The 1,153,433-nt window shown below is 37.4% G+C and overlaps 1 protein-coding gene and 1 long non-coding RNA gene across 3 annotated transcripts; one reads left to right on the forward strand and one right to left on the reverse strand.

Moving 5' to 3' along the window:
- Nucleotides 1–90,270: 90,270 nt before the first annotated feature.
- Nucleotides 90,271–788,053, reverse strand: PCDH9 (protocadherin 9). 2 transcript variants are annotated; one of them, XM_075088097.1, is made up of 4 exons: nucleotides 787,261–788,053; nucleotides 782,858–786,021; nucleotides 342,539–342,614; nucleotides 90,271–93,606 (listed from the first exon to the last, which is right to left on the reverse strand). In XM_075088097.1, the coding sequence occupies exons 2-4, from the start codon at nucleotides 785,891–785,893 to the stop codon at nucleotides 93,233–93,235; spliced, it is 3,486 nt and encodes a 1,161-aa protein (XP_074944198.1). In that variant the 5' UTR covers nucleotides 785,894–786,021; nucleotides 787,261–788,053; the 3' UTR covers nucleotides 90,271–93,232. The 2 variants fall into 2 exon arrangements, with proteins under 2 accessions (XP_074944198.1, XP_074944189.1); XM_075088088.1 differs by having other exon boundaries at nucleotides 342,539–342,740.
- LOC142052086 (uncharacterized) lies at nucleotides 599,817–620,110 on the forward strand. The gene is made up of 3 exons (XR_012658705.1): nucleotides 599,817–600,408; nucleotides 614,956–615,129; nucleotides 619,995–620,110. It is a non-coding gene; the product is annotated as an uncharacterized LOC142052086 (long non-coding RNA).
- Nucleotides 788,054–1,153,433: the final 365,380 nt, after the last annotated feature.

Here is a 1,153,433-nt window from a genome sequence, read left to right on the forward strand (position 1 = left end):
AATCTCAAACACTAGAAATCAAATTGGGTAGCTTCTTAGAAGAGAAACAGTAGTTTCTCTCCTCAGCATTTCTTAATTCTGTTAGCAGAAAAAAAAAAAAAGACAAGAAAGTAAAAGTTAATCACTATATTATCTAATATATTCATAGCAGAACCCAGCACAAGTTGAGAACCAAGGACTACATCCTTCCCCTTAATCTATATGAAATAGTTATCTAACTTCTTTCTTCTACTGGACAGAGGAAAAGAACAACTCAGGAGGGTGATTCATGCTGTCATCAGAGAAGTGTCATTGGGGAGGAATTCTCTGGCCTGAGTAAAGCTCTCCTCATAATCAATGGGGGAAAAAAAGAAACATCAATAAAACCATTTATCATTGTACCTTAAGATAAGTACCTGAGAGAGCTTAGGTAACTTATGCTCTGACAGCTATTATACCTCTGTGTTGTTTATAACTACAACTAAAACAATGAGCTAAGACTTAGACATCTCACAGAGATATGTTGGAGCAACAAATACCACCCTAATTGCTTTTATTACCAAAAGCAAGATACTACGACCACACATATACAAAACTAGCTGTTAAAATATAATTCTCCATAATGTCTATTTCTTTCCTTTTTTTCCTCGACTTTATACTACTATAATCCAAATAAATCTGTGTTCAAACAGGGTATGCTTTCTTTGTATGTTCACCTGGATAAAGATCACCTATATCTAAGTTCTTGTACTGTACCCTGGGGAGTGATCTTCACTTCTAAGTGATACCTCTGTTACTGCAGTCCTTGCTATTATTACTCCAGCCTCTGTGAGACTACAGGTCACAGGCTCCTGCTTTCTATACCATAATGCTTCATTTTTTTTTCTCTACATTGCATCAGTTGCTACAGAGCACATCTGTCTTCAGAGAACAGCTGGAAAAGCATATTCGCAACTACCAGTCTTCTCTTGAGAATTCATTGGTGATCAACTTGCAATGGTTAGTATATTCTCTACTATTTGGTAAAGTACCCACTGCCACTGGAAAGCTTTCCTCTGTGCTCCAGACACACCAGAAATACCCTTTGCTTTGTGCACCTATTCAAGTATGAATGCTCAGTCAACATAAACGAATCTACAATTATCACTAAAAAACCAACTGCTTAAATAGTGATGCCATATATTTTAATGCAAAGAACATTCCCATGCTAATTCTACCATGTTACTTTGTGAGCATGTAGTCATTTAAAAGATTCTTTTTAAAAGGTTTAATTCCTCTTTAGTTACAGGATCTAGTAACTTTCTAAATGAAGACATTAATACCCTTGCTACTTATATCACTAATACCAGATAAAAGATTCTCTCTTCATGTGTTTGTACAGAGTTTGTCATTTTCTATTATGACATAACATGACACATTGCCTCTGTACATTTTGATAATGTCAAATGAAAGTACAGAACACTGGAATTTTTAGTTAAACCTTTTTTTCTCTCTCTCAGCCTAAAGGCATAGAACCATTCAAACATGCAAATTATTTGTGAGAAAAGGTATTAAATAAGGTGACATCTACAAACAATAAGATAGAACTACAAAAGATATATTTCTTCGATGTGCAGCGTAGGGCTTACCTGTTTGTTACAATGTTTGCATGATGATATTGTATTATCTTGTCATCTTGATCATCAAAAGCTAGGTTGTGCATAGAAAAGAACCTAATCAGAAAAAAAAATAGTTTTATCAAATTAATTATTCACTAAAAGCAGTACACTCAACAAATATCTTTTATATTTGTATATCTCTAAAGAGAATCCAGTGTCTTTGTACTAAACCAAAACATGCATAATAGTACAAAGAAGACTCTTTAACAAAACCTAATTGAGGATAAACCTGTCACATTAAAATGTGTTCTTGGCAATAAGGTTAGACACAAAACCTTTCTGTGATTAATCTAAAACTTTAAGCTAAAGAAGTAGCATGTAATTGCTTATTCTCACAAGCTTCTTACAAAATCATAAGGGAGAATATAATTTGCACGAACATATGCTCTTTAGATTAGTAAATATTTCTATGGGGAAAATGTTTAGAACATTAATGAATAATAACAGCAGATAATTTCATTACATTTAACACAGACATAAGCAATTTTTTCTGTATCACAAATGTTAATTGCCACAATATATGAAAAGCAGTGATTTAGTAATATTTTTTGTCTCACGTGTTTTAACACTTATTTAATTGGCAAAAATGTATTGTGAATCATTAGATTAATTCCTTTCTTTTTAAGATCTTTTTTAAAATGCACATGTATACAGGGAAAATAAATGTGTCCTATAAAGATAAAATCATTGAATGACACATAGTTTTCCTATTAAAATAAGTTAATAAAATGTATTTTAAGTCTAAAAGTTTACATAATTTAATAAAATGTAGGTATTCAGAGGTACAAGGAAAGAGGTAGAAAGTAACATTCTTTGACATTACCAGAATAAGAAATGTAGGTTTAATACTTGTGTTACTAGGAAAAATGCCTTCTGCTACTTGATTGTATTTTCTACTTTTTTTCCAGTTCGTAGAACTGAAAAAATAAATGTCTTTGAAAACGATCTTTTGAAGCAAATTGTTTCAGACTGCACCATCAAATTTTGTTTCTGTGTTGTTTTCTAGTAAAAGGTAACCTTCTATAAACCATTTGATAACTGATACATGAGATCAGTTGGGTTTTTTAATGTGTCAGCAATCGTCTCGTTACGGTATCATTCAGACTAAGCAAATGTCTACCTAGGAGGACAAGGCAGCAATACTGAAAAGATGTTCTATGTCAGTGGTCAATCCTTTTTTAAATTCACTGCCTAACAATAGCAGGTCCTACATGCTATTTAAAAGACAAATTCCTTTTCATAATTTTAAAAGGCATTGTCAGCACAAATACATTTCCAATCAGTTAGAGACTGGGTTGACTCAGTCTAGTTTTGACATTTCTTTTAAGGCTGAGTAATTTGTATTCACCAGAGTAAGAACACACCACAGCTGCAAAGGTATTAGTAGGATTTACAGGAAAAGTAGGCTTTCACATCCTTAAAAGTCTAGATACTTTGGAAGGTTGCCTTACAACCTTTTGGTTAGAATTCTCCCCTGGGATCTGAGACAGATGAAAGACCTCACTCTACCTAAATCGAGGTGTCTTCCATTGGTCTGTCTAGAAGGATATACTGTCTTTGACAGCGAAAGTGTCTCAGGCAGTGGCTGCTGTTATTATTATTTTTATTGGAGGGTGATGTTGTTCTAGAATGAAATTGGTTCCTCTTTTTATCTCCAGTTTTGAGAAGGTATTCCATCTTTCACTTTTCACTGAAAAAAAAGGTTTAAAAATGCTAAATCAACTTTTTTCTTGTTGAAATGCACATTAAAATACTCCTGAAAACCTTCACTGTTCAAGTGCTGTAGTATTAAGGCAGAGTGAGAGATTAAAAATAATTTGGTATTATAAATTCTGCTAGAGTTTACTGGAGCTCCAGGCAATAAATGTTCCTGTATAAACGAATGCCAAAATGATGACCCTATTTTGTTTAATTCTATCTAGGTGCGAGATCCTTTTCCTTTACTCACTTAAACGTTTTCTAAATCATGAAATTCAACACACTTTTCCATACTGTAGCCTTAGGTTTCAGGAAACTTGTAATCTTGTAGTTAGTGATAATCCCTCTCAGTTGATTTGGGACTACACCCTTATCAGTGAGATGGCTACTTCTTCCTGCACTAAGGTCACTCTCAACTCCTGGTTTGACTTCACAGAGCATCCCTCCTTCTTTTGCTGCTCCTTTACAATGAGTTCCAGTCTCTTTTCTAATGACTATTTCAGTGTATCTTATTAAGTATTAATTATTTAATTTATCAAAATAAGTGTTTGGGATGATATTCTAGATACCTGACTTTCTAAAATATATGTTCTGTGTTATTTTTAGATAAAGTAACATTCAGACATTCTTACCAAATTCAGACTTTCACCATGTTACAGCTATAGATACAGTTATGAGAAATATCTCTATCAGAAGAACTTTTAAAAAGACAAAGTATGTGAAGTATAGTGAAGCAATATCATCTCATTTTGCAGTTAGAGAAATAAAGCATAGATTCATTAAATTATTTAAGCAGTGTCTACCATGAACTGAATCCAAGGATCTTAAAGATCAGAGCACTTTGACTATATGACCATCCTTCTCTTGGAAAGATATTTAGATTATTTCTTTTCAGGCCATTTGTAGCTATGATGAAAATACCTTTTGTTTTTCCTGTCATCTCATACATCCACCAAGCATATTGCTACTATCCAATAACAATAGCAGGGTTCAGTTTCTGTAATAAAATCTTTTTGTAAATATTAGTCATTGTTCAAAGCTTTCCCTTTTTCTTTTCAATCTTACAAATCTTTTAGCTCAGCTTTTTTAAGACATACAGAATGAAACATCAATCAGGAAAAGGACTCCAGAGATCTCATGACTCTGAATGCCATACTACAGAACAACAAATCTTCATGTATAAAATTGCATCTCAAATTCTTTATTTTGCAATGCTATGTGGCAGTTAATGATATTGATTTAGGAGCAAGGGCCATGATACTTAAATTGCAAGAAGGGAATTTGTATGTTGCTATAGGCATGTGTAAGGGACACAACAGGTCCAGCCATTTTTTTTAGATAACAGCAGTCCAGCCCCACTTCCCTTCATATCTATTTATGCCTCCTTGTACTATATGCATGGTAGACTGAAAACAGTAACTAGCGATGACATTGTCTACACCATTTAAGATTTCATGTACATCAAATACATTTTAGAATTGCATGTATGTCACAGCTCTTTTAAATCAATGACTTATAGGCAGATTAGACTGTCACAATAATATTTTGTTTCAAAATATTATCAAGCAACCCATATTATATTGCAATTTACTGTGTCTTTGTTAATAGCACTTACTGCTCCTCACTTCACTATTTACACTATTCATTACCATCGCCGCCTTATGCTCTAATTCCAGTTTCTTGCTGCTTCTGTATACAATAGCACTATTTTAAAAATGCAGCAAAATAAGTGGACTACGGGCTGTGGACATCTGACTTTACTGTCTTCTATTGTTTCAATAATTTACCACTGTTGCCTTAGTCACTGGCTAAAATTAAATCTAGATTAGGCAAAAACTATTCCATGTTGGGCTGTTAACACAGTGGTTTAGGAAAGCAATCATTTACTAAATCCTAAATCTTTCAATTTTTTCTCCATTCTACAAGGTGCCTCAGAGGTTTCCCAATTAATACCAGGGAGGCTGAAACAGGTTGAAATCAAATCATCCATAAGCACAATCTTGTTAACCTAACTTGCCCTCCTTATCTCTTCATACATCTTTTCATTTCCATTTCTTTTTCCTGTCCTTGGAGGTTCTTTGTACGGTGTACCTGTCTTATTATCGCTTTAATAGTACTATGTATAAGCTAGCTTATTTCCTGAAGATGTCAATTCATTTTTTCATGTGCTTCTTTTTTCCTAACTTGTAAGAGTACAATAAAACCTGAACAAAAATAATCTTTCTTGGGAAGCTTTCTGCCATAAGAGAACATTCTAAAGAGTATTAGATGATTATATGGGATACAGACGGTTTTCCCTAAACAACATTGCCTCTAGAATGGAACTAAGAAATCATGTTGGTCTAAATTTTCTGGGAAAATGTTTAGCTTTAGATTAGATTCAAATACATATTTTCAATACACTAATAAATGGTTGCCATTGTGCTGACTCTTCATGCTATCGCTCACTGTTCAGAATGTATATCTTACAGTTAATCATGGCTTTTGTTTTAGGGAAGAGGACACAATTTCTCAGGAGAGTACTCTCCAACTTGTGAACTGAGCAGAGGTTTAGACCCACAAAAACTCACAAATACAGATCCCTTGAATACTCTTAAAACAAGAAAGAGTTTCATGTGCAATACGTTTATTTTACAGGTGAGTAGTTTTTTTTTTTTCTCGGTGTGGATAATAATACTTGAAAATAGAAAAGCCAGTGTTATAAAAATTCTTAGTTAAAAATAGTTTTTTTATTAAAAATGATAGCCAGTTTTGACCTCCACCATGATATGGTGCAAGATAAGCACACAAAAAAAATTGTTTCAAATATTTTTGGCACCATTCCATAAGAAAACTACAGCTATTTCTATACCTTTGATTAGTAGTTAAGCACTCATTTCCCTTTCATTTCCAGCAGTGAGAACAAAGCTCAGTTTCCTATGAGAGTGCTAGCTTGTAACTTTTCCAGATACAGAAAATGAAGCACAGCTCAAAATTCATTAAAGAAAGTAAGATCAGACTATAGAGAAAAGAGACTCTGCTTATAATCCTCCAGCTATCTTCTTTTATTCTGACCTCTCTCTATTTTCAAGTACCTTAAAATGGTAAAGAAAAAGGGCCAAATCCTGCCTATATATTATATACATTTGTCACTGCCTCACTGAGGCAGAATTCAGCCCAAATTTCTTACAGTAGAATCTATTCACATTTAATGTAGGACATCTCCCTTTCTCCCCAGGTCTTATTTCTCAAATTTAATAAAAATCAGTTTTTAAAAAATGTCTTATCTTATCTTCTATCTTTTCATATGAATGCCCTGACTCTGGCACTTTGCCCCTATCTAATTCTGTTATTTTCATTGTCCATTTCTAACTTCCAGGTACCTGGTTTCTTTTAATCTGTTCCTTCACTTTCTAGACTCCTTTGCTTGTCCTTCTTGTTTTATTTCCAGTTGTCCTAGAAGTCCCCAGTAAAATTGTCAATGCTCCCCTTTGTGGAATCCCAGGGGCCTAAATTACCTTACTAGGCACTTGTTAATTTTAATTAACAATGTTTTTAGCTGCCCTAGGAGTGAAAATGTTGCTAAGCAGTCATGCTTAGGTGCTGAAGCATTTGTACTGTGTTGCCCTTTTGTTAATTATGGTATACAATTTGAAGTATTTTATTTATTTAAAACAAACAAACAAACAAAGATCAAACAATTTTTAATAACATATGTTTAAAAAATGGACTAAAGTGAAACTTTTAAAAACATAAGTTCCTTTCATACAGTATCTCCTATGCTCCTACAGTATCACTAATTGCTCTATGAAAAATAAAAGATAAGGCAATAGCCTTTACATTCTACAAAACTAATGTTTATGTAAAGTTCTGTGATTACTTTCTAGGCATTTAATTTTTTTATATATATATATATGTATGTATATAATTTTCTGCTGCAAACAAGCTTTCTTCCCAGCTAGAGAAGGCTAGGTAAGGAAGACTGAGAAGATTTCTGAGATTTCTGGTGCAGTAATTTCAAAGATTCGTTTCTTCTGTCAGTAGACATCAACAATTGGTGTAACTCTTGTTTCATCCATTATATCAACTTGATTTCTCAGGTAATAGATAATTAGCTAGACTCTACTTCTGGATGATTATTTCTATCTTCTGAGGAATCTCATGCTATAATGGACAAAATGTCATGAATAATGAGGAATTATGTTGGTGAAAGCTACATCACTAAACCTAAAAGTGTATTGTCCCTTGTCTTTGAAGAAGAAAAGAGATTTTTATGCATTAGTGGTCTCAGTTCTGTTTCATCTCTTCCTTGATACAGAATATTAACACTACCTAGAAAATTAAAAACTGAAGATAAGGCTGTGTAAAGCTCATCTTATATCTGAAGAAGCAACTGAAATAAAAGGAGTGATGCAATTTTTAAAATCCTCTATATGCTCAGACAAAGTTTGTTATTTAATCATGCATGAAGATTTTCTGCCTCTGAAATGGCATGTTATAAAGTTATAATTGTATTAGGTGACTCACATTTATGCAATTACCTTAGGATATTGCATTATATTTCCAAGGATATATTTTTACTAAGTGCTGCCTATTGAGTTTATTCACATTATCTCATAGATATAGATTAGGCTTTTTTATTGTCTGTTTTATGAGAGATGCTTAAAGTACAGAAATAGGTGCCTTCACCATGTGCTGTGTGGTATCTACACTGCACAGCATCCCCTGAATCACTGCACGTTTTACACACAAGACAAAAAAGGTAGAATACTCTGCCTCATTTTCTTCTGAACTAGCAAACAACAGGAATATATTTGTGTTCAGAGAAGTTTCCACAGAGGTTGGTACCACTGAGCAAGCAGCAAATGAAGCCAAACCAATGACAATTATTAGGATTTCACTCTGTTGAGCTCTTGTCACCATGTGACACGATTTTATTGGGAACTGCTTGCAAGTTTGAAGACTCAGGGTGGGGGCGGGGGGCAGCGAGAGAGAGATACAGAGATTTATTATTGGAAATATATGCAATTGGAAACTCCTCTTGACTTTCACTTTATTCCTTTACAATTTTTGTTCATTTTGATGCACTTCAGCACCTGAGGAGCTATAGGTGATCTGTAAGGGAGTGAAATATAGATACTGGGATCCTATCCAATAACTTAAGTCTTAGGTATATTTAGCACAGTTTCCATGTCCATAAGGGTTTTAAAGAAAACAAGAAAATAATTTTCTGACTATATCTTAACAACTGACCCACTTTGGCTAAGAGCCTTGCTATTCTACAGAAACATAGGTGCACACAGAGGATGATCCACACAGGGGTAAGTTCTTAAATTAAGTGAAATAAGCCAAAGCTGTGGGTGGTTTGTCGCTGGATAGTATCCTGGGATAATTCATACACGAACCTGGGCAATTTCAAGGTGACTATTACTAGGACACTGCACCAGCCATCTGTCCCCTGTAGGCTGGGACATAAGGAGCAAGGCAGCCGGAGGCACCAGAGACAGCCCCAGCTCCAGGCATCAGGCACCTCACTGCAGCCAGGGGCAAGCCGAGGCTGGGCTGGGACATGGGCCTGTGTGTGGGCTTGGCACAGTGGGGCCCATGGCTGGGCAGGAAACCGGCCCTGCTGCAGTGTCACTGGGGAAGAGGCTGAGGGCTCCAGGGGGCTGAAATGGGGTCCTGGGCCATGGGCAGGTTGGAAGGAGCCCCAAGGGTGTGGGCAGGGACAGTGAGGCTTGTAAGGTCTCTGACACTATTGTGGACCCAGGGCTACCTTGTCAAAATGAATAAGCTTTCAAGGTTCAGCTTAGCTAATATTTTTAAGTAAACCAACAGTCATGCATTGACAAAATTACTTAACTAAAAATGGAAAGTAGCAGAATAAGGGTAGTGTCAATAAAGCAGCAAGACACTTGATAGTGGGCTGACTGATGATGGAGAAAAGCTGAAACTCAGCTGGCGCAGTCCTTTTACACCCCAAACAGAAGTGTTGTCATTTTTCACAAGTGCCAAACAAACAGGTGGCCAAAAAAGTTATTTACTACAACCCACGAGATAAATGTAAATCATGAGGAGGGTGTGTATATGGCAATGTCTCAAATTAAAGAAATTATAATGTCTAAGACTCACTCCAATATATCTCCCTCATGCTGTAAATGTCCAGGCGACCACACACGCCTGCCTTCTCCCTTCTGTCTCTTCACACTACTTCTTTACATATCCAATGCCCAAAAACCTTTTAACATACTATACCAAAATTAAAGCCCTAGGCATGTGGTATACACAAGTTAGACCCCTGAAGTACAAGCATACCCTAGAGATTACTCCAAAATAGTAAAGTATTTGGTGAATATCTCAGATTTTATTAGCTCAAAACTTCCTACGTTCACAAATGTTTGCATTTTTTTCTTTTTTATTTGGTATTATTGTCCCACTTAATGATTAACAAAATTTTTATTTTGGTGGAAAGGAGAATTAAGTGGTACTCAGATGCCACAGCTGAGATACTTTAATAATGTATGAGTGTTTTGTAATCTAATGCTCCTATCTTTACTCTCATCATAGTTTCAGGCTTTGCATTCCTTTGTCTTCATGTCTTATAAAATGGAGAACATCCTGTGTTGAGTACTTTCTTTGCCAAGAAATTCTTTCAGATGGTGCTAACTACAAGTTTGCTGTCTCTTTTAGTGATTGTATCCTTCAAGAGAAAAAAAAAAACCCAGACTGTATTTGGGATTTTTTTTCTTTCTCATTTTTCTATATTTCTCATTCCTTGGATTCCAGAGAAGTAAACAAAAATACATGGTATGCTGCGAAGTAGCCTCAGACTTGTTTCTGACTGGAGATTAAAATCAATGGCCAGAACGTTAAATTAGCTTTTCTTCTTTATTTATTTATTTTTTTAAAAGGTGTTTTTAATCATGTGTCCTTCTCTTTCTTGGAATTTTCCTTCCTAATCTTAAAAATACTGTCTACAGTAAGGCCCATTCCATATTATCCCAGGACTCATGAATTGGTGGGTGATGGTTTTAGAGGTAACCAACAGTGTCAGTTATGAAACCACACTGTCCAGTGAAGCATGCAGGTTGCAGCTCAGCAAGCTGAGCTGCTGAGTACTGAGCAAGTTTAAGAACAAAGACTCTGTTTGTAGCCACTGAACTTTTTTATTTTGTTTCTTGCTCATAGATTTTAAAAAAGTGGCAAACAAGCATTTTAGTAGTGCATTTCTGATTTACTTTAATGGGAATCACTTAGCTACAACTCATTGCGTAGACTTAAAAACATAGCTGTTGTTGGAAGGTATTGTATGGCAAATAGTTAACCAAAATTCAGACCACACACAAAACAATTCTATATGAGTAGAAATAAAATTGTAGATAAGATTGAGACAAGAAGTAATGAATATAACAGAGAAAAAATGTTTAGAAATGCATTTTAATTTGGTGAAAATTTGACTGACTTCAGCAGAGCTATGACAAATTATAGGATCTGACCCATAGATTTATGTGTCTGGAGACCCTTCTTATTCACTCAAATTATGCCTTTGTACATGTTTAATGGATTTATTCCATAAGTGTATTTCTTAACAGTTTAAAGTTCAGTTCATTAATTTTATGAACCATAAGATATATGTGTATAACTGACCAGTATTAATGTCTGGTTCTTAATCTTTAGTGAGATCAGGATTATTTTTTATCAAATAGACAATGTTAACAGGAATAACAATATCTGAATATCCATTACTGTGACTGGTTGATGTAAAATCTATTTATAACTTTCCAAATATATGCATATAAAATTTTGTATCTACCTAAAAATGATACCAGTTCTTATTTTTATGTGTCCTTTTGAGTTATTGCAGATTCTCTTGCTTTTTTTATTTTTTACTCCCTTTTTGTGTAATGAACTTATAGACGTGAAATATTATAAATTATTCTTTTGTTTTTCAGAATATAAAAATGTATAGAGAATAAAACTTTGTTGAAAGATGCAGGGCAAATAGCAAAAATACAGCATACCTGAAGGATATTTTTAAGACATATTAAAGGTCTATGGCTCAGGCAAGTGTTCCTATTCCTTCTGATCGTATCTGCACTTCCCTGAACTGGCAAATCCTTAGAGTCTAAAAGTCAAGAAGAATTGCCAGACCTGACTTTATGTCTGACTGCATTGTCTTTTTAGGTAGATTGAGCTCTGTCTAAGTTTATGCTACCTACGAATTCTCTCTGTCCTTTTATCAGGAAACATCAAGGTCTGCCTAGGAAGGATTTAGATGGTCTCTGTCTCCCAATACCTGCTATGTTACACTGTCACAAGGACAATTGGCAGAGGCAGACTGCCAAATCAGAAAAGGAGCAGTGGGACACATCTAGAGTATGTGGGGGGAATCTGTAATAATATAATTAAAGCAACCATGAATCTGCTGGTCAAATGTAAATGTCTACTTTAGGGTGAGATTAATTGCTCTCTGAAGTCTGCTGGCGGTACTGATGAGCTAAAACCAGCCAGGCCAGGGCAAGCTCAGACCAGTGCTGAGACCCCACAGTCAGGTCAGTGCAAAGTCTATGACCTTCTAGTACTAATGGCAAAATCATATTTACTGGGATGCACCACTATTTATGTCCTCAACTGAAAAAAGCATTGAATCTGTGATCTGAGCAGTGACCAAGTCAGCAGGAGCATTTGAATTATGCATTACTCTTTCAACTACATACTATTAATCCAAGTTACTTTGAAAATGTGATGAATGCTGGAGACTTCAAATGTTGGGTGGCAATTTAAAATCTGGTCACTTTAATGACCTGATAGTGGGCACACAACCTGATGTGTCCATCAGAATTCAATGCTGACAGCCTTTGCTGTAATTTTAAAAATTTTATCTTTTATGGAAACTTTTTTTTTCTTCACATATGTGACGTTCCAAAGATGGCATCTTTACAGGATAATTCATAATAGCAGTATTATTTTAATTAATATTTCTTTGGCCCCTCTCTACTCTGAGGGTTTATGCACATTTCATAATGATGCTTAATATAGCTATTATTAGTATAGAACAGATTGATATACATCAGTAATTCGGATTCTTAAAAATGTTGATTATTTGTTATGTATCCACTTTAGCTTTGTTTTCACAGTATTACCCAGTACATTGCTACCTCCTTTTGAAGATTATTACTGACTGGTTTTGTTAAAATTTCAATATCCATCCTTCCAGATCAAAAGATGTATTAAATATACCAAAACATTCAACGTATCCCTTAATCCAATCCAAGAATGAATCCTACAGAGAGCAACATTAAGGTCTTCCACCACAATAATTTGAGACTTTAAGCAGACCAGATTCTAAACATATTCTAGTCCATTTATAAACTCACATCATGTGATCACTGAGAGAAAGAATTAAAAATACTTTAAACAAAGGGATGGCAGGTACATGCTATTAATATATTTGGGAATAAAATTAGTACTTCTTAAAGCTTGTATTCGTTGTTCTGTTTATAGGAAATAAATGAGCTGAAGAGGGCTTTGTTTGCTTGCCTACTTAAAAAGATATAAGGCAAAACATACCTGATACATCCTGTCATCTTGGAGTTTTGTAGTTCTTTCTGCCTTCCTCTTTTCTTTGGTTTTCACTGTCCTCTCTTAACTGGCAGATAGTGTAAATATTTTGGTGTGTATTTTTCAGAATGATTTGGTTATTGGACAGATGTAGTCATAATTTGCTAATTTTGGGGGGGATATCCACAGGATTACAGTTTCGAGTTTTTTTTCCAAGTACAACATCTAGAATTAATTTTCAGGAGATGTAATGTATGTGTTTATGATTACTAAATATTTCTGTTACAAGTTTCCCCATGGTTATATCTTGCCTTTTTACTTTTAATTCAGATTTAAAGTAGTGTTTGGTTATGTACTTTTTGACAGAATAACAGTAAAGTATGTATTTTCACCATAAGGAAATAGAATTAAATACAACATATATCTTATATAGCTATACAATACACATGGAGAGAGGGAGAGGGAGAGAAAGGGAGAGAGAGACATCTGCAGACCCTGGATCAAGTAGGTTGTGTAGGCTTTCTTCAACAGAATGCACTGATTTCAAACCATACCTGTATAGCTGCCTTTTTTCCCCACTTCTTTTTTAGTAAGTTGCTGTAATTAAATATTTCTTTTCTAGCAAGATTTTTTTTTCAGAATCTTGAAAGAATATTTAGATCATCATAAAACCATATGTTCTAGTTAACACCCTTTAATTTATTAAGAAATGAGAAAGCAGCTGGTTAGTGTGAATGACGTTTTCTGTTATGCACCAGATTTGCAAGCCCTCAAATATTTATTTCAAGGTTGTATTTAGACATGTCATTGTTATTATTGCAGATCAAAGAACTTTGCTACGGGTAGAAAATATTTAATGTCTCAGTTTCCTGCAAATTGCTCTAAAAACTTCACTAACAATACATCTTCTCCTTTGACTTTCTGTTCACAGAAAGACTGCCATCCCAATAATGAGCATAGATTAATTAAAGTAATGGACTAAGACTGACTTTTGGTAACAGCTGTGAGAATCTAAATTGTGCTGTGTATAGTGCAATGTACATAAACAGGAGACTCAGGGTGTCACTGGTCTTAATTAGTACATACAAAATTTATGTATTTGTGGTTGAGCAGCCTATTTGTTTTAGTTTCCTTAAACTGACCTGAAAGATTTTTTTTGTTTGTCTCTTTCTCTTATCCTTTGCAGCTTCTTTGCTATATGTCTCTGGTGTTATCCCCCACCAGTTACATCCTATTTAATTTGTTAATAAAATTAAAATTGTGGATTTCAAGTGAACTACCTGTTTTCTTTCATTTCCTGTTTTCTTTCAGACAAGACTGCCAGATGAGTCTTTACTGAGAATTAATAACTCCTTTCAGTAGTGGCTAATAAAAGATACAATTCCATCCCATCACAGTAGTGATAGGTCATCACATTTTGGCATTTTCTTGGAATCTTGTCAATATTTGGCTTTGTGGTATCAGCACCAAACAATAAAGAAATAAACAAATGGACATTGTGGTCATCTCCTTTTATATATATATACACATATATATATAATCAAACCACCACCCTCTTCTTCCAGAGCACTGCTTAGTGTGATGACTCCTGAAACAGTCATCCTGTATCAGCCACCTTCAAAATTAATCTCTGTTGGTCTCTAATGCCTAAGATATCTCATAGAGTATGTCTGTTCTCATAAAGATGACTTACATTTACAGATGTTTTCTGCAGGAGCTGTGAGCCTGACAACAGAGGGGAAGTTAAAAAAATTGTGGTACAGTGCTTTCTCAACAACAGGACCAAAGCTTTATCTGACCAGAGCAAAATAAGCCTAAATTTAACACCCTTTCAATTAAAATATAAATTTCACCAAATATCACGGAAGACGGCACTGAGGAATGGAAGCATTAAAACAGAAGATGAGAAGAAGAATGAGATAAGGTGTTGTTTAAAACACAATAAATAAAAATATATTCCTAGCTCTGACTGCCTTAAGAGAAGGAGAGAGAAAAAAATGGATCACTGGCCAGTTGTTAGAGCAGTTACTATTTCCACAGTGACACTTAGAAGCTGCAGTGATATATACTATTATAAGAACTAGAAGCTAGCAAGCTAGCTAGGAGAAATTAAAATAATATATGACCTAAGTTCAATGGCAGCAGGACTAGATCTTGAGTCAGTAGGTGTCTGATTAGAATTTTTTTAAAAGCTGGCTGTTTAAAATTTATGTTTTAATTTATGTTAATTGCTTTTTTGTACCATTTTGTTATTTAAAGTTGATTGTGAATAAGGCGAGCACATTTAAATTCAGTATTAAGGGTCAGTTCATGGTCACTTTGCAGAAAGCAAGCAAGACCACTTTTAGATTTTGATTCCAAAGAGAAGGCAGCATTAGAGTCAAGATATTGAGACTGAAATCTAGTGCACCTAATTTGGCAAAGAGGCAATCTAGGCCACCTAAAATAAGTGTCTAAACTTTCAACAAAGTTAATCTATAGATATATGCATTCTGTAAACTTGCAAAGTGAAATCCAGGACATCTTAGTCAGCTGCTTCCCACATTTCATTACACACATATTCAGGCTTGGCCACCAGAGGATGACACAGTGTGTACCTAATCTTTCTTAATGTAGCTTAGATGTCCTTCAGGTGGCTACAAGGCTAGACAGATCTAGACACGTATGTCTCAATGCAGATCAGGTTACATGGACTGATTCCCTCTTTTTATACAGTTCAGTGGTTATGACGCTAACCTAAAATGGGGAAAAAGACAACCCTGAAATACAAAAGATCCACTCAGTTGATAATTAGTTATGTTTTTAATGTGCCATACTTCAAAAAAAAGTCAATGAGAGACATTTACTACAGAGCACTGGGTGGAGTGCCTAATGGCTAACACACCCAACTGAGGCTGAATACTTTTCCCAGTAAATGACTTTGAAATGTTTGAACACTCACATGTTCCTAAAGATAGTCAATACTGAAAAAGAACTTCCCTAGCTGTACTGCATAGAAACTGCATCGGACAAATTTGTTCTGAAGATGTGTGCTGGTTTTGGCTGAGAAGGGGTTAATTCTCCTCACTGTGGGGGTCGGCTACCTTTCCAGCTTCCCGCGCTCTGCCGCGTGGCGTGGCGGGGGGGGGGCTGGGAGGGGCAGGGCCATGGTGGGGGCGGCTGACCCCGACTGGCCAATGGCAGGTTCATCCCATACCATGTGACACCACGACCAGTATATTGAGGGGGGGCAGTGGCAGCGCGGAGGCGGCGCGGCGTCGGGTCGGCGGGCGGCGAGCGGCTGCGGCGCGTGCGGTTTGTTCCAGCGGTTCGTTCCCCCTCTCCCCTCCCTTCCCCCTCCCCCGGGGCTTTGCACCTCTCGTTGTTCTCCTTTACATTGCATTTCTACTGTTGTTTCTTTTAATTTTAATTATTAAACTGTTCTTATCCCAACCCACGAGCGTTACCCTTCTGATTCTCTCCCCCATCTACCGGTGGGGGAGTGAGCGAGCGGCTGTGTGGGGCTGAGCTGCCGCTAAACCACGACAGTCATTTTGGCACCCAATGTGGGGCTCAGGGGTTGGAGATAACAACAGCTGCTGGTCACAGCACCATGTTGTCCTTTTTGCAGTTGGTGTTAAAAATCGGTGTTAATTTGTTGAGTCTGCTGTGTTCTGCTGTGATTAGTAATGTTTTGCCTACAAGATTTGTTATACAAACTCTCGTTTTCAGCTTTATCTGGTATTTGGGGTTTTTGCTGAAACCGTTACTGTACTTCGGATACCACCTTGTTGAGGCAATTAGCAATTATACCTCCTCCTCTGAGAGATTTTATATGGAGGAAATACAGAATAATACCTTTGCAACTTTGTTCTATGATGTCTGTGCCTTTGTTACAACAACGTTTTTGTATCTTGAACATCCTTGGGTGGTTAAGGTGCACTTATTGTTAGTTTTTGGGCATGTTGTTTTGGTTTCGACTAAGCAACTTAAGAATATCACCCAGAAATCTGCCCCGAGGCTTGATAGTTACGAGTGTCAGGGCATGTGGGATAGCATGGGCTAATACCTAGGGCAGTGGGCACCCCCAGTGTTTTGGAGTTTCACCCCCGAACAAGTGCAGAATCCTAAAAAACTAGTAGAATATTTGGAGAAAGTATGTTGTTACGCTGGGAACTCCAGAGAGACACAGATAACTGCAACATGCTGGGGCCTGGCCCATGCATACCGAGCCCTGCTCAACAGTATTCAGTGCCCCTAGGGGGAAGAGAATGTCTCTGGATTGAAATGCAAAGTGACTGGCACTGTAGACACTCCAGCCCTGACAACAGGCACTGCAGCCACTCAAACCCCCACAACAAGTACCGGAGCTAGCTCAGAAAATAACCCCGTACCAGTATCAGTTGCCCCCATACACAAGACGAAATATTGGAAGCGGACATCAACTCGTTTAGAACAGGATGATGAAGAACCAGGGCCATCGCGGGGAGAGGAGGGAGAAGTAATAAATGAAATAGAGACCACCCGATCCCTGTCCTTAAGCGAGTTGCGAGATATGCGAAAAGATTATAGCCCTCGTTCAGGTGAGCACATTGTCACCTGGCTTCTCCGATGCTGGGATAATGGGGCCAGTAGCCTGGAACTAGAGGGAAAAGAAGCCAAACAACTGGGATCCCTTTCTGGGGAAGGGGGCGTTGACAAAGCAATTGGAAAAAAACCACAAGCCCTCAGCCTCTGGAGGCGACTCCTGTCTGGAGTGAAGGAAAGGTATCCCTTTAAAGAAGATGTTACATATCGCCCAGGAAAATGGACAACTATGGAGAAAGGCATCCAGTATCTAAGGGAATTAGCTGTGTTTGAGGTGATTTATGGTGACCTGGACGATCAACGGTCATCCAAAGATCCAGATGAAGCCGAGTGCACACGACCCATGTGGTGGAAGTTTGTACAGAGCGCACCATCTTCGCATGTAAACTCATTGGCAGTGATGTCCTGGAAAGATGACGAGACACCAACGGTGGCAGAGGTGATAGATAGACTCCGGGATTACGACACAAATATCTCTTCCTCGCTCGTCTCTGCTGTGGAGAAACTATCCCAAGAGGTCCAGCAACTCAAAGAAGATCTGTCCTACTCCCCACCTCGACAGAGCAGTGTCTCAGCTGTTAGGAATAAGCGTCCTTTGGCTCAAAGAAGGGGATACACACCACGGGCCACCCTATGGTTCTACCTGCATGACCACGGAGAGGACATGATGAGGTGGGATGGCAAGCCTACTTCGACCCTACAGGCATGAGTACATGAACTGCAAGGAAGAACAGTCACTCAGGGAGGCTCTTCCAGGAAAGCTGCTGCTCCAGTTTCCAGCGAGCAAGTCCCCAGACAGAGGAGTAGAAGCGCAGATTTTATTTCTAAGTGTAATAGAGGGACTCCTGATTCACATTTACAGGAAGTGAGTTGTGACTGCCATGATCAGGACTAGAGGGGCCCTGCCTCCGGCCGGGTGGAGGAAAGGGATAACCGGGCTTACTGGACTGTGTGGATCCGATGGCCTGGCACGTCCGACCCACAGGAGTATAAAGCTTTAGTGGACACCAGCGCACAGTGCACCTTAATGCCATCAAACTATATAGGGGCAGAACCCATCAGCATTGCTGGAGTGACAGGGGGATCCCAAGAGCTAACTGTATTGGAGGCCGAAGTGAGCCTAACTGGCAATGAGTGGCAGAAGCACCCTATTGTGACTGGCCCAGAGGCTCCGTGCATCCTTGGCATAGACTACATCAGGAGAGGGTATTTCAAGGACCCAAAAGGTTACAAGTGGGCTTTTGGTGTAGCTGCCTTGGAGACGGAGGAAACTGAACAGCTGTCTACCTTGCCCGGTCTCTCAAAGGACCCTTCTGTGGTGGGGTTGCTGAAGGTCAAAGAACAACAGGTGCCAATCGCCACCACAACAGTGCACCGGCGGCAATATCGCACCAACAGAGACTCTCTGATCCCCATCCATAAACTCATTCACCAACTGAGGAGCCAAGGAGTCATCAGTAAGACCCACTCACCCTTTAACAGTCCCATATGGCCAGTGCGGAAGTCTAATGGAGAGTGGAGACTAACAGTAGACTATCGTGGCCTGAATGAAGTCACTCCACCGTTGAGTGCTGCTGTGCCAGACATGCTAGAACTTCAATACGAACTGGAGTCAAAGGTGGCCAAGTGGTATGCCACAATTGATATTGCTAATGCATTCTTCTCAGTCCCTCTGGCAGCAGAGTGCAGGCCACAGTTTGCTTTCACATGGAGGGGTGTCCAGTACACCTGGAATCGACTGCCCCAGGGGTGGAAACACAGTCCTACCATTTGCCATGGACTGATTCAGACTGTACTGGAACAGGGAGAAGCTCCAGAACACCTTCAATACATTAATGACATCATTGTGTGGGGCAACACAGCGGAAGAAGTTTTTGAGAAAGGTGAGAAAATAGTCCAAATCCTCTGAAAGCTGGTTTTGCCATAAAACAAAGTAAGGTGAAGGGACCTGCACGAGAAATCCAGTTCTTAGGAATCAAATGGCAAGATGGTCGTCGTCAGATTCCAATGGATGTGATCAACAAAATAGCAGCCATGTCTCCACCAACTAGCAAAAAGGAAACACAAGCTTTCTTGGGCGTTGTGGGTTTTTGGAGAATGCATATTCCAAATTACAGTCTGATCGTGAGCCCTCTCTATCAAGTGACCCGGAAAAAGAATGATTTCAAATGGGGGCCTGAGCAACGACAAGCCTTTGAACAGATTAAACGAGAAATAGTCCATGCAGTAGCTCGTGGGCCAGTCTGGGCAGGACAAGATGTAAAAAATGTGCTCTACACCGCAGCCGGGGAGAACGGCCCTGCCTGGAGCCTCTGGCAGAAAGCACCAGGGGAGACCCGGGGTCGACCCCTAGGGTTTTGGAGTCGGGGATACAGAGGGTCTGAAGCCCGCTATGCTCCAACTGAAAAAGAGATATTGGCAGCATATGAAGGGGTTCGAGCTGCTTCAGAAGTGGTTGGTACTGAAGCACAGTTGCTCCTGGCACCCCGACTGCCAGTGCTGGGCTGGATGTTCAGAGGGAACATCCCCTCTACACACCATGCAACTGATGCTACGTGGAGTAAATGGGTTGCACTGATCACCCAGCGGGCTCGAGTAGGAAACCCCAGTTGCCCAGGAATCTTGGAAGTGATTATGGACTGGCCAGAAGGCAAAGATTTTGGATTATCACCAGAGGAGGAGGTGACACGTGCTGAAGAAGCCCCACTGTATAACAAACTGCCAGAAGATGAGAAGCAGTATGCCCTGTTCACTGATGGGTCCTGTCGCCTTGTGGGAAAGCACCGGAGATGGAAGGCTGCTGTATGGAGTCCTACACGACAAGTAGCAGAAACTGCTGAAGGAGAAGGTGAATCGAGCCAGTTTGCAGAGGTAAAGGCCATCCAGCTGGCCTTAGACATGGCTGAACAGGAAAAGTGGCCAGTGCTCTATCTCTATACTGACTCCTGGATGGTGGCAAATGCCCTGTGGGGCTGGCTGCAGCAATGGAAGCAAAGCAACTGGCAGCACAGAGGCAAACCCATCTGGGCTGCCACATTGTGGCAAGATATTGCTGCCCGGGTAGAGAAACTGGTTGTAAAGGTACGGCATGTGGATGCTCACGTCCCCAAGAGTCGGGCCACTGAAGAACATCGAAACAACCAGCAGGTGGATCAGGCTGCCAAGATTGAAGTGGCTGAGGTGGATCTGGACTGGCAGCATAAGGGTGAACTATTTCTAGGTTGGTGGGCCCATGACACCTCAGGCCATCAAGGGAGAGATGCAACATACAGGTGGGCTCGTGATCGAGGGGTGGACTTGACCATGGATATTATTGCACAGGTTATCCATGAATGTGACACGTGCTGCAATCAAGCAAGCGAAGCGGGTAAAGCCTCTGTGGTATGGGGGATGATGGCTGAAATATAAATATGGGGAGGCCTGGAAAATTGACTATATCACACTCCCACAGACCCGCCAAGGCAAGCACCATGTGCTTACAATGGTAGAAACAACGACTGGCTGGCTGGAAATACATCCTGTCCCCCACGCCACTGCCCGGAACACTATCCTGGGTCTTGAGAAACAAGTCCTGTGGCGACATGGCACCCCAGAGAGAATTGAGTCAGGCAACGGGACTCATTTCCAAAATAGCCTCATAGACACCTGGGCCAAAGAGCATGGCATTGGGTGGGTGTATCACATCCCCTATCACACACCAGCCTCTGGGAAAATTGAACGGTACAATGGACTGTTAAAAACTACACTGAGAGCAATGGGGGGTGGAACATTCAAGCACTGGGATACACATTTAGCAAAAGCCACGTGGTTAGTCAACACGAGGGGATCTGCCAACCGAGCTGGCCCTGCCCAGTCAGAAATCCTACATACTGTGGAAGGGGATAGAGTCCCTGTAGTGCACACAAAAAGTATGCTGGGCAAAACAGTCTGGGTTCTTCCTGCCTCCGGCAAAGGCAAACCCATTCGTGGGATTGCTTTTGCTCGAGGACCTGGGTGCACTTGGTGGGTGATGCGGGAGGATGGAGAAATCCGATGTGTGCCTCAAGGGGATTTGATTTTGGGTAAAAACAGTCAATGAACTGAATGGCACAATGTGAACTGCTATATAATATTGTGTGTCACCTCTGTGTTGTATCAATGATATCAGAGTACGAGCCTCCCAACCCATGGAAGATCAACTATGAAACAAGCCGTGCAGCAGTGATGGAACGATGACTGACTCGGTATGCAGCAACCCAACGCCACACACCATCTCTCCCACCCGGAAAGACTGATACAACAGATGGAGCCCAGAGTCCTGGACTGGGTGAACTCAATGGACATTTTAATGGACATTTTACAGGGAAGGTCCATGAACTAAGGGAATGATGTCTGTGTATTATGTTAAAGGATGGGAAGGGGAGGGGTGGTGGTTGGTACGGTTGTATTGCATCATATGGGACCTGAGCATGGTGTAAATGGCATGGAATTAGGGGTGGAGAAGAAATGACTGTCGTGGTTTAGCGGCAGCTCAGCCCCACACAGTCGCTCGCTCACTCCCCCACTGGTAGATGGGGGAGAGAATCAGAAGGGTAACGCTCGTGGGTTGGGATAAGAACAGTTTAATAATTAAAATTAAAAGAAACAACAGTAGAAATGCAATGTAAAGGAGAACAACGAGAGGCGCAAAGCCCCGGGGGAGGGGGAAGGGAGGGGAGAGGGGGAACGAACTGCCGAAACAAACTGCACGCGCTGCAGCCGCTCGCCGCCCACTGACCCGATGCCGCGCCACCTCCCCACTGCCACTGCCCCCCCCTCAATATATTGGTCATGGTGTCACATGGTATGGAATGAACCTGCCATTGGCCAGTCGGGGTCAGCTGCCCCCACCATGGCCCTGCCCCTCCCAGCCCCTCCCCCCCCCCCGCCACGCGGCAGAGCGTGGGAAGCTGGAAAGGTAGCCGACCCCCACAGTGAGGAGAATTAACCCCTTCTCAGCCAAAACCAGCACAAGATGTTACTGCATAAGGAGTCATGCTCATCTGCTAAAATAGGTGGGGCATCACTACTTAAAAATGTGCAGTGACGGTATGATATTCCTTAAAGCCTGATGTCTGCAAACTCATTATAAAACAAAAATAATCTACTGTTATTGGCTACATCCATTGTTTTGAGAAAGTCGTGGTGGAAGTTCAAGCACTGATAATCCACAGTACTCAGCTAGTGTTAGCTTAATTGCTGTGCACAATTTTGCTCCTGTCAACAAGCACTTCCAGAAACATGGCTGAAGCTCTGATCAGGTAATATCAACTGGGATGATTTTCAAGGGGGAGTATGACTGGAACAGGGTTTGGCTCCCTTAGTGCAACTATCTTCCAAAACTATCTTCCAAAACTATCTCAGCAGACTTTGCGTGCAGCATCTAATTTCAGTTTTATACCATGAAAATGCCACTCTACACTACAACAGTACAACAGTACTCTCCCATTATTATAAACATTTTACATGAAGAAAACATGCACAAAATAGTGTCTTATGCATGTGCGTGCTTCTTTTGGGATCCAAAGGAGACCCAGGATGAATGGAATAAATGCTAATGCATCCAGTTTGTCTTAGCTCTGTGACAATATGGTCTAGGCATTGTTGATGAAAGCCAGTCATTTCCACATGAGCTCTGAGACAGTTGTTGGTCCCTGACCCTCTTTAACTTTTTTTAAATATAGATATAACCTTTTTTTCTGGACTCAGTCAGGAGGTAGCGTCAGTAACTCCATTTCCACATTTAATTCAAGTATGCTTGTCAATTCACATGGTCCCACAGAATTCTGTATACAGAGAGGCTTTAAAATGAGAATAGTTCATTGCTTCTCCAGACATAGAAGTGTTTAGCTTCCAATGGATAATGATTTCCTAATAGCTGAGTCAAGTTTAAGATATGACAGTCTACTGAAGGGATCTTCGAATTTCTAAAGTGATTAGGACAGTACAAAACCTGAGGTGATATCGAAGGTACTAAATAAGTAAAAGACAATTTTTTAAAAGCAGAAGTTGTCAACAGAACCTCAAGAAAGGGATGCAGTACAGAAGGAAGTTTAATTTACCAAAAGTCTGTAATTACAACGCAGGGAAATTAACATCACGGATTTGGGTAAGCATCCACAATCCACCAGTTGTGTACAGAGAAGGGAAGAGAAAGCTTTGGAATTGAATCATACTTTACGAAAATTATGTATATTTTAAAATTTATTTCTATCACATCTGCCACTTGGCTGTACATCATTTGTTTTGGATTTCATAATAAATATTTTAATTTATTTTAACATGTCTTGAGATAAGGATGACTTTAATCTTAAACAGAGTAATGCTTCAGCATTCTGAAGTTTTAGATGTGGTAACTTATAATTGGAATCAGCCTAAACTACACAAGCATCATGTAGAATTTATTTACTTTTTTTAAAAGAGTGTCCAAAGGGTAGGAAGATGTTTCTCCACCTCCAATTTAAGCTATATGGATTAGGAGCTGGTGTAATTTGAATCATAACTACTCCAGTGTCTGATGGCAATGATTTGATTAAAGCCAGGAGGCATGCCTGACATCTGACAGTCACAGATATGGGTATGGTAGATAGCAACTTGGTAATGAAAGTTTTAGGTACTGACCAGTCCATACAGCAGCTCAGTGGTGGCATTAAGGATGTCAATATCAGCAAAGAGTGAATACAGACATCTAAAAAGCTTTGTGGCTTAACCTTAGAATGTGTTCCATAGTCTGATAAAAATATATGCAGGGTAATTTTAATATTAATAAAATAGCTGTTGTGAATTTACATATTTTTTCATAATTAATGGTATTATGCTTGCACTATTTTGGCAACGTAGCATTGATTTCAGTAGATTCCATGTACAAATCACATTATTCTTAATCTACATTGACATTTTACAAAAGAAATGCTCCAAAGGAACTGTTAATATGGATAATGTCAATGCCTATTACATTTAATTCACTAAAGTTATCCAAATCAGTATTCATCCTAAAATGCATTCACATATTAAGCATTTGAGGTATTTACTCTAGTGGCACAGAAGCCTAAGATGGGTACTGTGAGTGTATGTATGGAACAGTGCTGGAAATATGCCATAAATTGCTGAGATTGAGTTCGATTATAAGGATACAGCTGACATGCAAAATAGTGAGAGAGTTTTGGGAAGGGAATTGGTGCTCTATGACCAGAAATGAAACTACACATCATAAAACATGTTCTGGCAGTTATACTTATCTGCCATGAACAAAATACTCCAGTAACACCAAGCTTTCTGCCATATCTTTTTCTATCTATCTCCCAAACACTACCTACTTTTCATTTTTATTGCATTGCAATAAGCTTATTAGTTTAATCTTATAAATCTCCAGTTTGTAATTGCCTTGATGCTTAGGAATTCATAGGCTGTCTGGAATGGGCAAGTGTGGCCCCTAATTTAGGAATCTTCAGTAGAAATCATCTCTTATACAGAAAGAGTGGAGGCTTCTTTCTTCCAGGCATCCTTCCATGCCTGGAAGAATTCAGTTCAATAGGAATCATTGCCAAAAGGTAGTGACTGAAGCATCCTCCACTTTGCCATTGCCTCAAGAAAAGCTAAGCTAAGGCTAATGAATTATGACTTTGTTTCCTTGCACCTACCTCTTTTACTAGTGTGATTGGAAATTCTGATGAGAGAAGGAAAATCTAGCCTAGTAACTATAGATTTGAGGCAGGACTGCATTTCCATCATTCTCAATATGGAGATCTGCCGTGACCAACACTTTTGGTGTCACTCAAAACCTATACCACCTCTCTGAAATCAAACCTGTACAGAGGTTTTCCTTGTGCCTTGTACCTTTGCCATATATTTGTGTGGCTGTAGCAGAACACAAATAAAGTGTCCTTCAGAAATTGACTTTCAATTAATTTGAAGGAGTACAAGATCAAAGCTTTATAAATACAAATAGCCAAAAGCACAATCATAAATATTTAGCTTTCAAAAGAAATACATTAGATTTTAAAAATATTTCTCTAGTAAACTATTTTTTACATTGCAAGTAATTTCAGAATTGTGAGACAGATGGCATCACTGATTTAAGTAATTATCATAATACCCAATTTGGAGAATAAAAGGATTGTTGAAAGTGTCTAAGGGACCTTTTTTCCCCACAGAGAAGGAAGCATTGGCTTTGCAGTGATCCACAGCATCTCTGTGTAAGCTTTAACATCTCCATTATGTCAACAGTAAAATGTAACAAGAAAAATCTTGAAAATAAAGCATACTTGCTTCCAGACTGCAATAAACTAGATTTCTAAGAGAAAGAAACCAAAGAAGTAGGTCTGTGACTCACTTTTAGAAGTCCAGTGGCTTGTAGTGTGATATATGGATTGCATTAAGAAGCTCAGATGCATTTGGTTTCACAGTGTCAGCTGTCTAAATTGTAGACAAATATGTTTATAAACACTATTATTGGCTTTCTATATCATACAGTAATTTGAGATTTTTCCCCATTTGGACTCAGTCTAACAGCTATTTCTTCCATTAAGATTGCTCCAGTCCTTCTCCTCACACATTTTTTTTTTATTTAATGGGATAACATGTTTTTGGGAAAGATGAGAAATTTCCCTTTGCAGCTCAACTTCTTTTATAACTAAGGAAAGAAAAAAAAAAGGGGAAAAATGATAGTATTAATGTTTTTTTTATTTCTGTAGGCACTGAAGATTTGGGTTATTGGTTTTGCTGAATATGTTAAGAAAGAACAGTTATCATTAAAAATGACTTTCTGCTTGTCTTGGACTCCTGGAGTTGTACAAATAAGGTCCAAATCAGCTAAATTTTCCTGCTCTAAGTACAGTTTTTACAAGGTATTGAGCCAACAATCCATTCAGGATGGTCTGTAGTTTTGGCACAAGGCTTTAAATAGCTACAGAATTGACATGCCGCCTTACAAGTATTATAAAAAATTGAGGTTCTCATATAGGAAATCAATGGCCATTACATTTAAGTAGGTATATAGCACTGTTATCTACATGCTGCATTTTCACAGGCAGATTGTTATCCTGTTCTTATATGGCTGGCAACTTGGATATAAGGAAGTGCAAATAACAAAGATCACAGTAAACTACGAATCTGAAACCCTCAGCAACCACATCAAAATCACAGAAGTTTATTACAAACACATTTGAACTTTCTAGCGCCCATGTATAATTCCCACATATTACTGACATTTGTTAGCTGAATTACGGGATGTGAGTAACTAATGTTCTAATTGTATAACTATCTGCTATTATTACCCAAGTGGAATCCCAGTCTGTTCATCCAAACCTGACTGTCAAAGCACACAGAATAATTACTATGTAAAATTCATCATACTCCACTGTTAATTTTCTTCCTTCAAAGATCACACTACAAACTCCAGCATCATTAAAGAGCTTAGACTCTTATGCACTTGCAAAAAACTACCAACTTAATTTTGAGAATGAATATAAGATGTTCTTGGGAGGAAGAAAAAGTAATTTTCTTTAAAATATATAAAAAGCCTAGAACCATTTAGTTTGAAACATAGGCATATTCTTAACATCCAAGTAAGAAAAGGATTTTTCTAAAGGTTTTCTTAAAAATTAGGAAGAAATATATTATTTTCTGCTATAGGGAAACTATAAGCCAGTCAGCCTCACCTCTATCCCCAGAAACATGATGGAACAGTTCATCCTGGAGGTCATCTCCAGGCATGCAGAGGACAAGAAGGTTATCAGAACTAGTCAAGATGGATTCACCAAGGGAAGATCATGCTTGACCAACCTGATAGCCTTCTATGATGGTGTGACTGGCTGGGTCGATGAAGGGAGAGCAGTGGATGTTGTTTATCTTCACTTCAGTGAGGCGTTCAATACTGTCTCCCAAAACATCCTCATAGGTATGCTAAGGAAGTACAAGTTAGATGTGAGGACAGTGAGGTGGACAGAGAACTGGCTGAACAACACAGGTCAGAGGGTCATGATCAACAGGGCAGAGTGTGGTGGGAGACCCATGACTAGCCGTGCTCACCAGGGGTCTGTGCTGGGTCCAGTCCTCTTCAACATATTCATCAATGACCTGGATGAGGGGACAGAGTGTAACATCAGCAAGTTTGCTGATGACACCAAGCTGGGAGGAGTGGCTGATACACCAGAAGGCTGTGCTGCCATCCAGCGAGACCTGGACATGCTGGAGAGCTGGGCAGAGGGGAACCTCATGAAATTCAGCAAGAGCAAGTGCAAGGTCCTGCCCCTGGGGAGGAACAACCCCATGCACCTGTACAGGCTGGGGGCTGAACTGGAAAGCGGCTCTGTTGAGAAAGACATAGGAGTGCTGGTGGACAACAAGCTGACCCTGAGCCAGCACTGTGCCCTTGTGACCAAGAAGGCCAACGGTATCCTGGGGTGCATTAAAAAGATTGTGGCCAGGTTGAGGGAGGTTATCCTGCCCCTCTACTCTGCCCCAGTGAGACCACATTTGGAGTACTGTGTCCAGTTTTGGGCCCCCCAGTTCAAGAAGGACAGGAAACTGCTTGAACAAGTCCAGTGGAGAGCTACGAGGATGATCAGGGAACTGGAGCACCTCTCTTATGTGGAAAGGCTGAGAGACCTGGGTTTGTTCAGCCTGGAGAAGAGAAGACTGAGGGGGGGATCTTGTCAATACTTAAAAATATCTGAAGGGTGAGTGTCAGGAGTATGGGATTGGACTACTTTTCAGTGGTGCCCAATGACAGGCCAAGGGGCAATGGGCACAAGTTGGAACACAGCAAGTTCCACCTGAATATGAGAAAAATCTTCTTTCCTGTGCGGGTGCCAGAGCAGTGGAACAGGCTGCCAAGAGGGGTTGTGGAGTCTCCTTCCCTGGAGACATTCAAAACCTGCCTGGACGTGGTCCTGTGCCCCCTGCTCTAGGTGTGCCTGCTCAAGGAGGGGAGTTGGACAAGATGATCTCCAAGGTCCATTCCAACCCCTACCATTCTGTGATTCTGTCACTGCTTTTTCCAGTGCTTTCCCAGAGTTTAGTTTCGTAATGGGGATTGAAATTCAAACCTCAGAGAAGGTTCACCCATTCTTTGGTTAGCAGGCCAGAAAGAATCATTAAAATATCTAGTCTAACCTTCCATACAATATAAGATTTAATGCAATTACTCTTGATTTGAATCCCATAATTTGTGTTTGTCTACAATGTAGTTTTCAGAAGTTTGACTTGGAGATTGTGGTTACAGATCATATCTAAGAATGGAAAGTTTTTAGTAGAAGCTGTACTTACAAAGACTTTGAATGGCTTCTTGAAGTGCCCAGCTCAATAACAGAAAATCTTTAAAGCTTTTTGTCTATTTATATATATAGATCAATGTTAGAGAGAGAAATTACCAGTTCCTACTGTGGATCCTGGAAGAAATTGCACAGCACTGTGGTAACGAGCATTAGATTAAAGAAAATTACAGTATTTCTACACACACTACTAATAAACTTACTGTTTAAAAACACATTTTCACAATTTCCATAGCATAGATACTTTTATTGAAGTACATTGATTATTTATATCAGTATTTCATTTGAGCAAGCTAATATAGCTGTAGTTTAAACACATATATATCTATACATTTATATTCCAAGTATTTTGATCACTCCTAGACATACATGGATATATCAGATAAAATCTGCCATATACGAGAAGTCATAACAGTGTTTTCAGAACAATCACAAAACTTTTAAATTGAGATCACAAAATCTTATCTTTTCAGATTTGCAGTATTTAAGGAAAATGCATTTAAAAACCCAGCAATCTATAAATCATATATAAAAGCATTAGTTCTACTCCATTGCTGAACCAGATAGCTTCATACTAAAAGAGAAAGCTTAAATAAAAATTTCAAGAACAATACTTGAAACACACAAAATAAAATTCTAGTTTGATTTCTTTAGCTGAAACTCCTTCATAGATTTATGATTTGGGATTAGGTCCAAAACTGACTTGAGTTTCTCTTCAGCTTCTGTTTTCACAAAGGTAAAAATCAAAGTACCAATATCCATAATAATAAAATTTTAGTTGATAACTTCAGGACAACACAAATTCTTTCTAAATTTCTAGACACTGTAGTTAAGTTGTTGTAACAACATTTTCCAAAACCTTGGAACACCTAAGCTCTGTCCTTGATCTACCCTTGAATCCAAGCTCTCATTTAAACAAAACTGGATCCTAACATCATCTTATTCACCCATCTTTTAACATGGCTGGCTTCAGCTGGGTTATGTGCTGTAACCACATTTGTTTAAAATTCCCACAGCTTTTAAATAAGCATTTTGTAATGACACTGACTGTAGTGAAGCATGCACCATCTGGCTATGGTATTTTGACCATATCCATGAAATGTATTTCCATCCCTTCAGCAAAAATATAATAGCATACTCACCTTATTAAATCACACACAGTTTGTACCTCTGTATGTCACATAAACCTAGCAATATAGCATGGTTATATTGAATAAAATAAGAGCTTATGCTATTAATCTTTCAAACGCCTTTTTATCATCTTTTTAAATGAAAGTCCTATTAAAACCTCAACATATTCTTCTGGAACAACACTTTTACAGCATAATGTGGAAAGTTCCATTAATGACTTCTTGCTGATCATCTCAAGAAGGACCAAGGGAAAGCAAAAGTTTTTCACAATACTATTTAGCATGCTGCTATCAGGACTCTCTGATAAATGACACACTAGTTCAAAATGGCTTCTTCTGGATTTCTGGACAACAGGGATTCTTTTTCAAATGATATCTAGAAAAATAAGTAAGTTTTTTAAAACTGTAAAATGAAGATTTTCATGACACTCTGCAGCAGACACTGAGGTACAAAAAAAGAATTCAGGAAACGGATTGTGAAGAATGGCCTCCATGTACCCTAGATGACATATAATTCTCTGAAGACTGGATATCTGAAGAGTCTTTTAAATCTGTTTTGCTAGTTCTTATCTAGAAGAGATCATCAATAATATTTTAAAGTCATAAAATTACTCTTGAAAAAAAAATGAGGTCTTAGTCTTAATACTTAAAGAACACTGAGTTGTTCAGTGTACTGAACTTCAGAAGATTATTGTATTCAGTTGAATAGAGCTGAAACAATAGGTGAGCTTTGTGTTCTCAGATAATGGCAACTTTTAAAGTTTAAGTTTAATAATGAGTAATGGGAAGAAGTGAGTTAGATTAGAATTTATGTTTTCAGAAACCTATATTCATCTTCTAATTCAAAGGTAAAAAGAAACATCTGATTCAAGGAATAAACTAAGGCTCCTAAAAATTGCTCTCTCAGCTAGAAAACTGGCATTCCTCCATTGCACCAGAGATGTGCTTTTCCAGATAAATGAAAGAATGTCTGCAGAAACTGCAGTAGATGGTAAAAAATCAGTGGGTGCTTTCCATGTCTTTTTGTAACAAAGAGAGTAAGTGGGGGTGAAAGTAATATGATTATATCCCATATACGTATACTGGTAAATTCATTGGACGGATGTTTGGAGAAGAATATCTGCAACTGAAATTTCAAAGGTGCAAAGACTGCAAAAAGAGTAAGTAACTTTTCCTGTGAGAACTTCCACAGTCACTTAACATCTGAAGACTAACCTAACCAGATGGAGCTGCAAATTCTGAGTAAAATGAAGGAACACGTGCCCAAGTATCTACGCAACACTGTTGTCCTGGTTTGCACACATGCACATTTTGCAGTTTCATTTTTTCACAGTTGTCTTTATTACTGTAATTTAATGGTTAACATTATTTTAAAAGAACAATAAAATAAAGATCAGTATAACTTAAAGGAAAAGGAGGAAAAATATGTAAGAAGTTGTATTTTGTGACTGATCATGGTCTAGGCTGCAACTTGACTTATTTGACATAATGTGTCCGTGAATGTGATTGGCACAAACTAGTATGCTGAAAGAGTGTATCAAAAAACACTTAGGAATTTGTCAGTACTGAAACTTCATTCCTTCACTCACTATAAAATGCTGCTTAAAAATCTATTTTAAAATGTAGGAAAAAAGTGGTGTCGTGTTTTCCTCTCAGGTTTTTAGCAGGTTTTTTCAGGTAACATCTCTTACTTGCTTCTCCCTTAGGATTTATTGATAGCATGGACTGAACTTCCTTGTTCGATATAGAAGAGTTTACATAACAAAGAATTTGTGCTTGTTTGCTACCTTGTACTGTACATACTTCTCAGCTATCTCTTCTCTCCCTTGTAAGTTTTACACTGCTATCTTCTCCTGGTGCAGTCAATGCCTCACTCAGTTTGAACTAAAGACAGATTCTCATTTACGAAACATACTAAAAGCTACCATGACTGTAGTGCCATCAAGAATAAAACAAGCATATGCTTATGAAAACAACCATGAAAGTGAAGAAGCCTCACATCAAATAAATATTTAATCTGTTTTGTTGCCTCCTTTTCTATATATACATCTGTGGTGGGTTGACCCCACCCAGCAGCTAAGCACCCACACAGCTGCTTGCTCACTCTCCTTTCCTGTAGGATTGAGGGAAAGTGGAAGGTGAGAATCCTCATGGATTGAGACAGAGACTATATAACAGGTGAAGCAAAAGCTGATTATGCAAGCAGAGCAAAGAGATAATTTACTCACTACAGCTCATCAGCAGGCAGCCTACTCACTGGTAGGAGTAGAAAAAAAGCCCTTGATGTTGTGTAAGCATTGTTCAGCAACAGCCAAAACATTGGTGTGTTATCAACACTGTTCTAGTCACAAATCCAAAACACAGCACTATGCAGCCTGTGATGAAGAAAATTAGTTGCATTCCCTTCCAGTACTTTTTAGTATCTTCGAGTGCACCCTCAGTAAGTTTGCAAATGACACCAAGTTGGGTAGGAGTGTTGATCTGTTTGACGGTAGAAAGGCTGTACAGAGGGATCTGGAAAGGCTGGATTGATGGGATGAGGCCAATTGTATGAGATTCAACAAGGCCAAGTATTTGGTCCTGAACTTTGGTCACAACAACCCATGCAACGCTACAGGCTTGGGGAAGAGTGGCTGGAGAGCTGCCTGGTGGAAAAGGACTTGGGGGTGTTGGTCGACAAATGGATGAACATCAGCCAGCAGTGTGCCCAGGTGGCCAAGAAGGCCAACAGCATCCTGGTTTGTATCAGGAAGAGAGTGGCCAGCAGGACTAGGGCAGTGGTCATCCCCCGGTACTCAGCACACCTCGAATACTCGAATTGGGCCCCTCAGTACAAGAAAGACATCGAGGAGCCGGAGCATGTCCGAAGAACGGCAACAAAGCTGTTGAAGGGTCTGGAGCACAAGTCTTATGAGGAGCATCTGAGGGAATTGGGGTTGTTTAGCCTTGAGAAAAGGCAGCTGAGGGGAGACCTTATCACTCTCTACAACCTCTCTACAACTACCTGAAAGGAGGTTGTAGTGAAGTGGATGTCTCTCTCTTCTCTCAAGTAGCAAGTGGAAGAATGAAAGTAAATGGCCTAAGTTGTGCCATGGGAGGTTTAGATTGGATATTAGGAAAAATTTCTTCACCAAAATGTTTTCAGGGATTGGAACAGGCTGCCCAGGGAAGTGGTTGAGTCACCATCCCTGGAGGTATTTAAAAGACAAGTATACATGGTGCTAAGTGACATGGTGTATTAGTGGACTTGGCAGTGTTGTATTAATGGTTGGACTTGAGGTTTTTAAAGGTCTTTTCCAACCTAAATGAATTTATGATTCCAGCCAGACCCAGCACAACATCTTTTTTTTTCTTTTTTATGTTCACGTTGTTATTAAATATGGATTGTTGGCAGCAGATAACTCTCATGAGTCTGTAATTCTTTTCTTCAACCTATTAAAGACATACTTCTGTAATTTTAGTGTGGTTGGAAAATACTGAAGTTTCTGTATGTACCACCCCCAAAAAGCAAGCCAGCTGATATGTCTTTCTCCACATCAACCTCACTGAAAGATGTAATCTGTTGAATGAACCTCTAACAGGTGAAACTCCACTGTATGCCAATAAATAACTGGAGAAATCAACTTCTAGTATATATTGACACAGAAGAGTCACCTGCTCCTCTGCCAGTATTCATCCTGCTGCTCTGTTTAGAACAATTCTCTTCCAGAATATGTGATTACTCAGAATGATATAATCTTTTCAGTGTACAGACACAGGTAGAAATAATCTAAGAAAGCTTGCCTGGATCAATGCTAGCTCTGTGGTCAAAAGCTGTGATCCAGACTCCCTCTGCACTTGGTGGACAGAAATAAGCACCTCCCGAGATTCATCTGGGGTTAGTTGTTCTTTTCTTTTCTTTTCTTTTTTCTTTTCTTTTTTCTTTTCTTTTCTTTTCTTTTCTTTTCTTTTCTTTTCTTTTCTTTTCTTTTCTTTTCTTTTCTTTTCTTTTCTTTTCTTTTCTTTTCTTTTCTTTTCTTTTCTTCTCTTTTCTTCTCTTTTCTTCTCTTTTCTTCTCTTTTCTTCTCTTTTCTTCTCTTTTCTTCTCTTTTCTTCTCTTTTCTTCTCTTTTCTCTTTTCTTTTCTTTTCTTTTCTTTTCTTTTCTTTTCTTTTCTTTTCTTTTCTTTTCTTTTCTTTTCTTTTCTTTTCTTTTCTTTTCTTTTCTTTTCTTTTCTTTTCTTTTCTCTTTTCTCTTTTCTTTTCTTTTCTTTTCTTTTCTTTTCCTTTCTTTTCTTCTCTTTTCTTTTCTTTTCTTTTCTTTTCTTTTCTTTTCTTCTCTTTTCTTCTCTTTTCTTCTCTTTTCTTCTCTTTTCTTCTCTTTTCTTCTCTTTTCTCTTTTCTTTTCTTTTCTTTTCTTTTCTTTTCTTTTCTTTTCTTTTCTTTTCTTTTCTTTTCTTTTCTTTTCTTTTCTTTTCTTTTCTTTTCTTTTCTTTTCTTTTCTTTTTTTGTCTACACAGATTGGGAAGTATTAAGCCAGTAGGATGAAAAATCTATTACCAAGGATTGTTTTAAAGATGCAGTTTGCAACACAGTATATAACAAGAATCTGGATAACTAGCTTACACTATAGGGTTAACTTAAATTGTGAAGCTATTAAATACTTTTTCCATTCCACCTGTTTTCTCTTAGTATCTGCTCCTGTAGTTACCCCATACAGTAATCAATAAAGCTGCTATTACTGTTATCATCCTGGGAAATATATGACCTGAAATTGCTCCCGTCTGTATGGTTGGTCTGTTATATCAGTTTGGTCTGCTGATGTATGCAGCATCATGTATTAACATTTTTAAGGGAGTACTGAATGCAATACATTGAAATTTAAAGGTGCCATCTTGCCTAACTAATAAAGTTCTCTATGAACATAAACATTTTTAACTCTAAAGCAGGCTTTTATCAGAAACATGTACAAGTCTCCACTTCTGCTTCACACTTCTGTCAGGTCCATCTTTATTTCTATATTTTTCTAACAAAGAAAATGTTGAACTAGTGGTTAGAAGATGTTGCATGTGTCCTAGGGCTGGTTGCTCTGGAGATGTTTGAGTGCTCCCATCTCCAAGAAGCTGAGATTTTCAGGAAAGTGTGTTCTACATATTAGAGTTATGTGCACTTATTTCCAAGCCTGACTTGATCAAGTTTCATATCACTGTGACTGAAATTGTCCATGAACAAATCCATCACATGCCATTTCAGTATCCCACTTCATCATTCTAGACATTTATCAAAAACACATCCTACCCTTAAAAAAAATCAATCTTTTTATATTAGGTTTATCATCCTATTGGGTTAATATTGCCTATTATAAGAAAATTTATAGGACTAACAAAGCTGGGGTCCTATTTCATGCTTGAGTTAACTCTTTTTACTCTTATGGAAAGAATATCCACTTGTATATTGCTTCCGTCCTTATTCCAGCCTATTTCATCCCATTACCCTTTAAGCAACTTCTCCCTTACCATACTTCTTATCTAGCAAGTCAGAATGTCTCTTTTTCAATTCTGAGCTGAACAGAATCTTGGCTTGCTCCTCTCACCATCCATAGCCTACCATGAAGTTCAGATATTATCTTCCCTGCATGTCAGAGAGGTTTCACTCAACTTCTTGTAGCCTGTCTGATAGACTTCGCCTGTACTGCTAAGGAGAAGGGAGCCAGGAATTCCTTTACCACTAGGAAATTGTTACAAGATAAAACTAGCTCAGCTGAGACTAGATCAGAAGAGTTCTGGGCATCCTGAGGACTGTCAAGTCAGTACAAACACTATTGCCTTTTATTAGAAATGGAAATATGTTATTTACCAGGATGGAATTTCATTTGTAAATGTACTTGAAAGCGCCAGTGTTTTCATCAATTATGTGTTTCAAAAGATTGCCTCAGGAAGTAGGTTCAACTTGATGAAAGCTTGATCTTGAGAATTTGTCTAATCAGGTATTAATTTACTTATGTTGTAGTTCCAAGTATTTGGAGAAAAGTATTTATAAACTAAATTACTAAACAAAAATCTGGCATAAATGAAATACATTAATTTCTATTTTCTATATCTATTTCTATATCTAAAAGTATATCTATATACTTTTAGTTCTATTTCAGGCTGAAATAATGCTTGAAGACTTATTTGGAAGCACTGGGTAAAAAGAAATATGAATAAGACCTTCAGTCAAATATTTTAAGTGCTTCTGGAAAATACCAAAGATTATCCTCAAATAACAGCAGTATAGTATCTCATGTGTAAGAATATTATAGTGTCTTCCGTCATGTGTGACTGTGGCACATTGCTCTCATGGTGAAAGCGTCACAGAAATATAGAAATTTCCTATTTGAAGGAAAACATCTTTGAAATTCCTCAAAGGGAAAATCGAAATCATCCTACAGAGATCTCCATGAAGCAGTTCCAGACATTCTACAGAAGATAGGAACTGTAAAGGAGTGTAAGTGCAACATTACCATTTTATCTGCAGTTACTATCTGTTGTATCAGATGAAAAGTCCCTGCAGTTCCTCAGAAAGTGGTCGCCTAAGAATTCAATGTTGAGAGATTAAATTAGTCATAGAAAACATAAGACTGGTAAATTTTCTAAAACTTAATGCAAATACCCACAAAGTAGCATGTAAAAAAATGTGGTTATAAAAGACGGTGATGTGCTTAGAAATGCTCTTCATTATGATTTCGTATATCAGCATTGTTAAAGATATTACAAAGACTGGTAGATTTAGGATTATACTACTTTCAAAATAAGGCCTTTCCACGATAAGCCTTTATGGTGAGATGTACACATACAAAAAAATAAAATTCTAAAACCACTTATATCTCTTAATAGATGCTTTAATTTAAAGGTAAACTTTAAAAATTTAAACTTTCAAATACAATTTTTTCATTAAGTTTAATAGTTTAACAGTTCAGTATCACAAATGAATTCAAATCAAAGCTGTAAATATATAAGCATTTCCTTAATATTTATTAAAGACTACCGTATCACAGAATCTAATTTTTTTCTTCAGATTGATCTCTAGGATACTGAGAGTCATAAGGCAGCTTGGTGTAATTTGTGTACAGATCTGCTTATATGTCCAACTGTCTGTGTGTCCCTCTTCAATGAAGTCTGAACCCAAAAGTCTGTTCTCACTCTTATTTGATAGAATGGTAGGGGATTCAAAGATAATTAGGAAAAAAAGTTCTTCAGGAGAGACGACATACTGGAAATGCTCTCTAGAATCACAGCTTATGGAAAGGCTGCATGTTGAGCTAAATTCCTACACTATAACTGAGAATCATCATGGGATGGGGAGACAGAAGAGGAGGAAGAGAGAAGAAAAGGACAAGGGGAAGGGGAAAGGGAAGATGGAGGAAGAGAAAGTTGGACAGAGGAAGAGGATGAGGAAGAGGGGAAGGTACAGAGAGAGAAAGGAGAGCAGGGGAGAAAGAGAAAGAAAAAGAAAAAAGAGAAAGAGAAGAGAGGACAATGGGAAGACCTGATTATAGCTCAGTAAATATGATGTTCCCCATAACCTGCAGGCAGCCATAGGCATTGTATTTATGTGACCCTGCTGGGTGTCAGGGCTCCTCTGAGCTTGTTTTATCTGTCAGTTTGTCACAGCATTGAACACACAGAAGTGTTTTGTGTCAGCCTCGGCTGACACAAGCCGAGTTGCTGCGCAACTTCCAAGCTTCATCTAGGATACCACGAGTAGGAGGCAGACAGTGTTTAGAAAAAAAAATAAAGACAGCAACAAGCAGACCACAGCACTGAGGAGCCAGTGGCACCCCACCACACACACACCACCACCACCAGCACTGATCTCCTCGCAGTTACAGCTCTCGGGACCACTATTCATTGTGAATACTTACCACCTCTCTACTTGAAGAAGTGGGGCTCTGTCAGCCTTAGGACTCAGAGTGACACTGTAGAAGTGAGCACAACACCAGAGAAAAGGGGTAGAAAAAACTTAGTTTTCTTGTATAGCAAATTTAAAAGCATTATTAACCAAACCTGGTCACCATTTGCTGTACTTTGATTGCAATAATTTGAATGTAACTTTATAAATTTATCAGTCTGGGAAAATACTTTGATTATGCTTTGATTAGTGCTCCAGAGGCACAGGGCACTTTTTTTAAAAAAAAAAATCTACTTGTTAAAACAATAATAAAAAATAAAATAATTTTAAAATACAAGATTCCATTAGGTGCTTTATCAATACAATATACTTATTATTTCCTGAAAGGCTAGCAAGTTTTTCTATACATCAGAATAGAGAGATTAGCTCAAAAAGCAATTTGTAAAAATGCAGCATATCTGGGGGGAAAAAAATAAAATAAAAAAGAAAAAGAAAAAAAAAGGAGGGGGTTGGGGGAAGCAAAATACCTGTATAGATTAAAAATAACATTAAGAAAATACCAGGCACATATTTAACTGTATTTACATTAAACAAACGGTCATACTTTCTGAGAAAAACAAAAACAAACAGAAAAAAAGCCACATTGGTTTCTTTTAGTTTCTGCTCGTTTTTCTTTTTCTCATTTCTCATCCCTCTGCTGAGACCACCTTTTTCAACCAGATATTTCTTTTCCACTTTTCTACAATCATCCAGTTCCACTACCAGTTCCTAGTAGCTATTACTAAATGGACTGCACTTCCAGACGGACTGACTGTCAGCCATTCCCTAGCAGGGCTTTTTGTGTTGTTGTTGTTTCTACTTTTTTTCTGCCAAGCATCTTCATCCATGGACAATCCACAAGAAAGACCTGGAGCTTGTAGAAGCAACTTAAACCGAACAACAGCTACAGCTATCGCTGATACAGGGCAGGTAAGTGGAATATTAGGTAGTGTCCTTCTATATACAGTGACTCTTCAGGCCTTTCTCAGTGCTGCATAATCCCACTTTCTGAAAAGGCTTTAATTCATAATTTAATGCTATCGGTGGAGAAAATAGACTGATGTGATTTCAAGAAAAGGACAAAGAATGACAGACTATGCTTATGGCTAGAACTATACCCAGATTTAAGAAGAATATTTTGCTATTAAAAATACTAGATTGCAAACTGAAATGTAGAATTACTAAAATATTACTTGATAAGTGACAGATTTATGCTGTTCATTTTTCACAAACCACTTCCATCACAGTGTAGAATGAAGGACACAAATCATAGATTTATTAAGTGATACTTTTCCATGAAATGAAATGCTTTAAACTATCAGGCAGCACATATTAAAAAAATATCTGACATCTAAAGCCAGTTATTCTGATTCTCATTTTCTTCTGCAGAATGGAGAGGAAGAAGGCCAAACTAATACCCAATATTCTTCCACAGCATCCCTACGTATGAAATTAAGCAGATGCAGGCATAGACAGGCATACTTATGCTGGATTTTCTACATGAATAACATGAGCATGAATGTGTCAGTCCATAGCATCACTGCCATGGAACTGTGAGACATACCTCTACCTGCTGAAAATCTTGCAGAAACAACCGCTACAGCTTTTATACTCAGATAAGCCTGGAAGCTGAGAAATATATTTGGAAATACGATGGACTTTTTCTTCCAATACCATTCTTAGTCCTTCAAAGAGCAATATAGACTTAAGTAAAATTCTTATTAGTATTTCCATTAAGTGCTATTTTGCACCACAATTCACACAACAAATAATTAAGTGCTAATATCATAAACAAATTAACTTTTCCCCATCTCTCTCATATATCTGGATTTATAATTTAGAGTTTTAAAAGGGCAGTAAATACAATGTCTGGAATACCTTTGAGTAGGTCAGTCAGAACAGAGAAATAACCTAGTCTGGTAATAGGAAAGAAAGTAAAGCTATTCAGTCCTTCCTAATTACACTAGTTGCTTGTGAGTACAGATCAATTTTTCCTTATCACAGGAATTGAAAGTTTTAGCTCATAGTATAGAACCACACAATGCTTTGCATTGGAAGGGACCTTCAGAGGTCATCTAGTCCAACACCCCTGCAGTGAGCAGGGACATCTTTACCTAGGTCAGGTTGCTCAGAGCACCATCCAACCTGACCTGGAATATTTCTAGGGGTGGAGCCTCCACTACCTCTCTGGGCAACTCCTTCAGTTCTTCATCCCCCTCACTGTAAAAAATTTTTTCCTTATATCCAGTATAAATCTACCCTCCTTTAGTTTAAAACCATTAACCCTTGTCCTGTCACAACAGGCCTTGATTAAAAGATTGTCCCCATCTTTCCTGTAGTCCCCCTTTAAGTACTGCAAAGCCACAATAAGGTGTCCTCACAGCCTTCTCTTCTCCAAGCTGAACAGCCCCAACTCTCTCAGCCTGTCCTCACAGGAGAGGTGCTGCAGCCCTCGGATCATTTATGTGGCCCTCCTCTGGACCTGGTCCAACAGTTCCATGTCCTTCTTGTGCTGAGGGCTCCAAAGCTGGATGTAGCACTGCAGGTGGGATCTCACCACAACAGAGTAGAGAGGCAGAATCAACCTCCCCTGACCTGCTGGCCACTTTCGATGCAGCCCAGGATACGGTTGGCTTTCTGGGCTGCAAGAGCACATTGTTGGCTCATGTCCAGCTTTTCATCCATCAGTACCCCAAGTCCTTCTCTGCAGGGCTGCTCTCAATCTCTTCATCCCCCAGCCTGTATTGATATCAGGGTTGACCTGACCCAAGTGCAGGACCTTGCACTTGGCCTTGTTGAACCTCATGAGGTTCTCACAGGCCCAACTCTCCAGATTGTCCAGGTGTTTTTGGATGACTTCCCATCCTTCTGGCATGTCAGCTGCACCACTCAGCTTGATGTCATCTACAAACTTTCTGAGGATGGACGCGATCTCACTGTCTATGTTTAGTTCAGTTCCGTTTAGTTTAGTTTAATTCACATTCTTATTTTTTTATTATCACTACTGTCTTCTTGGTACAGAATCTTCAATTCACCCATTCTATTGCAGAAAATTTCTTTAGAACTTTCTTTTATATAAAAAGAAATAAAAATAGCTTTTGATTCAATATCTTTTATTGTATTATCTGTCATGGGTTCCTTTTGTTTCCTCATTTGCTTGAATTTTTTTTTTTTCCCCAAGGTTTCTTCATTATGCCTGAAGCATATCCTTGTTTCCAATGTCTGCTATGTAACTCTAATGTCCCTCAACACAGTAGGACAGGCCTGGGAGTCTGGTGCTGTATTTACTGCATGAACAACAACTTAATTAAGTGGGGCTTTAGAAATATCATCAGTGCTTTGTTGCTACTGTTGCGCTTGGGCATGTATCACATTGTTCTGACAAATGTGTTGGGAGAATTGCTTTGTAGTTCGTCTTGTTTCTGGAACACTACTGGCTAAGGACCCTGGAACAAATTGTTTCTATTGCACAACTGGGGATAATGCTCTTAGTTCCAAAAAAGAGCACAAAAGAGTCAGACTAAGGACCAAAGTTCTTTCAAGGCAGTACACAATCTGAATCAGAATTAGGCCTACTTCACTTTCATTGATATCTCATATGCCTGCCACAGGAGATCATATTTCTTTTTTCTGCATACTTTAATATACAGAAAACTCAGCATAAAATTCATTCTTCCACTCCTTTTTATATGTACAGCTAAGGAAGGCAGGAAATTTTTCTATTTTATTCAATTGCCTTGCCTTCTGTGTAGCATATTCACTTGCATCACTTAGGTCTAAATGAAACTAGTTGGGCTTGATTATCCATCAGTTTTCAGCAAACGTAATTATTTGTACCTTTGTGAAGTAAGTAAGCCACCCTGCCATAAGCAGGGAGAAGTTTCACTAGATCAGGTTGCTCAAACCCCCATCCAAGCTGATCTTGAACACTTCCAGTGACGGGGCATTCACAGCTTCTCTAGGCAACCTGTGCCGGTGTCTCACCACCCTCATTGTAAAAAATTTCTTCCTTATATCCAGTCTAAACATACCCTCTTTCAGTTTAAAACCATTGTCCCTTGTCCTGTCACTACAGGCCTTGGTAAAAAGTCTCTCTGTACCTTTCCTATAAGCCCCTATGTCTTTTGTTTCCTTCTGTTTCTAAGTAAGCATAACCTCAGTTTCTGGCTACCAGCTTATAAACGTAAGATGGCCTCACACAATTATCTGTGTACCAATCCATTGTTATATTCCTCTGAATAGCACTCATGTTGGCAAATGTATGTGGAAGGAGTGTCTGGGCAACAAACTTTTCAATGCAAAAGGGATAATAAGTAAAGTAGGAAGCCGTAAATAAGAGCATGCAGAGCACAAACCTCACTGACAAGTGATTGGGACGGGCTGTAGGAGAACAAAACTTGTTTAGTCACACTAATTGATAAGGGTATGTGAGATTGTGGAAATGTTTATTTCACTAAGATTGCCTGATCAAGAACATTATAAAATGGTTTTCTAGGGAAAATAGGGAAGCCATAAACAAAATGTGCAGGAACAGACAGAAAGGGGTATAAAAAGGGCTAGTAGGTTACAAAACAGGGCCCGTCAGTATACTTGTCTGACCTTTGCATAATCTCACTCTCTATCCCATGTGTGCCAGTGCTGCAAGGGCTCAGTGCCAGCTACTATGGGGGACCGGAATGAAGGGACTGCATGCCAACTGCTGGATTCAGACCTGTGGTGTCAGCTACGGGAGTCAGGGGTGTCTTTAATGTCCAGCCACTGCATGGGAACAGTGTGTGTCCTGAAATACAGCTACTAGGGAAGACCAGGGTGAGTGAGGGGGTCAGCCCCGGAGCACGACCATGGGTCACAGCCCTTGTGTTGGGTGCAAGCTGCTGGGGGCGAGTGTCTGCAGCTTGCCCAAACTGTGTGTGTGTGGAGGGTGTGTGGATTCACTGGCAAAATCTAGGCTGGACCAGACAGCGAGTCAGGAACCTGTGGGAAGAGTAGGGGGGGGCCAGGATCTGGGCAGGGGTGTTGAGTAGGCAGAGAGGCTGTGCTGGTGCATAGGGGTTTTGCAAAGGTGTGTGTGCCTGTGAACCTGGAGAGCGTGGCGTGTGTGCTGCACTAGTGACCTTCTGCCTCTGACAGCCCAAGAGGAGGAGGAGGAGATGTGGTTGCCTGTGCCTGTGCCTGGTGTCAGTCCTCAATGTGGGTGCTGCCAGAGGCAACACCTTGTCCGAGACCATCTGTGTGGCCACAGTTGTGTCTGTGTCCATGTCCTCTCTGTGTGTCTGTGTGACTGTGTCTGATATACACGCTCAGTCTCAGTACTGCTGCAGCTTCACTAGTGCCAAAGGGAAAGCAGCAGCCATGTCCTTCAGTATGGGGAAAGACCCTGGGTCACTGGGCAGCAGCAGCTGGGCAAGACGGTCCTGGGCAGGGGCAGCTCAAAGAGGTGGCTGCTCGTAACTCCTCTTAAAAATGTAGAACCATAGCAACATTTAGGTTTGAAAAGACCTTTAAAAACCTCAAGTCCAACAATTACAATAGTGCTGTCAAGTCCATCATAAAACCATGTCACTTAGCACCATGTATACTTGTCTTTTAAATACCTCCAGGGATGGTGACTCAACCACTTCCCTGGGCAGCCTGTTCCAATCCCTGATAACATTTTGGTGAAGAAATTTTTCCTAATATCCAATCTAAACCTCCCATGGCACAACTTAAGGCCATTTACTCTCATTCTTCCACTTGCTACTTGAGAGAAGAGAGAGACATCCACTTCACTACAACCTCCGTTCGGGTAGTTGTAGAGAGGTTGTAGAGAATGATACGGTCTCCCCTCAGCTGCCTTTTCTCAAGGCTAAACAACCCCAATTCCCTCAGATGCTCCTCATAAGACTTGTGCTCCAGACCCTTCAACAGCTTTGTTGCCGTTCTTCGGACATGCTCCGGCTCCTCGATGTCTTTCTTGTACTGAGGGGCCCAAAACTGAACACAGTATTCGTGGTGTGGCCTCACCAGTGCTGAGTACCGGGGGATAATCACTGCCCTAGTCCTGCTGGCCACTCTCTTCCTGATACAAACCAGGATGCTGTTGGCCCTCTTGGCCACCTGGGCACACTGCTGGCTGATGTTCATCCGTTTGTCGACCAACACCCCCAAGTCCTTTTCCACCAGGCAGCTCTCCAGCCACTCTTCCCCAAGCCTGTAGCATTCCATGGGGTTGTTGTGAACCAAGTGCAGGACTCAGCACTTGGCCTTGTTAAACCTTCTACCAGCTCCCTCAGACCCCTGGGGTGGATCCCATCCAGCCCCATAGACTTGTTTATGTGTAAGTAAGTGGTGTATCTAACCATTTCCCTTTGGATTACGGGGCCTTCATTCTGCTCCCCATCCCTGCCTTCCAGCTCAGGGGACTGGGTACCCAGAGAACAACTGGTCTTACTATTAAAGACTGAGGCAAAGAAGGCATTACGTACCTCAGACTTTTCCTCATCCTTTGTCACTAACTTTCCCCCACATCCAGTAAAGGCTGGAGAATCTCCTTAGCCCTCCTTTTGTTGCTAATGGATTCACAGAAACATTTTTTATTGCCTTTTAAAGCAGTAGCCAGATTAAGTTCTATCTGGGCTTTGGCCCTTCTAATTTTCTCCATGCATAATCTCACAATATCTTTGTAGTCCTACTGAATTGCCTGCCCCTTCTTCCAAAGCTCATATACTCTTTGGGTCCCCATTGGGAGCCCGTCAAATCTGTCTGTTTTCTGGCACTGGTACTTCTTTCCTTAAGTACACCACAACCAAATAAATAAATACTGGTCCAAACCCTTCTTTAAATTAAAACACAGTTTGTTCTTTCTCTCAGACGGCTGAGTTGGTGATACAAATATAAGACTGAAAAAAAACCCATTCCTATATCAAAAGACACTCCAGTTTTCACAGTGACCACAGATACATATTTATACATTTTTGTGACTGATGCAAAAATCATAAGCAGGCCATGGTGCAGTGATCTGATTTCTTCTGTAACCATGCTTTCATTAGGAAAGCAAAGACTTAGACTCTCTGCTCAGTTTTCTCCCCAGTTTCTTCCAGCCAGTGCTTCAATCTCAAGACAAGAAACAGAGAAATGTTTTCTCAAAATTGCTAGTGATCTTATGTTAAGGACAAGTACCTGAGGAACAAGACCTGTAATCAGCTTCAAAGTAAAGCTGTTGAGGGGAGTCCCAAACCTTTCCCACATTCTGATAAACCGCTAAGATCGCTACAAAAAGTGGTACTTAGGAGACTAACTATGCGAAGATAACCGTTTCCTCCTGTGTATAGAACCTACGTTTCTTTCCATCCTGATGATCTGCTCTCTGTAAAGATGCCATTATTTCTCTGTAGACTGTGGGAAAAGATTAGATGAGATTGCTGTACACATAATATTTAGATGGTGAAAATCTGATGCATGCTGACAAGAATCTAACACTAATGTTCTCAATCTTTATTAGTTAAAGATAACTTCTCTGCAGCTCAGTAAGTAGAGTTTCCTATATGTGATGGTTCCCTAGGATCTATAAAAAAGGCTAAAAATCTTATGTAATCACATGACATTTGTCCAATATCTCAACATTCAAGTAAATGTACAATAGTCCTATTACTACAGAATAATTTAAGCTCTAATGTAGAATTTTTGTTACCGGGCAGATTACAAGCAAAAATGTTAATAATTGAGTTTGTTTTTTTTTAAATCTTGAAGATCACAATGTCACACTGCTGTTTCAATACAGAATGAATATGTTGCATCCATTCTTTGATAGTAGCCTTTATTCCTTAAGGCATGACATTTGTATTTAAGGTTAACTAGCATTAGACTATCTTTCAAACTGACTCTAAATGGAGGGACCGTGTTTAGTGAACTTGGGGTCTATTAAAATTAGATTTCCTTAACGATTTTTGCAACTGTTTCTCCAAGAGGCTTGAATATTCTACAGCCTGTCTATTGCTATAATAGCAATACAACCATAGCTATATCAGCAGAAACCGTGTGTACAGAAACCATATGCCAAAAAAGACCTTTTTCTGTTAGCAAATTAGTGCAATTTCCCGATATAATATTAGTTAAACCAGCAAAATATCTGGTTTTATCAGCCCAGACATTTTGCTCCAAAATGGCTGTACTAGCAAAATTAGACAGTGTAGTCCAGGTCTGAATTTACTATATAGATTGTGGTACAGGTATTTTCTACCAAAACCATGATCTAAAATATCAAAGTATTTAAGTCACGTGATGCTAAATGATGCTATTTTGCTACAGGTCTTTTGATTGTAGCAACATCTGCAACGTCCTTAAGAATAGCTTCATTCTTTCCATGACAGTTTTATTTCATGTAACTTACACTGTCTACACTGCAGAAGTCTCCATCTGAGCTAGTTTCCCTGGAATCCTTTTGTATTTAGTGAAGGGGGAGAGCGATTCATATGCTGCAGTACCTTTTACTTGGTTTAGATTTCTAAATTAGGTCTGCACTTTAAGAGTGCCTATTTCTCTTCATTGACTATGATGGGACACTAACTCAGAGAGAGCCTTTTATACTTGTATTTTATCACATGAAGTACATATCTTGTAACAAACATTATATCCACCTATTCTGCATTCAGAATGTCAGCTCTGTAGAGAAAGGACAATTATCTCAATATGTGTTTGTACCATGTGAAAACCAGTAAAGTTTTGATACATGGCAAATGTTTTTAGGCACTGTGTGTAATAATAATGCAGTTGTAAGTAACACTAATACTAAAATGAATAGGTGTGGAAAAGTGTTCTCTTCTGAAATATGTACTGGAATGCAGTATCCAGGAAAAATAAACCTACATAAATTAGGATAACAAGCTGTCTGAAATTGTCATTGAGATGAGTAGATATGGTTGTTATATGAATTTATAGAAACAGATAAATGGCATACTACTAAAAAAAAAAAGTGTAGAGCAATTTTCTTGGTCATAGGGCTGAAAAAGCTTGTTAGGATTTTCTGTCAAAGACTGCTATTTCTGTAACACTATTTCTGTATTCCTTTAAGAGATCGTGTTCTATGTCAACAAGCTTATGGGTCATTTCTGTGAATAAACAGGTTCTAAAAAGAAAAGTTGTTTCAAAACTGTGTCATTGCTTTGTTTTTCAGACTTGATCTTCATTTCAGTTTTATATTTGGCCAAAAGCAGGAAAATAATTCTCTCAAAGTGGAGAATTATATCCTTTTAAGCAATTCTATGTATTTTCCTCTATCTCTCTCCTATGAGCTAAGTGCTCATGTCAGAGGCTTGTGCTTCTCTGAAGCACAAAATCAGATAATTTTTTTTAGCTGACAATGTTTTGATTCACACTATATAAACAAAACACATCTATTTTTCATTATTAAGTAGTACTTCTATTAATTTCACAGGTACTATAATAACAATAGACTAAAATACTGCAGTATCAGTGCCTAAAAATATTATTATATAATAAATATTAAGTTGATTCCACAATATTAGCAGTCATTTTGCAAAGGAAATACTTTCTACTTCTCCTTCCACTTTGAAATATGATTATAATTTTTTTTTACCCATATAGTAATTAAGATTTACCAGAAGATGTATTCTCTATTAATTGTGATGTTAACCTTATAAGGGTAACTTCCCCTTTGTACACCTCCTGACTTGTGGACCTTGAACATTTTTCATCTTTTACCCATAATGTAGTGCTAATAGTACTGTAGGGTATTTTGAAGCATTAGTTGTTAGAACACACTGCAGAAATTACTGACATTATGTGGGTTGGGTTTTGGGGTTTTTTTGTGTTCTTTTTTTTCTCTTTTGTTTTTTGTTCAAGCTGTTTGGACAGATCTCATGGAGGTATTCAAACATGCACCAGACAATGTTTGCAAAGCTTTATGTTGTGCTTTAAGCAGCTACTCATTTTTGGTTTTGAGAGACCTTTGCCTTGGAGGAGAAATCCTTCAGAGATAAGAAGAAAGAGAACACAAGGACTCAGGAAAAATGTTTTTCAAATGCAGAGAATGATTAGTACAAAGGAAGGAGGAGGAGACATCTGTTGATTAGATGATTTTTAGCGATAATTAAGTGCATTCATCCAGAAATAACAAACATTACACATCGTTTGCAGGCACACATGGCTTTCTTGAAAACAAGAGAGAATTAAACAGAGCCTACAAAATAATCAGCAGCTTGGGGCCAGTCAAAACTGTGTCACTGGAATGACCTTCCAGATTTTGTACAAGCCTTTATGAAGCAGTAGTAGCAAGCAGGTGCTGAGTGCTAAATTAAAAGGTTCTAAATATAGATATAGGAAGCTGAAATGAGGCAATCGTTTTCAAAAGTTTTATTCAACTTTTAATTTCTCAAGTAATCAATTCATATCACTATTAATACTACATAAGTCCACTTATTTCTGTCATTATCACCTCAGAATAACTCATGTATCTTTCCCAAAAAAGATTAGAGAATCTGAGAAGGTTCTGATACTTCATCTAATATGGCAGACATATGAAGAAGAATTCTAAGACAAGATGCGCTCCAGTTCAGAGGTGTGATGTTCTGTGAACTACAGAGTTAGGGTTACTATATACCTTAAAGAGCAAAGAATGTCAGAAAGCTATGTTAGTGTGAATTTTTTTGCCACCTTCATCATTTCTGCTTGGAAAAATTCTGATTAGTACTATGTTTGATACTACTTCAAACTGACTTCACTTAAATAATCAAAAATTGTTAGTTCCTTCTTTGAGAAAGGACTTCTGGTCAGAGTTGCATTCAAGACTTCACATTTCAGAGTTAGAACTTGGAAAGGACTTACTTCCAAGTAATCTGACACTGGCAAGCATTTTAAATAGTTACAGTTAAAACCAATGTTCATCATGTAGAAGAGCCATATAAGAAGAATTATTTACCTATGTTATTCATTCCAATGCCTCCATGCACATATTTATCCTTGTGTAAGTCTGGCTCTGGGTTCTGTCTTCTGTTAGAGTCATAGGATTGTAGAATCTTTTAGATTGGAAAAGACCTTTAAGGTCATCAAGTCCAGCTGTTAACCTAAGAGTGTCAAGTCCCTCACTAAACCACGTCCTTAAGTACCACATCCAAACGTCTTTTAAATACCTCCAGGGATGGTGACTCAACCACTTCCCTGGGAAGCCTGTTCCAATCCCTGGCAAGCCTTTTGGTGAAGAAATTTTTCCTAATATCCAGTTTAAACCTCTTCTGGCACAACTTGAGGCTACTTCCTCTTGTTACTTGAGAGAAGAGACCGACACCCACCTCGCTACAACCTCCATTCAGGTAATTGTAGAGAGCAATAAGATCTTCCCTGAGCCTCCTTTTCTCCAGGCAAAATAACCTTGGTTCCCACAGCTGCTCCTCAGAAAATCTGTGCTCCAGACCCTTCACCAACTCCATTGCCCTTCTTTCATAGAATCATAGAATCATAGAATGCCCTGAGTTGGAAGGGACCCACAAGGATCATCAAGTCCAGCTCCTGTCCCTGCACAGGACAACCCCAAAATTCACACCACCTGTCTGAGGGCATTGTCCAAGTTACTTCTTCAGTATCGTCAGGGTTGGTGCCATGACTGCCGCCCTGGGCATCCTGTTCCAGTGCTCTACCACCCTCTGGGTGAAGAACCTTGTCCTAACATCCAACCTAAACCTCCCCTGGCACATCGTCTTGCCATTGCCTTGGGACCTATCATTGATTGCCAGAGAGAAGAGATCAGTGCCTGCCCCTCCTCCTCCCCTTGTGAGGAAGCTGTAGACTGCGATGAGGTCTCCCCTCAGTCTCCTCTTCTCCAGATTGAACAAACCATGTGACTTTAGCTGCTCCTCATATGCTTTCCCCTCTAAACTCTTCACCAACTTCATGGCCCTCCTCTGACACTCTCTAGTAGCTTTCTAACCTTAATGTACTGTGGCGCCCAACACTGCCCACAGCACTCAAGGTGAGGTGGCACCAGTGCAGAGTAGAGCGGGACAATCACCTCCCTCAACTGGCTGCAATGCAGGGCTTGATGCACCCCAGGACACGGTTGGTCCTCTTGGTTGCCAGGGCACACTGTTGGCTCATGTTCATCTTGCCATCAGCCAGAACCCTCTCTGCAGAGCTGCTCTCCAGCCTCTCCTTCCCCAGTCTGTATGTACCTCCGGGGTTGCTGTGCTCCAGGTACAAAAGCCAGCACTCGCCCTTGCTTAAACTTCATACAGTTGGTGATTGCCCAGCTCTCTAATTTGTCTAGATCTCTCTGCAGGGCCTCTCTGCTCTTGAGAGTGTTAACAGGTCCTAGCAATTTTGTGCCATCAGCAAACTTAATGTGCATTCTTTCCAGTCCTGCATCCAAGTAATTTATGAAGACATTAAAAAGTACTGGAAGAAATTAAAGAATACTGGGCCTAAGGTGGATCCTTGCAGAACCCTGCTAGTGACTGGTTGCCAGCTTGATTTAACCCCATTTACTACGACCCTTTGAGCCTGACCCATCATCCAATTGCTCACCCACTGCATTATGTGTTTATCCAGTTTTATGTTGGACTTTTTTTTTTCCAGGAGCATACTCTGAGAGACAGTATCAAAAGCTTTACTGAAATCCAAAAAGATTATATTGACTGGCTTCCCTTGGTCACCTAAGTGGGTAATCTTGTCATAGAAGGAAATTGTTTGTTCCTCTCATGAACCCATGCTGGATGGGACCAATGACTGCATTGTCTTTCAGGTGTCTTTCAACCACTCCCAGAATAATCGTCTCCATAATTTTGACAGGCACAGAAGTGAGACTGATGGGACTGTAGTTACCAGGGTCATCCCTGTTGCCCTTCTTGAAGATTGGGACGTTTGACAGCTCCCAGTCAGCTGGGACCTCTCCAGAATTCCACGAGCATTGAAAAATCATTGAGACAGGTCTTGCTATGACACCAGCTAGTTCTTTAGTACCCTTGTACGAATCTCATCAGGCCCCATCGACTTATAGGGATACAACTGGAGCAGCAAGTCTGGCACAAGTTCAGGGTCTATTAGGAGGTTATCATTCCCACAGTCATGGTTCTCTAGCCCAGAGTCTGAGGGTCCCAGACCCCATCATCGGTGTTGAAGACCAAAGAAAAGAAAGCATTAAATGTCTGCTTTGTCTATGTCCCTGTTTGTGAGGTGTCCATGCTCATTAAGTAATGGGCCAATGTTATTCCTGGCCTGCCCTTTGTCATTAACATATTTTAAAAATCCTTTTTATTGCCCTTCACAGTACTGGCCAGCCTAAACTCTAGTTGAGCTTTGGCCACATGAATTTCCTCCCTACAGTGGCGAACAGCATCTCTGTAGTCCTCCCATGTTGCCTGACCTTGCTTCCACTGGCCATATACTTCCTTTTTTCACCTTATTTCTGGAAGAAAATCCCTGCTCAGCCAAGCCAACCTCCTGCGTCACCTGCTTGACTTCCTACATTTTGTAAATGCCTGCTCCTGTGCTCTTAGGAGGTGGTACTTAAAAAGTGACCAGCACTCATGGACTCCAGCACCTTCAAAAGATTTTTCCCCAGATCTTACTAAGCAGTTCCCTGAGCAACCTGAAGTCTGCTCTCCTCATATCCAGAGGTGAGGTCTTGCTGTCAGTTTTCCTTCTGTTACCATAGATTTTAAACTTGACTGCTTAATGGTCACTGTGGCCAAGGCAGACACCAATAGCCACTTCACCCACAAGGCCCTGTCTGTTAATAAACAACAAATAGAGGAAGGCACCTTTCCTGGTTGGTTCCCTTAGTACCTGAACCAAAAAGTTATCATCTGGATGGTTTAGGAATCTTCTGGACCTGTTTGTACCAGCTGTGTGGTATTCCCAGTTGACATCTGGCAAGTTGAAGTCCCCCATAAAGACAAGGGCAGATGACTTAGAGGCATCCCTTAGTTCCTTACAAAGTAACTCATCAGTGTCATCCTCTTGGCTGGGTGCCCTATAGTAGACTCCCATGACAACATCTGCTTTATTTGTCTGTCCCTTAATCCTTACCCGGAGGCTCTCAACTGTGCCATCACCAACTGCAAGCTCCGTGAGCATTCCAGCTCACCCACAACATACAATGCTACCCCGCCACCTCACCTGCCCTGCCTATCCCTCTTGAAGAGCCTGTAACATCATGCCTATGACGTCATGGCACACCAGTCACAGTACTCATCCTACTAGGTTTCCCTTATGGCAATGATGTCATATCTCTGGGACTGGGCCAAGGCTTCTAGCTCCTCTTGCTTGTTCCTCATGCTGCACGCATTCATGTAGAAACACTTCAAGTGTGGTTCATTGTGCCCATCGCCACATGGAGCAGTCTGAAGAATCTCACTAACATGCCTTGAACTTTGGCGTGCCTTCCCATTGCTTGTCACTGACTAGCATGGTATTGTGTCATGGTTTTAGCTGGGATAGAGTTAATTTTCTTCACTGTAGCTACTATAGTGCTGTGTTTTGGATTTAGTATGAAAATAATGTTGATAACACATTGATGTTTTAGTTATTGCTAGGTAGTGCTTACACTAGTCAAGGACTTTTCCAGCTTCCCATGCTCTGCTGGGTGCACAAGAAGCCGGGATGGGAGGGGGCACAACCAAGACAATTGATCCAAACTGACCAAAGGGATATTCCATATCATATGACATGCCCAGAATATTAATTGGGAGAAGCTGGCCGGGGGAAGGCAGCGATTGCACCTCAGAGACTGGCAACATCGATCAGCGGGTGGTGAGTGGTTGCATTGCTTGTGGGTTTGGGGTTCTTTTCTCCTTTTCTTTTCTGTGCTTCATTTCTCTCTCTAGTTATTTTGGTTTATTATATTAACATTATTATTATTATCATAATCATTATTTTTATCATTACTATTTTATTTTAATTATTAAACTGTTCTTATCTCAAACCATGAGTTTTCTTTATTTTTCTCTTCTGATTTTCTCCCCCACCCCTGTGGGATGGGGGGAGCAAACAAGCAGCTGCGTGGTATTTAGTTGCTTGCTGGGGTTAAACCACAATATATTGTCCCTTTCCTCCTTCAGATCTAGTTCAGAAACACTGCAGCACATCAATGTCTTGTAGTGAGGAGCCCAAAACTGAACACAGTATTCCAGGTGTGGCCACACCAGTGCCAAGTACAGGGGCACAATCATTTCCCTTATCCTGCTGGCCATGCTATCTCTGATACAAGCCAGAATGCTGTTGGCCTTCTTGGCCACTGGGCACACTGCTGGCTCATGTTCAGCTGCCTGTTGACCAACACTCCCAGGTCCTTTTCCACTGGGCAGCTTTCCAGCCACTCTTCCCCAAGCCTGTAGCGTTGCGCAGGTTTGCTGTGAGCCAAGTGCAGGACCAGCACTTTTAGCCTTCTTGAACCTCATAAAATTGGCCTCAGTCCATCGATCCAGCCTGTCCAGATCCCTCTGTAGAGCCTTCTCTCAAGCAGTATGTGCCATGTGATGGCACTCAAGATGATCTGCTCCATATCCTTCTCCAGCACCAAGGTCAGACTGACAGACCTGTAGTTCCCCCGATCCTCCTTGCAGCCCTTCTTGTAGATGGGCATCACATTTGCTAATCTCCAGTCAGCTGGGACCTCCCTGGTTAGCCAGGACTTCTGATAAATGATGGAAAGCAGCTTGGTGAGCACTTCCGCCAGTTCCCTCAGACCCGTGGGGTGGATCCCATCCAGCCCCATAGACTTGTTTATGTGTAAGTAAGTGGTGTATCTAACCATTTCCCTTTGGATTACGGGGCCTTCATTCTGCTCCCCATCCCTGCCTTCCAGCTCAGGGGACTGGGTACCCAGAGAACAACTGGTCTTACTATTAAAGACTGAGGCAAAGAAGGCATTACGTACCTCAGACTTTTCCTCATCCTTTGTCACTAACTTTCCCCCACATCCAGTAAAGGCTGGAGAATCTCCTTAGCCCTCCTTTTGTTGCTAATGGATTCACAGAAACATTTTTTATTGCCTTTTAAAGCAGTAGCCAGATTAAGTTCTATCTGGGCTTTGGCCCTTCTAATTTTCTCCATGCATAATCTCACAACATCTTTGTAGTCCTCCTGAGTTACCTGCCCCTTCTTCCAAAGGTCATAAACTCTCCTTTTTTTCCTGAGTTCCCCCCAAAGCTCTATGTTCAGCCAGGCGCTCTTCTTCCCCACTGGCTCATCTTTCAGCACATGGGGATGGCCTGCACTTGCGCCTTTTAGACGTCCTCCTTGAAGAATGTCCAGCCTTGCTGGACTCCTTTGCCCTTCAGGGCTGCCTCCCAAGGGACTCTGTCCTCTAATCTCTTAAGCGGGCTGAAGTGTGCCCTCCAGCAGTCGAAGGCAGCAGTTCTGCTGACACCCCTCCTTACTTCTCTGAGAATTGAAAACTCTATAATTTTGTGATCGTTATGCCAAAGACACCCTCAAGCCACCACATCACCAAGTCTTTCTCTGGTCATGTACAACAGTTCCAGTGATGTGCCTTCCCTAGATGGCTCGCTCACCAGCAGTGTCAGGAAGTTGTCTTCCACACACTCCAGGAACCTCCTAGAATGTTTCTTCTCTGCTGTGTTGTATTTCCATCTGGTAAGTTAAGTCCCCGATTAGGACAAGGGCTAGCAATCATGAGGTTTCTCCCAGCTGCTTAGTGTCACCAGAAGAACTTTAGGTGTTTTGATCCTACCTTCACTGAGATGGCAAGGACCCAAGGATATCGCTAGCACACTGTCCTTCAAATATTAGCGTGCTGCCCCCAGGATTTTCTCTAATGAGCCTGGTTTCATCCCTTTCCCCCTTCAAATCTAGTTTAAAGCTCTTTCAATGAGCCCTGCTGACTCCTGTACAAAGATCTTTTTCCCCCTTTGAGACAGGCATATCCTATCTGTTACCAGCAGGCCTGGTGTCATGTAAACTGACCCATGATCAAAAAAACTAAAATTCTGCTGGTGACACTAAGCTCAGAGCCCGTTATTGAACTGCTGTGCTCTTGTAGGCCACACAGAGAACACCAATAATAGAACTGGGGGAGTGGGTGAACCAAAAATCCAACAAAACCATTTATACCTGTAGCTAAGATTTAATCTCTAAACCTACACAGTTTCTGTATGCAATGTTATTTTGGGATTAGATTCTATGAAGAGAGAAACATTGTGTGTTTTGACTGGAGTATAATTTTGGATGTGTTTGACCAAGTTAGACACATGATGGACATGTTTGACCCTAGGTAAGTAATTTCTGACGCTTTCCCTGACTGTCACTTTATGAAAGAGTGTGGTGGGCTGACCTCAGCTGGACATCAGGTGCAAACCAAACCACTCTATCACTCCACCTTCATCAACAGGGCAGGGGGATAAAATATGACAAAAAGCTTATGGGTAGAGATAAGGACAGAGAGATTACTTACCACTTACCATCACGGGTAAATAAACATTTGGAAAATTAATTTAATTTATTGCCAGTTAAACAGAATAGGATAATGACAAATAAGAACAAATCTAAAAACATCTTCCCTGCCCCCCTCCATTCCTCTCATGCTCAACTTCAATCTTGATTCTTTTACCTCCTCCCCCTGAGTAACACAGTGGGAGGGGGAATGGGGGTTGTGCTCATTCCATAATGCTTTGCCTCTGCTGCTGCTTCTTCCTCATGCTCTTCCCACTCTCCAGTGTGGAGTCCTACCCACGGGAGATAGTCCTTCATGACATTCTCCAGTGTAGGTCTTTCCCACAGGTTGCAGTTATTCATGAGCTGCTCCAGCATGAGTCTTTTCCATGGGGTATAGTCCTTCAGAAACAGACTGTTCCAGCATGGGTCCCCCATGGGGTCACTGATTCTACCAGAAAATCTGCTCCAGCATGGGCTCCTCTCCATGAGCCACAGTTTCTACTAAAACCGTGCTCCAGTGTGGGCTCTTCACAGGCTGCAACTTCCTACAGGGCACATCCAGCTGCTCTGGCATGGCGTCCTCCTCGGACTGCAGTGTCTGCTTCACCACGATCCTCCCTGGGCTGCAGGGGTACAACCTGCTTTACCATAGTTTTCTACACAAGCATGCTCTACACTGGCACCTGGAGCACCTCCTGCCCTTCACTAACTTAGGTGTCTCTCACATTCCTCACTCCTCTCTCCCAGCTACTGTTGTGCAGTGTTTTTTAACCTTTCTTAAATATGTTGTACCAAAATCAGTGATTGGCTCAGCTTTGGCCAGCAGCAGGTCCATCTGTGTGATATGGGAGCAGCTTCTGGTGTCTTCTCACAGAAGACACCCTGGTAGCCCATCCCCTGCTACCAAAACCTTGCCACATAAACCCAATACAGAGAGCTAAAACTCCCACAGACTGGGGAAAGCAGATGAATTTATGAGCCAGGTCACTGCTGGCACTAGAGATGACTAAACCTTGAGGAATTAGCAACAGCCCATGCAGTCGTTCTATTTAGCAAGGCTGAAGGAACAGTCACATTGATACACAACAGTAAGCTACACAGGAACTTTACTCATTCAGTTAGATTGGCCAGAATCAACTAAGTATCCTGTTAATTTATTTGCTTGTTTAATTTAAACTTCTCAATTCCAAAATAGGAAATAAAATTAGTGCTAGTAAGAAAGCTGTTTACTCTGCTACAAGTTACAAAAAAATCCCAGAAGACAGTATCCAGTGCATCCAAAAGAATTCAGGGGTAAAAACAATGGTAGAAAAGTGTTGGCATTGAACATGCAACCCAGTGCTCCTACAGATTCCAGGTTTACAGTCCTTGAACTTCAGGAAAAGATATAAAATACGCCAGGTGCTAAATAGAATCAGTTAATTCTCTGCCCAAACCAGTTTTTAAATGGACCAAGGTATTTAGTTGTCTCCCAGCCATAAGAAATATGACTGCTCCTTTTCCCAAAGACAAGACTTTTCTGTGTATACATATGGTTATTTCTAAATGTGCGCTAAATAGAATGTGTCTTCCCTTTAAACATATACACTGTACTGGTATTTTCCTTACCTGTTGAAGGCAATCTGTTATCACAAATAAGACAACTGTTATCATAATATTAACTGATTAAGAAGGATAAGAATGAGATTATAAATAAATTAATCGATTTAATGAAAGGATCTAAAATAATAATAAAAAAATATTTTCACAGATTTCAGGAAAGAGTAATTAATTTTTAAAAAAACCCCAACATTCATACCTCTAAGTTCATCAAAAAGATTGAGGCTAAATAAGATACTTTCTTTTTCTGTTATCCTGTTATCTTTCCCTGCTACATCAATTATTTAATACTTCTATTCTCCTGCTTTCATTTGTGCAGTACCTTTATTTGTTTTAGCTTTTTAACACAGGCAAAACTCTTCTTTCCTATTTCAGAGAGGTGAATTATTTGTTCTTTGACTGAATAGAACCAAATTTCATATGTGATATTCTATCAATAACGTGCTGTAATATGAGCCAGATGCGGCCATTTTCCCAATTTTATTTATAGATTATGTATTGATACCTGTCAATACATGTCAATGTATATGTCATGTATTAATACACTTTCAGCTCAGGCAAATTATTACGCATTTACTAAATCAATATTTGTGTATGTTTACCTACCTCAGTTAATGAAATACCACTGGAGGTTGAACACGGACCTTCTAATTTACACAATTTAAACACTATTATAGAAAAATTTTAGCTGACTGCAGGAAGAGGAGTCATCAAATTCCCTACAGAAGCCGTGAAGATGCAGATTCCAATTTCTGCATAAGAACTGGTAAGGAATGCTAGACATACACACCATGTTCACCTACCTGATTCAGTTTTCTTTTTAACTTCAGAGGTTAAGTAGGGATTCTTCTTTCTAACAGAAAAAATTTATGTTGAAAATAGCATCTGAGCCTACCATGGTTTTTGTAATCTCTCTGCAGATAGTCCCGTCCCTACATGTAAGCCCTAACTGTTACATAGAAATCGTTTGCATTTCTTCTAACTCCATTACACTCTTACCTGTAACTGCACAGTGATGTAGCCTTAGAAAATGTAAGATCTCCTACTGAGGATACTCCACAGATTGGTTGTCACAGCAGTGTCCTAGGAGATGCAAGTTCAAAGACTTTCCATCTGACAGGGTCAAAAAAACAAGCTTACAAAATCTTAAACTACATCACAGCTATCAAATGAGACAAGATGTTTATACACAAACTTGACAGTGGCAAATCACATTTATGTTTTGGGGTTTCTCAATGGACTTAGATCATGCATATGAGTCACATCTGAGTTCCAGCCTGAAAAGAAGTACCTGTTCCCTCAAAACAGGCACTTTCTGAGCAGGCATGACAAATTAACTGTCATTGGCAAGTGAGCATTCAGGTTAAGAAAAAGAGTAAGTAATGAATTTCAGGGTAGAGCAATCATAGAAAGTAGGCAGACTGAGATGTTCTGTAGCACTAAAGAGGGTTATAGGTGAGTAAGTTCCAATTAATGGGGATTTTTGTCAGTTGAACTCCATAACATGAAAAGTCTTGTCCTCTTATTTGTAGTCTCAAGACAATCCAAGCACCCTACATTTATTATTTGATTCAGCCTTAGCATATACCTGGGTTTGGCTTCATACTTCTTCCATCTCTAGTGTCTATGTCATGAAATCAAGAGATTAGAAGTGGTAGTAGTAGTAGATTAGAGGTAGTCATTTTTGCCTACCTTTCTTGTCTGCACAGAGTTATCCCTTGTATTTATGCTTTGTGCAGTTTGACTTAAATAAACCTACCGATATAGCTCTTTCCCACCACAATTATAGTCTAATACATCTGATCTCAGGCTTGGAAATTGCCGTTCTTCACACCAACTTTGAATGCTTTGATTTAATTGTATTTCTTTCCTACTACAAATACATTTTTCTGTGTTCATTTCCATTTCTATCTTTGGTATGAACATCTCTGAGTGATAGCCAGGGGATTATCATGCAGACCCTTTTCCTGTCTCTTAGCAAATCTGAAATTCTTACATTTCTTTAATTTCTTATCTTAAATCAAAACAGCTTAATTCCCTGACCAATTCTGTTGCTTCATTCTTTTCAATTCAGCAATGTTTTTCTAGTAAAAAGATGTCCAGAAGTGAACGCAGACTTGAATCTTATGTATTTAAAATAGCTGTGTGAGATAGGTCTTGAATCAATGAACAAAGACATCACAATGAGACGTTGCTCAAGCTGACATTAAGAAGGTTACATTAGCTCCTGAAAAATTTACATTTGCCTACAAGATGAGAGGGATCCACTTAGAGTTAAGTACAGCAACTCCTGAACAGAAGCAGATAAATCAGACTTGATGTCTTCTAATGCCCGTAACCTACACAAGTTGAAGGAGAACCCTAGCCGTAAACTCCAAGACTTTAAAAAAATGAAGCCATAGATTTTACATGTTAGCAATTAAAAAAAAAAAGGAGGGGGGGGGGGAGAAAATGCCTAGAAATTACATGAGTACTGCTGTAGTAGCACTTCAACTTCTGAGATGGGGAACTCATCTCTTATTAAAAATAAAGGTGATTGACCTGTTTATGAAAGGACCTTATTAGATCACTCTCTTTCTTTTGTCACCCCTGCATATAATTCAAAAGATATGAATAGTTTAGCTGCTGTCCCAGCTTTTAATTCCATAAAAGGGCACCTCACACTTCCAGAAGTTCAAGTCCCTTTCAGAAAGGAGAAGTAAGACTACATTTGTTAGATTTGTAAAGGAAAATATTTATATGTGTATACATATTCTTCCAGACTAGAAGTGGAGCTTATCATACCCACTCACTTCAGTTTTGTAGTCATCTATCAATAATATACATATTTCAGAAGTTTTCAAAATCAGGGATTTTTCTTGCATATCTCCTTCATACCTACTCACCAAGAAGACTATTTAGAAATTAATAAACATTTTTTTGTAATTATCAGGCTAAAACCAGAAACCTAGTAACTGCTTTTACTATTGAAATCACACACAGGTGTGCATGCAAATATATACAAATATGTAAACATATATATTATATATAAGTGTATATAAAACACATATGTAATATGTATATATTTTAATATATAATTTATATTTTATATCCATATAATTTATAAATCATATGTATATTTAAAATATAACATTAAAAAGAAGTCTTTGTTCCCTTTTAACAGTATTATGATGTAGGGACATATCTGTGACAAGTCTTCTACTCCATTTAATCGAATAAACCTTAGCATTATTCGTTTTAACAGAAAATGCCTTTTCTATAATGGATGTCTAGTGCTAAACAAACTATGCTAATGGTTGTGCTTTGTTTGGTTATATATTTTTCAAAAGTGTGGAGAATAAAATGCACCCTTTATGTCTTTTTCTCTGTTTAAACCTGCCAATCAGTAACGCCAACTACTGATAATCAGTATGTTTTTTCTTGTTTATTGTAAGGATTTTATTTTCTTTTTGACTGAGACTGTATCTACCACTGAATAGTCCCTGTACAATAAGAGCTTTGACTTAACACAGCTCTAGGCCAGACTGAGTTCAATTATATGGAAAAGGGAAGATTTGTAGACCACTGCCAGTCCCAAATTATCAGAGTTCTACTCTTCCAATTACTGGTTATGAAACCAGATTATTTGACTGTAATTTTTATAGAGAAATGTGTTTCAGTCATTCAGAAAAAATGTTCACATTTGTGAAATGTTAATGATATTAAAAGGAGTATGGCCAGGAGATCAAGAGAGGTTATCCTGCCCCTCTACTCTGCCCTAGTGAGGCCACTTCTGGAGTACTGTGTCCAGTTTTGAGCCCCCCAGTTTAAGAAGGATGTGGAACTGCTTGAAGAAGTCCAGTGGAGAGCTACAAGGATGATCAAGGGACTGGAGCATCTCCCTTATGAAGAAAGGCTGAGAGACCTGGGTTTGTTCAGCCTGGAGAAGAGTGAGGCGGGATCTTATCAATACTTATAAACATCTGAAGGGTGGGTGTCAGGAGTATGGGATTGGACTATTTTTCAGTGGTGCCCAGTGCCAGGACAAGGGGCGATGGGCACAAGCTGGAACACAGGAAGTTCCACCTGAATATGAGAAAAATCTTCTTTCCTGTGAGGGTGCCAGAGCAGTGGAACAGGCTGCCAAGAGGGGTTGTGGAGTCTCCTTCCCTGGAGACATTCAAAACCTGCCTGGACGTGGTCCTGTGGCCCCTGCTCTATGTGTCCCTGCTCAAGGAGGGGGGTTAGACAAGATGATCTCCAAGGTCCCTTCCAAGCCCTGTAATTCTGTGATTCTGTGATTCTGTAACTGTACACACAGTCCATATTTACCCATCCAGAAGAACATTTATAAAACTGATATAACAACTTCCTTGGTAATACACAATCTAGTTGTGTTATTTCCACAACTGAAAAAAAAAAAAAAAAAAAGCAAAATATATGTTCTTTCACAAATAATGAAACAAATTATTAGTATGAATTATGTTAATATTTAAGGAGCTAAATCAACGAATTGGACAGTAATGTGAAATAACATGTAAGAAGATCCAGAGCAGCAATGGCAATGTGCAGGCATGTCACCAAAAGAAAAGATGACAGATTGACAAAGACAGTTCTGGAATGGTTGCCAAAGCCTGGAAATCCCAACAGAAGAGACTAAAGAGAATTGCAGAGAGACAGAACCTGGTAGGTAATAGAGAACAGCAGGGGTACAGACTAACCAGATACTGCAGAAGATGTAACATACGGGGAGTCCTGTGTCCAGCAGAGGACTGATAATGACTGATATGCTAAAAATATGTTGTATTTTTTATTACTAATGTAGTTGTATGATGCTGCCATATTTGATTAAGCTGTTTCATACTGTGTCTGTTTCACATATTCCAGCTTCAAATGGTTGTACACAAACCTGTGGAGTAACTAATTGGGGTGAAATTATTGAGGTTGTAATTATTGAGGCTAAAGTTATATCCACATTTCATAAAAGTTAACTTCCAGGATGAAATATGGTTGGCATGCTGAAAATCAGTTCAGCAATCATTCCCTAAGCAACACCACCTGCAATCTTAGATGTTGGAAACACTGAGGAGGCTCGGTGTACTAGCTCTAAGAGAAATAATGGGAGAAAGGAGTGGAGTGAAGGTGTCACAGCCAAACTCATCCATAAATCACTGCAGGTCCAGGAACTAGAGAAAACCATGGAACCATGCCCTGGCCAGCACGGTGCAGAATCGTGCCCGGTGGATGAACTTAGCTCATTATAATACCAAAACACACACCTCCATTGCAGTTACCCGCCTCCAAGGTACGGCCACCCCTCACTGAGCGTGTGCTCTGAGTTTCTCCTTGTCTATACCTTTAAATTAAAGCAAGAAATTCCTACACCAATCAGTAACAAGGATATGTATGACTAAAGTCACTCAAGCTCCACCTAAACATAAAGTAATATAAAATGATCTTAAGAGAGAGGGATGTTAGGGGAGATACCATTGTAGGCTACTGGGATCAGTCAATGGGCTGAACCTGTCTTCTCCCCCACAGGGATGCCTATTGGGTAAGGGCTGACCGCTTGGTTATATTGAGTGATTCCCCAGAAAATTTAAAGAACAAGCTCGTTAGTTTGTATTTTGCGTTTTAATGCTTTATACTTGCAAATGCTTTGCAGACAGTGCATTTATCACCAGCAACCCAACAAGAACCTGTATTCCTGTTGCTTCAGTAAACTGCACTGTTAGTGGATCTGGCCGTGAAGGCTTATTGGGCACAAGTAGATTAATAGTGATCGTACTGCTAGTGCATCCCTCAACCGGACTGACAGTGCTAAATCAGGTATCACTCAGAATCTAAGCCCAGCTGCCCCCAGCCCCTCTGACATCCGAGGACCAGCTGGACAGCAAGGGCGTTTATTTTCTGCCAAATTTCTCCACCTATTAACACGACAACCGTGAAGAGACATAATGGAATAGAACTGTTTTTTCAAATGGATTTGCTGTCAGTTTGAATATAAGACATTTATGTGTAATCTCACCTTATGAAAAATGATATGTTAATGTAACAAACAGGAAGTGTTTTCAATTACTCTTATAAGTCTGTTGCCCAAGGCACTTTCTTTTTATCTGGGTCTTGGCCATGAAAAACTCACACTGAGACCCCTGGGAGCATTGCCTGAGAGAAAGATGTAAAAGCAGACTCCTATGGTGACTGAAGTGAGCGGGAAGTTTTCCAATGATTTTAATGGAATTCGGATCAGGCCTTCAAGAGACAAGACTATTAGGTATTTAATCATTTGGCTTTTATGTACACAGATGTTGGCAGAAACGTCAGACCAAATGAGGCATTCAGATTCACTCTGCAATTCATGCAGGTATCTCTTATAATATCACAAAAACCCTAATGATTCAGAGCACTTAACTGAGTAACAAAATCTCTATTGTATCTGTATTGTGGTTATCCATGACTAGAAACAAAAGCTTGATCATCAGTATCCTGCAACCTGGTTAAGTGTCCCTAATAAGCTACTGAGGCTCTGTTGCAATTTCACTGACTCTCACTTGGACGCAGTCCCGCAGTGTCATTAGATGTGCAAATTAATGTTGTATTCCTCCAAATGTAGCATCACTGAATTGTGCAGGTTGGAAAAGATCTTTATGATCATTGACTCCAACCCTTAATCAAACACCGCCAAGTCAACCACTAAACCATGTCCCTAAGCACCACATCCAAATGTCTTTTAAATACCTCCAGGGATGGTGACTCAACCACTTCCCTGGGAAGCCTGTTCCAATCCCTGGCAAGCCTTTTGGTGAAGAAATTTTTCCTAATATCCAATTTAAACCTCTCCTAGCACAACTTGAGGCCATTTCCGCTCGTCTTATCGCTTGTTACTTGGGAGAAGAGACCAACACCCACCTCGCTACAACCTCCATTCAGGTAGTTGTAGAGAGCGATAAGGTCTTCCCTGAGCCTCCTTTTCTCCAGGCAAAATAACCCCAGTTCCCTCAGCTGCTCCTCAAAAGTTTTGTTCTCCATACCCTTCACCACTTTTGATGCCTTTCTTTAGAAATGTAGAGAGGGGCCCAAAACTGAACACAGTATTCGAGGTGTGGCCTCACCAGTGCTGAGGACAGGGGCACAATCACTTCCCTGCTCCTGCTGGTCACACTATTGCTGATACAAGCCAGGATGCTGTTGGCCTTCTTGGCCACCTGAGCACACTGCTGGCTCATGGTCAGCTGCCTGTCGACCCAGGTACTTTTCTGCCATGCAGCTTTCCATGTACATATTTCCAAATATGTATTTGTAGTCATTGTTTCTAGGCATATTAACACTTGTTTAACTTTAAGGAGGTCCTTAGCTCCCACTGACTTTGATGGGACTCAAATTAAGTAATCAGTCTGAAGGAGGTACTTATATGCCTCCCCAAATAAAGTCATTAATTAAGTGATATTTTTAGATTTTTTAAGATTACATTACTTTTAAATTCCATTTTCAAATAAAGAAGTAAATAGTCAATACATCATTTGGAAAAGGAATTTGGACAATACCTATTGTAAATTAACTTCACAACATATATCAAGTCCAAGTGAATCACAAGCTTTCTGCAAAATCAGACTTCAGATTGATCCTTCTAGTTCTAAAATGAAACCTTAATACCTTACAAAACAAGGCTATGTAAGGCACATATTTTTTTTGTTGATGCAGATCCTTAAAATTTTTCCAAGTCAGGACTCCTAGAAAAAGCAAATTATCTCACAGAACTGTAAAAACAAATGATAGCAAATAACATTTTAGAGCTTATCATGAACAGTTTTAACAGGTCTCTTTAGTTTTAGAAAGTAAAGGATAAAAATGACAAGAAAGCACAAGGCACCTAATACACTTCTCAGCCTCTATAAAAGATAAGAGGAAAACACCCTGCTGATACAGAGATTTAATTTGAAGTAAGATGCATAAACTTTGATACCTCCTCATGGGTTTCTTAACCCTGCCACAGATCTGCTACATTTTGCATACTGTATAAACATAGTTCTGAGGGAAATTCTCACACTAAAATTAGAAAAAAGAATAGCATGCATATTTAATACCTCCCTGAAGTGTTTTACTTCAGCAATAAAGCATAGCAGTGAAGTGAGAAAAAGCTTGCAGTTGCTTTCCTGAGCTGTTTACCTGAATGGGTTCACATTGAAGCATTTGTTTTATTATGTAGAAGTGGATTCATTTCAATAGAAATGTATTTTCCCCTACCCTTTTCTATTTATATGTAAGAAACAAACAAAAAAATTCAGACAGCTCAAAGAGGCTCATGGACAAAGCTGATCTTTGGCAGTTTGAATTCAGAAACTGTAATGTTGTGGGACAAGAAATTCTACAATTTAAAGTACAGTATATATTTTTAACAAGCTTTCATTTTTCAAAGCAGAAGGGAAAATAGGTAGGTGGCTACTTTACTGGTTACTGTAATATTTCAGCTAGTGTGATCTGATGTAAAGTTGAAAGCCTATAGACTCATACATCATTTATTAATTATTTTTTTCTGGACTCATTAGCAAAATTTCAATGGGGAAAGTGCTAATAAGGCAACAGTACAGCAATATACACTTCTCTACTATCATATTTTCAGCATGAAATCACATCTAACAAGTAATTGCAATTTTTTTGCAGTTTCTGACACAAAAGAAAAAATAGTGTGGAAGTTTTAGTCTTGCAATTTTGCCCCTATACTGACTTTTACAGGTGCAAACACCCAACACTAGTAGAAGTTTGCCTATCCTGTTTGAAGTGTTGCAGAAGATATTTTGTATTATGATATACAGTAGCAATGGTTATATTTTAAATTAATTGGGCAAACATATCATGAAATGTAACAAAAGGAAACTGAAAGACAATCATGATTACTGTGCTTTTACTAAACACCAGTTCAGAACCCAAGTATAACTGTTTAATTTGTTGTATATTTAAAAATTACATTTTGAAATGTGGTAGACAAGTGACATTGTCCTTTCCTATGTGTTTTGTGTCTTAGCAGATTGCAAAGGATAGAACTACACTAACAAAAAAATTGCAGTAAATCTTTTCAGGGTCCAGTTTTGTTTTTTAATATACACCGTTTTAAGAGTCTAGAATCACTGCAGCCAACAGATTTAGTCCATAAGAAAGTTAGTGCAAATCAGAGCAAGACTGAGACAATAATTCAAATGCAGTTCTTCAAGCATCACATACAGTAATATCAAATCTATTGGCTGATTTACTATGCCATGTTTGTCTTCAGTTGTGGTGGCTGGGTTTTTTCCTGTGCCATTTACATTTTATTCAGGTTGCGTGATATATATGATGAACAATATATGAATACTGAAATGAATATATGGGGTATATATGCATATGTATAATTATGCTTTCTATATGAATATGAATATATGAATTACTGAAATAGGAACACAACAAAAATAAGCATGGGAGAGGTTTTGGTGTAGCTCACAGTTCCTAAGTTAAACATGTAAGTTCACAAGTATCTTGAGCTTTGTCAGTTTATTAATAGCCTTGATTCAGCTATAAACCAATACTAAGTGTAGATTAAGTCAAGGATTGTTTTCATTAATGAGGGGAAGTCTGGATCTGCATTAATCTGAAATAAGAGAGAGCTCCAATTAAGACAACTACAAGAGTTCAGCAAATGGCTGAATCTGTTGCGTATCAGGTCAGTATCTTCCTTTTCTGCTATGGATTTAAACTCTGATAACGTATAATACTTGAGGGTGTTTTATTTTGGCTTTGGGTTTTTTTGTTGGTTTTTTTCCTCTGGAGAATTCTGGTAGCTATTTGCCCCCTTGAAATGCAAACTCCTCTGATCAACCCTAAAATTATAACAAGACCCAAAGAAAGGAATTGTAACTTCTTGAAATATGAGAGCTGTTTTCATCTCCGTGTAAAAATTTCTACCTAAAGTGTTTTGAGGCTGTTAACTGTCAATATTCTCTCTGGGAATTCTCTGGACTGAGCTAATGGAAGGTTTTAATGTTTCTGTAATGGCAAAAAAAAAATATTTCAAGTAAGACTGTTTCAGAATCCTAGGATATCAAATTAATAACTGGTTTTGGTGCACTCAGACCAGTCTTTCCTTTCTGTTAGGTTTTCTTATGTCCACCATGCCTACCTTTTACCCTCTGACAACCTCAATATGGTTGTTTCATGCACTCTAAAGACCCCGCCTTGCTGAGGTCTGTAAAATAACCTTTTGAATCTCAGCTGATTTCTTGACATAGGCATCTATTTGGTTGAGAATAATTTAAGTTTTAAATAATACTTTTACTTACTGAGAAGTATTCATAGCACTCAGAAGAGAGAAAATGCTTGCAAAGTTATGCAAATATTTCACATTGTAAAAACCTCAATTCTTGTTTTGAATTGTGCTTTCAGGTTGCTACTAAATTAAAAAAAAAAAATCAGTGGCAAATACTAGTAAAAAGACTAAGAGCAAATAAAATTTTTATCTTAATATTCACTTGTCACAAACATTTAACTATAAATAGGACGCAAATACATTGCAAGGAACTTGACCAAAAGCACAGTTATACTTGGATCCTTAGCATTAGTTTATCTGTTTATTAGTTTATTAGTTATTAGTTTATTATTTTTATGTCAATCAAAAGCAAAATCCTATTTGAAAGTAAGGTAAACAAACTGTAATGAACCAAAACATCACTTTTATATAGGAAGTGCCAATTTTATTGCGTATGAAGTGGATAGGATTGCCAAAAATACTTACTTCATTCCATGTGTTGCAATGTTTAAATGCAGTATTTAAATCCAGTATAAATAAGATTTTGAATACAGGAGAGATGAATCAAAGGATTGACTTAATATAGCAGGATGTTAAAAAAAAACTATGTATATAGGCACATACGTACAAACCCTGTTATTTTTCATTCTATCACCCTGGACAGTCAAGATTCAGAATCACAGTAACATATGTTAGTTTATAAATACACTAGGTGCAGGCAATGCATTCTGATCTTCCACCAAATAAAGGGATCCCTGCTGAAGGGGCATAACCACAGTGCCAAGTTACAACTGTGAAGGAAGTGACAGCATCAGACAGCAGTACTTCTGGCCCTAGCAGAGGTCAGCAAACACAATCAACATTGAGGGAGGAAGTTCAGCTTCATTTGCTTCTTTCAGTTTACATAAATGAATGCTCAATAGGCATGCTACAGTAAGACCTGTAGCCAGTTCACCCTTTACCATATGGATTTTAAGCTTTTCTGTTATTTACAGGAAAAATATATAATAATATTTGGACACTTTTTGACATTGAACATGTGCTAACACTTATTCAGATTAATTTGTCTTAAGGAATAATAATGCTGAAGGAAAAAAGTGTGTAATTTTGAAATGGCAATTGTACTTTGTGCATCCAGCACTACAACAAAATAGGCTATGACTATGTACTTTTATTAGGCGGATTTAATCTTCTGGTTTTATCTGTGTAACTAAGGTCATATTTTGCCTTTTATAATCCAGTAAATTCTTCCTCCAGCAGAACAAGACAGGTACATTTGCAAAATAATTAAATAATACCACTAAGTGATGATTTTTTAAAATTGATCAAGAAAAAGCAGAGACTGATTCAGCATTTTTGCATTTTTTTATTTTTTTCTCTTATAGATTTTTAAGCTACATACATGATTTGTCTAGCTTCACTTCAAATTAATTTTCTTTTCCAGAAATCTTGCCCAACTACACAAGCCAATGTGAAGACAGCTAGTATCCTATTATTGATTTTTTTGCTATCATTAGAAACCAGTATGTCTTTTCATTTAGCTTTCAGACCATGCAGTCTGTTCTTCTTTATAGCTTATACTTTTGACCATCAGCTCTCCAGCAAAAAGTAATAATTATAAAAAATAACCAAAACCAAAACCAATAGGAAAGGTATTTTTAATTTTTACAATACTCTTCTTGTTAAGATATCAGAGTATTTAAATGTTAGGTCAGTCTCAGAATAGGTTTTTAAGGATAATGAGTCTAAAGGTCAAAGTCGCATGAGCCTATTTTTATGTTAATCAAACCACAGTCTGCTAATAACATACCTAGGCAGTTAGGGAGCTGGAAACAGAATCTATTCCTCTCCTTTTTGACCCCTGTGAGCTAACATGAACGCACAATTTTCCTTTCCTCCCTTCTATCTACCAGCTAAACAGTCTTTATTACTGTAGTGTTCAGATGCCCCAATGAAGATGTTAGTAATAATTTTCACGGCACCTGCCTTTCTGGACAATGCCACATACATGTTTTTTTTGAGTGACGTTGTCTCTTTTCATTAAGTAATGACAGCAATGACTAGTAATGACTAGTCCAAGATGATAACAGAGAAAAGTTGCAAGTAACTGAAGTAGACCTCACTTCCCCCTTCCTTGACTTCACCAGTCAGGATCTTTTCTTTACTAGAAGACAAAATGAACATGTTATTCTTCCTATTGTTATTATTTATACTTTACACAGTTTGATGTTCATTGGGCTGACACTCATTCAGATTCTTAAATATATTGTCATTGATGCAGCCACTTCTAAGAGGACAAAGATACGTGTCTGGGAATTCTCAGGATGCTCATGTCAATTAAACTTACAGTGCCATGAGTTTTTCAATGACTGTCTCCTACATATAACATAGATAAAACAGAGACAGTTTTTACAGGACTGTACAAATAAAAGCTCTACAGGATGAAGGATATCAAATGACAGCATTGTCTGAGACCTGCTTTTCCTCGTGAAGGTAAGAAGAGGAAAGTTGTCAGTTTACTCAGTGGAGAGAAACAGTTCTGAAGCAAGATTCCTCTCATCTTAATACAGATGTCTAAACAAGGCTGGCTTACCGGCTCTGTGAAAGTGTCTATTTCTCTCTATTGACAATAAAGTATGATGGAAGTTGTTAGCTCAGATTTGAGTGTTTATGCTATAGAAAAACAAAGAGATTAAATTAATTCAACATCAAAGTATTCTTGTCATTCCAGCTCTTCATTTATGGATGTTTTTGTCTTTATTGCCTTAAAAATGTTCCAGCATATATGTTGTAAGGCATAAATGGGATTGCATTTACTAATGATTAACTCATCAACTTATTGAATTTTGCACTTTGTCTTTTGGTCAGACACATTTCTTCTGGTTAACACTCATTTCCTCTGTGCATTATTAATTTTTAATATTTTTTATAAAACTTCCTAGTAAGTTTTTAGATAAGCATATGCTTATGCTTATTGTTACATGCTACCTTTTCTGCTACTTCTAGCAGTTCTCAAGAAACTCAGGCATCAATATTAATTTTTCCTCACAGCTAGAACATTGAGGGCTTAATTCAGTTGCCTAAACACAGAAGACAACTACTGATTTTTATTTTTTTTTTTAGGTTACGTGAGAAATCCCCACAGGGATGAAGAGTATAGCATAGCATCTATAGGAGAATCATACCCTCTGGAAAGGCACTGGAAAGCAAGGTAGGCTGTGTAGGGCAACTAGCATGACATTAGTTGTTGATCTTGTGAACTGAACTGAACTCTGTTAGCTCCTTGGCTCTATGGCTATGTGAATTCTGGTCTGTATTCTTTTCAGGTAAACTGGTTAGATTAGAAGTGCTGGATTTATTCTTACTTTTCTTCCTATAAATAAAAAAATGTGGAATACTACTTAACCTTCTCCATCAATCTGGTTTCTGCAAAGTTGTGTAATATATTATGTAATATATTCAATTTTTAATTAAGAAACCTTAATGCGGGTTTCTATATACCTCTACATATTGAAATTATAAACTGACATTATGGCCGATAATCAGCTCAGTTCACTGCCCATGTATTTCTGTCTGTTGTCCTTTGAGTTGTAAGAATACTTTGGCTAGCATCTATCTCACATTTCAGACTGGTGCAGGGTTCCTGTAGGTCCTATGTCATACTTGTAGACATATGCAGCCTTTTTGGTTATCTTTGGAAGTCTCAAATTAGTGCTAAAGATCTATGACTATGTAATTGAACCAAGCCCCAAGCTGAATTTCTTTCTTGGCTCTATTGGCAATAATGAAAGTTCTGACACTTTGAATATCACAGACACACAGAAACCAAAGTGTGGGTGTTTGGAGCTCAGGCCCAATCTTTATTTCATTCTTTTCATTATCAGAGTTTGTGCCAGATACTATAGTACTTTTACACACCCAGACTAACACACTAGCGCCTACAGGTGGAGACAAAAATACACTGAAGATGAGAAAGACCTACAAAAAAAACCCATGAAAAGTGTAGGTTTACAGTTTCCTTTCTTGACAAAGTTATGTTCAGGATCACTGCAATATAGAAAAGCTGACACTGTCCTCAACCTAACAATGAAAACTATAGTCCTGCTTATATGAACTTAAACAGCGTATTTTTGTTTGATTTTGAATTTTTATACTCCTTAGACGTGAGCAAATTCAAAGCACACCAAAACCATATGTGCCCAAGGGAAAGGCGAACAAAACCTGCGTCCACTTAAGCACTATTTTCTTATTTATCACTACTCTGCGGAGAGTCAGAACTACTCACCTCAGTCACTGGTATAAGGTCCTACAGCAGCTAGGGTAGAGTGCAGGAGCCCTTCATTACTGAGGGTCCAGTCTGAACTCAGGAGCATGACACTGAAAGTAGTTTTACTATGACTACAGTACCCACCTAACTTACACCAATCCAAAATATCATTTTACCTAATTTCGAGTATGTTTCATGATTCATATGATTATTTCCCCAAACAGCCTTTTTTTTTTTTTTTTTTTTTTTTTGTTTAAGCACCACTCTTCTGCTAAATCATCTCAGGCCATAGATCAGTATTGAAAACTTGCAAAAAAGCTGAGGTGAACAAGTCAGTTCCATCAGTGTATCTCTATCTCTCTATACATAAATTGGAAGTATGAAATCAGCCTCCTCCACACAGAGATCCAAGACTGACTGATAAAAGCAGTATGAAAGAAGTAGCTATTATTACCATTATTAAAAATGTTGAGAAGAGCGTTCTTCTTTTTGGATGGCAAATGGTGGTTTGTAGGCACCCCTGCAGTGTTTTTCAGAATTGCTTAATAGTGGGTGATATTTTCAAACATACTCAGCTCAGACCTAAGTATGAATTCATGGAAGTCAATGGGAAAACTCCCACTGACTACTATTGTTGTTCTTTAATACTAACTGCTGAAATTGGAAGAATAAAAGTTGAATAGCAAAGGACCAGAAAAAGATCTCTGGCTTTTATATGCAATTGGTATGCAAAAATGCATTTAAAAAAAAAAATAATAAATAAATAAACTTAGCACCTGAAAACAAAGCAAAAGGTCCAGTTTCTAACATTTTAAATAATCAGCACTGTAAATATAGACAAATCTATAGAAATATATTACACCTGGAAATAAGGATGCAAAACTAAAGCTTAATGATTCAGTTATTGAACACATTGAAGCAGATAACAGGTGATCTTCAGTCTTCCATACAGTGATTTACTGTGTTATAAGAGTAAACCCCAAATTTTTACATACCATTGCAGTGGTTTTGGACACTGGATCCACTTTATGAGCTTTCTGGAGAGAAGTATGCATTCAGATTCATAGGAAAAAAAGTATATCTGTCATTTTGGTTCTTTTATTGCCTTTTTATCCAATTAGCTTAAATAGCTTGTGAGTGTAACAACATATATATATGTGTACTTGCTATGCACAACTAGATGACCCCAGATGTTCTGAGACTTACTAGAAAAATTAAAAAAAAAAACAAAACCAAAACTACAAGATAGATGAGAGAACAGATAATAATGAGAATTAAATGCTGCAAGATCCAGCAGAGGCATAACTATGGTTAACTTGTACATAGGCATTTCTAAAAAGGAGAAAATAATGTGAAAATAAGAAAATAACCTATCAAAATAATTAGGATGACAATGCTAATTCTCTCTGAGTTCAAAAAGGCTGCTATTTAGCATCATGGGAAAAAAGGACAGAAGAAATAATATCAGCAAATTGTGCTTGAGAATAGAACACACTTCTATTTTTACCATATTGACCACCATCCCCCACAAAGATGAACAGTATCCTCATTACCATTTGTAATGTTCCTGTTAAGAAGAGGCAGTATCAGACATATTAATGTGTTTGGTTCTCCTTTAATTTATGATTCTTTTCTCACTTTAATGAGATCTGCTCTACAGCCCATAAAATAATTGTTATGGTAAACTGACTTTTTAAAATTAGCCACACACCAGTTGGTCTAGAAACCTATTCCTCTGGACTAGTCATGCACAAAATACCTTTGTGTGAAGCTCTTTCCAAATGTGTAATGACTGGAGTAAGTCCAGAAGTTTGCCTGCAGAGTCTCTCTGCATGATTGCCATTGCAAGCAGTCTTACAGTTTCTTTTCCCAACAAAGTTACGGTCAGGGTTACTGCAATGTAGAAATGCTGACACTGTTTTTGGCCTAACAATGAAAGCCATAGTGCTTCTTCATAGGAAATTAAAACAGCCCTCTATTAAAAAAATAACTATTCTGAACCCTGTTCTACACTGCTAGGTCACAACTTTCTGTTACAGAATCTTCACAAGAAATCTCAGAAGGGGGAAAAATTATAAAATTTCCTCTGCAGTCATATGAAGTTACTTCAGTGTGATACAGCACTGCTGTTTGCCCCCCAGACCATGTGTTCCCATGAGACAGTTATTCTATCCCAATGGTTTCCTGCCAGGAGTGTCAGTTTAGGTCACAAACAGTTTATTAACAATACTTTTTAATCAGCCCTAGGAAAAAGTATTTTCTGTTCCCAAAAAACAGCACATCAGGAAAAAAATTCCCCAAACCTAAGGCAACTGGGCTATATCATATTTTACAGGCTATATAAAATAGAGATGCTGAAGAAAGTTTAATCTTCAAGGCATGCCAATAGGCAAACTTCATCAGATATAGATACCATATAAAACTATGCGTATGCAGTTCTGTTGTCACTCATAGAAATATGAATATGGAACAAAAGCACAATGGAAAGCTGGTTATATATCCCACTGAGGGAGGCAGAAATCGCTTTCCATTGCAGCTCACACTTTTCTTGTTCTTCAGCTCTCACTGTAACTTCTGTAGAAGACTGTAGCTGCAGACGAATAAGGAGCAAATCTTGTTGAGACAGTCTCAGCAGTACCCCTAAATGGCTGAGCATTTTGAGTTTATTGCCTGACAGCTCTACTTTCCTTTCCTTTCTCAGCAGAGGAATTTTTACACAGCAGATGTGATTGAAGATGGCGCAGGGAGTTGGAGTAATCTGCTAACGCTTCCAGAGCTTTGGCATTTGTAGGATTCTTAGCAGAACAGAAATTAGCGTTCTTAGCATTTTTTCCCTTGTGGGTTTTTTTTGCAATAAAGATATGTTTGTATATGTTTGAATGGAACAAGGCTTAATCCTTGTTATAACCCATTCAGAGAAGAATCAAACATAATACATATATTCTTCATATACATATACATACATGCTACGTCTGCACCCTAATATGTATGGTTCAGGTCCTGGCTCATAAGACTGTTGCAACTTTTTACAGCGTGACTGTAGAATGTAAAATGAATAAGGTGTTTCCACATCTGGAAGCAAGGTCTCAGTCTCACCCAAGAAAGCACATTAAATGTTAGAATATAGAGCTGTAGTTCTTCTCATGCTTGGGCATCTCATATTGGACTCTGTGTATGCATAAGAGAAAAAAGCAAACATAAGAGAAAACAGCAAAAAGAGAAAAAAGCATCCAATCTGTTAAACAAGGCATTCTCCTGGCCTCCATCACTCTCAGCAATGTAAGACTGAACATATGCTTTAGTTTTAACTCCATTCCTGCTTTAGAGCAAAAGACAGAATGGAGGATGAAATGTGTTCCTGAAAGAGAGCTCTTCATTATGCAACTTCTCAATTCAAGGTGGTTGGATTGTCTGGGCTGCTTTAGGGGGGCATGTCTCTGGGATATAACAGCTGGCAGAACTGGCCCAGGAAAATCCCTTTAGTTCCTGTTGAAACAGACAGTAGAGATAAGGATAAATATGAACATTTCCCCATCATTTTCGCAACATGACTTACAGGAAATAAAATGACTCATGCCTTTCTTGGATCTGTGAACACTTTATTTCAGGAACTAAATTGCACCTTTTTTGCATTACAAATCTATAGGTGTTATGCAGTTCCTAACAGTCAGAGGAAGTAATAGTTGCCCTAATAAAAACCTGCCCCTTATTTGTATAAGTAATAGAACTTTTCTATGATTTTTATCTCAAAAATAATGAAAAATTAGTTTACATAATAGTAAAAATAAACTGTTGTTTAACTTTTCGCTTACAAAAATTTTGTTTCTGTGAATCTGCTTCACTCGAGAAGAGCAGAAGGTTAAAATCAGAGCACAAGACTTTTCAGAAATGAAAGTCTTAAAAAATGTATCCCACTACTTAGAGAAAAAAAAAAAAAAAAAAAAACAAAGCAAGAAAAGAAAAAGCTCCACACCCATAAAAATCTAACATGGCAAAATAAACAAGAAGTAATTTGGAAATGCTCTCCCAAAAGGATGAAGATTAACAAAATACCACAGCAAAAGCCCTAGGGACACCTGCAGTTACTGCAAAATATTCAGCAAACGGTGGGAAAAAAAAGTATTATAAGATTACCCGAATTGTCAATAAACATAAACATGAAACACTCCTACCCAACAAGACACAAATCACATCACTAAACCTCTAGAAACACCATGCAATGACAGTAATCTATCATCATACTTTTAAAAACTGCCTTAAAAATGAAACTCAAATGAGTGAGGATTTTTATCATCTTCAGGCAATGAAAGAATTGGAAAAGTGACTCAATGAGGCATTTCAAATTTTTCTCATTTGAATTGCCTGAGCCTTGAAAGTTGTTTAAATGTGTAGAGTAGCTGCCTTCTCTGAAAATCTTAATGTCAAAAAAAGCTCGTCTTCAATCCACTCAAAAAGTCTGTTGAGATATGTAAAATATATTAAATATTCAACTGTAAGTAAACATAATTTCAACTTATTTAAATTGGAGCTTCTCCCCCCCTCTCTGAGGCAAAGAACCTCTCTTCACGTAGTGTAAAACTGGCTGATCCATCAAGTCTATTGCTTAGTCAATCAGCACAAGTTTTGTTCCAGATGTGCTATCTTTTGCTCCGTAGGTCTGTCACAGGGGATATAGAAAGAAAGCTTAAGGAAAAACAGGTACAAATCTGTGAAGGATTAGGCTTCAGTATCTCCCTTTCTCATGAAACAACTGTTTCATTTTCCACAAGTGCATTTTTTCTTGGTTTCTGAAGCAAAAATAAACTATTGAACTTGATATTTGAAGTTTGTATTACTTGAAAAATATGCACAATCCATCTATTTTAAGTTTACTGCAATATTAACAAGATAACTAGAAACAACATAATAGGAATTTGTGACATAAGTGAGTTGAGAGTACTACAGTGACTCTGACTTTTGAACAGCTATGTTGTATTTTAACTCTAAAAACTTAAGCCTTGCTCTAAAACACAAGCATAGAAAAGAGCATTTAAAGAATTTTGGAGAACAGAGTCAGTCATAATACCCCAAAGCAGTGTCAGCTACACCTTGGCTTATGTCTACACAGATGCAGACATCTAGACAATTTAAAAAAATTAACTCTATCCAAGCCAGAACTATGACAGTGATTAAACTCTGGCTTTTTCTTGACACAGATTAAGCATCAGAAATATATCTGTCAAACCTCTGTAGATGACTTGTGATATTCTGCAGTTAACAGTGCTGTTCCCCTGCAGCACATTCTATTTATGCTGTAAATTTCTGGCACATATTTTAAAAGTAGAAACAAACAAGTATATACAGAGCGATTTTAAATTAATAGATCTTTAGGGGGAAAACCAGAATTATTTCATGTTTAGAGGAAGGGTTTCAATTAATCTGAAATATTTGTATTTTGAAGTCCTTTCACTCACTGCTGGTTCTGGTCCTTGAAGGATGGATGGGAATGGAAGGGAAATTCTATTTACAAACTCTTATTCATTACTTATGAGAAATAGACTCACTGCTGTATAACAGCAATATTTAATGGAGAGTAGAATACAGAAGATAGAACTTAATTTTGTTTGTGTGACCACAAAAGGAGAAAAATCCTGAAAGTCAATGTGGTCTTTGCTGGAGAAAGCAGTTAATGATTTATTTTACCTTTTTAGGAAGTGCTTTGTTTCTTCTTTTCTTCTGTCAACTCACTTCAAATTTTGCAGAGAGTACAAAGTGAGCCAAATGTTTCTAGCCGTGCCAACAAAATAATAAAGACAAACTAGTACATATACTTCCTTCAAGGTTTCAAGACACCATTTTGTGGACTTTCTATGAAGCCTTTAAGGAGACGTGATTAGCATGAGGATTAAAGGCTGTTGTGGATAATGTGCTGTTTAGGAGATAAAACCTCAGAGGCAGAAAAATGACCCATTGTCAGACTGGAAATAGGCTTACACTGGGCTCTATTAGCACTAGCATTATTTACTAGTCTGGGCAAGATGGTAAACAATCTGATACCCACATCTGAGTATCGCATGCAGACAGTAAAGGCTATGGTACAGTCATATTCAAGGAAAGAACTGGAAGCGATATATTACCTTTCAAAGGAACTAGCCAAGTATGAAAAACAGTAGAAACCTAATTGACCCCATATACTTGTTAAGTCAATTCAATAAAATACATTGAGTTGTATGCTTACATCCTCAGAGAAGAATACAAAAGACAAGAAATTCAATGGGAGCTAATAAATTTAGACAAATGAGGAGAAGATTCAGTGAATAAAAGATAAGGTATGTTATAGGCAAAACACATCATAAGGAATAATTTGGGTTGAATTACTCATGTTTCTGGGTTCTAAATTAACTGTAGTCACTGAGGCTAAGCACCTGGGAAGATCACTGGAAACATATGTTCAGTTTATAATTTAGAACTTTTTTTTTTAAGAAAGAAATCTTAAAGTGGAATAGAAAATGCTGCAAAAGAAAAAGTACCATAGAAGCAGTATGTGATTTAACAGTGCCATCACCTAAGACATCAGTCATCTCTGATCATCCAGTCATATAGACTATAATCAGGAAAAAAAAAAATCATCCAGAAGAACACAACACAGGTACCTAGAAAAAAATTTCCATATGAGAAATTTAGAAGCCTCACATTGAATAGTCTGTAATAGACCTGAAGGAAAAAGGTACCCTCTATACCAGTAATAAATTAGTATAGCGTAATTTGATGTTGGGAGCTCTTTTTTACTCTCTTCCATAAAAATAGATAAAGAAGAAATTCCACCAACCATAAATAATATTTAACCTTTCATTCCAGCAGGCTATAGAAAGGTGGGATTTGAGTTTCCAGGCTTTTTTTCTCCCTTTCTTTTCAGCGTAGTGTGTCCACAAAAAAGCACATGTCAGAACTGAGGTTCATGCAGAAGTAACTGCTCTTCATCCATCTAGCTGTCAGAGGTCTTACCACATCTATGACTTTAAAATCAGACAATGACAATGAAGTAAAGGTTTTGAAGCCTAGCCCTACACGATCATGAGATTTTACTGGTTGCCTTTTGCTTGAAAGCAAGGGAATTGGAGGAAGAGAGTCATTAGGATGGAACATTCCTCTCCACAGTTTTCCTCTCTTAAGTTTTCTCCACAGAAAAGCAAAGAGGGGAAATCTGACAAGTTAGCAGATGTGGTGGGGCTTTTGTTTGTTTTAATTGTTGGGGTTTTTTTGATTGTTCTGAACAATATGAATGTGAGAGATAAGCTCTATAACCTTAGTTATATATAGCATTTTTTACATATAAGCAGATGTCCCCTGTCAGCATCAATCTACTTGTTTATCTGTACACTCAAATTCATGAGACATTTAACTCCCTGCTGTGATCAAAGTCTGGCCCTTACATGAGGCACTTACCAGTTTATAGCAATAAATAAGAAACACAAGTGTACTGTACCTGTTAAGTACTGACACTTAACAGATCTGTGAAGTAGGTAAGTGGAATACTTCCTATTTTAAACAATGGAAAACTGGCTAAAAAAATCCCAAACAAACCTTTAGAAGAGAACAATAATACTCCCTTCCCCTCATTCTTCCACTATTTTATTTTTCTTCTAAAAAGTCCAAGAAAAAATACAACATTTTGGACTGCACCATGACGTTCAGGATGCAGGCTACTCTGAGGTCAAACATCATCTCAATATAAATGGCAGATCACATCAAGAGTCCATAAAGCAGCACTGTTATCCAATTTGCTGAATGGTTTGAAGACATTAACTAGTGACGACATATATGACTCCTAGACAAATGTCATCTGCACCATCTGTGGACCATATTGTGCATCAGCTGGCAGGATAAAATTTGCAATAAGAAAGTTGCAGAGCAGAGCTATGTTCCAGGGACTGTAGCCATGATCATCACAGAACAGCTGTACTGGGCTGGTCACACATCTAGGATAGAAGACACCAGCATCCTGCAGCAGCTGGTGTTCTGTGGACTTGAAGAAGCAGCATACAGCCAGGACAGAAAGATGAACCACTTCAAGGATACACTGAAAGACAACCTCAAGTAATAAAAATTGCTAAGACAGGAGACAAGTAGGATTAGTACATCACAGTTCAGGTTGAAGAGACTCAGTTGAATCTAAACTGACTAGCAGGAACGTGTGTGGTCTTGCTAACCGGCTGTCAAGGGCAGAGGTCTCCAGTTAAGAGGTCATTATTGTTCCCTGCTAAACTCTGTGTTTGGTTCCCTTACATGGTGCAGGTCAGGGAGGCTAGTATGGCTGGATTGGGTTCCTCTATGGAGACAGAATACAAATTTGAACTTGGCAACTCAGAGGCATTTCTGATACTTATGATCGTGCACATCTGAGAAGTATTGCATCCATAGTAAAGAAAGGAGACGTCAAAGAAAAAAAAAATAAATAGCAACCCTTAGAACTATGCATGAAACCAATGGGGAAAGGCATCCCAGTTATGCACTGAGTTTGTTTTGGATTTTTGTTTGTTGGGTTTTTTTTTTCTTTTCCGCACTTTACAATATTTTAGGACAATACCATGAGAAGTATTCTATTCACTCCTGGAGGACAATGTAGCAAAAATAATTTGGTAAATATCAGAGAAGGGATTCTTTTGTGAAACCCACCTACTAGGCAATGTCTCGCACTTAAGTTGATGTGAAACTCAAGTCTTATGTGTCTGCATTGATTGCAGTTGAAGCAACAGAAGTTACATATTTAGGTATTAATTTCAAAGCCTCACTTTAATTAATAAAATTAGTTTCAAATTTTATCTTTAAATAGACAAACTAATGAATTAGTTCACAAAATTATTTTGGTTTCTAAGTGATGATAGAAAAGGCTTAATTAACTTCAATAGATTTGAGATCAGGCTTTCAATATCTCTGAATTCCTGGAACTAAATTATATGTTTATGTATGTCCTCAATTGCATTCTGGATTTGCAATAAAACTCTTCAATCTAACAAGTAAATTAAAATATTTCTATGGTATTTTAATAATATTAAACTCAAATTAGCCCGTACAGGAATGAATATATTGTCTGTTTTCACTATACGTTATTTATTTATTTATCTATCCTTTTTTGGCTTTGAAATTCTCATTGTGAAATTAATTATGAGAGGTTGGTAAACATATAGCAAAACTATTTGTCCCATGGCTATATTAAAAAATATTCAAAGAAAAATTCCTTTTCTTTTTTTTTTCCCCCAAAATAATGGTTGCAGTAACTGTGGCTTATCTGCCTAAAAGTAGATATCCTTCAGGGTTGTAGATGTCCTAGTACTCATCAGAGTTATAACAGCTGTTTCTTCCCCATATTCACATACACACACTATAAAAAATAAAATCTATAGTCAGAAGGCACCTGCAGTTAGGCATTGAGATATAGAAAACATCACTTGCAATTCAACCTTCTCACATATATTACAATTAACATTCAACTTCTAGTTGTATCCATAATATATTCTCACTGGCTACATACCCGTTACTTCAGTTTTGCCTGGACTGTGAGTACCAATCAAGACTGTCCAAAATAAAGCCTTTCAGGAGACACCCAGGTTCTGTTGTTACTCAGTCTGCAACCATGCATGCCTACCCTAATATATGAATTAACACTACCACAGTAATTCTATCTCCTTCCAGCAAGCCTGCATTGCTGGGTCACCAAGCAACCTCCCAGAGTTCTGGGGGAGAGCTTCACTTACAGCATATACACAGCAGTCCACCCACATGGGTCTGACAGCCCAAAACCGGACTTCATAGTCCATCTCCTCTGCAGTTATTTCCTTACTCTTCCACACTTTTTTGGGGGGGAAGAGTAACAACATCTGCATCAGCAATTAAAAGCTCTAGTACTACATCTCCTGTATCACTAATAATAGTCTCAGACATCACAGAGACACATTCCTCAAGAAGACATCCATCCTGATCTTGGCTATAACAAGCACAAACATCAAATGTAACATCTTTTCTCTTTCCCTTTTCTCTTTCCTTTTCTTTACAGACAGCCACACTCATCCCATCCTATTCTGGCTCCTTACTCCTTTCAAAAACCCCCACACTTAGCAAAAATAGCTGCTCTGCATAATTATCTACAAGTGTGCACTCTGTGACACCCTTGAAAACCAGGATTTTCCCCTCAAAATATGAGGTACCACCCGCACCAATGCAAAGGTAATCTACAGCAAGTCTTGAAGCAAGTCAACGTCATCTTTGGGACATACTTTGTTGTGCAAAACTGAATTCACAGACAATCTGAGTTGCCTGAGGGTCTAGAGGAGGAAAAGGTGTGATCTTTCCACCAACGTTACAAAGACTTAGAGAGAAGGAGGTCCTGCCGGATTAGGAGGTTTAGGATTTGCTAAAATGCATCGCTCACCCTGGATATTGTAGGAGATTTTGCAGTAGAGCTAAAAAAGGTAGCAACAGTGAAAGACTACACAAGAACATTATTTTCCATTTTTTGCAGCCAGAAGGCTGAAATGCTGCTAGGATAAGACAGGGAAGAAGCAGGCAGATCCTATCAAAAGAAAAATGTGCTTATTTCACACACAAGCAGAAATTAAAGATGGTAGAGAAATATATTGCACATCTGAGAAGGTCTCTCAGGTAAATCTTTTACTATTTTTTAATTCATTTTATTATTTTTTCATTCTCCAGTGGCAGTATATGCACTCCTTATGGAGGTAGAGTGCTCTGGCTTGAAGAAGACACATCAGTCTGCACTCCTATGTTCATACTAGCTTTTTGATAGTGATTACAGGGCTCTCCCAGGATGTCTAAAGTAGTTACTTGCCCCCAGTAGTAGCAGTGAAGGTGCTGAGAGGTCCCTCAGTATTGAGAATGTAGAAAGGTCCCTTTGGTACAGCTGTGTTGATGTACAAGGACAGGCTAGAAGAAGTCAGGGGAGGTCTTCCCGCATGTGACACATTGCCACCTACACTACAGCCCTCTGCAGTAGGAACTCATGTAACAAAAAGCCTACTGTAGGCTTTCCATTTGGGGATTAATGTAACATAACACCTCTAGGTAACCCTAAAGAGAGTTGTAGGCAGTTCTTGCCTCCCATTTTACCTATATTTTTTCCTAGACAGGGCTAAAAAGCAAGCTGAGGACACTCCTTCTCAGTTCATATTGCTCAGCCTGATCTTCAGAATGTCTGTTGGTTGGAAGGTAAATGTCATGATTTAGCTCTCACCGTTCTCCACTTAGGAAAAGACGAAGATGTCCCCGTTCACTTGCAATTCAGGATCAGATGTTCTGTTTTGAGGATAAGAATCTTATTGATTTTAGGCAGTGAACATATTGATGAAGCCAACATTTGTCTGAGTCCACGAGCAGCTTGTTGGATACAGATTTGTGAGGAAGTTATGAACATGTGCAGAGCCTACTCTGTAAGCACTAAAAAACCCATTAAAACTGATGGAGGTTAACCATTAATTTTAGTACTGATGGGAGGAGGTAGTGTTGATGTGCAGTTGGGTGCTGTGTGGTAGATCGGCAACTACATGTTATAATTTAGACAGTCTGAATGTTAAGATTGTTGTTCCCCTTTACTCCTCTATGTAAAGTAATTGTTGGTTACACAGCAGGATTACTTGGGGGCATATGAGTTTAAGGATTTTACGATGTCTCTGATTGACATATCCTTTCATCCTTATTTGGTGTAACAACTGCTGACATGAAAACTACTGTTTGAGCTAACCCATCTCCCACTGAAATCAAAGGGAGTTTTTAATACAGGGACCTTTGCTGAATAAAGACACCTTCAGGAAAGAAAGTGCAGTTTCACAAAATTGTACAAATTCCCCTCTAGACAGAACTGCCAACTATTTAATTCTGGCAAAATACCAGCTCCACAACCTCAGGATCTGATCAGCTGCTGCCTATCACACAACAAAACGAGGTGGCAAATGCAAGAGAAGGGCAATGAATTCAGAATAGCTCCTCTGTGTCCATGGCCTATTGTCATGTTTATTCTAGCATAATCACAATGCCGTAAACATTCAAAATACAAAACACTGTCACAAATGGCAGCTTTAGGTATTCAACAGATTCAGCAGCAGCCAGTCCATAGTAAAGCCAGCCAGATTGTTGGAAACTGGTCAGAAAATAATGTTTTGGTACCTGCATATCATGAAAAATGCAATTTCATTCTTGTTTCCATTTGTTTTCATTTTTTATTACTTCTTTTGGTTGGCACTTGGTTTATTTATTGGTTCAAATACCCAAAAGTGTCAATGGGTGTTAAACAGAATTTCTGTAATTTTGGAAATGTACAGACTGAGACCTCATTAAATCAGTAGTATCCCTTTTGAAATCATCCGTGTCTACTCCCAGTGCTAATGTAGTTGAATTAGTAATTATGCAATTGTTCAGGACTAAAGAATTACAGAGTCTGTGACTGCACGCTTATTATAAACAGTAATCATGCATTTGATATTCTAAAAATGCAAAGCTCAATTTCTTTGTACTTCCCATAGAAAAACCATATATTAACTGAATATATATTTCTGTAGAATTATTGCTTGTAAGTTTATTAAGTTTAGCCTTTAGCATGGTTATTGAACCATACATAGTAGGGCATTGAAAGAAAATGCAATATCAGCAATATACTTCCCTACAGCTACACATTTCACAAAGAAAGAAACATCTAAAAATCTTGAATGTATCTTTCCCTCATCCTTCTACGAAGTTTGTTTGCTTTCTTCTTCTTTCCTATCTTTCTTTTTTTTTTTTTTTTTATTAACCAGAGAGTGCACATATTACCCTCGATCTCTCTTTCACTGGTGTTCTGCTTACAGGTTTTCATGTTTTCAGCATTACTGATGGGTAATTTGACATAGTAAAGTATCCAGAGACAGCTGTCAGCTGCGAAGTTTGGAATAGGTTCTGCACTCTGATTCTCCATAAAGCAGAGTTAGTGTGTCTGAACTTGGGAATAAAAGGTTTCTTTCTGGAGATCTTCAAACATAGCAGTTTACAATTTAGAGAACTTGAGGTTATTTTAAAAGGTTGCTCCACTATGCACCTAAAACTAAGGAGCCAGAGACCTACCTAATATTGTCTTCCTCCCAAATCCATATATCCAGAGGCTCCTCATGTTTCAAATAATTTTCAGAATGAGGCTTAGACCCGCCATGAGGCATGACTGTTCATGGCTTCTTTTGTCATGGTTCCTAAAGAAGGAAACAAACAGCATGCTGCTGAATCTGTCAGCATCACTAAATAGGTAGTTCTGTCTGAATGAATATACCATTGTAAATTTTGCTTTCATAACACAATACAGGGGTTTTTTTGTGTGTGAATAAAACAAATGTGGCTGCCTCCTTTTCTTTTTCGTTTTTCTCTTCGGTGCTTAACACCACATGGTGGACAGTAATAATGTATGATCTTTATCAATAATGTAGAAGCAACTTCCTACTGAAGACAGCTTAAGTGTCCAAGGAGTACAACATCATGCAGTAAAAGCACAGGCCTATGCCATTCCCTGTGGTAAATAATACTCCTGAAAAAAGTCTGCCAAAAAAAAAAATCAAAAGTATAAACACTGAAAACAGAATTCAAACTTTTTCTCCCCCAAAAGAAAACAAACTATAAACCTGGATTATAAAAAATACAGATATATATAAAGCTGAAAAACGCCATCTTTAAAGAATCTCTTTACCCAATACTAAGAAGGATATAATGCTTTTTACATAATTATTAAAGTGTGAATTACAAATTTGAAAGTAAATAATTTTTATATTAATGTGATGTTGGATTTTTGGTTTTATGTGACTGAAGTTCTTTAATCTCTCATTGAATTAATTTAAATATCACATCAAAACACAAACATCTTCACAACTCAGAGCATTCTACAGAATGTTGCATGTGAAAGGAAATTCACCGATCACTTTATGGCATTAAACCTGTATCTTTATCAGCTGTGCCTTTTTGCGGGGAGGGGGGGAGGTAAGAGTGTCTGAATTGTTTATCAGACAGATTTTTCTTTTTCTCTTTGCAAATAGGTAACACAATTTCTTATGCATTTGGGCCTATGGATTATTTGTATGTTATCTGTAGCTAATGATTTTATAGGCATTTGATATTAAAAATTCATTAGTCAAACTCAGTGCTCAGTTACTGAAATCGTGTAGTATTGCTTCTGGTCTCTGTATACATGTGGCAGGCAGAAGAGCAATGTCCCCCCAAAAATTAGCATTTCTTAGAAGGAATGTGAATACCACATGGAAAAAATTCAGCAGAAGAATGGTACAGCCTTGCCATAATTCTGAGTAACCCTTTTTTTCACAAGAAAATAGTGTTAAATGTGCTGTGTGCACACAAAACTATTCAGATAGCAGCTTCGTTTCTGACAGTGTTACAGAGATAGGAAGATTTAGGACACATTTTTAAGGCCTTCATAATAATTTTCCTCATTACATTGAAACTTACATTTTTCATTGCTGCTGCAGTTTACATCTTCCCTAACACATACATAACACATTCGCCTTCTACTATCCCCTCCCTTTCCCATCTTTCTGCTTCACTCTCTCTCCTGTTCTCTGTTGTGAAAGCAATGAGGTCAACAACCTTCTTTTCTACTAGAACGCATGTGACAAGATAGAAAAATGGCTGCATAGCTTCAGGACCACACAGATCCCACTTTCAATTCCCTACCTGAAAGGAAATTTTAAAAATGCCTCACTATATTCTAGCAAGGAAGTGGTAGAGGTAAATATAACTTAGCAACAGATTAAGCTTAATGTTGAAATCTTTGAGGAGTACAGGTGGGTTCTCAAGTGATGCAAGAAAACACAAATTGTAGGAGGGAGCCTTAGGAAATAGCTGGTGGTAATAGTGCCCATCTGGCATTCCCTAAAAAATAACCAAGGGACTTAAAATAACTGTTTAATTTGGGTAGGCACTAGGAACCCTCAACTGTCTCAAGTTCAGTCTACCATTTCATTGCACTGCAGCACTTACCTCTCCAGAAAACATCCAGAGCAATAAGGAAGAGGAAGAGGAAGAGGAAGGGGAAGGGGAAGGGGAAGGGGAAGGGGAAGGGGAAGGGGAAGGGGAAGGGGAAGGGGAAGGGGAAGGGGAAGGGGAAGGGGAAGGGGAAGGGGAAGGGGAAGGGAGTTTCCTTTGAACAAATACACATTTAAATGCTGGTGAAATACTGGCTTTTTGAAAAAATTGAGAAAATTCCCATTGACTTGATTTAGCTAAGGGTTACCAAAACTAGTTCCCAGTTTTATCAACAATAAATGTTTGAGCTCCTCAAAGAGGCACACATTTTAGTTGATCCTCTCTGCAAAACAAAGATGGAAGCTGACTATGAACCATGAAGAAAACCACTCTTCAGTGTACAAGATTTCTGACTCATCTTCTGTTAAATCAGCAGTTCTAAATATTATCCTCTGAGTGCAGAATCTCTCCATCTCCCATCTGAGGCTTAATATATCTTTACCTGAGAAATGAAGAATGTAGCTTTGCTTATGACAGCTGCACTAAGCAAACCCTAAGTACTGTATTATGCATTTATTTAATGGCTGATCTAAAGTACAGATCTTATCTTAATTTCACTTGAAAATAAAGGCAAAAAGACACTTAAAAGCCATCAGGGCATTCAGATTTACATGAAGAAACGTTATCTCAGCTTTCCTTTAAATTTTGCCCATATGCAAGTAGATAGTAAACACATAAAAGGACACATTCTTAAAACTCAGATCACTAATAAATATTGTTATAGGTATATATTTAGACAAGAAAAGAAACAGTTAGAATTCCCGTACAGTACTTACCCATATTAACATTATCACATGGTTGTACAAACAGGATTATAACAAGCAAAAGAAAGCACTTTATTTAATGAATAAATAATCAAAAGCATTGGTGAGGGTAGTCTTAAGAATATGCTGCTTCATACAGTTTAAAGTACATCAAACAACAAAATCCATAATCCCAAAATTCCATTAAATAATACTGAGTAATTATGTGATTGATAATATTTAAGTATATATATATAATCTATATATATATATGTGTATATAATCATATCATTATGAGTAATTAAGGTACCTATTTACATGCCATGCAATATTAGAATGTGTTGCAATACCTAGGCACAACAGGTGGATTTCAGAATGGCTATGGTAAAAAAAAGAAACAAAACCAAACCAAACTTATTTTGAAAATGAGGGACATTACTTTCAGGTGTTTCTTTTCATAATATACAGTGAGAATTTGAGATCCTTTCTGATAATTAAAGACATACTTTTTCTATTGTACAATTAGGTAGCAGTATAAACTTAAAGCTGTAGTTAGAGCCATGAGATGCTGCAGTTGAAGAAAGAATTCTTGCTTCAAAGCTTAGCATATGACATGCATGTCTGTGTTATTCTTATCATTGTGGACCCAGTCCTGTGAAATGCTGAGCTTCTCCTACAAGAGGGTGCTTACTGCTGTGTTCCAAAGAATCTAAGTGCACTCAGTCTCAAAAGGGCTGCACAGTACTTGGCAAGATGAAGATACACATTAGCACATAATTCCTACTAGTGTCCACTGAAGTGTTGTGTCTCCATCAATTGAAAAAAAAAGCTTATAGTTCTGCATTAATCTCAGTTTATAAAAAACCTAACATTATATTTTAAAAACCTGGGAATTACAAATTTGCTTCTTCTCAACCATTTGCTAGTCCATTGCATACAGTGGGCATAAAGGACTTGGTATTTCTGTTACTAGTTATGGGATAAGTCTTGATATTTTGTGTCATAAGAGGTTCAATAAAGCCTGAATGATCAGAATCTGGCCGTCTATGTTATGATCTTACTATGCTTAACTGGTTGAAAACAAAGTATAAAATGGGGTCTCACAAGAAAAGCAGTTCATAAGTAGCTGTGATATAAGGTATTATATTTCAGAGAAGCCAAACTGGAAAAAAATCAATCCACCCCAGTAATTTTACAAGGAAGCATCTAGAGTTTTTTTGGAACAAGAGGAAAAGTCAAAGGTGGTTTTTGATTATGGGGTAGTTATATTTGATGGACGTCCCCACAAGGTGATTGGCAGTGAACGTTAATAAAACTAACATTAATTGAGTTAGAGCTTAACTGTCCATGATATAGTGAGCTAAATCACACCTCTGGATGATATTGTATCATGTTTTCCATACACTAAAATGCCTTGCTCTGCTCTAGAACTGGTTTCCATTTTAAACTTTTTCATTGCAGAAGCAAGGACTGCAAGTATATAAATTAAATAAAGTTGAGACATTGGAGCACAGTTCTGCTGATTAAGTGTATTAAACAGCAAGGAATTGAGCATTCAGCGGTAATGCTGTGAGTACTCAGTTGCTTTCACTGTCGGAATTGACACATATGAGCATACATGCTGTAGAGAACACTCACTGTTTATTTTATTTTATGGCAAGGATACATGCCATAAGAAAGTTTTATCAGCTGAATCAGGTAAATATTTTGTGGTCATGGGAAATCAGTCACCCCAGACCACTTGTTCTTCTCGCTGAACTGGATATGACATCACTGCTGTGCTCTCATGCCAGTAGGCACACTTCTGTAACTTATTTTGAGGTATCAGACGTTACTGCCTAAGGCTATTAGATCCTACCCCTATGCTTTTCGTCCTGTCCTGAGTCCCATGGATCCCATGACATCACCTATTGCCATGTCCTGTGATTCTCATTGTGTCCTTTTATTTGTTAATGCTGCTAATGCCTCCCTCTGTTCAAAACATCGCAAGATTAAACTTCTGATTGCTGTTGTGATCCTCTTTTCCCTATTTCTTTTTTTTCTCATGTCAGCTACATTAGTCTTTATCCCTCCTGTTCTTTTCTCTCGCACACATATGCATCTCCTGTTTTTATGCCATTTATGTATCCAAAGCTTCCTGAGTTTCTCCATTAGATTTGTCTACTCCATGCTCAAGTCCTTAAGATTCTTTCTGATAATGATCCTTGTTAATTAATTGTTAAAAGGTAATAATCACATTAAGCAAGTATTGTGAATATAATTTTCTTTATAGTTATTTGTTAAAATTTATTTATATTTCTGTGTGCTCAGTTCTGCTCCATGTATTTCTTTGTCTGCCTTCAGACAGTTCCTTGGGAAAGAGGACCTGACTGTTCTATCTTTAGTAAGAGCTGGCACAGCATAGGATTAAGTATTACTAAATAACTATATCTGTGCATGCTTTTAATTTTCTGTTTGGAACAAGGGCTTTGGTCAGTGACCGTAAAAATAAAGAACTATTGGAGAAACCTTTGGTTTATCTTTTTAGCAGTCCTTCAAATGTGTGCATTAATAAATAAATAAATAAATAAATAAATAAATAATGAATGAAAGAAAGAAAGAAAGAAAGAAAGAAAGAAAGAAAGAAAGAAAGAAAGAAAGGGCACCTATTCTTCCTAGCTGAAGGAAAAAACCTAGAATTAGCATCAGAGAGGCATCCATATCATGCCAGGCTACCAATAATTTTAAGTAATATTTTGCCTCAAAGCTGATAAACTTGAAGAGTCACCAAAATTCAGCTGCCTTCTCATTCTGTGCAGTGGGATTTTTTCAATCTTGTTTTAAAGCTCCTTGTCTGATGTATCACTGAATTCCTGTTAGGATTTAAGGGTTTTTTTTTAATTTCTTTTTTTCTTAATTTGTGAGTTTTACTCATATTGAAAACCAAATGGTTGTGAATGAATGGGCACTTACTGAATACATGTTTAGGGCTAAATCCATATTCTGTGGAAAACTCCGGAAAATATTTCTTTGGTTTAAATGGGATTAAGATATAGTTCCCAGTGTTGTAGATATTTATTTCTTTCTTTCCTTCCTTCCTCCCTCCCTCCCTCCCTTCCTTCCTCCCTTCCTCCCTTCCTCCCTTCCTCCCTCCCTCCCTCCCTTCCTCCCTTCCTCCCTTCTTTCCTTCCTCCCTTCCTCCCTCCCTCCCTCCCTACCTCCCTTCCTCCCTCCCTCCCTCCCTTCCTCCCTTTCTTCCTTCCTCTCTTCCTTCCTTCCTTCCTCTCTTCCTTCCTTCTTCTCTTCCTTCCTTCATATCTTTCTTTCCTGTCCTTTTTTTTCCCCTAATAACAATTTAAAGGCCGGCTAAGGCCTTAAGAAACTAAAATTACACAAAAGAAAATTTGAGAAAATGAGATAAGAAAATTTCACCTGCCAGAAATTTAAATCGTATTTGTTTGTGCTCCTCCTGCACAGGTTGATGGCAGCACAAAGTATTGAAGGTTGGAATAGAATGTAGTTATCTTTCTGTAGCAATAGTCACATCATTTATTTTCTGTCCTTTATAGAATTTTTTTTCAAACATATTCTGTTTAAAAAGGCACTTATTATTTTAAAATAGTTGGTGCTATTTGAGCTTTCAAATAATTATTGTATTTCTGGTTTTAATATAGAAGTCAGGGCACCTCTGCTTTAAAACTCAGCATGTTAAAAAATAGGTTACTTCTATTGATATGTCTTTTTCAAGGTTGCTGGGATTATTTTTTTCTGTGCTGCAACAGAAGTGGTTATATAACCACATAAGATTTCCTTATAAGAAAGTATTTACTGTATTTTGGTATTACTTCATTCTACTCTCAAAAGAAAGACTGAGGTGTGGTAAGTGCTGACTTTTCTATATGCTACCACTGTACTGTTACAAAGCCTCATGCAAGGATGCTTAGTACATGTGCTTGAGTATGCCTAACAAATCTGGGCTAAATTCTGTCACCTTTGTGCTGGGTACTTTATCCAATTCAAATAATTCATTCTGCATAAGTTCCTACTTACCATAAGAATGACAGAATATGGCCCTCAGGATTTATCACTTGTATATTCCATTCCTATACATATCTATATGAATCAAATGGACCATGAAATGTTTAGAAAAAGAGTTGGAAATTCAGAATGAAACAAAGGAACAAACCAACCAACGACAACAGAAAGAAAGAGAAATTAACAGGAATAAAGTCCCTTAGGCATCTGCCCAAGAACTAACACAACACAATCAGGAATTCAGAACATTTATTGCAAGAGCTGAATAACTAAATAACGTTTGAACTGGCAAAGCAGTAACAAGGATAACTGGTTAGATATTTATTCTGTCAAAGTCATCAAACACCCCTCACAAACTGACATAAGTACTGCAATAAGCAATGCATCCCTAACCCATTTTTATGCCTTTTATACTGTGGAGGGGAAAAAAAAATGGGGGGGGGGGGAAAGAGTGAACTGCTATATACAAAGAATAAAGAAGAAAAAAACCCTTGTGTTTTTGGTAAGAATAAAATCACCTTCAGGTTAGCTAAATTTGTTACTTTAAGACTGATGTTTCACTGTGGCATAAGTAACTTTGCTTTTTTCTGTAAGGACTTTTTTTCTTTTTTTTTTTTTTTTTGCATGCTATTTATTTGTGTAAATCATCTGTCATGCCTTAACAAAAACCATCTAAAAATGTTTGGATTTGGATTTGCTTTGCGTGCAACTTAGATCTTATTAACATTAGGAGTCACTCTGCTGGTTTGACTGAGGTGACATGATACCGGTACCTGCCAGGCACTGACCAACTATGATAACAAACAGTTAAACAGCAATAATTAGAGATTTAACCCTTTAGTTCCCCCAACTAGCCTACCAGGAGAATGCTCTGTTACATCATGAAGGCACAACACATTAAATATTCTGTGGCTATGGTCTAAAAACACTTGTGTTACTACAACATTAACGCAGATGAAGATCAACACAAATGCTGCCGTTTCAGCAATACAAGCTGTCTTAGGTATAGACACACACCTGCCCAATTGGAAAAACATGATTATTGTGTTTTGCTCTTGTAGAATTTCCTCTATATATTCCAGCTGAAGTAAATTTCAGCTACCACTCATTAAGTGACAGACTGCAGCTAATTTGTTCAAGGATTCCAAACAAACAGCTTTTCCTCTCACTCACTGTCACAAAATTAAATATTCTTCTTTTGTTTTACAGTTTCCCTGTTTTATGAAACATAATGGAAGTTTTAAAAAAAATTGGCTAAGTTTTTAAGCCCTTACACAAGTCCTTTCATTTCTTAATACAAAAAAAAAAAAAAAAAAAGAAGAAATTCTACCTGAATGCTGGCATCATTTGCTACTACGTAGAAAGAAAAAATCTTTCTTTTCCATTCTACAACCAACTTTCCCTCCCCCATCACTCCTTTTTTCACTTTTTAACACAAGTGTTTTGATTTCCTTGGAACATTGTGTGTCAGACAGACTACTAACACAGAAACACCATCACTGGAAATAAAAGCAAAACAACAGGAAGCAAATAAAAGAAAGAAAAAGCAACTGTGAAACACAGAAATATGCTACAGTATCTTTTCAAGTGAACGTTATAAGTACACAAAAATTGTAAGTAATAATTGTTTCTATTTACAAGTATTTGAACACTGATTGACTTATAAGTGTCCACTAACATTGTTAATAGCACAATAGGTTTAATGTTTACAGTTTCAGTTGTTTTGTTTGCAATATGATCTCAAGTATAACGGTCCCAGCATAGATCAATGACAACAAAAGCACAATTTTCTAACTGGATATGCTTTTCAATCATTGCAATCCACTGAACTTTCTCGCTCTCTCACTCTCCGAATGCATCTTCTGTTGTTCATAGCAGCAGTCCAGGGTCAAAAAACAAACAAACAAATAAAAAGTTATTTGCAAACTGGAGAGATCTCTTCAGATTTTAATCATGTCTATTTAACAAAACCACACAACTTTTAGAAACACTCTTTCATGTTGCAGGACATCATACCTTCCACGGTGCTAACATAAAGATATGCGTATCTCTGCTAAGTGAAGCATAGTTCTAGAGGTCTACCCAGTACATAAAGCTCTGACACACACACAGTATTAGCAAGTCTAAGTAGGCTAAAGTCATTGGTCCAAAGTAACAATTTCTTATAGCTGGTGCTCCTTTGGACTCTCAACAGCTCCTGAGGCCTGTTTATAAGACTTCAAGTTGGCCAGAGGAATGTCAGTCATGTGGTTGCCAGTGTTGAAATGGCCCTCACTGGAACCATACTGCTTTCGGTCACTGAACTGGTTTCTGTTGCTATCTTCTTTCCAGGTCCTGGTCAACGTGTGTCCATTAACTAGTTTGTCCTTCTTAACCCATTCTTTCTGAGGTGCAAAGGTGGAGAGAGGAGACTTTGGCTGTTGGTATGGGCCCAAGCTGGGAGGCATCCAACAGTTGTCTGAGTGACCCAAAACCAGGCATTCTTGAGTACACATCTCTGTAGCTTCAGCTAATCCTCGTGGCCCAAGAGGCCCATCTGTAGAAGAAAAACAAACAGAAAGAAGAGAGAGAAGAAAAATAAAACCCATAATATTAGATAGTGATATTTAGCTTTAAATTTATACATATACCCCATGAGAAAACGAACAATGAGTCTGCAACAAAATACTGTGCTGATAAATCCTAAATACATTTTCATTCTGTTAGAGAGTAGTTGCTTTGTAGGGCGTATACTCTCTGTATATCCTACGTAGTTTCCAGAAGCGGAAATACAGTTCAATTAGCCTTAAGTTATCAGTCTCAGATCCTACTATGAATAAACTTTACTCTCCTTTTCAGTCACATTAAGAAAACAGAGCTAGGTAGGTGAAAATATCAGAGGAAGTAAACATGCCCTTGCAGATTCTGAGTGAGAAATATTGCTGCTTGTACAGACCTACAGTTTGGATATATTCTTTTCCGCTTTCAACTCACTTTACTGCTGCAGAGCCTTGGCGAACTAACAGCCTACTGCAAACTGAGAAACATTCATACTATAAAAAAATGGGCTCACCCAAAGGAATACTCCATGTGAAAGATTATTCTAATATCTGCTATCTTACAAACTTGCATTGGTGCATAGTTCTAGACATCTACCCAGTGCATAAAACTCTGACGCATACTCCCAACAAGCAAGAGATAAGTTAAACTTCACTGGATTTAATATGAAACCCTGAAACACTTCAAAATATTGCAACAGGAAAGAAAATAAAATCTGTAATTCTTGTGACCATTAAATATCTGAAGATTAAAAATCTTTAGATAGCTGCTATGCAACCATAAAAATCCAGGGGTAAATAAAAAAAAAGAAGGCTTATGTAAATCTTGCGCTTGACAAAGAACTATTCTCATAATTCTTTGTAAGTCAGGAATATGAGACCACAGGAGACAGAAATGAAGTCTACTGAAGTACTATGCATATTAAATATCCACATAATTTTTCACACACTACTGAGGACACAGCTGGCCAGCTGCAGGCGTCTTGCAAACAAGCAGACAGGTCACCCAGCAGCACTAAATTCTTCTCAGTCTTACTGCATTTCTAAATGGCTGAATTTGCTCATCTGACCAGACTGGATGTATAAGGAAGGGCAAGCCAGGAAAAAGGCAGACAAATCACTTTGTGTGTCTTTGTTACATATTTCTCAGTATCTGAGATATGCTCTGTCATGATTCTTTGCTAACTATATTGTAATTTTGAGCAAGAACTTTGAGGTGCCTTTTCTTGACTTCAGAGTAAATCAACTGGCTAGTGCTGCAGACATTCAAAGAGTTCAGGAGATATTTTTCCTTGATTAAACGGCCCAGTGACAGGAAGGAAATTATAGATTGATTTTTGAGAAAGAACCTTAGCAGGTAGGCATGAATAGTGAAGGTATAAAGCATCTTAAAAAGCAGTACTAATCAGAAGAAAAATGTCAGTAGTGTCTCAGCAAAAAATGTATCTTTATAATAATATAATTGAGACTCAAAATGATAAGTGAGGACACTCCAACAAAGATTTCTGAGTTACAATGCCAAAGAATATTTCATTCTCTTATAGTCCATGCATATACAGTAAATCACCCTTAGTAACAGAACTTTTTCTGAATACTGAAAACATCCCAGTTAATTTTATGGAAATTGTTATTCTTTCCCAGTTGGGTTTCTTTGTGGTGTTTTTTTGGGTTTTGTTTTGTTTGGGTTTTTTTGGTTTTTTTTTGGGGGGGGGGAGTTGTGTTTTTTTTTAACTGTCACATAACAATTTTTGGTATTAAATTCTGCAGATTATCGACTCACACATATAGAAAACGTGATCAGATATATTCTACATGTTATAATGTAAATAGTTAATCTTCTTATCTCTGCGTAGCTCATCTCGTTGAATATCTGGAGAATATCCAGTACACCGCTGATGTGACAGAATATAATAAACCATAACAGAAGTTGCTGCTGCATTCTCCATATAAGAAAGTGTCCTGTTGCTGACAACTAGAACATGAAAAATGTATAGAATCATTCTAAAAGGAGAACTGTGATAATTCCCTTGAAGAGAGATATTTTTTTTCTATACAGCTCTTCTTTGAATCCTCTAGTATGAAGTTATAATCAAACTGAGTCAGGTAATTAGTACAAAAAAAAGCAATAATAAGTAAAGAAAGTACTCACAGTATATTGTTAACATTTTCAAAGGTTTATCTATAGGTTAAAAGCTGATTTTTTTTTTTCTTCTGACAACAGAAATTTAATTTTAATTAGTTTCTTCCCATTTTCAGAGGAAGAAAGTGAGAAGTGGCAGAACTATTTTCAACCTGTCTCCTCTCACAGTATAATACTGTATTTCTGACCAAGAAGGAAAGGTTAGGCAGGGATTAAAACTTTCAAAACACAAAGAAGACTCTTCACCACAGAATGACACATTTCAAGAAGTACAGTGCAGGCACTCTGTACTTCTAATCTACAGTGGAATAAAAGGTTACCAGGAGAGCCTTCAGTACTATAGTTCTGAAGTGGATGTGTTAGTTGTCCTGTTCTATTAAATAAATTTCAAGAGATAAGACAGTTATTTCCATTTAAAATTTAAATGAGTAACAAGCTGGTTTTACTTAGGACTAGATATGCATGTGGCCCTATAAGCTACACGTCCAACTCCTTGGAAGATTTACCTCATGTGTTTCGCTTTCTTTAGCAAGAGTTCTAGGCAGTTAATGCTGTTAAACTCAGAATGGATTATAAACATTCTTTGCTTTAGCCATCTTTAAGTTGATAACTTTCTGGAGAGCACTGGAATATTTATGTATCTGTTACTGTGACCAGCAGACAGAATGGGGTAACAATGCTGAGTTGATTGCCTGTTCAGGAGGAGCAGCTCCTTGATTGTTTTTGGTTTAACAAAATACCCCTGTCCCACTTAGACTTCAAAAATTAATTATCATGTGCAAGCCCTCCTCCAGTCAACCGACTATGCCGACATTTCAACCAAAAGCAAGACCATGGCAGTCATGGCAGGGTAGGTCACACCAAGCAACAATTGTAGGCAGACTGAGGCCTTATCGTTTTAGGGGAAGACTCGTAAACCCTGTAAGACCTGTGTTCAAATAGCTGTCAGGTATGTTGTAAATCTGCATACACTTCTACATATACCTGTATGTAAAAATCTGTGAATAAAATGCATGTCCAGAATTGAGAACAGGTTCAGACTCCTACTCAAGGGAGTATGCATATTTTCAAGTGCTCTGATTCATGCTTTCCAATCTGTAAAATACAGGGAAGATTTACTTGCCTCAGTGAAATATTGTGAGGTTTAAGTTTACAAAATGCATTGGAAGACTTAATCTAATATATAATTAACAACTATTATTTTAATCACTTTTGGTTTAAGCCATCACAAGAGAAAAAAAGGAAGTCTACTAAGTATTATTTTTAGAATTGCAGATTGAGAAAGCAATATATTTTACTGTTGTCCTACTGCAAGGAAAAAGGCAGCTCCATTCATAATGTGTGTGGTGCTTGTCACACCTGATCTCCAGTTAAGGCCCTTAGATATATGCATATTGTTTTTGTAAATATTATTGCTAATAGTTATGATCATGGTTAAGGGTGCTCTTGATGTCTGACTGTGAGATACAGGAAAAAGATGAAAAATGGATTTGGGAAAAAAAGGTGCTCACCTACAAAAAAAAAAAAGACACTCTTTCCAAAATATATTTTTTTCAGCGTCTGTTTTGTGTAATTATGTTCTCAAGTATAGACAGTTTATTCTTCTCTAAGATTCCTTATTATTCAGGTTGCTATTCAGTAGCACAAAGTGAAATGATCATGAGCAGTATGATGAGAGAGATATCTTCTGGGGGTAGCTTGCACTGAAGAGTTGACTGCTTTGTACTGAGAAAGCATAATGTTGACTTAATGGTAATTATCTTTCTCCTCCACCACTGCTGAACAATAGCTTTCACCCAATTTTCTGAAGTTGTTTCATTACCACATACAATGACAACACTTAAAAACCTGTTCCTGCTGCTTTAATTTTATAATTGCATTAATTTGTTTCCTTTCTCTTCATAAAAATGTCACTGAAATTTCTGTATCAAGTTTTTTCCACACTGAAGTACTTTATTGATATGCGGGTTTTTGTTTGGTGTTTTGTTTTTTTTTTTTTTTTTTTTCTCAGAGTATTTTTTCTCTGAACAATCCGTAATACATGAGGCTGGTTATCAGTCTTGGCTGCTTGAATATATAATGACACAAGTGCTGATAAAACTGTACAAGCCATCTGTCTCTGGAGTTAAATGTTTTGAAAGCAAACACAAAAGTGCATAACAAACACTCCCTTAAATTGTCTTTGTAAATATTTATATCAGATCTTACCCAAAAATGCTTTTTTTTGTTGTTATTTTATTCTGTTAATAGCTGTCAAGCAGATGCATGACTTGCCTACTCAGAAGCAGACAGGTGTAAGAAGGAAAATAATGTATGCCACTCAAGAGCCGGTCATACCCTAATGCTGGAATTTCTGTGTGGTCTTTTATCTCTTTTTATTATACCCAGAAGCTAAACTGCTATTTCATTGATTAACCTACTGCTGCAATTAGCAACTAGCTTCTGGAGTGTTGACCAACTGCTTTTCAACCTGCTTCTTTAAACCTCTCTCACTTAAACCCAGAAAATTCATTCTTCACTTCTGAAACAGTCCGGACCATGAGTTCCACTCAGTGACACCTTTTGTCCTCAAAAAAATGAATGGGTGCTCTTTGCCTGAGGGCACTAACATTAAGTATAGCGGATTTGAACATGTCCATAGCTGTGTTTCAAACAAATATTTTTATTTAACTTTTCAAAATGCATCTTAAAAAGGAAAAAGAAAAGAAAACAACAGCAACAACATTTTCAGCTCTATTTAACCTCAAATACAGAAAGCTTTTTTAAGCTTTCATGGGCTACTTTACTAAATGACCTTTTCTGAGACCACATGTTTTTACAGCCTCTCCCACATATATTGGAACTGAAATGACATTATTACATTTCATAGAGGTTTTGCAGCTACTGTATATAATAAATATAAAAACTGGAAAACAGTTTATAATGAAAAAGAATATTTTTACTTTTTTTTCTCTTAAATATCAGCCAAATAAATGAGAAAGACTGTTCTTTATTTCCAGTCTGTTAAAAAAAAAATAATCCAAGACTACAAAGCCACATACATGCTGTGCTGGATGTGTTTTCTTGGTATTATTAATTAACAGCAAGATTCTTCAGTGACTACTAAAAATATATTTTTAGTGGCTTGTTGTATGGTCATTCCACCTGGCACAGTCAGTGCTGATAAAATCACATTCTGTCCCCAGATCACCTTGTTCCAAGGTCCTTGGATTGTTAACATTGCTGCTACTGATTTTGGTAGACTTATCACCACCACCTTGTAACCTGCTGCTTCCCTCTCCCCTTCCTGGAGTTGCATCCTTTGTACTCAGGTGCAGATCAAGAAACCCCTGCTAGTTCCTGTTCCCTGTCTTGGCCCAAGCTTCTTTTTCATCACTACTGAACTAAGTAATACTGTAAGGTTAGCTTATGTCTGTATTGCTTAGCAGAGATAAGCTTAATTAGCACAATAATAGGAGGGACAGGAAGTTGGGGGGTTGGAGTGCCGGGGGGGTGGGTAAAAGTGTGTGGGAGGTACTGCCTAAAATACAGGTATTTAGGAACTAAAGTATTTTCTGAAAAGACAGGAAAGCCAGGCAGAGTAAGATTTTCTACATCTTAAATAATCCAGATGGGTTCCACAGAAATGTCAGTGTCTAAGATCCAAGCCATAATTTCAAAAATCATGCATGACTTCTTTGATTCCATGGGCAGCTAAATTCTGAAATGCAAGATTATTCAGCTACTTGAAATTCTGCTTTTATACAGAATCGCCTCAATTTTCTGATGACTGAGATTGCTTCATGCCTAAATCCTTTCAGAGTTAAGAAAGTAACTGTTCCCTTCCTTTTATACCTTGGATATCTCAATATGGTTGGCGTTTTAACAATGTATGCCAACAGGTTGTAGCTTTGAACAATATAGCTGTGCAGCAGGCTGGTTTTTTCCCCCCTCCAGTTTATACCCATGGACTGGTTACAGAAAGGGCACCTGCCTTTTGTTTCAAACATTGTGCAGAGGCCACTTATGGTTAGAACATTTCCAGAAAGTTTAGCTCCAGTTCCCTTTACTTCATGACAGATTCTGGCCCTTCTCTCCTATAGATGTACAAGAATCAACCTCGATCTTGGTAGCACGAGCTGTTCTGATAAATGAGAAACAGTTCTGTAACCCCTCCTGCAGAAAAGGAGACTATAATATGATTTCTAACACACCTAGGAGATGCTGAAATTACTAATCTACTGTATAAAAGGTGTCTGTTAGAAACATGATCACTATTAGAATCTATTCTGTATTTCTTGTCTTGAGTTCCTTTCACCTATAGCTGCTCTACTGCAAAAGCGACAATGAAAGGAGTGTTACTTAGATTGCTTGGTTGGGTTTTTTTTCTGCTATCCTTCCTAGAAATTTAATACCATTACCATTTACAAGCTACACCTCCATCAGTAATGGCTCTGTTGCCTATATATTATTGTCTGTCCTAACTTTCTATGCCTATTTCCAATTACTTTTTCTGCATTGGCATACATGTATATAAATCTGTATGCATTTTCACATGTGCATGTTCAAGAAGTAGTCATGTACCATAGAATTCATGCTTCAAAGCACTGGCAGCTAGACAAATTTTTAGTTCCATGCATTTTCAAAAAAAGACACCTTCCAAGAGCTGACACCTTCCAAGGAATGGAATTAATTTTACAGTGCTTTTGAGAATAAAGCCTTTATTTTCCTAGACCTGCTTACCTACACTTTCCTTGGAAGGAATTTTTTGGTCTATTTCTGTGGATGGGAACAAATAAGCTGCTTTATCTACTGTCCAGCTAGATGCAGAGCAGGTGCCACAAGACTAAGTTTGCAAGTTGCTATGCCTAAGCAAATACTGTTACAGAAAGCACATAAGGAATTTCAGCAGATTTTAGTAGTTTAGAGTTGTTGATAATCCCATGAAGTCTTCCAAATCAGCTTGTTTGGAAATGGAAAATTCAGTCTATAGGCAGAACATGTTTATCTCTGCTCTTATCATCTAAACGCAACCTTGAAATTAGTTCAGTTGCATGTTATTATATTTCTGGCTTAGTTCTGGATATTTTATAACATAAATTATTTAATACTCAATTTATTTGGGACTTAACACTTAGCAACATCTCTGAGTAAGAAACACATCTTTATAGCCCAGTGGTGGTTCTTCTGGGTTGCTTGAAAAGTCACAGAGATTTCACCAAATTCTAGCCCCCAGTTGTCCATAAAAGATAGCAAGCAACCCATTTCCTAATCTCTACTGAATACACCCTATGTGACTGCTGAGCTTGTGAGAGCTAGGGGTCAAGTTTCATAGAATCATAGAAACATAGAATGTCCTGAGTTGGAAGGGACCCACAAGGATCATCAAGTCCAGCTCCTGTCCCTGCACAGGACAACCCCAAAATTCACACCATCTGTCTGAGGGCATTGTCTAAGTACTTCTTCAATATCGTCAGGCTTGGTGCCATGACTGCCGCCCTGGGCATCCTGTTCCAGCGCTCCACCACCCTCTGGGTGAAGAACCTTGTCCTAATATCCAATCTAAACCTCCCCTGGCACATCGTCTTGCCATTGCCTTGGGACCTATCATTGATTGCCAGAGAGAAGAGATCAGTGCCTGCCCCTCCTCCTCCCCTTGTGAGGAAGCTGTAGACTGCGATGAGGTCTCCCCTCAGTCTCCTCTTCTCCAGATTGAACAAACCATGTGACTTTAGCTGCTCCTTATATGCTTTCCCCTCTAAACCCTTCACCAACTTCATGGCCCTCCTCTGACACTCTCTAGTAGCGTTGTATCCTTAATATACTGTGGCACCCAAAACTGCACACAGTACTTGAGGTGAGGTGGCACCAGTGCAGAGCAGAGCAGGACAATCACCTCCCTCAACTGTCTGCAGTGCAGGGCTTGATGCACCCCAGGACACGGTTGTCCCCTTGGCTGCCAGGGCACACTGTTGGCTCATGTTCATCTTGCCATCAACCAAAACCCCCAGGTCCCTCTCTGCAGAGCTGCTCTCCAGCCTCTCATTCCCCAGTCTGTGTGTATATCCAGGGTTGCCGTGCCCCAGGTGTAAAATCCAACACTTGCCCTTGTTAAACTTCATACAGTTGGTGATTGCCCAGCTCTCTAATTTGTCTAGATCTCTCTGCAGGGCCTTTCTGCTCTCAAGAGTGTTTGCTTAACATTGTCTAGTCTTTATTAATAGATAGATGAATTAACTACTGTTAGACTTGTTACCCTTCTGCAGGCAAGTTACAACACTCTTTGAAATCACAAGGGCATGGTCCATGCAATCAAGGGTGTAGGAAGGAATTCCAAAGCAGTCATGATCTGGAGTGGTGCTGAGCTGCCCACTGAACAGCTCAAATCTGATGATTCAGTGGTCTTCACTGGTCATAAAAATACAGCTCTATTACTTATCATAGACTGTACATTGCCTATATTCAGATCTCTATGCCACTTTTTTTTTTCCAGAATTTAACTGGGTGAAACTTTATATCTCGTAGTAAAAAATGTAGGTTCACCAGATAATCTAGTTGCTCTTTCTGGTCTTAAAATTCTACACATCAACAAATATTAACATAAAACTGTATTCTGTGTAAACTTTCACTGAGAAATGTAATGATTTGTAGCACACCCTTTAGAAATACAGAAAATAGAACATAATATCAGGGATTATTATTCTGGTCTAATGCATTCTGTCATTAAAAAACAAACAAACAAACAAAATCCCACAAAATGACTGCAATTTGTATTCTCAGCTTAAGTGTCACGTTGTAGATGCAGACTGTTACCTTCCAGGGAGAGCAAGAGACAAGAAGTGCAAACAGGATTTGGAAAAAATCCCTTTTGTTAACAAATAAATAAAGTTGAAATGTTTTACACATCTCTCATACAGATTTCATTCTTTGGTCATAGATGAAAAGTCAACATTTGCAACTGGAGATAGTCCAAACACAATAATACATGGGCAGCCAAAACAGCAGACTCTCTCCCTGAGAGGATATTGTTATTTAGACAGACTTTATGGCACACAGAGCAGAGAGCATATCTTTATAAATTTGCACCCATCTTCAACATGGCATGGAACTCATCCAGCGTCTCACCCACTGAAGTTACTCCTATGAAGAATGCTGTCTCACCTAATCTTGTTTCCCCAAAATTAGCATTTTTTCCTGCCATGCATTTAATTTTAGCAGGACAATCTAACAAAACAAAATTCCACAGAGGATTCAAATGAACCTTCTAAATTTGACTGGATCACTTACTGAGACTGACGCACAGTCAGTGTTCAAGTATTTGGAATAATATTGACGTTCAGCATGAATCTTTTTTCACTGAATCACAGAATCACAGAATCACAGGTTGGAAGGGACCTCAGGGATCATCTAGTCCAACCTTTCTGGGGAGAGCACAGTCTAGACAAGACGGCCCAGCACCCTGTCCAGACGACTCTTGAAGGTGTCCAACGTGGCCGAGTCAACCACTTCCCTGGGGAGATTATTCCAATGGGTGACTGTCCTCAATGTGAAAAATTTCCCTCTGGTGTCCTATCGGAATCTCCCCAAGAGCAACTTGTCTCCATTCCCCCTTGTCCTCTCCATGTGACTCTGTGTAAAAAGGGAGTCTCCATCTTCTTTGTAGCTACCCCTTAAGTACTGGTACGTGGTGATGAGATCCCCTCTGAGCCTACTTTTCTCAAGGCTGAACAAACCCAGTTCTCCCAGCCTATCTTCGTAAGGCAGGCTTCCCAGTCCTCTGATCATCTTGGTGGCCCTTCTCTGGACCCCTTCCAGCCTGTCCACATCTCTTTTGTATAGCGGGGACCAGAACTGTACAGAGTACTCCAGGTGTTGCCTGACAAGCGCTGAGTAGAGTGGGATACTGACATCTTTATCTCTTCATTTTGCTGCCTAAAAAAATCTTTATTCCCAAAAGGTGATGATGGATGGTGATAATCAAATATTTATAAAGCATCCTATGGTCACAATCATTTACTATCTTTTTTTATCTCACACCTAAATATTTATAGTACTTGATCAAAATATTTTGTTGAATTGATTTACAGGCAACCTGCTGAAACAGCACCACTTTTGACATGGTCACATTTTCTGATCCATAAATATGCCCCAAACATGAACCTGCTGTCAGTCAAAAACAACTTAAGTCTCAATTTGGAAGATCCTGTCAACTGTTTATGACAAAATCAAATTTTGGTGAGTAACTTCTACAATTGCATGTGAGAAAAGATAGGATTCAATGTAGAAAAAAGGTATTATTCAAGATGAGAAAGACTGGCAGAATGGTGTGGAACTGAGCTGAACAGTATTTATTTCAACACTGTACAGTTTTGTAAACTTTTTATGCAGTTGCTATATGCCTGATCATTAACTTCTGTACAGCAGAAAAAATAAAACCAGTCAATTTGAATTTCATTTGATTTTTATGATTTTTATAATAAATTTAAATTATAAATATTAAAGAGCTCCTTTACTCATCACTCTCTAACCTACAGTAAAAGCCTGATATTCTGGCTTGTGATAAATACAGATCATACCTTGATGGCAGGCATGATACCTTGTGACTTTATTGAAGTAAGGATATTGGCTTTACTAATCCATATCTGAATAAAAGCACAATTCATTATCATATACATGTATATGATGAACTGTGCTATCTGTACAACTATATATAATATGTTTTATTTGTATATAAATCTCATATATTTTCTATGCTTTTACTTTTATACATATTTTAATATATATATTCTATCTATCCAAGTCCTTTATCTTTATTTAACAACAGAATGGAATTAAAAGTGATGCATATTGAAATGAATGGAATCACTCACAAAATGAGCAACTTAAATACTGTGCTCAAGTTGAGAATGCAGTCATCCTAAACTCCTTCTGTTATCAATGAAGAGAGAAGCATTTGTATGAAGTGATTCAGCTCTCTGAAGACCCAACTCACTTTCTGGAGGTGTGCGTTTGTATCCATTGACAAAAAGGGAAGCCATGGATGGCGGTTTCCTCTGGCTCTACGTATTTAAAATGTACGTGATGAGCCTAGATCTTTGTTGCCATTCCAGATGATGTTAGATTAATTCACTCTGATCTCTTGAAAATGCACTTGAATAAAGCTTTTCCATTATAAGCAAAATGGTTCCAGCAGCCAGTGAATAAAACAGCAGACGGCTACACTATCCAAAATACCCAAATGGCAGTGCATCTCAAGTATACTCAGGAAGGAAGATTCTGTGAAACCTGGAAGAGACTTACTGGAGGGAGCCTGTTGTAGTTATCTTTCAGAAAATCAGTACTTCAGAACTGTTCTAGTTCTCCACACTTTGAAATGGTTGGAAGACCCCGAAATACTGCTATTTATAAGAGAGAGAAGACTGTGATTCTTGAAATTTCCTGAAGTCTTAAAAGTAGGACAAATCATACAATTAAAAGCCTGGAAAACATAGAACTGTGAAAAAGTGAAAATTATGGGCCAGATTGAGAAAGGTATCTTTGCAAGTTATTTACTGCACCACAAATCTATTTGAGTTTTAAATTAGGGAAAAACTTTATATTCAGAGATACATATGGCTTTATTTACTGTATTATCTCTAGATTATTCTCGGCCCATACGTAGGGTTAATGAAACCTAAACCTTCTATTAAATTTTAGTAGTTTTATTAGTTTATATTAATCTTCTTTGATGAGTCATTCAGTAATTCTCCCCAAATTTCTCCATCTCTCTTGTAAGCCCCAAGTATTGCCTTTTTTCCTGTACTCTTCAAATATAACTAGTAATAATAGTCAGCCATTAGTTAATATATACTTGATAGCTTAAGAACGGAGTTTCTTTATTGTATTGCAAGAATTTTTTTTACAGGTGGTATTCTAATAAAATGTAACTTTTCTTTAAAGTGATACCATACGTTTTAAAGCTGCATAAAACTTTGTTCTTTCAAGGAAGTTCTAGAAACAGCAGTAGGTTGAGTGTCCAACAGAACTTGACGAAAAAGACTGGTGAACTACAGATTCTCCAAAACATAAGCTTACTACTATTATTATCCACCACAGAAATATCTAAAGAGGAAGCCAGGAGAGAGATCACAACAAGAGTTATCTTCTTATTTAATCACAAATAGTAGCATTCTTCATTAAAACTAACTTTTAGGGAAAAGGTTATTTTACCATAAGCATACAACTTACTTCACTGTCCTACAACCTTTCCAGACTTCCAGAAATTTGGTCCCAGATTTCAGTATATTTCTGCATTCCTGTAAGTTTCACTTCTTCTCAAATCAAACAAACCACAGTTTTATGAGGCACTCCTGGCTGGAGTTGTCAGTTTGTTTCTCTCATAAAGTAGCAAGTCTGGATTTTAATCTTGGAAAAAGTAGTTTCAAGCTATTAACTTTGTGACCTTTAACAAATTTATAACATAGAGCTGCCACCAGGCACAATCAGTGTAGCTTCATTTCAAATTCTATCACTAAGTTGTATTTTTAAACATTCAGCCCTATTTCCTAAGTATTATTTTCTTAGCACTAGATTAACCTCTGTACAGCAGCAACCACCAAAGTAAACATTTTTCCCATTATTTTTGAATAAAAAAGAGGAAAAATCAATTGCCTACTTTAAGGAATAAAAGAAAAATGGAAAAAAAAACCCCAAACCCAATATCAAAAAGCTACAAATCTTATACTCCAGACAGCAATTCATCTAAGAGCAAAATGAAAATGCAGACATATACTATAGTGTTTAAAAACATTATGTTAATTAAGAAATACAATTAAGACTATTTTTGCACAAGAATATAAATTATTTCCATAGTTAGGTTTCATTACAGCTGTTTAAACAAACATTAAATTTAAGTTGAAATGCATATTTTTTTTATGAAGCCCTATTACTAATGTATGTTTCTTGTCACTTTCATGTTTTCCTATTTTCCTTCAGTACGATTCATACCAAAATCAAATTTAGGTTAAACTGAATTTCTTACAAATTTCACATGCCTTATGTGTAAGTGCTATTTTGTAAACAAGTAGCTTAACTGAAAAGACCTTTTGAAGTACATTTCTCTTTGCAGAATTAGGACCTAAATCTGGGAACTCATCCTCCTAACTTAAGCTATGTTACTTGAATAACTGAAGTATGTAACAGAAGATGCTTAAATTAGGTGCTTAGTAAGCTTGATGATACTGTTGATTTTGTCTTCCATTCTACGCAAAAATTATGCTTGATAAGTTTCACAGGACAGAAATGTCAGAGATGCCATTAATCCAGAGATGAAAGAACCGTTTCTTAATTCTGCTTGTAAAATGGCATTGCATTCAGTTCATTTTGTAAAATTCAGTTCAGTGCCAGCTGAGTTTTCGGAACTGCAGGCATATTACAGAAAGAATACTAGAAAATGCTTTCCTTCGCTGTGTCTGAGCTATACCCATGCCACAGTTCCTTAATTTTCTTTAAAAACTCTGTTACGTCATTTTTTCAGAAGAGATACCCATAAGTATCTTAATGAGCTTATATATTTTACAGTAAAACTCCCATTAAAACAATGGTCCTGAGTCAAAATACTTACATTCTATTAAACCATGCTTGAAAATTAATCTGTGCTGCATTTAGTAATTATATTCAATATACTGAAAATTAATACGGAAACAAAGTCTATTTCCAATATTTTCCAAATAATTTTGGTTACTCCTATTGCAATCCTTGGCAAAAGCTATACTTCTAGTCTTTCAAATCTTACCTGGAAGACAGGAAAAAAATCATTGTGATTCTAAAAAGGAAATCAAACCACATGAATAGTGAATCCACATGTAATGGAGGCTGAAATATTTCTTTTGTCTTCTTTCTATTTTATGAAAAATCTCAGGAAACCAAGCCTTCCACACCTCTTACACTTCTTTTTTACTGTATTATATTTATTCATGCAAGACAAGCTAGAAAGTAGGCATCCAATTCTAAGTATACATTGAAAAGATCATCTTAAATGAGTGCACAAAGTGCACACATAGTAGGTCTCTACTAACGCATTCAGAGGAATATCCTGGATGGCATTGCCAGGTGCCCAAACTTTTTTAAGCAAACAAATATTGACAAATATTGATTTTTTAATGGATTAAAATGGATTGAGAGAGATGTTGAAACAACAATTGTTACTATAAGTGCAGATCATGATCACTTACACATGTAACAGGCTCTTTACATTCTCCTTTATGATTGTACACGGCTTGGTTTCTCAAGTAATCAAAAAGTCATTGAAAGTTTGGGAAATTTTGTTCATTTGTAAAGCAACCTTTGAGCGGGAGCATACCAAGAAAAACTGTTGTTTTGCTTTCCTTAAACCATTGGTTTTGTATAATACCAAAAGACAAGATCTGAGACCTGCTTACCTCCTTAGAATTAATTTCATTTTTATAAAATGCAGCTAAATACCTATATTCCTTGCCCAATCATGTAAGAATCTGACAATTCCTATAACATGAGAACTGTGAATACTTGGCAGTTCACTGGACTTTTTTTTTTCTCCATTTTGAGACATAAAGTTAAACAGTAACTTCAAATATTTGAATTTACTGGGTTTATTTTCCATCTTGTAATAATAATGAAAAGGAAAAAAATAAAAACCCACGCATAATATAATTTTGGGCACATACTTAATGAGGTATGTTATGGGTTTATCACATTCAAGCTTCTGAAAATAGTGGGCAGTACGAATAGCTTTGTGCTTACTGAAATTGTAGAATTGAAAAACTATGAAGCAACTGAGAATAACAACCTTAAATAATACATTTTCCTTTTTGCATAAAAAAAAGGGGGTGTGTGTGTACCTAAATTCTAAAAGTAAATTAAGAATTCCAGTTACTGAATTTAGTTCACTTAACATTTCCAGTGTTTCACCTCCTTGACAGGAACTGTGGTGCAGATGTTAATTACCATTTATAGAATGCCTTGTCAAAGCACCTAAGAATTATTGTTCACTTAATAACTTTGTTCTGTGCTTGGGTTCAATGGCTGATCTGAGCTGAAGAATGCTGAAGAGGATCACTGACACTTGGTTAGGACACCCAGCCTTTCCCTGCAAACCCCAGCCAGTAATGCATGGCTTTGTGCCAACTATTTAGCTTTAGAAGAGGAACTATTATAACATTATAGTTATAGGGGAATTAACAGTCACATTTAAGAAGATTATTGCCCTTGTATCAAGTGAGTTAATTTATTAAATGTTAACTTCAGAGGCAGCATATCATTTAGAAACAATGCCAAACACTTAAGAGCACAATGACCTATCTGAGATGCCAGAATATTTTATTGGTAGACAAACAGAAGTATTCCAGGCCAACTTATTCAGTGGGATAACAGACGTAGGCATCTGTTTCTTCACACATTCATTGGACACATATTACTTCTTCTTCAAAACAGGTTGGAGTTTTGCTACTGCCTTCGTTGGGTGTAAAACTGGGTCTTTTGTCTCTATAGAACACTAAATGAATTTTACCAGCAAGCCTGATTTAGGAAGGCATGCACTGAAAGAAACAGATCAATTCCCTTGTGAACTACAAGCCATTCCTTTAGCATTTAGCTTCCCTATATAACACACCAATTCTTCCTTTACAAGTTCTTCAGTTCAACAGTCTACTTTTTCCAAGTTGTCTATATATAGTTCTGCTTACTCTCTTTTTGACATGTTTTCAACTCAGGTCTCATCAGTATTTCTGGTTTTTTTTCTCCAAAACACTATTTCCTCCCACCATCCTCTCAGCTGCCTGGATGATAATTCCTTCTCTTACATATTTATATCACTGAATTTAGTTACCAGATTTCACTTAAAATGAGTGAAGGGCTTTTTTTTTTTTTTTTTTTGTACTTCATTTAGGTATAAAACTTAAGGTTACTTAAATACAGAGTAATAAGCAAGATATAATTCATTCCACCCCAGGGTTCAGCTCTAGAGACAGTCATCTGAACTAATTACGCAAAGAGAAGATTTCATCTCGAATTTTGCAGCTTAAAAGATCAAGGTGATGAAGTGATACAGAGGAGCAAGTGTAGGACTGAGGTTCAGATTCAGATTCAAAATGTAGATGTCTACAGTGTATATATCTACACAGGAACCAGAGGTACATGTATTTTCTAATCTCTCATTGTAATTAACAGAGAACCTGTCAATTCGACTGGTCCTGCCAATCCTATTGGTCCAGTCAATACGATAGATTGATTCACCAAACCAAAAGTACACAAGTGAATCCAAACATCTCTCTGTATTATACTGACTGTTTTGACTAGATCTCCTCTAAGCATAAGGAGAAGTTAAGGTACCTGACTCTTACGTACACACCTTCACTGTAGATATCTCAATTTAGCATTTGAATCTGGAGCTATGTCCGACCTCTGTCTTTGCTGTAACACTTCATCACTTTGAACCCTTAATGTGCATGCACAGTTTAGGAAACCTTCCTTTACACAATTCATTATTTCTTTAAAACTAATTGCTATAGTAAACTGCTGACTTTTCTGCTTACAAAATTAAGCCCATTGAAATAACTATTTTCTCCTGAGCTCTGTTACCTGGGAGTGGATTCCATCTAGACAGAACAGAACCCCCACTTTAGCAAGGTTTTTGGATGGTCTTAAAACACACACTGAAGACGTTCAGGACAATTTCTCTAGAGGAAATTTTCATTTTTTTTCTGCATTGTGACACAAAAATAGAATGAAATATCATAGAAGTACCAGGGACAGCATTCACTTTCACAGTATTGCAGATGTCTGTCACCATGGTAGTATGGATTTCTGCAGCATTAAGGGACCAAAGCTGTAGCTGTAGGACAGTGGACTAGGCCAACAAATCTGAAAAACAGTCAATAACTGAAAATTCCAGTAATGCTAATGGCGTTGTTGAGTGCAAGGTGAGATGACAAACCCTTCAAAAAGGTTTGAAAAGATGGATTACATTGCAAGTTGCATTTAGTCCCCCATTCTGGCATTAAGTGTTAGCAGTTTTACTGATTAAAATGGAAAATGCTGTTCCCTGCTGTGGGGAGAAAAATAGCACTGAAAGCAGAAAACACCTGGCAGACACCTTGAATATGAAACTTTTTATTAAGGACTGCATTTTTTTTTCTTTTTTAATTAATCTATTTCAGCTAATCACTTTGCAACTTCTCAGTAGTCTGACTTTCAAAGGAACTTTATGCTTTGTGAATTGCTATACCTGTGTTGTCAAAGAACACGGGAATGACACAAACATCCTGGTAATTTGTTCACTGCTGGCATGCATATACCTTCCACAGTGCTCTTTTTCCAGAAGGCAGTAACACTGAAGGCAGTGTATTTTCTGGGTCTATGTTAGTTTACTAAGCAAACCTTTAGGGTCCTACTATTCTACAGCTAAAAGGTGGAGGTAGTAAGATCTCCTTGTTGACAAGGCTGATTAAGTAAGACTGCAACACTTGTCTGCACAAATGCCCACCTCAGCATGGCCTGCAGCAGTCACAGCACCAACTAGAAATGCTTGCTTAAGCTTCATGCTAACTCTATTGCATATCATCTAAGGTTCCCTGCCCATATTTGACGTGCTTTTGTCTGATACCTCCTGTTTACTAGGGAAGCACTTACTACAGACAAACAGGCACAATTAATCAGAGGACAAATCCAAATTCAACCCCAACCAATTTTATAAATATGTGAAGTTGGAGAGAGTGCTACCTGACAGGGATGTCATAAAGGTACAGCCAATCTTAGAGGAAAGAAAAGTGAGCAGAGGTTACCACAAACCTATAAGAATTGATCTGAAGGAATTAAACAGAATAAAAAAGGAAAACATAACACCATGACAACTGAAAAATGGGAAGCTCTTCCACATCAATTTTAAGAATGGTAGATAATTCAAGATTACCATAGTAAATAGTTTCATTTTTAGAAACAAAGGAAATTGAGTAAATCTCATCTCTCTGGACTTCAGTAAAGCATGTGATTAAGTGCCATACAGGAAATTATTTTACTTTAGCTAGAATATACGCTAATAGGACCTCTAGGTTGATTCAAGGAGTGAATAGATGGCGCTGAAAGGGGAAGTATGGTGCTGGCGAAAGGTTCCATAAAATTTAGTGTCAGAACTAATCCTGAATAATATTTTCAGTAACGGCCTTGACATGTTTATATGCAAAGGGCTGATACAATCTTCTCCTGACACAAAACTGTGAAGTACCATCAGTAAAGATCAGGTTATCTTATCAAAAGAACTAAAGAAAGAAAAAAAGACAGGCGTCTTTTTCTTGTTAGGGAAGACTAGGAGATTTTAGCTTGTTTCATTTAGAAGAATGAAACCAGAGAGAGAAAAAAGGTGAAGAACAGGGGTAAACAGAGACATAAAATAACTTTACATATTAAGAGATAGTGTTGTTATGAGAATAAATCTGATGACATGGTGTTTATGATAACAGACTACTGGAATCCTTCCTAACATTTAGATTCTTATATTAGCAAAAATTCCACAAGAAAAACAGTAGACTTATTTTTACCGTGCATATTAGTGGAAGCTTGTACTCTTACATTTCATTTCTTAATGTCTGACTACAGTCATGGCAGCTGATGTAAAATAGAAATTTGCACTGTAACAAAGTATTAAGACACTACAGTTACAATGTACAGTTTCTAATACAAGATAGATAAAAGGATTTATAATTCTCTACAGAGAGAACATGCAGCATTAAGAATAAGAATTCTTAGCAAGAAGGTGGGATTTTTCAGTATGAATGCTGTCCAGTATTCATGTACTTCCGAAAAATCTCTTCTAGTAAAAGAAAGTACTAGAAGCAGGAATGATCTGATGAAATACTGGTATTTGTAATTGAAGAATACCTTTCAGCTAATTATCTAGATTCTTTAAACATGCTCCTTTACAATGTGATTCATCTGAACTCCATTAGATTTTACTTTAGGATGAGATGAATTGTGCCCTGAAAGTGTCTACTCCCTGCTGACTACTAAATTACCCAAAGCGCCTAGATCAGATGTACACGTGGGATCCTTAGCTTCTACAGCTGAAGCAACAGAAGACAGATCTTTCAAAATACCTAATGAATCAAAGACAATGTGTGTGACCTTAGCTGTGTCATTTAGTTCCTCCCTGTCTTTACCTCTCACCTATAAAATAACGATAATAGAATTTCCATACCTTACAGGGCAATGCAGTGGGTTGCGGATTACATGGTTCTCTAATACCATGGCAATGGATGCCTTATAAATACTTAAGCCTCTTCTGGACTGTTAAATGAGGAAACCAAGAAGAATGGACAGTAAAAATGGCAAACCAATTTATTTTCAGAGAGGGCCATTTGACATTTCCCTGAAGCAAGGGACCATTGAAGGATGGGGCTTGTGTAAAGCATGCTATGATTAATCATAACAATACAGTGATGTTTTTGAAAGAGGGGGCATCCCTCCCTCCTGAATAAGAGAATTAGCACAGGATATGTTTTCTCTTTTATCACAAGCTGTTCCTTTTGTCTCATGATTCAAGTAAAGAATTGCTGCAACAACAAAGGAATCCTTTGTGTTCATTGCCCACTGATACATGATACATCCTTTTAAATTTTCTTTGTCCTCTTTTAAGACAGCTATCAGGGAAATGTTTGCCAGCATTCAAATCTTTAGTGAAAAATTCATTGCAACACATTTCCAGTGTTATAACCTGACCCTTGTGATAAGTCGCATGTTTGTTTCATATATGCAAAGGCTGATTTTGATCTCATCTACACCAATACCAGTTGACTTCAGCTCAATTACTCCTAATTTACCCTAGAACCACTGTAAGAATCACCCTCATATTTCAGCCAGAACTTACAAATCTCCAGCAGGAAAGTGCCTTTTTATTGTAAGGCTAAATTGGCATTCATCCAGAATTCCCTGGGAGAAAGGGTTTTTTAACCACATTGATTTAGAGAAACATAGAGGCCTTATTTATTTAAAATCAAGGATATAAATATTTTAACAGCAGCAGCAGCCATAGAGAGAAGGCAAACATTCAAAGTTGCTGCAAATAAAAAAAAGTCTCCTCTTAGGTTTTCTAGAGCTAATGGCTGATGATAGAATTTGGAGAGTGCAGAGAAATAGGTACAAAGAAGTACTTGTCAATAATAAGTACAACAGCACTATATTTACAATCCAATGTTTAAAGCTAAAATAGACATTCTTTTCTCTGTTTGATCTCAGGAAAAGTTATCTGCAGCTCACAGGACCATATTTGAGTCTTCTTATGTCACCCAGAAAAAATACTGAGATAACTGTGCTAGAGATGACAGACTAGTAACCCCTCTAGCAAGCCAGACCTGGGAGGGGTGTGTGTGTGTCATGTTTTCTGTGTCTGAGCTGAAAGCACTCTTCTTACCTCTTTTGTTCTCCCATAATGCCTGAAATTCATTCTCAAGAGATATGAAAAGTTGAAATTCATCTCATAGAAAAAAGGTAATTTCCATAGGAACAAAGAATCACAAAACGAATGTAAATCTTTTATAATTTTTTATTCTCAAGGCAGAACAGCTCACAGAAGTAATAAAACAGATCCCCAGCTATATCAACCGTTATAGCACCACTAAAGTTAGGTGTCCCCCCCCAGTATCTGCCTCTGTAAGAGACACATAAGAATAAGCCAATACTATTCAATCTACCTCAGCCATATGAAAAACAATGAAAGGAGGTCAGATTATTTCTAACTATTGTTTCTAATAAGAAACAAAATCTGATAACTTAATGAGCTGTTGTATTTTAACAGAAAGATTATCTTTCTCTCAAAGCATTTACACAGCATTTTTTTTTTTGTTATAATACTTGTTATAATAAATTATCACCCTAAATAAAATATAGCAAGTAGAGAAATCTTATAGATTAGAGACACAGAGGTTTGGGAGACCAAGCTCAAGTATCTAGACGTGCCAAATCACATTATTCAAACCATGTCCTGAAAGATCAAAAACGGAGCTCTGAATCTTAAAAGGTAATAACATTACCAATTGGAAGTCATCCAGAAATACCTTACTATAGTTTGGCAATTCCCTTATCTAAAAACAAAATTTCCATGAGATCCTAAAGCAGATAAAAAAGATGGTTAGAAACATGGATAAACGTATAGGTGTTTTTAACAAAGATCTTCCAACAGAGAGAATTTTAAAACTATCAGTGCAATGGCAAGCTTTCCCAGTGTAATTTTCAGCAAGCAATCTAAGAGACTGCCTTAGTAATGGCTTTCATTTACAACTGCAAATATCATTCAAATCTGTATTGGCAAGTTCTTAATAACATACAGCTTCTACTTTTAAAATAATGCCTATGCTATTTGCAGATTTATCAGCGGACTAAGGAGCCTCTGTTCTCCATTCAACCTATAAGCTTTCATCTTCTGCCTCCTCTCAGGAACTCTCTCATTTCCCATAAAACTTTCAAAACCACTTGTTTGTCCTGAAATTCCCCTTCCATTGACCTTATCTATTGACCACAAACCAATAATATGAGCAAACAGTAAACAGCAAGTCCACTTACAACCCAGCACCAGTCAGAACTGGAGCTGTGCAGGCACAGCAGCATCCACGCATAACTTGCATCGTGAGTGTGTGGCCCTGAGACCAGAAGACTGCACATAAGCTCCCTGCAGGGGTTCCTCCACCAGAGCATGGTTTTGACAAGAGAGAACTACAGTTCCTGTCTTGATGGTGGAATTTCATATGGCTTTGTTTGTTTCTTATTTAGGTCTGCTTAAGTTTTGGAAACTCAGGATAAGATGGACAGATGTCTTGAAGACTTGTAAAACAGTGTCTTTTATCTTTAGAAGACTTTTGAGCTGTCATTCCAGAAGACAGTTACACTTTGCCTTGTAATGTACGCACTTTACTACCTGAGCTGTGATTAGGTGCTTGTTCAAGTAGCCAGCTACACGCATTAATGTCTTTGTTAATTATTTCCCCTCTCAAGCATTCTATTCTTGGGTCACTGAGAAAGCAGCAAAGGGGAAAGTGACTTCTGCCCAGTCTACACAACCGAGATTTTATTGATATTAGCAGTGACACAAGCTTTTAATTACTATCTTACAGCAGAGCAAAATGAATGGAATATAAGACAAAAGACACAAGAACCCTCACACAAAATCCTTAGAAGTTCTGGTAAAGCTACCCTGTGAACATAGTTACAGAGCATCTGAGATAAAAGCAATAAAAGTCTCTTTCAGCTCTGATAATGGGGGTGCTGTTTCTTAGGCATAGCTGCTCTGTAAGCCTGTCAGAGCTCCCTCTGTGTTCACACATCATTCCCAAACTATAGACATATAGACCCTGTTAGCTGGATCCTCTAAGGGGCAAGTCATTCCTTTTTTTATCTTTACAGTCAAAAGGTTTCGCTTTGTTTTTGCTTTGTCTTTGGTCACATAATATTTACATCACAGGTGGACAGATTCTAAAACATTCGTCTTTAATAATTCCTTTGTGTATTTTCACAGAACAATTACTTAGAATTTTATTCTGATTTACAGAGAATTTACTGAACCCATCACCTTCAAAACTCTGGACAAAAGAACATAATAAAAACCAACAGATGAACAACAAAACATACCTCCTTAAATGCGCTACCAGTCTACCATAATCTATTAATTCTTTTTTTTAAATTATTTTAAAACATAGAAATAACTGAAATCTACCCCCAATGAATGACAAAAAAAAGTGACCCTGATGTATTTTTAAATTACCTGTCTTTGTCTAATCAGGAAGCATTTAACACACAGCCATATTGAACACTATGGAACTAAGTATACTGGGAGAATGCAATTCTTACTTTTAATCAGCAGGCTTCATTCCTGGATAAGTACTATCTTAACTAGAAATATTGCATGACTTTTGCTTCATCAAAAGAGTGTGTATGACTATGGATATTCTCAGTACAACCCAAATGCACAAAAACAAACAGTATCTGAAAATATAACTATAAGCAACACAAAAAATGTTTTATTAGGTTAATTTCCAGACCATAGTTCTGGATAAGCTTTTGGGAGATGAAAAATACAACATACTGGTTTCAAATCAGCAAATACAAGAGATTCAAGACACTTCAGGACACTCTTCAGAGTATACATTTTATGTGTGATTAATATAAAAAAAATCAGATCATAGCTAAATGTGCCAAATATGTCACTCAAATCATTCATTAACAGTAAGCTGATTAACACAATGTATTTTACTTCAGGATGAAATTCAAAGCCTGTTACGGCAAAACAATTTAGGCTTACAGGATTGTGTCGAGCACTGTTATGCTTGACCATGTTAGTGTAGCTGGTTTTATTTCACAAGTACTGGGGAGGGAAGCAAGAAATCATTAGTAATTATATAAATATTAAGGCCACACAACTGGCTCTATTACTGTTTTCAAATGGTAGCATCTGCAAATTCCGCCTGTAATAAACACTAATGCATCCAGAGACCAGAGTGCTGACACATGAATGGGATGCTTTGTCAGACTTGCATAAAAATGTAGATGAACTGCAGGGAAAGAAAACCAAAGAATTCAAAGGGTTTCTTGATTGCCTTCTTTAAAATGCCAAGAACTTAAGCTGGCCTTTCTTATCTCCCTCTACATGCATGTGACACTTTAGGAGGTCTTTCTTATTGTACTATAATTCAGTAATTGTTCCAGCTCTGTGCACCATGCCTTCCTTCCAAAGGGCAGCGTGAGATATATAATTCTGGTAATGAACAGCTGCATAATTTAAGGGTCGAACTAGCAGGGCACTGTTCCTTATTTGTGTTTTCTTAGCAGTTACCAAGATATTCCAAGCCTATTTAGGAATACAATCCTTTCTCTGCCTTATTTCTCGTAGACAATATATGTTGAGACTTGGTCATGTTCCAGAAAGCAGATTTTATCAGCTGAAGTACCAGAGCAAGCTTTCTTCTCATTTTGCTTCAAAGTGCAGCAGTACAGAACTGTAACAAGGTAATTTTTTCCCCAGCCATGAACATTCTCTGTTCTATCATGCAGACTTGTTCAAACCCGGTGCTATCCCCTTTCCAAAGCATAATAGACTTAATCACAGAGCTATCAAAGGCATTTCCACACAACATTTCTCTCACCAAGGCTAATCTTCCAAATGTTAAAAAGGTCCAGGCAGCTAGGCCCTTCAAGATGAAAGCTGCATGCTGATTAATCAGCTGCTTTTTTATTCTGTTCTGGCAAGTGCTCCCTATTTGTAAACAAAAGGTTTACCCTGTATTTCCTGTAAACTAAGGAGCATAAGGCTGCTTTGGACCAGACTCATAAAGCAACAAAGCCTTCTGCTGTTGCATCCGCAGGGGTAGGTTGTTTGTTCTATCGCAAATATACTTTCAGGTGTCCTGGAGAGAATGAGCTAATCTAACTCAAGCACCATTCCAACATGAGAAAATTACGTGGCAACCTCAAAGTCATCTGCTTATTAATTACATACTTTGGCTTCCAGCAACACTTTAATTGTTGCTTGCTTGAGGAGACCTGTCTCCAATTTGTGTCACTGCAGAAGCTTAGGTTGGTTTATGATGTGGGGCACAATATAACACAAGTCTCTCACAGAAATACTCTCATATTAAAGACTAATACATTTATTTACATTGTAGAGTGCTGGCTTTCTATTCAGATGGTAAATAGGTAGTGTGAAAGAGATGCGACAGACCCAAGAAGACTAGTAATTGTCTGCAAACTGTCTGCACTGTGGTTCACTGACAGCCCGAATTACTTTCAGGCAGTTTGGCACATCTCCATTTGTCACACTTAAAAGCTTGAGCCAAACATATCCAATTAATACTGAACACAGTATTTCTCCCTCCTTGATGCTGGAACAGAAATGCAAATGTTTAAGTTTCACAGTGTGCAACATGTCACCTACACATCACAAAGGAATGTAAAACAGTTTTAAGTAAAGCATACGTAACTTAACTCTCATCACACCCTCTTGGCCGCCACTCACCTCAGGTTATCTTCTATGCTGTGCATACCAGCGCTGTACTATTTATTCCAGACAATGATTTCTCATGTAGACTGAATCCCTTCTGCTGTAAATCATGCAAACACCTAGTACAAATATTTTGTGGGTATAACAAGTGTCAGGGAATGAGCTTTTGAAATATCTATCTAGTCCAAGAAAGCGAAACTGTTCCCTCCTCCCCCAGATTTTGGAGGCAAGGTGAAGGTTGCTTATTTTGAAAGTAGCAGAACCTTCATGAATCAATATCAGTTTTTGACATTATTATATAAATCCATCCATCACTGCACAGCAATAACAGCTGTATCTTTTGCTACAACCCAATGCTAGTTTATATATGATTTGGTTTGAATTATTGGTAGGATAGTCACAAAGGTCAGGTTTATATAGCTTTTGTATAGGCGGAAATTTTTTTTTAATCACAGGATTTTCTTGGAGAATTTCCATTGTTCCCAAGTAAGTTTACAAAAGTCCTCCTTTATCCACATGAGCTTTTGGTGTTCAAAGAAAAGGAGAAAAAAAAGCAACACGTTCACATACTATAAACGTTAATCAAAAAGACCTGTCTGTGCTCTTTTAGACTCTCTGAGGCCAAATTAGATATGTAAAATAGACACATGGAGGCTACACTCCTGGAAATCTATAATCAAAAGGTTTGAAATCCTTGCACTTTCAAGAGCAATTGATCATACTGATCTTAGTATCCTACCCTTAAATTGCATTTGGAAACTTTCTAAAATGCAGTGAAGAAATGATTAATAATTAATATTATTAAATAATGAATAAAGAGTGAGAATGGCACTTCCTCTGCTCTCTGTTATCTGAAGAAAGCTGCAGCTTGCCCCTTTTTTTGTTTGTCCCTCCCTTTTGAAGCATCTGAGAAAAAGTGCTTTAAAGAAAAATGTTCTTAGATACTTATCTGAGTTACTGCCTATTCCCAGCCAAAACCTGATATTGAACTCAAACTGATAATTGCTCCACTAACATTACTTCAAGTTTAAGGGTGTAAATAGTATCAGAATCTCTGGATTTAACTGGCAATTAACATCTTTTACTAACATTTTTCCTGCTTAATGCCATGGTATTTTTGACTGGAAAGTCCAGCAATAAATATAACAAATGAAATATTTTCTAGGCAAGATATTTCAAAAAATAATTTTTAAAATAATCACTGGAGTATATTAAGTTTTTCACATATTTTCATTTATATATCCTCTGCTATACATTAACCTCTTAGTGTATATGATATTCAGAAAATGAAATCAGAAGATAAATATTAAATAAAAAGGAATGCTGTTGAAAGATAAATTTTTAAAGACATTAATCCATTGTAAAGAAAAATATTAAAAATTCTGATGTAGATTTTTAATTATGTGGTAAGCATACATAATATTGAAAATACTTCTGAAAATATTTCACAGCTTAAAACAGTATAAGAATATCAACTATAAAACAATATTTTTAGGTTTAAATATTTAAAAAAAATTTTGAAGAAGTGTGAATTTGGAGACAAAATGGACACAAAGTAAAGTATTTCTCACCCTCCTTAGTGAGCATGCTAAGCACAGGAAAGGAATTTAAATCAAATTACAGAATTATAAAAGTTGTGCAGAGCAACAAGTATGAAATAAAGTGTTTCTAAATAAACTGACTGGAAAGAGCATATGAATCTAATATAACTTAGAGTAAAAATTAATTTTATTACTTTTAGGAGGATAGCCTCCAATAATACAGGTGAAACTCTGTATAATTTGGAGTTCATTGAAACTAAATTTATGAAAAAATATAACTGGATTTATTTTAACTTAATTTTGGGGGTTTACATTCTAAAGCTGAGTTATCATTAAGAAAATAAATCTAGCTTAGGGTTTCTTTCTTTTACTCACAATATTGACTAGTGGGGGGATAGTTTCAAACAGTAGTTTGCTTTCTACATCACTGACATATGTGTACTTTGTTATATAAAATCTTTGATTAATTAGCCTTGAATCACTTGATGATATTCATTATATGAGAGAAATTATTATGATTGAAAACAGGTGTAATTTCATGTCTAGCCATATATATATATCTAACAGATATTTTAGATTTGGGACTATTTTTTCCCTTTTATTTTAGGTAACGGAGTCAAATACCTTAGAAGTTTAACCACTAAAGGTAACCTCTCTGTTGTTTCAGTGTCTTACGGTCAGTCAATGAAAAAAAAACAGTGCCTGAGTAAGACTGCGCCTGGATGGCTTTCTTCTGGAACAACCTCTCCCAGGCACAGGGTGGGGGGAGAAAGCGGGGCACGGATCGCTGCAGCCCTGCCAGACTGTGCTGGCTTACGTAGATGTGGGCTATCCAGTTGGTCTCATTGGCTTGACACAGTCCTCTGTAGCAAACACAGTAAAATATATCAGACTATTGCTATTTGTGTAATTTTCTGCTAATAAAAAAAAAGAAATGTAATTTTGATTGATTGGGTTTATACATATGAACAAACCATTTAAAATGTTCAGTTAATAAAAATGAATTTGGACTAAGGGCAAGAACTCTGCCCCCATCCTGCCCGAGATTTTGGTATGCATTTGAAAACCCATATAACTGTTAATTTCCTACATCAAAACATCAAAAGCTACTGCCACAAATAGCATCCTGACCTGCGTCATATTTTATCCAGTGCTTCGAATTACTGCTTACATTTCACTGCTCCGTCAAGACTTTTCCAGGAACATTTGATTTTGGGGTTTGTGGTTTTTTTTTGTTTTTTTTTTTTTTTTAAAAAGGAGGGAATAAATATACCTTTCATTGGAAAAAAAGTTTGAGGCAACTTCCAGAAGCAAAGAATGTAATGAACTACCCTGTCACAAATACGTAGTGGAACTGAAAAGTGAAAACAGAAGATGATTCATTACACTTGTCTGTTTACAGATGATTGTTTGAAGGGTCACCCAGAAGAAAAATGTCCTCCAAACCAAAAAAGGTATGTCTAGTAAAGAAAAAGACACTTGAAGGAAAAACCACATTGCTATACTTATCACTTACATTAAGAAAATAAGGTTTTTACTGTTCAAATACTCAGATCTCACCACTAAAATGTGCTGTCTTTCCAGTGAAAAATAATCCATATATAAATCTCTTATTGGCTTCCTTTATACGCACATACACAGATAATTAGGCTCTTTGTTGTAAATAATTTTTTACTTAAGACAAGGGAGTTTTTCCAGATAAATCTACTCAATCGCACTGTGAACACTGATTATGGTATGAATCTACAGTCTACAAAACAGTCTTGAGTAATCAGCTATCTTTAAAGCTTCGTCTACTCTTGTCTTGTATGCTTCACAATCCATACTCCATTATACCCATTCTTTGCTGTAATTGCTGTCCCGCCATGTTTCCGATGAAAAATAATTCCATTAAAAGATGCAGCATGCTCTCTCAGCTCAGAAAAATATTTTCTTCAGATAAAACCAGTGTTGTTACACAGGCTGAGAAGTAGTAATGCTACACAAATTTAATGGAATCTAACTGGACAATTCAGATCAAGGTTCTGCTACTCCATCCTAGAGAAACTGTTTGTGAAATATGAGGAATTTTAAGCAAATGTAAAGTCTATAAATAATAGAAAGAATCCCCTCAGTTAGACACTCCTGCATGAGAATGTGCTGTAGGGTATGCTCTGAATTTCTAACTGAAAAATAAACTCTGCAAAGGATTTATATGAAGAAATTGTACAGTGTCTCAAAACCAGAAATATTCAGCATGCAATTTTTGTTTTAAATACTCTATGTATGCCTCTTTTGTCCTAAATATGTCATGTCAACAGTTATGTGTTTATTTTATGCACTGCCACACTAAATATCTCCTCAGCTGAAGTCGTCATGGTTGTGTACCAGCACACAAGAGCCAACTGGCTGTTTAATGATAACAGAAATGTTTTGCTGAATGCTTTGTATAATAATACAAGGATGCACAATTTAGATAATGAGTTCTTTTTAGGATTTCTATACTTGGCTGTGACGTTACTGGAACCCTCCTGAAGCTGGAGGTCTAGTAAATAGAGGAATTCCTGGTAATGACAGCAATAAAAAGACATACTCTGAAGGTAGCAATGACTTAAGAGAAGACTCTAAAAAGCTTTTAATTTATATTAATATATTTCACAGAAGGTGAAGAAATATACTTAAATTTAATGCAGTAAAGGATATGAACAAAATTATAGGTAATAAACATCTTCGTTCTTTTGGGCAAGTATCTCTAACTGCCAAATGACTGCTGTCAGTAGCCGGCAATCATCCACCTGAAGTCCTAAATTGTAGCAAGGATAAAATTTAATCTAAAATAGATATTTTATTCTAAAATAGTTTGAAAATTAAAACTAGAGCTAGTACTGGAAGAAGAAGAAGAAGAAGAAGAAGAAGAAGAAGAAGAAGAAGAAGAAGAAGAAGAAGAAGAAGAAGAAGAAGAAGAAGAAGAAGAAGAAGAAAGGAAAAAATAAATATTCCTTGTTTACTGAAGACCACGCAAAGCACAGAAAGTTGTATAAATATAATTGTTTAATCATAATTCTACTTACAGGACACATCCAAACTTGTGTAGCCACACACATGTGAATGGATAAGCATGTATTTCAACACGTGTACTTTCATATAATGGTAGTGAAATAAATTTAAAGAGAAGAACAAAACTAAGCAAAAGTATTGACAGCTCTTCATCAAACTCCATCAAACTTCACAGCTTGCAAGCCCTTTCTACTTCAACTTTAGTCTTTCCAGTTTGATAACACTGGCTTATAAATTGTCTCATAATATTATCACTTCAGCACCTTTCCGTTCTGGAACAGAACTGAAGATTTGCACCACCCTGTGAACATGTGGCTACTTATTAAAAGGTAACAGTGCTCGAGTAAATTTTTCCAATTGAACTATTCATTTACAGTGTAATCATGACCCAGCACACAGCCCTGATCAATACAAAGGTACATAGCTGCTGTAAAACAACTCTACTAACCAGGGTAAGTAATCCACCATTTTAAAGACTTTGAGAACCAACCAATTAAACACTGGCTAAGGTCAAATATTATTGATCACAGATTCAAGTGCAATTCCTTTTGCTGCTTTTCCTTCTTTTGATTTTGCTTGTAATCCAAGTATTATTTCCTTAAAAATAGAGGGTTTTTTCAGTGGCTGCACTTACATAGCAATAGGATATGAGTGGTCTCACAGAAAAACATAATGATGCATTGACTTGAAGATCAATACTGCTACAAAACCTTGGAGATAAAAAAATAAGAGGAAAACATATTTTTTGAAATCTACTAATGGTCTAACTTCTACAGCTTTTAAACAGCAGGGTTTGGCAACACCATGAACTTTTCTAAAATACACCAGATAACTATATTTTGGTTAGTACTAACAAAAGCTAATTTCAGGCTTCCTCCATGGACAGTGGAAAGGGAGTCTAAAATGGTATAAGGAGCAAGAGTAAGGTCCTCTTAATGAATGCCTTTCTGTGTCTTGAACATGCTAATTCTTTGCTACAGTCTAGCCCTATTCTTTGAAAATACAGAAAAGTCCAAGATATCAGCTACAGGTTAAGTATGCTATGCATTGCTCTTTTGTTCTTCATTCTTTTGCTGCTATAAAATCTTCAGTGAGAAGAAGTAGCTTTCACAGTTTAGAAAGCAGAAATATTAAGTAATACAAAAATTACTCAGATGCAAAACTGTTTGCAATAAAAGCTGCATTTACTGTTCATCATTTTTCTAATTCTTTTATTCTTTTCCAAATTCACATAAAAGGCAAATTTTTATGAATCATTTTTCTTATACACTCTTCTGGGACATCTTGCCTGCAAAGTAGTTAAGATTTTAATCTTGCCTTTCAGAAACCTTGTAATATGAGCAACATGTGGCTCCTATTTTAGACCTGCTAAAAAAGGGAATGAAAGTATTCCTTCCTAGTTGGTGAGGAGATCACCTCCAAGCTTTTTTCTTGTAAGACTCTCTCTCTGAACACAAAGTCCCTTTGATGAAGTCTTACAGTGGCCAGATATGCCCTACATCAAGTTCCTGAATGGGAGTCTTCAGCACAGAGAAGGAAATGGGAAGCATTGATTTCTTTGCCTTTCTGCAGTTCTGTGTGGGAGACTACCTTTGAAGCTCCAAACTGGTAGGGACTAAAGGTATACTACAGCAAACTTCTGGGTTCTTCGATTCAAAATAAGCAAGAAAGCTCTGTCAATCTGACAGCCATCTAATGTCTTTTTTTACTTCAGGCAGCTGCCTGTAATGCAATAGTTATTTAAAGTTCACTATAAGCTGCTATGAACACTGATAATGAGGGAGGTTAACAGTACTATTTATTTTATGCGTATACAATACAGTGATTTATTATATTTGGTATAGATCCATCCTTCTGGTTTGCACATTTTCCTTTTTCAAACATATTTAATGTTGTCTTAGCTTTCTAATACCAATTTCATTTATCCTAAAATCATTAATAAACTCTTGCTTTCTACTGAATTTTCAGGCTGCTATTAAATTAGTCTCAGTCTCATATGCATTCTCAACTATCCACAGGTAGAATTATATGCTGGCGTATTTTTATCTGTCTGTCTCCAGAAAGCTGTGAACAGAGACATGGAAATATCACATATTTGGAGAAATGCCACCTGGCACAAATCAGTCACTAGGTAGCTGAATATTGTGAAGACAAACAACTGGCTAAATAGAAAATCCACTTATTAGAATCCAGCAGTGCATCTGACTTTCACATTTAAGAGTTTTGCCTGCTTCACCTATGTAATCAGTTATAGTTTGCCCGATAATGTTTTACCTCTTTGGTTTTGTTCTTTAATTTTTTTTCTTCCCAACCCATAAGAAAAAAAAAAGGGGAAGTTACATCCTATTTTTATTAAACAAGGCACTGATACTTTTTATGGGACTACATAAACCACCACAGACAATCCCTTTACAAAATATTTTAAAAATTTACTTTAAGCTCAGTATAAAATAGAAACTATCATAGCTTCTCCAAATCACTGGCATCCTTTAACATCATCTGTTCCTATGGCATACACATCCTACCTGTCTATATTTGTGCCAGACTTTTCTATAGGTCAAACAGAAACAGAAGTGAGAAACCAATTACCTGAGCTAGCGTGAACAAAGCATAAATTTTATAACAGATGTGCTAAGCCTAATTGAAAATTTTCCATAAAAATGTGGGGCTTTTTTTCCAACAGAAAATAGAAATTTGCATGATGTAACTGTCTGCCATTTCAAAAAGGGAAGAAAGGTTACTGCAGATGAAAATCCAGTTAGGAAGTTCAAACTACAGGAAGGAGCATTAAGGAATCTGCATTGCAGATCTTTTGAGGCTGAATTAAAATACTTCAGCCTGACTAGAAAATATTTGGTTTGGAATTTTTGCCCAAAAAAGATTATTCTCCTAAACACCTCTTTTCACATGATTCTGAGGTATAATTTTAACTGAGTATAAAACTCAAGTGACTTTTATTATTTACCACTTTTCTCCTGCTTGTTTTAACAGGAAAGAATACAAAGGAGAAAAATGAAACTACGATCAACAAACTGCATGCCGCCAGACTATAGTCTTATGTTAGAGGTTTCACAGCAGTTTTACAGCAAGTGACACTGAGCAGCACCATAAGAGAAAAATTCTGCTGAAGTCCTACTCTCTGTTACCCTCTCACCATGCTTGTTTCAAGCCGAAGACAATGGCAGTGAGATTGTCCATTTTGGCAATCTTAAAGATGACAATGAAGGATAATTTGCAAGAAACAGGATATCAGGTAGAAAGTCAGATGAGTAGGTACTTCAGCTAAATCTGATATAACGAGACACATGCAATAAATGCCACAAGTATAAAATTGGATTGCATTTATGGTGCTTCATCTCACCTGTGCTTGGCCCACAAATTCTGTTCTGGGACCGCTTTAAATGTTCCAAATCCCTGAGCACCTGTCAAACACCTGCTTTTTTTTTCCTTTAAAGGAAAGCCAACCACAAAAAATCATGTTCTTTTTCTTCACCGCATTACGTTCACTCCTATATGGACACCTGAGATTATACCGTAGCACTTGCAGTTAGCAGCTGGCTCTGAAAAGACTTGTAAATGGAATTAAAATTAAACACATTTTTTCAAGTCAGTGAAACTACCTACTATGTATAAAATAAAGTTTTTTACAATAAAAAAATAAAATTGCACATGTGCAAATCCTTGATAAGTATTTATAATGTTAAAGAATGTATAAGTGAATGTACTCTAGTTCATATGACTACTTCCTTGCCATGCAAATATCAGTGAGTTCATATGAAAAAAATTGGCAATAGTCTTCTGCAACTTCCCCCGTGGAAGAATGGAAGAAATCCCTTTATCATGTGTTCTAGGTACATTGCCTGTTGTCTCTCCTCCAAATTATTAGAGGCTTTAAGAAACTGTCCCATTCTGTAGGATATGATGGACAAAAGAAAGGGAAAAGTATGACCTTGATAGTTATTATTGCTTGAACTACCACAGTCATTTAACAAGTTGCTTAAAAAAATACCTTCTAACGTGTAAATATTTAATTAGATTGAATTTCCACAGCATAAAAAGCATCTTAAGAAAAAGAAAAGTTCTAATAATTGTGATTTCAATACACTTTTTACATAATTATCATTAGTATTATAGTACCTACTGTGTATTGTTATTGTTTATAGGGATTAAGAATTTAATAATTCACAAGATGTAATTGTTCCTGCTAGAGACATAGTTTAATATCAGTTAATTCTTCAGAAAGACTGACCATATCTTTCTGCCAATAACAACAACTTAGCTGTTCCATCAGATACATAATTCTACCCCAAAGCAATTCCAACCACTTTTTTCTTCCACCCTTCAATTATTTTATTTGGAGGAATGCATGCAAAAGACATTTTCTTCCTTTGCTACACTGTGTAGTCCAATGCCAATTCTGAAGTCCTCGGTGATCCAAAATTGGCTTTGTCAAGGGAATCAGATGTATCAGTGGTAAACTTAATTCTGAGAGAACCCTGGCTAGCATTATAGGACAGTAAGCACAGGACGGTAAATGGAAGATGCACAGACTGCACACTAGCAATCCTTTAACAAAATTGTAATCTGCAACAATTTATAGCAGCAGAGAATTTGGTTCACTGATTCAATCGAAGAGAAAAAAATAACACAACATATCACTGCAGAAATGTTTCTCCTTGGCTTAGCTCATCAGGCACATTGTTTTATCCACTGCTGTAAACAAAGAAAAACTGCCTGTGCTCTATGTACAATCCTGAAACTCCATTTGATTTCAGCAATTTCATGGTTCATGTACTAGCTGAAAGAAAATTTCTCCCAAGAAGACTATGCACATGAAGCACTGCCAATCTCAAACATTTAAAATCCTGAGTCCAGGATCAAAATTAATGCTAGTTTAAAACAAAAACAGAAACCCAAACAAAAAAAAAACCAAAACCCACACCCCAACCCTCTTCATTTCCAGGTTTCTTCGTCAGATCACAAGTACTAGGCATTTATTTCTGTAATAGAAGTTTACATGCTCATGTATATTCCCACCATTTTGGACTTTTAAGAAAAAAATGCTTCCAGTCACATGAACATGTAACCCTAAAGAACTGGCACTGCTCTTCTCCTTTAGAAAATGCCCAGAAATAATGTTCAATTTAACCTGGCAGGCAGCTAAAGAACACACAGTTGCTTACCCCCCAGCCAACTCCCCACAGTTTATATTTATATGAATATAAAGTTTATATGCTGAGCATGACATCATACAGTATGGAACATCCCTTTGGTCAGTTTGGGTCAGCTGTCCTGGCTGTGCCCCCTTCCAGCTTCTTGTGCACCTCACAGATGTTGGGAGGCTGGAAAAGGCCTTGACTCTGTGTAAGCCCTGCCCAGCAGCAACTACAATATCAATGTGTTATCAACATTATTCTCATACTAAATCCAAAGCACAGCACTATACCAGCTACCATGAAGAAAATTAACTCTATCCCAGCTGAAACCAGGAAAAATGTGTTTACAGGAAAATTTTCAACAGACTAAAGATTTTTTTAAAATATGAATCTCTGCAACATTCTACTGATTTACATACTGTGGTCTGAATGCAGATTGTCTAGCTTTTCTTAGCAAAGATGCCCACAGAACAAAACGATTGCTGAGCAGAATGACAGTGAAGGTGGTCTGCAGTTCTTTCACACAATGCTTTGGAATTCTATATTCTCTTGCCCATACTATGGCTGATTTATGTCCTCTGTGTTACTGGACATTATGCAAGTTGCTAATGTTTTGCATGACAATAATTTACCCCTCTCATTTGCTGGGCCTTCTACTACTATTGAGAAAATATATCAGATTTTCTAGTAAATAGCTTTACCACATAATTATCCAAGCAATTTTTTTTTTTACTTGGCTGCTATATGATGTAGAAATGTTATGCGCTTCCAATAGCAGAACACCTCAGCTGAACTGGGGGATGTGCGGGCTCTATATATTGTACCTATGGTACTATTATGTATGTGTGTGTAAGATTAACTGCTCTTCATCATTTGTAGAAAGAAAATAAATAAAGTAAAAAGAAACAGGAAGCCATGCTGCTTCACACTTATACATAGTTTTGCCAAGTATGATTTAAAGTATAATGAAGCAAGATTAGGATGATCTTAAACTATTATTGTAGGAAGCTAACATAATTTAAAATGCCTACAGTTGCATTCACATTTGTGCACTTTCAGTGAATTCATGAGCTTTCCTTTAAATGCAATATTAATAACTTGAATATGTGATTGTAGGGTCAGATCCACAGAGGGCAAGTGCATAAGCATTTTAATATTTCCCTTTTTAATACTCCTCTAGTACAACACATTTGGCAATACTTAGAGTGTTGTTTTTTTTTTACCAGAGAAACTTTGGTAGCATACTTAAAATGCCTGGGAGTGTTTAATAAATGTCATAGCAGAAGGACAAAAGGCAGTGTTGGACAGAAATTCATTGGGTTTATACCCACTGAAAATTTGTTAATCAACAATACACTTGGTGTTGTTGTTATTAAAAGTCTGATTAAAACAAAAATTCAATCTTATGTACCTATCAATTAAATTGCTTGTAAAAATCATAGGTTTTATTTGAACATTAAGAAATGACAATGTAAGATGTCAATTCTAAACACTTCTTCAGAATTTCAAGTTGGGGAAAATAATTTCAAGGAATAGCTGATTAAAGAGAATAATGCTATTTATATCAATTTAAAATGTCAAAATAGCCACATACCTTTTCATTTGAAATCTTTCTCTCTCACTTTTTTTTATATTTATTACAGCTTGCACCTAAAGGGTGCACATACTAACATATCCTGTAGAACCAAAGCCACAAAATTATTTATAAGGAAACATATGGAGACAAAGAGTACTGAACTACAAATCCACATTAAGTGATCTTAATTTATAAGAATTAGTTTCTACTTAATTGGTAAAAATGGAGAGAAATAGATCCAATAAGTTGTCTACTACGTATGTATATGACAATGACAACAATAAATTCATTGCATTGAAAAGGTATCATTGAAGCCTGTACGTTTTCAGTAGGAGTAGTGAATGAAGAGATGACTGAAAAAGCTTTACATATTAGAATGAAAACTGGGTATAAAACTTGACTTACAGTTCAGAATACTATTAGTAAACTAAATTATCATAGTAAAAATAGAATCACTGTGGAATCAAATCTCTCAGGAGAAGAGAGCTAAGACAATACTGAAGGTAATAACATCAAATGTTTTAATACTTATGTGTATTGTAAGGAAATGATATAGTATCAAGTGCATTATGTATGAAGTGCTATTCATAGGCAAGAATTCAAGCATAGAATCCATGGGATGATGTTCCCTTATGGGCATGAACACAGCATCCTGACAACCTTTCAGTGGATATTCTTACACACCAAACAAAGAACGGTTACAAAAGTTCAAGTTCTTTTAAAGAGACAAATCTGCCTAACCCATACCATAAAATAGGCCTCATCTTGAGAAAGCCATAAAATCATAGGACTTTAAGAAACCTCCAGAGGTCATCCAGTCTACGGCTTTCTGTAGGTAGAATCAGTTATATTTATGATATTCCTGACGGATGTCTGTCTCACCTGCTCTTACAGCACAGCAATGAGAGATACTTGGTAATCTACTCAGATAATTCTTTCAGCATGCTCTCTATCTGTATTTCTGGAAGATTTTTCCTATTGTTTAACATAAATCTTCCTTCCTGCATTACTCTTCTGTTTTATTCACTGTCTACATGGAGAACGGTCTTTATAGCAGTCTGTTATGTATTTTAAAATGCTTATATCCCCGTCATCTCCCCTTCATGGCAAGTCTAATTTCTACAATATTTACAAGCAGATCATTGTTTTGAAATCTCTTCTTGATCTCTTCTCTACTCTTTCCAAATGATCCGCATCCTTCAAGTTAGGGTTCTGCTCAGAATCAACCGAAAGAGCTTATTCCTTTCCATGGACTATTAAGGGAGCCTAGGGTTATTAGCCTCCCAAGGATAAAGTTAATCTTTGTGAAGCACTGAAGTAAATAAATTGTATTTTGTAGTTTCTTGCTAGATGTCTGCAATGTAAGGACCATTGCTCCTAAAATAGCTCCCTGACTGTTATTGTATGGTAAATGATGTGAATGGCTTGTTGCTATACTCACAATACAGATGGCCTCAAAATCCACAACTATGTGGCTTTATTATGTGACTAGGTTCTGAGGTGTGCTACTCAGCTATCGTATTAACTTACCATGTGGAATACTTCAATTCAACAGATGGGAATCTCTAAGACACGTTATAAATCAGAAGGCATTCACTGGGTGCAAACTATCTGAAGAAAAACTTTACTGAGAAATAATCAGGCCCTGTATCTCAAAACAGAATCATAGAATAGTTTGGGTTGGAAGGGACCTTTAAAGTCCATGTAGTGCAACCCCCCTGCAGTGAGCAGGGACATCTTCAGCTAGATCAGGTTGCTCAGAGCCCCTTCCAGCCTGACCCTGAATGTTTCTAGGGATGGGGCATCTACCACTTTTCTGGGCAACCTGTTCCATCTCCTGCTGTTATTTTGCTCATCATTATTTCCTTGAGAATGCTTTTTTTCCTAGTTATTTGTGTGTGTGTGTGTGCAACTCCATCATACGTTCTAAACCCAGAGTAAATTTTCGCACTGAAGAATGTTATTTTTATATCATCAGGATACAAATTTTAAAACTCCCTTACCTTTGGCTCTAAGACAACTTGTTGCCTCATAGGATTTCTAGCGCTGTTTATTCTCTCAGAAAAATTAAAAATATGTTGCTGCTCACATATCATTATTTCCTTAATGTTGCTGCCTGTAGTTCAGCCGGTTTTGGAGGACCATGGATCTATTATGTCTGCACTAAAGATTTTATGAGTAGTAGCTCAGAAACACTGTACGCATAGAGAGGATATCACCCCTGTCCTTCTCCAGGACAGTTTGAAAGGTACTACTACAATAAATCAAAATATTTGTGCAATCCATAAAAATATATGACAGTTACAATTTTTCCACTTGTATAGCGAAGTCATCATTCATAATAGTGAAAACACACGGTATGTCCCTAAAAAAATAAAACAGTTGTGCCCTTAGGAGTATTTTCTGAACAACAGTAAAAATATTGTGGCTATAAAATTGGTGAGTGAGTTCTGTTCTCAGTACAGAACAGATGAAGATGAATTGCATTCAAAAGGAAACATCCAGAAGACCCAGTGTGGAAGCATACAAACTCAGAAACACAATACGTACAATAATGAGAAGTTACTAGTACACTACCTTTTGCTGGCTGTCTATTGCAATAGGTTACCTGTGGTATCTCATGTTGGATAAAGGTTAATAAAGGTTAGGCACTCAATGAATTCAATATGAATCTTTCAGCTGACATCAGCAGCTATTGAATTTGGCCCTAGAACAAAAAGGATTGTATGAGGGTATCTTTCAGAGAGTTTTCCTTTTTATTATCTCAAAAGAAACAACATTGAGAACAACAGAGGTAAAGATGGTTTTTTGTATACCTCCTGGATGAATAAAGCTGTAAAGTAGTATTGATACAGCACGAAAGCAGAAAACAACGAGGCATGTTATTTCCTTGTAGCTGGTATTAATGGCAAGTTATAAATTTAGTAACTCATTCTGTTTCTGTGCTTCAACCAAGGTCATCCTATGCAAAATGGGACTCGCACTCCAGATGCTGAAACCAGGAGAGTGTTTATTAATCTCAAGATGTGATACTTCTAAGGGGTTATTACCTTCATGACTGTCATACAGTAGGTCTTGGAGGTCTCTTTATGTTGAGCAAGTGTTGATCGCAAAACCAGGTACACTGTCATTGTACTTGACAGAGGATGCTTCTGACGTTATTTTTTAAAGTAGCAGTTTCAGTGCTCAGATAGGATTCAAAACATTGTAACTGATAACTATAGTTCTGCCCCCTCCCCCAGAAAATTTATATTTCTTGAAGAAAGTTGTGAATTTGGAGTAGATGTTTTAATGCCTTTTATGCTGAATTTTCTCTGAAGTAATCTGTAGGTTTCAATCCTTTCACAGCTACTCTTGTTTTGTCATAATGAATGGGGTATCTCCTTTTCAGCTTCCAGAGTCCCATCTGGAGCCACTGGCCAAGCCCACAATAGCAAGTAGTTCGGAGCAACAGGAGTGGTTTAGTAAATCATTCCAGTTAGTATTAAGGCCTTTACAAAAGCTGCAGGGTGGGGGAGGAGAGTTGCTTTGAATTCTATTCTATCTGGCCCCCTGGACTGAACATCCCTACCATATGTGTTGCTTGAAGCCCCACAAAGGTTCAGTGTTTCGTTCAGATGCCTTATCCCATTACGGATAAGAAAGAATTTGGAACATACTTGCCAGAGCTTAGCACTCTCTGAAAGAAGCCTACCTTACAACAGAACTGTGTGCACCAAAACTGCTCTGCAGATCAAAATAATGCAGAAAGAAATGGACAGAGGACTTGCTTTAAAACAGTACAACTGATCCAAACCAAAATACTAATACAGCTATATCCACTGAAGAATCACTGTTTTTTTTTTTTCTTCATCCATGCAGAAAAAAAATAATTAATAATGACCTTCACAGAGCAGGAACTCTAAGCCACTTCTAAGCTGAAGGTCCTGTGTGGTAGCACTAAAAATTTCACACTACTTCTGAGGAACTATTCAGTCTGAAATGATTAATCAGGACACCTTAATAAAAGAAATAACAAAATCCTATGTATTTGATGTAAAAGCAATATGCCATAGTTCTTTCTTTTTTTTCTCCATATTTTCTAATATACAGCTCTGTCAGCTATGACTGTTGATACTGTTGTCACAAAAGTACAAAAGCATCCCAAGAAGACTTCAGAAACAGCTTATTTTGAGGTGATCAACTAGTGGAAATCCCAAATTAACACACAGTTCTGTGAGACTAAATCGTAAATACAGAATATACTTTGGATACGTTATTTTCATTCTTCTTTTGCTCAAGGCATTTAAAGGTATGTAGCAAACCAGTGCTAGATTGTGGTGAGAAAGTAGATTACTACAGGCTTAATGTCATGTCCTGAATCACAGCAGGTCCTTGTCCCATAATCTCATAGTTTATGCACAGTGAGCCCAAATGTCCTCTCCTACCCCAAAGATATGATGTAGTCATATTCTCACAAAGCACTGCAGGTCATTAAATCAAGTGAGAAGAGGGACCCCTTCTGACTAAGGCCACCGCAAGCTGACTGTTGACACTGCTTTTATAGTATTGAAAATAACTCTGCTCTTACCCTATTTAAAATCACCCTATTTAGGAAAAAAAAAAAAAAAGGCACTTTTGGTAATGAATATCAATGTTATTTCTAAAAAAACATGGCCATATGGTCAGTTTCTGAACTTTCCCTGTCTAACTTTTCCTCAGACTTATGTTTTGTTCTCCTAATCTAAATGGGGGTGGAGGTGTAGTTAGGCGCTGGGGTGGGGGGGAGGGGAAGATGGATTTTTTTGCATTTCTGGGGATTTTTGTTTGCTTATTGCTTTTTAAAATCAGATTAGTACAACTATAGAAGGATATGATATTGTAAGGATATCTTAAACCCACAAAGAATGAGTATGGTTTAGGCAGAGTGCAATCAAACAATTTAACTGAGAACAATTAACAGGACAAAAGAGATTTGTAAAACTTCAAGCTAGAGTCAGAAAAATAAAAATCACCCAGAAATTTTAAATACCCTTGGCAATACTTGCATCTTTAAAACTGTCAACTTTATGACCCATCGTCTTTAAGACAGACAGTAAAGCAGATACTTTACTAACCTATGCCATTCTAAACAGCTTTTCCCCTGTATAAAAGAAGAGTTCACTGGGGAAAAAGATTATTAATTTCAGAAAATTATTTTCTTCCCATTGCTATAAATTGCTAAGGATTTTTATTTTATTTTATTACAAGTTGTGGAGATATTGTTGTCATAAACCTAACCTGGTAAATAATCTTCGTCACTGCCGAGTAACCAAATAAAGTTTTTGCAGCAAAGTTAAAATATTAGTTGTTATGAACATCAGCTGGAATCTTAGTACCTCCCTCCTTGTAAGAACTTTAACACAGATGGTAAAGGGAATATGTTTAAGCCTTTTATGGAAGTAATGATGAGTTCAGTCATACAACAGACTGAAATAGGATCTTATCTGCAGCAAGTTTTTTTTTTTCCTAACATTCATAACTGCAAGAATATATTTGGGTTATATGGGAAAATAATTAAGAACAGCTACTTTCTGCCCAGTGCATTAAATTGCTAAATTTTCTGACAGCCAGAGCTGAATTACTAGTGTACACTGAGAAGTGAGCCGTATGGGAAGGAAAGCGCACTTGCCAAATAAAAGATTAAAATGAAAGGGGAAAAAAAATTCTTTGTCAGGGAATAAAATTTGCATTAAGGAAGACCAAATGGCAATATGTTGTTATAGCCTTCGAACGTGCAATTTGCAGATTGATTTCCCCACTTTCTTTGCATAGTAGATGTAAAGATTATGCTGAAATCTAGGAAAATTTGATTGTACATGTGCCAAAGTGAATTGAAAACTTGAGTCAAACGCCTGCCCCTGTTCTAACAAATTCATAATGAGAAAATAGCTCTGCAAGGCATTCCTTCGTAAACACATCCAACTAATTTTGCAGCTATGCATTTTAAGAGTGTAGGCATGCAGGATAAGTCTCCCTCACTAATTCAGCTTGTTCTTGTAACATAACTGAATTTGTGTAGCTTGAATTCGTGCAGCTTTAGCCTTCTGTGATAAGCAGGAATGTCACACATCATCTTATATTTCTCTCATCTCTGTGCTATCAGAGCTGGGGGTTTTTTTTGTTTTGGTTTTGGGTTTGTTTCGTTTTTAATTACACACGATCCCTATTTCTGGCTCATGTTTGGCAAACCTGTGGCTGTTCCTACAGCAGAAGTTAGAATTACTGAAAATCCTTCCCACTCCTATCCCTCAACAAGAAACATTTCTCAAATGTCACCCATAGTCTGCCTGATTGCTTGAGTTTTGCTGGAGCAAAACTTGCCACTCCTATTCCTCAGTCATCTTTGTTTATTTGGAGCAGTTTGCTTTCTCCCTTCAGATACTTGTCAACATTTCCGGAAGATGTTTTAACTGGCACCCTGTCAGCTGACATATCTAAAGCAGGAAGGCTGACTAGCTGTGAAAGATGTGACTCCCAACCCCAGCAAGACTCAAAGCGCTGGAAACTGAAACAAACCCCTTAAGAGCATATGTTATCCTACTTACAATGAAGTTTTTGTGACATCCTTTTAATTGCACACATATGACACTTGCTTGTAAGCCAGAGGCACTGAATATGAGTGAAAAGTCTCATGTGAAGTATTAAGCTTTGAGTTTTCAAAGGTGCTTTCTAAGCAGATGAGTAGCTTCACTTACAGCACAAAAATAAATAAAAGCTCAAAAGCTTTTTCGCACCATGATTTTGACTGTGCAGTTCTATAGAGTGGGCATATATACAAGTCATTCCTGGCAGAAACTTATAAAATACTGGCCAGAACTCAGATTTTTAAAAAGATACCGTTAGCAGAGTGCCTGTTTTTTGAATAAATTGGATTGGTGGGAGCAGAGTTAAGCATATGGATTTGGACAGGAGGCAACGTGATGCATTACTTTTATTAAGTGTAACACATATGACATACCAAAATGCTTTGACTGGGAGAGCAGTGGATGTTGTCTACCTTGACTTCAGCAAGGCGTTCGACACTGTCTCCCAAAATATCCTCACAGGTAAGCTAAGGAATTGTGGGTTGGATGAGTGGACAGTAAAGTGGACAGAGGCTGGCTCAACAACAGAACTCAGAGGGTCATGATCAACGGAGCAGAGTCTGGTTGGAGGCCTGTCACTAGTGGTGTTCCCCAGGGGTCTGTACTGGCTCCAGTCCTCTTCAACATATTCATCAATGACCTAGATGATGGGACAGAGTGTAACCTCAGCAAGTTTGCTGATGATACCAAGCTGGGAGGAGTGGCTGATATACCAGAAGGCTGTGCTGCCATCCAGCGAGACCTGGACAGGCTGGAGAGCTGGGCTGAGGGGAACCTCATGAAAGTCAACAAGAGCAAGTGCAAGGTCCTGCCCCTGGGGAGGAACAACCCCCTGCAACAGTACAGGTTGGGGGCTGACCTGCTAGAAAGCAGCTGTGTTGAGAAAGACCTGGGAGTGCTGGTGGACAACAAGCTGACCCTGAGCCAGCAATGTGCCCTTGTGGCGAAGAAGGCCAACAATATCCTGCAGTACATAAAAAGGAATGTGGCCAGCAGGTTGAGGGAGGTTATCCTTCCCCTCTGCTCTGTCCCAGTGAGGCCACATCTGTAGTACTGTGTCCAGTTCTGGTCTCCCTGTTTCAAGAAAGAGAGGGAACTGCTTGAGCAAGTCCAGTGGAGAGCTACGAGGACGATCAGGGAACAGGAGCATCTCACTCATGAGTAAAGTCTGAGAGACTTGGGATTTTTCAGCCTGGAGAAGAGAAGTCTAAGGGCGGACCTTGTCAATGCTTATAAATATCTGAAGTGCTGGTGTCAAGGGGGTGGGGCTAGACTCTTTTCAGAGGTGCCTAATGACAGGACAAGGGGCACTGAGCACAAACTGGAACGCAGAAAGGTCCACCTGAATATGAGGAAAAACTTTCCTGTGAGGGTGCCAGAGCAGTGGAACAGGCTGCTCAGGGAGATTGTGGAGTCTCCTTCCCTGGAGATATTCAAAACCCACCTGGATGTGTTCCTGTGCCCCCTGCTCTAGGTGCTCTATGTGTCCCTGTTCAACCAGGGGGGTTGGACAAGATGATCTCGAGAGATCTCTTCCAACTGCTATCATTCTGTGATTCTGTGAATCTGTAATGCTAGCCTTAGCTGTGTTCCCCTGGATGCCAGTGAAGTTAGTTCATGTTTCATCTAGAATAAATGAGAATTTATTCACGTCTAGACCTTCAAACCTTCTTTCCTGTTTTCCATTTCTTTAAAACATCCAACACAAATTTCAACTAAAACATACTACCAAAGAACACTCCTTTTCTTTCACTATCTCCATTCCTCTCTCCACTTCTTTCTATATCCAAACACACTTTAATTGATGTAGATAACAGTTACCTGACTGATTTATTTCGTAATAAGTTATGAAGCTCCAGAGTGGTTTCCATAAGCATGTCTTGCTTACACTATGCAGGCTAGGAATGAAAGACAGCTTTACGTGACAGTGTTACGAGAAATCTGAGAGCGAGATGACAAGCTGAGACACATAATTTCAGCAAAGTGTGATTAATTTCAAAAAAGAGGATTGCAAACTTGTACAGTCTTAATTTTAAAGAGCATAAATAATATCAATGTATCAAATGGGAAACACTAGAGGAAAAAGCGGCTAAGATATAAAGAACAAATTAAAAATAAAAGCTGTGTATCGTAGGTTGATCTCACTAGAGATACTGGAGTTTAGCTATGGATGTAATTCTGTTTCCGAGTTAGGAAAGCACTTCAGCATGTATTTAAATCTACCTCCATTTAAAGAAGCACTTTAGCACATGCTCGTCTTCAAGCATGTGCTTTAAGAGCCATTGACTTCTGTGAAACTTAAACACAAGCTTAAAAATGTAATCATGTAATTAAAGCTCTATATTGAATGCTTCTCTGAAAGAAGGCCTTTGACATGTACCTGCAAGTGGTGAAACAGAGAGAACACTAGGAATGAGAGTGTAGCATTGAAACAGTACTGGTAGCTCGATGCCTGAAAAGATGAATAGAAAAGAGCACTACTTAAGCAGAATTTATGGCATATTCAGGTGTAAAAATTTTGCTGTAAATAATCACATTTCTCAAATACTCGTGGTTAGGAAGAGGCTTCCCCTATGCTTGTCTGCACGTCCCACAGATTCCTAAGTGTTTTCCTGTTTTCAGATTCCTGTCTGATTTTATTCATCAGTTAGTATAGGCAGGAATAAAATGATTCTCCCACTTCTGTTGCCATGTTGAAAGACCCTGACTACACTGTGGTTGCCTAATGGCTCTCTAGAAAGAACGAACCTGGCAAAACTACTGTCTGCCTCCCTGAATAAACTTGCTAAAGTTTTGCAGCCTCCCATCTCTCAGGGATCCAAAAAAAAGTTGTCGGCTTGAAACAACACAAAAGAGGTGAAGATTATGAAAGGAATGCCCAGTGGCTTTGAGAACAGCATAGGAAAGAAACTTTAGCAAGACATGACCAGCCAGTCATAACCAGTATTTTTGTTTTGGGGCTGATATGGAGAACAGCAGAAAAGCTTGAGACTATCCCTGGCTCATACTGGAGTTGTGTATGAGATCTGCAGAAGGCTAATGGATTTATTCTCTGTACAGCAGACAGAAATGAACTGCCAAGACACAAATGATTTTCCCAAAGTGGCAATGGAAATCTATGTGAAGAAGGAAATTGAATATACACCAACAGAATCCCAGGTTAGCTGCAAATATTTAACCATTTTTCTTAGGAAAAAAGTGGACTTATAAAAATAGGACAAAGATAAAAGTATTTTTTTTTTAATTAGAGGAAAAACAGACATCAATTTTTTCACTAAATGACTAGAATAAATTAAATCAGTAGGTCTATATGCACAAACAAATATTAGAAACCAAAAGTAAAGACAAAGAGGAAGAAAATATTTAATAAAAACACACAAAGAACCAGAGACATTTATTGTAATAGTAAAAGTAAAAATTGAATAAAAATAAACTTGGTTAAAAATCAGACTTTTATATAGCAATGGCTTTGCTGAGTGAGCTGAACAATTCAGAAGATAAATTGTGTGCATGCTTTCTAGAAAGCATTTTTGAAATATGTGGAAAAGATTATCAGGCTGAATGTCAGAAAACATATTTACAACCCCAAATTAAAAATAAAAATAAATGCAGAAAATTGATATTTGGAAAGAATATTGTATGCAGCATTAATCTGCCAAACGTGAACATTCTGGTCATGAGCTGCCCTGTGTGGATTACTGCAAGAGGGTATGACTGAGAGCAGAAGAGTAGAGCAATTCAGGATTTTAGATATCAATGGAATTCATCTCACCAAACCTTATGTGTGTGACAGTGACATCAGCTAGTGGATAGTCACTGCAAACTGTTACCTCCAAATGGCAGTTCCTTCCCTTCCAAAATGATTTTCAAAGACAGGCAGCACAATTCTTCCATTGAAAATGAATATTTCTTTCTTTTGATGATAGAACTTCGGTGACATTTACATAGCCAGAGTTAGATGAGAAGAATCTCACATGGTTGCAGATTAAGGACCTTAGAAAACCTAACTTCTTTGGGAATTTTGCCACTGTAGACATTGTAGACAGTCATTTAGTTGATTAATTTAGGCCAGATCATGGCCAAATTGGAACTAGGGCTCAACAAGCAACATGACATATTTTTGTAAGAAGGCAGATTGAAACATCTCAGCAAAACCTGGTCTGTCTAGAAATGCTTTTAAGTATCAAAATAGCTTAGAAATCTAATTTATGTGTAGAAATGGATACTATTAGTGCAGAAATCTATATTATTCCCCTGTCCAGAATCTGGCAACCAAACTCATAACACTACCACTTCTGGCAAGTGATGCATCTATGAGGAAGTACAGTCAAAGGTGAGCACATCTTTAGGTAATTCTGCATACCTAAAGTCTGAATCACTCTCTGCAGGTACCATCTTCTCTTACAAAACAGCTAGTTAGCAGTTAACAAATTTCCAGGGAGGCATCTGACAAGGTACCAAGTAACAGGGTGAATCTAAGCCTGATTACATAGACAATCCTATCTGTAGACAACTTCTAATCCACTAAGAAGCTTCACTGAAAATGAGCTAACCACAAACTTAATTCTCCTTCCCTAAGGATGTTAGTTCTTCAGCACCTCATTCCCCGATTAAATGAGAATGCACTTTCTCAGTATTGCTTTGCAAGAATTGTTACTTAAAAAGACATTTCTATAAACATTTTTATAAGGAAAGAACAACTTTTCATTTCAATCTCATAAAATGATCACAGTGCCTGTAGAAATGGATTGGTTTAAAACTCAGATTTTTTTTTTCCTTATATTTTACCCAAATTCTAATTCTTATATTTTAAAACAAATGTTTTCTCATCTTAGGCCTTATCCGTAAATCAAATAAAATCTGAAACGATCTACGGTGGAAATCGGAAACAGAACACCTTTACTGAATTAGGGCACAACTCTAAACTAGATCATTTGGTTCACACCCATTTCCTATGATTCTCTGGATGAATTACGTGCAAAGGCTTCAGATTAGACTTTTCCCTATTTCAGCAGAAGAATTTTGTTGAAGCAGAAACAGGTTAAGAAAACCAGCTAATCCAGAAGAGTTCATCTCTCATTTAATAAAAATAGCTCTTCTTAACTTCAGATACTTAGTATGAAATACATGAGATATGAACATCAATATTTAAGGAAATGCTTGTGATATTTCCAATTTGCTCAAATAGACCATCTGGAACTAGTGTAATTTATTGTCAGTATTCATGAATTACCTCCATCGTGTTTTACTTCTATGCACATCATCTTTTCCTTGTAACGAAAGGATCATCTACACCCATTTGTTTTCCACAGAAATCAAAATATTTATAATGGAAAGCAAAGTTTTATAGGCTTTTCTAAAAAATTCTTCTTGCACACAATAGAGATATGGCCTAAAGCATCACAAAGATTAAAGTAGTCTTAATTAGTTTAGCTTTGAATTCGGTTAATTGTTAGTTTTCAGCCTAATAAGCTGTTTAAATAACAATTTCTTAGCTATGAAATTAGGTAACTATCTCTCCACAACATATTATTGGCAAATTCTGGTAGGCGAAAGCCTGAAATATACTATGTGCTCAGTTTTCTGGTAGAAAGGTGAACCTTGGCTACTATCCTGCCTACTCACACCCACATGTGTGCTCAAACACGAAAGTAAATGAAACACACAAGTTGAGAAGTTTCTCTACAGACAAACTGAACCATGACTTGGAGAAGAAACCCATCTCAAATTAGTAAAATCAACTAAGACTAAAAGAGAGGGGACAGAAGCTTTTGAACCATCACGAAATACTTTCACTCCTAAAAATTAGGGAAGTACCAACCATATTCACCTGTTTCACTGCATTCCGAAGGTGTCCTCAAAAAAAAGTTAAGATCGATACTAGTCCATATAAAATACTGTAGTGCATTCATCATCACATATATTCCTAATTTTCCTTTCTAATCTGCATCTCCTAATTATTTTCACCCTTTTGCTCTCTTCCCCGTTTCTCCTCCCAAAATCTCCCCTGGCAATGAATAGCACATTACATCAAACACTAAAAATATGTGACCTAATGGAAAACCTGTCCTCCAGTAGTTAATCTGCTTTAGCACTGGAATTCCACTTAAAGTTAGAGATCTTTGATGCTTAAAACACAATTAGAAAAGAATGGAAAGGAACTTCCATTTTCCCTGCTGGAGAATGTCACTGAAGCTGTACAAAGCATGTACAACGTATCAACATTTAGCCAGAAATAATGCGTACCTTTGAGTCCAGCAGTCATTCTTTACAAAATTTTGGATACACTGATTTCCACTGCTTAGGTTTTTGGGTATTTGTAAAATTACTTCTGAACACTTGCTGATTCATAAGAACTTAAAATTCTTAAGTAATTGCTAAATAATAATAAAACAATAATAAAACCTTTGTGAAACTTGTCAGAACTTTTCGCACCACTTTAAAAAGAAAAATGAGGTAAAAATCTATCTGCAACATATTACTGGCAAGTTCATGCAAGATACAACTACCTGCAAAGAAAGATGAACTGTAACATTTATTCCTATATAAGATCAGTGAGAGCATAGCACTGGATTTAGGAGCAGATATTTTGAGGAAATCCCCATTGAATTGTTCTCCTAAATTTTCTCTGAATCAGTTATTGCTGCTGGCTATTCTGGGTACATTCTTATTATTTTGCTTTTCTCTGTCATATATAAGCACTTCCAGTGAAGTCCTAGTCACTTCCAATAACATACATCATATGTTGTTTGCTGGCAGGACAATCCTTCCTCACCATGCCTTTGTTCACCACAGTCTATCGTTTTGTCTGGTCTTAGATTAGACAGCATTTTTGGGCAGAAACCATGCGTCTGAATGCTCATTATAACAAGACCTCTGAGCATTTCTATTCCCAATGACGTCTTTTGAACATTTATGGAAGTGGCTCTTTAAAATATCATACATAATCATGTGTTCTCCACTGCTTAGTATGATTTTTCTACTGAACTGCATTTAAAAAGTCAAATAAAAACAAAAGACAATAGTATGTATATCATATGGAAAGAAAACAAAACAAAACAAAACACAACACAATCTCCCAGAGTATACTTAAGGCTGCAGATGTCTGAAATAAATAGTAATCATGACTAGGCTTCTGAAGGGCTGTAGGTTGAATGTGGAAATTTATATGACTGTGTCCACTTTTTATGTTACTCTCTTACACATGACAACAGGCACAGTGTAATCAGTATTACACCATTACGGGCCACGCACTACTTAAACAGCGGCTAACAAAAGCAATCACTCAGTCAGAAAATGGTAGACACCTCAGAGGTCTGAGAAATAGTAGTTACTTCGTACTGGTAAGGTGTAATGAGATGACAGAGAAAACCTCAAATAAATCACATTTCAGAACAAGATTTAGAAACCAGTGTATGAAAACTGGGTTTAGTGTTGTCCTGAACTAATGCATGGAATTAGGAATCTATAATTAATTCTCTGTAAAGAATCAGTTATTTCTCTCAAAACCTAGAAAAGAAAATCTGGAAAATAGTCTGCATTAATCCAGTATTACATTCCTCGAGTTTTGCATAGGACTAATTCATCACAAACCTATAGCAAAAAAACCAGAGTAATTGGTAGCAACAGGACCTCACAGTTTTTTGGAAGAGTTAAATTATATGAAACTCCCTCTTTCTCCAGACACTTGCAAGTGCTTCAGAAGTTGTTTCAAAGCAATATTAATAGTTCTATAAGTAATTGCTGCTTGAGGGAGACTGAAAATGGACCTTCCTGGGAACAAAACTGTAAATGATGTTACATTCTTTCCCTCTGTATAAGCAGAAGTGGTTAGATATTAAAAATATAATTCCCAAGAAAGCTGAATTACACAGAAATAGAAATACTCATTCAAAATGTGTTTCTGGGCTACATTTTTAACTCCTCTTTATAGGAACGATTATGAATAACTTTGCTGAAAAGCCCCAAGGAGAAAGTAGAGTACAAAACTGTGTGTTTAAATAAAAATGGATTTAAACATGAAATATTGGAATTGTTGTCATTCAACACTTTGGCAATATAACAATATTTTATAAAGTCTTTTCAGATCCTTCAGTAAAGGAATAACCCATTTCTGATTCACATAACAGTTGTTAGCTCATAGAGTTCAGATGTAAGTATACTATGCTCCTTTTTTATTTCTGGCACAAAGAAACAACATAAGCATACCCAACTTTAAGATCTGATCAATGTGTAACCTCTGTTTTTCGTTTACGTAATAACTTGGCTACAACTGAAATATCTGTGTTCTGCTGCAGTTAATCTAAATATATTCAAATCAATAAGAAATCAAAAGAAAACAGAATTTGCACATTAAGAATGAACCACGTTCTCTGGCATTTACCCACTTTATAGTGTGTATTAAAATAAAACATAAATTCTTGCTGTGCATGCACTTTACTGACATAGTTTACCACATGGTTATACAACCATTATATATCAATATTTCAGTCACTTGCCAGTCTCTTACTACCCAGTAAAGGATGTAAATTTACATAGTGATGACTGGCTCAAATCCTTTTCCTGTGAAATACCTAGACAGCAATATTCCTAGAACAAAATAGTCCACAAAGCTCAAGATGGAATATGCCACGGTGAGGTAAAATTGACTGGTTTATATTTAGAAAAGACTTGATCCAGAAGAGATTGAGGAAAAGCAGAAAACTAGCATATGCTGTGCAAAATATTCAGTTTTGGTAAGACCTTCCTGCAGAATACTTTGCCAATAACATATCAATAGATCCATCTATCTGACCCAACTATGTACAAGTATTTCAAAAGGGTGAAAACAAATGACCAAAACTCCAAAAGACCTCCAAAATAATGAGCAAATGATATCACAAACAGACAAAACCAAAAGGAATAAAGGATCTTCACTTGGACATTTTTAATACAGAAAGGACAGCAGAACAAGCCTCTAAGGCTGTGACTTCAATATCCTGGGACTCTTCTTTGGTGCTGAGATCACCAGCGGGGCAAAGCTTGTGCTGCTGTGTTAACTCTTTTGCCCTCCAGAACAGTCAGGTTGGGACAGGGCACATCTGAACTGCCTACTCTGGGATGGTCTGGTCTTCTCTGACGACTGGACTGTGCCCAGGAGCTTCTTGGAAGATTCTTATATGGCCTGGGCCAAAACCAAGCGAGGGACAAATCTAACAATTTAACAATGCAGACAATTCAGTTCCAGTGGCTGGAAACATTCCTTGGAGCTGTTTTATTTAGTATAAACACATCCTATGTTGTCACTAGAGATTTGCTATTGATAGTCAAGTTATGTGGAAGGTATTTCAATGACATGTTTATGAATGACAGTATAAAGCCTTAATATAAAAGACAGATCTCTTAGGGAAGCATTGAAGAGATTTCACTTCTTATGAAGCAATCGCTCTCTACAGATTACAATCAGGAAAAGGCACCTGAAGCATCTACTAATACAAAATGCACAAAATAGACCTTTCCAGGTTTATGAAATTATAGCCAGAAAAAGATACAATATTTAAAATAAACTCATTTATGATTTAGCATATTGATTATATAATTAAAAATCAACTTCCGTTTAGAAAATATGCATTTCAGTCAACACTTTCTGCATTCAAGATACCTGTTCTGGTTTCAGCTGGGGTAGAGTTAAATTTCTTTGTGGTAGCTACTATGGGGCTCTGTTTTGGATTTTTGCTGGAAACATACATACCATATGATGTCATGCTCAGTATATAAAGCTGGGGGAAAAAGAAGGAAAAGGGGGGATGTTTGGAGTGATGGCGTTTGTCTTCCCAAGTAACCGTTATGCGTGATGGAGCCCTGTTTTCCTGGAGATGGCTGAACACCTGCCTGCCCGTGGGAAGTAGCGAATGAATTCCTTGGTTTACCTTGCTTGCGCATGTGGTTTTTGCTTTACCTGTTAAACTGTTTTTATCTCAAACCACGAGTTTTCTCACTTTACTGTTCCGATTTTCTCCCCATCCAACCGGGAGAGAGCGAGTGGCTGGCTGTGTGGTGCTTAATTGCCAGCTGGGGCTAAACCACAACACACATAAAAAGCATTACTAGAGCATAATCCAACTGTGAACAATTCTTTTATTTTTAAGGAAACTTCCAGGTTGATGAAAACTCAGGAACAAGAATCTGATAAAAGTAACACACTCAACATTGTAAAATACTATCCAGCAGCCCTATATAAATAATAAAAACACGAGTTGAAAAAAAAAAAAAAAAAGGCAACTTCATTACTTGTGGAGAGGCATTTTAACAGGAAGATTTATTAATTAAAAAAAAAATAAAATTGGTTTGCCTTCTTAACTCCAGACGAATGGGTCAAAATCCAGAAACTCCCATTTGTTGTCTGTACTTCCTCCAAAACAAACAAAACAAAACAAATTCAACCTAAACTTACTTCCTCGTAAATATTTAATTGCTCTATTTGAAAAAATAAAGTATCTTGTTTATTTTACATTAAAAATGTGAAAGTAACCTTTCTTTCTGTTTACAGAATAAAGAGAAGTAACCAGTCCTTGGCCAAGTTGTCCTTTTGCAGCTGTGCTATAGAACATGCAGAAATTCTGTTTTGACCTCTTTTAACTTCCAGAAAATAAATGGGACAGCACATGTTCAATCAAAGTGATTGTATTACCTGAGGCTTCCCCCTCAATTCTGCAGCTGCTATTTGGAAAGCAGTGAAATGAGGTCATGAGGATGAACACAATGACTTCCAGAGCTACAGAGGCACTCCTGCATGTTTCCCCACTAACAAAGTACTTGAGCTGGCAAGTGTCTGCTTTTGATCAGATATTTTAATACCAGCAGATAAAATTAGTTTTGCCTGTTAGTAACCAGGCCTGCTTTAGACATTTAAGTCATGGTAGAAAGGTCCTGAGCGTAGCACATCTTCTGCACAAAAGAATTGAGCAAAGAGTTCAAGTTGGGAGGGATCTCAGGAGGTATCTAGTCCACCCTTGTGCTCAAAGCAGCATCAGCTGTAAGATTAGTCAAGATTGCTCAGGTGTTACACAGTCAGGAGGACCTCTAGGTTTGGGGACTGCAGAGACCACACAGGCAGCTTATTCCTGTGCTTGGCTGTCTTCACAGCAAAAAGATTTCTCCCTCCATCCATACTCACTGCCAAATATGCAGAGATAACTACACCGTTTGCTTAGTAAATCTAGCCTCACTAGTATGCATGCAGACAAATAACATATATTGTGTGAACTGCATACCTGGTCTGACACCACTTGCAGCTGGACAGTAGCTGTCCAGGCTCCATGTGATCATGTCTTGAGATCCTAAGCGTAAAAAAATAATCCCACGTTGAAAACTAAGAGTTGTTGAAAATGCATAAATCTACTTCACTCAGTAATCATGATCATGTGCAAGTCATAATGCCATCTTTAATAACATAATGAAAATAGTAAACTACTTGTTCTTATCTACCAAATTTGTTTAAGAACAAGAGAAGGCACTTCACTTTGTCAGATTTGAATATACAGGGATGTTGAGGTAGGATCTTGGTTTTCTTTGTAACTTACACTAAAAAGGAAGTTTTCGAATTTTTTAGCTATTAAAAAATTACTCTTGTAAAGAAAGGCTGGCTGCTCAGCTGTAATTTTTAAGTTCTCCATAGGAACAAAAGGACATTGTCAGCAACTAAATACTAATTTCAAGTATTGTAGCAGGTACTAAAACTTTTTATGATACAGCTCAGTATGTGCTCAGGTTTCTGGCATCACTGAAAGATTACCTGACAACAAAGAACCAATGACAATTAATTTGTTTATAAACATAACTTTTATCTAAAATCAGCCCAGGGCAAAGCAGAAGAAAAATGAAAAAGAATTGTAAAGACATAATCATGCTCAATTAACTGACTTCAAGTCTTCCTTTCAGTTACTTTTTCCTGGGGAAAGAAAGAGAAAGAGAAAGAGAAAAAATTAAAAAAAAGGCAAAGCAAAAGGAAAAAGAAAGACAAAGGAAAAAGGAAAAAGGAGAAAGGAGAAAGGAAAAGGAAAAAGGAAAAAGAAACAAAGATTTGTAGACTCTGCAGGAGTGGCAGTTTGGCAAAAAGAGTAAATGGTTTAATTGTCTGAGGAATATCATGTAGTTCAAAAATACTGCACTGTGTTTTTACGTCCTTCAGAAATCTTAAGAAACATTCTAACATTTTATGTTAAAATACCAGCTTTTTAAATTTCTTTTAAAATTATTGAATTTACTTAGTCCATTTCTACATCAAATGGAAAAAATATTTTTCTTGTGTAAACACATTCGGGCAGCTTGTAGAATCCCATTAAATATAATTTCTGCTAAGGCTGAGATTTAAATTAATTTCAATTATATGCATAGAGAGTTAGGAACTGAAGTTCACAAAGCAAAGATATATTGAAATGCATTAAAATTGATATTATGCACCATTTAATACTAAGTCAAAGCTAAAAATAAGTGAGAGCAGTGAGAATTGTGAGAGCAGTAGGAAGTGTATATGCGAGAGAAAAAAATACAGTCATTGGTAAGGGAAATAGTGCTTTTTTTTCAGTATGCCTTGGAACAAAACACTGTTCCATAGTTAATATTCTTGTTGATGAAAGATGGTTATCGAGTACTTCCATATGAAGGTGCCCAGAATGAAGATTGTTAGATTATAACATTTCAAAAGGGAGAAAGTGGTATGGTTAGGGACTGCTTTAATTTTCAGCACATTAGGTATCAAGTTATTACTTTCTTATAGATATCATTAAAGAATATTTGCAAAATTTCTTCGATCACTGTCACCAGTCAAATATCAAGGGTAGATCACTGAAAACTAAGAAATATACCTTTTTTGAATGAGCCAGCAACTTTAATTAAGCTATATAATATTCTGACTAGTAATATTATATGTCACCATTATGAGAAGCAGGGCAGGGGCAACAACAGGAGACTGAAGAAGAATAAGGAAATTTTGCTCCCCATTAGTACCTATCTCCCCAGCTACAGAGTTAGCACATGTTCATAGCACAAAACTCTCTTTTCTTTGAACTTCTGATGTGAGCTTTTCCACAGCTCCAGCAAGTAGCTTCGTTCAAGACATCGGTATGCCAGTTGCAGGAAACTATAGAGAAGGTAAAATGCTGTGTCAAACCATGAAATGTGCTTTCCTGTCCTTCAGATCCGCACTAGGTTTACCACTGATCTGAGGCGAAAAAAGGTCCATATTCCCCCACCTTACTCATTTCTAGGCTAAGTCTAGCTTTGTAACACAAGACAGTGCAGTGTTCTGTTATACAAAATACACTGAAACAAATAAACAAACCATTAAACCTCCTTAATCTGCATTACAACATTTCCTTCATGGTTCCCAGAACCTGATCCCACCTGCTTTCCTCTCTGACATGTTCACACAGAAACTTTTAGCCTCGATGAAGGCTGGGAAGGCCATTTCTGTGCTAGCCTGCTACTAGGAGAAACTGGAAAAAAAAAATTGTGCCAGTGCCAAAACCCCCAATACGGTTCACTTAGAGAAACCAACAAGTTAATGCAAGGTCAGCTGTAGAAATTTATTTCTTCTAAATAGAAATTTATTTCTTCTATGTAGAAATAAATGACTGAAAGAGAAAATAATGTGAAATATGACAAAAATGAAGCACATTTATCATCCAGATTTTACCTACAGAAGGCATGGTGTATGCCAGCTCAAAGTCAACTCTTCATTTCCAAGCCACAGGGATTTTATTTTATTTTTTTATTACTCTGCACTGAATATTTTAGAGTTGGAAATTATCCAGTTATAGTGACAGTGTTCCTAAAACTGCTAAGGATGTTATTCGCTGACTTCAAATGGAGGAACACATACTCACCCAACACCAGTCTGAAAATCTTACTCTGTATTAAGGTACAAGTGCATTGTGTTATGTTATGTTGCCATGTTCTTGGTATATAAAGGGAAATGGAGAATTTGTAATTCATTCAAGTTACTGAAAAAGTAATCAAAATCCCTGGAGATATCTGACTGCCCAGTAGGATCTCCTTACACAGAGGAAAACAACGATGACAACAACAACAACAAAAAACCTTTAACAATAACCGCTCTGAAAGAATCCACTTCAATCTGGATATATATCTGGCATAGGCTAACAGTTTACAGCATTTTCAGCAGTACGACAGATGATGGATATTTTCAAATTCACATGTATAGAAACTAGAAAAGAGAGCCCAGAATTACAGACACTGAAGTAATAAGATTCAATTAGATACTGTCAGATAGAAAAAATAAATCTATCAAAACCCACATTGACATGTATTTTAAATAGAAGCAAATGCTTTATGGTTTATAAGACAACTAGAATGGAATTCATTTTAACAAAACTAAATATCTACATCTGATCTAATCACACTAGGTACCTTTTATAATGAATGAAAAATAGGTTTATCCAGCATATGATTCTTTTCTACCTAAAGAAACCCTCTAGCATAGGTCAAATGAATTATGTCCTAAAATGGACATTTTTCTCTGAAAAATAAAGGGCAATCATCTCTGATGCAGATGTGCATACTGTAGATGTCTGAAGCTACGCAAGATTAATCCCAGTTAAAATGACTAGTTAAATAAGACACCCGTAAGTCAGTTATAAAAATCCAGTATACTGAAAAGATTTGGTCAGATTACTGTTAGGTATATCCACTGGTGCTTTAAAAAAAACCCAAACATTCAGTCTGAGAGTCCTTACTCCTTTCACATCTCCTTGAGAATGAATTTGCACTACACAAACCTTTGACTAAGTGTCTGACTTGTCAGTGTTTTAAAACTGCTGAAATACCAAACTACCACCTAGCTTCCACTTTAAAATTGCAGTAAATTAAACCACAGTTCTTAAGTTGTCTCTAAGTGGCTATAATTAAATCTTCACTCCTAATGATGCCGTCCATTCCAAGGACAAATTCAATATGGTAAGAGGTGGAGGAAAGGAGAATTATAACAAAATCTTACGGCTTGGCCTACAGCCATGTGTAAAGGGCATACATTAACACTTCAACAGCTTCTGCAGGAGCTGTTGGAAGAGAATCAGTCTGGAGAGGGTACAGACGAGACACAGTAAAAGCTACAACCACCTTTTCTTATTCAGGTCCTCCATACACCTTCAAGAATTTTTTATCCTGTCAATAAATTTTTGCTTTGTCAGAGAAAGCTTAACCAAATCCTACTTTATCTACTTCATTCTCAAGAAAGGTATAGCCATGCTAATAGACCAGAGGTATTCAATATTAGGGTATGTGTCCAAATCCAGGTATTAACAGATTCCCTGAGATTCCTTGTCTTTTCTTGGAAGCTCTTCTCCTTAACCCTTGTTAGATTAGTTGTTGTAGAAGAATCTTCTTGTTAGCATGTCCAAGTTAACAACAGATGACAACAGCAGACAGGAAAGTGAATTTTAACAGTTTGTCAATGGAATATCCTAACTATCTATTCTGAGGCAATGTTGCCTCAAACCAGGGACCCCTGAAGATGAAACTATAGATTACAAGATCTGGGTGAAATTACCATCAATCAGATTAATCACTAACCAGAGAATTGCAAAGGGACTTTCAAGAAAAAAAAAATCAATTTGAACAGAATAAAGCAGCATGATATTCTGTGATGGGGAACACCTTGGAATGAAAAAGTGCTAACAGAGCAACAGTCCAACCCCAACATGACACTGCCAGAAACCATCCCCACCTCCTTCTGGGCCTAGAGGAATCTCTTCCCCATGCAACAGCGTAGGTAGCTGCACTCCGGCTAGAGGGATGACACTGCAGGATGCCCCATGCTGGGACCCACACCTCAGAGTACCTGTGTGAGCCCAATGGGCTTTTGGCACCAGCAGTAGGCTGTAGGGAGCAGCATGGGTACAGGTCACACGTAAATCCAGCACACCTGTGACCCCACTGAGAGGTGCGTAGCAAGAGGGGAACCCCACACTTATGGACAAGATGGGGTGTGCATATAACCGTGGTTGTGCATGTGCAGTTAGAGCTTCCTGGGGTTATTGGAGGGCAGTTAGAAATGGATAGAGTACACTAACATTTTGTAGGTGTTCATTATTATGCTTCACGTGATATGTTGCTCATATTTATCCTAAATGTATTGTTCACCAATTAGCCCATTAATTACCTATAATTCAAAAATTGATAAACCACTTTAATCCTGATTTGGTTTAACCCATTTGAACTGAATAGCTCTTCCCTGCCGCATTTGTTGCATTCACAATCTAGAATCTTCCCAGCTCTGACAAAAACCGCTCATTAATTCTCACCTACCACCTACCTAACTTTTGCCCAATAACGTCACACAAGACTAAGGATTTGTAAACTAGATCATCTCTTAGATCATCAACATGCAGACTGCTGAAAATTTTATTTAGCAAATGCTTCAAAAGTCTGCCAAGAAACTGAGAAAGCTTCTACTGGGCATCAGTACTGAACCAGTAATAAACCAACTCAGTTTTCACAGTACTGAAGTATGCAACTATTTTTTGTTTACCAATTTACACATACACTTCAAGATAAATAGTTTTATTTACTTTACAGTGAATCATTGTTTCCTCTCAAAGGTTGGCGTTACTAGGAACACACACCATAGCAAAAGTCATTGCTGTGGAAGCCAATTCAATGGTCTAACAATGAGGCTCCTCAGCTCCATTTTGAATTGTTTGAGGGCTTTTGAGGCAATCCAGTCTTTTTTTTTTCTTTTTTTTTTTCTTCCCCATATGATCTAAATTAACCTCTTCTTGATGTTGTGGAGACATCTGATTTTAAAGATAAAAAGAATATAAAATATAATCAAATATAAATCAAATCAAATATAAAAGAAATAGACTATGTAACTATTATATCAGAATCTAAGAATAGTAATGATATTGTTGTTACCTAAACGGCTGTGCAAAAAGATTGCCTTTTTCTTCCATCAGTCTCAAAACCAAAATTCTCCTTCCAAGCCTTGCCTTACTTAATATCTAATACAAATATAATAATGTTGCTTCATAGATTATTTCATACCTTAAGGAATTGGTTCAAATTATATTAGATTATACACAAAAGCCAAAAAAATAAAAACAGCTAATAAAAATTATTATTAGTGAAGCTTAAATATTTCAAAAAATCAAAAATTTTCTTTAAAAAAGTTTGTTAATTTTCTAAACTTCTTTTCCCCCATATAAGATTCTGTCAAGATCATTCTGGTGCTGATAAAAATGGTTTAGCTGAAATGTCAGATTGTGAATTTGGCTTCTTTCCTTTCTCAGGCAGAAGGTGGGGATATATGATGTTATATAAAACGATTATTTCCCTTTTTCTCATGTACAGACATTTGCCAGTGCTTAGATGCTATGGGGAACGACAGTGATGTAATTTTGGACAATATTCCTGCTAAACCTCTGCCAGTTTATCCCCCTATATCTGACTTTGTGGCCAGGGATTTTATTCTGAATGCAGAAGTTAGTCTACTGATTTGGCCACCACATATTTCAGGCAAATTCATCCCTGTACCAGACAGTACATGGAGCAGTAACTGATCCTTTCTATAACTTATGCCTTGCAATGTTCTGAGGTTTTAAAGTGCACCATTTTTACCCTAGGTTTTACCTCCTATAACTACTGTCTATCTTGCAGGTAAAAGTAAATCCTTTTAAGGTAGAAACTGAGTGAATACACAGACAGCTGCAAATTTGAGGGTTGTTACGTGAATGCAGCATTGTGTTTATTTTAACTAGTTTTAAAAGTATACAGAAACTTTTATAATTCTTTTTATGAAGTAGATAACTGGAAATATTAGCCAAATACTTTTGGGGAAGGTGAGTGGAGTCACTGCAGTGTAATCACAGAAAGGAATACATCTAAGAACAGAGAAGCTGCTGTGTTATTTCAGTCCTTTTTCTTCTACTAGCTATTTTCAAAACCTGCATTTGACTTTCTAACACTAATTGGAGTATTGACTGACCATATAAATGCTTGCCCTCATTGTTCTGCTCTCACAAATTAACTAGTGAGTGCCTCCAGTTATCTAACTAAGGTGCTGATTGATCGTGTGGAAATAATTAATCAAGCCAGAGCTGATATGATCTCCAGCCATATCAGAACTTTCTTCTCTCATTATGCTTACCTAGTGCAGAATTTAAATTTACAGCCTGTGGCAAAAGGTAATGTTTTCTGAGAGGTTTCTACAAGTCAAATTACAAGGAGGAAGTCAGATTTCATTGTAATAAGACTTTAAACGAGTCCAATTACATTTTAGTTCAAATAGTCTTGTTTCAAATATTGTTCTGCCTGTCTGGCAGCATTTAATAGAAGCCAACATCGAGTTTAGAGCACTGGGGAATAATATGCCAACTTTCCTGTCTTGAATCAGTGGAAGCAGGCGTCCTTGGTGGACAGGCACTTAAATGCATGTAATGCAGAAACTGAAATGCTGTTACAACTGTATTTCTCCTTAACGACAAGTAGACATAGTAAGCAACACAACGCCTTTTGCTGCAGCAACTCATTTATCATGAACAAGCTTACTGTCCTTCACCCTTCTCACGTACACAAACACACGCTTAAAAAAAAGAAAAAGATCTTTTTAACTGAAAAAACATGAGTAACATACCCTATGACTTTGTTCAGCAAAGTATGTTACACTCCCATTGATCCTATAGAGTCCCCAGACTTTTGCACAGTATCTTAGCTAGGAAAAGCACAGCAGAAGAAATTGTCTAAATCATCAAATCCAGACTACTGCAATGACAAACAGTTGCCACTTGCTAGTCTTTCTTGACACACTGTCTTGCTCCTAGCTGGCACTTCAACACAGATGTTCTTATAGAGAACTGGAATTACCTAGCTTCTGCTCTCGACACACTAGAAATGAGACAAGAGGAGAAAGCTTTTAATAAAACTGTCATAATCTTATGACAACACAAGGAGGCTGAGAGCTAATCTACCCAGCTACTTCTACGGTGTAGAAGGGCACCTGCTTTATCTTTTAGTTAGACAAGAAGTCTAGAGGCATGAGATCTTGACCTAAACCAACATTAGATGTTTTCCCAAACAGTTGTGAATTTCTGCTACACTCAGAAGCACATCAATGCTGCTGAAAATGAAACAAAAAGTAACATTTGATTCATAATTAAGAGTAGTTCCTAAATGTGTCTAGTTCAGCAACATTGCCTTAGATAAGTTTGGTGGTGAATTCAGGCCCTAGAGCATTTTCTGCTTCAGAGGTGGCAGAAACAAAGGCACTGTTTTAATTGCATATGAATCAGCTTTAAGCTGATTTTTACATTGTTAAAAGAACACAATTCACAGATTTCCTCCAGCACACAACAGAAAATTTATGCTTTTACCCTTCGAGTGCAGAAAGCATGTATTTGTAGTAAGGAGGAAAGAGCTGGATTCTGTACCTTCAGAAATATTCCTACATGAATATATCTGCGAACCGTTTGACATTAAAACATAATTACAACAAGGAATTGTCACACGGAGTATTTGAAAGCAAAGCACTTAGTTTGCAATGATATATCTTTAATAGCCATTTAAGGCCTTCACCAAAAGGAACAGAACACAAATCTGCAATATCACCCAACTGGGAAAATAAATGGTCATCTTGTTTCACTCATAAATGAGCACTGTTGGCAGTGAACCATTATGGAGAAATATATTACCTTATTTCCAGTGGTAGACCATTATCAAATGCTACCAGATGCTCATGTCAATTGTCAATGTCATATGTGAAAACTCTTTGAAAGCTAGTTTTCTACATAACAGAAATAAAAAAAAGAAAAGAAGGATTTCTTCACCTCAAAGCTGCTTATCCCAGGATACACTCCGATTTTGCAAGCTGGTCCATTTCCATTCTGAATGCACAATTTCTTCAAGAAAAATCATAATTTACTGGAGGGTTTATTAACTACAGCAGAAGATTGTTCTGGTAGCTCTCTATAGATTAATTCCCAAGAGGGAGATAAATATCTGAAATGCAACCTCACTGGTTCTGCTAGCAATATTGAGTTTATCGTGAATGTATTATTTTATGTTTTAATCATAGTACAGAATTCTAATCAAGTAAGCATATTTAAGGAGAACAAATAGACAAGAAAAGCCAAAAAATCTTAAAAGAGTATAAACAATATTTCTGTATTTATTTAAACAAATTTATTCTGAACAAGGTTTATCTACTTTTATATATATACATACACATATATTTATATAAGAATATGGGTGTACTTTCAATGCTGCAGTCTTAAGGTATGGCTTAGATTTTAAACCAGCTTATCAATTTTGGCCTCTGCTTGCAATTTGTATGGCATTTTAAACCAGGCTCGAGTAAAGTAAAAATGCCTAGTGCATTTGAAAGCCATGCAGTTCATAGCTGTGCTTATCTAAGTGGATCAAACCATGAGTCAGAATGTTGAATGACCATTTGGTATTATAAATAATTAAAGAAATGCCATGAAATAATTTATTACAAATGGATTTTTAAAAGGTAGTCACTAAGTGCATATAAGTTCCTTGCTAGGAGATCTCACTGCTTCAATCACTGAATTCAAATACCATTATTGAGATCCTGCTGGGAGAGCAGCACAGGTGGTTTCTGGATGGCCTCTTTCTTTGCTTCCATCTCTATTCTTCCTGCGTAAGTATTCCTTGCTCTGTAGAAAACATGTGACTACTCAAAAGGTGGCTAGAAATAATGAGCTGAAAAGGTTTGCTAGAGCCATATTTGAAATTGCCACTGAACTCCATGTCAGAGAACAAACATTTTATCCCAGTTATAATAAAATTTCCTTCACAATTAATTTACAGATCAAGCCTAAATCCAAACCTGCTAATAGAGGTTTTGATAAGCGTGCTTCAAGTTGTGTCTTCACTTGGTGCAGTTACACAGAGCATGCCCTTTTTAAATTCACAGACCTCTTTGCTGCCCAGGCACAAGACACCCCAGCATCTCACTGCTCGTAGCAGCATCACAGTCAGATGCATGGGGACTCCTACTTAAAAGCCCTGTATAACAGCTGTGATCTTCACAACATTATGATCAAGGGTTCGCCAGCACTTCCATTCTTGTCAGGGCATTATTACTCATGAAGAATCACTCTGGGCTAAACATAGCACTTAGTGTTGTAGCACTGAATAGCATATATTTATAGCATTAAAAAAAAATAATTAAAAAAGCACCACCACCACCAACAAAAACTCTTCCAAGGATTTTTAAGATCGATGGGTTCAGGAGGAAAGAGATTTGATCAGTTTAAAACTTGATCGTCTTCCACAATATGAGCCTACATTTTTGACCACATGTGTGATTGCTTTCAGCTACCACTATGGTTTATTTTAATTCTGAGATCCTGCTGGGAGAGCAGCACAGGTGCTTTCTGGATGGCCTGTTTGCTATTCTAACTGTGCAAGTATTCCTTGCTCTGTAGAAAATATGTGACTACTTAAAAGGTGGCTAGAAATAATGAGCTGAAAAGGTTTGTTAAAGCCAGATTTGAAAATGCAACCATGTTCCACATCAAAGAACAAAACATTTAATCCATGTTATAATAAAATAATTTTCCTGAATCCAGAAATCGCTGTCATCTCTCTTTTGTTATTTAAACAAAGTAAATGTTTCAAGCACATCAGCGTCAACAAGAATTGTCAGTTAGTCACGTGTTTCATTGCTTTCATATGAAAATCCAACTTATTTCCCAACACCTGGCACAGACATCAATATTCAGCATGAGTGTTTCAAGTTAGTGTTGCATGGCAAAAAGTTTCTATGTATTCTTTGATGCCAGAATTTATAAGTGTTCTGTATTTGAATGACCATGCTCATGACTTCATGAGTGGCCTACAGCAACCTATAAACAACAGAATTAATCTGCAGAATAATTCATCATATACTGTGTAGAAATGCATTTTAAGAGCCTAGCCTTGCCAACAAGATACCAGCACGCATACAAATATTCTTGCTTCAAGTCCCATGGTATTTGCATAATTGTTTGTGAGAGCACACAGCTACTCTGGACATTCAGAAAACATATTTGTTATATTAGCTAGGAACTACAGAGCCTCTTAAGTTTTGTATATACAAGCCATATTTATATTCAACAGATCCTCTTTCATCACAGTATTTTACTTTCTTCCACAGCATCCCTACCTCTTCATCCTCTTCCTTACTATATTGGGTTATTTTGCCTTGGGGCATCTAGAGAAGCAAAGAACACTGGTTGTGCATCTGAGGACATACAACTACCAAAGTATGCTCTGGTGCCTCTATTTCCATTAGGTTCATGGGATTTTTTTGCCAGGAGCTCACTGAGCAGGATTATGTATGAGTGCTAAAACAAATTCTGTTAGCATAGCCTGTGGTAGCCACTTGGACAAAGTTTCTGCTAAAATAAAAATATGTACAATTCATATAAAATAGTTGCGTACAGATGCCCTAAAGATAATGCCACCGCGACATATGGACGAATACGAATGGGAATGACAGGGAAATGCCTCCCTTTGGATAATCATATCAGTACATTCAGACGAACAAAGTAAAAAACAATAACAATAAAAAAACCCACCTTTTTTTAGATTTGAAATATTATACAATTCTACTTTTGTGCTAGGAAGCAGGTAAAGAATCAGGTAAAAAACAGCCCAAAAAATCAGTAATTCACTGTCATGACATATGTATAATGTGAGCTTGGTAGGAGGGAATTAAAACTGTAAATGATAACATTAACTAAATAAGATTAATTTGCTTTACCCCGGTGAAACCATATGTGGAAAATAAATTAGAGCTAAATTAGGTGATTAGATAATGTGCTGATGAAGACTAAGCAAGTATCTAGAATGAAAACCTAATAGTAATGTATTGCTTATTAAATATTTTAAATATTATTTATTATTAAATAACCACACATAAATATTTATTATTTAAGTATTTAAATAATTAAATGTATGTGTCTGCATAGAACAGACTTTTCCCACTTGCCTGGTCTTTCAGATATGTGAATTGAGCTGTTTTATATTTTTATTGTTTTGTTTTAGAGAAAGTAGTAAGAATTTATTAATTCATAATAATGTTGATAAAAAATTAATTAAAATGTTAATGAAACCAACATTAACAAAAAATGATAAGTTCTTTCAGCGCTGAAGCTAGACAGTAGACAAAGCCCATTCAATTCAGAGGTTACAATGGAAACATATGGACAAAATAATAGCACATTTTTAATTTTTTGTAGAGGTAAAATGACAAATATATCAATGCACTGAATACATGATATGGATGCAAAGGACTGTTTGTAAATAAGCTTTAAATAACCCATTTGTAAACTAACACGAAACACATTGTGTTAAGGCCAAAGGTTAAAGGGTGTCATAATCTATTGTTCTGAAATACAAACAAACAAAAAACCCCAAACCAACAGATGGTTTTATGAAAAATTCAATCCTAAAAAAGTGTTTTTGAAGCAACAATGTTGACACAAATTGATAATATGTTTCCAAAATAAGGTTAGAACTCAAATGCAACTTGAAAGGTTATAGAAACAGACTGGGTGAAATAAGTTGGAAAAATGATAACTGAACTGAAGCACCAAAGTCATGCTAAAAACTACAGCACTGAAGCAAGAGAAGATACTTGTCATGAAGCAGCATGGAATCCAATTAACTAAAGACTGGAGGAATGTGAAGATCATTTTTATATCAGTCTTCAGTCATGTGAACGGCTTTCCTGCCTAACCAAAGATTAGATCCACCTGTACAAATCACATTCTAGATACAGGTAAATGTCTAGGAGGATTTAAAAACATTTGACACCAGATGAGACCTTGATTCCTTCATTAATATAAAAAAGTTACAATAAAAAAACCCAACCTGGTGCAGGAAAAAAATGTGAGATTCTTTTTGTTTTGGATGCCATGTATGCTTCCACCCAAACCACAGCACTTGAGTTACTTTTTGCTCCATGGGTCTTGAAAAGTTACCTCAGCCACACAGAAGGAACAAATTCAGGTTGCTTGGAAAAAATTAAGCCTAGTATTCCTTAATGTTTGAGTGAAACATCTTTCATTTTCACACTTTGTAGGTGTATTTATTTTAATAATTTCACATATGAAAAGTCATATGTGTATTGTCTTTTGGGGTTCTGTGATGTGACAATCCATTTGTGTAAATGTATATAGGTTATTAAAATTTCATAAATTATGTCAAGCATATCACTCTAAAGTGTGAACGAAGCACTTTGCACATTTCATTTCTATGAACCACACAGATTCCTCATTATTCTTCTATATGAATACAAATATTTTTCAACTGACTAGCCACTTGCCAGTGGAACAACTAAGTTCCTTCTTAGCCAAAAGTTCTACCCATCTTGTACAAAAAAGCCTGCACTGGATCCTAAAATTTTATAGGTCCTTTAACCATGACACTACCCACTCAAAACCCACTCAGCAATGGAACAACTGATAACAGTATAGTAAAGACAATTCTGTAAATGAAAGAAGGAAACGGTTTTTTGTATATTCTTTAGTTATTTACTGTTTTGCCAGATGAGAAACAGGTGCACGTGCTTAAGAGTGAAAGCTATTAGGGCAAGAATGTTCTTTAGAATCATAATTTGCCATCAGTTGGTCTGAACCACGAAGTACTGTATATTTTATTTGCAATACCTTCAACATCAATTAAATGGTGAAGAGCCCTACAGAAAAGCAGAGACTCATATTAGAAAGTGAAGATGCATTTTTATTTGTATATTCTGACATACAAATCCAACCTATTACTACGGAAAAGGTGGCCTAAATATAACCTCATTTCAAGATCTTTCTCTGCTTCCCCTTGGTGCAGCTTTTTGTCCTCTGATGGTTCAGGTAGGTCCATGTTCCCCTGTGACCTGAGGCAGAGCTGCAGCTGGTGCCAGCTGTCACTGGCTGGCTAAATAAAGGCCTGATTTAGACAAATCATCACTTTCCTCTTGCATGTGCGGTCATTGTCTTGGATCTGCATCTCTGCTTAAAATCAAATAGTCTCCTGACTCACTGTGATCACAGTGGGCAACCTGTACCGCCTGCCAGTGCCAGTCTGCACGTTACTGGCTGACACAAGTTTTCTATTCCAGGACAATGGACATTTACATATTTGAAAAACAGTTTTCAGCCAAAGAAGTGTATTTGCTGCTGAAGAGTAAGTGAATAAGCTTCCAGAAAAAAGGTCAGATCTCATGATTTGATCTAATTCAATTAAGTGGAAACTCCATCTATTTATTTCCTATTTACAACATACTGAACTTAATTAATTTTGGTGAACTCTTTTTATATGGGAAGGAAATGAATACAGAAAGTGTGTGGTCAAGGTGCTTATTGAAACTGAAGAGATCGGAATCCAGTTTCCCGATTGCCAAAGACTGCCTCTGTAATCACTGGCAACTCATTTCATCTCCCTCTGTCCCAGTTCTCACTCCTTTGATTGTTTAACATATCTTTTTCACTTACTGCTGGTGTGTTGACTTTTTTAACAATAGACACTTTTCAGAACAACAAAAAAAATCTGTTTCTAAGATCATATGAGGATTATTCTTAGAGTTACTTTATATATACATTGCTTTTTGCAGATGTGTGTATATGTATGCGTATCTATACCCATATCTATACCTATATCCATATATATCTCTCTCTACTAAGAATAATCTTTGGCCAATTCATACACAGGTGTGTCTAAGAATTTTTTTATATATAAGTATATATACACAAACATGTATAGCTCAGTCAAAACAATTATTAGATCTGTGTAACAAAGTTAGCATCAGTAAAGATAGTCAGCTATCAGTAAAGTTTCTTGCATCTAGTATAGCCCTGTCTGTGAAAACTGTGGTGAAAGGTAAGTGGATACAGTAATACCATGCAGTCCATAGCTGACACATTTATTTCTTTTGTGCTAAAATTACAGTAATTTGCCTATTACTAATTAGTGCCAGATGGATGTACAGAGGGATATATATTGGTATAAAACTACAGTGCATATGTTTTATGAAACATTCCATTATTATGATGCTGATATAAAAATCAGTAAATAGCCTTTGCATAATTTTAACACACAAGTATTTCTGCATAAAGGAAAGTGTAAATATTCATGATTACACACCTGTTGATAATATTTTGCTATATAGGCCAGCTATTGCCAAAACAAGCCATATTATAAGTCCAAATATTGCAGGCAAAGGGAAAAAAAGGTAAACACATGGATGGATAAGTGAAAATAAAAATAAATAACTAAGATACTGCAAAACCAGAAATAAATCAAACCAAATGTTCTCTGTGACAGCCTATTTCTAATACCTGATTAATAGCTGTTTAGCAACAGACATATACGATAAACGAATTGTATTCTTGCTTACTACATATGGCAAAACTTCACCATCTGAGAAGCAATTTTAGCTCTGAAGATCAAAACTGTGAACTGAAAATTCAGGGCTAAAATTCTATGCCAGCTATAACCGTGCCATAGTTACTCAGAAGTCCTGCTACTTCATAATATGTATACCAAAACTTTCTTTCGAGGTTAAAAAGAATTCCGGTATTTTGAATTTTTATAAATTACTGCAGATTTCTCTGTTGTGCTATGTACTGATAAACTATGGCAATGTAATTTGATTTAACCATTAATATTCATTCTCCTAATTTAAGTATTTGAAAGTTATAATTATTTGCAATATTGTTATTGATTGACTTGGATTTTTGATTTATTAAATCTTCTTAATGGATAATGCACAGATGTCACTATTCATATTGTTATACACTGGAGCTCCTATTAATGCTGACATGCTGTGAAAAATGTAATACGTTAAATTCACCTACACTAAAATGCTTCATTCCTAACACTTTAAGTCAATATCATGTTTTTATTTAATCATAAAAAATGGACTTAAAGCATTGGAACACCAAATCTTAAAGAGAAAGACAATATATCTCAGACTTGCCAATATTAATAACCTATCAACAAAACAAATTGTAAGAAACAACGTAGAAACTGGCTTTGTAAAGTACATTATTTGTATTCACTTTTAAAACCTTCATGATTTTGTATCCTCAAGATCCTGCTGTTTTGATGCAGCCATGGTACAGCGGGTGATTTATAGGCAGGTCATTTATAGGTATTCTTTATAACTACTATTATAAAATGTACCTGTATCTATTCAAGACACCTGTATATCATTGGCAGCTAATAGATCATAGTAACAAGTGCAAATGCTTCATTTTCTTCGATACCTAATAGTCATCAGGTTTTATGTGTGTCTCATGAATTAAAATTCTTTTGCATGGAACATCAGGAACATCGACTCTAAGCAGATAGAAGGTCAAACCAATGATAAGGGTATACCTGGATCTTATTAATGACTACTGTTTCTAATTCTTACACTGACTTTTTCTGTAGAAAAGTGAGTTTGCCACTCTCACTGTTCACGTACAAGAAAATGAGCATGATTTCTTTGCAAATTCAAACAGCAATTAAGTTTTTTTTAGGTTACAAGCATAAAGCATGTATCATCAGAAAACACAGGTTAGCTTTGCTGCCTGATTCTAGGCTGATTTTGTTGACCTGGTATTTGGAAAATATTCTTTTTCTTCTGACTGGTAACTGAGCCCATCTTAGAAAGAGTAAAGGAAACACAAATACCTAGTGCCATACTATCATTTTTACAGTCACTTTGTATTTCAGGACTGCACAAATATATTCTCTACTGTTCCAAAATTTTAACAATGGGCCTTTCATAAAGGCATTCTTACAGGAGAGTGCCTGGGCCCCTCATTCAAATAAATTCAAGCCAAGGCTTCCAAGGAAGATTTCTGGCCACAATTCATATGACCTACACACACCAGTTAGAAAAAAACGACCGCCCAACAAAGGAACAAAAAGAAACAATGTCCATAAGAAACAGACCATCCATTCAAGTTAAAAATGAAATACACAGTACAGCTATAAATGAAAAGACCACGTATAAAGAATACTAGAGGGTAAAACCTTTCTGCTAAAGAAATGTCATCCCACCAGCTGACCTTCACACTTTCACCTTCAGTGTAAGGCATTATGCACAGTAGAGTGTTTGAAGCACTTACAGAACTAAAAAGGAAAAGAAGCAATTAGTATGCTCAGACACAGCACAGGAAAAGAAAAAAAAAAAACAGCAAAGCAACAAACACCCAAACTGCTAAGAAGCTATGTAAGAGCACTATGTTACAACACACTCTCTCCCTGCCTTCCCCCTCTCAAGGCTCTCCCCTGCATATTAAACACTGGGTTCAGTAAGGGACACAGCTTTTTGGATTCTCTAATGGAGAAGCATCTTTTTTCCATTCCAAGTACATTATATAACTGTGTAAGCGATGGAAGCCAATTCCACTGCCATGCCCTCAAGCAACGTTCATCTAATACAAACAGCCATCGAGAAATCTGCTGCTGCCGCCTCTCATGTGATCCCAATCTAGGGAAAATATAATTCAGGACTTTGCCACACATCACAGCCTTAACCATTTGATGATAACTTAATGGTTTCATAGAAAAAAAATGTTTATTTTTGTTGTGCCTTGTTCCAAAGTAATCAAGTAAGCTCCCTACAGTCATAGCTGATCTCTTATATGAAAGACTTAGCTTGGCTCATTGCAGGCAAACAGTTTTGGTTGAATCTCTAACAAGATTCACGCTGATATTTAAAAACGGAAGTTTAAAGTGCTTGCCTTTATCAGCTATCAGAGCAGAAATTTACTTATCTGAACCTGCTGACCACCTACTGCAATTTATATGTTAATATTACCAATTATTAATTTGCAGGACAGTAAGCAATGTTTCCTTCTGCCTTGGAAAAGAAAAAAAAACAAAAAACAAAATCCTCCAACAGATAACAAACCAATTAAAAAATGCTTTCAAGTATAATGTCAGCTAGCAATTACAGAGTTAAAGACAAATAAAGTTGCAAGGACTGGATTCTTAAGTCGCAATTTTTCTCCATACAAAAGGGTTCTTCATGAAAAAGCTTTTGAGTCTTACAGATCCTATCTGCGCTGGTGGCCTCTGATTCCTGGGGTGCAAGTTCACCTGAAGACCCCTAAACTATGGATAGGGTTTGGCATGAATATTCTTTGAATGTATTTATTTTTCCTTTGTTTGATGGAGAGAAACTACTTGATGAAAAGGGCATGGTTAAAAAAAAAAAAATAAAAAAAAAAAGATTGAGATACTAGCAGTACTAGCAGGAAGAAACCAGAAGCTGAGCGTTCCCCTTAATACCAAGACTGGACCAGTTTGTTCACCTATGGGAAACATGGTGTATTGCAGTAGAGTAACTAGAGCACAAGAAGCAGGCAATGTATGCTTCTGTAACTTTTGGAGGGAAAAGACCCCCAAAGGAAAGACTGTTTAATCTTTTCTGACACAAGGTGAATAAGGTTTCTAGTTTTGGTTATAAAAAAATAGTTTCTCTGATGTTCCTGCAACTGTTGGCAGTAAATATTAATCACGGGTTGGTTACTACCAAATAGGTAAACTACATGCACAAATCTCTAAAACAAGATTAAAAATGTGGATTATTTTTTGGCACTTTCAGTTACTCTGCAGAGATTTTAATGTCATCTGAATACTAAATCCATACCAGTGCTGCTGCCCAGATTGAACATATTTTTCATTGATAAATTTGAGGCTTTAGCAGACTGAAAGGGCAGGATTTCTGTCAAATAACTTCACATATCTGCGCTACAAAGATGTCTGTATCTGAAGACAAGTTAGGCTTCTTTATAGTCATTTCAGAGAAACAGAAAATTCCTGGATGTGATTCATCTCATACCGAAGGGGATATCTCAACCAAGTTACATGAATCGTTCCTTAAAAGTGCCTATTTATCTCCACTGACAATATGGAAAGTAACTGGATGTAGACACCTACAGTTCAGAAGAAACTGATTCCAGGTCTTTTGCAGCAGTGAAGATCTACCACAAAAGAAGTCAGATCAGAACACCGAAACTACCTAACATTTTTATGGCATTAAAAAGAAGTCTGTCTGAGATTGCTCGACACTTTGGACAAGGCTGTCATAGATCTCAGACATCTCAGTATCTTTTATGAAATTATGTGCAGTGTTAACACCTTGCACAGGGGTTTTCCTAAAGCTAGCTAGCTAGAGATGTTAAAAAATGAAAGTAATAAAGTAAAAATCAGTAAAGAACTGGCACGTCTACATGTGCCCCCTCTTTTGAAAGAAAGGAGCCTCAACTCAGCACATCCAGGTAATCAGTTTTAGATGCCAACTTTAGCCCCTGATCAGGGGAAGATTATCAAAAAGCAGTAATGAAAAAAGGCATTTTTGTTTAGTTTCTGTTCTCCATGTAATGGACTTGTAAGCTACTATTTGAAAATCATAGCTTGATTTCTAAATTATATTGACACTCAAAAAAAAAAGTCAAAACCTTGAATTGAACAGATTTTCAAAAAAAGAATCTTCAAGTTGCATTTTCCTTTGAGTCAGCTTTGACATGGATGACACAATACAAGGATAGTAGGCATAAATACCACATTGATGACCTGTTAGACAGTACCCCAAATACTGGTCAATGTACTTAAATGTTCACTAGGGGTTGGTTGATTGTTTTCAAATTCACTTGCTTATTCTTTTCTTTGTTTTTAATTATTATTTCAGTTTTCTGGATAAGTTGCTTCAGTTTGAAATAATTAAACCCTGGAGTTCCAGAATAATGGAGGTCCGGGCACACTTGGAAACCAGCCAGGTGCCACAATTTTCCCCTAAACTGCTTGCTGAGCAGGTCAGCAACTTGTAGACCATGATACTGCTGAGTATGAAACTAGAAACTAGTTACTGAGAAGCTATAAATCACAACTAAAATTTAGGGCCTACTAAAGAGATTAAGAAAAAGAAACATGTGATGCTTTTGGCACTTGCAGTACAATAGGGACATTGCTTATAAAGGAAAAATTGTTAGAGCATTAAGGCTCTTTTTGCCAAGATAAGCGCAGTACTGTAGTTTGTTTTATGGTTTATAAAGTATCTGCTTTATGGTTTATAAAACCTGATGAACAAAGTCAGGAAACAGTAAAAACAGATATTCCAGGGTCAGGCAAATACTTCAGAATTTTCCAGAGTTGGTGGGAGAAATGTTAAATGAAAGGGGGAAAAAAAAAACCCTAAATACAGTAAAGAAATGCTGATATAGCTCTAAACACTAAGTATTAGGCTATTTTTTTTTCAGTTCACTGAAAGATATCTGAAAGCACTGAAAACACAGTTTTATGTGGGTTAGTGTGTGTATATATATAGATATATCTTTGTACGGAATGTAGAAAGTCAGTTAAATGCTAAAGATTGGATCAGCCTTAAGAACAGTGATGCAACACTGCAGGAATACATAGATAAGAAGGAATAAACAGAGAGTATATCTGTACTACTAAATAAATGAGACTAGGGAACAAGCTGGAGCGCTAGCCATAGCAACTGCAGAAGCGTTTGCAGCATTCTTAACAGCTCTTGCCACAACCCCAGTGCGGCTCACCGGGCAGCTAATGTCAGAGACCCTAAAATTCAGCATGGATGTAACCACAGTAGCTTTGGATCCCTTCGCCCTGTGCTGTTCTCTGTCAACACGGTCCCAGCAGGCTAGTGCTGGTAGCCTAAAAAAGCCTTGGTATTCTTCAGGACCTTGTATGCCCAAACCTGAAAAGCAACATGCATCCTCTGTTTCATGCTATAAAAATGTTGCTTTGATGGTTTGCAACACAGCCTTCACATCAGTACAAAATGTTCTGAACGGGCACTAATGCCTCATACAGGAGTACCAGCTGTGCCTCTAAGGAAACCCACAGCTCGACGCTGTGTGGAGTAGACGCAGCCAGTCTGCTCCAGAGGGATGCAGTCCCAAATAATGCAGGTACGAACAATGCTGCAGCTCTTGTTATATGTAAATAACGTATGTTGGACCTGTGACAGAGAATCCAGTTTTCAACAGCATTAGTTAAAGCACTACTCTGATTATGACTGACTACATTCACTTCAAAACTCAGAGGTAAAGTAGAAAAAAAAATTAAAAAACAAAAAGTAAAAGGGACTAGAAACACACAAAATCTGGGGCAACAGAACCTGGATCATTACTTAATTTTAGGTCTTTATACCAGACAAATAAATCAGGAGAACCTCAGTTACCCTTCCTAAGCAGTGGAAAGGGCTTGGCATAGCCCTATATTTCTGCCAGCAAATTAAGGTCTGCATAGTTAAATGCCTAAAGTTAGGTAATATGCTTCTGAATCCTGGAGAACTGAGAGCCTGAGAGAGCAAGCAAGTGTGAATGTGTGAGAAGAAATGTAACAGAACAGCAGAGGAAGACAAAATTTGTGTTTGAAATGCGGAACAATAAAGTGAGGTGTTGATAATCTGTGGAAAGAAAAAACACCCTTATAAACCTGTTAAGTGAACTACTGTGATCTTTTTTCTCAACAGGTGGCTATGAGAAAAAATATATGCTTAGATGATAAATTGAAAGCAAGAGCACCAGCACAAAGTTCATGAAATGCTGTAGGAAATTTTAAACAGTTTTTGTTCTATACACTTTTCTAATAAACCTGCTTTTCTCATTTTTTGCTGGAAACCTATGAGAAACTTCAAGACCAGCAGTTTTTATCCTCAGTCGCATATATTCCTACATTACATCTTTTCCTTGCAACCTAAAAAACCCAAAAACTCAGCAAGCAAAACCCCCCAAGAAATTCAGAGCATATACATATGCAACACTCTGTATTTTCAGGTAATGTTTAGATTGTATATATTTTTATTTTTACCTCCTTCACGTTTTATTTCACAATGATCTGAACACAGTTATTTAGATACTTCTAAGAGCAATGAAACTGAAATTAATCATTATGCACCACAATTTGGCTTGCTGCCACAGGAAAAGAGATAACAGTATTCCACTGTATAGCATTTTAAAGGATTATGTTTCTACTTTAAAAAAAAAAAAGTAAAAAAAAATTTCCTGATGTAAAAGAAGAGCCCAAGGAAATACATAAAACAACACTTCAGTTTTTACCTTCACATCACTGCACAAGAAGTACCAAAACACACTTTAGAGAAGAATAAAGGAGGAGGAGGAGAATCCTACACAATTGATAAATTAAACTTCATGTCTTAAAACCTTTGTTAGATGAATGATTAAACAATAAAGCATTACACAATGAGTGTGTGTTGTGGGTGTGATGAGGGGGTGTAAATGAAGGACAACTGCAGTAAGCACTTTTGTGGAAAACAGTAGTAAAAATAGCTGTATTCCCATCCTTTGTCCCAATCAGAATGATTTAATATCAAACAAAAAACATACAGTAACCTCTCTCCTTCAATAGTCACCGTGTGCACAAAGACAGGTATTTCAGAACACATAGGATTAGATTTTCATGTTTATCCTATTATTGCTAGAAGAGGCAACTAACTCCCACAAAGCCACGTTTTAAACTTATAGCTGGCTAACACTTGCAGTATGAGGGGGGAGAACAAACTACCCAAAATTCTGTTCAGTCTTTATAAACATTATCAGACACTGACTATAGGGCTTCTGATGAAGTAAAAAAAAAATTGTTAAGCCTAGCATCACATTATCATTTTCATACACTATTGAAAAGTCATTGAGTTGGATGACTTTAACCTTAAATTTCTTTGAGAATTTCAAGGAAGAGCCTTTAGGCTTCATCAGCGCTCAAATGCTTTAACACTTAACTCTTATTGACTTCAAGGGAGTTGCTCAGGTATGCCTAATGGAAGATTTGGGCCTACGGTGCTACATTTTCAGACAGATTAAAAGAGTGGTATGCACTTTTAGGTAGCTACATACAAAGAATATACACCTGAAATAGCCAAGAAGAGATTAGTGAATATGCCACTGTTAATCATGGAAAATCTCTGCAAACACATTTATAAACTTGACACACCATTGAACTTATTTTACAAAGTGGCATCCGGTTTTGTCATTTTAGCCTATACCACTTTAAAATATAGTTCTAACTTCTTGGATTTATTGAATTTATTATAGGCAAATAGACCTTACATTCTGTTTTTATAGCCTCACTATAACAAATCTATAGTTTTTTTCAGTCCCAATGCAATTGCTATGATTGTTGCACTTCTCAAATATAGCCAGCAAGATTTTCTCTGAACCTAGGATTTCTGATCCTAGGACTCCTGAAGTAAAATTCCATGACTCTCAATGCACAGTGAAATGTGTTTCAGCTTTCCATAAAATAAACAGAAATCTTATGAAACCACATCCTTGGAAGGTTTGCAAAGTTATTTTCCAATCAAGTCAGAAATTTCTGTACATGCTGTATACACTATAAAGTATATGCTATATGATAAAGTAGATAGTACATGATTTTGGTATATCTGATCCCCCTTACAGGTGATATTATGAAATGAAGAATTATATCAACATGAATAGTAAGATGTAAAAAAAAAGTCCAGTATTTAAATGGCAAAACAGATAATTCTGTGTGCCAATGCTATGAAAGGTCTTAGTTCAGTCTTACTTCACTCAGAAATGTTTGCTTATCATTTGTATCACAAAATTTCTACATTATTCAATTCAAATTATTTGTGGCATAATAATATATGACATGACTGTAAATATCTTAATTTCCATTCAAAATTAATCATTATTAAGAAAAAACTATGTAAAGCAAGACAATACCAACCGCCATTAACACCTAGTAAGATACTACATATTATGTTAGAAGAATGGCCTTAGAAATTGAAATTCACAGATTGGTTCAGAACCGTTAATTTAGAAATATCTGGAAGTTTTGCGTCAACTGTAATGAGGGTAGACTTGTATTCTTGTCTGTTTAAATTAATGATTTAATTAATTTTGAAATGAAGCAAACTAAAGCATGTAAAAATAGAGATAATTCTAAATATACAAATGTAGTGCACCTCCCTTTATCTTGTAAATGCCACTCTTTATCTTGTAAATGTTTGAAAGCTTTTTAAAGATTCCTCCTTCCACTAAGCTGAGGTGATTGTGAAGGAGGTTAAGACAAGAAATGAACAGTGGAAGTGGATATTTTTGTGCTGCCTTTAGTCAGCTGAAGGGGAAACAGGCACTTTTGTAATTAGGTCTCTCAATACACTAACAATTGACTGGAGAAGGTAACCTTGACTTACTATTTGTGACTAAAGTGCTATGTATATTTACAGTTCTGTAATTATAATTTCCTTTGGTGCTTAAACCTTGAGATAAGTACAGCTGTAACTCTCCTGAGTTCATGGAATACTTAGTCCAGAGATTACTTTCATCCTGTTTTATTTATCTTACAGTACTGTCTTATCTCTTGCATGTAGAACCTCTACAATTCCCTTAAAAGCACATGTAAAACTCTGGGTTTACAGGCTGAAAGTATAGATGTATCAGCACAGATATGACAGACTTCCTATGCTTTCAATTCATGTTCTTCTTTTTTTTTTTTTCCTAAGAAAAAAAAGCCATCTAGTTAAGCAGCTTAGAATGCACTGATGTGAAAAATCCCTCAGAACTCAGTAATGATGTGTTCGTCTTTCTGCACATCTGCTCAAATTCCAAGTCACAACGAAGAACCTATAAAAATCCCAAGTCAGTGAGAGAAAGAGACACTCACAAGTGATAAAATGCTGCTGAATCAGTATTTCTGCTACAGATTTTTTATGGCTAAGGAAGCGGAGCAGTTATATTTGCAATTTCCCAACTGGGATGTGGGAACGTATGGATGACAAATACAACCAAGGAGGCAGGCCTGGCCTGTTTCCTGTAGCTTGTTATCCTATTGCTTTGTTCAAACCTCACAAAGAAGAAAGGGTGAACCTGGCCTTTGCTGATGTCAGTTGAAAGTTGACCATTTATTTAAAAGGTTCAGAATTACTTATCGTCTTTCTATTCTTTTTGGTTTTAACAGAAACTTTCCAGTTAGGAAGCAAAATTTTGCTTTTTGTGTCTGAAGATGGCCTTAAGCAATAAGTCAAAGAGAGGACATCCATACTACTCATTAATTTATTGGATCTGTCGATCTTGAAGCCAATATATAAAACTTTAAAGTGGGCATTACTTTTGACTTGTGTAGCTAGCAGCAAGCAAAAGCAAGAAGATGCTATGAGGAAGAAGAAAAGATGGCTCTCAGTGAGAAAAAAAAAAAAGAATGGAAAAGTATAGAAGAAGAAAAATAAACCCTGTAATTTAGTTCTCAGAATAGCACATATTTAACTTGGCTATGTTTGTTGTACCTAACAATATTTTTCTTTCGAACCTTTCCAATAGTTTCCTAGAATTTGGTACAACTCTTAAAATGTTTTAAATTTTCAGTAAATTTTGATGAATAATCGTATTCATTATAAATATTAAAAATAAAATAGGCAATGTATTAAACCCCAAGCCATATTCTTCCTCTGGTGTCTAAGCAAGCCTTCAACTGATATCACTGGCAGCTCCTTTCTCTGTGGAGGAATATTTCTCTACATCATTCTAAATTTATACCTAATTCACAGACTATGATTGAACTGACGTTGATGTGTTTGGAAAATGGATATGTGTACTACTGGGCAATGAGGTAGGGAATTAAATTCATAACGGCTAGATGCAAAGCCTTGAAAGACATAAAAGAGTCAACTGATCATTAGATCAAATTTTCAACATCTATTTCAAAATACAGCCATACAAGAAGGTGCAGCGCTGTTCTATTAGTCTCAGGTTGGAAATAAGCCTGACACTGCATTCATGCATGAAGTTTTCTTCTGACACACAGTACTGCAGTGATACTGGACAGAACAACTGACCAGGACCTTGCCCCTTTACCTCAGATATATTTGATGAACCAGAAGAACCCACAGAGCTTGGAAAATTGGGTCCCATAGGAATGACTATGGTCATCTTTTGCTTTTGTTATTTTCACCTTTTTTATCATGCCTGACAATTTTTGTTACAGAGAATTTCTTTAGACACTAAGCAGGAGAGATTAGCATTTTCTGTACAAGTAAACACAGTAAGAAATATTCTAAGAATATAAGATTCACTTTGCTCATGGTATGATTCTTATAGTGAAACAGAAAATACAAATTTAAGATACCTTTCTCCCCAGACAATCTGAACAAGAACCCTGAAATATCAGCATATATTCTTTTTGCCAGGCAGTAAAACACAATTAATAAATAATATATACAGATCATTATAATATTTAAACAGTCACACTACAGTTCAGCTGTGTTAATTAGATTACATGTAGGAGGCAAACAAACGATTCAAGATAAACCATACGTAAATAAACAGCTAAAGATTTGCTAAGGAACAATGCTGAAATATCAACTTAATTAATTCTTCCTAATACCAGCCTCCCAAACTGATCTTAAATCTGCATACGAATGGTCTGCAAAATATATACAAATGCAATGGTGGGATACAATACTATGGTGGGATTAATGATCCATGCTTTCTCTGTACAGAAGGGACATTCTACAGAAGAACCAGGCTGACACACTGGGGTAGGAGAAAGCATATCTTAAACTGCCTGAGTTGCCATAAAGGCTGATAAATATTGAGTGAGGCACACTCATACACAGATAATTTTTTTTTTTTTTTTTGCTTAAAATATTACTTTTCTCTGGAATTTTGTATCTGCTGTTAAAGTAATTGTTATTTCATTTGAACAAGGCTGTCTGATCATTAAACACCACTGGTCACAGTTACCCAGGGTAAAATGCATTTTTGCCTTACATGCAAGGTAAAACAGTTTGATACATGTGAAATCATATTCTTCAACCCAATCTAGAAACAAGAAATTTATGGAATCCAATTTTATGAGCGATAGGGAGTGAAGAATGAACAAACATCTTAAACCATACTCAAGACATATCTTTATGTAAGCTAAATAGTTTTGTTGCCCAGTAGACTTCCAGGTCCTCAATCCTTAATTTTCATTACTCCACAAATCTCAATTCATTTATACTTTCTAGAGGAAACCATTTACTTTTTTCCAAAAGAATACCTGTGTAGAGTTCTGAGGAGAGCTTGCTCCAGACATCATTTGTACAGTCACAGCTACACCAAATTTGCTTCCTTTGCCCTACACAGTCCTTTAACAAGCTTCCCCCAGGTTGTGTACCTGTAAGCAATCCTGCCTGCCTTCAGGCCACATCAAAGCAGAGGCCACCTTCACACCATTTTTTGTGCTTTACAATTCTCTTGCTGAGGACTGCAGTATACCCTTCATAGTATTTCAAACACCCTGATCAGAGAAAGCACACAAGAAATTATTGTTTTGTCTTAGGGTGATACAGGCATTACAGAGAGCCAGGACCATGTGCTATGTATCATGGATGCAGTAAGTCCGGTCTGAGAGGGGGTAGCCCTGAGTGATGCTCTGCACATGAGCCATTCTGCACCACTTGGCATGGGATCACCCCCTTGGGGTGGGTGTAGGTGCAGCCAACTGCTAAAAATGAATCCAGGGTGAAAGCAGCACTAGAAAGTGTAGCAGCTGATACCAGATTCCTGCTACCTGCTCTCTTTGTAATGTCATCATGAGAGTCTTAAATGTTCCTTGAAATTATGGAGATTATTTTCTGTTTAGGCGTAAATATTCACACTCATACTCAACACCATTGTAGTCAACACCTCAGCTGCATGCACTTAGAGAAAGAAAACAAAACAAAAAAAAGCACATAAAACCCAAGGTCTACTGTATTGCACTGCAGCTGAGATTTGTAAGACATGTTTGTGGTAATTTCACCACTGTCTATATTCCAATGGTATGTGAGGAGAGTATGTCTATAAGCACATACATACACAGAGACAGACAGTGTGAACTTATCTATCTCATCCTCAAGGCATCTATAAAGCTATCAGCTGAGGGGGTCATGAAGTATATCAGGCCTGGTTTCTCCAGGCCCATTCACTTTTAGGAGCAGCGAAAGCCTCATCACTGAAGGAATGCTAAAACGCAACATACTGCAAAAAGACCCAAATTTATACCCTCAGAAGCAGCCCAGGTAGAAATTATTACCCTGCCTTTCCGTGAGGGTATGTGTACAACTGGATGTGTAGTTAGCTGTAATGGAAGAGTATCACAACAGAATTAAAAAGAACATGAAAGCTGACAGAGTGTAAATGTCTGACACCAGTCTGAACCTGCAAACAAAAACTGTTTGGCTTTTTGTAGTGTGAGCATCCCAGGTAAATCTTTCCTTCGCTGTTCCTCAATAACTCTGTGTCATTTATGGGATAAGTTTCATCCCTCAGTGCAGACCACGGCAAAGCTCGCAAAACAATTCCCAAAGTTTAAATGGAGCCTGAAGTGTTACCAAGTACCCCATGGATCACCCCAAGGACAGCAACCACATTCAACATTAATAGAACCACTTTTACTACTCCCCTTTAAGCAGGGAAGCTCCACGTCCCGACTATGAGTGTGTTGCCCAGCACCTGCAACACTGTTTCTCACAGATAATGACTCACACAGACCAAACTAAAGGAATACAAGGGTCAATAGCGAAGATGAAACACAACCACCAGAAAATAAACTATATGAAGATACACTAAATGATCTAGTGTCATCTGACAACTGGAAACTCTGGGGACACGATCAGTCTCTTTAAGTACCTCCAGGGTAATAATATATAAATGAAAGAAGGGATTTATTTAGTCTAGAAAATGGTGAAGATGGGGGGCACTGGCCAAAAGCAAAGAGCAGAAAAGTGGTGGTAGTAAATAAGAAAAAGGTCTTATCTTCAAGATCAAGTGGTTGCAGAAATAAGTTCCTTAAGGGCATTTGGTCAAGGCACTGTCATTGCAGATGCTACAGCGAAGGCTAGATAAATCATTAGTTGGAATGATGTGACATGGTTCTGCAAGGGGCTGAGTAGCTGCCCATTCCAAAGTTTTTTAGCATTATTATTGCACAAATAATATCATATGTACTGCTCATTTGTCCCTAGGTTTCACATTTTCATTGTAAAACAGGTCTAAAAAAGGCCAAAGATGGGAGAGACACAATTTCAATGTCTAGCTGTTCTCAGGAACTAACTGTTATATTTTTAGGATCTCATTCATTTAATTACTGCTGAGACTCTAATTTTACATCAACTTTTTATACATAAGAGTTGAAATATTTGTCAACTAGACTGATGTTAACAAAAAAACTCATCATTTAAAAGTAAAGTTTTGGAGCACTCCTTTTTCTTATGAAGTTACTGTCTTTGGCAAAATTTCATTTTCATTTTTCCAAATGTTTTGGCGAGATATGGCAAGGAATGATCATAGAAGTACGAACTGTTAAGGAACAGCCATTAAGAAGGAAGCTATTTTCTTCATTCACTAATAAAAATTTGTGGATGAGCCATTATTTAAAAACAATTTTTTTTAATTAAGCAAAGAGGAGGGAAATCTGAATCCACAGAATTCCTAAGTATCTTGTATGAATTCCTTATTTAAAAGAAGACAATAGCAAAATTCCTTTGACACTAGCAGGATCAGGATTTCATTAAATTTCATGGACATCAGCTCCCACAAGTAGAGAGATTAAAATGATAGGATTAAATAAACAAAAAGCAGATTGTGTAATGCTATGAATTTCTGCTCCTAGTAACAACTAAAACTACTATGTCTGATAAGCTATTAAACAGATCTAACCAACATTTAAATATTGTGCCTTTTTGCAGGAAAAAAGTGCAATTTCAAATGCGCTTTCCTGGTTGCAATGATAGGAAATGACAGGGAATAGGGATCAAATGAATATGTTCATATGCCAAGCCACTATCACACTACAGCAAAGGTAACACAACCGCCTGCACTGTAACTGCGTTGTGTAAGTACGAGAGCAAAGCTTATATACAGGCTCCAGAGAGACAAAGCCTGATACGAGCAGCTAATAACTAATGGTACAATATCGCAATACAACCAGGCTAGCTAGGATCGTTGAAGACGATCATGTTTGGGGATTTTTTGCAAAGATGATAGATGAGGTTTGCTTTCTTTCTACTAAATATGTGGAGCTACACTGTCTTCAAAGCAATATTTTCTTTACTACTTTTCTCACTGTGCAGTGTCCAGAATATAGCAAAAAACAATTTTTACTCCTCTCAAATATTACATTATGATCACTTCTCAACAACAAGGTCATTTGGAAGACCTGGGAAATAATTGTCCCCGAACCTTATGCTCTAGTAGTCATTATATTAAATATTGTTTACTAAAGGAAAACTAATTTTCTTCTTTACACTCTCTGTATTGAGGTTACAAAGAAGTGTCCTCCTTAATCTTACATCAGATTCAATGTTTCTGTCTTTATATGATCCAGGTCCTTCATTACAGGCATAAAACATTAACCTTCTGTCATATGAAGGATTTGTTACAATCTGTTTTCCTGAATGCATTTTAGAAATGTAATAAAAATAATGTTAACAAAACCGTATCGCACCTAGATACTGAAAATAAGAAATGTATGCTGGACATGGTAAATTTGTGGCTTTAGACTGATAATTCTGTGAAATTAAAAAATGTTATTAAAAAGTAACTTTACTAAGTGTTCTTGTTTCCATTCTGAGGGGGACTTACCTTAAAATTAATTTGTACATAGAAAGTGAATTAGGATTGGTGATTATAGTTAGGGATTAATTTAGCATATGGTTTGGTTTTTTTTAAGGTACAGCTCCCAGAGTTAAAACACTGTTGCATACAGAAGGCTTTCTAGAGCATGCTTTTTGCTTTTAGTGTAAGGAGCTCAAACTGGCTTCTGTCATCTCTTATCTGCTTTATGTTGCCTGATACATATGCCAATGCATGTACGGCTCCCACTACCACTGGAGAAAAGCAGTACTGAAAATGTCATTCACAGTGTTTAGCAATTTGAACAAGTGTACACCAAAGAGATTACAGCACACAATGATACTAACCAAGAGGGTCTCTAGTCCACCAGTTTCCACATGAACTTAATAGTTTAAGGGACATGCTGTGGATGTTTCATCTGCACTGTATGAAACATACAAAAGATTCAAATCTGGAAGAGATCTTTTGGTAAATTGCAACAAATAATTTGTTGCAGTGATGGGAAAATGGTAGGGCACCGTTGCAAAATTAAACAAACCGTTTGGGTAGGAAGGAAGCAGAAAGGTGCTTAGAAGAGGAGGGAGAGGAAGAATAGCAAAATAGATACAGGTGAATATGATAACCAGGAACAAGAAGACAAAAGTTCATGGAGTCCTGGAACTTCTAAGACTTTGGAGTATTGGATAGATGCATGTTTTCTTTTGCCAGCTTGGTAAGGAACCCCACTCCAAGTATTTCGCCATTATTATTCCCCTTGATTCCACTTAAAAGTCAATCACAAAGAAGCACAATTTGTCTCTCACATATTTGGCTTTAGGAGTGCTTACAAAGATTAGAGGAAAACTACACAATTCAGCATAGTCTATAATCCTTTTTCCAAAATTTAATCAAATAAATGTTTCAAATGTTCTGTAAAAAAATGATCACATGAGTAGTTGGACAGATTTTTTTATCATTCACTGTAAAAAAAATAAAGGAATTCAGAAACATAGTATTTCCTCTCTCCTCTTAATCATGGTGATGCAACTAGGTGTGAACATATAGGCACAAGTTATTTTTCTTGGGATAAAAAAGAAAAAAGTGTTGTACTGTTGTGAGTTAACCCTGGTGGGCAGGTAAGCACTACACACCTGCTCACTCACTTCCCCCCACCCCACCCCCAGTGGAATAGAGGAAAAGAAGAATAAAAGAAAGAAAACTTGGGTCAAGATATTAAAAAAAAAAAAGGCAAAAGAAGATTAAAGAAGGAAGTATTAAGTAAGTGGAAGACAGAAGAGAAGAAAACAAAACAAATTATGCAAAGGCAATCACTCATCATCTCCCAAGCGTAGACCTATGCCCGGCCAGTTCCAAGCAAAAGATGGCTAAACCTCCTAAAACCCCCTCTTTTGCCTTCTGTTGCTGAGCATGACATTGCATGGTATTGAGTATCTCTTTGGTTAGTTCAGGTTATCTGTACGATTGTGTCAACTCCCAACCTATTGTGCACCCCTTAATCTCTTCCCTGGGGGAGCAGAGTGAGAAACAGAGGTGGTCTTGATGTCATGCAAATATTATTCAGCAAAAGCTAAAACATTTATGTCCTATCAGTACTAAAACACAGCACCATATGAGCTACTAAGAAGAAAATTAACTCTATCCAAGCCAGGCCCGGTACACATACATAATATTAAAAGCTAATTAGAGTAATTGGTAAATTAATTTAATGCCGAACATACTAATGGGTATTCCCCTTCAACATCAGCACAGCTTCCATTTTAAATGGGGTTTTCAAGGTCATATTTTACAAATTTTCCATTTATCTTCAGATTTTCAAACAGCTGAATTCAAACTCAAGTTCAGTCCATTTTGTGGGGTGTTGGGAGGTGGGGAGGCAAAGAAACATGTAGACACAAACTATAGCAAGAATAAGTTTTTAGGTTAAATTTTACAGATTAATAAATCACTGAAGAAACTGCAGTTTAATATTTTAATCTTAGCAATCATGCCTGCTAGCCTCCCATTATGATGGCTTTATATTATGTACAGAATTATATACTTAGTGTGAGTGTTCTGATGTTGTACTGCCTAAATTATCAACTTAGGTTGATAGCTGTCACACAGAAATAAAGATAAAGAACTTTATATTTTAATTAACACATTTATTAAATAAAAATTAGCAGATTATCAACTAAATTAAAATGCTAACCTATAATTACCAGAGTTTTAAATGGCAGGTTAAATGTATAATTACTGATTAAAAGCTTAATTCATTAATATAAGAATTTCAGCGTTGGAGGTTTTTTTTGTGGCTTTTTTTTTTTTTATTTGTACTTCTTTAATTATAAAGGAATAGGTCAAATAATCTTGCTTTTCAGTGATGTTCATGTAAAAGTTACATGAAATTAACCTGCAATTAAAGTAGGATGAAATGAACTTTTAGCTTTGCAGGGCACTTATCTGGCTCCCCAGAAGATAAATTAGGGCAGTAAAAGCCAAGGGCTTTATGCCAATGTGGAAATTGATTATTGGTAAACAGAAGAGTGTTAAGCAATGAATAAAATATTTTTTTTTAAAAAAGTGATTTTAAATTTTTTTTTATTTTAGTGGAATTCATCAAGAAAGTTTCCATCAAAGCTGTCAGAGCTACGTCTCACATGACTGACCAATGCAGATTTCTATCATGTGCAATATCATGCACTTTTGTGTGGGCAGCTAAATCGAGCCTTAGGTGCTTACTTACTGTGGCTAGATCTCCACTGACTATAATGGGAGCTTTCACACCCGTCTCAGATGTGGGCACCAAATTTAAAGTACTTAGTGTTTTTCCTGTATGCATATATACCTTTAGGGGGTTTTATTTCCCAGGAACTGCGATCTTTGGGTTTGCCCCTCACAATTTTATCCCGAGTTCAGCTGACAGCAGCAACATGGGATAGAGATTGTATGGAACATCTACACTCCTTGCTTGATTTCAGCACTCCTGCTTTTTGTCATTGTATGTTTAAGAAAGATAAAATTAACTTATTTTCTTAGAAACACAAAATTCCTCATTTCTATCCAGAATGTTCTTGACTATCACTTTTCACATGAAAACATGACAGAGGAACTTTAACCACAGGTAAAAATAATAATTTTTAAATTCATTACAAAACTCACAAATTTCCTAGGAATCAAAAAAAAATCAGTGATAGTTACAGTGTTAGTGATTGAAAGCATCTAAAGATCAGTCCCAACTAGTCATATTTTATATATATATATATGTAAAAATCCACTTCATGCTTAGAAATTTAGAGCATTATGAAATGCAGCAACTAAAACAAGTAAACAACTTTGAGGTGATCGAGGAGAAATATCATCCTAGCAATCAGAGCTAGCAATTATGTTGTAGAATAATACTAATAAGCAGCTTGTGAGCTAAATAATGTATGCATTTATCAAGAAAACTTTTTTAAAAAAGGATATAGAAGACAACAAGTTCACAAAGACACAGTTGTTTGGATGATCCAGAGAAAGAAGTCCATTTAAATTAGTTTTTCACATTTTGTAGGCTTAATATGACGATAGTCAAGTATCTTGAATTTTTGAGAAGCCCAACTTGTATCTATTAAAATTTTTAGTATTAATTATTGAATATGCTTGTAATTTACACTGAGAAATTAATTCATTCTGTTTACTGTATTGTCTATTTTTGTCTTGAAGATTAAAAAGAGGTCAGTATCTCAGGCTGAGCTTTCGTGACCCTGGATGAATAAATAGGACAGCAGCAAAGAGCTAGATTCATAACCTTCAGATCCCTGAATTTACTCATCAGTGAAACATACTTTGGCAGAGAAGGAATTAAACTAGCAAATGCCTCTTAAGGAGGGGATAGAGAAATCCATTAAGTCTCGGCTGGATTCCTTGGTGTTTCAGGGAATGTCAACAAATTAGCTTTTATTATTTGTGCCTCAAACAATTACAAGCTCAGTGATGTTTAGAATAGAACCTAGTGAACTGAAAATGCAAATCACAAAAGAACAATTTAAAAGAAAATATTTAAGGTAGCGTAATTAAATAAAAGTAAAATACACATAGCAATGCTTTAATCTCAAGGCTCCCTGAGTTCTGCATCTATTTCAGAAAGAGAAACTTCATCTCATTTGTAGGGAGAGGTGAAGTAAGAAAAGAAACACATTGGAGGTTTTAGTCCTTTACTTTGAAAAAGCAAATGAGTGTTTAACAACTTCCTTTTGGCAACTAATTAAAAAAATTGTTAACTAAAAATATGAGCTTCCCTTAACTGCTGTCACTGAGATTTTAAACCTTGCATTCATCTTTTCCCCCCAGTTTTTAAATCAAGTCAGCTATGTTTTCTGAATTCAAGCTGGGAACATATTTGAACATGCGTTAGAAGGCAGCATCTGCTAGTCCTTCTCTCTTCCAGCACAGGGTGCCAAACTTACAATCAGAAAGAAATTAAAGAAAATGAACTTTGTGTATGGAAAAAACAATCTTCACTTTCTTTCGTTAGCTTTCGGCCTTCCACTGTTCATTTCTCTTTAATGTCTTGCCTATGTATGTTATGAGATAGCATTAGACTTCCTTATTCACCTGTTCTGCACTGCTTGTTTCCTCTTTTTTGTTTTTACTGTATTCCTCTTTAACTATCTCTCTTTTTAAATATCTCACTTTTTTTAATGCAGCCATTAGCAGTTTTGACTTATTGCGAAAAAAGCAGAATTGGGAAAATATATTGTCTTACATACTATAGTTTTATAGTGACACAACATGACAAACTTCTGGAGATCCAAGATAAATCAAAATTCAAAATGACAAATGTCTGTCAAAATAGTTTCAACATTGCTTCAAAGTAGGATTCATTGCATGTTTTAAAGATACACAACTCCAGTATGACTTAACAATATATGAGGAAACCAATATCTATAGTAAGGAGAAATTAACCATATGTATAACAAAATGTTAAGCGGCAGTACATGAAAGAGACTAAAAAATAAAGGAAAATCCACCTACATAAGTCTTTAAATTTCACCACTCTTAAACTCCAGTAGGAGTATTAATGATGCACTTAGAAAACACTGAAACATCATACTGTATAGGACAATAGCATCAATAAAAAGGAAACATATTTGATTATTTTTGTTCTTATTTATTGATAAGCTATTTGGCAAAGTATAGACTGCTGAACATGAGTATACTGCAACATGGATCTACTGAACATGAATATACTGAGTATATATGTTACTACTATCTAGTAGTACATAAGATTTAGGGTTTGTATTTAAAGAATGTGTTCAGGCTCATGTGTTCAATGAAGCATACTCGGTGTCTATACATATACATATTATTGGAACCACTTGAGCTCCACATCTCTCAAAAACAAGATTATCATGAGATTCATAAGAGAAGCATGCGATCAGATACTTATTTCACTCCAGGTTAGATTATAAAATATTTGTATTTTAGGGGGATGATAATTATAATATTCCAAATGGTGGAACAAAAAATAATGGAAGGAATAACATTTAAGTTGAATATTTCAAATACAGTTAAAAAGTGTCAGTTACCCATGAGTTACAGCTGTGGGCTGGAAATCGAAATGTTCTCAGAGAAAGAGGTAATCTAATGTTTTCCAAATTGTTACTTCATAGCTGATAATACCACAGGCTGTATGAAGAACAACAAACAAATCCCTATATTCTTCTATGGTGGACATTAAAAAAAAACCCCAACCTATCACAGTTGCAATGAACAAGATATTGGATGACTGTTCCAGAGTTTTATTAAAGCCAGCAATATTCTGAACAAAGGTCTTATCATATACTTGCTTCTGTATCATATTAATTGGTTTCTTATCACATTAGCCAACTCCCCTCTGCCTAACAGCATATGAAAGTGAATAATATGTTAAAACGTTGATAATACTTTAAGACTTATTAACAACTTTCATGAGATTAGCTGCTTCCTTTTTCACCAATACAGTAAAGCTCTCAGATCATATACTGTCAAGTACCTTTCCTATCATATTTGTTTAAATGAAATCATTAAGACAAAAGGCAGGCCAAAGATGTGATATAAAAGTCCCACTGTTTAAGTCACTTCCTAAGTACACAGGCTTATATTTTATTACACTAGATCACAGAAAGCATTTCTACTGGCAATATTTCTCTCCTATCATTAATATGATGAAAGATGATAGTTTCCTATAACAGTCAAATGAAAGGAAGTCTTAGCATCCTCTCTGCACAGTGCAGCCACTGTAATAACCCAGGCTCCTGGAATATGCCTATTGATGCATGGCTATTGCATCAAGGGGTGATGATGACCTCAGTCCTTTTCCTGTATTTCCAGTTGGCTGCTCTCTGATAACTGACTACCATACTAGCATGGTGTTTTAATCAAGGAATATGTAAAGGCTGATACGATCATTGACAAACGGTGTAAACATGGCTTTACAGCTGTGGTTTATTTATTTGGATAAGAAAAACATTCCAAGATGAATCAACACAAATTTAAAATGAAACAACATTTTTCAGAAGATAGAAGCTGCCAAATTTCCTCACACCAACACATCTCTATTCTTTAAGAAAGTTCAGGGGAAATCGCCAAAGAGGGAGTTCTCATAACTAAATATGCAGGATAGATTACATCATTCTGTAATGCAAATGGTGCATAATGCAAATGGCCTCCCACTCTCCTTGAAGGAAAGTGGTTCTGTTTACTTCAGGATCCAGCAGAGCATTGGGAGGCTGACCATAACATCAACACAAGCAGATCGATATGAGAAAGTTTGTATGCATCAGTGCTCACTGTTTTATCACTGGGAATTAGCAATATTTTAATAAATGTATCCATAGGGATTAGTAGCACTGCAATTTGACTAATAACAACTTTGGTTTTATTTTTCCTAGACAGCTGAAGTATTGATTAGACAATCAGTAAATTCCTGGTTCTTCATAAGGTGCATTTCCTTAGTCAACACAAATTTCACAGGGGATAGCAAATGTCCACAGAACAAGTCTGTAAAATGCTTATTGCACTTAGCATGTACCCCCAATTTATTTAGCTAAGCATAAGCTCAGCGCAGGTACCCCTCTACCTCTGCCTGTATTCATTGAATGATTTGTATTCATCTTTGAATCTACAGGTGAGACCGCTATCTATGACCTGCATTAGCATGTAGGCCAGAAAAGGGCAAAATGAACCCAAAGGCATTTATAAGAGCTATCTTTATGGGCTGCAACTTACTTATTCTGAAAATTTGGGTGGATGGACATACAGTCAGGGCTTTTACTCAACTGTCACCCTGAAATGGCTAGCACAGCTGAGTGTAGAAAGAAGTAATGAGTCAGATACTGACAACTGGCATAGTTCAGTTTTCTTTTGGAACAAGAGTAGAAAAAATGACTGCCATGATTTTCTAAAGCACAATCTGGTCTCAGCTCTATACTCCTGAATAGCAAGAATTGCACTTCTTTTTCCTAGAGGCAAAATTTCATTGCAGCATTTTTTCAGCAGAAGCTGGAAGAGAGGTACAGCACTGCAGATTGAGCTACAGTCTTGGAAACTGTGGCAGTGACCCATTATCTAAAGTTTCCGTTCTAAATTTATTTCTTTTTTTAGTCAGCTATGTTAATAGATCTTCTCTGTAGCATTCCACCCTCTGGACTGTAGCTATAATAGGACAGATAAATCTTAATAGGCAATAAGCCACCTATGATTCCCTCCCTTTCAAATACATAATATTTGCATATGAATGAAAGCAGAACTGTGCCTCAACACACATTTTAGGCACGACTTATATTATAGTGCCCCAGATTTCCTATTTAAATAAGTTTATAGTGCCTTTGTTTCCTCCAGTTAGATCGGGTTTGTTAATTTTGGGTTTAACATTTATTTTCCTAAGAAAAATGCCTTGAAGTAGGAGACGCAACAGATACCATATATTGTTCCCTAGCAGTAACCTGGAAATCAATGGATTAAAAAACAGAATACAAATTCCCCCACCAAAACCTCCAACAAACAACCAAAAGCAACCACCCCAAAAAATTAAATAGAAATAAAATAAGCAACTTCCTAACATATATTTAGACAGGCATTTAGAAAGAGATTGAGATGAAGATTAAAATTATATAATCATGAAAAATAAGCATGTAACCTGTAATCTTTCTACTGTGATATGAGAATATTTGCCTTGACTAGTACTATAGGACCCATTTCTAAGGAAAGAGAAGAGATACGCAAATATAAACCTACGCCTACATGAGTATACATTTATCTATTTATTATGTGGTTGAATTTATACATTCATAAATACTTACACGCGTGTCTTCTACTAATATCAGTGGTTTATTTCGATACTGTCAAATGACAGTATTGTATAAATCTATTACTGCTCACATACCATTTCTGTGATTAAAACATCCTTAAAATTGAAAGCAATAGAGGTATGTAAACAACAAAAAATTAACTATTTTTAATGGGCCTTGTATATATAAGAAAAACAAGAGAAATAGTTAAGAAAGTAAGTAATTAAATGGCATAGTTTTAACCTTAGAAACTGTTTCAAAAATTACATGTATTTCACCAGGAGAAAATTAAAGGTACTGTGATTTCCTAAATGTGTAGTCTGAACACTTGCCTTCAGTACCACACCTTGCTCAAGTCAGTATACTTGGCTACCCCAGTCATTTTCTACTGCTAATCTAATCTCTCTGTAAAGTATCAGCATCATTTTGTGGTCCCATTACAGTGTTTCTGAGGGGGCTGAGTCTCCCCATCTGTTTCCAGATGAATAGTCAAAACATTAGACCGTAGAGACAACACAGGTACAATTAATCTTATCTACTTTAAACAAAACTACAATGTAGGCAACAGAGCTAATCAGTCTAGTTTCCTTTATAATCAATGGCGAGAAACAGATGCTGTTAGCATGAAATCTATTTGATCTCTCATATATCTGCTTTAGGATAAGACAAATTACTCCTAGAACTGCCCTTTTTTTTCTCTAGCTTGCAATCCAAGTCTAGATAGGTAGCTCAGACCCAGATGCAGCCTGTAAGATAAATACCAACACTTTTTGCTCTCTAAGTGTACCTACTTCATTTTTTTTGGCATATTGATTTACATAAAATGAAGGATTTAGAGTACTCCCTCCTGATAAAGAATAACTACTTTTAAGATCCTGTTCCGTGCCTATTTAATAAAAAGTTCAAAGAGGGAAAACCACAATGAAACTGAGAGAAACCCAACCCAAAAGAGTCAATAAATGGATTTATTTTACTTCCTCTAGAGAGCCAGCTCTGAGTGTCTGCTTGGCCTCATTCACGGCAATTTTGAAAAACAGGTATTACCCATTCTCTGAAAATATAACAATCCTCATAAAAATGGCTATTCTGAGGTAAAAAGGTCTTGTTTTCTTCTTGAGGAGTTTCAAAAGTCTCAGTTTCATTAAATATAGACCACAAAACTTTAAAAATATTGAAAAACTTCACAGAACAGAAAAATCAATTCCCATTCAAATAGAAGATCAAAAAAGATTTTAAGAAAACAGTGTGCCTCACAATAAAGTTCAATAACTGCTATGGGTTCATCTTTGCCATTTAGAAAGTAAATTTCTCTTCAATCTGCATAACTCCTTCAGCCAAATCTGTGGTAATAGAAAGGTGCCAAGGTCCCAGTTTGTCCCTTTGAGCAAGATGGAAGTCAAAGCATTGGAGTTAACTATATAAATGAGAAAAGATAAATGTATTAACTGATATTTAAGGTGACTTTGACTGCCAAGAAACACATTAGAACATTCTCACTCTGGCTCTGCTTTGGCGTAGTGTCAAATGTGAACACAGAGCCAAGCCAGCCACAGGTGCTGAACTCTAATTTAACTTTAACTTTCATTACATTCCTCACCACATTGTGGCCAAAACAGTAGATCTGCCAAATCTTCAGCTGGAACCGAAAAGACTCTTAATTGGCCACCAAGGGTGAAGACAATAAGAAAGAAGTCCTGTTTTATGTCCCATTGGGAGACTGAGAGCCTGATATTATAAAGCACAATGATGAGTTCCAGAGTCCCTCCATGTTTTTGGCTTCCAGTGTATCAGTACTTCCTCTCATCTTCCAAATCATTAGACTAGGCAAAATATTTCCTTCTTCATTTTTTATTTATACAAAATCCAGGAAATTAACTATGTTTAGATAGTCAATATTAATCCTGCCATACACACAAACACACAGACACACCAAAAAAAGAAAAAGAAAAAGCAAAAAGCAAACCCAGAAACAATCCTCCTGTTAGCATGGTTTTAGTATGTTGCTATACTAACAGTGATCCATTCCCTGTCATTCCCAAAAGCTTTCCATCCCAACCTGATATTAATCTTCCAATCTGTTCTACAGAGAAAAATATAAGCAGTTGAATATTTAAACCAGCGTGGCCTGTGCTTTTCTAAAAGTCGCTGGGGCAATATCAGAGAGAGCAAGCAGTTAACCACCAAGTAATGCGGTCATTTGTGAAGATCCTCAAGTGCAAGATTAATTCACCTAGGTTAGTTTTCTAAGAGCGAGTTGAACATACCATCCATGCTGCCTTTATAGTTAAAGGAAATAAAAAACAACTTTGAAATTTAGGTTAAATACACCTTTTTAAAGTCTGAAGGTACCTATCTCTATTGTCTACAGAAACAGCCTGGAAGAATAGCTTGACTGAGACAACTAATTGGTAAATATTTATGTATTTCTTTATAACCGAGTTCATTGGGAACTAAGTGCCTAATAGTCTTTCCTCCATTAAAGGAGTGAGGAAAGAGGTAAAATAACAGTTACGTACTGGTAAAAAGGTAAAAATACCTTTCTGTTCTACATAAAGCAGAACAAAATTATTACAATTATTTTCCATATAGATTCCTCATACACTGTTCTCTCATTCCAGCTTTGTGATGTTTGCTGTCTTTTCGGATCCTTTCCTTTTAGCCCTTACAGAATAGGAACCATGGGGAAATTGGAATTTTACTGTTCTAATGTAAAAGTATCATGGTTTTGGTGGCATTGGTGTCTGGTATAAACATCAATTTGTGAACTGAAAAACATTTCAAGTCTAGAAACACCAAATGTCACTCAGTTTGGACCTGTTTCAAGAAATAGGGAACTCCTGGAAAATAGTAGCCTCTCTTCTGCCTTGTCAGTCTTACTATAAATAAGAAATGCTGTTTGTTCTATAACCTCCTCTCAAACCGCTGTAAAATATTTAGATTCCAATTTTTATTACAAACCATGGCTATTGTCTCTGTATATCAAACATATTTTGAAATAAAAGAAAAACAAAAGCATCTTTTCTAACTAAGAGTATTTCAGCAAAAATAGCTATTTACCTGTCTAAATGCTAACCTGTGTACTACGTTCTTACTACTTCTTCCTTCCAGCACGAGGTTTTAAACTAGCATTTGACTATCCTTGAAACAGACAGTTAATTTTCTCATGTCAGCTTTTCCTGTAGCTCCTTACCATCCAGAAAACTACTTTTATTTATGTCTAGTTGGTTGTCAGGATGGTGCACAGCTGATATTGCAATCTGCTAATATCTGATTTTTGTACAGACAGTTGTACTTGCCTCATAACAAAACACTTTTGCTCTCTAACACACCAAGAATTAGTATCTACCCTTACTAACCTTTCAGCCTGTACCAGAAACTTTAACATAAACCATCCAAATCTCCATCCACCCTTGAACGGAAGAATAATTCTTTTTGATCAGAATTCCTCTGTTGGGCAGCAATGGTTTCCATGGTAATCAGGTGGTAGACAGAGCTGAAGCAGATTCCATCAGTTGTAAAACACTATTAGAATTATCCTGCACTTCTAATTATATCTTAGTAGGACTGACTTTTACATACTGTAGCTTAGAGGCATACAAAAAAGACAGTTTTAACTATTGGAAAGCTTCCACAAGGAAAGAAATTGCAGTGCCCTCTTCTAATAGCTGGGGCTTTTGAGGGTATTTTGGGGTGGCTTTTTTTGCTTGGTTGGTTTATCGGTTTTTTTTCAGGTTGTGAACTGTGTTGTGAATTAGAGGATTTTTATAAAAGAAATGAAATACAATGAACTACTATTAAGATGCACCTGCTGTATAACACTGAGACTTTTAGTCAGCTTTTCACATCCTAATAGGAGCAACTCAAACTGCTGCAGGTCATAGGAATTTCATGCCAGAATAAATCACATATCTTCAAAAATGGTAGCTTTAAACATGAGGATAAGTGATTCCAGCAGCAAGGACAAACACATTTTCTACCTCATGCTGTAAGGATTTGTATTGGGTTGGGGTTTTTTTTCTTGATTTTTTTCTGTTTGTTTCTTTAAAGAAAAAGTCCTTGGGAAAATCCAATATGAGATTTTTATTCCGCAGTCCAGCTGGTTCCCCGGCATAGCAGTAGCCAGCGTATAATAAGCATGCCAAATAAAAACTTAATCCTTATTTTAGTGACACATTCAAGAGTTGATTGATGCATGTTTAGAATATGAATTAAACTTGAAAAGAAGGCAGCTGGAAATTACTATATATGCCTACATTTACCACATCACAGCTTAATTCAAAGGAGGGTGGTACATTTACAGTAACTATTCCTGGAAGCTCTAGATAGACTTAGGAGAAGGGAGAAGAAGAAGAGAATAACCAAGAACTCATTACTTGAGTGTATTTTGCAGGTGAGAAAGACATGGGATAAGGCTGAATGGAGAGGAAGAATGCATATTTGATGAGACTCTAGGATGACAAATTTAGTGGCTATGGCTCAAACTTGAATTTTCAGCCTATAGGCCCTGTGTACACATCCAACTGCAAGCATTTTTATTACATGAATAACTCTAACTGTACATACAAAAAATCAGAGACTCATCTTTGAAACTATGACCCTCATGGTAAGGCGTGCAGACAATAACACGAAACGACAAAAGTAACGATAATGCAACTTTTCCTTCTCATAATGACTGTAGAAGTTGCCATGAAAGGACAGAAGGATGACATCGAAATATTGCAAATCGTTAATTTTTCAAGTTTGAAATAACATAAAGTTTATGACTACTAAAATTCTTGCCAGAGGTAGTGGAGCAGGCCCGAATATAGTCAGAAGTCAGTTTCCTAAAAATACTACCAGAAATGTAAACATGATTGCAGTTTATGGAGTACCAATGATCAGTGAGTGCACACTATGAACATGCTCTGCAGCCAGGACATACCAGGTCACTTAAGGTTTGAGCTGTGGGGTTGTATGCAGTTGCTGGCAAGTGGAAGGCCCTGCAACAGGATTCCTTTAGTCCAAGACTTGTGGCTGCAGGGCTGCCAGATCCTCACTGCTCTCTGTTCTTTGAAGAAGGAGCCCAAAATCATTGGCTTATGTCATGATTTTCAGCATTGCAGTTACAGATTCTTGGAACATCGGGGAACTCCCACTGCAGAGACAAGACTCCAAACCTGGAAGTCTTACAAATGTGATCTGAGATCTGAACCTCCAGGGTGGTGCATCCAGAGGCTATGAGCAGTTAAAAGAATAATTCTGATGATTGTGGAGAAACAAGAATTGCTACTTCCAATTTTCAGATCTAATTTTGCCTGGAGATGAAGTCGTTATTTACTATTACTTTTATTACTTTAATGACCAAGAGATGCAGCCAAATTTGAGGTCCTAAACGTGCCTGATAAAATATAAATATGGAATAAAAAATATTATGTGAAAAATAAGGCTTTAGGACAAGGATTAGACAACAGTTAAAAAGAAGTGTTATAAAAAAATAATAAGTTGAGAGAAAAAAAAACAGAAATAAAATGAAATAAAACATTTCAAAGTACTAAAGGGTATAAAGACTGGTAAAAGGACTATGACCTTTCAACTTCTGACAGACCATTAGTTTGTATGTGATCCAATTCATTAATATGTCCAAACAAAACATCATTACTGGCTGATGGCTATTCAATTGCTTATGAAAATTGATCCTGTGGTCTCAGTTCACTTCCTGATGGACAGATATCTGCATTACAGCTGACATTCTTGTTGACAGTATCAAGAAGAACGCCATGAATAGAGCAGATGTGGAAAAAAACTATAAAGAGATTTTGATTTCTTGCAGAAAACAGTCTGGTTGGCTTCTTCAATATGACTTTGAATAGTCTTTCAAAATATACTCTTTGTCACTAATCTCAGATTGACAGTAGTCCCCTCTTCAGTGGAAATGTGGTGCTGAATAATATTTCAAGAAATACATGTGAAGGATGGAATTCTGCATTTAAATCACTTAAATGACTTCCATTATTCAAAACTTATTTTTTTAGATGTGCTTTTTTTTGCATCAGATAAATGTCTATTCCGGTATTTACAGTATTTCATAAATGCTTTTATCCTTGTAATAGATTATTCTGAAAGCAACCCCTATTACCGAATAGTAATTACACACAACCCTAACCTTCATCATGAGCAGTCTTATTAAATTCAGTATTATTCCTAACACAAGTGCAGATAGTTGTAACCCTAAGTATCTTTCTGAATCAGGGCAAAGCTAAGGTAATTTGTCTAAGGTAAACTGACAAGACTATACGGGGGACCACTGTACAGCAGGCTTTGATAAAGGACACAAAATTTAGCAAAAAATAGTCATATGCTTATCACTCCATTTGTTTAAGAGGGAGGACACAGAGCAAGCAGCAAAGGAAATAAAATTACTTCCAGATTTGCCTCGTAATTTGAAAATGTTGGGTAATTAACAAATTAAGTTTAATGTTGCAAGGGAAAGCACAGAAGAAGGACAAGAGTGCAACATAATTAGAATCACATCAGAGTAAGAAGACTGAAGACCTGATTTTGCATTTATTGAAGGCAACAGTAAAACTCCATTATTTTTGACTCAGACAGTATTGGATCCCTTAAAAAACTGACATGTTTCCAAAATACCTAAACGATGGCTAGCAGCAGCAAAAGGAAACAGATTGTTCAGATGTTGTGAATAGACCACAGTTATCAGTACCAGAAGGAAACTCAATCATATATTTATTAGTGTGAGACACAATGTACCATAAGCTATAGAAAATCTTCAAGGACCTCTGGATTGGAATATTTTAGAAGCGAGGAGAAATCTAGATTTATACTTTCTCCTATCCACTTAATAACAACTGAACTGTAATAGAAGCATCCTGGGGAAATTCAAAAGAAATGTTCCTACCTGCACTTTACCTGACTAAATATACACCTAAGACAGAGTTCCTATGTCCAGTAAAAAGAACCAGTATTTTTGAAGTATGATCCGACTTCACCACCAGGTAGCTGATTGTAATAACAAACAAACAAAGCTGTTTGTAATATGATTTGTTGAATCATATCCCAGAAAAGCCTACTTCTTTTCAGTAACTAAAGAGGTAATCTAGGTAACAAAGTAAAGTTAGGTGAGATAAATCTAAGATAAATCTGAGAAGACATGTGACTTGGGGGGAGGGGAAGGCAAGGTACATCACCTGGTTTAGAGTAGAAGCACCAATCTTTCATAGGGTTGACTAATCTCTACTGAAGATCCTTGGGTGGGGACAGGAGACTCAAATTAACATAAGCCTCTATCATGACCTGTGTCATACCTAACATGGACTGAGACTTGACAAGTGGATCCTTCTATGTCATGATGTTCACACAGAAAATATCTGGAACAAGAGGCCTCTTTCACCCCTCTGCTCTTTGTCCAGAAGAGCACCCCTTCCCACAATTTAGCCTACAAACAAGCCAGCCTCAGACCTATTGTTTGCGTCATGACAGGAAATATACTAATCACTGAGTTGCCCTCACAGGCAAATTGTGCCTGACCAACCTGACTGCCTTCTATGATGAGAGAACTGGCTGTGTGTGTGAGAGAAGAGTGGTGGATGTGGCAAACTTTTACTTTAGTGAAGCATCTGTCACAGTCTCTGATAGTATTTTTATGGCCAAATTTGTGAGCTATGGACTGGATAAGTTAATAAGGTGGGAGAAAAATTGGCTGGACTGTTGGTCTTACAGAGCAGTGATCAGCAGTAGAAAAACCAGCTGGCAATATTGCTGTGGCAAATACTGTTCAGTGATGTTTTTAAACAACCTGGAGGATGGGAGAAAGGGTACTGTCAGCATATTTGCACAGGATACAAAACTGGGAGGAACAGATGATATGCTTGAGGGCAGGGCTGCTATTCCAAGGGACCTGGACAGGTGTGAGGAATGGGCTGACAGCAACACCATGAAGTTCAACAAAGTGTAAAATCCTGCATCTGGGAGGGAGTAACCCCATGCAATACTCTAGGCTGTGGGCTGGCTGGGTAAAAAGCAGCTTTACAGAAAAGTATCTGAAGGTTCTCGTGGACAAATTGAACATGAGTCAGCAGCGCACCCTTGCAGCCAAGACAGACAACTGCAACTGGGATGCATTAGCAGAAGCGTAGTGAGCAGGTCCAGGAAAGCAATACTCTGATTGGCAGTTGTGAAACTACATCTTGAGTGCTGTGTCTGGTTTAGGGCTCCCTAGCAGAAGACAGACACCAGTACACTGAGTGGGTCCAGCAAAGGTCATCAAGCTGGTGAGGGGGATGGAGCACATGGTGTGCAAGGAGAGGCTGTGAAAGGCTGCGAGGTCTCTCCAGCCTTAAGAGGGCTTAGGGGAGACCTCACTGCTGTCTTCACATAACTTGTGGAAGGGCACAGAGAAGACGGAGCCAGTCTTCTTGGAGGCACGTGGTCACTGGTCTGGAGGCAATGGACACAAGTTGGAGAATGGGAGATTCTGAATGGGGGTTGGTTTTGTTTTGTTTGTTTGTTTGTTTGTTTTATTTGTTTTTTTTTTTTCTTTTACCACGAGAGTGGGCAAACACTGGAAGACATTACTCAGAAGGACTGTGGGGTCTCCACAGGGACATCAAGACATTGAAAATACAACTGGACATGTCCCCGATCACCTCTCTCTAATGGGGCTTCCCTTGAGCAGGCGTCAGACAGAGGACCTCCAGTGGTCCTTTCCAGCCGCTACGGTTCTGCTTCCTATGTGTATAGCTCGCTCTGATGAAGTACTCTCTTGCTTCTGAAGGCAGAGAAAGCCAGGAAGGTTTTTGCCATTTACTACATCTAGCAGAAGTAATACTGCAAGAAAAAATCCTAGTCAGGTCTGCCCCTGCATTAAGGGGAAAGAGTTATGCAGACAGTTTAAAAACCTTAAAGTTAAATAAAAAAGGGAAAATGTATATATGCTGGCTCTCAGCAATGTAGACAAATTCATATTTAGTTTAGATAAGGGTACTTCAAAGAAATCGGTTAAACAGGCATAAATAGGACTGAAGAAAAATAAACTTGACCAAGACTTAAGGAACCAATGGCATATGGTAGCCAAAGGGTAATCAACATTTGGCAATAGGGCTATGAAAAAAGGCAGAGTTATTTAAGGAAGTAGCAGATAGATACATAGCAAGGGCTATTTGTGGAGGCAGCAAAGTATTAGAAAGGACTAGTTCCTATGGGATTTTGTTTTAAAGTAGTTGTCCGTTGCAGATAAGCGAACAGATTGCATCTGGAAGGACAGTAACATAACATTGTTTAAGGAAAAATACTTCTAAAATCTTGTCCTGCAGGTTGCCACTGAGGGTCACGCTTGTTGTTGTTGTTTATCATACAAGCCTATTTTCAGTTGCTATCATCTATCCAGCTTCCTGTCAGAGGACAGGAGCCTAACATAAAGAAATTAAACTGTGAAGACAATCTCTTTAATGCAGTTCAGAAAGAAATGTGTGTTTGTATATTAGGGTTGAACTGCAAGAGCATCTGTTCCTCTCAGTGAAACCGCCTAAGTTTAGTTTACATATAAAAAGGGACAGTAGGCATCTCCATAGGAATATGATCTCCTTTTCTAAGAGCAACTACATGGATATCCACAGAGCTCAATAAATTAAAAAATGATAACAGCTTTGTGGTGCTATTAAGTAGTCAAAAGAAACTGAAAATAGTAGGGATTGTAAAAGCAGTTTCATAATTCAATCCTTTACAGTGGAACAGTTACATTTTCAAGATAAATAGTTTTGTATAACACAGAGTACAAAGCTACGCTTTCTCAAAACCAGACTTTTTTTCTTTCTTGAAATTTTAATCTTGAAGTACCTGCTAACAACCTTTGTAATTCACTGCCCTTTTAAATTTGTTTTAGTCACAATTTAATTAACATGCTAGAAATGAAAAATCCATATACTTTAGCATAATGATCATCAGAAATTAGTATGAATTTTTTTCCTTTTTATTCCCATTCCCTTCTGTTGCTGGTAAACCTCAGTGGGTCGCTAAGTACCACACGCCCACTCACTTCCACCCCCACCCCCAGTGGGATGCGGGAAGAGGAAAGGAAGAATAAAAGCCAGAAAATTTGGGTGTCTAGATTTTTTAAATAAAAAAAAAGTTTAATAAGTGAAAGATAGAGGAAGAAGAGAGATGAAAACAGAACAAAACAAGTGACGCAAAGGCAATGATTCACCACCTCCCAAGGGTGGACAGATGTCCAGCAAGTTCCCAAGAAAAAGATTGCTAACCTTCCTAAAACCTCCTCTTTTCCCTTTTATTGCTAAGCATGACATTATATGGTACGGAGAATATCTGGTTAGTTTGGGTCATCTGCACAGTTGTGTCATCTCCCAACCTATTGCGCAACCTCCAATCTTTATGCTAGGCCATCACAGTGAGAAACAGAGAAGGCCTTGACGCTAGCAAAGCTAGAACAGAAGTGTCTTAGTCACAAATCTAAAACACAGCACCACAGGAGCCACAATAAAGAAAATTAACTCTATCCTAGCCAGGTACACCTTGTTTCCTTATCCCTTCTCTCTCTTTTATGAATGGTGTCTCCAGCATGCTGTGTACTTTTGTTCTTAATAACATAGTGTTATATATATATCATTTTATTTCACTTCTGCATGCTAATACTGAATATAATTCCTCTTCTTCAGACCTCCTGCAGGTTAGCTTTTTATGTTCTACATATAAGTTTATAGGAACACATATTCCTATGCTCAGCAGACAAAATCAGTGCAAAGGTACTTGTGCACATTTTATCACTCCAGTCTTTCCCAAAACTGCTAGTTTACAAATATGAGCAAAAGCATTGCTTTTGCAAAATAACAACATACATTACAAAGTAGTTAATGAAGAACTGGCCTGCACTCCTCCCAAATGTTCAACAGATAAAAATTTTATTATTGGAAAGGTACTGAATCAATGAAAGCGTTGCATTTGTAATTGTTTCTGAAAAAACTCCAACCCTCATATAAGTAATCTTCAGTTATGTCACTCAGAGAAAGTACCTGAGGGTCGCATGCAGGTTTCCATTCCTTTCATGCAGCTAAGACAGACACATCAGAGTAAAATAGAAATGGTTTGTTTTAACTAGGTATTACAACCTAACAAATAGTTGCCCTCTGACACCACAGACCCAGATTGCTTTAGACTATTTAAAATATTAGCCTTGCAATATCTTTGTTAGTAATGAAGCATTAAAATTAATATTTTAAAGATAGAAAATTTAGGGGAAAAATAGACCAAAAAAATATTTAGTGCACAAATCTGGTACAAATAGAATGTACCTTAAGCAGGAAGAGCATAGAAAGCTGATTAATAACCAGGTGGTGACAAGTTTTGCCAGGAAAGCTTATAGCTGCCTCATGTTCTGCTATTGCTCAGACCCAGAGGCTACTTTACTTAATCTGAGCATTCCAGTATCTGTTTCACACCTGAAGCCCACCTGAAAGTCAGAAATGGACCTGCACCTGGGGTCCCTAAGGGACCTTACCTGATAGGCGTATCTGATACATGGACACCGCTGGGTTCACTGCAGAGGCAGCTTCTGCCTATTGCTTCACTTGGTGTTTTTTGGTTGGTTGGTTGGCTGGTTGGGGTTTTTTGTTTGGTTGTTTTTTTGTTTTGGTTTTGTTTTTAAATAGGGAAAATACCAGACAGGGGTGAGGGGCACAGCAACCTTTTTTCAAGAAGGAAGGGAAGGAAAAAGAAGGGAAAAATCCAGACGTAACTAAATAACTTTGGCTTAATGAGTTACCACTCATCAGGTGAGTGTGTCAAATTCTATGTTTGTGAGCTATTAGCATATCATAAAGAAGGGGCAAGTTTGTTTGTTTATACCACAGTTGCTGTGACTTTTTGTGTGAGAAAAACAAAAGTGAGATGCATCTCCCTTAGCTTTATCCACCTAAAAGCTGCATGTCTACTATCCACTGCTGCCTCAGATTCAGTCTGTATCTGGTGGGGTATTTCCAGAGGACAATTCTTTCATTTTGATATAACTGTCCAAAACAAATGACACGACTTTCTCTTATCAGTAAACTCAGGAGTGGAATAGACTTCTTTTAATGTGGTAAGAAGAGCTTGATTCACTACTTACGTAAAGTGTTGCAAAATAAGAACAGTACAGTGCATCCTGCTTTTACCTTACTGGAGTAAAAATACTCGCACTCAGGCAAAGCTATACAATCATTAGAAGGCCATTCTTAGGACCAGTACTTTAAGCAGACTTTAAAATATTTTATTTTCTCACTAATCCTTTGCTCTTTAGAAGACAAAACTCACTCTGTAAATACAGATAAAGTCATGTATTCTTAAATGTGCTCTTCTAAGGCTTTGTCAATTGCATCTATAAGATTCCTATACCCAGTGATTAAGCTAAGTTAAGAAATGGTTATACTGAATTATAAAAAATTGGCCCAGAAGGGAAAAGATTTGAGGAATAATTAGAAAAAGCAAATCTGCCCTGCCCCAGATGCTGAGCATATAGTGATATGATGAGCTTGCAATATTCATGTAACACTCAAACATATTTGCAGCAAGTAATAGTCAATCATTCAATAAGATGGCTTGATAGGTTAGCAAGTTAGGAGTATATTTTCTGCAAAATTACTGAGCATAAATAATGTTAAAACTAACTGGTATTAAAAGTAAATTAGGTAGTTAATTATTTCTTTAAAAGAAATCAAGTACTTTACTGAAAGCATTAGTTTTCATTCTTTCAATGGTTTGTTGATTTGTTTGAAGTTTCAAAGAAAGCCCTATTTCCATGTTGATCCCATGAAATCTTAATGCAAGGAATAGGAAAGCAAATCAAGGAAACAGCAGGTAATTATTTTTCATTCCCCTGTCACTTTGTCAACTCTGATAAGCGTGTGAACTCATCCTAAAAGCAGTTTTAAATCCATGAGGTGTGAGTTCATTGGCAGGAAATCAGTAAGTTCAAAAGATAATGCACATGTGATTTTTTTGGAGTCTATCATCCTCCCTGACATGACATCATCTTTTACCTCTATACACTGTGAGAGTCTGAACACAGACAGTGCAAGACCCACTTGTGGCATTCTCATTCCAAGAGACACAAAGCAGATGTTTCCAGCTACTACCAGAAATGCATACAGTAACAGTGCACTTGTCCTTGCTTGTATACTTAACATTTAGAAAGCAGCAGCTTTGTTTCACCCATAAAACCTCCAAAATGCATAAACTATGAACTATGAATCATCTTTTTGTGCTAAATTTGATCAACTCCAATCACACTGTACATATATTCATGCAATCATATGAAAAGGAAAGTCTACAATTAATCTCTTCACAATTGCAGTACAGGGGGTATTTGAAATGGACAGCCAGTTTTGTATGTAGCACCATTACTTCAATTATAATAGCTCTGCCTCTTTGTGACCTGGTTCCCTGAGGCTTAGCAGTCACAGGAGGTTAATCTGGTTTTCTGATTTTTTATTTACTTCAAGTTCCAGTATCTTTACTTTTACGCAAGTTTCCTAGCGGCTGTGCACTGGAGTGGATACATGTACAATCTCTCATCCTCTTTAGTTCAAGCATAAACTCAGACCAAAATAAAAGCCTAGCTTTTACAAAGCTCAGTTACTACAGGAAAATGTTGGTAGAGCCACAAAGTCATTGAAAGTAAACAAAATCTAGGAGGCTGGGGGGGAAGCAACCCAAAACAACAAACCCAAAAATTGTGTGACTTGCAAATATACATAATTTGGCTCCTGTGAGCCTCTGAGATTCTGAGACCCAGCCTACAGCCTTTCTTCCAAATATTTGCTGAAAGGAACCAATTTCAAAAACCTACCACTTCTTTAGGAGGATGGGAAGTGGGGGACATCTCACTCCACATTAACATTACTATAATCTCAGTGAGGAATGAAATGGCTCCTGTACCTTGAGAAAAGGCCTCTGGGTAAAAAAACCCTGGAGCTATTTCACTCACACCTTATGCAAAAATACCATATGCCATTACACGTACAAATATTCCCAGTACCTGTCTTGCAACAAATGCATAATAGCTTTTTTTCTGCAAAGACTATGAATGAATAAAAGAACCTATTAACAGTTTGAGATTAAACTCAAACACACAGTAGGTACATATATATTTAAAAGAAGTGTATTACCTTAAGTGCCATTTCAAGTCCCAGAAGCCCATTTAAATGGCCATACAGATATCACTGGCTGGAGACATGTTTACTTTATACAAACTATAATTCAGCTGGATTATCTGCAGACATGATTTAGCTGACGATAAAATCAGTAGCAAATAAAATGGTCTATCTAGTATCTTATTAAGTGATCCCTTTAGCTGTATCCAGGGAAGATTATTTAATTCTTGACTACAATAAATGGAAAAGGCAAATTTAAATATAACTAGTAAATCTTCTGTAAATTAGCAAGCATTTTCAAGACAGCAATTACAATGAGGAAGGCTACTTTTAAGTGTGTGTCACTCAAGCTGATGTGGATTTTTCTTCCTCGTGGTGGTCATCCACTTATCTTCCTACACCTCCACTTTTAAGCCTTTCTCATTACTCCTTTGGCTCTTTTTGTTTCTCTTCAATTCTATACAAAATGTAATTTTATGCACCATATACTTAGGTATTTTAATAACATTCTGCAAAGCCAAGTAAATTATTAGTAGCTCAGACAAATGCATACACTATGCATTGTATTTGTTTCTCCTGCAAGTCCTCTAAACAAATTTTAGACAATTCTCTTTCCTCAATAATAGTAAAGTAAGCTAGTCCAATTAGTGTCACTGGGTATCACTACAATATTAATTTCCATTACCCACTCTTGCATGAGATGATATGGTGATGATACAAAATAGCATTACAGAAAAATATGTCATCTAGCTGAAAACCCGGTAAATATAATAGTACTGCCAGTGAGGAAAGGTTTATTGAATAACACTATGGTAATCGTTTGAATCAAGGGCGAGATAATTTTAATTTATAAAAAAAATATGATGATGAATTTATTTTCTATATCCTCCTCTCTTACAGTTCACTTGTGTGGGCTTTGCTTAAAGAAAGATAAGCATCTACTCCAAAATGAGACTCAATAACATTAGAGCTAGTCAGAGCAAATTCATTCTAATAGATGTGAAAATAAAGATATTTCCTTACCACTTACATATCTTAATTAACACTTACACAGAGATCTATCACAAAGTTAATACTAAGACACTATTTCTTTAAAAAAAAAGTTAAATAATAATTTTAAAATAAATACAAACATTTGAAAGTAGGAAAAGAGAGTCAAAATGCATCAATGGAAACCTTTGTAAATAATAATTTGTAAGAAAAGGAAGTATTTAGAAAAGAAATAACTGTTAAGGTATTTGGCCCCCTTTTTCCTTCCTTTTTGTTAATGAGTTTCCATATGTTGCTACAGTTGACTTAAAAATTAAGACCTTTTACTAATGCATCTGGATTTATTCCTTTGGTATTCAGTGGCAGGGTGCTACAAACTCCCCTAGTTGTTGAAACAATTTTCTCTTCTTTGGTTAACAACAGCCTGTTTATTAATTTCCTAGAAAGAGAATAAGTATTCTGTGTCTGTTGGCTATTATGAACAACTTTAGCTGAAGGTCCTATTGTTTTGCAGTGCAGTCCTTAGCAGAACTAAGTATACTAATAAGGACTAAGTATGCTAATAACCTTTTCTAGGCAGGTACTTTACGTAAGTGTCCTCAAGGTAGCTGGTACCTTACTTCAAATATTCACCACAAATACTAGTAATGAAATGGGTAACAACAACATACATTTATTCCTTTATAATTCTTCTTCTTCCTTTTACACAGAGTTCTTTATTTCTACGAAAGCAATTTAGACCTAAGTATTCTAAAAAGTTAAGGTCAAACTACAAACACAAAGTATTAATTTTCCTCAAAAAATACTCTCTCCGGTTGTACTAGATTAAGAGGTCCTGTACCTAAGCCTTCATACCATGAGATTACTATGAAACAGTGGTTTATTCTGCTAAAGAATTTGGAGAATGAAAAAGAAAATAATGCATGGGTCATCTGGTTTATTAATCCTAATCTGTATTTCATGATCATGAATTTATGTAAAAGAATGCTATTTCCCCTCAGATTAGCGTCAGAAGTAAATATACCATGCCTTAAGACATACCTCAATCAGTAGCTGTTCTCCACAGAGATAACAAATCATAAGCGTTGTTTGTTAGAGAGAAGTAACTACCATATGCGAAATGACAATAAAAAGCATAGGCATACTTGTGAAGAGAGAGAAAAAACCAAACAAACCAACCCACAGGTATTTTCTGTGTATCTTTCAGTTTGACTGAACCAGAGAACATTTACTCTCTGAATGTCAGACTCCTATCCTCCCATCCTGGTATTCTGCTGGAAGTGCCCTTGGAAGAACATGTAGGAGGATTACTTTTTGTTTAACTTCTCTGCTTAACCTTCACAGCATTTGCTTACTGTGTTGTCAGTAAACACAGGTCTTAAAGGATATGTGTTGCTGGAAGGGTAGTTAAGTGCAGTGCTAAGGAACTTTTCCTCAATCTCTGTGTAATTGCAGGTGGGAGCGAGTGGACAAAAAACCATATTTCGTAAGCAGAAAAGTTAAAAAAAAAAACAACCAAAGATTGAGCAGAAATTAAAGATAATTAGCTGACAGGCAAATGATTCTTTTTTTGATGCGGATTTCTCCAAGTGGACTGCACGTCTAATTTATGTGATGCCCATAAACTATTGTAATTTATCAAGCCTCCTGCAGAAATGATTTATTATCTCTTTGTATGATAGTATGTCTCCAGAGTTCTTGACCGACACCACATATCTAAGATTTTTTTGCAAACTTGTGAGGAGACAAGACGTTGGCTAATATTACCTATATACAGAAAACAATCAAAGAATGGAAACATAGTTGGAAACAGAGGTTAAACACTTCAGCCCGCTTAAGAGACTAGTCAGTGGCAGATTTAATAAGACAATTCAAGATTTCTTGCCATAGTTCAGAGGTTTTACATTGTGCAAACAGTCCTCTTCACTGGATAAAATTGTTAGCAAGCACAGAGGGCTCTGTAGCCCTTATTTTAGTGAGAAGGGGTGTTTTGCTTCAGTAAGGACTGCAGGACCAAGAGGAAGCAATGACTTTTAAGGAAATTAAAGTGTTGGCAAACTCCATTCTCTGTTGATAAAGAAGCCATAAAGTCCATTTTAATAGCCAGGCATACAAAAAGAAATTGATCATTCTGAAAATTCTGATTGTTGTATAGATTGGTGAAACAACTGATTTGCTGAAAGAAAACACAGACTTGAGTCAGAAAATCAAATGCCTTTGCAACACCTCCTCACACATGGATTCACTCAAACATGAAAACCAATATCTTTTTCCTTCTACTTACAGAATATTGACAATTTTGATTTGCATTGGCTAATATTGTAAAAGAGTTTTGTTTGGTTCCACAGCTATGAAAGCATGAAAAGACTTTGATAGCAGTTATTTGCCCTTTGTGAAATTTAGTGAAGGATTCAGAAGCTTGCATGCTTATAGCAAAAATTAATTTGTGCTCATCTGCCAGAGACACAGGAAGCTGAAAATACACTTTTATGGTGTTTACCCATTTTAAAATACAGTTTTGTTGGGAGACAACAGGGTTCTCAGCATAAAGAGCATTTTGCATCCAAGCATTCTTGGAGCTTTTCCTTTTTCTCTTAATTTAGTCCGATTGTTAGAGTATACATTTTCTAACGCATTTCTGACCAGTTTGTGATGTTTGGCTCTTGAGACTGTTGTGCCATGTTTCTTTATGGCATAGAGGAAGATACAGGGATTCCAGAATATCCACTGTTCTCAATGGAAATGTGTTGTTTAAGAAATATTCAGATAATGGAGAGTCTTTTTTTTCCCCCAGTCCTGGCAATGAGCAGACAGTACAGAATGAGCACTTCAGCTCTGACATTTTCCTACTATTCTGATGAGACTTTACAAAAAACTGATGTTGCAGGCATGTAATCAGATTTTAACTTGTTCTTGCAATATTTCTAGCTCTCTTCCTATAGATTACCACATGGAAACCGAAGCAGATTTAGTGATGACTCATTCAAAATGTTTTCCATGGCATTACTAAGAAGCAACAACATAATTAAGCTATAATATCACAGAAAGAGAGCATCATTACTTATTACCCTGCTTTCATGTCTCTGAAGGAGAGATGTAAGCATAAAAATAAGATTATTCATTTTAGATAGACTCTGATTTCTTTGTTTATAAATTGCAACAGAAAACATACTCTTAATTTCTGTGGTTTGGGTACCATTTTACTTTGTTTCCTTCCACCCTCCTGACGAACAGGAAGTAAGAGACAAGTGAGTAAGTACTTATCACATTTGAATTAAAAAGCCAGTTGAACACTATAAAACTTCATCAACAGAAAAGTATGGTAAAACTTTGATTCACTCTGGAACGTTATACAAAGACCGTTTGCACTGAGTAAACTGTGACTTGTGAGAAGTACAACTTGAGTTTGCACAGCAGATGAACAGCCAATGTGTCCTTCCCATAAAAGTGACATGGCTTATATGCACTAGGACTGCATTTCTTAGATCAACTTAGTGAAGAACTCACCTAGTGTATACTATCTTATGTAAATCATGCTCAGTTCAGTATATTAATTGAGAAAAGAAATCTCCAAACTATCAACAGTATCTGAATAGACTGTGTTTCAGGTGATGACTTGTAACACCTACTGACAAAACCCCATCATTTTGTTTAGACTAATGCAGTAACAGAATATTAAACTAAAGCAATATTCTTCAATTACTGTAGCTAATAATAAGTAAGGGAGCATCCTGATCTTCACACTTTTTGCTGGACAGTTTTCTCTGCTTAGTACTGACAATGCTGCTAGCACAAATTTAGGGTCCTGCTACATCCTGGGTGGAAGGGAATCAGTCTCCTTTAAGTGGCTGCCTACATGGATGGACTGACCTAGATCAACAGATTCCATCCAGCTGAGCAACACAGTAATGCACATGTTCAAAGGGCTCTGCTCCAGGGAAGGTTGTGTGTCATGACACTAAGTACAGCTGCCAGCAAGTACATAAGAGCAGAGAGGAATGGATGAAAAGGCAAATAAAATAATTAATGGTATTCTGAACAATTTGAAGACATTGTCATAGGACACTCCCTTCTGAATGGAACAGAAGGCCCAATATGCAGACAGGACCAGCTTCTTAGGGAAGACTGCTGCCTCCCTGGGGCCCAGGTAAAATATGTGAAGAGAAAACTTCCTACCCTAGTAGGGCCCTCAGATTACTATCCATTATTGATTTTTCAGGTAGGCAGCACTGAGGTCGCAACTAGAAGTCCGAGGGCAATCAAGAGAGACTTTGGGGCTTTGGGATGACTTGTTAAGGGATCAGGAGCACAAGTAGTGTCTGCCTGTATCCTTCCAGTTGCAGGGAATGATGAGGGAAGAAAAAAGAAGAGCCAGCAGATCAATATCTGGCTCTGAGCCTGGTGTCACTGGCAGAATTTTGTGTCATATAGATCATGGGTTGATCTAAATGACAGCAGGCCTGCTGGTGACAGACAGGGTCCACCTGTCTCAAAGGGGAAAAAGGATTTTTGCACAGTAGTTAGCTGGGCTCATTGAAAGAGCTTTAAAGTAAATTTGAAGGGGGAAAGGGATAAAACCAGGCTCATTAGAGATAAGCCTGGGGGTGGCACACCAATGTTTGAGGGGCAGTGTGCTAGTGATCTTCTTGGGTCTGCTGTCTCAGTCGAGGTAGGGGACTGACATCCATGTGGCACCAAAACACAAGTGTTATTGATGTGTTAGAAACCATGAAAGCACCTGAGAATGGTGACATAGGAATTAGGGCTTCTCCCCCCAAAAAGGTGGCAAGAACAATAGCCCAAATGAAGAACATCTATACCAACACACACAGGATGGGCAACAAACAGGAGGAGGTGGAAAACACTGTGCAGTAGGAAAGATATGGCATAGTTGCCATGATGGAAACATGGTGGGATGACTCAGACAACTGGAGTGCTGCAATGAATGGCTATAAACCCTTCAGAAGGGATAGGTAAGGAAGGAGAGGAGGTGGGTTAGCCCTGTGCATTAGGGCATGTTTTGATTGCCTAGAGCTAAATGATGGTGATGATAGGGTTGAGTGATTATGGGTGAGAATTAGGGGACGGCCAGCAAGGCAGGTATCATGGTAGGAGTCTGTTACACGCCATCCAACCAGGATGAAGAGGCAGATGAAATATTCTACAAGCAGCTGGGAGAAGTCTCACAATTTCTAGCCCTTGTCCTAATCAGGGACTTCACCTTACCAGATGTCTGCTGGAAATACAACACAGCGGAGAAGAAACATTCTAGGAGGTTCCTGGAGTGTGTGGAAGACAACTTCCTGACACTGCTGGTGAGCGAGCCAACTAGGGAAGGCACCTCACTGGAACTGTTGTACATGACCAGAGAAAGACTTGTTGGTGATGTGGTGGCTTGAGGGCGTCCTGGGCATAATGATCACAAAATTATAGAGTTTTTCATTCTTGGAGAAGTAAGGAGGGGTGTCAGCAGAACTGCTGCCTTCAACTGCTGGAGGGCACACTTCAGCCTGCTTAAGAGACTAGTGGACTGAGTCCCTTGGGAAGCAGGCCCGAAGGGCAAAGGGGTCCAGGAAGGCTGGGCTTTCTTCAAGAAGGAAATCTTCAAGGTGCTGGAGCAGGCTGTCCCCATGTGCCAAAAGACAAGACGGCTGGGAAGAATACCCATCTGGCCGAACAGAGAGCTTTGGGTGGAACTCAGGAAAAAAAAGAGAGTTTATGACCTTTGAAAGAAGGGGCAGACAATTCAGGAGGACTACAAAGATGTTGTGAGATTATGCAGGGAGAAAATTAGAAGGGCCAAAGCCCAGATAGAACTTAATCTGGCTACTGCTTTAAAAGACAATAACAAATGTCTCTATGAATCCATTAGTAAGAAAAGGAGGGCTAAGGAGAAACTCCATCCTTTATTGGATGCAGGGGAAAACAGAGTGACAAAGGATGAGGAAAAGGCTGAGGTACTTAATGCCTTCTTTGCCTCAGTTTTTTGAGAGTAAGACCAGTTGTTCTTGGGGTACCAGTCCCCTGAGCTGGAAGGCAGAGACAGGGAGCAGAATGGAGCCCCATAATCAAAGGGGAAACGCTTACCCACCTGCTACCGCTCCTAGACACAGACAAGTCTCTGGGGCCAGATGGCACTCAAGGGTACTGAGGGAGCTGGTGGAAGTCCTCACTGAGCCACTTTCAATCCTTTACCAGCAGTCCTGGCTAACTGAGAGGTCCTGGATGACTGAAGGATAGAAAATGTGATGCCCATCTGCAAGAAGGGCCAGAAGGGGTATCCAGGGAACTACGGGCCGGTCAGTCTGACCTCGGTGCCATGGAAGGTTATGGAGCAGATCGTCTTGAGTGTCATCAGATGGCACGTATGGGACAGATGAAGAAAGGCTGTGGATGTTGTCTAGCTGGACTTTAGTAAAGCCTTTGACACCATTTCCCACAGCATCCTCCTGAAGGAGCTCACTGCTCATGGCTTGGATGGGTATAGTCTTTGCTGAGTAAAAAGCTGTCTGGATAGCCAAGCCCAAAGAGTTGGGGTGAATGGAGCTAAATCTAGTTGGTGGCTGGTCACAAGTGATGTTCCCAAGGGGTCCACGTTGAGGACAGTTCTGTTTAATATCTTTATGAATGATCTGGATGAGGGGATTGAGTGCACCCTCAGTAACTGTGCAGATGACACCAAATTGGATGGGCATGTCAATCTGCTCGAGGGTAAGAAGGCTCTGGAGAGGGGTCTGGACAGGCTGGATCGGTCGACTGAGGCTGATTGTATGATATTCATAAAGGCTAAGTGCCGGGTCCTGCACTTGGCTCACAGCAGCCCCATTCAATGCTATAGCCTTGGGAAAGAGTAGCTGGAAAGCTGCTCAGAGGAAAAGGGGTGTTGGTTGACAGCTGGCTGAATATGAGCTGGCAGTGTGACCAGGGGGCTAAGAAGGCTAACATCATCCTGGCTTGTATCAGGAATGGAGTGGCCAGCAGGAGTAGGGAGGTGATTGTGCCCCTGTACTCGATACTGGTGAGGCCGCACCTGGATTATTGTGTTCTGATTTAGGCCCCTCACTATATGAAAGATATTGAGGTGCTGGAGCATGTCCAAAGAAGAGCAGTGATGCTGGTGAAGGGTCTAGAGAACGAGTCTTATGAGGATTATCTGAGGGAGCTGGGGTTGTTTAGTGTGGAGAAGCGGAGGCTGAGGGGAGACCGTATCGCTCTCTACAACTACCTGAAAGGAGGTTGTAGCAAGGTGGGTGTTGGTCTCTTCTCCCAAGTAACAAGTGATAAGACGAGCGGAAATGGCCTCAAACTGCATCAGGGGAGGTTTAGATTGGATATTAGGAAAAATTTCTTCACCGAGAGGGTTGTCAAGCACTGGAACAGGCTGCCCAGGGAGGTGGTTGTTTTCCCATCCCTAGAGGTATTTAAAAGGCTTTAGGGACATGATTTATTGGTGGACTTGGCAGTGCTAGGTTAACAGTTGGATTTGACCTTAAAGGTCTTTTCCAACCTTAATGATTCTATGGTTCTACGATTCTATGATTCTATGAAGACAATATACATGGCTTTTCAGTGATACCTCAATGGCTGTTCATACTGATAGATTCTGACATGATCAAAAGCTCTGTATTTTTTAAATGGCAAGAAAAATCTAGGGTGTCTTTGTTCAGCTATTGTTGTAGTTCTTACAGCTACTCTTCTCAGTATGAAAGCCCGGAATTAGCTCAATGAAACTGTAGAACCAACAACCGTTTACAGTAGTAGAGTTAGTACATGGATGCATAGATGTGTATATAAACATTATAAATTAATTTACTGTGTCACTATCCAGCAGTTTCAGTAAAAGTTCATGTCTCTCTTATTCAACATAATATCATCCTCTAGCATAAAATTCTTTCAGATGTCCAGGTATTTAATATTGTAGCAATTAGTAAATATCTTCCTGATGCATTTGAATTTAAATTCAGTATCACACACTTAGTGCCAAATTGTGATATCTAGAGATTTTAGAAATTTGAATAAACACAGGTAAGATTAAAAAAGGATTAAAAAAGATATAAATATGTATCTTCTGGTGTTCTATTTTTTTTTTTCATATAATGCAGCTGCATCTGGTATTTGACTTTAAATTGTCCTGAAAGACTCTTGGCTACAATGATATGTATGTCCGAAAAATAATTTTGCCATTAAATTAGATATAATAGCATTCTTAAATCTATATCACTTCATTTTTTTGTTTTGTTCCTATTATGCATAGCATTCTAAATATTCTTGAGACAGTGAAATACATACTGTATACATTACACAACAATTTTCAAATAAAATATTTGTAATGGAGATCCATATCTCAAAAAAAACAATACCAAAACTTTATTAAGTAATGATCAAGAAAAATATAGGTTGTCTATAAGCCTATATAAGGGAACTGAATGTAATAGGGAAAAAGAGAGAGGGAAGGGTGAATTGTCACATAATTACAAAAATTACTGGTAGTAGTCAGTTATAAAGCTGCAGTTTTTTCTAACTGCTGGGAACACCTGAAATACTTTACCTGCCTCAAGCGATTCTAACCCAAGGAAACCATACAAAAGACTAACCTATAGTTTTCCAATATAGACAGATTGGCAAGAGCACCCTTCTAAAGTAGTGATTATATGAGAAGATGGTGGGCAGTGTTAAGAAAACAATTTCAGGAGAGAGAGAATTTAAATGCTGATAGTTAAGCCAAGATTCAGAATGAGGAATTCTCAGAGTACATTTGTTATCTGAAGTGCTGTTGCCTTAGAAAGGAAAGCCAGCATCACGAGCTTCTTCAACCCTGTTTTTCTTTCTGCACTCTGACTACAGCATACCCCACTGGAAGCTCCTATTCTCATGTCGTCATTTTCATCCCATTTAAAACTTGTTCTGTTGTCAGTGTTACCAACCTCAATATTCTGTCTGCTTGAGTGGTAGCCCTCAAGGCATGTGGGAGCAACCTGTAAATGCACCATTCTTGCATTAGGATCTGCTTTACTAATCAAGTAACCCAAAATAACACAGTCGCTAGAGAGGTACAGCCATCAATTTCACTCAATTACACTCACAGATAGAAGGCAATTATTATTACATTTAATAATAAGTAATTAGTACTGGGGCCCATATTTTTCCATGAGCCATAGTGTGCTAAATACATGCTATGCTTAAGTGAACATTTATTGTGAAAGCATGCAATGGTCCAAACTAAGTGCATACTTAATGTAAATCTTCAGCTGCTGTAAATGAGAAAAGTTCCATCAGCTATAAAAGAATAATAAGCAAGATCCAAAGTAAGTCTCAGGGAAGAGATGGTGATCTCTTAGTTCGGTGCTAAAGACAGGATTTTGAAAATTCTTTCTGTTGTGAAACCCTGGAAGCACCTACCTTACACCAACATCTCCACTTTGGATTCTGTAACTGCCTGTATGCCTGAATTAGTTCATGTGCAGGAGTGGGATGCCCTGCCATATCTCCTGTTGATTCAGGTCTTCCTTCCTCTTTGAAATCATGGAAATCCATGCTCAAAGCCTGTGTAAGGATGACAGCAATGGCTGTCATAGGAATTGTGTAGCGCGCCAATGCCACTGCTGAGGCCAAACCCATCAGAATGCTAAATTGCAAATGTGACTCTAGGCATTGCCAGTGGGTGTCCTGCAAGACTTGCAGAAGCCTGTCCATTATGCACATTAATTCAAATCCATAGGAAAAATTGCTTATTCAAATCTGAAAGCAGAATAAAGATCATATTGTACTCATGGCCTCTTGCACAGCTTCTCTTTCAGTAGATTTAGAGATATCTACCACATTCAGCACAAACAATTAAAGCCATTTCCACAAAGAATGTTAAGAAAACTTTTTTGTGAATTGCAGAGGAAAGACATAAAAGAGGGGTGAGGCCTGCTACAAGTGCTGCTGTTGTGTGACTAGGCCGGAAGGAATCATGAAAGGCCCAAACGGGAGAGAAGAAGGTCGCCATGGACCTGCAGGGAAAGATGAAATTCTGGTTTCAAATGGCTGACTTTCATCACAGACAGGATAAATGGCTTAACAGAATCTGCTGGTCTGTCCAGGATGTTTATTTTAACATTCTTGTCATAGCCTCCAGGAGTGATTATGTGTTTTATACATAAATCATTGATTTCAGAAACCCTGTCCAGGGAGCTGGGACTGGACTCACATGTTTTTCAGTTTTGCCATCCTTCTAGTTCTTCTGTGTTTCTATCTGTGCAGTCATCCATTTTCAGGAGAAAAAGAAAAAAAGATTGTAAACCATATATCCCACCTTTGTGGAGAAATCTTCAGCCTTTTCAGGTTATAAAATAAGATCCCACCTCATCTTTTTTTCCATTCCAATAAATATTTAAATAGATCATACAAATACAGCAGAGAAAGAAGAAAAGAGATTGAGAAAGTCTTTATTCAGGATATATCTATAGCCTACTACTTGATGAAATCTTGTGGAAAACATGCATTCAAGTTTTAACAAGCGCTAAGTTTCTCATACGGTGAATGGTTCTTTAATCAGCAAACTGTTAGAAAAAATGTGTAGAACCTTGATATTCTGTATGTTGTGTGACAAGATTGGCTTGAATCCCCGTTTTTGGGACATTTTCACCTATGAATCCAGTGAAAGAGACAATATCCTTGAAAAGGTGAGGCTTAAAGGACACTCTTCTCAATGCAACCCAAGCTACACAGGAGTCTAAATTCACTGGGTTTGTTGCTCCCCTCTCTTCTTTCCCCAAGTAAAACTGTGCACTCAAGCTACTCAGTGGAAAATGCCAAGTACACAACAAGCTAATAAATAAATAAATAAATAATATTTAAAGTTCTTGTGAATCATGTTCTTTATAAACTACTTCTTCCTTCTGGGGCATAGGAAATGTGCCAGACTTACAAAGAATATATAGATACTTGGGGAATAAGGATTCTTTAAGTGAACCATTGTCTCTTTATAGAGCTAACCTTATAAGTATTAATATTTCCCACAGTGCATTTCCATGTTTCAATGTGGTACTAGAATGCATATGTATCTCTGTATACTTATGATGTATACTAAAATTGGTAAAAGTAACTAAACATTAAAAAGAAAGTAGTAGCTGCACATTCATAATGTAATGAAGGCACTGACCTTTCTCTGATTAACTAGAAAGCCTATCAAACCTAGAAAATGGAAAAGATAGTTAAAGACAAAAAAGAAGGATTTTCCCCCCTTCCCTTGGTAATAATTATTCATTCTGAGAATAATTCTGAGAAAGAAATATGCAAAATTAAACAAAAAGTCAAATTCACTCTATCTTCCTGCCATCTTACTATATGTAGAGTAAAACCATTCTGTAAACAAAACCCACTAATATATAATTAGAAGACAGGATTCACTGCAGTCATTTTACAGCTGCACAGTGATAAGTTGTACTTTAAGTCTGCCAATTTTAGAGCTTACAGTCATTAAAAAAATCAGAAGCCACAGTTTCTTACAAAACACTTAACTGTCCACAAAAGTGGTTTTGTGATTTGCTGTAACAAATAAAATCCATGTGATTTCATTCAGGAGTGAAGTCCATAAAAAGTCATATGCGAAAGACCACAGATTTGAAAGACTGAGGTCAGCCTTCCAGGCTTTATAAGGAGGAACAGCCTTATGCCATGTTTAGATGAAAAAGAATAAAATCCATTTACTTTTGTGGTACCCATTTTTGTTAGTAAAATCGGTTATAACTTCAACATATTTTCCTACTATATATCCCCAGAAAAAGAATATGGAAGGAATCTTATGTGATAAAGTGAATTTTCCATATTTTCCATGTTACCTAATGTGAATTAACCACAAACAGGGGTAAATGTGGACAAAAAAGCTTTGTGTGAAATGTATTAGGGAAAAAAGAAATAAACACTAGAACTGTTTATTTCTGAGCTTCAGAAATTCTTGATTCTGTGGAATTAGAGTCCTGGTAATAATTAGGCAGGTTGTAATCTGCTCAATAAACTGCAGTGGCCCAAGGTAAGGTTTCAACATGCCTGCTTCAGTCATTTGATACATATCAGTAGAGGTCAGGGAAATTTTGAAGCAGATGCCCAGTTTTACATAATGTCTTAGGAAAATTGAATGAAATAGACACATTTTGTGATCACAAATATGAACAGGCATACTGCAGTTTTGGTATGTGTAGCTTATTGATAGAAAGGCTAGCATAAATCAGAACGCTGTGCTGATTTAGAATTTGCAGGGAGATTGTTTTGGGAAGGGTTCTGTTCAACAGCAATGGCAGAACGAATTCCCTAAGACAGTTAAGGGGAGACTACATGGAGGCTTTCCTGGGTGATTTTTCTAATGTTTGTAAAACTAAGAGATTTTGAAATAAAATCTGACTATATACAAAGACATGGAAGACTGATTATGAGGTTAATGGAGCCATTCTCCAGGGTTCATTTTACTAATACCTAAATTCTGTGAAATTGGAAGAGGGGCAATGTTCCAGCTCTGCCTCATTAATGAGATGTGAATAAATACCTTGATATCTATACTTTTTAATCTGATAAAAAGTACAAATTTATTGACACACTGTATTCTTGTTGATTGTGCTCCAGGCTCTCCGTTTCATGTGTCCATTGCAATCTGAAGGATTTATTTTACTTTTTTCTTTTTAGCCTTTATTATCAAAACACGTTATTTGTTCTTTGCTTTTGGGCAGAAGGACTCCTTGAAGTTAGAACCAACAATAAAGATAAATCAGAATTAGAAATAAGGCATGGTATTTTAATTACAGTTTTTCAAACAGAGAGGACATTAACTAAAACCAGACTTTTGTTGATAATTGTACTTCGTTATTGAATTATTAAACAAAATTAATATTCAACATTTTTTCTTAAAACATGGAGAAGCCTTGGCTACTCTTCTTAAAGATCAAGTCAGTTCAAGGAACTCCTACAAGTTTTGTAAAGAATAAAGAAAGATGAAGTAACAACCTTTTTTTCTTTTTTTATTTTTCCTGGACTCAGAATCTCAGTGCTGTTTGGTCATAACTTCCCACAGTCATTCTTCACCAACACATTTTCATAAGACTTTCCCAGGCATTTGACAAAACACAGAATCACACTAAACTAATTGCCTGCACACATCCAAATTAAACAGTTCTGGTGCAGAAGTTGGCATTTACATTGGTTTAGCAATAGTCCACTATTCATTGGACTGAAGTTAATCCTTTGATGATTCCTTTTTCTCTCATCTTGAAATGGAGTTGTCTTAGTTAACTTCCTTGTGGCTAAGCCTGTCATTCTTATAAAACATCCAGAAGAATTGTGACATTTCTTGGCAGTCTGAGCAGTAGTGTTAAGCACCGAACGAGCAGGCATTCGGTGCTTAACCATGCATAGCCGTGGCCTCATGCGTAGCTGTGGCCTCAGGATTGTTGCACACTGGCTAGGCACTGCGAAGAAACTTGCATTGGTACTTCCCTTTTCAGACTACATCTCCAAATCTGCCCATCCATGGACACTTTGCATAGGGATGGAGGCTCAGTTTAGCCGGTTTAACTTCAGGTGATTACTGAAAACATGGTAGGTTCCTACAGACCTCTATGAAAAGACACAGACTTCTTATAGAGTATAAAGGAATCAACCTCTGGAAATGCCTATTTCTTCATGGAGAAAAACTAGGTAATTGTGGCCCTAATTTCAGTGCCTTAAGTAGCTGCCTTAAATCAGATGGATAAATCCAGGCATGCATAAATCCAGGCATGTATTTACACTAGAATTATGCTGGGGCTCCTGTTAGAGATGCACAGGAGTAAGGCAAGAGGCAAAAAAAGATGTTCATACTGCATTATTAGGACTAAGGAAGATCTAAACTACAGAGGAGAGGGAGACATAAGATTGAATCATATCAGAAAGTGTTTTAAGGAAATAAGCACTGTAAATATATAAAAGGTAATGGTTTTCAGTGAACAAATTAATTTTTAACTGAAAAGCTATTTTCTGCTTGCAAGTTTTCACTGCTTTTTTACTGTGCAAAAAAAAATAGTATTTCTGTCTTTTTAAAACACCTAGGAAACACTGATGGTCCCTACCTTGCAGTGGAAGTAAGTCACAGAAAAAAAGACACAGAAAATCTCAAATGATGATGTAGGTTCTGAGACCCAGAAGCGTACTTGGTGTTAACTGAGACCACTGTAACAGGTCAAACTCAATGTCCTTTGCACAAAAGTGGAGGTAATTTATTTTTTAAGTAATAAGGCCTCAAAAACCCCATAAATATTTAAGAATGGATTTTTATTTTTCCTGTTTTTAATTTAATCAAACCCAGCCATAATACAAGAGGAAAGTAACTGAACACTCTCATATCCTCTATATTCATTCAGTTTTCTTGCGAAGGGACAAATTCTGTCCTCTGATGTGCATCTCAGGAAAGATTTAGTGTCCAGAGACTTGCAAGAGCATAGTCTCTGTCTCATTAATTTTGCTCTAACCCTAACTTACTTCCCAAAGGAATTGCTGCCTTCTGATAGATTTGTAGAGAGATTTCTGTCTTCAGATGGCACACAAATGCAGTTAACCTTAAATCAGTGACAATTTCAAAGTAAAAGATACCATGAAAGAATTCAGTGTCTTTTCCTACATAGAGCGAGTTTGACAATGGTATGTTTCTTAGCTTACCTTCTATCAAAAACAAGAAAAAATTGATCACAGAAGTCAAGAAGGATACACAGATGTTATATTTTACATGTCAGGTGCTCTTCAACACTGGTGTATACAACTGGTTTTAAAATCATTCCTGTCAGGGAATATGCAGGAGAACACACCAGTTTCTTTTAACCTAGAAACCCAGGTCTACTCATCAAAGAGTAGAGGCAAATAGCTCAGAATTCATCCCAGAATAAAGTCAGGACATGACTGGAACATGTAGCCTAACCTGTGAACTGGGATTCAGTCTTGCATTGCATCTCAACTTTGAAATAGCCAAAGAGAGACAAAACTCTCCTTAGTGAGAGAGTTGAAATATCTGGGTCCATGTTTCTGGTAAGTCTAGAAATTTCCTTGGGCAAAGTTCATAAGGTCTTATTGCAATTTACACCAAAGAAAAATATAGACTCAAATTTTTCCACACCACATGGATACCTGCTGAAAAATCAACAACACTGGCTCATTAACATTTGATAAGTAAATTCATTGATACTTCTGAGATTCTCAAGCAGAAGGACAGAACTTCACAAAACAAAATTAATCCTCCAGTTTTTTGTGGTAGAAAATACATAACTGTAGGGTGAAAGTGAGCCACTATTAAACTGCACAGCTTCTTGCCACCACACGTGTTTATATTTTGCAAACTTTTAATATATTAATGTTAGCGGGAATGTAAATAGATTTCCTGAATTCCTCCCAGACACACTGAATTTCTGATAAACAGACTGTCAAAATATTCCACAGAGCTTCCTATATTAGATTTTTAGGTAGCTGTGAAAGCACTTATTTTCCAAGATTTGTTCTGCTACAACCTGAAGGGACTGGGCTCTCCATCTCTCAATTTTCTATATTTTACGGCATTGTTAGCATCATTCCAATTATGTTTGCTTTGATCTTGATGCAAAAGCCAGTATTCTGACAAGTAGTAAGGACATCTTACTTCATGTGCATCAATTAATAATTCACTATGAAGTCACTCACAGCTCATTTATCAGTATACCTCACCTTTATTTGGGTTGAAGTGAACTTTTAAAATCATCAAGCAGTAACTTTGGAAAAACAATAGTTATTTTAAAATTAGAAAATAAATAACATAAATTTTAATTTAAAAACAACAAATAATGAATAAATAATATATGTATGTTTTATGACATGCAAACATGAAGGGAAAGATAATGAGAACAGATTAACGTCAGTCCTAAAGCTATAATCCCCTGCCTTGGCAGAGCCATGGGCAATGACACTCTGTAAGAAGAATCTGCAACATCATATTATGTTCTTTCTCTTGCTTACCACTTTATTTTATCAATATTCAATGACTGTGAGCTATATAAAAGACAATATGGAGAATGCAAGAAGTACAGCCTGCAAAATGGAATCTGATAGACTTTCCCTGAGTCTAGTATTCTATCAATCAAACCCATTCCTAAATATTTTTTACATCTAGAAATCTGTAGACATCTAATGATACTACAACCCAGAGTTACAGCAATTTCAAAAATATTTTTTCTTTTCTCAGCTTCCTCATAAAAATCCCATTTGTATGTGATCAGGTCAGTCTTAGAAAAGTATGGGGGTAAGAAAAATGTTTGGTTTTTTTCCTTCTGTTTTCAGTGTTCCTCCTGATTAAACTAAAAACACCTGAACAACCAAACAAAACAAACCTGCCCACAGTTTTCCTGTGGATGCATTAAGAGCTTACTTATGTTTTACTGGAAAAGCCTGGAAGTCCAGTTGTCTCACTGAAGAATTGGATGGGCAGCAAAAGTATCAGTTCTACTTTTTTTTGGTATACCTCCAAAATGTTAGATTCAACCCTCCAATTATTATATCAGCCTGTGCTGAGAGAGGAATGACTTCAACTCTCCGTTACTCTTGGCTTTCAAATTGTTGAGCTACTTAAGCTATTGTAACAGCATTTTCAATCTTTTCAAACGCGCACTTGAATTAAGAAGTGCAGTCAAGTTAGTAAATTTAAATTGCTTTGACTCTGAAAATGTCAGTTCAAGCTGAAACAAAATTGTTTTGAAAACTAGTAATTTAATACAAATTGACTATATTACAAAGTAAGCATATATTTGAGTATGCAAGCCCCATCTAATGCTATTCATTATGCTCCCTGAGAACCTGTGAAAAATTAATATTCTATACCACTTTTCCCTAGGAAACAGTATCAAATATATTTTCACACGAAAGGAGAGAAAATGTGTATTGTAAACCCACACGATCTGACGACCAATTTTCTTTCTTGTGTTATTCCCACATAGCAACAGCTTGTCTTTCTTCACTATCTGGTCATTAGCACTGGTAAAATAAAATGAAAAAAAAAAATCTTCTGGATCTCAGTTCCTTTGGGACTCATTGAGAATATTCTCAAAAGACCAGCTTACCTATGAGATCTATGCATTCAGCACCTGGCTCACACTGCCATCATCATCATCTGCTAAATTCACTATCCCCTTCTGTCTGAAGTGTAGTGTTTGGTCTGGCACAAAAACCTGAAGCACTGGCTGTTTCTTTAAAGCGTTGCATTTTCTGCCATTTTAAATAACTCAAGCAATGGGGCTTCCACCTCCTGCCCTGCAAGACTATTAGCATTCAGTTTTCCTTATATACTATTCTGCTTTTTATTACTAATTCACATATTTTATTATGTTCATTAATAATATACATTGCTATAATAATAGTTACTTAGTACTCCTTTCCTTCAACTATCAAATTTTCTTGTTGTGAGCACGTTGTTATTAATGCTTGAGAGACTCTGTCATAAGCACAGTATTCTAAGTGGGTATTTTTTCACTGCAGCATGACTACACTTTTCTGGTATTAATTTAGCCCTTCCTATATACTTCTTCACCATGATTATTGGCTTTCCTTTGCTGGATTATTATTCTTACTGACACTGTAATTGCTATCATATATAGCAATCTGTTTATAAATAAACATGTGGATGAACAGCAGAAAACAAGCCACCAAAGTAATGTAATGAGGAGCAATTTGCATTTAGCAGAACACCACAAAATTATACAAAGTAACAAGAGAGAAATAAATATTTTTCATATTACAGCCAAAACTCTAAACTTCTTTTCTAAATAATCTGAGGCTTACTGATCACTGACTGGGAACAAGTAAACCAGATCACCACAAATAAAGCGGCCCAGGAAATAATCTTCCCATAAGGATTTACTTTGTAAGGTTTCATAAACTTTCTCATACCACAGTTTAACAAAGGCTTCTCAAAGTTTCTCAAGAGTAGGGAGAGAGCTATGTCCACTCCAGTATGACAAACTGGCAAGAAGAGGCCAGCGCAGACTGGAGCCGTGCATCGCCTAAGAGGCGTGTGTTCAAGTCCCTTACACTAATAAGGCAAAGCAGGGGTGTGAACTTTTCTCAATATCCCAGTGAATGCCAGTTACTGAAAGTTACAGAGTAGGTATTTCCTCTCTCTTTTCTGAAAATGATCGATGGATGTGGGAAATATTTCTTGGGACAGTCTTCACTGGAACTGGCATGTTTCTGAACAAACTATGATTTTGCTGAACCTGTGTTTTCTAATGAAAAAAACCACCCTTTTCCTTGAAAAATCAGTTCTTACACTTCCAGCTGTATAGTAGAAAACAAAACATAAGGCTTTTCAGTGAGCACACTGAGCCAGATCTCAGCTGATGAACTCTTGCCCCAGTGTACCTTATCATTACAGAAATGGTATATCTTTATTTCCTCTTTGCCCACAAGATAGTCAGTATTTACATTTCACAATACTTTCCTCCATTAAATGTTTTCCCCCTAATTCTCATTTTTTCTTGTCCCCCAACTCCTCCTTAACTTTGCTTTCTTATTACTGGCTGTTCAGCATTTTCAGCTACATAATAGGAAAAAAAAAAAAAAAGTTTGGTCTTTCAGTGGAAAAAACTTAGGCTACTTTTGTTCTGTTGAGAAAATATTAAAATATTTTTCAAAGTATTTTATAAGCATATTTTAACCAGCAGTATTTATTAGAGAAATGCCTAATGAAATTAAGTTGGTGACTGAGAGCAAGCTGAGTTCTATTGATTTATGCAGGCAAAGGGTCTGACCCCAAGAGTCCTTCCTATAACAGAAAGAACAATAAAGCCAAGAAAATACTGTCTTTACATGGACATAGATCAGTATATATCGAACACTGAAAGCCTGGAAAGCAGCATTTCAGTCAGACTTATAAATAATTTCCATTCACCACATCTCCTTAGAAAAAGCCAGCAAATTAAATAATTAGATATATAGTCGTGGTTGACAATTTAATTTGTTTTAATGAGGACAGCAATATACCTGTTTTCAGCACAAAGAAACATTGTGCTTTGACAAAAGCATATTATGTTGTCTCACAATGGAAGTGCTGCAGAAACAACTATTGAGAGCATAATAGTATCAAGTGAAAATATGACGAAGATCTTTTTTCTAGTGTCATCTTATTTATGAATATTACACATCAGAGGTTGCTGGGGCACGGTACTCTTTTACTTACAGGTTCACTAGAGAAGAGAAGCATCATAACTTAAAAAAGACAACGTTTCAAATGCATTCAGCTGTTCTTCCCCCTCATGCGTGAATGAGTAAGTATTAATCTACTTTAAGCTATCACTTCAACCGCTAAAGTGACAGTATTCTTTAATCCATTTTTGTCACAATTTTAATAGTGGCAAAATGTTAGACAATAAAAAGAGAATTGCTGTCTGCAGTTAGATTCCACTGGAACTAACTCTACCAGGACAAGGCCAGGCCAAAGACAAGGCCTGATTCTGCACTTACTGCCTTCTTATGCAAGCCCAGGAACTGATCTTGACTGCAGTTAAAATGTGTTGGAGCCGTATTTGCCTGAGAAACATGAATGGTATATAAGATAAACACACCTGAAACCAGATAGGCTATCTACTAAACTGTGCTAGTATCTGTCTTGGCTTAGAGGCATCTCCATTTCTACTTCCATGGGAAAACACCAATTAAGCAAGGTCCTGATGGCTGGGGATCCTCAGAAATTTTATTGCTCTGTTTAAAAAACAGTTTTCTCATATAGTTTGTATCCTATGTTGTGATCTAACCCCCTGTGTCGAATATTAAAATTTTTTTTTTCACAATATTTCTCAGTTGTTTCTGGTATTGCACATGGGATTTGAAGATAAAATACAGGAAAATTTGCAGCATTTCCTTCCTCTTCATGCTTCTGCTTCATGCCAACTCATGCAGCTGAATCAAGGAGGAATGGTACTGGGAAGGCAAGGAGCCACCTGCTCTTGTGCCGAACTCTGCAGCTGGAAGAGGAAACTTAGGGGCAAAAAACATTATCTGCTTAATCCTTCAACCTTCAATCCAGCAACCATTATTGGAGGGTGAAAACACCAGTAGGGCACCTCCACCCACTAAAATAAGGGACCCTTGCTGACCTCCATACCAGCCCAGCCAGAACCACGGGAATTCATGAGGACGTGAGTCAGCTATTTCACACAGTCTCATTTTGGTATGCCCTAAAGCAGATTAAACACAGCACAAAGCATGATTGCCTCAGTGTACTTGAACTGCTGGACACTGTCTTGAGAAATCAATCTTGAATAGCAAAGCTGTGAAGAGATTTATATAGTTTAAACAATGAGAAATCAAAAGGCATAGTGAGTTGACAGAATATAAACAATTTGATTTTGGATCATTCCCAGTTCTCAATTTCTCAGTCCACACAGATAGAAATAGTATTTGTAAGCAAAATTAGGAGGAAATACGCTGACTATGTCTTGTTGAGAATTCAATCCCTAGCAGTACTTTTTGTTGGACAGAGTAGAGTTATGCAGTCTAAAAGTAGAAATGACATCTTTCATGGCCACCTTAAAAAATGATGATTTCAAAGTACTAGTAAAAAAACCACTTACAGTTCCAGAAGGGTAAAAAGGCATAGGAATTTCAAAACTGTCAACGATGAAGTATGAAACAAGATTTAGTTAACAGCAAAGAGGACTTTGGTTCTTTACTTTGTAACTGACAATGGGTCTCAAGTGTAGCACAATGTTCTGTGCTATTAAGTGATTAGATGGAAAGATGGAAACTATAATTTAGTGCAGTCCCTTAAAGCTCAGAAAGATGTCACACTTCTTGAGGATTTCCCACCAAAAAAGATAATTGTGGAAGGGATCCAATAATGTACAGGGATCTAACCACTGCTCACCACCCTACAGCCCTGTTATCACTGCAAACCCTCTTGCTTCTTGTCCTTCACACTCAATTCTGGAACCAGAATTTTGTTTGCATAACACCCAAAAGTCTCCTTAACCTAACCTTTACATAATCTTCAGAAGACTGTTACTCTCATTTCACATTATACATTCATTCCAAGACTAAATTATACAGCTGCTTGCTTCTACCAATAAAATTGTTTTGCTGGGTGTTTATTTTCTTTAGGTTTTTTTTTTTATTATTTCATTTGGTTTGGGTTTTTTTCTGTTTCTCTTTTACGTAATGGTGACAAACCTTAATGGACATATGCTGCCTCTTAGTGTATGAACAGTCCTAGCAATACACACGAAAGTTAAATTTGAAGTGTTTTACCAGAATTCCGCCAATAACTCCTGAATAATGCATTTATTAGACTCCCTACAATATAATCTATAATTTACTGTACAAGATGTTATAAATGACAAAAGATGAACTCTTCAGAATATTTTGGAATGTCATTCAGTATTCATTTCACATGCTCTCTTATACAAAGTACCTTACAGCACTTATGATCCTTGCAAAATAAAACCTAGCTCTAGCTATTAATATCTTCATTTAAATGCAGATCTCGATTTCCCCTGGAGACTGGTAAAGCTCCAGCATTGAGCTGTCAGGGGAAAAGCAAACGTTGAGTCATATGTTATCCACAAAGAAAGGGCTTTTCTAGGGTTTGGTGGGTTGGGTTTTTTGTTTTGTTTTGTTTTGTTTTGTTTGTTTGTTTGTTTTGGGTTGGTTTTTTTTTGTATCCTGGCAATCTATATTTGTACATACTTGACTTTAGTACCATACTTTACTTTCAGTCATAGGGCACTATGCAAAATAATTGCTTTCATATGATGATTCAGTATGCAGATTACAATCTATAAATATAACAGTAATAGGAATGATAATAATGCTTGGCTCTCCTATAGCATTCTCATATCAACATAATTCAGTAAGTTTTAAATAGAGATATAATTATATTCAGTTAATGGATGGGGAAACTGAGGTGCTGAATGAATGAACTTAAAGACTGAATTTCAATCTTTGTAAAAGAGGTTATTAAGTTTTCTTTCTTTATAAATTCTTTATTCCAGGAGAGTCCAACTGTTTAATTGAAACAGAATTGTTACAAAGGCCCGTAGCTGGTGTTGACTCAATGCGATTTCTTCTCAGTTCATTGTCAGCTGACTTAGAACTGGTGCAGAACAGGAGAATCTACTTGCAATATCTTGTTCCAGGGCATTTAAAGACTAACTTTTTTTTCTGCAAACAATTTTTAACACAGGCACAATGAAATCAACTAGAACAGTTACTGAGACAGAATTCCAGGTATTTTTCCTCACTATGACACTAGATTGTAACAACTACTTCTTTAACCACACCATAAGCTTTAACTTAATCATAGTACACACACCCCTATCTCCACCACCCAAAGCCTGGAAAAAATGTTACAAGCAGCAGATGGCAGAAAAAAAGTTTTGTGATTTCAATGTAAAATCAGAATAATCCTGATGCAAAATCTTATTTAAGATTTGAAGCTAGTAAGTGGTTACAGAAATGACACAAAAGAACTCTGAGATGCAGAACACTTTTTTTTAAGAACAGGCAAAGAAAATGTCTAAAAGAGGAAGATACATTTCCTATGTATGGTTATTTGATTCATACTGCACTGGTCAGCACTGAAACAGAGAATGCACCTACAAGAGGTTTTGATGCTTGATTTTAATTCTTTTCAAAAGTCAAAAGGAACTTTCTTTGTACAAAGATGTGTCCACATTGCAAAATAAAGAGGAGAGGTTTGCAGAGATTAGCATTAGTATGTATCTTCTAATAAAAAAGAGCACCACAAAGGAGGAAAGTTTGGTAACCTGATTTAAGAATTATAACCACTTTATACTGAACAAAGAGTGGAAACAAGAGGAAGAGGGTGCCAACTTCATCCTATAGGTTTGAAGATATGGAAGCATCCTAGATGACTGGAGGGAGATGAGAATGAATAAGACAACAGAAACATAGGTTTAGAAGTCCAAGGAAAATTCCACATGTGGAGAAGTTCCTCCTATAGGAAACAAATCCTATTTTGTGGGAAGGAACAGTAACTAGCTGAAAACAGCTGCCTGGCTAGTCTTAGAATCATAGAATCATAAAGGTTGGAAAAGACCTCTAGGATCATCAAGTCCAACCATCAACCCAACACTACCATATCTCCTACATCATGCTCTGAAGTGCCATGTCTACAGGTCTTTTAGATACCTCCATGGATGGAAATCCTACCACCCCTCTGGCCAGCCTTTTCCAATGCCTGACCACTCTTCCAGTACAGAATTTTTTCCTAATATCCAATCTAAAGCTCCCCTGGTGCAGCTTGAAGCTGTTTCCTCTCATTCTATTGCTAGTAACTTGGGAGAAGAGACCAACACCCACCTCGCTACAACCTCCTTTCAGGTAGTTGTAGAGAGGGATAAGGTCTCCCCTCAGCCTCCTCTTCTCCAGATCACCATCAAGCAGATTGACAATCCCGCCCAATTTTGTGTCATCTGCAAATTTACTGAGGGTGCACTCAATCCAGATCATTGCTAAAGACATTAAACAGGACTGGCCCCAAAACTGAGCCCTGAGGGACACCACTCATGACCAGCTGCCAATTGGATTTAGCTCCGTTCACCACAACTCTCTGGGCTCAGACATCCAGCCAGTCTTTTTACCCAGCAAAAAGTACACCCGTCTAGGCCATGAGCCACCAACTTCTCCAGGAGAATGCTGTGGGAGATGGTGTCAAAGGCTTTGCTACAGTCCAAGTAGACAACAACCCCAGCTTTTCCCTCATCCACTAGGAAGGTCACCTGGTCATAGGAGGAGATCAGGTTGGTCAGGCAGGACCTGCCTTTCATGAGGCCATGCTGGCTGGGCCTGATCCCCTGGTTGTCCTGCACTTCTCTGTTGAGCTCACTCAAGAGGAACTGCTCCATAATCCTCCCCGGTACAAGGTCAGGCTGACTGGCCTGTAGTTCCCTGGATCCTCTTTCCACCCCTTCTTGTGGATGAGTGCCACAACAGCAAGCCTCCAGTCATCTGGAACCTCCCCTGTTAACCGGGACTGCTGGTAAATGATAGAGGGTGGCTTGGTGAGTTCCTCTGCCAGCTCCCTCAGTAGTCTTGGGTGCGTCCCATCCAGCAAGAAAAACATGCATGATAACCTTGCAGGATAATTGTGGCTGCTCACAAACATAACTGAATGAGTTGGAAAAAAAAAAAGAAAATATTTTTCTTTAAGGACTGATTACTGAGGATAGAGAAAGAGTATCCTGCATTAACAGACAGATAATAGGATGGGTATTTTTTTTTCCTTTGGGTGGGATTCAACTATCTTAACCGAGGAATGTCAGCAATGTGCTGGAATGTCTGGTGAATGAAAAGAAATAACCATTTCTAGATGATGACTCATCTAATCATTAAATGAGCCCTACCCCTGAACATGAGAGATGATATTCCAGTTAATGAGACTTTATCCAGGCTGTTTCTCCACCAGCAGAGATCCCAGATGATTACTCATTCCATCTTAAGAGTGCCTCTAAATTTGGAGAATGGCGATACCTTTCTCGACTGACTATAGAGTAAGCCTATAGAGCGGCTTAGTCCAGACGCCTGACTTACATTACTAAAATAAATATTATCCACAGCATAAACGCAAGATTATTTATGCATCTCCAGCCATTGTGCAAGAATTTATTGGTGATGGTCCATCTTAGTACAAGTGCCATCTGAATTCATAGAACTTGTGGAGAATCAGCTGATTCAGCCAGTCAAAGAACATTAAACTAACAACTACCAAGGAGGGTGTAAAGAAGAAACAAATGAACACTCATTTAGCACAAAATCAAGATGTCAGGAATAAAATTAATCAAGGCACCAAGAAGCTTGAACACAAATGCTTTAGTTGCTTGTATATGAATGCTAGAAGCCTGGGTAATAAAAAAGAGAAATTGGAATTGGAATTGCTCTTTTATGATCTAGCCAGTATTACTGAGACCTAGTGGGAAGATGTGCATGAGTAGAATGTTAAAATCACTGATATACTGTATTTAGGCAGGATCTAGTGAACAAAAAAGAACAAAGGCACTTAATATCAAAAAGTGGGTATTACCTGCTCCTGAGTTCTCTGGTAACTCAGAAGAAAACCATTTTGCATGTTCATAGATTCATGCTCTAACAAACAGCAAAAAAACATACTTAGATAACGTACTAGATGGTGTCCGTAATAGACTAACAACTTAGTCTAGGGAAAAGGATGGTTGACCTGTAAAACACTGATTTCTGCTGCGTAGATGGAAAAACTGCATTACAGTATGTGACTTGAACTTGAATGGCATATGTTTCTAAAAATTATAAAGAAAAAAATCGTAATAAAAAAAATGTTGCTTCCTCAATATTCTGTTTGTTACAGTTACCTCAAAGAACGAAGCAGTTCTAAAAATACATACAAACATACACACACTCCCTCCCTAAAGGTTGCTTTTTTGCACAAATGATTGTGACTTAGTTGCATGTCACAGGTAAACAGCAGTAAGGCCAAACAAGTAAGATATGCATTCTGATCAAGTTTGTGGATGACACCAAAGTAAGAGTAGCAACTAGTACATTGGAGGACATGATTGTCATTCAGAAGGATTTGTACAGGCTGGAAGAATTGGCTTCAAGGAATTAATCCAGGGAGTTAAAAAATTACAAAGTCATAGACCTGCTTCTGCAAAGGCAGAACTCCCTGTGCTGGTACAGACGGACTGGCTTGGTAGCTGCTCTGTTAAAAAGGACCTGTAAATACTGATGGACTGGAGGTTAAGCTTCCTTTAGCAGATATTTATTATTCTTTCTGACCTTTTTACTGTAGCGCTCTCAAAGACTCCGGTCAAGAATGGAACCCTTGGTTAATGTTAGAATAAGGCATCTTCACCACCAAAATTAAAGCTCAATCTGATCATTAAAGGCCATAAAGCCAGGAAATAGATACATATTTTTCACATAGAAATTAAGTAAAATTCATGAGTTCACTAAAAAACATCCACGGAACTTGGCATAGCACTTTTAAAGCCACTACTTAGGACATGATCATGCTTTATTACTATATTTTTTTTCTGTTCTGAAGTACATTCTCAAAATGACTTACTGCTAGTACTTAGAAAACTCTGCATTGAAGGAAGAAAAACTGCTTTCCTTCTTAACTGGCAAACTAGTATGAAACAGACTCAATAAAAGGAATGTGAAACATTCCAGGTGAGTATTGTTTTGAAGATTAAAAGGAAGCTATGCAAAGTCAATGACAAATTTCAGTGTTATGGTGCATAACACTAATCTATAGGTCATTCTCACAGCAGAATTAACCTGAGTTTTTTTAACTCCTGTATAAGGAATTCAACAAAGCATTACTAAACTGTACAATGAAAATCCTAATTATTACAATACACCATTTCTCATTTTTTTCAAAGTCTACCTATGTAGAGCTTCTTGGTTTTGGTTTTGTTGATTTTTAGGGAGTGTTGCTATACTAATATGATTGCTTGCTTTACAAAAGTGGGAGGCTGTGTAAGAAATGCAGTGCCAATGACTGAACTTGAAAAAAATTAGAGGCAGAAAGGAAAAAAAATAATACTTTGGGAGATTTTGAAGTAGCTTCTTGAATAACTGGTGTAATGCATATGATGTGAATTACTCTTTTGGGTTAGAATTTTTTATTTTTGCCAAGATTGATAGTAACAGTAACTTTCTTTTTTTAATTATTTGGAATGCAGTATTTCTTTCACTGAGTCTTTGAAACTTGATTTTAAAGTTAATGGATTTTTATGAAAACTAATTTGTTGTAAAAAATCAGATTTTTTATTAGTACATGTTCTTTCTGTATTTTCAAAGATGGTTTATATATTCTACAACATGCAATTTACTGAGCCTTCCAATTATACTAAGACTCCTCCAATATTAAAACTTTATTCCCTTGTAAATATATACATTTGAAGTTTCTGTAATATTATTTAATTGTGCCACAAAAAAAGCAAAATCCCACCTTGTTCTAGATGATCCTCACAGAAACGGTGAGTACTCAAAAAAAATTAAGAATACTGTTACAGCTGCAAAAAGTTGCTGAAATGCTTGGCTCCATAATAGCTGCATATGTTCTGCCATCTGAGTTAAACAGTACCGGAGAGTAACAGTAATTGTCAGTTGACCTTTTGATTAGACCTAGTCCTACTAAATGTTATGAGAGTAATCAATTGGTACTAAACAATGAGCAAAACAAGCAAACAAAATTATTTCATTAAATGACCTTTTTTTAACAGTATTAACTCTTAGAAGGGCACTTTTGTTTTTAGCTTTGCTGTGACATAAAATAAAATAATTCCCTGGAAAGATGTCCAACTGCAATAAGGACAAAATCACAATGGTTATGTAAATCCAGCAACACTCTTAAAACACCTTCTACATTTTACTGTATAGCCCTTCCTCTCCCATTGCCCTTACCCTTCCACCCCATCAGGGCCATTCAAAAGCCCACAAGTGGAGAACAGGATCCCAAAGAACCACATGTAGGTCAGTGTGTAAGGATGCTTTGCATAAGAATGTTTTGCCTGCTGTAACTACCTGTTGAATGGACCATGTACTGTGATGCAGACAGTGATATCCTTCATGGACAAGTTAGGGGTTTCCAGTCCATAGCTTTAACTCTTGGAAAAGTCTTATTGTTAGGGAAAAAAAATCCTTACTTAACATTCATATATGACAGTATGCAGTTCATTTGGTTATTTCATTATTTATTTTTCTTACAGCACATTCAATTGCCATGGTAATGAATTTTTATGCTGACCGGAGGCTAGGTATTTTTATTGTAGGGTGTTCCATTCACTCTTCCTCTGAGATAGATCTGACCATTCAGTTTTGCTTCACAGTCCCCTACCTCTGAAACTGTTCACCTTTTAAAACAAAAGTGCTTCCCCTCGGGGTACAATAACAAAATAAATTGATGGTACAGCATATACAAACTTATTTCAGCCTTCGGAGACTTGCTTACTGCCTTTCATACTCAGAAACACATAAACATGGTAATTCACTCTGATTTTATGAATTGTCTCCTGACTATCATAGGGGAGTGATGGTTAGGCAGTGCTAAATGAAAGCATCTAAGGCAGGTTGAGAATGACTGCAGAGTGTCTCTAAAGATAGATGAGTTGGCAGGTAATGTTATAAATTACCATCAGGTGCCATTCACAGACGATAGGAGCATCATCCGGCATGACAGTCATTGATCTGATGCAGAACTAAGATGCAACCTTTGATGACACTCCTTGAGGATAAAAGGTTATGCTTCACATTTAGTTATGAATAATAAGGTCATGTTTTAATTAAAGTAGTACCTCAGTGGAATATTAGGGCAGTGAAAACGTACAAATTAGTATGACTTGTATAACAATTGTTGCTGGAAAACAGCCTAGCGCTGAAGATAATAATGCAGAATAGAAATGCAATTACATTAATGAGGCAAGTAGCCCACCTCATTAAAAGGAGCTGAACTATCCAGACCCAAAATTAAAAGAAACAATATTTTCTGAGTTTACATTTGACTTTAAGACTGGAAAAACAAGAAAATTTACATTTAGGTAAGAAATACATAAGATATACACCAATGTTTTGGGATATAGTAATTTCAAAATATTTTATTTGAGAAATATTTTCTGCAAAACCTAATATTCAAGTTAAAAATAAGCTTGGGACTGACTGCTTATAGATGTTTCTGAGTGTTCTTTTCTGGGCAGCTCAAGGGACTGTTAACAGTTTTCTTTCCTTTGTACAGTCCCAACAATATTCCTAACCAAGGTGTCTGGAAAAAAAAATGGCCATATAAAAATCTTATGTAGTCACAAACTGCTATTAAATGAAGGCTTGCAGCAAATACCATTAATAAATATTTGTTAAATTTCTATTATACAATATAATAAAATATAATTGATAAATATTTGTCATGATGATCTAGAAAAATACTTAAGCTTGTGCTTAAATTTAAGCATAAGTCATCTAATCAGCACCAGTTTTAGAAACTTAATTGAGGGCTGTGGGGTGCAATAGAGCTGTTGTGTAGTCTGCTCAATAGTCAATAAGTAGCATATATTCCAGGTGATACTCCAAAAGGTGATTTCACTCACCCAAGTCTCAGGAATTAACCTGTCATATGCGAAGTGCTGTAAAAGCTCAGGCATAAAGATTTAACAAGAAAGTACCATTGCTACCTTGTGCATTCTGTCAGTATAGCAAACTTTTATCTATTTATTATTTTTACTTACTGCAAAGCATGTATCACCAAGCCTGTCTTTCTTCCCACCCACAGCTGTTCTAGCTTATGGTGTCCTCAATCCAATCTAAATGTTCATTTTGCAATTACTCTGCTGTCAAATGATAAGTGAAATTTAGGATATATACACAGTAAGTACTTAATAGCTTTAAAATATACTTTCCATCATAATGTCACCAGTTGCTTGTCAGAATTAGTAAATTTTAAAATGTTTAGTGCTCACACTAGCAGAACACATCCAGATCAGAAACCAGGGATAGTGGCTCTGCAGGAGGCCAGCTATGCAAATGCCTTTAAAACATAAATTGCTCTGAAAAGGCTGAAAACACAAGATCAGATGGGGAGGTCAAGAGATTATGGAAACGAGCTGTCCACATCCCATGGTGCACAACAGATTTCCATTTCCTTTGCTTTTCCCAACATGACTGGCCAACCGTAAAGCAAAACATAGTTACTACAGACACAGCAAATGCTTGCTGTGGGGCTCTTACGTAGTCTGAGCACTTACAGAAATGCAAAACCTCAAGGCAACTACAGGACCAGACCAGTTACTTTGCACTTCAGAACTGTCTTTAAATAGATAGAGGTTCTTATGAATTTGTTTATAGCTGTCTTACAGACATAATCCACAGCTTTGCAGGGCAGAAACACAATTTTCTCATTTTGACAAGAAACAAGTGACATTCCATATGAAGAATGTAAATCTACTGAATATTTATTTGTCCTATATTATTGCTGCTACCAGACTATAGCTAAAATTGTTAAATTAACACATAACATGGACTGCGAATCTTCTGAAAGCCACACAAAATTCTCCAGAATCATAACCTAAGCTTTTAGATCATTATTTTTTTCCTATAACTTTTAATTCGACTCATTTTCATGATAACAGATGCATGCAAAATTAAGAACATTAAGTATTTTGGATAATGTCGTATGGATTTTTCTTGCTTCCAATTTTAGCGAGGAAATGCACATTCCTTGCTTAATAATAATAATAACATAAAATAAAAATAAAATTTAGTATGTTTTAAGACATATCCTTGGTACTGACAGTCATATTCCACGCTATAGATTTTTGCATTATGAAGAACACAGGGTAATATTATTTTTACATCAAGGTCTTTTTTCAAAACACTACTTGTTAGCAGAACCTTCCAGATTAGAGAAAATATTCAGGGTAATCATGGTGTACTTGGGGATTTGATGGAAGCAAAAAATAAATAGTTACAGCTGGTAGATATGTATATATAGGTAGATAGATATATGTAAGAGCAATGAAGCTGGTGAAGCCTGTAGAGAACAAGTCTTATGAGGAACACCTGAGGGAACTGGGGTTGTTTAGCCTGGAGAAAAGAAGGTTCAGGGGAGACCTTATCACTCTCTACAGCTACCTGAAAGGAGGGTGTTGGTCTCAGTAACAAGCGATAGGATAAGAGGAAATAGCCTCAAGTTGTGCCAGGGGAGGCTTAGATTGAATATTAAGAAAAATCTCTTCACTGAGAGGGTTATCAAGCATTGGAACAGGCTGCCCAGGGAAGTGGTTGAGTCACCATCTCTAGAGGTATTTAAAAGATCTGTAAATATGGTGCTTAAGGACATGGTTTAGTGGTGGATTTGGCAGTGTTACGTTTACTGTTGGACTTGATGTTATTAAATGTCTTTTCCAACCTAAACGATTCTACGATTCTGTGTTGATATAATGCAAACATGCAATGTGTGGCTACCCCATTTACTTCTCTTGGGTGGAAAAATAAAATTCAATTAAAGAAACTAGCTATGAGTAAAATACTGTTTTCTTTCAGTAGTTCCATTTGCATAAGGGTACTCTTTCTGTTTTGGTTTGGTTTTTTAATGTAAAAGATTTGCCTGTATCCTAGTGGTCCATGCTTTCTTGTGCAAAAATATAGATCCAAGCAAGAATCATAGTCAGTATTCTTCAATTTAAATCAGTGTCAATTAGATCAACAATTTTAACTGGATGAGATAAGGATCGGTATCTGGATGATATTTGCACTATTAATTTGTTTTTGAAATGTGCTTAGATATTGCAGTTCCTAACCCAACATAAATCAACAGTATTCATTGGGGCACAACAACATTCTATCAGTAAAAGCTAAAAACCTTAAGAGGACAAACCATCATAAGCATTAAGGTAAAAATATTGCATGCAGCAGTTCACCTGCCACCTACAAACCCACAGCCTCTGAAATGGTGGAGGTTTATCTGACAAACACAACACTTGGATTTGATTCCCAAATACTTCATGGCAGAAGCTCAAAAAGTCATTTTCAAGTAATCCAACAAGACATATAATGAGGAAATTGCAACAGATTTCTGTGTTACTGAGGACACTTACATAGCATGTGGAAAAGTTACATATACCTGACTAGAAAATAGTAAGAAATAAGGTGGCAAAGCAAAACAAAAGAAATGAAAAGAAAAAGTCTAATAGCATATGCTTTTTAATCTGAAGGCAAAGGAGTCTTGAGTGCTGAATTTCCAGCTGCAATAGCATAGTCCCAGTAAATGCCAATATTAACACAAATTTCCTGATAGCAAAAAGGTTTTAGAAGGTACATAATATTGTTTGAAGCTCCCCTTAGTTATGCCTCAGTAAAAGAAAATGTGTAGAAACATACTGAGGATCAAAAGTCTAAATAATTATCTGCTTTATTAATTCATTCTAAAACTATATTTTACCAATGTCCCTGCAGTACATGTTACCAATATTTTAATATATTCACTTCAGTGCAAATAGTATTCACCCTTTGGTGACTGTTTCATTATTACCACATCAAGAAACCTCTGCCTTCCTCCACCCCTTTGGCAAAAATAATATTCCATTTTGTTTTCTTTATTTAGGTACTTACTCTTCAAAGAGGTAACACAGAGCATGATCTCAATACATTTTTTAAGAGGAAACTTGACTTTTTGAAGTACAAAATTGACCAACGGGATTTCGTAAGAAATATCAAAAGGAATTATAAATCACATCAAAGATAATATTTAAAAGCTTCCTTACATTTACTTATGTATTCACCTGTATGTTAGTGTTAAAACTAATGCTCTGTTAAAGCTTCTTTTAAAATCCAAAAAAGATGTTGCATACTGAAGACTGCTGTCCCCTAAATTTGTTAAAATATATTAAAATTAACACTACCATTTCATTTCTGCTCTGTTTCCCTTTTGGGTGCATTTTCCCTTATTGTGAAGTATGCAAGATCTTTTGTATTGGCAGTCATCTACATTTCGTGTGTCAATTAGGAAGCGACATTATCCTTGGGTGAGCCAGCAAACACTCTTTTACTCCACACATTAGGAGTCTTCTCTAGCTGAGTATTTCACCGATCTATGTTCAAACCTAAAATGATTCAAAAAATGTTTTAAAATCAGAAGGACAATTATTGGGGGAGGCTTGTTTAGTTTTGTTTTTGTTTTTTCTCAGACCCGACTGTTGATTTCAGTCAAAGTTCTGTTTTATGACTACAGAGACTCTGCTAAGTGATTAGGACCATATCCAGCAAAGCACTTAATATCTGGTTTAAAATGTATGAGGAGATCCACTGATCTCAGAAAGCTACATGAATCAATCTACTAGAATCAATTAGAAAAAAAACTAGCACATTTTACTACCATTCGAAGTAGTGAAAGAGGGATGATTCTCCCTCTCCCATGTATATAAGCCTAATTTTCACTGTTTTGTTCCTTTCTATCACATATGATTTGGAAGTAACTAATATGAACAGATGAACTAATATGCAGCTCACTATTTTAGATAACCGTTTGTCGTTTTTTACTTTCTGGTCTTTACTCCTCTATTTCATTCCTCTTACTAATTTCTGAAATCCAAATGGTAAAGCTGTTCATCTTAGTAAAAATCTTACAGGAAAAGTGGGCAAACTATCCCCTGGAAAATATTAAAGAAAATTGCACACTAGCTTACCCCCCAACACACACACGCACACACACACGCACGCACGCACGCACACACACACGCAAACACACCTATATGCAAGTATCTCTACACAGATAAGATACCACTTAAGAAGTGAAAAGGAGCTAAGCAGCAAATAAGTGAGAGTCTAATCTGAAACTATTCAAAGGTGCATTTCTAAACCAACTTAAAATATAATTTATTGTTCTCATTGTTTTAGATAGAAATATTATTTTTTAACAACTCACAGATCACTGTTATTTTATTAAACACAAATAACATTTATCCACTTTTGTGATTGTTCAGGACACACTGCAACACTGCAGCTCAATAAGAGACCATATAATTATTTTGCCAAAACAACTTATCAGTGTCAGACTTATGCCATGATATTGCAACATTAGGACTAAGTTTTGTCTCTTGTTTATGCTATATCGCAATTGTAAATGCATGCAAGGTTTTAAAATTAAAGTTATGTTCTTGCTTTGCTTCAACTCCATTTGATCTATCATCATTTCTTTTTTGTCCAGAGTGACAGGTCCCTTTCCTTTGCACTAAACGCTTTTCTGGATCTTGGACGCAGACATGGTTGTGGATTCAGCCTACGAAGACAGGGGTGAAGACCAGTGCTTCGTTCCACTACACTAATTGCAACAACATTGTGGTCAGCTATGTTCTGATCTGACCCTAACCCTAGAATAAGTAAGGAGATACCCCAGAGAAAACTGGTTTGGGGTTGAGATAAATGTGAGTAACTCTGACCACAAGTGTGAAAGTCCCAAGAGTGGATCACAGGGCATTCAGTGCTTGTATCTGGGCTGTAGGTTGAAAAAGTACTGCTCTGAATCATTTATAAAGTAAAAGCCATAAACTGCAAACCCAGGAAAATGTGAGGAATGCATTTCGCCATTATCCTCAGGCATTGGCTCTTTGTACAATTTTACATATACTGCTTGTTATGATGATATTGATTAATAAGTCAACAGAAGCTTTCACAAGGGACTGCAGATCTCTTTACTACTGCTCTGTAATATTAAAATGTCATTATTGAGACACCAACTTTTTGCCCTGCTGTAATGTTATTCTCTGATGATTGCCTGCCTGAGCTGCAATTTGAAACTGTCACCCACAGACTTGTAGAAGTGATTCAACTTCACTTATAAGGAAAGTGAAATTAAATATTCATCCCTGGACTGCATTTCAGGTTCAGACTGACTGAAGTTCCTCAAGGCAAAATGTACTTAAGTCGTAGAAGAATTTTTTCTGTTTCAAAAATTCAGCATGTCTATTTATCAGGGTGGGACAGTCAAATATTCATTTATCTGGAATTATTGTACACAGATATTCTTTTCGCAGTTTTGCAGCATGCTTTTTATTGTTTTGGCTAGGTAAACTCTTTCTCCAACATATATTACTTTTAGCAAACTGAACATCCAGATTGATCCCCTATCTGCTGTTCAATTAAATTGCAATAGATTGTGGAAGAGATTAAGTTTGGACCATCTGAACTTCCTTAGAGCAGTGAGCATTTCCACAGGTAGCAGCCTTTGAAGTTTAGGCGAATTACTTTTGTAAATAAGTGATTACAGTAATGACTAAAGTCCAGTGAAATCCTCAGATGGATGTAATGTCTTGAGACTTAACTCAACTTCCAATTTACAGACTCACTTCAGGGTTTACCCAGTCTGGAACCAAAAATGCCTGAGTAAATAAAGATAAAATGTTAAATTCCCCCCTAGACAAGTTTTCGTTTGAATGCAACAGTGAGAAAATTCACTGATCCAGGATGAAGAAGCAAAGGATTCTTCCTCACACGGGAAATTTCATTTTTGGGCAGTTACAGCCAAATTGTTGGAAAATGGCCCACAGGCTTGAAATTTAGTTCATTTACAGTGCTCGAAGGGGGAAACACCATTTTGAGTTTTCTTGGTTTATTCTCTATATTCTTGCTCTAACACTGGGAATCTAGTATAGGATTTGGTAATTTTGGATGTCATATTTAATGTCATATACCTCCCCTATGAAGAAAGGCTGAGAGTATTACGGTTGTTGAGCCTGGAGAAGAGAAGGCTGTGGGGAGACCTTACTGCAGCCTTCCAGTACTTAAAGGGCGACTATAGGAAAGATGGGGGCAACCTCTTTGGCAAGGCCTGTTGTGACAGGACAAGGGGTAACGGTTTTAAACTAAAGGAGGGTAGATTTAGACTGGATATAAGGAAGATATTTTTTATGACGAGGGTTGTGAAACACTGGAACAGGTTCCCCAGAGAGGTGGTAGATGCCCCATCCCTGGAAACATTCAAGGTCAGGTTGGACGGGGCTCTGAGTAACCTGATCTTGTTGAAGATGTCCCTGCTCACTGCAGGGGGGTTGGACTAGATGACTTCTAAAGGTCCCTTCCACCCTAAACCATTCTATGATTCTGTAATTCTATGATATTACTAAATTCTACTTAGGGTAAATTTTATTAGATATAAATATACTATAATTTGGAAGTGCCTCAAACCCCTTTATACTCACACAGAGAAAGAGTGAGCCGATACTGCAGGTACCAACATGGGCAAAGCTGTCAAGGGACTTAGTAAGCTACCAAGTTCCAGGCAGCCTCAGACCAACCCTATCGAGGCAGCAGAACAAAGGGGTGGCAGAGGGATTTGTGAAAATTCTCAGTTCATGGCTCTCCCCGAGAACTGCTCTCAAAGGACACTGAGACAATAGTAAAAATGGTAATATTTAACATCTTCCTTTCATTATCATCATCGTGAAGTAGTCAAAATACTAAGTAAATATGCATTTTATAAGACTGTGAAATCATAAAGATAAAAAGTATGACACAAAACCAAATAAAAGTACACATTTATACATTCATATAAATTTTCTTAAAATTACAACCATCTCAGATATCCAACTTCCTACATGTAGAAGGGCTTTCCCCTTTAAAATTCATTAGCACAACATTTATTTCTCTCTGTGTAAGACAACTTTGTGTTGTATGTTAAAGATACTTCTGGACATATTTTATGGGGTTCCTCCTTGTTTTATAACAGATAAGGTGTAAAGGTTGAGGCAGGATATAAAATAATTGCCAGTTGAAAGACAACGAAAGTGGAAAAAGGTGGAAACATATTTCTGGGATATCAGCAAAATATATGACATGCATTCAAGGCTCAGACTGATACTGGTTTTAAATTAGAACTACTGGCTATAATGAATAGTTGTTGCCTTTAGTGAGTACTGGCCCCTGTATCTCTAGACTAAAATCCCAACTTTCAATTAAAAAAAAAAAAGTCAAGAAGATATCAGCCAAAAGCCCGATTCAAGCACAAATTCTAACCCTTGATTTGGGACTTCTGGCTTAAGCAGTGAGACATTTCCCCTAATACTGAAGTGTGGATTTTCGGTTTCTCTTGTTCAGTCAAGAAGACTAAGGCAAGCACTGCAAACTAGTCTAGGAGTCTTTGGGTCAACTTGTCATGTATAAAGGGATTTTACTTCATTTTTAAATTAAGGACTCAGTATGATTACATAGCATTCAATTCACTGGTAAAATTTCAACCCAGTAAGACAGCATAACCAGCAAGACTTTTCTTCTAGATCACATTCCCGGTTTTACAGGAATTTCCAACTTCTATTAAATTAATGATCTGCTTTGTCTTTGATCCATATCGTACATACAGGTTCTGCTTTTCTAAGATTTTAAAATTCCAGGCAGACTTGTGTTTAAAGTTATGACATTCATGCTTATCTTCCCTGTATGATGTAACAGTATTTCTCTCCCTATGCTTCTCATCTGTATGAAAGAAGGTCTTGGCCTCATGCTTTTCCTCCCAGTGCAAAGTGCTGTGTAGGAAAATTACTTCTAGATTAAACTTGGCTTCTCCCTAAGCAGGTGTCAGAACCAAATTATGAAAGGACGAACTTAAACTACTAATTGCAGAAAACATGTTTTATCTCTGCTTCTTTCTGACAAACAGCACAGCTAGAAATGTTTAATTATTGTTTAATTATGTTTACCAAATGTATGTTCAAAATGTTCAAAAACTATAACCCAGGGATGAATTCTGGGAAAGAAATTTTGATCAATGCTGTCAATGCAGAGAATGCAATACTAAAACTTCATCTGTCATTAGACATACTGTTTTTTATTCCTATTAATTTATATGCATAACAAGAACAAAGAAATTGTTCATGGTTCCTCATGGATCAAAATTCCTACTTAAAAGGAAGGAAAAATAGTTGAAGCGGATACAAGTATCAGTAATATGATTGAATTCTTTATCCCCTGGCATCATGAATTGTCCCTGAGTAATGGTTAAGGCTTTGTCCCTAAATCATTACTACTTTCTCTTAGACGGTGTGTGTACCTAAAACCCCAACAGATTTTTCATCTCCAAGGTGAGATAATAAAAGCAACAACATCTAGCTATTAAATGCCCATTTCACATGCCAGACAAATTAATTCTTTCATTTTGGTGCTAAGCCTAAAGTATCTAAAGATAGACACTTGGAAGAAAGAGTACTTATTTATCATGCCACTACTTATAAATTCCCTCCGATTCAGAGAGGTTCAGCACAGGACTGTACTTTACCTTGCAGCAAGGAAAAACAAAAGTTACCAAAAAATTAGAACATTGTAAAGCATAAGGTGATTACGGTTTCTGAATTTTATAAATAGTCTTTCATAATGGACACACTTCCTTGGATTTATGGAATAATCTCCTATCTCCAATCCTTTAAAAGCCTCAGAGAAGATACTATGTTTAAACCCAGTGGTGACATAATTAACATATCTTTCTCATATCTACAACCACCCTGATATAAATTTTGAAAGTCCCAGCAAGGTCCTTTACAAAACATAGGAAACAGAAATTATAATTTTTCTCTGAGGTTTATGTCAAGAAGACTTTTCTTTTTTTTTTTGCAATTACATTAAACCAGATCATGTAAAAAAGTTAGAAAGTCTATCACCCTTGATAGATTATAAATTATATCCTTTTGGATGTTTCTATTTTACCTCTTGGTATACTTCATGCTCAGAGTAAATTGAGAAATATTATTTTTTCTATGAGGGAAAATTAATACATGTGTTGCCATTATACAAATGTGTTTGTAAATTGAAAATGAAATTCCTGAACATATGGATTCTCTATTTCTCAGATATGTTACAGCATTTTTATTAGTTTAAAGTGATAATTTAAAACATAAAGAGAGAATCATATCACTTATCTTTAGAACTCTTAAAAGTTACATATTTAAGTGAGCAGTAGTGATGCTAGCACCCTTTATGACCAATGCAGAGAATCAGAGAATAGCAGAGAGTTGTCTTCTAACAGAAAGGAAGGGTCACACTCTCATGGTGCCTATGTCCTTTCACTTAGTGTAAGTATGGTTGAGTACGTCTTGTTCCAGGGATGACAGATGAATTTAAGAAGTTTAAATTAATGTAGACCAAACTATCCCAGGGTGTATAAAACATTTATTCTAATGCAACATATTTTTTTCTCCAATGTTATAAATGTGACAAAGTAGTATAGATTTCCAGCTGAGTCAAATTTGTAATGTAATTTTCTGAAATACCAAATGGAAAACTAATGAAAAAATAGTGCACTTTCCTTTGCTTTTACAAAAATGTCACTGTTTTACCTTAAGAAAAAACACCACTGAAATCATTTAAGCTATTAAAATTAGTACTGTGACTTTTTAAAAAGGGTAGAACAAAACATGCATGAAGTGGCATGGATTCATCTACACAGACAAGAGTTACATGAGAACTCACAGAAGCCATGCACCCATTCTTTAGTTCAGAATCATATTGACTATCCTAAACAGTCTCCTTAGTTTTATGTATTATTTTTTGTAATGCTTTTAGTCCTACCATAGGTAATGTATGAATTTATATAAGAACTTGGAAAAAAATGGTACCTTATATATCTCTAAAAACTCATCTTTCTACTAGGACTGGACAGAACTGTGATTTGAATTGGAAAGAAGAGGCTTCCCCTTTCTTGGAATGTGGTGGAATGATCATGCCTATCAAAAACACAAGCAAGAGTCAGCTTCATGCACAAAAGCAATACATGGGGATTAATGAGCCATCCAAATTCCCTAAGCCCTGGTAATAAAACATATTTTGCTAACAGAATTGTTCTGTAGCAGGAAGAAGATATACATGGATCTGTCTAAATCCCCACATACAAACTTCTGTGAGATTACAAACCTATGGGTTGTGACTTTGGTATTAGAAGGATCATTGTTCGAGAGATTTTGTTTAAAAATGAGCAAAATTGCTTACCTAATTACATTGAAAGGAATGGAATAGATTTTCAAGTCCCAGGACAGTTCTATATTAGTAGCCAAACATCAAGCAAGCTACCTTATCATGGTCCCCAAACCCTTTATTCATCTACCGGACTACAGATTACAGTAAAGTTAAAACTTGTATGACACGATGTTGAATACAGTTCAGTATAGCTTGCTTAAATAAAAAAACACACCAGAAAAAAAATCCAAAAACTTATTGAAACAATTTTCCTGGATTGTGTACTTATTCTGACAAAAGAAAATTCATGCATACCAACAAAACAGAACAAAAATATAAAGCTGAACATGTGTCTGTTCATTTTTTAAGAAATTGTCACCAACAACTGCACCAATAAAACCCAAACAGGCACTAGAAGAAGGTGCATATCATTATTCTAGTGAGCTAAAAGATTCCTGATGTTTAATTGAGGTATCAAGAACATATCTTCAGTTTCTTGAAGTTCACCAATTCCTCATTCATATCACTACTGTATAATGACTATTTTCTACTATGCTTAGCACTGCAATTATGGACACTTTTAGAATCTATGCTAGAAAGCGACAGCCGCACAAAGCAATTTATGCAATAGCCAAATTATTACCAGTGACATTTCAGAGCAAAAATTTCCATGTACCGATTTGGCAAAACATGAACCTCTCAAAATTTTGCACATACCAAAATATACACTAGGATTCTTGTATTCGTATTGAAGTTTACGACAATACAAGTGACACTATGTACTTGCGCAGTGTAGAATGCAACCAATGCCTATAGTATCTTCCCAAAAATCAGTAGCTCAGATTGTGGTTTATTAGGTTTCATCTTATAGCATGAAGCTATTCTTTGTATGGCACATGTTAATAATGGAATTATTACTGGTTTCGTGCCTAAAAATCACTATGCTTTTTTTCAGACATATACACAAATCAATTTAAATCAAGAAGAGATTTAGAACCCACTTATCGGAAGAATCTCTTTTCCATTCTTCATCTTTCCACATTCCCTTATCCCCTTCTTTTCTTTTTCAGGTGGGTGTATGGACCTTAACTCTTACTGGTGCAATAGGGCTTACTTAGGGCTAAGGCATACGATCAAGGAAATTAGGTTTTACAAACACAGGTGAGTCAACCCATCTGTGGTATCTAACCATCTGCATGTTCTTAGCCCACAGCAAATGCAGGTAAATCCATAAGTTTAAAGCTTGTTGTCAGTTACTGCAGTGCAATTGATGCATGATAACGTGTTCTGGCTGTAGTAGTAGTTTCATTCTGCATCTCGCTTAATTGTCCTCATTGTTCATTTCCAGTTCTGCGGTAAAGTGGATTTTTTTACAGCAAGTAGATGAGGATGAAAACTCCAATGTAAAGTTCTTTGCCTCAGCTGCTCTGATGCTTAGCAATAGATGCTATATATATCAGTACTTGTGAATCTAAGTATCACAAGACAAGAAAACATCAAAAATATATTTTGGTCCCTGATAGGTGAGTCACAGTATCATCTTTCTTTTAGAGTGTTATGTTCCTCCATAATTTAACTTGCACAAGAACTACCAGCAAACAGGACTATAATATCAACTATAGTAAATATTACTACAGTACCTGTTTCTATCATGTTTTCCATAAATATATTTTACTTTCAGTCTCTCAGTAATTTCATGTCACTTCACAAAAATATATTAATGAATTTGTTGTCTTGGCTCTCCAAACAAAGTAACCTTCTTCCTCTCTGGTTTGAATTTGGCACAAGTCAAAACTAAACTACAGGGTTCTTTTTCTTTTTTTCACACAGAAATATTGCCCAGACAATTTAGACTTTTAAAAATGAGAGACAAATTACACTGTCGTTTGCTTGGACATTGATAACATGATGGGTGAACTGTCTATGAAATTTAAACTACAGCTTAATGTAGGAAATATTTTGCTGTCAACTCAGTTTAGACATCTTCAGTATCTTAAAGAGCACTCATAATTTTGTAACCCCAGTAGAAGAGATATGCACAATATTGTCAGTGTAGGTAGCACACATATACCAATACAAGTAAATATGACTATTATTTTTTCTTGCAGTTTCTGCATTTGAGATTTTTTTTCTGAGACTTTCAGGGAATTTTTTATTATCTTTTTGCTTGTAGAGACGGATATGCAGATGGGAATCAAACATCTTAGATTCAGGGATAGTGTATGAAAAGTAAATTGTATTTTTTTTTCAATATTGTTATCCCTAAAGTTTTCTTTAAAATTTAAACTTTATATACCTTACATAGTAATTTAAAAAGTATGAATTTTTTTCTCTGTAGCTCTTTTATTTTCTGTGGTACCTGTTCCGGTACCTGGATGTCTTTTACATAACTTTGTTCTCCAGTAAAATTCCAATGCCCTTGCTCTTCGCTTTAGACGAAAAAATGAAGCCTATAAGCTCCAGGTATATCAATCAAAAACAACAGAGTCAGCACTAAGTCTAATAATGAAAACCATGATTTCATAAATCATCCTCCACAGGTTGGGGTCATCTTTTAAAAATTTCTTATCAGGTGCAGCTCAAGATTTCTCAGACTCTCATTCTTCTTTCTTTAATGAAAACAATAGGAAGGATGTCAGCATAGAAATGATGTGACCCTCTTTAGCTTAAAAAATATCCTGAAAATGAAAGATTATGCTTTGCTTTGTCCTTGAAATTGTAGAAGTCAAGATTTCTACCACCCCTCCCACAAGGTTCAAAGAGAAGTTTCTTTCACACATCTATAATTAAATAAAAGTATCTAATCATATGTGGACTTAATTTAATAAAATGTAGATTTAATTTAAAGAACGTGATGTTACAGCAGACTTTCTCTGCTGCCTGTATCCAGTACATAACACTTCGTAATTGCCTAAGTGCTTTTTGCTACTGCATGTCCTTAAGCAAACCAAGAGCCCTCTATTAATGGAACTACATATTTTTATTTCAATCAACAAGTAATAACACATTACATTTTAGAAGTTACTGTAGCTTGGAAAAACCCTAGGAAAAAATAGAGTAATTCTTCTTCTTTCAGGCCTAAAATATGAAAAAAAGACAAGTATGACATTAAATCTCTGCTAATAAAAAGTAGATTTTTCAGCCTTAAGCTTCTGGATCTGATGCTTCACACAGTTGGACATAACAACGACTTGCAGAACTCCATTTTTAAGGTTTTGCAAGGATCCAATCTACTCACTCGTGAAACAATTCATTTTCTCCCAGTAGGAAAAAAAATGAACAAACAAACAAACAAAAAAAGAAAACCCCCCAAAACTAAGAAAAATCAGAAGAACGAAGACCTATGGGAAGGAAAAAAAGAAGAAAAAAAACCCTAAGGCTTTACCAGTCTCTATCTGTAGAACTGAAAGAGAAGTATCCCTCAAACAACACAGTTTTCAAGAAGCTTTAAAGAAGCATTGCAAGACAGCAGTAATATATACCTTGGTTAATTACGCCTGAACTGTTCCATAAACAAAAGCTGGGTCATGCCTTGCTATTGATTTACTAAAATTATAAAAGTTTCTATGTGAATACGGGATGGATCATGATCATTCATTCAGTTTCACTCTTAGAGAAGATACAGACTCTTTGGATGTGTCTGTACTGCTGGCTGAGATGCACCTTTAAAAGTAGACTCAGACGCTGTACAGAAGGCAAAACTGCAAGAACAGATCCAATTTGGCCGAAGATTGCTTTCTGAAAGAATGTGTATGTGAACTGGGATCATGTTGACTGAACTGGAAACCACTCTTTATGAGAGAACAGATATAGTTATTGACTGTAATGAGAAGTACCAACTGTGGATGCTATCTTGAAAGAAGCAGAACTCACCATCCTGTGATACCACAAATTAAAATCTTTTTCTTACCATGGAGTGAAGCAATATAATTAGCACAAAATTTACTAAGATGAAGAGAGGGAAAATTCCAGGAAAAAAAAAAATCCACAACTTCCCTGGGCAACCTGTTCCAGTGTTTCACCACTCTCATCATAAAAAAATTTCTTCCTCATCTTCAATCTAAACCAACCCTCTTTCAGTTTAAAAACCGTTCCCCTTGTTCTGTCACTACAGGTGCTGGTAAAAAGCCTTTCACCACCTTTCATATAAGCCATTTTCATACACTTAAAGGCCACGTGTACTGGGTCTGGCTGGGACAGAGTTAACTTTCCTCATAGAAGCCCTGATAACGCTGCCCTCTGTACTTGTAGTTACCAGGGTGTTGATAACACACCAGTGTTTTGGCAGCTGCTGAGAAGTGCTCACAGAGCATCAAGGCTGCCTCTCCAACCTCTCCCCCTACCAAGGCCAGTAGGCTGGGCATGGGCAAGAGGTTGGGAGGGGACATAGCTTCATAGGCTGACCAAAGGGATAATGTGTACTATATGATGTCATGGTCAGCAATAAAACCTAAGAGAAAGGAGGAGAAGGTGGTGGTCGTGGATGGGCAGATATTAATTTTTAAGGTGTTTGTCTTCTGAAGCAACCGCTGTGCATATTGAGGTCCTGCTTCCCAGGAAGTGGCTGGACATGGCCTGCTGATGGTAACGAGACAATAAATCATTTTGCTTTTTCTTTGCTTCTGCATACAGCCTTTGCTTTTCTTTATTAAACTGCCTTTTTCTCAATTATGAAGTCTTCATCTTATTTTCTCCAACTGTCCCATTGAGCAGAGGATTGATAGAGTGCCTTGGCGGCCACCTGGTGGTGAACCAAGGTCAATCCACCACACTGCAATAGCATCTCCCTGGAGCCTTCTCTTCTCTAGGTTGAACAACCCCCCAGCAGTCTCTGCCTTTCTTTGGAGGTTTTCCAGCCCTCTGATCAGCCCTTTTCATGGATCTCCTCTGAATACACTCTAACAGGTCCATGTCTTTCTTGTACTGGGGGCCCCAGAGCTGGATGCTCCAGGTGGGGCCTCAAGAGAGCAGCCTAGAGGGGGAGAATCACCTTCCTTGACCTGCTGGCCATGATGCTTTTTTATGCAGCCCAGAATGCAATTGGCTTTTTGGGCTGCAAGCACACACTGCCAGCTCATGTCCAATTTTTCATCAATCTGTATCCCCAAGTCTTCTCCACGGGCCTGCTCTCAGTCCATTTATCCCGGAGTCTGTACTGATATTGGGGATTGCCTCAACCCAGCTGCAGGACCTTGCATTTCACCTTGGTGAACTTCATGAGGTTCACAAGGGCCCACTATTGCCTACCATGGTTAACCCACAAGAAGAAGAATAATGTATTTTTATCTATCTGTCCATTGCATAAAATACATGTTTGTATGGATGTATATATACGTGCATAGAACGTATATAAAATATGTACAAACAATACATTGTATATATGTATACTTATTGAAATCTTAATTATTGCAGGGCACCTGTAGTGTTATACATTTGCAGCAGATTTAACCCATCTTGAGTAACGTTTTTCAAGGAAAAACTTCAAGAGCATAAGCACTGCGAGCTTCTTGAGCATCTAGTCAGTCCTGCATCTGAATGGCTGCTTCTATTCAGGTCATAATCTTACGAATTGTGGGAGAGTCATCCTTTGGATTAGTATAAGAACATACTCCTTAAAAATCACAATACAAAGCAAAATCCCACTCCAAGAAAGTCATCCAAAGTGCTGTGCAAATTAATTGGTCTATAACACAGGCTGGCAATAAATATTTCAGCACTTCACGTTAAAAAAACTTGTAGTTAGGAACCAATACACTTGACTCCTTCTTAAAATGAAATATAGACATTTAAAATGCAAGTTCCAAGCAAAGATACAGTCCATCACTTTCCAATACTAACTGAAAAGACAGACATCTAACCTCACAAGACAACTTTTTTTGTCTTGAAAGCTTTTTGTGTGCCAATAAACCAGCACCAATTCAAACCCACAATACTGTGCTTAGAGAAAAAGACACTTAATGTTCCTTTTGCACTCCATTTTTTTAAAAAGACGTACTGGTTAATCAGGGGTTTCTGGTGGATTATATAATTTATAAATTTTTATTCCTGTATTCTGTGGGGCTAGCTGAATATTCTGTTGCTAAGCTGAATATAATATGTGGCAAAACAGGATGGTATTAAAAGAAATGATCTGATCCTTGCTAAAGCTGAGAAAATATCTTTTTAATATTACGAGAATTCTTTACATGTCATCCTAATGTGATTTGAATCCCCCCTGTTTTAAAAGGAATTAGTGTATCAACAAAGATTACTTCTCTTTTTCTCTTTCTCATTTATTAGTAACCTAAGGAAGTATGTAATAATTCAATTTAATTTATATTTCCCTGAAGAAGTGCAATTCAATGGATAATACATGCAGAGCTTCTGTATTAATAACACCTAGCTGGAGACAGTAGAATACATATGGTACATAGTGGTTACAATTAAGTAGGAAGACCTGAGACAGAGGCATTTATATCAGCAGCTTTGTACTGCTTAGGAATGTAATGGACCCTGAGGCAAAGCTGAGGGACTTCTTTATCTGCTATGATTAAAACTATTGATAATTCCCAAAGTGGTAAGTTCAGCTGCTCTTCCACATTTTATTGCTTAAGATATTAATGAGAAAACAGAAACAATGCCTGTGCTATTTAGTTAATAACCAAAAGCCATATTCCATTTGTCATTTCTTCATGATTAGTCTACATTACTACTGTTGATTTCATGTTTTATGAAATGTTCCTTGGCTTAACCCATCCACTAAGACAGTATAATAGCATTACTGGTATGCCACGTCTCATGTGATACCTGAAGAATATCTTTATTTTGACTGGTTCTACAGTTTCACTTTTTCTACTCATCAATATTTGGATATTAATCCAAGTTAGAATACACTCGTGATTTAGATTAAAATGTTGCTTTCATATATGATATATTGATTATTTGTAGAAATATTGAAATGTTGAGTTAAGCAGAGAAAAGCTGTCCACAGAGGAGAGTGGTAGAACAGTCTTCCCTGCAATCATGGCACTGAAATGATGCTCGACACTGATCTCCAGTCAACACAGACTTTGTTAACACTGAGAGTCATCCTTTCAAGTGAGATGAATAATGAAATATCCCATCTATGCAGCAACACACTGGAAGAGCAGGGATCACTAGCTCGATCAGTCACATGAAGAAGCACAGTCAGAAGCCAAGCAATGAGAGTTGAAGCACTGATTATAAAAATGAAGGATTAAATGAGTTTGTTAAGCTGTGGTGGCTGGTGGTGAGAAACAGCCATGACAGTAACTCTACAGAGTGGTTACTTGGGACATGAGATAGTCAAGAACATCAGTCAAAAATTCACTTACAATCGACAACAATGCAGTAAAGTTTTTAAAAGTGTGCCTAATTATTTAACAGGTTAAAGTTATTACTCTCTCTCCCTAGCATAGGGAGACTTTATGCAGTCAAACCACCACATTGAAGCCTTTGACCCACCACCTTTTCCTTGTTAATTTTTCTAATTTTATTTTCAGAAAGACTTTTGATGGATGTCCTTTGTTTCTGTCCTGTATGGAATGCCCCTTTCTATATCTGGTCAGTAAAACAACGAAAAACTTTAAAAAAAAAAAGAAAAAAAAAAAAGGCAAAAGAAAAGGATCTCATACTACTAGCCTGGGAATTTCTGAAACCATGAAAAATAATTCATGTTTTCATTTAAAATGAGTCTTTGCACAAGAGTTCTCATATTTAACTAAGATCATGTGACACACATGAAGACTGAAATAATTAACTGGGTGAAGGTGTCGTGTCACTTCTCAATGTTCACAGGACAGGAGAAGCACCCAAATATGTGATCTCTAAAGGCTATCTCATTAATACCGTTAACTCTCTGGGCTGGTAATGTTACGGTACTTTAAAATAAGGGCTCAGTGTGCTTTCAGAGGTATTTATAATACCTGTAAACATGGTTTCATGCATTTACTCTGACAGCCATGGGTAAGAGCATAAAATAGTAATGCTTTGGGAATATATAGAGTTGCAGAGAAAGGGATCTGGCTGGTCTGCCTGCAAAGATTTAGAAAGAAAAACAGACATGTCAATATTTTATTTTCTGAATTGGTGCTAGCCATTCATATTAGAAGAATTAAATTATAAGAAACTAAATATGGTAGAAGCATAAGAAGTCTTGAAGATAATAGGAGATTACTTGGAATGTTACAGATAAGATAAGAGATTGTTTCTCCCATCTATAAGGTGCTCAAAAGCTAGCTTGAGACACATCCTGTCTGAACAAATGGGCCTATGCAGTCAGATTTGCTTCTTACCCATAGGCTTCTCACCTTCCTTCAGAGCCAATACTTTGAGGGAAAAGACTGCAACATGATATCCCCACACCAGATTAAATGTGGTTACATATTTCCCACGGAAAATTTCAGTTACGATATGAACGAGTTTTCAGACAGAAGCTTTTGGCTTTCACTAATATAACCATCACAGAAATTTCAATTTCTCCGAGGAAAACAGATGTATTTCATACTATATGAGACTACACATATTATACTATGTACTACGACTATAAATATATATTAATATATACAAAATATTTCCATGACTTTGGTGCAGAGCCTATGTTTCATACCTATGTACAATTTTGCTATCACTCTTTATCCACAAATAAAAGAGAATGATCCTTAATTATTTTCAAAGGGAAATTTTTAAAATTTGCAGAACTAGCAGAAAAAAATTGATTAAATATTTCACCAGTGAAACCCAAATCTGTTATTTATTTCTCAAAATGGGATGTCATATATCAAATGGGATAGATAAACAACTAACGAAATATAATACCTCTTTACAGAATTCATAGATCTATGCTGATGCAATACTAACTAAAATTCCATACATATGTTGAAGGTACCTGTTGCAATTATTCTGTTTTATACCCTTATGGAACATTCCTTCCTTTAAAATTTTTGGCTCTGCAATAATAGGACTCACAACAGGTAAGACTTTTAATTCTGACTTAATTGAACAGTAGAATATCTGCTTTAATTTCTCTGACCTTTGTCAGATGTTTGGTTATATGGCTGTAGGCAGAAGTCATAGCTCGTATTTGCGTGTCTTTTCAAGACAGAAAGACTAACAAGTTTAAGCTGCACAACTTACTCTTTTTATTTGACAGATCAGTGGCAGTCCCATTAAAACAAGATATATGCTTTTACATTAGCCTGACAAGGGATTACACTAAATAAAATGTTTTTGACTGGCATGAGTTTCACATTACTCAATTTGTCCTTTGCTGCCAGAATAGGGATATAAAAAGGAACATAACATGAAAAGTCCTTGTCCTCAGGCTCCTTGAAATTACTTGGAGGCCAGCAGTCCTGAAATTCATATGTATTCTTTATTTAGGCTTTACTAGTATGCTGCTTTGTAATCGTGATAATACTAATATTTAAATGCATTTATTTCTCAAAAATATCATTCTGACTGATAATTCACCAAACAACAGTTTATACTGACATTTTTGCACGTGTACATAACTATTCTTTCATCTCAGATACCCATCTAAAAATAGAAATTTCACCATTCAGAATACACTATCATGTTTTTGTTGTATTTTATTTCTGCGCTAAATCAGAAGCTAAAGGCTGATGAACGTGGGCTGTTCCATTACACTTTTAAGCTAAAACAAGTGATATTTAACCAAAGTCACCACTGGAATAGGTCAGTTAGCAGCTCTGCTCTCAGATGGATAGTTCATGGTCTGGTTTCTAATGTGACCAACATTACATCATTCAACACTTTATGTGACCTTCAAATAATCATAGAAACATAGAATCATTTGAGTTGGAAAAGACCTTTAAGATTATCGAGTCCAACCACTAGCTAAGCACTGTCAAGTCCACCACTAAATCACGTCCCTAAGCACCACATCTACACCTCTTCAAAATGCCTCTAGGGATGGGAAAACAACCACTTCCCTGGGCAGCCTGTTCCAGTGCTTGAAAACACTTTCGGTGAAGAAAATATCCTGATATCCAATCTAAACCTCCCCTGATGCAGTTTGATGCCATTTCCGCTCGTCTTATCGCTTGTTACTTGGGAGAAGAGACCAACACCCACCTCGCTACAACCTCCTTTCAGGTGGTTGTAGAGAGCGATAAAGTCTCCCCTCAGCCTCCTCTTCTCCAGACTAAACGACCCCAGCTCCCTCAGATAATCCTCATAAGACTTGTTCTCTAGACCCTTCACCAGCATCATTGCTCTTCTTTGGACATGCTCCAGCACCTCAACGTCCTTCTAGTGAGGGGCCTAAAACTGAACACAATATTCCACATGCAGTCTCACCAGTGCTGAGTACAGGGGCACAATCACTTCCCTGCTCCTGCTGGCCACTCCATTCCTGATACAAGCCAGGATGCTGTTGGACTTGGCCACCTGGGAACACTGCTGGCTCATGTTCAGCCAGCTGTCAACCAACACTCTGAGGTCTTTTTCCACCAGGCAGCTTACCAGCACTGTTCCCCAAGACCGTAGCATTGCATGGGTTGCTGTGAGCCAAGTGCAGGACCCAGCCCATAGCCTAGTCAAACTTCATACAATTGGCCTCGGCCCATTGATCCAGCCTGTCCCGACCCCTCTCCAGAGCCTTCCTACCCTCGAGCAGATTGACATGCCCATCCAATTTGGTGTCATCTGCACAGTTACTGAGGGTGCACTCAATCCCCTCATCCAGATCATTCATAAAGATATTAAATAGAACTGTCCTCAACGTGGACCCCTTGGGAACATCACTTGTGACCAGCCACCAACTAGATTTAGCTCCATTCACCCCAACTCTTTGGGCTTGGCTATCCAGACAGCTTTTTACTCAGCAAAGACTATACCCATCCAAGCCATGAGCAGTGAGCTCCTTCAGGAGGATGCTGTGGGAAATGGTGTCAAAGGCTTTACTAAAGTCCAGCTAGACAACATCCACAGCCTTTCTTCATCTGTCCCATACGTGCCATCTGATGACACTCAAGACGATCTGCTCCATAACCTTCCATGGCACCGAGGTCAGACTGACCGGCCCGTAGTTCCCTGGATACCCCTTCTGGCCCTTCTTGCAGATGGGCATCACATTTTCTATCCTTCAGTCATCCAGGACCTCTCAGTTAGCCAGGACTGCTGGTAAAGGATTGAAAGTGGCTCAGTGAGGACTTCCACCAGCTCCCTCAGTACCCTTGAGTGCCATCTGGCCCCAGAGACTTGTCTGTGTCTAGGAGCGGTAGCAGGTGGGTAAGCGTTTCCCCTTTGATTATGGGGCTCCATTCTGCTCCCTGTCTCTGCCTTCCAGCTCAGGGGACTGGTACCCCAAGAACAACTGGTCTTACTCTCAAAAAACTGAGGCAAAGAAGGCATTAAGTACCTCAGCCTTTTCCTCATCCTTTGTCACTCTGTTTTCCCCTGCATCCAATAAAGGATGGAGTTTCTCCTTAGCCCTCCTTTTCTTACTAATGGATTCATAGAGACATTTGTTATTGTCTTTTAAAGCAGTAGCCAGATTAAGTTCTATCTGGGCTTTGGCCCTTCTAATTTTCTCCCTGCATAATCTCACAACATCTTTGTAGTCCTCCTGAATTGTCTGCCCCTTCTTTCAAAGGTCATAAACTCTCTTTTTTTTCCTGAGTTCCACCCAAAGCTCTCTGTTCGGCCAGATGGGTATTCTTCCCAGCCGTCTTGTCTTTTGGCACATGGGGACAGCCTGCTCCAGCACCTTGAAGATTTCCTTCTTGAAGAAAGCCCAGCCTTCCTGGACCCCTTTGCCCTTCGGGGCTGCTTCCCAAGGGACTCTGTCAACCCATCTCTTAAACAGGCCAAAGTGTGCCCTCTGGAAGTCCAAGGTAGCAGTTCTGCTGACTCAAAGAATTCGCTCTGTCACTCAAACTAAAGAAGAACCTCAGTCATTGCAGAAAGAATTATATGGGTCACCAAATAGCCTGTCTTTTTCAAATGTGCCAGAAGAAAGGTTCCCACCTGCTCAAGCAAACATACACTCTGTGTCCTGACTGGAAATCACTCTTGCCAATTCTTATTGTGCTTAGTGGAACGGACACATCGGAGTTCATTTCCACATTGCCAGGTGGTATAGTCACCAGGAAAGTCAAAAGCTACTATAAGCCTAACCATCCCACAGAACCTTTCAGTCCATAGCTACAAAGTGTTGCTTCTTTATCCCACAGAAGAGAAAAATAAAATTCTCGTGGTTCAGAGAGGCACAAAGTAATAATTCACAATTAAATCTAGTCTTTGCACATCTTATCCCTGGTTTTTAATCAGCAACTCAAGCAGTTCCTCAGTTTCCATGGAGTCAGAGGTTTCTGCCTCACCAAATCAAAAGTGTGAAATAATTATGCTTTACATCTAACAACTCAAGTGGGTTCACACCAGCTACCCACTTGCAGACACTGAATGTCTAAGTCCTTTGATCCAACTATACTAGCTCATTAAGCAATTTTTTCTCAATAATTTTGTGTATGTAAACATTGAACAAAAGGCTAAATATTGTACCAAAGAGGAACTGAATACTACACAGCAGGGTTTGATGCTAGCAGCCAATTGCCTCCCCTGCAGTTGGAAGACAGCTTGGGTAACAATTCCAAAGATTAATGAGCAATCAGTTCTAAATTGAACCAAGACCTGTGTTTAAATCTTTTTCCCTCACACCCTTTACAAGTCTGAATTTGAGTTACACTTACAGAGATAAAATGCAGTATTTGGCTTTGTGTGTTGTAGAACATTATTAGCAGAGTGAAAAATTGCTTCTTTAGCATCTCCTTCACATTTTTCAGCTTTTATTTTCCTGAGCAATTTGAAAGGAAATGGACCGTGATGAGGTTTGCTGCTTCTGCACCAGGCTATAAACAGAAGTTTCCTGTCAGTCATTTCTAGAAACTGTACAATCCCATTCTGAAACTGGAACAGAAGTATTAGATCTGTGAGACTCACAATAGTTCTGACATGCCACTTTCATACTGAGTTCAGTTTTTAACTGTTGAGAAAGCATTTGGGTAGTATGAAACAAATGTAGTGAACAATGCGAAGAAGTGTCATTGAGTCATTGAGGGCTTTTTAGCAGCTCGGTTAATTAGAAGTTATTTGTGTCTACGCAGCCTCTGTAACTCTGCACCTCTACCTCTGTATCAGTTCAGTTTCTAAGTACAGTACTTATCCAGAGCACAATACTCATAAAATTTTTAGGTGCACATGCATACAAGCATGCAACAGTAGCTACATATTGTAAGCACCAGAGTAGTTTTTAGATTAGACTAAGTAAAGGTGTTGTAGGATAATACCATTCTAAACATGACTGTTTTTGGATAGAGAGGAGAACTAACAGAAATCCCTCTCTTACACATTTCTCTTCTAATTTCCTAACTGCCCTCTCTTTCCCTTCCTCCTCCATCAATTCCAGCCTAAAAACGTGAAGCAGGAATTAAAAGACACCTCAGTGACTGCCAAAGACATCAGGGATGCAAAAGTTACCCATAAGAAAACTTAAGGAACATGTTAATTTGCTGTGTGATTTCCTCCTCCCAGTGTGAATTTGCCTCATTTTGTCCATGCACAGCTTATTGTGCATGTATGTATCTACAATAAGGAATCAATGATATGTACCACCAAATTGTGTTTTTTACTTATTCTTTGTATTGTGCAAAGAGCAAAACTACAGAAGCTATTTTTGCTGAGTTTAAATTTGCTAAATTTCTAAGCATGTTGAGATTAAGGTACAATGAATCGCACAGTAAATAGGATTAAGAATGTAATGCGGTTTGGTAATATTTAGAAAAAAAATATCACAGTGATACTGGCCATTTTGATACTGAATAGCAGTCACATCATGTGCCATTCTGCCATTCAGAACTGGATTTTTCCTTCTCACTTTCCAGTATATCTCCCACAAAAGAGACGTACTTAGTTTACAGACTTTTTAAAAATAACTAAATAAAAAAAAAAAAAACCCAAAAGCAGCGTTACATCACTCATCGTTTTGGTACCTCCCTTTGTATAAAAAGTTGATAGTAAAATCTAGAAGTTTGTTTGGGTATTTTTAAAGTAGTATATATAAAGAAGCTTCCAACAACAGGCATTCGATTCAATGAAAAAACCCACCTGTGAAAATTACAACATACAACAACTGTATTACAGTATAGCTATTGCAGGTCAACCAGGGGATGGTGGTTAGGTAAAATACGATATCTATTTTGGAGTTCAGCTGTTATCTGAAAGCACACTCTTGAGCTTTGTGAAATAGATAAGAGGAAGCATTTCTGTGTTGGTGGAAAATACATGAACTGATTTAATATATTTAGTATTGACAATGTGCTTAATATTATACAAAATACAGTAGCCTTCAAAACTTTGCCTTTTTCCTACTTGGGAAAATCATTATTGTATGATTAACTTTTCCTGATACTTTACATATACGCATGTAAAACCTATTGACATTGTTTTTTTTAAAACATACATAGTTATTACATACATATATTTCATTTAAAAATGCAATTTTTCTTAAAGTCAAGCTAAAGAGATGAAATCTCAGTGAAATTAATCAGAATCTGAGATTTTTGCTTAGGTGTTGCTAGTTAAATAACCTCAGTAGAATATCCATCATTACTAGAAAGCTTTTATAATCCTGGTATAATCAATTGAACCTGGGACATATATTGCTCACCCACATTGGGTAATGGACCTCTGGGCTCGGATACTATGTCTGTGTTCATCCTATCAGCAGAACTGAGATACAGAAACTTTATGTCTGTGTTCATTTTACTGTCAGGAGTTATCAGGCACAGAGCTGTGCAAAAATAGTTTTGGTTCTTCTAGACTCAAGATATGTCAGCTTATGAGTTTCTGTACCAAACTCACCTATTTCTAGATATGTGATCATAGAAAAAAAGGTGAGAGAGGACTTCTCTGCAGCCAAGAGACAGTATCTTGATACCTTGATTTTGTGTGTGCCCGCATCCTTGCCACCTCTAGTTTCATATATGTTTTTCTGTACAAGTTTCATTTCAATACATAAATGTTCCACAAGGAGAAAAAGAAAGTCTCTGTATTAAAGTTTTTGAGTGCTTTCTCCAAAACCACCACATACTAGAAAGACTACCACAAATCTTGAAGGTGAGTAATTTGGGGTATTTTCATATAGCTCACCACACGAAATGCTTATTACTGGTAGCCTAAGTTTTCTCATCATAAGCTAATGATAGCAATTTATTCATCCATCACTGTTTAGTTATGTAAACAAGAAATATGAGTCATAACTAGGGAGACAATCATAAGTTCTTGTTTTTGAAAAGCTCATGTTCACACTGTTTCATCACCATCGTGTTAGAGAAATTATTGTGTTATATTCAAATAAATGGAAAGTAATGGAAAATGAAAAAGGAGTGGAATTGTCTGTGATAGAGCTTCAGACTTTAATAAGTAACAATGTCGTACAATGGTTATTAATTTCCTTTAAAACCAAATATGCTCTTTTCTCACACACATTAGATTATAGTTTTGATTTTATTTTTCATTACTTGTTGATGCTCATTTACTTTGGGTGATTGGCTATCCAAGTGTGTCAAGAATATACCATTTCAAAAGATTGTTCCCAGCATTACAGAGAGTTTTCAGAAATATAGTCTGTTTCTCTCACATATTGTGATTGAAAGCTTGACACATTTATTCACTTACCAAACTACCTAGTTGTCCCACTGTAGTTTCCACAAGAACAGCAAGTGCTGTCCTTCTTTACTCGGTGCTTCCTTGCAACCCCTCTGTCCCATTCATCATGTCTCTCTGCAAATGGTCAGCTCCAAAGGGCAAATCTGTGCTTCCTCTGGGGACCACAAGTCCCCAGAGGAGGCACAGATGAGACATAAAAGGGAAAAAAAAACAAAAGAACCAGGGACACTGCTAAAGGAAAGGAGACAGAAAGACTGAGCAAACAAGTGAGCTAAGAAGAGATTAGGAGAAGAACGTGTCAGAAAAGATTAATTTGAAGAGATGAGGTATAAGGCATAATATTAGGAATTTTTATGGAACAGCTAGAGAGACAGGTCAAAAAAAGGCAAAAGAGGAAAGGACGGAAAGGAGAGGCAAATAGGACAAGCAAAGCCATTCAAAGTATATAATAGCCCTAGACTAAAAGTAAAAGAAATACATGGCAAAAGGGAAGGATAAAATAAGTGGTGAGCATAAAGAAGGAAGGAGTCAGTAATAAAACAATAAAGGAGGAATTTATGCAGAAATGTAAATTAACTGGTTAAATGCATTGGTTGGAATTGACTTTATCTCAACAGACTAGGACACCACCTTCAAAATGTAATATCAGTGTTACCCACAGTAGAGACCAAATAAAGTATATGTCAGTTTACCCAGTGGAGACAAAGTTCAATTTGCCTACACTGCTGAGAACTTGCTCAGAGCCTACACTCACTTTCCTTTGAAAGGTAAGACCATTCAGCTGATGCTGAATCATATTTTAGTGAACGCATTTCACATCCATGGGTTTAATTAGTTATATTTTACACACTTGTTAGCATGGTCCATGAACTTATTTTTTTCTAAAGCTTATGGTCTAATTGTTGAAAATCAGGTTACTTACCTGAAAATTAAACACTTTGTGAACATTACCTGAAATTTAGACTTCAACTCTCATGAGAGGTTACAAGGAAGTTGAAAATATATAGTTAACAGAAAGGTTAATCAAAGGTTAATAGTTCTTATGACTGAGCAGAGTGGATACAAAGTAGAGACAATTTAGCAGCTTTTTCACATGTTAACTCATTTCAGCTGGAAGTCTCTGAGGACTGTAAAGTTACTATCCTACCTGTGTTTCTTGGATGAAAACAGTCTAGGGACATACCAGGGCATTAGTGTCTAATCAGTTTGACATCAGTTGAGGAAAATGTGCAAAAAGCTAAATTTAGGAAATCAAAAGCAACCGACCGAAAAAGTATCACACCGATTAATCTTCTAAATATATGCTGAAAATAAGTAATCGACCCTGACAATATCTGGCAAAATTCCTACCTTGAAAAAGTGTAAATCAAGATGTTCTATATTCTAGTAATTGTAGATATGCCAATATTTTACACAGGATGATAAAGTCAGAATAGAATATGCAGAGAACAGAAGAAAGAATGAAACAAAAATAAACTAGGCTAAAAAATGCATGCCTCTGTTACTGAAACATGCAATATATTTCATATTCTTTGATACAAAATCTCAAAATTTTGTAAAACTAAATGTTCATATGGGAAACTTTTAGGAAAAACAGAGTAAATTAAGGGGTAAGTTGCAACATTCTCAAAATTGATAAAAGAGAAGGAGGAGCAGGGCTAGAAACAGCCCAGTCTTATGAGAACACAGGTTTGACTTATTTGCTTGCCTGAAGGGATGCGATTCTTTTTTCTTCTTGTTCTTCACAAAAGGATATGCGAGAAACAGTTTTGGGAGGTCCTGTCAATCTACTCTATATAAACAATTAAAAATTAACTGGAAGAGAAACAGAAAGCTGCATGTTTATCTGCTGGATGGATGCTCTAATCATCAGGCAAAAGCAACGCTTTCACTCTTGGGTCCTGTAAGTATTTTAATAGCTTCCTGTATTGAGCAGACTGTCTGTAGCAGGATGTACTGAGTAAAATCCAAGTCTAAAATTCTTAGACTGTAATATTTAGGGACCTGTACTGAAAAATAAAAAAATAGTCATTTAAAGCTCCTCAGGCACAAAATGGATCTTGCTATCTGTTTCTTGTTGAAAAGTTTAGCCCCCTGAAGCTTTGTGTAAAAAGAAAGTCATGGCACCCTTTTCAGCTCAAGACAATAATTAAACACTATCTGAATATATTCACAAATAGTTCTACAATAATGGAAAACACAAGTTTTGAACACAGTAATCACTGAGAAAACGTCATTTGGCTCTAGAGAAGACAATCTGAGAAAATACAAAGGAAACAGAAATCTTAAATTCAGCTCTTCAATTATCCTACGGCAAACATCGTATTGGTGATGTAATAAAGATGAATTAGGAGATATTTGGCTGGTTACTCCATTTTCAGATACCATAGCAATAATGTAGCTCCACCACATTGCTCAGGAAGGAATACAGCTCTATTAAGATCAGGACTCTGACATGACTACACCCTCATAATCAATATCTTTAAGTGTTCTTTGATGCTTTTCCAATGTGCACTAAGAAAATTGGATAGACAGTCACCCATCACAAGGCCGAACAAGGATCACAAAGGACAGAAAACAAGTATATTCTGTATCTCACTCTCCTCCTAAACAGAACTTAAGTCCAGTGACAGTAAAGGAGAAATAAAAACAACTTAATTGAGGAAATCATAAATATGGAAGACAACTAACCTCTAAAGTAATGAGAGGGCATTTTGTCTGATTGGGTTTTGTTTGTTTATTTGTTTCTTAATTCCTTTATGGATAAGAGAATATTTTTTTTTTTTCATAGAGATGGGGTTTGTTTGATTAGCTTCTGATTTCTGAAAAACACTGCAAGAAAACACCGAATAGCTAAAGCTAAATTTATCTTACCAGCTCTTGAATTGCTTAGGGAACCTTAGAAAAACAGAGTTCAAAACTGGCCTAATAGAAAACCTGTATACTAGTTACAAATGTCCAGTACTGTCTCTGACATACACATTTACTATCAGTATTTTCTATCAGCTGCCAAAACACTATTCTGTCTTTTGTTATAAGATAGAAAGTGCAGGCATCTATATGATTTCTGTATTATCAGATCAAACTGGGCAGGCTCAGAAGACCAGCCAAAACCTAGCATCAGTTTTAAGACGTCCTGGCTAAGGTTAGTCGTGGATTTCAAGACAGAGCACCTCCAGCAAAGCCGACTTAAAGCTGACAGAAAGAGTAGACTTACAATAATCACTACAATTTGAATGTTGGAATTGTTTTTCCTTTCTCTCATCTCCCCATATCAGTAAAGCACGTAACTTATGTTTCCTCAATGAAAGGGAAAGCATGCAAAAAATCAATATTTACTAAACATTGCCAGGATACTACCACAGATTGTGCCCACTATAATCACATGGGAAAACTGTGGTAACCATAACTTTGATACCACACAGTCAAAACTATTGATCAGTGCTGATTTTTAAAATTATTTTAAGAAACAGCAGTATTTTTTCTCCTGATGGACATTTTTCAAATCTTACAATGGCAATACCCAAGCAAGCTGCTCTACACACGATTCACAATTCAGAGTTGGAAGATATTTTGATGTTTTTTACTACTAATACAGGAGTTCAGTTTTTGTCTTCCTGTTCTACTGCACAGGAAAAATTGAAAAGTTCCAAAATTAGAAGAAAAGGGTACATTTGCACTTTAATAACTTGTCTGGATTTGCAACACATAAATCAGACATTCAAACCCCATCAGCATATCAGAAATTATACTTATAGAGCCTTACTGATATCACTTAGCAATCTTGTATGTTATATGCTTTATGTCACAGAAATTTACGGAATCTGGTTTTGGGAGACTTATTTTTTTCTTTTTTAAGTTTGGAGTTAGAATAAAGGGAAGAAGAACAAAGGAGCTTTAACTTTGTGGTTTGTTGGAAATAAAACTATATAAACACAGACAATTGTAAAACCAAAACCCTTCAATGAAAAAATACTGTACAATATTACTAAAGAAAAAAAGAAAAGAAGAAGGATATAGAAAAAAAGAAGGATATGGAAAATAAAGTTATGCACAGAAAATGCCAGATACACCTATTTGAGTGTAGGTATGCGTAGGATTTACTCAGCCCAAGACAGGAGTGCTTCATGTCTCCTTTCCAGCACTGACACCCACTAATCCTCCACAACACTTTTCTGACAAAGCTGCTTCACAGTACTGGGAAACTTTCAGGAAATATATGATTACTTAAAATTTCTGTTGTGCAATTTTGTGAATCCAGTACAAGTTGTAATCACTCCCAGAGTACTGTAAGCCAGTGTTAGTGAGCGATTTAGTTGGCCATCCTTTTTACTTATACAAATGGAAGAAAAACTCTGCAATTACTGGCTATTTCTCAGGGAGGGAAGGGAGGGATGGTCCTCAGGACAGTGAGTTGCCCTTTGTTTTTGGAGTATAAGCTAGATAAATAGTGCAAGTGTGTTGAACTGTTCTTTGTTATAACATCATATCATCTTACTGCATCTTTATAATTGGTACATATGTATTTATTATTATTATTATTATTATTAATGCTCACATTAAGCTTTTGTGGAATACTGAGTTTATATGTACACACTGAGCTTTTTCTGTATCATAAATATCATGTGATAGCAAAAGTCCTTCTCAGTACAATGACCTCTTTATACACTGACATTGATTAGAATTAGTAAGTTGATAGAATTAAAGTAAAAAATTAAGTGTGTTCCAAAGTAGGACAAAATAAAATCATGTAACAAATTATCTTCATTATCTTCAGAAAGCTCATAAGCATCCACCATCATAATCTAATATTTCTGACTAGTTTCTCATAAAAGGAATACTGAGAGACAGACTTGACAGCACAAGCTTAGTAGATAAGGACAATCCAAATACATTAATTTTAAAGCTTAATAGTACTATTTTGGTCACTTTTTTGATCTCATATACAAAAGCAGTAGAGATTCACCTAGCAATCTCTTTTTCATACTTACTTCTGTATGTAAAAACAACTCACTATTTTTTAATTAAAAAAAAATTCTAATAACCTTTCTCAGATTTTAAGGAGTGGTTCATATATTATGCTTGTTGGTAAATCATGCCTATGGCTAAATATCTTCAACTTCAAAAGTGACATTTAGTTCTCTTTATAATTCTCCTTTAATCTCCAACATTCAATTTTAAAAAACTGGATCATAGAAAATTTTTTAAATAAAACAACTAATTACAAAAACAAAGAAATAATTATCAACACTGATACTTTCAATATAGAAGCACAGAAAATATGAGGTCTTCCATAACAACCGAAATTGTTGTTATTATTAAATTAAATAGTTATATAATTAATTTCATTATAGGATTTATCAGAATTTAATCTAGCACATATATATCTTCAGCAGCTCATGCTTCTTGCTAAGAAGTCCCTCCATGCTTTCTGCTTTTCAGAAAAAAAAAAATCTCTTTTTCCCATATAATTTTTCTAGCATAACTATTTTGAAACCACTATTTAAAAAGCCATTAACCCAGAAGAGTGAGTGCAAATAATACTTGTCTGAAAAGATACGACAGTCTACATTTTTCCCCCGGTGCACTGTAACTACTCTGCCTGGCAGATAGCTTCTAAAACAGCCACAACTCCCATTGAGAAAAAAAGTATCTGCTTTTTTCCAAGCACATTCTTTAAACACCTCCATCATTTCCACAATCTGCTGGCTCCTATAGCTACGCAGGGATTAAAACCTGCCTGGCAGTCACTCATATTAATTCCACAGAGGAGTGGCAAAGTCAAATGGTGCACCACTGCCAAGGCTTGAGTGGCACTGCTCCCGCACAGTCAGCTTCCCCTGGGATCGATTGCTACCACAGCGGCAGAGAATCTCTCTGCTAATCTCCTCTAACTGTTGTTGACCTACCTCTGCCATCCCCTCCCAAGTATACAATAAATCAAGCACATTTTACATGAAAAATGAAGTAATTACTCGGTGAATCCAATGGCTAATTGCACACGGAAGCCTCTGGGAGATGTGGGACAAATCCATGTCAGATTTCAAAAGGCAGAGAAAAAGGAAACTAAGTTACTAACTCCTCAAATACTGACAGACCGCGAGGGATTGAAATGCACCATTTCTTCAGACAAACCAATATGCTGCTTAAGGGAAATGGAAAATTCTCGCTGTACAGTTTAGCTCTACAGCAACAACAGGAGTGATTTTGAGGAAACACTGTACCAAAAGCAACAAGGCTCTGCAGAAAAATGTCATGGGGCTGCAGCTTCTTATGTCAGATATCATGTTTATATGTTATTTAAAGTAACCATCTCTTTTTTATATCCTACTTGCTTTCCACCTGTTCTGCAGCTGTGTAATTCTGAGTCCCATAATTCCTCATTCAATTTAATTCAGTTCACTCGCTGCCTCTTTCCCCAGCTGTCCTCTCAGTTGCTCCTTATCCAGCCAAAATCTCCCCAAACTCCTATTACCAATGAATCTGTCCGGCTGCTTAGATGCCGTGTACCTGAGCTAGCCAGCTTTCTCAGTTGCGTTACGGAGGGAGCGGAGAAAGGGACAGGTGAAAGAAAGACCAATTCCCTTGCTTTCCTTTGAGTTCCTAGTTAGCCTTTGCTCAAACCAGATCACATCAGATGTGATTAGTTTCACCCTAGAAGCTCTGACCTGAATTAAGTATTTTTGTCATATTTGAGCATTGTGTCTCATCATCTGGACAGCACTAGGAACTGTAAAAGACCAAAACATGCTCAGTGACTTTTTTAGAGGTAATACTACTGAAGTTCTGGTTAGTATCTACTGAACATATGTGCTTTTTCAACTTGGCTAAATTTGCTTGGATTGTCACAGGATAGCAAAAGAAACATCCATGACACAAATGCCACTCCTCTGCCAAATTTCAAGGTCACTTGCAATTTAGCTTTGAAAAACAACACATTTTCTCCAGCCTAGCTGCTGGAAACAGCTGAACCATTTTGGTGGATTTTTTCAAGTCGTCGTCCTGAGGTGACTAGCCAGCATGGGAAATTTTAGCCTGAATAGTTATAGAACCTGCCAAGTCTCATATGTTTAGGGTGAGACACACATTTTCACTTATTTCCTAGGTGCTCCCCTAGCAGTTAGCTTCATCTCACATAGCTACAGAACAGTACTGAGATCTTGCCCACAACTGAAGACACCATCATCAAGATATCAGATGATCGAGTTTTTTTAGCAAAGGGAAAAGAAAAAAAAGAAAAAGCTCAAAATCAAAAACTTTTCAGTTAGTTCAGTTAGTTCTTTAAAAATATGATTTTAAAAGAATTGCAGTGACTCTTGAAAATTAAATTTGGGTGCCTGTGCTTCTCTTTTCTTTATTGGTTGGTTAGGCTTCTCAATGTGGGCTACAAGCCTAGTTACATCAAGGGAGATAATATCATGAGAAAGAAAAAGGGGAACTGAAATCTCTGAACTATAGTTTATCTAGCTACCCGGAATAAAGCACATATAGACTCAAATGGCTTGGATTAAAGATTTTAGTTTGGTAGTCAAAATTCAAGACTTTTTAAAAGTAGAAAACAGGAGAGATTTGCCCAAAAGTTCTAATGTTTTAATACAGAGAAATATTCAAAACCAAAAATCAAAAAGCTCTTGGGCATTGGAGGATCTGAGGTAATTGGATTTGATCAGATAACGAGGAAGGCAATTATTTACATAACAAAAAAAATCCACAGAGGAAAAATAATCTTCCTTTCATGATATCTTAGAAACAATCAGACATTAAAACATTACTTTCATGCTGCAATGTTTTATTGTCTCCTTAGGTTTAAGCAATATGCAGGGATGAGTTGGAGATACTCAGAAATTAAAACTTAATTCCTGCTATGTTTCCTTATGTCCTGTTCAAAAAGTTTAACTTTGTTAGTCTAATATACTTGCTTATGCAAAGCAAATACAGTTTCTTTTTAATATCGCAAAACAACAGTGATATATGTCACAGACATGATAGGTGATACAGGTAGTGCTACAGTTGTTGCAACAAAAATGTTGAACTTGGAAAAGTTTGCACCAATCAGTACTACAAGGTGAATAGATAGATGGGCATATTCAGGGGATGTTATACTACAGATATATATGTGTGTGTGTGTGCGTGAATGCTAGAAAGGAGAATCTTTATACTATTTTTAAGGACTACTTTTTCAAACTACCTCTGATTTTAGTTATTTTGGCTTTCCAAAACCAAATTTCTGTCGTTATTTCAGAGCACCTGAATGTCACTGTCTGCACCGCAAACTTGAGAAGGTAGGAAAGACAGGAGTAACCTACTTTGATGCATTCACATACATCATGGGTTGGAGGAAAAAAAAATGTTTTACTCAGTTGTTGATCGGTTAGACAGAGTAAGGACATTTAAAAAAGAAGGTAAATGACTTTGCTCTGAGCTTTGTGCTGACAAGGCTATCACTTCAGTTAGCCTGATTATGTACATACAAGCCCGAAAACACAGAAACAACACAGGGAGTCAATGGCAATATATTAGTGTCACTTAAAGAATATTTGGAGTGCAAAAAATGTTTTTATTTCTGATTTCTGCTGAAAACCTCACGATGTTCAGAAAAATGAAAATTTTAATGCTGTACAAAATGGTCTTTTTTATCCCCAGATACACCAATTTAAAATTTCTGAGAATAAGTAATTATAGTGAAGATGGACATCTACACAATTGCGTATAATTACATGGTCAAAGCCCAGCAACGTCATATTAAATCCTAAAGGTATTTTTATATTTACATATTTCAAACATTTTTTTTCTGGCAAAATATCTTGCCGCTAAGAAAATGCAGCTGAGTGCAGTAAATGTGCTAGCTTCTTAAATACTACCTCTTTGCAGAGAAAATGCACAATTGGGAATAAGATAAAAGAACTAAGAAATTTGTCTGTTTTCAGAAATGCGTATGTGTCCTAAACTGTACCAAGTGTAATTTCACGATAATTATTTTTTACATTACCTTTTTCAAAAATTGACATTCTTTTTTTGTCTTTTCTCAATAATAACCCGAAAAAGATGTTGAATGTTTTATGCAGTGAAATGGTATGATCTCAGTGTTTTTTTCTTGCACTGTAATCCAAAAGAGTTTATGCTGGGTGGAAAGTATTAAACATGCTTTCTGAAATGCTTAACTGATCATCTTTCTTTTGAGGCATTTGTAAAATCAGTGTGGAAACTCTGATTGTTTAGAAGAGGTTTTTGTTTTCTTCTCACTCACCTTCAGTACTTCCACACTGTCTCTAAAGGAAACACTGATTTTCTCTTTAACTTCACATTTGTTTCCTAAATATTCCTAAAACTATTCCAATAGTTTCCTTTAAGCCTCATAAAGGACAACCTTAATTCACTATGGAAAGAAACATACTGATACATATTGAACCAAATATTCAAACTCTGAACTTCATGCAACTCAATTCTTGGTGTATTCCCGTTACAAGACTAGGCGGTGATAAGGCAGTGAGTTTGACAATAAAGCGCTGAATCTGACACACTAAAGATAAACAAGAATTACTGATAGAAAGCTGCTCTACTTTTGCCTTCACTGTATGGGAAGCTGGGTTCATTTCCATCTCCCTGTCAGGTACCTGAAAACAACGGGCCTTATCCCTCCTTAATCTCAATGGGTTACCTTCATAAGCTCTTTAAAAGTTATATATGGAAGCTGGAGTAAGCCGATTAGCAACGGTTGTTTGCAATCGGACATCAGCAAAGTACATAATAATACTGTAACATTACTGAGAATACAGAATGAGGATGGTACCAGTGGGCAGAAACAGCAATGTTACATAAGACACAGAAGGGTCACATAAAACTCAGGAAGTAGCCATATACAATTTCAAATACCATCTCTTTCATCTTGAAACAGCCATTTAAAATTTCCTGACTTTGAAGAGGGCACCTTTGCTGACATTACTCAAACTACAAAAGCTTCACTGGAGATCGCTTTCTAGGTAGACATTACTCTTTCTCAAATTTTGACTTTCTGAAGATCTAAAACAATGATTGATAGCACTCGTTTATGTCTATTAGGTATATTTTATTGAAATACCACCCGTATGCCTAACACTCTCCAAAGTACATTTTGTATTTTTTACCGGATTAAGGCAGCTTCTAAAAATTCACACTGCATTTTGTGCTGGAACATTCCCTCACTAATATTTTTACTGTGACAATAGTTCAGTTATGATATATATATCTTCTCTATCTAATGTGGCAGTAAAACCAATGCTGAGCAAACTATGATGCCTAATATTCCATTCTGAACAGATTTTAGTCTGCCTTGCATCCTTTGAAATGGTATCTGTGTCATGTTTGCCCATTTGTCAGTCCTGAATAACACTGAAAATTAGAGCACAGAAAAAAAGAGGTAGTTGATTAAAAGTAAAAATAAGACAGAATAGCATATACGTTAGCTAAAGTTCTGTATGATTCTCCTCTGAGAATCGACAACCTTTTGATTTGATTTTCTCTGACAGTTCAGTATAATATCATAATAGACAGGGTGTCCTTGGTTATCACTTTTGCTTCCTCTCACTGTTTGTCCTTGTCTAGTGCAGATGCTTTGTCTGGACCACATCACTTTTTAGACAAAGCAAATAAACCAGGAAATTTTTTTACCCACAGTTTCAGGTGAAAGTAATATGAAAACCAGTCTATGATTTTTGTTGCAATTATAAGTACTGAATTACTTTCCTTTCTTTAACGTACACTGTTGTGGAAGGGGAACTAAGACATATGGTACCTGCCAATATTTTAATGAGCGTACATGTAAACTTTCAAGGCTAGACTTATGCCCCATTTACATTAGAAACCCTCAAGGGTATATTCAGATATGCACATAGTCCAAGCTCCTAAATATTCTCAGCATGTTAACATGTTCCTGTAGCTGTGTTAGCCAAGCACAATCACAGCCAAGCACAGAATAGCCCAGAATATACAGTAATTCCTAAATACTGTAGGGATGCTTTGAGCCTTTGCTACAGCTGTGCTATAGAAAACAATGTGGTCAGAAATAAGGGGCACCAGAGTTGAAGTAAAGCCCTCTCTTCACTTTGTAATACAGATATAGCCAGTGATATTGGCATAGTCACTTAGAAATATAAAGGTATCTAACCTTAGGGGGGTTGATGACAATTAACCTTAGGGGGGGTCGATGACAGGGGGCTGATGACAATTAAATATTAACACTCAGATCCTGAAAGAGGTTTTAATGACATATCCCCAGTAGCACATGATATTTGGGGTAGGTTCAGTCATACAACATACTTATACAATTGAAACTAATTCCTAATGCCAAAGTTAGAACAGAAGTCATTGGTCGCTCTTCCTTAAGACATTCCTGTACACCTGGATATGAGGAAAAAATAGAAATATTTGTTAAATAATTTCTCTCCTGAATCCTACTTTCAGAAGGAGAAATTGTGCTGGATTTTGGGCTGCAGACTTGCACACTGTAATAGTAATGTTAGCTTTGGTAATATTTAACCCACAAAATTTAGTCTATGTACACTGCTAAATATTTTCCAGGAACTTAATGAAAAAGATAAAAATTATAAGCACATTTTAAGTGATACATGTACAAGGCTGTCACCCTATCCTTAAAACAGTGATAACTATATTCCAACTTGCAACGAAGATACTACAAGAATGTAAATTTTTAATAATGATTCTTATCTTTTCATGCATAAATCTTAGTGCTTTGTTTATATAGTCATTTTACCCCTGGGAAAAGAAGACAATGACAAGTGACATCTCTTTTCCCATAATATACCAGTAAAGATGGGGAAAAAACCCTCATTTGGCATAACACAAGATCTAGGCACCCTGTTTCCTTCACATTCTTTGAATGTTCATATTAGAGAGAGAGGTGGCAATGCAATATAGGAAATAGGGTAGATTAACTACTCTGATAAAACAGAAAGTAACTACAATCTTTATAAGAATATTCAGTTATTCTTTTGCAGTATTGTTCCATAACTAACTAAAAATATTTCTAGGTCTCCAAGCATATTCTAATTTCTCAGACTGCGAGTTGCACTTCTCCTTGGAAAGGCTCAGTATCCTAAATTTAATGGTTCACATGCCTCACTACTTGCCACTTCTTCATTGTAATGACTGCAGAGGTTTTAAAGGGACAACAGAGGTAATCTAGCTTTGAAAAGAGCTGTGGATGGATGGAAAATACTTGCTCTTCCCTTTTGTGCATTTAAGGTGTACAAGAAATGCTGTGAGAATGAGAAATTGATTGGCTGCAGTTCAAGCCACCAGTAAAAATGTCTCAAGAATACCCACTAAAGATGTTTTTAAGTAGGCTGATATCCAAACCCCTCTGAGATTGCTGATTTTTAAACTGATTCCTTTACTGGTTTTATGCCATTAACTAACACTTCTACCAGTTAGTTAGCCATACTGAAAATCTGAGAGTAAATGTAACGGTAAACCCAAGAATGCATAAAGGTAGGTTCTGTAGGTTGTAAAGAAAATAATTTTATCTGATTCAAACCAATGATAGCTACTACAGAAAGCAGTGCAGCTAAGACCTGTCTAATCTCTGATTGCACAATTCTTTCTGTAGCACTGAAAGGTAAGTGGAATTCGTTGTGAATGACCCAAAGTCCTTTTAAATCTCTGTCTATGTACTGGAATAATTTACATATCCAAAGAACAGGATAGTTACATTCTCTTTCCTACCCAATTACGTACAGTCACATTAACTCTTGTGAAGGTGGATATGTAAAAAAAAAAAATCTATATAAAAGGTGAAGGATCACTGCCTGCTGGAGAAGCAAATCCCTTTTTCAGCTTTCAGAGCAACAGGATAGCTTTGCATTGCTTACAAATATTCCCCTGTGCCTTTCTGGTCCCATCTGTCTTTCAGCACTGTGACATAGTCCCATCCATATATTCATTGCGGCCATTCCTCTTTCACTTTAACAACAGCAATAAAATTAGTCTTGTTTCTTTTAAGTTATGGTAAAAACAGTTAATCGACTACATAGACATTAAACAGACCAATAGAGGCAAAGACTGACCGACTATCATGCCAACAAAGTATTTCAGTTCAAGTATCCAACTACTACCCTTTGGATGGAGAATCACTGTGGTGTTATCCTTAATTTGTTACACCATTTGCATTTATCTAAAATGTGATAAATAATGAAAACAAAAGGGATTGAAGGTGCTCAAATGATGTTTCTGAAAAGTGCTCAGACTGAACCTTAGTAAAAGCTTGGTCCCAGACATTCTGAAAGGTTTTGTTCTTATTTTGGTTTTTAAAGGAAAACAGAAACAGATACATGGTTGGTTTGTATTATAAAATTAGGTGTAACTGAGAGTCTCCTGGACAGGAATTTAGCATTAAAATAAATTTTAAAAATCCTAAACAAACATACACCCAATCACACCCCCAGTTCACTAGCCCACTTTTCTGGTAGCTGTATTTGGGAACAAAAGTGAACAGGAATAAGATAACTCGTTTTAAACAAGATATTTGATCGAATCATCCAGTCCTCCAACCGTACTCCTGGCTGTAAAAGTGGGATATAAGCACTTCTCTTCTCCAATGTCCAATTAGGACACCCCAAAAGATAAACTGTATGAAATCCTCCGATGTAAGGATGTAGTGGTCTTTATCTTTACATATATATTGGCCATGTGTGAGACAGCATAATGTAGAGTAACCATAGCAACAATACAATATGTTGAGTAAATCAGCTTGAAAACTGTTGAGAGCATTAGATATGCAGGGCATAGAGGGTTTTTTTTTTTTATCCTGTTGTTGGATCAGGCCCATACTAGTGCTTTATATTAACCAGCTCTATTATACATAAAAAGTCCCTAAACCTTCCCAAATTAAGCAAGAATCACTTCAGGCTCTAAAAATGATTGCACACTTGAATACAGTTAGGAGAATGCTTTGTTTGTAGAACGCTTTGAAGATAAATCCTAAGCAGAGCTTTTAATCTACAGAAGCAGTAAAATAAAGTGCAGGCCTGCACATGTTTGTACCAGAGAAAATTTGGAGCAGTATATTGGGGTGATTTTGAGGAAAACACTATGTTGGAAGCATATGATTAATGCAGTGTTCAAAAAGGGAAGTAAGAAAAAAAATCCTTTAAAATAAACTTTTAAAAGAAAATAGAAGTTCTGAAATCTAAAATGACAATTGTTTTCTATTTATCTTCCTTCAAACTATGACCTACATGTTTTTAACAGCTGAAAATCTGTGCTGATCATTTAAATTTTTGAAAGGAAAACTAGAGAATTTAACCTAATTTTTGGGATTTGATCACATGGAATTAGGTTTCTAAATGTGTCTATAAAACTGAAACAAATAATTATGTCTTCATGAGACTCTATCCTTTATTATTTTTGTTAGTTTATATGGTTCTTCATGTATTTTGTGCAATAAGAACATTATAAGACCAAAGGACCCTATATTTTCTCAGTTATAATTAAGTAGATGGGTAGTTAATTAAGATTTTTGGCAACCTTGAATTTATCATCAAGGTTTTAATTTTCATTCTATTTACACAAAGGAACAGAAACATTTCTTAAATATAAATATCTAAGTAGAAGATAAATGCTCACTAACTACATCAAGTGAGGCTCCTAAGTTTTCCCATCAAATCCAAAGTAAATCACTTTGAGACCTCAGCAGTTTAGATTCCTCGCAAGGAAAACCTGCAGTCACTTTCAGTGTTATTTCAGTAGTCATATTTTACCCTCTCAAATTTAATTGTGATGAAGTCCAACCCTCCTGTATCCCTTAGTAAACATTGTTGGGGGGAAAATAACTGGTTTTATGTGTCTTTCCTTCACCTCTGTACTCCATTTAGCTGTAGGCAGCGTTGTGGAACAGCAATAACCACAGGACTGTTACAGAGATGGCAGCACACATCGGTACTCATGGACTCTAGGGTGCTTCTACAAATGTACCAAGGTAATCTGTTTTTGGAGTTATTGAAATGCATCACAAATTTAAAAATGGCTTTTTTGTAAAGAGTGACAAAAGATGTAGTCATTAATACCCAGCATCATTTTTCTTCCTTTTGAGGTTGCATAAGAGACGCTCAGATTTATTTTTTTTTCTGTTCTTTCCCATGGTGCCTTCTCTCCCTATGACTTCCACAGGCCAGCTGTTTCAAATCATGGTTTTCTACTAAACCATGCCTATAAAAAAAAAAATATCTTCAAATAATAGATGGACCAGGTATGTCAAAAGCCTCTAAGTAAATTCAGGTTGCCCGTTAGGAAGCCTTCATACCCCGTTAGCTACTATAAGGTATACGTGATGACTGAGAAAGCAACCTCTGACCCACTGGCTTTTTCATGCTCTAACTAGTAAGTAGGAAACAACAGGGGTTGAGGGAAGCTCTATGAAACAGTGCTCGTCAGAGCGTGACAAATTGGAAAATGGGCTCTTCTGTATTCTGTAATGACAAGAATATTTAATAGGCTATGTAGGGGGTACATTAAAAAAGATGTTAGCAAGCCTGAAAATACACTCCTGGGGTGAAGTCCTAGTCCCACTGAAGTCAATTGCAAAAAGTTTCATCAGATTGAATGGGGCCATAATTTCACTCCTGGTGTACACTCAAGTGAAAATGTCTATTTAATTTTACAATAGATAGGAATTCCGATGTATGCTTTTTGATTCTACACAAAGCACAGAAAATACTTGTTTAGGTAAAATGGCATAGGCCAGCATTGCAGCTCCTAAGGCTTAAAATAAACCAATTCAATTTTTTCTTCCTACTTCACCACTCTCAAAATGAGAGTCTGCCTTTAGGTGCTCAGTGGTGAATTATGTCAGCTGTACTTTTTCATCCCACAATTCAATAGGGCGTAGAGGACCATAAAGTGGATTATTGAAAAACGGCTTGCAAGAGTGCAAAATAAAATTTATCTAAGTAGGCTTTGCCCCCCCTCTTGGCTCATAACTCCAATATTAGTAATTTTGCTACTACTGACACTTATAAGAATTGCGACCGCAGGAAGACTGAAAAAGCTACTGTAAAGAACTGATCCAAGGGCCGGGGCATAAACCTAGGATATGCATTACAGTCCTTTCTCTTCCAGTAATATCTTGGCAAAGTCACTTTGGACTCAATTTTTAAAGGTGTTAGGCTTCAAGAAATACAGACAGGCCCCAGATTAGATTTTCAAAAAACATTTGAGGTACCTAATTCTTTTTAACTTCTACACTGATTTTACAGAATGGGGGAAAAGGTACAGATTTCTAAGATGGCCGTAACAGAAGTCGCACACCCTACACATGCCTCATTGTGGCAGTTTTGGCTGGAATAGAGTTAATTTTCTTCAGAAGAGCTAGTATGAGGCTATGCTTTGGATTTGTGCTGAAAACAGTGACAATAATACAGGGATGTTTTAGTTACTGCTGAGCAGTGCTTACACAGAGTCAAGGCCTTTTCTGCTTCTCACCCCATCAGTGAGTGGGCTGGGGGTGTGCAAGAAGTTGTGAGGGGGCACAGCCAGGACAGCCGACCCAAACTGACCAAAGGGATATTCCATACTGTATGATGTCATGCTCAGCATATAAAGCTGGGGGAAGAAGAAGGAACGGGGGGATGTTCAGAGTTAATGGCGTTTGTCTTCCCAGGAAACCTTTACACATGATAAAGACCTCCTTTCCTGGAGATGGCTGAACACCTGCCTGCCCATGGGAATTAGTGAATTAATTCTTTGCTTTGCTTTGCTTTTGTGCATGGTTTTTGCTTTACCTATTAAACCATCTTTATCTCAACCCGCATGCTTCCTCACTTTTACTCTTCTGATTCTCTCCCCCATCCCACCAGTGGGGAGTGAGCGAGTGGCTGCGTGGTCCTTGGTTGCCACCTGGGGTTAAACCACAACACTCATAAACATAAAGATATTGAACACTGTGAAGTATTTATGTATACATAATTCACAAACATCTAAACAGTCACAGGAAGAGAAAGACAGTGACCATCAGGTCCATAATTATGATATCTTTCCTTAAAACGAGCAATACCTTATTACTCAATCTTATTTATATAAACAGACATACTGGGTGGTAAAGCAATAAAGTATGAATAAAAGTAGCAGACTTGGCCTGAAAATTATTTTGTTTTCACATGCAACATTAATTACCATTTGGATTAGACTAATGTACCACTTATCACTCGGAAGTGGTGTACAGGGAAAGAAGGAATGGAAGAAACCTTAGTGTAATTATTATTCTTTCTAAGTGAATCAGTATGCTTTACAAGTCTGTTTTCTTTAATCTACTAGTGTAAAAATCCTTTTTTGCAAACTGCTGAAGAGTTCATTTCATTAATCCTTTAGGAAGAGTTTCTGTCAGATGCTTTAACTAATGGCTCTTAGCCCCCAGATGAGTTTGAAAGGAAAATATTACTTGGATCAATAATTAAACACCTGAGTTTTGGGGTTACTTTTTTTAAAAAGGAATTATATATTATTATTCTTGTCAACCTTGCTTGGCATTGACTAGTGACTTTAGAAATCTTATAAGACAAATCTTTTATTTGCCATTGGCCATTTCCTTTAAGCTTAAATGTCCTAAGCATTCTGCTTTGGAGAACATACCTTCAAAGTGCTCTTTAATCACTACTATATTAACTGCTGTCAGTAACCAGCCACTTCCATGAATGTTTAATACTGGGATGACTGATTTTTACTAAAGTTTGTATTAACCGTGGGTAAGTAAACAATTACAGTCTGGAAAATCTGAATAAAAGCCATAAAGCACACATTGCAACAGCTTAAATATCTCTTTTTCAGTATGACAAAAGTTCATGTATTAATTCTGGTCTGCAAATGAGTCCATCAATTATGGATCCTGAACACTGTTATTACTACTTTAAGATAGATTTTAATATTCTTGCTCATATTGGGTAGAACTTCACTGTGATGCAGTCTCATTATTGATTTTAATAGGACTATTTATTAAGTTAAGTAGTTTTCAATATGGGTCATAATTTAACTATTAAGTATCTATTCACATAGTCTAATTAGGTATTTTAAGTAGGGGACATCTACATTAGCATTTTTGTTTTGATCAGGAGTGCACTTTTGATGGAAATCTCTTGAACTTCCCGTTTACTGCTCTTTGACTCACAGCACATAGAATTCTCAAAGCACACGGACAGAATTTTTCTTGGATGAAATTAAGACACAAAAGACACTCTAGTTGCCACCATTAATCGTAATGGGTACTCAGTCCACAGGATCAAACCAGAGCTACTCTCAAGAGTACACATACACACCCCAAAACATATTCAGTGAGGACACAGGGTCCTCAATACCACCTCTCTATACACCTGCTCCTACTGGGACATTCCTTACTACTGTAGACATATTTATAATGTATTCTAACCACTAGCAGGTATTTAATCTAAAAGGTGAAAATATAATTGGTCCAAAATAATGACTGAAATGTATGCAGTATGAACACCATTCCCTTTGCTGATTTATTTGTATCAGTCCACACTACTTATTAGTTAGAAAATAAAAATAGGATCCTAAGTTCCCCATATGCGTAACAGAGGTAAGAAGCATCTCTAGAGTGGTCACTCAGAACTGACAAGTCAGTGATGTGAAGGAGACAGTACTAATACTCTTCTGTGACTATATTCCTTTCTCTTTGACAGCTGGGTGGTTAATTTTATGTTTTAAGAATAACAGTGGAAAATAATGGAGAAAAACTGCTAAGGAAAGACCTCAGGCTGGACAGCTCCAAGATGTTCTGGCATAATATGTTCCAAGTAGAAAGCTGAACACCAATACGTCAACGGGAACCGTAAAACCATAAGCATCTCCCAATTATCATTTCATGACTTATGAACACTTCACCTCTCATTATCATTTTAAGAGATTGCTACTTTATTTCTATCTACTTATCTCTCTATGCCCAGCCACTGAGCTCCTGCTCACTGCTAGGTTTCATTCTCTCACTTCATGTTTATCTCCATCAACAGCTGATTCAGATGTTGGCCTAACTGATGGGGTGAAAAGCTTAAGTGGTAAGGGAGGGAGAGAAGAAAGGGAAACAGGATGAAAAAGTCAGGGAAAGGTAAGCCTGATTTGCTTCTGACAGAAAGAAGCAGTGCTTTTAAAGTGTTCCTGTCCTTATTTAAGATACAGTTTCTATCCCCATCATTCATTCTTAGTCTGTTTATTATCTCACAGTATACTGTGGGAATACATAACATTGCTATATTTTTATTCGGGTTTATTTTCAGGTCTTGAGGCTTTTCTTGTGTCTGCATGCTTATTTGGGTTTTTTTTCTACCACCTGTTGTGACAACTACAAGACAGAGTTAAGCCACTGCAGGAAGAAATTGAATATAAATACTATTTCACATCTATGTCCTATGCAGGAAATATGGACAGAGAGATAAAGTTTGAGGAACGAGAGTCTCTGTCACAAATAAAATGTTCCTTGTTTCACACAATTGGCTAAAACCAAGGAACTCAGCTTATCTCTGCCATAAGATTTCCATTTAAGTAAATCAGAGTTCTACACAGTCGGGCTGTGCTTAAGTTGTCCTCAGTGGCACTCCATATATCTAATAAAAGCAGAAAATTATTATTTATACTTTGTTCCTAAGGAAAAAAACCCAATATTTACTTAAGATGACTACAAAACTCTGTGGGGTTGTGGGGTGGGGCAGGGAATTGAGGTATAAAAACATAACTGGGATTTCAGAAATAAAGGGGAGGTTTACACTGCTAAGATTGTTAGACACACCTTTTTCCTACAAATCTCATTACTACAAGTACAGCAAGCAGCTGCTTTGACCCTGATTTTATAAATGTGAAAATGTAGTTTAGCATTTAGATAATTCATTGTGAGAAAAGACAGACAGTCCCAGCAGAATAGTAATATGTCAATGAGCATTTTCTTCCTAAAGAAAGGCTAAAAATTATTAACTCTTTGAAAAAAAAATTAATATTGCATTAATAAAGGGCAGTGAAACAATCCAGACTTCAAATTCAGTCACCGTGGCACTTGCATTTTAGACAGATATAGCAATTCTGACTATTATTTGTGGCTGGTTCTCAGAAGCAGCCAAGGACAGAAGATAGGCTGCAGCTTAGTATTTGTCTCTAGTCTGTGCCCTAATTCACCAACTGAAGATACTTTTAAATCTTTAATTCCAGACTATAGATTTCATCTCTTGATACCCACTGGGTTTCCCAGACATAAAGAAAAGCCTTCTGAGTTTCAATACATCAAGTAGACAGAATGGCAGGTTACAGGCAGCAGCAGTTGGAAATCTGCTTGTAGCTATCTTGGCTTGTAATTGCTGCTTCACAGCTGAGACCAGAGCCTAAGTATATGAATATTCCTGCTCTGCTTCATACATTGGAGGTGGCAACTAGAAGTATAGTTTCCCAGCTGAGCCTGATGCCCAGCTGCACTTTCTAAGTAATGCATGCACTGGCCTAGGTGGGATCCAGGTCTCAGGTGTGACCCCATGCTGTTAACTGATAGTGAATACTGTGCCAGTACTGCTTTCTCTCCAAGCTGTAGGGAACCACAGCGACTCTCAGAGGACACTTGGTCTGCTGGTTCCTGTAGAGTGAACGGGAGAAAACTAGAAAACTTTCACAATGGTAGTAGTAGTTTCAGTTGTTACTTCCCCACTGAAAGAATCACCACCCCACCTTACCCTTTGCTCTGTCCAATAACTGTCATTTGGACACAGCAGATAAATCAGTAGTCTTGCCTAACCAAAGATTAAAGACCAGGACACTTAACTGCACATAACTTTAATCATACAAGTTAAATTAGGTTCCTAAAGAAGGCAGACTATCACTTATCATTCTCAAACCTAATTACAGCTCCTGAGGTTGTTTCTGAGATGAGAGAGGTGTAAGAGCTGGTATAAAATGAAAAAGAATATGCACACTCATCAGTCCTTTATTTTTAAGCAATTGGTTGAATATTTTGATGATGTTCAAACTGCTGAGCAAGGTGATCAGTTCAGTGCCAGCCCACCTCTCACTGTAAGAAAGACAATTATTTTGCAATTCTAAAAGGTCAGGTAATTTAAATTAAATACAAATAATTTGCGGGACATGACATACAGCAAATAAAATGTACCAAGAATCAATATCCCACAGAGTTGTTTCTGGTTCAAATAAATCAATTGGACTATCACATGAAGCCTGCCTTTGCATGCTTTCCTGAAACAAAAGAAAGCTTAAAGTAGGTATAAATCAGCCTGCTTAGTGCCATTTCTTATTGTCATATTTTCAACTGTAATATGAAATAAAGTGTTAAGCTACCTGGTCGACTGCCAGGAGCCCACCTCTCAGTAAATGACCAATGCTTTTATTACAAGTGAGATGAAGCAAAAATGGACTGCTCTTAAAAACTCTGGTCCTTCTGCATCAAATCACAATGCCCCTGGAGACAAAATGCACTATGCCTTTCTCTGTAACATTTTAAGGTTACCAATTACTCCTTTGCTAGATATACACACTGTAAGGATAAAACCTATAACAGATCAGAACAGTACTTTTAATTAGAATAAATGAGTGGTTTAGCCTGGACATCTTTGATCATTGTCATGTTAACAAACTGAATAACAATGAAGTCTTCGAACAGCCCTCTCTGCTGGGATTTGTGTAGCATATAATGTCCAACTACAGCTAAAACCCACTAAGCCAATGCTTTTGTTTCTTTATGCAGTTTCATCTTAAAGGTAAATGTTATCCAGTACAGTTATACATTAAACACCATCAATGATTCTTAAGTCTTTCAAGGAGAATTGTCACTGTCAAAGGCTAATCTTCTTTTCTTTTTATCATTATTTTTCTGCCTGACAAAAGGCACAGATAGGGTTTATATGGATACAAGCAATAGCTGCTCACACTCATTAGATTTATCCTACTTGTCTACGTAAGAGAAAAAGGTGCACTTAAATAAAGCTTTCCATCCTAATGACACATGAGTAGACAATGTAAATGTTCTACTCATGCTTTTCATTAATTTAGCTCACTTTTGTGTGCTTACTTTCGTATCTACCTTCAAAGACATAGAACGGGAAAAGACAGAGGCAAACAATTATATAAACTCACACACATTTTAATGTTCCTCCACTGCTAGCACTTTATTGTGTCTTGCAGATGCTGGTATTTTCATAGCAGACATTTCAGATCACAAGATGAACTGTTTGTTCTTTCAGTCCCCAAGTACAGCTCATCTCTGTGTGTTGTATTTGATTTAGAAAAAGCAAAAACATGTGGCAGCAGGACTTCTTATCAAATAAGGCCAGTAGTTTAAAGAAGCTTTAATAGCTTTAAAAAACTAAAATAAGAAAGCCTATCATCCTTCAAAACCCCCATAGGTTTACAAAGTGCTGGAAACAGAGTGCCTTGCAGTGAGCAGGTGCTACGCATCTGACAGAGGAGTTCAGAAAATATAATAAAACTTTCTAGCTAATAATGAAAAAAAATATCTCCTAGATCATTATACAGAGTGGTTAAAGCATAATACAACTTGACCTTGCAGAAGGAGTCATCCAGAACTGTAAATTTACAGAGTGACCTCCTTGACACTGCTTCATCATCATCATCACTTTATCATTCCCACAAGCTCACCGGTATTGATGCACTGCTTCAAAACACAGCCACACATTGTCACTACTCCGCACTACAACTACTGAGCACCTCTCAGCCTCCCTCTGACACAACGAGCTGTATGTCCTTAAATGCCCCAAAATCTGTAAAGAGCGACAGAGAAATCTGTGGCCAAATGACTCCTCTCACTGTGAACACAACACAGTATCTTACTTGAAACACAAAAGGAAGAAGAGTTTCCTTTTCTTCCCTTAGTTATTGCCAGTCCTGGCCTACTGACTCAAGTCCTGCTGTGGTCCTGCAGAGAGGGTTTGTAAATCCAGCATGATTCCTGTACTTCTTACCAGTAGTTTACTGGATACTTTAGCATTTTTACTAGTGAGGTTTACAGATGACACAAAGATTGATGGAGTAATAAATACTAAGGACACGTTACTTTTATAGAATGATGCGGATCACTGAGCTCAAAGGGCCCATTGAACAAAATGCATTTTAATAGAGCAAATAAAAGCTAATGCACCTGGGAATTAACAATTCAAGCTGTACTTAAAAATTAGGAGCCTTAGAAAGCAGTGGCTTAGAAAAGGGTTGTCAAGGCCCCAAGGGCACTCACAGGACTCGCTGTCCCTGCCCAGACACTCCAGAGACTCTTCATACCCTGCCCATGGCCCAGGACCCCATGTCAGCCCCCCGGGGCTGTCCCAGTGACAGGGCAGCAACGCTGGTCTCCAGCTCCTCTCAGCCCTGTGCTGTCTGGGCCATGGGCCCACGGCCTGGCCTGGCCTTGGCCTGTCCCCATGGAGGTGCCCTATGCCCAGGGCTGGGGCTGCCCTGGTGCCCCCTGGCTGCCCTGCCCCTGGCTGGGGTGGTGGGCAAGCGCTGGCTGCCAGGGCCTGCTCTGACAGACCCCATGGGAGACCCCCAGCTCCTGCCCCCAGTGGTCCCCCAGCTCACTTGGTACATTAGCAAGTATTTGGGAATCAGCATAAATAATTGCTCTCTACACAGTGCTACAAGCAGAGGAAATATTTTAAACTTTGCGGACTTGATGCTACTTGAGATGATGAAAACTCAACCAGATATGCACACTTCAGTAAACATCAAGAAAACACAGGAGCCAGCTCAGAGGTCATCTATGAGAAAAGTGAGTGTGTGACTTGGTCATTGTTTGCAAGTACTTGCACATCCAGAGCAAGAGGTCTGATAGCAGCAAGTTTCAGTCTTCCAGACTGAAAAACATATCAAATAGCTTGAACCTGAATTTAGGCAAATTCAATCTTGAAACAAGACTTGATTTTTACAGCTGTGTGGGTGAGTAATCACTAGATGTCAGGGGCAGAGTAAGGACTTGCACCAGGTCCCACATATGTTGTAACTATAACTCACCATTCCCATTTAAAGATTACTCATCTTCTGGAAGGGTATCTTCCAGTCCAGATGTAGGAAAATATTTATGTATTATGAATTCAGGACCTCACCCAGAGTAACAGTGCAATCACTGGATTTCTGAATGCTTTGACTTGCCTCATACATGTCACTTGCTCAAGCAACTGGCAATTCATCTACACTGCCCAAAAAGAGGGGGACTAAGTGTCATGCAAATAAAAAAATAGGAATTCTAAAAAAAAATTATATAGGGTGTTTGAATGTTTTTTTCTTTCTGTAAGGATGTAGATGTGCAGATGTTTTTATCTGTTCTGTTTTAGCTTCATAATGCTTAATTGCATTTAATTTTGTGCTGGTGCTATGCTTATTCAGTACTTCTGTAATGGGCTGAATACAGCCCCATGTTTCTGTCTAAATTTGACTTTTCCCTCCTTTCCAGATTTAAATCATCTATGATCATTAATATCATGACTTGGGAAAATAAATAAACAGAAAAAAAAGTGAAGTTGCTGGATTCTCAGGTTCAGATGGTACAAGACATAGGAAAATTTGAAAATACAGGAAAAAATGAAAAATGAGCTCACACAGGATATAAACCTCACTTCACTGAGCATACTATAGAGACTGGTAATAGGAATCACATTGGTATTGTGATTGAACTGTATATTGCAGTTGCTATATTTTGCTAAGCATAACTTACATTTGTATAGTGTTTTCAGTATTTTTTGTATCGCTTCACTAAATCAGAAATCCCAAGTAACATCAATTTTCTTTAAATAAGTAAACCTGAAATTAAACATTACACCCTCCATGCATGGACTATCTAAAAGAACTTGATCAGTGAGTACTGGACTCTGACACTATATAATAAGTAATAAATTCAAGTGTCTTCAGTAGCCACCTGCAGCTCTTGATAGAGGCTAAGCCAATTCTAAAGCTGGTGTAAATCAGAGTGTTTCAGTTGTGAGTGAAATTATGCTAATTTATACTAGCTGAATATCTGATATGTAAAGTCCACAAGGTACGGAAGACTAAGCACATGCTTAAATGATTTACTGAATTAGGATGATAATGAAATTTATTTACTGTTAAAGTGCGTTCTCTCTGCCAGACTTGGAAGGAAAAAATAAAATCTTATGTAAAAATTATGCTTACCTGAATTTAGACATGGAGACAAAGGAAATCTCACAGCTCCTTTAGATGCTGGGCTGAGGAGAAGCAGCTGAATGGCAAATCACATAAGCAGGGTGCAGAACAAGGTTATTGGCCACTGAAACTTATATATAACTCTCCCATTATCAAAGAGATCGTAATATGCTGGGAGGAAAAAAACGTCCCTAACATCTATTTGGATATATAGAGAACACAAAAAGTTTGGGGTGTTTAGGGTACCATCTCATATTTTGCTAGTGTTTTTTAAGCTGTGTGATACAGTTTTCTTCTGTTCCGCAAGGCAGTCTCTTTCTCTTTGTCATTCATGGATTTAACGAGTCTAACAGATTATCATGTTGCCATAGCTGAATAGGTGGTTAACAATGGTCACTCAGAAGTCTGTTCTGTTGGTTGTTTTTTTTTTTTTAATAACTAGAAGAAGAATAGGAGATTCTTCTTTAAAAAAGGCTTGTCTTCTACAAGAAGATAACCTCTTTTTGCTAGCTCCCTGGCACTTTTTTCATGGAGACAGCAGCCCTTCAAGTGGTGGAACTGATTGCAGGAAAGGACAACTTTATCACAGTTTCTTTAAATGTATGTTACTTTGGAAAGGCCACAATTTAGTTAAACTAAAGTCATGATCCTTTCTCTGCAGCAGTGAAGGGGAGAAGCATTTGTGATCTTAGAAACTTCATTGGCAGTGTGAAAGCCTATGAGTGGCTAAAGTCCCTTGGTTTGTTCAGCCTGGAGAAGAGGAGACTGAGGGGAGACCTCATCATGGTCTGCAGTTTCCTCACAAGGGGAGGAGGAGGGGCAGGCACTGATCTCTTCTCTCTGGCAATCAGTGATAGGACCCAAGGGAATGGCAGGAAGATGGGCCAGGGGAGGTTTAGGTTGGATATTAGGAAAAGATTTTTCACTCAGAGAATGGTGGAGCACTGGAACAGGCTCCCAAGGGAGGTAGTCACAGTGCCAAGCCTGACGCTATTCAAGAAGCACTTGGACAACACCCCCAGATGTATGGTGTGAATTTGGGGTTGTCCTGTGCAGGGACAGGAGTTGGACTTGATGATCCTTGTGGGTCCCTTCCAACTCAGGACATTCTATGATTCTATGAAAATCTGAGAGGGCATATTTTCCCTCAAAGGGATCTACAACTCTAAGAGGAACACCTTCTTCCCACCTAAAACTAACAGACTTGAATAACAGAATAAATATAAGAAAAAATACAAAACATGATGATCTAGCTCCTCCCGCTCAGAGCAGGAGAAAAAAAGATTGTCAACAAAATTCCTAAATCATCTATTCCTGAAAAACATCTGGTAGATTAGCATAGCACATTTGATGTGGCTGTGCCAGTTTTGCCAAATTATTCATTTCAGCAAGAAATTAAATTTGACTTGAACCATGTATCAAACTGACACTTCCACTCACCCAAATTAGATGGAACTTATGCTGTCTGAACAATGTGATCAGCAAATTAGTTATTAGCTATTTCTTCCACAACACCTAAAGTTTGAAGTTCTCTGAGTAACTGTTGAGGTTAGTGTTACATGTGATGCCAGTGAGGACACAACTAAAAGTTTATGTACACTTACACTGCTGGCAGTCCTCAAGGGGGAAAAAAGAGAGAGAGAAAAGGAAAAGCTCTGAAAACTTGAACTACTTTTGTTTCTCTGTAAGAGCAATTAGCACATATTCCCAAAGGACCTACTGAAAGAAGGAAAGAAACCAAAGATTCCCTTTGGGGAGGATAGTAACTGTAGGAGTCATTAAATATGCAAGCAGCCATTAGGCATGATTAAAGATTAATTCTGTGTCATAGACAGGACCTGGGGTCATGACAGGTCATGACTTTCATCTTAATTATTTGCCTTACTGTTTTTATTTAATTAGCTTGGCTTAATGAGTCTTTGGTTATAGATGTCTGGCACACTGGATTATTGTGGACCATTTATTAAGTAAAAGGCTCTGCTATTTAACTGCTCCTTAGGAGACAAATTCCACAATCTCAGCAATAAGATTCTGGATAAAACCAGAGTGGATTCTGTGCGAGAACATAACATTAAAATCTTATTTACCTCTCCACAATCAGCATTAGAGGTTCTACTGAAACTGGTGGGACATGCGAGCTGATAATTTGATGATAATATTTGAACTTTGAGCATAAAAATAATCTTTCACACTTGACTTTTGCAGTGCTGCCTATTTTTATTAGTTACATTGGTAAAACTCCCTGTAAGTCAGGACTCATAGCTCTCACTAGGCACTGTGTGTTGTACTGGACACATTAGGGTATTTTGAATCTTCGTATTCTGTTTACTGCTTTTTAACACAAAATATTCACTCAGAACATAAAAGAACTGATTATTTTAAAATTAATTTAAATAAGTTTTCATCTAAATTGCAGTAAATATTTCCATAATAGAGATATGACCAAGACCTTCACATAGTTTTCCAATAGAAAACATTTTCATATGCATTTAATTTAGTATTTGAATACTGCTTTAAAAGCCTATTTTTCTTCCCTTTAAAACCATAAAAACTAATAGTTTATTTAATTCTCCTACCTCTTCCTAAACTTTACCTAACAGTCAAATAAATCACAAGTATGACTGAATTTTAAAGCCATGTTTTTTTCCCTCCTGTTACAATTAGAGGAGTAATTAATCAAATAAATAATAATTAAATAGAGCACCTGTAAGAAGGAAAGGACTGGGGGAAAAAAGCTTATGATGCAAGCATATGTAGGGGAACAGGAAGTTCTCTTTCTTCTTCTTTTCAGATCCTCTGTCTTCCATACCAGAATGAAAATTACCCTGTCCTTGGAACACTTGAAATAATAATTAAAACTTCAGAAAAACATAGGTGAAGGGGGGTTCCCTTTCTCAGTGCCCCAAAAAATGAATAGACCTTCTCAAGGTAAAAACTAGTAAAACCAGGACAGAAATTTTCCTGTGAATTAAGAGTGCTCTTAAGGCACAGAAAGTACCAGGGAAGAAAACTAAGGCCATTATGGCCCAGAATAAAATGAAGGCAGATAAGGTTTAAATGAGACTTCATGAAATTCACAGAATTAACATTAGAATAAATTTGCAGCATATTTGGTTTACAAATTAGTCAGATTTGTGGCAAGCTATTAGTTAGCCTGGTACACAGTGGTTTAGAATCTTTAAGGACACTAGGAATCCCAGTTCATTTGGTAGTTACTTTCAGGATTTGTTGAGGGAGAGGTGAAGAGAAATGAAGAACAGGGAGCAGATTATAGGCCTAAGGTCACAGAACTCAGTTATTTTAGAAACAATGGAACAAATTATAGTTCAGTAACTTTTTTACTTTCAGGCCTAAAAAGTTTCTGTCAGCGATAGCAAGGATGATTGTATGAGTACTTTGGAAAGGACAAATATTTTGCCTGTGAAAAGAAAACTTCCTTTAAATTGAAGTATTTGGAGACAGATCAAAAGAACAAAAGGTCCTAGAAAAAAGAAGGGAATGCATTTCCTGGTATCACGCCTACCAAGAGAATGGAAGACTATCCAGGAACTTTTGGCATAGATGTGTTTCAGTATTGGTACAGCAACAATAGGACAGATGCTTTTGGCCATTGATCCCTGTAATCATGTTATTAAAAAACTTACATCCAGAAAGAAAGTTAACAATTTAATGGACTCTTAACAGTTAATGATTTAACGACTCCTTTATCCACTGAGCCCCAAATGCAGCCAAGTCAGCTGCAAGTTCTTAACTGTGCCTGGAGGATGAAGCCATTCTCTGGTTATGAAGCTACTGTCTCTTCAGCACTCACTGATGGCTGAGCAACAGGCAGATTAGCTCTTAATTGTTTACCTTGATAGTGACCAGAAGGTTTACAACAGAATAAATCTGAAAATTAAAATTCAGAGGACGCCAAATTCAATGGCAGCTATTAGCAGTGCAATTAGATTGGTTGATTAGAAATGTTTATGAAAGTCTTGCAGACGAGAGTTTGTGCCAGACTCTGAAAAAAAAAGCCTGGAACAATCTGAACTGTAAAGCTGCCAAGACGGTATCTTCTGAATATGTGGCAACTGCACAGAGGTCTATCCGATATATCACATAGATAAACTATTTATGGATGACAAATTCTACCAGCTGAATAATGCGACCTTGGGGACTGACTTGGGCAAAACTACTTAGAGCAGGAAGAGTTCAAACAAGCTAATTTTTTATGCAATCCCAAATACTTGTGACATGTATAACTAAGTGAATTTGGGGCCAAGAATTAGCTTTGTACTTAAATTTGCCACAAACTGAGCCTCTGACTTAGTACCCTCTCTTCTCCACATGGAAGGAAGCAAATATGATTGAAAGTTGAAAGTGTCTTACTTTAGTTATTAGGTATTTAACTGAAGACCAGATCAAGTTAAATCAAAATTGAATTCCCACACTGTTCCTCTGCCTGAGCTTATACCAATAAATTCTGTATACCTACCCTCGACATCATTTCCTCTATCACATATTTCCTTTCATCAATAACTTCTTTGGCTTCATTCCCATCTCTTTTCCCTTCTGAATTTCTGAAATAAGGACTGTGCCTCACTACAGGGAACCCTCATTTAGTTTGGTATTAAGAGAGCTTTACTATAAACACATGGTGCACTGAGCACAAAGAGAGAACTGATACTCTGGAATGGATCCAAGATCTATTTAGTTCAATATCCTGCCTCTGACAGAGGAAGATATAGGAAACCTACAACAGTCAGATCTAGGGTTATTAAATCTAAAAGACAGAGAATACTTTAACCTTAAGACTGAAATATTCATTTCAAAATAGTGGTTTATGATTTGTTACAAGAAGTTAAATGTGTTGCCAACGTCATTTTTTTTTTTTTAAAACCTCCTCAATATTTGATTGAAACCATGTCCTGTCTTAATGAGCCCTATAATTCATTCACATGTGCATGAAAAACAATAGTAAACATATAAGTATTTCTGCATTGCACAACATTTAGTTTAAATTTAATTTTTTTTTTAATTGTAGAATTTGCCACGTGGAAATATGTGATTTATAACATAAATCAGAAAAACTATTATAATGTTCCTCATTTACTCATTTTCTTTTGCAGTAGTTTCAGTTTCTTTCAACAGAACTTTTCCACTCCCTTCATGATTACATTACCAATCGTTGAACCTCTTGTTCTGTGAAATCCTTTAAGATACAGGACGGTCAGTATTACATAGTGTTCTAGAAGAGGTATTTAAAGCAAGATGATATCTTTTCTAGTCTTTGATATCCCTTTTCTTATACATCCTAAAATCTTGCTTTTTTATTTTTAAGACATCTATTTGTTAATCTGAATTGTTCCATGAGTTCTATACCATTATACATTATACATATATATTTATTATTTTTTTAAGTTGGCATACCCAATTTAAAAGACTATAAATCATATGATTGAATTAAACTATAAGTTATTTTTCTTACAATTTGAATGTACTGTGTTAACTTTGATTGACCATTTGTTTCAGCTCCCTTGGATATCTAAAAAGCTGATGATTTCTCTGATCCCGAACAAACACCTCTTTGATGTTAAATATGACATCTGCAAATATATCTGCCTCACTACTCTCCGTATTTTCAGGCTATTAATATGGATATTTAAAAGAAAGGTGAAAAGTAAAAGACCAAATACAGAACATGAACTCAGCCTCATTGCTGAAGTTTTCCCCTGAGAAAAAAATAGCGCATAACTTTTCCTTGGCAACCCATTTTATCCAATATTTGAGCTGTGACAATATTTCACTTCACTATGTATTACTTACTTCTTTTAATAACCTGCCAGAGCAATAAGAATTGCTGTGTTGTAAGGACATTAGCAGCATTAAAAAATGAAGCAAATTGATTGATAATGGACTATTGCTGAGTCATCACAACATTCCTTCAGTTATAATCCCACATTATCAAACAAGTTCAGTACTGAATGTCTTTCAAATTATTGTTATTGCTCTGTTTTTCTCAAAACAATAATGGTTTCTTTTTTAGTTTTCACCATGTGAAAAACAGAAAAACATGTAGAAATAAAACTAGAACAATTCAGAAATGGCCATCACAACCCTCATTAGCAAAAAAGCATAGTCCAAGGATAGTGCCAGAACAGGGTGACACTGGAAATGGTCTCTATTTTAGGTAGTAAACACATACAAAAAAAAGTCAGTGGCTGTTAGGTGGTGCATTTAGTTATTTACTCAACACTCAGTTCCCTGTGCCGTAGTGGTAGCTTATCTTGAATACATTCCTGAACATAAACAATAGAGTCAATTTTCCATGTCAGGGAAGTGAGTATGTTAAAGCTTAGAGTAAGCCCTTTATATTCAGCAGCTAGTTTAATGAAGTGCTAAAACCAATTTATATGACTGAGTTTTCAGGGGAAAAAAGCTTCCTCCTTTCTATTTTCTCATTTTGCATTATGTTTTTCCTAAGGGAATAGCATGAAGGAATGGAGAAATCAATTGTACACTAAATTGTAGAAACACTGACACATTCTTCTAGATCACTAAAGTTATCAGGCAGTAAGTGAAAAGCGTATATAGTTTCTCCATCAGAATTTGTCAAAATACTATATGACAATTCATTAACCCACAAGTCTAATCACATCTGGCACTAAAATGTTGTATCTGTCTTGCTTACAAAATATCACCAAGCCAAATTTCTAGAACAATACAAAAAAATGCAACCTAAGTAAAAATCTAGTTTAACTGATTAAAAAAAGCTGCTTCATATTGTCGCTGTTCCCCCCACTCCCGAATTTCCTGGTGGTTATTTGAGGCTAATTAAGGAAACAAAGTCCCACAAAAGATGGAGTCAATATTACACATAGAAAAAAGGATTATATGAAATAGAAAAAGTAATGGAGTGATAATAACTGAACAAGGAATTGGTTCCATGGAAGAAAATATATCTCTGCATAACTGCATAATCTGTGACACATCAAAAATACAGATTTGTTTATTTGGTAATGAATAAGCTAAATTCACTGTCCTGCTCCCCATAAGGTTCAATCGTATAGTGTTTATGGACACTGATGCCATCACTGGTATCAACAGAAAGAGTTTATAAGCACCCAATTTACCATCATTTAGTTATTTTTTCATAGATTTTTTACTAATTGTTTGTAATACTTTATTCTCCATTTAAGACTCTGGCTTTTCCTGTTATACAGTGAAAATATACTATCTATTTTAGAATTTGGTACTGACTGCCATAGCTGTATGCACCAAAAATACAGATCAGAGAGGATTTCAGCAATCTTACCCTTATTCATAGAAAACTATGCTTACTTATTTTCTTCTTCTGAATCAACAGTGTTGCTACAGATTCAACTCTCATACTGTGTTTAAAAAAAAATAAATCTGATATGCTTTCCAAAGTGGCCTGTTTCTGTTCTTTCTAGACTTTGGAATTCTTTACTAGTCAAAAACATTTAAATGAAAAAGTTTTGTCTTTAGATTTTGCACTGGGACAGTCCATAGCACTTGTGCTTTGATCTGAAAGGAGAAAAAAACTTTAAAAAAAAAAAAAAAGAGGGGAAAAAACCCCAAATGCACAACAAGAAATATTTATATGCTTCAGTTAGTTTTTGGATTTGAATTATCCATGCATACCCATTCCTTGTGGTTCATATATGAAACTAGTATTGCCTGGACCTGTTTTATTCATGAGTACCAGATGAGGATCAAAGCATGAAATTAGAGATGGTGGCTCACAGGAAGATGTGAGGGCAAGGATATAGTGAAAAGCTATTGCCTATTGATGAGAAAAGCAGCTATATTCCTCACACTCTGAAACCTGTACTTACTGTTTACATTTTTTTCTCAGATTTCATATATATATATCCTAGAGCTCACAAATGGAGACCTAATACATGAGACTGGATGGGATTCACCAAAGGATATTAAAAGAGCATCCTGATATGACTGACTGCAAGGCTGAGGATTTGTCTAACAGAAACCTCATGAAGTTCAGCAAAGAAAACTGCAGAATTATGTACCCAAGACAGAATAAAAGCATGCTTTTATACAGACTGGGAAGCAGCTGGCTGAGTACCAGACAGACTGAAAATGATCCAGGTATTACAGTGGATGGCAGGTTAAGTAGAATCGAACTGTGTGCTCTCATTGTAAGTGAGGCAAACCACATACAGGGCTACGCAAGACTAACTGTGGTCAGCAGATAGAGGTAAAGTATTGTCGCCTTCAACTCAATCCTGGTGAGGCTGCTCTTGGAATATGTGTCCAGTTTTGTGTCTCAGTTCAAGAGACATGCTGGAAAACTGGAAAGTACTCAGTGGAAGATGGCCAAAGTAGTGAGGTACCTGCCTGCCACAGCAAATTGAGAGAGCTAGGTTTGTTCAGCCTGTTGAAGAGGCGGCTAAGAGGAGGATAAGCCTGCAACTACCTGAAAGACATTGACGACCATAACTGTCAAACTCTTGGCAGTGGCAAATTGTAAAACAAGGAGCAACCACTAGAAGTTGTGACTTGAGAGTTTTATTATTAGTAAAAACTTTTGCTAATTAGTAAATTTATTAATTAGTAAAAACTTTTGTACAGCACTGGATCAGGTAACACAGAAATGTCGTGAAATCTCCATCTCTGGAGATTTTCAAGACTCAGCTACAGAAAACCATGGGTAACCTGATAGAGTCGGCTTCTTGACTTCATCAGGGTGGCTGAAATACACAAAATCCTGAGGCCTCTTCCAACCTATATTTCTGTAATGCAGATATACATCTTCCTGTAGCTAGAAATATGAACAATATTTCTTAGAGAACAGTAGGAATAAATACTAAAATAGAAAATGCTGAAGCTTCTTGGCCATTTAGACTGAGTTTTAAGTAAAGCAGGACACTATGTCCTGCACTGCTAAAATAAAAGCTGTATGTCTTCCTGTAGTGTTTCAGCACGAGTCAGCAGCTATGCACCACACAGCCGCTCGGTCACTCCCCCCACCCTAGTGGGATGGTGGAGAGAATTGAAAGAGCAAAAGTAAAAAATCTTGTGGGTTGAGATAAGAACAGTTTAATAATTAAATAGTAATAGTAATAGTAATAACAGTAATAGTAATAGTAATAACAGTAATAGTAATAGTGTTTAGTAATAGTGTTTAGTAATAGTAATAGTAATAGTAACATAACGAAGAAGAAAGCCATGAGAGAGAGAGAGGCAAAACCCGAGGTGGGGCGGAGCAACAAGTGATGCAACTACTCACCACCCCCTGATGAAAGCCCCGCCAGTCCCTGAGCTGCAATCACTGCTCCCCCCAGCTAACTCCCCCCAGTGTATATACTGGGCATGATGTCCTATGGTATGGAATATTCCTTTGGCCAGTTTGGATCAGCTGTCCTGGCTGTGCCCCCTCCCAATTTCTTGCGCACCCGGCAGAGCACGGGGAGCTGAAAAAGTCCTTGACTAGTGTAAGCGCTACTTAGCAACAGCTAAAACATCAGTGTGTTATCAACATTATTCTCATACTAAATCCAAAACATGAAAGAAAATTATCTCTATCCCAGCCGAGACCAGGACGCTTCCTTCTTAAGGGAAGACAGAATTTGGCTAACTTTCTGAAGCACTTTCCTTCAGCCTTACCTAAGACTGGGAATAGTTCTCAAGAGGTTCTAAATAACAGAGTCTAAGGAATAGGACCAAAATCAGTTCAATTTGCAATTTGACCCACTGTCATCTTTAAGACTAAAATGGCCTTTTTTCGTTAATACACATAAAACAAAGTATTCCCTTTTGACAACACAATGCATATTTTCTTGTGTAATTTTATTAATAATTTCTTTATTACTCCATGTTATTATTATTTGCTTAGGCATATCAACTTGCTTATGATGCACAAAACACAAATATAAGCCCCTAGGTTAGAAGAAATAAAAGATCCATCTATAGAGTGAAAAGTGCTCTTACATGATCTGTATGATAGTGTGCCCAGGCGGCCAAGAAGGCCAACAGCATCCTGCCTTGTATCAGGAATAGGGTGGCCAGCAGGAATAGGGAGGTGATAGTGCCCCTGTACTTGGCACTGGTGAGGCCACACCTCGAGTACTGTGCTCAGTTTTGGGCCCCTCAATTCAAGAAGGACATTGAGGTGCTGGAGCGTGTCCAGAGAAGAGAAACAGAGCTGGTGAAGGGTCTAGAGAACAAGTCTTATGAGGATTATCTGAGGGAGCTGGGGTCGTTTAGTCTGGAGAAGAGGAGGCTGAGGGGAGACCTTATCACTCTCTACAACTACCTAAAAGTGAGGTGGGTGTCGGTCTCTTCTCCCAAGTGTCAAACATCACAGGACAAGATCTGACTCTGAAGTTATCCCTGTTTTGAAGAGGCTAGGCTAGATGACGTCCAGAGATTCCTTTTAACACAAATTATTCTGTTAGTCTATTATTAGTTATAACAAAAAATGGAGAAGGAAAATAAATGAAAGTTACTTCTAATACTGACAAGCTTTTCTTTGGGCTGAAAGACTCCCCTGTTCATAACTGCACACACAGGAGTAGTCTAGATGATATGAAGTGGGGAAAAAAAACCCTTTTTTCTTTTTCTGAATTAAGGTACCTTTAAATCACTCATACGTCAACAGGTAAGTCTTTGAAAGAATAACTGATGCTACATAACAGAGATGGTAATGTGTTGTAGTGTGGCAGGGTGAGCTAAGGACGCAGCTTTATTCTGCACTCAAAATGTCTTTGGTAGTAGGTTGAAGTCAAACCCTTAATATGAGCAAAATGTGGCTTTTATGTATTAATAGTACGATACGTGAGGATACACGAACACACTAATACATCCTCGACATTTATAAACCCCTTTTCTTCTTTTCATATCTAATACTTGCCTTCACATCCAATTATGTCAAATCAGGTGCTACATGATGGATATAATCTAATGTGGCAGGTTACAATGTAGCACATTATTTGCAAAATTGGGAAAAGGCAGTTGTTATGAAATTGGTTGTTAAAGATGTCTTAGGTTTCTGTTGTGGGTTTTCTTGTGGGTTGTGGGTTTTTTTTTTTATTCCCTGTGTGTGTTTTGTTTGGATGATTTTGTTTTGTTGGTTTTTTAACCCCTGCAGAAGAAAAGCCTAAGCTGGCAGGTTTTATTTTTAAAAAGCATAATTCATCTCTAATGTAAGAGCTAGGGATTTCTCCATGTACAGCAGAATTTTAAAAGGTATAAAATATTAGGGATGGAATTGCTGCGGAGAAATTCCCTCTAACAAGCTAGTAAAAGGAAAAATTGTGCATGTTGCAGTGATTGTTCTCTCTTCATTTTCCTCATAAAGAAACTCCAGCTAGGCTAAAGCATATCTCTGTAATTATTAAATAGGAAATAAAACCAGATAAACCCCATGTTCAACTACTTTGAATAGAGACAACTACAGCTCATGCTTTTTACTCTGTTTGGCTTTGTGTCCCACTTTAGCATCTTAGAATCCACAAAACATATTGGCAGCAGTCAGGAAAAGGAAGACTCTGATAACCCTTTTCTTTCTCTCTCTTGTTCTGGTATAGTGCACTTATTTTTTTCCTTGAAGTACTACTCCTGTTCATTTTTAAGAGCTAAATGCTGTCTTCAGCAACAAAAGATAAAGCTTGCAAGTAAATTTCACAGGGTTGATGAAGCAATTCTGCTTGTACATTAGAGAACATAAGCATTCGGTGGTTTTTAAAAATTATTTTTTGTCTTTTGATTTATTGTGTTAGGTTTGGGCTTCAGATAAGATATATATAAAAAAAATTATACATATACATCTCTTGCATCACAGTGAGGCCTGCATACTCTGGTTTTCAATCAGCCACAGAAATGAAGTCCCTAAAGTCTGATTCCACCTTAGAAATTTCACAGACAGAAAGGTGAGCAATGGAAAGATTTAGATCAGAATTATTTAAGAAAATATTCTATTAGCAGGAACTACTTAATTCTATTGTTACACCTGTGATGTTCTTTAACTATGGCGAGGTATTTTCATATTGTAATAACATGGGTACTACAAGAACCAGAAAAAAAAAAAAAAGGAGAATATGTGTTATGTATTATTATTATTATATATATTGATAAAATATAATTTCAGCACATACTTTGGTAGATTGTTAATAGGTTTTTTTATTCCTTAAAAATTTGGAATGGCTTCTAAAATATAATGTGACATGGGATTGACAGCAGCATTGGACTTTAGACCATGAAAATGTGAATAAATGTATCACTTTCAGCACAACAGACACAGTATGGAATATTGTATCTTAATATACATATTGATAAAAGTATCTATAGGAGACCTAACTACTGAAGATTCAGAAGGCCATGAATTCATTCTCTTTTGGAAGATCGCAGCTACGTATGTTTGATGTAGCAGAAGAAAGGTTTTGAAAGCTTTCCACTCTAAAGCTAAAATAATATCCAAAATGTAGATTATGTATACTCAAAATGTATACATATATATGTATATATATAAAAACATGGAATATGTATCTTTCCAGTTCAGTGATGGGAAAATGTGGCAGGGTGGTATTTTAGTAAGAATATTTGCTTGACTAATGCATAAGTAGATTAATTATTGGATAGCTCAAAGTTGACAAAACCAGGTATAAATTGTAGGTTTTGAGATTTTCAGAAGGATTTGTTTGGGTTTTTTAACCCAGAAGCAGATGTTATAACAGATACTGTCATGCATTTCTCCGTAGATCTACTATGATGTCCATCATTGTAAGTTTCTAAATTTCTATTCTATTTCCATACATCAAGTGAAGTGCAGCAGTATGCAAATATATGGGCCCATGGGAGAAGATTTTTCTCATTGTCTGATCAATCTTCAGAATACTACCCTATGTAAAAACTGTTGTAGTCCCTTGATATCAGTGAGGATTCAATATGTTTATATTACAGCAACCTGTTAAATAAAAAATGTAATCTTAGGTTTGAGCACCATAATCTCAAAAATAGCATCTCAAAAACTGAACAAAGAATACTTGAAATTTCTCAAGGAAAACAGTAATTGCTGATATAGAGAACAAAGAACCATTCTGTAAACCAATGCAACTGAAAGGGATATAGATTTTCAAGTACTGTGAAAGAGGCTTCTTCTTTCACATAGGAGTTTTACATCAATCCAGTCCCACCTCTGGAGTGGAAACTTCTTCTTTTATTAATTATTATATCTATGATTATTGAAAAAATATAAACAGCCCACTTATTATGCATCTTATCGTAATCTATCCTAAATTTCTATCACAGTTTAGTATCCATTCAAGTATCACAGTAGGGAAAGTGTATTATTACAACCATGAATCTTAGGTGGCATTTTGCAAAGGTTCATCCATTATTACCTTCCATTAACAGCCACAAAATCCAGTATGATTAGCTCTGCATGTCCCCTCTGGAATTATTTAAAATTCAGTCTTATGGTATTACCTAAAGCTGTAATAAGTTGGATAGGAAAAAAATAAAATCCAAAATGGGAAAAAAATGGTACCAGGGCTTGTCTTGGACATATTTATTTTTATGTTTGTTATTTCTTAAAATTTTCATAGATGACATGTCCCTAAAGCTAAGTTTCTTCAGAGATATGCCCAGAACTCAAAGGTCTGCAAAACTTTTCTAATTGCATCAGGGTTTTCTATGAGGCTCATGCAGACACACCTTCAAAAAAGCATAGCTGAACTCTGTGAATACAATACTTCCAATGTCCTACAAAGCAAAAGCCTCTCAAAGGACAACAACAAAAAAATTCAGAATTACTCACTGGATTTTTAAGTTTTCCCATAACAAAGCATCAGTAAAGAATTCCAAGCTTTTATATTTAAAAATCCTAATCATTGTAGTTGATTACTTTAGTAAATTTAGAAAAATCTCTTAGAAACAAATGGGGAAGAATTATACCTGAGCATCAGACTGACATTTCATAGCAGAATAATCTTTCTTTATAATTTAGGTCATTCACAAGCTTACTGGAAAGACGTCGAATAATGTAGCAGCATGAATGTTTATATCTCTGTGAAAGACACTCACTACTAACACCCCTGCATTTTCTATTACACGATGTCTAATTAAGCCCCATGATGCCACTCTCAAATCTGACAAAGCAGAGATAATTCTTGACATTTTCAAAAACTTGGCTTATGTTCCCCTTCTTTTTACAGTGACACAAGCTGGGGCTTCAAACCGATAATGACATTGCAGCAAGTTTCTGTTTTTTCAGTCTTTTTCACACAGTAGTTTACTTGGAAGGGAATCACACAGACCTTTATTTGCCTTTGCAATCTTCAAGCACAGAATAACGGCAGCCAAAAGACCAAATTTTGCCCTTACTTGCCTCTGTTCAACTCCCAGCAAAATCAATGGAAATTATGTGTTATGCTACCCAGGGAGTGATTGGGTCCATAGCACACAGAGAAAACCGCCACAGCATATATGAGGTGATAGGTCACGTCACTTCAATTGTCCCTATCTTCTTTCAGCACTAGACAAACATCAGAAGAGACAAACATAAAACAGTAAAATAGCAATAGTAATACTCTGTGTTCTGGTTCTGTCCCTGTCATTGCTGCTCCTCCTATCCAGCCATAATGCAGAATTTTCTCTACCACATGTGGTGCCTCACATCTACCTTTCTTGGGCAGCAGCAGGAGGCAGACCAACAATATTTGGAGACTGTCTTTAATTTAAGGCTCTTCCATTTAACGTGAAACTGTGGCTTTTCAGATAGAAGAATAAAGAAAAGGGTGAAAAAGGTCCTCCATATGCTTCTAAAATTATGAAAATTAACAGAGAGGCATATGCTTTCCTTTATGTTTTTAAAAAAATCATGTCTTTGCATTGTTTTGTTTGCATTATTTAAAGGATATAAATTCCCCCTTCCCTGTCCTGGTAATATCACCGTGTTCTTATTTATTTTACTATGTTCAATGTGACACTAGCCAGAGACTACATAAGATCAGTTTCTCCATTAAAAGAAACAATAAAAAGCACTAGTAATGAGTTACACATTTTTTCCACAAATGTCTTACAACGATTAAGAGCTGGCTTACAGATCTTAGGAGAAAAAATAATAAAACTCAACTAAAATTACAGAAACCTATACAAATCTCATTAGTATATGGTTTAAGAAGGCACAATTTGCCATTTCATTTCTCAGCCAAAAGGACTTAATCTCTTAGATTAAGACTAATGCAAAAATCATTAATATTTTCAACTGTAAACTCCTGAGACCTGTACACCAATAGCAAAACTTCTTGCTTTTCCACTATTTTCTTCTAGAAATTGCTTTAATACAGTTTTACAAGAAACATAATTTGTTCAGGTTGTGTCCCAATTCACCCTGCAAACATAGACAACAAAACTAATTATTTTCAACCCTAACCTTTACCCAAATATATCTTTTGAAGGCAGACACCAAATTGGTGGAAAATTACATCTTACATTGGATTTCACGCTTATCACAATTTTTCCCTATCTTTCTTTCTACCTATTTGATTAAATCATTTCACATCTTTCAGCAGTCATAAGTTACAATGAAAAAAAGAATTCACTGTAGAAAGATTTAATGTATATAAAGAATATCCCCATTACAGCTGTGGACTTAGTCATTTGAGCAGTCAAGCCAAAGAGCGCAGAGTAATGCAACTTATTCCTGAGCAACAGTAGAGTTTCACCAGACATAATCTTCTCTCTTCCAAAACAAACTGAAAGACTAGAAGATAAGGGTATGTGCAATGAGTTCATATTTGCTTTGGTTTATTATTAATATTATTGTAGCATTAAGCTTCCAGTGAAACCAGGTGCTGGGCAGCCATGAAGTAAGAACAGGCTCCTGGCGAAAGTGATTTACCTTTGAACTGGAAAAACCGGCACAAAAGTTGAAACGTAAGCCTAGAGCAAAAAAATTACATATCCAAGACCACAGAGGTTGTTAGTAGTAAATTCATACCAGAATACAGGTACAAGTCTTCAAATTTACATTTCAACTCCTTAGTAAGGAAGCTACATTGTTGCAAATAACTAAAATAACTCATTGAAAAGACGTATTTCTCTCCTTACATTTAAGTGTCAAAGAACTCTCACTAAAATCAAAGACAGTTGAGAAAAGTAATGCAGAAAGCTAAGAATCCAAAGAAACACTACTGATGGATAAAGACAAGAAGTCATACAAAAAGGAAAAATATATGTATTTTTTCTAGTTTTAAATGAAGTATTAATTCTTGAAAAATTCTCTCATCATTGGGATTCTGTTTCAATATGGTATTTTTACTACTGTTAAGAAGCTGGATTTGGGGAGTTCACCTTATAAGAAGGAAAAGTATAAAGAAACTCCAAAGGAAAATGTAATAAATTCCTTTATTTCATAAAAATCAATAAGGTGCAGTAGCCTGAGTCAAGGTACTGAAGACTGATGGGTTAGAAAGAACATTGTGCCCACAGGATGGAGTAAAGAACAGCTTCTCTTTGAACCTTTTAACATGTTTCTGCACCACCAGGTGCCTCACGGCTGCCCTGTCTATTCATTTCTGTTAAATACAGCTCTTTAAACACATTCAGGTAACCTGCAAGTTTTGCAGGGAAACTCAAAAATCATATCAAAAAGACTTGTAACTTACTGTGCAGTTTCTACAGTTTAACAAGGTGCTAAGGGGAATTTTAATTTCCTGGGTCTCTTAAATACCATCATAATGAAAGGATACACCTTTACCATCAGTAGCATTTTCTGGCTATGGTGAAGGGACACAGACTAGGACTTTTCTGCTTGTAGGACAATTCTTGGTCCAAAGAAGACAGAAAGCTTATTTTCAGTGTTTCCTCCTACTTCTATGTTGTGCACTTAACCCTCTCACACTTAAATGGTCAAAGACATTCCCCATAGGACACACACGCTGACATGACAGTGACTTAACATCTTTTTGCAAGGAGACTATGTATATCCTTGCTAATAGTTAAGTTTTAGGCAGTATAATATCCTAATAATCATATTGACCAGAACAGGCATATCTATTTGCGTATATTTGTAGACTCTGTTAAATTCTCTACTGTAATGCAAAATAAATTACTGCTTTTCACATTACTCCAAATAGATGACATGAACCACAGGCCTGAAAGCTATCATTCACTAAGGAATGGACAAACATGAGAAGTTTTATAAATATACTAATATGGCAGATTCTTCTTTCACCAAAGATAACAGTAAAGGTTCTGTGTGAACTGTCCAACATTGGGACTGAAACCCGTAGTTTTCTCAAGAAATTTTTTAAGACTGTTTTCATGGAAAGATGTGAATCCAGGATTGATGTATATTCTATTTACTTGTTTTTATCAGATCAAATAATTGGTAGAAAAGATATTATTTTACTTGAAACAGATTCAAATGAACTGCTTTCTTGAGTCTTTTTTGAGTAACTCCTAACAATGACTAGCTTGATTTGACAGCTTGTCTGTTCTTAGCTAAAGCTGGATGACAGTCATCCACAAAAGCATTTGATTAGTTTATCATTACCTGTGTCTTTGTTTAGCAGATGTTTTTGAAGTACCTAGCCTCAGTACTCAGTGAAATTTGTCACCATATAATGTGAAGCGGGCAACTCTGTTGTTCAAGTTACTGCTAAGTTCTTTCAATGTTGCATAGCAGTTTCTTTCATCCCTGAATAGAAGTTTAGATCATCTGTAAAGTACAATATTTGGATTTATTTTTAAAGTAAAGGGAACTCTGGGAATATCTGGAAAATTAAGTACATTACAATGTACACATTACAATGGCTTACTACTAGAGAACTTGAACTAAAAAACCCACCACGCCTTTCAATGAAATTGCAGTTTATCTTTTAGGAATTGCAAATTTTCTATGATAAAGTAATCCAAGTGTAGAAACCACAGGGACTGGAACCCTCCTTTGGGACCTTTCTATGGACCATGCAATGTCACCTTCAGACTGTCCCCACTTTCCCCCTCCACTGCTCTTCGACCTGTCACAACCACCTGGCAGCACAAGAGAAGCACCTCTAGAGTCAGACCCACAAGACCGAGTCCAACAACGCTGTTCTAAGTCACTACCTGGTGTCTAAATAAGGCCCTAAAGCAGTTAACTGTGCTTGACATTTTTACCGAACTACATTTATTTTTGTTGAAACAGTCAGAAACTGTCATGATGAGTATATTCAGTTTGATTTACGGAAAAAAATGGGTTACCATCAACCTAAGTGAAATCAGATTTAAGCTCATAATATACAACTTCTGTTCTAATTTTAACACAAGTTCTCCTTGAGCTACTTCTATATTTAGCATAATTTTAAAAGAATTTCTTGACAAGCAATTTTCTTAAAATATAAGTGACAAATATAAGTAGATTAGCTGGAATAGCACTTATGCGAAGTCCAGTGTATTCTTGGCTCACTGTGAGGATACATTGACTGAGAATATAAAATAGCTGCGCAAGGAAAGAAAGAAATATGTACTTTCCAGTCCCTTGCTGTCACTTTGTTATTACATACACTGAAGCTGCATAAAAGATATGGCTATAAGATCCAATTCTTTAATGATTTCTTCTTAATGAAATAGCTCTCAAGTTTTGTTTGAGGAGAAAGACAGCGGCCTCTACATCTGGGTAATTCCCCTTCACCCTAGCCCCCATTTAACTAATTAAATGTTCTTTAGAATTTGAAATCACTAAGCGTAACAAAGCTCCTGAGAATCATAAGCAAAGTCAGGAGGACATCTCAAACGCAGGAATGGTTAGTATAGGACAGTCTAGGGACTACATGATGCTTTCAGTATCATTTTGTACTGTACTTTAGGGCTTTAATAACCCTTCCAGCAATGTCGCACCAACTGCTAATCAATACCAATTATTTTTCTTACCATAGAAACAAGATTTAGTTAACCCCTTGAGTGCCTTATCCTGAAATAAACAGAGAATATAATTTTTTACAAGGATGAAGAAAACAGTCCATCCACTACAATGAAATTATTCCTGTAACAATAGTGATTCTACATCCAAATGTTGGATGAACATTTAGTCATTCAAAAATTTACTCTGGTCATTCAGTTTCAGGCCAGGTTTTAAAATTATTCATCTATATAAACAAACCAACCATTGTATGCTGATATCATACTAATCCTTACAATGAGGGAAGAGGGAAAGGGTCCTACCTTTGGGTGTCTTGCTTTCTTTCAGTCAGAAGGGTCTTCCCATGGAAATTTTGGTAAATAAGTAAAAAAACCTAATGAAACTTATAAAAAAAGAGCATCTTCCTTCTTATTAATTACTTTTAAAAATTGCCTTCAGCTCAAACATGAGTTAAAACTGGTACAGGAACAGCTATTTTACTACCAAGTTACATCATTAAAAGCATTTTCATTTTGCATGTAGGTCAGGAGAGAATTTACATAGATAAAACTTTTCATTACCAAAACAACCTTTTGTGCACCATTCCCTTGTACATCTATATATTTTAATATCACTCTAAATAATTACTACTGTAAGTAAATACTTTTTTTTTTTTTGTCCTGCTTCATACTAGTCATAAGTTTTCAGACCAAACACCCAAGTAGATTGGTCAAGGTTTTTTTCTTTTTTCTGTAACTAGGCAGGCAGCTGTAGAAGTAGTGAAATATCTAAATATATCAGAAGTCTTAAATAGTAGTGTTCAAGTAATTTCCAAGTAATTAATTTAAAGGCAAAATAAAAATATGAGTATTGGAAATGAAAGGTATTAGGAAAATGCCTATTTGATAGCCTTATTGCTGCTATACATTCTCACCACTTTTGTAGTAATGCAAATCCACATTCTCCTGAAGTAAATGCAAATCTCTGCTAAGATTCCATTAATGTTTTATGTCTGTCTGTCTATGTACCTCTCTGTAAATATACATGGAATGTTTAACTCTTATAGACCAGCAAAGCTTTGTATATATGCATTCACTACAATATACTATCAAATAAGAATAAACTAAAACACAAAATAGTTTAATTGATAGAAGAAAAAAATAGTGAGTCTTTAAGATCAAAACAGAGCAGCTGCTCCTATAATGCTTCACAAAGATGACAATTCTAATAGGACTGAGAGATAGAGAAAAAATAACCAATGCTGTTGAACACACTTCTGCAATGGATTCATCAATACATCTAAGTAATGGGCTTTACATTGCTTTGTTTAAGCTACCTAAGCTAATATATCTTTTAATCAGTCATTTTAGAAAGTGAAGCTGTCTATAATCATACAGGACTACATAACTACTCAGAATACAGTGCAATATTCCTTCACTCTCAGTACACCATATGGAACTATCTGAAACAGTTTTCTCAACCAATTTAACCAAAAGCAAAGGAACAGAGTTTCTAATAAGCCATTGCTCTCTGGAGCTGCCGCTGTTCTCTGCATAAGCCTGAAACGCTGTTTTCATCATTAATTTTTTCTGGCTTTCAAAACAAACTGGTCCACATAATTACTATTGTTTGCCATATCCTCTGACTCATTGGATGCTATAAGCTGTTGTAATGAAGTATATTTCAAAGGCATGTGAAACTTTGTTTCAGGTCTTCCAGAAAAGTTTTCCTAAGGAACATGAAGTTTTTTTACGGTGGAAGGACTATAATCTGTACCACCTTGACAGGAATGCTTTGCCAAAAAAGCAAATTAGGGACCGACAACAAAGAGGAGATGAATCTTACGGGAATATTTTAATAAAACTTTCTATGTTTTTTTTTCTTAATGTTTTAATTTTTCCACTGTTTTTTCTAAGTAGTGCTAGAAGGAAGACAGAACAAAGGACTTGGAATTTTAATGGCTTTTTGAAACACTGAAAATAATAATGCTAGCAAACAGAGGATGTAACTTCCTTTTATTACTTGCTTAATCCACTGCAACCAGACACAATAACATAAATCATAACGTCTTAAAAGGAAAAAGTAAAAAAGGCCCAACCAAACTGCACAACACCATTTGTCGTTGCTTTCATCATTATAGTTGTCCATTGCTTTACTAAAACATAGCCTTAATTCTGATGCCTTGCAAAAAACCCATGCTATATATTTAAAAATGTAATGTATTCCTGTACTTGAGAATAAAAAAGTACTTACAGCTGGCAACAAATACAGCCAGTTTGTCTTTAAATCCCTCTTTTGACTCTAATAGTGAAAGGCCACCACCTGAGGTTTCCTTTCCGTACAGAAAGCCTTTTGTCCCGTGTTCAGGTTGATGCGATAGCTAAGCACTGTAACTGTTTTCACTTTTCTACAGTTCCATTATTAGGTTGACACTACTATCCCCTAACTAAAGTATCAATATTTACCTTTTTAATGACTGATACCAAAATACTGGTGGACATTTAGAATAAGAATTTTGTGCCTATCTGCACGGGTTTTTTTTGGTTTTTTTTGGGGTTTTTTTTGTTTTTTTTTTTTTTTTTTGTTTTTTTTTTGGTTGTTGTTTTTAATTTAAAAGAGTACTGAGAAGTGCTGGGTAGAGAGGGAAGAAAAAAAACAAGGATTATTTTTCATAGGAAAAGTTCTTAATCCAAAACTTGAGGCTGAGGGATACTTGGACACAAATTACAGGAAATTCAGTGAAAGCCCTCGTCAGAACTAATACTTGCTCTGTTCAGCATATCATTACACTTCTACCTGTACCAGAAACTGAGAGGCTGAGAGGGAACAAAAACCACACCAAAAATAAAAATCTGGTAGGATTTTACACTAGGAAAATGAGTATTTGGTATCTGCACATAAACTTTAAATTTACTTAAGATTTAAAAGCTCAAATTTTCTTTGTGTTTTTTCTTTTTTTTCTGAAGACCAAACAAAACATAAAATACTGAAAAACCTTTTCCTTTAGATTAAATTAGGTCTTTTTAGGTGTTTTACTGAATTAAGCTCACCATATTACTCTCAACATCTTTTGTAAATTGAAATTGCTAGAATGGCTTGGTGGCATAGCAGAGGGAACGGGAGAAAATCCCAAAGAGACAAAAAGCTTCTATCCAGACTTCATTAAGCAGTCATTTTCTTATAATTTACTCTATCATTTTAAATCATGAAAGTCATTACATGTATTATTACATAATGATAATTCTCAGAGATGATATAAAATGTTTGGTTTTACTCAAGCATTTATTCTATTGTTGCATGCACTAATATTTCACAAGATAATTATCTGAACAACAACAACAACAGCAAAAAGTCGTTCATTAATGGTGTTCTGCCTTGGCTCTCTCAGAAATCTCACTAAGTTTGACTCAGTCATTGATCTAAAAGCCAATATTCACTAAAATATAAGTGACCATAATTACATATACTTTTCTATATACAAAAAGAAAATGCCACCCACCAGCAAACATGTGGTATGTATTGAAAGAAAACCCTATCCCTTTTAATTGGTTATGAAAAATAAATTAAAATAAATATTTAAAATTATAATAATGACTCAATTCTGAGAATATTTATTGGAATTTCAAAACTACAGTTCTACTCTGATAAAAAAGGCAGGAGGCAGGAAGGTATTTTTATCTGTTCATTTGGTTTAATTGTGAGTAAAAGAAAAGTAAATAAGTGCATCTTGCATCTTTAGCCAAAGTATTACCCTATTTAATAAAATTTCTTAAATTTTATTAAATTCTTAATTTAATTTAATCTAACTTAATTTAAGAATTTCTTAAATTCTTAAAGAAAGAAAAGAATTTTAAATAATCTGTACTTCTGTGTTTGGTCATTATGCTAGATCACCACCACCACACAGCAAGCTATTGCCCAAGCAACTTCAAATTCATGAAGCTTGGATGCCACAAAATGCTGTATTCTCTTGAGAGACTATTGCTTTGCAAAGCATCTTTGTGAACCTTTCTGCAGTCTAGCTCTGACTCTTCACTCTTCAGAGCATGCACAGCAGTGACCTGTATTGAATCACCTTTTTTTCTTCCTTGGATGGTTCCCTTATTCTTGGGTTTGGGTTTTGTTGTTTTTTGTTTTGCTTTTTTTTTTTACACAGTACCAATACGAATACAGAGAGATTCATCAGGGAGCACAGAGGGCCTAGCACTTAAATAGGGCCAATATAAGTATAAGCAGTGAGTGCATTACTGGAAGGCTATATCTAGCTCTGGAATCCTTGCTTCCAAAATAGTGCTGAAAAAGTGAAAGAAGAAAAAGAAGAAAAAAAAAGCAAAGATTTAAAGGAATGAAGCAACAGCTTAAAGCTGCTTTTAAAATGAGAAATTTAAGACAGCCTAAGTTCTCTGTAAGAAGACCACATGCCTCTTTGATCATGAGTTACAGCATTCATGTGGGGAGAAGATTTCTAAGAGAATTTAGGCTGTACATAATAGAAGTTATGGGCTGGCAGCAGAGATGATACTGTGGTAATTTGTACATGATTTGGATTGATTGCAGCTACTACAGAAGCAGAAGGCTATTTCAGTGCTGCAAATCAACAAGTCTCTCTCTCCCATAGAGTTAAATATTAGGGTAGGGGTTACCTATGGAGATACCAAGTTATAAACTAATCTATCTTTACAGTTTAATGTTGAAGAATTTTATAATTTAATTGAAGTACTTAGGAAGGAATTTTTGTATTCTGATAAAGGAAGTGGAGAAAAAATGCTGTTAGTGAGGGGTGAATTGAGTGCTTAACACTTGTTTTAGTTTACAGGTCGATTTTAATTTTGTGTTAGGGATTACAGAGAAATTTGTCAATAAGACAATGGCACAGAAAACACCTGAAGGCAGTAGAAAAGCAACTTTTATTATCTAATTTAAAAGTTCCCATGTGAATTATAATATTGAAAGCAAAATAAACTTATATTGTGTTCAAACAGACTATCTAGATTTCCATACTCTCAGAGGCATCAAACCTCTGGTTAGTTCAAACACCTAACTTCTAGATGTCTTACAAAAAAAAGAAAAGACAGTTCCAGGTATACAGAACAGCTACATAAGATCAAACATTGTATTGCAAAAGTACAAATCTTTCTTCAAAAACAAACAAAAAACCCAAACCAGTGCCAACAAAAGCACTCGGAATTAATATAACTTTATAATACCTTGCATATTACTCTGAAATCACCTTCACTGAGGCAGCTTTCATAAGCCATTTTCATTACATACACACTGACGGGGCCAGTTACTTGGCAGTTGAGTTTCTCTTTGCCCATTCTGCACCCTCCGGGTTTTGAGAGGGGCCACTTCTGAGCACAGACTGAAACCTCTCACCACCACTAAGTACGCTGTCACTCACATTCCCTTTGTGTGCCCCCAGCAAGAGGACAGGAGTAGTAATGTTCTCTTCTAAGTCCCTGTTAGTAATTGTTACCAAATAAATTAACTGCAGCGCACATTACTAGATTTCTTAAACAAAGTAGGCATTTAATATCTATTAGCGCCCCAAGACAGGAACTGTACAGAAAGTAAAAGATGGGATTAAATCAAAGCTTATTAGGATTTACTTTACCAATTATGCACAAACCTTTTCCATTTTTACTATACCTTAACAACAGAAAGATCTAAACTACTGTTCAAGTACAGTGACATATTAATTATGGAACACTTGAAATTCAGTGACTTAATCAAAATGCATTTGTGTTGTAATGACATTACCAATTACCCTATTTTAGAGAGAAGACAGTAGGAGGAATATTCGGAAACACAGTGTGATACAAACTTCAGAAAGTGGTCATTTTGGGAGGGGTGGTACGGGTGGAGGTCCCTAGCAAGACAATGTAAAAATCCTGAGAACAAAAGCAATTAGGGTATGATGGAATTATAAGCAGTAAATGGTTTAGGGAGCACTAGTGATACAAGAAAAGTCTGATACCCTTCTGGTCAAAATTAAGAATCCAGTCCAATGAAATATAACATAAGTTTTCAAAAGTATTTCCTGAAACCATATTTTAAAGGCAGAATTCCATTGAAATTACTTATTTCCTTTTTTTTTTAAGGAAGGGTTATAAAACATTTTAAGTAAATACCCATATTGAGATCACAGTTATTTGAACAGCGATAATTATTCCCTCCTTGAAATGATTGACAATTGCAGATGAAAACTCTGTTTAAGTAACATTTTCTTCCCAGATTCTGAAAATTTCCCTTGTATCATCTCCTGAAAATAATATGAATTTCCATGAAATACAGTTCTATTCAATGTAATATCAGATTTCAAAATATATTATTATTAATATTGTATTGGAGGTCATTGCCAAGATGCAGTCAGTTTGCTTAAAGACTGTAACAACAACCAAACCATAAAGCTGATGACAGATGGGGGAATAAACCTTAATTCTAACGGTCTATTTTTCTGCAAATACTCTTAATGTAGCTTTTTCTTCCTAATCAAAGAAAAACGAAAACCCATTCCTCATATATTGGAATATGTCATCGCTTTTTTAAAGGCAAGGAAAGTGGGGGTAGGGAACTTCAAGAGAGTGTATGGGGGATAAGCATTAATGCAATATTTTTAAGGAATTTGGGAAGGATGTACAGTACATTTCATTAAAGTGAACTTACAGTTTATATCTGAAGATTTACTATCATGCACTTCCTAGCAAATTTCATAGCTACCAAGTAACTGAACTACATGTTTTGATATGCTGCAGGAATAAAGCTATTACCAAGGCAACCAAACACAATATGGTGTTTACTGTACTTTGTCTATTAAACTTAAGCATTTGCTTAAAAAATTCGCATTTACCAACCTATTATGAGGTCTGTGTTTTAAAAAGGATATTTTCCTTCCTGTTTCCTTGACTGTCCAAATAATTCCAGCTTCAGTGCGTACATAATTATGTTTGTATAATTGAAAACCAGTGAGTTGTATGCACAGGGAAAAATGTAACAATTTAAACACAATATGAGATTTAAAAAAAGTGCTTATGGAATATCAATAAATAGAAAGCATTTCCATTCAAGCAAAAAAACATAGTAATATCCAGTTAAACTGAACTGCTTGCATAATTCTCTTAATTAGTAGAAAGCCACTAGAAAAAAAACTTTGGTCCTGGTTCTAATATCTTTACTTACATACAAAACCAATCTAGTCCATAAATAAAAGCAATTATTTAAAAGACAGTATTCGCCATATACTTTTTGGCCTTCATAAAGATTTATTCTGTTAAATTGTAACACAGATGCTTTTCATCTCTGTTATTTAATGCATGCTTTAGTTGATTTATGTGTTATTACTGTTTAACATCAGTGGCAGCAGGCCTGAAATTGTGCTCTACTCATTTGAGTATCACAGGAATTTGTAGGGTAATAAAAACTGTGAAACTTTCAGGTAAAATAAAGCATGGAAATGAAAACCATGAACACTTGCATTATCCATGTGAATTTATGGAGCTAGAAGGTGATGGTTTGCTTGTTTTTAATGAAGGTTGGTCAAAATAGAGCTGGATATGTCTGACACAATTCCCTTTGCAGTCTACCCCTCTGATACTTTCCTTGAGCATATTCTGCCAACCAGCCATTTGCAAGCTGATGCTGTTACTTGTCAAGCTGCCTGAAGACAACGGTGCATGAGTCAACCTCATCCATGCCAATGACACAAATACAAACTAACTTCTTTGAAGGCAATTTTAGTGGCATACATTGATTTTTGAAGCGTACAATGCCTGTCATTGGTATTCAAATTAGGTAGTGGGTGATAGCAGGAATTTTCCTCATATCAGAATCTCTTGGATTCCTCAGCATTAAAAGCTATGGTTCACTGGAAGAGACCAGAGGAGGGAATACAGTCCCACTGATGATCACACCTGAGCCACCAGGCTCCCCAGCTGGATTAAAATGAACCTATAGTAATTACATTGATAGATACTGCATAGAAAAAAAGTGTATACGTAGCTCCCCTTCACTGCTGCAATCACTGTTTTTTAAATAGACTGGTTTAATAGAAGGCCCACAGACTCATGTAATCTATAAAATGGAGTAATCAGGAACCCTTAACAACTTTGTTAAGTATAATAATTTCAACAAGTAACATCTCTTTGCTGGGATTAAAGAGCTCCAGTTGCCAAACTGGAGGTGAGCATGAATGATGGATGATAGAGCAACAAGAATTAAGAAAGCATGAACATTTTCCATGGATTTTGTGGAGCTGCTAAAAATATATTACTAGAAGAGGTGTTACCTTAACTGATCCCCTTTACTATGTGACGAAAATTGCACCGCGACTGATAATCCATACTAACGTTAAACCATCATAAAACTGTTAAAAAAAAAAAATCAATTACAATCTGTAACATAAAATGCTTTGATGTGACAGAAATATCATCTGTAGTGAGTTATTTAGCCAGTCTGCCTGGGAAGATATTTCCAACAACTGTTTAAGAAAGATAAACAATAAGTATGTGAAAAATATGCCATTGCTTTGTAAATGTACTAATGGTAATTAACATTAAAGTTCCAGTTCTTTTAGATTAATTAGGGAATCTAAAAATGTTTCTTATTTCAGATTGTTGAACTGATACACACACGTGTAGTCCCAGCCCCACAGGTCATTATATAAAAAACTGTTAATGGGACAATCCCTTTTACCAGCCTTGGGTGTTTCTACTCTATTTTGCATGGTTGAAAACACACTAAAACTGAGAAGTAATCTGTTTTGTTTTGGAATCATAATTACATATTGACAAGTTAAACTGTGAGACCTACATCAAGGGGATTTGGGCTATTACGTGAGCATTCTCATGGGATAAACCTAAAGGGACATTAATGATTTTGCCACAAGCTAATTCCTTTTCAATTTTCCTGTCTTGAGTGGCATTAAATACTTGGAGAAAATGAACTATAGAAATAAAAAACACAAGGCAAATGTAGTATGGATGTCAGAAAGAGGTACTACATATAATTAAAATAAAAATAGATATGCTTTACTAGGAAAATGTTCAATTAAATGCATTTTTATTACTACAAAACATCTCCTCTTGCTTCTTAATTATTTTTCTTGTTTAGATTTTTCCTATCTTAGTTTTGATTATGTTTTTAAATCTTTACCAAAAACCTTAAAGAACTATCTAATTTACTGAACAATTACTACTGCTAAATCATTAGTCTAAGTGTTTTCAGATCATCACTAGTTGATAAAATGGAGTTTATGAATAACATATAGTGAAGAAAGGAATCATTCAAAGTTTTTTGTTTTTTTTTTTCATGAGCTCATATAAGATGGCAAAATTGAAATGTGATTTACATTTAAAAATATATTGCACATGTTCAGGAATAACTAAATTATGCCATCTTGACATACTGTAACACCGCTACTTAGGAGCCAATATTTAGGTTTAAAATGATGCATATCCTCCCTATGTTCATACTCCATTTAGTCTTTACCCATATTTTTGGTTTAATTTCAAGAACACGTCTATACAGAAGTAATAAATATCAACTATGTTATATTTAGCATTTACATGCTTACAAAAAAAAAAAAATCTTGCTACCAATCTTTTGGCATAAATTCTAAGCAAAAAGTCAAAGAAAAGTATCAACTACAACAGATTCAACAAAAGGAAAGCAAATAGAAAAATATACACCTACCTAAGTACTCACAAAGTGCAATAAAAATCTTTGACTTTCTGAGAAAAAGAGAAAACTTCAGTAGAAACTTGTTACATAAAGAACATAAGGAATCACTGAAATAACTTTGGAAATTTGCATCTAATCATATGAGTAACATAAAAGCGAATCATTATGTATGCTTGCATCATTTGTTCTTCTGCAATATTTGATCTTGTGCAACTAAATCTTACTAAGAAACAAACACTGTAAGCACTGTTGGGATTGGTTTTACTGAACTCATTTTAAATTTACTTTACATGCATAAAAGTATATTGCCCATAGTATGAAAATTCAATGCAACTACTTTTTTAAGGTTAACTTTAATTCTTGCTTGAAGGTTAGGGTCTGCCTATATGGCAATATAACATCCCTGTATACATGTTTCACTGAGTTAGGGTCCCTAGTCTCTATCAATGGAACACATGAGGTGCGGTGTGTCATAGATCATGTCTGCATTTTGATTACTTGTAAAGCTCCATAGCAACCGAAATAGAAGCAGCCTGTTCTAGCAACGGGAGATTGCTTTCATATTTTACTAAGATTGGGTGTTCCACTTGAGTTGTATAGTGGTGGATGACTTACTGGTTTTAAAAAAAATAAAAAAAAAAAAGAAAAATGTTTACAGAGCAAAAGTTTTGACTCTTTATAAACTTAGATGTATGACGTTCAGCAACCTTTGCTGATGCCCAGCAAGCTATTGGTTTCAGGGGGAAATAATCAAAAGAAGATTATATGATTGCATATTAAATTAATAAGCTTTAGGGATTCAATTTAATTAAAAGGGGATGGCATAATAATTCTGACCTTTCCCAGGGGAAAGTATGCAAAATCAAGTAGATGAATGAAAACCTTAAGGTTTCCCACATGGAATTTTTATCAAATTGCCCCTTAATGAGACTGTAGTTCGATGACTAAAGCCTTTCTTCCTCTCCCCAACAATAAGTAGCAAAACCAGGGTGTTGGGTGATTTTGAATTCTATTTCTGACCTCCTTGGAAGGTTTCTACACTGACCACAAAGCTCGCTTTTATCCTAGAAGATACATCTACAATAGGAATAGTAAACATGCACAGTTTCTTTCATCCTCACTGTTCCTCTTTAGCGTAGTAAAGCCCACAGAGGAGTTTGGTGTGGTTGGAACTGAAATAGTTGAAGCATCCAAGCAAACATTTCAATTCTCTTTATCCAAACTGTTTGTGTGACCACCTAACAAATCATTGCCTGCCTGCAGACAGAAGGCTAGAGGAGTCAGCCATTCTCCAGGGTTACCTGGATGGTATATACTTAGGACACAAATTCTGCTTCACTTATGCCTGCTGTGCCTCATGACCAGTTGGATGCCTCCACGTGAAAGCTACATAAGCCTACCTTGAATGCTGTAGGCTGCCTTGTCATTTTCTGCCTCTTGAGTTCTTAGTTGTCATTCTTGATTCTGAACCCTGCCTTGTCAGCCTGCATCCTTGAATTGGGCTTTTTTATCCTTAATCCCTGTCCCTAGCCAGTTCACATAGGTCCTAAGGCAATTCTGCTGACCTGTTAGTCCAGTTTCTCCTGATTAGTTGAATTCTGAAATTATTTGGCAATTCATTGCGGTCTCACTGTGTCTCTTTGAATTGGTGCACATGTATTCGCTGATATACCTGTGGATTCTGTGTCCTAGCCTAATCATTAACTACACTTTTGGTTTCTTCTTTCTACTGACTACTTCCTATCATTTTTGCTTTATCACTCTCCCTAGTGCACCGAACCTGTCTACAGGCTGAATTCAGACCAAAACTAATAACTAGGCTTTATTATCCATATGTCATAAAACTGTGGAACTGCTGTCAGTGGGTTGTCCAATCAATGTTCCAAGAAGGTACACTATAAAAAACACTTTTTCTACAATTGTCACATCTTCTCTGCACTCAGGGAAGATTGCACCATTCTCCTCACTTACTGCTTGGTTGAAAGCTTTTGTTCTCTACTATACATGGCCAGTTCCTTCCATTATACTTCCTCTCCACTTTGTTTTCTGGATTTCCACCTCTAGTGAAAAATGTCAACCCAGGAAAATACTCCAGGAGCAGGACAAGCATAGGTTGGTACTTCTCTTAAACCTTGTATTTGTACTTTATATCTTTATGGTTATAAAGTATCCCGTGGTCTCTTTAAGACCACAGAAGGCAGAAGCAGTTTCCTACGGTAGGGCAAGAATCCAGTATCATACTTCTTTCAGGGGAGCCTTTCAATGCTCGTCTCTCTGACCTTATGCATTTTGCATTCATTCCCCAAAACAATCCTCCGTGCAATCTCCCACTCTCTTGGGAGATGCTCCATTTAACAGGCTATTATGTAAAAGCAAACATTCCTTATTTACTTTCCCTAGCATTATTAATGCCTCAGCTACTTATTCAAGTCCACAGAAGCAATTTAAATTGAATCTTAGAACTTGATTTTTAATTGTGAATCACAGCCTCACTGTAGAAATGTAATCTGAATCACAAATGGACAATGAAGTCTAGTGACGTACAAAACCTTTGTTCTGACCGTTTCTAATTCCTGATCTTAGGCATTCTTTTCCTCAGCATACTGACTTCTTGAATACTGTTCTTTGGTAGTATGAGCTACATATAGATTGTGGAAACTAGTTTTCTAAATTTTCAGCTTCCTGGGATCAGGTATATGCCTCAGCTGTTTCCTAACTCCTCAGGAGGGCATCGGCTGTGTTAACAAATGGTAAGCCACAGAAAGAAAATTATGATATACGAGATAGGAGAGAGCAACAGAACACTCCAATTGGTGTCTATGTCAAAACTCAGGAAAACTGGACTGTAAATGGCATAATCGTGTGCCTTCCCATCGAATACAGGTGCCTAAATTCTCCTTTATGTTTGCTAATTTATTCCTAAATCGAATACCTAAAGATTGATCTCTGTGTAACTGTTCAAAAAGATGTGGTATCTGATACCAGTAGACATAACCTGTGCTTTAAACTCTGTTGACAAGAATAACATCTTTATTCAAAACATGAATCATGTAAAACTTTTAAATCGAGAGTTTCATTCTGCTATTAATGAGCATGTCCAATTCCAGAGAACTTCAATACTGTAAATGAGGACAAAATGTATCCCTTAAATAATTAACTGTAAGTCACATTCATAATAAATGCTGTAATTTAAAGTTTACTTTACAGCTATTCATTGCCAATCAATATCACAGTTGTTTGGAAAAAAACAGATATTATGTTAATATTAACAACATCTTGATATTGCTATTCTTTATATTCAATAATAACAGTTTAACAAAATCCCATAAGGGACAATGGCCTCAATTGGTTTTACTGGGCATTTTTAGTCAAACTTTGAAAACACAAAGGAAAAATTTCTCATGGTGATATATTGAGACTGTAATTGGGACAATTTATTCTGTGTTTAATGTAAACTTTTGACTGAAGCACAAATCTTCCATAGGATTTCAGTGTGCAAATCTATGGTTTTAAATTAGGCAGAAATGATTTTGAGTGATGGCTCCTCTTAACATCGGGGGAGTGCTTACCTCTCTCACTTTACTTTGTACGTGGCAGACCTCCAAAACTCCTACTGTTAAATCTGAATTAAGTAGCCTTAATATGTACGGTATTTAATATTTTCAGAAGCTATGCATTAAATCTGTAGCCTCAAACTTGTAGTTAAGGAATGAGTCCAGCACTTCAGGGCTTCACATACATTTCTTTATCTTTAATTCCTCTCGCCAACTGGATGTTTAAGTGCAAACTGTAAAAAAGTTCACATCACCTGGATCTGTTTCTGCAAGATTAGTGGAGTAACGTCTTAGTCTGAAACTGATCTTTTTCTTCCACAGCTTTTTAGTCTCTGAACTCTAAGGCTTGTATTAAATATGAAATAGGAATAACGAGTTTTAATTTTTAAAGACATTAAATACCCTGAACAAGCTGGTTAAGAACTGTAGAGCAACTCTGTCACCAAAAAAGAGCTTAGCAAATCCAGTAAAGTCCCACATTCGTTTTCTATATGCATGATTACATATATTTGCTCTGTTATCAGTTTCTGAGAATGTGCTCATTCCTTGAAAATTAATTTCTTCTGAACAATGTTAGATGAAAAATGAGTGAATGTGGTCCCATTTACCCACCCAGCATCTTGCCACTACACTGCAAGTCATAACAACTTGCCAAGGTCATAATAGTCTGACAAGGTGTTTACATATTCTGAACATGTACAACATTTAATAATTATGTTGTTAATATGAGGTTCTTTCCTACTTGTATCCCAAACAAATGGATACTTTCCTTCCTTAATACTATTAAAAGACTGTGATATAATTGAGGTATCAATGTAGGTTCAATATAACAGTTATTTCTTTTCATTCATTTATTCACAGTTATCAACATGAATTTATATTCTGTTCTGCAGTTTTGTTGGCAATCAAAATCACATGAACTAAATCTTTAAATAACAACTATCAATAGTAAGGTGTTTATTTAGCAGAGAAGGTATCAAGACATAAGTAGTTGCATCTCATCTGAGAAAACGGATAATGTGTGATAATCTGGGTCACAGTCCAACACTTTTCCCCCTTTACCCATAACCTCTTTCAGGACTGATGTTTCTGCTGTTGACACTAGTGCCTGGCAGACCTGGAACTACTGCATCGGTGCTTTATGATAGCTCATACTTCACTTGGTGTGTCAGTGTAACTTTTTTTCTATTAATATCTCTCTTTTACCTGCTCAAGGAGGGGGGTTGGACAAGATGATCTCCAGAGGTCCCTTCCAACCCCTACCGTTCTGTGATTCTGTGATTTTTGTCAAATGGTGTTAGCATTGCAGAAAAAAATAAGACACAGTCCCTGGTCTATATATACTTACTGGAGCATTCACAAAGTAAATGGCAATCTCTGAATCTGTATCTACAACTGTATGCATAATCTGGTCTACAGTAACTGTCACTTGTACAAGCTGACCAAAGACCAAAAAAAAGAAAAAAAAAAGGTAAGAAGAGCTTCTTATGCTGCTTTAGGTCAGAAGTGATGGAGAAGGGTAGGCAAAAGCTAAGTGGACTGATCAAATGTTCTATCCCATGGATGATCTTAAAGGGATCAAACATACCCCCAAATACTATAAAAGGGACCACAACTACATTTTTAATAGGGTCCAAAGTAAGTATAATGAAAAAAACAGTCAAAATCCCAGTGTACAGTAACAGCAAGATAAATAAGACCTTGTAATCTGTGGGCTGCACAGCTGTTAATGACAATTCAAAGGAAACTGAAAGGTCACATGTTGTCAACTCTCCTATAAATAACGAAGCTTTGATTTTAGTAGCGTGGTGGGTTGACCCTGGCTGGATGCCAGGTGTCACCAAGCCACTCCATCACTTGTCCTCCTCAACAGGACAGGGGGAAAAAAAATACAGCTAAGCTTCTGGGTCAAGATAAGGACAGGGAGATCATTTAACCAATTACTGTCATTGGCAAAACAGACTCGACTTGGGGAAATTAATCTAATTTACTACTAATTAAACAGAGTAGGGTAATGAGAACTAAAAACAAATCTAAAAACACCTTCCCTCTACCTGTCTCTTCTTCTCAGGCTCGGCTTCACTCTGGACTTCACTCTGGACTCCTCCCCCCGAGCAGCGCAGGAAGATGGGGAATGAGGGTTGCAGTCAGTTCATCAGGCTTTGTTTCTGCCACTCTTCCTCCTCGTACTCTTCCCCTGCTCCAGTGTGGGGTCCCACCCGTGCAATACAGTCCTTCATGAACTGCTCCAGCGTGGGTCCTCCCCACAGGTTGCAGTTCTTCAAAAACTGATCCAGCATGGGTCCTTTCCATGGGGTGAAATCCCTCAGAAACAGACCTGCTCTGGCATGGGTTCCCCACGGGGTCCCAGCTCCTGCGAGGAACCTCCTGCAGTGTAGGACCTCCACAGGCTGCAGCTTCCTTCAGGGTACATCTACCTGCTCCAGTGTGGGGTCCTCCATGGGCTGCAGGTGGATATCTGCTCCATCATTAACCTCCACAAGCTGCAGGGGGACAGCCTGCCTCACCATGGTCTTCATCACAGCCTGCAGGGGAATCTCTGCTCTGGCACCTGGAGCACCTGCTCCCCTTCCTTCTTCACTGACTTGGTGTCTGCAGCATCTTTTCTTTCACATTTTTTCACTCCTCTCTCCCAGGTAGTGCTGCACAGCCGTTTTTTTACCCTTTCTCTAATGCTGTCACAGAGGTGCTACCAATGTCACTGATTGATTGGCTCAGCTTTAGCCAGCGCAGATCCCTTTTGGTGCCAGCTGGAACTGGCTTTTCGTAGCATGGGGCAGCCTCTGGCATCTCCTCACAGAAGCCACCCCTGCAGCCCCTCTGCTAGCAAACCTTTCCACATAAACCCAATACAAGTAGCTGCAAGGATATGTGATAACAAATTATATAGGAAGTGGTGAAGATATGGGAGACTATTTCTATATTAAACTAATGATCACACTATGAGCAAAATGTTAAGGTCCTCCCACAATACAATTTTTGTCCCGCAGTACAATTTGTTGTACACTATACATTAGAAGATAAACTTAAAATGGCATTTCTCACTATTAACTCTCAAATAGGATTACAGCACAGGCCACACTACCTGCTATTCTCTCTAAGCAATACCTTAAGGCAAACTGGGAAAGCAAAATATTCTTGATGCCGAAGACTATCTTAATACCCATTTTTCATGTAACTGTTGTCATCCTAACAACATATTTCCAACTGTGAGAACACAGATAGCTACCTGCAGAGCTTCTAATCTCAGGACCATTTTGCTCGGCAGCCAGGAGGATGTGTGTTGGGGTTCAGCCCCAGCCGGCAACCAAGCCCCACACAGCCACTCGCTCACCCTCCCTCGCCCAGTGGGATGGGGGAGAGAATCAGAAGGGCAAAATTAAGAAAACTCATGGGTCGAGATAAAGACAATTTAACAATTAAATAATAATAATAATGAAAAAGAAAACAAAAAAAAAGAGAGAGAGAGGAACAAAACCCAGGCAAAACAAAGGATGCCACCACTCACCACCCACTGACCAATGCCAAGACAGTTTCTGAGCAGTGATCGCTGCCCTCCAGCCAACTCCCCACAGCTACTCCCCCCAGTTTATATACTGAGCATGACGTCATATGGCACAGAATATCCCTTTGGCCAGTTGGGGTCAGCTGTCCTGGCTGTGCCCCCTCCCAGCTTCTTGTGCACCCGGCAGAGCACGGGGAGCTGGAAAAGTCCTTGGCTAGTGTAAGCACTACTTAGCAACAACTAGAACATCAGTGTGTTATCAACATTATTCTCATCCTAAATCTAGAACACAGCACTGTACCAGCTACTAGGAGGAAGATTAACTCTATCCCAGCCGGGACCAGGACAATGTGCTAGCATAATGAGAAAACTGGTAACTACTGCCTAGAGATATAATGCTTCATGTCTGCTCACTTCTCAAGCTCTGTTGGCTTGAAAGAGGGATCCTCACTTGGCTCCTAAATCTTTCCTTCCCTAGACAGCAACATATTATTCTCACACCAGATAGCTTAACTTACTGTCTGCCTACAGAACCCATGAGATCCCTTTTAATTATACACAAAACTAACACACAAGGTCCTTAAAACACTTCCAAGTCAGTCAAGACCGCTAACTACTCGGATCTGAAGTGAACATGCATATATTTGGATAAAGTTGGTACTTATGTTTACACTGCAAGGGAACACAAAATATGCCAAAGATCAAGGCATACTAGTATGTGCAAGGTTGTACAATGGACTTCAAAGTCAGTGTCGCAGATTTGCTTCATTGAAAAGACAACATAGGGTTATTTTGGGGAAAAGATTCTAAAGTACGTAAAGAAAGGATGCTATTTCAGTACTTCTTTTCCCCACAATAAGTTTAAAAAAACCCCTCTTTTTGCTTGACATAATTTCCCTGTGGCATTGTGCCACCTCCACATAGTCATCCATAACTCTTCTCTTGCTTGAAACAATTTTCAACATGCCACTCTTGTTAATGACTGAGATAGCCCCTGATGGTGCTTAACATTTAATAGTGCTAGAGCTCCACGTTTGCCCAAACAACCTTTTCCATTTACCTTACCTCAAAGGCGTTCTAATTTTTCTTCAGAGACAGAAATCCTTTAAGCCCATTGTATCCTTAGGCTACAAATTTACTGAGATTTAGGTTTCCAATAAGAGCACTGAGATGAATGCCACCTTCTCATTTATGAATCAATTTTTGCCCATCGGCTTTTCAGTGTTATTACTTTTTATTTTATTCTACACTCAAAAGGGAGAACCTCAGGAATACATACATACACACACACATTCAGTGTTTGGGGGAAAAAAAAAGGACAAACAAAATCAGAACAGAATAAAACATATGGCACATTCTCCTCAACATATCCTAAATACAGAAATCTCACAGAACACGTATTCACAGCTACAGTATCTTTCTCATCTTCAGGACTCTTGTTTTGATCATCAGCACTTACCACAAAGGCAAGCGTGCTATTTCTTAGCATCATGAACTATGTTTCTATATAATGCTTGTGAGTGGTTAAAGAAGCACTTTTCTTTTCATGCACCACAATTCAGCTGACACTATAATCCATCTTCAGTGGTTAGGCATGTTTTTGCTCTCAATGCAGGCAACACCGCACTTTGCAAAATTCTGTAAAGAAGGAGCAGCACACGAAAAAAATGTATTCGCCTGAACTAACTAAAAATCCTGTGCCCCTCCTTTGTAGCTAAATTTCAAACAGATGCAGCAATAAACTGAATGGTTTAGAAAGCTTAGCTTCAAGAATCATGATTTTCAAATTACTGACTTCTAAATTCTGTTTTGTCTTAATAGTGTTTTGACTGAAATGAATATTGAACTTCATGTAAAGCCCAACATGCTAAACAATTCTCATTAGGGAATTATGTGGTCATGGTCATGTATCAGGTCTAGATGAACCACAATCCAACTTTAACTGCTTGCTGGGAGTCAGATACTACTCTTGCTGTATGGCTCAGGATTCATCCCATTTCAGGAATACCATGAAGATCAAAAGATGGCATCAGTGTTCTGTCAGAAGTTAACCTGTCATGGCAGAACTCTCCTTGGCCACAGAAACACCCTGTGTAAAAACAGAATTGCCATACTAACCAGGCAGCACGTTTGCCAAATCCTGATGGCAGGAGGAAATTAGAATTTCAGCTGCATTTGTGACAGCTGTAATATTGTCGTTAGTTACATCATTATAACACAAGGAATTATTTAACAACAGGAATAGGTTCAGTTGATGGGAAGGGAAGTATCTCGAGACTTCATAAGCTACCTAGAAAGCTCAATCAACAGAGCAGAATCTTTCTGGAATTGTAGCATTCTGGAATTTACCTCTGAGGATTTTGCTGGAGAGACAGAAAACATCTTCCAGGTTAGCTAAACTATAATATTAGTAAAAACAATGACACAGATTTCAATAGCATCTATATATATGCTTAAACGATACTCCTGCTTAATGGTAACTGAGTCTCAAGAGACACTGCGTAAAACTGACCCATGGGATGTGCCACAACATCATGAATCAGGGCTCTCTCAACACCACAAAACAGGACACCCTGACCAGCCTGCTCCATTTATCTCTTACTCTCTGGGGTGTTTTTTTTAAGATCTTTATTCCGTTCACTGTATTGTACATCTGGATTTCCAGTTGCATAGACAGAAGGTGGAAGTGATGTAAGCAGTTGTGGGCTTACACTCCAAAATATGCCTTGTAGTCAGATTAGGAAAAAGAGAGGGGAAAAAATCAAAGAGAAACAAAATAATACAAACCAAAAATCCTCTCAAGAGTGCTGTTGCTTGCATTTGGAGAACAGGTCTTGCATAGCAAACATCAGGAAAAGCCATTTTCAAAGGTTATCTGAACTCATGTTAAATAGTTGACTATTCAACCAAGCGAAAAATAGATCCAAAGGATGAAATAATAAAGCACCAGGGACAAAAGATCCACACACTATTTAGCAGAGAATGAGGCTCTCTATAATGGAAACATAAGCAGAGTCTCTTACAGGACTTTGAAAAAAATGATTGCAAGAAAAGCCTTGTGAAACATCAACGTATTCTGTGACAGCTGTTTACAGTTTTTCCGACTAAGCTGTTCACAGTTGTATGTCAGGGCAGTAATTTTAGGAAAAAAATAAAGATCTGAATGCTTTTCCAGATACAGGCATGCAATAAAAATATACTCACCTGGAAATAAATTATAATGGTGTTGTTGGATTTAAAAAAGTTTTGTGCAATGTGAATTGAAAGACTCTAACCCTTGAGTTTTCTAAAATGCATTTTTCAGGTTTAGATATGCATTATTTAATATTCAGAATTCATTTTTGTAGTTTCTGGAGAAGCCATTCAGAATGGCAACCTATTATAGCTGAGAGGGGAAGGAGGGAATGAGAATACAGTACAAAGCATCTGAAATGTCTTCTGCTCCATTTCCAGAAAAAAAACCCACAAGTATGAAAACCCAACATTTTTTGTTCAGCTGAAGCAAGGAAGTGAGATTCTTACAGTAATGTGTTTAAGGTGAAGCTAGATACTAATCCAAAAAGTAACACCGCTACATGTTTCAAATAGCCTTTGGTGTCCATATCTTAATTTTGGTTTATGACAGTAAGGCAGGACTTCTGTTTTTATTTATAGCTGTTGTTTTGTAAGAACTGAAAGGAAAAAAACATCCTTTTAAAAATTAATACAAATATTGCAAAGCATTGTTGCTATACTCTATCACTGTGTAAACCAGTCTTCAAAATCTCCAGGAAGCCATGTAAATAAGATGAGTGATAGCACAGCACAGGTCATATGGAAACTGTAAGAGCTTCTGTTGCACAAATCTGATTAGCAAATGTTATGGTTTTTCTTCCCAGGCTCCCTTTTACTTATACGGAAAGCAAAACCTTTTACTATGGAAGTGTTTTATTTGAACGGTGTGGTTACAGCCCTTGTAAGGAGCTGGAATGGCAGACAGACTTAGACTTTCTATAGCTTCTTCACATAAGAAAACTGGAAAATTACCTGCGCTTAATAGATTCTAGTTTCTTACTGCTACTTCTCCCTGCGGACCCTAATATAGGTAAGACACAGCTTATTATCCTTGGCTTTATGACTCAAATAATATTATCATATGTCACTAAGGAAGCTTGCCTTCCTAGGTGGGAAACACTTACAGAGTAATACAGCTCTTTTAGGACAAAGCTTGCTGTTCTGCATGGAAAGATTTTGTTGAGGAAGCAAAGGCTTGAACAAAACCTTGGGTGGAGACAGGGCGAGAAAAGTACTTCTTTTATCATAGGTCATGTTCTGAAATTTTATACTTATGAGAGTTGCCTCAGTGACATGACAGGATCCTTCTCTGAAATGCAAATATATACATATATTCAAAACATTAGTTTCTCAAAACTTCATTATGTATAATTAAGAAGATTTATGACATCTTCTGCCAAAATTCCTCACATATACCTGTAGGGTAATGTCACAGAGTTAGTATCTGATAAATTTCTCTTACATACTAGTATGGACTAGATAGACTAGGGCATCCTCAGGAAGATAAAATAGACACTGAGACAGTGGAAAGACAGAAATTAAAAGAATATAGGATAGACAGAAAACAGGCCATAATGTTAATGTTTTAACTGGGATCTTCACTGGTAAGCATAAGTATTTATTGAATAATATTTTTCTCTAAACTCTGAGGATATTTTCCTAAGCAACTAGTTTAAACTACCCCTTGTGGTGGGTTGACCTTGTCAGGCTGCCAGATGACCACCCAGCCACTCTCTCACTCCCCCACTTGAACAGGACAGGGTAGAAAATAAGACAGAAACACTCATGGGTTGAGATGAAGAGGAGAAGACTGCTTAACAATTAATTACCACCATTGGCAAAACAGGCTCGACTTGGGGAAAATTCATTTTATTTATTGCCAACTAAAAGAGAGCTGGGTGGTGATTAAAAAAAAAAAAAAAAACAAAAAAAAAACCTCAACGCTCTGGTGTGGCTTTCTCCATGGGCTGCAGGGGAGCCCCTGCTCCGGTGCCTGGAGCACCTCTTTCTCTCTTTCTCTCATCTTGGTGTCTGCAGGGATGTTTCTTTCACATTTTTCCTCACTTCTCACTTCCAGGTGAATTTTTTCATCCTTTCTTAAGCACATTTTCCCCAAAGTGCCACCACCTTGGCCGAGGGACCCTGCTGTGGGTGGGTTGGAGCCGGCTGGAACCAGCTGTGTCCGGCACGGGGCAGCCCCGGCCACTCCTCACAGAGGCCGCCCCTGCAGCCCCCACTGCCGGTGCCTGGGCACCTGCACCCAGTACATCCCTATATAATACTGGAAACAACATCCAATATATTAAAAAAAATTGTGGGTCTGTAAAAAATATTAACTGAATGAGGTTGAAAAATATAAGAGTATTTAGCAAAATTAAAATGTACACACCTGTTTCATAGCATAAAGTCAGGCTGAGTAATGAGACAGAGACTCCTTCCATGTAGTCATAGAGAATTTTTCATATATTGTTCTGATTTACAGTCAAGATTAAATGTGAAAAATGAAATATTTATCTTTTTAAAATCTAGTTGAAACAATTGAGCCAGAAAGGTTAAAAAAAGTTCAGGGAACAATCACACAAACAATTAAGGGCTTGATTTATGTAGCAGGTTCAGAGTGATAATGAGCAAGACTGCTAATCAGTGCCCACAGATATTAGATAATAATTTCAATAGGTTGAAGTGGGTATTTGTAGTGCAGCAAACATTAGTCTAATGATTGAATTAATCTGAACACAGAGAAATTCTTGCATGCCAAATTTGTTTACCACATGACACACTAATGAAGATAAAACTAATAGGTCTTCTTCACCCTTATGAATTAAAAGTGTTATTTAGGAGGAGGTGGAAGGGCATTAAGTGGTAAAGTTTTGTAAGAGACACATGAAAAGATTTGAGCAAACAGGACATGGCAATAGATAAGGTACTTATTCTGTATTACACTTCATATGGCTGAATATAAATTATTTGATTAGTACAGTGTACCAAAAAACCTACTATGCAAAACAGATCTAGAAATATCCAAAGTGCTTTATAATTAGCTGATCATTCTGGTGCTTCCTAAAACCACATTTGCTGGATAAGGAGGAAAATCCATGTATGTCTGTGCACACATGGTTGGAAGTTTAGATCTCTATGCTAATTAACATTTTATTCCTGATCATCAAACAAATGTACTTACAATGATAACTAAGGACAACTTTCCTCAAATGTCTTGCCTGAAAAGGCAGCACCTTGAAAAAACAAACAAACAAGCAAACAAAAATAAAAGCCCCAACAAGGAAATCATTGCTTTTATCTCCTTTAAAAATGTCCAGTTTCTATTATGGGGCATAACGAACTATTACAGTAGAAAGCACTATTTTCAAGTTGCTTGTAGTTTGGCCCTTTAATACACAGATCAATGCGCCTTGGCAAACCTTTCAGAACACAGATTATCAGCAAAGCTGATCCTCAACTACAGAAAGAAGGTCAAGATTATTTTCAACTATTTATTTCATTTTCTTTTTTTAAATGATCATCTCTCAGCTACTTTAAACTGGGACTTTACTGAAGTATAATCTGGAGACATACAATCAGCTACACCAATCCACCCTTTTTGGTTGTGACTGGCTGATTCAAATGATCAAAGATGTGGAATAAACTCCATCAAAACAAAAACACTGTTAATGACAATAAACCCAAGTTTATAGTCACTTATCTGTTCCAGTGGAAAAGAGATTTGAATATTTCTATCCAGAAAAATACTTTAAATATTCCAATTATTTAATCTGGGCTAAGAATTAATATACACCACATTTATTTGAAAAAAAAACCAACCCCAACCAAACAGTATTTTGTCATCTTTACTATATTTTCCTAAGACTGAATATACCGCTGTGCCTACCACATTGAAAAGATTCATTTGCATATGACTTAAACTTTAATATCAGAATGTATAGAAATTATACACATGAAGTAATACCACATATGATTAAAAAAAAAAAAAAAAAGGAAAGAAAAAAAGGAGAAAAACCTGTTTCTCATAGTACGGTTTGTTCTAGCTGAGATGTGCAATATGCAAATATCTCCTCAATGTATTTCAGAGGTCGGTGCTACCTGCTCTTAAGCATTACATCTGGCACCATGACAGTTTAACACCATTGGTTAGTCTAGACATGCTCCTCAAATCTCACAGCCTAAACTTCATTATACAGATTTTAATGGGCAACGAGGGTAGAAAAGTAGAATACTGCTGTCAGTGAACTGCCGGATTTATGAGGTGCCACATACTTTGTAGCAGATCACAACATTGAGTAGGCTGGCATCTTGTGATAGGCAAACATTTGACAACACCCAAAAGGAAGGAGGCTGAATTAAGTGACATGACATTCATCTTTTCCCCCAACTAAGCACTCTCTTTCTCAGTTTGTGTTGTTTTCCAGTTTGCTTTGGAATTTCGCAACCTTCTGAGGACAAGCATTCTTTTCTTCAAGTTTGTTCAGTCCCCAGAATGATTCATGGACATTTTTGAGCTATAAATAAAACAGCTTGCTGACTTTTGAGCATCGCAGACCTGTTCTAAAATGTTTTAACGTACATGGAAGAATTGCCTACACCATTGTCAGTTCTCTGGCACTCCATTTTTCATATACCATGCCTACGCTGTTGTGCATAATCTATCCAGGTGGCAGTTTACCTGACACCTTCCAAGCCATCCTTTCTCTGTCTGTCCAATAACACCAGCCTAATCTCTCTCCTTTTCTTTCTCTGCACTTGTGTAACAGTGTAGGTAATATCTACAGTCACGTCTGGACCTGCCCCACTGAAAAATACACTCTGTCTTATCACCAACGCAAACATATTGATTTCTAAATGAAAGGCATGAGATATAGACAGACTTCAACATACTGTGCTACCAGGATTTATTCGTTTAGTGTGTGAAGACCTACAGCAGTTGAACTAGACAGAAGAGTAGAATATACTTTTAGTCAAACAAGCAAGCAAGAGATAGAGACTTATAAAAGTTCACAAAAAATGTTCCTCTGAAAATGAAAGACTGGTCTTGTACTATAATATTTTCCAGATGATCAAATTGTTATTTCTTAAATGTTTGTTTACCTTTCATTGTGCTTTTATAAAGATTTTTTAAAATTTATTTATTCATGTATGTTCTTGTGGAACCAGATGGTCACCCTTAAGTCCAAAAGTGAATAAAGCATGTAAAGCAACTTACTCTTAGGCCATTCTAGGATTCTTCATTATTTTTTGCTTAACCAGACTTCTTTCAAAGTATAACCTTTTCATAATAATATTGTAATTGTTTGCAAAATAACATGGATAAAATCACAAGTGTCTCTAAGGCTGTCTTTTTTATCCTAGTCTCTTTTGACATGACCTCTTCCACCATTTACACAGAGAGTAGCTCAAAAATGTTGCCTGACTTTCAGGATAGGAAGTGACTATTAACACACATTTTTAGTATCAAAGTATTTTAAACTATTGGGAGGCATGACTCATATTATAGGCTAGGAGGCTTAAGTGTGCATAATGAATAATTAGGGTTAAAGAGACTATTTTTGTTAGGTATCCCAGGGATGAACTGGACAAGCATGCTATCCCTAACGCAGCAGTCCGTATACTCAGAAATAGAGCTTGTGAGCATAGGCTCCTAACTAGAATTTCCTGAAGATGTGTCCCTAAGCATCTGATTAGACTGCACAGAGTATCAACAGAGCATAACCACTGATGCATCAGGTTATTTTTAACTACGTCCATCTTTAAGATCAGTGATGCTGTCTCTTTAAATAATGAAGGGAAGTTGGGTAGCCAAAGGTCGGTATCAGTTAAAATCTAGATTATCTGAACTCTGTACCCTATCTGAACATATTATATCTATGCATGTCAGTATGCATAGATATGTGTATATTTATCTGTTACAGCTTGCATAGTTGCCTATATTAATCTATAATATACGTTAGATATTTTCACTGTTCTGCAAAAAGTATCATTAATATGTCTCCAAACAGTGTAGTTGCTCAGGCAAATAGAGATTTATATTATTAACTGTGTATTTACAACTGAAAATATATGATTTCCATTCATAATTAAACAATAATAAAGGACATGTATGTATAGTATATATTAAAAAAATCAGACCTGGAGTAATGCACAAAGCAATTACTTCATGCTATTCCTTTCATTTCTCATGAGAAGAAATATATAAACTGTGAAACTATCATCCAAACAACCAACCCACTGTGGTGTGGATGATTATTTTTGAGTCATTTGGTTCCTTTTCCGAATGATCCAAAGAATCTGCAGTTAAATCAGCTGAAAAAAGCAGCAGTGCAGGGAAATTTTTGATTACCCTTTTAATTTCACAAGCTAACCTACAAATGACTTTAAAATTGCTGGTAACACTACAGTACTACTAACCACCTACACATTTTTATTGTAAGACTGCGGCTACAATCCATTAGTTAATGACTACGCTGTGCTAGACAGATTACATTCACGCTCAAAACAACCAGTAAGCGACTGTGTTTCAATGGCCTTGCAATAACACTACCAATTAAAACCAGCCTCTTTTGTTACATTTTTGCAAAAACCAATATACTTTAAAAAAAAACAAAACAAAACAAAAAAAAACCAAACCAAACCACCCAAATTGTACAAATTGTATTGGCTTCCCTACTGAAAACAAAATCTACTTTGTATGACTTTGCTGTGCTACAGTATAAGCCTTTGGCAATACAGAAATATGTTCTTGCATCTTTTAAGTACATTTTAAATTGTAACAACTTATATGTTTTGAGTAATAAATTGCTTTCTCTTAAAATCAGTAGTTGACCACTGCTTTTTAACAGAAAAAAAAGATGTGTTAGTATTCAGTAAACAATAAACATCAAAATCAGTCAATTATTCCATCACACTGTAATGTCAGTCCCATTTTATATAAGCAAAAAAATGAAGGACATGTAAAGTGATAAACATGCACACCAGGAGTTTTTTGGATTAAAAACTATGCCGTAATTATAAAGGTGAGAAGGTTTTAATTTTTTCCAGTTATTTTAGATGGATGAATCATTTATAACTGACGCTTTTTATTTAATATAAAAGTATGTCTTCAATAGCTATCTCCATGACATTTTTTCATAAATGCAGCTATGCAATGAAATACGTCAATACTGTTCAGTAAAGATAAAGTACAAGAAAGAAGTTATTTAATCTTTCTCAATGAACTTAAAAAACTTTCTTTAGATCTTGAAGACAACATAGATCTAATCTAAAAGAGTAATTGGGCATATCACCAAGAAAGCAAAAAGAATCCTTCTCCTAAATGGTAGGCACATAGAATTTAATTTCAAGTTTTATCTTGAAAATGACATTATTGTGGGTTTTTCAGGGTGAAGAGCTTTAAAAATGACATAAATATGTTGGGTATGTTTAAGCATCCAGTATTTGGACGATAGTTCAGTAATGCAGATTTCTTTAAAATGATAGGTGACGGAAATATATGTTATTAAACAGTATGTTTACATTAATTTTCAGGAGTGTACTTCTGACATGAATCTCCTAGTCATCTCCACTTGACACACTTGGGTTTGTATTGCGAAGCCCTTTTGGAGCACAAGAATGGGATTCTTTTTGGATTAAATGAAACTAGAATTATTCTCCAGTAACTAATGGGCATTCAGTCCATGGGACCACACAAGTCCAGAGTAAACGCTACAGAAGTGTACATAGTAAACGTTGTGTCCTTAGCATCAGCTGCTTCACACTTAGACCTGATCCTAGTGTGCTGTATGTTAGCTGCTGATGAGCTACAACCACACTGATTAAGGTATAGAAATAATGTACAGGTATATGCAAGAATTTTTTTGGTTTTTTTTTTCTACTTTCTTCCAAAGATGACAAGTTGCTCGTAAAAAAAGAATAACATTTTTGTTTAAATTTTATGGTGATGTAGCATGGGGTTTATATTGAAAATCTTTTTGCTGAAACTGCAAGATATTCTAACCTTCCTGAAGAGTTGAAGTATTTTTTATGCCTTTATTTATCTATTTAATTGGTGGCAGATGAAAAAAAAAAAAAAACAAAACCCAAGGTTTCAGGCACTGGTAAAGATTTTCCTTGACAAATGTAAATATGTCCTAAGTTTGTCTGCTTCTGATGTGACCACATCTGGATGACTTCTTTCCGGAAGACATGCCTTCACCTTGGCACCAAAGAACAGACAAATGTAACATGCTATGTACAGTGAACAAAGTAAGCACTCTATTATTATTTTCATCCTCCCTACTTATCATCTTTTAGCATGCATTTACCTGGACCAGTAGACTAAGAAAAGATTCAACTGTTATTCCTGTTTCTAGAAGGTTTACTTATATATATATTTTAGACTGTAAATATCATTCCTTATTTGTTTTCCATCTACTTAGTTCATCTTTCCTCCCCCTTCTCCTCTTGTTTAAAACAAACAGATCAAGTTTATGCACAGAAACACAAAGCATTCCTTGGGAAGGCAAATATGTGAAAGAAAAGAGAATATTCATCACCTATATAGCAGATAACTTTCAGATCTTGTTCAGGAAACCTCCCTTCATATGCATGGATTTCTCCTTAGATTTACAACAAAGAAGCAAACATAAAATCTAAGAAAAACAAAAAGTCAAAGTGATAAAATAAGGACAATAGACACAATGAACACCTAGTGTCTGGATAAGACTAGATCAAAGCTTATCAAGCTATTTGCTTTAAGGAAGGAACTCGATATCCTGTGACTGGATTCCTTGAATGTCCCATATGGACATTCTTAAAGAGACAGTCAAAATGCAAAATCTTCACTTCAAGACATGCTATTTTTTAAAACAGCTTAAGACCTACACTACTTACAAGACAATATTTGGTGGTTGTTTGGAGGAAGGAAAACTGATTACAGGACAAAAACTTTATTAGAAATCTTTCTTTAGAACTGTGCTTTAAAAGACAGGATGTTTTAATTTCAGTTATACCAAAAAAGAGGAAGAGGAAGGTATGCAAATTGGTATTTGCATTCCATTAGTACTGTAAAAATGAGGCAGGAAATTAAAAAATGTCTTTTTCCTTTGAAAAAATGTTATGTGCAGATAGGTAAGAAAGACTGTTAAATCTCGCAAAAGATAAGAGTATTCCCTTAGCAACAAGAACAGCTGGGATTCATCTCACACAAAGGGTTGGATTTTTTGGAATCAACTAAATGTAGGTGTCTAAGCTTCCCCTATACACGATGGCAATCTAGTCAACGTAGCCTGAAAAACAGAAACCTCTCATATTAAAGTAGAAATGAATGTTTGGTAACTGAATGGGTATCTAGACTCAGTTATGATATTGACTAGGTCTCCAGTGACTATAATGTGAGCTCAGACTATCTAACTCACATCTGAATGAGTTACAGATACATAGGGAGGTTACATATATAACACCTGCACTCATACCTGTATCCACCTAAATCTGCTAACTTCTTTTTGAATGAATCTCAACCTAAACCTCACTTCTGCTTAACCGTTAGCATGCAATGCCACTTTAGAAATATGCTGGGGTACCTAAGATATTTGCATGTGGACGTCAAATGTGAAAGAAAGGAGTGCAGTTAACAAGAGGTAGGTAACCCCAGGTATTTCAAGTAGCATCAGATGCCTATGTACAACAAACAATTTGAGCCCTATATATCTTCATTCTGGAGCTAAATTCCACTCTAAATATCTGTATGTGAGTTTAGTGTTTGAGCTCCTAATATACTCAATAGAAATATGCTAAATGGACTGTAGAGTGAAATTTACCCATCCTGTTCTAGGTACCTGCTTTAAGATGAAATGAAAGCTTTAGTGCTCAACAAACTAAAAAGGGAGCTTAGACACAGCACAAAGTTTTAGATCTCTACGTATAAGCATCCAAATTCAGGAGTCTATAAAAAGCAGCCCAGTTCCATCATTAACGTCTGGAGCTAACACATGTACCTCTTGGCTACTTACTACAGCCTGCATTCATAACCTGTGGTGGGATATAGGCACTTCTCTATGAAATTTACTTGACGAATTTCAGATATCTACCTTAGGAGCTGAAGTGCTTTCTGTATATAGCTTCTTCCACTGCACACGCAAAGTAGAAGGCTAGACAGACCATTGGTCTTATTTCCTTATTGTGTTCTTATGAAGCCTTCCATGGTCTGTATCTTTCTATGTAAAGAGCGTTTAGGCAAACTAGTGTAGATTTTGAGTCCCAATATAGATTCCTTATAGTTGCTTTTGGTGTAATTTGAGATATCTTTTCATAACCCTGCCTGGTTTCCCATAGAATATAGCTCCTGTAGCATATATGCCGGATATAGATGTGTTGCATACCCTATGGCATCACAAATGGCACTACTTTGTTATATTTAAGCATATGGAATAGAGACCAGTCGCTTGGATTGTACATATTTATGTTTATTTTGGTTTACATACTGTGTATAGTACTACATAAGCTACCCTACCATAAATTTACAAGTTTGTAATTCATTTACCTTAGATAATACAGATTTTTCTTTCCTTCTTCCTTCACAACTGTCCTGCACAGTCTATACAAGACAAATTTAATTAGTTCATAGGATTGCAGAATCACAGAATGGTTGAAGTTGGAAGGAATGTCTGGAGATTGTTTAGCCTAACCTCCCTGCTCAAATCAGGGTCAACTAGAGCCATGTCCAGTTCATTTTTCAAAATGTCCAAGCATGGAGACTCCAAAATCTTTCTGGTAAACCTGGTGCAGAGTTCTATCTAGAAAGTGTGTGTGTGTTTTTTTCTTATGTTTAAACAGAAATTGTTTGTATTTCAGTTTGTGCCCATTGCCTCTTCTTTCATTTGGTATACCACTGGGAAAAGCCTAGCTGTATCTCAACTCTCCTTCCCCCATCCCATCAGGTATTTGCACACATTAATAAGATCCACCCTAAGCCTCCTCTCATCTGGGATGAACAGTCCCAGTTGTCCCAGCGTCTCCTCATATGCCAGATGCTGTAATACCTTAAACACCTTTGTCACCCCTTGCTGGACTTGCTCTATTTCCATTTGCCTTCTGTACTGGGGAGCCCAGCACTGGACTCAGCACTTCAAATGTGTCTCACCAGTGCTAAGCAGAGGGGAAGGACCATCTCCATCAACCTGCTGGCAACACTTTTCCTAATGCAGTCCAGGAGTCCATGGTCAGTGAGTTGCCCACCAGGACCCCCAGTTCTTTCACTGCAGAGCTGCTTTCTAGTTGGTCAGGCCCATGTCTATGCTGGTTCAGTGGGGTTATTCCTCCTGCGTGGAGTTATTCCTCTCATTGGAGCCATCAGCAATTCTAATTCCACTTACAATTTGCAACCACTTGAATGCTGAAGTTAACAATTCAATGCTAAACTTGACACCTTTATTCTCACAGCTATAAACCTTCTTTCCAACAGGTGTTTGCCATTGTGAATAGGAGTTGCACTGCTAAGACTCCATTAGAAACAGAATGTGAAATATCAGAAAATGAGTCTTAGTATCAATAACTTTCACTGAATTTCAGAAAAAAGCAACCTCAAAAATCTCAAACAAATATCGCTGCCATAATCACACTACCACACTTTTAAAAGGTGCATTTCTTGAATAGTTATCTGATAAAGCACCTAAAATGCTAATAAAGCCCTTCTAGTATTTTCAACCCTGACTAAAGATATATGTATTCAGTTGTGCTTTTTACTTTGCTTCCCAAGGAAAGTCTCTAAAGAATAGAAAAATCTGTTGCTGATCTACTGCTAAAAAGTACTGTTAAACAGCATGCTCATGAGGCATGGAAAAATACCCACTCAGGTCAAAACAATGAACGATAAAGAGAGAAATTGTACTTAAAAAAAAATATCTGTGTTTTAGAAGAGTTTTGTCTTATTTTTCTTATTGTGAATATTTAACTGAAAATTGTTTATCTGTAAAAGCATTAGATAGGACTGAATGATTCACTGTTCTTTTGTTTCGGACCAGAAATGGGACTAACATTCAAAAAAAAAGAAAAATGCTCAAGAACAAAATATTGCAACATTCAATATACTACAAAGGACTAACCAATTCATTGCAGATCCAAGATGATTTGAACACCATGTCTAAACTATGGATACATAGAGCACAAGAGGTCTCAGTTCCCAGATGTAAGAAATCAGGCAAGCAGGGGAAGAAACCAGCATGGCTGAGTTAGGACCTGCTGGTCAAACTAAAGAGCAAGAGGGAACTGCACAGGCAGTGAAGGCAGGGACAGGTATCCTGGGAAGAGTGTAGGGATGCACCTGGTTGTGTAGTGATGGGGTCAGGAGGGCCAAGGCACGGCTGGAGCTGGAATTTGGCAAGGGATGCAATGAATAACAAGAAAGGCTTCTACAGGTACGTCAACCAGAACAGGAAAGTCAAAGAAAGCATACTCGCCCCCATGAATGAGAATGGTGACCTAATATCAACAGACGAGGAGAAGGCTGAGGTACTCAACAACATTTTTGCCTCAGTCTTCACTGGTAACCTCTCTCCACACCCCTCCCAAGCTGATGGACCACAGGAAGAAGACCAGGGGGATAAAGACCCTCCCACTGTAAGGTAAGGTCAGGTTCCTGACCACCTGAGGAACCTGGATATACACAAGTCTATGGAACCTGATCAGATGCATCCCAGAGTCCTGAGTGAATTGGCTGATGCAATTGCCAAGCCACTCTCCATGATATTTGAAAAGTCATGGCAGTCAGGTGAAGTTCCTGGGGACTGGAAGAAGGGAAACATTGTGCCCATCTTTAAAAGGGGTAGAGAAGAGGACCCGGGGAACTACTGTCCTGTCAGCCTCACCTGTGTGCCTGGGAAGATCATGGAACAGATCCTCCTAGAAACTATGCTAAGGCACATGGAGGACAGGGAGGTGGTCCGAGGCAGCCAGCATAGCTTTACCAAGGGCAAGTCTTGCCTGACCACATAGTAGCCTTCTAGGAGGGAGTGACTACATCAGTGGACAAGGGAAGAGCTACGGATGTCGTCTACCTGGACTTCTGTAAGGCCTTTGACATGGTTCCCCACAACATCCTTCTCTCTAAATCTAAACAGATTTGATGGGTGGACTGTTCAGTGGATGAGGAATTGGTTGGATGGTTGCATCCAGAGGATAGTGGTCAATGGATCTCTTTAGCAAGGCCTGTTGTGACAGGACAAGAGGTAATGGTTTTTAATTAAAGTTGGGTAGATCTAAAGAAAAACATTTTTACAATGAAGGTGGTGAAACACTGGAACAGATTGCCCAGAGAGGTTGCGGAGGCACCATCCCTAGAAACATAGTCCAACACGGTCATGTTGGATGGGGCTCTGAGAAACCTGATCTAGTTGAAGATGTCCCTGCTCATTGCTGGGGGGGGTTGGTCTAGTTGACTTCTAAAGGTCCCTTCCAACCCAAACCATTCTATGGTTCTATGATTCCATGATACCAAATTCCTGGTTTATCAAATTAAACATGAATATTTAATTCAGTCCAAGTCAGTAAGCATCAGAATACTGTTTCCTCTATCACTGAAGACCATTACATTAAGGAATAATTCTGAAACATATGCCATAGATACAAGCAGATGTATCTTTTTTGTAAGTTATAGGCTAAGATTTCTGACCTGTATTATGCAAGGGGCTGTACTGGTCAAAATAGTACCTTGGGCCTCAAATATCTATACACTTCTGGAAGTCGAAGACTTCCTGTTGGCAAAGGATGCCACAGTCTCACAGACAAGAGCTAGAGACTCAAGGTAAATGCTTTCAGACTGGGAATAAAGTACCTACTTTAACATTCTTGTAGGTTAACCTTGGCTGGGTGCCCACCAAGCCACTCCCTCTCTCCCCCTCCTCAGCAAGACAGGGGAAGAAAATGAGATGGAAAAGCTCATGGGTTGAGATAAAGGAGATCACTCACCATTTACTGTCACCAGCAGAACTGACTCAACTTGGGGAAGACTAATTTAATTTATTGCTGATTAAAAATAGAGTAGGATCGTGAGAATTAAAAACAACTAAAACCACTTTCCCCCCACCCCTTCTTTCTTCCCAGGCTCAACTTCACTCCTTCATTCCCTACTCTTCCGGCTTCTCCCCCTTCCCACTCCCTGCTGAGTGGTGCAGGGGTGACAGGGAATGGGAGTTCAGTCAGTTGATAACACTTCATCTCTGCCACTCCTTCCTCATCACACTGCTCCCCTGTTCCAACACCGGGTCCCTTCCAAGGGATACAGTCCTTCACTAACTGTTCCAGCACGGGTTCTTTGCACAGGGTGCAGGCCTTCAGGAACAGACTGTTCCAGTCTGGGTCCCCCATGGGCTGCAGCTCCTGCCAGGATCCTGCTCCTCTGTGGGCTCTTCACAGGCTGCAGCTTCCTTCAGGGGATATCTACTTGGTCTGGTGTGGGGTCCTCCATGGGCCGCAGGGGACACCATGGTCGTCTTCACAGGCTGCAGGGGAATCTCTGCTCTGGTGCCTGGAGCACCTCCTCCCCCTCCTTCACTGACCTTGGTATCTGCAGAGTTGTTTCTCACATTTTTCTTATACTTCTCTCCCAGCTGTTGCACAGCTTTGGGCAGAAGTGGGTCTCTTTCGGATCCAGTAGGAGCTGGCTCTGTCTAATAAGGGGGGCAGCCACTGGTCTCTTCTCATAGAAGCACCCCCTGCAGCCCCCTCCCGCAACGTTGCCATGTAAACCCAATACAAACACCAAGAGCAATAACTCACTGGACTATTTTGAAATACAGGCTTGATTTAAGAAATCTTGTATGAAATTCTGGGCACTGTTCTATGACAGAGGTTTGACTAGATAATAATGCTTTAAAACTTAAAAAATCTATGAATCTCTGCAGTACTTTTGGGCTTACTGTGATAAGAAAAAAAGCCTTCTTAGGAGATAACTCTTACCGATAGGAGAAAATAACTCTTAGCAATTCCTTAAATCAGTCTTTTGTTTTAGCCTGCACCACTGGCAAAAGCATCTGTGGTTTTAAACTGTCCTATGTATCAGCAACGATGGCAGTCACAGGCACCAGCTTTCGCCTAATGTGTGTCCTTCCCCTCCCTTTAATACTCTAACCTTCCTAAATTTTTCTTACAAGTTTGACTAGTCCCCATGCTCCATCTAGCCTTTTCAGCTCTCTGTTGAGGGCCTGCAATTCCTCGTCATGGATGGCAGCAGAAGCTAGAAAGTTCAGGCACATTAGGCGTTCATCTTACAGAAGCGATGGGACAAGTTCCCCTCTTGCTGCCCATTCAACGGCTATGCCATCCTGATTTACACTCCAATTAGCTTTGGTGTATGGGCGAAAAGAGAGCAGAACAGGAACAGATGTAGCACAGTGGCTTTTCTAAACCAAGACAATTTTTAAATCCTTACTGTAATGAGGCAGCAAAAAGATGTAAAGAGATAGCAATACTTCTTATGGCTCTCAGTTTTTATTTATCTTTTTAAAGAAATAAATGCATGGGCTAAGATTGAATTCAGACTTCAGACTATTTTATAGCTCTTCAGTAGGCTAATTCACCAACTTGACTCGTTTTTCTTACTCCTACTTGCCTGTAGCTAAATGTGACAGTGTTAGATTCTGTGTGAGGTATGACCATGTGTTTAATGAAATGGAGGAAATGACTCAAAGGCAAATGTTCCTATTTTAGTTCACACAGAGTCTCATATTATGAAAACACAAGAATAACTATGGACAGTGATTTATCTAAAGCTAGGCTTTAACAGAGTAACATTTCTTCCTACACCTTAGGATGTTCAGCTATGGACTCCAATATTACCAAGAATGACAAGAAACTTCTGAGGCAGCAAAATGAAAGGCAAGATTAAGCAGAAGGTATGCCCGCAAGGTTAAACCATCATCACCCACTGGGTGTAATGATAGTGACACTGTAAAACCAAAGCTCTTTGCATGAAAGGCTTAGCTTCTCCACATGGGACCCTATCATATGACCAAGTGTAATACAAGACAATCTTGCCATTACTCTGAAATTTAATCATAATTAAACCACTGCCACAGAGATATTCCTACTTATTACTGGACTTTTAGTATGATTTAGTGCCCCTGACATCACTTGACTAAACCACCATATATTAGGATTATTAAAATGTGGGAGCTCAGGCATTGATCAGCCCCATTTATCCATACAATTTTTTATGTACTGGGGGGGAAAAAAAAAATATGCTATCCACAAACAGTATTATTGGTAGACAGCATTATAACGTTACTTCCAAGAATATGGAATTGCTTTGGAATCTGTAATTAGTAACTTAGTACATAATAGAATAGTCTACTTAATTTGAAGGTCATCCTTTTTACTAAGTAACGGTAAGTAAAAGTAACACAAGACAGTGTTTTTGTTACAAATTTTTCTACCGCTCCCTGTTTTTATAAAGCTATTACTTTGTGTTATGTAACATATATTGATACTACTTATTAATGAGGCATAGAAATTAGACAAGCATTTACTTAGCTTCATAAACATATATCAGAAGACATAAATATTATATTTCTGTCTGGTTTTAAACCATTGGAATTATTGCATAGATTCATCCACAGCGTATAATAGGCTGTCTCCCCAGAGCAGTTCTAACACTCCACTAAATATATGCTATTCCTCTTTATCTCTTTGAAGAAAAATGAATCACATCCACAGCTTGCAGCTATCAAAATGTGATTTATCAAGCATTTTCATGAAAGTGCATTTTCCCCCTTCTTTACACTAGGAGGCACATTTTTCCTTCATACAGTTGTATAGCACAGCTCTGCCACATGAAACCCTTAGACACATTAACAATTCCAATCTAAACTTAAGTCCCTGACAACCTTTACTAAACCACAGTGAAAGAATTTTTCACTATTAAGGTGGAGAAGGTTTTTATGCCAGTGAAAATCACACCTCTAATGAAAAATAACATTCTGCACCTGACTGCTGGCAAACAAAACCACACTTTTCTTTTGAATGATTACTGAAGAAATAATTCACTTTAAAATACATTACAGCTGTTCGCTTTTAATGTAACTCATGATAAAGATGTTTGTGTTAAAAGTACACTTCCTGATACATGTATTTAAAACCATTAAAAAAGCTGGATTTTTGATAGTAAGAGAGGCTATAAAGTCATACCAGTAAATATAATTTTACAGTCACCCTTTTTTTTTTAGATCCTAAAGAAACTTTTTGTCTTCTAAATTTTTATCTGATATACTAAAAGGTAAAGAACTTTAATCACCTGATTGATCTTTGGAATATCTTCCTTTAGTTTTTATAGGAAGCGTAACATGCACACCCTCCAAATGTAAAAGATAACGTTCATTTGGAGAATATGTGAAGTCAGCATTCCACACATCAAAGCACAGTTCAGATTATACAAAACCCTTAGTTTCCAAGAAATTACAGAATTTTTTAGCATGTGCCTTGTTTTGTTTTGTTGGGTTTTTTTTAACAAGCTCTCAACACTATAATACTTAAAATCTTTCTCTTTTGTTTGTCATCTTGGTGACAAACAATGTAGCCAGGTAACGTCGTGCTGTTTTCCCTTCCTCTTGGCCCATGCTTCTGGCAAAGTCATGGTCAGCAAGGCAAGGCTGAGATTGTTAATTGCTGCATTTAAATGCTATAAAATATTGTAACATATTTTCCTTACAAATCAATATTGTATGCAAAATTATATCATCATTACCATGACTCCTGAATAATGAGAATTCCTGTAGTAAATTTGCATCACTTGTTATTACCATTTAATAATGCATAACAAAACCACAGTGCTGGTGTCACTCTGTAGCGTTATGTTGCTTTTTACACACTGAATTGTTGCTGACTGATGGAAGAATTCTTATAAAGCACATAAGAGTGCAAACGAGACAAAGGTGAAATATAAGGAAGTCACAACTGGTGGGCTAACAGCATAGTCCTCTGACAGCAGACTACTACTGGTCAATTAACAATGGGGAAATGGAAAATGTGTCTTAGAGAACTGAACGAAACCCTTAAGTTAAAATAAAGGACTCTATACAAAGAAGACAGGTTTGAGTAATAAAAACCAAACTTGAACTATACACATCACTATTAAAGTTCTTATAAATTTTATTTTTTGCTTCATATTTCTGTCTTGTTGCCTTCCTCTCATAACCACAGTGACAGTGTGTGGCTCACGATGCTAGTGTTTGGCATCTCTTCATTTTGGTTTCCCCCAGTGAGAGAGATTGCCCTTTTAAGATTAGCTAGATGAATGTACTCTCACTGTGTATGTCTTTCATTAAATCTTGTAACTGTAGCTCTGGTGTCTCTGTAGAAGCTAATGATTGCAAGAAAATATGGCAATAAGGTTTCTCATACCTTTTTGTAATAAGTTATCAAGACTTTTAACTAATTTTTTTTTTCTATTTAAGGTTTTGAAGACCTGGGCCTTGGTCACTCTTCAGATAGAATTAAAATAGCAACACACAAATATTGAGAAGCACTGACTGCATTTTTATTCACACAGCTTCACAGTGTACAATAACAAACCACACAATTCACTCAGCATTAAAGCCATTAACCAAAATTGCTCTCACCATGAGCCAAGGACTTTACTATCAAGATGAACATCATATTCCTATGAGCTGAAGCAAACCTTTTCTAAGAATGAACTTTTGTAAAAATACAGTGGGATAAATCTGTATTTTTTGTGCAGGTTTTATTTTTGGAGATCATTAGAAAATATTCCCATAAGCACTTCTCTTTCTCTTCAGTTGAAATAATTAAAATCAAAATAAAATATTGTTCTGCAACATTTATCATCCAAAACTGGCAGCAGTACATGTACATGGTAATACTAGTACTCTCCACTAAGAGTTTTTCCTTACTTTATAGCTGTATCTTTTACCTTACCATGCCCCAAGCATTTTCATAAACAGCAATCATTTAAATAGCCACTGAAATGAAACTACCTCTACTGTTAAATACAACTATTTAACATTTCACTGCAATAGAACTAGAAATTCAGTTTAGAAGTGTCAAAGAATACAATGTTGAAATGATACTGCATCAGCTATTTTAACCTGGAACATATGTAAATACCCACAAACTAGTTTTGGCCAACCACCAGATAGCATTTTTCTCTTCTGAAACTTGCCACAGGATTTCAATAACCCTAAACTGCTTTAAACTCCATTTCACTTCTCATCCAAAAACTTGTGCCTCCAGTAGCAAAATAACTTTTGACACAGTGCCTAGGCAATTACCTGATACAGAATAAGATGCAAAAGTCAAATCCATCTAATGGGCAGCATCACTCCCTTCCTGTCTTGGGTTTTCCTAGGATGATTTCTGTGACAGTAATGATCATATCATTCCCTTCTTAGTTTGTGAGATTTGATGAGGTATGGAATGCACTATTTCAATGTCTGTCCTAATTTAGTCTGATAAAAGTGAAAAACCTATACTTCAATATTTCACTAATCATCATTACAGCTTGATGGTTAGATTTTCATAAATTTGCCATGAATTTAGCATCCCCAAACCTAAGCGGGTGTAACCACAGACATATTAAGACTTTTCATATAGATTTAAAGAACACTTATTTGCTCTAATTTTCTAATAGTCTCTGTATTAGTGATGGATAGATTAATCATGATTAATATACAGGTTTGCACAATGTGCTTGACACAGAAGGTCTAAAAACACATTTTACACTAGCCAACCGTGTGCCCTGGCAGCCAAGAGGGCCAACCGTGTCCTGGGGTGCATCAAGCCCTGCATTGCAGCCAGTCGAGGGAGGGGATTGTCCTGCTCTGCTCTGCACTGGTGCGGCCTCACGTCGAGTGCTGTGGGCAGTGTTGGGCGCCACAGTACATTAAGGATACAAAGCTACTAGAGAGTGTCCAGAGAAGGGCCACCAAGTTGGTGAAAGATTTAGAGGAGAAACCATATGAGAAGCAGCTAAAGTCACTTGGTTTGTTCAGCCTGGAGAAGAGGAGACTGAGGGCAGACCTCATCACGGTCTGCAGCTTCCTCACAAGGGGAGGAGGCACGTCAGGTGCTGATCTCTTCTCTCTGGTGACCAATGACAAGACCCAAGGGAATGGCAGGAAGATGTGCCAGGGGAGGTTTAGGTTGGATATTAGGACAAGGTTCTTCACCCAGAGGGTGGTGGAGCACTGGAACAGGCTCCCCAGGGAGGCAGTCATGGCACCAAGCCTGACGCTATTCAAGAAGCACTTGGACAACGCCCTCAGAGATATGGTGTAAATTTTGAGGTTGTCCTGTGCAGGGACAGGAGATGAACTTGATGATCCTTGTGGGTGCCTTCCAACTCAGGACATTCTATGACTCTATGATTCTATGATTCTTAATAGCTTGGTATAAAGTTTACTAAGCACATTTTTCCTAACTCTCCTGGAGGATTTTTATGTCACATTTTGAAGACATGTGCAGTTCAAAGTCAGTGAAGCCAATGTGACAGTGCCAACACGTGATGCTGTCTTAGAACTCCTCTCTGATCTCGTTAAATCTTTCACACATTTCATATGTGGTCAGAGAATTAACAGGATAATTCCACTTAAGCTCCTCACTTGCTTAAGCAGACATACATTCTTGCTCCAGAGTCAACCCATTCATAGTTGCTATTCTTTTATAGTTCTCTGTATTTTGATAGTTTTGGGGTTTAAGATCATAGTTCCAACAACGCTTCTGTTTTGGTAAAGAAAATAAAATGCAGGTGTCATATCAAGGGAAAGGAAAAGGGGAAAAGGGAAAAGGAAACCAGAACACAACTTTGAGTCAGTAAAGCATTTCAAATTGTTTTTTTGTAGAGTCTCACCCAACACACCCTCTCTATCCTCCCATAAAAAGAATGAGAAAAATGTTTCTAAGGTCAATATTCCACAGTTCGCATTCTCGTCTACTATGGTTTAAATGTCATCATTCAGATCCAGCTCTGCTCAAATGGGAACATGAACCTTAATAGTGCACATCAGGTCCCAGGGCCACCTTCCCTCCTTGTTTATACCTGTCTAGTGACAATTATTCATCTCTACAAAAGGGAGAAACGCCAGAGCGAGAAACTACGTCTATACTCCTGGGACGCAAGAGAACTCAAGTTCAATTACCTTCCAAGAGCATAGATAAGACTTTTAACCTTTGTCTCCACATTCTAGACAGAAAACAAGAGGCTTAAGGGCAGTGTTACTGCTCCCTCCCAGTTTCCAGTATGTTCATATCTCCACATTCCAATGTCAAAATACTAGTCAAAGTATCAGTTAAGATCTCGCTTTATTTTTTAGTACTGTCACAAACGCTGCAATAATATAAATCTGTTATAGAGAAGAAGAACAAAGGAAGAAATTCCCAAACCAAACTGCACATACTTAATATTTGTATAAAAGTGCATATCCCGCAGTTCCAAAAAGCAGAACATCATGCCATTCATAAACAAACCCTGTGGTTCTTGCTGTTAGAAAGAGGAATTGTAGGTGTGTTTGTTATAGAAATTTGGATACTTCACTTCTTTACTGTTTTCTAGATTAGTCTAACAGACAGTGCAATCTCCCTGTCCTTGCTCTTTAAATGTGTGTTTAGAATGACCTTCTTAAAACAAAGTCCAATGCTAAATAGCAACAGCACTACAAACATCAAGAAAAGGTTGCTACCTTGTAGGACTTCCTTCTTCCCAGCTGTTCTCACTTACTGTGCAATTCTTCTGGAGCTGTTTTTTTCTCATTGGATATATTTTTGTTTCTACAGTTGAATTGCATGGGGCACTTTGGGCAAATTACATTATTTCCTACCAAGCGTTATAAGCTATCATGACTAAATATTTGTGCACGTGCTTAAAGACATCTCTACCATTGCAGAGCTCAAAGGGATGAAAAGAAAGTAACCAAGCTACCAAAGCAACCCAGATAAGCAGAGCACTGACAGTGACTCACCCGAGTTGGGGTCGGAGTTGCCATCAGCTTCAGTCCTCTTGTCCGGTGAAGCCTGGTCGTAGAATTCGTCCTGCGGCTGAACCAGAGGGAGAGGGTGTGAGATCAGGGTTCCACCACCCACCGGCTCGTGGTCTCCCAGACCACTGTCACTGCAGCTTTCCTGGGAGCCATCGGGGAGGTGAAATGTAACACGGCGCTGGGACTACAAAGAAGAGCACAGGACACGCTGATTAGTGCTCTTCTTTTCTGTTCTCCTGACTCTTTTTTTATTTTCTTTTAAACTTTTGACATACAAATAGATTCGTGGCAATGTTTATGAGGCAATTATTATTGTGTTTGCTTGTCATTTTGTTTTGGTTTGGTTTTGCTTGCTTTTAGAGCAACCCAGGGAAGATGGCAGGCAGGAGAGCCAAATTTCAAAGGTCTGCACATGCTCATCTGTGAAGTAAGCTTCTCATAAGAAAGTGGTCAGTAGACAGTTAGGTGTATTTATCATATTTTCAAAAGCATGATCTATAAAAACTCTGAGAAGCAGAAAGCATTGCAAACTATGTTATAAAAAGCAAAGGACATAGGTATATATTTCTGTGGTTAAAACCTGTATTGTGGCTGTTCATACTGGAAAAAAAAGTCCACCAAGTTAAACCAGTGAAAATGCCTGTCATCTTCCAGGAATAGAAGGATATATAAATTCATAACTATAAGGATATTTAACTGACATCAATTATCTAACTAATATGGATATTTAAGATTGATAATATATCTGTGAAATCACAGTGGTCAGCAAAGAATCACAGAATGCAATGATGGAATAAGCTATTATCACTCTGGTAAAAGAAACAGAAATAGCACATACTTTGTTTAAAACAACAGAGTGAATGAGAGCCAGAATTACAAATTTTCCTGAACTTCTTAAAAAGCCCCCACAGACATCTCAAAAAAAAAGGGGGGGGGGGGGGGGGGGGGAAAAAGACCTGCAGTGTACACTTGGTTTAGTTAACCATTATTGATTTTGAACCTCTCTCTCATCTGGAGAAATAACCCAACTTTGTGAATTGTGGCTACAGAACGATACAGTGATTCCCCATGAGCTCCAGAGCCGTTAGCACTGCTGCGAATTGTTTAGCAACCGTGACTGTGGGATTCATGAAAGGAATATTACAGGTCTTCATGGATCAAAATACTGCATCTCTGAAGCATCACAAACAACTAGTTCAAGAGCATCTCAAGAGAGTGGTTAAATTAAGTTAAGCACATCTTCCCACAAAAATTAGTTTCAGCAGCAGGGAGCCTGAGTGATCTGGTTAGCTAGATTGGTTTAGAATAAAGAAGATATTCACAAAGTTTGCCTTAAGCTCAATAACTGTTTAGTTTAGTGGTTACTTTCTTATTAATATTAGCTATCTGAAAGTTATGGGTCACATCTAAGCTAATCATTCAAGATTTCTACAAAGACAGTAGAAAAAGGAGCATCAGGAAGATGCAGATACTACAACAGGTATCTTCCACTAGTTACCAATTTTTAAGTAGTTAAAATCAGATGTCCATCCCAAATCCAAGTAAGTTTTCCTGAAGTTAATGGAAAAAAGCATGAGGCCCTGACTCTCCTTTTTTTTTTGCCCTCTCTTTTTTTCACAATTTTTTTTTCTTGTTAATGAGGAAAACCTAAAATTAATAGTACTAACTGTATATTTGCTTATTAAAAACTATTTGTTAATGGTAATTGCTACCATTTTACATGATGATCAATATCCTCTACCAGGTTTCTTTTTATTCATCTCCCTTGGGCAGACATAGATAGTTGATTAAGTCAATTTTGGATTACTGTGTAATTCAGTATAGAAATAAATGTAATATTCTTTGCTCTTGGCTGTGATTTTATAATTAGTATTTTGCTTTTAAGTTCCTTTTCTAGCTTTAGGATTACAATCCAGCTATAGCAAAATCAAACAGATCCTCTGAGTCATTGGGTTGTATTCGTTTACATCAACAGAGGACCTAACTCTTTATATTATCACTATTCAAACTTTTACCTCACACTTTGTTATTTTTTCTTACAACTTTTTCATTCTGGACTTGCTACCCTGAACAATATTTTTGGAATCTCTAGCAGATTCTTTCCCTTCAATATGAACAAAATAGAAATATACCACTGTCCAGCTTAAAATATTCTCTTCCTTCATTTATTTTCAGTAACCTGAAGTTAGAGATCTGTTTTTACAAAGTAAGAATTTATGTCACTAGTAAAATCAGTAAGAAGCACAGGAAGAGGAGATTACTTTGGTAGTTTTTTTTTTAAACTAAAAGACTCTATGAGAAAATAAATCCTTAAAATAAGGGAAGAGATGAAAATTTCAATTTAAGATTCTGCAAAATAATTAAACCCCAGTAATTAATTAACAACCCAAATAAACAGAGAAATACATAATTACAAAAATGTCCAGTTTAATGAGTTATGTGGTAAAAATACTGATCTTGGGTAACAAAAGCTCCTCATACTAGCCAAAATCTCCTCTGACTCTACTGACAGGTGAGCAGTGAGTCAGTAAATGGCACAGGCCTGACACTAATATTGGTAACTCTCAGCTGATAATGCTATAAATTTTTAAATCCGTATTTTAAATTATAAGAGCAAAATATATCGGCTTGGCTTTCTGAGCCTCTCACTGAGGACTCCACAAATCACAAAAGACAATAAAAAAATCTAAAGGTCATGTAAACAGTGATCAAGTTCCAGAGATAATGAATGGATAGCAGGAAGTTTATCAAGAAACTTTGGACTAAGCCGTGTCATCAAAACAATGAGGGGAAAAAAAAGCCTTCTACAAACACCCAAAGCAAATGCTTAAGATTAGGCATATCATATTAATCACAAGGGAAGACAGTCAGTCAAGCTACTGGGAGGAGCTGGAGGGTGTTAAGTGATGTGATATCTGGCCAACTCCTCCAGCTCCTCTGGTCCAGGACCCTCCTGCCCAGCCACTGGAGCCCAGCTCAGTGGCTGGAGACCCAGGGTCGCTGCCCAGGCTGAGGGGCGCGTCTGCCACTTTCCTCTGTGCACTAGCAAAGCTGCTGCAGTACTGAGACTGAGTGTGTATCCCAGACACACACGCATGAAGACACACACAGAGGACACCGACAAGACCACAGCTGTGGCTACACAGGCAGCCCCAGGCAAGGCGCTGCCTCCAGCAGCACCCACACTGAGGACTCACACCAGACGCAGGCACACACAGCCACGTCCCCTCCTCCTCTTGGGCTGGCAGAGGCAGAAGGTCACCAGTGCAGCACACACCACACACTCTCCACAGGCACAGGCACACAAGCATTTGTGGATCCCGGAGCACTGGCACGGCCCCTCTGCCCACCCAGCACCTCTGCCTGGATCCCTGCCCCCCCTTACCTGCCCCACAGGTCCCCGACTTCCCGGCTGGTCCAGCTGGGTGATCGCTGCACACACAGAACACTCATCCTATGGGCACACCACTCTCATGGGTCCTCCCAGATACCACCACGGATCCTCTGCCCACCTGATACCCCTGCCTGGACCTGGGGCATCCTACTTGCCAGCTGGTCCAGCTTGGAGTTTGCCAGTGAATCCACGTGCCACCCCATGTACACCCGGTTTGGGGAAGGTGCAGACACTTGCCCCCAGCAGCCAGCACCTGGCACACAGGCTGACCCCTTCATTTGTACATTGAATTTCTACTCTCTGCAATAGTATCAGGGACTCTTCTTTCAGAAGAAAATCCTACAACATGCTCAGAATATGTTTGTATTTATCCACTCCATCACGCAAACAAATGCAGCCTTCAGTTCTTTTTACCTAAAGACAGAATCAAGTTATTCTGAGTAATGGGGTTTGTAGTTGGTACAACACTGGGACTAATGATAACAAGTAATTACAATTTTAATTATGCTAGAACATATGCAGGATTATATACAGCATGAGGTAAGGTTATGGTTCAGGTCCACAACACTTGGCCAAAATTCAAATCTAAAATCTGTGACATATTCAGTCATAAACCATCATTTGGGGTGGGGGGAGGAATATGGGTTTTATTCAGGTCCTGAAAAAATATCCAGTCTTTATTTCTAATCAGGAAATAGCATATCATTTTTATGTGAAACACAAAACTGAAAGGAAAATTCAGTCAAAACAATATGATTTTAACCTGTGTCAAAGTGATTTCAATATATAATTCAGAACAATTTGTCTCAACAGTTTTTTGAACCTGGGCTGAGTTTAAAAATCAGGAAAGCAATTAATGCCAGTTACATGGAATCATTCTCTTTTTTAATCACCTATTGCAGAGGATTCTATAAAGCTCATCCAGGTGAAGCATGACTTCACACCCACAAGAGATACAGAGAAGAATTAATTCTGTATTTTGGATGGCAATAAAGGACAGCAAATTCCAGGGCTGATAAAAGGACAGTTCAAGTGTAATAGGAAGACATATTTTTTTCTGTTTTCAGATCAGGTAGTCAGCCAGCCCATACTTTTCTTAATAATAGTAACAACCAAAATTATATCAAATCAACCACACATGAAACAGGTCTAGCTGCTTTCCTGCTACAACAAAACCAAATACATACCTAGTACTTTCTAACAATTGCAATTTGTGGAATTACTGGATATAAGTAATATCTGTGGTACTTGAAAATACCAATAAAAATATCAACAGGACCTTTTGGGTGGAGAGGAGGAATGGATAGTAGAGGGTGGGGATATTCCGCAACTTATTGATCAAGCACAGAAAAGTAGAACCTGTGCTTGACATAGCGTATTTCATTTTTCTTCACTAAAATATTTTATTTGGAGATATCAAAAACATTTTAAAAAGATATTTTAGTCACAGCTTATTGTTTTCTCTTCCTCATATTCTTCTGTCCTATTTTTCTCACTTCTGTTGTCTTCACATGAGAAATTCAGTGGTGCCCAGTGACAGAACAGGTAATAATGGGGTGACTGAGTGGCCCAGAGAGGTTGTGGAGTCTCCCTCCTTGGAGATATTCAAAAGCCATCTGGACATAGTCCTGGACAATCGGCTCTAAGTGTCCCTGTTTGATTGTGGGCTGGACTAGATGGCCTCCAGCGGTCCCTTCCAACCTCAACCATTCTGTGATTCTATGAGTTCTAATTGAAAATAAAAGAAAATCTAGAAACATCTGGATCAGTTTCATAATTTTTCAGTGCTGAAAACATAATGTTGTACCAAAGTACTTTATTTCTGACGCTCCTAGCTGCATAAAATGTGTTCTGATACCAGAATTCGTAATTTCATTTTATACAAATCTATTGGTTTGGAAAGTGGCATAGAGCATTAAAGATTCAATCCTGAAATCCTTACTTAAGCAAAAGAATTGGTAGGAATTGTTCCTCAGCATGGCTTTCCAGAAAAGGTGGGCTATACCAGTGAGGCTTGGGCACTGCTTGTGAGACTAAGCTCTTTGCTGCTGCCTTATTTTCTCAAAAACCCTCACACACAGGCAGAAAGTGGGCTGGAAATAGTTTAAGTTATTTTGTTGGCTTGAGTGCTGAAAGTCTGAACTAGAGGAAAGATCATGCCATGCAATATCGTGTTTGAAATGTCCTATGGCAGATCAGTTATGAGCTGTGCTGGAAACAGAACTTTAATGAAGAAAGTATAAACACTTGTTTTCAAAACTGTTCAGTGCGTTCCATTGCATACTAGCTTCTAAAATGCATTTTACTCCCAATTATGTGCTTGAATCAAACAGCAAGTTACAGAAATTAGCATTAAGAGGAGCTTCTGCATGGTGAGATTGTTTTATTTGGAAAACCAGGCTTTCAAGCTTTGTACAACTACTGTATTGTTTTTGCTAATCAGGGATCGAAGAAATAATTATACTATTGTTCCGTTGCTGAATGTCTCACAGGGACAGATTTGGCTACAGATCCTACCCATTGTTATAAAACAAGCTATAATTAAAAAAAACTTTCGAGAGTGGGTTGTTGCAAATAGAACCTGCTGAATTTTAAGTAACTGAGCTGGCTTCTGAGTTTACAAATCAGGTACTTTAAACAAAATTCCCTTTTCTGCACTCAATATATTTGTAAGTTAAGAGCCTTGATTTCTGTCCTTGATTTTCCAGACAGGCAGAAGTCACCAAAACATCCAATTCACAGCAAGTCAAACAAAGCTTTACAGAATGGGCCATATGTTTGCTTATCAGAATATATATTCAAGCATGACACATTCAATTGTCGCTGAGATCTTTTGTTTCAGATTTGGAGATTTTGCATCAACAAAAAATCTTTCTCTTTCCTTTCTGAACCATACTCATGCCATACTTTTTGTTAGAATGACAATGGAATATTATGAAGGTAAAACAAACACAAAGAAAACATTCTGGGAGTATCTTCCTTATGGAAAGACTGTTGATATGGAAGCTTAAAAGAGAAACTTGTAAAAACAATATACCTTTGTGAAAATAAACAGAAGACTCTATACATGACACACTTTACTGAAACGTAAACCCTACTCATGAATAACAAAGTCAGAGAAGAAACATATTAAAATAAAATCAAGTATAAACAGTAGAGAAATACTCTAAAAAGCCTATGAAATTATGATGATGAAGAAGATATTGTTTGTGCACATGTTTAAGAAAATGTTGCAAGGACGCAAGAAAAAACTATGCTTCACTGAAGGTCCTTTGTTGAAGATGTCTGTCTGATAAAGTTTGCTCCTCTCTGGTTCAAAACAAAGACTTCTGGTTCACGTACTAAAACACGGATATCATTTTTTTATGAGATCAAGCCTGTAAGTAGAAGAAGTCAAGTCACAAAACCCAGACTAATAGCTGTTTGAGAGGGGAAGAGAAGAGTTGTGCTGGGCACCACCAAGCTTTAAAATATAGTTTTAACTAACTGTAGATTAAACCCTTCTTTTCTCGTAAGATAAACTACACCTTTCCCTTAAATTCCTATGTTGGAAGCACAAACAGTGCACCTTTTAATGCGGCAAGAATGTGATCAGGGATAAGGACATTCTTTTTAAACTAAAATACAACTGGAAACTTACACAAAATATATCTATGTTTGTATTTGCTCCACAGAAAGAATTGGCAAGGTCTTTGAATTAACATATGGCTGCTGTATTAGTTTGTTTTATAAATAAACAATGGCTTGTTATTTTTTTCTTCCCTTCTGACTGACTTAATGTAAGCCTCCTAAAATCTACAATCTACCTTCTCCTTTCCAAATTGGAGACATGAATGAAAATATACTTCTGGATTGTGACCTTCTGTGAAAGCGTATAGTTGCATCTCGCAGGAAGGGCACAAAGCACCTCAAATAGGGCTTCATATAATTCAGCTCAGTGATCACTTACGCAGATATTCTTCCTTCGTGTTTCACTCAAGCTTACAAAAGAATATGAATCTGAGATAAAATCATTCTGCTTTCTTAGTAAAAGCAACCCTTGCTTCTCCCAGATAATCTTGGCTCAACTCTGCATTATGCACAAATTGTGCAGTAGATCCCTGCAATTTGCTAAGAGAAATAAGGTTATTTTTTCCTTGGCTACAACTAAACTAAGCTTGCCTGTGCAGTCCCCATGGCAGTCCTTACTCAAGGATCCTACTTGCATCACAAGATAAACTATTCTCCGTGCCCATCTTGATATCTTACCCACAGAACCAAGGTAATGGAGATAGATCAATCTCTCAGGCTAAACTAAGAACGAAAAAAGAAAAAGCAATTCATACTGCACACTCATGCTACGTCTTCATACCACACTACCATATAAATAGCTGGAGTGGTTAGGTATTTACTTGGTTTTAACCCCTAAGGTAACAATGTTGGTATTGATTTCAGAATGTAAATTGTTGTTACACCAGATAATCATTTGATTTCCTCTGCTCAATTTCACAGTACTAAAATTTCACAGTAATCAGTAAATTACACTGTAATATATTAAAAGGAAGCATAAATATAATCACCTATTATAGCTCTCTTGCTACTTGGGCTGCAGAGAACTGGCCTTTTCTTCAGGGTGAAAATACTCTCAGTTACAGTCTGCCCACTGACTGGGGAGGAAATGACTGCTTGATGGTCCCAAGCACATTTAAACATTGGGAACAAACAGCCTCTTTAGTCGGGAGTTGTTTTAGTTTTGCAGAGACAGTAAAAGAAGAAAGACCTACAGTCAAATCCTATGGTTTCAGTCATCTTTTGAGGTAATGTCACTTTCTTCCTTTTTTTATGTAGTGGCATTCCTTCATTTTATTTCATGAAACTATAGCCTTTGTGCCACAAATTATTCCTGGGTTTTGTTGAATTATTTTTTTTTAACATTGGGCACACTAAAGACTGACATACTTTTAATTAAAAGACACTAAACAGAGGATTAACATATATTTTAAGTTTTGCCTTCCTAATATCTACTTATAAGGCAAATACTCCTTCTCCTAATAAGCATTGTTACCTATCTATGGTCATCTTGACTGCATGGTAAATTTGACCTAACAGAAAAGCTGTGCTACAATTTAATCTAGTCTAAATCAGAGTATTAATTTTTTCAACTTGGGAGTCCAGTAAAATACTAATAAATTTGCAACATTTTCAGTCTTACACACCATCCTCCTGAATTAATTGTCTGACACACAAAAAATCAGTTCTAAGGCTACAGTTATGCAAATTAATATCCCAGATACATGAAGAGGCAAGTGGAGGGAAGAGATGGAAACTGCTGTACACAATAAAACATAAAATACCCAAGTATCCTACCAGTAGACAACTAAGCTAATGTTTCAGAAATATTATTCACCTAAATAGCTAGATGTTGGTAAACCACAGTTTGCTGTATTTATTACATGTTTCTTACCTGAAACTGTGTGGGAAACAACCCTGAGAAAGGATTCATTAAAAATTTAATAATTTTGGAGATAACTATTAAAAATTAGTGTTGTTTCTATGATATTTTTTCTAAACACATTTCTAGTTAATGGAGAAAGAGAGGCAGCTCTAATGAACACTCATGCCATCCTAAAAAAAATGATTGTAAAATAACAGTAAAATGCCTTTTTGAGCTGTCTGTATTTAGTCATTGACTACAGATGACTAGGTAATCTTGGGACATGTTTTAGCAGAATTAAAACAGATGAATCCCTTTGACAGCTCTGTTGTTATACTCCTTGACAGTAGAGAGACAAGACATTCAGGATTTTCAAACTTAAATATCCAAAGTTAACCTACCAGTACGAAAAGGTAGATCTTCCACTATGTTCATAACTACTCAAGACACCTTAGATATTCATCACTTGAAATTTTAGCTGCCATTAAGTATTTAGGAATGAAGAACCTTTCGAAACAGATTCACCAACAAAAAGATACAGCACGGTGAACTGCCTTATCTCTTGCTCTGGCACATTTTATAAGAAGAGCTTATTTGTATTACAGCATTCAAAGAAACTCACATATAAAGAATATAGTTGTAACAGAATTATATTTTATGTGATCTTTAGGACTTTAAAGACTTCAGTAATCTTCAATTTATTTGTTTAGGTTGATTTTGGTGATGAACTCCTCCTCACAAGACATAATGCACATTACAAGTGCACTCAATTGAAGAAGCATTGCAGAAGAACTGTACCAATTATAACGATAACCAGCATAACTTCTCTACACTCTCAGAAGTTTTACATTAGTAAAAGCATGTGTTGATCAATAATGTATAGCAACTACTAAAATGTAGAAACAGCTGCTGCTGAAATTTTACAAGTTTAATTATAATAATAAATTTGCCCCGATTTACATTCTGTGAAACAGATCATCTGGCTTCAGTAATGTGAGCAGGGTAATAAAGTTTCTGGGATTTTATTTTAACTATAAATTACATTTTTAAATGTGAGAAAAAACAATTGGGAATATTTCCCATCTGAGGAACATACATTATCTGGAGGCTGCTTATTAAAAGAACCCTGTGTCTTATGTGAATGGCATAAAATAATGAAAATATTGACTGCTATATTTGCAATCATATTTAGGTTAACATAAATTATGTTCTAGCATTTAATTAGTTACAGAAGTGTTCTATCAACTAAAGTTTATTATTTGTATTGAGTAAACTGATACATTTGGTATCACGTCAATAATAATTCTTGATACTACATCTTGTTGTTGAAGCTGATAATTATCTGTTATAGAAGGGCTACATATTTATGCTTTTATCACACTCAGTCACCACAGCAGATATACACAGTTATGCCATACCAGGAAGCAGGAAACTTTCCAGCGATCTTCAGGAAGAAGAAAGATGCGATAAAAGCCCCTTTAGTATTCCGTTACGTTAGCATTCTTTAGTACGGCACATAACCTTGGAAATCAAGCAGGCCACAGCTCTTGTATAAAGGTAGCAATTTTTTATCTGGGGCGACACAGCCCTCTCACTATAACTAACCTCAGGATTTGAGTACTTCTTTTTAAATTGTGTGTATAAGAGGAAGAAAAACATACTTCAAAATCCACAGATTTAGCAGCAAATGACCAGCTGTCCACTAGGAAGTTTTGTATCATAGGGCTTTAAAGGTAGTCAGATTAACACTGTTTTAAAAGAAAAAGAAAAAAAAAAAGAAAAAGAAAATGAAAATTCAAAGCCCTTTAAACGATCACACTCTAAATAACCAGTGCTCATAGTGACATCATGATGTTAATCTTCATGTTTATTTATATGAGTTTGAGGAAATGCAATTAAGAATATCATATTTCTCCTCAATAAAGCAAGGATTCATTAATGCAGAGAAAGACTGAACTTTATAAAGATTCTAAGGATATCCTGTATTAGCATGGGCGTGGGAGGAGGGCAAGGAAGGAGGCTCTCAATTTAGGGATGCTGTAGGGGGAATAGTACATTAGAATATTGCCTCCTGAACTAGTACTAGTGTGTGTAATGGGTATCTGTCACTGACAGCTTACTGGGTTACAATTAATTCTGAGTCATCAGTCATGTCTTCTCCTGCAAGCACAGAAAGCAGAAACAGCAGCAGCATTGCCCTTTGAGGATAAGACCTTTTACACGCTATGATTCTAGAAAGCAGCTGTACATCTATTAACACAATGGACACTTTAGCTGTCACATTAGATAAATGGATCCACATTGGAAAAGCTGAAAGTGGACATGATTGTCAAGGATAATATGGTTAAGCTGGTGCATCCTGGGAAAGATGCAATTTCTACAATATTTTAATTTTGAAACGAATATTATTATCCCAATCGATTGCAAATGCTGTAAGTTAATTAAAACACCCCTGTTAAAACATATCTGCATCTCTACCAGAAAAGGAACTAGGCAATAATGCATTTGCACCATAAAACCCCTATGTTCTGTTATTTGAGACAGGCTGTCCTCAAGAACTGCTTTCCTAAGAGTAGATTTCTAAATTTTATTTTTCTTTTTCCGATATTGAACTCCCAAAGATTTCATTTTGCCTATGCAAACATATGCTACAGAAAATAAACAAAAATAAATAACCCCCAGATTTTCAATTAGGATTCTTCAGAGAACAATATGAATTACAACAAATACTGACTACAGATTCTTCTTCCACCACATATGACACAACGTACATCTGCCTGGTAATACCTTATGCTGTCAAAGTTTGGAAAACTAAATCCATGGAGAATGTTAGGACTTTCAGTGGTTGAATGGGCTTTTTTGTTTTGATAATGGGTCTTTTCTTCCTGTCCCATGTTGACTATTGAGGCAAATCTCTGCTACATGAAATCATATTCCCACATAAGATGCAAAATGAAATGTAAGTATATTCAGGTGTTTCTACACAGAGATTTCTAGAAAAATATATAAAATATGCTTCAGAAAAATAAATATTAAAATAGGCAGTAAGAGAGCTAAAACCTCATTTATTCATAAAAAAGAAAGAGGAAGAAATAAGGCCTTTTTGCATAGAAATCAGCTACACAGAGAAGACAGTGATACTACTGTACTATCAAAAGAGAAGATACTCTCACAGGTATCTTACTGTGACAGTAACTAGTTAGAAATGCATTTTCTGCTGGCCTCAAGTAGAACTCAAATGAGAGCTGACAAGAATCACTGTTATTATTAGACCTCATCCAATTTTCAGTATTTTCCACAAATTGCATACGGCATGCTCTTGACACACTAAACATTACAGGAAAGACAAGGATTCTGACGGTCTGGATAGTTTTAGAAAGTGCTGCCAATGCCATGGGTCCTCTTGGAATAGGCTGAAAATAAGTTTCATAGTCCATGTCCTTATTCTGATGTTGATGATCTAAACTAATTTGTGCCAGCTGAGTTTAACGCGAGTAAAGTGAACTCACACTGGTAAATGTCTGTCTTTCTTTCAGTGGTCTAAAAGAATAACTTTGCAGAAGCCTTTGAAGTTACATCAGCTGATGCTAACACCCATTGACTTCTGCTCAGGTTCTACTGGAAATAGATTCACTAAGTCACATATTCAAAATATGATCTTGGCCTGTGAATTCTCTAACATTATCTGTCTACAAAATTGGAGAAAGCAGGGCATTGGACAGTTACTTTGGGCATAAATCATTTAGTGATCGATGCATATTTTTTTCAAATTTACATATTAGCAAGTTTCTCATATGACAGAATTTGTTGGATGCCATCACCTTTGATCCCAGTGTTTAAAACTGATGGGCTCATTTGTGCACTTTCCATCTAGAGCACACGACCATGTCTATTAATACAGATAGCCAAAGACTGCTGACTTTTGAGCCCCGCATTTACTAACATTTCAAGGGTAATTTATATTTATTTTGCAAATGCTAGGCAAACTGACAAGCACAAACCTTCTCTTTCACATTTTATTTTAAGCAACAATATTATTATAAATAAAAGCATGAAAAACAGAGGCACAAAGGAATGAAATTGCACTTCACAAAAATATTGTAAAGGTATATGCACATGCCCTGTGTGTCTTTGTTTTCCAGAGAATATTAAAAAAAGAAGTCCAATGATGATGTAGCTAAACCTAACCAATGGTTCACAAGTACTGCTTTTATGTCACAATACATTCTAATACATTACGAGCCATCTACAGAATAGACAGGACACATTTCTTAGTGAGAATTCAGCATTAGAACAATTATTAAATAAATTGTACCTGTTTATGGGCAAATTAAACTCAGTTGCACTATTGTTTTAATATCAATTTTTCACATAGTAAATCAGGATCCTTTCTGATATGTACTACTATGAGAGATGGAAGAAAATGGATGGTGGTACTTCAAGATCTAAGGTTTTATCAGACTATAGAACACATCACAGAGGTCAGTGCCTGTGGAAGCCACCTTATCTCTGTCTTCACAAGTTGACAAGGCATGTAAAGAATGCATCCAAACCCTATGGTTTGATCTTGCTGTTGAGAGATCACAGATATGGAAGTCTGAGATATTCAGATATTCAGCAAGAATCTGAAAATGGAAACCTTTTTTTAGAGAGAATGAACAGAGGAAGATGTCATTATTACATTACAGTTATTAGTAACAATAAAGCAGTAAAAATAGCAGGCAAAACAACTTCAAGACAGAAAATTTTCTGAAATGAAGACTTTAATACTTGTTAACAGAATTTTTAATTTCATTTGTAGAAGGAATAAACATGGGCTTAACCTAGAACTTAGTGAAGTCACTGGGAAGTTTCTCGCTGATATCAGTGTGATTAGGATTGGTCTACCAGCACCTTCACGAGCCTTAAAGCTAATAAAATCCCAAGTTTTTCTTGCCATCTAACCGTCAATGTTCTGAATGTTTTTGGCTTTACAAACCTTTATAATCTAACTTACGTTACTCACAGATATTATATTTTGAACTGAAGACACTCATCATACATAATCTACTTTTTTGCCCTGTAGTGTTGGATTTTCTTTTCCAGTGTGTGCTAATAAGCGTTCTTTGGATATAAAAATTTAAATCTGATTATGGCTTCTTAGACAAGCTTTAAGTATATTAAATAATCACTTAGGTTTGACATTAAGTGTTTTGTGTGTCACTGTTTTGTGTGTGTGCAGATTTCTGTGCTTGAACTTCTTCGAATCAATTAAATATATATTCTTTTAATAGCTTATCTCTCTAGTTTCTAAATGGAGATCAAATTCTTATGTGTAATTAATGAACTATGAATGAAGCATGCCCTCAACTTCTGAATCACAAAACGGCCAAAAAACCCTAGTCAAAAATTATACTGCAGTCAAAGCAAGATCGACATTTCAGTATGAAATGACAGGCATGTTTTATTAAAGGCCAAATTCTGCAGTTATTCTTCAGAAGGTGATGGAGGCCTTGCACTGCAGTAAGGATTGCTGATTTCACCGACAAGTGATTATTCCATTAATACCTCCATTATGCAAAGACAGAATGGCCAAACTACTAAAGAGTCAAGCATGCATCACATTTGGCCAGATCAGTCCTCATGTATATGCAGGTTATAGAACAGCCATAGAAATCCCACTCAGCACAGATGTGCACCTTCGCTCCTTAAGACAGCACACACACTGGACCGAGGCAGAGTGACAACAGCTATAATAATGTACTGGAGAAAACCAGCAGGTAGGCTAGTTAGATCAGTGGTTTCGGTATCAGGCATTTCGCTGGAAGATATCCTGGAACTGGGGAAGAAAGCAGGTAAGACTACATTTGGATAAATGTTTATCACAAAATTATCTCTTTCCATGGGAAAAGTCATAGATAATATTTATTGTAACTAGTCTTATTGAAAGGAATACAATTACAATTATTAAATAATTCATTCTGCGTCTAATGCAAACACGAGCCTAAATCATGTATATATAACAGATTAGAGAAATGCCTTGCATGCACTTCAGAAAGGCCAGAGGGTATGGGCTTCGCTCGGTAGAGGAAAGGTTATTTATCATTATTTCTTAGGTAAATCCACAGTTCAAAATCTCTAGAACTGAAACTAGAAACCCTCTGGATAATGTATTTTGAATAACAGTCCTAATAAAACAGTAAAGGTAACAAAAATAATCCAACACCAAACTGCACATAGTTAACTTCATAATGAGGAAGCCAAATGTTTCCCACACCAGGAAAAAATTGATATGGTACATGCCTTAGGTTGACAGATGGAAGGAAAAGAAAGACAGATGTGCTCTAATTTCTTGATTTTTTTTTCTTTCATCTTTTTTTTACCCCTCATAAGACGGCTATCAGGCATAGATGAAACTGCTTACTCAATAAGACTGGCTACAGATATTCACCAGAGCAATAATGCCAAATATCCTTTAGGACTTTGCCCACTAGTATCATCTCAAATGATATTCAGTAACAAGCGAAATGACTAACAGCTGGCACTTTCCTTAGAAATGGCAAAACACCAACCAGGTCCAGTTTGTGCAGCCCTTGTAGAGGGGACCATCTGGAATGCTAGCCTGAATCTTAACAATTAAAATCAGGGGCCAGGTCAGACAAGTAGCATCCTAAAGAATTCATGATACTGAGTTTCTAAGCTAAACTGAAAATGACAGAGAAGCCAACATGTGAGAGGATATAAGCAGTCATTCTCATCCAGGGGATGGAGGGTGATCATGTGGTTAAAGTACAGGACACGGAGTTAGAAGACTGACTCTGTGACAGATTTCATGCGTAATAAAATGTAAGTCACTGTAATCAATAGAAAGTTTCCCATTAGACTCGGAATCAGGTACCTGGGTCTATCTTCCAGGTGCTGAGAACCTCCTGACATTCGCCAGCTGCTGTCAGCTGCCAGTGATGTGAAACACTCAACATTTTTGCTTATTGATAAGTGGGAAAGATCATTGTCTTTTTTCAGCACCTTTATCAGGTGGATATAAAAGCTAACATGATATTTGCCAATGTGTTTGAGATGCTTAGATGGCAAATACTACCCAAAGAATAAATCTTTTCTTATTTTATAATTTGGGTAAAATATATTTATAATTTACATTTACTTAATTGTAAAAAGCTTAAAGCAGGAGAAGGATGGAAAAGAAAACAGAAGAGCGGCACCGTGAGAGGTAATACTCAAATAACATAAGAAAGAATGTTGTTCCCTCACAAAATTTACAATCTGATTGAAGACTGGATGAAGTAAAGACAACAAGAGAGCCATGGGGAAATAACAAAGGTAGCAGTAACAGCTCCATATGATTACTATGGTTAGCTATGTGTCCTGCTTGATGGATCTAAATCATTACGCTTTCTGGTTGTTTCTAGGGATATATTTTACTTCTTAAAAAAAAAAAAAGTAGTAGATCTTCCTTTGCTTCTTTTCATAACCCATTACTCTTTTCTTTAATCTCCTAATTTCACTTTTCTGATGATGAATTTTACTTTAAGATATTTCTTTTCATGCTTTGATTTTTAAAACAATAACAAATAGACATTACATTTACTCCTCCTCTCTTTAGACATTTCCTTGTAAAATCCAGTAGTCACCTACCTGAAAACAGCTAGGGCATCTGTGGGAAGATAAACATAGCAAGACCTATTATCAAATAGTGGCGAGAACAGGATATTCTGCATAAACACTTCTATTAAATGGTTGTGAAAATACCTAAAAGTAAGTTTTCCAATAATTACAGGGGTTGTTTCAACCTTAGAAGAAGTCATTAGTCTGTGATACCACTCGGTTCACTGTGTTTTCAGGCTATCCTTTATTGCCACTTTAAAGGTATATTTAACTAAGAGTTCTTCAAATATACAAAAATCATTACTAAAGTGATACGATACCATACATGAGCAGTCCAAGTGAAGCCACAGAACTATTCATTTCTAGATAATCATGAATACATACTACATGATATGGATATTTATGTATGATAATATCCAAATACTTCTTATATAAATAATGGTCTGAAACTCCTCCAAACCAGCAACTGAAAAACTGCTTTACTCAGTCCTGCTTTCTGTCTAAACTCAAATATGACAAATGGGTGAGTTGTGCCAGCCTCCAAATAAATACTTCAAACACTACCAATGACAATTTTTACTGGTATCTAGCACAGAGACCCTCAATGTTTACTTGTGGTTGTATTTAATTTCATATTGAGATGATTAATCAGAATAAATGTCTTTATTTTCTGCTGTTTTAACTTCAAGAAATGATCTCTTCTGTTTTTATCCTATTATAAGGATCGTTACAAAAATGAGAAACAATTAACACTGGATTTAATGCGTGAATGCCATAGAGCTGAAGTAATTGCACTCAAGGTCTGCTAACTTTTTAATCAGGCATTTGGTTGCAAGCTGCTCACGATTGATTCTAAGTGAAGAACTAACACAATCTAGGCAGCAAAAGCAGGTGTGCCAAGAAATCAGACATGCTGGCAAAACCAGTGAAAGAGTCTATAGGGTAAAAGGAGCAGAAACTAATGGCAAATACTTCTTAAAATACTTTTGCTTGGGATCCAGTCATAACTGAGTGAAATTAATTGAGGCAAATGAGCATAGAGAGAGGTTTTTTGACCAAAATAATTAAGAAATATGAACAGCAAAACCACAAAAGCTCAGCCTAGAGAAGACTTGCCAGTCAGAATCTTAGTGAGCAGAATTAATTAGACTTGGGAGTTGAAATTTTCACATGCATTTTGCTAAATAAATAAATAAGAAATACCATGAGACATTTCTGGAATTACAATTAGAACACTTACTATTCTCAGCATTTATGCTTTGTTTTGGAGAAAAGAACAGATACATTTTTATTTCTATTCATTAAAAATATTTTTTTCCCTTTCTCTAATACATCTATTCTCCATGATTAAGAGAGTCCTGAATTCAAAAGTGCTTACACAGCATAGCACCGGGTGCACTTACAAATTACATATGTTGAAGAAGACTGTGGCTACACACACACACGTCTATAGAATCACAATTATGTCAAAGAAGCAAGTGTATCCACTTGAAAGAATATAATCTAAATGAAAATTGCATCCTTAAATCACTTCTCAAGTTAAAACACCCCACCATGGTTTACAAACAGTGCTACAACCGTAAACTCCTTTCAGGATTGCCCTCAAGAAAAATTTGATTAGGTTTATATGTTTGCATACCATCTTCGAGGTTTGTAGGTGGTTTGTTTGTTTGTTTTAATCAGTATCTTTAACTAAGTCATCTTTGTGCCTAATTTCAATGATTTTGGCAGACTTCTATGCAAAATCCATAGTTTATATAAACTTACATAGCAGTTCTGCATCAGGATCTTGACCAAACTCAAAAATTTCTAGAAATAGAAAATCATATTGATAATAAGGTTCTGAGCCTTGTTAATGCAAATCAGGAAAGAATCTCACTTATGAACCAAAAAGCGCAAGGGCCTTGGAAGGTTTATTTCACAGGTATCTGAAAAACTTGTACAAATAACACTTTTTAAAAGACTGACAAGAAACAGGACTGAGCTGAAACCCAAGCATTTCTAAACGAAAAATGTTTCACAAAATACTAATCCTTCTGCCTAGCAACAATTTCCCTGTAAACTCCAGAAACAGGTTTCTTTTAGCACACTTTAGTGAAGAAATGACTAATATGTCAGCTTCCATGCTTTGCCATTTCTAAGGGAAAGCAGGCAATGACGATTTAGAACCAGACTAATAGGTGATGTTAAAAGTAAGGGTATCTAAACATTGTTCTAAAACCTTGCTGTTCATTATTTTCTTCTTTTTTTTTCTTTCAGATGAGTGAATTATACCAAGTGCAAGATGTATTAATTAATTTAGATAAAGAGTCGCATATACAGATGTCCACATCAAAACACATGGATCCAACAGCGCCACTTCACATTCTTTTAGAGTTGGCTGAGTACAGAAGTGGTAGGATATCAGAAGCTTTAATCATTGCCCTATTTGCTTTAATCAACAGCATCATCTATTCTCAAATTGTTTACCAACACTTGAAAACAGCAAGTTGCACTAGCTTGGGTACCAGCAGAGCAAAAATAGCAAGGATAGCTTCTAAGTCAGATGACCTGAAATGCCTAAAAGGTTTTCTCTCTTCCAGTGCCTAAATGGCAGCGATTATGTGAAGCAATAGCCAGTTCAATAGCCACAATGCCTCCTTGGGATAAGTATGGAAGAATAGTCACATATTTGTGAATCTGCTAACACTCCAATGACAGCTTTCTCTCCTTCACCTTCCTTCTAAAAGCTATCACTCAGTCACTCTACTGTCTCTCATCTGCAGGTGAAGGGCTTTACAGAAATGAAAGGCAGTGGTCTGGCACAGGGCGACCCACACACTCTCACAAACAGACCCTTAATCATAAGGGACTTTCACATGTCTCTGATGTAGGAGCAATTCAGGATAGATGCCAGAAGCAAGAAGAACAAAGAAACCAGCATTTGAAAATTCCCTCAGTGGCTTAATAATACTGCTGAGATGACTTTTGCCAGATTAAACAGACATGTTCCTTTAGACCCTAAATATTGCTCTGAAACTAATTCCCCAAGCATTGTCCAGAGTTTAACAGGGGTTGGGATACCAACAATCAAACTTTGAAGCAATTCTTCAAATTCCAGTAGGGTTGGCTGCAGAGACAGCTAGAATATTCAGGTCTTTCCAGGCCAAGGAGAGAGAGGGCAGTTTGATTTCTTTGCAATTGTTGTCTTTAAAGGACTTGGACAAAGCAATTCCAACACAACAGCTTATTTCTAAAATGCTTTAAAGTAAAGGATAGGTGTGGGGGTAGTGAACTAGCTGATATTTTTGAATGGTGCCTACATTCAGCACAGCATTCTGACACTTCAGGAGAACACTACAGGAGCTGCGATACATTAGTGAAGCCTGACAGGGTAAAGATCTTCCTTCACTTGTCATTTTGTTTTGAAGTGACAAGAAAGCTACAGGCAATAGAGGATTTCAAGATGAGGATTCTATCTGATACTCACATGAAGCATCATTGTATGCAGTCCTCTAAGTGATGTCAATAATACAAACCATAACTGTGTATAGACAGTAAAAAAAATCATCTAAAAACCTTAGAAGAAGCATATTTTGGAAGTGGCTAATGCTTTAGCTTCCTACATGCCAATACTCACCTACATAATTCCTCTGAGACACACTCAAATGTTAAAAGAGCCCATTTGCCTATCTATGATCACTCAGCTGAACACTCAGCAGGATCACTTTCTTGTGATGTTTCTAGCACTTGGGTTAATTTCATTACACTCTGTGAGATATTAATCATAAAGAAATATCAGAATATCAAAATGCAGTGTAATACTTAATTCCAGTCCACTTATATGGGTGAATCAAATTAATGTCAGTCTGGAAATCTGCTCTGAATTATTAGTGAATATATTCATTCCTTCCAGGCCCTTATCAGTTTCTGCAGAATCTAAGCTTTTTAAAAAATTCTGAAAAGAAGGTCTCAAAACTATAAACTGAATGAAGGCAATGCGGTCCTTGTTTTCTAAATCAACAGACAGCTGGAGTGCCACTGCTGTAACCCAAAGATTTGACAGGCTACAGCAGAGTTAAAACTGACAAGAGTCTTTTGTCATATTTTCCTGCTGCTATTCAAAACTCTCTGAGCAGTGGGAGACTGACGAGAAGGAGGTTAATTTTGCTCTGCAGCAGTTTAGACTATGGAAGACTGAAGATGGTAAACACCATAGGACTCCTTCATTCCTGTAAATTGCAGCACATGTGATGTGGGGGGAGATGAGTTAGCAAGGCAGCTACTTTTTCAACCAGACTTCATAATGTCTTTAAATGTGGGATTTTGTTTTTAATTTCTTAATTTCTCTTCTTTTAGCAGTAAAAATCCAGGAAAACAAACCCAAATGTCATTTTTCATGCATTACATTGTTCCAGAATACAGTCATTTATGGACAAACAACACTTGCTTTTGTCTTTTGGAGCAAGGCGTAAGAAGCAATAGTTAGACTGCCATGGGGACATGAGCTAGGTCTCTGCAGAGGATGCAAGGCGTGCACACTGTGACCAGGGAAGTGGCAGGGAAGCTGAGTCTAGAAATAAAAACATAACTGGACAGAAAGAGGAGGATTGGAGTCAGGGAAGCAGTCTGAAACTTGTAGGCAGGAAAGAAGAATGAAACAAAAGGCAGCCCAAAGTTAGTGGATAAGACCAAGGCTGTATGACAAGCCAAGGACAAAATAAGAATAGATATCAATTCTTATCTATAAGTGGGAGAAGAGGAAGGTGGTGAAAGGAAGCAGATGTTACAAGGAACTGGGAGAAAAGCCTCCGGCTGGCCTGTACAGTTAGGACTAGGAAATGTATGAAAGAGACAAGGAGAAATCCACTGAAAAAAGAAACTAAGAGAAAACTCTCACTGATTGAGTGCAATAGGACAAAAGGCTTCTGGAAATGAACGAAAATTTAGTAGTGAATAGTATTATAGTGATCGGAAATGCATAACTTGTTTCAAAACTACGTATTAAAAGATATAGGTTAAAGGATTAAAAAATGTCCCCTGAAAAAGCTGTATGATGAATCCCACTCTGAATTAGATTTTGTCCTTACTTTCACCATACAAAATGTGTATTTAGTACTAGGAAAGTTGTTACACTTTCTACAAATGACCAATTAGGGTGCAAAGAATAGGTTACTTGTCAGTGGAGAGAAACATGCATTTACCAAGGATGCCATGTTTAAGACATCATCCTTAAGATGGGATGAATCACTTCCTGTCAGTGCCACTTACTTTCCATTGGCTAAAACCAATGTCTACATGACCTCCTCTAAGTAAGATGAAATATTACTAAAGTCAGGTAATTTCACCTTTAGTTTCTGTTCTTTATTTCCTGAATGGTTAATTTAAGGTCTGAGAGTTGAGACCATGCTTATGCTTCCCTTCTTCAAAGCCTCAGAGGGTACTAATATCCTTTTGATTCTCCACTGAAGAATAAATGTGTTAATATTTGCAAAGCATTCAGATACAGTAGTGATAAATGTCAGCAAATTCAGTGAGAAAACTAATAGCTCTGCCTTCAAAACAGGATATGAACACTGCAACAAAGAACATCAACATATAGTGAACAACAAGGAGGAAGGCAAATACTGAGGTTAGCTCATTAACTTGGACTGAATATTTTGTGCACTGAATAGGATCAAGATTCCCTGGAAATAATGATTGATATATGATTAGGTAATTAAAGACTGTATTGTAATTCCTACGTACAGGGGGGCTGAATTGAGTTTCCAGTAGCAACATTAATTTTGGCTTCTGGGTGCTAGATTCCACAACATTAAAATAATGATTAAATATACTTTGTTCTTAGTGGATGTACCACAACAACTTGTGAAAGGGTACGGAGAGAGGATGTCATGCCAAGACATCCACACAAGTGTAGTCCTGCTAGGGAGAAGAAGATCAATGCAATTGGAAACAAATTCTATGCTTTCTATACAACTTTTTTTCAATCATCTTTGCCAAGTATTTTTAAATTTTTTGGAAATGTGGTTCAGTTTTTTCCTGTTTGTTTTATTTATATCCTCTTTATCCTAGCCCAGGAGTTTTAATTGCTTCTCTTTATGAATTAAAAACAAGCTGACATTACAAAAGACATTCAAGTTTCTGTTTTTCACTCTGCTGTTAAAGCCATCACCGGAAAACACTATTTTTGACTATACTTCCATTAACCAAATGCATATTTGTTTGACATTCCCTCACATTTTTCAGCACTCACTGTTTAGTTTCTATTTTTAAGTCTCATGGATTGCAGACTGAAACGCTTCCACAAAGGCATACTTGGCTCAATTTGTATGCTAGTCTAACTGGCAAGAAACAACAACAGTGTTCAGGACTGACTCTCTCCTCTCTTTGGAGAGAAAGCTGCTGTGAAAAGTGAACCTATGCACGCAGTCATTGAGAAATCTGAAAGTGCTGTGATTGGAAGTGACAACATGGCTTGCTTAGTGAGGATTTGTTTTGAATGTGCAGCGTCAGAATTATTTACTAATTAAAAATGTTTTACCACGGAGAAACCCGTTGAGATTTTCCTCTTGTTTCCTAGGGTGCAGTAGCGTGAAATCATGGATGAATGAGCTATAGCACCATAATTTGCTTCTGTTAGTTTAAATGAAAAGGTCTGAAGTGAACTGGTGAAATTAGTTCACAACATTTTTTACCCACCAGTAAATGCAATTTAGTTTTATGTAAAAGCATACCCACCTTTCACAAACTTCTAAACTTACACCAGACAACGGAATTATTTGTCCTATATCCCATGTCATGCCTTCTTTAGGCTGGGGAAATTAAGGTATCAACGAATTGACATTGAATCCCCAACACCCAGCATTGAGAAGAATATGTTGCTTGCATGTGGATAAGGCTGAAATTCACCTACGCACGCAGACAGCTCCTACTCTCCCCTCTGCCTCCTCCCCCACACATAGTAAGCTGAGGCTGTTTCGTCTTGAAGTTTACTGTGCTGAAACAAATAGCAGCTAGAAAGACCTTAACTATTGGGGTGGAAGAAAGAAAGGACACTTGCTGGCAGTAACAGGTATACATGTGACTAAAGAGGACTAGTATCACTCTTACTAATAGTAGAATGAAGTCACTCAGCTGCGAAATGCCTCATAATTGGATGACCTCATTCAAAACCCAGTTACAGCAAGATACTAGATAAGCAAATCAAAATCATCACTTCAGTTCTTTAAAGACAGATAGCATGCAGTATCCATCTGTTAGAAGGTACCACCTGTTCTATCAACTCACTACATCGCCTCAAGTATTAAGCAGGAAAGTCAATTAAGTCGATCCATGTGCAAGAGGACCTTCATGGAGGGTGAGCAATTGTTCTCTGCTACCTGGTATCACATCCCAGCAAGGAAGAAACAGGACAACTCCAGAGAACAACTTCATCTGTCCCCGTCAGGCTCCATTTCCACCTCTTGATTAATAATATAGGAGGCACTGAGCAAATGCAACACTGTCTATACAAAAAGTGGGTAGCCTTTTGTTATCAACACAAGGTCATTAGTTTCTGTGTCATACCAAGAAAGAAATCTAATAAAGGTTTTTTGGTTTGTTCCTCTAAGTGAAGGCTAAATTTTATGTGCCTAAATCCACCATCACCTCAAAATGTTCAGTTACCAGCATGTGTTACTTCAGCCCAAACCTAATAATAAGTTACATCCCTACCTGTGATTGCCAATATATGCACATTTACCCAAAACACAAGTTTCCGTGTACAAAAACCTTATACTCTGTGATTCTGACTCTACCTCTATAGCTGGAAATTAGTATCTTTACATTGGGTTAACTATTTCCTTGCAGTCAGCAATCAAAAGAAGGAAACCTAATATGCTACCTGGGCAGAAGATAGCAAAGAGCTATTAGTAAATGTAAACTCATTTTTATGGGTAAGCGAGAGAAAATTCCTCAGGAAAATTCAGAGATCTGTATCACAACTGATTTACACTTACAGAATGTATATGCTTGCATATAAATGTAAGGTGGGATTGGATATAAAAGCCACATACACCCAAAATCTCTTCAGTGAAGACACACTTAAGCAACATAATGCTGACATAAGAAGTCAATCCCAACTACATAGCTGAGAAGTGATTTTGTAGCCTGATGCCTGCTAAATACAAAGAGCAAGGAAAAAAGCTCTCGCTGCCCAAAGAGCTGACAGGGAAATCACTCTTCCTGGAATCTAAGTGGTGGTGTGCCAGGCCGAGTAACTTCTGCAAAACCATGGCAAGACTATCTTATTTTATCGATGGTGTTTGATTCGGGGGGGGAATTGTGGTTTCCTTAGCATGACATCGCTAGGGAAACCCTTAAAACCCCTGATTAATATTCAGTGAAGCCAAAACAGCAAAAGGAGCTTTAATGTGTCCTTCAATGATATTCATTCTCTTTAGCTGGATAAGATTTCTCTCTATATAAGCATAAGATTTCTCTGCACTCTGGTGCACTTATATAAATAGAAGTCAACATTTAGTTTTAATGTGTAGGTAAAAGTGGTTTAGTCTTCAATTTTTATGTGCCGTTTTATGTAGGGTTTTTTTTTCTTCCTTTTTGGACAGTGACAAATATGAAAAATGCTGAATTGCCTGGGAAAAAAACCCAAACAACCAAGCAAAAAAAGCTCATACCCAAAGACTTCAAAGCCCCCCAGTTTTCACAGTAATGACATTCTTTCAATAAAATATTTGTAACAGAACCATATGATTATAAGAACAGGTTTGTACTATACAAGCCAATTTCATTTTACTGTTTCAATTATCTATTTCTAATACAGCCAGAAGGTACATTAGCACCTCCAACCAGATTTTAACAGACCTGCAGAGTCACAATGAGATCACAGATGACACAGGTCTTCATCTGCACTGAGGCTGGAAAGAAGGAAGCTGGGCAACAACAGTCTAAAGATCTGGTTAGGTGCAAACACTCAGCAAGATGAAGAACAGCGTTCTGTAGAATAAGTTTATGTCAGCCAAGCATATGTTGTTGAAAGACCACCAAAATCCCAGTTTTGCCAGTTGATAATTTATTCCATAAAGCTGCTTTTGTATTTTTAGTTTCTTTCTGAGACTAAGAGATTTAGTCTCTCAGTCAATATGGGTGGTCAAGTTTTGTGCTCCTGAGAGATATATTTACCTGTGTTTGATAACATAAATATGTATTGGATTTTTTTTCCCTTAAACGATCTTATTTTGGGTAGGACAGTATTCTTTTTTTTAATCTCTAGTTCTTAAGAATGTTATAATCTCCATCTGAAGAAGTCTATGGATTTAGACTTTGGGTTTGCATGTAGGAACTGACCTATGGGGAAATGAATTTGCTAGTTGCTTGTTATTTTGCAATTTTCTGATTGCTTTCTGTATTTATATTGTGTCACTTGAAATAATGATATTTTAAGTAACGTTTCTCTCTAGATTCCTTTCACTAGATCTTTACATCCTGACAGTACCTAAATTTTCTGAAGTCTTTCTGCCTGACAGATTTAAAAAGACATTTCTCAGCTATGTCTGCACAACTAAAATCCCTATCCATCTTTTTATTTCATACCTTGATTATATGAACAACTCTTCCTTACACTTTATAAAATGCAATTCTGCTCCATTCATTTCCATTTTGAATACTATCACAAAGGTAATCTAATTGCATTATCCCTACCCACGTTTTAATGACAGTGTATAAGAATTTGAGTTAAAAAGAGAAGAAAAGAATAAAGCTTATCCACAAAATTCTTCTCCCCTAAATGCATGTCTGTTGATCTTCATAAGGTATTAGACCCTTCTTGTTACTGCACAAGGGCAGCAGAGCTAGCAGTGCAGCGTCCCACATCACAAGACCTACCTGCTGAGTAAATCTGCAAAGCAATAGGAAAAGCAGTCATGCTGCTCAGTGAAGGAGAGGGCATGGGGAAAAGGATGACAACAGCTGGAGTGAAATGCACTACCGATGCCTCTGTACACACCTTAGGAGCTAGATCTGGTTTTCAGTTATCTTTAATTTGCCTCTACATTTCTGAGAGTAGCAGTTGTTTTCTGGTCTGGAATATGCATACAGAAAGCAAGCATATTTCCAGACAAGCAAAATTATCCCACCTCTTAAGCATTTTCTCATTAGCTTCTATTTCCCAGTAGTTTTTCAGCAAAATTCAATGGAGCCTCCCCTTCCAGCCTGCTCTGACTGAAACATACTGTTCAACCTGTCATCAAGGACATGCAACCCTCTTCTCAGGCATCATTTTTCACTGGTATAGATAGGGTGCAGGATAACATGGAAATGGATTCAGACCCTTTTGGAAATCCACTTACATTCCAGTTTCCAGAAATTCCTTAACTCAGTGGCCATAAAGGACGCAGTCCCTTACTTGCCACTCAGTAATAACCTCTTTCAAGAGAACCTGTTCCCAGCATATGTAGCTGAACTGAAACCAAGACTCTGAAAAAGAATTAATGCCCTCCGTATATAACAGTTCTCATTCCTGACACCAAAACCTGTGCGCTTTTCATTTAGGCAAGCCACACTGTCATATGTACTGTTTAGCATACTTCTTTCAAGTATGGGTTTACTTTCCAGCAGTCGTCTTTTTTTTTTTTTTTTATAAAACATGCCGGCTATAACATTAGGTGCAGCTATTTCAGATTCCTTTGCTGCTGCTCTTCTCCGGCATGCAGCGGCAGGCTGAGTCTCTTCACAGCACTGGGATGCTCATAGTCAGTCTTGTTCTTAGGCTGCAGCCAAGCAGAAGGTTTAGTTCAGCATTTATCACCTTGATCTGTGACATTGGTACTAGCTTTATCATATTTCAAGAGTCTACATAGTTTCATATGGTTTAAGGTGAGAGGGGACTATTAGATCATCTGCTCTGACCTCCCATATATCATAAACCATTAAGCTTCACCCACAAGCTCTTAAATTAAGCTCGAAGACTTTAGTTAGCACTTCAGTTCTCAGAAGACTAAGCTTTTTGCCAAAGGCAGACAGAAAATGAGAAAAACAGATGCTACCAATCCAAACTCCTCTGCAATGGCAGACAATTGATTAAGTGAGATAAGTGATTTATATACACTTTCTCTGGTGTTAAGAAGACATTTGCTGTAGTGGCTAAAAATTGGGAAACATGAATTTTGTACCTTGCCCTGGCTGCTGACTTAAGAAAAGCCTCTTCCCCTTTGTTTGCCCCAGGTTGTAATTTCTGAAAGAGTTGTAATTAAAATTTCCTCTCTAAAAGCTTATTATTACACTGTTCATGAGATAGACTTATTAAGTACTTATATAAACCTCATCTTTCTTTAAGTAATGCTTAGTTAGGAAAAGTCTGAGTAGCACAGTCCTTTAGTATAGCATTGCTGTTTGCTATTCGGTTTCTTAATTCAAACCCTCTGCTAGGTGCCATGAGCAGTAAGTGCACAGTCTTCTGGTTCTGCACCCTCCCTTTTTCTGTCACCAATAACAGCCACCAAAAATTAGATGGTCCATTCATTCAATCTAAACTAAAACCCCATAGGAAGGGGAAGAAAAGTGCAGGTAGAGGATTATTATGGGATTACTGAGTTACGGTAAGAGCTATTCAAGGTGAGCAGCACAATTTCACCTTCTAGTAATTCATGCTGAAGAAAAAAGGTGGCACAAACTGAAAGTGCTTTCTGCACACACCTTACAAAATGGCAGTCTAATTACTTCTACAAGTAACCTTTTAAAGCATATATTAAACACGTAGAGAATTTTGGAGGAAAAAAAAAAAATGTTGGGAGCATTTTCTACCAGAACAGTGAAACAGCTTGCGTAGTGTAGTAATTTCACTGAAATTTTGTTTCAAAGAAGCAAAAGCTGATGATGTTAACTGTCTTTAATCCTTTCTTCTGAAATTACTATTCATAGAATTGAAAGAGATCTACTAGGTTAGCACATCCAAAATCATGCTGTCACAGGCAGCCATGAAATGTCATTATGTTCTATTTCTATTTATATTCTGTGTATTACAGTGCAAAATAGAATTTAAATAAAAGCAATTAATCTGAAATTATTTTTTTTAAATCCCTCCATATGAATTTTCAGATTTGGTTCCAGTTCAGAAGGAAGAGACGTTTCAAAAGCTTGAGATAGTTCATGAAAAACATTTTTAAAAGCCTTCAAAAAGCACTAATAATAAAAAATGCTTCTTTATAAATGGCAGCCTTCTTATAACATTTTTTCCACTGCTCCAAAAATTCTTTCAGATAAATCTGACAGGGCAGCAAACAGGAGAAGGAACTGGTAGCAAATAGTAAGTGCAGTTCCCACTGTTCATGTGAGAAGAGAAACCGGCAGAGAAACAGTACCTAAGTCTGGTACGAGCACCGCAATAAAAGCACAAAAGTCAACTCAGCAGGGTACGCTACCATCTCCATTCATGCCTCGGTTAGTTCCATGCAGAAATCCCTGCACACGTAAGTTAGAACATACTCCATTCTCTGTGTCCACACTGTGCATCTGACAGTTTCTGCATGCCGCATATTTTAGACTACAAGCTGTTCCTTTATGCTAAACTTCAACTCCACCATACAGGCCTGTGAAAAAAACCTCATTGAATTTAATATCAACCAAACTTCCTTTTAAGCCACAGGGGGCAGCATGTTTAATGGATGCCAAAGCTTCTAAGATGTGGCATTCAAAGCACTCACATCTGGAGGAAATATGCAGTATTGTTCTATTTTTTTTTTTCTTTCTTCATGTTATACTTCTATTTTTATCTTCATGCAACGCTGCCGAGAAAAGTACTGCAAAGCTAATGAGAAATGAATGAAGGGGAAAGTTAGCAGGTGTAAAATCTATTTTGCTTGTTGGTGCATGACAATATTTTGTGTGAATGTTTTATGGTTTTTTCTTTGCAAAGAATGCAGAATTCTAGCATTTAAAAATTTAATTCTTGATCAAAAAAGTGAAGCATAACTGGAACATATAGACACAGCTTGGGCAATATTGCTTTTGGATCAGATTTTAACTCTATTATGAAAACGGCAGCAATGATCCAATTGTTTGATGCAGAAGTCAAACACAGAAATTACTGTATGCCCCTGCAGTTACAGAGTCAAAGTCTTGTGAGTTTTACCAGTCTGCTTAAATTCTGAGGCTCCTGGGTATCAAAGATAAAAGTTATACGTCGTGAGACATTTTTGTGTCAGTGTTAAACTAACACACCTAAATCTATTTTGCTTCCCAAAGTAGTTTGCAATAAGTAACTTTGTCTTCAATTACATATTCAGATGAGAAACTCATTTTACATTTTATTCATCAACAGAAGAGATAAAAGCAGTTAGAAAATACTTGATCGCAGAGTTTTATTGCAATAGTAAATCATCCCTCTGCTATAAAAGTTGAGGGAAGCATTATGTGAGGTTGTGTTACACTCCAGGATTTTATAGCCTTGAAAAAAATCAGCAATAAATTTGAATAAGGCTGAGGAGGAAAGCAGCTGGAGATGCAAAAGAGAACTGACACCTTTATACTGTACTTCTATTTACCGTTTATCTGTCATTTTTACCTCCACATCTTGAGGTTAGAAATCTTTTTTGCATAGATAAAATGTCAGTGACAACTTTCTATTTTAACATCTTAGGCTGTCGATGACACTTTGTTTTAATAACTTCCAAAGAGCTTTTAAGTATTCTCTTTCTTTCTTGGTAGGGAAATGAGAAATACAGAAGTCAAAAATGTTTGCAGATTAAATACTCTATCCCTGTTTCCTTTTTTAGGTAATTAAAACTAATTGCAGATTAAGATTAGCCAAGGGCTTGGAATTGTTTGCTATAAATAATACAAATTAATATGGGTTGCTCCAGTTACAATATTTACCTATAAAAGTAGAATTGGTAGCTCATATGCATCATAGAGCAAATTCCACTACTTGTTATTAGAAATAAAGATACTAAAATCTGAGGATAATACAAAATTTGATACTGGCTACTTGTTTTGCAGGGGGATGGGTTGCAACACCTTTCAGATAATACTAGTAAGTAACTTCAAAATCTAATCCTGAGCCAAACTATAGTCCTAGTCCTCTTCCCAATAGTTCCAGAGCCTATAATGCTAACAGCAAAATTAATAAAAGATTTAGATACCTTTGTAGCTAAGGGTCAGTAAGTACTTCTCTTCTAAATTCCTAATTTACAAATCCTTCTGAGCTAAAGATATTCTCATAAAAGCATCTGTGGGTATTTCTAGAGTAGTAGAAATCCATGGCATAACACAAAGTCTTTCCTTTACATTTTCCACTGTCTCGAGTTACTTTTGAAACTAAATTTCAAGAAGCTATTGCAACAAATTTAATTAATGTCTTTTTTAAGTGGTTAAGTAAAATGAACTTAAGGTCATTCTGAATATCATTAAAGCCAGACATTTTTTTCATCCTTTCTGGGGGGAAATTTTTTCCACCCGCCATGCACAGAAAATCCCAATTTTGTGAACATTTTCTACAACCATGTTTGTTATACATCTGGGACTTCTATATACAAGCATATCCCATTGCTCTTTTTCCTGTAACAATTCTGAAATATAAAGAAATTTAAAAGGCCATTGTCTGCAGATAGTACTTTGTGTAGTTTTCTAGTAGGTTTACATTCAGAACCTTTGGGGTCAGGTATAGTTAGACACAATTTCACCGCCTATTTTATAAATAAGAAGGTTATATTTTAAGATGTTGATTAGGAAAATAAACTAGAAACAGTCCAACCTGAAAGTGATGAAAAGTATCTTTTGCCCTTTCTGAATTTGAGAATACTGAATGTTAATTGTATCTGAGTTATCCCAGGCAATTTGAAGCTTGCATAAATAGTATACGCTGTACACATGAAATGCAAACACTTCCCCATGCTCGACCAACCCCTACTCCGCACTTATTACCTTAAGAGGTTTATCAGGTGTGGCATTAATATAACTGTGACACTGTGGCATCAATATAACTGTGACACCAACATCAGCCATAACTCAGATATGTTGTTCATGGATAATACATTCTTTCCCCAAAACCAAACAAACAAAAACCAAGAGTATCCTTCAAATCCATCTTAATCATACATAGAATGTATTAAAGTTTATGTTTCACTATATTTAAAAAAAAATCTTTTCCTAATTACAACTAGTTAGCTTTCATTTCCAACTTCAGGTAAAAATCTGGCCTAAAACACACTTGACAAAATACTTCACAGTTTCACAGCCAATGTATCTGTGTCTGCACAGCAGGTCTGTGTATTTAAATGTCTCTGTAAACATGTGGATGGTTACGTAGATAGACAGACCACACTCTAGAACTGCACACAAAGATTTTATATTACACAAAATATTAATAAAGAGCTATATTTGTGTTTCGTTATCCAGGGAGGGTAGTGAAATAACAGTTTTGGATTCTGTAAAAAAAGCGGAGGTGGGGGGGTACTTCTTTTCATTTTTCCACAGATACATGGAACACTGCCAAAATAATAATATGCATAGAAAAGAGTACCACTCCGTATCACTTCAACCCTCAGCCAGCCAAATATTTTCTGTTTAAAAAATTTTTAGTGGCTTTAAAACAAAATAGGCAAATCAACATCATTTACCTTCGCCCAGCAGCTCACAAAAGAGGGGTTCAGTGAACTTGAAATGACAAACACAAAAATCTGTCATGGAGGAAAGTCACATGGCATGGCATTCAGTTAGGCTAAAGCTTTACTCCCTGCCCCTCATTTCTGCATTATATGATTTCCTACTATAAAAGTGAAACATCATCATGTTTGGTTACTTATGAACTAAAATGGCGTGGCTGGAGAGTAAAAGTTCCTAAAATAAACTTGAGAGATATTATCGGGTTACTAAAATGAAATTTTAAAAGTCTGTGCTTTGGTTTGGGGTATTTTTTCAGGTAAGTAGTGGCTGTTTGTCCAAATCTGGTCAGAGGAGATCATTCAGATCAGTCCTCAGTTAAGAAATTCAGATTTCTTTTTGTTTCAGTATAGAGATTGATGACTATTTTGTGGAACTAATGAAATGCTATAACCAAATGTCACTGTCTCTAGAATGAATCATGTTGCATAGGGGCTGCTTTCCATTCTTGTACTTTGAATGAGAAACAAAATTTCCCACATTTTGCCACTAGAAACTAAACAATGTGAAATTTTTGGAGCAGCATGCATCTCATCTAACAATAGTTATTAGAATTAAGGATCGAATCTCAGCTGATTGCCTAAACCTAGTTCAATGTAACTGATACACATTGTCAAAAAATTAATTATAAAAAAATAAATAAAGTTTATGATGCATTTGTATATAGATACAAATACATATAAAATAGGTGAGATCAAGCAGCCTGTGGAGGTGCCTGTATCTTTCTACTTCATCAGACAATTGTAAGATGACTAATTTTTCAGACAGTTGAATCTATTAAAAGCTAGCCCTCTGCCAACAGTGTTCTAGGTGTGCATCCACATGAAGTAATTTTATTGATAACTGTGTTGTTTCTTTGATGGGTATTTAAAAAAAAAATAAATTACTAATACAGAATAAAAATTGAAAATAACCATCTTGTATTGGAAGTTACATTTACAAGTTTGACATCTCACTGAACCAGTGTTTCGAAAGACTGTGAAATGTCAAGAACAAGATTTTTTCCAAGCCTGAGAGAAACAAGTTTGCTAGTTGTCAATCTTCTCTTTTTAATAGCAGATCCTGAATTTTCTAAATGAATTTATTCATTTTTGTGACCACCTATCTACTGTTTCTGTGAAAACTAATTCAGGTTCTCTGAGTCCTCGGAAATCTTAGCTGTGACACTAAAATTTTAACTCTTTCAGACAAGCGAGTGAGGAATACCAGTACGTATACTTCTAATAAACTGACCTCTTGATTAAAATGGAAGAAAGAAAAACCACAAAAAAAACCACAAACCCAAACAACGTAAAGATGAGGGTAGCACGATAACACAAGTCTCTAGCGTTCTTTCAGGGAACTCACAGGAGTTTGACTACAGAACTGCAATATGAGGTACTGAAGTTCACTTTTCTTTCAGCTGAGCTCTTTGACGATACTCAGACACAGCTGACAAAGTTTAGAGAATGATGTGATCAATGTATTTCAGTCTTGAAATCCAAGAATCAGGTGTTTAAGTTGAAATTAGACATCCTGGATAGCTTACGGTTAAGTTTTTATTTAGAGGCAAAAGTAGTTGGAGAGTAAAATAGGCATCTCTACAGAAGAGCACATCTATTTTATCTCCTCTGACCACAGAAAGATGACTTTTCTAAGGCATGGGACTTAGATGTTTAAAGTAATGTAGAATAAACCTTTTTCCTAAGAAGAAAAATCACCTTTCTCACCTTTCCAAACCACTTGCTGGCTGAGGATTTGAAGCAGTGGTGCCAGCAGTGAAAAACATATCTACTGCTTTAGATTAGAAAGATCACTTAATTCAAATGTATATAATTCTACATTATGTTAACATTAATTTGAATTTGAATGACATTCTCAACATCTGGTGCTTATTTGTGAAAACAGAGACATAAATGTGAATGCAAAGCTACAGTATACATACAGTGCACCCAGCTAAGAGAATAACTCAACAAGTGTATAAAAATAGATAATACATAGTTAACTCACAAAAATATTTAAGGATTGATGTTTTCAAACTCCCCAGAAAAAGGTTCCAATTATCGTGTGAAAAAAGCCTCTCTTTGATGGTATTCAGCATTCCTGAATTTATAGAACTTAAACTCACATCCATTACGATCCATGAAAGGAAAGCCTATCATGGTAGTTAGTTGACTATGGTAATTTCTGGGTTTTAATACTGTTCTGTGAATATGCTTCATCTGTCTTCTAACACTACAGTGCTACAAGCCAATCACAAAAATGCATAGATCAATTATTTTAACCAGGAGATGCACTGCAGTCATTACTTACTGGTAAATCTTCAACACAGTCCTCATATTCTGTGTAAAATTCAGTTCTGGCGAGTCATTTATTATGGGTACCTTACAATTTTGATTCATTCTACCATGCAACTTGAAGCACAGAAGCGAGACCTAAACTAGGAGTCTATTTAATCTAGGCTATCAACTTGGGTGCTTCAATTAACTGCTAGAAATGAAAGCATGCACCTTCAATTTGTTGTAATGGCAATCCAGATTTATCTTATTGCAGGGCTGGATTCATGCAGGAAGATATCATCCATATATGATCAAGCATGCAAGTACCTGGGAATTTGGTTCTTAGTGATTTTTCTAAGTCTCTGTGAATAGTGTAAAAAATATTATTCCAAAATTTACCACATTGCCTTTTAATATCTTTTATGAAAAATAAAATTAATTACATTGAAGCATTATAAAAGACATGTGTCTCTGGATTTATAAATAATATGCAAAGCTACATACATTTTTCAGCAGCTTTAGAGAACCAATTATAAACACCTTTGGTAAAAATTAGGCTCAGTATGTGCACCTACATACACACTTCCTGAGAAGAAAACAGCCAGAACTTGCACATGCTCTCAGGTGCTGCAGCACCGAAGAATTTTCGAATTAGAGGCTACAGAAGTTGTGCCGAAGAAAATACTGATTTATTTTAAAGAGGGTTTTTTGCTAGGCAAATAACTGTTTCCAGCCCCATTTTATCTGTGGAACACATCCATAAAATGATACTGCACTATTAATTATCATTTCCTGTTCATTTTAATGACATTTGAAAAGCTTTTGTAGCTCACTAAATGAGCCACTTGGACTCCTTTTCTGCCTGGTTAGCGACTACCAGCAAGTAACAGTGTACAGCAGGGATAGTCTAATTACTGCCAAAACCAAAGGTCACCTAATTCCAGGCAATGCAAATAGACTAATTATATTGTTTCTTAAGGAGTCTTCCAGACATGTGTCAATCAGCAAAAATACCAAATAGCAGAACGAGAAGTCCTATACCAGCATAAATTCTACATATTTCCATTTAGAATAAGGCAGTGAAATGACACTACGCAAAACTGGTTGATAGGGAATTTAATTACTATGCCTTATAAAAAGGAAACCATGGGATATTAAAAATATTGGAAACTCTTTCTGTGACCTTTAAATAATTACTGTTTCATAATTATGTACATGCAGTCTGTAGTTACTTTTAAAAATAAAAAACAGCACCCCCACCCCCAACTAGCCCTACATTAGAGTTATTTGCATTTTCAGTCTAAATAAGGAAACTTCTTATGGGACCAATATTTTTCTTCATTGATCTGGAAGGAAAGAAAACAAAAAAGTGTCCACATACATTAAATATTACAAAATTCTGACTTCTGCTTTTATGATTGCTTGAGCTCTATGTACATTATCTTTAAATTTTTATTTAACACCTTTGGAAAAATTGCACTATCCAAATCAGCAATGGATTTTTCAGTGGGTTCACTGCATCGCTTCAAACAAAACCATCCACCAGAACAGTTTTAGTTTAAACATATCACCATTTCTGATTTGAAAACTGTCTTGGAAGAATCTGTCCCCAGCAATAGAGAGTTAAGCACCAGCACACCATACTAACGCTATTATTCTACCACACAGGTAACACAGTCATTAACAGCAAGAATTAAAAAAAAATTAACACATTTTAATGCAAGACTTTCTTGAACAAGCAGCTGAACCTGTGAATGTTATACATTATGTGATATTCAGCTACCATCTATCACTAGCTAAAAGTGCTGCCTATCCTGCTTTCATGCATATGCCTGAGTAACAAAGCATCCCCTGGCTCCTGTGGATTATACTGAAAAATAGCATCAGCTCTGAGCTACTTCCTTAATTCTCCAGCATGAATTATATCTGAAACAGCACTGAAATTTCCTAATGTGCTACATGTGTTTTAATTCTACCTTTCAAAGTTACTTAGAAATGCCATCTTTACTTAGACATGAGGCTTACAAAGGTTTCAAAGCTGCTGACAGGCGACACGTATGGGTCCACAGTACCAGCAAAGCCTCTTTCAGAGAGCTGGAAAAGTCACACCCTGAAATGCTGAGACAGAAGCACAGAACATGCGAGGGTGCAGCCCATGCTGTCTCAAGGGCTGCCAAGAGGAAGCACAACAGAAACGAAACAAAAGAAAGCACCCAGCTTACTACTCCTGGTATTCTCTAACTTGTTGGTGCTTAGGCTAATTAGAAACCAAATGACAGAAAAATGCTACTAGCAAAACCCGTCACACCTGTGAGAACCGCTAACTTTTTAGCTGTCTGCAGCTGTCATTTAAATCTGGGTTTAGGACATGTTGCAGTACAGGAGTGGGCTGTCTGCAAATCCCACAATGAAAGACACTTCAGTTTTGATGGCAAGCCTACAAGACACTTCCAATTTGTATTTTTTGGCCCAATGGGCAGTCACAAACTATTGAACTAACACCAGTTTAGCCCAGACACACTGTCAATTCACACAGCTTAACCAGCAAGTCAGGCTTGTCGCCAGTCATTGTTCTCAAAGGAGTTACACAATACCCCATCGGGTGCAAGGACAAATAGGTAACAGGGAGAAAAACCTAAAAAAATCTGCAGCTGCACATTCTGTGCTGCTTTCCCTCATTCTCAGGATAGAGCTGTTTCAAGGTACACATGGTGTGATGTTGCATCCTATAAACTGTCATCCCAAAGTAATGTAATCACAGCGCGATTGGTTTAAAGTGTCTCAGTTCATTCTTCATTACTTATTGTGCTGAGCGTCAAATTAGTGTATGCACATTGTAACTGCGATTCTACTGATACCTAGTTTTCTATGGATGTAAGTAATTGTATAGGTTCAAAGTAGTGAAAAATGTATTTGCTTTTATCCACCAGTTTTCTCTCCTACTTAACTAAAATTTCAGAAGCAGAAGCAGGCTTTCATATGGTGAAGTGTCCACTACAATGTTTAAATGAATAATTTACTACCCAAATTGACTGCACCGATCATCTAAATTTAGAGATATCAGACTTTTAGCAGATGGTGCACTACAGACAGTAACTCTTTGTCGAAAGTGCTTCTGAAATATGCAATTTGCTATGGTAAACTGGTCCATCAAATCAATCTGGCATCCTGCCTCTGGGGAAGGGTAATACTTAATCCTCCATAGAAAGATGAAGTTCTCCCATAATACACTTGGTCAATTGTGCAATGCTACACATTCTTGAGTGGAAGGAAAAAAAAAATCTGTATGCTTTCAGGTAAGTAGAATTTGTTATGGTATCAACTGGAAGATAGCCAATATCCAAATAAATTATATTTTCTACTAAGGGTATGACCCTAATATCCCCTGATCTTATTGACTTAAATGGAAGCTCTCTACACACAGTATTTTCAGGAGTAGACAACAAATTGGCACATAGTTTAACAGTTAAGATGTAGAAAGGAAATTAAACAGAAAGTGTGCATGCTTTCTATTTTAGGTTAATGCACTTCTAAGGACAGGAAATACTACTGTGGTTATTTGACTTCCTGTATACTATAGATACTATACTTTAATTATTTCTGCTTCAAATTCAATATTTATCTTGATTTAGACTATGTCTTTAAAATAAGAAAACGAATAAAGGTCACATTTTTATTTCCAGTGACAGAAAATCTATCAATTGCATCAGAAAGTAGTTTCCAGGATTAGTTAAAATATCCAGCTTATTTTTAGTTTGATTTGGTCTGTGTTCTGCTTTTAGCCATTACACTTCAACATCTTCCTGCCTACAGACTTAATAGACCAGCATTAACAAATTTTTTTCTGCATGTAGGTATTTATAGCTTCTAATCAAATCTCTACTAAGGCCATTTTTTTAAAAAAACTAAGCTCAGCTTTTCACTGCAAAGCACGTGTTCCAGCCCTTTCAATCATTTCTTTGTGCTTCTTTGACATTTAGTCTTTTGTTTTTCTAACTGATGGCACCAGAATAGGACACAATATTCATGAAATAGCCATACTAATGCCAAGAATAATCTGTTGAGTCTTACTCAATATTTGCATAGCTACATCTCTAAAAACCTTTCACTTTTGTGAGCTCACATTCCATTGTTTATCCAGTATTTCTCTCCACTTTGTGAAAGTGACTGCTTTCCTGAAGCAGTAGTTTCCCACCTGTAAGTATGAGCCATCTTTCCAGGATTTTACAGTGGAATTCATATCAGTTTACCAAGTCTGATAAGAATTAGACATTTATTTCTTTATTACTGACCACTTAGCAATTTATGTGGGACCAGAAAGCTGTATCGTTACTGAGCTTATGATTTAATTCCTCATCACAAAAAGTAACAGAGGAACAAGAACCCATTTCCCTGATGCAGCACAAAAGCCCTCTTGGCTCATTTTCTCCACATTTGAAAGTTTTGCCCTCACTTTATTTGTATAATCAAAAATGAAGCTGTTTGGTCATGCTATTCACACTTGATGCTGGAAAACCTGCTATATAGTCAGATAAATCAATAAAAGAAATTAAATAACTGATATCACAAAATTTCTTTTTACCTTCAGTTCTTCAAGGACACATCAGTAATGAAACAATGTTACAGAGTGCTCAACAAGATCATCCAGAATGGTCGATTCACAGGATATTAAGACCTGCTTGATGCCAAGCAAAAATATTATAATTAAATAAGCCTTGATGCTCCTTAATCAGATGATTAGTGGATTTCCAACTTCCCTATAAACACTACTGATACTGTATGCACCATCAAATCAGAATAAAATATGTAATAGTTTGCAAACCTGAACTACATTGTCTCAAAATTTCCTTTTACCTGCAGTGACAGCAGGAATCTGTTATACATGTTTAACTTGTCCTTTTCTGGACAGTTTAAAAAAAGCACATCCCATTTTGCTTCTTCAGTTTTGCAGTATTTTCCTAACCGGAAGAAAAAACAAAGAATTGTTGGAATACTGTTAACTCTGATTTATGTTGCCAGCTTTGTAAGATTTTTTTCCCCTCTTTGCCCAGATTGAGTACCTATTGTTTTCCTCTCTTGTAATGAATACCTGGCAGCAATAACTGATAACAAACCCTACTAGCACTGTATTTTGACAGTTGAAAACACTAGCAAAAGCTTTGCTGTTCTATGCTAGTTTGAAACAAAATCCATTTGCTTATAATCCACAATAGAAAAAAAACATTGTTAACAAGCTGACCATAGTAAGAGATACCAGAAATATTGCAGACTGGATACTGTATTCTTTACTTCCAACTTCACACTGTCATGTAATGTCAATACACATTGGTAAGAGCTGCCGCTCTTTACTCGATAGATATCTGACTTCCATCATGATGTAAAATGGTCTCACAAATAATATAAGCACGTGTTGACTGCGTTTATAAAACATACTAGGGCTTCTTATGAAAGGTGTTATGAAAATTGTCCGTGGTGCGTACATCCTGAGTCATCTAAGCAAATGAAACATACTGTAGCAAGTTCCCAAAATTTCTATGGATGTGTAAAATTAAATGAAATCTATTGCAACAATAAAGTGATACAAAGGGAAAAATATAAATTTGCATCTAAAATGAAGGGTTGATCTAGAGAGCAGAATCTGAATATATTAATGGATACTGCTCATATAGCATGTTATTAAGAGATCTTAAAATTTAATGTTTGAAATGGAATAGTTATTTTTGAGTTTTATATCTTTGAAAGCAAGGAGAATTGTTCCCAGCAAAAAATAGTTCCATTTATAATACATATAAACTTACAACTCTGCAAAGACTTGCAGAAGTCTTTGAGATCAGAATAATATGTAAGAACATTTTTTTCTGCTTCTGACTTGCTCCAATCTTATTTTACAATCCTTGTCCTGTTCCCAAAGAGACACTGGCAATAACAACGCAAAGTGAGTGGGGTTTTGGATTGGGGTGGCTTCTTTCTAGGTGAAACTGAAGTATACTGAACAGTGTTACTTCCTTCTGAATGCAATCTTACGTGACCTTGTAACACACAGAATTATGATAAACTGTTCTCTTCTTTTAATGCATAATCATATTTCTGCATTTTGATATGCTATCATAATTTAGCATTTGCAAACATGTCTTTATCAAGTAGCTGATCTGGCTACTGATATGAGCTCTACATTGGGTCGCACCTTAAATCAACCTGGAAACAATCTGGTGGAGGAAGGTGCCATTCTGCTTGATATGCTTTGTATCCCTTTATGAGCATTTGACATCTGCTCTCCAAATCTGCTCTGGCTGCCTGTTGTTTTTCAAGTGGAGTTTGAAGTGCTACTTTTGACCTATAAAGCCCAAAATGGCTTGAAGCTTGCTTTTTTGAGAGACTGACTCACTCCCCATGTGTTAAGATTACTGACAGCACCGAAGCACCTTCGAGTGAAAGATAAGGAACTAACGACAAGGTATATGAGTGCTCTCTCACTGCAGAATTCACTTCCACACCTATCTGAAGTGATCTAAATTTGTTAATCTTTAGAATATACCAAACCCCCATCCATCTATACAGACATGTAGGTAGGATTGCTGTCATGAAAAGTGAAAAGGGGAAGGGAAGGTTTTGTGTGTACTGTTTTCTGCAGCCAGGGAATGACTGTTGCCTACTGACTAATGTTCCTGTCCATCGTGAATGGCATTTTAATTTGTCAAGGGCAACAATAGGTCAGAAAAGATATCTGAAGGTGTTCTGAAGACAACATACTGCGTTTTAACAGTGTATATACAGAGACAGGAGCATTAGAAATAGCTCTGTGTATGAAAGTGAACCTACCCACCCCCTCAAAAAACAAAACAAAACAAACAAAAAAAAAAAAACAGAAGCCCACACTCGCTGTTAATTGAAGTATGAGGTAAAGTAAGGAGGATACAAATGCTATTCTGAATGATTCTATAAATTAATGACAATTACTACATTACTAGAAGTCAGGACATATAAAGATACAGTTATAATTGCACTCATAACTAAACTCCTTGTATTCTGAGATTCTAAAGACACTTAAAACGAATGTTGCTTTGAAACTTGTTTAGGTTCTGCATTTACACCTCCTGCCCTGCACAAGCACTTCCATTAGCACCACCACTTTCCACCCTAGGAAAAAAAAAAAACACAACCCCAACACAAAACAAAAAACCTTGTCACCTGTAGGTGACTAGAAAAGACTTCTACAGCCCTCTAGTGTTGCCGGACTACAGACCCTGGCTAAATATAGACCAAAGCAATCCTAATTTCTGCCCCACACCATGAAGGAAACCCTGATGACTTTGCCACTGCTGGGCATACAAGTTATTCAAACAATTAATATCACAGCTCTGGCAGAATGAGTTACACTGCTCTCACTCCCACGTCACAAGGGAGGTGGTACTGAGCGGCCAAAAGCTTAGAAGTGGCCTTTGCAAATAAAAGCATATTCACAGAAAGGAAAGGAAAAAAAAAAAACCACCAAACCCAATATCAAAGATTCAGGTTAATTTGCTGACTGGAGATTTCATTATGCCTGATTTCAGGCCTTCAGCTACAGTGATAGCTCGTTGCTCCTTTTGCTCCCTCCCTGCTTCTTCCCCAGCTAGTTTCCGTTGACAGAGCCTACGGCTACATTCTCAGAAATCGTATGAAACCTGACAGTGCCAAAATTTCAACCGCAAAAAGGTGTTTTAAGGTGTTGCCTTTCAAAACTAATTTTAACAGACAACTGTGTTCAGCGCGCGCATCCCAGGATGGCAGTGCACGGCACTCGGCTGCCCATGGGCTGCAGATGGAGCTGTTGACAAAACAGTTCAGCTCACTGGAGATGAGCTGGGCTGGCACTGAGCGCTATAGAGCCTCTCCTCAGCTCGGTTTTACAGCTGCGGTGCTCTATTTTTATTATTGCTCTTATACTAATAATTATTGTTATCGTTGTTATTGTTTTGTTATTGCTTTTAAATGTCTCTGCACAACTGAAAGTGCGATTGCAAACGTCCTAACCTTAGAATGCCAGAGCAAGACACTCTGGCCAACCTTCAAGATACCCTTAAGATAAGAACATAAAAGCACATCAACAAATCTGGACAGATGAATAAAAACTCAGATCAGAAATTATGTAATAAGAGAGAGCTGTACAAAGCATCGATGTTTCTGTTAACAGCATTAACTCCTTTTTGAAAGAACTTTACAAAGTGCAGTCCGTTTCTAGGAAAGTAGTAGGAAAAAAATTATGTGCTACACACTCCCATATAAATTTTATTTATGAAGTAAATGTTTGTGCATCAGAACACCTGAAATGTTCAAGCATTATTGATAGGAGAGGTGTAACAAGATCAAATTCACACTGCTTAACTGTATATTGCCACTTCTTACAGCTGTACACATATCACTGTGCAGACTGACTGCTGTAGCACAACAGTTTATTTTGCACTTGAAATTTCTAATAAATATTGCCTGGAGACCTCTGCAGGGAACTAACAGAATCCTAGCTGTTATATTTACTAGCAAGGAAGTTAATTCAACCTTCCTTCGGACAATGCCAATTAAAGGACTGGGTCATAATTGTGCATCGAGCAAGAATGATGACACAGATGATCTTCGTGTTCTCATGCTATTGAAAAAAACTACATTGTAATTAGCATTGCAGGCATGATAATGTGTTGCTACAGCTTTGAAACTCCTCATACTTTAATTTGAGAAGATAAGTGCAAAAAATAAGTAATCGCCTAATCTGAATCAAAGGTTTGAATTAAAATTCACACGTCTGGTGATTAAGCTGGATTTTCTTATTTAGTTAGTTAAAATGCTGAAAATATACAGTCCAATTCTATTCCCAGTTACTGTAAGGTTTCTTCAGTATATGTGAGAAAGTGTGGTCTATTGAAATTCCTGACTACTACTTCATTAAAAGCGTATGAAACCAAATTTCAAACTCATTCTGCTGCAAGATGCTTATGTCATAGTGACGCTGCCCGTTTATGGTTGCTTTCTAAATTATACTCAAGTATGTAATACACATTCTGCAAACACTCTGAGTATAAGCACCATTCCCAAAAGTTAAAATTATTGAAGTCATAGACTGCATATGACTCAGTGAGTCAGTATAGAAAAAAGTAGCAAAAGAATAAGGTTACAGATACCATTTTACTGGAGAAATTTAGGAGAGTTAATGTCCAATAGTACACACAGTAATCTTTCATTCCTGGCTTTTTTGCGTTTGCCCTATATCCCCTAAATTATATTCCTGCTCCTGCTTGTTTGCTTGTTTGTAGTCTTTTGTTTAAACTGAATGAAAACTTTTGACCTCCATATACTGTTAGCATTTAATAGCCATTTAACTATTTGGTGCTCAGACTACATTAATCTGCTTCAGTTTCCAGCTTGCCAAAGCACATTAAAAGCCTCTAATAAGTTTGTGCAAGATTTAATTCCTTCGTACTTATAAAAGTTTTGAATTCCTTTATGAAAGACATAACATAAAGGTAGTGTTTTATAATACTATGTTGCATTCCATAACTTTTATCCAAAACAAGTAGTTCTGGAACATAACAAATCAAAGCTTAAAGAGAACCCCAAATATCTGCAAAGTACCTTGCACTTGCCTTGCAGTATTTCACACGGAACATTCAAAACAGGCACCATTCAGTGTCTTTATTTTTGAAAAAATCCAAACTCATTGGATCTCCAAGAGAAATCTGCTGTAGAGAGGGAGATACCCTCACACAATTCAAATGTTGACTCAGCCTCTGGGCCATGATCAGTCTCTGGCTTTCTTTTATTTAGCAATGTAGAGTCTTAATTCACCTGTCACTTCTGGAATTCTTACACCATGTTTATACAGTGCACAGACATAGGCTTAGGGTTAAAGACATGGCATTATCTAGCTGTGGAGAGATTTAAGTCAATAAAATAATGTATAAACAGAAAAATAACTACAGTGATAATGTAATTATTTTTATGGTTGTGAAGTCTTACAACAACATGCAAAGTTCTTACAGAAGATCCCAGCTAAATAACTCTGTGTACTCCGATTTGCCGTGATTGAGGACTAAGGTTCACTGCTGACCATTTAACTGTGCAAAGATGTTGTGTTACACATCTGAGTGAAATGGAATGTCACAGCCCAGAGAAGCGTGGTGAGTAAGAGTGGATTAAGAAATTAGGTCAAAGATAACTAGTAAAATGTTTCAAATGTACAGACAAAGGGGAAAAACTCTTCAGAAAAAAGTTCCATAAGAAAGTCACCTCATGGTAATGGTCTTGATGCGGGGGGGAAAAATGGAAAACTTGAAGAGGATGAGTTCAGGATTTCATGGCTTATAAAAACATCTGCACAGTAATACTGTGCAAGGAAAAAAAAAAAAAACAGAAGAAAAACACAGTATTAAGCAACAGTAAATTATTTAACAAGATAAGGGAGAAGTCATAGAAGGGTGAATAGCTACACTGCAAATTTAAAAAACGCAGTTTGATGAGATCTAGATATTGGAGAAAATGCAAATAAATTTTCAATAGCTTGACATGGAAGTTGAGCATAAAGTCTGGAGTCAATATTACTGTAGTCAAATAAGACGTGACCAGAGCAGTCTAGTTTTAAAATACAGGTTTACAGGAAAATTTTTCTATAAATGTCTGCTCTCATTTGTAAGTTCTTATATTCCTACTCATCACTAATGTCTGGTTTAAACAAGTCTATACATGTATATTAAGACTGTATTGTGTTTAACACAGGTGACTACAGTGAGGTCAGATGTGAAAATTCTTTTATTTTAATTGGGAAAACACATAATTTTTATTTGGGTATATTAAAACCAATTACTGGACTGCCAACACTATACAGGTATATTGTGTGAGATCTTACTCCTGTTGGACATTTTATTAAGGCAACAGGTTGTATATTTTTAATTTAAATTTTGACATTTGTCTCTCTATTTTCTATTTGTTTTATTAAAATTAGAAGAATTCTGTTGATATCATACAAATACTATTTTTCCCAGGTACATTCCATATGATGATCCATAATTAAAAAATAAAATTTAAAAAAAATCTAAGAATCTAAGATAAAATAGAAATTATTATTAATGGGCATTGGATGTGTTTGTTGTATAAATAATAAGTTGTATAACTAATGAATATTGCAATGATTACTGATATAGTTTCCTGATAATTACACTAAGTTTATTGCACACCAAATAGCTAAGAAGCAGAACAGCAATTTTTTGCACAATTCAGAATATATTCAGACATATTTTGAAAGGAACATGTATCAACTTGAACATGGAAAAGACATTTGAGGTGTAAATGATACCTATTAACATGCAATGCTGGTTCAATGTGGCACGAGAATTGACGGAGTTCATAATAGGGATCGAAGGGGAACAAGGTAGCTGACGAAGAAGTTGGTGTTCTCTTAGCCAAGAACTCAACTGCACAGGTGTTTGAGAAACATCACACTATCTTCAGTGATCTCAAGAACTTCACCTTTGTGTGCCGCTCAGAATAGCAAGAAGAGCAGCATTCCTATAGTTTTCCCTTTGCCCCCTCCCCCCTTTTTTTTTAGTACTACCTTATGTAAAAATATTTAGGAAAGATTCTTATACTGGTTATCCTCTACATTTTTCTCCTTTAGTTTGCCAAAAGTGAAAAAAATATATAACTGTTTCTCTAATAAATAAGGTAACAGATCAAACAAGTGAGAAAGTTTCAATAGGAAGTTGATGGGAAGTCTAGCTTCTGATAGGAATCATGTTGAATTTGGCATGAATGTTGATTCTTAATTTTTAAAGTAATTAGTGCTACCTATAAAATCCTGTGTTTCTATTTACTTATCCAAGGCTGTATTTACCTAGTCATTGTCAACTGCTAAAAAAATTCTATTTATAAATGAATTTTAAGCAACTAAAAAGAACATCACTCTGCTACCACTTAGTAATAAAACCATTTCAGTTAGTGAATTCACTAAGTGTATAAGCAAAGAAGAGAGTTTGTTATGTTGAAACTATACTATGTGAGAACCATTCAATCTTGTCTTGGAGGCAGGGTGAAGGGAGAACTCTGTTCTGAATTTTAAATGAAATTCTATGATGGTAAACTACCTATTCACATTAATTTTATTTCCATTTCACAACTACCCGTCATTCTTGTGTTTACCAGAATAACAAAAGAAACCATTAAACAAAACAAGATGGCAAATTTTGTAGCTGTTCTAACCCTATCAATTTTAAGCTCATATAAGCTATGGTAAAACCATGTATCAGCTTCTACTGTGCAGTGACTGTTTTATACAGTTTGACTATGTGATGAAAGAAACTAGTTGACATGCACTTACCGTATTAAGCCCTGGCACCTGCATTGCAGACACTAATCAAAGTGCTCCTTCAGAGGGGTGAAAGAATCGCCATTTGTAATGCAATAATTAGGCTGGGTAGAAGGGCCTGAAAAGTAAATCAATCTCGTCTGCTCTCTAAATCTGACACCATTCTCTAGGCAGATTGTTAACATAATGAGACAGAAGCCTACAAGAGGTCCCATAAAAGACCTATGTCTTTTTTCCCCCTTCTTTCTTTATACTTGCAATGTTACTAAGAGCATAATTACAGACAATCCTACCCTAAGTCACTGGCATAAAAGCAGCTATTTCTAAGAAGCTCATCAAAAATAAGTTGGCAGAACAGACGGGCTACATAACACAGCAGCAGGCTGACTCTGTTTGCCCAGCTGGATGAAGATTATTTTAACCTATTCCCTACTAAAATTATCATGATAATATCTTACAGGGAAAAATAACAAGTTCTTATAACATGACAAGAAAATAGTTTTGGTGAATTAATCTGATTCTCTGCTGACACAGGGCAAATAAGGAATAATTCCACTGAAATCAATATTATTATTAAAATTTTGTGAGAAAAGAGTCACATCCAATGTGTTCACTGTGACTTCTAAAAAAGAAACCAGTAACATTAATGGTAAAGTTTTTAAACAGACAACTTTTTCTTGTACAGCCTTTCAAATCGCAAAACCATAATCTGATTTAATGGCTAAAAATAAGCAATTCCATTTTCCTTGGTAAGACAGCTGTACCATGGTTGGTGCTTTGTAATATCAAAAGTTTAGGAGCCTCTTACAGACAACCTCTTGTGGATGTTATACATACTTATGTCAAAAATTACGTTAAAATATATATAAGTAATAGATAATAAAATATAAATATAAAAATAAAAATAAACTATGCTGTGAGCGGTGGAATGTAGTAAGCAGATATTTGTGTGAAGCAAAAATAATGAATGGGATGAATCTTTCTTCTTTCACAGACAAATGCATATTAGTCATTATTTTCTCTTATTTCCCATAATATCATTTAAACACTCCCATTTGCATATGCTAACTGTGTAGTCTGATAACACAGTATTGTCACTGACAGTAACAGGTGTAAGCTTTGTACTGAATCTGCAAGGTGTCTGGACTGTGGCTCGTCAGGTGTGCTCTCTCTGAGCTTTCCTGGACCTGCAGCTTCGTTTTACTTGGTTGAGTTGTGACAGCAGTTTCTCTAATTGCCCAGGTGGATATGGCTAATTTGTATTACTTTTGTGTATCTTTGTACGGTAGAACCATATTTTTGCATAGATGGTAGTAACAAGCAATTATTCTACATGGAATGAGATATTAACAACTCTAATGTGATGATGTAGAGAACTACTGTCCCAGTAGGATAGCACCAGCCTTGAGAACTGGGGACGTAGCATGTGGCACAGAGGACTTTTAAGTATAACTTCTAAGGTATGGTCAATTAAATTAAATGCTTTCCAGTGGTTTTGTATTTTTTCAATTGAACATCATACTGGTTCTTTCAAATATCCTTAAAATTCAGTATAATCAATGTGACCAATAAAGACCACTCAATAATTACCAAATTTTTAGAATGAAAATTTCATACATATTTCATATGTACCTGCATTCTCTCCACGCTTTGACACAATTCATCTCACTTTACATGTCTACAAGTTATGTTTCAATGCAAGCTAGCCAGATTGGCTTCTTTTGCAGGTATGTCCAGAGCATGGTTCATGCGATCTATCTGACTGATAATAAAATTAGATGAACCGTGGCTGGTAGGCACCTACTTCTTTACATGGATTAGGTCATTTGGCTCATATTTTGATGTCTAAATTCAGGTGAGGAAACTTGTAAGAAGGGAACCGTGTAAGGGTGTCAGGCTTTCTGCAGTCTGCTAATAAATTCACAATTTTTTAAAGAAGTTTATTTGTACACAGGATGCGTAAGGCTTTAACTTCGCAATCACAATCTCACAAAGACTATCTGCTGTGTCTGAATCCCATTGTTCAAGGATCATTTTCAAAACAGTGTCTCACCCCACTTCCATTTGTTTTACAATATTATATTTTCACACTCTACACTAAGTTGTGTTTTTTGGGTTGGTTTGTTGTTTTTTTTTTTTTTTGTTTAATTCAGAAACTCTGATTGCCTTGCGAACTATAAATACCAAACATAGAAAGAGAGGAAACCACCTACTGCTGTAATGGTTGCACAGCACATGAAAGGTATTAACAGCACACAGAACCTGCATACAGTCATTCAATATGACAGGAGAAATTGAATTGAAAACTGACTTCAGTCTGAAACCTGGATAAAGAGTGTGTGGCTAGGAAAACGCAGGTTCAATGCCATAAAACAACAGATTTGACTATATTAGATCAAATTTTTACAACTACACAGAAAAGATGACAAAGTTTCTCCATTCCAACACCATTGCAAAAGCTCAGCGTTGCTTCATCTAGAAAAGCAATACATAGAAAATTGTTTTTATACTACTTATAGGTCTTATCACAACATACTGTTCTAATTACATTTTCATAGCAGATTTGACAGTGTGAGTTAATTATTTTACTGTTTTTTACTAGTCAAAATTGAGATAATGTAGGGGGGTTGGATGGAAGAAAAAGTTATCTTTTTTCTAAAAAACTGAGTTTTGCAATGGACATTCTACATTTTTAGAAGACAGTGTCTGTATCATATAATATTACACAGCATTTAAAATTACGTTTTTAAATATTTAGTATATATTTTTCCATTTTTAACAATTTGTTCATGACTTTCTTGAAAATAATGTTTTGTGGTTTTTTTATCCGATTAATTAAATTTAAAAAATAGTTTTATTAACAGACTGATGTATAAAAATGTTTCTAAATTTTGCATAAAAAGAATATTTCAAATAATAATCTTAATTTTTCTAGTTGGCTATAACTTTCACTACAGCATACAGCTGTGTTTCAGTAAGGCAGAACACAAGACTCAAATTGTATGCAACAAGTATAATGGTCAAGAAAACCAGACCTTTTCTAATGCTATTTTTCTGTAAGTTTCCAAATATATACAAACAAATTTGTACTTATATGTGTGTATATATATACACATAGAACATTAAAGTTTTACTGAATACTTCAAATGAATGCAAGTTTGCAAGTTATGCTGAGCTTGTGTTTTCATAATATAATATGCAGAAAGTAAGTGCAAAGTGCTTCCCATAAAAAATGTTTTGCCTTTTGTTAGAATCCTTAGGTGAGTTATCAGGTAAAACAATATTTCAAGTTCATTTCTTAAAGAAAGAAATTAAAATCATTTAAATCAAAACAACATGAACATAAAAAGATTTCAACGAAAATGGCAACTTCGACTCATATCCTAGAGGACAGGCCTCTCCTTTCTGGATGGCTGGCAGATAAGAATCTAAGCATGCCAAGAGGAGTCAAAATCCCTTTAGAATTTTAAAAAATATAATTAAGGTAAAAATATTTTCCTCAGTGCTGCTGCAAAGTTTTTATCTGCAGTGCTGATCCTTATTGCACTTTTTGTGCTCCTTCATGTACTGCCTAAGAGCAGTTTATGCAACGTATGCAAAAAACAAGAGAAGATCCTCAACCATTGCCATGAGTTTACATGGACCCAGCACCACACTGGCTGAACACCGGCATCTCAAAACTTCTCAGGATGTCAGGTGAAATTTAATTTTTACTGCCTTTAGTATGACAAACAAATATTTTTCTCACCCCACAACAGGCACAGGGGCAAACCTGTAAGAGAAAGCCAGGAGGAAAACAGCTCTGGCTTGCTGCCACCACGAAGAATGAGGGTAGTGAAAACTGCTGGCAGGTGAAGCCTGACATCCATCACACCCACCCTCTGATGTGCACACAAGACCTCTTTTGGGAGCAGCTACAGCCAGGCTGGTTTCTGAAGTCTTACATTTCCCAAAATAGTACAGCTATGGGCATTTTGCTGTTCCCCTCCTTTCACAGCTGCAGTTTCAGAGAGCAACAGGACAGGAGTGGTTTATAGTAAAAGGGGTTTTTTTAATTCTGATTTTGTCCCTAACTGCAATTCCAAGGAGGTTCATACAGAGACTTAGGCAAAGAAATCAGCTGTGTGTATTCTCACAGCTTAAAAGAGAAAGTTGCAGGTCTTTTTGATGGTCCTGATTCAGTATCTTCATTTTTTCCCAGATAAATCAAGAGGGGACTGATGCTACAAAAGCTGACTAAAACCATTAATGAGATGTGTCCATTTTAATTGTTTCAGACTAGCAATTTCGCCGGTAGCTTGAAGGTCTTTGAGAGTGCAAAAAAATCCAGTTAGAGGCCAAATGCTGTCTCTTGACTGCAAACTGTTAATATAGAATAACTTCTCTGACAGTAGCCCAGCTAATCATGATTTACATTTACGTAACTAACTGCAGATAGGATGTTGACAATTTCTTTCAATTAAGCTGAAAAAAAAAGTACTATCTAATACTGTGCAAGGCTAAGTTCAGTTCAAAAACCAAAACTTGTTCTACACAGCAAAAGCTTTTATACTGCTTTTTTTAGTTTTCTAGTTGAAAACATGTCCCTGAAGAAATACAGACCCTGGAAAACATGACCCTGAATACAGATGTGTCTTATTTTGGGGTTATGTTTTGCACAGTAGTTCTTGGTTATTCACAGGCCAAGTGGCTCTGCAGTTAGAACAAACTTAAATAGACTGTTTTCAATAGCATTTTGAGATTAAAAAGTGACAAGAGTGCATTGGGAGCCTACCAAAAATTGCAAGGCCTTCATAGTAGTTCAACAACCTAAAACATTCTGGATCTATTAGGCTGAAGACTGCATTTACCTAAGTATTACAGGCAGGTATTAGATATAATCCTCCCAAAAGTTTTGTGTGACAGCCTAAGCTCCCAGTTTTGACAAAAGGACTGAGAAAGGTATGTTAGACACTCTTATTCCTACTGATTCTTATCAACAAGTTATTAATTTCTCATTTCAGATTTTTTTAGAGAGCCAACCTAATTTGAAAGGGTGTGGCAATCTGAGAAATACTTTAATCTGCTAAGACTGTGTTAGCTAAAGCCTGGTAAATTCAGAGGAGCCAACAGAAAGGGTCTGCTACCTGCAATTACATTTTATAGCTCCTCCAAAGGATAAGAGGGAAAGACAAAATGTTAAGACAAGAATTCTGTGTTTTCACAGACATATTTTTACCAGATAAAAAGCAGACCTTCAGATATTCACTCAATATACCTGATATTTAACATAATAAAACAGTAATGGTAGAACTTAATAGAGCACGTGGCACCAAGGTGTCCAGAATTCTATGGCAGCAGTCCCTCTGGGGCAGTAGCCCCTCTGGGGCAGCACCACAGTACTACAGCCCCGATGCCTAACCTGCCCAACCGGCATGGGCCTAGTTACCACTGACTTTTGTTCAAGCTACAGGACTTCATGAAATTTGTCACCTTGGAGATTAATCCCTTACTTTTACATGCTAATATGCTCCCTTAAGTTTCCCCTGTGCTCTGCTCTGGGTTTCAGTAAAACCTTTTATCAGAGCCATTGTTTTTAACAGCTAAAATAAAGAGGCCATCAAGGCAAAAAACTGACCTTCAACAGAAATTTAATTAAGGAAAAGCAGCTAATAAATTTGAAGACCTTCTAATTGCAAATTAACCCCTGACTCACCCACCTGATTATCAGCTTAACTTTGATACTACTTAATTCTCTCCACACTTGTAAAGAAGAAATACCCATCACTCTTCCTAGCCAACATTTGTTTCAATCTGAAAACACAACAGGAAGACTGTGGGTCCAGTTACTATACAGTGATAATAAACCCACCTTAATTGCTTCAATTAGATCATCCACAGGGAATCACTTTACACAACCTATAGGGATTAACTGGCTCTTCATGAAACACTACAAACAATTACACAGGGATGAGCAACCATCAAGATCTGGCGGAGAAACAGAAGTTGCTATCTATAGACTGTTTTCTCAGTTATCTCTGTGCTCATCTGGGGAGAGGAATAATTCTTCACCCAAACACAAATACCTAGCCAAGTCAAGTCTGAAGCATATTTCTGTAAAGGCTACATACTGGACATCTCTGAGCATCATGCTAATATTAAGCCCAAAAGAAAATGTAATCTCATCATACTGGATGTGTCACAAGAGCAGGTGCTTAGTATTTTGACACTGGCTTTGCTCAGCCTACGTGCCTTGCCCTTTTCAAATTGTGCTCTCCTTGTCTTTTTCAAGAGGAGTTTATTTGGCATAGCAAGAGAGTCAAACAGTGTAAGAACAGAAAATCAAAGAGATTAATGTTCATAGAAAGCAAATACAGTGGAAGTATTTCTTTTAATGGACAAATATTTAAACTGTTTTAAATGTTATTTGATAATTTCTGTGAACATGATATTTTTAAGACACTTCTATTGGCAATGAAACTTCACAAGATGAGAAAGAAAAAACAGTGCTTCCTGTGTGGCAATTTATATATGTGGGTGGGTACAACACACATGACCTTAATATACACATACATCATATGTATCAAAGAATACACGCTTACACATGAGGACGATATGGAAAAATGTGTGTCGAAATTACAAATACCCTAGGGATAATGCACTAATTCTAGAATTATGCTCTGGGCACCACATTTAAGTGGGAAGGATGCAATCTCCTGAATGCAGAAAACTCTGCCTTACAGCTAAAAGTCTGGCATCTGCCTGCTCTAGTGAGACCATGAAGGACTCCACATGCTCCAGTGAAACTAAGCTTGTAGACTGAAACTTGCCCCCCAACTAAATTTATGGTGGTTGGGTTGAGAAGTCGATTATAATTTTACAAAATGACAAAGTAGAAGCAGTCTTGTCACAACTTAAGAGGTCACAGTACATTCTGGGATGTGATCAAAAGTGAGACAGAATATTTCAGCCATAAGAAAATCCCCAGGGCTTTTTAATTTTTCCATAAGCCTGGATGAGCTGGTTGATTATAGCATTTGACAACTTATATACCATTTCAGGAAAAGGCGGCTTATTCTGAAGCAACGGATTGGTGACAAAAACCTCCTAAGAAGTTCTGGTTGCAAACGATACAATTGCTCTTTAACTGCATCTCAGTCACAAGCACTTAAAATAGCACATAGAATAGCTTTGGGATCTTTCTTCCAACTTTCTCTGCTACATGAGGCCCTTACTACATGCCACTTACACTGTACTTCCCTGACAAGCTGAAGCTGCAAACAAACAAAATCCTCACTATCTTCCTTTCCTAACCAATATTTAATGAAGTAGGAAAATACCACAAAATGTCTTTCTGATAACATGCCCCTTTTACCACGGGCTGGAAACAAAAACGCCTAAGACATTAAATAACATTCAACCTGAAATGTCTTATTTGACCACTTGGAAAAGACATTTTTCCCAGTGGGTAAACACCACCTTTTCATTTATTGGTAAGGAAGGAAATGGGCCAAATTAATGAACACCTGCACTCAGTCCTCTTGAATCAGTATACCTGAATAACCCAAATTATATGCTAGCTCTCCAGAGGCATAGAGGAAGGTTCTAAAAGTGTTAGGCCGGGTTGGGTTGGCGGCAAGGAATGTTTCTGATCATTTCCAAATGATGAGTGACATCTTAAGGAAAGAAGTATAGGAAGTAGAAAATGATTGCCTGAGAAAAGTGGAATAAAACCAGCATCTGCTTTACAGCAGACAGACATTACAAAGGACAGATAATGCCTGTAAGATTAATAACATTCCTAGTGCTCAAATTGGGGAGAAGATGATTTTTATCTACTATATGAGCAGTCTTACTACTATATATCTTTTGCTCTTGCAGACAAGTCTTCACTCCTCCATCATACCACACTACTTAATTTGCAGCTATTGCCAATTCAGTGTTTCATCTAAGCAAAGCTGGCAGAATTTCTACAGAAATGTAATGATCCCGTTGCACACACACAAAAAAATGATGATTCATGTTATTCCACGGTGCAACTGAGACTGAAGTTGATGCCCTTTTTTGAATTCTTGTTCTCTGGAGGTTGATAGGGGGAAGTAGGAAGTGTTTTGAACTTAAGAACTACTTGTTTCAATATCTGTGACTTCGCTGGGTGGCCTACATTTTGTAAATTCAGGGCTGATTAAGATATCATGTTGCTTTTTTTCAGATTTTTATTCCCCAAATTTGTTTCTAATGCCAAGTGCATTTGATGGGGAACATTTCAATACTTCAGAAGAAATATACTACAATAAATAGAAGGCATATATCAGACCCCAGCAAATCAGCTAGAAAGTAAAATCTAAGAATTAAGGAAATATGCTATATTAGTGAATTTTCTTAAAAGAAAAACATTTTTTTTTCTTCTACAGAAGCACTCAGTTTTTCTCATTGGTACTTTCCCATTACTTTTTTTTTTAATTCATTGTTTTTAAACAATGGTTATGGTTTTATTTTATTTTTATTTTAACTTTGGGTATATTCATTTTATCTTTGGGTACATAACAAAATCAGTTTCACTGTAATGCAGTGTCATGCTTGACTCTCTGAAGAGTGTCTGACCTTGTTTCAACTTAAAAAAATTGAGAAGAAAAAAAAACCCACGAGACAACATGACAAGAATGCATTCTTTGCCGTGTACAAAATTACGCTCTCGGTGTGAAACAGACACATGTTCTCCATCTGCAAAGACAAGTGTCTTTGCCATGCCCTTCACTACATAAAGATTTTACAAAGCTACATCCACTGCTTGTTTGTATCCTCTTTAAGTACATGCTAGATTAAAGCAAATAAAATGTGTTTATTTAAGGGGTAACATGTACTATCATCAACGAGAACGTTACTAAGGAAATGGGAAAACGTTTCCATAAAAAGTGCTGAACATATAGGAGGATAGTACTTTAAGTAAGTAATTTAGTTAGGCATGCTTAGAGCTAGAAGTATGACTGAATGAATTCATATTCCAAAACTACAGGAGGGAGAGGCATATCCATTTTCCTCCAAGAAAACAAGCACGTCTGACTTTTTATTGAATATATACAAAAGAAGCGTTGAGATTTTTTTGGTAGAAAGGACTTTGGCAATTGTTCGGAAATGTTTTGGGGGTATAAAAATTATTTGTTAAAAGCTAACACTGTGGTGATGTGCAGCCCTACAGCAGCATGTGGTACCTGCCACAAACTGCTTACAGAGTACGTACAGGATTGTGGCATTTGCTGAGCATTTACGCAGAGGAATAATGGAGCATAAGGTTAGGTTGCTGTCACGCTGAGACCACTGCCCATCATGCTGACCAGTACTGTCTCATGGCTCCTTTCTGATCCCCCATGGCCTGGACATATTTATTATCTCTCATCTTAGACTGTGCAGAGACATTTTAAATGAGTCACAGTGGCAGGTGGCCTTTATTAATACCTCTTAGGATGTGAGAGCTGCTAGAATGCTTAACCAGAGAGAAGAAACCAGAAGGTAGGACAGGAAAAGTCCTGGGAGGAAACACATGAAAACAATTAAATTTGGAAGATAAATATGTTTTGGTGTCATCTGAGTTAACAGCAAAAGTATAGTCCAAGAAAAGGACAGCTTTGAGTAATAACAGCTAGATATATCCTCTGTTCAGAACAGGGTAAGGATTTATAACATTTTGTACTATCCTTGTGAATAGGTAACAAAAATCATAGATGACCTTATAAAAGGAAATGAAATTATTCTAAAGAAAGATAAAACTATGGACAACAACAAGTTCCATTTGATAACTACAGCTGGAGTAGAATCATTCCTAACACTGATATTTAATGGAAGCTGAAAACTTTATTAGTAGTGATGTTGAAAAATACTTTTCAACAGAGGTAAATTGGCTGTGTTTTCCAATGCAAGCTTAGACTCCAGTAATAAAAGCACCATAGAATAATAAGAAAATATTATCTTTTCTATTCTAGCTTACTGCAACTGTAGCTCAATCATTTGTTCATCATCCTTTTCTTGAAATGATGCTGTTCAGAGAACAGCAACAAACATGCAAGTAGGACATATGCATACGGTCTATATAGAATTTAAAACCACTAAAGCAAATGGAGTAGAGAAATTATTGAAATGCAACATGCTGTAGTAAGTAGAAATAATAAGCAAATATTATAGAAGAAAAATAATACCAATAAATTGATCACTGGAATTAATTTTTTTCTGGAACAATCTTGCAAGATTAGTGTAGGAACTTTTAGTGCTTTAAGCAAAGCATCAGAACATATGCAATAAGTGGGAGAAGGAGGTGCTTTGACACACTTAGCTTTCTCCATTTGTAAATGCCTGATTACTCTGATTGGCCATACACTACCTGGCATTAAATGCACAACCAAAAAATAATTTTAAAGCAGCCCATACTTGTTAAACAGGGGCACATATGGAGTGCCCAAATTAACCAGTTAGCCAAATGAGTTTTGTTTTTAAGAAAACATACCAATTTAGGTTTGATCGTTCTACAAATGATTTTTATGGAATCTCTGGTTTTTCTCCCACTGACTGACTTAAAAATCAATTCATACACAAAACGATAAATACAGACATCTAAATATATGAATGTACAAAAGCACATACATATACTGTCATATACTGATGAAAGTGGAATGTCTCAACATCAGAGGAAAAGGTGTTTAATGTCATTTTCAGAGGACAGGACATCATAAAACACTAAAAAAAGTATCTCCAAATTCAGAAAGTGCTACAGTGAGTCATTGATTTTAGGTGATCCAATTAAAATGAACTTATTTTAGCCACTGGAGTGGTCACACCATCCAGTTTTACTAACAGCTTTAGGACAGTTTTACTGTACAAAAATAATGGTCTATTGCCAAGTGCTGTTGCTGTAAGATATACAGAGGTATACAAAGAATTACTTCTTATGTATTTATAAAATACAGAAATATATTTAAAATACATAAATATATATAAAGAATAACATAACATTTGGCTTTACTTATTGGAAGTACTTACTAAAAAGACTTTTGGAGTGTGTTTACTTTTTTTTATATTAACAGGTATATCACCTTTATATGTGCAAGGCAATGTTGCTGAGTAATACAGGATGAAGTTCTGGGCCCACAGAAAGCAATTACAGTTCTGCTGCAACAACAGGAAAATGAAAAACGATTGAAAGCACATATAATTCTCATCTTTGAAGGAACCCAGCACCAAAATACTTGTAATACACTACAAATTTAATGCTCCTCACACCTCAAGCTGAGTCACCAGACCTCCTCTGTCCTTAACTCTTCTACTGTTCTTTACAGTTCTTAAATGGAAATAAATAAATAAATATCACAGTCTTGAATTAGAGTTCTATTTTGTACCAGTTTGGGTTATCATACATTAAAATACTTGGTACGCTGTTATCTTCTAGAGAGGAAGTAGGCCTTCACAGGCTTTCAGCTCTAAAAGTTTGTTTAACCAAGGAGTGAAAATATGAGATTAAGTGTCTAAAATGAAACAGGATTCCAAAGTCCTCAGTACAGCATAGCCGGTGAAAGAACTCAAATGGGATCAACCAAAACTATACAATAAAGATTTGTAGGAATTCCCTAAAAGCTAAAGAAGATTCATGGGGAAATTTTCACCTTCTTGGGTAAAAACATAATACTGTGAAATGTAAAACTGTTATTTCAAATAAATGTACTATTTGAATGAAACATACAAGTCCCTTCTACTGTCAGCAGTTATGGAAACCTGGACACACAAATAATCAAAACCATAATCAATTTTTCATCAACATAATATTTTTTACTTGCAATGTAAACAAAAATCTTTAGAGTTCTGCATGAGTTTCTGGTTTTAAATGTCTGAAGTTATTACAGAAAGTTGACTGCAATCTTTTTTTGTTATTAAGTATTTCAGGAGCTGGAATAGGCACTCTGCTTATGAACAGCCAGGTCTGTGTGAGATTTGATCCAAAGTACCAAAGCAACAGCTTTATTTTATCTTTACACCTGTAGCTTAGCCCCCACTTTCATGATCCCTTTCCAGCTCATGAAACAACTATTTTTTTTCATTACAATCTCCTTCATGGGTTACAGAACAGGAGCCATGATAAAAAAAAACTTTCACTTATTAATTGGAATTTTATTGTTTAACCAATTATAGTTTTGAAGTATGAAAGCAGGAATAAAACTTGAGCTGTCCTAACTGGAAATCCAGAACTAATTTTAACTTCAGACTGGTCTGGTCCTTTTTATTTCTCAGCATTTACTTTTTTTTCATTCCTATTCCATGTTCATCCTCCAAAAGCGACGGCTGTGCTTTTAGATTATTAGTAAAGCAATTCAAGAAAACGTTGTCATGCTGATTAGCTAGAGTAAATGCTGGCTGGTTTCAGTCTAAAAGTTATTTTTGATCTGGGGTTCAGATCCCAATAACTGTAGAAAAAAGGCTAGCATGCAGATTAGAAAAAACGTTGGCCTCTGCTCACCCTTAGTTTAAATTAATACTTTTTCCAGTGTAGAGAACATTTGCTTTATTCTTCCTGAGGTTAGTTCCTTTCTTGCTTTAAATTGTTGCTGGAGTAGATCTGCCAAATAGCCTGCACTTGGCAAGTCAGTCGTACATTCCTACAGAACTGAGAAAATGTACCACGCACTGCCTCTTCCCCCTCTCCAAACTAACTACCCTTTCATAGGCTATTGTGAGCTGTGCATTTCCTGACCTTTATCCACCCGGGTTTCATGTTTTTATCTTAAGCAAATCCAGTGTTCGTTAATTATACAATTTAAGCAACAGAAATGTTGCATATGAGACTGCAAGCAGAAATGGGAATAAAACTCCACTTGTAATATATCAAATGCAAGCATTACCCAGTTTTACAGAGTCTGTTGGTTTTATTTTTATAAATGCAATGCATCATGTTTTATTATAATGCTCACTAGTGTACTACTAGCTCTTATTCTGTCATTTAGTTTAAACTAAGAGGTTTATCAGAGTGCTGTTGACTCCACACTAATGAACACTGACCTTTAACTAAAGGGGTTTTAGAGACACAGCTCTCAGGCTCGCTTCCCTGAGATAACTTGAACACAGTTATTGTTACTTCTGTTGTTATGTCGACAATATCAGATGGTACGGGGAAAAGAAAAATCATAGTTCATTCTATTCCTGCCATTGTTAGCAGAAGCCAAAAACCACTGGAACAGACAGCATCTAAGCTGAACCTTTAAAAATACCCAGGTTTGTCCTCCTAGGCTTCCTGGATAGTCAGTAATGACAAGTAGGTATCTCAATAAGTCAATTCGGATCTCGGTCACACTCTGACCACTGAAACTTGGAGCACCTGTGCTCGTGTTTCAGCTGTCTCAGTTAAGTGCCTCATATTAAGTGACATGAATCTGGGCCCCAAGTGTACTCTTTCTGTTCTGTGAGTGGACTAGCTCATACCTTCTTAAAATGCTGTGCATGTGTATGGATTACTTACTTAGCTATTATACTTATTCAGGAGATAATATACTAGCTACTTGCAAGAAGAAATAAAAGCTTCCCACAGAGAATTCTTCTATGCACAATGTTATTTAAATCTATCACTACTTCTTGTATACCAAGGGAAATATTTTCTCAATATTAATGGAAGAGAACACTTTTCATTTTGTTTCTGAAGATCAAGCATGATTTCAGAAAGGTTAGCTAGGAAAGAGAAAATACCTTGATTGTTTACCATGTCTCACTCTATCGTTTTTTCAATTCATCAGGCTGCCCATCTGAAACAACTAGCACAAATGAAGAATTAAAAAACTCCACAAAACTTGGAGAATAATCTGCATTTAAATACAATTTATACTTTACAAGGACTATGTTTGGTCACTGCCTTAATTACACAGTCTTGCAACATGGAGATATTTTAAGATTTAGACAAAAGTTTCCTACACCATCAACAATAAAACCCTAAGATGTTATCACTAATTATGTTAATACCAGGTCTAATTGTGTCATTACCTTCATCATAATCTTGACCAAGTCATTTTGGTAAAGACTTATGCTTTTAGGATGTACCATCATAAATCCCAACTGCATGAGTCACCCACCTTAAATGTACATGATTAGGCTAGTCTTGCTTTCAGAGGGACAGGCCATGGCAAGGAGATTTCTTTTCTTTTGTCCTTAAGATGAATAACAAGAGGTGGCTTCTTCTCTGACTATTATATTCACAAACAACCCTTTTATAACATGAAGTGTAAAAAAAGGAAAATGATTACTCTGCAATACCGTAACACAATCTCATGAATTGTGCAAATTGAAAATTTCTTCCTGTAAGAGATAATAGTTAAGAGGGCTACAATTAACTGTCAAATCCCAGTCAGGTTAATGAATGTAAATTATGCCATTTCCCCCATTTATACAGTCATTGTACTACTGTTCCTTTTTGGATTTTTTTTTTTTTTTTTTTTTTTGGGGGGGGAGGGAGAATACATTAATTGAAGCTATTTTTACAGAGTCTTTACATGAGACTGAGGGACTCCATAATTTCTTAAAAGTATGATCAGGCAAATATGGATGTTGTTCTAAATATTGGTTCTATGTATTAGTCACAACTTGCAGTTACAAATGCTCATTGACTATTACTGACACTGCAATTACTTCAACGTTTCTTCTAGCAATGGAGTGAAAAATTACTTACTGGGATCAGACACTTTCATTCTTTGCATAAAGAGATAACTATCTAAAACAGAAAAAAACACATACTATTGCAAAACTTCTTGAAAATGCTTTACAGCCTTCTCTCTCTCCTAAATTCACATCTTTTTGATGAAAAGGATATTTGATGAAAAGGCTTTTTGTTAGCCTGAGAATTCAACAGTACTAAATTCATACTGCAAATGCCCTGGGAAATTTGTACTGCCTTGGTTTCAACCTCACCCTCAAATCTTCGTTCTTGCCAGGAAGGGTCCCCTTGCTACTCCAAGGAAATCTCATGGAAATGTTCACTCCGAACGTTCTCAAAACTTAAAGTTGTTATGCATGACATTATTTTTTCTGTGGAGAGTGGTACTGGGTGTCAATGGCAAGTTTTTGGTAGTAGAGGGCTGCCTCATGCCAGTCACAGCCAGTTCCAGCTGCCTCCAAATGGACCCACCACAGAGCACAGCTGAGACTATCGGCCAGCTGGTGGTGCCTTGGGGAAAAATGTATTAGAGAAAGGGCATAACACTGGACAAGAGAGTGTGTGTCGTGGTGGGAAAAACAGGCCTATGAACACCAAGCTGAGAGAAGGAAGGGGGAGAGATGCTCCAGGCACTGGAGCAGAGAATCCCCTGCAGCCAGTGGAAAAACCCATGCTGGAGCAGATTTATCCTAAAGGAACTGCAGCCCATGAGGAGCAGTCATGCTGGAGGAGAGGAAGTGTGAGGAGGAAGGAGCAGCAGAGAGAAGCTGTTAGGGACTGACCACAACCTCTCATTCCCCATCATCCTGTGCTGCTTAGCGGGGTGGTGGTGGGGAAAGGTAGAGGAGCCAAGAGTGAAGTTTGGCATGGGTAAAGAGGGAGGAAAGGTGTGATTTTAATATTTGGTTTTGTTTCTTACTACCCAAATCCTCTTCAGTTGGCAAGAAATTAAACCTTTCGTAAGTCAGTAACTGGTAAGAAACCTGCCTGTCTTTATCTCAACCTATCGGTTTTCTCAGATGATTTTCTCATCCTGTCCCCCTCAGAAGTAGTGGCTGAGCAGCTGGGTGGGATTTTGTCCCCTAGCCAAGGCTATCCCATAACAGCAATGAAATGAAACGTAGGTGTGTCACTCATATGACATTATAGCAATTCTTCTAAAAGAAGACATGGCTTACATCCTTGGCAATGTCTTTAATTTTATTCTAAGTTCCACTTTTGCAGAATACATCACGTCTGCAAAATTTGTTTGTTTTAGTTTTAACAATAAAACACACCTAAAACTGTATGAGCACAGGTAATTGAAGACAAAATTAATTCCAGAAGGCTTAAGTATTGTACTTTGAGTTAACTGTTTTCACAAATAGCTGCATTGGTACCATACATAATTGGATCAAGAAGAGGCCCAGGTATCCAAAAGCTGTTTCTTTTTACTAACTGTAACAGGTAGCCTAATACCACAAACAAAATGCAGCATAACATTGTATTGATCTTAACTAACAATTAGGATGTAACAGCATACTACCTTTATGAAGTTTGTGTCTCAAGCTTTCCTTCAACTTCAAACACGTGGTTTTTCAAGCTTTCCTTAGGAAAGACTATGAGTACTTTCTACAGTGTTAAATATTTTTATCCTGGCAGTATTCAAAGTTCTATGGGGCAAAGGCACTCAAATCCATTACTTATACTTTCTAACAGGGAAAACTGATGTGAAAGATCTGAATATTTCTGTGATCAAATGAATCAGAAAACAGATATTCCCAATGTAAGTATATTTCCAAGAATACTAGATACAGATAAAAGAAAACAAACAAAAAACACCTTAACAAAGATGAAAACACCCAAAACACACACCCCACACACATTCATAAGGAAGGAGAAAGCAAAATTTCCTTTGAAATTCTGAACATGAGATAAGGTGGCAAACTTTTTAGAGTCACTTTAGGGAAGAAAGGAAATATACTTCATGTCCCCTCCATTAGGTATTCTTAAATACTTTTGTGAATTAGTCCTGTAACCCAACTGTGTAATGATGTTGAGTTCTAATACCAAGTACTAGATAAATATATTAAGTATGAGACATTGTATATGCAGCAAGGGACTTATTAAAGCTAATTGCCGTCAGAGCATTTCAGCCTTACGCATCTAAGATTAGTCGTCTAAGCCTCAACTATATATACAGGCTCCTTTTTTATCCAGTCCAATGACTTCTTCCAGAAAACTCCCACCCCTCTCAGACATCTGTTTTTGAAGGGTATTAATCATTTGGTGTCAATTTCTTTCCACTTACCGTAGGAGGAGCTAGATATCCAATCTACAGTTTGACAATTCTGAGACAACTGAGTTGGGTGAGACAATTCCTACCCAGGCTAATCAGAGGCAACCAATTTCTAGAGAAATAATATCTCCTCTTTGACAGAGGGAAGCTAATACAAGGTCAGTTAGTAATGTATTGGGTTGGTTAGGTTTCTTCTCTCTTTGCTTTTGTTTTCTTTGCTTTCCTTTTATAATGTCCCCTTTATCTTTAACAACTTTTGATTTAAACCACATCACAAAACTAGTTCCACAGCCCTCCAAAGGAAAAAACATAGGCTAAGAACCAACACAGAGTTTGGAAGGTTTACTAGGATTTTAAAAGCCAATCTTTGTAGAAAATTGTTAGCCTGCAGGCAGAGGTGTAAACTCTAAAACAAGCTGCTTTGTAGTTTACCTTATTGGACTTCTATTTTTTTTGTTGTTTGATTTGGTCCTTTAGAGGGGATCTTTTGGTTAATGAGTATATTCTGAGACCATGGGTTAGACTCATTCATTATTCAACCAGGTTAACACCAGAGGGAATGCACTTCAACCAGAGTGACATAAGTGGTGAAAGGATGACATCTATGCATTGCTTTTGTTGCAGAGTAGAAATAAGACTATTTTTAAATGTAAACAGCATAAACACTGAACTTTGAAATAGGAACTCAGAAAAAAGGTCTCCCATTTAACAGACTACTGTGTATTACCTCGTTTTGTAGGAGCAAACAATAATTTCACAGTCCACCAAAGCAATGAAAAACTGCAGTTAAAATGTGAAAATTGGCAATAAAACACTAGGGTGTTTAGCTGTAGCACAAAATTTCCTAACAAAATTTTCACCTTGTATCTTTGACCACCCAGGAAGTAACTTTTAATTAATACAAATTGAAGCCTCATGTAATGAGTAGATATTTTGGAAAAGATACTGCACCATGAAAATTTTCCTCCTGTTGCAGATTTTCATCACGTGTGACCATTAAAAAAAATTGTTTATAAAAGAGTAACTCTGAAAAACCCTAATTAGAAAGCATGTAGACTGAAAGAACATTTATTTAGGTATTGAATTCCACCATGTGTATCAAAAAAGTCTCTCTTCAGTGTAGCCTTCTTAAGAAGTCAGACTTGATTCTCTGTGGTGTTTTACCTTGAGTAATCATTTACACTCCTGCAAAGACAATGTAAATCACTGCTAAATCTGATTATCCACTCAAATAAGACAGCAGTCAAATAAGGCAGCGACTGTTATCATAGCTTCTGTGAAGTCAATAGCACTGTGACAATTGTGTGAGCAGAAGATCTGCTCCTGAGACTACTTCAGCCACTTTGCACAGGTATACCTAACTTCGCAAAGCAAAGAGTCGGAGGGTAATCAAACAGACAGGGACTGGCAAGTGCCAGAACCTCACAGAAATGCTGCTCAGATAGAGCAGTTCAGCACATTTCACTATAGGGTGGTTTGGCAGAAGAGGGATACAGTATTTGTTCATGAAGGGCCCAACGCTGTGTCAAGTGCTAGTATCAACATCTGCCCATCATTATACATTCTGCCTCCAGCATCTACAGTTTTGTGCTGTCTTCAAGAGAGTTACCACAAAGGTAAATGGGAAGAGTTTAGTCCTGAATGATTTTTAAAATATTTTTAAATATAAAACTGCATTTTTCCGAAACAATAACTGATTATTTTCCTTCACGAGTCTCAGGTTTTTGTATAAAATATATTAAGCAATTTAATTTAAAACAAGCCAGTCTAAAATCTAGTTCATAAATGATAGAGCTTTTGACAGCAAGAAATTATATTTGTCTTTTTAGAAGCCAGAAAAAAGTATGAGGCCTTTAGCATTTATTTACTTTTCAAACTGAAATATAAATAATTTAGTGGTGATAAGACCTCATTTGAACAACATATGATTTTATAATCTGTTCCTAAGTAAACTGTGTATTATGCTAAGGCAGGTTTTTTACATGTTATGTTTGTCATATTCATTCTTTTTACCCATGTGAGTTTCCTTTTACACTATTAAAGCTTAAATGGTTAAAATAAGGTTTTGGATTGGGTTTTGTGTTTTTGTTTTGGTTTTCTTTACTAAGCAGGAAAACACTTTTAGGTCTTCCTGATACTTCATCAAGTAATTTAGTCACAAATATATTATGGCAAAATGAGCAAATGTAATAAAGGCAGATATAGATATTGTATAGATCAATACGGACATTACAGTTTGCTTTCACAGTCTTTTTAACTCAAAGGAGACCCTTGCCACTCATGCAGAAAATCACTGAGCTTCCACTCCACCAACATCTTCTCATTAAGAAATTGTCACACAATGTGATGAGAAGAATTTTTTCAGAACTTCAAAGGAAAATCATACAGCATCATTCTGTCATGCTCATATATCTTAAGACAAAGTTTTTCACTTTAAAAACATAATGAGGCTTTAAATGTCATTATGATGAAGATGCAAGGGGGAAAATACAATAGAAGAGAAGCTTTTTATGCACTTCTTAATCAGGATATTTTAATAATTTTTCAGGTGTTTTTAAAAATTAAACTGTCCTTAAAACACTCTTTACCGCTCTGTCTCAAACCACCTACTCTCTTTTAGGATATTTTCAGTCCAAGGTAGTGTAGTCTCCTAAAATCATTCTGAAATACCTTCTCCAATATTTAGAAATAGAGGCCTCCACATTATTCAGTTGTTTCCTCTTTATCTCTGGAGTAAGTTAATTTCTATCTCAGTACTGTATGTCCTCTCAGCTCTTAAAGTTATATACTTCTCTTTTCCATACATCTTTGATCCTAAATGGATGTGGAAACTTGTTTGTCCAAAGGAAATTGGCATGTTTAAAACTGAGTATCTATTTAAATTACATACAATATAAGAGGCTTACATAATTCACTTACATCAAATAAAAGAGTAAAACTTTCTAGTATTCCCCAGATTTAGGATATTTGTGTATATTTGTAATTCTACAATTGCTTTGCACAAGTAACAGTTTTAAACACAATTCCGAGCTTTTTACGTTCCACAGAAGAGTCAATGCGAGACAACATTCAGCTAAATACCCAGACAAACCAAAAAAGCAATCAAACAATAAAATAAAATTAAATAGATGTAGATAGCTCTTTTCCATTAAGAGGAAGTGTTCTGAATTACAAGCTGGTAAAAGACAACAATAAAGTATATTAAATATGTAGTAGAGATTTTATATTTCATGCTTTTGAAACATCACAACAACTCAGAAATGTAATCTACCAGCAATATAACCTGAAAACTAGGAATAGGTGTGATGAAAAGAACAAATCCTTTTTAAAAGTCAGCCACCTAATCCTGATCTGTCAACAGCTGATAGATTCATGCCAACTTCCATTCATTTCTAGGACTTAAATTTGTTTGTTTTGCTATGATCTATATCAAACAGCCACGCTATTTTAAGATGTACTTTAGGATGGAAGAGTCTCAAATCTCATAGTTGTACTGACAGCTGGAAACTGAGAAGGACAAATACTGTACATGGGTTAATCCTAAAAACAAAAAAGGACATTAACATTCAACGTCTTAAGTGAGAAAAGTGTGAGAAAATGTCTGTTACTGTGTTTTCCTCGTGCTTCCAGAGTTATATTAAATTTATCTGCAATGTTCCTATCGTTTTAAAATAAAAGAAATAGTGAAAGCAGAGAAAAAATTAGGAAAAATGGCTATGGAAAAGTTAAAAAACCTGCTTTTCTCTACAAAAACACATAATCCCTACCACAGAGCACCCTTGATGAAAGTACTTTCTTGATTAATATGAATCAATTCCTTACTCACATCACCAAAATTATAATTTGCTCATCTCAACAACTGAAAAGAATAAGATACTGTCATTGCATTAGATGCATTGAAGTCTTAAAGTAATAAAAGTTGATTTTATTTCAAGAGTTCTTTACAGCTTGGATCACCATGGTTTTTGATGTTCTTTTGTATTACTATTTTTCTTTTTTCTTCTGTGCTTGCCTATGTTCTTTAGTAGACTCTTATAATCCTGATAGTTTGTGTCCAAGAGCCCAGCGGGCATATAAGGAAAAATCTGTAATATTTTTGATGCAGACCAGAAATCACATTTACAATTTGAGTGCACCACTGTAAAGGACAAAAAGGGCTTAAAAATGTCTTTAGCTTCTAAGGAACAAAAACATTTTCCAGAATGGTGTACCAAAGATACTGAACTGCTTTAAAATGCAACAGAATAGGGTTTCAATTTGTAATGTGGTGTATTAGGGGTGCAAGAGAAGCTCGCTAAAATCACTGTTGCTGTTCATTTGCCTTCAGCTGATTTGGGATTAAGAGTTTTGGAGGATTTTCTTAATATCTGGAAGGGCCAAATACTAATGATAGATTTATTATAAATGACTGTTGATTCCTGTAGTCATGAATTCATATCCTACCTCCATTGTGAATAATATGTTAAAGTATTTTGATGGAGTAAGATTACTTCTCATCTTCAGGAAGAAACTAGAGCAAGTTCCACAGAGATTTTAACCACAGGGACAGTATTCTTATAAATTGCGAAGATCACACCTTTGAGATTTTCTGTATTTTTTACTTTCCAAAAGCATAGGTTAAGACTGTATTACTCACCTCCAAAAAAGCCACACTATTTACACTTCTGAGTCTCGTATATATCAGAAACTTCAATGCATATAACCTTGCATAAATATTAGTCAGTAGAAAAGTGAACACTGCAGTGCAGTAAAGCTACTGCTAACCTTGTATTGGTGAACTTGTCATAACAATACTGTATCAAAGGCATGACTTGTTTTGATTCCCTCAGCTTTTACTAGACACACTAGGTTGATTAATTTTAGCGAGTCATAACTCCAATTAAACTCCATTAAATGTCTATAACAGAATAAGAATGTTAGAAGTTTACTTCAGCTACTCTTCTGTTGTGGTTTAGCTGGCAACTGAAACCCACACAGCCGCTCGCTCACTCCCCCACCAGTAGATGGGGGAGAGAATCAGAAGGGTAACGCTCGTGGGTTGGGATAAGAACAGTTTAATAATTAAAATAAAACAACAATAACAAAAATGCAATGGAAAGGAAAATAATGAGAGGCGCAAAACCTGGGGCAGGGAGATGGGGGGAAGGGGGAATGAACCACTGAAACAAACAGCACGTGACGCAGCCGATCGCCACCCGCCGACCCAACGCCGCCAGTCCGAGCCGCAACTGCCCCCCATGTGCCAACTGCCCCGGTTAATGTACTGGTCACGGCGTCACATGGTATGGAATGCACATCCCATTGGCCAGTTTGTGTCAGCTGCCCCGGCCGTGGCCCCGCCCCTCCCAGCCTCCTGCCCACGTGGCAGAGCACGGGAAGCTGGAAAGGTCCCTGACCACCACAGGCACTACAGTGAAAAGAATGAACCCCTTCTCAGCCAAAATAAGCACATCTTCCTGCTCAGACCAGCACCTCCCTTGATGGAAAAATATGAAGAACTTTCTATTTGGCAAACTGAATTCTAATACATGGCATAATCATATCATTCATTACAACTGCAAGCTTATCTTATCAGTTGTCTTTTCCCAGCAAAACACTTAATGTTCTATTACCAAGTACTTAAATTCTTCCAACACCGAATTTTCATTTCAGCCTATCACGTTGGACAGGTGGGAGAGCTGGGCTAAGGGGAACCTCATGAAACTCAAGAAAAGCAAGTGCAAGGTCCTGCCCCTGGGGAGGAACAACCCCATGCACCAGTACAAGCTGGGGGCTGAACTACTGGAAAGCGGCTCTGTTGAGAAAGACCTGGGAGCGCTGGTGGGCAACAAGCTGACCCTGAGCCAGCACTGTGCCCTTGTGGCCAAGAAGGCCAACGGTATCCTGGTATGCATAAAAAGGATTGTGGCCAGCAGGTTGCGGGAGGTTATCCTCCCCCTCTGGAGTACTGTGTCCAGTTTTGGGCCCCCCAAAGGGACAGGGAAGGACAAAGAAGGACAGGGAACTGCTTGAGCAAGTCCAGCAGAGAGCTACAAGGATGATCAGGGGACTGGAGCATCTGCCTTATGAGGAAAGGCTGAGACACCTGGATTTGTTCAGCCTGGAGAAGAGAAGACTGAGGGGGGATCTTGTCAATACTTATAAATATCTGAAAGGTGGGTGTCAAGAGGATGTGGCCGGACTCTTCAGTGGTGCCCAGTGATGGGACAAGGGGCAACGGGCACAAGCTGGAACACAGGAAGTTCCACTTAAATATGAGAAAAAACTTCTTTCCTGTGAGGGTGCCAGAGCAGTGGCACAGGCTGCCCAGGGAGGCTGTGGAGACTCCTTCCCTGGAGATACTCAAAAGCCACCTGGACGCTTTCCTGTGCCCCCTGCTCTAGGTGTGCCTGCTCAAGCAGGGGGGTTAGAGAAGATGATCTCCAGAGGTCCCTTCCAACCCCTGCCATTCTGTCATTCTGTGATCTGCTTCTTTAAAAACAATGGAAGAGCCCAAGATTCTTTTCGCCTGTTGGCTCAAATATTTTAAGAAGTCCTCTGCCTTAGTTCCTGATCATCTGTAGAAAAATTTTTTGATCCTGTTTACAGGAAAAAAAAAAGAAAAAAGGAAAAAATCATATCTAGGCTCTTCTATTTCCCCGTGTACTAGTAAATGAATGAATTTGTATTCAGTCTTTATCCCATGACATACTGGACAGACACTACCATATACAACTTAATTAGCTCAATATTAATTTATAAGCATTTGCTTGTGTAGGCTATATGATCTTTTTCCATCAGCACGCTTATGCATTTTATATAAACCTTCAGCAGAATTATATAAAAATGAGCCATAGGCCTTTAACTTAATCATTTATTGGCCTGTCAGTTCTAGCAAGGTGGGGATGATTCAGAAATAGGATGAATGTTTTTGAGGAAGTATAATTTCCTTAATGTTGTAAAGATACCATTAGCTCAAGAGGTAGGAAAGATTTCTGTTTGTTTGTTTTATAAATTCTTACTTTTACATTTTTGTTTAAAAGAAGCCAGGTAAATGTAAAAATCATGGATTCCAAGTTGTTTAGAGACACTTACCATCCTTCCGATGATAGGATGATAGGATGTGGAGGATTTCTGCAAAAAGACCACAGTCTAGAAGTGACTGCACATCTTTCTACTCCTTTAAAAATGGCAAAAACAGATGCATGTGAAAATACAATTCTGTGATATAAAAAAAATGAATATTCAGAGCCTGCTGAGTGCAAAAAATAAATCACTCTATAAGGTTAAAAGAACACTGAATTCTGGGAAACTGATAGAATACAAGCTACAGCACAGATAATCATTAGGCAATGAGAAAGATCTGGCAAGATTTCTGTAACAAAATTAATGCTGATAACGCTGCATCATCAGTTTAGAAGTACAAGTGGGATTCAGGATAAAAAAAGAACCATGTCCTGTTTAAGTACTGACAGAATATAATACCATATGTTGAAAAGGACACTATTAATAGGCCAATCTTCTCTGTAAGATAGAGAAATACAGTTTAACTTACATAAGCTGCAAGATTATTAAATTGAGGTTAAAACTTTGCACACTATAAAAGCATTAGATGAATTTATTATTTATATATCATATATATATGATATATATAAATAACAGCCTTAATTTTTAAGGTAGAAAGGTATAAGTAAAAAGGCAATTCCTTGAAACCAGTTGTGCTGGTTTTGGCTGGGTCAGAATTAATTTTCTTCCTAGCAGCTGATACAGTTCTGTGTTTCGGATTTTTGCTGGAAACAGCGTCGACAGTACAAGGATGTTTTCCTAACTGCTGAGGAGTGCTTACGCAGAGTTCAAGCCTTTTTCTGCTCCTCACCCCACCCCACCAGCGAATGGGCTGGGGGTGAACAAGAAGTTGGGAGGGGACACAGCCGGGACAGCTGACCCCAGCTGTCCAAAGGGATATTCCACACCTTATGATGTCATGCTCAGCATATAAAGTTGAGGGGGAAGAAGAATGATGCACGGGATGTTTGGAGGGATGGTGTTTCTTTTTTCCCAAGTAACCATTTTGTGTGATGGAGCCCTGCTTTCCTGATGATGGCTGAACACCTGCCTGCTGATGGGAAAGTAGTGAATGAATTCCTTGTTTTGCTTTGCTTGTGTGTGAGGCTTTTGCTTTGACTATTAAACTGTTCTCATCTCTACCTACAAGTTTTCTCACTTTTACCCTTCTGATTCACTGCCCCATCCCACCGGGGGGGGGGAGCAAGCAAGCGGCTGCGTGGTGCTTAGTTGCCAGCTGGCTCAAATTATATTTTCTGATTATCTATCATCTTTCCACCAACTGAGGTGTATCTCTATCCTTTCACACAATCTCATTATTTTTGTAGAGAGTGTTTTCTGTGATCACTTAGCCACTTGGGACAGTTTTCCCTCTGTGTCTTGACAAGTTTCCTCTATCTACTTTCTTGCTGTTCAGACATAAACTACCTCTCTGGAAAAATAATTATCTCCTACATTTCGATTGCTTGAGTATTTTTCTGTCTCTGCAATTGTACAACTTCATACCTGTGGCAATTAACTGAATGAAATAGTTATATTATTTACTAATCATTTACAAACTTGCATACAGCACAGGAGCAATTTCACTTCCTGATTTAAATCCCTAGAATAGCTCCCTTAAAACCAAATCAGAACAGACATGCCACATTAATGCAGAACATTATTTGACTACGAAAAATGCAGACATCAGTAAAAGGAAGTCTGCATAACATAAAATCACATTAAAAAAATCAGTAAGTTTTAAGTTCCAAAATTTGTAACCTGCATTGTCAAAGCATTACTTACAGTCTTTCCTTCCATGTCTAGCCCTTTAATCTCCCAATATCTAACTCAGGTCCCAAGAACTCCATCCTAGCCTCCCTATTTAAATTAATTCTTTCTGATTCAGCTGTAGGCTGGTTCTAATACCCACTACATATAAACCATATTTCTTCCCACAGCATTTTGGCTAGGGATCATTTTAAGGACAGGAAAGAGAAAAGCTGCTATCCTGCTGCTGGATATTTCTCATCCTAGATGTACCATATCGTTCAACAGTTCAGATCCAACTGAACCATTCACACTGTTAAGTCAGCTCAGTCCATGAGGAATTTCTGAGGAATTTGCTGCAAAACATCATTATTTTCATGTGTTGTTTTTCAAAGTACCAATAAAATTTCAGTCACATCTTCAGATTGTTTTCATAGATAATCAGTTCAAATGCCCAAACATTTATTTTCATATACACTTCATTACCATGTACCCTGAGGAAAAAATAAAAGTACAAGAAACCAAATCAAAACATGTCTCTTCGAACTATAAGAAAAATCAGTAAGGAAAGGACAACGGAAGGCAGAATACAGCTACTTGCTTATGGGATATTTTTAAAAATGAAAACTTAATTAGGACAGAGAACCACTTATTTTATACACTTCTCCAAAATAATTTTTAAGAGTAACAATTTTCACCTGTCTCCCATTTGCAAATGACATGAGGTGACAGACACATATATAGAAAATTTATTTATTGTAAAAACACCAAAAAAAACCCCACCATTTCTCCTTCTAACAAAGAAATCACTGTAAATTTTACTTAGTTCAGAATACTGAAAGTGATCCTGAGGAGACTCAGAGTATGCAATCATAGAAGAAAAAGGCTATTACAGAGTTGAAAAGATCACATTTTCTATCCCTTTTCCCCTCTATAAAAACAACTACACTTGTTTCTATGCTACCTGCTGTCAGTCTAATTTCAAAAACTCTCATCAGTGAAGTTTTCAAAACCTTCCTCAAACCTCTAACCCGGTGCTTAGGCATCCTTACTGTTACAAGATAATTCCTAGTGTCTCATCTAAGTCTCCCTTGCTGATTTTACTCTATTTGTTATGGGCACAGAAGTTTGGTATTGTCTAGATTGAACAACTGCGATTCTTCACAGCTTTCCTCATGGATTATATTTTCTTTAGACATCTGATCATTCTTATAGCTCGCCTGCAGTGAACTCTTTTCAACTTTCTACTCTGGATTGTCACCAATTGAGCCTCATCCCTTCAATTATCTAATATCAGAAATCAAATGCACGCTCTGTCAACCCAATCTTTGTACAGAAAGCCTCCAGTGGCAGCATTTCCCTCAAAGGTTAGATTAGAAAAAGAAAATGCACTTCTACATGTACTGCAGTCTGGGTTATTATTGCCGATTGACACAAAGGACAACCTACAATGACTCAGGTCTTGATTGTATTAAGTACAGTATAGCAGTAACACTTTTAATTACTGAAGTGTGCCAATCAGTAAAAGGCTCCAATATATGCACTGTTTCACATACAAGAAAATATTTAATGTTTTTTGACATTAACTGATAGAAATTCCTGGAACACAGGTACTTTTATGTAAATATTTAATTTAATAATGTTTTCCACATAGGTTAATTTAAGATTATGAATCAATTTTGCATTAAGAAAAGGGCTGAATGTATAGGAAAAGAGAAAAAATAATCTGTAATGATGGAACAGGTTGCCCAGAGAGGCTGTGGAGGCCCCATCCCTGAAAAAATTCAAGGTCAGGTTGGATGGGGCTCTGAGCAACCTGATCTACCCTGACCACTGCAGGGGGTTGGACTAGATGACCTCTAAAGGTCCCTTCCAACCCAAACCATTCTATGGTTCTATGGCATCATATTAATGTGGACGTGTTTACATGTATTCCATACATGCAATTTTGGGGAGACATGTATGTGTATTCTTCAACCAAAGGTGTTACTGCGATTTGCATGGTGCTGTGTGCACGGGATTTCATAGCAATGCAGCTCACAGCTGTACTTTACTAATTATTTCTAGCAGACTCACATACTGTGGTAACAGGGAATCTAGCACAAACAACTACCTTGCAAGATTATGTAGGTCTTATCACACCCAGTACGGAGTGAATGAATTGAAAGTTCGGTTGAGTACGTCTGCAGGAGTCATCCCTTTGACTGCAGTTCTGACATACCCATGAAAGGATGAATAACTCTAGGGACTAGTTATCAGTGCTGGGAGGTGTATCTTTACATATGAAAAGGACTTATTGAAATATATTAATCAGTTCTTCCCAAGGGTTAAATTAGCAACAGATAAAATGGATTTCTCATTGTGTCAGTAAATGCAGTAAATTTGGAAGCACAGGTACTTTGGTGATTCTGTCACGTTCATGGTTTCCTTCAGTCCAACTAAACAATGAAATGCTGACATTGTTGTTCTTCCCAAATCTGTCTCTGTGTCTTATTTTGGAAGAAATATTTGCAGTTTACCCAGCCTCTAGAACTGCAGCAAATTGTCAATATTTTTGCAGATATGTTTCCCAATTTCCACAATCAGCCCACTAGACCGGAAATATGCACTTTATTTGTATGATTTGCAGTTCCTTACGCTCCAGTATTTTCCTGTATTTTAAATATTGTGGACAATTCTACAGATGTCATTTCAAAACTATGAAACTGCTTTAACTTAAAAATCTCTTTGTTTACATAACAATAAAAATGAAGCAGGCCCCTGACATATTTTCTGCATATGATATATAATTTTCTTGCCCTCAAGATACTAAATTAGTTAGAGTGTCCCTATCATTGGTTTAATAAAAAGTTAGAGATTTTCTGTATTTGTGCGTGGGTGCACAAATGTGTTTCATGTATGACTTTCTAAAGATGTCAGCCTTAATGAACTTGAGCAAGATCTTTATGCGTGTTTATATATCTTCACATCTATATCTATATATAGAGAGCTATATATATGCTTACACACACATCCCCCAATGAATAAAAGACCAGCAATTCATTCACAAGTAACACATAATTATTCTACTTTATAGCATATCCCACACTAGAGATCGTTACAAAGTTATAATGTCTCCTATTTAAGTGACTTTTTTTTCTTTTTTTGACTACCTGGTAATTCTGCTGTGTCATTTTACATTAAGCAGAGTTAAATGAAAGTGGGAGGTAAAATAGCAAAAAAAGTTATAGAATTACATACAAACACACACGTGCATAATAAATATATATGTGTGTGTATGTTTGTATGAATAATCAAGGAATAATTCCTGAATGAGGTATTCCTTGGTACTCACTTTTTTTCGCAGAACGTTACAGTATTTCAGAGATCAAAACCTTTAAATGCATACAAACTTAGAATATCTTTATGGACAGCAGCACATCAGGAGTTAAAAGAATTATTGGCCAGAAAGCTTTATTCTTTTTCTTTTTTTCCCCTATTCCCACAGCTGGAAGAAAACTGCAGAGCCATCATCTTGTTTAAAATGCAGAGAACATAAGTACCTATTTTATTTTCTTATTCAGTTTTCTCCATAGTTATAGGTTATTTACAGCGCCTTTTTGTTATTCTCATTATCCCTAGCTGTATACTGTGACAGTAAGAAACCTGCTCACAGTCCCCATGATGCCCTTCTGTTGTACCTATATATACCTCACTTGGCCTTTCAATTTAATCCAGTACTAATGTTTCCTTTCCAATGCTTCTCATTTTAAATGAGCTTGGGAAAAGTTGTTTCTGAAACAGCGATTTAGCTCATTTTCTGGGCCTAGAGGAATATAGTTAACTGATTTATTGCCCTATGGATTGTGTAATTGTTGCAAAACATGATGTATTCCCAGAACAGTGATATCAGTATGTCATTTTGAAAATATGCCTCCCAGCATGCCACTGAAATTAATGAAGCATCATTAAATAGTTGCAGTTCTTAAGCATGTTGTACATTCCAGCATACAAAGAGTTATTGACAAACTTCAAGATGTCAAGAGGTAATATTTGTCAAATCAAATCTGAACACAAAGAATAAGAAATGATTGGGTTGACTTAATGCATGCAAGTAATTTGGGAGTCACCATACAGCTATCACAAACTACGATGAAGCCCCCCCCAGCAAATTTAGGAAAACTCACCCAACTAAGGTTACTACTTTCAAAAGACTACCTTGATAACAAACAAGCAAAAAAAGAAAAAAAAAAAATACTAATCCTTCTCTAATAACTGTTTATAAGAATCTTTCAGAATATATACACTCAAGCAGAAAGAGGTTGTTCTTATCATCATTTGTAATTTGCCAAATTAAAAGACAACATTTTCAAGATCAGGTAGTAAGCATTTACAATAGTCTCTAAAATTCAGATGTAGATGATTATATAAAATCATGGTTTAAAATATATTAAACAGCTCCTATTTGAGCATAATTCTGAAAATTAAGTGACAAGAAACATAATTTCCAGAGCTGGTAAAATTAAATTACTTGAAAACTACACTCAGATTTGGGAATCTAATTTTTACCATATGTTAAATGTTATTCTTGTGATGTAATCTGAGATGAGAACGCAATTCATACTTCAGCCGAAGCTCATTAGCTGTCCGAAGTGCCACACACTGTTCTGTAATGTGGCTTGACTACGATCAAGTCAGCAATCTTCAAGGAAAATGAGGAACAGGGAGATTCATGGAACTGTGAACTCAGCCATACACTCTGACAGAATTAAGAAGGAGACCAAGGCTCCAAGCTTACCTCTAGAAATGAAATCTAACTTCCTAATCATGAGAATGCTATCCTGGACATGTAATTTTAGCTTAGCCATCTCAGTTAAGCACCTCTTATAAGCAGAATTACGATACACACGTTACGGGATAGGTTTTATGAAAACAGTTTGGTTTTCTCATGTGGCACAGATTATTTGCCCTTAGAACAACAACTTTCTTTTAATGGTCTATTCTTGGTATTGGTCACTGATGGATACCAACAGTAATCTCCAAAATAATTGCTATTTATGATCTTCATTTTCTGAATCAGTTTATTTCAGCAGTGCTTAAATGGAGCATGCTCAAGTTTTCATGCCAACAGGCCAACATTCCATAATATGTCATATTTTTGTGTACAAGGTACTTACTAGTCTCCATCTGGCTGGCATTCTAAGAAATATTGGAAGCATTAATAGTCTGTCTTTACTTATGCTAGACAAATGGCTGGGAATTTATTGATTGAGACTTCTTTATTTCATATAATGATCTGTCAATCAAAGCACAAGCAGGTATTCTATTATGGTTACTAAGTACTTCATTAACATTTCATATTACTTACTGTTCTTAAACTACAAGAGCAGCAAACAAAACACCTTGAACGGCTAGAGACACAGTAGAGAATGGACGTGGGATATGTGAGAAACAGTAGCAATGAATAAGTGTTGCAGGCAAGTAAATATTGGAGGCAAAACATATATACATAAATCTTGAGATACACATTGATAAATGTTTATATTCACTTTTCTGTTTATGGTATTCAGGATAACTGGGCTGCTTAACTTTCTCTTTGAAGAATGTAAAAAAAATATTTAAATTTGTATAATGTTTTATTTATCCTACTTTTCTGCATAGATGTCTCACTATCACTGTTTAATAAAGAAGGGGGAGAACGTAAAATCATAAAAAAAACCCTTTCAATCAGCCTGCACATAACTGGTTAAACAAATCTACCTGAAACAGTCAAAATTTTGTGGATTCTGTAGTGATCAGATGACTAATACCACATGAAGGGAAAGGTTTACGACAACAATTCAAGAATTGAAATTACAAATAAAAAACAAATATCTGCATAAAACAAATATTCCCATTTGCTACATAGTGTCAAAAGCAGAAGGCAGAACAGGTTTTTGCATGTAGCCTGAAGACATACAAAGCAGTCACCTCAGCAATAGTCTCTAATCAGCTGCGAGTACAGATTCCACCTGTATGGAATCTAAGTATGGAATTTAAGTATGATAACTTAGATTAACAGCATCTATTTTAAAAAAGAAAACCAACAACAATAATAATCACCTTATAGCTCCTGATTTTTCAGAAAACAAAGCATAAGCTTCCAAGCTGTACAAAATCATGTCAAAATAGCAATAAAAGGTTAGCAATTTAGAGATCTATCCTCTTTGATCCAAAGTAATATTTGCATGAATTATCATAAAAACTCTATTACTTTAATTCACTGTTTCATGACAACAGAAGAAAACACTATAAAACAAAAACCACATAATGTCATCATAATTCCTTCCTTGTAAGACGTACATTCAGATTATAATGGTAGGTATGAATCCAAAATACCACTTGGAAACTGGGTGGCTATGAAAGACGTTCTTAGAAGAACTCAAATATAAAGCTTGAGGATCTTTATTTCATTAATTTGTAGAATTTGAACAATTTTAATTTCTACAAAATTATTGTCCAAAGAAAGCCTTTCACTATACAAATGGAAGTTAACACTGAAAATCTCTACCTTAATAACCGGGGGGGAGGGGTGGCGGTAGGAAGAGAGGAAAGCAAATCATTCCACAAACAAAAAACCTTTGGTAAGCATGGTGGGGTTTTTAATTATCTCAAACAAGGAGTGTGCTATAGTTCAGCTACCAGCTCTCTACTGCTATATATTTCACTTAGGTGGCACTCATATACCAGGTTGATGGACGGCAGCCTATAGTAAATAGTTTTGGGTAGATTTAGTGCTCACCTTCGCAATTAAAAGTCTAAGACTTTGTGAAATGGAAAGGGGCTTGGTCCTATACTCAATTGGTTATGCACTGGCTAGCTGTCAGCAAAAGGAAGTAACCATCCATCATCTTCAATGGGGAGCCAAAGCAAGAAAAATCTTAATAATGTTCTGACAAAAACAGCAGGGAAAAGGCAGTGTAATTTTGAGATGCAAGAATGATACGCAAATCCTTGATTTTTATCACACAGGGTATCAGCAAAGAGAGTTATTCACATCTGGTATAAAGGAGAACTATGCACTTTTTAATTTACTCTTGAGTCTTACTAGTTTGAATACCTCCTAGCTCATTTTGCAAGGTAAAATGACAGCACTGAACTCTGACCAAGACAAAATCATTTACCTAGTAAAAGTTGAGTTGACTGGGAACATCTGATTCATCTTAATTTGACTTTAGAATTCAGACAAGAAAGAATGACAGCTGTCCAGCATCTCAGCATAATGATAATGATTTCTTGCATTGAATTAATAGCAATGAAACATGCCTGATTTCAGCAGCTGTTGGAAGCAGCAGGGTTGCTCCAGTCAGAATAAAGAGAGACTTCCACCTCCCCAGATAAATGCATTCAAATCAAACAGTGCATACCAACAGTCAGCAGTACCCTGCTCTTATGTTAACAGTGATTAATCACATTGCTGATTGGTTCTCAACTGTCTTCACTTCTACCCTCGCTGTGGACAAGATCACTGAGCTGCTCATTAAAAGAGCTGCACATGAGCTGTAGGAGGGAAGGATGGTGATCCCTGAAGAATTATTATAATCAGTATGAGGCCTTTTCAGCACTTTATATAAGCTTAACTGAGGTCAGGTGTCAGTGATTCCCCACACCTCTCCTGAGTCCAATAGCACTTTGCACCCTGCTACTGACAATACTGTCCAAGTAGCGCAATTCGGTTTTATTGGCGGAACGTTTGTACAAACTACAGCACAGGGAAAAATGACAGTTGACTCTATACACTTAATAAGTGGTCTGCAAGTACTGGAATATGTGAATATAGAAAAACGGATAGGACTTGGGCAGATAGTTACGCAATTGTACTAGCTGGATAATATGTCACAGTCACATTATTTAACCCCTCTTCCACTGTCTGTTGTTTTAGCCTTCCACAAGTTAGACATCCATTCTAAATTACTCATCCAGACCAACCCTATAGACAAAAGCGAAAGATCCTCCAGAGAATAATTCAAGCATCAGAAATTAGATGCCCCGGGGAACATGATTCCCTCCCTTGAGATGCTTGTTTTTCTACACCAAACATAGATAGACCTGGGATGACTAGTTTTGACCTAGCACCTAAATTTTAGATGGCTAACTTTTGTGAGAGAAAACAAATTTCTCTGAAAACAAATTATGATTTAAGTCACTAGATTCTTTCAAGTTGTTGACCAATCTATTTCTATTGCCAGTTCTCGGTCTGCAGGCTTTGGTCAGTTTGTCAGAAGTATTTGCGATATGACTGGACATTAGACCAACCTGACCACATTTGCCATCTGTAGCGCTGGCCTTAAAGAGACCGTAAAGGATCATTGGTATCTACTCTTGGCTGGATTTCTATAAGGCATTGAAAAGGCCCTGTATTGATTGAATTAATTTACTATTCAGCATTCTTCCAGATCACCTTCTTCTGCTCTCTGCTTTGACACATGCATTGGTAGCTCTTAAAAATCAGACCTATCTGAGCTCTACTGCTATAAGAAACCTGGCTTCTGAAAACTGAAAAAAACTAATCTACATACAAAATACTGTGGAGGTCACCTCATTAAAGTTTTGCCGTAAGTTACTGAACAGTAACAAAACAGACCGTTTTAAAGGCATCTGTTACTTAGCCACACATCCTCGTGGATTTTGGTCTCTGTAACTCTTGACAGCTGCTTAAGTCATTACCATATCCTCATCAATGTAATCAGTACCCTAAGGCTGCCCTACCTCTCAAATTCACAATCTGCAGTGCTGCTCACTTCAGTGCTTTGGGGCATATTAGCAACTCAAGCTTTTTCTGCTTTGATGTGCATGTTCTGTACCACTGACCCCAAAATATGCAGGTCTAATGAATTGACTTTAATAGTTTTCTTACCCACTTAAATGTTTTTGTTTTAATTGGCTATACTACCATGTGTCCTGAACTACACTGAAAAGTTCACAGCATAGATGCTAATGGTGCCTTTCTAATTACTGCATAATGAACAAAGGTCTGTCGGAGCAATTTCAGAGGTTAGACTTCAGAATTAGGAACCCCATTTTAATAAAAATCAACCTAAAAATTTCACACACTTAATAGAAATAACCTACAACACAAAATAATATTTTTAAACACCTGGTTCTTTGAAATATTTGTATAAATTCTTCTAGTTACACAAAATTACTCTTTTCTTCATTCCATTTTAATCTACCTGCCAACAGCCACAACTGCAGCTTTACCACATTGTCCCTGAAGTGTACTTAACTTTCATGGATCGCCGCTCTGGGGCTGAACTTGATTTCTCTTTTCATTTACTTCAGGGAGCACTGATAACTGAGGGGCAGGGTCATGCCATCTACTGGCAAGTTTTACATCCAGGCTTGTATGGAGCAGAATCCAATGATTTGTCTCGGAAAACTCCAAAGCTTTTTCAAAGTAATTTTTTTCCAATATTTCCAATTTCATAGGTATCAGTAAAGATAGTATATCTAGTAGAGACAAAGTGTAGCAGCTGGTCCTGTTTCATCCCCTGTGCTACCTGCTTTGCACATTAATGGCACTAACTAAAATACATTTGCATCACTGCTAGCCTGAAGACCTGAGATCATGACAACATGGTGAAAGTTTAAGATAAGGGTAGATGAAAATGATGGAAGGCCTCTCCATAATGTCAAAAGACGGTGGATTAGGCATGAGCAAGGTCCAATATCAGCAATCTCCGTTATAACTCCAGCTTTCTGCTCATGTTACATCAGGTTCGGCAGTTGGTGAGTAGAATAGTCATACACCTATACCTGATGTTCGGACAGTTAGTATGGTTGCACATTTAAATTTTCAGCCACCAGAATATGTGAAGTTCAACCTGAAAAAATGTTGGGGCATTTCTCTACCATTTCTACTTAAGAATTTAGATACAATTTTGCAGCAATGCTGTGTGTTATCACACTTTTATTCCTAAAACGTAGATACAGCAACATTAAATTTCCTGCCACAGTTCCACCTGGCCACAAACATTTTTTCCCCTTATTTTTTGGTCTTTTTTTAAAAAAATGTTTATTAAAAAATTCCCCTTAGAAACTAAAGTTACTTTAGTTGCAGAATGTGCAACTAATTATGCATTAGCAGGAAAATCAGGTAACATACAGCTGTCAATAAAATTAACAATGTGGTACCAATAGTTCAATCATACTAAATGTTTTTGGACTGCCAGAAATCCACAGTATATTCAGAACAATTAAAACCTGCATGTACCCAGGGGTTCACCTACATGACCGTTTTGGTTTGAATCAGGAGTGAGTTTTAGAAATGAACACACAGCTTGTGTTCACTGGCTGAACCTTGGTTTACAGCATGGAGAGGTCTGGAACTGCACAAACTGGCTTTCTGGTGAATTCAGCTGAATGGTAAGATGAGCTCCTGAATTCCAGGCCATCCAGCACTGAACCAGACATGAGCCAGACCTAGAAAATTTCTAAAAATTCATAGGGTATAGATGTCAAGACCTCAGCATCAGTTGCTTCACTCTAAAGTGGTCTGTTTTGTCACCCTACTTGATAATATTACATGTAGTCTACATACTTGGTGAAAGAGTAAAATTGCAAACTTTAACACCTTGCTTCTAGGAAAAAAAAAAAAATCAAAAAACAAAAACAAACTAAAAACAGAATGAACAGAATGAGGAATGTGAGCAGGGCTTAGGAGGTTTTGCTGGGTTTTCCGTTTTTCTTTGTTTTTTTTGTTTTTAAGAATAAAGCAATGTTTGCACAGAGCAGAATGGCACATCACATCAGCAAAAAATTACTCATACTAAGTTTAGCCACTGGACTTATTCGTTTTTGGTTTGGGTTTTTTTTGTTTTATTTATTTTAAATAATATTTTATGGTGATTGTTCAAAACAGTATTAAAGTCACTTCCTCCTTTACAGACTTAGCTAGACATTGCTAGAATGACTCCCATCTCTATGGAAGTCACAAAATTACAAGCTGTTACAAGAACATGAAGGTAAGAGAACAAAGATAAAACTCCTGAACTGAAATTTGAAGAATTTCAAACTAAAATCCATACTGTTGCTTTAAGTAAGCAAGTTTCTTCAAAGATACAGCATACCCACATATACTTTTCCAATTATTTTATGTTAGGGGAGGAATATTAACAGAGAAGCTCTTACAACCTTTTTCTACATTGCCCCTTAAGAAGACCAGCCACTTGTGTCTCTCGTCTGCTTATCACACTGATCCTTGCAAAAGAAAAACACACCAGTGAGGTAAGTTCTTAAACTATGAATTCCAAGTTTTTTCTGCCCACGTTATCCTCTAGCAAAAGAGTTGAAAGGTACACGTACAGAAAACGTTGGTCATAGCTCTACCCAAAACTTAAAGAGCAGAAACAAACCTTCAGACCTCCATTTTTTAACTAATATTCAGACATCAGGAAGAGGACAACGTACATTTATTGGCTCTTCCTTGTTATTCTCTTTAGTCACTTAAATACCACTATCTTCTCTATATGGAGACCACCTGACAAATGGTCTCTGCAAAGTTTGAGATGTAAAGGGATGCAATGAAATCTGAGGAAGTTAATTATTTTCACAGTCCTTAATTTCTGACAGAAGAAAAAGACATCTTAACAGCCAGGCACAAGATAACCCAGTATTTTTATATACTTTTCCTCCTAAAAACACAAAATGATGACTACTTCACTACTGCACTACACTACCACCAATTACTGTAGAAAATATATCAAAGCCTCTTCCCTCTATAACAATTATTTCCCATTCTCATTTATGCAACTGATTTAATTTTGTTAAAATGCATGTTTATGGAGACAAGTGTAATCTATGAACAACAATTATGATTATTTTGGTTATTATTTTCTTTCCTGTCTTACTGAATATTGCTTTCATCCGTGAACTTTACTATTTATCCATAAAGAATACTAATTGGTTATTAAGTAATCCTTAAATGGTACAGTGAATTCTGAATGGACAGTTATTTCACTATCTGTAAAACTAATACAAAGATAAACACTTACTAAACTGATGCAGGTTTGAAAACAGAACTTGTGCATCACAGGAAGAAAATATTTCAGTCAGTGAAACTGTGTAACACATATCAAATAAAGTTTCATTGGCTGGTTAAATTCCACAGATAAGAATACCACAGATGATCAGTTTTTTCCTAGAAGTGAGTCACAGTTCCAGTGGGTAAACTGTTTGATTTTTTGATGGAATACAGCAAGGGAATATCACTGAGACACAACAGAGGAAAGGACACTCTCAGATAAACCAATATAGTTTTCTGTCACGTAGAGCTGACATAGGAGTGGAGGAGTAAGTGAAATTCCCAACAGTCTTCAGATAATATTCCACTTACTGGACGTTTTTGTGAAGCTTCTATTCTTGCCTGCAGATCCTTGTTATATAAAAAGATTTCACAGGTGAAAGTGAGAAGGAACATATGACTTTATAGCCAACTTCCTCATATATGGATTCTCTTAAATATATGCATTAATGAAATACCAAAAAAAACCAACTCAAACCCACAAAACACAAAAACCTAATCAAGTGATAATCCAGAATGTGTTTAGAATTACCTCAATTTCAATTTTGTGAGATTGGACCAAAGATAATTGGGCCTTAACAAAAAACCTTTAAATAATGGGTTTAGAACAAAGGAAGTGTTCACTCTCTCATTTGGTACATATTTACATTTAATTTTCATGCTTAAAGGACTGGCATTCCAATCTCCAAACTGAACTTTAATGCAAGCTGTGGGTAAAGAACATCATCTTCATTAACCAGCAATCAAACAAATAAGAACATTTCAAAGTAGAATTCCCACCCTGCAGGGTTCCAGTGAAAGAAATAATAAAGTGAAATATGGAAAATAAAACTGTTCTTCAAGAAGAACAGATCTAATTAAAAGGAAGACCTAACAACTTCATGGATTAATTGGGAACCAACTGAGATAATTAGACCTCTGGGAGTAAGATTACACCCATCATAAACTGCTTTTTTCACAACTACAGGTTAAGTGCTTAAAGCTTTAATTGGGGGCAACACTAAGAGGAAAGTGGAACTTGCACAGAAGAATTAATATTTGGTGAAGCAATATCCTGAAGTACTTTGGCATCGTTAAAAACCACATTATTATTTTTCCCCAAGTGCGTGGGATTCTTGGAGCCAAGTTGACAACCGTGGTTACAATTTGTACCAATCAAAAAATGCTCACACTATTATACTTTGACCTATAAACCACATGTAGCTACTCTGTACATTAGTAGTTCAAATACAGTTTCACCCTCTGTGATTACAGTTTAAATGAGCTGTTATTTTAACACAGACATACACCATGATATTTTCTGCAGTCAAGCCATGTCTTTGAAGAGAAATCTACCCTGAGAATACCACACTAAATTTAAAAAAAAAAAAAAAAAGAAGAATCTAAAGACCTGGTAAACGGTAAACTGCTGCAAAGAATAACTGCTTCTAAGAATTGCTCAAAGAACTAATTTTAGCTAAACCATTTGAAACAAAAACAATTTAATACCGTAATACAAGTGTCATAGAAACTTTGGCATCCAGCTGATGAACTGTGTGTCCATTAGACAACTTGGAAAGCACAGCAGGAAAGCTTTACTAATACAACACAAAAGGTGGTCAGAGTTTCTGCTTTAATCCCCCTTTAGTGGTAGGAAAACACCTGCAGAAGAAAGAACTTCCATGTTTCCTAAAAACATCATATATCTTTTCCTAAAAGATTACATTCAAGAAAATTTCTTTTCAATTAAAAATTTTATTTGCATGCAGAATAACCTATTTCAATACTAACTCACCATCCTTATTTTTGAGATTATATACAACAGATCAGAAGGTTGAATTCTGTAAATGTTTTAAAATACCGTGGAGTATACATGAGATTGGATTTACTGTGATATAACTTTGGTGTAAAACAAGTTATGTGGTCCATAGTAATTCAAATAGTTATTGGTATAAGTAAATTACCCCTAAAAATCTAATCTAGAAAAGTTTGAAGAATGTTTCTGAGATATGTATTTCAGTGGGTTGTAAACATGTTACAAGCTGCTACTCTGTGGTATGGCTATTTGTTCAATATACTAAAAAGTTTTCAGGAGATCTCAAGCCATTCTTGGATTAAAATAGGAAAAAATGTGTCTAGGATTCTTCCCATGTAATTGCTTCATGTTCACTTCATCTTGTCCCAGTCTTTGTCAAGCTGTCAGTCTCCAGCTGTCAGGCTCTACCTGCATAATTAATCTGTAGTTATCTGTTTAGGCATGATGAGTTTCTTGAAGACTGAGAACTACCCTGCAAGCCTGAGATGATTACCTCACCTACCAGGTATCTTGGGGAATTTCACCTACTGCTCTCTGTTTGAGATGCTGCTTGAATGTGCCTTGGTTCTTGACTATTTTACCCTACCTCCTCTCTCCTGCTGTTACAGCTCAAACCATTTTAAAGAAGGCTTTCCTGCATTTTAAGCTCCATGTAGTAACATGAATCTAGGATGAAGTTGAAGCAGGGGTGAACTTGGTTCCCCCAGTTCTCTGATGATTCTTCTGGCCTCTGATCATGTTCACACTTTGCTCTGTGGATTGGTACACTTTGGAACTTTTCTTGTTCATTATTTTTTCTAGCTCCAGAAGAGTGTCTAGCTTCCTCTTATTACAACTATACCATGGAGTGATGCATTAATTGACATAGCTACAGATGTCACTTTTAGTCAATAATAAAAATGGTATAACACCATGACTTAGTGAGATAACAACAAAGACATCGTTAATAAGTGGCATCTAATTTGTAACTTGGTGTGAGAAATAAACATACAATAGTAAAGTACATCTATTAGCAATCTTATCAAACACCATATAATCTTGATCTCTCACAACACAGACAAAAATCTCAAAACACATTGTTAAACTATTTATAAGTGCATTGCATTCAAAGCCAAGATTTTCAGTTGATTCTATCTATTTCTATATACCTTCTAGATTCAGGCACTAATGAACCAGTAGCTATCAGCATGACTTTTGCTGAAATACTGTTACATTAATAAGTTTGGATCAGCTGCTCAAATGGTTTGGCTGAAAAATATGTCTTCTCAGGAAATATATTGGGGTAGGCAAACATAAATGTTAAGTTTTAGCCCCTTAAATGTAGTTGATTGCAAACATGCCAAATGACATCCTATGTTACACCAGTGTAAACCACTGGTGAATTTATTACTATCGTATTCAAGTCAGCATTATTCAAACCTAAAAGATATTCCCTCAGTTGTGCTATAGCTCTATATTATCCTGTCTGAGACTGACACAAACTCCAGTGGGGTCACATATCCCTAGAATTAACATTCTGGTGTGAAAAGGCAACAGGGATTTACATATGACATTGCTTAAATTAATTCTTTCTGTTGTCTTCAATACAGCACTTCCCTGGAGCACCTTTAGTCATTCAATCCACATAGAATGAGAAAGCTTTCTGTATATTAGTCTATTAAAGGAACAAGAATATGAGTCACCAGTCATGTACCTCAACTTTAAGGAAAACCTCCTCAAATAAGGGTAATGATTAGATTATACCTGAATAAATCATGCTTTGCACCCACGAGAAGGTAAAGGTAATACACCTGAAGCTGATGGCTCAGCACTGTGTAGACCAAGCAATGTGTTTGAAAAGGGAAGGGAAAACCATGGCTATCATCTTTTCATCTACACATTACTAAACTATGCCTTTGGGGGAAAAGAAAAAAAAATTTAAGTGCATTCAAGCCAATTTAACTGGACAACCTGAACCTGAAATTCCAAAGACAGTATTTCAAAAATATTTTAGTGACACTTGTCCTATATAGAAAGCAGCTGCATTTATCTAGTTTAAGTCAGACACCAGCACTTGGGATTTGTTCAGCTCCAGGGTTGTATCATAAATTCCTTAAGGGGATTCACAATTCACTAAATGACGTATTGTTATTATCACCGAAAGTGTACCATATTCAACAAAACAGTGTTGCTCAGTGGGCAGCAATTCTGCAGTGTATAATTATAGTTGCCGTTTACCATCCCAGGACTAAATGTGTTTTCACTTTTCAGCTTCAACAACAACAACAAAAAACCACCCTTCGAAACACCTAAGGAGATTTTTATCTTGATTCTTTGCATAAATCCAACCTACACCATTCTTTCATTGGAACATCTGGATTTTGCTTTCTAGCATTACTCTGGGTTCTGAGGTATGGGGTTTGTTTTGGTTTTTGAATATATGACACATAACACCAAATATAATTATCAGCTGCAACTACATTATAATTAAGGTCTTGTTTCCCAGTTGATTACTGTTAGTGCCTTGTAAAAGGGAAAAAACTGTATTCATCTCTTTTTAGTGGTATAAAAGACTGTGGCTCCAGTTTATGAGTGATGGCATTTTATGCAGTATTGTTGGCAGCATCTCTAGCTAGCTAAAATCCTCCGTATTTCTCACCTAAAAACATAAGGTCATCTTCTATTTTCAGTTGCACTTGTGTAACTTCAGAAAAAATTCTGTCAGTCTACAGATTTTAGAAGTCCTTGCAGATAGTTAGAACGGATACGAGTCCTGTACTTATGCTGGAATAAACGACAAGACCCCTAACTCATACCTCAGGAAGTTTAGATGTGGTTTCATATATGAGACGACATCATATTCTTTATTGGTGTAATAGGATTAAAGGGTCTTGCAGTACATTGAGCATCCAGTGGTGAATACTATTTTATCACTATATTATACCTCCTTTCATTTAGAAAGCATTGATAAGCATGCCCATATAACATAAGTGAACACATGGCATATATCATTGAGCAAGCAGTGTCTGAAATACCTTTGGAATAATTAGCAACATAGACACATTTATGCAATGCTGAGGAAATAGGTCCTTGGCATTGCACCAGTAAAATGTGACCTACTACATTTGTGTGGTGATGTGCCATCTGATGCAGATTTATTTGCTTGCATTAACATTAGCTCACAGATCCATATATCCGAATCTATGTCATTGTGTTACTTTTATCCTAGTTCACTGTGGAATTAATTCCTTCTGTTATACCTCTCCTGATATCCAAAAGTAGGTGTGCATTTCTATGCTAGAGGAAAAAGACGCATAATAATTGTCCTGAGGATATTAAAAAAACCACAAGACAAAGATTCTCATTCTGTCTCTTAAACTCCCCTCCCCTTCTCTTTCTCTTCCATTTTCCTTTCCATATGCCCATGGAATTGCGAGAGGATAATTCACTCCCTATCCATGTCTTCTCATCTGATTTTTTTAGTAACCTACTAGGCTGGGTGGGTTTTTGTTGTTTCTTTTTTTTTTTTCTAAAGATGAGATGTTCCTTACAACCTTTTGAAGGTACAGCTTTGCATCCATAAAACTTTTAGCAGTGGCAGTGAGATTATGAATAGAAATATGAGAGATGGTATCTCTGACTACCAAATATGGATGCAAATCAAGCAGTCAGATGCAGTTATTCTACTGACCTAGTTTGTAGGTAAGGAATTGTGCATCTGTTCCTCCACCTTTCTAAAAACATGCAACTGAAAACTGCCTACCACACCAATGAAAAAAACACATGAACTTTCAGAATAAATTTAAGTATGTTTGTAGAAGATTAAGAAGAGTACATGAAGTTACTATCTGCTTGGTTTCACCTTGCTGCTTAACACATACTTGAAATGACAGTAATTCTAGAGTTGCTTCCTGCATCGAACTGTAGACTTGAACTCTGCAGCCTTTCTAATTGGTCTTGCTTGTCACACCTAATTTGTTCTGATTTTATTTTAAACAATTATTAAATACAAATGAAAACACTAAAAGCTATTTTGCTCCATTAGCCTTGTGCATTCCACTCTGTATTCAGGCCCTACATCAACAACTGCTGCAGCAATACTGTTTCTTTCAGGATAAAGACAAAACATGGACTACATCCAACTTTTAATCAGCTGTACAGATGGGTTTATTTCACAAATGCACTAGGCTGCACAGATGGAAGTTCCTGAATGCCTGACAAGGTGTTAAAATGGTTACTGAGATTACAAAGGAATAAAAAAGCAGCACCGGAAATTATAATTAGTAGGGACTCTATCTCTTAAGGGCTTATTAGTTCAGAACTTAAATTTTGTCCTTGGTGTGCGGGAAAAAATGGTTTGCAGATACACATATCAGATTAACTATCTTGACTGTCTTTCACCCCTTAAGAATACACACAGTCTTACAAATATCTAACTCGCTGTTACACCTGATACAATACTCACTGAAACCAGCCAAAAGCATGACATAATATTTTTGACCATCCAAAGGCAGAACAAACAGAGCAGCAGTTTGTGCTCAGTGGCATACTGAGCAGCAGTTTAAAAAAAATCCTGCAGGTATCAGTGGAGAAAAATAGCTTTACACACACTTAATGGTATTATGCTTTTGAGCAGTTTTATTACAAACTCACAGATTTTATGCCTAAAAAAGTTAACTGAATTATCATACTTGACTGAACAGGTTACAGCATTCATCACCTCACGGAATACTATGCCAATTTACTATCACGATGCCAAATGTTCTAAACTGTGTTTTGGAAATAACACAATAATAAAAGAGGTCACAAATAACTGATCATTACAGATTCCTGTGCTCTTGTTTGCAAGAGCAGAGGGCTGCAGAGACAATTCTATCTTTATGCTAAGAGCACTAACTTTTACTCCATCTTTAATATGATATGTTTTGGGTCATGCAGGGAAGAAATCTGCAATTTCTTCATAGATACTGAGTTGGGGACAGATGTCTATGGGTGAATCAGGAGCAGACTGTCCTAATGCACTGGAAGCTGCACCATAATTTTATGTAGAGCTTTGTGCTGAATATTTTATTCATAATATGCTCTTGTAAAGGTCTCTGATCTTTCAACACTATGAATAAGATGTTTATTATCCAAAACTCTAGTCTTCTATGCTAAAGAATCAGTTCTGCGATGAGCATAGCACATAAAAGTGCATACATGACACCATATAGACAGTAGATACCTTTAAATGGATCAGATTCAGGTAAGGGAAAAAAATGTTTTACTAGATCCCAAAAGATATAATGATCAAGAAAGACAGCAGTACTAATTTTAAACGGAGCTTAGAACAGAAGGGAAAACATCTTTAAGAAGTGGACATTAAATTCAAAAGTATCATGGTGTGACTGGCATGGTGGAATAGTCAGATGGCACAAAGGCAAAAATATTCCATCAACAGTTTGGGTTTTTTTCATAGAAAAAAAGTCAAGAAGATAGAAGAGGTTGTAGAATTCAACTTCATTCTGATTCTAAGCAAAGTAGTACATATCTGTAGGGATTTAGACCCAAAAAATAAGGCAGACATGAATAGAAAGGAAATAAGATAACATAGGTTCATGAAAAACAAATTCAGACAAACTAATACAATTCTTTCTGACAAGATTAATTTCTGTATGACAAAAATAATAGTAGTTATTAACATCAGTTTCTATTTAAAAAAAACTTCTCTCCCTCCACAACATTTTACTGGTGAAACTAGACACTAAAATCAAGCCTTTACCCATTAAGTAAGAACATTAAAAATGGCTAATTAGTAAGTGTGAAAATGTAAAGGTGAACGTAGAAACATTATCAAGAAGGTTTATTTCTACTGGTATCCTTCAGGTCCCAAATTTTGGCACTGTGATAAAAGATTTTCATGAATGGATGAAACAAAGAAATTAGGGATGAAGTTTGCAGATGAGATAAGGATTAGGGGAAGTGAATAAATAAAACAAGTGACTGATTAGGAGGAGTTTCGGATCACACTGGAATCTGGGACTATGTATTTTAACATGACCAGATGCAAAAAATAAATATGGGATGGGACTGGTGGTGGGCAATGAACAAAGAGAAAACCTTACAGACCATGTTTACACAGCTGGGGAAGTAATTACATCCAACAGGATTTGAGAACTGTCACAGATAATCAGCTGAACATGAGCTCCAATTACAAGACAGCAAACAAGAAGACTAACATGGTTCTTACATTATATTCAAAAGACTTACACAGTTATCACAGATTTTCGTATTAAAATATGGCCAATGCATTAGGTTGGTTTTTTTTATTTCATGCAAGGGTGACCATTAGTAGAATATGCTGTTCATCTTTACATCAGGAAGAAAATCAATAGAGTGAGGGAGTTGAGAGGACTGTAGAAGACAGTTTCAAAGCTCAAGAACTGCACCTGTGAAAATCTCAACAAACCAAATAATAACCTTAAATTGTATTAAGAATTTGCTGATAGGAGATACTTTAGTCTAGCAGACAAGTACAGCAAGATTTAATGACTAAAAACTAAAATTTAATGCACTCAGAATGAAATATATTAATTTAACAATAATTTTAATTATTCAAAAAAACACAGAAGTTCCAGGACATTTTCTGTTACTGAATATTTTTAAAGCAAAACTATGTTCTTCTAAAAGAGTGATTCAAATTAAAGGAACAACCAATAAGCCTTTGTGAAGGAGAAATGTATATTAGACTATCACGTAGTTCCTCCTGTCTCTATAAACAAGAAACAATATGAAATTATCACCAATATGTTACGAAATTTATTTGGCAAAATATTGAATTAGATAAAGCCTATGTAATGTCTGTGCACATGGCAGCACCTACATTCCTTAAGAGGTAATACTGACACACATGTGTCATCCCACTGTTTCAATAAATTGAAGTTAGCATTTTATTCTATATATATATATATATAGAATGGCTTCATACTATTCTATAGAGTACTTTTTTTAGTTTCTGAGCTTGACTTCAGCATAAACTTATTTGTAAATCAATTATAGTGTGCAAATATCATGAAAGTATTAAATAAATTTATAAAAATTCATTACTTCCTCATAAAGGAGTACAAATGGTAGATTAGTGGTCTTACCTCAACAGATACAAAATACAGCATTTAAAAATAACATATTTTATCCACATAGAGAATCAGATGTTAAATTATACACCACGCAGATCAACAAATACTAGGATGGAAGACTGTCAATGGAAATATCAGCAATCGAGGAGGTTATGTTATATTTCACCAGTATCTACATCTTCTAAACAAAGAAAATTGCAAGGTGATGACGTGCTTTGTAAGGAATGGTGATAGACAGTAGAGTGTAATGCTAATGTGTCATCTCTCAAATAAGAAAGAAAAACAAGATCCAGATCCCTGGGGACTGCTTAAAGTCTCATGAAACAGTTCCCCATATAAAAAATACTATCACTGTTAGACTTGGTAACCTTTACAAACTTTATCTTGACTAATTAATTTTTGCCCAACTCAGACATTCCCAAACTTACATTTACCTGACAGCACAATCAATTACTCTAAAGACTGCCCATTACCATAGCATCTGGGAATTAATTTTAAAAATCAGTAATATTAATAATTCCTATAAACTTCCCACCCTTAATGAAACATTGCTGCTTCCTACAGAATCATTAGAAAATGCAGTTTAATGTCTTTAGAATATAAAGGATAGAAGTCAGTGCAATTAAATACACTTCAGATATAGTCTTTGTTTCATCTAATTTTAGATGTCACAACTTAAGTTACCTAGTGTAAACTACACAGCTAATCTCCTTATCTAGACTTTAGAGAAAACCCACACAGTTCCAGAAGTAAACCACCACCTAACCTGTTAGAATTTATTCTCAGATGCACTTGCAATACTACTGTAACTACAGAGGAAGCTTAAATTGCTGTATGTGAGATGAATCCAAGCCTCTGTTCTCCAATTTCACAAAAAGATACCTCAAGGCTGAATTTTAGACCAAAGTGCATGCTTTTCTTTTCTTGACAAAGAGAATTACATATGAATTACCTGCTGGTTTTTCCTTAATAGTAGTCAATTAAAAAAAAAAAAACCAACACGTAAATTTAAGAGCATAGGAGTCAACTGTGGTTTCAGGATTAGCATACACATCTTTCCAAGGAACAAGAATCCTCTGTAAGTTTATGACTTGATGACTTAAAAAAAGCATATCTCCTGCCCATTTTCAAGGAGAAGGAATAGGATCATCAGAGGAACTGCAGGCCAGTCAACCCAGACTCACTGCTCAACAAATCCTCCTGGAGGGCACATCCAGGCACGTTAAGGAGGAGAAGGAGACTGGAAACAGCCTACATGCATTTACCAATGGCAAAATGTGCTTGAACACCCTGAATGGCTTCTGTGAGGACACGGCTGCCGTGGGGAAAAAGGGGTGCCTTGATGTTAGCAAGGCTTTTGACGCTGTCACCCACAGCATCCTTACAGATAAATCGGTGAGAGATGGTTTGGATTGGTGGACTATCAAGTGCTTGGAAAAATTGCTTGGACCGCCAGGTTCCAAGGGTTGTGAGCAGAGGTGCACAGTCCAACAGGCAGCTGGTTAATAGGGGTGGATAATGGGGCCAACGCTGCCTTTGCATCATCTGATGTCTTGACTAAGAAGCTGGATCATGAGGCAGAGTGCATCCTCTGCAAGTGCGCAGATGACACCAAGCTGAGGGCAAGCACTCTGCATGCTGGAAGGCTGGGCTCCTATTCAGAGGGAGCTTGACAGGCTGGATAAACGGGCAACAGGTACCTCAAGAACTGCAGCAACGGGCAAACATGGAGTGCTGTCCCAGGAGGGAATAACCCCATGCAACAATGCAGGCTGGGGGCCAACTAGATGGAAAACAGCTTTGAAGCAAAAATGGACTAAGAAGAGTCCATGCGAAACATATTCAATATAGCTCAGCACTGTGGCCTTGCAACATGGAAGGCCAGCTGCATACTGGGCTATATTAGCAGAAATGGAAGCAGCTTTAACAGAGTAGGGATTCTTTTCCTCTTTTCAGCACTTGTGAGGCCATACCTGGAAAAATGTGTCCAGCTTTGGGCTCTCTGTTTCGAGCTGGGCTTTGGACCTCCAGAGATACCTTCCACCCTAAAATATTTTATGGTTTTATGACTGCTACTTATGCATATCTATGCCATATCCATTAAATATACAAGTCAGAGAGTTTTTCATAGTTTAAAGCTTACACACTTGGTTGAAACTTGTAGTCCTACAGACAATGTGACTTTTCACTCTGTGAAGGACTTGATTTCACCCAAGGTCTTGACATACAGGTAACAAGTACATTCACTGAGAGCTGGGCCTAGCAAGCCAAGCTGGGTGAAGTATAGATGGCAGATGAAGAATTCCAGAGTTCTTTCATGTCAAATCAAAAACTCACATTTTGAAAAGCTGAATTTCCTTCTACTTAGTCTTGGAATTCCATAAATCATAATACGGATGAAAGTCTGCAACTACTGAAAAAGATCTAGCATCACAGAATACTTCGAATCTGACATTAATCCAAAAGACATCCATATGCACATCTCAGCCTTACAAGAGGTGATGGCTGAGAAACAAGTCTCTTGTTACATGTTGTTGTTAGCAAAACTTATAAGACATGACATGGAAATGACTTTTTCATGAGCACTACTACATTTTTGACACTTATCGCCTGGGGAACTATTAGGAAATAAACTATCTGAGGGTTAGAAGATGGATAGTGATCTATCAAACATATCAACATATTATGCACTCCTTGGTGAAGCAAACAAAACAACCACGTCCAAGCTAAAAGATACTTTCTGTGATGACCTTGGATAATATATGGTGCTTCAAACACACAGCAGAAACATTAATGTGGGTAAGAGAAGTGCAAAAAGAGTAGAGAAAAGGTGTAAAAAACAATCAGGAAAGAGACTTATTCGTATTAGTAATGTCAGTAAAAGCAGATTAATTTCACCGTATCTAAACTTCTGGCTGGGAAAAAAACCTGTTTCTTGGAATTCTCATACACTTGAATTTCAGTACATGAGATGCAGTAAATTACAGTCATCCCTAGTAGATATCAAGGTTTATTTTTATTGTTGTTGTTTTTTTTAAACTAGGTGTCGCGGTTTAACCCCAGCTGGCAACTCAGCCCCACACAGTCACTCACTCCCTCCCCCACGGGCAGGATCAGGGAGAGAAACCTCGTGGGTTGAGATAAGAACAGCTTAATAACTAAAATAAACAATAATAATGATAACAACAACAATAATAAAATTAAGATAACAAGAGAGACACAAAACCTGGAGGGGGAGGGTCATAAATAACCAACACAAACCAATGTGACACAACCACTCACCACCCACTGATCCAACACCACCAGTCCCAGAGCTGCAACCACTGCCCCACACACCAACTGCCCCCGTTAATGTACTGGTCATAGAGTCACATGGTATGGAATGAACATCCCATTGGCCAGTCAGGGTCAGCTGACTTGGCTGTGGTCCCACCCCTCCCAGCCTCTTGCTCACATGGCAGAGCGCGGGAAGCTGGAAAGGTCCCTCACTGCTACAGGTGATACTTGGTGACACTGAGCTGCTGCTTAACGGCAACTAAAGCACCAATGTGCCATCGGCACTTTAGCAGCTGCAGTGAAAGGAATTAACTATATCCCAGCCAAAGCCAGCACACTTGGCTATTGGAAAATTGAGGTGGTTTTGATGGCTACCTTTAGCACAGTAATTATGTGGTTATGACAGTTACTCAAGAAACAGGAAATCTGGTGCTCCCAGTCTATACTGAAGCCCTGGAGGGTGTCCTGATCACCAGGCTAGAATATAAGTATTCTCTACTCTTCCTATAGAAATCTTTTGCAAAATCAAGAATGCAGGATGTTTAGCCATGAAAGTAAAGGAAATGAGGCAGCCTAACAGTACAAGCACAGACTGAGGAGAGGGAAGTCCCTGGCTCCAGTCCCTACTCAAAAGGATTTTATCCAATGCTGTTCAAATGGAAAAAGAAGAAAAAAAAAAGTCTTGAATGGATTTCTGCATCCTAGGTTGGTAATCCCTACAGAAGACAATGGAGCTATGCTTTCTCTTGTGCTTTCTTCTTTTGGACCCATACATGTTTTTTTGTGTTAAGTGTCACTTTTCTATCATACTGATATTGGATGAGAACACTGAAATAGCTATACCCTTTAATCACAATTTTATTTAATTCTTTTAGCATAATACAATACATTGCTGAAGTGTCCCTGCTTTCAGTAACACATACTGGGGGAACACACAGATTTCACCAGAACTGTGATAATAAATTATCCAGCCAATCAAATCTAAATATGCAAGGAGACTATTTGCCAAGAAGACAACTACATTGACTAGATGAAGGAAACAGACAAGAGGGAATTAGAACAGGATATTCTGGCACTGATTATTTTAGTACACTCTAATGGACATTGCACTTGTTGAAAATGAGCAGCAGACTACTGGATACATAAAAGCCTTGTCATACAAATGCAAAGAAAGTTTTTAACTAGTGGAGATAATTCATTTCACTTCATGGCAACAAACAGAAGGCACATTTCCCTTTAATTTTTATGCATTCTTTTTTCTCTCTTTTTTTTTTTAAAGTGGGTTCCACTGGATTTTATTTTGGTGAACACCTGAGGCACTTTTTATTGCTTAACAGCTTCCTTTCATCCATAAACATAAATAGGTATTTTAAATCTGGAAGCAGAAAAAAAGATAGAAACCTAATTTCTCTGAGAAAGAATTGCACTGGAGGTTTAACCATCTGGTAGTGCTCGATTATTGAAGCTTTATTTTCATTGGTTTTTGAAAAATACAACTACATTCAAGCAAGTAGATTAAATGCTATTAACTTTAATACCTTTTTAAACAAAGTAATCTGTTGAAGTGATAATGGATTTTAAAGTAAGTATGCTCATTACATCGGTTTTTACACTATTGTGGTTTCCCTGTTGGCTACATGAATCTCTAAACCTGACATTGTTAATTACAATTATAATATGTGGTATGTGAACACTTGATTAACTTCATACTATATTTAAGGCAGACATAAAGGTAATTGAAGAATTCTACCACCGAACTTTAAAGGGTGTTATCACAGAAGCCAAAAATACTGCTTGCCATTTCATTCACTTGGAAATGAGCTGCACAAAATTTCTAGAGCAAAGCTACCATCTATTCAAGCCTTGAAAATTAAAGTTTTATTTGAAAGGCGATCGGCTAATTCTACAGGCATGAGACAGGCACCAGAACTCATCAAAAATTTATCGATGGGAAAGGTCTGAAGCTGTCGTGCTTTTACATGTATACCCCAATTTAGATTTTTAGTTACTTTTACTTGAAAAATTGGCTCTGACTCTCTACATGGCTTGAGGCATAGTTTCAATACTCCTTTTTTGTGTCAAAAACACCTGTCTTTTTACTTTAGTGCCAGAAGGGCTTAGCATCTTGTCAGGGAAGTAACACAGCCTGCACATTTATAGGTGTCACTCACTTTACCATCTGTTTTTTAGGATAACAGTCACCACTATCGCCCAGCCCCTCCAGAGGCTCTAACAATCTTGGTGGATTAAGGCTGAGATCTTCACTGAAGAACAGTAGGGGTATCCCACCACTTCCAGCTCTTTCTATGTGTCCTTTAACCTTAACTTTGTGAAAACCTTATCCTACATTAATTCCATAACTATCCTTCACGCAAAATTTTTTGTCACTGGCATCCTACCACTTCTTTAAAGTGTTACAGCAAATAATTGTCAAACAAATGTCTGCATGTTGTACACTGAGAGAAAACTGCATGCATATAAGCACCAGCCCTTGCACCATGTCCAAACCTGCACCACAGGCAGCTTACTTCTACTCTCAGGAGACAGAAGTAACATCATCACTAACCCTAAATTACATTTAATTTTTAAAGTTGTTAATCAGATAATTTGGCAAATGGATTAATAATAAATACATATAGTATGAACATCCAGGCTTAATTTATCTATTGTGAACAAAAAGGGGTTATTTTTTTCCCAGCAAGTACAATTTATTAATTCTTACTTCTCATTAAAATAAATATGTAATTAAATAGTGCCACAGACCACATTACATGCCTTTTATGTGCCATAGCAGCTAAGAATTTTTTACAGAAATATAGGACCAAAGTCGGAAGAGATTTTGATGTAGGGTTGACATCTCAATACTGCTGTGAGAAAATGTACAAATGGCATTTCAGTTGGAGTAGCAGAGAGAAAAGTTTTCCTTTAGAACAGCATTTAAAGCATGTTCAAATATTTGCCTCAGTTCGGGACCTACATAATTCTAAAATATGAGACAGGTTCAAGTCTTGCAGTAGGACCAAATGGAAGAGATAATACCAAGCGACTACCGTTGTGTGATCTGATAACTGTATTCTTCCAGAAATGATATGACCTTGACAATTCTTTGGCATATAAACTTTGCTTTATACTTTCTCTGATATTAAGGTATTAATAAAGAAGCATTTTTGTCACCTATTACTTGTCTTTGACTTGGAAGCAGCACTTTATACGTTCTATAACCAGGGCCAAATAAAAGTTACAAATACATTTCTATGTTAAAATCCCAGCAAGTGCTTTCTAATGGTAATGTTTTGGTTGTTAAAATCTTAATGTCCTCAGGTCTAAAGGAATACAATGAGAACAGATTACAAAGGTAAATTTTCTGCTAGCTGAATATCTTCCTGATAGACATCTAAATGTATAACCCTGTCCAAATTACCTGGAATAACACAACCTCCTCTTTGTTTCTATCTTAAGCATCATAATATACCATTCACACCTTGTTATCCTCTTCATTACTTTCCTTAGAATAGGACATGTGTAAGGGTGGACAATGATCAGTGAGACGGCCCTTAGCAGCTATAAAGTTTCAGATGAAGTCTCCTCCTTTCCTTTCATAAAGCAGGCAGACAGATGCAGCTGCTGTCCTACATTTCTCCATAGCTGAGCTGCTTGTCTGCCAAGCCAGTTAGTTAGAGTTTGAAAGCAATGGTAAACATGCTCATGTTGACAAAATGAATTTCTAGGCCAGAGTATACTGTACAACTGAGAAAAAAAAATATTTTACACTAAATCTGACTGTAGACTGGAGCTATTAAACAGCACCTTTTAGAGAGTCTAAAGAGAGAATTCTGTTCTCTGCCCCCCTATCTTGCCATGGTTTGTTGCAGCTTCCTGAAAGAAACCTGCTCATTTCTCTGATGGGCAATGGTGGATGCTGTCCGGCCTTTCTCTTGTACACTGAACCCATTGGGGCAGGTTCTTCCTCTCTTCCTCTTCACAATAAATTTGATGCATTAGTTATTTATTGGTGAAGCAATGGTTCTGTCACCAATGCAGCACACCTTCGAAAGTAATTTAAGCAATCATGTTAATGTGGCAGCACCAGGACTGTGTAATTACTGTGGCCCGCATGGGGACATTTTTTTGTCATTAGGTGTCAGTTAAGCAGTACTCCTGGCATTGACTTGTAGCTGGCCAGTGTTTTTCCACTAGGCCCAATTTTCTTCCCATTTTGAATTGGAAAAGAAGCAGCCTGAAATTCCTCAGCCAAGTCAGCTTGTTCACTACATTATGACATTTAGGCTGTGTGGGTGGAGAGGGTTGAGAGTGGTACTGCCTTGCCATCCCTGTAAAACATTTTAGTCTCTCACAGAGCAACACAGCAGTGTCAGTGCAGTGCTCTCATTACCGTGAAAATATTACATGTAGCCATTAGTCTTCTCCCTTCAATTAGCGACAGTCAGTTAGGCTGTGCCCCCAGCCTGCTTTAGCTGTTGGCAGCATCGCCAAGTCAAACTTGTCTCCCATTTGGAGAGCGAACTGGGGAAACCTATGCTCACCAGCCACACTCTTTGGCTGGGAAAAGGAAAAGATGACAAGGGCATAGACTTATTTGAAAATACTATGCAATTAATTTACAGGTAAGCAAATGCCACTGGAAAAGATCAAGGAGATGATCTTCATGATATGCAGAAGACACAATGTTAATATGTTACAACTTCTGGAGTGCCACATCACAGAGTTCCTCTTGTTTTATCTTATTCCTTTTTTTGGTTGGTTTGTATGTTTTCAGGAGTATGGGAGGAGTTATATACAATGGAACAGGTTTGAATTAAAGAATATTTTTATGAGAGCTGCTTTCTTTCATCTGGACATACGAGAACAGATTTGAAAGGTCAGCTATAAAAAGCAGTTCTGTCTTCCGCAGGTAAAATCCAATTCAAATTGGCCAAAAAGAGGATTCTCTAGCTTGAGTGATAAAGGAAATACAAAACTGAAGTTCCTCTGATAAATCCTGTGGGGCAAATAGTCAACCAAAATAAATGGGCATAGCTTAACTGATGTTAAATGGAATCTCATTTATTGATCGAAAAAGAGATTTGGGTGTTATATCTGTACAAGAGATCTCCTAAACAGCTGGTGCTGAGATATGATCAGACAAGATCAAAGTTTTCCTACATGTTAAATCAACATGAGATTTTAAAACCACTAAACTTTAGGGTGTTCAAAATAATCGCTCAGAACTGCATTTCTACCATCTTGAATACAGAATCAAAAAGCTTGAAGCCAGGTAACAGTGAAAGCTTATTGTAGTCTGTATACTTTGGCTCTGAAAGCATGATTTTTATCTGTATTTGTGCTGTAATTATTTTGGTGTTTTGTTTTACCACATGAAACCAAAAGCTCATGGCTGTTAAACACCTGAGTGTACATAAACTCCATCACTGCTTCTATTGTTCGTTCTATCAAAAAATCTTACATTCTTTTGATCAGTTCTCTCTAAATGAGCTACTCCTGTTAATCGTAACCAGAATGCTGAGATTTATACAAGCTATTAAGGAACTATGTTTTGTAACAGTTCAATGAATGACATTACCTTCGCAAGATACCTTTACATAATAAAAATAAACTTTGAACCTATCACTACATTTCTTTACAGCTTCAAAACCAATAATCTTAGTTTGCCAAGTCTGGCAATCCAGTTAACTGCTCTAACATGAAATATCATTTTCAAGCAAGACTTCTTTAGGTTATCCTTTCATGTGAAAATAATGTATGCAGTTTTTACTACTAAAGGTCAGGTAATAGAGCACTTTGATTGAAAAACAAGCAGGGATCAACATACTACAGGTAGCCTGCTATCAAAAGCCTTCTGTTAAATGACAGATGGCTGGCAAACTGTACGGAGCCCACTATTAAGACACTTAAAAAAACCCCCAAAACCAAAAAACAAACCCCTAACAAACAGAAAGAAAATGTATGAGCAAGATTCATGTATTAACATATCCATATTGGTCAGTCACCTGTGAGCATTTGACCTACTTCCATGATGTCCTCCTACAGTGAGACAAGCTTTTCTTCTTCTCAGCAGGTAGTAATCTTCCAGGAAGAACTGCTGAGAACTGCAGTTATCCCTACTTGCTGATCTCCCAAATTGGTTTTGGTGATACGGGCATTTCTGCAGTGTATGTACCTTTTGCTCTCTCTTAATTTTCCTTTTTCTCCTGACAATCCAGAAACTATATAGCACAACAAGATTATAAGGTCTGAAAGAAAGGTCAATACTAGCTGCAATGGTGAAGTTCTATGCACCTTCAACATGCTGCATGTTCAGCATTATTTTTGCATATTTTATAATCATATACTACAGGTCATTAGTAGCTTGTTAGAAGAAGAATCCTTTTGGGTATCATGTTTGATTTATGTTAGCTTAATGTTCCTTCACAGTGTATATCTCCCACTGAACTCCTACCTATGAAACATCAAGAAAACCATGCTATCGCTCAGGGACTCACTTGTGTACTTCCACTACAAAGTGCATTAATCTAAGCCTAATATAAGTAGATATTCTCAGCTGCAAAGTGCAACTCCATCCATGTTCAGCTGTATAGTTGCATACAAAAGAATTACTTTATCTGTTTAAAACCAAAATAAGTAGGTTTTATATTCACAGTCCAATGAAGATCCAAAAAAAATCAAAGTGAGCAAATGTTGCTCTGAAATGTGTCTCTCAAAAGTAACTTCTTTATGCCCTTCTCCCTCTCCCTTTTCCCAAATTTCTAACAGAAAGTAGAATGGAGAATCCTTCTGAATTCATAACTCAGGTAACAAATAACAAAGATGATAAAGTCTTCATAAAATAAACCATTTGCTTCTAAATATCTTTGTAGAGCAGGTTGTTAAGAAGATAAGAAAACCCATTCTCTATCATGATAACTCTTTCATATTGCGCCACTATAGGTCAAAACCAAAATAACACTATATGTTTCAACCTTAAATATTCTTTGGGACTGATTAATACAATTATACACAGTTATAGTGGCACTGCAACAAATTTCCATCTAAAGGCAAAATGAAGTTTACAATCGCTCTAGGCTCTGTACAAATTAACACTTCATTGAATATTAACGAATTACTCTTTGTGACCAATTGCTATGCAAATAATACTTGTGTCAGAATTTATAATTACATTTATTTCAAGATAAAATACATGAATATTAACATAAAATCTTCCACAATGAAGTGAGTAAATCAATTAAGACACATGCCACAGTATTACTAAACTAAATGGTTTTGTTGCTGATTTTGCACAACTAGGTAATGCTATTTTTTCATACTAATTTCTAATGATTATGAAAACTCAGTAGTATCCTAGATTTTTATCTCTATAAACTGCACTTGGATTTGGTTTGGAATCAAACACAATTCATATTAGTTGCATCATACACCACTCTTACTTGTCAGTTAAAAGCAAACTGATACTGAACATTTTTATTGACTTCATCATAGATTTTATATCACTAAGCCTAAGATCATGTGATAGTAGGTGGAAGCTACTTCATTGCTTGCATCCTTTTCCCTGCAGTGATGAGCTTTTAAAAATTGTTTATATAATGTTTATAGAAGTAGCTTGCAAGACCAACAGCTGAATGTCTTTGTCCCCCTAATGCAGCCTTGGGAGGAAAAAAAACTGCTCTAAAATCCTCTCAGTACTGAATAAGCAGTATTGGTTCTATAAAAGTCAAATCAGTTCTGTTTCCTTGAATTGCAAGATTGTTTCAACATGCTCCTAAAACATGGTCTGTCAAATAACAGAGACATAATTTTTCATAATAATACTTTAAATATAGTTTATGAAAGGTGGGTGGAAATACGTCTCAGGTTTCTCTGTAAGGAAACTTGGATTAAATACTTGTGTTTTGCCAAGCCCATGTGAGCTTAAGAAAGAAAAATTACTTTAAAATTTCTTTTTGCAAGAATAAGACATATTAGAGCCGACGTTAAGAAAAAGCAAATAGCTAAGAAGTCAGAGAAGGAACTAAAATATTAGTAGCAATAATACAAATTCCATAGATTTTTTTTTATTTCACCCTGTATTGTGGAGCCTACACTAACAGAGAGCTCTTTAACAAGATAGTCATAAAGTAGAGAAGCTTTTACGAATCTCATGGCATACTGATGGTGTTGAGGTTATTAAAGTGAATTATATAGTTTTACAAATGGGATCAACTCTGAGTACACAGTAAAGTCAGGAGTGAATTTCACTACTATGAAACAAATGGATATAATTAATTATGGTGTCAGCCACTCTAGGAGAGGGCATCATGCCCGCAGAAGACCGAACAAGGTTGTGTTGTTTTCTACCTTTTGCCATAATGGCAATTGTTTCCTTGTGCTCCATTTCTCCTCTCACTTTCAAACAGATGGGTGATCCCCAGCACAAGAAATAATTTTAAAAGACATCAAATTCAGAAAATGTAATATTTATTGCTATTACTTTACACTGTTGCTGTTACAGCGGTGAGCTACTGTGAAACACCTACCGCACAAAAGTCCATTCATGAGCTATATTAACCAAGTATCCTTGTCCAAAAAAAATTTACGATAACTATCACTCTAATTTCACACCACTGCAATTTCATAATATTCTGAAATAGGAAGGCTTCATCCCCCAACTCTACAGTCAATGCTGAGCTATTAGCCATGCATTAGAGGAGGGACTGGAAGTCCCACCAGCAACTTAATGCAGCCACTGTAGCCAGAGCCATGCACTCAGTGAAGCAATACTTTTCCTTTTGCTGTCAATCTTCAGTACCAGAGCAGCAGGGTTTTATTTTATCTTTCCTTTTTTCCCATTTCACAAGGGTATTTAAAATTTGATCACAACAATGGTTCGGTTCATATGCATATTACAAACTGCTTTGGGGACTGCTCAGTGCAAAATGGGTGGATAATGTTACAGATTAACTTGACTCTGGAGTGTGAACTGTCAGCTATATCCTTTAGCTGGGGAAAAGATTTTAAACACTACCTGGAAAATTGTGAGGCCTAATCTTTCTGCTGTGCTGGCTTGCAGTATAATCCGAATAATGTGAATGTACTTTCCATCTGAGTGAGGCAGGCATGCTGTTAAGTGATTTGAGCGATTTGCCTGGTATAATAACCAGTTTTCTGTGTCTCACTGGATGCCAGGAACTTCCTGAAAATCTTTGCCTATGGCTTGACACAGACTGCTGAGTAGCCACAAAACTGTTTGATAAAAGCACCAGTTTTGTCCAGTATAAATCAATAGAACCCCGCTGCAATAGCTGTATTTGACTACAGCACTCAGCTGTTATCAAGTAGGGGACCTGTTCTGACTATTTTAACTTCAGAGTACGTATCTTTTTCCCAGCTGGTCTTCAACACAGCAGGGACAGCTGTAGTGTGTGCTCAGTGTTTTAGCCAAAGAACGTTCAACATTCACAGCACTCCACTGGCCTCCAGACAAAGATTAACTGAAAACGCATTTCAATGCAGATACCAAATTGTTTTCCTAAAACAGAGTGTAAGGAGCATGATTCCTCAAATGTGAGCTTTTAAATCTGAACTGGAAATATCTTCCAATAATTTCCCCCGTCTTTCCTACCTGACACTACTCTGTTTTCCTAGGACAACCTACCATAAAAAGCCACATCTCACACAAATAATTATACAACTAAATTCTTGAATTTAGTTGAAAGAATTTCTTGCCAAGGAAAGGAAGCTGGAAAACATCTCCTAACACCAATGTTTAAAATGTTATTCTCCTCACCTCTTCTGTATCTTTTACTCATGAAAACACTTCTTAGGTAACAAGTCAAAATATGTTTTTTATGGATAGACTCATGGCACAGTAAGAATAATCAACTTTGTTCTCCCTAAAATTGGAATTACTTCTGGAGAAAAATCATATGTCTTTTCTAAAGGTCTATGCCACTAAAGCTAGAAAAATGCCACAAGTTAAATATTTCTTATTCTGTTATTATTATTTCTTGTATCTTTCCATTTTTCACTTTATACCTTGCAGAACATGGAGATTTGCCCAAAACATGTATGATTCCCATAAGCTGCTCTGAGAAAAGGACAAAGCATCTAGTGATAGTGAAAATGTCTTTTTTTTCTTTGAAATTTCACATACATCATGGGGCTCATAATCTTTCATGAATTCTTGGTTCTACTGAAGTTGATTATAGATTTTTTTGACCTTTCTCCAGTGAAGCCAGTTCTCCGATATGTGACAGACCTCTATAATACAAGGATATTTATATTCCCCTATGGTATAAATGTGCTGTAAGAATAATAATTATAAATATTTCTGAGTTTACTCAGCTATGAACCATAAGTCTCATGTAGTTTGTTGGTCAGGCAGATAGTTCCTTTGTGTCCCCCATGCCATTTGGCATATTGGGAAGGCCAATATCGTTTTCCTTCCCAATTAGACTTGGGAATATTATGAAAAAACCACACGATTCCAAGCCCTCACTGACACACTTATTTTCCAAAATTTTCCAATACCATTCTCTATGGGCATCTCAGTGTTTTAATGAAATTAATTATGATTTTAAGCTTTTATTTTACATATCTGCAAACTGAGTTTCAAAGATGTTGAATTATTTGTAGACTGAAATAGTGAAAAAGAACGTCAGGAAAGTCCTCGAAGGGTTTCTGTTACTTAGATGGGTGTAAAAACCACCTCTAAGAATGTGAGCATCTTGGATTGGTCTGCCCCTAAGAAGTAATTCTGTAGGAGGAAGGGAGAGGAAGGAAGGAAGGGAAGGGGAGGGAAATGAGGAAGAAAGCCTGCATGTGCCCCATGCTAAACTGTACAATAATAATAATAATAATAATCAGCTTTAATATCTCTGTAGATATAACATACTAATATAGCCAGAGTAACAGCCAAAAGGGTTCTGCTGCTTAGCTGCCTTGAGTGATTTTAAGTAAAGTTGTATCCCTAATCACACAATTTCTGTAAGGTTTTCCTAAATGCTACAGGAGATTCAGCATGTTCAATAACACAGGATGCTTCCTCTAAGCAACGTTTCCCCATTTCTTCCAATGACAACATTTTTCAAAGTCTCTCCCTCAATTTTTCAAGTAAATTATCTCTGGAAAATTGAAATTTACTCCTTTAGATGGATAGATATTAAGAAAAAAAATACAGAAAAAACGTGCTAACACAGTCTTCATAGACATATGAATCTTAGACAGGTGTACTCTTTGCTAGGTGAAAAACTGGCTGGATGGCCAAGCCCAGAAAATTGTGGTGATTAGAGTTAAATCCAGTTGGTGGCCGGTCACAAGTAGTGATCCCCAGTGCTCAGTATTGGGGCCAGTCTTGTTAATATCTTTATCAGTGGTCTGGATGAGAGGATTAAGTGTGCCCTCAGAAAGTTTGCAGACAACACCAAGTTGGGTGGGAGTGTTGATCTGCTAGAGGGTAGGAAGGCTCTGCAGAGGGATCTGGACACGCTGGATCGATGGGCTGAGGCCAACTGTATGAGGTTTAACAAGGCCAAGTGCCGGGTCCTGCACTTTGGTCACAACAACCCCATGCAACGTGACAGCCTGGGAAAGAGTAGCTGGAAAGCTGCCCAGAGGAAAAGGACCTTGGGCTGCTGGTTGACAGCCAGCTGAACATGAGCCAGCAGTGTGCCAAGGTGGCCAAGAAAGCGAAAAGCATCCTGGCTTGTATCAGGAATAGTGTGGCCAGCAGAAGCAGGGAAGCAATCGTCCCCCTTGTACTCAACACTGGTGAGGCCACACCTTGAATACTGTGTTCAGTTTTGGGCCCCTCAGTACAAGAGGGACTTTGAGGTGCTGGAGTGTGTCCAGAGAAGGGCAATGAAGCTGGTGACAGGTCTGGAGAACACGTCTTATGAGCAACACCTGAGGGAGCTGGAGTTGTTTAGTCTGGAGAAAAGGAGACTGGGGGGAGACCTTATCACTCTCTACAGCTACCTGAAAGGAGGTTGTAGTGAGGTGTGTGTCTCTCTCGTCTCCCAAGTAAAAACTAACAGAACAGGAGGAAATGGCCTCACATTTTACCAGGTGAGGTTTAGATTGGACATTCGGAAAAATTCCATTACTGAAAGAGTGATTAAGCATTTTAATAGGCTGCCCAGAGAGGTGGTGGAGTCACCATCTGTGGAGGTGCTCAAAAAAATATGTAGATGTGGCACTTTGGGACATGGTTTAGGAGGCATAGTGGTGTTGGGTTGGTGGTTGGACTTGATAATCTTAGAGGTCTCTTCCAACCTTAATGATTCTATGATTCTATATTCAGAATAGCTTTGTGACTGTCAAAATTCCTACTACTTTGTATTTGTCATAAAGGCAGACTCTCATGATTCTGAATCATTGCTCAGGGAAAGAGGGTCCTGTTTTAAACTCAATGATTGCCAACTAGACTTCATGCTCTAACATGATGAAGAAAGTTCATACCTGCCTAAGTTTTCAGAACATTAATATCTGTGTATTATTCTGTAGGAGCAGTTCAGGCTGTCTCCTAAATACACCACCTAAGTCCTATTTGAACTTGAGCAATTTATAATGAGACACTCCTTTTTAATATAAATTGAGTTTAGTTAGACCTTTACAAGAGATTTAACCTTTATCTGATGTATGTATGGAACTGAGTCTCAACCTATGTTAAAAAATTCTTGTCTCCAAACCGTCATCTGTTTTTACTGTAGCCAAAAAGGAAGCCTGTTGCCTGCATTAATTAGATGCCTACTAAGCAACAAAATTTCTATTTACTTGTCTGGAACATAAGCACACTAAAATAGCATAACCAGGTATAGTACATAAGCATATTTTAACATTGTAAAAGCATTAATAACATGTTGCAATGCAGCTCAGCTTCAATATAAAAATAATAGCCTTAACTGCAAAGGAGCAGATGGGGTTGTGATATAGTGGCACAAACAGCATGCATAAAAAATGTGCAAGTATTAAACTCTGCAAGATAAGAACTAAGGATGCAGAGTAGGCAAGAATGATGTCTGGTAAAACCAAAATAATCCTGCAGAGCAGGCAGGCAGGGTGTCTGATGGAACCAGAATAATCCTGCAGAATATGCAAAACCAGAACAAGCCCTCATCCCAAAAATAAACATCAAGAGAAGCTGATATCACCCAATTTTCTTTTGGGGAGGAAGCAGAGGAGCACAGACATCAATGGTGTTTTATGGGGAAGGACGGGAGGAAAGAAGGTGGCATACTCTGTTCTGGCTTTCCTTCTCAAATTGTTCTCTGGACTGATGGATTGTAGCTATCAATATGAACTAAAATGGCATCACTTCAGTGGCACTGTACACTTACAACTAATTTAGGATAAGCTTGTTACAGATGATTGATAGTGATTAAGTACTAACCGCTGGCAATGTGCATTGTTAATGAATGCAGCCAGTCCAGTCAAGAGTCATTCTGAATCTTGAAGCTGGCTGGTTTTGGAGTCTTCTCCCATCACACTGTTCTCTTCACTTTCTAGTATATCTACCTATATTCCGTTGCAATGTTACATTTACGTTCTAAATTTTCATGGGACTTTTACAAAATTTTCTAAATGCTTAAAGATTCATTACAGTAAAGCAAGGAGCAACATGAAACATAGAGCTTTTCCACCTGATTTTGTTATTTTCTTCCAGGTCAATGTAGTCTTTAGGAAGTTCCATGGCTTTGTAGTGTTTTTCTTCTCCTTTCTGTACAAAATGATTCTAAGGTAATCACCTTGGAAAGACATGAAAAGCAAATATAGTACTGCCTATAGTTCTGATCTATATGAGTCTACTACATATGTGTACACATGTGTACGTATATACATCAGATACAGGGATTATTACAATTCATTTCTGTATCTAGGCCTGAGACAATTGCCCAGTGTATGAACAATCACTTGTGGCAACTTTAAGTCACTGCGTGACATGCACACACACAAAGGAGCACACACACGATTATATATTTTGTAGGTTCGTAGATGCTTTTCAATAACAGAGAAAGAGAGAGAGACAGAGAACATGGTTCTCACATCTCTCTCAAATTTTTAAATAAAATCATTATTAGGTGATCATTTTACAGAATAGACTGATTTATACATAGGTACTGAAAGTTCTTCTCCCTCCAGTTACCTCTTCTTTCTGGATATCTCTGATATCACACAGTAGCACTTCCATAAGACAGACCTGCAATTAATTCTCTAGAGAATAAATGCTTTAGCATATAGAAAAGCATAGAAGAAGAAAAAAGAAACCACACTAAAACCCCCCTATTTAATGATTTTTAAAATCTGTACCCCACTTGCTCCAGCAGCAAACTTTTCAGTGTATTAAAAGAAAAAAAAATAGGGATAATGACTGTATTTTCTCCTTATTCAGTGAAATAGTGTCTGATATTTAATTCTACATCATCAGAATAGTTTATGGAAATAGTGATGCTAATGGTGAGGCTATCAGTGGGCTCGTTAATTTGTAGTGGCTATTTCTCCTGACCTAATTTCCTTTCCCGCTTGAAAACTGTTTGAAATTTCATCTGACTACGATCAGGTTTATTGGCAATATTAATGTCTGTGCTCTCCCCGTAAGCCACCAGCAGGGTAATTGACTTGAAAGATGAATTACAACATCTGCATTAACAGAATATAGAATTGTAGTGTGGAGTCTGGTTCTTTGTCCTTCACTGCTCTCCCTTCCTTCACTCTGAATGAGATTCTGACAACTGAGAATTTTGATTTTATTTTTTTTTGAAAGAGTGTGAGCGAGCCCTAAGAGAGCATCATTCATAATACACATTACACACTGTGGTTTATAATAGAAGGTTGTTTATCCAAAGGTTGGGGAATGACTCTTGAAACTTACTTAGTCTCTGAAACAAATTGGAATTCTATGAACTGCAGAGCCCTTCATGATATTCATGGGTGTGTGATACAAGATAATTTATTAACATTATTTGCCTTAAAACTAAAAAAGAGAAAGGAAGGAAATATCTACCCTTTTAGATAAAGAATATTCCCAAACTGCTCTGTGAACATTCCTGTAGTGATAAATTGTTATGAGAGGGGAAAAAATCATTAGAATCTTGTATGTAAGCCCACACTGAGGTCTGTCCTACTTACAAAAGTGTTTAAGCATGCAAAAATCAAGCACACAGACACTGAATGCAACTTTAATGCAATGCTCATGGTACCTGTGCCCCCTATCTTTAACATGGCACTGCTATATGCAACTATAACTTCCTACAACAACATGAAATTTTCTTTGAAAAATTCAATACAGAAATACAATGCTGATGACATTTCAGCATTTTCTGTTATTCGCTAAAGAAGAACAATTTAGTACAAAAACTAAAAGGAAAGCCAAGAGAAAGACACTTTGGTCTTGAAGATTTACATCTGGAAGTGATGTAGTTCTTTCTCTAAAATAATTTTATAATAAATTCTTACCAGTATTTCAGTACTTGTCTTCTTAATTACTCATGCTTTCAGGATAACATATGGGCAACAGGATTTGGGCGAAGGAGTCAGTGGGAAAGGTAATTTATCTTCTGTAACAGAACTGTTTCCTGTGCCTCTCTCACTACGTCCCTCTTTGTAGAAGAACCAGAATGAAAGGATAATAAGAGCGTTCCATGACACAAGACTTAGATCTCAAATGGAAAAAAAACCACAAAAGCTACTTTCCTTGCACTGAGAAGGAATCAGATAGTTGATTAGCCAGATAAATGAACCTAATTAGTCTGAAAGCTATACAGTTTTTCAGACACAAACCCCAGACAACTGACTAAAAAGTCAGTTCAGCACTGACATTATCATCCATACTATCAATAAAAGTAAAACAGTATTAGCAGGCTTCTGTGTTGATTCCTTCACTCCAGCTCCTTCTGTGACCTCCTAAGCTTCCTCAACCGATAGACCATTCCTACGTCTTTGGGATCATTTTCTGGTACTTGTCTCATACTGATGTGAAAAGAGATGAAGAATTCTTTCTACCTCCCACGTGTAACTCCTGAAGTACTAACTTACCTCTTGCTTACAGTATCTTTTCCTATTTCTATCTCTGACTTAAATCTTGCTTAAAATTATTAAAATCATAATGGTTGAATAGTAACAGAAGCACTTCCTCTTGCTTCTCCCATGCCTTACAACTAAATTTTCCATTCTTAATGTTTTGTTAATACAATACAGTTGATATATAGTTGACACCATGCATAGGCCTCTACACCATTTTTTAAGTAATCAGTTCTGCCTTTACACTTTTTGAGAGCTCTTCAGTCATAATGAAGTAGTTAGAGACTTATACAAGAGTTTTTATGACAGGATGTTTCTACTTATCAATATATAGCAGTTATAAAATTATGCAATAGATTGGTGAAGTCCACAATTCATACATAAATTTAATTTATGTAATTTCCTATCAGTTAGCTAAGATGTTTTGTCCAGTTAGCTTAGACACACAAACAATTACATCTCAATTACAACAGTTGTTCTGGAAGCTGTGTTTGTCCATATAGACAACAGCTTTATAATTGCTTCTCTCAGCACCCCAAAACTTGTAAAACTTTAGAAAATCATTACCACAATACTGTTTCCCCCGAAAAAAAAGATAGTTCTAGTGGTGACAAATGAAACCATTCAGAATATCTGCTCTTGGACTTGGACTTTCATGAAACAAAGATTTATTGTACCTCTGTTGACTTTAATTTCACCTCAGTCAGTATAACCTCTTGGGTTAATAACTCCCAATGCTCACCTCCACAGAGGTCAGTATCACAAAAAGTATGTGATAGCACCAGATTCAGCTAAAGTTGAAAAATAGTTTCCATTACAGCTACCTGTTTTCACACTCCCTGCTTATTTTTCCCTCAATAGCACTCTGGATAACCAGAAGCACTCAAAAAAACCCCCTCTGCTCTCTCCCAGTTATTACTCAATAATAAAATTTTGTTTCCTTGGCCAAAGATGGGGAGATCATGCATAAAGTAGCCATGTTATAGGTGGTGTCTAAAAAGTCTACCTTTAGTTCTAATTCTGATAGCAACTTTTATCAATGAACAGTTTCACCCTTTCCCTCCAACTGTCAGCTTTAGCAAGAACCACATGCAGTGAATATCCATTTCACTGATGGCATACTGTCAGAATTTCTGTTCTTAAGCTTTTGCATTTCTTAAGCATGCCTTTGCTTGATAGCAATGACACTTAACTGCTGTGCCATAGTGGGTTCTTTACCCTTATATCTGAAAATCACAGTTCATTAACTCACTGAAAGGTTCTCTGGTTTCTAAGACTTAAAGAACAATCATGTGGTTTCTGTTTACTTTCAGCTGTTTGGTTATGGCAACATTTAACAGTTCATTCCAGAAGGAATAACAACAGGGTATAAAAGCTTTGTAACTTCTAAATCACATTTTCAGACATTAGAAAACAGGTAAAACTGGATTAAACACACACAAAAATATTGGGTGGAAAGGTATTTGATATACAGCCTCCATTTTCTCAATTATCAAAAGGCTGTACTAAAACCAAAACAAGTTTCAATGTATCTAAGTTTTCAGAGAGACTCATGTCTCTTTCTCAGTGGTATCATCCCCTTTCAGAGAGAAACCTCAAGGGTTTTTTTCAGATTTCACCAGTTACTCATATGGTAAGGCGGGATTCTTCTTTTTACCATTTAGGATGTAGATGTGTCAGTCCTTCAAAACCAGAAAGTCCTCCAAAACTAGAAAGTTCTAGGACATGAACAGAGATTAAAAGACATCTTTGAAGCAGCTCAAAACTTTCTAAATAATTTTTTCTTTCTCTGTTTTTCTTTTCAACAAATTCCTATTTTCCAAGAGAAAAAGCGGTAAGATAGTTTTGAGTACTTGTTACAGCAAGTTATTATTATGCCATCGCTATCATATAAACTCAACAGTGGGACAAATGTAATTTCAGGAATTTCCCTTTTTTTTTTCTTCCTTTTTTCCTTTTTATTCTAGTATCTCCATGATGGATGACTACAGGCCAATACTTCCTTGAAGCTGAATAAAATGGAGATTTCCCCTCACTTTAAAATATCATCACAATGCTTTGCTTTGGTTTATATACAATTTTTTGAGCAATGGAGATCTTGCAGTGTCTCTCAAGGTGGCAATTAAACTGCAAGCAGCAAATGGTACTTATAATTATTTTTGTAATATAAATAGGGGAATTTTGAAGGAAAAGGAATTACATGCAAGAGAGAGCCCATTGAAACTTTAAAGTGCAATGTAAATGGCACATCTCCTTTAAGTCTGCCCCTCCCCTTATCAATCACAGCTAGTAATGTTAAATGTAAATGGACAACTGTACTTCTGTTCAGCAAGATGGAAATGCTATTCAAAATAGCAGAATAAAATGTGTGCTAATACTGGCTTCAACAGAACTTTACGTTTAAGTCTAAAGCCCCCCAAACTTATTATGGGGAAAAGGAAATTTTCTGCTGGCACAAACATACCCTACAGACGCAGCATGCATCCATGGCAATGATAATTCTGATTTCAATTAGAACTTACTAGCTCTCTTGTGCCTCATTTTTACAAGGAAAATAAAATTGAGAAAGGCGTCGCTGTGATTAGCTCCTACAGCCACCTTTTCTGAGTAGTCTGAAGTGACAGCCACAGGGGTAAAAATGATTGTACTAAAATGTCAACTAATGAGGCCCCTGTAGTACTGCTCCAAGAAGGACCATTATATGCTACATTTGTCAATTTCATCTCTTTGGCTTTCTTTTTATCATCTGGAAAAATACTGATTAAGAGAGGGGTTTTTTTTTAAGGCTTTATTCTTATTTAACCTTCATAATAATGCTCATTGCCTTCCCGTACAGCTGAAATGTTCCAAACTAAAACATGAAAATGTTCCATACTTCCTACTGACTTTTCTCAGTTTCTTCAGACTAATATGTAGTTTATGATAGCAATCCACAAACTTTCTGCTTGGTTTTAGAAAAGGAGGAATGAAAAATACCTGTAAATAACCTTATAAATACAAAGCAATGAGTTGAATGAAAAATAATAAAACATAAAACTTTTTCTTGTGGAAGATGATGTATTAATGACACTAGTCCTACTATCTCTGAGATGAACAAACAAAAAAGAAAAAGGAAACGGGAATTAAAAATAATAAAAATAATTTAAAGTAAAATAGAATAAAATGTAACCAAGGAGGAAAAATTATAAGGGAAAAAAAGAAAAAAAAGGAGTCATAGGAACAGGCAGTAGCTATTTGGGTGACTACAGAGGAGGAAGAAGAAAAAAACCTGATTTCCAAACATGAGTAATGACAGACACTGATAGTGGAATCTCCACTGTCATCATCCTGTACAGTAAACTTGTAAAATGATATAAACAAAATAAGATTACTGCATATGTGGCTCTTAAGAAGAGGCATGATTAGTACCTGTGCACAAACTAAGAGTTACATTGTAGGAAAAAGAAAAGGTTCATCAGGAACGCACGTCTTCTTTATGTCCCTAAAACTGTAATATTAAGGAATAACTTTTTTTCTTGTGTTGAAATCTAAGATGGTGGTAAAGATAAAACTGGAACTGAGTAAGGGACCACACAAGGAATATGGGCATGGACTTCAAAAAGAACTACAACACTCAAACTGAAGTTTGCTTTGTTCATGTCATAAACCAATAAATAGAAAGGACTATTACTTTGTAATAACTTTAAAGAACTACAACAGATTCATAAAATTATAACAGATTTAATAAAATTACCAAAAGTATCATAATGTCTCTAAAATGTGGAATTTAAAAAAAAAAAAATGTGTGTATGCACTTGGGCGTATACATATATATGCATGATTTTTTAAAACTTTGGGTGTTCAAGCACAAGGTCATTATCATTTGTAACTTCTTAGAATGCTCTTTAGGATAATTCAGTCTTCACAGAAATATTTTTGATGGATTGTAAGGAACTAGCTGCAGTGAGGGCACATAAGTCTTGATTAATTCTGTTGTTCTGTCAACTTTTAAAAGATGCGCGCATTTTAGAAACGTGGAGCTTGGAATGAGAAATCTGGAGTGTTGATAAAAGTGAGAGAGAATTAATGCTTAGTTTTATCTTCCAGTGGAGAAAGACGCAAAATTAGAGTTAGTGGGTTTATATTTCTACTTTATAGTAGATCTTTATAGTAGTACTTTATAGTAGGATCTGACGTCAGTAATGTCAATTAGAGAGTAAATGCCTTGGTTTTGTTTTCCTTTGGTTCTCTCACCCATTCTCTAGGCAATAGCTTACTTCTTTTCCTAACAAAATAACTTTGTAACCTGATTAGTCACTGTGGTTTGCATATTTATCATGTGATGATTAGACTTTACCTTTTACACAAGTGGGTTTTCAGATATTTTTTTGTTCTGGTTATAGAAATAGTCATTACACATGCCAAGTGTAATCTTCCATGGCAAGGAAGATTAACCTGCCACTAATACCACTTGGCTTTGTCTCACAATACAAATGTCTTAGATTTCTGTGTATCATTTGTATTTTAGAGATTTTAAAACATTGAGCCTACCTCATCAAAGATTACTTTATACTTTAACTATGTATAATTGTAGACTATATTGATGACCACTGTCCTGAAAGTGGAAATTAAATTCCATTATCAAACCATCAGACTGCTTTATCAAACCAGCTTAACGCTGAACTATTCAATTTTCTAGGATTTTAACAGCACATTTATTCAAGGCTATGTGTTATGTTTTCTTTAAGGTGGGAATGAGCATGAAATATAGTCTCCAGTACTCATACGACCCAATTTAAAAGAATCTAATGAGTCGAGACAATTAATGTCTGTTAAATATTTTGGACTTTATGGGGATAAGACTGGGGTGTTCTTTTCTTTATTAGGTGAAGCTTGCAACAGTTCTTTTTATCTGCCAGTTTCCGATTATTAAAATTGCAGTGATTTATTACATCCTGGATATTAAGCTGTTGCTTATGAAAGTTTAGTCCTATTCGTTCTGGATGAAATAAAGATCTAAATCCTTAAAACAGCCTCTTTCTCCGTCTGTCTTCTCTGGCTGTGAAAATGTAAAAGCAGTCACTAGAGATATAGGGTAATCCTTTCCAGATACTACATGTTTAGTTAAAACATTATTTCTTTTTTTATCATGCATGAGCCAAACTCTTTCAGAATCCTGTTTGGCTCTTTGCCAAGAGAGACTCAGCCAAGACTCTAGTTATTTTGTCCTTTTGGTCTTAATGAGAGAAAGTAGCCCTTCCATTCAGCCTCCATTTTCAGAATAGTTTGCTGAGAGTCCAACAGTTGCCATGTTGGCAACTGTAAATCCCACAACTATCTGGTTCTAAAATAAATCAGAAACAAAGCCAGGGCAGGTCTATAACCTTTTTAAACAATCCAGCATGCCTTCTAACAAATGTTTCCTACAAAAGAGCTCTAATGTTTCTGCTCTGTCATTAAACAAGTTTTTAATGGCTTTGGTTGATTCTAGCATTACACTAATATTTTGACTTCTCTGTATAAATTGCAGCAGTGCATGCCAACCAATTTAGCCCAACCCTACCTATAATTAATTAGCGCTACTTTATATCTTATCATAGCACACAATCCCAGGACTGAAGACTAATTTCCTCTTCATTTGCAGTACTGTACCCCCCACACACACACAGGTTAAGAAGCATTAAGTACTTCCCTCTAGATCCTTTTCACCCCTTCTGTAAAACAGAGACCTCCTGACCAGTAACTATTCCTCTGTCTCTACTTATGGTAAATACAATCTCATTTCTTCGAGACTTGCTAGATGTTCTCTAACTTGTATAACTTTTCACACTGGTGTCACAGTCTGACTTGTGTAGTTATTTAATGATAGTAAATTTCTTTGAGTATTAAACTGCTTGTTTAATGCTATTTAGCCAACTCTGTCAGTTGGATTTAAAAAAAAAAGCTTTTGCTAACAGAGATATTAATTGATCAAAGGGAATGTAATTCAATATGCTACACCAGGGCTGAGGAAGTCATTTCACATGTAACAAGATGATTTAATTTAATTTTCCTTAGTCTGCAGAGCACCCAGCTCCATCAGCTTTCTCTTAGCCCTAGAGCGGATGGATGGCTGAGTTGCACCTCCTGCTGTACCTCTCCATATGTAACAACTCCTGTCCCTTTGCCATGGGTAACTGTGAGGGCACCATGTTTCCCACATTTCAATCACATGTTGGACCAGTCTAGGAAAACCCAGGTCAATCCTGGCTAGACTAACCCACACCTGCAAGACTGCAAAGTCTTTCAAGCTGTGTTATTGATATCATGCTGAATACCTCAGTGCCCACCTTATTAGTCAAACACAGTTCCTTTTTACTGAAACTTCCCCCTTTGTCCTTCATGTAGTTCACAATGTAACTGTACAATTTCTTCCAATTCATGTAAATCATTTTCAAATGTATATGAGCTAGAAAGCTTATACAGGTAAGCGGTTGTAAAAAATGTTTAGGACACTATTTGAGTAATTTTGTTCTAATGTATGATTACAAAACATGCAGGTCAGTACTGAACAGTAAAATTACTGAGAAAATACTGGTTGATAAGTAAGAAAGGTAGGAGAATGACAACACCGAGAGGCAGAATATTGTTTTAATTATTTCCATTTAGGATGTTCTGATAATTTTTCTTTATCCAAGTTTGAAATTTTTACTGTTTTTAGAAAATTGCCCTGGCAGTATTACGTACTCTCTGAATGCAGTTGTGTGGGTTTTATTGCTTCACACTGCTGAGTGGAAAGGATTTGCCAGTTTGGGAAAATGCCAGAATTTGCATTTTAATAAAGATACGTCAAACAATAAACTTGCTTAACACCCTGTGACGGATCTGGCGAAACTCTGTCTTGTAAGTGCATTTTTCTGCACTTACTACACCTTTCTGTGATTGTTGCTTTAAGACAGAGAGAAAGGCAGAGCTAAAAACAAATTAATGTATTAACTACTTTTTTGGCAATACCCAAAAATCTGTTATTGGGGTATAACTCAGGTAGAACTGCAGTGATATGCAGAAAATCTCTCCCAGATTCAACATCTAACCAAAAAAAAGACACAGTCTGGAGTCAGGATGAAGGCCTGAATTTCTCCCGCATCGTGAAGAAACAAAACTGTTTAGGAAGTAGGCAGAAACCCAAAGATCTAGCAGAGACCACAAGATGAGACAGTGCATTGTGCAGGCAACTGCTTACAGTTTATAGGACTTTTCCCTTTAGCTGTTGCTTTTACTGTTTTACTGAGCGCTGATTTACCTGTTGTGCTGTAAATGCAATATTTAAATATTCTGGGCCCAGTGTAATTTAGTTTTTAACCCTTGTCACTTATGTCAATTATCATTTCTGCCTAGTATAGCAATTCACTTTCATATACACTGTAAGAAGAGTTACATAAAGCTAGATAGGATGTACATGCCCTGATACTTTTTAGATCCAAAAAGAGTCATTGCATCTACGCACCTGTGAAAATATAGTACTATACCACAGCCTTTCAAAAAAAAGACACAGGCCTAAACTCAACAACTAAAATAAAAACCAATAATAATTTTAAAAATATTACTGGGTCAACCTTACACATAGCTAACAATTTTACGACAACAGTGGAAATTATCAGAAAATTACTCAGAGATATATCATATTAAGATGACATAACATAAGCAGAACCAAGCAAGTGTCTTTTGGATTTGATACATGAAAACTGGAAATAATACTTCAATAGATATATTTCCTTTTCCAGTCTTCTGTCTGACACATTTTATTCGGTTACATGTGGTTAAAAAAAGAATTACCCCCCTATATCCAGAAAGGAATCTGGATCCCTGCATTTTGGGTATCTTATTTCAAAGTCTCTGGGATTTAAAACATTGCCTATAGGAATTGTTAATACCACATGAAGCAAATACTCAGCTAAGGAAGTGCTGGGGACACCAACCAAAGCAAAAAGATATTTTATAGCTCATCAGTTTTTCAAATGGAGCATAGAGGTGATGAAGAATATTTCTTTGATCTCTGTTTCCATAGACACAGAAAATATAACAAGTGTACAAGATCTTGGGTTTCACTGAAGTGCAAAAGAGTAAGTCAGAAGCTTTTGCCTATGAAAAACGCACCTGGTCAGGCAACTTGCATTTGAACATAGGAATTCACCAAAACAGTGATCATAGGAGTTTTTCATATGACTTTTTGTTTTTATTCACTGAAAACTTCCATGTAAAGGATAAGATTATTGCTCTGATTACTACTTCTTTGCTTTCATTCCTTTGCTTGCTGGCCGATAATGAAGCCAGTCATGCAGGCATAGACATGCTGGAGCAAATTACTCCTTAGTCTGCCTCTGCCAACTTTCAGTCATAACTGCAGCTTTAATTTGTGCCAGCTTTAAAGTACCAGCTTTCCTCACAAATTCTGAAGCCCGTTTTCCACCCTAAACAGCACTCCTTGCAAATGGCATGAAGAAAACTACAATTACTTAGGTTCAGTGTGCTTCATGATAAGGCAGTAGTGTAGAGAAGGTCTGTTGTAACTCCTTATTCAAATCCAGTCATAATTCAATGCTGAAATGTCACCATCTTTAAAAGGGAATGGCATCTGGCAATGACAGATACCTAATTACCTTCATGTAACGATACATTTTTCATGCAAATAGTGGATGAAGTTTAGATGCACCATAAGCTAAAATGTAAAAGCACCAAACCTATTCTGCCTATAAAAATTGTGTCATTAGATTTGATTAGATGCCCAAAAGGTGTTTTTTTTAAAATATCTGGTAAATATTTTTTTAAATAAATACTAAATTTAATATTATTTTATGGTTTTAAACTGAAAATAACGAAACTTCCTGACACCTATTATTTGCCCATGTTTTCTTTGTAAATGGTACAGCCTTTGAGACATAGCCAACCATTCACTATGGGGAATCTGATCTTGATTAGAATTATAGACTTTTCTATAATGTTATATAAGAGTAGTAATTAATAAGAAAATCTCTCAACACCCACACAGCTGAATTTTTTTTTTTTTTTTTTGGGGGGGGGGGGGCGGTGGGAGGAAGTGATGTTCTTTTACTTTCAGATATTATAACTCACTTTTGGACACTACAATTGTTACTCTTAGTTCAGATATTAAACAGTCTTTATTTCCAGAGCTTTCATCCTGGAAACAGTCTGTTCTAAATTTTTTCTTGAGGGCACAAGTTCTTAAAATAAATGACAGTGAGCAGGAGAGAGAATACAGAGTAGTAGCATTGCAGCTGTGCTTTTTGGTAACAGAAAAATATGTTTTCTGTCAAGTTTCAAATACTTTAAGGATTTTTTTTAATATTTTTTTTTAATTTGTTGAACAAGAACTGCAAGCCTTCCCTCAAAGCCTCCAACAGAGATCAGTAAGAAGTCAGTCAGAATATCTTATAGACAGATGCTTTTGAAAACTTCAGCATGCCAGCTAAGCATAGTTGGCTACAGTTTTAAAATCTCCTGGAACATGAAACTGTCCTTTCTCTAAATACACCACTTTCCAAGAGCTCTGGGGAGATGCAAGGGTACTAAAAAGATACAGGAGGTGTAAGGTGGGGGGAAGAGGAAGGGAACGGGTGGCAGTCATGTGAGCTGGCAAGCTCGACTGGAAGAGGACCAGCATGCCATTTGCCAACATATTAGGCCAGCACTGATTGCTTAGATGGGGGACTACAGTTTGCAGGTATAATAAGGGAATCAGGCAAATATATTAACATGATCTGGTTGGCAATTAGTGTTCTTTGAATGAGGTTTTCTTATAAGGTGCCGAACATGTTACTGCATGGGAGTCATCTCACTTGTAGCTTCTGCAAAATTACTTTCTCTGTATTGTCAAGGAAATGAGTTACAGTTCCCTGTATAACAGAATGTTCTAGATTATGAGCAAACACTCTGAAAGGGAATAAATCAAAAATACTAGTTTTTGTATTCAGCCTTTCCTACGTAAGGTAGAAGACTAGTTGCCTAAGTCTCCTCTTCAGTCAATGACCAGGCATAAGTACCTCTGGAAGGCTGAACTTCTAATTGAAATTAAATGTACATGGGCTGAATACTATATTCATACTTGAGACAAGAAGATTAACAAAAGAAAAAGAAAAGAACTGCCAAATGCAAATTATCAAAGGCTTAATCTATGTTTAATCTTGCAGTTATTTATTAATTATTGAACTGTAGTTCAATATAGTTGTTACTCAGGAATTTATAACCATTTACCATGTTGCATAACTATGTATTTGTGTATCACTAGGTAAAATATTTTGCTAAATAAAGGCAGCCTCCAATACTAAACCCCGATCTAGCAGATCAACTAGACCTTGCCATATTACTGTTTGTGTCTGTTCTAGACAGTCTGAGCAATTTCTCTTCAAGCAGATGTGCCATCGAGTGCTTTAGGCGTAAGTGCTGTCGACATGAACCACTCAGTGTCAGAGCCAGATAGCTGACCATTGTATATTCTTTCAAATAACATTACAGGCATGGTCAGCATGTTCAAAACATACTTCTAAACTGAAAGAAAACCAAACGAAATAATTTGGTTTTATTTTTACTAAACAAAACTCTTTTTTCCTGAATCATGCAAAAATGTTGCGCAGTAATTCAAGGAAAAAATAAGTCAAACTATTGCTCAGCTGGACTAGATTTATATGATGGCTTCTATCTCAGGCTACCCTTAAAAGTACTTATAGCTTTCATGTGGTAAAAAATGTGACTGTCGTGGTTTAGCCGGCAGCTCAGCCCCACACAGCCGCTCGCTCACTCCCCCACCGGTAGATGGGGGAGAGAATCAGAAGGGTAACGCTCGTGGGTTGGGATAAGAACAGTTTAATAATTAAAATTAAAAGAAACAACAACAGAAATGCAATGTAAAGGAGAACAACGAGAGGCGCAAAGCCGCGGGGGAGGGGAGAAGGGAGGGGAGGGGGGAAGGGAGGGGAGAAGGGAGGGAGGGAACGAACCGCCGAAACAAACCGCACGCGCCGCAGCCGCTCGCCGAACCGACACTGAGCTGCCCCCGAGCCGCAACTGCCCCCCCTTCATATACTGGTCATGGTATCACATGGTATGGAATGAACCTGCCATTGGCCAGTCGGGGTCAGCCGCCCCCACCACGGCCCTGCCCCTCCCGGCCCCCCCTGCCACGCCACGCGGCAGAGCGCGGGAAGCTGGAAAGGTAGCCGACCCCCACAGTGAGGAGAATTAACCCCTTCTCAGCCAAAACCAGCACAGTGACTCACTTGTTAAGGGGAGGTGGTTACAAGGATTAAACTACACTTAACCATCGACCAATGTGAGAGTAATTTCATTTGTTTTTAATTTTTGAGGACCTTTATAGCTTAGATCTTATATTCTTTAGAAGGTACCTCTTCATCTGTGCCAGATGTAGTAATAGAGAACAGAAGAAATCTTGTTAACGGGCTCTTGATTTACAGCCAGAAAAGCCAGAATATATAGAGACTCTACAGAGGTAACTATTTGGAACTTCAGAAAGTTTGTTTTACTATATAAAGAGTGACACCATGACAACAGTTTAAAAAGGATACCTACTACTTCTCTGAATCTTAGTCCAAACATTACTCCAAAAATCAGAGTCAGTGAGAAAAAATATTTAGACAAAGTGCAAGACACGGATTTGCCTTACAGACATGTGAATGTATGCTACATTTAGCCTAACAGACTAGAAAGAAGAGGACATACATGACGACATTTACCAATGTGAAAGAACAAGAGACATTCAACAAATTGCCATTCAAAAAATTATATAAATTCTGAATTTTTTTTTTCTATGCAGGCATTTAATGCCTGGAGAATGAAATACACAGTATTTTGGCAAATATCATATCAAAAGAACAATCAAAAATGAACTGAGTAAAGAGCCTAAATTGCTGTTTAAGGGACAGTTAATATTCTGAGCTGGAATGAAATGTGATGTGTTTTTTAGTTCTCACAGCAGTTTCACTTCTTGGCTGAGATTCAACTATAAGATATAGATTTTGTATTTAAGCACCACAGAAAAATAAACAAATAAATATAGCCATATAGCTCTTTTTCTGGAGGAAATTATTTCCCACAAGACATTCTGGAGAACTTTGTCTAATTTAGTGTCAGATACCTGAAGAACTGATACTTAGTTTTTTCTGCAACATTAACAATTTAGAAATATCAACACTCATTGTACTGATATTTTCAGTGAAATACATTTAAAACCCCTTCTGTGTATAAAGTACTGAGTTAATGCCTCTTTGTAAAAAGTTGAATAATTCTACCTTCCAAAGATATCCAAAAAAGCCTTTTTAGGGTCTATATTTTGCATATCCATTTAGCATAAGCTATATATGGTTATTTCTACTGAACTTTAATGCCAGGCCCTTTTTTCCCACTTTCCTCAACACATACAATATATCAATAGCTTTCTGATGTTGAAGAATCTAGATGGGGAGCAGACTTCACAAATCCTGTGGATGAATATATTTTAGAAGCATTAAGTCATGAGCACAAGAGCTCTTGATCCACAGGTGCAAGAAATCAGGAAAGGAAGGGAAGAGACCAGCATGGATGAGTCAGGACCTGCTAGTCAAACTAAAGGGCAAAATGGAAATGCAGAGGCAGAGGAAGCAGAGACAGGTATTCTGGGAAGAGTATAGGGACGTTGACCGGTTGTGAAGGGATGGGGTCAGGAAAGCCAAGGCACAGCTGGAGGTGAACTCGGCAAGCGATGCAAAGAATAATGAGGAGTGCTTTTATATGCATGTCAGCCAGAAAAGGAAGGGCAAAGAAAGTGTACCCACTGATGAACATGACTGGCAAATGTAACAATGGATAAAGAGAAGGCTGAGGTACTCAACATCCTATTTGCCTCAGTCTTCATTGACAACCTCTCTTCCCACACCTCTCAAATTGATGGACTGCAAGACAGGGACTCAGGGAGCAAAGTCACTCCCACTGTAAAGGAAGATTAGGTTCATGACCACCTGAGGGACTTAAGCATACACAAGTCTATGGAACCTGATCAGACACATCCCAGAGTCCTGAGGGAATTGGCTGATGTGGTTGCCAAACCATTTTCCATGATATTTGAAAAGTCATGGCAGTCAGGTGAAGTCCCTGGGGACTGGAAGAAGGGAAACATTGTACCCATTTTTAAAAAAGGGTAGAAAGGAGGACCCTGTGAACTACTGACCTGTCAGCCTCACCTCTGTACTTGGAAAGATGATGGACCACATCCCCTAGAAGTCATGCTAAGGCACATGGAGGACAGGGAGGTGACTTGAGACTGCCAGCACGGCTTCACCAAGGGCAAGTCTTGCCTGACCAACGTAGTGGCCTTCTATGATAGAGTGACTGCATCAGTGCACAAGAGAAGAGCTAGGGATGTCATCTATCTGGACTCTGTATGGCCTTTGACAGGGTCCCCCCACAACATGCTTCTCTGTAAACTGGGGAGATATGGATTTGATGGGTGGACTGTTCAGTGGATAAGGAACTGGCTGGATGGTCGCATCCAGGGGATAGTGGTCAATGGCTCAATGTCCAGATGGAGACTGGTGATGAGTGGTGTCCCTCAGGGGTTCATATTGGGACCAGTACTGTTTAATATCAGTGACATAGACAGTGGTATCCTGTCTATGTGCATCCTCAGCAAGTTTGCAGATGTCACCAAGCTGAGTGGTGTGGTTGACATGCCTGAGGGTCGGGATACCATCTGGAGGGACCTCGACAAGCTCAAGAAGTGGGCCTATGTGAACCCCATGAGGTTCAACAAGGCCAAGTGCAGGGTCCTTGCCTTGGGTCAGGACAACACCGACTATTAATATAGGCTGGGGGGATGAAGGGATTGAGAGTAGCCCTAGGGAGAAGGACTTGGGGGTACTGGTGGATGAAAAATTGGACATGAGCCAGCAGCGTGTGTGTGCTCGCAGCCCAGAAAGCCAGCTGTATCCTGGGCTGCATCAAAAGAAGCTTGGCCAGCAGGTCAAGGGAGGTGATTCTGCCCCTCTACTCCTCTCTGGTGAGACCCCACCTGAAGTACTGCATCCAGTTCTGGAGCCCTCAGTACAGGAAACGCACAGACCTGTTGGAGCAGGTCCAGAGGAGGGTCACAAAAATGATCAGATGAATGGAACACCTCTCGTATAAGGAAAGGCTGAGTGAGTTGGGGTTATTCAGTGTGGAGAAGAGAAGGCTCTGGGGAGACCTTATTGCAGCCTTTCAGTACTTAAAGGGGGCTTATAAGAAAGATGGGGACAAACTTTTATTAGGGCCTGTAGCAGCAGGACAAGGGGTAATGGTTTTAAACTGAAAGAGGGTAGATTTTTGTCTGGATATAAGAAAGAATTTCTTCACTATGAGAATGGAACAGGTTGCTCAGAGAGGTTGTGGAGGCCCCATTCCTGAAAAAATTCAAGGTCAGGTTGGATGGGGCTTAGAGCAACCTGACCTAGTTGAAGATGTCCCTGCTCACTGCAGGGGGGGTTTTGACTAGATGACCTCTAAAAACCCCCTCCAGTCCAAACCACCCTATGATTCTATGACTGACAAATTAGAAACCTCAATAAATAACATCTACAACACCAGAAATTCTATCATATAATCTCTAGGAGTACATCTTGCCAAACCATGTTTGTTTTATTTTATAATTGGCTTAGAGGGTAGTATTTTACTTGGTTCAGTTTTTCTGCTACTTACATACCTAGCTCTCACTTGTTACCAACAAAGACAGCAACTCTGGATTAAAATCAGCTACACTGAATTTACCATTTATGGTTTTAAGTTCATTTTTTCAGGCTCAGATTCAGCTGATTTTAGACATTCAAAAGGTGGACTTTGTGCTGGAAATGAGTACACTTCTGGAGCACCTCACTTCAGTTATCTCCGAGAACGTATCGAAGAAGAACCATTCTCTGAAAATTTACACCAACTATAGAGAAAGCCTGTGATAACTAGCTTAGAATATACTAATATCTTTTAGGTAGATAAAGGTAGGAAAGAGGAAGCCCATCCTTAATTTCTAAAAGGTAGTGGATCAGAAATTAGCCCCACAGAACAATACAACACTTGAAATGACAAGAAATCTCCTTCCATGCTCAAACATTCCCCAATTGCAAAGCAATTCCTTTGATTGCTTTTGGTTCAAGATCAGCTGATAGATCAAGTGAATTGAAAAGCTGTCCTTGAATCTTACTTCTTATCCAGATGCAGTGCCAAACCCCAAACAGATGAATCAAGCTTCAGATTCAGCATTCCTGAAATGGGATCTCAAGAATGAAGGAACACTTGAATCCCTGAATTCATTCATTTGGCCTGGCAGAGGTTGCCAAAACCAAACAAAAGAGCAGTAGAATATCTTATTTTCTGGGACCTCAATGGATGTCAGCTCATTTAATCTAAGCTTCCAGAAGTATCAGATGGTGACTACGTAGTTCATTACCTACCCTTATATTGAGGGGTTAAAAACAATGTATTTTTTTGCTGTGACACCCCCTACACAGCTCATATAATTTTTACAGATTTTGTTTTTCAAGAGAGAGCAGGTTGATAGAGATGTTGTAAATTTATTCTGTAGAACTGAGTTTAAATTTTGCACATGAAAACTTGCATGAAAATTGGTCATGAATTCCTTTCCTTTGAAATTACAGATGTGCACAGTTCCCAGAAGTTTTACTTTCCTAAGTCATCTTTGTTGATATAGCCACAAAAAAATCTATACTTACAAATCATGAGAAAAAAAAAGAGAGACTTCTGAGAAGGCTCCTCCACTTTATAGGCACTCATGCATAAGCTTGAAAACCTAATTTCATTATTTTTTGATCTTCAGGTGGAGCTAAAAATCAAATAAAAATCAAACTTAGTGCTGTACTCCAGAATGAAATTTGACCTTGCAATTCATCTGTTCCTACTGTGCTTATGAGGTACAGCTGTCCATCTTTCTTCAGGCATAATTTGATATTTTACAAAAATTATGGTAAAGTTTCCATGGATTTCATGCTAGCATTCTGGGGTCCAATAACTTGTTTCAGAGAGCCCAGGCAGCAGTCCATCTTTCGACATACCCTGCCAGTGTTCATAAACCTAACATCATTAACATTTGCAATTCAGAATGCATCTTATGTGGGGTGCTGAGCTGTATTTTGGTTTCACAATAAACTAATTTATATTTTCCTCACAGAAGCAAAGACAACAGAATCTTTGTGGATTACACAGCATGACCTGTATAAATAGAATAAGGAAGCAGCTGGTTCCAAGGGAAAGAATCATGAAGTATCACATGATAACACAATATAACAAAATATATGCAGAATTGAAGCTGTGCACTCTAAGTCTCATTACACAAGATGTGAAAAATTGCCATTGACCTAATGGAAGTTGCACATGATCTGAAGGCAGTCACTTCAGGCCTTCTGAATGCTGCAGTATTTGGATGAAGATTTGGGGCAGGATCAGGTATTTTGTAATTTTCAATCAGTTGTAAGCCTCAAACTAGTCACTGCAATAGAAGTATAAAACAATCTTTAGAATGATTAGTTCTTTATTTTAACTTGCCAAATTTATTTCAAAATCAGTATTACTTATTGCATAAGAATTAAATGCTTGGAGGGGAGTATGTTCATTGCAGAGACCTTAGGCCCCTAAATAATACTAAAACAATGCATGTGTTCCTCTGTCATCTTTCTGTTTTGTTTTGTTCAAAAGCTTCCTAGTGCCATGTTTCAACATCTTTAAGTAGCATTACAAAAGAAATTTGTAACCTGAGAAATGAGAAATCTGTTTCTAAATATGCCATAGACCTCTGTAAAGACCCATAAGGGACATTAGGTGTCTAGGCAGCTACTCTCAAGGCAGCCTTAATGAAGAAGCTGCACACCTAAATTCTCTAACATATTGAACTTCTTGGAACGGGATTAGAAACTGTGTGCTGGGACAAGCAAATAGTGCTAGCCATGGAGGAGAAGAGCTATGCTGATCAATAGCAAACACCCAATAGATGCATCTTTCCCTCCCGGACTTGACCATACCTGCAATCTTGAGCTAAATGTCTCTGTGAGACTACAGTTTAAAACTTAGTTAACTTCTCCTTCAACTTCTATGCATTTTTTCACCAAAAAAAAAAAACAAAACCCCAATTTTTCTTTTTTTTTAATATGGTAGGTGGGTTAGAGATTAACAACCTGAATTTTTGCCCTGGATTCTATATCTTTCTTTTTAAACTGCTTTTGCATTAAAATCTTTGGGCAAATAACAGTATTGGAACTGAACCTAGAAAATGAAGAGCACGTACATGCCAGAATGACTGAAAATATGCTACTAAGCTATGATTCCTTTTGTTTGAGCTCTTCCTCTTTTCCTACACCACAAATCTTGGGTTTCCTGCCATACAGAAAAAGCAGTAGCTTCAAGAAAAGGTACTAAGCGTCTGTGATGCCAGATTCATTGCCCAATATGATTTCACCGAATAAATACAATAGGTTCAAAACTTTATTTCTGCACACGTGAAGTAAAAGGATGTGCACTATGACCATTATGTGACAAGTCATGACACATGTTCCTCCCTGGACAGTGCTCTGCTCTGTCTGTCCCAATAGAACGCTGCACACCACTGTGCTCCTGTATTGCAGGTTGGATCTGCCTTCTTCCATCTCCAAACAAAAACAGTGATGGCTGGTGCTTCATGCTGTACTCAGAGCCATCAGCACATGCTACACATTCCTAAAATCCACTTGCTGGATGATATATCCTCTCACAGGGATCGTTCACAGGGGTGACCACTTTGTGCCTAAACATATTTGGAATTCACAGGTTTGAGAACAAAATACTCAGTTCAACCAGTTTGGCTGTTGCCTCTGTGCATCCACATTAGCAGATTTTTAGGTATATAAACTTTACCTGAAAAACCTTAGGTACTTACAGACTCTCCAGCATCGAAGCTATAAAGTTATTTGTTTTGCCTTTCCTTTGAATTGCCTTCTACAGCTTGGATGCTAACCTCTTTAAACACCAAGCTACACCTGGGAATTTGCTCTCTCACTGCTTCTATAGTCTTTCCAGTTTTCAGTTGTACTTCCAGCCTTAGATAAAAGCCAAATTCTCATTCCAAGCACTTATTACTTTGATAAACAGTTCTCTGCTTACATGAATGCAAATTCTGTTGTCATTAAAAAATAAGGAATGGTGGAAGAGAACTTAAAATTACTAGGTAATTTTTAAAAAAGAAATTACCCGAGCTAGCTGAAGATGACATCCCAAAGGAAATCTAGGGAAGAAATCCCATAGGCCAATTGGAGATTTTTTTATGTTAATGAAAACAACCCCAAACCCCAACCCCAAAAACCAAAGAAACACTTCTTGCTGATATTGTACTTAATTTCAGCTGTTACCTTCTTTGACAACAATATGGAAGACAGGGCCATCTGTCATCACAGACAACAATGAATAATTTCAATATTAATATAATTAACTTAGCCTCTTAGGGTTTTCTTAATTATCCTTTGCATACTTTTTCTGAAACAGTGGGTCACTAGCAGTTTATAGGCCATTTGAAAATCACACTATGGCCTTATATTCTGTGATTAATATTGAGGTAGAATTTAAAGTACAGTAAGAAATACAGAAAGATGATCTAATTTACTGCTCCTGGCTTTTCATTCTGTTAAACTCCAAACTTATAGTGAATAACAGCATGTCAAAGCAATATCCAGTTGCTCAATGAACGTCTAGCAAAAAGGAAGTTCAGCTAAAAACCTGTAAGCTTTCACTTTCTGAGTTCCCATTTCACATTGGAAATATTATAAATGTGCTGGAAGGACTTGAATTGTTTCCCTCTATAGACTGAACTCGTGCCGTTAAACTCAAAACCAATTTTGCATTGACTTTAATCAGAGCAAGATCAAACACCTACTCTTCTTTCAGACCTACTTCCAGCAGGGAAGATACAGCCAACTGGAATAAAATAAAAACATGACATAAGAGGTTCCCTGAAAGAGCCTTCTGTTAGTCATACCTGTAATGGAACAGCATTATCAAAAGGTGTTTTCCTTCAACACAAAGCTATATTTCATAACCCATGGTTGCAATGAGTACTGTGTGGCACATCTGCACGGGGCCTTCACGCAAGCAGTGCAGGACCCATCACTCCCACCTTCTCTCAGCAGCACGGTCTCTAACTTTTGTCCTTCTAGCCTTTGCTTTCTGTCACTGTACTACTGTCAAACGCTGTCCTGTTATACGTTGTTTACAATGTCTGGTTTTCTGTACCATGGATGTCCAGAGGCTGGATTTCCATGGTAAAATGGATATGGAAACTCCAAGGCTCACAGAAAACCTGTTCTGTTATCAGGGCTGTTGGTGACTTCCTGTGATGCTTTGCTTACTTTCTTAACCGTTCTCTGCATATCAGCTTTTACATGAGTAATAAGATATATAATAACTTATACACATGGCTATATGTAGATAACATCATAGCTGAGAACTGTCTTTATTTGTTTTATGTACTTTTTCCCTCACTTAATAAGATGGGAGAGGGAAACTTACCTCATGTTACACTAACCATCTCAATTTCATTGCCAATATTCAGTTTAACTGCCATATTAATTCATCAAGAACACTTATTTTTTAACACAAAAAAGGTAAAGAATTTTGTGGAAAACATGAACTGACCCACATTAATTTTGTATGCAGTGAGTATGAATAATGCATTTTTTTGTATCTATCATTTTCTGTTGTATAAATTCATCGTTGGCCTTTTACCTTCCACAAATTATATGATTTAATCACCAGCCTGATTTAAATCAGCATCAGTGAAGGGTGTCAGAGCAACAGGCATAGCAGCTGGAACCTTGTCAGAAATTCTGTGTTAAATATCTATTTCTGCTGTATATATTTTTTTCATTTGATATTACCAACTTTGTAAAATTATAGTATAAGGTAACAAGCCATGCTCTGTTAAGCATACCAATTCTACCCGCCCAGTATCAAAGCTTGATAGAATAATGTCATGTGATATAGCATAAGGCTGGAGAATAAGGAATAAGTAAAACAGAAAAACTGAGCCTAGATGTCAGTCTGGCACACAATCAAAGCTGTCGACTTCTAACCACTGCAGCTGCCTAGGCTTTGGTTAACCTCTCATTGATTTCCCCAAATAGGATTTCATCTAAAGCACCAAATTAAAAACTGAGACTGAGGGCTGGTTCTGTAAATTGAAAAGTGTACAAATGAATTGCTAGCAAATATACTTAGCAGCTTTCATCTTTGTAAAGCCTCTGATTTTGAACCTAACAAAAGTTGGTAGAAGTCTGGTTGTTTGTTAGGAGGAGGTAAAACAGAAAGAGTATGAAGCAAAATGTAATGAATTATTTTACTCTATGTTAAGGAAGTATTTGGTGACTGAAGGGTCATTATTAATGGATTTACTGTTTCTGACAATGAAATGGTTTAATGAAAAAAATAAATAAAGCAGAGTGGAGATCATCTGGAGAAGAAAAAAAAAAAAGGAAAAAAATCCCAACTCAAAAAAACCCTCTTGTAATAAATCCCTGTGATCTGCAGTACATTGTCATGCTGAAGAACATGCAGTAACAGCCATTTCACTTTGTGCTGTTTCCCGATTGCTACATTCACGTACCCAAGCATATATACCCCATTTTCCAAAGGAAGGTCCAGGTTGTGAGGGTTTATAGTGCTGCAATATATAAGAAATATGACAGCTGAAAACAGCACTGTGTTAAACCCAGAAAATTGATTTAAAAGAAGCAGCACTGTTGAAACATTTCAGAATAAAATACTTTCCATTCCTTTCCTACAAAGATCACTGCTTATCCACTCTACCCCTATCCATGAAGCCCCATTAATCCTAAACCAGAAACAATTAATCTCATACATCATGCATGCAAAAATTTGAAATCTCTTTCTTACTAATATTTTGGATCCTCAGAGGCTACTAAATTCACCACAAATGTTTGGTCCTACTCGGCTCAAAACAGATGAATCATCACAAACGAGGAAAACTTTTTAAAGCTATTAAGTAATGTCTGTATATCTCACCCTGACGAAGGGAAAAGTAACAAAGCTTTTACCCAGAACAGACTAAATTTCTACAGATGAGAGGAATCACCGGCACATACTTGGCCAACTTCCAGTTCAGTCAAATAGAGTGGGTAAAATCCAGAAGCATTATGAAGGTCAATGGCAAATGTCAGCTGACTTTAATCAGGATAAAGGTATCCTTATCTATGCTTCTTCAGTCATTGACAAAGATGGTGCTGAATTACATTTTATGTATCACTTCTATTTATCCCCACAAGACACTCTAGCTAGCCTATACTGACATTTCATGTCCTTATTCAATTTCTGCATTTGAAAGCTTATCAAATTCTACCCTCAGTAACAACCATGTGAGCTGGTTTTTTATAGGTCTTGTTGAGGACAATCTGATGTCACATGCCATGAAAAAGATGGACAAATATGTTAGGCATCCACTTCAATCTCTGTGAGCAGGGTTTTCCCAAGTTTCTTTAACAAATTCACTGGATATGATTTGGAAAAAACAACAACCAAAGAAAAAACCCAAACAAATGAAAAACCCAAAACAAAACAAAAAAGATCAGGAGGAACTTGAAGGCTGTATTTCAACTCTAGGCTCAGAATCCTAAAGTTAGGCATCCACAATATAGGTGTTTAAACTCCAGTTACAGGGAGTGAAGTACTAAGACTGCATTCCGTTGTCTAAACATGGGATCGGCTAACGTTTGAGGTACTGTAAAGTATGCTGCATACTCTCTAATACAGTCAACTGCCTATTTAGAAGCAAATAAGACAGGATACCTAAGAAACAACATCTTAAGTAAATATCAACAGAAAAAAAAGGTTTTTTTGCGACACAATAATCTTCAATCAAAGGGACTGCATACCCCGCCCCCCCAAAAAAGAGGAAAATTGATATTATTGTGAATTACACTTGTACCCTTTTTTTATCCTATTTCACCTTTGCATTTAACACTAGATCATAAAACCTTTGAATTATGGAACATAATATTCTTTTTAATTCTCTTCTCCTCCAAGGGAAAATGCAACTGCAAGCATTTTCTTCAGCATGGAAAGTAAATTTATTTTAATACGGATAGGATAGATGAAGAAAACTTGTGAAGAACTGTTCTTATGCATACTTCCTCACTTTTCCCACCTACAATGATAACTGCTGGTTTAAGAAAACGAAAGAGCATAAACAAAGGTATACAAACAGGAATGTCCAAGAGACTTCTCATATGAATATACTGTCAAACAAAACCACTTGGATAACCTCTATAGCATCCTCCTTCCCCAGAAAAAAAGACTGGCATCTTAGTAACATTAAATAATACATACATTTTCCTTAAAATATTCAGATACAAGAAAATGGTTTTTCTCTGCTGAAGAAAAACAGCTTTTAAACAAAAGAAATCTGTGGAAGTATTTAAAAATTTCTTGTTTGACAGTACAATTCAGTACTACAGTTCAAATGTGTTTATAACATAAATGCTGATGATTTTAAAAATTTATTTTATGTATGATTATAGTTCTGGAAGAAAACAATGTGGAAGTTGTACCTCTTTAACTTGTGCGTTTTGAATCCTTATATAGGACCAGCCTTTCCAAAACTTTTCAACACCTTATTTACAAAGAAGAATAAACCATCACCATCAAATTGGCCAGGCATATGTATGACTGCTTTATGTTTCACACTTCAATGATGTTCAAAAAACCACAACCAAAACCACATTGTACCATTTGAAAAATCAGACTGAAAGATAAGAGTGTCAGTAAAGCATAGGAGATAAAAAGCTGAAGACAATACTCCCAAACAAAAAGATAATTATTCAGTACTTTAAGAAGTTTTTTACATTTTCTTCTTTCTCTTGCTGTGCACAAAACCATAACAATATATACAAAGTATCTGTTCTCTTCATAAACTTGCATACAGTGTTTAAGCATGGGCAGACACTAAATATATGCGTAGGTATTTTGTATGTATACATTAAACATATATAAAAAATATTTCTATGTCATGGTACATTTAATAAAGTGGGGCAAGACTCAAACTTGAAGAGAGGCTTACTAACCTAGTGAAAGGGGCTTTAAACATCTGGGGATTATGGACAATAGATCTGAGACTTACAGGAGGGATGAGAGAGCAAGGAGAAAGTGCTTGAGAGAAAGCATGACCCATGAGGAACATCCCCTGTGAACACAGTGCAGCTGGGGGCTCACATCAAGTGCCTGTACACAAACACATGCAGAGTGAAAAACAAATCGCAGGAAACTCATATAGGATGCTCAGGACAAGTGAGGAAGAGAAGTTGGAAAAGGGCAGTTTGAACTCATGGAGGTTTGCACCGGAGCAGGGGACCAACAAGTGGTCAAGAGCTGGTGGGTCAAGATCAGGGTGGGTGCAGTGATAAAGACTGTCGATCAAGTGTCTGATAAAGACTGGTTGATCAAGAAGAGGAAATTAAGCCTTCTTTAGAAAACTGTGGGAAGCCTCACAATCACAAGGGTGGTTCTCAGGGGGGTTACAAACCACCCCAACGTCTTCTGAAAGGGCAGGATGGTGGAGCACAAAAATTTCAAGAGATTTCTGGCAAGCATCAAGAACTATTTTTTTTTTTTTATACAGGTGTACAGGTGACTGACAAACTGACCAGAGGAGACACTCAGTTGGACCTATTACTCAAAAACAAAACAAAACAAAACAAACCAGAACAAATAAACATAAACATACAAAGAAATAAATAGATTGTAGAAAAGCAGATTTAAACTTGTTCAGAGATCCCCTTGGTGTGGGCTATTGGGAAGGGCCTTGGGGGATAAAGAAGCACAGGAGAGCTGACTGATCATCAGTGAGAACTTCCTCAAAGCACAGTAAAAGTCCAGTGTGATGCCCAGGAACTTGAACAGCATAAGGTCAGCATGGATAATGGGGATATCTTGACTGAGCTCAGCTGAACTGCAAAAGCCAATACTCTCCTGGAGTTGATACTAGCAAGGACTGTGATGCATAAAAATAAAGTTATACTATCAGCAAAGGGAAGACAAAGGACGCCATTCAAAGTGATAGGGAACCTGGCGGCAAAGGACACAGAAAATGCTGAGGTACTAGATGCTTTCTTTGCCTCAGTTCCTACTGGTAAGGATTGCCTCAAGTTTCCCAGGTCCTCTAAGCCTGTGCCAGGATCCGGGAGACTGAAAAATTACCCACAGTAGAAGATTGAGGTAAAAAACAATTAAGTAAATTGGACATAGGACAAGATGGGATGCCTCCAACAGTGCCAAACAAGCCAGACAATGTCATTGCAAGGCCACTGTCTACAGTCTTACAAAGGTCTGGGTTTATTGGGGTAGGTTCCTGGTGACTGGAAAAAATGCCCATTTTCAAGGAGAAGGAATAGGATCATCAGAGGAACTGCAGGCCAGTCAACCCAGACTCACTGCTCAACAAATCCTCCTGGAGGGCACATCCAGGCACGTTAAGGAGGAGAAGGAGACTGGAAACAGCCTACATGCATTTACCAATGGCAAAATGTGCTTGAACACCCTGAATGGCTTCTGTGAGGACACGGCTGCCGTGGGGAAAAAGGGGTGCCTTGATGTTAGCAAGGCTTTTGACGCTGTCACCCACAGCATCCTTACAGATAAATCGGTGAGAGATGGTTTGGATTGGTGGACTATCAAGTGCTTGGAAAAATTGCTTGGACCGCCAGGTTCCAAGGGTTGTGAGCAGAGGTGCACAGTCCAACAGGCAGCTGGTTAATAGGGGTGGATAATGGGGCCAACGCTGCCTTTGCATCATCTGATGTCTTGACTAAGAAGCTGGATCATGAGGCAGAGTGCATCCTCTGCAAGTGCGCAGATGACACCAAGCTGAGGGCAAGCACTCTGCATGCTGGAAGGCTGGGCTCCTATTCAGAGGGAGCTTGACAGGCTGGATAAACGGGCAACAGGTACCTCAAGAACTGCAGCAACGGGCAAACATGGAGTGCCGTCCCAGGAGGGAATAACCCCATGCAACAATGCAGGCTGGGGGCCAACTAGATGGAAAACAGCTTTGAAGCAAAAGACCTGTTGGTCCTGGTGGACAACAACTTCAGCATGAATCAGTGTGTCCTTAAACAAAGGACAAACTACATCAGTAAAAATGTAGCCAGAAAGCTCAGGGAGGGAAGTCTTACTTTCTATTCAGTATGTATGAGACTATGTGGAATGATGTGTCCATTTCTGAGCTCTCCACTACAAGAAAAACACTGGAGTAAACCCAGCAAAGGGTCACCAATTTGGTCAGGAGACTATAGAGTATAAAGAAGGCGTCGGAGCACTGCATGTGCTCACCCTCAAGACGCAAAAGTAATTGCAGTTTTAGTCACTTAACGAGGGGGCCTGGAGAATATGGAGCCAGACTCTTTTTGAACAGTGATAGGATGAGAAGCAACAGAGATAAATTGCAAGAAGGAAAAATCTAAGTTGTTATGAGGGAAAAAAATTTCACAAGGATGATCAAACCCTGGAACAGGGTGCCGTGGCAAGCTAGGCTATGGCAAGCCTTGGAGAGAGCCTTGGAGACATTCAACACTTGACTGGGGCAAAGCCCTGAACAACCTGACCTAAATTAGCCTTCTTTGGTTAGGACATCATATCAGATGACCTCAGAAGGTCCCTTCCAACCTAGATTACTCCATGATAATAGAACAGTACTCTATGCATATAGCAAGACTATTAAGTCTAATCATACGTCTAGCCTTAACACATTTAGTACTTTTCATTTTATGTAATATTTCAATGGATAATAAATAATTTTTTCTGTGTAATACACAGAAAAGCTAATCATACATCAAAGCTAATCTGTTTAAACATTACACTTTTTAATATTTGAACTATTTTTAGCTAAAGTGTTCTGATGATGCTATTAGAAATAGGATCAGATAAATAATCTGACAGAGACAGTATGAAATGAGTTGATGTTGTAATAACATCTAAATACTGCACTACTTTGTATATAAGCTTCATCTCCACAAAAACAAACAAACAAACAAATAGGAGATGTTAAAAAAGCCCAACAACAATGACCACAAGCAATCAAAAAACCACACCAACTTCTCCCTCTGCTATCACTTGTATTGGTTTCATTAGGGTCACACAGAAAGTACAGCTAGTGGCTTCAGATCATTCTTTCAGGGTAGAGGGTGACCAAGCTGGAGGCAAATCTATTTGCAGGAAACAACTGACAACCCCAAATTAACCGAGTGTATCTTATAAAGCAATCACTGAGTCACAGAAAGCTTATGGAATTTTAAGAGAAAAAAGGTCAGGAAACTTGAGTTAAACCCATATTGTACTCTCTTCCTGCAGAGTGGAAATCCTTGACTGAAGGATATTTTCAGAACACAGATTGGGAAACCACAATAAAATTTGATTGCAAGGATGTTTTTTCTAATTGTGGTTATGACATTTAAATTAACACCAACTGTTTGATTACTCAACTCTTTTCCTCCTCCATGATGGATAAATATTTAATGAGAATAATCTCCACTGTGATTGTGAACAGCGTAAAGAAGTTAATTTCACCTCTATTTTTCTTCAGGTCCCTGAGAAACCAGGCATAATCTCAGGAGTTACAGTGTAACTAGCTTTCCTCCACATCTCTTTATAAGTATTCACCAGAAAGCTAATATTTATTTAGATATACCTAAAGGAACTTTGCTACCCCAGGAGAAATCCTGCTGAACTTTACACAGGGCAACCATACTTAGAGTCAGGAACAGTACAGAATAAGTGTGATTTTTGACTTACGCTAAGCCTTCAGTCTTAGTTACAGATGCAACTGCTCAAAGCCCCAGTCTGCCTGATGCAGATGTACTGATAACCCCTCGTTATCAGTAGCACTGCAAGGAACACATGAGGCTCCTTTCAAAACCAGATATGAGGAAATCTACACAGGGGACTATTACATTATTTCTGCTAAGAAAATATGCCTCAAAAATACCTCAAGAAATCCAGCAGCCAACAAAGTTATTATTAACCTACAACTTCTCTTTAGTTCTATATTTAATTACCGCATATTCCGTCATGAAGAGGAGCTAGACGTGGAAGAATGCTATTAAAACTATATAAGCCTTCTAGTGTTGGAACTAGAGTAGATCCCCAACAGAGGGGGAAAAAAACCAACCAAAACTACGCGTTTTAAAATATTAAAATATGACTTAAGTATAAAAATTCTTGACTGATGCTCTTTTCTCTTATATACAATATATATACAGAGAGAGATGGAGAGATGTAGGATAAAGGAACATCTTATTATTTTATTCACTAAAAACAGAACCATTATATGGTTTAAGAGAGAAAGTAAAACAGGAATATATTGTACTGACAGACAGCAGCATCCTGCTTCCAGTGGCAGATTCCTAGCAAATGTCTTCAACCAGAGACAAAAAGATGCACTCTTTATACAAGATTACAATTTGCACTAGATGCCAAATCAAGGGTGAGATAGAGCGTCTAGATTTACATTCCCATATGAGCCATTAGACCTGTCATAACAATGCTCAGACAGACACTAGAATACTTTTCCTTAACATTGCAAAAGAAAAGAGCAGGCAAAGGGGATAATACGTAAGAGCAGTCTGGAGGCACAGTTCTTCATGAAGACAGAAAGACTTGGCCTAACCATTTAAATTAATATATCACATATACTCCAAATTTTCTACACATATCACACCCTTAACTTACTAAAATGTAGGTGAACTAGTTGATGAAAGTATTGGAATATTGTATAACAAAACAAGAATGGATCTATCTTTACCCCAGTAGGGCACTTGGTTTTCCATATGCCACTTCATGTGCTTCAGCTGTGCATCTGTCTCATATAAAACATTAGATGGTTAGATTCACTATCAATTACAGGCTGGAACAAGTTTGATTTCAATTACAGCAGGAGCGAAAAACAGCTGGGATCCCTAAGGGGAGGTGCAGGCACCAAGGGGGTGAATCAAAAATCAGGATGGTTACATGGCATGCTACTAATTAGGGAGAAAAATGAAGTCAAGGTATATATTTAAACATTTATTTTTATATAAACCTGAGGTTGCTCAGTTTCACTGCAGCCCCATTTGAGACAGAAGAGTAGTACCTCATTGACCAGCATCTATTCTGATTTATTTGGAAGAGCTGCTTCACAAGTAGTTTTAATCATGGTTCTAAACTAAATAGCAGCTTACTTTTGGAAACAAAGTCATAATAAAATCTAATTACAAGAAGAGAGGTGTTTGTCCAACATCCCTGAATTACATCCAAGTTAAGAGACTTCTTTTACCGGCTAATAGGCACAAAGATTTATGATCAGAACAAAATACAAATTGTGAAAAATTCTGCCAGGGTTAATAACAATATCTGCATATGCAGACTCCAAGAAATAAAGTGTACAGAGCATTCCTCTTCTCAGAATCCTGACTCAAGCAATTATTATGATCTAGCTTGGACAGCAGAGAAAAGGCTGTGTCTTTTTTGTTTGTTGGGTTTTTTTTTTTTCTTATTAGAGATAAAAAAAAAACATTCCTGCATGATCTACTGTTTGGAAACCAAGTCAATTATATGGAACACACTCAGATGAGATATTTGAATAGTCTCAGATTCTTTCCTTTAACCTTAGCCCATTTCCTACAGCTCTGTACCTCTTTCGCCTCTTGAAGAAAGATTCTATTACCTTAGGACAAGCTCAGCCATAAGCTTCATGCTCATAATATATCCTTCACAAATCTGCTTCCTACTTTTGATTATTCCATGGAGTTTTTCTCCCTTTTATACACACATATGCCCAGATTTGTGTGTTTGTGTGTTGGGGTGGGAGGGCGTGTTTCCACCTCAAAGGAACAGATGTTAATATTATCAATGCTAAAATACCATTATATTCTCAGAAGGGATCATTTTGATCATGTTACAAGATAGAGTCTACCCAAAAACATCGCTCAGATAAATGGGGCCACAAATACATCTGCCCATGGGTAAATAACAAAATCAACCTGGTACAAGATGGAAAACAAAGCTGCACTAGCTGAACACCATCGTATGATTGTTGCTGACTTCACACTTCTGTAACACATTTCGGCTGGGAGACCAGAGTGATTGAAACCTCGGTGACAACTGCCAGTTGGCCTTAAATACGGATGATATCAAGGAGATTGGTCTGAGGCTACGTGACTAGTGAGGCTACATGTCTCACTGCCTTTCCTTATAGTGGCTTACATCAACATGATTTATAAAGGAATAAACAATAAAGACAATAACTTCTCATGAGTGGACATATCCATGGGCATCCTGCATCACACAGAAGGCTGAGCTTGAACCATGCACACAGGAGTCCGACTGACAACTAGGACCCAGACATGTTGCCCAGTTGGAGTGAGCGTCCTGTACCTCTGCATGCTGGTCTGAACTGGGCTGGAGGAAACGCAGCTTTGACTGGTGTCTATGTATGTGTGTGCATGCATGCACGTGTGTGTGTGTTGTAGAATAGGTTTCTTAAAAGACAAATTGCTATCCATGTGCTACCATCCCTCCCACATGCTAAATAAGTTTTGGATTATTCATCACTGACTGTTGTGTTTCCATTCCTGTATTCATCCCGCCCTAGCCCACTTCCCCCCACAAAATCATGCTGTATGAACTGCTGCTTAATCAGGTACACCAGACACTTACCTAAGAACTGCATCTAGTCTTTAGGTCTAGCTACCACCAACGTTAAAGGCAATGACAAAAATTTAACCTCAAGAAATAGAAAATCCATTAGGTCTGAAACTTGTTTTAAGAGGGTTTTTTAGATTCTATTACATATAATGGAGATTTGCTTTGCCAAGAATCCTTTAGAAAGAGACTGTAATTGCTATTTAGATGAGCAGAGTACTCACAGGTAATTCAATTGTTTTTAAAAAAGCAAGGATACAATACATCTTTATTCATACTCAGTAATGCATTGCAAAAGGAGCAATCCTCATTCACTCTACAGATGATCAACATTCCTTAGTTATTACTCAGACTGTGAATATCTATCAATATTAAAACAATAAAAATAAATTAAAATACTTTAAATGCTCTCAATAAGTAAAGTGTTGGAGGATTTTTTCAAACCCTAACATTCACAGGGATGGAAAAGAAGTTTTAATTAAACTGATTAGCCAGGCTGCTGTTGTCAGCCAGAAAAAAAAAAAAAAGCCCAAAGTTTTTCATGCTCAATACCAGCTGGTAGAGAAAAGAGAATAAATTTTCACATTTTTTAAAACCTAGAACAGGCTTGGGAAATAGTTTATGATTTGTTTAACTCTCTTGAAGTATTGAACCTAGCTGAAGATAGTTGTCTGACAAAGAGCAACAGTTCTTAGGAAAAGGCTGAGACAGTTCCATAAAATCTTCCAGAAATTAGCTTAAAAGCTTTGAATTTTCTTCCAGTTCAGTCACTTTAGAAGTTACTTTCTAGTAACGAACATCCAACTTCCATGAAAAAGATTTTCCTAACACCTGTAAATCTTGAAAAACCAGCTTTTACAATGTAACGCATACAATTATATACTTTCCCTCAAAAAAGTGGACTCAACCATGAAGGTCTTTAGAGCCTTAAATAAAACAGTACATCAGGGCTCTTTATTTTGTAATTAATACCCAATGAATTAAAATATCAGAAGTGACAGATTCTGCTAAAACACTACACTCTAGTACTGATACAAAAAAACACATCCCAAAACTGAGCTAAGAGCTTAAGTGCGTGTTTAGTCTCATAAGGTACTCCACTGCCTGAATTCACCTCAGTGTGGTCTGGCCATTCTCCATTGCCCTAATAAGAATTTATATTTATTTATAAGCCCTAAATTTCTAGTATCTGGTGCTGAATAGGATAGAATAGAATAGAATAATTTCAGTTGGAAGGAACCTGCAATGATCATCTATTCCAACTGCAAATCCCACTTACTATTGTGTTCACTATAAATTACTTTGTCCTAATTCTGTATAATGTCTTTTTTAAATTCCAAACTTCTTTCAAAATTCTTCTGTTACTGAATTAATATATAGCCACGACATTCTCTATCATTAGAGAGGAGATAGATGAGATAGATATCTATATTTATATATCTATATAAATTTTATAGTACACTAATAGAGATTCAACAAAGTGTATTCAGAATATTTTACACTAAAAATGAAAGCAATTCCCTTAACTCTGAAACGCCTATATGGAGGCTAAAATAGCCTACTAGTAAGGCTAAAAACACAAATACCCAGTGGGTAGTTAGAAAATATGGTTTTAAATTTAATTTCTGATACTGGAAACTCCCATTTCCAGGAAGTTTTTTTATTATTATGTAGCTTAAAGCAAGTCCCACAGAGTGCTTAGTTTTGTGGAAAGAGGCCTATATTATAATGAAAACAACTTTTTACTGTGATCTTGTAGCTTGAATAGTTGGACAAATGTAATTAAATGTATCATAAGATGCAACTAAATTTAAATTGCATTTACTACTTCTAACCTTTAAAACAATTGGAAGTTCCGAACTTCTACATGGAGTTTTCTGGTATTAATTTTAGAGAGACTCTCTTTAAAAAACACAGATAGTGGACAGATACTACATACAGTCCTTTATTTCACACACAGAAAAAACCGAGCATGGAAACCAGTGGACTAGACTGGAGCTCTGCACAGAGAAGAAACTATGCATCTAAATAGACCTTGGCCTCTCCTTACTGCAGAGCTTTAGAAATCAAAGCGTTGAACCCTGGTTCTTCTCTGATTACTGTCTCTGAAAGTGGAGGACAGACAGCAGCTGCCAAACTCCTTTTCTGAGAAGTCCACATGGTGCTCCAAAGGAGATTGTTATTTTCTTTGGCTTACTGGGTTGGAGTCCGGAGCAAGCGTTAAAGAAGACTAACAAGAGGATGCCTGGAGAAAGGTACTATTCAGTAGGCCCAGCTGTGAACCGTGAATTGCTCTGATGGGCAATAGCTAACTGCTCGCTTGTCTGAGTAAAGATAAGAGAAAAGGTCTTATTATAACCTTCAGCTGAGCAATTCTCTCTTCCCCCTGTCAGATGCTACCGCACAGTTCTAGTTCACTACAGGCATTACTTCAACTTCACGCTAGTGTGACAATATTGAAATGAATGGAAACACACTTGCATAAATTTGCAGTAATGCACTTCTTATAAGCCCTGCAGGAGTTTTGCCTATTGAATTCAGTGACAGCAGGGCCCAAATTACCTATCATAAAATTAAATGTTTATTTTATTTATTTCAGTGGATCTGATATCTTACCACCCATGGTTTGTCAGGTACCCAAATCTCCCACAAGTACTTCGGCATATCTCCAAAATTCAGTGCCTAAAAAGCAATAATATTTAAATAAAAAAGATGTGTCATTCTTACTACAGTTCCTCAGACAACCCACCTCCCCAATGGCACAATATTGGTAATACAGAAACACAATGTGAGCAAATTTCTACTTTTTCTGAGGATTCACAAACTTCAGAGGCCATAGCCTAGTGCTATCAAACATATGCGTGGTAGCATTTAAAATGCTGCATCAAACACCGGTTTGGTTTCTGAAGGCTGATTGTATAACATTTTGCTGCAGCCAGGCAACAGATTTTCAGATGGGTTTTTATTGTTCTGTTTAGTGAACTACCAACTGAAATCGCTGTCTCATAATAAGAAGAAACTTTTTTTTTAATTTAATGCACGATTAAGCTTTTTATTAAGATATTATTAATCAACCCTGAAACTCTAAAAAGCAAAACCAGCAGATCTTTAAAACTGCAATTAAAGCTGTGTTTAATGTGGGAGCATTAATGGATGTTCATGCCCTGTTACTAACTGCTGAGTATAAATAGCGCTATGTGCTTCAGGTTCCCTCCTGAGTATAATACTCACACACCCCAAAATATCACGTCTCCAAGGACTCGAGTCATAAGGCATCCGTGTGTATGTGACCGTAAGGGAACTGTGGAGGGGAAGTTCAGTAGGTTACCAAGTCTGCAGAACCTTCAAAACCACACATTCCTACAGGAACTGAATTGGTTATCCAACCCGACAGAAGAATAGTACCACAATAATCCTGAACAGCCTAAGCTGGAACACCACATGCATTTGGAAAGACTGTCAGAAATCCAGGTATCAGCCCAGCACCAGGCGTTTGTACTGTTCTAATGTATATGAGAAAGGAAATCTTCCCAGAGAGAGAACCTTACATTAAGAGTAATGTTTCTGGAAAGTCAGACAATTTCAAATCCATCTCTGTCGGGTAATACGCCCAAACTGCAAACAAACATTCTGCGCACCATATTCAGAAGGGACATTAGTATTCTGTACAGAATGATTTATCCATTCCTTTACCATTGTATAGTGAGCAAAATCCTCAGAAAACTTTACATCGGATAGTACTTTTACTCGCAATGGAAAACACTTGTCTCTTCCAAAGTACTCCCAACAGGTACCTCAGATATCTCACACAAGTTCGGAGTTCTTGGAGAATTATATCACAGTTCTGAAAGCTTTTTCAAGAAATCCTCTTGAAAGCACAAAGACATCGTAAGTATTTTTATCTACCAAAAATATTCTCCTCTGATAACTGAAGTCACATTTCCACCTAACTTCAGGAAGTCCCTTCTTTGTCATCTAAAATTTCATTTGAAAGAAAACCAAACCCAAAATGCTTTACATGAGTAGAAATGCTATTCGGTCTTATTCTCTGAATCAAAAGGCACTTAACAAAATCCATGGAGATTAATAAGTATAGCTTAACAGAAGGGTAAAAGCCACTGAGAATGCCTCATTTTAAAATCTGCATGTATCTCCTCTGATATTTTACATATGATTGTTTTCCTCATTTACATGAGTACAAATGAAGTGCAATTCACCCAAAGGCAACAGAATTAAACTGGTAAAAAAACAGAGAGGGAATCCCTGTGGATCAAGCTCTCCTTTTAGAATGTATATTGCACAGTTTTGTCTCCTTTGATAAAGTGATGAGTTTCTGAGGGCAGACTATGTGCCATATAAGCAAATATCTTCTTACTTGTTAGAAAGTCACCTTTACAGAAATGTCACCTTTGCAGAAATAATAAGTATTGTTTCTTGAAAATAATTGGAGAGGAATCACAACAGTAATTTCAATAACAATAAGTAACAAATGTTTCGCCCATCCCCTTTACTAGTTGAAAGCTTAGGGAGAACATCAAAATAAATAGGAAGGAGCAGGAATAAAATCTCATTCATATAACAATTGTAGATTGAAAAGACAAATGCATGGCATCATTAAATAGGGTGCCTTTTTTCTACATAGCTACTTTCTCAAAAAGCAGACTACCGCTACATCCAAAGTGAAATCTGTCTTTCTCACTTTCCCTTGCTTTTGGGAATGGTTAAGATCATTATGTACTGCAGGGCCAGCAAAGAGAACCAGGGAAGCAACAGTTTTGCAGCAGCTTCTCTGGCGCCCACCGGCGCAGGGAAGAAAGTGGCTCCTGCTCTCAGTCTTACAGCCAGTGGCAATTCCAACTGGAACTAAAATTGGACCGTACTCTTTACCCAAATAAATTACAGCTAAAGGCTGAGGGAAAGAAGGTTTTGATGGGAGGGGACAGGAAGGAAAAAACTAGCTGTATGGAAACAGCAACATGAAACATATTTTTAAATACTACAGAGAATAGTATGAAGTTCTAACAAGAGATGAGTCCCTTGTCCCTGAGGTCAGCGTAGGAAGTACTCCCATGAGTTGATAACCTAAATTCATGAGTCTTGAAATGGCTCATGACTACCATACGTTTCAAATTCAGGGCTGGATTCAAGAGGTCTTAAGTATATATAGCTTCTTCCCTAAAAGGTATTCAAAAGTCAACATAATTTAAGGTGTCATAAAACACGCCAGATTTGTTTTTGTAAAACTTAGTACAGTTTTCTCTATTTCTTTCCAACTGTTCCTCTATTTCATGAGCTGACATCAGCAAAATCCTTCAACCAAAATGCACACTGACTTTTTATTTCATTTATCATCCAACATTTACAAACAAAAATGTTGTGAGAATATCTTGAGCTAAACAGTTTGGATGGAGGAGGGAAATGACAAAGTCAGCATCATATATGAGATTGCAATCCAACAGCAAGGAAGATAACACAGAAAAAACTTGCCAATTGCTTTTTCCCAATAAAATGAACAGACAGAACCACAGACCTCTAAGAGTAATGAAAACAACCTACTGTGTCATCATTTTATGCAAGAAAGGGAGAGAGAAGATTAGCCTAAACTCCTACAATAATATGGATTTTTTTCAGCTGACAAAAGCAATACTATATAAAATCTTTTCTGTGCTTTATTTCTAATTACCGTCTATCCTTTAATGAACAAGAAAGTACTTGATCTTGAAAGTCCTTGTGCAGTCAAAACTCCCACTAAAATTAATGGGACGTTTTTTCCAGGCTAAGAGCTCTGAGATCAGTCGTCAAACTTAGCTCTTTCTAAGCTTCTTCCATTAATCAAACTTCTTAGCTTTTCCCTCTCTTTTCCCGCTAGGATATATATTTAAAAAAACAGACACCAGAAATCATAACCTTGTCTGAGGAAGAAAGCCTGCTGTACTGTGTTATCCTCAAAAGCTTAGCTCAATTTCACAAGTAAAATCCTGATTGTGAGGAACTTGGTTACCTGGACACCAAATGCTTAATTTTGGCCTCTTCAAAGAGTTTGTACAGATGTTTTCACACAGTGCCTATGGAAGTTGAGGTGTCTGAATTACAAAATTTAAATGTGTGTGTACATAAAATCTCTAATCAGTCAAACCACTCTGAAACGAATGGACCAAAACATAAGGGCCTCTGAACAGCCTCACCTCTCGCTCACAGCAAATAAGGAGTTAAGGCACTGAGGTTCAATGCTCATTTCTTCCATCTAGCCTCACACGACTTGCAACGTATGCCTGACATTTCAGTGCCTAAAAGGAAAAACATTAAATCCTTATTTGTATGCCTCAATAAATCACTTTTATTTGCAGACTCTTGGTCACTCATTTGAGGGAAATGACAATTCTTATACACTTTTAAAAAACCCAACACAACAAAACCTAGCAAGAAATTTCTGTATTCAAAAGAATTTACTGTCTTTCTGGCTGTAACACAGTAGTATCATTGCCCCACCATAATTCTCAGTTTTCTCCCACTGAAATAGCATAGGAGACTCTTGCACAGAAATAAAAATAAAATACACTGTAACCTGTCAAATCAGGTAGTACTAACAACAGTGTCCTAAGAAAAACTATGAGATTTGTTTATGGCTGATCATTAATAGGCCTTAGCAAGGATAATTTCCTTTGTTCATTTTTACACTTCAACAGCACAGTAATGTATATATAAGAGAGAACTGACAGGGGAACACATCATTTAATTGCTCATTTAGGGAGCCTGTGAGAGGCTGTACTGCACCATCTAGAAATGACACAGTTCTGCATGGTTTCTTACACAGGATTATACCTTCCTGTGAAGATGTTGTAATATCTGTGAAGATTCTGTAACATTTCCTTCATTTGTGAAGGATCCAAGCATAATGAGCTACTGATCTTTTAATTATAGTGACGAAATCAATGCAGCAGATGACAGAAAGGAGAAATAAGGATGATGGCCTGATTTGCACTCTGACACCTTAATACACACACACAAAATACCTCCACAGTAAACATTCAGTTGAAGAAGCAGCACCAGATAAGTCCTTGCCAACTCACTGCGTTCTCTTCTTTGCCAGCTGGCATGGTTTAGATTGTCTTTGGTATTCTTTTGCCTACAGCCTGCCTTTATTTTTAAATACTGTAATTTACAGGACTTGAAAACACACAGAAAAATATTAAAATAATAGTGTCTACTGGTCATGGTTGCTCATCATGGAATAGGGAAAAAACACCAGAAAGTAAAAGCAGCAACTACATCAGTTACAGAGATAAGCAATTTTGCTTGTTTTCAAAACAAAACCAACAAAAAACCCCACAGTCACTTTCTGTGACTGTGAAGTAAAACCTTAAAAGGCAAATTCTAATTTATTAAAAAGAATGAAAATAAGAATATAATGTCAGTGTTAGAACTGAAAGGTTCACAAGACATGCAATTATTTTCCTGTGTGAGTGATTAAGTATGGTTTTAGAAAGACAAATGAACATTTTGTTAGATAAAGAAACCAAGTACATTTTTCACTGCTTTTTTTTTTTTTTTTTTTTTTTTAACCTACTGTAGAATCTACCTGTACTGGTGTTAGCAGTGAATACAGAACTCAGAAAATACAGTAAGAGAAATGTCTTGGAGATCATAGAGAAATACCACCCCATCAGAAGAAAGCAAAAAGAGACTTTGTCATTCAATATCAATTCTCAAAGCATGTGCATTCCCCTATGCAATCCCTGTATTGTGATGTAATACTCCATGCTATCAGAATTGTACTGTGAGAGCCATGTCTCTTAGTTACCATTGCCTCATGGACCTATATTCCCTGCCTTTGTCCCAGACTCCTTTGTTAAATAAATCTCTGGTACTTGTCTAGTGATTGTTAAAATGAGATGTAAAGAGGAATTAACACTGCAAAGACAGTGCAAACATAACAGTAAGTTCACTTTTCATACTCTACAATTAATTCTCTGCTCTCATCTATTGTCTATGTAACGTCTAATTAACTCTGATCTCCTGATGTGAGACCATTTAACAGGTATAAAACTTTATCACATACTGAATATATAATCTCAACAGAAGACGCTTATTTTGGGCACAAATATCTAGATGCAATCCACACATAAAGACAACATAATCCAATTATTACCTAAAAACCTCTGGTATTTCTAGTACAGTGCAATTCTTTACGGCTGAAATGGATCTAGAGTGACTGTAATGATGACAGTTTGTAACTGGTTTCAGCCACAGAAGATATTATCGTCCTGCAAATATCAAATTATTGTGGTTTTTTGCTTCTTCATTTTTACCTAAAATTATGATCTGTGAAGTCTTCCATCCTCATCCCAAGGGCAAAGGAAAGACATGGTCATATAAGACAAAGAATAATGTGTGGTTCTTGAGAAACAGACAACCACTGTTTAGACTTGCGTGTATTACTCCTACATGAAATAAATTGGTGGTTTCAATTTAGCTCAAAGTAGATGTGATTTATCTATGAAAAACCACAAGTAGACTACTTATTGGTAATTCTAAGGTCAAAAAGGTCAAAGATTCAAACCACTACCTGACCAACAGTGACTGGCTCTTTACACTGCTGTTCATTGCACTGCACCTATTCTGTGGATACACTGTGACAGAAGTGGATGATAAAGGTCTATATACCACCTCTCATTACTGTGAAACTCTCTTCAGGTGAAACTACAGAAGGGTCAATTATATGAAAGCACAGCAACATCCAGGGGACAGATTGTTTCAGTAGCTGCAGCATTAAGTTAGCAAACTATATGCAATGGAAAAAGAAAAAAAAGAACACACTTTTTTTTAATCTCCAGATATTTCTAAATGCTAAGTGACAGTATGTTAAAGAGAAAAAAAAAAAGTGAAATAGAACCTCTCCTTAAAAGCAATAAAATCTTTCTCTCATTTTCTCTTTCTCTTAGAGGCAGTATATTATGTTGCAAAGGACAATCCATTACACCCTAGAAGAGGACTCCAGTCTGGTGGAAGACTCTTAGTCATGCAAAGCTACATTTTACTAAAATCCCAAAGGCAGATGTGATTCAGCTTTGAAATTGGCACTATGATTCAATGTACTAATTTTTTCCCAATTTAATGCTTTGACTCCAATCCTGTGAATTCTACAAGCTTGAATCCATGCTGAGAATAAACATATACACTGAGATTTTCTGGTAATAATTTGTACAGGTAGCATGGCAATTCTCTGTTATGAAGTGAACAAATTACGAAGGGAGCAGCAGCCTTCTGGTTGAGAGGAGGGGTACAGTTAATTATCGTTGCCATTCAAAGAAAATAAGTGTAAACTTCTAACAATAGTCAGAAGAAAATCATAAGGAGTTTATTGTGATCAGTTTATTTTTCTCACTATAAAGAACAGCAATGAAGTAATCCTAATGAAGACCATCAGGATATCAAAGAAACAAAGCAATGCTTGAAAGAAACTTCAGAAGTTACCCTGATTACAATGCCTAGGATATGATTGACTGAGCCCACTGTTAGTAACTTTTCCCTTTCACAAAGTGAAAAAAATATTTTGTCAAGATTTACATAAAGAACCTACATTGTTACAGACATTCCTATTCAATTATTCATATAGCTTGTTTCTAGTAAGTCTAATCTTATTTTCTCTTCTGTCTGAATGTCACAAATTTTACCCCAGTTCTTACACAGATGTTAATATTAGAAGGAGAGGAAGCGGTTGCGCTGAGGTTTAACACATTACACAGTAATACAATTAAGAGAGCTGCATGCCTAATCAGTCAAAGGCTGATTCATACCCTAAGATATCTTAACTGATCTGTATTGATCTCATTGTCATCCATTATCGCCGTATCAGTAAAAAAAAAGAAACGACACCTTCCCTATTGTGCTTCTTCATAAACACGACTACCTTTTTAAATTAATTACATAATCGTCAATCTCTTTAAAATCTTTCTAATTCTACAGAAGTCGAGCTTAAAGTGAAAACAGAATTCAATAAATAAATGCTCTTTGCAGTAATTTGGATAGCAAGTATGTTCCACTATGTTAAAGAACAAAATAAAAAACATTTTTCAAAAAGATAATGCCAAACTGAACTCAAAGGTCTAAAATCTTGGCTTGTTATACCATTCCACACTAATCTGACATTGCCAGCAGTTGATTTGTATCAGTGAGTATTACAATATAATGTAATTAGTAATGGTAATATTACCACAAATAGTATAAACAGCCCTGCTCTACTGCCTTTAAATTAGTTTTGTAAGCATGTTAATAACATACCATCAAGCATCAATACAAATACTTGACAGCTTCTTGAAAAAGATTATGCATGTCTAAGCAATTTTCTCATACACAGGTTTTCTTTAGAAAACATGTTGTCAGTATTCCATTAGCTCAAAGGGGAGTGTATGCATAAAAGAACCTCTGCTGAAGTCTGACTGCTAGCCAGGAAAGCATATGTTCAATAGTCTGTATTTACTGCTGGCTGGGATAGGGTTGTAGGTACCACAGCATCAAATGGATTTATTCTTTAAAAGATGTCTAGCAGTGCAGTGAATGATTCTCATTTTCAAAGTGGGAACCTTTTGAACAGCACAAAACCTCATTTTGACAGTATTTCAACAGGTACAGTTGGAATGAAGACAGAGTAGATTAACAGATACGTCGAGCAGACATCTTAGGTCTCATCCAAAGTCTCTGAAGTCCAACAGAATTTGGATGGTGTCCTAAACTAGTCACCTTCCTGAAACCATTGCAAAAAGAACACACACACCCCCCAAAAAAACCACCAAAACCAAAACCAAATTAATTTCATGTATTTTTGCAGCATATCCTACCATAATCTGAGGATGCCCAACTCCCTACAGTCAAATTCTACATTATTGGGAAAGGTAGAAACATGGTCTGTAACTCTGTTTTCCAGCTTGTATTACGCTGATCTGCCCTCTGGAAGTGCCACTCCTTTTACTATAGATGGAGCCCAGCGTAGGTGTTCGAACTTCAGTGTCTATCATTTTGCTGTCAAAAAGTTCAGCAAAAGGAATCTTACCATCATTGTTCAAAGATAATTTCCATACTGTTAGACAGTTGGCTGATTTGAGTCACTTTCCATTTTGTACAGAAATATTAGCTTAATAAGAGATTCAGAATGCCAATAGGTATCCTTAACATTACGATATGATGCATACAAGGTTAGAGAAAAGTCTGTTTTGTCAGGTTAAATTATATAGAGATGGAAAACAGATTTTTCTGTAATCCAATTTATTTTTTTAGAAACAACATTCTAAACTTAGAAACTCAGTGTTCTTCAAAAGTTTTTATGTCTATAGTCAATATCTTACGTTGAATATTTCAGTCAAAATTTGTATAGTTTGGTTACTGTGTGCAAAGATAAAATGGAAGTGTAATGGGGTTTTTTGAGCAGGTGTTGGGTAGTTGTTGTGGTGGTGGTTTCTAGTTTTTTTTCTGAAAGCACAAACAATTTTAATTCTGGCTATTATTGATGGAAATTTGCATTCACCGGTATACTCACACCGTTCCTCCGAAAGAAATTTCATGTTACGTGATTGTATTAAATATTTTCTGTTTCCACTTATCAATACCTTCACAATAATTTTACTGAAATCATAATCTTGAGTAACAAAACTTGCCACTTCTGACTTCTAAATTCTACCTCTTGCTTAGTAAACTGAGAAAATGGAAAAGATGGGTGAGCCAACCTAAACAATCCCTGAATTCAGGGTCATCATGAACTCATCCCTCCTGTAGTGAGGTATTCCACTTAGAGCAGAAGAAAAAATCTTTCAAGGTGCCCACCATAAGGACTTCTTAGGCTGAGAAAATTAGAGATCTTCTTTCATCTTTCATTTCTATGGAAGCTCGCATGAAAATACAGAGAAACAAGATGCGGGTCTTCCTTTCCCCTTAGGCAAAGGCCTAAGACAATCATAAGGACCAAGGACTGACCAGGATGATACTGTTCTGTGACTCAGATTCAGTTTAAACAGCCAAGATGAGCCTCTTCATTAAGCTACTGACAAAATATAAAAAACATTCACTCGATTAGTCTATTATATTAACAACTTTAAAAAATATCAGTTTTGTAAGTTTTATATTACATTGACATTTAGTGTCCTATTGCAAATCCAATATTCTCTGATGTGATACAGAATCCTCTGATGTAATATGGCAGCTGATAACAGCAATATATTTGAAGCTTTTATTAACTCTGAAATCCAACAAAACTTTTTTCATTATTTTCATAAAATTCAATATTATCATAAGAAAATATCAGCACACCGATTAATTTAGAATACATTTTACCGTGATAATTACTTACATCAGATTTTGCAAAGGTAGGTTGCAGTTAATGCTATGATACCGCTCCTAATTAAACATATTTTATTTTCTTAAATTCTGAATTTAGGAAAATAAAATAATTTTTAAAAAGCCCTCAACTTAAAATACAAATGTTCAGTTTAGTGCCAAAAGAAAAAATTTTATGAAGTCTGAAAGAAACTGTGAAAATCATGTTAGAAGTTAAAGACAGGGAAGGGAAATGTATAGATTAACTTTTTTACTGCATACATTTTGTCTGGTATGTTTTACTAAATAGCAGTTGCTGCAGTAGTATTGCACAAAGTTCTTCAAATTAATTATATGGATCATTCAACCAATTGTTTTTACTCCCCAGACAAATTCTAATCACCAAGAGTATCACAAATCAATTTTCCCCACATAGCTTTTATTTGAAGTATTATATAAAGCAGGTCATCCTATGTTCTCTCTCCTTTGTATACATATATTACTTCTGTATTTGTATTTGGATAAGTAGGAGGAAGAAAGCAAATTCCTGGTCTCCATTTGACTGGGGATTGGAGGAAAACCTCAATGGCTGAAAATAAAAGACTTTAAAATTTGAGCTAAAGATCCACATTAAGCTGCCTGAGACTTTAAAATCCTCTATGAAGATTAGGTACTAAAGAGTACCTAATCACCTTTAACCCTCCCACCTTTAAAATTTTCTAGCGTGGTTTTCAAGCCAACATCACTTATTTACTACTTCAGCATTAACTTACATAATCTATAGTACTAAAGTACTATATAGTGCTATATAGTACTATATAGTACTATATAGTATATATATACACACACTATATATATAGTATAGTACTATATAGTACTATATATATACACACACACACACACACACTATATATATATAGTACTAAAGTACATAGTACTAAAGTACTATGTTCCTAATTACAACAGAGATAGTCAGACTTTTTCAGAATTGCAGAAATTAGGAGAACTGCCTAGCTTCCAGGTCCAGGCACGTGCAACGTAACTGTGTGCCATGATTAAGACAACCTCATCTCATCACATTTCTGCCTGGCAGACAATAACCCCAAATAGAAGAGGGAAAAAAACCTTGAAAATAAATAAATAAATGAAAACCCTGAAGAGCCATAAATATTTGAATGTGCCATGTGACAGGTAGTGGGTTGTTGGATTTGATGACCTTCAGAGGTACAGCCATACGCGTTCAGTCCAAGGACCTGCCTGGCTCAGTATCCTTTCTCCAACCACCTTGACAACTTTTGTGAAATGACCGCAGTACAAACTCAAGAACGCTCAGTAATCTGGATCTACAGTGGATTTATTCCTTCACAGGTCTAAAATAAAGATACAGTTTCTTGTGTGCATACATTATGCAGCATTGGTTATTCTTCTAGAGAAAAAAAAAAGAACAGGCAGTTCTTTATTTCAGAAAACAGACTACAAACCAAAACTGAAAACAAATAATTCACGCTGGCCCTAGGAAAAGCAAGAAATAAGCAAGCATCCCTCAAGTTTTCTCCTAGCTTCTGATTATCCGATAGCTTATTTAGAAACCCACAACTTTTCTCAATATTTCATACCCATTCAGGATAATTTCTTCAACAACTGGTAAAAGTGATCACATGAGTAGAAGGAAATAAGCTAAAGCTGAACTGGTCTCTGCAGGCGAGTGTGAGGCTTTAGGGTGTGGTTTTGATTTGTCTGTTCTAATTCTATCTTTAAAAATGGCTACTACTTAGTGACTCAAACTTCATGTAGTTTGGACTCTTCATTATTACTCTTTAAGCATCTAGTAACAGAAAAAAAACTCGAACAAACCACAATTTTAATAAGTCCAGCTGATACAAATAGTAGCAACATATTAATTTAGTATTCTGTCCATGCAGTGATAGTCTCACCATTACAGAGTTCAACAGGAAGATGCTACAGAATGTCTTTAGCTCAAAACACTACATTTCCCACTGTGTCTCCCATGACAACCAGGCTCCTCTGAAAACAAACTGTACCACCAGAAGGCATCAAGAGTAGTAGAAAGAATTTCCATTCTTCCTTCTGTTGACTTCACCAGAAAAATTGAGCTTCAGCACTTTCAGAACTAAATGCAAAATCTTACCTAGTTTTTTCTTGAAAACTCCTACATAAAAATGAATTAAGAATTGCACTAGCATACATTCGTAGATATATATTAAAAAAACACCCAACCAAACTTGTCTATCTAATTCACTTGTTCTAATACACATCTTCAGATATGACTAAAATCAAAAATGCAACAGAGCAGGGTACACGGGCAGATGCCAACAGAATTAAGCTGTTGCCGTTCACTGAACTCCAGAGTTTAGCAAACATTCACAAACCCCGGCCAAAGCCTTTTCAAGTTAATTTTTTCACTCTGTACACTTTCATCGAGGTTTATGTGATCTCAGACTCTGCTGCCGCTAGAAAGACAGCTATCACTTTCTTCTCTTTTGCTGGGCACATCCTTTGCTATGTCAATACTTAAATCACATAGCTCACCAGTTATGTCAGTTCCTTGAACTGACTAAAAACTAGACCTGCCTCCCCAAATTATTATACTTCCCAGAACAGCTGAACAATCACTAGTGCTGACACAAGAGAGGTGGCAGGAACAGACAGCTGGAGGCAGGGAAAAGAGCACAACTTGCCTTTTTGGCAGTAGTGTGGTCAAAACTGATGCTGAGAGATCAAAGAGAAAGCTAGAATATTATATGACAAGAGCTGTATCTCATTCTGTATTCGTGTTCTGAACTGGAAGAGCATGAGATGAACATGAATTCCCATTAGAACTAGCTTTATTATACAGCCAGCTAACACCAGTACTTTTTCACTATCTGGAACAATGATCTGATGATTTATGGTATTGCAGACTAGGCTATCATTCCACAAGGGGCACATTGAGCAGGATCTTGACTTTTCAAAACTTAGGAAAACAAGTTCTTTAAAAGAACAAGTAGCCACAGAACCAGAGGATTTGGTCAGGAGAACCTGCCAAAGTAGTCACTTTGCTGTTCCCCTGGGAGCTATTAGAGAAAAGGTTCATCAGACATCTACCACAATAAAACCAATAAGAGGTACCTATATTGCATTTAAAGAAGGAAAGAGCTGAAAAAAAAGTGCTCATAGTAAACTATAATCCCTTGCTCTTTAGATCTACCAGATGACGTCTAATTTCACATTAATGGAAGAGAAATAATAAAAAAATAAAATGAAAATATGTCTCGCTGAAGAAAATGGATACACCATTTAATACTAATCCTGATTCAAACAAAGCATGGCAAAGAACCTTCAAGATTAAAAGGTAATGATTTTACCTACCAGTGGTCAGCCCCTAACAATTATTGGAAGCATACTTCCAGCAAATTCATTTAACTGAAACACTGCAGATTTGAACTGTTTGCCTTGAATATTTACTGAACAGTATCAATAACCACTTCTTCAAATAAGTGCCTGGACTTGGAGATATACTGTGGTCTTTCTTTCCAGAAAGAGTAATTTGCAACAAAACAATCTTACAACTGAACTTCCAGGGTAAGTACATTCCTATAAGTCTTTTAAAACTTGCATCTGAAAATAGCAGTCAAAACTTCTGATTTAGACCTTTCTTTTAAATCTTTTTTTTTTTAAAATGAAAAACTCAGATTGTACAATACTAGGCATAATTTAGGTGAAGATCCAAAACCTGATACTTTTCCAGATATATTTCAATCTCGTTGTTAGCCATTCTCCCTAATTCAGTGTCAGCCTTATTATCTGCACAGTTATTATTGTCTGTCATCTTCATAAATGCCGTAATGACAAACATTGAATATACCCCAGAAATGTTAATGTACACTCAAAGAATAAATGTATCTGAAAAAATAAACCGTTTAGAATGTTTTCACTTTTCTAGAAATCTTCACAGATCAAGTCAACTAGAATAAGCTTTTGGCTTTTCCAAAAGCAGCTGTGAAAATAACTTGTCAAAGGTAGGTCCTCAAAACAGGGATTAGAAGAGGGGAGCCAAAACATCAGGAACAGCCTGTGAAGTTAAATCCATTACCTACAAAACTCATACATTAGCACTTATGCCTAAACATTGTGTAAACTATGTATACATTGCCATTGTAGAAGTAACTTCCTAACCACCGGAAAAGGCAGTATTTTCAACCACTGAAAAAGGCAGTATGGATGTAAACAGAGTCACTATTTTATTTTTAAATCCAACATACTGCTTATCTTAAGACATTTCACAGTGTCAAGGCCCTAAAGCATTTACTTCTTACTGAGGTTTGTTTTACTGTGTGAGATCTGAGCTAAATTAAACTTTACCATTTGATGAGCTGTACCAATCTGATCTTAAGAGTTTCTGCCGTACAAATGCCCAATTCCCTTGCTCTGATCCCTTCTCTTACTGAAACAGATCCAGTAATCTCTGTCATACACTGAAACTAGCCTCAAAGGAGAAAGTATTTTCTATGGCAGTTCTAGGGAGACTGACACCATTGTTAGACATTACTAAGCCCTCAGATATTCAATCTCTTCCAAGTCAGTGAATTTAAAAAAGAGTTCCTTGTAGCACAGGGTTCACTGTTTGATATTTTGCACTTGAACGTGTGCCAACTCACCTTTCAGCCCCATTGGCGACTAAGGTAAAAACATTTGTATGGTATTTGTTCATTTTTCTGAAATAGGAAGGTTATTTCTCAGACTCTAACAATCTTCCCACACTGATACGGCGGGAAGGTCTAGCATTCCTTTCAATTAAAATGCTGCCGTTTTCAAACTGAGTGAGAAATTTGATAATGTAGAGAGCACATGTAAAGCCTATGGCTTGCAAATGACTGAGAACTTGCAATCCATCATCTAAAACAAAACCCATAAGAACTGTCCTAGCATGAAAGATATCTTTCCCAGAACTATTATCCATTGGCATCCTGCACCATTTCACACTGCTACACTGAGAAAATATGAAAGTATTCCCAAACTGTTCAGAGAATACAAATGCATTTAGTCTTTGATTAATTGCATTAAAACCACAAATGTGAAACCTCCACACAGAGAAGTGGGTGAAAAGGACACTTTTTCCTCTTTTATTTTTGTCTTGTCATAAAAATGTCATGGGAAAGATGCCAGCAATGCTGAAATACACTGAAAGTCTCCAAGCGTTGGCCGGAATGAAAGTTTTGCCGTGACTGGCAAGGGTTCCTATAACGGATATTGGGGTGGGGGGGTGGCAGAGAAAGGATGAAAATATGAGATTTTCTAGGTGATTTTTTATTGATAGTATTATGCAGTAGATATCTTCAAATAGCTTTGGGTTCTAACCTCTCCCATGCCCCCAGTATAACAATTCCCTTCTTGTCCCAGGGAAATTAACCTATTTTTCAGTTTTTAGATTCTCTTCAGAAATAGTGGAAATCTGCTTATTGCACCTACGCCAGACACATGAAATCTTACTGCCTTGCTAATCAATTAATTACATTTTGCTAGCAGTGAGAACAGCAACCCAGAGTGAGTAACGTTTAATCCAAAATCAGCACCTTGAGTTTGATCGGTGCATACTGGATTATTGAATTTTAACAACTAAGAGAAATTAAGAAGATATTAACATCTGTGACCATTTAATTAAATATGTATGGATGGCATTCATCTGGTATCTGGCCACACCTATATTGTGGGCCATTTGGAACCAGAGGAGTCCTGTAGTCTCTATATTGTCAGCTGAAGAGAAGCAAGCACCTATCATAGATGAGATGGTAAAAGTCCTGGTGGTAGAAGTCCTTTTTTCCCTCTAACTATAAATGCAGATGTCTGTACTTCAACAGAAATGTGAGAGGCAACAAAAAAAAAAAAACACCACCAAAAAATCACACCACCAGGTTTGAGAGTGTTTACAAAATTCCTCTTTGCAAACCATAACAAACTTTGCCAAGCCATTGAAAAGAGACAAATTACCAGAAACTATGAAGGCTGTTAATCAAATTTTACATATGATAATGCAATGCTTGGTAATCTACCCCTTGGGCAACATCATTGAAAGGGTTGAAAGTTCAGATATGAAAGTGTCTTAAATCAGATTTTTCTGAAAAATGTTCAGAATTAGAAGTATATTTTTTAAATGTACTACCGTATGTTTGCATATCTGTGAGGCTAAAGATGTAATTTGTAGCTTATGTGTCCTACAACATTATTAATTGTAATGGGGTAGGGGGAAGAGTACACTGCAGACATATACTTCAGACTAACCAACTCTGCCTGTCATTTGACTGCCTCAGAAAACAATGATAAGAAAAAAAGACAGTATAAAAATTGAGTTTTCAGGAAACACATATGATTTGAGAACAATGACCTAACAGTCCATTTAATCTATTAACAGTGTTTGGGTTATTACAGAACATTGAGGTGTCGGCTTAGACTGAAGTTCCAATGCTACAAGCAGGGTGACAAAAGACAACAGTCTTGGCGGGGAGGAGGAAAGAAAGAAAGATGAAAGAAAAGTGGCATAACAGAAGAAGAAACTACACATGAAAAAAATCACATGAATTACATGATCTTTACATGCAAAACTACGTTGTAAAATCAGTTTCCTGAATCCATAACATTAGCCAAAATATAATACAAGATAACAGTTTAATTGTGAAAAGTGGATTGCTAAGATCAAATTACCTAGATACATGAAAAAAATCAGTTGTATCAAATCCAAAAGAAAGGAAAGTTATGATGTAGTTAATGGGCAAGAAATTATGTATTATTCACACCAAAAGAAAAACTTACAAAAGCTTATGGACAATATCAACAAGTTGGATGTATCCAAATCCATAAGACCTGACAGGATTCTCCTGAGAATGCTGTAAGGGATGGCTCGTGTGACCGTAGTCCACTGTCTATAACTTGCATGGCAATTAGATGAGGTCCCTGATGGCCATAAAAAGGCTATCATTACATTGATCCGTAAAAAGGCAAGAAAAATGACCCAGAGAATAATGATATGAGCCTCAGGTAGGTCCCTGACTATAGAAATAACATGGGATATGTCTCCTTGGAATCCTTTTTCAAGTACTTGAGGACAAGAAAGCAATCAGGAATGTGCAACATGGATTTACTAATAGTAAGTCATGCTTGAACAACCGGATACCTGTGATGAAATGACTGGCTGCAAAGAGCAATGGATGTAGGCTATTTTGACTGTAGTAAGGTTGTAGAAGTTACATCCCACATTTTCTTCATATAAAGGCTGAAAAGGCATTGGCTAGAAAAAAGGATTGTTAGGTGGGATTAAAGTTACTTGCATTGCCATGAAACCAAAGGCTAGACATCTGGCTAAGAGATGGCAACAAGCAGAGTACCCCAGTGGTTGATATGGTGTCCTGTATTGTTCAATAGCTTAATTTAAAAACTAGACTATGATACAGACTACACCCTCAACAAGGTTGAAGATGGGCAAGTGCTTGACACAACAAATGGAAGAGACTCAATCCAGAAGAACCTGTATAAAATTGAGGCTTGGAGCAACAGAAAACTTACAAGACTCATTAAGGAAAATGCAAAGTTCTAGCTCCGTGCAGCCTGGAAAGTGGTTGCCTGAATAACAGCCCTGCTAAGAAGGGTCTGAAGTTTATGGCTGATGTCAGGCTGAATGTGCATCTCATTGCAAATAAGGCATGCTGCATACATTAGGAGCACTCTAGCTACAAGTTACTATCCCACTTCACTCAGTATTGTTGAGAATGCATCAGGAGGGATATTGAAAAACTCTGGAGATTGCAGCAGGTAATGTCAAGACTAGTGTATTATTAATATACTATATAATTGTGTATTATATTACTACACTTTTTAAAAAGGTGATTATTTAGAAAGGATAAAAACAAGTACTGATCTTCAATCAATGCTGTATGACAGATGAATAGTAGCCATATTTTAAGTCATGTTCCAGGACCAAGAAACATGCTTGTTGTGTCTGTATGGCCTCTCTCACCATCTAACACTACCAGTATTTTGTGCTACTGTTTTAGAAACTCCAGGACATGGATGCATAAGGATAGGTGGATGGTAACTGAAAATACCACATAACCATACTCACAAGAGGGTTGTAGTTCATATACCACAATCTGCATCTCCACAGGATGTTTTGGGTAAGGGGAGACTGAAGGCAAGGGGGTGCAGAAGGGGAGAGGAACTATTAATAAATCAGTGAAGGCTGACAACAACTGTTTTAGGACTTACAACCTAAAAATAGTTATTTTAATCTAGAAATTAGTTTTGCATAGACACAGAGAGAGGGGCCAACATTTTCCAAATTTTCAGAAAAATTATGGATGGTTGACAGCCTGCAAGATGACGAGTTGGTTTCCCACAACCCATTGTACTTTGTTCCCTTAACTTCATATTCCTTTTTTTCACAACTCAAAGCACTTTCATGGGAAGTGAACAAAAACAGCATTTGGAGAGTGGCAAACTAGCTTCATTTGTCTAATGCTGTATCATTCCACAAAATAATACTTTTTATAACTCATCAAATGACAGTGATGAGAGTAGCAATGAGCAGAAGGACAAATTAGCAATGATATTTTCCAGGTAGCTTCAAATATTTAAAAATAGCATATGGAAAATTATATCACTACAGAGCAATACAAATAGGGGAAACTGAAATCATCCTCAAAAATCTAATTATAGTTGTTTATTTAAAAATGTATATTTATTAGAATGGTAACATCAGCAACAGAGAACAAAAGGCGTTGCTAGGAAAACAGAAGGAAACATAAGATAATAACGAGAAATTCATGCAATTGTAGATGCATTTAGGTGCCTTTGTTTGAAGACCGTTCAGTGCAAATAAAACCAAACAAATTCTGGGACTAAAGGCACAGCAGAGGCATGTGGAAATTGAAAAGATGCTTTGGATTGCACAGCATCAGGAGGCGTACAATCCATGATGGGCATGAGATGATTTCTTGAGGAGTTTTGGCATACCAGAAAAGAATTCTTCCACTGCACTCACTTGAAGAACTGAGAGTGGGACAGCTAGCACAGCTGCCTATAAAAAGCTTTTGCTCTCTGAAAGTCACACAGAAGAGCATCACTTATGACAGCAATAGACTTGGAATATTTGTAGGAATTGTGAAACTACTGAACTGTCGCATAATGCTGTCATGCAACAGATTTAATTTGCCTTTGTGAAAATTACAGAAATAACAGAAAGGAGAAATGAATGTTAGGCCAGTATATTAATAAAACAAAAAGGAAGAAATGAGGACAGGAGAGTTTAGAGAGAAGTCGAATTAATATAAAGTTCATGCTAGTCTAAGGCAAACAGGGTTTTAGAACGTGAAACTGTTTTCTCGTGTAAAGTCTACTTTCTTAAATATTCTTGAAACAAATAATTGTTTTCATTTTCTTAAGAGTTTTCTCATTTAAGGTTGTTTTCTGTATTTCTAAAAGTAGCTTTATATATGTCAATAGTACAACACAAGACGGTGAACACACAAGTCCTCATCTGTATCTTAATTGAAAATAATTCCAGTGAAATCAAAGGACATAGGGAATAAAGATCTTAGCTGGCTCTGAAACAAGACAAACAAATAAATTATTAGATAGGGTTACGTAATTTTTCATTTTGCCATTGCCACTCTCTAAATTTAGCCACCTTCTATTTGCCTGAAACTTTCACCTACTTTTTCGTAAAGTTTTCTTGTCTTGGGTTCTGCTGGAAGGAACTTCTCTTTGTTGATGCTTGAAAGAGTAGGCAAAAGACACAGCTTAAGTATTTGTTAATATGCCATAGGTGAAAGGAAAAAACAAACTGTTTTTATGAAAGAAACAGAAAATTGTGCTGCCTTTTCTTTTGAGGTGGTTTGGCCACGAAGCCGGAACCTGTTGGTGAGCTGGATGCTGAGGGGTAGTATTTCAGAGCAGCCTGATGGTTACTACCCTTGAATTCATTGCTTGAATAGCTAGCAGGAAGATTTTAAAAAAAAAAAATATTTTTTTTGAATTTGCAATACAACTGGGAAGGAGTTAGAAGTCAGTGAGATTGCCATTTGCAGAAGTATGCAGATGCCTATAACTGAAATTCTAACTGCATATCTAAAGAAATAAACCCAGTTAGTGTTTGCTTTGAGTCCTAAAATTAAAATGCAAGAATTCACTGCTGGATGTCACCCCCTTGCTCTCTTTGACACAACAAACTCTGTCAATGGTTTTCTAAACTGTTATTCATCGACTCTGCCGTTAATAAACCTCCAGTAATGACAAGTCTTCTGTCTTTTCATGTAATCTATTCTCAGAGGATGATGCTTTACTACTATTATAGGAAGAAAGTTTTAACCTGAGTTTTCAGTGCTGCAGTTTAAGCAGCATGGACATGGACCCCAGACACAACACAGAGAAGAGATTATTCCTTCTCTATTTACAGTAGTCTTTCACATGCTAAACTTCGTGCATAGATACAACTATGATGTAGCCACATAGGACCTGATCCAGTGCCTGATAAACTCAGTACATAGATACTGCTCTAATAATTTATTATGGTGTCCATAGGGCCATTGCTTCATTTTTCCCAGCAGGAAAGGAAGAAGGAGAAAAACGCTTTTTACTATCTTTATTTGTATGAAACACTCCGATACCACAGTGATGAAAACAATATTAGAAGTTAGCTAGGTTCCCTACTTTCTTTCAAGAATAATTTGCCCCACTTCCAAGAATTGCAACAGCAGCTGCTGTTCCCTGAAGTCTTCCCAAATCAACCTGTAGAAATAAACCTACACCTGGCTTTGAAATATGCACAGGATGAGCTGTATCCATGAAATCTGGTCAAAAAGCTATACTATATAATGAAACCTGAAGTAAAATTAAAAATAAAAATGTTATTTAAAGAAAAAGATTAATATTATACATAACTATTGACACAGAAGTGCTTTTTGGTAATTTTTCCTTTAATGATGCATTTTTTCATTTTTGAGTGTAAGCAATGATGACATTAGGATGGTGCAGGTACCATCAGAAAAGCCTGTACTAGCCATATTTTAAGGCTTCATGTAATAAGTAGTTTTTCTCAAACTACATGGTGTTTTTTTTAAAAAAAATCCAGGTATGCCTACTGATTTTCCAATTGTCACTGCTCATCAGTCCTTACTCCCTCACATGTAAACACATTTTATTTTTAACAGTAACAATAAGAACCAGAAATACCAGATACAGGAACAGGATGAATTTTCTTATAAAGGATGAGAAAAAGGAGAAGCTGTCTATACTTGTTACAAACTTCTTTAGGATCTTGAAGCATTCTCCCTACATAATCCCTGTATGGCTACATGACCAATAAGTTGCATGCATAATTATCATCACTACCTGTTTATTGTCCCCTAGATCCTTGCCCTACAAGCTTCAAAACAAGCCCGGACAGCTTGGTGGAGGAGTAATGTATGAGCTCTCAAGTTTTCCCAAGTCACATCAGGATACTGGACATGCTGGCTTTAGCGGCCAACATTACCTGTGAATGTGGTTTTCTTCCCCAGCAGACCACTCAGACAGCCTGAACTACCAGGCAAAACTTAAAGAACATATTTGTTTAAAATCACATTTCCAACGATGAACTGTACTATAGCACTATCTGAGAACAGAATTCATTATTAACACAATTAGGATTTCCCTCAGCTATTCCAGAGTCTTCACTTCTGAAACTAATTAGCCTCTAACCAGCCCCAGGGTTGTCAAGCCTTGAGATGTCTCAGATACGCACCTTTCTTTCTCTCATCATTAAAGATGCTACTACAGTTACCCAGAGTACTGCTCAGAAAGGCCAGCCCTTTTTCAGACTCAACCAAAATGATCACCTGCTCACTCTGTTTCACAGTTCTATGTTCCCTTTTTGTCTGTTTCTGATTACTGGGATATCACCTAGTAATGCAGGGATTAAGTTTTCTCCTAGTCCTGATCCTCAGGAACTTTTAATTCAAAATGTCATTGTAGACTCCAGTATACTTCTGGTTTGGGGCATTTAACCATTAGAGCCATATAAAATTGGTGACATTTTATTGACTATATTATAACTAGCAAATCTACCACCTTTTCTTTTAGATTGATACCTTTTATTTCTCTATCAGTATTCTATAAAGACCAAATGTCTGGGTATGAGGTCTTCAACTGAAAAATATCTCCCTGGCATATGCTATTAGTTTTAGGAGGAAATCTTCTGGAGACTGTCACAAAACCTAATGAGGTTCGTCTATTGTTACCCTTGCTCATGCTGTAACTTTGTTTTCCCATTTTCAGTAAGTACAGAAGATAGCCTGAATTATAATTACTGGACTAGCTAAACTGTAGATGTATTTTTATTGATTATTCTTTAAAATTTGTTTTCAGAACAGTCAAGTACAAGTTGTATTTGTGGAGTAAAAGAGAACAGGGTGGGGGAGTGGTGAAGAAAGAAGGGGGCGAAATAGTATCCAGCCATGTAGATGCTGTTGATAAAATTTATAGCTAAAAATTTAATATGTTTAGGGCCATGATGAAATGCTTATCATCAGCTTTCATTGCCTGTAGTTCTTGCTGATTCCAGCCCGCTCAGCGTATCCTGGTAATGAAATGAAATGGCAAGGGCCCAGTGCCTGAAAAATAAAATTCATTTCTTACAGTTTGAGAGGTTTTCTTTTTCTTTTCTTTCCTAAAGGTTGAACTCAAGAACAGACAGATGACAAACCTTTATGGGATTTTTTTTTTTTTTTTTTTACAAACAAACCCAGCTATGTTGGTTTTTTTTTAATCTGTTACTAAAAGGATAACCAATATCTTAAGTTTAAATTTACTGGCAGTGACTCCAGTACATCCTTCCCTAACCCAGCTATGGTCCCATGACCTCTGAGCACCTATTTTAAGACATTATTTTCAGATTCAGTGTTGCCATCGACTGAGTAATATGTTGGCTTCTTCTTCCTTGGTTCCTCCTCATTTACTTATTTACCCGTGCCCAGCCATGGTGATTCTAGCTTAAATGTTACGAAACACCAACCAGGATCCATTGTCACTGGCCCTCTTTGCTGGGGAAAAAAAGAAAAACCTAAAATCTGATTTCTGACACCACAAAATAAGAATGTTTTTGTTTGCTCTGGTTTTCTGTTGCCACATATAGCAGGTTTTCCACAGTTATAAATCTATGGAGAAGCATAAGTGACACAGAATTAGGCTATACCTAAAGTACCACATTCTAACAAACATTACATCACTATGATTCATAATGCTCCTATGAATTAAATCTTGCTACAGCGAAGTTTATGTAAACTGATGTGCATACAGTTTTGATCAACAGCACTAAGAACAGGATTAGTCTCTTAAGCTCCAGTTTTACTGTGCTCTCCCCTCAAAATTTTATTTTATCCCCCCCAAATAAAATCGTGTTTATTTTTGCATTAAAAGCATACTTAACAATTCTGACAGTTACAGTTACTTTTAAAGCTAAATTAAGACCTTGTATTCACCCTACAAAACTGTGTGTTTCCATTAAATAGACTACATAGTTTTCTCAGAATTTGGCCTCTAGTGTTTCATACCTTCAACAGTAAATTGAATGAGCCAAATGGATCCATATTTCTGCCATATAATGACAAATTTTATAAAAAGATATGTATTCTATACTCAAATGTGCTAACCTTTCTTTTTTTGGGATAAACCAAAACAGAAGTCAGTCTGAAAGCTTTTGGCATTGATAACACAAAGAACCTATTATTGAATTTGTATTAAATCTAGGCAAGAGCTGCAGAAACTCTCCACTGAGGTGTATTGCTATTTTACAAGAAAACTGACTTTTAAAAACAGAAGATGAAAACACTTGCATTAATAATCTTCTTCCAAAGCATGGATGGTACAGTGATTAAAGTGTTATCTTAGGGCTTTAATGACCTGGGTCCAAGTCTCCGTTCTATTTTCCTTATCTCTTTGAGACACAAAGCTACATGACTTGTGTTCCCAAACTAATAAAAATACCCAGATGCTAATGATTCCCTGTCCTTGAAGATACTTTCAAAAGTTTTTTTAAGTTAACTACTTTTGGTAGACACAGACCTGATCCAACTAAAATAAATTCATTCCAAGTGGACAACATTTCAACATGATATCTAGTGTAAAAAAACCAGCTTCCTTAGAAAAGCAGATGATCTTGAAAACCATTTAATGTCTTTCTGTTATGGTCAAGTAAAATATCTTGAGTCTGAAACATCTACTCTTGCCTTCTACACTTCTGAATAGTTACTCATACTAACAGAGCATGGCACCTAGTAAATACAATTCATACTTAATGGCTTACAACCTAAACCATCTTCTACTTTTTCTTTTTTCTTTTTTCTTTTTTTTTTTTCCCTCAGACTAATCTATAATCCCACTTGTCTGTCATTTTCCATTGTCAGACCCACTCTGAAGGCCCTCATTAGAGCAAATGAGGGGATGAGTGGGCAGCAAAGTTACACAGTGCCAATTTGGCTTTACCTGAATGAAAAGTGCAGCTGTTGAAGGAGAAGAGCCTAACACTTTTGAAACAGAATTGCATTCAGCAAGGTGCTGAAGAAATTAATTGTTCTGCAGGACTGGGTTACTGACCTCATTAAAAGCCCCAGGAACAATCAACTTTTTGATTTTTTCCTGATATGTATCTGCCGCTCTCTGATAGCACATCCCCTGTTGGTAAATTTAACACAAATCTTTTGAAACGGTAACAGACTGCTTTCTCTTGTCATTTTCTAGAACCTTAGAGTGATTGTCATTCATTCCTCCTTAAACTGGATTATATTTCTCTAAATTATTTCAACACTCCACAAGGTAATGCTTTATTTTTTTCGGATTTGCAATTCTGGCACTCTAAAACATCAGACATATATCAGATTATGGCTGCTACACAGGAGACCTGGGCATTTTACCAGTAAATCTGACCAGCTTCAATATCATTAGAAGGATGATGACACTTCACTGCCTGCTTCCCCAAACACATGCCACCTCCTTTCATTTAGCCTTTGGTTTACTAGCACTGCTACAGAGCTTAATGAACCAAAATACCTTTTCCTGCATTGGAAAGTGTGGCCTGTCATTAGAAAAAACAGCCTCCAATTTTGTTTACAATAGACCTCTTTTTCCCAGAACAAGAAAGAAAGTTGGAATGGATATAGTTTTCTAAACTCTGGCAATGAGATTAGAAATTCAGTTTTATGGTCTATATAGATTTGAATGCATGAACAAGAATTACTGACCGCTGACGTATTTTTAGCAGTCTACATTTCAAAAAGAAGGTCACTACTTTTTTATTGAGCTGCAAAGAAGAGGAATCCAAGTACAGAACTAGGAGTATCAGTGGTTTGGCTGGCTAAAACATGTAATAGTGATTGTTGTTACTAGGGGCTTAACATGGGACAAATACAGATACTCATGTTGATAGGGGTCAAAGGAACTAGAGAAAAATGAAATGGGTAATGAAAATGCCAGCCTACATTCTGAGGCAGACACGAAGGATGAACAATGTGGCAAGAGACCTTTCTCCTAACAGACACTGTTTTCTGCGAAGACTAGACACACATTGGTGGGTGCAAGGAAATGCATTCCTTCTCCCTTAATGCACTAGCTACATAGATACATAATAGATACATAAAGATTGCTGACTCCAACTGCTCTATTAAAAAAAACAACACAAACCCCACATATTGTATGTAAAAATAATTTTTAAAAATCTACTGAAAGTATATCTACAGCCAGACTGTAAGTTGCTGCACTTATTAATGTATAAAACATTTATGATTAATAATAACCTTCCCATGACTGAGTAAACGTGCTGCAGATTTCAGAATGAGCCAAGTCAATCCAGGTTAAGTGATTCACTCTGCTGATTATTTTCCCTCAACATAAGTTTAGTGATATATGTTGCCTCTGGAATCTGTTATCAATAACTGCTACAACCTCCAGCCACAGTTGAGGGCTCAGAGCCATAAAGTACTGCAGTACTGCACAAAAAAACTACTGTAAACACTGCAGTGAGGTTTATTGAAGAAGTCTTGATTACCATGACAGTAAACTCCTCTAACCACAGCCAGTGCAGCAAAAGGTAGTTACAGAATTTATCGAGTCTTGTTCAAACCAAATATCTATCTATCCTCACTCTTCATTTTTATTTTTCTTCATCACCCAGAAGAACATAATTTTTTGGTTTATCACAAACCTTCTGTCTGTTCTGTCCTCTAAGTCATTTGTCACTCTCCTCAAGGTCACAGGGGAGTCTCAGTGGGAAAGCATGTGTGTTGATTGATTGGTACTGTGATGCCTATGTCTACCAGGGCCGCTAAATGAGCTTCTCTCCCCTCTCCCCATACTCTCTTGCCTCCAAGCAATGACGTGATTAAAGGGGGGGAAGGGGTGGAAGGAAGAAGGAGGGAACACCTTAAAGGAAAAAAACAAAAATCTCACCTGTGAATCCAGTTAAGAAGGTTCATAAAGGAATATTATCCCTGGCAATCAAACTATCCTGTATCACTAATCCCTGACCACTTGCTGGGTAACAAAAAGGACATGTTTTCCCTAGAAGAAGTAAGGTACAGTAAGTTTGAGAGGAGTGAGAGAACAAAAGAGACAGAAAGAGGCAGAGAGACACAGCGCACAGGAGCAAGAACGAGAACGAGAGTGCAAGCACGTGAGCGAGAAAGGGAGCGAGCGTAAGAGGAAGAGTGCGCACAAGAGAGTGAGAGGGGGAGAGCACACGGGAGAGGGCATTCGAGAGCACGAGAGAGAAAGTGAGCAAGAAAAGTGAGCGTGCAAGAATGAGCAAGCAAGACACTGAGTGTGAGCACGTTCAAGAGAGCACATGAAGGAGACGGAGCGCGTTTGAGACAGCGCGAGAGCGAGCGAGCGTGCTTGTGAGAGTGTAACACTGTGCGCAACAGGTGTGGCAGGAATAGCGCAGGGGAACGTGTGAAAAGGAGTGAGGAAGGAAGAGTGCAAGGAAGACAAAATAAAATAAAAGAGGAGATACCAAACGTGGAAACTCCCTTCCTGAAAAAAAGACAAAGCAACTTCCCTCTGTGGCTTATTACTACTTACAACTTTATTTAGGGAAAAAAAGCATTTTAATGCTTCTGGTAGTTGCATTCCTAATATAGAACCATTAACTACGTTGAAAATACCTAGACTTACGATTTTGAAATGGACACTGACTATATCTCATATATTAGATGAAAAGCTGTACTTCTCTGAACAACTCCTTCCTGTTCATCTCTTAGAAACTCATAAACACATAGACATGCCATCAAACAGATTGTATCTGCAGCATCCAGAGGCACCATTTTAATTTCAGAGAGAGAAGAAATCTGAAAGATTATGACTGTAGTAGGCATCAGTGGCTTGTGGATTATCATAATATCTCCAATAAAAAGATCCCAGATCAAAACAAAACTCACTACCATAAAATGCTAAATAAAAAATCAGATTTCTTACTGATGTACTTGTTCTTCATAAGTATGTCTAATAGCCAGTATCTAGAGGGGTGGTGTCCTGCCGCCCTTCAGTCACATCAGCAGTAAAGAAACAACAGATATTGGTGGTGAAAACAGAATGAAAGAAACTGTCATTCTCCTTTCACCTCACTTATTTGTCACCTAGACAGTATAACAAGGTTAAAAATTGCACCTTCCTATTTTGCCACCCTACTCATACTCTCACGCAGTAGGACTACTAAACATGTTAGCCCTTAAAGGCCTTTCTGAGTCATTTCTTCACGACTGGCAGGTTGTGGACATCTTCTGGGCACAACTTTGCCTAAATCTTAAAGCTAGGGTTTGGTTTTTTTTAAAGTTAGTTAGCATTCCCAGCTTCTAAGTTTGTTCAATATCAAAAACATTGGCAGTTCACAAGTTACATGAAGTTACATCTCTTAAGAACCTACTAATATTGTCTTGGATTCTGCATAACCTAAATAAAAGTAAAAAATATCATTATCACCTGTGCAAGAATTACCCAATAAAAGGAATAAGTCTAATTTTATGTTGCTAATGCATCATAGCGTGCAAAGGTTCAGCTGTGGCCATCCATGCACAGTCCACAAGAAGCTGCATTATATCACCAACTGAAAAAGAGATGACTATAGAAAAAAATTCCCACTGACAAAAATATAGCCAAAAATAAGTAGACACAAAATTTGTCCACTTTTAGTGGACTAAATCGGTATATAAAGTTACAAAAAAACCCTTGTTTGAAAATACCAGTTTTCTGTGCAATGGCAAACTCACATGATTAAGAACACAGGAATAGCAGTAGTATGTTAGTATGTGCAAACCTCTAAAGCTTTCTTACTACTAAAGCTGAAAAACACATAAAACTAATGATTATCCAAATCTCAAGTTGTACAATGAATGCTTAAATCAGTTATGAACAGCTATTGATGAGATCTATTATTAAAATTATTAAGCTGAGTGATCAGTTACACAGAACAGATGTCAAAACCTAAATACTCAAAACCGCTAATCCTGTATAATTTTGAAAAGTATCAGCCACTCATTTGTAAATAGTTTACTGAATTCTTTAAAAATTAAAAAAATATTTAAAAACCTCAGAAATAATGGACAAACCATTTAGATTGAACGCAAACTATTTTCTTTTACTGAGCAAAATCAATTTCACAAAAAATTTATTTAACATTTGTCATTAGACTTGTATAAAATCTGAAAAATAAACCTCAGGTTAGGCGGGCACATCAAATATTTGTGTGAATATCTGAAGTTTTCAGTACGATAATTGCGATAACCTCACAAGTCAGGAGTGAAAATAAATAAAATGTCACCATAAGGTACTGCAGGTCTCTGTAAATATGGTACAGCATACACTGTAGACACACAAAAATTACAGGAGCAGTCCTGCTATAAAGCAGAACAAGGATCTGTATTTTTTTTGATTGAGAAAGTCCCTGAAGTATAAGTTCATCTTTTCTGAGTGTTTTGTTTTGGTTTTTCTATATACATATAAATAAGGAAAATCATCTTTGATATATATTCTAAGCCTATATGTTATTTTTTGGGGGCAACTCAAGATGATTTCTTCAGTGAAGGATAAAAGGTAATAGCAGGGACGGTACTAAATGTAAAACCAAAGCATTGGTGATGTGTATAAGCATATGTGTGGTTTCTTTGCTATAACAATAGAAACATCTGCTTTGGGACATTTTTGGCTACTGACTGCAGCATACTGCTAGCTATTTTGTCTATATGTCAGTAGAGAAAAGAGAAGTTGCATGTAGTAAAACCCATAGGTAATCAGCAATAAAAAGAGAAAACATTAAAAAGAATTAGTTTGCAGGAACATCCCAAATCTCAGTGCTATCACAAAGTAATCCACTCAGTTGTAAAATTATATCGGAAGCTTTTTACAAGCAAGCCTTCCCAGGCAATCTAACACTCCTTACCTTTGCCTAGGACAGATATATTGCAAGCAAAATATTTGTCTTAATCTTTCTGCTTTTAGAAAGCACAGAGAAAAATCAATTAATGTTGTAATAACTTTTTTTTATTTTTAAAACTCAGCATTAAGAAGTGTTTAGTCTGAGTTCTGGGGAAGGCAATGTTGCTGTCAACCTTATTTCACTTACTTAACCTAAACTGGTTTTTTACCTTCTAAGTGAGATCAACTTTTTGAAAAATTACAAACCCACTTTATTTTAAAAAAATCATTTGCAGAATTCTGCATTCTGTTGCCCTTCTCAAGTTATATTATAAAATGATTGGTAAGTTTAGAACTGATAGTTTACCATCACAAAAGGTCCAAATTCTGGTCTCACTCTCTCCCTCAAAAACCAAACCGCTAGAAAATAACTGATGGGAACTAACTAAAATACACCAGTGAAAATGTCACTGTTTCAATGGCATTTTCTACACCCTCAACTCCACACCATTACTTATGTACCATCTAGTTAACAGTCAGCTAAAAGTTAGACATCTGTCTTCAAAAGTGTCAACAGAGTACACGATACAAGCTTGAATACGAAACTTATAACAACAGCGTATTTTACCACTTAGAGTTTCTACCTCAGAAAAGGTATTTACTTTGAAAAGCAGCAGGAGCGCTCTCTCAAACTCTCTCATTCCCCCCCCATAATCACTCAGAGCAAGTAGCAAGCACTTTTTCTTTCTTTTTCTTCTTCTGTTTTAAAATCCTTCCCTCGGCCTGTCTCCAAAGCCATCAGATCTATGGCACCTCAACAAATTATTCAGGCCCATGCTGCTCCACATCTTGCTTAGTTGTAGGACTTCCTGGCACGCATCCCCATTAACATCCACAGAAATGTGCGCAACCTATAGAAGATGACAAAAGTTTGTACGTTAATTCCCTCAGCCCGCATTAATCACAAGAGAGCATACAGCTCCTGTTGCCTTACAGAGCCTCATGGGGCAGTCCTGTTCCCTTCCTCTCACTCCTCCCCTTGTTTCAAGCCTAACCTACATGTCCATTTTCATAAATTTCGATTCCCATCTCCTCTCCTCTCCATTCCAGTTGTTTATTATAGCTCAGGACAGCTTCAATGCAGGATACCAGAGCTGTCACTTGTTCTAAATCTTCCTCCTCCGCCTCCCCCCCGCCCCCTCCGCGCTCAATTCACTCCACGAACAGCTGCATCACAGCTGTCAGCGTGAACAGCAAAGATGTCCTTTTCCGATAAGACTGTGCCTGTGGCACACAGAGTTCCTTCGAACAGCTGATTAGCAGTGGATAGGCCATGGCAAGGTTTGGTGCCATCCGTCAAGGCTGCTGCCAATGTCAACACCATCAGCTGAGCTGTCATATTTGGTTCCTTGTTTAGGGAGACTGGAAAAATCTGTTTTTATGGCTAAGGAAAGATGGTGGAGTATGGGTAGCAGAGAGAAAGCGGAGGGTCAGGCTCTGTCAGTGTTCAGTAAGAAGTGTTTGATACCTGCTAAAACCCTTTCTGCGCATATGTTTTGTCCCTTCCAGTCAGCTCTTCTGCCAACAACTCACAAATATGACAACAAAACAAGACACAAAATGCAAAGGCAGGATTTTTTTTTGTAGATATAGAGGCTAATCCACCCATAACTGGCATTGTATTTGCGGTCACAATTTTTGGAAACTATCCTCTAGAAGTATTCACCTTCCCATAAAACCTTATTTCTAATAAATAACAACAAAGAGCATACAATTTCTTGTGATTTTTTTTTTCCTTCCACACCAAAGTTTACTATGTATACACTGAGCACTACAAGCACATGTAATTGGCTAAATCCAAACTCCAGTCAAAATCACAACCTTTGGACTGCAGGAGTGTTTTTTTCAAGAAGATGAAAATGTAGAAGGGAACAAGAAAGGCAAGTAAATCTCTGATTAGGTCACTCTAGAGCAAAAGGTTCTGGGATGCCCGTGGGGAGCTGCCATATTTAATTTCAATGGTTTTTAGACATCTGAGCTGTCAGAGCTAAAGCACAATATTTAGCTAAGGCCAGTAGTGTGGGCATGGTGCCATCGCATCAGGAAGATTCAATCTGAACACAGCCATTGAACCAAATTTTAAAATAGTGCAGTTTAGGCCAGTAAAATAATTTAACTCGGAAGGGAACTCAGGAAATCATCTAGTCTAACCACTCAAAGTGGAGGCTAACTTCAGAGCAAGACCAAGTTGCTCAGGGCTTTGTCTAGTTGGGTTTTGGGAATCTCCAAGGATGAAGATTCTCCACTGCCAGTTTTAGCTTCGTGCAGCTGAGTGCAAAATGGCTCTTCTCTCAAATCACACCTGGGAAAAGACTATGCCTGTGGCATGCAGAGTTCTTTTAAACTCTCGCTACCTGTGAAGTCTTTTACTTTATAAAACACAAGCATGGCTGTTGCCCAGGTTCATGTAAGAAAGGGACATCTTTATCACAGACTTCTGAAAAATATCATAAGGCTATGTGTTTTCAATGCAATACCTATGGAAAAAAGAAAATCCAGAGTATCAAAAGGACCAAGCTCCGACTTCAGTAGAGCACATATCCTGCTCCAAAAAGGTTTCTCATTGCTGTCATTTTTTTAAACTCTTTCCCCCCATTTGTTTCTTAAATGCATTTTTATTTCAGAGTAAATACTTGAAAGTTGCAAATCTCAGCTTTAGAATTAGTAGCTACGGAACCCAACTGTTCTGATGAATAAGCTTCCAATTTATATCTCTCCTTTGTTTTCATTACTCACTTTTCATTTGATACTGTTACATGAAGAAAGAGCAACTAACTTTATTTTCACTTGAATGATTTGCCTATAATACTTTAAAATTAGCTTCCCAAGTGCCACTACCCAATGTATGGCATAAGCACACAATTTTTAGCAAAGAAAAATTGGACTGGGTTGAACAGGAAGAAATTGGAATAAAACTATTAAAAATGGTGTTTATATTAAAAGCATGGATGCAGCAGGACTACTAATTAAAATGGTTTTATCTCCATATGGCAAGAATTGATCACTGACAAAATTAACCTTACTTTACAGAATATTTTGTTTCATGCCACACTGAAATAAAATAAAAATAAAATAAAATAAATATAGGCTAAATTCCCTCATGTCGCAGAAATATTTTCCTTTGTTTGGGTCTCCACCTTAATCGGTCAACTTGGCAGTGTCTTCAGTAACCCTCTTTCTGGGTGGTGGGATTTTTTATTTATTTTAAATTAGAAGAAATAGGTACTTGAATAGAAGCAATTAAGTTTTATGCTTCTTATTACTGAGAGGTAATTGGAATGTGGTTATCATCCAGCTTCACAAAGGTACAGGCATATACTTAATTTCCTCAAAATCTGTGCTACATTTCCAGGTGAAATATGGAAAAAAATTTTTCTTTCTTTCCATCAAAATGTTACTCCTGATTTTCAATTAGACTTCTTTTAACTTCTTTATTTTCAAACATCTCTCCCAGACATCTGCACACAGGGATTTCATGCTTGCCCTTTCTGCCAAATCTATGAAAGTAAAACTTGAAATCTGTACTCATTAAAATCTTTCCATCAATCCTTCAAACTTTGAGAACTTCGATTTTCATCTGACACTGATTTTTGGATTTCATCCCTACAAGGAAGAAGTGTTATCAGAGACGCTCATACACTGCACACCGGATGACTCAGTAAAACTACTTCAGCTGAAGCATCAAAGACATTGACAGGGAACAGCTACTTGCATTGAAACACAGCCTAATATGACTTCCAGTGGGATCTTAATTAAGATCACAGCATTTGGGAAAAGTGGGATGTTTTACCTAATGTTATTTTTCACACTTTCAGTTCAAATGTGTGCCTAAAGTGGACAATATTCTACAAAATTATTCTATATTTTGTCTTCTATTTTAAAACAGTTATCAAATAGCCTAATTTAAAAGCTTTGTCAAAAAACATACTATATGATCAGCTATATACACTGCTCAGTTGTCACTTCATAAAAGTACCTCAGAAAACAAATGAAGTGTATGCGTTTTACCTCCCAGCTGAAAATTAACAATTCAGAACTACAGAAATAGCAAACAAAAGACAACTACTTTACTTCAGTTGTTAGCTGTATCCAGTGAAATGTAAAAGAAGGTTTGGTATGTCTAAATGCACAGAAAAAATCAAAAAGAAGTCTTTTTCTACATAGAACTGCAGAATGGAAGTCCATCAAGATCCACAGGATGCAAAGATAAAATTTAGCCCCTGATCTAGCAGGCACTTAAACCACAGATGGCAAAGGTTAAAAACAGAGAAACAAAAAACCCCACACAAACAAGAATAGGTGATACATACACAATATGTTTGTCCTGATCTTCTAGGGTTTTTCTTATTATTACGGAAGGCCACGTAATAGGCTAGGTCCACTCTTGGCCAGAGTGCAGTAGGACCATTCTTATGTATATTAATCAACTAATCAAAAGAGATGGGTACTGAAATTAATTAAATTCTTTTAGTTAACAGTTCTTCACTCATTCATACATACCTTCATCAGAATAAGGTAGCGGCTATGGAAGAAGTACCACAACTGTGTATTTGAAATGTCTGAAAATACACAGATTGTTGTGTCAGCTGCCAGAGGACAATTACTGGAAAACCAAAAAAGCAATTGTTTTGACAAAAAGAGAAGACGGGTGAGGAAGAATAAAAATGTAGTCTCCTCTGTGAAGGGAACAGGGGAAGAAGGGGAACCTTTAGAAACATCCATTAAAGGAAAAAAATATCCCACTTGAAGGGTGTGAGGAGAGTGGAATAATATTTTTTTCCTCATTTTCCAGCCAGTTCTACGCTGCACTCAAATTCCATTTGTCCCAGATGTGAAGTGAACTACATTAATTTTCCACCTGCTTTCACATACCATTAAGCTTCCTGAAAATAAGCATTATTCTACAAATCTGCAAGGATTTCTATTTTTGAATACTTGTGATTCACCCAGTTACTACAGTGATGTGACCCCTAATTAAAAGTACATTCTTAGATAAAGAGCAGACCACCTGACATTACAAAAAGATTTAAAGTACTTCTGGAGTTCACAGGATGAATCCTGAACCCTTTTGATGTTGGATTTTTAATTTTATGATCTCCACACTTTGTTTGACTCGCCTGATTATGCCCCATTATGACGAACATTTACATATTTGCTTAACCTTACATAGAACTCCCTCTCTATAATGATCTGGTTTCAGTTCCTTTGAATTCTGTCTCCTATTTCTTTCAATAATAAGGAATTGATTTAGCCACCATCAACCACAGAAGAAATCCTCACTCATAGAAAGATTCACTGTCTGCACTGAGACCAAATAAAATTTGTGCTGGTCTCATGGAAAAACACATGTGCAGCTACCGAGGTCCCATCCTTTGAGAGAAATGAGATATGGCAAAATGTTCACTCCAAGCTGGAAGTATCCCACGTATATCAATTTTGACACAGTCATTTACTGCACTGGCAACAGTGATGGGGTGATCTTATTTTTTTCAGAGAAAATCTGTAAGTCATGTTTCTGAATAGCAGTTCAAAGTGATGGAATTCAGAAGGAATTCTTAACTCAGACTGGTGACAGTTAATCATGATCAGCAGACTCCTTGTTTATCTGGTTGAGATAAATAACAATTAATGTTTGGTTTCATTACAAAATTGATTTTGTTAAAAGTTTTTTACAAAACAGAAGATCAATGAAATGCTTTCTTTAAAAAATGAAAAAGAAAACCCCTCATGGAAGTAATTATTTTAAAATAAAACAACAAAAATTAACCATTCACACTTTATTCTGAGGCATGGTTTTTAATGATACGTACCTGAGCACAAAGTAATGAGAAACTCAATATTTTAAAAAGTGAAATACTTAATCTGTAATTATTATTGCCTAGATACCATACCAGCAAAAGGCAAATATCCTGTAACAGTTTTATTTCTCAGGAAAAGATCAAAAAGTCTATTAAATAGAAGGCCTGTATAACTTTGAGTGGGAAAGAAAATGAAAAAGGAAATATGTATTTTTACTGCCCATTATTGCAAAACTTTACTTTCTATTACAGGTAGGACAGATCCCATTAGAAATCAATTTTTTATACTTCATTCACTTTACAAACAAGCATGTAAGAGAAGCAAACACTGTCATCAATTAAAATAGGATCTCTGTGTATATTTCCATGAATTGCAAGGCAGCAAACTCAGTTTGAAGGTTCCTAATTCACACTTTAAGATATTACACTGTGTCCGAATGCTGTTCCGTACTGGTTTTTATTTGAGCATGCAGCAAAAGCTGTTGCCCAACATGATTTTCTGGGAAGAATATTTAATAAGGTAATTAAAAAGGGAAATAAGACAACTGCACTAATGTCTTGCTGTACAAAGGTGAGAAAATGCAAGAAAAGACTAACTCTTGAGGGGGAGAGGAATTTTCTCAAACTTTCAGAGAAAGTGAGTGCATGGACATGTATGCCTCATAATCTGTTTTTCATAGAATGCACTTCAGGTTTGTGAGTACGAAGAAACAGATTTTAATTTTTCTTGAAACTGTAAACCACTGAGTATTTAACACAGTCAGTTACACTAATCAAACAAAAAACACACACCAAAAGAAACCCTTTTGTGTTTCCTACCAAATACTGATATTTTATTTTAACTTCCTAAATTTCTCCCCTCCTGTCTTAGACAAATGTACCTTCAGATACCTAAAGGGGTCTGAAGGGATAGAGGAATCCAGAGAAATACAGATCGTATTCTTATCAGCACAACTGGATTAGCCAAAGAAACATTCAAGTACATCCTTCCTGTTTTGTTTGTTCTAGGGGAAAAAGAAACAAACAAACAAACAAAAATACCAAACCAAAAAAACCCAAAACCAAACCCAACGCTGAAACAGAAATTAGCACTTTCCTTACCAGAAGTTTAAACACATTTCTCTTCCAAATGTAACAATTTATATTCCCACTGTTTCTTAGCGTATGCCTACACTGCAGTCCCAGGTGCGACTGCAATCGGACCCCAAATACAACCTGAGCAGCTTGGGGAATGATAGTAGTGGAATGAGCTGAGGACAAGCCAGCTGCTAGACCAGTCTCCTCAGGCTCCCAAAGGATGAGGGGTGACAGTATTTCAGCCCTCAACATTGGCATAGCTGAACGGGTATCTACTTGATCAGGCATGTATATATATATGCTGCAACCATATTGTTGGACTGCAGCATAAGATCAACCTGAGATATCACTAGGGGTGTTTGGGCTGTTCTTTCACTCTTCCTCCAACAAGGGGGATAAAGAAAAAAAGCTAGTCTATCTCCAGTTTCTGCCCCTCATATTCCTGTAACTGCAATAATAACGGACAAGCCCAATCCCCAAATTAATCTATACTCTAGGAGCTTCTCCACTCATACCCGTCTAAAGCAATGCACTTTCTACCCCATTCCTTAGATGCCATGGTTGAGATCACTGTGAAGACCTGTACAGTCTATATAACGCCCAGTTAAGCATTCCTGGAGAATCCTTATCAGAGGCATAAACTATTTTGGGACATGTATGGGTAGATGAACTCTAGCACCTCAAGTTAGTCCAGGGGAGTCAGAAGACTTATTCCAATTTTCAGGTTTGTGCTGGAATTTTATATTAGCATGTTTCCAGCAGTTCATGTTTGAATATCTTTGAAGGACCAAAAGAGCTGTGTAAAAGAAACAAACAAAAAACCTTTTGCGGTAAGGCATAGCTAAAAGCATAAAAAAACCTGAAAATGCCAAATGACAAACTAAGGATAAGCTACCCGATTAAATTAAAGAAAATTAAAAAAAAGATAAGTTAAATTTACAGAATCACAGAATGGTAGGGGTTGGAAGGGACCTCTGGAGATCATCTTGTCCAACTCCCCTCCTTGAGCAGGCACACCTAGAGCAGGGGGCACAGGAACGCGTCCAGGCATGTTTTGAATGTCTCCAGGGAAGGAGTCTCCACAGCCTCCCTGGGCAGCCTGTGCCACTGCTCTGGCACCCTCACAGGAAAGAAGTTTTTTCTCATATTCAGTTGAAACTTCCTGTGTTCCAACCTGTGCCCGTTGCCCCTTGTCCTGTCATTGGGCACCACTGAAGAGTCCGGCCCCATCCTCTTGACACCCACCCTTCAGATATTTATAAGTATTGACAAGATCCCCCCTCAGTCTTCTCTTCTACAGGCTAAACAAACCCAGGTCTCTCAGCCTTTCCTCATAAGGCGCAGTCCCCTGATCATCCTTGTAGCTCTCTGCTGGACTTGCTCAAGCAGTTCCCTGTCCTTCTTTGCCCTTCCCTGTCCCTTTGGGGGGCCCAGAACTGGACACAGTACTCCAGATGTGGCCTCACTAGGGCAGAGTAGAGGGGCAGGATAACCTCCCGCAACCGGTTGGCCACACTTTTTTTTATGCACCCCAGGATACCATTGGCCTTCTTGGAGACAAGGGCACAGTGCTGGCTCATGGTCAACTTATTGTCCACCAGCACTCCCACGTCCTTCTCAACAGAGCCGCTTTCCAGTAGTTCAGCCCCCAGCCTGTACTGGTGCATGGGGTTGTTCCTCCCCAGGTGCAGGACCTTGCACTTGCTCTTCTTGAATTTTATGAGGTTCCCCTTGGCCCAGCTCTCCAGCCTGTCCAGGTCTCGCTGGATGGCAGCACAACCTTCTGGTGTATCAGCCACTTCTCTCAGCTTGGTACCATCAGCGAACTTGCTGAGGTTACACTCTATCCCTTCAACCAGGTCACTGAAGAATATATTGAACAGGAGTGAACCCAGCACAGTCCCCTTGGGAACACCACTAGTTACAGACCTCCAAATAGACTCTGCCCCATCGATCACAACCCTTTAAGCTCTGCTGTTCAGCCAGTTCTCAATCCACCTCACTGTCATCCACACTCCCCAAACTTGTCCATGAGGATGTTATGGGAGACAGTGTCAAAAACCTTGCTGAAGTCAAAAGGTAAACAACATCCACTGCTCTCCCTTCATCGGCGCAGCCTGTCACGCCATCACAGAAGGCTATCAGGTTGGTCAGGCACCAGCTTCCCTTAGCGAATCCATGTTGACTGCTTCTGATAACCTTTTTTTCTTCTACATGCCTGGAGATGACATCCAGAAGGAACTGTTCCATGACCTTTCCGGGGATGGAAGTGAGGCTGAGTGGTCTACAGATTCCTGGGTCCTCCTCATTACCCTTTTTGAAGATTGGAGTGACGCTGGCTACCCTCCAGTCCTCAGGCACCTCTCCTGTCCTCCATGACCTTTCAAAGATGATGAAGAGTGGCTTAGCGAGAACATCTGCCAGCTCCCTCAGCATTCATGGGTGCATCCCATCGGGGTCCATGGATTTGTGAGGTTCCAGTTTGCCTAAATGATCTCAAACCCAATCCTCCTCAGCCAAGGGCAAGTCTTCCCTTCTCCAGATTTTCTTGCTCACCTCTGGGTGCTGGGATGCCTGAGGGCCAGCCTTAGCAGTAAAGATTGAAGCAAAGAGACATTCAGTAACTCCGCCTGCTCTGCATCCTGCACCACCAGGGCACCCAACTCGTGGGGGCAGTGGGCCCACAGTTTCCCCCGACATTTGAAGAAGCCCTTCTTCTTATCCTTGACATCCCTTGTCAGATTTAGTTCCAACTGGGCCTTGGCCTTCCTCGTTGCATCTCTGCATACCCTGACAACATTCCTATATTCCTCCCAAGTGACCAGTCCCTTTTTCCACATACTGTGAACCTCCCTCTTCCATGTGAGATTCTCTAGAAGCTCTTTGCTCATCCATGAGGGTCTCCTGGCTCCTCTGCTTGTCTTCTTCCTCACAGGGGTGCACTGATCTTGAGCTTGGAGGAAGTGGTACTTGAATTCTGACCAGCTCTCTTGGAACCCCCTGCCTTCTAGAGCCCTAGCCCATGGGATCCCTCCTAGCAGGTCTTTGAAGGGGCCAAAGCTGGCTCTCTTGAAGTCCAGGGTTGTAACCCTACTTGTCGCCCTGCTTCTACCATGCAGGATCCTGAACTCCACCATCTCATGGTCACTTCAGCCAAGGCTGTTTATCCATATCTAGGTATCTTCTGAAATTCCATACCTGCCGAAACAGATTCTTTTCACAGTTGGATAGTGGTGTTTTACACTGACACTGTGGCCATGCTAAATTTGAAACTTAGTGGTTTGTCACAACAATTTTAAAGGTGAGGAAATAATAGTTAAGAATGGCCTGGCTTTGTCACCTTTATAGATTAAGTAACCCATTCCATAAGTAGTTTCTTTCATAAGAAAAAATGCAAAGTGGAGATACCTCCATCTTGAGTTAAATAAGTAAGCTCTGACTGAGAGCTGGGAAGCACTTAGAATGGAAGGAGAAGTCTCTAATCAAATGAGATGAGAACACCAAGAAAAGGTAATCACAACATTTTATGAGATGACAGAGTTTGATACTACTAGCAAAGCTGCTAAGGTTGGTAGGTCTTATGAAAGACCTATGCTGCATATGCCAATAGACTGCATAGTCAAAGTAAACATTTCAAATTATTGTGTAAATAAAGACTATTCCATTCCTCCAACGACAGGTACCATGAGCCCAATGTGCCGGCGATACATTGTTGATCATGCAACGTGGAGCTGACCTGGCCATGCTCAGTGGCTGTTTGTCAGAGAATTCTGGAAGTCAGGTTACTGAGCTAAATACAAAAACAAAAACCAAACCCAAACAAACACCACACACACCCCCCACACCCCGCCACACACACACACACACCCCCCCAAAAAAAAAAAAAAAAGGAAAGAAAGAAACCTGAATAAAATGAAAATAAAATAGAAAAGCACTAAGGTACCTTTGCAGGAAATTTCCAACTATGGAATCTAATGAGTTGTCAAGTTTAATCAGTACTTTGAACTGCTTGACTGAAAAGCAGTATTTCTGCAGCATATTTTTAGGACCATTTTACCTCATGGCATTAATGTAAAATATTTTTCCCTTGTTTAGTTTTATATAACCAGTATTAATAAATTAATAGTGTATAGAAGACACTATTAAAAAAAAAAAACAACAAACAAACAACCCAAAACCCCCACCAAACCTCAAAAAAAAACCAAAAACACAAAACCCCACAAAAACAGATGGTTGAAAATGGCAACAAAATTGATAAGGAAAGAGCAACATAAAAGAGAACCCTCCAAGTGATCAAGGAGAAAGTCAGTGACACAAACATGAAGGCTCCCTAGAAACATACCTCATAATGTCTTTTTCCAGTCTTCTGCAAATGAGAAATTATCACATAGGGATTTAATGCACAGTTGTGAGAATACTGACAACTTTGCTAGGCTGAGTTGCACTGAATTTGACTGCCAAATGATTGTGAAAAACTAGTCAGGTACTTACAGCTCAAGGTGATTACCAGTAATGAGCTTCACTCCAGAAAAAAATAATATCAAGTGCTCCAGACAAAGTAATCCACGGAAATCACTGAAAATCTCTGTAAGTCAGGAAGTCCTATAATTTTACATGGAAAACCTGAATTGTTCATAAAAACTGAGCTCCAGACTATGGATCTCTGTTAGAGTTCTGCCTACTCCTATACTACTATACACTGACTATTTACAGAGTCTTCAATGCCAGCTATCTAGTAAATTATGTGCCTTTAAAACAGTCCAATTAGATTACTGTTATTTACCATATACACTGCTATGTGTTACAGTTCTTAAGCTAATACAAAATGTGACTGTCCAGTTCTCAAGAGAACAAGTGAATGCATAAACCCAAGCATCTCACATACTCTGTTCCTTCCTCTTTCTACACTGATGGAAAGTCAAGGCCTTGCTCCCCATCCAAAGGCTATCAATGTATCATGACCTATTTACATCAGTTATTGACTCCTATTCAGGTGGCAGCAGTCTTTAAACCCCAAAATAATAGAAATCTCAAAAAGATGAGAGATAATATGCAGTTGGGTCATGCGCTGTTACAACAGGCAGGACACAAGGCCAATATGAGAGCTACAGTTTTGACCCTACGGTGGTCCAAACTATTGGCAGACCAGAATTCAGCACAGATCAACAGAAGTGTGACTCAGCATTAAAGAGAACAGAGATAGGACTTATACACTCCCCACTAGTTTGTCGCAAATTTATAAGCAATTCCTCTTCTCAGCTAACAACTGCAACAAGGACTTTGGAGACAGAAAGAAAGGACAGCATCAAAATCCTTGCTCATTCAGAACAAATGAGTCCTTGCCAGACTCAAATCAAACTTCTCCTAAAACGGTATCTTAATCCCCAGTCTATAAGTCTTTATGGGTTTTGCAGTGCTTTTTCTTGTGGTAAGGGATATTTAACAATGGATACATAAGCTAAGGATACTCCATATTGATAAATATTATTTACCAAAATATCAAAAATTATTTACTCATTTCAGTAGGTATTGTTTTCCATTAAAGGTCACTGAAAAGGACCCTTAGGTTCCACTTTCTTACCAGCAAACAGCATACTTTTACAGCAGTATTGTAAAACTCTAAATGTTTTCTTTTCAAATGCTGCTGCTTTTCTATCTTGTGAGAGAGGCAGAATGAATTCAGAGGTCTCAATCCTACAAGCAAGCATGCTTGCCTGTTATAACTGCTCATTTTCCTGAAGAGCATGTAATTTCTCTGAAGGATCTGCTAAATTGTAACAAACGGTATTTCTGAAAAGTCACAATAAAACATAGGTTTTTAAAATACCATTAGATAGAGCTGGGAACTTGTCAGATCCCACACAATTCATTCCACCATCCAATGACGCATGATATTTGGCACATAATGTACTTATGCTTTTTGTTTGCAAAAGGAAGAAAAATTTTTCCTCACATGCTTCTGACCTTTATTCTTATTATCAAATACTCTTTCCAATTTCATTGAATTATGCAAAACTACCCCTCGTGAGTAATGGCAGGATTTTTTCTGCCTCTTGGAATGAGATATTTGACACAGTTTATGCAGTCAGCTTGTTTCCAAACTCTGCTTAAATAAGAAAATGTTAGATTCAAAACCAGTGAAAAAAACAGAAAAAATTTACAGAGCTCTACTTTTTGTATCTCAGGATTAGCTATTATATCTAATCAGTAATTAGAAATAGCTTAATACGAAGAACAGTTTCTCTAACCAAGTTCAGAGATTTTCTTGTCAGTCCTGGAACTGAGCACTTACGGGGGAAAAAGGTGCTGACAGTGATTGAAAGAAAAGTAGAATAGCTTGAATTTGGTTGTACTTTATGATCCTTGTTACCGCTTTTCTGCAAGGGTTTATCCAACTTTGAAAAATCATTGTTATTTTAAGATCACTAATTAGTTTCCTTATTAAAAAAGTCATTCAATCCAGGAAGGCATTTCTTTCATTTTAATTATATAATAACTATTCTCAGTGATTGGCAAAAGTTCTTCCAAATGTTATATTCAATCTGTGTTCAATCAGGGACAATCTGTACTGCCTACATAGCATTACCTCATCTTACTAGCTTCCACAGCAGCTACATGTTATCTATTGAGATTTTAGGATGTAATTTCCTGTGAATGACAGGAGCTGATAACAGTCCGAGTCATGAAATTGAGAACGATATTCACTTACTTTTTAGAATATTGAAAATATATGCTACATCAGTTACACAAATAATTGAATATTTTTTGTTTAAGAAGCACTTCAGTGCCGCTACCCTGCTGGAAAGCAATAGCAGTGTATGCTGTTATTTAGTTGCTCCACCTACCCTTCCTACAAGATCAACATTGTTCACAAAAGATCAATAGAACCATTATAAAATGTGTTTGCTATAATTAAGGAGGCAGGAGTCTTATATTTATGCTGCAGGATGCATTAAAATACCAACAGACATCAGGACTGAGTTAGCACTCTCTCAGCTACACCAGTTATTCCTCATTAAACCATGTTTTATTTATTTATTTGCTTCAAGTACGACCAATTTCTACTCCCTCATTAAGATCCCCATGCTCTAAATTTAAATGCCCTGCAGGAAATGTATTTCTTCACATCCTTTGGTGAGGAAACAGAGTTTAAAGAACATGGAGTAGAGAGAATAGGTAAGGACTATGCTCCAAGTTCCTTATGAAGCAAAGCAGGAAATTTCTTCAAAATAGAGATCAAAATACATCTTTCTTTGTGGGAGGAGGAAGGGAGTCAAACGACCATTTATGTATGTTTATATATGAATATATATATGCACACACACATGCCATATGCATATATTTATACAGTTTTACACCTGAAAATTACCTTACTGCCATTAATGGCCATTTTATGCCTGCAAAGCACATAACTGACTTTTATATTTTTGTAGGGCTGAAACCTTAAGATGGAAGACTGTGATTTCCATTTTGTTTATTCAACAACTTTTGTCAGTAACAATATTTACAAAGTTCTCAAATTATGCGTTTATCTGAAAAAGGATGTAGACTGCTATCCACTATGCCTGATGCACACTCAGTCAAGTTCGGTTCATGTTAAATACTCTTGGAAAACATCCCAACCAATTTGAATAAGCACACAATTACTTAGACAAAGACTGAAGTATACCAGAAAAGGCTGTTGGACCATAACAGCAAATAAAGTAAACATGCACTGGCTTATATCGTAGTGAATATCACAGTATAATAATAGCCCAAGAAGCAGAATATTAACAAAGCTCTAACTTCTTTTTAGTATCATATACTAGTAGTGTTAAGTATCTGCACATATGGTCTGTAGAATATTGTAATATTCAGAATTGTTATCAATTACTTGTAAACCAGAGAAGCATTAAGTGTGCACAAACACATCTATAACTCCTTAAGGCTATGAGATTATTATTAGGCGGAAGGCAAAAAAAAAATCTTGCATGTATGTACACCACAACGATGATTTAAAGAAGTTGTGACAAGGTCTCCTACTGAATATTCATCTGCATGTCTATACACAGCCAACAGAAATTGCAATTTCAAGAATTGCTAGCTCTAGAAAAACAAACTCGCAGTGTTTGTTGGCAGAGAGTTTCCTTTTTTGTAGTAGCAGTTTATTATGTCGCACTCTAGAAAGATGCTTAACACTGTGTTAAAACCAGAATTCAAGTTTTTCGTAAAGCTGGAAGGAAGATATGCTGCCAGAAATAGGATGATTCACAGAGAAATATCATACATTTTCCTTATAATTAAACCTGTCAAACTTGCAACTGTACCTGTTGCCATTAAAAATTATTTATTCCATTATGCAAAATGACTGATGCTTCTTAAATGGTATATCACTAAAGGACATTTAAAAATAAGTAGTATATACATTTGGGAAAGGACTTGAAAGAATTTAGCACCAAAGTGAAGTGAAGCCAACAACAAAATATCAGTCAAAGTTTGTTTTTTCCTGAGCAATTTTACCAGCAGAATCCCATCCCAAATAAATACACTTGTTATCATAAACTTGTATGATGAAATAATGCACAATTTTATATAGTTGAACAATACTTCATTGCTCCAATGTGAAAAAGGCGGAGGAGGAGGAAGCAGGGAAAAGCTACAAAAGGAGCAATTTAGAAACACTTCCAGGGCACGAAAGTCTGGTGTTACGAGAGCAAATGCCCACCTAAAGCTGGCACTTGCAATGGACATCAAATGCAACATGAAGAGTTTCTGCTACGATGTTGATAGCAACATGGGTGAACATGGAAAATGTAGGACTGTTTCTGAATAGTGCAGGTGTTTTAGTGACAGCAGGCACAAGCAAGGCTGAGGTAGTCAAGGCTTTCTTTGCCCCACTCTTCGCCAACAAGGGCTCCCATGCCCCTGGGAAGAGGGACAGTGTTCACAGTGGAAAGCAACAACCGAGTGGATGAGCATCAAGACAGGGATATATGTTATGATAAGAATAATTCTGTTCCTTTAACTCTGAAACTGTAATAGTAAAACTGAATTGAGACATAAAGATATCAGATACTGATAATGGGTTTTCTACTACATTTTGTATTCCAATAGGAACACACAGCTCCGCGGCATATGCTCATAATTAAACACGCCTAAAAAATATCAGCGAAAATTACTCTTAAACCAGATGTTTTTAAAGGTCTCGTTTTAAAGCGAATAAGAAAAGAGGAGGGAAAAAAAAAAAAAAAGCTAGTATCACTTGATAATACTTAAATTAGAACTGACTTTGGTTTAACAGTGTATTTGTTGCCCATGTAACAGCCATGATACTGAAGAAATATAAAATAAACGACTATTTTAGTTACCCATTGAAAATAGTCCAGCAAAGGTTTGCAAATACTATATTAAATGTACAATTAAAATGGAATTGTTGGTGATTTAATTAAGAACCAAAGAACAGCACCCCTTTTGAATGTAACCCAGCAGGTTCCTAGTAAATGATCTGTAATATACATGCCAGAGTAAGTAGTTCAGCTGAAATCCAACAAAGCTTTAAGTGTTCCATGGAAAAAAATGCAGAGAAACAAGTGATTGGAGAATGGTAAGCAAAACCTTGCACTAAGGAAAGCCAATCTTGTATTTCAAAGTCCAACTGCAAAGATTATTCACATTCAATTACAGTCCATCTCTCCATATTACTATATCCAAACCGGATGCAATTTCAAGTCATTACTCACAAAGCAGAAGGAATGCAGAAACACTGTGGTATGGATCACACTTTTTAGACGTCCTGTGCCTGTTTCTCAGGTTTAAGTGGTTCACAACCATTTTCATTTTATACCCCTGTTCTTACCAAGTTGCCATGGGTGCACATTTAAAAAAATTTCTCATCAAAATATACTTTGAACAATAATGGGATCTGCCTTGCTACTTCCTCACATACAGTTATTGTCTTGCCAAAAATTTATTTCATAGACGGAAAATGCAATAAAAGATTTCACATTACAACAGGATAACATGCTGGACTGGCTTTACAGATCTGCATTACAGGCCACTATGATTTCTTCAACATTATGCTTTAAATAAATTGCGACAAGAAATGTAGGAATTTGTAACTTTAGAACCAGATGAATATGAATGCCATTTTGGTCCAAAGGCTGCCTTAAGAAGAATAAATCAGATATTTTCATTAATAGCTGAAGGAATTCATTCCATTTGCTGCTAAGTAGACTGACTCTACTAAAGAACTGAAGCGTTGTAAGTATAGTGAACATACAATTTGTATTGTATAATTTTACAAACTTATCTTTGCACTGCAGAATTAACTCCTTTTACATATTCAATATGAAATATGACCCTACCGAAGTGCTAAAAAAACCCAACCTCCTGTGCAGTATATTTCAACAGACATTTATTTCCAAAACAGGTGAATTACAACACTGTAATACTGGTATCTGATTAAAATAAGTGATTGACTGTCTAAATATGGAAACTAGCTGTGTTTTAGCTCAGAGTTCAAATTTGCCTCTCGTTATAAAAAACTGTAATACAGTTTTAATGGAAGATGCCTTTCCAAGCACCTGTTACAATTCACCCAAAAGCAGATGCAATTCAGCAGCTGTTTACAGATGCGATTGAACTACAGTTCAATCTACAAACTACAGTTTTTCATCAGATATGTTTAGAAATTTATGGGAATAAAAAGCTAACAGAAATATGATTTATTTTAGTAAACTTTAATAATATATTGAGGTCTTAAAATTAGGGACATTCTGAGCACACAAAAAAATCCCTGTTCATTACCTGCACAAATACGTGTGCACACCCACACAAGTGTTCATTTTAGATTTTAGATAGACAACATAATCTTTACTGGACTTTAGGACAGTGAATGTGGTAAGAATAGGATAAAAATAACATTTTGTACTAGGTTGTTTCATGAACTTGGGCTATAATACAACAATATAATGAACATTAAAATAATCTTTCTATACTGTCTTAAGTTTTCTTCTCTGACAGCTTTGCAGAACAAACAATTACAACCAAGCTTCAAAAGGGAAAAAAGATACTAAATATGAAGACAGGAAGCTGTTCAGTATGACTGAAAAGCTTGGGATTTTTTACTAAGATCACTGTTTTTTCCCTCATTTTCAATCCACAAATCAGTCTAGCCTGCACTGAAATTTTAAAATCTATGAAGCCCAAAGGGGTACCATACCTAAGGTCTGTTCCCTCAAGAACAAATAAAATCTGTCTTTAAGATGGAGGGGAGAACGCCTCAGTAACCTACAATTGGCCTTCATTCTGCATCAATTCAGGACGAAATATTACTTTTCCTATTCTACTGATTGGAAAAATAAAATTCATCAAGTCTTTGATAGTCTTAGAGATTTCAGTTCAGTACCATTAACAAACTGACAGCCATCAAAAGAAAATAAACTAATTAGTGTCAAGACCAAAAATCAAAGGTACCACATGAAAATATCAGTTATTCCTTGGACGGAGCTCAGAAGCCTCTGAGTTTCACCAAGTGTGAAGTACCTAATATTTTAAAATTGAACTACCAGAACACATCTGCAGAAAAGCAGATTATTTTCCCCAAAAGGAATTATAATCTCCTTACTGGGTTTTTCTCTTTGGTTTTGATTTGTTTGATTCAGGAGAAATAAGGAAGTTGCACAATGGATTTATCTTCCACTGTGAACCAGAATCAAGAACTGAAGAAGTGTCACATAACACAGAACTCCCCCTCATGCTCCCACTGAGCATGAGGAGGAGTTTTGGGTGAGGAATGAATGCAGAATCATGTCCTCAGGCTTTACTCACCTCTTATTTGGAGCTCCAGTGTAATTGTAACTGACATAAAAAAGGCCAAAAACCTGATCCTGCAGCAGTGCTTTGACTGTAGATCTTCTTATTCATGCTCTTCAAAATCATATTAATGCCAGTGTATTTTCAAAGGGAGATTGAAATCTTCCTTCAATTCCACCATTCATAGGGTCCTCCCACATGACCCTGTTCAATTCTCTTTTAAAAGAAGCAGTAATGGCTGAACTATGCCTTTGATCCTGTCACCATTTTTTTATACTGTAGCAGTATAGAATTGATATAGTTTCAGGGGCTGCTTTAAGAGTCTTTTTGTAGTTGGGAGCTCAATAATTCCTGTATTTAGGCTGCAAGAGGATCAAACCATAGCAATCTTTCAGGCAAGGTCCTTATCTTGATACAGGTACAGTCTAACTCCAGCCACAAACTCATAATAAACTGCAATACTTAGTCTTTCATCTAATTCTCCTATAAGAGCTTGATACCTCTTAAAGAGCATATCCTAAATATATGTGAGCCACATTTCACATTTACTGAAAACTGATCTCGCAAGCTTAGATGGGGGAATTTCTGAATGAGACACATATTGTATGAGGCAGAATCTATAAACAGCCACAGAGGGAAAAAAATTCTCTTTGAAATCCTTTCTTTGTTTTAGGCACAAAACCTCTACAACCTCTGCACAGCAATTTTAGAGTTTATTCTTTAAATCCAAGGTCATGTAGCCATAGCAGCTAGTTCATGCTCAGAGGGGAGGTAATCATCCTCTGTTCTTCTCAGCAAGTGCTCTTTGCTGAGGTCAAAGAAATGGGGCAATGTAACACTGGAATCCATTACAAATTAGCATAATGTCACCACCTCTCTCTGTGACATTTAAAATGAGCACAGATGAAGGACAGCATGGAAAACAATGCAATTACAAGTATCTGGATCCAACAATAGTTCTGGGAACAAGCAAGGAACTGGAACTGCATGTAATGAATCCTTTAAGAAACTCCAGCATTCCTTGTGTTGCCTTCTCTGTCATCACCATTAAACAAAACAAAAGAGAAAAAACCCCAGAAATTCCAGTCAGACAGTCACTTCTGAAGGCAGGAAACCTGAACGAAACAACACCACAAGCTTTCATCATGTACAAATACAAAAAGAGAAAATACACATAAAGGTGAGAAGAACACCATCTCAGCACCACAATGCAGCACCGCTGTGAGTCAATCTGTGAAGATGAGATTTCTCTTTGCCTCTACACTGATGTCTAATCAGACTTTAACGCTTCTGAAAATTCACATAAAGGGCGCAAAATATAAAGAAAATGGAAAAGAAACATACAAACCCCAGAAACAAAATGTGTTATCTTGTGTTACACACTCCAGTAGTAATTTCACCATATTCTTTAATCAGCTTTGCTCAAAAATACGGGGAAGGAACATAAGTACAGGTCTTTACATAGCAGGACAGAGAGAGAAACAACTCCGCTTCTATTCAGTAAAAAATAGCAAATTCTGTTTCTTCCTACCTGCTCTAAGCTTTCTGGGGGGGGAAAAAAAAACCAAAAACAAACAAAAAAAAAAACCCAAACCCAAAAAAGTGGAAGTCGTTAAAAACTTCAGTCTTAACATATTCTGAAAACATTTTTAATTTTATGTCTTTTCTGAAACATGATAGCTAATTAGTTATTTGATTATCATAATCAGAAACACTAATCATTGCAGTCTTGATGAAAATTCAGTGATTATCCCAAGAGGGTTGCGGTCCAGTAAATGTGTTGACAGGCTATTTGTTATGGTAATGGCAATGCATCACGATAACATATAGCAGAAAACAAAAGACAAATACAGATTAATACTATCCATGATACTTCAATACAAGAGAAAATCTAGTGTGACCTCCAGGTCAAATTATGTGATTCCTACTCAAGCACAATTTCTTATAACATCAGTTTTGCATTCAGAAGGCTGTAGTCTCCTAGTGAATGAAAATACATCCCACTAAAATGACCAGCAACCAGCACCAAGCCACATCATGATGTCTCCTTAAAATTACTACAATGTTAATTGAAAAGTTAAAGAAAGTCTGTTTTATTGTTTAGGACTACAATCAAAATATTGCAATTACAAATAAAATATATGAAAACAGCATCTCTCCATAAAGTTTTGTCTCTAAATCCTTCAAAAACCTAAAAAATTATTTATTCTGTATAATCATTATTATATATTTTTACCTTTATATTAAAGTAATCTCCCTTTTGAGAAATACTTAGTAGTACTAGACCTTTTCTTGTGAAAATTACAACAGAAAACTGACATTAGCTAAATTACTTTTCCCCAAGGAGTTGCAGTTTGCCAGCCCACTTGAGGATTTATTTTTAACCCCATTCCTTCAGCCTGTAATTTCTTATTTCCACCTTCAATTTTACAAGTTGAAAGTGGAACTGTTCAGAGATGAAATAGTCATGGAGTTGCTTTAAAATACTAAATTACTATTATCTGCTCCATGAGCTGGAACCCTTTTCTTTCCTTCTCATTCGTGCCTTTTTATTTTTATTATTTTCAGCAAGTAATATTAAATGTCACCCAAGATCTACAAAAATACCAATGCTATTACTTTTTCTTTTTTACCTCTTTCCCCTTCAAGACTAACAGCTGCCAGAATTGTGACTGTCAAAACTGGCAGCAGGGAACTTTTCCCATACTTGCCAAAGAGTTGATTGGAGATATGCAAATAACACTCTCCAGAAATTGTCCAAGGGGTCCCAAGAGGCACAACTAAGGTTAGATACTTCCTTTATAACTCTGTGAAGCCACTGTATCTTCCCATCTCCCAGAAATAGAAAGCAAGAATTCAAGACAAAAAGATGTCATTTTCACAATGACTTCATAGAGTAGCTATCACTCTACAGTGTAAACGTATATGGCTTCCATTGTCACAGTATCCAAGCAATCTCAATATTTCACATACCTATACTCCCACCATGACTACCAAATGTAGAAAAATTATTATTGTATTATAAGGCTAAGAAACTGAGGCACAAAAATGCAAAATAAACCTGCTACAATAAAAATAATTTTATGGATTCATATTAATACATGGGAAATGAGATCTCACAGAACATCTACTTCAACCACATAAAATGAAGAAAAGCAATTACAGTTGATTCATTTGTCAGACATTTGGCAAACTTGAGGAAAACTCCAGGAAAGAAAATATCTGTGGGTAATTTATTCCAGTGGTTTACTGCCTGATAAGCTTTTACGTCTTTTACCCTAACCTTAATCTGTAGATTAACCCAGTTTATTCTTCTCTTTCATTCAGTGGCCGAGAAAAGCAATTGATCACTGTCCTGTTTGCAATAAATTGTTGCATAACAGAGACCTCATATTTTCTCTGAGTCTTCTTTTGTCTAGATTAAATAAAACAAATTCTACCAACATTACTTTATAGGTCATTTCTCAGAACCCCTTGTCATTCTTACTCTTCTCTTCTGGACTTTCTCTAACTTGCTCAACTCTTCCCTAAACCACGATGAGCAAAACTAAACCACATAGTAGACATGGCCTCAGAAGCACTGACTTGAATAATTTTTCACATCTTGCACACAGTGATCCTATTCATATATTTTACAGGATCGCATTGTTAATTCATGTTTCATTTCTGATCAACTATCACCTGATTAGCCAGATATTTTCAGCTTGGTGCATTTAATTTCTAAGTTCTTGTAGATATTAATAGCTTGCCCTAGACTATTTCTAAGGATTCAGATCAGACTGGCTATGACACTTTGGTTCTCTTTTATTTTTTTCTTATTTTGAAGCCCAGTAATACTTTTACATTTCTCTAACTCCCAAGGACTCCCTTACCCTCCATGAGTTCTCAAAAAGTAAAAGATTTAGAGAAAGCTCTCATTCATGAATTTTTACTTTTAGTCATGTGTTTATTTTTGAAGGTTTTTCTTTCAGGCAGCCATACTTCATATACCTTATATCTTCATGTTTCTCATGTACCCTATGTACTCATTAAAACACTTCCATTGGGCCGTTAGGTCAAATAATTCTGTATGATGGTTCACGAAGCCTGAAGCGAAGAACAGCGTTGTATTCTTCAGCTTTCTGTACATCATCCTATACCTGCTCTCTTCTTTATATTTTATAATGGAAAGATACTATTTTCTTATTTTTATATGTCTAAGAGATCAACCTAGCCTTTTCATTATTTTTCCTACAACTTTCTAACTAACATACAGTTTTCACTTTGCATTACTTTATTTTATCTTTATTTTCAGGTTATTTTTCTGTTCTTATGAAAGTTATGCATACCTTTCTCCCATTTTATATGATTTATTTCCAGTTCAGGTTATCAAAGAACTTCTGATGCAGGCATAAAGGTATTTTATGGTGTTGCCTATCCCTTTTGCATGTCTCAGAAGGGTTTGCAGCTGTACTTCTACCATAGTCTGTGTCGTCTCAGTATACCTCAGATGATCTTCTTCAAGAAGCCTACTTCTCTTGTTCCCTAAATTTGTCAAAACCCATTATCCTTAATCTACTGTTATGCATCTACCTCTCTGTGAGGAAGAAGAGTGAAATATAGGTTTCGAGTGTTTATTCAAACATGTTCAAAATTTGAGTGTTAGACAGTTGGACAGGGTCACAAACAATATTCCTGTTCAGACTAACACACTCAGGTCTTCAGAACGTCAGAATGATACCCCACACCACCCTATCCCACAACTCTCTTTCTTTGCAAAAACTTTTGCACTTTTTCAGGAAATCCCATGTGTCTCAGAATAACCTTCTCCCCTCTAAGTGCTAATGGTTGACCATTCAAAAACATGACTAGAATAAATACTGGTACTGTACTATCTAGGTGGAAAAAGACATCTGGTAACTAGACACAGTTAGCGCTCTGTTCTGTGATCACCATCCTGAAAAAGCTTCACTTGCAATTTGAATTCAGAAGTCCTAGGAAACACAGTTTTTAATACTTGCCAGCAACTGGAAAAAAAAAAAATCAACATTGGGTTCCTTAAAACTACAGAGAATAGAGGTATGGAACAAGATGAATACTAATATAACGGAACTCCAGAAGACTGACTTGGGTGCTGAACCATGAAGTATTTTAAAATGCAACCACAACATGAAAGGCAAACTTACTTAAAGGAAAGCAACAAAAACCCAGTAAGAAATCTTGCATTATTAGAAGGCATATAATTTGTCAGATAAGGTGTAAATTCACCTTGCCACAATTTACTTCTAGTTAGCTACTTCACAATAACTACCCGCAAGCCTGGCCTTACTCCTCTGCAAACAGGAGGAGGGTAAACACATTCTGTGGGGTCACGGCACACTCAACCATGTGTCAGCATACTGCAGCTGACATCTGGCAACCTAAACTTTGGATCGTGTCACAGAAACCTTTTGCGTTGACATCATCAAAACCAGTTCTTATCGATCCCCAGCATTACTGTTAGGATATCCTGAAAATATTTTGGCTAAAACATTAATTCCCTTGAATTTTAACGTTTACAGTCTATTTTGTACAAGCCTAAACAAGACTGGAGTGATGAATTTTGCTGTCTAACAAAGGTGGTTTACCTCAGCAAATAATTTCTCACATTAATAACCCTTCTTACAGGAGTTGAGTGACCTTGTATAAACATATTCGCTCTTTCTATCAAAAATTAAAACATGTAGCATGATTTGACAATCCATCATTTTCCTTCCTATGAAATAATAGAAAGAAGGTGCAAATCTCAAATGTGTTACATAAATTATGCATGTTGTCTATACACTACAGAATTCTGAGAATATATGCATTTCTGTAGCTTCTAATTGGGCTTTTTACAGACGAAATGTTTCCCACTGGGAAGCAGTTAAAAATACAGACAGACAGTTGTCCCCACCCCACCATGACCCCAATCCACCAAGAAATCAAAAATAAACCCACAAAGATGGCATCACTTTACAAAACAGAAGAGCTTTATTAAACTTTTCCTTGGAAGTACAGGAACTGGGTCATGTTGCATTTAGTAAAGACGGACATCAGGGACCTGCAGCTGTAGAAAAGATACTGTTATAATACAAAGTCTTATCATAAGGCTGAAATTCAGGATCTATGAATAAGAAATGGGATGGTTCTGAGGATTTGATATGTTCAAGAGTTTGAACATAATCCCCGGTATTAGTTGACAATATTACACATCAATAAGAGAGCCATACACATCAATGAGAGCAAGAACAAAGTATCAAATTAGTTCCTACAATCTAAATACTACTTAAAAATATGTCAGAACTGCTTTGTAAAAGCCCTGTCTGTGTCTGCTCAGAACATTAAATCAAACCAAACATTTAAAGCTAGTAAGCAGAAAATTGGGTTTCCAAAACCAATTCCAGTATTTAAAATAAAGGAGCATACACAGCATTAAGCAAGATAGGTATCCTACTAATTTCAGTTCATACTAGCAAGACCATGTAGCTCAGTATAGGTGAAAAAATTAAGTTATTATTTATTTTTTATGAACGTAGCTAAAAAGAAAACCACTGAAAAACTGTCCCAAAAGATTAATGAAGTTGAATTATGGATTTAAAAGGAAAAAAAAACAAACTGTGATTTGAATATTCTTTTATGCTATTGAGATCAAATCACTACTCTTGATCTTAACTAATGTTCCTATCACAAGTTTGCTTTTTATGGTAACACAATTGTAATAACTTTCATTTTCAAGTAATAAAAAACATAATTTGAAATCTAGTATTTTATTCATGATGGTTACTGAAATATATGTTTGTAAACATAATAAAGTCCTTCTGGCTTAACTCACTCTCAGAATATCACCCACAGAGTTACTAACCCTGACCTATTCCTTTGGAATAAAGCACACAACAGAACTCAGTATGTGAAATGTGTGAAAGTACGTGTAAAATAACCTGGGTCAACAGGGTTTATTTATGGCTACTGGATAATGTAACCCCCCAAAAATTCAGAACAAGTGTACAGAAAAGCTTTTTTGTCATACCCCAGCTGTCAAGAAGCATTAAAAGCAAACAAGCAAGCCAAACATCACAGTTTCTTGATATGATAAGGTTATGGAACATAATCCTCTACAAAACTACTTACATACTAAATTTAGTATTCACTGTTTCAATAGTGGGTGCAAGAGTGTTTCATAAAAAGCTAAAAGAGGCAGAGGAGATGGATAAATACAGAAATTATTTACAGTCAGAATTGTATGAAGGACTTAGTAAAACCAAAAACCTTTCAAAATATGCTAAACTTCAGCTAACCACAGAAATTCATGTTTTAGCCCACGCTCTATGAAACATCTACTAAAACAAAAGCAAACAACTGCACTGAATGCATAATTATTTTCTAATTGGAGCTGGTATTTAATAACGTGACAACAGTCCAAAGACAGGGTGAGATTCAGTTACATAAACAGAGAGATCTAACACCATTTAAAATGCCCCAGAGACTCCCTCATGGGACAGATTATGACGTATCTGCTGTCCCATAGGGTAGGCAGAACATAGCACTGTTAGGTCAACTACACCCTTCTAGAAGAGCAGCATACTTGGGGTATGCCAGGGCATCCCAAACTGCATGGGACAACTATGTTCAGATATCTGAATTCCACCTCAAGTATCCACATTTTTATCCCTTACTTCCCTAATACAGCTATTAGCTAAGAGACATTTTTTATTGCTTTCAAACATGTAAAATTGCGCACACACTTTTGATTTCACTGCTACGCACAAGCCTTTCTTTTCTACCTGTTCAGCCAATTCATTAGCGCTTTAAAATAATGCTGGTATAAGGATTTATGCTCATGTTCATTCTGATCTTAGCCTGACCACGTTCATCCTAGCTATCTTCAGGCAACTAACTATGGTACCTATATTAACTCAGTTCTCATTCTAGATTCTCAGCATGATTTAACCCACATAACATCTGAACCACCTTCTGCAGTTACCTCTCTTTTCCTCTTAAATATCCAAGAAGTGCTAAGTTTAGCACTTCAGCTGGCTACTTAGTTTTAGAGGGACCCACAGATTGGTTCTCAGGTGTGGCAAAACTAAAATTCAGCAGAGATGCGTGGCAACTGCAACAAGCTGGCTTTTCACCTTCATGCTCCTCTCATCTCAGATACAACATGGGCTGGGTGGCTAATGACAAAAATTACTTGGTGGTTTAGGACTGGAGTTGAGAACGAATTGCAAGCATGCCTCCATGCACTACAGTTGGAGTCAGCTGACCGGGATAGGATGGAGACAGTGGCACTCAGAGCACGAAGGTGAGCTCTTGGCAGGAGGAAGACCCCAGACCTGAAGTCGCTTATTTTTTGTCAGAATTAAATAATTTATTCTGCAAAACAGCAGCACTTCTCTCAACCTTAACTCTTAATCCAATTTAATGTTAGAGCAATTCATTGCTCTATTACGTGATAGTTTTCTCAAGTCATTCCAAAAATATGAAGAGATCTCATCCTAAAAGAGATGCTCTGGAGATTTACCCAGATTCAATTAGAAAAAAAACCTAAAACTTAAGACCTTCTCCCAAACCCAGCAACCTCTCCCACCCCATACAGGCATGTGGATATAAGATCAATACTAACCCTGCATTACACTCTATTACTGTTTCAGGGTTTTCTATGCTTACCGAAAAAATGGATGGACCATCATATGGAGCACTCTCCCCTTCTTTTGCACTACAACAAAATCGCAAACCCTCCTCTCAGGGCCTAAAGTTTTTGCTCCTGATCCATGCTTTTCCTGGTGCCCATGGGAACAGCCAATAAGTACAACCATTGTAACTTCCAGTAGAGAAAATATTGCATTTAATTTTGAGGGTTCAGTCCAATTCTCAGAGTTCATACAATAAACTGGCTGGTAAAATACTGTCAAGACTTTTCTCTCAACTTATATTAATTTTTTATACAATCTATTTGATCAGAATTTGTTTAATTAAAATCACATTATTCCTTAGTGAGTCACTGATTCCCCAAAATACAAGGTTACTTACTTTGAATAACTTACAGAAAGCTCTTCATTCCTGCAGGAGATGAACTAAAAATGTACTTCAAATTGAAATCAAACAAACAAACAAAAGAACAAGGAAAGGGGGCAAATGCTGGAAACTCAGAGAGGAGCTAGAAGTATTGTGAAAGGAGCAGTGATAATGAAGCAGAGAAGACTGGAAAGAAGTTGACATTACTGGAGGGCTCTCGCAGACAACAGGCAAATGTGGATTTACTGCAGCGGAAGAAGAAGGGCACAATAGGTTTAAAGACATAATTTTGCACTAAACCAGACTTCACCCTTTCTACCTTCATGGAATACGTTTTTGCTAAAATTCTGGCTTTTAACACAAACCCTTCAGACCACCAAGAAATTCTCCTCATGCACCCACACTGTGTTTTCTGGCTTGAATAAGTTTGTTAGTAGATAAACACTGCCGCTGCCTCATGCTTGAAAAGTTTTGAATGTAATTGACTGTCAATGATATGATGATTTATAATGCAATCTGCTGCTACTTCTGCTGCTGCAGATAACTCTAATTTGCCTCTATTGTATTAGATATGATGAACTTGACAATCATTTTCAATTTTCCTATTTGGCTTTCACTCAGGTTGATGTGGCCAGTAACAGTGAATTTTCATTGTTCTCCCCCAAAAGCAATAAAGGAACAGGAGCTTGTTTTATATGAAGCAGTTGGCTGTTTCTAAAAGACTCATTTATTGTGTAATGAAGCTTCTGCCAAGCAAAATATTTAGCAAAAGTGTGGACTGAAAGTTTTGGTTTAAATCTTTATGTTTTACTGAATCAAATACTGGCCCAATTCTGCTACATGGAAAAGAAGATATGAGACATGGTGAAAAGGAGCCTACAAATATGATGGACGCTGTACCACCTGGTTCAGACTACACGGTTCCATAATTCTGGTTTTACCTAGACCTGGAGACTTTGGCTTCTCTAGGGAAAACAGGTGAAACAGATCAAGATGTTAATGATTTCTGTTTTGGGGGAAAACTAATAAGGAATGGAAAGGGAAAGTGATATAAAAAACCCCAGTGCACATAAAAATGAGTTTGAAGATATGCTTCCCAGACAAGCAAGTGTCATTCGACAACACTTCAATTTACAGCTGCACTATCTTGTAAGGCAACTACTCAGGAAGTTAAAATATTGTGTTATTACTAGCCATAGAGATAAGCAAATCAGTCTTAAAGTGATACACATTAGACTGTGAAAAGACTTTGTGACTTTGGATAACCCACCTTCCAACCTCTCAGCTGTATTTGCTTTCTTTATAAAGGAAAGATAATGACACCTGCATTTGTTCTAACTTGCTTTGGTATGCACACAAAAAATGTAAGATGTAAAAATGACGTATTTCCAGTCAACATAACAGCTTCTATTTACAGAGTTGCATCTGTTTCCTCATCTAGCAAAGTTTTCATAATTAGTTGCAATGCAGTTGTAATGTCACTCCAGCTACCACATGGAAGAATGAACCAGGTCCTATTCTGCCTCATTCATCACCAGAAAGGACTGGCATCTAAGTTTCAATAAGTAAACTCTATTCTGTGGGTAAGAGATGAGAGACAGATTTAAGATCTCAAGTTCAGTTTGAACAGCTGGCAGTTAGAAAAATGATGTTTTGACTTGCAAGCTAAACACATTTCATAGGGAAATCATTGAGAAAGAATAAATATGGAACTCCATGCTGTCATTTTCACATAGTTACCTTTTTGACTGTAACTGCATTTCAAGAATGACATGATTTCCAGTGTCATGCTCTCTGTGTATGAGCATTAATCCCATTATCATTCATCCACAATACACTAATCTGCTGCAGAGGTTAATTTAGTTTCCAAATAATATGAAGGAACTTTTTTAAAAACAAACTCTTCAGAAGCTTAGGCCAAGTTTTGGGGAAAATTCACAGGTTTTCTCCTTTTCCCCAATTCAGTCATAACTATCAAATTTGCTTTACACTTGTTATTAATTACAGTATAAAATATCACCAACAACAGCATAAAGAATATCGTTATTCTGCACGTGGAGTGCACAAATACAAAAGTTGAGAGGAACTGGTATTGTTTACTGGGCACTTGTTATAGTAATTCAGGATTGGAAAGCATTAAGTGATTGCTTTTTCCTTGAAAAAAAGTTGTGAGAATCTATAACTAGACCTCAAGCATACACTTTAAACATTTTTCTTCTTTAGAAACAGGAAATATTTTTATTAGTCAAATGACATGCAATTGTTTTCTGAAAGGCTTTGGAATTAGTTTCTGAATAATTTGTTCATAAAGCTTATAGAAGAAACAAAAGATATATCCATCCTTGATCAACTTAGGGGAAAAATGCAAGAAAATTCTATAAAGTGTCTTCAACTATATGAATTTGTATTGCATAATTAATATGTAATCACACATCATTGGAGCAAGCTACATCACTTCACCTTTAATAGCTGGAGTTACTGAAGAAGAGATTTCAGTTGAGGACAAATGTGAAACTGATTACAGATTCTAACAGGGAATCGGCAAGAACAGCGAAGGTAGTATTATGATGTGGAAAAATGCCTGCAGTTACATACAGATAGGACATGAGGCAACAATTTAACAAGATAAAATCTTTTGCATGTGGCCTATCTTTCAAACAGAATTTTACTTTTACTCTCCAAGTAGAATTTCAAAGATGCTCTGCCACTTCTGCTTTATTCACACAAGGCGACATTTATGGATAGAAACTCAGCAGTGATCTGTGGCCGTACACCATGAGAGACTGTATGGATTGCATTCCTCTACACCAGATAAACTGTGGGCTCTGATTACATACGTACAACATTCTCTCAGTCTTGAGACTCAATGATCAACTTAAATGCAAAACCAACAAGTGACTTCAGCAGACCTTGGAGATGAACGAGCAAGAATTGTAACTGCATCTACAGAACTGTGGTCCATGTGTGTAAGCATAAGCTTTATTCTTCCTTTCCCAAAGAAATAAAAACAAAAGATCTTTCCATCAGGGTAAAAGCAAGCAAAATTCGTTGTTTAGCAAAAATCTTGTTTAGTATAACTGGTATTTGTCAGTATACACAGCTTCAAAATTTAAATGCCTCTCAGTCCCGGAAAGCAGAGGCAATCCAAAAATAGAATATTTGACTGAGAACAGAAATATAAAATTACAGTGCAGCAACAGTGCAGAAATTTAGCAAAAGCTACAAGTTTGGTATCGTAGACATATTTGCTATTATCTTTAGGAGTTTTCAGATTATACCTTACTCATATGTTACAAAAGTTGGAAGAAAACCTCCTGAGATACAGGCTGGTTATGGTTGACATACTAAATTGTTATTCATCTCCTTCTGTCTACCGTGTTATTTGTAGAGAGAGGAAGAAAAAATAAAGACAAGCTTTTTTTGGTGGCTTGTTTAATCTGCTAAAACCTATTCGAGGTAATCCCTGCTCCACAGTGGCTCCCAGTGGGAGATGTAAGCTGGCAGCAATACAAGCATTCCCCCAAAAAACTGCAACTGAGACATCTCTTTTAAAATATACTCTAAGAACAGGGAGCTGAGCTCTTTAAAAAAAAAAAAGTTTTCCCTACGTGCAGTTGCCAGTATGGCACCTCAAGTTAACAACAGAAGATGAGAAATCCCCTGTGCCTTTATGTGATAACTTCTAAATGGCAAGTTGTTGAAAAATTTGTTGAAAAATGAACTACCACACATACATGAGCTGAGCACATGGTTTCTCTCTGGAGCTGGCCTCTGGGAATTCAATCTTGTAATAATTTTAGCTATATAAGCAAAATTTCACCCTTCTGTACTCTAAACACCAGATTAAGTTTTTAGGAGGTCTGTATATCTTCATCAGGACAGCTACATATCCTAAAGTGTTTTACTTTCTCTATCATGCCAATGAGAATTATGAATATAAATTTCCAGGCAGAAAAAGATATTCACTCTTTAAACCAGAAAACCTTGAAATCTGGTGTCTCTATTCACTGCTCTGTAGAATTGTTTAGGTTGGAAAAGACCTTTAAAATCATTGAGTCCAACCATAAACCTAACACTGCCAAGTCCACCACTAAACTGTGTCCCTAAGCACGACATCTACACACCTTTTAAATACCTCCAGGGACAGTGACTCCACTACCTCTCTGGGCAGCCTCTTCCAATGCCTGATAACCCTTTTGGTGAAGAATTTTTTCCTAATAGCCAATCTAAACCTCCCCTGATGCAGCTTGAGGCTATTTCATCTTGCCGTAACACTTGATACTTGGAAGAAGTGACCGACACCCACCTCACTACAACCTCCTTTCAGGTAGTTGTAGAGAGTGATAAGGTCTCCCCTCAGCCTCCTCTTCTCCAGGCTAACAACCCCAGCTCCCTCAGGTGTTGCTCATAAGACTTGTTCTCCAGACCTTTCACCAGCTTCATTGCCCTTCTCTGGACACACTCCAGCACCTCAATGTCCTTCTTGTACTGAGGGGCCCAAAACTGAACACAGTATTCAAGGTGTGGCCTCACCAGTGCCAAGTACAGGGGCACAGTCACTTCCCTACTCCTGCTGGCCACTCCATTCCTGATACAAGCCAGGATGCTTTTCGCCTTCTTGGCCACCTGAGCACACTGCTGGCTCATGTTCAGCCATCTGTCAGCCAGCACCCCTGCATCCCTTTCAACCAGGCAGCTCTGCAGCCACTGTTTCCCAAGGCTGTAGTGTTGCATGGGGTTGTTGTGACCCAAGTGCAGGACCCAGTACTTGGCCTTTTTGAATCTCATACAATTGGCCTCAGCCCATCGATCCAGCGTGTCCAGATCCCCCTGTAGAGCCTTCCTACCCTTGAGCAGATCAACACTCCCACCCAGCTTGGTGCTGTCTGCAAACTTACTGAGGGTGGACTCGATCCCCTCATCCAGATCATTGATAGATATTAAACAGAACTGGCCCCAATACTGAGCACTGGGGAACACCACTCGTGGCCAGCCACCAACTGGGTTTAACTCGGATCACCACAACTCTCTGGGCTCAGCCATGCAGCCAGTTTTTAACCCAGCAGAGAGTACACCCATAACAAACCATTAGCACCCAGTTTCTCCATGAGAATGCTGTGGGAAATGCTGTCAAAAGCTTTACTAAAGTTCAGAGAAATGACATCCGCAGCCTGTCAATTGTCAGCTAATCAGGTCACCTTGTCTCAGAAGGAGATCAGGTTAGCCAAGCAGGACCTGCCTTTCATAAACGCATACTGACTGGGACTGATCACCTGGTTGTCCTGTATGTGTCATCTGATGACACTCAAGATGATCTGCTCCCTAATGTTCCCTGGCACCAAGGTCAGGCTGACCGGCCTGTAGTTCTCCAGATCCTCCTTCTGGCCCTTCTTGTAGATGAGCATCACATTTGCTAACTTCCAGTCAACCGGGACCTCCCCAGTTAGCCAGGACTGCTGACAAATGATGGACAGTTGCTCGGTGAGCACTTCTGCCAGCTCCCTCAGTACCCTTGGGTGAATCCCATCCAGACCGACAGACTTGTGCATTTGTCTAAGGTGTAGCAGGTGGCTAACCATTTGGATTGGATTATAGGGGCTTCATTCTGTTCCCCATCTCTGCCTTCCAGTTCAGGGGGCTGGGTATGCCAAGAATGATGGGTATTACCATTAGAGACTGAGGCAAAGGCGGCATTAAGTACCTCAGACTTTTCCTCATCCTTTGTCACTACGCTTTCCCTGCATCCAATAAAGGATGGAGATTCTCCTTAGCCCTCCTTTTGCTGTTAATGGATTTACAGAAACATATTTATTGTCTTTTATGGCAGTAGCCAGATTAAGTTCTAGCTGGGCTTTGGCCTTTCTAATTTTCTCCATGCATAACCTCACCTTGTAATCTTCCTAAGTTGCCTGCCCCTTCTTCCAAAGGTCAGAAACTCTCGGGTTTTTTCCTAAGCTCCACTCAAAGCTCTCTGTTCATCCAGATGGGTCGTCTTCCCCACCAGCTTGTGTTTCAGCATATGGGGACAGCCTGTTCCTGTGCCTTTAAGATTTCCTTCTTGAAGGATGTCTAGCCTTCCTGGACTCCTTTGACCTTCAGGGTTGCCTCCCAAGGGAATCTGTTGATCAGTCTAATAAACAGGCTGAAATCTGCCCTCTGGAAGTCCAAGGTAGCAGTTCTGCTGACCCCTCTCCTTACTTTCCCAAGAACTGAAAACTCCATGATTTCATGATCGCTAGGCCCAAGACAGCTTCCAACCATCACATCACCCTCAAGTCCTTCTCTGTTCATGAATAACAGTTCCAGTGGGGTGCCTTCCCTAGTTGGCTCACTCCCCAGCTGTGTGAGGAAGTTGTCTTCCACACATTCCAGGAACATCCTAGACTGTTTCCTCTCTGCTGTATTGTATTTCCAGCAGAAATCTCGTAAGTTGAAGTCCCCCCCGAGAACAAGGCCTAGTGATTATGAGACTTCTCCCAGCTGCTTATAGAATATTTCATCTGCCTCTTCATCCTGGTTGGATGGCTTGTAACAGACTCCCACCATGATACCTGCCTTGTTGGTCTTCCCCCTGATTCTTACCCATAACCACTCAACCCTATCGTCACCATCATTAAGCTCTAGACGATCAAAGCATGCCCTAATGCACAGGGCTATCCCACCTCCTCTCCTTCTTTGCCTATCGCTTCTGAAGAGTTTATAGCCATCCATTGCAGCACTCTAGCTGTGTGAGTCTTCCCACCATGCTTCCATGATGACAGTAATGTCATAATTTTCCTGCTGCACAATGGCTTCCAGCTCCTCCTGTTTGTTGCCCATCCTGCATGCGCTGGTGTAGATGCACTTCAGCTGGGTTATTGAGCACACCACCTGTTTGGGGAGAGAAGCCCCAGCAAAGAAAACAAAAAGCAGACACAGAATAGTGCTTGAACACATCACAGCTCCTTTGAACTGTGGTAAGCACTAGCTGAATCCAGCAATGTGTACAGAGCTTAAAAAAGTGAAGTTATTATTAGAGCTTTTATGAACACATAAAAGAAATCCAGTGATGAAGGAAGAACTTCCTAGCATTTTACAGTTCTGCTTTGCTACTGAAGCAGCAGCATGTAGTTAAAGAATTCCGATTTTCTAAAGAGATGCTTCCACATCCACACTTTGATGACAGCATCATAAACGTATTCTGATCGAAAAAAAAAAAGGAAAAAAAAAGTCCTCACTATTTTTTCTTAATGTTATCCTTTCCTTCTCCCCTTCATTGCTACAGAACACACAGAGCAACATTTGCAGATCTGACACTAACAGCTCAGCTCCTGAATCCATATGGGGTATATTTAACTGCAATTTTTATTCAATTCACTACGGGTGCAGACACTTAGCTTTACACACCAGATCTGAAAGCATTGGTTGTATTTCAGACAAAATCATATCACTGGGTGGGAAAACACAATATCAGAACTGGTGAAAGACCGCGTTCCTTTTAGATTGTACTACATAGCAGAAATAGAAGAAATATTTAAAAGGCATTGAAAGAGAGCTGGTACGGTGTGGGTTTTTTTGAGAAACTGAACTATAAAAGTGAGAGAGAAAAGGGGGATTTAGCTGTCATGCAAAGAGCTGGATTGCCAGTGTTAGAGACAGTTTTCATTTATAGAGGGAACTGCAAGCAGCAAAGAACAGTAGCATGCTTACTGTCAGTGAATAGCATAATTTACCTTTAAAAGTACCCCTGAAAATGAAAAGAAAGTCAATATAGCTGTGATAACTGAACTAATCTTTGCAATCTCCATTCAAGTGAGAGAAAAATATGTACAGGGGACTCCAAATCTAAATCTTCACTCTATGTCATTGCAGAGGTTTCTTATCTAATTTAAATATCTGTAGTCATTTTGTTGTTGAACATTTTATTATGAATAAATAGTAATAAATGTGTTTCCTGATCTATACCTTTAGAGGTGGTTCTTAGTGTTTCAGTTCTCAGATGTCAGCTACTTTCCCGAACAGAAATGGCAGTGGCATTTGCTAAAACATGTATTTTGCCAAAATGGCATTTAATCAAAACCAAGTTTCTCCTATTTCTAAGCCTTGTGCTCTACTGACTTCAGTTCCATATTGGCAGCCCTGTCGTGCAAGCCACCTGGAGCTGGGGATCACCTGGCTTCTGATTTTCTTGATGCAGAGACAAAAGTCCCAGCGCTGATGGAAATTTTGTGGCCGCGTGCATTTAAGCATGTGTTAGGGGCCTGATTTACCAAATTATCATACAGATTAGCATCTAGGCCTGGTGTGCACCCACACTTCCAGGAAGAAAGGGGTTAGAAAGAGGGAAAGCCTGTAATATGGAGGTCTTGCATTAGTCATGACTCTTGCAGAGTCAGAATGTGACCAATTGATATGTGCATCCATCCCCGGGTCTTTGTGTAGCTAAAGCATCAGGCTCATTTCCAGGACCTGACCTTGGTCTGTGGTTTCTGAGCCCAGTTTTCAAATATGGTGCCAGAATGTGAATTTAAAATATAAAATGGATTTAAGACAAAACAAAATGTTTTATTTAAGTGTCTAGTATAAAGAGCTATTTTCAGCACTGTTTGGCTTCTGTTTCATTTCATCATCTATGCAAAATACTCTCCTGTTTTTCCTGTTTAGCTCCTTGAATTTCAAAATGGTAATAATAAGAAAATAGTAAGAAAATGCTCTGGATCAAATCCTTCAAACTTGTCAATGGTTCTGAACTTTACGAATGACATCAAAAATAAAAAGGAAAAAAAAAAATCTCTTTTACAATCACAGGCTTTGGGGCTGCATGCTGTTCTGGTAAACAGACTGTTCAGGTGGGATACTGCTTTTTAATACCAGTAAACATCATACTAGTTAAACAGAGATACCATTACAGTGCTGTTAAAAAAATCTCATCACAGAAGTTAACACGTGATGGTAATGGGCTTGTATAATTTTATGGGGAAAAATAGCAAATTAAACAGAGGGAAGGTTTAGGTGCCTGTCCACGAGGGTTGCATGTAGAACAGGAAAGCACTGCACAGGTGCAGTTTCACCCTCCACCTAATTGCTGCCTGCCACTGAAAAAGATAATCCTAGTCCTCTTCATCTCCCAGCACTCCTGCAGCTAGGAGATAGTTGGTTCTTACTGACTAGTGGAAAAGAACATTTTTTTTTTTCCTTTTAAGGGATACAAGATAAGCAACAGGAAGCACAAGGGCATGAGGGCTGGGAGCATCCTTGTTGGCAGCAGCCTGTAATTACATCAGATTAGGTATAATGTGATACTATGCCCAAGGCCTTCTGAAGTTTTAGCACTGCCCATTACATTTTGGTAGACAGAGAAGAGAAGAAGGGAAAGGTTTGCTGTTTACAAGAACTGCTGAACTACATATCTAGATGACGGAGATTACAGGAGTCATTTGCTAAACAAGACAGCCAATGCTCCACAAATCCCCGTCAACCCACAGGTCAAACCTATTATTAGCAGTATCCTAAAGGAAATTGACACTTTAGCAAACTAAAGTTTGTTTATACCCCAAGTTTTGTAGTGTGAGGGTACATGTACTCCTGGCAATGCTTCTGCGAATAAATTAGAATTAACCTCCAGTGCATCTCATCTACCAACAAGACAATGCTCTCTGTGCTGTAATAAAAGAGAGGTTTCAAAACCATTCTTCCTTCCCACTGTTTAGTCAGAGGCTGCCTCTACTGTTCTGACTTTGAAGACTCATAGATCCATGTTATAAGTAATAGGTCTAGTTACTGGCCTGGGCAATTACTGACCACAGATGGTTTTAGTCAGAACACACCAGGCTTAGCTCTCCTGCTTAAAGCTCCAGTCAGGAGGTCACAGATGATACTGGTAAATTTGTCCAGCACATTGATAGTAAGAGAGCAAGACAGGTAAATAAAGCAACTTCTTTCTCCATTGCCCCAGAAACTGTCTGGGTATTAACCAGCAGCTGTCGTGGCTACAGAGATTAGGGCGGGTGAAGTCTGGCATCAGTACTGCTGTAATAACTCCTACCTTTATTCTTCTTCAGATGAAATGGTAAAGCATGCTCTGGTCACATCTCTTCCAAACACTGCCAAAAATAAATGGCAGTGGGAAATATTTTAATGCACAGAATTGCTAGTTCTCATTGAAAATTGCCTTTTATGGTTTTTTTTTTTACTCCATAGACTGACATCTTTCAAGGATTTGGCAACTAGCAGTCTGTTAAGGTAACAATAGTAAAAGGTTCAGGATGGGGGGTGGGGGCAGAGGGTGAGAATGACAGTGTATAAGGTGAAGAGAAAGGAAAACCAAATATTGGTTGCATAATACCCAAGAGAACTTTTTTCTCTTCCTTCAGAGTAAAACCTAGTCTGTGCATCAGTTTCTACACAGAGACAATAAATCCAAGTTATACAGCCACATACCAAATGCACCAAGGGAAGCCACTTCTCTTTTTTCCTTGATAAGGTGTCCCCTTCTGCCACTACAAGATGAGTAAATTACTCCACCTGTCTAACTGATCCCCAGTATTCAGCCTGACACTGACAATGGCAGTGCACCTGTTAGTGTGATGGACAAGTGATTGGCAGCATGGCATTTGCTGCTTTCTATAATAAGTTGGTTATTATACAATGATGTTGACAATCTAGAAAGACTGCAAATATTAAAGTGTAACTAGGTACAGGTTTGAAAAAGAAAAAAAAAAAACCAGGTTATGGGTGAAATGTGACCCTGAATAAATTTTATGCCAAAGGCTTCTTTCATTTTGAAAAGAAAAATATCAAATTTTAAGTATGACACTTTTTCTTGGGAGTAAATTATTCTATATATGTGTAGCCACCAAACAGCAGTTCTGAGTTTTCCCATAAACTAAGCACAAGATTGCAAGTCACTGCCTTGACCAGCTTCTCAGACATATTGCATCTATAAATGCAAAAAGCGTAAGCAACTGCAGTTACAGTCTTTGTAAGAATACGTCTTCTGCTGCAGTAGTAAACTACCACTTTGATGCAGCTATTTGTTCTTCTTCCCCATGGTCCTACTATGTGTCTCCCCTCTGCACAACCATCACTCCAGACCAAGTGTCACGGTACTGTTTGAGGACAGACAAAAGCTTCACCAGCTATTAGCAGCCAGAAGTCTGAACCGCCTTGGTATTTAACAGGGTTACCTAGGACACCAGTCTGTAGGCTATAAAACTTACTGGCCCACCTTGGAAAACAGAATACAGCTCCATTCTGGAATTCAGCAACTGATAAGAAAATTTCAGGTAAATGAATGTTTCATTTAAATTCAGCATCTTGTTTCCAGCAGAATAAACCCACTGTACCAATTAGGCACCTCTGAGGTCATCTCATCCCTATCATATTTTCATCCGTATTTTTAATAGTGAGGAATTAGTTTAAACCTTTGAACCCCAATATTATTCGTGCTAGCATTACTTATTGTAATGACTGACATTCTTGTTCTTCACTTAAATGCCTACAAACTTTCTAGGAGTTTACGTTTTTTATTATGTCAAACTGTAATACATGACAGTGCCAAATTGTTACTGTTTTCCGTGTGAGCATTTCACCCTGAAGCATATTACTGTGATTAAACATAGGCAACTCATGCAAATTATAAAACCTGAATATTATGATGTGACACCTCAAAATCTATAGAGTTTTAATTATATTGTTTACATAAACACTGCCTGACTTTCCTTTTCCTTTAACTGTGATATAATAGATGTATAATGATGTAGGTCCTATTCAGCAAATCACATAGTATATGAATTTTACATGATGTTCTAATTAAATTGCTAATCCTGGTCCCAATGGCTACGTTTGTTCTAGCAATCTGAACAGCAGCAGGTCATAGCCTTGAACTCTGGCACATATGTATCCGCACGGTCAAATTGTTCACTAGTCTGTAAATTGTCCACTGTTTGGACTGCAAAAACTTCTTACAATCCCTTAACATGGTTCAGGCTGTCAGTGTGCCCTGAGACTGCTCTCCCAGCAGGCAACCTTTTTTGGGGAGGGAGAACAAACAGGCAGGGAAGGTGGACAATAAATGTTTAGGTGTATGGCTGTGCTGTGACATTTGAAGAATGCAATTTTCCAAATCCTTTTGTTAACCTCGAATCAAAACCAACAAATTCTATAGAAATTAACAACACACAGAAATATGGGCTTTAAACCAACGTTTAAGCAATAAGCCTTTACTGTCCTTGTCATACCTAGATTGTTTTCATAGAAAAGAATAAATGCATCATATAACCTTACTAAAAAACTTTCACATCTGATTTTGAAGTGAACAGCTTAAAGTTTTTCTGCAAACAGAAGACCAATTGCAGATTCACGATGCTACTATTAGGAAAAATCTACAAGATTCTAGTCATAAGATATCCTGAAAGGAAAAATAGTAAAGCTTAGAAATGAAATGATCATGTTGTGTGCTCACGTTACACCATTAACAATTCATGTATTTATTAATAGCTGATAAATTAATAATGTCTTAATAAATTTGTAAGCCACAGTAATTGATTATCCACAAATATTCTAATTCAGCATTTAGGTTTATAACCATGGGTTTCAACCACATATTGCAACTTCTACAGATCTGTGTAAACCCATACACAACACAATATTCACAACTGCAACATGCTCAGAAAATGCATTGAAATAGCTTCGAACCCCTTTTAAATATTAGGAGGTATTTCAAATAATTATTTCTTATATATAGCTGTTACTAATTTGTACTTGCACACACAGACACGTATATATACACACACATACAGAAATACTTTTCTGTTCCAAGTTTAGTGGGGGAAAAGTCACTACATTAAAAGAATGCTGAAACAAGCAGTTACACACTCTAAATGACTACTGCAATGCAAAATCCAGTCTCAGAAAGCTTGCATAGTGACTTGAAATCTATCATTTTTTTCCAATCCAAATGCTATTTTTCAATTCAGTGGGCCTCAAGCTTTTCAACAAACTGGATCAATTTGAAGCTACTCATTCAAAAGGGCTTCTTAAATGCCAATCCTAGAATTCAACATGACAGAAGAGACAAAGAGTCATCTTCATTTCCAGTCACAATCAGCTGTGCGCACAGCCCCACGTCAGCGCAGGGCCACTGGACTGTGCTGTAGGCGCAAGTCACTCAGGAAAGAGCAAGCAGCCTTCCAGTTTTTTTCCGAATTGCAACTAGGGCAAGAAAACGAAATAACTTTTTAAAATACAAAGCGGTGTTTTTTAATATAACTTCCTTCGGACAACGCAGTACTGTTATAGCAGGGTACGAAGGGAAGAGGTGATTGCTTTTTTGCTAATAAGCAAGAGGATAGTGCACCCTTCCCACATATGGGAACACTACCCACTTTCAGTGCCCACCTGGTAAGTGCTAAACTCAGTCCTCAACACACAGTACGTTAACCTGCATAAGCCCTATCCAGGCTCCATTGCAATTATACAGCACAAGCATATGCCAGAGGTCTTACAGCAGAGATCTGGTAGCAGTTTGGGAAAGAATGCAGTCTCTGATGGCTGTGAAAAACCGCTGCCGTGATGCCGTGCTTGTGAAGGGGGAGGTGGTAAGTAAAAGTTCAAAAGACTGGAGCAGCTGCTCTGTCTCCAATGCACACCTTTACCCACATAACCTAACTCTTTGATCTCTTGTAGAAATTTGACTGCATTATGCTGTTTGCAAGCAGAAGGTACATCACTGCAGATCTATTTGTATGCAGCTGATTTGTTTCTATACAAATGCTTTAAAAAGAGAAAAAAAAAAAAGAGCTGTGCTGGTAAATGGTACAGAAAGAACTCAGTGTAGGAAGCAGTGCTCATGTTTCAATAAAGGCCACAGAAACAGGAAAGTGCATTAGGGTTTTTATAGGAATAGTAACAAAAACACAGAAATGGAAGAGATTCTCAGATATTTAGAGGGTTGAGAAAGTTCTTTCTGTACTGGTTAGGACATTTTCACACAGAAAGTGTAAGACCAGACAGAGAGAGTAGGACAATGGAAGAAGTAAAGGTCTATTCAAAGATGTTTCCTACCTCTAAAAGCTGTCAATATAAAGATTTGAGAGCCAGAACACAACAGGCATACTTAGCTTTTTTTTTTTTTTTTCCCCCCCCCAGTCTCTGCTGGGCATAACTTTGCTCCCTAGCCTTTTTTTTTTCTGTGTGTGTGTGTTTGCCATCATCTTCTCATTTGCTGTAACACAAGCTAGCAGCAGAAGTGGTATGTCACTGGATACAGTGCCCCTTCAGCTCTCAGCTCCTCTGAGGCCCAGCAGGATGATACCTCTCATGAGATGGCATCCCATCTGTCCAGGTTTTTGAAGTGCTGAGCTACCCCAGCCAAGCGGACAGCATCCTGGCACATCTCTCAGAGAAGGCTCTCCACTCTGCTGTGAGGCCACAGGATCTCAAGTGCGGAAGGTTAACAGTATGAAAAAATTATGAAATATTTTCATTCTAGAGAGAGTAAATATACAGCAAGCTGGCCCCAAAATGCATTCTGTTCTCACACTTAGCTGCTCGTTTATGAACTGTGTCACGTAATAAATGAACATTCCTCAAAACAGCACACCTGTCTTGCCCTTTTGAAGCTCAGTTGCATCCAAACAACTGAGGGCATTCTGATACGTGTCCTTTCCACAGTACAAAAAAGGCCATAGGTTTTGTTCACAGCCAGTTCTGTTGTGTTGTTCTCTTTGCTTTTTATTTTTCCTTTTTACAAAATTTCTCACTGCTGGTTCTGACAAATCTGTGGTAGTGACCAACTGGCAAACAATGCTCCAGTGGCAAAATACAACAGAATTTAATACAGATAAAAATAGAGCTGTACAGAAGTTTTTCCAAAAATGCACAGAACCACCATGGTTATATGGGCATCTTTCAAATATACCTACTTAATTTTCTAATAGGATTATATGGCACGACAGTACACTGAGAGTGCTAGGTATGGTGCTCAGGTGTTGTTTCCACTAGCAGATATTCAGTTCAATGGAGCAAGTCACTGAAATTATTATCCATGACTATCCCTACATGTGTATTCACCAAATATAAAATTTAGACATGTATAGCAGGCAATCTGAATGTGGCTCAAGATATTCTAGATTTTATAAAATTAGTTTAGAAACAAATTATTTTAAAATGTTAAATCCTCGTAACTCCATGTAGTTTTATATTGGAAGGCCATCCCAAACTGTCACAAAGTGGAGAAGACTGAATCATCAGCTAATATCACCTTGTGTTTATATTGAACATGTGATGGTTATCTGTGAAAGCTACCCACTGTGTATGTCACAATATGTATTTTGCAAAAGAATATAATTTTTTCCCAGAGATGATAAGACACAGTAGTGTTATTTTCTTATAGGCATCCTTTCGTTGTAGTCTTTTTGCCCCAGGGCCTGTATAACACACCCTGGTGCCAACTAGGTTACATCAGTAATCTGATAGACCCAGAATCCATTAAGATTTCAGTCAAGAAACCTATAAAATCATGTGAAAATGAATCTTTTGACAAATCATGCTGTATTCCTAGTAACAGTTCTATTCTTTTGTTGTAATAGGTCTCCTAGCACCATCACACAATTGTGAAATCATTATGACACAGTCCTTCTTGTTTAAAGGGTAGGAAAAATCAGAAGACTTGCCTTGTAGAGGACAGTATGCTATTGACTCAATTCCAAATAAAATCATGTTGTACCAAAACCACATCCTACAGTTGGGAAGGTCCTTCTACTGGCCATGGCTATAATTTACAGCAGACAATCAGAGTTAGCATATACTATGTCCATGTACTCTTTTCTTTACCTTGAATCAGAAGATTACTTTTATTTTTTTCTCTTCACTGAAAATCTGGAAGCCAGTGCCTATTAACTGTAAGCTATGATAGCTGCTAGAATGCAAGAAATCTCTTGTCACCCTAAAGGCTCTCTAAATATTTCTGAAGTCTGGGTGTAGAGGCTTCAATTTTAACCATAGAAGCAGCATTAAAATCAGAGTATACCCATTAAAAGATCTCCTGAACCAAGAAGGCATTTTACTGACTTCACTAGATTTAAAATCTGGACCTTGAAGACTGGTACAAGACAACATGACCAACGGAAGTGGAATTACATAGAGTCCTAAGTGTTATATTATTCAAAACCTTTCTCTGCACAGGAATAATTCAGAGCTTTCCTGTGAAGCACAGAACAGGTGTACACCACATTAAGAACAATCAGATCAATCCTTAAAATTTTTCTTCGTGTTTATAGGAGAAGTTGAGGAAATACACCACCTTGCAGTACAGGATCTTCAAGCAAACATTTAACAACCCCCCCAAACATTATGATCCCACATTTAGCATTATTAAGCCAAATCTACTATGATACCCTGCTGACACCAGTTTGTAGTATCTAAATGTCTATGAAGGTTCATTCACACAGTCCCATTCAAAAGAATTCTGTAAGTGGACTGAAACCACAAAATTACAAAGGCTTTTTCTAATTATGAGCAAATAATATAGTTCCAGAAACCTGCCCTAAAAATAAATAAATATGAGAGAGAAAAAGAAAGAAGCATGTATGTGTTTCTTTCTATGTGTTTCTTAGTGACATCAGTTGTCCTGGTCTGTCCTTTCAACTACACATGTCTTGTCCCTGGAAGAAAAGGTGAAGTGACACATTTTGCAATCAAAAGCACAGATACACTATGTTCTTTCACTTTACCCATAAATGCCTACAATGATGCAGAGAAAGAATGACAAGGGAAGGCTTATCATTAATTGCTGGCATTGTACCAGTTGACTCCCTCAATACAATGCCTCCTCAGAATCTGAGGAAAATGAAATATGTAAAAGAGAAGATCCGAAAGCCTAGAGAATCTTTATGCAAGTATTAAAATGAGAGGCAAATGAGATGAGCGTGTGTGTGTTTTTAAGAAATTCTACCCCACACAAAGAACAGGAAATTAATTAATTGCACAAGAAATACTGTGTGCATAAATTATGCTTTTCTTCCACTGACAAAAGAAATACAGACACAAACATTTTTACATTGCAAATGTACTTCCTAGGTCAAGTTAAGTCTTAATTAAAAAAAAAAAAAAAAAAGATCCTCAACATTGCTAATTAATAAACATTTTTGAGTGATGTTCAGATGTTTAAGCTAGAAACCACAGATTTCTGCCTGTTGTGCATGTCAAAGTTTTAATACTGATTTAACACTTAAGTGTAAAAGGCGGGCCACTTTCCTTAGTTTTCAACACTACTCAGAATAGTAGTAAAACCAGAACTGTCATTTCTTAAAAAAAAAACCACCAGATTGATTTGCTTTAACTATTCGGGGATATCATTATTTAGCTGAACAACAGTTTTTATCCAGTGAGTTCTCCCTGCACACTTTAAAAGAGCAGCTCAGTATGACAGGGGAAACACAACATTCAGAACAAGTCATTCATATGTGACAATATAAATGATTCCTTCCAAAGTGTTGATGAAAAACATATTTCTATTTGTTTGAGGTATCACACATCATAGGAGAGAATCTTTTATACTGAGTCCATTCATCAAAACCAAGCGCCTATGTTAGCAGACAAGTTTTGGAACACTATGCAGTTCTTTTTTCAACAGCAAAATTGACTATATTCAGAGGTTAAAATGTAAATAGTAGAAATTGAATTTTGTGACATGAATATTATCTTTGCAATATCATCGAAAAAAAGGCAATAAATGAATAATCATGTAGCCTTTCTCCTAAATGGGCTCCTATTGAAAGTTCCCAACAAAACTTCAGAGCAGCACAAAACTTGTCTCACATCTGTTCATATTCACTAGCTTCCCAGCTGAGTTTGATACATTATAAGAGAAAGCTAGAATTCATGATTTCAGACAAAATCTGGTTTTGTATTTTTTAAAAAGAAAAAAAAACAACTGTCGGTTAATATTAAGCACAATTTAATCCTTAATGTAAGACTTTCTCAATCCCTTAAAAATAAAAATGTGATTTAAAAGGAAAAAAAAGTCAAACAAACCCCAACAGCTGTATGCACTTTTAATCTTCAGGAAAGCATGTGTTCTGAGAATCATGTTTGTTTTTAAAACATCTGTAGGCATTTTATAGAAAATTACATTCTGCAGAAACCAACGTATTGCAATCACACACATTGGTATTCTCATCCTATGCACACCATACCAATATTTCATCCAATACTGATATAATGAGAGTATGCACCACCTACAAGTTATTAATGCAATTAGAATACACTTTTATTTGTAAGAAGAAATAGGATTATTTTAACTAAAATTTTATTTTATACCACAAATCTTATACCTTTTTTCCTTTTAATTGCAACTGGGAACAGAAAGTAAAAAGCCACATAATTCCCATTTGAACAGAAGGTAAGGATGATGTGGACTTATAAGAAAGTATTTGTTAAAGAGATTACTTCTTTCTCTTTCCATCCTAACTTCAGTATAACAGTTCTTAATGCATTTGGCACACACACCCATCAATTCATCAATGCCTATTGAGTTACGTAGCCAAGCCTGGGAAAACCATGTGATAATCAAATATCTCTGTCTAAGGGTGTATTTGAAGCTTTCCACTATCGTCTGAACTCTCATGCTCTTCGGCATTCAGCTTAATTACACAGATGTTTTCACAGATGAATACTGACTCTACCAGCTACTCTTGCGTGCAGTAGCAGGCTGCTGACAGGTGGCCATACCATACCTTCCATTCTTACAGATTAAAGCACAGTGCACTTCACAGGCTGTAAAGTCAGTGATACAAACCCCTCTTTTGCACTCCGGTGTGACTTTTTGCTAACTACAGTAACACTGCTTGCAAACCAGACGTTTGTACACTTCTGTGACCCACCTTGCCTCACTCTACAACACAGCAGTAACGCTTTGTAATTCATGCACTGCTTCCGACAGAGGAGCAGCCGGTTTCCGCTGACTCACCTTGCAAGAGGATGCTCATGTGCTGGCGGGAAATGAAAATTGATTCCTGCAGATACGCTGCACCAGGTGGCTCAACTATTTTTGCCTGGATATGATGGAGGTGGGAAGGAAAACGGGAATGGGGGTCTGCAGTAAGAAGGGTCTGCACTGGAGAAGAAGGAATAACATCACTTAAGGCAGGGTGTCTATTTTTGCTGTTGCAGTTCCCAAATCAATCAGACCCAAGGAAGAACACAGGTTGTTTGTTTACATGTTAAATATGGCACACAGATCCCATCTAGTAATGAGTAATCTAAACTTTCTGTGCCTCCCTCAGAGAATACGTCCCTTAACTATGCTTCAAAACACCACAGAGTTGTTACTGCTACTGATACTACAGACCTGTAAACTGAGTCACAAAAAGACCAAGGCACAGATTTCAAGAGTGTTTTGGGCATTCAGAGATCCAAACACTTCATATTCACATATGTGCCTCTACAGGCCTCCAATAAGGTCCCACATTTCTTAGGCTTTCTCAGCTGCAAAACAAAGTATTACCAAATTAAACATCTTTTAAACTGGGATAGGAGACACTGCAAAAGCCTACAGTGCTAAAGTCCTTTTTAACTCTACATAAGTTGTTAATTATTATTACCCTCCTATAGAGAAAAGAACTGGCCTCTTATCCAAACATGCCTAGCAAATGTTCAAAAGTTTCCATCAAGTTAAGTTAGTCTTAGAATTTTATCTCTCTGCTGGCTATTAAACCTGACTAAAAACGTTAAGATGTGCTTCCTGGAGCAGAAGTTATAGAAAACACACTCCAGTGACAAGGTCAAGTCTTGTGTGACAAAGAGCATGAAGGTATGCAAGGTCCAGATTCCCAGTTGAGTGTGAATAGTCAGAAATGGTTCAGAGAGAGACCTGAAACAAGCACCACCTCTATTATTGAATGAAAAACAGATTTCCATCCTCACTTCAGTAAGGAAGAATAAATACCTGGAGGGTATACGACAATTATGCTAACTCAGTCCTGTCTCTTTCTTGCCTAATCAGCATGACAATGTATGAAACTCCTCAAGCAGCCATGCTGTAAATATGTGACTCAATGACTACAAGGGCAAGTTATGAAATCAAATCAGAAACTGAATGTTAAGACAGGTTATTTTTTCTTTTTTTTTTTTTTTCTGTAATACCTTTACCACCATTTAGTAGGTACAGAGTAATGATGTTGGTCAAAATACAAAATGTGAATAAGATTGATTTCTCCTTGCTCAAAATATGAACAACATTTTTCAAGCCTCAGTAAAAGTTATTAAAAAAAATAAATTCCAACAGTATAGATTCACTGCCCAAAGTCACTACATCTGTTGTGTAACTGCCTTGAGCTTTGCTGCGCAGTTGCACAGCCAGATTGAGCATGCCCAGCAATATGTTCAGCAAGCGATGTATTTCAGCTGTTCCTTGTCCTTATGTATATACCTGTTTTGACAATGCTCTAATATGAAGAACATTGCTGTCAGAAGCAATCTTTTTGCAACTAAAATGCATAGCCTTTCAGAAAACCATGCAGAAGAACTAAGGAAGTTACTGGCTTTAGGAAACATTGTCTTAAGCTCTTTAACCCAATCCTTACCTGTGTTCACCATGTAAACTGCTGAGCAATAAATCCTTCCGAACTAACACTTCCCATTCACTGCCTAATGTGCAAAGGGAAAGTATGGGTTTATTCACACAGGCATTTGCTTTATTAGAAACCATTAATGACAGCCCTTTGGGAACATTAATACCTAGTGGTTGTTTTCTGCTTTTAATACTAAAATGAATACCTCAGTTTTCATACATGCAACAATGTTGTTGTTATTGTAAAATCAGATTTTTGTAACTCAGACATTACACTGTTTTCACAGTAGGTCTGGTTACATGAATTGTAATTATCTTCAGCTGAAAAAAAAAAAGGAAAATTATTGGAGTCATGAATTTCTAGTCCATAACAGTTTCTTCTTTGCAACAAACATGCAGAGGTGACACAGAAGATACTGTTTCCCCTTCCAGAAAGAAAATAATTATTGTCCTAGAATTTACTGTAATAAAAATTTGTTTATTTGTGTAAGAGATCTTACTGGTTAACACTAAATGAGGCCTCACAAGCTTTCAGTCTGATAAAAAAGGCAGATGAATTTCTTGGAAAGCAGCTAACAGCTAAAGAGGGAAAAAGATATTTTAGATAAAAATTCATAAGAACATACAGTTCATCTCCAAAAGCAGTTGGAGCTAGGACTCTACCCCAGAAACAGCTCAGTCTCATACTTAACTTTGTGCTCTGCAAGGAATCCAGGTGACTGTTTGCAGCTCCTGAACCAAAGCATGCAGTTTTGTTAAGGAATAGGTTAACAATCCTGATTTATTTTATTTTATTTTAATAAACAGTGACCCCATTCCACTATCTGAAAAAAACTCTTCAAAAGATATTTCTCCAGCTGCCATCTATGTGAATTCGATTACAAGACTATGGTTTCAGATTTAAGTATATCTGTTCCAAAAAGAATCTATCTTTATCTTGAAGCATCTCAGTCTACTAACCATAAGTTTCTAGAAACAAATTGTTCTGACATCCTGCCCTAAGAAGGGTGGAGAGTAACAGATGAGGTAGCACAGCAATATCAAAGCTTTCCTCACTCTTCCTTCATAGAATTTATGGCTCTTCTACCAAGTGTTGCTTGGACAACTCCTCTTTTCCCATGCATTTATACTAGCCTCTCCTCTGTGAAAAATTTATGTGAATATTAACTATCGGCTTTTATTGTCACTGGATTCTTCTGTCACAAACATGATTTCAGACAAGGTGGAAGGGTGGGATGATTGGTTTTAAAATTTTTCTTTGGTTTTAAATCAGAGTAAGTGAAATACCAACTGTCACTTCAAAAGGAACTTGGGCAGTACAAGATGCATTCTGGGAACTTTACCCACAATACTGAATGGGTGGTTACTTGCTTAAAATGACTTCACAATCCATCTGAAAGCACCAGCCCCAGTTTACAAAGAAACTCTGTTTGCCAGACTGGGTTATTAGCTTAATACGTATTTCTGGTTTTAAACTGTTCTGATTAAACTTCTGTTTCTAAGGTTCACATTACACATACATGAATCTTCCACTGCATAAATGATACCTCCACACAGACTAGTTCTGACCTTACTTAAAAGGTAGGAAGTGATGAAAGGCTGGCAGATTACTAACGTACTAATTGTAGATTACAAACTTTTCATGAGGAAGACAATAATAAGATTCCTAGCTCCATATGCCAGAACACTACATTCCATATTTAATATTCAGTATTTCCTTAGCTTCTGACTTCCACAGACAACTAAAACATCTCTATCTTCAAAGCTATGTTTTGAAATGTACTTAAAGTAGATAATTAATCAAGTTAGTGATTAAGAAAAGAAGTTTAAACAGTGATTGTGCTCTAAAGAAGGGTCAAGAAGAAATACAAGTACACATTTCAAGTGTAAGCACCTTGTCATACTGGTGCATTTGTGATAGTAAGATAACAACAGTTATAACTCCTATTTTCTACCTTACCGGAATTTCTGTTACCAGCCACAGGATAAAAGTTTCAAACCTTAATGACTTCATTCCTTCATGAATTCATTCAAACCTTCATTCAAACTTTCATGACTTGTCTTTGAGAAACTGCATCTGTGTCCCGTTAGGAACACACATTCCCAAGTTTTTACACATTGAGAGCTGCTTACAGGAAAGCCTGTAAAAAAATAAGTGTCTAACGATTAAGACATTCCTATTAAAATATTTAATAAGTTCTATCAGTTCTATTTCTTGTGGCTTCTCTATCTCTTACCTTAAATTTTTGCTCTTCTATCGTCTCCTTCCTTAGACTAGGTTTCTAAGATTTCAACAACTTGCTGAAGCATCAAGGGTCACACTGAGGCAAGCATGATCAGAGAGAAAATAATTTTTACTACACTCTAGGAAGTCCTCAGACCACATACTGGGCACTCATGCTTATGCAACTCTCAAATAGCGTGGTGGGCGGATTTTGTTTGAAATGGTGGATTCCATTAAAAACAGGCAAACACATACACATTTCTCAATTCTCTTCACATTTTATTCCATAGTGAACACCTGCCTCTAAGAACTTAAGTAATCAGGAAGGTTTCCTGAACGCTAACCTCTTCAGATAAAATTATCATCTTTAAAAGTGACTACATTATAATGACAAAGGAATAAATTGTTGTATCAGTGGAACCTAAAATAAACTCCATTTAGATTATTTGGTGGGGAGATGAGACCCTGCTTGAAATGCAGCCTCCTCTCACCTAAGGAAACTGAGCAGTTTAGGACTTTTGCCACATTCCTGTGTACATATAAATCTTATGCCAGACTCATCATCTAATAACCATATGAGTCAGTTTATAACAGTATGTTTGAATCCTGTTGGTCTAAGATTTACAGCATAGGGTCTTACTGTCCTACATTTAAGGCAGGAGAGTGAGTTTCATTCCACTGTTCAGTGCTATAGATCTTATTGTTAATAAAAAACAATAAACTTCGCCAACTGGTGATTTTTAACCACTTAGGTTTCCACTGTATAAGAGAAAACAGAAGCTGACACGAGCAAAGCAGTCTTCTACCTTTGTCAAATCAAATAATATATGAATCTTTAAAGATACGTTAGTGGAATCTTTAAAGATACTTTAGTGTTCCAGTTTCAAAATGAATTGTTACTCTCTTTTGTAGCACTGCTAGAAAAAAAGACAAGCAGGTTCTGCTGGATATTCATCCTGACTAGTCTTAAAAGTTGAAACTCCAGATAGGCCTATCTTCATTTAACCTATAAATATAAATCTGTTTCATTTCATGCAAAATCTAACTCTGATCCAGAAGGGAGAATAAACATGTCAAACTGGAATTTACTAAGGAAAGGAGTAGGAACAGTATTCTGTTTTTTAAAGACAGTTTCTCTTTGTCAAGATAGAGGCACCACACATGTAAAGGTTGTAAACAATATATATCATATGTTTTCTTCTGCACTTCCATAGTAGAGAATTTAATTTATCCTCTGAGAAATAAGTTCATGTATATTTAAAGGGAAAAAAAAAAACCACCTGTTTGAACCATGCAGTATTTTACAGTTTATGAACCCCTTATCTCAAAAATATACAATTTTCCTTACAACCAGCACTTCAGATAACCTACTTATTTAAAAAAAAAAAATCAGTCATAGCAAAAGGGGTCATTGCAGTAGAGGGAGCAGACTATGGAGGATGAGAGGCAGGAGACTACTCGCAGAAAGAGCATTCTGGGATAACCACCTTCTTGTCTGGATGAGTGTTTAACCCTCAGCTATTGCAGATTGTGAGTTCCTATTGCTGTGGATGTTTAATTTATGCAGACCATGTGAAAATATCATGATTAGGCTATTTTCTCTGATGGGATGTTGATCACTGTGTATTTTCGGAATCCAGATACTTAACTCCTTGGGCAGAAATTCTGTCAACATGTTCAGATATACAACATGAGAGAATGACCAGGGATGTTCTTTGTGCAGTGAAACTCTCACGGTACTGTAGAAGGTGGCACTCACAGTGAGGCTTGGGTGACAGACATCAGCTTCTGTAATTTTGCAAATTCAGTAACAGCTGAAGCTGCTTTGGCACCATAGCCAGAGGTAAAAAAAAAAAAAGGAAAAGGAAAAGTCAGGTAGGTGGGTGACCATATATTGAATTTAAGTTTAATCTAAACACTGTTTGCTATGCATGCTTCCTAGGTATGCGGTCAGAGAAAAATCGGAAATTTTTTTTGTTTACGTACAACACATTTTCCCTAGTATGAGGTGGCTGCAATGTTTAGATAGGAACATCTATTCCTCACTCAAAAAAAGTATGAGATTTTCAGATTAATTAATTAAGAAATGTTTGAGCACGTCTTTTATTCAATAGATGCAAAGGACAAGTGAAATACTTGTTTTTGCTAAAACTAAAAAAATAATTGAGATGCTCATTAAATACAAAATAATGTAGATATATTTGAGATACAAAATTGGATGAAAAATCATCTTTAATGTGTAAGATGATAAAGTTATGAATATCCTGACATTTTTGAGATTTAGGAATAAATCTTAACTGATGCCTTACTGAAAAGTTCTTATACTGTGCAGTATAACTGCTAGTTCAAAAGAAACTCTGTATGTGAGGGGAAGAAAAGCAATAAAGAAGGTGGAGAGATTAAAGCCAACTGCTTTAGAAGTCTGGAATATTTATCTATTTATTCTATTTTTAATTCATTTGACTAGCTTTTTTTCTGTCTGGCCCACTTGGCATACACTTTTTGTCTGACCTTACTGTCTGGAGATCATCTCAGAATGACAGCTGAAAACATAGCATGATATGCAGTATGCATCTCCTAGCTTACCACCCTTAGAAGAAAACAATAAAACAAATAAATAGCGAAGAAACGCAGGGAGGCAAGATCCCCTCACAGTCACTTTTAAAGCAGAAGATAATAAATCGGTGAAATGTTGTATGTCTCATTAGAGAACCCCATATATAAAAAAGATATGTACTTATGTCACATCCACGTACATAACCGACTACTTCACTTCTTGTTAAATGAACTGCATACCTAAGGATAAGATTCTCCACTAGCAACATGCACAGACCATTACACCTCTACAAAGCCAAAGAAGCTTTTGAAAAAAAAATGCAGTGTATATACAGTACAGTTACACTCACAGAGTGTCATGGAGATGTTAACGGTTGTCTGTAATAGTTTCACTGACATTCATTTATAATTCACTTCCATCTGTTGGCCAAAAAATCTTACAGCATTAGTATTATATGAAAGCATATTTTTTATCCGTATAAAGTTAAAAAGTCATTTCTGTTAGAAAAAAAGTACCACCCTTGCCTGTTTTTCTCCTGTCTATAGTTGCCATTTGCTTTATTTAGGGCTGCAAACACCAGATTTCTGCTCTGCAGCAAGAAGGATGCTGCTGCTGCCTGTGAGCTGTAAACCACATAGCACACTGCTTAGAAAAGGACTACATACTTCAATAGAGAACCAAGAGAAAATTACAATTTGTTTATAGATTGCCGATGCTCGAGTAAGGGCATGTTTATGTTAGCTATGTTTAGCTTTGCTATTTCAGTAGCAAGTCTTGTATCTATTTATAGATTATTTCACCTTTAAATAACTGACCCCATTTCTTCTTTTAAGTTATTTTGTATATAGGCATGGTGCTTGTTTTAAATAGGTATCTTTTTTTTTTTTAAATAAACAAGTGAAGCTCATCTGGGTCATATCTGTTAGACTTTCTTAAAAAGAAAAAGAAATCAAAGAAAAAGAATTTGCTCATATATCAATGTAACACTGCTAACCATACACCATTAGAATACAGATTGAATGTGTACACACATTTAATCTTAATTGGTCTAGCAGATTCCCAAACTGTTCCTTTACAGCTGTTGAAGAGATAAAATAAATTAGTCACAAAGCTTTATCTGAACAACTAGAGTAGGTTTGCCCTGCCTCTTCTGCTTCCTATTTTGAGTCATTCTCTTTTTTTTAGGTCTGATCTTCCCAACCGTTCAGCTCAGAGAGATTCATTAAACATGGCACAGGTGATTTCTAAAACATCCCTTTAGCTACTGACAAACATTCTCCATCTGAGGACTTCTCGCTATCTAAATTTTCAATTTCCTCAGGAGCATATTTTCATAGTCAACCCTCACATCCTTTTTTAAACTTGGCATCTCACTGTCTGCCACTAAAAACTGTAGTTCCAACCCAGACAGTAATACTGGGGCACAGGTAAGTGAAAATATGAAGCCACACTCTCCTCTCATACACAGGCAGAAATTTTCACTGATCACCTCAAAATCTGACTCTGACTTTCACCAGTTAACCTGCTATCCCGGAGAGTGAAGCGATCCATGAAACATCTCCTTAAACATTGCATTGTACCCCTCTAAGCTTTGCACTGCGGGGGTTTGCGCTCCACAACAAACCTGTTTTCCTTTCTCTCCATGCCAACATCCACAACGGGTCGTTTTGGCACATGTAGCTATCCAAAGACAAACATGCCTGCAAGTGCAACCTTTTATTTCAACAGAATTTTCCAAAAACATCCTTACAGAGTACCGACAACTGGGCACTAACTGCTCTTGAGGAAAGGGTGACTTTCTTACTATGGTACCTAAGAGAGCTTGATAAAACTAAACCTGCTCATTTATGTGAATAACTGATAGGCTGTATTGCCAGATATCATACAAAAGCAAGATTTAAAAAAAAAAAAAACCAAACCCAAACACCAAAACCAAAGAAAACCCACAAAACAAAACAAAAAACAGAAAACCTTTTTCGGCAAGTCAATGTGGCTAAAATAAAAGAAATTCTAGAGCACAGTCAGAGATCACAGACATGAAAGCAGTTTTATTCTGATCGATACTGATATGGTTCACAGAATCACAGCAGAAAGCAGTCAACCAGAGTCAGCTATCGGCCAAAGAAATCTGACCTCCAGGGCTGGTATCCCATCATGTCCGAGACCCAGTCATAACCGAACAAAATATTGTTCACTCACAAATTAAACACTGCCGCTCTCAAAGCTGACTTCTAAGGAAAGGGGTGAATGAATTAGCAAGGAGACTAACTTCAAAGGGTCCTTTACAGGGAAGACATATGTAAACATCAGTGCTTTGATCAACACTGTCCATCACCTGTCTTTCTCCCAGTACAGTTCTACTATTTGTCATTAAAAAAAATACACAATCAGTTATAGAATAGGCATTTGCTCTAAATATCGACTATTGAATTGAAATACACCTGGCAAGCTTTTGAAATTTGCATTCCTTATAGAATGCAGGTTGAGACACAGTTTGTCGTTAACAACCTCTGAAGGAGCTTCATGGGAATTAGCCCATCTTAATTTTTAAGATCATAGATTCTACTGATAATGTTATTGAAGAGTTAAAATTTCATGTCATAGGCTATTTTCCATATATATGAAACCATGTCTTCACAGTTTTTAGAAAAAGATCACTGCATATATACAATATGTTACAATCAGGAGAAAAAAAAAAAACAACCAGAAAACAAAACCAAAACCAGCCAAAAAAAACCCCAAACCAACCAACCAAAAAAAAAAAACCAAACCCAAAAACGAAAAAAAAACCCAACCAGAAAACCCCAGGCAGGACTAATATTTGCGAAAACTGGTTTGCTTTCTGGACAGTGCTAACTCTGTAGCCTTCCACCTCTCTAGGCCTGTTTCCAGCCATGCTACATGGAGTCCAAGCTGATTTGAGGATTCTAGGTGATAAAAAAATGCAATTAGTTTAATCCCACATCATTAAGCAATGCGGTATGCAATGAAGGGGATGTATAAAAGCACTGCCTCTTCTGTTGGGCCACTCCAGAGTCATTTCACCTAGAAAGAGGATCTTGAGCAGCAATGGAAAGCACAGGTTTACTGTCCAATGCAAGACAGCACATAGACCCTAATCTAGCCATTATCTCCACCAGGTATAGCATACTTCTAGGAGGGGATAATAAACTAGATTCATGACCAATGCTAATTCAGGCACCATTAACTCAAAACTTATGGCACATTGTCCTGCCCCACCTTAGGATGGGTACTCAAGACATCACTGATGCAGACTGTACAGAAAGAGGAAAGCTGTTGTCTGATTGCTTAGAAACTTATCACGAGAAATACCTTCTTTGAGAAGAAAGAGGGTTTCTCAGGGGAATTTGCAGGCATAGCAGCATACCCTGTCCAGCATGGGTATCCTCTATGTACCACAAAAGCCTGATTTCCTACTGTCTTGATCATTGTGTAGTGATCTGTACCTGGGTTAAATGAGCATAAAATGCTGTATTCTTCTAGTTCAGTAGCATTTTTACACTCACTTTACACCATGGTAAGCGATTACACACACTGCAAGGTAGTGAAAGTCAGGTTTGAAAGGCGTTACTTTTTACCTGTCCTTTGCCATTTCTCAGGAGAACACAAGTATAAAAATGTTGCCAACCGCCTCCAGTAGAGTCACTTGACTCTGTCTGAGAATTTCAAAGTATTTTGCAATCAATTCCCTCCACATCCACAGAAAACAAAAAAAAACCACAACCCATATTATTATATAGGCAAACAAATTGAGCCACAAAAAAGTTACCTAAGGTCAAGGATAAGTCAATTGAAGAAACTCATGTGTCTCCAGGAGACCTAATTCTGAATCCCCTGCCCTAACCCTTAAGCCACACCCGCACTTTGTAATGGCATTATCAGAAAGGCCCTCATTTTATTTTCTATGCATTGCAGTTGTTCCATCTCTCCTTTTCCTTTTCCGCAGGCCCTAGAAAAGAGACATTAATCCTGTTCTGATACAAATGTCTGTTTTTCTGACATGCTGATGTTCATACAGATGTGGGTTTGAACCTCTTCTTAGCTTTTCCTCCCAGTGGGTAAAGCTTAAGGTATCTTTATGTTGAAAGAAAGGGTAAACAGAAAAGCAGAAATAAATAAGAAAGATTAAAAAGAGCAAGATAAGCAACAGCAAGCGGTTCGGCAATTCTCCTCAACAGATGACGCTGCCCTGTGACAAATCAGGCTTGTATAGATTCTGTCATAAGCTAACAAAAAGACAATACAACTTTCAAAGGTCATCCCTGTTTTCAAAACACTGCATTAAAACAAGACGTTGCCTTTAATTGCTTTTTTTGGCCAACAGCTAGGTACTTCTTCCCTTTTTCAAATGCTGACATGAGTCAAGAGCTTGTGAAACACGGTTGCCACTCGAGGAATTCTTAAGGCAGCTGAATTCCATAGAAAATACAAACACCAGTAAGGACAGCAGTAGCACTGCTTTTACGACATGGTGCCATCTATCTGATACAGGGGGCACCTGGACCATGTTTTCCTCAAAGAAACCAGCTGCAATCCCCATCCTTTTCAAAGAAAAGGCCAGGCTCAGCTTTCAGACATGCTTATATTCAGCTACACGTGAATTAAGAATTTACCAATGCATAATTACCCCTCCAGTAGGTGCCTTCCCAGCAGGTACTTCTTTTTAAATCACATTAATTATTAGGGCCAAGTGTGGCACTAGCTAATCATATAAAAGGTTATGTAAGTTCATTATAGAAGTCCTTTCTAAGAACGTTGTATACATGCTTACAAGTGATTTCAAAAGTGTGATTCCAATGTTGTAGCAGTAAATGTAGACTAAAACCGGTTTAAGTATCTTCTGTATGTCCCACAGGAACTCATCTTAGAATTTCCTCCTCTAAGAGACTTCAGCAGGCAACCATTTTTCTTTCCTCAGTGCCATTTGTTGCAGTAAACTAGCACTTGTTTATCTGAACTGCTACATCTGCATAATGAAGACGTGATTATCTATGTCCTTTAGGTCCCTTTCTCTCTCAGTCTTCCACCAACCTGCCAGCATCAGGAAATTCACAGCATTACAATTACGACACTTAGCATCAAACGCACGTTGCTATGACCCTACTGTTTTCTTCAGATACAGTGAACATTTACAAGTCAACACTCTGCAAGACAGAAAGCTGAACTGGATCTCAACATAGCATAAAAAACTACCACATTGCGATGTGTGTGCAATCAGCCATACAGGGACTTCAAGTAAAAGTGGTCTTATTATGCAAACAGTAGTCTCTGGTATGCAAATAAATACAAACAAAGCAAAACACAGAACTCTTGAATAATATCAGCTGCTGCTGGCAGTCAAGAAATAATTGCTTATAATCACCTAAAACCAAACAAGATCACCCCTGTTTTAAACATGACTGTCATATATACACCTAAGGGGATCACAGATATGACAGTATTCCTGTCATATCTGTGGCCTAACAGAAAATCCGAATGTCTACACCCATTTTGTTAACAAATGGTGGCCTCTACAAGCAGACTTTCTAAGTAATCTATCTGCTTTGCAACTGCTCCATCACCACCAGCACACCGACATACTTGCACTAGGGTTGATGAATTTAACTGCATAAACCAGTTTACCAAAGCTGAGTAACCTAACATACACGAGAGTAAACTTTAAGCACAGGACAGATGCAAAGGACAGACGAAGAATGGAAGCTGCAGTTTTTGAAGCATTATTAGCAGCCTCCGCTTACTTTTCCCCCTGACCCCCTGCTAAAATAAAGAAGAATAGAGGAGAAACGCAGGTAGTTTTGAGAACAGCCAGGAGTCACTACTGCAGGAGACTCTACATCCCCTTTTGTTTTAGAGTTCTTGCAGCAGCTATACTGAATCTGCATTACAATGCTTTGCCTCTGGGCAGCAGCAATACCATAGTATACTACGGTTAACTATAAATGTTTAATCACAGCCTATGATCTCAGCACAGTCCACCAGTTTCATTTTGTGAGCATGGGCCAAGCTGTGCAGAAATATCCTAAATCAAGGTTTAACAGCATCAGTTAGAAATTACTCTGGCTGTGAATCCTCTTATCTTCTCTTATTCATACTACCCAGCTCTGAAGGCAGACTGCTTTTCCAGCACAACTGTTAAACCTAAAGATGCACCCCACAATGCAGAGCACGTAGACAAGCAAATTAACTCCCAGTCACATTAATGTTATCTAGACCTCAGTGGTATCCTACACTCCTACAAGCTACAAAGCCAGCTGTCTGTTCTCTGTGAAGCTGAAAAGTCAGAGTAGGACCCAGAAAAAGTGAGAAAATGAGATTGATCAAGTTCATTTCAATAATGCTGTTTTGCATAAAAAGAGGCTTTTTGGTAAGAAACTAAAGAAGATATTTCCTTCTTCACTGGAAGAAAAAGAACAAAAAAACAGGAAACAAACAAGGCAGTGTATAATAGGAAGGTCCATTTTATGATATGTTAAACTGAATTTTCAGCCCCCCCGGGCACAAATAGTCTAAAGATGTAACAAACTGCCACTCAACATCCTGTAGGCTAATTATGAGCAACTGCACTAGTAATCCTGAGTGAACTATTCACCTTCTTCATTGACAGAAATGCACTGGTGTAACCTGACTTTAATAATGGACTGGTATCTCCAACATTGTGGTTTAATGAGTTCTGATTTGATATTAGTAACAGCTTGCCCCGTATTAGTGTACCACTGATGGCCTCCTACAGTTTCTCTTTGAAAAGAAACTAAATTAGGATCATAGAACGACAGATTTTGTAAACTAGTGAATAATCTAAGAGACAGGCACTGATCTATGACAAGTATATAGGACATTAATACGAGGATAATTTTGTGGCTCAGAAGTTAAATAATCAAGTCTGTGCCTATGAAATGTGTGCCAGGTATTAACATGTGTCTGTGTTTTAGGCAGTTAACTGGATGTGTGAATAAATAACTATTTCCTCATGCAAATACCTCCTCTTTGCAAAACTACATAGCCCTTCACCAGGTAATGCTATTTTCTTGGTACTCCAATGGAGAATTCTGCTGTGCACTTGTGCATTTTGTGCATTTCTTTTAGTAGTCATTTAGTTGTTTTACCTGAGTTTGGAAGCGACACCACTGAACAACTATTGCACAATTTTTGGAAGATCACTGCATCGTAAAGCCCCACTGCTTCAACTGAGGTTAAAATGTACTTTCCAGAAGCGGCTTTTTAAATGAAGGGCCAGCCTTGTTCCCCCAAACAAGTAACACCGACCGTCATGCTCAGCTGCTCTCAGACAGGAAATTGCTTTTTTTCTAAAGAATGTTTTGTGATTCTTTGGCTACGTATTTTTTTACACTCTAGCAAAATGGAGTTGCAAGAGGTTATACTGGTAGAGGGCACAAGGATCCCCTTTCTAAACTGGTCAGAGTAAGCCACTCAGATATCCCAGAAGTAGAACATCTAACTTAAAACGAACGTCTCTCCCACACCCTGCAGGTCTTGTATTGATTTACTCCATTCATTGTTATGTGACATTCCATAAAACAGTTTTGAGATTTGTACATTTCTCTTTGCCTATTGCTTTAGCGATGTGCATCTTCCCTTCAAAATTAGACAAAACTGCTTATACACAGGCCTTCTCACAGCTCTTTCATTTTCAAAGCGAACAAAAAAAATATCTTTGGGGAGCCAGTAAGAAAACCTTACAGTGTTTGTGTGCTTTCAAACATTATGCATCCTGTATAACAGGTCAAGCTTTTAACTTCTACTCTCTGCTCATGATAACAAGGCAAAAAGATAAGGGCCCAGATCCCAGTTGCAAAAACACAGGACGCATTTTGGAAGCCCGCTCTTCTCACCTGTTCCCTCCACTGAAAGCAAGGGGCATGCCTATTTTGATATTGTTGTTGTGAAGTGCTCATTAAATTATCGCTCATAGCAGGGGGCAAGGATTCTTTTGACTAAATCTGTTAGCCAGACTCCTGCAGTGACTCTCCTCTGGATTCCCCAGCAGGTGCCTCTTTGAAGTGCTTATAATAAATGGAATACAACTGGGAGAAATCAGAAAGGGCAATGTTGACAACTGTCATAGCAGGTTACAGCTTGAATGGCAACTGAGCAGAAGGTTTCTCTCTCTGTGTCTCTCATACCTCAGATCTCCTTACCATCATTTCTGGTAGGCATCCAACCTCCATTAGCAAGAGTTTCTGGAAAATTGCATTTCTCCCTAAATTCTCTCTCTCTGCTGTAAACGTAATGCACTGTTCCAGGCCACCAGGTCTTCTAGATGAGATGGTTTTGCAACTGTAACAGCATATCCACTATGATAGGCAAAGTGCCAATATATAATTGGTGATACATAATAGAAATTGCAAGCAATATTAATGGAGGATATATTTCAAGGAAAGACACATTTTCATTCCAGAAGCATTTTTATGCCATTATATAAAGGGCAAAAAAGTTAATGCTACTAAATATGGTATAATTCCTCAGCAACCATTTTTATCTGATGAATGCTATATATTTATGCCGTACAGCAAATTGCCTCATCAATTATCTCATTTCATCAGCACTAGAAAATTCAAAATATGTGACAACTTTAAAATACCCACTAATAGCTGAGAGCTTTACATACTACTTTATATATTGTGAAAACACAAATGTTTTTTTAATAAAACTTAAAATAAAACTTTTAAATAAAACTAATAAAACTACATTAGTTGGTAATAATAACTGTAAGTTCCCCTGAAGTCAGGAAAATTATATCTCACCACTGTTCTAAGGATTCCGACATCTAATAATTTTTTCAGCTTTTGTTAATATGTTGCTTTGCAATATCAACCTCTAAGGTGAGGGCTTAAAACCCCAAGAAAAAGTTACAATACCTAACAAAAGCTATCTGAAGGCTAAACAAAAGAATTGACAAAACCAAAGTAACAAAGATTAAAAAAAACCCCAACAACCAGAGTTCCCACACAAAAAAAACCCCACGGTCTAGTAAGGTAGAAGGCAAAAGCTGCAAGATTTTGAGTTCTCACTATTTCAAATCAGTTTAGAAAATTCCTGTTATAGCAGAGGCTGATGCTACATTATCCATCAGGCTTTTAAGAATCCTAATTTCTATGATTTTACCAAAAATGCCCACTGAGTTAGTGGGAATTAAAGCATTTCCAACTAACGGATGCTAAAATGTAAGTTTACATTCCGAGCAATAGCAACTCATTGTGTTCTTGTTCTGAATGATAATTTGGTTCATGTGTGAGACAAGCCTGAGGCCTTACCAGGACTTCCCACTGAGCGAGGAGGAACAGGCAGCATGGTATGAGCCCCACAGCAACACTTTCAAGTGCTGCATTTCAAAAATAAATCTCAGACTATGCATGGTAGAGAGGACACAGGGACAGAAGCATTAATTAATCCTCCAAAGAACAATTTTAAGTTTTCATTTTTCAAAAACTTTCTGAAATCCATCCTTTACAGAATAACTGAAGAACATCAGTATATCAGTATAAATAAAGTATATCAGTAAACAAAAATGTAGTGATGAAAACAGCACACTGCTAAACCGTGCAAGAGATTGTGACAATTTTGAAAGGAAATAGCAGTTTCAATAGTTTCCAAGAGAACGAACAATGGCAAACTATCTGGGGACTCAAATTTTACTCAACATGCAAACATGAAGAAGATGATCTTCCTAGACACTGAGTAAATGATTCGAAATAAGATGTCACATGTTCTTTGAGGTCATGCCTCCTAATACAGCGTTGGGTTAACATCACTGGCCTTAAAGTTAGCTGTCATACTGTTTAATTGCAAATTCCAAGCTAACCTGTTTTTCTGTCATGGTCCTGTACATCAAACCAGCATAACAGCTATTTTAAGGTTGGCCATGTGTGGGAGATCACTGATGCTGAAAAAAATTGCATCACTGAAATATTTGTCTAATTAATTCTCAAAACAGATTGAAACATAACACAAAACAAAAGGTGCAACTGTACAGTTATAAACCAATGTCACTTCTCATCTTGGCTAGGGACCAGGGACTATAACTTCTATGCTTGTACAGCTTCTCAGTATGCACCAACACATCTCTCCTCCATAGCCACAAATCCATTCTCCAGGAATGGACCGGGACTTAGAAGCTCATTCCAAAATTTCCCCACTTGCTTTTGACATATTGGTATGCTATCCCAAACATTGCCAGAGATAAAAGACTCAGTGTTCAAATACATAGATATTACTATAAGAGAGAGAACGTGAAAGTTGAAAGGACCCTGACTCTGGTTATAGATGATATTGGACTCATATACAATCATCTTTCCCAAATCTGATTCAACATAATTACCTTCAGCTTCCCTTAAAGGAACAAAGACATGCTATTTCTCTACCTGCACAACAAAAACTTCCATAAACATCACTACGAAAAATGGTTGACAAAAGGCTCAGATGTTTACCCCAGCAAGATGCTAGTCAGGCTAGATGCTGACTATCCATACTGCCTTGGCGTGTGGTTCTGAAAGGCTCTACAAGCAGTTTCCTGTAAAATTTGTTGACTACATGGATACTTGTTTTCTAAGCAGCTCTTTAAATCTCTTAGTCCATTCCAAAATGTTTGTCCAAACAGAACAAGGAAAATTACTACGGTATTCCTTCTATTTTTACCCACCATAAAAAGTAAGATCACACTAAGACTTTGCTGATTCCAAAGCCAGGCTTTCATTTTTGTCTTTTCCAGAAGGAAAAAAAAAACAAAACCCAAACAACAAAACAACCCATATTTTAGTAACTATTCAAATATCATTATATGAAATGTAAATTTTCCAAATGTGAAATTTTAGTTATTCTTCTTTTTTACATTAAAAATATATACCACCGAAGTAGAACCCAAAATCAGCTACCAGCAAAAACTTATCCAAAAAAGTAATATAAAATTGGTACAAAGGTAATTAAAATAATCTTTTTAAATAGCAACAATACCCTAAAAAAGACTCATGTGTTTATTTGTTTTCTTCTATTTTAAGATTTTTGCATCGCAAAGGTATAGTCACAACCGCTTTAGTAACAGCTTCAATGGCTTAACATGTCAGCATCCCACAGAAGTACTAGCAGAAGGAATTTTCTGAATACGCCTTAATCAGTTTAAGTAGAAAACCTTCCAAAACACCTCCTCTGGTTTTTTAAATTAAGCTGGCTGGCTGTGTACTGTAGCACTAAGAATCACAGAAATTCCTATAGGTGAAAGCAGCAACTCTCAACATGTGCATGGTAACAAAGACCATAAAATATATGTTTTTTTAAAGAGAGAGAGGAGAGAGGACAGTAAGGTTGGTTTTACTGCAGCAATTATTTGGAAGGCTGCAACACGCACGAAAATCGAAACAGTTGCTCTAATACAAGCCAAGGATTGATCTTCTACAGAGAACAATAGGAATTTTGAGAAGCTGGCATTTATGCAATTAAAACTCACCAAAAAAATCAAAATGACAAATCTAGCTCTCGTTTTCAAACCCTTGTCTAACTGCAGGGAATCTTTATATCAGCATGCTCCAAAAAGTATTTCACTGCCTTTAGCTGAGTAACTAAGTGATCTGTGCAAGGTAAACAGTTCACTGTTGGATTTGTTCCCCTTTTCCAATTAGCTTGAAGTTGTTTGTGCAATTTGGCCTTGCCAACAGGTAGCTAGTGGACATGGCCTGAATTTTGAGTTAGTATGAAATTCATCGCTTGCAAATACTATCTGTATATATATACTTGCAAGTACTCTCTGTATATATATGATCTCTATCACTTGATGAAAATTTACCTTTTAACTAAAGATTTTACCTATCTTATGTATTCATCCAGTTCTCTCAGCATTAGCCTGAGTGATATCAGGGAGCTAAGTCCAACAGGCAGTTGTACTAGATGATCGTTGCGGGTCCCTTCCAACTGAACTATTCTATTCTAGAATGTTTATTTTAACGTAACAGTAGCATGAATAATCATTATTGCAGCCACAGCAATAATAATGTTGATCACTGAGCATACAGAATAGGTGCTTGTCATACAAGATTATCAAACTCCAATTTTGCATGTACCAAGATTTAGAAATTGAAGAATATACATACACTATTGCCAAATAGGATGAAAGATCCCAGAAAGTTTAGCTCTGTTATATAATTTCTGGATATTAGTCTAGAGCCAAACAAAAATAAGTCATCTAAATCCTGCTTTTGGTACTTCCAATAGTTAAAGTCATTGAAAGCACTTGCGTTCAGACACACTGCATATTCAAAGAGAAAAGAAAATGTGTGGGAAATAAAATGTTTATTTGCAGGCTATGCTGGAAGCTGAAGTGGTTTTTCAACCTTAACAGGTAAAGAAAATACATTTTTATGGTAAAAGGGAGGTGTCTTGGCACAAACTGCAATTTTAGAAATGTCTTCCCAGATGCTGTCAAACCCTAGAAGTGGCCACGTGGCATAGCTGTGGAGGAACCATCATTTTAGAGATCGTTAGTTATTCCCCGTTCTTGCCCCAATATTTGATTTAGGGACTTACTTGCTAGGTTTTAGGACAACATACTAGAACTTTGTTTTTCTCTTACTCATTGCTAAGCTGCCTGAATACCCATTTTAGTAACAATATGCACTGAGACTGAAACACAATGTAATATTTTATATCAAGTCCTGTGAGGCAAACTTGAAATTTAAGGATAATACTGCTGTTCTGAAAGGTACATCATCATCGTTGATTGCGTTGTTGAATGTTTATTTTCTTCACCAGACTTTAGAGAATGAGTCACTCACTGGATGAAACAGCACGAGTTTCATAGTAAGGAGAGCTATAAAAATAGTCTAAGCTAGAATTTGAATACAAGGCATTAAAAATGTATATGTTGTTCTATATAATGCAAACTCACATTAATCTTAGTGAGCACTATCCTTTTATGTGTAAAACCAAACTGGTCAATGGGATAGAAATGGAAAAGTGTTTTTTACTTCGGAAAAAGAAACAAAAAAGTAAGATTTGTCCTTATTCTGATGCAAGAATAAAGTACTCTGTTTAAAAAAACCACAACATAATGATTCCTATTTGTATTATACTTAAAAGGACTATATTTCTCCTTTCTGTTTCACAACAGTAAGAAAGGACTAATTCTTACTTTCAATATTCTCATTTTACTAAATTACAGGATATCTGAAAAACCCAGATAAGATAGAGCTAGTTCAATTTGTTCAATAGAAATATGCTTTAAAAAAAAGTCTTTCTCTCATAAATCTTAATATTGAAATATATAAGGAAGAGAAAAAGTACGAATTTCTTTTATTTGCAGATGTGAAATTAATTACAGAGATAAGTGAGTTACCAAGGGTTATTCAAAATCTTTAAAGAAGTTAGAGACTGAAGACCAGATCTCAGCCTGGTGCTTTATCAGCATATCATTTTTATGAGTTGCACATCATCAGATCTATTACACTATTTAAAATACACATATTTACAGCCTCCTCTAAATACACAACCTGTTCCTTTGGGAAACGAATGAACAAACAGTCAAACAAACAACCCACAAGTAAATATCATGCAAACGAAGAATCATTTTTCTTTACAAATCATGAACACGTAATCTTTCTTCTCTTCAGAAATTTGTATGCTATCCACACAGTTTTGACCACAGAGCCATGCATGGACATTCTTACAAATTAAGCACTACTCATGAAATCCTGCTCACTTATCCAAAATACTGGATGTAAGCTCCCAGAGCTTATGGGATGCATTTTAGACGCACGGATAGAATCTGGGGGATTAAACAAAAAACTTACACTGGCATTGGTGATACAGCAAGGAAGTACTATACTGGGGAAAAGTATACCAATACATGAAGGATGAGGCTTATAAAGGATGGCAAGGCCTCTTTGTCACTCAGATGTGTGGGAGCTTGAGGCATGTTTCACTCCATATCACATTAGCAAGATACAGTTCTTTCACTGATCCTCATCACTGGACACACAACCCCTTGGTTGTCCAAGACAGGCCTTTTGCTTTCAGCTCTACTGTGCATTCAATCTCAGTTTCATAATGGATAACAAAAAGAGTATAATAAAACAAGAAAACAAGGTCAGTGATGACTTTTATTTGAACCTTTCTATGTGTATACATTGCCTAAGCCCACCAGCTGTTCAGAGGCAGGTTTTGTTTCCAGTTGGATCAAGGGCGAGAGTGTCGGTTGTGCTCCGGGATCCCTGTCGATTGGGATCAAATCCATAGGTCAAGGAAAAGAAATCTTGGCTCTTCAGAAGCATCTGAAGGGAGTTTGTTGTTCCTGAGGGAACTATGTCTAGCAGGCTACAGCAAGCAAAGCCTGGTGAAGTATTATGGTTCAGCTACAGTTCTCTTTTCAAGTGAAACTACAATAAAACCAAACCCAAAATCCACACATAAAAATGCCTCACACAGCTAACATTGGACCTGCATTCAGAAAGAGTTTCACCCTGCACTTCTGCAGCATTTCTATTAGCATGATCCCTTGCCATGGGATAGCAGATGCTTGGTGCAGGAACTCCTGGATAGGTTTCATCCTTTGAATAGAGGTTCTGCACCCATTTTCAATTACAGGAATTCAGTGTATGACATGGGGAAAACAGTTAAGAAATTTTAGAATGTCTGCTTAATAACAGCTCCTCCAAAACATGAAGAAAAAGCTATAAATCTGCACTTAAATCTTCCAGAGCTTCTGTGGAAGCATGCTGCTTTATCATTGAATTGCTAGTTTAGTTTCCCTTTTAATGAATTCACTTTTGAGACTCTGAGAATAAAGACACACATATCGAACGCACTCTTCTCCCTTTATTAAGCAAAAAAGATCTTGCTTCAGCCTTAACTGTATTTTCCTCAAACAGCAGGAAGAAATAATTTAAACCAAAGCAAATCCAAATATTCCTTAACCCCCAAATTAGGAGTTCAAAATCCAGGCAAAACATTTTAGTGTTGATTGGTGACCTACTGCAACTGCAACCACAAACTGCCTTCACAAAGACGTAGGAAAATAAAAAAAACCAAATTAATATACAGCAGTTAAAACACACCTGAAAAATACTAAACTAAATGAAAACAAAGCACTAGGAAAAAACCTATTTGTTTATCCACTTCAGGCCTTTTTAATCAAACGTGCTTATTTTGAAGAGGAATGCCTTCTAACAAACCCATGCAGTACTTTCATTGGTACAATAGTACAGGTAAAGCACTACAAATTAGTAGAAATTATTTTTTTCCCTGAGAGGAACGCAACAGGACACAGCTTTACATCTTAAGAATGGGTACATCTTAGTTCTGAGGGAGAATGAAGGTGAAGGGAAAACAAACAAACAAACAAAAACCACACCAAAAAAAAACCACCGAACAATCCTCCCTAAAAAGCACTGCACAGCTCTCAGAGCGTTTTGAGGTGCAAATCCCCAGAAGACATATTACCACTGTGGTGTAAACTATACCACAGTTGCTACCGCTCACATTTTTACATAACAGTGGATCCATTATATCTGTCCATTAAGGACTGTCCCACCTAGCAGATGCTGAGTAAGCACTTCAGCAAATAGCTCCCACGTGCTGCCCATGGTTACGTTGCTAGCAAAAGCAAAGCTGGCTCACTTCAAGCTAATGGGGAATGTCTACTTAAGCTGCAGTATTGCCACGGAGGTGGCCTACCACAGTACAGAGTTGCTAGACAAGCACTAAGAGGGCAGGCAGATCTGGGAACCGACCTGGTTCGCAGAGAAAAGGAGTGAATACCTGGGCTCTGAAGACAACAGAAGGACAGCACACCAAAAGACGCTCCAGATACCTAACGCTGATATCTGGTTTCCCTGATAATCCCTGAAACCCGAAAGTTTTGCAGTCAACATTTTTTCTGCCATTACCTGTGTGGAAGCAGCTCGCAACTGAAGAATGTAGGCTGGAAAGACCTACACTGATTCTCCGCAACTCTTTGAAGCATTCCCTGTCTCTCCTCCCACTCTCACCTTCCCTCATGAACACAGCTGAAAGGAAGAGGAGGAGAGGACTACGGTCCTCTCACTGAAAGGGTAAATGATGGATTCTTCAAGTTAGGTTACACAATCTTACCTGACCATAAGTGGTTGCTTTTATCAGTTCATACACGACTACAGAGCTATAGGATGATTTTTCTCTGCTTATTTGAAGGAATGTGTGCTTTAAAGACCCTGCTAGGCTACCCAGAACTGTAAAAATGAATTAAGTTTCACTGAAGCCAATGAACATCCCACTTACTTAGCAGAAACTTCAGTTTCTACCACCTTCCTGGAACATTTTCATCCTGAGAAGCCAAAGTGTGGAGAACCCAGTACACCACTAAGTCAGCCGGGGATGAGAGACAGTGTCGGTACACATCCTGTAACAGATGGCTTTTGACTGCTTAAAAAAAATAAACAAGTAGGTGCTTCTATAGCTGTTTATCTTCTTTTCTCAGGCCTCATAGATATAAAAGCAGCAGAAGAAAGTGGCAAGGTGTCATCACTGTTTCAACACCATGCAGAGGGAAAGCAGAAAATACAACTTTTTGGTATACTCATCAGTTTGAATGAAAAGCTGCACATAATTTATGAGACATGTGAGAAACGATCCATTGTACTGAACAACGATAGTCAATCCTAGATATAAATTCTCCGCTGGTCGATAACCACTATACCCATTCCCTTAGCCATGAAAATGACCTGACAGAGCCATAAATTCACACATTGTCCATTTTTCACAGACAAGCTCCCCGCCCCAGACAGTCTGCAGTGCACCAGCCATGACATCGGTGTAAACATTTACTCATTTATTATTTTATGCTGACTGCTTTTCAGCTTCCTGACAAGGTACAGGCAAGTAACAATGGCGATATAACCTGGGCCAGGTTCAAGACCCAAGCTCAGGCTGAATATAGGTTTCAGAGATGGCACACTGTACTAGCATTTCCTATCCCAGCAGTACACTGGAACTCACTAAATATAGATTTTCTTTTAACGCAAAAACTTCCATACATCCATAGGGTTTCAATTTACACATGCATAAAATAAATTCTCCACCTTCAAGTTTCTTTCAGAGAGCCAAACAGAAAATTCAGTCTAAACTTACTGAAAATCTTAATAATGCCTGGCATTGACCCAAAACCTTTTGAAAGAGCCTGACTGATAATTAGTGCATTTTCAATTATTTGCCCCTTTTGGGGCCGGTGTTCTAATGGGTTTTAGTGCTAGTAAATCGGTGCTAGGATTTGTTCTGTGCATTAACGTGCACAGAGTGTTAAGATACTTATTTGTAATGACACTATTCCTGTAGGAAAGCCTGCCTTGATTGTTAATGATACTTGAGGCTCTTAATCTTAAAATGGAGGGGGAAAGAAACTGCAGGGTGTGGCATAGTCACAGCTTGTCATTTACTGAAAATAAAAACCTCACTTAATTCCACTGATAGTGCTTAGAATATTATAATAGGCATTTAATTTCTAAACAAATTGTGTTTTAAGAAGCTGGAGTAATCTCTTAAATTACACTATTTTAATTGTTTGTATTTGTTGTTGGTTTTTTAAGATAGGACCTATTCGGAAGTGATTTATTTAAAAATAATAATTTGAAGAAGCTTGCTCTATTCTCACATCTTCCACTAGTCTCACATCAATTTTTTTTTTTAAATTAGCAGCAGAAATAAAAAAGAGCAGTAGTATCTTATTCCTCTTCCAGATTAAACCTTAAAGACTGCTGTATGATCAGTATTACTGCACCGCTGCCTAATAGCATATAACATCAATGCATTAATTGGTTTATTGACTATTTTAAAGTTTTACAACTTTCCATTCAGCCCAAAGTGCCCTTGTGAACTCACCCAAAGAATTACCAGGTTCGATAACCTAAATTATATTCATTAGTACTATAATAGATATATGTAATAAAAAAGAATAAGAACACAACCGTTACCTTCACACAGGTAGACCTATTGACTTCACTAAGATGGATTTTACAGAGAGAAAAGCTGGCTAGACAATCAAGACTTCAAATATCCAAAATAAAATCCGTATATGCACTATGTCAGACTTCTGAGCATCACAAACTACAATAAAAGTAAACTGGAAGAACAAGGCCTGCAATCCTTATTCACGTGTAACTATGGTCAAAAATGTGAAGACATCCAGAAAAAAAAGGTATGAAATCTAGTCTGACTGGTAAAGTATCATAAAATAATGCCATGCCAGGTTGCCCTGATGTTGTCAACCTTTCAAAAATTTAATTCCAACCTTTCAAAAATATTTTGAAAATAAAAATTGTAGAAAAAAATAAAAATGCTCTGTCTTTCCTGTCCAGTTTAGAATTCAAACAGAAATCCAGTTGACAAATTCTCTGTAAAACATAAATTTCAAGTTTGACACAATCCTGTTATAGAGGTGATGCTGCACAGAGATTGCAAGAAAGGTTCTGGATCCCTTGTAAGTATCAAGCAATTCAGCATAGATATATGCACACTGTAAGAGACATCTGTGTGACCTGAGCTTGGCTCTTCCATGGGAAGCACTATCTTTACCTTCTAGAGACAAAATGTCTGTTAATATACACAGTATTATGTCACAAGAGAAGTAATTTGATGTTTGTAAATGGACACATGCATTTATAGACATACATATATAAGAGGGAGTACTGTTGACTAAACAAAAACACAAAGTGGTAGAAAAGCCTCTAAGCATAACAGAGATGTGAACTCAGCTGAGAGTGCAAAAGATAAAAAGGACAGAATTCGGTATTGAAATAAGACACCGAAAGGAGGTCAAGCGACTTAGTGAATCAGCTGCTGACCTCATATCAAACTCAGTCCTAATCATAGCGAATGAAAACTGCTGTTCATAGTCGACTTGAAAAGGCTTTAAGCCACAAACCCATTCTGGGCTTAATATACTACGCACAAAAACCAGAGAACATGTTATTATGCTCTACCCAACTCCCTGAATTGTCTAGCTGCAAATTATATAAAATCATCTTGCATTTTCATTGCCATTAATTGCCAGTCTATATCTAAATGAAGATATAATTATTTTGTAATAAAATAGATAACATCCACTCTTAATTTAGTGCTTTAGAAATCATGTAAATACCTAAGGTAAATAACATTGCTACTTCAAATACCTCTCAAAGACTAGCCTGCCCTTTTGAACTGCCTGGAGTGCACAGGGAGGTAGAAAGAGTTTGGTATTTTCTGTTCTGTTTCAACCTTAAAAAGGTCAGTTCCAGTGAGAGAATAACTCTGAGAAAATTTCCCTAAATCCAGCATTTATGGAACAAGAGAAAGACACTCATCCACATGCATGCTGACTCTACGGTCCTATTCTTAGAATATTCATCTACCCGTACACTGCAGTACGTCAAGGTTTCTTCAGAAGCACTTTTGGACCCAGTAACTCACCTGTAGCTGTCATTACCCTAAATATTTTCTTACTGAGTGGCTATACAGTCACTGTTCCCAAAGTGCATTACATCTGTAAATTACTTCAAAACTGTTGCATGTATGCTGTCAAAATACCTGAATGACACATGCTGAAAACACCTTCCAAGTTATCATGTTTGTTATTGCAGTTGTCAGAGATGGCTGGTTGTTGCCAATTAACTCATGCACTGTACGTAGCACCAAACTGGCTAACACAAGATTTGGAGTTTTGAGGATAAATGCCAAGATAATACCCTGACACCATCCCAAAGTGTCAGGTGCAAATCCATTTATGGAAAGAAAAAAGAATAAATTCCTTCAGTGGTCAGTTCCCTGGGGGAAAGATGCAATCCCCCAAAACACTGGCACTGGCAGTATGTCTGGCCCCATTCCCCACCTACATCTACAACAAACCCATTTGATTTTAAGGAGGAAAGTCACCAGATGTGGTGGCTGGTGTCTTGGTAACTAACTATCAGAATCAGTTATCCATGCTGCTTGTAATCAGGCTAAAAGTTCCTGAGGCTTTGCCATCTGGAATTTTTTGCACAGCATCTCTAACAAGTTGTTTTCTTTTTTTTTTTTTTTTTTCCTTCCTATGACTACACTTCAGTCAGCAGTGGTTTGGAAGTTTGGAAGTAAGCCTGCCCCTTCCCTTTCCTTCAGGTGAGCTCTACAAGCAATATAGACAAACCTCTCTTCTGCCTGCTGTCTCTCTCACTCATGCTTTCCTCTCAGATCAGCTATCTTTCAATAGCTTGCCATACTGCAAAAAAACTCTGTAGAAGTGACTGTCCCTTAGGGAAGAAAACAAACAGAAAAAAAACAGAGGAACCTTTTCCTCCACCCCTCCTACAACTTGGCTGAACCTCTGTTCTCTGCTCTGCCCAGCAAACTCCAGGTCTCTGTTGTGTGGCAAGTCCCATCCTTCATCTTCACTTTCCTCTTCCCTCTCTCCTCCTACGCAATGTCCAGAGGCTCCCAGCAAAGGAGTAAACACCTTCTCTTTGCAGATACTCCACCTCAGCCAAAGTGCAGAGGCCGTATCAACGCAAAACAAGAGTCTTCTCAAACACTCAGCTGATATCTTTTTAAATAAACATATTATGATGAATTGCAACAAATAGAAATAGTCTATTATAAGGACCTTTTAAAGGAAATTTAGTCTGTCTGAGGACTCTTCCACATTTTTATTTTTCTTTACAGTGTTTTTTACGTCACTATTTCCTATAGTGACGCCACCGTGTAACTTATTCCAAGTCCCCTACTAAACATGGTATTAAATTCACAGATCTACAAGATTACATTCTATTAAGTTTTGGAGTCAATGAATTTCTTCTTCTTTTTTTTTTTTTTTTTTTTTTTTTTTTGTTAGCCTAATTTAATGCTTTGGGGGTTTTAACTTGTTTGTTTTTCTCAGATGTCCTTAAATGCATTTGTAGCACCAGTTTTGTACTGTCTAATTAAATATTTTTTAACCAAAATAATCATAAAGCAATTGGACAAAGCGCCTAAGATTTTCCATATATGTAAATTGTGTTGTTCCAAGTAAATTGTTGATATCTACAGTATCAAAAGCTCTGTACCATACACAAAGTACAGCAGACCTTTTTCAGCTGTTGTCTTGTACAATATAAACCACAGATAGAAACACATCCACAGAGAGACTCTCGCTGCTGGGTACTAGCCAGGGGAACTGAAGACTGTACATCACCCTGCAGACCACGACGACTTCACATTAGAGTGATGTACTACAAAAAGAGAATTTGAGTCTATAATAATGAGTATATTAACATATCTGTATAATAGTCAAATTTACCAAGTTACTCTCACTTTCCTTGGTGTAGTCTATTTGGTTCAATTAACCACTTTAATTGCATAGTGTAAGTCTAAAAAGTGCCCTTTATTGGGTGATATCCTAAAGCAATTGTTGGACATTGCTGTTGCTGCTGATTTAACGTATACCATTTTCCTTTAGTTAAATACTATAGCTAGCAAATAGACTCCAAAATTTAGATTTCATTATCCAAATTGTATTTTCATATGTGTGAGCTCTTTAGGAAACTATGCAATTCATTCCCCAACTGATTTTTTCTAGTAATGAATGCAACTGTCTCATAATGGAAGTAGCACTTTATAAAATTGGCCCATATCCCTCTGAAGCTCCTTCACGCTACAACTTTCCTAAATACTCAGATGAGTTTATCTGCTCTGGTCTGGTGCATCCTCCCCAGGAACACCAGGCCAGTGAACATGTGCAGTACTACAGATACTTAAAATATTGTCTGAATTTATCTTATTCCTGTGTGTGACAGTGTCCTGCCTCCAACTCTTGATTTAGCAGTTACTGCTACAAACTTCTTAATGACCGGAATTCCTTGGCCTGGTATTAAAAAACAAACAAGCAAACAAAAGAAACCCCTTCCCCCCCAAAAAAAAAAATCCAAACTCACCAGTTAATTATGAAGATATTATAACCTGGTTACCATAGGGGTACTGTCTTTAATGCCAGTACACTTCAGCTCCACCCTTCAAACAGCTGATAACTATTCCTCTGCAGGAGACCCCATGTTTTCCTAGAAGGAGTAATATTTTCCAGCAAAACAGCTCACAGAAATATTTTGTTATTGTTGTAGTTTCAAAACAATTTAGTTGAATAAATAAAGCAGGTCTCATTCACAATATGGTGTATTTGATCAGGAAAATAAGAACACAGGGTTTTGGAAAGACAACTTTTTGTCTTTGGAAAGGTAACTTTTATTACTGTCTCATAACAGTTAAGATTTGGTGGTACCTTAACTGAATTTGATAAACATCAGAAAGAGACCCCAGAGGCTCTCAAAGATAGCCAGAAAAACAAAAAAAATAAATTACATGTAGAAATACCATAAAATATTTCTCAGCAAAATGTTAATTTTCATTCTTTTCTGAAGATAGGAAAACTTTGATAAATTAAAATAAAACCGATTGAGGAATGGACACCAAATGCTCATCCATGCTACAATTTCTATCAGTTATCAGGAACTGCATTTTGGAAGAGTAAAAAAGCCCTCCTTTCTCTCTCCTCTCACATCTCACATGCGCACACACACAGAGACACACATGACATCGTCACATATGCACTCCTCTAGTAACTGAAGTAAGTAACCACCAACAGTTTCAAATATTTTTGGAGGTGAAGTTATACTTCATTACTAACCAAAAATTTTTGGAGTTTATTCAGAACTTCAGCATAAAAAACTGATGTTCACCGAACGTGTAATCGTAATCTGTAAATAACATTCACAAACATCATAGAACACTTTTGCATTTTTAGTATGCCACAGGATTCACTATCAAATTTTCTGAATTTACAAGTCAATAGACAGTCTTTCAATCTATCTGGTCCTTGCAGACTCAGCATGCTACTTGTAAGCCAAGCTGTTGTCCTTCTGGCTTTGTAGATTGCTGCCAGCACTAAAGATTTGGCAGACAAAATTCCTTTCTTAGTAGACACAGCACAGCGGACTGGGGTTTGCTGGACATTCCCAGAGCAACACATCCTTCAGATGGTAAGTTAAGCACAGCTCCATGCTGCAGCACAATGCAGCATCAAGTCAATTGACTAGCTGTAGCGCGTTTGTATCGTGTTCCTCAATGTTACCAGTTCTAGCTACACAGGCAGCGTATATAGGTCCCATAGCCTTTGAAAAATCTTGCTCCAGAAAGAGAATATTATTAACATCCTGAAAGATGAATGAACTAGAAAGCCATCCACTTTGTTCTTCCACAACTCCCCCAGTTCTACAGCATTTACAATAGCATTAAGGAAGAAGAAAAACATCATCAACAACAACAAAACCAAACCAACCCCCCACTCCAAACTATAACAGCAAAGAAGGTAAAAAAACCACAAACAAAAAATCCACTCTTAGTATATAATTTTCTTTCTTCAAATGAAAGACGCAAAAGTGATCATAAAAGAAAGCAGAGGGCAGCATGTGATAAAAGTTCCATTCAATCTGTTTTTCAGAGTAAAGCTGTGCTTAAAATATCATTCTCCCTCGACTAACCACTTCCTTTCTAAGAAAAAAATTGAATGGGATGGTAAGATGTCATTGCCTGCAACAGTAAAAAAAGAAACTGAACACAGAAACTCCAGAAGGTTGTCTCCAGCCTTAAGTTCCCCACATGCTGTAAATATGCATGTTGTCTTTTCTCTATATTCTGTTCTAAACTTGCCCCACGAACCAACTGTCATCCCTGATGCCTGCAGCTCTGTTACCAGGACAAAACACCAACATTATCACTAAGGATTTGCTACAGGATCAATTCTGTAGGTGTTGTAAATCAGCACAGCTTCAGTAACTTCAGCTAAGTGATGATGATTTACAGTGCCCTGAGGATCTGGCCCTCTGTCCTTATTACTTCATTAATCTGCATATTCCTGCAGTGTACACCCATCTTTTTTCTAAATTACTTTTACTTCAACCCACCTGTTATAAGTCTGATGTGGATTTATACAGAGTTCATACCATACTTTCTTACTTATTTTTGAAGAAGCATTGCTCTGAATCTGTCCATGGTCCATAAATGATCTATATGGCTGACTGCATCAAGCCTGAGCTGGTAGCTGTCAGCAGGTATGAATTCAATTTTGCAAGACCAATCCATTAGTACCTAAACACTATTAATAGAGTGGAGAGGGAGAAGCACATTTTTTCAATCCCAGCGAATAAGAGGCTGGCCACTTCTGGTAGGAAGGTATTTGATCAGGTCTGTCAGAGCCAGAAGACCGTGGTGAATGCCTTCTTATAACAATGAGTAGTGCATTCCCAAGGGAAGAAAAAGTTGGTATCAGGAAGCATATTTTATCATATTCCTTCAAGATATCAGTGAAGCTAAGAGCCCAGCAGGAGTCAAAGGAGGTTTAGATATTTACATGGATAACAAGACCATCAACTGCTACACTGGACAGTATACATTCTTTTTTGTAAGACAAAAAGCTCTCATATTTCAGTGCATAACCCTGCTAGTAGAAGTGCAGGACAGAAACAGGCTTAGTGGAAATGTTGCTATGTTTCCATTTTGGAGCTTTCCATAGTTCCCTTAATTTCCCTCTGACACTGTCTACTGTTAAAAAGGGATCCTGAGGGAATACCACTCTGATACTCTGTGGCATAGCCTGAAAATTAAGGAATGCAGTCGGTGAATGAAAATCTAACTAACTGCTACATTTTATTTGTAAATTTGTTTTTGAAAAATGAAGTGTTGTGTTGAGCCCAAGTTTAAAGTGAGGCACCAATAACCCCCATCAAATTTATCCACATCAGATTTATTATGTGGGCATTTAAACACCTCCAGAGTCCTTTGAAAGTAGCACTAACGTGGAAGAAATAATTTAGTTGGAGTTAGAACCACCATTTCTTCTGCCTAAACCCTGATGTTTTTCTAAAAGCAAATGTCCTCAAAGCATTCTCTGCAGAAATATGCAATGGTTATCTTTAACAAGTCAGCATTTTTCAAATGTTACAATACTGTAGATCTGAAATGGTATTTTTCATAATCTTAAAATAGAATGAACTGAGACCTCACATACCATACTTTATTAACAAGCCCAGGCTTTTAAATAGCATGTCCAACCATAGGAGATATTTAAGGAGGGACATAAGATTCCATACCCTAAATGAATGAATATTAACATTGCCTTGGAAAAGGTTACAATTATATCAGGCTGAGAGCACTAAGGGAAAGAAAAAACGTATTTTGGATAGGCTAAATAAGGACTCTCACCTGGTAGCAGCAAGCATTTCCTGCACAGACCTAAGTGTTGGGCAGAGTGCAAGGAACGGGACTTGTCACTCCCAGATTCACTGAAATAACTAGCTCTAAGGGAAGGGGAGTTAAAGATGACCATAATGTAATTGAGCTAATTTTAATTGTGCATAGGAGTTACATGCCCAGGGAATGGAAATCAACTTAGTGTACAATTTAAATAAAACTCACACCTTGCTGATTTCTTAAGACACATTTCATCATGGTTCTAACAGGTAAGGAAATACAACGTCTTAGTCATCCTCTCTTCAAAATTTATTTTGGGCTACAAAAGGATATCTTACTCATCAAGTAAAATTCTCTTCGATAATAAGCAATACTGTGATAAATGCCTGCCTGCCTTCTGCATTTTAAAGGGCCAGTAATTCATGGAAACATTTGCACTTATCATTCTGCATCACTGCAGTATTATTGCTAACCTCAGAAATTGAAATAAAAAAAAGAAATACTAAACAAATTACTATGCACTCCCATTTGCCTATATGGAGCCATCAGTAAGACACTACTTTTAATATTTTTTCCTACAGTTTCCAGAAGAGAGAATTATTTCTAAATGTTCTGATTTTCCCCAAAATATTTCCAACTTCGTATGTTTGTTCTTGCTATTCTTTCTATGCATTTATTTTACTTCAGGGAGAAATCCATTATCATGTCTATTCCGAACACTAATCTTCAGTTAAGCCACCCACCATCGCTCCTTCCATCCTTTGGCAAATAGCTTCTTGGGATTTAGTGACAGTCCTGTATACACACATGTGCAGAAGCTAACTAGGGACGTATAGCTGGCAGGAAGCTGTAACTGCTTTCTGAAGCTCCTTGCCCCAAAATAAGAACCTACACAGAATATACCCTGGCAGCGAGCTGCTATGCCGTAAGTGCAGCTTGCATCTACTGGTCAGTGCCAATTGCTTCTCAGTGGTGACTGTTCACCCTTGGAAGAAAAGGTCACCACCAGCCACCGGTGGGCAACTGCTGCGTGCAGAAATGGGTCAGCAATGATCTATTACCACAGCATGAGCAGTCATTGTGTGTCCAAATTTGAAAATGGCAAATACTGCAACAGTGACAGGCAGCATTGATGGGTTGCAGCATGGCAAATCCAGTTTGCAGCACCTGATCAGCATCGATAGTGAAATACCTACTTTTCTCAGGATAGACATCACCACTGACAGTGTTAATCAGCTACTGCCAAAACCAGAAACAGGCTAGTACCACTTAATGACAAGTAGTACCTGTTCTAAATATATGGAGTCCCCACCAACCACAGCTAAATAATTAACTCTTTTATTGCAATGAAGATTTACCAGCTCTTCACCTCTTTTTATCACCTTATGATACTCCCATGTCTGAGTTTTTCTCTTACATTTTGCTACAATATCCTCCAACCACATTTCTACTCTTTGGTAGTCCAACATAATTTTCCAGCCACATATCCTTCTACCTGCAATAACCACACTAGCTACATTTCCCAAGCCCTTCTCTTCTTTTCTGCACCTACACTTGGGTACCCAGCCTATGACCTCTCTAAAAATTGTTCAGCAGATAAACTGGAGCAGCAGCCACAGCTAAATGCTGCCCAGGAAATGATTACTTGCTACCTCGCTGTCTTTCCTTGCCTGCAAGCTTGAGAGGTGGTAGCCTTGGTTTACAGCAAGAACAAGGAAGGATAAAGAAAAGTCTTGATGTGTCACATGAAGTACTGGTTGCCAGGGGTTGGTTTAGATATGTAGTCTTTCCTCAGGTTGATTTCTTTAGAATCTAGACAATAATAGATGTGGTGGTGGTGGTTGTTTTGGTTTGGTTTTTTCTCCTTTGCTTTTCAGGTTATATCACAGATTTTTGGCAAGGTCCTGTCTAAGCTGACTTACTTTTAAAAAAAGAACTGGTAAAAAAAGGTCATAAGTCAGATCTTAAAGTTCTGGAAAAATGAATGCCCCGATTTCCCACTGTTTTGCACCTCACATAATATGCTCTTATCCAGCATTTTCAATCCAAACATTTTACTGAGGTCATCAGCTTAATTTGTATTTTACAGATGTAGAAAGTGGACAATGAAGTGAATGGATGCTCAGTAAGATAGTATGGGAGCCAGGAATGAACAACAGTGCTCTGAATCCCTTTCCAGTATGCGATAATAAAGAGCTGTGGAGATGGCTGTGAAACAACAGAACCACCTTAGTTTAAGTAATTACATAGGAAAGTTTGAAAACAGGTGGAAAATCAGGCCCTGGATGAGACATAAAGCAACTAGATAAACCAAATGTACCTTCCTCCTTTAGTAACTTTCTTAATGAGGTTATCTCTGACTATCAGGAACTCTAACGAGACCAACAACCATCTATTTTAAATGCCAAGCAAATTCCTGTTAAGCAACAGACTCCCTCTTCATAGGGCTGATGCTCTCGAATCCTAATAGTAACTGACAAGACTTCCCCATCTGGACCTCTTTTTTTTTTTTTTCCCACTTTGCATTTTGAGTATGTGACAAAGCGCTGTGCAAGGGATTGCCTTTACAAGCAGAGCTGTGTGTTTTTTAAAATGGGTGAACAGCATTGTAATAACATATGTGGAAAGATCAAAATGCAATTTCTTTTTATTATTCCTATTATTGCATTCCCCTACACAAGGCAACCTCTTCAGAGACATCGTCTGCAACATAATATTGATTTAATGCGCCACTTCATATGCCTGCCACGTCCTCAGATTAAAGATTTAAATTAATATGACAAGTGAAATGCTAAGAAATTCAACAAATCACCAGATAGGCTTATTCACACAGGGTACATTTTATAGTAAAAAAAAAAATCCAAAACAAACAAAACCACCCCAGCAGCCACAGCTTAGACACCGGCCAGATTTAATTTGCTTTCTTGATCTTGAGATCCTTGAGTGCAAATTCATTATTCTCTTATTAACTATTATCATTATTGGAATTTATAAGGAAACTATAAACGTATTAAACTGGTGTTAAATGTTGCAATGTATTTATTCAACACACCAGCAATGAAAAATTAATTATCAAACAACCACCACAAGAAAACATCAGTGGCCTTGTCACCTCAGAGCTAGATTGATAGCATGTTACCTTCTGGAGAGTGGGGCTCTGCAACACTCAAATATAAACCTTGGAAGGGTAATGCTGAGTATGTCACAACATAAGTCACATTTTTAATTTAATGTTTTATTAAATGTTAGATAAAATAAATTTATCCAGGCCTCACAGACTCTGTCTTAATAAATGAATTGGCACTCTTTCAGATGTAAAAAATCATCACAGCTTCTCAAGGGCATCAGAAACCCTGAAGCATAAGACACCAGTAAATACAAAAAGCAAAGGCAGCATGGACAGTGATATATTTGCAAGCACTGCGGGTGAGCCAACACTTTCAAAATGCTGAGGCTAACAAAACAAGGGCAGTGAACTCCCAAAATGGGAAAAGCACCTGCAGCAAGAGGCTGTGCTTGAGTGCTGTTGCACGAATGTGTCCACTACTGAAAAAAAAGTGGAAAGGGTGTGGGTTTATCACCCTCCTGCTACTATATTTCAGGATATGTTTGTATGTTTAAAATTTCATGAGCAGTATTAATAATTTATTTTTTCTCCTGTCCTTTAATTTTCTAAGGCTAGGCTTTGAAAACAAAAGGCAGGGAGATGATATATTCTCTCCCTCCTCTGCAGTTATCTCCAGTACAATCACTTATGTTTCCTGTAGAACTGCTGTCATTAGTAATATATAATTTGGCTAGGAAAAATGGTTACAAGTTCCTTAGTCAAAACCAATATGGCCCTGCCCTGGCACATCCCCACAGAGACATCCTAAGATTTCTGCAGGTGGCTCCATTTTGAAAACTTTTGGCTTACGTAAGGCAGGACAGCTTAGCACTACCACTCAAGCATAATTGAGCTGTACTATGCATTCCCACAACACTAAACTAGGTGATTGTAAATGACTGTTAAAACTGCGAGAAAAGTCCCCTTCCCCTCATTGTCAGATAAAAATATATATATATTTAGCATAGTTTTTTTCCAGAGCTTTAAAATATTGGTGTTCTAAAGCTATCCATCTCATGCTGCCACACGTTACACTGTTAGCCAGCATAAGAACAACAGGTCCCAACACACAAAACCACAGAGAGCAGTGAGTTGTGCTAAAATTGTCTTCTCCTGCAGTCTGTGCTCCTTGAATTCATGCAGCTCGCATCCTCCTGCTGAATGCGCGAGAGCAGTTGCATGAGAAGGTAAAAAGGTAGAGGACCCTGAAACTTTCTTTGAGCCTGGCATTTTTCCAGAAAGTCAGGAAGCAAATTCCCAGCATGTAAACAATATAAAGGAAAGTGAATAACAAAGCAAAGCTTACGATTGTGCTTATAAGTTCTAAATGCACGACACTCTTGCTCTAACAACATGACACTTGCCACCCCACTTATAGGTCCTACAGCTGATGTGAAAGGAAATTAGAAGGACTTTATTCATCAAAAAATGAAACGTGACTTCACATAGACATAGGGTCACATAGAAACATAAGCAGGGAGATGAACTTGCTACCAGTTAAAATGACAAAAAAAACAAAGTTAGGCTACACTATGTTTAATCCTATCTGTCTTTAGCTGACCCAGGGAAATATATTATAACCTCAGATGAGCAGTCACAGTTTATAGCAGAAACTACATATTTATATGGAAATTTTATTTTTGTATTCACGATGTGAAGGAAAAGGTATGAAACAAAAATGTCCTTTTTCCTCTTTCATTCTGTAAGGATAATAACTCAAGACATTAGTGGGCTTTCCTGAAGCATACAGCCCTGGATCCAAGAACGGAAGCTGGGGTTGAAACTATTATGCAGTGTATATTTATATGAAGAATACACACTGTTCAACAAACAAATGGGATTAATAATATCTTGAAGTTTAGTTTTGTACTGGTTTTGTATGGGATACAGTTAATTTTCTTCATAGTAGCCTGTGTGGTGCTATGTTTTGGATTTGTGACCAAAACAGTGTTGACAACACTCTTTCTGAGCAGTGCTGCCTCAAAGCCTTTTCTGCTCCACACCCCACCCCACCAGCGAGTTGGCTGGGGGTGCACAAGAAGTTGGGAGGGGACAGAGCTGGGACAGCTGACCCCAGCTGACCAAAGGGGTATTCCACACCACAGGACACTGTGCTCAGCAATATAAGCTGGGCGAAGAAGCAGTTAGGGCAGACATATAGAGTGATGGCATTCATCTTCCCAAGTCACTGTCATGTGTGATGGAGCCCTGCTTTCCTGGAGATGGCTGAACACCTGCCTGCCCATGGGAGGTAGTGAATGAATTCCTGATTTTGCTTTGCGTGCTTATTTTTGTGTGCGTGGCTTTTGCTTTACCTATTAAACTTTATCTCAGCCCATGAGTTTTTGTACTTTAACCCTTCTGATTCACTTCCCCACCCCACTGCGGGGGAGTGAGCTGCCTGCTGGGGTTAAAGCACAACCAGTTTTTAACCAGGTAAAACATTTTTTTTTCCTTTTTTTTTTTCTTACAATAGCCACTTTCATTTCACAAGTTGTTTTCTTCTTTATACTTTATTACCAAATCACTTTTCTTTGGTGGTGGGAAGGAAGATAGCCTCAGTTTTAAAGGAAGTTCTTTCAACAGAAATTCTTTTAGACACAGTTTCAGCTACTAAGGGAAAACAGTTTCCTTAGTACTTTCTAAGAAACTACTGACTTTTGACTGCAGTTTTTGAGGTACACTGCTTTGCAACTCAGGCATTTAAAAATAACACTTTTAAGCAAGACTAAGTGTGCAGGCAAATAAATACGTTCAGTATGCATGTTATAAGAGAGCAGAAAATCAAGCACAGCATAAGTAGCTCAAAGTGTTCCTGCTGCATCTCAGCTTACCCTCTTGGAACATGACTCCATCTCCTGCCCAGTCCCTGTGCCCTGATTTCCTCTCCAGGATTATCAGGACACTGAGAAGAGGGATATGGCAGATATCCTTGTGTTGCCAAAATATGAAATTTGCATCCTGCTGGGAACGTGCTCCCTGACTTGGACATTTGCAGGGCTAATATATCCAGTGCTACAGATATATTCATAGTGTATGGCTCCTGCTCCAGAGTGAAGAGACATTTTATAGTGCTGGAATAAAAGGGCTTATCTCTTTACTCCAGAACAAAGAAAATAGTGACTGATTGCAGCAGTTGTTACCCACGAATATACACTCAATCCAATATATCTGAATACTCTCTCTATTAAAATGACAAAAAAAGTATGGGAAGTTAGGCAGGAGAAGGACTATAATGTGATAGTTACAATAATACATAAATCTTAATCTTTTTCTAGTGCTTTAACATTTAGCACTTTTTCTAGAACTGTAAAAATCTCAATTTTCAGTAGCTACAAAGCTCACATTGCTAAATATGTGACACGGCAACATGTGTTTGTTCACTTTCTCTCTATTAAGAGGTGAAATTTATGAGCCTGCCTAAAGAAAACTATAGCCATCAGATACCAAATACAGCCTGTGCCTCTTCTGTAGCCAGCCAAAAGATCACATATTCTTGCTGAATTGGATAAATGGCCATATAAATTTGCTTCAATATTTTCAGGCAGAAGATAACATGCCTAAATATTTTTCTTGCCTGTTACCAAATAAAAGAGTGCAAGCTGAAATTCACACTTCTCTGCTAGTAAACAGGTATCCAGCTGAAGCCTTCTGTCCAGTAAAATGAAACAGAATTATAATAACTGGTATAGGATGCTCAGTTTCATCCACAATATAATATATACAGTACCATTATGTCTACAACAGCTGCCCCAGGCCAAATCTAAACCTGAATATAAAATATGATGCAATTTAGGAAATCCACATACTGTCAAGAATGTATTGCTCTCCTCCAGTATAGTGTACTTCTGTAAAAGTAGCCACTAGACACAGATTGATATCGGAGTGTCTGCACTATCAGTACTTACAAATGGGAAACCCTGAACCTACAACCTATGGCTCGCATATTAGCTTTACCAAAACTAAGGATATGAACTTTCAAAATTTTATCACCTGAGCCAATTTACAGTGAGTCAGCAAAGTGAAAGTCCACCAAAGAGAACAGCAAGTGAAATAATGGCTCTACCGTTTTTATCAGAGGAATGTGCTTCCCGTCTCTCCCCAAACCACAATACTTTTTTTATCAGGTGCACAATAATGACAGTATCTGACAGAAAACTTCTCAGAGATATATGGACCTCTACAGATGATTACATGTCAAATGTTTTTATCCCACACTACATAAGATAACAGATGGATAGGTAGACAGGTAAATGGATAGATATAAATCATTAGTGTATGTGCGCATATGTGTCCATGCATAACTAGAAAGCTTCTTGGCAGTCCCGTTAAATGCCAAAAAGATTTCTAAACAGATGTTAAATACAAATTTAAAAAATCAAAAGTCCGTGACATGTAGCATGTCTGTCCTTTAGTAACCTTTGGTTCTGAGGATGAAAAATTGAGATTTGCCGTCCACTTGTACAATGACTAATGAGCTAATAAATTTACAGACAGATGAAAGCAGAGTTCTTGATTTCTCTTTAAAAAGGTGCCTACAACCCAAATGAATTATTTTAATCAAAACCAGAAGAGCCATAAATACTGTGAAAGGACTATGTTTTCAAGAGCTCTACCCAACCCTTATGAACATAAATGAGACTGTTTACTGTGGTGCCATTACTTGTGAGTTACATACTTGCTCTTTTACTAAAGGCAAATGTTTTTTAAACAAATGAATTCCCAAAAGTTGTGTGTATTATAAATGCTTTCACACATGGAAATTGTGGGGATTATAGAATATAGTCCATGTTAGAGTAAAAAAGAAATATTATCCTTGGTGACTTTCAGGCCACCAAGGTAATTTCATTCTTCTTTCTCCCTTTTGCCTTCCTGTTCTTTGCCTATGAATCCTATTTTTCTTGTAGGCTCTTTGAAGCAGGAATTATTCATATATGTACTTTAGTCTTCCAGTATCAGCTGGGGACTCCAGGAACAATTGTATTACAGATATAATAAATGTATGTACAGATATTCACAGCTGAAGGTGTCATACCTGTTGTTCCAGTTGCCTATGAAGATGCTACTCGGTTTGGAGTATGTGCTCTACCAAGCAAACTGATCTGCCTTTTGTCAAAAAACTTCTACTCATTTCTAACAGTTTCTAAAGTTCGCTATAGACTTACTTCATTTATAGTCCTTATCACTCCGTTCCTCCCCTTCTCCCTTCACTAGTCTCCTTTCTGTCCCTCTGCAACATATTGCTACTGTGGGAGGTATTCACACTGTCTAACTTTAGTCAACTAATTTAGGGCTCTGAATCACCCTCTACAAGTGCCTACCTCATAGAATATGACTATATATGGAATAGACATTTTTAAACTTAGGTGTTCTAATATGTACTTTCTTCAAATACCCAAAGTAGCTTGGCCTAGGTGGTGTTAATATTCCGCTGTATAAAACACTGCCTGTCAACTGTAAGCGAATTTATGAAGTTTGTGATGTTGCAGATATTTTTTCACTAGCTTAGCACCTCACTTTCTTTTTCTCTCACCTAGATTTAACACAATAAGCACACTATCTGTAGGAACGCATAAAAGAAAAAAGGAAAATAAAAAGAATAAATGCATATGGTATTTACCCATGGAATCTTCTAAAACATTGGTAGAATTTAAAAAGCACATGGCTGCTCAATAAATTGCAGCATTCAGCCACGGAGGCTGCAGCTGTGAGTAAGACAGTACATCGGTCTCATGCCTAACCATGCCTGGACCTTTCTTCTGAGGCTGTCAACAAAGGTGCCAATTAGAGCAATGATTAGAGCAACACATTTTGTGTTGTGCTAAACACAACTGTTACCAAGGGGACAAAGATTATACGTTTTGCTTAACACTGGATTCTTGATTGGCTCAACACAGATCTTCCATTGACAACTACTTTGGTAAGTCAAGATGAGAAGCCGGTTAAGTGCACCACTCACATACTTTTCTTTTGATCTCTTAGGACACAGGAAATCTTATACTGTAAATGTCTGACTGATTTCCTGGTACATTTTTGATTTTGTTCAGTTTATAATCTCTCACACACAAATTAAGTGATCTAAGAATTTACTAAGTTCCTTTTGTATCAGGATTTACTGTTAAAACTATTTGTTTCCATATATGACAACTAATTATGTCAGCCACAAATTATGCATCCTCATTGAACATCTCGAAAGCTGCAAGCCAGATATTCGATATCAGCTTCTGAAATCCTCCCTTTCAGCCACATGATCAACACAGGTATCAACTATCAATTTATTTAGTTAAAGAATGTTAAGTATGATAAGGTGATGAGAGACAGAAAAGAAGATAATTTTCTTCTGCCTCAGTTGCAAAATAAATGCATGTAATTTAAAGAAAACTTATAGACGCAAGATGAAAACAATGTATAGTTGAATATGGACAGTCCACAGGATAAAAAAGCAGTGTTCTGTGTACTAATGGTAGGGAAAAGACTATTGGGTTATATTATAACATTAACCTTCATCTTGGAGTTCCATTAATAGGAGACACATTGGAGATCTCAAAGACAGTATAATATAAAGACAACAAGCCTATTTTAAGTGTACAGGAAAATGTTTAGCTGAGATAGGCATATAAAGAATGTTTTTAAAAGAAATAGGGCATTTCTATCCATGGTTCTTTAAATTTACAAAAAAATGTACATTTAGCAATTATTATTAATTCCTATTTATCAAAAGTTTAATTAAAATGAGTGGAAATAGTTTTACTCAACAGAACATTGTTTCTCCTTCCTAATCAGATCTGCTTTCCACCAGAGTAATTACTAGGAATTGACGACCTAGGGAGAACCACAAGGATATAGAGATACAAGATTTGTCCAAGTAGGTTTTAAGTACAAAAAAGTATTTTAAATTGAGTCTGTATAAAGGCATACAGACTGACAGTCAAGATAGGACCACTTACTTGGACTTACCAATTCCTGGGAGGTGGGAAGAACTTATATAACATACCCTATTTTAAACCTCACATTTCTCAGTTAATGTTATGGACAAACTTCAAACATTTGGTTAAAATTTACAAGGCAGTTCAGAGGAGTTTGCATGCAAACTACTGCCTTATTGAAAACGGTTTACAGTTAGGCACAGGATTAAAATGTTTCTTTACCAGTCACCTCCTTTGTAAATTGAGTACCATGGCACATTTTTTATCTTTTAGTGAGAAGAAATATATTGTACAATAGCAAGCTATGATGTAACATTGACACTATTATCAACACTTCTGGCAGTACTCTAAATCTTTAAATTGCTTTACTAAAATAAGTCTGGGACAAGAAATTCCAGTACCTTGAATATACACAGACTTTTGAATTTATAAAAAGAAGTCAATTGAATAGATGTATTTTTACATTTCAAGGAAAAAGACAGTACAAACTTCATTACTTTGCTATTTTGGGTTGTTCTTTTCCTCCCCCCCACTTCCTGTAGCCCTAACTTACTATTGCGTGACTGGCACTGTGTTGCACCTGCTCAATGGGATATGAAACGGAACCTAGAAGTTGAAGGCCAATCTGACCTCACTGTTCAAAATCAGTGAGACCTGAAATTAAATAAAAACTAGGTGAATAGTGAAAAACAAATTAGAGAGTGATGCTATGACAGTTACTATTGCTATTAAATGACAAGGCAGTTAACTTGTATTAAGTTACACACTAAAGACTCGCCTTTAAAATAAAGATATTATTCATAGGGCAGCATCCTTTTTACAAAACTACAAAAATATATACAACTTTTAAATCTTCAGGCTACAACATCTTGAATTTTAATGACACTTTTGGTTGATATGCTTTTACAATGACTGCTCAGTAAAAGCTTGGGAATATATCATAAGAATTTGCCATACTATATTGGGATGGACAACATTCACACCTGCTGATGTTCATGTATTGCTAACAGTACTTAAAAGAATACTTAACATGGATGAACAGGATATGCAGATCTTATGAACAGGCAAGACCTAAGGATCTTGTGAACTCTGTGTTTATTAGTATGAAGACAGAAGTTTCTTTTGTTAAGATTCAGCTAGGACAATATTTTCTTCTCTAACAGATAAATGGCATGATATTTTGTACATTACCTGTCAAATACTTGATTTGATAGATTCTGTGTTTCTAGAAGTGGAATCAGTATGGAAAAAAATATTTGAAGTTAATGTAATAATTAATGTGTCTGTCCACCTAGCTTTAATGTTTTCAGCTGTTTCCTTCTGGGAACCATATGTAATTCTGCTCTGAGAGTTTTGACTGGCTGGTTTGAGGATCAGAGTTTGTCATACATAGACAAGTATAATTAAAAGTGTCAAGAAAAAAAATCAATGTCTTTGAAAAATAGAGTGCCATCACAAAAAAAAAAAAAAAAAAGAAATCACAAGTGATTTGAAAGTGTTCATAAAACCAGCTTTTCAACTATATCTTTGTCATATTTGGATGAAATCTGAGTTGCACTGAAGTAGAAAAGAAAATACTTATTGATTTTTACTGATACAATTTTTACCTTCATGTGAATTTGTAAGAACAGGACAAGGGGCAATGGGCACAAGTTGGAACACAGGAAGTTCCACCTGAACATGAGAAAAAACATCTTTCCTGTTAGTGTGGCAGAGCAGTAGAACAGGCTTAGAACAGGCTGCCCAGGGAGGTTGTGGAGTCTCCTTCCCTGGAGACATTCAAAACCTGCCTGGACGCGTTCCTGTGCCCCCTGCTCTGGGTGTCCCTGCTCAAGCAGGGGTTGGACAAGATGATCTCCAAGGTCCATTCCAGCCCCTGCCATTCTGTGATTCTGTGACCTGAAGCTTATGGGTTTCTTTTCACAGATTTAAGGGTATGAAACAGGACCTTCCAAACAAATAGGTATGTTAGCCAATATTCACAGTTTATTCCCACTGTGTTCCTTCATTTATTATCTTGTACGTTAAAATTATAACCACTGATACCACTCCCCAAGAAGAAGTCACTACTAGGGCCTAACAGGATGGAGGGAGGGAAGGTATTAAAATATTTCACTTGAAAAATTCAGCAACTTTCATGGGTTCCGATATCCTACTAAAGCCTGGGGCACACAGGTGGATGCACAGCCTTTTAAGGAAAGGAGAGAACCAAGAAGTCTGTCTGAAAAGTACTGATAAATCTTTCCTACAATAACATTAATTTTGATATAGGTTCTAGAGAAAAAGAAAAGAAAAAAAATCATGAAAAAAATGTGCCAATTCTGCACTGGAATATTATCAGGATACAGATTTATTTCAGACAGCATTTTAATGCTTATTTATTGATACATTTTATCATGGTGGGTTTACATGAAAAATAGTGGGCTACCGGCTTCGTTTAATGAGTGACAGCCTCTTAGAGATGTTGAAAAGTATTCTCTGATATTCCCCCAAATGGCAATGCACCATTAGAAAGGCATATATTTATCTCTTAATACTATCTGAATACACACACATTTCGAGAGATATATTAACCCACAGCAAATGCAAAGCATGGATATTTTCAGTATGAAGCCAGCAGCAGGCACAGTATTCTCACTGTTTTCCATATGCATTGTTTCTGCAAAACTCGGCCTTCAATCACTTAACTTCAAGTAATTTTCTTAGGTTTGGCTGGCAAACTGTAAAGACTTACACAAGGTTTTATTAGGTTGCTGCTTATTTTGCAAAGATATTGTGAAAAGCATTCAGCTTTGAATTATTCACTGCAGTGAGCTCATATTTTTTATATACTTTTTTTTTCCCTCTAAATTAACTAAATGGCACACAGTACAGTTTCTGTTCTTATTTTTGATGCAAAAGCGTCATTAATATAACATTATGTTCATTAATAGGTGTGACTGTACAATTTATGTTCTATCCCTGCCACTTCCTTATACTGCATGAGAACTGTGGTATTTTAGAACCTTCCAAAATTAAGTGAAGAGCACCAAGTTTTCTTCCTATTCTTCCTTCAGATAAGAACTATTTCTATTTTTGATTGTGCTATATTATACTAATAATTTTTGTGTTACTGTGCACGAAAAAAAGGTCACAGGGGCAAGTTTTACTGTTACTCTCTTACAATTCAGCATCCTATATTTGACTATATCAAAATAGCTTGCTCTAGGAAAAAGAACATATATAGTATATATAGTCATATACACGCAGAGATATAGATGTGTGCATACGTATGTATGTACAATTGGTCCACATACAGCCATAGATTATATTCCATGTTCTGCCCTCAAATGTTATTAGGCTCCAGTACTAGTTGTAGAGAGGCTACTAGCATTTTAAAAGGCTCATTCAGAAAAGAGAGACTTGATACCTGTTGTCAACCTCCATTCCAACCAAAATAGTTTGTTTTAGGGATGGGCGGACTATGGAATGGAAGATACCGTATTTCCTTCAGACAAAACTTCTGCAATATCATGAGAAGTTCTGGTTGTCCTTATAGTTCTTTTACCAAACAGGTAGGATCTGAGTTGCAGGTGGCTGATGGCATTTCCACCAATATGTTCAGGATCTCTTTTAGTGTCCGTTCCGAATTCAAGGCAGTGGCATGCATCTGTGCAAGGTGTCCCAAGCAGTCTGAGGAGCCTTCCTCTGTGCAAGCAATCTTCTTTGTGAGGAAAGATGGTGGAGTCTGTTGCATATTGTAGGCAGTCAAGGTTGATGAAGCAGACATAGACTCTCTCAGGGAGAGGATGGGGAACACTTGAGAGAAAGAGAGAGAGATACCAGGAAATAAGCAGGCCTAGGGGATGTCAGGACATATAAAGCCTCAAAATAGGTTAGCCTTTCCTCTTTTCCACAAGAACTATGGGGATTCCAAATCTTAAAATATCTTGGTTCACATCAGATTTTGAAAGAAAATCTGAAAAATTTTCTGCTGCCTAGACCTTAGCACTAATTTCTTTTTTCCCCCCCCTTTTTTCACACAGTCTTAGGTGTAAGAAATAGACTTGTATACACGTGCCTGTTTAGACTGATTATATTCCTGTTTTCTAGGATTATCAACAAGACAGTGTGAAGAACTGCTACGTTAAAAGCTTGCTGCCATCTTAATTTTGAATGCCTCTGCCAAACATACTGAATGAATTAACTACTTTTCCATCCTCTGTCCTTAATTTCCATATTTGTGGCCACAAAGAGCATAGTTGTCTCTCAGACATTTAGCTTTAATTGTGAAGGTATCTGGCCCTTAACCTTGTTAGAGACACTTAATAAATGTGGCAAGGACAATGTTCCTGTCAAGAGACTTACTCAGTCTCCATCTCAGAGACTAAGTCATTTTGGGATAGGATCCAAAATGAAGGAAAACTTTTCTCAAAGATTAAAACAAAATGCATATATATTGTCAATTTTCATTATAGCAAGAAGTTAACAGCAGGGTGCTTCAAGGCACCATACAAGGACCAGGTGTTCAAAATACATTAATTAACGTGAAAAAAAAAATGAGTGAACAGCAATGTGGCAAAATTTGTAGGTAACACAAAAAAAAGTCTGAAGAAGACAGGAAACTTACAAGTAACTGACCAAGCTAGATGGATGGGCTGTCTTAAAAGAGGTGAAAAACATTTCTTTATATGCTAAATAATGCATATTGGTGTAAAAAAATAAAGAAATAAAAAAAAACCCAAACAAACAAAGAAAACAACCCAAACTGGAACAAATCATTCACTTTACCAGAAATCTCAATTAAGAGCGCCAACTTAGGAAAAACACCTGGGCCTCACTGCAGACAGCTCGATGAAGAGCTCTGCTCGATGTGCAGCTGCAGTCAAAAAATCAAGTAAAAAGTTAAGACGCATAACAAATGAGCTGAGGAATAAGAAAGAAAATATAATGTCATTATATGAATCAATAATCTTCCCTCCCCTGGAATAGTGTGAAGTACTGGTCACCCCATCACAAAAAAGATATTACTGAATTAGAAGGTATTCAGAGAAGAGTGATTGTGATAATTAGGCATATAGAGAAGCCTTCATATGAAAAGACTGAAAAAAATTGGAATTGTTAACCTTAGGAAAAAAGATGAATAAGGAGGGATATGATGAAAGTATAAAAATGGTAAGTGGCAAAGAGAAAATAGATCAGGAGCTTCTGTAGTCCTGCATCTCATAATTCAAGAACAAAAGGCCACTAAGTAAAAGTGAAAAGCAGCAGCTCCAGATCTGATAAAAGGACATATTTTTTAATGCAGCACATAATTAGATTATGGAAGTCAATGCCACAGGATGTCACTTATGTCAAGACCTTACCAAGATTCAAAGAAGGACTCGGCACTTACAACTCTTGATATTCTTGGGAATCTTACGCAGACTAACTGCTAAAAAGTTTTGAAAGAGAGGTTATGTGCCATGCTTCGTGATTTAAAAGACAATATTTTAAAAATAATTTGCAGAAAAGTTGCCTGGAAGTGAATTTCCCCATCTCTGGCTATTTGATTATTTTGTTCTTTGCTTTGCTTTTTTGTTTGCGTTTACTCTTGAGACACCTGGGCAGTCTTGGAGGGATACTGTGTAATAGTGAATCACTGTTCTGATCCATTTATTATTATCCCAGTACCTCCCTAGTATCTTAGTATCTCCTATGAAACTCTAGTATTAGGACTTTGGTCCTTCCTTTTGCAGAATCATTGTCCTATGGTCTATTGTATTCCACTCCATTCCAGTTAGCTGACTGGATTTGTTACCCATTGTCAATTAGTATAACCATTGCCATAAGCTATACAGCACTGCACATGTGTTTGGAGCAACTGTGAAACTTCTAGATGCAGAACCAAATACATTTTTGCTGCGGCAGCTATATAATTGAGTCCATGAGTCCCAGTCGTCTTCAAGCCCTACCTTAACCTCCAGCTATGCTATTGACATCTTGCTTCACATCCTGCAGATGGAAGACACATGCAATGTCTCCAAAAAAGAGACACTTTGCTTCTTATGCTTCCTATTCTCCACAGTTTCCTTACCACATTTTTTCTCCTTTCTGCCTGTCTTGCTGCTCAGAGAGATAAGGTATTCTTCTTCCCCCTTTTGTTCTTAAGCTATTTCTTTTCTAATTCATGAGCTTTTCTTTCCCTAGTTCTTTCTTATATGAAGACTTTCAGTGCAAGTAAATAATGATAGGCACAAGCATAAAAGAGCTTTTCCTCAAATCAGGTCTGTTAACTGAAAACTGAATCAAAAAGAGAGTGTGAAAGATACTCGGTAGAAGAAGGACTGTTGTTTTTGAACAGTATTCTCAAATAATTCTCCCTTCCACTGTTATTAATTTCATTACATTCTCAAAGCCAGGCAAGGCAGGGGAAAAAAACCTTTACGTATTGTAAGTATCTGTTAGAGGTTTTGGAGGAAAATGGTAGTAGTCTATTTATTATTATTGGTATTATACTAAAAGCCAATTTTAATTATATAGCATTAAAACCACCTACAATTTTCAAAGATTCAGATTCAACTGACTTGTCAGAGGTCTCATGCAACAGAAGCTATTAAACCAGATAGCAGGGAGATAAACCATACTGGTATCTTTATAGAGGTTCAATTAACTGCTACTGCTGCTTTCATCTGACACCTACCCAGCACAAAACGTGGTAAGTTCTGTGGGGGTTTGAGAGTAGCTAGAAAGTAAGCGAAGATATTGGGGGTGGGGGCACATAGAGCAGCTGTGTTTTTAGGGCTGGCTGGTGAACGAAACACTGGAGGGATGTAACTGCCTTGAAGAGAAGCTGAATTCAGACAGTTCTCATGAAGCGGACACTGCAGAAATTCCGTGAAGATATACCTGGCCCAGGGATAATACTTGAGAAAAGACAGGCAGCCCCAACTGAACTATGATGTGACTAGCTACAACAAAGAAATATGTGGTGTGCTTTGTCTCCTCTCCATCCCCAACAACCTCTACCACTGGAGGTTTTCAAGATGCAATTGGACAGGGTGCTAGATAATCTCATCAAGGCTCCCTTTCCCACAGAAGGTTGGACCAGATGATCTTTCGAGGTGCCTCCCAACCTGGGCTGTTTTAAGATTCTGTGAATTGCCTCTGCTTTGGTACTGTTCATTTTTCTCAACTTTCAGATGCATGCCCCACTAGTCAGACATGGTCCTATGATTATTTTCTCCTTTTTTTTTTTTTTCCCCAGGAAAAAATATTAAAGTATTACAAAAAGTTTATGTTCTGCTTTTCCCATCTTGAGCTGGTATATCCTGCACAATGCTACAAATCACCATGTGGATTAAATATTTGTGTCAGTGCTCTCTTTTGAGATGTCCAGTTTACACTCACCATATGGTTTAGATATGTCTGAGGGTTTACAGTTAGCCCACAAGACTAGTTTTAGGCTGAATCCAGTCCACAGGACATGCACTGAACACATTCTGGCATAAATACGCTATTGTTGTACAATGTTCAATAGCAAAAGAGGAGGAGCTAATTAGCAACAACAAGGAATTTAATTTTAAAAGCCTAGAAGAAATGGATCCTGTATTACTTGCAATAATAAAAAGTATGAATACTGCTGGTGTCACAGGAATATAAGAGGTGTTTCCAGCCTATGAGTATTCACAAACATGAGCTCAAGATAATTGGTATTGTTCTTCACATTTTAAATTTTTATTAAGACTTAATTCTTATTGATAACAATTCCACAATCATGAAAAAATGAAGTATCTTTAATTTGAAAGCTACCTACTGGGAAAAGTGTGTGTTGTATTTTTTCTTATTAAGTACTGAACAAATGCAAAAAAAAATACCTTAACGCTGAATAAATACCATATTTCCAGTCATATTTTGGCCATTTTATTTTTACTAACAACCACTTAGTTTTAAGTTAGCTAGTTAAGTTAGTTTTTAGTTAGTAGAAGAGTATCTTATCAGGAAGAGCATATTTAGCTAAATGAACACTATTTTGCAGGAAAAAGTTTTCACTTATATGCCCATGCTACCTTTTCAATTCTGCCAGCCTACCTTTTCAGGTCAAGTCCTCTGTTTTAAATTCTGTTATCAGTTAAAAAGCATGACCTGAAGTCAAATATTATTTTCATATGAAAAATCTACACAATTACTGAAAACTATTCCAACTAATTTACTTTCCCTTTCTTAGCAAAGAAGCATAAATGTCAGCCAACTATTAAAATAAAAGAGAAAATATTTCATTATGGTTATGCAAAATTAGGTTTCCCACAACATTACGTCATTCATGTTCCACAAATGCATGCTATCTTCTTGTTTTGCATATTAAATCTAGACAACATATTGTGCTTTTTTTCCTATACATCATATTGTGTATGTGTTATTTTGTTATACATTGTACCTGGTATGGACAAATAAATGCACTTCTCTTACCGTTAAAACAATCTTCTCATGTTAGAAGTTCAGATCTGATTAGATTAGGTAGCAATGTGCATGGAATGAAATATGGATGGGATAGATTTTATCATCTCACCTGAAGAAAGGGCACATTGTTTTGTCTGGTGTCACTGTATACTTGGAAATGAGTTTTGGAAGAAGTACCAATGAGAAGTATATCACATCCGCTTCCATTATGGCAAATGTCTTTTCAAAACAGAACAGATAATTCATGCCTATTTTAAACGATTAAAAAAGTGAACGTGCAGAATGTTACAAGACCCCACTCAGCACTTCTAAAAAGTGAACCTTCCAAAGCTGGAAACGTCACTCACCCAATTAGAAGTTAGGCTTCAATACCAAAGGTGAAACTTAGGGATGCTCTTGAGTGTACTCAAACAAATGCCTACTGAGTTTTATGCTCTCCAGTCTATTACAACTTTATCTATATAATATACACAATTGTATTCAATTCTATGCAGAACTCTTTCCTTTGCTCGTAGCTTTCTCCGCACATTATTTGGGATATGGCATACACTATGCTTTATCCGCAACCCAAAATGGTATTATTTTCCCCTCAGTACACGAGATACAGCTATGCTTAATGGTTCTGAATTGGTTTTCCTAAGGCTGAAAAGCTCCTTTTTCTCAGAAATTTCAATCAGGAATGGTGTGATTGGAAGACACCAAAGGTAAAGGACAGCTTTTTTATTTTGTAGTTTTCATGACGGCATAAGCCACATTTCCATTAAAATGGTTAAGCAATTGGAAAAGCTAATATAAGTCTAAACATAACTAATACTTCAGTAAACTTATAGTGTAACTTATTTAACATAAATACATGCTTTATGCCTATATACCTTTTTATTTTACATCCTAAAATAAACTATAGGGTCCCAGCAATAACAAAGATAATAACAAGTTCTCCAGTTCTACTGTCCCTGCATAAACTTAACTCTGAGTATTACTGCATAGAATATGATTTGTTACTATTTCCTTTGTTCACATCTATGGCCTGATATGGAATGAACATTAAAATTTTCCAGTATCAAAATGTAGGTAATATCAGATTTATAATGGCTTCCACAAAACTACTGATATCTCAGAATCAGCCTCTGCTAAGGATTCCAAAGTGTCTAAGGGCCCAGGTGTGCAACCCATATCCATATAATTAATCCTAAGATATTCACTGCTTACATGCATAAGGTGTTTGTAGGATGAGGCCTGAAATCATGATTTTGCTCTTAGCCAGTAGTTATTTAACTGGGAAGGTCAGTTATCTAAGTTTATAAGGGGCATTACAGAGTAGTCATCTTATGCTATGCAGTGGACAATTACTACATAGGACTTTTGTTTCTTTGTTTTCTCTGATACTATCATTGCTAGTAAGAGGAATTATAAAAAAGCAAAGCAGTCTCTGGGGCGATACGGTTTTGTTGAACCACTGCTGAGACAGACATTCTGGATAATTTTTTTACTTAGTTTATGAAATTCATTGTGGTTTTAGTTCATGGTAACCAGAGCTATCTCTTGAACTATCTTCTTAATTTCCCTTCTCCTAATCTCCAGAACTGTCAGTGTTCAGACGTAAGAACAGGTTTTTTAGCTCACTTGTTTCTTCCAATAGATCTCAAAGTAGGAAGCAGCCAGTTACCTCACCAGAAGAGGATGCAAGTGGACGCCGTTATCATAAGAGGCTTCTGTGACTTCCCAGAGTAACTCCTGATGTTGATGAAGGAGTAGAGATGGGGAAAGTCCTAAACATGTTAGAGTCTGAGTTTTTCAACATCTGGATGATGAGGTAAGGTCCATTTGGGCTATGGATATTCTGCCCTCTATCCAAGCTCATAAAGAGCTGAGACTCACAATCGCAAAGTCATAAATTCTCCAAGAGAACGAGTCTGCTATGGTTGTATTATTTGTATGAAATTATTTAATTCTCACTAGTTATTAAGTTCTGCGGTGCCCAAGTGGCAAGATTTAGTGTTAACTAGGCTGCAATTGCAACGTGGTATGTCAAAAGCCAAAGGATAAGCTCTCCTCTGGAAAGGAGACAATGATGCTGAAGAACTGAGAGCAGGTATTTGGCCGAATCAAAGATATGTATAGAACAAATGGGTTGAAGAAATCATCTTATTCAGCGCTGGATAATTTTTGAAAAAGATAACAAAAAGCTGTTATTGTTCTTGTCAACCTTAACGCTATCATTCATCCTTAATTTCTCTGGCCAAATTAGAAGTAGTATCTGTTCCTAAACTGTCCATGGCAGCCAAATTCCAACACAGTTAACTCCAGATAATTAATAACCTATAAAGCAACCATTATTCATGGTTTTGGATGTTTTGGCACACTTCTTCTAAAGCAGTTATGATTGTGATTCTACCTTACCAGAAGTCAGTAGCAGGTGTATAGTGTCTGAAAGAAAGCTAGTATTTAGTTGATTTGTTACTGATTAGTTGCTGTGTGATACTTGTCTACCTAATGTCTTGGGCAATTTACAGATTGAGTCTTCACGAAAGTGAGATATTTGAAACAGTAGGTTGGACACAACAGTCTGCAAAATACTACATTTCAGCATCCTCCTATAGCTCTTCCAAGCTACTTCTCACAGGTCCTAATGGCCAGTAGTTTGGGCTCTGCAATAGCAATTAGCCCATTTAGACTATAATTAGCAACCGCCTGAAAAAGACATGGCTTTACTAAAGACCCAGTGAGGCACCTATAACTACTCCTTGTTCAGTAGGACTAAATACAACATAATAGCACTTCTACATGAAAATTTTAACGTGGTTCACTCTGGTTTTTTGCACATATTCACCAACTTTTAATTTGGAAAATTCTGTCTTTTCGTTATACTGGGAATTTAATTTAGCCCGTTGGTAAGGAGAAATTAACCAGAGCAATTTCCCAAGGATCTGAAGTAGACAGAACAAGTCTCTGAGTGAAAGGATAGAAAGGCTAATGAAATACATACATCAGAGAAGGCAGTGTGCCAGAAGGCAAACCCTGTTAGAAATCCACTCTGTAGTTTGAAAAAGATTTATATTTTTCTCTACTAACCTGTAAGCAAGTTATTACTGATACAGAAACCCACTGATACTTACAGCCTTAAAAAAATAATAATACAAGAACACTTAATTATAAGGAGGGATTTTATGGAACAGAATTAGGATTTGAACATTGTTTGGGAAGGTCATTATTTGCCATTTTTAAGAGCGGTTTAACTATACCCAAATATCTACGACATTATGTTAAACATCCCCCAAGTGACACTGTATGCACTGAATCTGTCATTCTCAAGGTACTCTGCTGCCCTCAAAGGAAGTAATAGATAGCATTTTAATAAATGAGCGAGCTACAAAATCACATTTCACTTTGAAGAGACTTTCCTACTACTTTACTCTGAACATAGAAGTGACAGGTACCTTCACCCAGGGGCCATTTTCTATGTGCTCGTAGACCAAAGGGCTCTATTTGAAATCACAGCAAGAGTTCTCCCTCTGCCCCTTCTCATTTAACAGGAAGTTTGTACTGTGTAACCTTCCACAGGGTAGAGCAGAGGATTCATGAGAGTAAATCCTCTCAGCCTGAGCATGTAAAACTCTTTATTATTACCATGACACAAACCTCATTTTCCAAGCACACTCTGTCTCTTGCAGAATATACAAGGTTTAAATGCAGATGCAGTCAAAATCTCATTAATGACTCAGATCAACAGCTGCCATTGATCGTTAAAACATAAATGCAGTGACTTCTAAATCTTAAAATGACACAGCAGCTGTGCATTTTGGGAAATGAGAGAAACTGTTACTATAATGTAACAATCCATGAATATTTTCTTTCTGCTACCTAGGTATTGCTGAGAATTTTCTAGTTAAAATGAAAACAACAACATAGTTTGAAAATATCAAATAAAGGCTATCTGATGAAAACAAAAGAGGAATGTTCCAGGTTTTTCTTGATGTCAATCATACACCACTTTCTTGATGTCTATGTAGTTTGCTTTCACTCTGCAGAGACTTGCTTGAAAAGAAAGTTGGAAAACTTCTCCCTTCATTTTTAAAGCATAAGATTTTCTAAGTCCCTACCTTCTCTAAAGTAGCATACCTTACTGGACTACACATTTTGAAATACAATGACATTTTTATATAAATAAACCTAAAACATCACTTGCTAGTAATGGATTAGAATGCAAACTGGGCATGAGTTGCAGGTAATTGCCACTAGTGGGACACACTGCCTTCATCCCTTATCATTGCAAATAATGTTATCTGGCAATTAAAGACATAGGTAATCACCAGCTGATTTTTTTATGTTACTTTTTTTTTTTTATTATTTTACTCTGAGTTCCCTAACATTCATAAAGAAGTAGCTTATCTCTATTTCTCAATTTATGTTTAAATCCTATGTGTTTAATGGGAATTGAGAAAGATCCCAACAAACCAAATTAGAAAAAAAAAAAGAGTCCTGTTAAGAAACTAAGAAACAGCAAGAAGAAAAACAACCACAGATAACAAAATATCATGGTTAAAAATATTTTAGATCTAAATTTAACTCATAAAACCCCAATTTGGAACAGGTGTTTATGAAATCTTTTCAATTTGCTGCAGCATGCAATATGCGATCTGATTGAAACAAAATAGTAACGAATCAAATCACCGTCAAGTACCTAAAATGACTGTGTGTTGCAAATGAGTTTTTCCGGGAATTCAATGAGAATTACCAGGTGACTCCATCCCGAAACGCCTGCGACAAAGAAAGTGCAACTGGAGTTCACAGCAGTAATACTAGCTGTCTAGGGGGGAAGAATTTAGAGGAAGGCTAACAGCTGCAATCATTCCCAGATTTGAAAAATGGGAAAAAACAAGCATATCCCTGTCAGAGGTATAAGCTATCCACCCCAGAAAGCTCACCAATTCACCTGCCGGGCATGCTGAAACCTTATTCCTCAGGTAAACTCCCTCAAGCACCACACATCCCAGTCTCTGCAAGAACTGATGCAGCTCTTATCGTTCAGGAGGGTTAATGAGCAAACTCCTACTATAATACTGGTTTACATCTATTTTTTACACTTTGGTGATGTAAATACTACCATTTTGATCTGTTAGCATTTTAGTATTATTCTGTCTTAGAGAAAGCCAGTAGCAAATCAGGCCTCAAGAGTTGTTCCTGATAAACTCCCTCTGATGTAAATGGCTCCATCTGGTTTAAAGTAAAAAGCAGCACATGCAGGGTAACACCATGGAAAAAGAAATAATAAAAAAAACCCAACATCTTTGCAAAGAGTAAGTAAACGCAAGCTCATGAACAGTACTTATCTAGTCACTACAAGTTAGAAGTCCCTCCCTTTTCCATTCACCTCAGCCTGAATCACAGTCATTATTTCAATATACTTCCAAGAACAAGTACTGTGGGTATGCTCCAGGGCTCTGTACTGGGCGACTAAGGAAGACACTGACAACAAGCTGCAGACTTATGATGCATGAATGAAGCAAATGTTTGTCACATGGCAGAAAAAGCCGCTCGCCTCGTACTGCTAGACTTGTTCTGCTGTTATTCATTATTTATCCTTTCCTTCACAACCAAGAAAAACAGAAAGATCCTTGAATACCCTCTCTACTTGTTCTTGACTTGTAGGTCTTTACCTACCTATCAAGAAGCCGCAGTCTCAGGAAGCTGTCTCTCTTTGTACACGGAAGAATATTTGCATGACTAGCATAGTAATTCTGGTTCAGGCATTTGGCTTTTACAGTTTAAATGTCTTCATCACAAACAAACAGCTTAATGACTTTGGGTAGCAAACACAGACAGAGGTGTGCCAACTGATCAAGAAACAGCTGAGTAGGTATGACCTGTGATCATATTTATTGGCATTTCATTTAAAACCTCTTCTGAATCATCATTTGCATCATCATCTAAGTCTGATCTCTTTTGTTCAATAAGTCAATGCTTCTTGTCTGCTTGTTCTAAAAACAACAGGAAATAAAAACTCTATTCCTCCACTCAAAAGCTTAAGATTCAATAAAGATGCGTAGGAAGAGATTTCTCACCTTCATTAACAACACAGCTGAAAGGAGCAAAGCTCCCTAGAATTAGAGGAAGATGGGGAACAGCCCGTCCACCAAGAACATACGTGTAAGTAAAACAATAAAAGCTGACAGCACACACTGGCACCACAGGACCAAGTCCCTTTTGGATAAAGTGCCTTAAAGATTTCTATCAATGAACAGAGATTTGACAGGAACTGCGGCAAACCTCTCTGCGTATGGCAAGTGCTGCATATCCATGGCATTTCTAACAAAATGATGCATAAAAAAATCATGTAAGAAAAGATCATGCTTTTAAGGCATGACACGAGTACAACAATCCATCTAGTTTTTAATATACTGCAATAATTAATGCTGTCATGCATATTTTATCTTGATTGTTTTGCCATTTCTGGAGAACTTGCTTGCTGTTTCTGTTAGGAAAAACAAAGGAGTCATCAAAAATTTCCTTCACACAATCCTGTTTTCTTACAGTAAATGTCAGGACACCTGACTTGGTCTCAAAACTGGAAGCAAAATACAGCTTTCATGCTCAGAAATAAACATTATCAGCAATAAAAAAATCCCTAGAACACAGAAAAAGTGTTTTTTTTTCTTTTTTTTTTTTGCTTCTTCACAGCCAAATGTCCATGACTACTGCTCCTGCTTTTAGCCACTCACCTTCACAGCTGCAGCCAATAAATCCAATAAATCCATTGGCCTCTGACCTTCTATTTCAGAAACACCTTTTATTTCTTCAGGTGGGTAGGTACAAGTTCTGCCATGCAGCCAAACACTTTGTGGCACAGCTTCTACTGTTTCCAGCAGTGACTACATAAAAGAGTGTTTAATTGTTCCTTCTGTGTAGCCTGAAGGAAGTCTGGTGAGCCAGCCTACCCACCAATCTAACTAGGTCTGAGGACAAAGTTAGAGATTGAGGTTAAAGAACTTAATTTAACCCAGTTTAACAGACTGGTCAGACCCACTGTCAAAGGTGGGTCTCCTCCCCTCCCCCCCGCCCCTTTTGTTTTTTCTTTTTGACTGCCTTCTGGATTTCATCCACCACTGAAAACCAAGATTTTTTGAGTTATTTGTCCTGCTTTGCCTTTTTTTTTTTTTTGCTTTTTTGTTTGTCTTTTTCCCCCCCAACAAATGCAGAAGATTCAGTAAATCCAAGTAGTTATATATGGCCTTTAAAATATACTGGTTTGCATGAAAGTACAAATTTCTAAGACTAATTTTCCAAAATATTTTGGGTATTTTTGAGACTATTAACCTAAACAATGAAGGTCTCACATTAGATGGAGAGCAAAAGTACATGTCTTTAAAATTTAGCCCAGAGTACTCAGTGATACAGATTCCAAATTGATAATATACTTCTGACCACAGCCTGTCACTCCTTTCTGTATTAGGTAGGAGACCTTCTTTCTGTCCGTCATCAAAAACTGAGCATGATTTTCATCCTGACACCAAACTTCCCTCAACTGTAAAGGAATTATCTACTGAGGAAGGCTACAGCAGCTCAAAATATTTCACATGGTGCAAATACCTATCACCAAGAATAAATAGAATTGCATTTCCTTTAGATGTGTAATAACTGCTGATATTTCAGTCTTAGAACTTGCCTGGACCATTAACAATAATTGAACGAGATGCTCAGGTTCACTCTGTTTTAATATTAGTTTAAGTGTCCAGAGGAAAATGGCAATGTTAAATATTTAAATATCAAACACTTTGATTAAACATTGGAGTGTTAAACTAATATTAAGGAGGGCTGAAAACGAGTTTATAGAACTGTCCATAGGTCTTTTGAGTTGCAACTGCCAAAAATGCTTTTTGAAATTTGCCACATAGGCATTTTTTCAAAAAGTAGCCTGACCCCAAGCTCACAAATGTCAACTGTAAGTAATAAGCAACAGTTCAAAGTTTGTATTTAGTGCTGGACTGCGCAAAAAGATGCATGTTTACCATAAGAAACAGCATCTGCAGGATTCTCACTAAAACCAGGTATGAGTGTAGCAGCTCAGAGAGTCAGGACAAAAGGTACCCAGCATTGACTCAACCTACTTACTCTCTCAAACAAATAATTTACTCTCTTTCTATACTCCTAAAAATAAATGGAATTGCCTAATAGAAGATATTACGCAGACAGAACTCTCAGTCAGGCCTGCAACTTTCTAAATACCTGAAGGAATTCCGCTAAAATCTACTAGGGTCAGTCCAAATAAGCTTCTACACCTTGGAACCATTATACCTCCTCTCAAGATTAATCTTTCCCCTTTCTCCAGAAACATTATTCTACATCAATCATTCATAAGAGCTCAGTCCTGTTTCTCCTGAAAACTCCCACCACAGCCATTTGAACTCAAACTTCCAAACAAACCTACAGGGAGTTTTCCAAACTCAAAAAAGACCCTGACCAACCAAAATAAAAACCACACCTCAAACAAACAAAAAAAAAACCACAAAAAAAACCAAAAAAAAAACAACAACAAAAAAAAGCCAAAACCCCAGAGCAAAATCCCAAACCAAAAAAGGAGAGTTTGGATTTTGAATTAATTGCTCACTGCAAAACATAGCCGAAGAGGTCTGAAACAAACAAACAAAAATAATAAAAGAAAAAAAGGAAACAAAACAAAAACCAAGAAAAGCACTCCCTAGAAACCAGCTATTCTCAATCCTGAAAAGCTATAGGGATAGCAGACAGGGATAAACATCAATTGCCTGGGTGCAAATGTAAAAGCCTTCACATTTAGCCATTTTACATCATAGCTGCAAATTATCAAAGTGCAATTTCCACTGCATTAAGGAGACAGCACATTATGCTTCTAGCTTTCAGTCACATTTAATAAAGAGAAATCCTTCTACTGAATGAACAGTACCCCTTGGCTACTTTTAAAATAATCCATTGAGAATACTACAATATTCCATATATTTATAAAAAGTATTGTGCTTCTTTAAGGAAATACCCCAAAGAAATATTACCCTCTTTTTTCATGTATATGGAATAAAACACAAATACTATAAATTTAGTGGTTGTTTTTTTTGTTGGGGTGGTTTGGGTTTTTTGGCTTTAATTATTGACAACAGTAAAAAGATTGTTTAAGACTAGCTGTGTCAGAGTTTTGGATACCAAGTGTGACAGGCTCTGCAGGTGTACAGTGTTTTGCCTATTGATACAAATTGAATCTGAACATAGCAATTTATTCAGCAAATCAAACCAATCACTCCACTGCAGTTTTCTCTTTCAGCTCTCATTTCCCAACCAACTACTCTTAACCACTTTGTTACTTCTGCTTTACAGCAAGGTTTCAACTGCTTTTATGGGTTGTTTTACGGTGAGGGTATGGGGGTTAAAAAATTTTAAACACTGTTATACCCTTCCACTGCTGCCATTAGGTGCTGCATCATTCTCATCTGTTCCATACTAGTTGCCTGTCTCCAAACACACTACCATTAAACATATTTCTCTCCCCCTTACCCTAATAAAAAACCTAACCATGGCTATGCCATGCAAAGCATTTCAACAGCTTGCAAGTGAAATTTGTTCTAATGAACTGTGAATATTTGTCCAAAGTACAAGATTACCTCAAATCCTTCTTTTTTCATCAAGAACCACACTGAAAAAGAGGTTTTTGAACGCAATCGTGTTGTATGTTGTTTTGTTAAAAGGTGTTTCAGCTAACCGGTCCTTCAAAATAACCAACACGAAAAGATCCAAGAATGAAAATTAACACCAGATTGCCCAATAGATACGTGAGGCAAGAGCAGTAACCAACTCGGGAAAAGCAGACTGGCAGACAGCTAAAGGGGGAAAAAAATAGAGCAATCTTACAGTGTTGAGCCAATATATAACCCTGGATTAATAGCTAGCCTTGGCAAGGCTCAAATGTGAAGATGCTCACATCGGGCATCCCAGACTTGCTGCTACCAGAGGTTGTTGCTATGGCAACTGGTGACAGTCAGCCAACAGTAAAATGAATTTAGAAAAGATAGTTAGGAAGTACTGAAAGGAAGAAAGAAAAAGAAAAGAAGGAAAGAAGTTTGATGTCTGTAAGAAGATGCACAGTTCCATCGCCTGCCGCTTGCTCTACAGCAGCAGAAGAATCCGTCACTGCAATGGAGCCGGATTTCCATTTTATCTCCATGATATTTGAAGGATAGTCCTGCCTGTATGAGTTTCTAATTGAAAGAAATTATTGTCTCGTTCATGCGACAGCTTGTCAGTGACTCAGCAATCCAGCAAATTCAGCCGCTTCTGAAAACTACATGGAACTGTTAGCACATTGTTCTCATCTAAGCTGTTTACAGGAAGCCTGGAGTGGCCCATTTCTGTCTTTTGCCTTTAAATCAGCCTGGGGATGGTTCCACCCTGACATGTAAAAGGGCTCAATGGAAGAAGCATTTGTCACTGAAACAAAAGGATTTGGAACTTTACAAATCTGGTGGAAAACTCAGTTCATTTTTTTTTCCCCTGAACAAAGAACAAAGCAGAGACTGGATGTTTTAAAAGCAAAATTTGGTTCAAAGGAGGCTTGCTGGAACTGCAGTCAGTGGACCATAAACCACAGTGCCTATGCCCAGCTGTGCAGCACTGCATGGAAGAAAAGGTTTCGGATGGCAGTGTCCCTCAGCGATAGCTGTGGATGTGTATGCCAGAGAGGTAGTTATTGTTTACTTGCTGTGCTATCAACATCGTATGCTAGAAAGCACACTTTTTAGGAATCAGTGTGTGGGCACTACATTATCTTATCTCTTGCAAAACATCGCCCCAGCCCCCTGGAAAACTCCTGCTGGAGTACTGGCAGAAAGAGATAAAAATGAAGTACTACATCTGGTAAAGCTGAAGTGCTGAACTAGACTTCCCTACAAGCACCTTTTTCCTGAGATTGACTGTATGCCACGATCAAGAGAATGAACAAGAAAACCTCGTATTCAGCCCTAGAAATCTTCAATGGTTGATTTGTGTGCATGCGTTTTTCAAGCCTAGAAATGGCATGACAACAGGTAGCGGCAAAAAACCTATGAGATAGAGCAAGCATGGAAGAAGCTGTTATTTTGAGAGAATAAGTATCTAGAGAGGCATTTAAAAAAAATGTGCTTTCACAGAAATAGCAGGCACAACACCAGTTGGAGAAATTGGCCATGTTTGTCTCCCCTTCCAGCCCTGGGAGCGAGAGGGACCAAGTCACTTCACTCGTCCTTCTGAGGCCGTGACTTGGGAAGGTCACTTAGCTGTGCTCTGCTTTGTTTCCTCCATAAGTAAAATGGAAAAATACAGACCCACTCAGCCTTTTAGAAGTGCTTTCATGTTTAAAGAAATGAAAAGTGCTAAGCGAGTGGTAAATATTGTTTGAGTAGATTAATACTTGGGTGATCAATATACATTATGAGACTGCTCTTACTCATCATATTTCCCACAGCTAAGGGAATGCAAGAAATAATAGTATGATGATGATTATACCTGGTAGAAATGCCTCTAGTGAAGGCTGCCAAGTTTCCTAGGATGTAGAGAAAGCTGTATTCTCATTTACTTACACTTTAGTGCAACTTTTACTGTATGAAACGACAATTATGCCTGTCACCTGAATCAGATTGGTTCAGGTTTTTTATTAATTGATGTTTTGTGTTGACTTGATGTTACCAAATATTTCAGTGAAATAGTTTTTTATTGGTTTTGAAAATGAAACAAATTAGAACCAAGTTATTTAGCTAATACTCATAATGGGAATTCTTCTAGTACTTTGAAGAGCTTGATGGAGGCTTTCAGCTACAACCTGGTACTAAGCAAAGAAAGAGTACTGACATCACAGACCTCTCTTTTGCTAGATCCATGAAAACAAGTCCAAATAGATTTAATCAAATTACAAGTTTCAAAGGATTATATGCATTCAAAAAATAGGGCATATCTTTTTTGGTAAAGAAGCAGACTTCAGCTACAAGTATACGAAACACTCCTACAAGCGTAAGCAAGAAAAATAATGTTCTAAATATTTGGAGAGGATCCTCGGCAGTGCCAAAATATTTTCAAGTTTTAGATTTAAAACACTTGATAGCAACCCTGCCAACAAATACTAATCAGAGATCAGAAATATCATTATCTAGCTGATTTTTATAGAAAGTAGGCATACGGCAGAAGTTCTTGTAGTTTCTTTATATTCAGAAAGGACAGATTATTTTTTTAACAGATAAGAGCAACCTGTTATTTTTCAGTAGGTGATTCATAATACTCACCTAGATGACTACTATCCCTATAAAAAGCTAGATCTTGCAAAGTACAATAAGAGACAAAAAGTAAACAGAAATCTCTCATGCAAAACCCCTTGTCCATTTATTTCTAATGCCTTTGAACCCATAGGAACAAGCTCAGTGGTCTGCAAGAATGATACCAGAAGCAGGCCCTCATGGAAGCCTACCGGTTCCTCCAAAGCCTTTCAAACCCGATGGTCTACCTGCCACTCTCCTTTCCCAGAGGGCCTGTATTACAGAAGGCAAGGGCGGACAAAGATGAAGCTATGGAGTTGTTCACACTGGAAGAGGCAGTTCCTCCTTTTGCAGATGGTGGCTCCACAATCCTTTACCATTTGCATCCTCTTTCCAGAGCTTCAAGAGAGTTGTAAAAGTGTAACTCTCACACATGCAGAATCACTCACTTATAAAAAAATCAGGAAAGGAAAAAAAAACCCCATAGCTCAGAATATAGTTGTTCTGAGAGGATGGGTGGTTTTTTGATCATCAACAGATCTTTGCTTGTCTGTAGTTTCCCAACCTTCTCTCACTGTAGAGCCAGACCTTCCCTGACATAAATCATTGCTTAAGTTATTAAAAAACTTGGGGTAAGCCAACATAACAAAGTACTTCTATTTAGGCAAAGCTAGCCTGACACACAAATAAACAAAGGAGCACTCATCTATAAAAAAAGAGAAGCCGGGAGCAGAAAAAAACCAAGCACTTTTAACTCCTAGTGAAATAAAATCACTTTGATAATATGTACACTTACAAAGGTAAAGTACGAACTTGCCAGTTAGCCATCCGATCTAAAGCCAATGATACATTAAAGAGTAAGCAGAAATACAGAAGAAACGTTCATGCAATACTCGCTGTTGTTAATTCTAGGGATAAACGTTACTTCTCAATAAGAAAATACAAATTTTTTTTGTTCCTTAATTTCATTAAATAATGAAAACACTTGTGCTTCTTTTAAGTACCTTTGAAGTTTTTGGCACTAGTCCTAATGCTTTACAGAAAAATGTCCCCTTTTTAGCTTTTAAAGCAAGAACAGTTAGATGCCAGTTGTCGTCTTCTACCCACAGGAAAATTGGGGTTTGCCTTTCCTGAATTCATTAATCATTGAAGTCCACCTAATACTGAAATAGTTTGTGTCTGCACGAAATATGAGACTGGAAATACTTTTTACCTGCAGTAGATCTGGTTTTGTCTTTATTTGCTTAAGGAACAAGTGTTTTTTGTTTGTATAAAGACAGGTTATTGTCTAGAAACATTTCCTTATGGACCTTACCCATCTTTAGGGGCAAACTATTAAATCTGAAGTCTGCCAACAGGCTGTGGATTCAAAGTACTAGGTTTTGGATACTCTTTCTGTGGGAACTGGACCCTAATATAAGAGGTGTTGAGAAACTCAAAAGGACTCTCTTTGTCTTCAGTGGGAGCTAGGTCTAATTTCTGTATACCAGTTAGCTCAAGATATGTATTCAAGTAGCAGGGGAAAAAAAGAAGGGGTTATCACTTTGGAAAACTTAACTCAAATTCACCTTTTTCATATATTTTTCTAGTTAATCCAGAATAAGCATTTCCTAAATGTCTTTCTCTAATTTCTTTTTACTTGTAACTGAAAAGGAAACCATGCACACACAAGCAAAATATTAAGAATTAAAACTAATCCCAGTAAAACCACAAGCAGGCCAGACTCCTTTCATTTGACCCTTTGCTAACAACAAATCAAAAGTGTTTGGCCAATAAATGATAAAGCTATTAGCTTTTTTTTTTTTCAGATTGAAACTTCTTAGATGTCTCACCTGCAGAATATTCTGCTTATTTATCTGCCTGATAGTTTTTATCTGCATTAGTGCTAGGAAGCACAAATGGCCTAGCCTCTAAACCTACTAATCTGAAGTCTGACCACCAATAAATCAATGTTATAATCTATAGCTTGCTGCCTTTTGCTTTAGCTGTGTGTGGCATGCTTTGATGAATATCTGCCTTGCAGGAGAAACACATGAAAATTATATCATGTGCAACTGGTTTGAACTGTTGAGCAACCATGGGACACTGAGCCACTTTGGGGAAAAAGTTAAAGTGAACTACAATAGATAAATGTCAGTTACAGGGGTTTTGACATTGTATTATATATAAATTAAAGGAAATGTTATTCTGGTTCCTTCCTACTCCAAACCTGCTGGTTTTCACCTTTCAGAAGATTCTGATAAAATACATGATCATCCTCTGCCAAGACTCTCAATTCCTCTTCGGTGCAGACAGCAGGGTTTATAAGATAAAATTTTAATGACCATGGACCTGCATAGCAAAGTGAGGTACCGGCACATTTTCAATAACACTAGGTATCTGCAAGAGTTGGCATTGGGCGATATTCCTACCGCTGAATTCTGTGTGTCCTAAGAGGCAGGCTTCGTGGAGGTAGAGGCAGCACCAGAGAAGCCTCCATTATCATGCAGCAGTCATAGGGATGAAATGGAGATTTATGAATCCCTGCCGAAGAAACTATATTATGGACTGTAAATTAAAACAGGGGCTTAACACATAGTGAACTACATGCTAGAGAGGCTGATTTCCAGGTTGCCCTGTCTGTTCAGGCCCAGGCAGCTGTAGAGACCACTCCTCGTTAAGCGGTACTGAGCTCTCCGTGAAACTCAGACATTCTAGGTTTGAAAAGGCAACTGCCAAAGCTTTCATAGTCATGGTGAAAAAAGGAATCCTCAGCTGCTTCAGCAGGCGTTTTACTTGCAGCATACTATTGTAGTGTGGTGACTGGGACATAGTGGCTTCATTCTCAGATGTAGTTCCAATGCCTTCCGTGGAGAGACTTCAGTTTTACTCCTCTGCAAGTCATAGTGCGTTGCAAGCTCAAAGGACCAGATTTTGGTCTCTGAATTACTGCTGCTGTTCATGAATCACAGACTTCTCAGATCTGCCACTGCACACTGGTGATACAGGTGATACCTGAATCACTACAACCAAGTAACTCAAATTGTTTACTATGTTTTGGTGAGAATCTTTTAGAAAGCTGCTCCGGGAAAAATACAATTTTGAATGGAAAGAACTGGATTGTAAGCTGTGAAAAAGTTTTTTGAAACTCTCAAGAACAGCAAGCCTGCCCCAAAACCTGTAGGGTAAAAGGGTGAATTCCACACTGAACTATCCCTCTGCGTATTCCAGTGTTTCAAGTAGGACGTAAGTGATACACCCTGTAAGATTCATCTGGGAATTCAAATATGCAACTGGTATGTCCAACGGCTAGGGCTTTCCCAGCGAAAGAGAAATGTGTAGCCCTTTTTCACCCCAGACCATGAACACAATTGTTTCCTTTTCACTTGCCACCCATCTAAACAAAAAGCTCCACACAATAAAACACAAAATAAATTTACTCATCACACACATCAAGTCAGCTTTGACAGGCTCACTCTCCCACATTATTTATTATATTTTATATTCCTTTGGAAATTGGCTTACACCGTGAAGAAAAAGATAATTTGTCTTACCCCTCCTACACTTCCAAAAAAATTGAAAAAAAAGAAGCAGAGAAAAAGGGAAAACCTTCCCCTTGACTGCCCTGAAACAGGAAAAAGAATACAAATTAACTTTCTTTTTTGCTTATTTGTACAATTTAAAATGATAACATTCACTTCACACTTCAGACCTCTACAAGGACACTTTGCCTCAAGTGAAAGTAGTTCCACATGGACCATTTTGTGCTTGTCTAATGTGTAAATGTGCTGTTTTATGTTGAAGTAAGTATAAGCAACTATACAGTGCACATACAGTAACTCAGCTATCACTTGATCCCCACAAGTGCCATGCCCTAAGGCATGCTACAGGCATGCTTCATAAGGTAAGCAAAGTATTTTCAGTTGACTATCTGCAGTGGCATAGCATGTAACAGAATATATTCTGTACCTGGTGAAGCAATACCTTCCAGAAAATACAACTTTTTTTTCTGGAAGGCACAAGGGTAACACATTGTGAAGCCATTTCTTGGATCGTATCAGTCACGTTTTAAAGCAGAAAAAGTTCTGTTGCAAAGTTCTGGGTCAGAGATCTATTCCTTGATTTATTCTCACTTTTCCAGGAACACATTTCTGTTGGCTTTCTTAGAACAGGAATACTAAAGACAGCCAGAACACCACCATCACACCACCATGTGAATTAGTGCTGGCAAAGCACACATGGGTGTGATGCTATGAACAAGGGTCTTTGTGGTAAAGAACTTCCCAGCTCCACAACGACTAGTACCAGGCAGCACGTAGCGCAGCTAATACACAGTGTGACAGACAACAATGGTCTGAACGGCATCTCCTCAAGCGAAGGCAAGACAATAGTGACTTTCCAACCTCAGAAGGTTGCAAAATGTAAAACAGGCCATTTCACAGCACCTGGAACCGGTCACCCCAATGTGTCTTGGATTAGCCACCTACTACTGAGATTTCAATGGCAAGCGTGCCGGAAAGGGTGCACAAGCAGAGCACAACACGTGAAGAGCAGGTATTACAACTCATCATCACCACCTGCATCCTGCCAATCCAGACCTTGTCCTGACTCCCAGCGCAGCCTCAGCCAACCCCGAGGGAGGTGCCCAATGCCCAGGAGTGGGGCTGCCCCCGCTGCCCCCCCAGCCTGCGCTGCTCCTGGCTGGGACAGTGGGGCCCTGCTCTGCCACCACCACGGGGACACCCCCAGCTGCCAGCCCCAGCCTGCAGGGAGCCACTGTCCCACGTAGTGCCCAGGCAGCAGCCAGTTCCAGAGTACAAGAGATCGGGTGATCACAAATACCTATTTAACTATGCAAAGAAATGCTCACAATTTTGGTGATAAACCCAAAAGCTCTGCTTAGCTTGTGCCAGATTTTTCCTATCTAGTTTCACAAGCCAAACTCTTCACCTTCTAAATGCCCACAGCAATGCTAGGTAAATCCAAGCGTGAATTTCTTTTTTATTCTTTTTTTTTTAATTGTTCTGGTTGATTTTTTTTTTTCACACAGCAATGCTTCTCACTGAGATGAAGGCTCCTTGTACACAAGCACCTACACCATGCATCTGTAATCATACACTGTAAATGGCATCAGCAAAAGAAAGGAGTGACATTTTTTCCTCTTGATCACAACAGAACAAACAACATTTTAAAGGTTAAATTATTCAAATTCTACAGTTACCTGTAAAAAGAAATGACGTCTCTGCTGTACCTTCAGATTTCTTACATCCAATTATTTTGATTTTTTTTATCCTGTCCCAGGCTTCCTGACTACTGCTGCTTAAGGGGCAAAAAAAAGTGTTGTAACTAGTGGCAACTCATTTACTTCCACTGATAGCTACAGCTCCCGATACAAGGCTTTCAGCTCAACTCAGAGAAGTTAGGTGAACTATACAGCAAGTTAGTCAAACAGAAACAGGCAACACCTAAATGCACATCACAATGCCTTGTGCACTGAGAAAATCCTACTTGCGTGTCAACTTTAACTTTTTTAAGGTCAACCAAATGTGACAGTCATGAGGATGAAATATGCAATGGTATTTAAAACAGCCTCTGTACAGATTAAGGCAAAATAAGATATAACAGAACTAGGGAATTCAGCCTGAAATCCAGTTTTAACTGATGTAAACCCTGGAATCCCACTGTTGCCTGTACTACCAGTTACTCCATAAGGTTGCTGGAACCATACTGGCTCACACCAGCAAAAAATCTGTCCCTTCAATGACAGCAGAATGGTATCTAGAAAACATCATATCATTTGTAAGGGTTTATTGATTTTTCATTTTCTGATCCTGTGGTTATCTATAAAGAAGTAAAATAAAATGAAACAAGGGATTCTGCAAAATACCTACGTGTGATCGTGCAAGGAGAATTTAACACAAAGACTCCCCTTCCTTAGCGTCTTTCCTGTCAGTCCCTTCCAGCCCACTTTCTTTGCCTCCCAGGAGCACCCCTGCTGCTGATCCCCTGCCTCTAGCTTTGATTTTGCATGGATTATCCAAGATGCAGGTTCATGCATGAAGATCCACTGTACTTTAAGTTAAAAAATACAGCAGTTTGAGAACTGAAAAGCAACAGAGTATGACAATCCCAATCCTTTCGTCTATTCTTTATCAGTCCATGAAAGCTATACCTTTACATCCAGACCTTTTGATGCAGACCACTCTTTTACCCCATTTTTCTGATGCTGTTCCATCTCTCAGGGTGTAACACCATTAATTCTTTCACACGGTTATGAAAAATAACTAAAAGGAATCAGGGAAAACAGACGTAGCACACTGCGTAAAGTAACATTATGACTGAGCTCATAAAAAGACATGCTGACTGAGGAATTTAAAGTTTTTCAAAACTTTTGATCTTGTTTATACATGTGAAGTTTTGATGTGAAAGCTTGATGTCAACTGTAAAGAGAAACATCTCTCAAGACAAAAACAAAAAACAGACCTCCTGTTGAAATGTACCCAATGATAACCAACAAGTTTCTGATCTTGAAGAGAACATCATGCAAGTGTCTTGCATTTAATATTATCTTATGCCAAGCAGCCCTACTTTTTCTTCTCATTATATTTTCTTCATAGATAAGTGTTTGGTTTCACACATTCGATAAAAAAGAAGGTTGCTGGAGTCGACGTTCAGTAAGTCTTATTAGAATAACTACCCTGCTATATTTGCTTTTGCACATGGGTCCTGAGATAACATGCTGTTTTGTGAGGAACCATGTGCAAAGTAAATAGAACAATTATTCTTTTCATTTGTGATAATCACAATTATTAGTAAGCAGATTCATAATAATCCCTTTGTATTTAACTCTGAGCTCTAGCTCAGCTGAGGAAAATCTGAGCCTGTCATTTCAAATATTTCTAGATTTAATTTGTTTTCTATATTTATTACTTTAAACTTTAGTTGCAAAATGTCAATACAAAAAAGTTATTTAACATTTAAGCATTATATGCACAAAAGGACCTTGGTGCAAATAGAGTTTTCCCTTCTTGTAATGGTATCACAAGATATAAACTAAAATCTACCATCTAACTGGATTTGTTAAAAACTGAACAGGTTTGTTTGATGATATTATTCTGGTGATAATAGACAAATGGTATCTGAAACATTTTACCATTAAAAGGATGCCAGCAGCCTTTGATTCTCACAAAATAATCTTTATACGTATGCAAAATTCTTGCAAATAAGATACAGTATTGATTCTATACAACAAAAGAATGACTGGTATATTTGCTTTAGTGGCTACCCAAAGGGCTTTGGAAATGGCATAATAATGGAACTGCTTTGGGTTTGTGGGTTTGTGGTTTTTAAACAGAAATCCAGAGACAACCTAGATATGCCACACGCGAACAAAAATTGCTGTTCAAATGTCAGTGATGACCTGACACAGACAGGGAAAGGTTGACAGACATTTTAAAGCATACAGAAAGGCTAGAGAAATATTTTACCTTCAGCTAGTTTATTCATCTTTTGTATATTCAGAGAGGTTTAAACTGCATTCCTATTCACCTGTCAGTGTTCTTCTAATGAACCCTTCGGCAATATCCATAGAAGGTAATGGAAAAGGTTCATTATACTTGCATGGAGCAACATAAAAAGAACGTTCAAAAATCAGAAAAGATTACAGGATGATTTATTAGTGTTTGCAACGTTAACACATATTTTACTTCCAACCTTGGTCAGACATTCAGGTAAATTCGTATAAGTATCTTTAAAATATGATCACTTGATAAATGCGAAGTGTGACAGTACATTAGCAGAGGGTATTTTTAAGCGTAAGATCTAACTGGTTTCTATATATACAGATATATTAACCCCATGTGTGAATCACACACATTATAGGGAAATAAGTTCAAGAACCTTGTGTAAAAATCTTAAAACGTTAGTGATAATAAACTAAATGCAGAAGTACTTTAATGACAATGAACAAAAATCTAGTGGGGAATGCAAAAAAAAAAAAAGGCATATGGAAAAATCACAAGGGAAATAAGAATATTCCTGAGTATGCTGGAAAGCCACAGTTTTCCACTGAAGGTGATTAACTATATTGTATGTTTGCCAAGTATATTATTTGCATTTCAGATTTCTTTAAGTCAATGGGTTCTCCCTAAAGGCTCCATAAAAGGGATGAGTTTTGAAGAGTTATTTGAATGAAGACAAAAGACAGTGATTTAAGTCATGAATAGAAATCTACAAAAGTTAATAGTGAGACCCACAATAAAAGCCCAGAAGGAGAAAGGTATTAGGACAAAACAGAGAACAAGAGATCAGTAAGAGACACTCTGTAGTAAAGAGAATTAGAGAAAAAGCAATCTATAAAAATAAGCGACTGCAGAGCTGGGAAGAGCTTTGAAGGAGAAGGTTTTCAGTCTAATATAAAGTCTGTTTGCATTAACAGCAATCTTTTTGTTGACTACAAGGGATTACTGATCAGACCGTATGAATTTCACCTTGATGATCTGAAAGCATTTTCTTTTTCTTTAAGCCATGCTAACAGGAATACTGCCTGTGTTAAAATATTATCATAACTCTAAATAATGTAAATGTGCATCTGAAGAGAAAAGACTTCATTGTCCAAGCTTCCATCAAAGGTTACATGAAGTGGTAAGTGAATGCCCTGACAACTTTAAAATTAGCATGTACTAATGTACAGAACTACCCTGTTCTTTTCCATACACAGATCAGCAAGCAGAGCTTGCTAAAAGTTACTGGGGGTGTTGCTATTTCAGCCTGCTAAAGTTGCCTTACCAGAATCCAGTGAATCACAATTTAATACAAAGAGCAAGGACTCTCCACATAATCCAGCCTGTATTTTCTGTGTATATCTACAGTTAAATCCTACAGAAACTGACAGCGTTTTAGATTAAGACACACATCTTACAGTTAGATGAAATGCCTGTATACAAAAAATTAAATGTAATTATTTTTCCTGAAACTGAGAGTTGTGTAGGCAGTATCCCATCCAAATTTAGGTTGGGTGTACTAGAATTCTAATAGCAGGTAATCTGAAGTGCTCATTAGAGATATGCAGGTAATTCATTACCTAAGTGTGTCTAATTTAACCATATTTTCCCCTTGAATGAAGCCTGCCCTAGTGGAAATTAGTGATCCAGCCCACACACTTCCAATCCTGTCGGCGCTTTCGGTTTACATTTGCAATATTTTTTTTTTAGAATTCTAAAAATTACTTTCCCTGTCTTCTCTTGTGATCTCCACTGTGTATTTACATGAAGCAAGTATAATTATGCTTTTGGCAAGCTAGTGAAAATTAAACCCTTACGAGCAAGGGAAAAAGAGAAAGGAGGGTGAGGAAGGAAGGAAGATGAAGAAAAACTGGTTTAAAGTGAACATATCACAAGCTTACTCGTGTATAAGCAGAAGGCAGCTACATATTGTAATCTTATGGCACACTTCTAGGAGATGGTGACATTTGGCTCGTGCTTAATGAAAGCTGAGGATGGGTATTTTATTGATTTGAACAGGGAGTGTATCTACTGGAAGATACTAAAGTAATGACTTTGGCAAGTTATCTTGTTTTAAGTATGAAATCATCTGCTCCTAAAAATCCAGTCTCAACGATGAGCAGAAATATATCTTGCACGGTAGGTCTTGCAGCACTACATATACTATACACTCCGAGCTCTGATTTTCATATACATCACTTCTGCATTTACTTTCCTCAGTAACACAGTAACAGCTCCTGCTAGTATACCTACCTCCTGTCTATTTTAATTGAAAACTTTACCAGACTTTGCTCTTTGAGGAGTTGTAAAAACCTAACTCCAAGAGAAGCAAATAGTAGGTGAGGTATTTGGGGGAATTCAGCAGTGTAACACTTTCCTGCCTTCTTCATACAGTCCAGCATCTTCACAGTACCCAGGAGCCTGAGAGCTAGCAAATCCCACCAGGTGGTGTACGGATGCACTGCTTGGAAGGGGCTGTGAAGAGCCTTTTCCCTCAGAGAAGCATCAAAAAGAAGCCCACTCCACACAATGACTAAATACAGTCTACAGAGTGTATCCTGCCAACAGTCATGAAAGTCTCTGCAGCGCCACCAAAGGGAGCCCTGACTGTTGCATTCACAGGGGAAGCCTGGGATGTATGCAATTAATTTTTGAAGAAGACTTTGTGAAACTACCCTGTCTTTTCAGGCTGGGCAGAGCCACGCCAACCATCCATCCTGCCCCAGTGTGTCTTTAACAGCAGTCCTCACACTCTCAAACACAACCTGAACCGTTTGCACAGCGGCAAGTTTTTCTACTCAGGTGTGCCTTTCACAGCTAATTCCTCTTGAAGAAGAAGCCACCATAAATCTCATAAAAATTTCACTCCGTAGAAAAAGCTGACAGTCTCAGCTGCCTAATTAGAGCAAAGAAAGGCCACTTTCAGTGGCTGAAATGTCAGCAGCATAATTGCACACTAGTTTTAGCAGACAAAAGTATTCTGTATGAGTGAAACCATCTGAAACTGTTTTGTAGTGTCTGTGAGCTATGGGTTTGTTCAGCAGAATATATATTGAAACGCACACACCATAGACGAGAAAAATCACAACCACAAACAGTTAATGGATTCTTTCATATATCAATACTCTTTTGTCATTATAGTATGCTTCTGCCTATAATAGCCGTCAAAGGTAATTTGCAACCTGCTGTAAGAGAAACTATGAAGAGAATTAGCCATCATGGTATTTCTCTTTAAATCCGCTTGCCCCTGAAATGGAATAAACAAAATTTGGATTACTGCAAGAATGTGTGTTTTGCACACAGGAGCCATAGAAAGCAGCGTTACTGCAAGGCTGCTGGGAAAGTACAATAAAAATAAATCAGAATGAAAGAAAGCACTGTGGTTAATATATAAAGATGGAAAGCCAGAATGAAAGGTTAAGAAGAGGTGGGAGCTTAATGGTTATTGTCCTACCATATTTTAAGAACCTGATCTTCATTTTGCCAAGGTAAATGTAGTGCCAAGTAAATGCAGGTCCACATTTCTAGCCTTAATACTTACTTATGAAAATGTTGGGTGTTATTCACTCACCAGAACAATCATTAAAATAACAAAACATGTTTTGTAAGACCGTTGTGTAAAGTGAGGGTTCTTGGCTGTCAGCGAATGAGGCAACACAGAACTAACTGGAAGCAGGGTGGGAAACTGTTAATAGACGTGACCATGTCTTGTGATAAGGAACAGATAAACCCTTTCACGGAAGTGGGGGAGTATAACCTTCCAGCAGTAAATCAGTATTTGAGTTGTGAGTCTCTAATCACCATTTTGAGAAGCACGAAAAGTTGCAGCCGCCAGAAAAGCAGACAATGTATTATGGCCAGAAAAAGTTTGTTTTACTGAATAAACTCTGGATTTGGCAGTCAAAAACGTTTCAGTGTAAATTAAAGATTGAATAGTCTTGGACTAGATGGGAAGATTTGTCAAGGGAAGTTAAGAAGACAGTACTGTAACAGAGGAGAAAAATGACAGGATAGTCACTGAAAAGTGACATTTTCCTTATTACTGCAAGTTCTATTCAGCTTCCCTGGGGAGTTGCTCTGACTGTGTATTCACTGACCCCAAAAAATATTTGGGTCCATGCTTGCTGCAATAGATGAACTGCTGATGAATCCAAAAGAGAGTTTTAAGGGCTCCCATCAGGGCAGTTAGTCATGCCAGGGGTGCTCTGTGAAGGAGCCTGGAGACTGAAAGCGCTGAGAGGTCCAATTCTTGCTGTATTTATCTCCCATTCTGCAGCGGGGACAGCCTCAGGAATCCCAGTTCTACCAGAGCCACAGATCCTAAAACCCAAAGTAGCTGATCTCTAAACTGAAGTTGCTGGTCTGTCAAGAATGCCAGCTTCACTGAGCAACTGCAGGGAGCCTATTTAAATTCAAACCACTATGTGCCAGCACTCTTGAAACTTTTTTTTAAATTTTTGATTCAGCAAATTGCAAAAGGGCTTGTTTTTCATCCAGTTCAGACTGAACTTTTTCTCAAACCACAAGATTCCCAAATCTTCATTCCTTTCTCTAATAGCCTCCAGTATTACTGGCTATTTTAATCAAACGATAGAGGTTTCAGCTCCACCTTTTGTAGTTCTTATGGTTTTCTTCATACGTTTAGTCCATCCTTGGTGTGCATTATTTGCATTACTAGCTCCTAATTATTCCCCATTTACCATAAAAAAAGCAATCAATCATGTCATTTGAAAGTGAAAGTTAGAATACCAGTTGGTTGGTTTGCTAGTTTTTATACAGCACATGCAGCTCTGTGAGCAGCTCAACTGATGAAACCCAGTTTAATATAGCTTTATGTCCGGCATTTTAGTTATCCCATGCAAGCTTTGTTTTTCAAAGCTTAGTTGAACAGGCCTTTCTTGTGAGGATTCAGATGTCTAAAAGTATAGTTTATATATTGTATAAAGTACATACAACTAATCTCTGACAAATTTGTCATGTTTATCGGAAGACGGACAAAACATGTTCAAATCTAGAAGATTAGTGCCTTAGTAATTACAGAAGTTACAAAGAACTTATAAATAATGTCAACTAAATGTTTTTTCTCATTAATAAATTCTTACCATAAACTCCAGTCCTGCAAACTCAGTCCTCTGCAGATTCCCAAATCTGTTCCCGTGCCTGTATCCCTGTACAGCAGCAAGTTTTACCCTAAGTCCTTGAAGCTAGAGTGGTTTCTGCTTTCTGTCTCAGTGAAGCTTTCACCTTTCCTTCACAGCAAGAAATGACTACCTCTGATTCTATTAAAATGCATTTTATGTATTTTTAAGGCAGGATTATTGGCTGTAAGATTAATATGCACCTCTGGTTTCAGAGGTCACACTGGCTCTTTAAAAAGAACTTTCTGTTTTAGTCATTTGAATTCATCGAGACTTATGCAAGGTACTATACCTAACCTGGAATAAACAGCGAAAAGAAAATCTATAAGGCTGTAGCTATCTGTTACTATAGCTTTACCTTTGCAAACAATCCTTGGTTTTGGTTGGGGTTTTTTTCTGCGTTTAATATTATTAGTAACTTTATAATATTATGGTGTATATATTAATAACTTTAGTGGCTGTATAATCTTGAATGTGCAAGGCATTAAAAGATATACACGAATCCCAAAGAAAAATTGCCTTCAGTTATGTGAGTTTTGATATCCTGAGCAATGTAATCATATTTCACAGGACATTTTGTACCTTTCATTTGTTGAAAAGGATATGAAAAGCCACTTTCCACTGTGTTGGAAGTGAAAACTCTAATAAATAAATATTTACTGCAGGTAAATATTTTTATCTAACCACAAAAAAAAGAAAAAAAATTCATACAGACCTAGGGTTTTTTTGCAGGTTGAAAAGATGGGCATCTATTGTACAGCACACATACACCAGATAGTGAAAATCTGCATTGAGGACTGGCAAGCTGATGTGTTTCTTACACACTACACATGAACGTTCCCTGTCTTACTGCAATGACCTTATGATCCCTGGTGCCAAGTGTTCAAGTCCCAGCTGTGGATTTAAACTCAATCTCATTCTGAGTTTCCATTCTGTTGGCAGCGGAGTCATTCTTCACTGCGCTGCTCAAGCCAGAAAAGGCTTCCTGACTCGGAGGCAGACTCAGATAAGCAATGGCTATAAGAGAAGTCGTAATTGCACAAGCTCTTTCTTTCCCCCAACAGGTATTACTACAAATGAGCGTCACTGAAAATTCTTCTGAGCTTTAACAGGGTAGATAACCTCATAGGCAATTGTGAATCTAACACGCTGTCCAGATTAGCAAAGTAGATGGAAAAAAAGTCTTGTGTTATTTAACACCTTCCCAGCAAGCATGGATTTTTGTGGTAGGTTTTTTTAATTTGTTTGTTTGCTTGTTTTTAAGAAAGCCTTCTGAAGTATGGAAGATGAGTAGGTAGGCCTAGCCAGAACAGCAGTGAAAGCTGCACTGCTGAAATAATACAGCAGACTGTTAACACCAAAAAATCAGAAATTAGGGAATGACAGAATAACAACTGCTCTGTTTTCTTTTCTCCTCTCTGTACATAAACATCGTAAATGACATCTGCTATACCTTCTCACTGAGTGTACAGATCAGGCACTGCTTGTTAAATAGCAGCTATTCCGTGCTTACTTTGTCCCCACTATTCAGTGAACACACCATACACTCTTTCCAACATGCTGTTCAAATCATGACTTGATACCAAAATACTAACTTCCTCGAGGGCTCTTGATTCTCCCACTATAGCTTTTTCGTTCTTTCTGAATATTAACAGATTTATCCACACAACATCACAGTGCAGTCTGCAGTAGCATTGCTGGGCATATTTCACAAAGGAAAGCTGCTGTGCATCTGCTGAAACCGAAAATACAGAGGTGTGAAATAAACTTCAGAGCTCCAGGGTCTTGCTTTCTCCAGCAGTTGGCACTGCACAGCCTCCCACAGGCTCTGAACAGATACCCCACCGGCCTCGGCTGCTGGGGCAAGTGCAAGGCATTCTGCACGTCAGAGTCCGTGCATCGCAGGCTGTCACATAGATAATAAGAAACACACAGCGAGCAAGCCTTCACTGAAATGAAAGCTTCATTTAAATCACTTGTCGCCAGGCTAACTGCAGGCATAAAAAAGTTCTCTTTGCTAAATTCCCTTTCCAGCCAATGAAGAGGGCGACTTAGCATATCTGGCACAGGCAACTGATCTGGCTTTCTCGCCATCGATATCAGAGTGATCCTACAGAAGCAAGCTTCTAGCCTTCCAATTAGCCTTCATGAATATTTTCTAACTCTCAGCTTCTATTTCATAGCTCTTTTCCAACTCAGAGCTACTCATTGACCTGCTTACATACATTTCCCTCAGTGGCCGTTCCTGTCCAGACTCCGCTACTGCTCTCCCAGATTCATAAGCCCTGTTTACCTTGCCAATACCTTCTTTACCTTTGCTCTTATGTCCAGTTTTCACATTCCTGCCTAGCTGCAGCTGCAGTTGGCACCACCCACAGGCCGCCCCATGCTTCTCAGGTGGCTCCTGCCATCTCTCCTCCTGCTGACTGAGGCGTCTCTTCCCTACAACTCCCCCATTTTCTACTCCATGCCTGTTCCTCACCTCACTGCAACCAAGCCAGACTGCAGTTCTCAGCTCTGTTTGGACATCAAGTGGACAAATATTGAAAACACAGCAAAGAATCTCCCTGTGGAGACCAAGAGCCCTCTGCAAGGACCATATTGGAAGAAAAGAGCTTCTCACTCTGATATACATGGATATAGCTATTTAGGGATGGTTCATGTGCAGTCAGGTCACACCAGTGATTTCTGAGATAAAGCAAGCTCAATTCAGACGCAAATCACAGACTTTAGCTGCCAAATGCTAATGTCGCTACTGAGCCAGGGCAAACCGAGGCATTTTTCAGTGCTTATGAGTGGACTAAATGCGAGTGTTTTTCCCAAAGAAAGAGCAGAGATACTTTCTTACGAATTCCAGATTCGTTTTCCAAAGGACAAAGGGATAAAAATTCCTCTAGTAAACAGTTACAAGAACGTTGTTTAGGTTTTTAGAAAAATTTTATTTTAATAATATATTTTGCCTTTATCTCATAGTTCTCTAGACAGTTTCAGAAATATGTGCCTGGGCAGATCTTGGCAAAGGAAAATGTCAGATAACTTAATTTTGGCAAAGTTATAAAGAACTGAAGACAGCCTCCTAGTGAAAGGTTCTTTATTCAAGAAATGATGTTACCACTTCACCTACAAGAGTTTGCTCATAGGGGTAAATTTTCTGGATTTGCTTAACAGTAATAAATCCCTGTGCTGATGCACTCATTCTGGAACATTACAAACAGCCATTACAGGCAAAATTATTGCACTTGATGGCCGTAACTCAGGATTCCTGATACATCCACGTTTTTGTTTCACTTTAGTGGAGTTTAGCCAAGTAAAGCGTAAACTCTTGTTCATTGTTCTGACAGAGGATTAGTTAGACCTCCCAAGCTAGCAGTCCATCTGCTCCACCAGCTAATGCTATTGTCCTGGAGACACTACCTCCTTTATTGTTCCACCGAACAATCCATGCCAGCTCTTTTCTCAGCTGACACTGACAAGTACATGTCAACCCGTTTGCATTCTCCCGCACACATCTGTGACACTGAATATAGCCTTTCATGGTTTCAGGCCGTTTAAAGCCTAGTAAGAGATAGAAATATGCTACTATAAAAATAAGAATATACTCAAGCTTTTAATTGCACCAGATTACTTTATCTCATCAACCCAATGTCCAGATTTGTGTATTTACTTTGCTCCCTTCTACCCTTCTCTTCCTAAGGATGTACTAGGAAGCATTGCAATGTGAAATTAAATGTTTAAAAGCATCCATCAAATTTTAAATACACTTACATATAAAGAAAATCCCTAGCATAACATGTTCTGGTAATTTTTAAAATAGATATAGAAGTAGAATCTCTTTCACAGAAGACTGCTTTTTGGGTTGAATCCACAAACTGGAAGGACTGAAATAAGGAAATCAATTCCTGCCAGTAGGTCCCTGAAAAGCTCTTGCTAAATGAACTGATGCAATCTCAGTACAGGACTTATAGTCAGCAATGACAACAAATTTCTCATTACTCCCAGCGTCTCAAGGAAAAAGCAAGAGATGGAGTGAAACTATAGTTGTTGCAGGTGGTAGAAATCCAAGATTATTGATAAGGCACGGACCAAACTCAATGCTCTATCCCTTACCATGTCTAACACTGCTTCATTCAACCTCATGTGAAATTCATGTGATCCAAAACAATACAGCTTTATTTTCCAATGCCAATTAGTCAATGACAGAAAACAAAACCCCAATGTAGATGGATAAAGGCATTATACTTTAAAAAGCGCTAAAATTGCAGTTGTTGCCTACTACACAAATGTATTTAAAGACAGAAAGAATACACCTAATCATTGCCACAGTGTCTATTTAAGATACTAAAATATAAAATATCTACTTTTGCTGACTTATCAGGCTCTCACGGAGTGTTATTTACTGGATATTCCGAAAAGGAGCCAGGCCTCCAAACCAGAAAGGGAAAGAGTGTCTCTCTGTCATGCCAGACCAAATTCTCAACGTGTCCTTCAAATGGCTCCTATGGTGGCTCCCAGCCTCTGATGGGGAACCACAATGACCACAGCTCTTGGGCCAGGGCAATAAGTGATATGTACTAGCTTTAAAACAGTATAATAAGGGGGAAACCCAATGCATTCTCTACAGATAGTATGCACTCCTTTAAAATCTTAATTTCATTTATGTCAATGTAAACCTGTCTCCAGAGATTTCTCTAGAGCGAATTCTGCCTCCAAATAGGAGGCATCTGACAATTATCCACCAGTGTCCCAGTTTAACTAAATTGGTTTTAAATTGGAACAACTTGTTATACGGAAGGGGGAGTTGAAGGGGGATGTAGTTTTGCATGAGACGCATGATTAGATTTAAGCATTGAAGGGGAAGGTCCCATCCTCTGGACAAAGGCTGTTTAGGCCCATACAGCTGCTTTTTTTTTTTTTTTTGTCCCCTCCCCTTCCTTCTTTTTTTTGCTTTTTGCTGAAAAACATTTCAGCAAATGAAAAATCTCAATTATATTTTTTACAAGGAGGGCCAAAGCACTAATAATTTGTTTTAATACAGGCAAGCACAGCAAGGTGACATATAATCAAGCATTCCCAGACTGATGTATTAAAATGCTTTCCTGCCAACTCCTGCCCTGCATCTATGATGTAAGAATTCTCCTTCATTATTCCTTTTTATTATTTTCCCATGCAGATCAGTACGACCCATGCAGATCTTTATGAATGTAGATGGTAATGGGAAGTCCCTTCCACCACAACAAATCTTTTCCTTAAGCATATAAAAGGTTTGTTCATTAAACGCCCAAACAGAAAACAACCCTCTGTGAGGAAACTAGTTCTCTGATTTATCTATAACAACCAAAAAACCAATGCTAAAAACATGCAAGGAAGGCAGTGAATCAACAGTATTCCCTTCTTCCAACAAGAGGCTGCTAGTAATCAGATGGCAGGGAAGAGAGAAAGAAGTAGGTACATTTTCACATAAATTACTCTATAAGAAAGAGAAACCTGTATGTGTATATATATGTCAGCTGAACTTTGCATTCTCAGCATGGATGGCTTTCCCAACTCTGGTGTTAACCTCAGAAAACAGATCCATCTGGTCCTGACTGCTAAAGTGTAGGAGACCTCTCTTCAACAGCAACCAACTTCTTCCAAATTGCAAAGCATTCCAGCTCCCCTAGATTAGAAAACAGTAGACTGGAAAATTGCAGGAGATTGGGTTTCTACAGACTCTCTCTTTACAGCTGCAGTCTGTAACAAGACAGCTATGGAGCTCGCCTGCAGCAAGTGCCCCAGAGGTGAGCAAGGATCTTCTGTTTGTTCCAATAGTAGATCTGTAGCAAAAATCAGGGTGATAAGTCTGGAATTCTGTCTTCCTCCCTGCCCTCCTCCAATCTTTAGTATTTTTATTATTTTTGCTCAGGCCATCAGCCTAAATATCATTAAGGAGACTAGAATCTTGGCTGGATTTGGTAAAAATATTATGTGGAGAGAAAAAAAAAAATCCAAGAAGTAATGAAATAACAAGGAATTACTATAAAAAACCCTCTCATAATCAGATACTGCTTTTATCACATCATATGCATTAAACTTCTCTGAACTGATGTCCTTTTCATCCTAATGTACTAAATTAAATATCTGCTCCTTGTAGAATTTGATTCATCTAAACTAGATTAAAATCAAATCATGAACAAAATCAATTTCACTTAAAGTACAATAATCCCAGCCCACTGAGGCCCCCTTCTAGTAATCACAATAAATACTGTCTCTAGCACCATTGCCATCCCTTATTTTTCCCCCTAGCCTTTCACTGGATGCATAATTTTCATATAACATTATAAATTATGACCTTGTATATCTTACTCATATCTTATTAGAGCAAGTTGGCCAAGAAGCCAGAGGCAAGACAACCTCATTCAAACATTCCTCCAGGGTTTTCAGGTCAAGTCATTTTTTAAATTGGGATTGGTATAAACCTCAAGGGATTTCTTGATTTAAGAAAGAACTACAAATATTTAAGCTGTCTTGGGGGGATTATGCTGACATTGGATCGTGGGATTACCACCCGCATAAGACCCAAGGGATTTGGAATGGTTTGGCATCTCGTCAGAAAACTGGGCAAAAACGCTTCTTACGTGATGTTAATCAGTTATTCAATCATTCCTCACTGTAAGCGTGTCAAAAGGTAGCAAACAAAGGGAGAGGGAAGCAGTTGCTTCAAGAAGTGCAGGCAACAAAAGCAATCCTCTGACATACTGTAGCATCTTAGCATTTTCAAAAGGCAGTGCAATTCCTGGTAAAAATGGGCCAAAATCCTAGAAAAATGTTTCAAATCACTCATATACCAACCATTTCAGAGCTTACTCCTTGGATTTGCAGATGATCGCTACCAAAAAAGGTGGTATCCAATTAAATACCTTTACTAATAATTAATAACACCTGGCACTTCTATGACAGAGCACCATTTGTCTGGGAGCACTTTAATCAAATAACCAAGTCTAACAACAATCTTCAAAAACAGGAAACTGTGATTGTAGCTGATGTAGTTGGAATTGTGAGAAGGTTTTAGGCAAAACTTCCTCTGTCCTAGTCAGATCCAGGCTCTGACTCAGATCTGAGGCCAGGCTTGAATTGCAACTGAAACCATCCTGTCAAGAACAGCACTTTAATAAATTCTTTGACCATCAAAAGTAAGTGTGAAAAATGTCATTCTCCTTCAGTAATTTCCTTCTCTCCTTTCTTTTTTTTTGTCCTAAAGCAGAAGTTAGAGGGGGAAAATGACAGAGTTCAAGTCATTCACCGCTGGAACAATAAAAGGAACAATAGCCAGCAACATTCAGAAATAAAATGGCTACTTGAGAACTGTATCTGCTTGGTTCTGCCAAATGTAAAGGGTCAATGCCAAACCATCATACTGAGAAAAATATTGCAAAGGAAAATGGATCTTTTACAGAAGGAATGTCAAAAGGAAATTAGAAGTCACTCTCAGAAAGGGGTAATAATGTCTTGTCAAACATGGATCCAACCCCCTCAACTAAAGTATGTTTTTTTGTAAACTTATTCAACAAATGAAGAAAAAAACCCACAATCCTAAACACACATTTGTTAATTGTAAAGTGTATACATGTCCAGTGTGGAAACCTGAAGGGGTTGTTTGCTTTTCTGTTGCCCCCTTCAGCTGCTTCACTGGAGAATGAAGAAAATGTCCTTCTTCAAAGGCATGTTCTTTATTCCTTCATCCAACCACAGCATCATCAGACGCATCTCTACTCTCTACCTGTGTACCCTCACATATTACCTGTACAACATATTGTGCGAAGACACAATCAAGCTTAGTTTCAAACTGCAAAGGCAGAAGATAAAGGAGACCGGACTGTGATGGGAAACTCAATCATAGATCTGTACTTTTTAAAGGTCCCTGACAATACTCACTGTTGGAGAAATCTATCTCTTGATGCATAGAAAGCGCTAACGTGACAACTCCATTGAACCAAAATTTAGCTGTAATAGTCTCTCTATTTCAAACACAGGCTTTCTTCTTCGTATCTTTAAGGCAGCACAGGAATCACACTGTACATAAAAACAAAGGTTGTCTATGCTGGAGAAAAGAAAAAAAAAAACAGAAGAGAAAAAACCCAATCCTAACTAAACTTGACAGGAAACTACTTTCCACTCACTCATGAAGAGATTCCAGCATCACTGACAACAAGCCCTGCTGATTGGGGTCAGTCACTTTTCAAGCCCAAGGGGACAGTCTTTTCCAACTTCAATCACAGTCTCATAACTCCCCTATAAATAAACATACCAAGGAACAAAAAAAGCAGGGACAACCAGCAGTCACAATCCACATACAACAGTGGCATCCATTAAACTGCAGTAATAATGTTTGTGTTCCAGAAAGTCTGGAGAGGAAGGAACCAGTCTCCTTCACACAGATGAAACAAGCTTTATTTGAACTATGTGTATAACTTTGAATGGTTTGGTAATTTTACAAGCACATCTGCCCAGAAGAATGCATTACAAACGCAAAACACCATCTGAGAAGCTTCTAGCTGTTTATGCTCACAAAAGAAAAACTGTAATAGAATGTTTCAGATGTTTAACTAACACAAAAATGAAATTTCATTTTTAATGCTGATTTTGGATAGGATTTTAGCACTTAGGATTCCAAGGACCCATTTTTTTCATTAAATCTACAACTGAATTTTCAAGCAATCTTTCTGTAAAACAGGAAAACATAAATCATGATGATTAACAAAAACATGTAACTTAAGTCATACGTGTCCCAAAACACTGATAATTTTACAGGGGAGAGCAACACTGTTTTAATTCCTAACATTGTGTATCCTGCAACAATCCTGTGTGAAAGCCTATGCCTGTGTGGAGGGAGGGAAGCAGCAAGAAGAGATAAGAGATTAACATGAAGAGATTCCAATTTATGGATCAGAAACAGTTATACTGAATACATATGAACTAAAATGTTTATATGGCTTTTTCTTGTAAAGGATCTGTCGACCATTTTATCTTTTTTAAGGATTTCATGTGAATAGGAAATATTCCTTTGGGCCGTCTTAAACCATCAAAGAAAAATACGCACAGGTATTTCTCAATTTCTTTTTTTGCTATTTAAAAACTAATTTGCATCCATGGCTATAGATCAGCATCTATATATGGAGCAAGTCTCAGGATCAAAATACCCAAAGGAATGTCATGTAACATCACTATTTCTGAGAAGAAAAAAAAAAAAAAAAGCTTTTTTTGGAAGTCCATGCCAGTGACCACAAAAAACCTAGGAACTGTTTACTCAGTACAAGAAGGACTTGCAATTTTTTCTCCACATGTGCCATAACTGCCAGCAAAGAAGCATCCTGACATCACAGCATTATAGAAAGTTACCACTGATGGAACCTCAGGACATCAGCTTCTCCATCTCCCTAATGTGAGGCAGGGTTAAGTATGCCTAGCAGATATCTGCCTAACCTATACTTAAAAGTTGCGGAAATAAGCATTTCACAGCCTACTGCGTAACCCATCTCAATGCCTGGGGATCTTTTTAGTTAAAACTATGGTGTAATGCTTTATTTTGTTTAATATCTATGTAGGAAACCAGTGAATTAAGTTCTGTGCTCAGCAGAAGTACTTAGCTATTCCTTCAGTATTAGACCTGTGCGCTGGTCATATGGCATCTGCCACAGGCTCTCTCTATAGTTATGATATAAATCACATGGGGTCAAGCACTGGCGCACAATGATCAATACTCACTCCTTTAGTCATGTCAAATAGCATCTCCCAGGTAGTGCATAAGTATTGCATGCAAAATAGGAGGAACCAGTAGCAATTTCCACCTGGCAGTACAAAGCAGACCATCCTCTTTTGGAAGAAGGTTAGAGAACAGGGGAGAATTTAGCCATATGGATGCAAATTGTGTTGCATTATCTGGGGGCCAAAGAATGGGCCTCAATGGTTTTTTTACTAATATAGTCCTAGCCAAAGGGAGATAACATGTTTCTGTTAGAAAATAATTCAGTCTAATTAATGCTATTCTGTTTTTCTGCCAACGTATAAGCATAAAATTAGCATTCTGTAAATATTTAAGATGAGATTACATTTCCTCTCTGAAATCACATTTCTAATCTGTTCCAAACAAAAGTACACGCCAGCTCCTTGAAAGACGAAAAGCCTTCACCCTATTGAGTACCTAATTTATTAATAAAAAGAGCAATCCAAAATTAATATTGCTGTATAGGAAACTTGAGCCTTTTTCCTAGTGCCGCCTGCTTCTGGGAATCCTGTGTACCGAACTTGAAAGTTTAACCATTTCCCTTATACCTGGGTAGTTGTATAAGACAGCTGCCCAACAAACCCCATTCAGTGCTTTCTCAGCAGGTTCACCACCTGATCTAACATTACCAAAACAACATCCAGTGCTGCTCCATGAAAAGGGTACACTGCTTTTTTTATCACATGCCAGTAAAAGCTGCCTTTTTCACAGGAGGCTTAATGGTGAAGGATATACTTTCTCTTGTTATATTGGTCTAACTCCACCACTGGTAACAGCAGTGAGAGTCATGGCCTGCAGCCACTCTTCTAATCATAGTGCTAATTAGCTCAGGATAAAAGAAAGGAGGACTAAGCCTTTGCAATACTCAGTGGTGGCGTATCTGTCTGGCAACCCAGTTGCAGGATTGGGTAAATCTGTGTAACATTGTCAGGTTCTCCTTGCACTTTAAGTGCTTGAGAATAGCTTTGCAAAAGGCAGCAGCCCGAACAAGTTGATGCAGAAAGTAATCAGAAGGACGGAGAAGCGAAGGGGATGCGTAAATCCCACCTCTCAGATAGTACGTCACTTAACCTCAGGTTGTAGTGCCTCCTACACAGTCCCTCGCCCTTCTGGAGTCAAGTGTTCCAAAAGGAGTAGGAGTCACATCATGTCTTTAATTCTTGAGCAAAACTAAGGAATGGGGAATGTCATCTGCCCTTGCTACTTCTCCGTCTCCATGCAAGCATGCACACCGTGTCCTTGGCAGGGGCTCTAGCAGCAGGCTTTCTGGACAGGTGAGTAGAGGTATAGTCTGCCACCTTATCCTGTGAAAGCCGACAGTAAGCAGGCCCAGGAGGAAGACTACCTGCTTTGAAAACACCACATGCAGAAGGCAGGGCTTTTAGCAAGCCAGAAGCTTCGGTACATGAACAGCTGTATGCATATATTGATGCAGCAGTGCTGGAGGTTTACCAGCAGATATTTTGGCACACGAGGACTCCAACACAATGGTAGTTATCAAGAGTTTTCAGGATTTCACTCCCATTTAAGTGCTGAACATACCCACATAATCTGTGATTTAAGTGATTAAAGTCCTTTAGCCCAACACGCTCAACGTGTTTTGGGGTATTTAAACTATGGCTTAGAGAACTGCCAAAGCCAGAGAAACTCGGTTGTTTGGAAGAGCTCATACGAATATTCAGAAATTCACTTGTCTATGGCATGACTCAAACTACTCCGATGACATTTGGAAATACAGTAGTCACTTCCCAGCGCTGGCAAAGTAACAGACTAGTAGCTACTCTGAAATTCCGCTGGGTGTTTGAAAGGTGATATTTTCTATCATGTCGGAGCATCTGACATTTCATGTTTTCTTACCAACTAATCCCAATTTATTAAAGCCACCAAGCAAGTGTTTCCATTAAAATCAAGTCAGAACATCTCTTTTAAAGAATTTTCAGATTAACTCACCTACAGTACAACCTTCATTTAATTTTCCAAATATTTTGTTAACATTTTATATTTGTGGGTTTCTTTGATGTCTCTTTTTTATGAACTTACACCATATAAAGCTGCTGGCTTCACACTTTATACTCACTTTTTAATGCACATAATCATGTTAACTGGCAGATAATTTGTTTTTGGTTGTTAGAATTACATTTTCAAAGACCTTTTAATCATTTTGAGAATGTTTTCTCCAGCCTGTTTACAAGGCAAAGGGTTTGATCTCTGCAACAGGAGATTGTTTAATGAAATCGTTATCCCATTTAAAGGTGGTGACTTCCTCTGTCACAAGCATTAGTACGAGAACACAAATCACAAAAATATTAACATGATGCATATGGAAAAACATAAATGTATTAAACATAAATTTGTAAACAGAAATCCAAATAGATTCTCTTAGAGTAATAATGTGGAATTAAGAGAATTTAATACGATCTTTTGCTTGCAATTCATTGCAAAATTCAATTACATGCCCATGATTTGTTGTTTTTTCAAGATGAGAATTCAGTTTTGAAGATCTGGCTTCAGCTTTGAAGGAATGTGGGCAGGGGCAACTCCAGCCTCTTCCCATATATCTGCGTTAGGTAATGTCTGAATCATTAGGTCAGTCATTACCGTACACCCACCCTTCCTGACTGTCATTTGGACAGAGGTTCTTTATTGCATCAAAGGTATGTTTGATTCTTCTGTAACCAGCCTAGCTGGCAATTACAGAAACGCCACGATGACTTGGTTTCATTTGCAATGTTAAGATATGTTTTTAACTTGGCATTTTTAACCACAGCAACAAACATCCAGCGACATCCACTCTCACTGCTGTTACTGCCTGGGTCTTCCTCTGCCCTCGCTGCCCTCCTCCAACCAGGCACAGCTGCCATGTGGATGACAGCTACAACTTTAATAAACAGAAAACGGGGAAGTGGAAGCAAGCAGGCAAAGAAACATCAGCTTGCAGCCTTGCCAGGCTTGCTCCCTTGCCTTTTGCTTTTCTCAGACTGGATAAAGCTAGTAACTAATGGAGCCTGCAGGGAAAAGAGGAGAGCTGAGAAAGGGGGGCACACTGGTCACTAAGGCCACCAACTACTGCTCTGAATAAACAAATTCTGCGCTGATGTTAAAATGCATCATAAGTCATAAATTAGAGCCCAAAATTAATGGCTTTCCCGCAGTCTACTGGTACTGTGTGAGCCATCAAGATTGAAGCAATTATGTGCTCAAAGGAAATAAGATACAAGCTGTAGATTTAATGCTAAGTCAAATTTGTTCCTACTCTAGGACTGTCACATCTGAAGTTAAGAATCTCCTCCAATTCCCTTTAAAGAATAACCCCAGCATCTGACCTAGACAACGTCTCCCCAGAAAAACTGGCTTTAAAATGCAGGGCTGTCCATAGGATGCCATTAAGCATAAGGCAGCGTCTTCATTTGCCTTCATGCATCAGCAGTTAACTCATTATTCTATATGGCTTTCGAGAAATTCCTCATATAGAAAGAAAGTATGAAGTGTAAATCCACCTCAGTGTGCAGCTGTGCTAGCAGTTCTCAGTGGCTTAAAAGGAAGCATCATTGACAGGCTTTTAAAGGCAGCTGCATCCTGTCCTCTCAGCCTTCGCGCATTGCTCCGGGTAGGGCCAGCCTGTGGGAAGCAGGGCAGGCTGCCGCTGCTGCAAAAGCTGGGGGTACGAAGTAACTAAATTACGCAAGAGGTTTAGGAAAAATCTGGGGTTAAAGGGCAAGAAAATGCAGGCACATGGAGATCTACTGAGCAAACAACACCTTTTTAATACAAGAAAGCAGCTGCAGTCTGTGGGAAAAAGCAGAATGAGAAAAAAAAATATTTTAGAGCACTATGTTAAGTCTCAAAATTGGACTTTCCAGAGGAACTTGGTTTATTATCTAATGAACCACCTGGTTATTTCAAATTGGGGTGGGGGGGGTGGGGGAAGCTTAATTTTCAATTACAGTTTAGTTCATCTGTCTTTTCTTTGTAAATCCAGCCCTCTATAGGAGTGCCTGTAAATAGAAATAAAAGCCTACCAGTTAATATATTTAACCTCTACCTGTTGCTTAGTGTTTCAGTGTGTACAGCAACTTGTGAACATTTATGTTGGAAAAAAAAAATCTATTTTAACCATCAGCTAAAAGATGTCATTAAACTCTTTAAATTGGCAACCTTGCTACTGATATACCCATACAAGGATGGCCTTTTATTTGTAGGTGATTCTGACATCAAATCATTGAATTATGGATAAACGTGGCTTTGATATTTCCAACCTTTTCCCAACCCTTTTAGGCTAGATTTATTTCAGTGACTATTATAATGTTATATTATTTGTTTACAGTAATTGAACTGAGCAATCAACACAAAAACAATGCGTTTGAGAGCTTCTCCACTTGTGTTACAACAGTCATTTATTAAATTACACACAGATGTCATTCAGCTCTTTGAAAGGACTGCCCTCAGGTTCAAGCCTGGATTACATGTATACATTGACATTCTATTATTAATCTTTCAGCCCTTTTTATTTCCTCTTACAATATCAAAATGAATTTTCAGTTTTCCATGTTTCAACAGACTGAATAGAGTCTTCTCTGGGGTGGGGACTAGGGTGGTGGAACTGAATCACGATTGCAAAGCAAAGCATATTTCTGCTTCTAATTCAAAACCAGTTGGGGAATTTGACATCATAACCTCTTGTTTTTCTGGTTTCTCTCTTTCACTTTGTACTGCTTCAGTCCATCTCAGCATGGCACAGTTACAACACAAAATTTGCTTTCTGACAAAAGCAGGCATCTCCTCCTAACACTATCGCCTACCAAAACCGGCAACTAAACTGAGCAGAGACGCCCAGGCTGTAGCAACCTTAACTCAGAATTAACTTGAGAAAATCAAAGACATTCTTTTTTTTTTTTTTTTCTTTTTCAGCTACCAACAATCTATGTCAGTGAATTTGCATAAATTAAAAAGGAATCTGGTGGGTATTACAAGGAATCCCTTGTCAAGACGCTCTGGAAGTGTGAAGAAATAGCTTTAGTAAAACCATTACTAGAATTTACAAAAGGTTCTGGAAAGATCCCTGTTGTGTTGTTCAAAGAGTTCACCAGTGATCACACGTGCAGATAGAGGACTTCAAAGCTATCTCTTTCCCTTCTGAGTTCTACTTCCCTTGCAGGATTCATTCTGTGGCAGAAGTAATAGTTAATATTAAAACCTGACATACCCTGATTTAGATCAGTGGTCTCCATTTAGGACAGGCTAGTACACACCAGTAGCAGAACGCCTACAAAGCAAACAGACAACTCCAATCACTTTTATGGTAATGTTGGAAGGGCAAACTGACTCTGATGGTAGAATGACCCAATTTTTTCCCTCCTTAACTCTGTCATGAAGTTCTGTCTAGGCCTTGAATTGCAAACAGAATTTAGACATAACCTGACCAACACTGACTAATGGGACTCTGCTAATCTAGGATAACTCTGTGCTGCATGCCGGAGGTTTTTTCATATCTCTGGATGTTCCTTCTGCTAGCTGGAGGCAGTAAGAGGACAGACACATCCTAACAATATGTAACTGGCCAGCTGGAACATCAAACCGGCCACTAGCAGAGGACACGCTTCTGAAAACAATAACAAGCACCTTTCTACTGCTTGTCAGACTTCGAAAAACGTAAAAGCCTCACAAAAGCAGAGGATCAACTTCACTTGGGACAACTGAGGAAAAGTAGGATTGCAACCAATTTCTATGGCTCAGAAACCAGTGGTTTCCAGGCCTCTGAAATGCTAGCTGTGGATCAACACTGGTCTCAGGAATTAAATCCCTGAAGACTTTTAATGGCTAATTGATTTTACCCAGTTTTTATGGGGAAAAAAAAAAAGTCTTCTGCTGCCCTCTTATGCTCTAGAGGAAAGAGGTACTTATACAGGGTTACTGGGTAAGTACAAAAGGAAGGAGGAGAACACCTCATGTTTCCCTAGGTATTGAGTGACCTGAGGAGCTTGTATCTCCTTGGGTGGCAGCATCGCCACAGCCTCCCCCTGGGGATTAGTAAACAGCCTGAGGTATTGCAGGAACATGCAAACGCTTTCCACAAGGAGAAGAGAAAGCACTGCCAGGGCATAAGGACCCCCCACGCTGGGATATTATGCCTATTCCAAGCTTAAGTAATCAAAATGCCTTCAGCAACCATTGCTCAAGCAGTGCATGTCCTCCACTCTCCCTCCCAGAAGGCTTTAAGAGGCATTAATTGAGTCATTTGTTGTAAACCAAAGTGTATAGATAGCATGGGATTAGGATGTATACTTAATGGTGGGTAAATGTCAAGATATATTCTCTTTAGGTAGATTAAATTTCATTCCTTTTTTTCACTTTCATAACTAAAGTTATGCAGCTTTAGAGGAGTACCAGTTATTATGGATGCCACACCAGGTATTCAGCCATTTAAAAATAATGCAACATTTCCAATTTACAGTCCCCATATATATTGGCCTAGCCCTATAATTTAAAAGCTAGGCCTTAATTGTCTTCTAGCCATTACTCTTAAAACGCAGAAACCCTTTCTTTCTCACACCCATTTACAGTCTCTTCGCTTTCTTAGCAACAGTGTGCTAGTGCCTGGGGTAACAATTTTTACAGTGCAGAGCTGCTACTCTGGAAGACAAAACCAAAAGTTACTGCACATAAAAAAATAGGGCTTCAAAGAAAAAAGATTTTTAAAGTATTTATTAGACAACTTTTAATAGTAACAAAACCAGGAGACAGGATTCCTAAACTCAACTGGCTGTCCTGTGTCCCGTACCGGGGGTTTACACAGTACCAGTCTGACTGGCCAGAGCTTTTATGGCTGTCACATACCTCAGGAGTATATGCCATAGCAGGTTATGCCAAATGGAAATGCTTTTACCCTTTCAGACTCACCAGGAAATCCATACCTGCACACAGCCACCACCTTGATCTTAGGGAAATTATTATAGGGAAGATGTATGTCTAATTTCTTTGGTTTGAGTTGAGAGAAGGCAACAAGGCAGAACTGTACAGGCCACTGCGACAGACAGTCTCTTCAAGGACCACTGGAAAGGCTGTGTACCTCAGCAGGCTCTCACATACATCTTTTCACAAGGAATCAGCCTTCGCTTCACTGCCACATGCTCTTCCAAGCAGGGCTCCTTGTCTCAAACTGTAAGCTTAGTGGCACTATCAATACCACGTACTCATGCTCTTTTTCAGTCCTTGCATTTAAGGCATGCATTGAATCTGCCCCAGGGCATGTGGAAAGTAAAAAAACCTAGATTTTTGGTATTTCCCAGCTGGCACATTAGTATAACGTTAAACCACTCTATTCCTGAGTCTACCTATGCCACACAGAGGGAGTATAAAGATTAATTAATTTATATTTGTAGAGTGTGAGCTTCTCAAAAGGAAGACAGGGTGTAAGTAGAAATTACTTCTATTAAATCAGGTATTGGGGGGAATGATCATACATTGTGGACTAAAGCTTGCTCCTCTGTTCTTTAAATAGCGAGAACGCAGGCAGCAATGTCAATGGAGACTGAATTCCTCATCATACATTAGTTTATTCATAAAGTACAAGCCAAAACAAATTCTCCTGGCACCTGCTCTGGCACTTCATGTTGCAAACCTGAGCTGAGGACAGGATCCACTCTTTGGAAGTGCAGATATTTCGTAGGTACTATGTGTGGTCTCTGTGGGGGATGAATCAGTTGTCATGGGTACTTTCTGTTTACAATCCCACCAACTGGAACTGGCGTCTGCTACAAAAAGACAGTCTCTTGTTGAAAGCGAAGGACATGGGAGCAGATCCTGGCTAAAGGGATGAAAGAACTTTGAGGGGAAAAAAAAAAAAGACACCAAAGGGAATGAAGAGAAGGAACCGGAAAAAGAAATCTCAATATTAGCAGAAAGAGAATTAAAACTTTTATACAGATAAGTGAATCGCTTATGAAAATAATTCTAAAATTAGTTATCACAGTCCGATAATTTGCCTCAATTGCCAAATATGCACAGTTATTTTTTCATGTTTATTCATCTTATAATGTTATTGCATGTAAACTAAGTGCCAAGAAAAAGTATATGAATTCCCGATCATAATCACTGACTTCTTGTTTGAGCTGAAACAAGTCATTTAAGCTTCCTACGCAATGGGAAATAGTAAGATATATCTGTTTAGAGTGATATTATAAGAATTACCTAATATTTTGTGGTGCTTTAACAAGGGCCATCACTCTTCAAGTATGGCACTGCTGCAGAAACCACAAAGGTGAGATCCTAGGTGTAAGTCTTATTAGTTCCACTGTTAACGGTGTGAAAGTGCAGTGAGGATAAGTGAGGGCAACGATGACTTTGTGCTTTGACACAGTGCTACTTTATGTATCATCGCTTCCTTTATCAGAGCATATCTCACTCACAAAAAGGGGTTCCATGCAAACGTGAAGGGTAACAAGCAAGAACGGAAAATGAACGATGACTATTACACCATTGCTTCCTTTCTTAGCTGCTAGCACCTCTCAGAATAACATTCAGCTCACTTCAGTGTTAGATTGTAATTTTTTTTTTTTCCTCTTCCTTTTTCACTCCAGACTTCGTTTGTATCTCGGGCCCGAGTTGCAATGCCTTGGCATACTGTCAAAGCATTAGTATGAAGAAACCACAAAGCAGTAGCTTCACTTGTATAGCATTTTTATTTTATCCTTAGACCGACTGGACATCTCTTCTGTGGTTGCTAGGCAGAGAGAGTGTGCGCGTGTGTGTCTGCATGTATGTGTGTACATGTAAGGACGATGCCCAGCCAAAAATAGCTGTGACCTTACCAGCTACATAAAACCTGGAAGACAGAGACGTTATTGAGAAAGAAAGCTAACTGGCTGCAAAGGCAGGCAGGGACGGCAAGAACCACCCCAAATCCTCAAGAAACCATATTCCTTAAGTTCATATCCCATATACAGGCCACCACCTAACCTTTAACTCCTGAAGCTTATGTTGCTCATCTATATTATAAAATAAGTGTCAGAAAATTCAGATGAGTGCATAAGGTAGGAAGCCTCTCAAACTCCAACCTTCTCTAGCTTCACAAAGAATTTTTAATTAGTCTATCCAGACCCTACAGATTACTTAGCAGACAGTTCCTCTCAGCATGGTCATCTGAGCAAATTTTAAAGGGATGCCACAGAACTTCCCCTCAAAGGGGATTTTGAAAATATTTATCAAAGTTTTCTTGAGATACAACTAGAACATTTTCTATTTGGAATTAAAGACAGGTTTCAAGTTTGCTTGAGAGACATATTGTTTTTCATTGCTCATTTTCCCACCTTAAAATGCCTGTACCTATAGAGAGCAGTCCTCGGTGATGGCTCCAGAGGACTGGTCTAATTGAAGGAAATTTACAGATTCCTGGAACTAAAGGAGTGTTATAAAGCCCCAGGGAAATGGCTCCAACTTCCTCTCCCCCACCAATAAATCCCCGAGGAGTGTCAGGGTTTTTTTCTCTATGGCTCAACAACCTTGATGGATGAGTGCAGCCTAATCAACAACTTACAGAAAAGCTGGGAGGGGCTTTACTTACAAATATAAACATTACCAAAGTAAGCACAAGTAAAGAGTTAGTTTAAACAAGGAAAGCTTCTATGCAGCAGTGTGGGAATTAAGGGATAACTCTTCTGATATTGTTTGATTTTTTGTGCTCTGTCAGCTACAACACCATTAGCGTATTTGGAGAAGTTAAGAAAACCTAGTGTTTTAAACAGAAGGATTTGCATGCATTTATGAAAATACAGCACTGCCAAAGCATCCCTGTAAACTAATTGAATGAATGCACTGTGGCTATATAAGGTTAGCAAACAGCAGGACATGATTCTTATAGAAATATTACGGTATCACATTTTTGAAGTATAATTATTTATGACTTGTCCTTCCCCTCCCAAAAAAGGAAAGGAATAGAATAAAGAAAGGGGGGGGGGGGAGAATCCAAACAGCTAATGCAAAACCACTTCTACCAAAGTGCCCTAAAGCAGCCAAAGCATTCAGCAGCCAGCCAGATCATTTCATTTCCTCTCACAGAAATCACTCCAGCACTCCAGGGTTTTTACAGAACAAAGCATACAGTGAATATATAATTGTGCAACATTGTTTTAAAATTAAGGAAATTCAACAGTACAACAGCTGAATGGTTACAACATCGATGTGTTGGTTTTTTCAGCTTGCTTTTTTCTTGTTTGTGAGCTGGTATTCACCAGTATTCATGTATTTTCATCTCTCTTACTAGAGGGCTCCTCACTGCAATGAACAGAGTGTTTTTAGAAGGGAAGAAGATAACCACATTTTCAAGGAAAGACACTGTTTCCTGAATGTTCTAACGAAAATGATGAAAAGGTTTGCAAACAGCAGTGAAAGAAGTAATAGGTCCACCCTTTGGTATACTCAATAGTCACGTTTTTCCTTACTTAAGATCATTATCAGTTTTCAAATACATCAACAGTTACTATAAAAGGGAAGGCAATGGATTTGGAAAGAAAAGAGACAGCTGTGAAGAGGACACTACGGTCTGAAAGCAAAGGAAATGTAGGATAGACACTCAGAAAAAAACCCAACTTTCCAAAAGTAAGGATAATGATGGACTGAAAAGATTACATAAAAAAAGACAGTTATTTTCCACCACTGGAAGTTTTTTTAAAAAGTGTATAAAGTATTTATCAGGAAGGGTTTATAGACAGATGAATATGTCTTTTGTCAGACAGCTTTCTCGACTGGGTGATCTTCTTTGTCTTCTGTCAGAGAAAACTAAGAAGATATGAAAATACAAGAAAGGAGAGACAGGAAGAGAGAAAGCCATTTTAGTTTAATAAACATTTACATATTGTTTTGAATCACTACCCTTGAAGAAGACTTCTCAATGTTACATGACTTAGAACCTTCTTCAGAATTTATCTGGGAAAAATTTAAACCTATGTGCTGAACCACGGGTGCTGTAACAGTGAATAGAGCTTTAGTGTGGCATTCAAGAGATCTAAATCCTATTCCTGATGCTGTCCAGGACCTAAAAGGTCACTCTGGTCATGACACTCCACTTGACTCTGTCTCACTTTCACAGTCCATAAAATAATATTTACTTTTTTGTTCATGTGCTTCTAGATCTATCGGTGCAAATCCCAAGTCAGAGCTACATAGTATTATTATTGTTGTTGTTAATGTTGTATTACTGTTACTAATACTAATGTCTTGGCTGACACAACTTTTAAGTCAAACTAACCAAACAACTTTTAAAACTGTACACCTGTGATGAAAGTTTCTATTTGACACTATCCATGAAGGCTGCCACGTTGGACACCTTCAAGAGTGGTCTGGACAGGGTGCTGGGCCGTCTTGTTTAGACTCTGCTCTTCCTAGAAAGGTTGGACTAGATGATCCCTGAGGTCCCTTCCAACCTGTGATTCTCTGATTCTCTGATTCTGTGATTAAGACAATGTTAAAACATAACCATAATGTAGCTGTCAATTAAGGATTTTATGTCTTTTTTTTTAACTTAGCCTCAGCAGAAGTAACTAGCTTCCCCTTCACGTGCATTGACCCAATAATTAAAATATATCTAAAAACTTTAAGCAATGCAGAAGTCATACATATGCTGCATAATGATGGAACTAATAACTTGAATGAAAATGTATCTATCTTTGGAAAACTCTGTCTTCTGGGCATTCACACAACAACGCTACCACTACCAGGAAAATAATCAGTGCTAGCAAATGCACCAAGGGACTGAAACTCAACCACCTGTTAAATTACACAAATAGTCCCTGGCATAGTTTTATTCCTGGCCAACTAGGCGTCTCCCAGACTATATTTTAGGCAAACTTTAGGAGTTAATAGCATTCTCCACAGGCATTTTGACTGCACTCACCTTCTTTTGTAGACTAGAAAATTTTAATAATACGGACATGGGTCATTCTATGACAGTTGATCTCATTGGCATCAACAGTCCCAGGCACATTTAATTTTCTAGTGCAAATCTTGCCAAGTGGCTCTTACATTAAATAAACTAATTTTTATTCTAGCTTGAGCCAAAAAGAAAGTGAATAGTTTCTTTTAATAAAACTTTGCTGCAGTTAATTTGCTGCAATTTTACTTCTTAATCTATTGACTCTGTCCTTTAAATGACAGCATGATGTGCAAAGATTTACGAACCCCTTGTGTTACTACTAAATAGGTGTAAATTCCTCACATCTGACCTATCAACACACAACCTTACAATCTTCTGTTAAGGCAGTCCAATCACATGGTGGACGTTACAAGACCTACTGTTTTTAAATACCCATGTCTACAATATTTTTCATCAATTCAGTGAACTGTCGCTGTCTTCCCTTTAGTATAAAAGTTTCCTTTTCAGCGGTACAAGTAAAGTCACAAATAAAAAGTCAGAATCACTCTTGTTGCTTCAGGAAGGTGTCTCTCTTGTAATGACTATAAACTCTACCACTTCTAATGGGTAAAAATTGACTGCACATGGCCCAGCCTAGCGGTCAATCTGCTTTATTACGCTACCACCGTATCTCACAATCAGGTAAAGTTTTAGCTTTGCAGTATAGCTGTTTTGACTACTTAATCTTTGAAAACTCATTTGTAGCACACGGTGATCTTTAAAAAAAGCTTGTCCTTCCATGGTAGTGAGATGTAAGTGGACTTAAAAAGCAGACGAGTGGTGGTCTTCATGAGCTGAAGATGTAGTAGTTTACATCTCATTCAAATGACAACTATACAGATTAATAACGAATGTATTATTAATATGTATTTATTTCCTCTGCTGTATCCAGTTTTATAGCAGGATGCATAATTAATGTACTATTTTAATCATGCTATAATAATGAAAGTCTCACAAAAGCAATACACAACTAGGTTTCGTGCAGTCAGCGATGTCTAGTGGGAAGCATTTTCATGTCAACTATAAATAAATAATTAGAAAGATAAACAAAATGCATGTCACTGGCATTATTAAGGGAAAAGGTCTTCTATAGTTTTGTTAAATATCAGCAAGAGACACAGTAAGGTTTTATTTCTGTTGTTTGTTTTTAAACAAGCCACTTGAAAGAGAATGGATTGAAAAAACACAGCCACTGAATTACTGCCCTGGCCTTCTGATAAGGTTTGATGTGCTTCAGTGGTTTATTTCTCATAAGCTGCTCACCCAGCAATGGGGAAAGTAAACTGACAAGAAAAATGGTCGGCAGTAGGAAAAAGGGGGAGGAGGGAAGGAAGCATTGATTTCTCTAAATGGAGAATGCAAGTCTACACACTCTAACAACAAAATGCACGAGTGAACAAGAAAAAGCACTAGCCCCAGGACTGGCAGTCCACTGTAACTCGTGATAAAGTAAATGCATGGGATTTGGCATCTATCTACGAATACTGTTGTACTTCTCCCCTTGTAGCAGGAGAACTTTGTGAAGATCTGCACTGGAGTTTAGTTTTGTGACCCTAAACTAAAATGCTGCACTACTTTCAAATATTACTCCCTACTGTCTATTGTTAATATCAAATTAAATACTAAAAACAAAAAAATTACCAAGTTACATTAAAAAAATCTTCTTAGCATCAACTATAGCAATACTGTGTAAGAACCCTCTCTAGTAACTACAGAAGATATGAATCTTCTAATCCTCTTAATTATATAGGCTATTATTTTAAAAAATCTATAACATTCTAATACATTAAAGTGAAGTTAGCAAGGTCCTTTAAAATCTAAAACCAGCAATAACAACCAGAACAACTTTTGTCCTTGACAGATGCAGTAACTCTTAGAATTAGAAAATACTCTGCTTGCTTTCAATGTGAGATGTTGATGCCTCTGTTTCTTACTGTATTATATCATCATTATGTCTGCTTCTCCTTTTACTTAAGTGTTATAATCAGCATAACATGAACAGCAGTGAAGAATGCAACTGGAACAAACTACTCTGCCAGTGGACAGTGACACAGTTCTGTTAATTTCCATGAAGTTTTATAAATAATGCCGGGGGGGTGGGGGGGTGGGACTGGAAATCTGGTATTTGGAAACCTCTTAAGTTAGTCTGTCATAAGTGCCAAAAATAAGACCAAAATCTAATTATTTAAATTCTAACCCAAACTGTGTTGATTCCAGTGAAGAGAAGCATTAGTGCTCATGTCCTTGATGCAACCTTATCAGTGCTGAAAAGGCTGCAGATTTCCTATGTTAATGTGACTTAGAAGAAATTTCTATTGACTATAGAGTATAAGATTTGGGATGGTTTATCTGGCAGTTTTATATAGTTATTTGCATAATGTTGACATTTCTGGTTAAGGGATGATATGATGACAACTGAGTAGCCAAGCTGAATCCCTCCGAAGTTAGCAAAGCTTGAAGAGACACCATACAAATACAGAAGAAACAAGTTGCATGGAGTAACAGGGTGCATCCCGGCTTTGGCATAGCACAGCTTCATGTACTCCTTTGCCATGGGCTGTGCCAGACACACAAACATCTGTGGTTTTTACTTCAGCCATAATCATCAGGTTTGAAATCAGCCATTCAGTTTCAGTAGGCAGGTATCTGGTGCCTTTTATTATCTTGCTCTTTCTTTTGCTGCTCTCTGTGATTTTCCGATGTGTCCGTCATTCATGAACTTTTGAATTCCTCTTAAGCTGTTAACCTCTACTTGTAAAAAATTAATTTAGTTTTAGATATATATTCTTTTAATATGGTAGTTTCTCACTCAGATGGTCATGTCTGCTGCCAAAATCAGTTGATCACAGAATATGTATTACTATTCTTAATTTTATTTATTTTTCAAACAATCATTTTCTTGGGTTACTTGCAAGGAGTGGGATAGAAGAAGATAAGATTTTAAAGAGAAGGCTTCCAAAGTTATACTTTTGCAAAAAAGTAGTATCACTTGGGACTGCCTGCAGTTGGGAAGGTTAAAATGAATCAAATAAAACTATGAAGTTAATGCAGAGAAATTAAATCACATTAAACTTTATGTAGATGCTCTTATTCTGAATTAAAATGCCTTTATTTTTTGTAGTTTAATCCTCCCTTAAGCACTCTACTTCTCAATAAGAGTTTTCATACAGGGGCTTAATGGTCCTTAATTTAGCTGCATTAACTTCACTCTTTTAGTTGTTCTCCCACATAGAATTGCCATAAGATACCTAACTGCTGCATTTGCTTGGTGATTGCATAGTTAGGAACATACAAGGCATATCTAAGTGGTGCCATTTAAAACAGCATCAATTTGAACCTCAAAACTATTAATGCAGAGCTATCAATGCAAAACTATGGACGCTTCAAAGCTGTTAAGATCTGTGTAACTTTTTAAACAGTTATCTTCAACAGGACATCTCAGAACACTCTGCAAACTATGGGAATATTCTTGTTCCTATTCTGAACAAGTGAAGCAACAGAATTTAGGGTGAAACCTGTAATGACACTTAGCATCATTCAGGTCTTCCCAAGTCTGTCACTTCCTGGGCAAATGCTCCAAAAGAAAGACAGCACCACTTTATATTCTAAACATGTTTTGAATGAAAGTGGCTCTGGTCGTGTCTACTTGCAGCTAAACTCACTGCTGTCTGTGTGTGTTAAGCCCCATTGCAGAGCACCTATCCAGACCAGATCCCCATGGGATTTAGGCACAGGGATGCTTACGTTGTAAATCTAAATCGGGTGAAGTGCAAGTTGGACTGATGTTCCAAGATAGCAATGCTTCTGGGAAAATCCTGACAAAGAACTTCTGGTTCACTCGGGAATTAGAAAATCGAAAACCTACACTGCCAAAGGTCTAATTAACATGAAAATCATGAAATATGCTAACAGGTGCGAGTAAAATGGCTGGTGAATATTTGAGAAGTTGATAATGGCACAGAAATGCTTTCCAGGCTTACTGAAAACCAGTCCAGGTTGGAAGAATAGTGCATTCTGGCATAATTAAATATCTCTCAGGTTGTCTTTTGGGAAAAGGAAAAGAAATAAAGGCATTCAGTTCTACCACCCAACGGGACAATGCCCACTTTATGACAAAAAAAAAACCAAACAACCTAGAACTAGCAGGTAGAATTGGTAGTGTCACCTGGGACTTCAGCCCCATGGGCTGGCTGATAGGGGAATTGTGAGGCAGAGAGATGAGATAGGAGAAGATTTAGTCTGAAAAAAAAACAAAAAAAAAGAAGGAACAGGGCTTCTGGCAGCACATTGAGAGAAATGTGGATTGTTTTTGAGACTTAAAAAAAAAAAAGTGTTTGTCTTAGATATGCAGAGGGAAGCAAAAGGAACAAAGATTACACTAAGGTTATGGTCCCAGGAGGCAGGAGGGATAGTGAAGTTGTAAACGGAGACAGAAGGGAAGCAGAGGAAAGGGACTGAGGGAAGAGATAAGAAATGGTTTATGTTACAACAAGTCTAAATGTCATGCACTTCTCTTCCCCCCTTTCAGGTTAACAAGTGTTCTGAACCACAAGAAACATGGATAGTATCAGGAAGGTAAGGTCTTCCTGGGGGACTACTGTCATGGTAGGATTATTTCTTCTTACCTCCCCAACACTGACAAGTGCACTTTTATAGACAATGTTCTGCTCTTAAATCATTTAATTTATGCCTTAATAATTCAGAGGTTTCAGAAAATATTTAACAAAGCGATATTTACCATAAATGCTGAACTAAAAAACAGACCAAAACAAAACATGAAAAACAAGGGAAGAAGCATTTTCAACTCCGAAGTTATGAATGTGAAGTAAACATATATATCACTTCAGATGTATTGCGTGATTGTGTAAGAACAATAAAAATATGTACCTCTACAGACAACAAACATTTTCATATTTGTACCTGAACTCAATGTTCAGCTGCACTCGAAAGCAGCTTAAATTGCCCTTTGCCCTTTTCTCCTTCAGTCAGGGCACATTCTCCCACTCCTCCTCACCTGCAGGTACCAGCGTTCATCTGAACCCCAGGAAGCATCTTTAGCTTCCTCAGTCAGAAGGAAATTACTTACTTCATTTCGTATGGTTTGTTTTCTGTAGACATGGCAAGCAGCAACAGCTCACAGAGGTCAGACAGGGCAGAGGATGGGGACTTGCACCTGGGGGCAAGGGAGGAGGTACCTCCGCAGGGCAGATTTTTCTGGTTCATACTGCCAGGAACCCTCAGCAGAGAGGATCTTTTCTTGTAAAGTCAAGGTCAAGTGTATGTTTGCAGTTCTGCAGTTGCACATTTTTACTTTGTTTTTCCCTGTTATAATTTGTTTCAGTTACTCCAGAGTTGATCCGTATGTGTGGAGTTCATTTATGCGCCAGTAATGGCTTTCGCTACAGTTCTGTGGTTTATTTCACATAAAGGTGAAATGTGAAGGATATTACCAGGTGGTTCTCCGTTCTCAAAATTGTTCTGTTGTTTCCTTCTTTTACTATTCCATATTTTGTTTTTCCTTCCTCTTCTTCCAAAATCCAATAGTACGATCAGCGTGTAAAGTTACTGTTGAAATGAGCATTTCTGTGACACTTCTCGTTATAGTGATTGGAAGTTTGCTCTCCACTGCTGTTTGTTACTAAGCAAGTGAAATGAACCCAGTTTTTAAACTGTGCCATGTAAAAATCAATTGAAGAGAACAATAACACTGCTGATGTTTTGAAAATTAAATCACCTTTATCTGGAATCATTGTGTGCTTACTGCACACACAGAACTATCAGTCTTTCTTTCAAATTTCAGTAACTTTCCCTCCCCACCCCCCACTATTTTTAACTTACAGTGGTTCTGATAACATCTTTAATGTACTGGGGAATTTCTCAAGTTTCTGTTGCTTTAAGTACGGGGAGATAATCTACCACTTAACAAAATATGTTATCCCCAAATAATGCCAGTTCCTAAGTCCCTTGTGAAAAAATACAACCCACTACAACTGAAGGGACAGTACTGGAATCATGCAAAATCTTGCATAAGTAGCAGAGAAAAAATGAGACAGGAAGAAGTCACCTACAATGTTCCAAAAGAGTCAATGAAATAATCTGCAGTAAAGCTACCATCATCATTTGCAACCTCAGTCTCTCCTGCCCATAAGAGACTTAAGTTTTAAACACTAAGAAGCTCATTCCTACGAGAGGTTTTTTCAAAATTCGTTTTGACCATGCCTCTATGTTTCTCCAAGCTTCCATGTTCATTCAAGCGCAGCACAGCTACAGCAGAAATGGGTGTTATTTTTATTTAGGAATCTGTCTGGCCTTATGTCTGCTTAAGTCGTTTTTCACTCAGGAACTGTGGTAGGCAGGGATACTCTAAAATTTGGAAAGAAATGCCAGCCTTTTAAAAACCACAGAGTTAAAGAACCATATAAATACTTTATTGGCAATTCAGGATTATCACCAGGATGTATCCAAATGGGAATCTCAGAATAAAGACATTATCATATTCTAAACAGATGATAGATAATTATGATAATTACCAGTGAAATTCCAACTTCTTGTCACCCTGTAGAGGATGACCCTAACCAATTTATTCCTTCTTGGGGGAGGGTGTCGTGTTCACCTCACCAAAAGCTAGCCTGAAAGCTGAAGTCAAGACTTTCCCCAGAGTTACTGCAAGCAGGTAGCATCAGAAGATATTCCTTTCCTCCTATCATAAGTTCATACCTGTTAAACAGCTTATCTTCTGTATCCTATCCTTTCCTAAAAGATTTGTCCTGGTTTCAGCTGGAGTAGAGCTTAATTTCTTCGTAGTAGCTAGTATGGGGCTCTGTTTTGGATTTTTGCTGGAAACAGCGGTGATAATGTGGAGATGGTTTAGCTGTTGCTAAGTAGCGCTTACACCGGTCAAGGACTTTTTCAGCTCCCCGTGCTCTGCCGGGTGCACAAGAAGCTGGGAGGGGGCACAGCCAGGACAGCTGACCCCAACTGACCAAAGGGGTATTCCATACCATATGATGTAATGCTCAGCATATAAAGCTGGGGGAAGAAGAAGGAAGGGGGGACATTGGGAGTGATGGCATTTGTCTTCCCAAGTAACCGTTACACATGATGGAGCCCTGCTTTCCTGGGGATGGCTGAACACCTGCCTGCCCATGGGAAGGGGTGAATGAATTCCTTGTTTTGCTTTGCTTCTGCACGCAGCTTTTGCTTTACCTATTAAACTGTCTTTATCTCAACCCATGAGTTGCCTCACTTTTATTCTTCCGATTATCTCCCCTGTCCTACCAGGGGGGAGTGAGCAAGTGGCTGTGTGGTGTTTAGTTGCTGACTGGGGCTAAACCACTACAAGATTTCAGAAAACAATTTCTGAATTCAGAGTGATTTAATACCTTTTGCAAGACTTTGGAATACCTTTGAAATTCATTTAATGTCTACACCTATGTTACCATCTGGGAAAGGGTCAGACAGACAGATTTCTCCTAGAGACCTTGTCTACACAGAGACATGCAGCAAAATTACTCTGCATTTAATTTTTAAAGTAGATTATTTAAACTACATTAAATCTCTGGTAGTCGTAATTCATTTGGAAGGGAGTTAAGTTAAACCAAATCAAGGCAATTTTTATTCTGAATGAACATCTATACAGGGACTTAATTAGGTTTAACTAATCCACTTTAAATTCGTTTTTACAGATTAATTTTCCTGAAAGTCTCCATATAAATAAGCTTTTAGTGAACTAAATTTAGTTTCAGTAAATTATTACCAAAAACTCATTCTGTTTCAAACACGGATTGTGTTTTGGTATGTATTTTCTTGTTAAACTTTGACTACCAGAATATATCACAGAGACAACATGGCACTAATCCATTTAAATGTCACTAGTAAACACACCGCCTTTTTTAATGAAATGGTCTTGTTTTTAAAGGATTATTTATTTAAAATAACGTTTTAGAGGCACTGCCACATCAAGAAGAGGTATGTTTTTGCAGCTGATTTTAAAATGTCCTTTTTTTTTTCTTTTTGTCCTGTAAAATGCTATTTAGAAAAGGCACAAGGAACATTCTCAGATAGCTTTGCACAGCAAAGGCCTTATTCCAGTTCATCTTTACCCTGTTAAAGTAGCAAAAGGCCGGACCCAAATGAAAAACAAAGGTAAAAATCTGGTTATTCTCCAGTATAGATATTTTGAAGATAAAGATTTAATTTTAATTAATTTAATTTAAGCTGAGAGTGTTAATAATTGGATAAATCCATACAAATATCACTCTTTTTTTAAAAAAAATAACCTGCAGTTAATTCTTTTAGAAATAAGCAAGTAGACTGTATGCTATTGAGGGACAAAATTAAGGAATGGGATGGGATGTGGTTTGAATGGTTCCTCTTACATTTAAGAAGTGTTTCTCCTTCCTTTATCTGCATGGGAGCATAACAACCTCAATGTTTTGGAAGCAGAAGAGGGTAATGAGTGTTAGGAAATGTGGCCTCTATCCCCAGTTCTATCTTAGCTTTCTTAGTTTAATTTGGGACAAGTAATTTCCCTTCCTGTACCTCACTTTCCCAGTACATAAACTGTGGCTAACAATATTGAACTCCTTCGTAAAGTACTCTCAGATCTACAGTTGTAAAACATTAAGAAAAGCACAATACTCTTTTACTATTTTAGTATTAAGGATGAAACACTGACACAACGGTATAATCAACAGATATTTGATGTGTTCAAACCACTAGCAGGGAAAAAAAAATAGTGTACAATGACAGAAAGTGCAAACTGATGTATTTACAATAGAAGCCTAAAATCATAAAACCTCATATCTGTCTGAAAAGCAATGAACCTAATACTTCCCCTGGATTTCAACAAAATGCACTACAGCGGTGCTTAAAAGTGAAAGGGGTCAGGGGGGTAAGGAATTATGTTCAGGTCACATGAATTGATGACAAAGATATTAATACTACAGCATTTACCTCCAACTGACTGCTTGGAAACCGATGAAACATTATAAACACAAAGGTCATTGCAGCCAAGAAATGAGGTGGATTCCCAAGATGGAGACACTAAACACAGAGAACCCTCAGTAGTAAAATAAAGAGCTGTAACTTAGAAGTCCTCTCAAAATAACTGTCTTTGTTGCTGAGCTGGCTTTACTCAAACAAAACTGCAGGCAGAATTATGTGTATAGGGTAAAGGCTAGGACACTTAATGACATCAGCCTCAGTGAAGAGACAGTTCAGCAGTCTATTCCTCTTTCTAAGCATAGGTGCCACACTCCTCTGTCTGATCTATGACCTGTGTATGTTTCAAAAAAATATGCCTGTCTTGTGCTTTTATTACCATCACTCAAAACAGAAATATTTCTCTTTTTTTTTTTTTTTTTACTTTTTTCCCCTAAGCAGGAATCGTGTTGAAGTTATCTGACACAACCTACAGCGTGTCACACAAAGCAGAGGAAAAAGCATGAAGGGACCTGTGGTGAAAACAACAGGTCTAAGTGGGATGCAGTACAAGGGGCTGACACCGCAAACTGGATAACATTCATGTGCACCAGTTGCAAACAGAGAGGGAGAGAGACTATTCTAGGGATAATAACTTAAAATACACTTAAACCGTTCATCTAGCTTCTTCTAAGACCAAAGGTTAAAAGTAAGTTTGACACCTTATTCTATTGACTGTGCTTACCCTCAGGTAATAAAAGAACCAACAAAATACAATAATGGGTCCCCCTGCACCGTGACACGGCATGGGAAATTCAAAATCACTAACGCGTGTTTTAAAAAATGCATCAGCCACAACATTTTGAAGTGTTTTTCTTCATTCTTTCTCTCATTTTTTTTGTTCTTTAATGATTTATCAGATTATCTGTACATCATGAAGTATTTATTCTCTTTCCAAACAATGTCTGTATAAACACATCTAAATAAAAATATCTGGTACTCTCACAGCTGCTCGTATACCATGTTCATAGGTTTTCTCACGTCATCCCTGCTTTCCTTAGTCCATTGGCCCCTCTGGAAAGTAAGCTGTATATTGATATACAGTTTTGATTGTTAATATCTCACACTTACTTTGTATGAGAGTAAATAACAAAAGCAAAAATTAAAAAAGCACTAAAGGATCTCTTGAAGTAATCCCCATGTGATCTGATGTGAGCTAAGGAGCTGAACTTGACTCTGTGATATTGATTTAATGACGATTAATACTGACAGTCTTCCTTTTAAAATTCTCAATACTGTCTAATGCCATGAAAATTTAGATGTTTATCTCTTTGAGCTACACACACATAACAATTCCTATTAATGCTAATGAAAAATAGTAATAAATCACAACTTCGTTATGTTAAGAGTTTTGTTCATAGTGGTGTCTAAATGCCCTGAATTAAGCTTTGAAACACCCACAGGAACTAGGTATTATTATTCCCGGCTTACAAGTAGGAAAACAGGCACTGCCACATTGGTTTGCAGAGTTTAACATGCAGGTTTCTTTCCAGAAAGGTATTACTGCACGTAGCAGGATTTAACCATGTGTTTAAAATTTAACACATCCTAAAGACTTTCCTGACTGAGGCCTAGGTGTGTGTCAGTGACAAAGCTGTAACACAAAACTTTGCCTGCAAGTCTCCAGCTCCCAGCCATTTGTGCAAAGAAGGTAAAGAGTTGGCTTAACGTCTGCATATTCTAAGCGTAGATATTGTTCAGCAAGCAGTAAAAAGCATGAAAGGATAAAGTATGGCTTATAAGGTAAGCACTGTAGCTTCTCCTTGATTTTGAAAAATAGTAATTCAGATTTCTTCCAAAATCATGTTCTCTCTTGCTGTTCTACATTCGACTCCCTATTCTTTCCCTTTTCTTTCAATCTCTTTAAAAGCTGCTAACATCAGCTGCTTCTTTGTGGATTTTTCTTTTTGCTTCGTTGCCTACAAATTGCTCGAAGCTCTTCATTCCCTACGAACCTGTTCAGCTGGAGCAGAACAGCTGTACAGCAGGCTGTTCCTAGTACACCTCTGGAAAATGTATAGGAAAATGGTAACAAGCCATACAGACAAAAGTTTTTTTGTCTTCTGAAGATCTGAGGGTGGATATACATTTATATGTATTTAAACCTGCATGCATCTAAGCAAATGTACGCTTGGGAAAGATAAATAATCATTAAAGTACCGGGTACATTTCTCCAGAGAGTAAAAAGTCTAAAATTCTCAGTCTCTGATTTACAGCCCCCAGGGTGTCAGAGGATGTCTAACCATGTCAACTGGAGTGGAAAAACACTGCATGTCAGCACGAGAAGGCCTGATTGCTGTAAAACAAATATCTTTTTAGTTCCTCACCTCCTTAACCCCCTCCCCCATATGAAAAAAATGTTCACTCAACTGACTGTCTTTAACTTCTTACTTAGGTTCAAAACATAATGAACTCCAGTACTCATTTTACCTCAAAAGATAAATATATTTTCAGGAAAAGCATGGTTGTTTTGTTTTTTTTCTGGTTTTATTTAAGTAATCAAAAACAGTAAGATGAGAAACTTGAATACAAGTCTGAATAAAGGACAGACTTTTGCAGGGTAGGAGAGAGAATGTGTGAAGAGGAATAGTTTTGAGTTTTGTTTGGAATTCTCCAAAAAGGATGCTTCTAGCTGAAGAAAATTGACCCTGAGTTTCTGATCAGAAGTTCAAAGAAAGAGATGGAAAGATCGCTACCGGCTTCTAAGTGGTAAATCTAAAGGACCTGGTTTAACTCAGGAATGAACTTCTGTTTCCTCTGACATAGACCTGCTAGTCCAAACACATAACGTGGGCAAGGCCAATCATCATTTCTAATGGTGATGCTGCTGCTGTGCTTTACAGATCTACATGAACAGATTGGATAAATCATGCTACACTAATGGTGTAACACCAGTGACTGTAGTGGTGCTCTTAGTTAGCCTTTGAGGGGGTGGGTTCACATTTGCCAGATGTTTAAATATCTTCTGATATTCGTCTTTACTTGAAGATTTTGTTAGAACCATATTCTGAGCACCTTATAACATTTGGTAGAAAAGAAGCCTCTCTTTTTGTTTTTTTTTTTTTTTTAGGTATTTCTGACTGTCTCAGAGGAGATACAAACAGGAAAGTAGCATCCATGAATAACCCCAACAAAAATTATTCAATTCTGATCCTACAGTAATATCATAATACAGTTTTTTGGTGCCCTTTTCTTCCCTTTCTTCCTATTCTCCACTTGCTTCTCCGGATCTGAGGCAGTGCTCCCCCACTGTGGGGAATAAGGGGAAGGAAGTGGAGGCAGCTATGCCCTTCTCCCCATAATAACTGGTTGCTCTTCATCCTGACATCAAATCACCTCAAACAGGGCACTTCTGACACAAGCATGGCACCCAAGGTAGCCTGGGGGCTCTGAAGGAGATGAATGCTATGACTAGATACCAGAATATTTGGAGGTCCCAGTACACCTGGCAGACCCTAGAGCTACAGACTTCACCATGGCCAAAGTGTCCTTGGGTCTCTGAAGAACTCCACAAAGTCCTATTGATTCTTGTCTGAAATGTTTAACGGTGTTGGGATACTTGGAGGATTATAAAAGACTCAAATAGAATGAAAAGATGTTGGTATAGCCCATCATTACTGGAAAACACAGCATTTCTAGAGCTGATGTCATCCAGCACTCACACATAGGAGATCACACTACAATCTGAAAATCAAATAAAAGCCCAGAGCAAACCCCTGATAAAACACGAAATAATAACTATGGGATGGCTCATTAACTTCCAAAGTTCCTAAGAGGTTGAAGATCTCTGAAATGTCTGTCCTTCTGCAGTGCCTGCAAGCCTGATACGAGATTTAATGAGTCCTCTGTATCCACACAGAAAGAAAGAAATGTTCTTTCGTTTCCCATTCAGCTAGCTGTCTTTTTACCTCCATAAAAATACAGCTATGCCAGAGATTTAACTGCAATTTAAAAGCACAGCTTTCTGTTTCAGTAATATGGATAAGACGACCAGCTTTTCAACAGTTAAAAATGTATGCTTTTGTTCAGTAGAGAAAAAACGTGTAAATTGAATTTATTTTAGAACCCATTTTTATTATTATTTTTCTCCAAGAAAAATAAAATCGATAAGAGGAAGGGTTTCTCAATACAAGTAACAGGTCTTAATGCTTCACCATTCAGTGTGTTGATGTTTACTTCACTAAACTGTAGCCCATGACAAGAAATTAGTCTTAAGATGATGACCTATGCACTGATAATTGCACACATAGCATGTTCAATATCTACTGTAATTGTACACACTGGTTTATTTTATTTCTAACTCAGAATTACCTTGGAAAGTTATAATATTGAACTGATACTAAAGAAATGCAAAAGCCTCCAAGAAGCAAAGGGAACAAACTGTTTTAAGTTTAAAAAATTCTGTTGTAATGTAACTGCTGTGGGGATGGGTCTTAAGTGAACAGAACCTGGCAGTATAGCTGGAGAGGGATGCAATCATTTCCGTCTTTTTCAAAAATATTGAACAAATGCAGCGGACCTGATACTGTGGCCTAGATGGATTCCCTCTAATTTTCAGACTCCTGCTAAACCATGAAGCTACCTCTCTCTTAACCTGACCAAAAAGGACCAAAGAACTGGTGGGGTTTATTTAATCTTCTTTGTAATAATCTGGCCATAACAATTGTCCTTGACACTGCATTATAAAGAACAAATTACTGTGTAAAACCAAATAGGAATTTTGTGGTGTTTTTTTAATCTTCAACCATTTCCTTTTTCAAAGTGAAAAAGTCAGAATTTTATCTGTTTTTGAGGTCACTCAACACATTTGTGCATACCCAGACCTTTAAGGTTGATAAACTGAATAGATACAATAAAACAAGAAAAGATAATATTATTACAGAGGGAAATCAATTATTAAAATTAATGTGTATCTGAGTCAGAGAACAACGTTTACATTTGTACTGTGGTACATACCAGCAGTTACTTACTAGTATGTTACTAGTAAGTAACTACTTACCCCTTGAAAATCTTACATTTTATTTTGATTGCCAAGTAATTTTAGGATCAAGTTCTACTGAAGGAATTACACTGACCCCAATACACGCTATCGGCAGCAGGTTTCAGCATTAGCTAAACTTTACTTAGCATTTATACAAACCTGCGATTTAATCAAAAGATAAATGCAAAAGAGTTTTATTGGTAATGAAACATAGTCTAATGAAGACACAGGCAAGGTTTAAGAAGAATGAAGGATATGTGAAGTCTTCCCATGCCATGTTGCCCCCAAATAAACAATGAAATCCGAGACCTTGTTTAGGTAGGGTGGATTGTTTTCTGTTATCACGGGGCTGATGGGACTGTTGCCTCCACTCAGTTCTTAGGTTTAGTGGAAATGTTATAAATTTTCTGGAAAATGGTGAAAGAACGTTGTAAATATGTCAACAATGGATGTTTTCTGAAATACAAAGCCATAAAGTGAAATAAACTGGGTTTTATTTTTTTATTGGTTGGTTGGTTTTTGCTTGCTTTGTTTGCCTTTAATTGTAAACTATTCGAAAAGGTATCTGATGAACAGAATGATGAAACCTACAACATATATACTCTAGCATATGTTGTCAACTCTTTCAGGATTAGCTTGGGGAGACTGATTTCATCCTTGTGACATGTGGGGCTGTGATAAGTTAGTATCATCTACACTCAGAATTACCTGTCTGATGATGCTAACAAACAGCATGGATGTTAGATGCCCAAGGCTGTAACAGAATTTCACTCGTTTCATTCACTGTGCTGCCTACAGCAAGTTAGCATCTGACATACCTAACTATGCAACGGCAAGAAGTTCATGAGATTCAACCAACAAAACAAATAAAAAAAAAAGCCCCACTCTGGTGGCAATAACATTATGCTATCTAAATATTGCTGAATTAAATTTTTTCCCCTCTTAGACTAGATTTACTGTCATTGTAAAATACAATCTTGTATTTTCTCTTCCTTAGAAAATACTGTAGCTACATTTTAGGCTGTTAAAATCCCACAAATAATTTAGACATCTTTGGCATGAAACTCAGTTATCACAGCTTTAGTAAATTGCCTGTAAGTGCTTATGGTACATTAGCAGTCCTGGCGTCATTGACAACCTTTATTATAACAAAGGGCAAGTTTTTCTTCCAAGTTGTCTAGTTACAACAAAACATCCTGAAATCTCCTATGACCTGACAGCAGAGTACTTTACATAGGTATCTGATGCTCTATGTCCTTTTACTTATATACCTGATAAAAGCTTCTTGATGTATTCATCCTGAAGAACATATACTGTAAGTTGAAAAACGCAACTTAACTCTTAAGTACACTCTTCCACAGTCATTTCCTTCCTATACACACACCAAAAGACAAATCTCTCCTCTAGCTGTGGAGTATCTTTAAGTTCCCTAGGGCAGATTTATACATTTTCAGCACTGTAAATCTCAGTGTCTTCTAGTCAGGAAGCTCCTCTTCCAGTGACTAATAGTAAATATGAATAGTTATAGAGTCAATGTTGTCATGTTCAACACTCTTGTCCCATCTGAAAACAAAAGAATCCAGGAGTATATTATCTTGGATGTCAACTTTCCTATTCTTCAGCTCATAGGCAACCTGCAAATTGCACAAATGATGGTAAAACCTCATTGTGCTTTAGGTGGTAGAGAAATTTCTGGAGGACTTGCTTCATGAAAAATCCCTAAGTATCCCCACTTAACCACTTTAAACTATCTTCAGGCATCTTGTAGTGATGTTACTGAGCCATAAGGCACAGTTGTTTCTAGAAGGTCAAACAGATGCTACCAAAGTGTTATAGAAAGCGTTGTCACAGATATTACCAAATCAATTTTAATTTTTTATTGTAATTTTAGCTCTACTAGTGAGATTTTAATGTAAAAATCATTCTGAGATCATGCTGCTCGAGTGACCATGTGAGAAAGAGAAACGTATTTGCAGCAATGTACTGCTTAGTAAGACCTGTATTAATTTAGTTGTAGAAAGCCTACATCATGGCCAGTATACATGCTAAGAGGAGAGGAATAGAATAGAATAGAATAGAATAGAATAGAATAGAATAGAATAGAATAGAATAGAATAGAATAGAATAGAATAGAATAGGATAGAATAGAATAGAATAGGATAGAATAGAATAGAATAGGATAGAATAGAATAGAATAGAATAGAATAGAATAGAATAGAATAGAATAGAATAGAATAGAATAGAATAGAATAGAATAGAATAGTGCAGTTCAGCTGGAAGGGATCTACAACATTATCTAGTCCAACCGCCTGACCAATTCAGGGCTGACCAAAAGTTAAAGCAGGTTATTAAGGGCATTGTCCAAATGCATCTTAAACACTGACAGGCATGGGGCATTGACCTCCTCTCTAGGAAGCCTGTTCCAGTGTTTGACCACCCTCTCGGTAAAGAAATGCTTCCTGATGTCAGGTCTGAACCTCCCCTGGTGCAGCTTTAAGCCATTCCCACACATCCTATCACTGGATACCAGGGAAAGCATCTGCTAGGTATTTAATTTTTAAAAACAATATCAGGAGTAAATCTAAAGGGATAATATTAACAAACTATGGAATTTAAACAACTGAAGGAAAATCAGTTCAAGTTAATTCAGAAAGAGCTAAGACTGTGATGTTATTTTTATTCCTGTTTATTTCTTTTGAATACTTTCATGTTACTATCATGTTTCACGATACTCTCATCTCTTGTGGTAGAACAGTTATAACTGAAAACTTCTAGATATGCTAAAAACCATTCCAGCATATAAAAGGTGCTCAGTAGTAGACTAGAGAATCAGGAATACTCACACCACCAAATCCTCTGACTGACTGATCATGCCAAAGTGATTTCCAGTTGCTGAAATGTTCACTTTCACTGTGTGTGAATAATAAGGGACTGAATGGGTCACTCAGGAAACAAAACTGACAAGTCTCTGGAGTTCAACTTTTCCTGATTTTGGCTTGAACTGGGTTTTTGGAGGGGTTTTTTGTTTGTTTGTGTTTGGTTTTGGTTTTTCTTTTGCCTTTGTTCTTGTTTTTATTTTCTTTTTTTCTTTTTTTTTTTTTTTTTAAATAATGTGCATTTACTTGTCTAAAATTTTCCAGGAATACCAGCAATTTGACTTTTGGCATGAACATGAACACAGGAAGGTCAATGAGAAAATAAATTCCCTTCCATGGAAATTTAAACTGACCTACCAGGAGGATAAAACATAATTAAAATATCCACATCCTGCACTAATCAAACTGAATCTATTCAAACTGATTAAGAGGAGGACAAATGAAAGTGTTGTTCTGTTATCCAATAGAGAAAAAAAGTTACTGACAGATGACACTGTGAAGGCCAAAGCATTTAATATCTTGTTTGCATTAGTTTTAATTAAAAAGGTCAACAATGTGGCGTGACTAGCCTAATTAATACAAGCAACAAAGGAATTATTTCTATTCAAAATACAGACAGAAAAGGTTAGAGAGTACTTAAGTAAATTAGTTTTCAGAACAGATGTGCCTGGTGTACTTCCTTGTGGGATATTTCGAGAACTGGTAAAGCCATCTCAGAACCATGTTGCCATCAGAAAAGCAGTCTGTGAAGGACACATGAGGTATGCATAAAATGGAAAAAATGAAAACTGAAAACTTATCTTTAAAAAAGTAAGGAAGAAGCATCTTAGGAATAACAAATCTGTCTGTCAGCTATTAAGTCTCAGAAAAGTTCTGGAACAAATGAACAACACGATTTGTAAGTAGCTGTAGATATGAAAAGGAGGTAAGGAACAGGCAAAATCAATTAGTTAAGAATTAGTCAATCCTTTAAGAACAAATCATGTCAACAGAATTAAATCTCTCCACAAAATGGTAACAGACCTTGTGGAGACGTGAGTTGCAAGCAAGGTCATTTATGTAGTTCTTTCCTCAGAGAAAATTCTCAAATGTAGAAGAAAGAGAAAAAGGCAAAGCTTGTCTAAGAGGTACTAATATGATGTGGGTGCAAACCTGGTTAGATAACTGTATCTATAGTGTAATCATGACTAAGCTATTTGTAAAAATTTATTTCTTTTACTCCCCCCCCCAGCAGGCCTGTTTAAAGTTTTAATAATAATGTGGGTGATGGTGAGCGTGCTTACTGCATTTAAAGAAGACACATAACTGGGCCTTCCAGTATGTTGGAAGGTCCGTTAGAATGCAAAATTCAGAAAGGCAGGCAAATCTGTACAAATGCAAGATACAGAGCAATTAGGTGAGCAGAGGTTTTTCAGGGAAGGATCTGCAGATCTAGTCTGGAAATAAATCAAGTGCCTTTCTGTTGCAGGAAGCACATCCTTGGATATGTAAAACTGAAAACTACCTGCAAGATACAAAAGATAAATCTACTTTGCTCCAGTTTTAGGAAAACCTGAGATGGATTGTTTCTGTCTTGTTTTGGGCAGCTCAAAGAGATATGAACCAACAGGAAAAAGTCCAAAGGAGAACTATCATGAGTCTGACCAAAAGTGAAAGATCAGAGATTTTTAAAGCTAAAGAAGAGGAGGCTGAAGGTAAAGATGGTAGCGATCTTTTAACATATAAAAGGTAGATCTAAAGAAGAATGTCTTGTCCATGATAAAGATTTAGTGAAATTAAATTGTAGCAAGATGCTGAAAACAGTAAGGAAGGTTACAGAAACACTAAAACATATTGCTAAGCAGGCTTTGGAGTTCCCACAGTTGGGTATCCTTAAGTAACAAATATCTGTCAGGAATGACCTAGGTATAGTTGATCTTGTTATGGAAGGGACTGGATCATCAATCATATTATTTTTCCTGATTTTTTTCAGTTCCAATTGGAGAAAAAAAAACCACAACTTTTTTTCGGAGAAAGTCCTGTAGTCCTTTACACACACAGCCTGCCAGAAACACTACCTGTGTGTTTAAGAACTACTATAAATCATTTCTGAGGAGTCAAGCCCTCACTGCTGTAATGCCATAGTAGCTATCTATATCTGAAATTATAGAGAACTCTGGAATTCCTTGCTACTTTCTCAACCATTATTTGATCAGACCATTTGTTTTCAGACTGGGGAATAAATCAGGTTCAGACAGATTCAAATTTCACTGAAAAATTGCAAGAGTGATTCGAATATGGTATTTTAAAGCTCATGCATACAGTTTGAATACGAAACTCAAAAATGAGTATAGGAAATTCAGCTATGAAACTAGAAACGGCTGCAAAAGCTGGTGCTATAAAAATACTTGCACACACAGAATGATGTGATAATGAGCCATACATCAGAAAAAAATTATAGCAGACAATATGAACGGAAAGCATACTTAAACTCAAAAGGACACCTGTGCCAGCATTAAAAATGATTTATTACAAGAATTGCAGGTCAGAGCAGACAATATGTGCCTACAAGAATAAACCAAGAAAGGGTCTCCTTCCACTCAAAATTGGACTGTTACATGCATTTCTAAGTTAGTGTATCATCTAGTGCAGTAAAATTAACTCAAATTAGCATACTATAAACAGCGCTATTAAGGAATTTAAAGGCTTTGACTAAATGAAGAAAAATGCAGCTTAAGCCATCACACAAATCTTTATTAAGGCTGCTGTCTTTGAAATACAAAAGGAAAACAAAAACACAACCCTTGGACAAGTTGCTGCTATTCTCATGCAAGTCAATCACAAAATGTACTGTAGCTCTACTGGCAAGTTGACTAAGTCAACAGTTACATCACCCAGGTCAACTACAAAATCACACTTTTTTTGTGTGTAACCTATCATCTCTGGCTTCTCTTTCTCATCATAACTCCAGTATTTTACTAACTACGTAAGTAATAGATATATACATAGGCAGGCATACAAATGGCTTGAAGGAGACTGACACGTGACGGTACAGTACACCAGTTTAGAACATCAATTGCATACAACAAAATCTCTGTTTTAATTTTTTTTTCAATCAAGTTTGGCATTTTTTATTAAGAATTATCAACACATTCTTAATTTTTAACTTAAGCACATAGTATCTATTTTCAGACTATGTCAATCATTTCACAGTTAGAAGACACTGTTTTATAGATATGCTCCATAAAATTTATTAAAATGTTCTCCTGGATTAGAAAGGCTCAAAAGAAGTCAATTTCTGTCTTGCAGTTTTCCATCTCCTTTTACATATATGAAACATTCACAGGGGAATATCATGCAAACCTTACATTTAAGAAATATTTTGTGGCAAGAAAGGGGAAACAGAGTAAAATAGCATAGTCATGTCTAAACACATGGCTTGAATCTTCATTATGCCAAACTTAGAAAGAATTTTTCTGAAAAAATAACTATAAATCCTACGAATGTGACATGGAGACTTTTGAAATAGGTAAGGGTATACCTTGGATTCCAGATTTCTCATTCTCCCTAGATTCCCTATCCAATACATTGAGTCATGAAGAAGCAGCAATGCACCACAGAGGGTTGTGAAAATGCTGGGGCATTTCCTGAGTGGGGAAAAATGAATTCACTGCATCCAGATAAAAGAGAGTTTGATGTCAGTTTAAGGACTTTTTTCATTCAGGATTGAAGAACTTGCGGTAGTAGACAGCATCCCTAGTTCTCAGAATGTTGCATCGAAGTACCTAATTTGGACCATGAGGACTGCAGACTGCCAACCTATTCTCTCTCTGTGGCCATTTTAAAACCCTTCTGCTAGGGGATCTTGTTGAGACCATTTTCTTTTTGAGTTTAAGAGCTGAAGCTTCCTTGAAGAAGAAAACAAGTGAAGAAAGGATGTGACTGTAAAATTGAATTATCCTACAGACATGAACGGGTCTTGCTGAATCTAGATCACAGAACATGTGAGAATATGCTCTAAAAAACATTCATTTTTTAATATTCTGCCATGGCAAAAAGGATAGCCCCTTCTGTATCCTTGACCGAAATCACATGAGAGAAGACAGGAAGTTATGAACAATATCTTTACACTGTTTCTATAGATCTACAATTTCCTTACATCTTTCATCATAAATTACCATGCCATAAGACTACTACAGAAAGATCATGTGTAACAGGTGGCAAATGCTATCAAAGAAATTACCTGATATTTAAGATACAGTGATAATCAGCTCTGTTGTATAGGCAAGCCTATGAAATTCAACATATTTTATTCTGCACCAATCCACATCAATATAATGTTATACTGAGCTCCTCCTAGTCAAATACCTGATAAATGAATCAGTTACAAGAAGCAGTTGAGTATAAAGCAAGCCTCTGAACAGGTTTCCATTGCATTTGTCACTGCAATAAATGAATAAATCTTTCAAATCACTAGTTCTGGTGCATTCCCAAAAACCCTCATCATGAAACCTGAATTACAGCATTCTGAGATATAGAAGGTTGCTTCCTGACAAACAACAAGCGCGCTAATTGTCTTGCTTTGCCTTTCATCCTCAGTAATTACTTTTGTTCCATATGGTGACAAGCTAAGTGCCTTCTATTTGCGTGTAAAAAAGCAGCGTGATCTTCTGATACCAAAAATGCCCACATTTTGTGTCATGCAAGAAGTTGGATTACCAAATCAAGTGCATTTGTGTGGGCTTGGCAACATCACGACAACTTTTGCTAAAATTTTCCTTTGTCGCTATTACAGTTGAGCCCAGAAGATAGAGAGAGTGGAAAAGACAGTATTAAAGAAATCTTTCTTATCTTTTTTACAGCATTGCTGGGGTTCTCAGTTCTCTGTACCCTGCTTAGATTAAGAGGTGCTGACCATTCAGAAAATCAGGTCCATTCAACAAACAACTCTGACTCTTGCCTGTGGAGTTGGTAGGGGCAAAGGCAAGAGCAGAAAGACCTGGAATGTTAAGCCAGTTGACAACAAAAAAACAGTGTCCCCTATTCCTCCAGCTTCATCCTATGCTTACGCTACTTTAAGCTTGTCTTGCTGCAAAGACTTATTTATCTGTTTCTTGCTTCCGTTACTGTTAACAGAAATGGAGATAAAACAGTGAGAACAAGAAAATTTGGAAATAATCCTGGTGCATACAATAACCAGGGAAAAGCCTTTTTATGCTTGCTGTAGTAATTTATAAACAAAGGGAGGAAACTGCCACTTTTGGGCCTTTCTTTCTGGGGCAAGGGGGGGAAGCATGTTAAAAGTCTTAAACACCATGTTCTTAAGAGCTAAACTATGATCAGCATCATTTCAGTTAATTCCTAGAGCAAATAAATTTTACCCAAATTATTTAATGCAAGTCTGGAATACAGACTGACTGTCCCAAAGGTTATTTTAATTTTTACCCAAAATAACTCACTCTCTAAAACCCACACATCTTTGAATGAAGATCTCAGGAAACAAACTGCTAAAGCAAGAAAGAGCTTTATTAATTCTTTGTAACCACGGCCAGTGCTTAGGTAGAAAGAACATTCAGGAATATGCCAATGGTTTACTGTTATGGTAAACTAGTAAACTAGAAAAACTCATCGTAAGGGGTTTTCTTTAAAATAGAACAAAAAAACTTAAATAATAATATTACCCCAGGCTTTTTTTTTATTTATTTTTAATTATAAGCTTAGATATAAACATTTGCTTCTAAAAGGAACAACCAAAATACTGTGAGATGGAGCTGAAGTAGTCAGCTAGTAAATTAAAATAACTTGAACATATGTCTTGATAAGCAAACAGGGCTTAAAGAGTAAACACATGGTGAAATATTGAAGATAAAGAGTATATTTAATGTTTACCTTCTTTGTAATATAACAATCTAAGGAGCAAAAATAATAGGCAAAGAAGGTTATGTACTTTGCCAGTTATGCCACTTTAAAATAAGACAAATTTCTTACTCACTCTGTGCCTCAGTTTACAAATTACCATATAAGTAGATATTATACCTACTTTCCCTTAAGTTAATCCTGAGTGCCTTTTTCACCTTGCAATTCAGATACAGCCTCTAACTACTGTTTTCTATTAGCAGCTATCCTTTCCCCCACCCAAGTGTGCAGCTCCCTCAGACAAACATGCACGCACAAAAGAAACTTCTTAGGCTTTGGAAATAATGCAAAGATCAGACTGTTACTCTGGTGTTTTGAGACCCTCAGAGCAAATTCCTTGACTGAAAAGGCAACCAGAACATATTATGAACAGAGCAGCAGGGAATTAAAAAAAAAAAAAAAAAAGAAATTCTCTATTTTTTTTTCAGTCTTCATCCTTTAAAATTACATTATTCAATTAGAACTCCCAGGAAAACAGAAATTTACCTAAAATGAGACCCCTAACAAGGTTTAACAAGACTTTCAAAAATCATCATAGGCTTCTCCAAAACAAAGGGTGTAATTGGAGCCGCCATATCTAAACTTAGCACTAATGGTTTTCATCTTTTGCACTTCAGGGCTAAACTGAATATTTTACAGAGAGTCAGCGCAGGAAACTCTTGAGGGAAAGTAGCCTAAGAGATTGTTATGAATCAGTTTCCTTATGTATATTTATTTTTCCTCAGAATGCTCTCAAAAATGGCAGATTTTTTTAAAATCAAAGCTCTTCTTCTTCCCTTAAATAAAAGGCCAAAGCAAGAACAGATTGCGAAGCCACTATAGTCATGAAGAGAAAAAGAGAGGTTAATTCAAAATTCTATGGTCTGTTGAACCCAATATCCGCACGTTCCCCAAAGCAACAACAAACGCACCATGGAAACTCAATCAAGGCATCAAACCCACTCCAGCAAATGTGTTGTGCCAACCCATTATTAATGTTGCCTCTCAGGGAAATTCTGTATCAGCATGAACTTGCTGAAAATATTTTTCACAAATTCACATTATACTATTTCCTTGACATTAAATGCCAAAGACGGCAAATTAGGAGAGGCCTGAGAGAGGGGAGAGATTCAAGGATCAGTTCTGTTCACAGAACCGATCTGATGAACAAACTGCGCAAGTACATTCAGAAAGGGTTTAATACACTGACGGTAGCTCTTGGTGAATTTGACAGGTTATAGATAAGTTGTCCCTGTGAAGAGAGCTTCTGTGGACTCGTTTTCCTGTATTCCTCCCCATGCCAATCACAGGAACAGGAGTGAAATATTGGTGAACGAACATAGCTGAATTAAGCCATTCAGCAGAAGAGTATGGAGCTTAATTGTGTTCCCTTGCATCTTTTCCTACTGCCAAATAAAAACACCATTGTCCTTGCTGAAGGATTCCCTTTCATGTCCCAAGGACCTCTGCCAACTTAATTGTGAGAGTCACACTGCGTGCCCAAGTGGAAGTGAGGGGATCTCACGTCTTCAAATTTATCCCTTCACCCTCTTTTTGGCAACAGAATTAGAATGCAGTAAGCACTGCTGAACGCACCGAGAAAGTTCATTCAGTAGGTGTCTGCACAAAAAAAAAAATGTCGTTTTACAATTTGGATGGAAGCTACATTGAAAGTTCTGTACACGTGTCGTCTAAATATGCATGCTAACTGCATTTCAGCCTCACAACTTCAGAGTACAAATCTTATCTGAGGTGATAATGCAAACGTCCACTTTCATAGATGAAGAGCTGCAGTAGGTGGGAGGGGGAGGAAGAAAGAAGGGAAATACTTCCCATAATGTGACCTAATTACAACTGTAGATTATAAAGGAAATTGATGGCACAAAAGTTCAGATATTAAACACATATTTTTAAAGATTCAAAATCATGTTGGGACGTGAGTATTCATTAGCAGGCTCTGTGAGACCAGGGAACATTAGAAGAAATTTCACAGGCATTTTCTCTAATGCCAGTGACTGAATCGCTCTGAAATCTCATAGGTTTTTTAGAAGAAACATCATTCAAGAAAACAACAGCAACAATGAAACATGTCACGTCTGAAGCTGTTATATATAAGTCATTATGGCTATCATCAGGCTATCACTGATACAATAAGTCTGTCACACTCAAACATAATTTAGTAATCAGACTCGGGTTTTACATACGTTGTTACTATTTTTCTCCTTAAAAGATTATTTTTAAAACGAAAACATGACACGTAAAAACATTTTCACTGAGGTGAAGCGAAGAGTGACTTTGCTGAAATATTAAATAGCACATTGAAGTATGAAAAACACAATAAGGATAATTCATTCAGTAGGAGTACAAATAGAATTCTGTATTCATTTCTTTAAATGTCGGCGCTGAAAAATCAGCTCTTGGCATGTGTCATGCAGCTGGGACAAAACCAGTCTGTAATTTCATTCGGTGCTCCAGTTGGATTTGATTTCCTAACACCTCCTGCAATAAGGACAAACTGTTGTTTTTGCAGAAGTCTGGGCAACTAACCCTACAGAAAGCCTCTAAAAACACACTGGTTGTGAATGGAGGAAACTGTGAAATGCACAAGCCAACAGTTTTATTTGGTAATAAATTCAATCTTTTGGTATAATTGCCATATGGCACATGATTTTCTTTTTTTTAAATGTTTAGCAGTTTTTCATTAGAAATCAGTATTTTTCTTTTGTCTTTAAAAAAATCCCTTTATTAGGGCAAACATGCTTTTCTTACTTCCCTTTAAAGCCCAAGAGTCTGTCAAAGGTAAGCATATATTCAAAATATCCTGCTAGATGGATACATATTTTGTTCAAAAGCCTTTTAAGAAGAAAGCAGTATCCAGATGAAGATGGACCAGAACTGGGACTGTATATTAGATCAAACACATTAAAAAAAAGAGATTTATAGCACATTTGCTCCTTCAGTCTACAGCTCATTTATTCTAAATACCTCTTCCTAATGAGTAATTTTCTGGATGTCACCACAATTTACTAGGGTCAGCATCCAAGTGTAGTACAAGCAACGTATTTAAATTAGTTTATTTGGTCAGGAAAGAGCAATATAACCTGGCATATATCAAGAAATTATTAATTTGGCTGTACTCAGGGACAAAAACGTTGCTGCTGCAACAGAGGAGTGGCAAGCTAGATGCAAAATTTCCTTTTTGATTGCATAAATATGATTCCTAAAAAGGGGCTGAATAAATATGGATCTAGTGTCATTCTTCCACGGAGGATATTAGGGTTCCAGCTGCTAACCTCAAGTGTTTGGATTCAGACTGTGAGAAACATGAAGGAAGATCCAAGCTAATCTGCATGCATCAGGCAACTTGAGTCCCTGAAAAGAAAAATCCTGCCCCTCAGTTCTTACTTCCTCTTTGCACCCAAGGTGCTCAAGACCCTTCATTAAATTATTTCCATGTGGTCCAAGAAGGGAGAACAAAGACAGGAGAGTGAGACTGCTTTCAGTTTCTGACTCTCCCTCTACAGACCAAAACCAGAAAAAGGATCTCAGGCTTAACTTTTTGCTACTAGTTTCCTCATTTTGTATTACAAAACTACCATTTACTAGGGGTCCTAGGTTTTCCCTGCACTGGAGAGAAAGGGAGATTAAAAATCTTTTCATCAGAAAGCTATCTTATTAATGCTAAGAAGGAAAATACTTTGTTCAGTTTTGGGCCCCTCAACACAAGAAGGACATCGAGTTGTTGGAGCATGGCCAGAGAAGGGCAACGATGCTGGTGAAGAGTCTGGAGAGCAAGTCTTATGAGGAGAGGTTGAGGGAGTTGGGGTTGTTTAGCCTGGAGAAGAGGAGGCTGAGGGGAGACCTTATTGCTCTCCATAACTACCTGGAAGGAGGTTGTAGTGAGGTGGGTGTTGGTCTCTTCTCCCAAGTTACTAGAGATAGGAGAAGAGGAAATGGCCTCAAGCTGCATCAGGGGAGGTTTAGACTGGATATTAGGAAAAATTTCTTTACTGAATGAGTGGTCAGGCATTGGAACGGGCTGCCCAGAGAGGTGGTAGAGGTGTTCAAAAAGCATGTAGACATGGCACTTGGGGACATGATTTAAGGAGGCATGGTGGTGTTCGGTTGACGGTTGGACTTGGTGATCTTGAAGTTCTTTTCCAGCCTCAATGGTTATATAATTCTATGACAAAGTCTTATAGCCTGATGAACTGAAGAAAAGCATTATATGATTTCATAGGCCTGTAGTTCCCCATTCATGACAATGTGCAGCATATTAACAGTAAGCAAGCTATTTCTTTAAAAGAAAGCATGAAAATACTTTAGGTAAAAACATAACTATCCTAATTTCTCAATGCAGTGGGAGTGTTGGTATGTGCTAAACTTGCAGTAAAAATGAGTTATGAAAATAGCTGTCATACAGGCCATTTTCAAAACATGAATAATTCAAACAGTTCCTAATTTTTTTCCACAAAAAATATTAAACTTTGTAGCTTGTACAATTAATGCAGCTGAAATAGTGAGACTTTAAAAGCAACCACTTATTCTATACAATAACATTTCATTGGAATTTTTATTGTGTTTATTTTCATGGATCTCAATAGACAATATATCCTATGCAACGAAAAAATGTAATCCATTTTACTGACAGTGCACAGTCAAAAGAGAGATGGAGTTTGCACTTTGCATGTTGTGAATGAAAATTGAGAATATATGTAATAAGCATCTCTAAACCTTAATGAGTTATTGAGCTGTGTGTCTCCTAGTGTGTCAGTGATTCTTTTTAATTTATTTTCTAGTTTCTCCACAACTTTTCTGTAGGAAAAGAAAGCCCAAAAGAAATTCAAGTGAAAATATACAATGAAGTAAAATTAATAAAAAGCAAATGCTATTGAAATTAAAATTGCATTTGCCCCAGGGTAAATGCATGGCAGGAATCAAGCCAGGAGTGACTATGGCACTGAAACTCCATCCAGAATCATCCCTGGGACTTCCAGAAAAGGGTACTCCTCATAGCTATTCTCTCCAGAGTCACATGTGCATACAGAGGCAGGAATGGTAGCCACAGCTTAAAATACTGAGCATTTTTTTAAACATCGAAGGCAAATAATTTTATTTCCCCTCAAGATTAAATAAAGGAATTCAAGCAAAATACATATCTTCTCCTCACAGTTCTTCTGGCAACCACATCTTAGCAAAACCATCCTAGCTCAGAATTTGGATGGAAAATGTCGCAGTAACAAAGAGATATCAGAAAGAAGTATGTGTATATGGGACAGAAATACAAATACTCTCAGACAGTTTGGAAAAAAATATCTAAAAGATTGTAAACAAAAGCTAGGGACCAAAGATTCTGTTCAAATGAAGTGCAGGGTTTGGGAAAACACAATTAAGTTTTCTCTTCCACCACAGGTTTACCATATAGCTTCTGCTAAATGGCTTAGGACAAGCAAATTCTTTTGTGGGCTTTTCAGTCCTAGAGCTGGAAGTTGCCTCTACCCATAAGAAAACTATTCTTACTATGTTTAACATGTTCATGTCTTCCAGATCTGCAGTGACAGTGATATCACAACACAGTTCTGCTGCTTAACCATCTTTGCCACTGAAAAGCTTTTCTAAACATCTAACTTAACAAACCTTTCCTTCTTTTCCAAATAATATTTTTTGCTTATCTAAGCTGGCTTACACCTTCAAGTTATCTCAGTATAGAGACATACCACTCATGAGCTGAGCTACACCAACAGATCATTTCTAATTACACTTCAATTAACATTGGCTAAGAGAACTCAACACGGTCTGTTGTTGAAGCTCAGAGCATGTGCAGTGACCATGAAGCTTCTGTAACTCAGTCATATATCTGATCCAGGCATGAAATCCATTCCCTTGCCTTCTCAGGACTGAGTGCCTCCTTTTCTAGGCCATCCAAATCCATGAAGGAGGCTTGCTAGATTAGTGTCAGTAGTAAGCACTCCAGGATCACACCTAACAAATCTGGAACCACGCACGACTAGTTGTTGCTGTTTCATCTAACAGGTTAGGGCACATATTCTGAATAGGGCTGAAGCCATTTTTTCTTGATGGGAATGAAAACAGAGAGTGTTTCCCACCCCCCCAGGGAGATATTCACGCACAAGTTATATCACCTATAGAGTGAAGTAAAGTGGAATTAAACTAAGAAAAGCTTAACCTAATAGTAGCATTGCACTACTACATCATTGCTGCATTCAGACGAGAGGGACAAATGAGAGGTGGTTGGAAAAGTAGACAAGTGCTCCAGAGTCATCAACTCAAAAATGACACCCAGTAGTCAAAAAGCACTACCTTAGAGTCAGGTAGAATCGCTAAACCAAACATTACCACAAAAGAAAAACCCACCCCAAAACCTAACAACAACAACAAAAAAAACCCCACTCATTTCCAAAGAGATTAGGAAGTATTTGTTGCCATTTTCACAGAAATACATACCACTTTGCCACTGCTTGTGTGTGGTACAGTCCTTCAGTCCTGTAGCTACAGCACTACCCTGCGAGCCTCAGTAGAACCCTGCTGGCAAAATATCAGGGAAGACTTCCTAATGATACCAAGTCTGCCAGACTTGAAGACGGTCTCCTGACAAGAATGGCTTAAACACAGACACTTAGCACATATGAGAAAGATTCAGTCAGACTGCTAGAAAGTAGAGAGCTGCAAAAAGCAAGAAGTACTCAATACAGAGACAGATGCCTTCTAAAATTTTTCTTCTATTCATCCTGAAATAAGCTAAATCTCCTGGTGAAATTGTACAGTTCTAGAAAGCTGGAGTCCTAGAAAATTCTGACTAATAAATAAAAATGCACTCAAAGATTAATATAAAAATCTAGTCCCGCCCTTAATTTTTTTCTCTACTTAGTATTCACTACATATTTGACTATGCTAGTTAAATGTGATCCTTAGCACTCAGCCTAACTTAACAACTTAGTTACACCTATATCATGAGTATCTGGCAAATCCAACTTCCTAAAATGTGTTAAGTTGCTTTTATGAGCAACTTAACTTAGCAGTGAAGAGAAGTTATGTACCTGCACAGGCTTACAGAGAGATTCTGCCTGCTTACACACTTTAAATCTCTTCATTAACTGCATAAAAATACAGGCACTTAGGTCAGGAGGAATAGTTCAGCAGGCATCGAATAATAAAGCACAAATTAGATGATGACATTAGGAAACTGCTCCTGAACACCTCTTTCAGAAAGATAACTAAAACACTTTCCACAGTCTTTCATTGTGATAATACACAGACCTCAGCAGTTAGACGAAGACCCCCAATGTGACATCTCAAGTCATGCCACAGCTCTCTGTCTTTTTGCTTATGGCTGTCCACTGGGAAATACTCTTTTTTTGGTGGTTTTTTTTTTTTCCTATTTCTCTGTTATATTTCGAGACAGGTGAATGAAGGATGAAGTCAGTATCACACGGAGACTCAGTATGTTTTAGAAAGGTGTCTTCTTGTGCATATTAGCTCCTATCATTGGGGCGGCTGTAATGTTGCGACTGAAAGAATGTTTTTATTACATTACACATATTGTACTGCACAAATCAAATATACACATATGCATATGTACACATTTTTTTCATTAATGTTATATGCAGTATGTTATATAAGAATAATTAAAAATCAAAAGAAACTACTTGGGAGTAAAACATGCTAACTTTATTTCCCAAAACATTTAAAGAGGTGTTAGAGTATTAAGAAACATGTGTAACCACTCACGGAAATGAAATCATAATAAAAAATAATTACTAACAAGGGCATCTAGGTATTTGTGAATGCATCTATACGTTTTTCATTTTAAAATCATGATTCCAAGCCAGCCAATGGACTAATGTCCATATGTACCTGTTACATTTTCTTAGTCAGTTTTCCTTTTCTCTGTGTGTAAGCCATAAGGAAAGCATACTAAGGTTAATCTTGGTATCATTAGGTAACAAATAATAAAACATACCATCTGCTTGCAATGTGTATTAGAAGAAGGTGGAATTTCCAATCAAAGCACTATTTTTTTTTTTTTGACAAATTGGAATTTACTGGTTCTGCCACAGTTCTCAAAGCTTCTGCAAACATTAAGATTCAAAAACTTTTGGTGATAAGTATTAAAGAAAATATAAAGGGAAGAGGACTGTTAAACAATTAGTCCAACATCTTATAGTAAGTTAAAGGCGAGTTGATTAAAATAGTGTCTCTATATCTTATATATTCAGGCTGGAGTTCTCCTGATCCCAAACAGAACATGGACAGTTTTTCATAGGTAGTGAAGTAAAAATAACAATCCTGAAAACCCAGTTTCTACAGTATTCATAAACCCACCTACCTCAGGTGCCACATCTTGGTGAACACGGCCAGACTTTGATATTGGAGGGCTGCAGGGGCGGCCTCTGTGAGGAGCGGCCGGGGCTGCCCCGTGCCGGACACAGCTGGTTCCAGCCGGCTCCAACCCACCCACCGCAGGGCACGGCTGAGCCCCTCGGCCAAGGTGGGGGTGCCTCGGGGGAAAACAACAGACCTGCAGACACCAAAGTGAGATAAAAAGGAGGAGGTGCTCCAGGCACTGGAGCAGAGATATCCCCTGCAGCCCATGGAGGAGAGCACATCTGAGCAGATATCCACACTGCAGCCTGTGGAGGACCCCATGCCAGAGCAAACTTATCCTGAAGGACTGCAGCCCAGGGGATGGACCCATGCTGGAGCAGGTTAAAAATGTGAGGGGGAAGGAGAAGCAGAGAAGAGTTCCCACTCCCCAGCCTCCTGCACTGCTTGGTGTGTGTGGGTGAAGGTGTGGTTTTAATCTCTTTTAATTTTTCACCATCCAATTCTATGCTAATTGGCAAGAAATCAAATTTATTTTCTCCCAGTCAAGTCTGTTTTGCTCATGATGGTAACTGGTAAGCGGTCTCCCTGTCTTTACCATGACCCATGAGCTTTTTCACCTTCTTTTCCCTCTGTCCTGCTGAGGAGAGGGAGTGAGAGAGCCATTGGGTGGGTGTCTGGCATCTGGCCAAGATCAACCCACCACGCTTCAGACATTGAAGATTTTCATACTTTTAAGGTCCTACTTCTGAAGACACAGGGAAGACTCTCAGTTTTCAAAGAGCTCAACGGTTTCACACCCAGAGCAGACTTAAGCCCCATCAGGATCAATAAGCTAGATGTTCTTCTGCCTCCTTTTTCTGAGGGCTTGATCTTACAGGCACTCTCAAGCACCTGTAGCAGACTGAGGTCTATACAGAGTGCCACTGTAAGTACCACTTAAAAAATAAAACCTGGCTGCAGGAAGAACCATTGGTCCCAATTATCCAGTAGTTCAAGCACTGATGTAACATGTGAGAGGATACAGTTCAATTGTCTTTCAAGAGTATTCCAACTCCTATTGCCAAGTAAAGTGCCATTGCCATCAGCTTATGAGCTATGATGGGGTATTTTTCAATCCTGCTGCTGAAACTGTACATACAATCCATAAGACACCCCCTTCTCCCTGGTGTTATCTTGTTAAATAGCTCTTTCTTCATCGCAGTAAATTTTGTGGATTCCACCCCAGACACGGCACTCTCCCTGTGTGCTGCATGGGTGGCTGTAGATCTAGCCAAGGTTCAGGCTCAGACACAGACACGCAGGCAAGAGTTTGGCATGCCAACGCTCAGGATACAGCCCTTGCTGCCTTTTTCACATCTCAGCATGACTGCTTCCTCCACAACTTACATTAGAAAAATAAGCACTGTTGTGAATTTAATGATGTCTTTGCCTTTCACTGACAACAGATTATGCTTGTTAAAGAGTTTTTTGTTTGCTATTGTTTTACATCTAGTTTCCAGCACTAGCTGGTTTATAAACTTCTTTCCATTCAGCTGAGCAAAAAAGCTATAGTAGTAGCTTGGAAAAAAAAAACAAAAGCACTTCTTATTCATTTTCCTCCACTGCCTGGGAACCAGATTTATGAAACACAATGAAACAGATATGAACTATTTTATATTTCAGAATTTTCCCCTCCTCCACCATAGACCCTACATTTTCTGTTAGCACTGGAAGGGGGGTAAGGCTGTTTATGTGAGCCAAGGCACTCCTGAAAACAAGATTATAAACCTCAAGTGGCTACAGCAGAGAAATATTTATTTTGTTTAAAATAAATGGAGCAACTCTTGGATTATAACTGGAGTCATATGTTATAAATCAGCTTATTGAATAACACAGCCTTGGAACAATCACTGTTCTGGGACACAGCCTTCTACACATAGTGAAACTTCCACAAAACCAGCTACAGTCTATGCTGCTAATAATAAACACTGAAAAAGTAGAAATGCTTTTCCTTCATTCTTGCTGGCCCTTTTTAAACGGCTTTGGCCTAACCCTTAGGAATTACACAAGCCAGACACAAACTAAAAGCTATCTTGAAGGCTAAACCGATAGGAATTTCTTTCATGCCCTTTCCTGAACTGGTGCTTTCTCTGCTATCATTAACGTATTATCATCCATTAGTGGAGCTTAAGCTTTTCATGCTGTGAGAACCTAAACTCCAGGCAGAAATGCTAAGATACTGCATCTGCAGGATAGGACTCTCCTGCGCTTGTTAATGGTGTAAAGAAAAAAACAGTAGCAAATCTCATTACCATCAGAAGGGAAAGAGAGTCTCAGCAATTAAAAATAAAAATAAAAAAATGGAGGGTCCTCACTGTCAAAACAGGGGCAGTTAGATACCCTGAATTTTCCACCACTCCAGACACGTCCGTCAAAGACAACACAATGCAAGAATATCTGAGTGACACTTCAAGCTGCATTCATAAGCAACCTGCCTCATTCAAAGTCAATGAAGAGACAGGACTTACAAGCCCACACCGGAAAGTTATTGAAATGTGACTGACATCTCAAAGGAAAAGTGTCAACAGGATAGCATGACCCTGTGCTGAAACACTGCAAGGTTAATCAAAGTTATGGCAGTCGGGAGCTAGAAAGACCCTACCTTAGATTGAATTCTTGTAGTCACAGCAGTGATTGGGCCACTATCTCCATTTCACTTCCTCTCCCACTGACATTTGCAACCCAAGTTTGTATCATTTGTCCACTCTTCTTCTGTTTTCATTTTAGAAAGACACTGGTGAATGTTGCCTGAGAGAAGGTTTTATACATCTGAGTAATGATGGGTCTCCCTTTTCCACCTCTGGGACTCACTGTGCTGTTAACATATGATCAAAGATAGTAAATATACCATTGGGAGATTAAAAGAAAGTGCTACCAATTGTAGAGTTATTGCTCAAAAGAGAGTAGGTAAAATCTGAGTTAAAGGATCAGTAGAAATCCTCTGAGCTTCCACGGAGCAATAAAGGCAGAAGGTAAATTCTCAGACTGTTTCTTAAAGTTTCCTATCTCCCTAAGACCAAAGAGTGGTTGACAATTCATTATTTACCAATATCACATCAGGAAGTATATCTCCTTCTTTCATTACCCCACCCACCCCGTAATTTTGTAGGTCTATAAAGACTTTTTTTCCCCCGATTAATTTGTGTAAATATGCCAGTAACTATCATTTTTATTCAGTGCTATTATGGTTAAAATCTAGACCACAACTATCCATTTAGCCTAAGCACACTCTGCAAAGTAACAAAGCTAGTAATAGAGATAAATTAAAGAATGCAGGATACAGCCAATGCAACAGTTATGTTCATATGCTCATGGTTACAAAATGCAATCCTTAAGCAATTTAAGCAAGCATGACTTACTTTTATACCAAAAAAAAAAAAAAAAAAAAGAATTCTCTGGTTTATTTTCTTCCTGGATGGTATGTTTTTGCTTTCTGGAGTTTACTTCATATGTTTCTTGTTTTCTTATTCTGTCAGCCCATAGCAATATCTCACAGATACAAATAGCACCTTCTTGACACTGCATATCATTAGCTAAAAATGCTAGTGGCCCTATTCTGTTCGTTTCATTCCCTGCTCCTCCTCCTTTTCTAGAAGGCAAACAGTCTAGAAAGTAAATATGCTTCTTACTTAGAGCCTAAGGTCCTAGAAACCTTTTTTCCTTCCACAGACTCACTGTCTCATTTCTAAATCACTGCCTGCACTGAATGTCACAAAACATTTCCATTATGAAATCAGTCCTCCAGTCAATTATTTAATTAAAGGAAGATTTACCAAATAATACCCCGTTCTCCTCCAGTAAAAAGATAAGAGAAATATGATAAAAAATATTTATTTCTTTACTATTAATTATTTTTTAAATCAATGATGGGGAAACTTCAGATGGGGGAAAGATCACCTTGGGAATATATTACATCAAACATGACCAGCAAGGACTTTTCTTTTAGGAAGAATAATGGTTTAATGTTTAATTAATCCTCTCCATTTCTGCATTTATGGGAAGGTGGAGAAGAAGAGTCTGCTTTATAATGTGGAAAATTAAATATTTAAAACTTTGTGCCTATTTGACTTTACATTTTCTTGTTATGAATGGGTATTTTCACTTTATTTCACTTTCCTCAAACTACAAGAGACAGAAGCAATTACTGCAACTCTGCTGAACAAAGGTATTCTCAATGTACCTCTGATACTGCCTTGCCAATCCCAAAACAAAACAAAAAATTTAAAACCATTTAAAGTATTAATGGAACCTTTAAAACCCACATTCAAAGTGAAGCAGGTTACTCAAGATTAGAGAAGGCCAGGGAGAACTTCAGAAAAAGCTGAACGAAGTTATGCATTTAAGAAACCCAACAGATAAAATTCAGCGTAGACAAGAGGCAATACACACTGGACGAAATGCACAAATGGGTTCTAAATTAAGTGCACCTATTCAAAGAAAAAGATGTGGAAAGTATTTTGGACAGTTCAATAAAACCATTTGTTCCATGTACAACGGCAGTCAAAAAGCCCAACAATATTATTAAGCCTTGAAGTGTTCAGAGTACTAAAAGAGAGAACAATATGAAAATAAAGCCTTTAAATAGTGACCTTAAATAGTCTATGTTCTTGCCTTGTCTCAAAAAAGCAGAATTTGGAAAAAAAAATATGTTCCATCCAGAGGAAAGCAGCAAAATAATGAAGATGGTTAAAAATATGACAGCTCCTGAGCTGGGAGGAAGGGCGGAGCAGAGGCATGAACGCCCTCTCTGAGTCACTCACCTAGCAGCCATTTCTGCTTCATTTCCACTTCTGAATGGTACCTCTGCGCAGTGCCCTAGTAGCCCACCGCCGCGAGAGCCCTGACTCGCTGCCACTCCAGCACAGAGCCCACCCTGAGCCCCAGACCCCACGCAGTTCACAGCCCTGCGCTGCCCGTGGCCGCATCCACCTCACGTTGTGCCTGCAGCCCGGGGCAAACCACCCCGCACCGGGAAGAGATGAGGTGCTGGGGGGCACCCACCTTCACCCCCTCAACTCACCCCATGGGCACTGTGCAGCAGGGCAGGCTCAAGCCCAGGTACTAAACTTATGTATGGTTTAGTACGTACTACTGAAAGTAGCACGAACAATGGAATCTTTATTGTGGGCCTTAGAACTGCTGGGTGGAAAACTTCTAAAAGCAAGCTTCTTCCACATTTGTCTCCTGCACAAGATGGTTCCCTGTCTCCCTTGTGCCACCCATCCTCCACTTCATCTTCCCTCATGGCCTAGTCATTTTCTCCTGTACCCACTCTTGACTCAGTTATCCTTCCTTTCCCATCTCTTTGTTCCCTCCTTTCTTACTTTCTGTGCCTCTTGTCTTTATAAAGGTCCTGGAGGTTAAACGGAGCCTAAACTGAGCAGTTTTAAGCCTCCCATAGTAAATCATCTCTCCCTTCCACTGCTGAGTGCTTGATCATCCTCTCAAGAGATGCAGCCCAGCGGGCTGCCAGCAATTGGCTGCGCGCTGTGTTGCACCCAATACACTGAATCTGACTTGTTCAATTCACATTCAGCCCCGAGCCTGACTAAAAGATTAAAATCCACTGTCTTGTCCCACCTGCTAGCGGTCACTTCTTTTGGGGCAGGAATATCCTGATGTGCATTCTTCTTCCTCTTTACAGAAAAATTATCACAACTGAACTTGAATTTAACATTGATTTAGTTAAAATTTGCATGGAAAACCTCGACCATGGGATCTACTCTGGTTCATATTAAAATTAGTAAGGAATGACACATTGCCTTATTAGGAAAATATTACTTCCTGCATTTAGCTGTCCATTTCTCATTTTGATTTAAACCAGAGTGTCCATGTCACTGTTCCATTCTACCCTCCTCTCTCTTGTTACCCAAATAATGATGCACTGTCAATGTACTTCCCTTCTCCCTGCCACCACTTAAACTTTGGACTTCTCCCCGCAGGCTCCCGGAGGTCTACTCACACTCCTCCAGAATTTCTGGCAACTGCTCTTTAACATTATCAATTACTGTCAATTTTCTGCCTTCTTCCATGCTGGTTTTTTTTTCCCGTCTTTGAATGGCTAATGAAGCAAGAACAAGAGCCAAAGTCTGCCACCCAACCCCATCAATTTCTAGCCCCTTTATATTTGGTCTAGTGTTGCTGGAGGTACATTATGCACCGGTTACAAGCTGTGATGCCTGTGTGTAAATGTCAAAGGACACAAACCTCTGTAAATACACGACACTAATAATAGTCTGTCCAGAATAGGCATTGAGACAACTTTCATTTTATATTATTGCCTGTAAGTGGGATCTAGCATAGATGCCCCTGACAGGCAGCCTGGAGGCCTGAATTTCTAATTGTAACTTTGCTATTGGTTTGTCAGCGAAGTTAGGAGAGCTGCGTTCTTCTCCTCCCATCTGTAAAACACAGTCAAGGTTACCTCCTCTAAAAAGCTTTTAAGTCTAATCAAACAAATGCTAAAGTAAGAACAATGGATTTATAATTTTTTAATCACTGAGAGGTTTTAAACAAGCCTTTCTTACAGAACCAACCCCAAGGTTATACTTGAGCTCTGCTGATTAACTGCTATTTTATAGGTAAGTATAGCCAGTATTCTGTGTAAATATATTGGCTTCTGTGTCTCTCAGGTGTTCTGGCTAAGAAGCTAGATGTTTGGTTGCAACCCAAGAGAAGATTTGTAACTGCAAAGCTCCCTAGCTTTTTTAAAAAAACAATATCATTGTAGAGAGGTTAACTCGGTAAGAAATTTAGAAAATGGAGTTGTCTGGCACAGAATTAATTATCACAGAGATCTTGAAAGATAATAAAGGTTTCAGATCCAAACCAGATATTGCAGCCAATAAGCTGAGGATCAGAAACAGGCAAGAAGTTGGCCTCCCTTCTAATGAAAGTCCATTAGGGACGCCAATAGACTGTGACTGCTTTTCTTATTAACTTTATTAATTAGGACCCTCAGGAAATTCAAAAGTAAAAAAGAGGGTGAGAGGGAATGATTCCCAGAATTGCTGCAGCATGCGTCAAACGCCCTCACTTTTAAGACATGTACACAAACCAGTAACATTTTGTCTATTCCAGCACAACTGAGCTCAGTGGGAAAATTGCACCGAGTTCAGTTCACATGTTAATTCACACTTAAGGGTAAAGTAGCTAAGTGCCTTGCCTAATATTGAATTGCTTGTATTACTGGTTCTGGTTTGTCTAAACAGCATGGCGTTCAGTACATTAAGGATGCCATACACGGGTAGCTTAAACAAGTTAATTCTGTTGGAAGTTATGAAAAAGAGAAATAATTTAATACTTTTTTCTTCTTCTTCTTCTTACTGCCTAGTTTTACAGTTTCCAGAAGCAGATTAGGGTCTTCAAGACACTACTTCTAACAGTCATAAAGACCAACACCTTGCATGCTAGCCAGGTTTTGGGAGGGTTTTTTTGGGGGGGGGGTGTTGCTTGTTTGTTTGCTTTTGCTTGATTGGTTGGATGGTTGGGTTTGTTGTTTTTTTTTTGTATGTGGGTTTTTGTTTTTTCCTTTTTTAATTCTAGTTAAAAATTCTAGGGGGGAGAAAAAGGGAAAAAAAAACTAGGGCAGAGGTTATGCCATTCTTGATGTACAACTGCCCAACCCTGATAGCTCAATGATTACAGAATCAATTTTTAGAGCAAGTAATTCAGGGAGGGTTTTTAAAAAAATAAATATGCATTTCTGATATGAAAAATTCAATCTGTTGTGACAAGAGCCAAGGACAGCCAGACCTTTGAAGTACTCCCTTTACTTATAAATAAATGGTACTCCCTTTCAGTATAAGGAGTACCCAAAAATCTCCAACACGTTCTTAATCATTAAAGCAAGTTTGTATTTGAACTAGCACTAGGCCAAAACTTTTTTAACAGAGAAAACTCAGCATCAGCTAAGTAAAACAAGAGAAAAAAATGGGTTTATAAAGAGTGTTCCCTTCAGTGTAATCCAAGTCATATATTTGAGAGCAATTCCTTCTCTCCAGGCTTGGTTTTGGACCAAATTACTTGATATGGGTTGCAGCACACTCTGTGCAATACACTCTAGGCCCCTCAAAAGTTTTCTTTCCATCACCTATGCACTTCTGCAGCACATCTGCTCCCTGTACTTTCCACCAGCTCCCTGCCCTCTACCTGCGCTACAGGCTCTTGCTTAGCTGCCACACGCTGTCTACCCTCTGCCCTACACAAGAAAATAAAGCTACATCCCTCCTACTCAGTCACTCCCTTTTTAGTGGAACAAAGAAATGAAAATAAATGCCATCCATCACACATACATTCAGGAACCAGCACTGTTCTCTGTTCTTCTCACAAAATATCAATGCAGGCAAGAGAGCTTCATGACAATAATTGGGAAAACCACACTGGAACATACATCACTGTCTGCATCTGGTGCTATTTCTTATGCTCCATGCGAGGATCTGAAGGGGTGACATTCCAGTGGACAAACGGTGTTTCAAAATAATACTAATTTATTCTGCAGCCTTGCACAATCTGCACTGAGAGCTAGTGGCAACAGATTGAACGGTACTACAGATCTCTCCAGCACAGACTCTTCCCCTACAAATGCAGAATTAAGTATTCATGAAGATATTTCAAAGGTCTAAAATGACTGTAGAGCTTTCAAGATGCGACTCTCTGAACTTAAGACACTGTCAAATAACAAGTCATAACTGGAAAGGCAAAATTTATCTCCTGAATATAACAGATACTTATAATTATTTTTTCCCTATCTTTGCTTTCACAAATTAAACTAAATCTCCGGAAAAGAACAGAAGTTGCTGACAAAAAAAAAAAAAGAATAACCAAAAAGAAATATAAGAGTAAATGATTGGTGCTAAACAGAACAGTTCTCTCCCCTTCCAGCCTTTTTTTTTTTTAATCTAAGAATACAACAAAATGGCTGCTAGTTACACTTTTCTGATCAAGACAATACAGGACTGTCTTAAAAAAAATAAGCTTTTGAAGCTTTTGAAGCTCAGATTGATCCTTCATAACAAATGTTTTACAGAGAATACTATTTTGAGACCAGTTTTTACTACATACTCTTTTTAGCACTGCCAGTGACTGCAAAACCCCCCAGAAATTAAAAATAAAAAATTACTGTGCTTTACTCAACTGGCATACACCAAATTCTACCAGAAGTTTCCCTAAACAGAGCAATACAGCAACGATCTAACTGAGGTAACGTAAAGCACTCCAGCACAGCTGGACACTTCCCATAAAGCACACCTGAAGAACCAGGCTGAACTCACAGTTACGTATATTCATTGGGGTAGCACTAATACGTGTTCCTGTACAGGAATAAAACAGATGGAAACTCAATGTGGCAATGCTGAGAAAGTCACAAAACGTCTCTGCTTAAATTCCTCCACGCCAGGAATAATAAAGTCCAAGAGACAGACGGCCTAGACCAAGCAAAGGGTAGTGTCAGTCCAGTTCTACAGTAGTCTGCGCTACAGAGGATCACGTCGGAACATAAAGCTGAATTTGTAGCTTTGCTGGACACTTAAGGAGTGCTCTCTGCAGTGAGTACTCCTCAATGAACGTGCCATTCGCTAGTGCGTGACTGCACCCTGTTGCATGGACTGCGTATCCTGTGCACACCGCGTTGAGGCGCAAACCCACGTACGCCGGTCACACGCTGGCTTCAGGTTCGGGGTGTCCGAGTTTTCATTACTTTGCCTGTAAAATCAAAATAAGCCCTACCCACGTGAAAAATACTTTTGCTCAAAATCCTTCTCCCATAAGCTTAGATTTGACATTCCTGAACAAAGGAATGGAGGGTAGTCTTTAACTTAATCGAATTACAGGACACTGCTTCTTATTTGAGGGATTGCTGGGAGATGAAAAGTGAGCCTGACTTCAGTTTTGCTTATTATCTGGAGAGGGAACGAGGAGGGGAGCATTTATTTGTTTCTTTGGCTGGAAGGGTATTTTATTACACATAAGGCGGCAAATGCATTGACGTATTTATTTCCCCAGGGAAGTGACAAATCAGTATATACCAGGAGAAACTTTGTCACTTCTCCTCAAACAATCCCCTCTGTTGCTCTGGGTGACTGCATACGCTCTGCCAACAATTTTATTTTTATTTTTTTTTGGTACAGCTTTTATGATGTTTGCCATTAGGTTACCAACATCACAGATAAAACACCCCACACACAGAGCCAACACTCGGGAACTTGAGAGAGTTCTGGTTTCTTAGCTCAACTTAGAGAAGAATCAAAGCTGCTTTATTTTTCTTTTCTTGGCATCTTCAGCATCTCTTTTTCACTCACAGTAATATGTTGTAGAAAATGTTTTTCAACCACAGATTTACAAATAAAAGTTGTAAACAAAGCAGTCTTAGTGCATTAATTTATCACAACATTTTCATCTATACCTTCTTATATATCCCCTGTTACCATGCCATATGAGATTAATGCAGTGGCTATGGATGACCACTTTGCCACTCTAAGCAAAAAAACCGTTCAAAATTAGGAACCCATAGTTGTTCTACAAAGTCAAACAAAACTTCCCAAGAAACTGTTTAAACATGGGAGATGATTATTTCTCTGTGTGCATTTAGGTAATTACACTTATTTTTTATTATTTGTATATTTGCATTAAATTACAATTCTCTGTTTTGATACCTATAATTGTCCTTTTGTTTATTTTTCAGTTCAGGTTTATTTAAAGCACATAATACCCCAGCTGTATACAGTGCTTTAAATACTGCGTTCAGAGCTAGGGGCTCTGCCCTGAGAATGTGTCCTTTCCACTCTGAGGCAAAAAAGAGAATGTGTCGTGTCTGTCTCCTTAATGGTTTTACTGTTTTCATCTTGTGTTTTTTACATAAGTAGAATTCTGTATTGTGTGGGGTTTGTGGTGGTAGGGTTTTTTTGGTTGGGGTTTTTTTTGGGTTAAGTTTCCATAATGTGCAGGCAGGCACCTCTATGGAAACGTTTTGCCTCAGAAAGTTGGAACATGAAGTGGCCGATGAAATAGAATGGGCCAAATTAGATCAATGGGTCAAATTAATATTGAAAGTAAAAGAGCACAGTTCTATTGCTTTCAATGAAATTCAATGAAATTCAGGATTATAGCAAATCACCATAATATAAAGAGATCTTATGTGATATACCATATCTGGCAACTATGGAACTGACAGAATAAATGACAAAATCTGTCTGCACAAAGCATGTCTTCTTCAGTGTGCTGCTGCATTGATTATAAAAGCCTCTGGAAGTTGTAACTTGTTCCATATAAGTAATGTACATGCAAGCAGCTGATGCGTGAGTAATTTACTTGAATCAGGTCTCTTCATTGCTACACTTCAGCTGATAATGAAAATGCAAAAGTTACTTGGCACAGCAGAAAGCTCCCTTAGCTGGAGAAAAGCTGTTGGGTCCCACTGTTCACAGTATTTGATTTTAAAACACTAGAGGGCTGCACACCTTGAAAAGTCTGCATAGTTCCATCCTGTTACGCAAGCTGGCTTTCACAGCCTCTGCTGTCTAAAGAGATTTCAAATTTTGCTTTTCTGTAGTGTCGTTTCCCCCCCCCTCCCCCATTCTGCAGCAGCAGAGGTAGCATTACTGCAACTCTCTCAGCTTCAGCTGCACCTGCAGTGGGACAGTAAGCAGTTGTCTTTCCTAGATTTTTCGTCCATTTAGAATAAGTAAGTATATTGCAGTCCTCTATAACACTGTCCTCACTCACACTGACTTTATTTATTTTAGCCTCAATTCTGAAGTCACATAAGTGAAAAAATAAACTGAAAAACTCATACAATGAGGATAAATGATATCTGCACAGGGGAACTTCAATTTCTGTTTTGTATATGAGACTGATTGAACTAAATTAAGCTTCCTCTTGTAGCAACACATTATTTATTGCGATAAACTGTCCTTTGCTGGAGCAGAAGTGAGAAAAAAATGACTGAGTAAAGGACTTCAGATATGCCCCCCTCTTTTTTTCTCCCTCCTCAATAAAGCGAAGGAATAGTCAGGCCAAGAGAAGTTGCACATTTCAAATTTGCTGTGGATCAGCTTTCAGGATTTATCATAAATTTTGTAGGCTCTTCTGTGCTTTTTGGCTCTTAGTCATAAGAATGCATGAGCATTTTGAGGGAAGAAGGCCATGTGGCTTGTAAATAAAATATACATGCAGCTCCCTAGTTGCAGGGAAAAGTTTGAAAATATCACCCAGGTGGACTCAAAACGTTCTAAAAACAAAGGGCAAACAAAATAAATATGAACTTGGTTATTTTTATGCACTGAATGCTCTCTGAGAAGTCTGGAGTGCTTGAGGTTGTCACTGTTTGTTTTTCTTGCCAGCAGACTACTGAATTGTGATCTCTGCTTTGCCCGAGGAAGGTAAAGACAAATTAAAGTCGCTGAGTCTGTCTGCAGTGGGTCACCTTGAAAGGGACAACCCTTAAAGAAACTAGTGAGATGGTTTCTGAGAAAGAAAAAATATGTATGGCTTAAGATTCAGGAAGACAAAACAAAAATATATTTGGGAAGATAAGCATATAAAGCAGGCATTTTCTGGGTAAAGCAAAATGTACGACGAGATAAATATGAGGAGAAGGCATGCAGTTACACAGCTATCGACTTGGGGGAAGAAGGGATCCAGCAGTTTATTTTATTTGTACCAACGTGAAGGAAGTTAGTTATGCACACTCACTAAAACTGGCCCAAGAGCACAATTTAGAGAGGAGAGCGGTGGGGAAAAATACAGCTTTACAGCACTGAAACATTCAGTAATCCAGGAAGAAGAGGTGCAAATGAATGCAACAAAACCAAACTTCCCTATAAAGCCAAGGTACTGGCCAGCTACTTTTAGTTTTGGTGTTATCTAAATGATGTGCATTCATGATATAATTTCAAAATTTAATTTCAATATTCAAAATTATTAAAAACATTTGAAGAAGCCCATAATCAAAAATAACATCTACAAAAATTTAAAAATTCCGTTGATCTAGAAAGATTTTTTTTAATTTTTCTTACCAGATACTTCAAATTGATATTCAAAAATAAAGGGTGCATTTAGTGCAAGTTCTATGTAATTTATTTCCATGGGAGTTCATAAACATTTTACAAAGTAAGTCTGAGAAAATTCCGTCTTTGTCTCTCAATTTTACTGTCAGCCAGCACTCACATGCCCCTGATAAAAAAAGAAGTGAAATGATTTTAAGGATTTAACTTCTGAAATGTGACTTAAACTATGTTCGATCACTAAGGCTTCCGAACCTTGCAGGCACATACAGTTAAATAATAAAAAAAGCAACTGTCAGTCTGCTTCATTTCAAGAGCATGAGATGTTCATCTGGTTACTGTGACCAAATCATAAACAATGAGTGTAATAAGGCTGGTTTCTTTCCCACAGTACATACATCTATCCTCTAGTGGCTTACCTGATGTGGAGATGAGATCTTGGGAAGCCAAGTTATTATGTTCTTATTAGCTAAAAACCTGTCCTCAGCAGTTAAAAATATGTCACAAATTAAGAATAACTAACCTTAAATCCAGTCACTGTGTTTCTGACAGACGGGACTGAGTTAATTTTATCTTCTGGGTTTAGACAAGGCAGATGAATTTTCATGACAGGTATTTATATTTCTTTTAGGAGCCCCTAATTTGATCTCCCTTGCCTTTCAGCTGTGGACCACAATAACCTTGTGTGTTCCAAAGCTCATCTTTCAAACAATGAGGCTTAATGCAGAACTAAATATCTAGATTTGGAAAATAACTACATTATGCTCATTATTTTTTCACAGCAGACGTCTAACTTTCTCTTTCTCTTTCCTCTTTTGTCTCAGCAGAACAACAGTGGACAACGCACAGATGAAGGAGTTGACACTGGAAGAATTGCAATACTGAATATTCAAAACCTAATCCTCCACCTTTTCATTCACGGATACCCACAGAAGGAGTAAGTGGAGCAATTATATGTCCCTAAAAATACCTAAACCTTTTTTCACGTGTCCTCATTTTTGTCATCATTTTTATAAATGTAGGCCACATGGGGCCTCCAGACAATCCCTCTTTCCTTTGCCAGCATGCATTCATCCTCAAACTATTCCTGCCCTGCACACAAAGACATACACACAGTCACATGAAGAGGAAGATGTACTGCTTCGAAGAAAAGATGCAAGGGACCTTTCACTCTTCCTCCACTCTAGTCACACAGAAGATTGGCGGATCGTAGTAAAATCCTAGGAAAAACCTGAAAACAGAGTCATTCAAGTATTTTTACTGACATAAAGTTGCTAGGACCACTGCTTCTGTGGGAATTCTGTGAATGGAAAAGGTGTAGACTCCTGTGATACGAGGCCAAACCTATTCAAATTGAACACTGAAAAATTTTGTCATCCGTTTAGTAATTCCCACCTAAGACAGCCCCTCAGATTCTTATCTTTATTAAAAGAAGAAAGACCTTAAATAAAATGTACTTGATAAAGGATCTACTTCACCAATAACTGTTGTACTGCCTGAAAGAATGGCTTAGCAACAGTACTCAAGGTACCTTCAGAACCAGGAGTCATAACGATTTCATTATGAATTCTGATTTACTTACATACTGACAGAATTAAGGATTCTGGGGTTTAAACACTAATTTTTAAGAAACAGATTTTCCAAAACTGGATGAAAGCAATAAACAACACAAATGGTAAATCACAGAGAGATTCATTTTCTAATGTATAATGTAATGGGAAAACTGACAACTAACAGCTGACCTGTTTCCTTGCTTTCTGTACTGCAATCACTGAGGTGAAACTCTCAGACATATTCCTTTAATTTTTCAAAAGCAAGAAAATGAATAAAATACCCTTTCAGTGATCCTGGTATTTAAATGAATGACATTTATAATAGGAATGCACTTTTGCCTCCACTTTAGAACCCTTTTTTCTCCTTTCTGAGCTGCAGCTGCCTATGACAAGGAATGACAGACCATTTCCATTTCTATCTCTGATTCCTGTAGCCAGGTCATACTGTCACATGCAGAGGTAAAGAGAGAGGGCAGCTCGTTCTGGCACCAAGGTCTTATCTGCACTAGCCAGCGAACTGACGGACTGGCACCTGAGACCAAGCAAGCAGGCCCACCTTGCCTGCATGCAAGCATCCTACAGCAAAGCGATTCCATTAATAGCCAGGTCTTTTGTTTCAGCACTCAGCTGTATTTGATGAGGACAGAGCCCATAATTCTTTCTGCTAAGATGTTCCAGCATTTGCTCCTAGTCAATTATGAGCAAATTTGGCTGATCCTCAGGGAGAATATAGGAAGGCACTGCAGGACCATCAACATTTGGGTGGGTTTGCCTATGTTCTTCCCAGTGCTGGGCCAGTTCTGACCCAGGAGAAGGCAACCCACAGCAGAATCCCTCTCTCACCTTCAGTGTAGACCTACTGACCTAAAACTGTTTATCTAAAGAGAAATGCCAGCAGATAAGGCTAACTTTGTGCAATTTATGCATATTTGTGAACTTATTATGCAAAACTCTTCACCATTTCAATGGGCTATTGATACTAGCTTAGATGAAGTTTAATAAATGAATACAGACTTTGGACTAGTTTGCAGTTTGAGACTGCTGGCAACTATATGAAAAAAACCCTTACAACAAACCATACAATCCCTCAGCATTGTGATCCTATACATCTAGGAACAGCTATTGTGAGTGGCAGTGGCTGTCTAAGAATATCTGCATGTTTATTGTTCCCCCCTGAGGCAACGAGCATTGTCTGAAAGGAAGGCTCTGTGTCTTGACTATCCCTTGAGAACTATAATTACAGCTATAGAGGAATATACCATACTGACTCTCAAGTAATTGAAAAAGACTGACAGGCAAATGCTTTCTATGTCCATTGCTCTGGGATCATATCCTCTGAAAGTTAAAATGCATAGGCAAAAGGCCAATTTAGCCTCAGAGTCACAGGACTGAATATACCAACATCACTAGAATTACAGCTTTTCATACTGTTCCTGATTTTGGCCCAGTGCCTTTGAATGGAACCAAAATAAGTACTGAAAAAACAAGCACTGCATTTCCAACATTGTTAATTCTAAATACCCACTGGTTTTGGCACACAGCTGAGTGCTTTTTCTGACTAAACAGGTCATATCTCCTGTTCATAGCTCCAGCAGAGAAACCGAAGTCCATACACTCGACAGAGAATCCAGGCTGAGGACATGACTGACCAAAATGCACAGGCAAAGATAAACAGAACAATTAAAGAAGCCAAATCATACTTGGATTTTGCAGCAAGTTCATAATAAAGGTCCTTGAGATTGTTAGGGAAATATCTCAAGCCACAAAGATCCACTCCTAAAAACAAAGAGATTTAAGGGAAATGTCAAAGTACAAAATATGTATGTGAAGTAAATAATATGGACTACAAGACTACTTCAGATTAAGTTGTCATCACAATGTAAATTAATTAGGAGCATTTACATTCATTGTTCTCAGAAATTCTTTTTGAAGGCAACCAAGATATATTAGTGGTCACCTCTGAAGCCAAAGCAGCCTTATAATTTATTGCAGTGGATTAGGATTTTACCCTTCGTTCAAGTTAAATTATTTTTATGCTCTAAATGAATTCCATGAGAGACAAAAGATTTTTGACAAATCCAGTTTGATCTTCTGAGTCAACCTTCTCAGAGACAAATGCAAATAGAGTCAAATGTTATATCAACCCACTTTTTTCGTTTTTGTATTTTAAAAGGCATGTCATGAATGGTTGGTTTGTCATTTGTTGGTTCACATAGATAATAGAGTTGATAAAAGATTTTACTAATTATCAGTTAAGATAGTAAGAGTTTGAGAATTTTAATTAACACAGAACATTTTAGGTATTTTAATAGCTAGAAACAGACTGTCATCTTAATAAGAACAGTCTCTAGTATTTTGTAATGCAAATTATTCTTATATATGGGTAGAAGCAGGAATCTCATCATCAACCTTATGAATGACTTTAACATAAACCCAACAGATTTCTTCAACATGCTAGCAAGAACATTCCCTAGCACAGTACACAGATATTAATCTTATCTAAGTGTGAACCATGTGGATGCATTTTCTAATCAGAAGTAAATGACATCATACTTGGGATGATCTCCTCTGTAATTTATCAGTAACTGAACACGCAGCAACAGATCTGAAAATATGCATGGATATAGCATAACTGTATTAGTAGCTAATTTACATACTTTTAAAAACATCAAAATTGAGGGTGAAATGTGAATCAACATAAAATTGAAATGTAAAAATGTTCTCAGCATAAAATTCTTCAAGATTTCAAAGGACTTAGTATTTCATTTTTATTAGGATTTGCAGAATAATGCAGAGACATGGGTCCCCTTCCACCTCTACTGTTCTAGTTTTGAGGTTCTTCATAGGAGGTCTTCTTCCATTTTGAAACAAGTAATAAAACAAGAGTAGCTTGTTTGCAATGTCAGTAAAGGTGATATCGGCCATATTGCCAAGATTTTTTGAGCTGTTTGACATCATCTGCTACTGCCAAAATGGAGCAAAAAAAAAGGCTATCTACCTTGCTTTGAGATGTTCCATTAGCTTTTGTTCTGCTAAAAAAGTGTTATTCAATTCTTCTGAAAGAGAAGACAAATCTAACAATTTAAAACTGTGAGCACAAGAGCAAAATAATGATCCAGGTCCACATGAGAAACAGCTATTTGAGCTTAACCAGGCTAGAATAAACCAAGAAAACTAAGCATCTCAAAGGACTTCACTGAGAAGAAGGATTAAGAATGAGAAGCTGGCAAAGGACATCAGCAGACATAAGTGATAAGAACTCAGAAAGAGGACCACACAGGAAACTTGTTTGCTTAGTTGGAATCCCCAAACCCTCCTAATCAATTTTTTTTCTCTGCCACAGGGTGTCCAAACTCTTTTACCTCCCATACTCTAGTGTATTTTCTCTGTTCCCTGACTTAATTCAATGTTTAGGTTACTCACAATGTCTGACTGATTCATAGCCATACTTTTGAGACAGGCACAGAGAAGAAATTGTCTTCTAAAAGGCAGCCTAATATGTCCTTTGTTAAAACTCTCATCATTAAGGTCTGTTCATGTTAAAAATTGTTTATCATCGTGCTTGTGTATGACAATAAACACAGGTTTACATTTTGAAAACAAATAGAAATTCTTATTTTTTAATTTTGTTAAATATTTAGTATTATTTACTGGATTTTGGTGCTTTCAACATTTACTGTATTAATAATGGCTGCATTATGTTTTGACGATGATAAACCGCAAACTATATTCTGATACATTTATAATGCTCTGTAGGCATACAATAGATTGAAGATGGGCAGAACAGAATATAATAGAACTGAAAAGAAAAACTACTTGAGCATCATTTTATCATGCTAGCAAACCTTCACTACTCTCATGAAGACAGGAAGAGCAAAGGTTTTATAATGAAAACTTGAATAGCTTAATGACAGCACTTCCCAACTCCTCATCCCTTCATATGATGTTCTAAAAGCAGACTGACCAACCAGCTCTTCGGAGAAAAATCCTTTTGAGGACTGGTCCTTTTGAGAAAAAAAATGTTTCATACTGTTCCAAAATGAGTCAGACCCAATTTTAGTAAAACTGTGTCTGGTATTCTATTCGTTGGTGACCTTATTTCAGATGAACACCTGCTCTTCCCTTCCATATTCAGTCTCTTCAAGAGACACCTGAAAAAGCTGTGATGTCAGCCTCTCATACAAGCTTTTCTCTTTCTGATTGCTCATTCTATCCTACTCTCAATACTTTGTAATTTAAGGTACTTCATGGGTAGAAGTATTGGTAGGAAAAAAATAAAATCTCACACATACAACCAATATTTCCCAGGACACAATGTTTCCATATCTTATTACCACAGAATGGTCTCGATGGCATCACTCTACTGGAAATAGACCTCTTAATTAAAGAGGAATGATAAGGTTCAAATTCAAGCAAGGACTAGCTTCAGTTTCAGATCTGTTTATTACACAACCTTCTTAGAAACACAGGCTCTCCCCAATCTTGCAATGTTTTTCATTCAAATGAAGTCTCTAATTTTAGCTTTCATTTTCACCTGGTTTGTTTCTTCTACTGTAAGGGGAATTAACATGTTAGTTAGCATGGCTATATCCTTTACACTTCTATTTGCACAAGTATAATTTCCACTGCACATAAAGTATTATAAGACTAATTCTCACATTAGCATAAGGCGATCACTTATTTTCCTTCAGTTTGAAAAAAATCTTCTAATAGAGAAATTCAGATGGATACCTAACATAGCTCTCACATTTCATACTGTTGCAAGAGTTCAGCACCATAAAGCAAGCTCTGAACTTTCAAAAATTCACCAGTTAGCAGCCTTGTTTCAAAGAATCATAGAATGTTTGAGGTTGCAAGGGACCTCTGGAGATCATCTGGTCCAACCCCCTGCTCAAGCAGGGACACCTACAGCCAGTTGCCCAGGACTGTGTCCAGACACCTTTTGAATACCTACAAGGATGGAGACTCCCAACCTCCTTGGGCAACCTGTGCCAGTGCTTGGTCACCCTCACAGTGAAAAAGTGTTTCCCCATGATCAAGAGGAACCTCCTACATCTCAGTTTGTGCCCATTGCCTCTTTTTCTGTCACAGGGCACCACTGAAAAAAAGCCTGGCTCCCTCTTCTTTGCACCCTTCCTTCAAATATCTATACACATTACTATGATCACCCCTGAGACGCCTTTTCTCCAGGATGAACAGTTCCAGCTCTTTCAGCCTTTCCTCACAGAAGAGATGCTCAAATTCCTTGATCATCTTAGTGGTCTTTCACTGGACTATACTTCCATGCCTCTCTTGTACTGGGGAGCCTGGAGTTGTATACAAGTACTTCGGGTATGGCCTTAACAGTGCTTGGATAACACCTAGTGCAACAGATCCATCCCCAAGACTAAGGTTCCGGAGTAGTATGGCAGACCAATAAAACAACAAGTGGAGCATCCAACTGCTGCAATGTGAATGTATTCCCACTTAGTTAGGCTAGGGATCAGTCCTAGAACTTCAAATTTACAGCTCTTCTACTGTATAAATTTATTTCAGTCATGCATCATGTTATATTCTCAGCACCGAATCATTACAGTATTGCAACCATGTTATTTTGTCATTTGGGCATTCTCAATATCAACCATCAAACCACAGTAGTGTCAGTGGTGTAGTGGTGGTACACAAGGAAATACGCATCCTTCAGATGATGATGATATATATTTGATGATACGTATTTTTCTTGCATGTTTAAATTTTTTTCTTTGTAGTGTCATTTTTATATCGGTAAGAGTAAGCAAGGTCTTCAGGGGGTTTTAACAAAGGTACACTTAGACCAAAGAATTCTCACACGATACTGTTTTGGACAGCTTGGAAGCAGCTCACACAAGTTATGAGTGGAGTCCTAAAAAAAATCTTCCTTCTATTTCACTGTGAAATTGCTATTAAGTTACAAATCTATTGTGAAACATTTTGCAGTCTTTATTTTCCCATTTCTAAGCCTATATTTAACTATTTTGTTTTACTTCTGAGTTGTTTTCCTCTCCATTCCCATTATAGATGCAAACATATATATTATAATATGAATATATTAATATTAATATAAATATATAAATATAAATATCTTAATATAAATATCTTAGCATACAGATATACGTATATACAATATGTGTGTGTGTGCTTTCTAAAACATGTTATTTTGCAGCCAGTAGCTTAACTGGTGTCAGTGCAGCCATGATAACCCACATCAACTACGAATCTGGTCCTCTTTTCCCAGGCATGCTTTTGTTCATTCAGCACTGCTTTTGAACGTGCTAGGATTGAATTCCCTGAAAACAGTCACATTTAGAAGAGGCACAACACAGGAGCAATGAGCAAGCTTTCTTGTTTGTCCTTGTTTGCTCTCTCCTTCACAATACCCTTGACCCAAAATAACCATTCCTAACACATGAGACTGTGAAATAGTCTCAATGCTCATTCAGCTTTCCTTTTATTGTTGCCTGTAAGCTAATTAATGCACATAAATTTTTACCTATGCAGCAGAAATTGAATTGATCCAATATTAAATTGATAGTATATGTATAGCAGAGACAGCTAAACAGAAATTTGTTTTAAAAATCTTTTCAAAACAGTTTTCTTCACTAATTTATTCTGATGTATTTGGTTACACTCTCTATTCATACTCAGTCATATTCACATTGAAATTCTAATCTGAATTAAGATTCTATGGGTTGTCTTCCAGGCACATGCATAAACTTAGAGAAGACAACCACAGACTGAAGTAGCTGGTTTCCATGCTACACCTTAAATGATTTTTGTGTATATTATCCATCAGCACGGGGAGCACGGGGAGCAACTATTACAGGCTTTTCTTTTTGTTTTGGTAGTGGTGGTGATGATGGGGACATCATTAAAAAAGAGAGCAAAAAGCAGCCATATACAAGCAAGAGATACACAGCATAAAGAAAATAACAGATCATCATTTTTCAAACTACTTAAAGGTGTTTGCTAATATGGTAGCAATCTGCTGTGAAGTCAAGCTGTAAATAGATTTTTTTTGTGTGTTGGATTTGCATCCACGAGATGTTAATCAGTTCAGAGGCTCAGACATTCATGTTCCTCAGAATTATAACAAAAAAACTCTGTGACATCTCTATAAATGGAAATACTCTGAAAGAATTGTTGAGAGCACGTTGTCTCATTTTTATGTACAGAACATTACCTATCACATGTAAAAGATCAAAAATAAAAAGGAAAGCTTAAGTACTTGGCTAATTATGCACTAGTGCACAAACTATGTGGACATTATTTCGTTACGCTCCACCTACACGTAGCTAAAATTCAGCAGCTCAGGACATGTGATCTACCTCTATGTATTTGGATTACCAAGCAGTGCACTTTCTGTCACAATGTCCCTGTTCAGCATTCTTCAGGTATATGAATACTTCAGTGGACTCATAGTTACTGTAGAAAAGGGAAGAGAATAAGGATTTCAAAGCTTGTTTCCTTGATCACCCTCCATTTCTAGGAAAAGCCACTTCTTATGCCATTTATCATCGGACTACAAGCAAACCTAGTGAGAACAGTTTCTCTGAGTCAGAGACTCGATACATGGCATGCATCAATGAGTAGCTTAAACAATCAACACGTACGCTGCTATTTTTAATGCATGCAGATATTAAACAGGCAACTGAACTTAAGTTCAGCTCTGACCCTCTCAACATGTTAAATTCCTAGTCTTGTTTTGTATATGAACAAATCAAAGACTTTGTGTATGGCTATTATGCGATAACTACCTCTTTCTTTGAGGTCTCTGCTTACCACGTACATGCAGCCGTGCTTTTTAGCACCACCTTTAGTGTATCTGTCATTGTTAATTCACAGTTTTTACTTCAGAAGTCCATCCACTCTTTCTTCAGAAGGGAGCAAGAATCAGCTTGCTTTTGAAGTCATAGTGATTGCTATGGTTTTTACTTACATTTTTTTGAGTATTGGATGGGTGAATTTGGTAAGCTACCCAGAGAAAAATCTGTTTTAAAGAACTTAATATCTAAGGCAAATAGTAGAATAAAAAGATGCAGGAGGGGTGTATTAAAAAAGTGCCTTGGAATGTGCTACCTCTTCAAGAATCAGGAATAAGTGAGAAAAGAACGAGTTATCTCTTGCCAGGTGAAAGGGATGTGCAGCAAGAAGTCAGGACAAAGGGTTTCTTTAATCTCAAAAATACATGCTGGGGGCAGGGGGAAGGTCCTCTAAACAGTGTTCATTTTCATAGTATAGCTTTTCTGAATGTTTTTTAACTCTGCAAATCCTAATGCAAATCACCTTGCCAACTGTCTCTTCATAGCATTGTCTCTCTCTTCTGTAGGTTGCAGACTATAAGGACCACCCAGGTCTGCAAATCATCCAAACGACCTGAGTGCAGCTGGAGGACACACCATCTCACAGGGAAAGCCAGATGATCTACAATTCTTCACCCAAATTTCCACAGGATTACATTGGTATGAGATCCCTTTTGTGCAAATAGAAAAATATCTACCATAAATGTGGGCACTTTATTTTTTCCTATAACTGAATCTAGGGCCAGAACACTTTCCTTCCTCTCCAGAGCTACGTACTTGGATATTTAATAGCAGGTCACCTGGTGCTGCAGGTCACTTCATGCTAGCCCCTCACTCAGCTGCCACAGGGAAATGACAACATCCTGTGACTAAATTTCTGATGGAATTCAAAAAGACCCTACCAAGCTGAAAAAGCCTACTCACTCCATGACAGTGGAAGTATTACCTTCACTTTGCTTGTAGTAAAGGAAGTGAAGAAGAAAAAAGCTGGCCTATCCCCTAGGTGCCCACCCAGGTAAATTCTCACCTAGCTTCCCCCTCACCTGTTTCAAATCCACGTTACATCTTAAGACAGGTCCGTTTTGATAAATGATGATTTAAACAAAAATGGAATCAAGACAAATACTTCAAGGTTTCCTAGTGTAGGCATCCTTTGAGAATCAGATGGCAGCTGGATGCATCAGGTGTCAGTTTGGAGGGGGTGGACAGGTATATGCCTCGGTCCTTGTCCAGTGACCTTGCTGTGAGAACACGGGGGTTCTGCCATAGCAGAAGATTAAGCATTCAAGGCAGGATAAAACTATCTTATCCTTAAACAAATGTCCCTTTCAAAAGCTTAATACAAAGCAGGTCTAGAAAGTCTGCAGCTATAACGATTTCATGTTTTGCTGATCCCAGCCTTTTCTACTGAAAGACTTTTTAGTGGTCCCTAGTGGAAAGTTGAGATCAGCATTTAAATGCAAGTCTATCTTTTTAACATAAGTCCTCAGCAGCCCAGTAGCTCTCAGTGATATTGAGAATTTATAAATAGTTATGCATGGATACAGAGATATATATACATGAAATGCGTATCACTTCTTTATGGCTGATGACTGTAAATTCAGACTACTTTTTTTTCCTGAAGAATTGTAATTTCTGTTGGTTTTTTTCTCCTTTTCTCTATTAATGAAGATGCAAAACTACTGCCTAACAAGATCATTTTTCTAGTTTGAAACACCTCTTTTTCCAGACAGTTAGGGACCAGTTATAAACATTTCCCATCTCCTAATTTCTATACCTAACATACATCCCGTCCCCTCCTAGGTAACAGGGGTGCTACATGTGTTGTGGGGAATACGAGGCAAACACACTACGTTCTTTCTAGCTCTGTATAACTAATCCTTACCACCTATTTTAATGTGATAGATAATTTTTACTGTAAAGTAAGCTACAACCCTCATGGAAGAAAAGCAGAAATCTGAAACAGAACTCATCAGTTTGGCTTGTGCAGCTTGTATCTCCTATAGCTGTTATTTTCTTCCCCTTTTCTTTTCTGCAGAAACTCCAGACAGCAAAACTCTTCTAGGCAAAAGGCTAACAAAATCCTCCTCCTTGTGCTGTGCATCCTGCTGATTACATCATACAATAATAAAGACATTTTCTTTTTCGTTGCGAGGCCTTCTGGAAAAGCTGATCAGTGCAAAAGGTTTCATGTTCTAAGGTTAAAAGGGCCACTAGCCTGCTCATTCAGCTCCTTCTCTTACTTTGTCATCTAGGGAAACTTGGCTAAATCAATCTCAGCCTCCCTAAACACAGTATATCGGACAGGCAGGCTCACTTGGTGCTTCTGTATCTGCACATTGCAATTTTACTTCCCACTGTGCCAGTGAAGCAATACATGACCTTGTCAAACCTCATCAGGTATAGAATGTGAAGATCAGGATCCCCAGCCGGGGGTCCCACACCCTTAAAGTCCTGACTTTGGAGAGGCTCCTTCACACCTTCATTAGGAACAGTATATACTGTAGTTTCAGTGCGTGCAAATTTTTCTTGGCCTTCTTTTAGCCCATGCTTTGCTTAAGAATCTCTGTGCATTTCCCTGGCCCTTCAGTCAGTATATGCGTCCCTTCTCATCTGCTGCCTGCTATATGTGCCAAATTTCTGGAAGATTCAATCTGGAGTTGACCGTCAAGAGCTCCCTGAGCTTCTTAGTTCTTCCATGTTCTTTACCTGTGGCTGAACACAAGGCATTTAACCTCTCAGCTTTGATTTTTGTCACTTGTAAAATGGGGAAAATAATCTTTAGTACCTGCCATGAAAGAAGTCAATATTTATCATTGATAACCAGAATGTACAATCCAAGATATCGCACTTGGGCCTTCATGTTGCTTCCCTCAAAATCAATGCAAAGTTTTCAATGACTCAAGGAGAGCAGCATGTAGCCCCTTCTTCTTTATGAACCGAGAAATTCTGTGATAACTGAGGTATTAAAGCAGTGGTAGTTGTTGGCTTTTAAATAGACTTTCAGTAACAGTTATGACTTATCGCCACTACTGTCTCAGAAAAGAACCAGGAAAATTAATTCAATTTTTGTTTTATCAGAGAGGTAAACATTTTTTTAAAAAAAAAAAAGCACTGTAGGAGTTGCACCTTATTGCATGCGTAAAAGCTGATCCTGTGCACGCAGCAGTCACTGAGAGTGTGAGCTGGCTTCAGTGCAAGACGACTTTTATTAAATCTTGTGTTATCCCACAAATTAAATGATTGGAAGGATTTCACTCTAGGATAATACCAGTCTGCCCAAATCTGGAATCACAGCGGGCTTTTTTTTCCAAATCAGTGGATATTATTACTTATCATTGCTCACCGTAAGCAACTTTTATTTTTTTACAGACAGCAACAACAAAAACAGCTTTTTCACCCCAGGAGTTTCTAGTCTCGAAACACAACAGGGACAGAACAAGAAGGCAATAATGTACAACAGCAGTGGGGAAAACACTACTTATTTGCACAGGTTCCTGTTTTGACTTCATTTTATAGATTCTGTAAGTATTTTTTCTGAGAGACTTTATGCTAGCTCAGAAAAGTATCTCACTTCAGGAAGAGTTCAGTCAGAAAAGAAGAAAGGCACGTAGAGGTCAATAATAGAGGTATTTCTAGGAACGACACATTAGGATTGAGTTAGGTGATTTACAGTACAGACAGAGTATCATGTCAACTCTACAGAAGCAGTTAGACCCTCTGCCTTTTCAGGATAGGAATGTAAAATGTTTGCTGAATAAAATGAAGCATGCTTATGTAAATATGATCTGAGATAAATTTAGGAGCCAGACCATGTCATAGAGCTTATAAAGCTCCTGAGCTTGCCTCATTTGACTCTATCACATTCAGAAGAAAAGTGAGCACACCAAATACAAAATAAGGAATAAACACACACTGCTTCCTTTGGGCTGAGAGTATCATCCCTCAGCTAGTTTCAGAGATTAAGTCCTGAGTGTTTTCAGGGGGCTCCGGGGAGATGCAGAGGCAGCCCCAGCCGGTTTCTCTGCTCCAGTACCAAAATGAAATAATGCATTTCAGGCCTGGTTCTTTCTGAGACTATAAAATTAATGACATACTTCTCATGGCTAGGTATCCTCAGTATCTGAACCCATGATGTGCCATTCACACTGTTTTATTGATAAAAAAGCAAAACTGAAGGAATGTCTTTTTTACAAACATACATATTTTTGCTTTTATTTTACAGTGACAATATAAGGGCAGTCAAATCCATAGACCCTATGGACAGGTAAAAGATGTTTTCAAATATCTGATTAAATCAAGCTTCTTTCAATATGAAAAGACCTGAGCATTTTCCTGAAAATATCTTCAGCTTCAAAATGATTGATGTCCCTGCTGAAGGGCAAGGCAGGAGAGCAATCTGCAAGCAGTTATGTCTGAAGGAAGAAAGGAAGAAAGGCAGAAAGGGAGGAAGGAGGGAAGGAAGGAGGAAGATACATGGTGTGTTTCTATACCAACATGCATGTGTGCTTATGCACAAAAAATAACTTTTTTTAATAAGGATTTTAATAATCATTAATATTTTAGAAGCAGACATGAGTACATACGAATATTCAGCAATAAGTGTTGCTAATATCGGTGTCTTTTATGAGATAGGAAAACTGAGAAATAGGGGATACCTCTGACAAAGAAATAGTGCTCCACAGAAGAATACGATTGTATTGGAGAAAACATCTCAATGACTGAAATTAAAAAATATTTTCCCCTTTCAAAACTAAAAAAGTATATACAGAAGACAGATAGGTATCTAATTGCTATTTCTCGCTCACTGAAGCCTTCTACCAAGTTAATGCATTCAGGTTGCATGCATATACATTGCTAAAGAAAAAAAAACCTGTTTTTAAACAGTAACTATTGTAATTAGACCTTTCAATACATGCAGAATGATCAGACAGTGGGTATTTAAGCATATTAGCTTTAATTCTTCAGGTATGACCACTTTGTCTCATAACAACTTTTCAAACACATGTGCTGTCCTAGAGTTAGTCGCGCTTGTTTTACCCTGTAACCAAGTGTCCCTTTTGGGCCTGGTCCCCAGCTGAGTTAGCATTCACAGACTTTGAGTTCTGGATATCCATGATTAATCCCAGGGGTTCATCATCCCCTGGGATTATAATCCCTGCGGTTTTTCATCCTCTGGGTTTATATTCCCAAAATATCAATCACTATGGAAGTAGGATACTGCTAAGATTCAGTGTAGTGGGCAGAAAACTAATAATATATGTAGCTCATTTCTCAGTATGCATTGTGCCTTCTCACACTGTCGTTGAACCATACAAAATGAAAGGTTCATCCAGCTTCATAAACTAAACAGGAGTAGGACACATTCAGTGTGTTTAGTGGCACAGTCCTTAAATTGCCTTAAGGCAACTAATGCTGTCATAGACAACACCACGGCGTAGTTCAGGGAATGGGGACAGTTCCCAAACTGCAGGACAGTAGTCACCTTGATTTTGGGAAAGACAGTCTAGCTGCATGGATGTAAGCTGTGACATACTGCTTGCCCTCAGGGCAAAAGAACAGGCTTTAGCTCTTTTCCTTATTTTTATTTTATTTATTTTTATTTTATCACTCTCTACAACTACCTGAAAGGTGGTTTGTAGCAAGGTGGGCGTCAGCCTCTTCTTCCAAGTAACAAGCGATAGGATAAAAGGAAACAGTTGGACTTGATGATATTAAAGGTCATTTCCAACATAAATAATTCTATGATTCTATTTAGTAGTCTTGAAACAGACACTGAGCAATTTTTTGCATCCTGTGTGGCTCTTCTTTAAAATTACAGATGCATGTAAATGTGGCACATCTACTCAAGTCATTGCTTAAATCCTCACTGTGTCAGTGAAGATAATGCTGTCCCTTGACCAAATCTATAAAATCCATGATACTATATTCTTTATGAAATCTTCCGAAACAGGGCCATTTTCCAAAAAGAAGCATTTTTTCCACAGTGAAAACAGAGTCACATATTGCCAAAGGAAGAATGAGGAAAGAAATGGCATTTACCATATTTATTTTTGAGAGCAAGATGACTGACATTATTCTACCCCTAAGTGGAGGAAGAGGTTTAAGTGTAGCAATAAAACTTGTCAATAATACTGAAAAAGGAATATTTGCTGAAATTTGCTAAAGAAGTAACCGCAATAAAATAGAAAAAAAGCACCTTACAGATATACAGGGGCATAGAAGATAGTGGCGGAAGGGAAGGGAAGGGAAGGGAAGGGAAGGGAAGGGAAGGGAAGGGAAGGGAAGGGAAGGGAAGGGAAGGGAAGGGAAGGGAAGGGAAGGGAAGGGAAGGGAAGGGACAATCAACCAGTTTTATTCCAGAAATCTTCCAACATTGCTGCAAAACACAGGGGAAAGGAAGAAAAAAAATTCCCAAAAAAAACCATCAGTATGTGTTTTGATCAGAAATCAACACAGGACTGTCTTCTCAGTCAAGTTCATATATGACTGTGTCTCAGCTTCCTGACACATACCTTTCCAGACAGTTGTTCTCAAAAGACCGGTGTCTCACAAAAAGCTTTCCTCAACATACTGTCTTCTAGCTTGAAACTCTGCTTTCTGTAACAACACCAAGTCCTTAAATAAGGGTGGTGCAGACATTTGTTAGGGCTCCCAGTTTTCATGTCCACTTTATTATAAGACAGCGGAATTTAAAGCTGTAATATTTTTCCTCTATAGCTCTTACATTCTTACGTGGGAATCTCGTCCATGAAGACACATGCCCATGTGTAGTTGTACTGATGTGAAAATAATTAAAGACAGAATATTATTGCTGACCATATTTTCTCTCTGTACCCATTATCCATCACGTTCAGAGGCACAGTGACATGGTAAACTGTAGCGAGCTGTCACTCAGATACACATAACTGTACCTCTTTTATCCACAGCAAGCACAAAAAACATTCTTTAAAACAAATGTAACATAAAACATTCGCATAAAGGATGAAAAATGCCTATATTGATCGGGCTTATTTGTACTGTGAGTGTGTACCACACCATATTCTAGGAATTTGTTCTGAGCATGCCTGTAACCTCTCATTTAAGCAGTCTCAGATATCTACTCTCTGCAGGAATAATGCAGAATAAACCTTACAATTATCCCTAAAAATTAACTAAAGCATATTTCAGGGGAAGGGGGGAAGTTAATTTCCATGATTCTTCCTTATTTTTTTTCTTTACCTAGCAACCTTCTAATATAAAATGCCTGAACAGTGCAATGAACAAATCTCTAAGACTCCTGTATCCTCAGGGAGTTGTTCAGCCACTAGGATATACAACCAAGCACCTTCGTGTTTGCTGTCCTAAATCCATGAATCTTGAATCCCTTGGTGCACAAGTGGCCCAGTTTCAATAGAATAAGAACATTTGAGAAGGGTTTGTTTTTGGTTTGTGGGTTTTTGTGTGGTTTTTTTTCCCCCTCTGTTTCTTGTTCAACATAAAGATTTGTGTAGCATAAGCATTTTACTCTTCACTTTTTGGTCTTTGATTACTAGAGAGGTGTCAGAGACGAGCAACTGTTTGAGTGCTAAAGCACTCACAAGATTGAAATTCAAGTCCTTGCTCTGAAACAGACTTCCATGTTACCCTGAGCAAACCACAGAAGCAGTGCATGCCTCAGTTCTTAACTGTAAAACGGAAAACAGAAAAATCTTTAAAACCATGCTACATAATATAGTATAGTACATGACATAGTACATTGCAGAATATGAAAGGCAATCATATCCTATGGCAACGGCAGCTATATTCACACTGTAAATATAAATTAAGGCTAGTTAATCCCAGACAGAGGAACATATTTTTCACAGAAGTGTCACAGATTCCAATCAGCTGTAATACCAATTGACTATAAGTCACTTGTGATCCTTCTATTGGCATCAGTCTGCTTTAGGCTAAGCTCTTTCACAACCTTCTGATATTTGGGCTTCCAGTACTGAAGGTATTTCAATTAATTTTAAAAGATCACTGAGATTTTTTCAACAATAAATAATTCTGTCCACTTCTGTAAAACCCTTTGTTTCCAACCCTTTAATTTTTGGCATAAAATACCTGCCAATCTCCCTTCTCAGTACTGAATGAAATATAGAATGGAAAGTAAAATGGAATAGGAAAAAAGAAAATGGTGATGCCAGTGAGAGTTGCAAAAATGCAGCGTTGATAAAAAATCCTGGGATATAAAGCCAGTGTGAAAGATGCAAAAAAAAAAAAAGGAAAAAAAGACTGTTTCTACCTGGAGTGGAAGTTGGATAGTACTTGAGTAGCTGCTAATCAAATATTCACTGTTAAGCAAAAGAAGTAACTCACTGTAAAAAGAAAACTGAAGGCACATGGGAGAGAGAAAGGGAGCATGTTTGAAATAGGAAAAGGAGACAAAGGAGGAGAACACTGTACATGTTAAAAGTCTCAGGGATTTGCCACATGGACGCGTTGTGAGTGAGATGTTCCTTTAATGCTCAGCTCCGCTAGTTTTCACTGACTTCAACAAAACTTCACATCACACCATGTCTCAGCCTGCCACAAGATCCTTAGCTGCATCTCCTGTTATTTCTTTCCTTCTCGCAAATCAGCAAAACAAAGTTTTCTGGGTGCCTCGCCCCTTTGTCCGTAGGTGCTTCCTTACAATCAGGACAGTTATAATTCACTGTGAAGCTTCAAGTTTGTCAGTGTATTACGGAGTACAGTTCTGAGCCCCACTAAGGCCTCTAATCTTTTCCAAACCAGCCCTGTTTCTCAGAGGTAGAATAATACCTTGAGCTTCTTGAGCCAAGTTGTTCAGTGTAGCTGAGTGGCATTAGTCTTTAGGGCATAGACGGCATTATCATGTCAGGAAGCAACGTATGTTACAGAAAAATGCCACCGTTCACCATGTCACTAGGTCACAAGGGCTCCTTTTTCTGAACAGCCCAATGAATTTAGGTGTATTACTCAGGTCTTTCCTGCACTGCTCCCGCTCCACGTTCATCGCCAACCAGTCCTGAGAGGTCCCAGTGCTGCCCCCCAGCAGAAACACTCCTGCTCTTTGTTTATCTGCTATAAAAGAAGCTGAAAATGTAGAAGGCAGTCCCTGGAGACAGCCAGAGCTGGTGGGATGGTCAGCGCTACGGTGTCAGTCCAGCAGGACACCTGGGTCCAGGCTCTTCTCATCAGCATTCTGCTGCAAAGGACATGCTGGCAAGGGAGCGAACACAGGTTGTGAGATTGGTCCACAATGCTCCCTATCTAGCAGGAGCCCTTCTTGTTGAATACAAGATACATACACGTAGAAAAATGCATTTCACAATGAGTGTGTTTTTATGTGCAATTATTTATGAAATATTTTCATTTCTAGAGAAAGAAAAGATAAATTCAGCTGGCCCCAAAATGCATTCTGTTCTCACGTTGCTCTAAAACTTGATAACCAAGGGCAAGATTAAAGGTGTAAACATTCATATAGTTTGGCAGCAAAAATAGATTAAAATCACAGAATATGATTTATATTTTTATATGTGAATTTATATTTGACTTTATATGTGAATAATGATATAATTACTTTTACTGAAGATAAAGATCAGTGCTGGCAACTTTGTTCTTTATCTGTATATTTTTGAAAGCCTCACCATGACAAGATTCTCTTCTCACACGGCCTAACTCCTCTTACAGCTCTGAATATTGCCATTTCAGGATCTAGAAGGTTGAGAGACATGTTTTTCTGCAGATGGCATGAGAGAAAAATTAAAACGTGACGTAGAGAAAGATGTTAAGTAGCAACAGACTAATGGAGAACATTTTGTCCTACTTTTGAGGAGCACATCAGGAACAGCTTGTTTTCATAGCGGATCCGAAGTATAATCACTGGCACTATATGATTGCTGTAAGCATTGCTCTGTACTAATCACTACCATATTATTGTGAGTTTTGCTGAGCATTTTGTAAAAGGGACATTGCATTCCTTTTTTTTGGCACTTGTCTTGAAAATGAATCAGACATACCAAAAGCTCTAGACAATAAATAACGATTAAGTTGTACCTTTTAACATTCCTGATAAGTTTCAGAGATTTATTGCCTTTCATTTTAACTAGTTACCAAGAATCAAAACACTGACTAAATCTGCCAAGAATCAAAACACTGACTAAATCTATGTATGGATTTCTTCTAGGTAAATCATAATAACTAAATACTGGAAGTAAGAGATGTCTTTGATGCAAAAGCATCAAAGCTTTGAAGTACCTACTTCTAAATCTGCAGCATTCATCCATTTTTGCCATAGTAAAGGCCAAACATTTTGAAGAACAGTTTTGTAAAATTTTATTCACTGATTTCTATTCAGATATTGATCCAATATTCAGACAGAGTCACTGCTAACTCAACCACAAGAAACCTATTTAAAATCTTCTTTTCCAAGCACATGGCTTTCCTTCAGTCTTGCCATCTCAGTTTTAAGGAATAAAATAAAAAATCTACAAAACCAAATATTAACTGTCCATCTAATTCTCCTCCTGGCAAAGAAGGAAAGAGAAAGAAAGAAAGAAAAAAAAACTAACAACAAACCTGCAAGTAACACTTGCTAGTCATATTACTGAATGTTCTACTGAGCTGTCCTCATTTAGTATTTAGAGAGTTAAAAACATCCAAGCCATGCAAAATCAGTTTGCATACATCAAACAGGGATATGCTCTGTACGTATGACTGATGGGTTGGGGGATCATGCAATCTGCTAAGCCTCTGGACATGCTAAATGTGAACTGGCTCTTCCAAAATTTGAGCAAAGGCAAATATTTATGAAATATATTTATTAATCTAATCACTGTTTGCCACCTGAAAAAACTGGCCATTAGGAGTAAGCCCTGACTCTTTTGAAATCATTGAGAGGGCAGCCATTTGCTTCAATAGATCAGAATCTTACTGTGGATTAATCCTGGTATAAAGTGAATTTTATTTCCACCAAGATGATTTTCAAAATGGGTAAAGAAACCTGATCGTTCTTTTAGGAAAGCATTCAGGGTCCCTTGTGTTCTGCTTATAGTCTTTTTTTGCTATTTATGGATTTGACATGCAAAAAGAGGTAAAGAAAGGGTTTCCTCCAGAATACAAGCAGTTTATTCTGTCAACCACCAGTGCTGTTCAGAATCTGGCACAGGATCCCCTACAACCTCAACATTTGAGAGCTCAACACAGCCACTTGGGATCTTCTCAATATTGTTTCTAGACAATCTAGATTTTGTTACAAGACCTTTTTCATCTATACCAGATTCCCCTTAAACAACAACAACAACAACAACAACAGAAATCAGAAAAGTATTTCTGGTTTGTTTTTTTCCTTTCTCCTCTCCTTAACTGAGGAAAATATCCTTCGATGTTTGAGAAGTCTAAAAATGAAATATCTTGCAATGCTCTGGTATAAATCTGAAAGCATAAATAATGGCATATAGCTATATTTGTATACACTTCTATCCGTATTATATGTAGATATTCAATTTCACATATATATATATGCATTAATATATATTTACATATATTTGTTTTCAAGCATGTAAGGAACAGCATTCCATTTCATTGTTCAAATAACATACTAGCTGCAACAGCCACCAAGTTCCTGTGGCCTTTAGCCAACTACAGGCAAAAGTTTATTTGTATCAGCAACTGCAGCAGCCTAAGTAAAGGGCACCTTTGGGGTTTGGCCTGTGTAAGTGGGGCCGGCTCTCACGGCAGAGGATGCTTCTGGGTTCTTTCCCATGCAATGCCGTGGTGCTGTGGGGTGGCAGGTCGGTATAGCAAAGGAACTTTCCCAGCAGAGTTATGGTAAAGGCAAAGTGCTTGTACTCCCTTAAGAAACATTTTTCGTCACCTCAGAAACACAATCTGTGGGAAGATTGTTCCTCTGACACATGAAGGAAGCTGTCCCTTCCCAAACTGGGAGTGTTAGGGATAAATGCTGATTCTTTGTGTGTGTGTGTGTGTGTGTGTATAACATCCAGCCTCTTAAATTTTAATCGAGCTCATACATAAGTTTCTCTGGTGATGGTGTAAGTGTCGGAAATACAAAGCATGCACACACACCTCCCAGCAAATGAAACGTGTCAGCAAGTGCTGTAATCAATAACAATATAATATTCTTTCCTAAATAATGGTACAGCAGGAGAAGTGTGTAAGACAGTGATGAATTATTCAGCAGGTCTGCTTTGCTGCTACAATGCTCCTTCCATGCTTTAAGCTTTCCTACAGCTGAAACACCTGGCACAGCACTCTCTGACTTCATCTTCTTCTGAATACCTAAATCTCTTTCTTCCCTCGTATAAAAATTAAGTTACCTAAGTGCCTAAAGCTTTAAACAGTCTTCAATGGCAAAACTGTGTGATGTCTAGAAGTTTTTAAGTGCCTGATTTCTACTTGATAGCTTCACATGGAGATCTGCTATATATGTTAGCAGGCAGCTGCATATTAAATACTTTTTAAATTAAATGCTTCACACTATGGAGAATTTAATTCACTAGAGTGTGTATGACATTCTGGACAAAGTATTCATTAAAAGACACACGGCAGATGCATTCAACTAGTTAAAATGAAAGCTCAGGTTGTGAAATGCTGATTTAAATCAAACAATATGCTACTCCCATGGAGCTAGAGTCAGTATAAGATACTGTTTGGCACTAGCTAGACTACAGTACATACTTATTTAGTTTTGTGAAATAAAATGATGCAAGATATTTTCAGTCACCCGGTGCTCTAAAAATACATATATATTTTAAGTACATGTCTTGCAGCATGTAATTGAATACAGATTATTATATGACCTTTATAACACTGAAAAAGTGTTATAAAAGTTAAGCTATACATGCAAAACTATGATTCACAGAAGGAAGGCAATTTCTTCAAGACAAACTGGAAAAAATAGTTGAAAATCTTTTTATGATCTCAAAGAAAACAATGCATTTTATTTCAGTTGTGTTTATTTAAGCTACTCTGGAAATTATTTAAATCTTCTTCTGGGTAGCAACACATTTGTATCTAGAGATGTTCATCTAATCTGTCATTCTGCTAGAGATGGTGAGATACCTCTTAATGTATTTCATGTGCTGCGCACAGCTCACTCTTAAACGCCACAAGCAATACCAATCCGTCATATCTCCTTGGGAAGCTGCCTGATTCTGTAATACAGCTTACCACTAAGTAGTTTCTCTGATGCTCAAGCTATATTTCTCTTGCTTGATTCATGTACTACTTCCCATTACTTCGCGTTAACTCCTCCTGCCCCTGCTATCAAATGAAGGAGGTCTTATTCCTACCTGCACTAACTGCTGACTGCTCTGAATGGAGCAGCAAGAAATAAATAACCCCCTACCTCACAAGGTCACCTCTGTGATCTCTCTGCCATCATGCCACTCCTTTGACACCCGCTGCTGTCCAGTGCCAGAAGCAGGACCTTTGCTGTGACCCCAGAAAGCTGTTTTCCTCTTATAGGAGGTACTGCTGCATCACTACTGAAATCCCTCAGCACTCTTGGAGGAAAATGGTGTTTTAAACAGGAAGTGCATTAACTCTTGAGCTCTTGCATAAGAATGATTTGTAACAACAGTTTCACGTGCAGCCAAAACCGTTCGGTGCCACGTGCCTCTCAGCAGCTGAGCTACGAGCTCGCGGGGCAGCCATCAAACAGCATTGCTGCCGAGGAGCAGAAAGCACGCACGTGGTGTAAGGTCACAAGGTTTCGACCTACATTTCAGTCAGCAGGAGGCTGCATCGGAAAATAAAAATTGGACGTACTTCAGTGCCCTTGACGAAAAGGCTACAGGCCTGAGTGAATGAGGAAGATAAGGTGCAGCCTTGCCTTTGCGCCACTCTGTGCGTAGAGGGAGGATGGAAAGTGACTGTACCTTCATTTGTCTGCAGTGCGCTCTGTGATCATGCATTCAGAAAAAAAGATCTCCTATGTCAAACAAACTGCTGCTTTGAGCAGAGAAAATAGCTGTCTGACTCATGACCACTGAAACAGAAAATCTTTGTTAAACAAGCCATTAAATTTTAATAGTAAAGTTTGGAAAAGTTTGACTGTGAAATCTATGCAAAAATATTTACGCAAAAACACTTATGCACAAACTATACTTTCCTACCAGAATCCTTTCCTGCCTCCCTCTGATTCCAGAAGCTGAGACATGACCTATCTAGTCACCATAATCATTAGAATAGGTTGACAAAGAAGCAATTTTGTTAGAGTGGTTTTATTAACTTTGGCAAATGGAAATTAAATTAACTGCAAGTTTTCACAACTGCAGTTGCTCTAGCAACTCCAGAACATGAAGGAGAAACAAAATGCATTAAATATAAATAAGTACATGAAGATCATAACTGTCCTTTCCTGTATCAAAGTGAATAAGCAAATAATATCAGTCCTTTTACCCAGAAAATAACTATTTTCCATAAATCTTACATGTCCTCAGGACAAAATAAAACTCTCGTTCTGTGTATACAGAGGAGCATAATTTACTAAGGGAAACAATGACAAGACCACATATGAAAATATATGGCAAACTGTTATCTGCAATTCTTCAGTGAAATGATAAATCAGGTTATATAATCTCAGGTGACAATTCAGATCTATTACAACTATCACCTGTGTTTATCCAAACACTTCTAATCTTAAATCATCACAGCTATTACTTCACTCCTTCAAGTTCCAGTGAAATTTGTATATTAAATAGGCTTCATAAAACAAAGTTACAGTTCGCCAACTGAAAACGGTACAACAATGAAATGATCTAATCTTATCTTAAAGGGCTTTTGACAATGGCTGCAATAGCTCATTGTAACTATCCTATCTGCACCACAGCATCTTCACAAAAAAGACCTAATTTCTTTCCATTTCTTATATCATTGAATTTATTAGAAGCACTGAATTGAAAGCTTCTCTATCTAAAATTTACCAGTGATAAGTTTTTCCTGTGGAACTTTTACAGGAATTTTCATTAGTGCAGATATAACTAAAGCAACAGAGGTTAACATCCAAAATATTTCATGAAGAGTAATGGATGGACAGTATTGCTGATGAACAGAAGTCAAACTTTGAATTACCTACTTCAGATGACATCCAGAGGCAAATCTAGTTCTCATTCCCACCTTGACACAGGCAGATCCTATTCACACTGACAAGAATTTGCTTAAAAAACAAAAAAGCATTTGCAGGAAAAAAATCCCTTGTGTACATGGGCAGATGAAGGAACAGATCATGCATCCTACCAAATGAAGGAGACCTTGTAATGAGCGTCCAGCCAGAGAGCATGTGTTGGGCAATGTGTTGGGTGGGAAGCTCTGTTAAGGACAGAGAAGCCAGCCAGGATTTGAAATCATCTTTTTAAAACTGTCATACAAAAACAGCTGAGAACTTTAAACAGAAAAAGAAGACAAAAACATTAAGATATCTGCTCCCTCCTACGTGAAACGTAAGGGTTTCCAGTGTGGAGGCCCTGTACTTCATGCTCCTCTTTCCAGCTTCCTGGTAGTTAGGTAAGATTTCTTTTTCACAGATAACACACTCAGTAGAATCATTCCTCCTAAATTAAACAATCCCCCCAAATTATACCTTTGCTACTGGGTTTTAGGAATTATGTGACATAAGCCCCAACTTCAGCAGAGTTCAAAGTTCTTCTCTATGCACAATACTGAGACACCTGTCCTAATGAAAAATAAATAAAATGGTAGGGTGGGGCGGGTGGGGTTTTTTCAATGATCTTATTTGACAAGTAAATCAGTAGGTTTACAGAAGCATATGCTAATTTTCTACTATAGTACAGATTTCTTATGTCATCTTGGCCAAATCACTTAATCCAGCACGTTTGCCAGATCAGAGGAAAGGACAACAACTTTGTATTTCACAGAAGACAGCAACGATAGCTAAATTAAAACTGTCGTGCTGAGATAGTACAGTGATAAGGGCAACAACAGCTTCTAATCACATTTCTGATGTCATCTAGATGGCACATCCATTCCTCACCACCATGCAGTATCTCAGCCTCTGGAGAGCCCTTTCTTGGGATACAGATCTGGGTGATACAGTCTTTTTCTTACATGGTAGTAAGTGAACCCAGAGGTCCAGTGCTGAATAGGAAACTACTTTGTCCTGAGGTTAATTTTAAAACCAATAAAAAAATTAAATATGAAAATTCTAATTTCCTCAAGCAAATAATTTTTTCTTGAGGCAGAAAAGAATAAAAACAGAAAATCTGTGTAAAAATAGGTGTTTGTCCTGGCACATACTTTGAAATATGTTCTTTCCACATGCATTAAGTTCTTCTTTAGCTACAAGTACTCACTTGTAGACACCCTCAGACCATTCAGAGCACATTTTTAAAAAAGACAACTGTAGATACTAAGTCTGTATCCACCAGTTCTAAGCTGGCAGTACTCATTAAAAAAAAAAGTTAAATTCATTTAAAAAATACTTTTCTTTTTCACTGTCATTTTTTCATTGTAAATATGTAATTTTAATTGTGTATTTCGTCTGATATGGTGTACAGATATATTTAATTCAATTTGTCTTGCAGCAGTTCACATTACCTACATTCCCAAACAGAAAAACAGTTCCTGAAATATATACCATTAATTGGAGAAGAAACACGGCCTGTGAACATCGTTGGACACAGTTCAGCCCACTTAGAAACATTTCAAAAGCTCTTTGTGGTTCACCTCATAAAGCTTCTGCCTCTGGTCCACAAGACTCCGGCTTCAGAAGTCTCCAAGTAAGATACACGAGACAGAAAGATACATGACTCTTCATACAAAGGGCTGTATTCACAACACCTGCACAAGATTTTAACATAGTGTGGAGCCTTTTGGCAGCACTGCAGTAAAAATCTACATTCACCATCCAACTATTGGTAAGATTCATCTTGCATAATGTTATAACAATATGTTTACCTTACAAGTTGGAGTAGTCACTAAACTGTCTTGTACAGCAAAAAACTCAGGAATCCCTGAAAAATTATTAATCTCATTTATTTTGCCTGCCTGGTTTAGGATGGATGATGCTTTGGAGATGCCTCTGTTCATTGACTGCATAGTGAATCAGTGACCACTATGTTATTAATGGAGGCAGCTCCATGAATTAGGATAGTTCCAGGCCAGCATCTGTACATCGTACCTCCCAAAGCACATAGGAAAAATGATCGTATAGCTTCTCCCCATCTCACATCTTCACAGTGCCCCCTTGCCTCAACAACAACTGTGATCTTGATACACTAGCAGTCATACAAAATACTTATGCAAAAGATAATGGACTTGGTCTGATGCTTTCATCATATTCCTTGATTCATGCGCCTTTTTGGAGGTTGGCTCATCTGTACTATTTACTTTGCCATGGAAATTATTTTTTTTAATGTTCAAGAACTTTCACAGTTGACAGTCAACTTTTCTTCTATACTGAGAGTTTGAGCTCTGTCTCTGATGAGCCTGTGAACCCAATTTCTGTCTACTATTCACTTTCAAACAAATACCTTCCTATATGTGTGAAATAGTCTATTTCAATATTCTATTGGTGAAATGCCTCCTAGTTACCTACTTAGAAAGCTAGTCCATTCTTATTTTTTAAATTTTTCTTATAATTGTCCTTCACCGTAAAATAACTCCTCAGTTTTCTGTTTTCCGCTGCCCCTTTGATTTTATACATATTTTAATTGTGTGTTATATGTAAGTGTTGGGGGCAGGACACATCTTTTTAATCTCTGTACAGAACTCAATGGAGTCTTGTTTCTAGGTGTTATATAGTGAAAAAAACAGACAATAGAAACACCAACCTGAAAAAATAGCTGAGTCTCATGTCTTCCCTTGCAAACGGAAAGCAGACTGTTCTTTTTCTAAATATGCCTAGTCTTCCCTTTTTACCACAATTTAACACTGGAGAGCTCTATGAATTGTTTTTGATAGGTACATAAATTTACTACATTACAGACTGAAAAAAGGTGTCCAGCTTTGTCAAATATAATTGAATAAAAGCATCCTAATTTTGGTTCTTGCACTGGTGTCTCAGCAGAATGTTCTTCTTGTTCCCTGTTAGAACAATAAATATAGAACAAGGAGTTTAATGGTATTCTTTTTTAGACCAAACTGATGGGCTGAAGTAATTGCTTTTGGTGCTCACAATATCTGTAGCTAGATGAATTTACAAGGAAAGCACTTTAGCCTAAGAGCAAAATTATGCATATGTATCAGGCTCCCACATTACATTTATTGTCTCCAGTACACAAAAATCAACTCTGGCATAACATGAAGAGGGAATAACCAACAAACTATCTCCTGAAGTAGAAAACTATTATTTAAAGTGACAGTCTCACCCCTCTTTTCCTCTAAATAAAGGACAAGGGTCTAAAACAATCACCTACCCTTTTTCACCTCTCTCTGTAGTCTCTTCACAAGGAGACTGCCATTAGCCATAGCGCTGCTGACACCAACATTTTTATATGATACTTCTGATGACAGCTATTAATGCACCATCAATAGGAGACTTACAATACTAAACATGCATCTAAGGAGCTACTACTTCCTAGCTGTCTGGAATTTCACTAAAACAATCAAGGGAACTGGCAGAAGTCCTAGTTTGCCATCACGTACAAACCAAAACAACTTGCATTCATCTAAAGCAGCAAGGAATAAGGCTTTCTTGATGCTAATCGGGGGGGAAAGTACTCTTTAAAAGCAGATTAATCTTCAGATTAATATATGGTTTAAGATCATACATTCAGAGGGAAGATGACTGAAATCTAAATAAGTAGATGAATGTACATCAACTGATAATAAACCTTCAAATGAAAAAATTTATAACTGAAAGGACTGCAAACCGATAAACTGAATATGATGGAATCTCACTGTGGATATCACTTAACTGTCTGACAGTATTGGGCAAGTCTTTCACACATTAGTTACAAGCCATGACAGCAATTTTATTTCGCAAGATTTTGCTTAATGTGGAATATACAATTTAGGAATCATTTCAATACATAATACCTCTACTTAATTTCCAGATAATATCACTTTATGGCACGGCTCTAGTATAGTAACTGTATCGGGTTTGTGTGGCAAGGGTTTTGTAGCAGGGGGGCTACAGGGGTGGCTTCTGTGAGAAGTTGCTAGGAGCTTTCCCTGTGTCCGACAGAGCCAGTGACAGCTGGCTCCAAGATGGACCCACCACTGCCCAAGGCCGAGCCCATCAGCCACAGTGGTAGCGCCTCTGAGATGACAGATTTAAGAAGGGAAAAAAACTGTTGCACAACAGCAGCCAGAGGAGAGGAGTGAGAATATGTGAGAAAAACAATCCTGCAGACTCCAAGGTCAATAAAGAAGGAGGGGGATGACATACTCCAGGCATCAGAGCAGAGATTCCCCTGCAGCCCATGGTGAAGACGATGGTGAGGACCATGGTGAGGCAGGCTGTTCCCCTGCAGCCCATGGAGGTTAATAGTGGAGCAGATATTCACCTGCAACCCGTGGAGGAACCCATGCTGGAGCAGGGGGAAGCCCAAAGGAGGCTGTGACCCCAGAGCAGTCTCCTGGCAGGACCTGTGGACCCATGAAGAGAGGAGCCCACACTGGAGCAGGTTTGCTGGCAGGGCTTGTGACCCCGTGGGGGAGCCACGCTGGAGCAGTCTGTTCCTGAAGGACTGCACCCTGTGGGAGGGACCCATGCTGGAGCAGTTCATGAAGAACTACAGCCCATGGGAAGGACCCATGTTGAGAAGTTTGTGGAGGACTGTCTCCCATGGGAGGAACCCCACGCAGGAGCAGGGGAGGAGTGTGAGGAGTTCTCCCCCTGAGGAGGAAGGAGTGGCAGAGACAATGTGTGATGAACTGAACACAACCCCCATTCCCTGTCCCCCTGTGCCACTGGCGAGGAGGAGGCAGAGAAAATTGGGAGTGAAAGTGAGCCCAGGAAGAAGGGAGGGGTGGGGGCACGGTGTTTTAAGAATTAGGTTTTATTTCTCATTACCCTACTCTGATTTGACTGGTAATAAATTAAACTCATTTCCCAAGTCGAGTCTGGTTTGCCCATGACAGTAATTGCTGAGTGATCTCTCCCTGTCCTTATCTTGACCTATGAGCTTTTCATTATATTTTTTTCTCCCCTGTCCAGCTGAGGAGGGGGTGTGATAGAGAAGCTTTGGGGAGCACCTGGCATCCAGCCAGGGTCAGCCCACCACAGTAACAGATTCAGAAGGCTGATATAAAATGGTTATAACCAAAGGGAAGGAAACAAAGAACAGGAAGAAGCACAGAGAGATGAAGAGTTGCATGTACATTTTGGAAAACACATAATGGCAACTAATGCAAAAATAAAAAATATACAGAGAACCACAGAACAGACATGCTAAGCCAAAAGCTTTGGTTTTATGCAGTCTACTCAGAAAGAGTACTATATTCAAACTGCATGCCAAAAAATAGCAAGCATAATGAGGCAACTCTTGTCAAAGTCTATTCCTAAAAATACAAGCTTGTCATATTCTAAAAAATATTATTTTCTGTGTGGGTTTCTTTACATTTTGCTTTGAATTTTCCAAAGTTTGGGAAAGGGTTGTTTCCACACATAAGACTGTTTGTGTTCATATCTGGAACCACAGCCTGATTAGGGAAATTAAAGACTGATATTTTCATGTGCATCTAAATACCTCTCATAAAATCCTGCCTGAGTTTTATTTTCATTTGAAAAGGAAAGAGCTTAAATCGTTGCTGGGAAATTAATCCTTGCTTTCACTCCTTGTTTTGGCCCCTCAAACAGAAACTTAACTTCTGAAAGGTTAATTTTTACTATAATTGCATAAAGAGGCTGCCCTGTAAAAAAGCCTTGTTTCCTAGTCAGACAATGGCTTTATCAGAGAGCTTACTGTCCAGCCATTGAAATGTTCATGTCAATGTCAAGTTGAAATACCATCATACTCATGCCAAGTTAACGAGAAAGAGTGTTCAGGCACTTACTGGAGCTAAGAGTCTTACTTTTCTCTCTTTTACAAGCTGTTTCTGAGCCAACTTCACATTTGATACAAGCCAAAATTGTTGGGAAACAAAATGTGTGATGGCTTTGCTGCCATATAAGGAAAAGCACTGCGAGCAACCATTCCTAATTCCCGCTGGATAGCAGGAAAATCTGCAGAGAAGAATCTTTTAGATCTTTCATAATCACTGTTAGTCACACAACACCATGTATTCTCTTCCCTTTACCAACCGGTGAGGGTGACAGATCTTGTTGGACTTTTAAGGGTCAGCTTTGTCGCTGTCATGCTCCCTCCTTTCTAGGCTGAACAGGGCACAGAGAGTACCTGGGCATTTTGTAGGACAGTCTTTCCCTCTTAGGAAGTGAAGACCTCACAGTGACAGTCCAGAGCAGTAGATCTGACCCCTTATCCATTGAGATGCAATGGCATGATGCCACTGGGTCCATTTTGGAAACACAGCTGTTGTCTCAGTGGCAGGGTACTGTCTTTGGAGGCTTGAGATTTTGGGGAGAGGACTGGAAGATAAGTGTGCTTTGAAGAGTTCTAGAATGGGAAAAATCCTAATTCACTAGGCATGAGATCACTACAAGCCGTCGCTCCCAGGTGCTAGTAATTCAGGCACTGCAGTAATTTTGACTTCGCAGGAGCCAACCCGTGCCATCTTATGAAATCAGTCTACAGAATGATAAATTACCTTCCTCCGTACTGAACTGGATCCAGGATAGAGCAGACTGTATAGGAAACGATCACCTTAAAAAAAAAATCCATCCAAGGTACATTTTTAGGATGACGTCAACTAAGAGATACTACATTATCTGGAAAATGTCTGAGAGAGACAGAAGGAGTGGAATAGCTACTGCTTTTCATCCAAGAGTTCTGGCCATTAAATTCTAATGCTAAAGAGTTATGTTGATGGTGGGCTGGATGCAGGTATGATGGAAGAAATGATGCTGTAAGCTGTTTCTCCTATATGTTGTACAGAATAAACTGAGAACTGGATGCAGTTTTTTTAAAATTGATTGACATGAGAAAGTTTTAGAGTTCCAGTGAGATTCCTTTGAAAAATATTGTATATTCTTCCTGTCATCACAAAACAAAAACCCATCTTTTAAACAATTTTTAAAGAAAAAAACAGAGTGGATAAAAGATCCCTTTTTCAGAAGTAATCAAGAATCTGTTACACCAGTGGTCAGCTAGGCCTACAGAGAGAGAAAACATTACTAGGAATTTCTGGTATTTATTACAGAGGGAAAACAATTTTCAGTCATGTTCATCTCAAAGTCTGCAAACATCTGTTTACAGGGACTATGGTGCCCAGGAGCGAAGTGGTCAGAATAGAGAGGCTAACCACTCATGTTTTGGCTAGGATGCTTAGCCCTGTCATCCTTCTCACTGAGGGATCCCCAGAGAGATCCTGAAAAAAGATTTGTGTATGTCACTTGGCCTGGACAAAGCATGGGGCATCGAACCCATATATTTCTAACATATTTGCCATTAAAATACAAGGAATTTCATCCACACTTGAAGGAAAGCAGCCCTGCAATGCTTAGATGGATGTGGATTGAGCTGTAAAACTATTTTTTCACATTATACGTTTTAAAAATTGAAACGGCTTTCTTAAATGAAGGAAGGTTTACGCTTTCAACCTGAACTAAAAATTCAACTCAAGAGAAACTACTCTGCTATGGTGGAACAGATTAAATGGAGAATTACTTTTCTTATTGTTTTTTTTTTTTCCTTTAGAAAATGTATTTTCTGGTAAAAAAGAGGAAAACACAAAAAAACCCAAGCAAAATCTTTGTAGAATAAAAAAGGGCAGAACAAACAACTTGCATGCAATTTGCACCATAAAGACTTGCTCTACTAAACTGGATAAATGAAGCAATCAGTTTTAAGAAAGAAAAATTTCTTACCAATTAGACAGATAATTTTCACCCCCAGAAAATTAATTTGCCCCAAACTGTATTGCATGCCTATCGTCAGCCAGCACCACTTTTCAATAAGTGAAAGAAGTTTCCACATTTTTGAAATAAACATATATCTGTGTTCTTCCGAAAATGTGTCAGGTATTTCTAAGTTTACAGCTTATATAATGTGATGATTTTTTTATTTTACATAGCTAATTTCCATTCATTTTTAAAGCACAGCTACAATGATGAGTTTTATCAGAAATGTATACATACAAATATCTATTAAATGCACAGATTGACACAAATGGCATTTCTTCGTGCATTAGTATGTATTCTGAGCGTCAGAAGAAGTAACAGATGCTCCAGTGTCAGATGACACCACTGAAAGCACGCAGTGCGTTGTACTGTGGTTGATACATACCCAGTTCAGACTTCCAGATCACTCCTTCATATAAGTCTCTGTGTATGAGTGACAGCGTAGAGTTGCTGGTCTGCTGGCAGGAGAACTCATTCTGATATAAGAGAAGAGCAGCTATTTCATAGGAATCTGATTCTCTAAGAGCTATGATTCACTTAGATTACTGTATACACGGTACACTGTACTGGAAGTAATGACGAAAGAAGAGCGATGCTGTGGTTGCGACACTCCATGTACTAAATGTGACCTATATGTCCTTTATTTTAAAGTTCAGATTTCAGGTGAACTCTGAATGTCAGATTACTATGTGAATTTATGATTATCACTCCTTTTGCTCCAGGGATCCCACTTCCCCTGAGGACCTCATAAAAATACTTGCCCTGCCTCAACCTTTCATTTTGTTGAGCAAAGATCCATTAAAAAGGTATCTGTATCACAGCTGCAGTCCAATGTCAGCCAAAAAAAAAAAGTACAAAAAGTTCTGCTGAGCCGCGACTCACTGCACTAAGCTGAACAAAAGCTTCCTTCCTGAAGAACTGCAAAGGCCCTACTTCTGACAAAAGCTTGCTTTCTTTCCTAGCTCTTTAGGATTCAGCATCATGACTTCAGGGATAGCTGTAGACATGCAGAGGTTATGTGAAGATTTCTGAGATGTGAGATTCAGTTCCTGTTATGTTTCATAAACCACTGCGCTACCCTTCTATGATACTTTTATTTTCAGGTAAAGAAGTCAGCCTGCTGAGAGAAACCTTTCTGGAGACAGCTGTCTTTAGAACTGGCATGTTGCTCTGGAGTTGTGTTCATCAAGTGCACTATCACTTTCCTTAGAGATATATAAATTAATTTCAGGTATTATACCGATACAATTTTAAATGTGGGTTTTAACAATGACTATCATTTGATCTGGCCTCTGCAAACACTGGTGGTCCATTCCTGACAAATGCCGGTGCTGAATTTCTAGCCAAAATCTAAACAAGGTTTAAATGTCTCGCAAGCTCCTTCCTTGATCTCTTCATAGTAAACATAGTGGGAAGAATCTCCCATGATTTTCAAGACCAATAAGTGCTACTGTTAGGAAGGATTTTTTTGCTTCCGTATAAATGCTGGGTATATCCCTCACTATAATGTTGACTCATACAAAAGAATAAACCAAGCACATCTACTTGTTCTTTTTTCAGCACCTTAAGTAACGGAAAGTAAAATAATTTGAAAAACTTGTTCATTTTAAACTTGTGTCAAGAGGCTAAACTATACTAGCTGCAATTTTAATCACAGAATATACTCACATTTGTCTGACTTTATGAGGTACACGAAGTATAGGGCCTATTTGAAAGAAAAAGGTCATAAAAAAGGGTCATAAGAAACTGAATGTTGTCCAAATGTAGCAAGCTGGCTCAGGTTTTCACAGAATTATTTGGAAGAAACAATATTGAGCGTTCATACTAGAAAAGAAATACGCAAGACAGTAACAGAGTTCTGGTGTAAAGATTAATGCGGTGCAAATAAAATATTACTGTTTTCATTAAGCAAATCTATCTTAGCCTCATCTCATAAACAGCCTCACATTTACTCTATCTAACATCCAATTTTCATTCCCATCATAACAATTTCAAAGTAAAAAATGCAGTTCAAAATTTACAGCACAAAAGACGGAGAAGTTATTCTTCAAACCCATTAGGGCGGAATCAAGACTTAAAGCAGCTCACATTTAGCACGTATTTTATTTTTCCCCACTGAGTTCATAACATTAGGTCAATTTATTTTCTTAAGTGCACATGATCTGTTGAAGTGTCCTACAAGTACTTCCACCACATTAAAAAAAATGCCAGGGAAAGCATTTATGTATGTAACTGAAGCCTCTCATATTTGACTTTTTTGCATCCGAACAACTACCAGGAGAAAGCATTATTCATTCCTTATCTTGTGAGAAGGCCAGCGAAGTGCGATTACAGCTGGTGGATCGCTAGTAACAACCCTGACACCGAACCTCTGGGGAAAGGATGTGCATGCAGATGTAGCTCAAGTGGTGAGATCAAGGGTAAGGCAGCCTTGCCTAACAGCATTACGCTGCCCGTACCTCATACAGCCCCTGGGCAGCAAAAGGTGCATCCAAGCTCCTGTAGCTCCCACTGCTGTAGCAGTGCCAAAGGAAGCTTTGCTTTCCAGTGAAGTAAGAACAGCTTCTGTTAGTTCCCAGTGAGAGCTTAGCTTTCAATAAACAGTAAGATAATTTCTGAGACATTTAAAGTATTTAAATTCTCGCTCACTGGGCTTTGTGCTGGGAACACTGATACCAGATGCACGAAGCAACTTGTCATACGTAAAAGGTTGGACATTATATTTACCATTCCACTATTGAGTTTTCAGCTTGAAAATTACAGGACGTTTATAAGCACAGTCATACTGTTTTGAAGAAGGAAATGTTTAAAATATTCTGGGCCAGTTACTTCTGTGAGGTAAAAGAGATAAAGCAAACAAACATACCTTTAAACCACACCAAACATGAAAGGAAACAAAATGTTAGAATTAAACTGTCATTGGATGACTGCTTTTAAGGTTCACTGTCATCATTAAACTCCCCATGAAGGGGTCCAAAGGCAGAGCCTACCTGAGTATACATAATTGGCAACACAGAACTTTATTTTTATGTTTGCTTTCTACAAAAAAAAGCATAATCTAACCATGTCATATCTAATGTGTACGCAGTGAAGATTGACAAAAGTACATACAATGGTTTCCTTCATCTCCAAATTATTGAGTTAGCTAAAATGTTCTGTGTGGGGGAAAGTTATAAAGAATTTAGGGAAGGGTAATGTCTAATTAGTACCTGAAGTTGTACTGGGCTGCTGATTCTAATTAATAACACTTCCTAAGTGTGTTCAAAGGCATTTAAGTAAAATGAAAGCCTTCAGAAATGCATTGAAGCATTTAATGCCTAGATACTGTAGTGATAAGCCTGCTATAAAAGCCTAAAATAGGTTAGACAGATTAGACTGGCAGATAAAACAGAGAGAGAGAAACCATAGGCAAATGAAATACACAGTCGGCTATGAAAGAGACAAATATGCTTGAAAAAAATAAATACAGAGATACAAAAAAAAGTGATTCAATTTGAGGTAGAGCTTGTGCTTGGTTATAAAAACACTGTTTGTAGTAGCGTAGTTTTAAATATCATGCATGCTATAAAGGAAAATGTATCCATATAACATGGCTGCTCTAGATTACAAACACATTTTTTCAAAAAAACTTTAAACTTTTTTTTTTAATAAAAGCAATTAACATTCCCTAGGGGAATGTGTTATGACATACATGTCTTATACTGAACCAGCTCCTTCTCTGAGCAGACATATCAAATCCAAATAATCTGGTCCTGCAAGAAATGTTAGTATGCTACAGCATTAGTATGCTTAGTCAGTGGAGCAACATAAGGAATTGTAGGTCATCTTGTGCTGTTACAAACGCCAAATGGCTTGTGACACCCTATTTCCTCTTTCTTTACAACTATATATGGAGCTCAGATGTAATATGTAAGTTGGAGACAATTAGGGTTAGGTGAGAGAAACCCCACCCCGAACATGGTTCTTATCTTTCAGGGGATACAATCTCTGAGTAGAATTTCACATGCTTATATAAAGTAGCATATTAAAGAAAAATAAAAATATATTTTTGGTAATCCATAGTGTTTTGTAAGCCGAAGAAGCAAAAGGCCAAGCTGCAGCTGAAGTACCCATGAGATCACATGCAGGGGTTTCCCCTCTTCCTTGCACAGACACTACAATAATCAGGGTATCACAGGGGAGCAAAGAGATTGCTGTTTATTTACACTGCTGGATGTCCAGGAGGAATGATAAGAGCCCACTGAAGTTGCTGAGTGACTAAGGACAAGTGAATTATACCTTTCCGAAGACTGACACAATGTGTGCCACCCAGCCTCCTCAGATGTGTATTCAAAGGCGTGCCACTCCCAGGAAACCAAAGTGTGAGGTTCAAAGGCTGCATGCTAGCAATTGTTGCAAAATCTGTACTGACCATCAGGGATGAAGGAAGGGAAACTCCAGAAGGGCCTGGGGACTTTTTTTCTTTTTCATTTTCAGAGCAGCCTGAAGACCGATGGAGAAACAACTCTGAGGTGACACTACTGTAGGGGGGAGTGACTGCAACCAAACAGCAATGAGCCCCCACTGTCCATGTTGAGCAGAAAGCTCATCAGCTGCCCACTGGGCCACAGACTTGGCCTGTTTTAACACTTAACCAGATTCCCCAGGGCTGGCCACTGGATCAGCTCAGCTTCAGCTCAAGAAAATCCAGCAGAGCTGAAGGGAGGTAGAGAATCCCTCGCTCTGCGACGTTAAAGACAGCGAGGCAGAGGTTAAGAAAGCTCCCAATTAGATGACAAGCAATCCTCCCTTTAAACATTTTTATACATCTCTAATAGCAGTTCCTCCTGCATAAACTTCAAGCAGGCTGGGTCTGGGTAAACATCCTCCCCTCCCCTCTGCAGCACTGGGCCTCTCACTTATCCCCCACCGGCAGCTGTGGCTTGGGAGGCAAACAGTGGTCATGCTGTTCTGTGCACAATGACAGACAAATAAAAGAACAAGCAAGCTTGGGAGATTTAAAATCTAGAGCTGAGGGACTTCTCCGAGTTTCACTGCGCCTCTGTGATCCTCCCACTAAATGCGAGAGCTGTTTTCTTCAATAAATGAAGCCCATAATAAACATCTCTCCTCGTGTCTCTCCAGAGCCCTTAGGGAGCTCTGCAACGGCGGAGCGTAAAAATTTGCAGAAAGGTGTCCTCTGATGGATTTGACTTACACGGCATCAGTTGTTATAAACTGCCAAGAAATGGGAGATGGGATGTCTCATGACACCCATAGACTCTAGCCATTAAAAATTGTTGTATCAAATGCATATTTGAGCTTTATTTCAAAGAAGTGTTTGATTCCATCAAACTATTTTTGAAGCATAAAGGTTTATTTATAAGGACTTTTTTGCCTTTCATACCTCCCTTGTACACTCAATTCAAAGTTCCTCTCCTTAAGGGCATCAGGAAAAATTGTGTGTTAATTAGCAAATTTAGATTTCAAAAAGTATTTTCTTACAGAATACTGAAATTGGAATATATTAAGTTGAAAATATGATTAAGATGTTTTCTGAAGTTGAAAAAGGCAAGACCAGGTGGTAACTGGACCTCACATCTGCATAGTCAGAATATGTACGATGGAGGACAGGTTCGAAGTGTCTGGTCTCAGCAGGGTATTATCACATTACGTATCGTACATGCAGAACCTTACAAACTCTGATAAATGTACTTACAAGAACCGAGAAGTGCATGCTTTATAATCTTTAATGAGCCCAACATTCAAAGCCTGCTGAAATTGGTGGGGATCTTTTCAGTAGGCTTAAGGTCAGGTCTTTTACATTTAGCATTTGAAAGTAAACTTAGGTAAGCCACTGTTTGACCAATTCTTGCCCTTCCCCCTCGTAAGGATCTATCTGCCCAGCCATTCTAAAAATCATGCAAGTCTCCTTTAACAATAAATACCAAGTTTTTGCTACTGTTAGAATTACACACCATTTAAAAGTGAGCTGAACTTCTGTTCTATCTTATGCATCATCAGCAAAATGATTTATTTAAATCTGACTGCAGAATTTTTATTAGTAAGCTAAATGTGAAAGTCAGAAATAGGGATTTTCACATATTGTATTCACAGAGCTGGCAATTAGAAAAACCATCTTTGACCTCCTACCTACACTGACAGGAAAGTCGTTGAGATCAAGTACAGAACTTTACAGGCTTTTCAGAGTAATTTTTATGATCATATTTCTAGTAATCTTATCTCTCTAAAATATTCGCATGCAACTTGCAGTGATGGAAATGAAAACCAGTATCAAGAAGGATGCAAAATATCCCAAACACAGTAATTCTAATGCTTATTTACAAAGATATGTTAGCTTTTTGTACACTTATCAGCTCAATGCTCCACAAAGTTAGTGATTCCAGTGTAGTTAGTTATATCTGATTGCACTGGGTAATTTGGATTGGACATGGATCCAACAAACTCTGGGAGGATTCTGAATGCCGTTTGGATGATCTAGATAAATGTGTTACACCAGTATGCCAGCTCCCACAGCAATCATTCATAAAATCTCTATTATTATCAGTGGGAACATGACAGTTGTTGCTTCATTTTGAAAATAAAAACAACAAAAAAAGTGTTTTTGAAGTCTTCAGTATTTATATGACAGATAATGCCTGCACAACAAAACCTGCAATGCCATTGAGATGAGGTGGAACCCTATGGGAGGAAGTCACACAGAACTATGTAACAATTTTCTGAAAGAAAAAGGTAGATAAATTACTTACCTGTACAAGGAAAATGTAAGCCACACTAAATATTTCATCTTACTTAAATGATAAGATACATGCAGCCACACCCACACAGATTTTTAAATGGACGTTCTATACAGGTTTATTATACATAAGGATATATAATGTAAAAATAAGATAGGCATTACTAATTTCCTATATGTTTAGTCACTTTGCCAGTAATGCCATAACTGTAAAAACTTGTAAATAAATATTATTACAAGAATATAAAGGCCAAAAAGACTTTCCAAAAAACTCTCGAAGTGGAAATAGATATAAAGACTAAGATTAGGGGATACCCCACAAAACAAACTTCTGAATGGTTCTTATTCTGTTTATTAAATATTAAAAGGAGAAGTAAACTATACCAAACATTAAATAGAATAAATTCTGTGCTATATAGTTCAGCACAGCAATGCCAGTGACTTATAAAAGACCTGAAAGTATCTTTTGCAGCATTTTGTCCTCAGGATCCTGTAAAAACTCACTGTGTATTCTATGTTTATATATTGCGAAAGGACAAGAAAAGCCAAATTTACCTTGGTACAGTTTTATTAACTTCAGCAGATTTTTCAGCAATGGAAGAAGTCGGCCTTAAATCTTGTATTATTATGGAATATATTATGGTCTTATACTTAATATCACTTCCTTTATCACTGGCAGTGTGGTTAATGTTGTAGACAAGCAAGAACTATATCTTCACAGGCAATGCTATGACTGTCCACTAATGGGTAACTTTGAAATGCTGGTAGATCTTTAGTCTGCAAACATGTTTATACTTGAGTCAGTCCTTTGGGCAGTCCAATATATCAAAGAAGAACTGGATAAATATAAATATTGGTCTGTCTAGTGTCAGTAACTGCATGCACTAATAAACAATCACTTTGGCTTCAATCCTCCCCTGTGCCCTGGGAGGATAAGGGAGCTCACAAGAAACAAGTTCCTGGTCCTTTCTTCTCAACCTCAGCCCCCTACTCAGTTCTTACGAGGCAGCTCGAACTCATGTCACCGACAGAGGGCTTTTCATGAGCCCAGGATGAATGGATGCCTCTACTGTTGGTTGCTCCCATTTCTGCCCTCTCCCACACCCAGCATACCCCTAAGGACACCCGTGTCACATTTTGAGTTGGAGGGAGTTGTTTGAGATTCTTTGGCTCTTTGTGAATAGCGTATCAGTTATCACACCTGTTAATCTTTAGATGCACCTTACTACTTATTATACCTTATTACTATAACAAGAAAATATTATGAACAACTGATAAATTACATTAAATTAGAATAGGTGAGGCTAGATTTTATTTCTGTTGGCATGACCATCACTTTTTTTTTTTCTTTCATTATGCCTTCCTCTCAAAAATATCGATAAACTTCTGTGTTTCAAGTCCAGTCTTCTCTGATCTCCACTTCAATTACAGCACTTTCAACATTCATATGATACAATACAGACTGAAGGCACTTTTTAGTTTAAAATTCTTTGCCAGCTGTTTCTTCCTACAGTTTTGTTTACTGCCTGACAAACTCAAAATTCTGTCTCTGGTTTCCTGAGTTACTTCTCAACTGGGGACTTGATCTTGAAAGACATATACACACAATTTTCTTTAATTTGCTAAAAGTGATTGTCTGCAGAATTGGCGCCAACGCTCTAAGATGTTCTGCAAATGCAGAGAGCAAGGCACTTGGGATCTGGCTGTGACAGTACGCTCTTGAAGTTATTGTCTATATAAACAGTGTCTGTAATCAAAATACTAAATCAGACAATAACAATAATGGGTGATGGTGTATTTCATCTCTTTTACTGATAAATTGATAATTAAAATGAATGATGTTCTTCTGACATTTTAGCATATATTCTCCCAAAAATTTTAAATAATGGATAATTTATCTTTTGATGTTTTTTATGAAGCTTCTTCACTCCTTGCAGCTCTTTCTACAATCTTTATCATCCCTCTTTTCATATAATACTCAAAAATGTCATCTCAAGATAACCTTTTGTTTGACCTTTCAGCAGATAAATATCCTCTAAAGAAATCAAACTTATATTTTCCAATTTCCCACTTTCAAATCATCAAGAGTAGGAAATATACAAAGAAATACCATTCTGGTTCTTGTTCTTGAGCTCAAAACACCAAATTACCATTTGACCCATTTTAATAATTTGAAACTATTTTTCTTTTCTTTTAATCTCAAAAATGTCAATTAAACACTGTCAGTTATAATGATAGCAAATGACATATCCTACTTCCTTTGATGAAAATGATTAGTGTAGAAGTGCAGACCCATTTTTATGCATTTATTAATCATATCCTTTAAAAAACGAATAAACAACGGAACAGATCTAACACTCCCAAATACCAAAGGTGAAAAGTACATCGTTGGTATCGCTATTGTCACTAAGAAAATCTGCAGATGATTTAGATTGGGCCCATAAGGTTAGACCAAATGGGTCTGCTCCTGCTTCATTCCTTATTTTAATGCCTGGAAAATATGGAAGGATGTTACTTAAAGCACTACCTTTACACCAGTGAAAATCGTAAAAGTTAGGGGAGGCTTGGGCCAACTGATCATTGCTGCCTGGTGACTTAGTGTACTGAATTTAGTCTATGAAAAACCTAGCTGGAAAAAAAAAAAAACCAAAAAAAAAGTGGGGGGAGCAGGGAAGGTTGAAAGTAGCCAAATTGTGATTTAGAAGTAGTCATAATTTACACATAATAAGGAAGTCAACTACAGTTTTAAAAGCTGGCTTATGGGAGGACACAAAGGGAACCCTATACGAACATTCATTGGTGGGTCTCTTCCCATCTCCTCCATCCCAATTGACTTTGAAGCTATTTGTCATATGCAACACCTATGAACTGAAATTCTGTAACTGCAATATTTCCCTTAGGATTGATTCATATCATTAGACACCCTTACAAATGCTGCTCTCTGATATTGCTAGTTGTATACAAATGAAATAAGTTTCTTCCAAAGCCCATTGAAATGTCTCTGAGTCTTCCCTTGACTTTGCTCTGGGTCTGGCCAAATGTGAAGAAAACACACTAGGTTACTAGAGTTCCTTGGCAACAGTAGATGGTTAAAGAAAATAAAAAAATTAAAAAGTATAGATGTACTTTCTGTTGAATGTAGGTCAGAACTTTCCTGCCAAAAAAATTATAGCTTTGAACATCACTTCCCGGTGGAGAAGGCTGTAGAAATGAGACTTAAAACAGAAGATATGGGATAGAAAGATACACTGATTTTTACTTTCTGTTGTCCTTATTCTTAAAATATTTTGGTTTGATTTCCAGAAAATCTATACAGCAGGACACTTTCTGATAAATGCCATAAGATTGTAGTGACACCTCAAATAATTAAAAAATGAAATGAGACTTTTGTATCATACATGAAACTAAGACAAGTGAATAAAGACGGGATGTGATTAGAACTTTTTGAAAGGTCCCAACCTAAACATCATTCAGCAGAGAGATCATGGTGGTCTCATGTCATAAGAATCTTCTGCTATCAAGATCTGTATCTTTACTCCGCAGAGGAGATTAGCAGCAGTGAGGAAGAATAAAAAAACCTGCTGTTCCAATGTTTAGCAACCTCCTTCAGTCAATCAAGGAGCAAAGTGGACTTTCAACATTACAGCACCCACACCTGGCCAATCTGGGACTGGCCAGAAAGATGAGGTATCGTGGAGACTATCACTGAACTAAATTAATATAAATTAAATACATGCTCTGAGTGAGTTCAAGTATTTGCTTTCCCAGATGGAGAGAATTACATATGTGCATACAATGACAAAAAAAATTAACAGTGTTCTATGCATTTAGAGTATTTAATGACACCAGCTGGATTTTGGCAAGGCCTTGTGTTGCAATTGCCTCACTGAATATTACTTTAAAAAAATGCAAACGTTTTGATTGAAAAAATCTCAGTTTTCGAAGTCTGAAGTGCACGGCTGCGCTATAGTTTGTGACAAACTGTATGATGACTCCAACCAAGGCTGTCCCCTTGACATGATGAATAATGCAGAAAACTCACAATGTTTTCATTTATTTCTTTTGGTTTAATGGCACCTTGAAAGTCAGGATGTCAAATCAGGAAAACTTTACTCATAGTGACCCATTCATCAGATCAGTACATCACTTCTCCCTTCCCACCTGTAAATAGTAAAAAACTTCTGATAAACAACTTAAATTGATTTTCAGTTAATGCAGATGATACAGATACTATTTTCAGCAAGAACTCCCTGTCCTAGACTCCTAGACTCTTAGACTGAAGACAGCCCCAGGCTTTTTCAAAATAAGTACTGATAAACCTTCATTGAATTAGTGGAAACTTAGAAATGCTGGCCTTAACACTTTTGATCCTTAACTCCCTCAAACATAGAATGATAAAAGGTTTAACATTTGTAAAGCATTTTGAAATCCCGACAGGAAAGCAAGTATGGACAGCATCCAGAGCCTCTTCCAGAAAAGTGCAGCCACGGCCCTATAACTACTGTTATTTCTAAGATAAAGGGTGACTCAGATGGACCTCCCAGGCTGCAACACGGGGCTTCCTCTGTAATCAAGTAACTGCATAGTCAGACTCGGAAAGACATTTAAGTGACTCCACTCCAGTGATTTTAATGGGGCATAGACTCCTAAATACTTCTGCGGGCAGGACCTGTAGTGCAGAGTCTGCCTAACCTGAGATATCACTAACTCTTTCCATTGACTTCATCGGCAACCCTGGGGAATAGGATGTCTGAAAGCTTACTGCTGTTTCAAAACCAAAGCAGGTATGTAAAGTAGATGCCCTGACTTTTGCCTCAGTGATTCTGATGAGATAAGAAAAAAAGAAAGCAGTCTGGCTCCAACCCTCATTATGATTTTATGTAAATTATTTTAAGTAAGGATTCTTACCCTCTGTTGCTCAAGGAAGTTGAATTACTTTTTAAAGGTAGTTTAGCAAACTCCTAAAGATTTCACAAGCAAACTTCATATTTGCTTGTAAATCCACACAGAAGGCAGATGTTCCAGAAAGATAAAAAAACACCTTTAAATATCTCTTAGAGTTCTTCTTTTTGCATCTACCTATCCACACTTGCGCTATAGAAACAGTAAATTTTCTCTCATTATGAAAAAAAACACACTGGAGAATAATTTATTCAAATAAGATTTTTTACAACACCTGTAGGCTGATTGTCTATTTAGTTGTTATGAAATGTTACTCAAAAGTCTCTAAAAAGGACTACCTACAGGTCTGTCTAAAGAAAAATCTAAGAAGATTGTGGCGATGGACAATAAGGAGCAAAAAATTAGGGTAAATTAGTGTGCACAGGATTTCAGACACATCTACAGACCTCTGCTCTTTGTACTAATTTTATAGAGTATCTTCATAAAAGTAGATCTTTGCGAATTGTCTCATCACTGCGCCTGCATGAGCTGTCAAATTACAAAAACATGTATATACTAGAAAGCATTCTCCTGCGGCTGAAGTTCTTGCATCAGGCTTAGACACGAAAGGAAGCCATGGAAAACAGAAACCTCAGTCCCAAATCCTAAAAGGTTACTCTTCTCAGTAAAAAAAAGCTCAGCTATTTACAACATGAGGCACAAAAAGATATGAATCAGCTTCCCCATAGCCCAAACAAATGACACATCTGGCTTTGATATTCTTTCCCTTTCCAGCAAATCTCTGTACTAAGCTAGAATTTTCAAAATGTCTATCACTTTACATATATAGATTTAATTTAATTTAAAACAAGGCTCATTTTATAAATGCATTATAGCTTCAAAGGCAGGCTTCTTCAAAATTATAGTATGAGAGCTTCCCATGGTTTCCATGGGAATGACCTTTCACTATTTCCATGGTAATGGATCTAGTTTTATATATTTCTCTTTTATGAGACTTTATTATACCAACAAAGCTAACACCCAGAATACAGTCCTTAACTTACGGATGCGAACTCACCAAGAGAAATAATCTGACTCCCAAGCCCCCTGGGCACTCTAAGCTTTTGTATGTCTTTTTAATACTGTGTGAGTTACAGAGTTTTGAAAAAGATCACCTACTGCATATTGTCAGTAGAGAAATGCTGATATATTTTGCTCATCGCTATGTTCCTAAAAGAGCGTCTGGATTCATCTGCTGCAGTCTTTTCCAGACTGCTCCACTGCTCCCAAAGGCAGAACAGCTGGACAAAAAGAATGGATTGAGAGCCCAGAGTCTTTTATAAATTCCAGGCTGTTGATCATATCCCACTGTGAAATAAATATTTTGCTAGTTCATTTATTGAAAATCTATAGGTCTTTGAAATTACATATCCATACGCTTGTTGATCTCTCTTTCAGAATTTATGCTTGGAATAGTTTTTCTCTTCCCTTTTTTTTTTTTTTTTTTTTTTTTTACCATTATGGTTATTGCTGCTGTCATCAAAAGCTAAAATCCTCTTCTTCACTCTGGAGACAAAAAGAATGGAAGCAGTGGATTCAAACTGTAACACTGAGAGCAACAGAGCAACGAAGGTAGCCCTGTCCCCAGCATCTTTGACACCTAAAGAAACCCAGCTAGACCTAAGGTGTTAAGTGCCTTAAGGTGTTATGGAGATGGGGCTTGGACAGGACTGTGCTGCCACTGAGGTTCACAGATGAAAAAAAAAATCCGGAGGGATGTTCCAGTAAGGTGAAGTTTGGAAGAAAATTCCAGAAATACCTCAGTAAAGCTTCTTCCATCCCAGTCACAGTATCTAGGGTTTAATAACGAAGCAAATCCTACCCATTCAGAAAAAGTAAACAAAATAAATCTGTGAGAAAACCCTTAGAGACGCAAATTCCTCAGAGAAAGATAAAAACACTTAGATTCTCATAAACCTGATTGAGCAATTTAGTGTGACTCACATATAATTGGTGATGATGTATAAGAAAGAAAGAATTCTAGCCTGTTATTCAGATTTAAGTTCTCTGGGCTAGCTGTTAGAAAAATACTAATTTATAGAGTAAGCTAGACACGAGTCAGACACAGGTGGCTACAATACAATGATTGCAGGTGACAAAGGCAAAAGAGCCCCTTTTCAGCATAAAATTTAATCTTAATGCTTTTTTTTAAAAAAAAAAAACTGAAAATAGGTCAAAGTAGTTGGTGATTAGAGGGCTTCCTCTTAGAAATGTCCTCAGAATTAACTCCTTCACCTGCTTCAAAGGAAACAATGATCAACATATAAATCGTTTGCCATTAAGTGGTCAACTGGTGTAAAAACATATGTATCACTTTACATTACTGTTAAAGAATAACTGAAATGCTAGGATCATCACTTACGCTTTTTGTTAAGGTATTGCAATCCAAATGACTATCAAGGCTTCAGCCAGCTATCACTGAAAACATTCAGCTCCATAATACACATTTCTGGATAAAGTGCATTGCAAGTAATGAATTTTATTCTATACATGGAGCTTGCAGCCTTGGACAGAGAAATACTGAGACTAGAAATACTTAGAACACTCAAAGAAATAGGAGGTCTGAAAAAAACTGACCTCATCTAGCTTTAAATCTCTACAGGGGTGTCACAGCTCATGTCTACACATAAGCTACTTAACCTTCAGGGTTAAATTCACAAGACTGGTTTTGGGCACATACTTTAGGATGAAATGAGCTAAATCAAACTCCAAATTGTTTATCTCTCTCCACTAACTATAACTAGGTGATTAGATCATTCAGTCAGCTGAATTTAATCCAAGGTAATTGCAGAAGCTGGCAGCTGATAAATAGTAGAGAACAGCATTTACTTCTCAGAAACTATTCTGCTTATGCTGCATTTTGTGTCACCAGTTCTTTCGAGAAAACATTTAAGAGGTTTTTAAAATTCTTTCTTCTTAGATAGTTTGTCTTTTTGTTGATAATTCCAATTTTTTTATTGGTTATTATTTCAAATTGGGGGGGGGGGGGGCTTAAAAATCCTTAAAATAGGTCTGTTTAAAAAAGGCTCAAAGCCTTTACTTAAGTGAAATATTTGCTTTTGGCAACAACCTATTTTTGGATATGAGAGTGAATTATTTTTTTCCCCTTAAATAATGCTGATTTCCTATTTATTTCTACTGTAGCTTGGCGTTCTTGTCACACTTACAAAGACAGACTACCTAATTTCTTGTCATGGCCCATAGCAAAGATGTTTCCAATGGTATTTGTATAGTGATTTGGATGAGAACAGTAATACACTAGTTCCATTTTTAAAGGTATAACTCTAGGTGATGTCAACATGTGCCTCCAACAAGATAATACCATGTCACTCTGAAAAAGAGCTATATCAGCAAAAGAGACTATATAAGAAAGAATATTAATTAACCAAAAAACCAAAAATCAATAGTTTTGCAAGCCTGGAAAGACTGGGCCAGCATAAGAGAAGAAAAAAAAAAAAACCCCAACAACAAAACAAACCCACAAAAAAGCCATGTCAAAATACTTTCTAAAATAAAGCATAAAATCACAGAGAAGCATGGAGACTTAACACCACTGAAGCTTTCTTACTATACCCCTGTGGCACGCAGGCATGTCACCACAGAGCCCTAAGTCTCCTGTCAGAGACGTCTATGAAAAGAAGGATATCAATTGCAAAAAATAATTGTTTTACAACCATGGTTTAAAAGTACACATGCAGATAAATACCAAGTGTGCTGTTGTAAAATGATGTGTCCTAGTCCTGTCACGGAAGCACAGACAATTCCAGCTCCTTCCACCTCTATCTCCTATGAAGGACAGAGTAGTGACATTCTTATTTGCAAATTAAAAATATCCCAGGATAGGTTCTGCAACTGGCCTCTGTGGTCACCCTCTCTTACTAAGGGACGTACAATTTTTTCTGGCACAAAACAAGTCTTCACTCTGTGATCTCTGAGCACGCCTTTGCAAAGGCTAGTTTAAAGAAGCTGGAGCAAAAAAAAGCTTTCCAAGTCACTGATAATGTTATTGTCAGGCATATTGCTGTGTACTATCAGACCGAAAAAGTAATGCTTCTGACAGGAAAATGAGCTCTTACGTTATTTTGTAATTAACATATGTTCCCAATGCTAGATTGTGTTTCCAGTATTTAACATTAAAATAAGAAACTAAAAGCAAAAGGAGGGATGATGTGACACTTCTGGAATTGGATTCACTGGTATAATCTTTCTACACTGTATTTTCTGAACCATCTAAATAGCTTTGTAACTGGTTAAAGAATGTCCCATGCCTCCCAACTGTACGAACTGTCATAGCCATTTGGATTCAGAAAAGGATTATGTTCTCCACTGTTTTTAATTAACATATTTCTGGTCATAGTCAAAGCAGTACTGAGCAATTTCCATTTAACATTTCTCATGTATCAGAATTCTAATCCACCCACTCCTTTTGATAAGACATTGAGTAGTGACCTGAAAATAGTGCTGCAAAGTAGTTTGAGAAAGAACTTGAGAGGAGAAAAATTGCAGTGTTAAAAATCTGTTAACCATTGGTTACTAATTTAAACTGCTAATGATCTAACAGAGCTGGAGCCAAGACTCCTATTGATTAGCTAAGGTTGGCAAAACAGTCACTCCAAAAAACAACCCTCTGTATATAGTTACAAGGGAAACAAGCTATAAAAAGAAGAAAAAGCAACTCTGCCACACAGTAGTGGCAATGAATGCAATAGCTGTGAAGCTCTGTGATGGGATATGACATGCGTTTCTCCATACATTTACATTTTAAAGTTTTAATGAAAGTACATTGTCAGGGAATGCCAAGCCCACTATGTGTTTTCCCTTTGCAGTGCTGTGACAAGATCCTGCTTCATGTTGCAAGCAAGAAAACATTTTGTATTAAATGCAAAGTGAATATGCAAGAATGAAATTGAACAAGTTCCTCCAGCAAATCTGCTCCCCATCAAAAATCTAGGGGAAGCCTTTTTCAAAGACAAAAATGTTGTACTCCGTCTCTTATGAATCAGGCTTTTATCAGGTATTTAGACACCAGCTGTTGGAAAATTCCCTCTTTCTTCAAGAAAGCTGCAAAGACAAGATGCTGGAGCACCTCCTTAAATTTCATCAGCAAAAAAATTCCTTCTGTTAGTAAAATAAAATTGAAATAAGTACATGCAGATAGAAATAACAGCCTGAGTCTGACTATTAAATGCTTTTTAACATCTAACTTCATGGATCGATCGTATCACTTGATATACAAAAACCTGCAAAAATGAAAAAAAAAAAACATTCATAAGATCAAAATAAGATTTAATTTAGAGCTCTTTCTGTAGGGTATTGGTTTTGAGTTTATCTATGTTCAAAAACTAAATTAAATTGTTACCCGGGGTTCATATGTACATGTTTTTCTTTTTTCCTTTGATGTTGGCTATCAGTGAAGAGGTTTTAGTTTATCCTAATCCTACCCCACCCCTTGCTCCAGCTGGCTCTAATATCTTTTTTTTTTTTTTTTTGGCCAGAATCTGGTTTTTATTAAGCTAGGCAAGGTTTGTGTTGGTGTATGGTATTTGGTATGAATAAATGGCATAGAAACTGGTGCTCATCAGTCTCATGTGTGGCTACTTAAAAAAATCCCAATACAGAAAGTCTGTCCTACTTGAGGAAAGTTACCATACCCTAACTGAACTACAACTTTGTTTTTACCACCATTTTACCAAGATAATGCAATATTCTAAAATTTTATAAAAAGAAACTCAGGATGGGACTTCTGTTTCTGAACACCAGTGATCATTTTTCCGTCATGGAGACCAAATTGTTTAAAAAATAAACACAGCGGCCTTCGACCTTGGCTAAATTCAGATTCTGCACAGGGGGATCAACCTATTCAGCGCTGGATCGCAGAACCCCTGGCACACCAGTGAGCACTTCCAAGTGCGATATTGAAACGAAGGGGGCCCCTTGCCGATTTAGCTGCCAGCTAACATGAGCCAGGGTTACACAATCAGGTTCTAAATTAGGCTAATCACTTAACTTTGGCAGTAGTGTTGCAATAAAAATATTCATAATTCATAACAGAGAAAGCGAAGATGTGAACTTTAGCAAAAAGACACAAAGTCATACATCAAGAGACAATTATGAGTCTCCAAGCCAAGCAAGCGATGACTAGCGTCAAACCACGCAACAGACAACGCGCCGACTTTCATTCCTGATGACAGGGAGTGTTTTTTTTAATTCCATACAATAATGCTGGTGTAGTTTTTTTTTCTCTGGTCTCCAGCTATATTTGCAAGAAAGTACATGATCCTACCTCCTTTTGGTCATCAGTGTTTCCTCACATGAGAATACTTGAACATCCATTCCCATTTCCAGAATTAAAAGTGAAAATGGTTCTCTCATTTGGAGTATTGGTGCTTCACTGTAATTGAATGTTGCGTTAACCCTATAGATGTTCTTTAATGAGGTAAATGTTATTAAAGACTGAAGAAATAGCCGGGTATGGTGAAACTATTTATCTCTCTAGAGATCTGAGGGCTCTCTTTAGAGCCTGAATTTGAGATTCTTTTCCAAAGACAATTCAAAACTGTTCTTCAGTCTTTTATGAAGGAGTCACTCGAAAAGAAAGATCTGATTTTCTGTAGGAATAGCACCATTAAATTTAAGGCATTTCTTAAGTAAAGTATTCAGCTGAGTATTATCTGCCATTAAGATAATTAGGTCTAATTTTGCCTTGGACCTTAGTTGAAGCTTTGCAGTGGGAAATAATTTCTAGGAGAGTTTTACCTATTTAAACAGACAAGTTAAATAGGGGATTTTGAAAGACATATGGATTTCTACCTCACTCTCACATCAGATTTACTTGACATCAGAATTACATTTTTAATGTGCAAAAATCTAGCTAACCATAGTTAAGGAGTTATACTGGGATTTCTAAACGGGAACTATCAATATATGTATGTTTTCAGATATGCGGATCAGAATTGCCAGTGAAAGCATCTTGAAAAATCACAATCTCATGATAATACAGGTATGCCATATGGGGTTGTCAAACATGTACACCAACGACCTAAAACTGTACTACTAGCAATTTTCATAGTGACATCAGTGGGAAAATGCTAAATGTTTTTTTAAAATTTCATCCATAAAATTAAAAGCCTAATCCTCTCTTGGTTAAGTAAACAGCTAAACAGTAGTAAATTTCATGGGGAATATACTATTTTATCCTCAAAAGAAAAAACATACCATCCTTTTTCTTAACCTTTTCAGTCACTGCTAAAGATATAGCTAAACAGAAACTTCTATTTCTGAGCAAAACAATTTTGTCACTTTCTTTCCAGATGGAGAAGGACAGAAATGAAAAATAATCGTTATTCCAAGCACTACAGAGCTTAATTACCTCTTTACTCAGGCAAATTCCCCATTGAGGCCACTAACATTTTTACCTCAATGCCTACTGAATCATCTAATAATAAAATAGCATTAAAAACAAAAGACATAGATAATAAAAATGAAAGCTTGCAATAGATTTGACTGTATACCCTACCATTGTATTTTCTCCAATATTGTATATTTGCGTTTTGTTTCCATTGGGAACTATAAACTAGATTTTTAGATATTCTAAAATAAATGCATTTTTCTCTATGTTTACCCCACGATTTCATTCAACTCAATCCATTTTGTCTCCTGGATTGAGCTGATACACAAAATACAGTATACATTTTATCTCATCCTTCAAGTCCAATACAGACAGTTTCTTGAACACAGACCGAATCTCCAGTAGAAATTACAGAAGTGCCAGGAGATGCTGTGTTCAACAGAGCAGAGCAGCAATCCCTCATTTAATGAAGACAGTTCTTAAGTAAATGGAGATACTGTATTTTGTGATATGGCACACTTGATTTAAATCATGATGGTGTTAAACACAGCTTTGAACATACTCAAGGAATGTGGAACTTAGTCAAGGTACCAGTTTAAAAAGATTTCAACAAGAAAATTCAACACGAAGCCTCAACATTGTACAAAACAACTTCTGAAACTTTATTGTGAATTTTAAAGTACATTTAGGAAGGATCTTATCCTTAATATCATTAATTAAAAATAAATTTGAAAGAAATCCACATACTGGTAGTTTAAGCAAAGTTCAGTACAGACTTTTTGAAGTCACAATATATACATTGCATGAGAGTGCAATAAGCTTCCAATTACATTAGTTATATATTTTTAAAATAAAGAGTTTTGATTTGACATGTGTGAGAGGCATACTGTTTACAATGAAAAAGTTTTACAAAATATAGCAAAGGAAAAATGGAATTTAATACATTTTGAATGTACAACTACTTTATATCCTTTTTAGGTAGTTCTTTACTCAAAGTGTACAAAGGTCCATTTTTTAAAGGACACCTGTTTGTTTGCACTGTCCAACACTGATTAGAAATTATAGTTTTAAAGATTCATTACTATACATATCAATGAATTCTTATTCAACTCAATGGCCACTACAATGAAGAAAATATTACAGAATCATTGACAGCATCTTCTTCTCTCCTAAACTATGCATAGATAAATACATAGCAATGGTGCCTATTACTACAATTAAAGTGAAACACTTCACCTGATTTTTGCAGCTATTCTTTGCATAAATATAATGCATTATATATATATATTATTTTATTTAACAATCAGTTGATTGCTTATTTTAACACTCAGTAACATACAGAAGTACATACACTGCTATCCTTAAATATTTTCCACTCTGTAGTGGCTCATAAGGTTCAAAAAATCAACACTGTAAATTCATAATTCTCAACCTGAGGGAAGAGTATCCCTCAGATGGACTGATACTACTTATACAAGCTAAACCATATTATGAATCCATAGCGTCCACCTCCAAAATACATAACAGGAGTAATATAGCATACTGTGGCTACTAACTACTGCATAATCATTATATAGGAAATCATCACATCAAGTGTTTTACATTTGTGATTACTCATAACATTATATCACACACAGAGCAAAACTTTCCCAACGGATGGACCTCCTTTTCCACAGTTTTTCATGTTTTAGAGAAAAATCATCACACGGTGACAAAATTATGTCTTGAGAAGTATGCAAAATGTGCTTCCTTTTTCGGGATCGAAGGGTGAGCAGCAAACTATTAATGATTTTACAATCAGGATGTAAAATTACCTCTTTAAAGAGAAAGTCAAGTTTTCGGCACCACAATTAAACAAACCATGTATGGGAGTGTGGGACTGTCACTCAAAACTGTGGGAAAAGCATACCAGAAAATTAGTCAGCCAATAATGAATTAAAAGTTGTACTTTCCTTTCAAACAGAGCACAGTAGGGTTGTGTGATTTGTGTCCAACCACTCTGCGATGTGTTATCTGAACAGCTCAAAGCATTGCAAAGGACAAGACAGCTTTGCATTCATTATTGCTAAAATAAAAGGAATATGCTGAAAAGTGTAATAAGCTACTGGATTTTTAATGACCAACAAGGATGTCTGGGACATTAAGATCTGCAGAAAAGACATGCCATTTCTTTTAACCACATGGGTAGGGTGGACAAAAATCCACCCTATGTGGATTTGTTTACCTACTTTTCCTGGACTTCTTCACCACAGTTAAATTAAAGCCTCTTACACCAAAAAGCCTCACTGTCTTATCAATATAACTGTCTCTTTGATGGAGAAATAGTTTACTCTCTCTCTGCAAAACACTACCTAATAGCAGTGATCACTTAGAAGGGCGACACTCCAGTCCAGATGTAACCCACTTGTGGCTGGGCTTCTAATCCGGGAACCTCTCTTTGCTTTTTCATGCTAAATGTAGTAGACTGGGCTTTCAGCTGTCATCCCCGTTAACAGCAGGAAGAAATGCTAATAACATCAGATCCACCTGATGTTTTTCACTTTTGCTGTCCACTAACCCACCAGAAACTTCATGGTGAAAAGCTATAAAATTATGCACCCTGATTTTGCCTAATATATACGCAAGAAGAGTGCAGCATGCCCACCAGCTTCAGTCATGCTACACTCGCCTGTCCACCACACGCAGCACCAGGGTGAGACCTATGGACTGCCTCAGGAACCTAAAGGGAAGGGAAATGAGAAGTCCCTGGCATGGCTCCTGGAGACAAGACAGGTTTAGAGAAAACACTAATGGCATGCTGACAGGCTGTACTTTCAGACTTCTTTTTTTTTTTTTTTTTTTTTTTTAAAATAATAACCAGAAGCTTTACCAGTCAGAAATCTGCCCAGTGTTTCTGTATTAGAGTGTCACTTCAGGTTAAAAAGAAAACTTTTAGCTTACATTATGTGGCACATTTTTTCCCTATTTCTGTTTTAAAGACACAAAATAGCCCACCCCTTCCTTTGATATCTTCAAAGAGGATAACTGAAGCCTTCCAGGATCCTTGACAGCTTAAGTATACAGTAGGAATAGTTGACAATTACATTTGCTTTTCCCAGTGCACAGAAAGGATGGCTAATGGAATTAATGAATCGTTTGCTGTTCCTCTAGTAAAGAGTCTAAATAACATGACCCAAAGTCAACGCTGCTGAAGAAGCATTTCCTTAAACAATTCACAATACATGAGAGATGACCTCAGACAGCAACTCATAAATGTGTTTGTGACTTTTCTTCTATAATTTTTTCTCTCTTGTGTAGATCTACATAGATAAAAGTTCAACTGTTTGCACCAGTTGCTATTTTCCCTAATGACTAAGTGCTTATACCAAACCGGGAAGAAAGGAAAAGTATCTTGCTCTAAAGGCTAAGTTCAGCTATCATGAGCACAACATAAATCTAAACCTTCCACTCAAGTCAAAAAAATACTCCCAAGTTTAGATTTTTCCTAGAAAGGTAATAAACAACGTTTAATAGATAAGTTCCTTTCCAAAGAAAAGTTAGAGTTTTAAAAATAAAGCTGAATAGCTCTCTTCTTGCTTCTCCTTGTTTCTATTTCATGTAAACCCACTGCCATCAGTGGTGGGATTCTTGGTTTAAACCCGTGTGAAAAGAAACCAAGTATCTGTTAACAAACTTTAAAGGTTTCATAGTGTTAAACAGTTTATTAAAAATGCATTAATATCACATAAGAACTTGGGGCTAAGGTTGTTATTGTTGTTTTGAAATGTGTATTTATCAGCGGGATAGAGTGGGTTTATTTAACATCAGGTCAGCACACAAATGCAGACCGCAAACCGATTTATATATATACATATTTTTAAGTTCTAAAGCTGGAAACACTCTTCCTAAACAGGAACTGTATTCCTTGATTATCTTTGAAGAGAAGGGTAGGACTAACCCTGTATTTTTAATCTTTTTTAGGATTTAGTTTAGCAGGATAAGAGGTTATAGCAGAGTAAAAAAAATATTTAGTACAGTGCCTACAATCCACTGATGCTTAATATAGTTGATCATCGAAATACTTAAAATGATAGTATTAAGTGATTTATGCGGTTGATGACATAAATTTTTATGACAGTCTGAGCCACATAGTTGCATCTGCTTGACTTTCACGCACTTTATTTGAAGACATGCATGTGTAAAGATCAGTAACAATTGCCAATTTGCCTGATCTACCACATCACCGTACAAAAAACTGCTACAGATTTTCCCCCTCAGGTGCAGTTTTGTCATACTCCATTAATCCTTTCAATTCTCCCCCAATCCTATGGTCTTGTTATTTAGTAATCCCAGATTGTTGTGGTGGAGGAACATTGGAAAGTCTCTGCTGTCCCCAAGGCAGAAAATTACAACGGTCGTCTATTAAATTTGGCTCATACAGTGCCCACTTGGATCAAACCTGCTTGTCACAATCACAACCAATAGCCATAACGTCAGGACAGATTATCACCGACACCCAAAATGTCAATTTTAAACTAATTTTGTGTCTCACAAAGTGTCGCCTCTTCAGTAGCCAGACAAAGGCAGAAGCCCAGCCCAGCTGTATTTTTAAGAGGGGGGGGGGATCTTAAATCAACACATCACATAAGGTAGCTTCATTCACTTATGCATGTCAGGTTTTCAGTTTTCAACTCCCAACTGGGAACGCTCCCACATGATTGCAACCTATTGTGCAATTGAACAACTTGGCTTTCTTCCACTTGAGTCTGTTAAAGAGAGATTACTGGGAGCATTCCTTTCCAGGGCTGCTCTCGTTAAATACGAGATTCTCTATAAACACCAGTGTTTCTCTTTTTAATTCAACATTTTTACACTGCAGAGTAATCTGTCTGGATCTTCCCTCTCTCTCATACACACATGCACACACATGCATATGCACAAAGCCACAGGGGTTTCTATCTCAAATCAAGCATGTGTATCCCTATCTTTTTTCCCATATGGACAGAAGTCTAACTCATCTATATTTTCAGTAAAACAAACCAACAAACAAAAAAACAGCCTTTCGTCAGCTTTAAATCTTGGTTTAACCCTACTGACACGAAAAAGTAACAGCTACAAGCTCCTAGTCAGGATTTGTGATTGATTATCTAGTGAAGCCATTACAGAGAAGCTTGTTTGCTTATCAGTTGTACTAAGGTCTGTATTCAGTGACATATCCAACCACAATCTTTAATTAAAAAAAACACAACAAAAACTGACTAAATATTTTAATTCTGAAATAAAATAAATAGGGAAATAAATAAGGAAACAAATCACACACCAAAAAAAAAGCCAGTTAAACAACCAAAGCTTCACAATCAACCACAAAATAGAGGAAACCTTAAAATAAACCTTGTTTTAGTTAGATCTTCATCATATATATGGAGTTGGAACATTTTATTTCTAAAAGCTGACTTGTCTTTTGGAAGTGTCGTGCTTTCACTACTATCTCATCCTTCAGAAGCCCAGCAAGATCTTATCCTTCCTGCTAGAACTGCAGTCATGAGTGTGATTGCACGATCTACATACTTGTCACACACCACTTCCGCTTCTTAGCATACTGTTGCATGAACCAATCCTACTCGCACACGGCTGTAGTGTATACTACCTCCAGATCACTGAGCTGGTTTTGTTTCTTTTGATGTACACAGACCATAACATGTGGAAAAATCTGTGCAGAAGAATCACATGTAAGGTTGACGTTACTACTGAAGCCTAACCCAAACTTAACACATTCTTTACAGAAAGGCAAACTGGAATTATTTTCTATGACTAGTTTAAAAAATAGTTGAGATTTCACTGCCAAATTGCAACATTTATAATATTAAATATAATCAGAAATTATCTACCAGTAATACCAGCTATGTGCCCTTGCAATACTGTTTAAAACAGCAGGATACTCTTATGGTAAAACACTTAGTAAAAAGCTATTTCTCACATGAAAATAAAAGGCTCAAATGCTATTCATTTAAGAGATCTTAATGCATGCTGAGCAACAATACACATTCAATATCTGATAGAGAAATTTGACTGGAAAAGAAGGTTTGGGTGTCCAATTCTGACCCTAGCAGCTCTCTAAAAGTCATACTAGTAGTAGCAGACACCACGTACTTCAAAATAAGTCACACCAGTCTGCACTGCTGCTTACATTAGCCCAAACCACATTTACACATGGACTTTGCCTAAGGAGATGCTCAGGACAGACCTCATCAGCATGGGCAGGACCCAGCCATGCCAGGACCAACTGCACAAGCCATGCTCCTGACAAGGAGTTTATTTTCTAGCACAAGGCAATAGTGCTACTCCCCTAGACATGGAGATTGTGGCACCTGACAGCTCGCTCTCAGTACCAGCACGGTGTTTCCCCGACTGAGTTTGAAGAGAATATCTGCGCAGCTCCTTCAAGAGCAAAGATTCATGTGGTTCCAATCCTGAAGAATTTCACATCAAGAAACAGGTATTAAAATGCAAGTAAACCCAAATGGAATAAGAAATATTCATGTGGAGGTACCTCATGATGTTTTCCAGTTAGAAACTCTTTCCCTTCACACGCTAGCCGATGCCTTAATGACATCCCTAGCTGTTTTAATTCTCATTTAGACTGTAAGCAGAAGGGGTGCAGTCAGGGAACTGCCTGCTAAGGAGCCTGGCAGTTACAAACTGTTCATCAGTGCTTCTATCAGTGCCTTTGTCTAAAGGCATTCCTACAGCATATATTCACCTCTGATGTATATGTGCCATAGTTCTCTGTGGGATAAGCATCACATTGATTAGGACTGCAATTGCACTAGATTTTCAGGTGGTTCACTGGAGTGTCTGGCATCTGATTTTACCCCATAAAACAAATCTTCAAATGCCATTAAATTAGATCCTCAGCTGTTTCCATAAACAAAGAGCATCACCTGAGGACTTGGTTCACTTCTCAACTTGAAAATGTAAAGCAGTTTTGGTTTAGTCATTAGAGAAGTAATGCTGGTCTTTCAGAAAGTGTTGAAAATTACTTTGAACTCCCTTCCTATGACTCTTTATCTGTTAACTATATACCAGCGCATGTCCTTTAGGCAACATGAATAATGTACTTTTGGCCAGCATTTTTTCTTTTCTTTAAGGTAGACTCCTCAGTATACTTTACTAAGTATATATAATGCTGTGCATATGTGCACATGTATGTATCTGTACACATGCATAGTGACAAGGCAACACGATGAGTGATATCATATTCTCTTTGCTTGATTTATTTTTATGCCTAACTAAACTAATGTAGCTAAAATAACTAAAACTAAAAAATAAAAATACTAGAACTAAAGTAAGGAACCAAAACCTGTGAGGTACAGTCACTATTACTCACTAAGAGAGTCACAACTTTGCAATGATGATGTAGTATGAAACTTGATCAAAGTAGCCAGTTAATAGAGAGTTTCTCCTTGCACAAAACAGCACCCACCTGTTAGAGTTTTAAGACAGTGTGGCTGACGTCTTTAGAATTTTTTTCAGATTAACTACTGTCATCACTAATGTTTCCACCTAAAATGTTCTAACCTCCAAATCAGACCACCTTTCAGGTGAAGTAGCAGACAACAACCTTTGGATTTAGTTCTGTGATCCTCATGAGTCCAACATGAGGCAAAAGGGTAGGCTTTTCAAAAGCACTTCGTATCAATTGTAAGATTCCCACAGATTTTAATGGAGGTCTTTTGCTAGCCCTAAACTGTTCTGATAAAAATTTCATCCCCCTATGAACTTAGGATTCAGTTACCTTGTGCACAGAAGCCAGTGCAGCTCCTTGTAGACCAAACGCTATGCATAGTCAATTTTCCAAAAACAAGCACAGCCAAGTAATGCTATCGCTGTTATTGTAGCAAATAAGAGAGACGTTGAAAAATAATTATGATAATCTTAAAATAAACATGGAAAGTCAAATCAGGAAGCAGTTAAATATTCACCTTCAACAAGAGGAAGATGTTCATTGCCAGCTGTTTCCATTTTTAATTGATGAATTTTATGTAGTAAGTGAAAACCAGCCAATTTTCTTCCAAGAAATACTCTTATTCTCTTAACTTGGTAAGAACTACATGCTTCTTATTGGTCTACTGCACCATGGGGATGGGATAAAAAATGAAAGCACGGATTTCTTTATTTTAGCCTGGAAAATTAACTGTTAAGCTCAGTGGGGGCAGAAAAGAAGGTGGCATTTAGATATAACTAATTTAGTATCAAACCAAAGCAGAGAGCCTTCTCAGAGAAGAAAGAGACCAAAGGGAACACAAAATTGTACCTGAATTATTTCTGAGTCAATTCCTATAAAAGCAGAAGAACTTTCTTTTATGCTCAAATGGATTACACATTTCCCTTTATAATATGCATCTAGTGCACAGTATTTAAGGATAATGTAATGAACAACAACTGCTAAGAAAGAAATTTTTTTCAATACATTAAAGTGCAAGGGTCATTTGAAGATGAAACCTGGACTGCTTTTTAGAAAGTAGATTGTGAGATAGAGCCTCAGTTGATATGACATAGCTCTGTTACGTTTATTGTTCAATTAGAATATAATGTAACTATGATTACAATTTGCTTACATTACCATAAGTTAATAAAATAACAAACATAACTTGTAAATTTTGTTCTTTGCTTTATTTTGGCTGCTTTTAATTGCTTGGATTTTCTTTAATTGTAAAGAGTGTATGTTTGAGGGGATAAATTCTCACTTGTGCTGTCAGACCCGGCTAATCATTCCCTACTTATCCACGTTTCTAAAGACCTAAGATTTTTGCTTGAAAAGAGGCTTAGAAGCAATTGTCTTGTGTTCATTAATCCATAAACATTTGATTTCAAATCAGATTGCCAGCAGACATAACCTCTTTGCATTGCTACAACAGAGACTTGATTTGATTAATCAAACAGCTCTGATTCCCTGAATTGTCTCCAGAATATCTGTCCCTGACAATACTATGCAAATAACTGCTGATGTTGTGCTGGCATCCTCAGCTTTATAAAACTGTTACATTTTCCTCCATGAAAACATCAAAATTGTTTATATAGTTCCACAACTATTCTACATAACAGCCACTGCATCTAATGTACGCAGTCTTTAATCCACGTTCTATTCTTGGCTTTGAAAATAAGTGTCACCTTTAAGATGCTGTTTCTCTATACCTCAGTCTACCCTTTACTGAAATAGCAGCAATGATATTTCTTTATTGTAAACCACTTTAAAATTCATACAAACTACATAAACAAACATTTAAAAAAATTTGTAGGACCTATGCAACATTATATCCCATATAAGTCTTTTTGCCTGCTCTGTTTGAAATAGCTCTCATTTATACAGAACTAAATGGGAAATAGGAAAGCTTTATAGTTTAAGATTGCAAAACCAAATATGCTAATTAAGCCTACACAGTTAATACTAACTGTTGCTAAAACAGCACAAGACAGTAACATGCAACAGATGTATGATTCACTTCATAACAAATAATGGTTAATCTGTGGGAGTATTTGCTCATTCTCCTGTGAAATACAGCAAAAGTGAAAAACAGTAAGCCAGTGGTCAGGGCACGAGAGAGGAAAATGGTAGGAATACCCTTGCTACCTTTGGTTGGACGATAGGGAGAGAAGCCAAAGCACACTAAAGACATGGAAACACTAAGTCTGCAACCCCAGCAAAAAGAGCAGGACTCACAAAACTTTCATCAGTAGATGTCTACAAAGTGACAGTTCCCAAGCCCAGAAAAAAAACTTCAAAGACCAACAGGAATCTTGGACAGAAGGCTTTAGAGCAAGCAATAAAATCTGTGAAAGAAGGAAGTATCTATTTTTTCCTGCACTGTCTTAAATACAGCAGCTCCCAAATGAGCGTTGGTGCAAGTACTGATGCAACTAACTGGTCCACCCTGCTGGTTGACCCTGAGGAGCACCGTGTGACTAGCCCACTGGTAAAGACTCCTTTGAGACCACCAAGACTTTTGCTTTCCAGGAAAACATGTTCACAATTAAATTGGTCAGCTCTTCAGTGTTGTATCAAATAACTACATTAACTGAGAATAGGCAAGAAACCTCAGCCAGCCTACTACGACTCTGCCAAAGTGCAGATTGGTTAGATTACGTTATTTCTCACTTCCCATTTGACACAATCTGTCTCTTCTTATGATTCAGAGAACTGAAGGATGGACCTTCTGGTACGATCTTAGTCTAAGCCCACCATCTTGTTTTGGTAAGCTTCTTAGCAAATACTTGTGCATATTAAACTGAGTATTTTCAGTATTCCTGGGAGATAAATTAGGTTACAAGCATTTGGTGTACATGCAGCCTCACCTCATTCACCGTGTGATAAAGCGATACACTAAATCATTCATGGGATTACTGACAATGTACTTCTATTTCATAATTTATATGTATTAACATCAAAAATATGTATGTTACTACTTGCATCAGTTACTTTTTTATGATTTGTTCTAGATTTTCCTTGCTGAAGTTTTATGTATTTATTGCATTTTGAACCATAGTGTGTGTATTCAATGGTAATTGCTTAAAGAATTACAGAACAGTTGGTGATTTCTTTTCAGATTTTTGGCAGAGATTGAAGTCTCAGTACAAGTGGAAAAAATGCTCGTTTGTTTTAGAAATAGAAAGTGCAAATCTTTGGATTATTACATTGGTAAAAATATGAGTCATTTCCCCAGAGAAAAGGAAGCAAAATGAGAGGAAAAAAGGATGCCAGAGTTGTAAGGAAGAGGTGCAAGACCCCCTCCCCACCTCTAGAGGTATCAAGCCTTTCTACTTTAGCAATCTTGGTTCAAAATAGGGTTGTGGTCAACAGTGAAACTTCCTTCAGACTTTCAACTACTCTCAACTGGGCTTTTGCCCAGCATGCAGATTAGCATAATACACTGTCTGTGTTAAAAGAAAGGTCCACGACTTGACACAGCAGGAGTGCTGCAAGTCAGAACGGAGTTGCTTGAAAAAACTGAATAAGGAAGTCTGAACACTGCATTTATTTACTTTTATTTTTATTACTAGTAAAGATGTGTCCCATCATACACTTGTATTCAGTCCAAGCACCTATCACCTGGCTTTGTAAATGATGTTACATTGCTTGGAGGTGATTCTCACAGACTAATCTTAAAATAAGAAGTTTCAACTCAATTGAAATGCAAAGACAAAATACTGCGTTCCTTTCCTGGCTGAGCTTTTATTTAATGTGCCAGATTAAGAAGCTTGCTCTGCTTTACTGGATCAGAGTCAACACAGTTTATCCAAGAAACTCAAGAGATAAGGGGAAAACAAGTCTTAATCAGGAAAAATTCTCAATAAAACAAATGGGTATTTTGTCTGAGTATGGTCTGCAGAATTTATCACAATATTTTGCCTCAGCTAAGTCTGCAAAAGTGGACTGCTGCTTTCATACCTATATTTTGGGACAGCTACCCCAATCCAGAAAAAAGTAAAAACAAACTTCTCCCTTTCTGATGTTTGCTTTAATCAAGCTTTCAGTAACTAGGAATCCCCCAAAGAAAATTCACACAGCAAGTTGGAACAGCATAATCTGAAGCTCCCGTGGGTTTGGATTAAGTATAATGCATCTCACCATTGCGTTGAACCACCTCAAAATACCACAGATCCATGGACTAAAAAATGTTATTCTTTTGTCCCCTGTGCTTAGAAAATAATAACATCTATTTTATTACTGTACAAGTTCCTGTTAAGGGCAGAGACGATCCTAACAACTCTACACTCAGAAGTTCTTTATTCCTTAAAACACTGGATATAGCCTGATTTGCACATTCAACCGTTTTCGTCAGTATACTCCTCAAATTTTTTCTATAAATTTCATGCTTTCCTGCTGTTCTTAAGATGCTAAAAGTATCACAAATATTAAAAACTGAAACTCAATTTATGTAGCTTGGAAATTCCATTCTGGAAATGTTTATCTTTAGACAGTACCTAAAAAGTGCTGTCTATATGCATAAGTAGCTCAGAAGTGGGCCATGACAGAAAGCGCCCATGTAGTACCAGAAATTATTTCAGTGTGCTTAAAACTACTCACTGCAGGTCACCCTGCTGACAGACTAAACCAAGTCCAAGCCACATATTAAGTACACAGCTATAGTAGAGCTACGTTTATAAAAACATCAGATAGGTGATTTGATGGTTAAACTTGTCATTGTGGAGACAGTCTGACTCCCAGTTTCCCTAATTCTTGCTATTTAAAGTGAATTAATGCTTCATATTAAAAAACAGAGATTACTCAAGGAGCCACAAAAGCAGGATAGTGCTGCACGAAAGAAAAAAAGAGTCTTAGGGATCTCTGAGTCTCCTGCAGGTTCCTGGTTGTGGGAGAAAGAAAGGGGGATTATCACACAGACCTAAGGAGATAGATTCAGCTCTTGATTACAAGCAAAAACATCAGTGAAAACAGGTGTAATTTCACAAATATAAAATTAATGGATGTGAAATCAGGATTGGGCTCAGATAGCCTTTACACAGAGGCACATATGTACACGTAGCTCTAACCTCAACAAAGAAAGTCTTAACTTGGGAGTAAATTATATTAGCATTTTCTTGGCCTTTTTCCATGACTATAAAGTGGCATTAGTGTAAATATGACTCAGACTTGGGATCCCTGGTCACTGTCGCAGCCAAGAGCCTAAGTATATGAAATTTCCTTGGCTCTGCTAAAACACTAGTGCTAAATTCTGGGAAATGATAACACTGATTCATCTCAAAACAGTCTATATATAACAGCAGGACTAGGCACACATAAAATTATGCACTATCTTGCCTCAAGGTTAGCAACATATTCCTAGTAGAAGGAAAAATGTTATTTTCATTCCCTGCAATCATGTGATAAATAGCTGTAGGGCAGATTCAGCAAGATCTCGAAGGTTGTGATTTTACAATATAATGAATGTATGTCTCGCTTTTTGCCACCTGAAAAAAAGCAAAACAAAGCAGGACTTGTCAGTATTTTGCTTATGGCAGAAATCAGACAATGTCCAGAACCCTTTATGAGACACACTGCTACCTTCTTAACTAGTTTGATTATAACACTGACTCCAATACTTCAATAGCTTGGCTTTCCAGCATATGGCATAATTGGAAGCAGCAGCCAGCAGGTATCACATGTGAATGGGAAATGTCTCCCACTGCGTAACTACTGACTGTGAACCGAATATGTGGTCTTGTAGGTAGGTTTGGGGGGGGACAGAGGGGGAAGAAGAAGGAAAAAAAAAAAGGTATATTGAAAAGGCGAGGGTTCTTAGAAGGGTGGAGCATCTGTGCAGGATATGTAGCAAGCAAATTACCTAGAAAGTTCAGAAATAGAAAGTACAAAAAAAAAAGTAATTGAGTTTAGATCAAAAATGAAGAGATGAGACAATAGTAAAGGAACATTTTAAGAGGTATAAAACAACTGTTTATCCAGATTACTTACCTAAAATAAACAGCAAATCTTAAAAGTGGTTTTAAAGGAATGGTAATCCTTTGGTTAACAGCAACCCAAACCTATGGGCAATTTCAGGAGACACTTTAACAAAGGTGGGAGACTGAGAAGTACATTCTTAGGAGCGAATAGATTCAAACTACAGCACAAAAAAACTGGAGAAGGCAACTTGTGGACAGGACTGCTCACCTTGCTTGCCAAGGAACTGGCATTTGCTCCTATCCTACTCTTTTTTGTCAAGATGGAGTAGACAGTGGATGAAATGTTTTATTCTGATCATGCTTCCTATAAAGCACTGTGTTTTGCTGAAGTAAAAACTGAATACAGGCATATCTGTACTATCACCATCATGACTTAATGGCCTGTGTTAAATTAAATTTTGATTTTGATATTTCATATTACTCCACTTCGGGGGGGAACAACTGAGTTATAACCATTGTACGCAGCTGCAATCACTGATGCAATTGTGCATAGTTTGCAAAACAGTAGCACCAACGTTGAGGAAGGCGTGGAAATACATTGGAATTATACCAGATGGTAATGCAAGCCTGGCAGGAAGTTTTAAGGGTACTGATGTTAATAGCACCAACAGGGACTTTATTTCAGCCACAGGACCAAATTGCATGGTTTTGCCAGGCAGTAGGGCAGAGATTCACTTTGCATCACTTTAGAAGTGTAAAAGGACCTAGAATAAGTACACATGTAATTCATATCCTCAGAGGCACCTTTACATTGCAAGATAGTATAACATGATTTTACACTGAAGTAGGTAATGCAGTATAAAACCGTGTTAATGATAAGGTATTGTAGTTTCACCTGTACATAGCTAGTTGAGATCAACCCCAGGTGCATTGTTCAGGGCTGACCTTGACCAGCTACATCAAGGTATGAAATACCTCCTTCTTGTCTCCAGAGGATTTTACATTTAGACAGATACCTCACAACAGCAATCTTGATGTAAAATACACCTTTTTTTTTTTCAGTGAAGATAAAGCCTTAACAAAAATGAGAAAAAGGAACATCATGTTTAAAGAGGAATGAGTGTACAGCACAGTCCAAATGTAGATGAGATCAAGTCTATCTCAGTCAATTCAGTTATGCAGACAAAACACAAACCCTAAATTTCTCCCTCTGTATTTTAAAAGATTTCTAAGAGCAGCAAAATTTACAGGAGAAAATGTCAAACAAACTGGCTTCACAGATATAAAGTCATATGAATTTTTTGTCATATGAATTTTTTGTGTTTACAAGATTGCATCTTCTTGTGCAAGAGTTAATGCACCAGTTATTATGCTGCGGCTTATAAGCTTCAGCTGGATGTGGTGGCAGTTCAGATTTCATGACAGAATGCTAACTTATCTTTGCTATTGAAAAAACTAATGAGGTGGTAAATAGTTGCAGAGCGATGTTACATGCAGTGATATGCAGGTTTTGCGGGTTTCTCATTATCTGTGTAACTGTATACACGTAAAAGTAATGAAAACCCAAAACAGGCAGCAAAAGCTTAAGGCTTCAAAATTGGAATAGCATTGTGTTAGTGTTTTCTAACAGAAATATGATAAATTCAAGCAATCCCCAAAAAAGCCCCTCAATATTTCAGATAGGGTTTTCTTCTAGGTCTAAGGTCTCATGGGCAGTGCTTGGGTGAAGATGACAATTAAGCTAACACAGCCAATTTATTCTCATGCTGGTTTTATTCTAGTTGAGGCAATGGCATAATGTTAAGCAGTCTTAAGGCTTCTCTTTGTTATGCTTGTTGCCTATGGCTTTTAATTGAAGGTGCTATCACAGCATCCCTATCAGACTCCAAATGTCATGAGCAGTAGCAAGCAGCAGCACACAGTGCAGAGGACTCTCCTGACCCCCAACTATCTTTACTGAGGACAGCAGGCAGTAGGATATAACACTCTTCAGTAGCTAGAGGCTTCCCAAAATGAACTTGAACAATACTGAATACAAGCTAGGCTTCCATTTAGCACTAGGACACGAAAATGTTAAAAAATGCCAAGTGTGAGATAGTGAATGCAGAATGTTTTTAATGCTGCCACCACTGATCCAAAGAATGAAAGTTCTGAAATCGGGAATTACTTCTGTGACATATTTATGACAGATAAAAATCTTAAATGGCAACAAGAAGCACTTTGTCTGGAGCTGATCTGCACCATCTATAAAGCGCCTTAGTAGGCATCGCATGAAACCGCTCTGCTGAAAAGTGCTCAGCATGCTGCTTTAAACAAGCAGACTCAAGGATCACTGACATTCTGTATATCACAGCAGCACTGCCAGCTTTCTTATTAAAAGCCTAAGTTTTCCTACAAGTCCAGACATCCACACTGAGCTTTTAACCATTTTGAAATGTAGATATATAAATATTTTCATCTCCCATACGAATCTCCCTTTCAAATTGCTGAATTCAAGTACTATCCAGTTACTGAGTTGCAATCTCCAGTGTTCTGCTTTGTGATTTACATTTTTTGCTGTTGTTTCCAGAATCAATTTTCTGTCATAAGTCTCAGTGAGATACCACACCTATTACAAATTGTGAATGCATTATGCCCTCTGTGAGAAAAGTATGAACAATCTAATAAAAAAAAAAAAAGCAAGCAAGCAAAACATATATAAAAGAATTATTTTGTCTGCTTGTTTTAACTATGACAGATACAGGGTGGCTACAAAAATAGCTGGTGAAATCCAGCAGGCCAGCTGGTACTCCACTATTGCACAGTCTTCCAGCAGCTGTAGGTGAAGATAGAGGATTTTGGTTGTGTATGTCTGTAATATATATGTTAACTGCTCGGAAGGAAAATGATTCATACGAGCCATTAGACCGTACAAAACTAGTTTCACTCCTCTGTAATGCACATCTAGGATGCCTATATAATATCAGTTACAAGTGAATCAGATTTGGTCATTACTAAAATGCAGGTGCATAACACTGCAAAACCAGACATCTCTGTTCATCCCATACCTGATTCTAGAACTTAAAAGTCCAAATTAAACTACTTCTGATTTTGACATGCAACTTAGGGCCAGATATATTTACTTCTTCAGTTCCAGTTATAACCAGAAGGAGCTGTCCCAGCTAACATCTCTGCAAATCCATGGTTATGAAGTTAGGCCCTAGTTTCTCCTCTGCCAAACCTTCAGCTCAGTTTTACAATCCAAATGTAGCATGCCACCGAGCTACAGAGGGAAAATATGTGATACGTATGGCAGGAATGGATTTTCTTCTCAGATTTGTATTAATAACTATAATTCATTCTAATTTGATTCTTCTAAACCTACTGGAACAAGTCAAAGCAAGTATCTATTTAGTTTATAAAGTGTTTTACTTCCCATATTATGCTTCTGTCTAGATACGTTCCAAAATGCTTCAAATCTTTGAATCTTAATGAAGCCAGTTTGTTTGTTAAGAGTCCTTACCTACAGCAACATGTGGTTATGAGCTGGGTGTGCTACAACAGATCATACACAAAATGTGCCACTTCTCTGCTGTGATATGTGTATTCATTTGAGGGGAAATCTCAGATTTCTAATATGTGCATACATATGTTTATGAAAATCAGTGTGCTTAGAGAATAAAAGAGGAGATTAAAAAGAGAAGAAAGGACAGTGACAATATCTCATAAAAGAGATGTATTTAAGCATCAGCCAAATGACACTATTTTTCATATCATTTATAGTGGAAGCTTGAAGACTAAAATACTCCACAAGCCATTAGTTTCTTGGTACTCTGTGACGGATTAGAATATTTCTTAATCAACTGCTAAAGCACAGAAGGCGGCCAAAGCCTAGATTTGAGCAAAGCTGAGTAACAGTGAAATCCAGGGACGTTCAGCAAGGTTGCTATCAATAGACACAACACACAACCACAGAAGTGCATCTTAAAACTCAGTTAAAATCAGTTTCTTAAAACTCTTGAAGGGCACCTACTATTTTGACAATTACTTATTCCAGAATTTGAAAAATCCCATTAAGAAACAAAAGTTCTGATTTGCGATTAGGGAAGCAGATTAAAAAAACCAAAAATGTTACAAGATTCAAATTACTTGCTGAAGGTTCCGGACCACCCCTTGGCCTGCAGGCACTTTGAAAGCCTACGCAGCCCACCCAGAGTTGGTCCTGGTCTCCCAGTTAAATATTACGGACTGCATGAGGTTTGTTGCAATGTATTGAATTTATAGCAAAAACAAAGAAAAACAAAAGTAAGTGTATTTAAATCTCATTCATACAACATATTTTCATCTTATTCACACAAGATCAATGTTCACACAATTCATAGCAATAGTCACCTACAGCTTCATTGTCCACCTGGACTGTACCAGTACTCTCAAAAGGATGACCATCAGAAGTCAAGACAAACAGGATTGGGGCAAACCAAGGATGGCTTCCCTTCACTATATCCATGTTTTCCATCTGCTTCCACGGTATAGACAAGCATTACCGTTTTTAAGTCATTGCAGTTTGAGGAAGGAAAAAAGAGTTGTAAAATAAAAATAAAATGCCAATCATACTAGCGGATCACCTATCTTGTCTCATTTTGTATTTCTGCTGATTGACAACCTGGTGCTCTTGTAGCATACAAAGGCAAAAAAAATCAGCCGTTCATTTCAAACTGAAACGTTTGACAGATGTAACAGCTTTCTGAAACGAAACTGATGAAATCTCGAATAGGAAAGTCCATCTCCTGTACGGGGGAGAGATTAAATTTCAACAGACAAGGTTTGCTGTCTTTAGACAGATACAGATTTAATTTGTTTTTTTATTTATCTGGCAGTCATTAAAAATATGGGAGATGACTAGGGCTTTGCTATTGGTGAATAGTCTACCTCCTGCTGCTCTGGATGCCACAGACTTCAATGCAAGCCATGTTTCAGGGTACTGTTGTCACAAACTGAAGGCAATTTCAAATTCTCTTACTGGTAACACTAGCACTTCACTGATAGTTTGACCTGTATTTTTGAAATAGCTAAAGTGAAACAATCTGACAAGTGACTGAAAATTCATACGGCTATAGTCACATACCTAAACCAGAGAGGTAAAAGAAGCATTTTTACACTGTAATGTGAATGGCCAGATATGACCGAGGGTAGAGATCAAAAGTTTAAAACTTCCTTTTTCTCTCTTCACATTCACAGAACAAGGTACCAAGGAACATGCAGCGCTGAGGAAAAACAGAAATACTGAGAACAGCACAAAAACAAAATAACTGCTGTTTCATTGCACCATCTTCCTAAAATAGATAGCTGTATGAATGGCCAGGTAACAATTTAATAAAAAGTCAGTAAGAGTCTTTCTATTGCTTCGGGAGCCTTTGAATTTAAGCTATAATCTAACGAAGATTTTCGCAAAGGCCACTGTGAACGTTATACGTTTTTGCATACATTTTTGTGCGCATATACATTATTCAAATAATATCTTTTCTTAAAGAAATACATACCCTTAAAACCCTTCTCTCAACTTCAGTGAGAAAACTGGACTGGATCATGCTCTTCACTGGTAAAGTGAAGAGTAGGGATTGCACTGGATCATACTTTGCTCTGGATCGTACTTTTCACTGGTATGGGATACATCTCACCCAACCGTATCCATCAGCTTCAACAACGGGTTTAAACCAGTGTGTTTTCTTTAGGGTGGAGTGAATCATGAACCCAGTGAAGCAGATTAGATTTGACGTACAGTTAGACAAGATGAATCCCACCATAATGTCAACAGAAGCAAAATCAGGTACTGTGTGCACAGGCGCTGCCAGCCAAGTATGCTGTTGAAAATTATACAAATTGTACTATTTGTGAACATCATTTACAGAAATTAGGTTAGATCCACAATCAGAAGTTGGGCATCTGAAGCAACCCTAACGTTCGGATATATTCATTACATGCTGCAAGGAGAGGGACTGGCATAACAACAGATTCACAAAAGCTACCCCACTGAATGGAAAGCTGCTATAAACAGGGGTTAAATATCACTCCCTTTCAGGCTCTGCAATCGTATTCTACACAGGAAGGAGGTGTTCTCTTAAATAAAAATTCATAAGCCTGCACCCTTTTCTGGAGCTCCTGGACCCCTTCCTGTAAAACCAAACTTTAGTCAAAACTTTATTCCAAAAAGATACTGGTAGAAGATAGAGACTCGCATAAACCTCAGTGGTGGAAGTATTCCACCATGAAGTTCAGTAGCAAATCCTTTATTTCTGTTACAGATTCTGAGTGAACGCTCCGTGTAATAACCCGATATATAGGTCATATATAGAAACATATATATCCTACAGATGCCTTTACATCAGAAACACAATTGCCTCCATAACCTTCTGTTTTGGGAAGGAGCACAAATTATGAGACAGAAATTTGCATCTGTGATCTATCAGGTTTAGCCATTTAAGAGAGATTACTCCTAGCTACCAATCAACAAGAGGCTATAACAGTGGCACATACCATTCACAACTGAAACACGGTCTTCCTCTTACGTTTTTTGGTGTTTTAAAGGCTGTATGACCACATAAGGCATTGGCTAAAGTAGCTCATTTGATCAAAAATATTGTACAGGCAGATATTTAACAATTTGTAACAGTTAAGAAAACCAATAACAGAATTCTCTTACTACTAACACATGAAAGCCTAGGAGGTACTAAGAATCTCCTGCAAAATTACAAGTAAAAGTAGTTGTATCTAACAATTAATTTGGCTGGAAGGAATGAGGGAGAATGGATGAATATCAGTTTGAGGCTACTGAGTGTTTTACAAATCAATATCAATAGCTATCCTCTTTCAGCTATCAGCCTGTGAGAATATCCCATTTAATTTTTTGGAGCGGGGAGAGGTTGCTATTTTAAAATGCTCCCTAGATCTTGTTTCTGTGAACCTGGGGGAGGAAACAAAGGAAGGAAGAAAAATCTGACAGCTGATCCTCCACATTTTATCAAATTCAGCTCAAAATAAAATGATTTTTAATTCACTTGACTCCCAATTAATTTTACATATCATTTAGATTTTGGAAATATTATAACATCATCCTACCTCTTTTATAAAGAAGTTAACATGAGGAAGAGATGCAGATGGTGTAAATCAGCAGATTTACCCCAGTGTGGATTTAGCTTCAAATGTTGCACTGTTACTCTAAGAAAGGGCTCCTAATATTCCTCTTGTTGCAAGAAGTGTGCATATTCCAGAACAACTTTCAAGTAATAATATTTGTGCACAAAAAATTCAGCGTGGCATTTCACAAAAGAAATGGCAAAACTACAACATCAGCTCATAGGAAACCAGAGACTACACACCAACAAATCCTGACAAATGCTGAATTACTCAATTTTCCCTCTGTGCAACAGAAGATGCAGGACAACCCATGCCAAGACTTTAAAACAAATCTCCCCCGCAGCTCACTAGCTGCAAAAGAAATAACAAGAAGAAACAAAGAATGGGTAGCTTTAGAGACTGGTACCATTTGGACACCTCGGTATGACTACAGATCAGATTTTTATCACACATAATTCATGGTACTCCCACAACTGAAAACTAAATTGAGAACACAGGCCAAATCTTTCCAAGATTTGAAATACCAGATTTTTTAGTAAGATCAGCATGAATTCAATAGCAAAATTATAGTGGCCCCAATGCTTCCCTGAATCCTTAGGTCCTAGGAATAATCTACATGTGGTTTTGTATGGCTACAACAATGTTGCTATACAAAACAATTTGATTATTTATTTATTTGAAGTTTTCATAATTGCATGACCAATGTAATAGTGCAGTAATACCAATTTAAGGTTTCTTCTGTCAGTAATGGCTATTCCTATTCCCAGAGAGAGTTTATAGCTCACTAGAACACAATCCATTACAACAAAATTATTGCAACCATATTAGAAGGAACTCCTTTATATGATATTTTCATTACAAAGGAACAGTTAAGATGATACGCATTTTATGTGTAGACAAGCACTTAAAATCTCAGCTAGGTAAGATGCCCCTTAAGGCGCAAATGTCCTGCTAAAAGAAACCAGTGGAAATGAACAGAAGATGCTCCCTCCCTACACACTTCAGTAAAATATGATAGCATCCATTCATTTCTTATCTACAACCTGGGAAATCTTCTTCCAGCCAATGGAATGTTGGCTGGAACATAAACCAGAAATTAACTGATTAAATGCCCACATCAGTCTATTGGGATAATCATTTTACATGCATTCCACCACCAGCTGGAAAGTCAAAGCAGTAACAAAGGAAGAAGAAAGTAATTTATGACTTTGTGTGTGTCTGTTTTTCCTTCAGCAAAGGCATGGATATTACAGAATGGATGTGAGATGGCTGTACTTGAGTAGCAACTGAGGAAACTTCAGAGTATAGACTTTACAGACCACCATGACATTTGGTGGGAGAAGGGATACCGAAAATTCAGGTATCACCTGTAATTCCTGTTAGATCTTTCAGAACATGGTATGTCCATTTTGTCAGGTATATTCTGCATGTTTGGTGCAATTAAGCGCTAGAGTAAGAAGATACAGCTTCTCCTGAAATAAATGAAACTTGAACACAGCTATTCTTGAACTGAATTTGCCTATATGAGCATTGGTCCATTAGGTATTATGTATCTGTCCTTGTATAAAATATGTCTAGATGAACAGTTCTACTGAGAAAATAAGAATCCTAGCACTGATGAAGCAATCTTACTTAGGACTTGAAACCTGCACTTCAGACAGGTAGACTGTGCCCATACAGACTCGCTGAATGTAAATGGGTCACAGTTTTCATATCTTTAACATCTGTTGTTTATACCCAAGAAAGCACATCAGGGGCAAGAAAATTAATTCCCCAATTGCTGTCAACCGAGTTAGGGAACAGCAATAAACAGCTTACTGTAAGCCTCTAGCTACAATAAAATTGCTGTCAATAAAGTGTGGCTGATATGGTTTTGCTGTGCTAGAAGAATACGTTCTTTGGAAGTGAAAATCTGAAATGGAAACTAAAAAGATCCCTCCTTGTTCCTATATACAAAAGAACATTATCACAAAATTCCAATAGCATTAAACTCTCAGGATCCAGTTCTCACTCCAGTGTGTGGCACACATTTATTAGCATTTGTGAAACTTTGGCTTTGCACATTCAGGACAGATGAGACCTCAGTGATTCTGATAAAAATCTTTTGCATGGGAAACATTTAAAGAGCAATGAAGCTTGCTAAGCTTTCACTGTATCGGTATACACAAAACGTTCCCTACTCTAGTTTAGCATTTCTACTGTCACTATTGAAAATGGTATTATAGCTAAGGGTTATGTTCAGATTTCCATTATAACCCCCAGTTTTCACATGCTCTTAACTTTCTGAAAAATTCTTCTTTTCAGCTGAAATTCTCCATGCTTGATCTCAGCTCAAAGATGAATTTCTTTAGACAGTTGAGCAAAATCCGTTAACCTATTTTCCAGTTATACACGGATAGAAAAAACACACTGTACATTTTAACCATTTCTAATATTTTAGTATTGATATAGATATATAAATATATAGAACTAAAAAACAATTGAATTTTACATGCAGACGTTTTTCCAGGTGACTAGTCCTCACCCAAGACTAATATCCATGCTAACACATAAAACAAATTAAGCACTTAAAAAGAAATAATGGAATTTTATTTTTTTTATACTAAGCGGTAAAACAAGGCCACTAAAAATAATACCACGCACAGAATTATGGAGTACTATGGTTACAGAATTTTAATATTTGCAGGTGACGTAGACTCTGCACTGCTGTTCCAATGCAGGTTTCCATTGATTTATGCACCTCGAAATTGCCACTCTCAGCATATCAAATTAAGAGTCATTATTGTTTTCAGTGTTTCTTTTCTCTTACATAAAGCCTAAAGTTACAAATTTAAACACTCCAGAGTAAGAAAACATCAATTACATTTGCCACAGAAAGCTTAAGTGATGTGCATTGATCAGCAGGAGCCTGGCTACTCTTTCCTTTATCAGGCAAAAAGTCCATTGACTGAAAAAGGAGTAAAGCAAGCTCCATACAGCTTATGTTATTATCTATATGATTAAAAACATACCTTAGTATGGAATGCGCTTAATGTGTCAGCCAAGCCCCAAATCCTTAATTTCTGCCATTAGAGTACAGAAATAAGAGGACAGTGTTATCATTTACTTAGCTTTTCTGAATCTACTAGAGCTGTGCACATTTCCAAATGTTATAAATTATCATCTTGATTCAGAAAAGTGCTTAGAGTGTGCTTACGGCCATCTTTCTCAAAGACAACATCTGAAGTCATTTGGACTTTCAGGATCTGCTTCAGTCCCACCACTTTACATGAAAGTTAAGCACATGCCTAAATGCGATTTGATTAGGAATGAAGACTGAAGGTTTTGCTCATAATCCATACTGATACATATTTTTAAACTTGTGTTATTTGTCACTGCTGTACTTCAAATCTGTTTAAATGAAGTTGTTATCATTTAAAACTGGGATAACCATGGTAAATTGGCCCTAATTTCTTTTATTATTTAATCTATTGTTAATCTAATGACACTGAGTAGGAGTTTTTTGTCTGTTTATTTGCTCTTTGTAAGAGGTCTTTCACTCAGAAGAATACAACATGTCGTCTTCTACTGTATTTCTATGTAGCTGTTTGGTGTAGTGACTTACTAATTTGTAGTGCATTTTAAAGTTCAATCAAATACTGAAAAGAACACTGATTGAGAAGCCTGCATAGATTTCAGTATTCTTTATGAGTCATAACACTGATTTTGGAAGCTTAGCTGTATAAGCTGGTGGTGTGCAACATCCTTTCCATACTCCTAATTATGTGAATTAGCATTTAGAACAATCCCAAGTTCAAGTATTCAAAAATGCTCTTTTCAGAGCATCCACCAGGTTTACTGCAAGATAGGCACTTGAAGAAGGCTTTGGTTTTTATACTGGGTACTTCTGAAACATCAGTCTGTGCCATTCAAAGTGACACGTGAAGACTTAACCACAGAATTTCCACTAAATTTACTGATGATTGCACAGAAATCGCCCAGTGAAAAAATACTAAGAAATTTGTACTGAACAATCTATATTTGAATGTTAAAAGCTTTTTGACTTAGGACCCAGTTCTCACAGATGTCTAGGGCCAAGCTCCCATTCAAAGTAATGGGATTTTGCTTGAATGAAGTCCAAGTGTGGACTTCGAGCTCAGCTCTCCATTAATGTATCTGCAAGATACATTGCATGAGTATTTACCTTGGACTGAAAGAAACTGTAAATAAAAATAGAGGATGCTAGTATTTCGTAGATATATATTAATCCTATATTTCTTCTTTCCCTGTCTTAACATCCTCCACAATTCCCGCACCCTTTGCAAACCACATAAAGAAAACTTGCCGAATATATAAGTAACTTAATACAACTTCTACCATTAGATACAGAGAAATTAATTGTTAAGCCTCAAGAAAACAGTATAGTGGCACAGAACTAAGTATCACTTCCTAAAGGAATTTTAAAAAATATTTTTCAGATACTGTGGCATTAGCACACGCTACTTTTCAGTAAGATTTTTAAGTCTGAATACTTTGCTTAAATGCCATATTTTATCAGAAATCTAAAAAAAGAGCCATGAAAATATATTTAACTCCTGTGCCAGTTAATATTAGCTAAAATGCATCCTAACTTCAGGGGTTACAGACAGAATAAAAGGAGGGCTGCGAATGAATACTACCATTGCTGGCTATACTCTTCCAGCCAAAAGTGACATGGGGGCATAAAAAGGTTACGTCCCATAACACTCATCGCTGGGAAAACAAAAAGACACTATCTCCTTCCCCACAGAATAAAAATACATTAGCTCGGTTTAGATACCTGTCTACCTAAGGAAGAGTTATATTTTCAGTTACATGTAAAATTGCAGCTTTTGCAGGGAGTGATCCGAATCATGTGATATGAGTATCTGCTGACTTCAGAAAGGATTCAATAAGACTTCAGTGGAATTTGAATCAGGTCCATATACAGCTATAACGATTTATATCATTATTAATCTGAAATCGGTATATTTAATGTAATGAACATAGGTAACTCTGAAAATAACGCCAGTAGTTATTGTGTGATTCCACCCCCCCACCCCCATATTCAGTTTCACTGTGCAGAGCTTATACATTCTGTCAGGTAAATAATTTTTTTGTGTCTTAATTGCCTCTAGATGCTGTGGGGGATTAAATCTGAGTTTCCTAATAGAGTTTGGAAAGCTAATTTAAGTTAAATTAACATCTCAGAACAGAAAAAGAATGTGTGGGTACAGGGTGTTACGTTTTGTAACTAAAACTGGGGAGAAAACTTCAGCCGAGTAACCAGAGATTATTCAGAGCTCTTCTATAAAGTTGGCTGTTTTGTTTTTTTTTTTAATTGGCTCTGTTTTTTAACTTACGCTGACAGTATGTATACGTGCTGTGTAACAGCCTGAAGACAGCTCCGGGAGTATACCCTTCTTTAAAGTCCTTAGAAAGGTTAAAGTTTTGTGACAACCTTCTGCGACGTTTTCAGTATCTGGTTGTAAGTACAAGTTGTTTTAGAGCAGTTACTTTAGCAGAATTGCCTCAGAAGTGCTTGTTTTATTCTTAGCATCTTGTTAGTGTGACACCTTACAGACACCCAAAGTCAAGACACAGTTCTGGGAACGTCACATTCGTCTCAGATAAGGCTAATGCAACAGCAGGAGGACGACTTTATCCTAAACTTGGCTACCGTCAAAATCTTTTTGCAAAGACAAGCCTAAATGTGTCTCGCTTGATTCTCTGAGGTTCATATCTCTAATAAATTCAGACAAATCACCATCACTTGGAGGGTACAGCACCGGCAGGAATACGAGCGTGACTCCTAACACCTACAGAGCCAGCGCAGCGAAAGCAAGGCACCAAGGAAGCTGCCTCGCCAACACGCAAACCTAACTACTGACCACTCCGGTGCAACTATCATTAAATAAAAGGTTCTTTGGCTGTAACATCAGCTTCATCCTCTCCTCCCTCCACCCCCCCCACCCCCCCCAGCCTTTTCCCAGCTACTGCAGGGCTGGCACCGGGCCAGCCTAAGCGACGTGGTACCTCAGTGCCATCTACAGGCTGCGCCGACACGCTCATTGAGTGGCAAAAGACAAGCACCGATAAAATAAATTAGACAGCGCCGCATTTAAATCTTTATTAGCAAGGAATTATTAGACCTAAGAAAAACTAATGCTGGATTTGGTTGAAATATGAGTTTCTCAGCCCCCTAATCCCTCTTCATATGGCGTATTTCACAGTTTAAAATGAGTTATGACAGATCACTTATGCATTACTAAGATGAGAAAATATTTACAATGGGCTGACTTTTTTTTTTTTCCCCTGCATAATTCAGATGTATTCAGAGAATGCACTCCTTTCAAAAGTATGCTTTGGCCATTTAAAAAAAAAAAATGCAACAAACTCTCTATGCGATACCAACTTCAACCTATTACAACAAAATAATTTTGAACTCAAAACAGAGGAAGACTTCCATATGGCTTACTTATATCCTACCAACAAACCACGTGCTTCACAGACGAAGTAGCCTGGAAATTCGGCTGTCTTTGTTAGGGAAAAAAATTAACCCCTTTAATAACACTAACTCAGCGAGGTTCCAAATCAGCTTGAACTACGGAAAGAAACTCAAGCCAACTCACTTCAAAATTTGAAACTGAATGTACATATCACTTCAATCTTGAAACAGTCACATTTTCTGACTGAAATTTGGCATATCAGGGAACAGTGTTTCTTCTTCAATAACTTTTACATTTGGACAGTCAGATACTGGGGAGAAAAAAAAAAAAGTGGTTTTTTTTCCAGTTTTGTTTATGCACATGTATATGCATATGCATGGATGCATAACAGTCCTTTAACAATCAGTATTCTTCAAAGCCCAAAGTATCAGAGACATTTCGCAAATGCATGGTTAAGCCCCAGGTAAATGATAAAGGGGACAAGTTTTGTTTTTGTTTTTGTTGGTGTTTTTTTTTTGTTCCCCCCATAATATAACTAAATTAAATTAGGCTGAAACAAAAAAAAACCCACAACATAGTGGCACTTTTAATACTGGTTGATCGGGCACTTGTATGCAGTACTTATAGACCAGTAAAAGTGCTCGTTTACCTGTCTGGTGTGTAAGGGGCCCTTTGTCTTGAAGCCTCCTTGGGAACTGCACTCTGAGGCACTGAAGTGATCTGAACTAGTGGAAGAGCGTTTGGAAAGGGTGTCACAACCACCAACAAAGGTGTTGTCCAACGGGAGTTCCTGAATCACGTGGTGCTTTTTCATTGAAACTGGAGTGTCAGGTTTGAGATGAAAAGCAGACTGTGGAGAGGCAGATTTGTAATGCTTGGCCAGATCAGGACTGTTAGGCTTAAAGGTTGTTGGTGGTGCTGTGCCCCAGTCAAATCTTCCTATACTTTGCTCCTCCAGCTCCGCTGGAAGGCTTATTGTCCCGTTGATAGGTTCATGAACTGCATCATCAGGTTTGGACTCCTCAATGGTCACAAAGTTCAAAAGAGAGCTCTTCGGAGATTTCCTTTTCTTCCTTTTCTTTTTCTTGTTTTGCTTGTTCTCCTGATTAGGAGACATCCACTCAGCACCTTGCTTGCTCCTCTGGGCGGCTTTGAATCTGGATGCATGTCGACAGCGAACAAGAACCGTGACAAATATCACCACTATGACAACCATGGCACCTGCCACGATAGCGATCATGATCGTGAGATAGTCCTCGTTTTGGTAGGGCTGGCTACTGTCCCCTATGTTCCGGTCCAGAGGCGTTTCCATAGTCCTGCGTATCAAGTCATAAATATAAGAGGCATTTCCAGCAGTATCATTTACATACAAAAATACAAGCACAAGAGTATGCAGGGATTTGGGATAACCCAAATCACTTATGTTGACAACTAGGCGATGCAGCCCCACATCATTAGGAGTTGGTTTTTCTTCCAGAGTGATATTACCTGTCACCGGATCAATCCGAAACAAACCCTTGTTATTTCCGCTTACAATCGTGTACTTAAGCTCGGCGTTCATTCCGGTGTCTATATCCACAGCAAAGACTTCGGCTACCACCGATCCTGGAATTGCTGAGAGTGGCACTAGCTTAAAAGAAGTATTAGAAGGCGGGTAGATGACAACGGGGCTGTTGTCGTTAACATCCATGACGTTTATGGTTACTTTCGCTGTAGAAGAGCGAGGAGGTTGCCCTCCATCCACTGCCTTAACATCAAAGGTGTAGGAGCTCTGCTGTTCTCGGTCAAAAGAAACATTGGACTTTATAACTCCAGAGTATGGATCCAGCACAAAGTTTTCATTGTCATTCAGGATGGAAAGGGTCACTGCTTTATTCTCCCCGGCATCCGCATCGGTCACCGTGATCACCCCCACCGTGCTATACTTTGGTAAGTTCTCCGATACGAAAAACTGGAAGTGATTATGAGTGAATTTGGGACTGTTGTCATTTTCATCCAACACAGTAACAATTACAGCTGCTTGACTCTGCAAAGGAGGGGTGCCATTGTCTCGGGCTGTAACAGTGAAAATGAAACGTTCCTGCTCTTCTCTGTCAAAAACTCTGGAGGCTGTCAAAACTCCTGTCTTTCGATCCAGATCGAAAAAGGAGGCATTAGGGCCAAGCTGATAAACAATGTCTGCATTTTTCCCACTGTCTTCATCTGTGGCACTAATAGTTGTTAAGTATAGACCACGCCGGTTGTTTTCAGAAACTGACAGCTCAATTACAGGCTGGCTGAAAATCGGAGGGTTGTCATTTTCATCCTCCAGTTTAACTCTTACCAGGGCAGTCTGGTTCAAACTGGGCTTGCCAGAATCAGAAGCAACAATTTTAAAGCTGAATTCTTTGGTGCCCTCATAGTCCAACAAGGAAGAGGTCTCTAACAAATACTGGTTGTCGTAAACAGCCTTCAAGTGGAAGGGGACCTCTCTCTCAATGAAACAGATCACTTTGCCGTTCACATCAGTGTCCTTATCTGAAACCGTAATTAGGGCAATCTTTGTATTGATGGGATCTTTCTCAGATAAGTACACTGTGCCATTGATGGGACTTATTATGTACCTGAGGTCTATGTTAGGAGGGTTATCGTTTACATCAGTGACATTGATGGTAACAGTTGCCCGAGCCGGTGTAGAGCTACCATCACTAGCCAACACTGTCACTTTGTGAACAGCAGTCTCTTCTCGATCTAAGGACCTCTGAACCGTAATCAGCCCTGTGGTGTTGTTTAAAGCAAAAAATCTTTTGGTTGCAGGGGTGACTTGGGCACCAAAAATATATCTGATTTCTGCATTGCTTCCTATATCTGCATCTGTGGCATGAAGCTGAATTACAGAAGTGCCTACAGGGGCATTCTCTGGTATATGAACCTCTACTTGACTCTCTTTAAACACTGGCCTGTTATCATTGACATCACTTACTGTGACTTGCAGGATGGCTGTGCTGGACCTCTGCGGGGTACCTCCATCCTCCACTTTGATTTTCATCACGTAGGTGTCCTTTTGCTCTCTGTCCAAGTTCTGCTGCACGATCAGCTGAGGCCATTTCTCTCCTTCTGGAGTTTCTACAATATCCAGTCCAAAGACACTCTGCCCATTCAACAACTCGTAGTGCTGCACACCGTTGAAACCTGTGTCAGGATCTGTTGCTGATGGGATTGGAAAGCGGCTGTTGATCAGAGTGTTTTCTGGGATGGAGATATTGATGACGGGGGATGGAAACATAGGTGCATTGTCATTAGTATCCTTTACAATGATTTTTATTTTGATAAGCCTAAAAAAGTCATTGGGGAGAATCACCACTTCAAGTTCAAAGAAACACTCATTTTCTTCTGCATAGGAAGCTCCAGCACAGAGTTTTTCTCTGTCTATTCTGTTAGATGTCGTAAAGATTTCCCCGGTGGTGCTGGACACTTTGACCAGAGGGGCATCCCCTGCTTTAGACACCAGTCTGTAGACAAGGCTGGCACTGGTCCCCGTGGCAGCATTGATGTGAGAAATGTTCAGGTCCTTTGGTATGTTCCCTATGGGTACGTTTTCAGGCAGCTCTTCTCTAATAGTGTAAATAAGTTCTTGAGCTACAGCAGAATCCAGCATTAAACAGGCAATCAAAGCGGCCAACAGGTAAAAATCCCTCAGGTCCATGATAATGTTTTCTTTTCCCAGATTTTAGGACTTAAAGGTTTCCAGAGAGGAATGATGCGCGATTTGCAAGAGGAGGCGTGCATGGACTGCAGGATGCATTACATCTCATTTCTTATTTGGAGACAGCACTGTCAACACAACCACACAAAACACCATTATTGTTTTTTTAGGCACGACAAATCCACAGTCTCCAACTACTACTTGTTTTTGCAAGGCACACTTGCAGCAGTACATTTTCCTACTGCTCCCTTTTACAAGCAATCCTTCCGGACAAATGCACCAATATCCCGTTGGCTGCATTTGCACAGAGCGAGAATAGAAATAACTATTTGCAAGATTAAGGGTAGCTACAGTTTCGACACGTACTTTCTGAATAATTTCTTGGTACACCGTGTAATCCGTAACGTGCATTCCCCCTCTACCCTCCTCCACCCACTGCTTTGGTGCAAGTAAAAAAAAAAAAAAATCTCCCTGCACTACTTCTGGCTTCTAACTGCTATGTCAGCTGCCAAACGTAATTTGTTGTTTGCTTCCATACGTATTTTTTAGCTCTTGCAAACCTGATTTCCCTCTGCTCCTTGTGCCTTTCACCCCCTCTATAGCTATCGTATTGGGAAATAACCACCCGGACATGCTGCTGCTGCAGCAGTCGTCACTAGCTACTTCACATCCCTATTAACTGATGAGACAATAACAGGACTTACAGTTTCTTACACTCTAAGCTCAATGTTTCCTCTCCAGATGTTGGATACTTCTCCTTCTGTTTAATAACCTTAAACTTTGTTTGTTTTTAAACACAATATAAATCAGGAGGCTGGAGATGCCAAATGCAACTTAGGAGCAGCCAGCATGTTTACAGATTGGGGGGGGGGGGGGGGAAGGGGGGGGAATATATTTTCTGATGACGAGAGGAGGAAAAAAGGTGCAGCCTTTCCCCGTTGACACTGATCTCCCTTCAGGATGTTATTAGCAGCTGCCACACATAAATACTGCAGACTAATAATGCAGGTGGAAAAAAAAAAAAAAAAAAGCCACAGCCAGACTTCTGTTGCATGCTCTGCTAACCGCGAATTATCCGGGTGCAAGGCTGCCAGCACCTACAGTCCGGCGGAACCAGGCAGACCCCCAGCACTAATCTTATCTGCATTAAGCTGCACGGTAGCTGATGCCCGTGATTACTTCCAGCAGAGTGATGCAGGTAGGGATGCAGAGACAGCGAGTAGGTGAGCCTTTGCCACCAACATCAACTGAATCCGAAACACTGATTCTTTCCCTAGATAAATATACTGCGCGTTGGCTTTTTTTTTTTTTTTTAAAATCTCTTTAAATGAAACGCATCACAGTGTATGGGGTAACTTTGCACTTACGTTGGTTGTCTACCTTTGACGATCTGCTGCAGCTAAGCAATGATCTATTCCAGCAGATACAGCACAATGCATCTGGTAAACCACCACTTTTGGAGAAATCAGCAGCAGCCAAACGTTTCCTCCTTCAGATATGTGTTGCTTCAGGGTGGCAAATTAGCAACTCCAGGGAACAAATTCACAGTTCTGTCGTTAGTCATCCTCTCCACGTTTCATTTCTATCAAGCGGCGATCCTTCGGGTGTTTAACGTGCACGTAACAACCCAAACAAACGGCAAGCAAAAAAGAAAAAAATAAAAATAAAAAAATGAAAAATCCGGTGGTGCACTTCTTTAGACCGGGGGTATTTTCCACTCTGCACTGCACACAATTTCCATCCCTCTCTCAGCAGAACAGAGACGGCTACATGAAGTCTGCAACTTCTTACTGGAAATGGCAAGAGTTGGTCTGGCGGTGCTTCCCTCTCCCTCTTTTATCTCTGGGGTGACAGTGGCCCAACACAAAAAAAACCAACAACAACAAAAAAAAAAACACAAAAAAAATTTTAAAAAATTTAAAATCCTAATAGGTTATTGCTTTAGTGACGGGAGGCAGCGACGGCGCGCCCCCTCCTCCCTCCCAGCCTCTCTCCCTCACACGCTCTCGCCTTCTCTCCTCTCTCTGAACTGAAATTCTTGATATAACTCTCAATAAGCCCAGGGGGAGGGTGTGAGCGCCGCTAAGCCACGCCTCCCGACGCACCCCATTGGTCGGCGCGGGCGGGGGCGGTGGATGGCGGAGCGCGGCGCTTGCATTGGCCGCCGGGCACGTCGCTCTCCGGGCGGGCCGGGAGGACGGGGGGGAGGGGGGCCGGGGGAGAAGCGGGGCTCAACACCGCGCCGCGGGGAAGGGTCCGGCGGGGCGGCTCCACGGCGGGGGGCGGGACACGGGACACGGGACACGGGACGCACACCACGGGGACGGGGGAGGAACGCAGGGTCGCTGCGAGCAGGCGGGCGGGGGCGCAGCGCCGCGGGGGATGCGGGGGCGGAGGGGGGCGCAGCGGGGTCGGGGCCGCCCGGGCGGGCGCGGGGTGGGGGGGGAGCATCGTCAGGCGTGTGGGTAGCCCCGGGGTCATCCGGAACAACAAGGATTTGGTGTGGTTTTGGGTGTGGGGAGGTGTTTCGGGAAGGCGGGGGGGGGCGCTTCGCAGGGCGGTCGGTGCCCCCGGGCGGAGAGCGGGGTCGGCGCCGCGCAAAGGGCCGGCCCCAACCCTCCCCCCCCCGCCGCCCCCGCCGGCTCCGTGTTTAATACATGCCTTTTCATCTATAATTCACGGTCCTCCGACTGCAGCCCCGTCTCGGCTCCCGTTTACGCCTGCACACCTTTTCTCCTTCCCCTTCCCGCAGGGTCAGGCGAGATAAGTTGCCGAAGGAAGGGGAGAGCCGCTCCGCTGCTTCGGGTTTTTGTCTGCTTAAACATTGAACTGGAAAACATTCCTCTCTTGTGGTTTGATAAATAATAAAAGTGATCGTTTCTCCTTCCCCGTAAGTGACACAGGTGAATTATCCGGCTGGCCGCAAAGAAGCGTCACATGCCTGGAAGACAAGTGTAATAAAATGCCAATGCGTTGCGATACGAGTGACCTCAAAAGTGTGACGAGAAGATTATTATGGTGCATTACATATAGTGCGTTGTATGCAGTGCCTTTTTCAACATTTTCTGAAGCATGAATGAACCTTCATTTGACTGTGCTTTTATGGCTAGCTTTTCTCAGCTTGAACTTGCAAGCGGTATGACACAGTACCTATCCAATTTAGTATGCCCAGGTATGTGGCCGGGCTAGCTGCTGTTTCTGGTTAAGCCTTTGAAATGCATACAAAAAACAAAGATAACATCAGCATTTGACTTTTTCTGTCCGTGGTACGGTATCTAGATAATTTACACATTTCCAGTTGGTAGCACTGGCCAGCTAAAGATCCGAGCTCCTGCCTGGAAGATGTTACATTTTCAGATGCAGACTCATACCTTTAGACTCCTGTACGTGTGTGAACGTACGACACACCACTAGTGGTGGAGGCTGCTTGTATATCTCAGAGGTCTGTAGTTTGCATGGATTGGTTTTATGTGGTACGTCCTGATAAATGTACGTATCCTTGCTAGTCGTACGGATGCAGGCACCGTGTGTGCGGACGTTGCACATCCTGTAGTTCCATGTTGTGTAAGGATGAAACACTTAGTTTTGCTGCGCTTTGTATTTGTGTCCAAAAGACTCCTGTTACACACAGGAAAAAAATTGATCCTGGTTTTGATGACATCAAGTAATGGTAGCAAACGGAACTGAATCTAATAATAGTTTAAGAAAAATGTTCATTATGTAATACAGGAAGGCTGGCTAGAGCCCTGGCATTGAAAGTCAAGTGAGTGACATGAAGGAGCAACCTTACTGCCAAACCACTTAGAAAAAGAATTCTGTGAATGAATTAAGTATGCAATTCTTTCGTCTTTTAAAATACAAAGCAGAACAGTCATTAATAAAGAAGATAATTAGAACTACTAGCATTCTGTGTAATGCAGTCTGCTGCTGAAATACGGCATGTTTATGTATGCGTTAATAATGCACACATTTTTCCTGACACTACTCATATCGTAGCAGTATGGCATCACAGACGTTTTATAGCCTCATTCTAGTAACATCACAGACGTATAACATTCTTATTCTAATCACACCATAGTCATTTCAATGTCACATTGTAGTCACATCACATAGCCTGGTAATAATTATTTAACTTTATTGCTAAGCTGAATAGTTTTCTGTTTGCTCAGGGATGACTTTAACTTGTAGTCAGAACTGATTAGCACATGCTCATAAAGGAGCTCTTTTCATGTACACAGGGTTAGCCTCCTGAAAAGTTAGGAAGGGGAAAAAAATCAGATTTCAATGAACTGGTGGCTGTTGGAATTAAACCCATCATAGTCACAGTAATATAATATTTTTGCTCTTTTCTAAGTTATTTTTAAAAGCGGAAGATGTTTACATGCGCACTTTAAAATGCTGTAGTTCTTTAACTAATCATACATTATTAACCCCATGGAAGAGGAAGGTCTTCCGACCATAGTGTTTGCGCAACAGATTGTAAAATTGAGGCCCAGAGCGCCAAAAGGTCTAGAACTGTCACAACTGCTTCTAATAATGAGAGAAAATGAATAGAAAGGGCTGAGTTCCTGAGGAGGAGTTGGAATTGCCCAGTGCAGCATTACGCCGGCTCTGAAATGTGAGGAACTGCTCTGAAACCTTTCCCATGTTCACTTGAGTAGCCATGTTTTATCCTCCAGTAAATGTTTATTTGCACACTCTTATATTCGAGAAAACTACGGTATTTGGTATTATGCTCACCTCAAATGCAGCTATGTACTATTATTTATACCATTCCTTAATAGTCTCCTTTCTTTACTGTGATTTATTAGGCTTTTGTCTGCATATAAGAACACTGGACTCCTAATCACATCATAACCTATTAAAATGACTCCTGTATTATAGCATATTAACTATTCATCCACATCATTGCTTGTTATCTTCGCCTCCATATTATTATGTATCAAATTCTTTTCCATATCGTATTTGACTCAAATTCTAGCATGCTAGAAACTGACTCCAATTATTCTGTACTAGCTACAGTCAAATTGCACTAAATGGAATTGCTTACATTGTATCATACTGGCTACAGGCTCACACAATACGTTATACATGAAACTGATTCACATTATGCTTAGCTAACTAAAGACTTTAATCTTGAAGTGTTGAGCATAAAATGCTATCATTCTTTACTGAACTGGCTCTGGTCACTTGATCATTTTGTACGTGGGATTGCCTCTTACAGGCTGTTATTATTAAAGCAAAATGGCTTTTCCTCTCCTGCAGTTCTACCACTTTCTATGGAGAGCTGATTCATATGCTAATGAACAAGCTCTTTTACTTCATGCCATCGTGCTGCAACACTGGAACCTGACCTATGGTGCACCTATAGCGTGTCCCCTTAAGTCCCGCATAGCGAAAAAACGCATTATAAACATTTGCTTGTGTGCTCAAATAGCAGGTTATGTGCTAGCTATTTATCAATCCTTAATATTATCCCTGGAGGCCATGTTTCTTAAATGCTGCTTAAATCATTAGCAAACACAGCCTTGGTCCCATCTCCAATAGGACATAATCAAGGCCAAATTGCTAGTTCTGCCAGGATCTTTCAGGGAGTAATTGATGGTGGTGTCCCTGGAAAGGGAAGCGTTTCGGAGTTCAGTGTGGCAGGTAAGAAGTGAGGCCCCCCCCGCTGTTACACGTATTAGTTAATCCATGAAGTGGGCCACTCCACAGGGCAGACATTTGCTCTACTCGAACTAGCTCTGGCATTGCTCTGCCCTTGACTCGGGCTTCTGCCACAGTTCAGTCTCATGGTAACCTCAGGAAATCCAGTTCTTACAAGAAGTACTGGGCCAACCAGTGCCGCTTATCATCTGCTGTGCTCCTAACGCCCAAAACCTCAGGGAGCCTATGAAGACGAGAGAGGAGAATGCCACAAAGGCAGAAGCAGCATGTAGAGGGGAACCCACGTGTTTCTCCTTACAAGCATGCTGCAGTTGTCCAGGCTTTATACACCTAATGGTTTGGATTTCAGGAGCTTGCTTCAGAGCCTCCTTCTCTTCTTGGGTGTAGGGATGGAACCTGGAGTCTTTATCTAAATAAGTAGTTCAAATGAAGTCAATAAAAATACTTTGTGTAATGTAAACCGTATGTAACTACAGCATCTCAAAAAGCCAGGTAATTGAATTATAAATTATATTAATTTAATATAAAAATTTTTATAATTTCAAAATGTATGTAATTGTTTTTCAGACCGGTTGAGAGCACTAGGAAAGGAAAAACACTTAAGGAAACACTTCAGGACTATATATTAATCTGTACTCTTAAGTAAACAGCAATAGCTAAGTCAGTTAATGATGAATACTTTAAGTCAATCGAGCTGCTGAGATGGGACAATGGTTGCAGAATCGGGCCCTTTTAATGTGTTTTTCTTCAGGAAAATAAACTCAGTCCCTGGATAATCAAATCACAACAGGGGCAGGTGACGACCTTTATTCCATTTGAATGGCAGAACTAAATTTAACTGGATTTGCCATTTTTTTTTGACTGACAAAGATTGCAAATGTCAGTTCATGGCTCTGAAGGATCTACAAATGCACAAGGTGAAAACTGGCATTTTGCAGTGCCAGTGTTTAATCCATGTCACTGTACAATACAGCAAGGTGCTGATCTCCCATTAATTATTGCTGTTTATTTAAAGGTACAGATTAATGTACAGACTTTAATTGTTTGCTTGAAAGTGTTGGGGTTTTTTTTTTCCCCTCATGGGGCTTTAGTAACTATTTAGTAAAACAATAAAAATCAATTTGGATATGGCAAAAAGAGAATAATAAGCAAGTGCCATTTAAAATGCAATTATTGGACCACTTAAAAGACATGTAATTGCATGTGGCACAAAAAGAAAAAACGTGTTTTATTCTTTGCTACCATTATGTTATTTATTACGATAGAAGTAGCTGATGAATCAGAACGCAGAAGCAGATTCCAACCAGTGTGCTTTTGTCTAAGGTGAAAATATTCCAAGACCTGCAAATAACCTGATCTCTTCCTGATGCTTTATTGTTTATAAATGGGAGAAGGAGAAAGGCAGGAAAAGAAAGGGAGTCTCAAGGTTTTCAGACAAAACAATGTCTGGAAAAAAGCTTTACTAAAGCATTTTCATTTCCATCAAAACAGTAATGTAAATCTGATTGATGGAGTTATGCTGATGCAATGTTGACAGGATCAGAATGAGACCCAAAGCGTGGAATGAGACCTCCTTCAGGCATTTACTTTGTTTTTCTGCTTTCAACTTCTGACCTGCTCCTTGCTTGCACAGAAAATAGAAAATGCTCAATTTAAATCAATATATATACTCACACCAACTTGCATTAGTGAGATTGACATCTTTACATCCAGATTTGAACCTAAATATCTTCTGTTTTTCGGTCCTACTCTGATGTCAGTCATGCCTCACCGTTTACAAAAGGTTACTAAAGTAGTGAAGCTTGATTAAACTCTATGTCCTCTGGGGAAAAAAAATACTCGTTTGACATAGACATAGCTTCATTCTTTAAATTACAGATAGGCAGGCAGACAGATGACTAATTTCTGTTCAAAAGCATTGTGCTGTTATGATCTCTCCTTATTTCTAACACTTCTGCTTTTCTTAACATTCTGGTTAAGCCAAGGGACCTAAGGTTTCAAGGTTTTATCTTTTCAGGGTGGTATGTTTTGCAATATGATGGTAGAAATATTGCAACAGCTACACCCTTTCATTGAGAGGATTATGCCCATCTATTTACCATGCATATGCACTGAAGGAAAGAACATAGGTTCCCGAACCGCATCCCTTTTCCATGCCCCAGTGGCAGGCTGTGACCTTTGTTACTCAGCACTCAAGAGCCAAAAAAAGAGGTGTGTGTCTTCCTCCTGTGGGCAGCAGTACCCCGAGTTTGTACATGCCACCATGTTCTGGGGCGGTGCTTTGATGTAACTTTGGCTTTCTGGAAGGTAATTCTTCTCAGAGCTCCTCTTGATGCGGAAGCCAGAATTCTGCAGAGTGCCCATGAGGATGAGGCAAAAAGAAAGGGTTAATCCAAATTAAATTGCTCTCATTAAAACAGTGGGGGAAAATTACAGGTCTGTGTTTGGTAGGCATTTGGGGAATAGGAGATATTTTTAGGATACTGAACAGAATGTACCTAAATACGAAGATATTTAGATTCAGGTCAAGAGAAATAAACCCTAAAGACCCTCTATCCACGATTTGACTTCTCCATAGATTTTTCACTGTTCCATTCCACAACTTATTGGCCAGGTTCCTTAATAGGCAGAAGTAACTCAAAGTCTTAAAGTAAATAGTATCTTACCATGTGCATGGTAAGTTATAACGTAAGCAAAGTAAAAATATACAGATAATGGGGCAGTACTTTCTCTTCATGGGAACTTACTGGGTATTCATAGTCAGAAAATAGTTTAGGGAAAGAATAAGACCGTGAGTTTAATTTGTTTTCCTTTTTCACTACTAATAAATCACTGCTTCTGCCTCCCATGTTGACAAGCAGCAGATGTTTCAACACAAACTCCATCAAAGTTAGTCATTTTGTCCTCTTCCTTATCAATGTTTCTGTCGCTCTGAGGACGACATGCCTCAGGAAATAAGTAAGCACCTATCTATAGGGGCATCACTCAGTCATGCTTAGACAATTATCACAGCAAAACACACCTCAGACTGATCAATAATTGCTTTCCTTGTCAAATTTCTGGATGTCACAAGTAACACTAAAGAGAGGGATCAGACCAGAGCAAAGCCTCGTCTAGACAGGTAGATTAGATTGCTTTTAGTTCTAACAGAGGCAGGAGGGTGCCTAACACAGCACTGGTCTCCCTCTGCCCAGCAGCTGGGCTTGGGCAGACTTGGGTTGTATGAGCAAGGAAAATCCTCCCTCCCAGGGACAACACCTTAGAATCAGAAAAAAAGCAATATTAGGAATCACTTGGAAGCAGCATAGTTTTTTTCCTGGCAAAGTTAGTTCTGACATATGCCAGAAAGTTGTTATTTTCAGATGTATATACAGGGATCAGTGTTAAGATTCCCTTCATATCTCTGTCTTCCCCCTCTATCTTTATAAAACTTGGATAGACTGAAGGCCTCTGGCTGATTAGCTTGTATCTGTGCTTGCAAAACCTCAGGCCTGCAACGAGGAGAGGGTACTTTTTTCCAAAATATGGTATTTTGGAAAACAGTAACTCAAGTTTATTCAGAGTCCTGTTTAGGCATTCTTTATAGTTAATATCTACGTAGCTGTTTGTCACAGAAGACAGTAAATTTGTGCAACCAGAAAAGAAACCCACAGATTTTCTTGGACTAAAAGCTCAAATGAAATGCATGTGATGCAAGGAGAAGACACACGAAGGTGTAATACAAAAATGATAAGTTTATCTCATTTCTGTGATTGGGAGGTCTCTTACTTTCAGGCATTACAAAGTTTGTCAGTCACTAAAAGCAGCTCCACCCTGCCTATGCTGTTACCATACCAGTGAGGAGTAGCCTTTTTTCCCCCCAACTGCTGCATTGCATTCAATCCCCCAAAACACTTGCACAATTTAGTAAACTTCATATACTGAACACAAGTCATTTCCAAGGTGAACTTCAGCTATTGCTTGGCTTACATTACCATTCATCTGATTCTTGATGGAGAAATACAGAGGATCGTATTGAAGAGGGGTTTTTTTCTTACAACATGAGTGCCAGAGGACTTCAGGATATACAATGAGAGTAGCCAGTTTTGTTCAGCACAGTAATATGCTGCTCATTACTGACAGAAATAAGATCTTTTTAAATCCAGAAACTATGAAATTCTTATTAACATGATTACATTTAAGTGAATGAAGAGACTGTCTCTGTTAGCCCTTGAGATACATATTTTTTACAGATGGTGTAGCAGGAATCCTTCTCTGTACACATACCTATGCTACTACGAGAGAAGCGGTGGAGTTGTGAGCCTTCAATTTTCTTCCCCATTAAGTATATGGCCTTGAATCTAAGTCTTTGAAGAGGAGTGAAAATCTCCATTCTGTTGATAAAAGTGTTTGTTATCCCACTTTGGTCTGTAATGGGTCAGTGCCCTGTACTTTCTCTATGTAACAACTACTCAGGTATTCCTCAGCTAGCCCCATCCATCACTTGCAAGTATTTAATCTAAAATGTCATAATGTAAAAGCCAAAGCTTTTGCCAGTTTCACATTCTTTGGCAGTGACACGTTTATGGCTGAAGAGTAATCTCTTTTTTTTCTTTTTTTTTTTTTTAATTAAATGGATGTAAGCTTCCAATCAGACTACAGAAGGTTCTCTTTCAGAAGCTTGTATGTTTACGTTTTCCTAAAAATGGGGGAAAGAAGTAAATTGGTCTTGAATCTGAAATGTGCTCTGCCTGAACATGGGCTTTAAGACACTTGGTACTAATTTCAAGTTCAGGAGCTGAATGTCTTAGTACTATTAAGAGGAAGTAATCTTGAAAACTCACATCGTCCCCACAAAATACAGACATGAGGCTCATTTTCATAATTCTTTCTTTAATTGTATGAGGTTAGCATTACAAATGATTATGTCAGTGTTCCCACATAGCCTTAGGCAGCTCTGATTTAAAGTACACTGTCACAAACTCTATTCTCATTAACAGTGATACTGCTTGTTCTGATGTGAAGTAGATCTTATATAATACTGTGAGCCCACTGAGAAGATACATGGTTAAAAAAATAAAAGCTTCAAAACACAGACCTAGAAAGATCTTAGTTGTCTAAAGATAGGAACAGAGTATAAGCATCTGCCTCATAATGCAGTCCTGGAAGCCTGAACTTAAATGTCATCAAACTGGAGGAAGTTTCTCCACAGCTTGCTTCAATTTACATAGTTAAAATTTCTGAGAAGCTGAACTTGTACTTTTGTGGCTGTTCAAAAGCCTCTTAGTCTTGGCCTGTCTGAGTAACGCGTATCTCAAGCCCTATCGGAATCTACAAATAAGATGCTTTTCCTCTTCTCACCTGATAAAACAGTGCAAGCCTACAAAATCAAGCTTTGTGTAAAACATAGTGTGTTTCATTTTACCTTATTTTTAAGCGCAACCATGAAATTTGTGTTTAAATGGTTTTAATATTCCTTTAGCCCAGAAGACACTTACTCAGTTTTTGTCTTTATAGTCTCCAAATCACAACACCTAATTTCTGGAAGAACATCTTAACTGTGTCTCCTAATGATGCTGTTCGCTTTGATAATGCGGTTGAAGTCCTACTGGGCCAGGCTCTGTGTGTGCTGACTCCCAAGCATCGTGGATAAGACTGGAGGGAGAGTCTCGGCTTACATTCCCTACTCCATGAACTGTGTACGTCCCTTGAATGAAACGGTCATTGAAGAAAATCCTGCATAGTGTCAGTAAGCCTGACCCTCCATGAATAACCAAGTTGCAGGTTAAAATACTCTGCTAATGGAAGGGTAGTGCAAGCTCAAATCACACAGGGCAGAGGGAAAAATCCTCTCAGCTTTCCCACTTCCTTGGAAAACTGTCAGGAAATTCCAGCCTGTGATTCAAGTGTCCTTGGTGGTTCATTTTTCACTCCTAAGAGGCCTGTAACAGGTAATTCAAATGCATTCTTACTAACAATTACTTTCAGTTTCCTAAACAGGACTCTCTCATTCTTTTAAGAGCATCTGTAGGGAGGCGCAGCTTGGAAAGTTGTTCAAAATACTGCTGCGACATGTACAGCTACATGCTCTACATGTGCTTGTGGTTAATCACCATGGTAGTCACAGTTCCTTCTCTGACTGGTTTAAAGGGAAGGGTGGCCTCTCATTCATTTTCGAAGGAGAGCACTCTGGAATTTTTCACTCTTCCCATGAATTCTAGAGGCAACCAGGGTGCCCCGTGGGGGACAGACAACTTGAGCATGGACATTTCAACCACTAAATGGCTTCCTGAAGCTCAGCCTGACCTAATTTATTAGCACAAGTTCCATACAAATTACCCAGATATTTTCCAAAATTTTATCTACTGTGAACTGTGTTATATGGAGGCACAAAGGGAGTTTCCAGGGTTTTTTTATCAGAGAAATATCAGAGAATATCTTCATTATCCTGACTTAAAAGAAAATAGAATTAGAGTAATTAATCCTCCTTGAAGACATTTACATCTAAATAGCAGTAACTGATCTAATGAACTCAAATTTATTGTGCTACAATGAATGTAGATCGTGGAACAAAGAATAGTTGGAAAAAAAAGATTAATATTTATACAGTGTCATTTTTAAACAAAGCCATCCAGAATAATTAAGTATGTGTGTGTATGTAAGAAGGAGTTTCAGTAATTAGGAAGCATTCCTATGGTACATTTTTATAGCTTAGGATGCAATGAAAACTATTTTAATTTTATTTTAAAGAGTGGTCCTTTCTGTTGAAAGAAAAGTACAAGATTTTTGTGCAGGTTTATAGATAAATATAGAAGCTCGCCTTGTTTTTACTGAAACTGCTGAAATCTTGGCCACTGACGTCAAGAGAGCATGCTTAGGCTCAAACAATACTTGTCAAATGTATTTCGTTCAATTTACAGCTATTTCTTATAAACGCCTGCACATCCTCTAAATGCAGTAAACAGTGTCATCTAGAGGATATTTTTAAGTACTGCATGTCATCCACAAACCAACATCTCCCCTGCGAAGCGTTTGACAAGCAAAGTGAAAGCATGAAGCTAAACAGTTGCCATAGTAATGATCCTTTTTTTTTTTTTTAAAAAAAAAAAAGTATTATTGAATACAGCCTGCTTTCAGGACAACAGAAAGCCTAATACACTGTCACAACAAAATACTTGGATGCCTCAAGGTTGTTAATTTAATCACAGGTATTTAAAGAAATTAAGCTAACATCCAGTGTTACTGTGCATCTTTGGTTTAGCTCAGTTAAGGTGACAAAATATTATATAAAATTGCCATAATAGAAAATAAGGAAATAATTTGTAATATCATGTAGTTTTGACCAGTGCATATTTAAATACTTACCTTTAGTTATTTGTGCTTAACATAATGTAATTCAACTTGCAATAAGAAACTTATAAAAAATATTTTTAGAACATAACTAAAACCAGCAAATAGTAATTGTTATCTCATCAAACAATAGTATGGGACCTATGGTAGGAAACGATCTTTTTGAAAGGACTTAAAATTACTTTTGAATGTCATCTTACACTGGCAACTTGACATTACTAAGAGGTTTCTATTTCCAACCTTAGATGCAGCGAGTGGTAACAGTTAATAAAACCTCATTCCATCAACAAGTGATAAGTTGTACATGTCCTCCTCCCCCTTTTTTTATAATTTGGTTCTGCCATTTTCTGGGCTAAAATCTTTATCAGACCTTTTTTATTTAAAAAATAAAACATCCTAACCAACCAACCAAAAAAAAATCCTGCGCAGGGGAAGTTTAGGTTGGATATTAGGAAAAGCTTCTTCACCGAAAGGGTTGTCAAACATTGGAACAGGCCGCCCAGGGGGATGGTTGAGTCTCCATCCCTGGAGGTATTTAAAAGAAGGCTTAGACGTGGTGCTTGAGGATATGGTTTAATGGTGGACTTGGCAGTGATAGGTTAGCGGTTGCACTCGATGATCTTAAGGGTCTTTTCCAACCTTAACGATTCCATGATTCTATGATATGTAAATAACAAATTGTGAGGAAAAGTGTTATTGTTTGCCTTAACTGAAGCTGCATTTTTTTCTGTCTAAACCGCAAAGATCTTCACGCCCTGCAACTCTCTGCTATCCATGCCTTGCCAAAGAAGGACTTAAAAATTTCATGCGTTATCCCACTCCTGCTTGTCACAGTTTCATGTTATTTTTCCAGAATTTAAATATCTAAGGCTGTGTCTAATTTCAGTCATGGGTCAGGCAAGAGTGCAATCTGTATAGAACTTGAGTGCAATGGGTCCATTAGGATGTAACTTAATATCTGTTTTACAAATGAGCTGCATTAAAAACATACCATTGCTTAATGAGGCTATAATGTTAATTAAATGAATTAAAAACCATAATATGAAATAAAATCAAACAAGACGTGATACAGGAATTTAATTATAACAAAGTTTCAGTAAAGCTGTCAAGTTAAGTAGTTACAGAAAAAATCTTCAGCAGGATGATGCTGGCTAAAAAGCAATTTTCCTTTTATAATTCTGTTATAATTAAAGTGACCATCCATTTTGAAGGTTGACATCACTTGCAGTCAACAATAAATTTACATCTATATGGGCATATATTATGGGAGTAATGATAGTATTAGAATGGTGGCTGAGGTAATTAAAAATGTTACTGCACCCCGCGCATTATTGCCTGACAAGAAAATTTGCAAACACTTGCAGGAATGAAGCTAAAGGAAAGAAGATCCCAGTCAGATGATGCTTTTCCTATTCTAGCAACTCTCATAAAGTTTGGTGACAAGGATGATAGGACCATAATCATCTTTGTGATCAAGTAACAGTAGTAACAATAATTAAAATAATTAAAAAGCTATTGCAAACCCATTTGCATAATCAACAGACCTCTCTTTCTCAGGAAGAAACCACAGAGCTGATGACATACCCGGTTATGAGGGATGAAGGAGCAGAGGACGGTAGAAGTGCACAGCGTCCAGAGCTTCTTCCTGACGAGACGGCAACCCTGGCCCTGCAGGGACAGGTGCTTCATCAGGCAGAGCTGCGCTGGATTTGGATGTTTGCCTGGTAAATGCATTTATAAGGAGGAAAACAAACATGTTCCTGCAGTGGCATAGAACCTTTCTTATTTCCTCCACTCTCTTTTCTTTTCAGACGGAGGCGCACTGTGAGACTGACTGCTCCCTGTGCACAACTCGAGAGGCAGCGCACACAACACAGGGTAAGTTTCTGCACATTAGTACTTCTAACATGATCACTAATGTTTCAACGTCTCCAGAGAGTTTTGGTGTAGGAAGACAGTTGCTCTAGCAGGGTATCTGGAGGTAAAGTGTGAACTCAATGAAAGAAGTGAAAAAAGCAAACAGCTGGGCTTCCTATCTTTGCGATAGCTGGGGAAATAGAAATGGCCCATAGGAGCATCAAATAGGAAAATACAATCCCTCGCAGTTAGATTTATTTTTTTTTTTTGTAGCAAAGTAGTGCTTTATGCAATTTAGCTGTAGAGATGATAGACATTTAGGAAGCACTAGGTAGCAAAATATGTGGGAGTATTCTGACAAGGAAGGGCTGCAGTCAGAAAGGCCAAGTACGAAGCAGAAACAAAGGCAACACCAAGAGAGAGGATATAAATTAGGAAACAAGAAGAGAAAGAGAGCAGCATCTCTGTAAGTTTGGTATGATTAGAACAAGATTTTTGTTTGGTGGTTATACAACGATACTTTCAAGCTTAATTGCTAGTTCGATATGAATGTTTACATTTAATACATGCTGATATTTGATAGTATCACAGTGAAATTGTACAGTGGCCAAGTTGTCAGTGGCCTAATGCCTTGCCCTCTGTTGTCCTTAGAGGATGATACCGTTCAGTGTTAAAGGCACTGCCAGAGCGTCTCAGACTGTCCCCACCAAATAGTTTCAGTGCTTGCAGAAATGGTTTCTGTGCTCAGTGGAAAAGATCACACAAATAAAATTGCCCCAAGGGTGAAACCTCAAAGTAAAATTCTTGATGTAACTACTTCTCAAAATACAACTTTCCCCCAAAATTAGTTTTGTTAGCTCATTGCAAACAAATATTTATATCAAAATGGATGGGGAAGTCCATGAATTACCCATGTATCACCATGCCTAAGCATCCTACAATCATCTGCAGTGCTGCCCTGTTATATGCAATGTTGGGGGGTTGTTTCTGTTCATAGAGGCTTTATTTTTCTGGAGCGCGGCCAGGCATTTCCATTTCCACAAGTCGAGACCACTGGTAAAAATACCGTAGTCTTTCATGAATTCATTTCTGGGAGAGACATGGTGCAATTTAAAAACCGTAGGAAGGAACAACCCTGACAAATCACATTTTTCTCTGCTACACTTCAACAACAAACACTTCTCACTCCTGTTTTTACTTGCTCAATAATAGTTAATTACATGCCGTATTGAAAATCCCCCATTGCACCGACAAACAGTTGAGAAACAGCAGGAGTTTATGAAGCAAATACCTGCCCTTATGTACCAGTTTATGGAACTGGGAAGCTCGCTTGCAGACAGCAATAAAGATGAGGGTAAAGAAGATAGGGAGAACAAGCTTTAGCTGATGGTGTCAGAGGATTGCTGCTGGAACCATCTATTAAATGTGGATTCCTGATATTGGACTAGATAATCACACTGAATTGATAGGATAGCACAGCCAGCAATGGCAGGAATATATCTGCTGAAAATTTATGTCAAGGTTGCCTTGGAGCTGCCGGTATCATATCAGTGTAAGATTTCCTTGTCTGTAGAGATGCGTTTTGTCATAAACATCTGGAAACTTACCATTTCAGACTGCTACTGGTCAGTTGTAAACCCATTTGAAACTACTGCCGTGCCATACCTAGCGCTGGCATCAATGAAAATGCAGGTCTCAACAGAAGAGCAAGGCAGGAAGACATGTTATGATTTGAGGAGCTTGAAAGCTCCGTATTCTGAAATGGCAGTTTCAGAAGCAGCTTGTACCTTTTTTAAAAACTTTTTTTCCCCCCTTTTTTCAAAGAAAATGCCAAAAAGTCTGATGTTGTGTGTTTGGCTTTTGGCAGAGTATTCTGTATTTGGAACACTTTGCACACCCACAAATCTATGAACATAAGAGTGCCTGCATTTCTGCTGTTTGGGTTGGCAATTTTAGCGCATGTGTGTTCATTAATGTCCATTTTCAAACTTTTTAAGTATGAAGATGCACATTCAGACCTTCAGGCTTATGCTTGCTTTTCAATAATTCAAGGAGCTCTGTTGTGTGTTCTGTCTTTCGTTAGGTGGGACTTAGACAAGCTGAGGTTGTGTCAACTGTTGGTCAAACACTGCATACTCCAGCATGTCTTCAAGTCCTCACCTCTGACCGCCTAGTTAAGGGACCTTGCTGGAGTAGTCTGTGCCTCCCATCTAGTCAATATGTTTAGATTTCTTTTACAAAAAAATACCAAAGTGCAGATAAAGAAAAAAAAAGTGGAAAATTTCATAATTTTCTGCTGTGGAGTTGAGCCTGCAGCAGACCCGTGCACCCAGAGAGTTATGGTAATCTAGAGTAGAAATACTCCGGATTTGTGTCCCCACATTCCGATGGGATTCTGCTTCTGATCATCACATTCAAAGTTATTTAATAGATGTCAACGATCTTCTGCATGGGCTATCTGAAACCCAAACTCTTTATGTAGCTGCCTGCATATTATTTGCAGGCAGAGGCCCTCATGGAACTTCCCCGTGTTCAAACGGTAAGAAAGCAAACAACAAAAAGAACTCCGAGAGAGAACAAAGGGACAAAACCAAAGCAAACTCAAAAAATGCTGTTTAGCAGTGCATCCTGTATCACTCCAGGGGGGTGGTCTTTGCCACAGATATTTACGTTATGAGTAGAGTTTATTGAGAAGCAGAGAAACATTTGCGCAAAGCCAAAAACATAAATAAACGATATATTGAGGGGTTTTTTTTCAGTGCTGCAAGGATCAAACTAGAGGAACCACAGAAACAAAACCTACATGTATACATGTATTTTTAAAAGTAGGTAATTTGGAAATGGTTTGGAGGTTTTTTTGGTGTGTTTTTTTTTTTTTATTTTTTTATTTTTTTATTTCCCTTACTCATCCTTTCTCTTCCTACCCTATTTGAGCCATTTGTTTCAAGGCACTGAGTGATAGTTCTGTTAGGGTTTATTTTTATATAAGTAATTTTGCACCTATGAAAGCTTCAGAATGGTGAAAGGAGGAATCCTGTAACTTTAAAAAATTCAGTGTTGGAAGAGTAGCAGACCAGAAAAATTACAGCGCTTAATATTTCTTCTGGTGCTTTCCTGTCTGTTTAAGGAACTGAGGGTTTGGAAGAATGGAAAAGGTGGAAAAAATCCTTAAAAATTGCTCATATTATTGTATTAAATTGCAAGGAGCGAGAAAATAAAAGAAGGTAAATTGAGCACATTTCAGCATTTACATTAATTACTGTCTCCAAATCTTTTGAGGATTAAAATTGAAAAAACCTCTAACAAAAAAAAATCTATAGCAAATGTCTTCATTCTTCCAGGTTTTTTTTTGTAAAAAGCCTTGCCTATTTAGACATCTCCCTTTTTTCCCATTTATGGTCTGCTTCCTTTCTGGCAGACTGCTACAGACCTCATTGCATATTGGTGACAGTGTACTTTTTATCCTTTCCCTTCTGGTGCAGCACATTCAAATGATAAAAAGCCTTATCATGTGAATATGCTCACTGAGTACACGAAACCCAGGCATCATGCATATTATTTTTCCTTATAGATTGATTTGTGCCATGCTTTAGGTTACAGGTTTCGTAGTTTCCTGTGAGGTACATTTCCTAGCGCAGCATCATACACTGTCCGAGGTGTATTTCACAGCTTTTTGTAATTCCATTTTATCTCAGTATTTTATCAGGTATAATGGATAGCATTTTGCTAGGAACATTTTACAGCATAAACTTGCATATGTATGAAAATATATAGAGATGGCAAGGCACAGATGAGGCAGGAGGTAGAGAATATTTTTAACCTCTAAGATTCTCAACACAGTGCAAAACTCTATTTATTTTGTAGAGGAATTTGTACATGTCTTCCAAGGATTAAAAAAAAAGGAATTTAAGGCACAGGAAGTGTCATATTTTGGCTCTGATATTACAAGGCAGAGACACCTTGCTGTTTGTGCCAGTATAGATAACTCTGTTCTTTTATCACCTTCGAAGGAATCCTTCTGAGTAATAAAAATCCTCAGTACCTTCCTGATCTGTTCTTCTTAAACAAGCAAGTTTTCTGCTTCCTGGCTACACAAGTGAATGACATTTTACAATGTAAGAAATGTGGGAGAAATACACATAGGATTAGTTGCTTGTCCTCCAATAATCTCTTAAATTCTTTTAGCCTTTCCTACCACTCACCACCCTGTCACTGTGACATGTTAAACAGCCTGAGTTATTTGTTTGTTCACAGTTTCTGTGTGCGGTGTGTTTTGTTCAAAGGCTGCGCCGGACAGCAAGGTCAAAAGCTGCTGCTTTGTTTTGTCCTGGATTTTGCACCCTTTGAAGGGAGAGAAGGAGATGATGTTTTCTCTGCGAGCAAGCTTAGAGGCTTTGCTGGAAAACCTTTGGCAAGTGCAGGGTGGAGCAGGCAGGGAGCCCGCAGCTGGCGTGCAAGCTGGTGAGAAAGCAGAGAGCACAGACACAGAGGTGAAGGAAAGGAAACTTTCTGAGACAGTCAGGAGTCTGCTGCAATTCACACTGAAAACTGCTGGATGGAGAGCAAGGTCAGAAGGAAGGACGGACACAGTGCGTAGGGGAGACATCTGTTTTCAAATGGTTTAAGCTGTTTCCCCCACAAAATCTTATTTTTCTCTATTGTAACAGTTACCTTTTCCTACCCTGTGACCTAATGAACGATTATTTTTAACACTCAAAGCCCTATTTTGTGGTTTGACGTAAGGAATAATGTCAGTACACCTGCCTCGTGACTCTGGCTGACTCAGTGTCACATCACACTGACCAGCAATTTGTTCAACAAACAGCCTCTCAGCTACAGGACAAGAGGAAAAACTTACTGCATTGCCGCTCTACATCCAGAAGAACTGAGGTGGAAAAAGACTTAGTGTCAGAACGGTTTCCCAAAACAGGGAAGGGGATATGAAGGTAACATTTCTGAGCTGGGCGTAGGGGAGAGTATTTCTTCTCTAGTGCCAAGTCAGCTGCTGCTGGGAGCTTATTAACCTCTGTGTATGACCATTGAGGAATGAATTCCTATAAGTGTACAAGGCATAGAAAATGTTATAAGGCAGAAGATGGAAAAAGACATGATAGGACAAACTGAGAGCAATCTGAAGGGCAGTTATTTTTATTAAGCCTGCTGAACATTGCCTCCTGTAATAGCAAGCTGCAGAACTTTCCAGGTTTTGTAAATAACTCAGTGTTTCCCCCACTACAGTAAATATACAGCATATGCTTAAGACTGGGCCTTAGACTTTAAGAACCTTACCTCCCATTTCCTGGTTTCCCACAGAGGAGGCCTCTCAAGCACAAACATCTTTACTGATTATATACTAATAGCCTGACAGTGATGTAAATTTTATCCAGGCATTCCTAAATGCTGCTGGAAAGTTAGAAACATGAATAAAAGTGCAAATACCCTTGTAAAAGCAAAAGGCAGCCAGTCAGTTGCTGGTCACAAAAATGAGGCTGATAGGAAAGAAAAATGCTGCCCGTCCATTTGCCCCTCCCAAAGTTAAGTATAACCAGTTAGATAATGACTATGCTAACATTATTGTAATTTGAATGTGATTTTTGTAAATGTTAGAGGAAACCATATGGGAAATAACTGCAGAAACTTAGACAAAAGCGAATCAAGTCCATGGTGACATAGCTTTCTGAAAAGTCCACAATAGATGGATAAGATAATCTATTCCATTGCAACTCTGGCCTGCGATAAAGTACCTGTGCATCATCTTACTTGGTATATCTAGTTATGGTGTCTTCTCTCCTGACTTCAGCATTGTTTTTCTACAGCCCCACTCTTTGCTGCTCTTTTTGTGGAGATGTTTGGGTTTGTAAGGGATTCCTCAAGGAAACAAGTCTGATTACTCCAAGCATGAAGGATTTCTTCTGCTTGAGCATGATAGGCAATGGTCTCAAAGGGACTTTTCTACTCTCTGCCAGAGGATTGAACAAATCCTTGCCATGATCCTGGGGGCTGCAGAGAATAACTGGTAGGTGACAGGCACAGCTTCTGAAATGGTAAGCAAGGTATTGTCAACAGACTTCAGCTAGCACTGCTCAGCCTTCTTAATCAGCTTCCATGCTGTAAGCTGCACACGTTTTTCCCTCCAATGAGTATACCAAAAAATAACAGTTTCTTGTAGACAAGTTTTGGACCTTGAACTCAAGAGGGAACATACTGCAAAATGTCTTACAACCCACGGGTTTCCAGGAAATAGGCAGAAAGTCCATAGGTTGACTAGACCTTAAACTGAATTGATGTGCATGTATGTGCTTTGGTGACTTTTTTAATGTATAGTTATCTCAGATTATTTTCTTTTTTATATAGAAATTATTATATACTTCCATTTTCTGTACTTTAAAAAGACCACATTTTGGAAATATTTCGCTGATACATTAAAAATAAATCCCTCTTCATAAAGTATTATTACATAAAACCGAAGTAAAATAGTGCAAGTTCAGTTTGTGAAAATGAAAGTAAAAATAAGAGAAAGAAGCTCTTTTTCTTCAATATTAAGAAAACAAGATAGCCTATGTGATTCTTTCTCAGTGTTTTGGAGAAGTCTCTCACCTCTGTCAACTAAGCCATGGTGATACTTTCACAGATAGCATGAAAACATGTTATCACTGAGTTATTTCTGACCTTATTCAAAGATATCTCTTCCTTTACTTCAGTCATCAAAAAGCTCTGTGCATTATTGTGCAACACCCTTGGTGCTAACAATACTTTGTTGCTGGTGAGCTGAATCTCCAGCACAACAGTAGGTAGCTACTGATCAATAACAACCGAAGGTGACATGTTTCCAGAAGATGCCGGCTGTGAGCTTCTGAGCTTCTGAACTCTCTGGAGAACACAGAGTTTGGCATGAGAGACATCCAGAATCTTAAACAGCCTTTTTTTATCCCCTGATTCTGTAGTTATTACTGATCTATGCAGCTCTGAAAGCACTCTCTTTTCCACCAAGCAGTGCTTGCTTTATGAACGTTAAAATGGCACTTTAAAAGGTGAATATGATCCAAGCAGCAATCACATTCTCCTCCACAGTTCCTGGCTCATGTTGCCAAAACTATTGTTTCTATCATTAGCTTTATTAGCAGTCTAACTTAATTAGCTAAATGACATTATTTAGTGGCAAGTTCTCTACTACATCTCCACTAACCATTGCATATTTGTTGTCAATTTTATTCATGTAGATAGGCTGGCAGGTGGGCAAAAAAGAGACAGGGGACAGAAAAGGAAGTCCAACAGAGGGGCCCTTCTTACCCAAAACGTTTAACCAGTGAGGATGCAAAATGAAAGGACAAGGACTGCTTTCTATGGTGTATTTCACTATAGTATTTATTCTTGAGGATGAAGAGTTAATCGCTGTTGAGAAAAACATGCTAAGATGGCAGATAGGCAACAGGTGATGTACTGAGTGAAACCTGATTTCCAGGTGCTCTTGCCCAGGCACAGAGGGAACATCTGTCAGCTAAACTCTTTCCTTTCGCTTACTTATTCCATAGAGAACAACTCTCAGGTATTGTCCAGACAGTTGTAGGAGCGGCTTCTATCACATACTCACCCTGGCAGTCTTTTTCATAGGGGAAATGAGAAGAACAGGAGTCGAGAGAGAGTTGATTGCATTCTCCTAAGGGTAGCATAGCATGCACAGTGCCTCTTAGTACGAGGCTGCCCAGCGTATGACAGTGGATGACCACTACATGATTTTATTGTATTTAGAGCCAGTGCTGACAGCTATCAAAGGGCCGTTTATATATGTTGCTACACTGCTTTGATGGATATTGTGCCCTGGTTTTCATTTCCCTGCACTGCTTTTTAATGTCACTTGTAATCCTGTGAGATAGATTAGCTTTATGTAATAGCGTCTTCAGATTCCTTCACTGTATATTTAACTGTTGATTCCTGATGCAAAAGGGAACATTCCTAGATTTTTCTATCTGTATGTGACTCAAAAAAACATTTTATAGTTTCCTCAGAAAGAAATCTAACCCCCTTGCTGCCAAAAGATACAGGGAATTTTTCAAAGCCCTGTTAAGCCTAAACTGTGTGCTGATCATCCCTGGCGTACTTTAGGGGCATAATCAGATGTATATATCCCACTGCAGAACCAGCTGTTTATCTACTAGGTTATATGGTATAATATATTCTGACTGAAAGCAGATTCACATCTGTAGAGGAAATGGAAGAGAAACAGTGAATTTCAGAAAAGAAAGTAGGAGGAAATAGACCTGGGCATGGACTACCAGGAATTGTTGCATAGGTCGCAGCCCACTTTCTCATGGTTGTGGTATCCGCAGGAAACATGGAGTCAGAAGCTACAACTCAGACAACTTGTTTTAGACATCTGTGGTTTGTGGCCTGGTCATCCTGTGAAAGGACTTGCTATTTCACTGAATCAGACTTTCTGCAGGCATATAAGAATTCAATTCACAATATCCAGCTGAGGCATCTCACATGCTGACTACCCGGTCAATGTGCTAAAACAATCAGCCGAAGGCCCAGCAGCATCTAAAACTATATAATGCAAGACAGGGACTGAATGGGAAAGACTGAGGATGCTTCTAAAGTCCCTTTGGTCGTGCTCTGCTGGACTCAGATAAGACTGTTTTGATAGGAAACCCTTAACGGTCAGATCTCAAATGTTCTAATGCTTTGTCTCCACACTTTGTCTTCATACCTCATAAATAGTTGAAGAATTCTTCAACTTTGCAGCTGTTATTGTAATTAGCATGCTAAATGACTTCTGCTTTTAAAAACATGAATCACAGATAACTGCTTAATGTTACTACCGTAAACATGGGCCTTACTGACATCTTAAACCCTTTCATTGTGAGACTGCCTTTTCTTTCCTTGCACATACCTCTGTTAATAACAGTCCCATGTCCCTACCCAAGTAAGTGGCTCATCAAGCAGTTCTCAACCGAGGTGAGACAGTTAGTGATCAGTGCTTTTATAAGTCATTTTTCTCATAATTTTGTTTATGTGTTAAGGGCCTAATTTAGCCTTCCTCTTTTCTAAAACTGTGCCTGTAGTTCACCCTGAAACTTCGCAATGTGTTTTGCTGTGTTCAGGGGCATTAAAAAAAAAATAAAATCAGTTTCACACAATTTTTCTCATCTCAGAGATTCTTTTCCACTACCAGTACTGAACAGTTATGCAATTTTTAAAAATGTATTTTTTAAAGAGGAAATCTGCTGTGTTTCCCCTATGGGTGACTGCATTTTACTAATATCTGAACTCATTCCTTTGTTTATAAAGGAGTTTGGGTTCTTTGATATGAATGAAATATAGATAAAAGTTGTTGTTGTTGTTGTTGTTACCAAATCAAATACATTCCTGGTGAAACTACACTGGTTTTATCACATTTCAACAGGGTGAATTTAATATAATACTTTGAAAGCCATCGTTACCTAAAGAAGGCCTGGAAATAAAATGCTTTAATATTTAAAAATACTGTGTATTTGTCACAGATAAAGAGGAAGAATATTCTGCACAGCTATGACATTTCACTTACCTCTCTGTGTGGATGTGAGGCTGTCAGAAATGGATACCTTAAATCTGCATCTGTATGTACCTAGCTGTAATTGCAGTACAGTAATGTGTTGAAATTCAGATGCTGTGCTGGGTATAAATGCAGCACGATTGCCTTCTTTCCCAGGTCATCAGGGAGATTGATAGGGATCCAGAGAAGAATTTAAGTACTGCAATACCTAACTTCTGAGAGCTCTGCAGACAAACTATATTTTCTCCTTTTTCAATGTATGGGAAAAGTGAGGTGTCACAGAAACGTGCAAGCTAAACAGGGATTCACATGAAATAAGCTTTTTGAAAATACTGAGGATAGAGAAGGGTAGGACCTCAACCCCTTCCTCCAGAAGACATAATTATTTCTCTGACACAAAAATTCTCTTATTTAAGAACCTGAGACACCTCTTTTACACACTGCTACCCAAAACCTGACAAATAAAAACTGAACAACAAGAAAGACTACAGAAAATTCCCAGCCACTCTCAATATAGTAATAGAGTATTCATCTCAAAGGAGGCCGAGGTTAAAGGTGAGGATTCAGTTTTCAGAGTCTCTGTCCTAGGAGACTACTAAGATACTGGATAAAAGCATTTTCTGTGATTTTGTTCAAACATGTAAGAGGGTTGACCAAACTTGAAGCGCCTGGTGAGACCAGCCATTTAACTGCCTTACTAAGGCGTAGGCTCAAAGCAGTACGGTAGCATCAAGACCTCTATTATGGAGAACATTGGGCAGGGAATAGAGAGTCTTCAGCTCCCTATAGATGTAGGTGGCACTCCAGCAAGGTTTCTGAGCAACATAGTAAAGCCACGATGTCAGTGCTCAGTGTGCAAGTCCCTTTGTAGATGTAGCCTAGTATGGCAGTAACACAGTCACAGTCCTTCCAGTACCAAAATGTGTTTATGGCAGATCACTAGCATACCATCTAAATTTGTTATGAGTTCTTCAGCACTGCAGGCTACATTTTTCTTAAAGTTTCCAGATTCCACAAGCCTCCCATGTAAGCTGTTGTCCTGTCATTAACATTACGCGTCAGGGTATGGACAGCCTCAGTTTAAAACTTCTTGTTTACTAAAAAGATGAAAAGGTGCTTGTCATAACTGTAAGTAGCTGATAGTGATCCAAGCAGCAATCACAATAAAAAAGTCTTATTCTCTTCTTATTTTATCTGCATTTCAGCAGACCAAAGAAGAAATTTAAAGAGTGTACAAGACTCTCAGATGTCCATGTGGCTTGTTGAAAGACCATGAAGGACCATGAAGATATATGTAGCAATATTTAGGAAATGACTAATACCTTCTGGAACAAAGTTTTCCTTTTTGGCAAAAGCCACTTCTGTTTTCCTATTGGATTCCATGAGCTGTCAGAAACATGAATTAAAAAATGTAGAAATATTTTAGAATAAAAGACATATTCTTAGTAAGGCTTATGCTGCTCTTAGATCCATCTGTCTTCTCAAAGAGATTCAGTTTCTTTCTTCACCTGAAAAATATCAGAATGAACAACAACAAAAAATTATAACAAGAAAGGAACAAATACATAACAAAATACTAGCAAGAAAGATTTACAATCCCTCTGCAGAGACAGGTATTTCAATTAATTTTTGGAGCGTTTTCGGATCCCTGTAAAATTCTGCAGTTTTGGAAATAATGAATTAGCATTGCTGTAAGTTGCAACATAAATTTTTTAAATGCCTAAAGAAAAAACAATATGGAAATTTCATTAAGGAATAAAACTGTTTAAACGTTCAGTCTGGACAAGCTGTCACACATCATTCCTTTATTGATCAAGCTCTAGGTTCTGAAGCTGTCAAAGAATCTACATTTATGCAGATGCTGTATTTATTACTACACAAATATTCAGACATTTAAATGGCAAAGAACTATAGGAAACAATGTACCAAATTTGTGTCATAAAACCGTGCTGTTGAGCTCATTGAAACCTCCAGGTGTAAATAGTGTCAGAATTTCATTCCATACCTTTGTCTTTGGATGTCACCAGCAGGGAAATTGATTTCTTTTTTAATTCTTGGGGGACCCTTCCAACCGTTAGACAGAGCTACTAGACAGATCAACAAGAAGCTGCAAATGGGATTTTTCTGTAGCTTTGGTGTTACTGAAATGGGACATAACTGCCAAAACTATTGCTTATCTTGTAGAACAAATTCTCTCCTGATGTAAAATGACACAATTCCATTGACTCCAATGACGTTACACCCAATTTATGCCAGAAGAATATGTAGCTCTTTATCCATTTATCTATAAGCTGGTTGCTGTGACTTAATTTCAAATGAATTATGTTAGTGTTCTTGGTCTGTGCCCTTGCAGCACTTTATTACTTAGAAGGCTAGTTCAGCAGAAATAAATAAATATGTGATTTGCAGCCTCAGCAAATGTCCTAGCCAGGAACAATGGCCTCTCTGCAGTGTTCCAGACTAATTGCCCCCAATTTTCTGCTCTAACCTTCATACCCAATTCATTCCCTTCTTGCACTATTCTCCTTGCTTTTTTTCCACCTGATCCTCATGTTCAGATTTTCTCCAGTGTCAGCAAGTCTTTAACCACCAGCTCTTACGTATTCAAATTCCTTTAGAGAATCACTTCCTCTACGGTGATCATAAGAAACATGTAAAACATTTAAGAAAGGACATTATTTAAGAAAAGAATATACTTTAAATCTTTCCTTCTTTAGCTCTCGCCCTGAAATTTTGTGTTTGATAGTATACCCTAGCATTTATGGTAAGAAATACTGTCATTATAGTTGTGTCCTGTGCTTACTAGTGCATCATCATCCAATGTTTTTCTAATTTCATAGTCAAAACCTGCCATCAAATATTATAAGCAGTTTAACTGACACTCATATGAGTAGGAAGATTTTTGAGCTCATTTTAAGGCTGATCGGCAGCAACTTGCTGTTCAAAATCTGAATGCGGTAGCAATAAGTTAACGATAAGCATTAATAAAATCATGCTTGAGGTCATTGCTTAGAAACTAAGGACCTTTTGATGATTAGAGAACGTGTCTGAAAATTGTTCTGGGCACCTACTTAACAGCCTGTGACTTCGGAAGGCATTAATCCAGAACATTGGCTTCATTTTCTCATTAAGTATTCTCCATTATAGGAGGTTGTTTGTGAGGCCTGTTGGAATCAGTGGTGCACGGGAAGGATGAAATTAAAGAAACTGGTCTGAGCGAAATAAGTAGTTCCTAGCTACTTACTTTGGGGGACACCTGCTGAATTTAACAGGACTGGTTTCCACAGCCCAGCTGCATTTCTGCTGAGTAGTTCAGCCAGGTGTGAAGCTTGAGTCTATGACCTTTGTGTGCTTATCCAGTATGAAAGACCATGGAACATTCTGTTGTATAGAGTGTGTAGGTAAAAAGCAAAAGAAAGATTCATGAAAGCCATGCTATCTGTAAAATGGAAATGCTATGTTCTTGTTGAATTCTTTTACTAAGTCTGATGTAAGAAAAAAGCACATTTTACATACAAGTGCATGTGGTCGCTTAGGTAAATATTCCTGACTTGACTTGCCTCTATCTGTGCCATGTTGAAAGGTAAATGCTGAGCTCTCTAATGTTAACATGTTTTCCAAATATATCCTTTATCCTTCTTTCCCTTCAGGTTTCTCCATCTTACTCTGTTCAGCTCCTGCACCAGTCTGGACTGGGGGAATTCTATGCTCAGCTCATACCTTTTGGATCATATCTCTGTCTTCCTTATTGCACCATTATAATAACTATACTGTATCTGACTTGTGGCTTATCTGACCTGGCGTTCTCCTTCTAGTGTCCCCTGTGGACACTTAAAAAGAACCATTATGAAACAAGATTATCGCTATGGAAAATTTTACTCCTAGTCTCATTTAGTTAGCATTGATATAACTTTTGATAAACTCCAGTAAAAAAATAGAATCTTGCATCATGTCTTCCATATTGTACTTAGTTCCAGTGTCCCTATGGTGCTCCCAAACACAGAAGCATAGTATAATGATGTATTTCTGTTACTGTATATATACAAGGTTTTGATAAAATCTTTTCCTCCTGTCCTTTGTCAGTGCAGCAGACCATATACTCTGGGTAACATTCTGCAAGCATAGTTATGTTCACCAGGGTTTAAAAACAAATTTTTAGATAACTTGAATTTGCTGGGGATAAAAAATGTGTAGATGTTGTTCCTATCTAATACAGTTTAAAAAAAGATGTTTTAATGAGATTTCCAAGAACTCAGAGTATTAACTTTCTACCAGAGAAATGTGTTTATAATAAGAAACAGCACCCCCCCCAATTTTTTTCAGTGTCTGTTGTTGATACTGCATTTATATCATGAGCCTAAATGTAGTCAAATATACTTTAAAACCAAACGATACTGAAGTTTTTGAGATATCAAGGTATTCATGACACTAGTCTTATACTTCAGTGGGTGTTACTTTGCACGGCCTGGTCTGTCTTTGTCTGTACCCCGATGCTCTCCCACTCTGTAGTGCTCGTGTATATGTCTCTTCTTTCCTGCCCCACGCCTGATCAATGCAAGTCCTGTCTCATCAGTAAAATATCAGATATGCTATATGCATTGTGCAAATAAGAGTCAGCATGACGAACAGAACGCGTGAGGGAAGAGAGCACCTATAGTGCAATAGCCTGGGTAGAAAACAATCTCAAATACCCAGAACCATTTGAAAGCCTGACCCTATCCAAATTTTTAGACGATGTTCCTGCTGACTTCAGGACAGACATTCTATATGTTCGCTCTACAGAAAGTTATGCACATTTATGAAAATATTTTCTTTTGCATATATAGAAGAATATAAGGAAATGTTATTCTTTTTCCTCCATACATTATCCTTTATTATAAATTTTTAAATATTTCCATATAAGGAATTTTTTGTTTGTTTTTATGGTTAAAAAAGAGTTTTAGAATGCTTTTTTTTTTTCGCGCTTTGTATGAAGGTGTGATGTTTATATTTTAAGCTAGTACTAACAAAAAAATCCAACCACAAAACCCTGGCAAAAAGTTTTGAGCCATTTTGTGCCCAATTTGGCAAGTTGGAACAATGGAAACTCAAGATAGGTCAGAATAAAGTTTCCTACTTTACAAGGAATTTTCCGTATTTTAGGAACAATTCAATTACAAGTTTTAAATATACATTTAATTGATATAGGATGGTTCTTGTAAATTAATTGAGCAAGAAATTGTTATTCCTCTTATATTACAGTCGGTTTCTTCCAAACCTACCATTTCCCTCTACCCAACCCTGACTAGCTTCCAAACGTGCATTCACTGTAGTCAGGTTCCACATTTGGCTTTAAGCCTGTGCCTCTTTATTGAAAGTCTCGTACATACAGGGAGGGTGCGACTTTAATCTTTCCTATGGGTATGACAACAGTATCAGAAGGGTTAATTTATTACTCTGAAAGTGCAGGTAAATTTAGTCTATCTATTTATTTTAAAGTCTGAACTCCTAAAATTATTCTTGGCATTAAATATGAAATATGTGGCTGCTTTGGAAAAGGTATTTTCTTTCTGTATCTGATCAGAAAGTCCTTCCTGTTTACAGCTTTTCCTGAGTTTTCTTGAGTGTCCAATTATTCTGAGTATATATTCAGCCTAGTACCTGTTAATATATTCACCAAATTTTATGCTGTTGCCCCATTTTGAAGAGAATTCAATTTGGCCCATTTTATTCTTGTGAGCTTTTCATACAAAGTAGCCTAACATTTTTCCTCCTAGGGTAAGATTAATATGTCTTAGTTTAAGCTTAAAAAAAATTTAATTTCTCTGCCTAACTCACCCTATTCTTTCTTTATAGTCAACAAAGAGAAATGGGCACCTCAAGGGAATGACTCATCTCATCCTACGATCGGTATCTAGGATAGGTCAGACAGATTGCCCTTTGGAGATGCTGATTTCTTTCCAGTGACTATCAAGGGAACTTAGGGTGACTGGCTGAGTCTTATATCTGTAACTTTTAGATGTCTGAAGTTAAGTGACATAAGCTGTTCTTCCTTATCATAACATTTTCTGAGGATATGAATAATTAATTCCCTTCAGAAAATATTACCTTAAAGACAATAGTGTTTTGATTGAGACCCGAAATGTTAAAGACAATTCAGTGTACATATATTTGGAATATTATATGCTGCTCTGGCAGAATCTTGGGAGATTTGATGAAGCAAGCAGAGTGAGCACTGCTGCTCACAGGAGCATTACCTTTTAGACACATGTAACAAGGATTTTATACAGAAAAATAAAGATTTGAAATGTATTAGTGAGATTCATCTCACTTAACTTTAGAAATCTACAGTGGAGACATCTACATCTGAAGTAGCCTATGTAGGCTCCTTTTCTAATCAAGGCACAGAAATGAGACCTTTCAAGGCTCAACAATTCTGACCTATTTTGGACACTTACTTTATAATGAGATGAACGATGGTCCCAAAGTTTCTGTTTTTCTCCAGTGATTTTAAAGCAAGACTAGTGAGTGTGATTAACTCAGGTGGAGGTAGCAAGTGTATTTCTCTGTTATTGACATGTCGGTCAGGAGAAAATAGTATAAAATGTCTCCAAGTGGCCAAATGCTGTAAATGTAAAGTCTGAAAACTGTTTGGTGACCCTCAGCTTTTTAGCGTTGCATATTGCTAATGTGTTGCTGTGACATCATTTAACAGCTGTGACATCGTACAAATATTTATGGCTCAAATGTGACATTGACTGATGATAAAGTCAATTTCAGCTGTGTAGAGACAATTATTCTACACACTGTTACCTATGATATCATTTTTTTTAAAAGAGCTTAGAACTACTTTACAGCTATGGTAGAAAATTAACAACAATGAGATGCCAGGAACATTTTGTTAACATCTCAAGATTTTGAATATAGCTACACATTGTCATGAATACTTTTATTTATAAACTGATTTTTACATTTTTTACAGTCTGCTCTATCATTTTGCAGACTGGAAACACTTCCTCTATGAAAGCTTTTTTTTTTTCAGTGCTATATGCTTCTCCCTATTCTGTCTGGGCTGTTAACACAGATTCACAGAATCACAGTTTGGAAGGGACCTCAGGGATCATCTAGTCCAACCTTTCTAGGAAGAGCACAGTCTAGACAAGACGGCCCAGCACCCTGTCCAGACGACTCTGGAAGGTGTCCAACGTAGCCGAGTAAACCACTTCCCTGGGGAGATTATTCCAATGGTTGACTGTCCTCACTGTAAAAAATTTTCCTCTCGTGTCCTATCAGAACCTCCCCAAGAGCAACTAGTCTCCATTCCCCCTTGTCCTCTCCATGTAACTCTGTGTAAAAAGGGAGTCTCCGTCTTCTTTGTAGCTACCCTTTAAGTACTGGTATATGGTGATGAGATCCCCTCTGAGCCTCCTTTTCTCAGGGCTGAACAAACCCAGTTCTCCCAGCCTATCCTCCTATGGCAGGCTTCCCAGTCCTCTGATCATCTCGGTGGCCCTTCTCTGGACCCCTTCCAGCCTGTCCACATCTCTTTTGTATAGCAGGGACCAGAACTGTACACAGTACTCCAGGTGTGGCCTGACAAGCACTGAGTAGAGTGGGATAATGACTTCTTTGTCTCTGCTGGCGATGCCCTTTTTGATGCAACCCAGCATCCTGTTGGCCTTCTTGGCCGCAGCAGCACACTGTTCACTCGTGTTGAGCTTCCTGCCCACCAGGACCCCCAGGTCCCTTTCCACAGAGCTGCTCTCCAGCCAGGTGGATCCCACTCTGTGCTGCACTCCCGCATTATGTTTTCCCAGGTGCATGATCTTACACTTCTCCTTGCTGAATTTCATAAAGTTCTTGCTGGCCCACTCTTCCAGCCTAGCCAGATCCTCCTGCAGAGCAGCTCTCCCTTCTGGTGTCTACTTCCCCACTCAGCTTGGTGTCATCAGCAAACTTCATCAGGCTACACTTGATGCCGGTATCCAGATCACTTATGAAGAAGTTGAATAACATTGGGCCCAATATCGATCCCTGGAGGACTCAATTTGTGAAAGGTTGCCAGTTTGAAAAAGAGCTATTTACCACCACCCTTTGGGTGTGGCCTGTCAGCCAGCTCTCCACCCACTGCACAGACCACTTGTCTAGGCCGTAACACATTAATTTCTCCAGGAGGAGGCTGTGGGGGACCATATCAAAGGCCTTGCAGAAGTCCAGGTAAATAATGTTATGTTATATTTATTCTTCCTAAATTTGAGGAACATATTGCTTTTATTGTTCTAAAATCCTTCACCAGCCTGAAATGGATGAGAACAATGGCACAGTAATAATTTTTGTTGTTTACACAGAGCTCATGTAAATATATAAATATATTGATGAAAAAAATGTTTTCTTTTTTTATCTCTCGCAAGGATATTGATTTGTAAAGCCTTTCATTAATTTCACCTTCCACTTCCAGATATCTTCCCTTTTATTTCTCTATACCTTTCCCACAACCAATTGCCCAGTCTCTTCAGGTCACCTTGTAGTCTTTTCCTTCAGAATGCCTTTACTCCTACAGTTTTTTAGTCACCAACAATTTAAATCACGTCTGTATTTATATGTGTGCTAAGAAAACTCTGCAAGGACAGAAAAACATTATGAGAACAATAAATAATAAATAAAGCAGTGACTTTATTTCTCCTTTTTACACTGGGACTTATATATCTTTTTTGTGTTTGAGTATTAATTTATGAATATGATATTATTTTTGTTTTGCTAAGATGAGGAATGCCAAGCAGCCTTGCATTTTGTACTCTAAAAATTGCTGTGTACAGGCTCTAGTGACACAATAAATAACAATAAAGTGACACTAAGAGAGAATATGATCTGGGATCACTTGTGAGGTCCAATGTCATTCACTAAATGAAAGTGCGCAAGAGTCTGTTAGAGAGACTGACATATGACAGCCCAACCTTTCTCCACTTTACTAATTTTTAGCAAAAAAAAAAGAGCCAAGAGATGAGAAAAGATTCTCAATGATACAAAACAACGTGGAGAGGATTATATAAACCACTGAGTGATTTTCATTTTTACTTTCTCCTTGTTCTTTATATCGCTCCACTGGTGCTTTACAGACAACTTACCAAAAATTACATGATCAGTAATCTGTGGATAATGCAAACAAATCTTTTCCTATTTTTGCTAGGAAGAACATTAGGCCACTGGGTAGAATGAGATTGAACGATGGGAAAGCCATTTTTTATCCATTTGGATTTTTTTTTTTTTTGGTGTGCCTGGAGATTGAGAAACTACTGATTTGGTGCAAACCAGGAAAAGTCAGCACCAAGAAAAAACCTCCCCTATGTAGAAATGTATCCCAAAACCACACAGTTCATTACTTGTTTACTCTAGTTTGATGCCTTAATTTTGAGTTGTAAAGTTTCATAGGTGCCCACAAGTGCACGGGAGAAGTGGCCCCTGGGGAGTGAGGTGACCAGCACTCACTTGTGCTCCATTGTGACCTGGGCTGGTGGCAGATGGGCACCTCAGGCAAGCCCAGCCCCACAGCCATGCTCACAGCATTCCTGAAGCATGGCCAGGGTATGGGCCTTCTCTGGACAGTAGCAGCTGTGGACACTTCTACTGAATTGCAGGGCCAGAGGAAAGGTGTCCCTTCAGCAGTACTCAGCCAGGTAGCCCCTGGTTCAAAAACTTGCTGTTTACGGAAGAAATGAGAAACCTAGTGCCAGTTCTTCTCTCTGCTTAGTATTTAAACCTAAACCTTCCTCCTGAGACACTTCTCCAATTTTCAGGTGAAAGAAATGCCATGGCCGCTTGACTTGTCATGGATGTTTCCCACTGCTGTATCTGCACCAATGTGCAAAAAGACATGTGAGATTCCTGGGACCAGATGGAGAGAATTTAGGAAACTGGGCTTTGCAGATGAGATGAGATGGGACATATTGCTGATAAAAAGAGACTTGCACTTGAATCCTTGTGCCCTCAACTGTTTCTGTGTTTTCACACTGCACGATAACTGGATTAGAAAATCAGAAGCAGACTGACAACAGCCAGAACCTGATTTCCTCCACACCCAAGCAATGCGCTCCAAAACTGGACTACTGAGTTATCCTTCTCTCCCATTCTCCACCTGCGACCACAAGTCTTGCATTCTTTTTCATATAGTCATCCGGCTACCCATGAAAGCCAAATGTTGCACTCACCCAGACTAAAACGCAAATGTGAATTTCCTCAGAGTGAGTTGCAAACTCAACACAGGTCCCTTGCTGTTTGGGCAGGTGCACTAGGGTAGTGTATAGTCAGACACCACTGCTGACATCTATTCTTTAATGAACATAAGTCTGCTCAGTTAAGTCACCAGACTATCAGGAATGGGCCTAGCCTCTGGTCATAGATTGATAGAGGCTTCTTGTCTCTGAGAAGGGAGGTCTGCATCCAAAAAAATGTATGGAGTGTTTTCTATTGACTAGCTTTACACACCTCCTTAACAAATGCAAACCAGTTTTGTAGATCATCTTTCTCAGGCTGTCTCTAGTCATTGCAAAGCAGTCTGTAAGGATGTTTAAGTCAGGATCTGTAAGCCATGCTGTTAGGGCCAGTATGTGGGATGAGGTGAGACCAGTAGGGTCAGGTCATCATGTGTAGGCGCTAAGCAGCACTGCATTGGTATGTGCTTTAGATTCCTCTAAGCAACTGTAGTCTTCTTTCCCTCTTGGCATCACAGAGAACTGAAGGGATAAAAGTACAGTGCCCCTGGACAGGGTAAACACTCAAGTCATGCTATGATTCATGCTAATCATAATTATTTGTGTATCATAATCATAAGTATTTGTGTATATGTATGTTTCATAGAGCTATGGACATAAGTCCAGTTATTCCTGAATGTCCCAATTCTGATTGCAGTACAGTTCTATTACTCAGTATAATCTGCCTGCACCATCTATTAATGAGTTAAAGGAAAATAAAAGTCTTTTTTACTTTATCAGCTTGGTAGTAATACAGGGTTTAATTGACCTCTCTGCAGCAGAATTTCTAATTCTGAAATAAAAAGCGAAAAGTCAGGGATCTTAAATTTTGTGTTAATAGATCTTAATGAATCACCCTGAAATAGCTGGCTCAAACAAGTGAGAACACTGTCAGCCAGCTCAGTTTGCCAAGAATCCATTTCTCTTCTAAGAGATAGATGAGGTTCCCCAATGTGGAGAATGCAGAGTGCTAGTGATGTGCCCTTTTATTTTAGAGTTGATTTATTCTAGTTGTGATGAAAGATCACAAAGTTCAGTGTTCCTTTTTTGCTTCCTTCAATTCTTACAAATGAAATTCTCTAGAGTAGGGCTAATAAGACATCTGAGAGTACACTTTGTGTCAGTCAGTTCTCTTACCGTTATCTTTGTGATTCAAATGACCATTATTAAGATATATTTTAATTTTGGGCATTTATAATATCTATATTGTAAAGTCCAATCTAGTGTCTAGTGAGTTAATATAAAACTTCTGGATCACTGCTGTGGATTCTGAATCAATCCCTGTATTACCTATCATCCTTAATCTTCTTCAACATACAGCTTGTATGTTGACCTTGGCATGCCAATGAATTCCTAGGGAAAAAGTGTGCTGATTCAATAAGTGTCTATCTGCCAACTAAGTGACATTGGCTAATATGACACCGTATTCTGCAAATGGCAGTTGATCTTAATTCTGGAACAAAATTAAATTCAAATGCTCATTGTTGGTAATTAAAATCTTAAATTACTTATTTTTTCATGACAGGGATAACCTATTTGAAATACTGAATCCAGTTGTATCCGTTATCCTGAAGAATGGAATTACAGATGATGATAATGAGGCTGATAGGAGGTAGGTTATAAAACGAGTTTCAGAGCTATCCAAAGGAGATCAAAAGGATCATGTAAAATTATTCTACATTATATCCTTATTTAACTTAATAGTGACGAGAAGAGGAAAGTGCTGGGGGAAGGAAAACATGGAAGATTCTTACTGTGTTTTATTAGGGGTTGTCAGGGTTTCAAAAAGACTATTATAATATAAAATTCTGGACTAAGCTTTAGTGTGAGACTTGAAAAATAATAGTTTTCAAAATTATGGGACAAAAGAAGATGCTGTAGGAAATGAAGTAAGGTGGAAAATTTCCACTTCCATCTTAAAAAAAAGTTTCATGGTATGGCATTGTCTTCAGCATACCTAGATTTATTCTTATCTGTGCTTCTAGATACTCTGAGGTGAATTATTTCCTGAGCTTTTGTTCCGAAGTCTAAAGAACAGGGATAATGGAAATTGCAGTCACAATGTTTTTAAGCATTTTATGGCCAAGAAATGAGAAGAACACCATAAAAAAATAGCAGCCACGGAGGTGAAAATGCAGCTTTTGCTGCACAGGTTGCAGGTCCAGCGAATAGTAAGAGAGATAAACAAATGGAACAGATATCTTAAGTGCAGTGACAGTACTTTAGAGAAAGATTGGCCAAATTAATGCAAACAATCTGTTCGTCAACCACTACTTAATATTTTGAATATTTGAAATAATAGTCAGTCCTATTATGCTGCTCGGGAGAAAAGACTACCAAAAAGTCCCAGGGCTGTGAGAGTCTCCAGGAGTTGACTGAGCCATCCTGTTACTTCAGTCAGCTCAGCCTGTGTAGTTCCTGACAGCTGGTTAACTAGCTTCAAGGCCTCCAAAAATGGAGATTTTACAGTCTTGCCAGGAAAAGATGAGTCTTCATGTTCAGATCACTAACTCTACCCAATTCAATTCTTGCTCAGTTCGACTTAACTTCTGACTTGAAGACTGTTGTGTTCCTCCTCAGTTTTTTTCTTCTTTAGGCTAAACAAATGCATCTCTGTCACAGGTTTTCCTGTTTAGGCATTTGATCATTCTTATTTTTCTCTTTCAGACTATCGCTAATTAGCCTACCTTTTTAAGGTATGACATTGAAATTTTATTGCTCCTAGTCAAGACCTTGCCAGGGCTGTATTTGTCCAAGTGTTTGTTCAATATCAAGGCAGTTCTTGTTGCTAGACCAAAGAAAGGAAAAGTAATAATGCAATTTACTCAGATCACATTGGTGAAACTTATGCAACTCTTGCTAAAGAGAGTTTTTGTCTTTCTCAAATCTTTTTAATAACCCTACGGAGTACACATAGTTTTATCAATTTCTTTGTATTTTATGGTATTCATAGTTTATTCATGCATTTCCAGAAATAAGCCCCAAATTCTAACATCAAGCCATTTCCTATTATAAACAAGGAAGGACTTAACAGCCACTTTTGTTCACAGTATGCAGAAATCCACAATCTGTTTTATGTAAGTGAAGTCAAAATCCTGCACTTTAAACTGTAACTGTGCCTCTACTATGATATTCATAGTTTTTCTATTATTTTTAATAGAATTCTTTTGGCTAGATTTTGGCTCAAAAATGTAAGTTATTTAACAGATATAATTAGGTTGCTAAGCATTAACAGTTAATTATCATATTAATAAACAGTTATTACTCTCTCTCTATACTGAACCATGCCAAAGCAGCATTATTATGCATGCATTGCTCTTAGGCAACGTAAATTGTCCTTAAAGGAAATCATTACAATTTAAATGAAATTGGGAGCTACTGGTTAGGGAAGGCTGTAGGGCATGCACAATACATACTAAGCAAGGAACTGTAATTTCCCCAAATCACATCTTTTCAGTAATTTCACATCACAGGGCTATCTCTGTTTAGTTAAGAGGAAAACAGTTTATTTTTTTGCCTTGCAATTTTACAAGGGCATTATTTAACTAAGGACAAGCCAGTCCCCAAAATGGAAGGCAATGCAGAGTCACTACATCATATTATTTAATATGGGTTAGTAAACTATGACCATAATTTAAAATTTGTTTTATTTCAGACTATAAACTAAGGAATGGATTTGCTGAGGCACTGGCACGTGCTGGCCAAGCAATGTGAATCATAGACTGAAGGCTACAAGTACCCTGAATGACATCCAATGTAAAATAATTTTCTATATAGAAATAACTGCATCTCATTTTGCTGATTAGATTTTTTGCTTGCTTTTGCATGCTCTTTCTCTGTGTTTAACAGATACACTAAGGGCTTGTTCTCCTCTATGACATTTCTTTGTCATATAAGTTTAATTATTTGACTTAATCTATTTGTCATCTGTTAAAATACAAGGAATTTAAACATTCATTGCTGGAATCTTAGACTGATAACTAATTAATGTTTTACACTGCCATAAACATTTCCTTACTTTAAGTGAATGACTCACATTTACAAAAAGGTTATATCATGTGTGGGTGCTAAGGAATTTTCAGATGATTTAACCAATAGCTCAAGATTAACTTCATTAATAAGCATTATTTGACAAAAGTGACATGTGGCAAATTATATGGCTCATAAAGTGCTGTAACAGAAAAAATCTATAGCCTGTCCTCCTCTTTTCATTAGCAAAAAGTGTTAATTTTTTTCACAAAAAGAGTGCCAAAATAGTTAAGAAAATTTCTCTAACCTATAATAGCAACTTAAGTCTGCCTTACATTTGCTTTTTCACACTGTTTGAACCTTTCTTCTTTCATATACGCTAGGCTAAAATAAAAGTGCCTCACCAGTATGTTGCTGAATTTTGTCAACGAAAACTAGAGCAGTGATAGAGATCAAGCCCAATACACCAAAAAAACTATCTGGACCTCTTTTTCCATGCTGAAAATACTCCAGTAATTACATGTGGTTTGTAATAAAGCTGAAGTAAGTCATAGTGGAGTTCAGAAGAGCGATATTTTTATATCTGCCATCCAGAACTATGGTAAGAATATAGGCTAAACTACACAGAATTGAAACCAAGTGTCTTTAACAAGAAACTCATTGTCCTGTCTTTAACAAAAGCTTTTAAGGATTAGATTACTCCTTCCCTATCCCCAATGTCAACCTGGAATACTGTTTTGAGTCCTTGACATAAACCAGAATAGAATTTGACCTCCTTGCTGCGGAGGCTGCTACTATCTGCATCATCAGAATAAGCTTGTGTGACTTTCTAAAGCCATACTTACATTGCTTTAAAAAGCATTTAAAATAACTTTTTCATATTGAGAGCTGCTATCAGTGGCATTCATTATTTCTTGGTTTATTGGCATTTGAAGCCTATGATTTACTGCTAGTATCTGAATTTGTGCCCTTACACAATGTTCTTGTCATTCCTGTTTTTTACCTTGTGCAATTGGACTGCTTATAAAGGAAGGTCATCGAGGCTGTCAGTGAGAGGTTATGGCATTACCATAGTTAGCATGAGCTGGGGAGCAAGAACTTCTGATTAGATGTGTGCCACTGCCAAAAATGCCAGCTGAACAGAGTTCAGATTACTGCTCTGAAATAGATAATAGGCTCCTGACTGTAGAGTCGCGATTGCTGTAACACTCGTACTGTGCTACCAAAATGTTTTAGTGTTAGGGACTTATGGAGAATGTGTGCAGTCACAGCACATGTTCTAAGGCATTTTTGGTGCAGAGTCAGGCCACCACATTCACATTTAATTACAAAAATCAAGGCTTGGAAATGAATTCCAGAATTGCTGCTTGCATCGAACTTGAAGATAAATCAGAGAGCTGGGCAATAGAATCTAGTCATATAACTGACACCACTACGGCTACTTGATGGGATTTGATCCAAAGCTTTATTCTGGAAGGAATTAGAAATGTTCATCTCATTAGTTACGAGCATGTATGTCTCGTGTCTATTTACAGTCTCCCATTTGGTCTTATAGTAATGGCTTTAGACCTGAATAAGATGGCAGTATTATAAGGCAATATTCAGATAAGTCGAGAGCGCTTCATTTAAAGCCAGAAAAGTCTATAGGCAGCCTTGCCAAATAAAGAGCAATAATAATTTTTCTTGGTCCTCTGGAACCGCAAGTGTCGGAAGGACACGAGGTGGTCTTGTCCAGTATGTATATTATCAATACTGGACAATAAGCTGTGGGGGATATAAGGAAGCATAGTTGATAGAGAATGGTTGAATAGTAGCAGCTCTTCACAAGACAGTATCTGTTCTCAAAACATCCTGAGGTGGGAACTTTCACAAATAACATTGCTCTATTATTTGCCAGACCATTATGGATCAGCCTTTCCCTCCCATTATCTTAACTTCTAGGTTAATTTTTGCATTTTCTATTATCTGTTCTTTTTAAAATTCAGAATTGTTAGTAAAGAATCAGGAATTATTAGTCATCAAACATAGACGGTTAATATAATTTTCCCCCATTTTCCAGGTGGGAGCTTGACCTAGTGTTTCTATTTGATTTACAGTAAATACACCTAACTAAATAATCCTACCACAACTATTCCACAAGCAACAGCCCCTGACAAAAGGTGGTGTCAGTAAAAGGGAAGTATTTGTGTGGAGCAGCATGTTCTTGTTTTCTTTGGGGGAATATTGCAGTGCTTCTCATTTCCTGTAATAGCGCAGCACGGTAATAGTAATTGGGACAGTATTATCAGTCTTGCATAGGAGTAGCTGCATGAAGATTGTACATAATCAATTATCCTTTTTTTTTGATATTACTAATGTGTTCTTTTCTCCTCTACAGAAATGTGAGTCAAAGGAGCACCTCAGTAATGACCATTAGTGGACCTCAGTGCTCCCTGATGTTAGTTCCCAAAGAAACTTAGTGTGAATAAAGTTAACTGGTTTTACTGAATCTTGGAGTTTAAGTTTAGAGTAAGCTGTACTGGTCAGCAATCTGTGCAGATATATTTCTTTTAGCCCCAAGAGTTTCTGAAGAAAGATACTACTAGCAATAAAACTATTTAAAAATCTCATCAAATAAATGCTGTGTGACACTGTATGCACAAATCACTATCTGTGACATTTTTGAAGAGGTATAAGGTAGCATTATGGGTATTAATTCTGGACCCTAATGATTACTGACTGCAAATATAAATAATTGTCTTCTTTTACACTTTATCAGGAACACTTCATTACTTTGGGAAATACAGATTCTTGGTACTAAGTACTAGACTTGGTACCAAGTCTAAGCAAGACTTCTCTTAATTTTTTCTGCATTTACATAATTTTCTTATAAGACATTATAATGATATTGATAATGTTTCTTTCATGGTAATTGAATATTTCAATGCTTTTATTTTGCAAAGGAGTACTTTCCTTTGCATTTAAGGATTTTTTTTTTGTAAGGCCACTACTACAGTACTTTGTAGTTTATGCTGCAACAAAATTTCCATACAAAGCCTGATTTTTCCATGTCTTGACTTTTAAAATCATAAAAACTATTCTTCTTTTTAGGCAGTTGGATTTCTACCATATTTGAAATGAACTGACCAGTGGGTTCCTGTTTCAATCCTAAACATCAAAACACCTAGTAGACTTCTAAAAAAAGTCTTTCAATTTTTCCTTCTAAGAGGTGAGAAAGCAGGAAAAGAGGAGAGAAAAAACTGTATACCAATGTAGTTGAGACCCATTCACAGGATCAGAGAGCAGCTGGCTGAAATCTAGTTTCAAACTCCACTAGGGCTTAATTGTGAGAGACAGAATGATGCACCTGCTGAGGGCAAGGATGAATCTGGGGGGGGCTTGTTCCTGTTACATGGTAGAAACAGTCCTCAGACAAAAAACTTACTGCCAAAGAGGCTTCTCTGTGGAGAACTGATTATATACAACAATCAGTTGTATTGTAGAACCAATTATATACAATACAGCAACACATTAATTGTCATAATTAAAATACATCACACTCTGGATGAAAACAGTGGAACAGTTTGATTTTGAAAAATGAATGCACTGGTTTAGTTAATAATTAGAGATGTCTTTGTTGGCCAATGAATATTGTATGCTTTCTAACTCCTATATAGCTCCTAGTGTCTTACCAGACTTAGAGGATGTTGGATGATGTTCGGGTAAAAGCATAGGCCATGAAAACTGTGGAGAAAAAGCAAGGAGAATATAGCAAAGCAAAGGAAATGGGATTAAGAAAGCGAGTGGAACAGTGGAGCCGTGGGAAACTAAGAAGGGAACCTGAGAAACAAGAAAGTGAAGGTGTATTCCAACACATCTGTGGTATAAGAAATGCAAGGCAAAACCTTCAAAGTGAAATTTTACATTTCAGAAACTAACTTCCTTCCTTCCTTCCTTCCTTCCTTCCTTCCTTCCTTCCTTCCTTCCTTCCTTCCTTCCTTCCTTCCTTCCTTCCTTCCTTCCTTCCTTCCTTCCTTCCTTCCTCCCTCCCTCCCTCCCTCCCTCCCTCCCTTCCTTCCTTCCTTCCTTCCTTCCTTCCTTCCTTCCTTCCTTCCTTCCTTCCTTCCTTCCTTCCTTCCTTCCTTCCTTCCTTCCTTCCTTCCTTCCTTCCTTCCTTCCTTCCTTCCTTCCTCCCTTCCTTCCTCCCTTCCTTCCCTCCCTCCTCCCTTCCTTCCTCCCTCCCTTCCTTCCCTCCCTCCCTCCCTCCCTCCTTCCTTCCTTCCTTCCTTCCTTCCTTCCTTCCTTCCTTCCTTGCTTTGCTGCTTAGGTTATAAACTTTTCAAAGCAGCTGGAGGAAATCAACCCTCTGTATGCTTGAACAACTCTCTGGGCAATACAAATGAGTCATCAATGAGTTTAGTGTGCAGCAGGAGAAAGATGATATTGGCACAAAATGTTCCAGTGCGTATTTGTGTAGTGCCTAGAATAATGGGCCTCTGCTCCTGACTGAGGCCTCTGGGCATTCCAGTGATGTAAATATTAACTAATAATAATAAAAGGACAAGCACTTTATTTGCATCTATGTTGCCATCTGTTGTGTAGACTGAATCAATATCAAGTACATGTTTAGCTTCGTTTGCTTTTCTCTAAGCAGTACACTTCATTTGCTGCAAAGAACCTGACAGTTTTAAAAGCTTCCAGTAAAATTTTAACTTTGAAAGACATTGTCAATGTTTTTTACATCTCCTTGCTAATAAGCAGTAGCTGTAGACTGGAATCGGAATTAACGTATGGGTACAGTTGCTGATATTGCTGGTTAAAAAGATACATAATGATAATCTTGATCTTGATAGATCATCTTTGAAAAGAAGGTGCCAGGCTACTTACACAGCAAACAGAAATTTTTTTTTTTTTTTGATGATGTACTATATCTATTATAAATTTTACTTCTTTTTCACAACATATTAATGAAGTACAGTGCCCAATAATTGTTAGTATGTTTGGAAGGACAGAGGAGACTACCTAGCTGGGTGTAGCTGTTGGCTAGGCCATTGCCCTTCTCAAGCAACTGTGCAATGTTTCTCTAGCCCAGAAGGGTACACTGACAACATGCTCTATGCACCGTGAGACACAAGAATGCTCAACAAACCTTTTGAGCTGGTGTAAGATCTTAAGTATATGAAAACAAAATCTGCTATTTGCAGTTAAAGGAAAGAAGAAAAGATCAAAAACATCTGTGTCTTAAGTCTCTGCAACTTTCAGGAATTTCTTAAGTAAACGTCCAATTTATTTTGTGAACTGGACCACACCTCTTTTTTCATGGGAAGGGAGAGAAATCACTTCTTGTCACTGACAGCCCAAACTAAGGGAAATTTGTGTGCAAATATGGTGAGTGGTTTAACCTCAGCATATGGCAAAGACATCAATGAAATTATGAATAGGAGCATCAGCACATTATTTATAATTTTTCTTTACACACAGACACACAAGTAAACAAGAATTCTGCTAAGTGATAAATGAATAAATAAGGTGGAATTTTTCCTGAAGTAAGTAAAGGCACAAAATCAAATGTTGGCAAAAATAAGACATCATAAATAAACTGTGATTTTATATTTGACAGTTGTAACTTAGTTTTAATTATTCATGGTAATACTTCAAAGAGCACTAGCAGAGACAGTGCCAATGTTTAAAAACCATAATGACCTGCAAAAGTATAGGTCTGCTGGCCTGAAATTTATCCTGAGAAAAATAACTGCCAAACTGCTAATATGGGACACATATTTAAAAAAAACCAAAACAACAAAGCAAAACCACCACCCAACTTAAATAGAGTGATATCATTAACACCAACAAACATAGATTTAGTGTTAATAGAGTCTGCCAAGCTAGCCTGTTACCTGTATTTGGTGATTCTAGATGTGCAGTTCATAAAGGTAAGAGAGTTACATAATTTGCTTAGGCTTTTTTGTGAAGTATTTGCCTTGTTGGCACATGGACTCTTTTAGTTAAGAGTTTAGAAAGGGTAATTGTGCTGATTTTGGCTGGGATAGAGTTCATTTTCTTCATAGCAGCCCATATGGTGCTGTATTTTGGATTTGTGACCAAAACAGTGTTGATAACACAGGGATGTTTTAGCTATTGCTGAGCAGTGCTTACACAGAGTCAAGGCCTTTTCTGTTTCTCACACCACCCCACCAGCAAGTAGGATGGGGGTGCAACAAGAAGCTGGGAGGGGACACAGCTGGGACAGGTGGGCCAAACCGACCAAAGGGATATTCCACACCATATGATGTCATACTCAGGAATAAAAGCTGGGGAAAGGAGGAGGAAGGGGGGAAATTCAAAATTATGGCATTTGTCTTCCCAAGTAACCACTACACACAATGGAGCCCTGCTTTCCTGGAGTTGGCTGAACGCCTGCCTGCTGATAAGAAATAGCGAATTAATTCCTTATTTTGCTTTGCTTGAGCATGCAGCTTTGCTTCACCTGTTAAATCATCTTTATCTCAACCCATGAGTTTTCTTGACTTTCTCCTTCCAATTCTTTTCCCCATCCTGCTGGATGGGAGTCAGCAAGTGGCTGTGTGGGTCTTAGCTGGGGTTAAACCACAACATATAACATGATATACATTAAATGTAACAAAAATCTGTTAGAAAGTGATTTTAAGTAATGATTTTAAGTAAGGAATCACTACCATCAAGACATAGTGTTATTAGTACTCATCGACCACTGATTCTGTTTTAGACCACTTGAAATAGTTTTCTCCAGGACAGTGTCTGGGGATGGTGGGAAAGATGGCTTTCTTCAAGGGTCCATTATAAAAAAGGCTATATGAATGGGACTGAACCTGGTCCCAGTGCTATCCTCATTCCTTCAAGAATATCAGCTGGATTTACACTCTGAAATACTTGTGTTTGTCCTCAGGTTACACTAAGGGCATTCGGTACATACTACAAAATGTTTCATGGCATAAAATCACCATTCTCAATGGCTGTAAAACAGTCCTTACATCATTACTTCAGATACTTGACCTGATTTTTTTCTCTAAGTAGTGGAGGTGGTTATTCCTTGGGGTCAGAGGGATACCTCAGACTGTGAATGTAATCCCATCTGCTGTACAGGGGGCTATATTTAAACAATCTTGGCATAGTCAGTCCATAAAACTTGGCTTGGGAAACAGAGATCTGCCCTTGGCCACCTTATGTGTAGATATGGTTTTGGATATTTGCACCTATCTATTCCACATTACTATTACAATATGGAGTAAAATATACCTGATAAAGACTGGAAAATATGAAATAACGGAAAGAATTATATGATGCTAGAAAGTTATATGGATGCTTCAAAACTAGAAACAAGCAAACAAACCTGTGTTTTAGTACATCCAAACATGTGGTCACACACTGAATCAATTGAAAGATAAGAATTTGTATTCCAGGGCTACGTGACTGAGGGAAAATAAATTCAGTCATCAGAGGATTCATCAGCTGTATGTAAACTTCCATTAAGACACTTGAACCTAAAGAACTGATGTGAATATTACATATACTAATAGGACAATACTGAGTCGTTAATGGGACTGCACTCTACATTCAGCAATGGTAGAGTAGTTAGTACAGTGCAGTCTCTTCCTAGTGTCCACATTTCAGAAGACAGATGATCACGGTGGCCACGTCTTGCTTTATAAAATAACACGCTATAAAATATTGTAGAAGTGAAAAGATGTTAGTAATATTCTGTAAGTGAAATCACTGTGACACCTGGTTGTCAGAAAATTAGAAATGGGTGGAACTGGCTGAATTTTGTGTGCAATCTCTGTTATAAATGGTGTCGCAAAATTAGACACATTAGAAGGGTTTCTATTGCTATGTATATTTTATTCCTGCATGGCAAATTTCTTTTGAGTCATATGTCTAAATTAGTCTGTTATACATTTCCCCTCCTATGTGGTCAGAAATTTTTCCTAAATCATTGGCTAAGTAGGTGCTTTCTAAGACAGCTTCTCATCACTTTCTCATCTAAGATAGACCTACATAAGGCCAGGGTAGATTTATTGTACTATAGGGGATGGAATAGGTGAATTAATAGACATTCCACACCATTAATTCCTACGGGGAAAGTCCAAAAATTATTCATAAGGTCGTCTAAATTAGACCCCTTCCCATTAAACTCACTTGGAATCTTTTCTACTTGCTTTCATTCTGCTGATATATAAAAGACTGTAAATTGGTGCAATCATTATGCCAGGAGGCAAGAAGAAGGCATAAGTTAAAAGTAAGTTGGGAGCCTATTTGACCTGTATTGTCTTCAGGGTCCTTGGCATGCAAAATCATGCAAATCAGCTTTCTCCTGTCCACTTTAAAGGAAATTCACAACTATGTATCTGTGCAGAAAGACGCTCATATATAAAATAAACTCGGTTTGTTGGCACAAGGTTTAAACTGGCATAACTTTCAAACATATCACATATAAGTTATTTCATAGGTTCATACCTTCTAAGGCCAGAAAAGATCATCTTAATCATCTTGCCAGACTTAACCCAGGCCATGGGACTCTTTGAACTAATTTTTGATTCAGCTGTAATAGATATAACTGGAGGAATAACGTGACAGTCATTTTTAATGATTTTCAGCCCCTTGCACACTTTCACAATGAAAATGCAAAACCCAAACTCTGACAATATAGCTTTCTTCCCCTAGCAACTTCCTGAAATAACAAGTGTCTGTAAACTATGTGCTGAAAAGTACATAACTGGAACATGGATTTTAAGAGAAAAAAATATACAATTATATTTTAAAATTTCCACTGAGAAAAGAAAGCATCGAACATAAAGCCTGGGAAAAATTAACAATTAAACCAGTACTGATTTCCACAGTACCAGCAGAACCTAAGGAAAAGTCAGTAAGATAGATGTAAGAGAATTTGATGTATCTTCACACGCCTTTTTAAAGCTTGACCAAATACAGCCTCTTGAATTTCTCTGGTGAGAGATGGAGAACAGCTGTTCATATGCTGGAGGATTTCTTCTTTTTTTCAGTTCATGGCCAAAACAATTCTTTGATGAATGAAAGGAGGAAAGTTAGCTCAATAGTAAAAGGATATACTTTGCTTTCTACTGTTCATTTGCATCAGTATGGGTATGAATCTTACCCACTGACTCTATGTATGATTGTGTTTAGTTGGAGCGTAATTCATTAAACTAATTCTTTTGACAGAATTACAAGTGTTCTGAGAACTCTGTTTCTTTAAATCCAGACAAAAGGCAGAAGAGCTGGAATCATGCTCACATCTCCAGACAACGTGGTTAGCACTGAAAAGCATGACCTATAGTCCAGACTTTGGAATGGGGGATTTTATGTTTGTTGCCAAGGAGGCCTATTCTGATGCTACATCTTGACAGCAATTGTTTAAGATGGACAAGGGTCACGGAGCATCTGTTGTTTAAAAAACACAGTAACTGCAATAGAGAATGACTTTAGGGACAGCATGGGAAGCAGAGTAATATTCCCTCACTGCAGAGACAGCGGAAGATGGGACCTTGCTTCAGAATAGGTATTCAACAGCATAATACTGAAGATACTTAGGGAAAAGAATACAGAATATGGCTATGAATCAGGCAAAACACAGACCCAAAACAAATGCAATACCATGCTGCTAGCAGGGAAACAGATCTGCAAGTGTTTGCCTTGTGAATAAGACTATGTTATGAAAAAGGTGTGTTCTAGAGAAAGTTCACACTTTTCTTTCTCATTGCAGCTACCACAGGGTATGGCTAGATATACGATAAGAAAAGCAGAGATGGTCAAACTGTTTGTGTGGATTTCCCACTTGATTAGTATAGGTGCTGATGATTGTAATTTAGGTAAATCTCAGATGAACGAAAGGTTTAGTGAAACAAGAGTAAATACAGCATACTGCAGACTTGACTTTCTGGCTGGATCTCAGTCCTACCTCATCACTGTAGACCTGCCCAGAAATTGCTGGGCTGTGTCTGACCCTGCTTGCTCCCTCCAGGCCTGAGACTGACCCGGGCTTGCTGATGACTTCCCAGCTTGACCTTGGATGTTACCCATCCCTACAGACTTGTCTCTGGATTTGGAATCTTGGCCAATCCTGGTTATCACCACCAGACCTGTTCTGCTGGTCTAAAAACAAGCATTTAGAGTTTTGGAGAGTATGGGTATGATAAGAACAAAAAGATGTTGAGAATTCTGCTGCAGTGATAACCTGCTTTCAAATCTCTCAAGAAAAGGTATTGAAGTGATAAGGGTAAAATAAAAGGCATGAAAGGAAAGGGGAGCCATTTCTCAGCAACTTAAAAGTTGTGAATATAGCTACAAACAGGAAACTGAGCAACAGTTAGAGCCTTTGTCAGTGTATCAGGTGGCAGCAGCAGTAGCTGCCTTCTGTCTGCACAATGGCTTTCAATGACTGACCTATCTCAACCCCTCGTCCTTTTACTAACCTTGTGTCTGTCAGTTGCAGAAATCCATATCCTAGCTTTATAGTGAATTTGGCATTTTGGGTAAAATAAACTCTGGGTCCTCTTTACAGATGATATTAAAGAAGAATAGTGCCACAGACATCAGAGTTATAAAAAGGGAGGTCATGCATGAGCTGTTTCTCCTTTACGGTCAAGCACAGTAGTAATAGCTGGAAGAATTCAACCTTGTGTGTGCTTGAATGAGCCCATGCACAATACAAATGAGTGATCGATGGGTTCAGCATGCTGCAAAAGAGTAATAGGATTGAAAAGCACTGGTACTAGTAGACACTCTAACATCTTAATAGTCTTCTATGGAAAGCCTTGTTACTATCACGAAATATTTCAAGGAGCACAGAACATGTAAACAGCTTTAATATCTGTTTTGATCATTCCTGCTGAACTAGCTTTTAGAGAAAGAATATGCAATGTGTAGTAAAGCACTTTGAAATGAGAGAGGGGAGAGCTTGTGAGAGCTCTGCCAAAGGACTGTTACATTCACTAGTAAAGAAGAAGGCCACATAACACTTCTAAAACTATTGTTCCAACGACCCCTGGCCAAGGGGTGGGGCTGACCTCTGTGCTGCTATAGATAACTTTTCACAGATAAGGTTGCTAGGTGTATATCTGAGAGCTTTAGAGAAAGAAAGGGAAATAAAGAGACATCAGAACTTATCACGAAACCTTAAAGACTACCCAGAAGAAACTGGTTTAAGAGAGAAATTAATATCAGACCTGTTTCTTTTAATACTGGCATGATTTTGCTTTGGGGTGTTTTTGTTGGGGGGCGGGGGAGAATTGGGTTAATTTTGTTTCCCATTCTAGGAGACTACCTTAACAAACAGAATATAGCTATTAAATGTCTTCTAGTTGTACTCACAATTTTTGCACGCATTCTAGTGAAAACTTGCTACTAGAAATATGTTTACTGCTCACATAGCAAATATTTGAGAGAGTAAATTATGAATTTTTAATCTAAGATATTTCCACCAGATACCTGACTTCATTTGCCTTCATCCATTCATTCAAGAAAATTTGTATGTCAAGAAAAATAATCCTGCATTTGAATAAACAGTTCAAATGAACAATTTAAGATCCATGTTATGGAGAGAAAATATGTGGTGAATAGTCGCAGGCAATGAATATAGTTGAGAAAGTATTAAGCTACTTGTGGGCACTTGACACATGGAAAAGAAGCTAAATGTTATTAAATTATTCACCATAAATCATTTGCTCTTCCACACAGTCACTCTTATTTTGATCTGATCATATGGTGCCAAAAGAGGCTACAGTGCCAGAGGAGTGTGTCATCCTTAAAAAAATAAAGTTTATTATTATTATTACCATCTCATTTTAGTGTTAAGCATTGAAGTAGCAGGGATGTCTACTGACAAACAGGAATTTTGTACTGCTCAGGGCACTGTCCTAAGAAGAGGCTATCTCTGTTTAGCACTAATAGTAGAGCATGCACTTCATGAAAAAAAAAAGAGCAAAAGATTTTTTAACTGTGAAGGTCATCTTCTTCCTAAATGCTTAGTGGATGGATGGAGAGATAAGGTTTGAGTATATGGTGACAAGGCAGAGAGAGAAAATGTAGTTACTATGTGATGAATTTTTACAAGGTAAAAAAACATGAAAAAAAAATCCAGAAAGCTCTTGTACATTGGTATAAAACATTATAAGTCATAATAATCAGTATTTCCTTGAATTCCGATTCCCCTCTAAAGCTTGGTCCCTGCTCTGGTGGGATTAAACTTTGCCTCACATCATCATGGAAAAGAAATCACTTAGTATTAAGTAAGACTGAATTCAAAAGAAAAGGGTACATGTTGAAAGGATAATTAGCTATTACCTATCACAGGTACGTTTTTCCCAGCTACACAGGGGAATATGTACTCCTGAACTTCTCTTAGCTTTAATATGTTTCCTCACTGCCCGCTGTAAGTACATCTCTGGTGTTAATCAGTTTCAGTTCCAAATTCCCTCCAGTGTGTATGTCCCCTGCCACTCCAGATTGTGTGAATGGTAATTCATGCTGAAGCTCACAATGCATCAGACAGCTAACGTCCAAATATATCCAGAAATTTTTTTTAAAAGCTGTGATAGACAAGAGTGAAGCAGGTTTCTTTCCTCCCTTCAATATTATCCCAACCACATATATGCCCTAACTACACACCCCTGGGCATGCAATACATGGCCTCACTTTCATGCTATGGAAAGATCACTTTGGTGAGCTGCAGCAGAGCCCTCACATTATTCACTTTGTCCTGGAGAGAAACAGGAAAAACAAAAATCGTTACACCTTGCCTACATTAGTCTCAGAAAAGATCCAGCACTGATTTCTATGTATTGTGGGTACAGGCAGTGAGCTTTAGCGAACCAGTGCTCAGCAGTATGGGGTGGGTGCATTTAGCAGTGTAGATATGACCTCTGGCATCCGTTCAGGGCACAGGTCTCTCTTTCTGTCTGTTACTGCTTCTCATAAGCAGGATGCAACATTACTTGGTGTCATTACTCCTGCTCAGCCTCTACTGTCATTTAAACACCTATTCCCACAGAAACCTAACAGTATATTCTGGGTTTACAGTCAGTCTTCAGAGACACTTATAAACATGTCATGCTTTGCTAATGGAAAACAAGATCACGTGAAACAATAAATACCTGCCTGCGCTTCTCTGTCTCAGTTTTGTCATGACTTGTGAACATCCTTAAGTTTTGGGAAAATGCTTGTAAAAGAGCCCAAGACCCTTCTTTGCATTTCTTCGGGCATAAAATATTTCCTCCAGGCCATGAAACTTCCTTGCATTTCTGCAGCTGACTTTCTCCTTTCAACCCCTCTCACTCCAGTCATACAAGGCTACATGTAAATGACTAACCCAGGAGAGATTCTATGTACGTAATGGAAAGAGAGCTGCATGCCCTTGTATCGCAGATGCATCGGTGGTTGTGGATGAAAGTTAAGTTGATGCCTAGAGAAAGTACCTGTGCTCTTCGTCAGGTCCCCTCCTATGGACAACTGGTGGACAAGAACTATGAGGTGTATTATGAAGTCCACCCACCCTGGAGGAAAGAGTCTCAGCAAACCTTTCTGTTATAATTGTCAACCGACTTTTTCAGATAAACCTCAGACAAGTTACCAAAGCCTTTACAGGATAATCTGTTACTAAGTAATGATATTTTTCACACTCAAACTTAAAAGGAAAATATTCTGGGTTGCACGCATCTCTTTGTTGAACATTATCCCATTTAAGTCATCAAAGTTTAATGACTCTTGTTGTCTGCTCTATGATAAAAGCAAGAATTTTTCATAACACCACCTGTGGGATTTAGCTCAATGCTGAGCTGAAAGTCAGCAGAAAAGACATGCAAGGCCCAGGTTCAAAGTGATGTTTGCAACCTGACACTTAATACTAGCACTGAATATGAAACATAGCCCATAAACTGTAAATAGACTGACTTCTTAACATCCTCATATATTCACTGGTAAAGCTATTTATTATACATGTGGAAGCATATATGCTTTTATTTTGAAAATCAGCTGTATAAAATTAACATTTAAAACTCAGGAATAGGTCACTCCTGAACACTTTGAGTTCTCTGAACACATGTAGATGACTTTTTTCTTTATGATTCTTATATAAAAAAGCTGTAACTAGCTATTATGTGCTAATATTTGAAGTTTGGGGTTCAATCTGTCACCTGTTGAAGCAGGCAAGTATGTCTAGGGTAACAACAGGTATCTCATTAAGGAGATTAAATGAAAAATTAGATATAACCTTTAAAGCAAGAAAGACAAGTTTAACATCTTTCTTTCCCTCTGCTCTCCATGACTGTAATTCACACTAATTTCCTTAAGGTACCAGTCAGTATTTCACAAGAAGTGCCTTGACAGAGAGAAAGGTATCATGTATCAGGAAGCCTTTGTATTCTTGCTATGGCACTTCTTTTTCACCCACTCTCTGCTATATACAGCTCAATTATCATTTCTGAGACTAAACTGTATCAGGAGATAGCGAACTAGAAACAACCTTCATTTGTAATTTCTATAAGATGCAATGCCTTCTGAAAACTGTAAGTGGAATTGCGTGCTGCTAAGAAGGTTTGCCCTGTATTTAAAGAGTATGAAAAGTCTCCTCTCAGGACTTTAGTCCAATAATCTCTGGATTGAATGTTATTTTTTTATTTAACCAAGTGCATGTTCAGACTTTATCAATTAAATGTAGAGCAGCACAGTTCTGTGTCTGATTGGACAAATGGTTTTTAATCAGCACGGATAGCCAGCTATCTCCTCATTCTTCTTCAGACATGGAATTTCACATCCCTCAGTATCAGTGCCAGATTCTGTCCTCCAGATTCAGCTCTAGTTCAAGCACTTCATCAAAGCTTCAACCCTTTGACTTTACAGTTTTCTTCAGAAGAGTGGTGCAGGTGCAATGATAGGGCTGAAAACTTGGACAAAGCTCTTTTCTGGGTATTAGAGATGAAATGTATAACCTTTAGAACTGACCTTACATGCTATCATCGGGAGGTCAAGTAGTGGGGTCATAGGAAGGAAAAAGACCTGGAAATAATCCTGTTCAAACCCGATGAATTGTAGGTAAGTGTCCCGTACAGGGTCTATGGAACATGTACTTTATATAACCTTGTATATCACAGACCACATAGCATTTTTCTAGCATCCTGTTATGAAGTGAAGATTTGTGGTAAAAGATCAAAACTCTCAACCATACAGAACTTCAGAAAGGAAGCAGAATCTCTATCTGTGTCCAGGGTTCCTGCATTCAGAAGAAATTTGAGAGGTAGAATTTTCACCATGGGCTTTTACCCACATATAACCCACACTTCCATTACACAAGCTCTTCAGCTTATACTTTTCTCAAAGACGCTTGTTATTTAGATGCTATACAAGGAAAGTACTTCCTTTGGATAGGGAAAGAAGTCCCCTTCATAGGGAAAATTGCTTAATGTCTCCCAGATGTGTAAGAAAAGTGAAAAACGATAGCTCATTTGAGGCAGGGCTTATGGCTTAGTGAGATTATTAGTTCTCTGAATGAAAAGTTGTCTGGCCTGCATTTTTCAGTTTCATGTCATGTATGGACAAAAAAAAAGCAGACTAAAATGAAGTATATTAGGCTGCTCATGCCAAATAGCAAAAGGAGAGGGATTTAATAATCTTTTTAATGTCTATTAAATACACATTATTTTAAAGAATCCCAGTTTATTGGTCTATCTTTACTATTCTCTGATATTCAGTGCCAGTTGATTCATTTGTGGGAGAGGATTTTAAAGGAAAAGTAGAGCTAATTTTCTGTGTCAGCTTAACAAATAAAATCGGTGTGCTGTGGGTAGCAATCAGTAAAAGGATGTCATTAAAAATTGATCTGAGATGGGTTCTTTTTGTTAGTCTTTTGATAGTAGATAGTAATTAGAATTGTTTGAAGAAAGATGAGTGATACTATAGAACGAAATATGACATTGATTTAGGAAAGCATTAAAGAACATGGAATATTTTTTTTCTGTTTTTCACACTTGTCTGCAGGAATTCCCTTAACTGAAAATATGATTGCATCATCTGATTACCAAGGAAGCTTACATATCACTCACTTGGTGTTTAAATGACTAAGCTACAAGAGTTGAATGGTTTATTGAATTAGAAGGGTAATTGTGAGCAGGACTTCAAATCTCTGCACAAAATTCTTTCATGGTACAAGGAACTTGTACACTAAGTCAGCTGGTTAGTAGTGATTGCTCCAGTAGTCTATTACATGTAGACACCTATAACTATATTCAAATAATGGTATGGCATCATTTGCACATGAAAAGAAAGGGTAGGTTGGTAAAATTTGCCAAAAGCACCTCAGTCTTTCCAAAAATCTGCAGTTACAGGAACCTCTCTAGACCTCAAGATCCGTATCTTCACAAGGAAAGTAGCATCTTAAATTCTTTTAAGGACTCCTTCCGTATGATGCATAAAATAATAGCCGTTCTGGTTAGAACACAACTATAAATACAGGGGACAACTGTGAAATAATCTGTGTAAAACCAGATTAATGCATTAGAGCTATTAGATTGTTCATGGCTTTTTAAAATGTTAGAACCCTCATTAAAGTATCCTTGACTTAATTCTGTTTAAAAAAAAAAAGTTGTAATTGACACACTAATGCTGCCTTACTTAATCTTCATGTATAATTTATTCATCATACACTGCCATTGCTAAATGATTTAAGAATAAATTTTCATTGTAAGAGGAGCATCACTGTAGTTAGATCATTATGTATTTCCAAGAAAATGTATTACTCTAGAGAGAATAAAATATTTTTAGCTTTCTTACCTTCAACTTTTTTTCCGGTGATCTCTTTTTATCTCTCTTATGCTTATCCTTCATCTTTTAAGCTCTCATTCAGAAAAAGCTTGGCAACTGCTAAGTTTAAGCATATAAAGTCAGTGAGACTGAAAAAATATGTTTTTAGAACGTGGTTAATTATTTTGCTAAGTAGTGATATTTTTACAAGTTAAGGACTCAGAGAACTATCTATGCTTGCTCTCCCTGGTGTAAAAGTCACTCAATATACCTTTATTATTTCTCTGTGACAGTATAACTGTACTGCAACTGCAATGTAGATGGGCAGACCTGTACTATCTGTTCTCCAGGCAACACAACTTTAACAAAAAAACCCAAAATTTTTTTTAAAAAGTCACATGACTAGCAACTCCACCCATTAGGCTTGTCCATGAGTGTGGGTGTCAATACTCTTACCTAATTTAAGTGACCAAGAAAGTTGTGTATTTAGTTTAAGCTTGACAGCTGGGTGGAATTCAGTTCCTGAAACATTTAATCTAGTGACATTTTAAATACCTTAGTATGCCTTGTGTTGCTTTCAGCAACAGCTCCAAAGGAGTCTCCAAAGGGATCTCTTTTTGTCATGTTTGCCAACCCCATCTTGATGTCTCAGGTATCCTAGAACACTTGAAACAGATCAGAATTCCTATTTTGAGGCAACTGAACCTCATCTTTAACTCTTTAATAGGGGTGAATTACCTTATGGAGGTTTTCTCTTTTTTCGTGGTATAAATTGAGTTTGGGACAACTTCTTTGGACATGGTGACTAAATTTTAGGTGACTGAAGTCAGGTGAAATAATTTCTTTTCCATGCCTTCCATACTAGCTGGATTAATAATTAGTCTCTGTTCTGTGACATAATGATATGTTCTATAAATAATACTGAGAAGTATATGAAATATAGTACCTTAAAAACTACAACAAGGTATATAAAATAATACAAAGAATAGTGTGTATAATATTCTAACCTTTGATCTGTATGCAAGTTGGAGGGCAATTTTGGTCTTCAACTTGTAACGGCTATGTTTTGTTGCCCAGTTTACAGGATTAAAATATGGCACTTTTTGTCCAAATCTGTTTCTTAGCTTCCTCAAAGTAAAGCGTGAAAAAATGAAAGCATGAGATTTACATTAGAAAGCATATCAATTACCTGTGATAATAAAAATATGCCTGTGTAATTTATACATATATGTGTTCTAGAGAACTTTACAGAGAGATATTCGTAAGCTAGGGAAAAGCGGATAGAACAGTATAAAAGTATTCTTTCTTTTTGCTTAAATTTGTAATATAGGTACTTTATGGTATCTATATTTTAACATTATGGTTTTGCAGTTGTGTTTTATTAATTAGTAGATGATTGTGACCTAAAAGTCTACGACAATACATTGTATTTGAACTATACCTGAAAACTACATGACCATGATCAAGAGTTGGAGAAAGAAATGAGGTGTTGGTACTTCACATAAGATGTTAAAGTTTCTGATTTTTAGGTTTTATTAATCTTAATTCAGAATACTACAGTTTCCTGGCTTCCAAATTTCTTATTTCTTGAAGAATGTTCTAATAAAGGTTTCTTCGAAACTAATGGAGAGACATATCTGAAAATTCATGTCAGTTAATTTGAAGGGAATTTGGTTCTTTTTAGTAAGAGAAAACTTAATCTAATATTTCTATTTATTCCTAATGCTGTCTTTTAAAGTATTCTCAGGCAGGAAGATGCTCCAAAGTCCTGCTTGTGCTGAGTACCTGATAAACAAAACCTCTGACAGCAGCCCAGCTCCTGAGAACCTTTTAAGCTCTGCTTCTTCCCTAGCCCTGGTAGTTCTGTCTCGTCCTGTAAAACTCATAAACTCCTCACTCCTCAGTGAAGACAGGAGAATAAACCACATTTGCCGTTTCTACAACATGCTGTTTTGGGGATATGCTGTTCTGAAATACATTAGGATAATGTAACAAATGCAAATTACCACTGATTTTACAGCCTCTCAAATCTCACAAATGCCTTGTCCAATTACCCTCAAACTTTCTAGGGGAGAAAAAAAATCATCTTCTTTCAGAACACCACACAAGAGAAATTTCTAATAGAACAGTCTGATGTTAAAATTAGATGGAAGGGCCTAATTGAGCTTATAATGGAAGGTACTTACAACCTTAGCCATGGAATGACTACCACAGCTCCATAATACCATCTATTTCAGAAAATCAGAAAGCTTTAGACAGACTACCTGACAGAGTATTCAGAAATGGGGGGCAAAAATACTAGCCAAGACAGGTCTGTGTTTATCACTATGCTGATATTGCCACTTATTTTATATCAAGAAAAAAAAATGCTATTGTGTTGGCTAACGAAACATTACCCACATTTGTGCTGAAAATCTATGAAAGCCAAGTACTTTGGGGACTGTGTTTACAAAAGCCAGCTGAGTTATTCTGTGTTTTCAGTTATATAACACATGACAAAATATGATAAGAATCTGTCCTTGATTCACTTATTAAAACAGCTATTTTTCAGCTTTCAGCTAAGGCACCACCACTTTTCTTAGTTGGGCCAGCTCCATATTTATACATAAGCACACACATTTGTTCTGCACCCCATCTGAATGTCTTGGACAAAAACTTTGCCCATGGGAATAAACAGCTTCCCTCATACACCTTTATGCCTGAAGTTTGGCTTTGGGAGACCATTTTTATGCAGGCAATCAAGCCTGCATTAATTTCACTTAAATTTAGACACCTAACCTAAGTGGTTAAATTATGACCAGAGCTGCCATAGGTGATTCAGATCTCCACTGTGTGAGGAGCTGATGGGAACAGTACTTGGCTAGGTACCTGAAACCAGCTGGGATAAATGTTTTTCAGTGTGCCTTGTCCTCCCAGGTCAGGTGAGATGTGAATAGGAAGAAAGCAGAGTGTTGACTCAACTCCTGAATGTGGTGTCCAAGACAGTTCTGTCTTGTAAAAGCAATTGCTGTTTGCAGCTGGATTAGACCAACAGAAATTTACTATCCTGTTGAACAAGCTGAGGAGCATGGGTATGTGTGGCAAAGCATCTCTTTCTCACAGTGTCTTTCAGTGTTAATGACCTGTGGACACACTGCTCCTTTCTCAGTTTTAACTTGAATCTTTAATATGTTAGTGCAATTTTTTTCTTTTGTTTTGGTTTGTTTTCTCTTCCTTATTTTAAAGACAAATGGAACTGAGGAAAGATGCAGCCTGTGGAAGTTTAGGAACTTCTGGGTTGCATATGATGGAGGCCTTGTGTGGTTTACTGTTTAAATATCTACACAGTGGTGACTGCGATGGTCTTTCTATTCTAGCTAAACATTTCTAGAGGGTTCGATGTACTGCTTGTAGCTTGTGCACAATTGAACAAAATGAGACTTTCAGTTAGTTACTCAGTTTTATTCAGGCAGTGCACTCTTTGTATGTGAGTAGTACAAAGATTTCATGCTTCTTGGATTTCATTAATTTTCTGGTTTATATTTCAGTACCTGATCTTTATTTAGGCTAAATCCAAATCAACTACGTGTAAATAGAGAATGTTTTTCAACAGTAATACCGACTAACAGGTCTATTCAACAGTAAGATGAATTGCACCTTGAAGAGCGCCTTTTCCTCTTGCTGACTGTAAAGGGTGACAAATGTGTTCAGCTAAGGTATAGGTATCTATACCATAGAGCTATAAAACTGGTTGAGGCAGGATTGCATCCTTAGTGTGAAACAACTTTTGGTTCAGAAATCCCGTGAGATGTTTTGCTCTCCCCTCTGTTTCCTTGGGGGTGAGGTGTCTGCGCTGCACTGTGGAGTCAGTGTCAGACAGAGGCTGAATGCAACTTTTGACACAAGTTCAGGCAAGAGCCATTCTAAAGGCTGTTTTTCTATATGGCCCCTGCTGTGCTGAGGCACCGAGCATTAGTTTGCTGACTCCTGGTTATGAACTAACCCGATTACTTTGTCTCCTTTAGCAGGACTACATTTTTGTGTGTGTGTATGAGAGAGAAAGTGTCTGTGATACTCATCTGACAGAGTTCAGATGGTGAAAATCCTTTTTTCCTGTTTGCAGCTCACGTGTGCACTGGGTGCAGGTGCCCAGGCACCGGCAGTGGGGGCTGCAGGGGCGGCCCCTGTGAGGAGCGGCCGGGGCTGCCCCGTGCCGGACACAGCTGGTTCCAGCCGGCTCCAACCCACCCACTGCAGGGTCCCTCGGCCATGGTGGTGGCTCCTCAGGGAAAAGGTACTTAAGAAAGGCTAAAAATATTTGCCTAAAGTGAGAAGTGAGGAAAAATGTAAGTGAAACAGCCCTACAGACACCAAGGTGAGAGAAGAAGGAGGGAAAGAGGTGCTCCAGGCACTGGAGCAGGGGCTCCCCTGCAGCCCATGGAGAAAGCCACACCAGAGCAAGTTTATCCACCCATCAGGAACAAAGGAGCGAAGTTGAGCCTGGAAAAAAGGCGTGAACGAGGGGAAGGTGTTGATTTTTTTTTTCTTTGTTTATCACCGCCCAGCTCTATTTTAGTTGGCAATAAATTAAATTAATTTTCCCCAAGTCAAATCTGTTTTACCTGTGGAGGTAACTGTTAAGGGATCTCCCTGTCTTTATCTTGACTCATTACGTTTTTCATCTTATTTTCTCTTCCTCAATGGCATCAATACATCAGCTTTCTGTCTATAAAGTTGCAGATCCTTCTGTTCTCTTCAATGCCAAGAGGGATCCTTCCATTAAAAAAACACAGTAGATTCACAGTTAGTGTAAATCAGTATAGATCTTTATGTCACGGAAATAATTTTTGAGATAAGTTCTTTCCATAAAGACATCATCTCTAAAGCTGAATTGAATTTGAGGTGGAGACAAATACAGATGTGTAAAAATATGTTTTCTCTTAAATATAGCACATTTATTTTTTATCACTGGATATCTCTTCTTGTAGGGATACAAAACACGCATCTATTGCTGTTAATGAAAACAAAAAGAGTGAACTGCCTGCTAAAATTTGAAGTAATTTTAATAATAACTGGTACTTTAACTTGTCAAAAAATAGAAAAAGGCCAGAAATTTTAAGAAGAAGCAGTTTTCATTTATATTGTTTAGATGGAAATTTTGGAGTCTCTTCAGCTGGAGCTACAGCATTTATTTTTGTTATGCTGATTACATTGTACATTTCTCCATGCCACGGCACTCTCAGCGTGGGTCTGTTCTCAACTTCGTTGTTCTGCTCTTAGGTAATTCATTCCTTCTTTAATTCTGCTGACTCCCATCTCTGAACCCACCAGACTAATTTATCTCTGGATATGGCACTACATGTTTTGTTCTGACAAAAAAGAAGAATTACTGATGGTCACAGCTGGTAGATTTCTGTTGGAGGAAGATTGAGAGACTAATTCAACTATAGAAAGCAACAAATAATGCTTTGAAATGTAATGAAGGTTACGGACCTGTACTAAATAAACAAGAGTACAGGCTTTACTAATGTCTCTTCCATTTAGAATTTAACATAAAAGAGTTAAAATTAAGGCCATTCTATGCAGTCTTTGATAGAGCTTTACTGTATTTTTTGCATATAAAAAATACCTGTGCCTAGAGACATTTTAAGACATCTTTATTTCTCCTTGGTGCTCTCATATATTTTATTTCAGTTATATTCCATACTACATAGGCCCCTGTTCACAAGTGATGCCTTTGAGAATGTCAGGCCTTGGCTATATGAATAATCTGTGTGAAAATCATATTTTGTTCCTGAGCTTTACAATTTAGAACCACTTATTGGCATGGGTTGCAAAAAATGTCAAATTTTTGATCATTTGTATCATGATTGTGGTGCTTTTAATGCAATATAATTCTTATTGTATGATCTTTATGATACATAGCCATATGATATGTTTACATGACTACATGATAATTTAAGCTGCAGTATAGGAAGTATTCGCCCTCAGGATGTGACTGAATTGTGGACTGGCATGAATAAGGAAGGGTGCAAGAACGGATTTTGTCAGTGTCTGTAGCATGCACCGTCTACCTTCTGTCTCCTTCAGCAAGGCTTAACTAGAATGACTCATAGAGTAGCTCAATAGCCTATTCAGATAATCTACCTACACCCTGACACACTTATGTAAGACATGGGGTTGTCAGTAATCTACCTGCCATGGTAATTAGTTTGCTATAGTAACTATAAATACGGCTTATAGTGTATTCACTATAGCTCACTGTCTATTTAACTCTTCCACAGTTAGCTATTTTTATGATCTGACCCCTGAAGTTAGCAATACTGCTGATCTTAAACACCTGTCTTATAACAGATGCCTATTTCTCTCTCCCAACCAGACACCTGGTTATAATACTAATAATACCTTTTTTTAAGTTAGTTCCTCTCTCACTGGCTTAAATTTTTTTTCAGGTTGTAGTAGGATGCAGTGATTCTTAATGATGTGTTTAAAGAAAATAAACAAAAAGACACAATATACTTAGCAAATGAGCAGTGATAATACTTTTCATCACCTGTATTTTGCAGACAGTCATGTAAGTTACTGCTAAAACTCCTGTATGCACCAGAATCATGCCTGGGAAGTTTCCACTCCCTCCCTCCAAAAGACCACCATCTTTCTTCTTCCAGCATTTGCCACTGCCAAAATGTATATTGTATATCTACTTCCAGACTAAGAGGGTGACTGAGCGGTGCCTGTGAGCCAACATGCTGCGAACTGCAGAATAACAGGCAGTAACACCTGAAGGAACCTGCCCAGGAATCTGAACTCTGAACAAATACTATGTGTTTGTTGCCTGCAATCACCTGTTCTCTGTGTGAGTATATATTTATACACATGCATATACATCAGACCAAGAACAAATGGACTAAGGAGCTCTTATAGTTTTAATAATGGGGACAAATTCAATCTCAGAAATTTTAATATCACAAAGACAGGAAAAAAGTGGTTCTGTGTTTTCCTTCTATGCCTCATATCAGTGAAGAACCTTTCCAATATCCTAAAGATAACAGTTCGTTTTCCAAAATCTGGACCTCTGTTAGCACTGCAACTCTTTAATGATTTATATGCATTCAGTCACAGACAGGAGAAAGAAAACAGCTTTTAGAAAGTCTTGGATACATTACCACAATAATTGCATCAGCAAGAACTTTGGAGCACAGACAAAAATACATGAAACAGAGGAACAGTCACTATTCACTCAAGAAGCGCAAAGGAAAAGATCAATGTTTCCTCAATAAGGAAGGTCAAAACAGGCAGAAGATAGAGGGAATTCACTGTCAAGACTGGGGTGCAGAAAATGGAAATTGTTTTTCTAAAGTGCTAGTTGGTATCTCCAAAAAATCTAGATTATTTTACAGATGCATTTTGCAGAATGCTGGTAGCTAATAAACAGATGGCTACATAAAAGATTTCAGCTGGAGAGTACCCATCAAGGGACGGAATAGTGGAGATATGACCTTGAGGCAGGAGTGGGAGAAAAAAACAGTGTGCATCCATGCTAAGTACCTCACTGGAAGCCTGCAAAGTCAATTTGATTCAGTGAGCTTTGGAGAAGCAGGAGGTGGTCCAAGTAGTTACCTTGTATCAACCAAAAAAATCTGGCCTTGAATATAAGTTTTACCTTTTTTTTTTTAAACATAAAGCTCTTTGCTTCATTAGTACAGCAAGCTGGTTTGTTATATTTCACAGCTGTGCTGAGATTGACAGTAATATTGTAGCAAAATGAATATAGGTTTGTATTTGGGAAGGCAGATACTTAAATCTCTGTAATTAGACTTCAATAAGGAACGTAGTTAGTGGTAGCTGTTTGTAACAGTGCTGTGCCAAGGGTTGTGCCTTTCTGAACCAAAAGGGTCAGATGCAATCACTTTTATTACTTTTGAAATGCTAATTAAATAGTCTATTGGCATCTTGAAATAGTTTCAGTAATTATGTTATATTATGAAGACAGCATTCACTAAAAGAACATGAGAAAAGATTTTTTAATCAATATAAGTAGTAGCAATAAAGACTGGCCAATATAATCCTTATGGAATAATATTGTATATCGTATTAGTAGAAAATAATTTACTGTATAAAACATCCTTTTTGTATATTGTAATAACAAAGAGGAAGTTTTATTCTCCGCTCACTGTTTCAGAAAGCCTTGTGTTTTTGCCTGATGAGAACACAGAAGCATAGCAGTTTAAAAAGTAAAGATGGTGACACTTGGTCTGATACAGAAAGAAATAAGACCTATTTCTCTTCAACAGCAATAGTTTTCACACTGTCCAAACCTTTCCCTGGGGAACTTCAGGGAAAGTCAGATGTGTACCATAATCAAGTAGAAATTTACAGGATTAAGGCTTCAGCGTTTGTCATCTTTCTGAGGGCACACTGAAAAATTTATGACAAGTTTTTTTCTGACTTAATAGTTGCAAGAAGAGAACAGAGTTTTGTAGTGATGGTTTAGGTATTGATTTAAAAAGGCTGATTTAAGCTATTAAAGCAGGAGTGTTCGCCATCTGGAAGAGCTATATACCATATAACATCTGTTGATTTCACTCTCCAGAACATCATTAAAATACTTACAATTAAGAAAAGCAGCGACTATGTATAAACATCGTTGACCATTACTGGAAGAAACACCCTATAACAGATGTAATTTTGATACCATGTAATTCAACAATGCTTCATGCAATATTAATGGACCTTCGTAACGTATTCTAATTTTAAAATTCATTACTAAATTATTCAGCAGTCTATAAAACAGATGTATGGCACTGCAGCACCCACGTTGCGGTATCCATTATAAAATTATATTTTTATAATCTGCATGTAATTTGTCCTTTAAGTCTCATACAGAATCAACGGATGTTTCCAGGTGCTATGACTCACCTTCACTTTCCTCACTCCCCTGAAAGGTATTACTTGTGTTCCCTTATTATCTGTTTCAACATTAAATGTCAAGCTTTTATGGTTACTTTAATTGGTTCTGTTGCTCAGAGCTCGATAGGCATATATTTTTGGGAAAACAGAACATAGAGAAAATGTTTTATTTTTGTTGTAATATCTGTTTGCATTTGCTGGAAGTTAGAAGGAACTTCTTTGTCCAAGCAAACTTGCTATTTCGCTCAGAAAAGGTATGAACTAGGAACAAACCTTACACTTTTGAAAGACAAATTTGGATTCCTCCTATAGGTGACAATTCACCCTTGGATGCTCTTTGCACCTTCATCTCCCATGAATGTTGCAGAAAATGTTCTGGATGAAATTATATGACCTGGGTTATATGTCTGTATGACAGTTTCAGTCGCAGTAAAGAAGTAGTGGGTTTTTTTTCCCCTCTGTTGTGTTTGAATTGATGACAGGATGACGTGACAGAAAGTTTGGTTGAGCTGTTTGCCCTGTTATGTGCAATAGCAAAAAGTGGAGAAAGAGAGAGAGATTTGTCTAATTATATTAGCCAACACATGAATGCTGAAGAGGTAAAACAGACAAAGCCTAAGGGCAACAGGTTGTGCAAAGTAGAACATGTTATACCAGCAAAGAAGGAAAAAGAGACCTGATTTTAAAATGTTACATCCGTATCACTTACTCTAAAGTCCAAGATATGCGCCACATCCAGTTACCCAAAAAACTGCATGGAAGTGTACATAAATGGGTCTGAACAGAGTCAGGTTGCAACTTTACTCAGATTGTTCAGTAAATGTGGTTTCACAGGCATTTTTGGACTATTCTGTTTCAGAGTCTGTGGGAGAGCGAGATCAGAGACTCTAAATATGCCCAGTGCAATCACAACAGTGATTCGAGTCAATTTGCTTTTCATGTACCTGGCTTAGGTTTGATCTCCAGATCAACTACTGAGATTGAAATCTTGCTGGGCTGGGCTGGGCTGGTGTAGTCTCTAAATGGATCAAGGAAGCAGGGTAGTCTGCAACAGCCTGTTATACTTATCGTTAGTGGAGACAGTTTCAAGTTAGATACTTTGAACCTAGTCTGTTTTAAAGTACTGTGAGGGCAGTATAGGCATAATCCTTCTTTACTCGTGTTAGAATGCTTTTATATGACAATGTAAACATTTCAATTGTTATTCTCTAAAATAGAAGCAAGACATCTGCAGCATGGTAGCTAGCTAGAGCGCATTGTGATATACAGAACCTGTGCACTAAGTATGCCCCAGCAAAGATTTGACCCACTTGGCAGTCTGCACCTCGAGAAGAAATATGCCTGATGCAGGATTTATCTCACATAACGTCATAGAACCATCAGTTCTATATCTAAACGTGAACAAATCATCCCATCTCCCCCCATAGTCATTAGACAGCTATGGGAACCCTCAGGAGGATTTTTTTTCTGATTCATCTGAGATGCCTGTCATTGGGTGGGATGAATTCCCTTTTGGAGCTGTTTGCAAAGGAACGTAGGATGACTAGCACTGACATAGACAGAGGATCCCTAAGCTAGTGCAAATAAATTCTATTCCTGTTGCAAACTCCTCTCCACCCTGCCATAATCAGAATTATGGAACTATTTAAACTTCTTCCATGAAGTCTAAATGGAGCTTGGCATACTTCTATCATCTAGCCTTCAATTTTGAAATGTCTTGAGAAATGTTGCCTTCCTTTTCTAGATTGTTATTATTCTTATAGGAACGCTGTGATCTGGTATGACATTAGAAATAACGGTATCAAAGCACTTCATTTTTTTTCCACCTAGTACGTTAGAAGTGAGAAAGATTCCTCTGGAAAAGAAAAGCTGTCCAAAAGGTTGCAAGGTGAGAACAATATAATGTAATAGCTGCAGGATCTGTCTTTCTTCCCTCCCCTTGAATAGGCAACATAGGGAAAATTACTCGGCTATAGAGTTAACTAGGAGTAATCCCAAATGGCAGTAAGAAGGGCACTTCATAGTCATGTAATCAACTGAAACAGCATTTAGAAAAAACAGACATCTGGCCCAGTCCAAACATCAGCAGCCAAGTGGGAGAGTTTGTCATTCTGTAAATGGCAAAATAACAAACACCTGACCTGAAGATAATAGGTTAATTGCTTTAATATTACATTTTGCATTGATGTTTGTTTTAATGTTGTGATGGATGAAAAGAGGTCATTTTTTTTTAAATGCAGGCCTTCCAGAACTGCAAATGTCTGCCCAGTGGCCTGATGAAAAACATCTCTTAGGTGATAAAATGAATTGCATGTAAATGACAAGTAGGCTTGATGTGCCCTGAAAACATTCAGCTTGGAGTGACCTGTGATCATAAATTACTGGCATGCTGCATCAGATCCTAGACTTGTAATTTCGTCAAGATCAACAAGATGCAATCTTGAAAACTGTTTGCATGATGTGAGGACGAATTGATGCCCTTGTCCTTCCAGACTGTTGGATCTAATGCTCAGGAGCCTGACTACTTTGTGTCTCTAAGTAGCAGTATAGGGCCATTGTAAATAATTAAGTAGAAATTTGTTACCCTTTTGTCAAATGTATTTCTGATGTTACCCTTCCTTCGCCTCTATTAAGAAGTCCCTTGATTAAATTTTAAAGTCTTAAACAATTTGAAGGGCTGAGAGCACAGGACACAAACTACAGTCTGAATGTTTTGCACAGGAAAGTCATATTCTCTCTGGGAGCAAAGAAAATAATATTTAATATGCAATCCCGTGATTCTCTTTCAGGACACGATGCTATAGATTTGATTACCAATTCAGTGGCTGGTACCTGTAAGTCATTTATTTTCTCATCTATTTGCTTTTACAGACTCAGAATTTCTCTCTCAGTATATTTACAAATATTTCTACATAAATAGAATGTATAGCTGAAAACTTAATCCCATGCAGTTACACCAAAAGGATATATATATAGAATAGTTCATACAAATGTGTAATCTCTAGAATGACTGTTGGCATTCATATCTTAAAAGCCACAGTTCTACCAATAACCCTATTCTAAGTTTTCTGAAATGTATAAAAGAGCTTAAGAAAGAGACACAATATTTAAAACAAAAAAATGGGAGCTGAAAAATGAGTTACCCTTATCTTGATTTCTGCATCTGGAGACATGATTAGTGATCATTCTTTTTATTATATACCTCTTTAAAAATATATATACAGCTATAAAACTCACTCATTATGCATATCTTGAAGCAGACATATAATATTTATAGTGACAAAAGCCATTTACTGTGCACTGAACAAAGAACACAATCTATACCCAAGGAAGAAAAAAACATTATCAGGGAGGAGTGTATATTCCCACAGCAGAGAGCTTAATTCTGGAGCAGAGGACATATCATTAATGTTGACCTATTAATGCTAGCAAAAATATTGCTGTGCAGGCCTAACTGCTCTCATAGAAATACATCATTGTTTTACTTTTATTCTGATTTCCTTAACGTTAGAACACTCAGTTACAAATAGCCTCCGTCCCTTAAAGCTATATATCATTTTTCACCTCACTCCAGTGAAGCACTGGAAAATAAAAGCATCCTAGTACAGTATAACATTTAAAAAACACTCCCATGAGTGACAGCTCCTCAGTCATCATACCACATTTGCACTCCCTAACTAAAATGCTGTGAAAAATGACAACTCCCTGCTATGGTTTTATTTACTCCCCCAGTAATATCTGGACACCCATTTAGAAGATTATAGTCATTAATGTATATTGCAGACAGTGTATGCACTCCTTAGACTTTACATTCGCAATATATGTGCACTAATTATTTGCTTACAGAAAATGATGACTCATACAGTTTTTTTACATCAGACAGATCTAATTACATTTCTTAGAATCATAGAATCATTTCCCTAATTACGTGCTCCCATTTCAAAGTTTTACAGTGTCAGGTCAGATACTTCCCCCAGTTAGACTTTGTAAAGCAAACCCTTTGCAAAACAAATCTCTCTGCCTCTCCTCTACCAACACTTCATTATCCCCCAAGCTTGATCTACGCTGTCCTTCCAGCTGAGAAGTGCATATAGTTTCTTCTGAAATAAAGATACGCTGTTTTTAAGAAAACCTCAAGAAAACCTCCGTATGTACCACTAGGTATATCTACATCTTCTTCACACTAAATGAGCTGACTCCACAGACAGCTTCTTCAACGTCTGTCAGAGAGCAAGAAAGGTTCAAATACTGAACTTCAAAAACAGGCGCAGCACCTGTTAGTGGCTGCGGGCTGTATAATGAGTACCACAGAGAACATTATAAACTGCAAGCTGAGGAAAGCTACAGGCACAATGGACTACATTACATTGTCCAGTGCATGGTCGACATAATAGCACAAGAACAGAAAAACATCTTGTATTTACTTGTCAGAGTTGTGGTCCAGCAGCAGATTTTTCTTTTTTAGTTCCTCTGCTGGGAAGTCTGCAAATCTTCTGACCTGTAATTGCCAAAAAGAAAATACATTTTAAAAAATAATTCTAACAGATTTTATGACATCTGAGGTCCAGTTTCTACTCTGGACACTGCTGATCTAAATTTGGCAAGCTTAGTTGAAGTCAGAGATTATTTTTGGCAGAAAAGCATGAGTGGGCCTCTGTTATGCAATATTTCACTAGTCAACTACACTTTAAAAACTCAAGGGAGAGATGCTTCTTGAACAGGTGACGGTATAGGAAAATGAATTATTTTTGAGTATTCTGTATGCTCTTTGTTTAGAGTCTTTAACTCACTTACAGTAATTTATATTGTAATGTTGAATGTACAAATAAACATTTCCCAGAAGAACTTTTAATATAATCTTTTTGATCCACTTTCATAAAATTTTAATGTACTGATCTTCAAGTTGCTTTGCAATTTCAGCATTGGAATAGTCTATAAAGTACCCACAAAAACGATAAGCAGATACCGTAACCCCAGTATGGCTCCGTGAATCGTGAGACAAAGTTTGCCTGTTTGCGACCACAGAAGATCTATACTACTGTCACATAACTGGGGCACGGCTGAGCCAAATTCCAAATCAAGTAATTGCTTTCTGCCCCCTGAAGTTCATCTGCTAATTTTAACTGAATAAAGTCTTAGTCTTCCTTTTCTGTCCAGACAGCTGGTTTGCTGAGTGCTTTCAAGTATGTCCCAGGATCCTTTTCAGAGGTGTCTGGACCTTGCTTGTTTTGATTTGTTTATGTAAATATTGTTCTACTATGGCTAATTAGTTTTTATTTAATATTGCCTCTGACTTTGTTTGAGCCACTGCAGTTATTCACCTATTTATAAAGGAAAGCCCTTAGCATTTGCCAGTTATTAGCATGCTGTGGTATGTGAACTACTCAAGGACAAGAAGGAAACCTTGATGTCATCAGCAGTGATTACTGGCAAATTGTGACATAATCAATAACTAGTCTGCCTCTGTTGCCTAGTTACTCAAACAGAAGTTCTTTCGGGCAGAACGCATTGTCTAGTGCTCACTTAAAAAAAGAAAGGGCAATATAAACCAGCTGTGAGAATGTGATCTTTCGGCATATACTGTTGTGGAATTTCCTGAGTGGAATCTCTGTTGTTACAGGAATACGTATATGGAATAGCTATAGTCAGAGGCACGTTGGCCTGTGACTGTGCTACCAGTTCCTGGTGACTTCTGTTACCTCCATTGGTGGAACTATTCATTGAGAGTGATACTAAGAGTGTTTTTCAAGAGGTTCTCCCAGCAGCACAACTTCAGCTGATACTGTGCCGTGAAAGCATTTTTGCTGGCACTTAGTCCTTATTTCAGGGGTAGTTTCTCACACTGTGGTATAGGGATCCTCTGCTTATCGGGCGTTTGCTCCTATGGCAAATCTTCATATGAGTAGGTAACAGATACATTTATTTTACTCTTTCTGGCTGGCCATAACACTTGCAAATGCATTATCATAAATCTCTTCATGTATATGTAAATAATGTCTTAAAAGTGAGGGGATGAAAAATTCTACTGAGGAGACTTAGCTCTTTTAGACTCTGAGGAAGGCTTGGTCTTACTGCAGTCTTACACTGTTTAGATCACTCAGTTGTGTATATATATACATTTTCTATTTATCATTAAGCTGTTGTGAAAACCTTGCTGTTTATCAAAATACAGTTAAAAAAAAAAAAAAAGTAAGTTGTTTAAATTCTTGACTTGGCTTAATCTCAGAATCTTCCCATTAGTTTACATAGCCTAGTTTGGAGCCCTGTTTCTCTGCTGAATGGAAGAGCTTTTTTTCTTTTTAAAAAAGCAAAACCAGAAAATAATGTTTTGAAAGGTAGAATGAAATAAGGTTGTCATGTTATTTGGTAGGTGATTTAACATTTGAGCCTCTGTTATTTGCATATCAAAATGAGACATAAAAGCAGCTTGCAGATAACAACTGCAAAGCAGTAACAAGAAGCTACCTACCAAAACTCATACATCGGACTGGGGTAGACTGGTCTATTGTATATATTCATGTCATTCTTGAAAACACAGAGAAAAAGAAAATAGTGTATGGAAACGTCTAAGATTGCAGCTCATTTTAACTGCAATTGCTTGTTACTGAAATTCTTTCCGCATTATTTTTTTTCCGCTATTGGGTTTTAGTCCTTCTAGAGTTTCCTGTGCCCTCCCCTGCAACCCCTTTTTTTTTTTTTTTTTTCTTTTCACTTGCATTTTTAACTCAGTTGAAAACAGCTCCTCCTTCTCATGGGGGAATAACTGTCCCCTTCTAGGTAGTGTTTGGAAATGTAGCTCTTTTGACAAATGTAAAGGCAACATTGGGCTGTACTTTTTATTTTTAAACCAAAACAACATATGCAGCTGACTCTAATTTTCTATCATTAAAGAAGAATCAAGTAACTGGAACAAAGAACTCTGTATACAAATAACAAAATTTCACTTTCACCTAGACATGTAGTCACATGGACCAGCTGGTATAAATTGACATTGCCTTTAATAGAGCTATACCAGGTGACACCAGCTGAGCATCTGGCATCCATTTAGAGGATAAAATATAAAATCCGTTTGCTGTTTCAATATATGTCTGTACTTCCAGTGAAGAGAGGGTTGTTTAAATTGGAATATCAATCTGCATGTTATTATTTAACAGATTAAAACTAATCTGAGAAGCACCGGTGATTACATACACATTTGGATTTTAACAAGTCTGTGTTTTTGCAGAACTGTGAGTAATTATACGCCTGACTGGGTGAAATGGGATGAAATAAATCAATAATTTATTATGAGAATTTACTCATCGATTTAGTGTGCAAATCATCAGTAATCATATGCACTGTGCCAAGGAGTGAGTCGAGCTGAGCTCATTAAAAAGTCTTATATAAAACTCGGCTCCTTAGGATAGTTCGGTCACATGATTGGCAATACTTAAGATTCTTCTAGCCCTTCATTTAGTTCTGCCTTAGTAACAGATTGTTCTTTTTGCTACGAAGTCAGAGCGCTATTATCCATCCATTTGCTCGGAGATGCACTTCTCTGTTCCATTCTCACACTTGCTGTAGTCTTGCAAACTCTGCTCTTAGCTTTTTCTTTGTTAGATTATGAACTCTTTTAATTGGCGAAAAGAGTAATTGACGTTCTTTTAATTCGCAAGAAAAGTGGCGAGGGTTTGGGGTTATGTCGCTGTCAACGTACAATTCCCATTTGTGTTTTGTGAATACGCTGTTGTGTTCTACGCTTCATTTTGAAGGCAACATCAAGTGCAGCTTAGAGCATTCATTTTAAAGCAGGAGGTTGACACATAGTGAAGAGACTATAGCTGGGAAGCTTTGACAGAGCAATCAAGGGCCATCAACACTTAATGGCTCTACACCAGTGGATCAATGGGCTTGCTAGCAGCAGGGCCATTGACTTTGAACAACTCTCTGCCCAGAAGCTGAAAGGGTGCATGCTCATGTCAGAGCTGGAAAATTTGCAGCATAAGCGCCGGGGGTTGCAAGGACTCACAGGCTGTTTTAAAAGGGGAAAGTTCTCTGTGCAAACAAGGAAGTTTCTTCTTCCGTAGCCAGGTGGGCAGTTCAACAAGGCCAGAGGGTTGTTCGTATGGAAGACACAGCCTGAATCCTCTCTGTTGCTAAAGGAACAGGAACGGTAAATGCTTTCTGGGATGTTTAGTTTTACATAGATTTGTGCTTTATTTTTCAAATATGAAAGCGTGTAAGCATATTTGAGGAACTGCATAGCTGAGCCAGCGGTTATTCCTTTTCCTGTGCATTGTCCCTGAATGTTGCCATCGTGAAATGGGCCTGCCCTGCAGCACAGAAAATCTTGTCAAAAATTTCCAAATCAAAACGTTGCAGACAGCTGTGCCTCAAAGAGGCTGATACACAGGTTTTACAGTGTTAGCAGCAGCACCATATGGTGTTCCATCACATAAAGAGGATCTACTTTGATTTTGCACTAAAGAAGTTTGTCCAAGAAAGTTTTCCGGAATTTATGATCAGCCATTAACTAGGATTAAGAGATATAGAGACGTATGGGATCCAGTGATTCACTCCAGACCTGACACAGAGTGCAAGTAAATATTCTAGAGGGATTTTGTTCGTTTTCCCTGTTTACCCGGGGGGGGCGGAAGTGTAGGGGATTGTGCATAGGTGCATGCATTTTCTTCTGGCTAGCAAAAATCAGTGGTGTGACAGTTGCTTAGGCAACTGAATGTTTTATTTAAGAGCTGAAGAAACGTGTGGTAAATGGACTTTGAGGATGAAATTCACTACTTTGTGCAAAATGGCTGAGAAATTGCATGTATGCAGGGAGGTAATGGGTAAAAGGTACACTAGATTCACAGACAGAACAACATGCTTGAGAACAGGTGGATAATGGAATGTGGTCATTAGAATGGGAATGTTTCAGGGAACAGATACATTTTAAACAGTGGTATTCAAAGGACAGATCAGAGAGAACTACAGAGATTGACATTTTGTTTTTAAAAAGAAGCATTTATATAATACAGGCAAACCTACGGCATGTGGGCACTGATACCACATCAACACATCACAGGCTTTTTATTTAATTGAGTGTGATTTAGGAAAAAGCATTTAGAACACAGTCTGCTCCATCACATCAAATCAATTTAAATTAACGGACCAATGTTTCAGCTGTAAACTGATGCTAATCAAGGACAAGATGCTAGAAGTTACTAAGCACCTCTTGTAAGCTTTGAAGAACTTTGATTTCTGTTTACTACAGTGTGAACAGAGAGACATGATCCAAATCTTTCACAAAAAATTGGGGTCTTTGTAGGATTTTTTTCAGGTCATATGCAGTTACTCTCACTGTTTGGTCTGGATTTGCCACAACTATATGTTTAATCAGCTCTTAGGAAACAGCCTCTGAGTAGGTAATATTAGGCATATGATGAAATCAAGTGTGTTCTTAAATGGATGGTGATTTTGGGTGCTACCATCTGAATATTCCAGAAACATTATTTAAAGGGATTTTTTTTTCTTTAAGGTTGTGACAATTAAAAATAGTTCCATCAGAAACAGTTATTAATGAAATCCTTTCATAATATGTCGGTCTGTAATGCTACTTGGATAATAAACAATAACAAGAAGAAAATTCCCAAATGATGAGTTAATCTCATTTTCTTTCTTTAATTTCCACACCCCACACCCACACACGCCCCCCCCCACCCCACCCCCCACCCCGAACTAAAATCCAGAGGGACAAGCGGTTTGTTGGGTCAGCTTTAACAAATGGATGTGCAGTCCTTGTTACCAGGGCTACAAATTATGGCCATCTTTTCTCAAAATCTTTTCTCAATCTTTTCTCAAAATAGAAACAAGACTACAACAAACATAAATTACCTATAATTTTCTTATTCCAATAATTCAAATTCACATTTCCATTGCTGGGGATGAGTAAAGGAAAGTATGATTCATGTTGCAGTGAAAAGCTATTAAGGTCTAGGATTACTTAGGCTTTGAGTGAAAGGTGCCTGTTACTGTAAATGTGGGACGTTAAAATAAAATCTTCAGTTAGATTAGAAGGCATATTTAAGATCTTTGTACCTGTTTGGTTAGAAATGTCTGTCAGTTTTTGAAATATTACTGTCACCCCAAATGTCCTGGTTTATTATTAGGGCATTGAAAACAATCTCATTTTCAACCAGGCCTAAGCACTATGTGTCCTCCCCAAAAAGGAACAAAAAAAAAAGTGTGAGAAAAATCTAAATAAGTCTTCTCCAGCTCTTCACTGACTTCCTAGAGGTGAGCTAGAAATTACCTTAAACATGAGCCAAGTTTTTGGCAAATGAGGGTCTCTGCCTTTGACGATCTGTATTCATTCCATGGTGCTCTAAAAGCTGGACCTTTCCTGGTGCAACCTTGAAGCAGAGGGAAGCACTGTATAAAAGACACATTTTCTGCAGCAATGATACAGCTCTGCACTGCAGTGCATGATGTGCCTATAGCCAATGCTCCAAGAACCCGGGAGTCTACCTTCACTTTGGTATTTTAGAAAATAGAAATCTGTCTGTCTTCAGAGCTTCACTGTATTCAACACAAGGTATTCTCTGCAGTGCTGCATCCCTCCGTGCCTCCACACAGGGGTCACTGGTGTGAAGACTATTGCCCTTTCTAATGAGGCAATGAAGGACTATGGCATTTGTACAACATTATTCATTTTGATAGCTTGAATAAAGGTGTGCTGAGGCTAGGATTCATCTGACCCAGTAGAGTTCATCTTCAAAGTCTGCACATTTACGTCTGAAATATCCGTGGACTATAGGCAAAGAAATTTACAGTTTGAATCCTTAGGCAGAAATCACATCGCCTGTGGTCACATGAATTACACCCTAAATTTTTCACTTTTCGTTCTGTTGACTATGAAGGGAGTCTGGAGTTGGCAACTCAAACCAGGTATCAGATGTCTAGGTGACAGAATCAGTTGAGGTGACATCCCAGTGTGTGATAGCAACTGCCACTGGCTCAGTGGAAATATACTGGTCTTGGATTAGGCCCAGAATCAAGACTGGCTCCATTCATTATCCTATCTAATAATTTTTTAAAAGATCTGGCTCAAATATTTTAATTGAACAGTCTTAAGTTTAAATGCATTTATGAATATAAAATATTTCATAGTGGCTTACCACTAGCAATAAAGGAGTAAAAACAATTATTTCAGAGTAGATTGTATGTTAATGTAAATTTTTGTACTTTAAGTAAGAGTATTTATTTTTATGTACATTAATAAATGCATAAAGTAATTTCAAAGTTAAAAAATCAAATTACTTGAAACACACTATTTTGATGATCTGTGGTGGATGTATTTGGACTCTTCTTTTGACTGTGAATTTCAGAAGTTTATATTTAAACTCAGAATTACCTCTTTTACCTTCAGTGAAATATTAGAATATGCTAAGAAAGGTACAAACAAAAAAATCAGCTTCTAAACAGTTCTAAATACTAGTGTTCCAGCAGTATTCTACTATTTCTTTATCAAACAGTTTAGATCACTTATTCAAAATGATTTTTTTTTCTGTTGAAAATAACACCAGCAATTAAATAGTAAATGTGAAAATCTGTGACTTTTATTCTCAAGAATGAAACAGTGTTTGCGACCTTAAGCATTAAACTTTGTTTAGGACACTAAATAAAAGGCAGATATGTATTTCAGCGGTGGCTGTAATTTTAAGCATTTATGATACATCCCTTCCACATGTTCACAGCAAGCAAGGTGAAGAGACTATTTGTAGCTGCACGTCCTCAGCCTGATTTGAAATTTATTAAACATATATTAATACATTCGGAAAAGTCCTAACTGCTTTTCCAGTAAGCCAGGGTGTATACAAATAGTAAACACGGAGATTTCATTTCATAAGTTCCCACAATTCTTTCTTTGCCAAACAAGGGCTTTTAATTAAAGAATTTTCCATCATAAGTAAATTAAAAATAAAAGGTGTCATGAGATCAATCCTTTCAGCTCCCAAATGCCGATGAAAAGAAATGCAATAAGCTAAAGTGTAAGAATTCTGGTCTGCAAGGTGAAATCCAGCTTCATTATAATCAATGGAAAGCTTTGTTATTGATTTCCATAGAGCCCAGATTTTTCCTGACACCATTTGCTAAGTACCTGTGCTAATAGGCTCTTAGATAGCAGGGGGGATGTGTGCTGTCATCAGCAGAGTAAGCAAAGCTGCACTCTTGTCGCCAAAGAGAGCACAGGTGAGTGGGAAGCAGCTTGAAGCACAGCTGAAGCAGCACAAGGCCCAGATGCGGACGCTTTATGTGCACCTACTGGATGCGCTAAGATGCAGCAAAATAATGTTTAGATTTTCATCTTCTCCCGCTGACAATCACCGTTCAACAATGCTTTCTCTGTGCTTTCAAACCCATGAGCAGGAGCAACCACAATTTATTGCCATGCTGTGACGGGCATGTTCCCGATGAAACTTGGCCTCTGTGAAACAGCTGCTGAAGGCTGCCTACTTTGTACTGGCCTCGGCTTTTGAAATGCTAAGCTACTCTGTTCGTGTATGGTTTTTGTATCATGAACAGTAAAGCAGTATCCTGAACACCCTTACTTGTGGCTTTGTTATTATTCCCTTGCAGCCCTGGGCGGAGCACTTCAAAATGTTTTGTTTTCTTAGCTTGCATCACACGCTTGGAGAATGAATGTAAGCAGAACTAGCTCCAGCTTCAATTGTGCACAACCTACAATTCAAATTACCGCAGCTATGCTCTGTTTTGTTTAAAGCGGCTTATGTTCTCCTCTTTGCAAAATAAAAGGTTTTCTGTAATGGGAAAAGGGAGAAGACGTCGTTAATTACTCATTTTCATTTTCAATAAACTTTGGTTCACTCAGGGCAAGGCCAACTCTTGCTTACAAAAGAAATAAATACTTATTTTTAGCTTCAATTAACCATACCATAGACACCTTTTAAAAGTCCCATTTCAGGTATGAGCAAAGCTTTTAGGCTGTCTTACAGAGAGGTGGAAAACCTGAGTTGGAAATAAAACTTCATGTATTTCACCATAGCTTTCAGATTCAAAGTTTGTTTCTAGATTGGAAAGCATCTCCACAAATATATAATTTTAGTGGAAGTCTTTGAGTATTCTCAAAGTGCTGGCTGGATTCTGTTCCTAATTTCATCTTGTTAATGATATAGGAATCACTGTGTTGTGTCTCTTTTTCTCTACTTTGTTTTTCACTACATTATGCTGACTGAATTCGTGTGGAAGTGCTGGTGCGTTGTGAGGCGCGCCCTGAAGTTCTTCCCTAACTGTCTGGCTGGGCCTGATCAAGGCTACCTTGTTCCCTCTATGTGCCTGAGCCTCCTCCGATGTAATCTACAGAATGAGAAAGGGGAGAATGAAGAACAGAGGAATTAGGAAAATCTTGACCACCTCTGAGTACGTGCAAGGAGGGATTGGTTCAGAGGGGTTCTCCCAAGTCCCTCACTTAAGACAGCTATTAACACTGTTTCAATAAACCTGATATGCTGGTAGAGAGCTTTGGCAAGGAATGACAGTTCTGTGCCATATATTAAAAAATGCATAAAAACTTCGGTTGAAGCATCATTTAAATATAATTTTTCTAACTAGCTACTTGGGTAGTTGAACTGAAATGATTAAGTAACTGAAAAAAATGGCCTGAGCAACTTCAGAAATTTGCATCCAGCCTGGATCTTTGATGTAAGCATTTTCGGGTTATTGAATTACACCATCATCACTGCATTGCTGTTTCGCTCCTTAGTTTTTCAAGAAGACACTTATAAAATGCTGTGGTAATTTTTCTGTTCAGTCAAATAGAGTGACACACAATCTGCATGTTGGTGATGGCAGGTCCTACAATTTGCAAAGTACAAGCAAGTGTAGTAACAGTTATGTTCCAGCCACAGTGATATTTTCCCAATGATCCAAAACAACTTTAGGAACACTAAACATACAAGGACTATGTTTTCTTCAATCCAGGTTCTTACCGTCACAAGAAATATCCTGAAACAGGATACAAAACTATTAATATTTAAATATTTTAAAAGGTTAGGGAGAAGAATGTCTAAGGCAACAGAAAACTCTATGAACTCCAATGTACATGAGAGAGATTTTTTCCTTCAGTAGAGGTTTGGAGTAACTATTTACAAGCCATCCAGTTTCTAGCTTCTTTAATACTACAGCTGAAATTATTCTGTAAAGTAAAAGCCTTACAAATATATATAGTTTTTTTAAATTTCAAATAAGTTCTGTTAGAGGTCAAAAATTTGTGGAAAGAAAGGTATTATTTTCAAATAAATATCTAATTTATTGAATAACTCATAATCCACTTTTTAGCACTTGTACGGATTTTAAATGCTTTAAGAGTTTGAAGAGCATCAGTTATTTCACAGTATCACTTTAGATAATGACATTCTGAACTCAATAATTGCCAGCTAATGTATGTTAATAGGGACTTTTAAAATCTGTTCTTTCCCCCTATGTCTTTACAGAGTATCTGGGGAAAAAAAATGCAGTCTGGAGGTTATGAAACTTTGACTTCTGTCAATAAGGTGGCCATCTTTGTGTCTTCAGAGCTTTCTAATGCTGAAAAAGTATAAAAGAAAGACAAAATTCTGAGGCTGTTACAGGCAAAATTCCAGGTTGTTCATGAAAACAGTGTCCTAATCGATAGGGAAGTGAAATACATTAGGCAATTAACACTGAAAGCCTGTTTAATTAGGGTAAATAAGGTAAAAGGAAATGTTGGATAGTTCTATTTACACAATCATTATATTAACCCTTTTGCTAGAGCTATAATTCAAAGTTTCTACACATAAGTACTGATGCCTCATTTTCTATAAAGATTATAAGTTGTTCTGCTAGTTAATTCTCAGTGACAATATGAGGAGTGTTTGTTAGTTAATAACAGTCTAGATGCAGGACTAATGGTAAGAAATTGTTACATAAAATAAGGAACATACACAAAATTTACATAATTAGCTAATACCTAGGGTGTCCTAATGTGAAAAAAATAATTGGAAAAACTTTTTTATCACATAATCACACTCCAAGCATTTGTTAACTGAAATCTTAGAGATTCATAGTCTATTTTCTTATGAGAATAAAGTGGTACCAGTAGTTGTTTTTTAGAAAACAAAAAATCCGTACATGTTTTATTCAATACATACCTAATAAAACGTTTGTTTTGTAAAATATATCCATACATACTACACAGGTTCTTTATAAAACCACACTTTCTCCAAAGGCTGTGATACTTTACGTGGTATGACTTTGCCAGTGTACGGCTCTTTAGAGCTGATCAGCAACTGACATGGAAAAGTCTCCTGAAGTCATCTAATTTTTAACCATTCTACTGTTCCTCACATGAAGGTGAGCAAATATTGACCAACCATTTTAATAATCCATGGTGACCAGCTGTATACATGCTACCTGAGGGGAATATTCATAACATTTTGTACATGTGAAGGTAAAGTAGCAAGACACGTATAGTTTTAGATTTGGTTTGTACACCTGTATTTTAATATTCTATAAAAATGTATACAACGGATTGAAAAAGAGTGTTTGGAAGGCAAATAAATAAATACAGGGTTTCACTATGTAATGCTGCATGGTAACTGCAGCTGTCATCTCAGGGCAAGCAGTGAACAGGCTTGTGGCAGACCCACACAAAGTTTGGTCTTTGCAGACAGGGACAAGGACTTTCCCTCTGCTGAAGAGAAATATTAACCACCAGAAAGAAAAGCGTACTGGTGTGAGATATCCTCGTTAGCCTGCTCTGCTTAGCAGGTGTGCTGCTGCCAGCTGTGCCAGCCGCAGCTGAGTGGTGGCCCTCCGATTCAAGTCAAGCTACAGCCAAGGTACAGCACAGTGGCAGTCAGCTCTTTTGTGACAGGAACACAGTCCTTCAGATAATCGCCCATAAAGGTTACTGTATGTAAACATTCTGAATGTTTTTACTGCTATGCAGCACCCAAAAATAACAAAAAAGTAGATGGTAACACTGATTCCATAGGAAGTTGTAAACAGTCTTAAAATACCAGGAAAATTATGCTGGATAATTAGCAGCGAAAGACAGCATATAGCATCACTAGCTGTCAAAGATGTAGAAATTGTTCTTCAGAAGTTTCTGTAGTGCCAAAAAAGCGTAGCTGAAGAAATGAAACTGCAGATGATCTAAAATCGCATTTGCAAGAACTGGAAAGTGAATCTTCTTAGTGGCTTATTGCTATATATGTTGTTCCATCAGTCACTTTACATTATTCCTCATGTCAAGGTGTTAGTGTCAAAAATTGTCTTATACTTACACATCCTTTTAGTAGGTAAGAAAGCTGATTAACTTATTTAGGAGGTAATTACCTAGACAAGAATTAAGAGTTAGACTATCCCTGATCTTTCACATATGCTCAAATGGTAAGAAAAACCATGAACAGGCACTGTAGTTCTGTTGCTTCTGAGCAATGGTTCAGTTCAGGACAAGACTCTTATGCCTTCATAAGCAAAATGTTTTATCAAATTATGTTATTACCAAAAAAAAAGAAAGGTGGTTGCCTGCACTTGATTTACCTTGAAATAAAACAATAAATTAAAACTGATATATCTGTTCCAACTGTAGTTTTTGTAGGTAAACTCCGAGTCATTTGCCTCTTTAAAGGCAAATTTTCTTGATTCATCTGTTAAAAGCAAACATTTCTTCCACAAACAATGGGCAACCTGAATATCAACATGCATCTTCCATGACCATGTCCTTAAAACAAAATATATGAGTTCTGCAGGTTGAAGCAGTGCCCGAAGCCATGCTATTTTGCACATAGAATTCAAGACTCACTGGGCAAGAAAGAAATGGGCCCATATAAGATTGTTTCAGTCTGTTATATGTGTTAAAATACAGAAACATCCCAGTGAATGGGAAATAAGACTCTTCTCTCCTAGGTGAATCCCTAAGTACCAGACTATACAGTTTTCTCAGATATATGTTTTATGTTTTCTCAAACATAAAACAACATTAAGTTATCAACATGTGTTTGGTAACACATCAATTTTTCAGCTAGTACTGAGCAACACTTGCACAGCATCAAGTGTCTCTGTTTCTCACTCCGCCCCCACAGCAAATAGAATAGGGATGGGCAAGAGGACGGGAGGGGCCACAGCTGGGACAGCTAACCTGAACTGACCAAAAGGATATTCCATAGTACATGACGTACTCAGCAGTAAAACCAGGGCATAGTCTTTGCAAAGTAGCCATTAGTTGGAGACTGTCTGGGCATTAGCCCCCTCCCCTCCTGTCCCCTCCCATCTTTATCTTTATCTTTATCTTTATCTTTATCTTTATCTTTATCTTTATCTTTATCTTTATCTTTATCTTTATCTTTATCTTTATCTTTATCTTTATCTTTACCTTTATCTTTCCTTTTCTTTTTTTCTTCCCCCCACACCTCCTTTTTCATTCTCCCCCCTGCTTATTAAAGTGGCTGTATTCTGGACCAATAAGTTTTTCTCAGTTTTGTCATACTGCTTCTCTCCCCTATCCCACTGAGCGGGGATTGAGTGAATGACTGGGTGAGGGCTTAGTTGCTGGCCAGGGTCAGCCCACCATATTTACTTCCTAGTTTAGATTATGTTGCCAAGCACAGTATAAATGGGGAATATGAGGTAGCAAGCCTTAGTGGGCCATATCCCAAGGAATTGGATACTGTCATATCTAAGGCTTATGCTTCTGGTTCAGCTGAAGTTCTGCATTTTCTGTGAGATAAGAAACTCAAATAAAATCTCAAAGATACCGAAGATGCTGGAAGGCTGCAGGTTGTGAAGTTCAGCTGTATTTGGCATTTCTCAGCAGATAGGGATTTTGAGAACTGGCGCACTGATGACCAGATGAAATCAGTGCTCTCAGTGTCTAAATCTGGAGGTTACAAGGTACTCATTGCACAATGGCTACAATGAGAGACAACCAGATACGAAAGTTATATTGATTTCCTTAAGCAAGATTGTAGCCCCTATGGAACTTATTAGGACGTGTCTTGTTTAGTTTGTCTCTGCTGATTCTGTATTGAATAATCAAAGTAAAGAATCAAACTGACTTCAATGAGACTTGGATCAGGTCCTGAAAGACTGAATAAGAAGGCTCCTTTTACTGAAATTACACAGTGAATCCTTCCTCTTGAATTCATTAGTTATTCTTTACACCCGACCTGCTTCTCTAACAAAGATTGTCCTTGGTACACAGTTAAAACAAAGAGAAAACAACAAATGACATCTTCATTCTTGGCATTGAAAGATGCTATTTTGTAAAGGTAAAAAGAGCACAGAAGAGGACAGTACTGTCTTTCTTACTGCTTACATTTATGTTTTAAGAAACACATAAATAAAATGTTCAGTTTACTGGAATCTTTTTCAATGCAAAATAATCCACGTTTAATATGGAATGTAGTATTTGTTCAGACATATTGTTGCCAAATTTGGTATAAGGAACAGAAACTAAACACTGGGGTTTTTTCCTCCCTTAAATCTTATTGCCAGCATCGTGTGGATATAGCTTTATGCTATCAGCTGTCTTCACTAATACCTTCGTTGGGGAGCATAGTGAAGAAGTAACCAATTAAAACAATGCCTGTTCAACCTTCATCATGGTCTCTTCCCTTTTCCTGAAGTGACATCGTCACCTGTATGTAATTCTGCCATGATTGAGTGAAGGCTGCAATGGGTAGGTCTGTTGCAATCTGTCTCACATGATGGTTTCTCCAGCAGAAACTGGTGTAAATATAAATGGTTAATTTAATTTTTGAGGATATAAAATTAATTTTGAGGTTGGGCTCAATTATTAGGACACAAATTTTGGATGTGAAACATCTGTGTCAATCTGTGCTTTTTTATGTAACTGTGGGTATGCTGAGCAGGCCAAATCCCAAGAAACACTCAGGTATGTAACTTCCATTAAAATCAGTAGAAATCATGTGCCTAGATGTTAGCAGGGATCTAGGTCTCAGCCTCCATAGCTTAGATATTACTTATGCTCAGTAAGTCAGTTCTGCAGTTGAGGTGAAATGGCTGAGAGAACATTTCTTTACACCGCAGAGACACTGCTAAGTACCTTGCACTCATTAATAGTTTCTGTTCACTGCTGGGTGGCTAAACAACAGACACCATACTAAATTAACTTCTTTACCAAGAAATATATTAAATAATTAAGATACTTCACAGCAAATGTACAACGCTTTGTAACACAGCACTAACAATTGTGTATTTTTAGCAGAAGGTAAAACAGTCTGAGGCATAATCCGTGGTAAAACACAAAAAAAATTGTTTTTCATCATCTTGTCAAGACTGACAGCTAAACTTTTTAAGATAAAACACTAAACATTGTTGAAGAATTCCTTATTGCTTTGGGCCTCTTAGGACCCTGTTAAACTAGTAATCAGTCAGAATGGTATCAGTTATGGACAATGTCTGCCTGAGAACAATCTAGGTCTTGTAAGATAAGTTGAACTTATCCCTGGTATGCATTCTCTTCATCACTACCTGGAGCTGCTTAAGCCTTTTTACCCTTGGAGATATCTAAATTCACTTTTCCAACTTAAAAGGTGCAAAAGTTCATGAGAACATTGGCTCTTTCTGCCTTCATTATAAATACCACAGAGACTTCTGGAAACCTCTGCCAAAGATGTGAAGTATTCCTTATTTCATTAGAAAGTTATCTATATTACTAGACACTAAAACTGCAACACACTGCCCATATACTTTTTTTAGTGTGTAGTCGACCCAATGAATTGCAGACATTGTGAAAGTCTCAGAGTGCATTCAAATCCAGTGGGAGCCACATGTAGTGATCAATATTTACTGAGCTTACAGGGTTCTTACCAAAGATTTTGCTGCATGCAGGACTGGCTAGGCTGTGCTCATTTCTTCCCCAAGCCAAAGGTTTACAAACTTTTCTAGCTCTAACTGTAATGACAAAAGAAGGCCACTTTATCCCTTGTTGGAAGTTACTGCCACTTCCCCAGAACTTCCAGTTAACTATTTTTTTCTGTCTCTCTCTATTTCAGCCAAAAAACCAGAGATTATTCTAGGCATCTTAAAACATATGAACCTATTTTATCCGCTGACTAATTAAGAAAATTAGTAAAAGTTAATAGGCACAGAGACCAAACTCCTCTCAGTTGAATGCCCATATCAGTGGCTGTGATTTGTTTCTGCTTTTCATGTTCTGAATTCTGTGTTAGTTCTGAACAGTGGTCTATCCCAGGCTCTGGACTGAAACCAGAAGCAGGCTGGAATTTCTATTTTAATCCTGAACTGTGGTGCCTAAAAAACTGGAGAGCTTTACATGATCAGATATACCCTCTGGTGTTCAGTTTTTTATTCTCTGGCTTCACCAGGCTCATGAAACAGATCATTTGGATTGCCTTTATAACTCTAACACTTCCTCAGAGACATGTTCCTTCTGCAAGGAACATGGCTGGAATATATGTGTTTAAAATATAAGATTTACAGTACCAAATATGAAAACTGATAATTTGTTTTATCTGTCTAGATGCATTTTTAGCCCAGCAACATCCTTTTTTCCCTAGTTTATAAAAGATTTCTTATTTTTATCTTCCTCACACATCCTCCTCACGTATACATTTACTGGTAATAGGTACACCATGGAAGTTTGGAATTTTACATTTCACCTTTCTTTACTTGTATTTTAGAGTTAATTCTGCTTCTGCTGTAACAGTAGTCTGTGCACCTTAGTCTCATTTTCAAGAAGTAAATGTTATGGCTGTTGGTGATAGTTTGCCTATATTCAATTTACCAGTGCTTCATCATCTATTCTACGGGTGCCACAGTTGTCCTTTTTTCTTCATAGTGCTTGCTGTAGCTGTTTGCAAATGGACCCAGCTGACAACCTTTTTTTTCCCATTGTTTTTTAATGCACATTGTCTTAACCAATACTCATTTTGACAGAACTAGTGTACTGTTGGTGTTCCTGGGCTCTGAACTGTGCATTCAGTTGATATTGAGTGCCTTTTCTTGGTTCAAATTAGAATTTTCAGTCCTGTCAGAATATTCCTGTACTTTCTGTACATTCAATTATCGATTATAATTTGATTTGCTTGGTGAATTTCTAGCTAGTTTGTTAAGGGTTAATTCTAATTCAGGAATCTCTCAGACCCTTTTCTAGTACTAGGTCAATTCTTATCACGTATCAGAAGTGATAAGCCTAAGAATCAAGACATGAAGAAGATAAATGACTTCTGCCATCTTTTAAGAGTTATGACATTAAATTTTTTTTTATTTCACTGTTTGAAACCCTGTCTCCCACGTGCTTATTATATGCAGAATGCCAGAGTTCTAAAGTTTCTTCCTTATTAAAGTAGTCCTTGTCTGATTAATGGGAAAAAATGAAACAAATGCAGTGGGACCCGTGATCATATGACATAAGGTTGCTCAGACACCCTGGGTGAAGCGCTCCTTCACCTGGGTATCTTCTGCATTTTCAGGTTTTTTTCAGCACAGACACAGTTTTTAGCCACTCACTCCCCTACTTCAGGCTACTTTGAAGTTGGTAATTTATGGGGAACTGTAATCCTTTCTTCAATTTTTATCCCCTCCAGCCAAAAATATTTAAAGGAACAGTTTCCAATGCTACAAAAGTGATAAGTAGGTCTTAGAACTGATAATCTAGACTTATACAAGATAGGGAATTATGGGAAAGAAACTCCAAGTTTAGCACACTCACTGAAACACAGACTTTTCTTATTCAGGATAATGGTAGTCAAATGCAATGCTGAATATATGTATACTTCATCAAAAGTAGCACTGAACTACATATTCTGTCTTAATTATGTGCAAAGTAACAGTACTAAACCTCTTCAGATATTATGGTGTCTAAATAGTTGGTAGCACAAGCAGGAAAGGTGAAATTTCAGCTGAATCTGGATCAAAGCCTTCCATGTTACTCAACTCGTACATACAGAAAAGAGCACAAAACTAAGTCTGGAGTCATAGCTCCTAGCTTCTGGGACCCCAAAATAATAAATGTAAAAGCCAATAAGTCAGCTATTCATAGTTTAGTCTATATTTAAATGCTAGCAATAGAAGAGTTTTTCCTTTTTCCTACCTCTTATGCTCATGTCATTTTCACAGAGAATCACTTTTCAGACCAAGTTGTAAAACAATTCTTGCCTCCAGCTGTCACAGGTAAGGTAAAGTCCATCCTTTGATGGATTCTTATTAGTTATTAAATATTTAGCAAGCTCTGAGACTAGTTCAAGGCTGTATTTCACTCTTCCCAAGTAATTTTGGTGCTGCTTGTCAAGGAAATAATGCAAGCTGAGTGAAGGGCACACAGCACTAGTTAGCAGTTTGCATACATGTCAGTAATAATAACTTACACATGTATAATCAGTTGGGTTTTTTTTTCCCTTTTAGCTTACACCAAGTTGCATTTTAAAGTATTACCCTGAGAGGAGAAAAATAGAAGTGTGGAAAACAGATGCAGGAATCAAAAACCTAACAATATCAAACCGCTGTGCTGAAAAATTGAATTTAAAAGGAATTTTTTCCTTTATTTTCTGTGATTGTCACAATTTTTAGCATATTAAGAGCAGCAAATATGGTCACTAGGTTCAACAAGCAACCTTCTGTTGTTTCCCTTATCTTTAGTTTCTTGCTTTTCCTCTCTTTTCTACCATCTCTTTGTCTAATAAGCATTGACTTTCTTATTTCAGAGGCTCTATAATATTCTGAACCAAGGATTGTAATCTTGAAGATTTTTTTTTATCACCATGGCAAACTGATACAAAAAATTATCTGAAAGTGCATCCATTTTTGAAAACATAGTGTGGAGCTGTTGAAATAGTATTGCTGGTGATTTAGAAAATATGAAGGTTTATTTTACCTTGAAACTTCATAAACTAACTTCTGTTTACACCACAGCTACCACTGTACAGTGCCACTCTAGTGCTCAATATTATTGTCTAATCACAATTTAGCGGGAAAGATCACCGTTAGCCTGTAACTACTTTTGCCTCTTGAAGAATAGTCACGGTCAATAAAAGGATATTAGCATAAAGATGGAATAAAACAAAAGTATTGAATAAAACATACCACAACTGTCACTCATCTTCTGAATTTGAGGTTTTCTAAATAAAATTTGTATTTTTAAAAATCATAGCTATTTAAATATTGGCAATTAAAGTGGCATTAAAGCTAACTAAGAGAGAGGAAGCATAACAAGGATAATAGATCTTAGAAACTTTAAGTAAATATATTATCATAGGATATTTACACACATGAGAAACTAAATAAAATCACTGAAAATATGATTGTTATCAGGAAATAGAATATAGCATTCCATTTTGAGAGGTTTGTTTGACAATTCTATGGGATATCATTGGCATAAGTTCTCTTAATTCTCTATTAACAGGTTAGAATTTCCAGTTAAAAATATTGAGCTACAAGAGTCAGCGAGATGAAAAAAACATTGAAATTGTAAGTGTCAATATGTTATTTAATCACTGTCAAAACGATCCAATATTTCTCTTTATGTACTGTAGTACAGTACAAAGTACTGTACTATTGTTGTGGACAAATGCATTCTTACTCAATGTGAAATTGGATCAGAAATTCCTATACTGCAAACCTGTAGCACTGTGATCCAGTAAATACGTTATTGCTATTGTCTGTGACAGGCTGCTGACCTAGAATGGAAGGGGAATAGACACATAGGGTGATCACAAAGGCCAGGAAAATGACATTATGTGTAAAACGTACTATATACAGTAAATTCAGATGTATGGTGGAATTGCAGGTGGAGGAGTGATGTAGAATATGATAATATACGTATAAAAATGACCCCAAGTGGATCCTAGAGTGAGGAGGAGGAAACTGTTAACATTAGCATCATACTTCTTCCATCAAAGGATTTGGTATAGGAGCAGTAGAAGGCTGAGCATAATGCCAGAGAAAGGGGTAGATACTGCAGAGTTTGTGTATACATCACTCTACCTGCTTATGTTTTGACTTAGAAGTGTTAAAATCAGTGTAACTGGAGTAATAATTCTTCAATTACACTGTTAAGACTTTAATGAGACTAACAATAAATTCTCAGCTTTGCACAGATGGCGCATTCCTTTTTCCCATAACAAGATTTTGTGCGTAACTGGTGGGAATTCAAGTATTCTGTAACCAGAATGCAACAAACTAGTAAGAGATGTATGCAGCAAGAATTAAGTCTCTTGATTTTTATACATACTTAAAAATATTCAGGCTTGGATATTTTCTTTTCCAAATATTTGTTATCATATTTTTTTTTTAAGTAAAAGCATAGCAGTCTTGTGCTTCTCTTCTCAAAGCTATTACTTCTGTCATTTTGCTCTCAGCTTCACTAAACTGAGACAAATTTTGAAAATGGACTCTGTTCTCTGCAGGTACGCTTGGCACTCAGTGAGTCTGCCACCCCCTTATATATCTGTAACTAGGCTGAGTATGAAAAACAAAATAACTTTGTCTCTACATTTTCCCCCACCATCCATGAGTCTCTGTGGGTTAGCATGCAGAATGTTTGCAGAAACAGACTTCAGTGAATACCAACTGTTCTTAGCCTCAAGATCTTATAATCTGGGTGAAGTGAAATTGCAAAAGCATAAAAAAAAGAAAGATTCAGTGTAATGTACTGTTAATTAACTATATGACCTCTGGTTTGTCAGCACAAAATAGCTTTCTTATACTATGATCACAGTGGCATAATTGCATCCTCTGAAGTCAGTGGACAAAACTGTTTCTTTGAAGCTTTCCACGTATCTTCCATTTCAAGCATGAGTTCTAGGAACACATTCATGAAACTACAGAAGTATGTGGTTGTAACAAGGTGTATCTGATTTGTTCATGTACTGCTTCTTCAAAAAGTGTGGGGCAAGCCCACAGAAAGTAACAGTCCTGCACTCTGGGTCAGATGGAGACATCTGGAGAGCACGGTGCTTTCTGCCAGCTGCCTCTCCACCTAAGCACTTGCCCATCAGGGTGAAGTGCCTGCAACTCAGGACAGGGTGACAGAGGTCAAAAAGGAGACCAAGTGATGGCTCCGGAGGTAAGAATCTGCAGTTCTCCTAGACAATAGGTATTTCAGAAGAAGCAGGAAGCGGGTGCATAACTACTCCTGAAAATGAGGGAAAGACAGACTTTTCCTAGGGATTCAGGGGAGATGATGCAGAGCTTGCTGTAACTCAGGGAGCCCCTGAATGGTTTCTAGACTGAGAGCAAGACTGAAGGACAGGTGCCATAGTGCAGAGGTTTAGACTGATAGCCAAATTTCTAAAAAATTCTTGTGCTCGGGTTTGAAGTTCTCCCTCACTTATTACTGATTCTGTTGGGAAGCAAATGCATTCTGCTGTTTATATGTGTCTACTTCAGAACTCTTTTTTGCTGTGCCTGAATAAATGCTGTGCAGGATCAAAAGAAATAATATTACCTGATAATTTTAATTTTTTTGATTGTAATATTATCCCTTTTTACGTGAGACACTAAAAGGTTTGAGATGTTGTAGGTTATTACAGTTGAGAGTAGAACATGTTGAAAGGATCCAATGCCTTCTTCAGGTAACATCTATATTTCCAAAAACCCAGAAAAATGTTGACTTGCTGAATAGTATGAGAAATGAAATTACAAGAGGCAATTTCCTGGCTTACTGAAACATATTTCCTTCACTCATTATGTACCCAAATCTTCATAGTCCTTTCTCACAATTGCATTTAATCTGATGGCTAGATTGCTTCTTTCCTTCTCCTCCCTCCAATTTTGTCTGTTTTCTGTTTCTTGTCCTTCTCAATTCTTTCTGACATCTGCAATTTTAACATTATATCCCAGAGGTTTTCTGTCCAGAAAGCTCAAGTGGCTAAGTGACTACAATTATTTTATTTCAATTTGGAGGCTTCCCTAATAAGTTTAATAATTTCTGTTATTTCTGATAAAAGATGCAATTTATCCTACTGGGTTGGAGAGGTTTAATCAAACCCCTAACAGTGTTATCCCAGTTTTTTTTTTTAAGAAGATCCTTCTCCGATTACTGTATGTGTAAAAATACAACACTATTCTGTGGCTTGTGCTATTAAACAATCTGCGGTTTCATGTCTTTTTTTTTGAAGCAGAATGGGCAATGTCAGCCATGATATGAATGATTACAATGCCTCAGGCTTCTCTGCGATAACATAAGCTTATACTCTGGGCCTAAGTGAGCTAATTTTAATTTTCTGTATATTGCTGTTCCTTTAGTTTTAAGAGCATTGAGGACATTGATCACGTGGAAACTCTGAGGTGAAAGCATCTGCTCTCTGATTAAAAGAAAACCAACAGAATACACTCTAAAACAATTTCTAAGAAAAACTACCTAAAGTAATTAACCTCAGTAGAACTGGGGATACTTCTCCAAGAGAAACTGTAGTATATACCTTGCATGAAGTGCAAGTATTGCAAAGCAGAGAGAAATTTACTTAGAGGCATTTGAGAAATGCAGTGGGACAGTGCAGTTTTGTCTGCTAATTAATTAAAAAGAACACATTCAATAACAATAAAGGAAAAATAAACTAAATTCTTACGTATGGTCTGTTTTCACAGGCAAGAACTGATGAGCAAGCAGCAATACTGAAAATCAATAGACTAAAAAGCAGTGAAAAGTATAATTTTCACTGTGTACAGAGGAAATATTAGTTGGTGAATAAAACTCACTGTGAGATGATGTCATCTGAATTAAGACAAGGACTATATGAATAATGATGCATAATAGGTAGGTTTAAAAAATAAAATGTATAAATATTCACACTTCAGTGAGTCAAAATAGTAAGCATCTGGAGGTAAGGCGAACCATTTATGGTGTTCAGGAAAAAGAACTGAATGTGCTCTGACAAGAAAAAAATTAGAAGAGAAAGAATACTTAAGTGTGCCAAATTTGGGCTATTCATAGAGTAATAAGAGCTCTGCCGCTTAGATCTTTGAATAGGAAGATTGAATGTTTCACAGTCTGGTCACTTTTCTGCTCCAAATTCTGGTCCACGAAGTATCTAAGAATTTCAAACATTCAGCAACGTCAGCCATATTATCACACAGGCACAATTCAGTTTTACTTCACACACTGTTGTTATACAAATGGTCTGTGCACACAATAAAGATGAAACTTCACCAATATGTTGGATCACTATGCCTATACAGTAAAGATGTTCTGCACAAGTAATGAACATGTGCACTGGGTGCAGGTGCCCAGGCACCGGCGGTGGGGGCTGCAGGGGCGGCCTCTGTGAGGAGCGGCCGGGGCTGCCCCGTGCCGGACACAGCCAGTTCCAGCTGGCTCCAGCCCACCCACTGCAGGGCACCGCTGAGCCCCTCGGCCAAGGTGGGGGTGCCTCGGGGAAAACGTATATTAGAAAGGGCAAAATGTCACATAGGCAGTAAGAAGCAAGGAAAAAATTGTGAGAAAGAGACCTGCAGACACCAAGGCCAGTGAAGAAAGAGCAGGAGGAGGTGCTCCAGGTGCCAGAGCAGAGATTCCATGGTGAAGACCATGGTGAGGCAGGCTGTCTCCCTGCAGCCCATGGAGGACCATGGTGGAGCAGATATCCACCTGCAGCCCATGGAGAACCCCACACCAGAGCAGGTTGTTGTGTCCCTAAAGGAAGATGCAGGCAAACGGAGAGCCCACACAGGAGCAGGCTCCTGGCAGGAGCTGCAGTCCATGGAGAGGAGCCCATGCAAGAGCAGGTTTTCTGGCAGGAACCTTGGCCCTTGCGGGACCCACGCTGGAGCAGTCTGTTCCTGAAGGGCTGCACACCGTGGAAAGGGTGCACGCTAGAGCAGATCTTGAAGAACTGCAGCCCGCGGAGAGGACCCACAGTGAAGTTTGTGAAGGACTGTCTGCTGTGGGAGGGCCCCTATGCTGGAGCAGGGGAACAGCATGAAGAAGAAGGAGTGGCAGAGACAAAATGTTATGAACTGGCCACACTCCCATTTCCCATCCCCTGACACCCTTCCAGGTGGGAGTAGAGGAGCTGGGAAGGAAAGAGTGAAGTTGAGCCTGGGAAGAAAGGGGGCTGGGGGACAGATGTCGTTTTACTTCTTTTTTGTCTTTTTATTTTTTTTTCACAGCTCCATTTTAGTTGGCAATACATTAAATTAGTTTTCCCCAAGTCAAGTCTGTTTTGACCGTGGTGGTAATTGTTAAGTGATCTTTCTGTCTTTAACTTGACTCACAAGTTTCCTCATATTACTTTCTCCCCCTGTTCTGTTAAGGAAGAGGGAGTGAGAGAGCATCTAGGTGGGCATCTGGCAGCCAGCCAAGGTTGACCCACCACAAGAAGTTCATCATTTTCAGGGAGCATAAGGTTTGCTGTGAATTAACAGGCTATCTGTAGGCAGCAGATTGCACACCATCTTGGCTGGGTGAGAGACATTTTCCGTGAGCTACCTAGCATGCACAGACATATTTTTGTCTGACAAATTGGCAGACACCTAAAAAATTTGTAGCCAATCTTTATTCCTGCATTTATTATTTAGTTGGGCTGGAAAATGTGAATAAAGTAAACATGCTTTCTAAAAAAAAAAATAAAATTTCTAAAGCTCTTTAAAGGTACTAAACCCAATTTGATTTAGGTAATTCCAGGAAAGTAATGGAGGGAAGTCCTGCTATGGGAAGGAAAAAGTTTTCAAGAGTGATATGGGAAAAGAAAAATTACAAAAATTCAGATACTTTAAAAATGTCTTTCTACCTGAAATCAGGAACATCAAACCTCTCATTTTCCGTTCTTATTTCTCCCCAGATCTTTCATCTGGATAAAACTCAAACGGCAGCATGATAAGGTCAGTACATTGTATAGTCCTAAAGGACCTGTGAAGATAGAGAGGTAGATAGTTATCTATCTTAACTAAAACCAGTAAAAAATACAAGTCACCTTCCCAACTGCTCTGTCTAATTGGTACTACAGTGCTACTACATTGGCTGATTTTTATTCCATTTTCCATGTAGAAAATAGTTTTTGCCTAAACTTTGCACATGTTTTCCTGTAAGGCCTTGAGGCCTTGTTGCAAACCCAAATGTCTTTAAACTACATTTCCCCCCCCCCCCCCCCCCCCGAATGATAACTTAAAAGTAAATTAATCTGTAAAATGTTGAAACCTATGTGTCATAGGTGTTTTACTACATTATACATGTGAGATATGGCGCAGAATTTTAAGCTCAAGTTGCTATGTAAAGCTCTTTGATTAGTGCTTAAGTGGATAACGATTACACTAGAATTATTGTTTTTCCTAAGAGCTAGGTACCCATAGATGAAATCAATGAAAAGTGAAACAGCTAAACCTCTTTAAAATTGGTCTGCTTTTATTTGCATTTCTACCTTTGGATTTATGAACTTAATTGGCACTGAAGCAACACACATAAATGAACATAGAAACTCAGAACTGTTTTAACTCTGTAGAACAAATATAAACATTTTTAAAGGCATGTAGACTATGAAATAATTTTATTGGTATTTTTTCCTTCTGTGCCATAAACTAACAGACTTTATCGAGCTCATTGAAGGCTATTCACCCAGGAGAGGTAATTCAGAGACATAACGTATCCTGACTTCCCTCCTTGCCCCACAGCAGAGCATATGGGACAGCACTAGTAGCCATGTCACTGATACAGGTCATGAGAAGGTGATCAGGAAAGCAAATGGTTTAAGCACATATGAAGGCACCAGTTTTGCAAGTGATAATCCAGTGTCCAGTCATAAAGTGAGGATGCCCAATGTACTTGCTAGCACCTCTGCATGCAGCAGTGGGCCTGTGGCACCCAAATTACCCCTGAGAAAAGGCAGCTGTGCTTCCTGAAGGGGGTGTACCTCAGCTCCCCTCACTACCACCACTGTGGAAAGCTGCCATCTACCTCTCCATTTACTCTGTGTTACCCTCGGGGATACCCTTTTATGGGCAGTTAGTTAGGTGTTGTTACTTACCTCACACATTCTGCAGATGTTAACACTTTCAGATGTGAACACTGACCCACATAAAACCACAGTGTTATTTTTTCCACCACATAATCACTAGTCTATTTTTAACTAGTTCTTTATCCTTTTCTGTGTCTTAATCTGGATGTCTGAAGCTTGTAGTTTTAAGCTGAGGCCTGTCATGTAAAACTTGATCAAAGGCTTGCTACAAATCCAAATAAAATATATTATAAGCACAGTCATTATCAACCTTGCCTGTAAAATGAAGATATAGGTACAAAAATCTCAGGCTGTTGCAATGTATTTGCAAGCATTACAATATGATCTGCTACAGAGGGCTATTCTTTTGATGTTTCATTTGTAGTACATATTGTTCCATGAATAAGGTAATCCTTAATAATTTTTGCTCTGCAAAGTACAGAAAGAATACCAGAGTAAGTAAAGCATAGCATAAAAAGCTGCAGTTTCTCTTTAAAAACAGTGATTGTTTTGTTTTGGGATTTTTTTGTTGTTTAGGGTTTGTTTGTTTTGATCCTGTATATTCGAGATAAAAGACTTTTTTTTCTAATTTGTTGCTGAATATGGCAATTAGAACTCTTATGTAGACTTGCATATGTTTTAACTTGTCACTGGGGATAGTACAAACTTTGGTTAGAGGACAATAACATATTGTTCTGTGAATCAGGATGCTCATGTTCTTAATAGTGAGAAACAGTGTTTGGGTACTCAAGACAGCTGGAATCTTTGCATGATTTCTAAATTATCTATGCATTTTTAAAGTAGGCCCATCATGTCAGAGACACATGAAAAGAGTCACAGAATGGCGTAAAGAGAAACTCAGTTCCTCACTGTTGTTTTTAAGCTTCTTATTGCTGCTGACCTCCTTGGTCCATTGTTCTGCAAACTGGTTCAAGGCAGAGCTTTTTGTCAATGACTGAAAAGGGGCATTGATTTTGGCAGTTGCTGTTCAGCACGGCAGGGAAAAGTGTACTATTTGAGGTAGTACTAGCAAGGAAATTACCATTAGCATATCCCAGTTCCTGTAGAGATACAACATTAGAGTCATTTGGTTCCTTTAAAGTACAGTCCTTTGGGAAAGGTTTTATGTTACTTCATTGCTCTTTGGATAGCACTATACCATTCCAGAATGGGTAGGCTGGATCTCGGCCCCGAGTCCCATATTTCCTGATCATACTAACATGACAGGCATAGCAGAGCTTGGCATCTGTGAACTTTTCCAAACTGATGTTAGTAGTTGATTGTAAATGGCAAAAACTCTCTCCTGTGAAACAAAATCTGATTTATTGGTTTTTCCAAGGTTCATGGAATATAAAAGAAAGGAAAAAGAAGAAGAAAAGTCTAATATCTATGGATACTGGCTACAATTTACTTCTCCCATAATTTCTGGACTTTCCTCATATCAATTAACCCTACAGCTATCTAGAAATAGGATTGCTTTCTCTGTGCTCTGTGTCTCTTTCCCAACAGGTACTACAATGTATGGACCTTCTTATTGGGATAGCTGCTTCAAGCCTATAGAGGTTTCATTCATGGCTAGGAGGAACACCTTTGGCTGTTTTGTGAGACTTTCCCCCATCAAAAATTAACCATTATTACCCCCATAATAACCCTTGCTCCCTTTTCCTGTATTTTCTATGATAGCATGTTATCACATCATATTCTATTAAGGTCCTTTCTAATAGTCAGATTTGATTAATTCAGTATATGCAGGCAGATAAGATGAAATCCTTATTTTTATCAAGATTAATGCAAACAATTTCTTGAGTTTTCATATAGTGTGAGATGATACACCATGCAGAAAGGAACTTTATTGTCTCCAAAGTGTAAGAGAGCACATGGTGTAAAAATAATGTAAAAATCAAGATTTTTAGGAAAAGCTACGATAGTTTGCCGGGAAGTGATTGGAAAGAAGGCAAAAAGTTGTTAAATCTACACTTAGGAATGTTACGGCAGCAGGAGGGATAGCTAGTGAAGGAAAATATATTCCTAAGCTCTTTCCCTTCTGAATCTTGAGGTAGAGCAAAATATAGAATCAAAGAATCATTAAGGTTGGAAAAGACCTCTAAGATCATCAAGTCTAACCATCAACCCAGCAATACCCTGTCTCCTAGAAACATGCCATGAAGTGCCACATCTGCATGCTTTTTGACCACCTCCAGGGATGGTGACCCCACCACCTCTCTGGGCAGCCTGGTCCAATGCCTGACCACTCTTTCAGTGAAGAAATTTTTCCTAATACTCAATCTAAACTTCCCCTGACACAACTTGAGGCCATTTCCTCTTGTCCTATCGCTAGTACCTTGGGAGAAGAGACCAACACCCACCTCACTATACAACCTCCTTTCAGTTTATTGTAGAGAGCGATAAGGTCTCCCCTCAGCCTCCTCTTCTCTAGACTAAACAACGCCAGTTCCCTCAACCTCTCCTCATAAGACCTGCTCTCCAGACCCTTCACCAGCTTCATTGCCCTTCTCTGGACATGCTCCAGCAACTCAATGTCCTTCTTGTACTGAGAGTTCCAAAACTGAACACAGTATTCAAGGTGCGGCCTCACCAGTGCCGAGTACAGGGGGATGATCGCTTCCCTGCTCCCGTTGGCCACACTATTCCTGATATAAGCCAGGATGCTGTTGGCCTTCTTGGCCACCTGGGCACACTGCTGGCTCATGGTCAGCCAGCTGTCAGCCAGCACCCCCAGGTCCTTCTCCGCCATGCAGCTCCCCAGCCACTCTTCCCCAGGCCTGAAGCATTGCATGGGGTTGTTGTGACCCAAGTGCAGGACCCAGCACTTGGCTTGTTAAACCTCATACAGTTCGCCTTGACCCATCGATCCAGCCTGTCCAGACCCCTCTGCAGAGCCTTCCTACCCTCAAGCAGATCAACACTCCTGGTGTTGTCTGCAAACTTATGGAGGGTGCGTTTGTTCCCCTCATCCAGATTATTGGTAAAGATATGAACCTAGACTCGCCCCAAAACTGAGCCCCGGTGAACACTGCTCATGACCAGTTCCAACTAGATTTAGCTCCATTCATCACAACTCTCTGGGCTCGGACATCCAGACTGTTTTTTACCCAGCAAAGAGTACACCTGTCCAAGCCATGAGCCATCAGCTGCTGCAGGAGGATGCTGTGGGAGACAGTGTCAAAGGCTTTACTAAAGCCCAGGTGGACAACATCCATAGCCTTTCCCTCATCCACTCGGCGAGTCACCCTGTCATAGAAGGAGATCAGGCTGTTCCGGCAGGACCTACCTTTCCTGCTCCCATGCTGGCTGGGACTGATGCTCTGGTTGTCCTGCACGTGCCTAGTGAGTTTTGTCAACATGAACGGCTCCATAATCTTCCCCGGTACCGAGGTCAGGCTGACAGGTCTGTAGTTCCCCAGATCCTCCTTCTGGCCCTTCTTGTAGATGGGTGTTACACTGGCAAGCCTCCAGTGCGTTGGGACCTCCCATGTTAACCAGGGCTGCTGATAAATGATGGAAAGTGGCTTTGCAAGCTCCTCCACCAGCTCCCTCAGTACTCTCAGGTGGATCCAATCCAGCCCCATAGCCTTGTGAGTGTCCAGGTAGCTCAGCAGGTTGTAAATTACTTCCTTCTGTATTATGGGGGACTTATTCTGCTCCTCATCCCTGCCTTCCAGCTTTGGGTGCTGAATACCCTGGGGATAAGATGAACAGTAAAATTATAGATACTGAAATTCTTTTCTTGCAGGAAAAAGTAAAAGACTAAAAAGTTTCATTATTGCACTGGAGTATATAATTAGGAAATTATATCTATTATGAGTTGATGAAGCACCAAAACTCTGAAATATACCTGCCTGTTAGCTCTCAGCTTAAAACTTCAGCTAGATTTTTGAATCATTGCTTTCTCTTTTTACCCTGTTGCATTTCATTCTCATTCTACTTCATATTTAGTTGTTGATTAGGGATATTTTCTGTTACTAAGGATTTATGAATAAAATTTAGAGTTCCTGAAAAGGGCAGCTGGGGAGTAATGTAGTCAGAAGTCAGGATGAGGATAGTGAAAAATGATACTAGGAAACATAGAGAGATTTATGAATGAAAGCATCCTACCACATGGTTTTTCTTCCCCCAAGGACATACTTATCTTGAAGAAACATGATTAAAAGAAATTGGTAGGATCCTAAAGAAAAGCCTATATTGTGCTTGTTCTCCTTTGTATCATCAATTATTCCCATGAAGACCCTGTGGTCTTATCATCAGCAACAGAGTTATACCAAGGACTTGCTTTGAAGTCATAGGTATATGTGCTGACAAGCTTCCTGATAGTAACATCAGGACTCAATTCCAATAATGAAAAATATCTTTTATTTGGGAACTGGGAAACAGTGTAGTGCCTCTAAATTGTGTTTGGCTACCTCTGTAGAGTGTGTCCATGAAGTTGGAGTTTTGATTAGTCATATGGACTTAATTCCATATTGCCGCTTTCTGTAACAAGAGTAGTTCTTAAAGTACACAGCAACACACAATAGTGTGCCATCATACCGCAACAGGGTGGAGTGGCTACAAGAACAAAACACACCATTCAGGAACATAAAATCTGAAATTTATTTACTAAGCAGGATAGGTATATTGGTTGTATAGTAGTTTCTATTCTAAGGTTTCTGGAACAAGCACACACTCTGTACAAATGTACTAATGCCAGCCAAGGCTCCTGCTCCTCTGGTCCAATTGTGTCTGGCACCATAAAACTGGGGAACCAGGACACTCACCCTGACCTTTCAATGGGGCTGGGGGCTGGCTGGCAGCCTGGCCTTTACATGCAGCTGTTCCACTCCAGTTTAGCCTTCTGATGGTGTTGGACATCCATGGATGAGTTCCCCTCCACGGAGCTAATGATATAACTATGTATTGCTTTGGATAAGCCCCCAATGGCCTCTCACATAGCCCCAGGCCAATGTCCTTGACTTTCTCAGTTTCTTAACCCAATAAAGCAATTCCTACATGGTGACTGTCACACTGTGGTCTCTCAAGTGTGTTACAAGGAAGTAATGTTGTTAACTGTTCATCTGTGCTTCTGTGTGTCTTTCCTGAGCACATCTAAACCATTAGAGCAGGGCCAATGTAGTCCAGGCTAGTGTGTTCAGATAGGCCTGCTCATGGCAACTGTCACTGCTTCTTTGTTTTCCCCAGTGGATGTGGGAACAATCTGAAGAGCTGGAACCAGATACAGTTGAAGATTCATTTTGCCTGAGTAGTTCTTTTGGGTAGGTTTCACTCGTAGCATATGTCTAAAACAACACACTACTGTTGCAACATTACTATGCACTATTACTTTTAACTGTATCAGTGACATTTTTGAGTGCAAGGAGGATAATCTGAAGAACTGGGAAGGCATTGATGGGCACAGGCTAGATCATGCCTTGATCCTGGAAATTGTTGTTGGTTCTTGACCAGTATCCCAAAATAATATACAACTATTTCCCTAAGTCAGGAAGTATTAAGGGGTCTTTTAAATTATTAGGATACCAAAAGATCTTAGATCAACATGGGTATCATTAAACCCATATTATAATTTCCTAATTTGTAAAGGAAATCAATTAAATCTTAATTTGGTTCACTTGCTGTTACTGTCTTTTGATAATCATAGATTCATAGATTGATTTTAATATTTGGTGAGCCTATATCCAGGAATTTATATTGATGATGGTGATGATGATGATAATAATAATAATAATAGTTGTCTGTTTAGGAGTAATGTAGTAAATTGATACGTAAATATAAGTCAGGTTTATACAGACAAGTTCCAGTTTATAGTCAAGGAAACAAAGGCAGAGAGCGATGAAATCACCTCAGCATTTTGTGTATCATAACAGCCAGTCTGCAACATAGCATTCCTCTCCTGACTTGGAACGCAGTGCTTCATGCAATATAACATGCTCCATGGCATACTTAGAATTGTTCCTTACTGTTAAAAAGAATTATTTAACCAAATAAATACCTACCTTATTAGTTATCTCAGTTATTAGCAGACTTAGAGTACCAAAATAAGATGACGAGTACATGTTAATTTATCTGTGAATTTAGGGTTCTTGATATCTGGACTCTGTATTTGTCTTACAGAAATATTGCAGACAACATCTCTTATAGCTTTCTGGAGATAGTTATCTCACCAGAGGTAAGGTGCAGGACAAATCTTAGGAGGTACAGAAAACAAACATTTCTAAACAGTATTGAATTGAATGTTATAGTTTATACATATTTAAGTATTACTTTCTGTACTTCTTAAAATTCCTGGACTTCAACAGAAGTTTTATGTGACAGGATTTGAGAGCTCAGGCTCAAAAACTTGTAAACTTGGAGTTCCCAGATGATGAGCCTGTATAAGGCATTGCAGAATCAGAATTATATAGCTTCTCCTGTGCAGAAAGTCCACACAATAAAGTATGTTTTAGATACTGTGTAAGAACTTGCAATGCACCTTACTCGACTGAGCAGAGGTGGACCAGATGAAGCCAGATCTAGTGCTAAAATAAAGTGTTTTCCAATTACTCGGCCATTTTAATTTTTTAAAATTTCCTCTAAAGAAATTGATCTGGTGTTACAGTATAATATGAACATTCTTACTCATGGTATCAAATTTTTTTTCCTATGTTAGTTTCTTTACAACTAACTTTGAAATTGTAAGGCGTATTAAAAAAATGTGTTTAATCTTAGTGGTAACTTAACCTAAATGAGTTCAGAATTTCTTTGGGAGTATGAAACAGTTCATCGGGTCTACAGTTGTTTTTTTTCCCCCAGGGAAGAACCTTGCTGATTTATTTATAATATTCAAAACCAATTAAAATATAATCTAATTATTAGGAATACTTAATCTTCTCTAAGGCAATATAAAAATGAAAACAATTAAAATAACAACAGAGAAATTGAGTAAAAAGAACAACTATACTAATTGTAAGACATTATTAGAAAAAATGCTTCTGTAAAATTTACCCAGAGTTTTGATAATGTCATCTGATTGCTAATGTTATCTGTATTTTCTACTTGGAAATATATAGGAAAGGTATAAAAAAATGTATATGCTTATAAACTTTTACCAAATCATACAGACTAGAGAATTTGGGAAAGAAAAAAATGCATACTTGCTGTTTTATATTTATATAAACTCCATAAGAAGTACCACCTACACTGTGGCTACACTACAGCATAGTTTAAAACTGTTGTGTAAGAATCTAGTTATTGAAATGAAAAATTAGTGGTTGCACTGTTTTTGTAATCTCTACAATGTAATTATCCTTCCTGGTTTATGAAAGTCTTGCAATATCTTTATGTGTTCCTTTGGAATAAATTTATTAATTAAAAAATTAGGTCAGCTCCACTGACCTAATTAACTCTAATAAAACCAACTAGGTCACAATGAAGATTCTCCTTCCATATAGGTACTTTCTGTCTCTTTAGTGTCATTTGTAATGTAAGTCTGGAGGGCTAGTACAATTATTTCATGCTCTTTGTGTTTTGCTCTCTCTGTCACCTGATCTGCTTATTTAAAATATCACGAGCCCCACAGCTAATACAAGCCAGGGACAAAATACTTGAAATGCCAAAGCTAGCACCTGTATTATTTATGTCATTTGTGGTCTCTATGAAAATATAAGGGAAAGCAAAATCTGTGCTAAAGAATGAGAAGAGTCTTATAATCTTACTGTATCGTCACTGCATCTTCCAGGGAACCAGAAACATTACTGGTTTATGTGGGTTGAACTTCAAGAATCTGTGAACTGTCAGGTTATGAAGTGTGGATTACACATATGTTTCTGGGTTAGTTTTGTTGCACTGAAGAACCGTGTTGTCAGAAAACGACTCTGCGCTACAGAAGACAAATAGGAAGTTACTTCACAATTAAATTAAAGCAATGTCTCTATCCAAACATACAAAGTTTCAGAGCAAGAATGGGTTCATCTTTTGGTTTAGGTTTATACTTACAAGAAGCTTGTTGGAACAGGATGCTGAGGTGTATAAATTACACTCTTTAGAAAGCTCCAAAGTGTTTAAGCTATTTGTCTCGGTTTCCACTGTAGCTGGTTAACAGAGGAAGACAAGCCACCTAGATGATGCATTCTCATAGAATCATAGAATCATTAAGGTTGGAAAAGACCCTTAAGATCATTGAGTCAGCTGCTAACCTATCACTGCCAAGTCCACCACTAAACCATATCCTCAAGCACCACGTCTACCCTTCTTTTTAATACCTCCAGGGATGGAGACTCAACCGCCTCCCTGGGCAGCCTGTTCCAATGTTTGACAGCCCTTTTGGTGAATAATTTTTTCCTAATATCCAACCTAAATGTCCCCTGGTGCAGCTTGAGGCCATTTCCTCTCGTCCTATCGCTTGTTACTAGGGAGTAGAGACCAACCCCTGCCTCACTATAAGTCACTTTACACGTTTGTTTATCTCCGCTTCCTGAGAGACCTAAGATAGCTTAAATGAGAACTCTAGTCTTTCAGATAGTTGTAAGTTAAGAGGGCTATAGTAAGTTAATCATTACAGTAAATTAATCATGCTTGTTACAGTCTGACCATAGGCCAGATTGTCTAATAACTCCTTGTCCAGAAGATATCTATGATAAATAAAGTGACTAACACAACAGAAGCCCTGAATAACCCCTGAAGAGAGTGCCCAATGGGAAAACAGGCAATTCAGGAAGACTTAGCTAGAAAGTGCCTTAGTTGTAGGAAGAAATGTTAAAAGAAAGAGAAAATCCTTTAGCTTCCAGAACTCATTAATGTGTCAGAAATCTTTCTGTCAAGTAGTTAGATGACTCAGTTAATTCAAAATAGCAAAATAGTGATCATCTGGTGATTATATCTGGTGTGAAAGTAAAAATACCAGCTGAAAGATAGTCTAATGCCTTCATAGCACATTTTACACAGGCCCTAAATGTTGCTGTTTCCAAAAGTTTTACTAGAAGAAAATGAAAATTTATGGGAATCAGTTCCACTCAAAAGCCATTGTTGGTAACAATCAACATCACAGAGCTCCTTGCTTGGCCAGAGACAACTGCAGCACTGCAGCAGCCGTGATCACCTTTGTATATAATGTACATTGAAAACTACTTTCTTCTTCTAGCATTCACAAAGAGGACTGTGGTGTCTGTTTCTTCTAAGCGTACTTGATATAATTAAAACCTCCAATCTATGAATTAAAAATTATTTTGGCAGATGTTACTTCAAATTGTTCCATTATTCTTATCTATTTACTTATATTTTTACAGGTTTTACTTCAGAAAGAGATATTGTAATCACGTTCAAGCTAATGCATGACTTAACAGCACTAATTCACCAAATAGTAAATAACAATTGAAAAAAACCCCACCTTTCCTTTTTTAGAAATCCAATAAAATATCAATAATGATTTGTAGTTCTCCGAAGACTGCCTTAGACAGTTCCCTGACCTATTTTGCCTAATAAAGGATAGGTAGAGAAAGGTTGCTATCATTTGAACAGAAATTTGTATTCCATATGTGCAATGCCATCCTGTGACTGTTTAACCTTCCTCCTGTTTACCTGTCAGTACGTCAGTAAATTACAATTCAGACTACAGCAAGTCACAAGTGATTGTCCATAAATCATAAAAAAAAAGAAGTCACATAATATCTAGGTTTTAGTGTGATACCTGAGTTATCTGGTGAGATAGTCTGGACATTTAAATTATATGTGGTTTTCCATTATCTAAGAAACAACCTAGTTCTCCAGATAGTGACTGGGATACACTTGCAAACACAAAAAAACATTAGGGAAGAAACTTCTGTCTTGTAAAATTCTTTATTTTCCCATGAGAAATGGATGCAGAGTATGTTTATGAGCATCACGTTTTTTTAGAGGGCAGGAAAAATAGTGTAATGATCTTTTGTTGAAATGACACAAGTTTTATCAACTATAGATAACTATATATCTTTGTTTCTAAAAATGTTATTCTTGTTACTATGGAAATTAAATGACTCTATTTTAACACTTCTGCCTGTGACCTTAACTCTGTAAAATGAAGACTTGTTATGCTGGAGCAAGTCTAACATGATTTTACCTGATGTACCCAATAGCAGTTTTAGCAGCAGGATTAGCAAACAAAATAAAGCAAAACACTAAGAGATGTATGGAACTTAATGGACTTTTAGTCAACAAACAGAACTATATTTTTTTTTTCTTCCCTGCCATTAGTATATTTTCTTTGTTTTCACGGAAGAAACGGCTTCTTTCTTATGCATTATGCTAAAAATTAAATCTGTGTTTTACTTGGAGAAAGAAAAAAAATTTTCATAAAGCCAGCCAGTATAGCTACAAACCTACTGGATTTTAGTTTTTTTTTTTTTTATTTAACCAGACTATTAGGAATCAGGTCATCATTCATGCACAAACCACTTATGAACTGGAAAAAGTTCGGAAAAGCCTAGGTTACTCAAGGCTTCTTCTGGGGACAGGGAATGCAATAACCATTTGCTCATCCCAGGCAAAAAAAAAAACACAGCTTGGAAATCTGATAAGTCTAAAAATATTCCTGAAATTTTGCATTTAATGAGACAGATACGTTTGCAAGCCTTTATATGTTAAAAACTCAAATATTCTGGGTGGTTAACTCTTTTACAGAAAAACTGCAGAGATGAGTAATTGCATATCCAGATGACTAAGAAGTATTTTAATTAAGCCATAAGGAGCTGGATGTTTCCAGAATTTGTCAGCTTTGTTGATGAAAATTGGATTTGAAAGATGCCTATTGCTGGGTGTGAGAACAGTAGCTGTAGAACAGAAACTATTATATCTGTGGCAACATTTTGTCAATATCATATAGATTCAAAATGTAAGGATGGTCTCTGCTCAAGAAGTGTGGTTTACCCAGTATGAATGGGGATCCATAAATTTGTCCCTCACCTCAAGTTTTGTACATGGCTTTTTAGCATGGCAGATACTATCTCCCAGGAAAAAATTAGTTTAAAAACTGAATTTAAGTAAGAACTTAAGTAATTTAAATAAATTTAAATAAGAATTCAAGTACTTAAATAAAAAGTATCAGTACTTTAGAATGATCCTCTTGTATCAGATCAACAGGATAATTAATTATTGAACTGAAATATTCTGCTGTTCCTTCTGTTTCTTCTGATGTGCAGGGTCTTAACAGTAACCTCTTTTTTTCCCCCAGTAACAGTGATGAAGTGAGTAGCTGAATATTGCAATTAGATTACTTATTGTAATGTGTCTAAGGAATTAAGTCTCATTAGAACCTTTTATCTGAATTTTTTCTGTAGCCATAAACTTACCTGTGCTAGACACTTCTGAGTAACAACATTTGGGATTGATAATTAACTGGAGAATTTTTTTTTGCTTTGTTTTCTTCTTAAGACTACATAGCATACCATTCTGCTTCTAGAATAGACGTCATTAATTTCAGGCCTCTACATATCAAAAGAAACACTTGTGTTTCTTCATTTTATATTAAAGAACTACTGTTCCTCAGGTGGGAGTCATCACCTGACCACATGTAGACTGCCACAGTGAAGACAACTACGTCTGAGATAGTGAGTGTACGCTCCCTTTACAATCAATGAAGAGGAACAGGCAATTCTAGGACATAGGTATAACATCCTGAAGTATACAATCAGCAGAAAGCAGGCTGACTGTTTACTAGAAGGTCTTATCTTTCTTCATTGATTATAAATAAGTGACATTTTCCAGTCTTTTTAAATAACCAGAGTATGATGTGTAAACATGCTGAGGAGGTTCAGTTCTGAAGGAAGAGCAATAGAAATGTATTGCACCAGGCAACAGAATGATTTACCTCTTAAAAAGTATAGATCCTAAGGGTTTCGGATTTATTTTCTTTAATATATGTGGCTGGTCCCTAAGAAGATGCAAACATGAAATAATACCTATAGCATAGCAACGTGTTTCCATGTATACAGTGATTCTCAAAGTTTCAAAATGAAATCCACCTTTGTTGGGTCATGCATCTTTGTGTGCTGCCTTCTGTATATATATCTAAACTAAACAGTTTTTCCTTCAAAACCTTACCTTTTATTAACCAATCATTTCAATTTAAAATTAGTAATTTTATTTCTAGGAAAGATCTTGCATTCACTTTCCTGCTTACATAAAAAAAACCTCAGTGACTACCACCATTTTACCATTTCTCAGCAGCGGTGACAGCAGATTGGTTCCTGCAGGTTAGCAAATGAAGGCGACACTGCAATTGCGTAAGAGTGCAAAGTAAGAACCATCAGAACCATCGTATGGTTAAGAACCGTGCAATGTAAATTAAGGACCGTACAGTTTCATGCCTTCTCTCTGTTGATAGCAAATAATAGATGCTTTAAAGAAGAGTGTTGGAACACAAAGCTGTAGTGTAGGAAGCAAAAAATATCACTTCCATTAACAGAGCTTCCTATTCATGTATGGTTTTATTTTTTGAACTCATCTGATGACTTTTGTATTTCATATAAGTTTTTGCCATCTGCTACATTCTATAAAAATCAGTTCCACAGTTTAACAATGCATGGTGTGATAAGAATGTCCCCCTTCTTTGTTGCTTTGAAAACTTTTCTGCAAGTGTTCATGTTAAAGCAGTGGCTGTTGACTACCTTTAATTTCTGGCACTAGCATTTACGCCTGGACAGTGAAGTGAACACCGCACTGCTCTTCTGTCTGAAGCTGTTCAAAAAAATAAAAAGAAATAGCTCCACAAAATATTTGTGCTGTAATTTCAGGTGTTTGTCCATAAATAAATACTACTATAGACATTGGAAAATAGGTGTATTTCCATAAGATACCCATGGAAACACATGAGGTTTTATTTTTCTAAGCCCAGATATAAAATTTAAAAATTAAAGAGGGCTTAATAAGATTGTTCTTTTGGACAGATAATAGGAAATTTTATACATCACTGATGAAAGAAAAGGTAGAACGAAAGACTGATTAAAGAAAATTTAGAAAATACAGAAAGTACAGACTTTTCTATGAGGAATACATTTAGAAATCACAGCCACAGTAATTTGAAATCACCAACGTAAATATGTAGAAGTAAATAACACTGTTCAAGCTCATGTAAGGAGTTTTTAATGTATGCAGTATATAAAGAATACAGCTCACTTATACAATCACTAATAATATTTTGACAAAAAAAGAAATATTTGTTTGAAGAATAATGTAAAAAGATGTATAATTTAATAGTTTTGATCTTCAGTGGCACAAAAGGAGAAAACATATTGGATTGCTGTATTGTCTTTTTGTCTGAAGCATTGGCAAAGAGCTCCGCTTTAGCAATTGCTTTTAATAAATTACTGGCGTTATTATAGTGAAGTGAAAACAATGTTCATGCTTTTGCCCCTGTTCATCTACCTCACAATACAGAAGCTGTAATTTTTTAATTCTTGTGTTGGGGTAGTTTTCCCTATAGAGGAACTCTAAATCTTTGCTGTCCCATAAATATGTGAACATAAACAGTGATTTATTTCAATTTAGCTCCTGTTTTGGTGGAGGAGGTTTATGGTGCTGAGAAAACTCATTAATCTAATTCACAGCTCATAGTATAAACATAACCTTTACAATATATAACAGCAGAAATTATGCATGGTTATGATTTACTGTTTGTGTTTTGGAAGGAGAAAGAAGTGCAAACTTGTTTTGCCACTTCCACTTTTAATACCCATTGATTAAGTTGAAGAATTAATATGAAACTGCTATAAATAACAATCTATGTGTATTTACTTTTTGATACAAGTTCTTTTTTAGTACAAAATATTAAAATTCAGAAGCTGTGAGAACAGTGTACTGCGCGTCAGACAAGCAACTTTAAAAAGCATATTCCGAACAGAATTGCTATTAACCTGATCATTTATTACAGCAGTAAATCTACTTATAAGATAGATTTCTGAAGTTGTCTTTTGAACATCTACATAACAGAGAAAAGTAAGAGATTAAGTAACTGCGTTGTAGTAGTGTTAAATTGCTCTTTAGGTCTTACATACTTAACTATGCATATTTTCTTAGGATTCATATTCTCACTGAAGTGGAAAACATCAATTTTGAATCAAGAGTGACTGCTAATATAATAATTATAATACATTCGTAGCATGCAATGCTATTATGGGTTTACCTATGCCTCTGCTGAATTTTAAGAAAAATCTGTGATGCTTGAAAAATAGGCATATATTTTGTTAAATGATCAAAAGAACTATCAAATTTTGGTGTTTCTTTTTTCAGCCACTATGTAGAAAATCTTAGAATATCTACAGAGGTAACATCTATAATTAAGAAATCTCAATGTTATTTATATACATACTGGGATGTTCTTAATATGTTTCTCATACTTTAACTTTCTATAATACTGTCCAGAGTATTTTGCAAAATATATATAAGTGATGTAATTGGAATGTTGCGTGGTTAAATATATGTAGTTGAAGTCTTTTCAATGTGTTACAGTTTCTATATAGGAAAATTAAAAATATGTTATCAAGAACTCTTGACCAGTCAAATCATAGCTTTAGAGCCATGTTCTCTGTATAAGACACTACTTTAATAGAGAATTCATGAAAGTGAACCTTATGTAATATTTATGGTTTTAAAATAATACTGATATACTGATATATTATTACTAAAAATAATCTTAAAATAATGTATTTTGCTATTCAGGAGTTATGAGAAAGTTAGGAATCATTACAGTGATGAACTATATTGTAAAATATGACTTTTCTCTCTCGTATTGCAAATGGAACCTTCAATTTAAATTCACTAAAGTTGTGACAAAAATTCCAATTGGACAGATTTTATTATTGAAAACCTTTAATTCATAAACACTGGCGTTCCTTCAAATTGTAATAAAATCTTGCTGACTAGATACTATTTTACAAAGAAAGTTGATTACTTTTAGTTCATCCTTCATATGAGCCATGCCATCACTGGTGGCCTCCTTGTGAGCAAAATTTAGTTCTGTGAGTCATATCTTGTTTGCATTTATAAGATCATAGAATCATAGAATACCTTGGGTTGTAAGGGATCTTTAAAGGTCATCTAGTCCAACCTATATGACCACTAGAGGAGGAATATATTCAACTAGGTCAGGTTGCTCAAAGCCCCGTCCAACATGACCTTGAATGTTTCCAGGAATGGGGCATCTACCATTTCCCTGAGCAACCAATTCCAGTGTTTCACCACCCTCACTGTAAAATGTTTCTTCCTTATATCTAGTCTAAATCTACACTCTTTTACTTTAAAACTGTTGTGGTTCAACCTCAGTTGACAACTAAACACCACACAGCGCTCGCTCGCTCCCCCACCGGTGAGATGGGGGAGAGAATCAGAAGGGTAAAACTCATGGGTTGAGATAAGAACAGTTTAGTAACTAAAATAAAACAACAAAACCAAAAATGCAATAGAAGGAAAACAATGACAGAGGCATGAAACCCAGGCCAGGGGGAAAGGGGGAATGAACAACAAACACAAATCACACATAACACAGCCGCTCACTGCCCACCAACCTGAAGCCACCAATCCCCAAGCCACAACCACCCCCTCTGCACACCAACTGCCCCGGTTAATGTACTAGTCATGGAGTCACATGGTATGGAATGAACATCCCATTGGCCAGTTGGGGTCAGCTGACTTGGCTGTGGCCCCGCCCCTCCCAGCCCCCTGCCCACGTGGCAGAGCGCGGGAAGCTGGAAAGGTCCCTGACTGCTACAGGCACTACAGTAAAGGGAATTAACTCTTTCTCAGCCAAAACCAGCACAAAACCCATTACTTCTTTTCCTATTGCAACAGGCTCTGCTGAAAAGTTTGTCCCCAACTTTCTTACTGCCTTTAAGTACTGAAAGGCTGCAATAAGGTGCCCCCAGAGCTTTCTCTTCTCCAGCTGAACAACCACACCTTTCTCAACCTTTCCTCCTAGGAGAGGTGTTCCAGCCTTCTGATCATTTTTGTGGCCCTCCTCTGGACCTGTTCCAACAGGTCCATGTCTTTTCACTACTAGAGGACTCCAGAGCTGGATGTGTCCTGGTTTCAGCTGGGATAGAGTTAAATTTCTTCGTAGTAGCTAGTATGGGGCTGTGTTTTGGATTTTTGCTGGAAACAGCGGTGATAATGTGGAGATGTTTTAGTTGTTGCTAAGTAGTGCTTACACTGGTCAAGGACTTTTTTGGCTCCCTGTGCTCTGCCAGGTGTGCAAGAAGCTGGGAGGGGACACAGCCAGGACAGCTGACCCAAACTGACCAATGGGACATTCCATACCATATGACGTCATGCTCAGTATATAAAGCTGGGGGAAGAAGGAGGAAGGGGGGACGTTTGGAGTAATGGCATTTGTCTTACCAAGTAATTGTTATGTGTGATGGAGCCCTGCTTTCCTGGAGATGGCTGAACACCTTCCTGCTGATGGGAAGTAGTGAATGAATTCCTTGTTTTGCTTTGCTTCTGTGCGCAACTTTTGCTTTACCTATTAAACTGTCTTTATCTCAACCCATGAGTTTACTCACTTTTACTCTTCCGATTGTCTCCCCCATCCCACCAGGGGGGAGTGAGCGAGTGGCTGCGTGGTGCTTGGCTGCTGACTAAGGCTAGACCACGACAGTGTTATACCCCAGGCAGGGTCTTACCAGAGTGGAGTAGAGGAGCAGAATCACCTCCCTTGACCCGGTGGCCATGCTTCTTTTGATGCAGTCTAGTATACAGTTGGCCTTCTGGGCTACAAGCACACATCATCAGCTGATGTCCGGCTTTTCATCCACCAGTACCCCCAAGTCCTTCTCCATAGGGCTGCTCTCAATTCCTTCATCCCCCAGCCTGTATTGGTATTGGGGGTTGCCCCAACCCAGGTGCAGGACCTTGCACTTGGCCTTGTAAAACTACATGAGGTTCACATGGGCACATTTCTCAAGCTTATCCAGTCTCTTCTGGATGGCATCCTGTCCCTCAGGCATGTCAGCTGCACCACTCAGCTTGGTGTCACCTGGAAACTGGCTGAGGATGCACTTGATCCCACTGTCTCTGTTCTTGATGAGTATGTTAAACACTAGTCCCGATACGGACCCCTGAGGGACAGCACTTGTCATGAATTTCCATCTGAACATTGAGCCATTGACCACACTATCCTCTGGATGCGACTATCCAACTAATTATTCATCCACCAAACAGTCCATCAACATAGAGTGAAGGATATTCATCTACAAGATGAACAAGATGCAGAAGAACCACCCATCTACAAGAAGGGCCAGAAGGAGGATCTGGGGAACTACAGACCTGTCAGCCTGACCTCGGTACCAGGGAAGATTATGGAGCCGTTCATGTTGACAAAACTCACTAGGCACGTGCAGGACAACCAGAGCATCAGTCCCAGCCAGCATGGGAGCAGGAAAGGTAGGTCCTGCCGGAACAGCCTGATCTCCTTCTATGACAGGGTGACTCGCCGAGTGGATGAGGGAAAGGCTACGGATGTTGTCCACCTGGGCTTTAGTAAAGCCTTTGACACTGTCTCCCACAGCATCCTCCTGCAGCAGCTGATGGCTCATGGCTTGGACAGGTGTACTCTTTGCTGGGTAAAAAACAGTCTGGATGTCCGAGCCCAGAGAGTTGTGATGAATGGAGCTAAATCTAGTTGGAACACGAGCAGTGTTCACCGGGGCTCAGTTTTGGGGCGAGTCTAGGTTCATATCTTTACCAATAATCTGGATGAGGGGAACAAACGCACCCTCCATAAGTTTGCAGACAACACCAGGAGTGTTGATCTGCTTGAGGGTAGGAAGGCTCTGCAGAGGGGTCTGGACAGGCTGGATCGATGGGTCAAGGCGAACTGTATGAGGTTTAACAAGCCAAGTGCTGGGTCCTGCACTTGGGTCACAACAACCCCATGCAATGCTTCAGGCCTGGGGAAGAGTGGCTGGGGAGCTGCATGGTGGAGAAGGACCTGGGGGTGCTGGCTGACAGCTGGCTGACCATGAGCCAGCAGTGTGCCCAGGTGGCCAAGAAGGCCAACAGCATCCTGGCTTATATTAGGAATAGTGTGGCCAACGGGAGCAGGGAAGCGATCATCCCCCTGTACTCGGCACTGGTGAGGCCGCACCTTGAATACTGTGTTCAGTTTTGGAACTCTCAGTACAAGAAGGACGTTGAGTTGCTGGAGCATGTCCAGAGAAGGGCAATGAAGCTGGTGAAGGGTCTGGAGAGCAGGTCTTATGAGGAGAGGTTGAGGGAACTGGCGTTGTTTAGTCTAGAGAAGAGGAGGCTGAGGGGAGACCTTATCGCTCTCTACAATAAACTGAAAGGAGGTTGTATAGTGAGGTGGGTGTTGGTCTCTTCTCCCAAGGTACTAGCGATAGGACAAGAGGAAATGGCCTCAAGTTGTGTCAGGGGAAGTTTAGATTGAGTATTAGGAAAAATTTCTTCACTGAAAGAGTGGTCAGGCATTGGACCAGGCTGCCCAGAGAGGTGGTGGGGTCACCATCCCTGGAGGTGGTCAAAAAGCATGCAGATGTGGCACTTCATGGCATGTTTCTAGGAGACAGGGTATTGTTGGGTTGATGGTTAGACTTGATGATCTTAGAGGTCTTTTCCAACCTTAATGATTCTATGATTCTGTGATTCTATGATGTCAGGGGGGACCGTGCCAAAGGCCTTACAGAAGGCCAGATAGATGATATCTGTTGCTCTTCCCTTGTCCACTGATGCAGTCACTCCCTCTCCTAGAAGGCCATTAGGTTGTTCAGGAAAGAGTTGTCTTCGGTGAAGCCATGCTGGCTGTCTCAAATCACCTGCCTGTCCTCCATGTACCTTAGCATGGCTTCTAGGAGGAGCTGTTCCATGATCTTCCCACACACAGAGGTGGGGCTGAGAGGATGGCAGTTCCCCAGGTCATCCTTTCTACCCTTTTAAAACTGGGTGCAATATTTCCCTTCTTCCAGTCCCCAGGAACTTCACCTGAGTGCCATGACTTCTCAAATATCATGGGGAATGGATTGGCAACCACATCAGCCAATTCCTTCAGGACTCTGGAGTGCATCTCATCACATCCCATAGATTTATGTGTGTTCATGTTCCTCAGGTGGTCATGAATCCAATCTTCTCTTACAGCAGGAGGGGCTTTATTCCCTCAATCCCCGTCTTGTGGTCCATCCACTTGAGAGATGTGGGAGGAAAGGTTGCCGGTGAAGACTGAGGCAAAAACATTGTTGAGTACCTCAGTCTTGTTACCAGTTTGCCAGTCTTGTTCATTGCTGAGGTAAGCTTTCTTTGACCTTCCTTTTCTGGCTGACATACCTATAGAAGCACTCCTTACTATTCTTTGCATCCCTTGCCAAGTTCAGCTCCAGCCGTGCCTTGGCTTTCCTGACTCCATCCCTACACAACCAGGCAATATCTCTGTACCTTTCCCAGGATACCTGTCCTTGCTTCCACTGCCTCTGGATTTTCTTCTTGCTCTTTAGTTTGGCCGGCAGGTCTTGACTCGTCCATGCCGGTGTCTTGCCTTCCTTTCCTGATTTCTTACTGGTGGGGACTGAGAGCTCTTGCGCTCTATGGAAAGCATCCTTAAAGATCTGCCAGCTCTGTTCTGCTCCCTCATCCCTGAGGACATTTTCCCAGGGCATCCTATTGACTAACTTCTTGAACAGCTGGAAGTTTGTTTTACTAAAATTCAAAGTCCTGACTTTACTCTTCACCCGACCCATATCCCTCAGGACTGTGAACTCTACCAGGGCACGATCCCTGCAGACCAGACTGCCCCCAATCTTTACATCACCGATTAGCTCCCTTGTGTTGGTGACCATCAGGTCCAGTATTGCATCCCCTCTGGTAGGGCTGCCTATTACCTGGCTTAAGAAGTTGTCCTCAATGCATTCCAGGAGTCTCCTGGATGGTCTGTAGCTCACTGTGCTACTTTTCCAGCAGATGCCAGGGTGGCTGAAGTCCCCCAGCAGTACGAGAGCTTGCAAGCATGATACTGGAGTAAGAAGGCTTTGTCAGTAGGCTCCCTTTGATCGGGCAGCCTGTAGTAGACACCAGCAACAAGGTTCCCTTCATTGCCTCGGTGTCTGACCCTTACCCATAAGCTTTCAACCTGCTAGTGGGTAATCTTTAGAGACAGCTCTTCCTGCTCTATCCATTTATTGATGTAGAGGACAACATCTTTGTCCCTTCTTCCTTTCCTGTCCCTTCTTCCTTTCCTGTCCCTTCTGAACAGCCTGTAGCCATCAATAGTGACACTCCAGTGACGGGATTTGTCCCACCAATTTTCAGTAATGGCAGCTAGGTTGTAGCTTTCTAGCAGCATGGAGGAGAGGTAAGATACATGGAGGAAAATTATATATCTATGAAATTCATAATTTTTCCGGATTCCTTACTTTTGTATCGTGACAGTTTCTGTGTAATACAATAAACTATTTTTAAAGTTTCTACTAATGTAGTACATATTCCAGCAATGGAGCTGTAATATGCTATTTGAATTTAAAATACATATATTAATTTACAAAATTAGCTGGTGTTAATTACTCAAGTCTTCTTCCAATCTGTAAAAGGAGGAAACAAATGAAAGCCACCTCTTCAACTGTTGTTAAGATGGAAATACAACAGTGTCTCAGTGACATTGAAAGAATATAGATATTCTTTTAAGAATTAAGTACTAAAAAAGGGAAAAAAATCAAGAGCTAGAAAATGTTTTTATAAATTATTTGGTGACTTATACATTTAAAAATACTTTTTTCCCCTTCCTACACATTCATGTCTTTATGTGTACTGAATAATATATTTTTCCAAAAGTTAAACTGGCGATAATTGGATGACTCTGGGTGAAGTTTCTATGCAATGTAAGGACACCGAGGACAAATCAGTTCTTGCAAAGAGTTTTTAGTAATGGGACAAATTAACCTGAAACTCAGCAGAATTTGATGGATAATTTCTCTAGAATATATTTTAATTTTCAATATCAGAGCTGAGCAGTGGAATGCACAAACTGTTTTCCTTGTTTTACTTTTTTTTTCCTCAATATATTTAACTGTCATGAAGAGATGATTAAATATTACAGGAAACCTTTTAGAATGTAGTGACACTTTTTCAGCTCTGAAATATTCTAGAATCTATTTATTGGGCTAAAAGTTTTCAATTTCTTCAAGCAATGGCAGAAGAGCCCATTACCAGTTCTGGTTAAAAATATATTGAGTTTTGATGGACTCAAGTAATAGAGAGCAGTTGACCGTATTGTAGAAGTGTGAATCATAACAGTGAAATGCTTGGCAATGTATTTTGAAGATTTAAAACTTAAGGACCATATACTGACCCTAAATTGTATAATCAATAATAATGTATGAACAATGATGTAGTAATATTGAGAGTTCTGCTATGGAATTACAATACCCTAAGTGAATCAGTCTAGCTAATAAGAAAATGTTTTCTTGAATGTTAAATACACTGAGTGAACAATCAAAACTGAACACTAACACATTTCAGAGAAGGGCTTTATGTAAAGCAAGCCGATCTAAATCTAAAAAGCTTAAGGATGTATTTAAATATTGTAATATCCATAAATCCATAAATAAACCCATATATTGTTATACAAATCTGGAAGTACATTTCCCTAATACCAGAAAATCAAAAGAAGACAATTCGCGTACAGCTTTGGTAAATCAGGCTTAATCATTCAAACCTGAATATAAATGATTATGATCAGATAGAAGACATTTGTATGACAGGGTTATTTCCTGTCTAGACTAAATTTAATCATAGCAGGTAACATTTAATGTAATCCTACTCAAATCTATTCCCATCATTCACTAATTCATTAGTGAAAATACTCAAGATGAAGAAAATTTAGACTATATATTCTGATAGTATATTTCAAAGTTATACGTATCATGTCTTTCACATATACTGTCTCTCACAGTATCCTTCTGGACAAAATATCCAGCACACAGCTAGACAAGTCCATGATACATTGGGTGAACAATTGGCTGACAGGTCGGGCTCAAAGGGTTACGGTAAATGGGATTACATCCGGCTTGTGACCAGTCACCGGTGGGGTTCCCCAGGGCTCAATTTTAGGTCCAGTGCTCTTTAATGTTTTTATAAATGATCTGAAAGCAGGAATTTTTTCTATATTAAGTAAGTTTGCTGATGATACTAAACTAGGAGTAGCTGTGGACTTCCTTGAGGGTAGAGAGGCCATACAGAGACCTCTGGACAGACTGGAGAGCTGGGCAATCACCAACCATATGAAATTTAAAAAGACCAAGCACCAGATTCATCATCTGGGACAGGGTAATTTTACTTATACATACAAACTGGGGGATGAGAGGTTAGAGAGCAGCCCCACAGAAGGACATCTGGGAGTTTGGGTTGATGGCAACCTGAATATGAGTGAACAGTGTGCTCTGTAAGCCAAAAGGGCCAACTGTGTTCTGGAGTGCATCAAGCACAGCATAGCTAGATGGTTGAGGGAGGTGATTGTCCCAGTCTGCACTGCACTGGTGTGGCCTCACCTCAGGTACTGTGTGCAGTTTTGGTTGTCTCAATATAAAACCATCAAACTATTAGAGTGTGTCCAGAGGAGAGTGACAAAGATGGTGAAAGGTCACAAGGGCAAGACTTAAGAGGAGCATCTGGGGTCACTTGGCTTATTCAGCTTGGAGAAGAGAAGGCTGAGGGGTAATCTCATCACAGTCTACAATTCCCTCAAGGGGGGCAGTGGAAGGGGAGGTACTGATCTCCTCTCTCTGGTGATCAGTGATAGGACACGAGGAAATGGAGCGAAGCTGTGCAGGGAAGTTCAGATAGGACATTAGGAAAACGTTCTTCACTAAGAGGATGGTCAATGATTGGAACAGGGTCCCCAGGGAAGTGGTCACAACACCAAGCCTGTCAGAATTCAGGGAGCATCTGGAAGGTGTTCTTAGTCATATGGTTTAGATTTAGGTAATCTTGTGAGGAGCAGGGAGTTGGATTCAATGATCCTTCTAGGCCTCTTCCCACTGGAGATACTCTATTATTCTATGATGTCACATATACATTATCATACTGGTTACAAAAATAATTTGACTGATAAAATAAAAAAAATACTAATGCATATGCTCTACTAATGGGTATTTGTAATTGTGCTTTATGATGTCTTTTGAAAAGAATGTCTGATTTTAATATAGTATGGGTTTGTGGTTTTTTTTTTTTCCGGTGGGTTTTTTTTTTAAATTGTCTTCCTAAATCAGATGAAATATCAGAATAGAAGACCAGTGAAGCTGATGAAGGATCTAGAGGACAAGTCTTATGAGGGGCAGCTGAGGGAACAGGTTATTTAGTCTGGAGAAGAGGTGTCTGAGGGGAGACAAAGGAGGTTGTAGTGAGGTGGTTGTCAGTCTCTTTTTCCAAGTAACAAGTGATAGGATGAGAGGAAATGGCCTCAGGTTGCATCAGGGGAGGTTTAGACTGAATATTAGGAAAAAATTATTCACTGAAAGTGTTGTCAAGCATTGTCAAGCAGGCTGCCTGGGTGAGTGATTGGGTCACCATTCCTCAAGGTATTTAAAAGATGTTTAGATGTGGTACTTAGGGACACGGTTTAGTGGTGGACATGGTAGTGTTATGTTTACGGTTAGAATCAATGATCTCAAAGGTATTTTCCAGTCTATAATCCTATGATTAGTAAATGACAAGCTTCACAGAAGTAAGTGGGACTGTTTGTAAAGATAGATGTTATATGGTAAAATATCTGAAATCAGTCTAGTAGTTAATTTTTTTATACAAATGTCTCTGATGGGATAAGAATGCTGAAGTAATAAAATGAAGATCAAATTGGTAGGAAATAAAAAACCAATTATACTCATCTTTTTAGAGGGATGACATTTTGAAAACTTTCTCTATAAACAAACCCCATTATTAATTTCTCCATAGGAGATAGATCATTGTCTTCTTATATTTTTATTAAGTAAGTCCAGATACCTCTTTCCAGAGAACAGCTGAAGAAGTTTTTTTCTAGGTTATTTCCTTACAAGCAAACAAGAATAGTGAATACTCATTCTATCTAAAGTATGCTGATTTACTCAACCTTTTAGTATTACACTGATTGTCACATAGAATCTGCCCTTAGAAATATTTTCTACTGAAAGCAACATGGGTGTGTGACACTTATGCTATATCCACCCCTTACAAAAATTAAAATACTTGACAGTAATTTTGATGGACTCAAAAGTTCCTTCAAAGAAATATATCACCAGGATGCTTTTTTGAATCGTGATATTCATATATCCTAAGAAAGGCATACTGTGGGCTTAAGTGAACAGCATCTAAGAGTAATTCTGAGGGTTCACCAACTGTGTCTTCACAACTCTAGTTCTAGGTGGGAACATCATGTAGGAGTAGATTCATCTTTTAAAGGTGCCTAAGTTGCTTCACTAAATAAAGACCTCAGATGTCTCTAGCTCTCAATATTCCACTAGAAATGGATACACCTGGGGTGTTATGGCACTTATTTTAGGCCAGCATGGACTGGCATTAGGACAGTCAGATTATTTAATTCAGAATCTCATTGAAAGATTGAGATGAGAATCAGTACTGGGTCTGTGTGGTTCCATTTTCATCCTTTCAATATCTGAAGGCCACTTTTCATACATTTTTTTTCTCCTAGGCATTAATTCTTATATTATCTTTCAGCAATTTGCCCGGGGTGAGATTCATTTCATGTACTCCTAGACAGGTAAACATTAGTCTAAGCTAGTTGTATAAACCTCCCCAAGAGGAGGGATAAATACCTCCAAAGGAACATTCAACCTAACTGAAGACAGATGTATAAGCCAAAGCAGATGACTGTTCTTATTTCTGCATCTCTAGTGCACAATCCTGACCTAGAATTATATGCCTGATGCTATTCCAGTGATCCAGCCTCTGTGTGTTTCAAATTGAATGCTTCAAACCTCCTAAGCTCCCTGATTATTTCCTCATGCTCTTTCAGATCTTTCCCAAGCCATGGTTATATCCTCCTACATTTAAAAAAAAAAATTGGCAGGAAGAAACATAAAGTTAGGAGCAGAAAACACCTTCTTAATTGTTTCTACTTTTTATTAAAGAAGCTAAGAATTACAAGTAAACTGTCAGCTTCTCCTCCTTTCATGAATCAGAGATTCACCAGTATTTCAGGCCAAACTTTCTTCCTTCTCCCTCTTGCCAACAAATCTTTAACTGCAAAGGAGGATTCTGCAAAGGATACATTCTGCTTTGAGATAGGCTCCTCTTCCTATGCCATGTACTCACACTGAGAAGGTACAAATCCACCAGACCACACTTACTATACCTTGGAGAATTACTATGGAAGCGATGTTTTTGTCCCATTAGTGATAGACCAGTAGTTGACAATGCTCCAGTAACTCTCAGTCACTCTTCCACAGATATGAAAGACCTTCCTTGAACAGGTCAGTCATTTTAGAATACAGTACAGAAGGATATGCCTGTACAGTCAGTATTTCAACACATTGTCTGAAAGAGTACAAATATACAATGTGTATATTTCTACACAATACGATCATGATAATCCTATTTGTAATACTGGGGAAAGGATAATCCCATGTAACGATTCTCCTACTGGAAGTAGGAATCTTTACATAAGTACGAAAGTAGATGCAGCCTTGATCTAGATAAGGGCTGGTACAGCAATAGGAATTGCAACTTCATCTCACGATGCAGCACTATGCACCACCTCTGCTTCTGGTAATTTGGTAGGGATGGTAATAATGAGGCATCCAAACTTGAGTTGTCTCTCTTCATTTAAATTCTTGGATGCAAAGCACTCCTCTTCATACTGGAAAAGTGCTGGTTTCTTGTGAAGAACCTGCTACCACCACAGGAATATAAGTTTCCAGACTACACAGCTAGATCTCTAGAGTGTAAGAATAGCTTGGCAGCTTGACTCCTGCTACTGTTTCTTGATTAAGATAACAGTGTACCAGTGTCTTTTTGTTGGAGACCAAGAAGCTGTAATGGACAATAGTCTATCTATCTCCAAGATCCCTGCTGTCACCCTTGAAGAGAAAGTTGGGATTCAGCAGTAAACTCCCAGTCTTCTCAAATTAATTTTCTACTTCAGAAGAAAAGTTGGTAGTATTACTGGGACATATGTAACTAGTTGTTTACTCCTGACATTGTAGTCCTACATATTATTAATGGTAGCATGCTGTGCATTGCATGTCAGGATATTTCTTCACCTGCTTACCTTGTTCAGTCTCTCATCCATTATCTTTGTTTCTCCTCTTTTCACCCTTGGATAGCTGATCTCCACGAAGAGAGAAGCCCATATATCTCATTATTTCACATTTTCCTCCTCACAGATGGTAACCCCACCTGCAGATCTGCCCTTTTCATGCCATCACTAACTTCATGCCCTGTTTAAACTCTGCTATGTTTGCAACCAGGTCACCTGCTGAGGGAATGGCTACTTCTGACAAGACCCAATCTCCTGTTGAGCAAATGAGCTACAGACACAGAGGCCCAATTATTATTAAGTGTAACATAATTGTAATTATAAGTAGAGTGTTTCATTATAATACAGCTGTTGAGGCTTTAATGCATCCCTGTAATGTGCTTTATTAATAAGCTATATAGAAGTGCTGACTTTACAATTTTCTAGATCACATTTATGATAACAAAAGAGATTATGAAAATGAATTCACTATGGGAGCCCTACTGTGTTAGTTACTATGATTCACAAGTTTATTATGGTAATAAAGCAACATGAGACAATAATGTTGGGAACTGAAATACACTAATGATGCTTCATATTGTTCCAAAAACATTATGCAGAAGTGGTAAAAAGTGTTATGACTTGCAGATAGTCAAATGTAACAGATGTCACACTACTGAATAAAAGCAAAAGAGACAATAGTGTTAGCCTCTGCACCATTTGCTGCTTCCTCCCAAGTCTTCCATAGTGAAGAAAATGTTTAAGTTAATTGTTTGGTTCATTGGTTGGTTGGCAAAAAAAAGATTATTTTTATTAATTCTTACCAATTTCTAAAATAGTATTTGAGTGATGAACTGTGTGATCTCATCTCCACTAAATGTTTTCTATGTAAATTTATTGACATTAGGTAAACAGGTGTCTGGAACAAAGGATAAGTTTTTGAAGGCAAAGTTCCTACTAGTCTTAAATGTATTTTCAAGTTAACTGTTAGCCAGTTAAAATTGTTCAGGGAAAACTTACCTCCAGTGGCTCTGAGAAAATAAAAACAAGTCGATCAGAACAACAAGGGACATTTATGACACTCCTCCCAGTTTTTAAATAATGACAGAGTCCGCTGTCCTGGATAAACATTTTTATATGAAAATATCACATACTGTGTTTGATTCAGTCTAAGCAGGGTTCCAGCAAGACTCACTCCAGATGGAAGTTAGGATAGCTCAGAAATGGATGGCACTCTTTAGATATTATTTTTGATTAATATGGGTATAACTGCATTGCAAGTAAGAGAGCACCATTGTACCCTGATTGTCCTTGCTGGTTAATAGATAACTGCATCGCTGATTTTTGCTTTCAGTCTTTTTGACTAGTTTACTCAAAGGTAAATCTCTGCAGGCATAATTTTTAAGGACTGTGGACACAAATTAGTATGTGACACTTATATGAGGACCAAGCTTTGGGCCCTGGTTCTCTTTTGTTCAGCAGTGTAGGACTATGCACACATATCCACATTTTATATAGATATATAGTCTTCGTATAAAGATACACTTTTCTATTAAGAGATTACATATGTTAATACACCTGTATACAGTGTGCAGAGGAATAGTAGTAAATTACTCTTATAGCAAAGCTATGCTGTGATTCTCATGAAGTATGTCACATCAGTAAAAACTGGAGAGTGCAATATCATTAAATGTACTACAGCATTATAAGAATAATCATAATCACAGAAAAATTCTCATTTAAAGTGAGATTAAACTAAATAATAGCAAAGTTATCAAAACAAGATGTCTATCTTAGAACACAAGAACAGTGAAGACATTTAATGAAATTAAAGGTGGCATATTCAAAATGATAAAAAAGAATATTTGCTCATAAACTGTATGGAACTCGTTACTATTGGAAATCTGCAAAGTCAAAAAAATAAATTAAAATTAAGTATTCACCTACAGATAGTGGTAGACATAGAATCTTGTGTCCCTAAAAAACACTTAAAATACAATGAGAAACCTAGTCCACCTATCTTAGAGGTGGACTTAACACAGTAAGTTCTTTAATTCATTAGACATCTATTTGAGTATCTAGTTTTCTTTATTCTGAAAATGCCCTTTGTATTTAATTTTGAGTTGTGTTTTCTGCTGAGGTGGGCAATTTTTTCCAATCATAAAATTTAATTTCAAACTACATTTAGATGGCCCTGAAAAAAAAAAAGGGGGGTTGGTTCTGAGAGCAAATTTGAAACCATCAGTCTTTTTTGCACTCAGCTATATGTGCTATTAATTAGGCTCTCTCCTCTGGTTGGTCTTATGGTGCTTGCATGCTGGGCTTCACAGTGGCCTGAAGTTAACTAGAGAGAAGAGTAAAACTCCATTTAATTTGTGTTGCAACCCACCTTTGCCTTTATGGAAACGACTAAGTGACCTCACAACAACCTCTCTGAGTGAATGCTCAGACAAATTATTAGACAAATCAGATTATTAGACAAAAAGTGCTTTTCTCCACTCTTTTAGTGAAGAGGGTTAGATGGACTCAGTTATGAGAATCTTGAGATAATAATTTCCTACGACTTCCCTCTAGTAGAAAGAGCTAGATACTTGACCAAATTAACTAGGTTTCCTTTTGAAAGAACTTATTTGAAGGTTCCTTATATATTCAGTGGAAAAAGGCAGACATCTTATCTGGACGGACTCTATGTCTTTCTGCTTGTCTTTAAAGGAGTCCCTCCTTTGACTCAACAAAGAACTTTATGTTAGATAGCCCGAATCACCTCCCTGGGGCCAAACACCTAGAATTTTGGTGAGGTAGTTGTTAAAGTATGTGCATAAACTAGGATGCCATGGAAGAATATTCTGTCTTGAATTGTCACTGAATATTATAAAATGCAATGGCCCATGCTTTGCAATGATGATCAGTTAGAAATCTGCTGTGACTCAATGTACCCTACCATCCTTAGACACTTCCCTTTTCAGTGATTATTAAGCAATGCACAGCACCAAAACCAAGATGAAATAAGAACTGCAAAAGAACACTGGAGTAATAAAAAATGTTACTAGACTTAAAATTTTTAGGAAATGTGGGAGATTTGAACTTGACTTGAAAAGTATAATGAATGGGTGACAGCAGAAAAGAAGACATTTAGAGGCAGTCTTATTTCTAAAGCAGCTATTTCTGAAGCATTACCTGATTTTAATACTGCTCAGTTAATTCAAGCAGAGGAGGCTAACTATATAACTATTATAGAAATGAGAAGTACTGCATTTCATGTAAAATAAATGGAAAGATGATTTTAATAGAATTTATTAAAATAAAAGCAGAGTAATTTGTAATGCATCTACAGATGAGATCTCATCCTATGGTTTGGGGGAGTAATTGGAATCGCCCATTCTGAAATAGAACTAAAATGAAAAATAAAAAACCCCAAACAAACAAAACAAACATTTAAAAACCTGGATAAAAACAAATTAGAGATAATAAAAAAAGTAAAATTTGCTAAGCAAATGAGATTACACAAATAAGACTGAATGTGATGGAGAATGGATAGGATGCTTGAAGTTGGAGAATATACTACAAAGAATTATATTGAAACAGAAAGATATAGAAAACTCAAAGCTGGAATTCATCCAAAACTGCATAGCAAAGGACCAAGCCAACAGTTAACTTTTGGGAAAAGACAGAGGAAATAATCATGACCATAAGAGATTGTAAGTATCAGAACAGAACGTGCATATTGACAATGTGGATAAAGTATCATTGGTTCAGAAGAATTATTCATAAAATGTTACAGCAATGAAGGAATGGCTGAAAAGTATATAAGAACTGTACTAATTTAAATTGATACAAAAGGCACTGTGGTCTCAGAAATAATGATGTTAGTACTGTTAAAGAGATCCATAGGTAACAAAAATGCAGAAGGATGGTTATTTTGGGTCTTGATTATTTTGTCCACAAACATAAGTATGTCAGATAAATATATATGCAAATATATAGAAGAAGTTGCAATTTTTAGTTTCTAGCAGCACTATTCCACAAATAATTATATTATACATTGTCACTCACTTGACTTCAACATAAATGAAAAAAAGCCCCACCACTGACTATGCAGACAGCACAGATGAAGATTCTGGGAAAGTTCACCATACACTGAAGTAGAGTTTAAAGAGGACTTTTTGTTTTTATCTTGATATCAGGGATTGAAGAGAAAATGTGTAATTAATTAATACACTTTATTGTTATTGAAGCATAGGAAAAATGCAAAATCATGGAGAAATTAAGAAGAAAAAAGGTACTTGTGCTTATAGATAGGCTCAAAGAAGCAAATACCTGGAAAATGAACTTTTTCATTTAGCTACTAAGAGAAACATTTTTTGAGAGATGGCTGATGCCAGGTATTTTCTAATTTGGCTCAGCACCCAGGTCCTGGCATATGACCACAGAAAACTAGAGCTCATGTTTATGCACACTGTATAGTTTCTTGGAAAGTACCATTTCCTGTCTTATGTTCAGCACTTGTTGTACATCACTGGGGAATGTAACAGGTTTATTTTATTGCATAGAGACAGGTAATTTCTGCACAGATGATGTTTTGGCCTGAGAAGTGACAGTAAAAGGGTGTGACCTGAGACTACAGGCAGTCCTGGAGAAAGCCATAGCTTCTGGGATAAAGTTAAACAACAAAAAAAAAAGTTAAGATTTTGTTATTGGAAATATACCTGTGAAGAAATTAAGGTGTAAGAGAAGATTACAATAAAGCTGTTTTGATCCTCAGCATGACTACTATAACAGAGAAGAAAGGATACTTCATGGTAAAAATAAACGCTGGAATTCTATGGCTATATCAGTAACCCCAGAGTACGACTGTGCAAAATTGTCCAATAAACCTGAGATACAAATTCTAACAAAGAAATTACTAAATTGAGATATTTGTTATTTATTTCTTTCTAATGTTTTTATAGTGTTGCATAGCATTACATAGTTGATCAAAAAGCTTAGTAAACCATAGCGCTTTAGAACTGTTGTGATAAATAGAAAACTAAGAACATGTGTCTGCTGTAATATAGAAAATGTATCTTTGCAGGCTCCATGGTGGTAGGTTAGCTGCCTGGGAATTTTTTACAATACACCTAACTTTCTGTACTAACAGCACTGCATATATACCTTTACTTATTCATAGTGCTACCTGAATGTCAAAAAACAACATTTCATTATTGCTGGTTCTAAATGTCATGGATTATTTAAACAACTATGTTCTATTTTGTTCAAATAAAGATAATAAATCTGTTCTTAGTGTTAGGTATAAAAAGCTTAACTTTAATTTTAGAGGAAAATTGGTAGCTAAAACTGACTGTAAGCTGCTTACTGCCAGTTCCTGGGGTTCATTCCTGAATTTCAAATTGTGTTGGCAAATATCTTCCAATATAAGCATATGGATTTCCATCCTAAATGTACAGATTGTATAGATTCTGGACTTCCAGATCCAATTTCTAAAGCAATATTTAACTATTTTTGAAAAAAGAGTTAACCTTTATGAAACATCTAGAAAACACCTTGTACATTGCTTTCATTATTTTTCATTATTTTTGGTCACAGTCATATAAAAATGCACTTAGGTTCCACTTCAGATATTAATTTTTAATCTTTGTTTTAAGTCAGTTTTCAGGTAGATGGTTACATATTTTTCATTGTTTTTCAGATCATCTGTATATGTCTTATTGCCTGGAAAAATAGAACACGTTCATTAGGAGCAAGTCAAGGCATTACCTTAGGCAAAAATTCTCACCTATACAAATAGAGCCCAAATAAAATATAGATGTTTCTGAAAAACGTAAGTTTTTCTGATGTACCTCATGTTGCACTGAAGTCAATAATGTCCTGCTACTCAAGACATTGTGGGGAGCTAACATAAGCCCAGTATGTTTGGCCTGCAATGTAATCTGTTAGTCCTGTAGAACACAAGTAGCACCTCAGCTAGAACATCAGGTGGAATTTCTCTCACCTAACTTTATATAGCTTCAATGTACTATCAACGTCTGAACTGAACAGTATAGAAAATATTTTTAAAAGCAAATTTTATTTCAGCCAAAGGTAAGAAATCTAAATTGGTTCAGATTAAGCTCACCCTGAAATACCTGTTTCTCTCCAATTTGCAGAAAGGAAAAAGGCAGTAAAAAGAAGTTTTTTCTGACTCCCAGAAATGAAGAAAATATCCTGCAATGCATGGCCTAAGTAAAGTCTCAGTAGAAAAAGGGTTTTTCAGCAAAGGTGGAGCTCAGCTGGAGAGAGTCTAGAGAAGCATGATCCCAGCTCTAGAAAGCATCTTCCAGCAGGAAAGGAGATCTGGAGATCGTTCTACTGTTTGCCCTTTTCAACAATAAAATCTCAGTCAAGATCAGAACTAACAGAGCTTGTACGTAACAGCAGCTGGGCTGTTTCATGGTGGTCTGTGTTTTTTTTTTAATTAAAGGAAGGTCCTCAGATACATGTGACAGTGTCAGGCACTTGAGAAACTCCTAGCTAATTCTAGGTCACAGGTGAACTATATGTTTTGTAAAAGAAAATACTTTTTAAATTTTAATGTTTTCGATTGCTAGTTAACATAACTGGTCTAACATGATTGAGCTGGATGGTATTTTCTGTTCCCCAGAGACTCATGTTGAGTACTGACAAACAAAGCTCATATAGTAGGTGAAGCAGTCTGCTGACAGACTTAGCTTTTAGTGATTTCTGAACAACATAATTCACCATTTTCAAGGCTAAATAAATGTAACTAGGAAGTTTACAAATATTTGTTTTTAAAGATATTTGGGTTTCAAACAGTCTTGAATTGTAAAAGCTCATGACTTTTAATCATGTTTTCATGTGAAACACAGAGATCCAGGATGTATAAGAAAGCTTAGCAAAGTCTCTGTAGGTCAGTGTTTAAACATCTGTGTTAAAGTAAGAAGTTAGTTGTACACAGGCTGAGCGTGATAAACTGTCTTCTGACTGGCAAAAAAAATACTGAGACTTGTCTGAGTTTTTCACTATAACCAAAGGCACAGGGTAAGCTCTATTATCTTGGAAATTCCTGGGTAAATTTGGCGAAGCCAAATAAAATAGGAAATAAAATAGAGAAATAAGATAAATTTTAAAAAGCTTTCCCATGTCCTGTGTGCTCCTTGAAATGGGATTGAGATCTGTGATTCCTGCTTTACATATCAGACCTCTGACATCTGAGTCATATGAGTGTCACTTGCAATATCCTACCATATGCTGTGCTTATGTTGGAACTGTAATAATGTGAATAATCAACACCAGCATTCACCTGAGATGACTACAGAAAGCATGTTAGAGTGGCCATACTGTCAACTTTGCTTTCATTACTGCCTGTAAAATAAAAATAAAATAAGAATTCTTTTATATTTTTAAAGGAAATATATTAAAGCACTGCTGGGCTTTTTATAATTTTCTGTTTAGTTGTAAAAGAAAGTGGAAAATCAGTGAAAAGCAAAAGGAAAGTATTCAAGTATTTGGTTTTTTAAAAGCCATGCTATGATTATTCTAGTTCCAGGAACTATCTATATATTTCAAACAACAGCCCTTACAGAAAATGTCTTTTTGCTTTACACATAAAAAGTCAAAACAATTGCTTTCAATATAGATTACTTTTATGTTTGATTAAGAACAACAAGATCACTTTCTAAGACCTCTTATCTTGAAATTCTTGTCAGAAAAGCCCTTCAGTGGAAGTATTTTAAGGTATAGAGCCTAAAAAGAAATAGCTGAACTGGGTTCCCAGGTTTGTCTATCAAAGACATAGCTAAAACTTCCTCCATTTGAAAAAAGTAGAACATATTAGTATATGAAAATACTTTATCATAACAGAGAATAACAGAATTCAATAAAATTTTACTTTTTTATAGTCATAAAAATGCCTTTTTTTCAGAATAAACCCTTCCATTTTATAAGCACTTTTTCTGTAGTAGGTGATTGTACAGGTAGTAGAAATATACATATATTTAATTTCTGATCTCCAAAATGTGCAACTATTATCATATTTTGGAAAATAGCTTCTTTATATGAACTTAATGATTCAGAAAGAAAAGTGTGACTCTCATTGGTATTTATATCCCGTTTAAAATTGCACACAATGACAATAGCTAAGATGAAACTGCTGCTCAGTTATGAGCGTTCTCTGTGTGTTACAGATTTAAAGACAATAGGTTACATGGCTGAGTACAGCAGCACTGGATATGTAGTAAACCCCAGTGCAAGATACTTTTTCATTCATTGTTGTTAACTTTTCACTCTCAGTATGCTGTAGTACTTGAAGTCCTATGATTCTGCTCTCTTGAAAATTGCTGCAAAGACTGTAGCTTTGCTAATTTGATCAACAGTTTGTGTATCACACTAACCTCTGAAAAAGGTGCTACATAGAAAAAAGAGGCACTATTGTTTTCTTTCTGTTTGTGGCCAGTATGAGCAAATCCCCAAGCCCCTTATGCTTATGCAAACAAAATACTAAAGAAGTGTCATGGAGTGACCTTGAGATTCAGCTGATTTGAAGTGCATGGAAAACTTTGATATACTCAGATTTCTATTGGCTCATTGGCTTTTTTTTTTTTTTTTTGTTATGCAAACATCTTTTGGAGCACCAGCCAGGTCCCAGAAGTACCTTTGTAGGTACTTATAGACGTGATTTCATTCATCACCTCAGTCAACGGTACTGAAATTTCATAGCAAGAAGAGCCAAGTCAATAATTGCTGCATTTCTTTGAGGGTGTCTGTTAATTGTCACAATCAAAAACCACAAATAGATGGCTTAAATGTTTGCTTAGTCACTTGCATTTAAGCAACAACATGGTTTAAAACGAGTAGTGATAGAGTAGCTGGAACCTTCGATACTCAAGAGACAACCTCTTCAAGACTGGACCTTCAATTAATTATGGCTTATATGATAAGCATATTCAGTGGGTTTAATTTAAGGTTTGTTTTCAGTTGGCTGAGTAGGTGTGAAGAGAGAATAAGGAGCTGTCTCAATTTTTGCTCACATTCTGTCACAAGACTCCTTCCTAAGATGTATCTGTTAACTATCTCAAAGAATTTGAGGAGAAGCAAGGGTTCATGATTACAGCTGTACTACTCTGTTGGTGAGTACTCACAGCACTTGTTCCTAAAACATTGGTGTATAGAGGAAATAAGACACACATATCTCTTTACTCTATTACCCTCTCTTTGCCTTCATATGTCTTCTAAAGCAGTCCTTTTTTATGTTTAATTTAGAATGTAATAGACCTACCTTTTAAAATGTGTTTGCATATAAATGGTAATATGGGTAGATAACATTTTTTTCAACAATCAAGGATCATTAATCAAAAATAGATCATTAATCAAAAATAACAATACACATGTAATTTTATTTATGTCATTAAATATTCATTGGATTGTAACAGTTTATTGCTATTACTTAGCCAAATTAGATTCAAATGGATGGACAAGAGGTCGCTGTCTTCAAAACCCATAATAATACTTTCAGGCAAACATTCCCATAGAAGCACTTAAAACTCAGCTTTAGTTTATTATTGTGATAAGATAATTTAAAGTTCTAGAGAGCTAACTAGTGGAAAGGCCTGTACTAACCTCTTGGCACTTTTAAAGACCATGAGCTAAGAATATTCTATAGCAAAGTACTGATGAATTCTCCCCTGTGCCCCATTTTTGCTTCATTTAGCATAAAATTTGTAAAACTATTGAATATTTGGCTCTGAGACAGTCTTTTTCAACCTTCTGCTATTTACTTTGTACCTTTTTATCTGCCTGCAAAAAAACCCCCAACCCTCTTATTTTTATCCTGCTTTAACTTCTATATTTCAATTGTAATGTCTTCGTTATTAGTACAAGGGCAAGTACACTGCAGCTTTCATTTTGGTCAAGGCCTCGAGCTACATAAAAGGAAGGTTGAAAACGTATTTTCTGTCTCTCCACCAATGCAATGAATAACCTGTGTCCCCTAAATGGCACTTGTCTTTTTCTTTTCTTTTTTTTTTTCTTTTCTTTTTTTTTTTTGTAAAGTTGAACTAACACAGCTGCAGAAGCTATCCTAACCTCATGGGAAGAATACAAAATCAGAGCACTGTGAATCTGCGAGTGACTGCTCTATTGACCTATAACATATTCACTAACATTAAGCAGGCCAAGTGTCATACAAAGAAGGCTCAAGCTTTTCTGACTTTTACCTGCCTTTTTCACTCTTTAACCACCTCTGAGACTTAAAGCTCACTTTGGAGGAGAGTGCTTGACTGTAGGAAGCATCCTCCTCATGAATCAGAAGCTGTTAAAGACCTGGATGTTGAATATTCTGAGATCATCTAAAGCCGCTTCAATTGGTCTCAAGAGGGCTGTTAGTGTTAAAGATATCAGTGTCATAATGCCAGACTTGGTCTAGGGAGCCACAGAGAGGTCAGAATACCAGAGCAATGGTATGAGTCATTATTGAAATGATGCCTACATTACCGCTATGGTTTTAATGTCCCATTTTCTGCCAGTGTACAGTGATTATCAACAGTGCAAAATCCCACTTACGTTAAAAAAAACCCTATTTAATAAGCACTGCAGCTGTTAATTTTTAAAGAAGTGGTGTTTAGCAGTACTAAGATTATGAAGATGTTCTTGCCACACACATAAGAACATTACAGAGGTAAACTGTAAGGGTGGGAAATGAGGTTGTGTAAACATAGCATTGAGGACTGGAAATGAGATATACAGTCCTGTTCTATAGTCTATGCTATGTAGGCTATTTTGTCATATGTGTCTTGTGTCTCGATCTTTCAGTAATATGTATTTTCTCTTTCATTCCTCAGCAGCAGGAACATTTATCAATATTATATTATATACACATTTATACCTAGAAAAATGTTCACAGTTCTGTGTAATTCTGTTAGAGAAAACAAGAGAAATTATCTACATCTTGTACTTTGAGGAGGCGTGAGATTGTCCTCATTTCCTGGGAGAGCTGACTCTTCAGCCCTTCAGCCTTCAGAAAGGTTACTGATTTTCTCACTAATGAGCCAAAGTAACTGAAGCTCCTTAAGACCCACCAGGTTTCTTATTCTAATTCAATAATTGACTTGGTGTATCAATTACTTCACTATTTTCAGCAGGTAACTTAAATGTTGATTTAAATTCCAAGTTAGTGGATATGGTATGAACACAAAGGATTAAGAAATCAGTGTGTCCATATGGTCACTTACTTTCCCAGTTTTGCTCCAGGGCATTAGTCCATTGACTGTGCAAATTGCATTCATGCTGGTTTACTCCTGGGCTTTCTCTGTTCTCAGAGAGTCAACTAGCTGTCTCTGGAATAAAATTTGGGCATTGCTTAAATTATAGCTTTCAAAAGTGACAGCTCCTCATAGACATCAGCTGTGTCTAGGTAGATATCAGATATACTCTGTATGTACTGTCGTCTTTTCTTCAGCCTTTGCAAACCTCTACATAAATACTCTGTGAACATGTCCACTAGCTCTTCAGTTTTCATCTGGTAACTGAGATGAAAACAAGATGCCTTACCCTATCTTTCTAAAAGGAGCAAATTAAACGTTAGCATTACTAATTATAGCACAAATGACACTATAAGCCAGCCCTGGACAGACCCAAGGAAGACTATAAACCTCTGGGGGAGGAACTGAAAAATGTTGGTGCCCAAATAATCTTCTCCTCCATTTTACCAGTTGGAGAAGTACAGGCAGCCACTAATAGACAAATAATGCAGATCAGCTCTTGGCTACATGGCTGGTGCTGTCGCAAGGGTTTTATAACAATGGCACTTTCCCCAGCAAATATAGCCTGTTAGGGAGGGATGGAATCTACCTGCCTAGAAGGGACAAAGGAATCTTTGGCAGCAGGCTGGCCAACTTGGTGAGGCGAGCTTTAAACTGAAGGACTCAGGGAGTAGGGTCCAAATTGGCAATGCAAATACCATCACACCCAAAGGGGAAAAAAGCCAGGCCAACCAAAGCAGTGACAAAGATGCCTTAACTGCCTCACCAGATGACAACCAGAAGACCCAGAAGACCAGCCACCTCAACGGTGTGTATGGCTATAGTGGATTCTCGTGCAACCCTCCACAGGGAAACTTGCGTGCTCAGTTACCTTTCTGAAATGCCCATACACCAAAGCACGCAGCATGGGGAATAAACAGGAGGAACTAGAGGTCTGTGTGAGGTCACAGGGACATGATCTCATTGCAATCACAGAGACATGGTGGGATAGCTTGCACAACCTGAATGCTGTCATGGATGGCCGCACTTTTTAGGAAAAACAAGCCAGCAAAGTGAGGTGGGAAGTTGTTCTTTATGTGAGGGAGTAACCAGAATATATTGAGCTCTGCCTAGGGGTGGAGGAAGAACGAGTCAAGACCTTATTGGTAAAAATTAGGGGGCAGGCTAATGGGTGACACTGTTGTAAGTGTTTGTTACATGCCACCTAATCAGGAAGAGGAAGTTGCGGAAGCCTTCTACAGAAAGCTGGAAGCAGCCTCGCAATCACAGGCCCCTGGTTCTCATGGGGGACCTCAACCACCCTGATATTTGCTGGAAAAGCAACATGACGAGGCATGAGCTATCCAAGAGGTTCTTGCAGAGCATCAAAGATAACTATTTGATGCAGGTGGTGGAAGAGCTGAGAGGGTTGTGATTAGTGGAACAGAGTCTAGTTGGAGACCTGTAACTAGCAGTGTTCCCCAGGAGTCTGTACTGGGTACAGTCCTGTTCAATATGTTAATCATTGACCTGGATGATGGGATAGAGTGTAACCTCAGTTAGTTTGCTGATGATAGCAAACTGGGAGGAGTGACTGATACACCAGAAGGCTGTGCTGCCATCCAACAAGACCTGGACAGGCTGGAGAGATGGGCTGAGGGGAACCTCATGAAATTCAACAAGAGCAAGTGCAAGGTCCTGCCCCTGGGGAAGAACAACCCCATGCACCAGTACAGACTGGGGGTTGGCCTGCTGGAAAGCAGCTCTGTCAGAAAGGGTATTGGAGTGCTGGTGGACATCAAGTTAACCATGAGCCAGCAATGTGCCCTTTTGGCCAAGACCGATGGTACCCTGGGCTGCATCCAAAAGAGTGTGGCAAGCAGGTTGAGAGAGGTTAAGCTTCCACACTACTCTGCCGTAGTGAGACCACATCTGGGGTACTGTGCCCATTTCTGGTCCCCCCAGTTCTGGAAAGACAAGGAACTACTGGAGAGAGCCCAGTGTAGAGCTACAAAGTTGATCAGGGGACTGGGTCATCTGCCTTACGAGGAAAGGCTGAGAGACTTGGGTTTGTTTAGCCTGGAGAAAAGAAGACTGAAGGGGAATTTCATCAATACCTCTAAATATCTAAAGGGTGGGTGTCAGGGTGATGGGACTAGGCCCTTTTCAATAGTGCCCAATGACAGGACAAGGGGCAATGGGCACAAGTTGGAACACAGGAAGTTCCACTTAAATATGAGAAAAAACTTCTTTCCTGTGAGGGTGCCAGAGCACTGGAACAGGCTGCCCAGGGAGGCTGTGGGGTCTCCTTCCCTAGAGACATTCAAAACCCGCCTGTGTGTGTACCTGTGCCCCCTGTTCTAGGTGTCCCTATTCAAGCAGGGGGGCTGGACAAGATGATCTCCAGAGGTCCCTTCCAACTACTGCCATTCTGTGATTCTGTGATTCTGTGAATTTTATATTGCTGTGACCAAGATAAGATGTGATGAACTGGAAAGAATAGTGAAGTGCATACTGTTGAAACCAAGAAGGCAGTTGAACAAGTGTTTTGGCTGTGTGAGCAGCTGTTTAAATATGGTGTACTCTACCAGGCATTTTAAATACTACAGAGAAAAGCCTTATTATGGATTTACAACACTTGAAAGATGAAGCCTGATCCATATAAAATAAAGAAAAGAATAGGTATGAACAGCACTTTGGCAATTCAAGACAATTAGAAGATGACAAATCTTACTTGCATTTGGTGCGGTTTTTCTTTTTTCCTATTTCTACAGCAGACTTATTTGTAAGATAAAATAGCTGGAGAGATAAATTTAATACTGAAGAATTTTTTCAAGACCATTTAATCTGTATTAATGTGACCCCATGCTGCTATCATGGCCAGTGAGACCTATGATGACATGCTGAGTAAATGTTATTTGTAAAACTAACAACTACCTGGGGGCAGCATTAATTATAGCAAGCAGTTTAACTCCAGTAAAGATAACAATCAACTGGTGAAGCTTGAATGCAAGCCACATGGCTGCTCTTCAATTTGCATTAGAAAAACAGAATTTGGCTTCCTGGAACTGGCTACTAACAGTATGCTTTTAAATTATACGACTCTTTCTCTATTTCTAAAATACTGAACAATGTCCTGAATCATTTATGAAATGTTATGTATAGGAAGAATCTCTACCCTTGTAACCCCAGCCTGAGGGATGCGATACAACCTTCGTAAGGTATCTAACTAAAATTCAGATTCAACTCTACTGCAACTGTTATTGTAGTTATACTTCAATAATGCACTAATCAATTGTTTGACTGATTTAGGGTGAGCAAAGGAATGGAAGATAAGAGGTGAGATAATTTTTTTTTGCATTTGAATATTGTCTGTGTGCACATGTTGAAAGACTAAGGCAGAACACATCACTTGAAAGGACCCCCAGAAACTTGAGGATGATGACTACAAGGATGGTTGATTCTCTCTCTGAAGGTGAGTAGAAAGTTTTTATTAGGAATGAAGAGTTTTCAATTACCAAAGAGGTCAGTCAACATAGCTATAATCATACAAATTAACTGTTTTCCAAAGAACAAGTGTATCTTGAAATATGGACCACAACATAATTTCTTCCACACGTTTTAGAAACTGGTATGACTATAATGGCTATATTGATACCACCACATGCTACTCATTAAGGGCAGTTTTCTGGACTGAATGAATAGTATTTAAGTGAGGGGTCAAAGCATAAGTGTAATATAAACATACTTCTTCAGGTGAAATGAAATAACTTGTTTATTGCTGGCTCAGGTGTGTGTCTATATCTGACCTCTAACACATGTTTTCATTACAGGTCTCATCTAAAGTTGTGTTGTGGTTTAGCCCCAGCCAGCAACTAAGCACCACACAGCTGCTCACTCACTCCCCCACTGGTGGGGTGGGGAGAGAATCAGAAGAGTAAAAGTGAGGTAACTCGTGGGTTGAGATAAAGACAGTTTAAGAGGTAAAGCAAAAGCTGTGCACAGAAGCAAAGCAAAACAAGGAATTCATTCATGATTTCCCATCAGCAGGCAGGTGTTCAGTCATGTCCAGGAAAGCAGGGCTCCGTCAAACGTAATGGTTACTTGGGAAGCCAAATGCCATTGCTCTGAACATCCCCCCTTCTTCCTCCATCTTTATATACTGAGCGTGATTTCATATGGTATGGAACATCCCTTTTGTCATTTGGGGTCAGCTGTCCCGGCTGTGCCCCCTCCCAACTTCTTGTGCGCCCGGCAGACCATGGGAAGCTGAAAAAGTCCTTGACCAGTGTAAGAGCTACTTAGCAACAACTAAAACATCGCTGCATTATCACCACTGTTTTCAGCACAAATCCAAATCATAGCCCCATAATAGCTTTTTTGAAGAAAATTAACTATCCCAGCCGAAATCAGGACAAGTTGAAATTACCATCCGTTTTAGAGGATCATCCAAGCATATCTTGTCTTCTAGCTGATTTATGATTGGACCATTTCAAACAAAAAAGTTTCATCTATACTCTACCATGATTTAGCATTTAATAAATATTACACAAAGACATCTTTAGAAAATTACTCAAGTAGAAAAACATCTATTTGAGATATACTCTTACTAGATATGTTTTATTTTTTTAATGACTGGCTTAATTCTAACCTTACATTGGTTTTAAATTGCTCTAAATGTAATGACCTCAATTAAGATATTTTTATATTTCCCAGGTATAAATGAGGTTTGAGTAAAACCCAGATGTGCCCCCTGATTTCTGCTGCACTTTGCAGTCAGTTTTTATTATTTCTCAGCTAAGTTAAAGCAATGAAGCCACCTGATTTCTAAGAATGTGAAACAGATCTTTTGTGTTAACACTTCTTCCAGCAGTGGCAGCAGTACACTATGGCCTGCCCTAATTGAGTGGATAAGAATTTTCCTGAAATCTTGCACTTTCTTTATGTCATATTGTTAGTTTTGGAAGGAAATCTTTCTTCAGTTCTTGGACTCTGTTGCAGTCAGGAAAAAAGATCAAGGAGTTAAAGTTTAATTATCTTGTACTCCCTTATGCAAAGATCACAAAAATATGAAGAATGGAGACCAGTAATAGACCAGTATTCTTTTGTGCTACTCTGTGTATTTGTTTAGTGCTAGGAATAAGTAATTTCAAGCAGAGACATGCTCCTGTGAAAATGCCTTTCTATTAGTTCGGTAAGAATTTCAGAAGTTTTGAAAGAGATTGGAAAATAGTGTAAAATATTACCCAATTTTCCATCTCAATGCCCATAAATAGCTTCAACTAACTCTATGGACAGTGAAAGTATCTGGAAGCTATTGGCTGATAACAGAAGGATACTAAACATAAACTATGCTTTAGATTATGATTATAAATATTATTCAAACTGCTGGCTCTTGATGGGTTAAAGTCCAATCATTTTGTGAAAATAGACATTGACACTCCTAAACAAAGGTTTTGATAAAGACAGAAAAAGAATTCTTCAAACCCTTCAAAATGGTTTTACTTCTAAGTGTAGAAAGCCTCATATTGTTCTGGTTTAGAAATAGATATTGAGGATCTCCCTTTATTCCAATAGATGGTGAATCCTAAATTCTCTTCCATGTATAGTTTCTTCAAAGATATTCTTCTTTCAGATTGTCTGTGCTCTTGGTGTTAACTAATTAGAGATGTAGGTAGATGGTGTGTTCTAGGCTATTGTAACATATCAGAATGATTACTGGATATCGATATAAATTTATGAAACAAAAGATCTGCAGAACTGTTTGCCATTCCTGATAATGTAAAAATATTTTCGTTTACCATGAGCCATGACTTTATTTTGCTATGTCCTCCATTTGTTTATCAGGCTTCCATTGCACAGCAGTTGCTAGGAAATTGCATCACAGTTCTCAAATATCTTTGATGTAGTTTCTGTTGTATGAATGCATTGAGGTTCACAGGGATAACGTCACATATCACACTTAACTGAATATTCTAACGTATTACCTTCTTTCTGTAGAGGTGTTACTGTGATTATTTCAAGTATTAGACACAGAACAATTTGTCTTCCTGGTTGAAATGAAACATTACTTCACAGATACCTATTTCTAACAGCACTGAACTTTTCTTTAATTAGTCCAGACTGAATAGCTTCTGATAACCCTGCTGTGAAGTTACAGACAGAGCAGGCAGATATTCAGCTTGATTTTGAATCTCATCCTTTCTAGTTGTAAAGAAATCCAAACAGCATGCCATTTATCAATTCCTAAATTAAACAGCTGGAGAGCTGCTATAATTTTTCAGTGACTGTGTGTTGTCATTTGCAAGGTTATTCAGAAATCCTTTGGTAAAAGAACCGCATGTGTATATGTTGCAACTCTGTTTCCCTACAAAAGCACACATTGTCCAAATGCTGTTTCCTACTTGATCTACCATTTATATATTTTACAAGTCATGCAAAACTGTTACTCTCTGAAATAATTGATTGCTATTACTATTGCTTTTCTGCTGTGCAATGTTTTGTGTCTATTTTAGGGTCAAATCCATCACAGATTGTGCTTATTTTTGCTTAAGTTTACAGAGTACACTTCATGGCCAGTTTACCATTTAAACTCAGTCTAAGATTATATTTTTCTGCTAATTTTGTTAATTCAGCAATGTGTTCAGAAATCGTTTCATTTTCCTTCTACATCTGTTTACAAACCCAGAAGCACTCTACACATACCAGTGTCTTTGAAGATGAAAAATTATGTGGGATTTCCGATAAGATTCGAAGTTTACTAGTGAATTCAGTGGAATGCAATGTGTCTACGCAACAAATAATAAGTTAGTATCAAACACAGGAGAACCACCTTTTTTTTTTTACTTCCCCTTCCCCCCACTAATAACTTCTTTATATTGGAATGAGTTATTAAATGAACTTATTTATCAGATATTTAGAAATATCTCATAAATTACCCCCAGGAAATTAAGAGTTTGGGAACTGTTTGGGTTTTTATTTTTTCTGAGTCCCAGTAAACATAATTTCTCCCCAGGTTTCTTATCTTTATCTCTCTGTTCTGCATTCAGTTCTATTCTTGAATTAGAATTCAAGCCTTATTGTTATATTTGTGTCTTTTCTCCTTTACACAATTACAAGCATGTGAAAGATACACAGGGGAATATCTGGGGCCTGAACAGCTATGTACAAGCATGCAAAGATTATTAGTTGCTCCACCTCATTTTTAATGTTTTTTAAATCACAGATATGATGGTAATACTGGAATTAATGCATCCTTGTTCTTGTATGTTACTCATAGAAACCTTACTTTTCCACTTAATGTCTCCCTCCATTTACCTACAGATCATCAGGAGCACAAGGGAAAACCTAAAGAACAATTGAAACTAGTTTTTGATACCACACTCCTATATAGTCCTCTTTTACTAATTGATCTTGAAGATCTTTACAAATAAGATTATAATCAGTAACCAGTTGTAAGCACTTAGAAGAAAAAGCAGATGAGTAATAGTCCGCATGGACATGGTGCAAACAAGCTATCTCAAGTTGGTCTCATGTTTTTCAATAACAGGTTGATATTCCTCGTGGGTAGGAAACACAGAACCCTCAATAGATATAGTGTTACTCTTTTTCTTCCAGTATTCTCAGAAGCAAAGAAGAAAGGAATGTCCTCTAAGCAATGCCTTCTCTCTAAATTCTAGATGGAATATTTTATGTGTGTGAAGATTATTGGCCAAATGCTATTAGGGAATAAATTGTAATCGTTCACTGTGAAAATATACTAGGAGGTCTGTGATTGTTACACAGGTTCAAAAAGTTAAAGAAAAATCCATGGCAGAAAATTCTACTGCATGTTATTGGATAGTAGGATCATCTCTCACTCAGGAAGTTCCTGAGATACCAGTTGTTTGAATCTGGGAGAGTATTCTGGGGAAGTAGAACTGTATACTTGCTTTTAATTTTGTTCTTTTTGCAAGAATCTGTTATTGTTATTCCAGGAAACTACAAGCTGGTCAGCCTCACCTGAGTGCCTGGGAAGGTGATGAATCAGCTAATCCTGGAAACCATTTCTGGGCACATTAAGGGCAAGAAAATAGTCAGGAGTAGTCAGCATGGATTCACCCAGGGGAAGCCATGCTTGACTGACTTGATCACCTTCTATGACGAAATGACTGACTTGGTATAAGAGGGCAGAGCAGTGATTATCATCCGCCTGGACCACAGTAAGGCCTTTGACATTGTCTTCCATAAATCCCTCATAGAGAAGCTTTTGAAGTATTGGCTGGATGAGCAGATTGTGGGGTGGATTAAAAACAGGCTGAACGGATTGTCCCGGAGGGTGGTGATCAGTGGAACAAAGTCTAGTTGGAGGCCAGTACTAGTGGTGCACCCCAGCGGTCAATACTAGGTCTAGTCTTGTTTGACAACTCCATTACTGATCTGGATAATGGGGCAGAGTGTACCCTTAGCAAGTTTGCTGATGACATGAAACTGGGATGAGTGACTGATAGGCCAGAGAGACATGCTGTCATCCAGAGGGATCCCAGCAGGCTGGAGAAATGGGCTAATGGGAACCTCATGAAGTTCAATGAGGAGAAGTATGAAGTCCTACATATGAGGAGGAACAGCCCCACACACCAATATATGCTGGGGGCCACTCAGCTGGAAAGCAGCTTGACAGAAAAGGACCTAGGAGTCCTGATGGACACCAAGTTGAATAAGAGCCAGCAGTGTGCCCTTGGAGCAAAAAAAGGCTAAGAGTGTCCCGGGTGGCATTAGGCAAAATATTTCCAGCAGGCTGAGGGAGGTGATCCTTCCACTCTGCTGAGCACTGGTGAGGCCACACCTGGAGTACTGTGTCCAGTTCTGGGCTCCCCAGTAGAAGAAGGACACAGACATACTGGAGAGAATCCAGCAAAGGGCCACAAAGATGACGAAGGGAACAGGTTATCTCTTGTGTGAGGAAAGGCTGAAAGAGCTGGTACTGCTTAGCCTACAGAAGAGAGGGCTCAGGGGAAATCTTATTACTATACATAAATACCTGAAGGGAGTGTGCAAAGAAGACAGAGCCAAGCTCCTTTCAGTGGTGCCCAGTGACGGGACCAGAGACAATGGGCACAAACTGAAACACAGGAGGGTCCCTCTGAACATCAGGAAGCATTTTTTAACTGTGAGGGTGACTAGTGAACTGGCACAGGTTGCCCAGGGAGGTTGGGAGTCTTATTTTAGTTACTATACATCTAGAAATTCATGTACCAGTTGGAGACAATCTAGAAAAGAGTAGAAGTCAAAAAAAAAAAAAGCCTAACAATTCATTATGCTGAATAAAAATCAGCAGAATAAAAAAGTTATTGTGGCTTTGCTAAAAACTTTCAAGGATATAAACCAAGAAGTTTCAGAAATTTATTTAATTAAAATGAAGGTTACTTCATTACATAGTGAGACAGCAGTATATTGCAGCAATCACAGTACTTTTACTTTAAGCAGAATTAGTAAATAATTACTTTGATTAAATGATAATTTTAAATTTTGCTTTTATAAATACACAAGGAATTAGCAATTAGCTGGAATTGCTGGAGAGAAGGCCAGAGAGTCTGACAAGAAGAGAGTGATCTTCTGAAAACTGAAGGCACCCGATCCATGGGTTACAGCATGTATTTTCAGTGCAGTTTAGACACAGCTGAAAACATCTGTTCTGCAGTCACATGTAACTGTCAGCTGTATATATATCCTAGAAAACTTTAGCTCTTTATGTCAGTGTAAGGTAGTGTCAATATTTAGTGTGCTGATGAGGAGTATATCAATATATGAAATCCAGATTCCATCAAAGTCATTCAAATCTGTGCTCCCCTGAAGCATGTTTGACTTGAGTAGAGTTGCATTTAATTACAGACATTTAATGAGAACCTAGCAAAAATTAAATGTAGCTTTCTTAGTCTCTGGTAGTTGAAGCCTTGAAAGAATACAAATATTTGAGATTTCAAGAATAGCTTGCAATAGGAAGGAGCAAAATTTTTCATATTTATTAGACCACATATAAAAGATCCATAGATCCAAACACATATGGTGTCAAATAATGTAGTAACTATAATTACTATAACAAATATGACAAATAAAATTAATATGCTACAATATATATGATACGATACAATATAATTTATAAAATAAAATAATGTAATATGTAATGTAATATATAATGTAATATGTAATGTAATGTAATATAATATAATATAATACCATATAATATAATATAATTTAATATAATACAATATAATACATATACCTTGTCTGTAGAACTGCAATATTTATTTGTTTTTCAATCACCCTCAAACATCTGTGGAAAGAAACAATTATAATCAATGAAAATATGACCAGTCAAACCATCAACATTCTAGTGTTCACAGAATAAATCTTCTCCACATGTAATACAGTCTTTGTGAGGTTTTGGAATATTTAAAGATTGAAAACGTTACCTTCTATTCTGTATTTTTTTTTCAGTAAACTCCTTGGGGAAGTACTTAGAGTTGCTTGTACTTGCTTTGGTTATACCATTAATAACTTCGGTTTATGTGCCCCCTTCGATCACAGATTCAAGTCCTGTCAGGGCTGACTCGTATTGTAGACAAACAGAGGATAAACAGCTTGCTATTCAGTTTTCGTTGGAGTTATTGAAAGTCCTGTTCACCTTGCCTTGATATTCAAGATTCTGTGCCAGTCAGTGTGAAAGTTACATTTTTGCATAACTGTAGTCCTGAAGCCTAGGAAATTGTAGACTTACCTTTATGTGATAGTGATACTAATGAACTTTTCTGGTTTGTTTTTTATTTCCTCCTTTCTATTGCTCAGTCTTTCTCAGGAGTCTCCTTTCAAGTAATCTCCACTGTATTTCTTTGGGGTCAAACCCAAACAACTCCACAAATTTATTAACTTCATTTCATGCTGATCTAGTTGCTGGAGGATCACTCTAAGTACAGAGATGACTGTTTATCCAGGAAGTGTCTGTAAGGTACCAGTATCTCTCTCAGATCTTCCTCTCCTCTGGATGTTGTGCAAAGTACCACTCTTTAAGGTGGAAACTTTCCACTTGAGTGTGATAGCCTTTCAGTTATGAAGCCTATATATTCTGAGAATTTCTTTCTTATTTGGGAATGAAGTCTCTCATTCTTAGAGTTTTCTGTATTTTAGGCCATAACACTGAACATGAAAAATCTTGTAATTATTGGTGTAGTATATGAAGGTCATTTTACAGCTGCTTTGGCTGAAAAGTTGAAAAGATAAGCACCATGTTTCAGAGGCTTGATATAGTCTGAAAAATCTGGAAAATAATCCTTGTATAAGTGCCTTAGATACAAGTCATTTTCCTGCCCTACTAAAGAAACTTCTCAGAAGTCTTCCAGAATTTCTTTCTCATTTATATTCTGTTGCACCCACTTATTTACAGTTCCATTATTTTAATTCCCCTTTCAAGCAGAAGTTCAACTGCAAATATATATTCCAGATGCATCTTGTTGACCTTTCCAAGACTCATGAATAGTTGGTGCTGTCAGTCAGTTATACTTTGACGATAAAGATAGCCAATCAGTCCTAGAAAACAATACCAAGACAGGGGGTCTCAACCATTCTGGGGCAGGGTTGTGCTAAATCTTCCTAGTGAGTTTTTGGGTCTCACTGTTAGAAATCGGAATTTCAGTAAAGAAATCATGCTTCTGTCAACATACAATATGAGAGTCCAATTTGTGTTAATTTTTTTAAATAAGTAGTTTGTAGAGGCCACCTACCTCAGTACCAGATGCACATTGACCCTTTTTAACACTCATATTCTTGGAAACACTGAACTAAAGAACATAATAGTTGAGAGGATTTTTTCCCCTAGCATGACAACTTATGTTTGAACAACTGTTTGATATGAAGAGTTCTCCTGTGATGTCTAAACCTATCAAAATATATTAATGAAGAGGTTTCTGAGCCTGCAAAGATGATTCTTTAAGGAACTATACAGGATTTATACAAGATTTATTGAAACTTTGGTTGGAATGACAGCTCAACATCCACTTCGAAGTAAGTTAAATTAAATTAGCATTCCATCACAGGATATTAGTTTCATGGTGCATAGAGAAATTATAGGCTGATATTTGCATATATTGAAATCCACAAGGGGAACGAAGCATATAGAAAGAGGAGTAAGCAGCAGTAATAATCAAATTAATTTGTTGTTATAACTATCTAGCAAATATAAGGCAAACTAAAATAATTTTTATAAGTGGTCCCAGTGAATAATATATCAACTCATTACTGAAAGATCAAAAATTGCCTTGCTATACTATCCTCTCTCCCTTGCTCTAGGTTTTTCTTAGGCTATTAATTTTCTAGTAATAATGAAAGAAAAAAACCAAACCAAATCAACCAAATATCTAGCAAAAAAACCCTCAGGAGATACAGCAATATAAAGCTTTCAAGAAAACAAGGAACTTCTTAAAATGACTTTAATTTATTTTTTTTTACTGAAGAGAAATGAGCTGAAAAGTGTTTAGTGTATTGCATAATGATTTAAAAGTCTTAAGGTGGGATTTGTTTCACTAAGTATAGAGTTTAGATGTGTCTATCTGAGCAGGTCTTACTTCATAGTCAATAAAATCTGCTTGATATAGTCAATGGAGTCTAAGGCATAATTCACCTAATTGTAAGGCAGGCATTAAAATTGTTCAGAATGGCTGCTTCAGAAAAACTGTACCTTTCTTTTTATTCACTGTTAAGAGTCATCATGTGGTTAAACTGGTTTGGTGACATCTATAAGTTTTGATTTCTAGATGGGAATTGGACATCTGGGTTTATCCCAGCAATTACTATTTCTAGTTTTTTATTTGTGCCTCTATGTTATTATTTGTGAATAAGTATTTCTCATATTGACATTTATTAAACAGATGGATGCAAAGTGCTATAGAATAGTTATTTCATGGATTTCTGACTTTTTACTGATGAAAGTTTAATTTGATTTTAAAAGAAAACATTAGATCTAAGATTATAAGATTTAATATTAGAAGATTACAGAAAACTAAAGTAATCAACAGGCTTGTTTTCCCATATAGAAGCAATGGAAATGTTAATTCCAGCTCTTTAGTTTCTTCCACAAAAGCTGATATTCATTCCCTTCCTACCTTTTGTCACCGTCTCTGTCCGTGTCCCTATAAATAATGCTTACTCCAAAACATAAAGAATATAATTTAGCACAAGATTCCCAGCTGACTCTACAACAGACCTACTGCAGGACATAGCTAAGCCCATCAGCCAAGTTGGTGGCATCTCTGAAGCAATTGGAAGAGTTTATGGTGCTTCTGTGAAAACATATTTAAGAAAGAGCAGAAAATGCAAGAAAGAGGAACAAAAGACCAGAGCAGTAAGTGATGCTCCATGGCAGAGCAGGTTGTCCCCCAGAGTGACTGCAGTACTTGGGTAACTCACGCTGGAGCACAGAAAATTAGTAAGAAGGAAGGAGCAAGGGAAGAAAACGATAATGAACAAAGAGCAGCGGGAGGAAACCTCTGTGCCCTGACCCCAACCTCCTGCACAGCCGCCTCACCTAAGGGAAACAGTGTAATCTATAGTGATAACAAGGAACATAGAGGTGGGGGAGGGGAGATGAGGGTGTTTGGAGTAAAGTCTAGGAAAGGGAGGAAAGGCGTTTTCTCTAAGTGTTTTCATGTTTGTCTGTGCGTCCCAGTACCTGAATTAGTAATTAAATGTTCTAAATGAAGTTAAATTGCCCAAGTCAAATCCATTTTTGCCCATGAAAGTAAGTGGAGAATGGATTCCTTGTCTTTATTTTGACTCATGAGTTCTCTCGCTCTTGCTCTTCATGTTTTTCTTCTCTCTCCTGCTGGGCAGGAGGGGGGCCAGACATAAAGGAAGTGAGTGGTTGTGTGGGTGCTTGACTGCTAGCCATGGCCAATCCACTACAAGAGCACACTTAAATTAATCAAAACGTGAGAATCATTCACATCTTTCAGAAATACAGCTGGAAGAAGTAGCTAGCCTTTCAACCAAAGAATGCCTGGGCTGAAATAGAGCCATAGATATTCTTACAGTCAAGAAATGACCTAATCAGATTGAAAACTAATTACAAATCAGAATACATTGTCAAGAGAGATAATATAAAGTAAGATTTTTTTATTGTTGTTGCTTTCTTTCTTTCCCATAATAGGCCCCAGAGCTTGCACTTTAGATAGCAGATCATCTGCTTGGTCAATCACATACAACAAACAGACAGTTTGTGTCTATTTGTGTTAATTGACTACAATCAGAACACATCTAATATTTTTAAATAACTGTTCTTTTCTGTAAACACAGAGGTTTATTTTGCACTGACCTAAGCACCCTAGCTTATTATCTTTGTTTCTTGCTCCCTATGTTACTACAAGATCAGATTGGTTTATGAATAAAATCAGTTCCTTTCTCACGCTAAACCTATTAGCATCCAGACCAGCAGTCTACTTCATTAATGTGTATGTACTATAAGAAAGAAAACAACGGAATATCCTAAATTGTAGCAACAGATAGTATTTGTGTCTGTGATTATTAAGTATTCTATTTTGACATTGTTGAAAGAAATTACAACACCCCTATTAAACAAGTTACTATTACAGCAGAATTTTTGAATTTATAAAGCTTGAAATTTGATACAGGTGAAATTTTTTCTTAGTTTGGGAGCCATTAAAAAGCATATGCAGGTTTTTAATTTTTCTGTGATATTAGGACTAGACTCTTCATTCCCAGAGCAGCTTCACAATTTCTTCTAAGAAATCATCTCTAAGTCAGTTTCCATTTCAAAAGTGTTTGGAAACTGAATGGTCTACATTATGAACTAGGAAAATTTAGTATTTTTACAGGAAAGTGAAACAGACAGCTGCTGATGCTTACATTTTGGGAATGTACAACATGACAAGACAACCTAATAAATTCAGTATTCTTAGAATAGCTCAAATACATGCAATAGCTTTGCCATGGTGTGAAAATGTTCTAGTTCTCATTTCTAATTCTTTAAAATTATGGAAAATCTTGGACTACTTTTTATTGTTCTAGGAAAGATTAATCCTATTTATGTGTCAAAAAATTGAAATAAGCAATAATGGAGGCCTTATTGCTTTCTTTCACATTGTTTGCACTATATTTAACCTAAAGATGAGGGACCTGAGGGAAGAAATAGGATCTAAGATATTAAAAACATGGAAACATTCAAGGTCAGGTTGGACTGGGCTCTGAGCATCCTGATCTAGTTGAAGATGTCCCTGCTCACTGCAGGGGGGTTGGACTAGATGACCTTTTAAGGGTCCTTCCAACCCAACCCATTCTATGATTCTATGAAAAACCAATAATAATCCAGCATAAAATTAATATAAGGTCACAAAACCATTTACTAAACTAATGCTAAGAGTATGGTGTATGGATATGACAAAAAGTATGACATAAAAGTATGATGTAAGGGTATACCCTGAAATGTACTTAAGAGTGCCCATGTCTAAAAGCATCACTTAAGTGCCCAAGCTCCTGAAGGAATTTTAGATTTTATATCCCTGTCTGAGAAGAATTTAAAAAATGCATCTTTTGGTGAGCTGTGAAAGTTGATGTGAGAGGGGTCTGACAAATCCTTTCTTGGGCATATCCCATTTTCAGCTAGGGATCTATCAGGTATTACCAGGATGACTGCTGTGAATTCCAGTTCTCATTTAATATAAATGGAAAGGAAGTACATAATTCAATGTTGGATATTTCATTTTTGTTCAGGCATGTAACATTTTAGGCCTTATACTGTTGAGTGGTTTAGTGTTTATATACTTTTTAAAATGGGGGGTTCACTGCCTGTGCAACAGCCTTACAGCTCACACTCAGGGCTTCCAATGACATCATGTTACATTGTTGGTGTTCAGCTGCAGTGAAAAATAAGGGCACTTATTTGACTATTTAGAAACATGGAATAAAATTATTCTGCTCTGAAAAATTATGGTGTGTTGGGCTTGTAAGGCAAGGTTTTGGGAGTGGAGGGGTGGGGGGGCTACAGGGGTGGTTTCTATTAGAAGATGCCAGAAGCTTCCTCTATGTCCAGCAGAGCTATTGGCCAAAACTAAGCCAAACAGTGATGGTGGTAGTGTCTCTGTGATAACACATTTAAGAAGGGGGAAAAACTGCTGTGTAACTGCAGCCAGAAGAGACAAGCAAGAATATGTAAGAGAAACAACTCTGCAGATGCCAACATTGATGAGGAGGGGGAGGAGGTGCTCCAGGCACCAGAGTAGACATTCCCCTATAGCCCATGGTGAAGACCTTGGTGAGGCAGGCTGTCCCTCCGCAGGCTATGGAGGACCACAATGGAGCATATATCCACCTGCACCCCATGGATGACCCCATGCCAGAGCAGGTGGATGTGCCTGAATTAGGCTGTGACCCCATGGGAAGCCCACACTGGAGCAGGTTTGCTGGCAGGGCGTGTGACCTCATGGAGGACCCATGCTGGAGCAGTCTGTCCCTGAAGGACTGAACCCTGTGGAAGGGACTTATTCTGGAGCAGTTCATGAAGAACAGCAGCCTGTGGGAAGGATCCACATTGGAGAACTTTGTGAGGACTGTCTCCTCCGGGAGGGACCCCACACTGGAGCAGGGAAAAGTGTGAGGAGGAAGGACCAGCAGAGACAATGTGTGATGAACTGACCGTGAACCCCCTTCCCCATCCCACTGCACCACTTGGTGGGGGGAGGTAGAGAAACTGAGAGTGAAGCTGAACCTGGGAAGAAGAGGGGATAGGGGGAAGGTATTTTAAGATTTGTTTTTATTTCTTATTACCCTACCCTATTAGTAATAAATTAAATTAATTTCCCCAAGATCAGTCTGTTTTTCCCCATGATGGTAACTGCTGAGTGATCTCTCCCTGTCCTTACTGCGACCCACAAGCCTTTTGTCATATTTTCTCTCACCCTGTCCAGCTGAAGAGAGGAGTGATAGAGCAGCTTGGTGGGTACCTGGCATCCAGCCAAGGTGAACCCACTATATGTGGCTTAGCTGCTACAGTCTAACTTCAAATTTATGATTGGGTTCATAAAAACTTACTATGTGGTTTCTTTTAAAATTTTTTAACTGCACCAGATAATTACATTACTTCAGTAGATGTATTGTTCTATATCTTATTATTAAATAAAATATGTTTTGGAATGAACCATGGTTTTGGTTAAAATTGATAGAATTCTGATTAAAATATCAGAAAAAGTATGATCATAGGTAGCCAACCTGTGGCTGATATTGATAAAGAAAATTGTCTAACTAGGGAAGACCTTTGTCATTGTGTTAGAGGAACTTTCATTGAAACTGTTACTTAAATCAATTTCCAGGTCTGAGAATGTGAAAATGAAACACTATAATTAGACCTATAAATACGTAGAAAGCTTAGCATCTCCATTTCTTGTCTATAATATAAATTTGGGACTACAGTCCTTTAAAAATTAATGATTTTTTTCAGTCTAATGAGTAAAAGATAGGATTCTAGTTAGAGGGATAAAATAAATTGATTTTTAAAAAATATTCCAAATTCTTGGTTCTGACATTACAATGTCAGTAGAAAAGTGTATTTCATTGTTGATGTTGTTTAGTATGCTTTCACAGAATCACAGAATGGCAGTAGTTGGAAGGGACCTCTGGAGATCATCTTGTCCAGCCCCCCTGCTTGAGCAGGGACACCTAGAACAGGGGCACAGGAATGCACACAGGCAGGTTTTGAATTTCTCCAGGGAAGGAGACCCCACAGCCTCCCTGGGCAGCCTGTTCCAGTGCTCTGGCACCCTCACAGGAAAGAAGTTTTTTCTCATATTTAAGTGGAACTTCCTATGTTCCAACTTGTGCCCATTGCCCCTTGTCCTGTCATTGGGCACTATTGAAAAGGCCTAGTCCCATCACCCTGACACCCACCCTTTAGATATTTAGAGGTATTGATGAAATTCCCCTTCAGTCTTCTTTTCTCCAGGCTAAACAAACCCAAGTCTCTCAGCCTTTCCTCGTAAGGCAGATGACCCAGTCCCCTGATCAACTTTGTAGCTCTACACTGGGCTCTCTCCAGTAGTTCCTTGTCTTTCCAGAACTGGGGGGACCAGAAATGGGCACAGTACCCCAGATGTGGTCTCACTACGGCAGAGTAGTGTGGAAGCTTAACCTCTCTCAACCTGCTTGCCACACTCTTTTGGATGCAGCCCAGGGTACCATCGGTCTTGGCCAAAAGGGCACATTGCTGGCTCATGGTTAACTTGATGTCCACCAGCACTCCAATACCCTTTCTGACAGAGCTGCTTTCCAGCAGGCCAACCCCCAGTCTGTACTGGTGCATGGGGTTGTTCTTCCCCAGGGGCAGGACCTTGCACTTGCTCTTGTTGAATTTCATGAGGTTCCCCTCAGCCCATCTCCCCAGCCTGTCCAGGTCTTGTTGGATGGCAGCACAGCCTTCTGGTGTATCAGCCACTCCTCCCAGCTTGGTATCATCAGTGAACTTGCTGAGGTTACACTCCTTTTGCTGTTGTACCTTTTCAAAACTTGGAATAGTGGAGAAGAAAAAGAAAAACCTCATTGGAAAAGGAGGAAAATGCCTTGATTTTTACTGTATTTTTCCTATTCAATTGAATGGCATAAAATCATAAAAAAGGGAAATAAGGAGGAAAGAGAAACTTTAGGGTTTTTATGAGAAGCTAAACTACTTCATTAAAGATTTTTTATTATAAGGTTTTTCATAAATGACTGTTTTTATATAAATTTTAAATTGAATTGGATTATTCATCAGTGCTAGTATTAACATTACTAAAAGTAATTCTTTCCTAAAGAAAATAAAATTTGACACTAGTAATATTTTTGGATCAATATATAAGAAATTACTTTCAGCTGACTTTTACACACTTTGCAAACAATATTAGCAGTTTTAACTCTGGAATAAGAAAAAAATTACAAATTTCACTGAAGCCAAAGACCACCACCTCCATCCCCTGCCCCCAATATTCTCACAACTAGAAACTAGTAATATATTAGAAAAAGATGTCTTGGTCAATGGTAAAGCCAACTATCTTCTCCTCTGGAAAGAAGACTGAAGCCCAGGCAAGATAAGAGAAAGATGCCTGTATCTTTTGTAGAGGGTTTGGATAAAGTTTATTGTTCTTCAAGTCAGAATTGCTGTCTGTATGGCTGAGCAAATGTGCTCTGTTGTGCACCTGCTTTCCCAGTCATCCAGACTGGAACACAACTGTAGTTCTGTCTCTGCGTGCCCAAGTTTCCTTCCAAAGGAAACCTTAGTGTACAGAGATACAATGCATACCCAGGTGTCTTTCTGGCATGCATCTAGGATGCTTCCAGATCAAATACTTATAGATCCAAGATTGTATAGCACACCTGCCCTGTGGTGTTGATGTAGTCACTATTTATTCATTTAAAGCAGTTTGGGTCAGGTTAGTTTTTAACTCTCGTTTAATTTTTACACTTGAATAGTTTTATCATGAATTTCAGAAGCAGTGGGTAATGAACAACATTGCTTGATTGCTTATTCAGTGCTAAATACCTTAATGATACTTTCATTCTCCTGTCTTTCCTCTCAGTTCAGGCACTGAACAAGATTCTGCAGACTCCTGAAGCACCAAGAAAATACATCAATCTCTAAAAAAATATTTAGTAAAAAACAGAAGCTAAAATAGGAAGAACACTGGAAGTGCCTCAGAAAAAGAAAAAGCCTAAACCAAAAAACCACTGTCATATCATACTTATGCATGGCCATGGGGCAGGAACAACACTTTCTATGTATTCATATTATGTGATTTGTTAATAGAAAGTACTCTATGGTTGGTCACATATATTTCAGTTGCACTCAGCTAACATTGTGATTATGCCTCAATCTTTTTTTTTGATGACTGGCTTCATTAAAAAGAAAAATGAGGGGAAATAATGATTTTTGGGTTGTTTATATTTGCTTGTAATGCTGGTTTACATGTCATGAAATTGTTAGATAGGATTTATATGAAAGAAGTTTTAGATTTGTCTCTGTATTACACAGTAAACATGCCAGTGAAAATCAAGAAGGGATAAGAAATCAATCTAGTTAATGTGACAGGAGCTAGACAGGATCCAAAGCGTGAGAAAAGCGAGGACCCAGCAAGCAGAAGAAATAAAGGGAACAAAAAGGTAAATTTTTGAGAGGATCCCAAACTGTTACTGAGCTCATGACTGAGATCTGGCATTGTAACTTAAATACCAGCATTGGTCTGTTTAGACCAATAGACATATTAAAGGCAGCTGGCAAAGGCATAACGTGCCAGCTTTAATAATGGCACCGAAATAGTGGCAATGAACTAGGGAAATTACTTTAGATGATCACCAATAATTTTAATTGATGAAGAAAACTCATCCAGTGGAAAAACCTAATTGGCAAACTAGTGAGTAAAAGTGATTTAATGTGTTCTATGGATCAGAAAATAAGACCTGGCATGGAGTATTGGCTATTAGTGCAGCTGTTGTGAAGATGATCTGCATTGGAAAATTGAACTGAAAAAAGCCACCACTGAGCAGAAGCTTTGGGAAAAATAGTAACATTTAGCAATATTTTCTACAAGAAGTTTAGGAGTTTTGTTCTCCTGAAGTTATCACTAACCATATAGCAAATCATCTTAAAGGCACTGTAAGAGTCAATATGAACATACAGTGATTCGTGAGGATTCAAATTATTAAACAAACAGCAAAACCAAGAAGGTAAGACCCATCCTGCCTGATATCAGTAACGACATCTATGTTCTCCTTTTGTTTTAAGGCAATAACCAGCTGAAATTATTGAAAAGGAGCAATCATACAGATGAATGAATATAGTTGGAAATGAACGTTATAATTTATTTTGTAGAAATCAATGTCTAGCTGGAAAAAAAAAAGTCCCTGCCACAAAATACCTGTGTATGTGCTAGACCCATAAGACACTGAGAGGATTACCTAAAGCAGCACTCTGAGATGTGACTGGAGGTGTCACCTTCCAGTGAGATGGAGGCAGATGCCTCCTAAATCTATTGATATCAGTATCAGATGAAAATATTTATCTGATTAAACTGGTCAATGAACCTATTTCACAATGAGGAATAGGATTCCTCTTACCTGCGTTCCGATATGTGAAAATCAGATATCTATATCCAAGCCCTCTTTCTTCCTCGCCATGGAAGAGTACCGAGCATGCAGTGGATGTCTAGCTCAAGGTCAGATGCCTAACTTTTATGTTAATAAAGCTAAGTGAGATGGATCCCACATTCTGTGTTAAATTTTTGTATGGCTGAAGATATTCAGATATTTTTTCATTTTTTGACAGCTTTTAGGGAGGCTGGTGAATTCACTGGCAACATTTGAGTAGTATTTTATTAGTGAAATGTGGTCTTATCTCTTCTTTTCCCCCTTGTGAGGTAAATCCTGATCATGATCATTTAAAACATTAAACTACCCAAGACAGATCATAAACTATGAAGTACCATCAGAGAGTTGAAACTTAATATTTTGTTGCTATGAGCTAGCTGTCTGCTAACAATGTTGGAGGTAGCTTAAAAAGAAATTTCATGTCTTTTAGCTATGATGATCACTTTATATTTTATGACTGAATTGATAAAACAGATATACTATTTTGTGCAAAACTAGCCATTCTTAGCTGGCAACTGTCACAATAAACTGAGACTGTGCATGTATGCAGAATGCCACAGCACTGCCTAATGTGTCAAGTTCTACACTGGGCAGAGCACTTGGATGAAAAGGAAATGGATGGCTAATGACTAGCTTGGCATTTTAGCTGAGATTTAGAGAGCCAAGAACAAGAATCAGTTTATAAACGCCAAAATCACTTACAGTATAAGAACAAATGTGGAAGTTCAAGTCAAATATTTTTCCTCCTACTGCTGACTCTGTGCTATAAAACTTTCCCTCCACTAGGACTGATGAATAAATATAGTGGTTAATGAGACATACTATTCTAAAGAATTATCTAGCATGTGTTTTGTGCAAAAGGAAGTAGTCCAGGCCTGCATATTTTGAAATTGTTTACTGAATTTCAGTTTAGCCATTGTAATATTTAATTGGGATGTTGAATATGTTTATTGACTTTCAGTACTTCAGTTACTCAAAGTGATGTATCTGATTGATGATAAAAGCCAATTTCTGCCATTTTATATAAAATAACATCTTTTTGGAAGTGTAGTACCACTGAAATCAGAAAGACATCCTGTGGAATAAGTGGCTGCCAATGGTGAATAAAGGTGGCAGGAGCTAACTCAATATCTTTTTATTTGTTTATAACGTCCGATTGGAGAGGGTATAGCCATTTACTACTGGCTTGATATTCATCTGATCTGCTGTGCCTGTGGTTGGCTATCAGGTAAGTCAAGTCACTGTTTGGCTTTAAAATCCTGGCTTGGTTTGATTTAATCTTGATTAACCAAGCTGGCTTGGTTTGATTTAATCTTGATTTGTTTGAAAGATCAACGATTCTTCTTTACTGTGGAACTTTTGTTTTGTTTCCAAACTCTGCAGAGCTTTGAACTGGGTTTACTGTTAAAAAGCCCCTTTGTAAAATAAAGTTGTGGTAAAAAAATATTGCATGAAGGTTACCTAGAGACTTCACAATGTGACGTTTTCTCTGTAAAACTACCGTGTGAGAAGTAAAGAGCAATACAAGAAGAAAAATGTCCTTTTAAAAAGCACAAGCCTGCTACAGAAGATAAGCAGAAGGGATAATGAATGTTATAAACCCTGAAAATTACTGCTTATTTTAGAAAAGTTTGTAAGTCAGAGAGGAAAAAATTAAAAGAACAGAGTAATTTGTGTACACAAAACTGTAGTTCTTTCCCCAGTTAAAAGGAAAACTAACTCAAGTTTTATCACTTAACTCATGTTCCTTTACAAAGAGGAACATTCTGGTATTGCTGTTCAGTCTACCAAGCGTCATGAATTGTCAGCTCATGTGGGATCTGACTTTGGTACATCACAGATTTGTTGGAATTGTCAGCTAATCAGTAGGTAATACTGAGTAAATAGGTTTTATTTAGCTTACCAGAATTCATTCCCTAAAAGGAGGAATAACAGTAGAAACTCAACTGGAGCAAAAATATAGCTGTGAATGCCCAGAGGATGTGGCTTACAGGATAAGAATGTTTGTCCAACTGCCTTTCGCATTCAGTTCTTAACATCTCTCTTGTTGATGCCAAGGGTTTTCAGTGGTGTGGGCACTTGTCTGCTAAGGATCGGAAAGCAATCCCAAGCCCATTTCAAACACTAATGTCAGACATCAATGAATCAAATTTTCCAGTCCTTCATCAAACAAACCTCCTTAGGCTTCTTCCAAAGTTATTCCAGTCAATGGCTATGGAATTCCACCTCTTAGACTTAAGTACTGGTTAAGTCAATCAGTTGTTTTGTTTCATTTTGTTCTGTTTTAATATTGTTTTCCATTAAATAATATCCTCTGTTTGCATGGGACATGAATGATGCTGAACCATGATCCTACTAGATGTATCCAGTCACTGTACACATGTATATATAACTTCAAAGGCACACAAATTGAAAATCTCTCATTTTGTGGGTTCAGACAAAGGAAATTATGCAGCTGCTCTTTCATCTCCAAAGATAGTCTGTAAGTACAAATAGAAGAGGTACTGTTAAAAAACAAAATCTTGTAAACCTTGAATTCTTCACTCAGAAGTTACTTCTTCTAAAATCTTGCCCTGGCTTTCTCCCAGCTTGTCCTTGAGTTCTCCTCTCTGACGTCAGAGAAAAAGGCTGCTGCTCTCTATCATCGGTACAGAAAGGGAGAGACACCTCTCTGTAGACATTCTTTTGCCTCACCTTTTGTTAGGTACTAAAATATCCGGAATAAGCCGGGAGTGCCAGTCCTTCTGTGTTGGCTATTCAGACTATAAACAGTTAGGTTAGATATTTAACCTTAAGGAAGTTAAAATTCTGCCAGATGAATCCTAGTATTAATGAACTATATGTCAAAGAATAAGCATTATGGAACTCTCCTTGTATTTTACATTTCATTTAAAAGACAAGTTTTTAAAAGTTTTTTTTTTTGTATTTTTCAGTGCATGAACATTTTCCTCAGGCAGATGACTATGAGCCTATATTAAGATAAAATAAAGCACACAGTCTTGTGCTGCACCTATGGAAGAAGTGTCAGAGCTGACTGAAAACTAAAATTCTTCCACAAAGTAGAAGGATAAAATAAGCAGATGAACCCAACAACAGGTCTGATTAACAAGACGTATGATAGGCAGCTGTGGGACTTAAAGGTCATCCCTAAACATGAAACACATTTACCCTTTTAACTACAGTGCTGTGGTCTTGTTCAGGCAACAAACCCTTGAGATTTCATTGTTACCCGTCTATGTTAAGTTACACTGCTAATTTGAATGCCTAGTGATTATGCTGTGTTATGATATCAATTGAAAGGTCAATGAATTCAGGAAATTGCTTTCTTATAGCTTATATGACAGTCTTCTTGCGATTTTCAACAAAAATTGGATAGTTGATTACTTTCCATATTACATAAGACAACAATCAGGGAATATAATGATAACATTCACAGAGAGATATGATGTACTTGCTATGGGTTTTAAAAACATAAGGTTAACAAATGAAAAAAAAACAATCAAGGCTCTCCTGTAGAAAACATTAGCTCTATTTCAAATACTGAATCAGGCAAGTATAAAAAATATAATATAATATTTGATTTAAAGGCTCCATAGTTCATAAGGTTTTTTTCCCTCTGTATTTTAAAAAGTATAAGAGGATAAAATATGTATGCAAACAGATACGGAGAAATGTATTAAAACAATGTTTACAAATATTTGTTTAAATTCCAGATGGGTGTTTGCTTTAATTGTTTTCAAACTGCTTTTATTTGCAAACTGTAAATATTTACAGGAACAAGTTTTGCTTGTAAAGATGCTTGGGGTAATACCATTTTTTTCTGTAGATACTTACTCATATGAGAAGAAAGGCATTCACATATGGACATATGTATTTGTTATTTGCTGTTTGCTATTCTCTACTGTTCTATTTACAGTCAAATATACCAGGAGCAGAAACAATACCATGTGATGGTGATGACTAATCACATACAGCAAATTTTGAGTAGCTATGGGAAACAATCCACAGGCTGCAATTGTTCACATTTATTGTCCATCGAACAATTAAAAATAACAAATTTATAGAAATCTAAATAATGAAAAATCTGTTAGTAATCAATGGCAAAAATTGGCTTTTTTTCCCCGATGATTTATTAATTTTAAGGAGCTTTTTGCAAAGCAATTTGTTTCTTTCCTATAGAGTTTTTCTGACCTCGTCCTCTTAGAGCACTGACTTTGGCAACACTATGAAAAACTGTGAAATTGTGAGTTCCCATCACGTATTTTGTGAAGGTCTGGTGTGAAATTAATTTTATATAGAAAGTGAGCAATCTGGGATTTACTATTCCAGTTCACTTTTGGAGGTTAAAACATATTTACATGTGAACAGGTCCGCTCTTAAGTTTCAGTTCTTTTCTCAGAATTCCCATATGAAACAGTATGTGTCATTTAAGAACTTGAACTTCCAAGAAGCTAAGCTTTCAAAATCAGATCTATCTAAGCATTCTAAGTATGTCCTTAATTTGAACATGAACAATCACTGTTCATCACTTTCCTGGGTGGAGCTATGAAACCTTTCTTTCTTTCTTTTTTTTTTTTTTTTTTTTTTTTGATAGCAATACATTTTTAAACCTCTCACAGCTTTTATATCAGTTATTAAGTTTGTGATTCTGCATTTTGACCACTGTTGTCAGTATAGCCCTGAATAAATTTTTCTGCTGCTGTTCTTTATAATCTGTATGTAACTGCACAGAAATTAAGCTAATAAAGCCTTTGTGTTTGTTGTTTTTTTTCTGGTGTGTTTATTCTCCATGCAATATCCATTCATCAGAAAGTGAAGAGAAGCATAAAACCAAATTCCCCTCCCACAAGGACCAAACAAACACACTCTGAAAACAAGGAAGCATTAAAAAATGAATTGTATGACATTATGACCCAAGTGAATTAAATCTTTTTATTGATTTGGTTTCTCTCAGAGGTAGCCTCTTATTTTCTTTGACCTGATCCATCCACTTATCTACTAAAATATTATTTGAGTTGAAATCTATTCAAATCTGCAACATTACATACACCCTTCAAAGCTGAAGGTATTTGACAAAGCTGACTTTGTCATCCAATATATTTCACCTGATAGATCTTAAAATCCGATAGCAAAGCCTTCAAGATCTGAAGAGGGAAGAACACTCAAGAAAATATTGATTTTAAAATATTTTGTCAACAAATAGGTCTTGAAAATTGAAATGTAAAATGTACCTCTTGATAGCAAGAAAGAGACATGAACGAGGCACACATGTAATTGAATAAATGAACACTCCAGCACAAAGATCTGTCTCTAAGTATTTCTGTCTTATTATCAGCTCTCAATGTAGACTTTAATTTCTTAGTAGACTAATAAAGTCCTCCAAGGAGAAAAGAGGATTTTGCAAAGGCAGTGTACACATCCATGCCACCAGCATGTGTATTCAAGAGCTAACATAAGGCATACACTTCTAGATAATAATATAGCACTAGAAGAATGAAGAATTTTGACTGCCCTGCATTTAAATATTTCTAAACTAATTTTATCTGGTTTATGTTAGAAATAATCAATATTCATGATAACAGTCCACTAAAAATACCCATCACATTAAAGTGTGAAATATTTGTGTCATTTGTTTACAAAGTAAAAATTAATTTTACAGTGGTTCACTTCAGTTGAAATTTATGCCAAGTAAACTACCTGTTGAAGAGTGCAATTTGAATTGCAAACAAATTCTGCAGCGGCACAACTTTTTATAAATTGTTTTCTCTAAGAAGAGACATTGCTAGTACTCAATATATGCTTTCCTCCACCATTCAAGGTTACCAGACCTCTGCATTTTCAGTGCTAAACGTAAGTATAAAAGGAATAAATTATATAGCTGTGTCATTATATGATGTGTCATTTTTGAAGGGCCAGTCCAGAAGTTTTCCAAACCTTTGGAAGAAGGGAGGAAGGGTTCAAAACGAGCTAGTAGTGTACCTAGCAGTTAAGCATTCATGATTCTTTTACAAAGCAAAAGGATGTGGCAGTTTTAAGAAGAAATATTTATTGTGTACTTGCCTACAAATGTGACTAATGAAGCAAGAATACAGAAGTCTCTGGTTGTGAAAGGTAGAGAACATAGAAGCAAAGTGGTTTCCTTGAACTTTCCTAGTGTTGGCTAGATGTTTTGAGTGATCTTGCAACTAAAAACATGATACTAATTTCCAATACTTGATGATCATGAGATACAGAAAGCACTCTTTTTTCTAAGCCGGACAATACAAATTCTCCATCAGCTCTCCTTAAGAAGATAAAAAATAAGCCTGTCTGCTTCAGAGAAATTATGATCATGGACTACACAGAAATCTATTTGACCTGCAATGAGCCTCATCAAACAACTTAACCATCTGTCAGCCTTCTCTGACCCTTGTTTTCAGTATTGCTGACATGGGTTAACCCCAGCTGGCAGCTAAGCACCACACAGCCGTTTGCTCACTCCCCTCACAGTGGGATGGGGGAGAGAACAAGAAGAGCAAAAGTGAGAAACCTCAAGGATTGAGATAAAGGCAGTTTAATAAGGAAACCAGAAGCAAAGCAAAACAAGGAATTCATTCACTGCTTCCCATGGGCAGGCAGGTGTTCAGCTGTGTCCAGGAAAGCAGGGCTCCATCACGTGTAACGGTTACTTGGGAAGAAAAAAAACCCTAACTATGAATGTGTCCCCCCCGCTTTCTTCTTCTTCCCCTAGTTTTACATGCTGAGCATGACGTCGTATGCTATGGAATATCCCTTTGGTCAGTTGGGGTCAGCTGTCCCGGCTGTGTCCCCTCCCAGCTTCTTGTACACCCCCAGCCCACTCGCTGGTGGGGTTGTTTGAGAAGCAGAAAAGGCCTTGTCTCTGTGTAAGCACTGCTCAATAGTTACTAAAACATCCTTGTATTATCAACATTGTTTTCAGCACAAATCTAAAACGTTGCACCAAAGTGTGCAAAATGTGAATTTTAACATGGCAGATAATTGGGTGTACATATGTCTGAAAATTTTCATAAAACTTGGACTGAACAAATGTGGAATGTCCTGAATCCTCCAGTTGACAGCGACATGAGACAGAACCGCCCATCAGGAGACTGATCACGTATTGTGCTTCTGCATGCTGACTATTTAGACTGAGGAAGAAGTGGTCTTTGAAAGAAAGTGAAGATCCTGGCTGAAGGAAAGATCTGGGACATGGGTGTAAATCCCAGAGAACAGAGAGCTGTGTGAAGACAAATGCTGGGGGATGGCCAGAGACTTTATGGTGTAATACACAAGGCTGGTGACTGTGAGCAGCAGCATGGCAAGAAACAAAGTGACTTTCTGCTCAACCTTCCTGGACCAGCAATGACTTCCTTGCAGGGAAAGGGTGTCCAGGCCTAGTGAACATAATGCTGGAGGGGAGAAAGGGAGCGAATGTGTGAGTGAGTAAAACAGGAATAGAAGCTCTATTCTGCTCAGTTCTTAAATGTACCACAGGATCTATATCCACTGTGGGTTGCCACTTACTCCATCCTCACCCTTGGCGGATTCTTAGAGTGTAGTTCATCTTAGCTAACTAGACATCTACCTCATAGCTATTTTCAGTAGGTGAGACTCCTGTGCCCAAATTTCCCCGTTTCTCCCTATAGACTATTCAAAACAAGAGGATGAGATATGGCTGATAGAAGACAGATCAGTTACACCCTTTGTGATATCATTGCTCATTCAAATATATGAAATTGCTGAGCTTTCTAGCATTGACAATATTGACAGGCTGAAAGATGTGGCATCTGTCCCTTGGTGAAATTTATTAATTTTCGCCTGGGAAGAAAATGAAGAACTTCTCAGATATTTAATACAGATAAGTTTTCTGAAAAATCAGTGCCTGCCAGAAATGTGAAAAAAAAAATTTACTATAGTTTGAAATATGGTCAGATATATATCTATATTATATCTATATATATAATGTAATATATATTATATCATATATATCTCATATATAGTATCGGGACCTGGGGATCCCAGTGGACAACAAATTGACCATGATCCAGTAATGTGTATAGGATAACATTTTATTCATTCAGACCTTTCACTGAAGCTCAGGAATTAACTGCTGCATGAAGAACCACTTCTTGTATGTAAAAGGGGGAAAATTATACCTCTTGGATCTGGTCCAAAATTGCTCTTGAAACTAATAGTATTTTTTTTTTTTCATTTATTTTGGTGGATTAACATTAGACTCTTAAGCAGTGCAGATTTTAATTCAGTATCCTGTTTGGCTCAAGAGTATTTTTATAATGAAACATCTAAATGAGAATTCAGACTTGGTTTAGCTTTCAAAAAAGTAATGATTGTCTTTCAAAGCTTACAGCTTTAACATTTCTCCTGTCCTGTCTTTTCTCATTCCAGTTAGTTATGTGGGTTAGCTAACATTAAGATTACTCATTGCTAGAATGTTCTTGGAAAACTCAAAGCAAAAAAAAAAGCTAACACATTGACAGGAAATGGTGCTGTTGATTCAGTAAGTGGCACTCAAATCTCTGGGTAAGCATTAACTCAGAGATCAGGTTTTTGAAAGGAACTCATACATAATATGACATTTCTTTGGGGATTTTTGCTCTTTATTACAACAAAACAAGACTGTAATCATTGATAATGTCCTAAATGCATAAAGAAGGATTAATTAGGGGCTTGATACTAATTATATATGAGATGTTTCAGAGGACTGCCCTTTAAATACTGAATAAGTTAGGGTAAATTACACACAGTATTGCTTTCCTCTAACTCCTGTAGCAATCCCAATTGTCCAATCATTCTCAGAGTCTAGAATAATGCCCCAATGATTTTATCACAGAGCCAGTTATGTTCTGAAGGAACTAGGACACCAACTTAATTAGGCCCCAAAGTAAGTTGCCTACCTTTCTCCAAGAAGAATCTGGTCCCTATTGTCTTACTTATGGTGACACTGTACGCTATGAAAGTCCCTACACCCTACCTCAAGCAGAGTGCAATTCAGTGTAATTTGCTATTGTTTAATGCTATATTTCAGTAAAGTCCTACACAGAGTATGCATAGTATACCTACTTCTTACACTTCTACTCTTGGCTGTTTTGGCCAGTGTTTACCATCCTCCTGTTTAGAAATGGAAAAACATTTTCTCTTTTATAATGTGGTCTATTTTGGGGATCAATCATAAATGCAAACATTCTGTGTGTTTTTTCTTCACCTATGTATGAAAGGCGATCATAAATAATAGAAAAGGCAGTCAGAGATTTTATTTAGTGTTTTGTGGGTTTTTTTAAGCTGAAAGTTATGTACAACTACATGTAGCCTGATAATTGAAAACTGCACATGCTAAGGATTAACACTGGCATAGTTATACAATTTATCTGATGTGTGTGGCCAACTCCATGTTATTGTGACTGCAGTGCAAAAACAAATTGTGTTTGGTGTATCTGGATGGTCTAGATGATAGTTGTTAAATTTGGAGCGCAGTGATGAGTCAAAGGTGTTTGATTTCTTGTTTTTAAATAACTAGAGCTGTCATGCATGAGTTCCTTTAGCTTGCACAGCCTTTGAAGCAGATGACAAATACCTTCGACACATCTTTGTATTACCATTACTATGAAAAGGATCTCCCTTCTAAAGATGATAACTTCAATCATTAATATGCCATACTTCCTGTGTTACAGTATGATCCTTACAACTTTTCTGCATGCCAAGAGTCCTGCCTGGCCGCTAGCGAATCTTGAAAGAACGCATTTTTTCCTGAACTCTGGTTTTCTAACCAGTTGCTACAGGTTCTGTAAAGGCCCTGTACGGCCCTTTGGGTACAGCAGAGCTGTTTGCAAGGAAATAGGGTATTTGTTTCACAGGTCCTGACATACCTATAAGGATGAAACAGGTGACTTATAATATTATTCAGAAATAGTAGATATGCTTACTTATTGAAGAAAATTATGAGAGCAAAAAGAACCAGAAATTTTTAGTTTGTTATGGTGATATAGATTGTTTGTTCTTCTTTCAGCTGGAGTTTATCTCTACTAACTTTATATAGAAGTTGTCTTACAGTGCTAAGAGAGCTGTTGATTAATTTAATACTTTACCACCATCCCAGAAGAGAGGAAAACCACAGACAAACGTTATGACTGTTTTCATATTTCTTAAATTTTCCTACTATCCGATTATAGAGGATTCCTTCCTGTTTCTTTTAACTGAGTTCTGGGGAACCACTCAGTATAGTTGTGAAACATCTTTCCTACTTTCTCTTTTCATGAATATACATATATACTATGCTTGATTCTTTTCTAATTTGAGACAGTTTTCCTCTGTTATCTTGAAAAACATTATATAATGGGAAGTATTAAATTTGTGTTCTTGTTGTTAGGGTCATTTCTATGCTTTTCCCGTAAGTATGAAGTAAACAGAAGCCAGGTTCCAGACATTTTAAAACTAAGAATGGAAACCTTAACTTGAATAACATCCCCTCAATCTCATTCTATGTCTGTTGTGAGCTTTATGGAGGGTCCACCAGGGGAATTTATTAGCATGGTATATCCCTTTCAAATAATTTGTAACTGATGATCATCCTGTAGCCCCAGACATGCAATCTATCAGGCACACTAATAGAATTTTAGTGTATAATTGGGCTGATAGTCTAAAAGCTCAGTAAAGTATGGATAAGTACAGTAACAGTGACAGTTGTTAATATCAGCAGTAATCTAAGGCTATTCATATATATTTACTTAATATATACAAACCATACTGTCTTTGGTTTCTACTTTCTCATGGAAGGAACTAGAATTTATGACTTGCTTTTATTTGCTAAATAGAATAACACTTATTATTCTGCAATTTCCATTAATAAACATGAAAAAAACTAACCAAACAAAAAAGCTGGTTTGCTTATGAAAAAAAAGAAAGTTCATATTTATTGCTTTGGCCCAGGAGCAATTTTAACAGCTTCTGTTACATATTGCTGCCAGAAGGTAACCAGAACAGCTATCTGGTATGCAAAGGTCATGATCTCTCTCTGTATAATTCCAGTTTTAGGCCAGCATATGTCTATTCATTTAGATGAGTACTCTATTAAGTTGTGTAAATTCATGTAGATCCATGGCAGATCTAAGAAAAGTGTTTTTGTCAAAAAGGCAGGCAAGTGGGGTCATGTGATAACAGCTTCAGAACCTTCAGCTATAGTTTATTGCAAAGTGATTTCTTCTGGGGTAGCTTTGGCCACAGACCTTCTGGACTGGAAGCACTTTCCTGAGAGAGACTGATTACAAGTTGACACTCTCTCAGCAGAGAGTACAGTACATAGGAGCTCATACATAGGTGTTATATGGACAGATGGGTAGGCAACTAGCTTATTAAGTAAAGGAGGTATGTTGTCTTTCAGATGGGACTTGGAGTCAGTCTTCCCAGAGTGCTAACATTTGCCTTCTTTCCTTATGAAAAATCATTCCCCTGTGGAAATGGATTGTTTGAAAGAGTCATCTCTCTTTTCCGTAATTCAAATGTGTGTTGAATATTAATAGGACAATTGAGTCTATATAAGTTGTGTGAATTAAATCATTTTCATAGAGCTTGTAGATCTCTTATCAATAGTTTGGTGTAATACAAATCCCAAAACTTTTCAAGTTAATAAAACATATCTTTACAAGAGACAAAAATTACTGATCAACTCAGAATGAACATCATATACTGTGAGACTGATCAAAGAGACATCAGCAAGTATAATATCCAGTCTTTAAAGGATTGAACTTTTCCATGCACAGATATTTTAATTAGAAAGTTTCTGATTTTGCTTTGTAAAATATCACTGCATAACTTGAAAATTTACAAAATAAATTAAGAGTGTGATTAGGAAGCAAAATCATGTAAGAATTCCATAAAAATAACTTGGAAGAAAAGCATTAGGGTTTGGGCTTTATGAAAGAAAATGAGCAGGAATGATGTCAGAAGCTAGCAAATATGTAACACAATTCACTGTGATGAGCAGAAAGGAAAAAGTAGGAACTCAAAGCAAAATGCATGTCAGCTAACTTTAGGTATTTGTGTTGCAATATCTGCATTTGCATTACTGGTTTTGCCCCCTTTTATAGTCAGTAGAAAATAATAGGTATTCCAGGATGTGATAAATCTCAACCCAACACACCTGTTTAACAACTGAATCATTGAAGTTGGCTAGATATCTCCAGAATGATTCTCTTGAGTAAGGCAACCATCTTGTTCTATTCACTGTATAGAAAACCAATTGGAAATGCTTAAAATCTATATCCACATTAGTGGAGATTCAGTCTACTTAAATAAGGCATCCAGCTATTTTGACTGATGGAGCAGGGAGCCAAAATGAAGTGACAGGTACCTCATGCAACCTGAAATAAGGCTTTGCATAGCCTTATTCAGAAGTCTGATACTAAACAGAGCAGATTGATTTGGAAAAGGTGGTGGTAGGAAATTGTGATACCTTTGCAGTTAGAAATAGGTCTCTATGTACAGGGGCAGGATTCAGCTCCACAAAAAAATTACTCACAGCTAAATGAATCCAAATCTACATGGAACTGAAAGGAGGTGTTCTGCTGTAACTTCAGTTGTGGCAGTTACTAGTAGGTATAGCACAGTTGATCTAAAACAGTACTAGATATCTTTATTTGGGCAGTTCTACTTTCCATGTGAGTGAGTCCTCATGGGTAAGAAAACTGGAGGATATTTTTGCATACCATAGACATCTAGTGTCATTTTAGCACTGCTAAGCATCCTATTTATCTTATAGATGCTGATATGAACAAATGAAGTTTTTCTGTAGGTTCCTTGTGATATCTACCAGCACCAAATGAATGTGTTGCATGACATCAGATATCCATGTCTGTCAAATGAATCCCACTACAGATGTTTAAGTACCCATTGACAGAACTGTAAATGTAAGGGTCAATTCATTGGTCCATACATAGTTTTCTAGGGCCAACGGACATGTCCTTTGGTGTCCTACCTCACCTCTATCTACCACACCAGAACGGTATTGGTCTTTTGCAAGCTGTATCTCGTATCTACCAGAAACTTGCGTGGCTGCTTTGAATGCCCTGAGGATGACTAAAGTGCTCTGAGTCAGTACCCAGAGCAGCTGAGTGTGAGCAGCTGAATCAAGCTCTGAGGAGCTGCATTAATGATAAGGAAAGCTTGGATCCCCAATCAGAGGTGTCTGGCACAGAATCCTGCCTGAGTACTGTGACTCAGCTTTCCAGCCACAGGCACCTACAGGCATCAGTGCCACCTGAAAGGACCCCAAATGCCTGAGACATCTGTACAGAGCTAACAGATACATCAGAGTACTTATGAAAGATTCATAATCTATTGGAGTAGGAGCCAGAGTCTGGGCAAGAATTCCAAGGAAATCTCAAACAGAAAAAAAATTGCTATATGTAAGCAACCACATTAAGCCTTGGAGCTCTACTATGTATCTACTTTTCCATATTTCTATCACTCTTTTCTTCTAGTATCATATTTAAATCTGCTAAAATAACTAAAAATGATTGTGAAGCAAAGTATTGCTGAGAACAGACAATAACAGGAAGCTGTGTTGCATTGGGAGTGGGAGAAAGATTGTGGTAGCTCCCTGTAGACCACTTCTGTGAATGGATTTCTCACAGAAGAGACCATATGCATAACATTGACACGTCTCCTTAAACCAAACAAAAATATGGTCAGATCTTAATTTCATGGAAGACATTTAGGATTTTGCCATTGACTTCAGCAGGTCCAGGAGTTAGCCCAGGGAAATTAAAATATTGATATCTATTTTCATTTCCTCTCATTGATAAACCATTTCTGTACAGAAATTATAGATGATAAATAAAGAAAGAGAAAAAAGAAAAAAATAAGAATAACTAGGGGTGGTACTTCAGTATTTTGAGGTCAAAATCTGTGATGTCTATGAAAAAATACTTTTAAGATTTTTTTGTCGTATCATTGAAATGAACTGAATTACAATGAAATAAAAATGCCTCAAGAAATAACCTTTTTTTAAAATGTGTTGCTGTAGTCTCTGTCTTTAGTGTCTCCAAGAGAAACTTCAAGACGCAAACAATTCTGAATGCTAAATAAGTGGCTAATATTAAAAGTGTCAATATACTTATCTTCTGCACTGCTGCTGCTGCTGATGAGCATGGTCTTGCGCACAAGTAAGAGTATTCCTTGCAATGAATGGGCACAGCTAATAGAAAAAGTAGGAAGAGGATGTTCTTATTACCTCGACCTGAATGGCTGTCTTTAAGCTAGCTCATGACTCATGCGATCTGGTGTCAAGACCTTGCAGAGCTTTTATAGTGCAAAGAATCATTAACACTGTTTTTGGGTATGTTTTTATTTTAGTGCTTTATGTAGTTGACCTGTTTCAAGGTTAAAGACTTTAACTCACAAAATCCCCAGAGATTTTATGTTCTTGGTTTGGCATAAACCGATGCAAGGTGAAGGGTGAATATGGGAAAATAGGGACTATGGGATTATGGAATTTTTAATAATGAAAGATGTATGATAAATACGATGTATGTTACAGACATGTACAGTTTATATCTTCTTTTGCTTCTAGCTTTATATCCATTCAGTGGCTGCATAGGTGGTGTCTAGATTGAGGTCTGGAGGGCAGGAGAAGTTAAAAAGAAGTCAGTTCCCAGCAGAGAATGGAAGGAGAAAAGCAAATTTTAATTTTGAGGCTGAACGGGAAAAGCTGGAACTGGGCTAGTTGGAGAAGGAGGAAGGGGATGCATGATCGTTCCTATATTAATTGAATGCTGTTTGCAAGACTTTTACAGAAGTAGAAGTTAGGAAGAGAAGAATGATTGGGCTCAGTTCAGTTGCCTACAGGGGCCACTGTTACTGGAGAGTCTGCAGAGACCAGGAGCTGCCTGCCAGCAGCTGGTGCAGGTCGTGGGTCTCACATAGGTCCTGTGACGCAGAGAGGCCAGGCCCATGTGGATTCCCATATACCTCTGGGTGTCTCAAATGGTGGTCAGTTACCGTGCTTAGGCAACTTTGACAGAGAAAAAAAGACAGGGTGACATACTTTAAAATACATTAAATTAGCTACGTTTTAGGCATCTACATCCGTGCTAGCTACTTGAAATACTCTTTATAATTGATGGAGACAGAAAACACTTCTGAATGTGAGGAATCTTTTTCAGTAATGGAGCTCTGAAAGAGGTCAGGTGAATAGGTTTTATATGTAACTAGTTCTTTTTATTGTCTGTAAAACAAACATGGCTGAGAGGTAGGCATCAGCACTTGTGAAGTTGGGGTTCTTCTGAAGCATCAGGCTCAGGATGGAGTATCAGGCATTGCTAAGGCTGTGAGCAGCATATCAGTTTAAGGGTCTAAAGAGAGGCAACTGACATGATGAATTAATTTTGATGGCAGAGCTGGAAAGGTTAGATTTAGAGGAGGCAATGAAGAAGAAAATGTTGATAAGGAACCAGAGGCAGACATCCCAAGCCCATGAGTTAACTACTTCTGCCACTCATAAAGACAGCTTTATTCTTGGACTGAGAACAAGAGTTCTCATTCTCTCTCTGCCACTAGCTTAGTGGTTGGCATTATCTTAGTTATTGGTGCCTCAGTTTTCTCAGATGAGAACAGGAAATTATAATGCTTTAAATAATTTTACAATATATTATGGGAAATATTACAGAAAAGTTTCTAACTCTACAGATTGCTTTCCATCATATATTTGTCAAATTCTGGAAGAGGCCAGTCTGAACAGTACATCAAAAATTACAGAAAATGGCAACCTGAATTACTAAGAGGAGTAACAAGTATAAATTAAAAAAAAACCCAAACAGTTACAATAACTGACTAAGCCTGTTTTAAAATAATTTAAAATCCAGTTTGAGGAAATAATCACATATACACAGCCTGCTCTTGTGGCTTTTTAATCCAGTAGGTGTAAAATCGAAATCCTTAAATTACTATGGGAGAACTATTTTAGGTAATTAGGGCAACGCCTGTGTAAGATGTGCTAGACATAAAACATCCAGGATAGAGAATTAAACTGTGATCAAAATAGGATGTTATAGACTTTATAGAGTACAAGATGATTTTAAGTGGTGAACTTCATTAGTTTTTAGCATTTTTATATTATGATTTACATGATTTTCACTAGCACTAATACATCAGTATTTGTAGCCTCCAGTTCCTACTTTTTCCACTTCCCTGTTCCTTATCCATTACTATGAATACCATCAGCAATAATCCTCTGCACTAAATGTGGAAGTACCTTTGAACTTTGGCTTGCTCTTCACATCCATAAAGAATCTAAACTTTGCTGTGCCTGATTGACAGGATTTAAAGCTAATATCTTCACTGTATATATCTAAATGTTGCAAAAGTTGAATTCTATACTTAAGTAGCTTTTCTTTGTACTTGGGGACTGGATTCAGCTCCCAAATTGCAGACTGTAGATGTTGATTGCAGATAATTAAATTCAGTTGTTTCAGTGCACAATTCTTCATCTGTCTAGGTATTTATGTTACCGTTACAGTCAATGAAGGTCTAACAATAACTAGTGAAGGGAGATCAGAGAGCAATTCAATCCACTGGAAAATAGACAGTTATTTTTTTCTAGTCTCCATTAATTAAAACCCACCCACATGCCTATATTTTGGTATCTAAATAGAAGTATACAGGATCTTCCTCTGTGGTACTCGGAAGTAGCTGCTTCTATCAACTGTCTATGTGGAAAAGTATCAGATATTTTCTACAGTAAAAAATGATTGTGAAAGTTGGGTGCCTAAATTCGGCAGCTTTCATTCCACCTGGAGACATGCTACTGCAGCACTGTGGGATAGATGTTCCCAATACACTTACACAAAAACATATTGTGCGAGTACTAGAGATGGAAGTAAAGTACTATTGTCATAGCAAAAACTAACTGTTTTACGTATTACAGGTAATTACATTTATTAGCTCTAAAGTGACAGTTATCATGTAGTTAGGAGTTGGCAGGAGAAGAAAACTTGTTTTCCAAAACCAGAGAATATTGTGGAAGGTTAGCCTTGTCTATAATTACAGATTCTTTGCTTTTATGATCCTAGATCCCATTAAGACTGCATGCAGCCAGCACATTGTGAAAAGGACAACTTAGGTAACTCACTCCAAAGGCAAAGTTCAAGAGGAAAAGAGTACTGGTACCATCTGTAGTTAGATTAATTTGCTAGACTGATTTTGAGTTTTTCGAGTAATGAAAAACTGACCCCATCTTGATGAAGTACTCTGAGAACATATTCAGAGAGCACAGCAGTCATAAGGGTATATGAGTCAAAAGATGCAATTTAGGGGGAACAAGAACAGAAACAGATAAAAGAGTTTAATGACAGTATAAGTTTAGTAGACAGAGGACAATGGTTGCCTAGCTCTAGACAGGAATATACAAGCTTCTCTGATATCATTAGACCATATATTCAGGCCCAGCTTTCTGTATAAGGAGTTGTTCAGGTATTCAGGGATAGGTATATGTAAACATCTCTGAGTATCTGACCTTTTCTACTACGAAAATTTCAGTGTGGCAGGTGTTTGAGTTTGCTAATATAAAAACTCTCAGTACTGGTACTGAATAGATATTCTTTAGTTTTCATAAAAGTACTTAGAGTTTGGTTTCAGAAATATTTTCTTAATAGGGCTTTTGAAGGAATTCTTCCAAAGCATAGTTTTAAAAGCTGTTAGCATAGCTATATAACATACTACAACTTTCTGATTCTTATGTATGTTTTGTTTCATAGCAAATTTAAACTATATGAAACATTCAAACTGAGACTTGTCCAATCATGTTTAAGAGTGAGAATGCTTACTGTTAAGTTTTAGATGCTGACAATCACTTTCACGGACAGTTAATTTGTAGAACATTTTATAACTGATCAACAAAATTATGCGTAATGTACGAAAGAGATCAATCATTTTCATATAAATATTTTTCGTACATTATTTCTTTATGGCTTATCACAAAGAGTAATTAATTTAATATGCATCTTAATTGATTTCTCTGGACTTAGAGGAGGAGTGAGGCACTTCTTGTCATGAGATTACCATGAGATATTACAGCTCATGAACAGATCAAAGTTTTGATAATCTATGTCTATTTTACAGATTATTTGGCCTCTAGTTTATTGATTATTGAGGAGCAGAGAAATTAGTAGATGTTAATAAGTGAATGATGTAGAAAGGTTTGTGTGAAGAAAAATGGTTTTGGGCTTTCATAGTTATGTTTATTTAACTGAAAAGTAGATAATTTATTGTTAAAAGTGAAAAAATATCACTGCAAAATGAACATTTGTTCTGTAGAAATCACTGCCAAGGTGCTCAAAACAGTGTGGTGAAGAACAGTAGATTTCGGTCTTCCAGGTTATTTTTTTTGTTTTGGTGGCCTCTTGAGCAGAGCCTGTTTTATGACTAGTTTTATTTATTACATATTATATACATTTAGAGAGTGTAAAAGCAAGCTTTTCTTTCAGGAATGCAGGAAGGTTGCTTTTCTTTGAAGTACCATTGTTAAGGCACTATGATAGTTCACTCTTATGGAAAGGTTAAAGCAAAGCACAGGGTTCCATTCTGTTTGCAATGACATTCCAAAATAATAATAGTAATAATAGCATACGCACATACAGATATGCACATGTACAGAGTGTTATGTCTCTTCAAATGAGACTGTAGCTGACTGCATAGAAAAGGAACTTTATGTAATGAGGATCATTATATCACCAAGGCCAAGAGCTTGGCAAGATTCAGAAAGTAATTTGTCACTAATGAGAACATCTATAGGATTAAAAGTAAAAAACAGTAATTTGAGCAGAATACAAACTTGTATGACTCCAGTCTCTGGTAAGAGAGCTAAGAAGAAACACTGCTAGGAACAAAGAATTGCAGAATTCATTGCTTAAGCATTTGCATAAAGAAGTAATGGGCACTGGAGATGTCCATACTAGAAAGAATGCTGAACAAGTATAAATGAAAATCTTCTGCTGTGTTATTCTGTTGTGCTCCTGGTTTTAGTTTCAGACTCGAGGCCCATCTCAATGATGAAAAGTAAATCCTCATAGAAGACTTGCAGATCTGTTAATAGTCTAGGAGTGTTGTAATCTCCTGAGACTCAAGTATACCATAAGATGAAGAAAATGTGAATGACACGTTTGAAGTTAGTACTTCCAATTGTTTGATATTGCAGAGCAGAAGCTTCCTTTCTCAGAGAAGCTCAGTCGTGATAACGAGGCTACAATGTGAATAAATAAAATAGTTGAAGGACAGTGTCATCTTAGTAGCTTTGGTTCATGCAAGCACACATAGAGCTTCACAGCATTATAAAGACAAAGGAAAAAAAAATCCCCCCACCTCAGCAGATCTAACACCTGAAGTCTGTCTTTAAAGATCCCATCACAAACTAAAATGAAAACTGGAATATCAACTTCATATAACAAGACGGTGACTTTTGGAGTTTGAATCCGATGCCTTATATGTCTTCCATCATGAGTCACACGCACTGTTGGTTTATTTATAACAACCGTTTTGTACAGCAATGTAAATCATTATTAAAAAAAAAAGTAAGGGAGTGAACACAGTGACCACATTGAACACAGCTTTTCCACACTCCTTCTTTAATAACAATGTGGCTCCGGGGGGCCTTCAGAAGCTAACAGCTCATATATCAGTTACTGTTGACAAAGCATGACACAGTATGAGTCCTGAAACTACTTTTTCAAACACTGTGATCAGTGACATCAAGAGAAACTAATTCTTAATGCAAAATGAACAAAAGTGACAATAGGGATATAAGCATTTCAGTTTGCTGGAGAAGGAAAAAACGCTCAAAATTCAGAAGTCTTCTGAAAAGACTGAAATATGAAAAACCCAAAAATCTTAGACATTGTCTAAAGCAAAGGCCAATACAATGATAGTGGAAGTGCAGTAAAAGTATCAGGACCTGGGTTTTGAAATTTACAATAGGAACCTTTGTTTCAGGCGACTTTTCTACTCCAATAAACAGAATTTTTTAGTACTTGGGCTTACATCTTCCAACGTTACGTTTTCCAAGGCTACAAATCCCAATTCTTCTGCTGGCTTAATGTTTGCTTTTTATCAGGAAAATAAGATTCCGAGAGATGAGTGTGTGAAAAAAGAGACCCTGAGACATAATGGCTTAAGATACTGGAAAGTAGGATGTAGGACATTCCAACTTTCTGATACCTGTTTAAGGGAGTTGCTGCTGACTGCAAGTTTTTGTCATTGGATGGCTATTTCCTTCCTTTATGTGAAACAAAGTGGTAGCACTGTTTCAATGTCAGATTCTTCTTTATAGATGTTCACATCACAAAGAACTCACACACTGGGTTTTGGCAGTGCTCTCAGAGGGGGCAAAGATTCATTAAGCACGGTTCTCTCTTCTGTAAATGTGTTTCCTTCAGGCAGTGATAAGACATATGATCAATGTGGAAATTGCGATGCCGTTGCCACTGTTTTGTCTTTGTGATCTAGTGAAGATAAAGACTCAGTGGAGGTTTAACTTGCACCTGAGGGCAGATATAAGCCCTCTGAGGAGAGTTTTACTTTACACGGCCATCAGTTCAACAATTGCTAAGAAATTATATGATTCATTCAGTTCCTCCCTGTTTTGAGAGATATATTCTGGAAGTATTAGTGCTTGTTAGGGCCTTGGTATGTTGAGGTGCTCATTGTATTTAATGAAGTGCAGGCAGAGGATGATTTGGAGACAAATTCTGAAGGTACTTCAGATTCTATAAGCCATAGAAGTGCTCAACAATATTATGCATCCTGCCACACAGAAAATATTTACTGGCAGAAAATAGAGGGTATAGAAATACTTAATGTTGCTAGCTAAATCCAAAGATAAATGACAATTATTTCTAACTTGATCCTAAACTGTGGCTCAGTAGTGCTTCTCAGGTCAATAGATACCCTTTTCAGCCTGTTCTTTTGCTAACCCCAATTTTTTTGAGGTCAAGTTCTATTCTTTCAGCATTTTTTCAAAAGCTACTATATGGATGGTGTTCCAGTTGCAATAGCAATTAAACCTGGGAGGTCTCCAGCGTCAAATTTGTATATAATTGCCTCTTATAAATTTAAACAATGACATACTAGTCTTGGACCTAATATCCACTTAGAAATCTTATTCTAGGGTAATGCTTTGTGTCTGTGATACTGTATTTCTTAGATATCAGAGCCTGTACTAGCCACTGAATCACAGAATCATAGAATAGTTGAGGTAGGAAGGCACCTTTGGAGATCATCTAGTCCAACCTAGTCTAGCTCTAGTCAGAGCAGGGTCAGCTAAAGCAGGTTGCTCAGGGCCATGTCAGTTGGGTTTTGAATATCTGTATGGATGGAGATAGCCTTGATAGGCTCTCTGGGCAATCTATTGTAATGTTTTATCAAACCTGCAGTAAAGTTTTTATTTCTTATGTTTAAGCGTAGTGTTATGTGTTTCAGTATGTGCACATTGTCTCTTTTCCTGTCACTGGATATTAATATGAAGAGTCTGGACTGGTCTCCTTTATTCCCTGCCATAGGGTATTTGTGCACATGGATAAGATCCCCACTGAGCCTTCTCTTATCCAGGCTGAACAATCCCAGCTCTCTCAGACGCTCCTTCTATGTCAGGTGCTCCAATCCCTCAATAATATTTGTGACCTTTTCCTGGACTTGTGTCAGCATGTTCATATCTCTCTTGTACTAGGGACCCTAAAGTGGACACGGTACTCCACATGTGTCTCAGCAGAGCAGACTAGACAGGAAGGATCATCTCCCTCAGGCTGCTGGTGATGTTCTTCCTAATGCAGCTCAGGATACAGTTGGTTTTCTTTGCTGCAACAGCACACTGCTCAGTTGTGGTCAACTTGGTGTCTTCCAAGACACCAACATCCTTTTCTGGAAAGCAACTTTTCACCTTTTTGTCCCCCAGCGTGTACTGGTGGACGGGGTTATTCCTCCCCAGGGGAAGGACTTGTTTGCCTTTGTTGAACTTCATGAGAGTCCTCTCAATGAAATCCTCCAGCCTGGCCAGGTCCCTCTGAACAACAGCCTCTGGTGTATTAGTGACTCCTCCCAGTTTTGTATTGTCTGTAAACTTGCCAAGGGTGTGCCCAGTCTTACCATCCACATCATTAATGAAGTTGTTAAACAGTATTGCCCTAGTATTGACCCCTGGGGTACACCACTAGAGACTGACTTCCAGATAGACTTTGTGCCTCTGATCACAACCCTTTGAGCTCAGCAGTTCTGACAGTTTTCAGTTCACCTCACTTCCATGTATCTAGGCCATACTTCATCAGCTTGTCTATTAGGATATTACAGAAGAGGGTCAAGAGCCTTACTAAAGTCACAATAAAGAACATGAAGTGCTCTCCCCTCATCCATCAAACCATTAATTTGATCACGGGAAGACTGAATGGTCAGACATGATGTTGACTTTGTGAATCCATGCTGACTACTCCCAGTCATCTCCTTAATCTTCATGTGTATGAAAACAGTTTCCAGGATTATTTATTCTATCTTCTTCTCAGGGAACAATGTGAGTCTGACTGGCCTGTAGTTTCCTAGATCTTTACTCTTGCCTTTCTTGGAGATAGATGTGATATTTCCTTTTTTTCCAGTCCTCAGGAACCTCTCTGAATTGCCATAACTTTTAAAAGATAATCAAGACTGCCCTTGCAATGACATTAGACAGCTCCCTCAGCACTCATTGGTGCAGCCCATCAGGTCCCATTGACTTGTGCATGTTCATTTTTTTTTTTTTTTTGTTCCCTAACCTCCTTCCCTGAGTGCCTGTCTTGCTCCAGACTTTCACACAGGTCTCATGGACCTAAGAAACCCTAAATCTGCTTTTACCAGAAAACACTGAGGTAAAGAGATAGTGAATATACAGAGTTTTTTCTTTATGTTTTATCACCAGGTTCCTCACCCAATTCAGTATTGGGATCACATTTTTCTCAGTCTTCCTTTTACTAGGGATAGACCTGTAGAAGGCCTTGTTGCCCTCCACGTCCCTCACCAGATTCAGCTTCAGGTGGGCTATGGCTTTCCCATCTTCATTCCTCCACAATTGGGCAGTGCCTCTACATTTCTCCTGGTGTACCTGTCCCTGCTTCCATCTCTTGTATTGTTCCTTTTTATATTTGGGTTTAGACAGGAGCTCACTGCTCATCCATGCAGGTCGCTGTGCCTTTGCTTGACTTTCTGTTCTTTGAGATGGACTGTTCTTGAGCTTGAAGGAGATAATCCTTGAAAATTAAGCAATTCTCTGGGATTTCTCTTATCTGCAGGTCTGTTTCCTGTGGGACTCTTTCAAGCTGATTTTTGAACAGGCCAATTTCTGCCCTCCTGAAGTTCAGGTCTGTGATCCTGCTATTTGCTCTACCCTTTCCTCACTGGATCTTGAATTCTGTCTCATGGTGGTTGTCATCCAAAGCTGCCGAATGTTATGGGCTAGGCAGGTTCTTTTATGGGCTCTTGATAGAATGCAAACTGGCTGCAGGGTTGTGGTTATACTTAGAACTTTATTGCTATATAAATATTTTTAGTAATCAGCATAGCTTAATGTTGTGCAGAATTTCTAGCAATAAGCATAGCTTTCCTATTACCTAAAATTTCAGTTACCTAGACTTTTCAGTCACCTGGACCTTCTGCATATTGGGTTAAATTCTTAAAAATCAGTGCACAATACAATAATCATAATCTAGACTCTGATTTTAAAAACTACATGAGTCATTCAGTCATCAGAGGAAGAACAGCAGAGGTGGTGTAAAGTTACTCTAGCCAACGGTAAGGGTGGTTCCCCTTCCACTGCCATCATGTTGCAGGTGTGCCCTTTACCATACCGGGAAGCATGAATTCTGTAGCAGTCCAGCTGCTGTTGGATCAGCTTCAAAAGCATTTTGGATAAGTGGATGTATTTATACCTCTCAGTTTGGGAGTTTGGTCTTTACAGTTTCCATAAGTTAGTGGATTCCGAAGAGGCTGCCAGACAATCAATATGCAAGAATTTTGACTGCAAGAAACAGCAAGCAGCAGGTGGTAATGGCTGCATAATAATAATCTTTATCTCTTCCTGTCCATTGCTGCATCTGGTCCTGCCTACCTGTTGCTCACGGTTTGACTTAATGGCACTGCTCCCAGGATACATCAGGCCTTAACGCCGTCTGTGTGTTAGTCAAATCTGAGCAAGACTTGAGTGAGCAGTCACAGGAGGCATCCCTGACCACCAGGGGATCACAGGTTTTGCCATCCAGAATATCTCATGTGCTGTTATGTTTCCTTGTTCCATAATGGGTGTTATCGTATCCTGACCACACTGTGTAACAGATGTCAGGAGCAGGGGGTACCTGTCAGGTCGCTGCAGCCAAAGCTGCCTTCAGCCTCCAGCCTCCAGCCTCCAGCCTCCTGACAAGTGCTTTCTTTTTTTGTACAAGGTCCAGCAGACTGCATCTCTCCTTTTTTATCTGTGCTAGGAATTTATCAATGCTCTCCAGAAGTCTTCTAGACTGCTTGTGCTCTCCTGTGCTGCCCCTATTAACCTATCTTCTTGGTATTTCTTCAAGTCTCTGCTTTCTCAGTTGTATGTCAGGAATCCTCTGACTTTCTTCTATGTGTTTGTGATTCCTCATATTTGTAAATATTTGTATACTTGTGATGGGTGTGCTCGACCCCTTGACTAGACTGGCGGTGGTTTGGTGCAGGCTCTGGAAGAGGTAAAGGCCTTAGTTGTAGTTGGGCTGTGAACTCTAGTTTCAATTTGTTCTCTGAAAACCCACAAAGGAGCAGAGTGGCACAGTGACCATTGACACATATGAGCTTGGATCATGAAATTGATACATGAATAGCAGGTGCTTTTTCCAAGACTCATTTATCAAAGAACAAAGTTAGTTGTGGGTACAAGGAACCTCATCCATACCTTTCCCATCACATGTAATTTGACTACGAGCCAACCACTTTACCTTATAAATATGGCAACCTAAATGAGACTTCTTTGAGCTCTCCCTGCTAGGCAGCATGGCTGCGTGGTCCCCTTTTTCTGGGACACCTCTCAAGGTTGCTTCTCAAGGCAGAGAGAACCTTCGCCAACAGTAGATCTTTGGTCAGTGACTGATATCGTGCATAACCTTGTAGTATGGTAACTTTGATTTTCTCCTGGTGACTTTGACTGCATGCTGAATTGATGTTAATGGAACAGTACGTAAACTTTGCAGGTACAGTCCCTTAGACATAAACCATTGACTAAGTCTGAGACTAGGTTTGGTCTGAGCCACACCTAGACTCCTCTCTGAGGAAGGACTTTAGAAAGCAAGGGCATCTATTCTGAACCTCGTGACTCAATGGGAGGGTCCTCTGTACCCTTTTGCATCCCCAGTCTCTCTGTGAATCATTGTAACTGGAGTGTAACTAAATTTTTTATGATTTTTCCATGCAATTATTAGTAGTAAACCTTGCCATTGAACTTTGTTAAGTTGCACTTTTACAACGTCATATTAAAACCACTTCTGCTAATATATTTGACAGTTATTCCTTAAGCAATCTAAATCACCTATTCATAATAATACTACCGAAAACCAGTGCTCCATAACTACTTTATCAACTTCTGTTGTCTTTATGAGCTTCCCCCTCTTATGAGATTCTGTTGCCTTCTTTTCCAACTGCTACTCCTTGATCACAGAGTTACCTGGTTGACATGCCTCTAGTTGTAACTTTTGTGCTCTAATCCTGTCTTTCTAAAGGTTTCAGTCTCTTTTTATGTTCTGAAGATAGGATAATTACACTTGAGAGGGTTCTAGGTCAGAGAAGATAGGGTTGAAGGGAATACAGTTTTTCTACCTTGAAGATTCATCACAAATGCCTTTAAACTGGTGCATCCTTCTAGATTTCTGCATATTGTGTTAAGTAATGCAACACGTTCCAACATACTTGTCTGACTGTCAGGAGAAGCTGTAGCTTGTAAGAACTGTGCTGCTTCTAAAAAATTAGGCTGTTTGAACTATAATGAACTTGCTATTAAAGAATCAGTTCATGACACAGGTTAACAAATGTTAAACACTTATTTTGGCCTCAGCTTAGTCAATTTTTTCCAGTAACAAATCATGAGAGGTTATCTTTCCCTGTCAAACCACTTAAGACTTTTTTGCTGAAAAAGGTGTTTGCAAACAGCACAGTCCAAATTACTTATTTAAATAATTTTATTTAAATGTCACACTTATACATTTATATTTTAAATACACATACATTAAATTAGAGACATGACATTTGAAAATCTTTACTTATATACTAATATTCACATCAAAAATTGTTAAATCACTACATTGTTCATCTTAAAGTTAACAACCTTAACTTTTCCCAATAGCAAAAATGTTGAAATATCTTAATTTTCATATAATTCTTATTAGCTCTTCAATTATTTTAGAAGAAGTATAATACATAACTGCAAAACCTGGTAATACAGTATGCATACCTTTCTAGGAAGCTGTACTATGTAAGACTGTAAACTACTGTTTCTGAATAACAGAATGAATCCATGAATTAAGTTATGGCTAAATAACATCAATTAAGTATTTCTATTAAAGAAATATTAAGGAAATTTTCCGGAAGCTTCATTTCTTAGTAGCTTCCAGAAAATCAAAAATATTTTAGAGGTCAACTAAAAAGCCTAAAATATTTTTTCTTCCTCTCGCCTGGATGTTAGACGACTTATGCTGTCTCCTCATGGATTTAAAAGTTTATTGGTCACTTAATTTTCTGCTTCTGCATATGTCCACTGTTACTCTGTGCAAGCCAAGGATCTATCCTTTGCCTGAGCCTCAGTTTTATTTATAAGCTAGGCAAAGTATATGCACATTAAATGAAGACCTGAATGTCTAGATAAACTGGCATCATGCATAATAAATCTTAATAGGACTGAGTCTTTTTCAAAAGGCAGTTGTAGATGTCATTGAAAAACATGGCAATATGTAAGAAATGTATAATAAACAGTCACAAAGTTTTAAAAAATTTATACTGTCAATGGGCCTGAAAACTGAACTGGAATAAGATCCTCCCTGCCTCCAGATCTTCCAGTTATACAGTGACAAATTTCACAGGTCCATGATGGGAATATGGAAGCCATGACCTAATTCGACAGCGTAATTTGTCTGCTCTGCTTGGAAAGGGCAACCATGCATTACAGGTACTGTATGCATTTTATATTATACATTCACTGGATTAAAAACAGAACTAAACCTGATTCACAGGTCTACAATTCAGCTTTTTGGCAGCAGAGCATTTCTTAAGTGAAAGATGATCACAGAATCATAGAATCATTAAGGTTGGAAAAGAACTCTAGGATCATCAAGTCCAACCATCAAACCAACACTACCCTGTCTCCTGAAACATGCCCTGAAGTGCCACATCTACATGTCTTTTAAATACCTCCAGGGATGGTGACCCCACCACCTCTCTGAGCAGCCTATTCCAATGCCTGACCATTCTTTCAGTAAAGAAATTTTTCCTAATATCCAATATAAACCTCCCCTGATGCAGCTTGAAGCCATTTCCTCTCATTCTATTGCTAGTGACCTTGGGAGAAGAGACCAACACCCACCTCGCTACAACCTCCTTTCAAGTAGTAGTAGAGAACGATAAAGTCTCCCCTCAGCCTCCTCTTCTCTGGGCTAAACAACCCCAGTTCCCTCAGATGCTCCTCGTAAGACCTGCTCTCCAGACCCTTCAGCAGCTTCATTGCCCTTCTCTGGACACGCTCCAGCAACTTGCTGTCCTTCTTGTACTGAGGAGCTCAAAACTGAACACAATATTCAAGGTGAGGCCTCACCAGTGCGGCCTCACCAGTGCTGAGTACAGCTCACATCCCTACTTCTATGATAGAATAATAAAAGTATTTTATAAAAGGTAAATAACAAATTTCCCAAATTATTTTGTACTATTGAGAAAAACCCTAACCTAGCATTATTATATAGTTTAGAAAAATGTGGTTAATAAGTTATATTCTGCATAATAATTTTCATTTGTTCTTGCATAATTGGCGAAGGGGTGAAAAGCCCTTTATAGTACCTCGTCAGTCTGGGAAATTTGAAATCAGGGGAGAAAGGACTTTTCTTATGCCAGGAGATTGTTCTTAGGACTTCAAATGGGCTTTAGAAATGTCATTTTCAGAACATGACTAGAAGTGAGATTGCAGCGCCAGATATCGCTAAGCATAAAAGCATATTATGTAACTTTTATAGCTCTCTTTTGTGCAATGTCTTTCTATGCTGATTAACTGGAAAATTCTATCATTGTCATTTTGTGGCCCAGAGTGTAATGTGATGTTATTAAATAAGATGTATAACCTTCCCGCCTGCCTGTTCTTGTCAGCACTGTTAAATGGGGTGTACATACATCATCATGACCATGGCAATGTTTTTTGTTGATCTAGTTATGGTTTCCAAAATACTTCATTGCAAGACATGTTGACATTATTTATAAAAAAAATCCAAAAGAGAGAGAGAGAGGAGAAATGTATTTAACATTAGTTTCATAACCTGTTTCTATAACTTTACAGTACATTTACTGAGTCAGGAGAAGGAAGGATAGTTTTTAAAACTGCCTGGGAATTAAAATCAGAGAAGCTGGTCACCAGCTACAGCATTCTCCAATTGAATTTCAGGGAAAAAAGTCCTCATGTGATGTCTTCTACTCACTGCTCTATTGCTCATTTGTAAAAACAAACATTTGCGATGAAGACATAACTGCCAATTTACACTAACTAAGACAAATGAGATAATGAGGCCAGTGGCAGCTTTGAGTTGACAGACCCAGCTGAGTGCCCAGCTCCAAGTAGAAAGCTTTCTTTTCCTGCCAGAGGTCTATATGCTAATACTAACTGATTTGCCAGCCTTGGCCCTACTGTGTTTGACAATAGGAGAGCGTACCATTTTGTTACAGATGTGACATTAATTTGGATGTAAACTAAAACTGGATCAGGTAATCTATGCAATATTCTAACCGAGGAGGCAGTCTCCAAAAATGTAAAACCTTGCCTGGCAAAAATAAATACAAAAATACAGAAGTGTGAAAGACAGATTATTTAAATGCATTTGATGATGAACAAATGACAAAGTCTATAGTAAATAATGAAAGAATTAAAGCCACTATAGTCTGCAGATTCTTATACCACTTTTGTCTAATGTCCTTACCTTAGCATTAAAGGAAGAAACAAAGGATTTGCCCAAATTCCAGACCCGACACAAAAAGACAACTTTTGACCTTAAATTATATTTGAAGAGCTGTACATGAAGAAAACTTTTCAGAGTATTTTGAAACATCTTGTTTAATTAATTTCTGTCACTATTATTTTTGAGCGAGTTTTTTTCCTAAAGGAAGCTTCCCCCCACCAAAGTCTCCCGACCAAGCTTCATGAAGAAAATAAGTGAGAGTGAGGGAGTTAAGAATATTGTTAGGAATTCCAGTTAGGAATATTGTTTTGGGGTTTTTTAATAAATGTTTTAATGTGCAAAACTGCGTTTATAAGTTCATTCCAGATACAAGGTTTAAAAATGGATGCGAGAAGTGTTTTGTAGATATCTGGTACATGAAATAATGACCAAAAAAACCCCACATGGAATAATGACAAAAAACCCCCTATATGAATTCATATACTTTTACTTTTTGGGCCTATGAGAAGAATCTGCAATTTCAGAGGAATATTATTGACATTTTTTCCCCCTATCGAGTACAACACGGCTGATGTGCATCATTACTTATAACATTGCAGACAAAGCTCTACATTGTCCCTAACCACAGTGATTTCAATTGCAGTTGTGCACATTGACCAAGGATATTATATAGCCTTACACTAAGACACCTCATAGAAAAAATATTGTTTATATAATTGTTCAGACTTCATCCTAAAAATTATCTACACTCAGATAATTGAAATAGCTAAAAATATAATGTCATTTTCCTCCTATTTATAATGTGGCCATTATAAAACTCTTCTAATGCACATAGGTAGAATTAATCATAATCTATAACTAATGCACCTGAAACATTTATATGGGTTTATGCTGATTTGTTAAATGATCCACAAATAAAATATAGTCTTTCCTGTATGAAAACCAAACAAGCTTTATGTCAGGTAATTATGTAACTGACCAGCTACTTAAAGAGAACTTTAAATTTTTAGAGTTTTATAGTTTTGCTTAATCTTCTATAGTTTTGCCTTAATCTACTGTATTTTGAAAGCTACGTAAACTAAGTAATGAGAAAAATATTGATGCAGGCCCAATAAGAAGTAAGAACAGTGTATTCTAAATTTAAATTAACAAAATTCATTAATTCAATGTGGTTTCTGAAGTATTTTCTATAAAATCTTAACTTTTGATATGTTGAAATAATAATTTTAGAGTGAGAACCAGTATTCCTTAATCAAATTTCTAAACTAGACGAATGCAATATTCTCCTGTAAACCTTCTAATCCTTCCAACCTCTCTCAACAAACAGCAGGAACTCAGTCATTTACTGTGGGAGAACTGATTTACTAGGTGCCCCCAGTTTACATGTAGGTTTGATTCCAACACTAGTCATTATAGGAATAATTGTGAACTCTACTGATTTCTGTTTCATTGTTGTTGTTGCACAAGTTACTAAATCTTTACAGTTTTATACAATTGCAATTCTAGCTTGTAATCATTAATTGCATGATCTTATCATCATTACAGCTCATACTGGTAGTATTACTGTCAAATATTGGGTATTGAATACTGGGACAAGTATAGGTCAATTGGAAGATCTCCAACTACCTTCTCAGGACAAAGAAAGCTCTTGTTACATTGTGAAGGACTGAACAGAAAGGCTTATTAAGTTGCATTTCAGGTTGCATAGTGATTTATCAAAAGAGCTCATGGGCAGGATTTATCTGGCATAGCTGTTACCTAGTAACTGCCAAGGAAGGTATACATACATACATACATACATACATACATACATACATACATATATATATATAAAAATTTGCTAAACCCAACAGGCAGACCACTCAAGATGTGTATATAATGAATATTTATGTATCAAATATGAAAAACTTCAAGAAAACAATCACCCAAAGACTTACATATTTTGAAATTAAATGGTACAATGATTCTTGTAGTGATCAGAAAGAACACATTACTAATTAAATAATGCCACTGGTTGGAAAGAGATGACCATTGTCTTCTTTGGCCAAGCAGAGAGTAGCAGACTATTCAGTAATGACTACACAGCATAATACAATGATATGGGCAGTTTAATGATTTCTAATTCAGTATGATTATTCAGAAGACAGTATACCACAACTTTGAAAAGTTTGGTGGGGTTCTATCAATTTAAATGTGTGGTTTATATTTTCTGGTTTTTCAACTATATGAACTTTTTTGTCAATTTTACATGTCTGTTGCAATATTTTTGATCATTCATTTTCTCAGTACAATTGATAAATGTAAGATAGCAGTGGGGAACACACAGATTACTACAAGACTCCAGTAGAAACAGTGATTTGATGATCATTTTCTATTTAGTTATATTTTAAGGTCTATCAGGGAATTTTAATTCATTTAAAATACACTACATGAATTGTCTATATATTTTTAATTGTAACATGATGATCACTTATGTCAATCATTATCATAGTTCAAGTAAATTATACCAATATATTGGATGTCAATTTACTCATCATCACATAAAAAAGTGATCAGGCTTATCCAACGCTCCTGAATTTTTTAGTATTCTGTTGACCACCATTAATTATAGCAATCATAGTTAGGTCTTTAATGAAGAACTGGTCTGCTGTTTTTATACTCTCCTTGTGGACAATGCAGTATTATTTTAAGTCTTTTTCCTTCTTACAGGAAAAACAAAACTTGAATAAAAGGTCTCAAAATGCTGACACATTTCTTACTTAATATACTTTTTAAAGTACCTAAAACTTTGGATTCCCCTAAATGAAAACTGACAAAAAGAGCCTCTGATATTTTCAAACAGCCAAATAATGCTTTGTGTCAGATATCTGCCTTTCCTCTGTTCTTGAAAGAAGTACAGTGGAGAGAAGGCAGAAATCTTCTACCTTCCCTGTAGCAGTGCTATTTTGTACAGGCGAGGAACTGAGGAGTCACGAAATCCTAAACTATTTCTTTCTCCATTAAAGCAGAGATTAGCATTCAGTTTGGACTAATTTGTTTATATGCTGCTTTTTGTGATAATGAGTAGTAGATGTATAAGGTTTAGAAACTATAAAACTAAATTAAGATTAGTTGACCTGGGTGATTATTTGGCGAACAGCTAGTTATGCTAAGTTTTTACATTTGCATGAATAAACACTAGACTGTAAATTCATCTTCAACTTAGAATGAACTTGAAGAAATAAAATAGATATTGGGTAGAAGTGATAAGCAAAAGGAAAAGAGCTCCCTTAAGAAAGAAAGCACAAACTAGTGATATATGAACCTGGAAAATGAAGGTGCAGAAGAAGCTTAAAGTAACTTGGCACCTTTTAAATGAGTAGTATTTTATTAAAAATAAAAACAATTAAAATACATTTGGAGAGACTTTGAACTAAGAGAGGAGAGCAGTGGCTGTACAGTGAAGGACAGCTTGTTATTTTAATAATGGGAGAAAATAAAACAATCTCAATTTGCAGTGTGATTTATCACAAATTATTTTGTAAACCTTCTATACAGATAATGTCATTAGTGCAAATGAACTAAGCTCTCTTTGTAATTTGTGAAGAGAAAGAGAATACTCCAAAGGTCAGTTCAGAGAAGTGATTTTATATGCCTACTTTAAAATTAAATATCTTACTGCCTCTAACTGCACCTTTCTCTTCATTGTCCATAATTGAAATCTAGACAATGAGCTCATATGTAGACATCAAACACAGATATCATCTAAAGTTTAGCTGTCTGAATACGAGATGTACCCCACCCAGTTCATATGACTCATTTGAAGTATTAGAAATTATACAGGTCTGCTCCTGGAATCAGCAAAATTATTGGAAAGGAGAAGCTGATTCCAATTATAAGCCTCATTCACTTTGAACAACATGTTGCACTGATTCCACATATGCATGTGCAGAAATGAACAAAAATGGCAGAATCAAAAGACATTAAACTAAATCTATGGTTTGGTTTGTGTTTTTTTTTTTTTAATTTAACTTTATTAGAAAAACATAGCATAGAAAGAAAAAACATTCTGTTTCTTGTGAAACAGAAGAGTTTGGCTGTATGTGTACCTGTGGACATTTGGGTCATATGTGAGGATAGTAGTACTGCCAGTGTTTTAGGCTTTCTGCTCCTACTTTTGCAAGTCACTGTTCTCAACTCTTTATAGCTCTGGCAAATTTCTGCTGTTCACTTGGACTTTTTCAAGCTGAGTGTAAGACTAGGTGATATTAGTGGCCTCAGAAGAAGGGCACCTCTGATGATTTGCCAGAAAACATCTGTGGAAGAATCCACAGGGGTGATCACCATCTACACATTGCTGTTAGGGTTTGATTTAAGCTCCTGCTGCTGTCATGATTGCCACTATTATTGTTTGATGGCTTCTGACCAGGGGATACCATCATGTCAGACATGTAGTCTTGTGTTGCCTGTGCCTTACTGGCTGGCCATGTCTACAAGAACTCAATCTCCAGCTAGTGATCCATTGATGTTAACCAATTGACCTGCCAAAATCACGGCCCTTTTCTTATTTTAGCATTGTACCTTCATACTTGTAACAAAAATCATGTTAAGTGATATACAAGTGACAGCCTTTTGCACTTTTGTTTTCTTTTTTTTTTAATTTTCATGAATAGAGGGGTGCCTTTACTCCATACTCTACTTCCTAAGACATTAACTCCAGCAACAGGTAGACACTGAGCTTGAATAAAGGTGTGCAGAAATGAGAAAAAAGAAATTATGTGGGAATAATAAACTATTCTGCCTACAGAATAGTTTCTTCAACACCTAAGACAGACTTATATTAAAAACTCCCGTTGTTCTGAAGTTGTTTTTATCAGGACTTATATGCTTAATCTTGAAAAATAATTCTTCAACAATTTTTTCTTTGCATTTCAAAACGAAATAAGGTATGTCATCTCACACAGCACTCTCAGATCTCATGCTAGGATGGAGGTGTAGACAGGCTAATGCTGTACCATTCATGATTTGGCCAGGCTGCCTTTAATATCATCACATTTGTAACTTTATATTTGCTTTAGTTGAAAACTCTTGCAGTCTAGAATATAAATATACTAATCACATATATTGATTATGGTTACTTCCTTTTCAGTTAATTACAGCTGTTGGTTTTTTTGACAAGATCTAAGCAGTTTCATAATCGGATTATGATTTTAGTATGCTTATTTCCTTTGGCTAATAAGCTATATTTAAAATCTTTGTTTTGAGATATGTTTCTCTTACATAAAAGAAGTGTTTAGGACCAAGTGTAAAATAAATGTTTCACATACGTACTTACAGTAATGTGCAGTGACACAGCAGTGTCACTGCTGTTCCTGTTGATGAAAACTGATCTTATTTTGTTCATGTTCCTGCATTTGCTTGTACTTCAACAATTTCTTGGAACTATGAAAAAGTAGAATTTCAACAGTCATAATACTAAGCAATTTTAAAAAGGACAACTGGAGAACAAAGAAGGCCTTAATGCTTCAAGCTCATGACTCATGAGGTTTGCCTTTTCATGTATATCTGCTTAAAGCTTAGAAAAAATTTTTATTGGTGGTTATGAAACAGACATGACTTTGTTATGAAGAAGAATGTTTAGCTTGCTTTGACCCAGCCCTAGTGAAATAGGAATAACAGTGTTTCCCTTTTTTTATTATTATTAGTTAGACAGTAATCTGTTCAGAGCAAAGATAAGCTTTCAGAAGTGTTTAGCACAGTTTTTCCTCCCTCAAGTTATGTTGTCATTACTGTGTTGATGTAATAAATATAGTAGCCACACCAAATAATCTGTGTATTTTCCACAGCATATCAGTGTTTCACTGTTTGCAGTGTTACAGTATTTAGTATCATGCAGATCTCCTTGAATTTTTCATTTGGAATTTACATCTAACAGAGAAATCAACTATCTTTTGGCTTTATACACATTCTACAGTGTGGTGTTCTTTTTTCACCACCCCCATACTCAACATACAAGCATGCAATTTATAGAAGTTATATAGGTTAATGGTTTCTCTCTCTGTTACAAATCACTAGATGCTGTTCTTCTTTGCAAATTATCTATGTAAAAGTATCAATTCAAAACACCGGGACAAATAACTAACCTGTACCCCTGTTTCCAAATCTTCTGGAAGCGTACTGAGCAATTATTCAGCATTCTGTCATCAACCCAGACTTCTTCATATAACATAAAACTGGCTGAAAACAATGAGAACGGAAAATTTAAAAAAGAATACATTTTCAACAGTATTCAACAAAAACATGAGCTGATCCTTTTTTGACCTTTAAAAAAAGCAATGTATAGATAGGGCACATCTGACTACACTATAATGCATAACTTCTGTTTGTATATCGACCAATTATATACTTCTGTACAGAGGCACTAGTTAGCTACTCCAGTGGATCAGGACTGAGTGTTCTAGAATGTTTATACACAGAGCAGTTTCAGATTTTGCTTTATTAAAACCTAGTTTGCATATGAATTTATATAATAGCACATAAAGTAGAATTCATGTAATGTAAACATACCGGTGTTAAGCATATAGTCTTAAGCTAGTTTAAATATCTACATTCTCTCTATAGTCCCAAAAGACAGCTAAGCGTATCTGAACAGTGACTTCAATAAAATAATTTATTGGTGAGGTGGATTGCTCTTTAGCTGTCAGTCTGTCTCCATTGACCATGGAGGTAGCAGGAGATCTGGTCTTGGGTAGGTAAATATAGTTTTTGCGACAAATAATCTGTCAGGGAAAGAAAGTGGTCCTAGAAGTGCATTGTGAATTCTTCAGACTCACGGGAAATATACACAGGGAAAATAAAAAAACAATCTCAGAATTATGCTAGGGAAATGAAAGAAAGGCCCATATCTGTATGCAACAATTTGGCTCCCAGAATAAAATTTATAATTTCTCATCAGCTACTAAACTTCCATCTACATTTTAGGGAAAGAATGCAACACCAGGAAAGATGATTACCATTAACCAGCACAGTAACAGCAAGGAAACAAAAATCAGCCAACAGAAAACAGCAGAGGAACTCAGGCATCTTCACTCCCCCAAATTCACTGAATATATAAGATGGCAATTAACAGGGCAAAAAATTTATCTTTTTAGGCTGACAATCTTCCACTGTGTGGAAGACTGGATCTTTTCCCCCTCTGCCTCCTTTGAAACACATCTGGAAGTGTCAGTGTTGTCCACCTTTCATATGATAGCCTAGAGCACACATTCAAAATGTAACAGATCTCATTTCTGTGCTTCCTCAGCCTGAGGCAGTTCAAACCCGCATTTCCCAGGAGAGTGACTGAACCAGTGGAAAGGGAGGGAGCTTTCTCTCTAGCTCTTCTGACAGAGCTTTGACACTGCAGCTGAGAATTTAAGATTTATGGGATGAGAAAGAATAAGCATAAGAAGTTCCTTGACTCTTAACCCACTGATGGGACCATTCATCTGAGAAAGTGGCACCTTTTTTTTTTTTTAATTTTATTTGTATATTATGAAATGGAAAACACATAAGCAGTTGTAGGAGCAGAAATCAGTTTTAAGGACTTTCTTGCTCCCAAATTAATAGTCCAATTATCAGGCTACCAGGTCATGCCCCCTCTTCTGCCTTCCCTATGTTCTTAAAAGTTTTCCATACCTTTCTGTGTGGTTCTACAGATTTAGCAAATGTGGAGAATATACATTCCTTTTTTTCCCAGACTGTTGGTTAGGTTCTTCTCTTGGGAAAGGAAGAATATTATTTGAATCCAGAGGAAGCATTTAGAGACCTGAGAAGACAAAGAATCTGTTTTTCCCATCTTGAACATAAACTCTAACCACTAATCTCTTATGCAAATTTGAGCACAAAAAACTACTACATCCCTATCACTACCCCTATATATTACCCGGTGTTATTCCATCAGAGATTTTACACAAAAATATTATGTGGCTGTTGCTCTGAGCTTAATTAACTCTTATAGTGTGGGTTAGCTGTGGTCAAAAACTGGTTCAAACACTTCAAGACAGACACAAAACCAATTACTTTGTATGAAGTATTAATAAGCAGAAGAGAGTCTTTACAATTCTAGTCATAAGCAAGTACAGAACTCTGGGCATATAGCACGTTTCATCAGTTAAAAAAAATAAGTACCTGTTTTTCAAATACCTACAGAACTAGGCTGTGTTTTAACTCATCTTGAACTTGACCCTTGAATTCATCTCCTGGGCTCAGGGGCCTATCAGATTCACCTTCAATGACAATGCTTTAAGAAGAAAACAATAGTTTGAAGTCAGACATAAATTGTAAAAATATAATAATTTTGGGAGGTATCGGAAATATTTTTCTAGTATCTGATATTTCTGCATACATGCATACCATTGCACTATATTGTAGTTTATTTTTGTTAAAGGAACCAGTACGGCTAAAACTCTATTGTTTTTTGGCTTCTGCATTTCTATCTTCAATTGTATCAGGTTAAATATGTGTATTAGTGTTCTGTCAGTAAAATCTATGAAAGTAAATTTTTTTTTGACAAAACAGAAAAAAGAAAGCAATACTCTTACAATTTGACCATAATAAGTTAAAATAAACTATTTCTTTGACTGCATATGAAATATGTCTTATTTTAAAATTTATTCCAATTTTTTTTTCCAAATTGAAATATGTTTCATAATGACACAATTCCAATTAATAGATAATTTTCAGATTTCATGTTAAAGTGATTGGCCAAATTAAAACTTTTCTTCCTTATCCTTTAGAAACTTTTAATTAGAAATGAAACAAAGAATCTTAACATGTTAAATTTCATAGCCACACACAGAGTCATCAGTTGTAATCTTACTTCTATTCAATTTAGTAACGCTATAATTAAGATTACTGTCCTACTCATTATATTAATGATTCCACTATAAAAAGGGTAAAGCTCTGAGACACATGCATGGTCCCATTTACCCCAATGAAACTTAGATCTTGTTGAATAAAGGTCATGAGGATGATGACAATGTTAGTTCAGACATATTACTTGAAAGAGTTCATTTCCCCTTTCACTTTTTAATTATTAATGGATTTGTAGCAAGCTTATCTGATACACTTTCAGGCCTTTTGAAGCTTCTTTCTTCTATACTTAAAAGAATAATGTCTACTTACATTTAACAAAACATTTTAAGTTCTGGATTCAGAGAGATATCCCTACACTGCAGTTGTCCTTAATATTCTGCTTATATTCTATACTTCTTGAAGTTAAACTGAAACCTTGTCTGCTTCCTGTGGTGGGGACCCCAAGAATAGACCATGTACAGCCAAGGTCTGACTGGATGATGAAGGAAGATTTACTCAGTTATAGGTTCCCATTCCATTTACAACATTTGGGGATATCAGGTGATGACAGAATAATGTCAATTATAAATTGAGAAACAAGGCTGCACTTTTTTTAAAAATTATATTAATGGTTCTAACAATGTACTTTCAGAAAGTTGCAACACAGCCAAGCAGCCTAAATATAAGGATATACTAATTAAGGTATACGATAAAAATGTTCATCAGCTACTTTAGGGAGAAGGGGAAGGAAAAGGAAAAAGCCCTCCCCTAACAGGAGGTAGGAAAATCCCATTTACAGAAAACACAGAAAGTCGTTTTGGAAGGAAGAGATAAGTAGATATAGTAGAAAGGATATGGTAGAAAGGTCTGGAGTTTGCCTTTGTGTCCTTCCTGTCTCTGATACTGGAGAGTAGAAGAAGGTGTCAGCATACCTCAGGAAACAGCCATCAGATCAGGAGTTTCCTTTGCCCTATCATTAAGAGATAATTTCTGAAAAGGAACTGATAGTTATACACTGACTTTTAGGGACTGCTGCTTTTGAAGCAGTATTCAGTTTTCTTTACTTTATATTTTTGTCTGTTGAAGGTATAGAAACAAAGTATAAGTAAATACCAAAGATAAGGACCAAATAACTTTTTCTGGACTGTAGATTGTTCATGTACGTGCACCACCAACGATAAATTGCTAAAATGAGAAAAGTTTTGGAGTTTGAGAACTAATCAAAAAGCAAGACTGCATATTCAATTAATCTTTGCAATTGATTAGAATAAAAATTATGATGAGATGCTGATGTGGAAATAAGGTAGACTAGTAACCTGAGGCAGATTTACTAGAAAAATCAAGCAGCACTAGAAACTCAGCTAATGAGCTAATAAAAATAAAATAAAAAATCCTATTAAAGGTCTGAGGAGATCTTAGAAATCCATACATTAGCTAGGCTTTGAGAAATGTGATGGGTAAGCAGTATCAGTGCAGCCAAAAATACTGTATAGACCATGAGGCAACAAATTTTATAGATGTTCATCTGAAATGTGTAAAATATTTTGCAAGATTATAACAATAAATTATTGAAAACTTGTACTGAATCTGAAGAATACCAGTTAGGTCCTTCCGAGTTTGCCATTAGCTAACCTAAACTGCATCAGTGTGGGGTGAGTTGTGGACTATCAAGAAGAAATACTATAAAGACTCACTTATATATCCATGAGCCCCTGTGTTGAGCATTCATTAGAAATTATAGTGCCAATAATAGTCATGTGCCATCATCTCATATACCCTGTGTTACTGTTGTGGTTTAACTGGCAACTCAGCCCCGCACAGCCATTCGCTCACTCCCCCACCGGTGGGATGGGGGAAAGAATCTGAAGGGTAATGCTCATGGGTTGAGATAAGAACAGTTTAATAATAAAAATAAAACAACAACAAAAATGCAGCGAAAAAGAAAACAGAGACAGGTGCAAAACCCAGGGCAGGGCAGGGGAATGAACCACCAAAACAACCCGCACATGATGTAGCCACTCACAACCCAACACCACCAGTCCCCAGGCTGCAACCATCCCCCCACATGCCAAGTGCCCCGGTTAATGTACTGGTCATGGTGTCACATGGTATGGAATGAGCATCCCATTGGCCAGTCGGGGTCAGCTGACTTGGCTGTGGCCCCGCCCCTCCCAGCCTTCTGTCCATGTGGCAGAGCACGGGAAGCTGGAAAGGTCCGTGTCTACTCCAGGCACTACATTGAAGAAAATTAACCCTTTCTCAGCCAAAACCAGCACAGTTACAAAGGTTGTACTGGAATAAAATTAAATATTTCTTTCCCAGTTTGACCGTCTGTGGTATAATTTTCAATCCTCATGTAGTGCTTAAAGTGCATTGCTTAAATCTTGTAAGAAGGCTGTGTTACATTTTTCACAGTAAAGTTGTATAAAATTCTACTAGTTTATCTGCAGAAGGCTCTATCAGACACAAAAGTGGGAGCCAACAATATGTTAATTAAATGGAATGCAACAGAAAGATTAATAAAAAACTTTATGGTGAGGGGAAAAGAAAGTAAAGTGAGCTCCCTCAGTATCAAGAATACATCTATGGGAAGATAAAGTTCTAAAGGAGAAAGCAAGCAAGACCTTTGCAGTGTTTCCAACAGGAATCCTTCAGACATGATAATAATCCAGATTAACAATGTGTATCTTTTGCCCTCTTCATGGTAGAGTGATTATGTTGTGCATATTTCTGAGAAGTCTTTGTCTCTTTGTTCCAGCTATCAGATATTCCTGAAGAGGGGATATTGCAAGTCAAATGGAGATCTGAAAAGCAAGATCTTGAATTTCAGGGGCTGAGGTGAACTGTGGAGTCTGCCTTCTAAGAAGGAATACTAGGTGGTGAAACCCTCTCAGAATGTGAAACCGCAAGCTAAAATAAAAAGTATGTGTCTCTTGGACAGGTGCTGGTGGGAAAGCAGCTGAGTTATAAAAATCACATGCCTCTTACATCTTGATCCATGGCCAGATGTCCAGCCCTGTGGGATAAACCAGGGTACTAAGGGTATCTTAGGTCTCTGTGTCCCAAGTGATGCAGTAGGCAATGTGAACTTCTGAAAATCTAACTGAGCTTTACACAAAAACCATACTGTATGAAGACCTGTTTTAATCTTATGGTTAAAAACATTCTTAGTTTATCACTACAGATATGAAAATAAGAGAGTATTTTCTATAAATAAGAATATTTGGCTCACTTTATTAGAGTTCTTGGTCTGCATTATCAATAACTTTTTATTATAGTCTCGCATACAAAGACATTAACTTCTTTAGAAGAACATAATCTATTTTTTCTTTAATCAATTCATAATTTAGAATTTATATTTTGCTGTATCCTTTATTCTTAGTCCTAGCAAAAGCAAAAATATCCTATAGCAGTCTAACAGTTAAACTACCTATGCGGTGAAAAAAGGTAAGGACAAAAATACTTAAATGAAATATCAGCATTGTCTTTTTAAGTTATATTTCATTCGGGATTGTATTACAAGGAGATTCTGGATGACACACACAAAGATAATATGAAAATTTTTGTACAAACTATACACAAAATTAAAATATTTTAAGACATGCTGTGCACATTTTCTGATTGGCTGTTTGTAGTCTGAAAGCATAAATTAATTTCAGTAAATATCTTCCCTAAAGCACTCTAACCTGCCACTTCATGGTGATTGAAGTTATTTGCTTTAAATAATTTATCTCCACATAAAGCTAACATGAAATTTGGTCTAGCAATTAGCATGACAGGGTGGTGGTTGTCAGATACTCCTACTATAGGCTGAGACTGATATACTCGCTAAGGATGTGATTGACTGTTTAACAAGTTTATCTGCCACGGACAGAAGTCTGCTCTGGAACCGTTCTGTGAATTATATAGGTCAATGACTTGTACAGCTTGGTTAATACCTCAAAAACTGTCTTTATGTACTTCCTCAAACAGGAGATGGAAGTATGCTTAAGCTGAGTTTGCATCCCCTTTGTGCTAGATGTCTGCAAATATTTCGTTCATTAAGCTTATTGGCAGGATGTTCATGAAAGCAAGTTTTAAGCCTGCATTAAGGAATATGAATGTTGAACCTTAAAATATGAGTATTTGTCCCATATATTCAATTCTCAGAATTATATGTCTAATCAGGAAACAGATGTCATCTGATTGTAATAGACATAAAAATGAGCAAATTACTTTGTGAGAAAATTCCATGGTTTACTCTTTTCAAAATTTCTATGTATTTAGTAATTCTTCAGCACTTTCTATCAAGTCAGAAGAAGTAAAAAAAGCCAATAACAATAAAAACCAGAAAGAAAACAATACATTAGTGAAGATGTTAAAGACTCTTGATTTTGATTAATTTGAATCTGATATAATTTGTCCTTAATTTTAAAAGCTGAAAGTCAAAACACGGGAAATTTCTGTCAGCTCCTGCGTATTAGGAGAATGAATCACCAAATATATCCAGTCTTTACTATGAAGCACAGAGTAAGCAAGATATTTCCTTGAAAACAAGATATCGACTTCTGAGGCAAAATAAAAGTTTGAGATCTCTCTTGCAAGCAAATGTATCACATGACAAAATAAAAACACTACGTTCTTTGAGTATTGTTTACGCAATCAGAAGTGAAAAATTAGATTTTTTGTGTGTGTGTATGCAGATACATGGGTCAATTGTAACTGCATTTACTAATATAATGGTATATGTTGTAACTAAATAACATTAAAACAGTAGTACTTTTAAGATGAGAAGAGGCAATTGTAGAAAGTTAGTAAGAATTCTTATATGCCATTGAAATTCCACAGACTCAATCAGCTCCAAAAATTGCTTAAAAGTGGATGATCTTTTTAAAGAGCTAGCAGTTAACATCTCCATGAATATTTACAGAATTTCCAGGTATGTTTCAGAGATTATATCTATGCTAGTGAAAACAGAGCAAAGGCATAGCCCCACAAAGCTGGTATGTGCTGATCCATAGCTTTGCACTTTGATACACAATACACAGGGATGATTTTGGGAACAACATGGACCAAAGACCTTACCAAGGATGGAGTTATTGGTAAGACCATCCTTCTCAGGGAGGGGGAAACACTTTAATCATATGGAAAAGAGCTATGTTTCTCCCTCAGACAATGGCCTATGGCCTTTCCTGTTTATTTGTATAGACATTACTGGGAAAAGCCTGATATTATAGTATTATTACAAAAAGTAATGGAATTTTAAATTTATTCCTCAAACACCTAAGTGTCTAGTAACATATAAAAAGAAAGAAAGAGAGAAAAAAATGTCTTGGAAACCTGCTCAGCTAATGCAGGCAGCAGTAGAAGATTTTTGACTTAGTGTTCCTGTAAATAACAGTGCTCTGATGCTCCGGTACTGCTCATCAGCTGTCTCTATTGTGTACTGAAAGTACAGAAAGTCCATGAAGGACATGAGTTTTGCAAAAAATAAATTAAAAAAAAAAGGCAATGGCAGTAAGTAATTTTGTTACTGTATTTTTAGTTTTTTCTAACAAGTGCATGTTTCTCTTGTTGCTTAGTAGAACTGGTAGTCTATTTTGGCAAGGAGTATGTTGTAGGAAAACATTTACAACCTGAGACAAGAAAATCTCTGGATTAAAAACAAAAACAACTAAAATCTAACCAAGAAATTTAACAAAAAAAAAGTATGTATTTTAGAAAAAGATTATCCTTTAACCTTCCAGAACTTAATTCCACATACTATTTCGTCAATCTAAAATATTAGATTGGCAAAAAATGATGCCATATATGAGTATTTGTATTTTGTTATAATTTTGAGTATTAAAAAACATGTTTATTGATGTTTATGTGTGGCTACTTGTATTTTGTAAATATAGAAGTTTTGTGCATATAAGAATTTCACAGCCTACTGGAAGAGTGCTAAATGCAACCACAGAAAGAAGAACGTAATTAAGAGATGCCTACACTGTGTCTTAACAGCTGGCTCTGCATATTTCTCCTGATTACAGCAGGGGATTTCCAAGAGGAAAGCTGTGCAGAATGGATTTGAAAATTTTTGTTTGAAGACACACATTGCCACTGTGACTCAGACTACTTTTATTACCATGTCTGGAACTTGTCATTAGAGCTTTGATTAAGTTCCTGTTTCTAGGAGAATGACTATGGCATGACAGTAATTGAAGATTTCTAGAATCATTAGCTTTTTTTCGCTTCGGTTAGTGAGGTTGCATACCAAGATATGACGTAACATTCACTGCATTTGTCAGTGATCTTTTCCTGGCAAAAAAACCCACATCTTGCTATGTAACTTCACTAACCAAAGAGATAACATGCAGCCCATTTTTTAGATCTGTTGACAAACTTTCATACTGCTTTCTATATACACCAGAGGTGTCGCCAAGGTCAGAAAGGCCTACCTCCTGTATCAAAACCACCTCCACGAGGAAATAAGAACAGGTTATAATTGTAGGTGACTCCTTTCTGCGGGGAACAGAGGGTCCAATACCCTGGACAGACCCTCCTCTTAGGGAAGTCTGCTGCCTCCCTGGGGCCCAGGTTAAGGACATCATTAGGAAACAACCTAGCCTGGTAGGGCCCTTGGACTATTACCCATTAGTGCTTTTCCATGTGGGTGGTGATGCAGCTGCAACACATAGTCCAAGGGCAATTAGAAAAGACTTCAGGGCCCTGGGACAATTGGTAAGGGAACCTGGAGCACAAGCTATTTCTTCCTCTCTCCTTCCAGTTGTGGGCAGCAACATTGGAAGAACAGATCGACCCAGTCTATTAATACATGTCTTTGTTACTGGTGTCACTACCACAGTTGGCTCTAAGCCTGCTGCTCTGAGACTTGCTGGGTACACTGCAGCACACTTGAAGTCTAACAGAGATGAGCCAGGGGTTCCTTAGATAATAGAAAACAACCGGGAAACACCAGTGAAATACCTCAAAGGAATTAAGGTGTGTTCCGCTAAGAAGGTGACATGGATGACAGCCCAGCTGAAGTGCCTCTACACCAATGCACACAGCATGGGCAACAAACAGAAGGAATTAGAAGCCACCATACTGCTAGAAAGCTGCAACCTGGTTGACAGTACTGAAAATCTGTGGGACAAATCAGTGGCTACAGGCTGTTCAGAAGGGACAGGAAAGGAAGAAGGGACAAAGATGTTGTCCTCTACATCAATAAATGGATAGAGGAGGAAGAGCTGTCTCTAAAGATTACCCACTAGCAGGTTGAAAGCTTATGGGTAAGGGTCAGACACCGAGGCAATGAAGGGAACCTTGTTGCTGGTGTCTACTACAGGCTGCCCGATCAAAGGGAGCCTACTGACAAAGCCTTCTTACTCCAGCATCATGCTTGCAAGCTCTCGTACTGCTGGGGGACTTCAGCCACCCTGGCATCTGCTGGAAAAGTAGCACAGTGAGCTACAGACCATCCAGGAGACTCCTGGAATGCATTGAGGACAACTTCTTAAGCCAGGTAATAGGCAGCCCTACCAGAGGGGATGCAATACTGGACCTGATGGTCACCAACACAAGGGAGCTAATCGGTGATGTAAAGATTGGGGGCAGTCTGGTCTGCAGGGATCGTGCCCTGGTAGAGTTCACAGTCCTGAGGGATATGGGTCGGGTGAAGAGTAAAGTCAGGACTTTGAATTTTAGTAAAACAAACTTCCAGCTGTTCAAGAAGTTAGTCAATAGGATGCCCTGGGAAAATGTCCTCAGGGATGAGGGAGCAGAACAGAGCTGGCAGATCTTTAAGGATGCTTTCCATAGAGCGCAAGAGCTCTCAGTCCCCACCAGTAAGAAATCAGGAAAGGAAGGCAAGACACCGGCATGGACGAGTCAAGACCTGCCGGCCAAACTAAAGAGCAAGAAGAAAATGCAGAGGCAGTGGAAGCAAGGACAGGTATCCTGGGAAAGGTACAGAGATATTGCCTGGTTGTGTAGGGATGGAGTCAGGAAAGCCAAGGCACGGCTGGAGCTGAACTTGGCAAGGGATGCAAAGAATAGTAAGGAGTGCTTCTATAGGTATGTCAGCCAGAAAAGGAAGGTCAAAGAAAGCTTACCTCAGCAATGAACAAGACTGGCAAACTGGTAACAAGACTGAGGTACTCAACAATGTTTTTGCCTCAGTCTTCACCGGCAACCTTTCCTCCCACATCTCTCAAGTGGATGGACCACAAGACGGGGACTGGGGGAGCAAAGTCACTCCCACTGTAAGGGAAGATCAGGTTCGTGACCACCTGAGGAACCTGAACATACATGTGTATGGGACCTGACGAGATGCATCCCAAAGTCCTGAGGGAATTAGGGGATGTAGTTGCCAAGCCGTTCTCCATGATATTTGAGAAGTCATGACACTCAGGTGAAGTTCCTGGGGACTGGAAGAAGGGAAATATTGCACCCATTTTTAGAAAGGGTAGAAAGGATGACCCGGGGAACTACCGACCTGTCAGCCTCACCTCTGTGTGTGGGAAGATCATGGAACAGCTCCTCCTAGAAGCCATACTAAGGCATATGAAGGACAGGCAGGTGATTCGAGGCAGCCAGCATGGCTTCACCAGGGGCAAGTCCCACCTGACCAACAAAATGGCCTTCTAGGAGAGGGAGTGACTACATCAGTGGACAAGGGAAAAGCAACAGATATCATCTATCCGGACTTTTGTAATGCCTTTGACAGGGTCCTCCATAACATCCTCCTCCTAAATTGGAGAGAGGTGGATTTGATAGGTGGACTCGTTGGCGGATAAAGAATTGGTTGGATGGTTGCATCCAGAGGGAAGTGGTCAATGACTCAATACCCACATGAAGACTGGTGACAAGTGGTGTCCCTCAGGGTTCTATATGAAGAGCAGTACTGTTTCATATCTTCATCAAAGACTTAGTGGGATTGAGTGCACCCTCAGCAAGTTTGTAGGCAACACCAAACTAAGTGGTACAGTTGACGCACCTGAGGGACAGGATGCCATCCAGAGGGACCTGGACAAGCTTGAGAAGTGGGCCCATGTGAACCTCATGAGGTTTTACAAGGGCCATGTGCAAGGTCCTGCACCTGGGTTGGGGCAACCCCCAATACAGGCTGGGGGATAAAGGGATTGAGAGCAGATCTGTGGAGAAGGACTTGGGGGTACTGGTGGATGAAAAGCTGGACACAAGATGATGATGTGTACTTGCAGCCCAGAAGGCCAACTGTATCCTGGGCTGCATCAGAAATAGCATGGCCAGCAGGCTGAGGGAGGTGATTCTGCCCCTCTACTCCACTCTGGTAAGACCCTGCCTGGGCTATAGCATCCAGCTCTTGAGTCCTCTGCACATGAAAGGCATGGACCTGTTGGAGAAGGTCCAGAGGAGGGCCACAAAAAATGATCAGGGGGCTGGAGCACCTTTCCTATGAAGAAAGGTTGAGAAAGTTGTGGTTGTTGAGCCTGGAGGAGATAAAGCTCTGGGGAGACCTTATTGCAGCCTTTCAATACTTAAAGAGTGCTTATAAGAAAGATGGGAACAAACATTTTGGCAGAGCCTGTTGTGATAGGAAAAAGAGTAAAGGTTTTAAAGTAAAATAGTGTAGAATTAGACTAGATACAAGGAATAAATTTTTTACAATGAGGGTGGTGAAACACTGGCACAGGTTGCCCAGAGACGTGGTAGATTCCCCATCCCTGGAAACATTCAAGGTCAGGTTGGACGGGGCTCTGAGCATCCTGATCTAGCTGAAGATGTCCCTGCTCACTGCAGGGGGGTTGGATTAGACGACCTCTAAAGGTCCCTTCCAACCCAAACTGTTGTATGATTCTATGATTCTCTTTGTAAGTTTGAGTGGTTTCTGTGGTATTTTTAAGTGATAATAAAAGATTTTTTTTGCAAGTTTTTTTTTCCTTTTCAAAGGAATACAGGGAAATGAAGACATTTAAAAATTTCAAGAAAGATGGTCTCTATTCTGATCTCTAGTATATTAAAATTAAACCAATTTTAATCCCTCAGACTCAATATAATTATTTATGATTTATTTTTCTGAAAAAGAGATCTAAATCTAAACCCAAATTTCAAGCAGTTCCAACTCGTGAAAGCCTATTGATCAAAAGATTACAGTTATTCCCTAAAGATAATTATGATTTTCAGCTGGGTCATGACATGTCATTAAACAATATCCAGGGAGATATTACCCTTTATACAAATTACCCTTTTGTTCCTTCCAAAGGGATCATTGATGGCATTTAACAGTGGCAAGTGAATTTGATATTGTTCTTCTGCATCAAAATATGCAAGAGTTGCTAACATTTTGCTTGTAAATGGAAAAGGATGAAAAAGAATAATAGATGTCAAGCCTAATGCAACATGAGCATAGAGTTATGTCATCTTTTAAATGAGATCTATTCAGTTTTAAATATCTGCAATAGATTATGAAGCTTTTGTAGTTATTTTAGTTAACAGCATTCTCTAGTACCAAATAGTTAACTAGCCTTGTGTTTGTAGAACATTCTTTCCTGTGTATGAAGTAATCATTCAATGATAGAAATGTTCTGTATATGGCTGTAGGTACTTAGTGGCTGTTGAGAATTCAGTCTGTGTGTAAAGTCCATTCTCAGTCTTACATGTTGCTATGATCCCAGTCACATCAGTGATACTTTGAAAAACTTCCCATAAGCTTCTGATGCATGGACTACTCTTAAAAAACAGGAACATTATTCACTTCATTGGATTTTCATCCATGCCAGGATTTTTGATGCTTTTTACCTCAATGCAGTGACTTCTTACCTGCAACTTTATTGCAAGAATTATTTTGAAAGGATCACTACAATTTCTTACATGTCTTGATACTCCAAGATGAAGGATGCTATAAAAATCAAAGGTATTATTATTACTATTATTATCATTCTGTAATTTAAAAGCATGGAGTCCTTCATGCTTTAACTGACTCATACATAAATTGCACATTCTTTGTCATTTAGCAATTATGCTATAAAATTTAAGGGCTTGAAACTAATTTTTTTCATTAGCATAAGTGTTTTGATATGAATGTTTTGCCAATACAAGTAAGTTTAATGCAAGGAATTAGAATCTAGAAATTATTAAGCAATTTTGTCAATCCATCCTTTGTGGAGTTTGAAATAGTTTGCCTGACACATACTAGTTTCACATTACTATTTTATGAGTTTAAAGGAAGGTCATGATTAGTTTTGGACTATTACTCTTCTAGTTCTCAAAATCTTTTGGAAAGTGGATGGGCATATCTTTTAAGGAGTCACAAAAAGATAAAAAATGGAAAATAAATGTATTGTAGATACTAACTAACCCAAAAGCACACTAAAAAACTTCTAGTACAATTCATTACAGGCCCCAAGTTGTATATTTCTGAATAGTCTTGACAAGGGTGAGCAGCTTATTGCTGTTGTGCCTAAATCTAAAGAGGATCTTGGAGTAGGTATTCCCATCATCTAGATCTCCTGAAGATCTTATCTTATGGGTAGGCTCTGGCTATTCTCAGTATACAATGCGAAGGGTATATAACAGAAAACCAACATAAAATGTTAATGAAAAAAAATTACTGACCACCATATACTAATGTAGCTATATGAGAGAGGATTTTAGGGGTTCATCTACCTCTTCCATGTTCTAGTACCCTTTTCTGGTCATGAGATGACAGAGAAGGGACACACGATTATACAGCTCAGTGACTAATGATACAGGATATTTCATCTCCTGTTCAAGATATGTGTTTGGCATTTTAGCCAAGGATAGCCTAAGGGAAAGTACATAATATTTCTGAGTGACAAAAATCCAGATCTCTCTTCCTGAACATGTCTTGACTTTTCCCATTGGTTTGGAAACTCGTTATGCAGCACAAAAAAAAAAAAAATTAGTGACTCCAAATTTATTTTAAAAGAAAAGTAGGTACCTTAAGGACACCTGGGGAACTCTCTGAGTATGCTCCCAAAGAACATTATCTCAAGAAAAGGACCCTAAATTGCAGACTGTGGAACAGAGGAAAACATTTCTACTGTCTACCTAGCTCCTCTCTACCCCAAAACTGCATAGGCAAAGCCTATAATAACCACATTAAAAAAACATAACAAAACAAAACAAGGCAAACAAAACCCAAACCCACAAAACAGAAACTCAGTAATGAAGGTGTAGTTCAGACCTGCAAAGAGGAGAAAATATAAACTCCCAACGGGATGATTAATCCCACAAGAAAGCCAAAGAAGACTCCACGACTGTAAGTTAGAGTCAGGAAAATACACATGCCCAACATAGACTTACAGTAAGAGCTGTTATCAGTTAAAAATGAACTACAAAAGGAAACATTAAGTATTTTATTCCTTTTAGTATTTCTTTCAGGACCAAGCAACATTTTGAAATTTATCCTTTACCAAAGTTGTATGACCTGATGATTTAATAAATCGTATTTATGATCATCTGTTACTGTCATGTCTCTAAAATATATACATACATAAGCTTTACCAGCTGTAAGTAATTGCCAAAGTGTTCAAGAAAATAGTTTGTGGTTATGCATATATTAGTATTACATCTTGACCCATTGTAATAGAATCTGTTAGTTATTGCTGTACTGGAAACTACTGAAAAGATTTTTCTTAGAGGTTGGATACAGAATTTATTGAATTTCTTTGAAGGAATTTCTTATTCTCTGGAGAATGCACAAATCTCTTTTGTAGCACGGTTAAAATAATCTTTGCACTCTTCAGAACATATAACCCCCTTTATGAACAGTGTTCTGAAATACAATGAAGTGCACACTATGTAGCTAATAGTGGAAAATTATTTAAACATATTCAGATCAGCTGTGAATGTCATAGTTTTGACCTTTAAAATATTATTAGTGCTTGAAATAGAATGAAATTCCAAAGCACCTCAAACACATTCCCCACCTCCAAGCAGGTAAAATCCAAGATGTGCACCAACCATACACCACGCATATGCCCAGGTTTCCACAAACTCAAGTTCATGGACCAAATGCCTCATAAGAGACAACCTAAACATAGTGCCCCTTTCAGTTGTTCTCGGGCATGTACCTGCTATGACTGCAGATTCATAGCAGTAACGGTTTTGTCATTTATACTGATATAAAAGCAGCTAAGAATTGTTAACAAGGTATTGGTCATCCATGTTGTCAAAACCAAGATGTAGGTACTGCACAACTGATTTTACTAAATTTAACTAAATCTAACTAGATTTCTATTATCAGCACTTACAGCAAAACACAGGTCTTAAAATGGTTAGGTGAACTAGACCTTTACAGATCCTATTTGTTTCTGTTAGCTGTAAAAAGATGCCAGGCTGCCAGTTCATGAACAGGTGTCGATAATATCAAACATCTAAAGATAAGCCCTCCCCAACTGGACGGGAGATTTCAGGGTATTTCAGAAGCTGAAAAAATATATCTTACAGAGAGATTTTGAGAATCTAATTTATCTTATCAAAAAAAGGTCAGGAAGTAACTTAATGTAGCTTTCCAAGTCACCTAGAGATAGGATTTATGATATTAAAGATTACTTTAAACTATAAAAGCAGATCAAGAACCCCTAGCTGGATGCTGAATGAATACTGCAATTGCTTTTTGTTTGTTTGTTTGTTTGTTTGTTTGTTTGTTTGTTTGTTTAAATAAGAGCAATTTCCTACAAAGCACGTTACCTGAGACTGGGGTGCATTCTCTCCATCCTTGAAGACTTTTAAATGAATGTAAAAAAAAAAATAAAGGTGGCACAGAGAATAAGAATCTCTGTAAACTGTATCACATACAAGGCCAGTTTATGCTAGAAGTCCATTATAACTTTAAAATGTATTAATATGTAATTAGCATTAGTTATTATTACACAGCCACTGCTGGGGAATAATCCCTTGGAATATACTTGTTTCTGTACTTGGGTCCTTTAAGCAGTCCATATACTTTCTGTGCTTTCTAATCTGACAGGTTTACAAGCCTTAAAAATGATCTTCTGTTTTAAAATTTTGTTTTAAAGCCATCTTACAAGCTCTTCATTACATTATGTTTTACTGCTATTAATAAAAATCAAAATATTTTAATGATATTTTATATGCTATTGACAAGATAATTTTATCTGAAAAATTTGCTTGGCCTCTTCTTTGTATTAGCCACTCATGACATAAAAGAAGACAGATGTTTCACAGATGTGGGAGAATAAGAGCTCATTAATAATTAAGATACTCGGTTTCATAATTGCATAAAATATATAGATAAGTGCCACATAAGGAATTTGTTCTAACAGAGAGGTCTGTAGAGAAACATGACGTTAAAAACTAATTTTTCCCTCTGCTATGTTCTACATATGCAAATTCTAACTTCAGACCTCTTTGTGTGTGTGCATTTATTTTTTCTGTTTATTTTGACAGAACTTCTTGAAGTCTCTGGCTACTTTGACCATGCATTTTGGACAAGCAGCTTTTGTTTGTTACCCCTCCAGCCCCACATTCTCTGCTGTGATATGTTGCTACTGATTGTATTAATCATGCACCTCCACAATTAATACTGTGCTCAGTTTTGGGCCCCGCACTACAAGAAGGACATTGAGGTGCTGGAGCGTGTCCAGAGAAGGGCAATGAAGTTGGTGAAGGGTCTAGAGCACAGGTCTTCTGGGGAGCATCTGAGGGAACTGGGGTTGTTTAGCCTGGAGAAAAGGAGGCTGAGGGGAGACCTTATCGCTCTCTACAACTATCTTAAAGGAGGTTGTAGTGAGGTGGGAGTTGGTCTCTTTTCCCAAGTAACAAGCGATAAGCTAGGAGGAAATGGCCTCAAGTTGTGCAAGGGGAGGTTTAGATTGGATATTAGAAAAAATTTCTTTGCTAAAAGGGTTGTCAAACATTGGAACAGGCTTCCCAGGGAAATGCTTGGGTCACCATCCCTGGAGGTATTTAAAAGATGTGTAGATGTGGTGCTTAGGGACATGGTTTACTGGTGGACCTGGCAGCGGTAGTTTTGCGGTTGGACTCAATGATCTTAAAGGTCTTTTCCAACCTAAATAATTCTATGATTCCATGATTCTAAGTCCTGCTAGAGAAGAGCAGAGCATGATAGTTAAAACATCTAATGAACTAAAAGCATGTTATTTCACTGTAACACTAAAAACCACATAATTGTTGTAGCAGTATAGATGTGTTTAAGACCAGCATGTGCATTCTAATCAAATTGCATACGTTATGGAGATTTATACAAATGTCATATATTCTGAATCTTTTTACAAATCTTAAAAAATTTTCTAAAGCTCAAAAGTTTTCAGTAATGTGTGGTGGAGAGAAAGGAAGAAAGAGGAAATCTAATATTCTGGGAAAGACAAATAGAGGAGGATGCAGGAGGTTGTGCTTACGTAGAAAGTACAACCATGGAATTGTTTTATATTATGTTGCTGCAAGAAAGTTCCACTAGCATTAGAAATTTTAGATTAGGAAAGACACGTGCCATGTTGCCCTCCATGAATTTAGAGAAACTGGTTGTTTGTCTCTTTTTGGAACTGGTAAACTTATATAGCTGCTTAGAAACTCCTAATATTGGCACTAGAAATGCATATTACATTGATTTGCTGTAAAGCACTGCAAGGTAACACTAAACTTTTGAGTGGTCTCTGCAGTATATTTTCTTGTTTGGGGTGAATGGAATGTATACAGCGGCTGTTGTAGTACATCACTAGAATTAGTTTCCTGGGATTAGCATAACACTATTCTATGAATCCTCCTTTCCATTTTACTGCTTCTGTGTGGCTGTTTGTTTATAGAAAATCCTATCAATCACCTGGATTCATTAAAAGTCTGCCTAAACAGCACAGTTCTGTATAATTTTCTTTACCATTATTTTTAAAACTGTGTATGGGAAACCAGAGTCTATGCAATTTTTTATTCAGTATAACACTCTCCTTTGAGAGGTAGGCTAGATTTACATCAAGGCTGATTACACCAAGATATGATAAAGCTGCTAAAAAACTATGCAAAAACATCTACACTTCTCATTAAAAAGGATCGTTTTGATACAGAAAAGTTGTTTGGTCTGGGATAGCAAGGAAAATGTTTTGCAAATGCTATTCCAGAATAATGATATTCAGGCACTGCCTAACAACCCATTTGAACATAAAGGTTTGTAAACACTCTAGAGAAACCTACTTCTGTAGATACAGATTTAAAAACATCTTTGAAGCTTTTTTCCAGCAAAGACAGGTCTACTAGAGGGAAAGCTCACCGCTATCTCACTTTCCTTTCTTTCCTCTGCCCCTCATCTATGTGATATTAGAAATGCATTTAGCTGAATACAGCTCCTGTCTGCAGCATTACATAGTGACTTGCAGTGGAAGTTACAAGGTCATAGGAATTCAAATAATATAAAAAGGCCTTCAAATATTCAATATATGTTAATTATTTTCAAATTTAAAGATGAAAGGTGTTGTCCTTATGACTTTGTGGGGAAAATATTCCAAGTCCTTTTAAACTTGTGTGAGAGGGTGAAGCTGTGACTTCACTGGATTCAATAGCAAAAAAAACACCAAAAAAATTTAAAGGGGGTCAAAATAACATCTTGAGTATTTCATAGAATCATAGACTGGTCTCTTGGAATAATCTTTCTGAAAGCTTCTTAATTTTCATAGCTAGTTATGAGTTAGCCGCATTTACCTTGGTATTGTAGTTCCTTGTTTTCCACCTGTCTTTCATCCCTTGCTGTCTTTCCCACTTTTTATAGTCAAAACTATAAAAATAGTTTTGTCGTCTGGATATGGATTTAGTCATGTTCTCCTACGTATTACAATATGTAAAGCGTTAATGATAAACGGCATGGATTTCCTCTGCATTGTGTAAATATTTAAATCCGTTGACATAACTAAAGTCTCAATAAGATTTCAAATCCACGGACAAAATTCAGAAGTTTTCACCCTCAGAAAAAAAGTATTTGAAGTAACCTTTCCAGTATCAATGAGAACTAGAAGAGGTTAAATAAACTATGTGAATTGACCTCTGAGGATCAATATGAGGATATGAGATGCATACTCATAAATCCTCCATTTCTTGAAGAATTAGTGGAGGAAAAATATCTATTAGTAATGTAGTCTGAATAGAAAAGCAAAGTTTCTTCTTTTTTGTATTTTAGTCAACTCAATGTATTTTAGTCTGGTCATTATTTTTATGTGTTTAATAAAACCTTCAGTTTACATAAATTAGTATATCAAGATTGTAGTATAATGGGGTATTTTGACTCATCTCCATTTAACCTGCAGATGGCATCACTACTACATTTACAAATGTAAGCCAGGGGCAATACCCCCTGAAAAGATGGAGTTTCTTGAAACAGTTCAATACTGATCATAACAGATGAAATGCATTTGAAACTGTGATTTCCCTCAGTATTTCAGTGGCTTTTAGGTCATTCTGTGCACATTTTGTGAGCCATATACTGAGACATCTTTTGGAGTAATTTCATTAGAAGACGGACATGATGTTACATAATCACATAATGCTTAGATTTCTTGACTCTTGAGTACGCTGCCCCAGTTTCTTCATCGTTCTTATCATTCATTACTCGTATCGAGATAGCATCTCTGAGGCGTAGGTGCCCTTTTATGTGTTGTACAAGCACAGGGAAAAAAAAAGTTTCCCAGTGTCTTGCTTTTTTTCTTCATGAAGTACTGAAATGGAGACTGGGGAAGCAATTGATGAAGGGTTTTTACCCCTTCTGTCTGTTTTCTGGGTGACCACAGCTCATGGTCATGCTGTCTTTGTGCCTCAGTTTCTGATTCTCACAAGTATTTCAAGCTGAAATCATACAAATTGGTCAGTGCTTTGTACCTGAAACTTGCATTCCTGACTTCATAATCAAGACAACCCATTCAAACTGTGGGAAGATACATGCTGGATATTAAAGCCTGAGGTCATAATTATGGTTATGGTCATAAGACAGTGTCAGAGCACACTGTAAATAGTGTTGGGTGGAACTGTGGGCAGAACAGAAGTGTCTTTTTCAGTTCTACCAGCATCCTAGCAAAATACATAGTTTCTTTCAACCTCTTTAATATATAGTTTAGGGCAGAATTTGTAATCAACAGCTTTCAAACATTTCCTGTATTCACTGCATTAATCTGCTTACCTTGCATGCAAGAACAGTAGCTAAAAGGGCCTGTGATAATAAAACCTACTTGAGATTTCATCAGTAACTCCTGCCATGATTTGCTGAGTTTCTATCAATCAAATGTATATAAATTCTGGGGAAAATTATTAAAATTAAATAGCTCAGGATATTGTTCCTTGCTGCTGTGATTAATAATACTGTCCACATTGGGTCAAATATCTAGTCAACACACTATTGCAGATACAACTGAAATTTCTTTGACATTTTGGAAACAGTTTTATTTTACTTTGGATAAGGAAAAAGTAAATGCAGGAAAAAAAAAAGGAAAACCGGAAAGAGTATTCTGGAATACTAGTTATCACTGATTTCCTTTGTATTTGATGTATAGGAAACAAAAAATTGTATTAATTCTTTTCCCTTCCTTTCCCTTCCTCTCCTCTTCTCTTTTTCCCTCTTCTCTTTCTCTTTTTGTTTTGTGGTGTTTTTTTTTTTTCCTTCATTCTTCAAACTTTTTATTTCTTTGGCATTTGTTGAGCACAGTTACTGTTGATGAATGGAAAGGACTAGCTGGTGAATCTGAGCTCTATTTCCCATTTTATTGATTGTAAAGAAAAGTTCAAATGACTATTCAGCTGCAAAAAACCCCACCCTTATTTGTGACTATAATTTGCTAGCACAATAAACTATAAGTAATATGAGCTTGCTGATCCTGGACAAGTATTAAGTGCTACTGAAGGTGAAAGGAATTTAGTGTGAAAATGCACTGCATCTGTAGTTGGAGAAAATACCCCTTTGAAATGAGGCTGTGTGAAAGACTGTGAGATGACTGTAGTTTCCAGTGGTTCACTGTTCTGCAAGAGGACATGCACTTAAATTAGGACACCACTTTATTTACTCATCTGGGAGGCATTTGGCAAAAAAATATTTTGCAGGTCATCATTTTTTGTTTCCTTCTTGCTACCTAGTGGATGGCTGTTATTACCTTTTGTGACCCATCACAGCAGGCGCCTTGCTTTGCTTGTACCTCATTGCCTTTTCCTCCTGTCAGGGTTAAAAGATCAGTGAAGAAGGTAGCCACTTTGCTGTTAACACTAAGTTGCCAGGCTCTGGTGTAAGAACAATGTTCCTTCCCTGATACACCAGACACTTACAAAGAGCTGCCACCTGCCACAAGTTGGCAGTAGTGACCAGCTTGACTGGTTTCCCTTGCATGGCTTCCTACGTAATAACAGTTACCTTCCTAATACAAGTTTAAAAACTATTCAACTCTCAGGCAGATGTGTCTACCTTCCCTAAAACTGATGTATACAATAGTTTTGATGAGCAACTACCAACCTTTATTGGAGAGAGCTGGGGTTGTTCAGCCTGGAGAAAAGAAGGCTCTGGGGAGACCTTATTGCAGCCTTTCCATGTATAAAGGGGGCTTCTAAGACAGATGGAGAGACACTTTTTACCAGGGCCTGTTGTAAAAGGACAAGGGGCAATGGTTTTATACCAAAAGAAGGTAGATTTAAAGTGGACATAAGGAAGAAACCTTTTTACAAGGAGGATGGTGAGAGAAGTTGTGGATACCTGTAACTGGAAGCATTCAAGGTCAGGCTGGATCGGGCTCTGAGCACCCTGACTTAGAGAAAGATGTCCCCACCCACATCAGGGGGGGATTGGACTATGTGATCTTCAAAGGTGCCTTCCAACCCAAACCATTCAGTGATTCTGTGATTCTGTGACTCTGTGATTCTCTCACAAGTCTTTTGTCTTGCCGCTGCTTTCAATTATGGCCAGTTCTGCATCTGCATAATGTCAACCAGTTTAGGGTTTTCTTCAGTGACCTAAAACATATACCTTAATAATTGATTTTCTTTTATGAAACTTCAGATAGTAATTCTTCTTTCTTTCTTTTCATGCCAACCTATATTTAAGCTGATAATAAGCACCAGTTCTAACTTACTGGGCCCTGTACACAATTCTCATTCAAATGGACCGTCCAGCAAAAGCTTCACTTGTATCTTGCATGCATTTAAATGATAGTGACCAATGAACTGCAAGCCCTTAGTCTACCTAAGCTTTTGACTCTCAGTCTTTCCTGTTCATTTAATTCAGATACCCACAGATTTACTTATCCCATGGGTTTGCCCAGCTGAAAGGGCCTTGGAATTTTCCTGAAGGCAATTCGACTTTGTATGTCTTAATCTACTCTTTTAGGAAATGCCTACATTAAAATACCTGTGACCATCTTGAGATGAATAAGTAATGTTTGAACTTCTTCCTTAATGAGTGAAGTAACATTATTTAAACTTGAATTTACTGAAAGTACATGTATTTACACTAGGGAAACAAATATATTTCCTCAAAATTATTACCTGTTACTGTCTATGTGTTTTGGGAAAATTAGAGTCTGAGAAGTAAATGTTGTTTTGGATCAAATCAGGCACTCTTGCAAATGACATCAGTATAATCTGAGAAAGTTATCCACAGACCAGTTTAAACTGTAAGGGCTTTTAAGATTCTGAGCTGAAGGTTTTGCCTTATGGCAAGTTATTATACAGTAAGTGCACAAGAGACAACATGATATGGTTTCAAAGACTAATCTTGGCAGATCCCCAACATTCAGATTACTTGTTCTGAATTCAACAGAACATGTAGTTTGCTATGCAATACTTCTGTTGGTGAGTTGTCTTTAATTTTATTGAAAATATGCATATTCATACACTAAAATAGTTTTGCAAATGAACACATACAAAAAACGGAATCCTACACCAACTGAATCATAAGATAAGCTAATAAATAATAATAATAAAAAAGTTGGTTCAGGTGAATAACAATTGCAGCCTTGCAAGGCATAGAACTCAAATTATTTTATTCTGTATATAACTTAAGTGTTTTCAAAATTTATTTCATCCTATCCATATGTCATTATATCAGAATACAGCAGACATACAAATGTGATACACACATAGACGAACTATAGTGCATATTACAGCAATGTAGGCATAGCAATAGGGGTTCTATTAGCACCTATTGTATTGAGGATAAAAAACCTGCTCATTCTGTTAAATCTACACAGCAAGATGTACCTTCAAGAACATATTACGGTAAACGTTTTAAAATTAGTCATCTTAGGGCGATGCTTAATTATTACATGTCTAAAATTGATTATGAAGTAGCTCAGCTATCAGAACAGGCAGCCAATCAATTTTTACTTTTCTGTTTTATAGTTAAATAGTTATTTCAGCTGTACATACTATTGGATATTTTAAAAAACGAGATGTAAAAGCTACAGACTACTCTGTTGAGGTAAATGGTGCTAACTAGTTGCTTTTATCTTTAGATGTTTCATACCCATAAGACATAAAAATTTTTGAACACAGAAAATTTATTTTAAGTAATGCCAGTAGTTTTAAATGTTTTTACAAACCCCTTATGACTTATATTTTGTTAAAATAATCTTACTCAGCCAAAAATAGTTAACAGCAAATCAAGCAATAGAACCAGTATACCTGTATTTCTACTGTAGCTATATTTGATCAGGTAACAACCCAGATAGTGTGTGTTATCATGAGCTTGAATTTAATTTATTTTACACAGAATACATATCAAATAAAGAGTAATTCATGCACATTGTCAGATGGTTCCATTAACAGTATTCAAAACATTTATAGTTTTTAAATACCATGTCACCATGAGGCAGTTTGCACAAAGGAAATCACAAATGTTGTTATAATTTAAAAGAAAAAATTCCTTAAACTACTTGAAGTAGTCTATATGAAAATAACAAATTTAATTTAACTAAATGAAATAACAAAGTCTGATAGTATTTTACAAAATTCTTCTGTAAGGGATTTAGACCTCGACTACTGAACTGTGTCTCTTGAGCTACATCACTGTAAATGGGATGATGGCCCAGTTAGATATCTTTATTTTAATTATTTTCAAAATTTTATAACAACCTTGAAGATAATTAGAAATGTCTAACAGGATTCCAGAAATCTTCTGCCTCACAACACATTCTTTTCTCAAAATAGCTTAAGATGATGACAGCTACAATGCCCTACATACAGGTAACATATTTGCTACCCAACAATTCTCTGAGTAATTTTAGTGGAATAATAAACACCCTCTGTGCTCATCCCTTAGCACTTGGCTTATAGTGTGGAGCCTCTCAAATTACAGAATCACAGAATCACAGAATGATGGGGGCTGGAAGGGACCTCTGGAGATCATCTTGTCCAACCCCCCTGCTTGAGCAGGGACACCTAGAGCAGGGGCACAGGTACACACACAGGCGGGTTTTGAATGTCTCCAGGGAAGGAGACACCACAACCCCCCTGGGCAGCCTGTTCCACTGCTCTGGCACCCTCACAGTGAGGAAGTTTTTTCTCATATTTAAGTGGAACTTCCTGTGTTCCAACTTGTGCCCATTGCCCCTTGTCCTGTCACTGGGCACTATTGAAAAGGGCCTAGTCCCATCACCCTGACACCCACCCCTTAGTTATGTATAGGTATTGATGAAATCTCCCCTTGTTTTAGTGTCCAGTCACAATACGTTGCTATATCTTATTTCATATTTTTGATCTACTTAAACCTGTCTAAATTTCATCTTGTTTCTTAATTATAAGAAGCTAATTTTTTCCCCATGTGTTCTATAGCAGTTTCTAATTTCTTACTCTTCAGAAAAAATATCCAATTTCAGTTTCATTGTTTAAATAAGCTGATATATAGTACTTAATGTAAGAATTTCTTCTCCAGCTGCCAAAGAAGCCAGACCAGTAAATAGATAAGACACAGGCAAGAAAATGGATAAATGACCTGAGAGATGAGGACATATTTAAAGGATTTGGTACTTTATTTGTTTACTTTCTAGAACATGATCAAAATAATTCTGTGAAAATATAGAGACAATGGAATTTTAGAGGCAGAGTATGCTAGAAGAAGCAATATCTTCCATTAAATCTTTAATAACTGAAAAAATAGACAAGCTTCTGGTTCCAAATCACTTCATCAGCCAGTGCAATGTAGTTCTTGTAGGAAAAAAAACCAAAACAGCACTTTTTTTTTTAAACAAGAAAGTTAAGCCAGCTCTGCTGTATTACTTATTCATAAGTTAACAAAGGCTGTGAAACTATTCTTGTGAGTGTTAAAGGATCCCTACCTTTGTCTTGCCACCTCTAGATCAGAGAAACCTCCCTCCTTATGATCAGAATAATAAAAAAAAAAAAGAAATAAGATGTGTGAGCACACTTGAAGAGCAGCTGGCAAGCAAGCTTTAGCCATCTGAAATGGCTAAAGTGTGGCTAAAATTCTTTCAGATTGGGAAGAAGCAAACCAGAGGGCAAAGCAAGAAAAGCATAGAGAGGATTTGAGGAGGAGGGGTTAGAAACATGGGCTAAGATGAAGACAGAGCTTATTTTTTTTATTTTTAAAGTAATGCTGAGCTGTTAGAGTATGATCAAAAAAGGATGTAAAAACGAAGAACATTTGAGGTTTACTGATTAGACAGAACAAATTACACAGTCAAAGCAACAATAGAAAACTTATAGCACCATAAGATTTAATGTTAATAATAAAAGGAGCCCAATATTTCTCAAGGACAAATAGGCAGTATTCCAGGTACATGTAAACCACAAAGACAGCCTTCTCTTTTCCAGACATAAATTCTGAAGGTGAGTCAATGTCTTTCTGTTGACTGTGAGGTTATGAAGAAAGTCCCAAAGTAAATGAAAGAACAGATTTTTTTTTTTTTTACTTCCATTTTTTTCCTTAAAACTTAAATTGAAATCTTTAAACTCTCTGCCAATTCTAGACATTTCTCTGGAATATAAACATCTATTGCTGCCAGATTATTTAAAAATGTAACTTGGATAAAATGGAGAACAGAACTAGATGATATATATCACAGTTCTTCCAAGGCCTCATTAGTAGTAAAAGGATTCAGGGAAATTCTGTAACACTCTGCAGAAACCTGAGAAAGGAAGATAAGGGTTCAAATAGTAACCCCTGAGAAGGCCACTGTGATGTGAAAATAAGAATAGGATCACATTCCTCATTTTTCTCAAACAGAACTTTTGGCTTTCAGCAGAAAGCCTAATGTGTTAGGAGAACCAAGACTTTTACAGCTCCTACTGATGGTCCCTTTGAAATGGTGAGAGAGCACAGATCCCATTGGCATCTTCATTTTAAAAAATATCTGGGAATATTCATCATATCTCTTCAGGCTCTACGTATTTTGCCAAATGCTTGACTTCAAAAGCAAAACCTATCTGGATATGGACTAAGTAAGAGCTGCAGGTTTTGGCATATAATGAAAGCTTAATGACACATTTAAAATGAAGAATATGCCAAATACATAAAATAAAATAAAATTGCGCCTAAAAATAAAATTGTGACGTTTTCATATATGTTTCGTTTGGGTCACAAAATCTGCAAACCCTTTTGACATATTATACCCCAAGGACAAAAGTAAGCAGTTAGGAAATGGTGAACCAGCTTTTTCCTTCTGATAGCGCCCATGTTTGCTGTTATAGAAAACACCAAATCTCAACCATCTTTGTAATTAAGTCAATATCTTTTTCTTACTCCTCAACTACTTCTGCCATTCTTCTGCTACAAAGCTTACACGTCTGTGCCTCAGCCGGTTATCCTTTTTGAGATAGAAGAGCGAAACAAGCTAAGGATGATTCATTGGCTTCTTTCAAATGCCTAAGGGGAGATGATTTGGCTCTGTAGATACTGATCATTCTCCACAGACTATGACAAAGCCTGGAGTGATTAGCTCAAATACACATGCCTAGTCAGATGACTAGAAACCTGGGCAGATTAATCCTACCCTTATTTGCTGGCAGCTGCTGGAAGTCTTAACATCTGTATGGCTCAGTGAATAATTTCAGATAGGGAATGCATTCTGTTAACTTTACCTTTCTCTCATTTCTAATCATAAGCAGTCTTTTATGTTCTACTCTTTTAAAAGGAAGAGTAACTTATAAAGAGTAACTTAGTCTCTTTATATGCAATATAACCTTCCAGTATATAAAGCTGAGATGTATGGGTTAATTTTCACTGGACATTAAGATCACACAGTAATTTTTTCTCTCCTGACAAGATAAAGTGTTAAAGTCAGTTTGTGCTACTGACTTACTAATTTCCTCCCAAATTCTGCAGAATCCCTTTAAAGACAAACAAAAAAAAGGAAAGCTCAGCTGAAACACATTCAGAGTCTTTAACTGTTTATGAGTGTACAGAGTATTCTGTCATTTACACTAGAAAGGAGGAAGGCCGCCATTCCATTTCAAAGAACTTCGCTGCTGTGATTATTCTTACTATTTTGTAATTATTCTATAATTTGATTTTGTCATTACCAAGCACTAGTGCCCAAGGTAGCATGTGTAAGTTAGGTTTTCAGTTAATTTAATAAAAGCAGTTAAGTTTTTTGCTTTTTTGTCTCTCTGTCTCAAAAGTATTATGTTAGTACAGTGTCTGGAGATATATATATACATGTTCCCTCGTCCTTGTTTTCTTGTGCTTTATGTTTTATTCACTTTTGCTTTCACTATTCACATTTATTTCACATTTTGAAATATTAGAGAAACACCTCCAAATAATTCCACAGGTTGGTTGAGCTCATTTTCATGAAACTGAGGTCCTTCACACCAGTTGGGAATTTGGCCTCTTGCCATGTAATTTAATAGAACAATTTTGATTTATGTCTGGTTCAGATCTTGCCCTAGATATTTTCTTGTACATAATTTTTTTAGTAGATAAATCATTTTCACTGGAGTAATAAAATATATTTAGGAATACTATTAAGTAAATGAACTAACGCTGCACAGCCTAAAGTAAGAGGCCAAATATGTGACACTTTAGCTTGGCAAAATAGATCTCAATCTGAAAATTCAATTAAAAATTGGGAATATTTTATGCACATATAAACATTTATGTTATTCTACATTGGTTCCATTCATTTTTGAAGGAAAACACACATTCTATTGCCCAATATTTTTGTATAGAACTTACCTCAAGAGTTTATTTGACTGCCTTTATTTGCTAATGAAATATTAGCATTGAACAATTGTGTATTTTAAGTGACTTATATGGTTATTGTTGTCAGCATAAACTTTATTCTGAGGGATGATGTTGTGATGTTGTGTTCCCTACTTCTTCTGCTGTTTCGATAAATGTTAAGGGAGTACTACAGAAAGAAAGTGCAATTATTGCTCAAGAAGAAAAAGTAACTATGTAGATGGTCAATATATTTATAGTGCACTGTAAGTCAGCAGTATTTGTGGGTCAAAGATCAACTCAGTGACATACCTGTATGAAATTGCTTGAAAGCCTCTGCAATTATACTTTGTTTGATTTCAGGCTTTTACTATTTGAAACATTGAGGACTAGTCACTTTTCGCTTTGATTTTTTTATTATTATTTCTACTATTACTGTCACTTTCCATGGATAGAGGTAACTTTATTTACAGTACTCAATGAGCACTTCTAATCAACAGTGAGCACTAAAAGTGAGAATAAGACAAATGTAGGGCTTGAAAGGACATGAGAGACCACTCACTATTCAGCCCAATTCTGCTCTGAAATGGGATCAGGTGTCCTGATGCTGTCTCTGACAAGAGTCTGTCTAAATTGTTCTGAAAAGCCTCCAATGAAAGGGATTCTACAATGTCCCTAAGAACATTGTTCTAATGCTTTACAATACCCATATGGCAGTAAAAATTATATTAGAAGCATGTCTTCACTGAAAAGGTTATAGAACATGGAAGTTCTTTCATGGGGCAAAGTAACTTTGCCCAGTGGATACTCAGTAGTTTAAGCCATAAAGTGAAAAACAAACAAACAAAAAACCAAACCACCACCTTTATTGAAATGAAATATAAAAAGAAATATACAATAAAATGTAACTCTGCAGGAGATGATTTGGCAAGGTAGACAAGATAAATATATGCAATTGTACTTTATTTGACCAGAAAGAGTGAAGTCAAGTTCTGAGAACTAATTTTTCATCTGAAATATCATCCTTAAAACTGCAGAGTGCCCCTTAAAAGCAGAGGCACTGATTCAGTATTGAATCAGAGGGGAAATATTGTCTACTAAATCACTAGTACTGTTTCTTGTACCATCTAGCTTTTTCTTGGAAGGTTTCCACTTGAGCTGACCTCAACCTTCCTAAGCAACTAAGAACAGTCAGGAACACAGTAAAAGCCGATGTAAGTGGAGGCCTTGTGAATATACATTCACAGAAATCACAGTAATTAACTGCAATAAACTGTTAATGATTACCATTATTGTGTTCTGTTAAGAACAAAAATGTTTGGAGATGATTGTGTTATGTTATTCACTTACTGCCAGGAATTTGAGGTAAAATTAAAAATCAGTGTAGAAAAACTTTCCTTCTTACATCTCTTTTAGACAGGTGTGATGATACACATAATTGAAGACAATGACCAATGACTTACTAGCTGGCCTGGAGATTGTGGAACAGATCCAGAAAGGCTATGGTGGTTTCTAAAATAAGCAAGGATGAAATTTTTTGCCTAAATTTAGGAGATCATCCAAACTATCTAAGTTATTGTTTCAAGGAAATCTTAAATATTTGGGAAAATGCCCTGAATGTGAAAATATAAAGTAGATCTCCCCATTGCTTCCATGCCTCTTGTATTTGGGACAGGAAGTGCTCTCAGATTCAGCAAAGGGTGTGGAGGGCCATATATAATAAGAATATCTCCTGAAAAGTGGGAGCTTGGTGTTGGGTCAAATCCTATCAAGTTCAAGAGTTGATCTGAACTAGAATTTAGGTCAGCTATTTCTTGTTGTGAAATCTGATCACTATTCGTAAGCAGAGAGATGTCAAATCTTCCTATTTCTTGCCTTGTCATGGTGTTCTCTCTCCAGTTAGGTTCTACCTAGGCTTCCAAGTTTATGGAAAAATTTTACTTGTTGACTCCCATGTTAAGGAAAATGTCTATTGTTTAGAGAACACTGGAGTTTAAATACAGTGTCACTTCTTCTTGGCTAGTAGAGCTCTCTAGCAGTCAGATCTACTCAGCAGATTTGACTTAGCAGACGTCTGAAGTCTGTAGCTTTGCCACGCATTACAGACAGATTTTGAGAGCATATTTGCAACTGTTTGAATGATTGTTCAGACACAAAATTTTTAGGAACTGTGAAGCCAAAAGTTAGAACTGCCTTCAGATGCCCCTTTAGTTAGATTAAAAGGAAGGGAAAGGGTCCATAGTTACTCTACAGTTGAAATTGGGTGACCTAAAGTCCCTGTCTATTTTTGCATACCCATGAACAACCTGTTTTCTTTTACAGATTCTGCCTTGTGCCTGAGTTATCTGAAAATAACTAATCTTAGCAAATTTTCCTACTTTTTGTAATATTCATACAACTACATAAAGATGAAAATCATTCATAAGAACAGAATGCTGATTAAGGTTGTTTATGGAACTTACAAATCTACTCATTTTGATGAGTAATTAATGACAGTTTAACATCTAAAATACTGAATCAAACTTTTAAAATACAGTGTTGTTTGTATAGTAATGTCTTTAAACCTTTTCTTAACTTTGGGATATTAAAAGTAAGTGCTGATACTGAGGAAGACTATAAATTTCTGGTGAAAATTGTGTTACAGTCTGTGCTTTGAAAGAACATAAATATCCAGAGCATTCTTCACTTTCCTTGACATTGCACAGTTCATATGCCTTTTCAACAGACACAGAAGTATAAATAAACATATTGTAAATTTGAATGCACTTTGGCTTGAAATGCTGTTAAATTTAAACACGATTTTCTGATCTATCACATTTTCAGTTCATGTATTTGACATCCCCTGTCAGCATGAAACTGATCTACTGATGTAATAATAAAGTATGGACAAAATTTACTGTAGGGTGGTAAAGAAGATTAAAATTCCCTTTTGAATCAACACAATGACAGTTTTCAGTTTCACAATATTTAGACAAGAATACCAATATTAATTTAACTACTGTTATATAGTGCAGAGGCTACAGTATCTGAAACATATACAAGAAAAATCGAGTAAGATTTTCCAGCTTAAATATTGGCACCCACATTGAAGCTTTTCAATACTGGCCTAACAGCACTACTAGGATTGCTGGACACCCACAAAGCAGTTTGTTTTAGATCTCAAAGAGTAAATCTTTGCTCTTTTTTGCTTTTTTTTTGAGCAGAGTAAGCCCCAGTTCTGCCTTTCTCTTCAATTCTTCTGCTGTTATTCATTCATGTGTGGAAGTCTGCTGGCTGAGATGCTTCAGATTCCAAACCTCAGTTGCCATAGATACATTCATGGCTTAACCACATGTATTCTTTCCAACAGTTTCCATTTTTGAGTGTTCTGTTTTATAATTTGCCTGTTCAAGACTTCATGGAGTAAGGCAGAATCTGCTCTGCTAGGCCTGCTGACCTAGTCAGACTTCGTTTAAAAGAAATAGAGGAATCCAGTGCTATGAAAGTATGCTGTGTTGCCTGCCTGCCATAGCTTTTGTAAAGTCAGTAATTTCCTCTGAGGAATCCTGGCACACCTATATTTTTTTGTTTATTCTGGAGAGATGGAACTGCTTTTCTAGAACAACACTGAATTCATAAGATCAAAGCAAAGTTTACAGTATGACCATGTATTTCTCTAAAGTTTTTCTCAGATTTACATCTGCTACTGATACAATTATTCTGTTTACCGATGCTGAGACCATTAAGAATGAACTGCACTTACCAAAATGTGACAATATGGTTATGATGTTTATGTTTCCCATTTTTACACACCTGGTAGCTGTGTATGGAAAAAGTTTTCACAAGATCAGTCCATGACATGATATTTCTCTTCTACTTTACTTCTTACATGAAGATCAATACAGTTTTGGCAGTTTTAACTTAATGAACGCTATTTCATATTTATTATGTATTGATAGTAAAGTTGATATTGGAAAAGACTCAACAGAATGATTTTTCTCTCATTATCATACCAGAAATAAAGATAGTTTCAAAGAAATGAGAAAAGATGCAATTTTCCTTCAATGTCCCAACATTTATATGAATAACAGTATTTCTTTTGTTGTTGGACTGTCACAGTCAGTCTTTGAAAAAATAAATTATTCAGTTCATAGTATCATCCCTTTGTTGTTGAGATATTGTAATTTCAGTTTCCACTTTTATGCTGTCAATTTAGATCTATTTTGTTGGAAACCAAATCATAGTCTGGTTTATACTGCTTATTTTTACCTATATTAGCCATATTTTAAGGAATTTCTATTCTAATTTCATTTGATAATTTTAGCTGGAAATTCTGGATCACTTGGATTATTCCTTCTGAGTGTGAGCAATTATTCATTGTTATGTAAATGTAAGTGCATGGGGTTTGTGCCTTTTGTATTCCTTTGAAGATGAAATATCTTAGAAATCCTGGAGGAAAACAGGCCAGCTCAATGAGATTTCAGGGTTCTTTTTTTACCTTCATTAAGACAGGACAAGTGAAATTTAAAGTTTGTAAAGGACATATTTTTTTTTTCAGAGTATTGTAAGATCTCTTGGATATATTCATATAGCATAAATTATTTGTCTTTTTTTGAGAAATTAGATGCTTGCAACTTGAACTCTGATTTATGCTGTCAAGGAAATGCACCTAAAGTACTTTCATGATCAAAGCAGAAAGAACACATCATAAAGCTTCTAGAACAAACAATGTAGGACCAAACTTCTTATTTCACTAGGGAAAGTAGATGCTTCTGCAAGAATTTTTAGATGAGATTAATACTGAGCAGAAAGTTGAAGACCATGTCAGGATTTAGGGCTTTACACCTGACAGCTCAGGGTGGATGGAGGAATGAAAGACATTCTTGCATCCCTTTCAACCACAAAGGCCATGAAAGCCACATGTTTTGCTGTGTGTCTGATGTAATCTGGAAATAATGTATCTGTCTGTAGAAGAAGGAAAGGAATATATTCCTGACATCTTAAGGCCTCTTGTCACCAAAAAGAAGGTACTCAGATTAGGAAAGGACTCTCTGAGAAGACCAAAGGATGTGTGTTCTTTTTCTATCTATCCCTTGTTTGTGTGTCCACTTTTTTCTCTTCCAAAAGTACCAGAGCAAACTTAGCTATTTCCCACTAGCAAAAATGTAATATATTCAGGTACATATGCCCACACCATTTTCCCCTCTCTTTTTATGTCTTTCCCCTCCCATAAGAGCTTGTACTTTCATTAGTCTTCACTGGGCTTCCCCCTCTTTTTCTCTGATCCATCCATGCCACATTCATCTTGCCAGAAAAGGAAGGGGATGGAGGGGTTTCTTCATGAAAAGGAAATGGCATTCTTCTCAGCAAGAGTTATAAGATTTTACAAAATATCATCTTGCTATAACTTGTGTCTATATTGTCAGCTGTGATCCACTTGATCAAACAGACTTCATTCAGAATTGGAATGGCTTTGGTAACTGGTTTCTGATTTAGGACCTTCTCCACCTGAAAGATGGGAATATTTAATCACTAATCCTCCTTTCTGTTCATTAGGTGTTTAACAAGGTAGGTATTCAGTAGATCATGTGACTGAGGAGTGTTTTACTCTAGTCTCACCTTTTTGATTCCTCTGAGCGTATGTGGTTGGGAGTACTGTGTCAGTCAACATGATCCTGACCATACTTGTCACCTTTCATCACAGAATTTATCAGGACTATAAATTCAGAGTCTCTACCTTTCATTGTCAGGGACAGTAAGGTTGGTTTTAAGAAAGTTTTAGTACTTTAGTTTGTGTTCTGTCTAGAACTCTAAAATGTAGGAGAACTGACACTTCTAGAATGTGATTCATCTGATAAAATATGTATGTCTAATGTAGGATGAAATCAACTGCTCTCTGAAAGTTGCTGCTTCTCTTCCCATTGACTATAAAAAGAACTGAAGGTGACTAGTTCAGATGTAGATATTTGTCTTGTAAACATCCACCTTCAGCCAAATTAATTCACAGTAGTGGAGACTGTCTACATTCTAGAAAGTGATTTAGTTTTTATACTGTCAAATGCCATTTAACTCCTGCAGGCATGTGAAATCCGTAGACATTTCCACTTTGGAGAACTGTGGCTTTTGGATTATTTCTTTACTAAAATAATTCATGAATAGTAGCAGAAATTCCAGGAGTAAAGATGGGAAACCCATGTCTGTCTTTGCCAAAAGCAATTGTTAATTGTGAGGAATGGAACCAATCACCTTCCTGATCTGTGCCTTTCCATCTCCATGAATCTTGCATTTATTTCAGCACTGACTCATCCCTTCCTGACTACAATATGGTCCAGCTTCAGTGTGATGGCCAGAGACATTTAAAACAGCAGCAAGCTTAAAATAAACAAAAAGAAGTACTTCTTCACCCAACACATAATGAAGCTGTCAGATTTATTACCACAGAATGCTGTGGAGGCCAAAACTCTAAATGAGTTCAAATCCATAATAATTTTTAAAAATATTTAAAGGGGTTCAAGCAAAGATTAGACACTTTAACAGAAGAAAAATTCATTAAAGGCTATTAGACATAGTGATGTGGACATTATGTTGATAGTGTGGACAAGTTGCAGCTCAGAAATTCTGGAGCTGTAGTCTGTTAAATGTTGGGAGAATTATCAATTACACTTTCCATTTTTATTTTTATTTCTTACCTTTATTTTCACTCTGGCCATTGTTTCTACTCAATTTCTCAGAAGAGTGTTTCACATGAGAATACTGTCAAACTCAAAGCCTTTCCCAAATGAGGGTGACGTGGAAGTGAGACCCATGTAAATCCATCTGTAATAAATGGGAAGAAAAAGAAAAATAAAAGAGATCAAGATGAGGTCAGAGGTTCAAAAACAATCAGCGAGTCGAAGCAGAGCGCTCCAATAGTTAAAATAGTATTGAAAGGCATTTAAATCACAATGCAATCAGACATGGCCAACACAGGTTCACAAAGGGAAAGTCCTATCCAACTAGTTTGTTGCCCTTCTAAGATAAGGTCACCAGCCTAGTGGATGACAAGATAGGAAGATGATGGATGTAGTTATTCTGGATTTCAATAAGACTTTTGATACTGCTCCTCACAGTAACCTCCTGGACAAGTTGTCCAACTGTGAGATGAGCTGGTAGACGGTGCACTGGGTGAAGAACATTGTGAACAACAGGGCTCAAAGGGTTGTAATGACTGAGGCTATGTCTGGCTAGAGACCGGTGGTGTTCCTCAGGGCTCAATTCTAAAGCCAGTTCTGTTCAATACATTTATCAATGATCTCGATGTAGGAGTGGAATACATCCTTAGTAAGTTTGCTGGTGATACTGAACTGGGAGGTGGTGTTGACTCTCTTGAGGGACAAGAGGCCATGCATAGGGATCTAGGTAGATTGGAGAATTGGGCAATCATTAATGGCATTAAATATAACAAGAACAAATACAGGATTCCACACCTGGGATGAAGTAAACACTGGACACAAGTATGAACTGGGAAAGAATCAGCCCTGCAGAAAGGGATGTGGGGATATTAGTTGACAGCAAGGTCAATATGAGTCAGCAGTGTGCCCAGGCAGCCAAGAAGGCAAACCACATCCCGGGGTGTATCAAACACAGCATAAGCAGCCAGTCAAAAGAGGTAATTATCCCACTTTATTTAGCATTGATGTGGCCTCACCTTGAATACTGTGTGCAGTTCTGGACCCCACAATTTAGAAAGGATGTTGGGGAACTTGAATATGTTGCCTGAGAAGGTCAACAAAGCTGATGAAAGGGCTGGAAGGCATATCCTACGAGGAACAGCTAAGGAGTTTGGGCTTGTCTACTTTGGAGAAAAGGAGTCTGAGGGGTGACGTCATTGCTCCCTACAGCTTCCTGAGGAAGGGAAGTGGAGAGGGAGCTGCTGATCTCTTCTGCCTGGTATCCAGTGATAATTCATGTGGGAATGGTTCAAAGCTGCCCAAGGGGTGACTCAGACTTGACATTAGGAAGCACTTGTTTATCAAAAGGGTGGTAAAATGATGGAACAAGCTTCCTAGAGAGATGGTCAATGTCCCAAACCCATCAGTGTTTAAGAGGAATTTGGACAGTGCCCTTAACAACATGCTTTAACTTTTGGTCAACCCTGAATCGGTCAGGCACTTTGACTAGATGATAACTGTAGGTCCCTTCCAATTGGAGCTAAACTAGTCTAGTCTAGCCTAGTCTATATGACTCCATAGAGATGTGCAAGATGCCATAAATGTTCTGCCTGGAGGCATGAGATATGTTTTCCAGGAAATAGACTTGAAAGTTCTGCTCTGTCCTCTGTTGCTTTTGTTGGCCAGCTTGGTCACAGTCAAAAGGCTAATGAGAAAGTCTCTTACCTTTGTGAGGTCTCAGATAAGAATTGTATAAGCAAAAAGATAAAAGGAAAAGTATCAGAATCTGGAGGAGCTAGGGAAAAGTCTGGGACCTGATATACTCAGGATATACTGAGGAAACAAGGTGTATAAGGGAAACAAGATTTCCCCTGTGGCCTAGAAATAATATGTGCAGATGACCTCTTCAAGCCCATGTGTGCTTGGAATTTTGTGAAAAAGCCTCCAGATTCTCTTGTGATAAAGGCTGATTTTATTGGTATCACCACCAGTTTTTAGTAATGCCTGTGTGGGATGGACAGAGCACATGGAGCAGTGATGCTTAGTGGCAATTTTTAATTTGTGAGTTGGAAGTGGAGAACTTAGATGTCATTTATATGAAGGGGTGTCCTGAAGGCAACCCAAGGAATTCCTGGGACAAATTTCAGAAGTTGAACACTAGAAAATAGGGGGAAGAACAGGAAAAGGACTGTTCTTCCATGGGGTTTGAGGTACAACAGTCTTACAGTCTTATAGTCCTATAGTGTTATGCTTTTCATAAACTTTAATGTAAAACTCATGGATGCATACCACAGTGCTTATGGTCATATCAGAGCTCTTGGAAGTAGGAGAGGGCAATATGGACCAACATAATTTCAGCCTAGGTTACCTGTACTTTACATAAGTCTCTGCAGGACCTGAGGGTTGTGACCTGACTGCTACAATAAAACAGGCTCTTCATCTTCCAGTCAGTAACCAAAGCCACCTGAAAACTATTGTTCTGAAGATTTACAGAATTTTTATTCTAGAGTTTGGTCTGCCTTGCAAAATGCTTTCATGTCCTGCCCCTAAGTTTAGTCCACCTGGCTGAAAGAGAAGGATGAGTAACAGAAAGCTGGATACCAAGAGTGGTGGGTCTGTACCATAAGCACATGGCACTTTGGAGAAAGCATGGAGACAGGGATCTGTGTTGTCACCTGCTTACAGATATTAGACCAAGGATCTAGTCATAAGAATTAAGAGAAGCTTAAAATGGAAAGGAAGACTCTGAAAAAAAAAATGGATATGAATACCTATAATCTAGGTGGGATATGAAAAGAAGGTGATTGAGTAGTAGGAGCAGACTTCCAGAGGGCTTTTTGTCTAATATAAGGGGAGGAAAATGTAATTTTATGTTGTCATACATCTCTTACTCCAAAATGAATTTTGTGACCTAATCCTAAAGCTAAAATAATTAAGTTGGTCTGAGTGGTCTGCTCGTCCAATATGTTTTGTCTGTTTTAGCTTCCTGCTCTTTAATTTTTGCTGACTGTTACCATGACAAAGAAGAATTGGCAAAGCTGGATAGTGTCTATTAACTTAATTTATGTGGTACTGTACAAATTTCTTATAGATGCCCAGTTTGCCACCTTCATGGAAAAGCATGTCAGTGCTATTGGCAAGAGGCTTTGCACTTTTTTATATTATGTGAAAAATGTTCCCCTCTAAGTATTAGAGGGCTTAATAGTGTAAGTGTTGCCAAATGCTACTGGAAAAGGAAGTAGAGCAAATATAATTTTCCACAAGGGTAATGAGACCTGATTAACAGAGTTGCAAAGCTGCCACTAGCAAGCCAAAAGAAAAAATTCTAGAGAAATTGATTTAGGGCTGGTGTTCCTACCTGCTGTTGACTGGGTTAGACTATGGTCTTGTCATTGACTTCTGTGCCATAATTTAATTATAGAAGTTCATTCTTTCTGGATAGCGCCATCCTTGGAGCAACATACTAATACATCATCAGCTGTTGATGATCACTAATGATGAATCAAACTAATATATCATGAGCTCTATCACACAGGTGGCTCTGCAGATTAATTTCATTAGAGCAGCAGTCTGTGAAATGATGTATTACTCAAAGGATAATTTTGATAAGAATGGGTCTTACATCATTTTACATTCAGATGTTATTTAATTTGTCTAAAGTTTAACTAGTATACCTTCAAATAACTGACTGACCAAAGCAAGTGTGTTCTTGGAAAATCTGGATAAACATGTAATACGTCGGGGCTAGACTATCTAGTTAAGATGAAAAATGGTCTCAAGCTGCAGAGAAGTTATAACTATGAAAGTAGTGAAATTCAAGGTTTCTTACAAGTATTGCACCATTGAAGAAAAAGTGTTAGAACTATGCAAAAATATTAAATCAAATTTGACTTTCATCAACAGAAAGCACAAAAGAAGGCAAAACCCTGTAATATATTAAAAATTACAGTAAAATGGAATATATACCATTAAAATTTCCTTTAAATTTTGTAACTCAAATAGCTGTGATTGCTTGAGGAAATTTCAGAAAAGTAGAGAAAAATACCTGCTTTTTTAAACCTTTCCCCAGTAAATATACATCTTTTCCACCCAGGTGTTTTTTTCTGTACAAAGCATCCATAGTACCTCCACATCGTAAATGTTGTGTGCAGTTAAGGTCATCCTCTCTTCAAAGAGAAAACTAGAAAAAAAGATGACAAAAGAAGGTCAGCTTTCTGATAACTTCTGTGTGGAGAAACTTAAGATGCTGGGATTTGGAACCCACCATTTATAAAGAAAGAGACAGGTACAAAGGTAAGAATATTTGAAAAGCTGCACCAGAAATAAAATTGTATCATATTTTACCCCAAAGAAGAGAAGATATGCAATAAACTTCTCAAAACAAAGAGAAAGAAATATACTTTTCTTTACAGCGAAGTTGAGTCGTGGAACTGAACACCACAGAATGCTGTGGAGCCCCAAAGCATAAATGACTTCACAAAAGACTTAAACAAACTGAAACTGAATTCAGCTTTTGGCCCAGGAAGCCTCTGATCTACCATTTTTTTGAAAAGAAGATTTTATTCTACCTCTACTTGTCTTCTGCCCATAAGTATCTGCTACTTTAATATTGCCCAGCAGAGGTTACTGGACTTTTGATCAGACCTAGTAGTGACATCCTTAAACAGTTCAAGATTTCTAAGTGATCAGCCTTTGTCTTATGCTGGCACTTCAGGAAATAGGCAAGTTCCTGGGATCAAGTCTGACAGTAGTTAGATTCTGTTTTACCTAGACCCATTAATAAATATCAGGACACAAATTGTCAGGAGTTGATCTCACCTTTTGTCTATGCTTTGTCATTAGTTCTACATTATTACATTGGCATGATTTCTGTGGTGCATTATGGTATGCTGCTGTAGCAACCTTTTACATTGCTTTCATGAACAGCCAAGAACTGAATTCAGTGTCATGCAAACTACTGAAAATAGATTGAATAGTTGGCTTTAGATTAAGAAAGAAAGAACATCATATGTTGGTTAATGATTTCCCTGTAACAAAAAGGTCTTGGAGAGGGATTTTTCTTTTAGGTAAATAGCTATCAGTATTTTTAAAAAATTCGTTAAGTATCTGTACACTCAACAGAAATCAGAGACAAAATGCAAAATTTTATTTTCTTTAAAAGCTTCATACAGAATAAAAATGTTCTAGTACAGTAAAAGAAAATTACTGAAAAAAATTACATCATGGGATTCCTTTTCTTGTCTTTTGGTGGCTGAAGATTCAACTTAGTCACTTCTCAAACAGGAAACTGTTGTTTCTGCTACTGTCAGCTCTTGTGATCTGACATGGAATGTACTTTCTTCCACAGAGAAGGGTCAGAGAGTCACTAGTACAAACCCATGTTCAGATTACAACCTGAGTGACATGAATTCAGCTATTCTTATTTTTCCAGTTTCTTTCCTGAAATTCCCTTTCCCTCCAATCTTTCACCTTCCTTACTAAGCTCAGTATCTAGGCTGAGCTACATGAGTTTACAAATGAATACATAGAAGGAAGATCTCTTTGAAATGAAGTTGCCATTTACACTCACTTTTTTCAGGGAGAATCAAACCTGAAAAAAAAAAAAACCCTCCAGAAGGAGCTGCATATTTTGGGGCTAAAAATTAATGGTTTCATTTTTGTTATGGGGATTTTTTTACAGACAGTTTAATGCAGTTATTCTGTTATCTTGTAACACTATATATATAATATGTTGGTGGGTGAAATTTTCTGTATACAATTCATATTATCTTTCAGTAGTGGGATATGTAATAATTCTCTGCTATAGTCTTATTCCAATATTGCTTTAGATTCATTAATTCCAATATTAAGGAAGAAGATCATGGCTGTATCTCAGAGAAGACATTTATTTCCAAATGTGAGAGAATGAGCTGGGGAGCAAAATACCTATGATATTTAAATATCTAAATTAGTCTTTCTGTAAATTAGTCTTTCTGTAAAAGTTACAGTCCTTTGGCAAAGTCCTTCTGGAGCAACAGCTGGATGTTAAGTGAGAATGACAGATCATTTCATCTCAAAACAAACAGTACAAATGATGAGAAGGATGACACTATTATCACCTGTTTCTGATTTTTTAATGTGAGATATCTTAGAGATGCAAGACCTGTTTTCATGAAGTCTCGTTAAAGCATGCTAACTTTGACTATAATCTGCAGACTGACATCTGAAAAATGTGAAACCAAACAATTTTAATCATGTATTTACCTCCCCCTTATTCAAATACATCTCCTTTCCTGCTGAGTCTGTGCATTCTGAGTGAAAAATATAAATACAAAATGAAGTGCATGAAAATGAAATTCAATTCTTGCTGGATAGTCTAAAAAAGTAGAAAATTCTGATATTAAATTAAGCCTTGCTGAGTCTTGATAACAGCTTCCCAAACATTTTCAACTGGAATGCATTGGTATGATTATAGGTCAGGAAAAGTCTTCTTGACTGGAGATCAGTAACAAAATCTAGTATATGACTTTAGCTAAACTAAATAAATTAAAAAGGGATATTGCAGAGCAATTTGGAATAATTTTAAGGAGCATTACCCATGAGATAAAACCACACATCTGTTAAAAAAGTTAACATGTACTGTACATGTCTCAAAGTTCCTCTTATGTCAGGGAACTGACTTTGTGGAATAAAAGCAAAATTATCTTCTTTGCCCCTTTCTTCCTTTCATTTTGTAGAAGGTTTTATATTTGTATTGCTAATGATTGCATAAGATTAGGAAAAACCTTCATGCTTGAAAGAAAATTTTATTGAGACTTAGCAGACAGTTTTTGGGTGGCTCCTTTCCATCCGGTAGCATATTCTCAAAGATTTTCTGATGAAATCTAATATCCTGTTTGAAGTAGGAAACAAACAATGGTTGAAAATATATTTATAAAAGAGTTAGCACTATAATATACCTTAAAGTCAATAAAAGGCACAAAATAAGGTTAGGCATTTACCTGCTTGCTTTACCAGGAAGATCAAAATCTATTTAAACCTCTTTCCAAGGTAGATGGTTCTTCTTGCAGAAAGACTTGGGAGGTTAGAGATAAGAAAAAAGTCTGGGGGTCTCAGCGAATTTGATCAAGAAAAGCTTTGTCTACCATTCACAACTGATAAATAGCAAATATTCCATGGAATTCTTAGAGGATACACTTTTCATTAGAACCACCACTGACAGTCCCATCCTCCCTTCTGATTTCCTTGCACCTCAGCTCCAAAGTATTCTGTGCTCTTTTTGATTTAAGAAAGGCTCCCTTAGCATTTACACAGTCAGAATGAAAGCAGATTTTTTTTTGCAAGCTCTCATAAAGGTATAAAATACACTTCTCTGCTTTCTCATGGCTTGCATTTGATGCTCTGTGTTCCCAAACAAACAACTCAGAACTATTTTAAGGAATATGTAGAAATGGGAAGTTAAACCTCTTTTGCTGGGTATTGCAAAGGGAGCATGTCTTCAAAAGTATCTAATAGAAAACAGTTTGATTCTGAATATTTTAACCTGTTGCAGTGGTTTATGAGCATCATAACCTAGCAATGCAGCGTCTCCTTCTTCTTTAGGAATACCAAAAGGAATTAAACAATCTATGGTCGGAGGTCATCAGCAGAATCCTGCCAAATTTTAGACATCTACAGTGCAGACACCTATTTCTGAACAAGGGGTCTAGAATTCCCTTAAAGGCAGAGATACTTGCAGCACAGAGTAAATTTCATCCTAACATACTCTTAAAAACTGATTAAATAAAAAAAAGTTATCCCCTTTTTCAGGTGAGTGTCTAGTGGAATACTAACATAGCTATCTATGTCTTAGTGTGCTGGTACAGTTTGTGCATAGTACTTTCCCATCCCATGCAAGGCACATTGCTTCCGTTTTTGGTTTATTCTTAAAAAACTGAAATTCTAGCTATGACCAACTTTAAACATGGTATTCACATCTTGGTGTTCTGATTGCAGAATATAGCTCTGAATCAAATTCTCTCCTAATTAAATGGTGGGAATAGAAGTCCTTGAGGAAAATCCTACAACATAAGACTCCATAAAGTTAAAGTGACTAAATTAAATGACATTCTCATTAAATCTTAATGAGAAGGATTGTCTCATTTGTGGGTGTAAAACTTATAGTAACTGTTTAAATAAGTTGAAACAAATAATCATTTAATATATAGAAGTTGCTCATTGAAGGGGGCTAATCATTTAGTGTAGCCCAACATGAAATATTTGTTAGTTGAAGAATTTTGCCTATGCTGGAGCTAGGCTCTGTGGGATCCTACTGCAACTGTGACAATGTTGATTTTTTTTTCTAATATTGATTAAAAAGATGATTAAGGATATTTTCAGCAAAGGGAAATGAAAAGAGCACAGACATTAGATTCTTCATAAATCAAGATTAATCATGCAATGCATTTCAATTAAAAATACAACAATTTTTCAGAGTTTTAAGCTTCACTGAGCAGGATGGGGGTACATGGGTTCTTAGCAGAGTTTTTTTTGTGTGTTTGTTTCATTTTGAATTAATTGAGTATGGGGCACTGTGCTTCTGAATGTATTTCTGATATGATTGCATTTTTTTTCTCAGTGCTTACTAAATTGGTCAGTGGAAATGCCACAGAGTTATATTTTAATTTTCCTGTCTGATTATTTGTTTTAATGGCAAAACGTTATTCAGATAGAGTTAAAAGTACTAGGTGTTACTGAAATGACTGTGGTCTTATATTTTTGGAGGTACCTGACACTTAGCTTTTATAGCTGCCATGGCTGCATCTGTAATGCACACAGGAATAATTGTTAACTGTCAAGAACACAATGTATTTCTAATTATATTGCATCAATGACATGTGTTTTACATTGTTAATCATTTTGGCTGAAAAACAGAGGCTCAGAATGGAATATAAAAAGCCCGTTCTTTCAGTTTCTTTGCATTATTCATAAATGCAGTACCTTGTCAGCACTTAAAGTGTAATCAAAACATAAATGATGTACGAATATTTTGTGTTCAAACTGCATGTAGGATGTTCCTAAGTTACACAATACATTGCATTGTCTTTTTTATAGTCAGTATAAAATTTTAACTATGTGTGTCATAAGTTCTGTAAAAGCAAGACTGTCTACTATTTCCTTTTTGTTCTCTGATTCAAAAGGATATGTTGAAATTAAAAAGAAAAACCACACACAAAAAATCAACAAGCTGGTTTTATCCTTTACCATTGTATTTCATTCACAGTCATTATGCTGTTGCATGGTATAACTTGATACCATTTTCAAACTAACTCTCTCGAGCACAGTTTGGAGTGTTTCAGAGATAAATAACATCATGAATAAATACAAAAATGCCATGACAGCCTTTTTCTTTGTGCAGTGAAGAAAAGGATTATGAAACATGACTTCTGGATTCTAACAGCTTGGAGTCTCTGACTATGTATTGAAAGCTGAAGAAAAAAGAAGTCTAGATTCCACAGAAATTGAGAAGTAGCAAAGATAAGATTTAACATACTATGATTCTACAAAAAGACAAAGAAAAAAGGGGATGCAATGATCTACAATTGAAAATATGGGAAAATAAAAGTATTTTTATTTTCCCCTTTGATGGAAAGATTACAGGAAAATATTCTTCCTGTTATATTAGGTGTATTTCTTATTACCTGCTAAGTTTTCTGCAGCAACATGTAACTAACACCTTGCTTTCAGTATTTTCTTTAATTTTGTTTGGGGACACTTGAGCGCAATAAAATAAAATGTAACTAGGAAACTTAAAAACACCTTCAGCTTTAACTGAAGCTATAACAGAATACTGTTCCTTGGAAGAAATTTGCTCCTATGCGTAAATTCAACAGAATGTACAAGTTTTGCTGAATATTTTGCTTCATTGTGTTATGAGAATTAATTGGAAGACTGTTTTTCTTGATAGCTTTTTGTGCTGGAATAAATATCATGCTTTTCTGTACCTTTCCCAGGCAAAAAAAAAACCAAAAAACCAAAACCCTCAATCTGCTTTCAGTTGTGAATTTTTGCAACTTGTACTGTCCACAGTCCAAAATATTTTCAAAATAAAATACCAATTAAATGTACCCTTGTTTCTTTTCCTTCCTTACACTGAAGCATTTTAGCAAAATAACTTATAATAAAATTTTGGTGAGAAATATACTTTATTTTGCAGGATAGATACTAAAATTTAAAACATTTGTCTATTCCAAGAAACTGGAATATCCTGCAATCCAAAATTCAAAGTGTAAGGTAACATCTTTCCAAAATCACAACTTTTTCATAGTAATCAGACAAACACACATATGTATATGAAATTTAGACTTGGCTTTGTTAGTATTTTTTTCTTTAGTATTAATTTTTCCTTCTTAATTTAGCTCACATGGGACTAGATACTGTGCAAAAACAGAACTGAAAAATACTTCATTGTCTTACAAGTTCTTCATCAAAATCCAAGACAATTTTTTAAATTTGGTTTTACATAGAAAGGTTAATTTGAAACACTGTATTAAATCAGCACATGGTATCATCAAACCAGCAACTTAACTGTTGTTGAGACTTTTTATAGCAGATCAGGGAATAATAAAGAGATATTCTTCAGAAGTATTTGGGGACTACCTCTCCAATATGAGAGACTATTTCTTAAAAACTTAATAGTAAGGAATTGAGATTGATCAGTTGGAGACTGGAGTCAAGGTAATAGCAATGAGTAACAGCAAATACATTGTAAGGCAAGACATCAAAAGGCTAAGCACCTTGATTTAAGCATGGAGAAATAGAGGGAACAGGGACCTTCAAAGGGATGAGTGATGCAGCCAAGGATACGGACTATGAATAAAGTTTTTGCATAGTGTTCTTATTTGCAGTGAACAGGGCCAGAAGAAGAATGTTCTGTTGGTCAATAATTAATATAATATTCTTTTTAAATGTTTTGCTTGCAGGATAAGTCATATCTAAGAAACATTATACTATTTAGAATTGAGACCTTTTACTTTCATAAAATTATAGAATCATGGAACGGTTTGGGTTGGAAGGGACTTTTGAAGATCATCTAGTCCAACCCCTCTGCCGTGGGGTTGGGCTTTCAGTTTAAAATCATTGCCCCTTGTCCTGTCACTACGGGCCTTTGTATAAAGTCTCTCTCCATCTTTCTTATAAGCCCCCTTTAAGTACTGAAAAGCTGCAATAAGGTCTCCCCAGAGCCTTCTCATTTCCAGGCTGAACAACCCCAACTCTCTCAGCCTTTCTTTATAGGAGACATGTTCCAGCCTTCTGACCATTTTTGTGGCCCTCCTCTGGACCCCTTCTCAGGCCCATGCCTCTCCTATATTGGGGATCTCAGAGCTGCATGCAATATTCCAGGTCTCACCAGAGTGGAGTTGAGGGGGAGAATCACCTTCCTCAACCCGCTGGCCACGCTTCTGTTTATATGACCCAGAATACGATGGGCTTTCTGGGCTGCAAAAGCACATTGCAGCTCATGTCTAATTTTTCATCCACCAGTATCCCCAAGTCCTTTTCCACAAGGCTGCTCTCAATCCCTTCATTCCCCAGCCTGTATTTTTACTGGGGTTGCCCTGACCCAAGTGAAGGACCTTGCACTTGACCTTGTTGAACTTCATGCGATTCACATAGGCTCACTCCTGAAGCTTGTCAAGTTCCCTCTGGATGTCACCCCTTCCCTTTAGTGATTCAACATTACCACTCAGCTTGGTGTCATCTGCAGATTTGTTGCGGGTGCACCCAATCCCACTGTCTTTGTCATTCATGAAGATATTAAATAGTATTGGTTCTAGAACGGACCCTTGAAGGACACCACTCGTTATTGGTTTGCACTTGGTCGTTGAGCAATTGACTGTAACTCACTGGATGCAGCCATGCAGCCAGTTCCTTATCTAACACTCCATCTGTCAAACCCATGTCTTGCCAATGGAGCAGCAAGAATATTGCAGGGGACTATATCAAAGGCCTTACAGAGGTCTAGGTAGATGACATCTATAACTCTTCTCTTGTCCACTGATGCAGTCACTCCATCAGAGAAGGTCACTAGATTAGTCAGGCATGATTTTCCATTGGTGAAGCCTTGTTAGCTGTCTCTAATTACCTCCCTGTCTTCCATATGTCTTGACACATCTTCCAGGAGGATCTGTTCCATGATCTTATTGGGCATGGAGGTGAGGTGAGTGCTGAAAGGCCAAAAGCCCTACTCACGGAGATGAGATGGGTACAGGAGTAGTTTGTGAAATTGCTCTAACTACTAAAATAGCAAAAGGCTATTTGGCATCCTGATGACTGCCACATTTTAAAGAAAATAAGCCAGCTCTACGTCAGCAGGTGCCTGTCTTTGGAGAAAGGCTAGACAGAGTGGCTCTTAAGAAGGCATAGGTACCTAGCTCCTACCATTTCTCTGCTTAGCCAGTGGAGAATAGTTGTCATCTAAGATAGTGACTGCAAGTAATAAGAACTTGTGACTGATTTTCTAAGGTCTTGTATTAGGAGACTTCAATCATTGCACGAAGTCTAGATGCTCAACATCTGTGCTTAACTGAGGTGACCAGATTGTGGATTTCATCCGAAACTCCAAACACAGTCAATATACCTAAGAGAGTCACTTTTCAATGCCATGTAATGAGCTTCACAATGCTCTCTACGTATTCCTGGAGTATCCTAGCTGTTCATGAAAGTCTGGGAAATATGACACAAGAACTATGGAAAAGCCCCATCTCTAGGCTAGCATATGGAAGTTAGGCCAGATATATCAAGGAATCTCAAATATTGTTAGACACATATGTCTTTATAACTGAATTGAGTACTATTTATTTTAAAAGATTTAGCCATCCTGTAGCCAAGCTGATTACATGCACTTGTTCTTTTTTTTTTTTTAATTTCCTCTGTCTGCCATTGCTTGACCCTATATAATACCAGATATGTTAGTGGGATGAACTTCCACAGAACACTGAGTGCAATATTCTGGGGGATCTTGTATCTGTGTGACCTCTCTACGTGTCTTCTGCTCAACAGAAGTGTAGCAGCGCAACTTTCTTGGCACCCTCCTTTGAAGTGGAAGTCAGACTCTGATTTTGCCATGTCTGTATGCAATGTGCGGTATATACCCACATATAAATTTACAAACTTACATATACATGTACTGAAGCTGACTAAAATCTCCAATTTTCAGAAAAATAAATATAAACAATTATATTTTTTTTAAGAATTGTGAAAAACATTTGAAAAATCTTGCCTCGGTTATGAATATTCTGTTATAAAAATTGTGTGTTAAACCTTCTGTACTATTAACAGCTAATTGCTGAAGGCAGGATAGGAAATTTAAGATAAAACTGCAGGGTCAATATTTTTCTAAGTGAAACAGGTGAGACCTAGAGTTTCCATCTAATAAACTTAAGTTAAAAATCTGGAGTAAAATAAAGCCTGGAACAAACAAAGCCTGTCTAAAAAAATAACTTTCAAATTGTATTTAAAAGTGGATCTAAAATGGGTTATTTGAAATGAAACAATGCTGGCTCTAAAACACATTGCAAGGAGTTTTAAATATAAATAAAATACCAATATATTTAATTATATGCAATTAAAAAATATTTCAACCCCTAAGCAACATTTGCTTTAAAAGACTATTTACAGAGAAATTTAAAATGATAATGAATTCTAAAGACTCCAGTGGCATAATTTTAAAACAATGCAGTGAATTTATTAAATTTTACATGGAAGATGGATATAATTTAATGGGAAAATGCTTATTCTGATCTGAGACCTTCTTTCAGAAGCCATGTATCACTGGTGTAGGGCAATTTTCTCTTTAGCATGTTTACAGGAAAAGTACAAATACATTTAGTGGCAATGACATCAGTTTCGCTTAAACAGTTTCAATAAAGACATATTTAGTGTTAGCTAACGGAAGTGGGCTAAATGATAGTGTACTGACTCCATTTGTTGGAAATGCATTAAGGAACAACAAAGAAAGATGTACAATATGTACAATGGGTAGAAACGGATTCAAAATAACCCCAGCCCCAGTGTTACCCATTTTAGCTACCTAAATGAAATATGCTAATATAGCATGCAATTCAAAATTTGTCTCCTATGTAGGACATAGGAAGAATTTTGAAATCACAATGAATCACAGAATCATAGTACAGCCCGGGTTGGAAGGGACCTTGGAAGATCATCTGGTCTAAACTTTCATGGGAAAGCAAGCCTTGATGACATTATTGAGCACTATGTCCAACTGCATCTTGAAAACCTCCAGTGAGAAGCACTTTACCATGTCCCTGGGAAGGTTGTTCAGGTGATTGAGTATTCTTACTGTAAAAAATTTCTTTCTTATATTGAGATGAAATAGCTCCTGGAACAAGTTATACTCATTGCCTCTTGCCTTTATGTGGCTTCTTGTGAAAAGACAGCCTCCATCTTCTTTGTAGCTGCCCTTTAAGTACTGGAATATCGTGATGAGGTCCCCTTGAGCCTTTTCTTCTGTAGGGAGAAGAGACCTAACTCCTTCAGTCTTTCCTCAGAGGGCAGGATTTCCAGTCCTTTGATTAGCTTCATGGTCTTCCTTTGAAGCTTCTCCAGTCTGTCTGTGTCTTTTTGAATTGTGGAGACCAGAACCGGACTTGGTACTCCAGGTATGGCCTGACAAGTGCTGAGTAGAGTGGGATGATCACATCTCTATCTTTGCTAGTGATCCTGAAAATAAGGCCTCATTTTTCAGAATGTAAGAAGACTGAAAAGAGATTAGGAGACAAGGTTTTTGTGCAACTATCTGATATTTTAAGAGTGGAAGGGAAGAATATAAAAATGAAGGAAACTTGGAAATGTATAGACTTTAATAAAACTGTAGGATTCACCTTTTGATTTACTAATATACAAAATTGATGTTATTCTTGTACGTTGAACTATTCAACATTGCTTGCTATGCAAAAAGTTTTCAGTGTTGCAGTGTACCCTGAAGTAATTTATTTACATCTGTGGAGTGACAGAAAATCCAAATGAAATGTTACATAGTTCAGCAGGATGTGCTGTACTTTCTTGCTGTGTTTTAGAAACAATGCAAACAAATGTTTATGGCAGAAAATTGCTAACTAGTCATTGTTTGAACTGTGTGTCCTTAGAATGATTTGTATTTAATAGAATCAAATAAAACTTTATGTTTTATTTAAAATATAATGATAACTGTAAACAAATGCTTATATTTATACTACACATCTATATGTAGGTATGTATCTCTGTAGATTTACACAGGCAGACATAGGTACCTGAGACTTCTGAAGTATTCTGTATCAAATATTGGTTTTCTTAAACTTCAAAGTGCACTTGGGATCAATCAGAAAAAAGGTTAGCTCAAATTAACTTTCACAGTATATTAATTAAACCACCCTAAATATTTTAAAAATATTTTTTATAATGGATTACTTAGGTCACTTCATAAATTTAGATAAATTAAGTTTATTTTGATATGAGCTTAATCTGGTTTAAGTAATCCACTTTAAATTCACAGTCTTATTTTGAATTTAGTTTTCTGCATCTCCCTATGTAGCCAAGTGCAACATCTAGAGTAAACTGAGGAACTCTTTATAGTATGAAGGAGGATAACTGTGCTAGTTTTAGTCTAATGCAGTGACTATAGCAGTGCTCAGCTATATTTTCTTCTGCAAAATATGAATAAAGTTGGTAAAAGTGCATAGTCCATTACAATTTTGTTTACAAAAGACTAATTTACTAAGAAATTCATAGTTAATAATACAATGTTATTGTAAAATGAGCATAAAGTTCAGCCTCATTAAAATTTTACAAGAAAGAAGTACTATATACTCTAAATTTGTTCATATTTGAAGGTAACTGGTCAAAATATTTTAAACATTAAGGTGCTTAAAATGGTACTCAATCAAAATTTCTATAGATTTCGGGTACAGTTAGCCATAGCAGTCATATTGTGAAAATTTCAGATTTTGCATACCACTAAACCCTACTACAATTTAATCAATATTAAAATAAAGAACTTCAGAAAATACTTATTTAACAAGAAAAAAATTTGTTTTCCCCCAATTACTTTAGTAAATCCAATTAACCACTGATGTTGTTTGCATGGTTTTCATTCATGTACAGCACTGAGACTGATTATTGTTTACAAATGTTCCCTAGAGAGGCTGCTGTTCTAAAAATAAGTAAAGGAAGTTAAGATTCTTCTGGTAAATCATCTGTGACTATCTGTCCAGACAGTTTTTGTAGTTTTCCAGTTTCTGCAACCTGATTCAGTCCTATTTTCTCAATAATTATTCCTCTATCAAAATCCCCATGCTACTAAATGTGCCAAGCTTTCTTCCTTACTCTGGTGGCTAGATATGATTCCTACTTTGTGCAAGAGGATTTTGTATTCTGGTCATCTTGCCCCTATAATGAGGGCTTTAACTTTTCTTGATTTTCAGCATTATTTAGCTGCCATTTATTATTATATCTGACCTCTAGCTGCTGGTCCAGAAGGTGCAGCTTTCATGTAACCTGTACGTCAGATTTTCCAAGTGTCATGGATGCCTTGGATGCTTAGAAAATTTCACATGGCAGTAGATGAATACGCTTGAGCAGCTAAATATATCCCCTGGAAAATAAGATTATCCCATCAATTTAGATAAAAAATTCAGAATGAGACAGAAACCATATATGCTCATTTATGCTCATGTGAACTCTGAAACTGTACGTTCCCGTTTCTCTTCATTGACTACAATGGGAACTTAGGGTGGCTACATGAGATTTAGACATCTAACTTCAGGTACTTAAGATTTCATATATGAATTCTATTTCCACCTTCAAACTGAATGCTGAACTAATTTAGCTACTTTAAAATTACATTCAAAATAGACATTGGAATATACCAGGATATTCAGAAAACCAAAATACTATTCACAAGATGACGTAGTTATTAACCTCAGTTTGTCACACTGCTTACATTGTTCTAATGTTTTGTGTTCCTCAGTATTGTGACAAAAACCTAAAGAAGAAAAAAAAAAAAAGAAACGAAACCCCTAAAACTGAGGAAAAAAAGGCTCTAGGGAGAGTTCATATAGTATAAAATAATCATCACAAGATCTTTTTGATCCTTCCTAGCCTTTTCTTTGTTGGACCAACCTAAAAGTTATTTATAGTAGTATCATATAGTATAGTTTGGTTAGGAGATAAGTTCAGATGTGTGACACATTGCAATCAGATTCTTGAAGCTGGTTTTGTTACCTCTACAGGTGTACTTTCCCTGACGAAACAGATTTCTGAGGCATCACCATTTCCTCAGGAAGCTGAAGAACTGACAAGGGCATATGATTTGCCACTTACCTCCTTTATGGTCTATAAGGTGGTCCTTTGAACCATTTTATTCATGATACAGTAGACAAATTTTTAGACCTCACTGTGTCATACCTCATAAGGAGAGAGAGAGAAAGGTGAATGGAAGTTATTTTTTCATATTAGGGCCATTCTGATAACAGAAAAGTTGGGACTTAGGTATCTGGAGTTTTTGTCTCTAACCAATAACAGTAATTTTTTATTGACTTCAGCTGATCACTTTTAAAGTTTTAGCTTTTTAATTTGCTTATTTTTTTCAGTATAGAAACTATGAATGCATATTTCAGTAAGTTTGTTTCAACCTTTACTTTTCTTCCACTTTTTCCAGTCAGTTATGACCATGACCACCCTACACCCCATTTGTTTTAACTGACTCATTTTTCTGGTAACAGTGGTTTGTCTGAATTCAAGATGATAAAAGATTACAACCACTTTTGCTTCTCTGGGATCAGATTTGGTTTCATTAGGATTCTGCTAGATAAACTAATATAGCTCTGGCTTCATTTTATGCATGTCATTTATTAGATATTGCAGCCTTTCAATACTTAAAAGGGGCTTATAAGAAAGGTGGAGACTTTTCATGAGGGCCTGTAGTGATAAGAAGAGGGGCAATGGTTTTAAAGTGAAAGAGGGTGTATTTAAATTAGATATAAGGAAGAAATTATTTACCAGGAGGGTGGTGAGACACTAGAACAGGTTAGTCAGAGAAGTTGTGGACGTCCTGTCATTAGAAGTGTTCAAGGTCACATTGGATGGAGCTTTGGGCAACCTGATCTACTGAAGGATGTCCCTGCCCATGGCAGGTGAATTTCACTTAGTGATCTTTACAGGTCCCTTCCAAGAAGAACCATTCTATGGTTCTACATTCTAAATATCTCCTGCCTTAAACATACACTTGAGTAATCACCTTAACTGTATGTATACAAATGCACGCAGTCTAGGTAACAAACAGGAGGAACTGGAGCTCCGTGCCCACTCAGAAGGATATGACATCATAGGAGTAACTGAAACATGGTGGGAAAACTCAGATGGATGGGGGTTCACAATGGATTGTTACAGACTTTTTCATAAGGACAGGCAGGGTAGAAGAGGTGGAGGAGTTGCACTCTACATTAAGGAAAACCTTGAATGTATCAAAGTCAACTATGGTGATTGTGACTGCTCTATCGAATGCCTCTGGGTTAAAGTCAAACGGGTCATCCCCAAGCAGGACCTCACAGTGGGCATCTGCTATTGACCTCCTAACCACGATGCTGATGCCAACGAAGCAATATTTAGGGCACTAAAGCAAGCTTTTGGCCAACAAAACCTGGTCCTGATGGGTGACTTCAACTACCCAGACATCTGCTTGAAGAAAAATACGGCAGCTCGCATGTCGTCCAAGTTCCTGAAATGTATAGAGGATTGTTTCCTGATACAAATGTTAGATGTGCCAACCAGGAAGGAGGCACTGCTGGACTTGCTATTCACAAACCGAGAAAGCCTGCTTTGTAATATCTTGGTTAATGACAGTCTTGGCTGCAGTGATCACAATATTGTGGAGTTTGGGATCCTGCTGAGTGTGCTGAAGGTCAGTTCTAAGACAAGGGTTCTGGATTTTAGAAGAGCAAACTTCAGTTCACTCAGGGGTCAGTTGGGAGGGATTCCATGGGAAGCTTCCATGCAAGACAAAGGAGCTAGTGAGTGCTGGGTGTTCTTCAAGAACTCTCTCTTGGAAGCACAAAGCCAATTTATCCCCTAAAAAGGAAAGGGAAGTAAGCGGAGCAAGAGGCCCCCATGGCTCAACCATGACCTCCTGGGTCTACTGAAATCCAAAAGGGAAGCATACGAGAGATGGAGAAGTGGATTATCTGTCAAGAGCTACAAGGGCATTGCCAGAATGTGCAGAGATACAGTTAGAAAAAAAAAGCCCAGCTCTAATTGAAACTGGCTGTAGACTTGAAAAAAAACAAGAAAGGTTTCTTCAGGTATGTCAACCATAAGCAGAAAAAGAAGGAAAACATAGGCCCACTGTTAAATGGAAAAGGAGAGTCAATAACCAACGATGCTGAAAAGGCAGAGGTCCTCAACACCTTCTTCACCTCTGTCTTTACCAACACTGTTGGGTCCCAGGCTTTGGGAACAAAATTGCCAATTGAACCAAACACCGACCCACCATCAGTGAAGGAAGAGTTAGTATATGAATTACTACAGAAGCTTGACCCCTACAAATCAATGGGCCCTGACGCCATCCACCCAAGGGTGTTGAGAGAGCTGGCTGACATCATTGTGAGGCCACTCTTCATAATCTTCGAGAAATCATGGAGAACGGGGGATGTCCCAGAGGACTGGAAGAAGGCAAATGTTACCCCTATCTACAAGAAGGGCTCAAGGGAGGATCCGGGTAACTATAGGCCCATCAGCCTTACTTCAATCCCTGGGAAAGTTATGGAACGAATCCTCCTGGGGGCCATCACAAGTCAAATGAAGCACATGATTGGGAAAAGCCAACATGGCTCCACTAAGGGCAGATCGTGCTTGACAAACCTGGTGGCCTTCTATGACAAAGTAGCTTGCCTGGTTGACATGGGGCAGGCAGTGGACATTGTCTACCTGGACTTCTCCAAGGCCTTTGATACAGTCCCCCACAGTCTCTTCCTGGAGAAATTAATGTGTTATGGCCTAGACAAGTGGTCTGTGCAGTGGGTGGGGAATTGGCTGACAGGCCGCACCCAAAGGCTGGTGACAAATAGCTCCTTTTCCAGGTGGCAACCTGTCACTAGTGGAGTCCCCCAGGGATCAATATTGGGCCCAATGTTATTCAATATCTTTATAAGTGATCTGGATAAGGAGATCAAGTGTAGCTTGATGAAGTTTGCTGATGACAACAAGTTGAGTGGGGAAGTAGACACTCCAGAAGGCAGAGCTGCTCTGCAGGGAGATCTGGATAGGCTGGAAGAGTGGGCCAGCAAGAACCTTATGAAATTCAACAAGAAGAAGTGTAAGGTCATACACCTGGGAAAACATAATCCGGGAGTGCAGCACAGACTGGGATCCACCTGGATGGAGAGCAGCTCTGAGGAAAGGGACCTGGGGGTCCTGGTGGACAGGAAGCTCAACACGAGCAAACAGTACGCTGCTGCGGCCAAGAAGTCCAACAGGATGCTGGGTTGCATCAAAAAGGGCATCACCAGCAGAGACAAAGAAGTCATCATCCCGCTCTACTCAGCGCTTGTCAGGCCACACCTGGAGTACTGTGTACAGTTCTGGTCCTCTCTATACAAAAGAGATGTGGACAGGCTGGAAGGGGTCCAGAGAAGGGCCACCGAGATGATCAAAGGACTGTGAAGCCTGCCATATGAGGATAGGCTGGGAGAACTGGAATTGTTCAGCCTTGAGAAAAGGAGGCTCAGAGGGGATCTCATCACCATGTACCAGTACTTAAGGGGTAGCCACAAAGAAGATGGAGACTCCCTTTTTACAAGGAATCCCACGGAGAGGACAAAGGGGAATGGACACAAGTTGCTCTTGGGGAGGTTCCGATTGGACACCAGAGGGAAATTTTTCACAGTGAGGACAGTCACCCATTGGAATAATCTCCCCAGGGAAGTGGTTGACTCAGCCATGTTGGACACCTTCAAGAGTTGTCTGGACAGTGTGCTGGGCCATCTTGTTTAGACTGTGCTCTTCCCAGAAAGGTTGGACTAGATGATCCCTGAGGTCCCTTCCAACCTGTGATTCTGTGATTTCAGAAAGCAATACTGCTCAGGCTGTCTCATATGTTTTAATCTGTCTCTGTGTGTTTATATGTGGAAGTACATATGTTAATACACAGTTTAATGGACTTAGTGATGAAGTCCTAGCTCTGTCTACCCATTTGAGTCAAGATTGTAGTTTGCATTTTTATTGTTCTTATAAGACAATTAACTTCAATAATTGTATATAGGTGAGCAGAACAAGTTGCTCAGTGATACTTTAAATCACAAGACCAAATTCCTCTTATCACTGCTATGTGAGTAGCAGAAATGCATGGAGCTCTGCCTAGGGACAGGAATTGAGCCAGCTGAGAGCCAGTGGGTAAGGATTAGAGGGCAGTCTAACATGTTGTGGGTTTCTGCTACAGACCATCTGACCACAAAAAAGAGACAGATGAGGCCTTCCTTAGATGACCACAAGAAGCCTCATGTCCACAAGCCCTGGTCATCATGAAGAGCTTCAACAGTCCTGATATCTGCTAGAAGGACAACCCAACAGAACAGAAGCGATCCAGAAGGTTTCTGGGGTACACTGATGACAATTGCCTGACAGAGGTTGTCAAGGAGCCAATGAGGAGAGACATTCTGCTGGACCTCATCTTTACTAACAAGGAAGCACTGGTCAGAAATGAGAAGGTTGGAAGCAGCCTTGGTTGCAGTTGCCATGAGTTGGTGTTCATAACCGTGAGAGAAGAGAGAAAGGAAAACAGCAGGATCTGTCCTGGATGCCATGAGAGCAGACTTTGGACTGTTCAGGGATCTCTTTGGAAGAAACTCAAGGGATATGGTCCTCAAAAAATGAGGGGTAGAGGACATCTGGTTGATTTTCATGGATCTATCCTGATGAGAAGGAACTCAAGCAAAGACAGCAGGCCATCTGCATGGGTGAACAAAGAGATTCTGACTAAGCTTAAACATAAAAAGGAAACATACCAGAAATAATTTCAGGAACAGGTGATGGGGGAGGAAAATATAGACACTGTCTGAGCATGCAGGAATGCTGTTGAAACAGAAAATACTTTATTTCTGTAAGGCTGGTCAAACACTGACACAGGTTTTTCAGTGAGGTTGTGGAGTCTCCTTCCCTGGAGGCATTCAAAACCTAACTGAACATGGCCCTGGGCAAGCTCCTCTAGCTGACCTTGCTAGATCTCCAGTAATAACTTCCAACCTTTACCATTCTGTGATTCTGTGACTCTATTATTTTACGTGTACTTAGCTTTCCTTGACCCAGATGGAGTCAGACTTTTCATGAAGAAAAACTAGAAAATGCAGGCAATAATCCACAACTCTTATTTTATAGTCACATTTTTAACCATATACTGTTTTACTTCCACTCTTCTCTGAAAATATATGCTATTATTTTATTGTGGTGGTTTAACTCCAGCCAGCAACTAAGTACCACACAGCTGCTTGCTCACTCTAGCCCAGTAGGATGGGGTTGACAATCAGAAAGGTAAAAGTGAGAAAACTCATGGGCTGAGATAAAGACAGTTTAACAGGTAAAGCAAAAGCTACGCATGCAAGCAAAGCAAAACAAGGAATTAATTCACTACCTCCCATCAGCAGGCAGGTGTTCAGCCATCTCCAGGAAAGCAGGGCTCCATCACGCGTAACGGTTACTTGGGAAGACAAATGCCATCACTCTGAATGTCCTTCTTCTTCCCCCAGCTTTATACGCTGATTATGACGTCATATGGCATGGAATGTCCTTTTGGTCAGTTTGGATCAGCTGTCCCAGCTGTGTCCCTTCACAACTTCTGTGTACCCCAGCCTGCTCGCTTGTGGGGTGGTGTGAGGAGCAGAAAAGGCCTTGACTCTGTGTAAGCACTGCTCAGCGAAAACAAAAACGTCTCTCCATATTATCAACACTCTTTTCAGCACAAATCCAGAACATAGGCCCATACTAGCTACTGTGAAGAAAATTAACTCTATCCCAGCCAAAACCAGTACATTTATTCAGAATTAAGTTAATATAGAAAAATAATAGAGCAATGAAAATAAGGAAATGTGAATATGAGCTATTAGATTTCCTGCTGGAAAACACAGAATAAGGTCAGCAAACCTGCAGAAACATGAATGTTTTGTCAAAACAAAAAAGGCCAAGTGCAATGAGGAAGGGTTGCAGTTCGATCCTGCTTTCCAAAATTGATCAGAAAGAAATCTTCTGGCATAGCACACATTGTGTGCTTCACATGGAGGGATTACAGCTCTGAGAACCAATGCATACTCTCAGTGGTCTAAGTACAGATAGTGCTCACCAGGAGGTATGCAGGTAGTCTAGGTATAATTTTGTGCAGATCTGGCATGTGCTGAAGCCATTTCCTCTCACACAAATATCAGAAAATCCATGGGATTTGATAGTTGGTATATCTCCAGTCTTGTGTACCCTTCTGAACTAGGACAGCACTTGATTCTTGTCTGATTATTATTTAAAACTTTTAAATTCAGGGTACCTGGGTGTAGCCCTATATAGTAATGATGTGTTCATTTATTTTCATGAAGCATCTGTGCAGAATAGGTATATATTTGCTTTATTTTTTCAAAGCAACAGAATTCCAAATGCATGTAAATTGTAAATTTATTGGGCTTTGCCCTGTTCTGATGAAATTTATTATAAGTCTGGCACTTTTTTCTTCCTGTTATATACATATTTTTTGTTTCTAGGTCTATAAGAATAAAGATTTTATACCAAGCCACAAAAAAGATACCATATTTTCAAGTTTGTACATTAAATATCCATGTTATTGAGCTAATGTGTTGATCTCTTCAGAGCTTTCTGTAATTTTTATTATATCTTTTTCCATATTCAACTGTTTCTAGTCAATTTATGAATAAAAATCACATTGAATAAAACAAAAAATTTAAATAATGCTAATTATATTCTTAGTAAAGTTATTCCTGATAACTGAAAGCTTAAACTGGTCTGAAGAGGAGACTAAAATATACTCTGTAAAACTAGTCATAATGAATACTTGACAAAATGTTTCTATCAATAAATGATACTGGCACTAAGAGAGATTTAAAAGAAAACTAATTAAAGTACACAATTGAGATCAGAGTCTGGGATTTCAGTTTTAACCTCTTTTTCTTATTTGTCTTTTCATCCCCACCCCCCGCCATGAGATTTTTGGATTTAATAAATGCATTGTAGATATATGTATCTCACCACAGAAATAATAAAAGTAACGTTAGTGTTAAAGAGTTATTTTCATACAATTTGTTATTTAATATCTGCAGTTTTTTAATAGAGCTATCCCATGATTATTAAAACCTTATAATACCTTCTTTCAAGTTCAAACCTCTAAATATGGATTGTATTTTGGAAATGGAATTGCAAACTGATGACACATTTAATTTATAAAACTGGTGACAGAAACATAACTGTGGCAGTCTACCTCTAAACCTTTGTTACATTACGATATACTTCACTTCTATTAACCTGAAAATGGTCAGAGCTGATTTTTTTTCTTGTGAAGGGACAGAGTTCTCTCTTCCCCCTTCCCCATCCTTAAATTTGTTTTTATTGGGTCATATTTATTAGGCCAGATCATCTCTCTTGATTAAAAATCAGCAATATTAGCCTGCTTAGAATAAGTGGTATTAGATTAGTAATTTAAAAAAACAAGAAAAACCTGCGTAGTGATTAATATACTGACATACTCATTTTAGCTGCAGATGTAAATTTGTATGGATGTCATAAGAGCTAGGCTTTTTATGCAGAATGTCGTTCGTGTTTAAGAAACTTTAGATGTGGACTCCAGTAATATTGGGGGTGGAGGCAGAAGACAGAGAGACAGAGGGACAGAGAGGAGAAGAAGAGGAGGAGAGGGAGAGACTAGATACTAGACATTAATGCTCCTGAGCCTTCATCAGCTGGAGACGTGTTCAGGTCTCTGCCTCTGTTACTGGTCATTACTGACACCTTGGGAACTTGGATGTACTTTTAGGACACCCCACTGGCTGAGGTTGCATACTCCAGAAAGACTCTTGACTTCCAGCTCTTCAAGGAACCACATTCACTAAGTGTTGCTTTACCATAAGGCTTGACTTGACACTGGCTGTCATATTTATTTATTGCACCATACAGTAGGTAACCGTTATAAAAATGAAATTTTGGACAAAAGTTGTAACAGGTTGTTCAGTTGCAAGTAAAGGGGGAAGAGATAAACAAAAACACGCAGAGGCCCATACTGGTAGACAAGAGATAACGGAGACAATGCCAAAAATCTAAAGTCTTCAATTATTAATTGATGGACCATTGAGAAACTGCAGGCACAGCTTTGGAGAGGGCCAGCCTGGTCTTTGCAGCTGATAAGAGGAGAGAAACTAGAGGAATATGAGGATCTGGGATACTTGAGGGGGGCCAATGAGACTGTGCAAAGTTTATGAAAGTATGTTTACGGGAGGGGGACTGGGGAGGAACAATCCCGTGTAAACCTGTTAGTAAGCTTGTCTGATGGTGCCCAGCACCTGATCACCCCAGTCTGTCTTGCCTTTTTATTAAATCCTTTCTTAACTCTGTATCTGTGTGATCTCACTCTCTATCCCATGAATGTCAGTGCTACAATGGTTTGGTGCCTGTTACTGGGAGGACCAGTGTGAGGGGACTGAGTACCAGTTGCTGGGGCCAGGCCGGGGGTGCCCACACCCCTGGCCTGTGGTGTCAGCTATTGCAGTCAGTGAGGTCTTTAACCTCCAGCCACTGGGGTCTTTAACTTCCAGAGACTGGAGCAGGAGCAGTGCATGTCCCATAAAACAGCTACTAGGCAGGGACTGGGGTCAGTGAGGGGCCCAGAGCTGGATGGGGAGCACCTGTCACAGCCCATGTGCCAAGTGCTGACTGCTGGGGACAAGTGTCTGCACCTTCTCCAAACTGGGTATGCATAGGATGTGTGGATTTGCTGGTAAACTCCAAGCTGGACCAGCCAGTGAGTAGGAGGCCCTGGATCCGGGAAGGGGTATCAGGTGGGTGGAGGGTCCATGTTGGTATTCGACAAGACCTGTGAGTATGGGGTGCCTGTGGGATGAGTTTGCAGTGAGCACCCAGCTGGACCAGCTGGTGAGTCGGGGACCCATGGGTCAGGTAAGAGGGGCTCGAGTTCAGGAGGGAGTGCCAGGCAGACAGAGGGGCCGTGCCAGTGCTCAGGGGATCCGAGCATGTGTGTGTGCTTGTGAACCTGGAGAGTGTCGTGTGTGCGCTGCACTAGTGATCTTCTGCCTCTGCCAGCCCAAGAGGAAGAGGAGGAGATGTGGCTGTGTGTGCCTGTGTCTGGTGTGAGTCCTCAGTGTGGGTGCTGCTGGAGGCAGTGCCTTGTCCGAGGCCATCTGTGTAGCCACAGCTGTGGCTGTGTAAGTGTCCTGCATGCATGTATCTGGGATACACACTCAGTCTGTTTTGGTCCATTTGGTCTTTTCTGGGGGGTAGCTCAGCCACCTCTCAGCACAGCACAGAGTTTTGTAAATCCTCCACTTCAGCACATAAGTTTCCCATTTCTGTTTTCTGGGAACTGGGAAATGGCTAACTGAAAATTCAACTTCTGGAGCTAAACTCCTAAACTGTAGGTACTGCAGCACTGGGCTCAACTACTTTACTTGTCTAAAGACCAAATTTTTAAAGGGTCATCCAAAAAGGGTGTGCTCATCTGAAGATGAACACAGGTAACACAGGTAACCCAGATTTCTTTTTGTTCCTCACTCATTAATATCTAGACCCACCAGAGTAACTCTGCACTAGCTTGAGCATTACTCAGAGCTGCCAGCTGCCACTCTCAAATGTCCCGGTGTCCCAAAGGCCCTGAGTGACAGCTCTCAGCTCCCTTGGGATGTCTCAGGTGCCCTACAGCCTCATTAAGGATGAGATGTTTATGAATAAGCAAGTGAAGTGAGACTCTAGCAGGTATGTTGTTTCAGAATGCAGAAACCTGAATATAGGTGAGTACTGACCAGACATTGTGGCCTAATTACTCCTTAATCCACAGGTGTCTAATGTTGTTGAGATGTTCCATATTGGATGCTCTGCCAGAATGCTAGCCACCACTTCAGTGCAACACAGGTCTCCCAGAGATACTGCATCACATCTCACAGCCCTGGGTAGGTGTCTTGTATAACCTAGGGTCTCCAAAAGGGCAGTAGTGCTTGGTTTTGGCCAACTGCATTGATCCAGACCTGTCTAATTTTAGGTGAGAAGGGTAGTTATACAGACCCCACTGACTAGACCTCATCGTGTAAGGACCTTAGATTCTTATCTTGTATGTATGTTGTATGTAGACATGGGTGTAGCTATTTAGTGTTAAGTGGATAATCTACAGTTGAATTCTACCTCTGGTAGGATTTTCAAAGGATTTACACACCTAAAGCTTCTAGAACAACTGCTTGAATACTTCTGAAAATTCCATTTGGCATGTAAATACACATAAATATAAATGAAATAAAAATGTATTAAAAAACATCCCTGAATGAAAAATAAAGAGCTCTTATTTTTACTTTTCCTATTTAATTTTAATTTTTTATTATAATATTAACAAATTGTTATACAAACAATCTTTATTTTAAAAAACAAAACAATACTGGAAAGTTCATTATCTGCAACTACAACTTAGTGCTCATTTTTAAGAAGCTTTTCCATTTTTCTTTCTGAGCTATATCATGGTTTACTTGTTTGATTTTCTTATCTCAAGTAAAGGACTGGAAACTGCATATTACATAAAAATATGTTCAAACACAACAAATGTGAAAATGAATACTCAGTCTGTAGGAACTACTGAATAAACAGTTTTCTGTAGATAAAAATCTTTGACTTGAATTCTGGTACCACCATATTTATCAACTTCCAGTTTATAATATTTGTATTGACTATAAAATGATACTGTAGACAATAACAGTTAACAATGCCTTAATTTTGGAAAAAAACCCCAACCCTAAACTCAATATATTTCAAGCTAAATTATTATTATATGTTTATTAGATATTCATGTCTCCTCTTCTCTTTGGTTCTTAGAAATACGGCTGCTGATAATACTACTGTCCTGTTTTCCTTTTCCTTCCCCTTTCCCTACTACTTCTCCTTCCCCTTTTCCTTCTCCTTTTCCCTTCCTCTTCCTCTTTCCCTTTCCCTTCTTTTTCCCTTCCCCTTTCCTCTATTCCTTTTTAATTTTAATTTTCCTTTGCTCCTTTTTCTTTTTCTTTTTTGTTTCCCTTTTTCTTTTTTCCTTTTCCCCTTCCCTTCCTTCCCCTTCCTCCTTCTCTTCCTTCCTCTCTTCTCCCCTCGCTTCCTACCTTCTTCCCTCCCACTCTCTTTCCCTCTTTCTCTCCTGTATATTTGGCAGATACACACCCATTTTTTTTTGTTGTTTGTGGAGGGTTACTCCATGCAAACATGATCACTATCATTTTTTGGCTATCTTAGCTGCTAAATAAAAAGGAACCAAGTAGCTATTACAGTCTTGTCTATGTTGCCTTTAGGGAAGGGCACTGTTGTGAACTCTGCACTGAACTGTGACTTGGCAGTGTCTTGTACAGAGCTAGTTAGGGTGTCCAAAATAGGCTGAGAGAGCAAGTTAGCAATTAACCAGTATTAATTAACTGGGGATCCAATGCTTGATCTCACTTCCTGACCTTGCTTTACCTACAGATATATGTACCCGTACTACACTAAATAATTAAACATTGACGCTCTGTCATGGATCTGTAATAACGTGCTTGGTTTACTCTTGCTTAACCAAAACACCTATTAATGTCCAGTGTCACTTCTCCAAATAGAATGAAGTCTCAAAATGACTGAACAATTTGAGCTGATTTTATAATATGAGCCTACATCTTAAATGACTTGTGGTGTAGTCTCTGTGCATTTATTGTGTAAATAGGGGATTAAGTCAGCCTTTAAGGGAGGAGAGGAAGGGCGCACACAGAGTCAAGTCTGATATGGGAGATACACATGAATGGCCAAGTTCTCCAGTTCAGATGGTGTCATGGAGCCCTCTACACCACTAGGCATGGGTTTAGAAAATCAGTTTCCACTTTTATACCAGATGATAACCGTATTTTGGCCACTGTGCACCTCTTTTAATCCAGAGAAACCCAAAGAATTATTGCATAGAAGCTTTGCTGACTTTCTGCTGCAAAATAAAAAAAAATGCTGTGAATTGTATTTTCTTTTTCAAGAATGTATGCTTAGCCAATTTCTTAATTTCACAAGATAGGGTGAATGCAACTTACAGGCAGAGTAAGAATGGCTAGAAATAATTAAATTAAAAGATCTTAAATGGAAATAATCTGTTCATGCAAATGCAGGTCCAGGATCTTTTTCTTTCAGAGTCTCCTGATGGCAAAGATCTAGGGTTATTTTTGGTGCCATAAGTAATTAATTATTCTCCCATGAGAATGTCTTATTAAAACCTCTGAAACATTATTTCATAAACACTTAGATATTTATACTGTTATTTATAGTGAACAGTTTACTAATTTGGACTGGATACAGTGCTTGCTTATATAATTTTTTAATAGTGTCACTTCACTGAGTGTGAGGTGTCACTATGGCATAACAGTGTTTTAACACAGTGAAAATTTAAGCCATTTGCAAGCTTCTGAAATGAAATGATTGGAGTAGTGTTTTGCAATTTAAAATCAGATTTTCTCTGAAACAGCAGTTCTGTTTTTTCCTAAAAGCATATAGCTTGGTAAGCTCTTATTTTGTGTGAACTGGATATAGCATTTAATGTACTCACTGTTATCTTTGGTAAATAAGAATTCAGTTCATCTCATAATGTCTCCTGACTTAGAATCATAGAATCATTTAGATAGGAAAGGATCTTTAAGATCATAGAGTCCAACCACAAACCTAACACTGACAAGTCCACCACTAAACCATATCCTTAAGTGCCACATCTACATATCTTTTACATACCTCCAGGGATGGTGGCCCAACCACCTTTCTGGGCAGCCTGTGCCTATGCCTGATCACTCTTTCAGTAAAGACATTTTTCCCAATCTCCAGTCTAAACCTCCCCTGATGCAGCTTGAAGCCATTTTCTCTCATTCTATCACTAGAACTCGGGAGAAGACACCAACACCCACCTCACTACAACCTCCTTTCAGGTAGTTGTAGAGAGTGATACGGTCTCCCCTCAGCCTCCTTTTCTCCAGACTAAACAACCCCAGTTCCCTTAGCTGCTCCCCAGAAGACCTGCCTTCCAGACTCTTTACCAGCTTTGTTGTCCTTCTCTGGACACACTCCAGCACATCGATGTCCCTCTTGTAGTGAGGGGCCCAAAACTGAACACAGTATTCAAGGTGCAGCCTCACCAGTGCCAAGTACAGGGGCACAGTCACTTCCCTGCTCCTGCTGGCCACACTATTCCTGACACAAGCCAGGATGCTGTTGGCCTTCTTGGCTGCCTGAGCACACTGCTGGCTCACGTTCAGCCAGCTGTCAACCAACACCCCCAGCTTCTTTTCTGCCAAGTAGCTTTCCAGCCACTTTTCCCTAGGCCTGTAGTGTTGCATGGGGTTGTTGTGACCCAAGTGCAGGACCCAGCACTTGGCCTTCTTGAACCTCATACAGTTGGCCTTGGCCCATCAATCCAGACTGCCCAGATCCCCCTGCGGAGCCTTCCTACCATCAAGCAGATCAACACTCCCGCCCAATTTGGTGTCATCTGCAAACTTACTGAGGGTCCAGTAAGTTTGATCCAGATCATTAGTAATGATTAGTAATGATCCAGATCATTAGTAAAGAAATTAAACAGAACTAGCTCCATTCCTGAACTGTGGGGAACATCACTTGTGACTGGCCACCAACTGGATTTAACTCTATTCACCACAACTCTTTGGCACCAGCCAGTCAGCCAGTTTTTTACACAGCAAAGAGCACACCTGTCCAAGACATGAGCAGCCAGTTTCTCCAGGAGAATTCTGTGGGACACAGTTTCAAAGATTTTGCTAAAGTCTAGGGAAACAACATCCACAGCCTTTCCCTCATCTACTAAGCGGGTTACCTTGACATAGAAGCAGATCAAGTTAGTTAAGCAGGACCTGCCTGCCTTCCCTAAACCCATGCTAGCTGGGCCTAGTCACCTGCTTGTCCTGAGTTGAGTGTAATGGCACTCAGAATGGTCTCCTCCATAACCTTCCCTGGCACCAAGGTCTGACCGACAGGCCTGTAGTTCCCTGGATCCTCCTTCTGGCCCTTCTTGTAGACGGGTGTCACATATGCTAACCTTCAGTCAACTGGAACCTCTCTGGTTAGCCAGGACTGCTGATAAAGGATTGAAAGTGGCTTGGTGACCACTTCTGCCAGCTCAGGTGGATCCTATCTGACCCCATAGATTTGTGCATGTAACTTGTATACATGTATGACTTCTGCATTATCATGCTACCCTGGACACAGCAAGGGTTAGAGTACAGTCCAAAGAAGAATTTCCTTTTTGGAGCTTGTGTTAAGCATGGGGAATTAAAGACATGGGTTCCACGTGGGTTGACTGCAGTTGTCTTTTATTACTTGGTATATTTTTCAACGGTGATGCAGAGACATATTTTTGATTGTCAAGATTCAGACATGCAGGAGAAACTTCCCTAGTCTTACCACATACAACCACTTTAATTCTTTGGCAGAGGAGTGTTTGTTACATGCCATCCAGTCTTCAGTAGTGCACTCCAAAATGGAGACCAGGTGCTTTGTATTAGTGAAGATGAATGTTGACAAACTGAGATTTGCTGGGGAAATATATTAGGAGCATATGAAAATTTGCATAGTTTTTACCTATATATTTATAACTTTATACATAACTTTTTATATATAACAAATGTATATATATACTTTCATAACTATATGTATATCCTATATATGTATATATGTACATGTATATGCCTCCTGATATAAATTTACTGCCTCTTGCTTGTATTTGCCCCAGATACAGACAGCAAACATGACATGTTTATGAGGTATGGCAAATTTCAAGATACTCTAAGGATGCAGATTTTTAGAGCACTTAAGTTATTTTTTAAACGGCAAGCCCTCCTTACTCATAACTATAATGGAACTGGTGCTCCTCTATAATATCCCATTGGTTGTGCAAGGCTTAAAGTGTTGGTATAATCCCTGATTTTAGAATTTGTCTACTCTGTGTCTGCTAGCTCTAAGCAAACTGAAGGATGCTGAGTTGTGTTTCTGATTTTAGTCTTACTCTGGAATTGAATTTGCTCTTCATCCTGAGTTTTATTAGTGCACTGCAAACCACATTTATTTCCAGCAAAGATGTGCAAGGCAAGGTATGTGTGTCTGGTGGATAGCTGGGGGTGGGGAAAGAAATAGAGGAAATTATTTCTGTAATGGTTTCTGAATGTCAGGATGCTTCTGCTAATATAGTTATATTTCAGTTTCTGCTGAAGTTCACTAGGAAGGAATTTACTAGAAACATTTTTGTCCAGTGCTTGCCACATTACTATAATGTAAAACTGAGTGTGGGTCTTTTACAAATTGCGGGGTTAACTGAATTTCTAGCAGTAGAAAAGAAAGTACAGTGCTTACTACAAAACTGCTCATCCACCAGTACCTGTCAAGCCTGAATCCTTGATAATATTTTCAAACTCAAAACTTTCTGTCATGTGTCTAGACACCTCGTGTTTCATTGTGGCTGTATAACAGTACACATGGCACAGCACTGATTATTCATTGCATTATCTATTGAATTATATGCTAGATTGAGTCTGTCCTTCTTAGTAACATCATACTACTGCTTAATAAAAAGCACCATTCTTGTCTTCTTTGAAAGTAGACTGGCCTGGTTTTCCTCTCATGGGCAGCTTTCCCCAGATATCTTTGCTTCTAAACTCCAAATCTCTAAAATCTATTTTTTTCACATTAGTATTTAAGCCCTTTTCACTTTTACCTTGCAAAAGGACAAGATAAATTTTCTTATATTTGTGAGGATTACAAAGTGATATCAAACATACTGCTTTAAGTCAGTGAAACTTCTTGCCACCAGGTTTTCTGCCTCAAAATTTTACTTCTGGCCAAAGACAGAAATCATCAGGTTGGCAGTTCAGGCTTGTAACAGAACAGCTGCCAATAAAGGAGATAAGAATTATTAAATACTTACATATTTTCTTTCTGGATGAAAGGAATGCTCAACACTGAAGTTTTCTGTTTGCCTGTTGTCCCTGCTTAAGTTCTTTGCTTTATTGTTCATAAAAACTCTGTCAGACTCCGTTTGAAAAACAATGTGAAATAATTTGTTTCAGTATATGCCTTGGAAATGCAGGACACCTCATTTCAATATTCCTTAACCTCAGTTTTATTCTGTTTTCATGCTTTGTCTCAAACTGTTTCTTTTCAATAAAAATTTGTTTCTTATTGGAACAAATTTCAGCTTTCCCTTCCTTCTACTGGATAGTTGTTTTTTATAAAGGTTACTTTGCCTCAATGAATATATCAGAAAAGGGGACATTAATCTGAATAGTCAAGCCTAATTTTGTTCTATCTTTGTATCAGTTATTCTTTCTGGAAAATGAAAACCAACGATTTTTTTTATCAAACAGGTATAGGTACTTGATTAGTTCATAATATAAGGCTTTGCTTTTTCATAAAGAAACAAACTTTTAAAACATATTCTTATAGCTGTGTGCATGAAGTTCATTTTAATTCCAAACAGGTAAATCCATTTGCAGGTTATTTTCACCATGTTGTTTATAAAAGATACACCTTCTGCCCAACATGTCTACTTCAGACCCTTTGACATTATAAAATATACAAGAGGTCATTTCCTATTGCCTTGGACATCATTTTATCTTCCAAAATCAACCATTGAACATGTAAGTGTGTATTTCAAGGCGATTCCCTGCCTTTCAGAGGTCAGTGTGGTTCAGTGGCATTAGACTTCACTGTTTCTGAAGTGCTTTGAAATACCTCAGGAAATAAGTAGAAAATATCACTGTGTTAGGTTTTTGTTCTTCTTCTTTTTTTTTTTTTTTCCCCTGAAATGAAATCATTAGAAAAGAATGGGAGTCGTCTTTGCTGTCTTTATGAGAGGTTTAACTGTTGCCTTACCAGCACAATATGAACCACAGACCAGTCACATATATATTTAGAAAACACATGCATACACACAGAGAAATATGTGTAAACTGGGTTAGGAAGACTAATCAAAACCATACAATTTTACTGAAGAACAAATGGTGTAGGATTTACATTTTCTGGTAGAACTGCTATTATAGATGTTTGGAGAAAACTTTATATGAAACATTTCTGAATGTCACACTGGATTTAACCCAGATTGAAACTGTTTTATGATGAAGTTTATATGAACTTCAGTTAATTCTGTGTGCATAATAACAGAGTTTCAATTTTCAGATCTTGTGTAATTCAGGAGGTAGAAATAGAAAATAAGACAACAAATCCTATTTTGGAATATTTTGTATTCTTTCATGAACTGCATTCGTGTATACTTCAAATTACTGGAACTTTACTACACTGTATTCAATGGCCAAATTAAGTTTTAAAAATTAATATAAAAAACCTGAGCTTTTATCATGTTGAACACTTTGAAAATTGAACACTTTAAAAATTGTACTTCAGCCTTTCATTTGTTTTGTCAACACAAATCAACAAAAACACAAAAACTATGAAGTGTAACATGTGAAAACAGTATCTAATGATATATCTGTATGAGACAGCTATTCATTGTCTATAGCCAGGTAAAGTGACTCCAATGTGGACAATAAACAACATATGACTTATTTTCTGTTTTTTCTCTTGCTAAGTCATAAACAGCACTATCCCAGAATGAATGAAATATGACACTAAGGTGTTTTTTTTTAATATCAGTTCTAAAAGAAAATTAACAGAACATATAATTTTATCTAAAATTAAGAATCTAAATTCTGTGTCTGCTGCTCACTCATTCATTGCTTCTCTTATGAAGTTTAGGAAATTAGGTTGGAATGTCCCCATCTGAAATAATGACTTAAACAGGTCTGACTTGCATTATCCATCTCCTTTCTTTGCTTCCTTTTATAATAAAATTTACTTGTCTTATGCTTATTAATTTTATATGTGAGTATAATTGAGATAGGTGGATGAAACTTGACACCCGCATGAACTCATCTGTATTTTGAATGGTGATGCAGTTGAAGACATCAGCAAGAAATATCACTTCTTTTTGTTAGCCTCTGGCAGATTTAATAAATATCCTTTTTATCTGAAACCAAGATGACCTTTTCCCCTTCATTTAGAAAATTAACTACCAATGATCACCCCAGGACTCTAGTTCGTTGAAGGGGACAAGTAGCATGAGACACTTAAGTTATTACTTGAAAACCAATGTGGACTTATCATTAAACGTCATATTACAGATTTGGTTAATAATGCAGCTCACCAGCTGCCTATTGACCAGAAGATGGGCTAATATGTGCAGATGTAAATTCAGTATGCCATTCCAAAATTTAAATTCCAAGTCATGATTTGAGGACTTTTAGGTTTCAGATAAGTACTAAGAAAACATATAGAGCTCAGCAACCAAAGCATTAGTTTTTACTCACAGTTTCTGGGAAATTATTAATTGTGCTGAATTTAAATCCTCAGTGAATTATCTAAAGCAATTAGGACATCACAGCTTTTTCAGTCTGACTGTTAGCAACAAATGAAGACTGCAGCAGGTTTATGTAAAATTACAACATGCTAAGATTTATTATAGTCTTCAGCATTCATAAAACCCTTCTTGTTTAGCCCACCAACAACATGCTGTATCCTGGCAAGAAACCAGCAAGTTATGATAGCTGCCTGATATTAATTAATAATTTAGCCTTTACAATTGTCCTGGCCTTTATCCTAGAAGTACATTTTGTGAGCCCTGGCAGTTTATTAGCAGATGCACTGCAGGCAATTAGAAGATGTCATCTTCATACGGCTTTGTTGCCCATTCACCTATTTAATAAAACATTTTCATTGCTTGCATTTTGCTTGTGTTGGAACAGGTACAAAAATACTCGCACCTAAAGTAAGTTATGAATGCCTTACAATGCCTCTGTTGTCATAGGAAATATATGTGGTGAAATAACTGTTTATTTAATGGAAATACTAGACATGAAGGAAGAGATTAGATCTTGATTTGATTTCTCTAACACAGGACATTAAGATTGGAAGTCAAAAGAGGATGTATGTGAGAGTCTGGTCATTTATTTATTGCTTTGAATAAAACAGTTTGAAATTATCTTGTTAAAATAGCCTCAGAGTTTTTATGTTTTAGTACACAGTGGTGTTCTGGATAGTTTTTCTTCTCTTTTTTTTCTTTTCATGTGTCTAATATCTGAATGATGAGAGAATAAACCATAACACAGCAAATAAATAGAAATGTATCTAGTGTACATGAAGAGCTCACAGAAATATTTGACTATTCCTAGTACAAATGTTCAGACTTATTTTAATAATGTTTTGAAAATTCTTATTTCAAATTACTTCGATATACTTACCGTTTAAATTAGGATAAACAGAGGATATTTCCCTACTGTGTTTGGAAAGGTATTTTGGGCATAAGGTAGTTGACATGAGTTGTGGTATATTGTACACAGAAAAAGCACATTTGCAGTTCTTGGTATAAAAGTTATTGATTTCCAGCTACATAATATGTATTACAACGCACAGTAGTGATTTGTAACCACTATTCTAAAACCACCTTTTCAGATGTGAAAATATGAGACTATTTAATCATAAATGTAAAATATAGCAATTATGTAACACTTTATATGTAAATTAATTTTTAACATAAAATATACCCCAATACCTGTCAAAGTAACAGTTTTTAAATACAAACAACAACAAAATTCCTCATACTGTTATGACCTTATCTAATGAATGCAAAGGAAAATGCAGTCAAGAGGTATTGAGTGATGAATGAGAGAGATGACAGTGAATATTTGCTATAAACTATGTGGCCAATATAAATAATAAATAAATAAATTCTAAAAGCAATATATTCTTGGTCTGCAGAGGTCATTTTATGGAAAGAAAACTGAAATTCCTAAACATCTGCTGAATACCTAGCTCAGGCCGTCACAAAGTCCACAAAGATTTACTTAGATTTGCATATTAGAATGCTTCACAGTTTAAAAATTGCAAACTCTTACTAGAGCAAGCCTGGGTTTAACTTTAACAGGACATACGAAAATAATAGGTTAATGCATACCAGTGACCTCATAGTGAAAACTGAGTAAGCAGAAAGCAGTAGCCTGGAAATATTAAAGAAAATTATTTTAGTGGCAATTAAATTTCAGGATGAACATAAACCTCACAAATACAAGAAATACGTTGCTATTTGTATATCTAAGACAGGAAAAGTGAGGAAATACATTATTTCTTTGGTTTTTTTTTTGCTTAACAGTGGCAGCTACACAAAACTCTTTACAGTACATGAGAATGTAAGCATAAGCTCTTTCATCTGAAGTCTAATAATGGAGAAACTTTTACATAGTTGCTATGTACTTCTTTCTGACTAAATAAAGGGAAGGAACTTTCCACACCGGCTTGTAGAGCTCTTCATCCATTGCATCTCACCTCCGTTACTATGAGACCATTTAAGGAAATCTGTCATGAAATCTTGCTGCAGCTCCAGGAATTTCTACAGTTCCACCTGGACAGCATGCAGTAAGACCTAAATTTGACCTAATTCTAATCCAATAACATTAACTGTTTTCAGAGGTAATGATTAAAAGATGCCTTTGCAGTACACATTGGAATCACATGTTTGTCCTTTTTACTTTTTAAAGTACCACAAGTCTGCCATTGTTACAATATTCTATGTCAGCAAAATAGAATTAAACACAAATAATGCTCTTTCATATTTCACTAATTAGGAAAAGAGACTGAATGGAAAGATATAGAATTAACCACCAATATTCTGAATATTTTGATTACATTATATTTGTCTCCACTAATAAATTTGTCTCTGTCACATCGTGGCTTTGCTTACTCTTGTTCTTTCTTGTATGATGAATGACATCTGTTCCTGACAGACACAGTATGTAGAAATAAAAGACCATATGTTTAGATTACTGAACTTTTTTGCAGGAGCTACCAAATCAAACAAACAAAAAATACCAAATTCTTCCCCATTATTCTTTGGTTTGAAGACTAACAAACAGTCCATCTGAGCACACACAAAGGTGAATCCATCCCCTGGTTGTAGCAATGTAAAAATTAGGTATAGAATCTAGTGTAATCTAGTTATAGGAATGTATGTAAATAAAGATTGCAGTGGGACTGATTCTGAGTTAAATGCAGCCATTTGTTTTTTCCTGAAAGTAAAAAAAAAGTTATTGCATATAATGAAAAACATGCAAAGTGGAAGCAGAAGTGACCAAGTGACAAACCTGAGAAAATCCATCTGTAAATCAGTAAGTATAATGTAAAAAACATACATAACAGTAATGTCACATTTGCTTGATGGCTCTTTCCTACCTTTTAGCAGCAGTTGCTCCACACAGTCGACAGACAAAACATAAAACTTCAGACATGAGTTCACTAACTAATTTTTAAGAATGATCCTTGAATGATGAGTTCAAATGAAGTAATAATTGGAAAGAAATAATTCTGTAATGCTTCAGTTCCTTTATTCAAAATCAAGGAATGGAAAAACATGACAAGCAGAGAGAAATATTCTGATTGTTACTTCAGAATATTCTTTGCTTGGATTAATTAAACTCCTGTGTTAAAGCTGTAGCTAAGAAAATTTTACTTGGTAATTCAGTAGAAAATTGTTTCTCTGTGTGTGTTTGTATAGGGGTGTGTGTGGGTGTGTGTGTGTGTGTGCATGCATATATGCCAGCACAAATGGCAGAACAAAAATGTTTATTACACCTTTGTTTATTTCAGAAAAGCTCTTCACAGAATCAGTAGAAAGAACCTTTAGAAATAATTACTAGTAGAATATGGAATAACTTATTCTATAAAGTTCATCCAGTTGATCTTCTTGTCCACCTATTATAGCCTGAAATCTAGAGTCATAGGAAAAGGTGAAGAGGTAATCCCTTTTTTTCCAATGTATTGTTTAGCGTACGGTTTACATTTGTTTTCATGTATGCCTTTAGGAATATTGATACCTGTGTGAAAATACACAGGTACCTACATAGACAGCCTATGTATGGCATTTGCTCATTTGTTACCACCTAAACCTCACATGGCTGTATTTCCATTTTGGGAGTTCTTGTTCATCCATCCAGGATCTTCAAAATCACAGTTATCGGGGGCACTAATTGAATTTATTATTGGTTTCAGTGGTATGGAAAGAATTATCAACCTCCTTCGGATAAATTGTGTTACTTAACATGATCACTGGCAGTTATTTGCCTGTAGCCATGTATAGACAGGAATTTGTCAGGCTGCATGGTATGGTTCGGGATAATAAAATCAGTTTCATGCTGTCTCAAGAAGCAGGTTGGGAAAGGCTTGGTGGAATTTGTTTGAAGGCTTCAAATAAAAAATTGGGGAACATTTGGGCAATCTTAACTCCACTCTATGCAGAAGATAGCCAAACTATGGAATCCTATCACATGAAGAAACTGTGTCATAACCTTTTAAATTGTCTTTTTGGCAGATATTCTGTCACATGAAACAAGAAGGTCTAATAAAATTGAAATAAATTTATCCAAACCAATGAAGAAAGACCAAAACTAATCTGTAAAAGGAGAACTCTTAGATGAACTGATATGTTGTCTTCTTTGTAGGGAAATAAACCTTGTAAAATTATGTATTTATAATCACATGAAAACAAATAATCAAAATTAATGTTGGGAAGAAGTTGTGGATTGTCATCCTTGACAGCAATGGAAAACAACAAGCTTCTTCAGTGATGCCTGTGTAGAATATCCCTTTCTGTATATTGGTACATGCTCTGATCAACTTTAGCAAGGAAGGAAATATAAGTAATTGTCTCCTTTGGAAAGAGTGACGGCTACAGCCCATCTTTCAATCTCCAAACACAGAAAAAATGATTACAGTAAGATCAGCAGGAACTATAATGACAAAAAATATGATTCACTTCTATTAAGTTGCCCAGAGGTTAGCTGGATCACCAACATTGGAATAACATAACCAAAAGGAAAAAAAAAAAGACATTCAACTTACTGTCACGAAGGAAATTGGGAATTATTTAATAAGTCATTCATTGTGTAGAGACTATTATATAACTCAAATAGTAAGGCCACAGGGGCAAGCCTACTAATTAGCTATCAGTTTTCCTGCAATACTTTAAGTAAAAGTTATCTTTTCCTTCAGTTTTTGTCAGGAGCGGACATGAGCTAGAGAAGTTTTGTTTTGATGAAGGCAAGATGCTCAACATCCTCTGTCAGGAAGCCTGTTTTATTCTTGATTGCTGCAATGAGCTATATTACTAAGGAAATGTTCTGTCCTTACACATTTGTAGATAGATGGCTTTAGATAACAACAAGCTATCTGAGTGAAAGGTTAACAGAATTGTACTTTCTGTGTAATAAGTAGTTGGATTCTCATAGTAAATGGTTCAGAAAGATGCCTGTCTACTGAGATAAAGACTCATCTGGCCCCTTAGGAGTAAGAGAAATTTCAAGGAGTTATGTGGATTAATTATCAGAAAAACACTTACTGCTTTAGCTGATGAAAAATGAAGATGCAAAAAGGAAGAAGACTGAAAAAAAATCAAGAATGCAATTTATATTCATTATGCTTAAGTCACTTTAAGTTTAGATGAGGTATTTGAATGTTTCTGCTCAGCTGCATTGGCTGGATTTCAGAAAACACTAAACAAATCTGAGCATATGTTGTCTGGCCTTTGGTTTTCTTTTTTTTTTTTTAAAGGAAAGTAAAAGCCATGAGTTTTCTTGCTGCTGATGTCTTAAATGGGAAAAGGAAGAGGTTTTTATCTTGACAGTATGCACATTTTCCTTGACACATTTCTCGTGAAGCAGTGGTTGCTTCCCACCAAATAAAAAAATCAAAGGATGAAACAAAGCAGAAATCCCTCTTCAATGGAGAAAGCAATAGGAGAGAGAGAGAAAAAAAAAAAATTCATTTAAACCGTGATACCTACAAACTCTCCTCTCTTCTGCAAGTCACACAACTCTTTCCTTCCAAAATACATTGCTACTCCTGAGACTTAAAGGAGTAGATTATGTTAATATTCATAGTGTAGACAGCTCACTGAATCAGTATGGGTGAGACTCAGGTCAAAGTTAAAACACATGTTACAAATTTAAGATACGGAGTAAATTAATTTACCCACATGTGGGATGTATCGACATTTGAGATGCCTGAGAATAGCAGAGACACCCCTATGGAACAAGCAGATGTGATACGCAGCTGAAGAACAGGTGTAATTTGTGGGGACAAGCATCTCAGACAGTATTAGACACCTGTGCATGGGCAAGTGAGCTAAAACTCTAGGTATCTGAACTCCCTTTACAGTGAGCGGCTGCTGAGGACTTGACATAGTTCCCAGTGTCATCTGAGATGTTCTAGGGTATTGTGCCTGACCTTCAGATGCTGCTTTAGAAGACCATAGACCTCTTAACAGGTTTACTTACACAAAAAAGAAAAAAGCACAATGATGGCTCTGGTAAAACATGATCAACTTACTTCATAGCCATGCAATTAAGTGAAGAGTTTCACTTGGTGGCTATGGCCTTCTAGAGCAGCAACTGAAGGTCACTCACTGTAAAAGAAGTTCACAATCAATGTGATTATGTGAGATAAAGATTATGTAGGCATCATGCTTGCTTTTTATGTTATATACAGAAATGTTTATGTATACACATGACAGTTGTAGACAATCATATGAAAGAGCAAGAAAATTTCTCTTCAAGCAATTAATACCTCCCCAGGAGAATAAAACCAAATACATAGTAGCTCCCATAGATTCAGAAAGCTTAGTCTTTTCTACAAGAAACTGCTCCTCAGACATTGACTTTGGAAATAAAAATTACACCGATACCATAATCAGAAAATTAAAGCCTGAAGCATGATAAGGAAATTTAATTGATGCTTCTTATTTCTTTTTACTCTGTTAATAATACCTCTTATTTTCTACTGAATGTTCTAAGTTATTAGTACTTTACTAATAGTGTTCATTGAATAAATCTAACAAGTCTCTAAAATATTTTATGATTAAGTTAATAAAGAATTAGAGTTAGCTGAAATGCTGTTGGTTAACTTCACAGTAATCAATTATTATTTGGGGAAGCTATACAAATATATTCCAAGGCATTTTATAAACAGCCTGCAACCAAGTCCCTGTTTTCTGGAAGGGTTCCTGAGAAGTAAAGGTTTAACAAGGGATTTGAGGAATGATTTTATTGATGTGATTATTTAGATGATCACGGACGATATTTTCACTTTAATAGAAGGCTGAATGGACTTCAACAATTTTTGTCTGTGTGATCAGATAGGGTGCATATTGAGGTTTTCCCCATCTTCTGTGTTTCAAACCTTAAAAAATACTCTAAAGCATAGTGAATTTATAGAGCTGAATTTATTCTCTGGGGACATACCAGCCCAAATCTTATTAAAAAATACTGAATATATATGTAAAGAAATGTCAAGGCTCCATTAGCTTAAACTGATATGGTGAATGGTATTAATGGTCATTTTAGGGTATTGATTAGTCTTCCATTTTAACAGGACTTTTCTCTCTCCCTACTCCCAATGCACACATCCCTGCCTCTACCCAAGGAAAAAGAAAAAGATACTGGGCTACTTGTTTCAGCTCTGTAGTTCACTGTACACTTCTCACAAACAGAAATACATAAAACTAATGGAAAACTACAAACTGTTGGGGTCCAGTGGTATGTTAGGTGTAAGAAACCCTATTAAAGATAATTAACCCAAAAATTTAAAGCTAGAAACAAACATATGAAAAATTCATACAGCGATATGCCCTTATAGGTGAATAAACAAAGAAAGAGTTGTACATAAATTGTGGTGAACTACTGTGCAATTTTTTTGCTTCAAATGTACTTTTGATATATTCAAAACAGTTTGGAAATATGGTCTCCTGAGGGAATGATAAGACTTAATAAATGGAATTATTTTTCATAGGGAGCTTGTATTCAGGTCTGACATTTCATTAGAGAGATGAGATTAACTTCTCACAAAAAAAGAAATGGACAAATGCATGGACTAAAGTGTATGGCAACAATGACAGAAAATGCAGACAGACATACATTAGACCATTTAAAACTTCAAAGCAGACACACATTTACTTATGGCCCAGTTTACATATACTGAAAACCTTAGGGGGGTTCACACCAGTGTAGAAAGAGAAAGAAATTAAAACTGATTGCTTCTTGTGGAATGAGTTAGAGGAAAAAATTATCATATCTGTGTTTTATACACCATAGCTGAGGAGGAGAAGGAGTCTAGCAAGGAGGTGTTGTCTACTTTCTCTGAATGCATTTAGAGGCAGTGATGAATGAACAGTGTACCTGGTGTTTCTGTTTGGATGGAAAAATCATCTTAGATCAGTGTTATTTACTCAGTGGACACCTGGAGAATAGGTCAAACCAAAGTCATCCACTAACTCCTTTACTGGAAGTACAGGGTGTCATTTCTACTTCCATATATAGCTTTTGATCCTTGTCTCAAACATTCTTGTAAAATGAATCAAAGATTTTTTATTTTAAATGTCACTAAAAAATGACAGTCCCCCAACCCAATCTTCTTTCTTTCCATTCTGGCACATGGTATATATTCAAACAAGATCTAATATTCAAAGACATCCAACTTCAAAACAGACTCTCATCTTTCCGTCTATCCAGCTAATACACCCAATCTGGTCATCATCCTTAATTTGGTGCTCAAGCTAGCAGCACAGTCCCAGCTGCAGCTGCCATTATGATGTGTTCATGAGGCATAGTAAAATTTCCTTGTAAGGATTTTCTAAATAATAGAGAATCTGTGTGAAGTGCAACGTTTCTAATTTAAAGGTGGCATCACAGAAAGGGGCCCTGATAGTGATGAAGAAACACATAGTCCACATAAACTTTTTTAACATACAGAACCTTACAAATTTGCTTTTCATTAACACTGTTGAAAAGCAGTGCCTCACGCTGAAAAGGACGTTTTCCTTAAAAGCTGTTGCCGCAGTAAAGTTAAACAAAACCAGTAACCCAAAACTAAGTGTAATATTATCCGTATGATCAATACTATCAGAAAGCTGTCTCAATTACTTGGTCATTCCTGTTATTCCCATGGACCCCAACCCTATGAATATGTAGAGTTTGTGATAAAGGTTTTTCATCTGGGATTGTGACTTTCAATTCTCACTGGATCAGTATCCAAAAGGAAAATGAAAACCACATTCAGGGCTCCTGTAGATCTGCCTGTATCTGTAGAGTCTGTTTTATCAATTAGGATTTACTAGATACAGACACTTCTGGGAAAAACATATTTCTGATATAATGAGCAAAATTTTCTGAGAATATTTCTTTATCACTTGTGGGAGAAGAGGAACAGTGAGGGAGAGGAGATGCTGAAGGTAATATACAGGGATAAGAGACCACTCAGAGGTACTGCCTAATTCTGCTTGGCTACATGCTGTAGTTCCCACTCAGAAAGGTGCATACTTCTGGTTTGATATATTCCAACTTGCTTCTTGCTAGCTCAGTAAGGTGTGCAGTCTTCCAGCTGAGAACTACAGCAGAATGGCCTTAGCAGCCAGTGAAAGATCCTGACAGCAAATTTTGAATTTAGGCCTCCATGAACTGGGGCTCCTGTCCATGTAGGACCTGTGAGACTTCAGACTACTTTTACATCATTTTCTCCTTTCTTCCTGTTGATTTGTCACAGATGGGTGTTTACTTACATATCCTTTGTTAGTTTTTCCTTCATAATCTGTCCTAAATCTTTGCAGCAGCTTTCTATGAAAATACAAAAAGCAATAATAACAAGAGAGAAAATCAGGTTGGATGTCCCATCATGAATGAACTCTGAACACAGGCACTACTTCAAACACTTACAATGACTGTTTAATAAAAAAATCATCAATAATATAGTCAGGGAAAAAAAGAAGATAGTCACAGTCTTTTTTTCCTTTGAGAGAAAATCTATACAATCTTAGAAGAGTGCCACCAAATAGTGATTAAACAAAAAATCAAAAGAAAGGCTACAGTAAACTGGGCAGCAGAGACTACATAAATGAGACCGACAGAGTTCTTTGGCATGATTCACCACAAGGAACTCACGGAACCCCTAAAATGTTCTTCTTGGGACTCAAATATAAAATTAAATTCCTTCTCTGAAATCTTCTGAAAAAAATAACACAAGTACTTCTCAACTTCTTCCCATGAGCCACAAAAGGAGAAAGTCAACAAGAGTTGCTATGAATAGTCATGATGTTCTAATGCTTCAGGACGTATTTAAAAAAAAAATAAATATCTTTCTCTCAGGTTAGTATATTTCCTAACTACACAACACTTAACTATAAACCAACAACTTGGTCACAAGAGGTGTTACTAGTTTATACACCAACATCCCATTCCAGAGTGGCATCATGACTTGTTTTAAATGCCAGTAAAAGCAAGGCCAACTCTCAGAATCCAAGATCAAACATACTGCCTTGTTTATGTGAAATAAATAATATATGGTACCATATTCCTTCACATAAGTGAAATATATGGCTGCAGCTAAAAATCAGCTTTGCTCTATAATGAACTCACAAACCCTAAAAGTTTGAAAATCCTGCTTACCACAGTTAATTTTCTTTCAAAACAACCATGTTCTTTGTGTAGATCTACAGGACTTTTTAAGGTAGATCTACAAAACATACTCAAATCATGAAACTGTGAACTAGAAGGTATAATTCTGCCAGAATATAAGAACTCTGGAGTCTAGAAAGACACTGCTTTTAAATCACATTGCATTTTTTCCAGTGACTTCTTGCACATTTAACTTCTTATGATTCAAAAGTCATTATTTCATCTCCTTCATAGTTGCTTACCATTCATTTTCTTGCTAACTATCTTTCTGCACTGCAGGTAACAAATTCTTTTTACAGTCAAGCCAGCGGAAATGATTTGCAACTTAGTTTTCAATTTAATCTACATATTCTTTTCATATCTGGGGTTCAGAGCTTATGGAATACCTCATATGGTCAGTGTAAGCATTTCAAGTTTTGTTTCTGCTTTGGATACAGTAACTTACATTACTTTCATTCTTACTGACTGATTAGCAATTGCTGTCATATTCCTTAACATCTTTTTTGAAAAATAAGGTATTTTATGCTGCTGCCATATTTAGATTAGGTCCCCTCTCAACGTTTTTATGTGTAGTTGTCTTAGTTTTCTCTTTTCTTACTCTTTTTTATGTGGTTGAAGAACTACTATTACTTGTTTTAATTTTCTTTCCAAGTTTTAGCTCAACTAAGCTTTTGTCCATTCTCGTTTTATTTTCGCCCTTTTTGACCCCTGAGACATAGCTCTCCTTGCTGATCAATCCCTTTTTCTGTTCCTTTTAGGTTCTTTATTTACTCTTAATATCCTATGTGAGGTGTTTCTTCCTCCAGAGAGGTCTGTAGCCCTTTCCTGCTAAGATTCTTTTTGCTCTTGCTTACAATGCAAGCCTCAAATAGTCTTTGCACTTTTGACTTAAAATAATTCCATGCTTTCACTATGTTTAAATCCTTGAGCTCTTCAGTTCAGTCAGCCCTAGCAACTAATTTCTTCGTTTCTCAAAGTTTGCTCCTCTCAACCCCCTGACTTAGCTATGTATTAATTTTTGTTTGTCTTGCAATTTAAAATGAACTGAATCAGCTCTTGATTACTCAATCTAAGCTTATTTTATACAACTAGCCCCATACTGCTCCTCCTGGCTGCTTATTTAAAGTAACCCTAAAGTGGCACCAGCACATTTTTACTTCATAGAAGAGACTACTTTGTACATAAATTTGTCAACTGATGCATTTAAGAACATTTAAGACCTGCCCATGCCTAAGGGGGGCATTTCTTTTCAAATTAATATCAGAAAATTAAAGTCTCTCATTCATGAACTTCCTCTTTTGCTTCTTTCTTTCATACTCTTACAGAGGTCACTGCTGCAATCCATGTCTGGACGTTGGAGACTAGAGGAAGGTCCCATTAGTTTAGTTCTTAAACATACGTCTCCAGAGTGGCTTCTGCCTCGAGGGATTCTGTTTCTTAACTACAGGAAAAAAAATAGTCAATCACTATTGCCCTGCTTTTGGCTGGGTTGGAGTTAATTTTCTTCACTGTGGCTGATAGAGTGTGTTTTCGATTTGGTATGAGAATAGTGTTGATGGCACACTGATGTTTCAGTCATTGTTAAGTAGTTGCTAAGTGTCGCTAAGTAGCACTTACACTAGTCAAGGACTTTTTCAGCTTCCCATGCTCTGCTGAGTGCACAAGAAGCTGGGAGGGGAGGGGGCACAGCCAAGGAAGCTGATCCAAACTGACCAAACTGATCCAAACGGGATATTCCATACCATATGATGTCATGCTCAGTGTATAAAGCTGGGGGAAGAAGAAGGAAAAGAGGGGGACGTTTGGAGTGATGGTGGCTGTCTTCCCAAGTAACCGCTATGCGTGATGGAGCCCAACGTTCCTGGAGATGGCTGAACACCTGCCTGCCCACGGGAAGGAGTGAATGAATTCCTTGTTTTGCTTTGCTTCCATGCGCAGCTGTTGCTTTACCTACTAAACTGTCTTTATCTCAAACCACAGGTTTTCTCACTTCTATTCTTCTGATTCTCTCCCCCATCCCACCAGGGGGGAGTGTTCGAGCAGCTGTGCAGTGCTTATTTGCTGACTGGGGCTAAACATGGACACTACGTTAATTTCTTGTTTGCTTCTTTTCCCTCTCCATTCTTCTCCCTTTCTTTCAGTCCTGCAATGGAAATTCTTATTCCTTTAATTTATTGTCCAACCTGGTTATATTATTAGTTATATATTTTAGTTGTTTGGGTTTGGTTTTAACATAGTTCTCAATCAGAACAGCCACAATCCATTTTCTGAAATACCATGCCTAATACTTACATCCTGGTTTTGGGTTTGTTAGGTTCTTTTTTTTAAATATCCTTAAGTTTATATTTAACGCCATTCCTATATATCTGGTTATATCTGGTTTCCATGTGTATCAGAATTTTCAGGACTTCACTGACTACTTCCTAGGGTAACAATCCATTTTTTTATCAAGTCAGCATGAATCCTGAAATGTTATTTGTTGAGTTATGTAAACAGAGTTTGCTATTTGAGAAAAGTAATCTATATCTGAATATTAAACATCCTGAAATGCTCCTGCTAGTTCCAGTCCCTGAGGTACATGTCAGTCCTCAAAGATTTTACCACATTTCCCTCCTCTCTTGCAGAAATAACATAATTTTCTGATATTCCATTTCCCTGCAAGTCTTCTTTTTATATCCTAGGCATAATCAGTCTCAGTTCACATCAGTGAGAACTTGATGGTATCATTTATTCTTCCAATATGAAGAATAATAAGTAACTTCTTCCTTACCACAAAAAGTAACAATATGGCTCTTGCATTCTTTTTCAAAGGCAAATCCAGATTGTGTGATTCTTTGCAAATTAGGCAGTCCAGAGGAGATCACAAAGAAAAGAATGAATGTTACTGTTCAGGTTTCTGAGCTTTAAAATTTCAGAGAAGTCATTTCAGAGACACCATTTTGATATTATGTTTAAATTGACCAGTGAGACCAGGTCTGTCATTTTTGGATATCAGGTTACAAATATATTTCATAAAAGCATAATGCCTTCTAAAATTACTAAACCAAAAATAGTCTAAGATTTGGAAGTACTGCAGCCTGTGTAAAGATGTCTATATTATGCTGAAGAAATTAACAAAATGATAAAATGTTATGTTGTATAAATTTTTTACAAAGTCATATCTGTGCTTCTGGCTCAGAACTGAAAGAGCTCTATAAATCTAATGGAACATAAGAGTTCAGAATTAAACATTGTCATTAGTTGGCCATTTTACATAAAGTTGAGTAATGCACAAAACCCTCACAGTTCTCCTGAAATCAATAATTTAGAGATAACTAGGAATTTTAAATGTTCATGTTCCCCTGATGTAAACACTCCTGTGGAATCAAATTTAGTTAAAATGTATAAGTCATCAAGATATGCAAATGTAATCTGCGTATATAAATGCAAAATTGGTGTTACAGAGGATACAAATATGCAACACGGCTGCTTTTAGTTGAAGCGTGTTCCAAAGCCCTATTAACCGCAACTACAGCAAACTTCACTATATGGGATTTGTTACAAATTCCATTATATTATCTAAACATGCCTGCTACATTGGAATATCTAGATACATTCATGCTAGCTAATATTCTAACCATTAATGGAAATGCACACAGGAGGTGGAAAGAAAAACTTCATCATCTTTCTGCCTTCAAAAATTTTAATTGTTTGTTTAAAACAATTTTCTCAAAGGAGGGTCAAGTCTCAGGAAAATAATTCCCCAGTTTTCATCACTTTTTAATCAGATGTGGTATGTATTTGATTTTCTGCTCTCAGTTTTTGATTCTCTGAAAGAGTTGTTGATAGTGAGAATTTTATAAAATATTTCAGTCTATTAGCCCACAAAATTCAGTGCACAGAATATTATATCAGGTAAGTCTATACAAATGTCATGGATATATTACACCAAACGTAAATCCAACATTTAGGAATCCATACAGATGTTGACTAAGGCTTTGAAGTTACTATATATTTTTCTATTGGCTAACAAACAAACAAACTGAACTTTTGTTTCCTTTTATGGAAATATTGACATCTGCCTATGTCCTGGTGCCATAACCATTCAGGGTTGTATTTCACATGGAAGCTTTGGGGTATTTTTTAAATATAGATTGCCTTCAATACATTGTCCAGAAAGACCACATCAGATATCATTTCTATGTTTACCCTGTGTGGCCTTAGAGAAATGAGAGTTTGAAACTAGCTTCTGTCCTGAACTGGTATTTAAATGTTTATATAGAAGGAAAAAAATCCAATGAGAGAAAGTGAGGCATAACAGAGTAAGAAGTAAAACCCCATGTGAACACATCTAATGAAGAGTGTCTAAGAATTTACAATGTGGTCTATAACCAAACGCAGAAAAGCATAATGTTTTTATTCTACTTTGAGGTAGTGAAACACTGAAAAATTAAAGGTTGAATCCATCAAAGATCCTAGATGCTGTTCTGTCTACAGTTTTTCAGAACAGTCTGCTTAACCCACATCCAATCCATGAATCTTGATCAGATAGATAAGATGAAATGATGGCTGAGTTGCTGAGACATGCAATGGGGAAAGAAAATCTGGACATATTTAGAAGCAAAATTTAGGTAGTTAGGGAATATTTGTGGTTAACTTAGAGTTTCTAAGGATTTATCTTCTGGATTTATTTGTTTAATTTCCACAACAGAATTATTATATGCCTTTGTGGCTTTCAGCCTAAGAAATTTTTCCAAGGTCAGATAGGATGGTTGTGGCAAAGCTGACAAAATGCCAAGAATTCCTTGGGTCCAAGATCAATGCATTAACCACAATATTGATTTCCCTCACCAGAAGTAAGACTCAGATACTGTGTCTTGCAAGCTGCCTTAATTGTCATAATTGCTTACATAAACATTAGAGTGTGGAGAACGTTCTGATTATTGCATGCAACATCTGCAGTTAATTTTGCTATTCATTTACAGGTCATCACGTTGCACAAGATTTGCTGATACTAAATAACTTCCCAATATCTCTGCTCAAACAAACAGACCAGTCAAAATCCAGCCTTCACTATTTATGCTTGAACGATGTTAGAAGCTTTACAAAGTCATTAATGTTTACCTGACATTACCTGCTAAATATTCATAAATGTCAACAAACATCTTTCTTCTTCTGATTATGTCTTGGGATACCATCTATTTCACTGGCTTGAGTGAAATAAATCAATATAATACTTCCGATTTTATGTCAGTATGATTGGTGGTAATTTTATAAGTGAAAATTAAATAATGAAATATAAAAAGATCTAATAAGAGATTTTTCAATTTTAAATTTGCTGCAGTGTTATTAAAAACACAAGCTATTTTAATGATTAAGTTCTGAAGAACTGAAGCATTTCAGCTGGATTCAGTATCTCCTTTTCATCCCACTTCTCCTTTTCTTTAAATCCCTCCTACTCCCAATATGTTCAGAAATCATTTTACCAAGGCCTTCTTGATGTTAACTTAACCCATTTTATATCAGCCTCGTGGTATGGATGTCCATGTTGTTCTGGTTATTTTTACTGAAAAAACACATTTACCTGCCAACTCATGGCTAGTAAATAGCAAAGCAGGACTTTCTTACATCTAGAACAGGACGGATTATCAAGCATTTTGCGGAGTTGGTGTTTTGCTTGTTTTTTTAAGATATGTTGCTCAGGAAATATTGTTTTGCTTTACATGATTTGCAATGATGCAAGTTATGTAAATGCATATGAATAGAATCATAAATCTATCACTTTTGCATGATAAAATATTTTAGATCTTCAAACTATCAAACTTTGTATGCTTATAGCATCTGTAGAATGTTTCATCCTGAGGGAACCATAGGAAAAACCCCTAATTTTGACATTGCTGAGAGCCTCTACTGGTATCATAGCTAAGAAATTCAGGGATTGGGTATTTCTAGTGGTTGAAACTAGTCTTTCTTAGTTTTGTGTGTTTGGCCTCACATACCAGTCCAGATCCTACAGAGCGTGAACCTTACTCAGAAACTGCTAGTCTTTTCCCTTCTTTTCCCTACCAGATTTCTTTCACCCAGAATTAAGCTGGAATTATCTGGAAATGGAAGAAAAATCTTTGTTTGACCATGAAGTTAGATGCATAGATCATACATGGTGTGGGGGAATATCTTCATTGTCTCTTAAAAACTCTTTAGACGGGTCTACCACAGAGATTTTTGAAGACCTGGTCCTAGGTGTGTTTACTAAAGGAAATTCTGTATCTTAATGAAGGTTGCAAATTATATGACACAATATATCTGGAAATTTGTCACCGAGAGCCTAATCCAAAGGAATTTCAGATAACTGTTAAACCACATTAAAATACAGGCCAGAAGTTTCTACGTGCACAATCTGGTAGTTTTTTCCCACATTCTTTTCAGTTTTGAACACTGACAGGACATTCCTTTGTGGATTAGTTAGCAACCTTTTAGGAGAACATTTTGGCACAAATTAAGTATATGCTTTTACTTGAAATAAATAGAACTATTTATGTGCTTATTCAATGGGAGATTCTGCACTAAGCCCAAACAGATCAGCAGTTTCTAAGGCATTTCTTGTTTTATGACATCAGATGCAGTTGACAACTTCTCACTGATCACTTAGTGCAAATGGCATTCTGCCACAACTACTAAACATAGATAAAGATTTCCAACTCTAGGGTGCTCTGGGGATAAAATGAGGCTTTTAAAGCTGTAAGTAATTAGCTGAAATGTTTATAGAAGAAAGAAAAGTAAGTATGCTGAACTTTTTTTAACTGAAGTATTTACATTTTCTGACTGACGAAGCTCTTTAATACATTTTTTTTTGTGTGGGTGTACCAGCTGTTCTATATGTAAAGTTATACTAAGACTTCTCCACGACTGTTAACCATTACAGAAATGCTTCCTTGAAAGGAACTGTGCCTTATGGTATAAAGTCTGTCTATCAGAAAGTTTGTTTTGTTTTGTTTTATCGCATAGTGTAGTTTTCACACTATCTAACTTCAGGTACCTCATTTACCTGCCTAAATTGGAAAGCAATCTCATGAGAATTCAGATCTCTTAAGCTCAATTCTGCCCACTTAAGTGAGACAGTTGATAGGAATCAGCCATTAACCACAAATGGCTGTGAATGGAACTAAGTGGGTAGGTGGAAGTATCTCAGCTTTATGTAAATCTTAATGTACCATATATATGTATACCATAATTAGAGAAGTTTATTAACATTTATAAGTAACCAAAGCATTGTAATAAAGAAAATTGCAATTGCATAATATAAGATGCAAAAAAAAAAAAAAAAAAAAAAAAAGAAAATTAGTGGGTTTGAGGAGAGTCTTGTGTGGGCTGTACTGACTCAAAGAACTCAGAGAATAGACCTAGTAACATCTGGAATTTGCATAAGAGGCCTGAAAGCGTGAGTATATACTGCCTAATCACCTAGCTTCTGAGGCTGTATTGACTCTTTTTAACAAAAGAGGGCCAGGGATCAGTCCTATTTGAGAGGCCACAAAAGCACCAACTGACTGGGAAGAGCCAACTGAAGCAGTCCAAAAGAGAGACAAGGAGACAGCTAACAATTAAGCATTGTGGGTAATTATGTCTTGATCAAGTACATGAGCTTGTCTTTGACTCTTTTATTTAGCAGTATTGGTATGCTCTGCGAGGCTCACAGCCAGATTCTTATTTGCCCATTTAATACTAAAGACCAAATAGAGGCTTGCTACATGGCGGTTAGTACTGGAGCCCGCAGGTTACAAAAAATTCTCCATTTCTGGTGCCATGAATGTTTTTTCTTTTATATGGACAGCTTCAAAAAGAGAGATGGAAACAGTAAGCGAAAGGAGAGACAGATACTGCAAAGCCTCTCCTCATTCTTTTTTTAAGTTTGGGCCAATTTAGCCTAGAGAAGAGGAGGTTCAGTGGAAACCTTGTTGCTGTCTGCAACTACATGGTCAAAGGATTCAGAGAAGACAGAGCTAGACTTTTCTTAGAGGTGCATGATGGTAGGACTAGAGGCAACAAACCCAAGCTGGAACATAGGAAATTTCTATTAGATATAAGGAAAATGTTATTGCCAAAGGGGTAGGACAGCAACAGTGCAGACAGACTGTGGGATTGCCATCCTTGGAGGTGTTCAAGACTTGATTGGACATGGCCCTGCACAAATTTGTCTGATTAACCTTGTTTAGAGCAAAAAGGAGAAGGATCAGGTCTTCTTTGGAGTAGGTGGCCTCTTGAGGTCCCTTCCAACCTGTTTTTTTTCTAAAGAAAATGTTTCAGACTTCCTTTTCAACCTAACTTTTCATAAAATAAATGTTTCAGACTAATGATAAACTTTGTGGCCAGGACATTTACCAGAAAGATTCCAATCCTCTTTTCAAGAATGTAATCTGCATTTTGATTGTCCATTTTCAACATGAAACCCAATATTATCTCTAAGTCCATAAATACAGCAAATTAGTTACAATATATTCCTATTCTTTTCTGGAGGAAAAATTTTGACCAGCTCTTTCAAGGTGTGTGCTTTCGCATAATTTCTTTGAGAATTTATCTGATATAACAACAAAAAATAAAGTGTGTAGGAAGAGTGGCTGTATAATTTGTTATAGCAGTCAAGCACTCCCAGATGTTCAGTAACAGATCTCAATTGCAGTGTGATAGTAAATGCTGCATTCTTTTGACCTCCAGAATAATGTGCCTAGGTGTGCTATAAATATTAATAGCTTCTTTAGTTTCCTATATAATTATTTGAATCCTGAATGGATACACAGTAAAGGACTGAAAGGATTGCTGAAGAAAATGGTGGGGAACAATAAAGACATAGTACAAATGATTTTAAGTAATTCTAAAACAAGTTTCATTTATTCTGAATGTTATAATTTCAGAGATTTTTAGCAATAGTCTCAAGCATTCACCATCCTATAATATCTGCAGAACTACTGGATTCATCCAGAATGCTTAGAAGGCTGATGATGTTGTAGAAGGTCTTTTAATGGTAGGTAATGGGCAGATTAAAATTAATGCACTTTTATTTAAGTTAAAACCTTCACTGACACAGCTAAGAGTGAGATCTTTCTTTCCCCAAGTTCTATGAAGATGAGGGGTGACTGATCAGCCAAGGGTCTTGGCTTCTTTTGTCCTAAAGGGAAAAAGGGAAGAGTGGCATCTCACAACTCCTTGAGCTCCCATCTGAAGTCTGGTTTCCACACAGAGGAGCACTGTGGTTGAATGGCCTTGTCTTCCCCTTGGTTTTGTCATCCTTCCTGTAGTAATGTTTAAATCTGGAGTCTTGTTCCCCTGAAAGAAGAGGACGACTATGGCAGCCAAAGGTTGACCTGGCAACTGCTATCCTAGAAGGATGAAGTGTGTTATACAAGTATAATTTTTCACTATTTGCTGCACACAGTTGGTGAGAAAGGATGAAAAAAACTGTTCTGGGTTTTTATGCTGCTCTGAATCCACTAATTTCTTGTAACTACTCATGATTCATCTGCATGTAAGTAACACAAGGATCTTGTCCTTGCTGTTGCTAAACACAAATTCTAATACTTGTCCCATTCTTTTTGTTTGTTTGTTTGTTTGTTTTTTTATTGTAACTGTCAATACATATATGCTATATGGGATAAAGCTGATAACCTTCCTATATCTCTTGAAATCTGTTTCCCTTTCAACTCCATGCCTTCATTGCCAGTTTAACCAGATAAAATGTGCCTTTTCCTTTTTAAAATAACATACTTAATAGCTGAAGTCAGCAGGCTGAATATATATTTAACTGTTTTGAAAGGGCTTTCTCTGAATATCCTTTATGGCATTAAATTGAGAATGACAGGCTAAAAAAGAAAAGGCTAAAATTTGCCAGGGAACTTTATTATTTATTTGGAAAAAAAAGCCCAACCAAAAAAACAAACAAGCAAACAACCATATGTATAGATCACAGGAAAAAAAGCAATATTTACCTTGGTAAAAATTAAATCAGTTCTCTGTGGTAACACCTATATTATTGGGAATCATACAGTAAATAACTGACAAAGAATTTAGATCTCTAATGACTGAAAGAGAGCTGTCCTACATATATTATTTAAATGTACTGAAATCTGCCATGCATATGCTGATGATACTCTAAGGCTTATACTTGTGATACTCTACTGATTTCAGATTATATTTATTAATTTATGCCTGATATGTTCCTGAGGAAAAGGAGACTTGATCTGATATTAGTCTGAGGAGTGAAATGCAAGGCTTCCATAGATCTTTTCCCTAATTTAGCCAGGTTTTTTTTCCCCCTACAATCTAGTTCTGGATATACAGCATGAAAATTAGTGTATTTTGTTACAATTACTTAAATAGAGTATAGGATAGTCTATTTGGGTTGCTTTTTTGCCTAACTTCTCCTTTCACAATAAAAGTGAAAGGAAAACCAGAAATTTTTACAGTTGAAACATCACAACTCAGCTGTTGCTACTCCCTTTGCAGTGCATTATTTCCAAAAGAACTCAGAGAAGAGGGGGCCATGCCCCCTGTCAGAGATGAGGATCAGAAGAACAAGTGGAACAGGTACTGTTAGAGCCAATGCAAACAGAACTTGATAACCCTAGATGTCAGTAGCTCTGCTGACAGTTACATTGCTCCTGATAAATAAAGGGGGCTTCAAATCTAACCATGCTTCAAAGCCAAGTGTCATGAACTGGCTCGGATTCATACTGCTTAAGGGCTGCCCCCTCCCTTTCTTGAAAGCAGATTAATAATTGAGCAGAGTGCTCACAGTGGGAAAGTGTCCAACATCTGAGCTCACCTCCTGCCCTTCTGCTACAGTAGTGTAGATAACCTCAGTGAGTATGGAGCCAGAGTCAAAACTGTGAGGAAGAACCAAAACTCCACATCCTGGCTGGAATCTGAGCCAAGGATCTGAAAAAAAGACAGAACTAACTGGAGCAAGATACAATCCAGACCACTCAGGGCATGTATACTCTCCAGATAGGGATCCACCTTATCAGTGTTGGTCAGACAGAAGCTTTTTGGACATAATCAGTGTACAGGTCTTGTTACTGTAGAACTCCTGGCTGGAGTACAGGACCTTCCTTGTGCAATCTGTTTCTACAGTGTTTTGTAGGTTAACATGCATTCAGACGTCCAAAAATGTGAAAATACTCCACTTTGTGTAAGATCCACATAAGCTCATTTAACCTGGAAGAGTTCCACACCTAGAAAGGAGGAAGGAAATTAAAAGGAAGTAATCTTAAGCATGAGTGTATCTCTAGTTTCTTGTTACTTTAAGTGGAAACTGGCCACCAAAGTTGGAACAGAAAAGCTAAAAGTTTCTGAGAATCTGTTGTTGGCTTCTTTAAACAGATGAATAAGGATCTGAACTGAATATCTCTAACACGTTCCCAGTTTTCTGGACCTGATGTATAATATCTTATAATACATCTAATTTCATTACTAAGGAGTCCATTAAAACTTCTAGTATTGCAGTTCCTTTCTGGAACTTTGGGCTGTTAATTCCAGTTATCAAAGAGAGTCATACCAAAAGTACTAGAGGTCAGAAGTGGTTTAGCATTATTTTAAGGAAAGATAACAAATATGTTTAAGAACAAAGAAGAAAATATGATCTATCACCATTCTAAAATTATAATTGAAATAGAAATTATTCCAAAAAGCACAAAAACACCTCCCCATATACTTCCTTGTAAACATATTTTAGTCCTGATATATCAGAGATAACAATTTTTGTCTCATCGAATTCTTCCAACAAATGAAGCAACTCTGAACAAACTGTCCCCCCAAGTCAGATTCTTCGATTTAGTCTGTTTAAGCATGAGGTTACTTACCTCTGTAATGCACTTTGTGGTGAGGTTGAGCCAGCTGGTTCCTTGTTTGGAGTGTCAGTTTGACTTAGTAATTCATCTTCATCTCCCTGAACAAGAGGGGTTTGCTTCATATCCTATTAGCTGATAGCCATGATGATACTGCAGACCACTAGTAATGAGGGTTTGGTGGTTGGATGCCATGAAGGTACTATCTTTAGAGTGAGATGTTACACCACTTTTTCATTTGCAAGTTTCTGATTATTTTTTTCAGACACGTTAAAAATCCTGTAGCACTTCGGGATTTGGCCAGCTTTCCTTATCTAAATTAATACCATCATAGGCTTAATTAACACCAATATAAATATTCACAGCTGTTTGTATGATAGATCTGAATACAAAATGCTGTGTTTGCATAAGCTGTTACATTACAGGCATAAAATTTATTGCTTTCTTAAGATGGATGCCAGTCATATAAAAATAACCAAAAGTATAAAGAAATTAAACAACTGATACTAATTTTTACTAGAATTATATTAGTATTACATATGTATTAGTATATAATCTGTATAAGTGAGAAGCTTTTTCAAATACAGAAAAAAAATAATGCACCGTTTTTATTGTACATACATGAAGGACTATTGTTGCTATTACATATTTAAATTATGGCTTGCAGATTACACCTAAGAAAAAATTCTTTCTTCTGGTAAAAAATGCTTAAGTTGTTTGGAAAATACCCTTTTTGAAGAAAAGTCTTGTAGACATTTCCTGTATTTACTTGAAGTTTTCATCTTTGAAAAAAATAATTGATCTCTTTAAGAGAAAACCAACTAGAAAAATCAAACAATGTCAACAGAAAACAAACAAGAATAATCACTCTCTGGACTATCCTTAGGAATTTAAACACAAAAAAGAGACAATATTAGAGTAAACTTTCCCATTATCTCAAGTTTAAAAGGTGCAAAATTTCTGGTCACATCAATATAAATTATTTTCTAATTTTTTCATATTAAGTCACTATAAATACTTCCAAAGCTACACAAAGTTAAGTATAAACTGAGGCATTATTCAATGAGTTCTTGAGAGAAAATATTTCAAATACATTGTTGGGAGGTTGTTAGGATTCTGAGACTCATTCTAAACCTGATCTGGACCTTTTCAATATGTTTCTTAATTAACAAAATAATTTTTCCAGAGCTAGTGTTAGTGATGGTGATTGCCATTAAAATAAACACTGAGCCATGTAAATATTAACAGGGGTACTTTAACTCTGTGAAAAATAAAGGCAGATATTAACTTTTTTCATGTGAGGTAATGTATCTTTGAGACAAAGTATTACTCTTTCTATTTTAAGGGTATTTTTGTTGCCAGCCGAAAAAACCTGCTGAATCTATTAACTTCAAATCTTTGGTAATCAGAAAATGAGGAAAAATAATACTTTGGGGCAACAAGAATACAAGGACTTTAGGCAATAAGGAAGGAACAGCAAACAACTTGTAATTTAAAAGGGGATTTCAAACTGTAATGGCATTTGCTAGAAAGCATACCAGCTGAAATGCAGAATTAGAAATATTAAACAAAACAAATTATAACAAAAGAGCAATATTGAGATGGAAAACCCAAACTCTCAGAAGGTAAAACTGCCTGCTGAATCATAATTTTATCCCCCTTGAGCGTGATAATACAGCTGTTATAATCATTCTATTACTTCTTTTTTTTATTGTAGATACTACATAGAGTGAATGAGTAGTAGTTTTAAAATGGACAGCAATTCAGCACTCTTTGCCTTCATTGTTAAATGTCTTAGTCATATATTTATAGCACAATATTCAAACTTCCTTTTAAAGAGAGACTTGGTATATTTAGTTATTATCTCCATGGACTTTCCCATAACACGTCTAGATTCTGAATGGTTCAAGAATTAATTCACCTTCCTACACTCCATAGTGAGGGAGAGATTGTCTTAGATGAAGACTGGAAAGATACACCGATATTTGAGGGTCCAACTCGATTCATGTAAGTTCTGAATTTTAAGGGAATTCTGCTTCTTATAGGATTTTGTGTCCACAGCACTGATCCATTGGCTTTAATTGCAGCTGTGAGTACTTACTATTAGTGAAAATGAGACTCCAGGGTGCATCAATAAAGAAAAAACCAAACCCGAAATATAAAGTTTGCTTTGAGGGCATAGCAAGGTGGTGACAGAATAAGTAAAGAATCCAGTACTTTGTCAGACTAAACAAATATCTTAACCACAGAACCTTTTATTTTCTCCCCCTGAAAATTTTTGCTTATACAAATTGGCATACCTTCAGGCAATTTGGTGGAAGTTTTGGGGATTGTTTCACTACTTCATTACACTGGCTGTAACAAAGTGTATTCAGTACAGTAAAGAGAATGAAGTTCCTGCCAAAAGCATGATTAAACTCCTCATATTGATTTGAATCTCAGATCATGCTTATGTACAACCTTATATTCTTTTCTTAATTTATATCTGCCATCTGATTGCTTGATTTTTGACCATTAGTAATCTTTTTGAACATGAATTTTTGATGTATAACACCCTTCTTGATTAAAGGTTAATCAAAATCAATGCTGTAAGTTGTGTACTTTGTTACCGCAACCAAAATCTCTCATCCTCTGCCACTTGAGCTGATTGAACAGCTAAGAACATAAAGTGTGCTCTCTAAACCAACACTCACAAGGGGAGGCACCAGCAGTAGATTTCAGAGGTATTTGCTGTTATTTATATTCCCCTCAAACATTGGAAGGAATTATGTTTTCACAGGACAGAAGCTATTCCCCCATTTTCTTCATGTATGCCTGTCTAAACTTCCTGTTTCTCAATACTGTATCTTTATCATCTGAATTTGAATTCCAGCCTTATCCTTCTAATGTGGACAGTCCAACCATCCTCTCCCTATACAAGTTTTTTCTGATGCCTCTTGAATGTAACTACTACTGCCATTTTTCAGTAGTCCTCATTCATTCTGATATTGCCCCAGAAGAGCTTATTTGATCTTATTTATTCAAGTGGTTCTTATTCTTGATATCTTGTTCTTTATATAATCTGTCTCTCCTACCTTCCTCCATTTGCTGTCTTTACTGACTTCCAACCCCATCCTTACACCTTGGGCTTCTCATTCACCCAGTCACCAAAATGATTCATCTTAATTATGTCTCCACCATCTCCCTTGTGTAGCTTCCTGTTTAAGTCTTTTAAACACAGCTTCTCATAAGGGTTATTGGTTTTGGGGTTGTTTTTTTTCTTTTTTTTTTTTTTTATTTTCTCCTTTCCTTCTTTTTCTTTGCATTTATTTATCAGCCTGTCATTACTCCTTTCTTCTTTTTCAGATAGTCCAGCTTTCCTTCCCAGAACCTGGTCGCTATCTCTATCCCTACTTCAGGCATCGTGGTCCCCATACTTCTTTGCCTCTTTGTCTCATGGTTTGCAGGTGTTATTATAATGTCCTGCCCCTGAGTCAGAAAGCTTCCTTTTTTGTGTTGATTGGGTCCTTCCACAAGATAAAATGTTGGCCTGAGTGGCACAGGAATGACAGAATTGAAGCACTTATGTTCTTTTCCACAGAATACAGAAATAACTGTTCCTAATTCATAAAAGATACCTCTTTTGAAGCAATTAATAAAAGAATGGGAAAGCTATGAATTTCGCTTGTTATTAATTGTAATGCAGATTTTGGAATAAAAGGATAAGCTCCAAGAAAAGTTTGAAAGATCTCTAGCAGTTTTAATCAATGCTTTAATTAATAGTGAAATAAGGCTATCTCACTGATCACAGAAGAGAAATGCACAGATCAAAACCAACCTGGAAATGTAGGTTTTGACATGAGTCTCTGATATTGTAGTGGGTATATACCAGATAAATGAGCAAGGCAAAACCTATTTGGTCAATAAAGGAACCCTTTTGTGTTTCATCATATTAATTTACTCAATTAATATGCACAATCATGCTATCACAATTATGACAGTATGAAAGGGACAACCAAAAATCATCTATGTACAACACTGACAGAAAATGAAAAATAGTATTTTTAATTCATCTTACAGATTTTCTTTTCTATCCCACATCTTGCCCTGCATATCTTTGATTATAAAAAAAGAAGTTGATATAGCTACCATCAGCTTGAAAGAGTTTCTAGGAAATAGATTCACAGACTCTGTACCTTCATTCATTTCTTTTTCCTCATTGTTGCACTTGCTTGATACAATTCTCATAGAGAAACCGATATAAAAACTCTAATAATCAGGATTTTTTTTCTGTAGACAAGACACACAGCAGCATATGCATACTTATGAGAGTCATCTCATTTAATTTTAGCCACCTAAATGTTAGGGTCCAGTTTTGCCAGGTGTCTAATGTATTTGTTAGTGTTTTTGTTGCTAAAGAAGAAAGATAGATACCTCCAGAAAAAATTTCACCCCACCTATGCCGGATGACCTACCTTAGGAGACAACTATTTCTCTCTTCTTTGATATGGAGAGAAATATCTGCCTCCAAAGGCAGAATATCTGAAACAGTGGGATAAAAATTCATAGCCGGGACAAAATTTATAGTGGAGATGAAGATTCTCCATTGATATGGAAAGAGTCTAGACACTTAGTTTAACTGTACAAACATGGATGAAACTGAGTACTTTGTAACTTAGTAGATTACTCATAATGAGGAGATGGTTACATAGCTTAGTCCTCTAGTCAGGGACACCAGCATCAGTTATAACATTTAGTTGTGGTATAGATATCTCTCTACTGTAGTTAAAAAAAGGAAATCATATTGTTATCAGAGAGTAAGAATTTTCAGTTCATGCTGATCTTTCTAAACAATACGAATGTGAGTATGAACTCCTGGCTCTTATTAAGACAGCTGTTTGGAGTTTTACTGGTGACTTCAGGGAAGCTAGGTTTTACAGACAAAATCTTTATATCCCACACAAACTATGTTCCCTCTAACCAAGATTTCACAGAAAGAATGCATGAATTATTTCCCATTCCTTTCTTTGCTAAATAAGAGAACAGATTATTTTTTTCTATTTATATTGGAAAGAATTATTGCAGGTAACCAATACCTGAAGTGCAGTTTTTAAAGCCGTTCAGCAACACATTTAGTATCAGTTGTGATGGTGACATATCTAGAATCCCATAGAGTTAACAGAAGCTGTTAATTATATCACTTTCAGTAGCTAAACTCTAGTAGCTGTTACTTCTTGAGTAAACAAACTTCAATCAACTATAAGGCTTTCAGGCCTCATTAAGGATCTTAAAAAAAAAAGTACGAGTTGACTGTTTTGAAAGGCACATTGACTTTGTAAATCTTTTAGCTATAAGACACATAAATCTTTAAACTGTAAGGCATCAATGTAATTAACTGGTGTTTTAAAGATATAAATGCATATGAAGCAAAGTAGAATGTTAATTTTCAGAGAAAAAACTTATCTACTGAAACTTGTCACAAACTGGTACCTGACAAATTTTAATTTTTTGCTAACATTGCAGTTTTTATTGCAGGTAATGTTTTACCTGTATATAGATATATATACATAGATATAGATAAATCTATCATTTTAATCTGTAATTGTAGTCTATAATTTTAAAAGAGATGTATGAGCTTTGAAGTAGGCTTGGGTGAAATGTTGAGGTGGTTTGAGAAAAGTATGACCTATGTTCGGTTGTAAACATTGAATTTCTTGAAAATTCAGAAGTTGAGTCAGGAAATTGCTTTAATCCAAACAGTAAAAATTACAAAAAAGGACAAAAGCAAGAAAGCTATAAGCAGCTTTGCCTACAATTTTTGGAACAGCAGGAATTTTGTATATGGCATATGTTTAGAGAGTCTACCTTATTCAAAAAATATTCTTATACTAATAATTTGTTACTAAATCTATCCAATGTGGTTATAATTCGTAGCAAGGCCGTCAATTGCCTGGGGCCTATTAATAAGGGAAGCACTCAAGGTTTTTGAACAGGTTGTCTACCAAAGTAGGCAAGAGTACACACCCTGTGGGAAAGGCGAGATACCTCTATTACTCACCAAGTGGATGAAAAGACATTCTACTGAGTAGTACTTGAATAAGAAAATTCAACAAAAAGTGAAAATGAACAGTAGATATTAAAATCATGTACTAATTCAGTCCAAGCCTTGGCAATGTCTTAGTCTTGAGACCATTAGGAAAAGGAAATAATTCCACCTCTTAAAAATATGTAAATGGAGGTAATATGGAATATTAATATTTTCACTTGTTCTTAAACTGCAAGGTATTTCATACTGATGATAAAGACTATTTCCTTTGAGAAGCTGCACTGGACAGTCATCTAGTAAAAATTTTATTTTCATTTCAATACCTATATAAGTATGTGCATTATCTCAAATGCAGATCTTATGTCTCTTATTCATAAATAAATTACATCTTATGTTTGAGTATCAGGTACATTTTTCTAAGCATCTGGAACTATAATTGTGAATGTCATCGAACACATCCATATAATTAATAGTTGTATATTTGTATCATATTTTTCAAGCAGTGACATCCAAGTGTAGAAATTAGTACATATATTTGAAATACATATTGTTGTTTATAAGCATATAATAAAAAAAAATATCAAAATGGCATTTAGAACTCTGAAGAAAGATGCAAGATTAATTCAATCCTTTTATATGTGCAGACCATGTCATTAACTGATGATTTTATTTTATTATCTCTGTGTAGCCCCCTCCCTCCGTCAGTGCACAGTGAGCCAGAATAAAACCAAATTGGAACTGGAGTAAATTTCAGGATTCATAGCTGTGAACATGTGTGAATAGAAAATATTTCTTCATATGACTCTAGAGAAATTGCTAATTGCTCTCAAAGTGGAAATTAAAGTTGAAATTGGACCTGAGGGCAATATCTATAGTGTAGACAAAAAGCAGCAGGGCATAGGAACAGGCAATGGTATGGAATTACCTATTTTATTTCACATTTGGTATATTCCCTAGAATGGCTGCAATCAGTGCAAATCAGCTTTCCCCTGCCTGTTCCTGTCCACGATCTGAGGGATAACATGGCTCAGGGACTATTTCAGGGGACCTTAGGAATAAAGTACTCTTTTTAGTGGGAATACGGTGTTTTAGCCATGTGAATACAAGTTGTGCTGCACCACTTACCTTGAGGACCAACGAGCAAGACCTTGTCATTGTATTTACTAGCACACATGTGAGTCAATGAGACTCTTGAAGTGAATCTACTCATTCTTTTCCTTCTGGTGAGTACATGAAAAACACCAGAAGAACTTTCAATTTCTAAGTCTATGGTTTAAGAAAACACAAAATAATAAATGACACTTGGTAAACTTTGTAGACAGAGAAAATTCAGACTTGTTAGATGTGGTAAATGAAACCAGTCAAAAAGAAAATGTCCATCATATCCACAGCATCTTCGAGCATTATTTACTTCAAGTTGCTATTAACCTATTTTAGAGATTCAAAAGCATTCTGAAGAGTTTGTAGCAAGCCAGGAAGCTATTCAAAATTGCTAGACTATTTCCACTACATCTGAGGCTGGGCTGTGCATCGCTCTCTGGTCTTCTCAGTAACTTCCCAGGTTAAACTTCTGCAAATGTATTTTCTTTCTGTCACTCAATTTTTTATTCCTCTAGCTCCTTCAGCACTTTCTCAAACACTGAGCACAGCACTCTGCTTTCAGAGAAATATCCATCTCCCAAACTCTTCAGAAAGTCCAGTCTACCCAAATGTACAGTGGCCATGGAAAGGCAGGAAGTCAGGTTTCTTTCCTCACAATTTTTAAATAAAGCATTAAGTACTCGTGGGTATAGTAGATGGTAAAGAAGCAGAAAATAGATGGTACTACCACAATGCTACTAAAAAACATTATTTCTTTCCCCAAAAAACCTCAAAACAGTATTAGAATGTTTAGAAAAACTATTAACAAAGGCTATTCTTACAATTCTTATTTCTTGCCATGAAGATCATTGAACAGATTTAAAACAACTCCAGATTACTAGGCCTGAATGGACTGTGAGGATCAAAGAGGGAGTCAGGCTTGTTCAGCCTATACAAGAGGTGGCTTGAGGGAACCTAATAGCAGCCTTACAATACTTGAGAGTAGGTTACCAAGAAGAGGAAGCTAGAGTCTTTACTGAGGTGCACAGCAAGGACAAAGAGGGAAAAATCATCATAAATTCAGATAGGTGAAGTTCTGAACAGGTATAAGGAAAAAAGATCACTATAAGGATAATTAAGCATACAAACCGGTTGCCCAGAGAGGCTGTGAAGTCTCTGTCCTTGGGGGTTTTCAAGACTTGAAGGTACAAAAGCTCTGAAAAACCTCGTCTGGATTCAGCATTGACCCTCCTCTGAGCAGGAGGTAGAACTGGCTGGTCAGAAGGTGAGATTTCTTCCAGGCTGAGTGATTCTTTGATTATTTATATGGATGAATAAAAGAATGAAGTAATATTCCCCTGTCTATTTAAAGGATGTTTGACACTCCCAAATTTACAGTCTTTTCCAGAACAAAGACGAACAAAAAAATGAGGCTAGAAGAGATCTCTTTTTTTCACTGTCTGGTCCTTTTTAACAGGCAAACCTGAAATGCTGTAATTAACTGATGATGTTCCACGTGGAAGTCATTTTGCATACCTACTTATCTTGAAAGTCTAACCCAGCTGTGGATCCAACTGATGTTTGAAGTCAGCAGGACCGAAGAGTGGAGGTGTAGGAATTTCTTTAAATCAAACATGCAAAAAGGTACCTGGAGCATGTTCAAAGCAAAAGAAACAAAATGATTTAGGCATCTCTGAACCGAAGTGGATGAACAACTTCCTCAAGAAAAGATCAGATTTATAAAGGAGTAGGTATCTTCTAACTCTATTTGCTGACTAAAACATTAAAGGGTTAATCTATTTAGGGGAAGGAAGGGTTAAAGAAGGGATATCTGATGAATACATTAGCACAGACTGGCATTGTTCTAACCAGTGTCACTTCATCCCTGAGCTTCAAGAAATAACATGAAATTCCAAGGTCTTCACAACCTTTCACTTTGTACTCCTGGTTTGAATAGTGACAGAAGCACAGTCTGGATGAGGTTGGGACAGACCTCTCAAGATTGTCTAATCCATCTGCTTTTCTCAGGGCAGGGTCACCTACAGCTCAGGGCCATGTCCAGTTGAGTTTTGAGTATTTCCAGGATATAGACTCCAAGTCTTCCTGGGAAATCTATATGAATGTTTGACCACATCACTGGAAAACTTTTCCCTGATGATGAGATGGAATTTCCTGTACTTCAATTTGTGTCTCTTGCCTCTTGTCCTGTCTCTGGGTACCACTGAGAAGAGTCTGTCTCCATCTTCTTTACCTTCCCCCATCAGGTATTTATGCACATGCATAAGATCCCATTGAGGCCTGTTTTCTCCAGGCTGGAAGGTCTCTGCCTCTCTCTCTGTCTCTGCCTCTCCCTGAATGTCAGGTGTTCCGTATTCCATGTCCTAAGACTTTGTGGCATATAAATTTTCTGACAAACTAAATATCCTTGCCTTGCTTACAGCAACAAAATATATCAGGCTTAAAAAATTTGACATTCCTCTAAAATTGGTTCTTTTCAAGTCTGAAATGTCACCATTACTTTAATTGGAGAGAGGTTGTGGCTGTTCCAGGAACCCTCCCTCCATCTCTCACACCCTGCAAATATTGTTCTACATATGCAACATCTACAGGAAATATCCGAAATTATTTCTTCCACTGCTGAGACTAACACCCCAAGACAAAGTACTGAAGACTTCTGACTGATGAAAACATAAAAGGCTCAAATATGTTTTTCTAACATATATTAGCTTTTATAGAGTAATTTACCATTAGAAATGTAATTAGGAAGCACTGACTATTCTCTGAACTTTTGCTCTATATTATGCTCTCAGAAGGCAAAACTATATAAAAACATCAGGATTTTACTCTAATGTTGCTGCTTGGAGACATTATGTTTTCATATATGATTATTTGATTTTTGGTACATATAACCCTGGATATTTCAGTTCAGAAGACGCAAAATGCTCATATTTATTTTATATTACCTTCTTGTGGGAAGGATCAGTTGACTCCGTTGTTTTCCAGAGAAATGGGAGCCAAACTAGGGGCTTTCTTTAAGCGGGAAAGTGTGGCCTGACCAAAAGGTCCCTTCCAACCAAAATTTTTCTAAGATTTGATTAAATATGATTGCTGATTATACAGACAATATGACTAAGGTCATATTGCCTCCATTACTCCTTCATACAACTAGTGACATATCTGCTAAAAATATATGAAGAATACAGTAAAGAAAGGATTTGTAATTGTCATTTAGGTGCATTTTTATTCTAGATACGAAATTGGCATACACTGAACTTGTCTTTATATATTCATAACCCCAACCTGTCTTTCTAGAATAAATACTGGGCACATTCACATTTTTTTTTTTTATAACTCTGGTTTAGGGCTTACTGTCCATTTTTATAGACCAATAATCAGTCTTTGCCCCGAAGACCTAACACACTAGGATTACAAAAAGAAAAAATTTAAAGAAAAATCCTACCACTAAAAGGATGTTGCACTTATTAATAAGATATTAAATAGGAGTCACCAGATGGTGCTGTAACACCTAATTTTATGAAGTCCTTTGTCTGAACAAACAATAGTCTCTCTCTTCAGCCATAGGAAAAACTACATTCTTTCTAGTTCAGTGATGCACTTCATTTTAGGGAGAGCTCTTGCAAGCAACTAAAATATGTGCTATCTACCTTGGTTTCATTCACGAATCATTATGGTTGAGATAAGTAAATTTTATATGCTTGGGCTGAGAATCCTAAACCAGATGAATTTTCTGCATGCAATGTGTCTCTGTCAGAAGAAAAGTAGGTGGTGTAAAATTAACACCTTAGGAACATAGGGTAAACTGCTAATTTCATTCTCAAGATTGGCTATCCCTTGGCAGAATACTAACAGTTTGCCCATGATATATACATTAAAAAAATAAAAAGTCTTCTTTTATTCCTGTTTAGTTATACAGCAAAGAAAACTTTCTAACTGGAGCACTTTGATACCTGTCTTGGACATTTGGAAAAGGAACACTGAAACCCATGGTGAATTACATGGGCTCTGAATTTATGGCATCTGACACTTCACACATTTCAATCTATGGATTTAGATGGATTCAAACATAATACAAAGCTGTCTATAAATATCCATTTTACATCTAAGGTCTTTCTCAGTTCAGACATCTGTTGCCCAGTACCAATGATACTTTTTGTTATGCTGGGTTTTTTTCAGAAAGAAAACTTTTAAAAGAGTTACAGGCTTACTTTTAAGAGAGAAGGAATGGTAAAAAGCTTGACATATGATCCAGTGACTGACCTTAAAAATCAGTAGGCTTATACATCTTCCCTATAAACAAAGCCAGGGACTATTTCTAAATCTCAGGTGAAAATTCCAGTAGTGGTTCCTCCCACAGTTCTTCAGTAACCAAAATACACTGAAAAGAAGTAAGAAAAGTAACTATGGGACAACACTGTTCATATGAAACCAAAAGGAGAACTGGAACTTTGTTCTTCTGTTTTAATTAAATTTCCTCAATCACTTTGTACTTCCTTCACCTTTTTCCCTTCGTACTTGCTTACTCACCACTTCACCTCGTATTTTTCCTGCCAGATTAGAGAGGAGTGCTCACCTTCTTGTTTCAGTACACAAGCAGCAATGAAAAGCCTCCTTCTATCAGCTGGAAAGAAATGTGAAGTGTTTTTTTTCTTATTTGCCAGAAAGAGAACATGGTGAGTTCTGCCTAAAACTTGCAACAAGGTCTGATTTCTGATGCATGCTAAGAATAGACTGTGCAAAAAAATATTAAAGCCAGCATGGAGAAACACAGCAGAACACATGCAGCGGCTTTTATTACAGTAAGTCTTAAAATTAATAGTGTATGTGACATTGCTGTTTATAAGAAATCATGTTCTGATTCTTTTTTAAAGCTTTTTAGGATTAGTTAGCTGATCAAACGCTGCCTCAGAATTTCCAGTTTGGCATCCAGTATGTCTTCAGATCAGAGGACTGCACTATTCAGTTTAGGTCCTGTGTACCTTTGCATATAAGAATGTGAAAAAGTGTGTGACGATAAAAAATAAAAGTACTACAAAACTTAGGTTAAGTAAAAAAAGAAAGAAAAAAATCAGGAAATACTGGAATAAAACAATAGAATATTGAGTGTTTTACTATAAAAAAGCTCTAATCTTTACTTCTGCATATTGCACTGCAGATAATTTCAGCCCTGATAGCTAGTTTTTAATTGGTCCAAAACAAGTGCTTTCAAAATGCAGTTAATTCTAATGTAAAACCTTTAAGACATCTCTTGGTTATTTGTTTCAATGCCTAATTAAAATTACATCTTCTATAGTTTGAAGTGTACACCCTCTATGGTGTGAAGGTGACAGAGAGGTTGTGGAGCCTCCTTCCCTGGAGGCATTCAAAACCCTCCTGGACGCGTTCCTGTGCCCCCTGCTCTAGGTGTGCCTGCTCAAGCAGGGGGGTTGGACAAGGTGATCTCCAGAGGTCCCTTCCAACCCCTGCCATTCTGTGATTCTCTAATTTATCTGTTTTAAACTTGATATACAGTCTAAGGCTGGAACACACAACTGGATGACTGTGACTACTGCATATTATGACAGCAATTATTATATGTGACATTAGCCTGTAGAATATCTGAGGGAAAAAAAAAAGTGAATCAAAATATCTTAAACTCTCTTCAAGCTAAAATAACACCTTTTACTATATTTGCCTCAGTTAACCTGCCAAAGATTGGCTGATACCAAGAAATGTTACTGAACTTAGACTAAGGTATTAGGGCTGTGCCTTAAGCAATCTGATTGGCTAATTCTTATATTAATGGCAGATAAACATAGAGTAGAAGAGTAGGTTCTTGAGAGCCCTACCTTCAGTTTTATAGATGGAAGGTCTGATGACATCTAATACTATCTGCGGAGCCCCAGAATTTCACAGAAGTTCTCTGCAATGTTAACCACATTGAAACAAGTAAGCTTCAGCTTGTCATTGTCATTTTCCCAGGCAGTAATTCTCACATCCTTAAATAGCTATTGTCCATTAATGAGCTCTAAGAAGGATCAGACATAGTTCTCTACAGCTATTGTTTTAGGGCTAGATTGTTGTATTTATGTCACAAGCACAGATGCTTTTTGTTAATCAGCAGTAGGTTTTGTTCCATTAGATACTTCACACCCACTTATCACATGAGGCATAGATGGTATAGCCATCTGTGTAAATCTAAATACTTTTCTGAGGGAGACCAAATTACTAATTTATACATTTACACCTGTCTACTTTTTATCCCTTGGCTAATCCATTTAGACCTGCATTTCAGCATATCAGTGCATTTACATTTTTACCATTCAGGAAATAAAATATTTTGGTTAGACACCATTTGTTCTGAATAAAGTTCTGTACACTGGAGTTCAGTCATACATTTTCTAGAACTATATCAACATCATAGAAGAAATCTTATAAGGCCAGAAAATAGAGCTTTTTGTCTTATTTTTTACATTTTCAATCTAAAATTACAACATGACAATAATACATATTCTCTTACGAGATATGATGATAATACTAGTTTATAGTGTGATTGTACAATAATTTTACATGTGTATTGGTCTATTATTAAATCAGGAAGGTGATGCAATTTAGAAGACGTGAAGAGGTAAAACTTGATGAAAAATATATCATCAGTGTTCCACAGCTGTTCCACAAACTCAAATCTTATTCTTACAATTAACAAATAAGCAAATAAAAAAGTTGTAGTAAATGTAATGTTTAACATAAGAAATCCAGTTATATGTTTATCTATAATAATTTATAAAAGATCTTGAAAGGATTTGTCTGCACATGAAAATAGTATGTTTTATCAATCTCCCAAATGTACTATGCTGTATAAATCTAAAACCAGTTTTACTTGGGAGGGTTATTTCTAACAGTTACATTTTGGAACAATGTCTGTCAGGGACTCTAGAATTAGTCCAAATATACAGCCACAATCTATCAAAGTCCAGACAATACAGAAGAAAGAATCATCAAACCTTACCTAGAACCTCATTGTCTTCATCAGTATTTTTAACTTTAGTTCCTCATATTTTCATTCACCACTGGAAGGCCGGAATTTGTGGATGTCAAATAATTTTGAATTAGTCCTCTAGGATGGGATTAATCTCAGAACATGTCCTAGTGAGTCTAAGACTAGGTTCACTCTCTACTTAAAATACACAGTCAGGCAAACATCAAGGGAAGATTCTTCAGTTCTGTCTTACCAGGGCAGGCACATTCCTCATCACTAAATCAAGATGATTATTTTGCAGTTTGCATGGGTAAGACTTCTCCCATCAAGGCCATATTTACAGCAAGTTATGTTTAGTACCTGACGTATTTTTCTATTCCTTCATTCTATCTCCTTCATTGGATAAAGGCAGCTAAATTTGATTATTACTGTCACTGTAAGCCAAGAATAGCAATGATGAACCTGGGACTAAGGAGCAGCAAAGATGCAGCAAGACCACACATGCAAACATTCAGAATGAATCTGGTCACTTAAATGCAAAAGTATGACTTGCCATGCTGAATTGCTACAAATGAAGCATGATTGATTGATTATACCCTGTCATAAGAGGTTCCCTCAGAGCAAAGGGATTAATTTAGATAAATACAAGGTAATACTACACTTAGGAAAATGTGATATCATTGGGATGTACAAAACTGGTAAGTTCTGTTTAGGAAATTGATAGCACTGCAGACCTCACAGCTATATGGTATTGCACAAAATATTTTCTGTATAAAAATAGAAGGCTTATGCAGCAGAGAAAGTAATAGAGCTTTAGTAATATTTAACCCTGAAATAAATTTTGTGAACATCTTAAAATGTGGTAAAAGTAGAAAAACAAAATAAAAAAATAACCCCCCTAACAGTTATAAACTGGGATACGTTAATGCTCTTTTATATCTACCAGAAAAAGGTGAGAAAGCCAAAATTTATTGTGTATGGACTGAGATACCATTGATGTCTGTGAATGAGTTAAGGAATAATTTAAACATTACAAATCAGTAGTTTTTCCTGTCTTTCTCAAAATCCTTTACAGATTGTCATTACTATTTGGGTAATGCTGTAGTAGTTCAAAGTGGGAGTCATTTCACCTCTCCAAGATGTTTAACTTACTTACACTTGAAGTTTTTTGCCTATTAATGCATTTATATGTTAAGATAGTGAAAGAGGATTTTAGGCAGTAAAACCTCAGCCCCTTCTCCAGGCTCAATTTCTACGTATGCTAATTATACGCAAAGATCTTCCTTGTTGTTTTAAATATCCATCTCACACATGGGCAAGATTCACCTCCTTGACTAAAAGTGCCTAATACCCTTTCAGGCATTACATAATTAATTTCTTTCATGGCAGCTCCCTGTAATTTCTAGAAAGCTCTTAAATTTAAAATTGACTCCAGGTAGCAACTGCCTTTCTCAAGCAGCTCAGGTCTGACAGGTGATGAGTAAGCATGGGGAGCCATGCATGTTTGCTGTTTCCATTTCATGCCAAAATTCTGCCTCTGTCTTAAAAGTACTTGTACCAGTGCCATTATTGGAATGTGGTGCTCACTCTTTCACTTGCATAACCACCACACTCGCCCATGTGGTACTGTGGCAAATAACGAGCAATCGCTCACCTTCAGCAGAGGATCTGGACCAGTAATACCGGTTATAGACTTGTTGCCTGTCATGGCTCTGTTCTGGAAAACATATGCTATGCTTTCATTTTGACAAAAGCCTTTAAGGAGGTATTCTTTTTTATGGGCTACCATCAATTCTGGGATTTCATAATTCAAGTTTGCAATGTAGTTATCATAAGAAGTTCTCATGTGGATACGCAGAGTGGAAGAGGATGTAGCAGACAAGATACAAGATTAATGTTTAGGCTGGAGTCTGCTCAGCCTTTCATTCTTGGGTTAGCAGTCTAAAATATTTTTGCTGGGAAATATAAAGGTTTTGAATAAAAGTTGTGTCACAAAGAGAAGACTTCTATATATTTAGGAGTAATTGTAATTTGTCCAATTAGCTTAGAGAGCCTGAGTGAATCAGTCTTAATTAAAGTTATGATTTATTCCATCTAAATGTAACTATGAAGATTCTAATCTAAACTATCTAAGATCATTGATGGAAGGTGATAGGCACTTTAAGAAGGTCTCCAGTGAAAATGTCTAAACAGGGACAGATACTAATACCTTCCTACTTCCTTCCAACAGCTCGCTGTCTGGTAAGGTTATTAGTTAATTTAGCTGGAGTGGAACTCCCAGCAGAAGATAGTCATGACACCTCCCTCTCCTCAGTAGATATATAGGGGGATGAGGCACTTAAGAATGCCTGGTTTACCAGGCTTCAGTGTCGGGACAGTTCCATCAGAGCCACAGTATCATTAAATCCCAGTGGGTTAAGTTAGGACTTGGAACTGGGAGAACCAAGCCACCATTTTCAACATGTGCCGTATGTTATGTATTTGACCTAGAACATACCATTTAGGGTTATCTATTTTCTGACATCCCATTAAAAAGAACAAGTCTTGTGTAAGATCACTGGTCACCACTACTCTAAAGACTCTTTTGCCACCCCTACTTCACAAGTTTTTCCTGTACTTCTGCTGTATTAATTTGGATGCAGCTTTCTATATTGAATCCTATTATCCTGTTTAAAAATTTTTCAACACTAGTTGTCAGCAGGAAGTATGCAGTAACTAGTGAAAAACCCAGAGGATTTAGAATAGGTGCATTACATTTAAGAAAGATACATTAAATTTAAGAAAGATGAGGCCATTATATCATATTAAATGCTATCATCAAATTAATTAATTTTGCCTGGTTATTCTTACACTGAAGGCAGTAACTTTTGTTTTACTGAAATTTATACTCAGTAAGAACATCACTGTGGGACTCATTGTGAGGATGCTGCATGGGCTGGGGGCTGCCTGGGGGCTGGGAACTGGGGGACTCCTCAGTGCCTGGCAGCCAGGGACAGTCCCATGCCCTGGCCAGGGGCAGGACAACCAAGTGGCACCAGGGCAGCCCCAGCACTGGGCTTCGGGCACCTCCATGGGGATGGGCAGAGGCAAGGCTGGAACGTGGGCTCATGGGTGGGTCCGGCTCTGTGGGCCCCATGGCCAGGCAGGGCAGGGCTGTGTGGAGCTGGAGACTGGCCCTGCTTCCAGGTCACTGGGGCAGCCCTGGGGGGCCGACATAAGGTCGTGGGCCATGGGCATGGGTGGGGGCAGCCCCAGGGAGACTGGTCAGGGACAGTCAGGCCCATTAGTGCCCTGACAACGATATTCATTCTGTAGGCCCCTAACACTTTGTCTACATGTAGGGGTCTACACACCTTGTGTAGATCTGAAAGCTTCCTGTAGAGTAACTGACTATCTGGTTAAAACAGCCAATGGCAGTTATTTAGTCTAAAACAAACGAATGGTATAAAGCTAAAGATTTTCACAGGTGTTCATGTAATTTGAAATGCTCTGGGACACTGTTTCTGGTCCAGCACTGCGGTTCCAGGATGGCAAAGGTGTCCTCTAAGTCTTTGCATCACATCTACCATACTCGTTTGGATGTCTTGAACCTTTCAGGTACCACAAGTGGCAACTGAAGCCTGCCCTTACATAAAAGAACCAAATCTCTACAGACTGCTGTCCCTTGACTACATGTAAACATGTAGCTTATGTGTCAACACCTGGACATTGATTCACTTGCCTAAAGGTAGGTGTTAAGTGCCATTTGAAATGAACTATGACATCTGAGACTTCCATATGGGATTGGTGACATTAACACAGGGAGACCAACACCCTTCTGCAGTGGAACCAAAACCAAACAATTTGTACCAGAGCATTTCAAATGGTTAGTTTATTCAGATGTTGCTGACACCTTAATAAAGTTACAGATAATATTGTAATTATACCCATTAAAATATTTTTCTTATTTGTCTCAAGGCAGCATTACTGAGCTATTAAAATTCCCAGATCTTTTGCTATAACTGCCATATAATCTGTTGTTTCGTAGCCTGTATTTGTGGAGATGATTATTTCTACCTAATTGTAGGACTTCAGACAGTCTTAAAAGGTGTAATCTTATTTTATCATGCTGCTTTTCCAATTTATGAGGGTCATTTTCATTTCCAAGCTTGTCTTCCTATTGTATTGTCCAAATCATTATTAATAAGTAACATTGGCTGCTGAGTATAGCCCTGCAAAACCTGATACAATACATCCTAGTGACTTGGCAAGGCTCATTAATAATAACTCACATAAAAAGCCTATGTAAAATCAAGATATAGGAAATCCACAGCTTCTCCTCTATCTACAAAGTTTGCTACCTTGTCATAGGAACAAAAAAAAAAAAAAGAGAATTGTTTGACAGGAGTTGTTCTTAACATGTTGCTGTTATTTACCTCTTTGTTATCTTCTGTGTAGTTACAAACATATTATACGATTATTTGTTCCACTACTTCTCTGGAAAATAAAGTTGACTAGCTGGTCAATATTTATTCCTTTCTCACCTGTTTCCCACTCTTTTCCATTTCAAAGATAGGCATCTTGTCTTTTTGTTTTGTTTTGTGTTCTTAGTCTTTAGGACCTCATCCATCTTTCATGAGTTCTCAAAGATAAATGCTAACAGCATATCTCTAAAGCAGACATTCAGCAAATGCCCTTAAGTGTTATGATTCATAGTGTTGTGCTGCCTAAGACTTAGAAACCTTGTTCCAAGAATGAAATTCAAAGTAATGAGATAACCATCTAAAGGGTGATATTTGTAGAAGAGCAGAAATGGAATTCACAGCAGTTAGCACCTTCAATGCTCAGTATATATACCATACAAAGAAATGGGTTTATTTAAGATCTTTGTTATTGCAAGATCCCCAAACTTGATATTTAGGAATCCTGGTTATTCTGGATTCAAGAGCTGAAATGCCCTCTGAAGTTATAAACCTGAATAATAATAATAAGAATAAAGCCTCTTTCCTTTCTTTGGCAAGTGAGTTAATGCCTAAATTATTAAACAAAGTACCAGTAGCTTTAGGCAATAGAATAACCACAGTCTAAACATGACTTGCAACTTGTGTATTTCTGAGAACTTAAAAAAAGGGGTGCTTTCTTCCTGAATCTTTAAGTGTTTTTCAGTATCACTCCTCAGTTTATTTTCTTGTTCTTACCTAACTCCTTACCTCTTTAGAGCTGGTATGAGTTCTGTTGGTTATCTGGCTATCACTGAGAATTTAAATGAAAAAGTTCAGTCTTGGTATTGTTTGCTCTGCAGAACGAAACAACAATTCTTTTCCTCCTTCTTCTTATATAATTAAATAAGGTTTTCTTAGTAACAGTGCTGACTATATATTATTTAATACATTAGCCTTTTGATTTTCAACTTACAGGTTTGTCCTACTGTTTTATACTTGTCCTTTGTTATTTGACCTAGTTGCCATTTATGGTATATCTGTTTAAGATCAGGTTAGTGAAGGACTTATGGTTACGAGAAATTACCTTCTTTCTTTATAGTTCTCCCACACACATCTGAATCTCCATTTTTAAATTATCTGGCTTTAGGATCCAGCTATTACATAAAATACAAAAGAAATGTTATAAAACATAGTAATACCTGTAGTAATAAATATTTTCAAACTATATTACTCTATCCAGTGTATGTGCCAGGTGTGGAGAAAGACCGTAGTGAAGAGCTGAGAAAATATTATTTTATGGAAAAATATGAAAATCAATTAAATTATAGTTATATAGCACTATAGAGGTGATGCAGGACAAAAAATTCATACCAGTTCCCTTTAATGAGATAAATTGACTTATTTTTGAAACAGTACATACTTGTTAGTCTGAATGTTTATCTGCCATTAGAATGGTTATAGAGGTAGCTATCTATGCCAGAACACCTATTTGTGTCTGTTCCTGTGCTTTATTCCTGTTGTTTAACACTTACAACCTATGACTCTAACTCCTACCTCCCTGTCCTGATTTCAGCTGGGATAGAGTTAAATTTCTTCGTAGTAGCTAGTATGGGGCTCTGTTTTGGAGTTTTGCTGGAAACAGTGGTGATAATGGGGAGATGTTTTGGTTGTTGCTAAGTAGCGCTTACACTGGTCAAGGACTTTTTCAGCTCCCCGTGCTCTGCCGGGTGCACAAGAAGCTGGGAGGGGGCACAGCCAGGACAGCTGACCCAAACTGACCAATGGGATATTCCATACTGTATGACATCATGCTCAGTATATAAAGCTGGGGGAAGAAGAAGGAAGGGGGGACATTGGGAGTGATGGCGTTTGTCTTCCCAAGTAACCGTTACACATGATGGAGCCCTGCTTTCCTGGGGATGGCTGAACACCTGCCTGCCCATGGGAAGGAGTGAATGAATTCCTTGTTTTGCTTTGCTTCCACGCGCAGCTTTTGCTTTATCTATTAAACTGTCTCAAACCATGAGTTGCCTCACTTTTACTCTTCTGATTCTCTCCCCTGCCCCACCTGGGGGGAGTGAGCGAGCGGCTGCGTGGTGCTTGGCTGCTGACGGTCTAAACCACGACACTCCCTTTTAGCTCTTCCCTGTAACTCCTGATCAGTTTTTAATTCTGTTCCTGATATTGGCTTCTGACCTTGGATTTACCTTTTCATACATCTCCAGAGTTTGTTCTCCCCCCGAGTTCTTTTCCCCATTTCTCAATATTGTGCTGGACTGCTTACAGCTCCAGACCTACTAAGTATCTACAAAATTTTGTGAGGTGTATAAGGGCTACTGAATATTATTTCTTATTAATAGCCACACCAATAAAAGGCCTACTTACACAAACTTAATTATTAGGATTTTATTTCCATGTTGTGGTGTCACTGAACAACAATAACCACTAGGTTCCCTTGTACTATTTTTGTGTGCCACTTTTAACAATATAGCACTAAACTTCTTTAGATCATTACTTTAATAAAATATCTTCCATTATTTCTGTTACTTTTCAGTATTTTACTTTCTGTCCAACACTACAGAAAACATCTCTAAGTTCATTAAATCTCTATCTGTGATAAGAAAAATGTATAACAGGAATAACTCTTCCCTGTGGATACAGTGTAAACAATTCGAATTTAATTTAATTCTAGTCAATGACTAGCAGTGGGATTAATTTTTGTGTTGTGGATTCATTTCTATATTGCCGGCAACAGAATTTCAGTGCAGCTTACATGTAGCAGTGATAATAACTTATAAAGTTCCTGTTATACTCAGCAGATATTTAAAGTTTGATTCATCCTAACAATACGTATCCAGTGCCATCGGAGATAGCTTAGTGTATCTGTGACATCCATATGTGATGGACAGAAACTGCACAGGACAAACAGGTCTCTAAGGAGACTTGTGTCACACCGGATAGGAAACTGAAAACCCAGTGGGGTGTCTCTAGACATGACAACTGACTGAAGCAAACCCTTAGTTCACATGAGATCATCAGTCTTTAGACTCTTAAATGTAGGCATCTACGTCTTGACACTAAGATCTGAGTAGAGGTATATGTGTTCTTTTCTCCTAATCCTCAGCTAATACCACCTTCCTCTGATAAAGCCTATATGACAGAAATAGAGAACCTCAGAAACTCTGGAATATCACAGAATCACAGAATGGTGGGTGTTGGAAGGGACCTCTGGAGATCATCTCGTCCAACCCCCCTGCTTGAGCAGACACACCTAGAGCAGGGGGCAGAGGAACACATCCAGGTGGGTTTTGAATATCTCCAGGGAAGGAGACTCCACAATCTCCCTGGGCAGCCTGTGCCACTGCTCTGGCACCCTCACAGGAAAGAAGTTTTTTCTCATATTTAAGTGGAACTTCCTGTGTTCCAACTTGTGCCCATTGCCCCTTGGCCTGTCATTGGGCACTATTGAAAAGAGTCTAGTCCCATCATCCTGACACCCACCCTTCAGATATTTATAGGTATTGATGAAATCCCCCCTCAGTCTTCTCTTCTCCAGGCTGAACAGACTGAAGACTCTCAGCCTTTCCTCATAAAGGAGATGCTCCAGTCCCCTGATCTTCTTCGTAGCTCTATGCTGAACTTGGTCAAGCAGTTCCCTGTCCTTCTTAAACTGGGGGGCCCAAAACTGGACTCAGTACTCCAAATGTGGTCTCACTAGGGCAGAGTAGAGGGGGAATATATATTGATATAATATATTCTTATTGCTTCCATCACCATGAGCCAGTTTGCAAGCCATCTGATTAATACAAAGACTCATAGAACAGCTTTCAATTGCTAAAACATAAGTATCTAGCGTCCTTTTGTATGCTCTGGGATACCTTACCTAGCCTGTGGTGTTCTGGAAAGTTTTGGGTTTCATGTAAGGCCTACACTGTATCATCTGGACCAGTATTTTTCAAACTCCAGCCAGGCCATATCAAATAAAAGTAGGTGCCTATGTTTAGGCAACTGGACTGAACCTTAATGAGATTTTACATTCACTTAGCAACACCTCAATGTATTCAGAGCTAGTGTTCAGAAGCCCTGTTTCTATTTACAGACAGCAGCTGCAAATGCAACTCGGGAACTAGAAGTTAAAATGGCCTAGTGAGAAGGGAACTGAGTTAAACCTCTCAAAGTAGAAGGAATAAAGAAACCTGACCAGCTATCCAAAATCAAATCAGTGCACCAATAAATTTAGTAGTTGTCAATATCTGAGACTTCAAGGACAGCTGAAAATCTTCCTGTCACCCATACATTTGGATAACTGTGCTGCACTATATAGAAAAAGAAAAAAAAACCCAAACCTTCCCTGGTTATCACAATGAGCTGTCTAGCTTTTGGGAGGTGTGAAAACATCCCTTATTTTTCAACTTGCCTCAGTACATTTCTAGTTCACATCAGTTACAAAATCATTCACTGTTTTTCACAGACTGGGATTTTCTACTCAGTTGTATTTGTTTCATAACAGTTTTAAGTAGCTCTCATGGAATACTTCACAAGAGAAATCATTGATATTTTCATCTATGGTTTACAGGTAAATAAAGTGAAATGTAGATATTTGCCAACTCAGGCAACAAATAATGGAGTTCTAGAAATAAAATATGGGCATTCGAAATGTTTGTCCAAATAAATTCTCACTGTCACTATGATATTCTTATAGTGCTTCCATATTCATCTATCAAAATTTCTCTGTTTAAAAATCAGAAAAAATGGAAGAAATTATGAGGTTCTAATATTTATTTTAAAATCTTAAGTCTCAGTATTTCAAATTACTACACTTTTTCTTTTCCTATTAAACTACAAAATTACATTTTGAATGTTAAGTTATTGCTATTTAACTCAGTGGTAATATCATAAGCCACCATGGATGTTTTTTTTCGAAACCACTCTTCTCTTGGATATGTATGGAAGTGGTGCAACCTTAATTACACACAAAAACATAGTGTCTAATTCAGTATTGAAACAGATGAACAGGGAGATGGAAATGCATCTGCTCATCTGCCTAAAATCCTCATCCAAATTATGCAGTATAACTAAGATTCTTTTTAATGATTGGTTTAACACTCATACATTCTGTCTGTATAATAACTTTTTCCTGGCTTATAATAACTGTCTGGTGGTACTGCCCCATTTTCCAGGTTAAAAAGTTGACTGTAGCTTGACGTCTAGCAATCAGTAAGAGAGCAAATTGCCTGTTTCCTCTACTGGAGAAGCTTGGGGTCACTTGGAGAAAGGTGATTCAGACTCTGTGTTATCAGAAAATTTAAGTTTACTGTCTGTAATTCTTCTGATAAATATTTCCTCAAATACTGAAATAATCTTAGATTTATTTTCCTTCTTATATCCATCTTTTAGATTAATAAATTGAAATTTCCAAAGGTTAGACTAATCTAATACTGTTACCAGTGGTATTAGAGGTTAGTTTGACTGAGAGGAACAGAGGACAGGGAAGAAGTTTCAGAGATCTGTTCAATCTCAGAATAAACTGTAAAAAGAACTGTTGCTCACAGCTATTTTTTTACATAGTTTTTTTTGTGCAAACAGAAGTATAAAGAATTTTGGCCAGTATCATGGCTTAATATATTTTGAAGGACTTTTACTTAGAAGAAAAAAGCCTCATTTGAAGAAAGGAGAGAGCAATAAAGAAATAACATATTGAATAAAAATAAAGAAACAAACAGCCTAAAGCTTTCAAACACAGATTGAATGAAAATTAAAGAGTTACTTGCAAGCATGGGATGAACATCTATTTTTATTTCTGTACACGAAGTCATTAACAGAAAAAAAATAATTTGGGCCTGGAAACATTCTGTCCTCCTACCATTTCTTTGATTATTATGAATATTGGTATTTCATGATCAAATTTTGTGCACCTCAGTATGCTTTCATAATAATGCACATCCAGCTATCCTTACATTCCAAAATTTGTTCCTTTCTTAATGTTCTGTATACTTTGACTTTTACAATTTCTAAAAGGTTATTTTTACCAGTTTCTCAAAATTGCTTACAGCAACTAATGCTGTGTCTGGCAATGTACTTAATATTAATTTGCTGAAAGCAAAATCAACTATTCATGTGACCTTCAGGGTTTAGTCAGCTTTCAGCTCAGTCGTTGACAGTAAGAAGGACTTCCATCTAAAAAAATACTTTTAGGTAATTTAATGGTGGGTAAATGGTAGGTGATTCCTATAACAGGAAGAAGTATAGGCCTATTGGAAAATATTCCTGAAAGGCCCTCCATTAAATGCGGTACTATTTAATTATATCTCCTAAAGGCTTTAAATGACAAGAATTTATATGCTTATTAATAAGCCTAAAATCAGTTTTCCATTTAAACTTAGGAGAAGGAGAAGTGGCTTGTAGAAAAACAAACATAGAATATGTATTATTAAATCTGTTCTTTCCAAAATTTGGATGGAGACAGGAAAGAAAGAAAGAAAAAAAGAAATTAAAGCAATATTATTTAAGGAGACATTGAAGAGCTTCAAAATTATTTGTATGGTTCACAGACAACAGACCAAGAATTTATTTTTGTATAGGCTTACAGCTTTAGTGTTATTAGTGAAAGTCATTAGTATATAATAGCATGATGACTTTAAAACACGTAGGTCAGATTCTAATATTTGCCTACAATTCCAAAATTGTCATAACAAATAAAACTGTTAAATTAAAGCTAATATTTCAACAGATGAGGCAAACCTTTAAGGCAGGCTTAAGATCGTTGTTAACATTGAAGATACCTGCACAGCTACTCTTTGAGGTGTATATATTCTGAGAATAAGCAATAGGATTTTTTATTCTCAGAATATATTATTGCCAACTATAAAGAAGAGCTAATAGAAAATTTTGCCAAGTTTTTAAGTTAGGAAAGGGTGACACTTTTAATCACTTACAAAGATATGAAAAACTTTTCTCTGTTATAATACTGTTTTAGTAACTGAAATAAAAAGTTAGTGCTTCAGAATATTTTGAAATCTAATTCAAAATTTCATGTTATAATGAAATTTCAAAATTATTTCTATAATAGTTAATGATTTCTTGGTAAGGATTGTACTGCAGTAGCTTCATACTTCGGTGGGACATAAGAGCTGAAATAGTCTATATGTGTATAATTTTGTGTTTAAGTGATCAAAGGCAGCTTCCAGTCAGATCATATTGAAACATGGTATCTTATTTTCTAGATCAAACTATGTCTGTGCTGTAATGAGAATATTTATTTTGTCCTCAAATAAGAATTACATCAAATGGCAGTCTGTTGAAGTTAACTGCAAAGATGGCGTTCCTCTGTTTTGATCATCTATTCAACAATAAACTAAGAATATAAATACACAATACAAAACCAGCAGGCATCCTTCATGAACAGCCTTTCAGTTTATTAGAATAAAGAAATAGGATCCTTTCTTCTGAGATTTTAATGGCCAAAAATATTTTGAAATTCTGGTAGGAGAGCAATCTATGGAGAAAGGATTACATAGAGGACATGCTAGACCATTTACCTGTGTTGAAAATATAAAGTAAAATTGTCTAGGGAACATTCTGTGAACTTGAGACAAACCAGCATATCATGTCTTTGTCTGTTCAACTAAGCTCTCTTATTTACCTGTCTTGTCCCACAACTGGGCACAGATAAACACTCTGACTGTTAGGAATGGGCCATGGCCTGTGATAACCTCTAAATTGTCTTCCGTTGTTCATCTAGAAAGGTATTTGGCTTGATCAAGACTGTGACAGGGATCACTTTAACAATATAATGGAAGAGATAATCATGTTCTCATGATTATTACTATTAATACTCACTGGCACAGTTTGATTTGTAAGTATAAACATAAGCACTGAAAATTTCTTATTAAATGATTTATCTTCTGCTTCCTTAAGCATTAACTGTTTTTGCAAATTCTGAATTCCCAAATGTTTCTTCCACCACAATTCCATTCTCCTTGGTAAACACAAAGACGTTTTCACAAATGCAAAGATGACTTCTGGTCCCTAAGTCATTGCTGAATTCCAGAAAGTATATTTCTATTTAACTACTGAGGACTACAGCATGTAGAGTTATGTTTGGGTACATGACTGTGCCCAAGGCAGAGAAATAAACTGAGAGGACAGGGGGATGACACTTAATTGTACTTTAAAACAACCTGGAACATAGAATGCTCAAATTCACTGCAGACGGGCGTAACTCTTCAGTGGAGGGGCTGGAAATTATACAGTTCTCTCATAATTAATCACTGAAAGGGGTTCTTGCAGGGAAAGTGGTGAGCCACATACTGCAAGTATTGGTCACCCAGGCATTATCAGGACAAAGCCATTGCCATCCCTCTGAGATCAGCACAAATACATTAGGAGTGATATTTCAGGATTATATTCAAAACTGTATTCAAACTCAACAGCTGGCTATTCTCTCTATAATAAAATGAACTAAACCTCTATATTTTGGCTCGTTTAAAATCTGAATCCAAATGTTGTTATTCTGGCTCTCCTTTGATTTCCATATAATCAGTTTGGATACCATTACAAGCCAGGAGTTTCCCATAAAAGTTGCTTAGTTGCTCTCTTTTCTAAGCTTAATGCTTCTTTTCTATTGCTCTGTATAAAAACTGTGGGACATCAAATGACCCCCAGCATATCACAAAACACCTGCACCATTGTTGATCTAGACTGGTGAATTAAGTGAATGGTACTGTGCGTGACTGCAAGGCTAACACAAATCAATGGATGAAAAGAAACATTGTACCAGTATCTGTCTCTAAGAGGATGCACACACACATATTTTAAAAACTGAGGCACTGTAATACACTGTGAAGTATAGGAAATGGGTATCTTTATTATTTTTTTGTGCGTGTGTGTCTTTTTTGTGTGTTTTTTTCTGTTGTTTATTTTTTTGATCTTTCCAAGGTCAGCATCATTTTAATAAGTGGAGCCACTTTCATTGCTAATTCTTTGTGTGTTATCTTAAACTGGATTTAAATTTTATGTGGGGCTGTGGTGTCAGGGAATCCCCATACCATTAATATTCAGGATTATTCACAGAACCTAGTTAATTCTCCTCTAAATTACATCTTCAAGAATAGTTTACACTAAAATAGACTGGGCAAAAGAAGGTAGCAAAGCAGATGTTTTTTCTATTACTTTAGATTCATTCACATTGTGCAAGATGACAGGTAGGAGAGAATCTGATTCAGAGTTAACCAGACAGCCGTATACAGTCAGTATTTCAGCATTTGCCCATTTAATATCCAGATACCGAATTGTCCACGAATGTGACTGCCATCTTAACTGCTTCCCTCTGGCAGTATTGTTAATGTGTTTTGGGTCATTATCAGATGAAATACTCCAAAGTGATAAAACAAACTGGCCTGTGTGGCATTTACAAAGACATATACTAAACTTTTAATTGCTTGTGTGCTTCTACCTTTCATTTGCTTTATGCTATGTACTCTGCCCTTGATACTTTTTAAATTAACTGAATAGTACACCCTTTTTTTTTCCCTAAACAAAAAAGTGAAAAATCAATGGGTGACGATACAGTTCCTATAATAAATAAATAATAATTTAAAAGGGCTAAATAAATAAATAACAAAGAGGGAGAGAAACTTCCTCATAGGATAAACCTGGACTCTTTTATATAGTTTTGGTAGAATATCTACAACCAGTCGTAACAGAGACAAGAAGATGGAAAGATGTTTAGTGCACAGTGCTGGAGCCAGTAACACATTCTCATTGTTTCAGCTTACTTCTCTTGGGGAACAAAACATGGAGAATGTATATGGAGGGGTAACGAGTTCTTGCGTGATTCACCGAGGTGCTTTCTGGTTGCTGAATGAAGGTTCCTTTTGCTGTCTGAAGAGGAATGTACTTCAATTATCTTTACACTACCAGCACTAGATCTGTAACAAGTACAAACACTGGATAACTTGCAGCAGCATCACTGTCTGTTTTCAAGAAGCCCTATTGCATTGAGACAGTGATAACCAAAGGCAGAGGCTTCTCAGGTGGGCATAAGTACTGAGAAGATAGAGCTCTCTACAATGGACTTAGGGCCAAGAATGCAAAGAGAGAAAATAACTGTAGCAATTCTGAGTAAGGCTCCCTTTTTTTTTTTTTTTTTAAGAGTGCTGGTGCCTGTCCTTAGCTATGAATTTCTTAACTCTAAAGCTGAAGAGTTGTGTTTGTTCTTCTTCAGGGCTCATGAATCTTGCATTCTTGACTACCCAGTGACAGAACTTCATCATGAGGTGAAAAAGGTATCCCCATTTTCTTTTCTCCTTCTTATTTCCTTCCCTCCTCCCTCATGCTTCTCTGGTGATCAGAGCACACTCCTGGGAAAAAATGTGATTTTAGTTTGAAATCCTTTAGATTAAGGATACTGAACTCAAATCTCCCAAGTGATTTCTTTAACCAAGAGTCTGTCATAGAAAACATGAGCAATGCCTCCCCTCATCACCTTTCTCTGACAGCTGTGTTTTAAAAGCAAAGCAGTTGAAGCTGTTTTATAAGTGGCTCGGTAAGTGTCAGGCATGCTCAAAATACAAGTTTCAGACCTTCAGTCCTAATACTTTGGTCTTCCTAGGTAACATGAATTCCATCAGGAGTTAGTTGAGGGCTGTACAACCTCCAGAGGAGACAAGAGCTGTTCTAGGAATATGCAAAAAGGAATTTCAGGCATTTAGGAAAGTTTTAGGATAAATATAGTTAGGCCAATAAGTCTAGCTGGTTGATGAGTGTGTTTTAAATGGCAATTATGCCATGAGATGTGTAAACTCTACCTACCTTTTTTTAAAGGAGTCTACATTCTTTTCATTGTATGTGCTTTACTCTAGTTTATACTATAGTCCCAAAATTACTTCCACCATCTGCCATTCTTAATGTCTTTTTCTGAAATAGTGACTTTTTTTTTTTTAATTGGGAATAATACGCTACTTTTTCCTTCCTGATATCAACTTTATACCTTTTTCTGAATCACAGCAGACATAATTTTGGTGTAAGCAATATATCCATCTCTGACTCTATTTTTTCAAACTCCATAGGCTGAATTTTTACTGGCTTGTACATGAAGATGTTAATACCTGGGCAAGTGTAATCATTAGTACAATATGTCCTCATAAGTGGAAAAATTAGAGAATTGAACTATTGATGGCTTGTCTGGTTAATTAGGCCTAACTTGCCACTTTTCTCATTTGTCAAAAAATGAAATAACAAAAATGTCTGCTAGTAAGGATATAGACCATAAAATTTGAGAACCTAACTCCAACAGCTGTTTGGGGACAACTTTACTCCTGACAAAATGTATGAAAAATTAAGTTGAGTTTCTTCTCCTAATTGTTAATGTAATTGGGGAAAACTTGATGCAAGAGGACATACAAGGTAGAGCTACTAAGACCAAAGGGTAGTTAAACCTGATTTTCAGAACCCAATGTTAAATAGAGTAGATAAAAGCCCATATAGCTTAAGCCAATCAAAAAAGCAGAAGGCTAGTCTAATTAAGTCTTTCAGATTCCTTCTCACTGTAATAAAGAAATATATTTTCATGTTGGGATGAATTGCTGACTGCAAGTGTTTTTTGGTTTTCAGTTCAGTATTTTTTTTCCTATTGACTACCAAGGCATTTTAGACATCAGTGTTAGACTGAATGTCTAACTTCAGATAAGTCAATTTAGGTGAGACAAATCTCAGGTTGGTTGACTGAGTGGGTAAGAAAAGCTTAGCAGTATGTGGCTAGAGGTCATTTACAAGATGTCCTGTTACAATTTTGTGGTTGTGAGTCACAAAATATTATTACATTGATTGATCTACCTGACACAGCTGTTGTGAAAATGAGTTAGTCTTTGTATAGAGAGAAATAAATCCGAAAGATACAATTCCATCTCCTCTAGTCCAATATATTTCTGATTGACTATGCTGGGAGATATAATGACATGAACGGTGCAGAACTATACTGTCTGCAACATTTCTCTTCAATTTACATTACAAATCAGAAAATTTTTCAAAAGTTTTGGTAGAGGAAACTTGTTCTCCTCCAGTCTGGTTTCAACAGTAGCAAAATCAAGCAGCATAAGGACAGAAATATACCTGCAACTTTCTCCACCTTTCCTTCTCCAGACAAAAGCCGTGTTGAAAGATGATTATTTCTTTTCCTGTGTTTGCATCTGCTTCATTTGCTGAATGCAGGATTTCACAAGGTTTGAAGATTAAAGAATACACTTACTGACTCATTTTTTTGCCCATTGAAATGGGTAAAACTGTAACTGTGAACTCAAGTTAATCACAACCTTAACCTGTTTTAGTGATGCCAGGTTGTACCTCAGTAGAGCAAAATACTCTACACATATCAAATTATCTGATCTATTTTGTCACAAGCTAGCTAACAGTGGGATTTGTCCTAGCTAACTCAGGTTATCTAAAAATTAAGATGGATACAGGTCTTGATAAAGGCACTAAAATTTTGGTATCTACATGTGATCTATGTGTATAAACTCCTATTGGACTTGAATATCTGTAACTCAACACAGCTGCTAAACAGAGATATGGTCTTGTTTATCGTCCCTGACTCTTGATCTAGAAGTTTGTAAGCCTCCCATCACATCAATCCCACAGGGATGTCTTTGACACCTTAGGGCATCTCAGATGACACTAGAGAGATATGATCAGGCGAAAGAATTGAGTCTCTAGTCAATGGAGTCTGGAGTGCTTTTTAAACTTCCTAGAATGTCACCTTTCTATGATCCAAAGCCTAGTTTTAATACAGTATTAAGGCATAATCTTGGCTCATGCATCTGAGAAAACTGCCAAACTATGGGAAAGAGTTGTGACAAAGCTACATAGACTAGAGCCAGGAAAGAGAAAAAACAGTGAAACTACAGACAAGGTAAGTGAGAGTGTGTCAAGGATTCCGGAGGAATAACAGGTGAGAAAAATAATAAGGGGAAAAATAAAAAACAAAGGAAGCTTTTTAGTCCTAGTAATCTATTGTAGAATATTAGGCAACAAATGTTTTATACTTTTAAGTTTATAATAATTGTATGTGTGGTCTATTTCAACCTGTAGAACTTCTACAGTTATTTGTTATTCTTGTTCTGTTTCTCCTGCTGCCTAGTCTCTTCATTTTCTGCTCCAAATACTTAAGTCCCCCAATGAAAGGACAATCTGTCTTTCTATCAAGGTTTCATACTACAGAAAATAATTTTTAAAACCCCATTAAGACACGATAGTAAAATAAACACTGGCATCCTCCCCTCTGTCACTAGAAAGCAGGATACTTGTGGTAGTTATTCAATCAACTGCAAAAAGTTTGTGATGTAGAACTGAAGTAAGCCTGGGTTATGAAGTCTTTCAAAATGGTCTTGCACTGGTGTATTCTGGACACCTGATGAGTAGCCAAGGGTTTTCTCAAGGTATTTATGGGGGAACAAAGATACAGTGGTAAAGTAAAATATATGAAACCATTCTCAGATGAAGAGGAAAGAAGAGGTTATCTGTGCTTGAACTCCATCCTCCATTTGTGCCGTGAAAATAAAGCACCTGTATTTAATTTTACCACACTTGAACATAGTCAGAAATGGAATTAAAAGAAGCCTTTTTAACTGGAGGGTTGCAGAGAGAAATAGCCATCATGAATTCAACCCAAAGAGTGTGTCAAATTACCTAAAAAATATTCTACCCTCTTTCAAGGCCTATCCTAAATAATTTGAGAACAGAGATGACATTTAAAAGCAGAAGGGAAGGTGGGCAGGAAGATCAGAGGAGAAAAGATGAATTTCTTGTGCTGCAATGTAACACCATCATTTTTCTTAATTATTCTTGACATTTCATCTATTATTCTGTGAGCTCCCTCAGAGCATAGAGGGGAAAAAATGCCAGTTGCTTTTCAGAATAAAATGTGAAGAGGTACTTGCTGTCGGCTTTTATGGCTGGAGTCTGCCCTTTGATACACAGAATCATAGCACCACCTATCCGCAGATTTGCAGCCCAGGGCAGATTATGCAAAATGGAGTGTGTGGTGTGTATTTGTGTGGAAGAAAGCCACTACAGTAAACTTATTTTTATGTTAAAAGAGGAATGCTGAAGATATGGTGAAAAGAAGTAATACTTAAGTGCTGAATTAACCTTCTAAGAACTTTTATTGAAATTTGTAGGCCATAATAAAAAGTATGTAGCTGTATAGACCATTTCAATCCAATATGTTCTCTAAAACCCAGAGCCAATGTTATAGAGTAATATCTATCTATCACAACGAATGAAACATTAATTTCCTCAGGTCCTCTAGGGTGTTACTGTAAAACAAGGATTAAGAATGGTTCATCAGAACCAATGTGAAAAGGATATAGAAGTTATGCTAAGAAAACTACAGTTTTCATAGAAATATAGAAAACAAAGCAGAAAACTCAATCAAACTGCTAGTGGTATATAATTTATCGTCCTAATAAGGACACCTTCATGTTTATATTTTTCTCAGTTTAATTTCTATACTTCAGTGAATCATGAAGTATAGGTAAGAAATAAATTACTGGCCCACAAATTTACACCAATCAAGATAATCATTAGTCTGAAAAAAACATAAAATATCCTACTTAATAAGGATTACACAATTAAAAGTATATGCTTGGGAATTAATAAACAGAAGTCACAGAAAATAATTTTCACAAGGCAAAGCTCATACCTGCTAGAAGGCCATCATCCATGTCAGAATGTATTTATCTGTCCATTTCTTTATGTATTTATTTATTTATTTAAGGCAATACTGGCCTCTTCATCAAACTGCAGGCTCAGAATTAAAATCCATTTCACTCACATGAAACTTCTTGAAAGTCTGATACTTTTTGCTAGTAAGCAGCTCTTCCTTAGATATTTCCCATCTCTAATGAGCTTAATGGATGTAAGATAATAAAACTACATTAACTGAAATCTGTAGAATCCCAATGTCCTCCTCTCTAGTAAAATGAATTCAGGGGAAGAAAATCTTCCATGCCAATCCACTATGAACGGTCAATTCCCTAGTACTATTTTGATCCCTGTTGCTATAAATTCTGCCCTTGTCTCCAGTGGTAAGAATTGTCCTGATATTCAGTAGTCGTACCAACCAGCATTAAAAGAGAAAAAAACCAGAGTTGTCACTGCCTGCTGGATATTAATATATTTAAGAAGGCATACTTGCAAAGTACTGAGCAAAAGACTTCCGGTCCATAACCTGCCCCAGCTGTGAAGGGAGACAGGGAATGATAGATGTGAGCTCATTTTCCACAAAAGGAGAAACTAAGTCTCAGGTGAGCCGTCACGACTAGAAGCCTACCCAGCTTTGCATGCCTTCCCCTTCTTTTCCAGGAGTCGTTACTTATTGTGACTCTCAGACAGAACTTTGTACTTTAAGTAGGGCTGTACTTAGGGGCTGTACAGTCTTAACAATGTGTTTAAGCCAGGGTACGGGTAAGGGGAGTCTTGTAAAGAGGTTCTGGCACAGCATCAATGACCAGCATGCTGCTCACACCTTGTAGTGTCAAAGGACCTGAAATGCCCTGAATGGATGTTAAGTGCCAGATTTGAGCATACAACTGAGGATACAACATAGTGAGTGTTGCCTGGCATATCTTTATTAGATGTCTCCTTGTGGAGTAAGTGAATGTGGCCTCCTGTGACAGCACTGGAGATCTCACCACCCTTATTGGATGCAAGCCGTGGGATAGAAAAAGAACCCACAAAAACACAGAACTGAGTCCTTGATATGCGGGACAGAAGGTCAGGGGCACAGATGGAGCACCGAAGCAGGAGAGTGCGCTTATCTATGTTTATACCATATGTGGAGCTAGTGTGATAGAACACATTCAGAGGTGGAGAGAAGGGAGAAATACTAGCTCAGGAGGCAGACTATATTAAGGCTGCTCCTTTGTTAATAAACGACTTCGGCTTTGCTTGTGCATGAATATGGAGTCCGTGTCATGAATCGCCACATATCCTAAGGAATGACTTATAAAATTGTGGATACATAGCCATGGAGTTTCTTGTCATCTACCTTGGTGTAATTTCTAGGGAAAGATCCTTCAGTTTTTCTTGTTGCCATTCTTCAGGCCTAAGATCCTTTTACTCTGCTTTCTGCAAATAAAGTGTGGGTAAGAATTTCTGTCAGGTCAGGCATGAGTGTGCTCTTAGATTCTGACAATTTGTAGCCCAGGGACTTCCTGAGCCAGAAGCTATTTTGTACAATCGCCTTTTGAAGGAGCGTTAATTTTTAGCACAAGATCTTGCAGAAAGAAATTCCATACCTATTACACAGTGTTTGAATCTTTTTTTTTAAGTTCTCCTGTAGTCAAAATAATTTTGAATCTGACTGGAGTGAATAAAACACTTGAGTAATATATTTTAGGTATCTACTTTCAGATGAGATGGATAGCACTGTAGATTTAGTGGTTCCCATCCATTGATCTAGTGGCTAACTTAGATGCCTGCATTGTAGACATGTAAAATCTGGTCTTAAGATGCTACGCTTTCTCTCTATGTAAATTAGACATTAATAATAATAGCAACATTACCCTGAATCGTAAGAGTTAATGCAAAGGTATTCTGAAAGAATGGTTAAGCTTCCAATTTTGGTATTTAAAGGAGTCTGTGAGCCTTAGAAATTTAGAGGAGACATTTATGGGAGGCAGAGTATTCCATAATTCCTATTATGTTTTACAATCTCTCATCTGAAGCATCCAGGCCTGGTTGTTTCTGCTTCCGAAGCAGATGGTCCCAGGGTTGGACCTCCTATTGCAATTCTTATTAACTGGATGTGATCGGTCACAACACTTTTTCTCACACATTATGAAAATCTGGACTTGTTTAATTCTTTGTGCCAGGTTTCTTGCCACTATTAAAGGAAAAGAGCAATATTCCATATCTTCATTAAATCTGAACTTTGATTAATGCATACAAAGTGCTTCTGTTGTACTCACTAGAATGTATTGCCTGAAGTTGTCCTCAAAACACAGTAATTTAAAAATGAAATTACTTTGAGGGAATATATATTTTCATGTGTATAACAATAAAAAATTCAAATCTATTCCTGTATGAATCACCAGTAATTAATGTGTGACTATAAAATAATCTGTTCCCTAAGATCTTTCTAGGGGATTAGTTTTTAATGAGCTGCATGCATTCTCCACATTTGGAAAGAGGTAAAAACAAAGAAGATTCCAGCCATTTCATTACACTCCTATGGGCTGTTATTTTGACTGAGTTATAGGTGTACGTATATAGAACGATCACTGGTCTGAGAGATACTAGACTAATGACTACTGCAGGCGACAAATGCCAGCTGATCAAGTGTGCCACAGTGTCAGACAGGATTCCCTCTCTCTCCTCTCTGAGCTGTTAATTCATCTAGAATAAAAAGGAAAATGATCCAAAGTGGATTTCTTTGTCATTTTAAAATAGACTGAGTGTATCTCTTTCTCCACTGGAATGGAGTCACTCCATGTTGTGAGCTGATGTCTCTTAAATATCTTAGATTCTGAATAAGTTTAACACAGAGGACTTAATTCTTACTTTAGATCCATGGGTGCACATTGCAACTTATTTTGTAAAAATCACATCTTGTGGTTTTACATACATGTCTAGGGTCACACAACAGAGGTTGGATTCAAGGCCTAAATCGGTAATTTCCTACTAGATTAAACAATCTGTAATACCCGAGAAAGAAGGAAGTTTATACTGCTGAAGAGATATGTGTGCTCTGTCTAATGAGAAAAGTAAGGTAATTACGACAGTTTGTCCTTGATGTCCTTCAACAAAAAATAATCTGACATAAATATTTAACAAAAGCGTGACACAGAAAATTCACACTTGCCTTTTAATATGTTTTTTATATTTTATTAATTTTAAAATTATTGGATTTTTTCATAGTAAAGCCTTATGTTTGAGGGGGGGTTGCCTCAGGCAAAGCACTGCTGTTTGATTTATCTTCTGCACTTGTCTTTCTTTAACAATGTGAACTTTTTTCAGAGAAGTGTAAAGCTGTGTTTGACCCCACAGGGAAAAAGTGTTGTTTTTTTTTTTTAAGAAATGTGTACAAAGTACTTAATAAGTTATGTCACTCAGTTTTACTGTATATTATTTTTTAGTGACTACAGTTAACTTTCTGAATCCCCAGATGCCAACATTTTAATAAAAACAAGACATTTTCAACAAAATGTCAGTAGCAAAGTGATCAAAGTGCTATGGGAGCAGTTTGGCAACAGTTTGAGCTTTGAATTTCCTATTCACTTTCCAAAACATTCACTTAAAAAGCATTTATTGAAGCTGAACTGCCTTTATCAGCCTGATCAGAGCTCCATAAAGAGCATGCATGATTCAACTGCCTTTCCAAGCTTTAAAAAAATATAACTTTGATATATGCCTCACAAGTACAGCACAATAGTTTTCATGCTCACGTTTGTTAAGATTTAATGCAGCCATTAAAGAACAGAAGGGCTCTTTGGTGGCAATTTTCAGACATACCAAATATCCCAAAGCACAACCTTCTACAAATCAGAGATTAAGGTACTGACAAAAATTTCCACTTGATTGCAGTTTTTCCCGTTAAACTTGTATCAGCAGTGACTATCTTTCGATCAAATCTCTGAGGGAGGTGATTTTTTATTTTTTCACTCTCTGAGAAAAATATCAACCGAGAGATAAAAAGTGACATTTTATGTCCCTTGTCCAGAAGTCAGTCAATTTATTTAAAAAACTTTGTGTGTGCCTGACCTATACATGAAGTTTGTGACATGTCTCTTGTCAAGTATTGATCACTTAAGACTTTAGTGTTTGCTTACTGCAATGTAGCTAAGAATCTCTTTTTATTTAGTTTTGTGGCTTTGAATTCTTATCATGACCCAGCTGATTTCTCTGCGACCTATTACATCCTTGCTTCAGCTGTGTAAATGGGCTATGGAAATTAAGCCTGCTAAAACACCTTTCCTGAGCAAACAGCCTTTGTTTTCCATCAGTTCACACTGCAAGTGGTTTGCATGCAGATAGATACATTTGGAAGCAGCAGATGCCATCAATCTTTATGACTTTCTGATACACACCATTTCACCTCTACCTCTTGTAAGGGATGGCTGAGCAATCACGCTATTCTCCTTGAATGACGTAAAACTTTCTTGTTCAGCTCTCCTCAGCATTTTGTGATCATTGCTGGGTATACGCAAATGAAGGGGCTTTCATCCAGTCTCTGCTTGGTGTCTTTCAGATGGCATTCCAATCTCCCAGACTTTCTTCTCCCTAAACACTTATGTTATGCTGTCATACCTTTATTGCTTCTCACTTCAGGATGAAGAGACTGATTATATCTTATTTTCTTAACGTACTCAAATTATTTTCATACAAACTCAAAATGTTAACAGAGATGTTATTCCTTGGGTCACTGGTAAATCTTGTATGGAACTCTGAAAAGCCAGTAAAATGAGAAGGTGGTCATATTTTAGGATATTTGTATATATCTCACCAGAGAAATAAGATTATTGTCAATAGAGGATTTAGATCCTGCCTTGTTCAGAACTGAATATATTACCATCATAGGGCATTACATGATTTAGCTTCTGAAGATGCATTTATGCCACCCAAGTAGTTTGCAATGCAATGGTTCATTTTACTTAGATTTCAAATGTAATGGACTGAACAATGATATTTCAGCCTTCTGTTCAACATTAATTATACACAGGTGTCTGCAACAAATCTTTCAACTAAAGCTTAGGATCTACAGGTGCCTTTAAATACCTGTTTGAACCAGAGAGGGGAAAAATATAGCAGACATTTATTCAAAATTCATCAATCAATATGGCAACACCCAGCAGCATCAGCCAGAAATACAACCTCATTTGTCAGATTAAAAAAAACCAAAAAGATCCTGTAATCTACAATGAGAACAGAGTGAAAACTACATGCTCAGTATAAAATGTGTGATTCAAAAAATTCCTAGTCAACTCCCCTCTAACTCTCTGCCTCTCTACATTACAGAGACTCCCTGTCTCTTTACTTTAAATTTCTTAAACCTTTGCAGTTTTCTTTGTGCATGCCTAGAACTACGCCAGTCTTATTACAGCTCAGCGGTTCAGAGATTACTTTGTACCTAAACTCAATCAAAACACTCAAATCAATCAATCAAAAGAAATTCCACTTCCAAAATATCACGATGTATGATATGGAAATATTTTTCACCATTAACTTAACATAGCGACAAAAGTGGACTGCTAACAAATATTGTTCAGATGTTATTTTCATTAAACTAATCTGGAAGAAATAGTGTTCTCTTTTTCTGCAGAATGAGGCAGCTAAAGTGCTGCCCAGATGGTAGAAGAGGCAAATCCATTTCTTTCCCTCACCTAAAATTATTCAAAACCACGTCCCATATGGGAATAGGCTAACCATCTGGCTATATCTGTTTTATCTGAGTGGTTGGGAAATCCTACTGGGAAAGGAAAAGTCTTAAACTGTGATTCCTGTTCTAAATAGTTATTCTGAAATTTACTTATATAGTCACTAACAAAAAGTTTCAAGATTTTTGCAACAGGTACCATATTTCATATCTCCTGTGTTTCAGTTGACATCCTGGTCATTCCCCCACAAAATTATGCTCTTACTCTATTTCAGTGAATTTTGCATTCCTTTTTGCAGAGTTGCACAACTTCAGCAGAAGAGTAGGAAGATGCTAACCACACAGTGAGGCCTGTAATCAGCTGGTGAGGAAACTCTTCTGGAGGAAAGGAATTGAATCTAATTCTGTCCATGTATGCCAATATTTGAACAGCACGGCTATTTGGTGAAAAGAAGGTCACCCCCCTCAGTTTTGGACATGATTTTAAAAAAAGCGTAAGTGGAAAGCAAATTGTTGAGGAGTTCCCCTCCCTCAGCAAGTAAGGAAACTCTCAAAGCATCTTAGCATTGAGTTGTTAAATCTGGCAAGAAACAAACCTCTGCAATCTTGGGTTTGTATCTGTATTAGAAAGCTAAGCAGTGCTAGTGATTTTTCTCAAGTTCTGCCTGGGTAGTTGATCTGGTATAGCCTGACTTGCAAACTTCTTCCACTCCCAGATGCCACAGTACCTATAGAGAATGGTGGCTGGCCTGTGCTACCCAAGAAACTATGCCTCAAGAAACATCTGAAGTCAAAAGCTATGCAAAAGAGCATGTTATCATAGATAACCACGCACAAGGGCTACAACTCATGTTGTGACCCTGATAAATACACTAGCACAGTTCTGGCAACTCCATGTTCTAGCTAAGTGCAAGAGTAATTAAAAAAGTCTTCTAGTAGTTGCTTCTTCCATAATGTCTTTCTCTTCAGCATTTTCTATATCTGTTTCAAGCCCCATTGAACTCACATTTCAGCTTTTTGAGACCAGGAACGCTTACAGGCTTTTCTCTCTTACTTGGCTACCCTTGCCATAAAGCCTGAGGAACTCAGCATATCAGAGATTACTGACCTTTTGTGCAATACATTTGAAGTTAATTGTCTTCAGAAGCATTTGAGGATAACAGACAGACATAACACACACACACAGAGAAAGTTTATTAATGCAATCCTAGTTTGACTAGGAGATAAAGCTAAAATTAAATAAAAACATATACCAAAATTAGGGTGCTTTTTTTGAGGAGTAACTCCATTTTCTCTTTAGATCCTTATATCAAACTGCATGCTGACTGACTCTGTCTGACACTTGGCTATTGCTTTCTTGATGCCTGACGCTTAACTTCTTGTTCCTACTGACTTTCACTTGAGTTGAAGTTTGATCTCCTGGCGCCTGAAAATCCTGGCTTCTAGAATATGGATAAAGAGCATTCTTTTCAAAGGTAGGAAAGAGTGAATGGGCTTAGAATGCTTTTGACTAGAATTAAAACTAGGAAATTAAAGAGTTAACTGCTTCCCCAGCAAAGGAATATAAATTTCTCCTGGTAATTTTAAAAAATATACTCTAAAGTATTATTTATACAGTATTTCAACATTAGATTTAAAGTCCAAGATACTCACAGTACATTTCTATCAGAAAAAACCCTAAGTAATATAAAAATTAAGCTTGGAGAGGATTGTAAAGGAAAAGCAGAACTTTAGGATTTATTCATATGATCAACACCATTAGTGACAGTAATGCTGCAACAGAGAAAAATCTTAATGATATGAGATACATTCTAGCTATTTTTTTGCAGTGAATTGACATAATAACAAACAATTCACAATGACATAATACACGGAGGAAAGAAAGCCCTCATTAACCTGCTAATCTTCCCTGGTAAGGCTTATTTTTTAACTCTAAAATGACATAAACACAGAATTAAGCTCCTAGCCTTGCCAAGGTGTTCCTCTGCCTTGGTCATATGGAGTGTTGTGATACATAAACCTAAATCCAGCTGAGATTGAGAAATTATTCTTTGTTTGGCTCTGTTCCCTGAGGCAGCTGTTAGAGATGACATTCTCAAACATGTCTGACACATGCACTCTAAAAATGTGTAGCAATCTCCAAACTTATGCAGATGTCCAGATGCTAGAGTGCTGATTGAGACATGGATGATGAAGGTTCAGCTCCATGATTCTTCCTAAAAGTAGGAAGTTCAAAACCTAATTTCCCATTTCCATTCAAAAGACATTAACCTTGAGGATTTTCACTTCTGCTGCAAAAGGTCACTGTCTACCTCTGTTACTGAAATCATATTTCAATTCAGAATATTCATTTGGTGAGAAAAACATACACAAAACAGTGTATTCCATTAATCTGGTAGAATAACAAGATGGGCTATGACTAGGAATGTGTCTTTTTAATAATATTATAGCATTTAAAGTGGGTGATAGGACAGATCACCTATAGATGTTTTACCCATAATAACACTCTCTCTGCTTTAATGTTTTTTTATGAACAACAGCACATCTTCATCAATTAGACTGGATATTGTGGTGCAATTTGGAATACAGATTTGTGTCTCTCCCAGCAAAATATATGTGACTTTATAAATAATTTTTGCATCACAAAACATGTTATTTAGCTTTTGATTTTTCTTATTTTAAGGAATGAGCCATTTGGCCCCTCTGTGAAAAGCTATAGCTACTTTCCTTCAGAAAAAGGATTGGAAAAAGGCACCAAGGCAAGTTTGAAGCTAAAAGCATGAAGCATGTTTCAAGATACACCCTGCACTTAATACCTCTTATTGGCCACAGTAGAGGGTAGCTTGGATTTCATATGCTGAGATGTTCTTTTCTATGTTTATATTAGTAAATCAAGCAGTTCTATGGAATGTTCATATGCTCTGGTACTTCAGTGTCTATTTTTTTATTTTACTTTTTATTTTTATGGTGGCCTTGGCAGTTTGACTAGAGTCAATTAGTTCTCTCCCAAATAGCTCCTGGGCATGGTTCAGAAGTTACCACATGCTACAGAAATTCTTAATTGTCATTTGAGTCTGGTTGCCTGTTTAGGAAGATGGAATTTTAATGGTATGGACACACATACAGGGACTCATTTAAGGCCTGCCAGCTTCAATGTCAGCCATTGATCCTGGACACATTTACTTTACTGGTATATATGTAGCTTAAAGCAACCTGATATACTGTGTAGGGTACACAGGTTTTTATTTCCACTGCATTACCTGTCAGGTCCTAAGCAAATCTTTTCCTATGTTCTTCTTTGGAACTGATCCTAAGAAACTTGCCCAAATTTACCCAAGATATCCGTCTGTAGATAAAAGCAGTGAAGACAGGTTAGACTGAGATGAAGTCCTACTTTTCAATGAAGAAATCATTTGTCTCTTTTGTTTATTTTAGCTAAAGGTGTGCAGGAGAAGAAACACTTCACCTAGTAGATAGAAAGTGGAAAATTATTTCATGCTAAAGAGACTAGTATAAAAATTAACAATATAAAATTGTCTGAAAGAAACAAAGGAAGCATTCAGAAGGTGAAGAACAGGTGGAGGTTCAGAACAGATAGAAAAAAATAATTAATCAGACATGGAGTATAGTTATGGAGAATTTGAAGAAGACTCTACATGAATGTGGTAAGAAGATGATGAAAAGTTTAGAGGACAGAAAGTTAATGTTGGTTTTCCAGGATAGGGTGATGCATTTACCTCTGATATTTTGGAAAAGACGGTCAAATTATGGTGGAGAGGCTGTATGGGAGGAGGCTAAAGCTGTCAAGAGAACAGATAACAAATATATATACCAGAGTATTGTCTGGAAGAACAAGAACAGGAGAGCTATTTTACATTGAAGAATGAATGACAAGACTTTGACAGAGCTAGCTGAATACTGGAAGTCTTGAACCAGAACTCAAATAAACAAAAGCTAATATCAGTGTACATTCCTTGAGACCGAAGTCTTCCATGCATGGTGGTAGTGTCAGTCAGTTCTGTCAGTCCCTCTGAGTGTATATATGTATGCCAATCACCTAGTCAACAAATACAAATTTATAATTCTGAAAGGAAAGTATTGGATTTTAATTCTCTTTCTTATGCATGTACACAAAAACATGTATATACAGACATTCTGTAAAGCACTTCTATTACAATAGCAATTTTTCTTGACATGCGATTTTTTTCAGTATTAAACAAAAAGAATTCTAAATGAAACTTTGGCAACCCAGACTATGAAAATAAATTACTCAATTAGTTTAGTTACTAATCTAGTTTGTGCCAATTTAATTTTGATAGTGTCACACTTACTGCAAAACTTGAATTCTGATGTTTGCTTCTTGTCTTTTTGTTTTTTTGTTAGGTGCAGAATGCTATCTCTCATGGAATTAAAGGGAAAAATACTAAAACCAAAACCAACGCAACACCAGTGTATCATGATGGAAGCATTTGCATGGAATTCTGTGTTGTTGAAATACCGGAATTCTAGGTTCCTGTTTAGAATGGTGGTTTTCACTTCCATGCTTCTCTTGTCTGAGCCACTTCTTACAGTTGGAAGATTTTACCATTATTTCTGTGTCTGTTCTTCAGGTTTACCAAAAGACTTCATTCATGCTCTGGGCCCCATTTTGCCACTAGCTAAACAAACACACAACTGTTAGTTCCCTCTTTAAAAGAGACATCCCCAAAACAGAGGGAAGGGGTCAAGAAAACATGAGACAATCCTGATTAAAGCCTAAAGACATATTCAGGACCTCTTGCTGCATAACTTTCATACCATTTCATTTAGGCCTCACAGTAGGGTTCAGTAAAAGGTGTAAAGAAGGGCAATGAGGTGGCTTTGTGGCTGTTCACAAGGAATCCAATATATACTCAGAGGTACATAGAACCAGCCATTAAAGTACTTGTTTGAAAAATTAGGGCATGGATGGAAAGGTAGTCATTTTAATATGACTGGAGGTGGGAAGTCACATTTCAATACTTTTAGAGAGCTAATAAATTGGAGGGAAAAAATATACAGAGATGTGGGGGAGAAAGGAAGTCTAATAGAGAGCTGCAAAGAAACACAGTGACACGGTGTAACTTCTGTTCAGTAGTATGGTCATCATAGATTTGAATTCCATATAACCATTCAGTCAGGTCTTATTTGGAATCAAATAGGCTATTTTCAATACTTTTTTTTTTAATAGGCTTAATTCTTCATACACAAACACTGGAAAATATACTTTCTGGTGCATAGCCAGGTCTTATTTTTCCTCATTCACAAACGTAAATTGCTTGCCTTACAAAGAATATTTTATTTGTGGGAGAAAAAGAAAACGTAAGAAAGTACATAAGCAAGATAACATACAGCTCCTAACACTAACTATTTCATGATCCTCTTTTGTAATAAGGCAACTCTTATGTCAACTATATTTTATTCTGCTTCTGCAGTAACACGTACATCACAATTGGGATTGCCCAGTCTTACTGGGTAGTAAATCCCTACTTTTGACCTTATGGTGATGTGACCTACCTTGCTCTTAGAGCTCCTTGTAATAGTACCTGCACACCATTATTCTTCATTCCTTGTTCTGCTAGCAGCTTTACTAACCATTCCCAGTGTTTATAAATTCTTACCAAGAATTCAGGAAGCACCGAACACCAACAGTCTTGTAAGATACAAGTGGTTCTTAAACAGACTCTTTTTGTCAATTTACAGACACCTCTTAAACTTGCTCTCTTTTAGAAAACAATTTTCTATAAATTCTCCTGTTTATTTTTTTTAAATAAAGGCCATAACTTTTGTACCCTGCTAGAGAAAGCCATTGCCTTAGGTTAGCTGTCCACTCTGTTTGCTTACATTTAATTGGCCATCATTCCTGTGCACTGTTATAATCAGAAATGTCTCTTTTCCTTATGGTATTAGCAGAAATAGTTTCCAAAAATAAAGAAATAATAAATGCAAACAAATAAGCTGCAGGCTACCTGTTGGAGCATTTCATTTGTCTCCTTTCTTTCCACTAGATGTCAATAGAGTGCTCTTCCTTTTTAGGCTCCCCTACCACTTGAAAATTTGGAATAAAGAATAGCAGAGGTTTGGTTTTTGCTTTAGCCCTTAGCCACAAAACTTACATCCCCATACATCACTGAACAGGTATACCAGAGAGAATAAGGAATACGAGATCTGTCGCTAAGGTAGACAATGATTTTTGTTTACTGAGTTAAGATTAGGCTGTATGGGTGTTGAATTGAAATAAAATTTCTTTTAAATAGGGCCCTGAGAAATCAATTGTAACCAGCAGTTAATGACCAGTTTGTGAACAGCTTGAGGGAAAGCCAAGGGCAGTTAAAACTCCAGCAAATTAGTTGTTAACTGTGCTAATGAATGATATTGCAGGGATTATTGCTATTATAAACTGTAATAAATCAGGTTTACCATTGTGTCTAAGAAAAAGTTTGCAAGTAACAATATTTTAAGGATGCAGCTCTGCACTTCCAATTTTAATTAATATGGTAATCTGAGTATTCCATGATGCTAAATTCTACTTTGACTTCCCAGGAAAATAGAAGCATGCATATCACATGTAACAATAAGTACTTCATGGTAAAATGCGGTCATATGAAATAATAAGGACATCAGCTGAGGCATCAAGAAACTTGTCATGATTTATAGGAAGACCACACAAACAAAGAGGACTATCTGTGGCTGGATTCACTGCTGTATTCTTCCTGGTGGCGCAAAGTTGTAAATTTGAGTAATTCACAGCTGCTTTGTCGATTCAGTTCTGAAAATTACACTGCATATGTAACTCCTATTTACACAGTGCTTTGCTGAGCACTGCATCTCCTGTTCTCAAGTGCAGTAATTCTCTCCCAGTCCCAGGTGATGCATTGGCTAGTTCATACCATCAGGGAGATTTGTGAACAGTTGCTTTAGCAGCTGGGTCTGCTGCATTGTGTCTGAAGAAAGGAAATGTGGCCTTCCATGGGTTTGGGTTTTGTTTGTTTGTTTTAACTCTGAATGTGGACCTCAACAAAAGCCTGTCGTCTTATTGGTGGCTTGTGGTATCAAAATCTGTGTGCAAGAATTGTGGACAGTAGTCTAGAGGTACTAATAGAGTTAGTATAGGTTTATGAAATATACCCATATTTTCAAGAAGGTTTGACATGTTTTTTTGCTTTGGGTCCCAGAATCCAATTCACTCCTGTTGCGTGTATGGTACTAGTGTGAGTCTCCAGTGTTGCAATGCACAAGGAAGATGGATGAAGACAAGTAAATTGACACAGTATACCAACCCTTTCATGTACCACAGAATTGAGCTCCCGCATTATTTGGGCACCCTCTGTCACTGACTGTCACTGATAACAAACATCTTTCAGATGCAGCTGTTGTCTATGATTCTGAAGCCAAACAAAAGTGATTCAGGGACTGATCCTTGGCCCCAAAGTGTACGGATACAAACAGGCTTCTGTCACACTACTGAGCCCTATCTGTTTCTAGAAACTGTTCTCGGACTTGCTATTGAACATGTGCCCCTGGACCTCCTTTGGACCTAGAGGTTGCACCTGTGATCCAGAGACATAATTAAGATTTTTAAATTTTGGGATGTTGGGTTGGTTGTGGTTTTTCGGTTTTGGGTTTTTTTTTCCAATTCATAGCTTCAGAAATGTGAATGGTGTTTTTCAGTGTGACTTTTAGGGTAGTTGTTACCTATACAGGCATGTTGCAGGAAGGAATGTGAGAGTGCAAAACCTTTAGGATGTTGCCGGAATAATATCTGGGGCAGAGGAAGCCACCCCTGTGCATTCACGTCCATTATGCCTTTAGAAACCAGTTCCTAGAGTGATCAGTGCCTTGAGTTGTGCCTGAGCATACTCCTTGAGAAACCCAGATGGAATATGCATAAATGAGAGCCCTAACAATTATGCAAACTATGTAATGTAATCTTTGATATTGCTCCCTGGCTCTCTCTTTATCTAGCAATATATATGTAGGTATATTCAGTATGGACTTGAACATGTTCCCAGTTCTGCTGATTACATAGCTTACTTCTGGTTTAAATTAAAATTACAGATATGGATTAAAACTGAAATGTTAACGAAGAATGGAAAACAATAGCATAATTATTGTAGAGATGCTCTTGATGCTTGTTCTAATTGGATTTTAGACCAAATCCATATTAAAGCAAAGTGATCAGCATTGGCACTTAAAACCTCCTACCACTTAAAGTATTTTATGAATTACAAAGTAGACGAGATAATTCAGATCACTATTAATCTTGGTAAATACATGCTTACAAAATGTCATGCAAACCCTAAGTGAGCAATGATAACTAAGCTCCAAATGGAAGTGTGTATAAGTGAAGTTATATAATTTGTTGGCAGTGTTTTTGTTTCCTTAACAGGAAAAATATGGATTATGGCCATGGCTCATAAACTGTGAAGAGTTAGCATTACTGGATTATGAAATGAACACTAAAGAGATGTTAAATGGTTTAGAACAGAACAAACAAAATGGAAGTAACAAGATTTGTGCCAGTCACCAACCTCACCATTAGTGCCTTTTAAAATGCCTATTCATTGCTATTTTTCCACCATGCTACATATTTCCTTATACTTTTTCAATGTGTTTAATTGTACTGATATCTGGTAAATATCTCTTCAATTTCTTCTGTCATAAAAACCTGCTGAAACTGATCTTTTATCACTTACAATGCTCTAAATTACTATCATTTCTCCTTTTGTTCCTAGTTTGTTCAATGCTCTACTACCCTTCTCATATATTTCTTAGTTCTGATAGGGTTAAACATGTTTTCTTGGGTTTTTTGTTTGGGTTTGTTGTTTTTTGTTGTTGTTATTTGGGATTCTCCACCCCCACCCCAGCCCGTTCAAACATTTTAGATGCTTGAAGAATAATCAGGAGATTGTAACAAGCAAGACCTGCTAAAGAGGTTTAGAATATAAATGGTAAGACAAACCATTGTGTTTACAATGCAGGGTAGAGTTTGGCCCTGATTATTTCTTCTTATGGTGGAATATAGCTTCTAATCTTAAGGAAATTATCCATAACCCAATCTCACCATCAATTCAATGTAAAGTAAAAGGAATAGAACCAGCTGTTGAAGTAAGCCAATGAACTAGCTCTTAAAACATTTTTTTAATAATGAAAAGTGATTTATCATAATTTATTATGCACTTATATTAACTTGTAGGTCATATATTATGTAAAGATCTTGGTAAGAATTTGGGCCTTAATGAACAAATAGAGCTTAATATTAATATAACTGAGACAGTTTTTCCATGCACTTAAACTGGAGTAAATCCAAACTAAGATATTATTCCAATGTTACGCTAGTAACCCTTTAGATAGACTGGGCAGAGTTTTTCCTATTAATCTAATATCTCATAATAATAGAAGTGTATGGCAGAATATTTAACAAGATAAAAACCAAAATAAGATTTTTATTTATTTGTAAAGTAAAACAATATTACAATTAAACTGTCCTGGAAGATAAACATGTATTTATTTAGACTTAAATTATTTTAATGAATATGTATTGTCTAACTACAGTAATATATTCAGAGTTGAAAGTCACACTTTACCCAAACCTTTTGTTCTTGAAAATAAAGTATTCTTAAGGGTAAAAAAGCAAATAACTTCTTAAAATAGTAGAATATTTATTGTAACTGAAACAAAGATTTTGGCTGCAAAACTATTGATACTTTTATTTACTGTTATGTAAAGAACTTATTTTATTATAGGGCTATCATTTGATTCAGCGTTCAAAAGGTTTAAACAGTAGTTTCCTTGTGGTTTTTTGGTTTTTTGTTTTTTGTTTGTTTGTTTGTTTTCATTAAATAAAGCCTTTTAACTTAAAGGACATACTTAAATTTCAAGTACTTAATTAAAGGTTTAATTGAAAAGTTACCTATGCAATAAAGTTATAATGTCCTAAGGATTGTGTTTTAAAATAATCCAAATAATTATTTTTGTGTGTATTTAAGTAGAATGTAGTGGTTTTTTCCTTCCAATAAATGTGTTCTGACAATTTTTTATCATGCTGAATATTTGCTTTAGACTGAGTCGTTTATTTTGACTGAGAACGACATAATATGCCCCTTATTTGTCCTCTCCAGCATTTGATCTTCCTTTGTTACTTATAAGGCATACAATTTCAGAGTTAAGTTTTCCAGAAAACTCCTTTGTTACCAAGTGGTTGGACGCCTTCCAAATTGTTTTATGTGACACTGATTCAAGCATTCAGTATGTTGAAATAATCTCAGTTTTAGAGTTTGTTCAAGTAATTACCTGAAGTGTTCTTATCTGAGTTACAGAAGCAAGCCTAAACTTTTTAAGACTGGGGGTTAACTTTACTACATTAACTATTCGCATGCCTTTTCAAATTATAATTCTATACCTGCATTTTACTTGTACTTTAAAATGTTCAGTGCTTTTTTCCTGTCCAGTTAAAAATTTTGGGCAAAAATTACTAACAAAAATAAAGTAATTTCAATTTGGCATGTTATAAAGATTGGTATAGTTAAATACCAAGAACTTAAACTATATTATAGAAGTGTGATGCTTCTTGCCAGTGGAAGGAGGGACTGGCGAGAAGAGAAACTTGGGGAAGGTGAAAAGTGAGGTAGGGGAAAGAAGGCATAGGAGTGAAAACGTTGAAAGAAGGCATAGGAGTGAGAAGAGGTTGGGCTAATGCCAATTTGGCTGAAGTTAGAAGAAAGATACTAATTGATTTCCAAGACAATTGGATCAGTCTGACGCTACTTAACTTTTTATATTTAGCAAGTGGGATTTACAGCCAAATTTTCAAACTGCTAAATTTAATACTATAATTTCCATCTTCTAATTTTCTGAAATTCCTTGGGTTTGTCCCAATATATAATTTAGCCCCTCTGAATGGCTGTGATCCTAGCATACAGCAAATTTTGGATTTATAGATAACCTCACTGAAGGCCATTGGGGAGGAAAGCAACTATGTACTGCCAATGAAGTAGTCCTCTTCTGGGTGGATAAGTGTTGTCACTGTAGGTCAATACTGCAAGCAGGTGTGTGCTTGCTGCTTCAGCTGGTACTGAGGAAAGGGCTACAGCTCTCACCTCCAGCTCTCTCAAGTTGGTCTTGCTGGAACTGAGGGTACTGGGGGCCACTTAGAATGTAGAAGTGCTATGTTGGAACACTTTAAGTCTGTAGTATATGGTGTGAAGAATGGGGTCTCTGGTTCAGTTAAGATATGGCATAATAAAATTAGTAATTCAAACTTTCTATTTTCCAGAAAACTGTCAGTTCAATTTTTTGCCATCATTTGTCATTGTTTACAGTTGTTACTTTGAGGTCTCCCTTTTTCAGACCTTACCCTGCCTGAAATGCCTCCATTTAAGCCTCATTTTCTCACACCCTTCCCATACCCGTAGTCCTGCCTCTCTTCTTTGAACCAACAGAAGGCTGCGTTTGACACATTTCAGATCAGAGAGCGAACAGACATTATATTCTTCTGTTCTTTCACTCGTAAGTATTTTTCACGTCATGTTTTTTTTTCCTTAAAGAATTAAAAAAAAGTTTATCAACATTTATTGATTAAATGAAATGTTAATAAGCCTAGTTATGACGTAGTCTGTACTATTAGTTCCACTTACTTCAGCAAGACTTCTTATCTGAATAAGGGCTATTGAATTTTGAGCCTATATTAGGAAGGTTATCTTGCAAACAGAAGGGCAAGAAATACTATAGCTTTGTTTCTGTAGAAAAAGTAATGGCTCTAAGAACCTTTTTGTGGGACCTCAGATGCTGCGAATGACAATGTAGAATATTAACTATGCAATGGAAAGAAGTTTCTGTGCTGCAGGCTGAATGAGACCTAGGTGAAATCTCTTGTGAATACAGTAATTGTTACAATTATTTACTGAGCTTCATCTGTGCTGTAATTTACCCTATGGTATGTGACAGGAGACACAAAACCACGACTGTCAGAGCTGTATAAAACTCTTTACAGTTTGGTACATTTCAAAATAAGAAAGACAATAATTCTGCATGTCTAGGTTCAGATAATAAATTGGATATGAAAGGAAAGATGTGAACTCAGTGAGCTATGAAGATGTGTGTCTGCCTATAAATTTATTATGTATAACCTTAAGCATATAGTAGTTTGATCAAATGAATAATGTACTTGTAAATCAGATAACTGGATTATCTGTGTTCTCAACTGAAATTTTAAATCTCATCTAAAGAAACATATTGTTTCACCTAATCTATGTCCTATTTCATTCAAGCAGTTTTACTCTGAGACTTTATTCTCATGCTTAGGGGTGCATACACAGGAATATTTTCATATGCTGTTTGTATTTGTATCAGTTTTTCACAGCAAGAAAACTGCTTGTTTTGTATGACTAGTAATTTGCTTTCACTCACCCAGGCACTTCTGTAAACAGGAGCTGAAATTTTGTCCCAGTCAGGAAGTTTCTGAGTATCTCTTGTCATCTGCTGAATATTTTGAACTCTGACTGACGTTGTGGCGTCTCAGCAGCACGCAAGAGCAACTCATTGCCTCATAAAATAAAGCTTAACCAGAGAAAATATAGTAACACATTAGCTTGATAGGTAAAGTTGTCTCTAAGGCAGTGAAAGATACAGACTTAAATTGTCTCAGGAAACAGGAGTAACTTTACTGTGGACACATTCTGACTTTTTGACTCTTCTATAAGAGGCCACTGCCCTGATACTAGCTGCTACCACAATACCCTATGTGGAAATTGGTTGTGCTTCGATGTGTGAGGAGAATGTCTGTTCAACAAGCAGACAAACAAATAGGTTTTGGTTCCCAAGGACTTCTAGTTACACTGATTACCACAGCCCGAGACAAAGACAGAACATACAACTGTAGGTGTGCAGGAGACTTTCAAGTAAAAAATAAACATGCTATATGAATCAAAGCAGCTCAAGGGATAGATGTCTAGTATTTGTCTGCAGGGGAATTATTAATCATAATATTGGATTGTTTATCAAGCTTTAATAAATCTGTTTTTGATTTAAAAATCTGGGCATGTGCAGAAACACAAAATTGTGCATCTTGAAGAGTCTGAAGTAGAATAGCAAGTTCTTGTGAGGAAATAGCTCCTGTGGGGTGCAGATGAGAAGGGATTTTCTGCATTTCAGTTGATATAGATACTTTCAGTTTACACCTAAATCTCAATTTAGCAGCTTAGATTCCTTACAGGACCTTAGGTGGTCGAGTTCTTCATAGTCTGGGTTGTCTAATAATCCAGCTAACTAAAGAAATGTCTTTTACCATAATTATCTTTTGTTGCTTAGTCAGCTGTATGTCTGAATATCTGTAAGTATAACATGGCCAGGGGAGGTTTAGATTGGATATTAGGAAAAATTTCTTTACTGAAAGAGTGGTCAGGCATTGGAACAGGCTGCCCAGAGAGGTGGTGGAGTCACCATCCCTACAGCTGTTCATAAAACATGTAGACGCAGCACTTTGAGGCATGGTTTAGGAAGCATGGTAGTGCTGGGTTGCTGATTGGACTTGATGATCCTAGAGGACATTTCCAACCTTAATGATTCTATGATTTTATGGTTTGTCATGGATATACTTATTTAGGCAAGCTGAGGCTACAGCCAGGTCATTCTAGTAGTTATAGAAAAATGTACAAATGCAATGAAGTTTAATTTCTTTGATTGAACTTCTTTAGGTGTCAGATTGGTAGAACTATAATTTTTCTCTTCATTAGCTGGAAGTAGTACTGTGACATACAGCCTAATTTTAACAGTTTATTGTTTTGAAATCATTTGCATTTACTAGCATGTTTATACCAACCATCTATAAATTATTTGAGTTAGAATTGTTTTTCATCTTTTTCAACTCATATGATTTATCAGTAGTTTCCATTTTACTTATATTCAGAAGAGCATTTTAGTATGCCTTCAGCACATGCCTTCAGCTGATTGTAAGAAATCCTTCCTAGGCAGTGGGATTCATGCTACAGTGTTTGTGTGTGCCATGTTTTCTACAATAACATGTTTTCTTAGGCTCTCCCACAAAAGACTGATATTAATCCTTATGATAGATGCAGTCAAGCTCAGATGCATGTGTACTTTGTTTTGCAGTGAATATGAAGAAATGTTTTCCCAGGAGGCCAATATTTGAAGTCAATACTTATCCTGTTGGATAATAAATTGTGTTATTCACCTCACAAAGATCAATATTTCCTCAGTGGATTGGTAAGATAAAAGTGATCTAGTCTAACTTTAGCCTATGCTGTATCAAATGTAGATATTCTTACTTCTACTAATATTTCACAGAAGTTAATCAAAAGATTCATGGATAACTTGACAGTTATGACACAGGAAAATAATGGTAAATGGAACCTTTCTATGTAACATTGTGTATATATTGTGGTGCTGTGAAAAGTTAGAATATAAGTTAGTATAACTTAATTTTAGTGGAGTTGAATTTATGTATGGCACTTCAAGATAGAATTTGTACCAACATTCTTAATTGCGCTATTCATCTCACCTTGCACATGCACACATGCAAAGAAACATTCATACATTAAGTACCTTTAATTTTTATCAATCCTAAATACTGAGAGTACTGCAGTGTACTGAAGTTGGAGTATAAGAAACCTAAGAAAAAGAAAATAAACAGGTGCAGAATTTTGTTGGAACTCATCATGAGTTGCATATATTGTCACTCCATTACCTGAGCTAATGATGGATACTACCATGTACTCAAAAAGAGACTTTTATAAACACATTTAAATAAAAGAAGTCTAGACTTTTGATAATTCTTAAATAATTTAAAAATAAAATGCAAATGCTTGTTATCCAAATAATTCTTATACAGAGATGAGAAACAATGTAACTTTTCTGTAGTCTAGAAATTCATCTTCTGTACTGACCCTGTGTGCTCTGGAAAATCCTATTTCCATTGTGTCTATTCCAATCAGAGGGCACCAGAAACCATTCTTGTCATTCAGCTGGATGAAAGTAAGAAGAAACAATATTTGCATGTAACCACAGCTTCCCTAACTTCTTGCCTGTAAGCTACTTTATCTAAACAATTTTTTTAACCTTTGTTTTGGTTTTTGTCTTATTAGACAGGAAAATATCAAAGCAGAATCATTCCACTGTAAAATATCAAATTGTTTGTTAGCAAAAACAGTAAAAATGCAAAGATATTTGATGGCATCAAGTGACTTAACTATGTCCTCATCCCATTATACATCTCTTTTAATTAAATAGGTTCCCCAAATGACTTTAAAAGTAATGAATGAGCATTTCACTCGTTGTTTGCACTTACAGCCTTTACAATCGAGGCTTGTTTCAAAAAGACAAAACACTCACTTCCTAAAAAGAACTACAGCTTAATAGTGGAATATGGCTGATTGTATCACATATTGTGCAGCAATTTCAGTAGGGAAAGAATAGGATTGGGACCCAGGTAGCAAATTAGATTGATGTGTTGTCCTCGACATACTGGCAGTTTCATTTCTGAGGCCTACCAAGTCCAAAACAAAACCATTTTTTATACTTGTTCAAAATCTCAAGAGAAATGAGTGTAGGTGGTCTCAGCCCAGTTTTTCATGTGCGAGAGGACACATCAAAAAGCTGTCTTGTGTTGATAGTAATTCATCACTCTCATCTGTGAAAAGCCATGGGATTACAAGCATGGGGGAAAAAAAGGTACTGCTTACCACATTTTTCCACCAACTATATCTCTCTAGCCCATTTTGTATGAATACATGAGCAGACATGTCAAGGGACGGAATGAAGATCATATCTTCATGATTATCAAGGACTGTTTTTTAATTCATCTTTCCTACTCCTTGCCTCTGACCGAATCTCAGTATCATGAAACAAAATCTCAAAGTGTGGAAAGCAAAACAACGGAAGCTATAACTTAAAGAAGAACAGGTAGTGAAAAATGTTATTCACTAGAGAACACTGATGAGAGGTGTTAAAAATGTAATCAAGCAGCATGTCACTGTGTATGGTTTAATTTTTTCAATCTCCTAAAATGACCTTGGGAAAATCAGAACGCTTGAAAATGTTGCATCTTCAATAAGTCTTTTCCCTCAGGTTTAACAAAGGAGACAGAAGAGAAATTACCGATATGATTACATTCAAGTTAAAAGATTCCTCTGAGGAATATCTATATTAAGAACACTGGTCAGTTCTCAGCTGTGTCAGAGACATGCATTTTTGGAGATGCTGCTATGTCACACCACAATGTACAAAATTATTTCCAGTGGCCGTTTTTATCCTTTCTGTTCTATCAGTCCTCCAGAACTCATTCCATATAACTCTGGTGTGGGGAGGGAGTTCCATCATCATGATGAGAGGAAGAAGAAAGACCTCCACTATTCATGTTTCCCTAAAGCTCTGGTAGATGAAGACAGAACACAACCTAACTTACTGAAAATGCTCATATGGATGATCACAGCACATTGCTGAAAAGACATTTAATTAGCAGATCAGTGTTTGTCAGCATTATCTTCTTAACACTACTAAAGTTAGGGGAGTACGAATTTCTGCACTTTGTATTGTTTCTTTGGGCCATACAAGAGACTAGCATATACATAAGCAAGATAGACCTGAGGTAAGAGGGTGAGGAGGTATAAGGCAGTGAAGAAAGGAGCTGTTTATTCAAGAACACATTCTGTTCCATTGACAATGTCATAATCAGTGTAGATGGTACAATAATTAATACCCATTAACTAACACTGAAATGGATGGTTTCAATAACAATTCACTACATTTGTTGGAGAAAATTAGCTAAACTGGCAATAATATAACAAATGTTTAGAACAAAGAAGAAAACTGTTTAGAACAAAGAAGCAAGCCCTTGAGATTGTTTATTCTGACAGTCTATGATGTTTAGAAACAATGCAATATCATCTTCTGAAGTTTTTGAATAAGTGTAAAATGAAGTAATTAATATCCTATTCACTAAACACTGTTTCGAATAACCGTGATACCGGCAAACGCTCTAAATCATATCTTTAAATGGCAAAATTTAAGTTTGCTCAAAAGCTTATCAGCAACTATATAAATTTCATATTAGATAGAAAACATGTCTGCATGTTTAGTCTGCAAGTAGCACTGGCAGTAAAAGTACCTGCTGTTCACATAGCTGTAATTAGGAGGGTCTGCACCATGTGACCCTCATTATCATATATTTATATATAATTTGGATGTACATCAAGAAAGAATATGAATACTCCAGTTTCTCAGTGGACTGGATATACTGTGACAATAAGAAACAGTCAAAGGATCCATTTATTGCTATAATTCGGTAACATAATATTCTTTTTAGGTTCCTGTACACAATGTTAATAGAAATATATACGTGTACTATATGTAAATTATTCTAGTAGAGACATTTTCAGTAGACCCAGTGGTATTACACTCATCATTTAGACTGCTTAGATACAGTCATGAACCTGACAGACCCAGCAGTTATGTTTGCAGTTGACTTTTATTGACAGAATTCTTAATGCAGTCATAATTTCTGAGATATTTTACTGGATTTGCTTTTCAGAAGCTACATCACAAGCTTTTACTTTGGGGTAAAACAATAATATTAGAGCTGAATGCAAACCAGGAAAACCTGATATTACTGATGTGGATTTTGAAAACCCATAATAGTCAGGCCTAAATCAATTTATAACTTCACTTTGTGATAGCATAGGGATATTGGGTGGTTAAATTTTAGCTTGCTCTGTTAATTATTATTAACATTATTATTAAAATTAAAATAATTAATTATTAGTAGTATTAACCAATATGATCTGTACTAAAAATAATCTCCCACCTTCTCTCTCTCTTCTTGCAGTACTTATATAAATCTTTTCTGTGCTCTGGTTTACTTTGCAGCCCACAGAGAGCACACTATGGCACTGTAACTGAATCAGCATATACCTGCTCCACTTTTGGTAAGAAATAATAGCCAGGAGTAAGAGGGCAAAGAATGGCATCTAAATTCAGTTGTCTTTGTTTCTGAAACCTGGGTGTTTGTATAACTCACCCAAAAATCTCTAAGACAGCAGGAAGTAATTCCATTACTTGCATCTGTTAAAGAAGCCACGTGACTCTGCCTGGATTTGTCTGTTGTTCTAGTTTCTAATTAACGCTCAATATCTTAAAGAAAAAAAATTAAGATAATCTTTTCGCATAAAGAATATAAAAGAAAAAACTTGTCACAGAAAACATTTTCTGCATGAAGTTAATAACACAACAATGATACTATATAAAAATATACTGTTCTTGGATAGACAATATATTCCCAGAAATTGATGTCATCTCATCTGTGACAGTAAATAATGACTAGCATTATTTAAATTAAGCAATATAGCTTGTTTTGCTCATTATCTGTATTTCAGCACTACTAAACTGTAAGCAAGGATTTTCAAGAAGGAAAAAAAAAAGCAAGCCTAAGAGTTTCTGTTTCTCTATGTCTATCAAAAGAGATTTGATCTTATGAGGGTAACATGACCATCTAAAACAATAAACATCATATGCTGTTGTAGTATGAATATGCATACTGTTGCAGGGAACAGTTGAGGAAAACAAGGAGGTATTTTAAACTGCAAATCTCCATAGAATAATAAGAGATGGAGACTAAAAGGCTAGGAACAGTGGGAGGGGAGAGACTATTTTTTTACAGAAAGAAACCTGTTCTATAATCTGACTTCTAATTAAAACGTACAGTCACCTTCAGATGCTGTACACCAAGAATTCTTCATAAAAAGGACATCTATCTTGAAGCTGTAATGCTATTTTCATTTTTCAAATGTCTTTAGCATAGTTTTCCAGTAGAAAAAAAAAGTGAAATGTTTCATTTTGGATCAAGACATTGTTTAACCTGTTCAGTTCAGTGTAGTGTAGTATTTTCCAGAACTTCTCAGGATTCATTTGTACTCATGCAACATTCTCCAAGGACAAAAGTGAGAGAGGAAGAGACTGTTTGGTTGAACAGGAGTGGTTAAAATTATGCATCATGACTATCAAAGAGCACTGATATGAACTGTCCAGCTACAAAATCTAGCCCATAGAGAAAAACAGGCTTATGAGTCATTTGAGTAATAACTCTCTTGAGGCCTGTGGCCACACATGGGACACAATTAATGTCTAAGTGACCCGAATCAAAACATTTCATTGTGCCTTTGATTTTTTTCTTATAGGAGATGAAATCCATGTTGATGTATTAGCATTTCACATAGGATGGAAAAAACAGACTTTGCATCTTATAAAATATAATCCTGGAAAAAAAAAAGGAAAGGAATGATGAAGTGAAGATTCTACACCACGCCACAGGTTTTTAAAGGTTTACAATATCACAAAAATAACTAACTTCAAGAACAGTCCATCCCAACGAGCAGGAAATTGTGAAATGCCAGGACCCCTGCATGGATGGACAAGGAGCTCTTAACAAAAATCAAACACAAAAAGGGAGTATAGAGAAGTCAGAAGCAGGGACAGTTAAACTGTCTAGCATGCAGGGATGAGGTTAGGAAAGTCAAAGCCCACCTGTAACTGAACCTGGAAAAGGATGTCAAAAGCAACAAGAATGGCTTCTAAAAGTACATAAGTAACAAAAAGAATACTAGGGAAAATGTGGGGCTGCTTCTGCATGAAGCAGTGGCACTGGTGACACAGGACATGCATAAGAATGATGAACTGATTGCCTTCTTTGCCACAGACTTTACTAGGAAGACCTTAAGACCTTAAAATATCCAAGGCCTCAGAGACCAATGGGAAAGACTGAAGGAAGGAAGACTTACCCTTGATAGAAGAGGATCAAGTCAGGGAATACTTAATTGAACTGGACACACATAAACCCATGAGCCCTGATGGGATGTACCCACAAGCACTGAAGTAGCTGGCTGATGTCACTGAGAGGCCACATGGTAATCTTTGAAAGATCATGGAGATTGGGAGAAGTGCTTGATGGCTGGAGAAAAGCAAATATCACTCCTATTTTTATAAAGAGCAAAGGACCAGCAAACTACAGGCCAGGCACCCTCATCTCGTTTCCTGGGAAAGTGACAAGGGAACTAATCTTGGGAAAATCATCAGAAGTAGTCAGTTTATCTTCACCAAGGGGAAGCCATGCTTCACCAACTTGACAAACATCCACAATGAAATAACTGGCTTAGTAGACTAGAGGAGGACAGTGGACACTGTCTACCTTGACTTCAGTAAGCCTTTCAACACTGTTTACCATAAGATCCTCACAGAGATGCTGATGAATTGTGAGCTGCATGAGCAGAGAGTGAGGTGCATTGAAAACTACTTGAACGGCTGGGCACAGAGAGTGGCGGTCACTGCAAAAATGCCCAGTTAGAAGCCATTAATTAGCAGTGTACCCCAGGGGTCAATACTTCGTGCAATCCTGTTCAGCATCTGTGTTAATGATCTGGATGATGGGGCAGAGTGTACCTTCAGCAAGTTTGCTGATGACACCAAACTGGGAAATGTGTCTTATATGTCAGAAGGTTGTACTGCCATCCAGAGGGAACTTAACAGGCTGGAGAAATGGGCTGTCAGGAATCTCATGAAGCTCAGCAAGAAAAAGTTCAAAGTCCTGCATGTGGGGAGGAACAACCCCATGCAACAGTAAATGCTGGGGGCCAACTGGCTAGAAAGCAGACTCACAGAAAAGGCCTTTTGGGGCATGGTGGAACCAAATTGAACAAGAGCAAGCAGTGTGCCCTTGCAGCAAAGGCAGCTAATGGTTTCCTGGGTGGCATTAGGCAAAGTACTGCCAGCAGGTGGTTGGCAGTGACTCTTTCCCTCTACTTAGAGCTGCTGAGGTCACACCCGGAGTACTGTCCCAGTACAAGAGTGCTATGGACATACTGGAGAGAGTCCAGAAAAGGGCCACAAAGATGGTGAAGGGCTTGGAGAACCATTTTTATGAGGAAATGCTGAGAAAGCTGTGACTATTCAGTGAAGAAGAGAGAAAGCTCAGGAGGATCAGGTATATAAATGCCTGTAGGAATGGTGCAAACAGGGCAGAGCCAGGCTCTTCTCAGTGCTGTCCAGTGACAGCACCAGAGGCAACGGGTGCAAACAGAAACACAGGAAGTTCCCTCTAAACATCAGGAAATTCCTTTTCACTGTGAGGGTGACAGACAACTGGCACAGGTTGCCCAGAGAGTTTGCGGAATCTCCATCCTTGGAGATATTCAAAAGTCATCTGGACATCGTCCTGGACAACCTGATCTAGGTGTCCCTACTTAAGCAGGGGTGTTGGACCAGATGACCCCTAGAAGTCCCTTCCAACCTCAATCTTTTCTGCAATTCTGTGAAAATCCTTTGTGATTTAGTTTTATGGTGTGTTAATAGGTCAGGCAAATGAAAGTCCTGTGAGATTAGAATCTACACCTTGTAATTTCCCTATGAAAACAGTTCTTTCTGTATTTAACCTTGGGTTATGAAATGCCTTAAAACATTTGTTTTATCAGTACAAATCCCTGTTAGAATTATTTCAGAGAAGTCTTGGATCTTGCCATTCTACACTGTTAAAAGGCTTTAAGAACCAAGGAGACCTCTTCAAAGCTAATCCACCACTTTATAGTGAGTGAGATTAAAGAACACATGGTCTGGTCACATCTGCTTCATTCTGTGAGCAAGTATGTTGTTGCAATCTGTAGAAGCTGAGAACAGCAGCAGAGTCATACTGAGAAGCCTGGTAAATGACAGTTGTGTTAATATCCTTGGTGGCATATATTGTAAGGCCCTGGAAGATAAATAAGTGATCAACATGATTTAACTGTACAGCAGGAAATATTGTCAAAATACATCTATACATGGCTCACTGTGAAAAGAGTGGTGTTGTTGAAAATACCTCTCAGAAGTTAGCCTGACCTGCTATTTGAAGCCTGTGCCTTTTGAAGAACAGAGCATACAGAAGAGCAGAAAACCTCTTTGTAGGGCTCACTTTTTTGTCTTCGTATACAGTTATTGACATATTTAGCATAAGGTATGTATGAAGATGACTTCTGAACTACCAGTGCATACCTTGCAGTTGTAAAAACCTAGGAACATTTCTGTGCAGAGATCAAGTCACCAGAGGCCACAGTGGGAAAAAGCATATGAATCATTGGCATCACATGCTCACTATAATTTTTCAGATCAAAAACATTTTCTAGGAAGTGATGCTGATCTGGCAGTCAAATAGACTAAATGATCTAATAAGGCATGTTTTTCCATTTCGGATCCTGTGATCTTATCAATAGGCCAGTTAAACCAGAAATGGCCTTTCAGCTTAGAAGAGCAGATCACTTTGAAAAATCACTTTGCTGTCAAGATATCTGATTGGCATTTTTATTTATGGGACAGCCACAGTTAAAATAACTGACCATGTCTGCTCATTTGAATCTTTCTTTTCATGTGGGTGCTATTGTCACACTAAAGCAGGAGAAAACAGAAGAAAAAAAGCCTTGCTTTTAACTTTATGGGAATGTCCACAGTTTTGTTGATGCTATTTCAAGTGAACACAAACATTGGTGTTAATATTATAACATTTTTTACCCCTTTCTAATTTTAGACATCTAATTGCACTTTGAAGTGTATTTAGTCACTACCTGAAAGAAGACCTTGATATTCCTTAAAACACATTCATTTTAATATCTCATCAAATACATTTATTAACACATACTTCTTGCATGATAGAAATAAATACTAGCTAGAATAGGTCTTCTTTATATAGACAGTCTTTACTGCAAATGCTAGTTCTGTCTGTCTTTCCTCTCAAACAGGCCATAGATCAGGAGTATATACCTTAATGTTTATTAGTTTACGCATTTCCAAGAGTTCGTGGTAAATTTACTCCTATGTCATTATCTGGTTTTCCTTGGTGTCGAGTGCTTAAAATAATGACTTGGCAATAGTTTCATCAGTTTTGTACACTGGTAAAAAATTCACACTCTACGTTTTTTTGCATCAGTTGTGTGAATTCAACAAAAAATATCTTTTTGATGAATCTCTTCACATTGAAATCTTTAAAAAAAGTGTTGCAGGGTCATAGGCAATTGCATAAAAAAAGGTCAGTCAGGTGGTGGCTACTTAGCATACAGTTTTGGGTGACCTGCTGCTCCTGAGAGTTCCACTTCACAGACCTTTACACTTTAAGATAAGTAATTAATTGCTTAAAATATTCATGATCTCTGTATTTTTTTCATGTGGTAGAACATATTAAATAGCTTATTTTTATTTACATAGTTCCCGTGCTGGTGCTATTAATACACCTGATTTATATCTGAGATGACATTTGTGATTACTTGTTCTGCACTAATTGGATTCCAGGGGCCTCTATTGGTCAATCATTTCTTCTTTATGTCATTTTCTAAAAAGTTTTAAATGTGATTCCCCAGTTAGTCAGGAAAATCCAAATATTTTCTCTAAACTGCCATAGTAGTGAAAAAGATATCTAAATTTGAAACAGGAGGTTACTTTGATCTATTATAGAAAATAAGAAAATAATGCCGACCAATTCTTTTTTTATTCTTTCTTCTTCATTCTTTCTGAGGAAAAAAAAAAGGGAAGGAAATACACTATCTAGTTTGTGATTTTAGATTCATCTTAGGTATAGTCAACAATATTACTCACAGGTTCTGTGTGCTGCTTTGGACATCCAGTGAACATAGCTGGTATTATAAAGCCAAATTTTTTTAATTTTTTTTTTTAATTGACACTAGTAAAATTACTAGGCTTACATGGTTTGAGTAACTTAAGTTCCTCAGTGATTCAGAAGCCATTTAAGATATATTTTATCATTCTGCAGTTTAATAAATTAACAGAATTAAGCTTTGTGTGACATCATCCTCTGAAACCCTTACCAGAAAGTCAATGTCTATTAGCATTTGTAGAAATTAGGCAACTGCTGCAGTAAAGAATAAACTATTATGAATTTGCTCATTGCTAATGCAATATGCTTGGCTTCTGGGGTATTACTATTCTTGTTTCTATGACTGTGAGCTGTCTGCTTTATGCTCACAGCAAGCCAAATTTTGAAGTCCTTACTCTGGCACAGAATGTATTGCAGCCACTGGGAGATTTTCCAGAATGCCAACTTCATGATTTATACAACAGTATTGCTTAGTCCAAAAGATTTAAATTTCTACTCAGACAGTGGTATATAGATACTATTGATCTAGTATATGGATATTGCTTATCTGACATTAGAATTTGATCCTGGTAGTCTGTCTGCTTCTGAAGTCCAGACAATTCTCTGCTATAAAGTTTTGAGATTCTTAAATTCCAGTCTGATTAGATGGATCTTAGTGAAGCTCCCTGAATTCATCTAAGCAAGCAGACCATTATCACTACATTATCTCCAGGCTAACTTGGATCCTTTCAAATCAGCAGATTTGCATTTTCTCTGTTTAGAGAGTTACTACATTCTTATTCCTCTTGTGTGTTCTGATAAAACACAGAGATGAATGTCTTCTGGTACATCCCTCTGAAGGAAAACTAGGCTGTTTCTTAAAACTAGTGTTTCTTAAATCTAATCATATATGGGTAAGAATGATGCCTAAAAAATCTGTTGCAGTGTTTTAAGGAATGAGTGTATACGCAGATAAATTAATCCAATGTGCTTGAAAAGAAAAATTGACAATGTTTTTAGGAGGGATTTGGCCATAAAAGCTTTTATGGAGACAAAGCTGTTATGGAGTGTTACTCCTGTGGTGAAAAGACAGGAAGCAAAGGCTAAGAAAGAATTACCACCTTTCACAGCGAAATTTCACCTAAGAAATTTCTGCTGGGATTTTTGCTTTTACTATATTCATAAATTAGCTAGGGAAAAAAAAAACCAACAATCCCCAAACCAGGAAATAGTGAGACAACAGATTCTGCTGCTGATAAGAGCTTATTCATGTAACAGATGAATGGCTGCAGAACCACCTTGTGATACTGAGTTACTTGATAAGGAAGTAGTTTTTTATGATGAGGGTTGTGAAACACTGGAACAAGTGGCTCAGAGAAGTTGCGAATACCCTGTCACTGGAAACGTTCAAAGTCAATTTGGGAGGGTCTTTGAGCAATCTAATCTAGTGAAAGATGTTCCTGCACATGGCAGGGTAAGACTCGATGATCTTAAAAAGTCCCTTCCAACTCAAACCATTCTGTGACTTCACGATTAAGAAAGGAAATTCAGTGTCAATAAACGTAAACTGTTGCAGGAAGAAGCAACCCTTACCATATAGAGTAAAAGTTAACCTGTCCTAATCTAGACTTGTGTAGTGTCAATGTCTGCATGTGAAGAAGATATCCTTTGTCTTCTGGATGTTCTTCATATTGAATGGAGAAAAATAAGCACACAGAAGATACGAATTATTTCATTCTGAAGCAGATATCTAAAATGGATGTGGAAAAAAATAGCTGTTATAACATTTTTTTTTCCTATAGTAGCTCGATATTGATTTGGTTGTTGAATATTACAATGTACACTTGCATTATTGACACAAGATTATAAGCATACGCTAATATGTCTTCAAGAGCTAACACCTCTTGGCTGAGGCATGGTACCTGCTTATATAACTTTTGTAAGAATTTTACAAATACCAAGTTAAACTGATTGGTATAAATCACCTTCCCAGATTCTGTCTCAGCTGAAAAACAGTACTTTCAACTAAGGTGCAGTAAAGTCTTTAACTATGGAACTTGTTTGTTCGCAAATATATGGTCATAATCTTATTTTTAACCTGCTCTGTATAACATATCTGCTTTGTCTGTTTTAGTGTAAAGACTTATTTTCTGTGTGATGGTACTACAAGACTCTACAGTAGCAGCTGGAAGAATCGAGATTTACCAGAAAGTCAGTCAAGATGCTGATTTGTGAAGTTTTTCTATAGGGCACTGACTGAAATCAGAGTCTGAGCTTGAAGCTAATCCCATTCAGAAAGAACGTCTTCTGGAGGCAAACTTGACCTTCCTGACTACTTCTCTTAAATGCATCTTAACAAATGTCATGACTTATGCTAGCAGGTCACAGGCATTTCAGGCTCTTTATTGCCTGTAGTTGCAGTCAGGTAGTAAACACTGATAAAACAACACATCATTAAAACCAAACCAAATGAAACCAAATGAGCCCTAAACAAACCAAACCAAACTACCTGATGAAAGGGAACAATTATAACTGAAAAAATTAGTTCCTTGGATGTCCAGAGGAAAAAGAAAAACAAAACCCCTCCTTCCATTTATTTAATGTGTTAGATTTAAATACACTACTAAAGGAAATAAGTGACCTAGAGGAAACAGCTGTTTGTACATCTAGACATCGTATATCTGTCTTCAAACACTTTTAAATGTACTTGATAAGAGAAACCTGCCAAAATGGTAGATGTAATTTAGTGTAGATATATATAACATGAGGTGCACAGAAAATAAACAATTGTGATTTTGTATAAAAAATGCTGGTCTCTGAGATGAGCATTACCATATAGAAGCAAGATTGCTGGGCTATAACTAGTCAGTTCTCTGCTGTTAGTGACCAAAAGAATATGCTGAGTCTTAGGAATTATTAGAAAACAGAATAAGAATGTCATTGTTTCACTGTATGGATTTTCATATTTGTCTGACTTTGACTACTGAATGTAGTTCTGATTAAGAGCTACATCACAGAAAAGATATAGCAGAACTTGGAAAGAGTTCAAGAAAGGGCAATGAGGATGGACAAAGTATGTAGCAGCTTCCATATGAGGGATATCTGAGTCTTCTAAGCCTTCCCAAGCTAGAAGAATGACAAAGTCTGTAAAGCCAGGGCGTTAAGAGGATAAGAAGTGTTATATGAGTTGTTGTTTTATGGGATCAAGACAGCTGCAGAGGAAAGAAGCAAGGACAAGAGATTTTTTTTGATACGCTATGTTTTACCACACAAGTATAACAAAACATAACACCCTGTAAGCGGTTTAAGACCTCACATTAGTGATTAATTTGCTAATTGACCAAATAGGACAAATTGTGAGCTAGGTGATGACTTTTACTGTGGGACAGTTGGGATCTTGATAGATAGCTCTTCTCTCCCTCTCTCTTTATCTGACTCTACATTCCTTCATAGTGTTAGTGCCTGTGTATTAATCGTCACTGGCTTCTACATGTACATGGCCAATACATGATGGGCCGTATCAGGATATATATATTTTATAAGGCTGTATAATCACCTTAGTTTCTAGTTTTCAATGCTTCTGCATCAACAAAAGCTTCATTTCGATAAGCTATTCATATCCCATACAAGTCCTACATATCAGCAGAAAAAGTTTTCTATGGCTTCCACTATGAGCTAAACAAGTTTAGAAGTTTAAAAATATCTTATTAAGTCAAGTGCTTTTAAATACTTTCCTTAACATCTCTTTTCAATACTATAGTAGACAGAATAATGGGCTAAGTGGTGCTGTTAGTCTAATGAAATAGGGCTGTTCTTATTTCATATTAACTTATCTAAAATTAGCATGGTGACAAAAAAATAAAAATAATCCAGACTTCCTATCTATGCTAGTACTTTGGAGACCACCAGAGTAACTTGACCCTTTCAGCGTTTATACAGCTAGTAGTAACATATTTTGGCTCAACTTACATTCCCATTTAACAAATACTCCTTTCAGTCTGGATCATTAGCTTTATCTCTCCTACAGACTGCTTCCAGAATAGTGTAAATGTTTTGAGCATGCCAGGCCTCAACACATTACGGGAAAATTGAAGAAGAATGAAAAGATGAAAATTTAAATTAGACAGGGCAGTCATGTCTTGCCACCTTTATCCTAACTGCTGTAGTGATAATGAGTAATACTATCATTGACTTAACAAGTTCCTTAGTTTCCTGCCTCCTTTGCCAGTGATACTAGATTATGCTAGTTAGCAGTTCCATGTCCAGCTTTTTGTTACATTTCCTTCTTCTCTGTTTCTTATTTTTATTTGAATTTTAAATAATGTTAAAAATGTAAACTGTTATATATTTCAGTCTTTAGTTAGTATATTAACATTTCTAAGTGAGTAAAAGTAATGCAAACTTAGTAGTTTGGGGAAAAAAAACCAAAAATATTTTAAGAAAAAAAGTTGCATCTGCAACTTGAAAAAATTTTTAAGTTTTCAATAAGGTGAAAACGTAAAAATAGTGAAAATACTTTTCATGCAAATAAATTTCCCCAAAATGTCATGACTAGAGAATGGGATACAATTGTCTTACATTTAGGTCACTGCGCTTGATTGGCTGGGATAGAGTTAATTTTCTTCATAATAGCTAGTATGGGGCTATGTTTTGGATTTGTGCTGAAAATAGTGTTGATAACACAGGGATGTTTTACTTACTGCTGAGCAGTCCTTACACAGAGTCAAGGCCTTTTCTGCTTCTCACATCACCCCATCAGTGAGTAGGCTGGGGGTGCACAAGATGTTCAGAGAGGACACAGCTAGGACAGCTGACCCCAACTGACCAAAAGGATATCCCATACCATATGACATCATGCTCAGCATATAAAGCTGGGGGAAGAAAGAAGAAAGGGGGGGGGATGTACAGAGTTATGGTGTTTGTCTTCCCAAGTAACTATTACACGTGCTGGAGCCCTGCTTTCCTGGAGATGGCTGAACACCTGCCTGCTGGTGGGAAGTAGTGAATGAATTCCTTGTCTTGCTTTCCTTGTGTGTGTGGTTTTGCTTTACCTTTTTCAAACAGCTTCATCTTAACCCACAAGTTTTCTCACTTTCACTGTTCTGATTCTCCCCCCCAACCCACCACAGGGGAGTGAGGGAGCAGCTGTGTGGTGTTTAGTTGCCAGCTGGGATTAAACCACAACTAATGGATGTATTGTCATTCTTCTATCAGAAATGAAAGGGGATGAAAACATAGCATTCCTTTTTATGTGTTCACCTGCAAAAATATTTTCATGTGTGAATGTAAGTCCAGAACTATCCCAGATGGGTGTTGTAGTTGAAAACAGATTGATGTGTAGATTTTATTCTTTTTATTCCAGTTCAGAATTTGAAATCGCATAAAATGGGTGTTGTGGTGAGGTTACCTTAAATAACAGGTTTATTAAAGTCAAAGTTGGTGAAGGGTTTCAAATCTATCGTACTGTTAGGATATCTTTTCCCGTATATTCTAGTAATACAATGAATGATAGCAGAAGAGAGCATATTGCTTCTGGGAGCTTTCCAGAACTGAAAACATCATGATTTCAAGAAAATTTCAGTAGAGTATTCCATGCTAACATTTTAATCCATTTAAATTTTTTAACAATATTTACTAGGTGGGGTTTTTTTGAATGAAATTAAATAGAAAAATCTATAGAAAGCTGGGACCTGACCAAGTTCCATGTTAAAACTGCATGAAACCAATAATTGGTTTCAAGTTCATTTGAAGTTCTCCTAAATCATAACAAAATGAGTCTGAATTTCAATCTAGTAAAAATAGCGTAAAATAATGAGGTTTTTTGCATAGCTTTGGGAATTTTACTGCAGGCATTTGGCATAACTTTAGAGTAGTTGATTGTTAACTAATTCTTTAGAAAGATACCTCTACTTTTATTGCCCCTACATTCATTGTCTGAAGAAAATACTTTGCATGAAAATACATCCTCTGAATGCAAGTTCTGAAATGGAATTTAATATTTAACATTTTTTACCGTATTAGATACTTTTAGGAATTAACTCCATCTATAATTTTAGCTACCAGTGATTGGAGGCAACAGGACCACCTGAATGTGTGCATCACCCAGTGTTATTTCCATTAGCGTGGCTACATTGTAGTCTATACTAACATCAAAGCCTGGCACATACCTTGAGTAACATTTTGTCTCTAATGTAAATTCTCATCATTCATTCTCACTACTTTTAACAACTGGGAAAAGCAGAGGTGAATTTTAAAGACACTTGGGCACCTTATTTCATCTGGGGGATATCAATGAATGTTAGGGTGAAAATATACTTAAAAGCAGTGTTAGAAGTGACTTTCCAATCATGAAAGAAATCTGAGGCAGAGCAGAGGCTCAGATCCAGACCTCATAACTGCTAGGTCCATTTCCTAACTAGCAGGTTGTTCTTGCTGTATTATACTCATATATTTAACTTTGTGGTCTTGGAAGACCAGACATTAACCATAAGAAGTAATATAGATTAGATGGAATATATTAGAATTTTAAGTAATAAGAAAATTATTCATAAATAGGAATAGCTTTGTGGTTCAGACCACCTGGGATTTCCATTCTGCCTGACTCTGCAAGCAAAGACATGCAACATGCTCCTTGGGAATAAAACTGTTCACATGCAAATGAACACTATTCTAGTCAAATTGTATGTCACAGGTTATCTGCTTTTAATTAACATTTATCCAGGTTCAAAGAGGGTTTTGTAGTGATGATATATGTTAAGTGAGAGGAAATAAAAAACAAAACATCTGTCTAGGGAAACATATTTTCACTCAGTGTTGAATAAATGGGACATGAAATGCCAGAGGAGATATTGGTCTCAGTGCTCATTCTATATTCTCGGTTTGATTAGAAGCCATCAGGTAACAGAGCATGCTTACACTTAAAAATCAAAGGATTCTGACAGAACAATGGAAAGGATTCCCTGAAAAAAAGAGTGTTTTTTTACCTTTGAAAATCTGTGATGACAGCACAACAGGGAGAAATTCTTAAACCAGGAAAGATGGTTAGTGTTGGTAGTAATCTAGCTCTAAAATCATAGATTTATGTTTAAGTTTATTTATCGTGATTTACTAATAAACCTTTTTTATGCTATCTTTAATGAATAACCTAAGTTATTTTCAAATACAAAAATAGACTTGGTTATTTGGTAAGAGGAAAAATGGAGCAAAAAGGTAGCTTACTGCAGGCATTGGTCAAAGGCATAGGTCAAAACCCTACATAATATAAAATAAGCTTGTATGAAGTTGATGAAAAGCTGTTAGATAAAGTGCAAAAAGGAACAGAATCTAATTTCTCACACATGTTCATGATACCTTGATATGTAATTTCAAGGAATGTCACAATGACTATTTTTTCTGGACACAGAAAATCTCAAAGGACGTAAAGTACTTAATGATTTGTCTCTGAAATGTGCTCCAAAATTCAGAACACACCCTCTGAGGAAGAATGTTTTTCTGAGAAGCTGAAAGATATCTGTAAGGATTACTGTCAACAAGAATTCTTCAGAGTCTGTCCTGTGATTTTCTCCCTTGTATTAACTACATTTTGTTTATTAACCTGCTAACAATCTAAGTATTAAGGAGGAAAGTAAGTCATCCAGTCTCAAGAATAATCAATGGAGGCAGGATCAATGCAGAAAATGAGTAATAGAGAAATGAAGAAGACAGTCAAAACAGAGAAACAGTTTAAAGGAAACAACAAGTAGAAAAACCAAGAACAGTTCAGGGCCAATCAAGGATTCAAGGACAAATCTGCAAGTATATTTAAAGAAAATCTCTTCAGAAGCGTATTTCATAAACTAGCTTTAGGGTAATATAATACTGAATTATAAAGATTTCAATTCAAATACACCCCTGCATCTACCTAATCACAAAAGAATGGAGTACTGTGGTCATAGAATGTATGCCAATATTCACCTGTTGCAGAGAATAACAGAATTTGAAATTATTTTTTAAAGGAATAGTCATTATTCCTTTTCAAATGGATTGTGAAAAGCATATTAGCTTGTGACAACCATACAAATTGAAATTATTTGCTTATCACCACAAACAGATACATCTGCAGTTAGTTTCCTTCTGATATTAACTCATGTATCTCAACTCTAGCCCATAGGGACTACATCTAATGATGAGAAGGCAATTGCATCTTCGTGTCAGTCTTCATTCTGTTCACAGAGATTGCCAATTAATGCCAGTTGTTTTGGCAATTTTTGTGTTATAGATGCTTGTCCACTGAGATTTGACTTCTGCTAGTGACTTATACTTCACCTCTAGAGCAGCTGCCAGGTGCTGGCCTTTCAGTCTCTATCACCTTCTGTTGCATTCAAGCCGATGACTATGGGGTGAAAGATGCTCTATATAGTCTTCTGAACCATTGGAGCCCTCACACTATACTAATTCTTTCTGAATATCTCATTGAATTTCATGCTCTGCTGTAGACTATGAGAAAAAAAAAGTAAGAGCAGGGAATAAAATTGAATAGAAATACAGACATTGGTGAAAAAAGCTCTTTTTCCTTTTTCTTTTTTTTCCCTGCAAGTTATAAATACTTTCCTTGTCAATTTTATTGCAAGAAAATATGTCTGTTGATTGACCTATTCACTGAAGACTGGGGCTAGTACATTATGTTTTGGAGTTGGATGAACTTACCTAATCAGCTTGGAAAAGACCCCAGATCATGTGGAAAAGGAAATGGCTGAGCATGAAACATAAAAGAACTGGAACAGAAAAGAAATATGCTGTCTACAGATGATGTGAGATAGTGATGTCAGGCCAAGAGAAATGCATATATAAAGAGAAGAAAATGTAAAAGAAAAGTAAAAATGACGAAAATACCTGAAGACCTTTTAAGGACCTCTTTTGTGTGCGGTTGAATTCAGCCATAGAATTATCCTGCTTGCCATTTTAAAGGATTTGATGTTTTAAGGAATGAAGTTTACGAACAAGATGACCAAACACATGAATTACTAAGACCGCAAAGTTTGTGAGAAGTTATTTCCTTGCTATTTCAATAGTTCTCTGAACAAAAGGGGAAAAAAATCCTCCTTTTAAAAAGAAAAGTTATATCATGAAACTCTATGAATGATATGATCATTACCTTATAGTTTGGCATAGATTAATATTTCAAAATTATAGATGTTTGTATTTGAACTAATTACTTTGTACTTCCTCTACAGTCAGTGGAGAGTAATAGCTACTTTTAGGGAATGATTAATCTCATCATCATGCAGAAGTCTAAAATAGTTTAGGCTTACTTCATTTAAAAAATGCTTATTTCCCTGCTTTGTCTATGAAGGAAGACTGGGATGAGTATCTCAAATATTGATGTCAGTTTTGTAGAGGAAAAAGTAAACGAAATTGACACCATCATTTGTTCATTTCTGAATTACCAAGAAATACACAGCAGACCATGTTTTATAAACTGTGATAACACCACTGAAACTGGAGGAAGAGCAACATAATACCTCGCTAACCTCACTTGTCTTAGTATCACAAACTGTGTAGGACTCCAGAGGCATCGGTGCTGCAGCTTCAAGGGCTGCTTTCAGTTATACTCACAATCAGTATTGCTTTTTTTTCTACAATTACATGATAAGAATATATGAAGATATTTTAAAAAGGAGCTGATTCTGGAAAATTCCTTACCTATTGGATGATGATGCATTATAGTAGGTACAATTTCTTAAAAGAATAAGGAACACAGTATAAAGCCTGAAAGTAATCCTTTTCTTCCAGATACTGGCAGAAAGCCAGTAAAATTTTCCATTGATCTTCCACCAGTATACTGAGTATAGAGATATTTAGTTTCACTGCTAGGAAGAAAATGCCACAGCTGTTAATATTGAATTTAATTTTGAATTTAATATTTATGCTGGATAAAATTTTCACATACTTTAAATACTAAATATAATTCAAAATTCCAACAGCAGCAAGTAGAGCAGTAATAAATGTTCAACTACATGTCCTTAGGACTACTTTAAAAACATTTGGTAGACACTTTTTTTTTTTTTTCTTAAAGACCTTTTAGCCAAAATTGAAATATTTCATGGGGATACACTGATTTTGTTGCAATTCTGACAGAAAAAAAAAATTATGTTTTCCTTCTAAGATATTTCACCCTTTGTGTTCTCTTTTCTCATCGCACTCATCTTTTTCGGATAATATGTCAAACTAGGGTTCTCCATTCCTACTGAGAGGTTTGAGGTTTCCATATAATTTATTCCTGAAACTGAGAAAAAGAATTAGTGGATGTAAGTTATGAATTATTTGCTAAAGGTGTCTAACCTCTTTCCAGCTCTTAGGTGATTAGTTGATTTGAGTTGTCGATTCTTGGTGAAGTATGAAGAGGTGTCAGCAGGACCACTACCATGGACTTCCGGAGGGCAGACTTTGGCCTGTTCAGGGCACTGGTTGGGAGATTCCCTTGGGAGGCAGTCCTGAAGGGCAAAGGGGTCCAGGAAGGCTGGGCTTTCTTTAAGAAAGAAGTCTTGCAAGCGCAGGAGCAGTCTGTCTCCAAGTGCCACAAGAAGAACTGGCGGGGAAGATGACTGGCTTGACTGAACAGGGAGCTTCTGCTGACACTTGGAAAAAAGAGGAAAGTCTACCACTTTTGGAAGAAGGGGCAGGTAACACAAGAAGAGTACAGAGACCTCGTTAGGTTTTGCAGAGAGAAAATTAGGCAAGCAAAAACCCAGCTAGAACTCAACCTGGCCACTGCTGTAAAGGGACAGCAAAAAATATTTTTACAAATATATTAACAACAAAAAGAGAATCAAAGAGAATCTCCATCCTCTATTGTACCTGGAGGGGCACATTGCAACTGAGGATGAGGAAAAGGCTGAGGTACTAAGTGCCTTCTTTCCCTCAGGCTTTAACAGTCACATCAGTTATCCCCAGGGTATTCAGCCCCTGGAGCTGGAAGACAGGGACGAGGAGCAGAATAAACCCCCCATAATCCAGGACAAAGCAGTTTACGATGTGCTGTTCCACCTGGACACTCACAAGTCTATGGGGCCAGATGGGATCCACCCAAGAGTACTGAAGGAGCTGGCAGAGGAGCTTACCAAGCCACTCTCTGTCATTTACAGAATCACAGAATCACAGAATCACAGGTTGGAAGGGACCTCAGGGATCATCTAGTCCAACCTTTCTGGGAAGAGCACAGTCTAGACAAGATGGCCCAGCACACTGTCCAGACAACTCTTGAAGGTATCCAACGTGGCCGAGTCAACCACTTCCCTGGGGAGATTATTCCAATGGGTGACTGTCCTCACTTTGAAAAATTCTCCTCTGGTGTCCAATCAGAACCTCCCCAAGAGCAACTTGTGTCCATTCCCCTTTGTCCTCTCCATGGGACTCCTTGTAAAAAGGGAGTCTCCATCTTCGTTGTAGCTACCCCTTAAGTACTGGTACATGGTGATGAGATCCCCTCTGAGCCTCCTTTTCTCAAGGCTGAACAATTCCAGTTCTCCCAGCCTATCCTCCTATGGCAGGCTTCACAGTCCTCTGGTCATCTTGGTGGCCCTTCTCTGGACCCCTTCCAGCCTGTCCACATCTCTTTTGTATAGCGGGGACCAGAACTGTACACAGTACTCCAGGTGTGGCCTGACAAGTGCTGAGCAGAGGGGGATAACGACTTCTTTTTCTCTGCTGGTGATGCCCTTTTTGATGCAACCCAGCATCCTGTTGGCCTTCTTGGCCGCAGCAGCACATTGTTTGCTCATGTTGAGCTTTCTGTCCACCAGGACCCCCAGGTCCCTTTCCTCAGAGCTGCTCTCCAGCCAGGTGGATCCCAGTCTGTGCTGCACTCCCGGATTATGTTTTCCCAGGTGTATGACCTTACACTTCTCCTTGTTGAATTTCATAAGGTTCTTGTTGGCCCACTCTTCCAGCCTAGCCAGATCTTCCTGCAGAGCAGCTCTGCCTTCTGGAGTGTCTACTTCCCCACTCAACTTGTTGTCATCAGCAAACTCCACCAGGCTACACTTGATGCCGTTATCCAGATCACTTATAAAGATATTGAATAAGATTGGGCCCAATATTGTTCCCTGGCGGACTCCACTGGTTGCCAGTTTGAGAAGGAGCTATTTACCAATGCTCTTCGGGTGTGGCCTGTCAGCCAGTTCCCCACCCACTGCACAGACCACTTGTCTAGGACATAATGCATTAATACCTGCAGGAGGAGGTCACGGGGGATGTTATCTAAGGCTTTGGGCAAATCTAGGTAGAAAATGTCTACTGCCTGCCCCATGTCAACCAGGCAAGCTACTTTGTCATAGAAGGCCACCAGGTTTGTCAAGCACGATCTGCCCTTAGTGGAGCCATGTTGGCTTTTCCCAATCATGTGCTTCATTTGACTTGTGATGGCCCCCAGGAGGATTCGTTCCATAATTTTCACAGGGATTGAAGTAAGGCTGATGGGCCTATAGTTACCCGGATCCTCCCTTGAGCCCTTCTTGTAGATAGGGGTAACATTTGCCTTCTTCCAGTCCTCTGGGACATCCCCCGTTCTCCATGATTTCTCGAAGATTATGAAGAGTGGCCTCACAATGATGTCAGCCAGCTCTCTCAACACCCTCGGGTGGATGGCATCAGGAGCCATCGATTTGTAGGGGTCAAGCTCCTGTAGTAATTCATATACTAACTCTTCCTTCACTGATGGTGGGTCGGTGTTTGGTTCAATTGGCAATTTTGTTCCCATAACCTGGGACCCAACAGTGTTGGTAAAGACAAGGTGAAGAAGGTGTTGAGGACCTCTGCCTTTTCAGCATCGTTGGTGATTGACTCTCCTATTCTGTTTAACAGTGGGCCTATGTTTTCCTTCTTTTTCTGCTTATGGTTGACATACCTGAAGAAACCTTCCTTATTATTTTTTATGTCTACCACCAGTTTCAATTCAAATTGGGCTTTTGCTTTTCTAACTGCATCTCTGCACACCCTGGCTATGCCCTTGTAGTTCTTGGTGGACAATCCTCCACTTCTCCATCTCTCGTATGCTTCCCTTTTGGATTTGAGTAGACCCAGGAGGTCATGGTTGAGCCATGGGGGCCTTTTGCTCCGCTTACTTCCCTGTCCTTTGTGGGGGATAAATTGGCTTTGTGCTTCCAATACAGAGTTCTTGAAGAATTCCCAGCACTCACTAGCTCCTTTGTCTTCCATGGAAGCTTCCCATCGAATCCCTCTCAGCTGAGCCCTGAGTGCACGAGCACTCCTGTACCAGCAGTCCTGCTTAACAGGGAAGATCCCAGATGACTGCAGGCTTGCCGATGTGATGCCCATCTGCAAGAAGGTCCGTAAGGAGGATCCAGGGAACTACAGGCCTGTGAGCCTGACCTCAGTACGGGGAAAGGTTATGGAGCCTTCATCTTGAGTGAGGTCACCAGGCAAGTGCAGGACAACCAGGGGATCAGACCAAGCCATCATGGCTTCATGAAAAGCAGGTCCTGCCTGATCAACCTGATCTCCTTCTATGACAGGGTGACCTACCCAGTGGATGAAGGAAAGGCTGTGGATGTTATCTGCCTGGACTCTAATAAAACCTTTGATACTGTCTCCCACAGCATCCTCCTAGAGAAGCTGGAGGCTCATGGCTTAGACAGGTGTACTCTTCGCTGGGTAAAAAACTGTCTGGATGGCCGAGCCCACAGAGTTGTGGTGAACGGAGCTAAATCCAGTTGAGGGCAGTCACTAGTGGTGTTCCTCAGGGCTCAGTTTTGGGACCAGTCTTGTTTAATATCTTTATCAATGATCTGCATGAGGAGATTGAGTGCACCGTCAGGGATTTTGCAGATGACACAAAGTTGGGCAGGAGTGTTGATCTGCTTGAGGGTAGGAAGGTTCTGCAGAGGGGGTTTAACAAGGCCAAGTGTCGGGTCCTGCACTTTGGTCACAACAACCCCATGCAACGCTACAGGCTTGGGGAAGAGTGGCTGGAAAGCCCTCTGGCAGAAAAGGACCTGGGTGTGCTGGTTGATGGCCAGCAGAACATGAGCCAGCAGTGTGCCCAGGTGGCCATGAAGGCCAACAGCATCCTGGCTTGTATCAGGAGTAGCGTGGCCAGCAGGAGTAGAGAAGTGATTGTCCCCCTGTACTTGGCACTGGTGAGGCCACACCTTGAATATTGTGTGCAGTTTTGGGCCCCTCACTACAGGAAGGACATTGAGGTGCTGGAGTGTGTCCAGAGAAGGACAACAAAGCTGGTAGGTAAAGGGTCTGGAGAGCAGGTCTTATGAGGGGAGGTTGAGGGAACTGGGGTTGTTTAGTCTGGAGAAGAGGAGACTGAGGGAAGACCTAATCATTCTCTACAACTGCCTGAAAGGAAGTTGCACTGAGGTGGGTATTGGTGTCTTCTCCCAAATTCTAGCAATACAACATGAGGAAATGACTTCAATCTGCATCAGAGGAGGTTTAGATTGGATATTAGGAAAAATGTGTTTACTGAAAGAGTGGTCAGGCATTGGAACAGGCTGCCTAGAATGATGGAAGAGTTGCCATCCCTGTATCTATTTAAAAGACATGTAGATGTGGCACTTCAGGGTGTAGTTTAGTAGACAATGTAGTGTTGGCTTTGATGATCTGAGAGATCTTTTCCAACCTTAATGATTCTATGATTCTATGACCATTTCTGTATTAGCAGATAAAGTGACCCAAAAGAGTGAAATAATTGGTTCTGAGAAACCTACAGTTATACTATAGGGCAGAAAGTGGTGGGAGCAGATCATTTTGGACCATTCTTAGCCCATCCCTGTGTTCTGAATACCTGTTAATATCTAGAATTCACTCCTTTAACACTTTTATATTTTAGTTTCATGTGAAAGGGAATGATTTTGCACTGTATGTCTTACCTGAAATAAAACACTATTTTGTTTTGGTTTTAATAAAACATAGTATACTTCTAACTTCAGATAGTAATTTTTAGAAAGGACGATGCTTTGTTAATTGTTAATATTGACAACAAATTTAATGATGCTTCAAATTGTATTAATATATTAATAGTGCATTTCTGTTTGTGTATATGTGTAAGAGACAGAAATGGAAAGAAAGAAGCACCAGAAAGAAGAGGTAGAGTACACCTTTTTGTAGTCATTACCCTCTCCCCAGAGATCAAAACTGTAAAGTTGATATTCAGAAAGTTCACATGCACATTTAACCTATAATTTGTCTTCTGAAAATAATATTTCATATATTTAACTTCTCAAAATATGCATGGTTTTAATTCTGCTAAGGAAGCATAGCTCTGTGTCATCCATTGTCATCACTTTTTCCCATTTAGTACTGAAATAGAGCTTATCAGGAAAGAGAATGTTAAAATAAATTCATAATGAAACAAACTCAGTTTTTGATTTTTTAAATCTTCAAGATTATATTGTTTAGTTTATGTTGGAAAAAGTGAGATTTGCTTTGTCTTTTTTACTCAAAATGATATGCTGTAGTGTCATGACATTTCTGGATCTCAGATATAATGTGGTCTTTATAGTGAAACAAGGTGAAAGTTATGATAAGAGTATGACACAAAGCTGATTTAAGTGACAGTTCCTTTGCTACTTCCTAGTTACAATTCTTTAAATTGAATTCTTACAGCTTTAGCTATCTGCAAGAGGGATAAATTTATTTCTGAAGAAAAGATTATATCAGGGGAAGTAAAGTATTCCAAAGATCATCTCAGACCAAACCTTCTCATAAATCCAATGCAGAAAACTTATTATTAAGAATATTTTTCCATATTTGCCTTTTGTTGTAAGTGTACTATTTCTGATCAGTAAGCCTGTCAAAATTTTCAAACTTTTTCTCATTTACTGCAAAATCAGCAGCACTTATGAACATTTTTAATATGATGACATGAGTGGTAAATATATGGAACAAATGATGTTATTAAAATTAATGCCTGAGATAGAAACCACAGAAACATTAAAGGTCATTTTAAATACTGATGAATAGATAGAAAACTGGATGATGGTGATTAGAATTTGTCACTCAAATACTTTTGCTTCATGAGGCTGAAAGAGATAAGGGATTCTAAAAAAATATTTATCAGTTTTAGTATGTGGAGGATAGTAAAGTGATTTAAAAAAGAAAGAAAATAAAAAGCATCAGCTTGCCAAAAGTCATGTTAAGTGTTGCAACTGAACATAAATATGTGTACTCATGCACAACATGCATGTGTCTTTATACACACAGATATTTATGTAGCGGTTGAGGAATCACAGGTCCTTGTAACAGAAGTGTTTAGAAACCTGGTAAATCAAACCAGTTTTATACTTTGAAACCAAACTTTACTAGACATTTGTTAACAACACACACTGTGTTATTCAGAGCAGTTAGTTCGTAATAAGTTCATTCTAAATTAGCTGTGAGTGTACAATGCCACAGAGCTGGTGCTGGGTAGTTAATGTCTACAGTGACGGTCAATGATGGTGTAAATTGTTGAGATGGAGGAGGCCAAGCCTGAAAGACTTTTTTCCCTGAGAGGGAAACTGGAACCAAAGTTCTTTCCTTACCTCAACCCAACTTCAACATCCCCCTTTATAAAAGGTTTGATTTTCTAGAAAATTCCTAATCTTTGTCCTCCATGCTGGGACTATGCATTTTCATCTGGAGTATGATCTTTTCCTGTTACACCAGGCTTTATCCAATTGCTTGGCTAGTTTGTGTTTTTTTTTGGGGGGGGAGTGTGTGTGTTTGTTTGTTTATTTTAACTTGCTTAGCTGCTGCTTGTTTCCTTAAAGCAAAATGTTTCCTTGAGTAGTACTGGAAAAAACAGGTCTTGACCGATAGTTGACTATCAGTAAGCTGTTTTTCTGGGGTCTTTGTTTTCAACCTCTACCAGTATTTTCAAGACTTTTGCTGTTATCCTGTGTTAACGCTGTACATCAGAGCAAGAAACATCCAGAGAAAAGGTCTAGTTCACACAACAAGTGCTGATAACCAGGCAGGCAATCCAATTGCAAATCTAACGCTTTGCAGCGTTAGCACTTCTATGTCATGTCTGTAGCAAAGGCTACACTGTTTTCACTGGGCTACTGAAGTAATAAATGCTTATAGAGTTATACTGCATTAGTGTGCTTAAGTCCAAGATTAAGACTAGCTAATATTGATTAAATACTATTTAGTGTGCTTCCACTTTTATGAGTACAATAGGTGTATGCTTTGCTTACATAAATCAACCTCATTTTCTTCCTTGACCAAGGCAACTTGCCCAAGGGGGAAGTGAAAACCTAGGGTATGATCTAGCTTAGCGCTACCAAGGGTTCTGCCAAAAAATGCATGATCATAAGAAAAGAAGGAAATATTCTTTAGATAAGTATTGTAAATGAATGGCATAGGTACTTGGTAAAGCATAGATTAATTATTATATATTCCAGTAAAAACGGAAGGAGGGATCAAGTCCCTTAGGAGTTTTTTTTAATGTCTGGTATCAGGCAGCATAATTAGCAAACCCTAAAAGATAATACCAAAAGTCAATAAAGTTGGCAATATATAAGGACAGCATTATTGCTCAAAAATATATCTTATAGAAATTATCTGAAACTGTTAAAATAGTAAAAACAAGTGGAAAGTGTTATACTTCAGGAGGAAAAATTGAATGAACAGTCAGAAATTCAGAAACCCAGCAGGAAGTTGTTAAGATCTTCTGCAGTGTAAAAAAAAAAGCAAGCCCTTCCCAGAAGGGGAAATACCCTTCTGAAATGTGTTATCAGAAATATTGCTTGTAAAATGATACAGAAGTTCTCCGCTCAGCACTTAAAAACTGTTGCTTGCTCCCTGCCTCTAAATTTGACAATGGTACAGACAAATTGCAGAAACTCAAACAAAAGCAATAAGAATTATGTAAAAAGCATATCATAAAATGTTGATAACAATGGTTTTTTTTGATCTAGAAAAAGGAATAAAATAATGGCCTTCAAAGTATAGCAGTTCCTGGGGGGAAAAAAAAAAAAGCAGTGATAGTTTTTCTGTAGGTTAACTGAAAAGAAGAAAAGACATCATTTACAAAAAGATTCTTAGACAAGGCAAAGGACTAGTTATAGAAGCTGCTAAACAATTAAATGTGTTAATTTAACGATAACAGGGATCTCTATTACTTTAGATATTTAAGAATATAATAAATATTCAGGGGTATAATATACATAATAAATATTTTCAGGGTCACTATCGCTATATTTGTAATTTGCTTGGTGTATTGGAAAGATTATTGTCCCTGCTAGTATTCCGTTTTCAACACTTCTAAACTGAGCTAGCTTTCAAAATAATTTCTCCTACTTCAACAGGAAGCAGTAAAAGAATTTCTAGGCTGTCTAAGTTAGAGAACTGAGTAACCATAAGCATCTTGTTGAGATAAAAACATATGAATATATTCACTGGTGATAAATGTTAATAACTGTGGGTATGGACTTGGGTTGGTTTTTGCCATTTAGAACTTCTTTTTATAATGTTATCTCTGGAATTAATTTTCTATTCTTAGATATAAATATGATAGGGTTTTCTTTTCTCCTTTCTTGTCTCTGACCAGACAACTTCAGGCTGTGTCTCTGAATCCTGCCTTTCCACTGTTTTTTCAAAGTCTGAGGATCTCAGTCTACCAATCAACCATTTTTTACTGTTAAAACTACTGGGATGAGAAAAGCAAGTGTGAAGATATTCCTGTGAAAATAGCAAAGTGAAATAGAGTTTATTCCATACCCGTTCTCTCTATATTTATATGGTAGCTAACAACTTTTTGCATCTCTTACTTCTGATGCTTTAGAGCTACTTTTGTGTGGCTTCCACATTAAGTAGACTCTTACAGAGTGGTATCCTTGTATAAAATATGTCAAGCTCATAAAATGTCCCTGACTAAAAAAAAAAAAAAAAATCCCATATTCTACCGATCTAGCTGTGTGTATCTTAGCTTTGTCTTCTCATTTAAGTTACTTCTTTGCAATGTCTAGACATACAGAGGCAGAAGTCTCCAGGAGTTCCAAGGTCACCTGCAGGTCATGCTGCAGGTCAGTTGAATTCATTCAGTACCTGACTTACGAACTTTGAGCCCTGTGTGCATTGCTTTATTAAAGTCAACATTAAATAATATTTTTCTTGTCACTTCATTTACAGAGTGAATCAAAACCCCTTACAGATTCACTTATTTCTTCGTATGAGTTCACAGGGTTCTTTTCCCCCTTGCACAAACCTGCATTACCACATCTCAAATTTAAGTTCTCTATTCCTCACTGTCTGTCCAATTAATTTTATTTGCTTTAGATATTAAATTAAAAAGAAACAATATTGAATAATAACTGTTGCATAGAAAATATTTCTTATGGCAATTCATCAGTTAGACCAAACTCCCATGGTTATTGACTTCTGAACTTGAAAAAAAATCCCTTAATCTAGTTGTATCAAGCCATTAGTCCTCTTGTCTTTTCACAGTTTCATTGACAGTTTTACAAACTGACAGAAAACCCACCATTTTCAAAGTCATGTGGCTTTAAGCTGGTATCAAGTTTTTGCATTTTTTAGGAACCAGTTTGATATATGTTCATATAATTCATTCCTTTTATTCTCACAAGTAAATGGAGCAATGAATTAAAATTCAGCTAACAATCCATATGGCCTAAAAAACCCATTACAAATTAATTGAAAAAATAGCTAAGATACATACAATATAGCACATATGTGCCTTACACTGTATGTTATATCTATTATCCTTATTAATGTCTTGAAGAAAAAACTTGAAAATATAAAAGAATTTTGATTTCTATGCTAATAATATGCTTGTTATTCTCACCAAATTATGAGAATTTATAGAATAGGATTTTTCTTGCCATGACAGTTACAAATTGCACATGCAGTCATTATTTTTTAGCAACTAACTTGCACAGAATCACAGAATCACAGAATTGCAGAATCACAGGTTGGAAGGGACCTCAGGGATCATCTAGTCCAACCTTTCTGGGAAGAGCACAGTCTAGACAAGATGGCCCAGCACACTGTCCAGACAACTCTTAAAGGTGTCCAACATGGCTGAGTCAACCACTTCCCTGGGGAGATTATTCCAATGGGTGACTGTCCTCACTTTGAAAAATCCTCCTCTGGTGTCCAATCGGAACCTCCCCAAGAGCAACTTGTGTCCATTCCCCTTTGTCCTCTCCATGGGACTCCTTGTAAAAAGGGAGTCTCCATCTTCTTTGTAGCTACCCCTTAAGTACTGGTACATGGTGATGAGATCCCCTCTGAGCCTCCTTTTCTCAAGGCTGAACAATTCCAGTTCTCCCAGCCTATCCTCCTATGGCAGGCTTCACAGTCCTCTGGTCATCTTGGTGGCCCTTCTCTGGACCCCTTCCAGCCTGTCCACATCTCTTTTGTATAGCGGGGACCAGAACTGTACACAGTACTCCAGGTGTGGCCTGACAAGTGCTGAGTAGAGCGGGATGATGACTTCTTTGTCTCTGCTGGCGATGCCCTTTTTGATGCAACCCAGCATCCTGTTGGCCTTCTTGGCCGCAGCAGCACATTGTTTGCTCATGTTGAGCTTTCTGTCCACCAGGACCCCAGGTCCCTTTCCTCAGAGCTGCTCTCCAGCCAGGTGGATCCCAGTCTGTGCTGCACTCCCGGATTATGTTTTCCCAGATGCATGACCTTACACTTCTCCTTGTTGAATTTCATAAGGTTCTTGCTGGCCCAATCTTCCAGCCTAGCCAGATCTTCCTGCAGAAGAGGAACTCCACCACTAAGCACTTACCACTAACTCCACCATTTTTCATAATGGAGGAAAAATTGTATTGTGTGTTAAGATACCTGTTTACTCAAAGAAAACATCTAAATAACAGTAAAGTATTATGTCATTCTGTTGGAAGTGTATTGCTATGCAAAGAAAATGGGAGTGGTATATTTAAATTCTGTAATCTGATTTTTTGAATGTGTATATTGTTTTGTGTAAGAAAACAGAAGTGTCATTTGTAATAAATTGGGATATATCTGATGGACCTCAACTTTTTTGCCATTGTCATCTGAGCAATGATGTACATTAGGAAACTTCTAGATGGGAAATTAGGTATTGTGATGGATTCTAGCCAGTGGAAATCTACTGTATCTCTCCTGGTTTTGGCTGATACAGATAATTTTCTTCATATTAACTTGTGTGGTGCAATATTTTGTATTTTCAAGAAATTCAACAATGTTGATTACACACCAGTGGTTTTGTTACTGCTGAGCAATGCTTGGCAGAGTCAAGGCCTTTTCTGCTTCTCACATCACCCCACCAGTGAGGAGGCTGGGGGTGCACAAGGTGTTCAGAGAGGACACATCTAGGACAGCTGACCCCAACTGACCAAAGGCATATTCCATACCATATGACATCATGCTCAGCTTATAAAGCTGGGGGAAGAAAGAAGAAAAGGGGGGGGATGTTCAGAGTTGTGGTATTTGTCTTCCCAAGTAACCGTTACATGTGCTGGAGCCCTGCTTTCTTGGAAATGGCTGAACACCTACATGCCCATGGGAAGGAGTGGATGAATTCCTTGTTTTGCATTGTTTGCACATGCAGCTTTTGCTTTATCTATTAAATTACCTTTCTCTCAGTCCATGAGTTTTCTCACTTTTACCCTTCTAATTATCTTTCCTATCCCACTTTGGGGAATGATCAAGTCACTATGTGGTGCTTAGCTGCCAGCTGAGGTTAAACCACGACACTTCTTAATGCTTGTATAGGCCAAAGACAAAACTTGCTAATCTTTAAAAATCCAAAATCTTAAAAAAGACAATATACAGCGTCATCTACATTATTACCTGCAAAAAATCTGTATGTATGTAACCACACATAATTGTATTTTACCATGTTCTAATCCTGGTACCTTTATTTGGTGTTCAAATAAACAGATCAGTCGCTAGTGTCAAAAAGTGGTTGGAGTATCCTATATTACACCAATAAGGAGGGAAGGCTTTGAACTGTTTGAAGAAATTGGTTTAGGAAGTGACAATACTGTAAGCTTTGGAAATCTTGTAAACTTGGCAAACATACATACTTACATACATACCTCTTTATATAATTTCCAGTAGAATTTTAATGCTGCAGACAAGTTCTTGCCTATATTAATATAACAGAAAGGTTTCTATGCTTTGCATAGAAAAAGCCCAAAGGGGTCTTTTTAACCTCAGTTTTTCTTGGCCAATATATATTTTGATTGTTAATGTTTTATGAAATTATTTGTGTTTTTCAGAGTTATCTATCATATGAAGACCTCTAAACACCCCTGTCATATTAATATCTTGTTTTTCTTGCAGAAACGGAGATGGAGCCATAGATAAATTAGATTTCCGGTCATAATGTGTGGGGTTTTTTTTCATGAGAACAACCTGCTTAAGTCATAGATACTTCAGTCATTATGGGAGGAAACAAATTTAACTGGGGTGTTATAGTACCAAAATTTAAAGAGACTACTAAGATGATGTGCCAATGTTTCCTACAGTTTCATTACAGTAAATCTCTGAACAGAAGAGCTTTCTCTAAAGAGTTGTCTAGGAAATCTACATTGAGAAGGCTCTTTTAAGGTAAGCAAGTATAAAATGTTTGCATAGTTAAGAGTGTAATTTAGGTCTTTCCTCTGAAGTTTAGTAATGTTGAATTCTCTTCAGGGAACTGATGCTTGCTGGAAAAGGAGGAGAAGATAATTTTAGCATTACACCCTAGTGGATGGGCATTTGGTTTGGAATTGTAAACCATTTTTCTTACATGATTGAACAAGGACTAAAACTGAACTTGTTTTGAAATAAACCAGCCAGTTCCCTCTGAAACAAAGCCCGTGGGTAAAATATGTTCAACTCGTTCCAAAGACTCTCTCAATAAGCTTTAAACATGACACTACATGAGGTATGGGCCCTTTCTCCCTATTTAGGCTTCCAATTGAATTTTAGCATGTCAACTAGTGTTTGCAAGCACCCCAAAATTCCTTTTTGCCATATGTCAAGGCATGTGCTGTAAATCCTCGGTTTTAAGCAGTAGAAATTCTGAAGAGCTGCAACATAGTCCCCATGTAATTTCAGACATTTTTATTTCAGCTTTCCTTTTCTGAAACCCAAATATATAACATTTAGGGGGATGTGTTCAGAAGAAAAAATCTTATGATCATCCAGTATTTATGGCAGATATGTTCAGCCAGTTGCAGAGGTGGCTACCTGCATTCATGTGTATCATGTGGTATCACTGGGCCTTGAAGGCCAAGAATTAATCCCTGGAACAGAGCATTTTACAGTGTAGATGTGGCCCAGGATATTTAGGCATTGTTCTGGTAGGATGATCTGGACTACCATACATAGAAAAATGTAAACATATTTTAGAGTGTGTGAAGTTTTAACCTTGAAAAGCCTTACTGGAAATCTCACTATAATTGAGTTGCCTGTATTTTAATTTTTATTTTTACAGGTACTTCATGGATCAGTGTGAACGGTATTTCTTTTTAAGCAATATTTCTAAGAAAGATGGAACTACTTATAAGGCAAATTCAGTATGGGCAAGGAAAAGAAAAATGGCACAGGTAGGAATGTAATTATTACTCACCCAGTGTAAAACAACATCAAAAATGCCACTACAAGCAACATTTTTTACTGCATTTATTCCAAATTCAACAGTAGAAATGAGCTTTTTCATACATATAAAAATAACTTCAAAGTGAAAGAAAATATAATCTTAACCAAAATAATACAAAGTAACCCTTCTTTCTGTTGTTGTATCAGTTACACTTGTCATTTACATTTTGGGCTCATTTTGAATGTGATTTGTTACTCCTTTTGAGATTTGTAAACTTGAGATTATGGTGCAAAGGCTTGTAAAAAAAGAAACTTGGTGGAAACCAAAGAGATCACTGGAATCATTAGGTTTCCTAGACACTAGCAATACAAATAAATTAAATGTGCCTTACAGCCTCCCTTTGCTTTAGTATTGCACTATAATTTTTGGAATAAAATTTTACTACTGT

The sequence above is a fragment of the Phalacrocorax aristotelis genome, chromosome 1, assembly GCF_949628215.1.
Source record: "Phalacrocorax aristotelis chromosome 1, bGulAri2.1, whole genome shotgun sequence".
NCBI lineage: Eukaryota > Metazoa > Chordata > Aves > Suliformes > Phalacrocoracidae > Phalacrocorax > Phalacrocorax aristotelis.

What these genes read in the sequence shown, in the direction of transcription:
- PCDH9 (XM_075088088.1), bottom strand. Translation starts at nt 785,893, where the DNA reads ATGGACCTGAGGGATTTTTACCTGTTGGCCGCTTTGATTGCCTGTTTA. An exon ending in GCCCCTTACACACCAGACAG is followed by an intron (nt 342,741 to 782,857) that starts GTAAACGAGCAC and finishes TCTTCTTTGTAG; the next exon opens with TCCCAGCGCCGTGTTACATT. An exon ending in CAACTCCGACCCCAACTCGG is followed by an intron (nt 93,607 to 342,538) that starts GTGAGTCACTGT and finishes TTTCTTCTACAG; the next exon opens with ATGGGCCTCTTGGGCCACGA.